The 1,105,969-nt window shown below is 36.4% G+C and overlaps 74 protein-coding genes and 11 long non-coding RNA genes across 177 annotated transcripts; 47 read left to right on the top strand and 38 right to left on the bottom strand.

Annotated features, from left to right (window-relative positions):
* The first annotated feature begins 13,853 nt into the window (after window positions 1–13,853).
* On the top strand, window positions 13,854–46,574 carry LOC117155500 (uncharacterized). Of its 4 annotated transcripts, XM_076623249.1 has the most exons (7): window positions 13,854–14,079; window positions 25,440–25,524; window positions 26,021–26,905; window positions 29,318–29,506; window positions 36,875–36,991; window positions 37,069–45,206; window positions 45,291–46,574. In XM_076623249.1, exons 2-7 carry the CDS (start codon window positions 25,458–25,460, stop codon window positions 45,579–45,581), a joined length of 9,687 nt encoding a protein of 3,228 aa, XP_076479364.1. In that variant the 5' UTR covers window positions 13,854–14,079; window positions 25,440–25,457; the 3' UTR covers window positions 45,582–46,574. The 4 variants fall into 4 exon arrangements, with proteins under 4 accessions (XP_076479364.1, XP_076479366.1, XP_076479365.1 ...); XM_076623251.1 differs by lacking the exon at window positions 29,318–29,506; XM_076623250.1 differs by lacking the exon at window positions 36,875–36,991.
* Window positions 26,974–29,313, top strand: LOC143303460 (uncharacterized; the record flags this gene model as incomplete). The annotated part of the gene is made up of 2 exons (XM_076623490.1): window positions 26,974–28,034; window positions 28,305–29,313. Coding segments are annotated over 2 exons (2,070 nt in total), but the record flags the coding sequence as incomplete, so codon positions are not given.
* On the top strand, window positions 29,512–36,177 carry LOC143303459 (uncharacterized; the record flags this gene model as incomplete). The annotated part of the gene is made up of 1 exon (XM_076623489.1): window positions 29,512–36,177. A coding segment is annotated over one exon (6,666 nt), but the record flags the coding sequence as incomplete, so codon positions are not given.
* On the top strand, window positions 36,253–36,856 carry LOC143303436 (uncharacterized). The gene has a single exon (XM_076623259.1). It carries the CDS (start codon window positions 36,253–36,255, stop codon window positions 36,823–36,825), a length of 573 nt encoding a protein of 190 aa, XP_076479374.1. The 3' UTR covers window positions 36,826–36,856.
* A 229-nt stretch (window positions 46,575–46,803) lies between the features above and the next one.
* On the top strand, window positions 46,804–50,832 carry Hrs (Hepatocyte growth factor regulated tyrosine kinase substrate). 2 transcript variants are annotated; one of them, XM_033331550.2, is made up of 11 exons: window positions 46,804–46,990; window positions 47,064–47,148; window positions 47,399–47,474; window positions 47,562–47,750; window positions 47,833–48,107; window positions 48,185–48,260; window positions 48,336–48,515; window positions 48,574–48,908; window positions 48,984–49,297; window positions 49,362–49,636; window positions 49,804–50,832. In XM_033331550.2, the coding sequence occupies exons 1-11, from the start codon at window positions 46,954–46,956 to the stop codon at window positions 50,377–50,379; spliced, it is 2,418 nt and encodes an 805-aa protein (XP_033187441.1). In that variant the 5' UTR covers window positions 46,804–46,953; the 3' UTR covers window positions 50,380–50,832. The 2 variants fall into 2 exon arrangements, with proteins under 2 accessions (XP_033187441.1, XP_033187439.1); XM_033331548.2 differs by having other exon boundaries at window positions 49,768–50,832.
* Window positions 50,833–50,984: 152 nt separating this feature from the next.
* ema (C-type lectin domain containing ema) lies at window positions 50,985–55,382 on the bottom strand. Of its 2 annotated transcripts, none has more exons than XM_033331546.2 (14): window positions 55,245–55,382; window positions 55,056–55,184; window positions 54,840–54,973; window positions 54,599–54,756; window positions 54,132–54,361; window positions 53,869–54,061; window positions 53,152–53,802; window positions 52,957–53,077; window positions 52,726–52,880; window positions 52,493–52,654; window positions 52,249–52,387; window positions 51,861–52,164; window positions 51,661–51,791; window positions 50,985–51,582 (listed from the first exon to the last, which is right to left on the bottom strand). In XM_033331546.2, exons 1-14 carry the CDS (start codon window positions 55,316–55,318, stop codon window positions 51,131–51,133), a joined length of 3,033 nt encoding a protein of 1,010 aa, XP_033187437.1. In that variant the 5' UTR covers window positions 55,319–55,382; the 3' UTR covers window positions 50,985–51,130. The 2 variants fall into 2 exon arrangements, with proteins under 2 accessions (XP_033187437.1, XP_033187438.1); XM_033331547.2 differs by having other exon boundaries at window positions 54,608–54,756.
* Window positions 55,383–55,616: 234 nt separating this feature from the next.
* Window positions 55,617–57,233, top strand: Mt2 (tRNA (cytosine(38)-C(5))-methyltransferase). The gene is made up of 3 exons (XM_076623258.1): window positions 55,617–55,750; window positions 55,929–56,065; window positions 56,224–57,233. The coding sequence occupies exons 2-3, from the start codon at window positions 56,011–56,013 to the stop codon at window positions 57,231–57,233; spliced, it is 1,065 nt and encodes a 354-aa protein (XP_076479373.1). The 5' UTR covers window positions 55,617–55,750; window positions 55,929–56,010.
* A 16-nt stretch (window positions 57,234–57,249) lies between these two features.
* maf-S (MAF bZIP transcription factor K) lies at window positions 57,250–58,705 on the bottom strand. Its single transcript, XM_033331553.2, has 2 exons — window positions 58,399–58,705; window positions 57,250–58,052 (listed from the first exon to the last, which is right to left on the bottom strand). The coding sequence occupies exons 1-2, from the start codon at window positions 58,423–58,425 to the stop codon at window positions 57,687–57,689; spliced, it is 393 nt and encodes a 130-aa protein (XP_033187444.1). The 5' UTR covers window positions 58,426–58,705; the 3' UTR covers window positions 57,250–57,686.
* A 202-nt stretch (window positions 58,706–58,907) lies between these two features.
* On the top strand, window positions 58,908–245,672 carry wake (ankyrin repeat and fibronectin type III domain containing protein wide awake). Of its 10 annotated transcripts, none has more exons than XM_076623087.1 (17): window positions 58,908–59,132; window positions 60,608–60,714; window positions 103,756–103,892; window positions 177,327–177,475; window positions 177,585–177,698; window positions 178,656–178,839; window positions 188,306–188,562; window positions 226,804–226,941; window positions 227,735–227,813; window positions 232,970–233,073; window positions 238,126–238,386; window positions 238,667–238,969; window positions 239,536–239,975; window positions 240,070–240,449; window positions 240,531–241,137; window positions 241,229–242,017; window positions 242,996–245,672. In XM_076623087.1, exons 2-17 carry the CDS (start codon window positions 60,676–60,678, stop codon window positions 243,329–243,331), a joined length of 4,317 nt encoding a protein of 1,438 aa, XP_076479202.1. In that variant the 5' UTR covers window positions 58,908–59,132; window positions 60,608–60,675; the 3' UTR covers window positions 243,332–245,672. The 10 variants fall into 10 exon arrangements, 9 of the variants coding, with proteins under 9 accessions (XP_076479202.1, XP_033186392.1, XP_033186395.1 ...); XM_033330501.2 differs by having other exon boundaries at window positions 177,582–177,698; XM_033330504.2 differs by lacking the exon at window positions 226,804–226,941 and having other exon boundaries at window positions 177,582–177,698.
* Window positions 189,793–193,084, bottom strand: LOC143303417 (uncharacterized). The gene is made up of 4 exons (XR_013059646.1): window positions 192,679–193,084; window positions 190,776–191,038; window positions 190,249–190,598; window positions 189,793–190,176 (listed from the first exon to the last, which is right to left on the bottom strand). It is a non-coding gene; the product is annotated as an uncharacterized LOC143303417 (long non-coding RNA).
* Window positions 245,673–255,638: 9,966 nt separating the features above from the next.
* On the top strand, window positions 255,639–270,702 carry LOC117155022 (uncharacterized). Its single transcript, XM_033330560.2, has 11 exons — window positions 255,639–255,969; window positions 260,823–261,430; window positions 262,254–262,380; window positions 262,466–262,651; window positions 263,627–263,805; window positions 264,209–264,294; window positions 264,372–264,591; window positions 265,055–265,357; window positions 265,734–265,916; window positions 266,067–268,821; window positions 269,401–270,702. The coding sequence occupies exons 1-11, from the start codon at window positions 255,656–255,658 to the stop codon at window positions 269,534–269,536; spliced, it is 5,097 nt and encodes a 1,698-aa protein (XP_033186451.2). The 5' UTR covers window positions 255,639–255,655; the 3' UTR covers window positions 269,537–270,702.
* A 3,953-nt stretch (window positions 270,703–274,655) lies between these two features.
* LOC117155540 (prominin-1-A) lies at window positions 274,656–346,034 on the top strand. 7 transcript variants are annotated; one of them, XM_033331608.2, is made up of 16 exons: window positions 274,656–275,076; window positions 328,900–329,167; window positions 329,722–330,074; window positions 331,070–331,191; window positions 331,277–331,300; window positions 332,411–332,703; window positions 332,934–333,083; window positions 333,166–333,381; window positions 333,529–334,084; window positions 334,507–334,665; window positions 334,756–334,877; window positions 336,089–336,139; window positions 337,577–337,741; window positions 338,546–338,635; window positions 340,363–340,482; window positions 341,063–346,034. In XM_033331608.2, the coding sequence occupies exons 1-16, from the start codon at window positions 274,671–274,673 to the stop codon at window positions 341,073–341,075; spliced, it is 3,108 nt and encodes a 1,035-aa protein (XP_033187499.2). In that variant the 5' UTR covers window positions 274,656–274,670; the 3' UTR covers window positions 341,076–346,034. The 7 variants fall into 7 exon arrangements, 6 of the variants coding, with proteins under 6 accessions (XP_033187499.2, XP_033187502.2, XP_076479660.1 ...); XR_013059824.1 differs by lacking the exons at window positions 338,546–338,635; window positions 341,063–346,034 and adding an exon at window positions 339,729–339,785 and having other exon boundaries at window positions 340,363–340,483; XM_033331611.2 differs by lacking the exon at window positions 331,277–331,300.
* Window positions 344,356–350,850, bottom strand: Ttc26 (tetratricopeptide repeat domain 26). 3 transcript variants are annotated; one of them, XM_076623549.1, is made up of 7 exons: window positions 350,738–350,850; window positions 348,793–349,319; window positions 348,250–348,499; window positions 347,886–348,095; window positions 347,518–347,824; window positions 346,789–347,029; window positions 344,356–346,694 (listed from the first exon to the last, which is right to left on the bottom strand). In XM_076623549.1, the coding sequence occupies exons 2-7, from the start codon at window positions 349,149–349,151 to the stop codon at window positions 346,583–346,585; spliced, it is 1,479 nt and encodes a 492-aa protein (XP_076479664.1). In that variant the 5' UTR covers window positions 349,152–349,319; window positions 350,738–350,850; the 3' UTR covers window positions 344,356–346,582. The 3 variants fall into 3 exon arrangements, with proteins under 3 accessions (XP_076479664.1, XP_076479665.1, XP_033186450.2); XM_076623550.1 differs by lacking the exon at window positions 350,738–350,850 and adding an exon at window positions 349,708–349,813; XM_033330559.2 differs by lacking the exon at window positions 350,738–350,850 and having other exon boundaries at window positions 348,793–349,425.
* Nubp2 (NUBP iron-sulfur cluster assembly factor 2) lies at window positions 349,948–352,071 on the top strand. The gene is made up of 5 exons (XM_033331621.2): window positions 349,948–350,197; window positions 350,259–350,347; window positions 350,498–350,719; window positions 351,039–351,192; window positions 351,266–352,071. The coding sequence occupies exons 1-5, from the start codon at window positions 350,087–350,089 to the stop codon at window positions 351,470–351,472; spliced, it is 783 nt and encodes a 260-aa protein (XP_033187512.1). The 5' UTR covers window positions 349,948–350,086; the 3' UTR covers window positions 351,473–352,071.
* Window positions 351,620–354,086, bottom strand: r-l (rudimentary-like). The gene is made up of 3 exons (XM_033331618.2): window positions 353,537–354,086; window positions 352,932–353,412; window positions 351,620–352,865 (listed from the first exon to the last, which is right to left on the bottom strand). Exons 1-3 carry the CDS (start codon window positions 353,675–353,677, stop codon window positions 352,084–352,086), a joined length of 1,404 nt encoding a protein of 467 aa, XP_033187509.1. The 5' UTR covers window positions 353,678–354,086; the 3' UTR covers window positions 351,620–352,083.
* A 564-nt stretch (window positions 354,087–354,650) lies between these two features.
* On the bottom strand, window positions 354,651–357,281 carry Srp68 (signal recognition particle 68). Its single transcript, XM_033331617.2, has 4 exons — window positions 357,147–357,281; window positions 356,828–357,057; window positions 356,165–356,502; window positions 354,651–356,103 (listed from the first exon to the last, which is right to left on the bottom strand). Exons 2-4 carry the CDS (start codon window positions 356,919–356,921, stop codon window positions 354,808–354,810), a joined length of 1,728 nt encoding a protein of 575 aa, XP_033187508.1. The 5' UTR covers window positions 356,922–357,057; window positions 357,147–357,281; the 3' UTR covers window positions 354,651–354,807.
* Window positions 357,282–357,355: 74 nt separating this feature from the next.
* Window positions 357,356–358,198, top strand: LOC143303471 (uncharacterized). The gene is made up of 2 exons (XR_013059825.1): window positions 357,356–357,669; window positions 357,840–358,198. It is a non-coding gene; the product is annotated as an uncharacterized LOC143303471 (long non-coding RNA).
* Window positions 358,199–368,641: 10,443 nt separating this feature from the next.
* LOC117155145 (extracellular serine/threonine protein CG31145) lies at window positions 368,642–461,669 on the bottom strand. Of its 4 annotated transcripts, none has more exons than XR_013059706.1 (8): window positions 459,384–461,669; window positions 397,211–397,335; window positions 391,079–391,154; window positions 380,006–380,098; window positions 379,533–379,837; window positions 376,209–376,482; window positions 372,414–373,008; window positions 371,792–372,278 (listed from the first exon to the last, which is right to left on the bottom strand). XR_013059706.1 is itself a non-coding variant. In XM_033330777.2 (7 exons), the coding sequence occupies exons 1-7, from the start codon at window positions 459,845–459,847 to the stop codon at window positions 369,645–369,647; spliced, it is 1,539 nt and encodes a 512-aa protein (XP_033186668.1). In that variant the 5' UTR covers window positions 459,848–461,667; the 3' UTR covers window positions 368,642–369,644. The 4 variants fall into 4 exon arrangements, 2 of the variants coding, with proteins under 2 accessions (XP_033186668.1, XP_033186670.1); XR_013059705.1 differs by having other exon boundaries at window positions 371,792–372,225; XM_033330777.2 differs by lacking the exons at window positions 371,792–372,278; window positions 372,414–373,008 and adding an exon at window positions 368,642–369,846 and having other exon boundaries at window positions 459,384–461,667.
* Window positions 461,670–461,673: 4 nt separating this feature from the next.
* On the bottom strand, window positions 461,674–559,423 carry LOC117155148 (coiled-coil domain-containing protein 137). 4 transcript variants are annotated; one of them, XR_013059707.1, is made up of 7 exons: window positions 556,862–559,423; window positions 555,200–555,418; window positions 554,486–555,131; window positions 554,205–554,415; window positions 532,925–533,078; window positions 502,024–502,208; window positions 461,674–461,811 (listed from the first exon to the last, which is right to left on the bottom strand). XR_013059707.1 is itself a non-coding variant. In XM_076623264.1 (4 exons), the coding sequence occupies exons 2-4, from the start codon at window positions 555,274–555,276 to the stop codon at window positions 554,206–554,208; spliced, it is 933 nt and encodes a 310-aa protein (XP_076479379.1). In that variant the 5' UTR covers window positions 555,277–555,418; window positions 556,862–559,423; the 3' UTR covers window positions 554,036–554,205. The 4 variants fall into 4 exon arrangements, 1 of the variants encoding a protein (XP_076479379.1); XR_013059708.1 differs by lacking the exon at window positions 461,674–461,811 and adding an exon at window positions 493,843–493,977; XR_013059709.1 differs by lacking the exon at window positions 502,024–502,208.
* On the top strand, window positions 552,402–554,068 carry BORCS5 (BLOC-1 related complex subunit 5). The gene is made up of 2 exons (XM_033330790.2): window positions 552,402–553,170; window positions 553,248–554,068. The coding sequence occupies exons 1-2, from the start codon at window positions 552,857–552,859 to the stop codon at window positions 553,741–553,743; spliced, it is 810 nt and encodes a 269-aa protein (XP_033186681.1). The 5' UTR covers window positions 552,402–552,856; the 3' UTR covers window positions 553,744–554,068.
* On the top strand, window positions 555,990–556,749 carry LOC117155150 (uncharacterized). Its single transcript, XM_033330791.2, has 2 exons — window positions 555,990–556,109; window positions 556,281–556,749. Exons 1-2 carry the CDS (start codon window positions 556,089–556,091, stop codon window positions 556,665–556,667), a joined length of 408 nt encoding a protein of 135 aa, XP_033186682.1. The 5' UTR covers window positions 555,990–556,088; the 3' UTR covers window positions 556,668–556,749.
* Window positions 559,424–562,732: 3,309 nt separating the features above from the next.
* Window positions 562,733–604,953, top strand: LOC117155147 (ATP-sensitive inward rectifier potassium channel 12). 6 transcript variants are annotated; one of them, XM_076623261.1, is made up of 11 exons: window positions 562,733–563,013; window positions 569,067–569,126; window positions 576,862–576,976; window positions 578,792–579,030; window positions 580,160–580,433; window positions 580,697–580,889; window positions 581,381–581,602; window positions 586,284–586,525; window positions 587,732–588,021; window positions 588,549–588,804; window positions 604,819–604,953. In XM_076623261.1, exons 1-10 carry the CDS (start codon window positions 562,733–562,735, stop codon window positions 588,802–588,804), a joined length of 2,172 nt encoding a protein of 723 aa, XP_076479376.1. In that variant the 3' UTR covers window positions 604,819–604,953. The 6 variants fall into 6 exon arrangements, with proteins under 6 accessions (XP_076479376.1, XP_076479375.1, XP_076479377.1 ...); XM_076623260.1 differs by lacking the exon at window positions 604,819–604,953 and having other exon boundaries at window positions 588,549–589,159; XM_033330785.2 differs by lacking the exons at window positions 562,733–563,013; window positions 604,819–604,953 and adding an exon at window positions 567,369–568,612 and having other exon boundaries at window positions 588,549–589,159.
* A 52-nt stretch (window positions 604,954–605,005) lies between these two features.
* On the top strand, window positions 605,006–629,479 carry LOC117155146 (uncharacterized). 4 transcript variants are annotated; one of them, XM_033330782.2, is made up of 5 exons: window positions 614,772–615,969; window positions 616,048–617,099; window positions 620,114–620,200; window positions 621,839–622,896; window positions 626,113–629,479. In XM_033330782.2, exons 2-5 carry the CDS (start codon window positions 616,954–616,956, stop codon window positions 627,303–627,305), a joined length of 2,484 nt encoding a protein of 827 aa, XP_033186673.2. In that variant the 5' UTR covers window positions 614,772–615,969; window positions 616,048–616,953; the 3' UTR covers window positions 627,306–629,479. The 4 variants fall into 4 exon arrangements, with proteins under 4 accessions (XP_033186671.2, XP_033186672.2, XP_033186673.2 ...); XM_033330780.2 differs by lacking the exons at window positions 614,772–615,969; window positions 616,048–617,099 and adding an exon at window positions 605,006–605,521; XM_033330781.2 differs by lacking the exons at window positions 614,772–615,969; window positions 616,048–617,099; window positions 620,114–620,200 and adding an exon at window positions 605,006–605,521.
* Window positions 629,480–629,917: 438 nt separating this feature from the next.
* LOC117155339 (uncharacterized) lies at window positions 629,918–633,098 on the top strand. 2 transcript variants are annotated; one of them, XM_033331219.2, is made up of 7 exons: window positions 629,918–630,061; window positions 630,610–630,844; window positions 631,608–631,737; window positions 631,819–632,030; window positions 632,090–632,236; window positions 632,673–632,846; window positions 632,924–633,098. In XM_033331219.2, exons 1-7 carry the CDS (start codon window positions 630,046–630,048, stop codon window positions 633,030–633,032), a joined length of 1,023 nt encoding a protein of 340 aa, XP_033187110.2. In that variant the 5' UTR covers window positions 629,918–630,045; the 3' UTR covers window positions 633,033–633,098. The 2 variants fall into 2 exon arrangements, with proteins under 2 accessions (XP_033187110.2, XP_033187109.2); XM_033331218.2 differs by having other exon boundaries at window positions 632,646–632,846.
* Window positions 633,099–636,406: 3,308 nt separating this feature from the next.
* LOC117155341 (uncharacterized) lies at window positions 636,407–636,839 on the top strand. The gene is made up of 2 exons (XM_076623527.1): window positions 636,407–636,511; window positions 636,577–636,839. Exons 1-2 carry the CDS (start codon window positions 636,455–636,457, stop codon window positions 636,772–636,774), a joined length of 255 nt encoding a protein of 84 aa, XP_076479642.1. The 5' UTR covers window positions 636,407–636,454; the 3' UTR covers window positions 636,775–636,839.
* Window positions 636,840–640,041: 3,202 nt separating this feature from the next.
* Window positions 640,042–654,313, top strand: Nasp (Nuclear autoantigenic sperm protein). 5 transcript variants are annotated; one of them, XM_076623116.1, is made up of 4 exons: window positions 640,042–640,269; window positions 645,085–645,272; window positions 652,194–652,913; window positions 653,145–654,313. In XM_076623116.1, exons 3-4 carry the CDS (start codon window positions 652,194–652,196, stop codon window positions 653,796–653,798), a joined length of 1,374 nt encoding a protein of 457 aa, XP_076479231.1. In that variant the 5' UTR covers window positions 640,042–640,269; window positions 645,085–645,272; the 3' UTR covers window positions 653,799–654,313. The 5 variants fall into 5 exon arrangements, with proteins under 5 accessions (XP_076479231.1, XP_033186565.2, XP_076479232.1 ...); XM_033330674.2 differs by lacking the exon at window positions 645,085–645,272; XM_076623117.1 differs by lacking the exons at window positions 640,042–640,269; window positions 645,085–645,272 and adding an exon at window positions 640,744–640,887.
* On the bottom strand, window positions 640,799–650,866 carry LOC117155101 (uncharacterized). 4 transcript variants are annotated; one of them, XM_033330675.2, is made up of 5 exons: window positions 650,558–650,866; window positions 648,465–648,689; window positions 643,945–644,052; window positions 643,412–643,549; window positions 640,799–642,685 (listed from the first exon to the last, which is right to left on the bottom strand). In XM_033330675.2, the coding sequence occupies exons 1-5, from the start codon at window positions 650,634–650,636 to the stop codon at window positions 642,426–642,428; spliced, it is 810 nt and encodes a 269-aa protein (XP_033186566.1). In that variant the 5' UTR covers window positions 650,637–650,866; the 3' UTR covers window positions 640,799–642,425. The 4 variants fall into 4 exon arrangements, with proteins under 4 accessions (XP_033186566.1, XP_033186570.1, XP_033186568.1 ...); XM_033330679.2 differs by lacking the exon at window positions 650,558–650,866 and adding an exon at window positions 649,133–649,657; XM_033330677.2 differs by lacking the exon at window positions 650,558–650,866 and adding an exon at window positions 648,973–649,082.
* rempA (intraflagellar transport protein rempA) lies at window positions 653,487–659,675 on the bottom strand. Its single transcript, XM_033330672.2, has 6 exons — window positions 659,142–659,675; window positions 658,816–659,063; window positions 658,134–658,452; window positions 657,842–658,058; window positions 654,798–657,765; window positions 653,487–654,721 (listed from the first exon to the last, which is right to left on the bottom strand). The coding sequence occupies exons 1-6, from the start codon at window positions 659,403–659,405 to the stop codon at window positions 654,409–654,411; spliced, it is 4,329 nt and encodes a 1,442-aa protein (XP_033186563.2). The 5' UTR covers window positions 659,406–659,675; the 3' UTR covers window positions 653,487–654,408.
* Window positions 659,676–659,823: 148 nt separating this feature from the next.
* Window positions 659,824–661,530, bottom strand: LOC117155087 (uncharacterized). Of its 4 annotated transcripts, none has more exons than XM_033330658.2 (5): window positions 661,143–661,530; window positions 660,593–661,076; window positions 660,301–660,513; window positions 660,051–660,239; window positions 659,824–659,967 (listed from the first exon to the last, which is right to left on the bottom strand). In XM_033330658.2, exons 2-5 carry the CDS (start codon window positions 661,064–661,066, stop codon window positions 659,908–659,910), a joined length of 936 nt encoding a protein of 311 aa, XP_033186549.1. In that variant the 5' UTR covers window positions 661,067–661,076; window positions 661,143–661,530; the 3' UTR covers window positions 659,824–659,907. The 4 variants fall into 4 exon arrangements, with proteins under 4 accessions (XP_033186549.1, XP_033186550.1, XP_076479227.1 ...); XM_033330659.2 differs by lacking the exon at window positions 661,143–661,530 and having other exon boundaries at window positions 660,593–660,826; window positions 660,881–661,066; XM_076623112.1 differs by lacking the exon at window positions 661,143–661,530 and having other exon boundaries at window positions 660,881–661,066.
* A 9-nt stretch (window positions 661,531–661,539) lies between these two features.
* LOC117155090 (uncharacterized) lies at window positions 661,540–662,143 on the bottom strand. The gene has a single exon (XM_033330662.2). The coding sequence runs from the start codon at window positions 661,874–661,876 to the stop codon at window positions 661,541–661,543; it is 336 nt and encodes a 111-aa protein (XP_033186553.1). The 5' UTR covers window positions 661,877–662,143; the 3' UTR covers window position 661,540.
* Window positions 662,144–662,340: 197 nt separating this feature from the next.
* Window positions 662,341–665,396, bottom strand: LOC117155085 (hexosaminidase D). Its single transcript, XM_033330654.2, has 10 exons — window positions 665,255–665,396; window positions 665,123–665,164; window positions 664,980–665,034; window positions 664,419–664,634; window positions 664,002–664,350; window positions 663,855–663,929; window positions 663,591–663,786; window positions 663,259–663,534; window positions 663,083–663,169; window positions 662,341–663,017 (listed from the first exon to the last, which is right to left on the bottom strand). Exons 1-10 carry the CDS (start codon window positions 665,287–665,289, stop codon window positions 662,843–662,845), a joined length of 1,506 nt encoding a protein of 501 aa, XP_033186545.2. The 5' UTR covers window positions 665,290–665,396; the 3' UTR covers window positions 662,341–662,842.
* A 235-nt stretch (window positions 665,397–665,631) lies between these two features.
* Window positions 665,632–670,920, bottom strand: not (ubiquitin carboxyl-terminal hydrolase nonstop). Of its 3 annotated transcripts, none has more exons than XM_033330651.2 (7): window positions 670,802–670,920; window positions 670,064–670,676; window positions 668,864–668,996; window positions 668,555–668,770; window positions 668,080–668,494; window positions 667,437–668,003; window positions 665,632–667,361 (listed from the first exon to the last, which is right to left on the bottom strand). In XM_033330651.2, the coding sequence occupies exons 2-7, from the start codon at window positions 670,181–670,183 to the stop codon at window positions 667,304–667,306; spliced, it is 1,509 nt and encodes a 502-aa protein (XP_033186542.1). In that variant the 5' UTR covers window positions 670,184–670,676; window positions 670,802–670,920; the 3' UTR covers window positions 665,632–667,303. The 3 variants fall into 3 exon arrangements, with proteins under 3 accessions (XP_033186542.1, XP_033186543.1, XP_033186544.1); XM_033330652.2 differs by having other exon boundaries at window positions 670,790–670,873; XM_033330653.2 differs by having other exon boundaries at window positions 670,806–670,848.
* A 1,882-nt stretch (window positions 670,921–672,802) lies between these two features.
* On the bottom strand, window positions 672,803–679,587 carry LOC117155086 (dopaminechrome tautomerase). Its single transcript, XM_033330656.2, has one exon. It carries the CDS (start codon window positions 679,218–679,220, stop codon window positions 677,931–677,933), a length of 1,290 nt encoding a protein of 429 aa, XP_033186547.2. The 5' UTR covers window positions 679,221–679,587; the 3' UTR covers window positions 672,803–677,930.
* A 226-nt stretch (window positions 679,588–679,813) lies between these two features.
* On the top strand, window positions 679,814–684,483 carry LOC117155091 (uncharacterized). The gene is made up of 4 exons (XR_004463864.2): window positions 679,814–682,539; window positions 682,683–682,943; window positions 683,134–683,537; window positions 684,170–684,483. It is a non-coding gene; the product is annotated as an uncharacterized LOC117155091 (long non-coding RNA).
* A 6,420-nt stretch (window positions 684,484–690,903) lies between these two features.
* Window positions 690,904–692,354, top strand: LOC117155088 (thioredoxin, mitochondrial). 3 transcript variants are annotated; one of them, XM_076623366.1, is made up of 4 exons: window positions 690,904–690,922; window positions 691,643–691,775; window positions 691,848–691,971; window positions 692,044–692,354. In XM_076623366.1, the coding sequence occupies exons 1-4, from the start codon at window positions 690,919–690,921 to the stop codon at window positions 692,155–692,157; spliced, it is 375 nt and encodes a 124-aa protein (XP_076479481.1). In that variant the 5' UTR covers window positions 690,904–690,918; the 3' UTR covers window positions 692,158–692,354. The 3 variants fall into 3 exon arrangements, with proteins under 3 accessions (XP_076479481.1, XP_033186551.1, XP_076479482.1); XM_033330660.2 differs by lacking the exon at window positions 690,904–690,922 and adding an exon at window positions 691,373–691,502 and having other exon boundaries at window positions 691,576–691,775; XM_076623367.1 differs by lacking the exon at window positions 690,904–690,922 and having other exon boundaries at window positions 691,456–691,775.
* On the bottom strand, window positions 692,238–696,668 carry LOC117155081 (uncharacterized). Its single transcript, XM_033330647.2, has 8 exons — window positions 695,673–696,668; window positions 695,321–695,601; window positions 695,045–695,237; window positions 694,864–694,978; window positions 694,604–694,771; window positions 693,137–693,386; window positions 692,877–693,054; window positions 692,238–692,791 (listed from the first exon to the last, which is right to left on the bottom strand). Exons 1-8 carry the CDS (start codon window positions 696,465–696,467, stop codon window positions 692,519–692,521), a joined length of 2,253 nt encoding a protein of 750 aa, XP_033186538.1. The 5' UTR covers window positions 696,468–696,668; the 3' UTR covers window positions 692,238–692,518.
* On the top strand, window positions 693,547–694,586 carry LOC117155089 (uncharacterized). The gene is made up of 2 exons (XM_033330661.2): window positions 693,547–694,031; window positions 694,154–694,586. Exons 1-2 carry the CDS (start codon window positions 693,964–693,966, stop codon window positions 694,470–694,472), a joined length of 387 nt encoding a protein of 128 aa, XP_033186552.1. The 5' UTR covers window positions 693,547–693,963; the 3' UTR covers window positions 694,473–694,586.
* Window positions 696,669–696,977: 309 nt separating the features above from the next.
* Window positions 696,978–700,608, top strand: LOC117155080 (thioredoxin domain-containing protein 11). Its single transcript, XM_033330645.2, has 10 exons — window positions 696,978–697,189; window positions 697,432–697,642; window positions 697,719–697,949; window positions 698,037–698,243; window positions 698,360–698,557; window positions 698,627–699,066; window positions 699,136–699,433; window positions 699,496–699,726; window positions 699,811–700,004; window positions 700,068–700,608. Exons 1-10 carry the CDS (start codon window positions 696,978–696,980, stop codon window positions 700,564–700,566), a joined length of 2,721 nt encoding a protein of 906 aa, XP_033186536.1. The 3' UTR covers window positions 700,567–700,608.
* Window positions 700,609–701,326: 718 nt separating this feature from the next.
* On the bottom strand, window positions 701,327–702,146 carry LOC117155092 (uncharacterized). Of its 2 annotated transcripts, none has more exons than XR_004463868.2 (3): window positions 702,011–702,146; window positions 701,564–701,716; window positions 701,327–701,465 (listed from the first exon to the last, which is right to left on the bottom strand). It is a non-coding gene; the product is annotated as an uncharacterized LOC117155092 (long non-coding RNA). The 2 variants fall into 2 exon arrangements; XR_004463867.2 differs by having other exon boundaries at window positions 701,333–701,465; window positions 701,570–701,716.
* A 584-nt stretch (window positions 702,147–702,730) lies between these two features.
* Window positions 702,731–714,766, top strand: LOC117155082 (uncharacterized). Of its 2 annotated transcripts, none has more exons than XM_033330650.2 (8): window positions 702,731–702,868; window positions 703,754–703,909; window positions 704,590–705,041; window positions 705,455–705,701; window positions 706,604–706,789; window positions 706,862–707,111; window positions 707,200–707,399; window positions 707,482–714,766. In XM_033330650.2, the coding sequence occupies exons 1-8, from the start codon at window positions 702,731–702,733 to the stop codon at window positions 707,614–707,616; spliced, it is 1,764 nt and encodes a 587-aa protein (XP_033186541.1). In that variant the 3' UTR covers window positions 707,617–714,766. The 2 variants fall into 2 exon arrangements, with proteins under 2 accessions (XP_033186541.1, XP_033186540.1); XM_033330649.2 differs by having other exon boundaries at window positions 704,587–705,041.
* Window positions 714,767–715,473: 707 nt separating this feature from the next.
* Window positions 715,474–719,729, top strand: SC35 (SR family splicing factor SC35). Of its 2 annotated transcripts, XR_004463884.2 has the most exons (5): window positions 715,474–715,781; window positions 715,996–716,139; window positions 716,732–716,929; window positions 717,062–717,151; window positions 718,728–719,729. XR_004463884.2 is itself a non-coding variant. In XM_033330775.2 (4 exons), exons 1-4 carry the CDS (start codon window positions 715,600–715,602, stop codon window positions 717,066–717,068), a joined length of 531 nt encoding a protein of 176 aa, XP_033186666.1. In that variant the 5' UTR covers window positions 715,474–715,599; the 3' UTR covers window positions 717,069–718,226. The 2 variants fall into 2 exon arrangements, 1 of the variants encoding a protein (XP_033186666.1); XM_033330775.2 differs by lacking the exon at window positions 718,728–719,729 and having other exon boundaries at window positions 717,062–718,226.
* frj (membrane bound O-acyltransferase domain containing farjavit) lies at window positions 719,710–722,521 on the bottom strand. The gene is made up of 6 exons (XM_033330773.2): window positions 722,159–722,521; window positions 721,336–721,607; window positions 721,107–721,258; window positions 720,825–721,033; window positions 720,433–720,754; window positions 719,710–720,360 (listed from the first exon to the last, which is right to left on the bottom strand). Exons 1-6 carry the CDS (start codon window positions 722,365–722,367, stop codon window positions 720,142–720,144), a joined length of 1,383 nt encoding a protein of 460 aa, XP_033186664.1. The 5' UTR covers window positions 722,368–722,521; the 3' UTR covers window positions 719,710–720,141.
* A 361-nt stretch (window positions 722,522–722,882) lies between these two features.
* Window positions 722,883–724,443, bottom strand: LOC117155569 (uncharacterized). Its single transcript, XM_033331679.2, has 5 exons — window positions 724,306–724,443; window positions 724,056–724,153; window positions 723,566–723,694; window positions 723,366–723,496; window positions 722,883–723,291 (listed from the first exon to the last, which is right to left on the bottom strand). Exons 1-5 carry the CDS (start codon window positions 724,313–724,315, stop codon window positions 723,075–723,077), a joined length of 585 nt encoding a protein of 194 aa, XP_033187570.1. The 5' UTR covers window positions 724,316–724,443; the 3' UTR covers window positions 722,883–723,074.
* A 110-nt stretch (window positions 724,444–724,553) lies between these two features.
* Arl4 (ADP ribosylation factor-like 4) lies at window positions 724,554–780,922 on the top strand. 4 transcript variants are annotated; one of them, XM_076623435.1, is made up of 7 exons: window positions 724,554–724,684; window positions 725,119–725,301; window positions 726,351–726,708; window positions 766,852–767,179; window positions 768,571–769,455; window positions 771,113–771,328; window positions 773,275–780,922. In XM_076623435.1, exons 5-7 carry the CDS (start codon window positions 769,245–769,247, stop codon window positions 773,469–773,471), a joined length of 624 nt encoding a protein of 207 aa, XP_076479550.1. In that variant the 5' UTR covers window positions 724,554–724,684; window positions 725,119–725,301; window positions 726,351–726,708; window positions 766,852–767,179; window positions 768,571–769,244; the 3' UTR covers window positions 773,472–780,922. The 4 variants fall into 4 exon arrangements, with proteins under 4 accessions (XP_076479550.1, XP_033187569.1, XP_076479552.1 ...); XM_033331678.2 differs by lacking the exon at window positions 766,852–767,179; XM_076623437.1 differs by lacking the exons at window positions 726,351–726,708; window positions 766,852–767,179.
* Window positions 780,923–795,121: 14,199 nt separating this feature from the next.
* On the bottom strand, window positions 795,122–800,437 carry LOC117155327 (cilia- and flagella-associated protein 100). The gene is made up of 7 exons (XM_033331182.2): window positions 800,333–800,437; window positions 799,697–799,904; window positions 798,937–799,194; window positions 798,092–798,455; window positions 797,428–797,657; window positions 796,809–797,132; window positions 795,122–795,823 (listed from the first exon to the last, which is right to left on the bottom strand). Exons 1-7 carry the CDS (start codon window positions 800,431–800,433, stop codon window positions 795,440–795,442), a joined length of 1,869 nt encoding a protein of 622 aa, XP_033187073.2. The 5' UTR covers window positions 800,434–800,437; the 3' UTR covers window positions 795,122–795,439.
* Window positions 797,603–803,232, top strand: LOC117155328 (uncharacterized). Its single transcript, XR_004463904.2, has 7 exons — window positions 797,603–797,969; window positions 798,054–798,825; window positions 798,921–799,911; window positions 800,321–800,552; window positions 800,912–801,061; window positions 801,212–801,575; window positions 801,664–803,232. It is a non-coding gene; the product is annotated as an uncharacterized LOC117155328 (long non-coding RNA).
* Window positions 803,233–805,318: 2,086 nt separating this feature from the next.
* LOC117155533 (uncharacterized) lies at window positions 805,319–806,106 on the top strand. Its single transcript, XM_033331597.2, has 2 exons — window positions 805,319–805,460; window positions 805,714–806,106. Exons 1-2 carry the CDS (start codon window positions 805,398–805,400, stop codon window positions 806,065–806,067), a joined length of 417 nt encoding a protein of 138 aa, XP_033187488.1. The 5' UTR covers window positions 805,319–805,397; the 3' UTR covers window positions 806,068–806,106.
* Window positions 806,107–806,559: 453 nt separating this feature from the next.
* On the top strand, window positions 806,560–811,516 carry LOC117155527 (kinesin-like protein KIF23). 2 transcript variants are annotated; one of them, XM_033331585.2, is made up of 16 exons: window positions 806,606–806,697; window positions 806,974–807,166; window positions 807,346–807,915; window positions 808,001–808,171; window positions 808,245–808,443; window positions 808,505–808,643; window positions 808,706–808,905; window positions 808,984–809,088; window positions 809,170–809,255; window positions 809,332–809,462; window positions 809,533–809,636; window positions 809,694–809,798; window positions 809,884–810,030; window positions 810,326–810,595; window positions 810,669–810,908; window positions 810,980–811,516. In XM_033331585.2, exons 2-16 carry the CDS (start codon window positions 807,156–807,158, stop codon window positions 811,163–811,165), a joined length of 2,664 nt encoding a protein of 887 aa, XP_033187476.2. In that variant the 5' UTR covers window positions 806,606–806,697; window positions 806,974–807,155; the 3' UTR covers window positions 811,166–811,516. The 2 variants fall into 2 exon arrangements, with proteins under 2 accessions (XP_076479548.1, XP_033187476.2); XM_076623433.1 differs by lacking the exon at window positions 806,974–807,166 and having other exon boundaries at window positions 806,560–806,697.
* PIP4K (phosphatidylinositol 5-phosphate 4-kinase) lies at window positions 811,504–818,433 on the bottom strand. 2 transcript variants are annotated; one of them, XM_033331589.2, is made up of 9 exons: window positions 818,072–818,433; window positions 817,142–817,239; window positions 816,587–816,697; window positions 815,567–815,755; window positions 814,926–815,064; window positions 814,535–814,834; window positions 814,285–814,460; window positions 814,066–814,208; window positions 811,504–814,001 (listed from the first exon to the last, which is right to left on the bottom strand). In XM_033331589.2, exons 1-9 carry the CDS (start codon window positions 818,207–818,209, stop codon window positions 813,814–813,816), a joined length of 1,482 nt encoding a protein of 493 aa, XP_033187480.1. In that variant the 5' UTR covers window positions 818,210–818,433; the 3' UTR covers window positions 811,504–813,813. The 2 variants fall into 2 exon arrangements, with proteins under 2 accessions (XP_033187480.1, XP_033187481.1); XM_033331590.2 differs by lacking the exon at window positions 815,567–815,755 and having other exon boundaries at window positions 818,072–818,429.
* Window positions 818,434–819,143: 710 nt separating this feature from the next.
* Window positions 819,144–822,571, top strand: LOC117155530 (carnosine N-methyltransferase). Of its 2 annotated transcripts, none has more exons than XM_033331592.2 (7): window positions 819,144–819,345; window positions 819,850–820,057; window positions 820,466–820,623; window positions 820,763–820,903; window positions 820,983–821,145; window positions 821,210–821,443; window positions 821,525–822,571. In XM_033331592.2, the coding sequence occupies exons 1-7, from the start codon at window positions 819,239–819,241 to the stop codon at window positions 821,693–821,695; spliced, it is 1,182 nt and encodes a 393-aa protein (XP_033187483.1). In that variant the 5' UTR covers window positions 819,144–819,238; the 3' UTR covers window positions 821,696–822,571. The 2 variants fall into 2 exon arrangements, with proteins under 2 accessions (XP_033187483.1, XP_033187482.1); XM_033331591.2 differs by having other exon boundaries at window positions 819,850–820,075.
* Window positions 822,572–822,627: 56 nt separating this feature from the next.
* Window positions 822,628–824,106, bottom strand: LOC117155531 (protein KTI12 homolog). Of its 2 annotated transcripts, XM_076623434.1 has the most exons (6): window positions 824,053–824,099; window positions 823,661–823,943; window positions 823,322–823,583; window positions 823,106–823,244; window positions 822,967–823,029; window positions 822,628–822,833 (listed from the first exon to the last, which is right to left on the bottom strand). In XM_076623434.1, the coding sequence occupies exons 2-6, from the start codon at window positions 823,818–823,820 to the stop codon at window positions 822,636–822,638; spliced, it is 822 nt and encodes a 273-aa protein (XP_076479549.1). In that variant the 5' UTR covers window positions 823,821–823,943; window positions 824,053–824,099; the 3' UTR covers window positions 822,628–822,635. The 2 variants fall into 2 exon arrangements, with proteins under 2 accessions (XP_076479549.1, XP_033187485.1); XM_033331594.2 differs by having other exon boundaries at window positions 823,661–824,106.
* Window positions 824,107–824,259: 153 nt separating this feature from the next.
* On the bottom strand, window positions 824,260–826,077 carry LOC117155534 (DET1- and DDB1-associated protein 1). The gene is made up of 4 exons (XM_033331598.2): window positions 825,920–826,077; window positions 825,408–825,546; window positions 825,250–825,311; window positions 824,260–825,167 (listed from the first exon to the last, which is right to left on the bottom strand). Exons 1-4 carry the CDS (start codon window positions 825,938–825,940, stop codon window positions 825,060–825,062), a joined length of 330 nt encoding a protein of 109 aa, XP_033187489.1. The 5' UTR covers window positions 825,941–826,077; the 3' UTR covers window positions 824,260–825,059.
* Window positions 826,078–826,243: 166 nt separating this feature from the next.
* Window positions 826,244–829,189, top strand: LOC117155528 (TBC1 domain family member 31). 2 transcript variants are annotated; one of them, XM_033331587.2, is made up of 4 exons: window positions 826,247–827,886; window positions 827,971–828,440; window positions 828,520–828,749; window positions 828,817–829,189. In XM_033331587.2, exons 1-4 carry the CDS (start codon window positions 826,501–826,503, stop codon window positions 829,098–829,100), a joined length of 2,370 nt encoding a protein of 789 aa, XP_033187478.1. In that variant the 5' UTR covers window positions 826,247–826,500; the 3' UTR covers window positions 829,101–829,189. The 2 variants fall into 2 exon arrangements, with proteins under 2 accessions (XP_033187477.1, XP_033187478.1); XM_033331586.2 differs by having other exon boundaries at window positions 826,244–828,440.
* A 24-nt stretch (window positions 829,190–829,213) lies between these two features.
* On the bottom strand, window positions 829,214–830,580 carry Aprt (adenine phosphoribosyltransferase). Its single transcript, XM_033331595.2, has 5 exons — window positions 830,427–830,580; window positions 830,253–830,353; window positions 829,873–830,104; window positions 829,697–829,775; window positions 829,214–829,611 (listed from the first exon to the last, which is right to left on the bottom strand). Exons 2-5 carry the CDS (start codon window positions 830,333–830,335, stop codon window positions 829,472–829,474), a joined length of 534 nt encoding a protein of 177 aa, XP_033187486.1. The 5' UTR covers window positions 830,336–830,353; window positions 830,427–830,580; the 3' UTR covers window positions 829,214–829,471.
* A 260-nt stretch (window positions 830,581–830,840) lies between these two features.
* On the bottom strand, window positions 830,841–843,675 carry Lrt (Leucine-rich tendon-specific protein). The gene is made up of 6 exons (XM_076622979.1): window positions 843,475–843,675; window positions 841,429–843,348; window positions 834,301–834,661; window positions 833,350–833,664; window positions 832,892–833,224; window positions 830,841–832,812 (listed from the first exon to the last, which is right to left on the bottom strand). The coding sequence occupies exons 3-6, from the start codon at window positions 834,658–834,660 to the stop codon at window positions 831,433–831,435; spliced, it is 2,388 nt and encodes a 795-aa protein (XP_076479094.1). The 5' UTR covers window position 834,661; window positions 841,429–843,348; window positions 843,475–843,675; the 3' UTR covers window positions 830,841–831,432.
* Window positions 835,034–840,672, top strand: LOC117154951 (IQ and AAA domain-containing protein 1-like). The gene is made up of 9 exons (XM_033330426.2): window positions 835,034–835,179; window positions 835,250–835,402; window positions 835,479–835,612; window positions 836,420–836,683; window positions 836,752–837,053; window positions 837,608–838,112; window positions 838,404–838,747; window positions 838,846–839,094; window positions 839,937–840,672. The coding sequence occupies exons 1-9, from the start codon at window positions 835,034–835,036 to the stop codon at window positions 840,384–840,386; spliced, it is 2,547 nt and encodes an 848-aa protein (XP_033186317.2). The 3' UTR covers window positions 840,387–840,672.
* A 109-nt stretch (window positions 843,676–843,784) lies between the features above and the next one.
* LOC117154947 (uncharacterized) lies at window positions 843,785–848,661 on the bottom strand. The gene is made up of 8 exons (XM_033330418.2): window positions 848,511–848,661; window positions 848,168–848,210; window positions 847,808–847,938; window positions 844,855–847,719; window positions 844,616–844,779; window positions 844,329–844,533; window positions 844,139–844,261; window positions 843,785–844,071 (listed from the first exon to the last, which is right to left on the bottom strand). Coding segments are annotated over exons 1-8 (3,648 nt in total). The 5' UTR covers window positions 848,513–848,661; the 3' UTR covers window positions 843,785–843,956.
* Window positions 848,662–848,751: 90 nt separating this feature from the next.
* On the top strand, window positions 848,752–851,290 carry Herp (Homocysteine-induced endoplasmic reticulum protein). Its single transcript, XM_033330442.2, has 4 exons — window positions 848,752–849,195; window positions 849,545–849,936; window positions 850,016–850,378; window positions 850,454–851,290. The coding sequence occupies exons 1-4, from the start codon at window positions 849,061–849,063 to the stop codon at window positions 850,734–850,736; spliced, it is 1,173 nt and encodes a 390-aa protein (XP_033186333.1). The 5' UTR covers window positions 848,752–849,060; the 3' UTR covers window positions 850,737–851,290.
* LOC143303406 (uncharacterized) lies at window positions 850,245–852,426 on the bottom strand. 2 transcript variants are annotated; one of them, XR_013059623.1, is made up of 3 exons: window positions 852,312–852,426; window positions 851,830–851,907; window positions 850,245–850,376 (listed from the first exon to the last, which is right to left on the bottom strand). It is a non-coding gene; the product is annotated as an uncharacterized LOC143303406 (long non-coding RNA). The 2 variants fall into 2 exon arrangements; XR_013059624.1 differs by having other exon boundaries at window positions 852,261–852,329.
* Window positions 852,427–852,548: 122 nt separating this feature from the next.
* Coq8 (ubiquinone biosynthesis protein COQ8, mitochondrial) lies at window positions 852,549–855,793 on the top strand. Of its 4 annotated transcripts, XM_033330431.2 has the most exons (11): window positions 852,549–852,661; window positions 852,733–852,966; window positions 853,124–853,660; window positions 853,751–853,970; window positions 854,044–854,253; window positions 854,363–854,478; window positions 854,546–854,708; window positions 854,768–854,970; window positions 855,057–855,209; window positions 855,299–855,399; window positions 855,546–855,793. In XM_033330431.2, the coding sequence occupies exons 2-11, from the start codon at window positions 852,775–852,777 to the stop codon at window positions 855,718–855,720; spliced, it is 2,070 nt and encodes a 689-aa protein (XP_033186322.1). In that variant the 5' UTR covers window positions 852,549–852,661; window positions 852,733–852,774; the 3' UTR covers window positions 855,721–855,793. The 4 variants fall into 4 exon arrangements, with proteins under 4 accessions (XP_033186322.1, XP_033186327.1, XP_033186326.1 ...); XM_033330436.2 differs by lacking the exon at window positions 852,549–852,661 and having other exon boundaries at window positions 852,818–852,955; XM_033330435.2 differs by lacking the exon at window positions 852,549–852,661 and having other exon boundaries at window positions 852,819–852,955; window positions 853,108–853,660.
* Window positions 855,794–855,925: 132 nt separating this feature from the next.
* LOC117154961 (gamma-glutamylcyclotransferase) lies at window positions 855,926–857,305 on the top strand. Its single transcript, XM_033330451.2, has 4 exons — window positions 855,926–856,176; window positions 856,323–856,621; window positions 856,691–856,795; window positions 857,060–857,305. Exons 1-4 carry the CDS (start codon window positions 856,072–856,074, stop codon window positions 857,079–857,081), a joined length of 531 nt encoding a protein of 176 aa, XP_033186342.1. The 5' UTR covers window positions 855,926–856,071; the 3' UTR covers window positions 857,082–857,305.
* LeuRS-m (Leucyl-tRNA synthetase, mitochondrial) lies at window positions 856,846–860,429 on the bottom strand. Its single transcript, XM_033330422.2, has 8 exons — window positions 860,240–860,429; window positions 859,938–860,145; window positions 859,456–859,849; window positions 858,476–859,359; window positions 858,037–858,393; window positions 857,723–857,963; window positions 857,405–857,642; window positions 856,846–857,217 (listed from the first exon to the last, which is right to left on the bottom strand). The coding sequence occupies exons 1-8, from the start codon at window positions 860,336–860,338 to the stop codon at window positions 857,002–857,004; spliced, it is 2,637 nt and encodes an 878-aa protein (XP_033186313.2). The 5' UTR covers window positions 860,339–860,429; the 3' UTR covers window positions 856,846–857,001.
* Window positions 860,430–860,574: 145 nt separating this feature from the next.
* On the top strand, window positions 860,575–861,960 carry RpL13 (ribosomal protein L13). Of its 2 annotated transcripts, none has more exons than XM_033330445.2 (4): window positions 860,575–860,655; window positions 861,082–861,231; window positions 861,316–861,565; window positions 861,635–861,960. In XM_033330445.2, exons 2-4 carry the CDS (start codon window positions 861,089–861,091, stop codon window positions 861,899–861,901), a joined length of 660 nt encoding a protein of 219 aa, XP_033186336.1. In that variant the 5' UTR covers window positions 860,575–860,655; window positions 861,082–861,088; the 3' UTR covers window positions 861,902–861,960. The 2 variants fall into 2 exon arrangements, with proteins under 2 accessions (XP_033186336.1, XP_076479100.1); XM_076622985.1 differs by having other exon boundaries at window positions 860,650–860,720.
* A 544-nt stretch (window positions 861,961–862,504) lies between these two features.
* Window positions 862,505–866,873, top strand: LOC117154950 (kinesin-like protein KIF23). Its single transcript, XM_033330423.2, has 15 exons — window positions 862,505–863,093; window positions 863,293–863,868; window positions 863,940–864,110; window positions 864,187–864,385; window positions 864,457–864,595; window positions 864,668–864,867; window positions 864,936–865,040; window positions 865,115–865,200; window positions 865,262–865,392; window positions 865,469–865,572; window positions 865,630–865,734; window positions 865,803–865,949; window positions 866,011–866,160; window positions 866,225–866,461; window positions 866,532–866,873. Exons 1-15 carry the CDS (start codon window positions 863,083–863,085, stop codon window positions 866,718–866,720), a joined length of 2,550 nt encoding a protein of 849 aa, XP_033186314.1. The 5' UTR covers window positions 862,505–863,082; the 3' UTR covers window positions 866,721–866,873.
* A 61-nt stretch (window positions 866,874–866,934) lies between these two features.
* Window positions 866,935–868,641, bottom strand: LOC117154960 (dual specificity protein phosphatase 3). 2 transcript variants are annotated; one of them, XM_033330449.2, is made up of 4 exons: window positions 868,355–868,641; window positions 867,856–868,034; window positions 867,566–867,789; window positions 866,935–867,485 (listed from the first exon to the last, which is right to left on the bottom strand). In XM_033330449.2, the coding sequence occupies exons 1-4, from the start codon at window positions 868,373–868,375 to the stop codon at window positions 867,289–867,291; spliced, it is 621 nt and encodes a 206-aa protein (XP_033186340.2). In that variant the 5' UTR covers window positions 868,376–868,641; the 3' UTR covers window positions 866,935–867,288. The 2 variants fall into 2 exon arrangements, with proteins under 2 accessions (XP_033186340.2, XP_033186341.2); XM_033330450.2 differs by lacking the exon at window positions 868,355–868,641 and adding an exon at window positions 868,241–868,322.
* Window positions 868,642–868,857: 216 nt separating this feature from the next.
* Window positions 868,858–875,841, top strand: shrb (charged multivesicular body protein shrub). 3 transcript variants are annotated; one of them, XM_076622984.1, is made up of 5 exons: window positions 868,858–868,996; window positions 869,069–869,322; window positions 869,833–870,010; window positions 870,087–870,337; window positions 870,417–871,812. In XM_076622984.1, exons 2-5 carry the CDS (start codon window positions 869,142–869,144, stop codon window positions 870,470–870,472), a joined length of 666 nt encoding a protein of 221 aa, XP_076479099.1. In that variant the 5' UTR covers window positions 868,858–868,996; window positions 869,069–869,141; the 3' UTR covers window positions 870,473–871,812. The 3 variants fall into 3 exon arrangements, with proteins under 3 accessions (XP_076479099.1, XP_033186335.2, XP_033186334.2); XM_033330444.2 differs by lacking the exon at window positions 868,858–868,996 and adding an exon at window positions 874,947–875,841 and having other exon boundaries at window positions 869,003–869,322; window positions 870,417–870,474; XM_033330443.2 differs by lacking the exon at window positions 868,858–868,996 and adding an exon at window positions 872,163–872,676 and having other exon boundaries at window positions 869,003–869,322; window positions 870,417–870,474.
* Window positions 871,390–875,231, bottom strand: LOC117154948 (pyruvate dehydrogenase phosphatase regulatory subunit, mitochondrial-like). The gene is made up of 12 exons (XM_033330420.2): window positions 874,933–875,231; window positions 874,496–874,727; window positions 874,162–874,425; window positions 873,918–874,080; window positions 873,562–873,843; window positions 873,205–873,507; window positions 872,967–873,106; window positions 872,708–872,913; window positions 872,495–872,636; window positions 872,134–872,403; window positions 871,825–871,997; window positions 871,390–871,752 (listed from the first exon to the last, which is right to left on the bottom strand). The coding sequence occupies exons 1-12, from the start codon at window positions 875,229–875,231 to the stop codon at window positions 871,509–871,511; spliced, it is 2,718 nt and encodes a 905-aa protein (XP_033186311.1). The 3' UTR covers window positions 871,390–871,508.
* Window positions 875,842–876,020: 179 nt separating the features above from the next.
* Window positions 876,021–877,294, top strand: LOC117154959 (uncharacterized). Its single transcript, XM_076622987.1, has 5 exons — window positions 876,021–876,035; window positions 876,113–876,586; window positions 876,664–876,801; window positions 876,869–876,940; window positions 877,014–877,294. Exons 3-5 carry the CDS (start codon window positions 876,760–876,762, stop codon window positions 877,212–877,214), a joined length of 315 nt encoding a protein of 104 aa, XP_076479102.1. The 5' UTR covers window positions 876,021–876,035; window positions 876,113–876,586; window positions 876,664–876,759; the 3' UTR covers window positions 877,215–877,294.
* Window positions 877,295–877,389: 95 nt separating this feature from the next.
* Window positions 877,390–879,521, bottom strand: LOC117154963 (uncharacterized). Of its 2 annotated transcripts, none has more exons than XM_033330453.2 (3): window positions 879,130–879,521; window positions 878,513–878,809; window positions 877,390–878,433 (listed from the first exon to the last, which is right to left on the bottom strand). In XM_033330453.2, exons 1-2 carry the CDS (start codon window positions 879,269–879,271, stop codon window positions 878,520–878,522), a joined length of 432 nt encoding a protein of 143 aa, XP_033186344.1. In that variant the 5' UTR covers window positions 879,272–879,521; the 3' UTR covers window positions 877,390–878,433; window positions 878,513–878,519. The 2 variants fall into 2 exon arrangements, with proteins under 2 accessions (XP_033186344.1, XP_033186345.1); XM_033330454.2 differs by having other exon boundaries at window positions 877,392–878,433; window positions 878,513–878,803; window positions 879,130–879,506.
* A 415-nt stretch (window positions 879,522–879,936) lies between these two features.
* Window positions 879,937–921,955, top strand: Liprin-alpha (PTPRF interacting protein alpha). 15 transcript variants are annotated; one of them, XM_076622975.1, is made up of 24 exons: window positions 882,821–882,956; window positions 894,080–894,460; window positions 894,534–894,687; window positions 907,054–907,155; window positions 907,251–907,415; window positions 907,711–907,785; window positions 907,890–907,985; window positions 908,771–908,968; window positions 909,937–910,224; window positions 910,294–910,437; window positions 911,072–911,231; window positions 911,319–911,680; window positions 911,766–912,008; window positions 912,076–912,258; window positions 912,329–912,421; window positions 912,501–912,661; window positions 913,006–913,053; window positions 914,601–914,853; window positions 914,941–915,086; window positions 915,167–915,397; window positions 915,508–915,771; window positions 915,858–916,014; window positions 916,093–916,209; window positions 916,314–921,955. In XM_076622975.1, the coding sequence occupies exons 5-24, from the start codon at window positions 907,305–907,307 to the stop codon at window positions 916,401–916,403; spliced, it is 3,420 nt and encodes a 1,139-aa protein (XP_076479090.1). In that variant the 5' UTR covers window positions 882,821–882,956; window positions 894,080–894,460; window positions 894,534–894,687; window positions 907,054–907,155; window positions 907,251–907,304; the 3' UTR covers window positions 916,404–921,955. The 15 variants fall into 15 exon arrangements, with proteins under 15 accessions (XP_076479083.1, XP_076479081.1, XP_076479087.1 ...); XM_076622973.1 differs by having other exon boundaries at window positions 894,080–894,463; XM_076622968.1 differs by lacking the exons at window positions 894,080–894,460; window positions 894,534–894,687 and adding an exon at window positions 879,937–881,483 and having other exon boundaries at window positions 882,661–882,956; window positions 912,507–912,661.
* LOC143303408 (uncharacterized) lies at window positions 885,588–887,398 on the bottom strand. Its single transcript, XR_013059628.1, has 3 exons — window positions 887,280–887,398; window positions 887,098–887,193; window positions 885,588–886,121 (listed from the first exon to the last, which is right to left on the bottom strand). It is a non-coding gene; the product is annotated as an uncharacterized LOC143303408 (long non-coding RNA).
* LOC143303409 (uncharacterized) lies at window positions 896,178–897,697 on the bottom strand. Its single transcript, XR_013059629.1, has 4 exons — window positions 897,173–897,697; window positions 896,927–897,019; window positions 896,510–896,754; window positions 896,178–896,300 (listed from the first exon to the last, which is right to left on the bottom strand). It is a non-coding gene; the product is annotated as an uncharacterized LOC143303409 (long non-coding RNA).
* A 182-nt stretch (window positions 921,956–922,137) lies between the features above and the next one.
* On the top strand, window positions 922,138–924,491 carry O-fut2 (O-fucosyltransferase 2). Of its 2 annotated transcripts, none has more exons than XM_076622983.1 (9): window positions 922,138–922,431; window positions 922,552–922,688; window positions 922,748–922,873; window positions 922,933–923,200; window positions 923,282–923,474; window positions 923,542–923,719; window positions 923,791–923,920; window positions 923,996–924,142; window positions 924,291–924,491. In XM_076622983.1, coding segments are annotated over exons 1-9 (1,329 nt in total). In that variant the 5' UTR covers window positions 922,138–922,282; the 3' UTR covers window positions 924,292–924,491. The 2 variants fall into 2 exon arrangements, with proteins under 2 accessions (XP_076479098.1, XP_033186332.1); XM_033330441.2 differs by having other exon boundaries at window positions 923,996–924,159.
* Window positions 924,290–925,313, bottom strand: Pldn (biogenesis of lysosomal organelles complex 1 subunit pallidin). The gene is made up of 5 exons (XM_033330452.2): window positions 925,104–925,313; window positions 924,842–924,952; window positions 924,692–924,779; window positions 924,503–924,589; window positions 924,290–924,420 (listed from the first exon to the last, which is right to left on the bottom strand). The coding sequence occupies exons 1-5, from the start codon at window positions 925,166–925,168 to the stop codon at window positions 924,304–924,306; spliced, it is 468 nt and encodes a 155-aa protein (XP_033186343.1). The 5' UTR covers window positions 925,169–925,313; the 3' UTR covers window positions 924,290–924,303.
* Window positions 925,314–925,424: 111 nt separating this feature from the next.
* On the top strand, window positions 925,425–930,016 carry tamo (PUB and ZnF_RBZ domain-containing protein tamozhennic). 3 transcript variants are annotated; one of them, XM_033330438.2, is made up of 5 exons: window positions 925,425–925,601; window positions 925,907–926,047; window positions 926,113–926,312; window positions 926,393–926,572; window positions 926,656–930,016. In XM_033330438.2, the coding sequence occupies exons 2-5, from the start codon at window positions 925,915–925,917 to the stop codon at window positions 927,997–927,999; spliced, it is 1,857 nt and encodes a 618-aa protein (XP_033186329.1). In that variant the 5' UTR covers window positions 925,425–925,601; window positions 925,907–925,914; the 3' UTR covers window positions 928,000–930,016. The 3 variants fall into 3 exon arrangements, with proteins under 3 accessions (XP_033186329.1, XP_033186331.1, XP_033186328.1); XM_033330440.2 differs by having other exon boundaries at window positions 925,426–925,670; XM_033330437.2 differs by lacking the exon at window positions 925,425–925,601 and adding an exon at window positions 925,664–925,803.
* A 360-nt stretch (window positions 930,017–930,376) lies between these two features.
* On the bottom strand, window positions 930,377–933,297 carry LOC117155265 (activating signal cointegrator 1). The gene is made up of 12 exons (XM_033331067.2): window positions 933,138–933,297; window positions 932,914–933,030; window positions 932,590–932,822; window positions 932,404–932,516; window positions 932,213–932,331; window positions 932,035–932,134; window positions 931,692–931,959; window positions 931,315–931,621; window positions 931,065–931,228; window positions 930,841–930,962; window positions 930,554–930,745; window positions 930,377–930,479 (listed from the first exon to the last, which is right to left on the bottom strand). The coding sequence occupies exons 3-12, from the start codon at window positions 932,655–932,657 to the stop codon at window positions 930,409–930,411; spliced, it is 1,524 nt and encodes a 507-aa protein (XP_033186958.1). The 5' UTR covers window positions 932,658–932,822; window positions 932,914–933,030; window positions 933,138–933,297; the 3' UTR covers window positions 930,377–930,408.
* A 25-nt stretch (window positions 933,298–933,322) lies between these two features.
* On the top strand, window positions 933,323–934,229 carry LOC143303407 (uncharacterized). The gene is made up of 3 exons (XR_013059627.1): window positions 933,323–933,449; window positions 933,537–933,691; window positions 933,820–934,229. It is a non-coding gene; the product is annotated as an uncharacterized LOC143303407 (long non-coding RNA).
* Window positions 934,230–936,449: 2,220 nt separating this feature from the next.
* On the top strand, window positions 936,450–954,323 carry LOC117154989 (uncharacterized). 2 transcript variants are annotated; one of them, XM_076622981.1, is made up of 8 exons: window positions 936,450–936,678; window positions 937,759–937,857; window positions 946,346–946,662; window positions 951,018–951,088; window positions 951,328–951,586; window positions 952,061–952,189; window positions 952,279–952,555; window positions 952,648–954,323. In XM_076622981.1, the coding sequence occupies exons 3-8, from the start codon at window positions 946,469–946,471 to the stop codon at window positions 953,626–953,628; spliced, it is 1,911 nt and encodes a 636-aa protein (XP_076479096.1). In that variant the 5' UTR covers window positions 936,450–936,678; window positions 937,759–937,857; window positions 946,346–946,468; the 3' UTR covers window positions 953,629–954,323. The 2 variants fall into 2 exon arrangements, with proteins under 2 accessions (XP_076479096.1, XP_033186397.2); XM_033330506.2 differs by lacking the exon at window positions 937,759–937,857.
* On the bottom strand, window positions 943,822–946,397 carry LOC117154992 (uncharacterized). 2 transcript variants are annotated; one of them, XR_013059626.1, is made up of 3 exons: window positions 946,270–946,397; window positions 945,652–946,200; window positions 943,822–945,241 (listed from the first exon to the last, which is right to left on the bottom strand). It is a non-coding gene; the product is annotated as an uncharacterized LOC117154992 (long non-coding RNA). The 2 variants fall into 2 exon arrangements; XR_013059625.1 differs by having other exon boundaries at window positions 945,652–945,928; window positions 945,991–946,348.
* Window positions 954,187–956,892, bottom strand: LOC117154990 (HEAT repeat-containing protein 3). Its single transcript, XM_033330507.2, has 6 exons — window positions 956,486–956,892; window positions 956,152–956,412; window positions 955,119–956,056; window positions 954,754–955,036; window positions 954,516–954,689; window positions 954,187–954,429 (listed from the first exon to the last, which is right to left on the bottom strand). Exons 1-6 carry the CDS (start codon window positions 956,627–956,629, stop codon window positions 954,319–954,321), a joined length of 1,911 nt encoding a protein of 636 aa, XP_033186398.1. The 5' UTR covers window positions 956,630–956,892; the 3' UTR covers window positions 954,187–954,318.
* Window positions 956,893–957,906: 1,014 nt separating this feature from the next.
* On the top strand, window positions 957,907–964,949 carry aub (aubergine). Its single transcript, XM_076622977.1, has 9 exons — window positions 957,907–959,697; window positions 961,000–961,054; window positions 961,245–961,367; window positions 961,442–961,650; window positions 961,745–961,927; window positions 962,024–962,194; window positions 962,283–962,562; window positions 962,639–962,994; window positions 963,073–964,949. Exons 1-9 carry the CDS (start codon window positions 958,372–958,374, stop codon window positions 964,126–964,128), a joined length of 3,759 nt encoding a protein of 1,252 aa, XP_076479092.1. The 5' UTR covers window positions 957,907–958,371; the 3' UTR covers window positions 964,129–964,949.
* Window positions 964,950–965,088: 139 nt separating this feature from the next.
* On the top strand, window positions 965,089–966,803 carry LOC117155295 (coiled-coil domain-containing protein 130 homolog). Its single transcript, XM_033331142.2, has 5 exons — window positions 965,089–965,367; window positions 965,457–965,772; window positions 965,860–966,120; window positions 966,210–966,342; window positions 966,429–966,803. The coding sequence occupies exons 2-5, from the start codon at window positions 965,461–965,463 to the stop codon at window positions 966,665–966,667; spliced, it is 945 nt and encodes a 314-aa protein (XP_033187033.1). The 5' UTR covers window positions 965,089–965,367; window positions 965,457–965,460; the 3' UTR covers window positions 966,668–966,803.
* Window positions 966,798–967,640, bottom strand: Lamtor4 (Late endosomal/lysosomal adaptor, MAPK and MTOR activator 4). 2 transcript variants are annotated; one of them, XM_033331143.2, is made up of 3 exons: window positions 967,583–967,640; window positions 967,245–967,324; window positions 966,798–967,151 (listed from the first exon to the last, which is right to left on the bottom strand). In XM_033331143.2, exons 2-3 carry the CDS (start codon window positions 967,314–967,316, stop codon window positions 966,912–966,914), a joined length of 312 nt encoding a protein of 103 aa, XP_033187034.1. In that variant the 5' UTR covers window positions 967,317–967,324; window positions 967,583–967,640; the 3' UTR covers window positions 966,798–966,911. The 2 variants fall into 2 exon arrangements, with proteins under 2 accessions (XP_033187034.1, XP_033187035.1); XM_033331144.2 differs by lacking the exon at window positions 967,583–967,640 and adding an exon at window positions 967,416–967,576.
* Window positions 967,641–969,447: 1,807 nt separating this feature from the next.
* On the top strand, window positions 969,448–1,105,233 carry L (zinc finger protein Lobe). Of its 2 annotated transcripts, XM_033330622.2 has the most exons (11): window positions 969,448–970,009; window positions 991,080–991,160; window positions 991,406–991,468; window positions 1,022,623–1,022,694; window positions 1,089,677–1,089,915; window positions 1,093,338–1,093,412; window positions 1,093,740–1,093,882; window positions 1,100,339–1,102,061; window positions 1,102,267–1,103,205; window positions 1,103,424–1,103,648; window positions 1,103,840–1,105,233. In XM_033330622.2, the coding sequence occupies exons 1-11, from the start codon at window positions 969,970–969,972 to the stop codon at window positions 1,104,215–1,104,217; spliced, it is 3,978 nt and encodes a 1,325-aa protein (XP_033186513.2). In that variant the 5' UTR covers window positions 969,448–969,969; the 3' UTR covers window positions 1,104,218–1,105,233. The 2 variants fall into 2 exon arrangements, with proteins under 2 accessions (XP_033186513.2, XP_076479363.1); XM_076623248.1 differs by lacking the exons at window positions 969,448–970,009; window positions 991,080–991,160; window positions 991,406–991,468; window positions 1,022,623–1,022,694 and adding an exon at window positions 1,082,116–1,083,243.
* Window positions 1,031,285–1,035,432, top strand: LOC117155073 (uncharacterized). Its single transcript, XR_013059703.1, has 3 exons — window positions 1,031,285–1,032,525; window positions 1,032,608–1,032,886; window positions 1,033,366–1,035,432. It is a non-coding gene; the product is annotated as an uncharacterized LOC117155073 (long non-coding RNA).
* Window positions 1,105,234–1,105,969: the final 736 nt, after the last annotated feature.

Raw genomic sequence — 1,105,969 nt, 5'->3', positions numbered from 1 at the left:
AAAAATTCAGTCGACCGTTGCAACGCTCGAGGAGCGATATTTCCGAGACAAGAATCCCGTAGTAACGTTACGCGGGCGAGGAAATCGGTACAAGGGAACGTGTAGTCGGATAATTTACACACTTCTGTACATTTCTTTATTGCCTTGCAGTATTACCCCTCTATACCGTTAACAGCACGTTTTTCCACGACAAATCGTGCAACCGTTCGTCATTGCTATTCTTTACGACACCTCTCACAAATAAGAACGTTAACACCGTTTATTTGATCGTAATTCTGTCACTGATTTATTCTACCGCGTTCTTTCAGCTATTTTCCGTAATCTGTATTATACATGTAACATCAGTTGTATCTTTTCAACGTTGAAAGTTATCTCTAGCTTGAACAAAATGCGTAAAAATTGTTATCGGTATGCTATCGGTATGTTAACACATTGTCTACTGTTGTTTACGGGATGCTGTGAAGCAAATTTTACCGCATTTCCCGCATATTTTGGAGAAATATGTCGGTGGTTACAAAATGTGAAACGTTGAGTCACACATCTCCCGTTGATAATATATCAAATATCTTCTTAAATCATTACAGATCCTTTTTGATTGATAAAATTAGAACGAGATTAAATATGAAAATTCGAGGATCGCAGCAGAGCTAATTTTTGCTAGATTCACGATAATAAGTCGTATTTTACGAGTATATTACGCGTTGCTTCACGGGTCGATTAGCGTGAATTCGTCGGAATCACTATAATTTCGTGTAATTTAACGTAGCAAGTGCAACATCCGTGGCTACGAACCTCGAGTTAAATTCCGGTGAAGTTTTAAGGGAACGATGTGTACGTTGTTGATAACAATATCAGTTTCTACACGACACAAGTCGAATTTACACACCTGTATCTTTTTATGCTTGACAAGCAGTCAGGATACGTCAGCTCTTTACCGTTAGTATTTTTCGGCGAGGCAAACCTTGGAAAAGATTTATCGGGCGAAGCTGAGAAAACGATCTTGTATACAAGAAACGATTACTAGGACATCGCATAGACCGCCTTGTCGAGAAGAATAATGAAACACGGAGGAATATGCGTGTAAATATTCGACGATTATACTTACATGTGTCCAAGATAACAATTTTGTGTATGAACAAGATTAAAGTAGCGGACAGCAATGATATACGAGCGGACCATTGATCGTTCTATCATTCGTAGTAACTAGAAGTTTCGATTATTAGAAATTAAATGGATAGATTTCGATCTACGTGTTCGACGTGTTAATTACAAGAAAAAGACGACTGGACGTTACCGAATGGAGATAAAGAATTGGAAGTTTCATGTAATAGAAATTAAACGGGTTACTACGTTAGATCTCGATCTACATATTCGATGTCTTAATTATTGCGTAGGAAAAATGACTGGATGTTGTTGAAAGCAGATAAGAATTAAAATTAGATTGATTAGGTAGAATGTTAGACATTAGATTACACATTCGGCGTGTTAATTATTATAAGGAAGAAACGACAGGGTAATAATTGGAGTTAAGGAAGAAGTACTTCTCGTGTGAATTCCATATTAGTCAAGTATCCAATTAAGCAGCAAAGATTAATCCCGATACCGTGACATTTTCTTCCCTGTAACTTTGATGCGAGTAATCAGGGGCTTCGATATTCCGCATGCTGATATTCAGTCAACGGGGTTCCTTCGGACGTCACTGTTCGGATGTTTAAGTATGCAGATTCGTGCTCGAACTCCTTAAATCGTTGCACCGCGTTTCGTCTGTCACCAAACTCCATAATCGTAAATTACTCGGCTACAAAATTACACGTCTAAATGTTAATTTACAGTTAAAGACATCACATTACTGTCTCTTTTATTCCATTTTTATCGTAAATCAAATTTTAGGATAATTCATTCATCTTTAAGTTTCTTAACTTCTTAATTTTATTGATTTCTTATTGTAAGATCTTGAAGTAGATGTTCAATTATTATGAAGTCAGGGGTAATTATTAAACACCGTATATGTACGTAATTAGGAATATAAAATTAAAACTGATTATGACCGGCTCCAGAGGAAAATTAATGACCTTGTTTTCGGATACACCTCCATGTTCGACACAGCGAACATTATTAATCGCTGCCTATAAGTTTGGGAGAATACCGTTAGTTTATTCAGGAAATCAAAATACGGAAAGTTATGATAAAAAGCTACTTCAACCCACTGCAACTCGCTTCCTGTCGCCTCTGCAGGCGTTTTCCTTCATAATTAATGCATGGCACAGAATTCTAACAACAATACATGAAAATCCAAAATATAAGTTAATATAAATACAAGTTGAAATATCGAGAAATTTCACAGGCAAGAAAATGTTTTAGACGAAGCATTTTCATAGAATTCCAGAAATATTAAGTTTTTTTTTTTTTTAGTCACTTTATGCGACTCGAAAAATATCGAAGGAAAAATCCAAAGAAAATATAACGGCATAAAATTCATTTATCGACAACGATACGGTGTTTGATACAGAATCTTTCGATAGAATGTTGCATAAAAGAAAAGAAAAGGGTGAACAAGTATCTACAGGCAAGCGTTTATTATTCGTAGCGAAACGAACGATCCTTTTGGACGATGACTCGACACGACCCAAAACCTGGTCTCGTGCCCGTTATATTAATCAGATGTATCAGCAACAGCCGATATTTATGTTATTGGTGTTTTTGAACAGGAACATTTCTCGACTGCGGTATACTACCGATGCTTCTTCGATGATTCTTTAACGACGCGCAGGAGCATAAGAGATAGGAAACGCAAAATTTTCCGTAGAATTTGAAATGTATGCAAAATGATCATATGACTTACGTCATATAGATTAATCTCAGCCTCATCCGTGAAATACCAAAGAGCTATGATCAATAATTTCGGTCACGGAATTTAGCTACTTTCTGGGTCAAGGATAACCTTCCACGCGAAACAATGTACGTATGTACAGTTTCACACCTAGGCTCGATGTAGTAACTTGTTTCTTACGAAAAAGAATTTTGTTTCCATTTAAAAGAACAATTTCTGTCTCCATTGATATCGCATCTAGACAATGCGTGGTAAGACTTTAAAATAATCTTGCTGCAATTTTTAATAAAAATTTAATTAGCATTCTGTATTTTATGCGACAGAACTCTCACGAATAGTGCTCATCGCGCGAGATATAGAATTTAAATTAAAATTAAGTAACCTAAACCGGTAGAGGATTAACGATATTTATAATCCTAGTTCGTTATTCCCTACACGATGTTATTCGTAATAAATTAGAACAGTCAAGGATGCACGTAATCGATTTCCAATACGATCTGAGATGACGTACTTGCAAGGTGCAAGTACTTACATCCGTTGGAATTTTATCGATGTTAATGATACACGCGTCAGGCAATGATTCGATCGACCTCCGTTCTCGGTGAAATTCAATAAAAATTATTAACAGATAATGAAACAATATTGGCATAAAAACAGGTGAAAATGTTAATACTACGAAACCACATATCCAACTGTGATATTTCAATACAGACGACATCTAAGAATATCCGACCACGCTTCTTCTGCCACGTTTGGTCTCCTTTGAAGCAGGAACGAGCTAGTGGAAATCGAAAGAATTCAAGGATATCTGAAATCACGAAGATTCTTGCAACGCTATTCAGACGGCTCGTTGACCCGATTAAAGATGTGGGATTAAATAGCCTGGGTAATAACGAAAAGGGAACCGCCGAGGAACAAGTACAATAGAATAACGAAGATAAAAGGAATAACGAGGCCACTGATAACAGTTCTTCGTGTCAGCTCATGGAAATTTACAATTTATTTAAAAGAAAACAATTTATCATCGCGAAATTGTCGTGCGTGAATATTAAACCCCGGACAGGACACGTTCCGATAAATATGTCATCCGTTTCTGCTATTAATTTGTCATTGTTTATCAGTGGTTCGAGAATTTTCTACAATTCTATATTTTAGCCTTTCAAACGGCTCGTTTCGAAGAAAAATATCCGATTAAATCTTTGATTCTAGCCTTAGGCTCGATCAAGTAACCGATCATCTAGATTACAAAGTTACACGCTACAAAATTACGTTTCGTGTTATTCGGTCGAACTCTGTATGTAACAGCCTACTGCGCTTAATAAAGTTGCCTTCGCGTCGCTAAAGAATGTTATCAAGTTTATTTATAGTTCCGAGCGAGGAATCGATTGGTAGAAATTTGAAAAGAGAAAAAAACAAACCTTCGATCGACGATGCGCGCGTATTCCAGCATAGAATATCGTCATAGCGATGACGAAAAGGAGGACGACGATCGGGTCTCGAGTTACCCGTTGATCAGGGAAGAACCGCGATCGCGCCTCTGATTCTGCCGCGTAAAAATGTTGAGAATGTTGAATGAATCTTTCAAGAAGGATGCCTCGGTGTGCGCGGAATAAATGAATAAAAGAACTGCGCGACCCGAAGAATCGACTGGTGACACTTTTACCTATAGTACTCTCAAACGCGTGTCCTTGTGTACGTTCATTTTTCTGCCGGTTTGTTCAGGGCCCGTTAGCAGACGCGGAGGATCTTCGTTTAGATTTTCCTCGCCGATAGCTCGCCGTTTGTCATAGGAGGATATAAATTATTAGTACGATCATCCGCGTAATTAATAGAATAATCGATAGATGATGGCAATGGACGCGGCGTGTTACTCATGAAGATGTAATTATCGATAGTTAATATGTAATTGTATGATCCGTGCAATTCTGTGTGAACTGCTTAGGCTACGAGATAAAAGTCGAAACACGTCTCTGCGGCAATTCTGTTTGCTGTATCGTAAAATATAATTTATTATAAAGTTTTGTTGGTTTCAGCGACTTTTCGGTTTACGAACGTTTACGGAGGAACCGTTAGCTTAGAAGGTAGACTCTTTCTCGGATGGACATCCGTCCGGTGTACAATGAAGCAAAAAGTTGGGAAAACAATTTACATAAGCCCTTGCCTTCTTCGGTGCGTGAAATGCGAATGATTGCATTCATGCGAAGCGGTCATTCGAGGTTCAAGTTCCTCTTAAACGCTCCTCGACCTAAATTCTTTTCTATCTGGACATCGACTTTTAACAATCTCAAAATTAACGTGGAAGTTTTCTACGGTTTCAACGAGTTTTCGTTCCTCTGCAACTTCTTTTTCGTGCCAACACAAAGGCTCGTCTAATTAAAAGTTACGACAATCATGTATTTCCAAGGAAATCTGTTTAGAATTTAGATCAGATGAGCGATGTGTGTACCCACGGGACTTTCAGGAAACCCATTAACGCGAAAGAATTGATTTCTTCCCACAAATCTCCTAACGATTAATTCTAACGACTGCCTTTTCATCGTGAAGAATAAGATCGCGAATAAGATCTTTGAGCCTACAATTTCCGCCATCGATCATTTATTATAGCGCTTGTTAATGTATTAGCTTTGCTCTTTCCATATGTCCTAAGATAAGTTCTTACGCCTCTACTATCAACCCTGTAATTCACAGTCTTTATGCGCATATATGTTTGCAAATATCTTTCATTCGTTATCTTACAGCTCTATTAGAGTTCTACGTTAATTCATCATGTTATCAATGAACTGTTACTTTACTTCCCTGGCATCATCAATAATTATTGTTTGGAAACGTTGGTCGATAGCTATCGATGGCCTCGACTTCAACGGCTGGCTGACCGTCCGTTTCCTCTTCCTCTAACCTGGTAATTATTCGCGTTTCTAACTCGTAGAATAGATTCGTGGTTGGGTAAAAGGTTTTTGTTCCCAACACTCGCCGCTTCCTTTTCAGACATTCAACCAGGATCCCGTGACCAATCCTCTTTTTTTCCTCTTGTCTCTTTTTCAACTCTACTCTTGCTTCTTTCCCAGATCTCGCGAACGTGTGTCCCATTACGCGGAGATAATCCATCGGAACGTTGACCCATAGCACTCAATGTATTCTTGCCACCCTGTAGACGAGTGCAGCGGACCCAAAAAGTATACCTGATCGGCAAATCGTGTCGCCTGGACGTTATAACGCCCGAATGCTCGCACCCTGCCATTTGCATATCATGTCCAGTCATTAAGGTAGCAAATTAGGGAGCCGAAAAAATTATTACCGATTTCTGTCTGATTCACGAGCGCATTCATCTACGTGTTGCTCGTTTTCGAGCCCTTAAAAGTTTCTCCTGATACTTTAAGTGTGTGTAAATCTCTTCGTCACGCTTAAAGTTCGAGTTGAGATATTACAATTTCCTGGTTGTTTCGCGCACCTCGAATCGTTGATAGAAATAGCTTATTAACATGTTCGTTACTTATAGGATCTTATAAACATCACAACATGCTATCACGATTTTCTCTCGTTGATTGATATTTTTTAACTATATTTTGATAAATAAATCTCAAATTAAACGTAGTTTTTCTATCACAGAGTTCTGAATATGTAGGTTTTCAAATTTCAACATACATTCACTGCTCGAATTTAAATTGAAATCACGTGCATACATATGGTAGAAATGTAGTACTTTCGTTTACTGATCGAAATTTCTCAACTGTATCCTAACAAATAATTTTTATATTATATCTTTACTTCTTTTATTGCAGGGTTTTAGATATGTGGATTTCAAAATTTCAAGAATTTTAATTCGCTGCTCATATCTAAATTGGTATCACGATATTGCGCATCGTAAAATATGTAGAATCCGAAACGTACACAGCGCGAGATGTTAAGGAGCTAAACAGATTATTTTACGCCTTAACGGTTTCGTGTTATACGTTCTCAGCTAACAGTCTCAACTACTGAAGTATAGTCTTATACATACGGTAAGTATATTTACTCGAATATATTTGCCTATTACGCTCACTTACTTTGGAACTTCGTAACGTTGTATCTCTTCCTTATTTCTTTCCATGTCACTTTCAATTTTGTTCCGCTTGTAAGCGACATTTATTTAGTTTTTTCAGAAGTAAGTGAAATTAAATTAATTGAGCGTATCATCCTCGATGGTTATTAATCTGTCGTACGATCCTCTTTGGAGCGTCTTTAAAAGACGTGTGCAAGTCATTATCTGTTCACGGCTGCTTCCCTTGGACGTTATTCGCCTTCGAGAAGTATATCGCATCGTGATTCCCCTTAATTCGAGGAAATTGATAAAGCTCGCTCTCTGCCTTAAACCTCGCATTAAACCGCCGCGTTTTCACCCTGCGATCTGGGCTAATAAATAATCGGCCCCCGTAATGAATTTGAACGAGCAACCTCCACTTAAACATACCTTTGACGCGGGCCCTGTGGTTTTTCGTCTTACCCAGAAAGGCTTTCGAACCTCATCCGGTTACATCGCGATTAAACGATATTTCCAAGCAGCACGATGCTTGATTCACAAGTGTTGCTGCACGAAAATTAACAAAACCAAGAAAAGCAAAAAGTTCTCTAGATCTTGGACTCTCACGATGATTAGATGAAGTGTAACTCTTCGAGTTTCAATCGTGTTGTTAGTATAGTATAAAATTCTATTTATCTGGCCTTATCAAAGGACACACAGTTTATACCGTTGGACTTCATAATAGAAGTTTACCAACTTTTTTCTTTATCTATTATCTTCGCATAATAGAAGCTAATGTTCAGATACAGTGACGGATAAAAAAGAGCTTAAAATTGATGTACTACTTTAGTCACTTTTGTGCAAATGTTCTTATCACACGCATCCTATGTATATTACGTGTACCGTTAGATTCGCGGTTTCTGTGGTACAAATCCATTTTGTAACATTATGATGTACCTTCTTATTTCAGTACACTTTCTTTCTTCCCCCACTGTAAATCGAATGATACCAGCAAAAATTCAGTTCATCCAACCGGAAAAATATTAAATGAGATTTCCAATCCATTCCATATCCGTTCGGATAAACGGAGTGTGCGTTGCGTTTTATCCCGACGTTTCGTAAATTTTCCAGTCCATTTTTCCAGGGTGAACTTTCCAGGGAAAAACAGACTTTTTCGCAAATATGTCAAAATCTGTCTCGAAGCAAACAACGCGAGTAAATTTGTCCATTTCTTCCAAGCTCGTTCATCCGCGAGCAACGAATCAAAATAAACGTAGCGATCCGCGTCGAATTAAATCGAATGACCGAAGAGATTCCTAAAGAAAAGAAGCGCGCTTATCCTCCGCGTTTGAATATATTTTTCCAACTAATACAGCGGAGGGCTTTCTCGTCGGAGACATTAATTGCGCCGATTGTACGCGCGTACGTGCGAAGGAACCTGAATTACGGGGTCTCTGAACGCGAAAACGTGTGCGTCGGAGGTGCGCGCTGGAATGGGAAGAGAAGAGAAAGAAAAGAAGCGCAAAGAGATGCAAAGAGGCGGTTGGTTATTTATAGGTTGCGCCCGGTTTCGAAGGCTTCCAAGCAAGGGTTCCCTCTCGTTTGCGCTCCCTATCCGGCCGGTGCCGGAGAAAAGACAAAAAGGAAACGCAAGGAGGATTCATGGGCGATCTTTATTATTCCTCGTCATTATTCGTCCGATGCTCGGGCACGGTAAGGTGGTAACAGGTGCAGCACCCTGTTCACTTTCTCGCCTGGCGCCTCTGCTGCCTCTCCGGTCTTCTGAATCGTGCCCGCCATCTTCTTCTTTTCCTTTTTGTAGCAGAAGGAACGTGGAGTCGAGCAAAAGTGAAAGAAAGCTTAACGAACAAATAAACGGGGCGGTATGGTATTTTTATCAGGGTTTAATACGGTGGAATAAAAATAGAAACGTTGTCGGCTAAGTGAATCGATAAGCAAGAAAATTGAACGAGTCGGATGCAACGGTTAGAATGGAAATTCCAACAAAGACTGGTCGGCTGTCTCTAAATAGAGATTACAAACCCCGTCTCGGTGAGTTCTATCCCTTTCTGATGGAAAAATCTGCAAGACAGGAGAATCGAGTTAGTCGTTCGTAGCGGAATAATTCATGGATCAGGCCTGGTACACGGGGCCCGGTCCAAGGAGCCGCACTTCCGCGCTTTATTCCGCTGCTCGTTAATTCACAGACTTTTCCGTGGAATGAATCGCCTCCTCCCTTACTGGAATCCAACGTAAAACGACAGCTATAATCGCTCGGACACAGTCGCGCAGATTTTTCCTTTCGAACATTTATGGTTACAGAGACCTGAAATACGGTCCATTGTACTTCCTTTCGCTGCGATCGTATATTTTCTGTATGCACGCTGATGCACCGACCCTCTGTGTCTGCCCATTGCAACCGTATTCTACTACCTAGTTTTCTACTCGTGTTTCCACGCCGCAGGCCATTCTGTTCTTCGCTCGTTCCTTTAACACGCTGATACAATTAACAGCTAACTCCTACGGAATCGTTTGCATTCGAATAGGCCAGCATCCTCAAAGAACTTCGTTCTCTATCGATCGACAAACGTTCGCTCCGTGAAATACGTGGCAAAATTAACGTGCCTCGCGATCTTTGAAAACATCCCGTTACCTAATTCCGTTATGAAAACCATTAAAAAAAGAAAGTTACTGCCTCGAAAATCCACGCGAGTCCTCTTCCAAACATTTCATATTTCTCGATATCTATCCATCGAATTAAATGACCAGGTAATAAAACTGAGAGCAGATTAAAGTTACGCGTACGTCTCTCGCACGCAATCCCATAATCGCATATTACCAGGAGACGTTTACAGCAGCCCTGTTGCTTCAAAATAACAACGACGCAAGGAACGAGGATCTTCAGTTAAGGGTTCCGTTTACCACAGTACATTTATTATGTTATACTGTTACCACCAAGCGGCAGAAACCTATGTTATACTGCGCGTTGGTCCCTCGAGGTTTCTCTAACCAGTAAGTTCAATGCTTCTATCGTTTCTCCACCGACAAGGCGTTGTTGTCCACGAACATCCTTGCACGGTGGAAGGAAAAAGAAGGAAACGGCGAATGCACGGCGAAATTCCCACGGGCCGCTTCGTTATTCCGGAATTCGCGTGGAACGAACACGCGAGAACAATCGCTGATAATTGCTGATAATCGACGGCCCCTGACCCAGCCGAGCAAACGCGACGGAATGCAAGCCTTTTCACCGAAAATTGCGATCGATACGTCCCTCTCTTTCTTCCTTTCTTTCTTCGTTCTATCTTCCCTTCCGGCTTCTCGTCGCCTAGCAATTTTATCTACGGATTCAGAGTTCGACGAACTGCTCGTTAAGAAGCGTTGACCCTTCTCCTGAAACCTATAATTTGGATAACAATCGGTGAGGTAATAAACCACGCGTTGCACTGGAAGACCGAGACGGAGATGTTTAGAGTATGTGTTTTGTTAAGCAATAATGGTTCAGTGAATTTCATATCGCGCGCGTTTGAGAAAGTCAAGCTTTTTATCGCGAAGATTGAATATTCGGGTGTTGAGCTGGTTTCTTCGTATTTCTTCGAAACCAGAGAGTTCGACTAGGGTCTAGTAGGCACTTCTATTTAATTAGTTTCTAAGGTAGTACGAAAAAATCTTAGATCGAACTAATTGACTTTGGAATTGGATCATTTCAATATTTCAATATTCTTGCGACTATTTTAATCGCGCCGAATGGTTTATTATGTTTGGTCTTCAGACTAATTATATCATTGGCTGGTTCCAGAATCTCGTGGATTTATTAAATATTTGGGAAAGATCTTCCCTTTTTGATCGGGTCGTATTAACGTATCACGCAATATCAAAATCAGGAAACCAACCGGCGAACTTATCAAATTTTTATTTCGTTGTCTTTGTACTTATGATTGTCTTCCACATGTTTAGGTATTTTTTTTATCTTGTCGTTGTGGAATTTTTCATTTTATCGAAGCATTCTTCTCCTCGACCCTGATTCTAGATATCATTCTTTCTTCATTAACTAATTTCACAAAGATCTAAACGTACTATTAAAATCCAAAACAGCTATGAAAACGATCTCTGTTGCGGGTGTCTCAATTTATTGCTAGTACAAACTACATAATGCGTGAAATATACTTTCTCCGACATCATATTTACCGATTAAATCTTCAAGAATAACTAATGCTCCTAGCAGCGTCGCACCGTCCTCCTAAGTTCATATTTCAGCTGAAAATGAATGTACATTGCAGCTCTCCGCAATTCCTTAAAATCCTCGAATAAATTTGCACGAACAGGTTATGACGAAACGCTAACATAATATTACCGAAGACTAACAAACGTGATTGCATCGGATCTGATCTGATTACGAAGAATTTCGGCGAAAAAGGCTTTTCACGTGATGTATCTTCGTCAAAAACAAGAAAATTATTTACGTCTCGTCGTATATAAGAATTTTTCATTGTTATCAGCCGACTATCTGACATTGACAAATTAAATATTGTTCTCGTCTCGACGATCTGCAGGTGATCACGGGCGCAAAACGACGATCTGTAGGACAATGTTCGGCAGGGACCGTCTTCTTCTTCTTATTTTTTTCTTTTATCCTCAGATCGTATGCCGATCGAGATATTAATAGCGGAACCTGTTGCCGGGCGGTCATGTGTAAAAGTAACGTGCATGTGCTATAACGTAGAAAGAAGAGGAACATCGCCGTCGTGCAAACCCAGCAAGGACGTACGAGCGTGATTTGCAACGATCAGACAGACTCTGCTCCTTGTCGTCATTAATTTATAACCAGATTCCGTTTCACGTCGCTTATCATTGTAAACACGGTTTACCTGCGAAAAGTGTGCTAATTCTAGAACCGTTAAGAATAAGAACACGGCAGTTGGGATCTTCCAAGATTACAGGTTTATGTCCTGTTTATGCAAAATCATTCCAAAATCTTTGAAAGTAAACAGAATAATCATAGTTATATTAAACGTTATGTTAAGTTTGTCATTGATTGAGAGTATTTATTTACTTTATTTACTCTTCGGTATACAATCTAATTACAAGCTGTCAGTTATATACCTTAGGTAACATATATGCTAGGTAACAATGCAATGTTGTATACCTTACGTGTGAAGTTTTTTAGATTTTTTAGGTTTTGATCAGGGGCTGAGAAAGTTACTCCGCCGATTCGTAAAATTTGTTCGCGTTCATAATTGAGCCGGTGATTATGAAAGTGGTCCGAGTTAAGAATGTAAAAACGATGAGTTTATCGTTCTTTCCGCGTCGCGTCTATTTACATTGTAATAATCCGAAATCATCTTGACAAATTAGTAAAAATTGAACCGTTGGATTAAGTTGGTTGTTGTGTCGTTAAATAGAATTTAGTTCGTGCGTCAAACGGAACGAGAAATATATGACATACGCCACTGTCATAATCACCTGCACAATTATGCGTTTAATACCATTAAATTGGCCAGAATTTGTGCAGCATGTTTCTTGATACAATAGGAATGCCAGCTTATTAATGATGCTGACGTATTTAGGCTAAAGTGATATAAAATTTCAATATGATGCCATTAAACTTTATGCGCTAACAATAAACCAAACGCGATACGTCTTATCATATTTATCATATTTCCACGTTTGGACCTGCAACTTGCTAGTTTCGGCGAAAATAGAATTAGTTCGCGGAAACGCATGCTGAAGATAATTTGTTTACTTTTGTAAGAATACTTGCCTGACAAGGATTGAGAATACTTTCGTGAAATGTTTTAATTGAAGTATCCTCAAGGAATCTCCACTCACTAGACGTAATATATAACATCGAGCAAAACCTGTTCTGTAGGATTGTACAAAGATCGATACAATAGAGACCATTGACTCTTTGCTGCTCCAGGATAAACCGACGCCTCATTATATTCGTATGATTTGCGATAGAAACTATTATCATCTGCTTATGTGTGTTTTTTCGAACGAATACTACAGGATTACAATTTCTTTATGATCTACAACTGTCAAAGGAAATCCATTCTCATTTGTTATTCCATTTTACAAATTCTACAAATTTATATAACTTTTGTACGAACTGCGGCTGCCGAAAAAATATTCACCTCGGTTCAACCACATCTTCATTCGTCATGCAATCTACAAATTTAAATTGATCTTGAAAGTATTAGTCGCTACTATAAACGTTTCTCTTGCATGGGCCAAATGGACAGAAGCAAAGAATTTCTCTAGACCTGATAGATACTGTGATAACAGTTGACTTTAAGGCGATCTTTTCAATACACGTATAGAAATATACACAGAAATTAGATACAAATATGTAGATAACAAGGAAGATAATCGTCTAATTATTTGAAGGAAATGTATGTAAATATACGAAAAACAACTGTCAAAAAAAATTCTTTTTCTATCAATCATACCTTCATTCGGATAACTGGCAGATAACGGTGATAAAGATTAACTTCAAAACAATTACTACAAAATTATTAAGTTGTCCAAAAGGAATTAGAAAAATATATACAAGGATTAGATGTAGAAACGAAGAAAGAGATGGCAAGGAGAACAATTTTCAAATTATTTCAAGCGATGTACAACCGCTCTGTGAACTACAGTTATGAAAGGGAAATTAGCCTCCTGTCAGTCAGATGATCATTTAAATTCCGACGATCGTTCATAGATCATGAAAACTCACAACGGAAAGCGATCTAACATAGAAACGAGTGAATTTGGTCGAAGGCGCGATCCGGTGCTCGATTCGGTATTTGCTTCGTGTAATGTGTAACAGCATTGAACGTGTAACGATCGGAACACGGTTTGTGCCCCCTTCCACCTGGACGAAGCCACGATTCCTTCTTGTGTACACTCGCAGCCACGCATACGTACGCACGTGCGGAGGGTACCGACTTACGTAGACGTTGAGCACACACGTGGAAGCCAATTGGAGAGCCAAGACTTGGCCAAGTCTTTATAAGTAGGAGCCATCCGCGTCCTCAGGACTTACTCCCTCTCGAGAACGTGCCACGATCGGCAACCGATTTCCAGAATAGTTCCTGAAAACACGCCGGGCTCGCGTCGCTTACGAGCATCTTGCGGTTCATGCAAGATCGTGGCTGTCTTTAACGTAACTTGAGGAAATCTCGACGTTTTGGAAATCGGAAGGCAATAGCGAGATGAGGAGGACCCGTACGAAGTAAAAGGGAAGTCATCGTTGATCCTACGCAAAAAGGTGAGTAAGTTGATCCTTTCTGGGCCCATCGGAACCTTGCAAACGCCCACGAAAATTTACCACTCGATTTTAGAAGATCATTATGTCGAGATATGTCGTGACGTGAGTGATCTATTTCGGACCTGCTGAAAGTGTTACGTTGACAGTGAGTTCTACGGTGTTTTCTGTTTCCCGGCGACAAGATAATTTCTCGGCAAACAGAAACGTTTTCGCCGAAACCTTGTTGTCTTCCTGTTTCTCGAGTGAACTTACGGATTTACGAGTGTAAACCTTACGACGTGATTGTGTTCAAAATACTAGTCGATACTCGACTCGTCGTTGGAAAACAGATTAACTGTCTCGATTTTTTGCCACGAATTTGAATCATAGATCTGTGAAGATTTCGTACGCGTCTTTCGAATTACGATACATTCAATAACCGACGTTAGTTTCTCGTCGTTTGCTCGTTTGCGCATTTAACTATTTTTTTTTTTTTTTTTTTTTTTGAAGTGTCGTAATAATTTTGTATCGATGACGTCAAAATTTATTAGTATCAATGCAGTGCACCATACGTTCTAACATCGAGTCCTTGCATATATCATTGTTAAACTTCGACGCGCTGTTTAATTAATACGCGGCTTTCAATTCGATGAAAGGAAGGTAGATGAAGACATCGACTTCTGAACGGACGTAGCAACGCATTAACACGTTGCTCGGTAACGTGATCTTGTAATTATATTTGAGCAATCTTTTTGGTTACCAAATGCTACTCCGTAATGACGTCATTTATATCGACCGTAATGCATTTTACGAATGGCTTCATGAATAAATTAGAGTAACAGTGTGAATAGTAAGCTTGTCTTTTTTGCTTCTTAGAAACTGTGAATCTATAAATGCTCTTTTATAAGAGAAATATATTTACATTTTTTGGAATTCGAAATAATTATCTCTCCGATGTTCATCGTCAATATTGATGATTTATTATTATTTTCCGACCGTGTTGATTCAGAAATTATTGTTCTTTCCGGATCTTGAACTCTCTGTAATACGTGGTTGGATTTCAAAATCAAAATACTCCTTGTACTACTATGTTTAATATCGTTTTCTACATACAGTCACTATATTGATGTAAGAGATTAGAGCAACTGCAGTACAGGTTTTAATAAATTAAAACCGATGCGAATACGATGTTGAATATGCACTTTACCGGCTGCTATTGTGTTCGCAGTTGTTTTCCACTACAGCGCAAATAAAATGATAAACCATACGGTATTTTATCAAGGGAAACATCGACAGTATAAGATAGCTCGATCTGAAATACGTTTGTAGCCTATATTTCTATCAACGATTTCACTATTCTCCGATGTCATTATTATCTAGATCGTTTCGATTTTCTGCGAAAATATCACGAGACTGTCCTTTCCATATTTTAACATCGAAACTTATGCAAAATCTTTCAGCTCCCAAACTTGTTCTCACGCACTTGTTAGACGATGATAATTAGTTTGCGAATATTTATGCACTTATGGGACATTCAAAAATGCAAAAATGCGTATAATGCGCAATAATATACAGAGATGCAAATTTTGCATCTATTACTATATGTAGATGAAACGAAGATCTACTTAGCTTCTTTTTAGAGTCTTTGTAAAAAATACGAATCCGCATAAATATCCGCAGGCTAATTATAATATTTTAGTTTCCTGCCTCTCTTATCAGATCTTTGCACTTGGTTTAATAAATAAAAGAATTCTTTAATGTTTTGAGAAATAGCACTGTGCGCTGGAAACGGAAAATTAAACAGGAAACTGCTATTTACGGAAACGGGAATTTAAACTAAAGAAATTTGTCGACGATAAAAGCGATATAAAATGAAAACAAAAACACGTTGATCGTTTAAAATGACTGAAAGATCGTCGAAGATTAGAATCACAGATTTCTTTCCTAATAATCGCACGCTGGTTCGAAATCGTCGAAAATCGGCATCGTGCGCTTTATACAATCGCTAGAGTCACGTAACTGTTTTACCGGGTTAGCTGACACGATTTACAAAGTTACAACGTGTCGAGTGAACGAACGTGTGCTGGCCGAAAATTCTCAGCTCGATTAACGATTCTCATCGCATCGGTTAGCCGAAAATCGCGAGCTGTTTTTGGATCGGCCATGCATTCCGCTTAACCAGTTGGGAACCGATTCGTCGATCTTGGCATTGAATCATTCGTACGGATACCACACTACGATGCAACTTGCAGCCTGTCCCCGACATTGCTTCGTCATGGTCCTCGCGTACCCGTAAATGGAGCGTTTTAGCAAGGCTGCCAAAAAATATTTTTGGACCTAGAGTAATCGGCTAAGAGCTATTGAATATAGATAAGAAGGAAGCGATTAATACGACGTGTGCTTCGTAAGATAATCATCGAGTGCATATTACGAAGGTTACGCGCGTTCTTGAATTTTCAGCTTGAGTTATCCCTTTCGCTATTAAGATTTCTATATATATATATATACGTAACGTGGCTACAAAACGCATTCACGTTCTTCTTTATCTTTTGAATGAAACATTTTTCTGCCAGATTTTACATTTCCTTTTCGCGTACGATACAAAGTCTGGGACAAAGTTAAGCGAACATATGGTGGAAGTACATAGACATCGGTGGAGTTTAATCGAAATAGTATCAACATTGTGTACTTAAAGATTTATTTATTGTATATCCTTACGATACATAGATTATTTTGGGAAATAATTCTAATTAATCTTTTTATCCTTATTTCAAACAAGCTGTATTTAACGAAACTTCATTGATACGTATTTCCTCTACCTGTCATTTATTTTCGTTTCTGACTGTATATTTTATATTCGTTGTCATAAGTCTATTCTGCTATTTACGGATGATAAATGGAGTAAAATTTGAGGTATTTGCACAGTTCAAAAAAGTTCCAAAAATTCAAAAGTCAGACGATCAAGAAAATTTAATCAAAGTATTCCGTCGTATTAATTGACAGTTCTCGATAATAGTGTTACGATCTCATAAATTCTTAAACTTCTTTTTCCAATCCCCTACACCATGGCATTACACCATAACAAGTTATACAAGTCGTAACGTAAACATTCGCGCGCGTATTCACCTTTGTGCAAAGAAAAATTGCTTCGAATATCAAAGATACTTGCAGCTCGAAGAGTTCCGCAGCGAGAGGGTTAAAAAGCGTCGGCGAATTTCGCTTTCGTGTACCTGTCGTCACTCGTGTTCCTTCAATTGATCATGATATTATATGGGGTACGTAACTCTGAACAGAATACAGAGTCGCAAGGTGCAATAAGTAAAATGCATTATGCACAAGATACGGATGCACGCGATGCTTTTTCACTCGCTTTAACGAGCCATTCTTCCCGGGTTCGCGATAAAAACTGGGTATCCGCGAAGGACATTCCACCGGACACGGTTCACGAGCCGGAGAGTGGAGTTTTTCTCGCGTCGACGAGTTTATTTCATTGTCAGGTGCAACGAGAGGCCGATTAAAAATGAATCGCGACGCCAAGAAAGCTGGAGCGCGTTATTTCGCTCGTTGCTTAATCGACGAATCGCTTAAGGCTTTCGCAGTTCCCTTTCTCGTCCAACTTGCTACATCCGTATAAATTTCAAGATAGAATGTCGTACGCGATGCGATAAAATGAGAAAAGTGATTAAAAAGCATGATTTCTCGTAACAAGGAATCTGTGGCGGCATACTTTCCATTATTAACGAGACTTAAACGATCGGAGATTTAATTGAATCACGACCTTGAAAGATTCCAGAATTCCGATTAAAAGCCGATTTTCCATCGACGAAAGAAAAATCCCGCGCACTGACTCACGCTATTATTCAATGATGTTCTCCTTGTAAAGAACGAATCTATTCAACGCTGCCACTGCTGTGGCACCGGCTGCAATTACGATTATACTAAACGATCTCCTCGAGAACGCCGCTGTTTTCAATGTCCTTTAATTAACCTGAATAGTAACCGACACCTGCCACGTTGTATAACTATTATTCAGAATAGAGGAATCGACATTAATAAATTCTCAGGAAAGTGGGAAACATCGATAGCGTGGAGAGAACACCGACAACGATATCAACAACAGATTCATGCTTCGAGGAAGGAAATTCAATTAGTTTTACATTGAACTACTTTATGCAACAAATCGTTTAAGGATAGCTGTTATTTATTAATAGTTCCAAACAAGGGCCATGTTTTATGATCGACGTTCTCTCTCTCTCTCTCTCTATCTCATTGATTCACTCGGCTGTAATTACGCTCTATTTACGTCGACGTTAATATCTCGACGGGATTTCTCATTTTCTCGGTGGACAGGCATCCGCGGAGCCTTGAACCTCGGTGAGGCCCGCATGCGATGCATGATAAATGTACGGTTAGCGTTGGAAGGTGGATTGCGGTCGCAAATAAGGGAGATAATGAAAAAATGAAGAGGACGGTGTAAGCGGCTCGTGTGGGAAGGCTTGCACGTGCAATTTACAAGTATCCCTTTAATTGCGAGCCGCCGTGGATACGATTACCTTCGGCAACAGACGCGTTTGCCGTGGCGAGTTTGAAAGGTGTTTTGTTTTTCGCGCGTCGCAAGTCACCGACGCTGAATACCGTTGATCGGCTTTCATTCGTTTCGACGAGTATAAGAAAGAAGAGTCTCTGCTTCCGTTTGATATCGTTATCGTTGATTAGAAAAGAATCTTCATCCATTCTTCCGCGTCTCTCGTGAAAACACCCATTTCATTGGAAAGTGAAGAAGCTGGTTGAGTACAAAGTGGTCGTTTCGGGTCAGACTCGTCGAGGCGATAAATCTCGTTGAATATAAGAAGCGTCTTTGCTTTCAATCGATTTTCTTTGAAACTCAATCGTCTTTCGTGGAAATAAATTGATCGAATAATAGAGAACTCGGTTAAGTAGAATGTTCTATCCGTTCTATGTCAGACTCATCAGGCTGATAATGGAAGAAAATGGAATCTCTGTTTTCAGTTGTTATCGTTACGATGGATAGAAAGGAAGCTCGATCGATCTTTCGTGTCTTTTGTGAAAATAGATTCGTTTAAAACAGGATAGTTCGGCTAAATAGAATATGATCGTCGCCGGTCAGACTTAGATCGATAAAGAAGAATCTCTACTTCCAATCGTTGTCGTTACGACAATTATAAAGGAATTTCGATCGACTTTCTATTTCGTTCGTAGAAGTAGGTTGGTTGAACTGTGAAAAGTTCGGTTAGGTGGAATGTGATCATTCCAGGCCAGATATATTAGACTGAGAAATTCGATGATACGACCGTCAGGTTCTCGAAACGAGTGCCATGATTTAATCACCACTCTGATTCTAACGCCATTGTGCATCGACGAGGATGTGAAAGAGAGGGAAATCGTGGAATTGGTGGGAGAAGAGACGACCTTGCGACTTTCCATGGCAAGGCTGCACTTATTGCAGCGAGGATACCATAATAACAGTCTAGGTTCACTGCACCGGCTCGCATCGGTGCTGCTTCTTCGTCAGGATCCGTTCTATCCTCTTAATAGCTTCTCTATTATTTATCCGCGTTCCTTCGGCCGTTTACAAACTGGTTCTATGAAATATACAGCGAGCGACAGCTTCTTCGCTTTCGTACACTTAGAATTCCACGCGCTTGTCGTTCTTTTTTCCTTTTTTATCTCCCGTACACGTGTTTTCTTTTCGATCTTTTATCGAACTTTCCTCTCTATCGAACGGCAAACTGGATGGTTGCGACAAACGGTGCAATTCCACGCCAAGAATTTCGCTTTCGAACTACGGCATTTATAGCTTCGAAGAAGAGATTGGTCGTCGGTTTCCGTTCAGATCAAGAACTGGTTCGATCAAACTGGTCATCCCAACGTCTTCAAGGACTTCGTTCTTACATCTTACGATCTTCTAGAACTTACGGATACCGATCCGTTTCAACGAATATCCAGTTTGATCCACGGTAAAATTCCACGAAACACCTTTGCTCTCTGCAATGATTACTATCAGCGATATACGTTTATTCGATTGGACATAAAGGACGACAGAGGACGGCTTTCTACATCTCGTCTCGGTCAATTAGTAATTTTCCCTCGATTTTTCTAATTCTCACGCGCGAATTATCCGTAAGGATAACGATACGACTAACGTCGATGTACACGTCGATTTCTTGAATTGCGAGCCGCGATTTATTAGACAATTGACTTTAATTCGAGGTCGTGCGTTTCGAGCACGTAATTACGTATCTGCATTTTCTGCCGCTATTAGCGTCCGTGATTTTTACCAGGAAATTGGCACGCCATGTTCACGTTGCAAATTTATTTTCTTCGTCGAAAGAAAGCAACGAGAAAGGGAAGAGAGTGGCAATCAATGAAATCGAAATTACACGAGAGATTGCGTCAAGTGTCGTCTTCGTTTCGACGATTTTCTTATTTATTCAAGTACCCTCGTGCTTACATTTTTTTAAACTCACTCGAGAAAGCATCGATTAGATCGTTACCTCGATGGTTGGAATTCGAAATGTTTTAGCTTCCGGGTGCCTTTGGCCCGTGAAACCGTTAAATCACAGGCCCGGCGAGAAGATGTACTATTAATGATACGTTTCGAGTTGTTTGCCTCTTCGCGAAAGGTACCTCTCAGGTTATTTCAAAGTGTCCATCAAATGAGCTACGCGAAATTCCTATGAATATTCAAAAATCGTTCTCGAAAGGCAGAACCCCGAATTAGCTTTCATAAGATGCACGTATGCAGTCTATAATTCGGCAACCTTGCAATTTTTGTAACTAAAATGTACTTTGAAAGCCAAGTTAATTGGTCCAGAGAATACTTGGAGATGCAGCTCGTCCTTGAAACGTTTCGAGTCTTCTTCGAGCTCTCTTATTCCACTTACAACCAACAACAGCAGGTGGCAGAGTGGCTGGAAACGTTTTATAAATAAGTCGTGCAACTTCTTAATGACCTGTCGTTATCTTACGCTTCTTTACGCAGTTGCGTAGTTTCGACTTAACTGTTTATTTATGCAGTTACACGTGTGTTTGCATATTGGCAACCCAAGTAGCTATTAGTTGCTGTCGATGCATTGTTAACGAGAAACCATTAATCCAGTTATAAATTACCGAATGACAACACGTCAAACGTTTTGCTTATTTAACAATTATTAGTTTGTTTTGCAAGGTTTCCCGAGTTTAGAAGTTGATAAGGCAAGTCAAATTGATTTGTAACAAAGTTCTATGATATATAATATGTGTGATAGATATATAGTGTACTACATCGACCGCTATGAAACTGGAGTCACATCATTTTTTAAACCGCGTATCTTTCTCGTCAGAAGTGTCTTTATTTTAGTTAATAATGCCTAGACTGTGAATATTCATGCAAATTTATCGTTTTACGAAGTCAAGCAAGGAATATGGATATTTTTATATATTCTTTTACCCTTTAATTTCCCGCAAGCACTTAAAGATTTGCAATCTACGGGTCCAAATAGGAAAAGATGTTACATAAACATAGATCGTTTAAGATGTGATAAAGGAGATATGACAAGAAAATGAAATACGAGGGAAACGGTAAAGAGCTTGCGATTAGGTTATCGCGATACAATATAGAAACGGATCAGCGATATTTATGTCGGTCTACAGCTAACTGCGGAAGTAGTAAACAAAGTGCGTATCTGCGTAAACAGTCGCGGCATTTCGCTAGATAGTCGAGCAACTTACCGATGGTACTGGCAGATATTAGCTTTAAGATCATTGACAACATCAAATAGTAACATCTACGTTACATCGCAAGAATCGCAAGTTCTTCGCCGTTCCCTTTGTATTTCGTGTTTTTCGCATAAATCTTTTCTGTAACATCTTAAACCACCTACGTTTGTACAACATTCTTCTCTCATTTGGATCCGTAAAATATATCAAAAAAGATTAGACCGTTAAAATCTAAGACATGCTGTATAAGTAGCGTAAACTTAACAATTGCAACGTACCATATTATAAATTGAAATAATTGCCTCGACGCAACGTACGCATCGATAGCAGCAAATGTGTTAGTTCGGTGGATTCTATGTTCCGCAACCATACGATTCTTCGTCGCCAAACCGCACCGACCGATCGGGAAACTTTCTTCGAAAGACGTAATTGCTTCGATCACGGGAACGTTCAAAAAGTTTCAGACGAATTCTTCTTCATCGATTCTGGAGCATTTGGTCTTCCGATGAAGTTGCTTGAAATGCGGCTCTCGAAACGTAATCCTTCTGTTTTTCGCGCGACTCTCGAGGGATTGGGAACATCGTCTATACGGGATGCGACCAATTCGTATTCAAAGCACGGATCTCGTGCAAACGGGGCCTGAACCCTCGCCGCACGAAATGTTTCATTCAACGAGGAAAGGTTCTTCGCCCAAATCGCACGGGCCATTTGCGGTAAATCGAATGGCAAGTGGATCACCGACGACACAAATCCGCGACCTACTCGTTTCACTTGGATATCTTAAAATATCGTATTCATAAAATCGTCGTCTCGGCTGCATCGAAATTTCCCCTTAAAATTCATCGTTTTATTATATAATACTATCTGTTTCGTTGATCGAAGTTGCCAGTCGTTGGAAGAGAGATCGTTTAATAAAATGGAGAATTGTTCGTTATCATAGAAATAGATAGATATTATCATAGAAAATCATAGAAAATATATAATCCTTGCATCGTGTAGGGATACTTATGCAAATTCGGCCTTTTTTATCAAGATGGCTAAAGAGAGATCTATTTCGGTTACTAAACTATACTTTATAACGAGTATTATACTTTGAATATCTTACACAATTTTCAATATTATGTGCATTCTATAGGTTTCTCCGTGTGCATGTAAATTTCACACAAATGCATAAACATCCCCGGCCTTTGATATCTTTGACAGTTGAAATACACGACAAATTCTCCAAATTTTATTTTACGCCAAGGTAATTGACCCAAATTTACGCTTCCGGGGCGTGTCGTTTAACTCGACAGAGTTAATTAATAGCGCGCGATTTATCATAGTGTGATAAACGGCTTCCATGTGACACAACATCTCACAAACCAGTTCCTATTTCGGTTCAACCGAGTGCGCTCCAATGTCACGATCACCAACACTGACATTGACGCTGTCGACGTTATGTCACCGCACTCTCTCCTCTTCTCCCATTCCACAGTGAACATGGAGAAGCCGCATTCTCAAGTTATGTCACTTGCAGTTCATGCAATCCTCTTCCCACTCTAACCAACGAGGAGAAAGGACAACAGAGCGGCGTGCCGTGCGTGGTCTGGTTAGATTTACCTTTTCGACGCATAGCTTTCTCCCCTTCTACGACTCTTACTTGCTCCAACACCTTCGTCCAAAACTTTCAGCCCGTCAGAATATATCGTTCCTCCTTTCGACGACTACGTACTCGGTAGTACGCGGCGCATCTCGACCAGCCGTAGGTCGCGTACGATGCAATTCGTTATTCTGTTATGCAGGATCGCTGCGAGTGGTATTTATGGCACTGGATCCAGTGCGCCTTGCTTCATCCGGCGAGTGTTGCACGTTGCGTATAGGTGCAGGTCCTACAGGGGCAGCAGAAACGAATAAATAGCCAGGATGATTAACGACGCGAAACTTTCAAGACCTAATCGCTGACGTTGAACCTCGAAGTGATTTATCTTGATTCGAATATCGATCCTTCCGTCTACAGATAACCGACCGAAGGATTGGAATATATACAGTGTCTGGCGAAAATATTCGCACACTTGCTATAGAGAAATACGGGTATCTTATGAAATTCGCAAGTGATCATTTTTTTATGATAAAGTCCTCAAATATCTTCGTAAGCCACTGTATATTCTCCACGGAGGGATTGCAAAGCGCATAGACCTCTGTCAGAATGCATTATTCCATAAATTTATCTAGTCGTAAGTTTAAAACGATGGGACTCGGTGTAAGTTGACAGTTTCTTCGGTTTATCGCGATGTAAAGGAGAGGAAGTCGGTTACCTACGGCTTAGTGGAAAGAAATCAACCTACAGCTTGATTCGCAATCTGCACCTACACGCGAGAATCGTATATATTTCACAGGCGGAGCTGCGTCGTCAGCGAACGTTGTCGATCGTCTGACAGGTTATCGATACGTTTAAAAATCATAGACAAAGTGCTTCGCTCCTTGTTGATTCTATCAAAGAAATTTTATTACGATAGACACGTTGTATGAATGGTTTTCGAGACGCACGTCAAATGCTGCCAGATTTTTCGTTTGTTAAAGCTTGATAGAGTAGAAAGAACAATGGCGGGCAAAAGGAAGTTCAAAATTCATAATTGCGTATAATAACTACATTACATTTAATCGTTCTTGACAGTTACTACAAGTGTTTTTTCTAAAATTATAGCGTCCTTTTTGTACCCTTTATCCTGCAAACTTCCTTCTGTCCTCGACTGTATACAAACACCTGCAGAAATCCATTATAAATATATTATGCGCGTTATACGAAAAGTAATGTTTTTCTCATTATCGCTTTATTTTACTTTTTACATTCGTATTATTGCATTTTCAATTATATTTATATCAAGTTTCCTATTTTATTATATTTATTATTATTATATATTTTCTACGTTTTTATAATATCTTACGATTTACACTTGGATTTCGAGTACTGTTACATGATAAACAATTCGAAAGACTGCTAGCTAACAGCAGTAATCAGTACAACGGCTGCATGGAAAGAATTGGTCGCGATGGGGAATTAAGGAATTTGCGATGCAGATCATAGTACGGCACAGCCAAGAAGACACAAGGTTCATTCACTTCTCGTCTTCCTTATTCTATTCACGATGCACGCTGATTTACGGTCTCGGTAAAAAAAAGCTATCGCGTCAAATCATTAAAGGCGCGTCGGAAATCAACGTTAACGTAACTGTACAAGCGAATTCACGATGGGTAGGGTATTGAAATTGTTGTTGTAGCACGTGGATTTTTGTCGAAGAGTGGAACGATGAAATAAATCGAGGTCGAAATGAGAATCGTTTGATCCTGAGCCATCGATGATGCTTGAATTATTCCAGCCAAGGTCAAGGGACAGTTAGAATCCTTTCGGTCGGGGAAGATTGGACGTGTGCCAAACAGTACGTAACTGTTCGACTGCTTATCTTTGCCGGTTTATGCGAAATTTTCAACCGAGGAAATCCACGCCTCTCGCCCTACAAAACGAAGTAGACTACGTCATGTTCGGCTATCCCGTTAAAACTATGGAGATTTAAACGCCACTGGATTTAAATTTATGAACGCCGTTGATTCTTCGCTAGGAAATCGATAAAATTAACATCGGTTTCTAACAATTTTATTGATATGAATTATTTTATTTTCAGACACGGTGAACCGAAAACATGTGGGCAAATCTACATACGTTAGGCGTTTTGATAGCGCTGATCTCGCCGACGTTAGCTGATATTGGTAAGATCCTTTTCATTGATTCGAAATTTGAACTTTAAACTAGTTTGTAGTATTCACGGTACGCAGTCGAAGTTGGCATGAATGGTTCGAAGGACCTTTTAGGAGATGCACGAACTATCTATTTTCTTGACAAGCCCATTTACAGCGCGGTTCACGGACGCGTGATACGCTTACCGATTCCATGGTGCATTGCCATCATTTTTATTTCTCCGTCATCTCAGTCAGCAACGTTGTTGTCCGCTGTGTCTTCAAACTGGTTTCGCGCGAGACGCGTGGCCTTGACTGCATCGAAGGAAACTTACTTAAAGAACTTTACTAATGTAAAATTCTTTATGTCTACGTATCGCGAATTCAGACTCGAATATTCCACATTCCAATGTTAATTTTTTTCACAAAAGAAACGTAAAAAGTATCAAACGATCGAGTAAAATTTTCTTTGAATTTACAAAACCTATTTTCTGCCTATTATTATTTATAATCATTTCTATTATTTTAGCAAAAGCTCTGCCCTCGATACATCTGCCCTTGCCACATCTACCGAATGGTTTCATGTGCATTGAAGTAGGATATCATGCCGATCCTAGCGACTGTAGAAGATTCTACCGATGTGTCGATTGGGGATTCGGAAAACCGCTGCAGATCTTTCAATTCGAGTGCGGTGTTGGAACAGTATTCTCGATGCGCAGGGGTAACATCTGTACTCTCCCCAACGACAGCGACCGCCCAGAGTGTGGTGGAAATATCATAAACAACAATAATTCGACTACGACATCTCCGACTACAACAGGAACATGGGCGACCAATGGAACTGTTACAAACGATATACTGCGAACAACTTCGCAGACTACTACCACAAGTTTATCAACGAGTAGTAACCAATTTTCTGCAACAAGTGGAAAACCAGAGAATGATCAAGGTCGAGGACGATGTGTTCAAGAAGGATATTTTGCTGATTTGAATAACTGTAGAAAATTTTATAGATGCGTTGAAGAAGGTTCTGGAAACTTTGTAAAGTATGAATTTGAATGTGGAGTTGGTACGGTCTGGGATCCAGATATACATGGATGTAATCATCCTTGGGCTGTATCACGAGAAGACTGCAAGGAAGGATCAGGGACAGCCGCTACTGGTAGTGGCGATAATGATGGACAATGGACAAGCGGAACAGGCAGCCCTGGACAACCTGGAGACGCTACTAGTCAAACAGGAAAACCAGATCAACCGGGAGAAACTACTGGACAACCTGTTTCTCCCGGTACTGCGGCAACACCTGGTACTCCTGGCACACCGGGGACACCTGGTACGCCGGGCACTCCGGGAACACCTGGCACCCCTGACACTTCTGGCAGTCTAGGATCTACTACAACTTCCAGCACTTCAGGTACACCTGGCGTCTCGGGAACTCCTGTTACACCTGGCACCTCTGGAACTCCTGGTATCTCTGGCACCCCTGGAACTCCTGTTACATCTGGCACTTCAGGAGCTCCTGGTAAACCTGGCATACCTGGGAGCGTAGGCACCCCTATCACTCCAGGAAGTTCTGGTGCCCCTGGCACATCTAGCACACCGGGCACATCTGGCACATCGGGCACATCTGGCACACCGGGCACATCTGGCACACCGGGTACATCTGGCACAGCGAGCACATCTGGCACACCCGGTAAACCTGGCACACCCGGCATATCCGGAAACCCAGGCACTTCTAGCGTTCCAGCAAGTCCTGGGGACCCACACACTCCTGGCTCACCCGGTACTCCCGGTACTCCTGCCACACCTGGCATTCCAGGAAGTCCTGGTGCCCCAGGTACTCCTGGCTCACCTGGCACACCTGGTACACCCGGCATACCTGGAAACTCAGGCACTCCAAGCATTCCAGGTAGTCCTGGTGCCCCAGACACTCCCGACTCAACCGGCACACCTGGTACTCCTGCCACACCTGGCATTCCAGGAAGTCCTGGTGCCCCAGGCACTCCCGGCTCACCCGGCATACCCGGCACATCTGGCACAGCGAGCACACCTGGCACATCCGGCAAACCTGGCACACCCGGCACACCTGGTACTCCTGGCACACCTGGTACACCCGGCATACCTGGAAACTCAGGCACTCCAAGCAGTCCAGGTAGTCCTGGTGCCCCAGACACTCCCGGCGCAACCGGCACACCTGGTACGCCTGCCACACCTGGCGTTCCAGGAAGTCCTGGTGCCCCAGGTACTCCTGGCTCACCCGGTACACCTGGTACTCCTGGCACACCTGGTACACCCGGCATACCTGGAAACTCAGGCACTCCAAGCAGTCCAGGTAGTCCTGGTGCCCCAGACACTCCCGGCGCAACCGGCACACCTGGTACTCCTGCCACACCTGGCGTACCAGGAAGTCCTGGTGCCCCAGGCACTCCCGGCTCACCCGGCACACCCGGCACACCTGGCACACCCGGCACACCTGGCACACCCGACACACCTGGCACACCCGGCACACCTGGCACACCCGGCACACCTGGCACACCCGGCATATCCGGAAACCCAGGCACTTCTAGCGTTCCAGCAAGTCCTGGTGCCCCAGACACTCCCGGCTCAACCGGCACACCTGATACTCCAGCCACACCTGGCATTTCAGGAAGTCCCGGTGCACCAGGCACTCCTGGCTCACCTGGCACATCTGGTACTTCTGGCACACCTGGTACACCCAGCATACCTGGAAACTCAGGCACTCCAAGCATTCCAGGTAGTCCTGCTGCCCCAGACACTCCCGGCGCAACCGGCACACCTGGTACTCCTGCCACACCTGGCGTTCCAGGAAGTCCTGGTGCCCCAGGCACTCCCGGCTCACCCGGCATACCCGGCACATCTGGCACAGCGAGCACACCTGGCACATCCGGCAAACCTGGCACACCCGGCACACCTGGTACTCCTGGCACACCTGGTACACCCGGCATACCTGGAAACTCAGGCACTCCAAGCAGTCCAGGTAGTCCTGGTGCCCCAGACACTCCCGGCGCAACCGGCACACCTGGTACGCCTGCCACACCTGGCGTTCCAGGAAGTCCTGGTGCCCCAGGTACTCCTGGCTCACCCGGTACACCTGGTACTCCTGGCACACCTGGTACACCCGGCATACCTGGAAACTCAGGCACCCCAAGCAGTCCAGGTAGTCCTGGTGCCCCAGACACTCCCGGCGCAACCGGCACAACTGGTACTCCTGCCACACCTGGCATTCCAGGAAGTCCTGGTGCCCCAGGCACTACCGGCTCACCCGGCACACCCGGCACACCTGGCACACCCGGAATATCCGGAAACCCAGGCACTTCTAGCGTTCCAGCAAGTCCTGGTGCCCCAGACACTCCCGGCTCAACCGGCACACCTGGTACTCCTGCCACACCTGGCATTTCAGGAAGTCCCGGTGCACCAGGCACTCCTGGCTCACCTGGCACATCTGGTACTTCTGGCACACCTGGTACACCCGGCATACCTGGAAACTCAGGCACTCCAAGCATTCCAGGTAGTCCTGCTGCCCCAGACACTCCCGGCGCAACAGGAACACCTGGTACTCCTGCCACACCTGGCGTTCCAGGAAGTCCTGGTGCCCCAGGCACTACCGGCTCACCCGGCACACCCGGCACTCCTGGCACACCCGGCATACCCGGCACACCCGGCACACCTGGCACACCCGGCACACCTGGCACACCCGGCATATCCGGAAACCCAGGCACTTCTAGCGTTCCAGCAAGTCCTGGTGCCCCAGACACTCCTGGCTCAACCGGCACACCTGATACTCCAGCCACACCTGGCATTTCAGGAAGTCCTGGTGCACCAGGCACTCCTGGCTCACCCGGCACATCTGGTACTTCTGGCACACCTGGTACACCCAGCATACCTGGAAACTCAGGCACTCCAAGCATTCCAGGTAGTCCTGGTGCCCCAGGCACTCCTGGCTTACCCGGCACACCTGATACTTCTGGTACATCTGGAACATCGGACATCACAGGTACTGCGGCCACTAACGGTACCCCAGGTACACCAGCATGGCTTGGCTCATCCAACACATCTGCATGGTCTGGCTCATCCGAACAACCTAGCACCTCAGGAACACCCGTATACCTTGGAAGTCCTACCAATCCCGAAATTACTAGTACAACAACCACACCTAGCATAACAGAAGCACCCAACACTCTCAGCACTCCAAGCACGCCAAGTAATTACGAAACTCCTCAAACACCAGCAACACCAAGTAGTGGAAATGGAACAAACACTACAACTGACACTCCTAGTGAATCTGACACTTCAGACACTCCTGGCGCATCTAGTGAACCCGACACTGCAGACACTCCTGGCTCTTCTAGTGAACCCGACACTGCAGACACTCCTGGCTCTTCTAGTGAACCCGACACTGCAGACACTCCTGGCTCTTCTACTGAACCCGACACTGCAGACACTCCTGGCTCTTCTACTGAACCCGACACTGCAGACACTCCTGGCTCTTCTAGTGAACCCGACACTGCAGACACTCCACGCACTTATAATGAAACAGATAATTCAGGTTCCTCCGGTACACCTAGTAAATCCGAGACTGCAAGTACTTCTAGTGAACACGTTTTTCCAGACACATCTGGTGTATCTGTAAATGAATCCGGTACTACAAGCACATCCAGTTCTCCCGAAACTTCTGTTACACAAACGACATCCGGTAGTGACGGCGAACCTCTTCGTCCGCCTGGTACACCCAGTAAACCTCCAACTCCCAGGACACCAAGTAATCCCGAAACTCCTGAAAGACCAGCGACACCCTATAGTGAAATTGGATCCCCTCCTACACCCAGTATACTCAGTAAACCCCCAACTCCCAGGACGCCACGTCATCTCAAAACTACTCGAAAACTGACGACACGCAGTAGTAAAACTATACCTCCTCCTACACTCACTATGGCCAGTAAAGCTCCAACTCCCAGGACACCAAGTCATCTCAAATCTCCCGAAACACTAGCGACACCGTGTAGGGAAACTACACCTCCTACCACGCCCAGTATGGCCAGTAAACCTCCAACTCCCAGGACGCCACTGCATCTCAAAACTACTGGAAAACCTACGACACGCAGTAGTAAAACTATACCACCTCCTACACCTGCTATGGCCATTAAACCTCCAACTCCCAGGACACCAAGTCATCTCAAATCTCCCGAAACACCAGCGACACTGAGTAGTGAAACTGCACCTTCTGCCACACCTGCTATGGCCAGTAAACCTCCAACTCCCAGGACGCCAAGTCATCTCAAGACTACTGAAAAACCGACGACACGCAGCAGTAAAACTATACCTCCTCCTACAACCACTATGGCCAGTAAAGCTCCAACTCCCAGGACGCCAAGACGTTTCAAAACTCCTGAAACACCAGCGACACGCAGTAATGAAACTATATCTCCTCCCACACCTGATATGGCCAGTAAACCTCCGACTCCCAGAAGTCCAGGTCATCTCGAAAATACTGGGTCAATGGTACCCACTAGGAAAACTACACCTCCTCCCACACCCAGTATGGCCAGTAAACCTCCAACGCCCAGGGCGCCAAGTCATTCCAAAACTCCTGAAACACCAGCGACACACAGTAATGAAACTGCACCTCCTCGAACACCCGATATGGAAAGTAAACCTCCAACTCCCAGGACGCCAAGTCATCTCACGGCTACTGAAAAGCAGACGACACGCAGTAGTAAAACTATACCTCCTCCTACACCCGCTGCGGCCAGTAAACCTCCAACTTCCAGGACACCAAGTCATTTCAAATCTCCCGAAACACCAGCGACACCGAGTAGTGAAACAGCACCTCCTCGAACACCTGATATGGAAAGTGAACCTCCAACTCCCAGGACGCCAAGTCATCTCACGGCTACTGAAAAGCCGACGACACGCAGTAGTAAAACTATACCTCCTCCTACACCCGCTACGGCCAGTAAACCTCCAACTCCCAGGACACCAAGTCATCTCAAATCTCCCGAAACACCAGCGACACCGAGTAGTGAAACAGCACCTCCTCGAACGCCTGATATGGAAAGTGAACCTCCAACTCCCAGGACGCCAAGTCATCTCACGGCTACTGAAAAGCCGACGACACGCAGTAGTAAAACTATACCTCCTCCTACACCCGCTACGGCCAGTAAACCTCCAACTCCCAGGACACCAAGTCATCTCAAATCTCCCGAAACACCAGCGACACCGAGTAGTGAAACAGCATCTCCTCGAACACCTGATATGGAAAGTAAACCTCCAACTCCCAGGACGCCAAGTAATCTCACGGCTACTGAAAAGCCGACGACACGCAGTAGTAAAACTATACCTCCTCCTACACCCGCTACGGCCAGTAAACCTCGAACACCCAGGACACCAAGTCATCTCGAATCTCCCGAAACACCAGCGACACCGAGTAGTGAAACAGCACTTCCTCGAACACCTGATATGGAAAGTAAACCTCCAACTCCCAGGACGCCAAGTCATCTCACGGCTACTGAAAAGCCGACGACACGCAGTAGTAAAACTATACCTCCTCCTACACCCGCTACGGCCAGTAAACCTCCAACTCCCAGGACACCAAGTCATTTCAAATCTCCCGAAACACCAGCGACACCGAGTAGTGAAACAGCATCTCCTCGAACACCTGATATGGAAAGTAAACCTCCAACTCCCAGGACGCCAAGTAATCTCACGGCTACTGAAAAGCCGACGACACGCAGTAGTAAAACTATACCTCCTCCTACACCCGCTACGGCCAGTAAACCTCGAACACCCAGGACACCAAGTCATCTCGAATCTCCCGAAACACCTGCGACACCGAGTAGTGCAACAGCACTTCCTCGAACACCTGATATGGAAAGTAAACCTCCAACTCCCAGGACGCCAAGTCATCTCACGGCTACTGAAAAGCCGACGACACGCAGTAGTAAAACTATACCTCCTCCTACACCCGCTACGGCCAGTAAACCTCCAACTCCCAGGACACCAAGTAATCTCGAATCTCCCGAAACACCAGCGACACCGAGTAGTGAAACAGCACTTCCTCGAACACGTGATATGGAAAGTAAACCTCCAACTCCCAGGACGCCAAGTCATCTCACGGCTACTGAAAAGCCGACGACACGCAGTAGTAAAACTATACCTCCTCCTACACCCGCTACGGCCAGTAAACCTCCAACTCCCAGGACACCAAGTCATTTCAAATCTCCCGAAACACCAGCGACACCGAGTAGTGAAACAGCATCTCCTCGAACACCTGATATGGAAAGTAAACATCCAACTCCCAGGACGCCAAGTAATCTCACGGCTACTGAAAAGCCGACGACACGCAGTAGTAAAACTATACCTCCTCCTACACCCGCTACGGCCAGTAAACCTCGAACACCCAGGACACCAAGTCATCTCGAATCTCCCGAAACACCAGCGACACCGAGTAGTGAAACAGCACTTCCTCGAACACCTGATATGGAAAGTAAACCTCCAACTCCCAGGACGCCAAGTCATCTCACGGCTACTGAAAAGCCGACGACACGCAGTAGTAAAACTATACCTCCTCCTACACCCGCTACGGCCAGTAAACCTCCAACTCCCAGGACACCAAGTAATCTCGAATCTCCCGAAACACCAGCGACACCGAGTAGTGAAACAGTACTTCCTCGAACACCTGATATGGAAAGTAAACCTCCAACTCCCAGGACGCCAAGTCATCTCACGGCTACTGAAAAGCCGACGACACGCAGTAGTAAAACTATACCTCCTCCTACACCCGCTACGTCCAGTAAACCTCGAACACCCAGGACACCAAGTCATCTCGAATCTCCCGAAACACCAGCGACACCGAGTAGTGAAACAGCACTTCCTCGAACACCTGATATGGAAAGTAAACCTCCAACTCCCAGGACGCCAAGTCATCTCACGGCTACTGAAAAGCCGACGACACGCAGTAGTAAAACTATACCTCCTCCTACACCCGCTACGGCCAGTAAACCTCCAACTCCCAGGACACCAAGTCATCTCGAATCTCCCGTAACACCAGCGACACCGAGTAGTGAAACAGCACCTCCTCGAACACCTGATATGGAAAGTAAACCTCCAACTCCCAGGACGCCGAGTCATCTCACGGCTACTGAAAAGCCGACGACACGCAGTAGTAAAACTATACCTCCTCCTACACCCGCTACGGCCAGTAAACCTCCAACTCCCAGGACACCAAGTCATTTCAAATCTCCCGAAACACCAGCGACACCGAGTAGTGAAACAGCACCTCCTCGAACACCTGATATGGAAAGTGAACCTCCAACTCCCAGGACGCCAAGTCATCTCACGGCTACTGAAAAGCCGACGACACGCAGTAGTAAAACTATACCTCCTCCTACACCCGCTACGGCCAGTAAACCTCCAACTCCCAGGACACCAAGTCATCTCAAATCTCCCGAAACACCAGCGACACCGAGTAGTGAAACAGCACCTCCTCGAACACCTAATATGGAAAGTGAACCTCCAACTCCCAGGACGCCAAGTCATCTCACGGCTACTGAAAAGCCGACGACACGCAGTAGTAAAACTATACCTCCTCCTACACCCGCTACGGCCAGTAAACCTCCAACTCCCAGGACACCAAGTCATCTCAAATCTCCCGAAACACCAGCGACACCGAGTAGTGAAACAGCACCTCCTCGAACACCTAATATGGAAAGTGAACCTCCAACTCCCAGGACGCCAAGTCATCTCACGGCTACTGAAAAGCCGACGACACGCAGTAGTAAAACTATACCTCCTCCTACACCCGCTACGGCCAGTAAACCTCCAACTCCCAGGACACCAAGTCATCTCAAATCTCCCGAAACACCAGCGACACCGAGTAGTGAAACAGCACCTCCTCGAACATCTGATATGGAATGTGAACCTCCAACTCCCAGGACGCCAAGTCATCTCACGGCTACTGAAAAGCCGACGACACGCAGTAGTAAAACTATACCTCCTCCTACACCCGCTACGGCCAGTAAACCTCCAACTCCCAGGACACCAAGTCATCTCAAATCTCCCGAAACACCAGCGACACCGAGTAGTGAAACAGCACCTCCTCGAACACCTGATATGGAAAGTGAACCTCCAACTCCCAGGACGCCAAGTCATCTCACGGCTACTGAAAAGCCGACGACACGCAGTAGTAAAACTATACCTCCTCCTACACCCGCTACGGCCAGTAAACCTCCAACTCCCAGGACACCAAGTCATCTCAAATCTCCCGAAACACCAGCGACACCGAGTAGTGAAACAGCACCTCCTCGAACACCTGATATGGAAAGTGAACCTCCAACTCCCAGGACGCCAAGTCATCTCACGGCTACTGAAAAGCCGACGACACGCAGTAGTAAAACTATACCTCCTCCTACACCCGCTACGGCCAGTAAACCTCCAACTCCCAGGACACCAAGTCATCTCAAATCTCCCGAAACACCAGCGACACCGAGTAGTGAAACAGCACCTCCTCGAACACCTGATATGGAAAGTAAACCTCCAACTCCCAGGACGCCAAGTCATCTCACGGCTACTGAAAAGCCGACGACACGCAGTAGTAAAACTATACCTCCTCCTACACCCGCTACGGCCAGTAAACCTCCAACTCCCAGGACACCAAGTCATCTCAAATCTCCCGAAACACCAGCGACACCGAGTAGTGATACTGCACCTCCTCGAACACCTGATATGGAAAGTAAACCTCCAACTCCCAGGACGCCAAGTCATCTCACGGCTACTGAAAAGCCGACGACACGCAGTAGTAAAACTATACCTCCTCCTACACCCGCTACGGCCAGTAAGCCTCCAACTCTCAGGAGGTCAAGTCGTCTCAAAACTCCTGGAACACCAGCGACACTGAGTTGTGAAACTGCATCTCCTTCCACATCGTGTATAGCCAGTAAACCTCCAACTCCCAGGACGCCAAGTCATCTCATAACTACTGAAAAACCGACGACACGCAGTAGTAAAACTATACCACCTCCTACAGCTGCTATGGCCAGTAAGCCTCCAACTCTCAGGAGGTCAAGTCGTCTCAAAACTCCTGGAACACCAGCGACACTGAGTTGTGAAACTGCACCTCCTTCCACATCGTGCATAGCCAGTAATCCTCCAACTCCCAGGACTCCAAGTCATCTCAAATCTACTGAAAAACCGACGACACGCAGTAGTAAAACTATACCTCCTGCTACTCCCACTGTGGCCAGTAAACCTTCAACTCCCAGGACGCCAATTCATCTCAAAACTACTGAAAAACTGACGACACGCAGTAGTAAAACTATACCACCTCCTACACCTGCTATGGCCAGTAAGCCTCCAACTCTCAGGAGGTCAAGTCGTCTCAAAACTCCTAGAACACCAGCGACACTGAGTTGTGAAACTGCAGCTCCTTCCACATCGGGTATAGCCAGTAAACCTCCAACTCCCAGGACGCCAAGTCTTCTCAAAGTTACTGAAAAACCGACGACACGCAGTAGTAAATCTATACCTCCTCCTACACCCGTTATGGCCAGTAAACCTCCAACTCCCAGAACGCCAAGTCATCTCAACACTACTGACACACCAACGACATCCAGTAGTGAATCGGTATCTCCTTCTACACCCGGTATGCGCAGTGAATCTCCAACTCCCTGAACTCCAAGAAATCAGAAATCTACTGAAACACCAACGACACCCAGTAGTGAAATTGGACCTACTTCTACTCCCGCTATGGCCAGTAAACCTCCAACTCTCTGGACGCCAAGTCATCTCAATATTCCTGAAACACCGTCGACACCCAGTAGTAAAACTGGACCTCCTCTTACACACAGTAGGCCCAGTAAACCTCTAACTCCGAGGATGCCAGGTTATCTGAACACTTCTCTAACACCAGCGACTCCCAGTAGTGAAACTGGATCACCTCCTACACCCAGAATGCCCAGTATTCCTCCAACTCCCTGGACACCAGATATTCCCGAAACTCCTGAAACATCAATGACACGCAACAGTGAAATTGTTCCTTTTCGGACACCTGGTATACCTAATGATCCCGCAACTCCCGGCGCATCTCCCACACCTAGTGAACCTGCTAGTCCCTACAAATACGATACTCTACTCACACTCGGTATTTCCGTAACTCCGAAAACACAAATGACAGCCAGTAGTGAATCTGAAACTCCCGGCACACCTGGTATTCCTAGTGAGCCTGATACTCCAGGCTCCTCTGGGAGTCCTTGTGGACCTGAAACGCCTGCTACACCTGGCTCTACTAACATGCCTGCTCCGCTTTGCATTCCGTGTTAATCAGCATCTCCCAGTAATCTTAGCACTGCTAGTTCATCTGAATCTTCAGGTACATCTGGAATAACTATTGAACCTTGTAATACTATCACTGGGAATCCTGGTACTTCTGGAACTCCTGGCACTCCCGCTGAAACAGTTACTCCTAACACTTGTGGCTCTACTTCCGGTATTCTAAACGTTATCTGGTTTCATTTGTATAAATATAAACGATGACAAGTTACTGATTATTTATATATTTCGCAGGAACTTCTGGTTCTACAAATACGCCAGGCATTTGTACACATGATGGGTTCTTTCCAGACCCTGGAGACTGTCGAAAATTCTATCGCTGTGTCGGCAGTGGTTCCACGTTTATCAAATACGAGTTCCAGTGCGGTAAAGGAACTGCTTGGGATTCTGCTATTCAGAGCTGTAATCACGATTATCTCGTTCCTGGTTGTAAAGGGGCGACGATATCGACTAGTTTGCCAGACACTACAGTACCAGATTCATCTTCTAATGAAGTCGCCAGTACAACTGATTCCAGCACACCAGATTATACTACGAAGAAGCCTAATAACGCCATAGTTTGTGATAAGGCAGGTTTCTATCCGAACCCAACGCGGTGTGACAAATTCTATCGTTGCGTTGACAATGGAAATGGCTTCAACGTGTATCATTTCGACTGCGGACCTGGAACCATATGGGATCCTAGCATCGACACGTGCAACCATCCCGAATCCGTGTATCCTCCAAGAAATTGCACGATGCCTCCGTCAGGTTCATCTACTAGTACAGAACAAACATCAAGTAGTGCAAGCACTGGATCTACTGCAACCATAACCGATTCGACTACTTCATCTACAGCACCGACAGAAACCAGCACAGCTGCATCTCAATCGATTACAGAATCTACTTCTGGAGATATTACGAAAACCACGACTAAAGTATCTGCTCAGCCAACAATAACCGATTCGTCTACTTCATCTACGGCACCGACAGAAACTGACACAGCTGCATCTCAGTCGAGTACAGAATCTACTTCTGGAGATATTACGGAAACCACGACCAAAGCATCTACTCAGCCAACAATAACAGATTCGACTACTTCATCTACAGCACCGACAGGAACTAGCACAGCTGCATCTCAATCGAGTACAGAATCTGCTTCTCAAGGTGCTACAGTGACTGCGACTGTAGCATCTACTCAGCCTACGTCTGTATCGAGTACGGAAACTACATCAGAGGCAACTACGAAGAAGCCTAATAACGCCGTAGTTTGTGATAAGGCAGGTTTCTATCCGGACCCAACGCGGTGTGACAAATTCTATCGTTGCGTTGACAATGGAAATGGCTTCAACGTGTATCATTTCGACTGCGGACCTGGAACCATATGGGATCCTCGCATCGACACGTGCAACCATCCCGAATCCGTGTATCCTCCAAGAAATTGCACGATGCCTCCGCCAGGTTCATCTATTAGTACAGAACAACCATCAGGTAGTGCAAGCACTGGATCTACTGCAACAATAACCGATTCGACTAATTCATCTACAGTGCCGACAGAAACTGGCACAGCTGCATCTCAATCGAGTACAGAATCTACTTCTGGAGATATTACGGAAACCACGACTAAAGCATCTACTCAGCCAACAATAACCGATTCGACTACTTCATCTACAGCGCCGACAGAAACTGGCACAGCCTCATCTCAATCGAGTACAGAATCTACTTCTGGAGATATTACGGAAACTACGACTAAAGCATCTACTCAGCCAACAATAACCGATTCGACTACTTCACCTACAGCGCCGACAGAAACTGGCACAGCTGCATCTCAATCGAGTACAGAATCTGCTTCTCAAGGTGCTACAGTGACTGCGACTGTAGCATCTACTCAGCCTACGTCTGTATCGAGTACGGAAACTACATCAGAGGCAACTACGAAGAAGCCTAATAACGCCGTAGTTTGTGATAAGGCAGGTTTCTATCCGGACCCAACGAGGTGTGACAAATTCTATCGTTGCGTTGACAATGGAAATGGCTTCAGCGTGTATCATTTCGACTGCGGACCTGGAACCATATGGGATCCTCGCATCGACACGTGCAACCATCCCGAATCCGTGTATCCTCCAAGAAATTGCACGATGCCTCCGCCAGGTTCATCTATTAGTACAGAACAACCATCAGGTAGTGCAAGCACTGGATCTACTGCAACAATAACCGATTCGACTAATTCATCTACAGTGCCGACAGAAACTGGCACAGCTGCATCTCAATCGAGTACAGAATCTACTTCTGGAGATATTACGGAAACCACGACTAAAGCATCTACTCAGCCAACAATAACCGATTCGACTACTTCACCTACAGCGCCGACAGAAACTGGCACAGCTGCATCTCAATCGAGTACAGAATCTGCTTCTCAAGGTGCTACAGTGACTGCGACTGTAGCATCTACTCAGCCTACGTCTGTATCGAGTACGGAAACTACATCAGAGGCAACTACGAAGAAGCCTAATAACGCCGTAGTTTGTGATAAGGCAGGTTTCTATCCGGACCCAACACGCTGTGACAAATTCTATCGTTGCGTTGACAATGGAAATGGCTTCAGCGTGTATCATTTCGACTGCGGACCTGGAACCATATGGGATCCTAGCATCGACACGTGCAACCATCCCGAATCCGTGTATCCTCCAAGAAATTGCACGATGCCTCCGTCAGGTTCATCTATTAGTACAGAACAACCATCAGGTAGTGCAAGCACTGGATCTACTGCAACAATAACCGATTCGACTAATTCATCTACAGTGCCGACAGAAACTGGCACAGCTGAATCTCAATCGAGTACAGAATCTACTTCTGGAGATATTACGGAAACCACGACTAAAGCATCTACTCAGCCAACAATAACCGCTTCGACTACTCCATCTATAGCGCCGACAGAAACTGGCACAGCCTCATCTCAATCGAGTACAGAATCTACTTCTGGAGATATTACGGAAACCACGACTAAAGCATCTACTCAGCCAACAATAACAGATTCGACTACTTCATCTACAGCACCGACAGGAACTAGCACAGCTGCATCTCAATCGAGTACAGAATCTGCTTCTCAAGGTGCTACAGTGACTGCGACTGTAGCATCTACTCAGCCTACGTCTGTATCGAGTACGGAAACTACATCAGAGGCAACTACGAAGAAGCCTAATAACGCCGTAGTTTGTGATAAGGCAGGTTTCTATCCGGACCCAACACGCTGTGACAAATTCTATCGTTGCGTTGACAATGGAAATGGCTTCAGCGTGTATCATTTCGACTGCGGACCTGGAACCATATGGGATCCTAGCATCGACACGTGCAACCATCCCGAATCCGTGTATCCTCCAAGAAATTGCACGATGCCTCCGTCAGGTTCATCTATTAGTACAGAACAACCATCAGGTAGTGCAAGCACTGGATCTACTGCAACAATAACCGATTCGACTAATTCATCTACAGTGCCGACAGAAACTGGCACAGCTGCATCTCAATCGAGTACAGAATCTACTTCTGGAGATATTACGGAAACCACGACTAAAGCATCTACTCAGCCAACAATAACCGATTCGACTACTTCATCTACAGCGCCGACAGAAACTGGCACAGCCTCATCTCAATCGAGTACAGAATCTACTTCTGGAGATATTACGGAAACTACGACTAAAGCATCTACTCAGCCAACAATAACCGATTCGACTACTTCACCTACAGCGCCGACAGAAACTGGCACAGCTGCATCTCAATCGAGTACAGAATCTGCTTCTCAAGGTGCTACAGTGACTGCGACTGTAGCATCTACTCAGCCTACGTCTGTATCGAGTACGGAAACTACATCAGAGGCAACTACGAAGAAGCCTAATAACGCCGTAGTTTGTGATAAGGCAGGTTTCTACCCGGACCCAACACGCTGTGACAAATTCTATCGTTGCGTTGACAATGGAAATGGCTTCAGCGTGTATTATTTCGACTGCGGACCTGGAACCATATGGGATCCTAGCATCGACACGTGCAACCATCCCGAATCCGTGTATCCTCCAAGAAATTGCACGACGCCTCCGTCAGGTTCATCTATTAGTACAGAACAACCATCAGGTAGTGCAAGCACTGGATCTACTGCAACAATAACCGATTCGACTAATTCATCTACAGTGCCGACAGAAACTGGCACAGCTGCATCTCAATCGAGTACAGAATCTACTTCTGGAGATATAACGGAAACCACGACTAAAACATCTACTCAGCCAACAATAACCGATTCGACTACTTCATCTACAGCGCCGACAGAAACTGGCACAGCCTCATCTCAATCGAGTACAGAATCTACTTCTGGAGATATTACGGAAACCACGACTAAAGCATCTACTCAGCCAACAATAACCGATTCGACTACTTCACCTACAGCGCCGACAGAAACTGGCACAGCTGCATCTCAATCGAGTACAGAATCTGCTTCTCAAGGTGCTACAGTGACTGCGACTGTAGCATCTACTCAGCCTACGTCTGTATCGAGTACGGAAACTACATCAGAGGCAACTACGAAGAAGCCTAATAACGCCGTAGTTTGTGATAAGGCAGGTTTCTATCCGGACCCAACACGCTGTGACAAATTCTATCGTTGCGTTGACAATGGAAATGGCTTCAGCGTGTATCATTTCGACTGCGGACCTGGAACCATATGGGATCCTAGCATCGACACGTGCAACCATCCCGAATCCGTGTATCCTCCAAGAAATTGCACGATGCCTCCGTCAGGTTCATCTATTAGTACAGAACAACCATCAGGTAGTGCAAGCACTGGATCTACTGCAACAATAACCGATTCGACTAATTCATCTACAGTGCCGACAGAAACTGGCACAGCTGCATCTCAATCGAGTACAGAATCTACTTCTGGAGATATAACGGAAACCACGACTAAAGCATCTACTCAGCCAACAATAACCGATTCGACTACTTCATCTACAGCGCCGACAGAAACTGGCACAGCCTCATCTCAATCGAGTACAGAATCTACTTCTGGAGATATTACGGAAACCACGACTAAAGCATCTACTCAGCCAACAATAACCGATTCGACTACTTCACCTACAGCGCCGACAGAAACTGGCACAGCTGCATCTCAATCGAGTACAGAATCTGCTTCTCAAGGTGCTACAGTGACTGCGACTGTAGCATCTACTCAGCCTACGTCTGTATCGAGTACGGAAACTACATCAGAGGCAACTACGAAGAAGCCTAATAACGCCGTAGTTTGTGATAAGGCAGGTTTCTATCCGGACCCAACACGCTGTGACAAATTCTATCGTTGCGTTGACAATGGAAATGGCTTCAGCGTGTATCATTTCGACTGCGGACCTGGAACCATATGGGATCCTAGCATCGACACGTGCAACCATCCCGAATCCGTGTATCCTCCAAGAAATTGCACGATGCCTCCGTCAGGTTCATCTATTAGTACAGAACAACCATCAGGTAGTGCAAGCACTGGATCTACTGCAACAATAACCGATTCGACTAATTCATCTACAGTGCCGACAGAAACTGGCACAGCTGCATCTCAATCGAGTACAGAATCTACTTCTGGAGATATTACGGAAACCACGACTAAAGCATCTACTCAGCCAACAATAACCGCTTCGACTACTCCATCTATAGCGCCGACAGAATCTGGCACAGCCTCATCTCAATCCAGTACAGAATCTACTTCTGGAGATATTACGGAAACCACGACTAAAGCATCTACTCAGCCAACAATAACCGATTCGACTACTTCATCTACAGCGCCGACAGAAACTGGCACAGCCTCATCTCAATCGAGTACAGAATCTACTTCTGGAGATATTACGGAAACTACGACTAAATCATCTACTCAGCCAACAATAACCGATTCGACTACTTCACCTACAGCGCCGACAGAAACTGGCACAGCTGCATCTCAATCGAGTACAGAATCTGCTTCTCAAGGTGCTACAGTGACTGCGACTGTAGCATCTACTCAGCCTACGTCTGTATCGAGTACGGAAACTACATCAGAGGCAACTACGAAGAAGCCTAATAATGCCGTAGTTTGTGATAAGGCAGGTTTCTATCCGGACCCAACACGCTGTGACAAATTCTATCGTTGCGTTGACAATGGAAATGGCTTCAGCGTGTATCATTTCGACTGCGGACCTGGAACCATATGGGATCCTAGCATCGACACGTGCAACCATCCCGAATCCGTGTATCCTCCAAGAAATTGCACGATGCCTCCGTCAGGTTCATCTATTAGTACAGAACAACCATCAGGTAGTGCAAGCACTGGATCTACTGCAACAATAACCGATTCGACTAATTCATCTACAGTGCCGACAGAAACTGGCACAGCTGCATCTCAATCGAGTACAGAATCTACTTCTGGAGATATTACGGAAACCACGACTAAAGCATCTACTCAGCCAACAATAACCGCTTCGACTACTCCATCTATAGCGCCGACAGAAACTGGCACAGCCTCATCTCAATCGAGTACAGAATCTACTTCTGGAGATATTACGGAAACCACGACTAAAGCATCTACTCAGCCAACAATAACCGATTCGACTACTTCATCTACAGCGCCGACAGAAACTGGCACAGCCTCATCTCAATCGAGTACAGAATCTACTTCTGGAGATATTACGGAAACCGCGACTAAAGCATCTACTCAGCCAACAATAACCGATTCGACTACTTCACCTACAGCGCCGACAGAAACTGGCACAGCTGCATCTCAATCGAGTACAGAATCTGCTTCTCAAGGTGCTACAGTGACTGCGACTGTAGCATCTACTCAGCCTACGTCTGTATCGAGTACGGAAACTACATCAGAGGCAACTACGAAGAAGCCTAATAACGCCGTAGTTTGTGATAAGGCAGGTTTCTATCCGGACCCAACACGCTGTGACAAATTCTATCGTTGCGTTGACAATGGAAATGGCTTCAGCGTGTATCATTTCGACTGCGGACCTGGAACCATATGGGATCCTAGCATCGACACGTGCAACCATCCCGAATCCGTGTATCCTCCAAGAAATTGCACGATGCCTCCGTCAGGTTCATCTATTAGTACAGAACAACCATCAGGTAGTGCAAGCACTGGATCTACTGCAACAATAACCGATTCGACTAATTCATCTACAGTGCCGACAGAAACTGGCACAGCTGCATCTCAATCGAGTACAGAATCTACTTCTGGAGATATAACGGAAACCACGACTAAAGCATCTACTCAGCCAACAATAACCGATTCGACTACTCCATCTATAGCGCCGACAGAAACTGGCACAGCCTCATCTCAATCGAGTACAGAATCTACTTCTGGGGCAACTACGAAAAAGCCTAATAACGTCACAGTTTGTGATAGGCCAGGTTACTATCCGGACCCAACACTGTGTGACAAATTCTATCGTTGCGATGACAATGGAAACGGCTTCAGCGTGTTTTATTTCAACTGCGGACCTGGAACCATATGGGATCCTAGCATCAACACGTGCAATTATGCCGATGCCGTGTATCCTCCAAGAAATTGCACTATGCCTCCGTCTGGTTCATCTATTAGTACAGAACAGCCATCAGGTAGTGCCAGCATTGGATCTACTGCAACAATAACCGATTCGACTACTTCATCTACAGCGCCGACAGGAACTGGCATAGCTGCATCTCAATCGACTACAGAATCTACTTCTGGGGCAACTACGAAAAAGCCTAATAACGTCACTGTTTGTGATAGGCCAGGTTACTATCCGGACCCAACATGGTGTGACAAATTTTATCAGTGCATTGACAATGGAAACGGCTTCGACGTGAAATATTATGATTGTGCATACGGAACCATATTTGATTCTAGCATCAATAGATGCAATGTTCCGGAGTCAGTGCATTCTCCAAGAAATTGCACGATGTCTACTGCTACGGAAGTACCATCGACGTTTGAAACGACTACAGGATCAACGAGTGGGGGAAGCACCGATAGTAGTACAGCATCCAGCTCAGGACAGATTACCGAAACAGCAACATCAACTACAGGATTCACCACGGGATCGACTACGGATGCTTCTATCCCAACGCCTTGTCCAATTGGAAATTTAACCGATGAACAAATAGTACTAGTCTGCCCAACTGGTTTCCGAAGACATCCGAAATATTGCAACCTATTTTATCAATGTACTATGGAAAACAATGTGGACATCAAAGTACTGGTACTGAGTTGCCCAGAGGGATTGATCTTCGACGATCAAAAGTTACAGTGTTTGCCTGAAGACAAAACCGACCAACATTGCAAGGGTACCAAAGCTTCTGCACGATTTTACAGAAGATTAGAGGAGAGTTCTGTGTCTCCTGTAAGTATTTGATTTTAAATTTTTACTTGTACCTTTTTTAAAGCATATCTGAGTATTTTCTTTTAAATATCTATTTGATTTCAGATCAAAGCATCGAGCGAGGTACTATGTCCAGGAGCGGGACACTATCCTTACAAACAAGGCTGCAGTAGCGTGTTCTATAATTGCAAACAGAATTCCACGGACAATCTTCAAGGTTATTTGTATAAATGTCCAGAGAACTTCTTGTACTGGTCAGTTTCGAGGAGATGCGAGCGTGCAACACAATTACCATTGTGCACGATATTTGGGCATAAAGATAAAGAGAATTGGGAGGAGAGATGGGAGATTCCAATAGAAGAGTCTAATCTGTCTGCCCGAAGTCTGTTTGTCTAAATTTTCATAAAAAGCTATTAGTGGTTCGAATGGACAGCGTAAACTCTCAGGACAATTTCTGCTCGTATTTTCTATTAGATCTATTTAAAGGTCGTAACTTTTACTTATTAGAATATGAGTAAATTACCCTTGCAACATGGCTGCGGAAGATCTCATAAAGAAACATTCAGATCTTCAACAGTCATCTTGCCGTAATTAATAACTCTATATCGATTCATGTGCAAAAAGTAATTCTTAACTATTTTTCGAGAATATAATAGGTATTTTCCTATGATTTTCCGTAGCGAGATCGTAAAATCATTGGAAAACCTTCGCGAGTGTTGGGGTTTTCGGTTGAGGGATTTATATGCAATATTCGACTGTATTCAGTAATTTATAATATTTATTTATAGAGTCGAACATTTTCTTGCGACTACGTGCCACGATTTATATAATTTTATGTTAATGTAACCATAATAAATCAAAATTGACGATAATAAAATTAATATCCATAGGTGAATATAATAATTAAAGATTAGAATTTTGAGTACGGCGAAATATAAAATATAGAATGTTTGGCGTTTAATAAATTTATCCGACGAATTTAATAGTGCTCAAACTTTTCACTGTGAAAGTATATTTACAACCTCAGGACCATGTTCTGAATACAGTACAAAAAACAATAAGCTTGGGAAGATAATTTTGTATATAATTACGTGTTAATTATTCTAATCACTGCTTCCTTTATATGAAACATCATTCATTGCGTTTAATTTCTTGTTTCAATTGCGATGAGATATCGAGTATCGTTAAGGTACCCTTTGTAAAAAAAAAAAAGGAGCATTGCGTTTAACACGTTTATTTAGACGTAAAATATCCCTAATGTAGTCATTGAATAAGTACAAGTATTGTGTGTGTTTGTGTTAGATTCTTCTGAAAATTGTTATTAATGAATAATAATGATGAATAATAAATAATGAATTTTCACATAAAATAAAGAAGTGCAAAATTCTACAGATCTCTCATATCTATCCCGTCATATTTCCTGGTTGTGAAAGAAGGTTAAAACTCAGTTAAAAATAACTTATAGCGATATTTGTTTTTCTAGAACACTGCTGAAAATAAATGATTTAAAAAATTAAGTCGATTGTCTAGCACCATTCGATTACACTGGCCGATTGTAATTTACTTTGTGTGTGCGTACGTATGACGTGACTGTGACTCATATAAGTCATATACTCATACTTTACTATATTACAGCCAGTCGAACAGCAGAGCCGTGGATGAGTAGGTGGTTGTTAAATTGAATTAATTGTTATCTATACAAAAGTATTCAGGAAGATCTAAGCGTCTAAGAAAAATTGCAAATAACAATCACTCTTAACAGAGCAAAATGTTTCGCAGTTCGCTTAATTTTGACAAATTATTAGGTACGTTTTTGTCGCTTATATCAGATGAACAAGATGTCCGACTGTCGAATTATATTTTGAATTTTTTTTATAGATAAAGCAACGAATCCTTATCAACTTGAACCTGACTGGGTAGCAGTACTTCAAATATGTGATTTAATACGTCAAGGGGATGTGCAGTAAGCGAATATTATTATTTAGTCCGAAGTTAACCTTACTATTTCTTAACCATGATGAACAATGACATTCTCAATTTACTGTGCATATGCAATTATTTTTCACATATTTTTCATATTTTGTAAAAGTGAATACTGTTTTAACTTTTTCTTATTTATTGTTTCATATTGTATCATAATGGCAGAAATATCATTGTGCCATTTAAGTATAGGTTAATAATGAAATCAAGTTTTAATTTTTTTATGTGTACAGACCTAAAGCAGTACTTGCAGCCATCAAAAAGAGAACAACAAATATAAATCCACATGTAGCTTTGTATGCTCTATTGGTGAGGAAAAATACGACTAACTGTCTGAGTAAATATTTTATTTTTGGAATTATCAGTTGCACTCTAAAAATATTATTCCTTGTATAGGTTTTAGAATCTTGTGTCAAAAATTGTGGTACGCTTATACATGATGAAATTGGTACTAAGCAATTCATGGAACAACTTAAAGAATTAGTAAAGACAACGACTTATGATAATGTTAAACTTAAAGCTTTAGAATTGATTCAAGCCTGGGCACATGCCTTTCGAAATTGTCCTAAATATAGAGCAGTGCAAGTATGTTTAATAAATGTGTTTTAATTATGCTTTATTTTAAATAATATAAAATGTTAATATTAATGGAACATGTGCATATCAGGATACACTTAATATTATGAAAGCTGAAGGATATAAATTTCCCACTTTAAAAGAAAGTGATGCTATGTTTATTGCTGACACTGCCCCAGCATGGGCAGATGGAGATGTGTGTCATCGTTGTCGCGTATCATTTAGTATGGTACAAAGAAAACATCACTGCAGAGCATGTGGTCAAGTATTTTGTAGTCAATGTTCGAGTAAAGTATCCACATTGCCTAAATTTGGAATTGAAAAGGAAGTTAGAGTATGCGAAGCATGCTATGAAAAAGTTAATAAGTATGTATTAAATTTATTTTTATGTTACACTTTTATTATTTTATCTATATTTTTAATTCATTCATTTATTTCCACAGACCATCCACTGCTCAAATTAAAGAGGGAGATTTACCTGCTGAATATCTCAACAGCTCTTTAGCTCAACAACAACAAGTATATAACTATATAAAAAAGTTAGAAATTAGAAAGTATACATATATCGTAACATACAATATCCCATATTAATAGGTACCTCCCAGGAAAACAGCAGCAGAACTACAAGAAGAAGAAGAACTTAATCTTGCCATAGCCTTAAGTCAGAGTGAAGCAGAACATCAAGAAAAAGAAAAAAAACGGGGAAGTCGCACAACAAAAGTAAACCCATCCAGCACACGCGTTGCGAGAGCATCTTCTCCACCACCATCACCTGTTAGTTTTAAATAGCACAAAACTTTAATAGAAAAGTACTATGATTTCAATTTTTCAGCAAGAAGAGACGGAGGTTGATCCTGAGCTTGCAAAGTACTTGAATCGTAAACGTTGGGAATTAAGACAAAGTGCATTAGAAGAACATAGTTCTAGAGCAGATGTTACCAGTCCTTCTGCTCCTAATATAAGTAGCCCAATGCCACAAAAAGTTATAATTGTTAAACAACAGAACGGAGAAGTTGATACTCAAATGGAAGAATTTGTTAATGCTTTACGATCTCAAGTTGAAATTTTTGTTAATAGAATGAAAAGCAATTCGTCAAGAGGCAGATCAATTGCTAATGATAGTTCTGTACAAACTTTGTTTTTAAATATTACTGCTATGCATTCAAGGTTTGTTTTAAAAGATATTTTTTATGTACATAATATGATATAAAATTCGATGATACAATAAACGAATTCTTTCAGATTATTGAGATATATTCAAGAACAAGACGATAGTAGAGTATACTACGAAGGTCTTCAAGATAAATTAACACAAATGAAAGATGCTAGAGCTGCCTTGGACGCTTTGCGGGAAGAACATAGAGAAAAATTACGAAGACAAGCGGAAGAAGCTGAGAGGCAAAGACAGATGTTGATGGCTCAAAAATTGGCGATTATGAGGAAGAAAAAACAAGAATATTTACAATACCAACGTCAACTTGCTTTACAAAAAATCCAGGAACAAGAAAGAGAAATGCAAATGAGACAAGAACAACAAAAGCAACAGTATATAATGGGTGAGTTTAAATAAATAACGCACAAAATCGTAAAATGATTTTTATTTTATTAAATATATTTTAGGTGGCTATCAAGCTGTCTCTGGTTTTATTGGACCATCTCAAGGTTCACCTGTGCGGCACGTCCAGTATGAAACACCAGGAACTAACTACAACCCTATGTCACCAACAAATCAAGGATTTATATATGGACAACCTACTATGAAACAATATCCTATGCAAAGTTACAATATGCCACCTCATGTAATGGGGCCAATAGCTAATCAAGACCAACAGCCAACCGATGCTGTTCAGGGGCATGAAGGAATGGGTCGAATTTCTGTTTCTGGCCCAGGAATGGTTAGTACAACTCCAAATTATATTTAAACGTATACACTTCTTTTTTCGGTACTTCTATTGAGTTCCTTAAATAGTTCAAAACATTTTGAATCATATATTTCATTTAATTATTTTCTACATTTCTTTTGAAGATGTCTCAAATTACAAATCCCATACCGCAACTTCAGCAGGCAGGTGGACATCAAATGGGACCGCCATCACAAGGTCCTCCACCAAGTCATATAACACAAACGCAGCCGACACCGGTACATTTGCCACCGCAACAGGGTGCTCCACAAATCACACAATCAGGACCACCAACTCAGATGAGTATACCTCAGGTACCTCAGAGTCATATGGGTCCTTCACCTGCACAAATAGGACCTGGAGCTCATGGCCCCCCTGGACAAGTTGTTGGTTTGCCACCACAAATGGGACCTCAGCAACCGTCTACGATGTCAGGTCCTCAAGGACCCTCGATGCAGTCTCATGTTTCAAATACACCTATTTCATCTCAAGGAACAGGAACTATCCAAGTACCTCCTGGAACTACGATTGGAACGATGTTAACATCGAATCCACCGATGCAAGGTCCTCAGGGAGCTAGTGTGCCGACAATGCAAGGTATGGCCCAGGCCCCGGTATCTCAAGGACAACAATTACAGTATCAGCCACCAAATTCTCTACCAGCTGCATCAAATGAATCCACACAAGTGAAAAAAGATGCGAAGCTGGAAACAGCAGAACTAATTTCCTTTGATTGAAAAAATTATGTGTGCATACAAGATAACTCATAATAAGAAGTGCATTTAAGGTAATCATTTTGCATACCAATTTTGATCTTAAATTGACATTGACTGTTTCAATTTGATGATAAAATTTTTTACGCTGTTTATTGAATTGGCAAAAATATAAATTTTTGAAACTATTATCGATAATTCTAAAAATACTGATTTAAACTTTGCAATTTATCAGTGAATAATGATATTTTACAGTATATTAGGAAAAAATGGTTATATCATTATTGGTATTTATTTTAAGTTATAGAAATTCTCAACAATATATACACAAATCAAATATATGTCTTTCTTTGCATAATTTTTAAATATATATCTGATAAAAGGTTATAATACTTAAATAGCAAAGGCATACATTTCATGTATATGTATCTAAATGTAATGTATGTACAAAATATTTATATGTTACATAGCATAAAAGTGAAGAAAACTAATTTCATCTATACCTGACCTTTTGCTGGATATATTGTATATGATCTTATTTTTTTACAAGTTTAATTTTAAAATATTTTTTTCCTTGTGAAAATCAAAAAGAAAGTATTACGAACCACGAGATTTAAAAAAATGTTACATATAGTAAAATCCTTTATTATATCAATCAAACATCTTTTATCTTCGTTCAATATTGCATTTACATTCTTATTTTTTCTCTTTTCTTTGCTAATTTCTGAAAAAATTTTCGTGTGACCTATATTTTTTTAGAAATTTGTTTTCGCAATCATATTGTCTCCACTTGACCCTTTCTACGTGGTTTCACTTCTTGCGGACAGGTGAACGATGTCTCTTCCGAATGTTTTCTGATCACAGTTGATGGCTCGCCATTAGCTGAACAAGTAGAAATTTGACTGTCTTTCTTTTCTTGACATATATGTGATATATTCAATCCATTAGAAGTTAAGGATGCTTTTCGAATTCGCATATCTTCTAAAGGAATTTCTTCGCTTCGTGGTCTTGGCATTTTCGGTGAATTATCCCGAGATCGTAATCCATTTTCGTGACTTTTTTCATTTGACACAGTTTCACCGCGTTTCGGAGTCGACGACGAAAGACCGGGGGTAGGTCTAGCAGCATTTTCTCTACGCATTTGTGCTGCGAATCCAGGAACTTTATTTACGGTGAACATTGGACGCGGCAGATGTTCTTTTGGTCTCTGAGCACGTCCTACTAATCCTGAAATTAAAATGTTATTTAGTTCTTATAATTCTTTTAAGTCTCATCAAACTAATTTAGTATTGCAATATATTTTACGTTCGTGTCGAAAACCACGTAGTGCATAATTTGGTGGTGTCGTGGCGTGAGGTATACTTGTAGGAATATCGAGTAGTCTTGCAATTTGATTCATTTTCTTCTGTCGTGCTTTTATTCTTCCTTTTGTTAGCCTTTAATTAAAAGCAAATTTACTGAATCACGTTCTGATAATAAATATTAATTACACCATACAAGTTTACCTTTGTTTCGCGGCCATACATCTTATATGATCATCGAAAATGAATTTTGTTGATAACAATGGAACACGATTGCCAGTACTACTGCTTAAAGGTTTATAGATTGTCAAGTGTAGACATCTAGAATCATCTTTGTCACCTGCAACTTCGATATCTTGCAGAAACCCTACCAATTTTGCCACTCCCCAACCTAGTTTACTAGTATCAGGTTCAACAAGAATTAATTGCACAATGTCGATAACTAGAAAACGACGGATTTTCTGACCATCTTTCCACACAACTGTACATGCGATTAAATCGCTATTATCTATATAAAAAAATAATCAGGATTTAGTATTTATAAATTTCTAAATATTTAATTTAGAATTTGCTAAAACAAAATGACTTTTACTTAAATCAAGAACATTGTCAACTTGAATACAGTTGATCGGATTTGTTAGTGGTAACTGTGTTTCTACTTCCATATTAAGGGTCAGTGATAGATCTCTTATTAAAAAGAATACTCGTATGGCGCGTCGTGCTCTTTCAACCTGTGCAAACATTATTTTTGTTTCTTATTAATAGGTTTCACAGTTTGCATTACATTAACAATATGTATTATCAAATAAAAGACTTTATCTCCAAAAAATATTTACATCTCCACATGGTAGTCTTTTAGTAAATTCGATACCCGTCATTGGAGTTCCCGTTGGCGGTAATAGAATATTACTGTCCATCATTAACCATTCAACATTCAAAGGTCGTTTCTGGATTTCGCTATATTCATCTTCAAACATATCTAAGAATATGTCTTCGCTCTGAAAATAGAATTAACTAATTTTTTTACAATCTGTAATATTTAAAATAGAAAGAGACAAATATAACACACCTTATAAAAATTCTTTAATAGCGATGTGCTCTGTTCTTTGGCTGCTTCAATTGCTGCCAAATGTGAATCTTTTAACATACTTTGACCTTCTGACATTACTAATTGTATTAACAATTTAATTGTCAATTCCAAAGTAACAAGTCTCACCTTAGCATCTGACAAAAATATTGTTCGTAAAAACGTAGATTATTATTTTGGAAATTAAAGAAGATATTCTGGAAAATGACTCACTTGTTTGACAACTTAATGTTATGATATGAATCAGTCTATCTATTAAAATTTCATTATATAAACCTGTAGTTGAATTTCGTGAATTGCATAAAATTGGATCCAAAGTTTTACGATCTATGCCCTTGAAAATGAATTTTATTAGAACAGTACTTTAGAATTTTATTAGATACAATAATTCGAAAATAGTTTTCTTACCTGATTATTAGCTAAAGCATAAAGTAAACACAACGCGAATAGAGCGGCATAATCGTTTTCTGTGCAAAATAAGGAATTTAAAATAGTTTCTAAGAATGGCTTATTTGATAATGATTCAGTTACATTTTTTTGAGTTTGAGGTGTTAAAGGAGTTTCTAATGCTAATCTTTGCTCCTTTTCTTCATCAGTAACATTTAAATGTTTGATTTCTTCCAAATCTTCAGCTGGAATATTTACGTCTAGTTGTTGTGGACTTATAAGTACTGATACACCTCCTGTTGAAGCAGTATCGAATGATGTACTAGCATGATTTGTTTCTGAAACATCTTCACTTCCATTTTTCACATTATCCTTTTCTTCTTTCAAATTACTTTCTTCTTCACAAAGTTCATCTGATACTGTCAAGGATTCACTTAAATTTTCTAAAGACTTCTCTAAACTTTCTCTCGGTGGTGAAAAAGCAATTGGCTTATCCAATGAAATATCACCATACATTTCAAGTACTTTACTTGCACCTGTTTGTATTGTTTTTAAATCTGATAGCAGCATTACTGCTGCTAGTGTATGTACAAGAGGACCATGAGAAACTATTAGAAATACTTGAGAAAGTAAAAATAAGGCTACAACAATGCTCACGTGTTTTCTTTCTTCCTATTAATCACAAATACAAATTACTACTATATCAAGTGATTATAGACTTATTAATTGGAAACATACCTGATTTTGGCACAGAAGATTTTTGTGTCTCATAAGTGAGTAAACATATAGTGGAACTAATAATTTATGAAGCAAGTGTTCTGATAAAACTTTATTTAAATCAGATATATTTAAACAAAGAATGTCATTTAAATAATGCAAATGATCTAAGTGTTCTGCTACTAAATCTGATAATCTGTTTTGACTTTGATGACTGAAACACACATATATTATGAAACATCCTCTGAATATGATAATTTAAATTATATTTGAAAATGACTTACTCAGCATCATTTCTAACACAAGTGTCAAGCTCTATAATGTGATTACCAATAAACCATACAAGATTGCTGAAATAGGGTGCAGCAGTGCGATCTCTTATAAATGCTAGCATGGAGGCATCTTCTACTCGATATACATTTAAAGTTAAAGTTCGCACTGCTATACGAACCATTCCTTCGGAGTGATTAAAAAATTTAATTGCCTCCGTATACAATGGAAAATCATTGGTGTGCTGATAAAAAAATCAAATTAAAACACATCCTCTTTTATGTGCTAAGTGCAGAATTTAAATAATGATGATGACAATGAAGATGAAATAATGACCACAGTAAAAAGCACATCATGAATAGATTAAATTATATGTATAATTAAATTAAAAAAAAATATATTAAAGGCAGCTACTATTAAAATTAATGAGCATGAGATTAGCAAAAGTGAAATAATAGACACAGAGGATTATCACGTGTACCTCGTTTACCTCATTATAAAAAAAGTGAATGGTATGTGCATTTAACTTCAAGCTTAAAGTCTTTAAAAAGCTGATGTAATATGCCATCACTTCCTCGTCGCTAAAGTCAAATTTGTGCACTATTATACTGTTTACATGATTATTACTAAGTAAATAATCTGGAAATAAATATTTGAATTGGAACTTTGCTAGAAAAGAGATCAATTAAAATTATAATATATAGTTTTGATAATAAACTTACATAAAGATGTCTCATTACGTATATTTTCAAATAATATATTTAAGGTCTGTAATAACTGAACACATACATAGCTTCCACATTTTTGTTTCATTATACGTAGGAAAAATGAAAGCATATTCTTTTCCAAAAAGAAACTAGTAAAGAATATAGATAGTTATTGTTTATTATACGTGAAAAGGAAAAAAGTTAAATAGCATTTACTTTACTAATGCTTACTCAAATACACTGCTATCATTTTGGTCACCCCATATTAAAATTTCAGCTATAGAACGAAGAGTTTCTACCAACAAACCCCTATTATTTTCTGACACAGTTTGATTTTTTGATAGTACATGATACAAGTACCTATATATAACAATGAATAAAATTTAGACAAAGTACAAATTTAAATATACATATACATACTTAAGATGCTCTAAAGAATGAGGATTTTTGGGCTTCCAAAGCCCTCCTCCAAACCAGCTCCGACTTCGAAACATTTTTTAGTAATACAACTGCATTCGGGTGGTGTCTTGCATTAAATTCATATTCCTTTTGTTTCTTTTTGTCACTTTTTTGTTTGATTAAAGTATTATCACCGACATTTGTTTATGTAATTAAAATTATAATCGTGTAAGGCTTATTTAAATATAAATTAAATCTTCATAAACGTTAAAAAGATTGTCGAAATAGCAATAAAATTTAACACATTGTTCAGGTTAGAGTTATTTTTCCATTATACATTTTAATTCTCTTCATCTAATTATCAACTATTATATTTCTATATAAAATGCATTTACATTATTGTACATCTTCCCAATTGCACAACAAACAAATTATCGAAATAATGTCAGTCACGTACGTTCAATTTTACACGACGCAAAACGAAGACTACCCTCCATTACTGAACAGTCAATGGAACTGTACGTTAGGTTAGTTAATGTCGTTTGTTATTATTATTTATAATTTTGTTAAATACTAAAAGAACGTGTTTGTTATATAAGGAAAAAAGTAGAATCTTTTTAACATTTCATTAAGTTTTGTATAAATTATATGAATATAAACGAACGAAGGTTATGATAAAGTAAGAAAATTTCAACATGATTTCAGAATAAAGTGTGTTGACAAAGAGAAAAATATATATTGATATTGAGTCATCTGTAAATATTATAAGCTTGTATGATTCATAATAATGAGAGTTTTGGAATTATATAGTGGTATTGGTGGAATGCATTATGCTCTTCAAGGTAACCTATTATACTGCTATTATACTGCTATTTGTTAGTTATATTGTTTAACAAAATTTAACCTCTACTTTCTATCAAGTTGTTTATTACAAAAACGATATTATGTCTTAAATAAAATATATTAAATAAAATATATCTACAAAAAATTTTATTTTCAGAAAGTGGTATTAACGGAGATGTTGTTGCAGCAGTTGATATAAATACTGTTGCAAACAGTATATACAGATATAATTTTCCAAATGTATTACTTATGAATTGTAATATTCAATCACTTTCTGCAAAACTGATAAATGACTTAAATATAGATACTATATTAATGAGTCCTCCATGTCAACCTTACACAAGAGTTGGACTTCAGAGAGATATATCGGATAATAGATCATCTTCGTTACTTCATGTTCTTTCATTGATTCCACAATTGAGAACATTAAAGCATATATTGCTTGAAAATGTAAAAGGATTTGAAAAGTCTGAAATGAGAAATGCAGTATTAAAATGTATGAATATGTCTGGATTCAATTATAAGGAACTAATTCTAAGTCCTTGTCAATTTGGTATTCCAAATACCAGATATAGATATTATTTATTGGCTAAAAGGAAGGATTCTGAATTTTGCTTTGACCACTGTATATTAAATTTTAATCTACCAGAAGCTGTTTTAAAGGCCTTACCAAGAAGTAAACATAATTTATTATTAGAAGGTGCTAAAACAGATAAGAAGTGCTACAAATTAGAAAATATTTTAGAAAATGTTGAAAAGTCACAGTATTTAATTCCTAGAAAGTTGTTACAAAAGAGAGCCTGGTTGTTTGATATAAGAACATCTCAAAGCGATGGTTCTTGTTGTTTTACAAAAGCTTATAGTCATTATGCAGAAGGAACAGGTTCTGTATATTCTCCATATACCGAAGAAACAATCCAACAGATATTTTTAGAAGCAAATAAGTATGGCAAGCAATCATTAGAAGCATCAGAAGTTTTACAAAAATTAATGTTAAGATATTTTACACCTAAAGAAGTGTCTAGATTAATGTGTTTTCCTGAAGAATTTAAATTTCCAGAACATATAACATGTAAACAAAGATACAGACTTTTGGGAAATTCAATTAATGTATATGTAGTTAGTAGATTAATATTTTTATTATATACTGAGAAAAAAATTACATGACATTCACAGAAATATATTTTATATATATTTTTAATAAAAAAAATGTTTTATATTCCAAAACGAAGTTACAAATTTCTAACAGAAAAAATACAAAGAAATAAGTATAATAGGTAAATGAAGTCTCTATAATAACATATTTAGTTTTTGACATAAATATAGATCGTTCATGACCATCTAAGTCCTAAGTGATTACAAATGTTAGCATTTACATAATTTTTGTACTTTAGTCATTTACAATCATTCATAGTAGTATAATCATTGTTAACCAAGTATCATTGCAATCATTGCTTTTGATTAATATGAAGCTCACATTTCTCTTAATTCTTAATACATACTTAGAAGTGCTAGTAATTCAGTTTTTTGCATTGTGTAATTTTGGTACAGAATCGTTCAATACCCAGTAATGTTATTGCTTTTATGCTCAATAGAAAACTCTAGTATGTTTAAAATATTTTATATAGTTTCTAGTTCAGGTGGAATGTGAATTTTCTTTTCTATTGCAAATTTTTTTAGTGCTTGATATTTAGAGTGCCAAGATTCTATTTCTTCTCTCATATGATTATTGTCCTCCTGCATAGCTTCCATATCACGATATTCCTGTGTCTTTTCTGACTCTAACTCATCTTTTTGTTCAATTCGTTTGATACGACAACTGGCTGCATATCCTCTGTTTTTTAATGTGCGTCTACGTTGTTTCATACGAACTATTTCTTCTCGTGATAATCCACGCAATTTCAGCTGCCTGTTTAAATCCCTAACTGATATTGTCACTAGTTCATCGTCACTAATGTCTAAACAAGGACCAGGTGATAGTGGATCCTATACAAAAATTGATCATAATTTTTCATCAATTTCATTTTATGATAAATAGATACATATTTACTATATGTTATGTAGAATTATATAACATGTAAATATGAAAACAAATATTTTCTTAGATATTTCATAACATCATAAATTATTTAGAAATTACATATTTCGTCTTGTTTTCTTATGAATAATCATGAAAAGGCATTTATTTACGTACTGAAAAATTAGCTGTAATTATCTTTTCGAGAGAATTATAACTGACAATCTGCTTTCTTCTATGTCATATTAATGGACTTTAAAAACATATGATGCACTGATTAAAGGAGATCGTGCATTATACAGAGGGGCAACGTACCATCTTTATAGATCGTTTTCCATCCATGGATTTATTTCTCAACTGATTCTTTCAAGTTTCTGCGTCGAGAAACCACCAAAGTTTTGATTTTACTCTAGCTTTCACGCTTTGAAGAAAAATTCGCTTAGTCATCGTAGAATCTGATGCTGGTCAGTTCACCATTCAATTGATGATAGGTATCTTTCTAAAAACATGAACTTTGTCCATGAAAGATCTTTTATAGATTTCTAACAAGTACATCAACATTTTATTGAAAAAGAATATAGATCTGTATATTCTCTATATCATAAAAAGTTTGAGAACGATATTTGATTTCGAAAGAATTAAATATTATGTTTACCTTTTAAACTCTATAGATGGCGTATCATGATACTAAATAGGATATGCTTTCACTTTAGTTGACTTAATTCTCAATAGAGGGCTACCAAATTATATATTTTCTCGATAGTTGTTGCATGAATAGAGTTTCCTACATATTAGAGAATTTAAACGCATTTTGTTGAAACGGATTTACGAGTGGTGAAGATCGCTGCTAAGGCCAAATCTTCATCGTTGAAACCTAACCCCAATCTAGTTTTTACGTTCTTTTAAGAACTTTGTTGCATTTAGTCATTGTGATGTTATATATCACAATGAGGAAGAAAATTTGTAATTTTCTATGTTCTTCTGGTTTTCTCGCCCAGTCCCAGATGAAAAAATGCTCGTCTTCATTAAGATGAGAAAGGGTATTCTCGGTAAGTCCGTTTCTTTTTCTGGTATTTTACAAGGTAACCTGATTTTTTTAATTGTTATTAACTAAACTGCAGATATTTATGCATAGATTTCACATAACGTGAAAAAGTATATAAAATATCCAAAGTATAGAGCTTTCAATAATATTTGATAGATAAACAATTTTCTACAGAGGTTGTACATTTTTTTAGTTTATATTCTTAAAAATATGAATTTGCATAAAAATACGTAGTCTAATTATCTTTTTATTAACAAAATTTTATCTATAAAATCATAATTCTTGCTTTAAGAATGGAACATAGCTTAAACTTTGTATAAAAAATGCATAGTTTTATTGGAATTTGTATCGATTATTGAAATTATTTCTATGTTGGTTTTTGTCTCGTTGAATTTTATTTTGTGTATAGTAGATGCTTGTAACTATTAAATTAAACATTAAATGTTCACGTAGTACTTCCGGTGTTTCAATACTGTAGGTGGCGTTCTAACAACGCGTTCTTCGAATGTATTCTCTTAATACGACATTAATTCCTTTTACTTTCTTCGGTATTTATGGTTACTCAATTAATACAGTGTTAATGGAAAGTGAAATATATGCAGTGTTCTTCTTAGACACATAAATGTGTCACGTAAGGAAGTAAAAATAGCGATTCAATTTCAAATATTATTGGCGCCATCCATGAATTCTTGCACGCTGGTTAGGATAACAAATAAAGTAAGTTTTCATTAAATAAACATAAACGAATATACAGCCCTCGTTACTGTATAATGAAAAATAAACGAAAGATCGGCAGTTTTGCAAATGTGAACGTAATAATGTGTATTTATAAAACGAATAGGGAGAATTGGAATGGAAAGGTCAGTTATCGAATGTGTATAAAGAGCAGAGTGATAGATTAATTTAGCTCGATGCAAATGTTTAATGCAATTAGTGCTTCATTCTATAGGAGTCTATTTTAAGCTATTGAATCAAGATCCTATGCAATTTATGCATGTATTTGTATGTTTGTATGTGTGAAATACATTATAAAACATACAAACACATGCATAAATTGCATATATATATATATATATATATATATATATATATATATATACACACACGTCTATCATGACTTTTTTTATCGAGTAGTATAGGTTAAAAATTTAATAAAATAAAATTACGAGTACTTAGATTAAGATTCGTTTGAGAATGATTTCCCACGTTTTCAGAGAGTTCTATATGTATTTATTAATTACTAAATAATTTTTTACTAAATAATTCATTAATTGGTGAATAATACTAAAATTACTACGGTACATTAATTACTAAATAATACAATAAAATAGAAAATTTAATAAATACAACGAACACGTGTGTAAAATAGAATATTCTCATGGAGCATACATTACATTTTTAATAAAAATTTTTTATTATTCAAGGAAGAGAGGGTGTCAGTGCTGCAGTAATGCTTACTAACTTGTTTTTCTGTTCCAGATCCGGAGAATGGCTATTATCTTTTAGCAGTAATTCAATAGCTGAGAAAATGACAGGACTGGAGGAAGATGATAGGACGAGGAGGGCGACGCTACGAAGGATGGGCCGTAAGAAAGAAAATATTTATCACGTGAAAATACAGATGAGCTGTCGCTAAAGAAATATATCTGTAGATTTATAGATTTTATGATAAGCGGAATTGCAAGGCTTATTATACCCCTTGATATCGTCATGTTCTACTTTAATTAATATAAATCGGAAAATTCTTAAATCAGTCACGTTCTTAAATTGATCGTTATTCGCGTTAGGTCAATATCTTTTACGTTCTCCATAAATGTAGACCAGTTTAGACTTTCTTATGATTCAACGACTTGTCGCATTGCGGCTGATTCAATGTCTAGGCATTTCGCTTCGTTCCCGAAATCATTTGCAACTGCAGCGATTGACTCGCGGCTCATAGATGCTTCGTTATCGCGAACAGGACAGAGGTATGTATAATTTTCTTGATAGGGTTTGGGAAAGATGCCAGCGTAATGGACAAAGAAATCCGTGTCTAGGGAGATTAATGAAAGATGGCATAAGATATAAACTAGGGAACATCAGATTGAGTAAAGAGGGAAGATATACTCTGGAAAGGAATTTTATTTTTACGAAGATTTATCATCCTATTGTTCAAAAGCATTTGTGATTATTATAATAGAAGGTAAGGTATAATATAAGGTAAACGAATAATTCGAAAAATTCTGGAATATTGCTTTCAGATATTGGGAATATTATCGGGAAATTTCGTGTTGCATTCGCGATAGAACAAGGAGTGATGTATTTGATGCGCCGATGAGTCAACAGTTTGACTAATACTAGTCTGGTGGGTGTACAGAAATCCTCTCGGATCTGCGGGCTTTGATCGTCATGCGTTTCTAAATTTAATTGGCACGGTACATCGATTTCTATTCAGTACTGTTGACATAACCGTAAGTCTCGCTGGTATAAATTGATAGATGTAGTTTCGACTTGGTATCAAACGTCTTTCATAACATTGCAGTTTGTTTAAACGGGAACGTTATTCTCAGAGCTTTAACTTGCAATTTGACTTACTGTTGTGCCATCGATTCATTATAGCCGTTAAAAATCCACATAGTTTGTAAAACAAGCTTTCTAATTTCCATATAGAGTTGTTTGGTCATCGGTACAATGAATAATTCTGTCCACACGAGATAATAAATAGATAACAGAAACGACTACTTCGATTACTATCTAAATTAATGCTATTAATCCGTGAGGTCATGGTGTAGCATTAAACAGCTTATTCGTCGCTGGTCGAAGTTCATTAGCATATACCAGATATTCCGCACAGTATCTTGATCTGCGTGGCACGCTGTCACCGTTAATCCTTTACAATCATATTCGATTTGTCTCTGTATCATGATATCCTTCCTCAGCTATCAGTTTCTCGCAGGCCTTATGATCTTTTGCTTTTCTATAAAATTTTCATAAATTCTATTTTCGATCCTGTAAAAACTACCATCAATTAGAATAGTGTAGATTATACACTTGTCGCAATAGAGTAAGATTCATCAGTATCCAAAACAACAGTAAAATTAAAATGGGATTGAAATGCCCTATCTGTTATTTTGCAACATCGAAGAAAACCGAAGTTTTATCATTTTATTTTTATCATCTCTGTTTTTCTTCGAATTTCAAATATTTTGTAATTATTCTATTAGGTCGCCCGAAAAGTTTCTTTCGTTTTATAAGGAAATAATGGATACACAACATTTTTCGTTTCATATTATTTTATTGAATTACGTATGATCCATTTTGTTCTATCAAGATAAAGATCACAACGTTCGACAGATTAGGTTTCATGTTTGTATAAAGATGCATCGTTGTAAAAGACGGGTCTGTAAAAGAAAGACACTTTTCGGACAACCTAATATAACGAATCAAATAAAGCATATACGATTATTACACGTGATTATGCAAACAGCTGATTTATTACTAACGTAACAATTAATTAAACAACAGTCGTGTCTCATTGAAACGCTAATGAAATTTCAATATATTTTACGTAACACATACAATATAAAGCTTTGTGTGTTAGATATTCAAATACTTCCGTGAGCCACTACGCCTTGAAAACTTAAAAAAGGATACTTACGTAAGATTTTACATTTTATCTAAGAGGAACAGGCTCTTGATCGTCCTTAAAGCATCTTTAGAGCAAACACGACATACGGAGTTTCTATACTAAATATTCGAATACTTTCATCGAGTCACAGTATCCTGAAAAATGGAAAAAAAAGCCAGAACATTTTAACTAACGGGGGAGCAGTAAGCCTGATCGGTTTGAGCGTTTTCAAAGCAAAGAGGATTCTCTAAAGTAGACGAAAGTTTTAGATGGCTCGTCGAGTTTACACGTTCCTTATCGTCTTGATCGTCGTCATCCTCGTCGTCGTCGTCGTCGTCGACACACCAGGCGTCGTGTCGTTTCGACGTCCTCGGACGTCCTCGGACTTGTTCGGGCGTCGCGCCGATGTTCCGTCGCGACGCTGCTGACAGTCGCTGGCCGAGCATCGCGACGCGCGCATCGTACAAGCGTGCTACAATTTTCATTCGTGACACGCGACCTGCCTTTTTTTCTTTCACAAAAGAAACAGAACGCGAGAACGTAACCGCCGTCTCGATCGTGATAACGCGTTTCCGCGCGGCCGTTTTCGTTTCCCTCGCCCGATCGTCGACGACCGGGAACTACGTGGGACGCAGGGAACACGCTTAGCCGCAACTCGAAACTGCAGAAAATGCACAACACCTGCTGTCTGTCACGCGGACAACACTGATGGTCTGTATCGTAAACGTGCGTGATAAGAAAAAATGATTCTCTCTCGAGAATCTCTCTCTCATCGTGAGAACAACGTACAAACGCTGCAACCCCTTAGATCGAGCTTGGATCGAGAGGGTGATTTCATTCGAAGCGTCTAAGGGGTGGAAATTGCGGGAATACGAGGTTGACGAAGGGAATACCGTGTTTCTTTATAAAAATAGTCGTTAAAGTGCTCGGGGATTTTCTATCTACGCAAACAGAATAATTTATAACCGCAAAGATGACGCTTGGGGGAAGATCCTTCTTCGTGCTCGTTTTATTCTTTTCTTTTTTCCCATAAAATTAATTGCCTCTTTTCACTCGTTTTTGGTAACGCAATTTAGAGACCCTCGTGGATAATAAACGGACTTACAAGCGCATGCACAGCTATCTCGAATGACCGGTTTAAATTAGCAGGGGTGAAATATTTCGCTTCGAAATTCGGATAATTCGAGCAGCAGCAAGCGTCCAGTGACGCAGACGTATAGCTTTCATCGATGTTTCCGAATTAGGTATTAAACAGCTCTGTGTTTGAAGATTCCGATTGATTCACTTTAACGAACAACGTACCTTCTGTTCTCTGTCCATGTTTATGTTTGCGTTTTGTTCTTGCCGATATTAAATTGAATGGAGCGCGTGAACGACAGAAAACAGCGTGATGCAGCTCGCAAAGAAAATTAATTGGCCTCGGCAGCATCTTTTGGGTTCTTGGAACTTTACAAATCGCCATCTCTTCTGAATCGCCTCGCGTTTTGTGCTTTTTTCTCACTCAAAGTGTCCGTTTTTCCAGTAGCGAGGGAAATCGTTCGTACGCGTCGCAGCAGCGCGCTTGTTTATCTCTGTCGAAATGTTTTTACGCGAACGTCCTTGGAAATATAGTAATTCCCTGTCAATCCGATGTTCATTGATGAGAACGTTGTAGGTTCCATCTTGCGCAAGTTTTCACGTGTTATTACGCCTCGGATTTCCTCGAAGCTTTTCTTGTCAACCTGCTCGTCGCGTCGATTCTCGCCGAGAAAGCAATATCGCACATTTACGTACAACGAAGGCAAGCTAGTGCACGATGTTTCTCGCAAGGATCGCCCACATATTGTAATTTTAATAGCTATTTCAGCGTTATGTCGTTTGCCTGATAATTCGAATGAAAACAATGCAACGTTGGAACGCCATCGAAGATAGTCTAACAATAAACACGAGTCGTCGACGTTTTGTTTCCCTGTTTGAACAGACCCGTACGTTTTCGTTTATTTGGATATATACCCAATCGATTAATTTGCAAAGCTAACGAATCATTATACCGCATTTAACTGTATTCAACAGCGACATTATCAATTATCTTTCTCTATTAAAAATTGGAACTTTTGGTTTGCCATTCCGTAAAATAAATCTGGATCATTTAAATCTGGGCCTCTCTCTTAAGACATTCCCCCCCCCCCCCCTCCCCCCTTTCTCGTTATGTTCGTTGATTCGTCTAATTGTACCTTGTTCTCGTAATTAGTTCTTTCAACATCGTTAGCGCTATTTTTCGAAATTCATCTTGTTACGGTTCCCTCGTTTTATCCTCTCGTTTTTTCTCTTCTGGTCGATGTGTTTTATTTATGTGCTGTATTTTATTACCGAGATAGTCGTAACAATTTGCAATGACGATTAAATGCGTTTTAGCGAAAGATTATTATAGACGATAAATTATATGTATGTCAAGTTGAAAGAATTTTCCTAAACTATACCACGTTCAATTTCAAACACATTTATTCCTTTATTATGATGCCAATTGTTCTTTTGACTAAATGCCTCTTGTTTCCTATTTATCTCCGGTTACAAGTTCGCTGATGTTTTATTTACGATTGTTCCTGAACTTTCACCAATATACATTCGTCGGAAGCAAAACATTTTTACGATGCCTCTCGTTGATTTCGTTCAAGTTGCGCGTTGACTCACGGTATTCTCTTCTTTTTTCCCCTGTTCCCTGGATCCGTTTCAATCGTCAGACCGTATACCCTCATCCCCGATAATTGCAGAAATCTCGTTAATTCTAAAAACGTCTCTCTCTTCACGGTTCTTTAGCAGCGACTGTATTAAGCTGCCGATCTCCGAGCTTTCTCTGTTTGTGATTGTTAATTAAATTTGGTTTCACGATAGCCTACTTTTAGAACTTTCTAATCGTTCAGTGCGTTGAAAGGGTATAAATCCTCATTTTTTAGTTGTTCATCTGCATGTTGAAAAGTTGCTTTCTGCTCATAAAATTTTGTTTAATTTATTCTTAATCAAATTTCATTCCTCAGTGACCTGCTTTTATAATTTTTTAATCATTTAGGGCCAGTTAAAAATTCACGAATCTTTTTCTTACGATTGTTAATCAATTTCTCTGGTTGTAGAATATTCTAATCGCGCAGTGTGTGTTAAAAGCGCGTGAATTTCAATCTTCCAGTTGCTTATTCTCACGTTAAAGAGCTTCCTTTCTTTGCAGCTGTTTTTCAGTTTCACGATTTTTCCATCTTCGGGATTTTCTAATCGTCTAGTTCTAACGCTGATGATTTTAAAACGACGAATTTCGACTTTTGGCTTGCTCGTTTCTATATTAGGAAGTTTCTTTTCTTTCTTTAACGATCCTTAATCAAACTTAACTTCATAATATCTCTGCCCTTACAATTTCCCAGTGCGTGGAAAATGGGAAATTTCAATCCTCCAGTTGCTCACCCTTTTAATTCTAACATTGAGAAATTTCTTATCTTCGATTGCTGGTTAAATTGTTTATCAAACTTAGCTTCATAATATCTCTGCCCTTACAATTTTCCAGTGCGTGGAAAGTGGGAAATTTCAATCCTCCAGTTGCTCATCCTTCCAATTCTAACACTGAGAAATTTCTTATCTTGGATTGTTGGCTAAATTTTTAATCAAACTTAGCTTCATAATATCTCTGCCCTTACAATTTCCCAGTGCGTAGAAAATGGGAAATTTCAATTCTCCAGTTGCTCACCCTTTTAATTCTAACATTGAGAAATTTCTTATCTTCGATTGCTGGTTAAATTGTTAATCAAACTTAGCTTCATAATATCTCTGCCCTTACAATTTCCCAGTGCGTGGAAAATGGGAAATTTCAATCCTCCAGTTGCTCACCCTTTTAATTCTAACATTGAGAAATTTCTTATCTTCGATTGCTGGTTAAATTGTTTATCAAACTTAGCTTCATAATATCTCTGCCCTTACAATTTCCCAGTGCGTGGAAAGTGGGAAATTTCAATCCTCCAGTTGCTCACCCTTTTAATTCTAACATTGAGAAATTTCTTATCTTGGATTGTTGGCTAAATTTTTAATCAAACTTAGCTTCATAATATCTCTGCCCTTACAATTTCCCAGTGCGTGGAAAGTGGGAAATTTCAATCCTCCAGTTGCTCATCCTTCCAATTCTAACACTGAGAAATTTCTTATCTTGGATTGTTGGCTAAATTTTTAATCAAACTTAGCTTCATAATATCTCTGCCCTTACAATTTCCCAGTGCGTGGAAAGTGGGAAATTTCAATCCTCCAGTTGCTCATCCTTCCAATTCTAACACTGAGAAATTTCTTATCTTCGATTGTTGGTTAAGTTGTTAATCAAATTTGCGGCGAAGGCGCGTTAAATTGTGAAATATATTGGCTTGTTCGATGAAAGAAATTTCGTTGCGTTATGTAAGTGTGATCTGTACAATACTTGAACTTGCTGCCGAGCCAAATGCGTCTTAACCGTGAAATTCGTTAGTGGGTGTCCTTTCCATCTGCGTTTCCAGTTTGGCCGCGCCTTCGCGATAATCCGCCAAACGTACCCACTTTATTGCTCTCGATATCGATAGAAATCGCACGCCAGACGGGCTAATGGAGTCCTTGAAATCGAACGTCCTTGTTTCGTCGTCAGTTTAGGTTGGCAAATATTCTCGGCCGGGTTTGTGGTGCGAAAAATTCGACGAATCGTAGATCTGGACTTGTTTACGAGAGCGACGATAACGTCCCGATAGAAAGAAATTTGCGATCGGTGTCGTTTCGTGACAGCGTCGCCTGCGCCAATCTGTGCTTGGCTTCGTGTTTTTTTAAAATAAAGTAACAAAAGAATTGGACAAAGGAATTAATGGATCCCTGCTTAGGTCTTTGGTCATGCTGTTAATGATTTTTCTGACATCTACATCACCTTTCAAAATAAAACGACCATTGCTTCGTTTTATAGCATTCGCCGGTATTTCGTTGAAAATAATGTACGAAACTATCGGTGAAAAGTATCAGCGCTGGAACCACGAATGTTTAACAAATGGATGAAATAAATTCGAGGCACGTTCTGTCGGATTAGAATCAGAAATTCGCGACAACCGTGGATTCGGGCTAGGACACCGATCGTTACCCGTAGACAAAGGTAAACGTTATCGGCCAATATGTAAAATAGCGCGCGTGGAGGTGAGAGACACCATTTAAGGGATGTTATCTTCGTGAATGATATTTCCTATGGGACAACAAATTTCTGCCTCTCCATAAAATCCTGATGTTATAGGTAACTTCGTATATTCTAATTATACAGATCTAATTGTTTTCTAGGTGATCAAGATTCGATAAAGGGAAAGCTAAACAAATCTGAACCTCATTTTTTTTTTACTAAATATAGTCTCTTTTAAAATATTTTGAAAATATATTTTCAAACGCGGATATCTCGCGGCCAGTGTGAACAAATGTTCAGTTCGAGTACAAATCTGTTTTATGTATCGTCAATGGTAATTTGCTCTTAACGTAAGTCGAAAAGGATCGAAGTATCTATCATCTCGTCTTTTCTAAAATATATTTAGAACACGCGAATACAAATATGTTCCCAGTAGTAGATAATTCTTATAGCAAGTCCAAAGGAATCTATCAATTGTTGCTCTTTCCTAAAAAAATATATATATAATTTTCAAAAAACATAGTGTAACTAAATACGTTAATTAACACGAATTATTTTGCGATTTACGCGAATAAACATTGCATCGACGAACGTGAACCTGTTTTATCTTTTCTCGGTAATTAATGAGAATTTATCGTCGTTGGAAATTATTCTTCCACACGTTTGTCCGTGTACGTATCACCTCGTTTCGGTCTTCGCTTAAAATCTCGCGATAAATTCCATTGGAAAAGCAGACCGAGGCAAAGAATCCTTCTTCGTGGTATCGGTAATCCTGGTTCAAGGCCGAGACGTTGCAACGATTGCCAGCAATTTATCGGTTGGCTGCGCTATTGTCTTTCCCCCCGTGGAGATCTTTCGATCCCTCTGGAGGATCGTTTCGACCGCGACCGCGCTCGAGAGCATTTTAATTTCGCTCGTTCGGAATTCTGAACAATTTCTCCGCTTCTTGACGACCGTATCTGGATAATCGCAGTGTCGGTGTGCCGATCGATAGTCGCTAGATGGCTGAAAATTCGAGGGAACGGGCGAGGCCTCGGCAATTTTATTCGAGTCGTCGTCGGAGAACGCGAAAGTCAGCGATTTCACGATCAAACCGACGGCGAGGGTTGAACGTTTCCGCGAGAGGAATAATGCAGAACGACGAGGTCGGGGTCGGTTAAAGATTTCGTTGTTGCGATTAATTGAAGTCTGGCACGATCCTGCCGTAAAGCTCCTTTGGCGCCACGATTTCTGTAGCGCAGCGAATAATACCGTGCGAATTACGCTTGCAGCGGGTTTATTGTGACGATGGATTGCAGAATTTAGTGAAATTTATCGTTCTGCGTGGCAAGTAAATCACAAGACAATGAACTCGAGATCGAAGGCTATTTTTTAATTTTTCCCAGGGTCAAGTGGTCAAGTGGTGGTGAATATATTTCGTTGATTAGTAGAATTTCAATGGGAAATTTAAATATTTTTTCTGTCTGCGAATTTTTCTGTCGACATTTTGCGCGTGTATCGGAAAAGTGTTACAGTTGGAAGCAATTCAGTTTTTTGTTAGAACATGAAAATCGTCGAAAGGGTTCGAGGAGTAGAAATGGAAAATTAGAAAAATAATATTTGATCCTTGTTTCGTAGAATCTGTCCTTTTGTTAAGGTTCATAAGCTTTTTATAAGCGTCCAAATATTTACAAGTACTGGTTTTTTTGAAAAATTTGTTACTTGAGTTGTGTTATTTATAAAATACATGCGAGATATGTGTATTTATTTATGTTTTAATAACATTCGCAAATTTGTTCAAAGACAAAAGATAATAAAAATTGGCCGTGGTGAGAAAAAGAATCTTCTCTGCGATTCCAGACATTTGATATAAGAAAATCAAAAAGATTCTGAATTCAGAACTTGGGAGAGAGACAAGTAGGTAATTAAAAAATTATATCCAAAATAGTGGAAAGTATATCCAAAATTTGGATACAATTTTTGAGATATTATAGAATCCAATTAAAAAAAAAAGTAATTTATAGTTCTTTATATCGGTAAGCATTTTGTTTATTAAATTTTGAGACATTAGACATAGAGATTTGCACATATATTTTTAGATCTGTTTTCTCCCAGAAAATACAGAAACAGAGAATTTGATTTTTTCAGATACAGCAGAATGCTCCCTTAAATATCTCTAGAGATTAATTTTTAATTTACAATAGGATACCACCCAAAATATTAAGAAAGATTAACTTTCAAAAATTTACAAAATATCTCCCCAAATATTTATAGACCTTAATTTTTAAAGATTTACGATAGAGAACATTGTCGAATATTTATAGAGGTTAAGTTTTAATTCACAGCAGAATGCTTCTCTGAATATTTATAGAGATTAATTTTCAATTTGTAGTAGAATTCTGCCCTATGTATTAACAGCGATTAATGTTCAAAAATTCACAATAGAACATCTCCTCAAATATTCGTAGATACCAATTTTTAAAAATTTACAATAAAGTTCTCCCTTAAATATTTATAAATATCTTTAATTTACAGTAGAATGCTTCCCTAACGTACTCACAGTAGGGTAGGGTACTCCCTTTTAAATATTTCTCAAAATTTACTTTAATTATCATCGTCCTTTTGTGATTTTTAATTATTTACAAGTACGGGAAGATATCTCGTTATCTCAGTGGCTACCTCTCGTTCTTTATTGTTTCCGTGTCACGGCCCATTGCTGTAAATTTTTCAATAGCCACCTGTCAGCGGAATATGAAACAGCCTGTCAAACAAAGAACGTCGTCACTACTGTTTGGCAATGTGCCAGAAGCTCGTTGGAAAGCTGCTTTCCTTATCTCTGGTTCTCTGTTGCCTTTGTAAAAACTGGCCGAGAGCATCGAGTAGAAATGCGTCTACTACATATCATCGTTGCCACCACGCAGGTAAACGATGATCGAGTTTCCACGAAGATTTCTCTTCCGACTCCAGAGGAAATGGAATCTTCCGCTTCTATGGCTTTCGTGGATGATAGTATGGAAATGAAAAATATGAAAAATTACACGAGAACGTAATATTTCTGTCCGCATGCGTGGAATTGTCGTAATGCAGTAATACCAGAGCTACTTATGATTAAAGCTTGTTCCAAAGGAGTTAAAACGAAAAAATATACGAATAGACTAAATTCATCTACTTTGAAGAAAAATTATTTAAACGTCTAAAAATGCAACGTTTTAAATCCATTAAATCGCCGTGGACAATTAAATAAATTAAAGCGAGTGCTACAATAAGCAGCTCTTCCCTCTCCAACTCGAAACTAAATCACTTTTTCAAATGCGCTATAAATTCGTAGTTAACTAATCCTCGTGATAATAAACTTTTGCACTTTTCAATACGAGATCTATATCTTTCTTTCTCTTCCGGAAAATACAATTTAAGCATTGCTTTCTTATTCGCCAAATTGTCATTTTCATTCGAACTATTCTGGTAGTTCTAGTGTTAATAAATGCAAAAGTTCTACGTTTTATGTTTCTCGCGCATTAACATAAATTTTTCTATAATTCATCGATTCGTCGATCTATTTCCATCAATATATCAAATTATTTTATTAGTATCTTATCGTGCAGGTTCCTGGAAATTCGACTATTACTCTGTGTATCAGTGATTCTTTTCAATTACGAGTTTCCAGTATTGGGATTCAGAGACAGTGGCATTAAATCGTTTTCCCATCTACAATACGATCAATTTTCGTCGAAAGGACCTCGGTTTAGATGTCGTGCAGTGCGTAGTACTTGGGAAACACAGTGATCTCTCTTGAATTCGGTTAGGGGAGAAAAGCAAAGCGGCTTGTCGGAACTTCCCCAAAGCCTGGCCAAATAGATTCCAAAGTGGCTTTGATCGGTGCTAAAACCTAAAAGGAGTATGGTTCTCATTGTTTTTCACTAGAAAAGATTATACTATTAATATGTTCACTGTTACACGAATTTGATATATTTTGTGCTGGGAGTCGCAATCTGTTCAAATACACCACACCATAATATCTTATTTTTGTGAATTATACGAAACTTTTTGAAATTTCTTTACCACTACCTGATGAGACACGACTGTCGTGATCGTAATAGTAAAATTTGAAATCAATCCGAAGATCTACGTATATATAGTAATTAGACTGACAAGACATTTATCGGAAATATACGGTGGAAAATTAGTATACAGCATGAGTAATAGCCTTGAACGTACAATTAATGCTAAACATTTTCTCACTGTGTATTGTGGTTTATCAACTAAAGCGAGGAGTTGTTTGCCCAAGTACTTTGATGGTCTTTAGGAAGTGTATGCTTCTTATAAATATCTTGTGGTTTCTAGATACATTTTGAAACACCTTTCAAATTTTACCAATGTAATGTCGATAGTCGTGTCTCGTTACGGTACTAATGAAATTTTGGAAATGCTTCGTATAATATGCACGTAGAAATTTTCTAGCGTTTCTTCACGAAATTCATCTTACCTTAATGTTGTAGAAAATTTAGAAAAACGCGGCTCACCGAAGTGATCGGGGGTTAAAAGGCTCATCGATTGATTTTTCCTTAAAACCTCTAATAAAAGCCATAGCGATTGCCTCTAATTTGACGATAAAACTAGAACTATTCCTCCCCTGAAAGCAATCGGAAGACTTTGTTCTGGCGGTCGAAGGACAAGTTACCTAAAGTGGAACATGCTAAATTCGATGATCGTTTGGCTCAATAACGAGGAATTCTTGGTAAAGTAGGTTAGTTTAGAAAGCGCGGCCCCACTTGGAAATAAAGTGGATACTGATCGAACGCGAAAATCGAGGATAGTGGACTATGCACATGTGAAATGGAACAACGTGGCATTGCACAATGATACTTTATGCGGCGAATGTCCGTCTTAGTGGCTGAATTAGAATATTCCCTGAAATCTTACGAATGAAAATCTCAGTAATTTCTATTCATGGAAATGCTATTCAACGATTAACTGCCGCCAGAAAGTTCGTAACTCAGTTTGATGTCGTTCTGCCATGAACATACGATCGTCGTCATAGTTGTCCAAGTGTAACAGCGATGAAATTGGTATATTAGCTTGGAAGTTTTGTCATTTAGAATTCATAAATTCCGCAGGTCGTAGTCAGGTGATTGAGATGTACCAATGTTTTAATCTTCGAAACATGATTCATAAGAAGTCGTATGGCACTGCTGGGTTTCTGCTGTCGGGAATTTAACCAGTTAGCTGTTGCTAACTTGTTTGAAAACTTTGAAAATTGCGTAGCTAAAATGCGTCGCGATTTAAGCGACAATTTATTAATAAATTTTGTAAGCGATGACGAATATACTCGTCAAACGCAGAGTATGTGTTACTGTTTTAAAATGGGATTAAGTTGTAACGAAACGACCGTTTTACTTTTTAATTTTATTACTGACAGGGCTCGTTATAACACAAAATATTGCCATTTATTCGTGACGAGTATATTCGTCAGAAACAACAATCTGGTTAATCGATAAATTGTTTCATAGCAATGTTGCTTGTTGTGCAATTTTCTATATCGTTTTACACGATCGTCGTTGTGCAAGATAACTGCGATGAAATTGGCATTTGTATTAAGATGAAAGTTTTGTCATTTGCAACTTTGTTTCGAGATTCCATGAATTTTATACATTATGGGTAATTGAGATGGTAACCTTCGCAACACGATTCGCAAAAGGTCGAACAGTATCGCTGGATTTCTGCTATTAAAAATTTAATCGATAAATTGTTCTATAGTAGTTTCGTGTTATGCAGTCTTGGATGTCGTCAAATGGAAAAATTTAATTTAATATCGTTTACACAATCGTCGTTAAAATTATGCAAGGCAACTGTGATGAAATTTCTATATTAAATCGATGGTTTTGTCATTTATAGCTTCATTTCGAGATACCATAAATTTCATAAATTATAGGCAATTAAGATGAATGTATGTTTTAATTGTCGAAACATAATTTCTATAGCCAATATCCATATAGGATAACTAATGATATATATTGGATGTATTATTTGCTATTTAAAATTTAATCGATGGATCGTTCTATGGTAATTCTCACTGTTGCCAAATTTTAGATAGCAAATAGAAAAATTTGTAATTTAAGACAGCTTTCAAAATCTCTTTTAAATAGGCAGCCAGTTAGTTTAAATCTTGATAATACTTTTTAACACGGAAACCATTCAAAATTGAGAATCAAGCGGTCGAAACGCTAGAAGAATATTTCCATAACAAAAATGAAAAATTTAGCGACGATTGCAAGTAGACCGCAGATTTTTATGCAGTTTCATGCTTCTATTAACTTAAAACTAAAGAAATCGAACCTACATAAAGATCTATTTCTTCTATTACATATTATACCAAATATTTTCAAATATTTTTTATATTTCTACACCTCTAAATTTTCCATAATAATAAAAATCCTGAACTATAAGTAACGAGAAAACATTATATTGAAGGCTAATTAACAGAAATTTTATTTCATACAATTTATTTCGTTCCTTCGAAAGAATAATGCCTTCCAACGAGCCAGTTATGTTGTCGATGAAAAAGAGCAAACTCCTCATTTGTTCTCTGTTCATCGGCAATCTTCGATGTTCCACACGTAAAAAGGAAGGTCGTCTTCCCCTGCCCCCGTCGTTACACGGTTCTCATTAAGGTGTTGTTTCTTCAGGCGCTTTCCGCTCTTTTCAACTTAACTAAAAACCTTGGCGAACCCTTCGAGGCGGCTCGTAGTGTCAAATGTTGCAATCGACAATTTTAACGAGGCCGGCGGAAAATTAGCCGGTTTTCGACGTGGCTGGAACTATATGAAGGCGGGTCGCGACGAAGTAAGGCGTTCGGATCAAAGGCGAGAGGCGGAGTATACCAGTTGGAAAGTCACGATGGCAATTTTTCACGGACGACGCGACGCGTCGCAAGCATCGCAGATCTGTTTGGACGTCCGATAGTTTGGGCTACAAAGCGGACAGGGGATCGGCTCGAAAGTTTGGGATTAATCCGCAGAGGAATATGTATCCGGTTTGCGACATTGGCTTCGATCCAACTTGCTGCGATAAAAACGAACGATTGTGCAACCTATCCTTCCGCTCCACCTTGTATCTCGCCTCGTGCTTTATATTCGTCTGATAAGAGACAACCAGGCCGTTGTCGTAAATAAAAGATGAAATCCTCCGGATACGAATGCGTGTTCCAACGTTATTTTTGCAAAAGGAATTGTTGCCGCTAGCGCGGTTTCCTCTCATCACCGCGGCCGCCTTTACGCGTTTACTTTTACTACTGAAAGTAAGTAGTAAAACCTGTGATTCAGGCTGAGGAATTTTTTGTCGTTCTTGGTAATATCAATCTGTGATACTTTGAAGCGAGACAAAGGTGTATACGAATGTACGTATACGTAGCTTTTATGAATGTATCATGTGTGTTATGTAAAACATTTTGATATTACCGATTCGATTATCCGGCGATTATATTTGTAGATTTTGCAACGAATCTGAGATTGTACGTGGTTGTTCATATAGCAAAGATGCAAGGATATATTTTACCGATGTTACAAACGTATTTAAAGGGTTAGGAGAATCGGTATGGTGTAAGTCGCTGCTATTTCCCATAAAACAGAGCGTTCTGTATTTATTGTTGTAAAGTATTCGTGATATTTTTTCGGATAATGAAATGATATTCTTAGCAGTCGAAACGCGTGATTGGAAGCAAACTCTCAAAACCTTCACTCTCGTCATTATGATTTTTAGATTGTCTATTATCCATTGCGTTAAGAAACCAAGATATTCAGTGGAAGCATCTTTGGTACTTGTTACAAGCTTAAGGTAGCTGTTCATGTTGTATACTAATTTGTTTATTCGATTTTATTCGCACGATTGCAGTAAGTATGTTGTAATCTACATATATACAATTAATTGGATTGGTTTGAAATTTGTCAAACATAATCGTGAAAATCATGTCTCAATAGAGAAATTTTCCATAACGTGTTCAAATAAATGTTTCGTAACTTGTATATACATTTCCGGATTTGAAATCTGTTCAACGTCGTAACAGCGTGTCCGAGTACAATGCCAATGAAATTTTAAAAAGCTTTCGCGTAACGCACACAGTATCGTCGTGGATTTATCTGTAGCCGAGGTTTCCTTTACAATCTACAATCTGTTCGTAGAGTCGTCTCGTGTGTGGCAGCGTTGCAGTCATTGATTAAAGAGCACCAGCTCTGTGTGACCAAGGACAGAGATCGATTTCACGAGTGTTTCACGATTCTCTCTTACTCTCTTCACCTTAGCACACGTTTCATGTGCACCTTCGATCCATAAAACTTTACGAGCCACCTAAAAATAGATAAAACGAGTTAACTGCGGGAAATGAAGCCGTCCGTGTCGCGTTTTGAATCGCCAGATACGATCACTCGTATAAGTTTAACGAGTCGCATTCGATATCGTCGCCACTAAAAACTTTTCCTCTCCTTCTGTCTTTCTCGTTATTTCCATACACGAGTTTCGCAACGACGATTTCCTACCGCGATTTCTAATAACGGCAGATGTTTCAAATCCGCGTCTCGTCGTATTTCACACGTCACTGCGACGCTTTTACAGCGCGGCACGCGTGTAATTTTGATTCATGGCATGTTAATGGAGAGGCGAAGAGGGTGAAAAGTGAAGTTTCTGAGATTGCTCGGCAGCTGCAGCCTGCTCGAACGTACACGGCCACGCTGAATTCGTTGAACGCACGCTTTGCTTAACAGTGCCGAAAGGGCAGATGCAAGCAAAGTGATCAGAAGAGTAACAAACACTATCTCGTTGCTCGAAACCGTTTGAACTTTCAAAAATTGTAATTTTCCAACGAGAGTTACTCGCTTCCAAAAATTTCCCTTGCAAATGATAATAACTTATTTCGCGAAACAATTTCGAAGCCGCGTTGCAGTAGCAGTTTTTCCAATTTATCGTAGCGTTACGGATGGTGGAATTTACCTTTGAATTAGTAAATTGCAAGCTCGCCTTTCATATCCAGATTGTAAATGTTCGTGTAAATTTATACCTTTATGAACGAAGGTTTCTTTCATCTGCCAAATAAAATGTTAAACAATTTTGATAAAAATAGAATTAAAAAAATGAAAATGTAAATAAAATAAATAAAAATGTAAATTTAAGTAAAATATTTAAAAAATAAAATATTAAAATCTTTGCACCTTAATGTTTTCCATAAATTCATAAATATCTGCACTTATATCTACTTATTTCGTCGATTCGAACTGTATGTAATGCAAGGTTATCAGCGCTATTGTCATTTTTCTAGCACAGATAGACCAGGTAGACGTCATCGTTATAGCAAACTCGATTGATTAATAATTAATTAGCGCGCATATCTCTTTCCTGGGTTACCTTCGATTAAAATTCTTATTAACGAACTCGTTGAAAGCGCTTAACAAGAGCATATTGCGATCTATTTCGGTCCTGCTTGGCACGCAACTTTAAGTCGAATTATGGATCTGTGTAACGTTCGTCGGCGAACTGCAAGGTAAAAATTTCTTCATTAAAGGCAAGATAAAACGTGACAAGATGCTAATTATAATATCGACCCCGCATGCACTAATTCAATTAAGGCGAATCGCAGAACAAAGCTTGGGATATCGCGTTTAATCTTGCTGATAGTTTCGTTCATAAATTTATTTGCGTATAAAACGTCTCGTTAAAAAGTTTAATTAAAGTTTGACAACGCGTCGCAAAAATATTTGTATAATCAGGAATTGTTTGGACTATCGTTCTTTGTGAAAACAACAGATGAGCTTCGATATAATTTTAATTAAACACGTTTGATATTGTTAATGTGTAGCATCTTCCTTCTACACCACAGTCTTTCGTTTTAATAAATATTTGTAGTTGTGTAGTTAAAGTTTCGTGTTAACAAGTACCAATTCACGTTTAATTAGCTCAAGTAAGAAATACCAATTTATGTTTAATTAGTTCGAGTAACAAGTGCCAGTTTGTGTTTGATTTTAGTGGAAGTAACTTCGATTTTGTTTGAAACTTCAAGTTATATCATATCCTTGTCGTCGAGTTAACAAAGTAGGATAAAAGTAACGGCAGATGAAGTTTTAGAATTATCCAAATTACAGGATAATTAACGTAACTGATCTCGGACAGAATATCGTGGAAATGTTTTTCATAAAAATAGCAATTTGTCGTAGCAGTTTCTCATAGAAATTTTTATAGATTTACAATTCGCATATCTTTCCTGGTTCAAATGATTTTTCTCTCGCGTTATCAATTTTTCCATATCCTTTATTATGTATGTGTATTTTATCATCTGTATAGCTAGAGTGTGAAAATTTATCAAGTATACTTGAGCGCGGCTAATTAGCCGTGGTCTAATTAGCGAGGCCAAGTGGAAAAAAATAATCGGTAGCATATTATTCTACGTGTGAAAATAAATGAACGTGGAATAAAATCTGTTCATAAAGCGTTTCGATTTCGTGAAAAGAAAATTCGAAAATTTCTCATACGCGTGTACAAAACCGATTATTAACTCAACGTGAACGAACTCAATTTTCTTGAAAATGCAGCCTCAAGTGGAAAAATTTCACTCTTCGTTTTCCACTTATTTTCGCACGTGAAATAATCACCTTCTGATTGCTTATTCCTGCCTAGTCGCTAACTAGCCAAATTCACATACAGTAGAGCCCTCCTTTATCCGAACTAATAGGCAGACAAAATTGTTCGGATAATAGAATTTTCGGATAATAGAACAATCGCTTTTCCCATGTGAAATTTCATTTCTTCAAATACAAATTAACATTAATTGATAGATCCTTTCAATATTTACGGACCCCATATCTTCTTGCCTGCTATTATTTTTTTATTTATAACTATTATTAATTATGTTATTGTTTCGATAGTTAGAACGCTAACAGTTTCGTATTAAATTCTAATCGTCGAAATTCACTTGATCGAATAAGAGAAAGAATACGCTGCATACGAACTGTAATAAAATATGTACATATTTTACAAACGTATCTTTTAAGGAGAAATATAATATTCGGATAACAGAGCATTTGGATGATACGACATTCGAATATTAGGGTGTTAGGATAATGATGGGTGTTTGCATAAACAAGTGTTGTACCGTATATCAAAGAAATTTCCAAAGTCAGCTTCCTGGAGAACTAAACCTCGAACGATATAATTTTATCCTATATTTCTTTCTTTTTTTTCACAAGGAATCACTTGCCACCCGCTTGACATATCATTCGGCCACACCCTGTGTAATATTTTTCGGTCATCTTACGAATTTCGTACTTCAAACGTCGCTAGCTCTGTTGTTAAATTTTGTCCTCCAACAACGATACTTCACATTCATTAATCAGTTAGTTGTTTTTGACGAGTATACTCGTCACGAAGAAATGACAATATTTTGTGTTATGACGAGTATACTCGTTTAAATGGCAATTTAGTAATTGCAGTAATAAAATAAAATAACAAAACAGCCATACCATTACAACTTAATTGTAACAGCCACGCGTACTCTGTGTTTGACGAGTATACTCGTCATCGTTTGCTTTTCGCGATACGTTGTAGACACACGCTTTTCAAAGAGATCGCAACAGCTAACTGGTTAATAATACAAAGTCCGAACTACCGACATTTCTTTCCCTCGACGGTTACTTTTTATTTCTGTGTATTGGAACTTGGTCGCGAATCTTCGATCTAGACGATGAAATTTCTCAGAAACAAGCCGATGTCCGCCGACCGTCTCGTATGGAATGTTACGGCGTATGTTGCCTCTTGCGGCCAGGAGCTCTGTCCTGCGAGGATTCCATTAATTTCGGTCGAGGTTACCGATGAGACTCGTCCTGAATAGTTTCCAGGAATCGCGACGTCCGAGGATGCGGTGCAATCTCCTGACAGAATTCGGCCTGCCACGCGAAATTCCCTGAATGATTTGCCACCGATTAATCAGACTCGCCGTGCAACGATTCGATTATTTAAGTAATTTGAGCCTCGCGTTGCTCCCTATCGCGTTCGCGTTTACGGATCGATCGATCAAAGCGACGACGTTAATTGAGGTGCACGACCATCGCGTTTAACGCGAATGAATGGGGAAAAGGGCTCGTCAGATAGAATTGTGAATACATTATATGGCATAGGAAGTTTTACGTACAGTTTCCTTTCAAATAAATAGCTTAAAGTGCTTTAAAGAATTAAAAAGCGAATTATTAAACATTTTTATTATATATTATTATTATTATTACTATTATTATTATTATTATTATTATTATTATTATATATGAAAGGGCGATAAATTTAATTTCGACAATGAGGATATATTTCGATTTCGAAAATATTTCAAGTCGCACGGTTTTTCTTTTTTAGAAATAGGAGAGTTCAGTGATAATAAATATTCAGTAATAACTAATATAAAAGTATATTTAAATAATAGAAAATACACTGGGTGATAATATTAATTTTGACTTTATTTGTACCTTTAAATTTTGGCTTTAACAATTTTATTTTTAAATGCTTTAATAGTTTCAATATCTACTTTGTTTACCATTGACAGCTTTCGTCATGCAAATATTAAATTTATAAAAAGGGCGTGTGAAGACCACGAAGAAAGAATACGATGACTAGTTGGCATAAAAATTGGTCAATTCGTCAGATATTTTTTAAGAGACTTACCTCTTCAGACTTGGCAGGTTTTCTTCATTTTCAATTACGTTATATAACAATTATTTCATTTAATCACGAAGCGACGAATTAAAATTCGAAAATCAAGAAAAATGGACTTAGCATGTTTTTCTCCTTCGATTTTCATATACAACGAAGAGCTTATGTCAGTCGATGATTTAACGATTCTTAGGAAATTTGTCGGAGAACGATCTCAGCTACCTGACAGTTAATTAATTCCTTCATTATTCCACAGATTGTGATAGCTCTTGTTTAAAATGGTTTTGTTTGAGACAAAAGACAAAGATTTAACGGGTGGTTGACTTTCTTAGACAATTATACTTCTTCGTTTCGTTCGACTCAATTATGGTTAAGCCGTGTTAGAGGTAACCGGATTTCAAACTTTATTAATTTTCACGCAAATTTGACTCTACGAAGCAAGAACGATCAGAGTCAGCTAATTCTCACGATCTGGCAGAATTTCCAGAGGCGAACAAAATTCGAAGTTCTCTGTCTTCTTACCTCCATTTGCTACGAATCCTCTCGTTGGGCCATTGGGAACTGGCTCGAGTTCGTAGAATATGGCAGATTCGCATTAGGCTATTGCATGTGAAACGTAGTTTTTTAAAAGTCAAACTCTAGTAATTTCCATATCGTTCGATACACTTTGCCGGGAAATAATTTGTTGATTTGTGAAAGTTATTAATTGTTAAATTAAAAAATTCTTACAATGTCACCGATCCTTCGTTTGTATCTTCTTATGGAATGATTAATTAGATATTAAAAGTTTGTCGCGATAGAAGAGAGGACATCTTCAACTTTCTCCAAATGGTAAATTTATATTTTCAGTCAATAGAAATTGAAACTGGTAGAGAATAGTGACGATGTCCCAAACACTGTTCTTTTTACTTTGTCATTTACTATTATTTATGTCATCTTCTTACAATAAATAAACTTATGGAAATCAGTCATTCGTTTGGCGAGAATCGAACGTTAGTGGCGCGCGCGTAGTGAAATTGAAAAATTAACAGACGCTACAAAAGTTAATCGGTTCGATTTCTGGATAATTCACGTAAGAAAATCCTTAGAATATTTTGACCATTCAAAATTTCCTGACACTGAATATACTCGATTTATAGAATATATTAAACTAAATTTCTATACCTAAAATCGGAAGTTATATTTTGTCAAGAAGGAAGTTCATTTTCCAGTCGATTCTTGCAACAACAACTTTGCAAGTTAAGAAGATTCTGCTGGAAATTTATCGGAAGGAGTTTGAGTGTCGCGAACGGCAGGAAATGTGCTGATACGAAAGGCCAGAACATCGCCGGTCGTCTCGAATCCCCGACTTTCCAGATTATCATAATACCACGTATGTATTTTTCACGATCAGCCTAATGTTTCTATCTAATTCTTTCAGAAGTGCGAAGCTCGCGCGTCAGATGTGTAACACCGTGACAAGTAAATCCTCGTAAATCAATCCTCTGTTTACACCAGTTCCTCGCTGTTAATCCTCGGCTCGAAAAGCCGGAAACGAAGCCACGGTAACGTCACTATGATGAATGTTGACCAAACTTCTCCAAATCTGCACCTTTATTTGGTTCACGGATTCCATCACGAAAAGGCAATTAAATCACTAGACAGGACTCGCGGTTTGCTCGAGAGAATCCTCTTTTCTAGGATCTTCCATTTCGAGAAAGTACCGCCATTCAAAGGAAACTTGGAGTTTGCACATTTTCAAATGTCTCAATTGCAGCTCGTCTGTAAGTTCAGTTTGTTTTAGCATCCACTTTCGTCGTTATACGAAGATCCTTTCTTTCTTTTTATTAGTTATTCGTTCATGATCTTAGAAACTTTTGTCAATGTCGGTAACAGGATTTCGTTACAGTCGACTTTTAAATGCTACACGTGGAACATCTCAATTGTAGTTCTTCCATAAGTTCAGTCTGTTTTAGAATATCATTTTTATCGTTATGCGGTGGTTCTGTTCCTTCGTTTGCGTTGGCAAGCTAATCGTTCATCTCCAACTTGAGAATTAATGCCAGCTTTTATGGTAGTTTCGTTACAATTAATTTTCAAATATTAGATTCGAAACATTTGAATTACAGTTCTTCTATATCGATGTACGAGTTTTGTTCAGAATATTTTACCTCCATTTTTATTTTATACCAAAATACTTCTCTTCCTTTTTTGTATTAGTAAGTTACTCGTTTACGACCTTCTAAAATCTATGCCACTTGTATCGTAGCCAGTTTTATCGTATTCTGTTTTTAAATATTAAACTGGAAAAGTCTCTATCGCTGTTGGTACACAAAGTCGAATTATTTTAGACTTTTATCGTGACAAGTAAATTCTTGATGTTCCATGCTAGCGAATCACTCGTTTACGATGTTGAAAATTTATCACAAATAGCTTTTAAATATTCTTCGTGAATTTTCCAGAGGAATACTCGTCACTTACATAGTTTTTTCATGAAAAAAAAAAAACGTAGCTTTGCTATATTAAAAAATCTTAATATCTGACGAATATCAGAAAACTGCAATCTCACGGTTCCCCCAGTCGCTTTCTTTAGAATCGTTATTCTTCATTAAGCGTCTTCCTCGTGTGCTTTATAGCTTTACGAGGTTCACTTCCACGAGTCGGCAGTTCGCAAATTTACATACACCATAGTTCACAAGTATCCAGCTGCTTTCTTTGATTTGCAGTCGCGACGAATAAATACTATTAAATGTGTCTCGATTAAATTGCAAATTTATTACTAAAATCGATATTTGTCAGTTACTTTCTAATCGATAAATTGAAATTGTAGAAATTAAATAATACAATATCAGTTAATAGCGTATAATAATTAATTGGACTATCAGTTTACCTGACGGGATTTAGATATCGCTGCTTGAATTAATCACGTTGCTCTTTCGATTATTTAGTCTAATTTAGAAGTTTTCTTATCTTCGCGTTAAATGTAGCTCCGATATAGAGGACTTTTCAAGCAGATAATAAAACAGCCTACGAGTGCCATTTTCGTTCTTCCATATTACCTTTATCCCATCGTCACAATTTTATCGGAGAGCAACAAAAAATAACAAAGTGCGGACGTTTATTCACAATAATGTAATAAAATAGTAAAGTCGATAATAATACGATCAAACGATAAAAAATTACGAGAAATCTGAACATGCGAAAATATTCAAAATACGAAAAATGACCGTTTTAATATTTAAACGAACGAAGCACACTTTTATTCAGATTTTCTTTTCGCATTGTGATCTGTAAATAATTCTTTTTAATTGTTTGCATAGAAATATAAATTTGCATAAAGACCCACGCGATGTACATTAATATGAAAAGATAAGAAATAAGAATTAGCTTTTCGAATATCTCCTACAATCAATGGAAAGCTCGTACCGTTTTTCCGACCAAACCGGGGGACGTGTTTTCTCCTTTATACGCATATTGTTCCTAATTAGCGTACGCAACATTCCTTTCGATAATTTTTCCCCATCTATGTAATAACTTCGTTATTAATCATCGGCGTGGAATTGCTTAATCTTCCGCGAGAAGGGGACGTTTCAATTCGTTTCTCCAGTCTTCCAGAGAAGACAAGTTCTTATCGTTGGAGTAGTTTCGTAACGAGCGGAATAAATGGTAGTCCGAGCGTGCAATATCGGGTGAATATGGCAGATGCGGTAGAACGTCCCAACCAAGTTGCACCAATTTTTGTCGTGTAACGACTGGCACGTGTGGTCTTTCGTTGTCTTGTTGGTGAACCACGTTTGAACTCGTGCCAGGCCAACGAGGAGCAAGTACTTTGGAAAACGCTTGTTTTACGCTCTACAGTTGGTTGTTAATTAATCAACGATATCAGGTTAGAACAATTAAATTGAGCGTAAGGAGCCATTGTTTAAACTCAGTTCCATTTGGCTGCAAAAGGACGGGACGAACTTTCTGTCCAACCAAATATAATATATCGAATCGTTGTTCTTAGATCGGATTTTTACAGCTCATTAACCTGCTACATCAAGTCCTTTATCATCCACAGCGTTGAAATATTAAAGTCATTCTCTTAAACGGGCAAATGTAACTGGAAATGTCGGTCGAGCACGCAATAAACTATTAAGTATGAAGCGGCTAGATGTATCGGACCGGATCGATAGGAAATACCTAGTCGTCGGGTGGAAAAGCGATTCAGGAAATGCTTATTATTCACCCTGCTTCGGGTCTCGTTTTTAGCTTCGTGTCAACGTCCCGACGTTTTATTTTCGCTCGACATATCGCCGGCAAAATTGCACGCCAAAGAAAACAGTCGGCAGACTCACGTGTATTTTTAACGAGACCGAATAACGAGGGACGTAGACAGTCTGTTTGAAAAGTAACGAGATTGCCGATAATTAATTTAAACACCGATCGGTTAGACTGTGAATTTTGATGCGTTTCTGGGAAAATGGTGCAACAGAGGATACACGTAATATGCAAAAATACGGTGGCGCGATAAAAAGAAGTTCATAAAATAAGGAGTATAAAAAGACAGCGTGATTTTACAAAATGAGTTTATGTTTAATAACAACGACGAATAAATATAATATAAATATGTGTAACACGGAATAAATGACCGTTATTAGTACGGTAAAAAATTGTTGGTACAAAAGTTAGCAAAATTCACAGCGTGTCAATATTTCATTTTCTCTTATCTGTATGTAAAATACTCAAAACAGTGAACTTATTAGAATATTTAGCAGATAAAAGAAATTCTTGCTCGGTTTGCATTTCTGTAGTACAATGGTTAGGAAAATATGAATTTGCATAAAAATATCCAGGCTGTATTAATTATATTTGTAGAAACATTGTTCGTTTTATTCCTCAAATATTGATGCAATCCTAGGAACGATTAGTTAGTAAAGAAGTAGAAATTCTACAAATTGTGAAAGTAGATAGGGTTGTTCGTGGTGAGGCACAGGAGCAGATGTGATTAGTTCTATTACGTTACACTGTTATTTCCTCTTAAAATAAATTAGTTACAACGTTGGCAAATGCTCAAATAAAAACCAGTAAATGAACAGAGTTGTGAAAATTTGCTTTTCGAATCGTTTCGAGTATTTTTATCATCTATATATTTATCTACATATATGCTTGCGATGTCTTTGCTACGATTTTTTTATTCGAGCGTTCGAGCCTCGAAAATGGACAATAATTACAGAAAACCGCAATCAGATAAACATGGCGAATGAGCGAGCATTGCTGTTCGCTTTTCGGCCAAATATTCACGTACACAATCGTGCCAGGATGAGCAAATGCATTACCATGCAACAGAAGCCAGCTGTACTAAGATATTATCAGCCTAATCGTTATCACTTGTATGGCATATACGTCCATGAAATATCAGCATTTGTACGTGCAAACAAATTGTACGTTCAAAAACGATAAGAAAATGTTAGTATCCGAATATGTGGAAAAATAAGTCTGAGAAGGATGATAAAAATTGCCACATACCGTTTGCATGATTTAAAAATTATAAAATAAAAAAGATATAAATAAAATTATAAAAATTAAAAAATATATATATATATGTGTCACTATTTTTCGAACAAGTTGTACAGTCAGATTTCAAAGATTTCAAAGCGTTGACGGAAAGTTAACTCGTGGTACGCACGAGTGCTCGATGAAGAGATACGCAAAGAGAATTCGCTGAAAAGAAATGTAAAGAGAATTCGTTTAAGAGGATTCATGCAAATTTCTTGAGCTTCTACGATGTGTAGAGACACATATAGAGAAGTATCGCGACAAGTGAAATTCGTGGAACGTTAAGCTAACTTGCCGCGTGTTGCGTGGGTGCATTGTTCTTTTCTAATTCAACGTGTTCATCGTCTCTCGGTTCCATCGAAATAATCGTTCTCCTTCGTAGACAATGACGAGCTTCAACGTCGTCATCGTTCTGCAAGTAGAAGTTATAAATTGTTTCGCTACCGACCGATCGTCGTCATTGCGGAAAATGTTTTACTGGCATTACCCGCGTCCTGACTTAGTGTCCTTTTATATCTTCATATTCTCTCATGAAGCTCGGCGAATATTTTCCTCGCCACGGTCACCGGCGAGGTTCATTTTGACACCGCACATCGCAAAATAGCGGCGATTTGGGACGAACGATTTAGTAGACTGGGAAAGTCTCGAGACTTGAGGTTGCAGCTTACAGCAGCTTACATCGCAAATCTCTGAAGCGCGTTAAAAAAAGAATCGAGAGAACAGGAGAAAAAATGGGATAGACGTAGGAAATTTTATATTATTCATATATTGGTCTACAGTTATGTTGGCATTATTAAAAGTATTAACCATATTGTTGACATATTGATCAATATTATTCGAAAAGTATGCAGGGACAAGAGGGCAGAAATAAAGAAACGAACAGAACAAGTGTGGAAAATTAATTGTATTATTAGAATATTGATTCATATTATTCGTAAAATTTTCACAAGCTTTTAGGAAGACTTTTGAGGATAAGCGTAGAAAATTGTATATTGTCAATATGTACGTTGACATAAATCACTGGTTCCCTTTGTGATATCGAAATTGTCAATAAATTTAATTAAAATTCGTAAAGGTTTCAATATTTTCAATAGGCGAGCGAGGAAAAAGAAAAAATAAACAAAGCATTTGTAGAAATTTTTATATTATCACTATATTGACTGTTGTAGGTCGCATGCATATGCAAGTATGTTTACGTGATGTCAGAATTATTAATAATATTAATTACACTTTCTGTTATCAGTGTCACATACATACGACGCTTTATAATTAATTTACAGAGTATAGTTTGGTTTTAATCTATCATAATTTTAATGTACCTTTCAATATACATATTTAATATATTATAATGCGAGCGTTTTAATATACATGAAATTTTCAACGCCGTCAATGCTGTACATGAACAATTTTATTTTTAATGAGACGAGTATGTTGATAATACAATGCATCATGTTGGAATGAGCGACAGTATTCCGATGCTGCGCCAATCAACATGTAAATTAGTAACTGATAATTATATTTCTCTACTTTTGGTGAAAAGATTAGATTACACGATGCTTTACTCATCAATAATATTGATAAATTTCTATAGAAAACAATTCAATTCCCAAAGCATAAAATTCTCTGTTTCATACAATACCCAACACACGTATCTTCTATGTAATAACATCCACACATTTTCCCTCTCTTATTTCACGTATTTTACTCGTATGGAACAAGTTATACAGACACACATCCTCTGAAAATATTTGATCATGTTGAAAATTCTAGATGATCACGCGTGACTCCGCGCATCCCTAACACTCGACACTTAGTTTGTGATGTTCCAAATGTTCTCCATTCAAATATTTCAAATGTTCCAAGTGGATAATATTACAAATGGAAAATATTCCAAATGGAAAGAATTCGAAAATTCCCTCTATGAGGATTATTAACATTTTGAAACTTTCAAAAATTTCATTTTTTCATCATTTTCATTTCTGAATGAACTCATTACATTTTTCTCTTTTAGTATTACAGGAGTGTTACTACTACAATAAATGTTCCTGCTAAAGATCCTAATTGCTCTTTAGTTCGCTGTAAACATATTCCAAATATCGCAAAATTTCCTGTCTCTACACGACGACCATTAACATATCTAAAACTTATGCCTTCACCAATCGTTCGATGAATAATTCTACACGAACTCGCTTCTTCTAGCCTGCTGTTATTATAATTGATCTTCCTGTTGTTTGTGACAACAAATCGCAATTGCTTTTTATTTCGTCGTAAGCGCCGAAACACGCGTTATTACGTTCCCGCGGCCCAAGTAGAAATTGTCCAGATCGTGTTTTCCCCGAAACGCTAAGCACCGAGAAACTAATACCTTTTTCCTCTGACTTCTTGACACAATGACAGAGAAACTGTTTCCGCAGGGAAGTTGCACGAGCTCGATACGTTTCCACGACTCCGTAACGAATGTGTTGTATCTGAAAGCACTCTGCACTTCAAAGTGGCTACGAAAATGCCGGAGTCAACAGATCTTCCTGTTCTCGTATTGAAACAGCAACGTTGAACGTCAGCTGGTTCCCCGCGACGAAAGTAAACTCCTTCTTTTCTCTGCCAGCGATCGAATTTACCTGTGAGATTGACTTTTTAACGATCTGTTTGTTCGGGTTTTCGTGAAAAAATAATGAGATTCTGTGATGGTAAGCTTCTTTTGAATTCAAGTCCCTTTTTTTATTTTTATTGCCATTCAATATCCACGATCTTTGATTACTTTTTTCAGCTCTCACATTTCGTAAAAGGGTTCAAGTTTAATACAGCGATAATCAATCAAATTTATTCCTGCGCAATAATCCACAAACTAATAATGTCTGTGAACTGGCAAGTTACAAATTACAGATTATGGACATCCACTGTACACGTTCTTCATTTAGGCCGAACAGGATAATCAGTGAACTTGCAATTTGTACAATTTATTTGTGGAACTTCCTTTATTCTATTATTACCAATGTGTCGGTGTTGTACAAAAGAATTTCTAGTAGACTTGTAAAATTCCGCTAATTATATTAGCTGAATTATAGAAAATATCCAGGTATGTACTTTCCTATTGTTGAATCTTGCAATTAGGTACACGTTCTCTTGGAGATTTCCAACATTCTGATGGTCACGAATACGAGTACGCGATACGCGAAACTATTCATCGCAATATTTAGAAGATGAAACAATCCATTTTTCTTTGCTTACGTTAACGAAAGTACGAGTTTGCATAAAGGTTAGCGATCTAGTCATAAAATTTCTTACGGCCTCTGTATCTTACGGAACTTTGTTGCATTTATCGTCTATACATCTTTCAACAGTGTCGCATAAATTCGTTTTAATCGCCACGTAGCATCAAAACTATAAAACCAGCAAAGATAAATTTATTGTATTTCATCGGAAATTTCATCGCTTATAAAAATAAGAACGAAGAAACATTGGTAACAAGAAAAGTTCGAAACTTTTCATCCAGTTGTAAGGGGAGGCTTCGCGGAGAAAAATCGAAAAGATAAGATTGCTCTTTCGAGAACGGTGGGAAATAATTTTTGTCGTGCTCGCCTCCCTCGACAAGCGACAATTAAATTGCACCCAGCTGATATAAACGTTTTTCGACCGAGAACTGGTGCAGCAAAGTGCATCCATTATTGAAAAGTGATGCCAGCTGAATGCAATGGTTGCATGAACATCGTAAAGTTTGCCGCGATCAAAGGATCGATAGACACCACGCCTATTCTCTCGGTACACAATAGGAAAGGTCATGGTTTATCTCGGCCACGCTAATTAGCGAACCGAACATTTGCTTATGTTACAGCCGATCGTTTCGAACGATAATTCACCAACTTTACGGCTAAGCCTAAAACTTTGCCAGAATTTCGTTCGGCACGAGATCTTTCCACGAAACAGTTTGCAACAGAAACTTTGCCCATTGGTTCAGCTCTTTTTCTAGGAAATTACCGCGATAGCTAAATTAGGTATTTCGTTGGTTCCGAGAACTGAGCCTCGGAATTCGCCATATATCGAGATACATATTCTATATTCTCCAGTTTAATCCATTTTAATTCCTCGAAATGTTACATCGGCTAGAAAGTGTATTTTCACACGCTCTTAGGTTCGTTAATTTTCGTCTGTGCCTTTCATTTTCGTAGCGTGAAATTTTCGTAATCGCACTTTTTCGACTGCAGATTATTCGTGCGTATTCATATCTTTGAAAAAGTAGGAAATTTCTGTAGAATATTCTGTTCTACCTGCCAGATATTGGAGAAAAAAAGCATTGTACGCCGGACATTTCGTATATTTTTTCTCATATCACGAGCAGTCTGTGCGATCTTGTACTTTCGAACTTCCTACAAATACGTAAAAATCAGCACTCTAGTCGTGCCATTAAATGATACGAAGTTTGTTATAGTCGAGTCTAATTAATCAGTAGGCAAATGCAATAATAAATGCAAATGGTGTGCAAATACTTTCCCCAGCCTTTCTATATGTCAAGCACGAGGATCCACGCTTTTCAGGATCGTGATCTTTTATAATTTATTATTATCCTTTTTCCTTGCCATCTTCAAACATCTACGTTTACTCAACTTTTGCAAACATACTTGGAATATCTTGCCCTTGATTTTCGTTGATCGTTATTGAGGAGAATCCTCTCCCACGCGAGACACACCGTGAAAAATTGCGCTTGTTAATACGCTTTCGAGCGAGGAGGAAAGTGCGAGCGTAAAACTTTAACACGAGAAGCGGAACTGCGTTGGAAACCTTTCACGGTGGTATTACTTCGAAAACGGTGGATTAATAAGAGCTTAAAAAGAAGTTCTCCTTGAGGGCTTGTGGTGAAACGACCAGCTCTCCCTCTCCCTCTCTCTCTCTCTCACGCTCTCTGCTCGCAAAGTGAAAGAGGGAATTTCAAAGGCTTTAGCAGTCAGAAATTAAGTAAGAAACGCGGTGTTATTTGTACACTGCGATGAAATATTAGTTCTCCGAATATTTCCACCTCTGTACACTCTATATTTAACAGGACGCTCATTCTGTCAACTCGATTTCAATTAATTTCTTGCCCTTCTTTGGCAATCCAGCGGCTTGTTTTCCTCGATGAATCAATCAATTTATCGTATCGAGGCTGGTGCACAAGCAAAATCCTGATGTATATAAATTCCCTAGGGGAGTTTGGGCTCATCGAGATGCAAAATTGGACCACGCACGCGAGTTAATTACAGTAACTCGACACAAGGCGTCGTTATCGTTTGGTATTTTACAGGGAAATGGATCTAATAGCGTATCCTCTCGCCGTTCGAAACTGATAATTTCCTTGGAAATTCACCGCGACTGTTTCAAAAGAGGGTACGTATTATCCAGCAGATGATCGTGTCTCGTAAACTGATTTTCAGGCGCGACTTAACTCGATTAATCCCACGGAGAAAAAATATTGCAGACAGACATGGCAAAAATACAGAGGAAATTTAATCATCCTCGGGCAAATTAAAGATAACGAGCTGATAAAGTTGTTGAGCAAGATATACGGAACATACCATTTGCTTGCATTTAATTCATTAAATATTGGGCGCCTTTATCGTAGAATTCTTGCTCGTTATTAATTCATTGCTCATTGCAGCGGTTTCTGAATTAAAGAACATATATTTCAAAATATTTCCTCCCTCTCTCTCTCTCTCTCTCTCTCTCTCTCTGTATAAATTTGTAATTATTAATATTTTAAAGCAGCGGAGCGTAATTGGAGCAAAAAAGTAGAAGCAAGTCGTTTAACGGATAAAGAGAAGATGGTTGTTAGGTGCTCAAGTTGCGATAAAACGAGACACGAAGCTGCATGAATAAAGATTTAAGGGATTAAAGTTGGAATGTTAGTTTAGGACGGATATTCGATGAAGTTGGAGAGTTATAGGTTGGTATATGTAGATGTTCATATAACCGGCGAGAATCAAAGTATATTGCGCGAGGTAAATGAACGAGGCTCGCGATTCCACAAATTCGTATGCAGTGGCCGATCTGTTTCCAGCGTCGAGAGACTTTTTCGCGTTTTAAAGAGCAAACAACGGATTGCAAATACTTTGAATCTACTGCCGGAAGCGTTTTTCCATTTTAATCTCGCGCGGCTATGTCGTGTTGTCTCGAGCTTTATTTTCGTCGGTATTTATCATTGCCATGGATTTTGCGAGAGAAAATAATTTCTGCCCCGAAAAAAGGAGGATCGTTCGATCCAATAAAATTAACGAAGGACAAAGACGGTTCATCGCTAATTTTAGAATTCTTGCGCACCAGTCGAGTTATGTGGACGCGATGCACGGTATTGGGTCACATTAATCACTGTTCTTCTATCGATCGGCAGCTCGATAAAATTCATCTTCGATGCTTCGATCGACTTTCCTCCCGACTGAACTGCAAAGAATTCCAGGACGAGGCTCGAAGCAAGAATTAACGGAGTATTAAAGCGACGTAAGCGAAAAGTCGAGAAGTTTGAGTTAATCCTGTTCATCAACCGTGGAAAGCGTTATCCGTTTAATCTCTTAAAGTTGTAATTTCACTTTCTGTCGGTATGTCGCCACAGCTTTGAAAAATATATTGAACTTTTTTACGACACTTGCAGGAAATTTGTTAAACGTCATATCTAGTCATATTAAAATACGATAATACGATAGAAAAATAGAAAAGATAACAAAAATTAATAACAGAAAGCAACTCAATAAACAGGAGTGATTCACAGTTTCATACGACGTTCAGTTTTACCCGTTTTGCATAAATCGAGTAGATATTTCTGGGACATGTTTGATCAGGTCTTTGCCAAAATCTTGTGTGCTCCTTTCATATTCTATAGTTTTAAGTACCCTGGTGTTTTCACAAATTTCTAATACACGACACTCGATCACGAGTTATAAATATTGTAGATTTCTGTTTGAGTAAAAGAAAAATCCAACTGAAAATGTTACAACAACTGTGTTAACGTCAGAATTACTCGAGTGGATAAAACGATCGGTTTATAAGTTTTCATAGAAATTTGACAAATTTGCTATACCACGTTTCTGTATATTTGAGTGATTTTTGTTCACACGTACAGATAAAATTTTGTTTCTTCCTTTGTATTGTATATATTTGTTTTCCTTCGCATTTCTTCTTCTGATTTCTTTCGATAGAAATGTCATACTTCACTCGTCAATGGCTTCAACGTTAGCGTTTCCAAGAATTTCACTTCCAGAAACTGTTCGATGATCTACTTGCACAGTAATTAATGTCATATAAATTACTATCATGATTCAGCTCGCTGCCATAAATCTCAATTGCGCCTTATTCCATCGCCACATAAGCTATAACATACACGTTATTACGTTCATCTGCAGCCGAAGTGCGGATTATCCGGGTCATGTTTCCTCGAAAGCTAAGCAATTTCGAGATGCGATAGCTTTTTACTTCGCCTTCTTGATGTAACCGATAGAAATAACGTTTCCTAAAACCAAAAAGAGACTGCACGATCTAGCGCACGTAACACGTGAAAAATGTAATTTCATTGCATTACGATACATTGCACATAACACGTCCAATATGTAATTTCATTGTATTGCGATACGTTGCACAACAACACATCCAAAATATAGTTTCACCGCATTACGATACATCGCACGTAACACACAATAAAATATAGTTTCGTAAATAGAGTGCAGACATCTATGAAAATTTATATCGTTATGAATACAATAATAATAATAATAATAAAAAAATGGAATCTAAAGAGAAATTGATTTTACGTACTAAATATAACAAGCAAACCTAATAAGATTTTTACTTCTATAGGAAGTTTAGAGTCGCGAGGACGCATAGGATGCACGCGATTTGCGAAACTATGTAACATATGCAGAGTAGAGTGCTTGTTATGATATCTAATAAACAAAACAAATCGCTATTTGATTACGCATATCGATAAAAATCCGCAGCCCTAATCATAACAAATATTACATTTTCTATGTTCCATATATACTTTCACGCGTTATGTGCATTCTGCGCATATTCGAACTTCCAAGTTTTGATGAAAAATTCATAAAAATCATATCCGTAAAAGAAAAAGAAGAAAAAGGGAAAACGCCAATTATCAATCTCATTCGCACATGGAACTCAATTTCGAGTAATTTAACGCACACTAAAGGCGAACGCGCGTTTCGGTAAAGCCACGTTTCCTTTGATTTCGTATTCGAAACTTCGCAGCAATTTGTAGCAGTTTGATCGAAGCTCGATAATAACTGGAACGAGCTCGTCTGATCGAGGTCAATCACTCCTCCTACCTTTTACGTTTCTTTTCACATGGATGGGAAGTTTCGTCTCTAGGAATAGTTGGAATTAGTTACAATTTACACGAAGGCTATCTGCTGGGACAGCTTGCACAAAGCGAGAGCTTCGTTACGCTGCAACTTGTACTATTCGTCGGATACTAATTAATAAAGGAGACAAGTCCAAGCTGTTCCGTTGTTGCGGACATCCGTGACTCTTCGTTTCCAACGTCATCGGCTTCCACTCTAACTAATATTTGATACTGTACATCTCTCTCATAATGTCGACGATTCCGTAAAATATTGCTCATTCCGTGCTTTATACTCGTCGTTGCACGATATTTCTTTCATCGTACACTGTAATATTTGCATATCCTTTGAACATTCTTCGTAATCTCTAATATTCGTAATTCGTCAAGGCTGTCGTTCGACCTAGAAGAATAAAAGAATATTGCGAAACTTCTCCAAGATCGATCTCCGTTTCTTTGAACTATGTAAATACCAATTACTCGAGTGTTCGGGCTTAAAGCGGTTCAGAGATATCCACGGTTCTACGGGCCTTCGAGTTTCTTTCAAGGATTCGCCTTATGAAGGGTAATCTCACCTTTCGTCGAACAGATCAGGGTTACGGGACTTTTTCAACAAAGAACACTAGTAAAAACTTGAATTCTATAACCGAGCTCTCGAACGACATTCGTCGTAATCGAAACTTTCCACCGCGATACGTGCAGCTGCGAACAAATTTCTCTCAACTTCTTTAATATGCCAGCGTTTCGAACAACGTTCCAGATTTTTCGCATAAACGTTGCACGCACAGGACGAAAACTTTCAGTGTGGGCGTCGTCTAATTTGATTAAGCTATTTAGATTTTCGCTAGCATTTTGGCTGATGTTTGGTCAAGTTTGACAGTTTCGATTACGGTTCTTTCAACAATGCGCGGATTTTTTTCACCCGTTTCTGTTCCAGCGCAGCGCACAGCGTAAATAAAATCGCCAGTTCTCCTGAAGGCAAACGAAACGATAATTAAATATACCGGACGAATCCGTGGCGATCTAAAGATCGACGATTCGAACGAGCGCTGATTTTACCAAGCGAAAGAAAGTTTTTTTTTTCCATCGAGAATTAGTTTTTGGAAAAAAGATTCGTTCGTTTACTCTGCTTGAATAAACCAGTTATATTTGTCGATGGAAAATATCCCGGACGTTGAGGGCAATACGCGCGTGTGTGTGTGTGTTTCGATACAGAAATTACTCCGCTTCCTTTCTTTTCCGGTTATTAAGTTTCATCTTCCTGGAAATTTGACGTTTTGGGTTAGATCTTTTTGTAATTTTCCAATATTTGCGAGCGATATGTATTGTCAAATGGAAGAAAAAAGAAAAAGGAAGTTTGGATCAGAACGATAGCGATTAAAATTCCTTACGAATAACAGAAATATGAACTGTAAAAGGAATATTGCGTGTTCCGATGCAAATATTATTTTACATCGTTTCGATATTCACGTTCCTGGAAATTCATCAGCAACGAATAAAGTTTCCTCTCGAAATGTTCGCGGAGGAGAATGGATAATGTTAAATAGAACAACGATGGTACAGAACGATGTTAATTAACATTTCTTTCTTTTTTGCCGATCTTATTGATCTCTGAAGCGTACCTTCTTCGTCTTCGTAATGTAGTACACGTTTAACCGTACGTGTTAGTTACGCCACGCTAACTTACTTCTCTCGGCTGTGTCGTTCAATTTACTGTTGCATCCCATACGATACTGTTGAACTAACACAGAACTTTGCTACACATTGTGCATCCTTTGTGAGTAGAAACTAATGGAAATCAAGTGGAGGAGAAGTCTCTCAAACGTTGCAATCAGGTACCTAAAATTTCACCAGGGATTTTTAACTGTTTAGCATTCTACGTCGTTTTTGGAAGCTTCTGTGTGCGGAATGTGAGAGTTGCGTGACTCAACACATCCGCAACCTGAGTCGTTTACGCGGCGAGTGATGAAATTTCACTCGTGAAATCTACCAAGCGAATTCCCATTTGTCCTGAAAAATCTGTAAAAAAAATGTTGCTTTTACAACGTGTAATAGAGGCTTGAGAAAGTATCGGAGAGACTTTGCAGATTTTTTGAAAGCGAAAGAATTGTGAAAATGACATGGAAAATAAACAGAGAATTAATCAACGACGACTTTTCCATTGCCGATTAATCCGTGAAAGTCAATTTTATCGTAATTATCTCTCAAATCGTAAAATTATTCTGTAACTTCGTCAGTGTGTATTAATCTTATTTTAGTCAGAAAGTCAATATTATCGTAATTCTGTGATTAAGTTGTTTCACGAATTTTCTAAAGTCTTGGGATAAAACAATTGTTATATTCGACGTGGCGTTTTCTGCCCATACCACTGGAAAATAACGAAGCATGTTGTCCCTTTAAGAAAACCAGGCACGTCAGCCTCGTCGTGTTTGCAAATAGGATTTTTCAGGAATAAAACAAACTGCCTGGCCGGCTGGTCAGTTGCGTGTCGTATAGTCGGATGCATAATGCACTGGATGGCGGGCAGAAGTAACGCGACTGCTAATTCCACTCTAAGAAAATGAATTTTTCATTGCTCTATCAGCCTTCGGACGATCAATGATCATCGTTGTTTACAATCGGCTTTTTCTTTCTCGTTTATTAATTAATTAGAAAATGGGGCCGATTATAGAACATGAGAAATCGAAGGTTGACGTTCCAGCCAAAAATAAATGGGGGAGATAAGAGGCAGAGAAGGAGGAAAGAAATGCATTCGAGAAACGATTCGTGGAAATTACATGTTGCGGAACATGCAAAATTGAAATGACCGACGATCGAATTAATTACAAACGAGAGATTGGAAGACAAAATGAGGGAAGTTTGGGAGTCAGGAAGCGAGTCCTTAGAGTTGCGTGTAGATAATAAACAGGGACAAATTGAAGATCGACGTTAAAGAATAAATGGGCAGAACGATGGAAAGGAAGAAAATATGAACGTACGAAATTGAGGGACGATTCGTGGAAATGTTGTGTTGTGCAACGTGCAAGATTGAAGATCGACGATCGAATCAAAGATAAATGAAAGAAAGAGAAAGAAAAGGAGGAAAGTTATGGAATCAGGAAGTAATTTCTTAGAGTTGCATGTGATAAAGTATGAAAAGTTGGAGATCGTCGCCAGAGAATAAGTGGACAGAACGATAGAAGGAAAGAAGATATGGGGGAGGATTTCGGATTTCAGGGGCGAACCATGGAAAATACGTGTCGTGGAACATGCAAAGTCGAAGATTGACGATCGAATCAAAGATAAACGAAAGAAAGGGGAGAAGAAAGGGAGAAAGTTGTGGAATCAGGAAGTTGTTATTCAGAGTTGCATGTAGATAATAAGGTATGAGAAATTGGAGACTGGTACTAAAGAGTAAATAGGCGGAACGATAGAAGGGAAGAAGATGATAGAGGATGCTTACGGAATTGGCGGATGATTCATGGAAAGTACGTGTCGTAGAACATGCAAATTTCAGGATTGACGATCGAAGCATAGATAAACGAAAGGAACGAAGAAAGCTGGAAGTAAACTCGGGGAGTAAGTTCTCAGATTTGCATGTGATAAACCATGAAGAATTAAAGGTTGACGCGCGCGTTATGGATGAATGAAAGAAAGAAAAAGACACAAACAGGGAGAACTTTTGCAATCGAAGGATAACTTTGGAGAATTTGATATTGTAAAATATTGAATACTAAAACTTGCATTTATTTTTATTGATATTTATTTATTTACTAGTATGAAAATTAAGAATAAATAGAAGACGTCAGAAGCAAGAGAAGGGAAAGTCAGTTGGAATGAAGGGATGATTAAGTAGAAATTAAATATCTGAAATGAAAAATAAGTGGCAAAATGGTGAGAATAAGTGTGAAAAGTTTGTAGAATCGTGGGATGATTCTGGGGAATTTTCAGCCGTCCTAGTTTAACCCATGAACCAGGCTTTTGGTGGTAAAAGATTTTACACGAGATCTGGATGGAAGCTTCCATACACACACACACACACACATAGAAACAGTGGATTGACACAAGACGAAAATGTACAGGGGAACGGTGAACGCATAGCTCGAATGAGATCTCGATAGGAAAGGCGAATGGCATCGTTGGGAAGAATATCCGGGTTCAAATCCCGAAGTAGATCTCCAAATGCCTCTATCTCTATCTTGCAGCCTCCAAACGAGAATAGTTCCATTAGCGTGAGAACCTAACACTTCGCCTTTACGCCGCTTTATTTTTATCGAAGATAAGAATGTAAGGAACGTTGAACCTCGCAACTAGTTTCTCAACCGAATCTTGAATTCAACGTAAGGACGAATTAAGAGGATTATAATCCGGTCTATATTTTAATCAAATTTAATCCAATTCTCAAAGTGATACGTAACAGTATCATCGAACGTTAACGTAGAAGATCGTTGAAAAACAAGTATCAAGCGATTTACATATCGTTTAATTGAAGTATAAAAAACATGTATAAGAACAAGCATGAAAAGAGGTTGAAAATATCGAAGCTAGATTATGGCAAACTATGAGCACGGTAGAAGATCTTATCACGCGATAAGGAGAAACATTTCGATTTACTTAGTCCTTTATTAAACCGTTGGCTGCTGCGACTTCTTTGTAAAGTGTGTACTTAAAACGTATCGCAGAAGGTAAACGATGACGAGTATACTCGTTAAACACAGAATATGTATGGCTGTTATAATATAGAATTAAGTTGTAACGAAACGACTGTTCTTTAATTTTATTACTGCAATTACTAACTTGTGACTTAAACAGCAAATTGTAACTACTTTTTACGCACGTCGAGTATATTGGTTAAAAAACAAAATATTGTCATCTCTTCGTGACGAGTATACTCGTCAGAAACAGCTAAGCTGGTTAAAATCAGCGAAGAAAAAAGAACTAGAAAAGAAAACGGAGGATAGAATATTAGCTAATAATAGGTAATCATTTCTCCTGGCATTTCACATAACAACGTTCGGGAATCAAGCAAGCAAACTCGATTAACGAAGGATTTCGCAACGTAAGAGAACGTCAATAGTTGGAATATTTCGCAGTGTATACAGGTGATAACAGCTCTTGTCGCGGTATTTCGGTTTCCCATCGTGGAGATCGTTTGGAATCGGCCACGCGATCTAAACGACCCTCGTCGATCGATAATCCGATCGATCCACTAACAAGCCCGCCGCGAACAAATCCTCGTGGCATATTGCTTTGGTGATCCATCTATTTCCTGGAATTAACGCAGTCGACCGTGCCCCTTTAATTCCATTACCATAGAAGCTGCAGATTCTTCGCTAGTTACATCGCCAGATTGTCACACCCACGTTAATACGTTCAACGAAATAACCTCCGATCTTGACTAGTGTACGTCGAATGGCCGTTACTTGCGAAAAAATCTACCAATCTCTTGTAGATTGATCCGACCGGTTTATTTCTCTTTTTCGAATCTGTTCCGAAGAAGCGTCTTCTTCCTTTTTGCTATAACTAGGACCAAAGACGGTGAAATCCAAATTCTAGAATTTATAGTTAAAAGAATAATTGTATAACGAAGGATAATTATTGTTCTAAGATTGAATTTAAGTGTTCATTATTCGCTACTTATCGCCTAATTATCTAGTCAGTAGTTTGTGATATTAGTTAAAAGAATGTTAGTAAAAGTATTTGTAAAAGGACGTTAAAGACGTACAAAGGAGATATGTTAGTGAAACGATATTTAAAGATTACGCTGGAACGTTTTTGTTTAAAATTTACATCCACCAACGGAATTATACTTAATTAGCTGAGAAAGAAGTTGTAAAAAACAATTTTTTACATACTAATGCTTTTTAATTGCACCGACTAAAATAAAAGCCTTGGTAAACAACATGCCCGCGAAATATCATACACATGACAGTTTTATTTATTTCTTTATGCGAGTAAGAATATTTACACTGTTAATATTTAACGTTAGAAGCGAGAACTAGCTTTGCTCGGCACTGGATGACTTTCTCCTCTAGCTGTAAGAGGCCGGAAGTGATTTCAGCCTGAATGGGGAAAGAGGAGGAAACGGTCAAGGGTGGAGGATATGCTAAAAGCGTCTCGGCGTTCATTTCGCGCGTCTCGTTTATATTCGAGCGGAATGGACGAAAATTGATCGGCGGCCGTGCAGCGTAAATCACACGTGCCACGGTTTTAATAATAAATCAGCATCATTTTTGCCAACGCTGCCGCGTCTCATCGACATTGTTTTACGCGTCGAATGTTTTATATTCGGTTCGTATTGTATAAAATGACAAGCGTTTCTCGCGAGGGGCCATTTGCACAGACCCGTCAGCGAAAATATATCGTGGTCGGTAAAGCCATAAATAACATTTCGGCAGTAAAAAGCCTCTTGGTAAACGTTGATGACCTAAAACCCTGATACCAAGCTGAGAATCCAACTTCCGTTATTTACGATTTCACAGGATAATGGCCGCTAGACTTTGCGCTTTTATGTGTTTTATGGATGAATTTTAAAAACGTTTAAGTACATAGGACGCGTATATTATGCAAATGAAACGGGGATCTCTGCGCGGACCCGGCTGTTTTACTCGTGTTCGTAAAAATGTGAATTTACGTAAATCCCCTTTCGATCCTAAAGTCCAGCGATCGTAATCTAAAATAACGTTTCACATCGGATAAAGTTGCGCTCGTAACGAATGCAAGTTTTTTGATTATTTTCTTCCAAATACTGTTGCGTCCATCGCCGTTCAATCTGACGAACAGTGGATTTTTTCAGGCGAGAAATCTATTCTTCTTATGGCAGACAAGCTGAACAGAGAGCATTGTCTTCGAGCCAAGGTTTACGCTAGGTTTACGAACCGTTATCGGTGTTCACGGTTGATAGAGGGATTAATCGACGTCTGCAAGGGGAGGATTTAAAGACCTGATCGAACTAGGATGCGGAGAAACCGGATCACTTTGCTGATCCGTCACGACAATTGTTCTGCTGGTAATGCGTTAAACTGGTGCATATAAAATGCCGTATATTTCGGTAAAACGCTTTAAACACGCGTATGGATCCTTTGGAATATCGTGTATACGTGTATAATTAACTCTCAATGATCATACCTAATATATTTACGTAGAATATTCAATTGAATTTTGTATTCCGTATATCACGCGACAGAGATTATTAGTGGTCGTCACCGCTAAATACAGAGTACAAATTTAATTAAACATCCTGACCTAAAGCGTTACGGTCATCTATGATATAACGATATCAGTGGAGGGTTAAAATAATTCTCGTATAATTCCGTGTACTCCTATCAATAATTTTTTAGTTTCAATCATTAGCTAAAAAATTCTTTGAATACTTCGTTTATAATCTTATTATTCTATGATCGTTACAAAAGATTGTCCCAGTGTTTGGAAGAGCGAAGAAACGATAAGAGTTTCGTGTTGTAATCCATAATTTTCCTATTTCAATTCGTTTTGACTGTTATTATCTTCGCTCCGTACGAAGCTTCTGTTAATTTTTGTTCGTGTTTGTTTATCGTCTTTACTTTTCCTATTTGCGTTCGAGATATCATCTCTCTTATTGTTTACAGTTAAGTCTCGCATGGAACGTCGTGGTTGTTCTTTCTCATGACTTGTCCTCCGATAGAAAATTATCGATCTTGCATTCCACGAACCGATTATCCTACGCACGCTCTTTCAATTATTCAATTCATACTCTCGATACATTTTTGAAAGTCTCTTTACGAGTCACAAATAATCCATGACTACAAAGCACGAAATTTTAACCGTTTTATTTCCATGTTTCTTCATGACGTACGACTGGCGCAGCTTCTAACGATCGAGCAACGGGCAAAATTTATGGTATGGTTTCCTCGTGTTAATTTGAAAGTTTAAAAAAGCGACGTTTCGTACGCGCCACCGTAATATTTCGCTAGACGGTGTATTCCTGCTAATTAAGAGAAACACGGCGATGAAATTTTGTACAACGACGAAACGCCAGAATACGTGTAATTCGTTTGAACGTTTCATTAAAATACAACAGGCACCCAGCCGGCGAGACATGTAATGCGGTTGACGTGAAAACGAATAAATGGAAATGAGTTTGATCCGGGCTTGGTCGGGAAACCGCGTAATTACTTTCTCACTTCAAAAAATATTTTCCCAACACTTCGAAAACGCTTCTTTTCACCGTGTGTTCAATTCAGATACGTTTCGTCATTTCTCTTAAAATTCGACCGCTTTGTGTCTTTTTCCGATTCACTTTGTTCCTTTTTCTTTTTTTCGCAACGCGATGCAATGGAAAAACATTGCAGTTCGAAAACTCTTTGTGAATTTCCGATATATTTTCCACGATAATTCTGGCTATATTTTATTAAAAGTTTCACCGAAATAATTAAAGAAACGCCCTGAGAATTGTTTCCCTGTTTAGGCATCAATGTTTCCAAACTGAGAACATTTCCTTCAGGTTTTGTTTGCGTAAAGATCGCGGGGCAACGACGGAACACGGTAGTTTCAAAGTTTAAACATTCCTTGTGAATGTATATTCTCTACGTTAATCCCTGGTGCGTTCTATTAAAAGTTTATCAGAAGTGATTCGAGGAAATTGTTGATAATTAAACCGTTCACAGATCAAATTGATTACGTAACTGCGCTTACTGAAATTTTTCGAATTTCGGTAGCGTGTCGCGAAAAATAAACAACGACGAGTATGCTCGTGAAACACAGCTGTTATAATATAGAATGATGTAACGAAATGACATTTCATTTTTTCATTTTTTTATCTTTATTACTAACAGGGCTCGTCGTGACACAAAATATTGCCATTTCTTCGTGACGAGTATACTCGTCAGAAACAGTTAACTAACTTGGAAGAAACCATTATTTAAAAGAACATTTTCGCGTTCACATCGAAGATTAGGTAATGTTTGCATAATGATCGCGAGCCATAGCGTGCTCTAAAGTGATTTCGATAAAACGGAGCGGCGCGTGATTAGCGGGTGAGCTGTGAACCATGGCGCGATCATGATTAGAAGACAAACGGAACGAGTTAATACGAAGGATCGTGGATTAAAGTAACGAGGAGGATCTATTTCATTTCCTCCTATTCGTTCGTTTACTTTGTAAAAGTGAAAAGAATATAAGCGAAGGAAATGGCGATCTTATTTCCTCTCAGACTTAGTATCATCTTGAAATAACGTAAACGTTAACTGTAGCTGCTATTACCACGATATCTTAATTTTAAAGAGGAGCGATTGCTACGATGGTTTAAATTCTTGGAATTGAACCCGTGGAATTGGCAGAATAACGATAGGCTCGACAAATCGACCTCTTTCTTTCTTTCGTTGCTAACTGTCTCGCGGATGGATAATTATTGATGACTATTTAAAAAAGGATTCTCTGATTTTGGGCAGGTGTTGGGAGGACTAGGACGCAGGATGTCGAGCGGCGACAAGGCTTCACCGGGCCTGACCATCGATCGCGCCGCTTTTCTGCTTTTGCGGGTGAAGAAAGCCTTCAAGAAGAAGAAGCAACAGCGAAAGGAGAAAAGGCGAGTGCTTTATTTTCATTTCGTCTATGGCTTTCTAATTGTTTCAGCAAAATATTATGATACGAGAACGGGAACGTGCGAACGAGACGACAGCGCGTGATTGGAGAATTAAATTTTTCAATAAGAGAAAGGAAAAAGCGAGGAAGCTCGCAGTATTCTTCTTGAAAATTTGAAAGAAATTTCGTTAGAACGAGATAATGGATTATAAGAGGAAAGTAAGGATAGCAAATTAATTTAGACGATTGCATAAAATTCGGGACTGTAAAAATTTTATGAAAACATTCGATAGAACGAACAAGAAGGGAGAAGTAAAAATGCAAATTATTCAACTTGATATTCATAATTGGAAATTCTCTTCCAGATACGAGATATTTTGATTAAAAAAAAAAAAGGAAAACTAGGAATCACGAGAGAAAAATTAAAAAGCCAAATTTAATTCAATCTACCGTACGAAAATTTCCCAGGTATTTCGCAAGGAACGAGAGATCGCGGGAAATAAAACGGCGCGTTTTTTAATTTAATCGACCACGTAAAGTTCTCTCTTGAATTTTCGGAGAAATTTCGATAAAAGGAAAGAGGAGCCATCGGGAGAAGAAACTGAAACAAAGCGCAACATCCAGTTTAATCGATCCTCCGCAACCCTCTAACGTCCGGTTCCGTTTTATTACACGTTCTTTCTGTAATAGTCCGTCTCTGGACGAAAATCAATTCGAGTTCGGCCAGTTTCCGGAAAAGCTGTTCTTGCCTCGAGAATTATTTATGAGACAATTCGCTTTGTCTTGTCGCAGTTGTACACCGGAGTTACCTGCTGGTACGGCCGTACCGAAGAAGTTACCATGAAAAGCTGAATCACATTGGCGGCGTGGCTAAATGGTGGTGGAGAATCGTGTGGGCGGTGAAATGGGGTGTCGTTTTCTTGAAAGTTGGATGATACCGCGGAGGGAAGTAGCGGACGAAGCGAAGGAAAGTTTTGCGGAAACCGGCGGCTAGTTAGCCGAGGAGATTTTGCCCTGTTGTTTTTTTATCTTTTTTTTTCGCGAAGAAATGCTGTCCGATGGAACGTAAAATAATACGCGGATTCACTAAGTTTGAAGAGTTTCGAACGAAACGGTAAAGAAACGAAACGAAACGAAATCTTCTCGGCATGTAGATATCCAGGGTTTTCTGCCTGATACATATTAAAAAACCTATTGGTTTATAATAAGAGATTGTAATAAATTTTATTTAGTATTTATTTTGTATCGGAAATTAGGTTTAAATATTTATTCGGCTTTTAAAATTTACTGTTTACCTAGTGTTTTGTTTAGTATTTATTTGATATTAATTATTAGGTTTAGCGTTACTATTATTCTTCTTAGAAGTTCCATATACCGCTCAGAAACTTTTTACGATACAATATTTCTTCTTTTATTTTACAATATTTACCGTACTAATTAGGTTTAGTGTTCTATTCGGTATATCACGTTATAAAGTATTTTACGAAATAACAAATCTATAATAAAACAGAAATAAAGTTAGAAAAGTATAGATCGAGCGATTGTGCAAAACTACATAGCAACGAAACGCGTTCGTTCGTTCGTTACGTGCAAAAGTCTGCTGTTGCTTTCATCGATGAGCGTAATAGCGAATCGTTATCCGGTAATAGATCAGAGTAGCGAAGTTCTCGAAAACGTCCCTTGGCGAGAGGTTTGCATAAGGGTGCAATATGTTCGTTTCAATTATCTCGTGCTTATCGACTGTCAAAGGGAACTACGTAGTCGTCAACTAATTCCCAACTACTCTCGATAGGAAATCTTAATGAGCTTGTAAACTCGCATGACTCCCTAATTCGCCGTAAGCCGTTCATCCTTGCGTTAGTATTTTTGCACCATGTTCCGTCAAGATTTATAAGGACGACGATTCATCCGTCAAAATCATCAGACGCTTTCCAAAATTCTGTTTTGCCTATTACTTTGGTTATCGATTATTTTTATTTCATACGGGTGACGATTCGTACGTTAAAAGTCTTCGCACGCTTTCTAAAATTACATTTACGCTGTTACTTCGACCGTGGATTATTTTTATTTCACAGTGGTCCATTTAAAATTCTTCAGACAATTTACAAAATTTACAAAATGTATTTTAACCATTGCTTTAAACGTTGATTATCCGTATCTTTGCTCCAGTACAAAATAGAATATTCTTCTGGCATTTTTCTCATACATATTATCCTGTTCGTGCGTGTGGCTTATACATACGTACATGTATGTATACATATGTGTTCTATGGTGCATTCTGTTTTGTATGTAGTGTATAGCTCATGAAATTCTGACGCCGCTTTAATTAAGTAAATTAGATACAGTTAGGTGTCAGGTGATCTGTGTAAATTTCAGTATCAGACGTATGCTAGAATTTTGCTCGATGAATAATCGTGTAGCGCTGCTTGTGCGGATGACAAGATAGAAGATATAGTATTTGCTGCGCGCGCTGTCGAATGCTCTCTACATTCTTGGCTTCTGTCTTACACCGTACCGGGTTATCTAATCCCATAGGGATAACTCGGTAGTACAGATTTGATTACACGCTGTTAAAGCCCGACGCGTTGCTCTGAAAATTAGCGATTGCTGTGTGCGTTCGTTACAAGACGCTTGATCACAGAGCGAGCGATACTTTAACAAGGAGCTGCTCGTTTTTGAAACGAGGTTCGGCCAAATTTTGGCTTCCATTATTCACGCCGCTAACTCGTCGAATTCTCGCCCCCTTCTATAAAATTACCAAACAGTAGAGGCTCTTCGAAAGCCTGACATTTTCTGTTTGTTCGTGATATTAATAATTCTTGGTCGCAGCATTCTGAATATTCATGAACCGGGTCTACAGACGTGCGCGCAAAGACTTGGCAAACATTTCGCGTCTCTGCTGTAATTCGAGGGCCATTCTGTCCAGGAACTTTACTTTAATTAAATGAATACGCACGATCGCGTAGCTTGCTCGCGTTTGAATACGAATAGGAAAAACCGCATAAATCGACCTAGTTTCTTGCTGTTTCCTTTATTTTCCGGTTCCCTGTGAAGATCGAAACGCAACGCGATTCCTACGCGAAGTTGCAGAATTTAGTTTATCATTCGTCGATGAAAATGGCTCTGATGGAAAGACAATTTGCTCATTTTGATAGCGAATATCACAGTAATATTCGTAGTTCAGGTATTTTTTAATCAATCGTATACCTGATATTTTGATATTCTTTTCGCGCGCCAAACAAATCAAATTGGCGAGAGAATTTCGTGTTTTTATGAAATATTGCGAAGTATTGAAACTCGTCGCAGAAGCAACGGTAAACTGTTTCCACGCTTCTCTTTCTATCCTCGAATTCACTTTACTTTTCAATGACGAATATCAGGGAAAAATTCATAGTCTTGATGTTCGAAGTAATTCGTACCTGTTGTTCTTACAATTTTTACAATTAACGTGTTACAGCATTATTTGCTAAATGGATAGCGAATCTTCTAAACCTTCGTGAAAAATTCGAGAAAACGGACTGATTCGGCATTGGGCGTAAAATATGACAGCGAAGAACGATTAGCGGATGTCTTTTTCTGTCGCATTTAATTTATTGATCACTTCGACGATGAATGTTAGGGTACAGTAACTAACGTGATCGTTACAATTAACAACAAACGTTGATTCTACACGTCGAACGAATGGCATAATCGGTTGGAAATTTTGCGAAAGTTTGCCCGATAATTGAAGTAACCTGAAGCGGCATGGTTAGTCTGCGGTTCTCAGTCAAACATGCAAATGTACGTTAGCTACGGAGAGTAGCAACGTCGGCTTTGTACCTTCGTGCTAATCTAAACTTCGAAATTTAATCAGCATCAGGTACCAACGAACCGTTTCAATCGGTTGCCAAGCTTTTGCTGTTAGATTCGCTCGAAAATTCCATGCTCTCCCACGTCGATTCGCGTTCGATGTAAGTGGCTGTCGTGAATTTTGATAACCACGGACATTTTAGATCGAGGCGCACCGATGTAATCGCACCGCGTGCTATGGCAGACGCGATTCTGAAATTGGCACATCGGATGGAAAATATGTTAAGCGAACTGATGATATAGATCGAATATTCGCATCTCCCAAGTCGAAAGTTGACGCTGTCGCTGTTCCCAAATGAAGATATAAATATGTATGTCGGGTATCGTAGTTAATCGACACAGGTTTCGTAGAATTAGTAGCAGCAATTTTGGCCAGGTTTTATAACAATCATTTTCCTTCTGTTAATTTTTATATATTTCTAATTGGAAGTTTGAGTTCTTCATTATCTCGCAGTGAAAGTTTAAGTCCTGTCCAAGTGCATGTTAAATCGACAGAGGTTTTGTAGAATTAGTAGCAGCAATTCTGGTTAGATTTGATAGGAGTCATTTACGTTCTGATAATATTTATGTCTTCCTAATTGAATGTTTTAGTTTTTGATTATCTTGCAGTAAAAGTTTAAATCCTGTCCGAGTGTATGTTAAATTGGCAGAGGTTTTGTAGAATTAGTAGCAGCAATTCTGGTTAGATTTGATAGGAGTCATTTACGTTCTGATAATATTTATGTCTTCCTAATTGAATGTTTTAGTTTTTGATTATCTTGCAGTAAAAGTTTAAATCCTGTCCGAGTGCATGTTAAATTGGCAGAGGTTTTGTAGAATTAGTAGCAGCAATTCTGGTTAGATTTGATAGGAGTCATTTTCATTCTGTTAATTCTCATATCCTTCTAATTGGAAGTTTTAGTTCTTGATTATCTTGCAGTAAAAGCTTAAATCCTGTCGTGTCCTTATAAGCTTAAATCTCGAGTTTCCATTAAAAATGTCCATTATCTTTCTAACCAAACTTGGAACTTTTATTCTTGTACCATAAATCTTTATTTATGCTGATAATGATGAAACTGGTATAAGTCTAAACTTTAAAGAAGTTGCATTTTTAATTCATTTTATATTACATCAATCTACATTACAACATTTAATATGCAAGAATTTTTGCGTGAAAAATATCTGACTTAGAAATCATTTTCACAGTCACTGGAACACATGGGCTCTCGTGTACCTTTATACTACAAGTATAAATCTTAATATAAAATCCAGTATAATTTTACACCAGAGGTATATATCAGAGTATCAAGTTGAAGAAGATTTGCTAGAATTAGAACGGTTACAGGATGCAGCCATGCAATAAATTGTTGGGAAATTCTATCGTAATTCGTACAGAGTTTCCACCACTTTCAAGAGAACCGTACAAAGGCTTCAAGGAAAAGATCTCGTGATATTTACCTAGAAACTTTCCTTGTCTGCAAGCTACTGCACTTCTTTTATTAGCTTTGCATCAACTAGGATGTACTCCGCTGAATACTGATGCAAACCAGAGAAAATTCTCAGAATTTCCATATATAAAAAATCGTTCTGGTTTTTCTCTTAATTTACATTTATCTTTAACTCTAACAAGTGACGGAATTTAACTAACTGTTCACGGTAATTGTAATGGAAAAAAGCAGTTGTAGCCATTTCGTTCGCAATGGAGGAACATTCGTCCACCTCTCTACTGGGAAAGAAAACATGGAAATTCCGTGACGCGCATATCCACGTCGCTACTTTATTCCCATCCTCTCTAAACGACGTCATGGCCCCGATTACTAATTAACCCGAATAGCGATCGTCTCCTCGCAGTTCCGCAAGCACTTTGTCAGATGAGGAAAAAAGAGAGTGTTAAGTAAATTATAGTCTGGTCGTCTTCGTTGGAATTTCGACGTGATTCTTCGTCTGTCGTTAATACATTTAATCGAAGGAAAGTCGGTACCAGGCTTGGAAGAACTAATTCGCGCTATCGCAGGATGAAACCGTACGATTTTTTGTACAGCTCTTATTTTTTAATCCATAGAGGAGTAATACTATTTAATATACCAGGATCGTCCAGAAAGTAATACTCGTTTAAAAGATCGTGCAACTTCGCTCGTGTGTCGAGATAAATTATGCCAAATTTTGCGTTTAGATAATTAATATCGTTGAAGCTTCATTCGTTTAAAATGACGGTGCGAATTGAAAATCTCGCCGATGACAAAGCGAGATCTTTCGTCCTTTTACGCTTTTCGTATGCCGAAAACGTTCGTCCAAAAGGGATTCATCGTCGAATTACGGGAATTTACGATAACAAGATTATGGCTGGCATCATTTGTAAGACGATGGATACGGGAATTGAATAATCTGGTCGAGAAACTCGTATTTGATCGTAATCTTTCTGGTCGCTCATTCCTCGTTCCGCAGGACCCGAACAAACGTGTCCGCGATTTCATTAGCAGCGATCGATTCGGATTGCTGGATTTTTTCTTCTTTGGAAAACTGAAAGAGTTCTTGGGTGGATAACACTTCGCGGGAAACGACGATTTAAAATTGAAACGATTTGTGAAACGATGGTCGTGCGAACTCGCGGCTCAAGTCTATGTGAAAGGTAGACAGAAACTCGTTTCGCGTTACGATAAGCGGTCAAATAGAGGCGCTGGTTTTATTGGAAAATATCTGGCTATATACATAGGAAGCTACAAACAAAGAAATCCCTTTAAAATGTATTTCTATTGTTGTTACGTCAAAACGAATATTACTTTCTGCACGACCCTCGTATAAAGGAAAACAAATTTTTAGTCCCCTTAACGAGAAACAAGTTAGTTTTACTGTTACGAGATCTTCTGTTTTCGCAATCTATTGAAAACATACAAATCTTTCTGATAATCTTATTTACTTTTATCAAGACACACGAATAATTACACGTACTTATTTATTTTCGACATATTGCTGCTTTAATCCCAACGTATTTAGAAACATACGGTAGTTATTAGTTTATCCGAAGTCGGATAAAATATTTCGGATAACCGATAAGTTCGGATAATAGAGGCCGGCTTGCTACCCCTATCGGTTGCTGCTACGAGTTTCGATAAAAGAAAGACGCTGGGATATCCGAGGCTGAACGAAAACTTGAACATAAATTGCATTAAATTACATGTCAGCTTAGAAAACAAACACACACTGATCTTTTTAAAATAGTGTCGTATATAACAGTGCCATTAATAATGGCAAATCGTTAACAAAACGTTCTTACATCGTCGTATTAATTATAAAATACATTAAACGTAAATCCTTAGAAATAGAGAGAATTCGTCACGTATTCGTACGAACCCTACAAATCTTACAAACATAAAAAAAGCCTTATCCAGTATAATTTATCTTTTTGATGACACAATTTTCATTCGTTAGACGAAACACACGAGCACGTACGATTCCTGCATACGCGTTCGTATAATTAAAAATCGTATCATTGTTGTAACTTCTAAACGTGTAACTCGGTTATTACCAGTTCAAATAATTGTCAGTAAAAATCATTTCGCATAAACGAAACTCTAGCGTGCAAATGGTCAGTAGAAATGACTGTCGTAGATATTCGTGGAAGACTTTTACTATAGCTGATGACATATCCTGCACACGTTTCAGCATATTTGAATTTTTCATAACAATAAGAACGTTCATAGTTTAGATATTCTGAATCCGATATCGGCAATCTGACCTCCATGTGAAAACCAATGTACGTACGCGTGGTTAACCATTAAAAATGATGGAAAAATGAAAACGTAAGGTATAAGTTCGCGTTATCTCGAAACCAGAAACGATATTATTATTACTTGCCGATACGATCATTCGCGAGGTGTGTAATTCCCAAGTCGATTTCTCGATCGGAAAGCCGATTACGAATTCCGCGAAGTGCCATCACGTAAATGGTTTGTCGTATTCGTAAAATTCGACGTTTCTCGATAATAGAACGTTATTCTATGATTCTCCGTGTTCTTTATAAATGGGAAGTTCAAGTTAACAAGAGGGCAGACCCTGAACTCTGAAGCAGAGCTGGCCATAATTCGAGTTGTTTTGAATAAATGCTCGACCGAGATATTCGTAGCTACTATCTGTTAAATTTTCTGATTTAACGTTCGAGGAGTAAGACGATCGCGAAAAATGGATATTACGACCGTTGGACGACGAAGAATATATTTTTCATCGTCGATACGATACAAAGTAAAATACATTTTTAGAATAAATTCCGATTCCAATAAGTGTCTCTTAGGCGGATAATTCTTTGCTCGAGTACATTCCTAACTGATTGCATATTTATTCGTTAGAGCCGAGCGAAATTCCGTCAAGGAGTAAGAACGAGGATTTTTACTCTGTTACGCGAATAAAAATTTGCCTAACGCGGCTCTGGAGGATATGAAATCAGGCGAAGAATAACGCGGGAAAGAATGGCTCTGCGCTGGTGCGTGAAAACCGCTGACTGTCGGTCGAAGATGCGCGATTCGAAATATTCAGAGCCATTCGTTTCCAATAATTCCGAACGATATTGTTCAAAATCTATGGCAGCGTGGTTTATGATAACCGGATACGCGATTTAATACCGTGAAAATTTCGGCTCAATCATCACGTTTTACACGATGTGTGTGTATGCTCGTTTCGTTTGACTCGTGGATCGCCTTTATCTGAAACTAGAGCGACCATGCGAGAGAATTTCTTGGGATAGTTTCATTGGAAGGGAGCGGCTCGTCGCGATTCATGAAATTGGAAATAAGCTCGGCTTTGCTGTGCACGACGAACCTGTTTCGCGTCTGTCACGGTTTACCCCTGGCAAATAAAAAACTATTCTCGAGTATCGATTCTACAGGTCTGTGTTCTCTCCGATGAATAGGATTGGAGAAAATAGACAGCAGTTTTGGGACGAATGTTAAGAGTCTTTTTCACTCGCACGAGGGTAGTTTTCGGTATTTACGGATTTTCACGGTCGTATCACGCCAGACTAATCCGAGTCCTGCTTATTTTTCCTTTTTTCTCGGAAGGGTAGACAAATATTGGTATTCCAATATTTATAGTACATATGAAAAAAGAAAGTACTTTCATGTAGTGTAAAAATGTCATTTTTATAAAAAGGATACATAAGCGAAGGGGAGAGGAAAAAAGGGAGGAGAAAAGATAGGAAAGCAGGATAGGCAGAGATAGGAATGAAGAAAGAAGAAAAAGAGAGTGGAAGAATTCGCATGATATATATATTCGCTATGAAAGTCTACTAATTTTTATAAAAAGTGAAAAAAGAAAGAAGAGAAAAGAGCGAAAATGAAGATTCAAGGTAGAAAGGAAAAGGAAGGGGGGAGAAAGGATAAGAAAAAGTAGAGGTGAATCGGGATGAGTAAAAGAAAGGAAAGGAATGGGAGAAAGAAATGAAGCAAAGGGGAGCGAAAAAAAGTGACGGAAAAGAAGGAAAGAGCAGGTGGGAGGGAAGGGAAAACATTAGTACTCACCTTTGTTCCTGTTAATTCCAGGGTTCGAGCAGAAATTACAAGAGAAGATGTTGCATCAAAGCTTGTAATGGTACATAATGTATATATTACCCGGACATTTACAAAATTTCTATCTAGTGAAACATTAAAAATTTAAACTAGTTCATTCGATTATGGTATAAAAATAATTAAATCTCAAAAAGAAAGGAAATAATTGAATCGACTACGAAGGGGCATTAGGTTGATGTATATATACGAGGTGCCCCAGAATTGATAGTAAACCGAGGAGCCGATGAATCTATATGGAAAGAGATTTTTTTGAAGAGAAAACTGACTTTGAAAATTAGATTGCTATGTAAATTTGGCTGATTATCGACTATGTGTGAGGTACGAGTAAATTATTCTGCGCGTGAAAACGAATAAAAAATTAACGAAGTAGTCTATGAAAAAAATCTTACTCTACATTTTTCACGTATTTTCAATCGTAGGATAATTTGCTATTAATTGTACGCTTCTATCTAAATTAGGCAAATTCCATCACACTTGACAAATTTTCGAATTTCTCGATCTTCTCGAAAACCAAGCGTCACGCGCAGAACAATTTTGTTTCTTTTCTCGCGTGGAATCACCATCTTGTCGGTACCGGGACACCCTGTATATCTTAATATCGAAGAAAATGGACTCTGATTATTCCGATCGTTAAATAAAGATCCCATATTTTGAAAGTATAATACGTTTGTTTTTCGTTTGATAAGGATAATGCAAGCCTGTCTCGGGAAATATCCGATTTCGATTATGCTTTCCATGAGAATGGGAAATCGATTTTTCAGATTTGCATCAGCTTGAAAGCGAACCGAAAATTTTGTTCGATGTCTGCTTCTCGCTTCTCTGACAGGTGTCACGAAAATTTTTTCATACCGAATACTTGCAATTTATTCGATCTTGTGTCAGGCTTTTCGTGTTTTAATCTAATACTTTTGATAGCTTCGTATACATATATACATACATGAACGTAGACACACGTCAGTTCGAATTTGTCCTGCCACTCGATCTTCGGTAAAGTTTTGCTCACATTCATGGAAAAGGCATAGTTTTATCGTGCTTCTTCGCTAAAAGTTTTCAATCTTTTTCATCCTTCCATTTCGCAAGATTAATCGACGATTGCGTAAGATTATACGTCCCGCGAGAATTAAATTGCTGTAATAAAAGAAAACGTACGCATAATGATCCAACGTTCGTTGCTAATTGTGTAAGTTACTTTATTCCCGAGTTAGACGAGAAATATTCGTTAGCATTTATCCTGTACGATTATTTAACTCCAACGAGCCGGACAAATTAAATCGAAAGTTGCCCGAAGCAAATAGAAATTGATGATATTTATGACGCGGATTTCTCTCCCATTGAATAAATGCGGAATACATTTTTGACCTATTTATTTTACTTTACCGGAATGAAACTTTAATTTACGAACGCGGCACGCCAATGCTAATTCATAAATATTGTTTGTACGCTCGCCGTAGGATTAGATTATTCCGTAGGTAACATCGTCGTTTATTTCGCCTGTTTGAATTTCCAAGATAACATCGAAATGAATTAAATTTACGGCTAATAATTGCAAATTGCTATAGAATCATTTTAATAGATCAATGAAGATTAATATAAAAACTGTTGATGAAAGTCAGTCACGTGAAAGATATTCGATGAAATGTTTAAAGTTAATTGGCAATTATTGTTCACCGTATTTTCCGAGCACTGACAGATTTTCGTTTATTTCGAGGCTAAAAAGAATAGAAAAGTTATCAAGCTGAAATTTAAAAAGCTATAAAGAATTTAATAGAAAATTCAACGCGATAGCAAATCGCTCATCGAAACTGCAACACAAAAGTCAACCCCGTGAAAGTGGTCACTGAATTTTCCATCGAGAGCACTAATCATTTTTGCGATTGAAAAATGGTAAAAAAAGGCGAAAAATAATTTCAAAAAGAAGGACAGATAATACATTATCTATGAATGAATCTACTAAACGTTCTAGGTTTCTCAATTTTTTGATCTTTTTAACGTACGTGTGTGGACACAACGTTACTTATGGAATGATTTGACATTTTCTTCTCGTCTCGGTGTCGCTCTTAGAAAAGGTCGATACCTTACGAAGGATCGATACAGGAGCAAATCGAGCACGTTGTCTCGTCGGAAAAGAAACACGAAAAGAGGAAAAAAGAACGACTGGTACAAAGACTCGGTTGAATTGGTTCGTGGCCTTTACCTTCCAGCAGAGCTTCCTCATTTTTCACAAGAAGGCGAAACTGCTGCGGATGCTGGAGATAATACAAAGACGTTTCGTATAATGGTTTTCGTCAAACGTTAGATGTTTGTCCCAGCGAACGTAAAGCGAAAATAAAACCCGCAAAGCATATCCGAACGTGATATTCGCGGCGCAGTTCATCCTGCTATTCTTTCGCAATTTTCTCGAAACCAAGACGCGTACACCAAAAGTGCAGTGTAACGAATTTTACAATTTTTTATTTCGTCCAGCATTCGTACATTTTCACCGTGTTCCCACCAAGAAAGAAACCTTATATTCTTGTTCGTGTTCCTGGGTTCTCTCAAGTTTCATCGAAAACGAAACAAAGTTAGAAATTCCACGCGCTGCGTATATTTTTTATTCCTTCTTCAAATCCACAGCACTGCGTAAAGAAATCGTATTCGTAATTCGACACGCAGTTAAAAGCGAAGCAAGCTCCAACTTCGGTTCTTATTCCTTCTTTGACATTCCTTCGTACTTCACGAAGAAACTTCATATATTTTTTAGTGGCGACGTTAAATTCTTTCCGTTGCGCGGATGCAGTCGATTCGCGGCAGCCGTGAGCTTTTTCCTCGCCGCGCGGAAGTCTCATTGCTGCCATAATATTTCGTGATGTGACAATGGCGCGACGTTCGCTGTACATTGTTAATGCCGCGTGATTATTTTTAACGCAGCGTATTTCTGAAAGACGCGTCCCCCTTAGAGGAAATGGCAAAAAATGAATTGCCGGCTGCTCGGTTCGCTCCGCTTTTTCTCGAGATTACCGGCGAAACGGTCTAACCCTAATCGTCGTTGTCGCAGGATCGTCAGTGTGGCAGGACAGCGGAAAAAAGTCTATTCGAAGCTCGTGATTACCCTCGTCCCCTCGCAGAAAAATCAAAATCTCAGTTTTTATTTTTGGGTTCGTTAAACTCGCAATTTCCCATGAATTCGTTCTCTTTCTCTCTTTCGTGTTTCTTTCCTTCTCTTTTTTCCCTCGTCGAAATTTCATCGGGTCATTGTGCGGGAAACGAAGTTGATGGAGCGTAGTTACTTCAGGCAAGAAAGATTCTTTCGGAGTTCCTATCTTCTCGGACAATGAGACTCCCGATAGAGATAAAGATTCTGATTGATGATCTCAGCCTGTGTCGTGTATCAGCGAGACCCGCGCCATTCTTTCAACTCTGCCAGCCGAGTTGAATTTATTTTCTCACAATTATTCTTAACCTTTGCACCGGCTTCTCGCTTTCTGTAAATTGCTTTCTTTTCTCTTTTTTTCTCTCACTGGTATCGTCGAGAACGTAACAGCAAGCGAGAGATCACGTCGCGTCTCGTGATGGATCTCGAATGATCTTTCAAGCTTGCAAGAATTTGTATCGTGTACATCGAGTAATGCTTTTCTCCAATGATTCGACAAATTTGAGTACCTGCAAACGTGAAAAAGAAACGATTGTTAAGCGATCCTTTATCGATGTTTCGCACTACGCTGTTGTAATTTTATTTGAGAATTCTGCGGCTATACCGAGTGTTTTTTTTTTAGAAATTTTATCTTAATTCTATTCTATGTTATGTATTATGCTCCATTTAAAATTCTATCGGATTCTGCATTTTATGTATTAGGATTCCAACGTCCCTTGTCTCCTCTTTCATTCTGCTCTTCACTCGTTTTATCCCCGGTAGTAGACGCTTGCGTAAAAACTAAACGGATTCTGACAGAGTGCTTGTTGTCGAAATATGGAAAAATAAAGCAGAAAAATTTGACGCAGAAATTCCATGAAATATTTAACGAGCGTAGATTGTCTAGAATTCTATAATTATGATTCGTCAATGCATTAACGAGTGACAAATTTCGATAATTTCATTTGACTGTCGGATATTCAAATGACAGAGGAGCAGAAAAGTTTATCCCCCCAAAATACCAAATATTCCGATCGTGTCATAAATTATGCAGCGAAAGCTCTAATAAAACAAAAATCGACGGTGGATGTCAAATTCCTCATATTTTCGTAGATTATATTCTCTCTCCTCGGAAAGCTCCGAATATATCGGTCAAACATCTTTTTTTAAGTCGATCAAAATAAGTGCTTTGGTGATATATCGTGGAAATATTTTTCACGGATCTTTAGATTGAAAAATCTTGAATGAAATTCTTCAATAAATTCCGGAAGACCGCGGTATCTCCCCTATATCTGGTATCTTGAAGATAATCTTAAAGCAGAGAAAGAGGAAGAGGGAGAAAGTAAGCCTATTACAGGCGATTCGAAATCGTTTCGTATCTTGAAGCTGCTTAAGCGTCTCTTGCCTCGTTGACTTTAGCTTCTGTCGTTCAACTCTGCCAAGAAATTTTCCAGATTCTATATGTTCTCCTTAATTCGTTACTCTGAGAGTAGAATACATCAACATAGTGATTCTTCGATAGTAGGCTCCGGACTTACAACGAATTACGATAGAGTATAAGAATTGTTCGAAAAATAGAAAATACTTTTTTCTTTTTAACTTTCACACTTTCACGATGTTGCATAGTTGAGATATCAGCACTTAAGGATACGTTAAAAAGTTCCTGTTCAAGTAATTCCTGATACAGAAGTTTCTGCTGTTTCAAATTTCTTCTCTTATACAAACAGAGAGAATTAAAGCCTGTGGTGTTCGTGGCTTTTATGTTAATTTTCGTACTTTTGTGGGAAGCTTATTTTATGAAAAATATTCACGTTGGGATATACAAATACCATTGTTATATTATTATAATTACCATTATTGTATTATTATATTATATATATTAGGTTATCCGAGGAGTTCCTTTCGTTTTATAAGGAAATAATAGACGCACAATATTTTTTTTTTTTTGGTTTCATATTATTAATATACAATTGTTACAAACTCAGTGCCGGGTTTAATTCATTTTTGCAAAAATATGACAATGTCACTGCATGCACCAAACCACAGATACATACAGCCATAGATATATCTGGTTCTTAGAACGTCGATCGTGGTTTTAATTCACGTGTGTGTATTCGCCATTCTGTAAACTTATTTCTTCATATCGAAAATGTTAACCTAGAAGTATAAAATTCACTCGATTTTAATTAAGATTTAATTAATTAAAATTGTGTTTGAGAAGAAAGTAATTTCCTCCAACGCATCTGCAGAAAATCTTTGATGAAAAACGCGTCTCCGATCGACATTACATTAAATTAAATTCTACTAGCAACTGAGATATTTATGCAGCACAGAGAATCTCGTCGCAGAAATATATAGATTTACGAGTGAAAGGTTCAACAATAATACGTTGCCCTTTGTTCCGATATTTCGTGAACATTTCAGTTCGCTTCTTGCGCCTGAGTTTCGGAGTTTGCCCTGAAGAAGCGCACGCTTGAAATGTCGTAAAACGTCGAAGCGAAGCGCAACGTATTACACATTACACGTACTATTACAACAATACAACGTGTTATTATTAAGAACACGATCGAAAGCCAGAGAACCGGAAATATTTCTCCTTCGCCTGACGAACGTAGAATAGAAAAACTTCTCGTGAATTAGTTATACAATTAGTCAACAAGAGGAATATTATGTTGGATCGAGGCTACGCCCAAGGTTCGAATAGAGTTGTTATATACCTTCGCGTATGAGTTGATGCAAGCAATTACGGAGCGGTGAAGTTACGTGGACGAATTTGCTGCGAACAGCTGGGGGGCGCGTTATGCAAACTAACCAACTATTTACCGAAGAAATAAACAATCAAGAAGACGACCGTTTCACAAAATTACGTGTATTTCGAACGATAACTTGGTTACTTCGTGTATTTTATTCGTCCGTCTATTTCGCCTCGATTATTGAATTTTATTACGTTTCCTTGTTCTTCCTTGCACGACTCATGATTGCGTTTCGATCGTTGAAAAGCAAATATACTTAACTAGTCGTTTCGTATTATACGACAGCCTAATTAACTTCGCGAGATAATTATTCCAGATCTCTTTTCTTTTTTTCTTTTTTTTTTTTTTTTTTTGGAAGGAGCAAGCATTGATTAAGTTCCGAGGATTGCGTTTATTCGTCCTGTATTTCGCTTCGTCGAGTGGTCGATCGCGACTTGGATTGCGCCTGTGGAACCTTATAAGCGAGTAACGAGGAAAAAATTCCTATCGATCGGATAAATTGACGTGGCGCGTTATAGTGGTAATGAAACGTTTTGCCTTCGGCTGATTGGGGCGAACAATTTCCCCGTTTCCAACATCGCGTTGCTCTTTCTTTTTCTTTCTTCCTTTACTTTCGTTCCACCCGGAGAAACCTTCTTCTATGGAAAATCCGAGTTATGCGATGTAGATTCTACGTGGACGAAAATCTATCGCAGCAACGTCACGTCCAATTGAAGATGAATAGGAAATAAAAGTAAAAGGATGATTCACGATTGCTCGTGAAAATATTGCAGGCAACCTTTGCGGATATTTCTTACGAATATTTTATGCGTGTTATATGAAACGTTTGGAGATTTCATTAAATCTGTAGCGAGATTCGACTTATATTAATAATTTTCGTCGGATGTACTGGACCATAGAATTGGTAAAAATAGAAAAAGACAATAATAAACACTAAAGAAAAATGGTTAACTCGTTTAATAAATAGTAATAAATAATTTTCGACGTATTAATCTGGAGAAAAGAGTATTGGAAAAATATTGAACTTTCATAAAAAATTGCCATTTTAGTTTTTTTAACAGCAATTTATAAAGTGTCCGAATATTTTTGAGGTACAAAAATTTCAATATTTCCTTTAACACTTAAACAACGGTTTGTTTTAAGTCAAAAGTTTTTTAACTCTCCGACATCTATGTATTATACTTCGCTATACTGCAAAATATCTTCGTTATTTTTTAAATATAGAACGTAAAAGTCAATGTTACGTTTGTGCCCGAATATTTTCCAGATCAACAACTGTATTGTGGTTATTTTTCTTATCGTATATGCGATATACTATCTTTCTACTCTACGTATGATCGCAATAAATTCCCTGTACTAACTTCTATGTACATTTTCAGATTGCTTTTAAATTTTCTCAATATAATGATGACAGTCGTGTTTCATTACAACTTTCATCTTTAACATGCAAATTTCCTACAATAAGCGTTCAAATACTTTCCCAAACCACCGTACGTATCAACTACAACAAAATGCCAATATTTGCCGTGTGTTTCATCGACAAGAATTTGAAATTCAACATCGAGTTGAACAAACATTTGGTGCGAACGATTTGCTATACTTGCCGAGTAACGAGACAATAGGAAGAAGAGCTCGGTCGATCGGTAATTTCCATGAATATTCATCGTTTCAATGGTATTTGTTTTCCCATGGATAATAAATTACACCATCAGCTTGGATTATTCGACCATGGACAAGGGATATTAAACGCGTCGGACGAATGAAATATAAACAACTCCTCTTTCCTTCGTTAAAGAGATTCATCCCCTTCTCGTTGCTTTCCAGCGGACGAGAAAGTTGGAAGCTTGCTAGGCGTGATGTCGCAATTAAAGTAATTAGTAATTAGCAGAATTACCGCTCAGACACGCTGGCACAATTGGTCAGGTTAACTAGAACGGTTCAGGTGTTTGAGAAGAAGGTGGAAACTACTTGTAGAAATTTCCGACTATTTTCTGTAACGTTTTCTTCTAAAGTTTCGTGATGAATGACGCCCGATCTGGAACAATATATCAGAGATTACAATGATACATCGTAGCAACAACTTACAACGCGTCTAACGAGTCTCGCAGAAGTTCGACAACGCGTTAATACGAATTCTCTGCAAACACTGTACTTACTCTGTTTGTCGTCTCTCTTTTTGTACGCGCACAACTTCCTTCGCGAATATCGACACAGCTGCTGTTTTAATGGGGAACGTGATCGTATTAAATCATCGTGGAAACGGACAATCGAGCACAGAATTTCGCGTTTATGCAAAATTCTGTCAGAAATAAACGAGTACAGGTTACGGGAAAATAATGAATTAACTACGCTTCTTCATTCGGATCCCATCGAAGAGACGTTTTGTGATTTACAGTCATTGAGAAACCAATCTATATTCCTAAATTTAATTCGTAGTAAAGTTGATCGAAGCAGTGATCAAAGAATGCGGCGAACGTAGGTGAAAGGGACATTCTATTGTATTTCGTTGTATACGTCGTTGATAAGATTTTTACATTATTAAGTGAAGCACATATTCGGTATTTCTGTATTTTCTCCTAAATCTAGGGTTCCAAACAAGATAATAAATGAAATTTTATTTCAGATAGAACTAATAAGATTCTTATTTTATACGTGAATATGTGAATTTCTATATTCTTAAGGTACTGTTGCAAGCGAGATTATGTCATATTTCTAAAAAATTACACTACCTTTGCGATCGTATTTCTGGTTAATCCTTCCTTCAATTTTTGACGAATAGGGAATGTATGTAAATATATATACAGCCCGTGATTCATCTATGTCTGAATATATCGAACCTCTCGATGGATCTCGTAATTGACCTTTCGCAACCCTCCGCTTGTCACATCCCTTAAAACCACGTCGCAAAAATACCATCACTTATTTTTATCACGTTAAATCCTCTTTAATTCATAAGGTAGGCGCGAAGTTGAGTGCAACTATCGTTAACCAGTAAAATGTGTCGCAAGAAGTAAACGATGACGAGTATACTCGTGAAAAACAGCAAACTGGTTAAGAACGAATCATTGTGACGTGGATAATCCTGCTGTTCATTCTTCTTATTTCGAACGAGCGATTCGAGCGTGTAAGAGTTGAACGCGAAACAGACGCAATAATTGAAAATCCTAGGAATCACTTTAGCCGCTAAAACATAACAATTGTTCATCTCCACTACGGAATCCTTTTGCAGCTCAATGGGCAATTAATTTCGTTGAATTAATTTAACACGCCACTTATCGTAAGATACATTTTACACCATCGAATTAACGACCTCTGGTTGGTTAATTTAGTCGAACAGGTGGAATCAGGCGTTTCGTGTGGGAGTATCGGTTAATGAACACCATCTGTTTCATGGAACTTTGCTTGGAGGCCATTTTCTACGATGCTGTGGTTGCCGCCGGTTGCATTTACGTATACGTGCCTTGGTGGCAAATGGTCGATGGTATGGCACATGTAGGCGCCTCGTGATACGCGTGTGTTCATCTACGTGTCTCGTTTAGTCACCCTCTCGACGTACGTAAATGTGGAAGATGTCGCGCTCGGTTGAATCTCCGGGGATGGACGACGTTCGACGTGTCGTTAAATCCATTTCCCAGTCTTTTCTCGCCGGCCAAGGACTCGCGTAATTTAGGTGCACGTCCTGTCGCTCGTTTGATCATATGAACTACGATGACACACGCGGCGATTATTGGCTGTTATTCGACGTACGTACAGGGTCCAGTCGAGTAACGCGTGAAAGAGGAGACGACGCGACTCCTTCTGGAAAAATAAGAAAATAATATAGAACAGAATTTTCTCATTTTCAGCTTGGTTCTCGAGAAAATCGAGTTTGAAAATTTATGCCTGTTGCAATTCCATTGGCGCTGCGATCACGCTCCATTATTATGATTACAATGGATGGTATTTTGAACGATTCTGAAAATGTCTATAGAAGGGATTTCTATTTAGTGAAAATATACAATTTTACGTATACAATGTGTCGATATTGTTTTAAGAGGAAAGCACAGCGCTTTTGTACATTTTCCATCAAACAGACGGAAACGTACAACTTTCTCGATGATAAGAGATAATATAATATATTCAGGCCCCATGGCACGCTGTTCGCATTTCAGCTACATTCGACTATCCGTTGGCGATCATCGCGACAATGGATGATCGAGAGGTGAATAGAGCGATAATTTTCTCCAGCCCCATAAATTTTCGAGGCCGGGATACGTAGCACAAAGGAACGGCCGTGTAGTTTCGATTGTGACAAACAATAAGAATATACGTAAAAAGTTTGCACGACGACGTGATCGATGGGCAAACGGAGCGATAAAGAAATTTTATCGTTTGACTTTCGTGCTACTTTGGAAGAAAGGCCACTAAGAATCGCCACAAATTCCTTTTCATAGCAATCTTTCTATAATAGCGCTACTTCATCAAACTGTTTTATCGCATGCTTCTTCGACGTGGCCGATAAATCACGGCTGCTTGCGTAACTTACGATTTCGAAATTTTCCTACCGCATAGAGAAGAAAGTCTGGACGCCGTAAATAGTGCCGTAGACGTCATAAAAAATATTCCAAAGATAAGACGAAAATAAGAATATCGATATGTAACCTTGCAGAAGCTTCTCGCTGAGTTTTAAGGGAAGAGAAATGATTTTATGCAGTGGAAGTAGACAAGGTTGTTCGTGGTCAGACGCGAGAGTAGATACGGTCCTCTCTGTTGACTTTTTCCACTATATTTCTCCTCGTTTAGGCACAAGTCTGTTATTAGAAAATTCATTAAGCGCTAACATTTCTCGTATCACTTTAATCTCCGTGTACTACTCCTCTGTGCTTGCACGATTTTTTAAACGATTATCGTAAAGCCGATCTTATAATCGCGTAATACAAACTATATGTTAATTTAAGTTACACACGTGGGCTTTCTCGCTTTTGTTCGCTCGACTAACGATACAAATAGAAATAGAAATATTCGTGGTAACGTTTCTCTAATTATTTCGAACAGCTGTTTCAATTGATATAAAAAAATCTTGTTAATTTTAAAAGACATCAAATATTTTTGCAAAAGTTAAGTCAACCGTCGTTGCTCCTAATTACGAACAAAATTTTCCATGTAAACGCAAGCGTAATCTTACAACGACACAAATAACTGATACACGATGCATTTACACGAACATTTCAAACAGTACGAATCTCCTAACTTTTCAAACAGATTATCTGAAAGAAGAGCGCTGCTAGCCTCAACGAAAGCTTCCAAGCTAATTTGCTTTGACGCTGAAAGCTCGTTCACGCGAGTGGACGACCCGTTTCCTCTTTTTCTCGGCGAGTAGATGATCCGTGAAACGTCTGAACGACACCGTTGCGACAATATGTCCGGATGTCGTCGATTTTTCAAAGAGATAACCAGCAAATCGAGCGCGATCTCCTCCGTCGATTTAAATGCATTTGTACACAGATACACGTGTATCGGCCGATATTCCGCGTCACTTGCCTCTTCGCTGCTTCTCCCCGACATTTCCTTGGCGCTGGAGAAATTACCATTTCCATGAGATCCCTATCGCTCTCGAATCGAATCACGCTTTCGGATAAGCGAACCTTCTTTAGAATGTTCCGATTAAATTCCTTTTTCTACGGTGTTGCTCTCGAGGAACGACAAAACGTAGAAACTGTGAAATTTCACATAGACTTGGCCGAACAGTAAGACGATCGCGATCGTTGATTAACACGTTCATTGCTGATCGGATTTCCATTGCCTACACAGCGTTAGAAAAGTATTGGAAAGACGCTTAACTGCAACGTTTGACAAGGAACGTAGGAATTTGATCGCGTTCCTTAAAAGAGGAAGTATTTTTATTGCAAGTTTAAGCTACGTTTTTGTGATTAACTTCGATCTGATCGAAATCAGAAATTGAGAATGGAACAAAAATTGCAAGGGAATTTTTATTGGCACGTGTACGTGATTTCTCATTCCGATTCTGTGTTGAACGTGTTAAAATATCACAGCTACCATACATTTCGTTCGTTGAAACGGTCGAGGCGTACGGATGAGCGAAATATGCAGATTGAAACGTAGAAATTCGAGAATCGTAAACAGGATTAAATATGGAATATAGAACGTCGTATTTACCGAGAAATGAAGAAACAGTTGGTAGACCTTTTGCCATTCGATGACATTTTAGCGCATATGTGACATTTTAGTTCGACAAAATTTATCTTTGCACGGAGAGCGTAGACATTTTTGAAGGTGATCGGTAAATGTACGTGAAACTGAAGTTTGAAATTACACTAAAACAAAGAGGTGTGCCTGAATTGCAAATTACCAGTGCACATAATTAGAACGTAATTTGATGAGATATACAGTGTACATAGTAGGTTTACAAACACGGATTATCAGTATTTACAATCAATTTCCATGACAGGTGTAACGAAGGGTCAGTTAACAATAAAGCTTCGTGTTGGATGTTTCATATTAAGTGCTGACAAATAATTTTCATATAAAATCTGAATACGTATTGAAATCGATATGTAAACTGCACACAAATTATTATGAATAAAACGAATCAATCGTTGCATCACTTTGTTGAAAAATAAATACGATAACTGCTATTAGCTTTAAATTTAATCAGCTTACTCTGTTCTTAATCTCAAAAGTAGCAGATGAATCACGTTCGTATCATAAACCTGGCATAATCTCGATTAATCTTTTACATAATTATATAATAATTAATTGGAATAGATTTGTATGATAGTGAAAATATGTGATATTTTTCTCGTACTCGTCTTTTCATTAACGCAATGTTGCATACAGAGGTTAAAGGAATATACGGTCACCTAATTTCCATTTAGAAAAGAATGATGATTCGTTCTATCGCGTCTCGAAGCTTCTTAACTGCATGGCTTCCCTTTTCGAATACGTTAGAGAGTGTCGGACGACACCAGGAAATGGAGAAAATGACAGTTCCATTTTCTCCGTCGACTGAATGGCAAAAGCTTGATGCTCTGTCCTGCAGCGTTTAATGGAGTATTATCGTACCCCATTAAATATAGTATTCATCTGATAGACATCACATTTTTAACTGACCACAGAATGCGCATTACATATTTTATTTATTTCTTAAATATATATATTCACATTAACCCAGATATTAAAGAGATATGATTCTCTATTTGAATTTTCAATCAAATGTACAATACGTATGTATTAATCAGATTATTGTAGCGCAAACACGTGCTGTTTATACATTCGTTATTCCAAATAGGAAAATCATGCTAAATGTGAATAATACAACTAAAATTCGCAAAGTAGATACATTATATTACGGTCACTATTTTGGGAGAATGATCTACATATTTAGATTAATTAAAATATTAATTCGGGGGGAAAAAGGACAAGGATAATAATAGTTATTAATAACAATGCTAATGGCTAAGAAATTATTAATTTCGCTGTGAACGTAAAATTATTACGAATCGTGTATTTAAAATAACTACAAAAGCTCTAAATTCGAGATCGCAGATCTAATGTCCAACATCATGGACATTTAAAATCGCAGACCATATTCGACATCCTGGACATTCAGACAATCAGGTCATCGATCTCATTCAAGATTATAGATCTATTATCCAACATCGTGCACATTCGACATCATCGATTTCGTTCAAGATTGTCGATCTATTCTCCAACATCGTGGAAGCTGAAGATCATCGACCTCGTTCAAATATTCTGATTTATTTTTTAACATCATGGAGGTACAAGATCGTGGTCCTCCTTCAACATTATTGATCTATTCTCCAATATCATGGACATCCAAGGTCATTGATCTCATTCCAGATCCTAGATCTATTTTTCAGCATCGTGGACATTCAGACAATGAGATCATTGACCTCATTCGAGATTATAGATATATTCTCCAACATCGTGGTCATTGAAGATCATTGACCTCGTTCAAATATCCTGATTTATTTTTCAACATCATGGAGATACAAGATCGTGGTCCTCCTTCAACATCATTGATCTATTCTCCAACATCATGGACATTCAAGGTCATTGATCTCATTCCAGATCCTAGATCTATTTCTCAGCATCGTGAACATTCAGACAATGAGATCATCGACCTCGTTCAAATATCCTGATTTATTTTTCAATATTATGGAGATACGAGATCGTGGTCCTCCTTCAACGACATTGATCTGTTCTCCAACATCATGGACATTCAAGGTCATTGATCTCATTCCAGATCTTAGATCTATTTCTCAGCATCGTGGACATTCAGACAATGAGATCATCGACCTCGTTCAAATATTCTGATTTATTTTTCAACATCATGGAGATACAAGATCATGGTCCTCCTTCAACATTATAGGTCTATTCTCCAATATCATGGACATTCAAGGTCATTGATCTCATTCCAGATCCTAGATCTATTTTTCAGCACCATAGGCACATATTTAGGATTTCATGGAAAGAGAATTTTATTTAAGACTTGTGGATTCGTTCACAGATCGTACACGAGTTGTTGTACCATTCTCAGATCACACACAAGTCACGGATTCGCCTGCAAACCAACTAAAGATAGCCGAATCATGCTTGGATCGTTCTGAGGTTAACGACTTGAAATCCTAGTTCCACCTTCGCGTGTTCCAAGTCCGTAGGTCCAATCTAAAACAGTCTACCAGGGTTTGACCATGATCTAAGTATGTCTTAACCTGTGTAAGGTCGAGTACCTCGACTTTGTGACGACCTACGGGCGGTTCTATGACCTTTAGACGAACTATGGCAGTGACACATAATCTGTAGAACTTTGGAGGGATCAGAGGGTGAAGTCGACGACCATGGAGTGGTCAAATGGAGAGCCTCGACCTGAAGGCGAGCCATGCATAAGTCTATGATATTACAGTCCACTGGCGAGTTCCTTATCCTCTTAGCTATTCGAGAGTAAGTCAATGATATGAAGGCCATTCAAGAGTGAAATTTATGATATTAAAGTTGGACATCAATGTCGGCACTTTATTGCCAGACTGCGCATTTTCATGCAGTTTTTTCCTGATAAATTGAAAGGTGGAAAAAATCAGTGTGCGCGTAATATACGAAAATATGAAAAAGATATTCAAAGTTGGATGTAATCGCCGCAATTTTTAGTCGACGAAACAAATTTCTATGCAGATTCTGCTCGTGAAAATATGAAATTGAATAAAAACCTGCAGTCTATTTGTTGCTGTTTTACATGAATTTTTTAATCACTGGGTAACGTTCACTGTGAGGTGAAATTTTTATATAGAGCCACGCTACGAGGCAGGAATTATCATAACGAACAGCATAATAATCTCTTTCTCTTTTAATATAAACGAATTAATGTTCGAAATTTTTTAGCATCTCGACCTTAAATTAATAAGCCAACGGGCGAATTAGCCTTTTATCACTGTGCATGCAGTGGTGAACTAAAGAAAGTGTAATATCGGTGTGTATGAATATTAGCATCATAATTTTCTGCTAGATATCCTTTTTATACCTTTTAGAATTTAAAATTCATTTATTTTGAAAGTCGTGTAGGTCCACTTTCCTCTGCTCTGCGATGTCGAGGTGAAAAAGTTCCAATAAGCTCTACTTAGTTTCTACGCTACGTCTCTACGTATTTAACTAGATGTAAATTCATTATACAAATAGCTTTCTTCAGGATCAGCTAGATCAATATCTTTTTCCAGACTCACGAATGGACGTAAACCATCTTCGAAATAAGCGAACCATATCTATTCGTCGCTCCTGTTGAATAAAATTACCATACTTCTCGTACTCTTCGCTTTTAAACTTTTATTCTTCTTTTATCTGTGACTATACGCGATACGTACGAGATTACGGAACATCAATAAGTTAAAGTTCCATCTTAGAGTTTAATGGGTCACGTTACGTAAATGTACTTCAAAGCGCAAGAAAGAGACAACGACGTTATGTTCATTGCGCAAGTTCGTCGTTATAATTCGCGAATTATAATGCCAGACATAAAACGTCTGCAATTACGAGTACAAACGGCTTGCTTCTCGCGTAATAACGAACAATTTAACGTTTACAACGTTACGAATTAACTGGATGTTTCGGCCGGAAGCTTTCAGGATTTTCAGCAACAAGGCTGAAGGTCCAGTTCTCGTGAACTTTATGAAGCGAGGAAATCCTCAGCTTCGATGTCGTACATATGACTTACGACTTTGGGAAAGCCGCAGGGTAATCTGTGGTGAGATTTGCTCGCTCTGCGTCTCACGATCGCCTTAAAAGCCTGAACGAGCCGAATGTAGGCCAGTTCTTTGATCGAAAGCACGAAGGGATAGAAGATTTCTTGCAAGCTCTTTCGTTTGAGTGGAAAATCTGGACGTAAAGGTGGGTCTATTCTTTGCTCATAAAAAACTGAGAACGATGGTAATCAGATTTAGAGCGACTTACACTCTGTCGTTGATAGAAAACTACACAAAAATCGAGAACTCGACATTGATTTCAAAATCTTGTTATTTCGCCTTTCTTTCATTCTCTGATTTGACAAATCTTTTGACACGAAGAATATTCGCGCATGACATTTGACACGAGTTTTAACGAGTTTCTCTCCGAGGAACGATCGCTATGTCGACGCTATATGAAATTCAGAACGATGAAATCAAATTAAGTTTGGTTTAAAAACGAAGGTGAAGTTTTTAACTCGACTACTTTCCTTTACGCAAACAGCGAAGGCGTCGCGTTTTTCCATGCGAATAACTTTTCCAACTTTTTGCAGCGTCGGTACTCCATCACAATATATTTTTCGCGTGAATTACGCCTGCTACCTCGTTACTCACGTTGCATAATGATGCCGCTTGTTTATGGCTGGCGGCCTTCAATTTGGCGCAATATCAATAAAACACTGTGATACGATTAAGAGGATTTACGTAACGTTGGCGTAATTGTCGCGGTTACATTTTCGATAGTCTTTCGACTTTTAGTTGCCAAAATGGCGAAAGCTAAACTGTTCTACGAACGACGGGACGCGCGATTAATAATCAAGCGAACAACGTCGACATTTGCCAACTGCAATGCCGGTTTAGCTTCTACGTAATTTCATTGTCATAAAATTCGCGTCCGTCGATGTCGGTCTAACACGCTGTTAAAATTAATTACTTTCGATGCTAAAACAGTTGCAGGCTACGATGTAACGACTGCATCCTTAAACTTGTATCGATTAAATTAAAATGGAAACAACAGGTTTTATCGAAGATCTGCTTGTCAAAAATGAGTTTATAAAATTTGCATGGAAATCTTCTCAAGCATAAATGGAAGATTATTTTTCTCGAAGCTGTTGATTCGGTTCGGCGTTGCTTCTCAATGAAACTTCTCTGCTTTCGACTTCTTCGAATTTTCCGCTGCTACTCGTACCGGATCGTATCACTGAAAAAGTTCGATACTTTCAGCGGAGCTTAATATTTTCAAAGCCGGTGGAAATTTTGCGTAGCAAAGTCACGTGCATGAAAATATACTCCTGTTCTTGGAGACTTGATTTAACAAGCTAAACGTTACTTTAGAGTCCTGCAGTATCACAAACGTTATAAATATCCTAACAATCCAAAATAGAAATTTCTTTTTAAAGTAAAATATGAGACAAGTCCAATTAATCTTCCATAGAGTGAAATTTAATAAATATAACTCGTAAAATGAGATTGAAATTTTCTATTCAAATATATTTCTATCTATAATTTGATAAAATACGCTTAACGTGATCGGTGAAAATTATGACGTTCACTGTCAGCTTCGTTTGCAAGGAGCCTTGAAAATAAAATTGTCGTGGTGGTTAAGGGTTAAACGTTAATTTCAACGTGATCGGTGGAAAACGTGTCATTCGCTATCCTCGCGTGTAGGGAATAATAGGGACGAAGCTACATTCGCTTCAGCAAAGCGAATAAAACCATAGTGCGTTCTGTCTAATACACTCGGTATAAAAATTCCTGCACTTTTATCAAAATTCCAATCGTAGCCACGAGAGGTTAAACTACAGGAAGAATTCTTTCATCTGGAAACATCGCATTCCAAAAGCTGCGTCTGATGGACAAATAACCACGCGTGTAATCTACTCGTATCCATAGGTGTTCACGGCTCTCGAATTTCTCGTGTAAATAAAATTCGCTGCAAGCTCTGTTCGAGAAGCAGGACGGATCGAAAATATTCGGTCGTCAATCAATTTGATAGGTGGACAAGTCTCGGGTGATTTGTCAAACGCGTTGGTTTGAACCGCGGTTAGAACCGGATTACATTCTAATCGTTCGATTCGCGGATTACACTAAAATTCCATTTATTTAAACTTGCCAGCGGATGAACATTTGTGTGATTAAAGCTCATATAACAGGACTCGATAGTTTTCCCAGCTGTCTATTGTTTTTCGTTCGTATAATCGGAGATTGCGTTCGGATACAGAGGCGAATAAAAGAAAATTGCAAATGGACACGCTGCGAATTTTAGTTTTGCGCTGGAATTTCACCGTATCGATTATATATTGCGTGGTATACAGTGGCTGCAAAAACACCATTGTATTTATCATGGTATTCGCGTATACTAATTAATTATACGTTTGTATGCACAACGAGGAATTTGTTATCATTTAGCGATACATTTTCGGTGAAAATGAAACGTAGAAACCAGGATGAAGGACGTTTCATTGGAAAATCAGGACATGTGCGATGTAGCCACCGTATATTAAATTTATTCGTAGCTTTTGTTAAACACAGAGTCAACTTTGTAAAATAACGCCGCTTCTAATTTTACACTTTTCATCTCGCCAACTTTCTTTTGTCCACCGTCGTCAACGAATTCGATCGACAAGAGTTGGGTTAATCGGCTATTAACTAAAATCTCGCTTCGATAAATAGCGCTTTAGCGTAATGAGAATCGTGGAAATCTGGGCCATTGCTCGCATCTTTTACTTTATTTCGTTTCATTCTTTTCCACCTATTTTCACCGTTGTAACTGTCCCGACCAAGTGTATCCGCGAGATTCGTGACCGTGTTATACACCCAACTTGCTGACGACCCAGTTTTCGCTTTTGTACACGCTTCGTCACCTTCCCCGCGTTAATAAAGTCTGGCAACCGGCGCGCAACTTACCGAGACTCTCCTTTGTCCGTAGACAGCTCGGAATCCGAGATGAGGATCGAAGGATCAATTAAGGGACGAGCTGACGCGGAACTTGCCTCAGGGTGACTCGAGGTTGAAGGTTCTCGCGATCTATCTCCAGAAGCCATTAATTGTTTGTACGAGCTTGTTGTACGCGCGATATTCCCCTCCATTCCTTTCTTTCTCTTCTTTTCTTTCTTTTTTTTTTTTCGCAAGGGGAAACGTAGGTTCCTGCGAAAGGATAATCACATCCTCACGTGTGGATACGGACGTCGACCATTATTCGTTGATCGATACCGTCGATAAATGATTTTAGGGCAAGGTTAGGCGATACGATCTTTCTTATCGTAACTGGGAGTTAGATTTTAGGTTGGAATTTTTTACGCAAGTTATTTGTATTATTTACTCAGTGGCACGTGTGAATGATTTAGTGGAAAATCGCCTACACACGAGAATTTTTTGTAGCCACTTGAGTTAGAATGGGTGAAATTCGAAGTCTTCAATAAATGGCATGTAACACGAATGATTTATTGTATGGTCGTTAGTGCTAAGTTTTTTACTATCATTTCGGTTACAGTCGATAAGATCTAAATTTGAATAATACGAAATGAGCGAAGGTCGTACGAGGCAAATATGACGAATCCATTTTAATTAGTCCATTCGATTTCGTTAATTTTCCAAATATGACAAATCCGTTGTATCCATTTTTATTAGTTTTCTGGTGCCACTCGCTGGTTAAGAGATAGTGATATTTCAATATGGAATTTGAAGAAGCGAATAACCTGATAGATTCGGAAATAGCTGGATCGCACGGTGAAAATAGGTGACAAATGCACAGTGCTTCGTACGAAACGAATAATTTGTCCGCGTAATTAATGTTACCAGTATTTTTTAATTTGATATAGAGTTGACGATATATTAAATCACATACATTCTTCCTCGGGAAATTGCGAATTTTCGTGTTTTTCATTTTCGATCCTGAAATAATAAATTTTCTTACTAACGATAAAGGGGGAGAAATTATCGTTCCGAGGTTTAACAACAAGGCTCGGTAATATTCGCAAAAATAAAAATTCTCCGTCGATAATATATTTCATTACAATTTTTTCAATGGTATTCAATACTACTCAATAATATTTTTCAAGCCGGGCCACAATCCGATATCCCTGTAGAATTTCCAGCTAATCTAGTTTAAACCGGGGAATCTAAAAGGAGAGTAGAAAAGCTACGCCAGCTGAAGCGAACCGAACAAAGTACATACGCAAGTCTCGTGGTTCTCGATGGATTTTTCTCAAATAGGATAAAATTGAGGGGGTCGTTGGATTTCTTCGCGTACCATCGACGACTTCGCATTTCGTTTTTCCTTTGCAATGCTCATTCGTTGTGTCACTTTACTCCCGCTCAAAGTTTCTTCTTCGCCGGTAGATAGGACAAATCTAATTTGACCGCGAGAAAGTGCAACATAAAATGCGAAAATATCAGCCGAGGATTTTCCAACGTAAACCCCTACGAAAACCAGCAAGCTTTTTTTACTTCGAACGAAGATCGCTGACGTCACGAAACGCTAGCAGACGTTTAAACAGATATTTGTAACACCGGCGCTTTGCATACGCGTCAAATGTACGTCTCAATCCATCGACGTTGCAGTCTCGTGCGACAGCGTTTCTTTCTAAGAAACACGACGATTCTCGCGCGGAGAATGGATCGAGGCTTTTTTCATTGGTAATTCTAGTTTGTCGTTAATTTTACTATAAACTCTAAGATTAATTATAGATTAGCAACATTTACGTTGGATTTCCTGGAAAATACTTCAGACGCTTCTAAACCAATGGATCTCGATATTTCTACCAACGTCGCGTTTCGACTGGCAGCGTTGTTTTCACAGACACACGGGCATTCTCGTGTCCAAAAGGAACACCGAATTCGAGCTTTAGTTTCATAATAGAAATATCCAAGTAAAATCGTTATTTTCACGGCTAATTCCAAGATTAATCGCACGTAGATTAGGAAGATTTACGCGAAGTTCTGCGAAATGGTTCAAATGCTTGCAAACAAATGGACCTCGAAATTTCTACTGACATCGAAGTTTTGTCTAACTCAGCGTTGCTTTCCGTGAAACTTGGCAACCCTCGTGTCGAAAATAGATTCGAGGTTCGCGTTTGATAATAAAAGCATCCAATTTTAGACTCGTTATTTTTACAGGAAATTTCAAGTCTAATTATAGATTAGAAACATTTGTGTCGAGTTCTGTAAAAAGATTCAAATGTTTCCAAACAAACGAATCGCGAAATTTCTACTGACGTTGCAGTTTCGTTCCGACAGCGTTGTTTGCCGACAAACTCGGCGATTCTCGTGCCGAGAATGGATCGAAGCTTTACTTCGACAAATAATTGTTATTTTCACGATAAATTTTTAAATCCGTCCTACTTTAACAACATTTATGTAAAATTCTGTAAAAAAGCTTCTTTTCTCAATAATTACTCTCGATAATCGCTTTTCACTTACCAGCCTTAATTTCATACTGAAAGTATCAAATTTTAGAATCAGTAAGTTCTAAAATTGATCATACCGAGGCGGGACGTTGGCGTAAATTTTTTCCAAAATCTTCGAACGCATCCAAACGAACGAATCTGCTTCTTTCTCGTGCGATAATTACCACAATGTTGCAAAAAAAAAAAAGAAAGAAAACTGTCACATAATTCAGGTTTCCTCAAATTACACCTAAATTAAACCTGATCTCCCCTAACTATCCAATATACCTGAAATTCCCTACATTCCGAGAAATGTATCGCAGCTTATACTTCTTCGGTCGCAATATTGTTTATCTCTAAAATCTGACGAGAGATCCGATTAGTTCAGTGATTCTCGCAGAGAAATCATAACCGTCCCGAATTACGATCTTCCTGAGGCGACTGCGAAAGCTTGCGTTGCTATAGCTTCGATCAACTCCGATCGAAGTTTGTGTCCGAGCCTGGAGCATTTTAGGGGCTCTAGTCGGCTTCGAAAGTATGATCCTTCGGGCGTAACTGTACGTCCTCCCACTCTCGTTGTCTTTTTCCTCTTTTCCCCTTTTTATCTGCTTGCCGCGCCTCGAGCGCCCGTGTAATGGCGAAATTGCGAGACACAAGCGGAAACGGTCCACCCTTTGCTAACACCTCGTTCGCGGAAAAGTTCGAATCGACGAGAAAAAACCGGTGCGTACGTGAGATCGGTTCAACACGTCCACACGAGTATCGTGATAGCTGCGTACCCGTGCGAAAAATGTCGCCATTCGTTTTAACGTTTCGTCTGTTGCCTTCGTACGAATATTTGACGAGATACGCGAAATGAGTTTCACGAGAATCGTCGTGGGAACGCTTCCATTCCATCTACATCGCCGTGTTGATCAGTTAGCTTTTTCGACGAGTATACTCGTCGGGAAGAAAAGACGATATTTTGAGTTATAACGAGTACACTCGTCATGCGTAAAAAGAGTAAAACACTTATTTCATTACAACTTAATTTTATATTGTAACAGTCAGGTATATTCTGTGCGTTGACGAGTATACTCGTCGTCGCTTACTTCTTGCCACGCTCTGTAGGTACGCAATTTTCAAAGAGGTCGTAACTATAATAGAGACAAGATAAAAATGGTTCGTCTACGGTGTGCTCGTTTTACGTGGAAACTCGTATACATGTCAAAAATACGTATTTATTTTCCCATTTTCTTATCATACGTGTTGAGGTTCTTAGATGTATAAACAGAGAGACGCGCGGATAAATCGTAAGGTAGAAAATATATTTTAATACAGAAGCGTAAGTACAAGTAGGAATATAATTTGAGCTGGTGCAGATCCGCACGCTAGCAGTGTTACCCTATAACTGAAAACCTCGAAGACAACGTCGCCTGTCCCAGTCTTTTGTCTATACGTTGTCGATGGCTTCAGTGCTTGAGAAAACTAAAAAGACCAGATGTAGGGTTTTCTTGGAAGTGGCGGCCACTTCAACAATACGCACTAATAAGATATATCCGCGTTGGAATTAAAATGTAACAGTTTATATTTCGGACGTATGCGAACTCGATGTCTGCTCGTTAAATATTAAAAATCATTTTTGTCGAAAGCAACTTTTCACTAGACACGCCCATTTCAGTTTTCACGCGGCAGGTTTAAATTGTGTTCGGTATCTGACTGATTTAAGATACTGATCGAAGAAACGATAGAAAAATTTCGCCTCAAGGTGAATCACTTCTATGGAAAATGATATTTTTCATTTTATTCCTAATGATATGTAACCTGGATACACGTCTTTTTATCGGACGAGTGTCGATCGTCCTCAGTTTGTTAGAATATCTGTACGTCTGTACGTATTATATCATTGTGAGTGCACTTTTATATTCAACTACAGTGAAAGCTCCATTTACTGGAACGAAATGCTAGTCATAGTGGCCGATCGACTGAACCTTTGCTGATTGAATTCACTTACCTGAACGCGAGTTCCTATTACGCAAACGAAAAATAATACGCGAAAAGAGTCGCTATTATACGAACTTTGATCATTATATAAATAGTTTGTCCTCCGGTAGCTATGCGGATAAATAAATTTCTACCATCGTCTGGATGTGTTGTGATAGTTAATAAAAGCGTGCCGTATTGTTAATTGGGCAAAGATTTCCAATAACTTCGAAAGAACGTTTCTACGTTTCTCGTGGCAGATGCTGTCCCTGTTTCGCTACGAGTTTTTCTTATGTAACAGATTGTGACGTAAGGAATAGGTCGTATTCTTTCTCAGAGCGTATAGAGAGATTGTCGAAGGTTTCTGATTCTTATGCGATCTACATTCTACGTCATATTGGTTTTGGTAATACGTGGATCCTAAGTAAGTGGATTGCGAATTTTCATTATCCTTATGGGAAATTTGATAACGTAAAAATGCGCAGGATACAAATAATTTACAAAATTGTACAAGGTATCCAGAGTACAACAATAGTCTGTGTAAAACAATTTTCTATCTGGCTTCCTTTATTCTCTTTATTGTATTCGTAGAAATCCGAATTTGGCCAAATTGTGATAACATTGATTTATATTTTATTTGCAAAATGAAATTGTCTTTTACGAGCGGTTTCCGTTAGAGGGAAAATTATGTTACTACACTGTGCTTTTATCTTGATGAGCACTTCGTTTAAAACGAGCAAATATTCGTTATTAGAAAGTTAAACTACCTACACTTGCTAACTGCAAGTATCTAATTTATAGACGAGACTACATATATGATCCACTTATTTGCATCTTATATGCTAACTTCGATATACCCTTTAAGTTGCGGACGTTACCGACAACTCGGCAGATTCCTAATTATATCGATATTTTACAAACTAACATTCACGCTTATTAACTGCTTCGATTAAATGTTTAAAATTCCATCGGAAATCTAGCTTGATAAATATTGTCTTTAAAATTAGGAAATATCCAATGATTTATAAAGACGAGTGAGTTGACAACGAGTACGTGTATGTAACAAACGTGGCTCGGATTGTATCATAAACTACATGGCGAAGTAAATAGCCTACAGCTGTTGTATCGGCGATGGTCTTTAAGGACCAAGTACAAAAGATCGATAGTTCGTGCTACAGTATCAGTTGCAAGCGAAGGAGAATCCTAAAAATATGATAAAAGGAAGAAAAGAATAAAATATGGAAGGGAGATAGGAGATGAAACGAATATGGATAACGAGATAAAGATTTCGACGCGCGGTGGAAAATAAGAAATTTTCCACGTAAACTCTGATTGTCCCAAATTCCGTCACAACGCGTCTCACACACGAGAATCATAAATTATAGTTCACGGTGGATAGAAATTTGATTGTTCCAAATTTGATGAAAACACGCGGCTAGTCGACACGCGACAATTGTACAAATCAGAAATACGTTTCTCATACGGAGTACAGGCCCTTGACACGCTTTGTCTCATCTATCCGATTCTCGGTTGTAACACAACGATTTTCTGCTACGTTCCTGGAAAAGTGTCGCGACGAATGTAGGCCAGTGCTAAAGAGACGTTAAAGCGTCGCGTGGTAGTTGTGCGATCTTCGAAGGCAAAAAAGATTCGTTGACCTCGCGGTGTCAGGAAAATCGTCGTGGAAATCAGGCCAAGAAAAGAGTCGTAGAAATTAGAGCGAAGAGCGGCGAAACAACCGACTGTGTCTGGTAAAAAGTAAATAAAATGTTGAAGGCAGATGGTGATAGTCGTGTGACATAATGAAAGGAGAACTTACTACGAGACATAAGAAGATTCTTGCCGCCTTCGGAAACTTTTACGTCACGTTGCGCAACCGAGATCCTCCTGACGCGGTACACACCACTTTTTTGCAGTAATAAAAATGAATAGCACCGGCGAGAGCGCGCTTTTCCTTCCCTTTCGCCTTCGAAACGAAAATGAATGACACCTACTGGTCACTTCTGCTGTGGAAGCCCACGCGAAGCGATAATTATTATTTGCGAGAGCAAGTTAACTTTTCGTAGGTTTCTCTGACCAATGAAACTGCTTTTCGTGCGAATGACGACGATCCAAGGGCTGCAATTCCGCATAGGAGAAGAGCGTTCCAAGGTAATCTGATCGTTAGCTGGCCTTTTATTTTTCGTTGGAGATATTCAGCTTGCTTTCGACGACGCGATATCGTTTCTTCTGTGTCTGCGATATGAACCGAACGTGTTTGTCAAATTTTTGTATTGTCGCCAGCTGGTGGCCAACCATTTTCAAAAATATGTGTAATAAAAATATTATATTAGGATTGTATTACGTAGGAGTAATACGTAGAACGATAATACGTTGTTGCATGATCGATAATTAATGTTCAAAGAACGATAGTTCTTATAAGGATAGTGTTTAAAATGCACATAATCAAAATTTCAAAATATGACAAAATTGTACATTCGTATCTATCAGTGATACATTTTTGTATTATCGTTAGCCACTTTTCAAAAGATGGCCCTCCATTTCGAGAAATATTGGGTAGCGTGTAAAGCGTGTGTAATAAAAGTCAGAAACTATTTTTCAGTCGCCTGTTGAAAGGATAATATGCGCGAATAACGAATAAAATTATTCCAAGCGTATAACAAGTGTTAAACAAACGAGCGATGAAAAATTGCTGCCTGGGAAGATATATCTACCGGCAATAAGAATAGGAAATTACAAACTACATTATTCTGCGCTCGATTTTCCTCTATAAATCACGAATATTCGGAGAAATTCCGCAAGTTCGAGCAATAACGCGCCTGACAAAATTATAATTCAGCATTTTAAACTTACAAATTCATCGGCATTCGAATTTTACTATTTCTCGCTTATCTCCTGTATTCGATACGATCGTGATTAATCGTAAACGTAAATTCGCAATGACTCTTGGCGTATGCTCTTGCTAGAATTTCCTGTTATTAGACGAATTTGTCATAGTTGTTTAGGATAGTTGGAAACACGAGTTCCGCGAAGCCGAGAGAATTGGTCAGTGGTTTGAATAGCTCCGCGGAAAATTTATCGTCGAGGATCAAACGAGTACAAGGTCGCGGACGAGAATTTACGACTATCTCGTTGAAGAAAATCGCTGAAAAATGATGACGTCGGTACACGACGCTTCGACGGTTCTGAATAAATAGCGACGAGACCAGAGATCTTTTCTATACGCTTGTTTCAAGAGCGACTTATGCCATTCCTATTTTGAAGTCACCAACGATATCATTCATTCTGTCCGCAACTAAAACATCGAGTTCTTTCGTTCATCTCTGTTTTTACTTGTCTTACTCCTTTTATTTTATTTTACGTCCTCCTGTTGTGCATCAGATTTCCAGTATTCGATTCGTTTCGTCGCTTGTACGCGATGAATCGAATTTAACGACGCCAGTAGACTATTTATTTCCTTCCTGAAGAAATAACATCCTTACCTTTGTACCCGAGTACTTTATTTTCCATCGTTCACGTCGATTTCTTTCTCGAATATCCCTGCCATGTTCTCCAACGTTCCTACCTTTGTGTTCGAATATTTCATTACGCCTCGTCCACGTTCGTTCCTCTCGCGATTTCGTAATCAGAATATCGACGTAATCCGGCGATTGTCGACAGGTTCGATGGACGAGTAAAAATCGTCGCACGTGCAACATGGACGTGGACACGCCAGATAAACTGAAAAAAAGAAAAGAAGAAAACGACCAGAGGATACGCCGAGCGTACGATTTCGCAGCTTTTATCTGTACAGTTTACGAGACTCGTTTAACTTCCGTTTTGCTGTTTGCTTCGTTCTGAAATAATATCGACTTCGAAATAACGCTTCCAAAAAGAAAAATAAAGGAAAAAGGAGACACAGTGTGGTTCGGCTAGGAAACAAAACCGCGTTTAAATCTGTCACACTGTTTCGTAATGGATCGGTCGAGACCTGAGAGAAGTGTCCGCTGCTTGTTCTCTTTAACCTTTTCTTCGTAATTTTTAACTGTCGTTAGGCAACGGGAACACGTATGCTCGTTTGTCCATAGACGTTGATTAATTACGCATTTCATAGTAAATTAACTAGTGACACATCCCTGGCAGGAAAATTGTAGAGAACACTGCAAGCGTGAAAATTGAAAAGTTTTGATTTTTTATTTGGGAATATTTTACGTACCAATGAGAATGTCATAGTATAGAATTTAAGTAGAATTTACATTTCTACGTACAGTTGTTAAAAATGCTAGGAAATGCTGTCACAACGATGCCTCTATAGAGAAGAGTGTAAGTTCCAGTAAACGTTAGTCAATTGTTTCTTGGCTTTTCTGTCTGTGCCATCTGTTTAAACGAGTTTCCTTGAGCTACAGCTAAGAGATGAAACATACAGATTTTTCTGCGGACACACTTTTCCGTTTCATGAATTTAGACTACATTAATGCATGAGTTTCCTTGTCCCCCTGAAAAACTCGTCTCTTGACACCTACGACGTTCTCTTCTCTTCAGTTTTGCATCAGAAGCGTTTTTGCATCATTTTGCTTACGTTGCGTGCTCGATCTCGTAGATCATTGGGATAAAGTAAAGAAATTTCTATCATCGCGCGGTGCATATCAGCTGAGAACAAAGTCTGACCAGTAACGTATGATTCTACTGGACAGCAGTTCTGCTCGTTTACAAACATTCGCACTTGCTCTGATGTTCTGCGTTTGTAGGATCGCTGTTGCGACGAATTCTCGAAATCACGCGTGTAGTCTGCTTGTGTATGGCGCAAAATGTTATTTTAAGGTCCTCTTTTCTCGTTCGGGCTTTTATCGTAAGTCAAGGAAGCTTTCACGCTGAAGTGTTGCTGGAGGACATTTCGTAGAGATTCTGCGGTATATTTTGCAAAGTAACCGGAAGTAACGTTTCTTTAGAAACGTTCTTTTGTCGTCAAAATGTAAAAAAAAATCGGCGAAAATACAATACTTTCCAATACCAAAATACTTTCAATCATTTAATGTTCATATCTCTTTCGGTCTAAAATAATAAATAAACGTTTCTGTACTTTTGTATGATAATGTATACTGCTTAATATTATTATTGGATATTATTAATATTACGTTAATATTACATATTATTGCGCATCATTATATTTATATTAATAGGCAAATTATATCCAACGAAGGCCTCCAAACAAAATTGATCCTCAAGCTTTTCGACGCTTGAGACAGTAATGCGTTCTATTTATCAAGCAATGTTAATCACAGTCCCTTTACTATACATAAATATAGATACATCAGCAGTAATTATATGGTGCAACGAATATTTCGTTTAAAGAAATCTCTTTCATTTTTCTTCTTTTTTTTCTAAGCATTTAGAACCTCGCACCGACGTACATGGAAATTATGTGATATTTAAACTAAAGCTTGTAAACTAAGTTAATAGTGTTGCTCTGGATTGTATGATGAATTACAGTCTTCCAAAAAGCTTAGAACACGTGAACAAACCGATACGATTGATGCAGCGATTATATAGACATATATAGTGAGATTTACAAGTTGAACCGCGTTCTCATGATCACATTTCGACCGAGCGATGATACCTATGCGAGAGAATGACGCAGCTAAGTTGTAATGGTTGGCTCTGCAACAATTTATAGTGACATTAAGTTCTCATGAAATCCCTTTGTGGCCACGCCATGACAGTAATTTATCACTGTTGCAACTTTGCAAGTAAAATATTCCATTGGCGAGACCTTGCTACTTTACGATGCCTTGTGAACTTGCGGATTTTCAGAAATCTTCCATCAGGTCCGCGCAAGGGACAGAGGATATTTCGTTTATGGCTGTTCCGGCAGGTAGTTTAGCCAAACTGCCGACGTCCTCGTTGCTTAGAATTCCGATGTGTGACGGCAGCCAGAAAAATGTTACGATTCTCTTGGGATCTCTCGTTGAAAGAAAATATTGCAACGTTTTCTTTATTTTAAGAATATAAAAATTTGATTTGATATCTACATCGCTAATTCCGATGAGTTTGCAGGGTGCTTAGGGAGCTGGGAAAAATAAAAATGTCCGTGTTAACGCTGAAATAAAAGAATAAGAATTGCATGAAAAAAGAAATGAGATTTATTAAACGGAAACTAAATATGCCAGAGCAACGATTCTTAATCGAATGACCCGGAGATCTTGCGAAGGCCACGATGACTTGGTAGTACGAGGTTCACGCATGTAAGTCATTAACGACTCTCAAACTTCGAGAGAGGAATTATTTAATACGAATAAATAAATATTCGAATAATAGCTTCCTCTCTCGAAGTTCGAAAGTTGTTAATGAGCAATCAATGAGTGCTTTAAATATAGATATTTGAGGCACATCACTGGATTGGCATTTTGAAATTTTAAAGTAAGTCTTGTGGGTCCGCAACGACAAAAATTGTTTGCCCTTCGATTGTCACGTCTGTCTCAGGAATCTCGGTTGTCACACTCGTGTCACGACTCTCGATTGTCACGCTTGTTACACGAATTCCGGTTGTCATGCTGGTTCAGTCAGACTTTGTTTCAATTTTCAAGTAGCTGCTGTTCAAAAAATAGCAGCGATGTTGAGTCGAAAAAATTTTGCGATACAGTTTGAATATCCTAGAATACGTTTTGAGAAAAAAAAAACAGTTGAATAAACAAAGTGACATCACTCTCCCGAAAAAATCTTTTCAACTGGGAGTTTCGGTAAAAAAAACGTTTTTACAAAAGAATGCCATATTTTTTTATGTTTTGACATTTCTCGCTAAAAATATAAAATGATGCTTCTAAAATGCGATGCTCCAAGGGAAAAAATAGTTTCTTAGCGCACATTTCAAAACAGCTATTTGTTTGATATATCGAAGACAAGCAGTTTTCTGAATAATAAAAATTACCTACAGTCGCGTGAAAAAATCAATTTCTTCGTACACGCAGCTAGGAAAATTTCGTATTTTTATTACGTACATAGATTTAGGTATACAAAAGTATACGATAATGATTTCAGTCAATTACTGTACAGTCGATGCACAATCGAGTCGCCCAGAGGATCTCAAATGTGGAAACACGGATGGAGCTTTCATTTCGACGATGCTTTTCTCACGACAGGGAAATATCATCGGCAGGGCGGAAGAGAAAGACGCTATATAAAATTCGCGTTTCCTCAAAGCGAGCTACTCCTTGCTTTCCCCTGTGCATCTTAGAAGAAAGGAAGCACAGCAAAAGAGGGAAGAAAGCAACGAGCTACGCCACACGGAAAATAAAAGTCTGACTATCCGTGGAAGGAGGAACTTGCCTCGGTTGCTTCAATACGCTCGTTTCCGACGGAGCAAACATACAGCTCTACGCGTCGCATTCGGCCTGGAAATACGCGCGCGCGCGCGGCTGCAAATGTTTCTACGTAAAAATGTGTACTTACATCCGCGAGCTTATCTGACTTGCAAGACTTTCCCTTCCGTGCTTCCGGCTGATCTGCATATCGCGCGAGAGATCTTCGTGCAAATACCCCTCACCCTCTCTGCCCCTCCGACCAGCTAATACGAATGTTGCATTTGTTATGTGATAGGGGCCACTTGCTCGTCCCTCGGATATCTGCAGAACCGTTTTGAACGTAAGAAGTTGCCAGGATCGCCGTTCGCGGAGAACTTGGAAATTCAGTGGATAGCAGGATCTATGTTATACGGAGTAATGGGGGGGGGGGGGGTGAGAAAAGCGCTGGGATAAGGGAATTTTTGCATAATACGACGACGCGTGTTTGATATTCAGTTATGCATGCACTACTTACACCTATTTGGAGGCGTGATTTTTATGCAAATCCAGGCTACAAAATTAGTGGACAATTATAGTGGCCACGAGAGTTGAAATTTTAGACCGCAGATTCGAATCTTCTTAGGGGTGGGAACTTCATTTTCCCGAGCCTTTGTAGATTCGAATCAAATGGGTGAGCGTGTGGTCTCTAGTATATTAAAAATAATTCTTCTCACATTTGAAGCAAGAATATGTTTGGTAGATAGTTTTATTTGGCATGACGTCTATTTTTCATAGCTGCTTTTCTTCTCGTGAAATAATTCGCACGAATTTAGACGGAAGGTTTGATACTGAAAGGACGAAGTAAAAATTGCGACAAGCTTTGAATTTGACCCTTTCCAAACGTTCGCAACTTTTCCAACGCTTGCGCTAAGTATACGATTATTAGAAATTTTCTATTTAGAATGATATCCCTTTCTACATTTTCTTCTCGCGAAATATCCGCGCGAATTTAAATGGAAAGTTTGATACTGAATTTGATACTTTTCGATCTTCGAATTTGATACTTTTCAAACATCGAACACTTGCGATAAGAATATGTTTGTTAGACGATTGTTTAATCAGAATGCTACCAATTTCTATTTCTTTTTCTTTTTTCTCGTGAAATAATTCCTGTAGATCGATCTGAAGTTTAGTGTCAGAGAAATCGAGATAATCGTAGAGTTTGATCCTTCTCAGTGATGGAATCGACGTAGACAGTAGGCAACGTATCTAGAAGACGAGTGAAATGCACACGATTAAGAGGGGTAAGTGGATGGCGAATTCTGGGAACGTTCCTCGTGTAACATCTTCGAGGGATAATCTGTGTTATCGATTCTATGGCTCTACCGCGAGCATCCTTGAAGAACGTGGAAAATCAGAAGGCAAACAGATCAACTTTCAAGAAAGAAGGGTGCAGATCAGTTTTCACTGTAAAGAAAAAAGAATGGTGATTTACGACCATTCTAGAAGTCGTTTAAAAACACTTAATCCATTTTTAACAGCGAGAAACTTTCACAATTTCTATAACAAAATATTATCTAACTTCTCGACAGAGTTTTTAACTCTCCTTATATTTCAACAAGGAGCACCGATTTCCACGATAAATTTTACATTTCACGTTATAATACATTTGAAATAAATCGAAGTCTACTAGACAGTCGAAAATTATAAAACAACCATCGAAATCAATTATTATTATTTTTTTTTTATCGAATTATTGAACTCGGTCGAGGATATTCATGCAAATTCACATTTGACGGAATAAAAAGTAACGAAGCTTTACCTTTTACTTCTATATATCGCAACGAGTACTTGACTTTCGATATCTGCTATATTTTTTGCCTAAATTTTTCTGCATTTACGTTTACCATCAACGTAATCTGTTTATAATAGTAGAAAAGAATCTATGTCTGCTGTATATATCGAACAATAACTAGTCGGAATGCTTCAAAAATAGACAAACTGAACGAAAAGAGAACCGTTTCGCTGTATACGGTATCGCGTAATAAAATCACGAAATCGGGAAAGTGAAAATCACTGCCCATTCACCGGTGAAATGGAAAATTATTAACTGTTAAACTAAACATTAAATTAAATTAATGTGTCAAATTAAAAACGTTGGAGACGCTCCGTTACGTGAAACGTTCGAGCAAGGCTGAATTTTTCATGCAAAGATAAACGAACACATTTATCTCGTCAATATGCTTTTTGGATTTGTTCCAAGGAGCGGTGACAAGCAGTGAAAAATATAATACAAATGTAACGAAGATTTGTTGGAAATCAGACTTCCTCGATTTATTATCTAGCGGTGTTAACGTTCCGTTTGTATTTCCAGGTAGCTTTCCATGCACAGCATGGTAGCGTGAAACTTTCCACAAACAAAATGGAACAGAATGGAAAATTTTAAGAAGCGTCGGTACAGCGTACTCGCTTTCCCCGTTAATTAAGACGCTTCCAGTTAATAGCCGGTTACTCTCCGCAGCGTGTTAGCAAAATGATAAAAGTACAAAAGCGGAACGATGAAAATTGTAAAATTTGCGAAACTTGGGACAACGAATATCGCCAAGTTAGGAAATCGAAACGATAAACGTCGTAAGATTGCAAAAGCGATAGAATAAAAATCGTGGAACCGCGGTACTAAACGATTTTTCGGCGAAATAGAGCAAAATGAGAAAGAACCGTGGTAAAGACAATAGCCAAGGGGAACGAACAGCAGAAAATTAGAAAACAAAAGAGTCTACCCAAAAGGAAGAAAAAGCGAAAAAAAAAAGAAAGAAGTGCGTCTCGTTAACGAGGATACGAAAAAGAGAAAAATAACGATTGGATCGGATACGGTAGAACAGACACGAGTAAAAAGAATGCGAAATTTTCTTTCTGTTTGTCTAATGGATTTTTCTCGTCGCGTTTCTTCGATGGTCAGGCTGATTGAAAACATGAAATGCGCTGGTCTGAAATTCCGGCATGAAAATTGCGCCGAGCGCGACCACGGAGATTTGCCCTGGTTCGCGTGCAATAAATTCGTTTTATAGACACACCGATTGCTTTCTTTCTCGCCATTCGTTCTTCCCTGTTTCAACCGCGGTGACGGTTTAGTTTACAACAAAGCGGTTTAAGGTTATTGAAAAAAGCGAGGTCGCTACGCTGTTCTTTGCTCTAGTGCAGCTTGAATTAATGGAATACATTTGGGTACATTTGAAAGTAAAACGGCTATTGAAACTGTCGCTTGTGCTTCTAATTCGCGTTTTTTAATCTTATAAAGCAAGGATTACACGGGATAAATGTTTATCTGACGTTAGACCAAAAGAAAGGGGAGAAAGATGTATTAAGACAGGAATAGTAAGCAGACCGTGGACGTTCATGCGCATTTATAGGGAATTTAAAAGTACAAAAATGCACGGGGTGCTTCGACGTGGTAACGTGGCTTTGAAGGCTTTGGAATTTCCAACTAGATCGTATCAAAGAGTTAGCCAGATTGCCTGCGATATTAGTTTATGTGTTTTTGGCTTGAGGTCGGGTAGTTAAAATACACTTTCTATGTCGAGCTTCCCACTTCGTGTCGATTTTCAAAAAAGAAAAAATGTATTTTCTTAGTCGCACCACTTTGTTGCGAGTTGATAAAAATTACAAACTACTCGTTGTCAATATTTGACGAGCGAAATCAATTTCTGTCCCTCGTCTATCTGCTTAGTTACGGTGGTAAAATTATGAAATTGCATGAAAATTCGCGAGTTGCTTAATAACAAGCGATAATCGAAATGGAACAGATAGAAGAAGACGCGATGGTGGACGTGTCTTTTTTTTTTTAAAGAGCCGCGTATTTTTACGAAGTTTCGCCTGAAATATTGACAGCATGACAGGGTTCTATGAAAGAAGACTCTGGCTACAAGCTAGAAAATCGATAGTCGCTATTTATACAGCCAGAAAGATTATTGATCGCGGCTGGAAGACAACCGATTCTACTCTTATCTAAAAGATCGTTCTGGCTGATCACACACGCACCACGACTACTTACAGCAAACAACGTGCTCGCGCATGTCAGCTTTACGCTTGATCTCATTCACTGTCTAGCCAGTGTTTCGCCACTCTTTTTTCATCGCGGCTCCTTCCGACCTTCACGTTGACATTTGTCTCGTGTATTTATTAATTCTAAAAATAAGAGACGGCAGTGGCATATTTCTGCAAAAAAAAAAAACCCCGATATGTGGTTCGTAAACGATCGCACATTCTATATATAAGAAAAAGAAACGAAAATTTGAAATTCTATCTAGAAATAACTGTAATATGGCATCTGTGTATGCCAATGTCAAAATTTTTTATCCAATGGACTATCTCCAAAAAATAAAAAGCACAAGCTTTCATTCTCTGCTTTTTTTGTTCATTGGAAAAGAAATTTGAAACAGCAGAAATTTCAGACTTTTTAACGTATCTTTAAGCGTTAATATCTCGAGTATGTAGAATTAGCTACATTAGTATTTCATGTACCGAGCCACGAGATGACGTTTCCTCAGCACTTAGGTTCGCGCAAAATGAATTTGAATTTTTAAGGCCCGAAAGCGTAACAATAGGAGCGGGAAATTGCAGTTGGAATTACAATTAGGTTTTAACGAATCGCAGCGACGTGAGTGTAAGTCCGAGCAACTTGAGGATTTCGTGTTTTCGAATTCTCAAATGAGATTTACGACGAGATTTACCGAGGCAAAGGAACTGACAAGTCGACAAAAGCCAAAGTCGATCAGTTTGCTTGTAAGAAGCTGGATTATCGGTTGCGGTCAATGGAAGAGTAAAAGTAAACGCGATTCTTACGCCTGTCTGACCAGTTTCGTGCCAAGACCACTTAGCGATGTTTCCATTTGTTTCTCATTCATTTCCATTGTTTGTATTCGATGCACGATAAGTAAGAATGTAGGAAGAAAAGGGCGAGGATGAAAAATGAAGAAAGAACTCGGCTAATTAGCAGCTACTTTTCAATGAAACGCACGAGGATAGGCTCGAAAATTGGCAAATTTACGATGGTTCTAAAATCTGCAAGTAGCAAAGTGCATGGCTGGCGCGACAGCATGAAAAATCGTGACCTAATTCGGCTGTTACGAGAAGATCGATGCATTAAGGGCGCATTTGACCAAGTGTCGGCCACCAGAATGCTGGAAACTCGACGAGGACGTGTCGTAACGTTTGGTAATCCGCTGTTTCATAAGCTCAAACGAGCATGAAAAGATCCAAACGCGTTGTCAGCCGGTGGAACACGACCATGATCGATAACAATGCGATTCCGCGGGCGAAAATTCCCGGTAGAATAGCCGATTTGCCATGAATCTCCTTTTTTCTTTTTTTTTTCTCTCTCTCTCTCTCTCTCCCAATTAGCATGTCTCGTAATGGGGAGCTCCTGAAGCGGAAAATAATGTCGCCTGAAAACTGTAAACGTAAAATACGGGTGAATTTCTGGCGTAGCGAAAAAAATACGCTGACGCGAAACACGTCGCGGGAGAACCGGCCTCTCATTTCGCCCGTAAATTTCCTGTTCGTCTCGAACGTCCCATTTATTCGAGTTTTAACATTTACATAACTTTGACATTTCCGCGATTATGCAAAGATCTTCTGATTTATTCCCGACCGAGTTGCAACTCGATTCTTTATATTTCGAATGGATTTATTAACGACCAAAAAGTGGAATTTGCACTGGATAATTCCAAAATGAATTCCAAAATGAAAAATGAAAACTGCATAGCGCAAGAGAAAAACACCTTCGATTTTGCTAAATATATTTGTGAAGATTATATTTTACTCGCGTTGTCTACTCTGGTAGCTTCAAATATCTGACAGATAATTTCTCGCAGAAAACACTGCAGCGTGAAAATAAAAGAACTTTCATTTTTTATTGGAAAACGTTCTATCGACACCAACGAGAATATCGTGGCATAAAACAAAAATGCAATTTCTTTCCTAAATAATTATCGATAACGCCAGGAGATAAAATATCATAAAAGTATAAATACCAATAAACATTAGTCAATTGTTTCTTCGCTTTTGTCTGTGGTATCTATCCAAACGAATGGAACATTGAGTTTTCTTTACGACTAAGCTACAGACTTTTCTACAAATCCACTTTCCTTTTCCACGAATTTTCAGAATTTTCACCGAATCGATACATATTTCCTTTTTCTCCTGAAAAACTTGTTTCTCGCCACATACAGTGTTTTCTGCTTACACGCCCTACGCTCTTATTATTTTATCGGTCGTTTTGAAATCGAACGATTTGGACAGGATCCAAGTGCATTTTCAGTGGCGTTCAAGTCGGACCTGTAGATACAGCTTTGTAAAATTATGCGCCAATAAATTCATTGCTATCGCAATTAGCGTCCACGTATCGACGATCATTATTATTATTAATTATTAATAATAACAAGGAATATTAGGAATAACGATTCGTTCAGGCAAGATGAATCTGTCATTGACGTTATCGTACCTACGAAAAAGCAATTTTTCTACGCCACCCTAATTCTATCATCGCCCGAGGGGAGGGGCTGTGTAAATCAAAACCGAGTCGACTAACCGCGCAATTCGGTCGAAACGAAAATTAAAAAATTCCAATTCCACCCACAAAACTATCCCGCGCGTACAGGGGAATTCAAACAGCAATAATAGGTAAATTGCAGGTGAATTGAAATAGGCAAATAGGAATTCAATATCGACGATGGTCGAGTTATATCCTGCGAATTATTCACCGGTAACCAGCCATCTCTGGCCAAGTATTGATGGTACGCGTAGCATTTTCCTCGTAAACCATTGGATCAGGTTTTGCAGAATTTCGGCGGTGCGTTTATTAGGGCGAACGCCAGCCAGCTCGCCGATCATTTCGATCAGTATTTATCGTTCGTATGCAAAGCTTTCGCAGCGTGTGCTCTACTTGGCGCGGACATCACGCCGTGAAATTTACGACGTTGTCGAGTATAATGGATGCCAGAAAGTTCGGTTCACGCGTGTACCGTGTGTATCATGGCAAACGGAACATTCTAATTTCAGAAACTTGGGCGTCCGCGACGTTGCAAACGCTAATCGTTAAAACCGCAGATTTCGCGCTAAATTGCTTTCCCGCTCGAGCTAATTCGTCTTTCAATTAGACGAAAATCAAACTACGAATGGCTGTTGTGCATGGCTTTGTCGTATACGTTTGCCGACATATACGCGCCTAACGTAAATGGATAAATCTGCTTGTTTTTAAGACGTTTTCTGAATCATTTGTTTTCCAAGTTATTCCTTTTTTAGCATCGAAAGTCATCGACTACGATGTATGTTATTAATTTTGAAAATGATGCGAGTCATTCAAGCATTTAGAAGACACATTTTCGAACAGGTTACTCGTAACATCGTACGATGGTGTAAATATGATATATTGAATATATTGAATGATGATATAAATTTCCACGTTGCAAGATCATATGTTTCACGAAATATTTTTCCCATTATGGGAAAAATAATTTTTCATACGCTCGAACGTGAAAGTTTAATTATCTGGAAACGAAATATTTATACCATTGTACGAACTATCAATCAACCTGACTTTTCTTCCTATTTTCTCATTGCTCGACAAATGGAAAATCGTTTCTACAAATTTTTGTTCGACTTCGCGTGTTCAATTTGATATTTAACTCGGAGAAACGTTTGGTAAATTTCGTTACTCTTTTGTTGCGCGTTGCGTTAGCACGTACAGTGAATCGGTAAGGTGTTTGTATATCTACCACGGAAAATTTGTATATTTATATAATACGCGTTGTATAAAGTATTTGGATATTTTGTTAGCTGCGAGACGCGATTATCGCGGTTATATTGGTAAAATGTCAGATTAACGCAATTTCAGGAGAACCTTTATAGCAAATGTGTATTTAATAAAAAGCCAGTCAATAAAAAGTCACGCGATTACTATGTTAAGTATAACAAAGTGCATCGGCTCTTAAAAATCAATTTATTCTCGGAGACAGGGTGAAAAAGTAAAGATGATTTTTCCCCTCGAAAATGTTGCAAATTCAAACGACTATAAAGAGTTTAAAAAACTTCCTCCCCGTTCCATTTACGAGTTCCAACACGGAACGCTCCTTTTTACAACGACCCCTAAAAAATTGACGTCCGATTTTCTGTCGCTGTTTTATCGCACCGTCGACGAGAAGTGTGCGATAAAAATAAATAAAAAGCAAACGTTGCATCGGATGTATCTCATTTTTACTACTCTCGTCATTTTCTCGCTCGTGTATACGTATTCTCGTACTTCATCATAACTTTATTCACGATCGACAAAGCTGTCTGAATGCTTAAAAGAATATACCGTGGATTTTTGTGCGTTTATGACAAATTTGGGGGCACGAAAATCCACAGAACGCGTATAACGTGTAAAATGAATATTATTATATGATATTTTATTATTATCTTGTATATTAATTGATCATTATATAACAGCATGTAAAATGTATCTAATATACAGATATAAAAATATACAGGATGAGATGGCAATCGTAGTGCAATTACATAAAGATTTCTCTCACCTGAAAATTCGTTTTCGAGAGAATCGACATTGACGATTCGACAGGTACACTTTAATTTCGTTAATTTCGGACTGAACGAAAATAAATGATGGACAGAGATTGATACATGCAAAAGTACATTTCGAGATAAATGACAAATGTAGAATACAATTTTTCTCTAATTCTGTTTATTTTCGAGAAAAATAAATTTGGAAATAATGTACTTACGCATCGGACCAGTTCCTAATTGAACACGTTTGAACCGTATTTTCTTGAAAACGACGTCTTACACGAACAAATTTTATTTCCCGTTTCTCACTTATTTTCAAACATATAAAAACCTGCTGTTAAATCGTTCGTTCGTATGTAATCGGCACTTGGCCAAGTCAAAGTACGAAACTTAAAGTTAAAGACTTCGCAAATTTCCCAACTCGATCTTCTCAGAAACGAAGTCACGTGAAAAAAGATCTCATTCCACATTCTCGACTTGTCTCTTCGCGTACAGTCACCTTCTGTCCGCTTGTACTGTGATTACCGCTCCACCCTGTATATGAGAACGACGAGAAGGCCAAAGTATAGGGAGAGGGAGGGAAGCGGAGACAGCCAAGGATTAATCTCGTAGATAAGTGTGGAAACGTCGAGGGGGAAACCGGTACTGAAGGACGAGAAAGGGAAATGTCCTTTGTAAAATAGAAATAGGTACATTAAAACGTTTATTAGACGATTGCTGTGGGATTGAGACTGGCGTACTGGGCGAGCGGAAATATAATGGAAGACGGGAGAAATGAGGCGCGCTGGTAAATTGATTAAGATCCATAGAAGGAAGGAAAGCGTAAAAGTATGAGGGATAATTTAAGTCAAATGTAAACGTGTGATGTCGTCAAGCTTATTATAGTATATATATATACGTATTACCATGTAGATTCAATTTCCTTAGTTTTTTCTTCTACAATATATACAGGTACTGTATCGTACAATTGTAGTGTACATTACAGTTGTATATTGTATTTTGTATTGCACATTACAGTTGTATATTGTATATTGTATTGTACATTACAATTATACATTGTATATTGTATTGCACATTACAGTTGTATATTGTACATTGTATTGCACATCACAGTTGTATATTGTACATTGTATTGCACATTACAGTTGTATATTGTACATTGTATTGTACATTACAGTTGTATATTGTATATTGTATATTGTATTGTGCATTACGATTGTACATTGTATATTGTATTGCACATTACAGTTATATATTGTATATTGTATTGTACATTACAGTTGTATATTGTACATTGTATTGCACATTACCATTGTACATTGTATTTTGTATTGCACATTACAGTTATTTATTGTATATTGTATTGCACATTACAGTTGTATATTGTACGTTGTATTGCACATTACAGTTGTATATTGTACATTGTATTGCACATCACAGTTGTATATTGTATATTGTATTGTACATTACAGTTGTATATTGTACATTGTATTGCACATTACAGTTGTATATTGTATATTGTATTGCACATTACAGTTGTATATTATACATTGCATTGTACATTAGAATTGTACATTGTATATTGTATTGTACAATATATATATTGTACAAGAAAAAAACTAAGCAAATCGAATATACATATATTTTAGAATAGAATATATATAGTAGAAGAAGAAAATTGAGGAAATTGAATCTACATAGTAATTTATTTCGCCTGGTTACAGTATCTACATATATTTTTATTTACACACAGGGTGAGTCTCCGAATATGACGACTTAACACAACTCGTAAGTTATTCGTTGTAGAAAAAAATGTTTCGAACAAAAGTTAGATGGTATCTAGGGGAACATATACAGTGCTCTAATCTGTTTTTATCACCTTACTTTTTTAGCAAGATATTAGGGTCAACTTCAGTTCTTAGGAAGTTAGGGGAAGTCTAATACTTTCTTTCAAATTCGGATAGATGTATATAATAGTGAAAGTGAGACACTCGTTGTAATTTTTAGTAGGCGAAACAAATTACCATGTAAATTCCATTTCCTCGCTTTTCTTCGTAGAAAATAAAGTCAACCGGATACCTTATAAACGATAGTATTTGAGAACCGGTGGAGAATATCGAGGATTTCCGCGAATACTGTGCTGCGAATTGCGTTCGCATAAATCGTGAATCGAAACGAAAGTTGCGCACGTCAACAGCGAACGGTGCCACAATATGCATAAAACGATCTTGGAAACTGAGATATCCATGGCCAGTTGCACAGTTTCCTCACGTTCCAGGCTGAGTTGAACGGACGTAAATCTAGTTTCCATGCACGCGAATCCTTTGGTCACGAAGAGATCCAGCAGAGAAGTTTCAATGGAAAAACGTTGCCACTCGATGTTCGGCCCACTCGATGAAAATCGATAAGTTCGATGCATCGCTGGTCCAATTGCGTTTCTACATTCTCGCTTCAAGAGTCGTTTATTCGCTGAAGCGAATTTTCGCCAAATAGTTTGTCTACAGCGTGGACGATGAGAGAGAAGACACGGTGTCCCAGATTTTTCTGATCCATTCGAAGCCCCAAAAGAAATTCCTCCTCAGGTGTATGGCTTGACACAATTGGTTTTTACGTAAAATTCTCGCGTTATAAATTTACCATTCCTCGAAATTCACGGGCTTAATTAAACGTTAATTATAGAAGACGTAAATTTGGAAATGAAATTTTTAAAAAATACAGTATATATGGAGAACGCGTTGCAATATCTAGTTGATAAAGTAGAGATTTGGTGTTGAGTTTGCGTTCTCTTAAATTCCTTCCGCGTCCAACTCTGTGGTAATTAAAGGAAGAACGTTGTTCGACCATAGATGAAGAGGTTTCGTTTCTGTTAACTTTTTATGGGTGTAATGAAACGAAATGAAAAGTTCAGAGTGAACAGTTTAATTACGAAAATAATTATTTTATTTCTGCTGTCGGATACAGAAACATATAGTATGTATACATACGTTATATACACGTGTTCATACGTATGTATATATACATTGTAAATACTTATTCTCTATGAAAAATTAGAAGCGTATGTACATAAATATTATATATTTACAGTTTTAATGTTACTTATAATTTTGATATATAGACTACATACATACATAGAAAATACGTATTAATAAACAGAGACGTATGATTACGTTCAAGGAGCGAAATTTATGGCATTGTATAACATACTTCTTCCCTGTGTTGTGCTGTTAAAAGATTAAAAAGACAATTTTTGGTAAATCGATATAAAATTATACGGCTTAAACCATCAACGTGTTAAACCACGATTGTTTATAAAATACGCTTATAATACTTTCACATTAAATCAAGTCACGAAATCTTTCTATCCAAGGATTTTACATCTTTCCCCAATTATTGCTTTTTTTTTATAGTTCTATTCGCACGTCCTATTTCGATTGCAACTTTTTCAAAAAAAAAAAAAAAAAAGAAAAAACTTCAAACGACCTACCACATAAAGATTTAACATTTTTTCTATCTGCATCCACGGAATACCCTGACCAAAAGTTCATTTTTATTTCCTCTCACAACTCGCGACGGATCGCAAACCATCGGATAGGGACGATCCCTCTCGAATCGAAATGAAATTTCGGAGCTTCGCACAGACACACGATATCGAAATTTCGTGTAACATTCGTCTTGCAGCATGTGGTGGAAGGATTTACGGGGGGAAACTACCAACGTGACTTTACGCGAAACGCATTCGTACAAAGGATAATAAAAACCGTAAGTTTGCAATTTCCACGAACTCGTAAACGCTACCGATGAAAGCTGCGAATGAATCGCCGGTGAAACGGCAAGACAGAAATTGCGGTTTAATAACTTGCTACTCTTAGAGTTTCAACTGGAATGGCTCGTTAAAAATTAGTAAAATTAGTAGGTTACGCTGCGGGCGATTTTTTACAGTGACGAAAGTAGAAGTTTAATGCCATGTCGGAGTTTCCTCGGGGCTTTTCAAAGTTTAAGATGGTCGAGTATGCTAGATATTTATCTACAAGCTTTCGTCTCTCTGCGCTATAACCGATCTGATAAACTAGACGAGACTGTCGCGTTCGATTTGCCTATTTCGAGCAAACGTAGTCGACCGTGGAATATTCAAATCTACTGGTAAACCATTCCTCGAATAGTCGATCTGAATAGAAATATTATTTGTACGTTGGTTCGTATTTTAGCGTCGATTTTACTCTTCTATTCGTATTTTATTCTCGTTTGAATCTGTGTTTCGATTTTGCACGTTTGCCGGTCTGCTGTCTCGTGTTGTCAGCTCTGCCAACAATCAGTGGAATTATAAAACAATTTCAGAGACGATCAGCACGCAAAGATTTATTTGCCCGACAACAAGACATACAGATACGCTTTCTCAGATAGAAATTTCTATATAATTATTATTACAATAAAATTCAGATAGAAAATACAGATAGGAAAATATTATATTATAGACGCTGGTGTCTTAAAGTGATTAGTTTAAAAAGTACAATATTTCGTAGAAAGAGGACAGCTAGACAGAAAGAAAGAGGCGGATAAGAGATAGAGATAAAAGGACGCGAATCGCTATCGTTGCGTAATAATATTCTTCTTATCTGTCGCGTGGCAAATATGTTAATTTAATCAAAATTTCATTTCATCGAAATTGATATTCTCCGCGAATCAATTTCTAGCTCTACGGATATCCGGAGGATACTATCGCTTTCAAACAATTCGTCGACGATAAACTGGCCGCGATAAGCCTCTCGAACGATCAGTATGATTTTTATCTATTTCGAATTTCCACGCGAAAATGCCATTGCGAACACGGATAACAAATTTTTTCACACGGAACCCACCAAATATCTATTTGGTAGGATAAAATTCCCGCTCCTCTTTCATCCATTCTACCTCGCTACGTTTCATCGTGGTATCGCGAACGCTGAAGAAGATTTATATTGGCGGCAAAACGCCACATCTTACGTACCTTTACGCGGCCAGTTTCTTTATAGATGGTTTAATAACGCTAGCAGCCGGTTTATCGGAAGAAATTGCACGAAGGAAACGTAGTAACCCCATTGTGCGTCGAGAACATCGTGTCGACATTAAACGTATCGCGAGAAAAGGGAAGAGAATGCCCAGCAATAAGCTCCACTGGAGAAGAAACGAATTTCCTTCGGCTGATGTTGGGAGCCTGAGGGTGAATTTCGTTGCCAGCCATTTGTGCAACATCTAAACAAGTGGTTCGATCTCGATGCCCATTGTTTCGTAGCGTGCAGACAGTGTTCTTACAAAGCGTGGGTTGTACAGCGAAATTCATGTTGGTCCGAAAGATTCATTTCGTTCCCACGCGACAAATTCCACGATCATCTCGTCCCTTTGTGCGTCGCCTGATCTATTTCCTGCATAATTTCCCTGTTACCGAGAGACACACTCGTAAAACGCTTCCTACGCGATTATTCAACAATTTCAACACTTTCGTTCGTATTGACGCATACGTGTCGTCATTCGAATTATTCAATTTGTTTCGTATCTGTCGGCCAGTCCGTTGACGCAATCGCGTTGCGTTTCTTTCTTTTTTTCTTTTTTCTTGTTTTCTCGGAAAATGGAAAGGGCAGCGAGTTGTACGCGGGAATAAATGTTAGGAATTAAAATGCAGATATTTCTGAAGAAGGGAAGAAAGTCAGAGAATCGTGGATGCAGCGATGTTCAGTAGCGCTTTTAAAAATCTTCTTGATTGTTCTATGAACCTAGTCGTCCTTGCGTCAGTCCCAGGATCCTTACAGGAATAGTTTCATAAAGGAGAAAAAGACGAGATTTTGAAAAATCAAGTTTTCGTTTAGAATATTACGTGCAAGCTGTCGTGAGAGAAATTCTCAAACTTTCTTTATTTTCAGACACCTTGTATCGATGTAGATCGACGTCTGATCAACTTGTAATTAAAATCTAGCGAATATTAATTAACTCTCGATGATCTTCGGGTTGCCATGGGTTTCACCAATTTTTCACACTTTTTCGGCGAAAGTTTTTTGAAAGCAAAACTTACTGCGTGTCTCTGGATTTATTTGTAAAATAGCATTTTACAAATTACCATCATTCTATTTTTTATCGAGAAATAGAAGACTGAATATAAAGTATAGTGAATTGAAAGAAACGTTTGGCAATTGTTAAAAAGAACGCTGCAGAAGAGGCGACGCGTATCGACCGCAGAACGTAACATAAGGAGATTCAATTGCGTCTTCGACGTCGCGACGCCGTTTTACGACCATATTTCAGACTCGCCAGGCTCGAATAGTTTGACAGAACTTCGCTTAACTCCGCATTGATGATCCCCGAAAGGAGTGAAAAGGATGGTAGAAAACTGTTTCAGGACATGGACTGAATCTGCACTCTAGAAATTCTGAGAATTACATTAGGCGTCCCTAACGAGGAAGTAACGAACAGAGTGAAATTTCAGAGCACTATAGCTGCATCTTCGAGGACTTTCTTCTTCAAGGATTCTCGCGATAGAAAAATTCAATTGGTGTAGTAGTTGGCCGTGAAGAGAAAAAAAGAGACGTCTGTCCTTTTATAATTCCATGCCGGAAATTCTATTTAATTCTTCTCGACATTCTCTACGGTCTTCTTTAATGACTTTTAAGTGGAATGTCGAGATTTAGTTCGAAGAAGTTTTTCTTAAGGTGATGAGAAATTTTGTTTCCCTCATTTTTCCTTGTTTTTTTTTTTTTTTTTTATTACAATATCCATGTTCTTTGGTAGTCATCGATTTTCATTAATGTCTCGGTGTTTACGGCATCCTTTAAAAGTCATTAAAGTGGAATGTCGACATTCAGCAGGAGGAAGCTTCTTCTTAAGGTGGTGAAAGATTTTCTTCCCTCTTTTCCGTAATTACGATATCGGTACCCTTCGATGATTTTCAAGCGCAATGATCAGGTTTCAATTGAATAATGCTTTTTCTCAGGGTGGTGGAATATTTTGTTTTCTTTCTTTTTGAATCGTAATATCGTTGTTCTTTAATGGTTATCGGTATTCATTAATGACGGTGTGTTGCGATATTCTTTGATGACTTTTAAAGTGCAATGAGAGATTCAGCTCGAACAAGTTTTCCCTCGATGTGCTGAGAAATTTTGTCTTCTTTATTTAATTACGATTTCGATGTTCTTCAATAATGTTCTTTCAAGCTGTCACGATTTAGTTCGCAGAAACTTTTCCTCAAGGTGGTCTCTTTCTTTAATTTAAATTTTACGCGGTACAGATTACATTATCATTCGGAATCTTGAAATAAATTACGATGCAAAAGAGAAGACGCGGTATCAAAGAAAGGAAGCTTAGAGAAAAACGATACGAGCGAAATTCTAGGAAAACGAAGCTAAAGACAATAACAGAAGTGTCGAAGAACAGTTGCGAGCCACACTTTTCAGGTTTCTGTCAGTTCATTTATTCAGACGTCTGGAGCATAAACTGTGGTGTTTATCCATAACGTTCAGTGCCTTTTACTCGGTTTCACACTTCAACCAAAGTAGTTGCAACAAAGTAGACGTCGTCGCCGTTTCCAGTAGACGGCGGCAACATAAACAGATAATCCTCTGTAATGAAAAGAACAGCCAAATAGTAAAGGAACATTGTGAAGGAATCTCAGTTATGGCAAGAAAGACATCGTAAGGATGATAATGTGGGAAATTGAGGAATTATTCTCAGAGAGAGAAACTTTTATTTTATCTCGAAAATAATTTTGCGTATTATGAATCGATTACAGAATGCAAAGTTAATAGTAAAAATTTGCTACTTTTACTTTGGTCTCGATATGTGTCAAGATGCGTGTAATTTTATGGGGAACTTAGTGAAGAAGATTAAGTCTACAAAATATTAAAAAATGGCAACTAATGGTAATGGTAAAAAATGGTAAAATAAAACTATGGGAAATAAAATAGTAGTAACACGGAGATGGCAGGAACTGCGAAACCTCGAGTGCATTCGATGCTTCACGCCGATGGTAAAACGGTCGTGAAACGATTTGAGTGCATGGGCCTTTATCTTCGAGAAATTACGTTCTCGGTGCAGCAATTTCTAAATTTAGTTTTAAATGTTTTTATCGGAATTTATCAAATTTTCGCAGGATTATAACGAAATAAAAGTAGTAAAAAATTGGCCAAGATAAATTGTAAAAATTGAATATTGAAAATAAAATAACATAATACCAATATCAAGAGAATTCAAATTTTCGCAGGATTATAACGAAATAAAAGTAGTAAAAAATTGGCCAAAATAAATTGTAAAAATTGAATATTGAAAATAAAATAACATAATACCAATACCAAGAGAATTTATAAATCAAAATATAAAAAAGACTTGGAAATTTCTCGAAGGCTCATGCATTCGAATATGTTTGAGATGCTGTCTCAGGCTCATCAATCTAAAGTGTCGAATGCACATACTCATTCGAAATTTCCCAGTTCTTGTCATCCTCTTTGCAACTAGAGTTTCATCCTTCAAATATTATAACAAGAACTTTACCTTGAATATTATGCATATATATATATATTTATATATTTGCATATCGTGTACACACTCTGTACATTTCCATATCAAATTCCCTATGAATGCATAAAAGTGTACAGTGTAGTTTCGACATTGAACTGTATCGGCCGTAAGAGTAAAACGAGCGTGTTTTTGCCAGAAGATAAAGAAATTCCATGACGAACGTGGCCTGGCCAAAATCCCGGAAAAACCAATCAGCTCGGAGAAACGATTCGGTTCATAACCAGCAAACGATTTCACCACTTCGCTATCTGAAGAATCGTGCAGGAAATATCGAGTCGTTTGATCCAAGTTACTCGCGCAACGTTTACGTCGAAATAGCTGGCGGATTTGTTTGTTCCTGGCCCTTAAATTTCGATTCGATCGTCGAAGTCGAACAAGGAAATTTTATTTTCACGGAACAGCGAGATAGTTGGCTGCGACGTGCAGTAAAGGTATTCGCAGATTTTATTTCGACGATCGTGACACGTACGTACGTACAGTAGGAGCAAACGTTCGCAGCTTGATCCGGTGGGTACTCGAACGAAGATATTTCACGTGAGTTATCGTTCCACCGTAAAATAAACTCGCGAGAGATCTTTCGTCAGGATCCAACGTTTTCGTTTATAGATCGTGACAGAAGAATCGTAATACGTACAGTTGGCTAGAAAAGTAGCTATTCCAGGTATTCAGCCAACTCGTATATTTTATGCAGCGTTGTACATGTATGTAGCGGCTCGTAAAAGTATTTCAGCAGCTGTAGAAACTTTTCATGAATATGTTGTGTGCGTTGCACGAAACGCGAATATTGCACGATACAAAGTTTGCGAAGATAATTAAAACAGTCGTGTTTGGTTAATGATGAAATTTCAAGAATACTTTACCTAACAAGGTATGATATTATTATTCGTGTAATATTTTATACGACACAAGTGGGATTATAACTGTCGGTGCTAATTGAAAGAAAGGTGAATTAGAATAAAAAGAACGTTAGACGAGTGCTAATGAAATTTCCGAAATATTTTATAGAACACGTACGATGAATTCAAAGTTTATACGCTGGTTTATGGTTTTATGGCGTTATCAAATATTTATCAAATATTTATAGGTACCCTTTATCGAAATGCTATGTGTTTCGCGGAAAACATTTTGAAATTTTATTGCCACCGTAATGAGACACGATTATCATGATTACCATACGCAGACATTCGCAGGGTACATGTTTTTATATTTATTTATTAATATTATAAATATTACAATTAAAGTATATTGACATTTATTTATTTTAATGAATATTATGTAATAAATAAACATAATAATATCTATTTTAATAAATACTTGTCATTCCGTTATATAGTGATGATTCTTAAATAAATATTTCTTATTTCGCTATACAGCGATGATGTAATAATCAGGAAACGGGAACGTTGCAAACGTTGCAAATTATATTTTAACACGTTCATTGGTACTGAAATCTCATTTTACCTCCCTGAGAGGAAAATTGAATTTCCTCTTCAAATATTATTGCGTCTACGTAGTTTCATTAAAAATCATTATTTGGAGTGAATCGCTGTCAAATACCGATGAACAGCAATATCAAATTAACAATACAGCGACGTTGCAATAATATTAAACGCAAGGAAAACTCGATAGTTACTTCACAAGTATTATCGTAAAACAGAACATGTTAACTGAGTATGAAATACTCAGCAAGGACACACTCAGGATATTTACGATATTTTACCGAACGATTATACGTTCTGCTATCTGAGAATAACAAAAGAATGTTACTTCGAACGAAGAAGATATTTCTCCCGATTATTTTTGACACATGAAACGAAGGAACCTGTCTAAAGGGAATTCGCAGCTTTTCCTATTATCTGATATTAACGCGAATTTCGCGGTCTAATTGCGTCGTTAGTAGTCGCGTTACTCGAGCAACTCGTGCGACATTTTAATGAGAAAAGGCAGCAAACAAACGCTCTGCTGGCTTTTGTGAACCCTCTTCCAGATACTCGTACCGTTGATTAAAAATGTTCACTTGCTGCAAGCCTTTTTCACGTGCTCCACGTTTCTCTAATTCCGTTCGAGTCCGTCGTATTAATCCGCCTATTAATCCACGTATTAATCCAGGAACGACCGAAAGATTAATCGACGAGTTTTATCGAGCATCCACGCTCACGTCGACGTGTTAATTACATTTAATTATGTACGTGGCGTTAGTTCGTATTTCAAACGAACTCGACCGTGAATGTTCTCGTTACGACGTGCAATTCTCTCGCCAGATACCGAAACGACTCTGATAAAACTATTCTCCGCATAGTGGATTTCTGTTGCAGAGAAATTTATAATTCGATTATTCCGCAGAGAAACTTGTAATTCCGTAATTAAACAATCGTCGGAATTTTTTTGCACCCGTTTGATATCGCGTGAGATCGTTCGATATCCCTAGAAATATCATTGCTGATACTGGCGTTATACCATTGAAACAATAGCTTTTTTGCTGTGAGTGTTAAAAAAGAAGCAATTGGAAATTGGATAGCGACTGTACTTCAATTTAACTGGAACTGTACGCGTCAGTTCGACCCCGAACGTAACGTTATGTGTTTGAACTTTGCAACACTCACACTCGTGGATTGATGCGGACGGTAAATTGTACTGAACAAGTCTGACCAAAAGGCAAGAAAAATGTAGACTTCGTATTGCATAGAGAATTCTTATATTACGGTTCTTCCTCAAATAGATCAAATAGCATTATCCCAGTCAGAGTGATAACAGAGATAAATGCGTAGACGTTTCAAAACGAGGTAAAAATTTTTGCCATTCATATCGGGGAATATTTAAAATAATATGAAAATAATATTAATATTATTAAAATAATGAAAGTGATAAATAAGTAATAAAACTAATAAGACTAATTAATAATATTAAAATAATGAAACTTATGTAGAAAATGTTTATATTATAATTCTTCCTCGAGTAGTTCTACCTTGGCCGAATAATAGTAGAAACAATTACGTAAAAATCACGCTGTTGAAATATAACTAAATGTGCACCGGTATATTTTTTTGAGATCTCTAATTAAAATTTAATAATTCTTTATCGTAAAAGTCGCTTAAGAGTGACTTGAAAGCGTTCGAATATAAATACCTCTTTAACTATCACTCAAATAAATCTTGTCCCAGATAATAACGCAGATAGTAAAAATTCCAAAACAGGACAAGATTTTTGAAATTCGTATTGCGTTAGAAAATTGTTATACATATTGTAATTCTTTCTCAAATAACCCTATCTCATTCCAAGTAATAATAGAGAAGAATTATATTGTATTTCCTTGAAAATAACCTTGGAGGGTATTCTGAACAATTTTAAGTAACCTGCTCAATAATAATTTAATAATTCCTTATACCAATAATTAAAATTTCTCTCGTTCTATTCTCTCGCAGCACGACCGAATCTAACAAATTTTAAGTTTCTCTGTAACTTGGTAATTCCTTATCCTGAAAGTCGCCTAACAGCAACGCCTCCCAATAAAAATATCCCTATAACAATGATTTAAATGACTGGACCTTGCGCTAAACGCAATAATAGAAATAATTACGCAAAAATTCCGTGAAAATTCCGTCGGAATTGCCTCGTGTTCCCTCAAAACACGACCAAACCTAACAAATTTCAAGTTTCTCTATAACTTGGTAATTGATTATCCTGAAAGTCGCTTAAAAGTGACGCCTGCAAATAGGAATATTCCTTTAACGGTGACTGAAAGCTTCTCAGGCAGCATTTTCCCGGAGAAAAACTTGCGGGATGTAACAGGATTAAATATCAGCGGATATCTCGTTAAAGGTGTAGCAGGGTTGCTCGACGACCACAACGATTAGACGACAGACAGCTTGCCGCAATTTCAGGGTCCTTTGGCCTTGGAACGGGACGTTCGACACGATGCGGTTCCTTCGTCCGAGGCAGAATCCTCTTACCGGAGGTACAATACCACTTTGCATCGGTCTTCGCCACCCATCGACGAGTTTCCAACGGAAGCGTGAAAGCGACGTGTCCCGAAGCGGAAAAAACGCGAGTTGAATCGAAACGCGTCGATGCAGAAGGCCGCTAGGCGAAATGAATACCGAAACGAGATACACGCTTGTGTGCCTCTCCCTCTTCTTGCTTTCTCTCCGCTTCTCGATCTCGCCTCTTTTCATTCCCTGACGTTTATTGTTTCGGTTTGAACGAATTTCCACGCGCTTGGAACATGGCACGGACGATTTGTGAAATTGCCGGGAAACGCGAAAAATGTTTTATCCGGCTACGAAAATTTGTCTGTCGCGTGTTCCGTGGCTTTTAGTCTTTCGGTGTTTTTAGAAAAATGTGATGATTATTGCGGGAGCAGGGGCAGATGAAATTAAAATCCACTCACTCAGGCAGATATTCGTACCGTTTTTAGTTATTCAGTTAGAAATGCTATTCTTGTCGTTGGAAGAGAAATGAAGTTATTTTTGTTTCGACATCTTTCAATTTAACATATCCAGCCATTGTTTTCTTCAAGTCTCTGTAATATATATTTATTTACAAACTAAGGAATATCGAGAACTTGGAATATCTCGATATAAATTGGAAACTGAAAACGTTCTAGGTAGAATGGTGTTAAATAGAAAGCAGGAAGAGAGATTTGGAAGCACACGACGTTCCACTCTTGAATTTCATATCTTGAAAATTGTTTCAATTATTATTAAAAAAAAAAAAAACTATTACTGAGACACAAATAAGATTTCTAAAAATATCCAAGAACGAATATCAACAAAATTGTAGATAGAAAAGATAGATGGAAAAATTGATCTAAGAGTAATTATGACTAGGTATAATGATAGGATGTTCCAGAAGGTTGATAACTATATCGTACAGCAAATATCGTTGACACGTGTTAGGATATGTAGGGTGAGGCAGGGCATTTAGCTGTATTTGTAAGAAGGGAAAGTCTGATGGCAATATAGAACAGAGTCACAAATTAGCAAACTCCAGACACCCTGACCTTCCTTAATCCTGGACACACACCAGCCAAGTACACACTGTCACTTTTGCCCCTCTTTAAACATTCTGAGATTTCGATAGACAAGATTCCCAGTTAATTAACTAATACCAAAAATCCATTTTCCAGATTCACAACATTCGTGGACTTCACCAGAGGCTCTCTGTGATGTCTTATCAAATTTTTCTACATATTTATCGTACATTTTTCCATGTATCTTTTATTTTATTTTCTCTTCGTTTCTGTTTCTTTTTCGAACAATTTCTGTATTTTAGATTGGACATTTTCACGACGATCAGATATTTGTAGCTCGTCGTGTTTCGATCGTGCGCTTTGTACCGATGCTTCTCGCGATTGTACGATAATTAATTAAGATTATTATACGTATGCTACCATAGTTTCACAGTTTTTTAGTGTACTGACGGATAGAAGTGCAGGGGATTTAAATTGGGTGAACAAGGCGACCACGTCACAGCTCCACCATGTCCAATCCATCTTCCGAAAAACGATGTGTTTAAATACAGTGGATTTCGATTATTCGCGACACGTCGGGATTAGCATTCTTTGACCCAATTACGTGAAATGTCTCTTACGTAAATGTAGTAGCTAAAATTACGCAGAACAAACAAACTATAGCTTATGCTAGCAGTTATGCATAGTTCATTTAAGTATCTCTAGATCAAATTAGAGACAAATGTCGAATACGTATATAGACATTCTTCATGGAAAACTATTCTCATTATTTGTCAGTAATCATCGGTATCGTCAAATGATATTGTATATAGAGCAAACAGACTGTAGCTTGAATAAGCAATGAAACGTCCATTTAAATATTTTTAGATCAAATTAGAGACAAATGTCTAGCATTTATTTAGATATTCTTCATGGAGAACTATTTTCATTATTTGTCAGTAATCATCGGTATCGTCAAATGATATTGTATATAGAGCAAACAGACTGTAGCTTGAAAAAGCAATGAAACGTCCATTTAAATATTTTTAGATCAAATTAGAGACAAATGTCTAACATTTATTTAGATATTCTTCATGGAGAACTATTCTCATTATTTGTCAGTAATCATCGGTATCGTCAAATGATATTGTATATAGAGCAAACAGACTGTAGCTTGAAAAAGTAATGAAACGTCCATTTAAATATTTTTAGATCAAATTAGAGACAAATGTCTAACATTTATTTAGATATTCTTCATGGAGAACTATTTTCATTATTTGTCAGTAATCATCGGTATCGCCAAATGATATTGTATATAGAGCAAACAGACTGTAGCTCGAATAAGCAATGAAACGTCCATTTAAATATTTTTAGATCAAATTAGAGACAAATGTCTAACATTTATTTAGATATTCTTCATGGAGAACTATTCTCATTATTTGTCAGTAATCATCGGTATCGTCAAATGATATTGTATATAGAGCAAACAGACTGTAGCTTGAAAAAGCAATGAAACGTCCATTTAAATATTTTTAGATCAAATTAGAGACAGATGTCTAATGTGTATTTAGACATTCTTCGTGCCACGCTATTCTCATTTTTTCTCAGCAACCGTCGATATCGTTCAACGATATTACAATTAAAAGAAAAAAGTTATAGCTTAAGTGAACAAGGAAGAGTTCATTTAAATATTTCTAGATCAAATTAGAGACAAATATCTAACATGTATACAGACATTTCTCATACGGAACGATTTTCATTCTTTGTCGATAGTCATCGATATCATTAAACGATATTGCACAAAGAAGACAAACTATAGCTTAAACGAGCATTGACGCGTTCTTTTAAATATTTTCAGATTAAATTAGAGCCAAATATCTAACATCTCTTAATTGTCTTAGAACCAACTAAACCAAAACGTACGACATGTCAGGAGAAAATAAGTGAACATTGAAGATTGAATTTATATAAAAATCACGCTTTTGTACCTTCGAACGAAAGCGGAGTGCGAAACACAAGCAATGCGACTACGAAAGAAGAAAAAAAATGATAAGACTCTGATTGGTTGTTTCTAACAGACTCAATACATAATCATACAGATAAACATGTATTTTATTTAAGACAAAAGTGACACGTTACGAGTAACATCAATGCGTGACAACGAGTGAACGAGCGAGGAAAAGCGAATCCTCTTATCCCTGTGGTGTCCTGCTTCCTATTTTCTCTGCAGCACTGCGGTCCTCTGTCCTAAATAAACGGCACGCTATCGCAATTAAGAGAAGAAAATTAGAGCTATTTGTTCGATTAGATTCTGCTTTTTGAACTTTGTCCCAAATAAACGACTGTCCGGGATTAACCGATGGCTCAAACCAGCGAAGTACACTGTACCTATTGTCTTACAAACTCGAAGCAGAAAACGTCTCACGAATTCCAAAAGAATAGATTTTCCAGCCATCTGAAGATTTCTTTTATTTCGTTTCGACGAGTGCTATATTTTACTTCCAAAGTTGATCCTCGGCATTTAAAGACACTCTGTATATCCTCTGCATATCGTTAAAACCGCCAAATTTTCTGAATATTCGAGTCGGGGATTTTTCCTCCTTTGCATATTCCACTTACTCTTCGTTAACAAAGGGAAATTTTCAATTTGGTATAACAAAGGGATTATATGGCGGCAACGAAGAGATAACAACGGGACGAGCTTGCCGAGCGTAAGCTCAGAGATAACAAGGCGATCAAACCGTGGAAAATGTCTTATCGACACAGTGGCTCGCGTCTTCGTGAACGTACCTTCAACACGGAAATGGGTCACATTCCGCATTCAATCAAAAGTTTCAATTATTAACACGGGCAACTCATTAACCTCGCCACCTGTGACGCCTTACCTTTAAACATTGCAGATATTTGCTTCGTTAGGGAGCTGCACTGCTAACGCTGCGAATATAATCCCGTTCACTTTTCTTCTTTTTAACACGAACTCGAATAGATCTACAACTGAAGTCGGTCGAAAATGTTCACGTGCTAGTCTATGTAACTTTTTGAGAGAAATTCAGAGAAATGAAATTACCGAGAAAAAGGAAATATGCATTTTGTCGCAGAATCCTGTGTCCACTCGCGTATCAGCGTGAAATCATCTCGAATTTTCCGAGACACGGAGCATTTAACTGGCGGCACTTTTCCAACAAAATTATATCAGAAATTACGATCTTTGATCTTCGATTATGACAATACTGAAGAAATTGTAGACTATAATCGAACATACGTAACGTTAGAAATCTACATTTTTGGTGATTCTATAAAGACAAGGGGAAAGATTTTACTCGAAAGATCAATTAAACGGATCTTTAACACAACCTTAAGTCCGTTCTTCTTCTACGATTTCATGAAGCTATGACAGATGCTCGTGAAATGGCATTTTATATTCTATCGTTCTAATATATAACAATAATAAACCGATGTAGCAATAAATAAGAAATTTTACTTTGTTAGATCGTGTACGTTTGCTATGGCGTGACAAGCCGAATGATGTAGAAATCTTTTCTTAGGAAAGTTATTTCTTCGTTTAATGTAGATTCGAGGGAAGCGCGTCTGTATTTCAGATTGAACTCCTGAAAGTCTGACAAAACGAAAGAAAAGAATATGCACCGAGCAAATAGTTGCTATGTCATTCTGCCATTTGTATTACAATCTACGTCCACTGCAGTGATTTATCCTCGGTATTGTGAATAATTTTTGCTGTCACGTGCTACACGCACGCCGCTCATTTCTCGTAATAATCCGACGATGTACGTAGCAAATTTAACATGAAAAATGTTACGGTAGCCGTAGTTCCTGTTACGATATTTCAGAGTTCAAGGATGTAGTATGTAGACTTTTGTGAGTGACTCTACCCGCCAGACGTAGCTGTGAAAAATGAACTATTCCTGAGGAAGACGTGAACCCTTGAGATCGTATCTTCCATGCCGAGGGTCGGCGCTTTAAATCGTCGTTGCTGGAGACACAAAAACAATGGCTATCTTGAAAAATGGTCGGAATAAACGCGAGCAAGGTGCTCGAGAAACTTGCTCGAAGAAAAAAAGAAGATGTAAAATTTTCCTTGGACAGATGGGAAACCCGTGGGTGAAACGTGTTTTTGGAAAAACCTGGAATTGTATCGACGGAAATACCGTTTCGCGGACGTGTTTTTCACGCGGATTGTTATAAAAGCTGAAAGGATCCCATGGAAACGTGACTGGCTTTCTTTTAAAAACGCGATACGCTTAAACGACTAAAAATCCCGCTCCGTTAGTTTCGCAAAAATTTATTTCACTGTCACGGCTATCAAGACAGCCGCTGATTCCGTACGAAAATACGAAACGCGAAACGGTTGATCTAGATTATCAAGAAAACGATCTTTCCTATTCACAGAGGACGACATCGTTTGAAAATATTTCACTTTAATATCTCGATTCCGCAATATACGTTGTACGCTTTCTGTACGTGGGACATTTCGACAATGCTCGATACCTTCGCTGCCACCTTCGCCACAACGACGCGACCAGCAGCACGAAGCTTCAAATAAACTACAGCAACGTCTCAACGAAATAGGATATTGGCTGGAAACGTGGACGATCGAAATCAATGCTACGGAATCCATACACTCTCAACGGTAAAAGGACGAACGTACCCTTCGGTAAAATTAAATAACGACGTACCACCGGAAACAGGAAACGCTGAAATATCTCGCAGCATACTTGCGAGAGAGATTTTCCAAGTTTTAATAACTGATAAGTAATAAAAATAATAAGTGACAATAACTAGATTTTGATGAAATTCATGGAATGAAATTTAACGTATTTTTTATCGGTGATCATCCATATTTTGAGGGGTGAAAGCAGCCCTCGAAGCGAGGGATAAAAAACGTATCTTTCTCAGTATGTCGAAGACACTTAGGAGAAGAGAGATGTATAGAAAGATGATTTGTTTTTAAGCGGCAAACTTGCTACGTAGGTCTGTTTCTTTATAAGTTACGATAGAAGATTGAATTTGTTTCTTTTTCTTCATTTTTTGTGTAAAATCTAATTTTTCTAATTTTATTTTTAAAATTTCCTATACCGTAAATCTCTTTTATTAAAACACATTGTATTTATAAATAATTATTTATTAAGCATTTAACCGCGGAATTTAGTTTCAGAAGTCTCTCATTGGGTTAGTGCGTAGATAAATACAAGCGACGACGAGTATACACGGTAAACGCTCCGAGATACAGCTTTCGTTCGACGTGTATACTCGTTAAACACAGTTGACTGTTTAATATATCGTAGAGAAGATATAGTGGAAACTATATATCTTTTTAACGAAAGAGCAGAACAATTAGACGAAAGATGTAGGGAACTTCGTGGCGGTTGATTGATTGGCAAAAAATCACAGATAGCTGGCAAACTAGAACAAACTGCTGATGTATAGAACTGTTCTCGAACCGATATGGACGTATGCTTGCCAATTATGGGGCGTTCTAGCCTCCGACTCCAATACAAAATCAATAGACAGATGGCAAAATAAAAAGTTGAGAGGCTTTTTGAACGAAGATTGGTACATCCCGTACAAACAAACAAATAAAGAAACCAGTATCAGCCACTGTAACAGAAAAGATTGCCAGACACAGCAGGTTGCATAAACAACGGTTACAGAATCACTGCAGCGATCTGGCCACGAAATTACTGTACGTTAGAGAAGAATACGAATGATCAGAGAGACATCACTTTTTACATCCACCGTACGGATTTAACGACATAAGCAAAATAACATCACAGTGATACACCGCTGGGTGAACTCACATTCGTGTCGATTTAAGTTATCACCGTCTGCGCTGATTATTATTATTGTGCGGTAGATTGCAGACACGCGGACTGCAATGAAAAAAGAAAAACAGTTGGATAAAATATCTCGAATTTTCAGGAATTTTCTCCAAACGGTTACCTTGATAGGGTTGTCTTCCTTTTTTCTAAGAAGAAATCTATAGTAACCTTGGCAGATTCCTATTTTACGAGGAAAGAGAGGAAACTTTTACATTTAATATTTTTATTGCCAGACTTCGTCGTAAGAAGATGTTTAATAATAAAAAAAAAGTTCTTTTAGCTTCGCAATGAAGTGAAGTTTCATAAAGCAGAGGATGGAAAATTGTACGACGCAAAGTGGATTTGTTTAATTTTCTTAATTTTTTTTTTAATTTCTGGTAATTGTTATCGATAAAGTAAAAACCAGTTAAGACATATATATAGACGTGTATATAATCGATTAAAAAAGCTCTGTGTTCGATATATTGGGTGTTACTCATATTCAAGAAATAAAGCTTCGTCAAGAAAAATCAGTCGCGTTCCAAGTAGAAAGATTATCAATTTCTATAAAGAAATTAACATGTTGAATATGATTTTTCTGCGAAGTCATATTTTCGAGAATATAACTGAAAACGTAGAATCTCGGTAGAAAATTGTTTTACCTACCAGCTATTAAAAAAATCACCGTACCTTGGACATTTTATATATCTTTTTATCATTTTATATATCACGTGCATTCTGTGCAATTTTGCACCTCCAAATTTTCCATAAATGCGTAAGAGAATAAATAAGTGCTCTATAAATGTCTATCGTATAGATATTAATACGATTATAATACAAATAAGAACAATAACGATAATAATAAAAACCAGAAAAGTATGGGGAAATTCCATAGGAACATGAGATCGTCAACGCGATTTAAAGTTACGTGCTTAGGAAGCTTGTAGCTGACAGGGAAACCTATCGAGTTGATGTCCTTTAAGTTTGGAAAACGTCTACGCGGATTCGTGTTTTCGACTCAAGACGCGGTTCACCAAGGCATTGGCCGCTGGTCTTTCGTCCAACAGTCGAAAACACCCCTTAAAGTGGAAATTCTGAGAGCTTTCAGGAGAAGTTTCGCGGCAACTCTAGAAAGTTGAATTTACTTTCCGTTAAACGATTCTGAAAATTAATCGAACGATGTTGAGAGCGGCTAGAAACTTGTATACGCGTTTGCTTTAAAAACGAGGTTTCTCCGCTGTAATCCCACGATAATCGTCGTTCTCGTCGTATAACTTTGATCTCGAAGTAAATTCTCCTGACAGCCCCCAAGTGTCTCGGGATACTCGTAAATTTTCTGTGGAAAACAATTCCCCCGCATTTTTTCTCTTTTCCCTCTGTACAGTAACTCGTGAAAATATCTGAAAACCTTTGGAAAATATTCGTGAATATATTACGTGTGTTACACAAAACTTGCTTTTTATGTGACCCATGACTTTTCGAGACTGGAATATTTGAAAATTTGTAGCAAAGGTGTCTGTGGAGTAAGAACAACGAGAAGAAATTTTCCGGGAGAAGCGATCTGTGGCACAACACATAAATGGATAGAAAAAAGACTTTTTGTTTCGTTTGCAATAGAAATTGATAATCGTCGGATTTTTATTTAACACTGTCTATATATTTCAATCTGGAAGTGATTAATAATTTTAATAATAAATTTAACGATAAAAGCAATGAAATATAGTACACGGAATTATATTATTCGTTTCTTCACGCAAATGCGATATAAATAATTATCTGTGGCTTAAAGAGAAAATTTATTTTCGCTCAAAAATTAATGAATTTTCTAAAGGAAGGACATGTACGCGTATGATGAATAGCACAACGTAATGTACTTTTATCCTCGTCTCATATAACACTGACGCGTTTCAACATATAACAAATTCCTCCATACATTTGTTACTTTTGAAACTTGTAGAACAATTTTCTGGCCGCGTAAATTAAGATCGTGAATTGTATTTTAATTAAAAAAAAAAAAAATAAAGAAAGCGTTGCACAAATTAAGAAACCAATGTATTTATAACATATATATATATTGAATTTGGTTGAAAAATATCACGCGTTTCAACATATAACAAGTTCCTCCATACATTTGTTACTTTTGAAACTTGTAGAACAATTTTCTGGCCGCGTAAATTAAGATCGTGAATTGTATTTTAATTAAAAAAAAGATAAAGAAAGCGTCGCGCAAATTAAGAAACCAATGTATATATAACATATATATGGTATATAGAATTTGGTTAAAAAATATCGCCTTCGTACGCAACTTACTACGGTATTATTATTTTATTTAATCAATCATACAACGTTCATTGTTGTGTAATCGTACCAATGTTTTCAAAAATTTCTTATATCACCCTTAGCAAGGTGAAAACAAAATTAGTGTAACCGCGACACCTGTTGTTGTCACGGTCGTCCTTATGTAATGCGCCACAACTGTTCGGGTTCGTCGTTATAACGCTCGTCTCGTTATTGTCGTCTCGATCGTCGAGCGATTCAGACGTAAACGCGTATAGTTTGTATATGACGATTGAAATCACGCGACGCATTTATCTTCCAAAGTACGACGGACGTAATATTCGAGTCTTTATTCAGTCAGAAGAATTAATATAAAATTGAATGGAAGAATCGATTGAAATATAGAGAAGGAAAGGATCATCTCACGTGTATTATGAAAAATTCGACACTGGAGGTAAGTCGTTAAATGGACATCTATTCGAATAAAAAGAATCGATAACATACAGCAGTAAAACTGGAAGAATAAGTTTAGCTATAGAGGGAGAAAAATCTATCCTACGTGTGCTATTTTAAGCATAAAGTTCGTGAATTTCTTTTACGATTTAGTTCTTATCTTGGATTTGTTTGATCTCCAATATATCGAAAAGGGTTATTTAAATATAAATAGAAAGTATAAGTAAAATATGTTTAGAGAAAGGAAAAATATATTTAGAAAGCATTGCAAACGATTTTTAGTTTATACTCTTAATTTTGCACTGCAAGTGAACCTAAATCTAATCTAAAATTAATTGTATAAACGCAAATCAAGCGATGGAAGGTAAACAGGAAATAGTTAGAAAAGAAGTTCGACTTAATGTTTGTGTAAAATAAATTGAAATAACGAAAGACAACGAATAAAGAATAAAATTTATAAATGGAACTTGGTAATCGCCTTATCAATATCGGTATTTAGTTCGTTGCTTTTACTCGATAGCTTTTCAATTTCCGTATCAGCTTTAGGTTTACATTTGATTTTAACGTATAATATCAATGTGAGATAAAAGGAAAAATGCTTAAGATCGTTCGCCACGATTTTTTAAATATTTTACCGATATCGACGCTTGCTCGCACACTGAACGAATCTCTAAATAAAAATGACATAAAAATTTAGATGCAATTTTAATATGAACCTAAAACAGCTACTTATTTTTATTTACTATAGCTTTTTAAATAACCCTGCTCGATTCATCGAAATTGAAAAAAGAAACGTATATATCGACCAAATTGAATACTAAATTATAAAACTATTGCCATTTTGTTCGTCTATACAGCAATTAAAAATCGCCCACAAAGTATTTCTGCTAATTTACAATTATCACAAAAACGATCCGGTATAAAAAATTAAATCCAAGCAAACCGCTCGCGATACTTTCACGTCGCCAAAGTCAGCGACGAAAATTAGTTTCATAGCGATTTCGCCCAATTTTCCGATGTCGAAGACCGACTGTAAATGGGCAAGGTGGAACGATCTCCTTTCCAGAATTGATTTCCCAACGTTTTCTAATGCTCTTCTTCGTCCGCTTAATAAATTTCTGTTCAATCGTTGAAACACAAGGGACCCCATTGTTAAGCTAGTTCGTTGCTTTTGTACGCATCGGCGTAATTATCGGGGCCAGGGGGGGGGGATGATAAAAGGAAGTCGTTGGTTTGCGGAGGAGACAAAGTGGTCGACCGGTAGATGAACTTCCTGCGAGCTAGGATCCGTAATCCTGATCTCGTGTCACCCGGCTTCCTTCGTTCGTTCCAAGGGTTACGTCAGGTCGTTGCCACTGAGCCTTTTTCTCGAATTACCGTAGTCCTAGCACGTAAAAAGTCTCTACGCTTCAGCTTGATTTTTCTCTTCTTCGCTATAGATCAGTTTTCCAAAAGCTTGGAAAGGCAAGTAGAGAGCTGGGAATCTCCGAAATAGGATGAAAATAATTATTAACTTGTTTACAGTGTGGGAAATTTAGAAAAAACGATTTAGAAAATTAGAATTTCTTTATATGTCGTACTCATGGTTTTGCTATGGTGGTTACACGCGTTGTTGGACACAATGGCGCTGGGAATACGTGGTCGGACAAAGAGAAAGTGGAATTTGAGAGCGTAGTTTGGTCGAAGTGAGTGAAAGATGTTGTAAAATGTATGTAGATGTGGAGGATAAGTGGCGGACAAAAGGAAGCATAAATTTTAGTGGTACAAAAGATATTATAATTTTAAGAATTACAATCGTTTTTACACTGCAGCAGTGAATAGATATGATACACATTGTACTGTAAAATAGGTGACTATCGGCAATGTGATGAGAAATTACTGAATAACAAAATATGAAGAAATATGAGAATAACAAAAGTTGTTGATATATGAACATACACGAAATCCATTATCTAACAACTTGAAACTTTCTTTCGTCTGCTATTGTATTGCGAGGTTAATGCATGGATTATTCCTTGAATTGTAGAGATTGAACTCTATTTCGTTATGTTCCATTGTACTCTTATCGTATAGTGTACGTAATTATAACTTTGTATCGCTGTCGAAACTGCCTCCTACGTCTCTTCACGCTTGCAGAAATTGTACGATAAAAATTCGTACATATTAAAACAATAACGAATAACAAACAACTAATAATTCAATTTGCAAAAATTATGATAAAAATAATTAAAAGAAAATAACTGGAGAGAAAAATAACTAAAGGACATTAAAGTTTCCAAGTGAGATGAACAAGTAATAGCAAACTACTAATAACTTAATTTCGGAATATGGTAAAAATAACGTTTGGAAGAAACGTCGACGTTAATAATAATAGCTAAATGATATTAAAATCTTCAAGTGGGATAAACACACGTAATAACTGGAAGGTTATAGTTTAATTTCCAACTATGATGGAAATAATATCCCGCAGAATCGTCGAACCTGATATATATTCCGACTGGCATAAGCAAGTAATAATTCGCTTTGCAAATATGGCAAAAATAATATTTCGCCCAAAACGTCGCAATTAATAACGACCAAATAATATTCCAAATTTCAAAATTACGATCTTATTGACATTATTAATGTTTCATCACTCCATTTCCATATTCAAATTCCACGAAACATGCTGGCAGAAAGTTTGCTTACCACACGTGTCACATAAAAAAATATCGCGAGATCGCGGAAACGCTACAACGATATCGTCTGTTTGTTTTCAGCATCCCCACGGTAGAATGCAAAACGGAAAGCAGAGGCGCGCGAGGTCCTGGAGGACGTCCAGCACCCCTCTTGCGTTCCAGAACTTTGCCAGCTATAGTCGCGCCTGGTTTGAGCATCCTTCAAGCACAGATCGATGCCCGTTACAACGGTATGTTAATTAAATAATTATCGATTGATTAAGCACGCTTTCTACTTGGCTTCCTATTGGCGCTATTTACCGCTTAAAGAATACAACGCTTTGCTAATGATTACAGCAGCGTCAGCGGGTTTATCGGTTCCGGAGAGTGGAAGTTCGACGAAACGTGGCAGTACCGTTTCCCATTGCACCAAGCTACTAACACCGAGGATATCGTTCACAGACGACACGATAGGTAAAATATCGAGGGTTTATTCAAAACGAGGTGATCGATCGTCTTACCGCTTGATATCCCTAATCCGTGGAATTGCATTCGTTGCAATAGTAAAAATCTTCTTTAGGAAAATTCGCTACTTGGAATACATTAGTACGTTATCGTGCACTTGCTTTTGTGCTCTTCGATTTCTTTTCATTTCTATTCCTGTACTCTAGTCCTCCTTACAAAGAGCTATCGTCAAATTTGTCATAAATCGATATTCCGATAATCGATCGTTCCATTAATCGGTATTATGGTAATCCAAATTCTACTATATACGATGCCTTGTACGTTGAACGCGGTACGTTTCCATGTAGATCTAACGGTGGCAAGTCGGCGGAAAAATAACGTAAATTCCCTATCGTTATCTCGTAATCATCTTCATATTCCCTCTTTTCCACCAGAATCCTTCCCCTCTTTCTTTATCTATTCGCAAATCTTCCGTAAATTGATCGTTCTGCTAATCGGCGTTCCGATGATGGAGATTCTACCACAGGCGTTTCGAGAGTTTTCTATCGTATAAATCTAATCGATGAGATCGAATTTGTTAATTTTAAATCCATAAAATTGAATAGCGTGCGTTATCTAATGATAACGAGTCAGCCTAAAATACGGTAAATTTCCTACCGGCGTCTTGCAACGCGAACTATGTTCATTCCTTCTCCCTTTCTAGAAACTCTGTTTCTCCTTATCCCCGAAATTTAGCATAAATCGTTGCACTAATTGGTGCTCCGATAATCGAAATCCCAGCGTAACAGTCTCAAGGGCCTTCCATCATAAAAGGGATCAATAGCCACTTGGCTGATACCATCGAGTCAACTAGAAATATCATAAATTCCATGCTGACATCTCGTAATCAGTTTTCTTATTCACACCTTTCCCTTTTTCTCTTTTTATAAAAATCCCTCTACACCCTTTCTCTTTATTTATTCGCAGAACGTCGCGTCTCGGACTCCGGACCAACGCGAGAATCCTCAAAGGAACACTCGACGAGAAGCGGCAGGCTGAGTACCTCCAGCATCGGCGGTTCTCAACCTTTGACCAGATTGGCGAGGCTCTTGAACCAGAGGCCAAGCTTCACTCCGAGCGATGAAATTCCACGAAGGCTCTCCTGGGAAAGGTATGTCACGAAATCGGCCATCGTCAAATTCTTAAAATACAGGACGTCGCTGCGGGGTCTCGAGAAAGGGAGGAGCAGGAGGAGGAGGAGGAGGAAGAAGAAGAAGAAACCAGAAAAAAAAAAGAAAAAAGAAATTGGTCCGAGACCATTGCCGCAGAACGGACAGCTTCGACTACTCCGGAAGTGTCCTTCGACGAACTTTTATCGGAACGAGACTTGTTTCGCAACAAATTACCCACGAGTTATTACTTTTCGCAACATCGAAGTTGATACGCAGACACTGAATCGCTTTTACCGGATGGTTCGTCGGCCAGCGGAGGATTCCTAGTTCCAAGGTCCTGAGTTTCCACCGAATCGGCACTGATAAATTCACCGGTTACGTTCAACTCCGCTTTTGCAATATCGAATGAATGATTCACGTTAATTAAGCGAGACAGTAGAGTTAGTAGTTGGTTTGGTGGAATTACAGCGGACGATAATATGGGAAACGATAGTGGCGTAATGATATTGTTGGTGCAGTATGGCGTTTCAGTCGTTTGAAATATCGTACGTTTAATCGAGATAATTTAAATATTATTCTGCGCTCTTTACGAATGACTGACCCACCGGTTCTGCAAGTTTCGAATCTTCGAATTGCAGTTATCGTGGCTCTTTTGTTCGAACGGTCTATACATTGAAAGGTGGACACGTGGAACAGTGGATATGGTCTCTGAAATTCTTCCAATGGCAAAGTTATATTTCCAATGTAGTTTTCAACGCAATATTTTCAACCTAACGTTTCTTTCGAAATGGAAGGCCTGCACGAAAATCAAACGAATATTCTAATTATACGCCATGTCTGACATGTCTTTTATATTATTTTCTTAACGACAAATACGCGTGATTTATAACAAGTTTCTTCTTCATCGATGCGACGAATAATTGAACCGTTCAGGAGCCGATCGACTGCACAAACTCGAGCGCTGTAGACGCTACATCTTAAATTTACCTTGGATAATTATGATTTACTATAAACGATTATAATCATATGAAATCTATGATTTATGTAATTTTCTCGCGGTAAATGGATTCACGGAAATAAATAATTCGTTGCTGACGATTGAACGATTATCGCGTGCTTATCAAATAAAACGAAATGTACAAAAAGTGGTACCGATCAGTTTGTCTCGCGAGATCGACGATAGAAAACTTCGTAGCTAATAGGAAGCTTCGTAAAACCAATATCACATGCGCGTAACATAACACCAGCGCAAAGAGCACTCATGGCTGAAAGCGTTAATTAAAATGAATAACGGCATCTCTCGTAGCGTGCAAGTAAATGAAGGAAAAAAAATGATCCGGCCAAGTCCCTATTCCGGCTAAACGAGCTCATCCGAAACTTAACTTGGGGCATCTCTCGCTTTTATTCTGTTGGAAATTGCCCGTATCTTTCGACAAATCATTGTTATCTCTCATCGAAGAGAAAACGGGCTAGTTCGAGCCTCTAAAGAAAAGCCATCCCCAAACGAGACAATAGCTTTTCCCCGAGAAACGACCCAGTAAAATTACATGGCCGACGTCGAGTCACCCTCGTGCTCCCTTAACAAAGTAGCGTTATCCCCGTGAAACGCATCGACGTGCCCTCCAACGATCGATAGACATTATTTTAAAATCCGTGGATACATAGAGTTCGTGAATAGCACGGCGATGAAAACAAGAACAGAGATCTATCGCGTGACAGGTGACGGAAAAACATGCAGGTTCATACAGAACGGAACGTACGAGGGAGAAAAAGGGACGTACAGTAGCTGATGGAAGTATTTCAACGCTTATGAAAATGTTTTGTGAACACGTTATACAGAACGTTGTGAAATTTCATTAATATTATAATGAGACAGAATTTAATTAACGTTATAACCACCGTCGTGATCGTATTGATTAAATTTGAAACGATTCGGAAAATGTATATAGAAATTACGAGGTATTTAGTGCAAATGCATTGTAATGTAAGTAAATTGAAGCATTTAAACAGTTATCATTCGATTTATAATTCTGTCTAAAAGCAGTTATAAGTCAATTATAATTCTATTATTCTAATATTGCTATTTAATTCCATTATTATCTAATCGAAGTATAACGATTGTTGTATTGATAAACTTCGATATTTCCAATGCTATTATTTCCAATGTTTAACTATAAGTTGTATTCCTGTTGTAAAATCAATTTTCTACTCGATGTATGATCGCGATAGGCGCAACTGTCTTCTAACTTTTATATGTCGAAATGCTTTCAAGTTAGTCTAACATATTCGTGGCAGCAGTGTCTCGTTAGAATGTTAATGACAGTTTAGAATTCTTTTTGTAACGCATACAATGCATTCATAAAAATTCTCCACGTTAAGTGTTTCAAATACTTGCACTCATAAATATCTTGTGACTTCTACGTACATTTCCGAATTGCTTTCAAATTTGGCCAATATAATCACGATGACAGAATTAGAATGTTAATGGAATTTGAAAATGTTTCGTATAACGCGTACGATATATTTACGAAGATTTTCCACGATAAATGGATCAAATTCGCTTTCAAATTTTGCCAACATAATCGCAATAGTCCTGCTTCGTTAAGAGCTAATGAAGTTTAAAAAAGGCTCCATGTAAAACACGTAAATATATTTAGACAAATTTGCCACGATAAGTGGTTGGAATATTTTCGCAAGACACTGTATGTAAGCTTTGCTCGCGCGGAACAATCCGCCAGGGTGTAGAAGTTTAATTTGCAAATGGATGCGACCCGGTTTTCCACGAACCTAGACGGCCAGCTCGGGGAAACAAAACATGCAACGCGATATTGCCGCGAATTCGAAAGCTTACGGACAAGAAGAATACTTAGCCGTGCATCGTCGGTTTTAAGCTGTCGACTAACCGCGATTCGGATAAATTTGATATTCCATCGATTGTTCCGCTGTGATCCAGCGGAATAAAGTTTTTCGCATATTGAACTTTTCTTTTTGTTTGATTTTTTGGGCTACAAGGAATTTGCAGTTTCCTTTTCCTTTTTTACGAAACTTTATTAGTATATTTTACAAGTATCGGATTAGAGTGTTTTATTATAGATAGATCGCTGGAAGTTCTATTAAAAAGTCGGAATAAAAATGATACGAAGGGAGCTTGGGGTTATTATAATAGAAGACAGAAATAAATTATAACAATCAATGTAATGATCAGGTATTAATAATAGCGAGCCTGTCAATACGAGATTGACAGTGATTAAAAATTGAATTTATTATTGTCTGAAGTTGAATTTTGATTATATCAGTTTACAACAAATATTGTTTTTACCACTTTGCCTGAAAAATATCAGGATTTTTTCATCTTTTTAAATTATCGCGCAAACATTATTTATCAAACGTTATTGCTCTTAAAGTTCTATTTAAACATATCTATAAATACCAATATTGTATTAGTTTCATACTAATATTCCATAAAAATAGTAAAATGTAAACTAATGTCTAGTATGGTAAACTATTATGATTAGTTTATTTACAGTAAATGGATTAAACAGATGTCGATTAAACAGTAAACGATGGTTATTTAACATGAACTAATCACAACAACGTGTTATAATTAAGTCAACTAGATAATTAATTAGCAACTCTCGTCACCACGGATTTAACTCTCAACAACGCTAACAACACTGTCTCGACAACGCAATCCGCACTCTCTGGCTTCTCAACTCATACGGCTGTTAATTCGTTTATGTCCCTTAGCAACCCCTTGTCTTTTGTCTTAGCCTCGTATCTTTTGTCTTAGCCTCGTATCTTTTGTCTTAGCCTCACCACGCACATACTCGGCAACCGCTTGTTTATAATTCGCACGACACGCCCCAAGCCCCTCGTCCACGACACTACAAGTGTATCGTCAATCATGTTCTTTCTTAAACAAACTGTGTAGATTAATTTTTGTTTGATCAAAGTTCACTCTACTCGCATGAGAATCCATACGATTTCCTTCTTCTTCTAAAACGCAGAATACACGAAGAATACGCGCTGATGAAGTCCCGCGAGGAAAAGTGTGCAGCATCTTGTGTGTTTTAGTTTAAAAAATTATTTCATTTCTCTTGAAACTAGCAAGGCTTTATTTCCTCGTTTCGACGTTAATTAAAAAATAATTGTACATCGAGGAGAAGTTATTAGTACGTTTCTCACCATTTATATCTTTACAGCATTTATTGTGAAAAGGTAATTTATCATCGAACAAAGAAAGATATAAAAGAACATAATAGCAGCTAATCAGGCCTTCCCTGCCGTGTCTGACCACGAACAACTTCTTCCACTTGCGTTTCGTTCCTCCCTTTCTACGATTTGTTACATCGTACTCTACCCCCCGACAGATAGACGCCGATAATTAACACCTTATCAGGCTATTATCGTGAAGTTTTTACGAACTTTTCTAAAATATCTTCTTGTCTCTACGTTCTTTATGTCTCCTATATATCTTCTATATATTCTTTGGTCTTTTATTTCTCGAAGGAGTAATATATTTAATCTTAAAGCCGCATCGACCTGCATAGAGGAAATATAGTCGAATCTAACTCGTCCGAGTAGGTGGTTTTTTATCACAGTTAACGTTATCTTCTCTTGTGTCTGACCTTTTCTTGGCCATCAAGTCTGAAACCTTATCCCCGAGCCAAGAGGCAAAGCAATTATCTAGTCTCTGCTGGCGTTGAAAATTATTTATAGTTGGCAAGTTTCCTCGGAACAACGAGATGCAACGAAATTCATGTTGTTCGATCAGATATCAAAGGAATAAATCACAACGGCGGAGTTGTAGCTCGTGCAACGATTCGCGCAATGTTCTCAATTAAATCATCGAACAATACCACTTGCAAATCGTACGCCAAATTCGCTCGAAGCATTTGTAATTTGGTTTCGTCTTGCAATTCGTTTCTCGAAGAGTTGGCGAGGAGGAGAACAACTGCTGTTAAATTTCTCGAAGCGAGATTCCTTCCATTGTTCTATTTGATCAGTTTTAAAAAAAGTTCTGTCATATCGTTTATCGAGTAAAACGATCTTCGTATTCTTATTAGCAAAGCGATTATTTTGAAATATCCTGATGGTTATTTCTTTTTTTCATCGTACGTTTTTTTTTGTACTTTACAAAATATAGTTCAAGCGAGGATGCATCGTTCACTATATCGAGATTGATATGTTTTCTTGCAAAACGATCGTCGGTTCTTTAACTCGGTGATTCGATTGGATATACTTTCTCTGCGACGATGTGATTCAAATCGACACGACGATTGTACGATACAACGAACGTTTTGTCGAGGAATATTTACGAATCTATTGGATAAGAATTAAAGAGACTGGAACATCCTTTTTCTCTTCTGCAACAAGAAGAATACGACGAACGTGGCTTTAGACGAAACTTCAATCACGTTATTTAATATTTTGAATAGAATAATATTCGGCGAGTTGACTTCGTTGAAAATCCAATTCATTAAGCCATCGAAAAAAGTAGGAATCAACTAGTCAAACCGAGAAAACGCGGTTTCTCTGCAGTCTGATTGGCTAACGAGCCACTTACACGTATGCGTGGCACGAAGGTCGGTAAATTGGCGTAAATCATAGCTGTGCCACAACTAACCGATGTTTTTCCTGCGTAGTGACGAGGATTCAGGCAAACTTCTGAACTCGAAATGCCACCGACTGTGGGTAATTTCAAGTCATCGCCGCGTAATTTGCGTGGGTAAATTGTAGACGTGTAGAGAGAGAGAAAAGAGAGAGAGAGAGAGACTTCGCTGGATTTCCAGCAACGAGCATCGAAAAAAGACCGGTGCACATGGCCTTCCAGTAGGAAAATAAAAGTGAAAGACAATTTCGAGATTTAATGGTTCAAGGATCTCTCTGCAATTTTCTCTAGTTTTTCCACGCTTCACGATGTTTTCCCCATCCGTGTAATCTGCTTTCCTTCTAAACTACAAGTGATTCAGAGGACAGAGAAATTGAACGCGAAAACGAGCGTCCTTTATTTTATAATTGAAGATACAAGGCAGAAAGCGGTGGTCTTGACAGCGGCAACAGAAAATTCAGTTGTCGCTTTCTCGAAAAAACCAGCTCGACGACGGTGTGAAGTAGGAAAAAAAAAAAGAAGGAAAAAGAAACAAAGAAAAAAGAGGAAATAAAGAAACGGAAGCGAAAAGGGGGCCAACGCGTCCGCCTCTGGCGGCTTTGTTTGTTTTATTTAAGTCGACAAGCTGAGAATATAACGAAGACAAAGTTTGGCGAGGATAAATTGGAAGCTTGTAATTTAGAGGTGCGACTTGGTCAAATATCGCACGTAGCGGATCTGCTTTTTTTCCTTGAAAGAACGAAGATTAAAAACGGAGGATATCGCAGTTTTCTTTCGCCAATCACAAACGTCTGAATTAATTAGTACCGGGTAACGACGTAGTCAAAGTAGCTACCTTCTTTTAATCACTCGGTTCTTGCTCGTAAAAGAGAGGAATATTAAAAAGTTTGCTCGCTTCTCTACTTTGTTTCTTTTTTTCTTTCTTTTTTTGTTACTACAGATGGAAGAGGGACGGTGTAATTTACGCTTCGAATGCTGAATTCAATTTTACTCGACACAATGATACTCGTTTTACGTCGTTATCGGACTTTGATGTAACGATGAAAGAATGACGAAATATTGTACATTTTACGTCCAGCCAAACAAAAGAATAAGCTTAAAATTACACGTTTCCTCAATCAAAGGTTCTCTTATTTAACAATGATTATTCCAACATATTGGCACATTATTTTGTTTAATCGTACGATGAATTTCCTCGAAACACGCGCGTTACCAGCAACGAACGTATGAAATTTCTAATCGACGATCACGTGAATTGCCGCGTTATTTTTGTCGGCGTACCTGTGCTTTGCAAAATGGATTCGTAGAAGGATCGGTGCTTCTGTGCATCGATGTCGGGGAAAATTCGTAGTTCCAAGAATACCTTTCAAAGGGGCAGAAAACAAAGAAGCTTTTTACAAGGGATAATCAAAAGCTTTTTACCTGTACAACTTTATGGCCGTTCCCCGTGCGCCTCGTATATTCTCTATTTTCGTAGCGAGCATAATATTTCAGCAGCGGTTGAGTGCTGCTCGCGAAAACGTGCAATTGCCACGATTCCCAAAGATCAGGCAGCTCGCGTTCGAGGCAGAATTCTCAGGAGGTGATGAAAAATGCGAACGAAACGTCGCGTCTGCCGGGAGAGGTAACTCGCCAGCGCAAGGAATTCAAATCAGTTTCCTTAGGTTATTAACGTTACTTATCTTTCCTCGTCCCCCCTCGTTTGCACGCTCAGAGACGAATAAAACGAGGGAAAAAGCCGGCGAATCGTCGAGACGAAGAAATAGAGGAAGCTCGTGTTTGCATATACCGAGATGAATAAACGTCCACGGAAAACTGTTTTCTTGCGGATCTTTCGTTGGCGGACAAGAAGAAATCTCGTACTATTATTGCGACGGACGTCGCACGATGCTTTGTGTAAAAGTTTTTTTAGTAAATTGCAGATTTTAATGATTTACGCACGTTGGAAATGCACCAGACTAGTCAAAATGGCAAGATCGCTGTTGCAATTATTGAAGATACACATAGAGATTCTTAGATTCTAGAGATTGGCGAAATTAACGTTGAGTTTTATTCGGACACTAATTTTTCGTTGTGATATATTAAGTTGTCGGAAAAGTTTCTTTCGTTTTAGAAGGAAATAATAGACGTACAACTTTCCAATAGAACAAAATGGATCGTACGTAATTCGATGAAATAGCATAAAAGGAACACGTTGCGCGTCTATTATTTCCTTATGAATTGAACAAATTTTTTATATTATATAAAATATAATAATATACAGGGTGGTTGGTAACTGGTGGTACAAGCGGAAAGGGAGTGATTCTTTTTTTTTTAATTTTTCGAGCGAAATTCAAGTCGATTTTCTCGAAAACAAAGCCTCAAACGAAACATTTTTATTCTATATTTTCGACTTCTTTTTTCGCGTAGAATCACCCTTTTTCACCAGTTACCAACCACCCTGTATATTATAATTGTTCCCTCTAAAAAGTAGGATCTTAATTTTGTATTTTAGTGAAAATAGTGACGCTGATCGTCTACTAACGATACCTATGCATATTCCCTGATGTTCCTTTGGGAAAAGTTTCTGTTGTAAAATTCAGGCACAGTAACAGTTTCTCAAAGTATATATGGCAACGTATCCATTAATCATCTCACTAATCATCATAATATGTACATTTAGGCACGCAATGAAATTCTAAACAGAGGCGTATTTAGGACAATTAGAAAGCTGTTAATGTAATACGAAAGAAAAAAAAATTAAAAAAAAGAAAAGAAAAATAATAGAAGATACGTAGAAATTTCTTTAACGACTAGAATACAAAGGAAACTGTTTCGCAGGTAATTGGAACAGCGTGAAACGATCATTTTCATTCGAAGATCGTCTTTTTTCTTTCGAAGTTTGCTAGTTTTCACGTAAGTGCATAATTTCGAGAGTAATTAGACGTATGTCGGATATGGCTGTACTAAAAGCGAGGTCGAATTAGGGGGGGGGGGTGCGAAGATAATGTCGTAGAAGTGATTTTATCAGCTTTAATGCATGCAACGTTGAAGCGGGGGCTGGTAAATGTCGAGAAGTTAACTCTGCCGGGAGTATAAAATAAAAAGGAAGAAAATAACAGGAAGGAGACTGTACGCTGATTGGGCGGAATTAATATTATCGACGTGGTGCAGTTCTGAATAAACACGATTAAAGTTCTCCCGTTGCGGTAGCAACGTGTCGTAATATGGACCTAATAGCGCGTGCCAAAGGTTAGAATACAATGGCACAGGGGTGGTTTTAAACGATCGAGCCATAGGGTGAAGATTAAGTGCACAAGTCCTCTCAGGAAACTTCGTAAATTTAATATATCGGTCCCCGGAATGGCGTGTAAACCGGTTTATCGATAATCTCGCGTAGTACAGGATTATTAATTCGATCGTCGATGACAAATTTTACGTAATCAACACACTCTTCGTGGTGCGCGTGAAATCGCAAGACAACTTTCTAGTCATGGACTATCGAGTCATAGACCGTGCAACATACGTACAGTGGCAAAGAAAAGAAAGTTCGTAAAATCAGACGTATAAAAGTATACTGTAATTTTACAAAATGGACTTATATTTAACAAAAACCATGGAGAAATATAAATGAGTATCATAGAATAGAATAGAATAGATGTTACGAGTATGATGGAAAATTGTTAGTACATATATATATAATTGTACATTATTCTCATAGCCAATTATAGTAAGCGATATTTCTTAATGCAATATTTAGCATATATTTCACATATAAGAAGTTTCTATCATCGTCGAAATCACTTTCGTGAGTCGTTATAATTACTCCATTAACTGTGTACCAAATTTAGCCGAAAATTCTATCTGATCAACAGACGAGACTGCAGCGCAACGAGCTCCTGCCTCCCAAGAAGCAGCTCGATCGACAGTGTGGCAGAATGGAGCATTGCCGGAGGGGTGGGAACTGTCAGTGCCAGCAATGCTGTCAACGCGGGAAGCAGCTATGGGCTTTTCGCTGATCAACCACCACCAAGAAGGAGTCCCAGCCCCCTGTTAGGTTCAAGAAGTGACAGACTCAGCCTCGTCTCACCGAACATCGGCAGGAGGGTGAAAGGTCACCGGGCAGTGTTAGGTGAGTGTCATACTTTTGCCACTGGTTCGGAGTTTCTTTCCCTTTTCTTTTCTTTTTTGTTTTTTCTTTTTTTTCTTTTTTGTTACTGAACCAAATCGAACATGAAATTGATCTATCACGTCTGGATATTGAAAGAGGTGGGATCGAAGTTCCATTTCTACCCTTTGAAGATTTATTCTAGGAGAATGGTGTTTCTTAGCGAGAATCTTTCCATAAATTTCATCGCGCCAAGCATGGAGTACATTGTCGATAAATATTACGAAATGTATTGATAAAAAGGATTTTGTTCTCTTTCTCTGTTTTCCTTCCAGAAAATAGCGAACGCTATTCTGTGGAGATCTTACGCTTTTAGGTTTCTTTCCTTTGATTGATAGCTGGATTATATTCTATCATACTTCACTTCCACGTAGGTACATGTTAATTGCCACTTATATGGAGGCGCGTGGGAAATTCGAAATTCCATTTTCAAGATTCATTACAGTAGAGTGGTATTTCTACGTGAGAATCTTCCCATAAATTTTCAAATGCGAAGCGTGGGACGTAGAAGGTGGAAGTAGACATAAGTAGTCCATAAATATTACCAAACGTATCGGTGAACAAGAATTGTGTTTCTCTTCCTACTTCTCCGTCTCTTTGTCCATACAAGAAAATTATGCAATCGGTGAAAGGTTATTCTTTAGATATTTTATAATTTTATCCTGCGCGCAGGGCTTTCGAAGAGACCCTTTTTCGTTTGATCGATAACTTGATTGCTTTTAATTACATTTCTACGTCCACGTACATGTTAATTGCCGTTTAAATCGCAGCGCTGAATGATCGAATCGTTGATCCGTTGCTACATGCACTTTGATATCCGACGTCAGCGTGAAACGTCAATTGGGAAGATAGAACGTCGTAGCTAACAACGTTAGTTGAAAAGTTCGAATGCCTTTCGCATTATAGTTCCAGAGAAGTTACGTAGTAAGTTATATTCTTCGTTGATTGTTCGAGAAGTTCGATTAACTTGCTCAATTATTTCAATTAGTCGAGCTTTGGTGACATCTAATTAGTAGACGGCGGCAAATATTTTAATGGAAATAGCAAACTATGAAATTGATCGTCCGATTACTTCTTACTATCATTGTTATTTAATGGAAGTTTAAGAACAATATTTCCATTGTTCCACGGTAATTAAAATCAACAATTGTAAATGAAAACACAAAAGAGAAATTAATTCCATATAGCGCAATTTTCTCTTTTTAATTAAATATATATTTTTGCCATAGCTTTGAATATTTTTAAATTATGTAAATTTACAAAGAGCGCAGCAAATGTTGTTACATTCGTATAAAATCTATGTAATCAACTATCCTTCGTCAGTATCACATCCTTATGCAGTGTCTTGGTTAATTATCCTATTCCTCTATTATATCTTTCATGAGAAATATTATTTACGTGTATTTTTATATTCTCAAACAATTTTTAGAATATTCCTTTAGATGTAGACGTTAGTGAAAAGTGAATGAACTTATATCTCGATCGATACTTTCTTCTAGCCACCGAATAACGCAAAAGTCAGGAAATCGTTTATTCGTAGAAGATCCGTACAAGCGTTGGAAATACGTTTGCGAGCAACTGCAAGATCACAAGGGCTTAAGAAACAATCGGCGATGCAATAATTGTACAGCTTGTGATATTTGTACTTACATGTTGGTCAAGCAGAGCGTGGTTATGACAGTTCAATTTTACTATAGTTTCACAGACGACTCCGTCCTCGAGGAGCAATTTCGCGATGAGTAGTTTCCCGCCGCTGGGAAATGCCGCTAGTTCGAAACGAAACTGCAGAAACGCCAGGCTATTATTTCGTTTCGTGAATTTCGCATCGACGCTCCACTTGTTCCTACTTCGCCTAATCGTCTCGAGTGCACTAATGAATGCATTTATTACGACGAACGTGAAAGTTAAATTTCGCCCGGCTCACTTTGGCTGCGACAAGTTTTCCAAAAAAAGCAATTAATCTTGTTTAAACGAACGAGAAGACCAGTTCGATGTCGTTCCTACAAAAGAAACCATTTACGTGAATCTGCATGGGCATTTCGAAAATTTCTTTTAAATCTTTGGAAACATAATTGAAAAATGTTCCACTGAATATTGTTTAATCAAGAAAATATTGTGGCTTGTCTTACTACAGGAGGAAAGATACGATGTATACTACTACATTGTAAATTACATACCTTAAAGATAGATTAAGACACATTACAGCAGTGATTCATCTTTTACGAGTTTTGGAGGTGAAAAGTCCGAAGGAAGGAAAAATTCGTAGGTTTCAAAAGAGTGGTGATCTAAAGGATTAACGTCTCAGGAGAATAAAAAGAATTCATAAAAACTACTTATCCAAAGATTAGGTGGATAATACTGGTAAATAGCCAAGTTACAAATTCGACCGGTCACTTATAAAATCTACAGCCACTATTTTATTTATTTTATCACCAAACATCTGAAAAAGAAAGAAAATATACAAGAAAATAGAAGGAAATTTATTAATAACGCAATTATCCAAAATAGCTCCGCTACTATACTACGACGGTATATACATATCTAAATAACTAAGTATCATAATCGACTCTTTCTACCACGATATCTATAATTCTACACATTGTACAACAATAATTTTTATACCACGTCGCTTATCAATATCCTTCTAATCGTCGCAACTTTCTCATCCATCGTAACCGGAGACCAACATTAGATACGCCCCTGAACCTCGTCTCGTCTCGACCAATCGTTAGGCCCGTTTAGTAGCAACTCGAGGATGTGTGAAGAAGAAACCGGTTATCCCCACCACTAGTGGCAAGAAGGGAGCAACGCTCCCACTAAGAAAGGTGCACGAGCCTCGTGAATTTCGTGACATCCGGGGGGCCTTTCACGTGTTCTCGACTATTGTGGCACGTAACACGAGATTCCGACGTTAGTGCGCGCCTCCGACTACCTGGCTAGCGTTTAACCTGCGAGGTTCTTTACTAAACGACTTGGAACCTGTGATCGCCTCCACTCGAGTCGCTTTTGTGAATTTTCTGCACGGCACGTGACACACGACTTCTAACAAGTGTAACGGTGTACGATTATCGTCGGGATTCTAACTGGACATCGGGCATGTAAACAATAAAGTGAAAGTGAAGGAAGCGTCTTCATGTTGGTGTTTAAACGTAGTATAGAAGTTGATGATGCGAATAATCTTCTAGAGAGTTGAATTGAGTGATACCGAATACTCGAGGATATATTGTGAATATTAAAGGTACATTTGAGAATTAATAGCTTCGTTTGGAAAAGGGAACATCGTCCAGCTCTTTGTTTTAGATCGTAATTAGAATTTGGGTGACTCCTTTTGAGACTGTTCGAGTTGAGTTCGAAGAAGAGGACTTTGTTTTAAACTTTCAGTAGAATTTGAGAAACATCTTTCCAGGCCGTTTGACTTAACTATTCAATTTGGAGGAGAAGATACCGATCGAGGTTCTTGTTAAATGTTTTAAACTTTCACTAAAATTTTAGAAGCTTCCTTCGAGACTGTTGATTGTTCGACTTTGCTTTCCGATTAATAGTAAGAAATTGCTTCTGAAACAACAATCTGTGATAGATTCAGTGTTCATTTCATTTATATAAGAGAATGTTTGGCGTTATGTTTCCGGTAGTTTATGATAAATGCAGACCACAGGAGTCTTCGCCGGACGATGTGGCATACCTGAATGGTCAGCCATCGTCTCGGCCAATCGTCTTTCACGCTTTGTTTACGTCCTCGTGCCTGGCCACGCGGTTGGCTACTCTGAGTCGCTTGTCTAAAGAGGCTCTCAGTCCACGATTGTTCGAGTGGTCGGTTGTTTCTCCGTGAAAATCCAAGAAATATTTTAACGACAGTGATTCATCGACTATATCGTGTCATCGATAATCAGGTCTTATAGGTTAGAGTTAAGTAATTACAATAAAGTTCACAAGTTCTTTGGTTGAACTTGGTCTAAATTTAAAGCGGCGTTACCCATGGTGCAGTGCGTGGTGTCGAAATCTCGAAAAATGCGAAGAAAATATCGCATTTCTTGGATAACTTCGAACTATCTGAAAACATGTTTTTATTAGAGAACTTACCGAGAATGGTGAAGAATAATGGGACAACAGTAGAGTTAGTAGGAAGCATCCGATTGAACGTCCATCCTCTGACCAGGACTTTCTGGTAATTCGAGCGACCTTTGGTAACGTGATCGCTTTTAGAAAACACGATAGTTCCTTACAACGACACGAGGAACCAGACTTCGCGGTCGTGTAACCTGCACGCTGTCGAGAGTTAGTAAGTCGACACTTTACACCTTACTTCAGTTTCGCGCACTTATCACCGGTTAAAACGCCGCCACCGCGTCTTTCATGTCCACGAGAGCAATTTTCGTTTTCATAAAGATTAGAATACTCTTTCGTAAAATCTGTATTCTTTCCGAAATCGTATATCTATATACACATACATCTCATTTAACCTAAAATGAAAAGTTCCAAGATTCTGGCGTTTCGTGATTCGATATATCGAGCGTATCATTTTAAGCACGACTTTCGATAAAGGACTATTAGTATTCGTCTCGTTTAACCTAGAATAAAAAGAAGATGTAGGATTCCGATGTTTTGTGATTGTGATATAGCAATTGAAAAATTTACTATAATTCGTGGTAAAGGATTTGAAATTCCTTTGAGACTTTGTCATCTCGTCTAACCTAAGAGTTTTGTGATGCGATATATCGAGTATAGAATTTGAATCACGACCTTCGGAACGGACTGTTGGGACTCCTTCAAATGGAAAGAAGATACAAGATTCTAACGCTTTGTGACTCAATATTTGAATAAAATATTATTATGATAATTTGTGATACGGGATATTAAATTCCTTTGGAACCTCCTCGTCTCATCTAACCTAAGATTTTTGTGATTTGAAATATTGAGTGAGAAATTTTTATTATAATTTGTGATAAATTTTAGATTCCTTTGGGATTAATAAAATCTATATTCTTTCTTAAATCCTATATATGTATACATGAGCTTAATTTCACCTAAAACAGAAAGAAGATGCAAGATTCTAACGTTCTGTGATTCAACGTATCGAGTGAATAATTTTCACTCCAACTTTTAATAAAGGATTCCAAATTGCTTCGGGACTCGTCTCGTTTCACTTAACCTAAAACAAGTAAGAGCTCCAAGATTCTAACCCTTTGTGATTCGATATACCCAGTGAAAGATGTTCGTTTCAGCATTCGATAAACGACTCCAAATTGCATTGGGATTGAATTGAATTGAAGTTAGATGATCAGAAGGTGCAAAGGATCGGAATAGCCATTAAGCTAATTACGTCAGCACGGTCTGATGGACTGGCGTGGGAAGTCAGTCGTGCTAATGTTGTCATAGCTTCTAGAGGACATATACGTATGAAGCTCTAAAAGGAACGCTGTAAAACTCTCTAGAACGTGTAATAAATAAGTGGTGGATATTAAGAAGAAGGCGTTGGCCGTGTGCGGAGGGTGATCATTTCTTTAAGTTTACATCCGTGAAATAAAGTGGCGTGCCAGGATGCGGTCGAAGAAAAAACAATATCGTTTCGCGAGATATCGAGAGCGTCCCCTGGACAGAGACGCGACGAAAATGAACAGAGCAAAGCTTTGAGGGACACACGGTGCAAAAGGTGGAGGACCTTGCCGCATCCCGCAGTGAGAAGAGCAAACCGGTTTCTGCATTTGGTGCAACGACGCGTCCGCCTCGTTTTACCCGGCGAGAGTTTTCGGCAAGAAATTTTCACGTAACCCGTGCTACCGTTACTTTTCTAATTCCCTCTCGTTGGAAACTGTCACGTCTGGCTTTCACTCTTCATGGAAACGTGTCGTAGCCGTGGCTGGATGAAAACTTAGGGTATGTTTCTCTCCATTTCTTTCTTTCCACCATTTCTTTTTTTCAAGGACAACACAGGTGCATCTCTATCTATCGTTTTTTAAAGGTTATGCTATTTCCAGCTTTCTTCGGTAGCTATGATTTCATGATTTTTATGAAATTAATGTTGGAAACACCGATTACTATTCCCCTTTTCTATTTTTATTGAAAGTGAATAGCTGATAATGTGTTTTGTTGTACGTATTTTAACTAGAGGAAGATTCTGTAGAAAATGAATGTGATGGATTAAAATACAATGGAGGTGTCTGCCATTGTTGGAAAAAGCGAATACGATACAAATATTATTATGATGAATTATTTTACTGAGTAATAATAACTTTATATAAGTTCATGTATATTCATATTTTTATAAATAAGATAATGGGATTTGAGCAGAAATTTACTTCAGCTAGTAGATGTTGTGTATTTATGAAAAATACATGAAAATTAGCATAACACAACAAAATATACAAAATAGAACATTATATATTTATATAAGGTTATTAATGAGAACAATAAAACCTTGTAATATTTGGTGCATAATAAAAACCTAGATTTAATTATGTTGATAAAAATACGAATTTGCATAGACATTCGCAATTTAATTAAACGAGGTGTACATATTATACTTTGCATATTTTATATATTTTTCCATGTAGTAAGCTTTTAAATTCCATAAATACATGAAAATTCACGGTTGACCTATCATCTACAATTCTAGATGTTCCATTTTCGTGACATTAGTTTAAAAAAACCAGTTTCTGGTTATAGAAGTCGAAGAAAGCGATCCACTGTACGAATCGAGTGAAAGTACGCGATGGATCGAATACAAATTGCTATTTCGACGTTATTAATCGAATATGAATTATGAATATTAATAAAGTCCCGCTAAAGTGCGGTCGATACGACAAACGTTTCTTCTTCGCTTGTTCCTCGCGCGAGAGATAGCGTAATCAGAGCATGCGAAATAAAAATATTTTACGTGGAACAGAAAGATGAAACTTTATTTTTGCACCAACGTCGCTCTGGGCAACGATTAGGGTTCAAATTGAGATTCAAAGGATGATATCCACGGAATCTTTTCACTTTCTCATTCTTCTTCTTTCGCCACCTTGTTCTAAATCATACTGACGTTAGTGTATCTTCCTCCGTGTGTTCTAGAGTATTTTCATTTTATTCCATTCTTCGATCACTAATCCACCAAAAACTGATAGTAGAACGCTGGTATTGGGGACAATGGGGTGATTCGAACGTCCATTGTATCGTATCGCATGGCATAACGCGGCAATTATTATACGTTCAATTAAAAAACGTAATCGTAAAGTGGCATCGTAGCAAACAGAGAATTTTATACGAAAGCTAGAATGTTATTTCGTTCTTCTGTTATTAATCCATCAAAAGCTAATTGTAAAACGTTCGTACTGGAAACAATGCGATCGTGGAAAGGTGTATTGTAACGTATTGCGCTATACACTGCAACGATTATTATACTTTTAATTGGAAAACTCAATCGTAAGCATCGTAGCAAACAGGGAATTTTATACGAAAGCAGCGACTTGTATTTTTATGAGGATGAAATTCCAACATCGTTTGCTTCAAACGTATCCTCTTTCAACACGTTAAATGAATTCTCCGAGAAACCTAAAAACGCGCAAAGATGAAAAGGCTTCAAAAGAATCTCTGCTGCTTCGATATCGAAAAATGCTTTGGAAGCTTATATTTATTTCTTGTTCACTGTGTCGACAGAATTAAAAAAGATCGATCGATGTAATACGAATCAAAGTGATTTTCTTTAGAGAATCGCGGATGTGGAAAAAACACGAAGGCGTAACAGCTTCTGTCCGTTAAAACGTCCAAGTGTTACTGTAAATGCGTTATCTCCCGTACCGGAAGCGGACATGCTGTACCGTACAGAATCTTATTTTCTGTGCACGCGATCATGTGTGGGAGTGTGGGAATGGGTTCTCGTTCGGCGAATACGCGAGAAACGAAAAGAGATCAGGGTCAGTCTGTTCGTTGAAGTATACGACGCGAAACGGCCAGCGGAAATCTACTCTTTTATTGACCGCTCGAACAATTTTTCATTTCTAAACGTTTGTCCCGAGTGCCTATTTCCTTAATTCTCTACGTACGCTATGCTGATTGAAAGGAAATTTGATGGAATTTGCGTACGAATAAAAATTCATAAATGTCTGTCTCCTTAACAATGTAAATGAGAAACAATAAAGTAAAATTAAAGATTCTTCCTGTTGAAACATAATTTTTGGTTCCGAAAGACTTCGCCGAAAACGAGCACTAGAGTTTACTGTGCATAAGGGGAATTTCATAAACGTCTGTAAGCTTCTTTTCGAAATACAACTTTTGGCTGTGAGAAGCTACGCTGCAAAGTATTGTCATATGAGAAAACGATCTCCTCCTTTTATTATTTCGCTAAGCGTGGAATTACGATTAGGAAAAGAAAATTGATAATAGAACTATGAGAGAACGATTGATTCATAGTTTCTCGTAGAAACTTCCTTGCTTCACATTACGTTTTTGGCGGATTTAAATGATCGTTTGCAGAGTACGAGGTTCTGCGCTGTTTCCTCATGCAGTGAATATTTGCATCCTCATGCACCTTCCATTTTAATTTCTCTGATATAAATCACGATAATAAGTAGCTTCAGTCTTCAGTTCGTCAAGTTCTGTTGTCGTAAGCAGATGCAATTTCTGATAAAGAAAAAACAAATATTAATTGTACGAGTATCGTGGCGTATAAACTACGACGAAGAACACAATTCGCAATATTCCCGTATTTCTCTAATTTCCTGCGTCTCGCACAGTTTTCCTTCTCGCGATATTCATCAAGAGTTTTGCCTCTGCCTGTTACAATTAACGAGATATACCTAGAAAGATAAATAAACAGCAGCGAACTTCTGTTGATGTGGGCCGATGCTATCTGTTCGCATGAAATTTTCAGTAGTACAATACGCCGCGTAACAAACTTCGATCCATTACTTAATTTGAAATTCCGGATAAAACGTGGTGCACGTTTCCCCTCGTTGAGGAACAAAAACAGATCCAAGCGTGAAGTGCACATCGTTTGCAAAAACACGATTGCTTTCTTGATAGTCACATGACACTGCGATAAAAACGTGCAGCAACTGACGCGTTATCTCGGCAATTGTGGCCTGGTGCCTGCGGAACAATCACGAGGCGATTTCTACGCAACGATTTTACGACTGCAACCGAGAGAATATTCCCGGAGAATACGGTTTGCTTTCCTCTTTATGTGTATACACAGTTTACAGTTTGGCATATATAGCGTGGCATCGTGAGTCGTGATATATTTCCACATCGATAGATTCACGCTGCAGTGATCCGTCATCTTTAACGATAGTTAACACGAAGCTATTTCTACCAAAATCAGTGAAAATGACTGGTCTTTGAAAAATACGTATTAATAGAATATTTTTATATTTATTGATTTATTACTTTCTTGCAGAAGGAATTGCTATGTAGTACGTTTTTGGTATTATTAATTCATCTGGGACCATGATCCCTGAACGAGGGTTGACACATTTATAAAATTGTAGAACCGGTCATTTTTACTGGTGTGGTATTGCTAGTATTAGCATCTAGCGATCGATCCGGAATTTTCCTGGTAACTGATAGCATCATATCGAGTGATACGCAGTAAAAATTTTAAAAACGTGTGGGAGGTTGTGCAAAACGAGAAAACTGGATAAACAGATTGCAGGATCCTCTTACACTTTGACAAGTACCAGTCATTTTGACTGGTATTGGTATAAGTAGCCTTGATACAAAATTATTTTCAGTTTGAATACGTAAAAAACAAAATAAAATTCATTTTATTATTCTTTTAGTTATCGTTGCGAAAGTCATTACATCACTGCGGAAAAAAATATAACACGAAATAGGAATTTTAAAATAAAATTGTAATATCAGCCAATTTGACTGGTGTGGTAGTTTTAGTGTTAAGTTTCCAGGCACACACATCGTAGAATCCTAGAATACCGTAGGAATTTCGTGGACGTGTTTTGTTTTGAAGATATCTTGCAACCCAATGTATCGTCTTACCGAGCTCCCTTTTTTTATCACCGAGATCTCTCTTTTAACGTTCATGCTGCGAGTCCTTTTTTTCCCTCACAATGCCCCACCGTTGGAAGTTGCCTCTTCTTGCGTGACACTTGCAGTTACCCGAATTTCTGTCTCACTGTGCCTCGATCTTCCTCTTTTTTGCCGCAGTTGTCTTTTTTTAGCTTTGCCTGGTTTTCTCCTCGCAATTGAAATTTCTGCTTTTTACGTCTCTGCATTAGCTTTTTAATTGATGCGATCTCCCTCGGAAAGGTCACGTTTTCTTCCAGGGTCAACACGTTCACTGTCACGCTGGTCGTTCTGTGTTACGAAATATTTAACAAGCACCGAAATAAGATAAATTTCGTGGACTAAGAAATTGCAAACAACGTGAACGATTTGGATGACATCGCGGGGAAGAAAATAAGCAAACGCGATAGAATATTCTGCGATAATTAAATGTTTCGCTGTACTATATTTCATTATATCGTGGCTGCCAGGGCAAAGTATATGAAATTCGCATGGCAGTTTACGTGCTACGAAACCTGCCTCCGCGTTGGAAAGACTAAGCAGACTGTTGGCTGAAATTGTTCTGGTTAGGTAGAAATTAATTATTAGCGGCGACACGGTAGAATATATCCTAGGAGGTTATTGTCAAAGGAAAGTCCCTGCGGTGATAAATTATTCCTCGCTAATAATACGAGCAGGACATTGTACGCGGAAGTGAAATCCCCAGAAACGTCCACGTCAGTCCGCTATTCACCAGCGACAATTTTGGAGAAAGTGACCAGTAACAGCCATTGACTGGCCACGGGCTGGAGTCTGTCCACGTCTGATAACGAGTCGTAGTTGATAGTTTTGAAATAGTTTTTGGACATTTTAATAATCGTAGAAGAATCGAGAAGATAGGAATTGAACTCGAGTGTCGTTTATCTTTTCGCGAGTCTTTCTTCTTTTTCTCCTTATCCGTTTAAGTACGAGTACATTTTCTTCGTTTCCAGCCAAATGGAAGAAGAATAGAAAGAAAGAAAAAGAACGGGCAAATGGGAAAAGTAAAGTACAGCGGTACTTAAAGGGTTCAATAAAATATATTTATTACGATATCGAGGTATACAAGTTGCAGTATGTTATTGCAAACTTTACTTCATTTTACCTGTAATTAATACTGAGAATAAAAATTTCAGTCGTTCAATGTTTATGGCGCTTTAAAGCGTCTCCCAAGAAATTTTGTGTCAGAAGAGTAAAATTGGGAACCTCGTACATTAGGAAACTAAGATTTTAAATTCCGTGCATCATCTGAATCTCTCCGGTTCGTAACCGTATCCGCGGTGGCCTAATTGCGGTACAACGATGGGATATCACGCGGGTAAATGGTTCGATATATTATTTATGGATCCTGAGGAAACCCAATTGCGTACTCTCTCCCCGTAATCTTTTATCTGCTGTACGATGCAAATTTTGCATCAAATTACCCGCGTACGTTGGTAGTTTGAAACTATCCGTTACGAGAACATTACTGTTCACCCTTCTTCCTGTCACAGACTTGAAGAAAAACAGTCCGGAAAAGGGCGGCACCTGTATTACAGGTATCGACATACCGGGTGCTCGAAAAATAAATATTTCACCCTATATTTTTTGCGCTACTATTTTATTTAATTTTAGTAGGATCTCTTTTTTAAATGTATTCAGTAACGTAAATTTCACCCTATATTTTTTGGCGCTACTATTTTATTTAATTTTAGTAGGATTTCTTTTTTAAATTTATTCAGTAATGTAAATTTCACCCTATATTTTTTGGCGCTACTATTTTATTTAATTTTAGTAGTATTTCTTTTTTAAATTTATTCAGTAACGTAAATATGTAACAGAATACAGGAAGTTTGAGGCTTCCTGGAAAATAATAAGGAATGATCTTTGAAGACTGATTTTTTCTATTTAATTAGAAATAGAATTAATACGACATATAATAAGATGTACTACAGTACAGAATACAGAGAGATTTAATTTAATTGAGAATATAGTAGAAAATAAATTGCATACTAACTTTGGTGCGTCATGAAGTGCGCAATAAAATATTCAGGATATTGGAGGTCCATTAAGAATTTGTAAAAACGATATTCATCATATTTGAATTACAAATTTTAAAAAGGAATTGCAAACTAATTTCTCCCATTAATATTACTAATTTCGCTTTACGACCGAGTTTCTATCTCATTCATAGCCCCATTAGATAATTTGTTACACCGAAAACCACCCTCTGACAGATTTTACCACGAATATTCGTATTTGAGGATAAATTCTGTTTTCATGTAATTCCATGTTTGCTGCCTCGTTTACAGAAATTCCGATTGGTCCTGGCTTTCCGCGAACGATCTAACTTCAACGACGGATAAAGGAAAGCTCGATATCGACACGCATGAATTTCAATATCTTTCGTACCAACAATTTTTTCTCATACTACTAACAATCACCTATACTATGATTTATATTATACTGAACCATTGCTATTATTAGATACAAATCTATTTCGTAAAATTATCCTATTTTTCCGTATTTCTTATTTTACAAACTTTCTTCTGTTCGCCATTGTACTATCGGAAAACTTGGAAATTCCCGATCGTTGCAGACTCGAAGTTTCGAAAAAAAAGAAAAAAGAAAAATAAAGAGAAAAACACTGGAATAGCTGACGTAGATAAGTAGCAGGTACACCATAGAGACCTTACGCGTTTATTCGTGATAGCCAAAACGAATGATCATCGTAGATCCTTCTATCCCTGACCGTACAGCTCCCAAAGGATGCTGGAAGTTTTTAACAACTTTCGACTGTTGTTATCTCTAAGATAAACTGAAGACCGGGTAAGTTCGTTGGAAGGTTGGAAATTTTTCCCAGATCACCCTGTAGATGGTGAACCGAAAAGCAGGTGGCCTTGAGGCTTCGCTCTTTTATTCGCTTTTCGACGATCATCCAATTTGTTTGTCAGCCTAGTAGCGTAGATTATCTACGAGTTCGCTAATTTCTGTTCGTCTTTTCATCAACTTCGCCACGGAGAAAATTCTACGACTTTTATAACCTGGAATCTTCGTTATCGGGATAAGTTGGATTCCGCTTAATCCCATAAATCTTTGTTGGATTAACGCCAGAGCTACCCGAGTCGTCAAACTGATGGATTTCGGGTTTTCTTTCTTTTTTTTTTTTTTTTGTAATTATTGCAAACATACGGATATTTTTGTCAAAATTAATATCGATTTTTATTTAATTAAATTACACGATGTATTTAGATAAATTAGTATAGATAAATTTATTTTGATTACTGTCATTTGGATTATATTAATTGACCGATAGTTTTAGCGTTAATTTTAAGCTAATCTCGAGTAGCTTTAGGATTGTTATAGTTGTACGATCTACTTTCATAGAATATCTTTAACGTTATAACGTAGATCGAGGACGATGGAATTATTTATTGAATTAATTCAAGAACATTCAATGAGGATTTTCTCCGTTATTTTTGCAAGTAGGTAGCTTTGGATATTTCCGCATATCTTTAATGGGACTGTAGTAGTTGAAATATTCATTAGTTCGTATAACATTTTCCAAGTCGAATAATTTTATATATTTTACGAGTAAAGCAACGTCGCTGGTAATACAATTATTTATTAAACTCGTTCCAGAATCTTCAATGAGAATTTTACGGCTGGAATATTCAATATTTCGTGTAACATTCTGGGAATTAAATATTTTCGGATATTTTACAATTAAAGTAAATCGACGTTGATGAAACTGTTCGTGGAATTAACTCTGCTGCTTCTAATGACAATTTTACCCAATATTTTTCCAGTTGCATAATTTTACACATCCCAAAGAGGAAACAAAATTTCATCGACAATTTGACGAGACACGTGTATTGTACGATTTTTCTTCCGCTCTTTTCGTATTTCCAATGAGGTGTACGGCCCTGAGCTTAACGAAATTCGAACTCACCTGCCCCGATGTCATGCCCAGATGCCCAACAGTACTATGCATCTGTTGCAAGCCTTCCTTTCAGTCGGTGTCCTTCCCTGCTGTCGTAAGGACCTATCTTCCGGTGCAGTACTCGCGTTACTCTTTTCACGACCAAGGTCCAGTCGATAGCCCCGAGAGATCTTCTTCTCAGTGATTTCAACGAGCGTGAACTTGGAAAAGTCATAGCTGCACGGTGAAATCGCAAGTAGAAAGTGAACGTTGAATTAACACCGAAGATCATGAGGAATTGAAATATCGGAGAAACTTGAAATACAGAAAGGACAAAGGATATATTGTAAATTGGTAGGTGAGTGAAAGTATTAGAAATTTCTCGCTTCTCGATTGATATCATAGACAAATTGCTTTGAATGTTATGTAATGTTGGAATATTACGTGGGACTGGAATTATATCAGTAATTAAATTATCAATTGGATTTGATTAAATAGAATTAAAGCTAATAAGATATTACATGGAATTTTAGATCGTCACTTGTACATTTAGAACATTTGAATTGTGTGAATAGTATTATATAGAGTGGTCCTAAATTACGTAGCTTTAGGGTACTTTTAGAGCGATATGCTTCTGTGTGTATAACACAGAATGAATCAAATTTCCGAATTAATAAAATGAATCAATGAAATGGCCAGCAATCACTATCGGTAGATAGTGAACTTTTATGCATTTGTGAGAAATTTACAAATACTTGGTATAATACTGGTAAAATACTTCAGCAGGTGAAACAATTTTCTACTTAACTTTCTACTTTCCTAATTGTGTCTTCAAACCTCTGAATTTGCATGAAAATTCGCCGTGTAATTTTCAGTAATAATAAAGGAAATAAAATTTGTTAAATCACGAGTCGTCAGTTTCGAATTCGTAAAATTGTCAAATTGCAAAAATGAAAAAAACGAAGTCTATAATCTATAAATAGAAAATTTACTAATATTACAAGACGGTATTGACGTAAAAAATTGATGCGTTAAATTCATGAAGCCCTTCGATGGTTGGAGAAGGAACGAACGTTAAACAAATAAAGTGTAAAAGAATGACGGGGATATTTGTGAGATATGGACATGGAATGTCATAAGAGGAGAACGACAGCGGAGAATTCTGTCCGTGAAGGACCTTATTGTGCCGAGTATAGCGTAGCATGATAATAACCACATAATGTGCGTGAATCAAGACTGCAGTCGCATGAAGATGCATTACGTGGCTCTTCGCTGCGTCATTGCGAAGGTGATATATTCTTCGAAATGTTCATTATCAATCGATAATTTACATTTTGATGGAGAAATAATTGTTCCATATTATTTCCAATAGAAAACCGCTAGCGAAGTGGCGAAATTTTTAACATGAAATTGGACAATGTGATCTGTTACGATTCTTTCATATTTTTCTAATGTCAGCCGAATGAATTTTTTAGAGACACGAGATTGCGTGGAAGGCCGCTAGCGAAGTGGCGAAATTTTTAACATAAAATTGGACAATGTGATCTGTTACGATTCTTTCATATTTTTCTAATGTCAGCCGAATGAATTTTTTAGAGACACGAGATTGCGTGGAAATAATATCTAAAATCACATTTACACGAGCCATTATGCATACGTATAAACGATTCTATCATATTTTTCTAAGCCGGAGAAATATTTTTAACAATAGCAAAATCGAAATCCTTTCAAATTTAGGTAAAAGGTGATGCATATTAATCGTCGTAGCTTTCAAGGGATAGAAATTTTTCGACAATAGAAAATAGAAAACCGTGGGGGACGATTCTGTCTGAACATCTAATACAAGATTTCAGCAAGAGACGATCGATAAAAATTCCATCATATGGTTCGAAACCGAAGAAACTTCTTAGCTTTTTAGAAAGATATCAGTGTAACGCGAGGAACGCATATACGAATTATTAATCTGGTATTTCGTGTTTAATCCACGTGCAATCGTTTCTGCGCTCGTATGTTTCGTTAATATTACAGCTAGCTATGTTAGACCATAAAAGACATACTAATATCGATATCGTAAATCTTGCCGCACCGTTAGCGAAATCTTGCAGCGCAGAAACGATTAGACAGAGCTTAAGCGCGAAAGCCTCGATTAACAATTCCAATAATCCGGGCGGCTTCAAAATCACAGTATTCTGAAAAGTGTCGCTTTTAGCCAGATTATCGTACAAAATATTACACAACACAGCAATTGTCCTGACTCGTTTTAACGATGAAATTTTCAAAGAGGAAGGAGAGAAGGTACGTAACAGATACTCGTGCAGGATCGCATGCGCTAAATTCGCTTGATGTACGACGTATTTTGTAATCGACAACTCGGAAACGAATAACCGCAGAAGCTTTATCGACCAGGCCACGTGTGGACACACCTACGTTTAATAACGAATGCAGATCGCTTCTCTGATGCTCGCTGTCATGTAGTTTCTATTGTAGAATCCTCTTGCATCATGGTACTCGTGTTATTATATTTGACAAGATACTTGGTAGACGTTTGCTTGTGTAATACTAACGAGATTGCTTAATAGACAAAGGAAATTTTGAGAGTTACGAATTAGCGGAGCAAACAAAAACGGAGCAATTTCATAGGTAAATCTTGTAAATTGTCACTCGTTTTGGTAATAAGGGAAAGGACATCTTACGAGTAAATGTGATAAACAGCAACTCGTTGGAGAAATTTTATGGAGAATTTTTAGAAAATACAACTTGTTGGTGACATAGCGAATGAAACTTTGTAGAAGTAAATTTTGCAAATTCTAACTGGTCGGTGATGAGGCAAAGAAAATCTTGCGAGGAAATTTAGCAAACGACAATTTGTTGGTAGTAAAAGAACGAAAATTTCAGGAATATCTTTGGGGAAGTACGACTTGTTGGTAATAATGGAAACGAAAGTAGCAAGGAATTTGATAAATTACAAGTTAGCTGACGATTCAATGAAAAATTGTACAATCGTAAAGAGGAGGTTTAGAATTTCTAACTTGTAACTTTTGTCAATTTACCAATGTTATTAGTTACACGATATCTTGACATATCTAGAGCGTTTCTCAAAACATTTCTCCGAAGATTCGGACAAAATGTGCAACCTAAATGCAAATCTTCCAAATCGAAGAATCGATAAATCGTCCATTGGTAGATCTAATCTTTACCTTATGGCAAAACAAAGTCGAAAATTCCGATATTGTAACGTAGAGTGATTGCAAAAAGTATTCCAACACCATTGGTATTTGTTAATGTACTAATTACGTTAACTGTTAGGTTATCAACGCGCACTAATTAATCAGGCCCAAGTATTATTGAAAAAATTAATTTATATTTTACGTTATACCACGGAATGAAAATGTAGAATCCGATAAAAAAACGAAGCTTCTCACTGGAAAATAAAGGCTATGTAATTAATATAAATAAATGCTATCGTTTTAATAAATTACAAATTACAAGCACTCGTACTCGATAAATGTTACAAATAATGTTACAAGCCGTTGTAAGGATCGGATATAATGAATCTTAAAATTACATATCGCGGCGCTAGTTTATTTTCACGATTGTGCATCGATTGTAAAGGCTGCTTTTGACAGATGAACCAACGTCAATTCAAACAGCAGATCTAATACACGTGTTTCGATAGACGAGCGTGATATGTGACGCATGAAATCGGTGCACACGGAAATATATACGCAGCATACAATCGTCTGATATGCGGTTCGTGGCCTGTAGTGTGTTAACTCACGACGGTTCGATCACGATTTTACGTAAATCTACATCGGCAATATGAATCTAGCGAATTTACGGAAGCGGCGAACGCGAAATCCATTCGAGAGAATAAATCCAATCCCGCCAAGGGAAATGAACAGTCTCTCATTTCCGATTTTTCTCTCACAGAAACTTGTAAAATGTGTTTTACACGCGCCACTGTTTTTATCTGGTCGAAGTTTTGATCCGCGGGGAAACGACCGACTCGTTCATGTTCGTCTCCTTTTTTCCAAGGAAAAAGAACGGGTGCAGCGTTCTTAATTTCGATCATCGATACGTTACGATATTCTTCCTTCATCAAAATATTCATCAAATTTCTCAATTACTACGAATGTGTATCCTTGCGATTACAGTTGCCTGGCGAAAGTATCCCAACGCGTATAGAAATTCCTTATGAATATGTTACGCGCGTTACGTAAAACATTTGGAAATTTAATGCTGCAAAGAGACACGGCTATTGAATTGATTATGTTAATGAAACGTATGTGCGAATATTACAATGAAATGTACCGTACGAACGAGATTTTTTGATGTTTTGCACAACGCACGAATTATCGCCGTACCGGTGCAGCAATTGAAGCAGAGGTCAAGAAAGACGGTTGTTTCAAACATTTTATTTAATGGAAAGGGTCATCGAGTAACAATTGGTTTTTATTTAAATGGAAGCCAGTGGTCGATAAGTGTGATAGAAATTCCTCGAAGAATTAAATCAAGGAATGTTAATTGTTAATCGTTCTCGTTACGAATAATCGTTATGAATGATTAAAATTTCGTTTGGCTACCGGCAGCCGCTATCGATGAGGGAAATTTAATTTTCTGATTAGCAGTAGCCGATATAAATGACCGGGAATTTGTTTGATAACCATTATCGACGTGAAAAATATTTTCTAGTTACATTCGGCTATTGTCGATTGTTAACGACATTATAGATAGAACGGAGTTAAATAAATTGAATAAATATACCGTTTCATATGATAAGAGTAGAGACATAATGCAGAGCTTCGATTCGATAAAAGAAAATTTTCAATCCTTCGAGTCGTGCCGCCATTGACGCCAAGCAGCGGTATAATAATTATATAGAGTCTTATGAAATGATTTTAATTTGATTTTAATAAAATGATTTTAAATTGAAGGAAAATGAAAAGAAAAAAAAATATATATGTACGAACTATGATAATTTCCTGCGCATTTCTATGTTTCAAAATCGTTGTTATATTTTGTGAAAATTATTTGTCTGGAAATGTTAATATTTGGTAAAATTAATTTAAATTAGTATTTAACGTAATATTAAGAATTAGGTTTTGTGATGATTATAAGCTATAACTTTTCAAGTTTCCTTTACAGAATCGAACCTTAATCATCTACGAGTATCTGCGAATAATTTCACGATCCACTGTATATTCCGTAAAAGTAATTAGAAAATCATAGATTTGCATAAAAAACTTGTTTCACGTGAAATTTTTATTGCCTGTATAATCTTTTTTCTGATGAATATTCTCGTTAAGCGTATCCTTTGATATTTCAGCGAGGCAAGTGCTGTACATGTAGCCTGCGTTATTTTGATAATTCTTTAATTTTCTTCTGTACCGGTAGCTCGTAAGAATATTTCAAAATTCAACCGCACGTTGCATATTTCACGCTGACAATATTAACGCTTCGAGGAGCTTGCCTCTAACTGCATCATGCACAACGCTGGCTATGCCAGTGTAAGTATAAATTGGAATATAAACTACCTTTTGTAGTGCAAAAAATGCATTATCCTCTTCTGTCGTTCATCTTTCTCTCCCTTGCGTATTCTTCGTCGATTTATTTTCACTTTTTCCTTTTATCTCGAGGGAATTCCGTCTTTCTTCCTCGTTTTTTTTCTTCTTTTTTCCTCTTATTTTCGCAGAATTTCTCGGCGACATCTCAGTTATCTCTCGACCGCGATATTATCTGTTTAGAATTCGTGAAATAAAGTCGATCTCGTTGGAAAGAAAATTGAGAAAATTTTGGCGCCAATATTAAGATTTGAAATTCTTTTTAACATGAAGATTCACAAATTTTCCAATTTTTCACTTTTTTTGGATTAAACGAAGTCCCTTAAAAAAGTCCTTGGAAAAATTTCAGCAAAATAAAATTCGTATAGTAGTTTCCATATTAGAGGTCCGCCGATGTAGGTGCGTGTCTCGTGACTCAAAGCTACTCACGTACTGTATCACGTTCCGCTATATTTTTCTTTGCTGTACGGTCCGTGTCTTTGATCTATTTCTCGTTGTAACTACTCTAATTGCAACGGTTTCTCTAAATTGGCAGAAACATACTACGAACACGTTTCATCTATAACATTATATGTATGTACAGTTTCCCCTCTGCAACAATATAGAAACATAGAACGTGTATTACGTGGTTTCACTTTTTAATTAACGATCATCTAGCCTTTCTAGTTGTCGGTGTACTTGCAGAGCTTGCATTAATGATGCATTAAAACTTCGCAAGTTCTAATTGCGCCTTATAATTAAAGATACTTTGAAAAATTGCGTTAAATCGATTAAGAAAAGATTGTTAATTAACTCGAAAAATTGCATTAAACGGACTTCAAAAGATCTACCGGGCTTCTACAACCGGCGATCAAAGTTACTTTGAAAAATTGCATTAAATCGATTTTAAAAAGTTGCATTAATCTTTCACAATTTATCATTGAAATTACTTTGAGAAATCGCATTGAATAGACTTTTAAAAATGTGCTAGATTTATAATTAATATTATACCACCCGCAATTAAAAAGTTCATTGGAAAAATTGCACGAAATCAACGTAAAAGAAAAGTTTGCTTTGAGGAAAATCACACAGTGACTATAAAAGGTATTGACATACGCCGTTATTTTCCAGTGAAGCGTTGTTTTATCACGTTCTTCGTCTCATTTCGATGATGATGAACTTCTGTAGTCGTACAAAACGCTGTGCCAATATTAAGTGTAACTGGTGTATAAAACCGACTTTCTAATTTTGTGAAAATGTGAAAGCAGAAACGAATTTTTAATATTCCACACTATTTCAAGTCAAGTACATAATCCAATTATAATATCTTTATTGCAATGCAATTACAACACCTTTGCTATCCAGTTATAACACTAACGCTATAATCCTATCGGTCGTATGAGAATTATAAATTACAATACTCTGAAGAAATTATAGAAAATCGAACTCGATCGATCTTGTATATCATTCATCGGTAGTTTAATTGAAGTTTCATGTCGTCTGAGTTCGTCGTATGTTAAAATGCGATCGTAATGATGAATGAAATCGGGTCCGGTGAATTTGTCATTAAAATATCAGAGAAAACAATTTCGGGATTTATCCGCGGTTTTATTGGTCGTCGTTGAGTGATTCTACGGTGTCGTTTGTCTCACATTCGTTTAACGAGTCCTCTTGAGACCTGTCAGTTGGCATACAGCAAGTTCGTTCTTCACCAGACAATTCCCGCTTCTATCGCTACGAATTTATTAAATCCAGTTCTATACGTCCGTCCTCCATCCCCTTATTTTCGTTCGAATACTGAAATACACGTGGAAAATAGTTTCCTAGGAAATTAGGCAGCCGGCTTACGCGTGCATTCAGGTCAACTAATTACAGCTTGTCTTACCCACGCTGTGGTTTGTCTTCTTAATGAGAAACTCGAGAGAACAGACCATTACGGCGATCGATTGGGTTTTGTTTTTCTCTTTAATTCGAATTTATTTGCCTCGAACATTTCTTGAAATATTCCCCAATGGGGTCGTGTATTTGCCTATACGCGTAAATATGGAAAATTAATTGTGCGTCAAATTATAATAGATTCGGATTTTCGAGTAATTCTTTGGCTGAAAGGTGGAAAAGTGCAATTGGATTTTCGTGTACAGAAATATTTTTCAAGCTTCCCGCATTTTAAGATACGTAGATATGGAAGTTAAGCTCCTATTAAATTAGATTTGGATCTGATTCTCTGTTCGAAAAGTGGAGAAAATGGAATTGCATTTTTGAGTATGAAAATACTTCTCAAGGTTCTTATGTTTGGAAATACAAAGATATTACAAAAAAAAAAAAAATGATTGTCCGTTAAATTGCATTTGGACTTTCACGGTATTTTTCATTCAAAAAAGAAGAAAAAAAAAGACGGAAGGTGGAATTGAATTTACAGGTATGAGATTATTTTTTAAAGTTCGCGTATTGAAACGTGGATAAGGTGTTGGATCGTAAATAGAAGTTTGCTTTTTCGATTATAATCAGCACGGAGATTCATTCACGGTTGTACATTCTCTTTCCTGTGAACAAAACCGTGCATTGTTCATACACCATTCGAAGGAGTGGAAATTAAATTCTCATTGAACAATGCACGCTTTTCCTTGACGAGTTTCACCGAACGAAACGACTAACTACTTTCCCTAATCCTGTGCTTTTCTTTCATAATAGTGTTCATGTCTTTTGTTGTAAGCTTGTTCGCTTTGCATTTAAATGGATTAATTCAGCAATAGGAATCCCTTGTAACTACAATTCCAATATAACTCCAGCGTCTTAGAAGCGGATTAGAAATAGCAATACAGATACTGCAATGAGAGATGTATCAGTGTCAATTATATCTTCATTACCTAATCTCCATCTTAATGATCTATATCTATAATTATTTAAATGCATATCAACCTTTGTCGTCAATTAAATTTTTAAAATCTGTTTGACTGAATGTCTGAGCCTGGAGAACGTTCTGTGAGCTAAGTTTTTCCATCGGCGAACATAATTCCTGATAACTAGATAACGAATTTCCCTGGAAATTCATATTTTTTCAGAGTATGATTAATAAAGTAGAAAATTGTTTTACCTACCAAGTATTATAGGGAGCATTATACTTTGGATATTTTCTACATTTTTTTCACATCATGTGCATTCTATGCAATTTTGCATTTTAAAATTTTCACGGATGCATAGAAAACCTCGGTCTACCGACAATCGCTCGTTTTTTCCAATTTCATTCTTTACATAAAAAGGGTAAAAATAAATTTATCATAATTCTATAACAAAATAATAAAAAAATAAAATTTTCTAAAATATGATAAAGGAATGCGTTTACGTGATCTGTAGAAATCTGTATCTGCATTCCACGTTATGTTTGCATAAATATAAAGCATAACTATTAGCATGCAAGAGTGGCATTTTAAAATGTCTGAGAAATGCAATCGGCTTATGCCACGCGCTCGCCGGAAACGTGCTTCTTTTGTACATATCTGCCTTTGTGGCTACCCTCGTATACCTGTTCGCGACCCAACACTCTGCATAAACTGCACCAGTCACGGTATCATGCTCTTCTGACTACCTGCTTTTCACGAGTTCACCGGAAAAGTTACCTGGATTCAAAAAGTTACGTACCCACTGAAAAAAAAAAAATATATACAAGGTGGTTGGTAACTGGTGGTACAAGCGGAAAGGGGGTGATTCTACGCGAAAAAAGAAGTCGAAAATATAGAATAACAATTTTTCGTTTGAGGCTCTGTTTTCGAGAAAATCGCCTTTGAATTTTCGCTCGGTACGCGTGCACTTTATCACGTCTCGTTATAACGGATCTCGCTGTAGATCGTTGTCTCGATGGAAAAATTAAAAAAAAAAAATTTTTTATTCTATATTTTCGACTTCTTTTTTCGCGTAGAATCACCCCTTTTCGCGTGTACCACCAGTTACCACCCTGTATATATATGGAAACAATTTGGAGGGGTTGATGCGATCATCTCACGAAGATGTATATTTTATTATCCTATCAAGATCAAATGGATTTTGCGATAACTCGCGTGTGTTAGTTTCTAGTTGGTTTTTGCATATGTTAAGAGTGGAATTTGAAGTTACTTATCGGAAATTAAATTTGTTGATACAAAACGTTAGAGATATCTCGCAGAATAAAACACAGGTGTTCGATCAGCTGGGAAAATCTGTCTTCAAATATTGACACGGGCAACATCGCAGGTTCTAGAAATTGAGATTTTTGTTGTAGATGACGCGTCGTTGTTATTTAACAATATGCGTAACACATAAAGACCCGCAGCTTGGCTATTACGCGCCCTTACGTTAATTATATTCACATTAAAATGCAGCCACGTATGACTGTACAACAAAATAATTCTTCGATAGATCCACGTGAAACTTCTACAATATCAACAATGAACATTGTACTTGGTATATTTGCGCTCTATACATTTCTGAATTATTATATTTTCCGTAAATGCGTAACGATCCCTTGGCTTGATATATTAAAAACATACATATTTTCGCAGTACTATAATTAGTATTATACTTTGAATATTCTATACGCAGGATGCAGCCGAATAACGTGCGCAAGCAGGCACAGCGATTCCTTATGAAAAAATAAGAAAGGAATATGGAATGACATTTTTTCATATATCGTTTCGTTTTTTTGAGAAAATCGAGTGTAAAAATTTATCGAGTATATCTGAACATGGCTAATTCCGAATTGGACAATAGTAAATAATTGATAAGACAGATACAATTATTCTGTAAAAATAAATCGAAGACGTAGAGTAAAATTATCCCGCAAAACGCTTTGCTTCTGAGAAAAATAAATTTGAAAATTTACCATAAGCGTATACTAGGCCAATTGTTATCTAAACAGGCCCAGACTCTATTTTCCTAAAAATGAAGCCTTAAACAGAAATTTTATTCGCCATCTTTTACTTATTTTCGCATAGAATAAATTACTGACTGATCCTACCCAGTCGGTAATTAGCCAAGTTCAATTATACCTTGCAAATTTTCAAGCTCGGTTTCCTCGACAACGGAGCGTCGTGCCGCATGAAAAAAATTTCATTATGTATCTTCTTATCTTTTCGTAAGGAAACACGTCGGTACCCGCTTATAAATATTATTCGACTGCACTCTATATTTTTGCACGTTTGTATTCGTTCTATGAATTAATGTCGCTTTATATTTCCACGAAAGTATAAAATTCCACAGCCTAATTATTACACGCTCTTATAATAAATACATCCACGTTGAAACGCAGCCATATGCGTATAATCACGTACAACAAACATTTTTATTTTTCCCAAAATTTATCGCAATAATAAAATTTTCATAACGAAAGAAATCGCTCGGATGTCCAAGCTTCATTGATAAAAAGGCAGACTGTAGAAGGGTACGGTCAAAACGAAGTGCTGGAACGATGGGGGCGTCCGGTATGGTGGGGGCTAGACGGCAGCTGTTTGCTCGACCGCCGAGGGTCGCGTTCCATGTGTACCCGCCAGTAATGCCACATCGTTGTCGCCGGCTCTGCAACGAGTATCGTGTGTTTATCCATGAAACTCGTGTCGAGAAACGTTCGTGAAAAATGTGACGTTTAGCCTCCGTGAAAGTGTGTTCGTTAGTGTGTGCCTTGGAATGAATCGGAGAAAACTACGACTGAGAAAAGGAAGAAAATAAAATGGAGAAAACATAACCACCCGGTAACGACAAGAAACATCGAACATGAAGAGGTTGGAGGAAGAAATTGTTGATCAGTGTTGTGAGAACTGGTTACGCGGTCGAGGCACGTTGGTCGACGACTTGTAAGGAGATTCCGAGTTGGCGGTGAAACGTGGTGAATTGAGAAACAGAATGAAAAGTGCGTGGAAGGTGACAGGTTAAGTTTCGAACAGGGGACGCTTGCCTCCAAACGGCACTGCTCGGTCGGTAACGCGCGAGAAATCGATTGTTTGCTTAAAGAGTAAACGTTCAAATAGCATATCGCAGTTTCTTTTATCTATAGTTAAAAAATTAATTGATAACGAGTTACCTTGTATTTATTTTTCAAGAGTTTGACGAATTGAATTTAGTATAAGGTTGTCAAGAAGATACAGGTTATGTAAATTTTTTTACGAACGATAATGGCGACGTAATTGCTAAGCAAACTTGATCGTCACTTAATTAGTCATTTCATAAATGTGGACTGCATAATGTTCATGTACAGGTCGTTAAAGTGAATTAACCTAGTTAGAGAGGTATAAGGTGTCGATCTACAATTGGGATCGTCACCGTGTCACAGAGTGTACACAAATATCACGTGTCGCGAGTGTAACATCCAAAATACAGGTAATCTATTACGCTGACAGGCGTATCTGGTATCGAGACAGTCATTTTTGCCACGACAAGTATTGGAATTTAATATTTATCGTCAGATCAATCGATACGTCAGTCAAATATTTTTTCCTCGTACATATTGTCGCTCGATCTACCTTTTCAATTGGAACGATTAATATATTATCAAATTTTTCTGTAAGAAAGAAAATTATTTTTATCGTATTCTTCGTACTTAACCTATTATTATTTGAAACGATTAAAGTAATATCTGAAGAGACTTTTCTAGAAGAAAGAAAATTATTTTTATAATATTTTATTAACTTGCAATTGCGAAATAAGGTTGAGAATGAGATTTTCGAATATATGCGAAGTGTGCAACCGCGTTATGGCAGAAAATGGCTGTCGTCAGACAAGAGTACATAGTTCCTTTTCCTTCTTGGGAAACACGATGAACGCTATCTCAACTCGAATGGTCGACTTGCTCTCGATGGTATTCGAGAACGGTAGTGAACGGACGCACGTGCGTCCTTGCGAGGTAAACTTCTATGCATGGAAGGTTGCATAACCATAAGTCGATTCGTTCATGGACATTTTCCCACCAGTTTTAGGTATTTTCTTTCGCTTTTCTTCACATTTCTCTTGATATCCCAAAGACATTGCCTTTTCTCTTTCGACTATCTCACATATAGAATTTTCGAAAAACGTATTAAACGTTGCTTCCTTGGAGAAAAACATTTTAACTTGATCAAGATTAATTCAACATACATATATGTATATGTATATATTTATTTTCCTTTAATTGAACACTTTAATTAAATAATAGCAACGAAGCTTAAATATTAAAGATATGATATTTTGTAAGACCAGAGAAAGATCATTATTTTTTAATATTTTTCCGAGGAAAATAATGCATACATACATAGTATGTGGTCATTGAGCGTTAAGTTTAACTGTTCGTAAGCATGTTATTTACTATAACGTTAAGCTTAACGCCCACTGGTCTGGTCGTTCGTGTTAGTAACGCGTTGTGCAGCAGCGTTAGTAAATGGTTAAGGTTAAGCGCGTACGTTATATTTCTTAGAATCAAAATTAAAAATGATTACGTATCTTTTCCTGGCTTTAATGCCCGTCCAGCAGCGGTTGAGTCACTGTTTATTTTATGTTATAATAATGAAGCGAAGGGCTGACTATAATATGACAGCAAAATCCACTTAAACAATAAATTCGTTATCAAAATCATGTACATATATTGTTTGATGGAATAATAACACTTAAATGTAACTTAGAAAGTAATAAACGTGAAACAACTACATGAGTCAGAATTGATCCAGCCTTCGCCGAGGGTTAATATTTTAGCTTCATCTCTATCGTATGATCTCACGGCAGTTTGCCTTCTTCTCGTTATTATGATTCACCAAACGACGAGTTAAAAATTATTATCATGAAAAATTATTATCATGAAAAATTAGAGGGACGTTACTTACAATAGCACGTCTCGACAATATTCATCGTAGGTGTGAGTCTTGTATCCTCGTAATCTTATATTTTTATGGACACAAAGAAACAGTAAAACAGATAGATTTGTAAATATTACGACTTATATAAATTGTTCAAGTTGCCAAAATCGTATTTGGTTGTTAATTTCGCATTGTAATGTAATAATTAGATTGCAGATATTTACGTGTATTTTTATTAACAGGAAGAAATGGAATATATCAAAGAATACTAATTGAAATACTAAAGAAATAAAATATTAAAAATTTCCAATTAGAACGCTAAGGTAATAGAGGCTACATAGAGATTTGTTTTTTTATTATAAATCTTCTAAATATTATAAATTATATATGTACGTTGTATAACGGATACCTGACTTGTAACATTTTGTACATTTTTAAGTATTACGCGTATTCACAGTCTAGTGGTATCTTGATGTTCATCGTGTTGCTATGTTTTTGTAACACGTCGTTCGAATTCATTAAGTATGCGTCTTGAGTCAGTTGGAAGAGCTTGACGAGCGGAAGGAGGCGTTCGTCTGGTGTCAAAGAACCGTAGTTTCACGCGGCAAAGGAAGTAGATTGCAGTTTATCGTAGACGGTGTTCCGATAAGGGAGAACGCCTCAAAAGGATCCATTGTTAACGTTTTCATCTGTCCAAGGCCGTTCTACGTTTTAATTGCCCTAATTCTCGCGTATCGTGCGCTTTATTAGAGAATTTTTTTTTATTTTACTTTATCTCAGCCCACTAGTCCGGTATTCTTTTTTTTAGCGATTTGTTCGTTTCTATAGATTCAATGAATTACGCGTTCTATTTGGGAATTTCATAATAACCGAGAAATGATCCGCTGAAAACAGGGTTCTACTTCACTTTATCGAAATCCGCGCCAAAATAATGGAATCTATCAGCGGTGCAAATATCCTACAACACACATCACTGAGTATATTTAATTTTGATAGAATATTGGATTTTTGAATAAACAACTTGAATTTATAAACACGATTCATTCACTCCACAAGAAACTACGTATTGTTCGTAGAAAATCATTAGTTTCTCGTTAACTTAACGTGTAAAATAAATATAATACCATACATAAATACAATATAAAATCAAATAGGTACACGTATACGATATATGAACAATATATGTAAATATTGAAAGGATTAGTTCAATTTTCAACATCGATAACAACTTTTGTCTTAATCTGTCCGCGGCGAGGATCCAAGAATTATCGTAAAAAATTGTTATTTCCTCACCTGACGTTTCCCTATTAGTACTTTCCTTAACGATTCATTAATTTCACGGTCGATGGCTTGCTGGTGGCACGCGGTTCGTTACGGAACAACGCTATATTAACAATGCCAGAGTACAGTAACTTCAGAGAAAATGGATTGTAATTTATCGACGAGATATAACGAGCACGACGCGATAAAAGAGGACAGATGCTTTAATTACTCTTTGTCAGGGTCAGGAGAGTTTCCAGGCTTCCTTTCCTTTGATATCGTATTTTTCGTCGAAATCGGTATTCGTATTCCTTTTGCGAGATTAACAAAGAGGACACGTGGTCGTTCGATTCCTAACCCGGCACATCGAACCAAACGTGGCTTATAAAAGGCCCCGTTAGCCGCAAATCGTTTTTTCAGGATTTCTGCTTCGGTGACAGCGCGTCGACGCTTGTGCAGAGATAAAACAGTGGCTTGGATGCCCGTTTATTACTCTGTCTTTTGTATCCTTTGCCCTCGTTGCCCTTTCTCCTGGTTTCCCGCGCCTGGATCCCCAGGAACAATGTTCGTTGCCTCTGATCGCTCTCGAATCGAGGTTCACACATTCGCATCCGATTTTCGCTTGCCACGATCTTGTACATTAACGAAGATTTTTCATACAGCACTTGTCTCTATACTATTGTACTTTGCATAAATTTTTATACTTCTATACTTCTGTATTTATACTTGTATAATTTGTAAAACAAAATTCTAATTAATAATAGCAAAATAAATAATAATAGTAATAATAAAACGATAAATCTTGTTATAAATTAGAATTAGAAATATAAAAAAATACATATTACGTTATATTACATTATTCGTAAGTATTAGGCATTCAAAGCTTATGATTTCTTGGAAGACACAATATTAGTTGAGATTAGACATTGTAAGTGCCATAAGACAAATTTTAAAAGCTATTAACTTAATTATATTATGTTAACATAAAACGTGAAACATTTTTTTGATTATCGGCAATCCTCGTCGGTTTTTATTAATTTCAGGTTGCTTATGAATAATCATTATCGATGACGGAAATTTCATTTTGGTCATCGAATGTTCATTTGGTATCGAGGGGAAGTGGGATCGAGCGGCGCGGAAAATCACGACTCGGCCATAAAATGATTTTTCTCCTGTCTTTTCTGTTATTCCCTTCAGCACGTTCCAAAGGGTGATTAATCCAGCTCCATCGAACAAGAAAACGCGAAGCAATTTTCCGTAATGTAATCCACTTTCGTTGCTTGGAGCTCTTAATGGTGGCGAAAAAGTTGCTTCGACAGGGAAGTAGTAAAAGTTCTAATTTCATTCGACTGCCGAGGAAAGTAATATCCTCGGATTGAAGCCCATCCGATGGAATCGGCGTCTCGATGCGGCAAAGCCACTTCTCTCTATCGAGAAGGAAAAGAAAAAAAAAAAGAGATCTCTTGTTAACATTGTTACCGCTACACGGGTTGCTCTGCTGCGTTTTCTAGTTAAATGAGACTCGAAATAGGCTTCTATAATATCGAGAGAATTCGAAAGGCAATATAAATGGCGAACGTGTATCTCGTTAGATGGTAGAGCCTCTTCGTCTTTTAACGTCGTTGGAAATCTGAGCGTGGAATTACGACGATACGATCTTTCGTAGTAACAATCGTGAGACAGTAATCACGAAGAAGAAAGGGGAAACGGAAGCGTTATTAGTGGCCATTAGCACAATAGACGTTAAAACGAGAGGAAGTTACTGATATGTATCCTCTTCATCTCTCTATTGTTTCTTCTACCCCTTCTACTATTCTATATCCAGATACATATTTTCTCGATGAAGAAATTGATGTACTCTCTCGCTTGTTAACCACGATAATTGCCACTCGGAAAAATTAGGTATTCGAAAGAAATATCGATAGTTTCTCTTTCTTCGACAGTCTCAAGCTCTGAAGCCGATAGTAATTGCCATTTGAAGGAATTGCCGGCAGATAATATTGCTTGCTTTTCTTTTTTAAATATTCGAAGCTCTGAAGTCGATAATCGCGGCTCGCAGAAATTAATCAAACATATTATCGCGTGTTTTGTTTTTTTTTTTTTTGCTTTTTTTAATGTTTCAAATTCTAGAGCCGATAATTTACCGTTTGAAGGATTCAATGAAAGATTATTTTGCTTGCTCTCGTCTTTATCATATTTGAAGTTCGAAAGTGGAGGATTTCGTCGTTTGAAGGAATCATTGAGAGATAATATTGCTTGTTGTAGAGTTTGTAATATCTTAAGTTGCAAAGTCGATAATTTCTGCCGTTTGATTTCTCCAGTTTCTTAGAGCGTCGACGGGATCTTGGACAAATCAATCCTCCCCTGACAATTTACTTACCTCTGGCTTTAATTATCCCATTATCATCTCGACGAACCGTAATTACCTCGTTAACTTCTAACGAACTCCAATCTGTATCGCAAGAGAGCGATTTTATTCCTCTCGATCGATCCGAGTACGTCGAAGCTGCTCGTGTTTCTGCAGTCCAGTTGGTTGCAAAACATACAGTCTCTTACATAAGCCTACGTACATTTTTCAATTCTGAAATAATTATAACAACGATGATTAGATTGTGTTGAGAAATCGTATCAAATTTTATGTTGGTTGAATTTATATTTAAATTTACTTATATATATACGAAATACATATTCAAATAAGTTACACAATTCATTAAAAAAGTAGACTTATTATTACATTAATATCTTTAGAACCCAAATATGGAATTTTATTAAATTTACATTGTATAGGAAAATGATATACGTAAAGAAGTATACACGAAAACATGTATAAAAAATACAAATTTATATTCCGCTGCACAGGTATCAAAAACGACCTACAATTTACGATTTTTCCGGCATCTACTATGTCCTTTTCTATAAATCAAATACGTAAAATTCAATAAGCGTACACAGACCTGTGTGTCCGACTGCACATTCTTTTACGCTGTGTGCTTATCAACATTTCAAAATTAACAATTCGACCATCTGCCAGCCTCCAATCGTCCGTCTGTCGAGTTTATCTAATCATCGACGTGCTTATAATATCATTTCCGTCAGTTCTGTTTAATTTGCACTTACCTCGGCTCGTTCCTACAACGATTTTCATATCCATCGATTTTTCTTTTTACGTATTATTTTATTGGTTTTAGCATCTACGTCTTTTTTCTCTCGTGACACCGTTTACTTTTCGATAAGGGTCGACCAGTCGATTTTCGCTGCGCATATATCTGCAAGGAATTTCTATTTGGCGTTCAAATCACAAGTTTCGTCGACAACAATGGTCATTCTATCGAACCCAGCCGATTGATCTCAAAGAGAATATTCGGATGAGATCGATGCTCAGATCGATCTCTATTCTTCATTGCAATGGTGAGATGCGTCTTCTTCGTGAAGCTTGCAAAACCACTTATTTCACTTTCATCTTCTAGCCTAATTGTATTCGTCGACAAACCATCCATTTGTCCGATTTCCAGGTTTCCTCGAAGTTTACGGGCAAAGTTCGCTAGCCAGTTGCTTCGTTCAGTACACAAATGCTTTTGTTCGTTTCCAGTCGCATATCGGTGAATGAAGCGCGTGTTTCATGCATTACTGTCATTACTACCTAATGACAAAGTCCGTAATCACTTAGTTGCCGACCCAATACAAGAGCCGCAATATGTAACTGCTCAAGATGCGGTCGCAGAAAGGTCTAGAAATTGCCCAGTCATGTTCGTAAGTTACTGGAGACGAGTAAAAGCAGGAAGCGTTAAAACTTATCCGAGATTGAGAATTTGCAGAGATTCGGTATCAGTATTAATTTTAATTCTAAGAGTATCGGAATAACAGCTTCACGAATTGTTTATAAATTGTCGATAATTTGAGTAAGATACTCAGAATGCCCGAAACTTTTGGAAGTTAGAAATTTTCTATATATATATACATTTAGTTTGTATATAAATATTCTATAATATTTATTTATTTATTCCATAATATATTTCATAATAATCGCAGCAATAGATGCAGGAACGCTTGTAGATTTAAATTGTTTATACATCGAGTGTGAATAGTAAAACTTCTCAAAATTAAAATATTTTACAGATTTTCCATGAAGATTGATTCTAGGGCTATGACGCATAATAATTGAAGCAACAGAATATTTGTGCCTTGTCAATAACTTGTGAGATACTCAGGCTGCCTAAAACTTCTGGAAGTTAGACATTTTCTACGGATTCGTTGTTTGTATTAATTCTAATAGCATCGAAGTTTAAAGCTTATCTACATATTTCTATAATATTTATTTATTTATTCCATAATATGTTTCATAATAATCGAAGCAATAGATGCAGGAACGCTTGTAGATTTAAATTGTTTATACATCGAGTGTGAATAGTAAAACTTCTCAAAATTAAAATATTTTACAGATTTTCCAGGAAGATTGATTCTAGGGCTATCAAAGTTTGACACGTTTATGCTATAGCTATGACGCATAATAATTGAAGCAATTATTGCAACAGATGCAAGAATATTTGTACATTGTCAATAATTTGTGAGATACTCGGGAAGCTTGAAACTTGTGAAAACTAGGAAATTCCGAGAGATTTGTTTTCTGTACTAAATCCATGGCTGACGAAGCTTAACCAGATATCTGTTTCCATGATGAAAGTTACAGTAACGAATGCAGGAATATTTGCGGATTATCAATAATTTCTAGACTAAGTACAGATCTCGAAACTTTCCCAATTGAAACAAATTTGTACAGATTCGTCATTGGCATTAATCCCAAAGCTATCTAACGTTAACAGAACATCTATCTCTATGGTAGAAGTTGAAAAGTAACTCGTCAGTCATTTGTTAGTTTCCCGTGACTAATCGCAAAAGTGTAATAGGAGGTTTAAAAGTATTCAGCGTCCTCGTACAGCCAGTTTAGAAATTCGTTTCCAACGCTTCTCTATATTTCGCAAAATTCTAATTCATATTCTAAAGCAGTTACAAACATCCACTCAAATTGTGTACAGAAGTTTGCGAACGACTTTAGAAAATACTTGTAGTCTGATTTAATCTTCTCCGATGCTTCAGTAAATCTGAAATCAATTATCAAAATCACTTTGCATATCCCTCGGTCAAGAATTCCAAACAATTTCAAGAAACACTCGTGCCATAAATTCGCTGCCTTCCGATGCTTCTCTAATCGAATCCTAAATCCAACCAATAAATATCGCGCGTATTCTCTCGCCAGGAAACAGTTCCAGAGGCAATCAATCTATTCGATAGAAACATTAAGATCGCGTTATATCGATTAGAAGTAAATCAGAAGATCGGTGACGTTGGACAATCAAATCTCCGTTTATCCACTTCCTCGATGCTTGCTCTAACCATTTCGATTTACTCTTTTGGCCACTCTCGATGCAATGCCCTCGATCTTGGCGATCCAATGGCCAGCTACGGACGCCGGCAATAAGTTTGATTGGGCTAACAAATTGTCACGCTCGTCTCGAGGAGGAAGAGTCGACGTTCAGTCCACTTCTTCGTAATGGGTAATTGTGGTTGGCGCACTGGAATCGACCGGGTGCGTGTCCTAAGTAAATAATAAAATCGTTTCGCTACGGGCATACGTCAGTCTGTCGTGTGACACGCATTCGTTCGGACTCGCTCGTGTTGGTCACAACGAGCGTCTGTCGATTTGAAATTCGTCCGCGATAGCGTTCAAACTTTTCTCATTTTCTTCCTCGTTCGTTCGGATAGAGTTATCAAAGTCAGAAGAATATTTCAGTCAGACTGACTATTATGTACATGTCATTTGTCGTGTGAACACGTGAAATTCGATTACAAGAAGCAAAAGTTGAACCATCTACATCTGCAAAGAGATTATGTAACTCGTTATTAACAGCGGCGTGATAAACTGTGAAATAAACGTATCGCGTACTTACGTTGCAAGCTCAACATCGCAGATCATGGTTATCTACGAGGACGTAATTTCTATTCGTCAAAATGAAAGTCCGCGAGGCTAACGTCGATATTCTCAGCTGCAACTGACGTAATTCTGTGGCGCGTGTATATTACTTTATTTCCACGAGTTAATTTGTTTCTTTCGTCAGTTGTTACACGATAGAAGATCAAACAACCCTACGAGAGGATCGTTCCAATTGTTTCATCGTTTTTCATTGTTTTAATAACACTGGTTCGTACTATACAAGTTTGATTATTTCGTGCATAGTTCAAGATCGTGCTTCAAGGTATTAAAATTCGGCTAACTCGGATAACTCTTATCTTATCATGTTCCTAGAAATTACGGTTGTTCGTTTGACGTGGAATATGAATTTTCCCGGTGTAGCCGCGTTTTGTGAGTAATCTAACCGTTTAGCAAGCCCAGGGACTTGTTCCAAATGGAACTAGAGAACGGTAGAATTGAGTAGGATTTCGATTTAAAATGCGGTCCACGTTATTGCTCTTACGATTGCATTAGTTTCTTCTACTCTTCTTATTTCTTTCTCCTTTTTTTTTTCTTTTTCTTTTCTTGTCTTCTCGGGAGACTATTGATTTTTACTTTTTATTTGTTCGCGCGAGTGACGACGATTCCACGTATCGATGTTTTTAATGTCGTCATAAAGAGAGCTATTAACCTTGATGAGAAACGAAGTATATTTATAGGCTGTAATCCAAATGGACGCTTATTTCTCGCCGCAACAAATATATTTCGCGATACCTGACATTTGTCGTAAATTTTTCTTTCGACACTTTCAGTCGTTCGTAGGAAATGTTCATCGTGTTTGCCCGACCAAAGAAAGAACAGTCTGTGTTTTATCTACCGGAATATCGTCAGCGTTTGAGGTTACCGTGAGAATGTGACATTTCAGCTTACTTAAACCAAAGAAGAAAGGAGTCTTTCCCTGCCAAAGAAAATCAAACGTAACATGAGTCTCTATCGAAGGATATATTTAGTCAAACATTGTGCATATTCAACGAAATTGTCAACGAGGATAGTCACGAGTTATGAAGAAACCGAATGTGATATCATACGTAATACACTGTGCGTGATCGCACAGATTAAGTTGGCTGAGATCGAGAAAAACCAAGTGAAACTTTCCGAACATTAAAAGAAATCAGCCGCAAACATCGAAGGATCCTCCAGATGAAATTTCGCAAATTATCCGCGTCCAGTCCCAAAATGGAATTGCTCTCGAGGCGATCGTCGAGCGACAGGATGTCGACCTTGAAGCGGTCGAGATCCTTTCGTGCATCGATAAAGCTCATGTCGAAGCTGCGAAACCACGCGAGTCTTCGTTTAAACTCTGGCTTCGATCTTTCCCCGGTACCACTGCGAGACACGAAGAAACGCCGAAACCAAACGTCCCTCGTAGAAGAGACCACGTGGCCAACCAAAAGCCCCGAAATTCCTCCAAACGATTCGTCGAAAGACTCGTCGAAAGACTCTGACAAGTCCCTCAACAGTCTCTCGACGTCTCCCAGCTTGGGACATTCGATTTCCTCGAGCGAGCTGGAGTCTCGTAAAATCACCAGGGACCTGAAGAGCAAGTTGTGCCTTACGGACAGAATAATGGGCAAGAGTCGCAAGGAGCAGGAGAAATCATCGAAGAGGAACAACGACGCCTCGTCCCCGAGAGTAACTCATATATTTCGTTGGAAGAGCAACGAGGAGACTTCGTCCGTGTCGAACGGAGAGAAAGAGAAGAGAAACCTTCTCTGTGGTAGCCAGTTGTCCTATGAGAATCCTACTTTCCGCCTGGACAGTTCCTTGGACTCGTCCTTTTCCAGTTTCGTGTTCGAACCTGAGCATTCTGATCACGTCGAAACGAAGGAAGAACGCCCCATCGAGAAGTCGTATCAGGATACTGGGTTAACGATAGTCGTAGATCCCGCCAGACCAACGGAAGATGAAACGAGGAAACCCGCCGAGGACAGAACCGTGTTCGACATGGAGGCGAATTTCGAGTGCAATAAGAACAATCGTCCCGTGTTCACTGTAACGAAAGCTAGGAGCTTGTCGGTGAACGACGTGATTTTACAAGACGAAGAGGCGGTGAGGAGTAGTTTGGCGTTGAACACGGTCGATGGGACGACGTTGTTCGACTGGCAAGCGGATGACCGCGGGATCGAGGCGACGGAAAAAGGGCGGAAGGATGGCGAGAAAGTTCGAAAGACTTCGGTTTGCTCATCCAAGTCCTGCAGGATCAGGACAGTGGATAATATCGCGAATTTTTGGACCAATGCTCGCGGTGGAAGCTTTCGTAGCAAGGTGACGGTGGGCAGGAAGAAGTCGATGAAAGACTCGAGGGATGCCGAGTCCATGGATAGGATTCTTGTCACGACCACTTCTGGATCAAGTATGGGCTATCAGCTTTTTTGAGAATTTGTCGAATTTCTTCCGCTAAATTGGCTCATATTTTAGAGAGCATTTAGAAGAGAATTCTTTTCTACCATACGAAGTTTTAATATAATATTTTACATTAACGATTATTATATATTACTGTAATTAATGTAGATAGTCAGATTAATATATGATACTTGATATCGTATACTCGAGACACGTGTCTCCTTCGAATTCTTTAAATAAACTGGATCAATCCTTTCGGTCTGATCATATGTTATGAGAAACAGGGAATAAATAGGAATATTTTAGCGGAGAGTTATAATCAATACGATATTACGATTAATATAGACAGACGGATTGCATAATTTCACATACACATTCAGTGAATAAACCTTCTTCGAATTCTTTAGGCAAATTGAATTATTTAGCTGAAGTGTCTGTTGATAAATCACAATGCCTACACAGGACACTCTACGATAGAATTATTGAGAGCAGGAATGGACTAAGCCACACTTTCTCTGAATTTCTGCCAATCTATGATTCGCATGAATTTATTCCAAAGAAGCGGAGGAATTCATTTTTCTAAATAAAACCAACTAACGTAGCAAAGTGAATCGTTGCACACCTATCTATTTTTAACAGCGAATTACTTTATTTTTTGAATATTGCTATTAGTCCACTTTTACTCTCAATATAAGATACGTTGCTGCAATATCGTATTTATTAGGTCGATAAATATATTACGAAACAAGAGTAATTTTATCGATTTTCCACGTATATAGCGAAGCCAAGGGGAAGAGATTCCCTTGCAGACTGCTTGTTGCAATTTATTTTTCTTTTCTAATTGCTTCATTTGACACTGCAGGCGGGAGAGAGGAGAAGAGAGCGAGGACGCGCGAATTCAAAGGAATTTTAATTAGACGAAAATTACGCAATACGTAATAAGAAAGAATGAAATATTCTAGTTTTCGCGAAGAACACTCTTCTCCTCTGTGTTTATCTTTGTACAAGAATGTTGAATTAACTATATGTATATACTGCGTTAACACGAATAGAAACGAAATTCTGCTCTCCGGATTATGCGACGGTTGGTCTGCACAATCGAGTTACAGTCGTCAGGATTTTGTTATCCATTGGGTTAGCAACTAAGTGATCGCGGATTTTGTCATTACATGGTAATGACACTTAGTTGTCAATCCAATAGTTACACGAATGAAAATCCTTTTCTGCGTCCGTCGTCGTCCAGCCGTGTGCTTATTTATTTATCTCTGCACGCGGAAAGACTTTCCTTGCAATTTTTTCCTCTGGCGGATTGTCTTTATCCAGTTGCTTTGATTTGTGTTCACGCAGAGCTGTACTCTTTGCAAGGGATGGAGTTCCTGGAAGGTTTCGGCAAGAAAAAACAACAGCCAAATCAACAATCGAACAATATTTCGTCGGTGCACATCAATCCCCTAACGGCACAGTCTCTCAACATACACCTGCATGGTATCTTTGATTTTTTTTCTTCTTTATTTGCCATTCATTTCTTTAAGAAGTTCCTATTTTTTAAACATTTACAGCGATGAAGAGAAGTACTAGCATAAGTTAACTTGGAAGATTCTATAGTAATTAAAGTCATATGTATTCCGTTTCTAATTAATTTCGTAATGTAATTTTGAAAGCTGAATTTTCAAAGACTGAGAGCTAATATTATGATTTCGCTTGTCTTCAGAAGCAATTGTACGTAGATCTTTTATTTTTGAAGAACTGAAATTGTAAGAATTTTCTATGTCAATTTTGATATTATTTTGACATTACACTTTTCGTCCTGTGTGTGTTTCTAAACAATTCCAGTGTCGATTTTACAAGAAAAATCTCACGTTTCGTTGAGAACAATTATTATTAATTTTTACTACACGTCTGTTTAATGTCTAATGAATTATGATGTACTTGAACTTCAACCTCCGAAGTGATATTTGATAAACAAATTAAATAAAGAATCGTACGTTTCATAGATTTATACGGAACTGTACATGTCCAAACTTTTGTTCATCACTGTACAATTTCTTTTTTTGGTCAATTTTTATTCATTTATTTCTTGGAGTTTTCATCTATAGTATTTTCTTCGTTATTTTAATACATTTGATGTTTCTTACTTCGAAATGAATTAATAAGATATAACGAGCGTTTACCGGTTCGTTAAGGAACAATAAAAATTTCCAACGTTCTTTCCACGAGGAAAATTACTGTTTCCCTATGAACGGTGGTTTCAATTTATTCCCCGTTTTGATTTTTCCAGCCCTCTTCGCAGCCGTGGAACATGGCCATCTCGACAAAGCCAGAACGATTTTGGAGTCGACAGACGTGGATGTGAACAGGTGAGTTTCCGAATATTTTTCCGGCTTTTGATAGAATTTCATTTCGCCTCGAGTTGGAACATTTTCACGGTTCGTTTGGAAACGTTTTAATAATACATGCTTCACGTGCAATGAAGAATATACATTTCGAATGAAATTCTCACGCACAAGCGGAAAAACAAAAATGTAACACTTCGCAAATGGGAAAAATGTTGGCGATATAACGCGCTGGTTCGATGACTGAGGCAAAGAACCGGCCAACGATGGCACTCCACGTGATTCTGATATAGGTTAATTGCAACTGTTAATTAATTTCGCCGGCAGCCCCAGAAAACAAGCCAATTAACATAGGATTGGACGATGGATCCTCTGAAACAAGCACCCGATTCCTATTCCCAAAGTTTATCGATTTTTTAAAGTCATTGTAGTTACCTGATAATTATTCTCTTTTGTAATTATTTATATCGTCTTAATCGTGGTTGATCATGTGGACAATTAATTAGAAACCTTTATAATCGTTATTTGACCTGTGAATTATCTATGAAAATTAGTACTGTTATGAGCATAATTGAAGAAAATGAGTTATATTACGACGAGTGTTCTAATTTAAACATTTTACATATTTTTGCATATTACGCCTGCGTTTCTCAATTTTTAAACTTTCCGTAAACGAATAGAAACTAGCGTTGTTAAAAGCTGATAAAGACGAATCAGTTTCAAGTAGGTCGGTTTTAGTCCTTGCAAATGTAGATACAGAGTGTAATCTATTTTTAACCGAAATGAAATAATATGTAAAAATATATATGAAAATATTTTTATGAATTTATTTTTGTAAACGTAACTAAAAAAAAATAGAATATAGGGAGAGATTTATTTCGTACTTCAAATATTTTGTTGATTTTCGTAGACCTACTATTATGCTCATTTTTAGATTTTCCATAAATGAAAAAGAAATTCGCCAATTAATTATATCTACTAGCAAAAGTGATGACTTTAATTTGCCTTCTCTAGTGGTACACGATAAATTTTGAAGTAACACGTCCTATTAGATTTTCAGTTAAAATTGAAGACTATTATTTCGATGTAACTATAGATATTTTATTTTTCACAAATCATATCGCCAGAAGAGTAACAAGGAAATTTTCATTGATTTTCACATGGCTGATCCGTTCGATTATTTGTGGAAATTATGGAACGAGAGAAATTCAGCGGAAAAATATTCAGGTCTGTTTCCCGAGACCTAACTTCTTTTCCTATCCTCGATAACAATTTACGATACAGGAAATGGATGGTCGATTCCATGTGGAAAAACGTATCCTGCCGGGAGCGAAAGATATCGTTCTCCTCGGATCGCAGTTAAGAATTTACGAGGAAAATTCGAGCTGCCCTATTTATGCTCTTTTTTTTCGAAAAACAAAAACCTCTCTTTAATTCTCGCTGCTGTAGCGTGGCGAAAGCTCGATTCGTTCAAGATAAAAAGCGCGCGTTCCTGGCCCAAATGTTACTTTCTCGTGATAGCAATTTTTCGATCAATTCGATCGAAACATCTTCTGTTGAAATTATTCTTTATATTATAAATTTATTATACTTACAAAGTATATTAATATTAGCTTCTCCTTTTAATTTATTTATTTAGAGCTTCGTCCATCTCTCAGGATTATTAGCGCCTTATATTATGCAATATGAATATAAATATATATATATATTTATATTTTTTAAATTAGTTAGAAGAGCTTTGTGTCTTTTTGAGAAACTGTAAGACACGTTTTAATACTTCCGTCCTGTTTAAGATCGGTTTATAGTTGTCTGGAATATTACGTTGTTCCTTTTCGTTTTGAAATTTCAAGCACCCAATTAATAAGCGTTTTACAGTGATTCTTTTTTTTATCGCAAATGTTATACCTTCCTTCTTTTGCGATTACGCAAAAGTGGGTGAGCTTGTTCGACCTATTCTCAGTCTTTTATGAATATCGATTGATGTTTGCTGTCCAACGAATTTGCAGGTCTATTTTTGGAAAATATCATCTCGGACTGAATGGACGTCTATCGTCGTGTTTTCGTTTTCCCATGTCGAGTTCCGCAGTGATTCGATTTTATTTTCGATGATCGCTTTCATGTCATTGTGATATATTAGTTGTGACGTCGAATTGAATGCAAAGTCGGATTTCATCTGTCGCAACCGTGTTCTCAGTTTTGCAGTTTTACTTGCGAAAGTGTGCAACGTGTTACGTAACTCGGAAGAAAGGTAGAGGGTGCAGAGAAGAGAGAGAAAAGGAGGAATAAAAAGAATAATGGAATAAAAGCGTAGATTTTTCTGAATTTATTAATAGTTATTTTTATTTATATTCCGTATTTGAGAATTTAAAAGAGAATTTAAAATTGATACGCTACGAATTTTAGTAACTTTCGTGCTAACAATTTCATATTATCATATTTGTGACGATCACCTACTCTATGATATACATGCGTGTTCGCTGTTTTCATTAAATTTTATATCCATTTCGTAAGATTATAGTGTCTGTTTATGCTTCCTATTTTATAAACTTTCTTTTGTTTGCCAAATTATATGTTTCACGAATCAAGCATTTAATATCATCAAGTAAGGTACACACCTTTACCGCACCTATCACATTTCATCCATAAAATTCACCTGTATTATACCAAACTGACTTCATCTATATTTCTTTGTAATTCTTTTTTTTTTATCCTCTCTCACAAACTACGTCAAGCAACAGTCTCTTATATTAAACCTACACGACGATGCTTTAACCAGACTGCGAATTTTTATGCATTTATAGGAAATTTGAAAGTGCAAAATTGCACTTTGCAAAATTGCGAGAATGCACGTAATACACAACAAATGTGTAAAATATCCAAAGCACAGTGTTTGTCCGTAATGCTCGGTAGGTAAAACAATTTCCTATCGAAATTCAACATTTTTACTTATATTCGCAAAGATACGAACGCGCATAAAAATCCGCGGTCTAACTATAACAAAGTATAATATATAACGAAGAAACTTGACTTTTTCCATCAAATTTTACTTTTTTACGTAAAATTCCCCTACTTGGCGAACCGCTAGACACGACGAAGACAATGTGAACATCTACGAGCAGTTGCTACCATAAACCACGATTCCTCGTAAAATTCTATTCGACTAAAATTCATTGGCACATCGATACACGGTTTGTTAGCCTATCGGTGGATCTTGATATAAGCAGAACGGGACAAAGTCGAGGCACGAGACAGTAAATTCCAATTTGCTTGGTGCCTTGTAGTACGTTAGCTCGCGTTAATTAGCGTTCGATGCAACGTCCGTTTGTCTAGGGCCCAGACAAACCCTTCGTACGCATTTCGACACGTTACACGGTCCCTACATTGTAATCGTATCGATCCGTAACATAAGGCTCGTTAGATATGTTGCAATCCCCGACGATAATTAGATTTAGTCGAGTAAATGGACACCATAGACGCAGATATTCCACAGCGAGCATGCTGTGCGCGCTAATAACTATTCATCCGATATGTAATCTACTTAAGTCGAAAGTTACTTGGATGCAACGTTCCGTTGTCATACGTAACGCGTGTTAATTGTTTTTCCGCCCTTTATTGCACAGCGTGTCGCAGAATTGGTATAATTGCAAATTGAAATTTCATCGTAGATTTTTATAGAATTTTATGGAAATTTAATATAGTGATACTCTGAAGTACCTGTTATTCAAAGAACAATCCGGAGAGAACAAACTGGAGTTTGAAACTTCTTCCTTGACACGTACTTTCGCAAGAAAAATAGTCCGAACGAAAAAGGATGAAACTTTGGTGATCCTTCGAACGAACAGATCACTGTTCACATTTTTACCAAATTTAGTATTTTAAATTCTAATCAGTCGACATCGATTATACTTGAGTCATCTAAGCTTCAACATCTTATCGATATTGAACTTCGCGTCATTAGTCTTTGATATATTATTTGATAAAAGATCGTATTTCATTTTCACGTAAAAAAATAGATAGAATTACTTTCCTGACGAGTGGTAAAATTAATGTATGTGCCATTGTTGGCTTCAAGCCTACAAAGTTTCATCCAAATTTCATTCAAATCAGAGCTTTCACGTAAGAACCGATAATACAAAAATATTTTCGAATGTTACATTTTTTAACACCGGTAAATTGCTTCAAGTACCATACTTAGAAATCGTTCATTACGAAATTTGGCAAATTGCAGAGAAAATTACTTAGCTCGATTCGAATATCCTTCTGATCTCATCTTACCAACCTGTTTATCGGTTAGCTGTTTGTCACGAGTATACTCGCTATGAGGAAATGGCAATATTTTGTGTCATGACGAGTACACTCGTCGTGCTTAAAAGATACTTACAATTCGCTGTTTAAATTGCAACTCGATAATTGCAGTAAATTGTAGTGACGAAGTTAAAAAAATAAAAGAATCGTTTCGTTACAACATAATTCTATATTACATAACAGTCATAGATACTCTATGTTTGACGAGTATACTCGTCATTGCTCGCTTTTTGCGACATATTTCAGCTACACAATTTTCAAAGAGGTCGCGACAGCTAACCGGTTATAAAGTAATGTGAAAGATGAATCGATCGCGAAAATGATCGAACGCAACGAGTGGAATACGAAATGACAAACACGCATCGAACTTTCGATGCGTAATCGAATGATCGCGATCCGCGAGTCGACGTTTGCATTGCAATCGGTGTACACGCGTCGTAATCGTCGCTGAATGTCCATTCGCTGCCACGATAATCCGTTTATCCACTTCTTCTCTCTTTGTCCCAGTTTACTAATGGCAGTTCGCGAAAGCACGTTTATCCCGGAACGAAATTGATGCCGATTACCTCACGGAAATAGGCGTAACCGTTTATTTTCTGTTCGAACGCGGGCACATGGTATCCGCTGGAATTTTCCATGGATTTTGCGATTTATTTAATCTATGCGTGCACACGACTACGATCACACGATGGAAATTCGTGTATTTTTCGTATTAGACTCTTTTTGCTACTTTCTTTTTTTCATTCAAAGGAAATCTCATCGATGAATCGTTAGATATGATAAATTATGTTAACGTGATTTCTGCAATGATCTGGCGTTAAATGGCAATTAATATATTCTCAGCAGTAACGTCGGTGTGAATTGAATTCTTTCAGCGTGAACAGCGACGGCCTGTCACCCCTGGATGTTGCGGTGCTCAGCAACAATAGGCCGCTTGCAAAAATGCTGGTCGCGTTCGGCGCACAGGAGGGTAACCAGTGTAAGTACACAGGAATTCAATTGGAAATTTCGTTTGTTACGTTTATCCAGTTCTCGATCGGCGCGAAAATTCCTTTAACACCCTTTAACTCTCAGTCTTCAACAGCGTTGTATTCTACGAAGTATGGTTTAACGATAACATTGCCATTGCTTAGTTTACTTTAATTTAATTTCAAATTGTATATTTTTTCTTCTTTTTTTTTTATTTGGATGAATTTTACGAGTAAATTTTTCTAGCGTGGTACTATGTCGTGTTTAATAAGTGTTTATCGTGTGTTTGATTCTAGTTGAATCTAGTGCTTAAATCTAAAGGGTAATGCCAAGGACGTGTCAAGAAATTGAGTAACTAGTGGGTTTTGATGGTTATTAACTCTTATGTTATATCTATTACTGAATTTGGATATTTCTTCTTTGAATGTGGGTGTCTTGAGGTCCCGATGTATTGTTTCGTTGGTAGCATATCAAGGTGCATCTATCAAGGATCTTAGAGTTTTCGATTGGAATCGTTGAAGAATTTCTATGTTGGAATTACTTGTTGTTCCCCATAGTTGGATTCCATGGGTCCAAACAGGTTTTAATATGGCTTCATATAGCATTATTTTACTTTACGTGCTTAAGTTGGAACGTCTGCCAACGAGCCAGTAGAATTTTTTTAATAATTTGTATATTTATCGTTATTTCCTTTGCTCGTCTAACTCTACGTAAATTCTTCTATCATCTGATCGATCGGTTTCTCAATTTTTGTTAATATAAGAATTTGCAAGAACGAAGATTTATTTATTTACGAAGTTTATTTTATTAAATTCTCGCGTCACTTGGCTACAAAAGTACATAATATTTACTACGTGTTAATATCGTTCAAGCTTTATTTCATTTGGTTATCATTAGACTATGAACATTTTTTACTTGAACGTTTTATCGTGAAATTGTATTACGTGAAACTGTTTCAGGTTCCAGCAAAGGAGAATCGAAAAAGGGAATCTGTAATTCAGTAATAAATTTTATAATGCAATAATATAATTATCTCTTCTTGTAACGAAAGTTTTGCTCGGTTATGAGAAAGAGAGAGAAAGTTTTTGATCTTTAAAGGCCATCACACGCTGAAGTTTTTCTCTTAGGTTTTCCATCTGATGTTTCTTATCAGTATCATCTAGTAATAGTGAAACACTTAATTCCACTTCTTAATTTTTAATCTAAAAAAGATGTAACGAGACGAACTCTCTGGCTCGTGATAGCCTTTAAGGGTTGGGAACTTCTCCTCTTATAGTTGATGATAGCTTCTCGCATGATAGCCTTTAAGGATTAAAAACTTCTGCTCTCATAACCGAGCGGTGCTCCTGTTATACGCGAGATAGGAATTATAAACTTCATAAGTAAAGGACTTAGAAATTTTCTTCGTCGATTCCTTCGTCCATGGGGGAAAGATCGGGGCAGAGGGTAAAAATGTGCAGAAAATGAGAAACTTCGCAAAGATTCTTCAAAAATTTACAGCGTTTGCGGAGTAGTTTGTTTTGTTCAATCAAATCGATGTTCTTTCGCGAAAAACCTCGATGCAGACGGTTTCGGTGTGGAAAAGCAGGTAAATTGAACACCTCTCGATAGGTGGCCTCTGTTTCGGAAAACAATTGCTTGCGAATTTCTCGTTTGTATGGTCAGAGTAAAAAAAAAGTACAGAGAAGTTTGATGAATGGCACGAAACCCCAAAATCTTTTTATTTTCCACCCTCGAGATAATTTGTCGGTAGCTTCAGTTGGTTCACGGCTACAGGGAACACGATCCGAAAAATATATAGTTCAATGTGAAAGTTTACTCGTGTACGTGGCGAACGACCAAATTCGAAAAGATTGCACGATGGATTCATAGTGACCTAAAAGTTGGAGAGGAATTAAAGGGAGAGAAAAAAAAACGTAGCGATTTTTAGTGATGAAAAAAAAAGAGAGGGGAAGGAATAGCCGAACAGGATAGAATTCCTATTAGTATTGCGCAGTCTGTAATAAAAATGCAGTCGAGCTTTATTGCGTTTCGACCGCGATGGAACAAAAAATATAACGAGAATTCGAGGCTTGTGAAAAGGAGCGAAGAAACTTTCCACCGAGCCTTTCTCCTCATCTGCCAATTTACAAGTGTAATCGCAAGCGTAGAATCTCGCTCCGCTGATAATTAAACTCTACAACCTTTCCTCTCTTCTTCCGCTTTTCGACGAAAATTAATGTGATATCGCCCTTACGATACCGCTTTTCCATTTTAATCTAATCTTCCAGGATAATCTCCGAAATACTCGTACAATCGATTACTATCTGATCGTCTATTGTATCGTGACAAAGATGTTACTTTCAATAATATGTTTGGTACTCAATTTTGTATGAATTGCGAAAACGATAGATAACGCTTCATTAGACCTGTCAAAAGGAAGAGACAAAAGGATAGAAATAAAAATTTCAATTAAAATTTGAAATATTGCAACAAGCGCGTTAGCTCTCGAAATATGTGTGCTTTCAAGTTCTCTATTAATTAAATTGAAACATATGTACAGAGAAGCGATACAATTATTTATTGTTAGTCATATGAAAAGGCAGAGGCGACGAGATGCAAGATAAAATTTCAATTAAAATTTGAAATATTACAACAGATATATTAGCTTCGGCAATATCTCCATGTTTCAAATATTTTATTAATTAAATTGAAACATGTGTTGAAAAAGATCGAAGAAGTACTCTTTATTAGTGGTATTGAAAAGAGGAGATAAAAGGATGATTAAAATAATTTCAATAACACGTTTGGTATTCAATTTTGTATGAATTGTGAAAATAATAGATACACTTCATTAGACCTGTTAAAAGGGAGGGACAAAAAGATACTAATTAAATTATGAAATATTGCAGCAAGCGCGTTAGCTCCAAAAATACGTCTGCTTTCAAATTTTCTATTAATTAAACTGAAACATAGGTTCAAAGAAATAATATAATTCATTAGAGGTAAGAAAAGCAAGAGGTGACGTGATACAAAATAAAATTTCAATTAAAGTGAACTCTAACAATGTCTTTGGTTTGAAATTTTCTGTTAATTAAATTGAAACATATGCTCAAAGAAATAATACCATTTATTAGTAGACACATTAAAAGAAAGAGGCGCCAAGATACAAGATAAAATTTCAATGAAAATTTAAAATATCGTAACAAATATATTGGCTTGAGCAACATTTCTGGCCTCGATATACATACACGTGTTAAAGTATGCGTACATCGAATTTTCTACCCGTGTTCGTTTACTCTTTGTTATTCCTTAATTTCTAGCGTAACTCACTCTCGCCAAAGTTAATATTCGTCGATTAAAGTTTCAATTGAAACGGTTAAGCGAATCTGATGTATTTATGCAAGACGAGTAATCTTCCTTACGAGAGCGAAATTACTTTTATAATGGAATTCCATCGCTTTACGCCACGTTTTACACGTTCTACAATGTAATACTCGTTTGTTTACTTCGGAGATTTTAATGATGTAACGCTGTTACCAACCTGATTTATGCTGGCATTAAAGTCTCTTGAATTAAAATCTCCACTTTTCTCGGACGATTCTGCTTTATTTAAAGTGAAAGCGTGATGTAATCTTCAACGAAAAAAAAATCAAGATTTTTTTTTATTATATAATGTGAAATGTCGTCTTGGTTTCTTCCCAACAGTTTTATTAATTTAGCTCCGATTCTTTAGACCAATTTCTTCTATCTTCTGCTCTTAAAAATCAAAAATTTGCCTTTGGTCTTTCTCGAACATTTATCAATCGAAATCTACGCTTTAGAAAACACTTTCGAATACACTTGACCTCTTGAAAGTTATAGATCTATCTTCGCTTTTTCTCAAAAGATTTGTATTACTCGAAATGTGTAAATAATACTTTGGAAAAACTTCTGCGAGTGCACTTAATCTCCTACAAAAATGATAAACTTGTCATGGTTTTTCCCCAAATTTCTAAACTTAAATTTAATTCGTTCGAAACATTTCTTTCAATTATTTCTTCGCATTTCGTCATTTAGAAACTAGAGACTCGTTTCTCCTGGTTCTTTCATCTTGATCTTCGTGTCGTTAGTTTAGATCAAATTTTTTAGAGAATTCTTTTTCAACAGAAATAGCCATACTGTAACAAGCTCAGTTTATGAATGAGGGGAAATAAAAATTATCTCGTCATCGATATCTTAATCTCTCGTTACTGTCAGAAACCACATGGAAAGTTGTAAAATGACACGATCAGAGATAAAGTCCCTTGGCAGAAAGTGAAAATCGATATCCGATGTGGACACAATTGTGGCTAAACTATCGCGACGTAACCGTCTGTCCCGGATGCAAACCACCGCAGATTTTACATTCATAAACACCGGGTACGAGTTGAATCGGCTCAATTAGCCGGATGATTTTTGCACTATTCTCCGCTCACAAACCACGTTGATTCGTGCAATTGACTCCATTACGCGTTTCCTCGATAGTCCACTCTTGAATTTCGTCTACCAACCTTTTTTATTTCTCCTTTTTTTTTCTCTTTCGTAATTTTTCCACCGGTCTACGGAGAGTTAAATTGTTTCCTAACAAAGTCCATTCGTGACGTTTGAAAAATTGGCCTTCTCTGCCAGAAATTTTTTATTTTTTTGTTATGGTTCTCGTTTTGTTTCGTAATTTGCGAAATTGTGAGTTCGTGAAATTCGAAGATGCAAATAAGGAATTTTTATATTCACTCTTTTTTTTTCTTTCTTTTTTTAAGAATATCAGTTGATGTAAGCATAGTGGGATGGATGATTATGTAAAGAAATCTTATAAAGTTTTAGTATCAAACGAGAGAATCTCTTGGTTCTGGTTTTATAAAATTGTCTTTCATAAATTATAAAAGCCTGTCTTGGTTCTCTTCTGAACTTCGATTTAATTCTCCAGAGACGTTTCTACAGTGACACTTAAACTCTCAAAAATTGAAAACTTATCTTTCATTTCTCCGCAATTTTCTTTGGTCTTTCTCGAACTTCCTTTGATATTGAACTTTCACAAGGAATCTTTTTGATTCTGTTTGCGCAGTCAAATCTCCAGAGTCCCTGGGCAGTCACTTGGCTTCGTTGCTGTTGGAGGCTGAACACAGAGTTCAAGAACTCGGCGGCAGTACTTCCGGCAGCGGTGGGACTACCCTCCTGGAACCACCAAGCAGTCATAGATCAAGTTTTTCGTCGCAGCACAACAATCTCACGGGATGCGGCGGTAGCGCGGAGGACAAGCAACTCGCTTTGTGGGAAAGAAGAGCTAGAGCGCTTAGAAAAATGTTGCTTGGATTCGATCAAGCGAGTAAGTCATACACAAGTATCATTTTGATTTTATATTTTTTAACGCGACTAAAAAAAAAAAAAAAAAAAAGAAAAGAAAAACAGAATTTAAGTAAAAATTTGCTTTACCTGCTAAATATTATAAGAATTACTCTACTTTAGATATTTTAGATACTTTTGTAAATTGTATGCATTCTGTAAGATTTGTACACAATTAAACTTTCCAAAAATGCATAAACAGTAACGGCTAATACGAGAGTAGAAAATTTTTAAATAAAATTGACAATACTAATCTATTTCAGGGCCACCAGACATGCCATTTTTGGTCGCAGTGGACGTCACAGGAACAAATTCTGTAACAGTGAGGTTTCAAGAACCAGATTCCCATGATTCTCCAATCTGCACGAAATTTAAAGTCCAATGGAGTATCAAAGAAGATTTCTCGGTGATCTGTGGCGAGAGAGAGGTGCTAGATATGAAACAAAGGGAATGCAGGATTGACGATCTGATTCAGGGACAGAAGTATTATTTTCGAGCAGCTGCTGGCAATTTGAAGGGCTACAGCAGGTTCAGGAACTCGACTCCCGCCCACGTAACACCTAGCAGTACGATCATTTTTTTTATTTTTTTTCTATAGAGTGCATTGCGAATGAAGAGCGTATGCAGAAGGCTATTTTTGTTAATTTCCTGACCTTTATGCCACTCGGCTGAAAAATAGTATCTCAGTATGAAATGAGATAATCTAATAGATTCAAAGATATAAATCTTAGTATAAGTTTCTTATAAGAAACGAATATGTTTAATTGTTGTGTTAGTTTAATCGATATTAGTCTGCATAAATAATGTTCAATATCGATATTTTTTAAATGTTCAAGAAAGAAAGAAAAATACATATTTGCTCTGCAAATGTTGAATTTTAAAACTGTCCTTCTATAAAAGGTTGGACATGTAACTTGTCACGTGTCTTCTACATATAAAACATCGAGTAACACAGCTGGAAAGTACAGAACGAAATCGATCTCGAATCTGATCCATATTTAGCTCGCGCCTAGATTTCGCTCGATTGCATTCGAATCCAGTTAAATTTAGAATTTGCATTGCACACGTACCGGTCGTTTGGTTTATCGGAGTTTTTAAAACTCGAAGTGAAGACACGTAACTATTGTTCCAGGCTGGAGAGACATCGATGGCAGAGTGCCAAGGTTTGCCGGCCGATTGGAGCAGCTGAATACTTTATTCACGGATATCAGGCGCCCAGAGTACACTCAAGAAACGCCGGCCGTGCAGAGGCGTAATCACAAGAAGAAGACAACGATAAAACAGCTCTTTTCGGCCACCAGCAAGTTTCAGAAGAATCTGAGACGCGGCGTTTTTCTCGCCTGTTTACTCTATCATGAAGATAAAATATTGGTAACGAACGAGGATTTCTTACCTGTGATCGAAGTCGACGAGACTTACCCTAGCTGTATTTATAACGACTTCCATTGGCTGATGAAAGTGGGCTGCACTTGGGACGATGTTAAAATTCTCCGTCAAAATATGGAGAAAAGTCACAGCAGTTCAACGAATCACTTCAGGATAAAGCTTTTACAGGCTGCTGCACAAATGCAGGTTTGTTTCCTATTATATAAAATTATTAAACATTTGTTAAAGATTAAAATGAATTACAGACTGATGAGTAATTTTTGGTCGTTGGTTCTTATAGGCAGCGCTGTGTATACAAGACATTGGTCAGTTGTACCATAAACCAATTAGAGACGTTCAAGGCACCCTGGTTTTCTCCACAGTGAATTACATAAAATCCCCGAAGTTGATCTCAGTGTTGAATAGCAGATGGTTGCCACTCAGCAAAGTCACGAAGAAAGTCATTATTCACGAAGATAGTAACGTAGCGGATATTTTAATAGCCAGTATACAGGAACAGATGACTTACCACCAAGTTAGCAGTATCAAGCTTTCAAAGGGGCTTTATCTTGGTTATCTGAAGATGCAGAGTAGCGTCGATCTTATACAAGTCGTGGTACCCGCAAAAGCACCTAATGTTTTGCCTCATTGTAAGATCCGTGATAACCCACACGTCTCTGCGTAAGTATTGAGTCGACGAAAATAGTACCTTCATACGTATCATTGCGGATTTATTAATCATTGTTATTTATATTTCCATAGCGAGGAGTGGGATTATCTGAAAAGGATAACTCGCATTCACGCATCAGACGCGTCAGTCAAAGACTGTGAAGAGAAAGAAAACGTAACAAACGAGGCCCAAGGTACAGAACAGCAGAAATTGTTCGTCGACTTGGTCGCTGCTACAGCAAGGCGATTGTTCAATTATATGGAAATCAGTCCTGAAGACTCTTTGCTCCATCGACTTTACGACGCCGAAGTTATCGATCTGACTCACGATGTGTCCTTTCTGATCGCTGTGCCTCCTGCAGAAACCGCCTGTTGCGTGCCTGGAACCAGAGAAATCCTTCTTCAACGTGGTGATCTTCTCTCGTTGCCCATCCAAGTATTCGAGATGGTTCACTTAAATACCTATCAGAAGGATGTGATCAACAGATATTCAAGACTAAGTTGCATTCTTGAACTCGACACGGCGCAAGCTCAGTACAACCACAGAGAAGCCTTCAGTTCTCTGGAGTTAAGCGTGGCGAAGGATAAGTTGGCCAGGCTGCAAGATCTGCAGACTCAAGTAAACACCGTGTGGAAAGGAGCCAGGTGGCTCATAGACGTGATCACGTTCGCTAGAGATCGCGGTTCTTCGCAGCAGAGCGTAAGTTGAACTGACCAATCCTGTGATCTGTGTAAAATTATTTAAAATCCAAGTATATCGCATTAGACAACTCTATAATTCATAACTACAGGGTTCGTCACAAACAGTTGGAATTTCAATGAAGCACCTGCTCAGCCTCGACCGAAACAGAAGCAACAGCAACAGCCTAAAGAGAAGTTTGCTCCAATTACCGCCACGCGATCCGAAGCTGGTGAAATCTAGTCCAGGTCGAGGCAGCTGGCCAGGACCTAACATGTCCAATTCTTCCTCAAATCTGCTCACAACGGAGTTCAGTAAAAGCGAACAACAATTGCCCAGTGGCCAGTATATTCGCAAGGGCAGCAACACTTCAAATGTGTCGGCCGGCTCAGAGCCTGCAAAGTCTACGGTACCCATGAGCAGCCCCAGCAATCTAAGCAACGCGACCAGCGCTGGCAGCAACAATCATCTGGTACCATTACAGAACACCAGGTTACCGCCTTCCAAATCCGAGGACACTTTGATCCTAACGAAATACAAACACAGTCCCAGAAATAGGTCAGCTACGATCACATCCGCATCGGCCAGCACCAGTCCTTTACTCAGCATAAAACCTATGATCTATGGTGGCTCGCTCCTAAGCGTGTCAACAGCCATGACAAACACGACGAGTCTGTTAAGTGTCAGCAACACCAATTCCGACAGTTTGCATTCGCTAAGTAGCGACGAGTATTCGACGCCTAACTCGAGTGTCTGCATAAAGAGTGGACATACGAAGAGCAAATCGACCAAGCCCACTGCTAGCGTCGCGGCCACGGCCACTGGTTCCTTGGAAAGTCAACTGGAGGAGGAGAAAGACGAAGCAACGTTAATGCCTGCTCCTCTGCCGGGCATTCTTCAGGTAATATTTGTCAAGTTCCAAGTATCAATTTTTCAAGTAGAAATTAGAATTTACATGTAGGAAGAGTCAATATGTAATGAAATAACAGGATTGGGATCCTGTGTAGTTAAATATTGTGACAGAAATCACCACGGAAGATTATTCTTTTCTGAAAAGAATCGTGTTCGTCTTATTGTTAGTTACAACATGATCGTTGCTTCATTCTCAAGATTCACGGGGGATTACAATTACGAACAACGATCGTAATAATCTTGGGAGCAGCTAGTACAATTTGTCACGGTTGTTTCCCATTAGCCAAGGAATTATTCCTTGCGCAAGCTTCCTTAAAGTAACACTTATTCCAATTCTAAACCGCAAAAGCTTATTATTACCTATTGGGAAACTACTCATTGAGTTTAAATAATATTTTTCCTTGTAGGGAACACAAGTCTAACCTGATTGTAGTTAAAAACAGCTCACTTGGTCTTCTAGTGCAGACCGATGTAGCAGACATATGAGTAAGCCGTCACACACCGCTAAGTTTCAGTGCTTGTCTCGCTCAGATGCGCTTTCCAGATTACGCTTTTCGTGTATTATCGATCTAGCAGAGCATGAAATTTCGTCCGAGCTTTCAACTTAACGTAACACGATTGTTTCCATGTTAATCTAGGTATAATTTTTCTAACGATAAATAAAAATCTTTGATCTGAATGCGTGCTGCATATCTCTTTATCTATGTCATTTTAAATCGTTACTACCATTAGGTAAGCAATCTTTTTCTTCTTTTTTTTTTCTCTCTTTCAAATGTTTTGAACACTAACGTTTACCTAATTTACTATTCGTCGTTAACAACAGCCAGATGCATCGAGCAACGTGCTGTCACTGCGCTGCCACCTAAATGTCATTGCATATGCTGATTTTACAGCAGACAATTTGTATCTGTACAGTCTATAAATTACCTAACGGCATCGTCTGACCATAGACCCGGTATTTTTGCAGGTTTACGCAGCCTATGAAACCGGCCTGGCTTCCGGAACCAGTCTCAAGTTACACGTTACTCCGAGGACCACGGCCAGAGAAGTTGTGAATCTAGTTGTGAAGCAGCTGAACATGGCGGTAGTGTTAAAGGGTCAAGAAGGGCCCATTTACACGGCTGACGAGTTGCCGAATTTTTGCTTGGTGGCTGTGATCGGTGCCAGAGAGCGTTGCTTGAGAGATGACTTCAAGTTGTTGCAGCTTCAGAATCCTTGGAAAAAGGGCAGGTTGTACGTGAGGCAGAAACAGGATGTCCTTGCAGCCCTTGAGCACAGCAGCAAGCACACCGCGTATTTATAGCATAAGTAACGAAAGGGAAGATGACAGAAACAGATTGTGATTAGATAGAAAGTACGTCGAGAAAGGGAAAAAGATAATTCCTGTCGCGGTTCACGATGTCTACCAATGTAAGAAACGCTGCGTCTCATTAATAATTGGCGATAGAAGCCAAAGATCATTTAGTATAATGCGTTCTGTGTCTCGTAGTAATTCGAGATTAAATAGACGTTATAGACATTTTTTTGTTTCTCCACTGTATTTTTCTTGTTCGTTTTAATACAGAATAAATGACGTAGATTCCCAGTCGCCTCACGAGACGCAGAATGCATTAAGATGTACATAAAATAAACGCTTGGCTACACGAGAAATTTTCAATTGTATCTCTCGAGGCTCTAACTAAATTACACGTAATTAAGTAGGGAAGTGAAAGGGAAGAACGACGATCGTCTGAAAGGATGAGAATTTAAAATTGCGTTTAGGCGAACCGGAGTACATTCCAAACGAGTTTTCGATCCGACTGCTGTAATTTTGCGCTGATGGACTAGATAGCGTTCCAAGGGAATGGATAATACTCAAGGTATATTATACTGTTATATTTTAGGTACCGATCTCAGTGTTTTACTCGATATACACGCGTCACCGGTTATAAACGAGTCACATGCTTAAGAAATCTCATTGTTGTCCCAATTGTATTCGACGTGTCCAAGCTACGCGCAAGATACATCTTTTCTTATTCTTATTCCCAACTTTCTTTATCTTCCAAAAGATTACCCAATTTCGATAAGAAATCTTGGACACGTAGAATGAACTGAGAGCACGAACTTTTCGAGATAGAAGAAGTTTTATATTTATATTTTTAAATCCACCTAATCACCCAAGGATTTATTTCAGCAAGTAGTTCTGCTTGACTGAGCCTTTGTCACCAGGTTCAGGAGAAATACGATCCTCGAAACGATTTCTTCTCTATGAATCGGTTTCTTCGATCTGTTAACATTGCATTGTTTTACTACGAAATGATTTCTATCCATTAATTTTTTCTTGTTTGCAAATAACGAGAACAATGAAAGCGCCCTGAACATTCAAAGAGAATCAGACACTCAAAGTTCTTGGAAGATTGCGATTAGAGCAGATTACTATTACGCATTAAAATATAGTAGAAGAAACGTGATCCAGATAAAAGAGGCTTATAGACTGTTGCGTAGAAATAAAAGAAAGAGTATTACTATGGCTATTAAGATTTTTATTCTCGTCAAGACCGCAGTTATTTTATTACATTATAATTGTGTTCGCTGTTCTTCGTGTTCTTCAAACTTATTTTCTGTTTTAGAGTATTTCCTGTTTGTAGAATTTTTATATCATCGAACGAACATTGTCGTTTGCTTCTTTATTGCTACTTCGTCGGAGAAGAAGAGCGTGTCGAGATCGATTTCGAGCTGTTGACGATCTTGTTAGAATTCCAGGCACTCGAGGACTTCCTAATAAGCGACCTAGACGACGCGTTGGTGATAAATATGGTGCAGAGTGGAAAATGTAAAAAATACACCCTAATCATACGATACCGCTGTCCGACACTTCGTGTAGTATACAATATTTTAAGATTCTAAGGCGATACGTCTTCTTAAATTTCTGTCAATGATTGAATTTTAAAACTGCGACTTGAGTATTCTACAAGAAATGTTATAAATCTCTCAATTTTCGTTATATGATAATTAGTGTAAGAAAAGTTGACATCGCTATTGGAAATCCGTCCTTTATCTTTCGTAAACGAAACTTGAAAATTCGATTCGCTTCGGGTTCAAACAATAAAACAGTGGTATCGTGCGTCGAGGGGCCACCTAAGTTTAAACGAAAATATACAATGCAGATATTTTTTTATCGAGAAAATAAAAGAATGGTAGCGAGTTGGAGGAAGGGATGAAAAAGAGATTTTTACTATATTTTACCAGAATGCGTACTCGTTCGACGAGGAACGCGAACGGTACGCATTTCCAACGGAAATACGGAAATCTGTCTGTGTGTCGATATCAACAGATGTGACTAACCAAGAGGAAGAGGTGCGTGATGAAGAATGGCAGTAGGCAAAGAATGGTGGGAAAAAGATCTTAACAAAACGCTAGAAAATTTATTAGCTCTACCTGAGTATTTATCGATGTTGAGTGTAAAATAATCATTAGCAGTTAAGTGTTACTGTGGGAGGAAAACGAATTTTAAGACTCGAGAAGCCCTGGTTTTCCTCTCAGACAGCAGTTCCAAAAAAATAAAACAAAGAAATAAAAAAAAAAACGCAAGATGAAAGAACTACTTGTAAATATTCAAAGAAATCTATGTATGTATAAAATATAAATGAAAATTATCGAAGAAATTGAAGTCGATTATTTTTCACCAAATCGGGCTTTTATTTTAGAGGAGCTATTTCAACTACAGTAACCTGGACAGCATCGATTTCAAATCCACAAAATGGAACACTAAGAGAAGTCGATGGAAATTATGGCCCAGCTCGAAATAATTTTGGGAATAGGTCGAGTAAATTGTATTTACGTTTCTGTTGCCCTTGGTAAAATTCATTCGATTACGTTAGAACTCGTATATTTTATTTCATTAGCCAGAGCGAGTCGTAACTCTCGAGGTGAGGCAAAATGAACCCGGACCCTCACGACCGACAGTCCCGCTGACCCACTTCCGTCTTGTTTCTCGTCTCATCTTGCTTTGCCACCTACTCCTTATTTATCCCCCACCTGGTGTAATTGTGCACTCTGGTCTTCCGGCTAGTTCCCAAGAGATCTGTGGTAATGAAAAACTGCCAGGGCATCGCCTCCGAGGAACGGTGCCCCCTCGTAGGTCAGGCAACTTATTCTCAACAGCCGGCATCGATATCCTGGCATTTTAATAACTGTCAGTGCCGTGACTACGATAAATTTGCATACAGATGTAACGAAGATAATTTAGAAAATTATCAACGAATATCGGGACTTGGATATTCAAACACTAAACTCACACATATTTTAACACGATCGCTGTACAAACACAAACTAGCATCTCCGTTATTGAACTGCTGTCAATTAAAACTTGCCAGAGTCAGATATTTTGATATCTGCGATCCGCTTGCAGATATAGCACTCTTGTATTGCAAGATCGATTGAAGAGAGACAGAAGTCTGAGAGATGAACGTCGCCACGATTAATCACAGTCGCAATCCAATTGCACGCTAGACAGCGACTACTAGGTGACTGAAATCACAGGGGAAGATTGTAAACGATCTGGCTGCGAATTAGATGAAACTTTCTACGCTTGAAGAACACCCAAAAATATTGTAGGCGCGTATTTGTTTCACTCAGACCTCCGTCCTAATCTTCGCTCAAACTTCCATCAAAATCTTTGTCCTAAGCTTGAGTCGTGGATTGGGCGAAGGTTTGGGTATAGGTTTTGGTACAAGTTTGGATCGTGACTTGAGTGGAGATTAGGATGGAGCTTTGGTTGGACAGAAATTCTTATCTACAATGTTCGGCTGCTCGCCAGGCCTACAAAGTTCCATCCGAATGGGAACCGGACCGTTCACGACCTGTCCTTCTCAGTACCGTATGCACGCTCTACCGGAGAAGTTCACTGTTGGAGTTCGCATAATCGCATCAACAATACAGCGTTATTTGCTCTGAGTTAATGCCTTTATTCACTATGTTCCTTGCGCCATCGCGATAGACAAACATCTTCAAAAGACTCGTCAAATATTCTGGGACAATTTTTTGAAACATTAAGATGAATCTCATTCTGGAATAATGGACACTTTAATCATCATAAGTATAGTAAATAACAATTTTTAAGAGTATCAAACTTTCAAGGTTTACTGAAAATTCAGCAAGCACAGTTCATTAATTTGATCGAATAACGATCGTCGAAGAAACGTGAGCTGGAAATATTGGAATAAAATAGCGAAGGAGTAGGATAAATGTTACAAGGGTGTAAAATTTGGAAGTTACGTCGCTGCAATGGCCGTAAATTTGCTTTTGTGGGTGCATATACAGTTAATAGTCATTGTCAGCAGGACAGAACCGCACGAGGAGATTGGTTGACCCGCAGTCCGGATTCGCCCTCGGCTGACCCCGTTGTTAACTGACCCACTGACGATATTGATAGCGGGATACCACGGTGCTCGGTTAGCATCGGTCTCTCGCGTTCGTTCTTCGCGTTACTCTATCCCTGAAACGGCGTTGAAAAAATGTCTGTTAATTTCCATCCGCCTGCAAAGCCAACTAAAGTCATTCCAAAAATTATACATTATAGTTCAACTAATTATACATTCTATATCTGTCTGCGTATAATACAATCGTTCGAAATTGTCAATTCACGAGTCAGATGCAACGTAGAAAAGCAACTTCAAGAATCGAAAATTCCTATATAATTTTCAACGTGGTTTGATAATTATATATTCGAATCGAAGCATAATTATAATTATCTGTATATTTGGATTATTTGAATATTTGATATCCTCAAATTGAAAATGAGATATGAACGAGCCGCGGAAATATTACACGCCTCGCTTGGAAAGCACAAACTTTTTCGGAATATCCGATAACACGTTTAAAACGCCAACTGGTACAGAACAATCCTCACCCTTCCACCGTGAAATTTGTTTTCGATGAAACCACGCGTCCAATACGGTAGGAAAGTTGGCAAATGCAGCCCAGTTTCCTAACAATCTCGCATCGCCTCTAATAACGACATCAGGATGCCGTAAACGCGATCCTCCTTGACGAAAATGCAGCGCTCGGCGCATCTGTGATCTCTGTGTTCGCACGTCTTTCGATCGATGGATTACGACACGCCGCATTGTGCTTAGAAGTGCTCCCGAGGCTGTCACGAGAATCAGATTGCCGTAATAATTTGATTGATATTCGCTCTCCTTCGCAGAAAACGCTCGAGAAGATGGAGATAGAGCAGCCAGTCGGTGGGTTGGCTCGGCTTCTTGCGCAGCGTGGAACACCGAAAGCCGAGAAAATCCAAATACGTGGCAGGAGTAAGACAATTTTCCAAGTTAGGAGATTTAGGAATTGTGGGAAATGAAATTTATGGAAAGTTAATCGGTTAACGACAACGATAACGTGCAAGCTTTGGCCTGGCAGAGATAGGAAATTTCTAACAATAAAAATCAGAACGTGTCGAGGAGGAAAAGGTTTATTAGTTTAGAAAGAGAGAAGAAAGAGTCTCCTTATTTGTAAAAAGAGTTCAGTCTTGATTAAATCACGACAGTTTAAAAATCGTGCAAACTGAAGATTCTTAAAACTTGGAATACCATAAAATTATAGATTTTAGAAGAAAGTAAATTAATTATGATTAGTTCATGAAGATTAACATTGCATTCTTTTGTTTATTAGAAAACAGTCCATCGGGACGCTTGTTTTAATTGCTTTAATGAATTTAATTTTCGTTTCAACGCGCTGTCCATCGCTTCAGTTGCTTGCCCGAGTAATTTTATCGAAGCGCGCGAAAGCTAAAATTGCGCCAGTTGTATCGATATCACTGAAATAATTGAACCTACGCATTATACACGACGATAGCTCTGCCTTTCTACGTTACTCGATCGAAGCTAACAGAAGCTAAAATGCGACAATTGGTAGAATCGCGAGAAGAGAGATTGGATCGACGCACCATATGCGTCAGTAGCAACGAATACGTTAAAGTCAAAAGATTAAGAAGGCGAGGGAGAAAATTTTGGGAAAAAACGGTGTCGTGGATGTTGGGATACGACGAGGTATAATACGACGGACGATGTTAATAAGAAACAGTAGGTCAACTTGTGTAGAACGAGGCTAGAAGCTCCTGGCAAATCCGGTGTCAATGAGATCGATTCACCCGGCATCGTCGCTCCAGTTATTGACAGGGAACTGGACCGTCTAGTTCTTTCTCGACGACGCTTCTTGCATCCACTGCAACAACGTGGACTACGAACAGAGGATGTGTAACAATTCGTTCTGGAAAGGATATCCAGTTGCCTGGATCTCGAAGCCGGGTTATACTTCGCCGAACACTTCAGATTTTTTGTTACCAGCTAAGGAGTGGTGCTTGGAACACTTACATTTTTAACGTGTTTTTTCTACTTCCGTAACTAACCGATGATTTAACTTCTTACGGCTAAAAGAATCTCCGACAGTTTGTACCAATATGTTGGATCGAAGTATATATTTCGATTCGAAGAACGTAATTTATTGTACATAAATCATAGCACATAGATTACGTAGTTATATACGTATTCTATACGTATTTTATCGAAGGCCATTTCAGCCTCTCGGAAGACAAATTCATTAACTTTACTCCGTCAATTTTTTCCTTTCATCGCACAGCTATATGATTAATATTCGATTCTCAAGGAAGAAGGAAATTTATTTCATTTTGTCTATAGTAATCACCTCGTCTTTTGGCTTAGGATGGCTTCCGGCCTCATGTCATAAATGCGTAATATTTCGTCTAATATTCTAAGAAAGAAATATATACAAACCAAACAGTCGTTTTTACAAGATAAGTATGTTTAACGTAGCTGTATATATATCGTCAAAAAGCAACGCTATGCATCAAAGGGTTAATAGGATCTCTCCAACTTGAGGGTTGAACTTAGAAATCATTGCTTGCAACGCTTCTAAGCAATTTTATTTTCCTGTACACCTACTCTATGCTCCTCATTCTCGTATTCTATGCTTCAAGTTCGATTATTCAATTCTCCAATATATTTGTATTTGATTGTGATTCAATAATCACAGCGGAACGTTTGTTCTTATGCTGTTGGAAATACAAAAACCAGCATCGCTAAAGGACAACTTGAGCGAGGCCAGCACAAAGAACCACTTCGAGTTCTTAAGGGGAAACAGATCTACTAAGAGTAGTATAACAGACTCTATAGTCGATGCAACTACGAATATAATTAAAGACAATTTTCCAAGAATGAGAAGGATGTGGATGAAAGGAAAAATATAGAGATTGGGTAGTGGGGTGGGCCCTAAGATTGGCAAAGGGCCTGATTTTACACGGATCTTTCAGGCTCCCGCGCACGTGTGCCAACTATATTGCGAAAGACTTATACGGGGCACAAGGTCCAGCCATTCGCCGGTCGAATTTTTACCGATCGAAGGTTAGGTTTCGCAGTTGGGTCTGCGTACCGATCTGTGGCCCCTGTAAGCCCTCTCTCTCCTTCACCAATGTCCCCGTATCACGTCAGTACAGTCAGTTCTGCTATCACACTACTTTTCCTTGAACAATCCTGCCTTCGTCTGTCCTGCTTTCTTTTTTTTTTTTTTTTCTTTTTTTAATTCCGTCGTCTCTTGAGTTCTCCTGTCTCTCGTAAGTCGTAGGATTCGCTTTTTTAATTATGGAAATTGACGACGTCCAGTACAATGCATAGACCTACATAACGTGGAATAACTGAGAAAAACTATAAAAATGAAACCTCTCTACGGACATAATTCTTAATCTCATATTCAAGATCCCGTATAAAGATTGCCTGTCCGTATATTCCCATCATAACTTTAATAGCATAATCTCCGTGGATAATGCTAATAATATGGTTCGCAGGCTTTTAACAACCGCGATCACCTCAATCTCTACAAAACCCAAGAAAATAAGACGTTGATTAACAGAGGCAGAGGAGAACCATCCGAACAAAGACGCGCTGTCTCAGCTCCACGAACAAAGAGGAATTTCGTGAACCTACACTGGCTCACGAAGATATCTGTATGCGTTATACAATATGTTACACGTATATTTTACGTGTTACATAACATTTTGAAATTCCGTTATCGCCGTATGTGTTACACGAGTAGTTCTGCAACTTCATTAACGCTATAATGAGACGCAACAGTCGTGATTATATCGGTCAAATTTGAAACCAATCTGAAATTGTATATGGAAGCTGCAAGACGTTTATTGCGAAGATATATTTACGATAGTAAAAAATTAATACGCGGCATGAATAGTCATTATCAGCTAAACTGATTATTTACCGTAAAGATATATTTAGTAAAACTTAATATACGCCAAGCATGTATAGCCATATGAAACATAATATGTGTCAAGCGTGATTCCATCTCTGTAATTACCTCAGTAGTCTTGTAATTTCCACACGTAAGACCTCAGTAAGTTTCGTGTCAAACTTTACCAACGCGGTACGTACAACTCGAGTCTCGTCAGAGAGCCAGTGAAATTTGAAAACGTTCCGTACAACTCACAAAATGCGTTCGTAGAAGGTGTAATGCAGACTTTCGTGAACCCACGTACGAGAAGACAAAAAGATAGAGCAAGAAGAATACAGAATAACGACAGCGTTCTGTAGAATGGAGCAAGAATCCTGCATTGTTCGAAGAGGCTGGAAGACGACGGAGAAGCTCTTATCAGAGCAATTCGTGCGGCGTGTGGTGTTATCAGGAACGACTGTACCTGAGGATCGTGAGTCAGAACAAGGCAAAAGCGGCTCAGAGTGGAGGCCACTTCTCCGGGTTGTCCCCTCCTGGCGGGGACACGTCGCGTTCTCGGAGGACAACGACGACGACGAAGGAGAGATCGCCAGTCAAGACCCCGGCGAAGAAGAAAAGAGAGACGAGTGCGGCCGTGGCGAGGCTTACCACGAGGCCGTCGCGAGCGATCAGTTCGGTGGACGTGCAGAACCGGCACGGACGTCGTCGCCGATTGTGAACCGGCAGTGAGCTACCATAGAGTACTACGGATAGAGAGCATTAGCCGGAGGATGCCTCTTCCCTTCACTGGATAACGTCACCCGATTCCTCGTGTACGTTTTCAATTCGACCTACACTGCCGGCCATAAATATTAGGACAGCCGCTTTATCGAAAAGTTCCAATAAATTTTACTCGGAACTCTTAACACTCTTCGGGTAAAATTACGCGAACGAAATGCCAGATTTATAATCACAGCGCGGCTTTTTACGCAAACTCCAATCTTTCAGAGTATGATTAAAAAAGTACAGACTCGGTAGAAAATTGTGTTACACATCAAATACCGCGTAGGAAGTTGTATACTTTTGATGTTTTACTCGACGTGCCCCATGTAGTTTTGTTTGTCTAGTTTCGAGTTTCCTGCGAATACGTGAAAATTTTGAGTAACCCGGTATATTCGGAGTAACTGGAAAACAAATACTATCAGATGTCCTAATACTTTTGGTCGGCACTGTGTGTATTTTCATAGCTTTTTATTACCGAGTCCTTGGCTATTGTGAGTTCTTTTTTTTGCTTGTTCATTGAGTTTCGTCCCGGTTGTTTTTTCTTCTTTTTTCTTTCTGGTTTGTTTTATTTGTTGGTGAACGTGTGGTCGAGGTGGAGGCTCAGATTGCGTTGAGGATGGTTTTTTTTTGCTAGACTTTAGAAGGTATCAAATTTGAACGGCGACAGGGGGGAATAGCGCCAGTCGGGATTGTAAGGCAGTGGGTTAAAAGACCGGATGTAACTGTTCGCGACTTCGTGCTGCAGAGATCGCTTTTAGTTTTATTTCTCTGTCTTTCGATGTTTAGTTCAGTCAGCAATGTTCTTACAGGGTTTGTGGATTTTTTAGAAGCATTAAGTGATACAGTGAATTAATTTTATTTTTCTACAAGCTGTTAAATGAACGCAGCATTTTTTTTATCGTATCGCTTTAAAATTCTTCTCTCAAGATGTTAAGGGTAGTCGACTGCCGCGAAAACAATTTTTGAAGATGTTTTTAGTCTTCCATTTAACACCTTCGCTACTCTAATGGAACGAAACATTTGCTATAAATCATATTCTGTTTCTTGTACTTTTTTACAAAATATTCAGTGATATAACACGGTATATCTTTATTATATTTTTATATTATTATACATATTTAATAATCTCGGTAATCTCTAATAAATAGATACGGTCCCGAGATTCTTTTACTATTTTCTACCAATCGTTCATTTATTTCGTAGCTGAAAATTAAACGAGAATAGATAAAGAAATAGCTACAACCATTTCAGACAATTCAACCGGGATTATATGGTTGTTTTTACACGTAAAATACATTCTTGTTGAAACACTATGCGTTCTCTGAGTCTTCTTTGCAATTTGCCACATATTACGAACATATTACTTATACAGGGTGTAACAGAACATGTACGACCCTTTGCGGCAGCTTATTGTGCACGCAAAAACAATGAAAAAGGTTCATATAAACGTATGTTGTACGTGTTTTTGTTTACGATATACGACGAACTTTCTGTTTTAATTTCCTTTGTCCAATTTCTTTTACAGAACATTCGGTTGCACTCTGAAGGGTTGCCAATGTCGTTTACCAAATTTATTAAGAAGCTTGTTCTATTCTGAACGCTAGTATTTCAACATTTTCGATACATGTTGCATATCCTTACACGATAAATTCATCGTATTTCATAAACCAAAACAGATAAAGAATACTGTTTTACATTGTTTTTTGGTGTATAGTCAGCTGCCGAAGTGGGTCCCATATATTCTGTCACACCTTGTATAACGAACACACATTACGAAAACGAAATGTTCCCATTTGTACGCTGGCGAACGTGTTAAAGGAGTCTCGTACGTCTTATTATTAATCGCGAACGACTATGAAAATTAGATTCTCTTGTTTAGTGTCCTCCGCTAATTTTTCCTGGAAAACGGCCCCTCGTTCGGGAAGACAAATTCACCGAGCGTGAAAAAATTCCTGAACGTTACTTTCGCGTTTTTTTTACTTCATTATTTTTTTCCTTATTCCACGAAACGGAGCAGTTTAGAAAATCGAGGAATATCGTCGCATTAAGAACGAATTCTTCTTGCTTCGCATCGTAAAATTCGCTTTAACGATCGCGCCAGGGAAGTTACCGGGGTCTCGCCTTTTTCCGGTAAGGTCATCGGTAGGAAAGCTCGCCTTATACTGCCATTAGTATAATTAACCCAGATTTTCCCGGATTTATGGTGAACGGCGTGCGGGTCAGAGCCGTGCTCACTGTATTGTAGTGCCTCGTCCACTTCGTTGTTTCTTCACTTCTTCGGTCGAAGAAGGAGCAGCATTTCTGTCGGTTGGCATAGCGAAAAATATAGCAAATTAGCCGGTGAAAAACGATGATGTAAAAAAAAGAAGAGCTGGGTTTTGTACTTACAGCCTGAGATTGATAGTCGATTTTCTTCATTTTCATGTATCGCGAATTAGAAGCTAAATATAGGAAACTAAGGAATGAAAGAGATGGAAATGAAGGAAAATTTTAAACCTAGGATCTAAGGTTGATAAACGATTTTCCTAAATTTATAATAACTATTGAATTAATATTAACGCAACTGTGAGTGGAAAAATAGATTCTGTTGTCTCTGTTCATTCTTTGAATCGGAGAAGAAATACGATTTTTCGTGGTTGGGGTCGAAATAGAAAATCAAAAAGTAATTGTGAGAAATTTAAATTCTGAGTTTACGATGATTTAGAAGACTCGTCAGTTTTAGGGCAGTAAATAGAAATCATTACGATTGAAATGTACGAATTAGGGAATCGAGGAACGAAAAAGAAGCGCAATATTAAATTTAGAGACTGCCATTGACGGATTTATTTTTGCCATTTCTCAAAACTACTAAACGTAAAATTAGACGCTAATAATATTCCTCCAACTACTGATAAAACCAGTCGAGCAATTAGAGAAAGATCGCGGGGTATCGGTTAGTAATAACGAGACATTGTACAATATTAATTCGCGTTCTTCTCGGGTAATTACCATGGAACGCGTCGACGTATTGATTGATTGCATTCGGTGGACGAAGGAGCAAACAGGGAAGTCGAGTGTGAATATTTAAGTATCATCCGAGTTGATAATTTCAATCAGCCTTCGACTGTGTTTAAAATAGGAAACGTTAATTATTATTTATGACCGTGGCGAATGAGTAATAACTTTGCATTCTCATCGAAGGTAGTAAATGATGGAAAGAAAAGTTATAAGGTCAAGATTAGAGTATTCGAAAATTAAGAGGTATAATATAAGAATAAATGTTGTACAATTTTGTATTTAAACTTGATTGTAATTATCTAGAAACTAGAAATTAATAGAAAATAAAATTAATTAGGAATGAAAATATCGAAACATTGAGAAAGTTAAGAATTAAAGTTATAAAATTGCATTTCAAGTTTTCCCTAAAATCAAGTATACGAAATTACAACATGAAAAAATCGAATGGTTAAGAATTGAAGCTATCAAATTTCCATTTCAAATTTCCCTAAAATTAATTCTATCGATGTAAGATCAGAACATCGGAAGAGTTTGCTGAGATGGAAAATTGAAAGGTTAGAGAATGAAAACTATAAACGTTGTTTGTTTCAAATTTTATTAAAATTAATTATATAAAATTTGTAATAAAACGATGAGTTTCGTTGGCTATTGCAACGATTGTAGGGTGTACTTTCGTTCAGGAGAGACATTCGCATTTAACACGAACGGGTATTCAGGAAGCCAGAATGTCGGAGGGCTGTACGAGTTGCAGGGGTGCGAATTATGCAGGCACCACGCTGCAGTTAAGCTCGGCTTCCGGTGGCGGGTCCGGAAGCGGCTCCTCCGGATCAGGAAGCTCTTGCACAACTACAAGAAGAGTACAGGTACGCGCCAAGGTGCTGTACGGCTCTGGCAAGGCGATCGCCAGCTTGCAAGCTCAAGAGAAAGCCGCCAGGCACTGATAAGGTTCGTATCGCTTAATTTTCAAAGCAACAATAATATAAATCAATTATTAGACGAATTTTTTACATGTAATCCATCCACTTTCCAAACAATTCTAACTCGTTCTGTCAACATTTCCATTATTATTTTATGATATTTAGTGCATTAAAATCATGAAAACGTCACATTCAACATGATTAGTTGCTATGTTCTGGAAATGGAATATTGACACATGTATATGCATATGACAGCTGTACAAGAAAGAAATATTTTCTTAATGGAAATTTGATTTTCATGAACAAAAATTAAATATATTATTTCTACCGTTTATTCGATGGGATAAAAAATATATTTTTTCTAATGAAGAATGCAGTAACGTGAAGATAGAGATTCCGGTGATGAATCTATTTTCTAAACATTTTTAACTCACGAAGAAAAATTCAGTATAAGAAATCAACTGTTTATATATCGAGATAAAGTATTATGTTTTCGATTAGGATGGAGGAAACGTAGAGGTAAAGATTCAGAAGATCAAGAGAATGATATTGTTTATCAAGACGATAGAAAATATCTTGAACGACGATAAGCAAAGATTTCAAACCATCCGCTGATCCTATCATCTTAGAAAGAACAGAGCAGAAACCTCGAGCGATGTTAAAAAGAATATTTGAGAAACAACAACAAAGTAACACAGACTCTCCACCCTTAATCTTACTTATCTTAACAAAACCCATCTTCCATTACCATCGATCAACCACCAACACCCGCTAACACCGCTCAACATCATTCATCAACTATTATCGATCTCGCCTTGGTTCCGACAAATCTTCATTAAAATTCCCTGTCAGCCAATCGAACGTACGAAAGAACCAATCATATCGCGAGGAAAGATTAAAGACCATGCATATAGTACAAGCCACGAATTACCATAGTATCGATCTCCTCTGCAAACGGCTGTCCTAACTGGAATCGGGCACGACGTCTCCTCGAGGCGTTAATCCGAGTCGGATTCGATGCTTCTCTCTTTTCGTTTCATTTCTACTCGGACAGCTATCGTTATGGTGTAAATACACGGAGGAGAGAGAGAGAGAGAAAGAGAGAGAGAGAAAGAGGATTCACGATCTGCTGGCAGTATATCGCGAAACATTCGATCGAAATCAAAGAGGTGAGGCCCGGAGGGCAGCCTGAGTAACAGTAAAAATCCAAGAAAAAGGTGCACGACCGGCCGATCTGGTAAAAAGAGTAAAAAGCCGGTCAATCGGCCTCCACGAGGCTTAGTACTTGGTGAACCGTCCTCGAGAAGGCCACGTATCACGAAGGACATCTCCTGCGCGCCTGTTCGATCCACGGGGAAGGGTTGAAGCGTGATCTAGGTCGAAGTGCACCCTCACAGGGATCCTTCTTCTTGACATGAATCCTACAGCTTTGTGAGTTTCTGGATTTTTATCTGGATATCTGAATCTTCCAGTCTCGTTAATCGATTGATCGTTCAGCAAATTCGCTAGTTCTAAGTCTTCTCAATATGAATTCTCTCACTCTGTCAATTTCTGCATCTCAGTCTGTCTCAATAATTTTAGATCATTCTATGGCTAGTTTTAAATCTTCTTTATATGTATCCTTCCACTTTGGGAGTTTCTAAATTTTTGTTCGGATATTTAAAATTTTCTATCTGATTAATTGACATTGTTTAGTGAATTCCTGATATTCGTCCTTCCACTTTCTGAGTTTCTGTACCTTTGTACCTCATTAATTCATCGTTGCGTAGTTAATTCCGTTTACGAACCACTGTTTTTTGGTTTGTAAAGAAGTATTGCTGTAGTGTATTTTCAGAGTATTTTTGTAGAGGAAACGTAATACTTTAAAATTAGGAATAATTTAAAACAAATATGTACGTTCGTTATTCAACTAATTGATGGTCTATTACAGCAACGTAATAAAGTAGTAAAAGGATTAAGTGGATTTTTAGAATCGTTGCTTCCCCAATTAGGATCTTATGATATTTTTATATTTTCATTCCCTTGCAACTAATTTGATATCCTAATTTTCATCATAGAAATATTTCGTTCACAATCTTTTGCTAAAATTCTGGTTCGTTTAGGTGTATTTCCCATTTAAACGTCTATGTTCCTTATCCTTGTTAATTCAACAAATTTTCTGTACATCCTTTCTACATCCAGTAAACAAGGAAAACATGTTATGATTTTATGTTCTTCAGCATCTTACAATCTGTGGTCCCGTTACATCTCTCCGCATTCCAAATAAAGATTTGTGTTACTTGGTCATAGTACCTGGAATTTCGCCTCGTCGTTATTCACCATTGAATTAATTCCCATCAATACTACGTACTACTTACTCAGTAGTTCTTATACTTTAGCGTCGATTACATCTTGTCGTATATTTCCGTCATTTCCAGTTCTAAGTTTTACGCCCCAGTTGCTCAATACTCTCCTCATCGTCTAACGTTGATTATCCTCCACTTTCTAATTTCCTTTTTATTCATAAACACAGACATATTTTATTTTCATCTCAACCGTTCGGGAATACTTTTTACATTTTCCTTCTATAAACGTAAATACTTCATTTTCGTCGCATTTACTATAATTTTTTATTGTAATTCGATTAAATAGATATTTCAGTTTCGTTTAAACTATGATTACATACTATCGGCTTTACGCATTGCAGTCATCGTATTAGCATTACAATCAACAAGTAGAAGACTATTATGATTTCTGTAATATCAAATATCAATCTTATTTAGCTCCAACTCCGATAAACTCTTCGTATTGCAAAATCAAATCGTCACTTTCGATTCCATCGATGCCATCGACTGTCAAGCGAAGTTACAAACTCGCCAAGGTATTCTACACACAGACAAATCTCTGCTCGTCCACGAAGAAAGTTCGTTTCTCGCTTGTTTACCATTCTGTATTCACTCGTATTCTCGCCGAGTAATTGACTAGAAAAATTCTGCTAACGGTTATTTGCATATTACGAATGCGTACGTACGCATCGGTGATCGATGATCCAGTTCGATTTCACCGTGACGAGAATGACGAGGCCGTTTAGAACAGAACGGGCAACCGGTATCGTCGATCGGGAGTCGATCGGTCTACCGCGATCAGTGCAATTAAATGCGGCTAACGCGATGGAATGCAAATGCGGTGGCTGCACGTGCTGCAACGAACGGCATTCAAACGCGTGCCAGAAACACAACCATTCACGTTCTGCTCTTTTGTGCGATTTATCCCGTGAGAAAGTTAATGTCACGGCCGAGAAAATGCGAAACTGAACATCACGTCGTCGTGGAACGTTTCGTGGCAATTGCAATGGAAGATCGTAGATAAAAGAGCGAAACATATTCATACGGAAGCTTCTTCATTTTCGCGTAAAAGTTTCCAATCTCGCCTAGTGAAATTCCTGAGATTTTATTCAGGGATTCACGTCGTGGCACATGAATTCGAAGATTACCGAAAGGATGAAAAAGATTTTCAACGGTTCGCGAAAGTACACTTTTACAAACTTTCCGTGTCCAAATTGTATGAAACATTTTGAAATCTCGAGAGACACGTATATTGTGGTTATATTGCTAAAATTTGCTAAATTTACACGAGATAATTATTGGAAGCATACACGGATCACAGACAATTGTTTACTGTGCTAATAAGTCAGAATATGTAGCCAGACCATCTTTGGCACTAATTGCATGATCAACCCTCGGTAGGCTAATCGTGAGATTGATACGACAGATACATGTAAAATCTAATTCTAAATATTTTGAAGTTCATTCGGTAATTAAATCAGTAAATGAGGATTTCCCGTGGACAACATTGTAAGCGGAAAAATGTTCAAACGTTGTTTTCTTTATCGTGTAATGTCCTACTGCTAATGTTAATGCTAATGCTGTCCTAATGCTAATGGGAACACTGTAGTACAGAATTTAAAAGCTGTCTCCGTTTGTAAATAATTGCTAATAGTGTTAAAATGTGATAATCGCCGATATGTCCAACATCGCTTATCCGGGTAAGACAATGTAAGTGTCATTAAGCGATAGATATGCTCGAACACATGCACGTTAAATATCACCGATTTTCTAATAATTTTTACTCGGGAACGTTCTAAAATATACTTTTGTGATAAAAGTAAAAAGAACATGTTGAAAAAATGTGTTTTTTATACGAGGTATAAATAGGTAAAAATAAATAGGTAAAAATAAATAAATAAATACGAGGTATAAATAAATAGGTAAATGGCACATTTAGTTTTCTCGGAATTTTCACTATATTTAGCAAAAAAAAGGATAGTAGATAGTTTGGGGTAGACTGAAGTAGGATTAGATGGGAAAATAGATTGAAATAGAAGATAGAAAATTTCGTGACGAATTTGCATTATCGTACGTATCATAATAATCGTATAATAATCAAGGAAAATGAAATTTTGAAAATAATTTTAAGTCGCAGAAACTTCTTCTCTATCTTTAAAAATTGGATATTTCGTACTTGCAATATTGTCTGCGACACGTCTTTAATTATACAATTTATATGTATATACTGTAAATATACCTATATATTATATTTTGTATCTTAGTACAATTAAAGACTTTTCATGTACTTTTCGCAAAAATTCGTTGCAGCATAGATTTGAAGTTACTGTATAAGGCTAAGATTATTCGTGTTGCATACTAACTTTCCACTAAGTATACGTTTGCGATAGATCTCTTGTAACCTGTATACACGTGTCCTCATTGCTTCGCAATTTTACTATCGAAGAACCAGGACATTTTGTTGCTAACGAGATTTCAAAAAGTTGTAATATCACGAAGCAAATGGTTCTTCGAATATCATTCAGGGGTCGAATTTCAATTGAATTTTACTTTCCAGCGTCCTCCTCGTCCTTCTTTCCTCCGGTTTGTCGAAGTCAGCGACGAACCATGAGACTCTGCGATCATCTTCCGCGAAAGTGTCTTCGACTCTTCGATCAACAAACGAATCCACGTTCGACGACCGATCCAATCGAGACGATGATAATTCCGAGGCGATAGAAACTTTATTTATTCCCGAGAATCTGAGTCAATACGAACCGATTCTGCTCTACGTGCGAGAATTATTTCAAGGAGTGGAACAATCTGCCGATTTGTACGATCAAGAAGTTCCGGCGAGTCTTGAGAGAAACGTAACTGATAGTACGAGCGACGAGGATCGATTTTCGAAGCTGGAAGAGCGAGTCCGAGAGTGGAATTCGCCGTCAGACAGAGAAGAGGACGAGGAAAAGTATCCGCAGAGAAATCCCGAGGGAGGAGTTTCATTGGGAACGACCGTGCAGGATAATAGAATGGATGACGTAATTTCGACAGAAAGAAATAACTATGACGCTGGCTACAAAGGGAAAACCGAGCCCGACGAGGAAGACTTGTTGGAGGCGGCTAATTTTGGGCTCGATGCCATGAAGGATCTGTATACTGTTAAGGAACCGAAGCTTTACTCGATGGGTGAGATTTTTCATAGTTCTTGAACAATCGCTTTTTCATTTAAAAAGGCATAATTCTTGCACGAGATTTTAAAAAGATTCAACAATAATTGGGAAGATTTTTCGAGGGTGCAAGAGAGATAGTTTATTCATGAAATTTATGGAAATTAGGGATGTTAGAGATAATTGGACGAATTGTTGGTATTAAATATTGTTAGAAAGAAAATTATTGATTTGAATATTAACTATTACTGAAAGTTTTAGTTATATTCATTTTTATTATATATATACAATATACAGTTAATATATATATATAAAATATTATTTACATAATATATATTGTTTTAGTTATATGCGTTTTATTATTATATATATATATATACAATATGCAGTTAATATATAATATTTTCAATATATAGTTGAACAAAATAATGGAAACAACTCTTATATGTCTTTATCATGTACATGTATGTATATCCCTTTATGTTATGTATAAGTATATGACGCATAAGAAGTGTCTCCATTATTTGTCCAACCTCTGTATAATAATTAAAACACAATTATTAATTTAAATAATAGAGGTCGTTGCAAAATGTTCCAAACTCTACTTTCACATTTACTCTTATGTTTCTCATACGATTCTCACAATTTCTTCATCTATGCCCATGAACCATCTATCTTGAAAAAATTTGCAGGAAAAGTGAAACACGCTGTATAAATGTCAGTTCCAATAAAATCGCCATATAAACACAAATCAAACCCACAAACTATACAAACAACGATCGACAACATCTAATTGCCTAATTACAAGGTACGAAATTGATCTTTAAATACAACTTGAACAGGTCTTTACCTGGACTCGGACAATCCTGCGAGGCACGTGGCAGTTTTTAACGAACAAACAGAAGAAGCAAGGTTCCTCGCCAAGTACGGATACGCGGTTCTTCAGGGCACCACGTTGTTCAGAAGAAAGTAAGAACACCGTCTTTTACATCTTGCCTTCCGCAACTTTGCACTCTTATTTAATCTCGAAATTTCGACGACTCGTTTGCTCAAGATTCCCAAATACTCCGGCAGACTCGCTTCTGTCTCGTCGCAGTCAAAGCAATCCACTTCAACGTGGCTGCCCAAACAGAGGAGTTCCCAACTGTCCGGCGGCCAGTTTGAGATACAGAACGTCTGATGGAAGCTGCAATAACCTGCATCATCTATGGTGGGGCTCCGCCATGTCCACTATGCAAAGGTAATTCACTAAATGAAAATCACGGGAGTAATAGTGGTAAAAAGAAGTAGGAACGTTATAAATTATATCCTTTCGTGTTTCATAGACGAGCAATCTTAAAATACAATGATACAAAATTGATTGGCTATTATACGTTACTGTATCAATCTATTTTACATCGTTGTATTTTAGGATTGTTCTTCTATAAGACATGAAATATACAGGGTGGTTGGTAACTGGTGGTACAAGCGGAAATTCTACGCGAAAAAAGAAGTCGAAAATATAGAATAAAAATTTTTCGTTTGAGGTTTTATTTTCGAGAAAATCGACTTTGAATTTTCGCTCGGTACGCGTGCGGTACGTTATAACGGATCTCACTGTAGATCAGTGTCTCGATGGAAAAATTAATAAAAAAAAATTTTTATTCTATATTTTCGACTTCTTTTTGTATAACGTACCACATCCCTACTTCTCTTTTTATATTATTATTTGGAATATATATATATAGTGTATGTAACTATTGGTAGTTTTATATCTATATCTAATACAAAATAATATAAAATTGTCAATTATATCACTCATCATATGTACAGATTATTATATATTTGTACAGATATATCATTGTACAGATTATATATTATTATACAAAATTGTTTGGTAATTTATGTTATATTCATTAGTAATTTATATTAATTTCTCTCTTCTTACTTGATGTTTGTCACTTTCCTGGACGTTTCGAAGATGCCATTGGCTTGTCACGAAATTTCATAAGTTTATCGACTATTTCTAAAAGAGTTGCATCTTTATCGCAATTAGCGATATTCTCTTCTGGCTGTAAACTAGTACAAAAATTAGGGAATGAAGAAAATTGGGTCTGCGAATATCGTGTTTCCTGCCTGTGGGATATAAATGCAGTGACTTTAATTGAACGAACAATCTAAGCTTCAGGATTAATTTGACTAGGGAAAGATAATGAATTTGATGGATGTTCGTCAGGTTCCTGCCTTCGGTTTACGATGATGGCATTCAGAGTATCAGGAAATCGGTGACAGGAAGACCACTTCCTAGCGCAAGACTAGTGACCACGGTGATTCACGAGGACAAAGATGTCCCCTTGGAAGCTGTCACTCACATGCTCATGCAGTGGGGACAGTTTGTCGATCATGATTTAACAGGTGGGAATTTTCAGCAATTTTTGACAATGATAGTTCCGTACGATTAATTATAATTACGTTTCCACAAGACTTCCTTAAAAAGTTCTACAATTTTACCTAATAAAATTCGTGCAAATCAAAGAATGATAAGGACTTGAAACTTGAGAGGAAACCAAATACATAAATTTAACGTTCCATTTTTCCAATGTGACTTTATTTAAAACGTTTTAGGAAATTAATTTGAGAATCTATTTAAATCAAAAAACGATAATCAGCGAACATTCAGAAGGAAACTAGAACTCTGTCGATTGAAACGTAATTATAGATTTCCATAAATTTAATATCTGATTTTCCTAGTCAGAATTACTAAACAATATTGGAACCATCAAGATAGAAATTTTCTCATCTCATGTGCTCCCTTTAGCCACCGGGCAAGGCAGAGGATTTAATGGCTCTATACCACAATGTTGTCTGAAATTCGGATCCGGTTTCCAACCACCGGAATTCATGGTACATAATTGCACTTATAACTCGATCCTCCACCGCTCATTAATTGATTTTTCTAAGAGTAAAATATATCTCCACAGCATCCAGAATGTTTGCCAATATCAGTAAGCAAACACGATAATTTCTTCGGTCCTTTGGATGTTAAATGTTTAGAGTTCGTTCGAAGCGGCTCAGCACCGAAAGAAGATTGTGAATTTGGCCCCAGAGAGCAATTATCACAGGTGACAAGTTATCTAGATGCTTCTGTGGTATACAGCAACAGCGCCTTTCAAACAGACTCCTTACGATTATTTCGGAATGGTGAGACTTTATTATAAATTTAATTTATCTAAAAATTCACTCAAGAACGATACTTTATATATATATCTTTTTTTCCTTTTATATTTTATATTATAAAATTTGGAAGAAGCCTAAGGCACCCAAAGCGAATTAAAATTTTAAAAGAGGACCAGTGTTGTGTATTTTTAATTATATTTAATTAATTGATTTAATAATTCGTTTCCTTAAATTCACAGGTACAATTTTTCTCGCCCTTTTTTCCTTTTTTTTTTTTTTAATCAAGCAACGAAAGTGAATTAAAACTTTGAAGAAGATCAGAATAAGTTTAATGTTACGCTTGTTCAATTAGTATTCGTAGAAAATAATTTCATCCCGTTCATTTTGAAAATTTTTATTTATATCAATTTTAAAAATACCCAATAAGAATAAGTTTCTTAACTTCGATTAATATGTAATATTTTTACATGTAATATTATGCTCACAGGTTTATTGCAATATGGGAGGATTCAGTCGCAGAGACCGGTGCTACCTAAACTCGATTCCGATCTCTGTAGACGCGGATCATTATCCACGAATTGCTTCAAAGCTGGCGATGGTCGTCTCGGCGAGCAACCTGCCCTCACGTCTCTTCACGTAGCGTTTTTGAGGCTTCACAATAGAATCGCGACGAAACTTGCCGCGTTGAATGCTCATTGGAGCGACGAGAAACTATTTCAAGAATCCCGGAGAATCGTCGCGTCCATTGTCCAGCACATCACCTACAGAGAATTCCTGCCTATTGTTCTTGGTAAATTGAACGTTCAAATGGAAATCGAATTACTCGAACGATTCTGGTTCTTCTGATATCTATAACACTACGACGATTGGCTAACTCCGCCAAGAATTAACATCGAAATATAGTTTTGTTATTTTCGAAGAAAATTTTCTAATGTTATTTATGCATCGTCAAATAATAAATCCATAAGAGAACTCTTCGCAATGATAGTTGTGACGAGGATTTTCTTCGTGATTAAAATGTCCTATTTATCGTTTGATAGTTTCAATGTTAATCGGCTATTATCGAATATAAGGAACCTGATCGGTTAGTTATTATCGGATATCAGAATTGAGCATAGTTGAAAAAGGATGTAGAGATAGAAGTAACGGTGATCGAAACATTCCAGGTCAAGACGTGATGAAAATATTCGACCTCGAACTCTTAAAGAAAGGCTATTACGAAGGTTACGACCCAACAGTGAAACCAACTGTCGCGAATGCGTTTTCTACGGCTGCCTATCGCTTTGGTCACTCCCTGGTTCAACAGAGCTTCGTCCGATTTAACAGCGATCATCAGCCAATTTTCAACAGTCAGTATTCTATCTTGGAAAATCTTCTATCAAGAAATACAATGTACAAGGAATTTCCTAATTAAAATATAAAAATTGCTGCATTAGAATGCTAGAAAATCACGATATAACATAAAGTACCAAAAGTTTCATAATTTCTTCAATTTACAGATGTTTCCATCCACAACGAGTTCATGAATCCAGCAAACCTGGAAACAGCCGGCTCAGTGGATCGTCTTCTTCTTGGTCTGATCAATCAAAACGCCCAAAGAAGAGACGAGCACATAAGCGAAGAGTTAACCAACCATCTGTTTCAAACTCCAAGATTTCCCTTTGGAATGGATCTAGCTTCGATCAACATCCAACGAGGCAGAGATCATGGAATTCCCCCATATGTACGATGGCGAGAGCCCTGTGCTCTATCGCCGATAAAAAACTTTGACGATTTAGAGAGAGTTATGCCACCATCCACGGCTAGAAAGTTCAAATTAGTCTACTCGTCTGTCGAAGATATTGATTTATTCACTGGAGGACTTGCAGAGAAATCAGTGAAGAGCGGTTTAGTTGGACCCACGTTTGCTTGTATAATTGGCCAGCAGTTTAATAATATACGTAGAGGAGACAGATTCTGGTATGAGAATTCAAAGCAGGAAGGCAGTTTCACACCTGGACAGCTCCAACAAATCAGGAGAGTCACTCTAGCTCAAGTTCTTTGCTCAACTATGGATAGTATAGAGACTATACAACCATTTGTGTTCTTGACACAGGATACTCTGAAGAATCAACGTAGGCCTTGCAACGATTCTATTATTGGACAATTGAATTTAGAATCATGGGCAGAGAGAGGTCCAAAATTTAGAAGAGAAGGTATCATTGATAAAATAAAGAAGTACGCTTCAGTCAGTACAACCACTTCAAAATCTACAGATTTATACTCTCATAACTTAAACCCTGCAAAAACAAGCGTTCAACAGCAGAACAGGATTGTCGTGAAGAAGCCTTTTGGTCCTGCAGATAATCTAACCATAGTTGTACAAAATAATGCAATTAATTCACCTGTCTTTGTGAATGATGCTATCTATGGGTCCAATATAAAAGTGAATCCCTCGTTGGTCCAGGAAGTACAACAGAGACCAGTTTCTGAAGGATCTATGCCTATTCCAACTTATCTTCCAGCAAAACCTGTGATAATAGCGCATCCTCTAGGAAATCCTGCTTACCCTTATGTTCCATATGCTTTCAATGATCCCAATAATCCTAATCCTTTGAGCCAAGGATATAGACCTAGCTACTCTAGCGATGTTGTGTTTGATAGTTTCCCTGGAACCAGTCCAAGACCAACTTTGTACACTTATTATACCAACTTCCAAAAATTGACTACTCAGAAACCTTCTCAAGATGTGGATGCTTATATTACAAATTATAAAACTCAGGACCATGGATCTAAACCAAGCTCGTGGACTAATTTACAATATCAGAGTCAACCATCGTCCAAACCAGTTTACAGTTCTACTCAGAGACCTCAAGATGTGGACGCATATATTACAAATTATAAACCTCAGGACCATGGATCTAAACCAAGCTCGTGGCCTAATTCACAGTATCAAAGTCAACCATCGTCCAAACCAGTTTACAGTTCTACTCAGAGACCTCAAGATGTGGACGCATATATTGCTAATTATAAGCCACATGATCATGGATCTGAATTGAATTCGTGGCCTAATTCACAGTATCAAAGTCAACCATCGTCCAAACCAGTTTACAGTTCTACTCAGAGACCTCAAGATGTGGACGCACATGTTGCTAATTATAAGCCACATGATCATGGACCTGAATTGAATTCGTGGCCTAATTCACAGTATCAGAGTCAACCATCGGCCAAGCCTGTTTATGATTCGCCGGAGCACAATAATCAAGGACATGGAATCAATATTTGGCAGAAATTGCAATATAAGCCTGTGGTTTTGGTCGGTCAAACAGATTCTGGTAATTTACAGAGCTATGCACAAACTTCGAACCACCCACAGAGTTATCTAAAAGATTCTGAAGATACGTACATCAAACCTGCAAATAGCCAACATGATTACGTAAAAGATTTCGAAAATAGGTATACCACGTGGTCTACCATCTCTTCTGATAAGAAGACTGAGGATACAGTAGTAAATGATCCGCACTATAGACCTTATCAAGAACCAAATAGGAAGCCAATACAGAGTAGTTATGGATCAAGTTATCAAATTGATTTCCCTGGCAGACCTACCGCAAGCTTAAACGACAAAGGAACCACCGTTCATCCTAACGCTTTCTATTTAAGTTCCTCTGCAAGACCAATTTCGAATAACGAATATAATAAAGAGTTCAGTAGCTGGCCTGCCAGTCAGAACGATTATGATATAGCGACTCACTCGACTCCTGTTTACAGACCAGCGCAGCATGTTAGCGATTATCAGACGAGTAAACCCGAGAACTCTTATCAGAATGTGCAACCTAAACCGTCGAAAATTCACAGCGTGACGATTATCACGGCGAGTCAAAGCGGAAACGAGGTCGACAGACTCGAGAATCGAGTTACCAGTGAAGTTCCAAGACCGTTGAATACCCAAATAGCCAACGACAGAGCGAAAAGGCCTGGGCAGTATTATTACGAGAAGAACGTGCTACATCGGTATCCGGATAAGATGGAGGATCAGCCAGCGTATAACGCTGAACAGAGACATAAATCAACGAGCGACGAGGTGTCGATCGATGATACTCTTATCGTGGCTTCCGTGAGGAATCAGCTTATCGATGGAAATGGCAACAATACAGACGTAAAGACAATGAGTCAGACGAGAAATGAATCGTCCGATAGCACAACAAGCGATGATGTGGATTACGGTCTCGGCGATGCTTTCTCAGAAGAGACTGAAATTCCGCCAAGCTACAGGTATACATTTTATTGTCTTTGCGTATGTTGTCTTCCTACTACGATAACGGCTATTTACAGTCGACAAAATGCTCGCAAAATTCTCTCTATTGTCACCGCTTCGTAAGATTCTTATCTTAATCGGTGTAGATAGAAGATAACGAACATTTATTGTAGGTGCTTGCGCGTGTGATTTTACAAGGTTTTCTCATTTCTCTGTTCCCTTTTTGATAGAGCAATGTAACACAGTTTCAATTTGTCGTACTTTGGAAACGTTTCGTTCTTGGATCATCAAATGGGTTTCGAAATTGCAGTTCGAGTTTCTTACCAATTTTTCAGATACTCCGGCATATGAACAAGGTCTCTTCTCGATGCATCGAGGTGATCGATAGAATAGTGCGAAGTAACGTAATTGAATCTCTGTAATCTTATCTTTATCTTTATAATACTTCGTTCAAAATTACAGTCCGGAATTTCTTGGAATTTTGAAGATTTTATGAAATACGAACGAAACTTCTCTTCAACGTAATTCAACGATTTATCGAAGCGTTGGTTCATAAAATTAGAAGAACACGATTTACATTTTTCTCGTGATTTCAGAACGAGTCATTGGCTGAACCCACATGAGGACACCAGCCTACCGTCAGCTCTGGAGATGCCAAAAATCCCATCAGACAAAACCAGCGCCGCCAAGGAACTACCAAAACCTATGAAGCTGAGAAATTACGCCGCGTAACAATAAGTCCTCTTCCTATCTTCATTTTTACATTCGCTGAACGGTCGTTCCACTTGGTTCGCCACTGCGTAATTCTCGCGAATTAGAGAACGTGTAATTAATTTAATTCTAGACGTAGATCGTTCGCAACGTTAGTATTTATTGTTCTTTTAGAATGATCTTCACTGCGTGAAATGATCGATGGCTTTTAATTTAGCTTGTAAGTGCCGGCATTCAATCCATTGAGGATCAACATTTCATTTATAATTTCGTATTTTAGTCAATTCCAACAAGAAAGTTGTAAAACTCTATTGAATCCGTATTGTGGATCCTCAAAAATATTCTATAAATTCGCAGAAAAACTTTCTTGCTACCATCTCCTCTTCCACTTAAAAACGTTGTATCTCATTCTAAATGTTACGATATCAATTCATCTCATCTCAATTTTATACAGTTTGATTTGATGATACAATTGGACTATTTTGCAGCACTATGATGAACTGGCTTCTTTTCTCTGAATTATAGAAGTTCATTTCGTGTCTATAATTTATGGCGGGCTTGTGTAATATTATTCTATAATATTTATTATTCTAACATATTTTTTGTATCTTGATGAAACGACGATAGTTTTATCTTTTAATTTAGATTACTACACTGTTTATCCTTAATGGGTTAATGATCATTAGACGTTGATAGTCGTGCGAGACGCGCGTTATTTATGTAGAGGAATAATACACACGACGAGGGAGTATTGCACAATGATTGCATGCGCTTAGAACGTTTCTCAAGGGTCGGATGGAATGTGTAGCCTAGTTTTATGCCAATTTTAAACCGTCTCAATGCGCCGCCTGGAACTACTCCGGACTATTTTCAGATGCAGTTCCCGTGTCACTGCGTTTCATATGCCGCCTCTCTACACCAGTAATTTTAATTACACCTTTAGCAACCTCCCTATGTTTCATCCTAACGAACCGTTCTTTAGAGTAACGAAGCATTCTCTTCGAATAGTATCGGTCGACACCGTCGTCGTTTCTCAATTAACACCGGTGTAGTATTATGAAATTATGGTACTTGATCAGCGTCGATTTAATAAGCGAATCGAATTAGCCTACATTCGTCTTCTTCTTTTCGATTGTAAAACACGCTTAAATTGTAGATGATGATTATTAAATTCGATCAAAACGTTATTTTTCTCCACGTTCAACTGTGACAGTCATTGGAAATTGAACATCGATCGATCAATGGTACGGCTAAACACAGTGGGTTTCAGATCTTTGGTTTTTCATATATTCGTTAAAATATGCAAACAATTTCGTTAAAACGCTTTTTTTCTTTAATTCGAACCGATAGCCGCTAGAGCGATGGATTTCACTTTTTCTCTCTCTCTTTTTTTTTTTTGGTTTTTATATTAGTCCAAAGTGGCGAGTGATTTTGACGAAAGTTCAGTTCGAATAGATCGCCGTTGGAACTACGAAATTCGTTAAAATAGTGGATTTTAAACCTTCTAGTTTCTATATGAATGGAAACACGAAAGTGCTTTTAACAATTGCCTACACGGTAGAATCTCGATTACGAGAACTAATAGTGACGCATACTGATGGAATAACAGCTTTCTTTAGATAATTGAATGACTTTGTTCTCGTACGATTTTAGATATTGAAAACGTTTCTAACAAGGAATCATCCGCAATTTTGACGTTGTTCGAAGTAAAATTAAATCGTTCGATTAAATCACGATTTGATAATCAAAATCCATTTTACATTTATTATCATCGTGTCTTAATTTCAATCATTCATGTATTACAGGAGCAGATTCACCAGTCATCTATTGCATATTTACGTACAAATCAGAAATTTAGTATTAAATTTAATTTAATCGAAGCTTTCTGCAGATCCGAAGGAATTTCATGGTTGTTCGTTAGAGATAGAAGTTTCAGGAAACTGGCGGCAAATAAAGCTCACTAGCTACGTTACTCCCGAAGAGTAGAGCCGGTGTTTCGCATCTCGAAGAAAATTCGGTCTTTAACATGCCATTAAATGAAACGTCGAAGGCTGCCTCAATGGCTATTCAACTTGTAAGCCCCGCTTGGAAAGTTCTTACTTTGAACAGTCTGGTACTCACTGCTATAAATTATAAACCTTCCTGGAAGATACATTCCATACTTTTACTGAATCTTAGCGGAGTGCAAAGTTGGAATTTCCTTCGTCGATGGGGAAACAAAAAATCAATATTTTCTGATTCCACAACGTGCACATAAAATATTGCAGATTCCTGAAGTAACCGTTAACAAAAGAGTCAATGGATTTATAATATTAATATCGACGATCAAGACGTTTTCTTCGAAAAGAATAGATTGGTACGTCGCATGGAAGAATTCCAATTTTTACAAAATTCGGAATTTTTCGTTCTGACTAGTATAAAATCAAATATTCTACCGATTAATTCTAAACTAAATATTCTCAGTATTCTAAACTTCAGTTTCCGTAATAAACAGGTATAGTAAATATTCTAAACTTTGATTCCCATAAAATTGAAAATTTTTAATTTCAATTCTCACAAAATTAAATATTGCGAATTGCAGTTCCCACAAAGTTAAACATTTTATATTCTAATTGTATAAAATTAAATATTCTAAATTCCAATTACCACAAAATTAAAGATTCTAAGATTGAATAAGACAAATCGTAGAGCTCGTAAAACAAAAGAATATATTCTCATCTCCATAAAAATTTCTTTCCTCTTCCAAGAATAAGTGGCGATTCTGGTCGTATATTGCGGAAAAACAGATGCTCGATCTAAGTGATCGCTAGGCGGTGGTTTTCAGGTCATCAGAGAGCAGAGGCAACAGTCGATCGAAATGCAGTTTTCGATGTCACGACCTGGATCCGCTGTTTCTGCGGTTTGCTACGTGTTAACCGGGCTCGATGATGAGAAGCGATAGAAACTCGGAGTTTGGCCAAACCAGTTCGTCCGAAGCGACTCGTTTCAATCGTTCGCGCTGTACTTTATTGCAACACCGTTACGATATGCAATAAAACGTCACTCTTTATACTCGGTAACAATAAAAAGGTCTGCATAAAAATTGAAATAACATTTCCAGCAATCGTTTCACGCGACAAATGGCTTGCTTAAAAGCAGTTGTTACCGGACTCGATTTGCCAATTCCGCGAGACTTTCTTCTTAATTACAGGGAATGACCTTTTCCACGACTTCTTTCCCTTTTCTTTATTTCTCTTTTTTGGTTGTTCGATTAAACTAGTCCACAAAAGTGGATCTCTTCGTGAAAGCTTGGCCAGACTGGTATGGATTGGCACCAATGAAAACAGCCAATTGCAGCTACACCCGTTTCCAACATTCTGCTTCTTCGACATCTCATGGAAAATCTTTTTTTTTTTCGATAAATGCAGAACGTGAAATTCCGGTTTAATATAGGTTACATACACTGGCAGATATAAATAAGTATTAGGTCACTTATCAGTATGTATTACGAATTGAATATTTTTCACTGCTTTCATTTTCTAGTTATTTTATTATAAATGTGTCATTCTATTCGCACTACGTGCGAAATACTAGATAAAATAAAATTTATTAGAAAAATACGTGTAAGGTATAAAAATGCAACGAGTATGTGTTCTAATATTTGTGATAAGCAGTGTATACCGATCATATTAAAGATTAGAATCTATGGAGCAAAGTGATTCTAAATATCAGCTAACGATATTCAATCCAAATATGAAATCTACAGATCATAAACGTGTCAACGATGCTTATCAGCGACTCGAAATTGAACGTCTTTAATTGCCATGATAACTTTTCGTAACACTTTGTGCCAACTGGTTTCTGCACGAAACAAATTCGCGGTGCTTATCTTTTAAGTGGATTATCGAACGATTATACAACAAGTTAAATTATTCGAAGGCAAATTGAATAGATTGATCACTTATCAAACACGGAAAAATATTCAGGAAATTCAGACTGAATTAGTCGACAAGAATTATAAAATTGTGTAATATTTATTTTACGTCACAGAATATGTATTTAAAATTACTGGAATGGAAAAAGATGGTTCATGAAGTGAAAGAAATTTTTTGAAATTAATTTCATATTAATTATGAATTTACTTTGCCGAATACAAGATGTTTCGGTGCAGTGTCAACACAAGATTCTTTTAAGTAAAGCTCTTCTGGAAAGTTGCATCAAGTCAATTAAATGACGTAAGAAACATCATGCATCTTTCGCCACGATTCTCACGTTAATTTGCCGTTGCTCCTCCTTTTGTCTTTGCAATTACCGCAGAAAAACAATCCTTCTATCATGCCCATGACACTACAATTAATTAAAACACAATCTTTCGCGCTTCAGGAACAAGGACGCGTGTTTCAAACTTGCGGGAAAAGTCACGCCCTCTGATTGGTCCATTCTCCAGACTATCGAGCCTCCACCAATCGCGTGAGACCGCGAAAATCAATCCTTATAACCGGTAAAAGAACCTCTATCACGTTACTCCAGAATTTAAAAATACTCAAATGGCATTCTTCAAATTACATTTAACATTATATCAATAAGAACAATGCCAAAGTAGGTTACAAATCTAAATTAATTCGCAGAACATCATACACTCCTTTTCAACAGTAAAATCTGAAAACAAGTATTCCTTACAAAATATTCTTTATACATAATTATTATGCAGAAAGCGATACAAAGTTACCGATGAAAAAAAGTATAAAGAAGATACAGAAAATTCGCGAGAATGAACAGTAAAAGTTGGGAACATAAAATATTTATTATCTATAATTATTATACAAAAAGCAATAGAAGGTAGGCGATAAAAATATATAAAGGAAATAAAAAAATGCGCGAGGATGCGTCAACAGTAAAAGCTAAGAACAAATGGATCAGGCATGTCAAAGGAACTTTTTATTACAGGAAAAAAAGACATCAAATATTCCTTACAAAACACTCATTATACATATTTATTACATAGAAATTACTACACAAGACTACAATTATTACAATACGAAATCATTGATAAAGAGAGTACATAAATATAAAAAAGGTAAAGAAAATACGCCACGGGTCGTTGAACGATAGGAACGAGCGGACACGAACTACGTACGAAGCTTTGCTTCGGCTCGAGTGTGGCGGAGGAGTGGGGATGGTTCGGTTCCGCGTGCCTGCGAGACGAGCCGAGGCATCAGTTCGTAGCGACGCGTCCCTGGCGCAAGTCGCTATCATGTTTTTCGTACTGTTCGGTGGTTTTCGGCCGAGTGCCGTGGTGCATTATGGATTCGCGGTTTTCGGTCTGCTCTCTGTTCTTCTGGTGTCGTGTCCAGTTAACTGCCAGGAGACACTGACCAATCGGATGCGGGTGATCAGCGAGGATCTGGACCGGCAGCTGAACGGGATCATGGCATCGCAGGGTATCAACTATACGAGAACGAACACGACCGGGCTGCTCTACAACGCCACCACGTATTTCAACCCCAAGGGCATGGGCCAGCTGTACAACGTGACCAACATGTTCATCGACTTCGTGCAAAGCAAGCAAGCCTATCCCGAGGGTGAGTGATAACATCGTTGGAGAATTTTGTTACAATGGTTTATATGGTTTTATAGGTTATAGGTTATAGGGCTAGGGACAGGTTTTACGCGGCTTTGGTTACGCCCTGTACCGCGCGCTCGAAAATGGCCGGCTGCTTGTTGGTAAACAGATCACTGTCAGAAAAAATATTACAATTGTGTAATTCCATGCTAGATGAAATTAAATTGGATTCATTCTCGAGATCTGTCGAGATTTTAAGGATAATTCGATATAGGTTTGGGTATATTATAACGTGGAAGGTTGTTAGTGGATTTTTGAGCTTAAGTACACCGTGGATAGGGTATAGAATACACTGCTGGGTAATATTGTAAGTTTATTTAGTTTTATGGAGATTTGTGTGATTTATAAATAAAGGTAGATATGAATTGTTTTGTGCAACTCGATTTACGTATTGCACCTTATTCTGAATATATTGCTGCATCTTTAAATTGCTATAACATAAAACTACTTGCAAATAACGGCAATTAATTATACGTACAAATAGTACAAAACGTACTTTATTTCGAAGCGTATATTTTCCGAATTTTTATGCGATGAGTTGTTGAACGAAAAAGAACGAATAGCTGCAGCAATAAATGTATAAAAATTCGTAGCCTAGCTATAATACACACAGGCATGTAATACAAAACTCAGTTTCAAAGTATAGTCCTAGCAATAAATCATTGAAAACGCTAAAAATTACATGGAACGTATAATCCTATCTTGCAGTGTAAACGCGTAATTTCTTTTGAAAACACAAGTGTACTCCGAAAAGACATTTTTCTTCTGGTTGAGTTTATGTTGTTATGAGAGATTCCGAGATTGCTTTTACAAGAGAGGAACATCCTGTGATCTTCTGTTATCAATAAGCTCATTCACTCCAGTTATATTTATCACCAAGGATTTTATAGACCCCTGTATTTACGTGTTTGACCGATGAGAAGCTATATTCTCCGAAAAGTGAAAGGAAAACACGGTCGTATTATTATTATTATTGTCTCTGTTACTCAAATATTATTGGATTTCTCGGAGCACATATTTTTGAGATTCTTGTTAATCGATTCATTCCATTACATTCATTACATTGTACGCATGCATTTCCATTATTTTCTCTGTTACTACAAGATTCTTGTATTCTTAACGTTCCCGACAATCGATTTATTCCATTGTACTCCGAAAAATCTTAAAAAATCCAATAAGTACGTTCTTTAACCGAACAATTTTACCTCAATTTTCATCGATTATTATAACTTTCCAGGAAGGAAATAACATGTTATATCTCGATGAGAAAAATAAGTCAAGAATACTTAAACAAACACAACGTATTATCTAACACAACGTTAGGCTTCGAGAAATTTCAAAATTCTGAAATCCCGAAATTCCAGAAACGATACAATGCGTTCGTCAACTCGACAGTTTTTCCTCAATTTTCATCGCGACGATATCAATCTCTACCTGTTTCGCCTTTCGATTGATCTCGAATTGGCCAGAAAAATTCCGTCCTTTTTTTTTTCACAACTCGTCGGCGTTTCCATCGGATCCGACATTTCAGGAATTCCCACGCGAAACACAGCGTCGATCGTTGGGGAAAAAAAGGCGATAACTTGCTGAACTATCCGGATCAACGACCCTTTCGTCGCGTTTAACGTAGTAGGAACAGAGGGCCCGCGCATCTATATCAATTCTAGCAGGAAGTTGATAGCGAGCGTTCGTCATCGTCCAACCGACCTGACATCGTGTCGTCTACCATACTCGTTTCACCTCTTTCCGCCTCTTCTTTGCCAGTAATGCATTACTTCACCTCTTCCTCCCTCCCTTCCTTCCTTCCTTCCTGCTATCGTTCTTCATCCAATTCTGAAGAGCATTGACAATCGAAGGAGCTTCGTCGGTGATCTATTTATTTGCCAGCGGTCTCAGTGGCTCTCAATCTCTTACTCCATTTGGCTAAAAGAAGCCAAGGAAACGTGTATCGATTAACACACGCTTCGTGGTTGCTGATGAGACAGCGTTTCCTTGTAGGAATTTTAAATCTCAGAACTTTCGGTTAGCGCGACCATTGCCACGAATTCTGTGTAATCTGATTAAGATATATTTTAATACACTATTATATATAGGTATATTAATTGATATGCGTTATACTTAAAATATATTGCTATATTAATGCACTATTATACTGTATACTACTATATAAGTATGTTAATATATTCTAAGTATAACGTGCAACGTATTGTATTATTTATTATATTGTTATATATTATTGTGTATATATCGTAATATTTAAGTACTATCAAGTATATTGTTTAGAATTATTTATTTTGCCTTTTTGTATGGTATATATTATTTATTATTGAGTATACTATCAAGTATATTAATATTGCGTTAGTATTAGTATTAATATGAAATCCACTGTAGCATTTAATTGTAGAATAATATACTGCACCTGCACACTTTATCTTTGACAATGTTTGTTCTATATTCGCTATGGATTTTTACGAATTTTTATGTTTTCATTAACGTGACTGAAGAATTTTGAATGTAAATGATGGGTTTCATGTACTAAATATTATTGTAAATACTCTATTACGTACAGATTGCCAATAAGAATAATACTATCTAAAATAATTCTCGTTACCCATTGGTCTTATCGAAGAACTTTTCAAGCGCGAGTGCAATGAAACGTCGAATATAGAGAAAATATTTGAAAAATCCATGTCGCAAAAGTTTCACAAGATATTGCATGCGCAATAAATGCTGCGATTGCTGAATGAGTCGATAGAACTACTTACATGTATATCTACAAACTACTTCAATATCGATAAGATTTGCGTGAACAGTAAACGATCGAACGATCAATGAAAGGGACAAAAATGGTAGTTGATTCGAAAGAAATTGTTGTCGTGGACTGCCAAGCGGAAAATCGGCTTCTTACAAGAATTCATGCGAAAACGATCCGAGCGTGGATCCGCTCTCGTAATTTCGAACCATTCGAGCAACGAATTGCGGCGTCGTATGTTCGCATACTTTGTACTCACGTAGGGAAACACGCGTCTCTTTTGGCAAATAGAAAGTCGAATTAATCGACAAATCAATTTTTTAATTAAATTAAATCGATTAATTGCTATCTGTACAATGATACGTTGTAGATAAGGTGGAATTACAGTTTATCTAATGTGATAGAGAATCGCGGGAAAATATTAACATAACCATATATATATGTAGTTTGAAATAATGAGACTACGTAAATACATTTATCTTCTTGTTTGTTCGTTCTATTCTAGAATTTTTCTATACAGTCGTTATCGTAATTAATCTTTTGTGTCGTGGATTTCTATGCGTTCGTATAGGAAACTTAACATACACAGAATGCGCACGATTTGCCAAAATGTACAAAATATCCGAAATATAGCACTCTGTATAATTTTTGATAGATAAAACGATCTTCTACCTAAGCCTCGTTTCTTCGATTATTCTTATAAAAATATGAATTTCGCATAAACATGCACAGTGTAATAATTATATTAGTCAAGAGTCATCGATATCCACCTTCTTTTTATATTTATAATATCCACAAAAGTATGAATTTCTCGACTATTTATAAATGTGAAAAATATGAATTTCGCATAAATATGCACACTGTACTAATTATATTAGTCAAAAGTCGATATCCACTTTCTTCTTATATTTACTGTATCCACAAAAGTATGAATTTCTCGAGTGTTTATAAATATGAAAGATGTGAATGTTCATTGGATTCATAAAAATATGGATTTTCCACACATATGCACACTGTACTAATTATATTAGTCAAAAGTCGATATCCACCTTCTTCTTATATTTACTGTATCCACAAAAGTATGAATTTCTCGAGTGTTTATAAATATGAAAGATGTGAATGTTCATTAGATTCATAAAAATATGAATTTGGCATAAATATGCACACTGTACTAATTATATTAGTCAAAAGTCGATATCCACCTTCTTCTTATATTTACTGTATCCACAAAAGTATGAATTTCTCGAGTGTTTATAAATATGAAAGATATGAATGTTCATTAGATTCATAAAAATATGAATTTCGCATAAATATGCACACTGTACTAATTATATTAGTCAAAAGTCGATATCCACCTTCTTCTTATATTTACTGTATCCACAAAAATATGAATTTCTCGAGTGTTTATAAATATGAAAGATATGAATGTTCATTGGATTCATAAAAATATGGATTTTCTATACATATGCACACTGTACTAACTATATTAGTCAAAAGTCGATATCCACCTTCTTCTTATATTTACTGTATCCACAAAAGTATGAATTTCTCGAGTGTTTATAAATATGAAAGATGTGAATGTTCATTAGATTCATAAAAATATGGATTTTCCACACATATGCACACTGTACTAATTATATTAGTCAAAAGTCGATATCCACTTTCTTCTTATATTTACTGTATCCACAAAAATATGAATTTCTCGAGTGTTTATAAATATGAAAGATGTGAATGTTCATTGGATTCATAAAAATATGGATTTTGTATAAATATGGCAGAGTCCGATAATTATATTAACGTAGAGTCGGCAGCGACAGATGGAACTGAGAAGTTTTATTAGGCTCTCGGAGTTGCTTCTATTACTTCCGTGGTACGAACAATTGCGTCTTATTAGCAGTTATTGTTTTATGAGGCGAGCAAGCGTCGTTTCGCTTCGTTTCTTTTTCCTTTGTGTCTTCTTCGCGTTATGTACGACTTCGCGTCTTGTGTTAGATCTGAACGCCTGCTAAAGTGTTACATACTGCGTTATAGATAACGATCGAATCTCGGAAGATGGTATGAATCGGTCGTTTATCACGCAGCGGTGTAGCAATGTTGCTTCCAGATTGTGCAAAATGATCATTAAGATCTGTATATCGATTGTTCGAGGTTGCGTTTCTTGATAACAGTTGGCGTGAATAAGAGAACGACGCTATCGATAAAGTGATCGACTTGAGAAAATTGCGACAACCTCGATCATTTGTGCGTCACATTATGTATATGGATGATAATAGAGTCTATCTGTGTTCTCTTTTCTTGTTTCAATAACGTGTAATATTCTGTACGTTCATCGATATGAACTCATATATGAAAACTAAGTTTTTAGTAAGAAAATTAATATGTAATAGAAAAATCCGTGTTGTTTCTGGCCGCTAAAATATGTAGATATTATTTTGCAATATCATTCTTTTTGTATATTTTCCCCTTCTTATGCAAAAGATGCCATTGTTTCATTTTTCCACTTGTGAGGCTTCTAATTGATATTGTATGTTTCAATTGATAGACATCAAGATATGTACATAATTATAGAGATTAGATCACAAGTCACAAAGAAAGACTTGGTAATATCTTTCTTTCTTATACATTTCCCTCCTTATGGAAATGATGCAGTTGTTTCACTTTTCCATTTGCGAGGCTTTTAATTGATGTTACAATTGTATGTTTTAATTGATAAATATCGAAACATATACATTATTATAAATATTAAATATTCTCGATGTTAGACATTCAGAAGGATTTGGTAATATTTCTCATACTTCTTCGTTCTTGTGGAAAAGTGCACTTGTTCCACTTTTTCGCTGACTGCGCCGCCTCTAATTGATATTATTTAAATCGTCTGAATGAAATTAGAAAGCCGTGGCATTACATCAAACAGAAATCGAGAAGTTTAAGGTTAGGCTCGAGTTATCTCAAGAGTAAAAATTCCAGGAGATTTATATCTACCTTATTAACTTGATTCCCCCCCCCCCCTCTCCCTCTGAACGCTTGAATTAATTATCTAAATTGTTTGGATGAAATAGAAAACTAACTTACACGATATTACATAAAGCAGAACCTAGAACGCTCAAAGTTAGAGTCGAACTATTTTAAGAGTAAAAATTTCAGCAAGTTTATTTGATCCATTTTTACATCGGAGAATTTAATAACAACTTTGACAAGACTACATTTTTTTCTCTTTCTCTTTTATCTTTATCTTCGGAATTTGAACATGATTATACTTTTTTTTATCAGAAATTAATACACAGTTCTGAAAGAATTTCCAGTGCCTGTAACTCTATCATCGGGACGCCGTAAAATCCATGAAAAAGTTGATCAAATTTAATACCTTTCTCGCGTCCCATTGACGCTCCGCTTTCTCGCTCGATTTTATTAGCGTTTTCCACGAAGAATCGTTACGTAGTGGCTATTGAATTCGAACGATCGTTCTGAATGGCGACAGTACACGCGTTATCGATCCAGCTTCTCGCACAAAAGCATCGTCAATCTGGTGTTTCCTGTACGGGCGAAGAGCTCACGTGGCATTCGAACGATGACGACGGTCTGACAGTGAATTTTCCGTCACGTTCGATATTCTCCAATCAAAAAAAGAAAAAAAAAAAAGACTAAATTTTGTAATATCAGAAAAACCTCGGTTCTCTTGCGTAATAATTTACCAACTAAATGGCCTGCAAATTATTTGTCTCTGTGATAAAACATTCTCGTACTCTAACGAATGCCGTACACCTATTTTTCTGTCGGACTTTCAACTCTGTTTTTAGTTCTCTATCGAACTTCGAGTTTCTGAAAAAACGCAGCGTCGCTTTTGAAAATAACATTCAATTGTTTATAGTATATTGTTGTAAATTCCATTACAGGATTCGGTTATTTTTACTCTCTGCTCCGAGGCGAATAGCGCCCATTGTAAATTTCCAGGGAACAAACTTTGGAAATCTGGAACAAAAATTGACAAATTATTATTATTATTATTATTCAGGGGTATATAACGCGCTTTAGTATACAATTCGGTTACAAGTCGTCTGCGCGTGACAATACTCTATTAATATTATACCTGTTGGAAGATTATGAGCACAAATGCGTTTCGAACGACATGATTTATTGACGTTGCTATAAACTACGATCTCTTCCGTGTAACGTAAAAAGACGATTTTAGCTTAAGAAGAGACGGTACTTCGGGGCACATGATCGTGCTATTTAGTATTTTTTACGTGCCATCAGAGTAGGTCAGGCGTAATCCAGCTACGCGATCAAACAGCTGTAAATTTAACTGATCTTTACACGCAATAAGAACAAAGTTAGACGACTTTTGAACGAGGAAGCCACTTACGAGCCACCCTGTACTTTTCTCAAAATTGGGCAAGCGTGTTAACGACAGGGAAGAAAGCGCGATTGCACGTAAAATGATTGAAGGAACACGGCGAGGTCAATTCGAAGATCGGCATCGTAGAAGAATCAGCTTTTCCGAAGGAAATTCCATGGAAACGCGGGAATATCTGGCTTGAGATTTGGCAAGGCAGTAAATTTCTATTTCTCGACGCATAGCGAAAGCGGATCGAAGCTCCGTCACGTCGGCAAATAAATCACGCCGACAACTTTTAATTCCGGTCCCGTTGCGAATTTTCAAACGAACCGGCCACACTTCTTTCATCTTTGCTTAATTGAAATCTGCTGCTGGACAAACGGCTGGAAAAACGCGAGGAATTTCATCAGATGGCTTATCGGAGATACATCGCAAGCGATCGAGATTCTAAATTAAAATTCGAACAAGGAGGAACTAATAAATAAAAAGGAAGATTGCAGTAATTAAAAGAGAAGATCGAAGCATCGCAATTTAATTCTTCTTTCGTTCTCTACACTTTGGATGCTTGCATCCCTTTTTTTTGCTCTTCACGCCGGCTTTAATTTATTCTTCGATTCTTTTCTCTTTTCTTAGTGTCCCTTCGTAGGTCTTTTCGTTGTTGCAATCCTCTTTTCTATTCTTCTTGATATCGGAACATCAGTTTTTGTTCGTCAAAATTCTATTTCTCGGTATACCACCGTCGTTCTCTTTGATATTTTTCCACTGCTCTCTCTGTCGCTGGCGTATTTTCCTTTTCTTAAATACGCTCTCAGATGTGCACTATCCGCTGCATTAAAATGAGTTTTCACGTTAAAACAAACATCCATATTTAAAAGAAAAATTCACTATTCATTAAGATATTATAATTACTACGGGTATAATTTTATACAAATTTATTCAAATGTCATGCAGATCTAATCTTTCGTCTAATTATAATTGAAACAGTGGAAACTGAATAAAAGTTCGTTTGATTTTCTAAATAATGTAATAAGATGTTTGTACGCTTTGTATCGCTGCTTCGAATCGACAGCGGCCTAGCTTAAAACATGCTAATTTTAGACGAAAGGCTTTCTAAAATTTATATTTTTCTTTAAATATTAAAAACAGGCCTTGTTAGTACAACTGTCCTTTGACGCACAACCGATGGATATAAACGTACCGTTTGACACGATAAAAATAGAAACATAATGTGGAACTCGCACTCAATGAAAGCAAATTGGTCATTTTTTTTTTTTTTTTTTTTTTTTTTTTAGATTTGTCACTGTCAATGCCAAGCAGCGATATATTTTTGCATATTGCAGATTTTTCTCTAGATCTTTCTACGCGATGACCGAAACGATTATGTTTGGACTAGACTATTTAATTTGGAGATTTTTAATGTCAATTTGTTGTTCATATTTCATGGAACAACAATAATTTCTGTTCAGTAATACAAAGTAACGTGACGTATTTTGAATTGATTATTCTGCTCACTTATAATCCATCGATACACCAGCTGACGATTAAATTTCCCATAAACGCGTGATCATCAGTGTGTAGTTAGAACATTACGATAATTCTCAGCGAACGATGATTCTCTCGCGAAACTAAAAATTCGATAATCTCAAAAGTATTATAATACCGTAATAATTATTCATAAATCACACTTTGTTTAATCTACACATCGTACGATAATCATTCGTTGTCGGACCTCGAATGACGTTTGAAACGAAATATGCATAAACTTAGTACGCATCCGACAGCCACGAAGAGACAATGCGATACGGTTGCACCGAAAAACAGAGTTTGCTTAGCAAACAAATTTCAACGGCAGACACTTGCCAGTCGCTCGTTTACTTATCGCGATAAGATTGGTGGAAAAGGTTTGGCGAGAATCGCGTGTGCTGCTAATCGTAGAAAGTAACTGATGATAATGGAAGAAAATAGCCGATAATACTACGTGCTTCAGCTTAAAAGTTTCCTATCGGTACAGTAGCTTTTTATCTTTCAAGACGATATTAAAATATTTAGTTCCCCGTTTATTTTATTCTTTTTTTCTAATTAGTTTCTAAAGTTGTTTTGTTGTGTTTCTTTTTAGTTAACGTGTCCTGTTTGTACAGCAGTTTTTTGATTTTCAAAACGACATCGAAATGATGTAAGGAAGGCGAAACAGTCCAACGAGAAGAGAATATTTTACATCGAATAAATAGGCACGAGGATGGAGTAAAGAAACGAAGAACATGAGATTTCTCGGATTCTCGATTTTCCTAAAATCGTAGATAGAACATTTCCACGAAGAAAGAGAAAATATCTGTGGCCACTGTATATCCAGATATTTCAAGTTTCTCGCGTTTCTTATTTTTTACACGGCTAAGAAATCGTAGCTAAATATTCTATATTGAACAAAGACGCGCAAAGATGAAGTAAAAAAATGAAAAACCGCGAGGGTTCTCGGATCTTGGACTTTTTTAAAATTGTAAATAGGACGTTTCGACTGAGAAAGGCGAAATAGTCTAATGAAAAGCAAATAGTCTAAACTGTCTGTTTCGTCGGACAAAAATCTGAATAATACATGCGTGTTAAGAGAAAGCTGGCAAGTTGATATGCTGATAGGGCGCTATATACATACGTACGCTACACACGTAGTTTCTGGAAGTTTGCTTATCTCTCTGTGCCTCTTGTGCAGCAGAACGCATTAATCTGGTTTACTCAGTGAATCACTCGGGAAGTTTCGTAAGAAAGTGAGTATCTTCAGCATCCAACGTGATCCATTTCTCTCGATACATGATCGTGGATCACACTGTCTTTCTTCTCGAATAAACCGAAGATCGTAATGAACTTTTGTCGTGGACACTTTTTTTAATTGTCGTTCGTATCGAAGGAAACATATTGTTGATCGTATGTAACGATATCGTACTATAGTGATACGTATTATAAATGGAGGACTATGAATCAGAAAGCTGATTTCGCAACACCGTTCCTTAAAAGTATGTAAGTTGCTATCTGAATAGATAGACGAAGTGCGACATTTCCTGAACGATAGTGAAGATATAGAGCAGAAAATTTAAAAAGTCACTCTCCTTTATCGTGATCGAGGTACTGAAAAGTTTCCAGAGAATTGTACTATCTGGATTAAAGATTCGAATAATATAAAAGGTAAAGATACCATTTGTTGTATGAAAGAGAAAATTAAAAGAAAATGTCAAATAGATAAAAGTACATTTATTTGAATAGAGGGAAAGCAACGGTGAAGAACTGTGGGTGATCAGAAAATATAGAGCGCTTAGAAACACATTAGTTACAAATAGATTGGCACGATAAAAATTCATGAGGATATGAAACAAAAAGACATAGCCATATCGAGGACATTGATAAATACAAGGATGCAATATCGTGCAATAACTTAATCTAAACTTCAGCCGATGATTTATTGTGGCGTAAGTTAAAGGCAATTGCACTTGATGATTTACCGTGGTATAATTGATTCAAGGTGATGCCACAAGATATTTTATTCGAGACTCTATGATTGCGTTCACGTTTAAAGATAGTTCGTAGACAAATCGCAGGAACTCGGAATGTAAATTGTAGAATCTCGGTCGTCTAATCCTTTCGCTGCGGAATATGTGTATTTTATTATTATTTCGTGCGGTTATGTAAAACCCGATCGATTTAAGCTGCGTCCCAGTTGAATATTTAATTAACACAGTGGAAAACAATAGCAACTCGTCGTTAGCACGTTGACCTCGTTTGCATCTACAATGATAACGTTATATCATGATCTACCTTAATATCTGTACAGGTAAATATATGGAGGACAGAGGAAGAGATAATAATTTTTTATTTCTCAGTTTACCAGACAGGTAATATTGGAAAATATTTACCAATGTCTGAGGAAAAGCAATGTACACATTACGCGACTACGTTTTTTTTTTTTTTTTACTATTGTACGTGAATTAAGTCTCTTATTGTGTTCAATTATATTCCATATGATGCGATCGTATCGTCAGATTGATATAACCTTGTTGTATTGTACCTGATCGAAACCTGGTCTTTTTTTAGCTTTAATCGACGTGAATGAATTTGTCAGTAGATTTAGGTTGAAAATAGAGGCAATCGTAATTGTATATAAACATTTAGAAACATTATAAGGGCGTTAAACAATGTCTCATCTTCATTTTGAAAGTGACATACAATTCAGAAACGCTAGCTTTCCATAAAATGCAGAGGAGCATTTTTCAATTTAATAGTTAGATTGCGAATATTTATGCAAGCTAATGTTTTTGTAAACGCTGTTCACAAAACGAAGCTAAACAGAATTTTGTTTCAGTATGTCTATTATTAAATTAATATTATTTCTGTTACTATTATATTAAACAACATTAAATTAATATTTAAGGGTATCTGACACAAAATTTCTGCTTACATTGACAGTCTAATTATTGTATTAATATTCCATTATAATTATAAATATCAGTATAATACGTTAATATTTAATACATATCTAAACTAAATTTCTGCTTTGCCTCTATTTAGAAATATTGATATTAGAATTCACAAATACATTAACATTTATAATACGCATGTAAACCAAATTTTCGTTTTACTTTCACTTACGAAATATCAACATATTTTACATATTTGTATCATTTTACATATGGTATCTTGCGTATCGGTTCATTGCATACACAACTATGAAATAACAGTTGAAATAATAAAAAAAATTGCAACACCATAAAGAGTTAAACATGGAATTTTCCACAAATCTCGTACAGTTAATAGTTGAAAATGACACGGCTACGCTTTTAATTAGACACAGGATATTTTACTGGCTGCACAGTCGTTAAGCAAAATTTAATCTCGTTCAGGCTGGCGACTCGGTAATTAGTGAATTTCAGGCAGACGTTAAAAGTTCACGGGACGAATTCAGCGTCGCTTGGGAAGATGAAAGGGAGTAACGAACGTTAATTCCGAATGACAAAGTGTTGGCGAAAAGAACGTGGAAAAAGTATGACGAATTTCATTCTTCGTACGGCAAATCGAATTTTTTTCGACGTTGCAACATTTCCGGCCGCGGAAACCGCTTATCAAAAGGATTTCTGGCGCGATCCAAGGCTCCTCTCTGCTTACAAACAACATCAATCAAAAGGCTGATGTCCCCGTGACATAAAATCGGCGGTTCAAGGCTATTTATGCGAACTACACACGTTAATTTTTTATACCTGTCAATTTAATATCCGACTTTGGAAATTTCCTCTTGTTCTTTCGCAAGAACAAACGTCTATAATTTCTATCATTTTTCTAACGTACATTTAAGGATATAAAGTTCAGATATTCGAATATTTCGTAGAGTTGCGGCGATAGGCGAAGAAATTTATATGTCGAACTCTTTCCATAGAATTGATACGAGTTTTGTAATAAAGAGAACCAAACCATAGAACCAAATTCCAGAACTGGCCCAACCAGGGAACGAAAACAAATAGAAATTCTGAGTGAATTTATTCGAAAGTTCTTTGCATATAAAGTGCAGGAAATCTAAAGCTTCGTCCGTACGTAGCTTTGTCTCTCTGTGTTTCGAATCTTCTGCATTCACAGAGCGAGTGATCTGGCGATAGCATCCAGTTCGCAGCAATTGCAGAACGATGGTTCTGAATTCTTTAACGCGGTCACTGCGCCGACTTCTGTAAGGACACATTTCTATTTGGTGGTAAACGAAAGTTCGTGGTGGCAAAAAAGGTCCATCGGGGACAAATAGACCTCATGATGGATTTTCCTATTAGGCGGTATGGGACAACAGTGTCCAATAGCAATTTTGATCGAATGGCCATAATGTCGTTTCCTATTTAGTGGTACGAGACTACCGTAACTCCGTACTCATTTCGACATATGTTTCATATTGCACTTTCATGTGGGGAAGATTTATGAAGTATATTGCAACATAATGAATCGTACGATGTTTATTTCAATCTGCGCTTATTTCAGTTCCATAATAAATAAGTAATTATACAATATAATAATACGAAACATATAATGTATAATAAAAACATAAAAATATAAAGTGGTCATCTTTGATAACGAGGAGTGTTGTTCTATTTTTAACGCCATAAATAAGCCCCCCCCCCGTACCATAAATCGTCACATTTTTGCCACTGCAGGACAAATGACCCGTAGGATTTTTCTTTATATTATGCCACTTTACCATGCAAACACGCGATTAACATTCCTTTCATTGAGAAATATTTGATTTAATTGAGATCTTTGCTGTTGATAAACGTTCGCAAACTGAGATTCCGTAGAATCATTTCGTAGCCATGAAAATTTTTCGTACAAACATTCTCGATGGATTTTTGTTTTATATGGAAACGCGATGGCTATCGTTGCTAGTTAATATGGGAACATATACACCGTTTTGACGATACGTAAATACTTCTTGCGATTCTTACGCAGCTCTGACCACGTTCCCCGCGTTAAAAATCACCCAGCCAGAACTTATATATTTATACTCGCACGAATGAAACAAAACTCGTTTGTTAGCCGAGAAAGAAACACGACCACGTAAAAAAAGCACGGATTTAACGAACGTTGAGAAAAATGGATATTTTTGCTCGCTCTGTTCCTCGGCTGAAGTTGAGAGAAAATTCTACAATGCAAGTCTTGGTTTTTGCTATTTTATTTCCGTTAAAAGACAAAGCGTAACACTTTTTTTTAGGACTTTGTAATATTTCTAGAAATTCTACGAAAATTAACGTTTTTATTATTTTATTGCATAATCGCGTTTTATTAATTTTGCGAGAATTCCGTTTAACACACCCAGTAATTTTTAATTAGTATCTTCCGGTTCGTTATAAATGATCCAAAAAATATATTGTTGGAAAAATTGCTGCTTATGAAATTCGAACAGATTTTAATCTACCCAGAAAACTCGAAAAGTATCAAATAATGAAAACAATTGAAGATTCAATCGAAAATTATAGATGACACAGTTGGAGAATTATAATTATTATTATAGTCATTACTGTGAGTGCCTTTTTTTTGTCGTGCTACAAATTCTACTTTTATTGCAACTGCGATAATTTCAAATCCTAAGATTTCGGAGATAAGCATAAGAGCAAACAAGATACCAATTATGGTCTTTAATATATCTTCCTTCTTAAGAAAAAAACAAAATATAATTCCTTTTTACAACTTCCTAATATTTCTAAGACTTCCATATAAAAATTAATATTTTTATAATTATTGCCAGCAATCAAAGAAAGGAAAGTATTGTCATTTTTTTATTTCGACGTGCTACAGATTCTTTCCACTGCAATTGCAACAACTGTAAATCGTAAATTTCAGAGATACGCGCAAGCTCAAAGATATTCTCTTGTCTCATTTCAAGTATCATCATACCGTTTTGCCAGCTTCTATTAAATATTCCTTGACAGATTTTTTAACATTCGTAGCTCTTCTCAACAACTCTAAATGTTCCAATTAAAAATTCGTCTTTTCAGAACGAGGCGCAATCAGAGAAAAAGACAAACGAAAAGTATGAAAAGAAATGGCCTGAATGTATGCGAAGAGTATTAAGAAAGGATTTTATTTTTCTTAATTTTCGAGTACACAATTTCGATCTTTTACGATCGTAATAACAGCAGATTGGAAATTTCACTGGCCAGCAGAACAAGAAACGTTCGACAGGATTTCATGGCAATTTGTCGTTGAAGGAAAGTTCGTTTGAGCGCTTTGCGCGGCGTCGAATTCAATTCCAGCGTCGTCTGGCTCATTAACGTCCCTCTTTGTCGCCACTGTCTCGCTTCGTTACTTTCGGTCCTTCCACTCCTGTTGCACTTTGCTACGGGATACGGCCGATGAAATTGTCATTGTCGTGTCACGAATCTCGTGAAAACGACGTCTAGCCCTTTACATCGATCTCTGTTTGAACGATATCATCCCATCGCCAAGTTTATAGCTTCCTATGGTTCCAATTATTTGCTAATAGTGGATGGTCGCTCGTTGGAGTTGTATTGCTAAAGAGAAGAAGAGAAGTATACAGCGATTTTAATTATAACGATTAAATCAATATCATAAATTACATCAATAATAAATTGAGTCGTAATTCATTTATATCTTGTTAAACGTAATAAAATCTATTTTATCTTATTCTTCTAACAAAAAATCCAGGCAGGCGTAGCTTTACATTCTTCGAGTAATTTTTATAACATTTTTCGAAATTCATACGCTGATGAAAGATGAACTTCAAGATGATATTTATATACCAATATTATAATTATTATACTTACATATATGTACAAATATTTGTATAATAATTTACAATTAATTTGTATAATAATTACATATTATAAAGCTAAGGGGATGGAATTAGAACCATTTTTTTTAACAACTATAAAAGGCATCCTTTTACATGAACACTTTTTACCCTATTTGCATGAACTTTTGTAAAACATCGGCTTCAAGCCTTCGTTACTAAGTTGTCGAGGTAATTGTACAAACTTTTCCGATTAGTTAACATTAGATAAATGTTAAAAAAGCTCTCGGGCTACAAAATTTGCACGCCATACCCTATATTCGATTCTTTTACACGGCACGCAACAGCGTATACATCCGAATTTTTCACCGAGATTTGTCTTTCAGCAGCGTACGTCGTCCATAAAAATACCTCGACCTTATCCTCCAGGTAATAACAGGACGAAGTAACGCGAAAGAAATCGGTTTACAACAGGTAGCGTAATACCTGTATTCGTTCCTTCAGTAAAAACACCATCGATCCGTTCTATTTTCGTTTACCGCATCCCCTATCGGTGTCACGTATCAAGTGCACTCGTGTGCACGCTATACAAAAATTAATGAACGTGACACTTGGCGTACGTGCCGGTGGAAAAATACAGCGAATTGTGCGTGTCTCGATAACCAACCCTACGTCGATATGTAGTTCGATAGCGTACACGTATCGAATTCAACGAAATAAAATATCGCTTATCATTGGATGATATATTACGTACAAAAGGAAAAATCTATCGTAACGGAACGACAGCTAATAATTCATTCGCAGTAGCTTTAAATGATTTGAATGAAAATTGAAATATTTTTTCGGAGAGATTCTAGGAATTCACTCGTCATATTTCAAATTAATTTAGTTGTTATCGAATAGATTCTAAGGTTAGATTCATCGAATCTGTTAATAACACGATACAGTGATAACAAAATCCTCGAGGATAGAGAACAGGAAATTTGCAAAATTTGGAATATTTCTTTTTATATGTAACCTTAATTTTGTAACTTCTTGGTGTTTATAGCGGCGGCTGCTAAGCAGAGAAAATTTATTGTATTACTTACCACTAGCAATTTGGTGTATAATTATTACTCGAAATAAGAATATATTAGAAAAGTGAGATTCTGCATTCTGCATATCACAGAATGACAATTTAATGTCCTATATATTTATAGTGCCTTGAAGCACAGCAGCTTTCAAATTCGAGAAATAAAATTTGAAATTCTATATATTGCAACGTTAGAACCTCAAATCCTACATGCAAGAAAAGTGCAATTTCCAATTCCACATATCAAAAACTTAAAATCTAAAATTATATAATATACAGCAAAAAAAAAAAGAAAAAATTGAAAAATAAATCTTTTCTCTATTTATATGGACGTCTGATTTCTGTAAAAGCGTCCCTTTCAGTATTCGTTGGATTGTAATTCCTTCAGGATCGGACATTTCATATATCACAGGCAAATACTAACATAGCCATCCAGTACATTTCGCCAAAAAATTCTGGTATCGACATATGAAACGTCTACCAGGAAATTTCTTTCACGGATGCTGGCGGAAATTTAGTCGAGGTGGAGAGACCGTTCCCATCTTCTCCGTCTGGAAACCAGTGCACAACATGTGTCTTGCAGGTGCATACAAGCAAACGAGACACTCTACACACATTGCAGCGTGTCTGTCATGCACTTGGCTCTTCTCTCCTCACTGCACTCGACTGCAGTTTGCGCGGTCCCTGTTTGAATATCCGAGGTTCAACGTGCCTCTTGATCGCCGATTAAGCGACATGAGGCGGAAAAGCTTCGTCTATACAGTCTGTAGTGTCTATAACACGTGCTGTGAAATTTTCTTCAAGCCAGAGCTCGAATTTCATCTCGAATTTTTTGACTCGAGCAACGATTTGGTAGTTTTCAAAGGGTAGTTTTCGTTTGAGCAATCGACATCAATTAAGAAACGTTGCTTCACGCAACATTTCAGTTTCAAGTCTCTTTCCCAGGTTCTTTCGTTCCTATCATTTATTTTATCATTTAGAAATTTTAGAATCTATAATTTGCAGATTCGCAAATTTTAGGATTTTTAAATCCTCAGACTCGCGAATTTTAGAATCTTTTAATTTTCAGATTTACGAAATTCAGGATCTTTCAATTTTCAGATTTTCGAAACTTGGGATTTTTTAATTTCCAAGTTTCTATATTTTGGAATTTGTTAACTTTCAGATTTGCAAATTTTCGAATTTTTTAATTGCCAGATTTCCAAATTTCCCAATCTTACGATTTTCATATGTTAAACCTACCTAAATTTTCGGACTTGCAAATCTTTTACCGTGCATTAATATTGAAACGCGCGTAAGAGGCAAAAATCTTTTTCTAGAATATCCGTAGCGTACGCCACGAAATTTTCTTTCAGTCAGAATCTCGTCGAATTTTATTCCCCAGTTCCTTGGCTTGGGAAAAAATTCCTAAGGGGTTGTTTCATTTCGTGGTTCGATGTTTTACTTTCTATGTGTGTAAGAGTCTAGGACTTGATTCCATCGCGCGTGCGTGGATTTTTGCGTAGTTTTCAAGAATACGGTTCCACTGAGTTCAGGCAAATAAGTGAAATTATACAATGGAACGACGATTCAACAGAGTTCTGATGCAATTATTTTTCCTCGACTTTTTTTATAGTAATTTCACGGAATAGTAGTTTTAAACTTACCTTAAAATTACGCAATCTAACTTGAACTCTTTTGGTCTTGTATTATTATCCAACATATTTTAAACATATATAACCACAAGAAAATAGTTATACACGTAATTTAACCAGAAGCCTCAACAATTTTTCTTTATCAAAACCGTTCAAGCAATGGCGTGTAACAATGACTGACAGTAGAAACAAAAGATTGCTTTGAAGGCTACGAAAACGAACGAACCAACGAATATACAATATGCAATGGCTGCACAAGATATTTGTACGTACATACTCTTATTTTCCAATGAAGCGATTTTCTTTTTTTGTCACATTCCACATTTCTTTTCTCGTTTGCATCATACGAGTTGTACAGTGGTCGTATAATGAATTCTAATATAAATTCATTCCGTTTTTATTATTTATTACTAATGTTATTTTTTATTAATTTTTTACTAGTTTTACTAGTTAGTTTTTGATTAATTTTTTATTAGATTTTATTCATTTATTACTAATACATATAGCAATACATATGGATAAAAAGAGGGCGAACGTACGTTGCAACTGGATATAAAAATTGTATAATTATATTACATGAAAGTACTACCGAATAATATATCAAACATAATACGCTCGAACTTAGTTAATTATTAATAAGCGCTGCAATAAATATAACGATGAACAAATGTTTGCTGTGGCCACTATAAATCTTCGTACCATCTCGATGCAACGTAATCGATATCGTGCGAGTCGTCGGGAAGAAAAATCGAGCGGCGTAAAAAAATAGCAGCCGATTAAATATGTAAGTTAGCAAAGTAAGCGACCGAATAAATGGATAAGTGTCCTAAGAAAAATACCGGCAATAAAGACAATAGTCTTAATAAAGAGAGTCGGAGAGTGCCTGATCGTTCCAGTTCTCCCCAGTGGCAAGCATCGTGTGCAGCTGTCGAGAAGAGAAAAAGGGGGAAAAAAGAAAGAGCAAAAGAGAAAAAGACTCGCACAGAGACTTTACATACTACTTATTTAATGAATGTGAGAATACGTGAGTCAGTGTCGGCGACTAACTAGGGTGTAGACGCACAATCACACGCACCACGCACATGGAGGCTGGCTGTGCGTGGCCGTGTGTAACAATATAACATACACACGAGGGCGGAAAAGATTCGAGCGAGAAACGATTCGAGGGAGAGAGAGAGAGAGAGAGAGAACGTCAGAGCTGCTCGAAAGGCTCGATGCGAGCCGACGAATGTTGTTTCCCTTCGTGTGACTCACGCGAGTACACGCGAGTGCACGCGTACGACCGCGTAAAATTCAATAATAAAGCGGGCAAACCTTGACCAGTGTGTTTGCCACGGGGTGACAATACGGGGGCGAGTTGTGCGTAGAATGCGGTGCAATTGTAACAGGATTAATTTCTTTTACGAGAGAGATATGAGTTTTGGATAAGGGAAGCGCAATTATAATTGACTAATAATAAACTAAATTATTAATTAGTAAGATTCATTTATTTTAGGAAAGTTGTATGGTTTATGGATAGGGGAGATTCTATAGCTTGTGGCTAAAGAAAGTCCAGTTGGAATAGGATTAAGTTATTTAAGGGAAATTTCAGAGAGTTTTTGGACGAGGCAAGTGCAATTGTAATAGGATTAATTTATCTAAGGAAAATTGTATGGTTCATGGATAGGCCAGGTTCTATAGCTTGTAGCTAAGCAAGGTGCAATTGTAATAAGATTAAATTATTTAAGGGAAATTTCAGAGAGTTTTTGGATAAGGGAGGTACAATTACAATGAGATTAATTTTACTCAGAGAAAAATACGAGCGTTTATTGGCACTGAAGAGTTGGATAGAAATCCGACAAGATTTTAATATGTGAAACGTTCAGAAGTTAAACTCATTAGCTTCGCTTTTTATGAAGCTTCAAATTTTATTACACAGACAGAGTATAATCAATATTCCATTAGATTGTAAACGCGAATAAATCAAATTCACACATATGAAAGACGAAATTCTCAGTTTTAGGGCGACATATAAAATGATGTAAAAAGACGCGAAGATACTCGTAGCTATTGATTCAAACAGAAATAGATAGAATCTGATTCACCTCAAAAAATAAACTTATTTTCTTCTCCAGCATATCAGAAAGCAGCATATATGCATGTATAGTAGCAACACCGTTCCAAATGGCCACTTTGCTGGTGAATCACCATATTTGCCCCTTACGTACATTCTTTGTAGTTCCTCAACCAGACTCATCCACTCAGTTCCCTATTGACTCATTTCTCATCTATGAATTCACATTCCAATTCCTTTCTCCAGGCGGACATTCGTGAAATCCACTCGGTTCTTCGCGCCTTATCTTTTCACATTTCTGTTTAATCCGACCTTCTCTCCGGTTTTTTCGCGATTTTTCGTGGCACAATAACGCGCGTTTCACTCCGCGCCGACGGCCATTGTTTTTATCGTGTCATTTCCGCCGCGCTCGCGCTTTTTTCCACCCCTTTCCATGTCTTCTTTCGCGTTTTTCTTTCCCGTCTACGTCCGTCTGCCTCGTTTTTTTTCCGCATGGAAAATAGAAATTTCGGTGAATGCGCCACCAGGGAGGGGGGCGGGGGTAACATCCGGTTTAGGGGATGCCGTCGACGTTGGCCCACGTTTTTACGTCCTACCATAAATACGACGCATCGCTCGAAACCACGCTAAGATAAAACACGAGAAATTGCAACTACGACGGAAAGTTTTATGGCGAAAAATAGAAATTTACGGTTACCTTCTTCCTACGAAATTGTTCTCCTTTGAAATTTTAATGCTTTGATACGCTATACCACATAGATGACGCGTTTTTTAAATTCACGCGTTATGCGAATTTGGACAGGTCCAGTTGCATTTTTTTTTTTTTTTATCGAATCAATTCTATTTTTAATTTTACGATCTCTCGGATGAGAAAGAGTACATTGATATTGTTTGAAGAAAACTTTGGAACGGAATTAATTTTATCTTAAATACTACCGTGCTGTTGAGCTTGTAAAACTTGTACGAGGGACATGAAATCGTAAGATGTAGGAAAACATAGTCGATTGAACATCTGTCAAGGAAAGCAATTAGGCTAGCACTTTTTAGAAAATTGCTTTTTGTAAAATTTCTTCTCCATAACTCATTCCTTCGTCAATTCGAGCAAGGTATCTACCAAACCCTTCTTTAAACTTATCTTCCTTTTCCTCCAACGTCCTCTTTATCTTTGGAACAAAGCTTCTCATCCGACATATCCATTATTTCTTTTCGAATATTTAATACTACAGAATCGAAAAGGAAAATATTCTTCTTCGATAATTATTTTCTGTCTTCGATTTTATATTAATTCAATTTATTCATCGTATTAATTCAATATATTCGAATTTATATTAATCCACTTGCTGTACAATACAATACAGTCTGAAGCTATTAATTATTTTGGAGTCCCTGAGCTAAGTCAAACTTGAAAGAGTTTAGCCTGGCTAAGTCAATGTTCGTCAAACCGATAGGGATATTAATAATTAACATCTACGTTTAGATATCCTCAGACTAATCTGTCGGAATCTGAGATCCACTTAGACGAATATTTAAAATCAGCCTCGTGTGTAACAATCGAAATAAGCACGATGCGATGGCCAGTCGAAAATTGCCTTGAAAACTTCGATAGTAAATGTACTTCCACAGTCTCGTTAGAGGATTCAGTCATTTTTCACGGATTCTGGAAAACTCTAAAAACAAGAATCCTCCAGAACACTTCAGAATAGGCGTGGAATATTCGAACGATTATACCTGTTGATTCAACAAACATCGTCTTTTTTTAGTAGCCAAGCTGAAGTTCGTATCATTGCAGTCTTTGCGTACTAACAAACGTATTTTATGTAATTCCGATGATCATTCAGTACGTCTTTCCGACGAGCACTTTTAAACAGCATTCATCGATTAGGCTCCACGTTTCTAGCGTCATTGTAGCAGATAAATCAACGTGATCAATGCAGTTGTCGTTTCATTTCAAAGTAAATTGTAAACTCGATAAGCAATGAAAATTGACGTGCGTCCTTCTTCTCTTTTAATAAATCGGAAAATTCACACTTGCTTTTTCCAAATGGATAATAAAGAAAGGAATTTGACGTACGTTCTGAGAATTAATAGAAGAGATTAGCAGCGTGAAAGAGCGGTTTCTGACGCGACTGTACCGATCGTTTAAACCCGTCCATCACCCTTCATGCTTTCCTTCGTTCTCGCAGCTAGTTCTGCACGGAGAAAAAGTCTGGAGGATGATCTCTTTGAAAGAAAGAAGGGCTGCCGATTATTTCAACGTGCGCGAATGTGGATCCGGCAAATGGAGAAAAGGGAGGCAAGCGTGAAAGCGTGCGCGTCGAGCTTTTCTCTCAGTGCAGGGTTCAAGTTTGTTTGAAGAACCTTGGATTTCTGGGTGGCGCGAGCTCCGCTTTTCATCCCCTTTTCGACAGTTAAAAAAAAAAAACAAAGAAAGAAAAAGAAGATGGAAGAAAAGAGGAAAGGAGTGAAAGAAAACGTCACGACATTCGACGTCCCTCTTTCAATTCGTTCATTGATTCGAAGTAAGAAAAGAAGAAGATGAACGAAGGTTTCGGTAGATGAAACACTATCCACTTGGATTTTCCGTTAGGATTACAATGGATCAAAGTGTTTGATGGCTTATCATAAGAAGACTTTCACGCGTAGATCGTGTGCGTTGTAGAAAACATTTAGAAACTTTATTTAACCTGTGCTGAGACGTTGATTATATTGGCGAAATTTGAAATGCATATACGACTTGCCAGATAATTACTGTAAATATGTACAGTGTACTACAAAATCGGTGGACTCTATTGTATTTAGTACAACTTTTGCAGATTAAGTAATTAGATCCAAGTGTATTATAAATTTGTGGTATATTATGATTACAAAAATTTGATTGATTATGAAACTAAACTGTAGAACTTGGTAAAAAAGAAACACTTCATTGGATGTACATATGCCAATGAGTTAATAATTTCTGTAGCCAGTGTATTTGTTAAGAAAGATAGTGTATAGCTGTGTTAAACATATAATAAGACGAAGCCACAGAATATTCAGTCTTCTTAATATAATAAATAGTCGAGTGCTTAAACACTTTGCGATTTCTGCTTATTAAATATATACTTGCACTAAATATCTTGCAGCTTCTATGTGCATCTTCAGGTTTGCTTCGTGAAATTTCAAAATGTTTCGTATAAGACACACGACATATTCATCAAATGTCTCTACAAATATTTCGACATGTTCGTAATCAACTGTATAATTCGTTTCTTCCTTGTGAAGTTTGTAGCTAACAGGGTGGCAGAAGTTAATAATTCCAGGGTTAAGTCTCACAGAGGCGAATTCGTTAGCGTGGAAAGGTGTTTTTGAAAAAGTTTAGCATCCCTCGCCGGCTCATCCTCTTTGCCCTTTCTTCTCGCGCGCAAACGGAGAATTCCATGGAGCGGAAGGCTCGAGGACATTCCCTTTTCAAAGCAGAAAAGCTTCGGATTACTTGAGCATGCACGGATCCAACCTGCTAAATCGGCAAGAAAAAGATTTATGCCGCTGCACGCCTACGTGTACTTCTTCACTTGTTGACTCGCGCTGTTTTATTCGATATCTAACGAAGATTTAATACCAGGCTTGGAATAACCTTCTCCGAGCGTATCTTTAAACTGAACGTGAGTTACTATAGCTGGAAGATTTATGGAATTTTAATTGCTCAGATTATTCATATGTTTTCGAATACTGAATATAAAAAGTGTAACTATGGCAGTGCTTGCTTATGGCAACGTGTTAAAGAACGTTAATAAATAAAAATCTGTCTCAAGCTCGGCGTGGCTTGGCTGAAAAGTAACTGACACGCTTAATTATTGTAGCGAGAAGATTTATGGAATTTTCATTATCCGGATTATTCATGTATTTTCGAATACTGAAGATGAAAAGTGTTAATGATGCTTCGTCTTAGAGAACGTTAACAATGATAAAGGAAAATCTGCTTCGAGGTTAATGTAGTTCGTCCTCGGCATAACTGATATGCTTGGTTTAAACAGAAACGCATCTGAAAATCAGACAGTCGTCAATTGTAGTAAAAATGCACATGTATTATTAAATGTTAGATTTACAAATGAATAAGCCAAGTTTTTCAATGGAACTCAACATTTATTTCAAGAGAAAATACAGTAAATTGTTCGATCGAGATTTTAGTTGCTTTGTCTATGCGAAGGGAGATTCTCGTGTAACAACAATAGAAGCAAGTGATTTTCCCGAATTTTCTTAGACTTATTACCAGCGTTATATGGGACTAGATCTGTCTGGGATGCAAATATAGTTTTAAAATACGAATGTAATATTTTTTAATCTAAAAAAAAAGGAAAGATTTATAAAAGTCACTTGATTTTGTTATGTTGTCACACTACAATCTTGCCCTAAAATTGCAGAAAGCAAGGAAAGGAAATCTCGACGAAACAAGTCGCGATATTTTTTAAAAATAAACTTTCAGTCTCGCTGGGAAGTTTGAATTATTCATTCGTACGCTTAATATAGCGCACAAAAATACAAGAAGCAGAGTACGGCCGGTAATGAACAACTCTGTTGTAACTTGATGTAATAACGAACGTGTTGAATATAAAATTAGAGTATAATTTGAGCACCTTTAAAAAGTATAACGGTACAGGTTAATAGTCTGAGAAAAATGTAAGGAACGAGATAAGAACGTTAATGGTCTTGCAAGAGTATCGTAAAACTGCCTAATTGAGATCCTGTATCTACGAACGGTTTCATCGAGTTCCTTCGCACTAAAATTACCCGTTGCAAGACATAAAATTGTGTTTCGCTATCCGAATGGAATCCTCAGGATTTTGTAGCTCGAATAACTACCTCCTACGCTTATCTCTATGCAAGGACACGCTGAACCTTCATCCCGCCAGAGACGAGGGGTACGTATTAATTTCCTGCCATTGTGCGCATGAAGAGCATGGAAAAGGATAGACGAGACGTGAATGCAAAACGTCGTGAATAAGTGAAAAGACGGATTCATCGGCAACGTCCGACGAATACTCGAAATAAACGTCGTTGGTTGTTCGAGTCCAAAACAGTTTGCTCCCTTGTTTATCAAGAGCACGTAAATTAATTAAATGTGCGTTACGTTACCTCGGCTGTGGAAAATTATATCTTTCTAACGTTAAGAAACGTATCTTCGTATTGCGACGAAATACGAAAACAGTCTTGACAGTCTAGAAAATACGAAAGATTTTTAAAGAAACGTTATAAAATTCTTTTTGCTTGCTAAGACGAGAGCTAAATGGAAACGTAGGAATTCGAAGATTCTAGGATTTAATCGAGAAATAAAATTTTAAATAATTATTGTTAACGCAGAAATGGGTTGATAATATCGCGGCTTAAGAAAGCTCCGAGTATGCTCGTTTCAAGGTTAATTCGTTATCAATCTCGGAATGGTATCGCGAAAATTATTCAACGTTAAAGTCGTCGAATTTGTCTCGAGAAAAGATTCTTTCGAATAACTGTCAGACTGAAACTTGGCAACTCGATGCGAAGAGAGACTAGAAAATGGAATTCGTTACGCTTCGTTTGGTCGATCTTGAGGAACTTTTTAACGACGTTCTTTTGCTATTCGCAGCCACTTAGTTTACTTTCGTAGATTGTCCGATAGCCACGTTATCAGGAGAAAGGTTTCGGTCGAAAGGAATTTCTATCGGTATCGGTCCAAAGTAATTAACGAAAGGATAAATGACAGACGAGCTGACGAAACGTTTCTTGCTAAAAGGAAAGATAAATAGATGGCAGAAAATCATAAGCAACGTGGAATATTATATGGAAGATGAATAACAAGAAAATTCGATTATGAAACGATTAATTCCGCTGAAAAAGAAGAGAAAAGCAAAAAAGAACATGAATAAATGGAAGAAGACTGTAATTAACATAGAATATTACATGAAAGACTAATAAGTAGGAAAGTCGGTTATAAAACAACTACTAATTCCTTTGCTTCTAAAAAACAAAGAAGAAACACGAAGAGATGAAAGATAAATGAGAGAAGGTTGTAAGTAACATCGAAAACAAAACAGTAAAAACAAAAGAGACACGTGAATAGATGGGAGAAGATGATAACGAGCAACAAATATATCGATGACCAATTACCAGGGAACTCGATTATGAAACAACTAATTCCTTTCGAAAGAAAAAGAGAACAAGAAAGAGACAAGGATAGATGAAAGCTGTTATAAATAGATAAACGGAAGATACATAAGAGGAAATCATAAGAAGCAACAAATATTACGTCCACGATGATTTACCGGAGAACTCGATTATGAAATATTAACGTGTTTCAGAAGAAGAAGAAACAGGGGTAGATAAATGAAGATCGTAAGTAACAATGAATACTATATCGGGGATCAGTAACCAGAAAAAATTGTTTATAAAACAATTAGTTCTCTTCCCTCCAAAAAATAAATATACATACATACATACATACGTAAATAAATACATGTTGAATTGAGATATCTTCCTTCTATTCCGAAGTCGGTATAAAAAAGACATCAACACTTTGCGACCAACCCAATAAATAAATACTACACCACCGAGATAGAATAACTCGCAAGCATTCCTTTCTCGACTAGCGGCAACCAGCGCCAATTCACGCAGCATGCCGCACAGTCATCGATTAATTCAGCTGTCGAGAAACTAGATCAGAGAACGATGTGTTAAACACTCGTTGAATTCAATCGTTCGTCTAATCGTTTGGTCGATTGCAGCTCGCAAAGAGCCGATTCGGCCGCAAGTTATAAACACCTCGCCAAAAGGAGTAAAAGAAACGAGACGCGGAGACACTGTATTCGCTGGCCAAGGCTCCTTGGATTATAATTGCTCGTGAACCTTATACGGGGCGTGTTGCGATCGGAATCCGGTTCGAAGAGAGCCGACGAAGAGCCTGGTTCTAGTTTTTTACGAGGATTTACGTGCGCCGCATTCTCATTCGAGATCAAGTTCTGCTGAAGCGGCGGATACCAGGTCGTTCTGTCGTAAAACCATGAGGAGGGTGGGCCACCCTTCTTCTCCTTCTTCGCGAGAACGACTACCCATAAATTTGTCCGGCATTGTTCTCGCCGTTTCGAGAAAACTTCGCTCCAGGAACTTCTCGCCGCAATTTATGATCTCTCCTTCACCGTCGATAAGCTTTTCCAGACATGCTCCAACGTCCAGACCAACGATCTTCTTCTTCTTCCTTTTCTTCTTCTTCTTCTTCCTCTTCTTCTTCTTCTTCTTCTTCTTCCTCTTCGTCTGTTTCTTCGTTTTTCCTTTCTGGCTCGCTTTTTTGCGCTTTTCGGTTTGGTGCAATTGGTACCAAAGTCGTGGAAGTTGTGTAACACGTTGGAAGTTGGATCCTTCTGTTACAGTTTTTGCTCCAGTTTTATCGTTGTGGTTTATTCGCTTCTGTGTTTGGACAAGATGGCTGTGATGATGGAGTAGTAAAACAAGACGCGCGTAAATATGGAAAAATATATAAAATATTCAGACTATAGCGCTTTCTGCGATACTTGTTAGGTAAAACAATTTTTTAAAATGATACGAATCCGCATAAAAGTGTTCTGTCTAATTATAATTCCCCACTTTGCTTCCATTGTCTATTGGTGATTAACTATGCCAGTTTTAAGCGTAACATTCTACAACTCGACTTTCAAAACTAAAATAAATTAACTGAACTAACATAGAACGTTGAATATTTATCGCTCGATCAATAATCTTAGATCTATTTTTCCCATAAGTCAAACAGAGAAGCGAATTCATTGACATAAAAAAAAACAAATTGGAGTTGGGATGAAAGAATTATCGTTTACCCAATTGAAGGACTAAAATCAAACTTTTCAACGCGAGATATCACATCTCTTATTCATAAAAGCAGAGGAACATGGAATTTTTCCGGAGATCGTGTTCGAATTATTTAAAAGTAGAGAAGAATGGCCGCCTAAAAGGGAGTCATTCCACTTGAATAGAAGAGGTTCATTATAATTAACGACTTTCATACACCGGTTACTGTACTGTGGCCTTGCCCGACATCAAGTAACCGTGTCAGCTATTTATAACGGGAAAGAATTATAATTATTGTTCCTCCTCAGTTATGAATCACAAGTGTGTTCTGTTCCTTGATGAATTTATTGTTCTACGAAGATTTGCCACCTAAGACAATTTTACAACGCAATCTTATCGCGACGCACTAATGAATTTATTGCGCCGCGCAGCTTCGTCATCTATGACAATTTTTACAATAAGGAAAGAAAACGAAGAAGAACTGGATGAAAGGAGGATGTTAAAAATAGGCGGTAAAAATTGGCGAAAAATAGAAAACTTCCTTTACTGCGTGATTCTATACACACACACACACACACTAGAGAGTAAAAAAGTGCAATTGTCATTTTTCCTGGAAACGTTGAGAAAGTTATAAAGAATGTAGTTTAAGATAAAAGCACGACCATACTTGTAAGCTCATTTAGTTGCAATTTTCCCCCATGTTCTCCGGTTAATTAACTAGAAACTCATATTGAGTATTATTTGTAGAGATCGTTGCACGCTGGTTCGATAATCCCGAAAATCATCGGAACACGGCAATTCTTTCGTGATACAATGATTATAATCTAAGCAATTAGAAATCAGTAATTACTTATTCTACGAGTAATAAATAAACGTTAGAGCAAACTATCTTGCTATCTAATGTTAACATAAAGGAACCACAAGTTAATGTTAGGATTTTGATATTATAGAGCGAAAGAATGGAAAATTTGAATTTCGTTGTACGGATTTTTCACGAATTTGGAATGTGTAAAGGATGCGTAAATGTTTGTTTCCACGGTCGTCAATCCCAATTCGACGAGAGAGCTAATTTTGCATACCGATCGAGAGCACGTTTGCTAATTAAATGCACAATTTATCAGGGCACATGATAACGCTTGGTTAAAACCCCACGATAGCAACAATCTCGTTTGACGTAGCAAGAAATTGCTTTGAACAGTGTAAACAGTGGTCGTACGATTTCTGGGAATACGATCAATGAACACGTACATGCACGTTAATGTATGGTAGAGCGCGATAGAAACGCGTTTGAACGGTATTTCTGAATTATCACTAACTTTGGAACCATTCAAACGCTCTGAATTGAAAATTATTGGAAAAGTCAATTTGAAAAATTCCTACAATTTTAATTGAAAAGAATTACTTACGCTTTTGCGATTATATTTACATGATAAATTAAGAATTGAAGATTTCTTCTAGACGATACTGTAAGTGCAAAAATTAAAAGATGTTGCGTTTTTATCGTATAATGTCGTACACGCTAATGGGAACACTGTAGTATAGAATTTAACCCCATAACCTAGGATTTACGTTCGAGAATTTTGGGCCGAAAACATAAACAAGCTATTATACAGGGTGGTTGGTAACTGTTGGTATAAGCGAAAAGGGGGTGATTCTACGCGAAAAAAGAAGTCGAAAATATCGAATAAAAATTTTTCGTTTGAAGCTTTGTTTTCGAGAAAATCGACTTTGAATTTTCGCTCGGTACACGTGCACTTTATCACGTCTCGTTATAACGAATCTCACTGTAGATAGTTGTCTCGATGGAAAAATTAAAAAAAAAATTCGACTTCTTTTTTCGCGTAGAATCACCCCCTTTCCGGCTTGTACCACCAGTTACCAACCACCCTGTATATTATATTATATATTATATTTGGGCTATGGGCTGTGCCCATAATATTTACGTTTGGTCCGATCATCTGCTGCGGGCTATGCCCGTAATATTTACGTTTGGTCCGATCATCTACTACGGGCTATGCCCGTATTTGTAGGTTAAGGAGTTAAGACCTGTTTCCATTTAGAAATAATTACTAACAGCGTTGAAAGCAGATGCCATGAAAACTACACAATGGCAAAGTACGTATTATCTTGCCTGAAGTTGAACTTACTTAGCTCGTAAATTAGAAAATCTGTGAAACAACAAGTATGTAAATAATTGCTAATTGTAAGTGACCGAGGAAGGTTTAACTATAATTGACTATTGACTAAACTTATATAGCATTGTTAGGGTCAATCGTTGGCGATTACTGCGTGATTAATATTTATGTTGGACGTGCAAATACGTTTCATTCGGTTGCCATGCATATTATGGTAGTTGCTGCGTGTATGCACGTGGCAGGAATTCTTTCGCACGCGCCTCGAATAAATTGCTTTCCTTGAATTTCGTGGAAACCCGGAAGAAACGGAAACGAATCGCACATCCGCCATGACGTAAGAGATTTAGTGCTAATCGTACTTGCAGAAAAGATATTTCTACCGAATCAGGTTATCGGATGACGTTGGACTCGTGTACATCTACAGCAAGTCGCAGTTATCTAATTAACTGTTTGGATAATCGAGAATGTATGGGATTAGTATGAAATAGGAAATGTATGTAAGTAAGCGAAATTAAAAATGTATGAAACAGTATGAAGAAGGAAATGTATACGAGATAGTATGGTGAAATAATAGGAGGTAAAAAATGTGCGAAAAATAAAACAATAAAAACTCTGAAACAGTAAAATCGTAGAACAAAACTGGAAAAATTGTAACTTACAGTTACGAGAAAGTAGGTTATGATAATTCTTCGTACGTTCTCACGCTACAAGATTATCGGTACATTTTATAAAACTTATCACCAAACTGCGGATTTTTAGACGGATTCATATCGTTGAAAATATAATTAAAAAGATGGGACCTCGATGGAAAATTGGTTTGCCTACCAACTATTATACAAAGCACCGTACTTTATACGTCGTATATATTTTTCCGTATTTATATGCGTTTTCGTTTACTATAATCGCGCAATTTCGCACTTGCAAATACTCTATAAATGCATCACGATCTAGTTATCACGCTGATAAAACATCTGATAAGATATCCTTACGCCTCAATAACTTCGGCAAATTCTTTCGATGATTGTCGAAAAAATGATCGCGACACGTAATTTATTTTTTCGTAAATGGTCCACCATAAATTTCCACGTTTCTTTTATAGTCTTCTTGTCACACGGTCTTAACTATTTTTCAACAAAAAGTTTTATCTTTGCCTTGTCTCTTCCAACAAACTTTTTGCAAATAATTCTACGGTCCACTACATAGAACAGTCGTTTTTTGCAAAAACACAAAACTCTCGTTCCATCAGGATAGCAAGCGAGTTGTACGAGATTCTGAAGTCGCAAAGTATCATCGTTGCTATACTGCAGCACGAATCGAGGAAAATCGCGATTTTATCTCGGCGCTCGCGGTTTTCGTTTCCAAGTGTTTGCGAACATTTATGCCTCGGTGGCAAGAACAACACCGTTTTAACTGCTGGTGCAGGTGCTGCGATCGGTGAAAAGCGTTGCAGCTGGCACGTTGCCCCCGAAGAACGACGATTGCCAACGTAAGATCGTAATTGCCATCTGAAAAGGTTACGCTCGTCGACACGTTTTCGGAAATCGATTCGCGGAAAACAAACGCGCTCGAAACTCGAAACTTTCGCAATATATCGCGCGATCGACGAATTTTTATCGAATTCACCAGGAGAGTTGCAGGCAATTAGCAACTTTTTTTTTAACGAATTCACCAGGAGAACTCCAGGCAATTAACAACTTTTTTCACGCTCGACTTTTCAACTGTACTTCGTACAGAAATTTCATTTTTACGGTTCATTCGTAATTTTTGTTTTTCAACGGAGGTCGGTTGCTTCGGCGTTTCCCTCTCTCTGTTTTTTTTTTTTTTTTTTTTATCAAAGGAGGTACGGAGCTTTCCTCGTTTGATAACCGACGATGAATTTTTCCCATTTCCTCTTCCTCTCTTCCGTCGTGAAACGCATCGGAAATCCCGACCCGCTGCGAACCCATAACGGTCAGGAATTCCAACTTAAATTTTCCGCAGTTTAATACCTCGCTTTTATTCGAACGATCCTGTCTCGGTGACCTTACGTGTCAAAAGTTTTTCAGCGATAGATATCATTCTAGTGCGCCAATTACCAAGCTGTGACTTCTTCTTCCTTTGAAATTCGCAGATTATTTTGCAATGAATTCGGCATAACGTCGTCTATCGAAGAAGATCGATCAGAGCGTGGGTCGTCGACTAGCTTGGAATTTTTCAAATCATTTTTTTTTTCGCTTTACGAAGAACTGCCGCTTGGTAAACCTTGTGAATATTTTTTACGCCAGTTACCACCGTTACACCTCTGCGGAACTCGTAGAGCATGACACGACGCGAATGAGTCCTTTTCCCATTTATTTTCAAAATTCTTTCTCATACGAAAACTATAATATAAAAATATAACGTAAAAACTGTCAGAATGCGAAAATCTGCCGCCGAAATGACAATCGAATGTCGCTCTTCTTATGCGCTACGAATTTAACGCGTGCATCAACAGGTGTGACCCACAGACAAATAATTTTCACGATGTACGATATTCTTTTACCATTTTTTACCATTTTTACTTTTACCATTTCACATTACTCGACTAACTTGCTAACGAGTAGCTTTAGTTTCTACAATTGTTGGCACGTTATTGTCGTAGCACGATGCTTGGCGCGAGCGTAGCTCCCGAAAAATCCAGACAACGCGACACAATTTCGCGAACACGCGACCGCGAAACTTTCGGGAAGCGAATGGCAGGCGACGAAATTGTGGATCGCCGTTCTCATGAACTTTTTCTTCGGCCACACGCACCAGATCATCGTTGACCACAGAGTAGACGGTTGGTCGCCTCGCCGATTTTCACGATCGTTATTAACGTTTCTACGCCGTCTTTTGACCATTGAATCACTCGTCGCGTGACGTTCTTCGCAAAGTTGACGATGTATGTCCGCCTGTTTTACATTTCTCGTTTTCGAGAGACGGTTAACAGGACGCGTTTCACAGGCGTTAAAAAACGAACAAACACCGGTAAACGCGTCTGATTGTTTCAAATTGACATTTGTGGATTGTCAGTGAATAAAAGAACTGCGCGTAATATTTGTTGACACAACTCACTTTATGGAAACGACTCGCATATCGATATGCGTCTAGGAAAGGAACAATTCCGATAGAAAAAATTGAAGAGTATTTGTTGTAGGAAAAATGTTGCAAATATGAAGAAGTTTTTCAGGAGGAAAAGGTGACTCGTGTATCGATGTAGAACAGATTAACGAGAAAGAAAAATGTATCTGTAGAAAAGTCCGTATGTGCCACCTATTAACTGTAAAGAAAACTCAATGGTTTTTATTCCTTTAAATAAATAGCGTAGATAAAAGCCAAGAAACAGTTGTCTAATGTTTATTGGCAATTATTTTTTTATGGTTGGATGCTTATGACACCTAGCATTATTAATAACTATTTAGAAAGGGAAATTGCACGTAAATTCTATATTGTAGTATTCTCATTAGCACGTGGAACATTTTCCAATAAAAAATCGAAATTCTTGAATTTCAACCTTTAGCCGGTTTTCTTCAAGCTCCCTTCGATCGTGCGTCTTTAATCGATTAGGTCGTAGAAAATGGAAATAATAAGCTGAACCATTACGTTTCTCAAAGTACTGTCGCTCAATATGTACAAGTTTCCCTGTATATTACAATTACATTCGATTAATTGATGATATTTGATCGAAAAAATGATTTTCTTCTCTTTAATACGTTTTTACATACAAACCGTTCTTCTTACTTTTCTTCCCTTCTTTTATATTTACATATTTTTTGGCACCTACTTCAATTTGAAGCTCGAAAGAGGCCACGCTAGAAACTTGCTCGAGAAAAGAAGCACTCTTCTTCAAATATTTGCACGAAGCATCGGGAATTTCTCTGACATGGTTGACGATCGTAGAAGGAGCAAAAGAGAATTCTGCCTGCTACTACCGTAAACCGCATCTCGGTCAAAGCTGAAAGTCCATCAACCTCGAGGCTGTCTCTGCAAGGGGCCTCTCGAATACGACGATATATTTTTTCTCTTTATTTTTTTTCCCCCCCTCTTTCCTTTTCTTGAGCGCGGGCCAACTCCCGAATGAGCCGAGAGAAGTCCGAATTAACACCCGGCTAGCAATTAAAGCGACCGACATTCCCCGATGCACGAGTCACGAAGAGGTAGCAGTTCTTCATGTAGTAGAAGAAACTCACGCTACCGACACAAACGACGAATAATGAGACCGACCGCACGAGAGTCGAAATTTAATATAACGACACGGTGCATTGACTCGAGGGATACTTGGAATATTTTAAGAAAAAGATATCACTGGATAATTAAGGTAGTAGGTTACTTATAAAGGTATTAATATTGCGGATGATATCATGGAAATTAAGTACGAATGGAGATTTTGTTCGTGAATACCTGGAATATTTGAAGAAAAATATATCTTGCGATAATTAAGACAGTAGGAGGCTACGTATGAATGACATTAAAATGCATAACGTAATTTGGGATGGAATGAAAATTGACGTGAATAGGGTTTTCTTCGTGAATATTTAAAAGATTTAAAGATCGACGTTGGTAGCTGGTGGTAATGAAATTTGTTAGACGATAGGGAAAATATTTATGGAATAAAAATGGATAATCGGAGTCATTGTATGGAAGTCGAAGCTTAATGCAGCGACGCTACGGTTCTTTGACACGAGGAATATTTGAAATATTTTAACAAAAGGGTACCTCGCGATAATCAAGACGTGAGGTTACTTGGAATGGTATTAATAGTGTAATCTGGGGATATAATGAAAATTGATGGGATTTTGTTGGAATAGTTGGAATATTTGAAGACAGAAATATGTGTGCTGATATTCAGAGTATTAGATTTTCTATAAAATATGCCGATAATATGAACGTTCGAAGGTTGGTGATAAGAAATGGTGTCAATGGAATTTTGTAGATGATAGGAAAAATATTTATTTGGAAAAGTGAAATAATGGGGCCGAGGATGCGATACCTCTAAGAATTTAATATAATGGTAGAGCGTTAATACGAAGAATATTTAGAATATTTCAAAAGAAAAAATATCGATTAAGCATTAAGGTGATTAATGTTCAAAATCGGTAGTAATGGCATTAGGTAGATAATGGAAAAGCTGTTTAAAAAAGAAACAATAAGATCGATTATGTTATTCAGATCGAAACTTGATAAAACGATGGTGCATCGACACGAAGAATATTTTCGAAAAATAATCATTTCTAGATGGATTTGTCCGGAATTTAGTATGAAGACGGTAAATTTCATGAATAGAATAGACGTAAAGTTAGAACAAGAAATATCCTCAACGTGAAAAATCGTCGGGTTAATACGATATTGCTGAGCATAAAAACCATGAAAGAAAGATAATCTTCTTAGAATTTTGCAGGCCATGAAAATCATGAAAGCAAAATAATCTTTTCGAAGTCACCGGTTTAATACAGTTTCGCAGAACATCAGAACCATGAACAAGAAACAATCTTGCTGGCATCGCGGGGCTAATAGAATTTTACAGGCCATCAAAATCATGGAAGGAAAACAATCTTTTCGAAATTACCGGGCTAATACAATTTTGCATATCATCAGAGCCATGAAGGAAAAATAATCTTTTCGAAATGGGTAAGGATAATAGAATTTTGCGGATCATTAAAACCATGAAAGAGAAATAATCTCTTTAGAATCGTAGGGTTGATACAATTTTACAGATCATTAAAAACATAAACGAGAAATAATATTCCTAGCATCGTAGGTTTAATAGAATTTTCCGAGTGACTAAAAACACGAGCGGAAGATAAGCTTCCTGACATCGTAGGGTCGACAGGACTTCGCAGATCATCAAATTCATGAAAAAAAAAGTTTCTTTACAATCGTAAGGTTAATACAATTTTGCAGATCATTAAAAACATAAACGAGAAATAATATTCCTAGCATCGTAGGTTTAATAGAATTTTCCGAGTGACTAAAAACACGAGCGGAAGATAAGCTTCCTGACATCATAGGATTGATAGGACTTTGCAGATCATCAAATTCACGAAAGAGAAATAATTTTTGTTATATTCGTAGGGTTAATAGAATTTGAAGGATCATTAAAAACACGAACAGCAAAATAATCTTCCTGGCATCGCGGAGTAAATACAACTTTGCGGAGCATTGAAAACACGAACGAAGAATAATCCTTTTGAAATAATAATATTTGTCACGAGGATGTTACCGCAGCGAGTATCGCAGTCACCGCGTTCCTATGCATACGCAACTCTGGTATAATGATGCCTGGAACGAGGCGCAACGTGACCGTAGCAGTTACCAGCTACGATTACAGCACGAAATTAACTTTCCACTCGGGACATTGGTCGTTAAAGTAATTAGGAACATGAGAAAGACAACCTACCACTAATCCACGAAACGCATACGAAATTCGTTCTTTCTTGTTCTGTTTTCCTATTCACGCGTCTATACGTCGCTGTTTACTTACTGTGCCTGTCCATAGCGAATCCTATCACGCGTCTTATTTCTGAAACGTTCGAAGGAACAATTTATGAGAGAAGAAGCTCTCGGGAAGTTTCTCTCGCAGAGATTAGATTTGCAGCAGTTTTATCTTCTTCAAATAACTTCTACGAATCGCTCGATCAGTATTGTGTATCTACGCGCGCAGCTTGGAATCGCAACGTTGCAGATGCTCGCGAGCTTCTTGCTCTTTTCTATCATTCTAAAGCCATTTAGTCTTCTCGTTATTGTATCTGGACCGTAAGAAAAATTCTTTTATCGCGGACCGGTAAAGGAAATATTAAAGCCATTTATTTTCTTCGTTATTAACCTTCCGCTGGCAATATGGTTTTTCACTAACGCGCTGCGCATAACGGTTCTCTCATTCCGTGACCCGATTTCTTATTGTTTTCGGCTGTAAAAAAGCTTGGAAAAAAATACACGCACGCTTATTACACTCCTTAATTTATTATACGAGCGATACTTTAGCCAGATGTTTAAGTTTTCCAGCAATACAAATAAAGGTTTTATTAATTAATCTCGAAAAATCTGAGAAAGAGTTCAGTGCCATTAGGTACAAATTCTTCGAATTTTCCAATAAATTATGCACCATTCATGAAACTGGTTTGCTAACGACCGTTCGAAATTATCAACGTAGCAGCCTTGCGTTCTTATCTCTCGCAAGTGGGCCTATCACGGAACGAACAAGTCAGCTCTGTGCAAGTAACGCTGGAACAGCGAACCAATTAGCTCGGTCTATTGTTTAACATGCAACTGTTTAATACGAAGAAAGGGGAAGGTTCGCTTCATTAAATTGTTGCGAGATGAAAACGGCTCTTCAAGATCAACGAAACTACAGACAATGCATTTGGCACGCTGACTGTCTCATTTCTGGAACGTCACCGAAACTTGCAACCGTGTTACAGGTTGCTGCGGAACTTTCTTTTCTCAACCTTTCCTCTCGTCCTTTCAGCAACTGTACTTTTGCGAAAGTATTTTACGTTTCAAGTTTTCTTAGGAAAGATGATCTTTACAAAAACATTTTCGCACAGACTTATAGGTCTCAAGACACGGTGTAACGTTTATTTCAGCCAGCGTTTGATATCTTTTGTCGTTTACGATGTATAAACACTCGCGTAAAAGGGCCGACTCGGATAAAAGGGTCGATTTATCCCTTGAAGCAAAGAACTGGCACGTACAAATTACGGCTACGCTCTTAGGTAGGTCTAACGAATATGTATTAGTATTGTTTCATCAATAATCGGTGTTCACCGGGATTCGCTTGTTAAAGAAGAGACTATTTCTTATCGCGTTTCGTATCTTTTTTTCTTTTATGGACTATCTGCTGCATGGTATTTTATCCATAGAACACACTGACAAAATTCATAAATATTAAAATGGACACTCTGTATATTTACGATAATTAGAAGCGTTCAAATCCTCGCGGACTTACGAGCGTAGGGAGCAACACCACCGCTTCTTTTTTTCTCTCATTTTCTCCTCTTTAGTCGCTCGCGTTATGGTTCCTTTTGTGCCTGGTTGAATGCAGCCGTGCACTGCCGCCTCCACGACAAAGGAACGGGCCACTCAGAACGTCATAAATATTGAAATCGAAAGGAGTCGAAGAGTTTGTTGGCCGCCCCGCGATCAACCCGCCTCCTCTTACGATCTACTCTCGTTTAGACCGCTGATATATAATCGGTTAATATTCATTACAGCATTACGCTGACGCGAAAATTTCGTCGTTCGTTGGCTTCATCGTCGAGCTCTTAGCCTGTGTATTTTGCAAGATCGATATGAAAAGCAAATTTCGAAACGTGTAGCCAAGTTTCGACATCGCAGATATTTCTTGCGAGTTTTTAATTCTGAATTACGATCGGCTTATGTTTGTTTTGCTTACTAATTATTCGCTAAGAATATTATAAAGCTAAAGGAGTATAGAAAGTAAGGAAATTGAGCCATTTAAAAGTTACATTAAACCGAATTCCGACATTGGAAAGTTGGGATTAGCGAGAATGTAATAAGTATTGCTTTTTATCATATATAACATATGAAATTTATATTTTATATTCATTTTCATCTATGTCACTTTTCCCGACGAACGAATTTATAGCAGCACGTCGTCTGTTTCTTGGAGAATCGAATATTTATTGGATATCTAGATAATACAATTGAGAAATTTACAAAAAGTGCACCTGACTAGCTTGAATTTCGAATTTCCGAAAACCTCAATTGCCAGCTTTATTGAATTATCAATTCATAGCGTTTCATAGAAATTTTCTACATTTTTAATGTTTCACTTTTCGGAAATTTTATTGACTTTTTTATAAAGTGCGTGGTTGAAGATTCAATCTTTCTTCGTATTATTACGTTTATTTTCCACGTTTTATGTCGATTCGGTCCATTGTATTAATAATAATCAATACAATTTGACGAACCAATGTTCATTTAATATATCAAGAATTCAAAGAAGAATTGGAGGCTCGGTAGAATTCCAACACAATTTACAATTTCTTTGTCTACAAACAGCACTGTATTATTTTCAGTTCAGCAATTGGGAACGAGCATAATCGAGCAGTTAGGAAGATTAATCGCGTAACGAGTTGACCCGCGCGTGAGTCGGCGGCGCAGTTGCAATTTTCCCCGCGTGTACGATCGATCCTTTCCACGAGCACAGAATTCCTCCCTCCGGCGACGCAGGATTTTCGAGGACGCTCTTGTTCTATACGCGTTCCATCTACCCTTCCATTGCCAGTGCTCGATTTTTATTTCCTACTCTCTTTTTGTCTCTCCTTCTCATACGGTTTCAGCTTTTTTTTTTAATACGCGACCCGTGCGCGTGCCCGGTGCTCGTGCACGAGCCGAGGTCGTTAATTTCTCGAGTGGTGCCGTTAGGATCCTGCAGAAGCCCGCTACTCGTAGTGTTGGACTGATACCGCGTTCATACCTATCGATAATACCTTACTGATCTCGTATTTATATCGTATCGTATGAAAAACGTGGATCAATTTACTATTTGAATAATTAGCATAGGGAAACCTTAATGCACATATCGTGTATTGTATAGAAAGTAATTTTAAATTTCGTTATCACCTTGAAACCTCATTAAAATCGTAGTGAAATGGAATTTTCATTATTATATCGGTAAAAATTGGAAGCGATAGATAGCATAGAACATTTTTATGTACATATTGTACGTGTTATGCAGAGTATTTTGAAATTTCACTAACGCTATGTATTATGCGAAACATTTTGAAATTTCATTGGCATTATAATGCCATGATTATATTGGCAAAGTTTGCAAGCAATTTGGAAATGTATAGAAAGATTGCAAGATGTAGTACGTTACAAACGTATAAAATAAATGAATAAAAGGTATTCGAACGCCTATAGAAATCATTTATGAATGTATCATGTGTTTTGTACGAGACATTTAGAAATTTCATTAGCATCATAGTGCAATACGGTCGTTGTGATAATATTGATAAAATTTGAAACCAATCCGAAGATGTATGTAGAAGTTATAGGATACATATTGCATGCATGTAAAAGGCACTTAATAAAAATCATAAAATAAATGAATGAAAAGTATTATGACACTCACAGAAATCTCTTATGAATATGTCATATATGAGTGTGATACGAAACATTTTGAAATTGCACTGTCATTACAACGAGACTCGACAATCATGATTAACATTGATAAATCTCAAATTAAATTTGACAATGTATACTCCGTAATCTCCAAAATCAATAATGTATTTAAAACAGTCAATTATCCATATATACGTTAGCAGTAAATATTTCATATCTTCTATATATATATATATTTTCATATTTGTTTCAAGCTTTATAAACAGCGTAATCATGATCGCTCGAGTGTATACCATTGCGATGATAGTGAATTTTGAAAATGTTTTACATAACACATACAACACATACACAAAAGTCTTCTATAACAATGTGTCCAAATACTTTCGTGAGTCACTGTAGCATATCAAATTGTTTGAGTATCATCAATTCAGTCCCATCACTAGGTACACGAGTCGCTGATTCATCCGTGCTCTCGCAGGTGATCTCATCGTCTTCTTTCATCGTCGAGTCCACTGAACCGGTGTTTGTTCGTCTCCCTCCATTTTTTCTCTCCCTGGTCTGTTCCCTTTCGTTTTGTCTAGGTGTTAGGGGAACCCCCAGCTTCCGGTAGAATAACGTTCTCGCAACTCTGGCTGCGGTTTTGTTCCACGAAGGAGAGATACTTTCTGTCCTGTGTTTTGCGGACTTCTCGGTTACTTTCATTCCGCGCGTAGGTTTTCTCATCTGGTCTCGATGTCGTAACCTATGGAAATTATCGTTCATCTGGATATAAGTCGCAGTCTTTTGCGACGTCCGATATCTGATAGTTTCCTCTGGTCGTTGCAGATCTCAGCCAATCCTTTTGGAAATTCTTTTTAAGTAATTTTTCATATTTAATGTGATCGATAGATAGAAGCGCGATTAATTTTGTAAGAGAGATGGAAACGAGAGATTTTCCACGTTTCAAGTATCAAGTCGCTTCACAAATTCTAACTTTCTTCTTAATTTTCGAACCAAACTTAATTTTTGTAGTGTTCAAGTTTTAGTAAGCAAGTTGCAACTTTTTCATGCAAGCTTCGAAGAGATCGAGAAAGTAAGAGAAAAATGGTAACTGGAACTTTAAATAAGCAATATGCAAAGTGAAATAAAGAATATATAAACGAAAAATTTTCAGGATTTCGAATATTAGGCTGTCTCATAAATTTTTACTTTGTTCTCTAACTTTTTTCTCTGACTTCGTTCTTATTTTTACCAAACCTTAGTATTTGTTAGTTACCCACTTTCGTAGTTACCAAGTTTTAACGAGCGAGTGCAATTTTCTAATGCGAACTTCAAAGAGATTGAGAAAGTAAGGGTAGAATAGAAACCTTGAATAAAGAACATACATGCACATATACGTGGACTTGTATGTTTCGTGAATTTCAATAAAAAGAAGAAGGAAGCAACTATGGCAACTGAATATATTAATTTAAAGTCATCGATGCAAGAAATCGTTCCAAATTTTCGTTTCAAAAAGAATTTAAAAAAAAAAAGGTTGACCAGATTCTAGGCCACGAAGATTTTGTAAATTAGAAACAGAAGCTTTGCATTTCTCAGGGAACGAAAATTTATTTTTCCATATATAACGTCACAACTTCATATTTTCTCATAAATATTATATCATAAACATGTTATTATGAATAAAACATGTCATTATTCTCTCTATTCTGCATCATGTTCAACTTTTTCCTTATAATTTTTAGTAATATATAACACTGCCCGTTATCACTCACTATGCCAGTACTAATTTGAATTAAAATTTCCTGAGTTTTACAATAATTATAGAAAATTGAGGTGTACAGCGAACTTTTCATTTTTACAGTCTAATAAACTGTAAAAGTTCGTAGTACCTCGATTTCTTGTAACTACTGTGAAGCACGAGAAATTTTTATTTAAATTAATACTGACATAGTCAGTGATAAAAAGTGCACATAGGAGCATACGAAAAAGAGTTAAATTCAAAATTTGATATTGTGAAATACAACTGCCCTAAATGAGCAATAATAGAAAACGAAAGAGAAAATGTTTTGCTGCAATTCCAGTTTTCTTCTTTTTTTTTTTTGTTGAGTTAAAAAACGATTCAGTTCTTTATTCTTTCATCCTTTCAAACATTATTTATTTCTAACTCACAAGACACAGTACGATATTCCTTCCAGATTATCTTTTTCCTTAAATACACGTCATTCCAATGAAACTTGTCGAGGTTGAAATCAGTCCCGTTACTTCTCGTCGTTACATCCTTGATCCACGTTTCTCTTACTAATCGCGTTAAATATTACGTCTGTCTCGATCTACGAAACTTCCATACAAAAAGAATTCCGAAAGGAAATCAAATATCTACATCGTTACTTGTATGACTCACTGTACCAGCTTCTCAGAAGTTGAAACGATTCAACGCCACTTTTGATCACTTTCGCGATTTCATCGAGCACCAACGTGATTAACGTTCGATTTTCAGGAAATAAGTGACTCGCTCTTTTATTCATCGACAAACAAACAGAGAAAAGAGAAGCACACGGTATCAGTAATAGTAAATTCGGAGACAAATTTTGAAAGATAGAAATTGTAAAGTGTGATCGCTTTTCTCCGTTTTCCAGTTTTGAATTTGACCAGTTGCTTCGTTGCCTCTGAATGATTTACCTACGTAACAGCATGAATGAAAAAGCACACGTAATCTGTTTGCCGGGCAAAACTTTCGAATATATGCTCGATGATTGGCGTTGCATGTTTATTTCTTGCATTATGTTGCATTCGTATCTCGTTACATTCATCGATAAATACGAGTCTATGGCGCATTGTGCAAGCAGCGGAGCCGCGTGGGAAGCGTTAATGACTTTCTAAGCGCTTACATATTCCTAGACGAAGGACAGTGGTGGACGGCCGCGATTACCGGAATGGCCTCGCGGTGATTTTACCTCGTTCCAACCGGAGAAAGCCGTATTCCACTATTAGGCCTCGTTCCGAGACTCTGACTTATAACCGCGTTACGTGTTAGGTACCGTAATATCGCCTGCCCTTCCTATCTGCATAACTGCCTCCCTAAATTATTCGCCTTTCCACGTGTAAGACCATTTTTCATTCCTTATTTGGACGTTAGAAGGAGAATGGTTAGGTGGAATTCGCGATGTACGCATTGCGGTCGCGTAAATTGCAAAATTTTTATCCTCGAGCTGTCGAATTCGCAAACACTTGAATTTTCAAGCTGTCAGATTTTTAAATCTCCAAACGTTTAAATCTTATCGTAGAATCGTGCGGTTTGCAAAGTTTCGGAATTTGAAATTTCCTGACTCCCTGACAAGTCGTCTGATTAAGAACTTTCGAACCTTCCGAATCTTAAAATATCCAAAATTCCAAGCTTTCGAATCTACGAAACCTCGAGGTTTCGCGTTTACAAGCTGCGAAATGTCGAGCTTTCAAAACCTACAATTTTTCAAGAACTGCGATTCTCCTTAAAACGCGTCATCTTCGGAATATCTGAGATTGCTTTTCCATCACCTCGCCGTTCAGAATCTGCATAAATCTAATATCAACTGCCATTTGAAGTTCTATAAATACGCAAAGTTATATTCGATCGAACGTTTGTGATTCTATAGATACACGCATTTACGTTGGAAGGTAGCGAGAAATCATGTCTCTGAAATACGCAGACACGTTGTATTTCGTTATCGCATAAGAGAATGGTAAAAGAATGCTTTTCCACATGGTCTGCTAGATGACAGATAACATTAGACAATTCTAAACTTGGATTTATCGTCTTACAGCGTTATGCAATACTTGTAGCACTTCACCTGGAGCTTTATTGGCTTCCTTGATACAAGTACACCCCTTTTTTTCCTATACGCATCACGCTTCCCTGATCGTGTAACAGAAAACCATTGCCTTTGTCTCGTTCTCCAATTCAATCTCTTTATATCCACGATTAAAAAAAGAAACGCTAAAAATAATTAATTACAAGGAAGAATAGACTCCTGAGTTTATAGCTTCCTTTCTTTACTTTTTTCCGTTGCTTTTCTTTTCATTTAAACTTGTCACAACTCACCGACTACTCGAACGTTCCTCCACGTCCTAGGATCACGTTTCCTTTTCGGACAATATACCGGAAGCTTGGACCAGACCTCTTCGTAACATGTCAGTCTCGCCTCAAACCTTGCCGTGTATTCAACAACCGAAACAACATGGAATTTCGAACATCGTCAGCTAACACATTTACTTTATCTACAAAATGATAGAAATTTATTGACAGAACATGAGAAACTAATTTGCTTTTTATCATTTCATTAAGAAGGCAATCGTTCGTCTTTTTTTAACTATTTTTTATTACCTTTTAAGTTTATTAAGTATATTTAAAAAATCATTAGAATTTCGCAATTTGATGCTCAAAATTTGCCAAAGAAGTTGGACCAGGCTAGCGTTATGAAACGAATTAATTTTTTCAAACCTGTTCGAGCGACCGAAAGAGCTTTCGTCGTCTAAAAATTTTTGCAAATATTTAATCCATCCTTTTTGGTAAATTTTAATCTAAGCTAAGTTGAGAAGAATTATACCTTTGAAAAAAAGTGTAAAAATGTTTCGTAAAAAAGTACTGCTGTCTCTCGTAGATTGAGAACCACTGTATTTCGATTTCTGCTACGAATTATTGCAACATCTTCACATTTCCACGATTGTTTAAAATACTCGAAACGAAAGTTCGGGAGAAAGATTGCAGTTCTAACAAAAAATGATGAATTGCAAATGTATCGATTGTTCCACTAATTATCTCCGATTTCTCATCTTCTCCATTTGTTCACGCCTTCCCTAAAAGCGTACATCTTAAAGCTTCCTTTCGATTTATTCGACATTCATCGATCGATAATGTCGCTTAATCGCGAGTCGCGAGAAGAATAATTTGCAAGAAATTAAGCGGCGATTTACTTTAATCGCAACGTCGATAAAGATTTCTCCTAACGACTCGAGCACCCGTTTGCACGTTGAATAGTCTTGTTTCACAAACGAAGGCGCGCCGCGGAAAAACAAAACGAAAAGGGGGCGAAAGCTGCGTGACAAGACTAGAAGCGGAAGTGTCTTGGGGTTTTTAGTCAGGGAGGAAAGCGCGAACCACTTTGTCCTCGAAAATAATGAGATGTGTGTCTAGCGGACCTTGGAAAAACGAAGCAAAGGGAAAAGAACGACGCGAACTCGAGTTACAAATCATGTGGATCCTCTTCAATGGACTTTTTTCTTCACTGCCGTCCCTCGTAATTTATCACAAAGGTATTTCGTTACCCTGGTATATCGAATTTCTTGTCTGTAAATGAAAAACGCTATCGTTAAATGAAAAAGTAATTGAAGCAGCAATTTTTATATCACCAGACTTGTTTTTTATTTAGTTTCTGGATTAAGTACACAGTGACTGAAAAAAGTGTTGGAACACTTGTAGAAACATTTTACAAATATACCAAGTGCGTTGTATGGTACATTTTGAAATTATACTGGGAGACTCGAGTAACATGATTATCTTGGTACAGTTTAAAACAAATCGGAAAGTTTATAAAATGTATGAAGGTATATAAAGGTTTCGCGGGAACTCAAATTCTGAGTTTAACATTTTTTTATATGCTCCTGCGTGTGCTCTTTATCACTGATGAAATTTTCTGATTTTCTATTGAAAATTACATTAATAAACGTAATATTCAGTGGAATCACGTTTAACATTCATTATATGTTCTAGATAATTATTCATGCTGTATTTTCATTTTTTATTACATATATTAGTAATATTTGTCTATTAAAAATTTCATAATTTTTATATACATTTTCAGATTCGTTTCATATTATACCAACATAATCATAACAAGTGTATTTCGTTATGATGCTGATGAAACTTGAAAATGTTTAGTATAAGAGACATGATATATTCATAAAGGTCTACATGCCATAATACTTTTTATTCCTTTATTTTACGTGTTTTTTTTTTTTATTTTATTTTCGCAACATAATCACGACAGTGCTAGTGAGATTCAAAATGTTTCTCACAGAACATAAAAGTTTCCTATGGTAAGTGTTCAAATACTTTCGATAGCCGGTGTATAATTCTTTGTAAGTTTGCGATGAGCTAATAAATCGATAACATCGCGTATCAACGAGCAACCAAGTGGAAATATTCGATGAAAATACATGCTGTACCAATATTTACCGTACTGAAAGTTAATGGATTTCTTCATTACAGTAATAGCGATCGCCTCCTTTGGGATTACAGGAAGGAAGGTTCGGATAATAACGTGAAAAGCGACTCGGTTGGGCGGATTTAAAACCGTTTCCCCTTGTTTTTCGTTGCTTCTTTAATACACTGTGAAACAGCCTTGACTCTTAATTGTACTGGAAACCTTCATACCTCAATCGTTTTCTTGGTACGGTAGAACTTCAGCTACCAAAACATAGATTAATACAACAGTGTGTTATCTTTTTCTATTTCATCGAAAATCTTTCTTTCAAAACTGTTCGTGCCATGATCTTAGAATAGAATTTCCAATGATATTTGAAAAAAAGGATGCGCGTGGACGACCAAACATACCATGCACTTTATTTTAAACTATCAATTTTTGTAAATTATTACGTTTCAGATATTAGGCTACTCGGATAAGCTCCACAGTATCAATGTTCGTAAAATATCAATTTCATCTAACACTGAAATATCAATTTAACAAAATTAAGTTGAAAATAAACGAATTCATTCGAAATCCAGGTTATTATCTATCAATGTTTATTATTTAAACAGCGCGCGTTAAGATTAGCTCGCAGAATTTTATGCAAATTATGTTTCAGAACGTAATTAAGAAAATAGAACCTAGATGGAAAATCGTTTTACATACAATTCCTCGCTCTAGTTATAATTAATTTAATCTACTTGCGTTGATTTTAAGATAAAAAGTAAATATTCAAGATAAGAAGTTTCGCTTTCGAAACTTTCGTCAAGATAAAGAAGATAAGTTGATTATTAAAATGCGAGGAATACTTTGATTAGATATTTGAATTAGATTTCTTAATTAGATTATCTTCGTCGTTTACGTGTTCAAGCGTTTCATCAGAAAGCTGATCTTCCGCTAACGTTGCTGGTTAGTCCTCGTGCATCGTTGTGAACCGGAAATCGACTGAGCACGGAGGTCGAGGTTTTCTCGTGTTACAAAGCCATGGTTACGGCATCGTGTAATGGTATTAAGTACACGAGAAATGACAAATAAAAATTATCAACCACAAACAATCGAACATTTTTCCGATTTCTCAAACAAAAATATCAAATTCAAACGTTAATATATTTCATCATTACCAGATTTGGAGTTGTCGAAATAAATATTTTTTTAGTAGTCTAATTGTAAAACGAATTCATCGTTTATTATAGAAATCTTAATCGTGTAATTTTAACCTTATTCGTCATTATCTTAATTTATAAATATCCTTCGTACACATAATTAGTATTTGATTGATATAAAATCGATAATCCATCGTTATTGAAGGAGAGCAAATTCTTGTTTATCGCAAGAATTTCATTTCGCTAATTTTAATCTTCCTCGTTGTTTTTCCAATATAAAAATATCCCTCGTGTATATAATTGGCAAATGATTAATATAAAAATCTATTGTAGTGAATAATAAAGAAGGTGGGTCAAAGAACTGCGGTTGGAAAATCCTTTGAATAATTAAGGAAGGGCATTACAGTCAGGTGAACGCTCGTTGCACCGGTGCAACAGACTCACTGTCGTCCAGGGTTTCGATCGATTTCCCAGTCATTGACCTCCACCGTGATTATGCTAATACCCTATCGTAGGTTCCTATCGTGATCTTTTATAACATCTACATTACCAACCATAAGCATGAAAACAAAAAACAATTTAATCTTTTTCCACAGCTTTTATCTTCTGGTTATTATTTTGCAATTTTTCAAATGTTTTTCTAGTTATTATTATAAATCAAGTGTTTCAAAAGTATCATAGCTCGGTGTAACTGAGCTGTCTATTAGAATTTTCTGTTTTTCCTCTGTTTTCCCTTTTTTCTTCGTGTTCCTCTTTATTTCGAAATAATCAACGAAGGAAACATTTGTACAAATTTACGGCAAATAGTATTTTTCTTTTATCTTCGTTTCTTCTTAATTCGCTGAGTTTAAGATGTGTCGATAAATTAAAAATTTTATGCGAAGTGGATTTCGTCGAAGCAAGCGTCTTGCGATGGAAACTGGACTTCCTTTAAATTCACTCTGCTTCCTTTCGCCAGTGAAGAGGATTTCAATGCGGTTTTACTTAACAGATTACACAGGAGCCTTCGAGAGACGTACTAATTTATCAAACAGCTCGGGTTTTTCGAAAGTTGGTGGATAGCGGACAGCAAAAGTATGAAAAGGATCCACAGGCGATACAAATGTCCACTATCTTGGAAGTTACGGCGATACCGGTAACACAGCCAAAACACGCGAAGGGAAAAGTAGCTAAAACGTGTCGTGAATAAACACCGCTTTCGTACAACTTTTCCTTTACGCAAGGAAGGATGAGAAATATTAAAGGAATCCATTCTTTATGTCTTAAGAGATGAATTTTGGTATTTCTATCTCGCGAATCGTGTAGAAAAGGAAGTATTTGTGGAGGAACGTAGAAAAATAGACTTCAGAAGTGGATGTGCAATGTTGCCCATAAACAAAGCTGAGTCAAGACACTTACTCGTTACATTTGTTTGAAAACTGGAAGGAATTTTATTTTATTTTATGTTTTAGATCATACAGGTACATTGTTACAAATACCAGACATGCATTTCAAAAGTGATACTATTCAAAGAATTTTTTTAGAAATATTGAGGAACTATTTGGTAATGCGCAAAAAATTATTTGCTGAATATATAATGTTAGGAAATAAAGGAATAAATCCTGGAAAACAAATATTAGTTTTGTAATTTTTCATTTAGATTTTTAAAAAACCTATCACAAGATGTATTTGTTTCAGTGAAATTTTCTTTACAAAAAATCTTGTATTTATCGATAGATATTAAACTCTGCTCGGGGCATAAATGTTCTAAATTTTATAATTTCACACATTTTTTAAATATTTATCGCCAGATACTTCACTCAATGAAATTCACTTTGTAAAAGATCCTTATCAAAATACCATGAACTCTATTTAGGAATTAACAAAGAAAAAAGAGAATACTAATTGCTGTAAGTTTCTTAATGTTTAAAAATGCGTTCATTTATGATGGTTTTACACGTCGCAAACTTTCAACGGAAACACACATCGTCGACTATTCCCCCAGGAACGATTGCAAGCACAAGCACTTCCCTGCGTTCCCCTGATACAAACTCGCATATAAAAGCGTTAACGACGCTCTTACTGCTCGCGCTATTATCACTCACTATCACTGACTAACTCTCTGTCCCACAATTCGTAGAATTGGTTCGCACTGACCTCCACTAAATTGCCCTGTTCACCACTGAATCTCTTTTCCGTCAGACGTTGAAACAATCTAACCGAGGTTTTTCAATTTTCGTAGATGAAAATCATCGTGAAAAATACGTATAAAAGATGTATGGATAATTTAACCAAAAGAATTATTCAACCAGGAAAAAGCGAACACGTAGTTACAGTGGTTGCAAGCTTTCATTCCAACATTTGTTCGCTAAATAGGATTAACAGAACCGTAAAAAATTAATCAAAAGTTTGTCGCAAAATATCTACGGCGGTGTGAACAATTTTTCGCAACTTCTCTTTACGTTACGACAGATAAAGAAATAAAAAGACATTTGCATACGTTCAGGGCTTTTTCATGTACGATTATGTTAATTATCATGTATGATATATCATCATAGAAAATACTATTCCTCGGTAACTTTGAGCTTCTCGACATCATTAACAGGATGTGAAAAAATTTTCAGAAATAATTCGATTGGTGGATATATTGGTAGATAGCTCACAATTGGTTCTATTTGGCCTTTGATGCAGGATAATTCTCTACCATACAGTGGAAGTAGAAAGCAGATCATTCTCATTGTTATTGTTGAGAAAATACAAAGTATAGTTAACATGAGGAAAAACGGAAAAAATACGAATATTAGTGTTCGCATTTTAATGACTTCTCATCGATAAAAAGGCAGAACACTGCAATCACTACTATGTATATTTTTCTAGCTATGGTAACACGAAGAGAAGTATACTTTTTTGCATCGCTGTAGGGATTTTAGGAAAAAATTTTGTTTAATCTTTTACGGCCCGGTTAATTTTATTTAGCGTTTAAATATTGGGATGGAAGCTCGCAACGAGTGTAACTGTGTTTATTTTTTTCCAGTTGAATAATTCTTTTGGATAAATTTCTCCGATTGGATGCACCGCAGTGGAAAATATTTCGTTGCGACCGATTAAGCTTCGAGTTCGACTCTGTAAATTAAAATCAACTAGCCGCAGAATGAAAAAATGGATGAACTGCTGCTCGAGCCACGAATTACATGGCTCGTTTCGATCTGACAAAATGCCCCACTTTTCAAGATATTTAAACATTACTCTCCTGTATCGATATTGTTACTATATCGCAGGGATAATATTTCTTCGAATAAAATACCAAATTTTTTATTCCCACAGTGCATCACACGTGCAAATAATACAGAGCTGTAGCTGTTTTTTTTATTTTTAATTTCATCGCAAATAAAATATATAAAATGTTAGATACGAGTATTATTAACGTTTTACTAGGCTGCCGAGTTTTATATAAATTCATATTTTTGCGAATACAGTGTCCATACGAGCGTATGAATAATACAGGAAATTCAATTTAACATAGTAACATATAAATATTATAAAATATAGATAATAATAGTATGATATAATATAATAATATCGTTTTAATTGACATGATACTTTAAGCATATCCGTCGTCGTTGTTAGGGACATGTTACACGGCGAATTATTGCCTTTCATATCTGAACTAGGAATCAAAAAGATAATTTTTCAACAAGACAATGCTCCTATTCATCTAGCTGCTACGATAAATATGTAGTTTCAAGATTTCGGAATAAAACCACTACCATGGCCAGCATTAAGTCCTAATCTGAGCCCAAACGAGAATCCGTGGGGAATTCTAGCAAAAAATGCTTCACGGATCGAGAGAAGCCAGCTACAGAAAATATCGTTGAATCTAAAAAAAGGATAAAATCCGTGTGGGCGGATATTCAACACGAAGCTTCACATAAGTTTGTGTATAGTATACCTGACAGATGTAATCAAAGATAAAGGAAAATCCAAGAATCTATTTTTCAGAGGAAATTTAATTTTTTCCACACTTTGAAAGAGGAACATTCTTGTTCCTTGTATCTTCGGTTTTGTTCTATAATATGAAATTGCATAAACCATTTCGTCAACTTTTGTTTCAATATTACGAAAAATCTAAAATATACAAATATAATGATATAAAAATCTAAGAATAGAGTTGACTTTATATTTATTCGCTATGTGTGTGTGTGTGTGTGTGTGTGTGTGCTGTACATAATATTTTACAATATTAATTTCGTTGGTGGGAAATAGAAAAAGTGAAACGAAGATTTATATTTGGTATGGAGATTCGAGGTAATCGGCTAGTAAAACGCCAGGAACAATTCGTATGCAAAAGGAACCCTTATCAATACGTCGGTACTAGTTTCTAAACGTAGTGCATCGCAAAGTTACTGGTGCAAGCTGCCGCTTGGCATATCGAGGAATCACGCGAATTCATGTGCACCGGTGGATTTATTGCGGTCGTAGTCTCCGCAAAAGCTGCATGAAACGGTTTAACCTGACCATGCCGTGCATTCGATTCTAACAGTACATGTCGTTCAAGGCGACATGTCGTAGTAACTGGACGATTGCATTCGTGGCAGATTATCTTTCTTATTTTTACGAATGCAACTGGAGAAATGAAAATAAAAATAGAAATTTATTTCACTCAGTGAACATATCATAATGACCGCTTTATTTGGAATATTTTATATGTTTTTATGTAATAATATGCATTCTCTTCATATGTGCAGCTTCAAGTTTCCTGTAATTACATAAACATTCGCCAAGATGCTTGTCAATTGTGTCGTGGAAAATTTTCTTCCTATTCCTCGTCTTTCTTCAAAATTTGAAAATATTTCAAACTCGCAGAAACACATTTCTAGAATATCCACTTGCGGAATCTTTTCACGAATTTACTGTATTTACTTATATGAAACATTTTTAAATTTCGCTAGCATCGTAACGAGATGCGACTATCGTGATTATATATCGATAGTATTTGAAACCAATCTGAAAATATACGGACAAATACACGAGATATGAAATGCTAAATCGAATAGATAAAAAATAGTAAAATAAAGCTACATTCCACAAAATTCACAAGTTTCCCCTTTCATTCGAAATTGATTTTTTAAAGACAAGCTTAGAGAAACAAAGAGACAGATTTTTTATTAACAAAAGCTAAGCTTCTAGGGATACATGGATTTCTTTCGAACGGTTATACTAATCGTTTGACGAATGCGTGTTGCGCAGGATAACCTTGACGGTCATGTGTGTCCTGTAGAATGTCTACCGCATGGCGCATCGGAAAATCAATGCAGCGGTCCACGGGTCTTAATCCATCGCCGACCGGTCATCGACGTTTGATCCATTTTTCCCAGGAGTAACTAGGAAATAAATTTCCCTCCCTCCGTTCTCATTACGTTCACCCTTCGACCTGGCAACCCTTCCTGACCTACGTCCTACATCCGACCGTGTCCTCGTTTTCTCCGTTGTTCTCGCCCTAAAAAGCGGTATCGGGGTTGCAGATGGAAAATATGCTCTTTAATGTCTGTTCTCCGCTGCTCCTCCTGCTCCTCTTCTCTTCCCTTTCACCGATTGTTCGCTCCTTCCGTGCTTCACCTTTTCTTTTTTTTTTTCTTCGTCAATGACGCGCTATTTTTAAACTAGCATAATGTGCAATGATCTTCGTGTAAAAAATAATTTTAGGTATATAACCGGGTGTCCTATTTAACTCTGCTATGCCTGATTACTCTGTTATTTGAGATGATAGAAAAAATATATTTGCGACAGAAATCGTACGGCATCGAAAGGGCATACCGTGCCTTTTTTTCTTTTTTTGATCTCGCTATGATCTTAAAATATCCTGTACAGGTGACATTTAAAAATTTTTTTATTACATATTCTTGTAGCTGACATTCAGCCTTTTTCGAAACAAATTCGTGTCTTCTACCTTATCCACTATCGACATATAAATTTTAAGATTCTCTGTTAAAGTCATCAGTCTTTGAAATTCTAAACTTTTAAATAATTAGAAATAACAACTTTAAAAATATTTTTAATCGTTAAGTAACAATAACTCTACTTGTTACTCTCTGTACTTCAATTTTCCTTCCCTAAAAGTATTTATACAGAATACCAAAAATAAAGCGGTCGTTACGATGGTTTAGTGGGTGGAACAAATTTCCAGCTGAGTTTCCATTTCTCCAACTGTATTTATAAAAATAAGAAATTGCAGAAATGAATACTCGGTCTAATGATCTTCTTTATAAAAAATTATTATATGTGATGTTTTGAAACAAATTAAAATAAGAGGTTTTAGAACAAAATCTGCTATTGCTAGATATTTAGCTCTACCAACGTGACAATGATCTTCCTTTGTTGCAGGAATGTTCACTGTTGTGGATGGTGTACCAACGTTCCAGTATTCTTTGGCCCAATGGAAAATAATCGCGACACATTACGGTGGACTGGCTGGCCTAACGTTCGTTGGACTTCTCCTGGCTGCGATTTTACCCTGCGTAGGCTTGTTCTTCTGTTGCTGCAGGTGTGCTGGTCATTGTGGCGCCAGAAGTCAACCCTTTGACAAGAAACACGATCATTGTAGGAAAGTGATGCTGAGCATGGTGCTCATTGCGGTCGCTACTATTATTCTGTAAGTACTTCCTTTTCTTACGATTTATTTTAATCAGACTATATATTCAGAAAAAGTTTCTACACGTAAAAATATTCAAGATATAATCTTCACGATACTTAATGGATGAAATAAACCTTAGTAAAAATATGGATTTCCACGAATATCCACGATTTAATTTCAATTACTCCCCATTTTCAAATAATATCGCATTACACGGTAACAAACATTAAATAAGTTAAATGGATTTTCGATAATGAGGATTACTCTCGAGTTTTCAGTTAATCATTGACCCAAATAAATAGTCGAACGATATTTCCTCTCATTAATCCCTCTCCAATTTACAAATTTAAAATAAACTGATATATATACTTATTTCCTTTTATATTTGGCCAATATGCATTTCAAAGGAATGTTCAAAGGAATATCCGTATCAATAAATAATGTATCGACAAAAAGATAAATACATCCAATCAAGAGTAATGGAAGCGAACCCAATCGAGAGAGCTTTCCAATTTGTTTATTCCCTCGATAAAAGACAACACGACGAAGCCACGGTTCGATGTAACTTTCAGGTTTGGCGTGGTTTGCGCCTTTGTAACAAACGAGTACATGCAGGATGGGACCAAGGAGTTTCCTAACAATGTGAAAATCAGCCTGAAAGACGTGAAGCTGTATCTGAGCAACACAAAGGAGGCGATCGATAATCTTCTCAAGACTAATTTCGACGAGCTGGAAATTAATCTGAACAACATCCTTCAGGCCAGCGGTAGAATCGTCACTGAACAACTCGCTGAATACTCCCACGCGGTCTCGTTGACTAATCTAAGCGACATTGTCGCTGGCCTGGAGTCCATTAAAGAGGACCTGAAGATCATGCAGACCATCACCCGCGATCTAAGGACCAACGCTAGTCAACTGGACATCGGTACGGATTCCTCTGATATCATAGATATTAGAGAAATCTCAATAGAGAATTCTATTGTTGATATTTAATTTTTTGTAGTATTCTAGGAAATTCGTGTTGGAAATTTCATTTATATGTTTTTGGTGCCAGAAATCTTCTCGATTTTTATTTAATGACCTTACCGTTCTAGGGAATTATTACTTGAGATATTGTTTATTTTCTTGATGTGAGAAGTTTCCTCGATTCTTATCTGAATAATGACTTTTCAGAAATTTTTATTCAAAAATTGTAATCTTGATACCGGACGTTTTTTTTTATCTTTATCTAATCGTTGGGATATCGATAATATCCCGAGTACTTCAATTACAATCGTACAATCCTATTTATAAATATTAAAATATCTGTTGACCTCGTTTAAAACATGATGATTGATCCAAATTGTATTTGTACAAGATAACGAATTTAAATTGGAATTGTAAGAATTGAAGATGAACGAAATAGCCAAGTTTATAATCATTTGCAACGTGCGTTTAAATAACAATATATAAAATATGATAGATTATAGTAGAAGAAATATAACACGTTATAAATATCATAGACACAACAGATATCTTACCAATTACAATATTAATACAAATATCGTAGAAAATTTAATAATACGAATATCAAAATTAACTAAATCAATCACAATCGCGATATACAGTAGACATAATTAAAGAAATTTATTACATTATATAATTGATGGAATTATTATTAGCATAGCGAACATGTGAATTCTTTACGGTTTAAACTTCCAAATTCTAAATATTTCAATACTTCCCGGGTAATTTATTCGGATCATATGAAATTCTATAGAATCTAAACTTCCAAATGAATCGACAATTCTCAAAGATTTTAATAATTTCCTATTAATATGGTCAGATCTGCCCTTGTTTCCCTATAAGCGTTTCAATACTTAACAAAGGTGTGAATATTTTAATAGAACGATATCTTAGCAAACTTTGTATTCGTTCCAGTTGTACGAGGTGTTAAAAACAATCTCCTTCACACGCTCGCGGCTTGCAAGACGCAAAATTGCAAACAGGTGCTGCATGATTACAAAGTGAATCAAATGTCGGTTCAAGTGGAGTTCGACAAGGTATTCTCCGCTTTTGTTGCATCTGTCCGTCAATCGTTATTGTTCGTCATGCATCTAATTTTCTTTTTCCTTTACATGCATACAGTACATGGACCGATACTTCCCGAAGGTATGATGATTATTATAAAATCCACTATTACTCGTTCGGTTTATTCACATTAAACCGCGATAGAAGTTGTGACATCATTTCTGCATCGATTCGATAGTAATACACTACTTTCTTTTGTCTTTTACTTTCTAATTTATTTATTTACCTATTTATTTATTTATCTTTTGTCTCGCTGATACTGTAACTTTATACAAGAAGGAAAATGAATCTTAATAAACCTGTCCGATTTGCTTGTGTTTCTGTACTAATCAAGTAGTAGACCAATGGAAATTAGACAATCATTTTTCTGTTTTCATATAATAATAATTTTAGTAAAAGTAAAACTGAGCGATGTTACTATACATTTAGCGGTCTAGCAGACGTAGTTTGTTTTCTTAATCTTATGGATGTCCAGCCATTGGTTTACGAATAGAATTATTGTGTAAACTTATCTGATTCCATGCTTACCACCAAATAGCTTCAGTCTGTAAGTCATAAGCTAAAGCATGATCAACTTTCGATTATGTGTAAACGTTCGATATGTGTATCGTTAATTGACAACCTCTGTTAAGTGTGTGACGTCTAGAATGATTTCGAATTATTGTCCTTACTTTAAACCTAGCCACGAGGAAAGGAGACTTACATTTTTTAGAAACAACTCATATTTAATTAAGCGTGTAACACACACGGAAAATGTCTAGAAGGAATGAAACGTTTCCTATTTTGCACTGAGTTTTCTCTTACTACGTTTTTCTGAATTGAAACCTGTCGAACACATCTTAAACGTACTTTGTTTCCAGCTGAGCACTTTATGCATTCCGTCAGTCTGCTACAAAGAGCTTTTAAGAGACTTGATACATTTCAATGCACTTTTCAGTTACACACTCTCTTTCTCTCTTTCTCTCTTTCTCTCTCTTTTTCTCTAACATACCGTTAACATTAACATACCTGGGGATTGGCCATTTAAATAGACACAAGCATGACACTCTCCATATCGATACTCTGACTGTTCTACAATGTTCTCATTTAATGTGTCATCTCAGGCGTAATCGTTCTTTTTCCGATAGATACGAACAATCTTATTTTTATTTTGATCATTTATATCGAACGATCGTACATGATTTTTTCCAGTTGCCAAACGTCACATCCGCTTTGAACAACATCACGATGCTGATGAAAGGCAACATCGTGTCGGAAGTGAGCCAGGGCAAAGAGTCGTTCTTGAAGATTCAGAAAGACATTCAACACGCTGTGAACCAGACCATTCCTGTCGTGAGCGCGAGCATTAGAAGAGTCAGCGTACATATGGATGCTTTGGCGAAGAATATGACAGTGCTCCTTGATAGGATAGGTGTTGAGATAAACGAGGACATGAAGGGTGTAGATCATGCATGGAAGCACGTGGATCAGTATATACCGTACAGGTGAGAAACAATGAAAAACATTTTATTTGTATTGTACATTTCGTCCGAATCGTTTCTGCCCTCCTCGAATATTTGCATATTTCTGTTCTATTTTGTTCGAGTATTTGAACATTTCTATTATATCTTATCCCAATATGTGAATATTTCTCTCTGAAAAATACTCAAATATTCGGTATAGATTATTTATTTCCCCCCCCCCTCTCTCTTTCTAACATGTGTATTTTTTCCAGATACTATCTTGGTCTTGGAATATCAGGAATTCTACTAACAGTTTTAATGTGTCTGACTTTCGGTCTCTTCTGTGGCATTTGCGGAAAGCGACCTGATGGATATGGGGACGATTGCTGTAACAAAGGATCTGGGGCACGATTTCTTATGATGTAAGCTTTTAAAAACGTTGCTAAAATTGTTGTATCATTTGGTGATTCGAGATATCGGTAACATTTTGCGGAATTTTTCCAGGGCTGTTTGGATAATTTTCCTCTTAACGAGCGTTCTAATGGTGATAACCGTAGCACACATGGTCATTGGTGTTCTTGTTCAAAGAGCTGTATGTGAACCTTTGAAGAATCCGCAGGATAATAGGATGTTCGCCCTAGTTGATGAAATTGTACAAATCAAAAAGAAACTGTATCCACAGAATCCTAATGCTGACGTGAATATGAGCTACATAATCACGTAAGTGTATAGTAAAAAATTATTAAAAAATTATGAAGATTATAAAAGATTATCTACGATCGAAGATGCTTATTAACCGCTATTTGCATTTCCCCGTCTCTCACATTATCAAAGATAAAAAACAGTTCCATTGTTTCTTCATGACAGACACTGCCATCGAAACGAAACATTGTACAATGTACTGAAGGTAGGCAACATCTTCAACATAGGCTCGTTACGCGAATACGCTGGCCGTTACGACATCAACAACACAATCCAACAATTACGACGCAAAATCAGTCTCTCACCTGGTGTGGTGATCCTCACGGATAGTGCAAAGTCGAAATTAAACGATCTTGCGCAAAGTGGTCTCAGTGACATCAAGTTCTATCAGTATGTGGAGATCCTCGCAGATAATATCACGAACATCAACCTGGAACATCTAGCGAAACAACTGTTGGATGTGTCAGCTGAATTGCCCAAGGGGCAAGAGGACATTCGTGTCAGTTTGGAGAAAAACGCAATGGATCTGGCATATTATCATGACCAGTTGGTGAAACCCATGGGAATGCTTAGCGAACAGTTGGTTACAAAGGCTGTGACACTCGAGGAGAAGATAAAGTTTAACCACAGTTCGATGGCAGAAGCTATTCATAATCTGGTTAACGAAGTGACGAAGGCGCAGCAGTTTTTAAATAAAGACGGGCCAGAATACGTGCAACAAGTAGGTTTTAAATATCTCTTCGTCAATTAAAATTACTAACAATATTTGGAAAGACATTAAAGTTGACGGATATCCGCGAAAAAATATGGAAGAATATCATTCAGCTTTAGAATAAGCTCATGGAAAGAGAAAGTATTGAAGCATTTTTCATTAAAAGATGGATAGACTTCTAAATTTATAATCACATATTGTCCATCATCAAATACTAAAGTTTTTTACTTTGTTAAAAGTAGACATCTTAAGAATCTTAAGCATTTTCAGAATAATCACAGTGATAGTGTAGGAAATGAAAGTACACAGTATAACTGAACAATTATTTATTTATATCTTTTAAGTTACAATCAAATGTAGGAAATATTTCAGAATATTTAGATAGTAATTTCAAAGTAACTGCGTCACAATTCGCTTTTTTTTTATTATAGCTGGCAACCAAATTTGGAAACGCTTTCCTTCGTCAAGTTGACGACTTCCTCGAGCTAGTTATCCATCACGCGCTGATGGACGTAGGAAGATGTGCTCCAGTCTCCAACGCGTATAATGCAACGCTAGTCGCAGGATGCAACCGGGTTCTAGATCCATTCGTAAGCAATTGATCAACTTTCTTCTGTATATAATCATTCTTATAAATTGCAAAAATTACAATGTATCATACTTCTACTCGTAATCCACAGAATGGTTTCTGGGTGAGTGTGGGCTGGTGTCTAATTCTCTTCATCCCAACCATAGTACTTTGCGTGAAACTGAGCGCGCTGTACCAAAAATCGGATCCCTATCCAGGACCTCTAGTCGAAGCGTAAGTTTCTCTCATTCTATATCGTTCAAACCCAATTGATAGATTCAACGCTATTAAATGTTTCCAAAATATAATTAGATATCCGGTGCATGACGATTTTAAATTCCCAAACTGTCCTTTGTTGTGAGATCGGGATTATTTCATATCATTCGTTAAATCGAAAAGGAACAGAAGAAATTGCAGTTCGTTCAAAAATTTAGTTTAGGGATAACCAATTGGCTTGATTATTCCGAAGAAATATTAGGAAAATTAGAAACAACAATACATCCACTTGAAAACAATCGCTTCTATGATTTTCTTCGCTAATTTCTGGCCAGCAGATTCTGAGCACCCTCTATGTAGAAAGTGTTGACAGCCTTCTGTCTCAGTCTGGTAGTTAATCGAGCTTCCATATTATCCTCAGCATGCACATATTCGCGCTTGCGATATCTTTCTTATCGATATTTTCTACTCGGCATGAATCATCCTACCACTTTGTTTAGCGAGTCTCAAAATTGCATCGCCAATTCTCAAATCGATGAACGCGTTATTCCTTGTAAGCTCACCGCCTTTATTCTCAATTCTATCTCGGTGTGCCGTGAGCTATCAACTAATCGTTTTCTGATTTTTGTCGCGTTTATCGTACATGTCTTCTTTTCGCAAGAACGTATCACGAAAGAGGAGAATAATAATGTTTGGCTCGAAAACTCTGTCCTTCGTGAAAATTATTCGATCGTCCGATATCTTCAATATATTTCTAAATTTATTGTTCTATATTTTTCTGACTAATTACCTACATAAAAAAGTCTAGATTTACCTTGCAAATTAACTAAATACATAAATAGTTTGAAGTTTATGGATTCTTAGGCCGATAATTTCAATTTATACGTCGAAGAGCTAAGAATCGCTGTGATGTACTTAAGTGAGTCCATCTGCATTTATTATTATAAAAAATTATATATATTTTGTCGAACAGTGAAAACGTATCGAGTAATTGTCAGACTAATGGGATAATATTTTCAAAATTTGAAATACATAACTAAGTACGAATTCTCAAAATCTTACATCACTATGATTTTCAGCCCGCGTACTTCCATGTTAATTTGTAAATTTATATAAGACGATCGAATTTTCTTCATTGTACCAATGCAGTAGTTCATATTAAATTAAAAGTAGCTGTCTAATGTGTGGAATGGTTGTTGGAATCTAACCGCTAACACGCTCCGTTCCAGTGAATATTTGTATGACGCGTACGCAGACAGGGATAACATACCCCTTACTCAGTAAGTATACAACAAGAACAGCCAAGTTGCTCGCATGTTGAATTATGTTGATCGTATAGCACGTGAATCCTTCATTAACGCTGTGAACACAATATATTTGTTCATTTCACGTTCCACTACTCTTCACGCCCCAACTTAAGATATTTCGCGATCAGAAAGACACAGTGTACCGGGGGAAATCGTGTAGTGATTTGATTGATTAGAACGATTTTACCCTTTGTCTGCATGATTAGTTCTAACACGACGAGCACTCTAGCTAACGTATTGTGGAATCAGAATTATTTCCTTGAAGAAACTAATTGTAGAGGGGAAAGGAAAATTTAGAACCTTTCTAAAAAACGGTTCTATATATATGTGATAAATATATATATTTCAAATGATCTTTCTACTCAATTACTATCCATTTAAAATTTTTTAAGGGTCATTATAATTATTAATTTAAACGTTGCTAATGTTAAAACGTTAGAACTGAAACTTGTAATACAATTTACTCAATTCGTTGTTCCCTCTTGTGGATCCTTTTTCCAGAAAGTTTCTCAATTGTTAAAACAACAAAATTCTGTGATCTATACGCAGTATGACACTAAATGCAGATCCCACAATATCGTTTCAATTACATAGGTATAAAATCTTTAAAATATATAGTTAATCATCTGCTACTTGAACTTTGATACCTTCTCGACTTTCTTGTATCACATGTATTATATTACGTAATATGTAAACTGAACATGTTTGTGCATTTATAGGAAAATTAACAGATGTAGAAATACACAGATTACTTATGACATGCAAAAATACATATATAGAATATCCAGAGTACGAATATATGAAATATTCAGAAAGATACAACATTCAAAGTGCATTAGATATTATAAATATACACATAAAACTTATCCAAAGGATATCAAAGGTATCCTCTGCTTGACTTCCATCTTTACAATTGCATTCACAAATGAAATTTGCATATAAGCATGTACATTATTAAGCATGTACAAACATTGAAGTATATACAATTTGCATATACATCTGCAGTCTACTAAACAAACATGTAAGTCAGTGATTCAACATTTTATCATCCCTAATATATTATGTGAATCAGTCAAGAAGGTGTTAAACATTTAATGTATCTTAATATACTAACGCTCTCGCGTTTTTCGGAGCTTTTAACTAGTCGTGTGGAAGATGGAATTTTTCTTTCTTACACACAAACACATACGCGCACACACACGCGCATACATACATACACACAGGAACACATGTACGAGTTTAGTGGCGTGGCAGCTAGCCCTTTGTCTCGTGTACCAAAGCTACTTAGGAGATTAATGATACACGTAACACGCAGAAACAGCTTAGCAAAATAGTACACTCTCTAACTCGCATGACGAGTGCCCCGGAGACCCGTGATTTATTCTACTGAAACGTTCATTTTCCTTGCAGTGTTCACGACAAGAAATACGTGTCGCACAGCAGAGACCCTTACGCAAAGTACGAAAGCTACGATGGTCCAGCAGGTGGATACAGCGAACGAGAGAGAGTCCCGGAAGCGCATCAGAGCACGTCCCACTATCATCATTATTCCAGATACTCTGACGTAGCGCCGAAGTAAGTGTTGGAACAAGTCACTTCGGATCTGTCGGTCGTAAACTTCTTGAAGCGAGAGCATTATTCCTCCTTCGTGAGATAAAGCACCTCGAAAGAAATTATATTGAGAGATAGCTTGGCTGAATCATAGCGTCGTTTTGGGAACACACTGAATGTGTGATTTATTTCTTTATCGTATGAGGATCACAGCAGGAAAGCGTGATAAGTATATTTTTGTTGGTTTTTTAATTTTATCCGTTAAGTTCAACGACGCGAGTCTTCTAAAAATAAGCGATGAATTAGCAGAATTTCATGGAAGCCAAACACACGTTTATTAAGTCAAAAAATATTTCTGTCCATTTTCTGATTTTACCTGGTAGGTTCAAGCATGTAAAGCTTTTTAAAAATAGCTGGTAAATTGGCCGAATTCGTTAGAGTTCTTTAGAGAGACGCTGTGTTCCAAAACGAAGTTCAGTCTACGGCTTTATCAGGGAATATTTCGAAGACAGGCGCTTGTTTGAAAGAATAGTGCTGCCGCTTTAAGGTTCTCTTTTTCTATTCATTTCGGATCGTCATCTTGCATTATTTGAATGAAGATGGAATGGAAAAGAAAATAAAAGTCTGTTAGTGTTGTCCATATCTAGCGAAGCGAAGAATGCGTTCTTGGGGGTTGTCAGAAACCTCTAGGGGTTGTTTCTCGCGAGTATAGCGAGCTACCACGCTCTTGAACGATTCTGGATTCAATAGGTGTCTTTTTGTTTGAGATCGACGATTTTCTCCTTTCATTTCTCCGGTTCACTAGTTCATCTCTGGTTTATTTTACAGTTCCACCCCCACGTGGCGAAGCCACGAACATACCGCCCCCTCCAAAACAGAACCTCACAATAAAGTCTTTAGCATATCCGTAGAAACGCAGTAAGTCTTGCAAAACATCCAATTTGGACCGAGCAAAAATCTTAAACACAGCTTTCTGTGACACGTTACGCAATTTTCTTCTTATTTTACTTACAAACTTATTGTTCTCTCGGTTCCTGTATCTCGGCGCCTGATCTCTCACCATCACCGATCTTTCATTTATCTCTCTTTCTTTCGTTTCCTTTTTCTCGTTTCCCTACATCGGTGAGCAGGGTTCCCACTCATCGCGCGAAATTCTTTTTCTCACCTTTTTTGTTTTCACCGATTCTTCCGAACCGCTCGATTTAACTCGAGGATGGGATCAAGCTCTCTGTATAGAAACTCGCACGATACTTGTTCAGGTCAGTGGCGATATTTCAAATTTCAACAGTCCCAATGTAGTTGTTTGTAAGTACTTGTCGAGCCACGTACGACTCGAATTGTATATTCCCTATTTCTCTCCCTACTTGTAAATCGAAACGGACAAAGAAAACATTTTACCGATGTCCCGTCTCTTGTACTTTGTATGATAACCTAATCATAGATAAAGTATCTCGTCTTTTCCCGCATCGTATTTCTCTACCACCAACCATCGAAGATGTATGAATTGCATGATCTACCTTGTACAGTATTTATCATTGATGAATCGAACATCTTGAAAGGGTCAAGTAGCTTCATATGAATGTAAAAGATTGTGTATTTAAAATCACTTAGAATCACTTGGAATTATCCAGTTTAGAAATTATTAGAAGTATCTACTTGATTCATTCAATAACTCTGGTAAATTAAAATAAATGAATAAAATAAATTTTATTCATCCATTTATGTTGCTATAAATTTTACTTTTATCGAATAAAATATATCGTTCACTCTTGTTGAGTATTTGTAAAGGGTTCGAGCGTATCTTGTTAGATTCAGCGCGATCCGATCCATATCATAAATAATGATACTGTTATCGAAATGAAAAAAAAAAAAAAGGAAAGAAGGACAGAAACCTATAAAAGTATCGTTGTGAGGTGCAGAATGTTGTTGACACCATGCAAGTTATTCTTGATCCCGTCCATACATCTCATGCAACCCCGTTGGTCACGCTTTTTTTCCCGGTTATTTCCAGGTGAGTGGGAACCTTGCGGGGGGGCAACTTCTCGCGTCTCTCGATACGCCTCTGCACGTAAGTCGCAAGACAGATTGTTATCAATTGTGTCTCCGTACTTCTCGTTTTCCTTAGTTCGTTCTTTTTGTTCAACTTGTTTGCGTCGCAAGCAAATAGCTTCGCTAGAGCTTTTGCAGGAATAAATAAAGAAAAAAAAAAAAAGAAATTGTGTCAGGTTGTTGGTGATCGTGATGATCGAATAAAGTGACTCGCGTGGTATCAGTGTTATACCTACACCGCCATTGCCACAATCAGTCCAATCGTGTTCGATAAAACATACGTATACAAGGATTTTTAAACGAGCATGCGTAAAAGTATTATTACGAATTCGAGTCACTTTTCTTTTCTTTATTTCACAGGAGAATCACGGTATATAAAATTTACTTTGATTTCGCTTCAGCAGCTTCGTCATTCGTTTGTTCGCTAAGGCATACGTACGCTATGGCAAAAGATAACTCTCTTCGAGAATATCTTTTATTTTTCCTTTTTTTTTTTTGTGCTCGTTATTCGACACGTTTGACGAAGAATATAGAGTAAGCTACATTATTCAAATTTCTCCTGCGTGGTTTTGCTGATCGAAGAGGTATTTTTTCAGAAATTGTGACTTCCCTAATGGTGGTCCTCCTGGATACCAACCAGCTGCTGCTGCCGCTCCTCCTCCGCTTAGCACGGAATACGAGCGACCGCCTCCCTATTATTATTATCCTGGGCCAGGGTGAGTTGTGCTGCAGTTTTTAGTACTTCAATATTCACAGACGTGCGTTTCAAATAATCCATACTAATTGGTACGCCATGAATGTTCATGCAGATTCATAATTTTCTGAACATGACTAAAGAAATCGAGTCTAGATAGAAATTTACAAACACGCACTTTACTTTGGATATATATGAAGGCCACAGGTAAAGAATATGATCAATCGCATTTCCTGTCTTCTATGAAAGCGCAATTTTAAAATTCAATATATGTTGTGAACCAATAAAAACTACCTTCCCTCTTGACTTTGGCATTATATGTATTTTTATCATCTTCCTAAACATTTAGAAAAATGAATCTATCATATTTTTCCTATGTGGTCTTCACATATTTTTACGTACTATGTGTATTGCGTGCATGTTTTCTATACGCGTTTGAGTACTTCGAATCGCTGTATATCGTATTAGTCACTCGCATAATGACAGAAAGCAAAATTTATGATATACTCGATATTAAATTTATATTAAATCGACATCAATGTAAGAATGCTAAACCTTCTACTAAGAAAGTGTATAAAAGATGCTTTCCTAATGATTTTCAGGGACACAAATTAGGAAACAAGTGCCGTGGCATGCACAAAAGTAGCGCTGAGTAGCGTGGCTACCCACAGTCTCACCCGCAGTTACAAAAGGACACTCAAAAAGAAAGAGAAATCCGGATGCAAGCGAGACTATGTCTAATTTGTAGCGTTCCTGTTTGAGCGTGCCACGGACCGTGCGAACGGCGAAATCAATTAAAGACCAAGTTTGATACACAGACTGAGGTAGGCTAAATGGATCCTTCGGCGAGCCGCAAGTAGTGTGATCAATGTGTGCGATTCGTTTCGTTTAGTATTATTTTTTAGACATCGTGCGTATCACGAGAAAAACGTTACATTATATCCAATACTACTCTTTTTTTCTTTTTGCCGTCTGCAGTTTCTCTCTTTTTTGTTTTGATAGCGCTTGGACGTTTTTTTCCTACCTTCTTTCTCGTTTTCTTTTTTTATTTCATTACTCGCTTTATCTTTGTATTATTATTATTTTTTTTTCTTTTTTTTTTATTACGAGACGAACTGTAATGAAGCGATGATTTTCATCGTATGTGCTGTGTTAATCGTTGGACAATCGATTTCTAACACGACTGATTATATATCGTTTACCACCGTTCTTTTTGTTTCTTTCTGCGATATTTCTTCCATCAAATGCCATCGTGACCAAGGTCTTTTCTACTATTATCATCGATCCGCCTTCGAGATTCGCGCGTGTTGTGTCACACGCCGAAATTAATCCTTAACTCTCGAAAGCGCATCGATTATTATACGTTTTATCGTTGCTTGAGAGGAATCCTGAAACTCTGCAAGGAAATTTTTCTGTGAAACCCTTAGTTCACCTCGGATGTTCAGTTCCTAATTATAAATACACAGGATTGAAATCATCGTCTGCATTAACCAGTATTAATATTAAAAAAAAAACGTTCATTATCGTGCCTCCCTTGTTGACCCACTGGCGTACGCTTCTCTTTCACTGAACAATCTCTCTTCGTTCAGAAATTAGCGAACGTGTATATAACATTCAGCCGCTTGTGTCTTATGAATTTTCACCGTCTTTTACGTGAACTGCCTACCAAGGAACAACAACTAAGTACACAGAATGACTATGATGACAAATGGCCCTGCGCCAACACGTGGATGAGCCGTCGTATAAAAAGGAACACGTGCGATCGATTCGAGCATGAGTCACTTATTTCTACGTTTATTATAATTAATCATATTATTATATAAAATTATGAAGATATCATAAGTTCGATTAACTAATTTCTCCAAAGCAAGCACAAGTTAGAGTATATTGCACGAGATATTACTGTACTCGACGACTTCCAAACTGTATTAGATCATTCGCAGCAAGGAGCGTACATGGAGATTCGTTCATGAAATTCTGTTCGACTCTGAACGACACACTGCCCACTTGAACGAGTCGCGTTCAACAAGAAAATTCACGTAGAACATCGAATCCTCGGGTTACATCGATCGCACACTTTCCTTGTAACGAAATATTCGCGAAGATTTCTCGCAATCTCGAGCACTTAACAACGCCATATTTAAATGCCAAACGACACTCTTTAAAACGTGGACCGTGGATGTCGAACGTATACGCTGCTGGTTCGAATTCTACGGCCCACGTGTCCTCGATCTTGCTGGATCGTTCGTAGATATAAGAAAATCCCGGAACCAACTTCCTCTTGGTCACACGCCGGAACCGCTCGTTCCACGATGACGGAAGTTAGTTTCATTGCAAGATCACCGCTGCAAAATACTCTATGTACATGGTTCTTAAGTAGACGTTTTTTCTTACTATTAACTTTACCGTGTAATTTACCGATCTAAGCTCCTAGACATTTCCACGTCGCATAGAGAGGTTGTACGCGTGTTCATTCATGTGTCTACGCGACGACGAAATGTCTTGACGAACATATGCAACATCCGTACAGTATTTCGATCGTGAAGGATGAACCTTTCTTCGTGGAAGTTGTCACTCCCATTTTAGAGAAGCTCGTTCTTCTACTCTGTAAGTTAGAGGCTGCTTAGGGGACGGTGAAACCTCCCGCCAAATGAAAGTCTTTTTGAAAGCTCTGTAGTACGATTAGAATAATTAACTCTTTGCAGTTCAGTAATCTCTAGACTACAGATATTTATATGAGATATCCGAAGATATCCGGAATTTGGAATTTAAAAATGTTCGGAATGCATGTTCATAGTCTGTAGAGATACACAGAATATCGAAAGGCTTCCATTGCGACTAAAATTTCTTCCTCAGAACTCGTCAACGCGAAAACTGAGAACTACACGTGACGCCAGCGCGGCGTCATCAGTGGTCAACGTGTCGACACTTGTCACGTGAAACGAGCCTCTCTGCTCGTTTCTCCAATCGTATTCGCAAACTCAAGAAATCTGCGGTAAATATCTACAGTCTAGTGGTTACGTTTCATCTAGGAATATAAGTAAAGCGACAAATGCGACAAACATCTAGTTTTTAAAAACCGTGAATCAATGTACAAGCTCAATCTGTAAACGACTGCAAAGGGCTAAGCGGAAGTTAAGCGTTTGAAATTTCGAATTTAGATACTTTAGGAATTGAAATACCCATTGGTACAAGCTCATAAGAATAGAATAGAAGAGTCTGAGGTGAATTTGTACCAATCGGTGTGCGGAGTCTCTTGTTCGTAGGTCGATGATTTCGACGATAAGTTTCTAAGTGTTTCTCACCACTTTAGAATCCAATGAATTACTGTACCGCAAATGGGAGGCATCAGGATGTTGCATTATCCGTAGAGAACCTGTTTCACATAGTCGTTGCTATTGCGTGCAGCGAGTTTTAACGTTAACATTATACGGTAGATTACGCCGCCCATGCGACGGTCTTTGGTTCGGCCGTTAGCAGATTGCCAAAAAGAAAAAAAAAGAAGAAAAAGAAATATGAAAAAAACGCAAAAAAAAAGAACAAAAGGATACTTTCCTCGTACGTTGTATGAAGGCGTGAGAAAGTGGGAGCACAAAATCTTAGAATCTTTTAAAGAAAATAAAAACAGCGTAGATAAGAGAAGAGAGAGTAAGTGAGGATCGCGTGAAAGGTAGATCCATACCTCTGTATGATTGTCGTATAAAAATAGGGAGAAAGAGGAACGAGAGAAGGAAGCTGGCGTGAGGAGAACACGATTTTTCCCGCTCTATCATTAACTGTATTAACATACACATTTAGCATAGTGGAAAGTAAGCTACGTTTTTAGCGTAATATCGACGGAAACACAGATATCATCGTTGTTGTATGTATGGGAAATTGAGGAACCGTGATGTCCTTTTCCTTCCTCCTTTTTTTTTTTCATTGTCTAAGAATGTTAAAGAAACACGTAATAATCGATTGCTGTGTGTGGACACGCAAGACTATTTTATCCGGTTGACTATATTAACCATGTCTCGTAACGAAAAATAAACAGAGTCGCATGAAAACGAGCCCGGAGAACGAGTGCCGTGTATAGAGATTCGTGTCAATCGGTCGCGAATCATTGAAAATGATAAATTACGATTGTCGCGTGCCGTCGAAAGGCACCGCGGAAACCAATTTTTCTGGTGCTATTTTTATATGGGATACGTAGCGACGATTTCATGTCGGGCACTCCTTCTCTACATTTTTCTGAACGTGTCGTATAAAATATGACATGGGGACTTTGAACCGTTGTGAAGAAGGAACACTCTTTTTACCGCCTTCTAGAAACCACCGGACATAAGTTGAGAGTTTTCTATCATTCTCGCGGTCAGTTTACCTTTCGATAATCTACGTTCTCAGTTTTGTTGGATCGTGTCTGTTATTACAAAATTTCAGCAATATCTTAGGAATATTTAGAAATGTCTGCCTCTTATTCATAGTAGTCGAATTTATACGGTACAATATTTTTGTAGAAATTTATTCCAGAACAATATTTTTTAGAAATTTATTCCAGGCTAATATTTTTTAGAAATTTACCCCTAACATTTGGTACAGTTCTAGTAATAATAAAAATAATGTGTATATTTTCGATAGTAAGTTCGTATGCATTGCATTAATAACATAATCCTGTTGAATCACACACTGCTGCAAAATTGCAAATAGTGAATGGAAATCTTTAAATTTAATTCAAAGATTTAACAAAAGTTGTCTCATTAATTTATAGATTTCTTACATGATTTTAAATGAATTTATGTCATTCAAATAGCAATATACGAGCTTTAAACTCATTAAACACTAGTGAATTATTGCCTTCTATACAACTAAAATTTATTACAATTAATATAGACTAAAATAATTAATTTTCTATACTTTGATTTGTTTCAACATATCAAAATATATTAAAAAATTAATTATTTTAGCTTACGATTTCGATTTCGAGCATATATCGTCTGCATCAAGCCTAAATATTTCGATAGAAGAATAAAGATCGATTTAATAAATACGTAGTTCTCTAAGTAGTATGAGAATTTAAATGACAGATACGGCTTACACTTGAAGACGTAGATTATCATCAGGTGATATACGCGTTTGAAATGATTTATTATATAATTAAAGATATTTATACTTTGAAAAGGTATCGTTCAAGAGTTTCCTTGCATTTTCTTATCTGCTCAATATCTTCGAAACGCCCATAACGTTGAGACATGGGTGTTCTTTTTCGTTTCTTTTGCTGAACTTCAGCAGCCATTCCATCGGAATTGTTTCATAGAAAACCACGTAAGGAATCAAAGATATTGTTGGATTCTCCGTGACTCTCTAAAAAACGTATTCCGTTCCGAAGAATGTCGAATCTTTGATCGGAGATGTGCAAGTATGCGTATGTGGTGTATGCCATCAACTATGGTGTTTTTACGATTCACCGATTGTGTTTGTTAAAATTAATTATTATTATTATTATTACTATTACAATGATTATTATTATTATTATTATTATATTATAAAATGAGTGTATCACAGTTTAAATATATCTATTTTATATTAAATCATCAACACCGTGGACTCATTGAAAAGATACTCTGCACAAATATTTCAGGTATATAAAATACTTTTATCATAATTAAAGACCACAGGGGAAAGGCTTGATAAGCACAATTTTGTTGTAAAAATTTTTCTTCTTGATTTTTATTTACAAGGATATAACATACTTAAAAAGAGAAAGAACGTATTCAGTACAAAGATGCAAATAGCCATCGAAGACGAAGCTATAAAGTTAAAAATGAATTTTTCTTCAGAACTGAGGTATGGATAGTCTTTTGGCAAATATTTTTCAAGAGAACCGCACAAACAAATTTACTAGAAAGGCAGTTTTGGTAATGTATAATTGATTGATATTGAATTCTAAGATTGCTCTTGTGTGAAAAACAAAAATATAATTTACTGTATCTTTTGCCTGTGGTCTTGAATTAGCATATACATAGTTTACACAGGCATATTACAAGATGCATTAACATTCCATAGCTGTTCAACGTGTTTCAGATAAGGCTTAACGTTTCAGGCTTAACGATAACGATCAGTCACTGTCCACTCGATTCCTATCATCAACAATTAATTCTGTTATCTTTACCCCATTTACGCATCACTCGAATGATCTGTTCCACTTGTGAGTTCGAGGTATTCTTCAAAACCTGTACGACCTCAGGTAAGAGCTCTCTAAAAATGACATTAAAAAGGAATTATGTATTTGCAAAATAACGAGATGCTTTTTTATGGAAAAAAAATGATTCTTCAAAGTAAGAGCGCTCACTTTGGTTGCCTTTCAGCTACAATATATTGAAAAGTGCCGCAACAAGCACCACGTTTCCCTTCCCAATTTTCTGGACTTGGATCCATTCGTTCCAACATGTCGAACGCTTTTGCCGCATACCAAAATTCACCGACTTTGTAACAATCATTCGCGATCAATTGAAGCAAATTAAACGACTCCGTCGTCGTGTCCATTTTTAGATACAAGTCCCAGGCTAACTGAGGTTTCTTGTTCATTATGTCTAAATCAGAATAAGAAAGAATAATATAGAAATAATCGACCCCTTGATTATTATATTCTATGATGTTCTCAAGTGAAAAATTTTGAAAGTTATAACGTAGTTTGTGCATACAGTGATTTTCATTGAGGAATTAAAGAAGGATTAAACAATTAAAGCAGACATTTTGTTATAAATGAGACATCAAGAGCAAAAGTGTAAATGACTAATCTTTCCTAAATATGAACTTCTCCTGTTAGTCTGACTTAAGAATTTGCACTAGTCATACAAAACGAAGCCAGTCGTTGCACTAAGTATTTTGTACTCGTGTCTAATTTAGGTAATGAATTACTTAATTTGCCAAATATCGAAGTTCACTTTTGCTATCAATACCTCAAGTACGATATAATTTGCCTTCACCAAAGTGGAATTATTATCTATGCCTTGAGTACGACTCGATATTACGTACAAGGCAAGATATTAAGATTAAACATTATTTCTCGATCACTCACAGCAGTGCGCCAATAGGCTGATATAAATGTAATCATTCTTGTATTTCTCATTTCTTATGTTTAAAAACGCCTCTTCCGCCTCTTTGAAATAACCCGCCGCGGCCTGTGCCTGAGCGTAATTGAAGTTGAAGTTGTCTTCGTTGGAGAAGTAAGTTTTTATCGAATTCAAATACACCAGGACTTCCTCGAACTGACGATAGAGGAAGAAACAGGAGGCCATGCATTGTCTGCCAGGTATGGTATCGCATTCTGACGCCGAAGAGCCCACTAATTGAAAGTATTGTTGCGCCGTCTTTACGTTATCGCGCTAAAAACAATTTTCATAATTAGCTCACATAGTTTGCATTTTAGTTGCCGCAGAAACTTACGGAATTCGTTTCCTGACCCATTACCGCGTTGACTATCCCTTTCAAGATGTACTCCTGTGGGACAGCTGGTTCAAGATCTTTGATTAATTCGAACGCTTCTTGCACGTTGTCTTGTCTCAAGTAATAAATTACCAGATTCAGTCTGGCTTCCGGTATAACGTCCACTAAATTCGGCAAAATTTGCAACGCACCTTCTCCGCCCTTAAATACCTAAGATAAATTAATTCTTTTACGTATGTATTAATTATAAATTTATTTTACTCGAATCCATAAAGATGTCCACGATTTGGAAAAATTCTGTGATGTTACGTACGATTGTATTGTGATGTATAAAATGGTTCGAATATTTTCTAACGTTACGTACGACTGTGTTGTGACGTATGAGATCGTGACTGAAGCTGAGAGAGTTGGACATCTTATCTATCAGCTGCTTCATCTCATTTTGCGCGGCGTTACCATTGTACAGGCGGAAATGATTGCAGGCTTTTAAGTTTATGGCGATCGCACTATCAGGATACTTTTGTAGATAAACCTGAAGAACTTCTTGCGCCACATCATAGTAATCCAATTTGTAGTAGCACAAGGCAACGTATACATTTAACGCGAAGTAATCTCTGTAAAAGGAACATGGTCGAGTAAAGCTTTCGAAGATAAATCGTGTAGAATTGTCTTCGGTTAGAAAGAATTATTCATATTATGGGAATAATAGGAAAAGGATGGAGGAAGTGGGTACCTGGAACTTCTTAACTCTCTGATCAAATGCATATCGGAACTTTTATCGCCTAGATTTTCGTTAATGCTACATATACTCGAATCGTCGCTATCAAAGTCCCTAAAGATAATTTTAATTTGAAATATCGATATTCCAATTACTTATCAAATAGAATAAAGACAGTTGGATAACAACCTGTTCTCCAGTAGGATCTTTTTATAAACATCGATAGCTTCTTGATAATGAGCCCGTAAGTAATGAATAGAAGCCAAACTAAGTTGATCTTCGATCATATCCTCCAACATATGATGGTATTCCATCAATTTAGCTTCATTTCCCATCTTGTGCGCTAAGTGAAACAACAATCTGTTCTTCAATTTACTGTGTGGAGCATCTTCGAGAATTTGTTGAGACTCAGGGTACATGCCAAGGTAGAAATAACAACATGCTAAGTTCGTCGACGTATCCGCCGGTGCTTGATCTTTCCTTTTTAAATTCTCGTAAATTTTTGATGCACGTTTGTAGTCTCCTAAGTGAAAAGCGCAGTAGCCCATCCATAATTCGGAATTTCCAGTAGTTTCTGAGGCATTGTTGAACTCCAAAAGTGTCAAAGCGCCGGTGTAATCGCGCTTCTCCAAAAATTCCTCTAATTTTGGTGTTCTTTTGTCTGATGCGGACTTTCTCACTCCTTCAGAAGCAGCTGGCTTCGCTCTTGATAGTATCTGTTACGAGTATTCAGTATGAAAAAAGTTAAAATACTTTCGTTGTAGGAAAATTTATAGAGTGAATAAAATATAAATAGTGTAAAGGGTTGAATGTGTATATGAAAGTGATTTTTAAAACACTGACGAATAATATATTTTAAAAAGAAAAAAGAAAATACGATGCACGATGTAATGTTTACCATTTTTAGTCACCGTTGCTAATAGATACGGAAATTTATTGATTACCATATGGTTGTAAAAGCGAATACAGACGCTTAGTTTAGATGTAAATCTCTTTTTTGCACAAAAAACTAATTTACTAGATAAAATGAAATTTTTATGTTACAAAAATTGTAATTGCGTAATTTAAAAATTTGAAACTAAAATTTTTAATTCTTTTACCTACAGGTGTCAGTTCAGTGGCGATAGAATTCCCGAACTTTTACTTAACAGTTAATGGTTCCTTTATTTTTAGAAATGTATTCATACAAAAACAGATAAATTTTGCAACTCAAAATGTTTGCATTATCGTCAAACTTAAATGCATGATTACTAAAAAATAAATATTTTATATCTATGAGATGTATAAACGAAATAGAAAAATTTTTGATCTTTAGTGTGTATGAATTTGAATGGACTGCATTTTAGACAAGAAAAATTGGTAGTTGAAAAAATTCTCGTTTGACTGGAACCACGTCAAATTGATAGAAAACAAAAATTGTCAGAACGCGACCGACTGTCGTGGAGGTTACATCGCCGGTGGTGTTTGCGTATTTCTTTTCGTAATGTTGGAAGGTGTCAAACATGTTTTATTAGTGCTTTCTGGTAAAGGTGGTGTTGGAAAATCAACAATCAGCACACAATTGGCACTTGCGCTCAAAGAGTCGGGTTTTCGAGTAAGTTTGAAAAATTTTTTGAATTGTAGGTTAGATTGCTTACATATCAAAAATTTTATAGGTTGGTTTGTTAGACGTTGATCTCTGCGGACCTAGTGTGCCTTATCTGTTGAATTTGGAAGGCAGAGATGTTCATCAATCATCCGATGGGTATTAAATATAATTACCATTTATTATTATAAAAATTGGAAAATTTTTTGTAAATTTTTTAAAAAGATTGTTACGTATTTTCTTCGTGTTTGAATATATTTTTCACAAAATATTATTATCTACTTATGTTATTGTTATTTTATTACATAGATGGATACCAGTATTTGCAGATAAAGAGCAAAAACTGGCTGTCATGTCGATAGGATTTTTATTAAAAAATCAAGATGAGAGTATTGTTTGGAGAGGTCCAAAAAAAACTGGAATGATTAAACAATTTTTGACTGATGTTGTTTGGCAAGATATTGATTATTTAATTATTGATACACCACCAGGAACTTCGGATGAACATATTACAGTGATGGAAAACTTAAGGTAAGATTTCTTACTTACTTAAGTATTAGTGAGATAGTTAAATACTTAAATGTTATGTGTCATATTAATTGTGAAAAGAATTTCAAAAATATTCCATAGATTTGTAATACTCCTGTCATGTGCTTTTGGACTCTCACATGTGACTATGATTAATCATCATGTGACATTCAAATGAAGTGTATTTCTTGTTAGATAAGCATTAGTCATGAGATTGATAAGCTTATACACACACTCTGTTTGAATGCATGTTAATGAGGATATAACATATAATGATGTATCAGAATGAGAATTAATTATATTCTGCTTTTTGTGCTTTCAGAAATGTGAAATGCGATGGTGCACTGATAGTAACCACCCCACAAGCAGTTGCAGTAGATGATGTTTTACGAGAAATAACATTTTGTAGGAAAACTGGAATCCATATATTTGGGATTATTGAAAATATGAGTGGCTTTGTCTGTCCATCATGTTCAGTTAGTATAAACTATTGTCATACATTATAAAAGCAAGTTTTTTATTTCAATTTACAAGGAATGCTAATTCTAGGAATGTACAAATATATTTTCCGCGGGTGGAGGAATAGCTCTTTCAAAAATGGTGAATGTTCCATTCTTAGCAAAAGTGCCTATAGATCCACAAGTTGGGAAATTAGCAGCAACTGGCCAAAGTGTTCTGGTAACATTACCTGATAGCCAGGTAGCGCAAGTATTCCGAAAACTAGTCGAAGAACTTACTCAGAGCAAGGAGGCATGAAAAATTTGATCTCGTATGCACGGCATTCCCAGTGAAATACAGTACTTGCTCGTGATGACAAAATTAAGTTTGGCCCTCTGCAAACTATCGCATTTTTTATTTCCTATTAAGACTAAATAAGGTAAATTGATTTGAAGACAAGAACACTTAAGTTTTGATGAAAAATATAATTTCATGACATTATAATAGATATACGAAAATGTAAAATATCTGCATTACATACAAATAATATATAGGATCGCAAGGGGTTCATTTAATTGCATTTTGTACAAAAGAGGTAAAGTGAACATGTATAAATATAACGATTTTTATATGGCAGCATTTATAGGAAATATAAAGAGTTTCTTGCACATTGCAAAGGATATACATATGTGTACATGTAATCCTGTATCATTGTTAATGGGAACAAGTAAATACACTTTAAAGCTTTTGTACAAAAATGTGAATAGATTAATGTACTATTATATAATGTATATACATCGAAATTTGTGCATCGCTCTATTTACTTATCTTTTTTTTAAAGTCGGTGTTACTCAATTATTTACGGTTTTTAACTGTTGTATACATATTCGAAAATAAAAAAATATATTTTTCCCCTAGTCTGATGTTTATTACGAAGTTATTCGTTTTATGTAAGCTGTCCAAAGTTCTTCCTTGTATTTTAATGTGGCAGCCAATTTATCTTCCGCTTCGGTAATACCTCTACCCACTACAGCTAAGTCAGCTCCAGAATTAACAACAGATTCTGGAGTGTTGTATTGCTGTCCCAAGTCATCGGAACTTTTCAATATTTTTACACCAGGTGTCAATTGAATAAGTCCCGGACTCGAGAAAATATCCGATTGACAAACAACTCCAACTACTATATCCGAATTTTGTGCAATATTTATAGCATTCTGCACGTATTCACCAATCGTCAGTGCTCCTTTGGAGGACATTTCTGCTAAGATAAATAGACCACGAGGTTCGCTTATGTTTTTTAAACTATTTTTGAAGCCATCTATGATACTTTGACCTGCAATCGCGTGCACCGTAACGACATCTGCCCATTGGGCAATCTTGTAAATCCCTTTTTCATACTGTAAACATACAGTATTGCCGATATCAGCAAATTTTCTATCCTCCATCAATAAAAAGTCATGCTTTTTAGCTAATTCTTTTAAACGCTTGATGAAATTATCACTAAAATCTTCTAATATATCTACATGAGTTTTTAACAACACTATATGTGGTCCTACTAAATCAGCCAACTCTATAACAGCATCTGCTTTAGTTAGATCTGCTGCTAAACATATAGTGGATTGCTTTGATTCCATTAGATTAAATAACTTAGAACCAATTGCATTTTTGCACCTACTGGCACGAATATGAAATGGCATCATCAATCGCGTGTCTGAAATTTTTTAAGGTGAAGTACTCAAATTATTTAATACTTAAAATATATTAAATATCTTTTTACCTGGAGAAATGATTGGTGCTTGGGATATTAATAAGTAATCAGTCACATCTTTAACAATTTTGGGAGAAATTTTATTAGCTTTCAAGAGGTATGTCATCAGTTTTGTGGTTGTATAGAGACTCCTCATCAAAATACCATGACTCTCTATATTTTTTTTACCATTTTGTTCTCTGTCAATTACCACAAAAGCTTCTGTTACTTTTAGACCTTCCCTTCTTAAGATATCTGCTGTCTCTAAAATACTGCTACCACTTGTAACTACATCCTCGATAATTACACAACTATCTCCTGGCTTAAAATTCCCTTCTATAATTTTCTTTGTACCATATGTCTTTGCTTCCTTTCTCTTAATTAACATGGGCACATTAGAATCTATAGAAATCAATGTTGCTAATGGTAAAGCTGCATAAGGAACACCACAAATTCGTGCTACGTTTGGACATTCTTCTACAAATAGCAATAACATTCTAGCCAAACGAGTCTGCAGATAGCAAATGTAAATATAACAAATATAAATTATTACATTTAGATGCATACAAATAATTGTAATTACTATAACAATAGTACTTACCATTATTAGATTAGATTATTAGATTAGAACTTACCATTATTTTTGGATGAGAGACTAATACTCTTAAATCAAAGTATATTGGTGTTTTTAGACCAACTTTGGTCACAAATTCTCCAAACTTAAACGCTCCTATATCAAAAAGATTTATAGCCAATTGTTCTAATTCAATATCCATGTTATTATGAGTTCTGTTATTAGTTATTCAACTAATCTTGGGGAAAAACAGGATAACACGAGATTATTTAGTAATTAAGGTTAATCATATAACTTAATGTTATAGAACTTTTTAGTTTGTATTTTATTTTTAATGTATTTCTAATTTCGCTTAATATAAAAATAAATTCAAAAGGCGTACAGAATAATTACGTTTAATATAAAATAGTAATCTCGTGATTCGTAATTATCACGTTCTCACTTTACTTCACGATATGCGTATCAACAAATGAACAAACAATATTTGGTACTGGTATTAAATAATTTTCTGGAAATCCAAACTTTAACGCGCGCGGATTTGATGTTAATCTTATTTTTTCAAAATAAATTATTTCAAATTAATTATTATTCAAAATAAAATATTTATAAAATATTGTCTCAAAAATAAGTAAAATGTAGGGATTTTTTGTCATTTATAGCGGTCGCGGAAACTTTGGGATTTTAAGAGAGGTAAAATGACTTAAGAGAAACCGTTTACGATGTAGTGAATTTTTAGATTAACTAATTGCCGGTATGAGTTGCTTTAATAGTAATCGATGCATCGTAAACCCTATCATGTTGGTCTAAATCTTCAAGTAAGTCGGTGAAGGTCCGGGGTGCGTACACCAAGTACTCACGTTCCTTTACTCCATCGACTCGCGAATTGTTTTGAAAGTATTGTTTATCTATGTTATGTGTTGACTTAAGTGGGAAAGGTTGACTTTGAAACGTGTAATCATTAAATCGCGATACGTCCCTCATTCTGTTAATTTTGTCTATTTTAATCGTGAAAGTATTTAATCAGTTTCTTAAACTAAAGGTCCCTTATTCTGTCATACAAAAAATTCTATCCTGTTCAATTAAATGAAAAATATTTTAAAAGAATATAAAATTGTTCAAATAATGAACAAATGATTAGAATAAAGGAATTAAACATTAATAAAAAATCAAGCACATATTAATAATATCTTTTTTATTTTCATTATTCAATATTGCTGTTGTTATAAGAGAAAACTCGGTTTTTGTCAAGCCGATTGAATACGGTAAAAATACATTATCGTACTATGTGCGATAATATCCAAAATTGAATGTTTCTTGAATGTTTCCCCTGTTTTATTTGTTACCCCAACCCCAAAGGCCTTTAACAAATCCTGTAAGACCAGCTTGACCTCCTTTTTTAGTTTGGTTACCAAGTTTCTCACTCAGATCAGGGAATTCAACCATATTGAAGGCTAAATCAAAGAACAGTGGTTTGCAGGAGATAGGTTGCATAGATGGTGGCAATTTGTAAACATTAGGTTGTTTTGTAAGAAGCGCACTATCTTCTCTGTACTCGTGTAAACGTTCATGCAGCGGTTTCTTTGTTTTTGTATATTTATTAACACCAGATTCCTCTTCTTGTCCATCTTCTAGAACGCTATGTGCATGTGCTGTATACTTGGCACCTTCTATAGAAATTTCTAGCTTTTCAAGAGCTTCTTTCAATGATTCTGGAAGTATTTTACCATATTCTAGCGCATCTTTTGCATGTTGTGTAGATCTTTGATACAGGGTCATGGCTTCTCTCCATCTGTGAAGATTTGCTAGTGATTGTGCCATGTAATAACATTTAAAAGCTCTGTATCCCTTTGTTTTAGCTTCTTGCTCGCGTACAAACTCTTCATCATCCTGTAGCTGTGATATTTCAACAAGATTGTGAAGTGCTGCCTCATATAACCGCACGATATCTTGTGGTTTTGTTTTAGCAGATTCTGCTGCTGCATTGATCAATGCTAAGTTTCTTTCTAGTGTACGAGACAGTCTGATGTATTGCAAATATGTAATTAAATGCTGTGGAGGAGATAGCTTGTCATTGTCCTTATTTTTTAGCTCATTTTTGAATAAGTCTCTTACAGCTGAAATAGCATCTTTGCAATCTATCAAGTGCGCTTCCAGTAAATCAATCTTAGCTTGATTCGTAGCTGCTTTCTCCAATGTCTGGTTTAGTCTAGAATCGGCGATTAGAAGACCAGCTGCTCTTGGTGGAACTACACCGCAGGACTGGCCCCGCCAGGTCACTTCTTCGGCGTTTATTTGTTTCTCTCGAGTTTGAGCTATCAATGAATCTAAACTAGCTAACAACTCGCCACTTAGTTGTCCTCTCATTTGCATTAAATCATCTATAGCAGTGGTATCTCCTATGTTATAGGCACAGTATCTAAGACTGGGAGCAAGCTCCTCGACGCGAGCGTTGTACATTACTTGCTCAGATTCTGGTAGTGCAGATGCCAACTTCCCATATACCACCTGAGCCTTTTTCAGATTCTCCATTGCTTTCTTCCATAGTTGCAATTCAAAGTGTAGGGACCCATGTATCCATGCTACATATGCTTGAGCTTCTAATTTTGTCCTTGCATCGCAATTGACACTCTGAAAAATATATTTACCATTGAGAAATCAATCTGTTTTAACATAGGAAAATTTAAGTTACCTCTATCAGTTCTTGCAACTGTAAAGAATATGTAGCAGCTTTCCTCAGTCTTGATATCAGGTGAAACTTCTTTCTTGGCTCTGTATTAGACTCTTGACGCAATTGCATAGCATAACTCCAAGCACGTTCAGCCATCATTAGGGGAACTTGTAAAAATTTATCATCTGTAACCATCATAGCTGTTATGTCTCTCCTCTTAAAGTGACGCTTGTCTCCTTGTGGGACTTTTAGAACTTTTCTAAGGCGTCTCAGCCTTCTTGAGCAATATCCACGGTATCGTTGATAGTCACCATGCCTCAACCCATGTTGTTGCTGTGCTTCTTTTATTATTTTTAGAACTATTCAATCATTAAGTAACAACATATAATTCACGGATGATATATAAATGTAGTAATTGCTACATCATGCTTCATTAACACAAATATGTCAAAAAGAAATCAATAATATAATAAACATAAATAAAGACAATCTGTATATGGAAAAAAGATAACTTTTACAGCTTTTTATTTGTAAATTTATGAAAGTTATTATTTTAATGTAATTCCTAACAATGACATATATTCGCAAGTAAAAAAGACAGGAAATGACAAATATAGGTTAGGAAATAACATATGGCGTTGACAGAACTACTTTTGTGAGTAAAAAGCTTTTTGGAAAGGATACTTTCCATCGAATACGTCTTCTGCTCCGTCGGTGTCGTGTCATCGTTTATTTGATTTTTCTTAAACGAATCACTACTTTTTTCTTCGACGACCATCGTATAACCACGTACCCAATTTTCACCAAGTTTTTCAACCGCAAATTCAACAATCACAAAATAACTATAGCTGTTGCTTGGTAGAAATGGTACAATTCACATCTGAACATTATTTTATCCGGCGGCGATTTCGAATCTATGGCAATATAATAATAATGAATATAAATTAACCAAATATGAAATTATATATATTTAATATTATGAAACTTTTATTTTTATTATTACTATTGTAATATCGTAGAATAGATTTGAATTAGAGATCGGTTGAAAATAGAAAAAACCGTGTACGTCGTCCTTCTGTGGTTCGTTTACATTTAAGAGCGCCTATGTGACTAAAGCCACCTAGTTCTTACAGAGATATGAGAAAAACAAGAAACAACGTTAGAGTAGAAGGACGGTTTCGTGTTTCAAGGGCGGATGACTGAGAGGTCAGAGTATGCGAGTCGAAAAGCGAGTGTGTTGCGAGAGTCAGAGCTAATTGAGTCGTTGAAGAGTAGAGTCGTTAGAGGTTTCGAGTTGTCGAAGAGTAGAGTCGTTAGAGGTTTCGAGTCGTCGAAGAGTAGAGTCGTGAGAATTGATAGAGTTGTTAGAGAGAGAGAGTGTGTGTGTTAGATTCGTTGTGACGAGAGTGATCAAATAACTGTAAAGTTATTTGATATAGATACGAGTATTGCATTTAGTTTCCGTTAAATAAATATCGTTCTCTGTCCAATTTATATCTGTATATTCAGTTTAATATTAATAAATTGTAAGTAATCGAAAAAAAATTTCTGTCCTTATTTTTCGATATTACACTATTGTTATTATTTTTGTAATAATTAAAATATATTAGTAACTGTAATTATTCTTCGCATTATCTTACACTATTAATATTTTATACCATTCTTGTTATATAACCGGCATTTCTGTTTGTAACAGGTAAAATATTGGAAAGTCAGTACATCCCAGAGCATCACAGAGAATAATTATAGGACGACTGCATTCTAAAAATTTCTTCAACCCGCAAACACTACTTCCAAGCGTGACATAGTTCTCAGTAAAACAAATGTAAATTTTATATTATATTCTTTATATCATATTGCATATCTGTATGTAACAACTTATCATATACACAATATATACGTTATTATACAATAATATACACATTTAAAGGAGTTATACATCCAATACAGCATAGCTTACAAATAACACATACTACTACACTATAAAAATAAACATAATGTAAATCACTGCGTATTTTCTGAATTTCATTGAATAATACAATACGTCAAAGAGAATTTTACTGTCTCGTCATTTACCCTCGACTATTATCGTATCCAATCTCCCTCTCTTTCTGTTATCATTTCTGCAGCCAATTCTCATAGAATACTGCCCTACCTGTTTGTATAGCTGCTCGCATCCTCAATCTTTGTCGCACACAGTCTCTGTCTCTTCCTAGCGCCCATTGAATAATCCATTCATGCTGTTTATTACCGTCGTCTTTGTTCAATGCTGTGTACGTACGTGTATATTATATCCCTGTCCTTGTTGCACACTCATGCCTTCGTCGTCCCACTTGCAGCTAGCGTCTGTCCTTGTCACACACTGATGCTATCCTTGTCTAAGGATGATCTACGTGCTGCCATCTAACAAGAGCGGTAGGAACCGCAACTTGGTATACCCGATAATAGATGATAGCACGTGGATTGTTCGTAGACAAGGAGAGCACTAGTGTGTGACAAGGACAGATGCTAGCTCTGAGTGGGACGAAGAAGGCATGAGTGCGCAACAAGGACAGGGATATACACGTATGTTCATAGGATTGGACAAAGACGGCGGTATTATATAGCAAGGAAGAATTATTCAATGGGCGCTAGAAAGAGACAGAGACTGTGTGCGACAAGGATAGACGATGCGAGCGGTCATACAAATAGGTAGGGCAGTGTTCTGTGAGAATTGGCTGCACGGATGACAGTAGAAAGAGAGGGGGATAGTGGGCAACAAGGATAGACAATGCAGAGGGCCATAGAAATAGATGGCGACAGCGATGTTCCAGGAGAATGGGCTGCATGAGCGTCAATAGAAAGAGACAGTGATTGTGTGTGACAAAGATAGACGATACGGGCGGCAACAGAAAGAGATAGGTAAAGTGTATAACAAGGACAAACGTCCGGAGTATAGTTTCTCTGTTTAATTAAGCTGATTTTTATAATTATCCTTGGTCATTTCTCGCTATTTCCGAATCTTTCGTATTGTTTAGAAAATTTATTTGTTTATTTATTCGATGGTTATTTCCATCGATGATGTGAACATGAACGAAACTTTTCTAGTCCCTCGTATATGTATTTGTGAAGATGGCGAGGAAGAAGGATTGGATGCGATAATAATCGAGGGTAAATGACTGTAAAATTCTCTTCGACGTATTGATTCATTCAATGAAATTCAGAAAATATGCAATAATTTACGTCATGTTTAATTTTATAGCTTAGTAGTTTGTGTTACTTATAACCTTTGCTATATTACACGTGTAACTCCTTTAAATGTGTACATTATTTAATAGTAACGTATATATTGTGTATATGACAAGTTATTACATACATATGAGCAATGTGATATAAAGAATGTAATATAAAATTTACAGTAGCATTACTGAGAACTATGTCACGCTACTAATACTACCAACATGTTCTTCATTATAAACCATTTAATTCTACCTTATGACCTTTCTTTTTATTTATCGTATAACTATTTTAAAAACATAGCTAGACGCAGCTGCATGATCACGCGATGTATATAAAAGTATTTTCTAAGGGATACTTGCACGAGAACGTGTCCATTCGAAGAAGAAACATCGTTTGCTTTCTGCGAGTGCTTGCTGATTATGTAAACGACGCGTTAGAATGCATTCCATCCAAATGTTCGACATTCCTGTGGAAACTGCACCTTTCAAATGTTGCGTGCGCTCCTGCGTACAATCCTTACGATCTTTCAGATCCTTTTTTAATATATCGTCCTTTTAAACGATCATCGTTGCCTGCAAGAAATTAGCATTTTCTTTCTGTGAAAAGGAAATGGAATGCGCGTGAAATTACGTAAAAATGTAATTTTAAAATAAAAAGCGAAAGTATTGTTAGATTATAACGAGTATCATAATCGTTGTTGAATTAGTTAAGTTTAAAATACCTGATTGTATTTTGTATCTAACATTTTTTCATTTTGATTTTCAATAGAACGAAATTAAATAGAAGTTTCAAAAATTAAACAATTTAACCCAAAATTACTATGGTTCCCATGGTGTAAGGGGCAAGAGGAACCAGAGCGCTGGGAAACATAAAGGAAAAGTTTTATCTTTGAGGGAACTTCGGAGAGGAATAAAGATTGACAGAAATTGTAATTTAGAGTTGGTGAGGAATTCTGGATTTTTTATCGTTCGTTTTATCGGTAAATTTAATTTTGTTAACGTTCGAGACTCTGGGAGCAAGTAAAACTTGACAGGGGCTATAATTTATAGTTAGAAGAAATATTTATTCGAGATATAATTGATAGATTTAGTTAAACTTTGTTGAGATTTCATTTAAGAGATTCAAACACTCTATGGTAAGGTTTAGTGAACTAATTGGAGAATATTTAAAAGGGGAGAAATTTTCTCATTTAATTTAATAAATTTGTTAATTCATAAAACATTACAGTTTTTAAAGGGGAACCTAAAAGATTGTAAAATAATTTTACAAAGATTTCTGATTTTTCCAATATCGTACATAATATAATATTTGTGTGGAAAAGATTTAAACGATACGCCATTTTGCAAAAAGGGGCAGATGGAAATAAAGTTCTTTTAAGCGTTTTACGAATTTGAATTTGATATTTTTCCTTTGACTTCTGATTCCAAAGTGGAACTGTATTACCCACTTTTATAACGTGTACATTAATGGTTAATGAGGGACTTGATATCTCGCTGCTCCTATTTCTTTCCATCTACGAAATAATATATCGTCCATCTAAAGTTTTGATCAGAAGTTACTTTCAGCTGCTGTTTGACATTTTATTCTGACACGACAATGACTTTTCAAGTTTCAGAAAAGACGAAGAAAAATTCGACATTTCAGCTGTATGTATATGTGTGTGTGTATTATTTTTAGAGTAACATCAACATTTTTCGATTTTTGGATAAAAAACATTTCTATACGTGAACAATGACAAATTTATTATTTTCACTGGTACTTTCTGGTATTTAATTAACATTCGAAAGAATGAATTTATTAAAACAACAACAGAACACCATATCACTATTTTGTACCTTTCCGAGGAAAATAATTTATGCACACTGCTTGTCACGAGTACTAGAACATCTACTAGTCGCACGAACTAGAATAAATTGTATTTTATTTAGCATTTTACATTGTAAACCGCGCATGATGCGTTTAAAATAATTAGAAAATAAAATCCGAAAAAACCGTACGATATATACCAAATATCATAGCGTATTGTAATGCTCGTAATCGACAGTGTACGCACTGAATATCGAAAGATTTATACTCGTGAAGATATTCTATACATCTTGGAATATTTATTCACAATGATAATGTCTTTTAAAATTATTCTGAAATTGAAGAAAAACTAATCATACGCCCGTATACGTCAATATACCTCAAGAGGTTCAGGTAAAAGAATTCGATAAAACCATGAAAATGTATGCTTTGTTACGATATTGGAACTTCAACGTTTTACTATATGATATTTCAATTTCCAGAACGTCAAGAGGAAAGAACGAAGAATTTAATTAAAAATATTATCCATGTAACATACCGTAGAATATTATCTATATCGAATATTCAATATCAAATATTTTGGAAAAATTGTTAACTGTACGGGATCGATGGACGAAACTCGATGGGATGGATCTAAAGGGTAGATTAGTAGTAGAGGTTCGTTCTACCGGAAGTTATTATTTGCAAGGCGTCGCGAGATCTCAATGATCCTCCCTGGAGATGAAAGTTTGCTGGATTTTCGAAAGACTAACGGGAGAGGTGTGTTCCGCCCGAGTATTCCTCAATTTTCGAAAAGTTTTCGGCGCGGCGCTCCGTGGAAATTCGCCAGCTTGCTGCCTGCAGCGAGGACAAACCTGAAACACCTCGAAATCGTGGCGAAATCATTCCAACGAATTGCTGGAACGTTAACATAAACGCCGTGTGTCTTTGAACGAAATCGCGCGAGTTTGTTTCCTCGTGACTCGACGTCTGATCAGCGCCTGACCTTATCTACTTAACTTTATACTAAGTAGCTACTTGCAATTGAACGAAAACTGGAATTGTAAGCTTAGTCGAAAGTGAAGACTTGTATGACCGTATTTCTTGCAAAAATAGAGCAAATACAGTACTTGTATTTATTTAGAGGATTTTCTTATAAATTTGATTAAGCTAAACAAAACATTTACGACTAGTAAAATGTTTGAATATGAAAGCAGACTATTCCTAATTGAAGTGAAACTGGAATAGGTGATGACAGCGAAGAATCGACTGATTGTACTTTTTATAAAAGTAAAGCAAATAGAATACTTGAATTTATCTAGAGGATTTTCTTATGAATTTAATGAAGCTAAATTTTGGATATTTGAATATTCAATAAGAGGGGAACAAATTATTTTTTAAACGAAATGCTAGATTATTCTGGAATAGGATTTTCTGATAGTAAACAAGATTTCTGTTTAGTTACTAGCGTGAGATATCAATATGGTAACGTCTTCATAAATGATTTGATGTATTTGAATATGTAAAGTTCGAATGTGGTAGATCAATCGATCACGGTAATCAGATTGAAGGGAAAGCTGTTTGGAATAGGAATTTGCGAAGAACAAAATGTTTCTAAAGCCGTAAGTATATTTTCTTTCTATCGAGTTGAGATTCTCAAGCTGAACTTTCAACATTCTTCTTTGGGAATTCCCCGTCTCGATTCAAGTTTAAAATATTATATTATTCCAGTTATTATTGTTAATATTATAGAATAATTTTATTAACATTATATATGATTTATTGCAGTATCATAGAATAATTTAATGTTCACGTTTCAAATGCTTCATTATGTTAGCTGTCATTATTGATGTTATAGAATGTTTTAATATTCAGACGTTATTAATAATATTTAATATTCTATTATTTATCATTTGGAACAACTATATCTCCTAAATGTTATTGGTTCCAAAAATATGAAATATTCTATTATTTAGTAATTATTTAATATTATTTGGTAAGTAGATAGAACAATATTCTACCGAAGTTTTACTCGTTTAATCATGTCTTCAATGATATGAACTTGTATAAAAGTTCGCAGTCCAATCATTATCATACTATTACAGTATTGTAGGATACTTTAATATTTCTTTAATATCTCATTTCAAAACTAGTTGAAAAATCGTGAAGTATCGTTCGATACAATTACATCTCTGTATCGTAGACATTGTTGACTCCAAGGGTATGAAATGAAATAGTAGTTAGTTATCCAGGGGCGACTTTTCTTCCCTCGGACAAATAAAAATCTATATCAGAGTGTAAAAAAGAGAGAAGGAAGAAAGCAGAAAGTTTGTTGGACTAACATTTCTCCCAGTGAGAAGAAAGTTGAGAACGTCGTCGAAGATCACAAAGGGACGAACATTAAGGGGTTGATTTATGGGGAGCAGCGAAAAACTCACGGTCCAATGCGCCCTGATAAACATTATCCACGTTTCTCTTCGATTCTTTTTTCTCTTTTTTCTTCGATTTCTTCTTCGTCTGCAACCTCTTGCTCTGAGGATTCAATTTGTAGTTTAACAAATTTCAAAATTTCCTGACTAATTTCGAGAGAGTGATGATACCAGGCTAACGTGGATATAATTGAACTTTCGAAAAATTGAGTTTATTATGCGGGGAATATTAAACGACGTGTCAAAATAACCGATTTATGATTGAAGAATGCTTATTAAAAAGAAAAAAAGAAAAAAAACACTGTAAGTGCAAAAACAAATTTTTCAGGAGGAAAAGAAAACTTATGCATTAATGTAGTGTAAATTTAGGAAAAAAATTAATAATACAGTGTTTTCTACAAGCATTGTTCAATTCTTCACAGAAATTTTATAGATTTATATTTATACACCTTGCTATCCTTCTATATATGTATTCAATATTTTCCTGTACCATTATCTATCCCGAATTTAACAATTTCTTCTTAATTATTAACGTATCTTAATTATTTATTAACATATCCTACACGTTGTAACCAATATCACTATGCAATTATTCTTCATGTATCTTCAATTTTAATCTCTTTTTACTCGAGTTTTCACACTATCGATCGTCGATGATTTATAGTCTTGAAAAAAAAAAAAAAAAATTCCAATTGGGAAAAATTGAAATGGAATGAAAATTAATTTGGAAATACAACAATATAATATGACGATATAATTGTGTAGTTTTAGAACAACAGAAAGCAAGATTTATTCATCGAATAAATATTATATTTGAATATTATATTTGAGTATTTCTGTCTTTATCAGAAGAACGATTAGAGAATCGTCGAGTTGAACGATATAGAGATATCTACATTCGTCTAGATGGGAAGTTCGAGCTGTCAGGAAACAGACGTTCTGGCCAGGACGTTTAACGTCATAGGCAAAGCCGAGATTGCGTAATTAACAGGATATATCCTTCCCAATCCAGCCCTATGTCGGTGGCAAGGGGTTCCACGTCTTGCAAAGGGGGATTGAGATCGTGTTACGGTCCTGTCGGTTACAGGAACCACTTGCTAAAGCCGCCTAAGACGACTACCAAGATTGATTGGAATCCCGAGTTCCACACGAGCTCCTTTGGCCACAGAATCGATTGTTTTTGAATTGTAATCCCTTTGATACCCTGCCAGTGCAGTTGCTGCAGATTTGATAAGGTGGCTTCCAAGTTAAACGAAAGAAACTGGTACAAACGACCAATTATCATACGTAACGTTTTATATATTAGTCGCCTGTAAGTGGAGTTTTCTTTGCTTACGACGACATGAAATTATGATACAAATTATGGTTTACTCTTATTGTTGTTGTAACGTGAGGAATAGTAATTGTAATGAATATAATGATATAATATGATACAATGATAATGATAAGATATGTGTGTTAATTAAGTACAGAAAATGGAATTTGAGAAATATTGTAGATATATGCTTACTTATGAATATACGAATATTAATGTTGAATATCGAAAAAATAAACGGATGACTTAATTTCACAAGCTCCTTTTTCGCGAGAACACAGCGAGTTCCAAGATGTGTTTACAACTCTAGTTGTAAGCAAATATTTTCATGCTAAAGATTGCATTAAATATTACGTATATCGACAACTGATCGTCGAAATATTCTTTCAGCATTTACAAAATGTCTTGTAACTTCCATGAACGTAAACGTTTTTAAATATATCGTTATGATTATCGTTATGATTATTATTACGATTATCGCGTTTCATTGCAATTAGAACGAAGTTTGAAGGAGTTTTGTATGACATAAATAAAATACGCATAAAAGCTTTCTATAAAAATATGTTCCAATACATTCGTCAGCTACTCTACGTAATTATAAAGTTAAAACGAACAGAGAATAGCGAATTTCTATATTAAATGCGCCATTAAATTTTGTTACCTAATTCTTTGAAGGTCCACAGGCTCCTCCAAATATTTTCGAACTCTCTGCAAATATTTTCAAACCCTACAACGGCGTCGTTTCCTCGTCTTACCATTGAACGAAGTAAAACTTCCGACACGATTATCTAATAATCCGTTCTCGTAAATGCATCTTGATTAAAAGCACGGACAGCGTAAGAAATGGAAAGTTTCGAATGGATGCAGTTCTACTCGCGCGGTTTTATTGATCTTCCGCGAAAATTCGCCGTTTACCTTTGCACGTGAAGGCGGAAACTTCGTTCGTGGAGGGCGAACTTTCGTAGGAATAAGGGTAGCAGCATTGTGAATAAAGTGCCAGCTTCCTAGAACTTACACGAGTCGACCTGTATCGCCACGTGGAACGATCTCGAGGAGAACACTCGCAGAAAAATAATATTTCCAGCGAAGATCATCGTCGTAAAGAAAGTTCCATCGGAGATATCTTCATGGATGGGTTGATTCACGCCATAGAAATCGACGGAAGTGACATTATCTTTTTATTGTACTTGGACTTTGGTCGATTATGATTTACAAGTTTTCTTCATTCTTGATGAAAAATCGATAGCATGACAATTGATAAAATGATTTTTGTATCTTTTGCTACTTGAAGATTGGTCTATCGTGATTCACAAGTCTTCTTCGTTGTTAACGGATAAATCGAAGGCGTAATTAAATTATTATACTTAAAAAATAAGAAGGTTAAACATTAATAAGACGATAAAGTAAATAATTTTTGAGAAAATGATAATTCGACGAGCAAACGCTGTTCTTCAAATTTTTAATTTCTGCAAAAAATGAAGAAAAATGAAGTAAATTCGATTCCTAGATCGCGGATATTTATGCAAATTCATATTTTTATGTAGATAGTTAAAAAAAAAAAGAAACCTAGTTAGAAAATTGTTTTTACTGGTGTATATTGTATGTATACGTCGAGGTAGCGGAATCATTTAACAAATTACACTTTGTAGCTCAATTTTTAATTATTTTCTTGAAGACTACATCTCTCTTGTTCTGTTTATTATTATTATTACTTACTTTCTTAATCTTTAGATTATTTTGCACAGATTACTTATCACTTTAGATTATTTCCACAATTTTTTAGATCGACCAAGTTATTAAGAATCTCTTGTACCAATTTCCTCAAACGTCGCTTCCCATTTTTCTGACAACTTCCACAAGTGTTTCGTTTCGTGTCATCACTTTTAATTGCTCTATTTAATATCGTGCCGCTCGTTCCACAAACTATTTTTGCGGCTTAGTTTAAATTAGTCACACTACCAAGTATCTTTTGTCCTTGAAAATCTCTCTGGAAATATTCGTGAACGTTTTACGTTCCTTCGTCGTCAATGAAGAAGAAATTGAAACCGATTGGTCGATGAGTTTTGTGAAAAGGGGGACTGAAAATTCGATGGAGAGTCGAGTCATGGTGTAGCACGAAAACAAAACGTTTCAGAGAACGTGGTTAATAATGGAGGCTGCCAGGCCGGATAGCCTGGAAACTCTTAAATTCTGGCTCACGACGTAATTAAAAGACCTCCTGAATCTTTCAGATTCGCTTAATGAAACTCCGGGAAAAATTGATTTTTACCCGGTTGCTTTGTTTTCCTTTCATTACCGGTGTCTCTTTCCCGAACGACGGAATATCGGTTAATGCACTTTAATCTGAAATCCAATAATTCGAATACTGCTAATACGTAGAAAATCGCCGAGTTAACGGAAAAATGATCAGGCGTTTCTTCCTTTTAATTTCAACGATCTTTCGTATCTATCGTAGTAAAAATTGTAATAGCGTAAGTACGCTGTTATTTAAAAATTTATATAGACACTTTGGATGGTTTGTAGTAGCAATATATGGACATTGATAGAATATATAATGTATGAATATATAAACTGATTACATAAATATATAAAAGATATAAATTGAGCAATCGATAGATGGATACACTACTTGTTAAATTTAAATTTTAATGATTCAATTAATTAAGGTATCTCGTTAAAGTTCCGTAAATATTAAGCTTCGTTAGGATTTTCCTACATATTGATGATTGAATTATAAAGTTGAGAGATTAATGACTATTATTTATAAATGTGGAACAAGTATCTTCTTTATCGTATCTGTACCTTAGAGACCCAGATAGTCTGGGAATGAAGAAACTTCACAGAATTTTATTATAAATTTTGTTGGAAAATTGTTCCGTAATTTGTTTAACTTTCACAAGTGGCAGTATTTCAACGGTTAAAATCAATTTTATTGCGTTATAATATAATAATAAAATAAGAATACATCATTTTACCAACAGATAATTCTTACTTATGATTCTGTTGTTAAATTGCTAATAAACATAAGCAAGTGTCCAGGTACTTTTAGTAGTATACTTAAAGGAAAGTACTTGAATTTATAATATCTTCCTGCCGAGAATTCTGTACTTCTTCTAAGCGTGATGAAGAGCGAGGAAGTCATAGTTTGATCGGTAACGTTGTTAAACCGGCAAGTTCAACATGATATTTAAGGTCCTGGACAGAAGTTTCGGAACTTTCCAGGACATTATAATATTAAATTGTGCATAATTAATATCGGAAAACTTTTTATATTTATCTTAGTTTGTTTAAGACGAAGTTTAATCTGCAGAGTTACCAAAAGTGGGTAGAAATGAAATTGTATCAAGCACATATTTTGTTAATAGACCGCGGATTTTTATGCATTTATGGAATATTTCATGATGCGGAAATTGTACAGAATGCAATATGTAATAAAAATATATAAAATACCTGAAGCACATTTAGGTTCCATTTTTTATCGATATTCACAAAAATATGAATTTCCATAAAAATTTCGAACGAAAGATTTTGTGTTTATAGCAATGAGAGAAAAATTGCAAGTTTAAAAATGGTCTAATGATACTCAGATAAAATTTTAATAATTACGTCAAATTCTTCGTCAAAATTCTTTCAATGAAAGTTATGTAGAAGATCCACAGTACGAATTACTACTTGAAATGAAGGAAGGAAGTAACGAGGAGGGGATTTCCATGGTTCTGAAGACTGATGCTAATGAAAATACATCGAGGGTTAGTTCAACAGAGCTTTTTTTCTTTTCCTCATAGCCCAAGAAAGAAAGAAAAAAAATAAACACTTACAAGTTACAGGTGCACTTTGGGAACATTCACAGTAGTACATGCGTACGAAAAGCACACTTTAAAAAAGGCTGCTTCCACGCACACGCATAGCGTTCGCCACGGATAAAACACACTCTCTCTTCACGCAATTTTCTGTTCGCAGGTGAAAACTGGATTCTCGTAAAAAAGTCCGACGCTAGATCGCCGAGCAGGAATTGCGTTGTGTCATCGCGAGGAACTGTGGCTCAGAAAATCGTTCGTCTCGTTCAGGTAAACGACAAACTCAGCGATAAATCGTCAACCCTTGGACCTCATCGTTGAGCGAATGATCCACGAATCCTAAGGAAACCAATTTCTCAGCCGACCGAAATAACACGTCCGTCGACTTGAACGATGAAAACGCAGATTTTGTAAAATATCCACGGCCTTGACAAAAGCGATATCGATTTCCTTCCTTAATCTTATATACACAGAAAGCAGAGCGTTTTTATTTTTTTGATCTTAACTCTCTTTCACGTGCGTCGCTTATAATACATACACTATGTACAACCTCTTTGTACAAGTTTCTCTCAAATAAAAATAGAAGGATAGAATAAAAGAAAGTAACATTATTCTGCATTAGAAGACAACAAGAGTAACAATTTCGTAAAAATCTACCAAATCAAATCGAAGCACAATATTTGATAATTAACGTTGATCGATAAACAACAAAGTATCTTGTCAAAGATAAGATTCGCTTGACAAGAAGCGTCTTCCAAAACCATAAAATATATCGTCTTCGATCTTGCTATCGTTCGATTGTTCACTAATCGTTTCTTTCCTTTTTCTTTGTTTTTACACATGTCCTCTTTACAATAATCTACACTCTATCAGCGTTAAAAATTTCTTAGCTAGTTCTTTTTTTCTTGTTCGTATCTGTTAATAAGAAGTTTCTTTTTCACTGGCACACGAAACGGCTAGGATCCAGTGTCTTCGGTTTTCTCGTGGACGACTTGACTCGAGTCTTCGCGATTCACACAGTCTCTTATCGCTTGGAGAATCACACGCACCCTCCTGTCCAGGGCTGCGAAATGGGGTTCCCATAGAACTGGCGCCACGGGATCCTTCGCCATGCTTCTTCGCAACGCCTCGCTCAAGGGGTCTGGCCCGTTGTGAAATCTGAGAAACAAAAAGAAAGGAATGTTTCAATTTCTGGCGATAAAAGGATTTAGTCCTCTCCTCTTATTCCTCGTTGATATGAACTCCTATGTTACAATGAAAACATTCAAGCACGTGTTACAGCCAGACTGTGGATGTTTAGGCAAATTTATATCTTTCTGCCGAAATAATTAAAAAATGAAATCTACATAGAGATTTGTTTCATCTATTCAATAAATATTACTTTCTCGTTTTTGAGTTTATTTAAATGATAACAGTTTAATGATAATCACGATGTTCGAATATTTTAGTGAGCTAATGTATATTAACGAACAATGAAGCATTATTATTAATCGCCAACTTCTGCTCTAATTTCTCTTCTATAATCGTTCACTACCTTTCTGTTGAATTTTCAGTTCCACGTTTATCATACTTTTATCATAATGAATTTTATCATTTTAATAAACCGCATTACTTATCGGATCGTTTCACATTAATAGAAATTTGTTATTTATATAAGATTTCATTATACTAAAACACAGATTCCATTAAGTATGATAATATAATTTCATAAATATGGTACTCTAGACTCTATTTGATAATTTAATTTTAATACGAAGTATGAAGAATAGAATTTAGAAGGAACGGTATTAGATCGTAACATGAAATATTCAACTTCGAACGAACCGTGTTTCACTAAATCCCAAAAAAGGATTCTAGAAAGTAAAAAATAATTCTAGAATGTTATACGTAAAAGAAATGGGCTTAAAATTATATATGAAGCAAAGAATTCTTTGTTTTATCTACAGAAAGATAACGAATTCTTTGGCCTAGAAGGAAAAAAAGAGAAAGAAGCATTTAGAAAATACATAAACGACCTAATAGAAATGGATTGCCAACGCAAGAGTTAAATAATACACGATAAATTGCAACGTTGCGGAGCAAAGACCCAGAGCAAATTTGAAAACCCTTACGGGACTACCTTAACGCTCTAGGTCTCAAACTGCTTAAAATAAAATCCCAAAGATAAATCTTTTCTCTCTGGACGGAGGTGGTAGAATATTTGAACAATTCGTTCATGGTCTGTCGCCGAAATTCTCTTTCAAAAGACCACGCCACTGTTCTCTCCCTTCCTCTCTCAAGAAAGACCCGGTTGATCCTCGGTTTTCAATATTCACGGGGAATCAAAGTAATTCGATCGTTTTTAATAAACATGCAAATCCACGGACGTAGAAGTCGTCGGAACTCGAAAGATTAAAAACGTGACCCCTTCCTCTCTCCTTCTTTCGTCTCGTCACTGTCTGGCACATTGATCAGCGTGCTCGAGCGTGAGGCGACAGAAATTTTTCAATAAAAATGCAAATGCCCGTAATTAGAAGTTGGTTCGGCGGTAAGACACGTATCTTACTATCTATCATCGAGAGAACTTCCCACCTTCGTTTTGCCGCGACACCTTCTCTCTTTTTCTTTCTTCCTATCTTTTCCTTCCTGTCCCATGTTGGAAAAATTATTTTTCCGGTTTGAAATTTTCCACATTGCTGGAACCATCCTGCGAGATTTCGAGACGCGGTCCGATAATAGAGGATCTGGCTCTTCCTTGCGGAACAGGCAATGAATAAAGTATCGACTAAGCAAACGGCTCGTAGATGGTACTTATGGCGTATGTACAGGGTGAACTATTTGATTTTCAGGCTTCTTGAGCAGGAATGTCTCGGATTAGATACATTTTTGCAATGTTTGATCGATGATCTTTCGTGGATCTTTCGAAATCTTTCGAGACTTGTTTTCTTCTAACTCTCATTCGTTCCTCGTGTCAATCTGAGTCGCTTTTCCGATAAAAGATCGTATTATTCGGCTACATTTATAGAACAATTTTCCTGAAACTTATTGGCTCTGACGTGCGAATGAAGCGTCATATTTCTAAAGGAGAGTCAGTGTGAATGTATGTGAAAGACAAAGAGTAAAATTAGTTATTGATCTTTTCATTTTATTGATGTGTTACCACTGTGTCGATTTGACACACAACAAATATACATTTTGATTTCTTTGAGGAATGAAATTACATTATTAATATTCTTACGCGTGTTCACGATTTTGTTGATACTGTTTTTTATTTTTAATTGTTCTTTAATTTCTTCTAAGTGGCCGCCATCGAAGAGAATGTGTTTCATTGCAAGATTTTGGTTACATAGGGTACATCCAGCTACAGATTCTTTTGAAAGTAGATAAGTCGAGTAGATAAGTAGATAAGAATCTGGTGTGGCTAATTATCGCACGTGTAATAACCACTTGGTCTCGTCTGTTCGGTAAACTGGTGTCCGGTTTGTATTTATATTTATACCCTTCTGCGTTTCCTCTACGTCTTGCTGCTGTGAGAGTTCGTAGTATAATCGAGCTTCTCTGAAATAGTCGAGAGTATTTTTATCTCTGTATCTATTTAATCTTCTGCACTACTAGAAATATCAAATGATTTGTCAATAGCATCTGATTGCAGCAGTTGCAGAACTGGTTCTGATTCCTTCGACAGATATTCATGGCTAGTTCTTCAATGTCTAAGTCTGTATCTTATCAAAGTTATTCTCTCTTACCTGTTTATGTAGAGAATGGAGATTTTTTGGTACAAGTTTTGTATCATATTGTGGAACTTGGGTCGGTTGGTCGAGTTCTATATCCCATTTTATTCTTCTCTTTTATTGTTGTGGATCGACCTAAAAACGTCTTAAAGTCTTTTTTTCTTCAGCCTTCTTATCGACTTCTCCGTGTCATTAAATTTTAATGTTAGATAGTAGAATTTTTTTCACACTTGGAGATTGAATTATCGACGATTTACAGAAAAGCGAAGAGAAGCACAAGTAAAGAAAATGTTGGGTGATTACATATGATCGATTGATATAATGGTTTTCCAACGGGACACCCCGTACATGTGGGTTTGTGTGTATACTTAAGGGCATATTCTGGAAGAAGCACGCGGATAAAAGTATTTTTCTGGCTGGCTACTTCTCGATGTCACAGGGGAACGTAGAAAAGCACGCTGCTCTTCGCCGAGAGAAGGATAAAGACTTGATCGAACAGCTTTTATACCATTTGAACGATTATGGTCTTCGAGGGTATTGATGATCCTGAACGACAGATCCTTTTAATATTTACCGAATCGAAACTCCAACAGAATCCCATCTTCTGAAACTTTAACATATACTTTTTAAACAATTTTTTAAAATACAATTACATTATAATTCACACTTTCACTGCTATTCAGTTATTGCAATAATTTTGCTTTGAAACAGCTATTGTATTGTTGGTTTTATTTACTACTACAACATTATGTAGTGATAACTATTCGGTATTGTTATTCACTGATTTGATTGATTGATTATTATTATTATATAATTGGATTGAATATTAAATAGTATTGGATTAGTCTAAAAATTGGAAACTTTTGATATTTGGTGAGATTAAGGAAAAGTAAAAAGATTCTGGAAAGAAAATTCGTAAAGCTATTCGATATATACATATACCGTAGTATATCTGCACATACTGTTTAATAAAAATATTTTTTAAATCAATAGAAATGAATAACCTTCAGTTTTTTTTAATTTCTCTATGAACTTTCAAGGTAACTTAATAATTATTAATGAAGCTAGGAGATAGCAATGCTATTTCTAATCAAAGAAACATAGAATGAAAAATAATGAACGTAACGATATATGTAAGAGCGTATCGCTTCTGGGGACGGAAAATTAGATTTCAATAGTAGTGAAAGTGTCAAACGATTAAATTTTATCTTTCTCAAACCATTTACAAGCGAAAGAAAAAATGGTGTACTTATACTAGTATAAAAGCTGTTTCGTTTTTTCTTCGCCTACATTGTTATTACAGCGCATAAAAAGGTAATAGAGAAATCCTATGCTCGATAATATGAGAAGAAATTACGAACACGATCCTCGACAAACTGCTATTCCAGCTAATCAAACATCATGTTACGTTATAAATGCAACGATTTCGTGAAATATATTTGATAAGAAGGATACAGTATAGCCCTATATGTGTTTCGTATTAACGCAGGTTGGAATAGTTGAATGGGAACTAAATGAAAACGAAATCATAATGAAAGAGAAGTAACCATGACTGACACGATGAAGTAGCTGCAATGAAGTACCCACAGGATGCAATTATCCTATGATATCAGGTTTAATGGACAACGTGTGGGCTTCTTCAATGCGTCTTGAACGACCAGCACAATTTCATTCAAGAAGATACTCTCTGTTAGCTATGTTCTACGATAATAAGCAACTAGATCAAACTAATACGAAATTAACGATACTCTGGGTTTGATTTGCTCGTATTATTACACGATTATTAAGAGAAAAATAGTTAACATAATTACTAGTCTACGTGAAGATGAAAAGTCACGAGACATACAAAATACTGTAGCCACGCGAAGAGTAAAAAGCAAAATACGATGATTCACTTTCACGAATAGAAACATTCTGTGTGTCTTGTTTCTAGTAGGTTTGTTAAGTTATTTTCAGAAGTGAAATATTCGAGACACGTGCGCTAGTAAATACGCCAAAACCCAAATCAAACCCAAAGAAACATCAAAGAATCTAATAGTTGAAATTATCTTGACATTCTCACTGTTTTCATAAAGAATTCAACAAACGGATTCCAAGCGGCAGCATACATACATAACAGCTCAAGATGAACAGCTGAGCGAAAACGAGAAGGATAACTGGAGGCCGTAAAGGTTTAAAGAAATCAGCGAATCCTGGGAACCGAGATCCAGATTACCGCGTGGAATTCAATCTGCGAAACGAGTTATCTCGATTTTTATCGAGACAGTGGCAGGTGTCGTGCTTGTAGAGAAACACGCGTGCCGGAGATTCTGGCGAAGAAGATATCGGCTACCGGTTTCGACCTAGCGGACACGTAACGACGGCCTAAGCAGCGTGTCGGACAGATCGATAATCGTTTGCTGTTATCGTGCATCGGTCATTTGGTGCACGTACATCTACACGTACGCTCGCGGACACACACAAAAATCCAGGTACACATTCGTGGAGATGTGTGCACGCGTGTGTAGCTACGCGTGTCGACGAAATCCGCTCTCGTTGAATTTATCGCGGCCGTAAAAAGCCTGGTCCCCGTGAATTCGCATCAAAGCGGAGATTCACGAGCGATGCTGGCGACGGCCAATTCTGGTAAAACGTTTCACTCCGAAATCCGCCTTATCCAGCCCCCCGGGGCCACGGCTCGTAAAGTTTCCCCTGCGTTTCCCTTTTTCGAAATCCGCCGAGAGGCCATCCAGAGAGGGGAAGGGAGCCCCGCTCTGAATTGTAAATTCGACCCAGATCGATCCTCTACGCTCTCGCGACACCAGCCCTCGATACGATCGTACCCACAGCGTCGAATTAGAGCCACGTCCAGATCCACGATCTTGCCTTCGTTCTATCTCCTGTTCCCTGTGGCATTGTGTCGATTGGAGAAATTAATAGGAGATCGGATAGACTGATTTATGGGTGGAGATGTGCAGGCGAAAATCGAAATATTTGATGGATTTGTTAGAAAGAGTAGAGGTTTCTGTCTATACAGTGGCTAAGGCCAGTATTTTTACCATCCTTGTGTTTATTATAGCGATTATACTATCAATAATTAGTACACGCTGGTAAAATCGAGATACATATTGTTATTATAAATTTTCTTCTTCGTCTTCTTTTACGTTTCAAGTAGCATCTATATTGTGGTCATTAGCGACGATGTTTGAGTTGTGTGAGTTAGATTTTGTTGAACATATTGATTTCCTTAAGCTAGCTTATTGTATTTCTTATATAGTCTCGTGATGTTAGAGCTTTGTCTGGTTTCGTGTTGTATTTTTGTCTTTGGTGCTTTGTTCTTCTACACTCATAATTAAGTGATTAATGGTTGGTCTTGACAAGGGGATAGTGTGGTGGAACTGTTTTTTTGATTAACTATTCGTTCGTTACTTTTGAGCATCCGGTACGCCAGGCCAGTACATTGCTTCTATTCGTATCGTTGAATGGAATTTTGTTGCTAGAAATGTTATACTACGTTGTAAACCTTTGCTCCTTCGGTTAAAGTTCAGATTTTCTCCCATCCTTCTTTTATTGCTGTTTTTGTTATTTTCATAATATATGCACACACACCCACACATATACACACATATATATATTATAAATAGGAGTATATAAAACTTCAAGTATTCTACTTATGAGGAGGAATGTCAAGCAAATCCTAGAAAACAATAGAGTTTCCCTACGTAAAGAACGTGTTCGCAATAAAACGAATTTGATACAATAATAGGAACTGGAGCGGAATTATCCGAATCCAAGTTACGGAAGAATTTCTATAATACTGAAAGAACTTACTTTAAAAGGGTGTTTAGAGTTGTTTGTCTGATCATGCAGCACTGTAAGATGGGGGCCAAGATAGAGATCTCATCATGGAAAGCTCTGCCAAAACCTCTACCGTGATCCAAGTGCAAGGGGAACGTGTTGTTGCCGAAAATCTTGAACGTCTCGTAATGGTGTCTGTCCATGTTTCCCATAAGGAAGTCTAAGACGGCCATGTCCATTAGATCCAGCAGCCTGCGACCCTCGTGATATGGTGGAATTTCTTTTACCAGGGAACAGTAATCGGAATCTGAAAGCATACAAAAATAAAATATTACTAAGTTTTAAGTTGTATTTATTTTACAGAATATTAAAATGGTACTATAGCGTGGGAGATTGGTATTAAACGAAGATTCAACTAAACTTAATGAAAATCAATTATAACTTAAGAGTATTTCAAACTATCGCTTTTCATCGTGAAATTTTAATGTTTGATGGATATATATATATATTATGTAACCAGGTTATACATGGGTTATGAGAGCTACGGAACTTTTACATTTTTAAAGCTTCAGACTATCAAATATTCAGCGATCCGCTCGATAATATACCCTTAACGATAGTAGTTTCTTTAAAGCTCTAGGTTTCAATTTATAGCTTAGTATTTAATTAATATATAATTAATTATTGATAGCAAGAACTACTTTGAAACAAATGCTGCAGTAAATATTGTATAAAATATACGTATAGAGTGACTCGGGAATCCATTTGAATACTTACAGAAAAATATAAATACTTACAATAAAACATTTCGAAATTATCACTGTAAGCATCACGCGTTTGTTACGATCATACTTCTCGAATTTCAGACCAATACGAACATGTATCCTCTATTTTTATGAGATTTCTATTTGTAAAGCAATTTGTTCAAAATGAAAAAATTAAAACAACTGGACTCGTCATATTCTTTCCATGTGCATTTCGAAGTCTGTAAAACGAAGTCTATGAAAAGTTATCGTTAGAAGCAGAGAACTCACCACCTTAAACCAGTTTTTGTTTTATCTCGGTACAACACCTGGTTCCCGAGATATCGCCGTGCGAAGCAAGTATAATTTTTAATAATTCGATATCCCTGTCTCTGTCGCACTCACACGCCGACCTACCGCAATCCAGATACCGGTGCAGCGAACAGTGAATGATGCTGATTTAGCGTTTTTTCACTGCTACTATTAAATCGTTACGTACACAATCCTTCGAAAAAAGTAGGTCACGGCGATTTCCACGAATTTTGACCGTCATGCATCTTATCGCTGAACTATCGACTCGCGATATCCCGGGAACCATTGAACGTATGTATCGACTTCAAACAAAGTGCATTATAAAAAGAGCGTGCTCTGCTATGTACCGAGTATACCCAGTGGAAAATTGGTTGGATATTCCGGATGGATTTTGCAACCGGTTAAGACGGAGGGATGTCATGATTTTGATCGAAAAACAATAAATGTAAAATTGTTTTAGAAAATAGACTATTTTAAATTGATAATGAAATTATAATTTATATTAAGACGTCTTGAGCTAGTCACGAAAAATTATCTATGTTTATTTGTGCACAACCGTGTATACATGTATATAAAATTATTCAGAAAATAACACTAAACTGACGTAGCTAATATTCAGGAAACGACACTAATAATTGGTGACTAGCATGTAACCTTAGAAAGGAACTGACGTTTAGATGAAAGAAGCGGTTACGCCAGTAGAAGTTCAGAAAAAGATGTAATAACAAACATGACGTAAAATCGTGGTCGTAGTAAAATGCACAAAACTCGTCGTAAATATGAAGAAAAACATTGCCGAACTATACCAGCGACAGTTATAGATTTTGAAATAACGTAGAACTACATCGCCGGCAACCAGCCAAAAACTTATAAATGACGTAGAACTACGTCAGTGGCAACCAGTTATAGATTTTGAAGTGACGTAGAACTACATCGCTAGCAACTACGGTGGCGAACAAAAGAATGTTTATAAAATAAGAAATATAAAGACAACATAATTTTGTGAATTAAAACGATGAATATATGTGATATATATATCATAGAATAAATGACTGTTATCAATATTGAAAAATATTTTGGTGAGTATGTGGAAAAGGATACACCTCACCGGTTTCGATAATCTTGAAATATATTGCCAAGGTCAACATACTTAAATTAAAAAAAACTTCAATACAATTTATGTTACGACTATACTTCACTCTGGAGTAGGTGGGCGCGTTTTTATATAGTCCAACCTAAACTTAACTCATTGACGAGAAATACGACTATTTTTAATATCGTATAAATAAAAAAGAAGAAATGAACGTGCTATAGATTAGGCCAAAGTGATATACTTTTTAATGAGTCTATTGCTATATGAAACGTTGCACTATGTCTTCGCCTGTCTATTCGTCACTTACATACAAATAATAATTAGAGTCAGCAGATATATACACATCGTTATTTGGCACCTATACCGTACAACTTAAAAAATGTAAACCTTAGAGGAGGGTTTTTTCTTTTCTTTTTTAAACAAATACACAAATTGCATGAATTAAAATAAATAAAACTATATTTTTTACAAAGAAATCTACGTGAGTCATCTCAATGACATTACAAGACCGACACTTGTAGCGTCACAAAACAACTGAAGATGAGTCAGTGTCGCTGTAAAACCAAGATCAGGTTGATAGCGACATAAGTAATAATTTTCCCTTCTAACGCAAAATTGAGGGAGTTATAAAGATACCGTTTCATATGATAAAAGCAGAAACATAATGTAGGCTTTCTTTTTGATAAAAGAAAATATGAAATTTGTCAAGTTGTTCCATTATCGTTGCCAAGCAGCGACATGTCCTCCACACGTAACCTAATGACAAAAGTATATTTGCTAACATATACAAATAATAATAAGTCAAGTAGTAATCAAATTTACAATACATTTGGAAAATGGCATTTGCAAAATGGAAACAAAAATTAATTCATGACGATCGGATACTAATCTGACGCAACCTACAACTCGTTGATTTATCATTTTTTATTTATATTAAAGATAATTAGCATCAGTGAGTTAAATTTAAGTTGAGCTATATATATATATATATAGGGATGATATAACCTTAATGACGTATTTCAAGCTCATTGAAATCAGCCAAGTGTGCTCTTTTCTACAAAATTACAGCAATCGTTGATACAGAAAATTATTAAAATGCACATCGCATCAGTTTTCATCTTTCTTTTGTTGCTACTTAAGGATGACGTAGAACATCTAACCGCTTGTGAATGTGTTAATAAACTAGATTCGAGGGAAGAAAAATCTCACCGTGCTCCCACTGCGCCTTCTTCCTCTTGTGATAACTCCTGCGCCATGGATGTCGCCAGGCCTTCCTCGCAACGAAAGATTTATCCGGCAAGAACGCGGCGAAGCTCCCTTCAAGGGTGTCCGGATTTCCGCAAATCGCGTGCGCCGTATCGCAGTAATAACTGCACTTGCCGTGGAAGCAGATATTACCGGCGGGGCTGACGAAGAACGTCTTCAGCAGCTCGCCGTCGGCGATCTGATAAATCTCTGTCGTTAGGTTCAACGTTCTACCGGTGACTGGCATCGCCCTTCGGAATCCCAGTAGTCTGCAACAGCGAATCGTTCGATGAGGGCAAACTTTTCCACGCTCGTTCCTCTTGGATCCAAGAAAATATACCGATAACGTTGATTAATCGGAGATCTTGTTTTTCATAGATCGTCTTTTTCCTTTCTTTTTTTCTAATAAAATTTCGATCGATAGAATACTTGGTTACCTGTCCAGATGAAACGCTGCGATCTCTGCTGTGTGTCTCTCGAAGTCCGTGAAGTAGAAGTGATTTGGTAAAGTTTGCTGTTCTCGTGGAAACCTGGTACATTAATGAGAGAAAAAAGAGATAATATTGAATTGTTAATGATTCAGAGGAGTTGGAATAAATAAAACTTTGGTATTCTCTTGCTACGAATTTAGGTGGTTTTTCATACGGATAGGACGCATTAAAAATTATAACGATGTAAATCGAGGTTGGGAAAAATTAGAATTTTCACAAATATCGTCGCTTTGGTGGCGTAGTTAATTAAGGTATAATTAGATTGCGGATGTTTATGCATTTATGGAAAATTTAAATATGCAAAAATAACCAGAACACATGTGACATTCAAGTAAAATGCGTAAAATATTCAAAGTAAAGTAATCTTTATAATTTTAACGGGCGAATCAAATTCCTATTTAGTTTCCACTCCTTTATATAGTTTATAAAATTACGAATTTGCATAAATTGACACGGTTCCATAATTTGAACAAATATGATGAAAAAGAGTAATCTGACTTATACCACTGTGATTTTCAATCAGCCACAAGCTTTTCTGAAAAATTATTGCAATGCTATTTACACTTCAATTTGTTTGAAACATTGGGATAATAAATAAACGGCAACAAAGAAATTTGATTAATACATTCAATTTCAATCGCAAATGAAAGAAACGTGCAAATTATTTGTAAATTTTCGTAGAATACAAGATTCAGGTGTATCTGAGTCAAATCAAGAAACGAACGTTGACCTAGAATAACGTAGAACGTATTATCCGATGGAAATGTTTTTCGCGATTTTCCACCTCGATCGTGGGACTCGTGGGAAATTCCTTGTTTTCTCGGAAATATTTTCCGGTTCAAGGGCATCGTCGAGACCCAATGAGAATGCACGAGCCTCTCTCCACGTGGAAAAAGAAAAAAAAGAAAAGAAAATACACGGAAGAGAAAGTAATTTCCACTTTCGCGACAATGTCAAAACACTCGCGAAGAAATCTTCCCATAATTGAACACGACAATCTTACTCTATCATCTTCATTTTTCATTTTCACTTTCTCGAGGGAATAACTCACGCTTTATTACCACGTTCTGAATTTCATTCAATCGAAATTTCGTAATTGATTCAAACCGAGATTCAGATAAGAGAGGAATTTTCATCTCGGTTCTACGATCGTTCTCGTTGCCTGAAAAATGTTTTGCTCGTTCAAGGCCGTAGCACGTACAGCTACGCGACAGTTTCGAGATGTCGGAATCCAGAAGCAAGCGATTTCTCGAGAAAACATAACCCTACAGAGAAAGAGAAGAAGAAACGGTTTTCTCTTCGTTTTCTCCCGCCCCTCTACCTCGTTTCCGGTTCTATCGTGAAAGTCGACGGCGATAAATAAAAAAAAAACCGTCTCCGGGGAATCCTTCTCGTACGTGTGCACCTTTCCTTACGAAATATGGCGCTAGAACAAGAAACCCAGAATTCCGTGGATCTACTGACGTTGAGCGAGTACGTGCTACGCAGGCTCTATAAGAATGTAAATAATGGGACAAAACTTTCAGAAAGAGAGTATTTGATTTTAAATGTTTATGAATTAATTCTAAACGATGGTATCAGTGGGTTACAGATAACCGTCATAGTACATATATAGGGTTTTTCCGAAACCATGATACGAGCGGTCGGATGGTGATTCTACGTGTAAAAATACATCGAAGAGAAGAGTAACAGCTTTTTCGTTCAAGGCTTCGTTTTCGAGAAAAATGAGTCTGCAAACTCGTCAGCTACCCGTATCACGTATTGACTGATAGTGTTGAATTACGAAATTTCTGTTTCTGCTCGTGTCAATATTACTAAACATGGGCAATGTCACAATTCGTTAATTGGTTTACATTACATTATATTACATGATAACAATACGGTGGTCATGAATAGTATTGGCATAATATCTATTATCGTATATATTATAATATTTATTATTCTTAAAGCAATTCTGGTTTAGTGTGCCATTTTTGGGAATTTTATTGAATTTTTTTCCATAGAAACCACGATATTTCTACTAGTAAACTTTTGCATATACATGTTTGATAATGTTTGAAGGACATTCATCTTTCTTCTTAAACGAAAATGATCGAACTATTTTAAGCGAAAAACTTACGCGGGTTATGTAAACGTCATTACGCGGAGTTCTTTCAAAAAGAAAATCTCTTACTAGTGACTGGCACGATTCTGATTATTCTACTTATCTGAAAGGGAAAAATAGAAATACGTCTATGGTGTGAACGTACATTTGACTCTCAGCAATTAACTATCTCTACTCTAATTAGGTTATGAAATAAAAAAATGTTTCTGTCCGCGTATTAACAGGATTATAAAAATATTCCTAATTTCTTGTATTTCGTGGTCGAGGATGAAAACACGAGTAATTTGAAATAAAACTATCTTTAATCTCGATACTTAGCAAACTTTTTGCATATTGCGATCCAATATCCAAACTTTTACCAACTTTGAATCAAAATTCCAGTGAGAATACTGAAATACTTTCGCTTCTCATTAACCCGATTCGAACTTCGTTTTATCAGTGCCTGGCGCAAATAATTCCTACTAACCATTCAGCAGACTCCTAATCAAAATGATTTTTTAGTTTCCCATTTTTTAATTACGAACCGAATAATCGTATTACCATCTCGTTTGATGTAATGGTATCCAGTAACTACGAAACTATGTAATTAGCAAAGGCTGTGAGGTTGATGATAACGGTAGAAAAATTTCGAACCAAAATTTTTCAATTAAATACAAGTACGTTATATTTCACGTCTCTGTGGATTGTTTATCGGCGAATAAGAGGTGAAAATCAAATGAAAATAGCAAACAAGTTTTCGCTTAATATCTAATAATAAAATGTGGATCTTTATGCAAATTTATATTTTCATGGTAAGATAAAATGAAGAAAAGAAGCCTAAATTGTGATTTATACTTAGAGGTAGTAAGTGTTATTTCGTTAGAAAATTGATCATCAACTTTTATTTCCTCTAGTAACTTTTTTTTAATACATTGAATCCAATTCCCCCCAAATTCCATGTCAAATAATTTCCCAGGAAATTACATACATTTTTATGCACTCGTGACGAATGTAAAGGTGTAAGCGAAACAAAGTACTATGCAGGTTCCCTTCATAAAGACACGCAATTGTATAAAAGTCTGTCGTCTACGTTATGAATTTTATCAAAATTGATAATTGCGCTCGAGGATGTTTCTCATAAGATAAAAAGAATCGTCAAATTTCTGCGGAATATCGACTACGGAAAGAACGAAACAAGGAGAAGAACGCTGGGCGGAACTTTTCCAAGCAGGCTGGGCTAATTAATACGACGGTCGTGCGGTAATTAGCCCGTAATTTGCATCCGATTAAAAGTTAACTGGCATCGCGAGGCTGCCAGCCAACCCTTGCTGTCTGACCTTCCGACTTCGCGGCATAATTCTGTTTACCAAAGGCTCCTTCCTTCTCCTTAGCGAAGCGAAATTTTCTACCGGCTGGCAGGAACGAGGTGCGCGGGAAAGATAACCAGTATTTCGTTGGAATAATTGCGCGGAATAAGACCGGGGTCGCGGCTATTTTATATTCAAATGAACCGGTTCGTACGCGATTTATTCCGGGGCAAATATTAATTGCATCGTCCACTGTTGAAGACCTACAGATTTATAGGTCAGATTAGAGGAATTGCTTTTCTTACAGGCCTCGAAAATCTGGGACATACGAGCTTCGGTTTTTCTTCTTGCCTCGTTTCATACCGCAAATTGATTAAAACCCTGCTACGATTCTCGAATATCTATGTGACGAGTACGCTCTCATTTTAACGAACAAAAAGAACAATATTCTAAGACGTTTGATAAAAGATTGGAACGAAGAGTCGTCGTGTAAAACTACATTTTTTAATTAACCTTTAATAAGACTTCTTTCATATTTTCTCCGGATTGAATGTATTTTTCAGTGTTAGAAGAAAATGAAAGTGACCGAAAGAATTTAGTTGAACTTCTGTGATGAGTCTACTTTTATGTCAATATTCTTGACAAGTAAATTTCTTGTTATATTATTTATTTATCGTAATGAAGTATTTTATATCGCGAAATAAGACGAAATAAAATGATTGTTAGAATTTTTAAATGGGGTATTACCATACGTACTTTTATATATTAATGGTTGTTCTTTTTTTTATTATCGTATTTAAAGAAGCATAAAAATGAATCATATTTGCTTGAATTATTTCTTCATTTTTTTCTGTTTTTTTAATACATAGTACAGAATTCGATTATTGAAATTTTTCGAGTTTGAGGTTTTGAACCTGTATATATTTTGCGTGTACTCCCCTACAATTTTTCGTGCACGAGCAACTTTATACGAGTCACGTATACGTATACACGAGTGCTCGAGATTTTTGTGAAGCTCGTAAAACCAGTTCCATTGAAATTTGCTATATCGTGAATGGTCAAACGCTAATTGCGGCTAGAACTAATGATGTAGGTCGATGGTAATTATTGCTGGTCGATTAGTCGACCGAGTGGTGGAAAGCGAATAAAAAACATCCGACCTACGACCAGCAACTTCTTTTCCTCGGTTGGTTAAACTAAACATGCAAAGCGTGAACAATGATTTAGTTCAATTATCGAAGTATAGAGAATGCTTTCTAGCTGACTCATGCTTTTCAAAGACATTTATTAATATCATTCGCGGTTCTTTTGACGAGATAAAGTTTAGAAAAGTTGGCCGAAGTGCAACGAGGAAGATTATCGAAATTTGTTAGTAAAATGCGAAAAAAGAGAGGTGTTTTTAATAATGGAGTACACGGGATTCAGACGCTAAAGTTTCGCGGCAAATTTAATAACGCGAACTTCGCTAGCCGCAGGAAGGTGGATAAGAAGGAAACTTGTGTTTCTCGCAAACCATATAACCAGCAATTTTATTTTTAATAATCGCTTTAGAAATTGTTGAGGAATAAACAGACATTTAAAGAATGTAAGATGTATGGAAATTGAAAAATAGAAAAGATATAAGATTTCTATGCATGTCCAAAATATTCCATTTTTAGAAACACATGTTTCAATAAATTCTAAAAAGAATGCCTTTATACATCGGTGTACATACGAACGTTAAAAGATTGAAATCATATGTGGAAGAGAAGCTTCTCTTGTACTTTGATGAGCTTTAATTCATTAAATGATGAAACTGGCGGTAATTTAAGCGCGTTATATTTTCTTCGCAAAAACATGGAAAGAAATAAGCTTCTTAGAAGCATGACGCAAAAAGACATTTCAACCTAACATACAATTACATATTTACAAGCAAACAGAATGGTTCAGAAAACCTGCTAAATACTCCAATATTTCTTCATCCCTACAAATCAGCGTTTCTTCCTCTCCAAAGATCAAATACAATTTTCCATTTACAAATATAAATATGTTAATTAGAAAAAAAATAAAAAATAGAAGAGAAATATAAGAAAGTGGCACAACTTAATACACCAGCCACCTCAATCTACGTCTATTTGTTCTTTATTGTTCGAAATCATCGTCTTTTCTGCAAAAATAAAATTCGCAAATATAAAAATGTTTATGGAAAAGAAAGAAAATATGAGAAAGCAGTATTACTTAATACATCAGTCACCTCAATCTTTAGGTATTCCTACTTGATCCCCTGAAATCACTGCCTTTTCTCCAAAAATGAAGTATAATTTTATGTACATCCATGAATATAAAAATATTTATTAAAAAAGGAAAAAAGAAATATAAAAAAATAGTACGACCTAATACACTAGCCACCTCAATATCCCTACCATAACCACGTCAATCTTCATCTATCCCTTATTTATCCCCCGAAATCGCCATCTTCTCTTCAAAAATAAAATCCACAGATATAAAAAAAAAGTATATATATATATATATATATATATATATATATATACGTAAAGGGAATATAGAAAAGTAGTACAACCTAATACACTAACCACTTGAATCTCCATCTACTTCTTCTCCATCTTCCGAAATCGCCGTCTCTCCTCCAAAAATGGAAATAAAAGTCGAATCTGGCAGCTCGAACGAAATCGAAAATCACCGTTCAGATTCAACGAGTAGTTGTTCATCTGCCCGAAAATCCAAAGCTCGCAATCAAAGAGCCTTGAAGCGGGCTTCGAATAAAAAGAAACCGAGCGAAGAAATAATTTCGCGAGAAGGAACGTCGTCGTGAAAAATTGTCCATTCAATGAATCTCTCTTCGTTCGAGAGTGGAAAAGGAAAAAAAAAAAGAAAAGGGAAGGAACACGAAGAGCGAAAGAGAAAGTCAGAACTGGTTCGTTTCGTGAGGAGAGAAAGAGGTGTCCTCTTTAAACGTATAACGAGAGCTTATTGCGGGATTGGTGGCGCTGCAGACGCTGGCAATTTTGTGGAATTCCAGCTTTCTTCCTCCTCCCACCCATTGACACCCAAACGATTCCAGCCCTTTTCGTAGCGTGTCAGAGGATGGTCCAAGTCCGGAAACTTTCCCTGAAACTTATTGCCGAACTTATTACCGGAGTTTAAGCCGGCCTTGGCCACTTATCGTGGAATCTTCGGCCGACCGGAAGTTTAAAGGGCCAAGTGTGTGCACGGAAATGGTTGGAGGAGGTCGAACCCCCGGGAAGAGACAAGAGGGATAAAAAGGAGTCGCAATAAGCGTCCCGACGAGCCTCACTTGTCTCGAATTTTCTCTCCACTTCGGGATATTACGTTTTCTCTTGCTTTATTCTTTCGCTCCTTTCCCCGGTTCTTCCGGTTCCGGAACACGGCGATGGGTATTTGCCGCGAGTAACGAGGGGCTGACGAAAATTATCGTGAAAAATCGCGCGAAATTAAAACGCAGTGGATACACAAAGAAAGAGAACCGATAATTGGAGAATTAACCCTTTACGATCGTATTTATTGGATGGAATTAACTTTCATTGAACGAATTCCAATTACATGATCTTGGATGCGATGTATTGAATTTATTAATTTTCTTCTTTGAAGTTTAGATACATTTAATATAATTGTATCTCTCTTTGTTTCCGTTTTATACTGAAAATTGTATCTTATACTCTTCTATCGTGTGACATGTTTCAGAGTTTTCAAGGCGTCTTTCAGTCTACAATTCTATTTCATTGTCACTCGTTTATTATTTGTTAGATGTGATTTATTGGATGGAATTAACTTTCATTGAACGAATTCTAATTATATGATCTTGGATGCTATGTACTGAGTTTATTAATTTTCTTCTTTGAAGTTTAGATATATTTAATATAATTGTATCTCCCTTTGGTTCCGTTTTATACTGAAAATTGTATCTTATACTCTTCTATCGTGTGACATGTTTCAGAGATTCAAGGCGTCTTTCAATCTGCAATTCTATTTCATTGTCACTCGTAGATAAGTATGATCTATATAGCTCTCACTTCTTTAGTTGTGTAATTATGTTGATAAAAATATAAATTTGTACCGTAATGATTAGTCACTCTGATAATTCCAATTCTTGAAGTTTACACATTTTTTTCGTTGGAAAATAAATGTAACGCAAACGAAAATTGGATGACGATATATCAATTTGGATGATGTTTCAAGAAAACATTTTATAAATATATCATACATAGAGCATGATAGAATATAAAATTGCTTATGTACGGAACATAAAAATGTCAAAAACGCTATGAATTTTTCGAACAGTTAAAAAAATTTCTTAAAAACCTCGATACTTCGGTCTTGTCTGTCGTTTCACTTGTAGCAGTCAGTTATCTCTGGCGAGCATAAATAGTAGTCGTAATTAAGCAGTAAGAAGAGCAAAATCAGGCTTCTCAGAGTTGCGAACGAGGGTGCAATGGGCTCGAAGATAGGGCGAGGAAAGTTTGGTATTTCGAGGTCGCAGCCAGAGCGAAATTACTTCTGCAGTTTGTTCGCGACGTAGCTTTTCGTCGCGATCCCACGAGGCTGGATTCGAAATACACCTCGATAAGAACGAGAAATTAACGCGAGAAACATCGGTCCTCCGCAACTTCCTGTCGACGCAATTGACCCGTATAAGTTAAGAACAGCTCGTATCCGGTCTGGCAACGTGCACAATTTATTCGAGAGGAAACTAAGCAGCAATATCTTTTACGATTGAGATCTACGACGATAATAGACAATTAAATCTATTCTCAGACAGGATAATTAACTCTGCCATTCAATTTCGTTCAGGATTTATGATTTATGACGATTACGGTGATTTACGATTAATAAGAGAGTGCCTTCTTTTTACTGCAAAAGGTGATTTAAAGAATCTCAATTAATTTTCATAATCTTCCTAATCTTATTGTTATCATCAATTTCGATATTTGTAAAATAATCATCGAAGAAAGAATTTTCTATGTTGGAACTAATTTTCTGTTATTTTGAGTAGAAAAAAATACTTGTGTATATCGTTCTCGAGTCCAAATGCAGAGAGCAATTTAATTTATAGATTTGTTAATTTATACCGACGTAAACAGGACGAATTTATTTTGCAATCAAATATTTCCGATCAAATATTTTCCGAAATCCCGCTGTACACAGATTTAGAGTCTTCTATAGTAAAGTGATCAATTCTGTTAAATAAATTCATTAACAAACTAGTAAACCCATAAATGTAATTACTTGGAGCATAGAAAAAGGACAAATTATTTACTTGTCGTTATATTCTAACTGCAAACAAAATACTGCTGACATAGAAATTTTGTTTTCGAAATATAAAAAAGAAAAGAATAAAATTTACAATTCGTTTCTTGGATTTATAACTCATTTTTCATAAGTATCATAACTTTAGTGAAACGAGAGGGAAAATGGGCGAGTAGGAGGTTGAAACTGCGTACAATAAAAAAGAAAAAAAAAAAACGAAAAGAATGAACGTGTCTAAAATGTTTTGCGACCCTCGATGCTCGTTTCCTCCAGTCTGCTTAAGCTGGGAAGTGTTCTTAGGTTGAAAGACAATGGGAGGATGTGACGTATCGCGTTTTCTGGAGGGAAAAAAGGGAGAGTGGGCAATGATAATTGAGTGGAAGAGAGGCAAGGACAGTTGGAGTGGCTCTCGCACGGCACGAGGCACTTGGCCCTCCACTTATGTAATTGTGCTCGTAATCCCATCCACGTAACTTTGTCAACCACGTGGCAAGAAAAACCGCAGGCCTCGTTCCTTTCTCTTACTCTTCTTCTGTTCGCATTTAGCTGACGAATCTTTCTCCTTTTCGAGAAGGAAAGCGTAGGAAGACCTGAGAATAATTTCGTAATAGCTGGCTGGCTAATAGCTTTTTCTTGTAAAATGCTTGAAGCAAATCAAATTTGTTATTTGAGCCACCGAGAAGAGAAACTGATCGATTTCATAATCCTTAAAACTTCCTCAGTAACAGTGGAAAGATACGATTAATTTAGCGCGGATATTTATGGAAATTTATATTTTTATAAATGGAACTAATGAAATGGAATTTAGGTTGAAATTTGTTTCGTGCATTAAACACTGAGTATTATAATGAATATTCTATTCTGGAAATTTTCTATAATTTTGCATATTATATGATTTCTATGGCATTTTTATATCTTTAAATTCCCTGTAAATGCTTAAAAATCCTCAGGTCAATGGATAGTATTTAATTTTACAAAAATCAACGTAGTAACTTCAACGGAGTTGTTCAGTTTGGCTGCTGTGTGTCTTAATTATGATAATTGTATGATATATATATTAGTACAGCATCCATAATATATTCATAAGATGTATCTTCAAGTTTAAATGCTTTCACGAGCTTGTGTATCTTCAAACTGACGCGACTGTAAAGCTGGCATGCTGTTCGTATGCAACAGGCTCAAGATTGAGGATACAACCAACTATGTTTATTGAGTTTGAGATTTATACATATACTTCCGTAGTAATTCAAAGTAAAAGGTGGAATATTATTGCTTGAAAAATATTGCAAATATATATAAAACTTCTATAGGCACATTGTAATATTCAAAGTAAAAGCTGGAATATCATTGCTTGAAAAATACTGCGACTATTTGTAAGAATTCCGTAATAATTACAATATTCAAAGTAAGAGCTCGAATATTATTGCTTGAAAAATGCTGCAAATGCAGCAATTACGTCCCCCTTCACGCAACAAATTGGATTACAAGTTTGATATATTTTCAGCATTGCAACAGCAAGACGTCCCTACTGCAACAACTTATAAGTTCTTAGGACTCAACTTCAGAGGATTAAACGGTGTATAACTCGTACTTGGAGCGCTCTCGCAAGTTTAGTGATCAAATAAATTGTTAATCCTCGGAACTAACATCCGATTCGGACGGAATTAAATGCTTTCGCTCGATTTTATCTCGTCGAAGACGCGTTTCGCGGATTCGATTCTCGTCGAAATAATCCTTAGTAAATCGTGTCCTAAGGAACTCTCTCTACCTCTCTCTCTCTCTCTCGCTTATCTTCATTCTCCAAGTTTCGAGCATTCATTCGTTAGACTAAGCAGCGCATCCCACCTATTCGTATATCAAACGTGACTCACATGCCTGCTGGAGATAAGCGGACAGCTTTCAAGAAACTCTCAGTTTTAGTCTTCGACCAATTACGTAAATATATGAAGAAAATTTGAGAAAAGTAAGAAAATGAAAAAATGAGAAAAACGAGGATAGTATTCGAAGTATACTTTGTTCTAAGTAACTTCATCGTCTTTTTTGTTAATATATGTTAAGAAAAATTGTAGATGGTAAAAGCAGTCTTTTTGCATGATCATGTCATTACATTTTACTTGATGAAAATAATTCAGTCGGATTTTATTTAAAAGAAGTTTTAATTTATTTACTCGGAGTATTCTAAATACTAAACCGGAAATTATTCTAAAATTTGTTAAATGTCTATGTCGATACTTTCCTCATGTATCAAATGTTAAAGCAAATGTTGCTTTGTGGAAGATCAGAAACGAAGATTGCATTATTCCTGGTTAACGTTCGATGTAAGATTGACCTCTTCTTGGAAAGATTTAAATCCATTCGACTTACCTCATAGGCTTGAAGAGAGCCTGCATGTTCGAATAATTTATTTGGAGTTTCAGTTGCGTGCCGCCCTCTTTTTGAACTGCGAACAAAAAGGGAAAATACAAAGTCAGAATGGAATCAAACTATTTACTCTCTAGTCTCGCGGAAAGATATCCGATTATTGGATCGAGGTACATGAATCTCCGACTCGATTTCCTCGAGCTGAACCGGAGCAATCGAGATTTTCGATTCAATTGGTCTTAGTGCGATTAAGTCGCGTTTAATTGCGCTCTCGTCGTATACCGATACGGGGAAATAATCAACAGACACCTCTACGCAGCGTTAATCGAAATTCTCCGTTCTAAACTAAAGTGAAGACTAAATCTCATTATAATTCCAATCATTTTGTTCCCTTACTAAGCATATGAAATTTTATTTCCTTTAGCTGTACAGGTATCTAAAACATCTACAAAAAATCTAATAGGTAATTTCCCCAGTTTAGATCATAGTTTTTTAATCTGATTTAAAAATATACTCAAGGTGTTTTATAGATTTGTACAAGCTGAAAACTAAATCCAAATTACGGACAAGAGAAACTGATACTAAAAGAAACCAAACTGGAAAAAAAATGAAAGATGCACAGTTTAAAAATACATCCAAAATGTTCTACAAATTAAACAAATTAAAATTAAATTTTATCCATCGAAAAGAAAACGTTAATAATTCAAAGTAGAAATTAACAAAATAAGATAAGGATCCAAAGCAGAAAAGGAGTGAAAAAAAAATATTTCTCTGTCAAAGATAGTATTAAAATGCCATGTGGAGCATGCAGATAGGGTAAATTTATTTTAATCCAAAGTTCCTGGATGATATAATTTCGCGAGTTTTTATGACAGAAGAGAAAACGATGCGTCCCGCAAAGCTCGAGCAAGTTGAACGGGAAAAATTTCTTGGCAGAGACGTACGGAATGTAATATCGATCGTGCGTCGTCCACTGTGTCAATTTCATAAATGATATATGCCTAATTTAGGTGCCAGCCGTCTGGGTTACCCGCGGTCAATTTATCATACAGGACAATTAATCGTCTGCCTGCCGTCGCGTAGCTGGAATTATTGACTCGAACTACTTAGATCCTGGCTGCTCGAAGCTTAAACCGCCACTTACTCGGTAAAAACTAATTTACTCCTATTTTTTTTTTCAATTAACTAAACCAGTCTATGATTCCGGCATTTTCTTCGAACATTCATTTTATTTATGATGAAGTGAAAGTGCTAAGAAAATGACTATTGCTATTCGTTTTATAAAAATAGTTTACTCTTAAGGTTATATAAATTATCAGATAGATGCTTCATCTTTGGAAATTTGTTAGAAGCTTCGAAAATTTTTCCTGTCGTTCAACTGAGATTTGTTCCATACTTAAGTTAAGAATGGTAGACTGGAAACTTAACTATCGTTAATTCTCACATTTCTTTTTATTTTACAAAAGAAACAAATTAACGTTCCCTCTTTTCTCTATCGAGTTATCAAATGCTTTATCAGTCATTACTTACGTCAGGTGTGTTAACCATGTTGCAATTTCTTCCCACTGGTATCCATATTAAATAATGAAATGGTTGAAAGGACAAGTAAAAAACGTGACGTGTATCTAGGTAATTAAAATTGGCATTGAAACTTGAAAAACGACGTTGCGCAACGAAAGAAACGAGAAACCTCTGTTGCATAGCTCATTACCATTGTTACGCGATTAAAAGTCACGACTTCGCGGAACATTTCGGTCACTGGTTTCTCGGAAGCGTTTCAATTTGTGTCAGATGTTGCTTTACACACCGGATACTCATCGATTTTCGAACTTGATTGTGTGAGCTGGTTTTACCTTGAACTCGAATAAAGTTCAAAGGTCGCGAAGAGGGAAAAAGAGGAAAGTTCGGAAAAGCTGGCGTAAGGAAAACTCTGGGTGTTTATCGACAGCTACTACCTCATCGATGAGTCAGATAAACGTTTGATAAGAAGTCTCTTAAATTGTTTTCCAATAAATGAACGAATTTCTGGATATTTTCTGATGACGTTAAAGATTTGATACATTTGAAACATCTTGATTGTTTAATTCACGAAAATTTGCTTCTTGATTGACGCTGTTTTTTCTCAAAAACAAACGATTCAATTAAAATGCTGAATTAAATGTCTTTAATGTTTAATTTAATGTCTTTAATGTCTAAAATGTTTTGCCAGGCAAAAAAACTTTGATTAATATCAAGAATTGTCAGGTTAAAAATTCAAGGAGTCCTGAACATTTCAATACGTTAACCAGTTAGCTGTCGCGATCTCTTTGAAAAGTGAGTGCCTAAAATGTATCGCATTCTTCACACTATATACAAATTTTTCATAATAATTATTTATATATTTTTATCAGTTCTTTTTACTTCTTCTTAATCTCCAACTATTCAAAACATCATAAAATTTACAAATATATTTTAGTTTTCACTAAAATTGCAATTTTACGCACGACGAGTATACTTGTTATAACACAGAATATTGTCATTTCTTCATGACGAATATACTCGTGAAAAACTGCTAACTGATTAATTTACCAAAATTTCATTCCTCAATTTGTGCTATCTTCTTGGAAAACCATCAGCAGCTATTGAAATTCTGACAGTCCTCGACTACTATCGAATAGAAGATCCGATAAATTCCGAATATTTCGATCTATTAATCTACTGAAATTCTCTAACAATGTTTGTATTTAATTACCATATTGTATTAAATTGACACCATCTGTTTTAGAAAAATAAACGATAGGAAATTAGAAACGATAAGTTTTTGAGGACCGTGACCTGATAATACCACAGCTCAGTTTTCATCGTATCGAGTGACGAAATTCACTCTGAAGTAATTTAATTATTGTCTAGGAAGTTGGATGGGGCTGCTTTGTTACCAAGATACCGGAGCACCGTCTTTGTCCTGTTCTCCCTTCTGATCGCCGATCTCATTTCCTTCACGCCAGCCCGATACCGCTTAATAATTGCATCTCCGTCGACCAGCCACTGGTTGCCGTTGATTTAACTTCCTCCTGCTACCTCTGCATCGTGATTTGTTCAACAAACTATCGCATCGACTGTATACTATCAAAATTACATCGACCCACTCGGCTTCGGTACGCGAAACTTCTCAGTTTGTTAGAAATCCTGCGACCCGGTTTCTCTACGAGATGTTTGAAAAGTCCACTTCGATCTTTGATTAAATTTTCTTTCACCCTTTCGCCACCACGCGTCACGCATATACGTGACGAGTTCCAAAAGCCGCTCGAACTATCTGCTTATCATTTTCTATCATTTTCAAGATGTTGAAAATTCGTAAAGAAAAGAGAATGAAGACGTTTTCTCTTTTACGATTGTTGATATATCTTATGGTTTCTATTGATTTTGAATTTTATTATTGAAAACTATTAAAGATGTTACGTTTTATGGTTTACGTTAATCCGTGATTTTATTGCTGGGAATTATTTGGGTCGCTATGGCTATATGCAAATTCAAAGGAAATTTTCTGCAAGAATACGAATATCAAAATATTCTACAGTCTATTTTATAGTTATTAATAATATGTCGGCGCTTGCGGTCAAATTATTCGCGAGAATTGTACAACTTGCGAATGAGTATTAAATAAATAATTAAAAATGCCAATCATTAACTGTATACGAAAATATACTAATAATTTTATTAATAATTGTTCATTTCCTATGCATCAATCGTCAAATGCAAATCAATGCTCGTCGATGTCGAATCCATTTAATGACGAAACAACAAGAAAAAGTAAAAAAAGAGAAGCACGACAAATTTCATGGATTCCGTTCCAGTTCGAAAAGGAACAAAAGGTAAATCAAAAGCCTCCAACAATTGCCATTCGATTCGCCACTGAAAGAATGTAAAACGAAGAAGAAAGAAATAGAAATGTAAGTGGTACACGTATGGTGAATAAAAATAATCGAGCAAGAGTGGACATAATGATCGAAGCGGAAATTGAGCGTGCGACATAGTGCCAGATCTAATTTTAAAACGTTACGCTCCGAAAGTCTGTGAGAGCTGATCTTCCTCCATTCCTCTCTCTCTCTCTCTCTCTCCTCTCCTGTCTGTCTATTCTGCTCTTTCCGTAGGATCGGACGATCGCGCGGCATTGTTAGTCAATGAACCGCGTAGTAGCAATTACTAAGCACAAAGCCACGGCCACAATAACACCGGTTAATTGTCTGGCTTCATGGGCCGGAGAGAAATTAATTCCAACAGAGAAGATTATTGCGCCACCGTTTCCAGATTAATTTTATGCCGGCTCGTCTAATTCCCTTCTCTCCCCGATCTCCACCCTTCCCTCCCTCCTCCCAGCTCGTTTCATTTGTTGCGTCGGCTTCGTTAGCTCCCTGGCTCGCGACGATGGAACGAACGGCGATGGGAACACGCGTTTCACTGTCTGTCACGGTTTCGTTGTCCACCGAATGGACGATTATCCCTTCATCGAATGCCTTCATTATCCTCTATCGAAAAATGGATATTACAAAGATAATTAGTCAATTCGATACCGTGCGAGATCTCTTTTCACGGTTCATTTTTGTCTAAATTACTTTTGTTTGACTTCTTGGATACTTAATTTACGAAAAATGGCACGTTCTTCGACGACGAAGGAAATTACTAGTCTACTACAGATGGTGGAAAATCATGAGTAACGAGGGATACAGAGATTAATTAGCCGAGATTTGTATCATATATATAAGGCAACCGATAGTTTCTTGTTAAGAAACAAACGCGATATGAATTTTCTGAGCAAATTAACCATTTACTTAAAGATCAATTAAAGGCAATTTCTGTTATAATATAGAATATTTGACTTCTTCCTTTCGAGAATCTAAAAATGGCAAAATATTTTGATCAAGCTAATGATTTACCTGAAGATTAATTAACAACAATTTCAAAAGATAATTCCTTTTTTCAAAGTAACAAGGGAATATTTATTGAAGATTAATTAAGAAGAATTCCTGTTTTATGGCAAAGGCAATTGGCTTTTTTCTGTCAAGAAATAAAAACGACAGAATTTTCTGATCAATGTAAGAGATTAATTGATAGGAATTTCTGCTATATTGTTGAACACACCTGATTTTTTTCCTCTTGAAAAATAAAAGCGACAGCACTTTCTCATCAACTTCATGATTTACTTAAAGGTTAATTAACAGATATTTCCGTCGTAACATAAAACACTTGACCTTTTCCCCTCGAACAATAAAAACGACAGAACTTTTTAATCGAGCTAATGATTTGCTTAAAGATTAATTAATACCAATCTCTGTTATATACATAAAGGTTGTGTTTTTCTGCAAAGTAACAAGGCATATTATATGAGAACTCAATTAATAGAAATTTCCATTATATATAAAACGATAGAATTTACCGATCAAGGTAATAATTTAGCCAAATCTTTTCCCTCTTTGTACATTTTTCCGCGGAACGTTGTATCGACTGAGAAAAGAATGGAGGAAGGAAGACGTCGATTTATTTCGAGCCACGTAAAATTTAATAAACGTCCACGTACGGGCTCCGCTGGCTTACCATCTATTATTTTGCCGTAGGAAAAATTCCGGGCACGATTTGCGTGCACTGTCGCTCGAAAATTTATATTACAGTATGTTCGATCGCGTAGCATTACTCGGATGTTCGGGAATTTCGATTATCATGCGCTGCATTGGCTTGGAACGAAGGTCTGACCAGTGGCGTCTGATTCTACTGAGCATCGCAATTCTGTTCGTTTACGAAGAATTTCATAAATCTACCCGGCTGGTAATAAACGTAAATTGGCAATAGATCTATTTGTCTTAGAAAATTAATTTACAATCTTCGATTTCATTCGTTTCAAATACATTACGATAGAATTGCATTTTACCTGAGACCATCGAAGAACGAACAATTCATAGAAGTTCGCCGATTCTCTCTACTGTTTATGATTTTTCCTTCGTATAATAACAAATTACGTTTAAACACGTAAATTCAATTAGCAGGACTTTATCGTCCCAAAAAATTAAAAAAATTACTGACAGGTTTAAAATGCATCATCGATATCTCGCAAATACGAATTTTGTTAAAAGAGGGGAACATTTGGAGAACAAAGACACTCACCAACGTGAACGATAGGCTTCGTCGCGATTTCGTGCAACAATTGGTCCACGTACTTCGAGTTCTGCGGATATAGTTCTGTCCTGGAAATTTGTAGATGAAATTTCTCCAGCGTCGAACTGTTCTTCCTAAAACAAACAAGAAACGCTACGTCAGTCTATGATCTAAGAATTACACGTACATCGAGCAAACCTTAAAAAAGAAGCAAAACAGAGTACTTGATAATATTCAATGATATAGTACCACCAGTCAGTAACATGGAACTACTAATATTCAAGAATTCGAAAGAAAATCAGTTACAAGATCTGTGCTATCTTGAGAAACATTTTCATCAGAGATTTATCAAACTAGAAGAGCTAACAGGAACGATTAATAACGAAATTATTATAGCAGGAAATTCGGTAGAATCGACTGAGAAGTGATACTAAATTTTTGGCCGATGGTGTAAGTTCAGAGATGCTGAATGTCTGGGTTACATGTGTGATGGTTCAAAAAACGCAATTCGTGGCCTTTTAAAATGCATGGGACATTGTCGACACGAGCCTGACCCCTCGTTTCACGCTGGATCTAAGGGCTCCCCGCCTGTCTGATAGGCTATCCCATAGCGAGGAAGGTGTTTCCCATGGCGGTACGTGAACACCGTTAAGGCGTGCTTCTTGGCTTATCTCCGGCTGGAAGGGTTTAGTCGCGTATGCGTGACACGTGTCCACGATAACGTACATTTCCCTGTTACTTCTTCAGTCCACTAAAATCTCATCTTTTTGCTCCCTTTGTCGCTGTCTGTCTTTTCTTTCTTGTATTAGCTTAGGTTTAGAATATCCGCGGTAAAATTGAAGAAAAATGTGTAACACGTACATTATCTCAAGAGAATTTTTGACAGCTGTAGAGGAACTTCGATTTCTGTTAAACTTATTATTTTCAGGGATATCTGCAGGTCGTTAAAGTATCCCATGTTTCGCAATTGAAGGCTTCGTAAAAGTCAGGATAAATGACAGTAAATTATTTCCAGCGAATGGCATTGGACATACGTGTTAAGATAAAAAATTTATTGGATGGCCTTCGTTGATATTCGAAGCTCGATACTATCATATCGAAAAATGGAACTTCGTGGTAAATAGATTTAATGTGATAGATAGAATTTATTCATTTACGGGAGATTTGATGGTGAATTATATAGAATGCTTACGGTATGTAAAAATGTATAAAACATAAAAATTAAAATGTTCGGTATAATATACGACGAACGAAACTAATCACTATCCAGGATAAATTTCTACAAAAATTTGCCACCCAGTATATTTTTCTTTTACCTTTTTCATTTAGTACCCAACTAAAATTAAAACTCATCATTCGATTCGATTATGTCTTGACCATCTCAGTAAACTACGAAACACGCTACAAACTTTCCAAACGACCCAATAATTTCAGTTCGACTATGCTTCAACCACATTTCCACTCGATTCTTTATCCTTTTGATAGATCCATAGATTGAATCTTTACGGCGGGCAATTTTTCACTCCTTATTCGTCTAGTTGACAGTTTATAGGTAAGTGTTGCTTTAAAGAATTTCTTTTGTCCTGTGGTTTGTAAAAGAGGGTCGAAACGGAAAAGAGAAAGCTTGTTTCACGATGGTTGATCTACTGTTTCAGCGGAAAGTCTTCATCCTTGTTCTCTTCCTTTTTCCGGAAAGGAAGTCGCAGAATGGCTGAGCCACTGCTTGCCGACTTGCATACTGATCGTTCGACGACGCGTCGCGCTCAATCTTTTGAATTATCTGGAGAATCAAAGGAATGGCTGAACTTGCTGTAGATGCTGTTCTCGACTTATTCTTACAGAGCTGTAGCGATTCGTACCTTTTTCCTTGTAACGTCTGTAGATTTTTTATTCACCATAAGTTCTTCGTTCGTTTCATTGGTCAAAAAATTGAAAAAATCAAGCTATAAAAATAACGAATTGCAAAAATTACTTATTTTTTCATGTATACTGACTCACGGGGCGACGATAGTGGCATAGGACAAAGTAGAATAAGATAGGACAAACTAGCTATAAGAAGTAGAGGAATAAGTGTCACAGTGTACACGAAAAATAGTATTGTGGTATTGTGTACAAATTATGCACGGTAGTAAGGCTGATAGCTGGTAGCCATTCGAATTTGAAAGGTAAAAATTAAATAAACTATACACTGATTTGTCAAATGATTGAAACACTTGTGCATATTATTTATGAATATATTATAAGTGTCATACATTTTGAAATTATATATTGTACATGCTGTGTATACATCATTCGTGTATATATTGAGCCAATATATTTTTTATTCTAATATATATAAATATATACATAATTTTGAAAATGTATAATACACATAGTATATTCATAAATAACGTTTACAAGTTTCATTACAAACAATTCATTAATTTTAAAGTTTGAGAAAATTCATAAACAGAAAAATAAACAGAATTTTATTACGATTTTATCGCAAACAGAAGAGTAGTAAGTATTAAGTAAATCATTTCGGACGAAGTTTTGTGAAAGATGCTGCAATATGCGTTTTAATAATGGCACATCCGATCTGTTTAGTTTAGTTCATTTTATTAACAGATAGGTAAAGTAAAATTTACAGACGATATAATAATTTTCGTTAATATCTTAGTCACGCCGAAGAATCAGGCCACGAAAGTTCCATCTCGTCGCAAGTCCGATGAAGTTAGCTGCGATATTGAAATCAGTCCGAATGAACACGATTTACGTCGAAAACACCTGACAGCCTAAACTTTCCCAACTCGGAAGTGGAAATCTCAATCAGTCTTTTTCCCGTGTTTGCGGAATGGTAAGGAAGAATTACCATAAAAACTCCAACAATCACAGCTAACCACAATCTTGACCAACTTCGTACAAATAGTCTTTAAAAACCCTGTGATTATCATCTTGGACTCTTCCATTCAAATGGTGTAATATTCTCATCTAAATGTCCCAACAATTATATTCGATATTAACCTTCCACTTGTAATATGGGTTGCCGAGTTCCAGGCGAAATTTTCATTGTTTAATCCCTCCGAAACGAAGATGTCGGAGGTATTTATTTTTATTGCAAAAGGGTTTAAGCATTTGTGCAAAGTACGGCTTATATAGTATAGTAAATTATGGACTACGACAAGTACGTCGGAATTTTTTCAGGTTCTTTTAAAGACCGAAAATAAGAAGAAATCAGAGCCAAGGAATGAAAGATCCAAGATGACGATCGGGTTAGTGAAAAACGATATTCCCCGAGAGTTAAGAAGATTTATGATGAAAAATATCAACTAAATTATTTATAACGTTAAAACGAATAATACGGATTTGTAATATTAAAATGTATAATGCGGACATATAATATAAAAACATGGTGAAAGATATAAAATAAAGCTTCCTTAATGCCGTTTCCATCTAGAAGCTCCAATTTTCTACGTAATTTATACCAAATTTCTTCCTCCTTGATCCGTTAGATAATCGATGATGAAACAAAATTCGGGGACGGATATCGACCACTAAAAGTTGAAACGTTGGGAAAAGCAACAATTCGTATGCAAACTTAATATTTAAACGCAGCCACGTTTCCGTTTGACATTAAATTCGATGGTTGCTGGTGCAATTACTATAAAACACTCGAAGGCCGAGTCGGTCGGGGCCAATGAGGGCGAAAAATATTTCCGGAATTCCATACATAACAACTATTCAGACGTTCGCCTCGTAAATTTTATAGGAATCCGGTGCGGCAATAACGAGCTTCAGGGACGCTCGTAAAAGTTGCTTTTTCCTGAAAACTTTATCAGCCATCACGGTCGGCCTCGGCGCGCGATCTATTAAAATTAATCAGCACACTAATTGTCACCTTAATCATCCTGCGTCTTCCCCTCTCTACCCATTTCCCCTGTGTGCCATTATTGCGACTGAGTTACGCAACGCGTCTCGTTTTTTCCCCTGTGGAACTTTCCCAACCAGACAATGCGGAATTCATTTATTCATAACAACGTATCTGGGTCTCCGAAACGACGAAAGATTATGTTACAGTGATGATGGTAAGTTGACCTGGTTTTTCGAGTCGATCAACAGAGAATAATTATTTTTCCAATCGCTTATTGTTCACTGTGATTTATAAGAGAATTAAGTATCTCGGTGTGTTGTGTATGTGTGTGTGTGATTGTGCAGTGATTCGTGAAAGTATTTGAATATTCGAGCTGCTCAACTAATTGACTTTGCCTTTTATTAATTTCACTGTATAAGTGGACGACTAATATTCGGTTTTCGAGAAATGAATAATTTAACTTCGTAAGATCATTCGTCCAATATGACCGATAAACAACGATCGATTTTAAGCTAAATTGAAAAACAATAATGTTCGTAGAATCGTCACTTTCCTGTATTTCACAATTTACGAAGTTGACATCATTTTTTACATTTTCTGGAATATTTCCAGACTTTATTAGTAACGAGATTCGTTATATCGCCGGATGGATGTTTGCGAATTCAGGGAAAATTTTTAATATACAGAAGACGCACGAAGAAAATGCACATAATGGACAAAAAATATGCCAAACACCAGTAAAAAAAATGTGAATTTCCATAATTACAAAGACTAGAATGGGAAACGTTCTTAAAGATAGGAAATTTGCATAAATATCCGCAATATAAGCGTAATAATCGTGTCTTATTACATCCTTATGAAAGTTTCGCATGACGCGATGAAAGTTCCCACAAGTTTCGGAATACTTTCGCGAGTCGCTGTAGTTATGTTTTCTCGATATTAATGCAAACCATGAAAAGGAGAGCGAGGCGAGGCTTTTGCAAGACAAAGTCGATTTAAGTGAGGTCAATGTATCTCAAGAACCTTCTTGGCGAATCGACTTTATAGAAGGAATCCTAACAAGGGCGTGGATATCACGACACCTTAATTAACCAACTTCAGAGATGTTTGAAGGTGCTTTGAATTAATTGCCTCAATCCTTCGTGTATACCATATCTATAGACGAGAGTCAGACTAAATCTCTTCTTTTCGAAATTGAGTCATTATACATTATATAATGTATATGTTCTGTCGCAAAAATAATCAAGAAAAACAGTTAGGTGCGTTCAATATCATGCAACAGAAATAAATTCTGTAATTCTTTTGCTTTTTTTTTGTAATTTGTTGATTATAACGCTGTATCTAATGATCTAGCCGCCATAAAAACTTCACATAATGATAACGAAGGATGTATTTCTATGTGACAAAAATTTCGTATCGATGTCGCCACTGGTTTCTTCAAGTCTTGAAAAGATCTTTTCTTTTTGCGATAAACTGTGTGTATATCATCTTACTTTACGTTTTTTCGTGTACTTTATCAGAATAAGAAAGGGAATAGGACTGTCTGTCTAGAAGGATCTAACCAATTCAAGGAACAGATTGTGTTAGAAAATTGCTTTTTAAAAGCTCGTTTGGTGAAGACAATTTTCATCCCTGGTGAAGTCGTTGTCCAAAGAAATTCCAGTTGAAGGTTGTGCTGTATTTAGGAGGCGACGAAGCTTTAAACTGCGCTGCAGTGTCTACTTTCGCACATAAGCTATATGAATACGTGGAGTACATTTCAGTGTAATTTATAAAATATTAAAAAAAAAGAAAGCATATTACCGAACAAAATATACATATTTCCTTATTTTTTCATCCCTTCCTTTATTTGTCCTCCATTCTCTCTTTTCCTCTATTTCTAATTTCCCTCTCTCTTGTTGCATCCCTTAATCCCCTCCCATCATCTCCTTTTCTATTTTCTCTTTCCATGACTTGCCTTCTCTTCAAGAAGAAAATAGTTTTAGATTTTTGATATACGTAGGTAAATGCAATGTATTATTTACAAGGCGTATTTTACATAATAAATGCGTAAATATCACTTTATGGTGGAAAGCTCTGCTAAAAAATAAGAAAAAAGAAATGTTTGGTTCAATCTGTCTCCCGGATGCAGATATCTAACCGACACTATCTTGATTACGCTATCTCGAAGGCGGAGGAGTACTTCCGATCAGTTTCAATTATCTTATTCCTTCTGTAAATATCAACCACGACAGCAATCATAAAATGTCTTAAAAGCAACTTTTCTTTACACCATTCTTTTACACCGTCGTTTATAAAGAAAATTAATTTCACGAATCTCCAAAGAAATACGAATCTCGTCTTGAGTGTCCAAATACAAGTAAATATCGTGTAATTTCTATAAGGAGAATTTCACACAATATAATCGTCACAATCGTGTCTCGTTATTGCGTCAATGAAATTTCAAAACATTTCATGCAACACGTACGGCATGAACATGCAAGATTTTTATGGCGTTCGAATACTTTCAACGACGGATGCATATTCTTTCGTTTCAGAAAAAAGCACGGACAGCCTTTCGACCGTAGAAGAAGAAGATTGATGAACAGATCGGTATATACTTTGGACGGTTGGTCACAGTGATCACGAAACGACCTCTGCCATGCTAATCTCCATTGTCCACTGCACCATTAATTCCAAGGACCGTCGTGTGCTGTTTTATAAATAACGTCAACCACGAACAACATATTAATGTGGTTATGATTCACTTCGATAATGTCATCTCTCGCTAACGTTCCAGAAAACGGAAGAAAAGTCTTCGTGTTATATCAGTGGCTAACGAAAGTATTCGAGCAGACCTCTAAAACAGAATAATTTCTTTAACGTTGGATCAAACGTGATCGCGAAGAAAATAGACCCACTTGAGCTTATAATGAAAATTAAAGAAATATATTTCGTGACTCCGATCAATCGCAACTTTTACAAAACTTTTTCGACGCATCATCCAGTAAACTAATCGATCTAACTTCTTAAAAAAACTCGAGTCTTTTGGCCCGATATTAAAAAAGTTATTCCGTTTTATAGGACGTTGAAATGCTTTCGTGAGTCACTGTACATATACGGTGACTAATTTCCTTCCATGGAAATTCGTCATCGTCGCTGCGATTCTCTTTTTGCTTCCGTGCATAATTCTTTTCACGATGAAACCGACGACGTAGTAAGATACGGAAGCAATTTGGCTTTGCATACGCTAATTAACGTAATCTTGCGAACTGCAGCTGGCGTGTGAGAACGATACATTAGACTTCTATGAGCACGTCATTTTATCGCGTGGTTTGTAGAAACCCTATGAACGTTCTTTCATGATCCTTGACAAGGGAAATGGTTATCGTTCTCCATGAAAGCGTTCTACAAGATGAAACACGAAGAAAGAAGAGAAATTAATTTTATAACGTTTTTAAGTATCTTAACTCTTCAGTCACTGCGGATTAGGTTACGATGCAGTATAGGAGACCCTGTTTATTTTTATATCTATTGATATTAAACAACAGCAAATGAATATAAAAGCATCTAGCATTGTTATTTTTTGAACAACTTGATTCGTACTAATATTCAATTTTGCAATTCCTATTTATACGTAACACTATACATTTTTCATTTCATCTAAAAAATTTAAATTATATTTTCTAGGGAATTCTCCAATTTTCTAAGAGTCCAGATTTGTTCATTTATATTCCTACCAATACGAAACAACAGCAAATAGATATAGAATCTTCTGGAATTTTTACTTTTCCAATAACTTGATATAAGTTGATATTAAATCTTGCAATTTTCGTTATATATAACACAATACATTTTCCATTTTATCTACAGAATTTAAATTCTTTCTAAATTCTAAACTTAGATAGTTCAGATTTGTTTATTTATATCTCGCTCATACAGAACAACAGCAAATGGATATAAAACCTTCTGGAATTTCTGTTCTTCGAATAACTTGATCTACATTGATATTAAATTTTGCACATTCCGTTTATACGCAGCACCATAAATTTTCTATCTTACGTTGCACAGGCTAATCCAACAATCCAACTTCTAGTAAACGATCTAAAGAAATACGTATCGTGTGCAAACATACTCATCGAGTAGAGAAAATGACTACGAGGGTAGAAAATGTGTCGAGACGTGTATCTGGATTTTTGCTCGTTTTCTTCTTTCGAAATCTGCGTTTACTCGACTACGTTGTTCCACATAATGCGTGTGCCTCCATTCCGCGTAGATGCGTTTAATATGCATGTTGCTGTACGTATACTCCCGAGGATTAAACTCTGTGCCAGGTCAAAGCATCGAATTACCTACGTAACTACACGGTGATCTCGTCACCGTGGCGTCAAAACTCAACATAATTCAACACTTGTGTTCGTCCTAACAACTTTCAGAGTTTTTACCAAGTTTAAGAGACAATCGTACGAGTTGGAGAAGAAATTTTAATCTGTACTCTTCTTTGCTAATTCCTACGAAAGTAGATGTAAATCACATTTCCAATTACTTTCTCGCGCAAGGATTGTCGTCGAACAGGATCAATCTTAATAGAAACAAAAAATTCTTCGATCTTTAACTTGTTTGTATTTCCTTATATTACTAAAAGTATGGTAGTTTAGTCGAGAAGTTTATAGATCTACGGTGATTTACACAAATATTTGAATATGTATCATGAACGTATTTCATAAATATATTATGCGTTGTTTAAGAAATTAAACAAAAATTCGTTAACAATTCATTATCATCTCTATTAGATCGTCCCTAAAGTTTCTTTCGTTCTATAAGAAAATAAATGCACAATATTTTCTGCTTTATCCATTTTGTTCTATTACCACAAAATTATTACTACATTTTGTAGTAATAGAACAAAATGGATAATATACAATTCAATGAAATAATATAAAACAAAAAATTTGCGAAAGAAACTTTTGAAAGGCGACCTAATACATCCGTAAGATTACTTGTCACGAAGAACTGGCATAAATAATCGTAGCTTTGCAACTAAACTTCCACAGATAAATAATTTAATTCGCGACAGTACTACATCTATTCTCCTAATCTATATTAATCGATCAGCACGTTCTGAGCTTTTACATTCGATTGTTATTATCTAGCAATAAGAAACCAGAAAACATTCAGACTCATAAATTATCAACAACGATCGAGTATGCGGTACAGCTTGTAATTACTAAACTCCGATGCTCCGTGAATATGCTGAGCTGATTCGTTATTTATAAGAATCACGTTAATTCGTTTGCGTTCCCCTTTATAGATTCAGACCGCGATGCCGCGAGATACGTCAAGCCGGCAGCTACGTGTATTTTAGTCGCGGGTAATTTCGTGGGAAACGCAGGACGGACGAGGGATCATCTTAACATTCTCCGGAGATAACCGCTTGCCTGGATTCTGTTTCCAATTATCCCCTAGGCGATCCTCGCGTCTAGACGAGGCTTTAATTCATAATACGATTGGACGGAGTCTCTCGCGACGGATTGGAATCATTCTGAAGGACGTTCATGGCGTCTTTGGTAATCGGATATCAGCACAAAGATGAACGCGGGGTCCGCATCGATTCGTTAGGGGGATTAATTTTAATATCCTTGAAACTACTGTCCTCTACGCGTGCAGGCAAAGCAGACCAATGCCGCTCGTTTATACGTAGTATGGAATTGTCTAATTTTGTCATTAATTTAATCATCGTGTATGACGAAATGTTTACTGTGTTTCTTACAATTCGTCTTTTCTTTCGATAAAGAAACTACGCTTGCTTTGGATAGATAGCTAAGAATTTTCTACCACTTTGAGATATGGCTAGATGGTTCTTACGAAGAGTTTTGAGAAAAAGAACTTTCATGGCAGACGTAACATAAAAATGACGTAGTATACGCGTTCGATAGTCATCGAAAGACTGTGGATTTGTACGTACTTATAGAAAATTTCGAGCTGCGAAAATGTACAGGATGTGGGAAATATGCAAAAAATAAATAAAACATCCAAAGTATGCAAGAATCAGTTTTTTGTCTAAATTAAAATCGCAAAAAAACATGAACGCGCGTAAATATCAGCGGATCTGCACTCGTGAGATATACTCACATTCACCGATGCTCATTTGCGCATGTAAATACAGCTTCAAAACGACAATAAATGTCACTGCATAAAATTCGCCACCGAAAAACGTATAAATCCTATAAATTTTTCAAGCGTACTGTGTATTTATAATTCCTCTAAAAAAACAAAAAAGAAGAATAAAAAAAATAAAAAAATAAAAAAACTACAAAGCAATCGTATCGAAAGTTTCGTGTTAATTATTTCCTGTTAACCCAGTAAACCAATTTCCAATGGAGCGGATATACACGCGGGAAAATGAAAATAGAAAAAAAAGGCTACGTGTGGCGCAGGCATTGGTCGGTGATGATTTTTGGCGAGGGGGTGTGAAAATCGATAGGGGAGAACCGACGGCCACTGCACATATTGGCCAACCGGCAATTGATGAGATCGTTAAAGTAGGCACACCGTGCATATCTAGTTGGGGTTTCATACAATTCGTGCAAGTGTACACGAGCCTCTGTACGTGTACCTGGTCGCGCGCTTCTGTGTGCACAGGTCAGAATGCACACAGTCTACCTCAATATGCAGTGATCACTAATGCAATTTCATGGCGCATGCACGTGCAGTAACGAAGGCTTAGGTCACGCTTTCATATACACTGACTGATTACGTCTTGCCTGTCTACGTGCAGCCGTGTAACTAGGCTGTCCGAGTGTCGTTTTATGAAAACGATTCCGCGCGGAATCGAACTAGTATCCAGCCTGTTCGTCGTATTAATTAACTTTCTTGTTTAGTTTCGTCGGACACTGCGGTCCGAGCTCTTCTCCGACTTCTATGAATTATTTTTAAGCAAGAACGTTAGCTGTCGCTAAGGTTATACCGGTCTATTTCAAAATTATATCGATCTATGAAATTATGCTAGGCGACAACATCGCACGTGACGCGTCGCGACGCGTAACGTTTAATTCGCAACTTTCTTCCCGATTGATTTTCAGCATCGAATTTCAGTGTTTGACGTTGAGAGTTCGAAGTTTATAAAGTACGATGTGAGCATATAAAGAGGTGAAAGTGAAAAGTACTTCTGATGATATAAATAAAATTTTCTTCTTTTTATACGTTTCAAGTATCTCACATGTTTTGTTTACCTAAATAAAACGCTATGCTATCCATCATAGTATTTTATTCTGCGCAATGATAATGTCAATTTAGGAATAAATGTAGAAATTCATGTTTCACATCTGATGAAAGAGTTATGAAAACAAACGTGCGAATCTGTAGTTCGCCACCGAATGAAGGAACTGAGATATTTATAGTATTCACAATAAAACATATTCTGTCTAAATCATAGAAACAGTTTTCCGTATCTCCGATTTATTTGTTCGGTCTAGTTAGTTAACATATCACATCTACTGTTCTTTTCTTTTTTTTTCATTTTTCAAAATACGTTAAAACATTTGAAATTCACCCTGTTCCTTACCTTTCAAGCAAAGTTACGTTACGCAGGACTGTTACGAAATAACTAAAATTATTTCACACTAAACGAAAACGACAAAACAAAAACAGTTAGGAACAACCTAATTATCATTTTATTCTCATGGGGGTGGAAAAAAAAAGGGAAGGAGTGTTGCATCGATACTTAACTGAAATATGCAAATGAAGCGGAGCAGTTTGGTTTCCCTGGTAATATCCGTAGGTTACTAGAAACGAAACGGACGTCTTTTTTCTTTGGACGGATGTTCTTGCGAACAGGACAGGCCGCGAAATTCACACAAGAGGAACGGGACAAGAGACAAAAATTGGGAAACTTCCCGGAAGCTTCGGTTTCTCTCCACTGGTCTGGAAAAAGTTCCTAACGACAGCCTGCACTTTTATCGGAGTAAATAATTATCGGTTGCCTGTTCAACTCGCTCGCTCCCTGTATATTTTTCTCTTAAAATGAAAAGAGAAATTCAGCAATCGAAGCCTGCCGGTGTAAAAACAATCAACGTTGAACGAAGTCGCTCGTTATCGACGATTGGATGATGGATGACGTCGAGATGTTCAGAATAGCAAAACAGTGATACGTTTTGTTTAGAAGAAATCCAACGGAAGCGTCTCTTGATCTTTGCTCTCTGTTTGCCGGCATCTTATCTCGAGAAATTTATAAAACTGGCAATTAACCTTAATCGAGTTAGCCTTGACTGATGAATCTTATCCGCGGACTGACGTTTCTCGACGTAAGGTATGAAAAAGAAGCGACGTCACGTGAAACCAAACTAGCACCGAGATGTACAATAAACATCATTGCCAAGATTCCTGAAGCTAAACAGAATTAATTGAATCTTGAATATTTGAAACGCCATATTAAAGCAAACTGTTGCTAATAAAATTGCATGGACGTCATACATTATCTTTGATTTAAATGACGTCGAGTGGAGTTTTAAAATTCATTCTCCGAACTAACTAATTTCGATCGTACAAGACTTCAAAATTTCTTTCTTTCTTTTATCCGATCCATTCCCAATTTCCTCTAGCGACAGATATTACTAAACAATGGAACAAACATCGTCAAACTTCATTCCCTAAAATAATTTAATATTCAAATTTCATACCGAAATTCCATTCTGAAACTAAACAAAACCAACTCCATATACTAAAACAAATCAAATTCAAATGACGATGAAAATTGATTATCATGTTACGTAATCAATCCTTAGACATAGTCAAGCTTCGTTCCTTCTGCAATTCCATTCCTCCATCATTCTATGTAATAAAACATTCAAGCTTACGTAAAACCAGTTGAAATTTAAACTGCCTTGTCTACAAGTTAATCAACTGCAACGATAAGAAAATTTCACAATTCATTATCGTTTCCTGTACGATAATAATTAATTCTCAACGTATTCTAAGATCTCTCATATAGGTCGAACTTCGCCCCCTAAAATAATCCATTTTGATAATAAAAAATCAGTGATACGCTTCGATATATAAGCATTCGAGCGAATATATAGGCGTCTGAAACTCGAACTCCAGTTCCTAAGCTAATCCATTTCACTGATAAAGAATCGATAATACACTTTCCGTTCTCCGCGCGCTAAAAGAATTTGTCTACAACGAAATAAAAAAAAAAGGAGGAGAACACGATCAAACTTATTGGCTATAAGTGAATTATCAAGTGAGCGAAGAGAGTCGATTGCTTCTCCTTTGAGACGTATGATCCTGGATCCAGGCAAACGAGCCCGGCCTGATTAGGTGGATTGTCTGATTAGTCTGTTTCCCAACGAAAGGAGAAGGGGTTAGCCGGAAGTCAAGGAACAATCGCGAGTCTTCCGGTGTGGCTGGCTGCCAGCGTGTACGCGAACAAGCCAAACTGCAAACCGAATCTTCCGCCGTTAGATTGAGTTCGGAAACACGCGCGCCAGTCGAACTAATCTCGCCCCATCCTTAGACAGGTTGCCACTTGCGAAGCATCCCCTTTCTCAGCCGTGTCTGTAACTCCATCAGGGACTAGGATTTAAGCTTCGTTCGCATGTACGAGCGATCGCTAGCCAGCAGATTCGAAATCCACAGGCTGGACGTACGCTGAATTTCTCCGAATCCCCGGTCTTGAGATGAATCTTCAATGAAGATGGATCCCATTTCCGCTTCTATGAACTGACAAGTGTTATCGAATGGACGACGCTTTTGGTTTCTTAGAGTTCACAGGTAACGTCGATGATTTTCAAGCAAGTTTCACGGTACTGGCAAGGTTTCAACGATGCTGATGGAGTAGTTGAAGATCGTTTGAGACGTGAAACGTTTGCGAGGAATAATTGGAGTTATTCGACGTTCCTTGGATCGAAAATTTCCAATCTCTTTCTCTGTTTTAGCTACCGTGTATTTCCTCGTGCTTCTTTTGTCGCTTTTGTTGGTTTTTAATTAGAAGATGTTAGGAATAATTCTCTTCATTTGGATCGATTTTTGACGACGCAAGTTTAAGCTGTTACTTTTCTAACTTTGGGGGGCCAGACATTGAACAACGAAGAGAAACCAAGAAAACTGTCGGCTCAGATCCATTGAAACTGAAGACGCTGAATGCAACCGAGAATGATAACCAATTCCAGTTTCGTGATTACAGATATTTCAAGTCGTGCAATTAGATAGTTACACTCTGAACCTGCCAGTCTCGTAATTGCTCGTATAATGAACCTGTATGCATCAAGAACCATACTGGCAATTACGATAATTACGACTTACGCGAAACTCTGATTTCGCAATGAAGTAAATTTTGCATGACACCGTACAAAGAGACTAACAAACAAAAAGGGAAGAACGTGATACGGACGCGAACAAAACGCGAATAATCTAATCTCAAACCGTACGCATCGCAGATGCAGGTGTTGCAAAGTGACGCAACCCAAACAAGTATCTCAGAAAGATCGAAGAGATTACAGAAAGATTAGGGAAAGCTGGCAAAAAGACGAGAACTCTAGGAAACGATAATCGAATATTGTTCTTGGAATCTTTCGATTCTTATTCCTTCTATCTTCGGAGAAATCTTTAGAGATATTAACTTTTGTCAGACACACACAGCATTGAATTATTTTTGCTTGTGACGCTTTTGAAGCGCGCGATACAACGAAGGCCGCAGGTATTCCGGTCTCTACCGGAATCTTAAAAAGAGAAATTGGAGAAACTATAAAGCACGGAGGGTAGCTAATGGGCAGCGGCACTTACCACTGAATTTTTTAGAGTGGCTTATCCACGTGCTGTTGAAGAACAAAGAAGGCGTGAAGCCAGCACGAGGAGGAGGAAGCCAGGGGAAAGGGAAGCGACGGGTTGAGAGAGAGCGGAGAGCCACGAAGGTGGCGTTCATTTGTTATTCATAGGGTCGCCATAGCGCTGGCACGTCGTCGAACAGGTTTCGAACACGTTCGCCAAGAGGACCACGAAGCCCGCAAACTCATCCGACAACTTCAATTACACAGATCTCTTCTGATCGCGAGCCGTCAGCTTTCGAATATATGTATTTCGGATATTCCATAATTGAAAAGTTTTCTCGAAAAAAAAAGAAGTTTCGTGAGAATGCAGAATGCGGAATTAAGTAAATTAAAAGAGCTTTTATGTCTCATACTGTGTGTGTTATATGGAGCGTTGATTTTTGACGAATCTGAGAAGACGAAAAATTTACGTATACTTCAACGTGGACTTTCGATTTGCGAACAATTTAAATATTAAAACGTTCATTTGTCTTAATCGATTGAAATTTTATTAATAGGTGGAACTGCGTGGTCATTTATTTCGATAGCGATGTAAGTTCATTTCCTGTAATCTGCATCCGGTTCAGTCGAATGATCGATAATGAGAAGCAAATGACAACGAACGTAATTCTAACCTTTGTACCCGACAATATTGCGCGTGCGGATGTGAACAAGTTGTTTAAATACGATCCAGTAATATACTCGTAAATTATTATTATTATTATTATTGCTATCAAGTTAAATTGTTATAGTTAAATATAATTATCATTACGTTTAATGTATTATTAAATTAATAATAGTCTTACATTCATATCGGATCGTATCAAAGTGCAAATCTAAGATTGCAGAAAGATTCGAAGAAATATCACATGTTGTCGTTATCTTATTTTCTTTTCTCCATGAATAACCTCGTATCAACAATCGGTATCTGATGACGATACACGTATATATGTTGCAGTCTGATATTATAATATTTATTTAATTTCACTCTATTTATTTTCAAATATCCTACAAGATATTTCCAAAGAGAAATAATAGATTAAAGCATAAAATATAAATTTAAATAACTAAAATTTAACCAATTGTACAGTCCACTAACTTTAAAAGTAGCGTAAGTTCATTCACAGTCCTGAAGAAGGATAATGGCTTAGTTAATTTTCCAAGTAGCTATTTGTGCAATGAACTCGTTTGTACTCAAACAAATAGAGACGTGGACAAACTAAGTAGACCGTATCAGGATTTTTCAATCGATGGAAACGCGAACACTTGGATATTTCAAAACAGAGAAAAATACGCTTTCACCACTTTCAAAATGAATGATCCATATAAAATATTCCGAAAGTTCATTAGATGGATAACGAGAGACCACTGTCATGATTATATTGGTCAAAGCTGAAACCAATTTGAGAATGTATATAGAAATTGCAAGATACTGTAAATCTATATTTAATTTATAAAAATCAATATTAAATTCTGGAGAAGACCCATAAATCTTTTCTTCCACGACGTTCTCTCTTCCTTCAAAACGAAGGAGACCATAGAGAGTAGCTTCCCTTCGCGAAAATGAAATGCTAACACAGTTTTAATAATAACACAGGCCCGTGTGGCAAGGATAACGGTCCTCGCGCAAAGAAGCTAGATTAACCAATTAAAAATTGAACTGCCAATTGAATTCAGCCTCTTTCGCGTTTATCGTGCGAAACACGCGGTATCGTGTATCACAGGCTAATTATCGATCAATTGGAACGAAACGACAATCGAAAGGTCGGTTAATTACTTTGTTTAAAGGTGCGTCGATCAACGGAATCGTGCAGTTACCGCGCGTTAAAACCCGACATTTATCACATCGAACGTGAAATTACGATAGATAAGAACAATAATTATCGATAACCGCGAATGTGTCGATAGGGTAGAAACTCCATTAATACGTCTCTGCCTGCACGTAATTACGCAATATCGAAAATCCAGCGAAACTATAACCGTATAATGCCTCGGAATTAACGTGATCTAACGAAATTACGGGTAATGTAATATTCGATTAATGAGTGACGTATATATACCACGAACTGTTTAAGATGAGAATGAAGAGAACGATGCACAATCTAAGCCACGGCTAACAAACGATGAATTAAATACCAAGCGAAATTAGTAGTTGGAACGAATCAATATTTACTAAATTAATACGAACGAAGAGAGGCAGGTTCATTAATTAGCGAGCAATTGCCCGGTGTGCTTCTCAAAAGCATATCGCTGGGCCAATAGAATGATTCGTCCGCCAAAACTACACTCGAATCACCACATACGAGTTACGATGATAGAAACTATGAATCCGCAGGTCGTGCATAATGAGAGAGGAACCTCTAAGAACAACTATCGTGATTATATCAGCGAAATTTGGAACAAATTCTAAAATGTATATGGCAGTCATCGTGAATGCATTTACGGTTTAATCGCAAAATTTTCGTTCGTTTAATTACTAAATTATATATAGAAAAAGTCATAGTGGAACATATTCAATTTTAATGATCCGAGGAATCGATAACTTTGAAGAATATTTCTTCTCGACGAAAATTGATGTCTAAGAATATTCGAAAAAGATATGTCTCTATCGTTAACAGATTGCGGATGTTGTCGTGTGAATACAATTAAAAAGAAATGGAATCCAACCAGGGATGCTTCATCCCCTAAATACTCTAAAAAGTATTATACTTTAGATATTTCATGTGTATCATATGCATTTTTGCATCCTTATATATCTCGTAAATGCATAAACATTCGCAGTCTCATCATTAGTAGAAAAGTGCTTGCAAAAAACACTACGAGTGAAACAAGTTTCTCAGGAGGAAAAGGAATCTTATGCGTGCATTTGGCTCACATTCACAAAAAGGGAAAGTGTATCCGTAGGAAAACCTGAGCGTGCCACTTGTTTGTTAGTTGTAAAGAAAACTCAACGTTCCATTCGTTGAGATAAATGGCACAGACAGAAGCCAAGAAACAATTAACTAACGTTTATTAGAATTTATATTCTTCTCTATGGAGGCGGCACTGTGACACCATCTTCTAACATTATTAAATAACTACTTCGCAAAGAGAATTACACTTGAACTTTAGTATTCTCATTGGCGTGCAGAATATTTTTCAATGAAAGATGAGAATTTTTCAATTTTGTCACTTTCGGTGCTATTTACAAGCACTCTTTAACGAATATGTTCCACGGGCCAACTTAAATCAATTTGTTAGAACCCCATCTAAATCTAATTAAACCCAACCTAAGCATCTCCAGTACATTTTGAACGTTAAGTAAATTAAATAGAAATTGAATGAATTAATTAGCGAATGACTTCTCCAATGCACTTGTGGAAAATACATCGCTAGACTACTAGAACGATTCCTTGACCAGAACTACTCTCGAAACACCACAGACGAAACATGACGATGTAAATTATAAATCAGTCGGCCGTACATTAAGCAGGGACCTTAAGAAGGCTGCATCGACCTCTTGAAATCGTTCTCCTACGTCTCGACGGCTTCTCAAAGGCGCCATGGCACCGTACATACGAAATGAGCTCCAACCCTTCAAAATGCGCGTGCACACGACCGGAAGTTAACCCTTCGAGAAATAAGCCATCGAGGTCGGGCCATTATCAATCTCTGATTTTCTTTTTTAGAACTTCTCCGTTTCCCAACGTTGGACGTCCATGGTACAATAAAAGATCAGTAGAAGGCGGAATTCAGAGAAAATTTTTGGATCGTAAAATTTCACGGTCGGTATTAGACTGCGAGATGTTTTCTACAGAGTTCAAGAATTTGGAAAAAAGGCACCTTGAAATTTGCCTATTTTACAACGCTGAAAATTCTTCGATATCAAAAAGTTGAGGTACTTCAGTAGAATTAATAATGAAACTAGCAGATAATTTAATATAGTAGTCACAGTTAGAAAATTGATTCGTAATTTCTTATGAATAATTCATCTTCCATTTTACATGTCTTTGATGTAAGTCATCAATTGTAATATACTTGTCTTTAAATCTTAAGCAAGTCTCAACCTCCACGAATAAATTAAAACAACCTGTCTGACCACTAAATTTCAGATATCCATAGGAATCAACGAAAGATAAAAATAAAATCTAAACATAGATTTCCTGTTCGAAATATTAAAAAGAATATTATGCAGAATATTATTTCGTACACATTTGCATGCTGCTTACACTCTGTACAATCGTGTACCCTTAAATTTTCCACAAATGCATAATTATCCGCATTCTGATCATAAAGAATATACTATACTTTAGACGCAACATATATATTTGCATATTATACACGTTGCAGTTATTCTTGCACACATTTCAATTCCCCATAAACGCGTAAATGCCCTTAGCATGCTAATCATCAACGCATGCCAGCGTTCCAGCAGATTCCACAACCTGTTAAACCAGGTCAAGGAATCGGATAAACGTACGTACAGTCGGAGCCTGTGTCTCTAACCATAAAACAAAACATCGACGTTTAACACCTGTCGAACATCTGCCGCTACGAGCGACAAATTTTAACGGTGACACGGGTCGTACAGATTTTATTAGAAGGCTGGCCGACCGTCTGTTGAATCGAGTTAAAGTTAGCATGGGAACGAGCGGAGATAAGCCATTGGGAAGGACGCGGCGCGTGGATGTCGGCATTCCCTGGCAAGATTTATCGTTCGAACAAAACGGAGACAAAGACGTCGTCGGGCGGAGGCCACGTATTTTACGGGACATCAGCAATTCTCCTGGGCAAATATGCCTGGTTGTTTGTTTTAGAGGCGGTTCGCCGCGATTCAACGAGCGCCCGCGCGACGTACACGCTTCGTCCTCGCTTCTCTTCGAGTCTTCGCGAACGAAGGCGTGATCCACGAATTCTAACGAGGCTGTGTGTGCAAATTTATGCGCCTCGAGTGCACCGTGCGTTCCAAAGTTCCGCTCGAACCTCGACATCCTCTCTCTCTCTCTCTCTCTCTCGTCATGGTCGTTAGACATCTAACAGAGAACCTTCGAAAAGCTCCACTCGGTTGCTATACGCACATTAGCTTGTTCGAATGTTTGGAACATGGGTTTTAAATAAAATGAATATAATTGTGGGAGAGAAGATTTGGACAATTTGCGGACGCAAGTATCTGAGCAGGTGAGATGTTTTACAGGTTTGCAGGTAAAGCGCGTGTGAGCTTCCGAAAAAGAGAAGAAATGCTTCACAAGGGCAACGAATTTGTATTTTGGTTTGCATGAGTTAATTAAAATGAGGGGATAATGTATGGAATATTTGAATACAAATTATGAATTTATTAATTCAATTCAGAATCTTCTATATATGCCTCAAATATACTATAAAATCTGAATAAACTAATCGATATAATCTGATTGTTATACATATTCATTAAATGTAGTATAAAATATGAATAAATTTATTAATTCAATTCAGATCTCGTTATATATGCCTCAAATATGCTATATAATCTGAATAAACTAATCAATATTTCTGATTAAAAAAATGCAAACTGATATAACTTTGATAATATGACTACTAACGAAAACATTAAAAAGTATATGGAGTAATAGTTAATATAACGGGGAAACGAGTATTTATCCACGTAATTAGCAAAATATCATTCAAATCTTCAGAAACACACTATTCAAAATGTACACAATTCCTATTATAAGTGTTAGGCATTTATCATTTTGATCGCCCTGATACATCTAGTGTTGATCTAAAATTGATATAAAAATACCATAAAACATACCCGATAAGGGAGGACTACAGGGATTGAACAAAATATGCAAACACCTCTTGTACATAAGAGGTGCTTCCACTATTCTTACCATTCCTTTGTATGTATAGAAAATAGATAATAAGACAGAATAATAAAACGTGTCAGGGGATTGGAGTATCAAATTGACGACACGACAGGAAGAAGATTTTTTAAAGAAATCAGATACAATTATAGAGGAGGAGGTTTGAAGAGTTTGAGGAGTTCGGATTGCAAGGAAAGGGAATGAGAATGTGACTCGAAGAACCTCACGGCGAGTTCTGGGATACCCTACAGATTCGTGAAGCAGTTTAGGAAATCCCGAAGGATTCGTGAACTAGTAGTTAGGAAGTCTCGCTAGATTCCTGAATCGATTTCAGAATTCCTCTGGGATATGTGAATCGTGTAAGAAGGGAAAAATCTGTGGACCAATTTAAGAAGTTTGTAACGACAGATATGTCGTAGCTTGAAACGTATTCTTAATAAGTAACCTTGCTTTCGCTTAATTATCCGGGTAATTAATTTTCTTCGATATTCTTTGATTTATATATGATTGATCTGTCCCCGATAAAATAAAGTAACGAGATCTTGCATCTATTAGAATTTTTATAGGCTACATTTAAAAAAAAATCGCGCTGATGACGACATTTCTGTTACTCCTTGAATCATTGTTCTATGTCCCTCCTTTAGAGAACCTTCGATTAATCGATTACATTCATTTAAATGCGTTCAATCGTACAAGAATTAGCTAAATTACTTTTTCATTCCAGAAATATTCTTTGCAGCTAAAAATAATAGAAAGCACATCTCGACAAGGTAACAAGATTATTTTCGATGGCCACACTAAAAACGTTGAAGGGAGGAAGTCGACAGTGAGAAGTTGTCTTTATTATTTAGGGGATTTGTATTCTTTGTAAGGCGACGTATGTCACGGAATCGAATTTGCACAAAAGGGAGAGACGTTCTCACCTCCTCGCATTGATATTCCCGTACCGATAATATTTCCCTCTGATGCAGTCCAGATCTGGTAAGTGCACAATATGCATTATGCATGCCCTACTGATATCGTCGTATACACTGGGACGATGGTCTACGATCGTCCTGCATCGACCATCTAAATCATTCATTCTGCCAGCTATTTTCACATCTTTTCGCAGTGACTACTGTGCTGTTAGAAAAATAAAAATAAAACGGCGCATGATTTAAATCGACATTTGATGACAGATATAGAAATATGACAATTTTTCAGCTTGTCCAAATTATAAATGAAAACTAGTGCTTAATTCTGGCGGAAAGAGCGACACAATTATCGTATTATTTCTATTTCCAGTGAACATATCAGTGTACTGTCAGTTTGAATATCAGATTTTAAATATAAATGAGCAGAAATATGCTTCGATTGTCAAAAATCTAAAGTGCAAAACACAAATAACGAAATTTTGTTCAATGTGGACTCAATGAAGATAGTCTTTCGTTCGATCTAGAAAATTTCTTGCTGATCGATATAGCTTTGTTTGGTCCCGTTAATATAAAGAATAAAAAGAAAACGTGAACCAATTCCTACTATTGTATACCAGTAGCTAAAGTACTGGTAAATTCACACGCTACTTTGGTCAACCCGATTTTACAACACTCCTGTCAACGACACTTGTCTCTGACATGCCAAACAATACCTAGCTTTTATCTACAAATCGAAATAACCAGTTGAACATGATAAAGAAGAACACGAAGTCACGTTTCCTAGCTTTTACAGAGAAACAGGTTTAACGATTCACTACGCTTTTAATCAACCTCGTATTACCAAAATTCCGTCTGTATATTTGATTTTGCAACTGAACACATGATTTCTCGTCCCATTCGAAATCTTCGAACTCCCATTCGAGTTCAAACATTTTTTATCTTATAAAATACAAGTATTTTTGACTTCCATAAAATTTGCTCGATTTACCAACTATTTTTCATAAACCTCCATTTTTCGACCTGACAGATAATTTACACTTTCATTTGATTACCTATACTTATTATTGTATTGTTATATCGTGTTACATTGTATCACTATATTTATTTTATTTACACTAAAATTCTCCCGTTCAATCGTAAAATGACATTAAAAGCCAGGAGATGAAAAAGATCTGCCAATCATATTTTTCTCCCGTAGCTTTTAATCGATGAAATCTTGTCTAAAAAGAACCTTCGAAACTCTTAAACAAGTCGACGAAGAACACTTGTTGCGAGAAAGCGAATGAACAACTGGAAAATAAAAGGAAGAGGCGGATTTATTTCTCCGAGGTTTGATCCTATCAAATTCGTCGGATAGTTAATCCACCAGAGAGGGATGAAATTCCGAAAAGGCGCTCAGCCTACAATTTCTTTCATCACGATGAACAGACGAAATACAAAAGTGGCATTTTCACTTTGCCATTGAATAGAGTTCCTTTGGCAAGCGCCTCCTCATGCATATGGATCAGCCATTCATCATATTTTGACGGAGAACGTTCCCACTCTCGCGCTTCTATCCGGTATTAACACGGAATAATTATGTCTGGTTCGTCTGCTGGAAATCAATCGATGAAGTGTCGATTTTATGCAACGGGTCGAGTAATAATCTCGCGCTGCTTTTTTATTCAAAGTTGCTCGATTGATCACGGCCGATCTCACCGTGTAACAGTGTTTGTTCTAAAGTTCCAGTCTAAAGTTTATGCTTACGGATCAGAATATTTTCGATTGGTTGAATACATTCTTCCCTCCTTTCTCTTTCTTTTTCCTTTTTTTTTTTTTTTTGCGAACACTTTTGTAACCAAATTTTGTCCTAAAAATGAGGTTTCTTCCGCAAGAATTTTCATAAAGATGCATATTTCTGAAAATTCCTATGTACGTGCTTCCGTAGCTTTTATCACGTAGAGAATGGAAATTTTTGGTTCTTTTCTAAGTCACGCCAGTTCTGAAAAGTGCGCATCGTCAGATAGAGTGTTCGCTCCAACGCCGTCATCTTGTTGAAAGAGAAATAAATAAATAAATAAATAAAATAAAATTTGTTCTTCACTTATCGATAGTAATGGAACGAGTGTCATCAAACAGATTTTCTATCGTGTTCGTTGTTTAAAAAAGGTGTGACTTTCACGCGTTTGAGATATCGTGCCTCCATAATCGTGTTCTTCGTCAACTGATAGAAAGGTCTCCTTTTTATCTGAGGATCACGTGATGATAAAATCACTCTCGTAAGATTGTTTTGTTGTTCCGTAGTTTTTATCTGCTGCAAGGAAATTATGCAGTGGTCTCTTATCTGATAAAGAACGAAATTGTTCGAACCTCTTATCTCGTTTCGCTGCTCTTGATGATTGTGATACACGTGCCGCGAGATTGTATTTTTAGAAAATTGCTGTGAAATTCTGCGAATGTACAACGCGTTCAATTAATTCTCAGCTTGTTCGTAATCTCAAGGAAAGATTAAAAATCTTCGAAGCGGAAATGTTAATCCTCGAGATCGAGATATCTACCGTGTTCTTTTATATGTTTCAAGTATCAATTACGATTTTAAAATATTTTACAAATCAATTATACGCTTGAAGTGAGATAATTATTGCACTATATTTCGCAATATTTAATTTATTTATCGTAACTTGGCGTGTAAAAGGATTATAAAAAACATCAGATAAATGTTATAAATTCCTTCTCTGTTATTTTCTGTCATAAAAATTGACAATTTCAAAGCGTGTTATTATATTCGAAAAAATCATACGTTCAACGATGGATAATTAAAATTCGGAAAGTTTTGTCAGTCGTAAAATTACGTATATTAAAAAGCGAGCAATAATGAATCGTGTATAAAATCCGTGAAACACGTTACCATGGTCTTATTATCAATTACACACGAAATTATCAGGGCAACACGTTACATAAATTTATTATGAATATGCATGCGATCCGACGTAACTTCTCTTGGCACATCATCACTGATCAATGCAAATTGGATACCACGAATTAAGCGCAAGATGACAGGATGGCGAGATTGCAACAACCGCAGGGCGATCCAATGTCGTATACGCCATAGGATACGGTCCCATTCCCAACACTTCCTCCCATTTTTCCCATTCTCCAAAATAATAAATTGAGAAAATCATATAGATTTATAGAATCAGAGATATCCCTTGAATCTAGTACGATTCCAAACACGTATGTGCCTTGTGAAATAATTTTTTATTTTAAATGATAATTTTATAATAGAAGCATCTTCTGATTACTGTCAAGCTTGCAAAAAATCTTTTCTAAAAGTAATTGCACGTGGTTTGTCTACGACGATAAATTTTTCGAGTTTGAATAACATTTTCAAGTAACAAATGATTTATTTCCATAGGTTTGTGTATCGCAAAGGGATGTTATAAATTATAGTAAATTGCAAAGTGAATTTTATAAAATGATAGTTACAAATTACACAAGCGTGTTTAAATAATTTTCTCTAATTTACCCTATTTTTTTCCATTTTTTTTCACTCTTCTCTATTTTCCAATTTTGCAGTTGAAACTAAAGCGAGACAACAATCGACGTTAATGTGAAAATTTCTGCAACGATGAAATTTTTCGCAGATGGCAACAATTTGATGACACTCCCTTCCGAGCGAAAATTTGATTTCAAACTCTGATCAAAATTTTAAATATACATTTCTTTTGTTCGCGCTTGCGTTTCAAGCGTTTATGATTGATGCAACTGCGACGTGATTAAATTCATTATCGAGGGAAATAAATTTTAAGAACGTTGAACGCGAAACTGTTTAACGAGTCGGTGATTTCCATCGAAATCGCGATTAATCGAGTCGTTCGACGGTTTGGAAACGTTAAGTATCTAGAGGCTTGGAGCTAGAAATTGATTTCTGCGTCGACGAACCGGAGACACGGAATTTAGCGAATAAGCTGCTCCACCGGAAAGAAAAAGGACGCAATTTCGACTGTTCTTCTGTGACGCTGCGAATCGATTACTCGAAGAACAAGGCGCACTTTTCTTCCAACGAAAGGGTGAAGTCTCGGCAAAAGGAACGCGTGGAATTTCAATTTCCAGGGCCCACCTATTGATAAATGCCCTCTCCATTAATTGTTTTGTTGAGTTTAACCCTTTAAACTTCACGCTACATTAGCGATTCATTTATTCTAGCCGTCAGGTTAGCGATTTGTATTATCCTTTAACCTTTAAACCTTTGTATGTATGCGTTTTCTACTAATTAGTATTAAAGTAGTATTCTAGATTTATTGTCAAAATAAAATAATTTTATTATTATTTAGATTTTTTTACAGATTATATTGTATAACAAGATTTTGAGAATTTGAACGTCGAGACATATTTAAATTTTTGAGCTATATGTATTATTCGTTTTTTAGCTTCATACATAATTAGGTTACGATTACTTTCTGCCATGACTTGAAAAAATATAATGAATTTATTTACTATATTGGCGAGAAGATCCATTAGTATAATACGCAAGGAGAAAGATAGTAAGCAAGTAAGCGAGTAATCAATTAATTACAACTTAATAGCTAAGATTATTTCTGGCTAGTACGTAATTAACAAAAAAGTGACTAAGGAAGCATTTGAATAGAATTTAAATACGCAGGATTACTAACTAATGAAATAATAACGAAAACAATGAATTTCTCCTAACGATAAACGAGCCGTTTAAAAGGCATATTAATCAATTTCGTAAATCGAAAAGCAGGAAAAGACGATGATATTCTAAGCACCATTTTTTGAAATTCACCTTAAATCGCGACAAATTATAGAAATAAATAATTTTAAAATGAACAAAAACCGACATAAATGAAGTACGTAAGAAGGACGATGAGTAATAGCAGCGAACAACTGGTTTACATCGTTTTAACTCTCAACCAGTTGAATATTTCTAGTATTTATCGCGAGATTTCCGCGAAGAAAAAAGAAGAGAATGAAATTTCAATCCAGAATCAATTTAATTTAGTAATGTAACCTTAAGATAAGAAGAAGCTGTGAATCTACTCTAGAAGCTTATAAGAAGATCACAATTTTCCAAGATTTCTGCATCGATTCAATAACGTACTCGATTCAATCTGTCGATGCATCCATTTTACTCGCCTCAAGGAAAAGCGAGGGATAAGGAAAGTGAAATTTCTTGATATTTTTTGTTGGCTGGCGAAGGAGCCAATCGCAATCGAATTTATCGAAAAATGAGTCGATTTGCTTGTGTAAAGTGATTACCATAAACGTTCCATGGTGGTTACGGAAAGCCTCGAGAGTTATAGAGAACGTGTCGTCCGTTGCTCCAACTTCCGCCAGCCACAATATTCACCGACCTCTGTAAACATCTGTCGGCTCTTTGTAACTCGGTTTAATCGGAAACTCGTTTAACTGGCGGCCAATTTTTTCTTCTTGAAATACCGTGGACGCTTCGAATATAATTATTCAACTTTGCTTGTCGACCAACGCTTCTCTTCCAAGCTGAAAATGCAAATATTAAGCTCTTCCAGGCTCGGAGTTATTGGCTGTTTCCAGTGAAATTTGTAACATTCAACGCATTCTATTTTCGCCAGGTGGTCCACCTTTCACGTTATTTCGTTGCATTTTTCGTGACTTATATCGTTGATTTAATAGAAAAATGACCGAGTTGAAAAGAGCAAAAAGAAATAAACCTCTTTAGCAGTTTCCTACAATTTGGCAACCATCTTCGAGTCGAAAATAGTTAACATAATCTTGTCAATTATCTGTGTTAATGCTACAACGATCGATTATCACGATATATTACAAGATCAATCTCGTTGTCATCGCTGTTACGTTAAATTCATTTTCATGAACAGAGAACAAGTTTTATGACGTTCTTCCTGCTAAGTAGTGTAAGTAATTTATTAGCACAAGCAATTAAGTAATTTAGCAGCTTTTTTACAACTTGGCTAAAATTTCGGGGTCGAGGGTGCTTAATATAGCCTTGTTAATTATCATTTACTTTGTTAATATTTAATTATCGTATACTTATATATGTTAATTATCAATTTCATTATCTAAACTATGACATTCCGCCTGTTAAATAATATAATTTTGTGAAATGCCAGATTGATGAAGGCAAATACTACTTGTTCATTGATTTTCAGTGGTCGTTCAGTTTTAGTTAAGCTAAGTAGTGCAATTTAATTGGATGATTATGATGCTCCTATTGTGGGAGATTAATAGACAAATACCATTTGTTCGTTGATTTGCAGTGGTCGTTCACTTTTAGTTAAGCTAAGTAGCGTAATTTCGTCGAACGATTATGATACTCCTATGCTAGTAAATTACTAGAAAAAAACTATTTGTTCATTGATTTTTGATGGCCGTCCACCCTTCATGCTACTTTATTACGTTCTTCGCGATTCACATTGTCAGTTTGCTATATAGGTGAGCGACACGATTAAGAAAAGTGAAATTCTCTTTTTCTCCGGTGAACCAGTTTGAAATAGAAAATCAGGAAATTAACTTCTTCTCGTATGCTATTCAAATGCTATCTGATACACGTAATTATCCGATATTTCCATTATATTTAATCGCTGTGCTAGAAATATCCAGTTCGCTGCCTGAACACAATAAAATCTACATTTTGAAAAGCCTCTGCACGAATAAAGACGCATCGAGGGCCAGCTGTCAACGAGTTTTATACGACTGTCGAATAGTTGATGTCGTCGGGTAACGCGTTAATTAGGAATTAATTGAGCCCCGGCCAATTATCGATCCAGCGTATTTCCGGTGTCGCGAATATTCTAATATTTATGCAATTATTCAATGTAACAACGCGGCACACTTGTCAAGTTCTCGATTTCCGCGACACTTTACACCGAAACGATTCAGTCCTCGATCGTGTTCCCTCGTTAATTGCCCAATTAATTAAGCGTTATTGACGCGTGCAAATGTACGTGCAAACACGACACACAACTCGTGCATAATCTTTGCTCTACTTAACGGCCAAGCGGTTTACACAGATTTACACGCGAGACCTTCGATAACGTTCTACGAAATATTTTCCACCGGTTGATTAATTCCTCGTTCGTTACTATAGAAAATTTATATGCTAAAATATTCCGGCGATATTTTATTAGCCAGCCGGTGTTCTTCAAACTATCCATCTATAACGATAACAAGTTTCTACGTTATCATGCTGCAAGCTTCTGTTTCTGGGAACAAAATCATTGTAAATGCGCGAATTATGGAAAATTGGGAAACTCCTATCGTTGATTTATAGCTTAAGTCGATTTTTAGAATATAGACATATGACTATGAATTCGACGTAACGATCGTAATAATTAATTGGATATAATGTCACACGATTTGAAAGTTACATAAGCTATCGTTTCGATATCTATTAAATTTTACTTTTATCTCTGTATTACTATGCTATTTTATTCCGCTCGGTATGTTACGTTATATTAGTGCAGGTTAATTTATTTACAAGTATATCGCGTGGCTTTGTGTACTTACGGAACATTTAAATTACCATGGATCTACCAGATTTATGATATTTATATTGTGCAAACATATCGTTAGAATATTTAGAGATCTGAATTTTTATTTTAAAATTGCAATAGAAGTGTACGTAAAAAATGAACAGGTAATTGTCTAATGATAATCTAATAGGCGAGGTGCATTTAGAAAAATCACTAGCTGTTAGATTTTTATTCAAGAAGGAATGCAACGATCAATTATAATTCTATTGTTGTAAGAGAATAATTCTTGAACTAAAATTCTGGTTACAAATATGTGCGAACGTAATACGTAGCTGTTGTCGGAATAATAAAAGCAAAATTAATTCGCTTATTTCAAGGATAGCTGATAAAACACTGAATCAACGTAACGGTTGAATTTCACGCATTTACAGCCGGGGAGTACAGTTTGAATTCGATTAATTAACGACGCGCGACATCGTACCGGTTACAGTATTTATTGATTTTCCGCAAAATTTGCAATTAACCGACTCCCTTCCCCGCTTTACAGAAATTAATTTAACCGCAAGATAAAATTACTCTTCGATTATTCGCTGTACATGTATGTAAGCCAACGACAGAACCTGCCAATTTGAACAAAACGAACCGATAACAGATTTGATTAATTAATATATCGTAATGACAGCGCGTCGTTAGTAATAAAATATATTTCGATAAAAAATGTATTTGTAATCAGAATTACTCGCAACACGTAATGCATAAATCGCATTTATTTCATTTTGAAATTCAAATGAAAAATTATGAAACACGTTGTTATTTATAATTTTCTACTATTTTTAAGTACTTTCGTTAAGAGTTTCGAAAATTTGTACTGCGTGTTGTTGTTGTCTGTTTAGCTAAGTTGCTAACGTAAATTCTCATTGTAGATTGCCATTGCAAATTGTCAATATAATTTGTCGATATAAATTGTGAATGTATAAATCATCATCATATAACATATTGTCAATATAAATTATCCATATAAATCGTGAATGTGTAGGTGGTTATTGTAAATTCTCAATAAAAATTGTCAGTGTAAATTGTCAATGTAAATTATGAATATGCAAATTGCTACTGTAAATTGTCGATATAAATTGCCAATATGTAAACTGTTATCGTAGATTCTCAATAAAAATTGTGAATATAAATTGTCAATATACCTAGGTTGTCATCGCACACTGTCAATATAAATTGTGAACGTAAATTGTCGATATACCATATGTTGTAAATGTAAATTGTCAATATATACTGTCAATGTGAATCGTCGATGTAAATTGTGAATACGTAAGTCGTCAATAGAAATTGTGAATCTGTGAATTGTCAGTAAAAATTGTCAATCAAAAATTGTGAATGTAAATTGCCAATATACCTATGTTATGTCAATGTAAACTGACAATATAAACTGTGAATGTAAATCGTCAATAATGTGAACAATGTAAATTGTCAACAATGTGATCAATGCAAAATGTCAATAATGTGGTCAATGTAAATTGCCAACGTATATTGTCAGTGTAAATTAACCGTATACGTTGACGATACAAGTTATCGATATATATAACATTCTATCGAAACTGGCCCATAGAAACCAAAAACATGCGGACGATTGTCCCTATTGTTAGTGAAACTAATAAACTTCACGAATTCGTAAATAAGTCAAACTGGCGTGAACCTTGTCACCTGCAGGAACGTAATTTGTCAGTCCAACAACCTAATTGAAATATTTATCCCGAAAACTGCGCACAACTAAGTAACTTTCCCTCGATATTCACCCCAAATGCTTTGAACCAAATAAATTTTTCCACTCGGACCTCCCGCCGATACTCTCGTTTCCATTTAATTTCCAACATACTTCGATCGATATTGTATTTCCGGAAATATTTCAAGCGTAATTAGAGAGCCTTGCGCTCACTTTCCTCTTTGAATCCGCGTTGTCCTAATTCTCGCGGTGTATATAGAGCGTCGTTGCGGGTTCCGTGGCTCTTTTGAAAAAGTTTTTGCGCTTCTTTCAAGAGGTCGTTTCGAGTCAATAGGCCATCCGACTTGAGGATTCGGCCAGGCCAGCACTGGAGGAACCGTGCAGAGGACAGAGACGGGGACGAGGAACGGAATGGTTCAAATATTTGACCAAAGGGTGACCACATCGAGAGAGCGTAGATGGCTATCTTTAAAATTCAGTGCTCCTGTCGGTGTAACGGGTGTGTTCAGAAGTTCCCGCCATTTTCTGCTGGCCTCTGTCCACGAGAATGGAATTTCGGAGGTAAAAGCTAGTCGAAGATGCTCGGTGAAACCGACAGATGTCGAGATAACTATTGGAAAAGTTTCAAGATGGAGAAACTTGTCGAAAAATTCAGCTGGGTACAGAACAATTCTCGTATCGATGTGAATCCTGACTATCGAGGGAGATTACGCTATACGCTCCAGTTCAAAGTGTATTTCATCCTATTTATTAGAGTGTACAGTGTTAGATACACGTAACGATTAATCGTAGGCAACCTGCAGCGTTTATGCCTGAAACTCGAAATTTCCCTCGTAAATTTCTTTGAAGCGAATCTTCATTGCTGCGAAGGAACGTTCGAAACGTTTCACTCGAAGTTTCTTCGTATAGCGTTTGTGAAGACTTGGATAGGTATTTCAAAATTTTGTTAGGATATTTTGATATTCTAAAATGGTACAAAAAGTGGCGGATATCAACGATATAGTTTGGCTGTGCAAGGAACGAAGAAATATGTTAAAACATTTGTTACGTTTGCCGAAGAACTCTGACAAATTTTATACTTCACCATTTCCAAGATGATAAAATCCAATAACATCCTCATGTAAACCTAAACAAAAACGTAGCATGGAATAAAATAAACTATATACTGTATGTTAAAGATAATAATAAAATAAAAATAATTACGCTATAAATAATAATAGTAATTTGACGTCGTATTCATCATCTCTTTTTTCTTTCTCTGCGTTTCTTTTTTTAATGAAAAGCATGTTCAATTTTCCCACGTTCTCCGATCGAGATCGTTAAAAATGATGTTTTACGCAATTATGCATGACCAGATGAGAAAACGATAGCCAAGAATGACTGAGGTAAATGAACGTGGGAAAGAAATAAACTATACTTCAATACGACTACTGTTACTTGGTAAAATGTAATATTCGTTCTGTCTGTTGAAACAATTAATATTATGAAAATTAACGAGGATCGGAGTATACGAAGTATTCTCCAGGAAATGATTATTCCGTCGTATAATAAATACGTGAAGCAACGCGAGACGCGCCTGATCCTTTGATAATATTATAATAATCGGTTCAAGTGTAACAAGCGATCCCATGTTAATAAGAATGATTAACATATCGTGAAAGATCCGTTCTCACAGAGTTCAGCACGAGTCAAGGGCTATTTATCAAATGCTGAAAGAAATGAAATCCCTGTTACGTTCTCTGCAACCGAATTGTATCGTCCAATTGTTGAAAGGTTTCTGAACTGCGAGGAAGACGTAGAAAAAGTTGTTGATCGAATGTTTCGTTTCAATTTTACGTCGAAGATTTTCCGCAAACATTAAAAATGTTCGTATTTATCGAAACGAGAATGAGATTAGAATATAAACATTCGACAACTGCGACGGTTTTAAAATACGTTTTTAAAATAGAAATCTAAAACAGCCGGAACACACGAGATATATTGAGATGAATGTTCATTGCGAAATAAATCGAGCGTCGTTGGAAAATATGTTGGAAAAATAGGACGACTCTTGAAGGTACAAACTGGTTAAAAAAGTGTTTAAGAAAGAGTGGTCCCGACGAAGAGAAGTTTGATCAAGACTAAGAAGTTTTGGCAGCAAGTAGCATAGTCGATGTGCTAACTTCACGGAGAACTTTGCTGTGTGCCTCTTACCCTTTCTTCAAGGCCGTCATGGTCGCTGTTTACTAGGGTTGCTATTGTCGAGGTGAACGAACTCGTAAGTTCGTGTAAACAAATCAATTCCGCAGTAAAAATTACCGGCTGACTATTTTCTCGTTCTTCCCTTCTTCTTCTTCGTGATTGATCAAAGTTTCTGTTCTTTTTTATTTCTCATTTCTAAAGTTGCAATAACATACGGGAATGACTAGCGATCATACTTATTTACATGGAATTGACATACATATAGTGACACATAAATAGGGAAAGTCCGTGCGTCAAATTCAATTTGGTTTGTAATCATTGCTCGAAATAAAAATTTGGAAGCTTCTCTATGTTTATAGTTGGAGCAGAAAAAGAAAATGTATTTTTAAATCTTATGCTATAGAAAAAAGATAGAAATGCTGTTACATTAGATCAAATTAAATCTGTCGGAATTAAGTAAAATAGTCAATCTTCTCTTGGAACAAAAATAAATAAACAAAAAAAAAAGTTAAATACAGTTAATATTCCTTATTCACTTTACCAAAAAATATCCGAATGTTTCTATTTCTACGCTCCAAGTACCCATCGATCATAAAGCCAGCACATAAATAACGAATGAGTATAAATAAGAAATGTACGTGTATTTATACAAGATTTTCACAAAACACTTGACTCTCGATCCACTTGATACGTTATAATGAAAATACAAATAAAACAAAAAAAAGAAAAAATCGGAGAAACGTCAGGGAGCTTTAGCAAACGAGACTACGCGCTCGTTAACAATGGAAAAGAGCATAAAGCGTGAACGAGAAACGTTATGGAATCGCGACGAGGCGTGAAAGATGCGTCGTGACGCGTTTAACACGAGTCGAGAGGCGAAGAACTCGGAAAGGAAATCCATTCATGAGTCTGATTCCAGCGCCACTGACATCGTAACTCTCTTGCTCATCCTTTTCCTGTTATTTCAACCCTAACTCGCTCCAATACCATCCGTCAATGGATCTTGTCCCTTTTTACTCTGTTTCGTCCTTACACAGAAGCCTTTGCCTATTGAGTCTTCCGCGACAGTGCAAGGAAGACACACGAGAAGAATTCGTTCAAAATTTCTTCAAATCGTCAAAGAACAACGACGCGCGTATACATCGAACAGACGACAATGATACAAAACCGATATTTGCTTCAAAACACGATATATTTATACTCTATACATATAACACTCAATTTAATTGGTCTAATTTGGTATTGTTCGATTAGTTAACGGTCAACCGTAGAGCGTGAAAGGAACATTTTTGCAAGTACTTGTTTCTCGTTGGCCTGGCACAAACTCAAACGTGATTCACCAAGACAACGTAAGAGAATCACGTGTCAAAAATTGGTGCAACTTGTATGTTCTGCCCCATCTACCGTATTCACTCGATCTTGCACGCTCAGGCTATCGCGTATTTCGCTCGTTACGAAACCTCGACAATAAGAACTTGTGTTCTTTGGAACACCGGGAGAACGAATTGGTTTCTTTTTCTCGCAAGACCGAGCAATTTCACGCCCAAGGAACAACCAAGTTATGACGAACGCGGCGAAAAGTCATTGGCGAAAGCGGCGGTACGTAGATTGAAAACGATATACGTAAAGGAGAAAACATCTTTCAGTTTGACCGTAAAAACAGAACGAAGGTCTCCGTTCAAACCAATTCTAATTGTAACTTGTTAGAAAAAAAAAAAGAAAATCAAGTTTGGTCCGATTTTAAAAAAGTTACTCTGTTTCAAAGGGCGCGTGTGCGTTCAGTCTTGCTCGTTGCCGTAAATGTTGAAGCGTGCGGTTGAAACACTACGGTGACCCGTAAAAATAGAATGGACGAACGAGATCGTAGCGAACGTAACAAGCAATTATAATTAATATGCCCCCGACAGGAAATCACCCCTGGCATTTTGCAGCCACCTTACGTGGTCGTTCGTGTGTGTGTTCGCGTTTGTTTGCTCGGCTATGGGACGTGTTCGAGGGGAAATCAATATGCGAGGCGATGTGTGTGCGCACGTGTTTGACAAACGCGCGATTTTCCTCAATTCTGCATCACGCGATTGTTCGTAATGATTTATTCGACCAAGAGCACCGAAGAGGACTAAGTTCTGGGTTAGGTTTCGTGTATGGAAGAATGTGAACGATTTGTTCATGTTGAAACCTTCAGCTGGATTACCGTATCGGCTCTCGAAATGCAAAACCAGACGAGAAATTGCAAAATCTGAACTTGCAATTTCTTTTCAAATTTTTCGGGTACATGCGGTTCGTGCACGTGTGTGTGTTTAAATTTTCTTTAATTCGAAAGATACGGTGAACATCTATTTTGGCGAATACATTATCCTATTTGGTAGAATCTTTTTCTGACTTTAATAATACTTTTGGAAAAGACGCTGCTAATGGACCGTGCCATTCATCTATCGACTGTCAAAATCATCATCTATCAAATAACAGCGAAGAACGGAGTAAGTAAAGATTTAGTATAATCCAGAATAACAAGATTTATCCGAAAATAGTAGTCGTGACGTTATTCGTTAAGAGCGCGTTGGAATCAAAAATACGGTGCTTGGATGAAATTTAATCGAATGAAAATCAACGTTGAACTTACTTCTGAGTAAATTTGTACTAAGAAAATTTGACACGTTACATGATACGACTGAGTCTAGGAATCTTTAAATCTTATTTTGAAATTTGTATTTACTGAAAGATAATTCGCCAAGAACGGATATTCGAATAATGGAATAAGTGGGCAGTTTAAAGAACGATTTTTGTGGTTAACGAGATAGCAAGGAAAGGGGGCGAAAGGGAACGTGACGAGACAAAAATCGCGGCGTTTTATCACTGGCGCCCTGTCACTACGATTTCCATTAGTTTTTTCCGCGCTGATTAACAGCAAGTGCATGGGAACGTGAAACTCGAGAAAGGGGTAATTAAAAGGCGACTGGGTAAATTATAACTTTCGATTACGAATGGATTTTCAATTTCGCGCCGGTGACTACCGGGTGAACGCGGAATTTCCAACTTGAAAATTAGTTTGCAGTCGCGTAGTTGCAAACGCTTTAGCAAATAGGTCAACGTAAATAAAGCCTTTAGGACAATTCATTACATATCGCAGAGTAACGCTGATAACGAAAATGTTTCATGTTTACCCGATGTTTCTCGCTTATACTTTGGCCTAACTTTTCCTCCTTTTCCTACGAATCATTAAATTTTCTGATTGTATATAGTATTCCCACGAAAAATACCGTGTTATCCTCATCTACGCACAAGTTGTACAAATCTTATCAACTGAATTTTTCTGATATTTTTAAATAAATCATATTTCAAATTTCTTTGACTTCTTAATTATCATTTCTATCTTTACTTTTTCGACAATGAACCTATTTATCGTTACATATAGCTGAAGCTAATGTACAATAGCTTTGGCTCAGGATAGTAGTATTTAAACTTATAAGGAGAAACTGTTCGAAATTATTCGTTGTATGATTGCAAAGAGAATAATGAAAAATTCTCAACGCTTCTTCCTCTTCTCCTATGCTCTATGTCCACATTTATCTCATTAGCGATCGTTTGGTTCGTGCTAATTAGATTTTCTTGAACACATATTGACTCCTTTCAGGTAGCTTATCGTATTTCTAATGAGGTCTTGCTATGTTAGCAGGTTTGTCTGGTTTTATGTGATATTTCTCTATTTGGGGTTCTATTCTTCTAAACAATTTAACGAAACTAAATTTTATAGAAGAAATATTTGTATGAGATTTAATGTCATCAAGTTTTATACGAACCACGCTACAACTAGATCTTGAAGATACATATCTCACAGAATCTGCGTGAATGAAGAATCTGAAGAGTTGAGATAGACATCACACGTGTAACTTGACTTAACGTTCTCGACTTCGTTAATACAGTTTCACAGACGTTAAAGGTCTTATCTTTTTACTTGCTTCTTATTTCGCCCGGTATTTTCAACATTAGCACATTGAAATTTTCTGAATGTGCCTTGTCACTCATCAAGCATCGCTTATCTACGCGTCCGTATCTCAGCATCGTTCCTATCCATTTACGGTAGTCAAATAAATTTCTACAAGGAAACGAATCATGAAAAGGAAAGGCACGTGCTTGTATAAATCAACATCAACGAGTAGGGAGATGCTTTTTATAATTAGTTTCATGACACGACGTTATCAAACTTTACATTTTCCCCTTGAAAATCAGATTGAAACGTATCAAAAGGATAGCTAGAAAGAAATTCCGAGACTTCCCGACTTTAATCTGCTACTTTGACAATTAATACAGCGTTAACGCTAGAATTACCAAAGGTCAAAGCAGCTTTGGTTAAAACGATCAATTTGTAATTTTTTATACAAATTTCAAAGATTTATTCGGAATTTTCCTGATAATTGACACCGTCATAATAACAAAATTTTGAAAACGCGTGGAAAGTTGTACAAAACGAGGAAACTGATGAATTCGGGTTTGGTAAACAGAATGTAAAACCATTTTACACATTGACAAGTACCAGTCATTTTGACTAGTATTAGTATAAATAGCCATGATACAAGATTATTTTGATTTTGAATAAATTAAAAAGAAAAAATAAAATTTTTATTTCTTTAGTTATCGCTGCAAAAGTCATTACATCATTGCGGACGAAAAATGTAACACGAAGTAGGAATATTAAAATAAAATTGTAAAACCAGTCGTTCTGACTGTGTGGTAGTTCTAGTTTTAAAACTTATTTTTCCTCATTATGTACTTACATATATATTTCTTCCAAGTTCTATATACTTTTTTGTATAACTTCCGTTTCAATTTCTTTTTTAATACAAATTCTACAGTTTAGTCATCGGTGGATCTAGTGTTAATAAAGATCGTTTACTATACAGAGAACCCGCGATAAAGAAAGAAAAGAATAAAAGAGAAAGAAAAAAGATTTTCGCGTGTTTACTCTTACACGATCGGCTCGTCCATTTTCCGTGGCCAAGTTCCCGCGGAAAGGTGAGGCGGAAAAATGGTGGAGATGGCTCTTTTTATAGGAGCCACCGTAAATCGATGAACAAAAACAAAATTTCAAGGGAATTCAGTACTTCAAAAGGAGGACTTTGCCGAAGCTACCGGAGTCAGAGCTGCGTAAAGAGAAAACAAGAAAAGTGGAAAGGAAATCTGGGCCGCTATCGAACTTTGTTTTTTAATACAGTCTTTGGCGATTGGTTTAATTAAAAGCGAGCTGAGGACAGCTTTCAAACGAGTTTATAAAATTGTATATGTCATTTTCAGGATAAAGTGGATTCGTATTTTTCAATCGGTAGACTTCCCAAGTTCGGTGAACAAATAAATATTCAGAGAATATATTTTCCAACGCGCGTGAAGTTCGTACGCTTTCCGAGCGTCGACATTTTTCAAATTGCCCCGACAAATTTCGTTCGAGCTCGCAAAATTGATTGTCGACCTCTCTAACTTGGTCATCAATCACCTCGATCAAGAAATAAATATTCACTGGAGGATAATAAAATTTTGTTAAACGTGCATTCCACGCTACTTTTATAAGCCTAAATATTCTGCAGCTTCGATCATCAAAGATCCCAATCTCATAATTCTTGTTACTACCATTATTTTATGGATTATTATATTGCAGATTTTTATGCATTTCTACGGGACATTTGAAAGCGGAAAATTGCGAAGAAAAATATACGAAATGTCCAAAATACAGCGCCTTTTACAATATTCGGTAGGTAGAAGAACTATCTTCCACAGAGGTTCTGTTTTTTTAAACTATATTTAAATTATACCGAGTGACTCGTGGACGATCGACTGCCAGGTGATTTTACGCGTAAAAATGAGTCGAAAAGAAAGAATACAATTTTTTCGTGACGTTTTGTTACGGAGAAAATCGGTTTTCAATGTATGACGAGTATATGTAAAGTTAGCTAATTTCGTATAAACTTAACAAAAGCAAATAATTGACGAGAGGTTAAACTACGCGTGAAGATAAATAAAAAATGTAGAATAAAATCTCTTCACAAGATGCTTTGTTTTCGAGAAAAGTAAATTTAAAAGTATATCATGTCCGTGAACTGGTAGTTCCGAACTGAACGTGTTCAAACTTTATTTTCTTGAAAATGAGCGCTTATAAGGAAAAATTTTATTTCGTGTTTGTGACTTATTTCCTTGTATAATAACCTTCTGCCGATACCTAAACGCATAGCTAGCCTGTATTTGACCAAGTTTAAGTGTACTTGGCAAGTGTTCAAACTCGATTTTCTTGAAAACAAGGCCTCGAACGAGAAAATTTTATTCTTCCTTCCCAAGCCATTTTTACACGTACAATCACCTCCCGGTCGATCGTGCACGAGCCACGGGACACTCCGTATATTTTAACTGACTGAAGCGGTTCGTAGATTTCTAATAAACGAAACAAGCGTATCAAAAACTTAAAAATTGTGAAACTTCAATGAGAAAGAACTCGGTTTCTATGTTATTACTACTATAAAATTATGCATTCTGATCAATCGAATAGGACTGGTAAATTTATAACGAAAAAGATAAGCCTGAAACCTGCGTCAAAGTAAATCTTGCCAGAAAATACCGTCAGCTTTATCTACAAGATACATTCTACTCCAAGATAGTCTTCAACCCCTAGACAGCATGATGTAACGTCAAGCATCGCTCAAGACGAACTTTACCAATACGAACTTTCTCAAAAAGGATGCGTCTTGCAGACGTAGCTAAACAAAGTCTAGACTACGTGGCGACAGCTTCGGGACAAGTTAAACTTCGTAAAAACAAAATTCAATGGTTACTTAAATCTAGATTCGTTCGTACGAACTGATATCCAGCTGTGCGCCTATAAATCGCAAGACAGTAGTTGCCAATTTTGAACGTAAACTCTAAGCTTGTCAAGTATATTATTGGAATTTGCAAATGGAATTTAAATAGAAATGTGTCTCATTCCTTAAATGTTGTGGCACGAATGATTTACTCGAGATATCGTGTACTATTACGTACTTTCGCGTTATTACGTATTTTTTCGTATTTAAACCTTCGATAAATTTGCATAAACGTTCGCAGTCTACTTACGTCAGATTCGTCTCAAAAATTACGAAATACATTTATTCCGATTTTTAAGTTTAATGTAGTGTATATGTTAAATGCTCATGAAATATTGATACTCAATATCTAGACTATATGGATGTTTATGCAAATTTATACGTGTATGAATTATGAATACAATTAAGAAGATAGAATCGCGGCAGAAATATCCTTCGCTCGCTGGATATCGTTAACAGCATCGTAGTTTGAAGACTCAAAAACGCACAGAATACACGTAATCAAATATGTTAATATATGTTTGAGAAATTTAAACCAAAAAATATTCAAATATTCAAATATCGTCGATCATAAACGCATATACACCCGCAGTCCATTATAACCGATATAAAACGACAATAAATCAGCTGATATCATTAACACGACAACATACAAGAGTATACATCTCTCATCTTTCACAAACTTTCGTACGCTGTATACAATGCGATACTCGCTTGAAACAAATCATTTAATCATCGACCGCATTTCTCATCACTATGCAAGATGAATAAACCTTTCTACAAAGATGAACATGCTATGATGGCTGTTCTGATAGCAGGCTAATCCCCATGAATGTATCACTGGTGACCAAATATCATTGAAAATGCCTTTCGAAGCGTGTAGCACGCAGAGAATCGTGCAATGGAAAACCCAGGCAATTTCAGAAGCCCGTCTAATTGCGGATGTGTTGGCAGACGCGTACGAATAACTAATCAGTACAAATGTCACCGGTTGTGTGCACTGGCTGCATGTACACACGTTCGCAGTTCCGCAAAGCGCGCCTTGTGTGTGCCATTGCAACGACGAATATGCCCAGCACGTGCAACTTAACGTCGCCTGTAACGAGGACACCATCGAATCTGTTCGACCGCTCACGGTTTACTGCTTCCCCTTGTCCCTGACCATGCTGTTTCCGTTCAAATACCGCCAGCTTATTACCCGTCCATCCCTACGCAACCAACTGGGTCACACAACTGAAATAATCAAATCTTCTCCAAGAATTTGCGTAAAATCTAATGAAAACGATCGACGATTTGTAGATAATTTTTTGATGACATTGTTGGAGATTCCGTTCGAGTTTTTATCGTAGTTTCGAATAGGCGAAAGTCGTTGGGATGATATTTTAGATCGGAGAAGAAATATAATTGACAAAGGATTCAATAAAAATTTGATGATTTTCAGGAGGTTCGAATTCCTAAGAATTTGATTGAAATTTAGCGTTTGATGTTTCCCCGGAAATATTTTAAGGGGATGTGCAACCCTAGTCTTAAAAAAAAAGAAAAAATAGTGTAAATTTAGCATTTTTTTTCGACTACAAATATTTTGTAAAGGATCAAGAATTTTATGGCGAACTTCAAACAACATCTAAGCTCTGTGTCCGTATTTTTTTTTATCAGATAAAATTACAAAATGACCAAATGTTACGACATTTTCTGACTCCATATCCAGCGGAACCTTGTTTTTGCTCGTAGCCAGCGGTACATGTGACTGGATTGTACAAAGTAAAAAGTCTGTGTGCAAACTTATACAAAAATAGATTATCTTTGATACAGCGTATGATTTTTCAATAATTTTGAAAAATAAGAAAATGGCAGCTTATTAAGGACGATAGTTTATTTCTTCGGTGGAAAAGTTCAATTTTAAAGATTTATAAAAATTCAACGGATTACGACATTACAAAAATTGCACATTGCATTGTAGATAACACTATGCAGAAAGTTTCAAGTTAATCGGATGAGGAGTTTCGGAGATCTAGCGGGTGCAAGGTCGAAAACTATAATTTCGAAAAAAACGCGCCAAAGTTTTAAGTAGATCTTTCTCGGAAATAAAAGATTAAAGAAATAGAAGACACTGGCATTCAGCATTATTTTTTAGAATTATAAAATATCCTTTCACAAGAAAGAATTTCGATTTTCTGAAGCCGACGTAATTGCACAGCCTCCTAAATTGGACAAATATATGTAAAACCAATTTGCTGGCTTTTAGAAGGTTCGAAGTTTCCGGGACTTCGATTACAATTCAAATTTTAAAGTTTAAAGTTTTTTGCGAAAAAGTACAATGAAATTTCGAAAGTAAAAAATACAATGAAATTTTTAGCAGACTTTAAATGTCCCAAAATCCGATTCAAGCTTATTGCGAGATATCTCGTACTATATAATATTCGCGATGTTCAGACTCAAGATTAATTCGCAATCAACAACTGGCGATGTTACATTGTAAAGAAACGATATTAACGAAGAGGTGCGTGGGAAATGGGAAGAAAAAAGCGGTACTCGAACGTTTATCAAAACGATGCATCGTGTGTATGGTCGGTGGAGCACGTCTCTCATTAAACGTATCTCGGCAACACAGTGTAATTAGAAGGGCGGTATATTTACGACGACCAGCCGGAAGACGCGGCTTAATTTGATCATGGAAAACAAATCCGCGCCTACCGTGAAATGCTATGCATCCGATGGAAATGTAATCTTGCGAGCTGTCCGCGTAATTAAAATACTTCTACCCAATGGGCCTCGAGTTTCGTGAACGAAACACTGCCGAGAAATGTTATTCGTTTGGATGTTTGATAAAGCTTTATCGTACACGATGTTTAAGCTTTATAGAAAATAAAGCCAAAACGGTATCAAGTATCGGAATTCTTCGTAGATATGATAACACACGGAACGTTTGTTCAAACCTTCTATGGATATTTTATGTGCCTGTGTTGTTTTGTACGACGCATTTGAAATTTAATTAGCGGTGTGACGAGGCCCCATAAAACTACCATGATCGTACTGGTTAAATCTGAAACGAATTTGAAAATATATAAAAAGGTACAAGTCGTGTATTGCAAATATATACATAGATATATTTCGCAGAGATTATCAGAGGACTTAAACAGTTAATAATTTGTAATATCAGTAACGCGATATATAACGAAGCTATAGTGGTTTATCGCTTGTTATATGTTCAATGATAGGATACTAATTTTTTACTGAATATATATTTACCATATTTATATTGGCTAAAAATCTAATCTGTTTTATTATATCGATAATGAGAGTGTCAAATGGTTTATATAATGCACATAACACACACGTAAAACGTGTCCTTCGATATCCGCGCAGTAAGAAATCATAGAAATTTGCTAGCAATATTTTTTTAGTCTTTTCTTCTTTTTTTCCTACGAAAATTGGACGTTAGACAGTCGAAGCACGGCGGACCTCCATTTATCGAGACGAAATTTTACCTAGTTAGCGCATGGTTGAGTAAATTCCTGGCGATTGAATCCACTTATCTGAACGCGAGCTTCTATTATTTGAACGAATAATAAGAAGAAGAAATATTCCAGCAACTGGATCTCACGTGAAAACACCAAGCATCCAATGAAATTCGCAAAAACTACCGCACTTGGAGTCGTATCTTGGCTAGATTCCATTTACAGGCAGTGGTTAAAAATTAACCAAATAAACAACTAAGAAGCGCGCGCATTTTTCCAACACCGCGGAACAGGTTTCTGCCGGTGAGACCAGAGAAACGATGACAAATCGGAAATTTATGTAACGAAGGCAACATCCGCCACGCGACATCCTGCCTGTCTGGTCTATTATATCTGTTTGATCGGCGAGACTTGCTCCTCTGTAGTCTTACGCAATCGATTGTTCGACAGACCAGCCATTAGCACATTTTTCTTGTGTTCGTTGTCAACCTCGTTCCGCTCGATATGAAAACAGATACTGTTGAACCGGAGATGGAAAAAATTTGGCTTTCGACTGGTTTGAAGAGTAACGCAAAGAGTACCGTGGAAAAATCTTGAACTTTTAAAGACACTCGATATTCTTTAAAATACTGTCTCTAGAAAATATAAATTGACTAGATCGGTTGGTTTATTATATTTCTAATTATATTTTTAATTACGTTTACCGATTCTATGTTACAAATTACTGGATGCTTTCCTATAAATTATTCGATCTTGCTATGAAAATTATCCGAATTTAATATGAATCGTGTATTTCTCATTTTAACGTCTATCATATAGAGACGTTAACCGGTGACAAAGTAATTGTATAAAAAATCACTATTCTCTATATTTTGAATTTTCTATGGGCGCACAAATGTCCACAGTGACCTAATCATTACGAAAAATTGTATACTCGTATTTGAAAGGGTTTTCTAAAAATATACTCGACAACCACTGCGTTATTAATGATCGCAGAATTAAAGAAAAAGTCAAATAGCTTTATCGGACTACAAGCGTCAATCAGTCCGTAGATATTTTTGTCCCGACTGCGTTTAATTTTCATGCTTATCCAGTCGAATTTCGTATTCGAATTTCCAGTATTCGTATTTTAAGCATGTTCTTGCCTATTCTTAATCCGTCTTATCTTCGTCGATATATTTAAAAAATAATCGCGGCGTATAATTTCTCGAGAGACTATTAAATACAATTTTAAACGACGATACTATTGGGTTCTTGGAAGAGCTGGTTCCATCTTCATTACGAACATTTATCAAGTAAAGAAACGTTCGAATACACGCGCGTAAACAAGCTGCTGTCGTTAAACGGACATTAAAGAGAATTAAGGAGAAACATGGAAATTCATCGATGAAACAATATATCTCTCATATATCTGAGAAAGAATCGTAGCTGAAACGTACACTTTCTGTCTCTATGCGCTGAATATATTTAGAATATTTTCCAATATTTTAATATATTTTAGAATATTTATATTCATGTCCTAACTTCTACAATATTGACAAGGAATTAAATTTTCATCGTATTATTATATATAAAAACTATTCGAATTTTAATCACCCTAAGAAGCATGATTTTCATCGTATTATTATATATAAAAACTATTCGAATTTTAATCACCCTAAGAAGCATGCAAAAGTTATTTGAATATTGATTACCCTAGAGAACAGTGAAAATCTATTTGAAGAAATACATTCGCAAAAAAGAAAAAAAGAGGAGAAAGATGAGAAATTTTTCACGAGAAGAACTGCTGAAATTATAGATGACGAACGGTCTAATTCTACTTGAATCTTTCTTAACTTTCGTCACGAATTGTTCGAACTGGATACATGTTAAAAAGTGCAGGTTTACCTTGCACCTAGACGTTAAGACGAAGGAACTTTTCCAAGTTCTCATATTCAGGAAGATCCATGGAACGCGTTTCGAATTTATTTAAATTTATTCATTCGAGGAAATTATTCGCGCAACTGTTCGCACCCGTGAAACTTCATTTTACGATAATATGCATGCGAATTTCGGAACAAAGGAACCTTTGACCGGCATTTACGCGTCGTTGAACGGACGAAACATTTCTTTGTGAACGATAGAGAGGAAAGAAAAAATATACGAAAAAATATATTCGAATGCGAGCGTATGTGCGTGAAGTTGGACGGTAAAAGGCAGGTAGAAAAAAAAGATAGAAAGAGAGAAAGAGAGTAACTGATGCATCAAGTTTTGAACGCGAAATGTTTTCGCAGCATCCAACGAGCTCGTAGCCGCAGAAACGCGATATTGCCTTTTAGCTGACGATAGGTCTTTCTGGAGAACCGGAAAAGTTTATCTCTGATACGCGGTTACTATATTTGTCTGCAAGTATTGCATTAACAAGCGATTGCGCCACTGTTTTTAACTTGCACGAAAAAACCAAGATTCTATCGAAGTAGAATATTCTTTCTACTTACGAAATTCGATGAACTTATTTTTCTTCGTTTATTATATTATGCGTGTTATGTAAAACACTTCGAAATGTCGTTGGTACTGTAACGAGACCTGATTATCAGGATTACATCGGCGAAGTTTGAAACCAATCTGAACATGCGTATAGAAATTTTATTGGAAATAAAGATATATTTAGGAAATTGAAAGAAAAAAGAGACCACCAGCCTATAATCCTTTTCCCAGAAAGCTTTCGATTCTCTTTTAAAACGAAGAGCATAGAGGAATAAATCTGGGATTATTAACTTCCGTTACACTGCTAACTAGAAGAGATCTCAAAAGAAGGAAATAATTTATAATATTAAAATATATTATTATTATACAAATATTATTATATTATATATTATATAAATAAATTATTATATATTTAAAATATTCCAACATTTGTAGAAATCTTTTATGAATATGTTATGTGTCTTCTATTAAACATTTTCGAATTTCATTACTACTATCCTGACGCTAGGTCGTAATTAGACTATGCTATATTATTATAGATTATATATTATACTAAAACGAGCATTATATACTGTAATTAAGATTGGTGAAACTTGAAACCAATCTGAAAATACGTATACAAAATTACAAGACGTTCCACAGAAATTACAAAGTGTTTAGACAGTTAATTAATCGCTATATCGATAGTTATCACATTTAAGTTAATTTGAAATGAATTTAAGGTGAAATTAAAATATATCGTGACAGGATAATCACCGAAAAATATCCCATCGCAAGCTCATGTGGTTGTCGTACGATACTACTGATTGAAGTATCCTAAAATTAGTTACTTAAATTAGTTATAGTAGAAACCAGCCGCAGAGAACGGAAAAGCAACGCAAGCATGAAATTGTCAAATAACAAAGAATAAATAAAAAGCTTGGACTTACGTCAGACGGAAGAATAAAGACGCTCGAGAGAAAGGTAACAAATTATTCAGCAAACTGTATTCCCAAACAGCCCCGCTCGACTATAAACGATTCTCAATCCAGCCATAACATTCCTATTTCCCGTGCAAATACGCTTTATTCCTCCCACATAAACAACGAGAACCACGAGCAGCCATTTCATAGTTGTTCCGTCTCGTATCTACAAGCGCGCGCGTGCACAATTTTCTCCCATGTTAATTTCAAATTTGGGTACTCGTCTAGAAAAAAAGAAAAGGAAAAGACAACGAAAGGGACGTAGAAATATTTCAAAGCATCTGCGAATTTTACTTTCTCCCTCGAGCGAGGAATTCGCGTGGAATTGCGTGCCATAAATTTGTCGAATGCCAAAATGGATGCCGCCGTGTCAGAAAACAATCGAATTCACAGGGAGCCGAGGGGAGAAGGAAAGAAAATGGTGTCACGGTTATTGGGTCGTTTCATAACGCGCGGCAGTACGTGGGCAAACTTATTCCTCACCGATAAGACCGCGTTCTCAACACAGACGACAGCTTTCGTTCATGCCAAAACAAAGGGAAACTGACAGACGCTCGGCCATCTAAGAGGAAGGTAAAGTGGATTCTTCGGAGCTTTTGTTCCAGTCCAAGTATCGTCAATAGTTGTTCCACGTGGCGGACTAGCCATCGATAATGCGGTAGCCTTCGCGATGTGGTCGAATAAAATTGGTTCAGAAACAATGCTGCGTCAACCACATTCTTATCTCGTAATTAAGAACGAGCCAAACCAGTACGATCACTGTAACTGCACTCTGTCCATAAATCATCTTAATGGCGGTAACATTTTTCAATAGAAAATTAAACTTGGTCTTTGGAAACGAGATTGAAACGTGCTGAATCAAAGATGTTAATTTGCATCATCAGTTGCGATACTGTGAGCTACTGGCTTAGTTCTGTACGTACACTGTGCCCTATTAATTTAAGTTTAGGTTAATTCTACTGTATCGTAGCGTATACGATACACGTTCAAAATGTATGGATAGTACTATTTGAGTTTGTAACTTGACTTGTTGCATTTTACGCTATTTTATATTATTTCGTTTATCGCTAATGGTCGTAAAAGATGCTTGACGCAGTCGTAAATAAGATACATAATAATACAGTTGCGTCAACATTTCGTTTGTAATTACTTTTTTTGATTTTATGACACAATAGTTGTATTCTCGAATTCTATTCGATGCATATTTTAATTACGGGGAGGAATTTTAAGAATGTCTTCGATATTTTCCTCGAAAATTTATTCCTTTTTCCATGTAGCGATCTTACGATCTTATGAAGAAATCGAAGTATTTTACATCACTGTGATAACCTATTTTTTCCCCAGATACAACTTCCAGTTTTACTAGCGAAAAGAATCTCCTCGTAGCAAGAACAGAAATAACAGTTCTTTGAACAACACTCGCCACCTTTAATCACGAAACAAATTCGATTTTATTTGGAAGGGAGCTGGGGAGAGGATCAAGGTCCCAAAGGTGGGAAACCAGACGCTGGATGGCTCGTGAAAAGAGCGTTGATCGTCGAGATGGGATAGCCGAACAAAAGTTTTTCGTGAGTGGAATCGATTGTAAAAACACTGGTCCCGGTTGCGCAAATGATCGCGCGAATAAAAGGGAGAAAGGGAGAAAGGGAAAAAAAGGAAAAGGGAGAAAGGAAAACGCGGTCAAGACCGATCGATCCTGCCAGATTAATTACAATGCAAATTGATTGCCGCTACTTTTTCGCCGGAAGCAAATTGATTTTCCGTTAATTAAATGTCGCCGTTCGACCCGATCCTAATTAGGATTCTCTCTTCGTCAGTCGTTACTACAAACCGAGATGTGTCCTTCCATCTCTCTTGCCCTCGAGCGATTCGATTCAAGAGCGTCTCTCTAGAAGAGAGATCTGCAAAGCTTTCAAACAGCTTTTCCTCTCCCGAGCCAGAAGAAGCCACGAGAAGCAGAAGAGCAAGACGGACGAGGAAACCGGAAAGAAGACGACGACCAAGTAAAAAGCAAAAAGAAAGAGGTAAGGAATCAGAAGAAGAGGAAGAAGGATAGAAATAAGAAAGAGGAACGTAACGGTGAATGGAAAGCAGAGAGAAATCCAGCTTTCCGCACGAAGGACGAGCCTCGTCGAATAATCGATGGACCTGGAGGATCGGTTCGACCGCACTGGTGGCTTTTTCCACCGTGGAACGAGTCGCAGGTCGGATGTAACGGAGAAACCGAAAGTGCAAGAAAGAGGAAATATATATATATATATATAGTTTTTAGTAGCGTGCCGGAGGAGGAGAGACAAGGATAAAGCTAGGCTGAGAGACGTTGCTGTTCCGCCCTGGAAAACAGAGGTGCATTTCTCCCGAGGAAAAGCCATTTTCTCGCCTCGCGCCGCTTGTTTACCTCGGCTCATTTATAATTTCCACTGCACGCTAGCTGCCTCTTGTTTACGACGTCTCGACGAATTCTCCAGCCGAGTCGACGATTCCACCCCGTTCACCGCGTCGGGATACAGCCAGTTCGATTCGAAACTTCCGTCGACCCCCAGTTGTTAACTTCGCTTTCCAGACTCTCGATTAGCCAGTTGAGAGACAGACTCGCTGTTACTTTGTACAAATGCAAGTGCAAGTGGAGCGTGCTGCGGCTCGGACGCGCCAGATAAATTTTGTTTTGACAGAGACACGCACGTGCGTTGGAATGCGTCGAATTGTGCAGAGCTTTTTGTTTTTTATTTACGCTTTACGAGATTTCAGAGAGATGAAGCTTTTAGGTCTCGTATATGCGTATATAGAGTGGAGCTGGGGCATTTTGATTCGACGCTTCTGCACCAGTTAACCGTATAGTTGCATACTATGTAATAGTTGAAACTTTCGAATGAATAGCATTAATAATGCACTGTAAAGTCGAACATAAATTATAATCGCGTTTTTATTTGATACTTAACTCGATCCTACGTTTAAGCCAAATGTAATCTCAACTTGATCGCAAAAAATTAACGAGAAGTCTCGTTTATCGATTAGCGAGAGAATTTCTCTGAATTTCAGCCAATTTCTTGAATTTCTTATCCGAAAGGAATTCGATCCCCTCCTTCCTTAAGAAATTCCTCTTTTTCCTTCAAATTTACCGCGCGACACTAATTGAGCTACTCAAAAGCCGAAGATTAAAAGAGACCCAAGACGCCCAACGCTGAACAATATGAAAACCCTGAAAAGAGATTTTCGAGGTTTAACGTCGAAGCAGAAAACCTTGCTTGACTCTTTCAAAAGCAAATCTTTATTGAACAGTTGGGAAAAGTTGTGTCATATATTTGCAAGTACTAAAATTGGCCTGACTGAAATTGATTTGATTTTATTAACTTTGCCATAAATATAAAAGTTCATGGTTAAGAAGCGACCCACTTACAGATACCTACAGGGTGTCTTCGAAAGCATGGTACAAACGGTTGGATGGTGATTCTATATGCAAAAATAAATTGAAAAAGAAGAATAACATTTTTTCGATTAATGCTTGGTTTCTGAGAAAACTAAATTTGGAAATCAGTCGGGTGTCCGTGCACTAAATGTAAGTTTCGAGGCATCCGAGGTTTCTAAACAATATAACTAAAGTACTCAAGTTCTAAAGAAAAAGAGAGTAATATCCTTCTTCGTGAAACCATTCCAAATACAGACACGTTCACACACACACACAAAATCATATCAACACACACAAAAAAGAAGTCGGCTATCTCGAAACTCACAATCAGAACGCGCGCACCCGACGGATCTTCAAACTTATTTTTCTCGAAAACGATACCTTAAACGAAAAAATGTTATTCTTCTTTTTCGACTTATTTTTACATATAGAATCGCTATGCGGCCGCTCGTACCATGATTTCTGAGACAGTCTGTACGCGAAACAAATCTCCACGTAGGGTTCATTTCTTCAATAGCGCTCATAAAAATGTAATTTACGTAAACCTGTCCACATTCTATCTATTATTTATATATCTTCTATCAGTTTCTTAATAACTCGTTAGAATACAACGTTGTATACGAAATACCGAACGTCAAAGGTTCAATATCGTGTCAAAGCAATCGATAGTCACTTCGGATCCCTTTATTCCTGGAAAGTTATCGGTGAAACAGAGTGGTGACAACCACCGCGTGAAAATCACGGAACAAGTAACATCCGTCCGGAAGTGGAAGACGCGTACCGTCGAAATGGATCCGTTCTAGTTTCGAGTGTCGCGATTTTACCGTGACAAAGCGGCGTTCTGTTCGTTAGCAATGGCAATTATTCGACGAGAAAGGAAGCGACCTAACGACAACGAGCGAAAACGCCTTCAAACAACAAAGCCTCCATCTACGGCTTGAAACCCTTCTACCTTTCCAAATTCAACGAGATTTGATGCTGTTTTCTACTAAGAGAATCGCTTGCCCCTCTACCTTTTGGTGTTCTACTTTCTCATGTAGATTTATCTGAATATTAACAACGTGACGGAGTAAGAGTTTTGGCAAAGTTTCGAATCTTCAGGAGAAAATTATCTTGTACTCTGTTTGGAATTACGATCTAACACATTCGTGCCCGGTAATTGTAGCGAAATCTGAAAGGATGAAACCGCAAGGTAATTGAGACAGGGACTAAAATTTTGAAATTTTAATTTCAAGCGCTATACGTTCCATTTCTTTGAAATACAATGGCTGACGGAAGAAAATTTGAAATTGATACGCCACGAATTTTAATAACTTCTGTACTTACATTTTTTTACCATGTTGGTGATATCTATTCTATAGTATATATTACGTTTATCCATCACTCCCACTATATACATATGTTCATAAAATAAAAAGAAAATAAAAGAAAATGAAAAGGATATTTTGAACAAATATATTCATTTCATACAAGTTATTTAGAGACAAACAGGATTGGTACTTACAATGCTTGCAAATTCAGTTTTCTCAACAACTAAGGGATGGGACATACATACAGGCTTCTCTACAAATACTATTTTGTTGCTCAGGAATTTTCACGATACTAGTTCGAAAAAATAGAAAGCTTTCCGAGATCTTACATTTGAGATCGTACGATAATCGAAAGAAATCAAATTTGGAAAATAGTCTTAAGTCACACAAGTCCTTTCTCTCTGCTAAAAAAAATGTCTCCAATTGTACTGCATAGACTTACTTCAGTTATGAGAATGCAATAATAACACGTCGATTTTATCAGAATATTCTGCAATTAAATCGCATCCTATTAAAAAGGAAACGAGCATTTGGATACTTCTCGTAAAAAGACGTAGAAGAAAGAGGGGGGAAAATATATCGTAAAGGTTGCAGAGAGCATCCGTGAGCATCCAGACTCGTGGCCTCGTGTTTTTCTCCTTTTGCTCGTTTTTCTTTGCATCACGCATGCAACCTGTACATTCTCCGCGGCAGCCAACATTGCAGGATATTTTTCACGTTGGCCAGATCCGACGATTTAAAAGGCAATCCTGGCGACTCGAGGTCGAAAGGCCGAGTTGACGAAAATTAATCGAACATAGCTCTCTGCGACTCACGGAATCCTGATTTCTAGTGGTTTGCCCCGTCGAGAATCGAAACAAACGTTCGAGAGATTGGAACACTTGTCGTTTGGGGACTCGCGGGAGACCCGGCTTTCCCAACCAGCTGGTTTTCGTCGGTGTACTCTGTAACTGACTGAGATATTAGGCCAACCACCGCTCCAACTCGTTCGTTTTTCGGCAGATTGATTTTTCGCGAACAATTTTCCACTCTGTTGTCTCTGGTATCGACAAGATTGTTGGATTTAAGATAGATACACATGGCTCGCGAAAGTACACGAACGCTTGGACATATGCACGTTATACGGAACATTTTGGAATTTCATCGACACTGTCGTGGGACTCGGTGTAAAGAGATACGAAGACTGGAATTCGGTGGACTATCTTTTTAATTAAATATTTTCCTTCTTTTTAATTCGACGAAGTAGAATGACCAGAATCGTAGTAGCCATGAGACTTTTAACCAGCTAGCTGTTGCTACCTCTCTGAAAAGTCTGTACCTAAAATGTGTCGCAATAAGCAAGCGATGACGAGTATACTCGTCACGATACAGTACGTGTGGTTGTTGTAATATAGAATCAAGTTGTAATAAGATGACTGTTTTATTTTCTAATCTTATAACTGCAATTTACTGTAAATTGTAACTACTTTTTACGTATGACGAGTATACTCGTCAAAAACAGCTAACTGGTTAAGAACCATGGCGATTTTGATGATTTCACTTCAAAAAGAGTTTGTCAGCGTTACTGACATGGAGGAATAAATGTGTCAAATTCCAATGAAAAATATCGTGTAGATTCTTAGCAAAAGATTCTAAAGGGAACCTAAAATAACACACTTGAATATTTTATAAATTAGAAAACCGAAACATCTGAAACTTGATATTTTGATGGATTTGATAATCCTATAATCTGCGAATAAAATTACGATAGTTAATGAAGTCTCCTTTAAAATATACCAAGAGCTTCAAATATATATGAATTTCTTCTATCTAGGAAGACATTTTAAACGAATATTTGCAAAAAGTTCTCGACGCGTTAAGGAAATATAAAGAGTACAGTTATTACAAAGATGCATAGAGTTTCATCGTATTCCATATATCATTTGTATTATTTACGCGACTAAGCAGGTTTCTCCACACTATGTTCAATATTTTCATCGATTTGAACGCCTATGATACATTTCCAGCGTCTATCACAAAATTTCTTTACTCCATTTCCTCTCGCTTTCTTACTTTCACATCTATCTGCGTCTTTACTGTCCGCGATTCTTCTGGGAAACGAACGATATAGGACAGAAAGTTACTTTCGAAAGCTCTACATTTCCGCGTGTTGCTGTCACTGGGTGTAAATAACGTACGAGGTTTTGTTCACTAGACACCATTTTCCTCGACCGATTCGAGATCCAGTTCGTTCGAACAACCGGTATTTCTAGTTCATCCGGAAATTCATTGGTATCGATTTAATCTCTGTTTCGATGATTACATAATTTCTCAATGATGTAATCTTTTAACGTTTTTTCAAAAATCACAAGCTGACGTTAAATTTGATAGATCCGTTCGATAAAACTACGCGGAGAGTATAACTTCGAGTTAATATAAATACGATGTGATTTAAAGTTTCTGAGAAACTAAGAATATAGTTAGAAAAAAGAAAAAATAGCTAATTCATAATTTTTTATTAAAATTTGATACACCCTTACGACGATGCATTTTTAAAAATTCGAACGACCTTTGGTAAAAGATACGAAGGAAGGCTTGCTTTTTAGATTACGTATTTTTCTTGGTTGTATAATTCACTGTTAATTTAAATAGAAGCTTTATGTGTACTAAAATCGCGTTGTATGGTTGGTCGTATAAGCTTCTGTTAATTTCACGCTGTTCTACCGTTAAAGATTCTATTCACAAGAGGTCGGAACTGTCTGTAACGAAGATATCACACGGTAATTGCACGCTATTCGCGTACCTCAGCTGGAGCCACATAAACACCTGTCGTGCACCAATGCGTAGGGAATCACCACGGGAATAGCAAACGCTCCATACCAAAGAGAAATTGTTCACGATCTTGCGACGAGGTGGTCGATTAGCTTCATCGATCGCGGCAATTCCCCTTTCGTTCAAATTTATGATACACCGCGGTATATATGCTGCTCGCCATAATGGTCGCCATAATTATTCAGGCATTTCTACTAATCTTAGGAAAAACTGTTTCGAACGTGAGAAAGCGACTAATTGTCAGTTCCCAGGTGGAAACAAATCGCGATAATGAAAATGCCAGAAGATTTCTCGTTTATCAGAAACTTCAAAGTCCTATGTAATTTTCTGCGATAACTTTTCAAAGAAATGAGCCTAAAGCGTATGTGAGTCGCGTGCATTCGTTCTACGCTGGTCGGACAATAGCAATGTACAGGGTGAACCACGAATCGTGATCGGTAGAGATGACTCTGTTATTAGCAGTCCGATGGAAAATGTTCGTATGAGGATAGCACGCTTTCCAGAGAGCTTCAACGTGATTATAGCAAATTTTTTGTCGACTCTTTCTTTTCTCATGACTTTTCAAGGTAACCTTGAATTTTTTGCAAATGAACCTATCATCTCTTTACACTTGTCTGTTAGACGATTTTAGTCGGCAAAAGATTGCTATAATCGCGTTAAGGCTCTCTAGAAACCACGTTGTACTTTATAAAAATATTCTCCATCCGACTGATAATAGACGGATTTGTCGCTTGTACTAAATTGACAGGTCAAAACAGCACATTTATTATAACCATGCGAACATCGTTCGAGCAAGAGGTCGACTCTGCGACAAATACGATCACTGCGTGCATTCACGTAGAAAATACAATCAGATACTACGTAGTATCAGTTTGTTTTACGCGTCAATTTCGAAAGTTCCAATGGTTCTGTTTCATACGTTAACTGGAAAAGTAATTATATTTCGGGCTGACCTTTCAAGACGTTAACCGAGCACAGACTGGAAGCTCGTTTAGACGAACCCATTGATCTAGCCGAGCAACGAGTAGCCACTTACTACGAAATAGTTCAGCACGCAGGAAATGTACCTACAGTTACCGTAAAATCAACTAGTACAGTTTAGTTACAGATTTGATTAACTGATACTGAGTGGTGCAGCAAGTTCTAACGTCCGCGCCACTCCGCGCACAGTAAGCTACCAGATGGCTCGTCACTCCGCTAAAATCGTTGCATGTGCGTCTGCACGAACCTCGACTTCCGTTCCAATCGCTTTATCGTCCAATTAGCGGAAAACCCAGAAAAATATCGGCCACCGTTACAACGAGCACCCTGTATATCCATTGCGTCCGCCACACGAGCAAGCATTCGTACACGCGAACGCCTACCAAACTACGGCATCGCGAATGTACACATTATTACCGGTGCATTTACATGTGTATAATAGCGTGCAGCGCGCGCATACATTCGCCCGATCGTCTGTGTGTACACGCGCGGGCAAACATGCATAATAGCGCATTATTGGGGCCGAGTTAACGCGTGTGTCGTATCGATTCATCGACAGGAACTTTCGAGCCGGGTCCAAACATCGGTGACTTCAGGAGCGTACGACGCAACAAAGGGTCTCTGCGAGTCTACAGGCCGAAGATGACAAAGGTGGCCGAGCCAAGGTGAGCCGGATGTTTGCTCGGAAATAATTCATCGTCCGTAACTCGGTCGAGTCCGCCAGGCCTGAATTCAGGTGACAGGAAGTAACCTCCGTGCGCACCGTCAGTCCGCTCTCTCTCTCTCTCTCTCTCTCTTATCAGCCGCTGATAATTTCAATGGGTTCCTCGACGGAGGCAATGAATTTGGCAAACGCTTGGGAATAATTTTTGTTAAGGGGATTAAAAAATATTCAGCAAAGTCTACGAGTTGGCTCTTAATTATTCGCGGATTTTCAGGCAGAATTTACGTTGATTTTCTGAACATATAGTTAAAGCTGGATTATCGAAACTGTAGAATCAACAACTGGAGGGGTAAAATGCGAGAATATTCGATTTTGGGAGGGATAGGGAGTGATTTATTGCTAATGGATCTTTTTATTTCTTTGTTTCACTCGCAGGGTGATAATTCACTTGCAGAGTTCCTTGGTTTAGGCGATAATGATTCATAAGGGGAATTATAGAGTATTCCGTTTCTGAACGTAGTTGGTAATGCATCCATGAATCTTATTCCTTTTTTCTCCTTTTTTTCTTTCGTTCAGTTATGGTGATTCGCTGGTAATTTTAACGCGTTAGTAGATTCTTCCATTACACTCGATGGAATCTACAGAACACTGATTTTTAAAACCGATTAACGAGTGAAACCTATGATACAGGTGATGTATAAAATAATATATAAAATCTATAATAAATCGCAAAATAATTCATAGATCTTTAGGTGAACCTTTGAATCAACCAAACGGAGAGTTGAGAAAGAATGTTCTCTCGATAAAAAGCATTTCGCCGCATTCATCACGCAGTACAATCGTAACTGCAGCGTTTTAGTAAGAATCGATTAAAAAGATCAAAGAACATTCGATTAGAGAATTTCAACAATTATTCGTTCGTTTGATAAAAAATTCCACGTACTCCATTCGCGATAAAGCCAGTTCGTCCTCGAACATATACGACGTGTGCAGAAAAAGATCACTTCTATTACACGATTTCACCCTCGCAACGCGATTCACCCTCTGCCCCTGAAACTGCTACGTACTCGTCGGAATCATCCTCGAACAGCATATGCAAAAATAGAGCAATCCTGTTACACGATTTTCACCCTCACGACGTATCTCAATGTAACCCTCTGCCCCCGAAATTAGCGCAAACTGGTCGAAACCTTCAAATATTAACAAACCCCCTGTACCTCCTGTGAAACTACATCAAGGGGAGAAGATGTTAGGATCTCATCCGGAATTCTCTACCCCTAAAATTGCCGCATAGTCGTCGAGATCATTTTCGAACAGCGTATGCAAAAGAAAAATAAGAAAGAACAACCCTACTACACGAGTTCTCCCTCGCCGCGTAACTCAACTAAAATTAGCCCTAAGATTAGCAAACATTCGTGGAAACTGTTGGAATATTAACCAACCACCCGTATCTCCTCTGACACCACATTAAGAGGGGAGCAGGTTAGAATATTATTCGGTATTCTCTGGCCCTAAAATTACCACGAATTATCTCGTAGAAATCATGGTGGAAGAGAAAAAGAGAACAATCCTGTGATGCGTGATTTCACTCTGTCAGACGTAACTCGACGTAACCCTCTGGCCCAGAAATTAGCAAACACTCGTCGAAACCTTGGAATATTAACCAAGCCCTGTATCTCTGTGTATTTGGAATTACACTAAGAGCAGAGGATGTTGGAAAATCATCGGGTATTCTAGGTACGCGCCTAAGCGAAACACCTGTCACGAAAGAGGGAAACTTGAGAAGCAGCTTCGTCTTCGAGGTAAGCACCGTAGGAAGACCACAACTCTCTTATTCGAGGCACACATTCGACGCCAGGACGAAGCTTCGAGAGAACGATTGCACGTCGAACGTTCAACCCGGGGTCTTGAATAAGTATTCAAGCAGCACGAAGTGTATCTGTCGCTTAGTGTATCGCCGTTGGTTCCCGTGTAAACGATCCGGTTCGTGTATATGCACAGTAATGCACACACGTAACCTATTCAGAAGCGAAGTAACCTCCGAACAGCAGACATTGTCGACGCTTCTGCGCCCGCGAAACAATGCTTTATTCCCTAGACACCCTAGGGTCACTAGAGCTGTCTATCGAGGCAAGGAAGCTTACAGCGTGCAACCAGGGAAACGTTCTCTGTTCCTTGTTTTCCTCGTCCAGAACTGTGATAATACGCGGCGGAGACTACGTACTCCCCGTACAAGTTTTTCCTCAGATCGATCCTAGACCAGCAAATGCAATGAAAAATGCAGTCTGACTCCGTGGCGACGCACCCTATTCCTGCTTTGTTCTCAGCTTTTTTTCTTTCTTTCTTTTTTTATTACTCCGGATCGGTGAATACTTGATACGAGTTTTCTTTCTTTTTGCCTCGAAATGAGAAAAAAAGGAGAAAATTTCGTACGATCGCTATTAAAGAGATTTCACTGGAGCGGTTCTTTGTTGTGGGAATCTTTTTCAAAAATAGTATTACATCGGTATTCATTGGTTTTTCGTTAATAATAATTATAGATAGATCGTATTAATAGAAGTTATGTTTCATTGATATACATTTGGTAGATTGTTATAAGAATTGCTAAGAAGAAAAGAAAATGTAAAGATACGTACGCCTGCAGCTACAAAGAAATGGGATAAATAAGATATTCCTCGATTAGATAGATTTTATGTGAGAATAGTAAATGCCTCGTGTGCTCTTTGTAGGAAACGCGAACGAATTTACTACGTAATTAAGAATATTTGCAGTCGAATTTCGAGGATCGAATTCTGATTTTCAATCCAAGAAGAAAATTTCTTTTCGCCAATCGTTAATAATAGAAACTATGCTTTCGAAGTTTAGAGTTTCCGAGCTGTGCATTGAACTCGTTGAATCCATGACTGTCGATAAAAAAGCTCTGAAATAGTTCCAAAGTCAGAGAGAGAAGTGAACAAAAAAAAAAAAGAAAGGGAATAATCGATACTTGCTAAATTAACGGGAAAGAAACGTCGATTGGCTACGCGTGCATTGTTCGTGGCAATTAGTCGCCCTTCTCGCTGGGACGAGTTAGGTCTCGATGAGAAAAGAAACATCGGGGGGGTAGAAGAAAGAAGAGAAAATCCACGTGCGGGTAAACGCTCGTGTTTCAATCGATAGGATTGGCCAGTCACTAACAGACTAAAACATAACCGTGTAAATTAATTTGGATTTAATTAACACTGCAGGAAATCGATATTTAAAATTAATTAGCAAATTGTCGACCCGATAAGAGAGGGTATCGAACTGGGATTTTATTATGTTTATACAGCGTACAATGAGTGGTAAAAATATTAAATAGCATAATGCATAAGCAATTGTAATTTTCAGGAAAAATTAACATTTTGGATATCCTAACCGTTAAATGTATAATATTGCCGTTTAGTGATACACATTGCCTACGAAAAATACGATATTTGCACACGTTCCTATTTTTCAATCTATTTATTACGTTCTACGTTTCATTTTTACGATAGCAATGTTTTAATCATGTGAAAGTGCTCTTACGATATGAAATTTAACTTAATTAACTTGATTAATATTAGCATATAAATGCTACGATACATACAACGGTGTGCAAATTTTGCATATCGACGATAATACGTTCGAACGTACGATCATATACCTAACGAGTAGTTAAGTAATAAAACACCGATACGATCGAACAGACGTACTATTCATCTACTAATAAACTGTGTTCTACTTTGTACCGTTCTGGGAAATTTTATGCATCAAAGAGTTCAAATGAATTACGAAACTGTCGTTTCGATAAGAAAAAAAAAAATATAGAAAAGCGAATTTGCAAGTCAAGTGCCACCGCGTGTATATGCACGTGTACGTCGATCCTTGTCGAATGGATTTGAGCGATGAAAATATTTAATAGAACACACCCGTCCGTACACAGAATCGTGAATCACGCGGATTCCTTCTATCACCGGTATAATTACGTTTGCCGTTGGACAACCTGCTTGCACGAGAGAGCACGTTCTGTATATGTGTAGAAGCACAATGCACAAGCATGTACCAAGTGCATTCTAACGCGATATACCAACGTGACTGATATTTGCTTGTCAGACAATAAAATCGCTTAAGCAGAATGGATTAGCGTTCGAAGAAGTCAACAGGAACGATTTAGGCTTAGATTAAGCAATCTTCATTCACCAAGGTCGACTACGATATTTCGCTTCGATCGAAGCCGTAAAATATGAGAAACATCGATTTGTGCTTCGTTTCGTGCAACGTGAGAGTCTCAAGGTCGACAATGAGACTTGCACGATTAAAGTAATTAATTTACGAAGTGTATAAATAGAAGAAATTTTATTTCCGCCCCCCCCGTTGTATTATGTATTTTTTATTTAAGATAAATGGATATCGTAATTAAAAAATGAAATTAACATTTATCGATCGTGCGAATGTGAAACAAATTAAATTATACTGTGCGCTTTATGTAATAAGTTATAACGTCTCGAAGGTTTCGTTAGAATTCTATTTTGTTAAAGTTTATGATAAAAATTAGCAACAAGTCTACAACTAATAAACGAGGGAGTATTTTCCATTTTGTGATATTAAGCAGGAAAGATTTAAAAAATAAAAGAGCAACTAATTTAATCGTCGATGTAATCAAAATTAATTAAAGCGACAAGAAGAAAAATTCGATTCCTTTAAATCGTGAACGATAAAGTTCAGTTAGTGGACTGCTATTTTTACAGATTTTTGAGAAATTTAAACGCGAGAAAATAATCCCAAACACATAAAATAATCAAATTACGTGTACCATTTACTATGAGATGCAATAGGTAAAACAAATCTCTCTGCTCTGTCTTTACCTTTTCAATCCTCTTTACAAAAGTACGAATTTTCAGAAACAATTCCAATGTTAATCTACTTTCCTCAGTTAAAACATAGGTCCGAAGTTGCGTAACCTCAATCCTCGTTCATCAATTCGGTTCTACGTATTATTTCGCCGGATAACGAGAACGAGACTGGAGGTCGAGGAGGGAACAACATGATCCAGATATCACCAGTCGCGCCTCTTATCAGTCTATTACGACAGTAATAACGTTCTTGATTTCACCGACATACAGATCGAAGCCAACACTACCAACCTACCGACGAACACATCCGCAAATCAGACTCACACGATGCAAACTAACAAACAATCTGTTCAAAAAAATCTCTCGTATGAACAATTTCTACGTTTCGAGGGTTCATGGGAAAAAGATGGAATAATGTCTATTTATTCTTTTACCATTGAAATGCGTTATACATTGCTTAGAATTGCAAATAAACATCGAACATGACGCGGAATAAAATGAAGAATAAAACGTTCTATTTTGATATAATATCTATGAGAAAATATGAAGATACGACACAGACACTGGAAAGTCAATTTTCGTTTTCTTCCCCTATTTTCCTCATCCCTATTTTCGGCCATCTTTCCATTGGAAACCTGGTTCGATGTTGGAACGACGATTTTGGTTATTTTAAGCGATTCCACTAATTGCTTTTCTCCCCGGTGCTTTCTATTCGATAGGGAGGAAACTTTTCCAACGAGGAAACTAAAAAAAGTAGAAAAAGAATGAAAGAGAGAAAAAAAGAGAAAAAGAAGACCATCGAGTTTCTGTTTGAAGTTCCGTGGAAAATCGGTTTAGGAGATTTCAACGAGGACCGAGCAGGTGCGAGATTTAAACTTGCTACTTTCGACGGTATTTCGGTTAATTAGGTGTCGCGTTGGAAATTCCGCTTTATCTTACGGACGTCGTATACACTTTTACAGGATGGAAAATTTTCACCAGTCGTCTCACCTCTGTTATTATCAACGTCGATAAGGATTTCATCGCTGGTGGAAATAACAAAACTCTCAAAGTCGTCTGGGAAAACGCCTGTCAACTAAAAATGTATCTGCAATTCAACGTTCGATAACGCTTCGTCATATTATGTTTGATACCCTCTTTTTCTTTTGATGATCTGCTTTCCATGCGATTGTTTGGAATTACGTTCATTAAGAATACGTCGATCTACTTTTTATGTTCGACGTTCCCTTCGATAATTTGTTTGCTCGTGATTGACACGAATTGATAAACCTTCGGTTTGTTTCGGTCGCGTTAAAATTACAGTGACCTAGTTTGTCAATAAGTCATTTGTTTTCAGATACTAAACGCTAATTACGTATTCGAGTAATGAAATAGTGCTTCACAAGAAATGGACTATTATAGCTATTATTAATTAACCTTGATGTTCTCTTCGCTACTATGTTACTTTCGTATCCCTCTGGATATCTTTTATTATTTTCTTTTATTATTTTATCCGAATGGAGCACAAATGGAGTACACAAAAAAATAGTAAAATGGCATTGAATGCTAAAATCAAATATTTCAAAACTATCTATATCTCGATAATATCTACTGAAACATTAGCATCCATTTCAGGTCATACAGACTCAAGGACGACAGGATTAAAAAATGTAATATTTCAATGAGAAAAGAAAGACTCACTTTGGACTGATTTTCTTCATTTCCCCAATCGTAGGATTGTACGTATGGTCTTCTCCACTGATCCTAGCTACTCCTTCGTAAACACTAACACCATAACCTTTCTCCACGAGGTCCACCAAATCCCGGAAATTATCATGCACCTCTGTCTTCTCGGTCCTCGACTCCCTACCTACGTTCTCACCATCCTTTCCACTATTCTGCGTCGTACCGGACATATCACCACTGGTCTGCTCTTTACTTGCATTCGTTCGTTGCAAATATCTCCTGCGAAAGTTATAAATCGTACCGGTATTCGGGTCGTCTCCGACCCGAACACGCCCATGGCTGGGTACTAAATGATGCCCACTGTATCCAAGATCCATCTGCAGATCCATCACCAATAGAATAGTGAACAATATCGCGAAGGCACTCAGGCCTAGCATCAGTTTGTCCCGGATGCGAATCATCCTGATTGTGAATTTCATCTTCCAGTCGTTCCAATCTGGAACTTTGCAGCCAGATCCGATGACTTTCTTCTTCTTCGCCGATCTTCCCTGACCTTTGCTCTCGTTATTTTTACCACGATCAGCTGTGATCACCGAAGCAGACTTCAGGGCCCCTTGGTTGTCATCTCTTGCGTCAGATTCTAAGTCACCGAGGTTCACGCGAATTGTCACGATGCCTGAGTCACCCAGAGCATCGTTCACCGAGGTAGACTCTATCCTGAGGTCAGAAATGACACGTGAGCCGTGCGTTGGCTCGCAGACAGGCGTCGAAGGGTGACGAGTCGCGTTCTCGTCCAGCCTGTTCGCGACTAGCCGCTGTTTACTTTGTTCTTCCGCAGGCTCGCCGTCTCGCAGCTCCTCCTCGTCCCCACCGCTGCCCGCGAAATTCGCAAGTTTGCATTTTACGAGCGACGTGAGCCGCGCGTGCACTTCGTCGCCTTGTATTCGTGACTTCCTTGCCGGAACGTGGTTATCGCCTGACCCGTGCGTGCTATCACGCCTCGACGAGAGCCTCGGCGACCTCTGAACCTGCCAGTCGTCCGGCGGTGGCGATCGTTTCGCTTTCCACGACGTCCACTCTACCTTGTCCCGCCACTCCAGCGACCTTGACTGCCCGCTACTCGACTTTCCGCGATTGCAAATGGGTCTGACGAATCTTCTATGAGCGATAGGCGAGCAGTCTACCGTCACGGTGTCTATGGAGACTTTGGAGATGGGGAATCCCACGTGGAACTTACGGTGAACCTGCTCTATAGCGTGGACGAGGCTCTCTTCGCTCCAGGATCTTCGTTGGCCTGATTGCAACGCCTCCAGAAGCTTCGTGGATTTTTCTAGACGTCTTCTAATGAGAACACGTTGCTCCAAAAGTCGGAGGTTGTTCTCCGTTCGAATCAGATCCTCCACGTCTTCTACCGAGACGCTTTTAGACGAATCTTCGTTCTCGACAAAGTATGTCGAGGAGATTTTAGTTGTTGATTCGTTCAACGAGTGATTGGTTCTTTCAGTCTGAGGCTCCTTGTGAACCAGCAGAAAGTCATCCTCTATGAGCTCAGCGCTTGGGCACACGACAGAAACGTGAATATTATTAGGTTGCTCAGGATCGATACCCGTGGAAGACTGTTTATTGGTAAAATCGGGCTCCAGAAGTCTCTGTTTGGACTTCTTTCTACGGACTGGTGCCACTGGTCTCTCTTCGTCCGTAGACTGAAACTTTTTTCGTAGAAGAGGACTCTTTTGAATATTCCTGACCAATCTCTCGCACCCTTCGGTAATATTATCCTTCGAGCTTCTTACCAATCTTCTGAGGAAAGAATCGCTCTTGTGTAGCTTGGAGCGTGCTTGTGCCTCCTCCTCAACGTCCTTGGAGCAAGGAGCGTCTAGACGTTCTTTCTCTTCGCTGGATTTCCTTTTTACCCTGAAGGTATCAGGATTTTCTTCGCATTTCCTCGACTTTTCTCTGAAAGTGAACTTGAACTTAGGCCTGTCGAAGTTGCGCGACGATTGCACGCGGTCGCTCAAGCTCTGCTTGATCTTACCGACGTTTCGTCGTGCCCTGAACCGCGAATCCTCATCCCTGATCGAAGAGGAATCGACTTCGACGACGCTGGAGGTTCGAGCTCCTCGCGACCTTGACCCGCTATCTTCGAATGTCTGGCGGCTTGAACGTGTCGTCTCCTCTGTGGAACCACTTTCGGGACATCTCCTCTCGTCCAGAGTTTCCCTCGGTCGCGAGACGCACCGGAAGCTTGGAATTTCGAGCGCGAATCGCGAGATTTGACCGAGGTTCCGCGAACGTCGACGTTTTGGCGAGAGTCTTCTTATCTAAGTCACTAATACACTGGTTGGCTGAGACTCGAGATGTTTGTTGAGTCTTTCACGGGTTCTGGAATGTTTCAGACGTCGGCCTGGATACTGTCAGCCTTTGGACTCCACTGCGCCGCGTTCTGGAAAATAAACAAGGCGGGGATGTTAGGTCGCTGACCAGATGCGAATCTCAGAGGGTGATGCATCGGTCAAAACAATCGCAGCATCGTTTTCTGGATTAGTTTCAATCTTACGTACGCTTCTTGCGTTCGTACGATTTTTTTAAATTATTGTTTTAAACTAAGTTATTGTCGTAATTGAGGTGTCGATTTATCGCGTCGTTTTTATTCGTTTGATTGGTACGAAGAAATTATTTATAGTAGTATCACGTCCTCTGTTTTCAGCAGTGTGTATTGAATTTGTTCGTATGAAACGTTGGCTTTTATTCAAATATTATATACCGACTCAAAGTAAATTTTGCCTAATCTGATATACTTATTTTCCTAATGGTAAACTTTTGTCTCGTTATTATAGATTTCTAAGAATTTTCTAAGAATATTGTCAGGAGTTGTTAGTACATTAAACGAAATCTGAATGGAATAATAATTGTTTTTAACCTGCTTCGGAATAAAGAATATTGTTTTTCCAATAAGATGAAGATGGAGAGCGTTTACACTCTATTAAATTACTTGGTTCCAAAGTACTGCTTCCTTTTATGCACGACTATAAATCTTGATATTTGCACTTTGTCATGCAAATTTAATGGATCCGACTGGTTTGAACAATATTCTCCGTTTGGTTTATAGTAACATATGAACAAATGTTCGATCAAACATGGTAATACGAAACCAACTAAAAGTAATTACATCTCAGGGCTAGGATAGTGTTATCCCGCTTATGAATGTTCCAATCTTCTAATAGAGAAATAATAACTGTCTTGTATATTCTCCTAACACACTGAATTATTTTGAGCTGCGATTTTTAAAATACGCGAATAACAATCGTGGATTTCGATAATCTATCAAACGTCCATTTTAATAGGTGCAACTATATACATTAAAATTGTCCTAATGTTTTTCCAACACTGCAATGAATTTTTTCCATGCAATCGCGAATGCCACTAATCAAATTTTGGTATAAGAAGATGTGCTTAAAATAGACAAGAAATCTGTTTACAGGGATCTATGTAACTCCAATTATCACGCCGACTACTGCAAACGCAATGAAACCCGTACATCCTACATAAAACTTGAAAGCTAACAAAGAACAAAAAAAAAAAAGAACAAAAAAGAAAGAAAAGAAAAAGTACGATCCTTCGTGCAATTGCTCAAAAGAAATCACTGCGAAACATCGGAGAACAACCTCGGCGATCATCAACCCCCGGCGACCATTCCGATCGTTTAAAAATAAATCACCGCTCTATGGTATAATAATAGCTTGGCAGTGCGCAATGCTTTTTATCGAATTTCCTGTGCAGGTGCATACACACGAGAAATTCACTGGGTCAAGGTAGGGCCTTTAAGGGGATGCTCCGAGGTGTAGGTGGCCGTAGCAGGCTGAAAGAGCAAAGATATCAACTGCGAAATAGAGTGACGGTAATGGCATGTTTCGTGTTGCGAGAGTGGCCATTACAGTTATCGCAAAAGTCGCGTCATAAAGCCGTTGTGGTGGGAGGCTAGCTTAAGGGGGAAAGAGAGAGAGACAGAGAGAGAGAGAGAGATATCGTAAAGGTTCGTTCCTTTCCTGTCTTTTATATCGCGGAAGCATCGTTGCGCCGAACCGCATAATTTAATATCGCGCATCGACCTGACTGCATTAAGTTCAATAACCGGAAAAGGAAGGCTGGCCCCCATCGAATATTCGTGTCGAGGGGTGGTTAACCCTAGGAACCACATTCGATGGATATTCCTTGGTTTCTAAATTGATCCTTCAGGCGATTACACAGGGTGTTCGATCAAGAAAGCTGTAATTGACGCGAAATTCGTTATTAAGCAATTAAGTTCGTATCTAAGTGCTCGCAGACAGGCAAGAAAGGGGAGAATTTAAGTCTCAAACGAGAGGAAGAAGTGCCGGTACCAAATTTGAGACGGCAAATTTAGAAATTCATGGGATCTAGGTAAAGTGCTAGTTGAAGAACTTTCGAAGAAGGAAAAAAGAAAGAAGAGGAAAGAAAAATTTCATCTATTACGAGTTCCATGATAAATTGATACTTTACACGATTAGAAGAGAAATTTGAGACAAGAAGTTCTAATTAATAGCAAGTTTGGTATTAAGCGTTTGCCTTCGTACCCTAAGAGAGATTAAAGTTTCTGGAAACTTGGAAATTTTGATGACTTGCCATGTACAACGGGGCATGAAAGAAAGTTTAAAATTCATACCTGTGTATAATAACTACGTTATATATTAATACTAACTTTGTTATACTAAACATCTTTTACCATATCGCTGAGTCACGTACGTTATATCTATTCATAATTTATCTTATCGATTATAATTCTTTTCTAAAATTATAGCGCCGCTCGTCCTTTAAATTTTCCTTTATTAAATCATCTTCTACCAACAAACGTAAACGCAACACAATGTAAAGTACCGATTAAAATGCCCGCGAGAAACAGAAAAATCTCATCCATTACAAATTCCACACAACGATGCTCCGAACTGTTCATTTCCCTAAAATATATTGGTCTAACGCTCACGCAAACGCATTATCGTGAATCGTCCACAGATAAAATGGAAAATTGGTGCTCGAACAGCAACTTAGCTACAGAACTATCACGTTTTCTTTGAAACTGCTCGTGTTAATGTCCGGAGAAAGGAGATTGCCGGCCAAAGATTTATCGTCTATCTGTGCTTCCTCGAAACGATTGGAAAACGGTGTCGTTTCTTTCGAATCTTCGATCTGAATAGCCTCTTGCATCCGTAAGAACGAAACGTAGGGAAAACGTCCTGCAGTAATTCTTTGCTCGGTCGATGCAGCTGGCGAATCAATGCGCCATTGAAATTCCGCGTGTCCTTGCGCGATAATAAAGATAGCCGAACCCATTGACGTTTCTATCGGGGTGAAAGAGCGCCTCCATAAAACCTGACCCCCTGTAACACGCCACGTGCCCTCGTTGCTTTTAGTTGTGCATGTACAATCGCAAATAAAACTGCTCGATATTCTGTTCTATCTACTTTGTACATCCTTGCGGAGGATTTTTAATACATAAAATTTTTCTTCTTTTTTTTTTCTTTTTTAGGGCGCACCTACGTCAATCCTTTATCTGTATAGGTCTATCAACCTCTCGATTAATCTTGGAAAATACTTTCGTTACGTTTCACAGCGATTTTCACAACGTTGATCGTATTGTACGATATGTTTCGGAAAATTAGCCGACAGAGATTGGAAGATCGAAATATACGTTTAACTTGGATTGAAGGAAACGCGAGATTATTTGGAAGGAAGTCAGCAAAGAGTTGTCTTCGACTGACGATACTTCGTCTAACGTCTGCTTTATAAAGTGACAGAGTGTGTTGTCGCATAGCGTTACTATTCTCTGTTAGACGAGACGTCTTTAACATCTCTGTTAGACGATGGAGCAGCATTTGTGCAAACAAACTGGCGCGCCGCAAATCATGTCATCTTATAAACAGACTTCACGAATCCGCGCCACTGTTTGTTACTTGCGAGCGACGCAAGAAGAAGAAGAAAATTAACGGCGTTAGAATGTGTTCGAATTTCGGAAACTGTTCCAACGACGCGAATAGTTGTAGCTTCTAATCGAATGTTTTCTAATTATGCCCTGGAATATCGGGTTTACCGCGGGACCGTGTATTCGGCTTAATAATCGAAATTTTTAATTAGAAGGAAGCACGCGAGCCTTTAACGCTATCGCAGGAAATCGGCGCCGACTGGCAATTAGCAGGTGTATTTATATTCGGGAAAGGCACACGTGCGACCATCTGAAATCGGAAGAATCTCATTCCTCGATAACACGCCATTGGAATTGCATTTTTCTTAATTCCGGTCATACGTTTCTCTGTTTTGCAAATAAAGAGACATATCGTTGCCTTTGAAGAGGCGCGCTAAAATGTTTGTAAAAAATATTTATAGAGTAAAATATATTTGTCCCTCGCGTAATTGAAACAACGTTACTCGCAAAATTATATAAAAGCTACCAGTACTGACAAGTCGCCCCGGATAACGGTAGAAGTACCGTAAATGAATTTCGTAAATTATAAGTTGATTATCTCGTTCGACGTAAAATTAAAATATTAAATAAATTTTAAAAACCTGTAACCCGTTCCTTGGCAATTTGCTAATTCGATTAGTTAATATTCCCTTCCCTATAATATAAGAATCGTAAATATAATAAATCGCCTGTATCTCGAAACGCTACAAATGTACAAAAGCTTGCAAGTTTTTATTTCGCGGTTATTAAGCGATAATTACAAACCGAACAAACTTGAACAAAGACTTGAACTTTATTATTTTTATGATTTCTTGTTATTTCGCCGTACTCTGTATATAATAAGCTCGCAGCTATGTATCTTAAGTGGCAGATACTCACTCGTATTTAAACAGACACAAAAAACGAACGTACTTTGATTAATTTCGCGATACTACACAGAGGAGAGTTTTCTATCAAGTCGGGATGCAGACAAATGAAAGAGAGGGAAAAGACGTAAGAATTTTCGCGCGGAACGAGGTAACTGCAGGTCGCTAAGCTTGAAAACGAATTCGCGGCCGTTTTGTTTGCTCGAAATAGAATCTGCTCGTGATTGTTGCCAGCAGTAACACTCGAAACATCCGCGTTTATTATTCGTCCGGCGTCTGATGGAAAATAAAAAGTACATCTCGAGATTCTCTGACATTATCCATGGGTCCTGCGAGGGAAAACTGCAATTCGCCCTGGGGGTGTGACAACTTCCTTCGAGGCACAGAGCCTCGTGAAAGTTTCGAGAATGGATGGAACAGCGTCTTTTTACTTAGAACTTTGCCTTGCTGTTGTTCCTTCCAAGTTCCTGGGACAATGACTCGATCGTCTGTCGAGACGTTCGTGGCCGAATATCGTTCGATTATAAAATTGAAGCTTGCTATTTTGAGCACCAACTTTCGGACTCGAACAATTTATGTAAATTTATGAATACCGTAAATAATTGTAAGCTGAAGCCAGTTTATTAGGATTTTCATGATATTGAAAGGAAAATTGAGAAAATCGTTCGTGTAATTTGATATTTTAACGTAAAGCAAAACTGAAGATACAAGCGAAGAGGAATTTCCTTCTTTCCAAAGTCTGGACAAAATTAAATTTCCTCTTAAAATTGTGTTTCTGACTGGGAAAGAATATAAACTCAATGTTAATTTTCTTATCTTCCCAATCAATGTTTAGTGGATTTTTGATTGCTTCTATTAATCCGTTAGGTATACTATCCTCTAATTTATTTAAAGTTTTGCCGAATGAGACGACGATTCGTTTATATATCGTTATTTGATATGTGTTACATCGTTAAATGTATGTTAGATCGTTGTCGATCAAGAGGATAAAATAAAGAATTGCAAGATTTCAGTGTTACACGATGCACTATGCTTCTATTTCCAACAATGTTATTTCCAGGTCACGTAAACATACTCTTCCCGCAAACGTGATAGAATAATATCGTAGCAAAGATTAGCCATCAGACGTGCTAAATTCGTTCCTCGTGGCGCTCACTTTCCTAATAAATTACCCTCGTATTAATAAAGATACGTATTTTTCGCTATGTTCATAGGGAAATTATCTATTTTCTCCATCGTACAATTATAATTTATACATAGAAAAACACAGCCCTACCTATCAAAGTATGTTAAATCTCTCGTAATCATAACCTCAAGAAAGAACGAATGAGATTTATACGAAGTGTAGAGTTTAGGCTATACGTCTTCGTCATTTTGAAAATCAGAGCAACCTGCTGAAGCAATAAACGTTACCAAGCGGCACGTTGATCCGAAAACGCGTGGAAATTCATATTCTGCAAACGATTGGATTACGTTAAACTCCTTCATCTTCTTGGTCTATATCTTCTTGAAAATTAGATCGGCTTGTTGAAAAAATAAACATATCTGCCAAGCGCGTTAGCGGTAGACACGACTCGATATTATACAGAACAACGGCGGCAATTTAAATCGTCAGCTCGTCATTTTTCATGCAGGACGATTAACTCAACTTTTGCTGGTCAAAGTCGTTTATCTGAACGCCAGCCTCTATTACGTATTCGTGATAATAGAATAACACGTAGCAGGGAAAATTGATGAACCTGTGTTACAATAAGGAACTCTAATTGTACAGGTGGTCCGTAGCTGGTGCTACAATCGAGTGCAAGATGAGAAGACAAGTTGAAAATGCTGAAGCTTCGTTTATGAGGAAATCCAGTTTGAAAATGTATCGAGTATGCTCGAATTTAGCCAAGTAGCGACCAGATGTGAGCAGGCGATTGTTATAAATACGAAAATGCGTGAAACATGTGAAATGAAATTTTTCATTTAAACAGTAAACTGTTCGTCCGTTGACAAACTCAGACAAACGAAGCTCTGCGTATGGTGTTCTATATAAAATTGCTATTTTTTAGTAAATTTTCTGATTTAAGCGGGCAATGAAAGAGACTAACAGTTATAGGCGTGAAAATTCGCACGCGTCCACGGAGAAATGAAAAATAAATGACGAAAAGCATGGCGAAGGGGATAGACGTTGGCGCGATAGGTCTCATGAAATATTGAAGGGTGAAAAAATTATGACGACAGCTTAGAGTCGGACGAGTGTTCCCTGGTGACCCTGGAAGCTTGACGAGGAAGAGGAATATGTAAAATGGGGGATGCAACGGGCCAACGAGAGCCACTAGGGTGGCAGCAATAGCAACAACGGAGTTCTATAGGTGCCCGAAACTACGCTCATGGATCATTTAAATATTGCACGGCGAATAACTAAATAAAGTAGAAGGTCGAGCGTATGCTCGGAATCTCGAATCAGTTTCCCTCTTCCTTTTGCTTTACGTAGGAATGACCGAAAAGTCCATCCCAGTTTTATCAAAATGCCTCACGTTTCGCTAGTCATAAACGTGCTTCGATCTTCGCTGTATGACCCCTCTGTTTATTGGGAATTACAAGAACCGAGAATTACAAGATGCTCCCCATTTTGCTCTTCTTTTAGTAGACGAGGGGTCAGAAAAAAAAAGAAAATGGAAAAAACTGAGCAATTGTGAATTTTAATCAAGTTCTCTATCTTGAAACTTTTTTCTTTCGTTCGTTCGTTGGTAAAAAGGAAACGGAGAAAAGTAAGGGAAACGTCAAGTTCCTACGCTGTGAATTTTAACACGATATGTCATCGTTTTTTTCTAACAAATTGCTGTATAGAACTGTAAGAAACGGGACGATGATCTGTAGATCGAAATCGTCTTGCGTTTAATTCTTTCGTTGGTAGGAGGAGCAAAGAAAGATTCGAATAATCGTGCATGGAATTACAAGAATTGGCACGATGATCTTTATATTGAAATCTCCTTTCGTTTAATCCTGCGGTTGGTAGAAGAAGTAAAGAGAAATTCGAATAATCGTGTGCAGAATTACAAGAAGAATCGAGACGATCATCTCTATATCGAAATCTGTGCAATTTTTCCGTTGGCGAAAGGGGCACAGAGAATTCGAGTAAACGTGGCAAAGTTGAAAGTTTTAATAAAATTTAGCTCGTTACATTTTATGGATTATTACGCAGAATTACAGCAATTGCTATGGCGATTCTTACGTAAACTTTTTCTTTCGTTCTTTCGTTGCTGAAAAGAGAAAAGCGACGAGGAAACTTCGTGTCCGGAGAAGCGAAGGAAACGTAGAATTTCAATAATTCCTGCATCGTGAATTTTAAGAAAATTTTGCTCTTTCCTTCGCTAGAAGATTAACAAGCTGCGATTAATAACCGTGTCCGAGAAAAATTAAAGGAATTGCGACGACGAAAATTTTCCTCGGTGCAATTGTTTTTTTCCTGGAGCAAGCGCAATGAAATTCAAATAATCCGTGCAGTACGGATTTTCAGCAAGATTTTCGTAATTTTTGACCAAATCCCCGTGTCAAAGCAAAAATTCAGGGAACGATAAAAGGACGAATGACGAGCAAACGAGTGCACTTTGTATACTATCAAAGTTGTTTCACCAGTTTCGCCGCTCATTAGCGACTAATCGTTTCTTTCATTTCACGCATTCATTGATCGCCCCTTTTGCTCAAACTTCCGTTCTCCGTGTCACACTCTGATTGAGACATCTAAACGAATGGAATGCAGTTAAAATGGAAATTACATTTTAGCCTGGTCGTAAAACGTGCTTCGTTTTGCCTGTAATTCATGCACGATAAAAATCCTTTGTTCCAGTCTCGATAAAAAGTAATTCGAATTTTAGCGTGGTTCGCGCTAAAGGCGGCGTGAAATTTTATGAGTCGGCAGCTAGACTCCTGAAAAATCTCGTACAAGGCAGATTAAAAAGCCGAGAATTTAAGCACGAAGATTTATTTCGCCGCGGTGTAATCGATCCTATTCTCTGATACCTACAATCGTCCACGAAAATTGTTTTATTGAAATAAAATGCAACGGAATATTAACATAAAGTTTGCGTGTTCTGTGTCAAGATTTAAGAATTCTTTTATCATTGCTTTGCGTGTTAAGAAATAAGTTTCGCTGTTACACGACGTCTCGTGTACGCTTTATTGAAATAAAAATTACCCTAACTAATTTCTATTCGAATAGAAATTATCCTTTTCGATGAAGTAAAGATTAAGCATATAATATTAAAATTCCAAATACATTTGTCTCGTAATATTAAAATCGTGTAATTCGTTTAACAAAAGTGGCTGCCTCAAACGTCTTTAGCAGGTAATAAAAAATTTATTTCTCCCTGGCAAAATGTACGGAACGCTCCTCCTCCTCAATTTTCCATTTGATTTTATACACAAACGAGAAAATACTTATGGAGAAGACTGTATCTGTAATTCAACTCGAACTGAATCAACAGCAAACGATACAATGGACCCAGAAAATCTAATCGAGATTTCGTTGACGAGCCGTGCCATACATTATTTTACTTAAAAAACAAAAAGAAAAAGAAAAAAGAAGGAACACTGACGAAAAATCCACTAACAAGAAGAAAGATTAAGCGTTCTCCACACGTTGTACACGTCCTGGTTACTCGATTCTATTCAAGGAATGGAAGATGCATTTCGTTGAAACCGCGGACGAGGTCGCTTTAAAAATACGTCGCATCAGGAACCTTTTTATAATACGGTTGTAAAAGGCAAAAATGAAATCGCGTTCCTTTTTCCGCCCCGCGGATTCTCACTTTTCCTTCACCTGCTTTTTCCATTTTCTTTTCGCTGCTTTCTCTTTATACACACAGGCCGCTTAAAAGCCTCAATTAATTGCAATCCGTTCTCGCGAAACGAGACCTTACACCACGCGCCGGAAGAATGGCACGTTAAAAAGCTCTATGGACGTTAAAACACCTCTCTCTCTCTCTCTCTTTCTCTCCTTTCGTTCTCCATTGCCCTACTACCCCCACTTTTAGCAACGGAATTATTAAAGGCGATTACGACAAAGAAAACGAGATCAAAGCGATCGTCTGCGATGTCAGAAATAATTAGAAAATTCCCTGGCAACCCGAGACCCAAACAGGCATTCGTATTTCCGATCGATCGTCGAAAACCTGCTGAGAGAAATACTCGAAAAGCTTGGCGAAATGATCGTCCAACCAGTTAGCTGTTGTCACTTTTTTGTGGAGCGTGTAAAATGTGTCGCAAAAAGTAAGCGATGACGAGTATACTCGTCATAACGCAGTGTTCCCATTTCTTCATGACGAGTACACTCGTCAAAAACAGGTAGCTGATTAATCGTACGACCGATAAACAGGTCGACGATGTTCGTGGAGATTCATGTTTTTGTGACGAAAGGAAATAAAATCGGAATAGAGAGGCGAGGAAAGAAAATATTCAAATGGCGATTATCCAATTAATCGCGCGTAGTAGTATTAGAAATTGTGATAACGGCGCAGCTATTTCTTTGAGGAATTAAGCTAAGGAAATTCATAAATTATACAACGTTATGATATATCTATAGTATGGAAGTACGAAAGTATAACATAGTATGAAAGTAGCACGACAGCTTATAATGAAACTACGAATACGATTAGCGAAATAAGACTTGAACAAAGATTCCACCCTTTTGAGAACCTTTTCACAGCTTCAATGTTCAATATGTGAATTCGGTCGATCGAAATATTAATCGCAGCTTGCAATGGATAACGAAAAGAATATACTGCATGATCATAGAATGGAAGAAATTCTAAGAAAAAAGAAAGAAATAAAAGTAATTAAGAAAAATACGCCTTCTTTGGATCTACGTATATGTAATTCATTTACATAAAAGAAAAGGAAAACAATCAGCGGAAATTAATTTTCCAAAGAATGAGAATGACACTGGAACATAGGAGAAGTGATACTTGGAATTTTTTCGCACTTCTGCAAGCAAACTATTCACCCCTGAACTATCCAACCCCTAAAACTGAGCCACGTTAAGCTCGCTAATTAATTGCCGGCCGTTCTCACGCGTGTGCCAGCCGAGTTTACATTGGCCCCACGGGCGCCTCATCTCTAATTATCAACTTAATTAATAACTCGATCTTTACGCTTATGAATGGGAATTTTCTTAGACGCCGCGGTACCATTCGACACTGACTGGAGAATCCATATTATCGCCACAAGCTTTAATTCTGGCCGAGCAACTTTGGCGCACCTAATTAACGACATAATTAACGATCCATCCAACGTCCCTTTTTCACTCGGACTACGCTCTACTAACATTTCTCAAAGAGAGACGTAATTAGAGATGCACAGAGACAAAACTCGCGCAAAGATGTCCCGTAAATGGGTTTAAACATTCCGCGGAAACAAAAAGAGAAAGTAAATCGAGCATAAAGATCTTTTCTATTATCGTTGCTTTTATTTCGACGAAACTTAGCATCTTAAGGAATAGAAGATTCGCTCACTATTTACTGTTCGTAGTAAATATAGTCATCGAGCGAGCGAAGGATCGGATAACTCGAGGATGACGAGGACAAGACTTTCTCGAAAATTATTTTTATTTTATGTTTTCTTATTTCTGTATCCGACTCGAATGCACACAACATCGTCGACTTTTTTATATTTGGAGCAATTATTACGTTAACATGCTTTGAAAATTATTCCACTGTTATGATAATTGAGTTTCGAATTTATATATTCGTGTGATCTATATTATGTTCTACGATAGTTTAAGTATCGTCTTGTTGGCATGACTAGGATTCGAAGATAGATTTATGTTGAAGTTCTATCTAGAGAAATTTATTGTTACACTTTGAATTGGAGCAACGTGAGTTGGAATTAAGAAAACGGCGCTAATTTTTATGTGAACAACTATCGATATAGGTATGCTGTAAGCATAAATTTACATAACATCAGAGGAACTGTGTGTTGCCAGATGCCAGAAAACGAACCTGTTTGTAATACGTAGCGCAATGTACGTGGTCCAGTGAACAACAAATTTATATTAATTTTATTACATCATTACATTAACTTCTATACTAAATATTGTATTTTGCAACTAAACCCTCTTCGAGATAAAAAAAAAAATACGAAAAATGAGATTTGAATATGTAAATTATATTCTATAATTTATTCGCTCCTACACTGACACGTATATTTTTATTATTATCATAAAAAATGAATCACGTTTCTATCATTTAGAAAAATCATGCATTGATTATCCCAGTTGTTCTCGCATCTATATTATATCTATAGTAAATATTATATAATCTAATAAATTCTATAACATATATAATATAATCTATAACAACATAATAATTTACTATATCCATATTATAATCTAAATTGGATGTTACATTCCAACAAATATAATTAAAAAATAGCTAGCTTCTTAATATCTGATTTCATTATGCATAATAATACAATTTTACCATCTTCGTGCATTCCACGCTCTTTGTAAATAAAGTGCCGAAGAATTAAAGATACACAAACGTAAAGAAGAATAAGAGAGAACAGAAGGATTAAACAATTATTTTAAGTAGCCTGACGGTCACCCAGTATATTCTACTTATCGTAATCAACGACTTTTTCCTGGTTCCAGGCAATTACCAACGACACAATCATTCTCGTATCAAATATCTTTGTCGGTCGCATCGCGGCAATTAACCTCCTTGTCGATTATAATTAAGCATCCATCTTGTTCCGCTCAAATTCCACACGTATACATACATATATGGTAATCAGTGTGTCTGGTCACAGAGAAGCACACTTTTGTTCAATTAATTAGCCGCGAACCACATATTAAAGGATCGACATGGTCGGCAAACGAAGCCAGATTGGCTGAATGTATCGCAGATGAATCGTGAATGGTGAATTAACGAGGGAATGTGTTCTCGCTGCCATTCCTCGGAATAGTAATATTTTTGTGTATCTTAGCGAGAGAGCAATTTTCAATTTGTAAAATTACTGAAACCCCGTCGTTGCGTCCCCCTGCCTCGACCAACATTTTTATCAAAAAAAAAAAAAAAGAAAAAATGTTAGGAACGTGATATTAAAAATACCAGTAGCAATAGGATTAAAAAAATATCAAGAGGTGAAAAGGTTGGAAAATATCAGGCCAACAGTATCGGGCTCCTCTTTCACTGATTAAATTAAAATTAAATCGTCTTAAATTAAGATCAAAGACAAGGGTTCAACGATGAAGAAATTTCAAGAATAAAAAAGTATTCGAGGTAAGATATTAGAAATTGATAAGAGGATTTTTATTGAATTACCTCGTAAGTTCTGCAAGCATTGTACAGGTTAATTGGTATCTAAGAGAGGTGCAAACTTCAAGGAGATTTCCAGTGCGGTGAAAGAATGGCAGCCAAAAGATCAAATGTAGAATATCTGCGAATTTCGCGAAGCAGAAGATAAAGCAGCAGCGACGACTAGAAGTTTTATGTGTGGTAAGATACATTTACCAACGACACGATCGTTCAAGATTCATTCGCGAGCTCTGTGTGCAAACATGTAAAGCGCCGATGGTTTTCGAAAGCTTTTTACATGGAGAATTTTCATCGAACTATACACCTCGGAGATTCTTCATGTTGTGAATGGAAAAATCCCTAAAATTTCCTAATAAGAAGGGAAAACACGACGTTGATGAATCCATAAAGCTTCTCTATAATCTCCTGACAAAATTTTAGTTACGAGGAGAAATTGAACGTTCTAAGATAGAAAATAATTAAATAAAGATAATTACCAAAAAAAAAAAGACGAAAAGACAGAACGAACAAAGAATCGATTGCTGTTGTCTCTAATCAAAATGGAACACTCATTGAATTTCACGTGAAATTTGCCGCACGACTGGCGAAAATGGAAATATCGCGCGATTTTTAGCGACCGTAACGAGACTATCAACGTAATTTCACTGGGTCGTAAAGCGTACAGCAACAACGTGAAAATTGTCTCGAGACGAATTCTCGCGTATCGTCGACGCGAAAGCGACGTATGCTGGATAAAACGTCGCATAAAAATGCAACATCTTTAAGGAAATTTCGATTCGCTTACCGAGGATCCGCGATTTCTTTGACTTCGTCTTGGAAACGTTCAACGTCGTCCAAACGAGCTACTTTTATATTTAATGGTCCAAATGCTTCAAGGATCAATGATTCCTGAACGCGATATTTTTTTCGATCAATTCACGATCTTCGATTCTATTTCTTAACGTTGCGGCTACGAAAGATAATTTCGAGCATTTAATACCTTCTCTACGTAATAATTTCTCAATATCGTGCGGCAATTATTTCTTCCACGTAAATTGTACAGTTTGATGAAATTTGAAGAATTTGAAGTATTTGTTATAGTTTCGGTAAACTATTGCTTGGTTCATGAATGGATTAAGGGAACTGGTAGATTATAAAGAGACACAGAAAATCATTTCTGGGTGTAAATTTGTTAAACTGTCAACGGTGCAGTTGGGGAATTTCTTTACATCGAAAATTAAATTTCGTTATAAAATGGATTAACTATGCGTAAACCTCTGTTTCATTCTTTCTCATAAAACTTTTTATATAGCGATCCCTAACAGATTAGGCGATTAAAAAATAATGGCCACGTGAGGGAAAAACGAAACCATCGTTCACTAACTTTTAAACAATTTTCTCTCCATCGTCAAATTGTACTTTTAAAGAAACCGTAAAAAATAGCCCATAAAATACTACACGAGAATGTATAAGGAAGTCGTATACTAGATCTATTCAGTGCTATTAATACGATATTCATTGTCAGTCAAAATTTAATTAAAAGTGATTTACAGCTTTAATTAAAAGCAACCCGTGTACTGTGTGTTCCCTGGAGCAACTTACACGCAAATTATAATATCATTGTACAATTTGTCACAGAGTAACGATTTTACCTAAAAAACGAGGAAACCAAGAGATACATACATGTTTGGTAAATAGAACAAGTGACACGACGAAAGAGCATTCATCGCAAAATTAAAGTTGGTGAAACCGAGCGTCGGGTGAAACTGTTTCAAAGTTACGTTTTGTTGCGTGCAATTGCAAATACAATTTTCTGTTCCAACAAATTTACACGGTGCTTATTCTCTCCCTCTCTCGCTATCTCTCTCTCTCTCTCGCTCTCCTGTTTCTCCGCGGTAAAATTTTTGATTAAACGTCATCCACATCCCCTTTTCGTGACAAAGGCCTTCCAAGAGAAAGACGTACGCGTTTCGGCCAAATGTTATCTAGCCAACATCTCCATTCGATTAAGCTTTCGTTGATTGGTGGTAATCTTATTCAGTCGCGAATTCAATTTGATTATCCGATTTCGCTAAATTAGCGACTCGGTGGAAAACCGAGCCGGCAGACTGAATCGTAGCTCGGACTTGCTACCGATTCAATTTCACCCACGTCTCTCGCGTAATATTCCCCGCGTACAGAAATATTTTGCAATTCGGTTACAAAGTTCGAGACTGCGCGATTTTAATTAAAACCACCGCGAAATAAACTCGCCGGGGAAAAAAATTACGCCGTCGAAAATATTGCGCTCGAGCACAGATTTCAGGGCAATTTCCGATTTCAATGGTGTCTATGATTTCGTGGATACAGGGCAGAAGTACATATGCGGAGATAATTGTACGCGACGATCATCGTTCTTTGGTAGACCGACGAGGAAACAGATGTTTGTTGGCCACATTTTCGAAGAAACGTAGCGCTAATCGAACTTCCTCTATGCCGTACGCCGATGAGTAATTTTCTACAACGCGAAACTGTTAGGGAAGTGATACATTTACACTGTACATGAGAGTGTGTGTGTAAGGGTCAGAGGGCGTCAAGGTCTTAGTGGAGACAAAAGACTGTTGCCAGATGTTAGAAGAATCTAGGATAGTCGGTTGGCGACAAGCGTGCGTGCAAGACGTTCTTCAGAGTGTAATATAGATGTATAACTGTTGTGTGGGAAATATAGTCAATTATTTGTATTCCCAAATCCTCGAATTTCCTTAACAGAAACATTACGTACGTATTTTACTTTCCTTTTTTCTGTCGCGAATTCCAGTCGACGTTCCACGTCCGAACAAGCATCGCTACGTACATTAGGAGAAGTATGTCTCATTCGCCATGGAATAAGAATATTACTAGAAGCGTACGTTCTTTAAATTTTCCTCGGAATTGACGATTAAAAGCCGGAAGAAAATATTCAGAAAGAGGATATGATAGGTTCGCCTTACAAGACTCTACAGCAAGTATTATTTTAAGTCGAGTTATATTTTATTAATCTGCTAATTTATGCTAAGTAAATACTTTACTACGAAATAGCTGACAGAAGTACATGCACTGATAGATTCGCAGATATAAGGCTTTTGCGAATAGATGGCGAATGCAGAATATTTCGCGAGAAATAAGAAGCGTATAGATTAAAATCGTTACTATTGAGATATGTATAATTTTATGTACTAAACTAGGATAGCTTCGTAGTAGTGATACTTGTATGTGAATATCAGTATGTGGAAGTATGTGTATGCGCGGCGTCTCGAAAACGAAGGAATGTAAACTGTTCGTTTAACAGTCTGTTAAAAGTGTAAGTGTGCATCGATGAATATCTTTGAAATCGTTTATCAAATAAATATATAACTATTCTAATATAAATCCTAAGCGTAAATTTAGTGTTCCTATACCATTATTTCGGCAATTAAGATCCAAAATTCTCAACAGTTACTGATGTTACTCGGATATTCGAAAGAGCAAACGTTCAAAGCCAAGTGCGAATATGATTTTCACGTGCAATTGGTTCGCAACGTATCGAAGTTTAAATTCCCTTCGTAAAACACGTCGGTCTTCCATTATTTAGCATTTTCGCCAGATAAGTTCACTTCTCGATATAATTCATCAGCTTTTTAAAAAATCGAATATCAACGACAATTAGACGGAAGAAGAAAAATGATCGGAAAGGAGAACACGAATTTTGTGAACGGTGTGCGTTAGAATTGATTCTTATGGGGGTGGACGAGGCATATTTTGGTTGTCGTGGGCAGCTTTTCACCGGACCGTTCTACCGATGTTATTTATATTTATTGGACATTTACGAGAGGCTCCTCCGCACGAACGTGGTCCGCCGCAGGCGGATTCGCTTCACGTCACAAACGTTCTCATTTTCAAACGGTGTACTTGTCAACCTGCTATTAGCGTGCCGAGTATTCTTGGCACCGGTCCTCCCGTTCCCATCCGAAAATAATTCCGAAGACGATGCGGAAAGCCACGCAACGCGCATTAAACACCGATCATCGTGTCCGATCTTGGCATTCGAACGCGATATGATCGAGTGTCCTCACGAATGTCTCTCTCGTTTTATAGACACACTATTTACATATAGATAGGTACAATTTTAAAAGTATTCGGATATTCTGCTGTATTTATTTTTATTTATTTACCTGTATTCTTAGACTTTGTTTAAAAAAAAAAACAATATTCATTTTATGGATTTAAAATTTGATCGATTCAGTTTAGAGAAGAAGACAGGTAGAAACGTTGCACGAGACATTTGTAGTAATTTCCTTGCTAAATCTTGTCCATTTAGCAATCAGCAATGATGATTATATCACGAAGCTACTGTATTCTTAAACTTCGTTAAAAAACAATATTCACTTTGCGGATTTAAAATTTAATCAATTTAATGTAAAGGAAAGGAGAAAACATTACACGAGACGTTTGTAATAATTTTCTTATTAAATCTTCTGAATTTACAAATTCAAAGGCGAATTATTATATCCAATACTACGTAACCAATGGGAACAAAGAAGTTAGTACGAAGAATATCAAATACTATAGCAATGATGACAACCTAACAAAAGTCTTGCTTATTTTCATCTTCTCCTTATTAAAATAAGAAATACATTAAAAATCAAATGTTAGAAAAACAAGTATGTTATTCCTACCTTTTTGGATTTCGTTTTACCATTGAAATAAATAATCCAGTCAGCATTTGGTTTACATACACAGTAATTTTTATCGGTGTTTATTCGCTTTAACGCTTCGATCAGACTCTTCTCGCTCCATCGAACAATCGAGCCATAAGTTTATCGAACGAGAAAAAAAAAAAAGAAAAGAAAGAGGACGAGAAACGTTCTGAACGATCGACATAGCAAAATCGATTTTTACTCTTAAAGAGCAGCAGTTTGATAAGTTTCCGATCGTATCGTGCAAATATTCGCAATTAGACCCGTTAATTTCAATGTTACATATCGTTTTCATCTGCCGCGTACGAGAACAGTTTCGGTAATACCACACTCTGTTTTGATGCAGGGAAAATTCCAGAAAATTCATATTTATGATCAAGATAACGAGGAGATTGCGGACGAAATGCAAATTGGACGGCGGTTGAAAACAATGAAACCGGGCGAACATTATTAATCGAGGAGTAAAACATTTCTAACGTGCGTGAAATTCGATCGGATCGACATCATTATACCGGACTACATTAATTAAACGTCCGTTAACGCACAATGTTTATGATTGTTAATGTGCCGCGCCATGTATCAAATTATGCCATGCGAACGGATGTTCTATCACAATTCAACGAGAAACGAAATGGAACCAGGAGGCTGATTGACGCAAACACCGAGGTCGACTCCATTAACCAACCCCTCTACAATTTACGCATTCTAATAAACTTTTCTATCCATGACTCGTTCCACGATCAAACCCGTAAATAATTTAACAATTAAAAATTTACTATTACGAGTTGTAATTTTGCAAAGAATTCGCAGTCTAAAAATGTATAATTTATAGAATGAATAATTTGGCTGTTAAGAGCCTCGGGTTAGAGGCTGGAAGTTTGACTCGCGTTAAGAAAAATGTCCAACTTATAGAATAAGTAATTTAACTATTAAGAGTCTTGGCTTACAAGTTGGAAGTCTATAACTCGCATTAATGCGTAATTTATGGAATAAGTAATTTAGTTATTAAAACTCTTGCGTTACAAGTTGGAAATCTAATTTTCGTTAGGAAAATTGCACGATTTACAGCGGCAGTGTGTTTATTTCAGCTTCTTAGCCTAGAAATTCGACTTGGTTGCAGAATATACACATTGCCATTAATTGCTGAATCTGTGTTACATGATTGCTTCTTTCGTTTCTATTCTAAAACTGTCTTAAGTCTGCTATAAGGCATTTCTGTTCCTCGAAACTAACTTTAACTATTTCATTGGCTACGGTTTACACTTCGCACTTTCCACAGGCTCCTTTGCTCAACTCGCCCCTCCGTCTCTTCTCTCCTTTACGTCTTTCCTATCTTCTCTAGCCATTCGACTGCTTCCGTCTCAGCTAGTATTTCTTCCACTTTCAGGTTTGTTCTATCAACTTCTTTGCGTACCTTCCAAGTGTTTCAAATGTCCCACCGCTGCTTTTATAAAATAAGCACGTTTTTTCCTCTTTACTCGCTGAAAAACTACACGCGTAGTTTGCCACCTTGCTCTTGCCAGTAGCTTCTACTCTGTCTCTTCAAGTATTTTGGTAAACTTTCTTCACTCTCGGGTATCTCCCATCGTATCCAGATCCTTATATTCTGCTCCACTGTTTCTGTCTTTGTACGCCTTCTTTCCCCTTTCTCAGAGTCTCCTCTGCTTCCACCCCCCTGTCCCATAATCGCTCTACTCCTTCTTGGCTCTTTAAAGTGTTTCAACATTTCCTTAAGTCTTTCGCCATCTCCTATCCCGGCTGCTCTTTCTTTTAGACGTTAATGTGCAATTTATGGAACAAGAAATTTAGCTATTAGGAATTTGCATTCAGAAAAACGCTGTCAATTCACAGAATAAATAATTTAGCTATTAGAAGTCCCAGGTTAGAATCTGATAGTCTAACTTCCATTAGGAGAAGTGTACGAAGATGTGAAAAAGTGTACAAGTTCCAGAACAAATAATTTAGCCATTAAGAAAGTAGAAGTTTGTATTTGTGGAATGAAAAATCTAGTTATTAATGGTTATTATCGAGGGTTAAAAGTTGTACGATTTGCATTAAGAAGAATGTGCTCTAAGAGATCTTATCAACGCGTCAAATCGCAGAATCAAGCTTTGTGTTGTATAATTAATTTCTTCAGCTACACATACATGTACACTCGTCTAACAATATTGATATACTGAAAAGAACAAGCCGTCGCCCATATAATTCACGAAAGAAATTATCCATATTCTCGAAACTACGGAATTGTAACTGTGCAAAATTTTTAGGAAGAGTTACGAATTGGTATTAGTGTTGATTAATACAGAAGTAGAAATAATTGAAAACCACAAAAATGTTTTAAATTGTCAAGTCTTAAATTCTTACAAAAAATTCACTGCGGCTCGACCATCTCATATGATGCGATATTTCTCGGTTAATAAACGCCAGATAAAATAATTCAGAGATCCGTTATGGCTGTATAAAATTTCTATAACCGATCGCAAATTTGCTCTAAAAAATCCATAAAATCTCTATAAAAGATTACCCATTTATCAAATTATCTAGAAGTAGAAATAATTGAAAACCACAAAAATGTTTTAAATTGTCAAGTCTTAAATTCTTACAAAAAATTCACTGCGGCTCGACCATCTCATATGATGCGATATTTCTCGGTTAATAAACGCCAGATAAAATAATTCAGAGATCCGTTATGGTTGTATAAAATTTCTATAACCGATCGCAAATTCGCTCTAAAAAATCTATAAGTATCTATAAAAGATTATCCATTTATCAAATTACCCGATTTACACCGATACGGTAAATGTTAGAGTCAACGCAATCCTAATGCATCTTTCTTCCGTAGCACGTTCGAACGAGACAGCTATGGAAATCGGCAGCGACCTATATAGATAAAAATCGACAGCGGTCGCAACCCTGATGAAAGTGGACTAAGCAGTTCTTATAAATATTTAACTGTGCAGATAAAACAAGATGCGTCTCTGTTTGCGCGTGTTGCAGCCAACGAAAGCGTCGATAAAGCTTTTATTACACACGATAGAGACAGGCAACGGCCGTTTACAGTTTCCGACAGCTGTAATTAACCTTCGACGAGACTCCCATCGGCGAGAACTTTCGAGGCACGATAAACACGCTCGTTAACTTGTCCAGGAATACGTGTCGTCTTTGAACATCTCGTTAACAAGAAACGTACAACTGGCGCGGCTGAAAACTGCTTCCTATTTTCTGGCGTTTCGGCGACGCTGATTAAACGCCACCGGATCAAAGAGAACTCTGGATCGTCTCCGCTGCGATCGATCGAATTGATCTAGGAATGCGGGTATACTTAGCAACAAGTATGGTAGTTCGCGTGAATCTTGCTTGAAACATGATATCGTTGGACTAAATGGCGTATCATATAACAAATTAGAGGACACCCTGAGGTTATTCTTGCGCGAATGTCCTTTTTAGTTGAAAATCTGATTCGTCGAGATAAAATTATGTGCAATAGAGGAACTGTTATACCGTGGTGGATTGTGTTTCAGTTCTTTAGAGGATTCTATGATTCTTCTTTTTCATAGTCTTTCTTGTATTTCGTTGCAAATTCTGCGCTCCTTCTATGTCATAATTATACGGTTAAAATGTAGAACAGAGTAGAACAAAGAGAATAGGTGTAAATGTTCGACTGTGGATGAAAGCAGTGTCCGTGAAAGAAGTCGATCGGCAAATCGACGCGTTTCAAGCTCCGATCACTCGCACTTTAAACGATAATACGCAAACCATGTCACGTAATACCAAGTTTCATAGTACTACGCAAAGTATAATATTACTGAATATTACGTTACATAACATAATACAAGAAGGTACTGTGCAGCGACAGCGTAATAATCCAAAATATACTGCTGCACGATCTAGCAACATAGCACACTGTACTTTATTTTAGAAAAAATTCCACTTACCGCATTCCTATCAACATTCTAAACACGCGAATGAGATTTCAATAGATGAAGCGATTAGGTGAAAGTAAATGTAGATTATCTTTTTATTAATCTTATAATTAGGATTTGGAGAAAACATAAAAAATGATCTATAGTCTCTACTGATTGAAAAATTCAAATTAAGGTCAATCGTATCCACTCGTATTCAATGTAATTGTATCTATCCCTTTCGATTGTACCTACACGTTATAAATTTAATGCGCACTAATGGCATATTAATGTCCAATCAATGACAACTTTCTTTGGTTTGATACATTTTTAATAAAAAAGTTCCGTAGGTAATAGAAAATTCTAAACTGATCATAAACTTATTATAAAATCCATATTCCCAACTAGATGTCTCTTAAAATCGCAATTCTTGAATTCTTAACTCTGAACTCTGAACTCCAAACTCTCAATTCTGAATATCCAACTTTAAACTGCAAACTCTGCATTCGAAACTTTGAAATCTGAATTCTGAATTTTAAACTGTAAACTGTAAACCCAGAACCCTGAACCCTGAACCCTAAATCCTAAATTGCGAGTTTCAAATTTGTTTAGTGGAAAATAATTACCAGAGCGCCAAACTTTCAAGCAAATATTAAGTACGAAGAAAGTGAAAAGAAAATCGATGGAAAAGAAGAAGACGGAAAGAAGAACTTACAACATAGATACACGAGTTGCCTTTTCTCTACGTTGCGCTTCCGATCTAATTTTAGCCCATGCGACTGCTATAATAAACGCTCTATCCACCGCCTCTAAATATATCGTTGGTGTTTTCGTTTCGCGGCCACCTTGCCCTGTAATCGTAACAAAACAACCGAGTAATGCATGCATTAATTATTCACTGGTCAATCGAGCTCGTGTATATGCGCCAGTTTCTCGGTTTAGTCGACTAGAGCAAAGTTGTTCAGGTAGCCGTGGAAAGTTTCGCCGAGTTTCCAGTCCAGTCGATTAAACTGTGTCAATAAATTGTCACATGCGACCTGAAACGGCGATACTTAATGTTCGGAAAACACGCGAGCAACGGCGACATACTTTTCAAGATACTAACACAGCAAAATGGACCAAGTTTCTAAAAACATGGTATATCGGGCAAGCTACTTGTCCTCAAGTCGTTTCAGATCGACAAAGTTGATCATAAGTGGATATCTAATGAAAAATTGACGAAAGAAAAAGCTTCGCGTGTTCGTCGTTGATTAAAATTTCGAATCGCTTTTTAGTTATATCCAAATAAAATCTGTTCTTAATTACGTCGATAATTCGAAGTCGATGTCACGGGTATTATAATACAATTTGTCTAATTTGATTTTAAAGAACACGGAATCTTAAGTGAAATTCCTTGGAAATTCTCGAATTTTAAAAATTCTAAATTTTTGCTCGATAAAATATGCTTATCGAGAGATTCCTCGACTGATTCTAATAATGTAAAATTTAGAATTAACAGATAATAAAAGAATAACTCTACATGTACCTAAATATTGCAAGATAAAACATCAGTCGACGAGTTCACGTAACTCGATTGATCCGAAGATCGCGTTCAACTGTTCGTCGATGACTACGTACAACGGTCGATTTTCTCGAGAATTTTCAAGATTAAATTTGCAGATTGAAGAGTGAATTTTACAGAAAAGGATTCTAAGAGATAACGAGAATTTCGGGTATCAATTAATGTAGAGCTCGAACATTTTCCACAGGGGAAATATTCTTCAAGGGAATAACGTATTTAAACAGTTGTCAGGACGTTCCCTGTGATTTTCCTCGTGTTCGATTCTTCTTTTTCTTCTTGTTCCTCGAACTCCCAAAATAAAAGGGAAAAGTTTAGCAAGAAATCGTGGACAACGGCGCGAATCGCGCACTGACGTCAGCCACGTTTCGCGGTCACTTGCATCTTAAACCGAGTGAATTTCACTGTCTAAAATTGTTCCGTGCCCTCGTGTATGATCGTTCTGACGCAAGTGACACAAGCAAGTGCCAAATCGCGCTCGAATGCCACGCGTGACCATTTTACCACTTCGAACGAACCCGCCAAATTTTCGATTCGTTGCGAACGAAACACCGCTACAAATTATGAAAGAAAGCTTTTCAAAATTTTCAGAAGCGAAATTTCTCTTTGGTAGGTGGTTCGTGTTACGTTTACACGATGCTTCCTTTGCCGCTCTTATCCTTTCTTCCAATGCGTCACATTTAACACTAAGCTTACCAGTAGCAAAATTTAATTTAAAACAGTACATTCACTGTCATTTCTTTCGTTCGTCCAACTTCATGTAAATTCTTAGACGAAGAAAAATGTGATATAAGAATTTGCACAAAGTTAGACGAAATAACAACGAATGCACAATTTTAAATTAAATTTTGCAAGCGATCGCTTAACCGGCTGCGATAAAACGATTAGTGTTAAAACGTTCTTCTTTATTCACCACTGTACATAATTTACGAAGCTCTTGTTTCCGATATTTATTAACAAAAACCTATTAAAATTTTCGTTCGATAGACGTTGCAAAACTTTCGCTCAACCGTATATTTGTTCAGTGATTTTATGGAACATAATTTCATTTCACAAAATTACGATACGTTCCCCTTCGTGCTCGTTTCTTTTTCAACTTTCTTTTACCGCCCGCCATATATCAAACATAATTTACGAGCCTTTTATGGCTAACATTTATTAACAAAGGTCTGGTAAAATTTCCTCTTAATACATGTGTTGTAAGATTACTCTATATTCTACATCTGTTTTATACATCATATATCCATTGCTTCGATCAAACGTAATTCCGTTTCACCGAACTACAATGTCTTTTTATACTCCTTACCCTTCAAACTTTCTTTTATTTCCCACCGTGTATTAAACGTAATTTACGAGCCATTCGTTCTTGGCATTTATTACCAAAAATCTGTTGAAACTCAACAGAAACACGTCGTAAATGAAAAAGCTGTACATCACAAAGAGAAGCGTTTCTAGAGTCACGTGGGAAGCTCGACGCGCAGAGAAAGAGAGAGAGAGAGAGAGAAAGAGAGAAAGAGAGTAATTAAACGGGGCATCAACTGTTGCTTCGCTTTTCAGCCAACTTTTCATCGCATCGGTTCAAAGTGCATCCCGACGAACCAGAGCATTTACCTTCTCTCTCTCTCTCACTCTCATGTTTCTCTCGATAGTTTCATACGTGTGAGCGTATACACGTAATCGAGTATTGCTGGTGGAATCACGATGATGTGGACGTCGTTTGTAAAGTGCACCTACAGTGGTGCTTCCTACAGATAATTGACGATAACGCAGATACATCGTTATTTTTAGAACAGGAGCGATTACAACAGTTCGTCCTTCACGACCTAACCCAAAGTTCTCCATTAGACGATATTGCTTTTTAACCGTATCGATTTGGCATAATTCAAGGCCGACCTACCGGGGGACTACGCCTTCCGCTCGATAATAACGATTTTTCTAGAGTTTCGAAGGAGTTGTGGCGTGGCATAGTTGCAACGAAATTTCGAACCCTCGCCGCGTCAACCTGTTTCTTTCGCGTTCGAAAATAACGCTGCGCTTTGTACCGCTTCGTACCTGGGGACGCGTGTCCTAGTGTCCCAACCTAGTCGAATTACTTGGCAGAAATTTCATAACGATCCTAATTTATCCGATTTTCTTGCAAATTTTATAATACAGTTTTAATCGAGAACGTTCGAACGCGTTACACGAATGTTTGAAACATTTTTACGTAAAGAATTTCAACAGAATTTTATCGCGATTGAAACACAGAATTTTATTACAATCTGAATGTAGAATGTCTGACAACGTTACACGAATTTCTTCAGATTTTTCTGCGAAAGCTGTTGTTCGCTAAAAAATACGTGGAACGCGAAAGATTCGCAGGCTCGCTTTAAGGCTGCCATAAATACGTTTTACGCAGTGACGTTCAACTTTGCTCGCTAGTTCAGTCACTTGCTACATTTTTCCATCTGCTCGATATTTCGTTTACGCTAGGTTTCCTTTCTTTTCGATAAATCATGCTGTTTCCATGACGGTGTACGCTATGGCAATGCATCGGAGACCTTTCGCCAAACAGCTGACGTAGCATTAATTCAGTAAGTCGCGAATGCAAATCAACCTTTCCCATGAATTATAAAACATAATCGATAATTTCAACCGACGATAAATGGTCCCACTGATACATTATACAGGTTGACGCGATTATAAATAATCAGTTAAAAAAAAAGAAATATATAACACGTATTGATGAAAGCGATACGATACGCGACAGAAACATTTGGATATTTTGATTCGCAGAAATTTCGCGAGAACACGATGCGTCGGTGGGTAAATTTCGTGATAAAGAGCGCGCTGTATGCAAAAGATAGTGGCACAAGCTACACTTGATTCGAGCTCGGCGGAAACTCACTGCGAAGCATGCCCTTGCACAATCGAATTAATGACAGGAAGCAATGATACAATTACTCTGCAGCCACTTATTAAACAGAGGCTTGGCTGCGTTCAGCTGTGATTGCCCGAGAACCAAGAGAATCCAGTGAAATCTCGCCGTCTCGTGTCGCCGTGAATTAGTTTAGCAAGATCAGCGTGCTCTGATTCCAGCAACTTTTTCTGCTGAAACTCGTTACGCGTAACTAACGGAGGATTAAAACGGTTGGCTTGTGAAAAACTAAGCAAATAAATAATTAAATATATAAATAAATAGGTAGATACCTGGTTGGAAGGAAAAGGAAAAGCGCAAGACTAATGAGAAAAACTCGACGAAATTTTACGTGAAACGAGAATATCGTAAGAAACTCTCAAGAATTATGCAAGGAATTTTTATTTCCTGTAGAAAGAAAACATTTAAGTGGTAATTACTGACAATTGCGGTGGAATCAGTCGTAATTGCGCCAGACAAGGTACAAGAGACTGTTATACAATAAATTTCTTCACGGAATGCAGTTAAAAAGGTTGATAAATTATCGTTGGATATAGAAAATGGATAAAAGGAATTGGAAACTCGCGTATAACGATGTTTGGCTTCGTATGTGAAATGTGTACATTACAATCATAATATGAAAGACAAAGTAGGATAAATCGATAGGTCCATGTCTATGCCATTCATACTACTAGACAATTAAACAAAAATATCTAATCTGTTGGAGATTGAAAGACAAGTTATGCTAGCAGTAGATTAAGCAATGACTACAAATGACTGTATTTCCGTCGCTGTCAACTGTTTTCAAGGATAGCAGATTCAGCTATCTCCGTCCCTGAATACAAGATTCGACAACACACTGTCCCAAGAGAAACGTATACCAATATTTAACCATATCCAGTCTGCGGCTATTTCTGTAGAATACCAAAAGATATGGTTTCTTAGAATAAAATTCTCCGATAATTTGAAATCCATGTAAAATCGAAGTTGCCATCGAAGCGTGCAATATTTTATAATTGACATAGCGAAATAGCGTAACAAGGCCGCGTATTGTATTCAAGTTTTTCCTCAAGATATTAACAAACCTTTTGCTCGCCGAAACAGAAAGCAGCGAGATTCAGCCATGAAAACTGATGCATCGCAGCACAGAATTAAATCCATCGAAGTTCAAAGTCGCCACCGAAGCGTGCGATATTTTACAACTAACATAGCGAAATAGCGTAACAATACGGCCAATTGTGTTAAGAGCTTTTCCTCCAGATACTAAGATACTTTTTCTTTTTGTTTGCCGAAACAAGAGCGAGATACAGCCATGAAGAATCGCGGCAGAATTAAATCTCATCGAAGTTCAAAGTCGCCATCGAAGCGTGCGATATTCTACGTTAACACAGCCAGACAGCAAGTAACGATGCCGCGTATTAAAGTCTTCTCCTAAGATATTAAAACGCTCCTTTCATTGTGCCGAGGCGAGAGTGAAATTCGTCCGTGGAAATTGGAGGATCGCGATGGAACCGAGTCCAATCGAATGAAAATTCAGAGTCGCGATCGAAGCGTGCAACGTTTCGAAAATTCTCCGGGATATTGAGAGAGACACGGCGAGATAGTGTCGCGATACAGCGTTACCACTGTCACCGGAAGAGGGAAACGAGAGAAACCTGGAGCAATCGAGGGGTGGTCCGAGTGACATTAAAGGGTGTCGCGAGTCCTAAATTGCAGGCCGGCTGGCTATGTTCGCCCTGTTCCAGCAAGATAGGGACTCGTTTTGCGTTCGCCGGCAACAGATACAAATTTTCTCCACTTAATTCCATCGGCCGTAGAAGTCTAATTGCGCCGGCGACAAGCTGGAAAAGAGTGTCGTTTAAACGTGGGCCCCCGTGGAAAAATCGACGCCCTCTGTAACTGCATCCGCCGTAAAATTCCCGTGAATCTTCGTTCTGTAACCGGAAAAACGCCGGAAGACGTCGTTGCCCGAAAAGATGAATCTACCGTCGAATAAATCTGGTCGTGCGAGTTATACGAAGAGGACGAGGATCGATGCTGCCTGGTGACAATTAATCCATTAAATCCGAGGATTATCGAACTGCTACGAGAAAGAAGTAATTAACGCTGCAGATAATCGAGGAGAGCGTTTTTGGATCTTTCGATTCGTTCGTACACATTTGCTCGATATGTTGGACGCGACGTTGAATATGCAGTTTTACGCTCGCTTCGATTATTTTAGCTTTTGCCGGTATTTACGCGGGCAGGTTGGTGAAACAGGCGGAGATATTTTTAGTTAATATCTGCAGTAGCAGTTAGAACGTTTTAACAGCTAGAAATTTGCTAAAAGGCAAGACGAAGGTACGGCGGCTGTTTAAATCATTCCCACTTTTAGTCCTGAAATACTGAAATCTGTAACAGCAAAAGTAGGTACTAATGCCTTTCCTTACTTGACTTTAACTTTTCTCGTTCCTTTCCACCTTCTTTTTTCCCTCTTCTCCGTGGTCTTTTCCTTTTTATTCTTCCCCTCTTATTTTTCCCCTCTTCCTCTTTCTCTTTCTTTCTTTCATTCGTTCTTTTCCCTTCCCAACTTTCCCATTTCTTTCTTCCGTTGTACCATTCCTCCTCGATTCCCTTACTATCCCCTCTGTTCCTTTCTATTTCTTTCTATTTCATTCCAATTCGTTCCTTGCATCGTGGTAAATTTTCCATAAACTTTGTATGCCCTGTATCGCACACCGATACAGCTTTTGTTCCACAAGGTTCATAATTGGTCGGAGCATTAGACGAATAATGAAAATTTACTTGTCGAGGTTTTCACGAGGTTTTTCGAGAGTAGCGTTCGTGTTTACGGGTTTCTTGTAGATCTACGATAACTTGATAACGATGTGCTTGCGTCGTCGACGAGAAGATAAAACTCATGCAAATTGCCTAACGCGCCGACGAAATTCGCTCGTGTAACGCGAATTTTACAGCCGCGTTCCGCAGCGTTCACGCTGAAATTCCGAGAAAAATGCACTACAATTCCCCGAACACGGATTTTCCAAGAATTCATTCAGCCAGACATTAAACATGCATCATGCAAATGCAATCCTCGCTCTTCGTATTTCCATCTTTATTTTCGTTTTATTTTTTCCCTTTTTTCTTTTTTATCAATTGCATCGCGATTAGATTCGTTTCCCTTCATTTTCGCGCGAATTATTTGCGAAATATCATTCGTACGAATAATCACCCCGTTGTTTTGGCAAAATAATTCTCCACTGTCTACGCGTGGTAGAATGATACCATCTATTGATTATATCGTCTTCTGGAAAAATGGAAAGGGCCTTTTCAAAGTACTACATCACGAAATTAAAATTAACATCTACTAATATATTGAAACATTTCAAGGTCTCCGTATCTTTCATCCTTTCAGCGAAATTATGCTATACGTAACAAGGCAGATCGCTAAGTGAAAGAAAAATTCCTAAAATTTGTTACAGCTTTGCGATAATCGTAACGAGTTGGCTCGCGGTAATTGCAACGAGTAGGCGTCGCTGATGCTATACCGGTGGCCGGCGATGTACAAACTGTAATACTATGAATCTTAGTGCCTCGAAGCGTAATGCCATGGAGCATCGTACAACGGGACAGAGCACAGAACAGCGAAGCACAGTGCCATAAACCATAAAACGCATAGAGCATTATGAATCACGAAGCCACAGTAAATATCGGAATTCGCAATTCCTATATCCACCGAATCAACGCTCGGCCATTCTAAATATCACCAGACGTAAATTACGAACACAGTGAAATAAATCAGCTTCTATTCGTTGGTGCAACGAGATTACCACTTTCTCAACCGCCCACGCCACCAAACGTAATCGCCCGGTAAGCCTGTGCCAAGCAACTGCACGGGTAGACGAGCTACGCTTTACGTAAGACGTTAATTACACCGCCTTCTAACTTCGCCCTTTAATTAAAACGCGTAACACAACCAGCAGAACTGGTCTTCGATTTTTCGAGCAACCGAACCTTTTCACTTCCTCGCCGGTTCTAGTTGGAGAAAGACGAAGAACCAGCTTTCGGATCGCTACAGGCTACGACGGTGTGTTCTGTCTCGTTTCCCTTCTGGAACAACCTGTCGGCGTGCGTGCCGCGCGATCTTTTAAAACCAACGTCCACGGGACGCGAGTATCGGTGAAGGTGCACGCGCGCGTGTATAACTCGGTTTTCCTTAATAAACCGCAGCGACGCGACGCCGCGCCGCGAGAAACGTGAGAACGTCGAGAGCGACGATTCAAGGAGAGAATTTATTATTCGACGCGTTGCATACTGCACCGGCGGTGAATTCTCCGGTGACTACAAGAAATTTACAAACGAAGCTTCAGCCAACCGCGTCTCGATGCAATGGAAAACCTGACTACGCCTCGGTTATCGTATTTTCCTTTCCGACTGTGTATGTATTATATATGGCAGAGATCAAGTTATTATTTTGCTTTTTCTTCTCCTTTCGGTAACCATTAAAGGAGGATTGAAAAGAGCCTCTGTTGTTCTTGTTTCTGGTGACTTTCCGCGATCGAGCGTAGCTCGTTCTTCATGGTCCTTTGGCCAAGCTTCACAATAGCAAAGTGTTTATTCCTCTATAGATATTTCTACGCAAGAAAGATTTAGCGCTACCGCAATGCGTACAGGCGATCTTTACGCTCCAAGCTCACGCACATTCGTTGTAAATATATCTACGACCAAACGACCAACCAGGATTGCTTTCCCACGCGTTTCGATTTTGTCGCAAACTTCCTATCGCTCCAACGAAACTACCGGTCGTCAAGATGTTAATACAAGGGTCTGTCAAAGTGTCATTTTTCCATCTAGAATCTCGCCAATTCTGCGAGAGATTCTCAGAAAAACGCCCATCGGGGCCAAAGTATTCATCTTCGACGTATCAAAGTCGACTGCACAACTGGCGATAGCAAAGAACGAACGATAGAAGAAGGAATGATGGAAGAGCGACATTTTTCACGGGCGAAACAAGGGGCAGAGTACGGAGATGATTTTCATTTATCCTTGATTCTCTGGACGGGGAGCGGGAAAAAAGCGTGCGAAGAGGATGAAGAAACAGGCACGAGCTGCTCGCTAATCCCTTAAGAGCGTAGCGAACGAAGGGCCGAAGAGCCCGGAGGTAGCGGAAAAAAGGCGCGATACAATCCCATCGGGAGCGGGTTTCATTGAAATGCCGAGGAGTTTGCAAGAAAAACAGCATCTGGGTTAAATTCCCGAGGATCTTTCGGCTCCAGTCAGCTTTTCCGGCACGGCTGATAGAATTCCCCTTGCGAGCCCGTGAAACAACAGAAGCGGAAGGCTGTGAGGAGCCGAGAGAGCCAACCACGTCGACGAGTTTCTTCTAGCTGTCGGCGACGTCGCAACGACGAACCAGCCTGACTTTCGGCGCCCGCGGGAAATAACGCCGTGGACCGAGCTGCAAATATGCGCATCGCAGCCGTGAGATTCCCGAAAGAAGAATTGGACGACTGCTGTTAGACCAGCGATAGGAATTTTTAGCGAAAGACGAGAAGGCAAGAATCACGAAGAAGTTTGATTCTTTGAATACTACAGTCGGTCGCAAAGATATTCGTACGCGGAATAACATTTTAAGAATTGGACTTGTGCTACTTTTGGGGCAAACTGGAGGGATCAGTTGGCGAAAATGACGCGTGATGGAAATTTGGTGAAAATTGAAATTGGTAGAAACGAAGATGGAAGTCGTAGAAAGATACAAAACCTTCTTATCTGGGTTTCTAATGAAAGTTTTGACAACACATTTTATATAATGTGTATAATATATTATACACTACAGAAATATAGCCAAAGAAAAATTACCAAAGTAAAAGGACAATACTGGCCAAGAGAAGAATACTGGCAAGATTCAGATATGGAAACGAGACCAAAGCAAGGGAATACTGGAAAGAAGAGGGAGAAAAAAGATGCAAACTATGTAGAAGGAAAGAAAAAGAACTGAGACATGTAATAGAAGAATGTGAAATAACGGGAGGACCAAAGGACATAGGAGAAACGCTAAATGAGACTGGAGAAGGTTTAACAGAACTGGAAGCAGTAATAGAGAAGAGAAGGGCAAACGACAGGAAGGATGCACAGCAAGGAGGCTAAAGACCAAAGTTACAATAGGTTTTAGTCATTAGTTAGACTATTAGTTAGACTATTAGTTAGTCATTATTAGTTAGTCATAGAGTGGAAAAGAGGGGAGGTAGACATATAAGAAGAGAAATAGACATAAGAGATGTAAGCCGACAGGCACGGACTAAGCAATAATAAATAAATAATATAATATATCAATACGATATAATTAATTTATTAATCATATATATAAAATTCCCAAATTTTACAACTTTTTCGAAAAATAACGAAGACAACTCCTAGACGAACAAGGAAGGTCAAGCTGCTGGAACTTTGATTCTTTGCTAGAGCTGAAACGTAACGGAAAAGCGTGTTTAAATGCCGGACAGGTTCATTCATTTTCCCGTAAAGGAAGACAAAGCGACGACAAATGACGTTACGAATTAATCGTAACGCCATTTGACGCGGCCAAAAGAAACATGACAGTTACAGTGTAGTTAATCGAATAAAAAGTTGCCCCTGTTCACGATCCAGTACCAATGGGAAAAAATTTCACGGGACGTCTCTCGTAACGGGCAGATACTGTCGAAGGAGAAGTCATTACACGGTACGTGACTGCGTAACAAATAGACCGAGGATACGCAAATCTCTCGGATCTGCATCCTTGAATTCTGAGAAAAGTCGAACTCTACGGATAGCTGACAGCCATAAAGCGTGACTCGATCAAAGACGAGACGGGAAAACGTAATGTCGAAGAGGCACGGAAGTCCGCTGCTAAATACCGGCAACGACTAATTAACCAGCTCGAAAGCCGTAACGCGCGTTCGCTTGACGCGCGAAAAATGAAATTTTCAGCGCTTCGAGCTTCCACGCCAACTATACTTTCACAGATTTCTATAGAAATATTGAGAAGAGGCTAAATGAAAAATGTTACAAAGGATATACGTTTGAATCGTCGTAGCCTGCACTGTGACGCAAGCCGAGAAATTTTATTAATTTCTGTGTCTACTCCCAGCGAACAACATTCTTATTATAAATAGCCTTTCAATTTCTTTATCGTTCCACTTTTATTCATTTCTATCTTCGCTGATTCGCAACGGCGTATCGAATATTCGTTATAGCTTCGTTATAAATATAACGCCTTCACTGTTTCTCACAGTTAAGATTATCATGGCGCAACCTGGGAAATTTGAATAATTTCTATCGCCACTGATAAGAAACGATACAAGTTTCGAGAGTTTCCTTCCTGCTGTATGTAGAATATTCCACGTAGTTTCTTATTTCTCTTACAAATTACAATTTTTTAGCGTATTTAATTACTTTACGGCAATAATCTATGATTCTTTGATATAAAATCGAACGCACATAGTATGCTATGATAGAATCAATATGCGATGTATTCACGTCATGTCTGAATGTTCGAGTATGTTTAGAAATTCAACTATGAGAAAAATACCATTAAATGTTGAAGTTATATGAAATAGAATATAACATAATTATCTTTTTTTTTGACATTGCAATATTATGAATTGACATATTGAAGTTCATATGAAACTCATATGGAATGTATCAGATGTTATGAACTACTTATTATCAATTCAATTATATCATAGAATAAACGAAATACCTGTCTCCTTTCATGCGTGACTTTTAAATAGTTCGTGTCGATCTGTATTCACAATCTCGAAACCTTGTAACATAATTTATGTAAAATACCGAAGTATAACATTCCATAAAATGAACTCTAACCAAGAATTTATGCTATGCCAATCGAACAACTTTTCATCTAGAAATAGCGAGATGTAAATTATATTTTTGATAATTATATTCTTGATTTGCAGATCAAGATTACGAAGAAAAGCATTTATATCCTGCATTAGGAGAGCAATTTTAAAATTCAATGTCTCCTCAATCGATTATTTAATAACGAGAATCTGCTTTTAGGATCTGTTTTGGTTTGCAAATGATATATTTTTACCACAAGTTTTTTAAATATTTAACAAACATCGATCAATCGTCAGTTCTATTGTTCCGCTGAATTTTGAAAAAGTAGACACGAGAAAAGAGGATAATACGAGATGTGAGTTGGAGAAAATTGAGTCTTACTGGATGGAAGTCAGAGTTACGGATATATAACTAATTCTGTTACTCCCATAAAAACCTGTAATTCAACATTCCTACACATTTTTCACCATTTGCATATGCCATTAAAAAATTACACAACGATGAAAAGAAAAAGGGGGAAGAAGGAAAGGAAATACGAGTTTGATAAAATTCAGTTTCAATGGAAGAAGTCGGAGTTATTTCCACGTATTATTTCTTCCTATCATTTTCGCAAAAACCTGTTTGTAACTCAACGTTCCAACGCAACGAATCGTCTTCCATCGTTTGTATGTCCTGTTAAAAAATTAGTACAACGATAAAAGAAAGGAAGAAACAAAATATCGGTTTAATAAACTCAACTAAACAGTTTGTAACTCAACGATCCTACGGAATGAATCATTTCTCACCATTTTCGTCCTATTGCCAAACGATATAGAACAACAGACAGGAAGAAAAAGAAAAGGAATGGAAGAAACGAAATGTGTGCCACATGAAAATGACTATGCGCAGCTGTCATAAACGCGTGCTACGTTGATCGAAACAAGGGATGCCATTGAGGCGTCGTCGACTGACAAAGCTCGAAGGTTGGATGCATTCTGTGTGCAGGCCTGAAAATTATGCGTTCTTATGCAGAGGCACGTGCATCGTGGATTATGCAAGACGAGTATATAGCCTCGTGCCGATCGCTGTTTAAAATGCCAGCCGCGAACGAGCCGGGTTACCTTCGCCGCTCTTGATCACGATCAAAATAAAGAGAAGCCGCGCGAAAGCCTGCCACAGACGACACTTCTGCGGTGTCATTAAATTTTCATAGAATAATTCCCAGATCTCTGTGACCAATCTACAACATCTTTTCCATTCACTTTTCGTTCTGCCTTTTATTTTTCATTATGAAGGTGTTCGCGGTTTTATCGTTGGCGATACTCGTGGCTCTCAGAAGCCAAGTTCGGTGTCAACTACGGTGTCTGACGAACCCTTTAACCAGTTACCTGTTTTTGACGAGTAAGCTCGTCAGGAAGAAATGACAATATTTTGTGTTGCGACGAGTGTACTCGTCGTCGCTTACTTCTGGCGACACATTTTACGTGCACACTTTTCGAAGAGGTCGCAACCGGTCAATTTCATTGCAAAAGTACAGAACGATATCTGCACGATGAGAATAGTACAGAGATATTTGTGTCTCTCAGAAGCTAAATTAATATCAAATCCGCTTTTTTTTAACGAAATTAAATTTCATTCCGAACTGTAAGAACTGTCGTCTTTATATACATTTCTATGCTATCGTTTTTAATATACAACTATCGTTCTTATTATTATATGGAAACTCAGACACACGTAATCCGCAGGTGGCATCTTCATTGACGCCACTATTCACGTGCTATCAATTCTAACTGTTATGTTAATCAGCCAAATGTCGGCTCAGACAAATCGCAAGGACATTGTATGTAAAATGAAAAAAAATACAGGATCACGATTAATGATCCATTTTGAAGAAAACAGTTATTTACTTTAATTTCAGTTCATTTATCATACAGCGACATTAATTGTACGGTAAACGTAAAAAATAGCGTATCATCATTACTTTGCTGGACGTTTTAATTTATAATGTAGATTACCACCAATCTTTAACACGATGATTACCACGCAATATTTTATATATATTCGCGTGGAAGGTGCGACAGATTGAAATGCGATATACATCATGGCGTTAAAGTTTCACAAAATATTGCCTTGTATTTGCGCACCTTTTTCCATCTAAATCATCGACACCGTTGAAAATCGTTTACGTTCACGAAGTTTATCTTTCTTAATTATTTTACAAAAGCTGACAGTCAACGTGTTAATATCCCTTCTGGAAACTCGTTAAACCTATCGATAACACAAAAAGATAAATGGGAAGAGATAAAAACTAACACGTTCTATGTCATAGGGGAATAAAGATTTAATAATTTTAGCAAAGCTTTCGACGCTTCTAATGGGAGTTTTATCCACGATAATCATGGTAAGGTGATTAGCGAGCCATGCATCGCATGTAAATTGCAAACACTCATAACCGAACGAATCTGCATAAATTACTTTAGTCGTGGTTTATCGTCAAACTAAAGCACTCTATCCACTTTACCCTAGCATCGTTTCACCGTGGTCGACTGTTCGTCTCGGAAACAGCTCTGGCTATTGTCTTTCCTTTCCAACAAACGAATAAACCGATAGATAACTCTTCGCCGTGGTGGTATTCAATTTCGACGGAGGAAGCGCGCTCGCTCGTTAGCCGATGGAGGGAAAGAAAAAGAAAAAAAAAAGCGACGAAGGAAACGAGCAACGTTTGGTCGAGGTGAAAACCGTAGAAACGTGCAAACACGCGGCCACGACGTGAGAGAACGGCCGAAGAAGCATCGACAAGTTAGACAGCAACGTGGAAAAAATATCCGAATGATGGAAAAGCTATAAGCCTTCGCTGGCGAAACTGCCAACCAAACGAAAACCGATGCTTGTTTGCGTCATTGAGTTCGCAGTCGATACTACGTTCCAACCAATCACGTGTATGGACGTTCTAGTCGCTTTAAAAAGAAGACTTTAAGCAGATTTTCGAATTAAGTATATTTTCGCTCGATTCTCACCCGTCGTTCCTTTTCCGTCAAACTTTTAAGCGTCGAACACGAGGTAAGACTAGGCAAGTGGATTCGGTGGTACGCGATCAGACCTCCAGTTAGACGAATGGATGGACGATGAATAGACGAATGAATATTATTTATACGCTGCGAGCAAAAGTAAATTCTCAATGATCGTTTTCTGTCGAAGCTCTCGCGTAAAAGGTGAAATAATAGAAAGTAGATTCAGCGGTACGTAATCAGACGTCTGGTTGAAATAATGCCTAGTAGATCAGGTAGTATGTGGTCAGACTTCTGGTTGAAATAATGGGAAAGTAAATCCTGTAGTTGTATGTAAGCAGAATTCCAGTTAGACGAATGAATAGACGGTTAATAAACAAATAAAAGCATACGTCAAATAATGGGGAAGTAGATTCAGTGGTATGTGATTGGACTTCTGGTTGAGAGGATAGGAAAGTAGATACAGTGCTATGTGGACAGATTCTGGGACAGATAAATAATCGATCGATACGTTGCAAAACTGTATACCAAATATTACTTGGTTCGTTGATTTAGCTGTAAACAAAATGAGAAATATATACGGCGACTCTCGTAAATATTTGAAAGTCACCCGGTATTGTCCACGCACGCGATTCTTTATCGAAGCAACGAACGTTATTTTTGTTGTATCAAGGATTGCAACTAGATTCATCCTGGAATGTAAATTATTCAAACGACGCCTGCCGACTTTTAAAACCGTTTGAATAATCATGAGCGGTAATGTATGTGCGTAAGACACATAATTGGCATAATTTACATTACTCAACTCGAGTAACGAAATAACGTTTGGTGAGGAATGTTTCAAGCTGAACAAAAGAAAGAATATAATTCAGTATAATTAATTTTCTCGTAAATAGATCCTTGGATTTTTAATAAAATCGTATATATATAACTATATACCTAAATTGATACCAGTTCGTTTTCTATAGAAGATCACTAGCATCCACAACTTTCTTGGCAAAAAGAAGATTTGGTAGACCATTTGGAAAATGAAAGAAAACTGATATATTTCCAAACACGAGTGACAAGAGAAGACCGTATTATATTTTTCGACGTGGCTCGATACTTTCGTTAAATTGAAAAAAATTCTTGTAATCAATATCGTTGAACAAAGAACGAACAAAAGAGAAAAAGTGTACCGATTGCTTTCTAACTAATTGATTTTCTGCTTCTAAAACGAAGATATGGCTGATAAACCACGCACCGGTTAAAACAGAATCGAATAGGACAGAGTCTATCGTAGATCTCAAAGATAAAAGCAACGTGAAAATACTTTGTGTATCTGCTACATCGTTGTCGGTGCTTTACAACAAATTTGTTGATTTCTACGTTCAATGGAGATTTCTACGTTCAATGGAGATTCCTCGAGAACATCCTCTAGCAAATTGATGGAAAATGTCCGGCTGATTGATGAATCAGGTCGCACACGCGTGTGGAGTTGTCGGAACGACACCCAACCAGAACTTGTTAAATGGCAAATGCTGATAAACTAACAAACTGTAGCCGGTTGATTAATGAATTTACAGCTACATTTGTGTATGTACCAATGTACAGTTATGGAAGAGATACGATGCTGTCATAGATTCGATCAGTCCGTGAAACATTTATTAATCACTGTTCCGTTTTAAGTGACTTCACTCTCTTTTTGTCGTTCGACTACGAGCTTGTATCTCCTTTTTTTCAGCCTCGAAAATATATCGGAAGCCGAAAAATTAGCTATAAAAACATCGTGAATCATCGTCCGGCTGATCACTCGTAATCGTTCGAAGCTACGAACATTAAACTGCTGGTGAACTTTCAGGAATTTGGTTCCAATTACGCAACGTAATTTATAAATAGACTAATAGAAATATATGAGAAATTTAAATGTCCAGGAACGTATGGGAATACGCGTAACATATCGAAATACCCAACATATCTGCGGAAAACTGCAGAATTGCGCGACAGAATGCACGTAATACGAAGAACAATTGCTTTTCTATTTTTATATTAACACTTGATCGGTGAAACGCGATTTTCTGCCTTTTCGATCGTATTATATCCCGGCATCTCTTCGATTAATTCTCTGTTCCTTCGTTTGTATTCGGAAAAATCTGAATTCGCATAAAGAGCCGCAGCCTACTAATAAACTCTGACGCAATGGTAATAACAAAGCACATAGTTTCTCTTCAAACGACTTTGTCGTAATTGTGGTTTATTTTATCGAAACGGCTAGAGGATTCGTTTCTCTGGACTAATTGGAAACCGTCGGTTTAAAACGTAGAAATTAATCGAGTCTACGATGAACGAAAGGTTTCATTCTTAAGTCGTTGCAACTTTCGATCAGAGACGAGCCGAGAAAGTCTATCGTTTCCCGTTATTGCGGTTTCCAGATGGAATTATATCTACGAATGTTGCCGATCTACGACAGAAATCGAAGAAAGTGGTTCGTCTGTCCGCAACCATTTGCTTTATGATCTCTTTCTCGAACAAAAAACGACCCTTGCAATATTCCACCGAAACTGAAAGCGTAAACAGGCTCGCGATGGTCTTCCAACATTTTTCACAAAAGTTTTCGACATCTTATAGGAAATGCGAATTAAATTAATGGCATTTGTGTGAATTAAAGAATGAATGATGAGAATGTGAATTAAAGGCAGAACCTGTTCTTGAGCCGAAAAATCGACGATACAATTCGCGAGATGGAAAGAAGAAATTGAACGTTTCATAAGCCGTGTTGCGACGCTAAGTATCGCGCGATTCGATTAAACGGCTGATTCAAGTGAATGAAGTTTCCATTTGGTCGCGTTTAAATTAGTTGGATTAAATTTGGTAGGCCAGGTTCGATAATTTTACGATTAATTTTATTTTCAGCCAGGTAATGTTTAATTCTCTGTTTGACCCGAACGTGGTTACGATTTTAACTCGACACGCGCCATCCCATCCGATTTGAAATGTGAAATTTCAATCCACGACAGATTCAATTCTCGATTCTAATATCTGATTCAAGTTTTGTATATTTAGTCGAATATCGAATTTGCATCCTATCTGCGATCCTACGATTTTGATTCAAATAGGAATTACAAGAAAAAATCTGTTGATTTTAACGTAGAATTAGAACGAGAGATCAGGCAATGTGAAAAAGATGTTTCGCGTTTTTAAACGATAGCAACACTAAATAAATATTTTTAACAGATTCACGTCCCTACGAAGGAAGTTTAACAAATTCTACGATAAACAGAAACCTGTTTCATCTGTTAAATATCGTAACTAATACTTTGTAACATATATTCTTGCATTTTTATTATACTTTCTCACTGCCAAATTTCTCACAAATATATAAACATCCTCAAATCATCGATAAGTATTTCTACATATTTTCCTCGAATTAGAAAAAGAAAACTGTTTAATGAGAAGCCAGTGCTAATAGCAACGTAGGAACGGTGGCTGAGTTAATTAAAACCTCGTAATTATCTGAATCTTGTGAAACGACCTTAAATTATGCGCGTCGAAGGTATCCACGCCGGACAGCATTCTCTTTAATCGTTTCGTTTTTCCACCGATGAAACTTTATTTTTCCGTGGCAAAAAGGTTACGGAACAAGCGCATGCGGTTAATCGAGAAATAAAATGGCGAAACAACTCGTAAAAGTTAAAATCGACTTACCCTTGGTGGCTCTTGGATTGCTCCAAGTCGACCGGTAGACCTCCATGATTACTTTCGTGGCGTTATTTCATGACGTTAATAACACGTTAATGCGGCTCTCACTTCAACACTCGGTTAATCTCCACACTCTGTTAGTAGGGAATCATCTCCACTCGGCAATTAGTCTTTTTTCCCTTCTTTTCCATCTGAAAAATTTCAACAGTCCCTATGAGGATGAGCAAGTTTTGGGCGTACGCGTATTCTCATCGGAATCGCCGATTAAAATATATTTCGCAGCGGTACTTTCGAACTTTGGATTGCGACTGTCGTCGTTAAGTTGTCATCCTTAAATTTGTGATTAAAATCCACTTGTCTTACCGACGCTGCGTATTGATATATTGCAAACACAAAGGAGAAAGATTTAAATCGAAAAGGACAATATTCTGTTCGAAATAATTGATCTCGCGCTGCTATTTTGCAATTTTTCGAATTAGCTACTCTCGCGTTAAATTTCTCCGCTTCTTTTTACTTCAGCCGGATATTTTAATTTAATACTTAAAATCTAACTTTGTAATTTTGATATTATAAATTTGCAAAATTTAATATTGTAATTTAATATTTGAAATTTAATTCAAGACCCAAGGAGATCTCGAAGCAAGATATTTCAATCAAAAATGAGAAATCGCTGCGAAATAATTGACCTCACACGGCTATTTTGCAAATTTTTTAATTACCACTCTCGCGCAAAATTTGTAATTCTCGGCTTCTTTTAACTTTACCGTGATATTTTTAAATTGTAATTTAATATTTGAAACTGAACATTTCCTAAAAATATTTAGAAAATCCCGAAAACGTCTCGAAGCAACATACTTAAACCGAAAATGAGAAATCATCGGTTTGCACCGCTATTTTGAAATTGTTAATTATCACTCTCACTTTAAATTCTCTAAATTGAAATTCCGACTAACTCGTGTTCGTCTCGTTCATACTGTTTTAAAATTGTATTCGCACGAACCAGTTAACTGCGTTTGACGAGTATACGCGTGAAAGAAAAACTTTGCTTCGTCGTATACTCGCTCGTACTTAGCTACGCGCTCCATGACCTAACCCCATGACAGATTTCCAAAACTAAATTCCGCGGTTAACCGGTTAAGCTCGACGAAATTTTCTGTTCAGCGAAAGATCCGCTCGACTTTCGACCAGCTACGAGCACCTTTGCGGAGCGTTCACAACGCAATTTACTCTGTTTACTGCCTCCACTAATTGCGCCATTTTCATCCGATAGGCATATTCACGACTGGACCAAACGAACTTAAAAGGATCGAGGTTCCGGGAGATCGATGAAATACGCAGAAACGAAACTGGTCGGCGGGATTAATCGAGCAATCGTCGCTGTGAAAAATAGGCCGTGCAACAGCGGCGAATTAAAATGGAAACGCGGCTGAAACTTGCACGATAACGCGAAATCGATCGATTTTTCCCAGTAGCCGGTGGAAAAAAATCGACGGAATAAATGAACAAAGGTGAAAAATCGGCAGTCTCGACCGCTTCGCGAGCGCTTTTTACGGATACAAAACGATTGCCATCGATCACTAAACGATTCGCTACGTCTTTCGAATAAAAACAGCGGTAAAAGACTGCTGTTTGCCATACTCGTTCGAAAGAAGAAGCGCAGATGAAAGTTCCGTGAACAAATGACTTTTACACGCTTTGGGATGTGAATTTTTTAAATGAAATATTAGCGAAGCATGGAAGTAAAATATTTGTCTATGACAGAGGGATCGAAACGACGACGAATGTAACGCAGCAACTTGTAACTAAATTTAAATCTCTGAAACGAAGATATTTAAATGTAAATTTATGCTAGATACAAGTATTCTACTAACAGCGATACGAATACTAATTTATCTATCGTAAATGATAGTCAACGAGTCACTTTTCTAAACGTTCTGTACGTGAGCGGTTAGTCACCCTCCAGACCTTTGCTTCTTCTCTTTCTACGTCGTTCCTTGCTACGAATTTATGTACAAAACAACGAGATACGAGATGTAATTGAAACCTCGTTGCTTAATCTGTATGTAATTATTTCAGTGAAGATGCTCTGGACGAAGGTCGAACGAATAATTTGACGGCAACAAAACCTACTTATTCGCATGCTCGTCGGTATATATATGTATTATACACACACACACACACACTCACATATATATATTGATTTTTGTGATAAATCTCCCAACTCGCAATCCAATCTAGAATAAATCTCTTCTAAAGAATTTTAGGATAATATTAGACGTAAATTTTCCATGCACTAGCATCACCGTAAAAGTTATACGAGTTGCGAATCGCAAATTACAAATACTAAGAAATTCCTCTGTATAACGGTAATAAATCTAGCCGCGAAAAAAGAAAGAAAAAGAACAAAGTTGCAGAAGGAAAGTTTACAAATTACAATTATTCGATATATTAGTTGTGAAATTGTAAAAACTTCGTGCGAAAGAAACAAGTCTATAACGTGTCGACTATCACGGTGGTTATCGGCGAGCCGTGATGACCATAAACTTGTAAATCATTCAGAATAACTAAAGTAAGACAAATTTCATGGATTAAAAACTTCCAACGATATGAATCATTTAGACGACATTGTCAGAAAATCGTGCGCAAATACAACGTGATGTTTCGGCGAAGATTAAATATCACGCGTAGTATGTTTCAATGTGTTGCAGCTACCAGGTCAAAATATAGAAAATTCGCGTGGCAGTGAACGCGATAGCCCGGAATTTATCGCTCGTCGATTCGCTGCTACTCTTAATTGGTAAATTATCGTGCAAGGGGGACCGATTTTTTTCCTAACTCGAAACCTAAATCTGGAATTTCGTTCAAACAGAGACAACGAGGTGAACTATTTTCAATTAGCGCTAGGTAAATCGAGGTTGTCGATAACAAAGTTAAACAGCACAGGGGAAAACGAGGATTCTCATAAGGAACAGAAATATGGCCGTAGATAAACAGGTGCAAAAGATAAGTAGCGAATGAAGAAACGAGCTTCTGCAACGTTTATTGCCACGATACATATCCAGAAACGCATTAACCGGCAACGTATTTTTCCGAATATTGCACGAAAGAAGATTATCCGTGTCCTTTGTCGCTAACCACCTAGAAATATTACAGTGGGAACACAAACGATTCGAGCTGCCGTGATAAAGAATGATTACGCTGTACGTATTAGCTCGTATATATTCTGGCCACTATTTCGACGATCCTCGTGGTTTACCTCGCTATTTACACGATCACAGCCTTTGGCGAACATTTTGTTCGTTTCTTTCGATTAATTTCACAGGAAATAATCTCGCTTTAGAAATGCATCGTTAGACAGAAACACGAGGAGACGATCTATAATTTACTGCTTTTCTTCGGTTCCTTTAGCGCCACTTTCATCCTCCTAATATCATGGAAATATATAAGACGATTCGTCTTACAGGACTGCATAATATTGCAGAAATTACGAAATCGACTCATAATTTACAGCGTGCGTTGAAAAATCGTACGATGTCTATCTTTTCTGGGAAAGTTATTTTCTTTTTTTTTCTTTTTTGCAAATAGCTTCATAGGAAGATTCAACTGATTAGATACGCTGATAGAAAGTACATCTACGAATTTAATACACAAAATTTTATGTTAATTATTAGTTAATTATTAACTAAACTTTTATTTCACGTTAATGGTTCGATGTATAAATTCACGCCATTGTTCGTAAACGTTTTGAAATTGTATTTTTCCAAATTAAAGGTAGTTTAGTCGTAACTGGAAATCCGATTTTCTCGAAATTCCATTCGATATTTTTCAATTCATTTGTTCGCACAGAACCATCAACCTCTCGATTACAGAATCATTGCAATGATACTCGACTATCGCTATTTTCGTCGATGAAACTTGAAACAAATATAGAAATGTATATAAAAGGCACAAGATATTTATTGCAAACGTATATATCGATTAAAAACATGATGTAATTGGAACAAAATGATATATGATATGCAGTTGTAAATCGTGCGCGAGAAGGTCCAGAAGACGTTGATCAAGAAAATAAATATGCCGTTCCAATTGATAACACGGAGTAGCTGATAAGTATGGATGTAAAGTGGTTTAAGCTACGGTATCAATTCTAAAAAGCGATCTTGAAAACGTTTACGTTATGCACAGATACTTACATAAGTACGGGTCTTTATGAGACACACGACAGATGGAACGTACACTGATCGACAACTACAATTAACAATTGTTGCATAAACTTTGAGTCCTGCGTCATCTCTGTTGAAGTGGATCCCACTTCCAGAAAAACTTCACACCTTTTCTAAAGTATAGTTTTCTTAGCCCTCGAAGCCATTGAGTATTGTTTAGCATTAAATCAATTTGAAGAGTCTCTCAGCCTCATAGTTTTTTTTTCTAGGAACATGCCTTGCATAGATGATACAACGAGGTACAGACAGGTCAGTTTTCGTAACTGTATAAATACCCATAGACCTATGGCTTTGAGACTGGCGTGCGGATCTGCACTAGCATACACATTGTACTTATACTTAAACTTGCTTAAATATATTTTCTATTATACATTCACCCACGCATTTCCTCTCTTTCTATTACGAGATAAAACCTTAATAGTTTCTCACCTCGGCAATTCGACTACTGAAATCAAAAGTAAAAAAATTCTACTGGCTCATTGGCAGACGCTCCAACTTAAACATGCAGAGTAAAATAATTCTATACAAAGCCATATTCCCATTAGTTGCCCAATTACTTGACACGACGGACCAGATCCGCAGACTAAAAAGACGATACCCTTTAGATTGGAGCATTAGATTCAACTAGAATCAAATATAAACTCTTATAATCCAAGTTACCATGCCAAAATAATTTACTTATAATTCTCAATGAGAATTGATTGTAAAAAGTCTACCAAAAAAAGGAAACCCAATTCGATAAATCTTGCCAGAGAAATATTATTTAAGAGTTATTCACAAAATTTCAAATAATTCAAATAAAGCACACGGAACGTGCATTGTTCCTCGCCTCACCGATCCCATTGATCTTGTCAAAAGAAAAAAACATCGAATTCACAAAACTCCGATGTGAGCCAACCGAAATAATTAGAACGAAACCCTATGAAACGTGTACTGATTGTCACCTCACCGATTCGATCCATCTTGGAGAGTCAGAAGTTACAGCTCATATTTCAGACAATCAAAATAGAAACACATTTGTCTATTCGATTAATCTTGCCGAGGGGAGAAAGACAAACGTAGCAAGTTCAGATGAACTTGCGTAACAAACTGTAATCGCTGTAGCCCTGAAACAAGGCGTTACCTCGATGAAAACGATATTTTATTTCCCTTTCGTTTGTCAAACAATTCGAATTTTGTCCACCTAATTTCCGCTGCCGCAATGGACCATCGTTCGTTCCCCTATTGTGTGATACAACAGAGCACACACACATACACGCTCTTACACACGCGTACGCGCACCAAGCTGAATGGAACGAGAGGAAGAGGAAGAGAAGAGGAGAGGAGAGGAACATGGGATATCAACGGTTTAACCGTGAAATAAAAACGACACCGTTAAAGGATGGAAAACGACGATGGTTTAATCGATGGAACGTAATGGAAACATAGTGGAAATAATTTAACATCGGTGCGACGCGATCGGCCAGATTATACGGCCCTGATCTCCCCTTTCACGCGAGCGAATATTAATCACCAGTGAAAACATTTGCCTGTAAATTTGCCGCGTTACTTGTGCCCTATTAATTTCTGATTAATCGGACAGCGACCGTTGCCATAGACGATGGCCTCTCATTCTACCGGCGCTCGTTGTCATCGTTGTTAGCCCCGATTTTATCGCACCTATAGTTACGCGAAAAACCATCCACCATGCTGTTCCGCAACCAGCCAAATTGCCTCCGGGTTTTCCTGCAGCCGTGCGTCGACCAAGGAAATTCTGGTCGTTCGTTCTCGAATTTACAGGAAGAATAAAACGGATCATTCAGGCGATTCTATATAATTCTATGGAATTAGTGGATCGAATGGATCAAATGACGAAGTTGCGCGGATCTTGAATAAATTACGCGAGACGTACAGCGTGCGACAATGTATGTGGTTGTATATTTATATACAGGGTGGTGCGGCAAAATAACACGCACAAACGGGCACGAGGTGACTCCTTGTGAGAAAAATTAGAAGAACACGTGGATCGAAGTTTGTTCGTTTAAGGTTTAATTTCCGAGAGATTCGAGTTTGAGGAATTATCGAGAGACGGAACGTATTGTTTCCACTGTTGCTTACGTTCTCCTATTTATTCCAATTTATCTCCTATTATTTCCAATAGGAGAACGTAATTGCTCCTTTATTTTTAAGGTTTCTCGTACTTCTCATAGCAGATGCAGAAAAAGCTACTTGAAAGAATGTCTCGATAAAACAAATTAGTTTCCTTGGAAAAGCTATCACGAGGCTGTTGCCAATGAATGGTAAAAAATCATGCAACGAAACGTCGATTCTATAAAAACGCATTAGCTATATACGTTGGTACAAAACTTTATTTCACGCATTTTGTTCGATGATCCGATATAATTCTTTATACCGACTTCGCGTCAGCGATTGTGAACAATCCACTTCCGCGACTCAAAGATGCAAATATTCCGCTGCACTTTCTTCGTCGAAAGTTTCGAGAGAACAGTTGTTCCATCGAGGCGAAACACGATCGAAGCGAAAAGAAAAATCGCCGAGGCGTTGCGTTGCGTTGCGTTGCACGTCGAGAACTCGAAACGCGAATTGTCTTGTTAAACGCGCGACTAGGGATAAAGAAAGCATAACGAACGAGTCATCAACTGCAAGTCGGGCAACGAGGAAGAAAGTTGCGGTTGCGAGTGAGAATCGCGCTAAAGTCCTTCTGGCGTGCTGCGAGCTACGATAAAGTAGCAGCTTGTTGAGGGAAATTATCTGATCGTGAGTCGTCGATAATTCAACTCGTTGTTACGTCTGACAATTATCGAGGATTATTTAAGAGCGTCCAGAGTAAAATATAGAAGCTATTCGAAGATGGTACGACGACCCTGATTACAGAAGACATCGAATGGAAGAATAGATTGATTCTTCGATTAATTGCCGATGAGTAATGGATAGTGTAAAGGAAATAAATTCTCTCGTGACTGGACACGCCCTCAGTGGTCAGACAACTTGTTTGACGATTAATCTAGAAGTTTTAGATTAGATTTCTAAGAACGTGACGATACCCGTGATATTTTAATAAAAGGTTTAAAAGTATGCTTATAAAGTATAAAATTAGCTTATAAGTAGAATAGATTGGGAAAGTTGAAAAATGTACAGAATACAAATAATATGCAAAAATATATAAAATATCCAGGTAATACGATGGTCATTAACATTTAACTAATGAAACAAAATCTTCAAGTTGCATTGCTTTAGACGTACCCATAGAAAAAAAAATGAATTTACGTAAACGTGCACATTTGTAAATTATAATTATAATATATTTATAACATAGAGGTATTTCCGAACTGTACAGGACCAATTAAGGATTAAAGATATAAATATGTAATATTAATTTCTTTTGTGAGATTTATCGATCTTTGTAAAGAAAAACGAATAAAAATCGAAGTATAATATCGTTACACATATTAATAATAACCGAGGAGAATATGGAAATTCAACGTACCTTTAATCACACGATGAAACACACTACAATCAGGGTATCGATTCGATGAAAAGCTTTTTTCGAAATTGCATCGCTTTTTGCTCCGTCATTATGTTAATTACCCTTGTGTTTACGTATCCTTTAATAATTAAACGCGTTGCGATCGTACGCGATTAAAACAGGATATAAATAATTTAATTGGGCTAATGGATGCTGGTTTCAGTCGTGTTGCGGAAAACGAATTGCAATAAATGTTAATGCACGATTAAATTTCTGTATCCTTTTTTTTCGGTTATGTGAAACAAATAAGAAGAAATTTGGTAATCGGCGAGACACGAGGAATTTGAAACAACACCCACGTCTCTGTCAACGACATGCTTAAGTCCTTCCAAGAATTTAATTCCAGCTGATCGTGATCAGCGACGACACAACCGCTTGCGGACGAAAAGAGAGATGTCTTTGACCAAATTATGCGATGAAAAGTTAATGGTACACTCAGCCAGTCACGAAAGACTTCGTACATCCTGCTATGACAAAGGATATTTTTACCAACGTAAGATTCCACCAAATATTCCAACAAAATTAACGTATTCTATATTTGCAAGGCAAGTTAGAAACTATTTCGAGGATAATGTAATATAGCCACAAAATATTAATATAATCTATGGCTTGAATTAATCATCATCGCCAATAAAATTAGTCTACAATAAAATTATAATATGTTAATGAAATTACTTTATATCAAGAAGGCCAATTAGAAGCTGTTTCAAAGAGAAGTATAACATTTTTACAAAATGTTAGTATAATCTACGATTTGAATGAATTAATATTTCCAACAAAATTAGTACATTCCTTATGAAGAAAGCCAATTAGAAACTATTTCGAGGGTAATAGAAGATTCCGAGAAAATATTACTATAATCTACGATTTGAATTAATTAACATTATCAACGAAATTAGTACATTTCATATGAAGAAGGGTAATTAGGAGCTATTACGAAGACAATATAAGATTCCCAGAACATATTAGTATAATCTATAGTTTGTATTAATTACCATCAGCTAGAAATTTCAGCAATAAGACCGTAGTGTTCCAATTATATAATTCGAAATTGCATAATTAAAATAATGAAACTGAAACGATTATTAGTTAATATATTTATTATATATTAATATTTTTGTAGGGCGTATTGCAATTAACGTAACTGGTATGTTAAATTGAATACTAAACTTCATTCACATTGTCCTAAAAGACCGCGCAAAGTGTAATTACTGTCATCTAAAATCTGTCCGATCATATCGATCCGATTTCTCTATAAACATACATATCTTTCATAAAAAGATTTAAATACGTAGTTTTACATTCTTCGAATAATTTTGATGTCCATTTCTTCGTTAAAAAGATCACCCTGATCCAATGATTTACGATTAACAATAAAATTACCAGACCCGGTCGAACGACCGGTTTCAAAATTTAATTTAAAATTGTACATTTATTGTTATTTCTTCTGTCCATCGAACTTTATGTAAGTTCGTATATTAACAAAAATTGAGAAACTGATTATTCAGATAATATAAGAATTTTACATGAACGTCCACAGTTTACTTGTAAATTATCGCTAGCGTTAATTGAGAGTGGAATTATGACAATAAATTTCTAACATTTCAGGTATTTCCAAACTATACAGAGCCAATTAAGTATTTAAAAGGAAAAAGGAGTAAAAATCGAAGTATAATATCACTGTACATATTAATAATATCCGAGTAGAACATGGAAATTCAACCAACCTTTAATCACACGATGAAACTCATTACAATCAGGGTATCGGTTCGATGAAAAGCTTTTTTCGAAATTGCATCGCTTTTTGCTCCGTCATTATGTTAATTACCCTTGTGTTTACGTATCCTTTAATAATTAAACGCGTTGCGATCGTACGCGATTAAAAGAGAATACAAATAACCTAATTGGGCTAATTCTTATATTAACAGAAATTGAGAAACTGACCAATCAGATAACATAAGAATTTACATAAAGTTAGATCAACAAAATAAATAACAATAAGTGTACAATTTTTAATTAAATTTTGAAACCGGTCGTCCGACCGGACCTGGTAATCTTAGTGTTAAAATATTCTTGGAAATGGAGCAAATAATATTCTCTTAGAACTTGCGGAAAGATCGCTCCTCTTTTTTCCTTTCACTGCAAATCTCTAATCACCCGTGGCACATAGGCTTTACCAAGAAAACGACGAAAGTAAACGCGATCAAGTCCAACAGGCGATCCAGCGCGTACAACTCTCCATTCCCAAGCTCGCCACGTTCGGTTAGGAATTAAATGGGCACCGGTTTTCCGGCCTGTGATCGCTGAAAAATGCTGGAATCCGATGGCCAGCATTCTTAGATCGCGCGAAATTCGTAATCGTCGTCGGCACCGATTCCACCGTCCTCCAGAGATTCCTTTCCTCAACGTTTTACTACCAACAAATTCAATTTCGTGTATCTCTGTGTCACGGATGCACAAAAACTATCGCGATTCCCGTAGAACGCGATGAAATCGTCTCGAGAGGGTTGCTAGCTACTTTTTTTATCGCTGCATTTACTCGTTCGATCGCGGAATCTTTCCTTTCGATGAGTTTCTAATTGCCGAAATTACAGCGTAATGTTTAAAACGTAAAAAAATAGTTGGTCTACCTTGGATTCTTACCTTTTTTCTTCTTTTTTCATAGAATTAATCTTTTTTAAATTAAACTTGCTTAAACCTACGATCCTAAAGTTTTCAATCTTTCTTCTACTTTGCGTGGAAAGTGGAAATACTCGAAACTGACTGGAGAAATTTATTACGCGGCGCAAAGGTTACGCTTGACACTATCGAAACCTTCTTTTGGCTCTGTTAGTGTCTCGTTTGTTAACACTAACCTTACCAACCTCGGTCAAATCGGCTTCAAAATTCGATTTAAAGTTGTACGTTCATTGTTACTTCTTTTGTTCGTCTAACTTCATGCAAATTCTTGTATCATCCGATTAATCAGTTTCTCAACTTTTGTTAATATAAGAATTTACATAAAGTTAGACGAACGAAGGGAATAAAACAATGAACGTACAATTTGAAATCAAATTTTGAAACTGGTCGTTTGATCGGGCCTGGTAGTGTTAATGTTAAAGTACAGAATTTCTTCAATTATTCTGAATTCATATTCACCGCGTTTTTCTCGCTACATTTACAAAACAATTGTCGTAGAATTGAATTACTTCCGCACGGTTACCGTGCAACATCTATTTATCGATTGTTTGCTTCGTCATTTAAACCAACTATTACGTCTTATATGAAAAAAAAACTGTCCTAACGTTCCACATGAACAGATGTGCAAATACAATGGAACGTTCTTTAATTATGTCAGACCTTGACTTGCATATGCGACGTTTGTGGATAGGAAAATTGTGTAACGAATTTTGTACAGGCTCGTTTCACTTTCGTGACCATATATGGACAGTTCGCAAGCAACTTGCATCCGTCTTAAACACGATCGTCGATTTACGAGCACCATCCACGTTCTAAACGATCGCCGTATTCAGCCACGTGTTTTACGGTTCTGCATCGCACGTGCTGAGACTTGTTTCGCCCGATGCGCCAGTTAAAAACGCTGGTGCATTTCAAATTTGTTATCTTCCGCGATCATGAAACATCGATAACGCGATTCTAACATCGTTTCGCTGCAAAGAAGCTTCCACTAATTTTTCCTCTCTTTGCTATCTATCCTTTCTCATATAATCTTATGTTACGCATTAAGATAATTAGAGAAGCGAGTTCAGATTTCAATGGAAATTTCAGAGAAATGTGTTTCGGATAATACGGAAAGATCGATCAGTGTTCGTAAATCGTACGATAAAATCATAGGAAACATTTTGATAATATTGTGCCTGTATTTAGGTCTAATTAACTATTTCATCCTTTTTATTTAAGTATTTATCGACTGAAAATTTGATCAACTGCTTTCCAATGCCCGACTATTCACACGTTTGTACTGTTCGCGTGAACATTTCGTGTCAGACAAAAAAGATGAAGTTATGGTAATGTTCAAAGCATCTCGGATAATACGAAACTTTGGTTAAACAGGACGCGGATGGCCGAAAGTCCATTTTAATTACTCTATTTGGGAAGTAGGCTAATGCAAGAAACGCTGGTACTTTCTTCTCGTTTTATAGTCATTTTTTAATTTCTTTCTAACGTAATGGGACATGATATTTCGCGAGACAATCGTAAAAGTAAATGGAATTGTCATTAGCCAAAGTGGCCCGTATCTGCGATACAAATTGATCTTCTAATACGTTCGCACGTTATCTAAACTTCGTGTATTGGCAAAAAATGTGTATCGTCGGTTGGATTAATACTTGGCGCCTGGCGATTAAATTCGATAATCTAAACGCCGACTCCCATTATATTTGTCTTCCGATAAGTTCAGATAAATGTTCGTTGATTTCTCGCGTGTCAACCTGGTAGGCGAGCATGCAGTTACGCGTAAAAATGTGAGATAATTAATTTTTACGATTACTCGAAATAATACCAACATCGAAAAATGTGGTTTAGTCATGGTGATACGACAATGGTACACATACGTGATGAAATATCAGTACAGAATCGAGAAACGTAGGTAACAGCAAACACCTGGTGAATTCCATACAGATAAAAGAAATTCCTGAGGGTCGTCCAAAGATGATAAAGTAAGAATCTAGCGACAAGCGAACGTTATATCGTTACATGGAAGCAACTGTATCGTAAGATGATTAACTGACATTCGATCGTCTCGTGGAGGAGACGGCGAATGACAAAGGATATTTCCTACGCTGTTCTCCATTGCTGAAAGAAGCTTTTTATTCGCGAACAAATTAAAAATACAGAGGCCGTGGAACGCGAACAAAACAACGTTCTAAAGCTATGACTGTGTAATAAAATAATTATTGAGCCCTGGAGCGTGGGAGAAATAGCGAGTTACGAGGAATCTCTCGCGGCTCCATTTTCCTCTTAAATCGAAATTGATCGTTGAAAGAAGGGCTGGTAAACATCGGGGCAAGAAAGGGTGGATAATTTGACTTTCATTAATCCGATAAAAGGGGCCGGGCCCAGTGTGACGACGGAATATCGATCACTTTCAAATTCTCCGCTGCTAATAATGGTTCGCGGGGTGTCGGAGGCGCGTGGCGTTTATTTACTCGGCATCGAGTGCTGGCCGATCGCTTTCAGAGTCGGAGCCGAGAGCCAAGAAAGTTTACTCGATGTCAACACGAGGACTCTTCCCTCCTAAGAAGGAGAAAAAAAAAGGAAGAAAAAAAAGAAGAAGAAGAAGAATTAAAAAGAGAAGCGGAGCAGAGAACACAGTAAATTCCGAAAAATTGACGAACCACTCTCTGTGATTTCGATGAAAGTCTCTTTGTTCGGAGTCTATCGGCTCCGTTCTGCGGGAATATGGAATCGATCGATGACTTCCTGAGGAAGAGAGATCTTTCCTTCAGACTTATAGCGAACGAGGATGAAGTGGAATAGAATTGGAATTCGTAGAGTAAACTGAACTAACACGAGAACTCGGTATACCATTTATTAATGTCATTGTCGCAGAGTTGAATCGGCTTTTTCATTAAATGGAAGTATTTTTGTTACGTGCTTGTAACAAGACGTGGAGAGCGAAATTGAACTAGTCGAATATTTCGAACGTGGATACGTACTTGTATTGTTTGTTATCTCGACTGTATTTATTGTCTCGATTATTTCAATTTATTGTCTTAATTCCGGTTCTATTAATCAATTAGTTGTTGCGAAAACTTTGAAAAGTGTTTGTGTAAAATGTGTCGCGAAAAGTAAGTCGCGACGACGAGTATAGTCGTCGAGAACAGCTGACTGGTTGAGGATGTTACTTACGACAACTTCAAGGAAAAGAGAAATTGTTTTAATTGAACAAAGTTAAAACCGGATATCGTAAATAAATCAATTTATCGAAACGTACAAGAATAAAAATGCACCAGTTGCGTCAGCTGCATTACTTGGATAATTTCATAGAATGTCATAGATACAACGTATGCGTCAATGGCAGCGAATTTATTAGTCTCAATGACAATAAAAAATGATTCATACGAAAACTGCGGTTAGTAGTTCAATTATACTCTTCGTTCTACTCGCAACGAAGCCTCGACTTTATGTAATAAACTGGCCGTAAATTCCTGCATCTTCGATATTTGCATATTTATTTCGAGAATCTTACAACCCAAAATAATTCGGCCTTGAGTTAAAAAAAAAAAAACATACCAAGCTAAGAGCATGAAAAATTACAAAGTTAAACGCTCAACTATTGTTTCCTAGAATCTATTATTAGCAACTAATTTAGCAAATAATTTTTGCGAGCCGTCAAATGGTCTTTCGTTCTTACCCCGCAAAACTTCTTGAACTTTTCTCAAGTACACTTTCGAAACATGCGAATGATCGGACGAATGATAACGAGAATATAGGATACGCGACAGAGAATAATTGAAAAATACGAAAATACACGGGAACATGTTCGAGTTACAATTTTCTAAATACAATACGAACAATTAAAATTTAAGTTAATAATAATGTATATAATAAATAATAAAAAGAATAATAAAATATAATTAAGGTTAACATATAAAATATAAAGTACAAAGTTGACAGTAAATATATAAATAGTAAAAATATCGAAATGATTATTTCCTAATTAAATTGAGTTAACAGCACGTTTGCTAATTATTTCTGTAAAAATTTCTCTAATTATCCAAAGAAACAATGCATGTTTCACGAGGCAGTTTTATCGACGGTTTGGATGGAAAAACCAAGGCGCGCCGCGATAATACTTATCCTTGTTAAACATTCACGCGATACGTGCCAAGAACGGCGCATCGTTTGTTGCAAAAGTGGAATCCAAGCCACTCGTGACGATCGCCGATTTCATGACTCAAACCGACTATTTTCATGAACGACTGGGCCGAATACGGCACGACTCGTCACTGCATAAAATAGTAAGATACATCGGAAGCTGCGACTGGCAAACAAGCTGTTTTATTATCGCGCTTGGATTTCAACGAGAATACCGTTTCGCTGTGCTGTGTTGCAACTAGCGGCGAGTATTAGACAAAAGCTATTTAACCGACCGTTCTTCGATTTACGACCGCTTACAAGCTTTTCGAGACGACGATATAAAGAAACACTTGGAACGAGGAAAAAACATACTGTGCAGATGTACAGACGAGGACAGCGAAAGAATTGAATGGAAATGAGAAAATTACATTATGGTTTCTGCTCGCTATCTTTCAATCTGCTGTGGCTTTCTGTAATTTTTTCATGTCGATGAATTAGATTGCTGAATCGAGCAAATTTGATGGAAAATAGAGAAGATTAACAGGGAATATAATTAGCGCGTGGCTATTCGAGAATTGAATAATTCATTGTAACGGAAATTATCAGTTTTATTTCTGTCTGACTCGTACCATGTCACAGTTGAAACCGGAAATTTGTCAATGAAGCTCGTCCAATGGTAAGATTTATTTTTAGAATTCCTCGTGATACAAAACTCGTTTGGCTAAAATTAGGGTTTCTCGAAGCCCGTATGGAATCGCGTAAAGGAATTATGGTGTCGTGAAAATTTCTACAACTGACAGAGACCGGTGAAATAAAGAAACATCCATCATCTGTCATTAATCAGTCAGTTGTTTTTGACGAGTATACTCGTCGTCGCTTTTCAAAGAGGTCGCAACAGCTAACTGGCTGAAGGATCACGAATCGACTTATGTATAAAACAGCAATTTTTTAAAAAGTCGTTAAAATGGATTTTTTCTCGGAATTAGAATAAAATTTCCAACGATCTCTTAAAATTGGCTTAAAACACGCTTACAATGATCAATATCGCACGTCCGCTACGAAATGACGTTTTCCATCATTGACGACTGTAAAATCAGAACAACATCGACTAACTCCGAAAAAGGTCGGATGATATCCCGTTATATCGAATATTCAGAAGCAAACAATCAATTACTGTCTAAACAATATGCAAATTTGTTACTGGAAATAGGTGATAAAATTATAAAACATTGATTGACAAAGATTAATTTAAACCGAAACTTCTCTGATTTATCACCGATTAATGTTTTACTTGTACATATTTATTTTCTGCAGCTCTTTATGCATGTAACCAGGGTTGCGTAAAATTCATTCGGGAAAAATTGGGTCGCGAATGGAGAAACTTTAAGAAGCGCTGGTCTAAGCTGAAACTCTTCAAATTTGTTCCAGATATACCGCTTGCCGCAAGCATTAAGACACTTGCCGATATTCGATACAAATTCGATGGCTTCTACTGCTTTTATTTTCCGGTGACTTCGTTACGAACCTGTTATGTCATACACACACACACACACACATGCTTTGTAACGAAGGATACTAACTAAATAAAGTAAAATTAATCTCCGAGTAATCGCCGTTAAATAATAAGATTTTCTAGGTTTTCAGTGGGCCGTGTAAAATTTGCATGAGGTCGCTTTGCGAATTCTACGTTCTGAGAATAAATCAATGTGTCCAAGCTCATTCAGAATCGTTAGGTAGATACTGATAAGAATCAGAAATTGCGGAAGTACCGTTGCTCAGGGTGTCATCGATCACTTGTCGCATGGAACATGGACACACCGTATTACAGCGGGGAAATTTTTTGATTGGTGCCGTGCGTACACTGTCGTACGCAGTGTCGTTTAATTAATTTCGTGTCTGGCCTTAAAATTTCATTGGCCCGGCGGATGGAAGTTGCGTGCCGCCAGCGAATCGTAAATTTCTTTGTCGTTCCATTCGCCCTCGTATATTTTTATGTGAATTTTAATAGAAAGTAATTAGGAGTAGAGTCGTAAAGTCCGGCGATCCTTCGAAATCTTTCTGATCCTTTTCTTTTTAAAAGACCTGCGGTACAACGATTTACTTTTCGCTGATTAGTCACCAGGGGAAATAACAGGCGTGCGTGTAAAACTTTATCGTTTTTCGGTTTCCAACAGGTAAATGGAGTGTTATATGTTAGACCATGTTGATTCTAATCGACACGATTTTTCGACTTCTCGGTTTCGTTACGCTAGTACGCGATTAATATGCAATTTTCGAGAAAAAGGTTGCCTCTGGTAGGCTGATTCATCGCGAGAAGATGATATAAATAATAGGAAATAATAATAAGAATTTTAAAAACGATATTTTCTAACGTCGTCATTTTTTCTACTCGTCAATTGAAGAAACTAATTCATACGGCTATAAAATATTATGTATATCATAATAATTATAAAATAATGATTCTGTTCGAATTGTATATCTTCCAGATTATTAATTAAACACTGTTATTAATATGTTAAAAAGTGGTTTCATTATTATCTTTATATAGCATTGATTATTACCTATATAATGTAATATAAATGTTTATGCAAATTCATATTTTCACAAATAGCAATAAAATGGAACCAAAGCAGATAACTGGCTTACCCACTAAATGTTATCAACGAGCATCGTACTTTCCACGTTTTATCCATTTTTTTTCGTATTATGTGCGTTATTCTGTGCAGTTTAGTATCTTTAAATATCCCATAAATGCGGAAAGATTCACAGCCTGATCGTTAGCTTCCAAGTTCCCGATTGAATCGTAGAAACTGTGACACGAATTACAATTTTCTTTGTTCGTAGATAAGGAAGATTATGGTTATTAAAAAATTATCGCGAGCGAAAGATACGGGACGAGTCGCGTCTCACCAAACGCTTTGACAGGGGAGAAACAGGAAAATTTGTGATCGTTTGGGCGGTGTCGTTCGACTTGAACGATATTCCTTTTCCTTCTGCCGCCGAGTAACCAGGTTACACAGCTTTTAGCGACAGTTTCGAGAGGCGAACGAGATTTTCCGATCCGACGACGAAGTGAAAGGTAATCGAGAAAAAGGTAACGAGTTTCTTGCCAGCCAAGCTGATAAAGCCAGACCGATAAAACACGGTCGATCGACGTTCACGCACAATTTTATTGCCATCGAGGCATCATCGTGTCGGAATTAAGTTTAAGCATCCTCAACGAGATAAGATAAAACAAGTCAACAAGCAGCACGGAAAAGACAGTGGCGAGCTAGGATCTGTCCAAACAGAATTGCAGAAACCAAAATCAACAGACTTGATCGAACAACTGCCGAACGAGGCAATTCGAAATGGTCTTTTGATGCATATACAGCGACAAACGAAAATATTGGCAATCAGATTTTCTTCTAAAACGATGTGTGATTATGTAGAAAATATGATCGTTTAACCAGTTAACTGTTGCAAAAGTTATAAAAGCGTGCACCTAACACGTATCGCAAAAAGTAAGCAACGACGAGTATACTCGTCGTAAAGAAAGGGCAACATTTTGTGTCATGACGAGTATACTCGTCGTAAAGAAAGGGCAATATTTTGTGTCATGACGAGTATACTCGTCGTAAAGAAAGAGCAACATTTTGTGTCATGACGAGTATACTCGTCATCGCTTACTTTCTATATCATATATTATCTATCGCATACTCGTGTTAACACAAAATATCGCCGTTTCTTCATGACGAGTATACTCGTCAAAAACAGCTAATTGGTTAAAAGGATATCGCTAATATACGCATAGATACGCGTGTCGCTTAATGTATTCAACGAGCAAATGCGTTATCATTTTTTCTTTTTAACAAATGATAAATTACGAGATTCGAGAGACATATACATTAATTGTTCTTACGATTATTTATTTAATTTCCTAATTGCCAATCGAATCAGCTGAAGAGTTTCTCGAAGCTTGAAAATATAGTTATTTGAGAGTTTAGTGCTTCAAAATGTACTTCCGAATGATGCTGGTAGCCGATCAAAATGGAACTCGGTGTTATTATACAATTATGTTGAATTATAGTCAACTATGACTACGTATATATCTCGATGAATCGTGACGATGTAAATTAAATATGCGACCTATTATTTAAAACGCGCAACAAATCTCTGTTTAAACTTTCTTCCCCAATTACGTTCCTGAAAAGATAAATTAGCACAAACATCTGCAATCATCGTAACGTGCGACACGTTTAAACTCAAGACACGGAAGTTGCATTTTGCCAAAACAGTTGCCAAAAAAATTAGAAATTTCACAAAGTTACCTAATCTTTTATAGAAACATCTGTCTTACGCCAATAATTCTATTCGTCGCTCGGCGTTTGCCTTTCATTCAGACAGTCTTTCGCATTTAATGAATCCTTCAAAGCAAACTACCCAACATCTGCTTAATTCGCCTGTGTATACAATTTCCTGCTCTATACAATTACACGTGGCGGACGCGGAATTGTATGAAATTCACCTGCTCCGTTTCGAGTTATCCAGTTCCTAAACAAACTCTTCTTTTTTTTCGCAAGAACATCGTTCGGCCGGAGCAGCTGGTTCCACGGTGCTCTTTAAAAGCAACAGCGAAAATGTCTGTCGGGAATGCGTTCCGCGCTCCAGACTTTGTGCTGCCCGAATCTACGAAGATTAAATTACGCGTCTCCGGTATTTGGAATATTTGCCTCGTTATCTACTGGCTCGCTCGCCGGCAGTTCCTAAGATTTACGAATCCACTCGCGACTTAATGCGACACAAGCTTTGAATCATCTTGTTAATACCGTGTCACTACTGCATTTCCAGCCGAATTTCTCGGAAGGCCCGGAGATTCTGATAGCAGCGTCTGCGTTTAATCTTCTAATCGCGAAAAAATATTACACGGAAAGTTTTATATCTTTGTAGGAGTTCGAATGTTGACGGTGAGACTGTTCCCGCGATTAGGAAACAACGCCGTTTCTGCGGCGACTTGATAATTTTTATCAAATTTAATCTTCAGATATCGGTGTTGGCTTGCCGAGGATCAATTTGCTCAACATTTTAACATCTTGGGATTAGAAATGCAATCACGATCAAACTCTGTGAAACGTTATCTCGAACAACAGCTGACAAACATGTGTTAACTACTTTCACTACTTTCCTTCTCCCTATTTTTGTACAATCCTTCCGTTTTATTTGAACCAGTTAACAGCGGCATTTAGTCTTCTCATGAGGTTCGAGCGACGACGAGTATACTCGTCAAACGCAGTTGACTGGTTAATCGAATCATAAAAATGAACGAACAAAATAATCTTGAAACTAGTATTTTATTTAACGACTATGATAACTAACGACTATGATATACTCGCTAACTGTCCAAAAGTTAGTTCGAAGTTTCGCAATGGAACGTCATGTGGCTAAGTGCCGGATCGTTAGAATCGTCGCATTTTCATCCAAAAGCTCGATGCAATAAGATTCAAAAATCCGTAGAACGATCATATGTAGTAACAATTATTTCAGATTATTATTTTATTTTCGATGATTTGGCCAGAAAAGACAGCAAGTGTTTGAAATAACAGGCTGATGCAATTGATCTTACGTAAAATAGGCGAAGTAAACTTCAGTGTCTATAGAAATCTGTGTGTGTTTCTGTCTATTACACGAATTTCCATCAACTTGCCACGCGTCTTGAATTCATTACACGCCGTTTCGCTTCATTCGTAATGTTTTTTAAACGCGATTCTTGTCTTTCTTTCGTTTCCCACGACCGTTCGTCTTAATATCAGCCGCATGAGCGGACAACTAAAGATACGATCGAACAGGGTGTTGTTATCCTCGGCGAATGGAGATACACGCGGCACTCGACGATATAATCGTGCGAGGAGAATACGTGGTAGACACAGCGGGCGTTATTTCCCTCCGAGTGGTAAAGCTAAATAAATTTATTTTGCCCGTGGTCGTCGTCGATGTTCCCTGAAAACCATTTCCTCGAGAGTTTCTCAACCCTTGACCCCGGCGGCAAATGAAGTTGCGCTTTCCGTTTCAACACCGAGATTGTTTCTCGCGTAGCGAATCGAGGATGGTTCATCGAGAATTCTCTTTCAACCCGTAACCGGTTCGATTAACCCTTTAACTGTGCAAAAAATATTTTTTATCCATTTTGTTTCGTATCCCCTTTAGACTCGACCGATTGATTCGCCGATTAATTTACGGGAGAAATAAGTCTGAAATTATTTATCGAGTAATAAATATTTGATATTTCCTCATCCCTCGGGCGACCGTGTCGGGTTTATCTCGGCGGGATGCGATATTTACCAAAAATCATTGCGTTAGGTCGTCCCAAAAGTTTCTTTCGTTCTATGAGGAAATAATAAACAGATGCACAACACTTTTTGTTTTATATTATTTTATCGAGTTATATTTTATTGCTACAAAATGGATCATACATAGTTCAATGAAATAATATTAAATGAAAAATGTCGCGTATATAAGATTAAAAAAACGAAAGAAACTTTTCAATCTAACAAAGAAACAATCTAATATTTATTTCAATTTCACGACCACGTCACGTTGCAACTGTGCGGGATAAATATTGTTTATTTGTATTTCGCTCCTGATATATTCGTATCTATGATTCGCTGAAAAATAATGTAAAAGGATATCGATTTCTATTTCTGTACGTCTTTCAAAAAAAACAGAAGAAGAAAACATTATTAAAATTGAAAATAATGGACTACGAAAGCGGACAACCTCCACGTACAAAAGTGCTACAAGAACGAGGAGTGGATCCAGCATCTGGATCCAGAATGATCCATTACAGGACTGCGCGTCGGTAGTGCGAGGGTTAAAAACGAGTTGCAAGACATTAATTTTACACGAAGCAAAATTACCTTCACAAACGCGGTTTCCTCTCGACATTCTTCGCTTCTCTTTCACCTTCGCTGTACTACGATACAATACAAAATTCAGTGAAATCTAATGGAGTTGATGTAAGAACATGGAAGAACAATCCAGACCGAGAAACGCCTATACATTTTTTCCTATACAGCGCATATCCACGAGAAGATTATCGTTTGTTAAATAATTTACTATTTAGTATTACGCGTCAGACTTATTTTCTATTTATCGTAACATTACGCTGTATTTATGTAATTCTCTATCCTAAGAATTGTTCAATCCATTAAATAATTACTAATAGCTAATTATTCTAAGCTTGCCTCTCTTTCTATGCTGAAGACTGTTCAATCGATGAAATAATTAAATTAAATTACAAGACAAATTAGCTGACATTTTAGCTGATAATTCCAAGGTTCAACCATTGGAAGGACGCATGATTGAAAAAAGAGCAGGAGGATCAAGGGCTGCTTTACGTGACAATGTAACGTCTATCTGGATAACTAGTTGCGTCTCCGTTCGGCGTGGATAAAGCCACGTTCCACCGATTAACTCTTATCTCGTCCACCTGGCAGCAATGTTAATAAAGCCGACTTCCGTATGTAATCCACGTAGAAAGCGATACGAACAGGAAGAAAAGAAGAAACGTAAAAAGGAGGCGACGAGAGGCGCGGATTCCTCGTGCAACTAGCCAGACATCTCATAAGCCTCTTTTTATCTGAATCTTATTAAACCGTTCATCGCCTAATAAATCGCGGCTCGTGTGCGCATGGAAAAAGTTTCGCCGGTTTTCCAGCCATTAAAAAGCAACGCGCAACAATTTAGGTGGGGGTGGAGCGAACGAAGAAACAAATTCTTAGATTATCGCGCATCCCTTCCTTTTCCCATCTCGCCGAGGGAAACGGGAAAGATATAAGTTTCATTACGGAACAGAATCGCTTGCCTTATCGCGTATGGTTTTGTATTTCCTTCTCTATTTTTCTTCTTCTCTTTTTTTTTTCTTTGGAAAAAAAATAAGACGAGTAAGAAAATTGTCGTATTCAACGCGGAGAATGCAAAAGAAATTTCGACGGAATTTTTCTACGTAGAATGGATATTAATCTCGCTTGTTTTCCCCGTGGCGGTGCGGTATTTTCGCGTCTGCACGCGCGACTCGAGAATTTTTTGAGCCCACGTCCGGAAGCTCTGTAAATTTCTTTCGACGTCGGGCGAAAACTTTTCGAATTGATTTAAACCGCCGTGGTCGTCCACGGAAGTTTAGCAACTTCTCGCAACTTCCTTTTTGTCCGCCACGCCGGCAAAAAAAAAAGTTTAGTAACGCTTGTTCCAGTCGCCTAAGAATTAGAGGGTAGACCTCTGGCAATTGAATTTTCAACTTTGTATAAAATAATCAATGTATATGCTTGTTGCGTATTAATCAGTTAACTGCGTTCGACGTGTATATACGTCGATCGAAAACTTTATTTCACCGAGGCTGGTGTATATACTTGTCGTGTGAAATACAAAATTACCATTTACTACAAGAACTCACAATTTCAGTAAAAACTAACATAAATGACATTTAGCGGTATGTTTCCTTTATACTTCCAGTAAACCTATTACGTATTTTATAAAAAATCGTTCGATTGTTTGATTATTCTCTTTGCTGCGTATGTCGGCTATTCCCTGAATTGTTTTGTTTTATACCAGTTTATGTAACTTTATACCAGCTATACCATCAAAAGCAAATCCACTTCGATCATGTGCAGTCTACTGAAAAAATGGAATCCGTAAGGAGTCACGTTACTGGTGCTCGACCTGCGAAGTGTCACTTTATGTGGTACCTTGCTTCGAGAAATACCACACTGAAATCAACTGAATTTTTAATAACGAATGGTTAATTTCTTATCGAATAAACTTTACTTTTAGTTCTTTCGTAAAATTTATAGTGGCAGCATTTGCAACGCGTTCGACGTGTATACTCGCCGTTGCTTCATTTCACCTGCGCGCTCCGTAAGGAATTTTTGAAATTAAATGCCGCAGTTATACTTGTTATACTAATACACTTGTTGCAATATGGTTAATGTTATATACGCGCTTGTTGTATACATTACGAGACATTTTTGTCATTTTTGATACAGTTAGATATATATATAACTATTGTTAAACTGTGAAGTTTTATGCAATTTGTTTGTAACTTGTTATATGTAATGTAACTTGTTTCGCCTGCTCAAAGTTATAACCAGCGCACCACTTTGCGCATTTTATACTTTTAATATAATCTTCGTGTATCAATGCATCCTCTGAATCTTTGCATCTTTAAATTCACCACAGTGGCATAAAGATCCGCAGTCTGATACTGACGAAGGAACGAGAAAATATTCAATTACGTACCTGTACTGATGTAACAGTACGATACTTAAAACTATACTACAAATAAACCACGTTTAACCAGTTGGTTGTTGCGACCTCTTCGAAAACTTTGAAACTTTGTGTAGCTAAAATATGTGGGAAAAATTAAACGATGACGAGTATACTCGTGAAACAGAGAGTACGTGTTACTGTTATAATACAGAATCAAGTTGCAACGAAACGACTGTTCCGTTGTCGAGTTCTATTACTGACAAGGTTCTCGTTCCTTCACGACGAGTATACTCGTCAAAAACAGGCGACTGGCTAAACCAACGAAATCAAAATGAACCGACTCGCAACAAACGACTAATACGAAGATCTGCAGATGGGAATACATTTTCCAAATGGATTACCACAGAGACGCGTTGCAAAGAGACGCGTTTCGCAATTAATTCGCGAATGGGAACACGTTTCCTCGATCAGATTTTTATCTCGGCGAAGGAGGAAGCCGAAGGAGGACAAAGCAGAGTGCACAGTGGGATTGTTAGCCGGTGAATTCATCGAAATACCGGGGTCACGCGTTGAGGAAGAAAAAAAGGAAAGCGAAAGAAAAAAAGGAAAGAAAGGGAAAGAAAGGAGGAGAAGAAACGATAGCGAAGAAGTTTCGGCGTGGAAAGAAACTCTGCCCTCAGCTACTCGCAATTTGACGAGAGAATTCCTGTTTCGCGCCAGAACTTCATTTATTCGGGCAAGTTTTCCAATATTGAGATGAACAGCCTTAATACATCTGCAACTGCCGAAATATGCGACCGGCGGTGGATAAACTTGGCGACGAAGATGGAAGGAAAACGGAAAGGGAGACTAAGCAGTGGCCGGCTCGTTGTGATAAGAAGAATAACAGAGCAACTTTGCTCGCTGGCGAAACTGTTCCCTCGATCATCCAACCGTTCCCACGGAGCCAGCCCTCTCTCTCTCTCCCTCCCTCTCTCTCTCAACGTTCAAATATTTCTACCTTTGTGAAATATTCCAGAGGAAATTCTTGGAATTTTCAAATTCTTCGTACAGATTGATCGAATTTTTGAACGTTGTGTTTTTCGCATTTTTCACGTTTTTCCGGAGGAAAAAATTTGCCGGTTTTTCCTTGGAAAAATTCCTGCCAGTCAAAAAAATATCTTTGTAAGCCGAAAAATCGCTGTTACATCGCTGGCATTTGTTTTTTGTTTCTTTTTTTTTTTTTTTAAATAATCGTACAAGTATTCGTACGTCGTAATTGCCGAGTTCGATTCCAGGATTTCTTCAAACCTCCATTTACATTGTGTCACGACGAAATCGTATTTTTTTTCAATAAACGACGTTTCAGTTGAAGGTTTAATTGCTTCATTATACGTAGGTATATTCATTATACCGCAATACGTTAATTATCGTTCCAGTGCTACACGAAATTGCTTGTTTCTTCCATTGTACAGCACAATTTCTATGGTACTTTAATTTTGCAATACCCTAAATATAAACAAAAAAAAAAAAAAAGAAAAAAAGAAAGAAAGAAACGTGACAAATGCGAATAACACTAAAAATTCGAAATAGCACGGGAAGATTAGAAAACGATGTTCATTTGTGACAGACGTCCTATCCATTTGCTTACGTCGACTCTTCATACGTAATAGCATGAATACATTCGCATGCATAATGTATTAAGCGTAGCATTAGGAAATCTATTACATTAGAAAATATAAGTCGTTACGTTACTAAGTAGCGTTGTTTGTTTGCCATCTAAATGATAAACTTTGAATCGAGACGTATCTTGTTGTTAGAACGCGGATCTCTGTGCATTTATGGGAATTACGGGAATTATGGGAAATTTAAAGGCGCAAGTATCCGCACAATACCCCAACTTCAGCGTCTATTGTAATATTTAACGAGGGAAAGAAAATCCCGCTTAGATTCCGTTCTATTCTTTTCGCTCGACTTCGTAAATTTATGAATTTGCATAGATGCTGGCAGTCTGCTCGTTGCCAATGACAGATAACTTTTTATTAAAAGTATCCGGTGATAAAAGTGTAATGACAGTGGACGAACAACTGATTGAAAAAAAGTTGTCAGCCGACTTTACGAGCGTGTTTGCACGTTTGCACGATTGCATCAGCGACACACGTATTTACGTCTCGATTACGTTTATGTAAGAGGAGCAATATGTCTCACTTTCGACCCCGTAAGACACGTATCCTCTTGATTGTACTTTATCTCGTCTACCCACGCCGTCGATATTGAGACGAATACGCTGAACACGTGCATCCACCGGCGAATATTCAATACCACGTAACGGATCTTCCTTTAATTTACCGAGATACGATCACCGAATTTTTATTCTCAAATTATCTAACGATTCGTCTTCTTTCCTTTTCATTAATTTACTTTTTCTCATTCGACGAAACAAACGTTTACTGGAGTCTGAAGATTTCTCACTAAACTAAGTATTGAATTTCAAGCACGTTTAACGTTATTCTTCTTCTCGAATGGTTAGACTAACGAAGAAACGATGAACAACGATGGAAATATTCGACGAAAACGTTTGACGAAAACGATAGTTGAAAAACAAGGCGCAAAAGGAGTTGGAGAATTTTTACATTTACCTTGATATTTGTACTTCGTTAATTTAAAAATAAAATGTGTCTTGCGTTATTCTTATCGGTAATTTTCCAACACACATAACTCATTTTCTTATCGAAACAAAATATTCGATTTTGCGCCGTAGAGCTGTATCGAAATTGTTAAGGTCGAACTTATCGTAAGAAATTTGCAAGTGTACTCGAAACGTTAATTCTCTCTGCTTCTTCTCTGGTTCTAATGTTCGGTAACGCGGCCAAAAATTTGTCAGAGAACGCGTTGATATATACAACGCTTGTACTAATTGCAAGTCGAAACGTAAGGTTGGCTCGACACTAGAATTACGATCTCGTAATATATTGTCCAAACAATCTGTCCAATAAAATGACTCTAATTAAAGCGATATAACGAAAACGAATAGCTGTATAAAGTTACGTATAAAATTACATTTTCATTTCAGAAGCTACATCGATCAAAATGATAAGCTGAAAAGTAGAAGAGAGTTTGTTTTAAAAACATAAAGATCTTTTCTAACGTCATCTTCTGGTCATCATTGAACTTACTTGAAATTGAGAATTTTCTTCGGTACATTTATTTCTATACTTAATTTCGCTATACAAGTACAACACCATTGATATTCTCAAGAATCGAAATAAAAAGTATCGATGAAAAGTATAGTTAATCGATATATGTTCCGAGAAGCTCGATCAATTTTATCGATCAACCGATTTTAACCAGTAGCTGCTTTCACGAGTATACTCGTCATCGTGTAAAGTGCATTTAAGGTGCAGATTTTTCAAAGTTTTCAAAGAGGTCGCAACAGCTAACTGATTGATAATTTATTTCTAACGCATACTATTAACAATTTCGAAAGCAAAAAGGTGTGTAAAATCCATCGTTTTGTCTTCTAACAATTCCAACTCTTCGCGATTACTTTTTAGTCGTTACAGGTGTTTGGCAAACCTGCAAGAATTTTGTTCAGCGACGAGCGATAAGAAAAAGAAAGGAAAGGACAGGAAATAGGAAAAAAACGATCGTAAGTGTAACAAGAGGTGACTGACAACGAAACGTCGAACGTCGGTAAAATTTTCGCGCGATCTGCAGAACGCGTTAACAGATTCTGGTAGAGGCAAGCGACGAGGGTAGGGACGATAAAAATTTTACTCGGAGCGTGTCGCTTCGATTATCGTCGGTCCAAAGAAATTTCCCGATATTGCGATAATAAAGACGATACGCGTGGCCGCGCTGGGGGTAGCGAGATTAAAGAAAATGCTAGAGGAAAATAGAGAAAAGAAGATACACGCTCACGGTGGCGTCAGCAGCCTGTAACGATGATAAAACTATGGAATCACAATAAAACTTCTTCGTATCTGCTCCTTGTAATTTACCAAACTCTGATAAATGCTTCGTCTGTAGTTACATTTTCCTTGATCTACTCTTCAAAACACCATCAATTTTGTTTCTCCAGTGAACTGTAATTTCAATCCCATGATAACTACGTTTCTCTCTTTCTAACATTCAAAACATGATTTATCTTGTTTCTATGAGTAGATCGTTTCTTTGACGCTTTAATAATCACAATTTTTCTCCTCGTGAGCTTCAAAGCATCGTCGATTTTGTTTATTTAAACGGATCGTATTTTTCAATCCCTTGGTAATTACATTTTTTTCTCCCAAGAACACTGGAAGCACAATTTATCTTGTTTCTTTAAGTGGATTGTCTCTTCGATCCCTTAATAATCACATTTTTCTCTATCTACGCCTCGAAACACGATCAATATTGTTTCTTTAAGTGAATTGTTTCTTCGACCCCCTGATATCCATATTTTCCCCTTTCTGCGCTTCAAAATAAGATCCATCCTGTTTTATTAAGTGGATTGTTCCTTCAACCCATTAAACAGTTAGCCGTTTTTGACGAGTATACTCGTCACGAGGTAATGACAATATTTTGTGTTATAAAAAGCCCTGACAGTAATAGAATACAAAACTAAAACAGTCGTTTCATTACAACTTAATTCTATACTGTAAGAGCCACGTATACTCTCTGCTTGACGAGTATACTCGTCATCGCTTACTTTTCGAACACGTCGCAACAGCAGCTGGTTAATAATCGCGATTTTCTTTTTCTAACATGCAAAGCTTCGACTAACAAAATAATTAACCTTGTTTCTGTAAATGGATCATTCCTTCAGCCCTTTAACAATCACATTTTTCTCTCACTAACATTCCAAGCGTAATTAATTTCGTCTTCTTGAGCGAAATTGTTTCTTAAGCTCTTAATAATTACATGCCTCTCCGAAGTTCGAAACATAATTAGCTTCGTATGTTTGAGTAAAACTATTGTACAATCATTAACGTATATAATTCACACAAATATCTGCGAACCTAGAAAAAGCTTCGATGATTTGTGAAGCTTCGTAGCAGGAGGATTAACGAATGACTGTCCTATCCCAAAATACCGCGTATGTATCGTTGCTTACTTCAACCATTAGAACAAACAGATCGATGATAAAAATACCTTACGATCTTGTACGCGTGTCTACATAGCACGAACGTGCTCGATGTTCAAATTGATCGTGCAATATACGAAAGCAGCCTCGGATCGTCAAGTGTTTCATCGAATGTTTAAATCGATTAACCAGTCAGCTGTTGCGACCTCTTGGAAAGGTGTGTGTCTGAACGTGTCGTCAAAAGTAAGCGATGACGAGTATACTCGTCGTAACAGAAAATATTGTTATTTCTTCGTGACGAGTATATTCGTCAAAAACTGCTAACCTGTTAGAAGGAAACAAAGGTAAAGTAAATAAGTTTCGAACGGAAAAGAGGGTACACGTGCGACAACATATGAAATACAATCTGCAAAATACATGTTTAAGCTTAATGGAAATACGGATGATCGATAGAATCGTTTCACGAAAAACGAAAAAAAAAGCGGAAAAGAAGAAAAAAGATGAAGAGCAACGTCAATTTCGCAAAGTGTGAAACATTCAAGGTGAGAGTTCGACAGGTGGGCTGGATAAGTGGTCGCTGCAAATCCAATTTATCGAACATCGAAGACACGTGTACGAAACGGTACGAAACGTGTGAAAAGAAGAACGTTGGACAAAATAAAGAGAGGAAGGATGATAAAAAGAAAGGTGGGAGGGAAATTGAGCGAAGTAGAACGAAAGACCTTGATTTGCTGGCTGTACTTGAAACTTGTTAATGGCTGGTAATTAACGTGGCGAATAATCGTCGACTGTTCGTGATGCGCCATTCGAACGACAAAGGGGTCTAATGAAACCAAGTTAAACTCTCTCTCGAGCGTCGATTATCTTTGATCGTTCTAACTTGACATCGAGCTTGAAGCAGCCATTAGAAAAATTGCCTCTATCTTCAATACGTTCGTTAAATATCATAAGTAGACTAGGCATTTTTATGTATTTACGTGAAATTAAAATTGATTTAATCTTCTGAAATTGAGATGGTAGACGATGAGATTGTAAGAAAAGGAAAAAATAAAGAATGAACTGATATTTTTTTCTTTTTTTTTAGTAAGAGATAATGTAAATTCTATGCGAGACACGATGAAAAGAGTTAAAAATTCGCGAGTAATTTATTTTAGCTTCTAACATTAGAACGACGAAGTTCAGTTTCTTTCCTCTTTTTTACAATTACTCAAAATTACGTACATATGAGTTTTTAGAAAAATTACTGTACTTATTTATACAGTACCTATTTCACGTTATCGTTATACTACTTTAATTATAGTCATCTAAGAGTATATTTAAATACACATTAAGGATTGATTATTCTAGTATAATAATACTAAGGTTATATGCGATAGGAAGATGGTAAAAGATTGACTGCAAGAGCGAATTAATGATTTAAAAAGATCAAAACGTAATATACGAACAAACATTAACAAACAAATTAATCCAATAAGTTTTCTATAGTCCATTCTCTGCCCAAATCAAACCTGAAGATACTAAACGTCGAAAATCCATAGAATTCGTGTGATAAAATTAATACAAATACGCTTGTTTCTATCGAACATCTTCGCCTATTGGCACTGGAAATTGTTTGCCACGTTAACTTTTCAATGGCGATCGAAATCAACTTGTCAAACAATCAGACGAACGTGTTAAGTCATATTAATCGTGACAAATCCATGGCAATTTGTTACAGAAACAACAAAGCCTCGAATCAAAAAGTTAATCGAACTAGAATCCGATTCGATGCTCCTCGCAGGTATCTCGATCATCGTGAAGCATCGAATCGTGGCAAAAAAGGAGATTCGACGAATTAGAAGCAAAATCACTCGGACAGAAAGAAAAAAAAAAAAAAGGAAAGAATGAAAACCATCGAGCGCGACAAATTGCAAAAACCAATCGATCGGTCAAATTCACGGTTGCCCGCTGCGTTGCTTTCACTTTTATCGCGCGAAACGTCGTTCTTCTCTCTTCGTAAAACTTCGTAAAATACCAACGACGACGACAACAACAACAAGTAAAAAGAAAAACCAGAGAGAATGTTCATTCACGTACCTGTTTGCAGAGCGGCAGTCACGTGGCCAGTCACGTAGATTATTCGATCACGGAAGACGTCGATCGTTCGAAGATCGGGACTTCTACCAGACGAGCTCGTTTTCAAGCGTTTCCTTTTATTCCGATTTTCACGAACGTTCACCGCATTTCCTTCCTGAAAAAGAAGACGAGAATGATCTTGAATATATGGAAAATCATTTTATGTGTGAGAATACTGTTTCTCGCGAAGTTTTTACGATTACTGAAATGTTAGAAAATATTAGAATGCTTAACCAGTTGGTTGTTGCGACCTTTTTGACGAGTGCGTACCTAAAATGTTTCGTAAAAGGTAAGCGACGACGAGTATACTCGTCAAACACAGAGTATTCGTGGCTGTTAAAACATAGAACTAAATTGGAACGAAATGACTATTTTATCTTTTTTTCGCGCATGACGAGTATACTCGTCGAAAACAGCTAACTGGTTGATATATTGTGTGCCATAGGATAGTAGAGATAATTAAATATATAATGTTAGTTTACATAACATGTGTTGACAACCATTTACACAACATGTCAACACACGTTACGTAAGACATTAATTGCATAGTAACAGTATTAGTATTTTCATTACTATACACGACGTTAGTTTATATGACGTTAATATACGCAGCAATTAAACAAACAATACGTACGATATATATGATAATATAACAATAACTATAAATATAATGATATACCAGCTATTCAACGTTATAGAATAATTACTATATCATAGAATAATAGAGCAAAATAAATAAACGGTAGATTTCCTCGGTGGCATTTACATTATTTTATATAACTTCGTTGGCAGAATAGAATTTTCTAAATTAACATCTGCATCATAGCCATTTTATAGAAAGAAGTTTCATAAAATTTTAATTGACCAGCAAGTGTTAGCAAGTGGTATTTTCAAACGCAGGTTCTTCCAGTCAGATCGAAAGCTGTTCGAAGGTTCGAAGCATGGCGAGGAAAACGTTTTTCCGATAACTCGTGCAAGATAATGGTTCAATGGCTAGCATTTAAACAACGCTCGACTAAATAACCCGAGCTAATGCGACCTTTAGAACTTTTCACTTTTCCACCAGATAGAATAGTCGCGTGCTAGAGCAGAGATGCGACTTTCACGAACTCTTACAATGGTGCGCGCCACCATCTGACGTTAATCGCGTCATTATGCAACTGACTATACGTGGCTACGAGCGAATGACGAAGCTGTTTCACGTTGCATTTCACTATATGGAAACCGGACACCCATCCAATCGCGCGATCTTTAGAAAAATTGATATTAAGTTTCTATATTAAGCTCTTACACCGGTGGAATGTGGCATTGGATTGCTGGGAATGTAATCAAGATTTTTGAAAGAGATAAATCATCTCAAATTACTCGCGTGATTATTTATGACAAATTCGAATTCCATACATCCTTTTTTAATCTTTAAATCAGATATCAACGCGTACGATCGTTAGATATAAATATGATTGTAGAAATGAACAGAGTATAAGCATATTTAATGAATTTCATGAGAATACAAATATTATCGAATACAAATTATTATTTAATGAACATTGTTATCTCGTTATAAAAATTACGCTCGTCTGTTCCTTGCTAAATGTCTCGATCGGAGATTTACATAAATAATTCAGCAGAATGCCAATGAGAATATTGACTTTTATAGGACTTTGTAATTGAAAAGAATTTATGAATTGTAAATTATTAGATTTCAGGGAAACCACTTTCTCTCTTTTAATAAGTTTCGTTTATATTACTATATAAATCACTTTTGCAATTAAACAACAACTTAGAAATTCAGCCAGCGGTTTCTTATGATCAACGAAACGATATTACTCTCGTACCAAGCCAATACTTGGATCCAACTACCCCAAACTTCACTCAACCATCGAATTTAAAAAAATACCATTTTTTAAAAAAGTAAAGTTGGAAAATTGTCCAATTCGACTAGCCCCCACAACTTCACGTCCGATATCCCACTTAAAAGAAGTATCATCGTTTCAAGCAAGTGTCTTACGATAAAATTTTCAGATTAGCTGAAACTTTGCATCCAACGTTCCAATTAAAAGAAATACCATCGTCTAAATAAAATATCGTGTAATAAAAAAAAAAAATATCGAGGGACGCAGGGGGTGGGAAGTTGCGAAAGTGTAGGGTGTAAAGAAGCATTCGGAGCACGGAGTTAAAAAAGTAGCGTAAATCAGCTCGTTTACAACGCGACCGGTCAAAAAGTTCTCGCCAGAGAGAGATTCGACGATTTACGAGGTTCGATTTACCGACGAGATACTTTTCCGAAACTCGAGACCTGTTCGTCTTGTTCCTCGTGGTCCAGGAGAAGGTTTCGCAGGACCTTCGTTAACGTGCGCATCGTAACGCATCGTTTCCGAAGATTCTAGTGGAACGCAAGCACGTTAGTTGTCTGTTGTCTCTATTTCTGAAACGTCCGAGCGCATCTCGGCAACGTCTTGTCTTATCATCACGCAAATGCTGTGAAAATTACCGTCATTACGCAACCAAGCGCTCCGTTACTTTACGACAATGTTAGCACGAGAACTATCGAATCAACGAATAAGGCTACTCTATAATTTCTTGCGGGAATTATGCAGCAAGGTATTTTCCTTGCCAAAAGGTTGAATTTGTCAAATACATTCGAATTACATAAGAGCGTACGACCGCCACGTGAAAATATATTTAAACGTTAGGCTGTAACATATGAAACGTATGAAAGTCTTAAGGATTCATAAATTTGCCGAATCTCGGTTTTAAAATGCTTGTGAAATATATTTCAAACATTGTAAAGTATTGTCTATGATATACGAAGATCAAAGGAGAAATACGTGACGAGTATATTTCTGATTTTAATGGTAACTTATGATTACAGAGGAGAATTTTAATGACATAACCGAGAGCGAAGAGAAACTGTTAGGTTGAAAGGGTGTGATCGTTAAGACAATATTTATACAATTTCATAGGAATATGGAACAATGCACGTTTAACTGGAACATTAAATTACAAAGATGATATTGGTGCAACGTGACAAATTTTCATGCCGCTTCCCGATGAAAATGAGAAGTTTCGCTGATCATAGTCTCCATATTTGTCTAAGTGTTACTTTTGCGTTCGTACACATAAAGATATTTATAGAGAAAAAGATTTAGGGATTTGATACGGCAAGAACGTGCAACGTTATTTTACGTATGTTACGCGAAACATTTTGAAATTTCATTAGCACTGTAATGAGACACGGACTATCGTGATTACATTGGTAAAGTTCGGAACAGAACGCACGCAACAATTATTAGCTTGTTTCGAAAGTTCGTAGCATTTTCAGGAACATAATTATTATTATTTTATTACAAACTTCTTCTGAAACAACCAAGTACCTCCGGCTGAATGTTAACGAGGAAAACTCTAAATTAGTTCTAGATTAAACAAGGCGCCGTTAAAAGCCTCGTATATCAACGAAGATCACACAAAAAAAAAAAAAAAAAAATGTTAGAATTCTACCTGTCTCGTTTATCATATACAGCATACGTACATATATCTATCACATCATACGCCAGTCTTCACAAGACCTTTTTAAATGGCAAAAACCAAATTACAACCCTGCAAAATCCACTTGAAATTATTCATCGCTGAGAAAGACAGAAAGCAAAGGAAACAGAGTAGCAACATCGACTGTTTAATAAAATGGCTATCTATCGTCTGTAAATTTTTCTCACGTTTCACAGCAAACTCTTCGACAAGCTAATATTTTTCCCAATCATAGTATACAGATACATCTACGTGTTACATAAAGACATTGTACATGACACTTGAGCTTTTCTTTAAATTCCATTACGAATTTCCCACATTAGTATCTAACGAAAATTCACTATACATACAGTCTTTTGCTTGCTGAAACAACTCTGTAGCTCCGATTACTTTGTTACAACTACAATGTGCATCTGTTACTCAATAAATCTATATAAAAATACATAATCCTAGGATTATGATTTCTTAAATCTTGCTATAAATTGTTCAAATTAGTATCTAACGAACATATAATGTAAGAATAATATGTAGTATTTTTCTTTCTCAAACCTGCGAGTCCAATTAATGTGTTAGAACTAAATGCACGCTATAATTGCCGGCAGCTCTTGCACCGAGAAACCGCGAGCAGCTTCTGGCCGATCTAATGTCCCTTTCATGGAAACACCTGTCTATTGCGCTGTTCCAGACATCCGATTGCAACGAACGGAAATATTCGTAAATGATGTACAAGATAAACGAGATAAAAGGCGCCCGGTATCAAGGTTGTTTCAAATTACGTTTGAAATTTGTTTTCCTTACAAATCGCCGCTTCTTGAACGCTCGTTACGAACATCGTTAGTGGACATTTCGCAGATTTATGTAATCCATCGTGTTATCGGACTAATAAGAGCCCGTGAAACTGTTACGTCACGAATAACTTCCAAAGCTAGCGCGCAGAAAACGATCGTGAATTAACACGAAACGATAAACAGGTAGAAGCAAACATCGATCTCGATCGAGACTAGAGGAAAAGTCATGAAACTACTGGCACAAACGGACACGCGACCGCCTATTATTTTCACTCAGATTATCGCTCAGATAAGCGTTATCACGAATATTACTTCTCGAACAATCGTAACAATGAACCAACGCAAAAAATGAAAACACTCCAGGTCGGTATTTATATTGTTCCACTTAACGATCATCGTTCATCGTAACAGAGCGCAATAACGCCAAGTGTTTACTTTTTTTCTTGTTTGTTTTACTTGAACGTTCTACGTTGACGTAAACCGCATAGACACTGAGAATGTTTACATGTTTGTGGACATTTTAATGCACGAATACGTATAAATTTTCAAAGATATGTAAAATATTCCTGGAGCTGTGCATACGTCGACTGTTGTACTTTGAATATTTTACGTACCTTTACAAATTACAGTAGCGACCGAACGTTTCGAATCTTTCAGAGAATAAAATTGTATTTCGCGACAGCAACGAATGAAAATATAATCTACGATATATAACCTGCAGCACATGACATACGTGGTGGTGAAAGACGCGTAATGTATACGGATATCAACTTTGAGCTTTATATTCATTGTGTGCGCTTCTATATTACTTTATCAATCTTCATTACCATTAATTACGACTAAACGACGATTATTAAATAATAACAAAATACCAATCTCTCCTCGGACTCCTTCTTAACTCGCGCTCGTAAAACCTCCAATTAGCAATAAATGCGCGCAATTTAATCGCGCCAATGCAACAACACGAGAAACAAGACTGACGCTTGATCATATTAGCAAGACAGATAGGAAAATCGAAAGAAACGAATATACCGAAAAAGAAAGCGAGTACGAACCGTGATTCGATGTAAATTCGGCTCGATTCGTAAACTTGGACGAAAGGTTGGATCCGGTTTTTCCAGGGATCACTGCAGCACGCGACTCGGTGGACGCGTCGATGCACCTGTTCACGATGTTTCGGCGCGGTAACGATTCGATGCCCGGAACTTTGATTCGCGCGAACTATAATCGGGTGAAAGCAACGCGGCGCGAGCAAGCACGTGGCAGCAGTGTTTTCGGGAGACCCGTAGCAAGATAATGTTCACGCGACGAGAGCTCGCTGCTCACTGACGCCGCGACGCCGAGCAGGGCGCCCTTTCTCCCCCCTCCCCCCAACCCGCAGCTCCAATCCCCCACCCCAGCAGCCAGCTCGCGTAGAATAACTCATCGCCAACGATGGCTTCGAATTGTTCGAATAAATCGGAATCTATTGGGAATATTTTTCACCCTTCTTCCTTTTTCTGTTGCACTTCTCGGTTTTATTAGTTGCAGGAGTGGGAGGAAGTCGCAGTGTATTTTTCGTTGTTAAACGCCGCGATTTATGGTAGAAAGAAATGGATGAAAGGCAGGCCTGGCTATTGATAATTTAGATTTAGAATTGGATTTATCGGAAATGGTCGATACTTTATAGTGAAAGTTATCAAATTATTGCGTCGATTGTTAGACTGCGGATTTTTATTCGTCCACAAGGGGGGAGGGAAAATTTGAAGGTTCGAAAATACATAGAATGCTGTTCATAGCAATAAGGTATTCAAATTATCATACCTATTATAATCCTCTATCCAGGTTTCAGATTTTTAGTTCTATTCCATTTCTTTCATTCTACTTAGAAGGTTGTGAATTTGCATAAATATTCGTAGTCTGGTTACTATTGGACATTGGAGAAATGTTTAACAGTTTCTATTTCTATCTTGAATGACAATTTGTGGATCAGGGTTTGAAATTTTACATATAAATAGAACATTCCGTACGATTTCCATTTCAGAAAATTTCTAATCCTCATCGACAAATTATCATTTAAGATAGAAATATATATATATACACAAGTTATATCGCTATCCTCTTTGATATGCATATTTTTCATGTCAGATATGAATACAAAAGCTCGTGGTTAATGAACGAGCGATGCAAAAATTAACAAAAGTGTACGTCACAAACGGTATAAATTCATTAAATTGCGAAAGAATATTTAATTCTCCAATTTCAAGGATGGTTCGTCTAAAATCCATGTTTTCGATCAAAGAAAATAATTACAACCCTCGCTGAACGTGCACGAGCGTGAAATGAATTTTTTTACATGTACGAGTAGTTCGGTGAGACAATATCGTTAATATATTTCTTTCTAATACCACTAGTACACATACACTGATATTGCTGCTAATATATAAGGAAGATAAATACAGAAATCCGTATTTGATTGATTCTCCTAACACAACGTTCGTCAATACGCATCTTCCTACACAGATAACGATTTCCTCGAAATGAATTTGTATTTCTCCTGGAAAACCCTTAGACGTTTGGCTGTGCGATGTAGACAACACCTTGACAAGCGTCTCGGAATATTTTCAGAATAATTTCTTGAAAGCCTACAACGAAACCATACAGACACTCCTCGCCACGAACAATTAAAACTCTGCGAGAAGAATCTGAAAGAGCGAAGGAAATCCTTGATTTCCTTGAAATCCTTGCAAGCTTCGCTGGCATATTCGTGCAAACAATATCAGCTGCATCCCCTAACTCGACAATTCTGCTCAACTCCCGAGTGAACCGAGACAATCTCCGTCGGTATATCCAGTCGCGAGTCGTTAATCAATTTAAGCTCGCAATCTCGATCGACGAAGAGGCACGGAGCTGATGATTCGGCCGCGTAATTAATACCGGAGCGGTTGTTCTAGTCGACCAGCACCACCGACGATGAGATGGAAGGAATAACTCGAGTCCGGATGACGATTCTGGCCGATCGAAACGCGACTCGAACGGCGAGAGCTGGTAGTAAATGCAAACGGCTTGACCCGAACGACGAAGATCGAATCGAGACAAGACACGTAGCCTGCTCGTCGTGTCTGCCTCTCTCTCGGGCAAACCTTCTTAAACGGAATGTCTACTCGAGCAGGGGCCGGTGCAAGAGTGCAAGAGCCGTACAAAGGAACGTGCAAGATCGAGCTCCCTGCACGGTTGCAAATTCAATTACCAGCTGGCCATTAAGTGCCATGCGATCGAGACGTCTTGCGCTCCTCGCGTTTCTTCTCTTCTTTCTCGATTCTTCGTGTGTTATTCCTTTGTTCTTCTGCTCGACGATTCATGATCGTTACGTGCGAGTTACACCGGGTTCGTGTCTTTTTCGACGGTTGAAATCGGACAAAGGACGACAGCCTTTCCGGGGGAAAGAACGCTTTTCGAAAGGGGTTTCCTACCAAAGTGATCCGACTGTGTTTCGTACTGTTGATATTCGCTCGAGTGATCAGTTCCTTGTCATTTTATCGCGGTACACGTTTCCAAGAATATCGTAAAAATTACTCGTACGAATTAAAAAAAAAAAAAAAATACTCGTACAAAAGCTACGACACATGTATTTATATAGGGAAATAGGGGGATGAAGAACTACTTGATTGTGGTGTAGATTTAAACGAAGCTAATAACTGGACTGTGGATTTCTATGCATTTTTGAAACGATAATTAATAATTATGATAATTGGAAGAAAGATTAAAACGTACGTAAATCTATAAAATGTTTGATGTAGATCGCTTATTACGATATACAGGTGATGAAACAAGTTTCCACTTAGATTCCATTTCTTTAATTACGTTCGTGAAAGTGTGAAATACAAACATCCGCAAACTACTAATAACGCATAATGCGCGCTTCTAAGAAACCGCGAATGAATTTATTATTCGATCTGACGCATGATTATTTTTTATTACAGGCGTCACCATTTTTCGATGAATGACTGAATTATGTTCCTCGAGAGAAGAATTTCATTACATCGGCTGTACCAACTCCATAAATTATGAGTCAGCATTTAGGCACCGTTTCAAGCAGTATAATAGAGACAGAAGGAAGAAAGGAGTAGAAGATGCACGAACGACAGATTCTTATGCTGATCTGCCAGGCAAACAGCCCTAAGCGGCCAAATTTTTGACCGGTTCGACGAAATTTTAATGTTTGCTCAAACTAGTCTGCATACCAAGCAGCGATCAAGATTCCCTACAGACGTTCGAACGCGCACTGCGCATAAACTTTGCGAATTTTACCGCGATCTAATCTTACCAACATTATTCCGCTCCAATAAAAGTATTTCACGTTGCTTGGGATTCCAATTAACGATAATCTCTTTGGGTAACTTACACCGGTTCCCGAAAGTATCTCGACAATTATTGCGTGTGCCATAGAAAACATTTTGGAATTTCATTAGCGCTGTAACGAGACACGACTGTGATAATTACATCGGTCAGCTTCGAAACTAATTTGGAAATGCTATACAGAACTTACGATATATTTATCGCAGACATATATTTAATAAAAAAATTAGTATACCACGTAGCAGAAATTAGTATGTATAATAAGCAGCATCGACAGCCACTTTAACTATATAGCAGATGTTAAAAATGGTCCCACTGAATACCGAAGCTTATCAACCCTTTGAATCCGAGGAATTTCGACGAAAGCAAAAATTTCCAAACAAATATTTATTAATTTGATATGATTCAGAAGCCGCCAATCAACGCGCAGCCGCAGTATCGGGACCAAGGTCGAGTTCCTCCCTACATTTCATACCTAAATGATTAAAATAAATAATTACCCAAGAAAACGGCGAATAAACAGTCGCTGGGTTCGATAAAAGTATATCGAACGTATATATGCGTCACTAAGATTCAAAGGGTTAATATTAATATTTCCAGATTTGTTGCAAACTGTACCGAAATAAACGTGATAATCGAGTCTCGTATCAGCGCTAATGAAATTTCGAAATATTGCGTATAACACACATGATACATTCGTTACAGACGTTCGCAAGTGTTGGAGTAGTTTCGTGGGTCTGTGCGTGTACCGGAGCGTTGTATGAAATTTTCCCAACAAAAATCCCAATACGAATTCTTGTTGTCTTTTGAGAACAAAATATAAAAATCACGGCGTATACCGAAAGAAAGGAAGAAGATAATGGGAACCGCAATTAAAAGAGAAAGTTACCAATGGATAAAAATTTTCCCAGCCAGGTTTCGTCACGTGAATAAACACGGTGTTTACGTTCGTTAAAATATTTTCTGGAACGATCCGTTATGAAAATTGACACACTGATAACGCTGGATAAGAATGAAAAAAAAGTTTAATCTCACTAAAGCGGCAAATGTATTAGGAAGGAGAACAAGAAAAGGACAAGAAGGAAAGTATCGTTCGATAGATCTTGGAGATAAAAATTGTAAGTAGAGGGAGGCATGCGTTCTTTCATTGGTATTCGCAAACAATCGTTCGATTATGATTATTTGCTATTATGACACGGGTAGCAATTACCACGGAATTCTACCGTGCGTGTAAATTTCCGCGAATCGATGATAAGCATTTAGATCGAGGAACGTTTCAAGAGAAATCGCTTAATTCTTCATACCTGACATCTTAAAACCGAGTCGACACGTAAATGTATGTCTGCTTTTATAATATTTGTATAATATCGATCCAGATATGTATAGGGTGTGAAAGTTAAAACCGACATTTTTGTATGTAAGCTGTTTTCATTGTCCTGGCGCTCACGAACATCCCCTGCAAGTTGTACCCACACGTTTTTCCATATGCTACATTGCACGAAAGTAAAAAATGACGAAATTGGAAAAAAGAAATTTTCATAGTCGTTCTATGTAAAAGAAAACGTGACAAGCTTTACGAGAGTATTTACATATGGAAATGGATTTTGTAAATTATTATTTCGTACACATATAGCATACACATTTAACAGGGAAATTATTTGATAGTATACAGGGTAGTTGGTAACTGGTGGTACAAACGGAAAGGGGGCGATTAATTTTTTTACAAATCTACAGTGAGATCCGTTATAACGAGACGTGATAAAGTGCACGCGTACCGAGCGAAAATTCACAGTCGATTTTCTCGAAAACAAAGCCTCGAACGAAAAATTTTTATTCTATATTTTCGACTTCTTTTTTCGCGTAGAATCACCCCCTTTCCGCTTGTACCACCAGTTACCAACCACCCTGTATAATAGAAGATATAATGAAAATTCGACCAACGATAAATACAATTGCCAGACAAAATATTTACGCATTGCTGTATTTGTTAATTAATTAATTACGTTCAAGAATACTAAATTTCGTGTCGTTTCGTAGTATTTTCATACGATTGCGCAAGACACTACAGAAACGAAATATAGAAGCTGATAAAAACCGCTTTATCGAAAAACGGGGATACGTGTAAATATTTTGTTGCAGCCACTGTATGTTGACCTGACACGAAAATTACTAAAACAGCAAATTCATAAAGAATCGATAAAAACGCTCGTGTTAATGAATCAGACTATGCAACATCGTCGTTCTTATATCCCCAAAGCATTTCATATTTACGCTCAAAATCGACCTAAATGTCAAAATTCTTCACCCATCGACCACCAAACAAATAAATTGATAAATAAAGATATTCCCGCCTTCAATTTTTAAATTTACTCGTTCCCACTATACAGAGATCCTCCAGAGACAACCAGGAAGAATTCCCAATGAACTTCTAGAAAGGATGGAGACCATTGTCCGTTCGCTGGAGAAAAAGGAAAACGAAGAGGAAGGAATCCTTCGAGCAAACGGAATAAAATCGTGATTCCGATCTGACTGTTCGATAGCGGTATCGCGTTTCGAGCTGTAATCTCTGGTGGATGAGACAGGTGGATACACATCGCGACTGTCTTTTTACGACAAAATGTCGTCGTCTCTCCATCCTTTTTCTTCTTTTTTTTTTTTTTTTTTTTTTGATGACGCTACCTCTTGAAGTTTCGCGCTAGACGCGCAGGGATACGAGCAATTTAAATTTAATGCCGCCTTTTATACCCCTCCCCTATGCCACGCGCAACCCTTCACACGCCCTCTCTTTCTTATTCCTCTCTCAACCCCATATTCGCTGATCGTCTCTCTCTTTCACGCTCTCTCATCCTCCAACGTCGATGCGTTCTCTCCTGACGATCTTTATCCGGAGATTGCGACTTCCAAGGGAGCAACCACGACCGCTCTTTAGGTTTTTAAAAGAAGAGACTTTGCCGGTAGCCGTCGTCGATCCACCTAGATATCGCTGTGTCAACTCTGTCCGACAAACACTCGCCTTGACCCGAAATTTTCATTTTTATTCCAACCTGCCTTCCCAACGCACGTGCACCGGCATCATGGGCAAACGATATGGCATCCTACGTGAGATTTCAACGCGGAAATCGCCTCTGAGAGACCTCGGGCGGATGCTGTGAAGCGTGACGATGCTCTCCGAGATTACGGTGTTTCGGTGATTTTAGGGTTTATTGGATTATTCGTCGTTTTGACGAGTTTCGGGGCGGATGTTGCTTCTAAGAGTCGAGAAGATCGCAAAGAACATCCGGAAAATTCGTGGTTGTGAATATTCAATGAACAATAAATCTAGTGGCTACGGAAAGCTACGTATTAATTAATTAACTTGGAGAATGTTAAATTTCGTGTCATTTCGACTGCAAAAAGTTGATGATAATTTCTCGGCTGGTTAACGTAATAGAACATAGAAGCTTCTAACCTAGCGATAATCATTGCTACTATCGACTGTGGAAACTATAATTTTTGTTTGACTTACGTTTATGTTGCTCGTAGTCTAGTTTCGTTCGACGATATTTCAGATAAGCTGTCGTCGACGACGATAATTCAAAGTTAGTTAAATAGTCCAAGGTGTTCAACATTTGAAGGAACGCGTGTCGACGAAATTGACCGGGACTAGAAGAAATGTTGCAGAACGTTTGTCACAGAGAAAGAATTCGGCCCGACGTGGCAAGTTCCGGAGGAAGAAAAATTCGTCGGGAAACGAGATTGTTTATTCAAACGTGTCCCAGTGCCGGAGAAGCCGGAACGAGGAACGAAACGCTCCTTTCTTGAAATTCGCGTTACCGTGCGCGCGATTAATAAATAACTGGCGAAAGAAGGTAACGCGTATCGTTGCCCATAGAAAAGAAAAACGATCGCGCGAGAAATGGCCGCGGGAACTGCCTCTATTCTCGCTGATTGCGAATAACTCTGTGAAACTGCCCACCGACACGTGAAACGCGTCCAAGAAGTCGCGTTTTATAAAAATAACATGCACGTGCCAACAAACAATAACGCGCTAATCAACTTAAGATAAAAGTTGACGTAAAAAACACAGAAGAAAGAGGAGGATAAACGATTAGACGATGAATTAACAGTTTATCATTCCTTACAAAAAGGTATAAGAGGTTCTTATACGTGGAAAATATTATCGAATTATACGCTGGCCGTTTCAAAGAATCGCAAGAGATTGCGCGCGTTTCATTGAAATTCAAAATCATTTCGTTAATAATTGAATTTCACGTTTCCCAGCGAAAAATTGTTGTGAAATATTTGAAAAACGAAAAAGGAAATATGATCAAACATCGGAGTGAACAGTAGGAGAAAAAAGAAGCGGAAAGAAGCAAAGGGAATAACGAAAATCATAGAACAAACTAAAAGCATGGAAATTACGTATCGCGATTACGAGTACACGCGTAATTTCAGTAATCAGCGCAAGCACCGTTTTCGTGCAAAAAATGTTACTAGAATCGTGGACGATGTAATAACGTGCAATTTACCTTCGTACGATGGCAAACACTGTTGTTACACGTACAGCGTTTAACCACTCAACGAGCCGTTTATTCCGATAAAATTTTTCTTCGTTGTACCATTAGCCTGCAGGAGAAGGTTGACGTTGCTTAAAAAGATATTATCTGTTTTCAATTTGATAAACCAACAGCTACTTGGTCAGTCACGAAAGAGAAAATTTTCATGCATAAGCATGTATAAGTATGTATGAGACATTTTGAAATTTTATTTTTATCGTACGTAGCTACGGCCATCAGGATTAATAATAATAAAGTTTAAAGCCAATTTGAAAATCTATACATCTAAAAGTCACAGCAAACATTGCAAACATACGCTTGGTAAGAAGTCAGTGTATGTGTGCAATATACGTATGTATATGTAGGATATGAGCTCTCAGGTGATTTGAAGTTGATCAACTCCACCTTTTATTTTTTTTTTTTGTTTTTAAAATTTTTCAAATACATCATTCGTTGTATAGGTACATAATTAATATTCAATTTGAAAGTTCATTTATAACGAGAAGATAACACGGTTAATAGCAAAGTACAAGGAGAGCTTGAACGATTGTTCGCCACTTTTTTCTGCTTCAATTTACAGAGTTACGTGGTGGCTGTGCCTTCTGAATGGCTTCTAAACGACTCGATTATCGCTAAAGATAGCCCGATTAAATATTAATATCGTTAATACGATGAATAATTAACTGTGCAAATATCTGGATGATCCGCGCGAAGTTTATAATCACGTTAAATATCCTATAACTTTCGTACACGTTTTCAGATTGATTCGAAATTGTACGAGTACAAACATCTACAAATGTTTCACACAGGACGCGTAATATGTTTGTAAGAAGATTCTGCAAGTGTTTGTGTGCATTTGTGAACACGGGAACAAAGATTAGATAGTTATAATCGGAGGAAAAATGGCAACGATACGAGACAGAAAAGAAAAGCTCGCGACAGTCGAGGAAAATAACAATTTTTCAGATTCTCCCCGTGCCCCCCCCCCTCCTCCTTGCTGTATGTATATATCGCGAGATTGTTCCGAAGCAGAACGAAATTCCGCGATGAATTATTCACGAGGAATATCCCGGCCACGAAAACACCGGTCAAGTATATTTTTTTCTCTTTCCTTTGCCAGAAACGTGAAATTAAAAAACCGGACCACGAGCTAGAACGCGTCAAGAAGTTCGAAATTTTCGAGAATTCAGGCTTGTACCGCGTCTGGCCGTAACTGTAGCAACACTCGAGAGGAATATTGGAATCTGAAACAGCTTGCACGAGACATCACCGCCTTATGCATGCATATTCCATTTGCTCTCGTGCCTCTTGGCGTAAGTTTGCGCGCAATACCCGCTGCTATGATATCGTAATAATGAGTCAACAGATTTCTTCTAAATTGTGCGTTTGGAACAGGTCGCGCGTTGTATCACGTTACGCTATAAAATTGATGTCTTTCTATCGTCTGTAGTAAAGTTACTTCAATACCTGTGATAGTATGCATTTTTCTATCGTCTGAACAAGCTGAAGCTTTTATATCGTCGTTCCACGTCATTGCTATTTCTTTTTTTTTTTTTTTTTTAATATGATGAAACACATTTGTTTTATTCTAGTATGGATAGTAAGTACATTTATGTAAGTTGAAATTATCTTTGATTTTTCTGTTTCGGGTGAATAGAACAAAGCGAGTCATTTGGCAGCCATTAACAATGACACATGGTGGGAAATATACAGGGTGGTTGGTAACTGGTGGTACAAGCGGAAAGGGGGTGATTCTACGCGAAAAAAGACGTCGAAAATATAGAATAAACATTTTTCGTTTGAGGCTTTGTTTTCGAGAAAATCGACTGTGAATTTTGGCTCGGTACGCGTGCACTTTATCACGTCTCGTTATAACGGATCTTACTGTAGATTTTTAAAAAAATAAAAAAAATAATTAAAAAGAATTTTTATTCTATATTTTCGACTTCCTTTTTCGCATAGAATCACCCCCTTTCCGCTTGTACCACCAGTTACCAACCACCCTGTATAACAATTTAATGGTAAAGATCGTTGCATCAGGGTTACCCTGTATTTTCTTCAAATATAATCAACATGCGTGGCAAATTGCAACACTCTTTATCGATCTAATAACTGTCTAACTTAAAAATAAAAATCGACTGAAAGCTTCTCGAAATAGATATGTGTAAATAAGATCTCTTAACACTAGAACTACCATACCAGTCAAATCGACTGGTTTTACAATTTTATTTTAAAATTCTTACTTCATGTTACATCTTTTTCCCGTAATGATGTAATGACTTTCGTAACGATAATTAAAAGAATAGTATAATGAATTTTATTTTGTTTTTTATGTGTTCATAGTTCAAAAGAACTTTGTATCAAGGCTACTTATACCAATACCAGTCAAAATGTAATAGGGTCCTGCAATCTGTTTATCGAACCCCAATTAACCAGTTTCCTCGTTTTCTACAACTTGCCACACGTTTTTCAAATTTTTACCGCGTATCGTTCAATATGATGATATCACTTATCAGGAAAATTCCGGACCGATCACTGGATCGCTAGATTGTCAACACTAGAAATACCACAGCAGTCAAAATGACTGGTTCTACAATTTTATAAATGTGTCAACCCTCGTTTAGGTCGATCATGGTCGCAGATGGACTAATAATACCAAAAATGTTCCTTCAGTAAGAAAATAATAAATTGAAAAATATAAAAATATTCTATTATTATGTATTTTTTAAAGACCATATTTATCTATATATTTAACTATTGGTAGTTCTTGTGTTAAAATTATAGAATCTTAAAAGACACCCAATAACGATTAATTCCATCTTAATCAAATAATATAGGAAGCATAAAAAATGATTCAGATGGAGAAAACTATTTGAGAAAGCCAAGTATCCTAGAACCTCGGAATATCAAACAGGAGGAAACGATCTTCCCAAATGAATATTTACAAATGTATTATTTTACAGTGTATTTGCAAATTACCGAATTTTTACGCTGCCAGGGGACAACAACGTGGAAAGTTTGGCTGCGGGGCCCGTATTTAAAGAATCATGGTCCGGCGTTTCGAATTCGTGCACACTCATTTTACGTCGATAAGAAACACGACCGACCATCCGTTTCCATGGTTGTGTCGTGGTCCGTGAAGATAATGCTCGGATACGTCAATAAGTTAGAAAGTGTTCGGTAACGAGTGCTCGTTAAAAATCACGGGAAGCGACGAAGAGGAAGCGCCGCGATGAAACGTGAAGCGTGTCGCGCGTTTCATAGAAATTTCTGTATATCTGTTGTAACTGCGTTTCCGATCGCTTTTCTACTCGATACATGGGAATCGTTATATCAACCGGACGCTTAGTTGATACGCTACTCGAATACAAAATCACTGGCTTCGTATTCTTTTTTTCTCTCTAAAAGCCGCGGCGCTTTCTAAATGACTTCCGATCGGCCGCTGTTAATATCGAAAATAGCGACGGCGAATCGCGACGAAAGTGGAAAGCGAATGCTCGAAGGTCGAAAATAAACGTATCAGCTGTCCATCATCATCCACTAAATTCCAACATTTTATCGGATCTATGACTACCTTTTTCCATGCTGTCTGTTTCTCCGTGAAACTGAACGTTTTAACGATACAATGAAACGAAGAATTCGGAATTCGGTTAGAAAATAATTCTAACCCCCCCCCCTCGATTCGAAACTGAAAAGAACCAGAAACCTTGTTCGTGCCACCTTCGTGTTTCTTCGTTTAATTAAAATTATTTTCACCTTGCTTCGTAACAGCCTGTAGCATATAACTTTACTGGAGATATAAAACGAGCAACTTCAAGTGTTTCGATGTATCTTGAAAAATGGAAGAATGCCAGGTAGGGCATTGTAACTAACAAGGGAGGATCGCGAAAGGTCCGGCTTCGGCTTGGATGAAGCTTCGCAGACTTGAAGAACAGCCAAAAATAGGTACGTACGTACTTTTCTCAGCGAAACCTCTACCTAGATCTCCTTCGCCCAAGTCCTCATCCAATGTTAAGGTTGTTGTGAAGATTTCAAAGGAGGTTCAGGTGAAAATTTACACGAAAATTTCAACGGAGATGAACTACGCATCTACTATTTTTCCCTATTCTACGAGTCTACGAAATGTTGAAAACAACAACGTGAGTTTGCGCTCGCCATCCATATACAGATGCGCTAGTTACAATAAATAGTAACTAGAAGATAGTTCTAGATACAATCGATAGATTTAATCGATAGGTTTAAGATGTTCTTTTGTTTTTATCCCTAGCCCATGTAAGAAAGAGCAATAAAGGTTTTTCGGCTCAGAACGGTGTGATAGATTTATAAAAAGAATAAAATAATAGCTATTGTGGTCCTATCTTTAAATACAGAAATAATAACAGCTTATGGGCCCAGGTTATTATTTTATTGAAAATATTATTAATAATAATATCGAGGAGCGCAGAAGATAACCTAGAAAACAAAAAAAAAACGTGCGTGATCGATGATTCAGTGTTGAATATCATAAGAGCGCTTTATCGAATATATAATAATTGCTTACGTGATAATACAGTTATCAAAAGAATATAAAAATGTCAGGCGGGGCGAGTTTAAGTATTGGAAAGCTAAATAAAGAAAATTACGATACATGGAAATTGCAAATGGAGGCAATACTCATTAAAGATGACTTGTGGGAATATGCGAATGGTTCAATAATTGAACCTGAAGCAGCGGATGAAACCTCTTTAAGGAATAAAAAGGATGGTAAAGCCAGAATCGATATTATTCTTACCATGAGCTATGTCATGTGAAGCATTGCAAACCTTCACATGAATTATGGAATAAATTAAAGGAGGTTTACGAATCCAAAGGACCTGCAAGAAAGTGCAATAAAGGTTTTTCGGCTCAGAACGGTGTGATAGATTTATCCAAAGATAAATACAAAAATAACAACACGAAATTTGATCCAAATCTGGACCAAAGAGATTTCTCACATCGCATAGAAAATGTACATACTTGTAACTTTTTGTACGAAGCAAATATCGATAACTGCGTTACTAATAATTCCATTATAAACTAAATCCTATGAACGAAGAAACGTTACGAAATAAACGGAAGAGAACATAAGAGAATGTAAATCGTGAATCTTCACGAATACGTAATAGTCGTACGGGGCATAACACCGAATGGCCGATAACTCTGCGATTCAGCGGCGAAGAAAATGTCGTTCGTTGACATATAAACGCGATTGCACAAGAATTCGCTTCAGCAACGCGAACTTCTGGTGTCAGGCTTAGGGAAAAATGAAGCCTAACGGTATGCACGGCGTCACGCCGAGAATCAATGTAAATTTAATGTTGATATCTTTGGCGAACTTACACGAGGCGAGGAAAGTCTGGATAAAATCCAAACCTGGTATATAAGGATCGTTGCACCCATAGTAGAATGTGAAAATTTCCATGTTGCGCAATACCGGCCAATATTACGGTTTAATAAAACCATGGAGCGAATCTTTCAATATATTTAAATTATCTCGTAGAGATTTTGTTGAAAAGGATAAGACAATTTTTTTTTTCTTTTTTTTTAGAAGATTTCTTTGATTTGGATAAGGATAAATTTTGCGGTTCGTGGAAATATTAATGGGGTATCTTTTTTTTATATATTTAACGAAAAGGAGATGAATACTCTTATCTATTTTTTGTGTAGAAAAAAAATAGATATGAAAAAAAAGGATTATTATCTATTCATAAGGCAGCTGCAACGTGTTTGGCTGTTATCAAAGATTTAGGCAACACTTGTCGGAAATACGAAAATGGAACCGATAAAATCGATGATCAACCGTGTCAGCGGCCCAGCGATTTATATATCGCTGCCCGAGCGATAATAAAACGTATGTTTGTGTTAACAGCTCTTACTAACTTCCAGAGAATAAAGTAAACGTTAAATAAAGTTTCGAAATATACAGCGAAAACAAAATCGTGTACTCGATGTACTGCAGCTTTTATTCTTTAAAATATCACTCTTTTGATTTATAAATACTATTTTGTTAAAATTAAAAATGGAAAGAAATTCGCTCAAAAATAAAAGAAAAAGAAAAACATATAATACTTACATTCTTCTATATATTCTATCCGTAAAAATTATGTCAGGAAATTATGTTATCGAGCAAAAACAATTTCCGTGTTTTCAACTTCGAGAACAATTTTAACAGATGGCGTCCTCGCCGTAAGAACAGCCACGACACGTGAAATCTAGCCGCATGAACAATCAATGATTGAAAGTAAATGACTTTTTGACAATAGGAGCGGAAAACTGATATCGGAGTGACTGTATTATAGCGACATTCGATACTGTTACTATTTAAGTAATATTTTACAACGTAATCAAGGCACGATCAAAGATTTATTATGCATCGAAAAAATTGTTTTTATCATTGTTAATTATTATGAACTTCCTTAATTGTGAGATGAACAAAAATGTACACTTCGAACGCGGCGTTAATTAAAACATCATACAAGAACGAGCAACGTCAAATGGCCTTAAATCTAACATGACGATTATTGATATAATTATTCCTGACATCAACTGTCTGTATCGTTAATGACAAAATAACCGTACGAAATTTTCATTGTGGAGACAGATTAATGTAGATTGTTAGAGAAGTGTGTATATATTTAATGTGATTTTTACGAAAGAATTAGAGGAAAATTTTAAAAGAACCAGATAGGATGGGATCGGAACAGAGCTCTCAAGGTGGTACGCACAACGCTAGCGCTAACAGGACAAGAAATATACCATTGAGACGTGGAAAAAGTGTACCAAATCGTGAAAGAGTACCAGAAGACACACCACCGAGATGTACCAGTCCTGGTGCAAGCATTTGTTCGGATTCTGATCTACCATATATATCTTACACTGTGAATAGACCTATTGGAGATTCACCAAAGATGACAAATAAACAGTCACAGCTATATAGAGGCAAAAGTTTTGGTGGGCAAGATATATCTAGACGTAAAAATAGTTTAAGTTCCAGTAGCTACAGGTAACATATTATCTTAAAAATTTATTTTTCAGTAATATATTTTATTTGAATAATAAATTTGTAATTTCTAATTACAGAAAAACTACCTCTGATAAAATCCATAACATAGTAGTAGTGAAACCAGCTATGCAAGATCCAACAGCTGACAAAGATCCTGATCTGGTTAAATTACAAAGTATTCCCATGTTCCTACCTATCATGCGTGGCACTCTCAATTTGCCCCCAGGTGTCAGAGATCCGGAGGTGCTGGAAAGACTCAATCCCATTGGTTTGTTTAACCTGTGTGCTAGGTATCAACATCATCTTAATACTAATGCTCAAATGATCGCAGCTGAACAATCTACTCTATGTATCAACATCGAGCCAGAAGTGACAAAGATACTTAATTTAGCAACAGAAAGGCAAAAAAAGTTTGCCAAGTTTGCTGAACAACTGAACAAAGTACACGAGCTTAGTAAACAACTAACCAAATGTCATTCTCTTCTGAATCAAACTCTGGAAAGCCTTGAAACTTTGAACAATCTTTTACCAGTAGAGGATAGATTAGAACCATTTGTATGGACTACTGGATAAAATCAATGTTAAAGAGTATATTGAATGGTAGCTTAAGAAAATTTATAAGTACACTGCACTGGTGCTAAAAGATGATCTGAATTGACTCAATGCAAGAACTGTTAGAAATTTGTTCTGTTTCTTTTGTTAATAACAATGAATCTTTATTACTAGTCCCTATGGAAGAATTTTTAGTACCTATAAATGTGTTGCACAGAAATCTTGACTATGAGAATATATATATATATACATATATACATCTATTTTCATGTTAACCCTAATAATTGTATAATTGTATAAAAAGAATGTGATGTTTAAGTTCAAAAATACATATATTATGAAAGAATTGTACATTTTATTAAAATAAAAATAAACAAATTCGCGATTACAACAAAATGATTCATAGCATCCTAGTCATACATCGATATAAAAAACTTATATATAAAAACACAACATTTCATAATTTTTAATTATTTACATACCCTAGTTGTTAACGTCAGCCGACCGTTGTGCTTTTAACATTCTGTATGCTGCTATGATATCACTTTGCTGTTTTTCTAACTGTCTCCTTTCTCCAACTGGTAGATTCTTGCGTTTTCCTGACTTATCTATGGCTCTTGTTTTCTTAGTCCCCATTTTTGTCTTCTCACTCTTTTTAAGTATTGAATGAAGAAGCAGTTTCTTTTTTCCAGGCTGTAACAAAAAATAAGCGAATATTATTAGCATTATATAACTAAAAAAGACATTGTATTAAAAACTTTACCTTAAAGGTACTTATATTGTCAGCATGTTTTGGCCTGACTTTTAATTGAGGTGGTTCATGAGCAACTTCTCCAAATTTAACTTGATCTTTGAAAGTATCAAATTCATCTACTTTTTCTTCCATTTGTTTTTGTTTCTTGGATTTCAATTTCTCTCTCCTCTTCTCTGACTTACTCATTTTAGGTTCATCAGTATCTTTCTTTTTCTTCTTTTTTTTAATATTTTTATGCTTTGACCTCAACATGTCAATTTTATCTAACTCAGTTTTCTCGCATTTCGAAAGCCCCTCTATCTCTCCTGTATTTGGATTTCGATTGACTTGAACACTGTATTTCCTCTCAAAGGCAGTTTCATTAATAAAGGCGTAAGTATCCCTGTTAACTCTGTGCAAAAATCTATCCTCACTTTCACCAGGTCTCTGTTGAAATACAGGAACAACTTTATCTGGTTTAGCCTTTGGATGTAAAGGCTTAGAGCACAACTTATTGCCAACAGATATGAGGGCATTTTTCTTCTTTTTCTTTTTCTTGACTTTGGTTATCTTCCCTGATTTCACTGCCTCTTTCAATTTCACTACTCTTTCTAAAGTTTTCGGTATAGCTTGTTCGTCTGCATTTTTTGGCGGTGCATTTATCTTTGTTTCTAACCTATAATAGGCAGTTCACTAACTTATGTAAATAATTCGAGAATAAAGCATATCTAACACACAACTCACTCTGCCAGTCGTTTTGCCTGTTGCTTAAGAGGATCTTTTACGCCTCTGTGCTTTTTTCCTGGAATTTTCCGACCCATTTTCCTACGATAAACAACGAGACACAGCTTTCACGTGGTCGCTACAGTAGCGTCGCGTCGTCTGCTTGAACGCGCGACTTTATGTTTGATTTAGAATGTTGATTACAAAAATATGTATTTAATTTTCAATTATAGAATGTAACTAAAAACAAAAGAAATTGTAGATAAAGATAAAATAACATTGTTGCAGTTATACTAAATGTGATCAATTTAAGTTTTGATTATTTTAATACTAACGAATCAACGAGAATATTTTAATATGTTAATCTAGTGAAAAATTGAACAACGAATTATTAAATTGAAGAAAGATTATTGGAGGATTATAGAAGGAAAGTTATTACATAATTATGATAGAAACAGCGATTATATTTCACGACGTGATGTATTAAATAATAACGGATGTTGTATATATGTATATACGAGTCGAAACACGGTTCGACCGTAATTATTATTCAGACGTTGCATCGTCGTATCGAATGAATATTACTACGATGATTCTCGAAAAGTGAATGCGAATAAGCTACTTTGAATATTAAGTCTATAAAATTATAGTTTAAAATAAAATGTATGATCCACCCCTATCATCTGGTTTGTCACAATTTAAATAATAATTTATATAATATTTATTAACAATATTTATTAACAATTTATATAATATTTTGTAACACAAACGAGGTACAGAATTCTTTATTTAGCCGATGCGTTTCGTTACCAAGTCGGTAATATCAAAAGTTATATTAAAATCGTAAGAGGGCTCTTAAACGTGCGACACGAAGAATTCATTAAGTTCAAGTCTATGTTATCTGTCGCCTATGGTTGCAGTGGCCATCGAGGTTAGGAGATAATGTCCAATGTTTTACTAAACATTTCGATCAACCATTTACAAATTTATTTAATAATTTATCGCATTAAAACATTTTATTGTATATCGTTAATGCTAACTACACAACTAACATCGATTCTATCATTAAATACTTATTACGTATTCCTTTTTTTACAACTAGTTATATCTACAAGGTAGAATCTTAACAGGAATGAACCTAGCTCGACCTTTTCGATCAATTGCCAGAAACCAAAAATGTAATTGTCAACAAATATATTCCATATCCAAAAAATATATCAATGGAACACCATCAGTGTTATCATCCGAAGAAAAAGAAAAGAACGAAGATAATAGTGTCTCGTCGATAGACGACTTGACAGAACCCACAAATTGTTGTATGTCCGGATGCGCAAATTGCGTATGGATTCAATACGCAGAAAAATTAAGCGCGGTACTCGAAGAAAGCGAAGTGGACGTGCAAAAATTAATCATCGACAAAGTACAAGATCCTAACATGAAAGCGTTTCTTTCCATGGAACTCAGATTTAAAAATACCACTAAAGACTAAGAATACTGTATAAAATATTGTATATATCTATGTACATATAAAATGATGAAATTTTAGACAATAAATCCTTATGTTAATTTAATCGGCTATTCATTAATCTCGTCTTGCAATTTTGAATCTCTTCCAATTACTATATAATCGAAATAGGCTACAACGAAGATAAATGTACATATATATACGTAAGTGTTACACACCTATGTATTATTCCTGGAAATTTTCGTTGTTTCAAAGTTACTTATGTGTTTCTTCTATCTATAGATTAACAATTTGTCACAATTGCAAACCACTTCGTTAATGTTTCGTAATAACTCGTGCTTTTTTCGCAAGAAGCTTTATTCCGACTACGAAACCGCGAATTCGAACTGCTTCAAATTCTAAAAGCTATCGCAGCGCCATCTGCAAATGTTTATTGCATTTCCCCAGATGGCGGCACGTGTACGAAAGCGGCTTGATGAATATTTATCTTTATAATTGCAACAAAAATAACGAACATCTCGAGTCGTGGATCTTTGCTCGAGGACTCGTGCCTTCTATTGCTATTTATCCAACTCGTTCCGTTTATGAGATTCCAGGACGTGTAACCAGTTCCCCATCAAAAAATAAAAGAGACTGATACAACCTTAGACTTATACAAGACTTATACAACCGTTCGAAATCGTAGATTAAAATGCGAGATATAATAACGCTTACGAATTTAACAGGTAGCAGGAAAGAAATAATAGAAGAAGCGATACAACGTCGATAATAAATTCTGTTTGGATTGTCTGTTAAAAAGGGAACAGAACACGGTTACACGGACGAATAACTTTGTATTTTCGTCTAAATTAAATTCCAATCGGCACCTAAGACGCTTCGACTGGGTACACGGTGTTGGCAATGTGGCAAGACTTTCACGTTCTTTAACGGGATTAATTAAAATAAGTGCAGATTTATCGGCAACGCAGTTCGCTACCGCTTGTACCGATAATTTAGTATTACGGGTATTTTTGCGCGCCGCTTACATTACGTACACGCTTATTTACATTGCATACATATGTATGTATAAAGCCACTTGTGCCGCTTACGCCAGTCAGGAGAATGTAGTGTGACACGTACTGACGTGTTGGCGAACAAGAAGGCGTATATAGCGCTTCTTTTTCTATTTTCGCCGCCAATCGCATGGAAATTAGCGAAGAACTTCGACAAACGCACCATTCGATTTCTCCTATAATTAACTTAGCCGGATTATCGCAATCTGAACATTTCCAATTTATTTCCAGAGATTTCTCTTTATCGTAGAAATGAACGAAACTGAGGAAACTGTTCATAGAGCGGAAACGATATGGGTCATTGCTAGCGTGAGCGAGTAATTATGTAAACGAGCGGGGAAAATAACTGGTGGCGAGAAACTAAATACAATCGAGCCTGTGAATGATTTCTTTGCGAAATATGCGTTATATTTCCATGATATTATTTAAAAATTTCCCGCCGGTACGCTTTCCTTCTAGAGCTGTTTACCAAGAAAACGTAGCGGATCAACAAAGCCCGTAGCTGTGAGAGCGCACGTGTTAACTAGAGGCGTATAGGAGCGCGCAAAGTTGCTTGTTGCAACAAGCAAAACGGTTTCACAGCCACCGATTTTCCCCGGTCATCAAACAAAGGCCAATCTCAGAGTTGCGCGTATAGAAGCCATTTTCCAGAATTCCCACTACCGACCCTCGCCGCCACTTCCCATTTCCTATTCATCCGTATTAAAAATGCCGTGCATAAAGCTATAAAAATATCCTCTTACAACAATCCAATTGTTCTTGCCAGCAATACCCACGCACCGACTACCAGGATCGCCTCTTATACGTAGAAACCTACAATCTGAAACTGTCGTGAACCTCGAAACTCGTATACATCGTGGACCTAAATTCCTGATTAAAGTCGAAGATATTCTGCTAGAATTAAGCCTTTGACGTGGCAAGCCTCTCCATCGCAATTTTTTTATTTCATTTGTATCGTCGTTGATGATGCTTCGTTGTGTATATTTTTAACGTTTGCGGCGTAAGAGAAGTTCAGAGGGGATTCTGTGAAACGAAATAAAACGAAGGATAACAAAATTACGCTCGAGGTTTCATGCATTAGGTGATCACATTTGACAAGTATATTAAGTACACTTTGTTAAGTATACTTATGTATTCTTTGCTGATTGTAGACCGATAAGAGGTGGACGATTGGCCGAAGGTTACTCTAAATATAAAAATGTAGAGTACAACTTTTTCTCTTGTGGCCTCGTCTTAAAGAAAACGGCGGTATACACCGTTTGAAAATTTCATTTTCTCGGAAACGAAGCCTCGGACGAAAAAATTGTACTACACGTTTCCGACTTATTTTTGGATATAGAACAACCTCCTTGTCAATTATACTCCGTCTATTTGGGAATTAGGTGGATTCGTATATACTCGGCAAATTTTCAACCTCGAGGGTGATATTTTCTCGATTTTCGTCGTACCTTGAGTGGCACAGTGTATCTATTGCACGACAAAATAGAATTCAATCTCACATCGTTGTACGTAACGACGAATACACCGACGAAACTTGGAAAAGCGAACCTACACGCAATACGAATAATATAAAAATTGCAATAAAAATCCAGGTCGAAAACGTTGGCTAGAGCGGCTTCATATAATCTTATCTGTAGCTCTGCCCACATGTCAAGTTCTTCTACTAGCAGTACATTCGCACACGGCTCTATTTCCATGCGGCACGCGTATCAGTGTGACGTATTTTCTCACATACACACGCATAAACACATCTAAATATATACATTCACAGTTTGATAGGCGCGCTCGCGCCTACCTTTCCACACGTTCACGTGACACATTGAACAATGCTCGTAAAGTAGCGTACACGTTCGGCCACACCGTCTTAAAACACATTCTACTTGGCTAGTGTGGGTGTGCAAACGCGCGCGCCCGCGCGCGCGCGTGTGCGTGGATTATTTTCGCTTATACCGCGGCGCACGCAATCTCAGAAGTGGTTCTCGCGTTGACAGGTTCCGAGCGAGTTTTCGCCGACCACGAGCCACCGATCGGTCAGTGCTTCGAACAGAGGATCCACGATTTCTAGATCCTCCTCGTACCTCGTCTAACTTTCGCGCTTCGAACGATTTTCCGGTTCGTTCGAAACATCGTGCGATCGGACGCGCCTCCACGCAAGGATCCACGACTTCTGGATGCTCTTGAAACCTTTTGGAACTCGGTGCCTCGACAGAGCAGGGATCGATGATTTCTAGATCCTCCTTCGACTTTGTGCAATTCGACGCTTTGGCAGGCAGATCGACGATTTTTCGATGCTTGGCGAATATCGTGGAACCCAGACAGGAGAATCGAAGAGGAGAGAACGTTCTTGGAACTTTGTGGAATTGATCGACGAGCTCGTGGATCCTGAATTCAGCGCCTCGACGATTTCTCGATCCTCTTTGAACTTGGATAGTAGGCTGGAAAATTTCTGGACTCGCGTCGGACATCGCGGAACTCAGCGCCTCGAAGATGGGATTTTCGATCTCTGGGTGCTTTTTCAACATCGTGGAATCTCACGTCTAAAAGAACGAATCGTCGATCTCTAGACCCTCTTTCGATTAGAACGTCGCTCGGATAGACGAATTATCGAGTTCTAAATTCTTTCCGAAGACTAGTGACGTGCAGCGCTTGGAAAAAGGGATCGTTGATTTCTAGATCTTCTTCCAACACTGTGGCGCTTCTAAAAAGAGATCACAGATGTCTAGATGATTCTTGAATATCATCGAGGTACTGTTTCTAAATTATTCTCGACGTGAAATTCAGCTGAACTAGAAGAATGATGGTCATTATCAAGAAGCAAGATCCGACTGTCCGATATTTTGACGAAAACTTCGACAATTCGCGGATTCACTTCGAACGTACGACCAGCGAATAGAAAATCCAGTGGTTGAAAAAATTGTTCGTTTCCATATCTCGTTGAAATATCGCGTAATCCAGTGGTCGAGGAGGATTTCTAGATCCACTTCGAACATCATAAAACCCGTGAGGAAGGCGAAACGATCGCGTTCGTCGATACGAAACCGCGTGACTCGCGAGGAAATTCTTATGCAACGCGTGCAGGACGTGGTGCACACTTTGCCGGTGCTTAGGCGAACGTTAGAGCAGAGAAGGAGAGGAGAACCCGTCGCGAAGAATTATGAATGATCCTCGGAACGAGGATGATCGCGAGCCGGCCCCGTGTACCCGGTTGCTGGAAATAGCGTGCAATCTGCGCACGGAAACGCCGACAACTGGACAAATACGCTTGTTGCTCGCTTCGTTTGCTCTAAACCAACGTGCTATCGTTGAGTCGTGACGAAGAGGTACCTCGGACCGGTTGTATAACTATTCAAAGTGAAACTTAATACATTGTAGGACAGTGAATTAGTAAAATTAGAGGCTTTTTCTCTTATCAAGCCGAGGATCGTTGTTCAAGTGCTTTTGTTTCGTTAGTTGCGAGCCAAAGTGCTATCTTCGTCGAAGAAACTTCGATTACGCACATTATCCTCGGAACTTGATACATTAGTCGGTGTACGCAAGTTAATTAAATTTCTCTTACTTTGTCGATCTGAGAATCGTCGTGTCGAGGAACGGTTCTTGTTCTCTGTGTTTCATCGTTCACTTGCGGCGAACAGCACATGTAAGTATCTACAGCAAAACTTAATCGCACAGAGCCGGCAACGGAAATTAATTTCCCTTTCTTATTCGTCAAAATATTGCCACGCAAATGTGAATAGCAACTTTATTATCATGGTGATCGTGGTCGACGGATGCGGAACAGTGATAAGGATGACGAAACGGGACGAGAATAAATGATAGCGTATGTATATACGGTCGCGGTTGTACGAGAAATCGTACGACGTTTTAACGTGGCCGTGAAACTCGGGACACTACTGTGAATCTAAAAAGTGTTCGTTTTGCATTGCAAATGAAAGAACGTTGCTTTAAAACGTAATTGTACAACGAACCTGTGCGACAGTACGATGGTGTTATCGATGGTTCTATTCTATACCCAACAAATATAATTGACGGTGTTGACCGGTTTGACGATAGGAAATTGTATATACACGTCGTACTCAGGAAATATGGTTATGAAATAGAAAAATGACTGGAAATGATTTCGCTGGGAAGAGGTGAGTGGCGTTCGTGGCGAATCGTAAATTCAATTGACGTACAACGCGATGGTGCTAGTCGTTGAGGAACGTGTTTCGGATTATCGTTCGATTTACAATCTATGAATCAGTCACGCTGGCGACAAAAATCATTCTAGAAACCTCATGATCACGGATAACAACCGTCTCGTATCTCGTCGTTCAATGGTGTTCAAAAATCTGTCACTCTAAATCTTCGCTGAGGTTCTCGTACGATGATGTGGCAGAGGATAAGCGAGAAACGTTTGCGAAAGAGACAAAATTAATTGGTAAAACGAGTTGCCCATTTCTGGATTCGTTTCGGACGTGGTCGGGTCCAGTGGTTCGACAGATTTCCAAATTCGAAAAAGAAGATTCTCGTCGCCGTTGATCAGTCAGCGCTTTGATAAAAGGATCGTCGATTTCTAAATTTCGGATAATTAAAAGAGCCGGAAATTTCTAGATTTGATTTTTCAATTTCTCTTCGCGCAGGGACCGATGGTTTCTAGATTCTCTTTGAATTTATACAGAGCGTTCCAACAGAGAAGTCAAAGATCCACGCAGCATCTCTGAACATCGCGGAGTCAGTGTTTAAACGGAAGAATCGGAAATTTCTATCATCCTCATTGAGCTTTGTGAGATTCGGCGCTTTAACAAAAGGATCGATGCTTTCTAGAGCCTCTTTGACTTTTTCCGGGATACGGCGTTTCAACAGAGCCGCCGAAGATCTCTGCGGCCTCTTTGAATATCGTGGAAACCAGTGCTTAGACAGAGGAACCGACGGTTTCTGGAGATTCTGTTCGAACGCGGCATGAAATTCTTCTTTGTATCGCGTCGGTGAATTTTGCGAAGAAACTCTGAATAGGAGAAGAAAAGAGACACGGGAGGGAAATCGAGATCGTTGAACGAAATGCTCATGACTGAAAAGGGTTCTCTGACGAAAGAAGGAACCAACGAGGAATCGGACGAGCATACGATCGCCACCGACAACAACACAGTGCCACTGGACGAGTTATTGGTGAACTCGACGGTTCCTACGACCGCGGTTGCAATAAAAGTGTGCGATGACTCGACGGACGAGGCCGGAAGAGGCAACAACGAGAAGCAGAAACGCGGCATTCTCAGCAACTTTCAGAGAAGGACATTCAGCAGGATCAGCTTCAAGGGGGAGACCGGCCCTTTACTGAGCAGGTCATTTTCTATATTTCTTTTTTATTTATCTCTTACTCCCTGATATACAGATATATTATACTATCATTATTGTTAATATTATTATATTATAGATTTTATTATTATATATGTTAAACGTGTATATATCGTAAGAATATTTAAATTATACGACTGAAGGATAATATTATGTATGAAATTAGTTGGTAACTTGGATCAGTTCCAAGGGAAATAGTAGTGCTCCACCGAGCAGGTGGACTTCTTAACTTCTTTCCATGTATATATTCTAGTTTATGAGATTTTTTAAATAATACAGAACGAAATTTATAGCTTGGACCGGTCCGAAGACAAAAATTGAACCTCTACTGGCCAGATGGATTTTTTAACTTTTGTATCGTTCATGCGTTTTAAAATGTTTCGATAATACGTATTTATTTATGGTTGGTGTATAATTTTGTAGGAAATTAATTCATAATTTGAATTAGCTTCGAAGAGGAGGTCCTCCCTCGAACAAACGAATTTTCTAACTTTTCTTCCTCGTACGTGTGTCTACGTTCCGCTTCGAGTGATATAGTTGAAAAATAACGTTGCATGAAATTGTTGCAAGAGTACGAAGAACGTTAAAAATATCTTTTCGTATATATGCGGAGATTTGTACATATCTATACATCCGGCACTGAACTTGGGCCTACATACTTAAACTATTCTCTACCAGCTATTTAAGCGAAATAGGAATAACGATATTTATCTTAATTACTTAATTTAACGAAAAATTGCAAAACTTACGACGATTGGTCAATGTTCGTTATACTTGTAACCACGTCTACCTATTCACGTTGACAGTAAAAATGTAAAATCGCAAGTGTCTCAAAGGAAGGTACACATACGTATTTCCTGGTCAAACTCGAAATATGGAAACGCAGGGGTTTCTAAGAAAACCGAGAATTCCCGTTTTTCTCCATTTTCTGTAAGTATACCTTTACTATTTTCACGAGAGATATAGGTGGATGAGAGCTTGGCGAGCAATATCGTAACTTTCAACGATGCAGTTAGCGAGGTCTCTTTACGATAATCTCGTCCTTCCTCTGTTGGAATCGCGAAATATTCGGAGAAACCAAACTGCTTGAGCGATTCGACGCAAAAGAAATTTTTGCAAGATATCAAAAAGATGGTGAAACAAAAGGGGAACTAAAAACTGATAAAAAGCTAGAACCACTAGAATAATAGAAACGATCGGTCCATAATTCTTCATAGACATTTTACAGATTTTAAGTGGACTTTTTTCACAGATTTAAATAGTAAACAAACTTATGTAACAATACAAAGTCTGAGACGGTCTAAATAGCTAATTCGTAATATTTCATAAAAATTCTACAGTGTATAACTGTAAACGAAGCTTGTTCCTTTCTTCGTGTTACAGATTTCGTTCGTACACTTCTCCATTTGATCCGAACGATACAAGTTTTACACGTTGGCCGTGCCTAGTTCTAGCGTCGAGTAAAACGTAGAAATCATTCAGAGGTCACTCAGAGAATGCACGCACTAACAAGAAATATTTTTCTATGTTTAATAAAATGTTTCAACAAATATGTTTTAATAAATATGTTTCGATGAAATTTTCCAAAAACGTATTTAGAAAATATTCGACCGCTGCGTCCTTTCATCAGCAATAGAAAAGAATATCAGTAGCCCTTAAATTTTAAGCCAAAACATATAATGCGAATTCTCAAACAGGTGGCGATAAGTTAGGTTGCAATTAATTGGTTGAACTGGTGTTTGCCTTCTTACTATGGATTTTATAGCCGGGCAATCTATTCTTCCTAATCTTATTTTAGAACGAATCCATTGAGCACTTGTGGTATTATTAATTAGCCTCTCTATGAGGTCAGCACCATAAATTTTACAACTTAGAAAACTTGTAAGAACATCTAATTTGAATAATTTTCTTGAATAATTTGATAGTTTGAAAACTATTGAAATTCTATTCAAATTCTATTGAATTGTATTCTTTACGATAATCTTCTCGTTGAATCCTCCAAGGCACGGATAACTTATTGCACATTAGAAACGTTCCGCTTTTAACGTCACGAAACTCGAACGTGGCAAAAACAAAAATAATTCACACGGCCATCGAAGGCAGCGGGGAATCCATCTGGAACCGATCTTCGGAGGATCCATCGGAGAATAGCGATAATTGCGTGTGGAAGACGCAACGCGATTTTCGGCGGCGCCGTCGAAAATACACGCGACGCGACGCGTAGTCGTTCGTCGTGAAAACTGGATCACAATACGTGGCTCGCGACCCCGCGAAAATAGCGTCGTTCCCGTTTCCCTGCCACGATCGGCAGAAATCCTGCTTTTCGGGACGAGAATAGAACCGTCTAATTGCGGAAGACGCCTCAAACAGATAATCCTGACGCCGGCGTCGTTGGCCGTGTACGCGCGCACCATAAAAACCACCACGTTTCGCTTGAGGTTAATCGAGATGTTTTTAAGCAACGTATCGGTACCATACGGTTTCTTACTCCGCCCTCGCGTCGTACGAATGGTTTTGTTCGATCTTTGAAGATTAATCGCACTGTATTGCATACAAAGAGCCAGTTTGTTTTTGTTGGTCAGAAATGTTGATTGTTCACTCCTTTATGATGGCAGAGGAATTATTAGACGAAAATGTTTGTGTGTTTATGAGAAATGTAAATCTTCAGAAATGGATAATTTATATAACGTGAAAAGTATAATACGCATTTAATGTAGTTGGCCTCGTGATAAAAAAAAAATTCCGTCTTCAATTGAATATAATTAGATCGAAGAGGCTACGAAATTTGACTGAAGAGATGCTATGTTCCATGCTACAACAGGAGATCTTTTTTTATACGTATATTATGGATTATTGTATCGGCCTTAACGGTAAAGTCGGTGCTAAATTTTGACAGTTGCTTTGAATTATCACAGGTCCGACGATATTTGCACATTTGGTGGCCTTGGTCCTGATCGAAGAATGGATTTCGGTATACAATAGGTTACGGTACGTAATAGCATTTATCGATTGTTAATTTAGGTCTATTTAGCGTTCTTGATTATAGTGGCAGATCTATCTACAAGAATTATTGCACGGAATTCGCATCCGTTTTAATTGATGTGTGAAAGTTTCCATATTTAAGTTCATAGCTTCTGTCCATATTTTACTGACTTTGAATTCCTTCTTTCTAACGGAACTACTATCTTAGAGAAACAGATGGGGTGTGGTAAATGTCTCGAGTTCAACTAGTTCTTACGTGAAACCTGAAAAATCTAATCCATTTACTCGGCTAATCCTTTAGTAGAACAATTTCTGTTCCTCCTGTTGCATTTCATTTATACCGATTTACGAAGCGGATCTGTTTAAGCAGGTCAGTTGTCGATAGTTGAAAACATGTCTCTTCTTATATTTTTATAAGGAGGATACAATCTACAAAATGAATTTCATCAAAACCGATTTATTAATTGTTACTTGTTTATCGATGCTTACATTAAACACAAAGCACAAAATCAATTTATTACTTATTACTCGTTATTTGTATTAACTAATGGTTAGTTAATATCTATACTTATCACTGTGCAACGCACAGGATCAATTTTGTCAAATCAATTTACCATTTACCAATCAATCACATACAAAATCAATTTACCAATTGTATTTATTATTTGTTACTCGTTATTTGTATTTAGTACTTGTTGCTTAGTATTTGTACTTATCACTGTACAAGATCAATTTTATCAAAGTCAATTTATTACTTATATTTGTCATTTATTATATTCATTATTTGTATTTAGTACGTGTTGCGTATTATTTGCATTTATTACTGTATGATGCATCACTTGTATTTACTACTTGTTACTTATTATACCTATTATTATTAAAAAGCTTTATATAGTGTACGGTATGTAGTTTAATAATTTTTAATCTATATAAATAATATTAGTCTAATAATATTTAGGCACACACTTTTCAAACAGGTGGCAACAGCTAACTGATTAAATCTACTGCTTGTCATCTACTACTTTAAGTTGCTACTCGTTGAAGTACTGAACTCGTGCATCAATTAAACTTGTCATAAATGCATAAATATTCCCAGCCCATTTCAATTAAACAGAACCCTTAAATCTGCACGGTCATGAAAACGTATCGGCATCGCCAATGGCGAAAAGCTTATCCGAAAGCTTGATGAAGAGACGTTTCGACAAATAGAAATGATGCACCGGTGCAACGACTTGTTTCGGTGCGGTGTCTCTTGTCATCGAGGCTCCATCTCTAGCGAATGGAACGAATCTTACGGATTCTCCGTACGTTGCCAAATTGGCTAGTGCGAAGACAAAAGGGAAATCGCCAAGAGCAAGGGTCGAAGTAGAATCGTTTCAGTGTCGGCTGAGCCTCGGTTCGTTAACGTACTCGATAATTGGACGAACACCCTCAGCAACTTTAGTCGACGATCGCCAGTGCCCCTTTCCCTCTTCTTCTTCTTCCGCGCTACCTTGGATTTTTTTCAATGATTTCACCCGGTGACGCGACGTTCTTATAAATAGTCCGGCAAAGTGCGTAAATCAGTGCCCCGTTGCCTCGTGAAAGTTACTCCAGAAATTTCTTTTCTTTTTCATTTTCCCACCAGAAAACGAGTTCCTCCCTTCTCGCGATAAAAGATGAGAACGAACAGTGGCGAATTTGTTTAAGAAACACCAGGATAAAATATAAGGGAAATCGGTGTGAAGTGAACGATTTGGAGATTTTATTGCGAGTGAAAGTGACATAGTGAAGTGAACATAGAAGCGAGTGTGCGCGGGAAGATCGAAAAGATCGGAGGATGTGATCCGAAGGGGTCACAGGGCAGAGAAAACGCGGCAAGATTGAGAAGCGGATGTGGTGCAAACGATTGATCTGGATTTTCCAATGGCTCTGGACAGGCTGCGATATTTGGCTCTGACGATGAGTTCTTTATTCGTTGTGCTTTAAGAGCATCCGCTGGTGCGGTTCTCGGCCCCCCGCTCGAAGGTGGCTTAAACTTAGACGCCGAAATTCCGCTGCAACTCGGGTCGAAATACGAGTTGGATTCTAAGCGTGCTCAACACTGAGTCGTTGTTCGAGAAACACAGATTTTTTCTGTGTCTTCTTTCTTTTCTTTCCTTTTTTTTTTTTTTTTTTTTTATTTATAACACATATCGCGAGTAGCTGGCACTAAATAAGATAGCAAAGTCCACGCGTGTGGCTAGATCTACAAGCATTTATTTTTACCGATCACCGACCTTTCGTTGTCACGTTGCAAAGCAAAGAAAGAGAGGAAAAAAGAGAGAAAGATGATATTTAATCCGATCGATCGATCAATGATGACCAGTTAAAATAATTATCTGCACGAATCGTGTGAGAGATAAAAATCCGGCGTGTCCTTTGAAGAGAGAAAAGCAGAAGAAGAGAAAGAATGGATGGATCGACGTTAAAAACACTTTCACCGAGTTCCTCGGGATCCGGAAAGATCCACTTGGGCGAGGGAATGGCGTTATCCGGCCTACGGAGAGCGTTGTCTCAAGTGTCGATGCTGGTCGTTAAGGCGACCACGTCAGGGGAAGCTGCTTGGAGGGAAGAATTGCAGAAGTATGTCGCTTCTATTGCACGTTTTATTACATAAGAGTGATCATATTCATTGAAAAAACTGGATACATTAAAAAAGTCTATTCTCTTATTATAATGATCTTATGATATCAAAGAATCTGTTGGGAAAAGTTCAAAAATACGGTCAATCATGAAAGTCTTCGTCTGCGTCGTATTATAGTGACGTTAAATCGATCGGAATAGAATTCCAAGTTTCACCGCAAGGTGCAAATTATTTTTTGCCAGAGAAACTAACTTCGGAGTTAGTTTCAAGCACAAAGCAAAATCTCCACGAAATATTGAAACCCACCAATCGAAATAATAAGATCGTTCGAATGCAATTCTTTTCCTTCAGATCCGTTTTGAAATATCTTTATGGAATAACCTACGTTTCGTTATAAAACACTTATTGCAACGAGAATACGATTTGTCCTAATGAAAACACGTATTTTTATAGTATGCACGAAGCACCTTCGAGATTGACTGTATTTCCAACAAAGAGTTACGACAACACCGTGTAAGTAGCATCGCACATTATCCGTCTTCATATTGATTCGTAGACTGTTTCATAAAAATGCGGAAGAGTAGCTGAACAGTAGCTATGTCGATGCAAATTGAACGCAAAAATTCTAATCTAGTCTTCCGTGGTGGCAAGCGTTGCTTTCCTGCATCTAAGCACAAACTGCACTTAGCATAAAAATACTAAATGGCTGCAATGCATAAAATATCGGATAACGCTGAAAACAGTATAGGTACAACGATCATCATCGTCTGGTGTAGCGTTTCGGACCAAGATGAAAGAGTCTGAATCAAGGACGACTTCCAATAGTCGAGTTAAGGCTCGTACCATCTCGTAAGTAACGTTCTTTAAACAACAATCTCTCTGAACGGTTTATATCATTAGGTTTATTGCGGCTAGTTATCATAATCACAGGCACTTTCTCGTCTGCTCTAAATCGTTCCGTTTTACGAACCGCGTGGGTCGGCCTTTCGAAACGTCGTTGCAAACTCTCTATTTCCTAATCGATCGTTTTACCAATCAATTACCTGTGAAATGTTCATATCCTCTTTTATAAACCCTTAATATTAACAGACTCATAGAAAATTGGACGCAAACATCCAACTACCTAACGAGATTCGTTTTCCAAGCTATGAAGTATATGATATAGGGTGTAACTGTTGATTGAATCGGGCAGAAAGGCGACTGTACGCGAATAAATACGTCGAGGATGTAGGATACAATTTTCTCAATCGAGGAGGATCCGTGTTTGATCAAGTTTACTCGAAATATTTGCCCGATTCTTCTGCATCTAGTTACTGTCCCTGACAATCGTCGTTCCTTCAGGTTGACATTTCTAATTTACCTCTGCGTTTAATAAACAATTTAACAGCAATTTCACTTATCTCATTTGACGATCGACAGCATAGGAATTAAACGGAATATTTATACACGACAGATTATTACCTTCTGACAAAAGAAATCTCATCAGGTGTAAAATTCAGTAAAATAAAGGATAGAGTGGAAAATACTTTCAAAAGTTTTTCAAATACTTTTTCACGCAGGGTCACTGCCAATTGCATCGCCAATTGCGAAACACCTCGGCTAGTAAAATTCTAGTAGATTTTTGGTGAAAAAGCTAAGGAAGAAAGTAAGCAGAGCACACAATTGCCTTCGAGTAATTATCTCGCGAATCTTCCACGAGCGTCAGAGTCAAAGGTTATGAAGTTTCAAGTTATCAAGCTTTCCCCAGGATTCGTTAAAGCGGACAGGTTCCTCTCGAAGGGAAAAAATTTCCGACTTTCCAGCTTCGTCAGTAACAGTAGCCCGAACAGGTGTGGAAGTCTTAATCTATTTTCATCTCGGGTCAATATGTCAGGGTTGAAACTGAACCGAAGCACACGAATTTAGAACGTCGTTTGCCAGACGAACGGACCAAGCCAAATCGAACCGCGGTCTAGGTCTCTTCGAGAAAACCAGTACCAAAAGTCAGAATCTATCGGGTTATACGCTTTCTCGTTCGTCTGCGGAAGTTGGAAGACCTAGCTAACCACTTAAACTAGTCGATAAACCATAATTCTCGATTCCGATCTCTCATCCATGAAGATATTTCTATTCTTCGAAAAAATCTTCAAAAGAGAAAAATGAACTGAGAAAAAGAAATATAGAGAATCCTCCGAAAATTCATTCTATGAAAATCTTCATCAGAAATTGACGAATAACGACAAGTTTGTTATGTTAAGCATTTTTTAATAGTCATATCGTTTTAAACCATTAACAAAGGAACAATTTCCATTAAAAAGTATAATTAAATAATGGTAAATTATTTTTCAACGATTACTTTTAAATATACATAAAACGAATACATGTATTAAATGGACGAAGAGGAATGAATCGGAAATGGTGAAAATAACCGGCTCGTCATTTTTCAATGCAATTCAGAAATTTTCAATTCGCTTCAGGAAGAATATTTCGCATAAAATTGCATCTTTTATTTTCGACTAAGTATCTGGGTAAAAGCTCCCTTTCTTTTCCTTCCGTTTTTCATCTTAATATTTCTTCGACACATTGAATTTCCATATTTGAATAATTGAATTTCTATTCACGTTTAATCACCAACAGTTCCAGCGTTAAGAAAGACGCTGAACTGTGATATTCCTAACATTAGAGACACCTCTATTAATGTACGATAACAAAGCAAACGAAGCTCTCTCATCATCTTCCTACATCCGAAAGACAAACATCCTGTCTACCACTCGGCGTCCACGTCCAAGTATCAACTCTGACGTCGGGCGGACGCGACGCGTCGGTTCGACGAAGAAAATCGCCTGACTCGTGGCGAAGTGTATCAGGGGCGAGGGAAAAGAGACAAGTTCAAAGAGATCATGTGGACATTGCCAACAACCTTAACGCTTTTCGTACGAGTTTCTAGATTTCAATAATCCGTGGCTACGCAACGCGTCTATGTAAACACTGTCCCTAAGCCTGTTCTGTCTGGCTGAACGAATTTTCCGAGTTCCGCACCATCGTCTGCTTATTTCTGGCTGATTCGATCAGAAATACACGCGCCTGTCGTCTGGCTACTGTCCCTGGAATTCACAACATCACCCCGGAAACTCTGGATAGCCGCGGACGCGGGATCTTCCCCATTCGCGTTACACGGTCGCGAAAGTTGCTTAATTACGTCGAGTAACTTAAAATTAGTTCGAATTACTTGGCCAGTTCGGATTTTCAAGTTCGAGGAACTCGCGGTTCTCCGTGACAGCTAGCTCGGATTTGGAAACGTCGCAAGATCCATTTTTGGTAAATATACCGAGGAATGGACAGAACGCGGAGAATTCGAGCAACATTCGTAGGAATTTTAAGTCGTTTTCGACGACCTGAATTGAAATTCGCGAATTTTCTGACGCTTCGAATGAGAATTTTTGGCGTTTTCGCTTTGAATTCAACTTTGCGAATTCTTGGACGCTTTGAATTTGACTTTGCGAAGTATTCGGCGCTTTGAATAACAAAGTTTTCGATCTTTAAGCGTCTCGACTCTACATTTTGCAGCTTCTGAGCGATTTGCGTACAACTTTGCGAATTTTCTCACGCTTCCAATCAAAATTTTTATTTCTCCGAGCGCTTTCGATCAAAAATGTTGCAATTTATAAATATTTTGAATCCATATTTATATATCGAACGCTTCAATTTCGAATGTTCAAATTTCCGAACGCATTAAATAACAAATTTTTCATTTCTGAACACTTTGAATTCAAACTTCTAGATTTCCCAGCGTTCTCAAGTTAGAATTGTTTAATTTTCAAACGTTCCCGGTTGAAGTTTCTTAAACTTTTAAACGTATCCGACTGTTGAAAATTTTAACGTTTAATATTAATATTTAAGAGTCTGTAAACGTTTCTAGCTCGAAGTTGTACATTTTTGACCGGCCTGAATACAGGCTTGAAACTTTCAAACCTGATCAGAATTAAGTTCTAAAAGCTACCGAGACTAGCATTGGAGATGTCTTGATTTGATCAGTATCGGTAGGGTTCCGCGTTAGTATTTATAACACCGAAATATCGCTCTAATTATAAAATCTAGTATCACCTCGATATTCTGAGATCTTCTATTTCTTTTCTACGGCATCATCGAACGTTATAGCGAACCGTGTTCCTCGTTCGTCACAGGGAGCATTCGTTTATACCGAGACGCTATCAGTTGCCAAATTGCGTACTCTACGCTGTATTTCAGCTAACGTCAGAATTTTAATGTATCTAGCTTAACTTCGATATCCACTTGAAACATCCACTTTGTCTCCGATCGTCCAATTCTCTGCCAAAACTTGCTATAAATCTTCTTCTTAGAATGACATCTCTCGATGATCGTTTCTTTATCGATCGCTCAAAATCAAATGAATCTTTATCATTCGGATTACAATCGATTTTAATATGTGTGAAACCTATCGATTTCTTCGCAATACGAATGTTATTGACGTTCGACGAACGAGATCTGCGAATAGAATAGGCCTGTACCGTGAGCAAAGATGACTTTTCGCGGAGATAGAATCGGAATCGGTGTATTTTTAGCAAAATGCTTGAAGTTAACTTTAGGAAGGATCAACCGATCAGTTTGCCTTGTTCAGACTGCTCTTGGTTCGTTTTAACGACGCACAGCTGAGAATTATTATTATATTATCGAGAGATATTATTATATTATGATATTTGCAAGTTACGTTGTAGCTTCAATCCGAGTGGCAAAAGAGTATGCGCGAATTTGCATTACAAATCTTTGCATGGAAAATAGTCTGCGTTTTTTAATACATTTCTTTTCGTAGAATTTGAATAGTTAAAAAGGGATAATCGACTTTCTGAAATATTTGGCTTGGGGAACATCCTGTTTAAATGTTCGATAATAGTCAATCAGCTTATTAGATCTCTACTTATCGTCATATTGCTTTTTCATATTCGAAATATTTTCAAAGTTTTGACGAAATCGCTCTGCATGTTCTGCGGACGGAAGAAAAGATTCTTATACAGGGTGGTTGGTAACTGGTGATTCTACGCGAAAAAAGAAGTCGAAAATATAGAATAAAAATTTGTTTTCTTTAATTTTTCATCGAGACAACGATCTACAGTGAGATCCGTTATAACGTACCGCACGCGTACCGAGCGAAAATTCATAGTCGATTTTCTCGAAAACAAAGCCTCGAACGAAAAATTTTTATTCTATATTTTCGACTTCTTTTTCGCGTAGAATCACCCCCTTTCCGCTTGTACCACCAGTTACCAACCGCCCTGTATATTCAAGATAGATTTCAGATTCCTTATGACTCGGGACATAAAGAATTAAGAAGATTTGTAACAAATGTAAGGGATCTGTCACGATATATCACAGCATAAGTCTTTACAGAAGTCATGTTACATATAAATTCTCCCATTATTTAATCACAATAATTAAAAGTCCGGCAATGAAACGATCAACAGTACGTGCTATGAATTTAGCGATTAAATAATAATACAACAATCAGATAGGAACTATAGCTGGCAGAAGAGTCTGATTGTAAAATGGAATTCAGTGTGAAAAAAAGAACAAAGAATATATAACAATACCTGTTGTTAAGATTGTAGTTCACTACGAACATTTCGATAAATATTTACCGTAACGTCGGTGACTCGGATGAAACAGGATCAAGCAAATATTTGGATATCAGATTTCGCAATACTTATTTTCACGTTGGCAAAAAAGCCTATGGAACCAGGACCACTTAGGGAGCAATCGAATTTACCGATGTTTGCGAGATGACAACAGCTGCTGTAAGATTATTGAATTCGGTAAAACGATATTCGATAAACGCTTCTTCAAGCGTTTCATTTTCTACGACGAAGTACCGATTCGAATACGAAACAGATATTCCACGGGAGGACACGCGAGTTTTCTAAACAACCATGAAAATATGAAAACTATGCGCCGCCGAAAATATTCGATATTCTTGGTGACTTTGCTGTCTTCTGTTCGAGGAGGCAATCTGAGAAACTGAATAACCAAATCGTATTTAGACTTTGAAAATTCAATCTCCGATGATTATCGTATGCAATTCTAGGTATTATCATCCTGCTGAAATTTATTATGTTTCGATCTCTTCAATTCTAACGTAGAACAAAATATCCAATGTTTAAAGAATAGAAGGAAAGATCGAGAATCTTTAAATGGAAATTGCGCGTGTTAGTGACTGTTCCTTTTGTATCGTCGAGTTTGAAGAAATTTGTTAACTAATAAGAAAGTACGATTATCGAAGGACGCGTAATTAACGAAGCTATTAAGATAAAAATTGGATTACCTCGATGCATAATTAGCCGAGTAATTCGTTGGCTGAAGATAAAAATAATATTCAGCGCAATAAACGATTTCGTTACGTTACGCGATTTGTAGAAAAATTGTGAACGAATAAATATCTTCGCTGTTTTACCATTAAACCTTAACACGTTGACTTTCGACTGGTATTCATCGACGGCCCATAGTATCAAATATTTGACAATGATTAAAATTCGATAAGTTTCCAGAACTTAGAAACGTTCAACGATGCCGATAACTGAGCTAACACGAACAGTAACACCTTAGAACACACAATATCAAATACTTTAGAAAAATTAAACGTTACGTTATTATATTTCAATCTGTCGTGACTCTCAGGGGAAAACCCACATACTAAATTAACTGCATAGCGGTCAACATGTTGATGTTACGCTAATAATATAGTGAAGACACGAATGAACTTCTACCTACGGTACAATACTAAATGTTTGAGATCGAAGGTCTGACGTCGAAGGTATGAAAATTGTCTTCTTCGAAACGCAAAGAGGAACTAAAAATTCAACAAGTGCGACGGGCTTAAGTGGAAGTGTAATTCTTCGAAGCTGTGATTCATAGTAATCACGTGCGAATTATTGGTTAGAAGACGATGCTTTTAAAAGTTGCTCGCAATTAGGGACGAAGGTAGTGATTCATGTAGAGACGGAAGACTATCAGGACTCGTTTGTCTGTCGATTTTCTGGCAGATTGCTCTAAATCGGGCCATCCCGGCGCGTAGGAAACGCGTTCAGCGGTAAATTATGTCCTTTGGCATTAGCCTCAGTGTATTTCGAAGCAGACCGTACGACCATTTTAAACGGCCTTTAGAGAAGCCGTGGGAGGTTTTTAGCTGGACGTCTCGTTTTCTGTCTCACGCGGAACACAACCCTCTAGGACGCGATTTCTTTCCATCAGGTGTGCGTAGAAACGATCCGACGTAGACGAAAAAAGAACGAAGGATGTCAGTGACCTTCTGCGAAAACCGGCGCCTGATATAGAACAGAGGTTCTCGGTCTCTGGCGAGAAATTTGAAGAACAGAAATAGCGCGCTGTTTTAATTTCTAATTGTCCAACTTGATCCAGGGTCAACTTTTCATTTGCAAGTTTTTTTTTTTTAGTTTGTCTCGTATCGTCGAACTGTGTCTTTTTCCGATATCGAGGTTGTAAAGGAGAATTCGATATTTCTTTCTTTCATTTTCACCTGACAATTTTATGAAATCTTGAGGAAATTTAATAGAAGTCTGTTCGTGTCTCTGATTTATATAACAAAGTTCTGGAAAACATCTACTTGTCAGGTATTCTAATAATTTTCCTTGTACTTTGATAAAATAGCGTGCAAATTATTTTGCAGTTTCCAACGTTATTGCGTCTATACCTTTAGGCGTCGTTTTAATATTGGGTCAGCGATATGTTACGTTCCAATAAAACAAAGTATATATCTGCAAATACAATAGAGATGGAGCACCTTGTTTTGACTATTACGAGTTTGTCCAACATTTTATATAATACTTTATATAATCGTCTAATATTTTACAAAGACCTGGTCCCTAATAAATTCGATTCTACTGAAACAAAGTACGTATCTGAAAATAAAGTACAGATAAAGTACCACGTTTCGATTATCTCGAGTTTTCGGATATTTTATATAATACTTTACGTAATCATCTAACGTTCTACAAGGACTTGGTTCCTGATAAGACGAATCCGAGGAACGAAGCAAACTACATGTCCGAAAATAAAATAAAGATAGTTTAATCCATCTTAATTATTTCGAGTTTTCTAATACGTTATATAACATTTTATATAATTATCTAGTAGTTTATAGAAGCATGTTCGTAAGATCGAAGTAGCGAAACAATTAACTAACGTCGCAATTCGACTTTTAAATATACGCAAAGCACTCAACGCTGCTTTCTGCTTTCAGATACCGGCAAACAAGATTCAGCTCGCGACGGATACGCAAAAGAGTGGTTTTCAAGCACGGCGATTGCAATGTCGTACAAGGAAATGTCGCCAAGAGACGGCGCCGTTACCTTCAGGTAATTTTAAAGTATTTCTAAAAGCGTACGACTGTAGCAGTTTCGTTTTAAGAACATATATACAACGTTCCAAGGCGATGTCACGAATTTCCGCCAGCGACACTTAACGATCACGCTACAAGTTTTACGCCTCCTTTTTACACGAAACCGTACGAACCTCATTTAGCGTAAAAACGCGAACTTGATTTATCTCCATCTATTTTCCGAGTACAATTACTTGCCAAATTGTCGTCCTTCTCTATAGTCGATGTTTTCATGTAATTTCTATATTCCGGTTCTCTAGAAACGTTTATTTCTCGAACGTGTTAAAATTAGCGCAATTGTTATACTTTCTCGATGTTCTTAACGGTCCATTTACTCTTAAGTCGATAATATCGTTTTATTGAAAGTTTATGTTAGATTGATGAATCGTTGTGGTCTCAAATAAGATTTTCTATTGTACACAGTTCCTTTAGAATATCGAGTTTAATCGACAAGAGTAATTTTCTTTTCTTATTCGATGCGCTTTCTCAACGATTAACCACGTACTTTGATTATTCTAAATTTATACAAATTTTCAGTTCCAGACTTTTTACTTTCATTTTTTTCATTTTTAAACGGAAGATTCTTTGGTTTGTCGGTTTCTGTTAGAACAACGTACGTATTGAAAAATCGTCTAGATGAAATTCTCGTTACACCAAGATGTTTCCAATAATTTCCATGTCACTTTTTCTAAATTGAAAGCTTCGTAAAAGAATCGTAGGAATTATTCACGATAGCCGATATCACCAGGTCACAATATCTTTGTTATAAATCAGCCTGACATTCGATATAAATAATTTGTAGCGCAAATTGCTTCCTTTTCGACCCAGATACGTCTATGGTCATTTTAAAGGAATTTTTCCACCACCATGCGATACATTCCTTGAGATGGATGGCAATTTTATGAAAACTACCTAACAACAGTTATGAAAACAGTATAACAATTTAATCGATACTTTCGATGTACGCTTCAAACGGAAGAAAACTAACATACTATACTTTAAACAAACATAAGATGATAGACAGTTCAATGACTGACATGGACTTGTTTAATTTAACTCTTCCAGAAATAATATTTTATACGTATTAATACTAGCACGTAATAATATTTTATACGTCAATTTAATATTCAATTTAGTATGCATGTCAAAGGAACTCATAACACGTACAAACGGGTACGAGGTGATTCCTTATAAAAAAATAAGAATAAAATGTGTAATAAAATGTTTTTATTTATGGTTGAGTTTACGAGAAAATCGAGTTTGAAAATTTATCGGGTATACTCGAACGTGGTTAATTTCGCACTAGACAGAGCTAAATAATCAACAGCAGGTCGTTCTACGTGTGAAAATAAGTGGAAAATGCGTAGTAAAATTTGTTCTCAAGACGCTTCGTTTGCGAAAAAATAAATTTTCATATTTATCTTATTTAACTACCAGATCGATTCTTAACTAAACATATTCGAACTCTATTTTCTTGAAAATGAAGTCTTAAAGGGAAAAATTTTATTTTTTATTTTTTACTTACTTTCGCCTCTACGATAACGTCTTATCGATCGCTTACTCATATCCAATCGGTAGTTAGCCATGTTCAAGTATATTCGATAAATTTGCAAGCTCGATTTTCTCCAAAACTAAACCTTAACAACTGAACAAACTTTATCGCATATTCTCTTCTTATTTTTTCATCAAGAAATCATCGCGTGCCTGTTTGTACGTGTTATTCGACCGCAGCCTATATAATCAGACGATTTCAAATTTTCATCGAAACTATATTTTTATGTAACCTTTTCAGGATATTTTCACGACGCTGGTGGACGCACAATGGCGTTGGACTCTGCTGGTGTTCTCCATGAACTTCCTACTGTCATGGCTCGGTTTCGCCCTGATATGGTGGCTGATAGCGTACAGCCACGGCGACCTCGACCTGAAAAATCAGAACAATCCAAACATAACGTTCACCCCGTGCATCAGGGAGATTCGTGGATTCACCAGCTCCTTCCTATTTTCCATCGAGACGCAGCACACGATCGGGTGACTACCAATTATCTTCTATTATTACCAAGCGTAATTTATATCGGATCAGTGACTCGAACGAATTAACAACGCGGCCGATTTCGAAGAACTATACCCTTCCTCCCCTGATTAATTAGTTAAGTTAATTGGTCGTGCGATAACGTTGGGGCTCGATGCGATCGTCGGTAATTTTCTTAGAAATCTAGCGAACGATAGGAAACTTATTTAATATTCGTAACTCTCATTCGAGGTACAACAGCGGAGTTACCTTGCAAACATTGCGATTGGCAAGATTGGAGAACTCTGACCTAGAGTAACCCAGCAAACTGGTGAAATTAATCTGAGATTAATTGCCTCGGTACCTAATCTTAGGTCGCGTACAGATTGTAGTACCACTTTACGTCATCTAGAGATTGTAGATCACAGATACAGATAATCAGGAGAACTTGAGCCGCAGTTTGCAATCGACTAAACGATAAGATAAACGAATTTTTCTACGGGTTAAGTGCAACTTGTCAATTCACTCGGATCACTCGGAAAATTCGAATTCGTTCATTAGACACCTAAAAGTGGTGATTTTCTTTTTGTAGCTACCCGAGACAGTCGCCTGAAAATCCTGGGACCAGCCGTACCTCCGACCTGAAGTCGTAGGTCGTAGTAATCCAGAGATTTGGATAGCACCAAATGAATCCTTGAAACCACACAGTTTTCAAAATCTCAAGATTCTCAAAATCTCGCACTTTGCAAATTCCCGCGATCGCGTGGTCTTACGAACTGCACAAATTCAGGAAATTTACGAAATTTTTCGAGTTCTTACGGTCCCGAAATGTTAAGATTCCCCGAGGGAAGCTTTAAATTCTTCTCGTAAGATGATTGGAAAATAAAAATTTCAAAAATCTCGAAACCTCAAACCTACGGTTCCCTACGATCCCAAAATCTTCGTCAGTCTAAAATGATCCCACGATCTCTAGATAACCTTGAAGTTCTACCACGATCCCCGATTGCCCCATGGCCGTTCTAGAAATTCTATGCTACTGGGCTCCCTAAGCTTCGGTTTAATTAATTTGGCTCCACCGGATCTTCTACGGTTTCGTTTTTCACTTTCTCCCTCGAGATGAAGCCATTCTAACAGCGACAAATATCGTAGGTACGGGTCGAAACATCCAACAGACGAGTGTCCAGAGGCAGTGTTCGTGATATGTATCCAGTCAATGACAGGTGTGATCCTGCAGGCCTTCATGGTCGGCATAGTTTTCGCGAAACTGTCCCGGCCAAAGAAGAGAACGCAGACGTTGCTGTTTTCAAGGAACGCTGTGATCTGTCAGAGGGATGGACAACCCTGTTTGATGTTCCGTGTCGGTGACATGAGGAAGAGTCACATCATCGAGGCTCACGTCAGAGCCCAGATGATCAAAAGGAAGGTGAGTTTCTATTTCCTTCGGGTTGAACGTGCAAAACGAGCACGTTACGTAACGTCTGTTTGTCCGTCTTTTTTTTTTTTAACCGAAGAATCCCAAAGAGAAACTTTGTTTTTGTCATTCACGCGCTTAAATTCTCCTCTATAAAGTTGTCTCGATTCGATCGAAGGAACTTCGTCCAGCGCCAATTTCTACGAAATTCTACTTTATTGCTTTCATCCAGGATCAATAGTATAATGATCTGATGGCGTCAACTATACTTTCAGGTTACCAGAGAAGGAGAACTGCTGCCGTTCTTCCAAACAGAATTGAAAGTGGGCGGCGACGGCGAGGAGGACAAGATATTCTTTATTTGGCCAACGACGATCGTTCACAAGATCGACGAAAAGTCGCCTCTTTATCATATATCAGCCAGCGATATGCTCAGGGAACGATTCGAGATTATCGTCATGTTGGAAGGTGAAAGTCGAAAATACAAAGCAAAAGGTTTTCGTTCGATCGCGTGAAACAAACCACTTTCGGATTAAATACGAGTAAATTATCGCCGATAGATTATCTCACGTGCGAGGATTAGTTCAAAATCTAAAACAAATGACATCTTCGTTCGAACTTTTTCGAAAAATCGAATTTGAAAATTCGTCGAGACAATCTTTCGTTTTTATTAAGTAATTATTATTATTTGATAAACTTTTACGCACTAATTTTCAATCGATCGAGGTCTATTTTCTCGACAAAGAGAAGCTTCGTATGACTTATGTTTCCGCGTCGAATCAGTCTGTATGATGAGTAATTGAACCATCAGTTGCATAACACACTGGATGAATCAGGAAGATAAATTTCTATAATTTCGCATTGATTACAGCTGTCGTTGGACCAAATTTCAGGAAACCTTATGTAGTTAATGAGTCAAAAAGACAAGCAAAATTTCTAAAATCCCTCGTCAATTGCAGGTGTCATCGAATCAACTGGCATGACGACTCAAGCCAGGAGCTCGTACCTGCCGTCTGAAATTTTATGGGGACACAGATTTGAACACATAATCACGTTCAAAAAGGAGACTGGGGAATACGAAGTGAACTATTCCTTGTTCAACAATACGTACGAGGTTGACACACCGTTATGCTCAGCGGCTGATTTGGACAAACTTAGGACGATGCAGCGATCGAAAGGAGGTACGAGCAAAGAAAAACTTCTAACAAGCATGAATTCCCAACTTCGTTAAAATTCTTCAAAGAATCGTCGTGATAATATCGGACTGCGGATTTTTATGCATTCACCGGGAAACGCGTTAATTCGTCGTTTGAATCCCAAATCTCTTAGACGTACTAAGTGCTTCGTTTAGAAATTTATTTCGGTTTGAAAATCGCATTTGCTTTGTCTTTATTCGTCTTTAATTTCGTAATGTTTCTAGTTTAAGAGACCAGACTGACAGGTCGAAAATGCAAAAATCCATTGAACTCGCATAATACGCGAGGATACGCGTGAAATATGCAAAGCGCAGTATACGTTATCATATTTAACAGGTGGAACAAGTTTACAAGTTACAAGTTACAAATAATTCATAAAAATACAAATTTGCATAAATATCCGCAGTCATCTGATAGTAATCGATGGAGAACTCTATTTTATCGACCACTGTACGCTGTCGGTGAAATGTGATTGACCTCGATTAACATGAATCAAGCTTATTGAATCTGTACTGTCACAAGCGATACTGTCCGCGACATGAGACGCATTCCGCGACGCAAACTATCTTTTAGCCGCCGTATACGTTGTAGCTTTTGCCTCGAGTCGAAAATCTGGCACTCCACTTTCCGACCACTGCCAATATGTCCGAACCTTGGACCAAGAAAAGAATCAAACTGTAATTGCACTGAACGTGTGCTCGAGCCTATTAATTACCGATTAATTCCATAATTAAAACCATTGTTAAATAGTAAATCGTTCGGATGGAACATATTTTTTTAAAAGGGAAATTACTAAATTGTTAACGCCAAAATTATCAAGGGAGTTAGGACCATCGATTCTTAAAAGATTTTCATAGAAATTTTGTAAATTTAGAACGATGCAATTTTGGAAATTTAAATGATTTTTTCTTCACAAAATACATACAATAGCGGCTAAGAAATTTAGATCATTTTCTAACTCGTCTTCTCACTTGTAGTTGGATAGAACGCTTCTGTTAATTTTATTATTAATTTGAAACGAATGTAGTCATTTCCTTCGTATCAATACATTTCTAAGCTAGCTTTTCTTCGAATTCTTAGCTTCTACACTTAGTAATTTCAAGCTTACAGTATATAAGGATGAATTCCGTGACTGTTCCATATTGCATCATATTTAGAAAAAAATGGTAATATTGGAGAAGAAACTTTCTGGCAAAAGACCCATGAAACAGTTTCAGAAACCATTAAACAGACCTACGAAAACACCCATAAACCTACAGTTTTGGTTCTAGTCTTTTAATATTAACTACGTTTGCATTGGTAATTATAATGCCGCGTAACTTGACATAACTTATTAGAATCTATTACTATTCTAATTACAATGACTTTATTCTCTTTGATATCTACAAAATTCATACAAATTTCATAGAACAATTTAACCGTTTGACCAGAAGATACACTGTCGAATTTTATTTGATAGCAAAACGAAAATTGATACAATGTGTTTCGTGCATTCGTTCGACACGGCAAATCTGAACGAAAAATAGAAAGAAAAAGAAATGTCGAAGGCGAAAGCCTTCGCCGTTTGCCGAGTGTTCGAGCGTCAACCAAAAAAGAACTACATAAGAACTTGCTACCTATAAACGGGACTATATAACCTGTGGTTTGTTTGACAATCTTATCTTAACTCTCTCATTTATATAGTTTCGTTTGATATGCCTATCTTACAGATATTCAAATTATCTCACTACCGGTTTAGTAAATATATCTGTCACCTGCTGCTGCTGCTTAGTCTCTACGTATCAGCACATCAATCTCACGAACGTCGCTCAATAAAATGAAAGCGAGCATCAACACATTTTGTCCGTTTATGACATTCCGGATTCCTAGCGAACTTCGCTGATTCATCGATCTTGATTTTCCACGTACATAGGAATTTTGTTGCAATTGAAAACCAACTCTCGCGTCATTTGACTGTACCAATACTACCTCTTCATCTTCCAAGCATCCTCATCCTCTGCATTGATATTGTAGTTTAGCGGAAACCAACCAGACTTGTGTCTTCTTTCAGGTCTCTACGGTTGGCTCTGACTTCACGCAACTCTCATTAAAAACAACGTCGCGATTCACGTGAATTTTACGCTTTGCATCCCACGGTCGATAGTTTGTCGACTTCTCCCCGTAGCTAACAAATACCATTTTCTTGCTTTTCGCATTGAATTTCATTGAGTTTCTACTTTCGGCACGTCTTGTCCATCCGAACACGCGCGTGTGTTTAATCTCCGGCTCGCGACCGGTGATCAATTTTTCGTACGCCATCATGCCCTGTGTACTTGTTTCCAAAGGGTTCTGTTTAGAACATACGCTGCTGTCTTGACAGCTTTGGCCTGCAACGTACTTGACACAGCCTTGGTAATCAACATCGATCTAGCGCTCTCCACCAAGGTACCTATTTCACGCTCCGCCTGTCTATTTTACTGCAGAACACATGGTGCTGATGTTTCGTGAATGATTCCCCATTTTCCAGAAAATCGTGAAACTCGCCTCGCGTATATTCCGTCCCATTAGCTTTTTATAAGGCTTTTATTTTATCACGAGTTTGCCTAAACGCAATAGTATTCTTGAAATGTTTCAAAAGCTTCTGCTACGTGACGTGTAAAACAAACAGTCCAAAGACTGGTACTGTCGTCTTTCAACAGGACAAAATATCTTGAACCCACATTCACGAAATTCTCTCTCGTTTACTTGGAATATGCATCTTTCGTTTTTGCTCGCTCATCTTTAACGTACAGGCTTCAAAAAGAAAAAAAAAATCATTTCAACGCTTGGTTGGTCTCTTCGGTTTCTTTCATCGTTTTGACATCAACGCGACCCAGCCTTTCATTCTTATCGTCTTAGCAAGTTCTCGCGAGGCACGTTACGTCCTATCGGTCTCTCCTTATCGAAAAACACACGTCGGAACAGCGGAGCGTAGCGTGTTTCCTGCGCGGATAGAGCGTCTTCGATATTTCGAACTTCACGGCGATCGCTGTGAACGTGAAACGAAAAATCCTCGTCCGTTAACGCTCTCACTGAAACAAATTCCTCTTCAACTACGCAGGCAAGAGTACTTCTTTCAGCGGTTGATCTATCAGTTTATCGTTCGTTAAAGCTCCAGCATCTGTCTTACCTACACTTTAGCGACTTTGAGTAATATATCACCAGCTATCTGGGGAAAACATGCCATCTTCGGTGGCTCAGGTTCACGGAAACGTTCGTGACTATAAGTCATACGCATAGTCTCATCGAAGTCCGCCAATAACACAGAATCATCAGCGTCCGTTGTTTCCGAGAAAAATGCACTGACGTCGCACACGTGTGCCGTTTAGGACGCGTTATCCGTTTTTCTATTTTTGTACTCTCCGCCAAGGATTCGCTTTTTGCACTTGTCGTACCGATGGCACGTCTCGTGACTGTAATTGCAACTACTTTTTCTCTTTTAAGTGGTTCGACCCTCCTCGAGTTCTCCACTTCTTTCTCTTATTTCCGGGTTTCACTCGGTGATTTCCAACACGCGGTGCAAGCGACGAAATGGCCTCTTCTTCAACTTCCGACAATCGTCCGCGCGAATGAATTCCGCAATTAATTTCCCTGTGCTCTTCTCTTCTCCCCTGCTAAACTCCCACGCTATAGAGAAGTTTGAGGAATTTCGAGGACAAACAATGCTCAGCAATGATTTCACATCATCGCGACGTTGGAAAGCTGCTGATTCGCGTCGTACGGTTTCTCGCGGATCGTTTCAAATTTTTCTATCTGCGTCGCAAACGAGCTTCTCGTCATTGTTTCGCGTGTTCGCTCGTGTCGCCATAACAACGCGTGTACTTTCTTGGAAATCCACCTCTCGCGTCGTACAGTTTATCAAATTTACATGTAACGACTTAACTGATTTACTCTGAACGTTTCTGAAGGATCACTGGCGCCTCTTCCATTCTCTCCCTTTTTCTTTCTTCTTTGAAATTTACCGTTTTATTGAATTCTCGTCAACACACTCCGTCAACTCACGCGATTCAACAACGACACGTCATATCTCCGTAGAGCGAACTTCTTGCCGTCTAGTTTGGTTCAACGTTTCCTCGTCTGTCGTGACAGTCAAGGAGAACGTTCGTTCGATACTACCGATACAAAAGCGAAGAAATTGGAAAAAAGACAAAGTTGGCGCACTACGCTCGAGCAAATACGATAACGCGGTAGCGCGCTGGCTCCACGAACTCTTCGCTTTTATTCGAAGGGAAAACGGTTTTTGAATAAGACAAAGATCGATGCACGTTGTAATTGTATTTCGTAAATTCGCTCGGTACGGTGAATCAGAACAATGGCCAACGAACAACTAACTAGAAATAATAGAAAACTTTGAACGCGAAAGCTGATCATTTCAACCAAAAAAAAAAAAGAAAAGAAAAAGAAAATTACAGAAAAACTTGCTATCCACAAACGGGACTATATAGCCTGTGATATACTCGAAATTCTTATCTTAAAAAAGTATTTACCACAAACTTGCGAGTGTTTTTCTCGCGGAGGTGGTCGTTAAATAAACTGGCTTCAGCGAGACTCGACTGACTCAACTCGATGAACCAACCATTCCTGCTACGCCGTATGTAAAATGGAATTTTTTTCCTGAAATTAATTTTGAATTTCTATGCACCATTAGGTATTTCAGAACGTGCGAGCAACAGCGGATTCGCTCATTATCGCGATGCGTCGAGCAGTTCTTTGACCACCGGATCCGGTTCCAGCCTAGCGTCGTCAACAGGCGGATTGCACATGAACGTGCCGATGACGCTCACTCCGATTCCAGTTATGATCACCGGCCCTGACGGTTCTCTTAGACGCGAGAGCATGCAAAGCGCGCAAACTGACTTAAAGCAGTCCATATTTTACACGCACAACGAGGTACTAAACATGTAGCTACTATTTTTCTTTTTATTAGATCGTTGTACACGAACGTCGTCTCTTTAATCCTGCTGCGGTTCTCCACTTCAAGTACACGTTTAAGATCTTCGAGATAAAAGTGATTCTTACGTGTGAAATCCGTTTCTCTGATTTCATTTTCCAACTATACTTGCAGAATCAAGGAAACGCAGTAATAGAATATATCGTTACGTTTTTTAGTCGAAAAGGCCAGTACATTCTATCGAAGTTATTTATTTACGACAAGCTATAGGTAATAGTGGCTTTTGTAAACTTTTAGCACTTTTCTGTTTTAAAATCGTGTGTAGAATCTGGCCCTTTTTTTTTTTTTTTTGATGGACTGTAACACATTTTCAGACCACAGTGAAATCTGGTTTTCCGTGTAATATAATTTTCTATTGACGCGTTAAATTAAATTAATAAATTAAATTAAATCCTTAGATTGTCTACGGATATGGAATATAAGCGTTCAATGTTGATACGTCTATCGTATTCGTAAGAGACTATTATCGGCCAATTGTTATAATTTTGGATAAGAATAAAACTATCGTAGCGTTTTTTTGTATTTCCAAGTATCTCTCGTTAAAGCGTGCCTTAATATCTGTGTTATACGTAACTATTTTTATTTCTAAAATGTCACTTGAACAGGGACATTAGGATTCTAATATATTCTCAAGGTTACATTCGAGAAAATCTTGCTCAATATTTTTAAGAAATAGTAGAGTTCTGAAAAAACAAGTGAGGACAAAAGCGAACCGAAGGCTGCAGCAGGATTAAATAAATCTTCAACTGTACATAGTTTCTTCAAAATATTGCTACGAGGGTCAGATTTCATCTAAATCCAAGGAAGATACAAGTAGCTTAATTTCTCGACATGTACATACGTACAGTCTATGGTACTTGAAAATGATTTAACAATAAAATTATTAGACAAATTTTATTGTATAGATGTACTGCTGATTTTCATACAAATTCACGTTCCTTGGAATATAATTAAGGAAGCTGAATATTGGTAGAAAATTACTTTATCTATCGAGTATCATAGAAATCACTGTACTTTGAACATTTTATATATTTCCTCGTATCGATTTCACGCTTTCACGTTTCCTATAAATACATAAAAATCTGCAGTCTGCTAATAGTTATGATATACTAATAGAAATGCAAATATTTTCATACTGTGTCTAGTTCCTGGACGGTGATCCGCACGTTTTAAATCATTATTCCCACGAGGAATTAAGAAACCAAGAGGATTATGATCGTGTATTGGAAGATATAAACGCGACCTTAAGGAAAAATCGGGCACCGAGTAAGGAAGACAGAAGAATACACAGAGAACCGTCCAAGTGTACCTTAGACTCTAGGAAGAGCGAGTCGAGAGACACGATAAAGAGATCCAGTTCTAGAACGACGATGGATCAAGTTCCAGTTATCAGCTCCCTATCGAAATCACCATCGCGACAGCATTTAGATCCCAGGTATTCAAATCTGTCTCTTCTTTCGATGTTTCTTCAGAGGCAACAGCGTTACGAGTTACAACTTTTGCGTCAACGTTTCATAAGCTGCGACACTGAGGCAAAATGTGACAGCGGATTTTTATGCAAATTCATATTTTACAAAATATAATTAGGAGGATAGAACCGAAACGTAGTCTTCGTCTTAGATAGAAAATAGTCTCGCCTACCAGCTATACGTAGAAATCTCCACGCTTTAGATATTTTTATATATTTTCTCATAAAACGTTGCATCCTGTGCGATTTTTCTATTTAAAAATTTCAAGATTTTTCACTTTAAAATTTTCTTAGAAATGCATAAAAATCCGCGGTCTGCTCGCAACGCGATCGTCTCGAGAGAAACCAAAAGCGTGACACAACGATAAATCATGGACAATTCTTAGAAATCTTAGAATCTGGCCTTCCATTTCCTTCTATTCGAATGTTCAATGAAAATCCGAAGACCGCGTTTAATTATAGAAACGATGCTAATCTGTGTTTCATTCATTCAGACATACCAAGTTCGCGGAATCCTCGGAAGCGTATCGCGAACCTTCGCCTCATCCTCTCACCTCCTCGAGGTCCAGCCTGGGAGAGAATCACAAGGGCCCGCAGAAAAAGACCAGCTTCATCTTAGGCGACGTCGAACACCACGTGATAGATATGGAGCCTATGAAGGAGTTTCCCTCTCGGAACGCGTTGGAGGGCGATTCATCCAAAACGAATCATCTCCCTAGGCACGCTGTTTTCTATCAGGAACAGGTGTAGGTGAGCAAACGTGGACCATCGTTAACCACTTAACGCACGTATTTAACGTGATATGTGTATTTGAAGATTGGATTTCACTGAATTAATTGTTTTTGACATCGATCTTTGTGGATTGAAAAACTACAGTATTTTATAAATAAAGATATCCATATTGGTTCTAGTTTGAGCGATTATTATATGCATTCAAGCTATAGTATCTTATATATTTAATTTATACGATAATTTATATGAATTATGAAAGGTGTCCATATATGTCATAAAGAAACATGTTGTGTATATAATTGCATTTTCGCTTGTTTTCCACTATACTGTAATAAATTTCCATTAATAAATAAAGGAATGATCTGTGCGTTAAGGGGTTAAGGAGTTAAGTAGAAGACTTATGAGAAGACTTATTTTAGTCTAGAGAATTTCTTTTCTAGAAGAACCGCAAGAGGTTTGATATCAGCTTCCTCGTATATATTGACAAAGAATTTTCTTCAAACGAATATAGCTGAATTGTACAGACTCTCGTACGTTTCGCTTATTTGAATCGAAAAAACCAAAAACTTCCAAATATTATAAATATAATTAGGATATGAACTAGATTGCGAAAGAAATATTTAAAAAAGAAGAATTTAAAAAAAAAGCGGTGACATTCTGAAATTACAGAGTCAGATTTTGGCGACTTCTTTCGTGTCTCGCGGGACGAAAGATAAGAAATAATCGTTCGACGATGGTTGCTGGAATTAGAAATATCGTTTCGAATTGCTGTTTGCCGTCTTTCTTGAATCTGCACGACAGAATTAATTTTACGAATTCGAAAAAATGCTTTTGCAGGTGTAATTTCAAGAACCTACGTCTTCGTAAAACAGACGAAGAGAGATGGTTTTCTTGAAAATTCGAAATTAGAGTACCCCCTTGAACGACCTGAAACGAGATTGCATTAAATCATCAACGACCCCCCTCGTTCGTTAACCATTCCACGCACACACGTAGCATTTACGTCAGCAGGCCCAGGGGGAAGCAAAAAGAGCAGAAAATCTCGGACATCTTCTAATTGACTGGATTTCCGTTCCGCTATCGATGAACCACGGGACCAAAACGAGCTAGAAGCTTTAGATTTCTAGAGGCTAAATTGCCTCGGAGGAGGATCAATTACTCGCCGGGCGATTTGCAACGATCGTGCCCTCTTAAAACAACTTGCCTTCGCCGTACAACTGGGCCTCTAAATTGTTCTAACTGGGACACAAAGACGTCATGCCGCGTAGTTTTCATACATACGCGCCGTTTAAGTTCCACTAACTGGCCAGCATCCTGCACGATTCCAACGATCGAAGTAGTACGAACTCCGCCTTTCGCTTTCTCTTTTTCGCTTCTTTACGCTTATCGTTTCTCTTGTTCCATCGCCTTCGCTCTCCATTTTAACCGGTCGTACTCATCGGCGCGAATTAAGCTATCGATGGATCGGATCACGAGGACACGAACGACTCGCGGACAAGCGACGACAGACCTGAGTTGATTTTCATCGAACAGTAAAAACGTTGATACGTAAGAGATTGGGAAATTCGAGCGACGAGTTAACTCGTCTTCCTCGATTCGGTTAGAACGAACGCGAAATTCAGACGTGAAGCTGTAGAAGACTTCTTATTCTTCTTCTTCGGTATCGCCTGCCGATATCTGCTGTTTAAAAGAATATTCGGAGGTTTACGTTACGATGTCACGCAAAAGGGAAGAAGTCGCGAGGCTGCTCCTGGACTTGTTTTGGAATGCGAAGCATCCGATTCATTCGGACGCACGGTGCTGTTCTCTCGATGAGAATCGCGGGATTAAATTGAATGAAAGGGACAATTTCTTTTACCTTATCGCCATTAAGATCGTTCTACCGTGTCACTTAACTGACGATTTCCGGGCTCGTTTAACCTTATCTCTCTGGTACACGTTCGCATCAACGAGTCGCGCACTGATCGTAATTCGCCAGAAACTTTGTTCCCGTAGCAACATGCGTTATAGTAATAAGATTATAATAAGAATCGAATTACCAAATTTTTCAACTGTGGGCAATGATCGTAGTAGCCAGAAGTGCCGAGACTCGGTGTATGAAATAATACGAAAAGTGACGTACACGTGAAATTTGATGATGATTCCAATTTTGCTTTCATTGAGTTTGGAAATTTAAAAGACAGGAAAAGTGAGTTGTCGTGTTTCGCATTTGTGATATTTAATTGCGCGATATGATCGATATTTTGTTAAAAGGAAAGATGCAATTTAGAAGATCATTGTGAAAATTAGAAATTATTCTTTCGCTTTTTTTTTCTGCAGAAAAAGAACGAATTTGTACGAGCCCTTTGATCATTCGGAAGGATATCGTACGAAGTAAGTCAGTGGAATATAACCGCGATGATTACTGAATGATTTTTTAAAGGCCAGACACTGTCTGACCTTTTTACGCAGACTGTCGTTCCTATTGGTCGCTGTGAAATTTAATCGACATTTACTGATCGTATCTCTGAATCAGCTGACATCGGCTTCGTTATCCGTCTCGCATAAAACGAATCTGTAGAAAAACTGTAGAAAAACTAATTCCAAACTTTCGCGTCCTGTACACGCGTAACACGTCTATCGAAATAATAAAATACGAAACTCTGTGGTACAAGTGTGGAACAAAAATTCAACCAAAACAAATCACAACTATAGTTAAGTTTCATTTGTTCGATAAGGATCATCAAACCTAAATTACGTATATAAACTATTTCGGTATTTCGAATCTAATACAGCTTTCACTTAACAATTACTCAAATTCTGCGTCTCCAAATTTGTATGGTTTCCCTGGGCATCCTTAATTAAAAACACCCAAATTACCATTTTAAAATCTCTCGTTTCCTTGGCTTCAGCACCATTTTTCTTTAATTGAAAATCAATAAGAGTAGGATATCTAATAAGTCTTCTCAAGAATTAAGTCGCGAAGAAACGACTGTTTTATTTGTTAATTTTATTACTGCAATTTGATGCAATTATTAAATTACAATTTAGACAATAAATTGCGCACTGGAAACTCGTCGAAAACAGCTAACTGGTTAAAATTCAACGCGATGACTCCGAATTAATCGACTAATAAAATACAAAGCATTGGCAACAGCCAAGTTGTCGCGTGCAAGAAGCTGTTCAGCTACATTTCCACGACGCTTGGAACGAAGGTAATTCGTAGCGAGGTGTACGAGGAGGCATTTCCACGTTATGATGCAACACGCGATGGCCTGAAGGGCAGTTGGATGAGCAGAGGATTAAGTGGATCCAGAGAGCCACGTAGGTTAGACGACACGACACGACAGGATGAGTTTAGTGGCGGGAAGTGCCCTCGTTATCACGCCAGTCAATTGTTTAATCTCGGCCTAACCTCTTCCCTCCTCGCCCCTACTTCTTATGCCAAGTTTCCACACATACGAGCCATGACACCACGCGAAACACGCTAAACCAGCTATCAAGTTCCTCGAGCACGTAGCTTCGTGCAAGTACATCGCCGTGTGTCCTTGTTCTCCAGACACATTTCACCTGCCTCGCAAGCTCGCGATGCATCCAAGCTGTGCACTCTTCTGTGTCTCGAGGCAACTGAGATCGAAAGTGGACGAGTCACGTTGCTCGAATAAAACGACTACTTATCTTCGTATACTTTATGCTGAAAATACGTAGCTTTTCACACGGTCGCTCTTCGCGCATTCTTCTACCGTGAAATGTTCGTTTTTGTTTCGTTGAAGCAGAGTAGGAAATTCGGGAAACGACAGTTACGAAACACCCTTGCACACAAATCTAGAAATCGAAGATCACGAACGAGTCACGCTGTTCAGATGAAATTTTTATATGTTTCGCTTCGAATATATCTCCTGATATTCTATTTTCTAGTTTCGATAGCTTTTCCTATGAAATTTTAATTTCCTATAGGTAGTAGGATATGAAATTCCGCAAATGGAAAACTTTCCAATCGTATGCCTTCTTTGTGTCTTGAATAAGTGAGAGATCGAAAGTGGATGAGTCACGTTGCCCACGCAAAATAATAATTCGCCTTTGTATCTTCCGCTTTGAATATATTTTATATCGCAGATCTGTCTCATAGTCACCCTACTCTGAAATTTCAATTTAGTCTGATTTCTTTTAACCAGCTTGACCTAAGCAGGTACCTAAAATGTGTCGCATTGTTCGCACTATATACGCTTCTTTCGTAATAATTATTTACATCTTTCTATTTGTTCGTTTTATTTCGTCCTGGCGCGCAAATATTCAAAACAGCTTAAAGTTTACGAATGTATTTTAGTTTTCACCAAGATTGCAATTCGAACAGCAAATCGTACATACTTTTTACGCATGACGAGCATACTCGTCAAAGGCAGCAAATTGAAGTAATTATTTACGTATTGAAACACTGTCCAGGTAGAACAGAGGTCTGTAATCTCACACGAATGCAAAGATGTTTCCAACAATTTCCACGTCGCTATCTTCGAGTTCAAACTCACGTAAAAAAAAGAAACGCGCGAGTATTCCTGATTATACGTGACAATAACTAACACAAGTTTGATACTTTCATAACATTTCATAACATCCTTAACATTCAATATACGTGCATGATCCCTGCAAAATTTATTCTTCTTTAACATGAATGATAATCGACCACAGCGATATTCCACTTTACGTATCCACGACCTAGTAATTAGTTGCTTGAAGATAATACGACTTTAAACCACATGACACATGGAAGATCGTGATCGGTGTTAATTGAAGGAAGAGCTAGCTCGATTGCAATTGGAGGTGTGAATAGAAACATGCAAATCGGTGTTCGCAACCTAGTGCAAACGCATAATCGGTATATCAGACCGAGGACAGTCCCAGAGAAGGATGTCGCAATTCGCGTTGCAAGGTAATACGCTTCGTCGTTTCTCTATTCTCGTGCTTCGTGCTGTCATTCTAGACGCTGCTCATTGTCGCCCAGACAATGCCTGTTTTGAATAAGAAACTGAGAGATTCGCGATAACGCGATTGCAGAACGTGACAGTAGCAATTACACCTGGTAAACCTCGGTTATTGTGGTCATTGACGCCACGGCTACTTTCTAGATCATGGAAGAAGTTTAATTGAAAGATCTTATTGGGAATTTTTAGCGCTGTAAAATTACGTGTAGAATTGTTCGTGTCTGCGATAATTTTCTGTTAATAATATTTATCATTGTATTTATTTATTTATGCGACAAGTTGCAGATCGTATACTCCTCTTTCGTAATTTACAAAATTTCATTTGTTTTACGATTATTAAAATTGTATTGCCGTTAAAATTGTCGAAGAAGCTCTATCGATACTGATCGTTTCTAACTCGTGATAAAATTCTATCAATAATATTGAATTCAATCGTGCAGGAGGGATCTGCTTGCAGATTTTATTTCAGAAGAACAGAGGAGTACGCGATTGGCTGAACGGAAAAGTAATTGACGGATTCACGGTATTTATCGTAAAGGAAATTCTTCAACCCAACCGAAGAGTACATTTTTCGAATTTAATTTTAAACGAGAAAAGAACTAAATAAGGATTAGTGAAAATAAAATTTACAATTTGAATCATACGATTCGTAGTTCAAAAATTGAAGAATCCATCGCGAATTCCATCGTAAATTTTCGCGAACAAAAGGTCAAAGAACCAAAGCGGAGGAGTATCACGAGACGTTTTAGTATCCCGACGCAACAATAAAAGGCAAGGATGAGTGTCACAAGGTGAGAAATGGTAACCTCGACGAGCCACGACGAAGACACGGGTACTTTCTAGCGGTAAAATCATTGTCAATGTTCGAGGGCGAGAAAAAGAATGATTACTTGAAAAAGAGTTTTATTACGCGCTCGTTTGCCTCATTTTCACAACAATCGTGACTAAGATAGCCGTACTCGAAGGTCGTCACACTTTTGAAACCGATTCAGCTCGTGCATTTCGATAGCAACGCGCGTACTGCACGCTTTTTCTCGTGCAATTTACGAGAAAAGTTACGAATCTTCCATGAAAACATACATACGTACGAATGAATGACGCTACAGTTATAATTAATTACCGGCCCTCACGTGGATTTCATTCAATAGTGAATCAGCTGTCCAGGAAATTCGTTAAGTCGTGAATCATGCACGGAGGCGAGTATGCAAATGATTCAAATTTCTCAAATTTCTGGAAATTACTTCAAACGTATTCTGTGTATATCCCGACTTGATTTATTCCTTCCTCTCTTAATTAATGGAATTCCGACTCTTTGATTTTCAATTTTACGAATTATCTCAAACATCTTCGATACGATTTATCTGACAAATACTGAAAATTCTGAATATTCTTAAATACGGAGGACGATATTCCTCGTTCATTCACTATGCAATATCATATCCCTGCATCTCTACGCATTCGATTAAAAATTTCAACGAGTATACGTTCGATTTAATGCAAAGAACCTGAAACGATCGATTGCACAAAAATGCGCTGTTTCAAGTATACAAATCTTCCATGAAAAGTTATAAAGAGTCGTTCAAGTCTATAAACAACGTTGCGAATCCGTGAAACTTGGATGAGAAAATTACGCAAACTGGTAACTTCCACTTGTACGATAATTCTAACGTTGATGAAAGTTTCAAATATCAATGACCTTGGTTGCATCGAATCGAGTATCTGTTATGGTAGAATATGAAAATCGATGGCCCATAGAAGGAAGATTTGGACGGATCAGGCCAGATGATGATCGTTGCTTGTCAGAGTACTGACGGCACTCATCGAAACGTCACGGTCGTGCCCTCCGGCCTCGTTGACGTAATTGGTTATTATCACGGCGAAGTGTGTCCCCCATTAGTGGATACCAGTGTACACACTGGCCCATGTTAGTGCACATTAGCGTGTACGGTGTGCACACAAGCCGATGCACCGTGTACGCACGTGCTCTGCTCGCGAAACGATCTCGCGATCAACGAAAAATTATCTAACGAGCAGCGTTATGCGAATGAAATAATAGATTGGAAGCATTGTTGAAAACCAGCCTACACGATCGAATTTTAGTGGGCCAATCATCATTGCAAATTGTTGATTTACTGAACGATATTGTCTCGTTGCTTTATTTAACCCATTGAGAATCAACGTTCCGTTGACACATCTCGTCCGAAATCTTCTCTTCGACAGCTCTGCCTCGTTGAATTATGTTTTCGTACATCGCCGCTATAAATATGGTAATTTCAAAAATTCCTATTTTTTTTCTTTCTACCTGCTTAGTAGATTCTACGATTTCCTGAACTTGAGAGAAGGTTAATTTCGAGGAAATATTTATTTAGAAGCTTCTGGCGGATTATCGGCTTCGTCCTTAATTGCTTGAATTTGGATAGGTTGGTTGATTTAAACGAGACCTAAGAAAACAATTTCAAGCGAAGGAGAAGACAATTTCAAGACTAACAGTTGTGACGACTTTCTATACCTTGAGCAACAGAGTAATTGAGAACTACTCGATTAGTATAGCCGAAAAACCCAATGCCAAAATCAACATTCATGGTTCGCGTGTTTAAATCTCATCAAATATGCGTAGCATCTCCAACATACTGCTTCTATGAATTCTCATAAATTCTTCAAGGCTTATGAATCAAGTCTGACTAACGAATCGATAACTCTGCTTCAGCCATTGGTGACGTTGATCGAGCGCAGACTTTGTGGAATTTAGACTAACTTAGTGCCATTTTCGTTGGAAACTTCCGATCGAATTTCAGTGGGACAATAACAATTGTAAATTGACGATTCGATCAACGATATTGTGAGAATCTCTTTCGAGTAATCGTTGTTGCTTTATTTCAGAAATTACGGTACTTTATCTCCGAGTGATTCAATGACATTAAACTTACGAATAAGCATAAAGTGATATATACGCGAGTAATAAAAGCGGTAGGTTTCTGAAAAAAGACACGAAATAGGAAATTTGAATAATTTTTCGTTAATAGATAGGAGAAAGATTTAGATCGATGGACGAGAGAAATTAGTGATGCAAATGTTATTCCTACTAATATTTAATAAACCAATATTTCAGCCCTTTTGCACGATTCAACTATAATATTATTAGCGATTGAGAAACTTTGGAAGTCGTTGAAACTTACCAATACCGATAAATTCCTCTACATGGCAATAACGCGATTATTTTGCTAGTAAGAGAAAGAAAATTTTCTAAACAAATTTACAAATTACAAGCTACATAATTATGCCATTCCACGTAGAGTTATACAATTATACGGTAGAATTCTGTAACCTAGAACATGTTATTTACCACACACACACGATTCACTAACATTACAGTAAATTACCGTGCAATTGCCGTAAATTAACGTGGAAATTAAACAAAAATTACTTCATTTGCCAAACGATAGACTATAAACCTTCCAATATTCGCAATACGAAATAACCCTAATTTATGAAAGAAAAAATCGCGACAAGCAGAAAGGAAGATAAAGGCTCGCTACACAAGAAGACGAGACAACGCCATAGGTCGTCAGGCAAGACGACGTTGCGAATGTGTACGTGACTCAATGCTGATCGACGATCCTCGATCTCGTTGAGAAGTAGGAGGAAAAGGCTAGGTAAGAGAGAAAATGGAAGGGATAAAGGCGGACGAGGAAGGTGCGTTGACGTCACTGGGCAAGCTCGCTGCTCGGTACGCTCGTTGGCAACGCGATTGCAGTTTCACCAGGTTTCAACGTCGACCTCGCCGCACTCCGGTCTTTTCGATCGTCGAGCAGAAAAATCTCGACGATCTGTGCGCGAAAAATCGCCGCGAAACCGTTCGAGTATCGCGAAACGGCGCGTCGTTGCAGTGGCGGGAAATTCGTAATTCAAAAAGTGACGCAGTCGATCGAACGACATCTGTGAAGCGGCGAAGATCACGTGGCCAACCGTGTCGATGACTCGAACTTGAATTTCAACGCTGTGAGTGGAAATTTCGCGCGTGTTTTCTCCCTTTTCGATTTAAATTCCGTGAAATAATCGATAAAGCCCGGCGACAAATCCGCAATTCGAGCAAGCGGGATAAGACGAGAATCGGATGGATTTTTGTGGCTGCTGTTGGTATCACTGGTTCGTTTGAAAGGTAAACGTCGATGACGTGAGGGAATGCGTTAATTGATCGGCACGACGATCGTTTCGTTCACGTGATCTACCGCGGAAAGACAACGAAACGGCCGGTCAGATGATCGATGATTAATGGCCGGCAGTACGCGAATTTTCCGACATCCGATCGCGTGTCAGCCTCCTTCCTACTCGACACGAAATCAAACCTGCTGTCGTGCACGATGCAGGTGGTCACGAAAGCTTCGATCGTCTAGAACATGATGAGTTTTTTTCCAAGAAATCTTTTCCATTGTGCAATTTCTACGTAGTATCGTAATTATTTCGAATCTTGATCTTGTTCCTCAAGTCAGCCGTTTTCCGTTCATCTTAACAATGATGTTTATCCTTCGAAGCCGAATAGACAGAGCGCGTTGTATTAGCTTCGAAGCTGCTACTCGACAGCTGTTCCTACGAGTTTGTCGATTTTGAATGTTTCACAAGTCTGATTCGTTTGTATGAAGAAATTTGCCACACCGCGTTACTGTGACGGGAGATAACAGAGATTTTCTCAAGGTTGTTCAATTTTGGTACACGTCGACGCAAAAAGTAGAACAGCCTCCTTTTTATTTTATTCGAGATATCATCGATAAACATCACCGGCTTCTTTATTCTCCGTAGTTCGAATGACAATGAACGTAACTGTATATAACACAGGTGAATGAGTGGTCTCTTGAATAGGATACATGTTGCTCCGTTGACATTTGTATTCAACTTCAATGGGAATCAACGTGTAACAAAAGTGTCAATAAAATCGGTCGATAAAAAAGTCGTTTGGACTTCTCCTATGAGAAAAAAGTACGACGGCCAAGGCGCTTTTATCGTTTTCTCTTTCGAAACGCGCGAATTAAATATCAGCTGAGTGACTAAATAATTTGAATTTTAAAATCTTTAGATTCGCTTTATTTCATTCGAATACTCCTTAAATACTTCAGAATTGAAAAATTCCAAACTTGACATCCATTTAATTAACAATTCGTTGTACTAACGGTTTTCAAGTTTTCGAACAGAAAATTCCACGCTTTTTATTAATTGCTTTTACGATACACGTGGAATCAGATATATCACATATGGTATACATGGTATATGATACTTATGATATAGATATATTTAGCATACACGTATAGTGCAATCAATTATGCTAACAGATACGGTATATTCGTACGAATATTTCTCAAGATGTCAATTTCTTCTTCTTCGCTTCTTTGTCAACTATATGGAAACCAAGCTGGATCTTTTACCTTTTACTTCAGCTCAAAATATATTTCTTGTTCCTTTGAATTCAAGAATGCAATTTCAAGACTACCAATTTGTTCCAAACAAGAAACTACTAATTATTAACCAAAAATTTAATCAAGTTGAAAGCGTAAGCTGTATGCAAAGATATAGATACAAATTTTCTGTATCGCACGAAACATTGGTGTAAACTTAACGTTTACAATTTTGCTTCTACCTTACGATACTTCTGTTTTACGATAACGCTAGAAGCTATTTTTAGGTTGTAACGTAACAAGGGATTTTGTACGTGCAAGTAAAAAAATTAAATCCGTACGCGAAGAGAGGAAATTCAGAGTCTGACAATAGAACGCAGAAGATGATCCACAAATTTATAGAAAATTCATAGAAAATTCATACGCTAAATTCAGACTCTCGTGCTCAATAATATAATTCATTATTCTTGTCCGCTAAAGAAATAATTTGCCATTATTTCGCGCTATCTACCGCTTACACGCATCGTTCACCGTTAAAACTCGTAAATTCTGCTGGAAGCACACGTTTGCCACGACGGAAATTTGAACGTCTGCTAAACAGCAAATTTCTGCAATGACAAGCCCAGTGTGTAACACGATTACCCAATTATTCGGTAAGACGGATACGGATCATCTGTTGGCGCAGATCTGCCGATCGTGCGAATTCAACCGCAAGAATCGCATCGTAACGACCGACCAAACCTAATCATCGCGGTTCGAATGCTTACGTGCGCAAGTTTCTGCACTCTCCCTACCGGAAACGTCCCTCTTCTGCTCCCGTGGCGACGATCACGCACACGATTAAACCCCACCGCAATTATTTAACCCTCGCCACCAACAGATTCGTGATATTTGTCGATAAATACCCTTTATTTTTTTTTTTTTTTTTTTTGTTTTGCTTTTCGTCGTCAAACTGGAAGGATCGACGCGATCATTAAAAAACAGGTAAAACGACAGATTCTTCGATGGGATGGTTCAGTTGTTCGTTAATAAACGACTCGAGACTGGTTTGAATGACTTTTAAGTTGCACGTTTCACGAACGAGCCGTTTCACGAAGGATATTGTTAACGTTGCAGAAGCTGGAAGAAGTTGATCGTTACAAGAGATTCAAATTCAATGATGGCAATTCAATAATCGAAGGCTAACGTACATCTGCTGGAACTTGAGTCGAGTGGCCGGAGGATTTTCAATGACAGCTTTACCATTTTTTAAAGGGTCAATTCGATCGCTTGGTAGAAGCAATCTCTTTTCAAAATTTACCTTGGAATTTTTGATTATCAGATTGTTAGCAGGTATAATGAAACTGTCAAATATAGAAAAATTAGTATTTGTCAATTTTATCGTCCCGATATACAGTTCGTGTTCATCTGCTCGAAAAGTATGTGTGTTACTTGTATAAGTTTGTTACGGCCACAAGATGCCGCAAAGAACAACTTTAAAATATTATATTTATAACATTGTCGCTCCTCTTTATTTTAGAATAGACGTCACTCCGGAACAGCCCAATTGATCATTCAATCTTTTCTTTCGAAAAACTACAAGTGTCATCGAAAAAGCCTCGTTAACGAGATAGCCTGTTACGTATTTCGGGAAGGAATTTTAACAAGATTGCCTCTTAGAATTCTTCCCATCGACCCATCTTTTTCCACTTCTATCAAATCAACTATTCCGTTGACGTTTCATATAAAAAATTGTGGAAAGAAAATTGCGAAACTGGCACGTACGATCTTTGTCATACTGTATTATATTCAAGGAATCTTTTTAATCTTTTCAATCTTTTCAATCGGTCAATTTCGGTTTCTTATTCGAAGTAGAAACGATATTCCTCTCAAACTTAGCGTTCAAATATTTGGCAGAGATTCGTGACTCTTGCAATCCTGTTAAATGTAACGCAGAATATACCCTCGATTGTCAGAAACAGTAAGAAATTTTCAAACAACCAGATATTCTCGAGAAAAGAAATTTGTGATTTTCGGTATTGTTATCGCGTGTTCCGTGAAGAATAGGATTTTTTGAAGTGACACGGCTGGAAGGTGAGGCGAAAAATGTGAACGCAGCGAGTTTTTGCGTTTCGCATCCGGCGAAATTCAATTCGCGAATAATCAACGCGTTTCGTACACGTGCCACGCGTGTTCACGCGTATGTGCCACCGTGTCAGCATTATCCCCGCCATAAGAGGAAAACGCCATGGCATCCGTTGGCACAATCTCGTGCAACGGCCGGGAATCTGAAACAGTTGCGAGTGCGACGCGCTTACGTGCGCTGCTCCAGCTGCAAAACGCGGGGAAACGTTCGCTCTTTCAATGAGAACAGTCTTAATCTTAGTGAGAATCTTTATATATATATATACTTTGTATCTCTTCCTATATTTTTATTATCCCGAAAGAGAATTCGCGAGATTAATCGTCACTCTCGACGAGAGTCGACTATGTTGGTTTTATCTGGAAATTCGCTTATGTTCACTTTGAACTTTTTTCTTTTTCTGTTACTACTTTAGAAGATACTTTTGAGTCGAAGAATTAAAAATCGAGATCGATCATCGATTTGGTAAAGTTTCGCGTACATTCTACTCATTCTTGTTCCTTGCAAAGATGTGTTTCTATCGTCGATGAATATATCGTAAATATAACGTATCCCGAAGGAATGAAATATTACAGAGTATTTGAAAACTCAGAGAGAAGATTGTCGAAAGTATATACAAAGTACGGTCGTTTCTTGCCCCTTTTTCATTAAATAAATTCTGCGATATCTGTATCAAAGTTTCGAGTAAACTTCGTATTTTTTAAAAGTATTTTTTAAAAGGCAACGAGGAATTCGACTATCGAACGCATCGATTCAGAGAAACCATCGAACGAATGGAAGAAAACGACGGGCGAGTGGTAAACAAGGAAATTACGTCCGTAATTAATCGCGTCTCCGTTCGCGTAAACTGGTTTCGTGTTTTTAGAAAAACACAATCTGACGGCCCGTCTTTTCTTTTTCTTCGTCTCAAATATAACGGTCCGAACTTTCGCTGTTCTCGCGTGGTGTAACGATTCCATTTTCGCTCCAACGTTTTATCATCAGCTCGTAAAAAGTATTCACCGTCTTTTCTTACTTTTACGGTTTAAGCCATTTACGAGCTGACAAGCGCGCGATAATAACGCATTGGCCAGGGAAATTCAGTGAATCACGAACCAGCGAGAATATAATTTATGTCATCGTGCCAGATAAGCGGTATTTATGCAGTATTTACAATTTTTCACCGTTTGTTTGCCGCGACATTTTTCGTCTCTGCCGAGATATCCGCCGTACGTACTTTGTCACAGCGCGTTGATAATATTATTTTCTGCGCGATAAAGCTACGATCGTTCGGTTCGATAAGACAAAAAAAGAAAAACATATAATCGCGACGGCTTAAAAAACGCGTCGACGAGGAGGAAGCAGTTCCCAACGAAACGATTCTTCGTTAATCGCCCGCGAAAATTCAGTTCCGTGCTGTTACGTGTTTCTCTTTATTATGATTCAGAGATTACGACGCAGATTAATCGGCAAAATCTGCAAAATAATAATTATGTAATGGCTCATCGATGGTCTAATCTGGCCAACCTCGTCCTTCCCACCACTCTTTCATACTCGTTTTCCGTCATTATCTCGTTTTCTCTCTCTCTCTCTCTCTCTCTCCCTGGTCTAAAACAATCGCAGGAATCGCGGGAATCTCGACTTCTTGTCGCTTTCCTGCACACATTCTTCGCACAGTTTTCCACATTCCTCGACGATGAAGAAGAAAATGGAAAACTTGACCTTGTTAATACACATGGTGGAAGATATTTTTATATTGTGAAATCAGAGGATTTTTCTTATAAATGTACCCGTAATTATATCGCAGGAGAACTATAACCAATTAAGTCACCAAGTTGTCGACCTTATAACGAAGCTTTTTATAGGACAAGTTAATTTTCACTCGAAAATAAGTGAAGATATTTTCATCGTGTTTGAGTCTGATTTAGAGGTTTTGCCACGAGTGGTTTTCATTCTGAATTTCTTCGATCGCTGGAAACGCGAAGCGGATTTTTTGACGAATTTGACTTTCACTTTGTCGAGACAGAAATACGACTATACGTACTTGCCCATTTTGAATGTATATCTTTATTTATGGTCTTGTCTAGTATAAACGTAAATACGTGGTGCATAGTTACGTGGAATCAAAGCGACACGAAGAAAACGAGTAAGTACATGTAATCACGTTTCTTGCTCGATAAAATTAAACGTCAAATTAATTAACATCGTGAAAGATACTTGCACGTATTTTTAGGAATTTTCGAAACGATTCTGCTCTTTTTTTGGCTCTAGTATTAAGTATAGATTAGAGTTTGATAGATTCAACTAATTTAATGAATCGCCTGATTCGAGTATTATTCATAAAAAAAAAAAAGATAATACCTGCGCTTATTTTTATCAGGAAGTGGCTGGCAGCGTTCAATCAAAATTCCGAAAAAAAACATACCATCGATAATTCCCTAAAATTCTATCGAAACCGGAAACAAGGAACACGTCATCGACACATTGTCTCGATCTCCGGAACCTTCTCGTCAGCGTGATGTAAATTCATCGGCATCCTCTGCACCTCCTTCCCTCCTATCCTTCCTTTAATCGAACAATCGAGATACCCCAGACGAAAAGAAAAAAAGAAAAAGAAATGTCGCAAAACTTGTTGTCTGAGGCCCGATGCAAACGACGGAGTTCTGTCGCGCTTTTCAACGGCCTCCTCCAGTCAATTCTATGGGAAAATACCGACGACGTTTTTCACGCGATAAAATTGACAACACGCTCGCGCAAACGAGTATAATTTATATATTAAGTCCTTTCATAAGTATCATCGTGTTGATTATTAGTGCACTGTTTATGAAAATTCATATTTTTATTAACATGACGAAAAAAATGAAATCCGAAAGAGAGATTTATTTCACTCGCCAAATATTATAAATTTCTAACTCTGTTGGTCATTGATTCTAAATTTCAACCGAGTTACATTTTACTTTAGAAATTCAAAACGCAAAGTACGAGACGACATTACTTGTGGGACGATCTGGACATTTCTGCACAGTAATTTATTAACTAACGATATTAACGTACTGATCGTACGTTATAGATCTCTCTTTTACAATTTTACAATTTTACGTCAAACAATATAACTGGTAAATTTATAGAACCTGAAGTATAGTACTAGTAATAATTTGTCACTACTGACCAATTTCATCAATGATATTAGTTCAAGATTATGCAAGACAGCTCTGATGATACATAAGAATATTGTCGTTTATAGTTGTAACGTAAATTCCTTTTGTTTCCCTATTTGATTACATAAACGGAAAAAGATATAGAGGATCCGGTCGAATAACACGTAAAAGCAGACACGACGTGATTCCATATAAAGTTTCAGTATACTCGATCAGTTTTCAAACTCGATTTTCTCGTAAACCAAGCCGAGAATAAAAAGCTTTCATTCTATATATTTTTCTTATTTTTCTACAAGTAATCGTGTCCTGCACGCTGTCACAAGTTATTCCGCCGGATTCTGTGTGTTAAAAATTATTTTGTCACAACGCTCGTGTACATTGCTCCCCATTTTAATAACGTAACGCACAAAATCGATTACGCACCGTAGGGACGAGGTATGGTGGGATTCCGCGAACGGAAGGGCGGTGTGAATGCCGGTGGAAAGTGAGAGGAAACGAAGAAACGATGGCAGAAAACGGAACTTTGCTCTTCAACGGCCGTCAGTCATCGTCGCGTGGACACCTCCAGCGACTTCATTCATCCTGGACACGGGACGAGAAAACCCGTCGCCGTTCCTGATTCCAATTTAACTTCGTACAAGGAACTTAAGAAGGGAGGGAGCGATAAAAGACAAAGTGACGAGAAGGAAAGCGGAGAAGCGAGTGTCGACGAGGCGGATCGGTGAGATAAAAAAGAATTAAAAAGGGAAAAGACAGAAAGAGAGAAAGAAAGGAGAGAGGGAGGGAGAAAAGGTGAAGTAGAAAGGGGGAGAAAGAGTGAGTAGGAAGATGAGTTTGACATTCTCAATGGGGGTTTATTCGTAACACGTGAAGCGCGGAAATGAGTGGCATAGAGGAGCCACAGAAGCTGTTTCGCCTCCCGGGTACCATCGAGGAGGAGGAGGAGGAAAAGGATAACGAGGTTCGAAGCCACCAGCAACTCCCAGACAACCCGAACACAGCCGACTCACCCTTACTAGGACAAAGGAACACGGGAACCTTGTCCAGTCTGCCTAGGTACGTCACCCTGGTCAGGGTCAGCACCCAGAGCAGTAGCATCGGTGGTGGTGTCGGTCGGCAAGATTCTACCAGGTAAGTTCTTTGCACGTACATTTATATACAGGGTGGTTGGTAACTGGTGGTACAAGCGGAAAGGGGATGATTCTACGCGAAAAAAGAAGTCGAAAATATAGAATAAAAAATTTTTTTTTAATTTTTTCATCGAGACAACGATCTACAGTGAGATCCGTTGTAACGAGACGTGATAAAGTGCACGCGTACCGAGCGAAAATTCAAAGTCGATTTTCTCGGAAACAAAGCATCAAACGAAAAATTTTTATTCTATATTTTCGACTTCTTTTTTCGCGTAGAATCACCTCCTTTCCGCTTGTACCATCAGTTACCAACCACCCTGTATATATTTCTTTCACTGGTATATTTTTATATATTTGTATATAATTTATATATCCGATTAGCTGTTGCGATGTGTTTGTAAAGTGCGTACCTAAAATATGTCGTTATGTGCACTACATACAATTTCTTTCATAATAATTATTTATATTTTTTATTCGTTCGTTTTATTTCGTCTCGTCTTCCAAGTATTCAAATCATCTTCAAATTTACGAATATGTTTTAGCTTTCGCTAAAACTGCAATTTAAACAGCAAATTCTAACTGCTTTTTAAGCATAACGAGTATACCCGTGACGAGTATATTCGTCAAAAACAGCTAACTGGATATAACAGAATATTTTTTGTATATTTAAATATGATTTGTATATAGTAATATATTCTTTATGTATTATTTCTTTCTTTTAATCGCGTTGTTGTTATCAAACGTTGTTCGGATTTATCAAGTTACCTGATATCAAATAACCTGTAGCGAAATTTGGCTTCATTCTATAGTATATCTGGTAGAAAACGGATACTTACACGTACCAATTACTACAGTACGTAGATTAGTGTACATACATGGCTCAAATTGGTTCGAATGAATGTAATTTAGTAATTTGTAACTTACCGTTGAAAGAAACAAACTTTGAACGTGAAATTGTCATAAGGAAACGTACTAAATCTTCTTCACATAAGATCATAATTATCGACTCTTTAGAATTCATAGAAAGGATAATATCTTTCAACGAAACTGTTATTTCGTTCTATTTTTACCAACAGACAATCTTCCTTTTTAAAAATCGTCGCTGTAGAAATTTTCCAATAACTGATAACTGCGAGTCATTAAAATCAAGGACAACTTTAAAGATACTTGTAGCCGTTACTTGCAACGATCCTAGGGATATTCAGATCTCTGCCCAAAAGCTATTTCATTCTCGTGTAAAACCGGAAACGTCTGTTTTACATACAAAAGAGCGAACGTATCGGTGACCGTAAAAAAGCATAGTATAATCACGCGACAATTACCGAACAAAACATCGGTGGTTGGCGAATCACGTGGCCGGTTCCCAAGGCAGCCTATCTCTGCTGGATCATCCTCGAGCAAAAGCCGGTTGCGTTTTGTTTGAGGAAACCATTCTCGACGTTTTCTGGCGCCAGATGCTGTGTACAGGATATTAAATAATCGGATAAAAATGCTGGGAAAATATCGATCACCCTGTACCGACAACATCTTAACGCGTAATTTTCCCAGAAATTCTTCATCCAATGACAAATTACGTTACGTACGCTACATCTTGTAATTATCGCAACCACATCGATTATGATCAAAAGCAACGTTCGTCGTTTGCACAGGATATCGTTAATGCGTTAAGAGCAGCAAAGGAAGCACGTTCGATTTTTATAGCGTAATTCGTCGGCAAAATCTTCGATAAAATCTTCGCATGTCCTGTCGCTGACGCTTTATCATCTGCTTTCAAGTAACTTCACCGATTTTATCTTATCGATTCTAACTTATTCGTTCTAATGTTCGAAGGAAAAATCGTTCGTCCAGCCTTCCGAGATATCGTAATCGAGAAACTCCGCCAAAGAAAGAAGCTGTATGTCCGTGCTATGCGATATACGGCGGCTGAGTAACTACGCGATTTACGCGTTTCATCTTACGGACGTTTTTCCAGAAAGCTGCTCGGTTAAGAACGATCTTGTACGCGGAGCGTTGCACCCAATGATCGAGCAGAATCGACAAAAACGAGGATAGAGAAACTCGATAAGATTGCCGCGAGCTGGATGCTGCTAATAGTCTATAATCTTCCGTAATCGTTCATCGAACGAGTTTTTCCCTTAATCCGCCACCGTAACAGTCGCAGTTAACAAGAACGTTGGATCGTCGTTAGTGTCATCATAATTATTACGCCGGGATATTTGCCGTGTGCCTATCATCGAGTTTGATAGAATTTATCGAGGCAGAAGTCTATTAACGTAAACGGGATGCAATATATTTTGCGTAGCATCGCGAGGCTAACTAACGACGTCCGTATCCACTGCGTCTATACCGCACCACTGTTTACCCTTCTGGCTCTAATTCACCTATCGCGAAGCCTATCGTCCTACCCATTTATCAAGAACTTGAAAACATATTACACGTGCGACAATTGTAAAATTCAAGAACACGCGGCTGACCTTCGCTGCTAATTTACTTACGTTCGCCTCATTACGTTCTAACGCGGAATGCTTTTGAGAAATATGTCTTGGAAATTGTCAAGTTACGAGACGCGAACGTAAGAAGAATGACGACAAAGTATGGCTATATTAAGCATATCGACGACTAAATGCGTTTTACTAGAGATTTTTATATTAACTTTTAGCCGCAATTATATCGTAGTAATAGTAGTTTGTGGAACAGATCGATGGAATTTTCATTGTTTAACGCGTCGATTGCTACCGCTGCCGTTTCGTGACTCACGTTCTCTCGACTAAATTTTTCAGAACGACTAACGTACTATAAATTTCAGAGACTAAAAAATTGTCGACGATGTGAGCGCTTTAGATAACATCGTCGGAGAAATGCAACGTAATATTTTGCGAAAATTAAACGTTATAGCGTAGCGTATGTAAATATATGTCGGGACGAGATGCATGAAATTCGACGTGTTAAGTAGTCGGGCAAAGATAATAGACAAAATATCGGCAGAATATCCGTTCTATCTTGATAATTAAATTTGCAACACTTTCGGAAATTCTTCGCTAAACGTACACGATAGCAACCAACGAAGGTATTTAAAAACTTTCACGTGGAACGTCGACGAAAGATATCTTCAAAATTAGAAATTACGAAATGTGAACGTAGAAAACGATAATTATCGTAATTACATGGGTAAAATTACACGTGCGACGTTAACGAAAAATATCTCCAAAATAAATGAATTGGAAAACGTGAACGTAGAAAACCGACAAGCCGTAAATAACTTAATAAATCGAGAATGGATCGTGCTTTATAAAATTCTATATTACTTGGTAGATGAAAAGGTATTCGTTTCGTGAAGAATTTCTACGGTTCAATGGAATTTTAATCCTCCTATTCTCTCGCAATTCTTTCTTTAGAACAGAAATTCTGTGCCAAGATCGCTTTAATCGAACGGCGTTCCTTTCTTTAATTAGAATAGTGGTAAGGTGTACTTGTCGGTATTAAAACTCGATACCTGCTCGTTGACTGGCTCGAGAGATTGCCTGCTCGGCGATTAATTTCAAGAAGAGATGGCAAATGTTAAACGAGCGTGGCGATTCACCTTGTGAAATCTCGAAAGGTCGCCGTAGTGACGAATTAATCGGTGATCGCGGAACGAGAGTTAATCGCGGAAACTCTTAACGATTTCTCAAGCCGTATCGGATTTCCCGTTTCCTGGACGAAAGACAATCCAGACTGTGTGGGTGCTCGTGATTTTCTCGAAAATACTTCCGTCTCATCGTGCGCAACGAATTACAAATTTCAGGTTTTTTTCATGAGGCGACGAATAACAACGCACAACGTGTAGATTTCCAGATTTTTTTGATTCGAGATAACGTTACGGTATTTTGTGTTTAATCGAATGAAAATACTATCGTATTCGAGATTTTTAACGCGCCACTTGTTACGCGTAACAAAAATAAATTTCATGCCATCGACGAGTAAAAGAGAATTTAATTTCTTTCTTGTTCGAAACTATACGTAACAATTGAAACGTATGACAACGATGATTATTACTATATCGAAGATTTCTAGGATTACTATTTTATTCGAACGTGATACAGTTAAGCTTCTTGCAAGTATTTACCAAGTGTGAAAAGACGAGTATTATCTAAGATGCTAGAAAACATGTATTAAACTGATAGAAACTAGTAATCCAATTATTACTGCTCAACTAATCCGTATTTATTCGCATGGATTATACGCGCAACAGATATCTTGCGATCGATACGATGTGCGATAGAGATACATCATTAATCTGTCCAAAGTATTTTAGATAAGAAAAAATTTATAACTTAACAGCATTGTACATCTGAGAAAATCCATTAAGAAATCTCTATCTTTAGACCTATTTATCTAACCTGTTGTCTGGTTCAATTAGAATCTCTATTATTATACAGTCCGATGGCAGTGAGGATATTTTCTTCTTCTAAATAAAAACGAATTTCTAGCTAAAATGATTTTAGAATATCGCGCATCGTAGAAAGTTTATCCTATTTTCTCGTTCAATTAGAATCTCCGTTTAAAAAATCATTCCTAGCGACAGGACGAATTACGAGGAATTGTCAAGAGATTACTCGAATTTCCAAGCCCAGTCTCTGCACGCGTTTCGTTTCTAAAAATCAGCAATTCCAATCACAGATGTTTTATAGATAATTATAGACTTTTTAATACATTTTTAAGATATACAGTATCATTCAGCAATCTGGAATTATTAATTAATTCTATATTATACTATATTAATTCTTATTAATCTTATAATTACCTACCTATATTTCAACAGTTTTATTATCGACCCGAAATTAATCTAACAGACATGCACGACAATTTCCAAGAAGAAGAGTTTCCTCGAAAAGTTGACTTCCTTCAGATGCGCAACTTTTATAAAGCACGCTATAGTACTTTCAAATTTATAATCAGAAATTCCTTGTTACATCCTTGTGATATCTACTTTAACTTTTTCCGTACAAGATTTAGTTGTGCTTCAGCGATATGTACATACTTCTAGCGTTAACCAGCCTCGTTAACACAATCAATGTCTGCTGGAAAAATAATTCGGTCTCATGTTAAAACCGGCGCGCCGTTTCCGAAGCGAGGAAATCCTGCTGCTACGATAATCGTCGTGTGAAAATTCGGAAAAAAATTCCACACTCGAGGTAGCCGCGATCGAAAATGAAAATCTTCGCGAGGCCGAAGCTCGCAACTCGTCCGATCTCGTTAGTTTAATTAAAAGCTCGTTATCGAAGCCGTGGACAGTGCGGTTGGACAGCTCGCAATAAGAGCTCGACCCGCAGTGTGCGTACACCCGATGATATTAACGCGCTGGTTTTAATCCGCGTCGGGAAACGCCTCGAAAATTGTGTACCGGAAGCTGGCCAGCTTCGTCATGTCGAGTCCGGCAAGATCGAGCGTTTCTGTCGGAAGAAGAACGAGATTCGTCGCGTCTCGCTCGAGCTAACGTCGCGAGAAACGAAACAGTTGGTTGGTTTTGTTCGAAGGAGGTAGAATACGTATTATTCTTTTCGTCGAGTGGCTTCATTCTGTATTTTACATGGTGTCTGGCGAAAATATTTCGAGATTTGTCGTAGGAAAATTTCACGAATGTATTGCATTATGGGTGTTACATGAAACGAATTTTTAAAGGCTTATTGCTATACCGTAGCGAGACAGGTTTGTCACGATCCGACTGCGAATTTTTACGGACTTATTGGAAATTTGCGGATGGAAAATCGCGGAGAATGCGCATGGTATTGTATTATATTTATCTATTTCAACTTGATGATCTAGAAATTGGACTCAGTTTCGCATAGTTTGTGAACATAAGATAAAACACGATCTACGGATAATCACGATATCATAAAAATATCAATGCATATGATATACAAATATATATATATATATATATGTATGTACAATATGCAAAATAAAGTACTTTGTAGTAGACGAAAGAAATTAACACGTAGCTGCCATTTCTTCGTAAAAATCCGCAGTCCAGTTGTGATTATATTTGAAAAATTTGAAACGAAACCGAGTTTTCGATAGAGATTCCTCTTTATTTAGCTTCTTAACTTCGAAATTTAAAAGAGGTGATGTCGTTGCAGGACGATAAAATTTGAAAATGTTTCAAGTAAAACACATAACACGTTCGTAAAAGGTTTTTATAGGTGCTTTCAGATACTTTCGTGAAATACTGCATGTCTCTGTAGAGTACGTGTTATTCTTTCAATAAAACGACTTGGTCGAATACCTGATACATATCTCGAAAGAAAAATATCAAATCGAAATAACTTGAAATCGTGTCCTTTTGCGGAATTCCTACATCCGTTGCTTTTATTGCTTCTGTTTTCTTTCCTATTTCTAATTGCATTTGTCGATTAATGCTCGATACTGTATTGTAAAATAACTCGATTAATTGAACCTAATGGATGTGTCGAAAGAAAAACGTGAAATTGAAAAAAGAAAAAAAATAATGGATACCGATGCCGATATCTACAAGACTGATTCGTTTTCTTTTTTCTCATTCTGAAATTGTATCTGTCGATTGATAGTCGCCACTGTCGTGTATTACGTTGTAAGTAATTAGTCAACTATGATGGAACCAACTATCGAGTAGAACGAGATTTTCCGTTTGATTCGCGAAACCTGTTCGGAGACTCGATTTGCATGCAATTAGTCGTCACCAGGATGTTCTGGCAGCTTAATGAATATTTTTCAGCGTTCATTTAAATTCATGAAACGAAGTTCTGTATCTGATACCCTGTGAATATGTCGCGACTAATTTGGATAAACGACATACGGTGACACAAGGTGAATTGCCGATTCTGTCACCTTAAATTATTTGTAAACGAATTGCATTTATTATCTCCTTTGAATCACTCAATTAATCAAAGGGTTTCACGTTGCACTTACAAAACAACCCTCGTATCTACGTAGAAATATAAATTAACAAAAAGAAAAAAAAAACTAACTGTTGGTGTTATTTTTTTATCCAACAAGTCGTGTACACGTAATTCGAAATGAGTCAGAACCTCTTCTGACTCATTCCATATAGAAAATTAAATTCCGTTGTTTGCAGAAAAAAGGAATATTTGAAATATTTTGTGTACTCGTGGGATTAATATTTTTTGGAGGAGTTCGATCGAATATTTCGCTGGCAAAGTTGGACAAACACACGTGAGGACATGCTTTCGAGCTGTCGTACTCCGGAATTAGTACCGTTCTCAATTGACGCCTACAAACGATACGACCTCTTCTGCTATGGGATAGCACCATTATAATGCGCACCGAATAAATTACTAACAGCTAATGGCGATTCAACGTTGCCGGTGTTGATCGAGTCCTTCCGGTTCGTATTTCTTACAACGACTACTGCCAAATTGTTTTCATGGAAGCTTGGATTCGTACAAAAATCGCAGGAGAATCGAGGAAAAAATCGGAACATTGATCTGCAGAAATATTTTTACCAATAATACCGTAAATAAAAAATGAAAGATACGATTAGATGTTAGATAAAAACTGTACTCGAATCACGTTTAAGATTAATCTTTTTGCCATTTTATATCTTTCGGAATATTTGTACGGAGACAGACGAAGCTGATAAATCAGCTAAAGAGAAAGAGATAACTCGATCTGATTTGAAAATAAATCTGAATCGTGATTGATATCTTGGCAAACATACGGGGACGAAACTTTGGACGAGCTGGATGCTCTCTAAATTATGTTAATTAGTTCCATTATTTTTATATCATACGCCAGAAATTCAGACCTATAATTTTCTCGGTTCTCACGATATTTCCCTTATCAGTGCCAATAAAACGTCATTGATATTGGATTTTAATTAACCCAGATACCATCCGAATTTATTTCCCATGTAATACTTGCGCATGTATGTATATTATTTTCCTATTTTAAATTTCAATTCGATGTGTTAATGAAATTCTCTTTGTTCCTATTTATCGTTCATTTATTGTTTCTGCACTGCACAAATAGAAGAACAAATCTCAAAGGTCAAACCGATCAACTCCACTTCTTGTGAATATCTCAATTGTATTATTCGAAGATATTTGTAATTAGTGTGCAATATCTCAAAACACATGCGACTTATTTTCCCAATTTTATTTAACACCAATAGATAGCATAAATAATCAGCAAATTCGAAAGTAAATTTTCAAAAATAATTTCTCCCTGCGTTTCAATTCATTCTAAATTCCTGGACGATAGTTGATATTAGTTAAAAAGATAAGCGTGTCAAAGTGTCCATCAAAGCGTTAACAGCGAAGAAATCAGCTGCAATGTGATTAAATATCTAACCACGTTATTGATGAAATATTTAACCAAACCTAAGTACGCTATATACGTTAAATACTATATAGATAATTATTATTAAAACGATGATCGATGAGGCTAAAGATAAAAGTACCTATATTATATATAATCATATTTTGACCTCAATAAAAAGCAACATTAATTTTATCAGAAGTGTGCTCATTAGCAATATAAAAAATCGATTGAGAAATGGAAGAATCAATCGTTAACCTTAAAATTAATAACAGTGAAAACAAAGCCAATATCTTCCTAATATCAATGAACAGTGAAAGAGTATGAAACATGGAAAGCCTTTTAAAAATAGCTTGTCGATTGGAGTCGAAAAATCGTTAATCTTCAAATTAATAACAAAAATTAATAGAAAGAAAACCAATATCGTCCCAATATTAATCAACGGTGAAAGAGTATGAAACTCGGAAAGCCTGTTAAAAATAGCTTATCGACTAGAGTGGAAAAAACAATGATCAATGTGCAAATGAATAAGGAATTAATAAAAAATATTAATCAACAGCGAAGAGGCGTCAAACTCATAAATTCGAAGTATCAAGCTCGTAAAAAGAAATGTCCAGCGAGTTGCAGTCTTTCCGTAACAAACGTCCACGCAATCTCCGTATGGGACAACCTCCTCGTACGTCGACAAACACCGACTTGTTCCAACGCGGATTGATAAATCTGAGTTATGGATTTTCGACTCGGGATATCGGCTCGATAAATCTGATCTGAGATGTTCGATAATTCGCGGAAAAGTTTGCTTTCGCAAGTAACGCGTACGCTTTCGGTTCACAAGCGCGAGCTCGGGCGTTTGCGTGCAATCAGCGATTTCGCGATGGTTCGCCAAGAACGACGCGACGCCGATAAGGAGATGGCTGCTCGGTGATAAGACATGCTCCCGGACTTTTCGAGTCAGTCAAACGAAGTCAGTGGAACAAATCTTGATTTGCTGGCGTTGTAGTCAAACGCTTCGCGATGTCGGTCTCGTCGAAAATGTTATCGGTGAACCGAGTGCACCACGCTATAAACGAGAAACAGATAGTGCCAATTGAAGAAGACATCCAGTGTATCACATGAACGTCGTTTTCAGTCGCCGATGAGATTCGCGCTTTCGTCGTGCCAATAACAATCGAAGAAAGTAGATTTTAGGTGCCTTTTGCGAATCGTGAACGATGCTCGAACGTGCATAAAAGGCGGTGGATCAATTTTCGATCAAAAGTCTGAAATTCGAGGGCTGTGATTTGGCATCGAGCGCTGGTCGCGACGTGTATTTGTAGGAAAAGTTCTTTGCTCCATTTGCTCCGTAAGTTTGCAAAGGTATCGGGAAGGTGGAATCGTTCGTAGGCCAATGTTGATTCGAAGCTTAAACAGATTTTTAATTACAAGAGAAATTCTCCATCTGTTTGCTGGATAAATCTACGAGAACGGTAAAAACAGTGCGCTTACTCCAGTGTTGGATCGGAATTGAAGTAAATATGAAAAGAAGTGTAAAATACAGAGACAGTGTTGCTTAAGAATTCGTAGAATTTTTAGAAGTAATCGTGATTGAAGAAAGAGAAGTTTGAGAGGGAAGGCGCCGTTGCAAAGAATCGCGATATCGTTGATAAAGAAAAAAGAAAAAAAAGGCAGGAAACAAGGGAAACATTCCGCGTGACGTAATCAGGCCATTTTCTCGCAAATGAAAAGAGCAAACGTTATTGTTAGTAGCTGATAAGTGGAGACCACTGGCCAGGTGTTGGCTCGTATAAGACGTCCTACATCATTGCTCGTACATCAGTAGATTCTCCATCATCAAACTCGACACCTATTCACCCAACCATTCGTTTCTTCCGCGTACATCGCGTGTCTTCCGTTCGAACGATAACAGGCCATAAAACGAAACGAAATCTTAGTAAAGAACAACGTGATTATCCAAGAGAAAATACAATTTCACTTTGTTGAAGAAATCTTCAACTCGATTAAGACAGACAGATCCTGTCGGGTTTAAAAGTGGATTAGAAAGATTTAATGGAATTACCATTGGATAATCAGAGAGAAATTGATGGATGACGTGCGCTTGGTTTTTGGGAATCAATTCTAAGAGCAACGATTGAAGAGCAGATGCGATTGCCAGTGAGTTTTCTCAGCTGTGTTCATAATTGTCAAATAGTGTACGAGAAAGGAAGTCGATAAAAGATAAACTCTTTTTAGTCTGATCGTGGTTAACGAAACGAGTAACTGCGAGATCTAAGACGATAAGTGAAAGACTTACGTGGAACGAGAACCAATCGGGACAAGAAGTAATTGCCTTCCCTTTGATTAATTTCAACGCTTTGCGTTTGCAGCGATCATCGAAGGTTCATTCTGCGACGTGAGAGGATTTTTCGCGATCGCTGAACTATTTGACAAGATAGTAACTTGTTAGAATTATCGCTGCAATCACTGGGAATTCATTCCTACTATCGTTTCCGATAGTAGCTATCGTGTTCGTCAAAATCAAAGGGAATTTTACAATCGTTGAATTTGTTGAAACTTAGCTTGATAAAGAAACGGAAGATTATTGAAATTATTGCTGCGAGCATAGAAATTGATACTGATTTAAAGATCGTCAAATTTTCCAAGGGCCGTGCAAGGTAACAGGAAAATCGAGATTTTCAAAATTAACTTTCAAGTTCGAAATTGACATTTGAAGCATCTGGAAATTATATTAAACCGAGCGTACACGTAGAAATTTCTGCGCGTATCGATAAATTGTACGTGTGTGTTATCTACAATCGCGCAAGAAACCTTAAGATCGTGACACAGAGAAATGTTTGTACGATGTGAAAAAATCCTTCCGCCACTGATCCTTCTTCGTTCGCGATAAGAAATGAGAAATTGCAGCTACGTCGAAGCGTGTCGTTTAATATCACGTGCGCGTACAATCGTATGTCACAAATCTGATTATCCGAGTGTCTAGAACCTCTTCGTCAAACTAATAAATCTTTCGAATAAAACGGGAACAACGTCGTACGCTATTGTCCTCGAATGGAAAATATTGTTCGAGGTAGAGTATTGTCCGAATACGCGAGCTAACGCGTGTGTATCAAAGGAAAAAAAGGAGAAGAAGAAGCAAAAATGAACGGAGACGTTCCAAAAGATCCAATTCCGAGCGTGAAATCATCCTCGCCGGACAGAGACGAGAAACAAAATCTGTTGCCATCGTCGGAACAAACAACACCTGTTATAGTAAAAATGTCCAAGACTCCATCGCTTAAAAGCAGGTAAAATGACACACTCTAATCTGAATTTATTCGATATGAAGAGTTATCGAGCTGCGTAGTTGGCTTCCCAGTTAATAACTAGAATCGTGGGATTAGCTATTCATTAACGACCGGTGAATTAATAACGCATCGACGAACGCAGTCTTTCTCGTCCACTTCTGTCTCTGCGTTGTTATTTACGACTGACAAGTTAATTCGATAAGCGATTATATTCCAACCGGTCACCCCAACCGTCCCAATTATCCGAATAACGAGGACACAATTACGAAAACACCTAATAAATACTTGTGTGCAGACGTTGCTCGCTGAATTTTTCGCGAACGAGATGCTACTGTGTAGTAAGCTAAAAAGTAGTAGTGGCGTAGGTCAGTCCGCTATCGTCTTTCATAGGAATAACGTCGTTTGTTTATCGTCATGAAAGATTCGTCGCATTCTTTCAAATCAAACGGAAACGTACGCAGACGGAGAATGAGGATACAAATTGATTTATTGTGAAAATAATGCAGCGATGCTATTTCGGAGTTGGAATTCAAATTCAAAGCCCAAATTCTCGAAATCTTGAATTACACCAGCGCGATTTTCGGACTGCCAAAACTGTGCGAAACTGTGCAAAAGTCTCGGGCCATCCGTTGTTTTTGTAAGCCAGTTAACTGCATTTGACGAGTACGCTCGTCTTCGCTTGTATTTGTTCACGCACTCAACGACTTAAGCTCACGAGAGATTTCTAAAACTAAATTCCGCAGTTAGCTGGTGAATTAATGTGCAAATACTTGATCCTGTTCCGTAACTATTGACAACAGCATAATAATAATTAGCATTTGGTAAGCAATGATATTAATAAATCGGCAAGCTGCGAGTCGATTAGATTACAAATTTCTGTAGATTCGTGTAATCTTAGTCGGATAACTCGTAATGTTGTTCCTTTTATTTCTAAAATTTCATCGATGATATAAATTCGCGACTTTCGAAACTTCACTGATTCTATCAATATAAGATTTCCAAAATTCAATCGGTTGTGCAGTAGACAGAACGACGATTTTAAAGCTGCGTTGCTTTCTCGGATGTACGATCAATTTGAAAATTATTAATAATTTGCTGAGAAAATATTTATCGATTCTAAATAATTAATATTTTACGAAACGGTATGCTACCATACGCGCAGGTGTTAATTCAACGCGTACTTATTTGCTAATCGTTGAATATTTCGGAAGAAAACTGGCAAATAACCTTGAAATTTATCGTCGAGCTTCAATTTGGACGATCAAACTGTTTCGATGATTTTACTTCGTACCTTCTCTGCAGCATAAAATTATAGAAATTTCTTTGTTGTAAACTATTCCTTATCGTCTCTTCCCGATAACGATAGAACTTAGATCAATCGACGATATCTAGACGAATTATTCGAGGTCGTGCAATATCGTATTTACAATGATCTAACCTTGTCAAGTACCCAAAGCTTGGATAAGATTCGATTACTCTTATCCTGTTAAGCAAAGAAGACGAGTTAACTCGTCATACGAATTGCTAATTCTTTTGTCATAATAATTTCTTTATTTATAAATTTTCTATATTTTTACGCGTCGTCTGATTTCTATTCAAAATAAATCACTGCTACATACATCGTACATTTGAAGACTCTAGAGCAGAAACGTGATAAATTATTCTTCAGGAAAAGGGGATTTTAAAGTCCAATATACTTTTGACTATATTTATGGCTATTATAATTAAATAGCAATAATTATTCCGTGATTCTATGAAATATTTCTCGGATAAATCATTCTAAATTTAAGATATTCTCTTTTAGTCATCAAGCGGTATAAAAGTCAGAGAATCAATAAACATTGACTCGTTAATCTTCATTTACATTTGCAAGAATTAAAGCCGACCTAATTAAATTTGATTTATCTTCGTTAGTTTTTAATTCTCTAATTAATCGAAAATCTCCTCATTGACAGGCTATCCAATCAACAGATTAATTTCCAATTTTTATTCCATTCCCCTAACATCTTTTCTTTCGCTGAATCTCACAATTTTATGAAACTTAAACAAATGTATAACAATGACATGTATAACGTTGTAATAAACTATTATCGTTTGATCCTTAACACGTCGATTCTGAATGTTTCATGAATTTCTTTCTCTTCCATCACACTATCGCCTGTATCTCCTTTGCTCATTTTTCCTCTCGCTTTTGCTGTTCTTTCGCGCCTTCTCTAAGCACCGAACAGTTTATCTTAATGATATCAATAATTTCATCGCTATCAGAAGATTAATCGATTAAATTATCGACCTTACAATTATTGTTAGTAAATGCCATCGATCTGCGAGATGAATCAACACAACGGTGAACAAACGCGGACCGCAGAGTTCACCGCGTGTGTCGGCGATTGATTTACGCGTGGCAATAAATAAATTGGTAGATAACAGTTGCTCGGTTATCGTACGGAGTCAAAATGGCGACTTCCTTTTGGCCATATGAAAGGGTGGCGAGCGCGAAGGTCTCAGACAGATCATCGAACTGGTCGCGTCGATATATTCTACCGTTGGTTCTGTGCAGCTGTGGCCGCTTTTCGCACGATTTTCGCGAGTTTTCACAGCGACGAATGATGAAATCGCTCCTGTCGACTTTGCATCTCGAATCGTGTAAGCATCGCAGTTCGTTCGAGTTATCGCTGACTGATTAAGAAATTCCTTAAACACGCTTCTTCGACGCGCTTTAAATAGACAGAAGCACCAGAGACAAATGGCAAGCGTGTCATTTATCGACGGCGTTAAAGTAATTGGTCGAGTTGTCTAGGGATTGTCAAAATTATCTTTTTTTTTTCTTTTTCTTTCTCTTTCACTTTTTCGGTGAAGATTCAGTTGATTTGTGAACTGTTGCCACTAATGAGAACGGCTGCCTGTCTGTTTCGCGATATGATAATTTCAGAGTGAAGTTTTAAAACGGTGTAAATGATTTATGATAAATGTGTCGAGTTTGTGATCAAAATTGTCGTGTGTTTCATCTGTTGAAGAGAAATAGTTGGTGAACTTTTGCAACGATTGACAGTTTGTCATGGAAAGGTTCAGGAAGGATCACGTAAAATGCGAAGAAATCCATCGTGAGTATTCTTCTTGAAACGTTAAATTTGAGAAAGTATTCAGTACTGGAACGCGATCAAACATGTGTCATCCATCGATCATCGAACAACTTCCGTCAAAATCTGCGATAACACGAAACACGAACAGATTCATCGTGGGTATTTCTCGCGGAACGACAGTGAAATACAAATTAGGACGATTAACAGAAATATTCGCGCAACTAAAGAATAAAACATCGTACGGTGGAAAGAAATTTTCACACAGACAGAAGATAAAATCTCGGGTATTCGGAACGAAAAAAAAGGAAAATGAAAACTCGTGCGAAAATTCTCGATCAAATAAAATCGTTACACGAATAAAAAATAAAATCTCGAGCATTGCGGGCAAAATTGTCGCGTTAACAATATGGGAAATACCATACGCTGGAGACAAACTTGACGATAAAATTTTCCATCGTTCGCCATCTCCGCTACAGACGATCATCCGCTTAGCATAATAAAAATGCATGTCTAAATCCCGCCAGATGTATACATCGCGCAAAATACGTCGCAAAAATCACAATTTGCAAATCGTCTATCGCGCGCGAATCTCTGCTAGAATTTTCATAAAGATTCGTGTCGAATAAGGAAAGCGATGGGTGCGTAACGATCGATTGACACCAGAAGAACAATATGATCAGCTGAAATTTGCTATTCAAATCCGGCAAGATCTCCGCGGAGAATATATTACGACGCGTGTACAAATGTCGACGAGGCCTTGATGAGAATTTCGTAGAGCATCTCGCTCGAAGAAATAATTTATTCCCTCGCGGTTATTTTGCTAGAAAAAAAAAAAAAAAAATAGTACGCTACACGTGTTACCACGTGTCGAGATAATCGAAACCGAGATTCAGTTCTGCGCGAATGATTTACGATCTCTATCGTCGAGTAGCTTTCGCGGAAAGCAACGTCATTGTTAAATAATCGATGCGCAGACGTAATCGTTATTTTGCTGAATCTCGAAGCCGATAATCGTTAAAGGAATGATACGACGTAGCATAAAAATCGATTGATGCCTGTCTGATTGCTTAAGATTAATTAAAAAGCTATCAAGTTTCAGGAATATACCTGACTTCTATCTTTAAGTGGGTCAATACGTAGCGACGTATAGGATCAAATTTCTCAATCAAAAACGTGTTCGTCCTTATAAAGAGTACAATCACCTTGTCAAACGGCCTCGTCACGAACTTTTATCGTGTCAAATGCCTATCGTAAGAATAATCCACTGAAATCAATGACCATTACAAGGAATCTGTTCCAAGTTCCGATACCAGTTGCGCTGAAAATCGCCTCTGTTCCTCTCGTGCTCGCGACAGGAATCTATATAATTTTAGGACATAAGACCAACTTTGAAATTTTCGACGTATTTTCAAAATTTATCTTTCCCTGATCCAGCATGGCCGAGCGATCCAATAAAATGAAAATTCGAAAGAAATCGGAAATAGAATTTTTGTTAAATTTACAAAATTTATCTCTTTTTCGTTCGACGAAAGTCGAACTAATTCGCTAAAAATTAAAAGAATTCTACGCGCGATAAGAACCTATAAAAGACAAATCTGCGAGCAAATGAAAGCGAAGTTCCTTCCTCCAAGTACCAACCGTCAGAATTGTAATTTTCAGGAGCCGGTACAGAGCATGGCCAACGCGGAAGCTACGTCGTCGCGCCGTGTTAAAAAACGGCGAGTGCAACGTCCTTCAGTCGCGAATCTCCAGGCGTTCCCTGCGCTTCCTCCGGGACATATTCACGACCCTGGTCGACACTCAATGGCGATGGATGTTGCTGTGCTTCAGCCTGAGCTTCGTGCTCTCCTGGCTAGGTTTCGCGGTCATCTGGTGGCTCATCGCGTTCAGCCACGGTGACTTTGAAAAGGACCACCTGCCCCCGTATCAAATAGACAACAACTGGACACCCTGCATCAACAATATCTTCTCGTTCACGAGCTGTTTCCTGTTCAGTATCGAGACGCAGCACACGATCGGTTACGGAAGTCGTGTCACGACCGAGGAATGTCCTGAGGCGATCTTCGTTATGTGCATCCAGAGCATCGTCGGTGTGATGATCCAGGCGTTCATGGTGGGCATAGTGTTCGCAAAGATGAGCAGGCCCAAGCAGAGAACTCAAACGTTGCTATTCTCGCGGAACGCTGTTATCTGTCAGAGGGACGGCGAGCTCTGTTTGATGTTCCGAGTCGGCGATATGAGGAAAAGTCACATAATAGGAGCTGCCATTAGGGCCCAATTGATAAGGACCAGGACCACCAAGGAGGGCGAAGTGCTGTCACAGAACCAACAGGAGCTGGCCGTAGGCACCGATGGTCAGAATGGTAACCTGTTCTTCATCTGGCCCACTACGATCGTTCATAAAATCAACGCGGAGTCGCCGTTTTACAACATGTCCGCCGAGGACATGCTGACGGAGAGGTTCGAGATTGTGGCGATCCTCGAGGGAACGATAGAATCGACAGGACAAACCACTCAGGCCAGATCCAGTTATTTGCCACAAGAGATCCTCTGGGGATACAGGTTCGAGCCCATGGTCACGTACTCGAAAGAGAGACAGGGCTACGAAGTGGATTACTCCTTGTTCAACAATACCACGCAGGTCGGAACGCCTCTGTGTTCTAGTAGAGAGCTGGCGGAGTTTTACAAGATACAAGAAGAACTTCGTCATGGGAACGGTAAGTGGTTGCAGGTTTCTAGAGAATGGATACACTTGGCATTGAATAGAACGTAGTTTCTGTGTGTTACCTGTGTTATCTGTTTAGCCTTTTTTTTTTTTAGTTCTCTTCTCTTTCGAAATGAGTTTGACGTGAAAAGAAAGGATCGAATATTTGTATCTAGATTCAGCGGTGAGCTAGTTAGATTTTTGGCTAACTAGATCTTCCCTTCATCTCGTATCACACGGTGTCGTAAGAGTAATGAGACTGAATCTCTGTTGGCATACATTGTACATTTAAAAGTACGATTACCAATGTTGTCTAACAAGGAAACGAAGCATTATATAGCGTACTAAATAGTTTCGAACTGGAACATTCTACAATTCACAAACCTACACGGAATTCGCGAATTAAATGAAAAAGTCGGACACGAGAATATAATGAAAGTAACTCATGGAACTACTAAAAACAAGAAATAGCGAATAACGTTATTTTTCATCTTGCGTTCTTTCCGCTTTGCGGCTTCTTCTTGTGGCGAATATCAGAAGTAGCCGGGTATCTTCGAACGATGAATTATCTTTCTATCTTAAGCCGTTCTTTAAAAATCATTTTGCAAGAAATAAACGAAAGAAAGACTTATCTTCCACATCGATACATCTTGTTTCTTATTAGTCTCGCTACTCTCCCACCGCACACACCTCTCACGTCTAATACTATCTAAAATAAATTAGAATTGCATACTTGGAATTCAACGTAAAACCACGCAATTTGCCCTCGTCCTTTTGCGACACGCGTCAACGACACCAGGCTCGTCCTGTCACACAGCCTATTCAATTTTTATTTACTAGAGCGGAATGTCCGGTGTAATTAAAAGTTTCCGCGATGCGTCGGCCAATATAACGAGTTGCAAAATAACCACTAACGACGCAACAAGGTCGGTCTGCGTTAATTGGCATGCACGCGCAAATCAAACTAATCGATATCAAACCACCTGCTTGCCTCATGCTTGCCTCCATTGTTTGTTCTGCCAGACTCGCGTGCTTTGAGCTTCGAAATGCTTTGAGCTTCTGTATGTACGTATACACGTGTTGACGACTCTGTGAACGGGTCTCGTTCGATGTCTCTCTGACTCTGTTGGTGCTGGTGTATACCGTAGATGGAGGCCTGCGGAAAATTCCTAGCGAGCCGAAATCCGCGCCGGTGATATTGACCAGCAACCAAGCGGACGCCCCGGAGTTCCTTGCCTCTCAAGGACACTCTTCTCACGGATCACCGAAACATCACGTTGACATTCCATGGATCGACGAGAGCTCGGGTGTTTAACACGTCGACTGCGGAGCCGAAGTCGCGTGGCCGCTCAGTGCGACGGACATTTTCTTCTTCTTAACCCTCGAGCCGCGGGCGATTTTCACTTTTTTCTTCTTTCTTTTCGTACAGAAAATCGCGGACGAAATTGATACGTAGACTGCGGATATTCCTGCAGATTTTTAATAATTTTCCGAATACGACTGAAAGAGTAGAACTTGGGGATTTGTTTCGTTTCGTTGAATGTTTGTAACAGGTATCATAATGTTGGATATTTTATATATTTTGGCATACCACGTTCGTTCTGTGAACTTTTGCACCCTTAAACTTCTCGTGAGTGCGTGAAATTCCGCCGTCTATTTATACCTTGTACAGGTCTATCATAAGGAGATTCTCAATACAATGGAAAAAACGACGCCGTAATAACGTGGCCAAAAATTTCGCCGAAATTAATACTAGAACTACGCGGGTCCACGATGTACCTAAATATTTTACGTACGAATCAGTCCAATTCAAACGATATTCCTTCAAAGAATTGATCTATATAATTATATTTGTAAATTTCTGTACCTAGATAAAAATCAATATTAATCGTGGCAAAAATACCAGTATGTCTTCAGAAAGTTTGATAAACATCAGTTTGATGGTTTCAGTAGTTCTAGTGTTAACACGATGACTGCCATGCGAATCTCATATATTTTTATTGCTTATCTTTAAGACGTTAAAATAAGTAAAACGCGATTTTCGCGTCGCCCGCGGCTGCAGGGTTAAAACGCTTTCACGAGAGTTGACGTCTCTCGATAATTGGCCAAATGAGAACTCAACTCGTGGCCAGTTAGCGAAGCACCAGACGCTGTAATTTAAGGCAAACCAAAGATTCCACAAAAAGCTACGACTCGTCTCAAAGTGCGTATCGAGCAGTTTTTTCTACGGATTTTCCGCGGCTGATGAGTTTCAGATGTTCGATAAGAGGTCCTGGTTTGTCCGTCTCACGCTTGTGTCTGTTTCTGGTATTGTCTTAATCGCGTGACGTCCTGTCGAACATTGTTGCGCGATACGATCCGATCGAGAGGTTGTTGGTAAAGGGCTATCATACGCATTGAGAGTCAAACGTGAGATTACCATTGATTTGTAATCCTGTATACTTCGTCTCCTCTCAACCAATTTTCAATTTATGCGCGTAGAAGATCCGAAATAAATTTCTTGCCTTTCAGCGTACACACACTTTTGACTCTCAGTGCATGTACAAAACTATCGCTGAGCCACACATTTACTAAATCATCTTTAACCCTTTGCAATTCTACGTCAAGTTGAGTTTCACCTTCTATTTCGTTCTTTTTTTTTATTAAAAATATATTAAAACAGATGTGGTTATTGCTTATGAAAATACGAGAACACAGCCAAAACTACGAACACCTTTGAAAGTCATTTATTAAGTGTAGATCGATTAGGCTAAAGTGTCGAGTGTCTGGACAGCAAAGGGTTTAACAAAGCGTTCGTAAGCAAATTGAATCGCTGAAACAGTAAGCGAAATTCCTCCAATTCCTGCTTTTCTCATCATCGTCATTTTCGAAAGATATTTCAGACATTTGACTCGACAAAAATTTCATTTAACCATTTCATACGTAACTGAGACGTTACACGAACGCCTGGGCATCTGTTTTACAAAGTTAAAAGAGCGAAAAGCTTCAACTCCACATACAAATCACCTACCTATGGAGGGCGAAACAAATACGTTTGTAAACGAAGGGTTAAACGAAGTGGTATTTGTTGGTTGTCGTAAGATAATTTGTAAAATAATTCAAAGCCAAACACATTCACATCGAAGTACGCGTCATATCGATTATCCATCAAAATTTATACAAACATTTCTACTCGCTAAGTTCGAAAGATCAAAGCTGAAATTCCTCTAAGTAGAAGACTATTTTGCAGGTATGATAGTAGACGAGGATTTCCTAATGGAGTCCTGTCAGGACAGCCAGTACCACTACGGTCATCGTCCACACCTAAATCATCCTCATCATCATCCAAACCACAATTTAACCTACGTGGACAGCGGCAGAAGCGAAACCAGCGCCGACGAGGCGACCATCTGTCGAAATTCTTGCAGAGACTCGACGTATCACGGACCACCGGTTCCAAATCGAGACCATAACCACTACAAGATTCTCGATTTAGACGCTGATGGGATCCAAGTGATGGGTGACGTCGATCTACAACACTTGCCGGAAGCGGTGAACAGGGAGATCCTGAAGAACAGCCGCGAGATCATCTTCGAAGAGCCAGAAACATCGAGAGAAGGGAGTCCGTTGTTACTAAAATCGACTAATCGGAAGAACACGAGACACGGTGTTCCGGACGAGGAGAAGAGATCTTTGAACAGTTCCAAGAGGAGTCTCTATCATAGAAATATTCTTCGAGGCTTGGAAGAAGATAAAAGATCCCTGGATGGGTCCAGAAGAAATTTGAATGGGTCCAGAAAGTATTTGTTAATCCCCTTGGATAACAAGAACGCGGTGGAGACCGGATACAGGGAGAATTTCATCGTTAATAGAAAACACACGGGCAGCAGAGAGTATTTAAACGCGACGAGGAAGGCCATCTACGTAAAAGGATGCAGGGAGCCCCAAGAAGTGGACGCCAGAGGAAGATTGAACTCCAACGACGACAGGTTGATGATAGAAATAGAAAAACCTTCGAAATCGTGTCAGCCACAGGAGATATTAGCTAAAGACAAGAACACTTCGCTGTCGGATCCTGATCTATCGCCGAACGACTACGTTCCTGCTATAAAGTCACCAGTTCCATCGACTTTGTTACCAATCTCTCCAGTATCCGATCTGTCGCCGGAATCTGGCTTCTACGATGGAATGCAGTGGAATTGCAGCCCGGAGTACGTTAGAAAGGATCTAAAAATTCCCAACGAACCTGTGATCGCAAGAAATAGAAGGAGTTACGAGAATGCGCAGCTTCAGGATGTAAACGAGGTTTTATCGAGACCTAACAGTGATAATAGCTCGTTGGATAGCGAGGAGTCCAAGAATTTAGTTAGTGAGAATGGTTCTCGTAAATTTGGCGAGAAGAATATTGTCGCGAAGCAGACGGTCCCTTACACGAGCGTCTGAGCAAAGTGTGCCTTACTCTTAGTGAAACATATCGCTTCCAAGTGCCAGTGCAATTGTGTTGTACAGAATATTGCGTTTTACGTATTTCCAAAGCGGCATCAGAGTCGTGATTGGTCTTATTCAACCCTCGAGCATCAATGATATTGGACACAGCTGCGGCTGGACGCGAGAATCTGAACATTTATTCTTCGGTTCCATCGATCAGTTTATTTCCTTCTTTCGGGCGAAATCCCCTTGTCCGCACTCTCCTTTTGTTTACGATCGAACCAATGTTATTAGTAAAATTCTATAAGTAACGGTAACGAGCTTGCTTATAGAACAAGTGAAATTTTGCAATTGAATTTTACAGATTACAAGTCGTCCGACTATTTCGTTCGACGTGAAGCTGAACGCACGTAATTGTAAGAATCTAAGAATTAATATTGTTAATTGGTAAATTATCGTGCAAGAGAACTCTTTATAAAAGGTAGATATACGAAATAAATTTTGACAAATTTCTGAGGAATTCAACAAATTCGTGGAATAAGAAGTTTCAATTAGTTTCGCGTAGTTCATTGTGTTCTGAGGGTTGAGAAAGTAACCAATGTGTTTCCGTATAGACATTCTTCGTGTATGGCAGTGATTATACAGAAAAGTGATAAACGACAGAGCCACAACAAACAAGCGACGACTAAGGGATAGAAAATAAATCAAAATTATTCTCATTTATTTTCTATCGTTCAGCCGTCACGTATTTCATCGCTGTGCTTCTTATCGCTCACCGCTTAGCGTTTGTCACTCTTCTGTATAGTCACGGCTTAAAACGCGTAACTTTTCCAACTATATATTATAAGTATCTGTGAATTTATATTCTATAAATTAAGTAGAAGATATGCGGACAATTATTTTTGCTATTTTACGATGTTTGTAAATTACACTAAACCGCAGGTCGGTTAGAAGCTTCCATGTGTAATAATTAAAAGAGCCAGTGAAATTGCTCGTTGAATTTAGTAAAATTAATCTTCTAGAAACGAAACGTGGATATAATCGTTTTTGTTCGAACGACGAGGCTTTCGAGAACTTGGCTGAAAACGCTTCACGAGGTAGTTTCGAAAACGAAGCATACGACGCTCTAACCATTAATTACATAATTAACCGTCATTTTAATTAAAACTTGAGAACTGAAATATCGAAGATCTTGGAGATTTCATTAATGAAAATTATCAAGCAATTCAGAATTTAAGATTAAGTTATCTAAAGTCAGCATATTCGATAGATTTAGGTATAATGATCGACTAGATGTAACAAAAGTACCTAGCAAACTATCGAAAGGTATATTTTTACAATTTAGCACGCACGAACGCTAAGGTATTAAATTAACGATATTCTGACTGAAGTCATCGATACGTCAGTTACGTCCATGCCTGGCAAAGCATCAGTGTTCGAACGAAACTTCGTAGATTTAGCGATGCCATTTAATTCCTGTTAATTCTCCCGTAAATTCACCCATTAAAGACCAATTTGCCGGATATAGGCAAATGAAGAAGAAAAATCGAAAATCTTTGGAATTTCATTTCGTAACCACGACATTAAAAAATGGAATTCAATGATTTACTTCGATCAAAAACAAACAACAAAACATATATATATATATATACATATTTCAAACGAGTAGTCTTTAGTGGGTTAATTTGACAGTTTATGGCGAAAGGAACCGTGTTGGTTAAACAATTCCACGTACTATACTTCTAATTATAGTAGCAAAAAGGTAGCCACCATAGGGAAGATAAAGTGCCTTGTTTTAACTTTCTATTTCCACGAGAGTGAGGGTAGCGAACGTTCTCACCGCCAAAACAAATTAGCCTCGTTTAATATTTATTGCTTGCAGGGTATCCTAAGCACTAGATCGACGTTTGTATATAGAAACGTTCCCAGTTAAAAAGACACTATCGATCGCTAGGATAGGTTTGCACGAAATCGACAGCCGCTTCGAGAGCTTCTCAACTATGTGATTCGATCGGCACAGCGAACCAGATCGAATTATTCTGATATTATTTAGACGGAGTGTGCAGAGGAACCTGAAAATGGTAGAGCTCCGAGTGTTCCTCCGGGACATGGATACCTGCCATCGTGACTTCTAGCGTAAATTGTGAAACTCTTATTTGTAATAAAGACCAGTCGAAATCTACGAGAAATTCAATTTTTTCCTTTCTCTCAATTTCGTCGTTAAAATCCTTCCTCGTTTCGCTTTAGCTTTTTCCGAAAAAATTTATAACGCGAGCATTTGCCCTCCGTTCGACGTGTATACTCGTCATTGCTTAAGTTTAACTATGCGCCCCGGTAAACGATTGTTGAAACTAAAGTTCACAGGTTAAGAGATCCTTCGTGTATCACGTTGTACGTACCAATTCACTTGGAAACGCGTCTGATAAGCGAAAGGACGTGAGAATGATAGTATCGCGTGACCATCGAAATTAATATATCGAGAAACAAGCAATCATCGGCGAATAACCTACGTACGCGATTTTATCGCGCGAAGATTCTCATATCGCGTACTTTCGTCGGCGGGAACGCGTTTTCGATGCTCCACTTTGAACATTATGCCAACAGCGCAACGCAGTCCACCTCCGTAGTCTGGCAAATCGTCGTCACTCAATTTAAATACGGCCAATTATTACGAAATGCTGACTTGGCGAACGAAACTAACTGCATAAACGGCCAGAGACGAGAACAACATTAGCAGTGTGAAAGTATCGACATTATGCCGAGCACGAAGGGTAAGTGATCGAAGAGAAGCCGCTTCAAAGACCATTACTATCGTCGTTTACGCTCTTACAGTATTTTCGCTTGAATTTCGGAAATTTTTCACTGTCGAGAACTGAATTGAATTTACCGTGTGGTAATTTTTTTTTGGCAAGGCCGGTTCGAAGTTAAAATTAAATCGGAAATAATAATAATAATCGACGAACTGAGACAGCGAAGAGCAAATTGGTTTCGTTGTGTATCATTATTTGATACTATTTTCATCGCATGTGTTATGTTCTTTTAATTCTTAACCTTAGGAAACTTGATTCCAAATCATAAATTCTACGTTTCTTAGAATAATTAGAATTAGTAAGATGTTAAAAAGAATTTTTAAGAAAGAAATTTTCACCTCGTCCTTTCTCGTTTCGCGATATTTGAACATAGAAACTTGATAAAGATATCTGTCTATGAACGAAGCCTTGTTCCTCTTACTAAAAATTTAAGAAACAAGTTCCACGAATCTACGAATATTCTACATGTTTGTATCAAACGTTCTACATATTTCTGTCAAAAACAACAGATCCCTTTGGAGAGGACGTGTCGCTCCTTTACCCGGACAATCACAGCGATAAGTTCGCCAAGTTTACAGAGACACCCTGTGAAACGCCGATAATCAAAGGCGTAGTAAATCAATTACGAAAATGGCCAGCGGATGTAATGTTCGCATTTCTGGCAGCCTGTCTAATCATAGGAAGCCTGGTTTTCTTGATCTTCCTCACGGTGGCTATTTGTGCGCCCACCGTTGTCGGTAACAGGTGTCTAGCTGTTTCTTTATTATACTCTTGATGGAAAGGATACAGTGAGATCATGAATCAAAGCATTAAATAGGTCTAATAATCGGTCTATCGAATTTCTGATTGCCTTATTATTCGAATTGTTCGAAAGCCAAACTCTTATTCGAACTTTTTGAAAGCCAAACTGATCAGCGCTACTTTTCGCAAATTTCTAATTTCACTACTCGGATACCAAAAAATATGAAAGTTACCAAAGAATGAACGTCGCGTGTCCATAGGTTTGTGTATCGCAAAGAGATGGTAATGCACAATGCTTAACAAATATTCGTAGGAAAGTTTAAGAAAATCTCGCTGTATCAACCATCTTGTCATCGTCTACACGCTATAGTAATCACTAAACTACGGATGTTTACGTAAATTCATGTTTACAATGACTCATAATTTTTATTTATAAATTATTATTTTTATAACTGAATTACCAAAAGGTGGAACTTGAATAGAGATTCGTTCCAGATTCTACCAAATATTATTATGTCGATACTTTATTTCGAGTATTTTTGCGTAATTTCATACATTATGCGCATTCTGTACGATTTTGCTCTTTTAAATTTCCCACTCAGCGATTACCATGTTAATAAAAATCAGTCCGCAGTTACAAAAGAATTTTTCCAGTCTCGCTATATTTTTTCCACCAGGAGCGCTATATCGATCGCTTCAACGATTTCCGTACACGAGGCAGAAATTTTGATATCAACGTTGTTCCATAAATCATTCGATATTTTAGAATAGGAGGAATCTCGAACCTACAAGTCGGAGCATCCAATGCGTACTTCTTCAAACTGGATAATCAGAACTGGTCGACGACGGATTATTGTTACATAGAAACTGCGGCCAGAAGACATCCAGACTTTAACGTAAAACCTTCGAGAGAAATCTTTGAAATTTTAGCGTTTGTCCAAATTCCAGAACGCCGGTGACGCGAATTTTTATCGTAGGTGTACCTGATAAATTTAATAAAGGAGGAGCCTAATAAGGGAAGATTGAATCAGCCGAGTATTAATGGAACAAGACTGGAATCTAAATTGAACGATTCAAATAACTATCATTCCTGGATATCGAGTCGAGAGGATAGGCTTAGGGAACAATTGGTACTTGCAAATGGAAATATAAGGAACGTCAATGTGTCGATCGATAAATTCTTCAAAGGGTGAGATCGACTATAAACTTCTACATTATTCGAGACGGTTTAAACGATTTTGTTTGCAGCTCGAAACTGTGGAAAATTGCGAAAGAATTGGACGACCAAGTCCTGGAAATCGCAGCCAAAGCACAGTTGCTTTGGAGCGTTCCTGGTGTCGTCCTCAAACCGAATATGTTTTGCAATCTAGACTCGATGAAAAGTTATCTTTGCAAGTAAGCAAAACATTTTTATCTGCGTAAAATTTCTTTACGTTGTTCTAAATAATTAGACGGGTGTTCATACGTCTATAAAATCTAAAATTAATTTAGATTTGCACAAAACACAATGCATTTAATGTGCAAAAATTTGTAAAATATTCAAAGTACACTACAAGCTATAATTATTATGTATTAGGACACTTGTCAATATTTAATATAAATTACATATTTTTCGGTAATTTTATTTTCTAGCTAGCTTAGTATAAATCTGTTATTTCGTTTATATTTATATAAATTGTAAAATTTGGTACAGTTAGCTGGTAATGTACGAATATCTACGTAAGTTGCATTTTTTTTAATTAGATTCTGCTTCTTCTCAAAAATATGAATCTGCATAAACATCGGTACTCTAATAATAATTCAGGTCGATTATGTTTTGTTCTTCGAACAGCAATAAAGACGAGTGTTTACCAGACAAGCTGGCAACTATTGAGCCAGAAAACGATATTCAGCTAACAGGAGTACCATGTCAAGCTTTCATGGGCTTCATCGTCCAAGAAATATCAAAGAACAACCATAATGGAAAATACACATTGAAGGAAGCGGTAGAAAAATATTGTCCAAGGTAAAATTGAGTCGATAAAAGTCGGACATAAAAATCTTGGTACATCCGCACGCGAAAATAATTATATTTCCTTGTAGATTGTATTACTGTCCAGAAATTCGGATCCTAAACTCGAGCCCAAAGTGTCCAACGAATGCTTTAAACTGCCCTATCGTTTACTCGAGTATACTAACGCATATCACGTGACGACTGATATATTTTATTACAAACTGTACAAGCTGTAGCTTATAAAATATAATTTTAGAGAAATGATGTATTCGCTCTTTCGTTCGATTTGTCTCCTTTCCTCGTGAATGTCGATCCTATGCTTCATTTGAAGGTTCTATGTTCGTACAGTCGAAGGACGCCCAGCCACATCCAAATTTCTCCGACTAAATGGCAAAATTTACCATTCGAGTACTGTATGATCGAAAAGCAAATATATACGCGTTAAGGGTCTGAAACATACATATCAGTAAAATTGTGCCTAACGTGTAAGACAGAGCGGTCGATAATGGGAAATAGGAGAAAAATAACCAAATAGCGACAATGGACTCGCTGATACCGCAAACCAAGTCAGCCAGATAGAGAACTATCGATGGGAGACTCCAACGTGGATTTTTCTATAATATTTACAATTATTAGAGATATACACTACCAGGCAAAAATTTGAGATTTAAAGATTTCTTTGTAGCACTAATTTTAAATTGATAATAAAATTAAGTGATTCAAGGTAGATACAAATAATTCGAAATTTTTAACCAATAGTGTGCATAATTTGTAGTGTGTATATATATATACTATATATCTTATAGTAATAGCGTGCAACAAAAATCCATAGTTTTAGAACAATTTTTATGTCCTTCTTATCCCACTACGGTACAATTTCTCTCAACAAAAGCAAACCATCAACTCTTTTGACAAAGTTCAGCAATGAAATTATTCTAAATAACATATTCTATTGTTGTAGATCTATATAAATAACAGAATTAATGAAATGTTCTCACCGAGATCAAAGAATAAGCAAGCATGCAAATGGCGAAGAAAGAAACAATCGTATAAGGCATAGAGTAGCCTAGGGTCAAAGTGATCACAGCTTTATGAGCATAACCTGGAGCAATCTCTCCATTTTCCAAGATACTATACTCTGTCCGACCATAACGGACGCTATGATAATTCAGAAGTAACATACAGGTAGACAACAACAAAGCTTGAAAAATTCTTAGTATTTCATTTTCAGAAGTTTCGGTAGAATCAAGTTTCCCTTCCTTTATGTTTATCTCATTCGTAGAAGGACAAGTAGTTTTAAATTTTCGCGGGGGAAATCCATGATCGGTTGCCTAAAAGAAAAACAGATTCCATCAGATTAACCATCAGTAACCAATTATTTGGATTATTCGCTTTTAGATTTAATTCTGATTTTTCATTCGCTTTTGCTTCCATTCTTCAAAACTAATAGGTCAAGATTTTATGTGAGCCATACAGCACTGCAATAAGCAGAATAATTTGAATGTTTAAAAGCATACAGCTTTCTCCATTAAAACATAACTTTATCCATAGTCCCCACAAGTCAAAGATTTTTTTATCCTACCACTTTCCCCTTGAACCTTCTATGTTCATAGACCAAGAGAATAAATATTGTATTTAACACCTACACCCCCACTTTCACTGAAATTTTAGGTCAGTTATTGAAAAAGAAATTTAAGCACCCATAGGTAAAATAGACGTTATGTTAATTTATAAGATATTTTTGTTATACCATGGTAAAATATTAAAGTATCAGTAAAGTGTTATTACATTTATCCTTATATCTATTTTATTATTATTATGTGAAGTTAAGTTGGAATAGAAGAACAGTAAGAGATGGGAAATGAAACTTTTGTAACCCGTCAGGGAATCAAGGAGGTAACTTAACCATTCAAATGAAACCTTCTTTCTCACAGAAAATTTCATCTAACCAGAAACAATGAAATAATTTCTAAGGACTTACTTCGTCGTGTATCGATTGAATTTTACCAGAATACACATTCATCGTGAGAATTTTCCTTTCTTTTTTTTCTTCCTCTTTTCAATGAGAATCGAAAATTACAGACCTAGGCTCCTTGAAGTGAAACGCATTATGTAACGTTATTCAAATTGTTCAGAGAGGGAAGATTATTGAATCAAAATTATAAGATGATAAGCCGTGTATAACCTTCGGGGGAAATTTCGGTGAATTATTTTTCACTTGCAGAAAATTGCTCGAGCGTTTCGGCTATGAGAATAAGAAAAGAACTTAGAGAATGGCACGTCGTTGCAAACGTTCTGTGCTTTCCAATCTGAAAGCGCTGATTGGAAACAAAAATACGGTGAGTACATGAACACACGTGCGCGTGTGTGGATAACGTCGTTAACGTTGCATTCATCGTTATGCAAACCGGTTAATTGATTGGCAATACATCGTTGAATCGTGAAACTTGGTTGGAATAATTACGAATTATCGAAATTAGGATAGATCAATTCTCTGAGTTAATAATTGGCACGGTTCCAGAAAAGAGTAATCAAAATTCGAATTGCTTTTTCTCGTTTCCGGGTCAAGCTTGGAATCATTTTCGTAGAGTTTGACGAGAATAATCATGAGATTTCGATGTAGACGAAAAATTAACGAACGTAGTGGATATTTAGTTAGTAGCTTTGGTAATGTTCGTGACATTACGATGAGAAACAGGTAGATAATTTATGTAACAATTTTCTAGCGACTTGGACAACTAGCGTGCACCCTGTGCGACCATTACATCATGGGAAATTCTATCTACGTGATCATACTCGGCCTCATTGGGACCGTTAGTCGATCGTAATACTCCTTAATTATTTCCGCATAATAAAACACAAGAGTTCACGAATCTCTTTCGTCTGAACGAAGATAGTGGTTCGTGAACTTTTAAATTCGATTCACCAAATGTTTAATCTAAATTTATTTGAAATATCTTGAAGTACAGTATTGTGCAACTTGATATTATTTTAGATTTGTTATTGATTCCCAAAAAGTGTTATCTTTTTCAGGAATTATTGGTAATTTACTAGAAAAGAATCTTTTTTTAAAGAATTATATTAGCGATGCTGTTAGGTAATTTTGCAATAAACTCATTTCCTACTATCTTCCATTCTATCTTTAGTATTTCAAATAATTTATTTATACGCCTCTCACTTTCTATATTCTTAAGATACACTTTAAATCATTTTACACGTATTTTACAATATATAATGTACAATTGAGTATCGAAATATTCTTAAAGAATATACATATAAGCTAAGGAAACGATAAAAGAAGATTCGTTTCTATGCAATACTACGTTAAAATATTTCCTAAAATCATGATAAATTACCATCATGAAATTAAGCCTTTTGCACAATACTGTATACGGAAGAAAATCTTACAAATACACTGCCTAATTAATGACCTAGGTGATTACAGCGTTTGATATCATCCGCATAATAAATTGCAAATTGCCAGTCAGATCACCCTCGCAAACCAGAAACAATGAAACCGGTAATTTATTCAATTCCCCTAACAGTCTTAGAATAGAATTTAATAACAATTAATCGTTCTATTATTAGTACCTTTGGATGTGGAAAGAGATCTAAAGCTAATGACGTCGATTCTGGGAATAGAGCACTACACCTTAATCATGCTGGGAGCAATTACAGTGAGTGATTCGAAGAAATTTCCCTTAAATTCGACATATTAAAGCGAAACCATATTTTTTTCTAGGAATATCCAATGTTACATACACCCTGGCTCTTAATGCAATTGTGCGTGATCATCGTGGAGGTCACTGTATTCTGTGTGAAAGTATTTTTGGATGGACTTCACATAAAACGCGACGAAATTTTATTATCCGTCCTGACCGTACATAATTGGCTTCAAGTGTTTTGTTTGTTCCATAGACAAGCTCGGCAGTCTCGTTAAATCTTTAATTCTAAAAAAAATTTGATAGCAGAAAATGTTTATGCAATTTGAATTATTAAAATTATTGTAAAACCTTGTACACAATGTTTTGATATAATAAAGGATAATCGTACGACGTATATACTTGAAATTGCAGACTACTTACTGTATTGTACCAATTTCGCGTTTGTTGTTAATATATATATATATATAATTTAAAAAAACACGTGGATTGCAGTTTGCTCATAACCTAATGGTTCTATCATGTACGAATAAGTTGATAAAATCCTGTTATAATGTCATTAAAATTAGAAAAAAATGTTACATACGCACGCACAGAGAATAGGAAAGAAAATGGAAAGAATCGGCATGTAAAAAATTTGTCAAAGGTACGAAAAGATATTAAAAATTTAAACTAGCGTGTAATTAAGTATATCTTGCGTTTCTTATTACTATTAATATTGTATTATACAATGTTAGGTAGAAGCACTGTACATGGCACTGATGTGTTTCGCAATATATTGTTTAAGTTGTATCACTTTAGAAGCCGGAGGCCGTTACCCTCACGGGACTCCAGTGACAAAATCGGCCGCATTTAATGCTCTTTTTCGGCGAAATTACAGTAACAAAGTTTAAATATTACCGTAAAACTTATCACTTTATTAAAAATCTTCATCCTTGTTTTATATCTTCGAGGAAAACATTCTTGAATATAAAAGATATGAAATTTATATTTTTAATTTAAAATTTTAGAACAATTTTTAAAATTTTTTATTTTAATATTTGAAATTTAAAAATTCGAAAATTTGAAAATTTTACATTTGAAATCTAACTCGTCTAAAGAAATTAAAACTTTATTCTCAGATTTGAAGATTATAATACTGGTAACAAATATAATCTCTGGACTGATAACTACTCTAATGATGACGTTTGCTGATAGATATGATATTCCTTACTTATATTTACCATGGTTGGTGGATACCATGAAAGGAATGACTTTATGTGAAGGACCAGCGCTTCTAAACTTAGCCAATGAACTTCTATCTAACATTACTCTTCCTACTGCAATATTTATACTTACGACTTTCTTTTTATACGGTACAAAAATCACACACGTCCGTATATTATAAAATAACATTACACAAACATTGATTATTCTAATTGCTTAAATTTTATATTAAATTTTAATATAAATGCATTTCAGTTGAGGAACTTTGCATTTGGAATGATGTATTCATAAGGTTTCAACATTGCTGGAAAAATTATCACAACGAAAAACATTCTGCCATGGAAAAAGCTAAAGAAAAATTATTTGCTATGCGTAATAAAAAATTCATATACCAAAATAATGTTAAGAACGAATTAAACATTGGTGTTGAAAGATTGAAATCTGATAAAAAACCTATCGAATTTTGCAATAACATCAATGATCAAGTTTCTGCTGAAACGCGTTTAAGACCGATTAAAAGTACGATTGAAGATAATAATAACTCTATTCGGAATCAACTATTGGATATAACTGGATAATTCATTTTTAAATAATTCTTTCAAATCCAATTCATAGGCAATATAATTAATTTTAATTCGTATATACATTGATTTACATTTTATAACTATAATTTTTCTCTGCTTCGTTACTTTGATATTTTATAAATTATCTTCATTACATATTTCACAACAATTTTGTAAAAATTTTTCTGATAATAAAATCAATCATTACTTACCACTGAGGATGACTCCACAGCCATTGAATTCGAAGAATGCACAGTTTCAGCACACTTTCTTGCACCTGAATCGGAAAAAATTTTTGAATGTCGATCGATTAAACAAATCAATATCTTATATCACTTTAATTGTTTAGTAGTTATTCCGATTTATAAGTAGCATTTGTTAATTTTAATTTGCATATATGTAATTTTAATATGCATTAATTTAAATTTTATAATCATAATTGTTCAATCTTTCTTACTACTCCAATATAGTATATATCATTTCTATTAAATATCTCACAGTAATTCTGAGAAAATTTATCGAATAATAATATCAGGCTCTTACTTACCAATAACAATTACCTTCAAAAACATTGAATTCGAAGAATGTACAATTTCACCACAGTTTTTTGCACCTGAAAAACGAAACCGAAATCTTATGTGACGATACACATTGTTAGATTATCCAAGATGGCGATCGAGAATCGCAAGCAATTTGAATAGTTGAATATCGATCTATTGAAAATCAATATTATGTAGTACGTAACTACCGAACTATAAATCAGTATTCTATAGTAAATTATCACGAATTGCATGTCTCTTAATAATTATTTGATAAATATACTGAGCAACATTTTATGTATTTATAGAAAATTTAGACATGTAAATGCAAAGATAGAAAATATTTGAATTATAGATCTAAAGGTATAAAGTATTTGAAATACATGACTATATATAATATTCATATTATATTCACTAAATTGTGAATTTACATAAATGTATTGTATGTGTGTATTTGAATATGATAAGAGATCATACTAATTAAGATTAAAATCAGATATTTGATTAAAAATATATTCAACAATGTTAAAAGATTGTAGCAAGCAACAGACGGTGTCTTGGCTTCTGTATAAGATATTTCTCAGTATCTACATATTTTTATGCCAATTATTATGTAGCTTGAAATATCATTGCGTAATTATCGTTTTGTGTGCACTTACCAATTTGTATTCAACAAATTCAATAAGTTTCTTTGAAAATTTATGGAACGGCATAGCATACCACTCAACAAAACTGCACAAAAAGATGGAAGCTGCGTGTTAATTTGAAAAACTTTCATTGCGCAGTCTAGGAATATCGATACATCCGGATCAATTGCAATCTTTTCTATATACACTACTAATATAATTTTTCTTAGATTTTTAGAATACAAAATCATGCATTCTTTATTTTCAACATTAAATACTCCACAGTAAATTTTGTTCTTTTCATAAAAAAATATGAAAATTAATTGTTAACTTTCTAATTGTGTCACATCTTATTCGATATATCGAATTAGATTTATCTCAATAGTTGTTTAGAATATATTAAAAATAAGAAATGTTATATTAAATAATATAATAATATAATAAATAAATAATTATAGTAATAATATAGTTGAAGTATGTTTGGTGAAATCAAAATATTACGTTATCTAAATCAATCGTTCCCGCCTAAAAGACTAAATGGCGGTAAAATAAGTACACATGCGTAGTCGAAAGTTCAGTTCACATTGGTGCAGGATAAATCGTTGTGCTCACGATGTGCTTGACGCTCATACAAGTTGTGCGCGTGCCGGTAATAAACCGTTGTTTGGTATAACGGTCATTCCGTTAAATCTTTGCGTCTCTGTACATAAATTTACTTGTAACTGTTTAAGTAAAGTTCGTGATACTCAGAACGTTGCGTGCAACCCACAAGGAACATAGTGAAAGCGTGTCCATCGTTAAAAAACCGTCAAACGTCCAGTAATTCGAACGGAATCAAGGTATGTATATTTTCTTTGTGTTCTACGTGCATTGACCATATTTTTCTTTTTTCCTATAAATTGATAAACGTTCGTATGAATAACCACGTTAAAAAACGAGATATTTCGTATACTCGAGAAAATAAGATGCTGTTAAACAGATTTATCGAAGGAAATAGTAACGTAACGCATAGTTTATTTTTATACGTACATTCTTAGTACAATGAGCTCACAGTTGTACTACTTTTGTTGTTTACCGCGGCACAAAATTATAATATGTTTAATCTATGTACAGACATATATGTACGTATAGGTTGTAATGCGACCATGTCCCGCGTTACATATACCTGTAATGTCTGGTCACGTGTTTTCGTATTCAAATAGCTCATATATACGAAAACTGACATTCTATCTACTTGTATTCGTCTCATCGTGAGTCATGTTCATGCGAACATCGTTTTTGCGAAACATAACCTGCCAGTCCACGATGTAAAAGCGTAATTCTTTAAGTTGTGCAATATTGTAGAGGTTATAAATGATAAAACTTAAAGAACAAGGATATCCTTTATTTATACATAGCTTATTCTTTTATTGCATGTATGATACATTAATTCCAATGTAACAAATAACAAGGATCAGGTAAAAAATATTACAATCAAGAAAATATTATCAGAAAAATGCGTTTCGTTTAAATAAACACTCGGAGAATAGTTTTGCAAGCGTATATATTCGTCTTTTTTTCCTTTTTAAATCATTTTATCATTGAACTAGCAAAACTTAGTCTCCGGGTATGTAGGAGATGCTTTCATTTAAAGCATCCTTATTTTGTTTCTTAAATCTTAATGGACGAATTGCAATTCACAATCCTCTGTATATGATACATTTTGTTGGCATAATTCCTCTTTTGTTTGCTATAACAAGTCGTAGCAAAAGCTAAATTCTTGCAAACACGCATATCGTTGCTTGTATTGGCTCGAACAAGTTTACTGCTATGCTATGCATATTACAAACATGCTTATCTTTCTAATTATAAGGCGATCGAATTATGCTATAGGCATCTATATTACATTACAATCTGTATTGAAATATTTAAGCAAAGATCAACAAATATTGTCTCAGCTTCTACAACGCACAAAAATATTCTTACTTCAAATCAACTCTCACATAAATTTAATCATATTAATTGTAACTGTACAAAAAGAAGACCATATTAGAAGTATATTAAAAATATGTCTAAAAAGACAGACTAGAAACAGTAAGGTTTTCCTTTACTCGTACAGTAATTGACTAATCCGACTGCAAATCAAAACTGAGGTAAACGTGTACTCTGTTCTACTTATCAATGAATAATACTTCTTCAGTTCAGACACCGTACTCTCCTCCCACACATATTATCTCATTACTCATGTACCTGCAAATATTTTACTTTATAGTAAAGATCTATATGAAAAGGGGATCTTTGAATTATCTCGATAGGGCAATAAATTTGTGCAAAACTTTAAAGATTTGGAAACTCAAAGATACAAGAGGTATTACTTTAAAGCTTGTACATCCCTCTTGAACATATAGTTCTTCACTCATCCATGTATATTTTCTTTGTCAAAGACTAGAGATTGTTAGATAAATTGTACAAAATGTTGCATTTAGAAGGTTTGCCAAAAATTAGGCTCCTTCTATACCTTGCCATGCTTTAGACCGGTCCAAGTTAGTCCCATAAATTTGACAAACACTATGCAACACGCATTACCTGTTGATAAAACAAACTGCCTTCGAGGTGGTCATTTTCGACTCTGATATCGTTTCTGAAAAAATACTCTCAAAATTGCCTCAATGTCGTGTACCCTGTTTCCATTACTCCCAAATGTCAAACTTCCACCTATATGCTAAAGCCTTCTTACTTTACAGACTGCGAATAACAACTTGACACAAATTGATTGCTCCACACAATGAAAATTCCATAGCTCACAAAATAGTTCATGGTATTGAGCTGCCCATCAAGCTGACTCACTTTCTAGTCAGAATAAATCAGAAACTACACAATCAACTCCTGTGACCCACTTCCCATCATGGATGAATGCAATCACCTTTGGTTTGGAACACGCTTAAAGAGGCGACGACATCGAAACGCTATATTGTAACTTTTGGAAACGACCTTAGACCTCGAAGGCTTCCCACTGCTACGCTATCATAGCAGCAATAGGGCTGAAACGCATTATTTTGCTGAGCAAGATCCATGCAACCGAGGCAAGGGCGCAAAGTGTAACGCCACCCCATCCAAAGTCCATGCTCCAGGAGCTGGTGAATCGTCTGGCCTTGAGAACATTACGGGGAACCGGTCCACCAATTACACCATCCTCAGGGCCGTCGGGTAATCTAGTTCCCCGATCCTGAGCTCTCTTGAAGTGAATTATCGTCAGGGTGAACAACGCGAACGTGGCTAAAACAATTGTTTCATATTAAAAGGAAACTTCTTAATTTAAAGCAGATGATTATCATTAACATGAAATATTTGAATAATTTTAGGAAATTTTGAATAAGTTAAAAATAAGACAGATATTTATCTTTATATGGACAATGAAATTCTGTAGCAAGCAGTTTTGCATTTTTTTAAAAAGAAATTCTGCTTACAAAAGACTTAATTGAAGCAAAGGAGTACAAAGAAAAATAGATTCTGGAGTGTTTGGAAACGTCTTATCGGAGGTGAGAGGTATTTGCCTTTTATCGTACTCGACGGCGACCACTAATACCAAGAGGGAAGCTCCTTCGTTGAATAAGAAAATATCTTAATTATTCATGAAAAGTTATTGAACTTCCGATAAAAATGAGTTGATTGCGTGACACAATCGAATACATGGTTCAACGAGGAAATGTAAATTGAATTGCTTGTGATTATCGGTTTGTAATTTCATTCTTCACACCTATTACTTTCCAAAAGCAATTTTTCGTATTTACCATCGACGAATAAAGAGCTTGAGAACTTTTTAACAATGTATTCCTCTCTTAAAACGGCTTATTTTGCGGTCGACTTACTAAGTATGCAGAAATCCTTTTGCGGTTACCAGGTTTCCCGCAACCACGATGCTCCACATCGATCAAATTTATTCGGCTAATGGCGATTAACACTTTAATGTCGCTTTAAAAGCTTTCTCGGCAACAAACTCACCTGCTAAAAGATACATCACACCGGTAACGAGGACGGCCGATATTTGATGTCTGCAGAGTCCAAAAAATCCAATGAGAACTGCTGTACCCAAGATAATCAGACAGACTAGAGAACAGGAGATACTCAAGTTCTGCATCCCTATGAATGAACATGAATTTTTATCGTTTAGAAAAATATTAAAATTATTCTATGAATCGTGTTAAATATAAAATCCATAGAATCTTCGATGCACTTTGCTAGTATCATCAAAAATATTCGTCAGTTATTAGAATTTTTGAGGAGTAAATAATTCAAAAGGAAGAAATTCTCTCTCTTCTGGATGAAATCGATTGAAAAATTGCAACATCTCGACGACAAGTAATCTCGACCCAAATGTCGCAGCTATTCTTTCTTCTCTGCAAAACATTGGAAGCTACACTGTATCGATTTAATTTTCAGTCGCCGTAAATAGAAATCAATTTAACGAGGGTGATCACGTCACAATAATCGTGGAGGTAAAGGAGAGAGAATAAAAGTGAAACAACTATACTCACGATTCTGCCAGGCGGCGCGGATCTCCTCGTGTACTTCGTCAGGCGTCAAGTAGTTAATGCACCTCCCTTGCGGAAAACCTACCTGACCCAGTAGTCGTATTTCCTCCTCTGAAACACGAGAAGTGAAAAAAAGAAATGACGTCATTTTCACGCTGTTCCTTGCGCGACGTGAAACGAAATTGTGAACGGGGTGGATTCCGCTGGTTTCCACTTCTATCCTTACTCTACTCGACTCGATTTTTAATTAAACGATCTTTAAAAGCTTTCCTTCGTGTGGTGAAATTTTGATGAAAAAGCTTGGAAACATTAAATCCCGTATTTAGTCTAAAGAGTATCAAATTGGAGAAAATGTCACTGAATTTTTGTAGCTCTACGTTTATTATACATTTTTGTGTATGCGAAAACTTAATTATTTAATTTGAAAGAACCTTTATTAATTTTTTATGTATGCCCTAAGGTTTAATTGGAAACTCGCTGATTTCACGAGTCGACGGTAACAAAATAACTTGTAATAAACTGGAATCGATCAGTTGGAAAAAGAAAATGAAAATACAGAGTTGGTGTTGTAATTAGGTGCACGCACTGGCCTTAATTCAAATAGAAACAATAAAATGTTGTATTCCCGTGTGGAGAGAGCCGGTTTACACAGATTTACGTGTGATCAGTTAACTCGATACTGGAAATGAGTAGTCGAATTAAGTCTCGGGGTCAGGAGCGCCGAATAGTTGGAGCGTGAGATTCGATATCAGATGCCGAATACTATCGGCTCGTTGGAGAGGATGAACCTGAACGTGGATTTCCGTGAAATGTCAGGAAGACGGGGGGTATAGAAGGTCGTGGAAACTTGGAGAATTGAGCAATAATAAATCCTGAAGCAGAAATAGATCGATCCAAGTTCAGCGGGTCTAGGTTGGCTGTCCTCGTGCCTCCTCTTTCATTTGATAAACTAGCAAAAGAGTTCCGACATAAATTTGATAACGAAGATTTGACATGTGATAAGATAGATAACAGATGAAATATCATTAATGAATTTCCATTCATTCTGCATTCTTTTAACAAAAACATTTCAAGGATGTACTATTGGATTTCAAAGATTACTATATTTACCAAACAATTTCTAGAAGTATAAAATAATTTCAGGATGTGCAGGTCGAGAATATTAGACTGATTTTCATAAAGACCCAGTACATAAAGCAGAACCAGTGCGTCGCCTGATTTAAACAGCAGCGTTCCGTGCTTGGCGTGACCAGAAACCATCAGAGGAAGTTCTCCAGGAGAAAGAAAAAGAAATCTGAAGGAACAAATTACATAGGCACACATTTCCGAAGGTCAAGTTCATTTAATAATAAAAAGCCATCTCATTAATCGTAAAAGACTTACTATTTTTTTTTTATGAAATTAATATTTTTCAAAATAATCTTTTCTTTTCTCCTTTTAATGTTTCCACTTTCTCACATACAAAAGCTTGTAGCGCAAAGAACCGACGATCCATGAATTCAAATACTTCATACCGCAAAGCTGCTTCAACTTGGAGTAGACGATCGAAATAGTAATCGCAGCCTTTCCAATTTTCCCTTGTCCCCGATGTGGCGAGAAAATTAAATGTTCAAATCATACGATCGACAATGAAGGTCTATCCACGCGGGCAAAAAGAAACACGGCCGTCAGAAGCGGAGAAACGTTGAAATTTCAATTGTGATGTTGAACTTTCTTCTCAATTAAACCTTTTCGACGGCGACAAAAACCTGACGAGTCGATGAAACATTGAGAAACAAGGAGAACAGATTTCGTTATGCTGCGTTGCAATTTTCGGTATTGTGATGAATCGTCGTGGGAAGAAAAAAGTGTATGGAATTTTTTGTTTAATGAGATTGCTCGCTAAAACACAAAATAATTGCATCGCTCGTTATGGAGTGCAAACGTAGAAATTAATAATAAAATTATTGACTTCACGAGCTGTACCGATAAGCGAAAGACCAATAATCTCTTTTGTTATCGAAGACAAGCAACTATGCATGTCAGAAAATGGTAGAACGATTTTTCATAAATTGAGCCAAGTGCATAGGTGGTTCTTTTTATAAGCTTTTTTCTGGCAACGTTATACACTTTCTCCTGATAAGATTATATCGTAAAGATAGGCAGACGGATCTTATCGTATTTTACGATAACTGTCTCGCGATTATAGCTATACTTTCCGAGCTAAATGAAAGCAAAACAAGTCGATACTAGCGGCTATCGATTTGAATGTTTATCGTGAGTAATTGTGCTTCGTGATAATGTATCTCGCATTTTGCAAATATTCCATGTATAATATTTTCTGCCCTTCGTAGAATATTTCCTTGATTATCTCTTTTATGGAATAGAATTTTGTTTAATCAAAGGGCACAGAAATCCGGTTTAATTTGAGTTATAACCCGTGCTGGAGCTTCCATGATATCTTGTTTAGTTCGTTGTCTGCGTCACCACACCCTTTCGTACTTTGCCACAATTGACTTTTTCCAGAACAGTTCGTCCATCCTCCCCTAGAAAACGACCCAATTTCTGTCTCTGGATCTAATATTTTCCTTTGGATTTTATCAAACTACTACTGTACTTTCCTGCTTTTTGTAGAATTCGAGAGAATAAGGGCATATATACTACAGGTGGTCAGAAAAAATACTGACAGCTTGAAAAAATCTAACCATCGTATATTCGCTCCTGGCTTGGTATCTTATTTTTGTAATATCGACGTTTCTGTGCTACAGTTTTTTTAGTACTGTAACTCTCTTTTTGTATTCTTGCATTGTTTTTCTTTTTTTCTCGCTGGCTTTCCTTTTTAACATGCTCGTGCTACTTTCTATTTACTGCTATAATTTACTTTTCAATGAAATTCCTTTTCGATGTCTTTGTATTGTCTTTCCACTGTTGAAATTTCTTCCTTGAAGAGTTCAGTCGTTAAAGTTTGTCCAGTCTCTTCTTTCTGATAAAAGACTTTTTATAAAGTGGTAGTTGATAGCAAGAAATACGTTTGAATACTTTTGCAGCCGCATAAAGTTAATCTTCCTTGAAAAAGTTTCACAAAAGTTTTCGTAAACTGTAAATCTGATTGCCGACGAATGTTAGCAAATAATTTTTAGTAACATACATGAGAATATGCAATAATATATTTCTTATTTATTTTGTATTTTTACCTTATATACGCATGATGCTTACCAATCGTTGTAGATACTATACTTTAATTAGGAAATATTTAATGAATTAATTTCTGTTTGTTAGGATTTCTGGAATTTCTGTTTGTCGGACACATGCTGCAGTGAGAAATGTAAATCTCAGTTAGGACTGCATGATGTATATACGTATTAGTGTTACGTTAATCTCCATCGAAAAAGAATGTTGCACATATAGCCCTTGGATGTTAATATTAATCAGTGTCATTACTGAAATTCTTTAATCTGAAATCTCGTTATATCATGGAAGCTACTGTAGCATACAGTATCACCATTGTAATGGTTCCTCTGATAAAAGAACAAGAAATACGTTCACTCTAACACATATACATTTTTATCTAAATTACAGTAAATCGAATCACTTTGCATTGGAAAGATAGCTATTTTCAGAACTAGAACTTTTTCAGGTATTTTCAAAATTATCTATGCTTGTTATTTTACATTTGCGGTATCCACTATTCTATTCTCTTATTATGGGACGAATTAAAAGTGAGCAAGAGGCATCCGTCACATTTCTTAATTATTTTATTAGCACATCGATCTATCATTTTTCGTTTCTTTTGGATGAAAGGTTTAGCATAGTGAAAGTGATTGGCATAAACTTTAGCGAAGGAACGTTCAAGATGTTCATGGTCACAGTATTCCTAGTCAGACAACACGCTGTTTCAGATCATAATCGACTGGTCGATACCTTGGTCAGAGTCAAGGTGGCATCCACCTATAGAACGTCGTTCATACAGAACCGTATCATCGGAGATATGTCGGGACGATTACACATGTATGTGAAAAGGTGTGTGCACATCATTGTATCATTGAAAATTCACGGTCTACCTCAGAACGTTCGAAACAAAGCTGTTTTAAGGAACTATGTATTTAAATTTTGATCTACGGAAACTTAGAGATATTTTTAAAAACATAGTAATATAATTGTTTTATCGGTGACGAATTTTTCGAACGAGATTCGTGAATGAAAAAACTTATTCAGAAGCTAGGAGTAAATTAAAAAATCCAATAATAAGCGTAGTCTAAAATATCCGTGGAATTTTTTTATGATGTCAAACTATTTTCTGCGTTGTAAGAAAATACCTGTTAATCAGGAATGAACTCACTACTTTACTTTGAATTTTATTTATTAAGTCACTGTGTCATGAAAGTCGATCTAATACAATTATTTTCTTTAATGATGTATGTCTGTTCGTTAAACGTTTCAAAATTCTCACTAGACTGTGATGATAAAATAAAAATTGAGTTTTCTCTCAGGAAAAATCTATAGTCGAGGAATAATCAAAATCCAACAAATCAGCCGGTACTCACCAGTGAGGGAGACGCACATGATCCAAATACCGCCGTACATTGGCACGAGGAAGCTAGCTCGTCTGCTAGGATGATGATTTCTGTGACCGGGAGTTTGCTCTAGCATCGCCACCTGTCCATCCAAGTACCATTTAAGTGTAACATTCGCATGGGTCAAAGCCTCCTTGTCCCAGCCAACTTCCTCCCAGTGATCCGACATTATGGCACCACACAATAATCCGGTCGCTGGAACAGATATGAAACACGTCTCTCTATATTCAACGTTGTATATCGACGTTCCTCTGCACAAGAATGCCCTCGTTACTTTAAATCTCCTCGATTCTATGATCAACCTCTCGGCAATGTGCATATTGATAGAAGGAAAACTAACGAACTTTAACAGTAGCTATCATTTCCAATGTTTTCGCGAATTCTCAAAATCCTCTTAGAAGGTTCCAACGCCTGTAAAACCTTTGTGATCTCGAAGATACTCGCGAGTAATATGTTATAAATTCTTTCAGACACTAACTTTGTAATGGAACATCTGAGTGAAGATTTGTTATACGGGTTGATATCTCAAGCATGCGACTATGTACTGAATGATATTACTTCAACTATAAAGAATAAACTTGATTGGTGATGATTGTTTCGTAACAGAAGCACAGTCAGTGTATAAGATAGCCAATTACCACAGTATGATAGTTTCTGCGTGTCATTTGACCTTCCGAAGAAGCTAACTGCAATGCTGGTAAAACGCCGGAATAATTTTCCTATTGGATGCGGCTTAGGTTGTAGCTATAATAGATACGTATTCTGACGAATATATCAAAGCAGTGAAATATATTTATAGATTCGTACGAGTGTATGCATTTTGGTCTTTAAACGTCTCATCTGTCGGAACAGCAATTTGTCAGAAGATGCATCCACTGTAATCGTAGTCCATCAAGCGGTAATAACTACAATATTGTTGCAACAGTTTCTGTCATAAAAAGTGAATCTCCTCTACTTAAGGAGATACAAGAAGATTCTACGACGTTCGTCGGGATTGACGGCAGTAAGTTTCGCGTTTAACGAGGAGCCTTGAGAAGAGCGTCGTTTTCGCGCCATGGCTAAACTGCATGCTATAGGATATTTCATTGCATAAGAAAACTGACGTGAGCAAGAGCCCTCGAGCATACTAGAGCATAGGAGCACTTCTCTGGAGTGACCATTCCTCACCGCTGAAAAAAAAATGCACGATACAATGAATTCAACCGGTGGTTGTTGACTCTTCTATTAAGGAAGCTTTTAGGCGAACAAGAAGGAACATTAACAAAGTATACGAACGCGCGAGAGATGATTAAATAGGCCTGGATGAAGTGTTTATGGAAGCAAGTCACATGGTACGACGATGATCTAGTACGATGTACGATATGCGTGAAACAGTCTGCATATTCATATATATACATATTTTTGTTAGATTACACTGTTTGGTGCGTCTTAATGTTACGATTATACGGAAACATGCGACGAAAATTGCTAAGAATAGATGTTATCTGCGTAAACTACAAATGTGATCAAACACGATGACGCTGCAAAGTACGACGTTTCGCTTCGGATCGGGAACGATAGAGCATCATTATCCACGTGCTTTTCCACTTAACATCCGCCCTCTTAATATACACTTCAAATATCGAATTAATCGATGCACCATTGAAAACGTACACCGGTATCAATTAACGCGATGGAACGAGGATGAATCTACATATTCATTGAAACTCCTCTATCAGTCACAGTATATTTTTACACGTCTTCGTTTACCACACAGACTAAGGACACGACAAAAACATGTTCTCGATTATCGTAGCGTTTAAATCGTGCCTCGTAATGGCCCACAGACACGCTTCTCCGGATCAGCTGATGGTTAACAAATAGGTCTGCACAACACGTTCTACATCGTGCAACGTGCATCTAGGAAACCAACCGCGGATGCGAGCCAACTTATTAGATTATTTATTACGTAAGATTGATTTTGTCAATTGAGCCGGTTTAGGGAATCCATTCGGACGGCCCAAACAAAAACACGTCGAGCGAAGGAAAGGGGAGTCGAGCGCGAAGAATCGTATCTCAATTACCTGCGAAAGTGAGAGCCAACGTTGCGACGAGGAAAATAAGACGTGGAGCTGGGGCCCTGGGTACACGGGTAGGCTCCATCCATGCAGGTGGTGCCCAGGGCGACCGCTGGCAGCCCACTGAAAGCCGCACAACCGTACCGACAGTTGCCAGTTACGCACTGACCAATCGACACCCCCGGAGCTCGTGGTGTTTTCGGTGACTCTCCACCGCTATGAGAGAGCAAACGATCAGCACGCCCTCTCCGTTCTGCGTCGAAGCGCACGAAAATCGACCGACGTACCACCCAACCAACCACCCCACCCGGATGCTGCGGACAACCCACTCTGGTGATTCTCTCCCTTGTTCCTCTCCCTTCTTCTCTTGTTTCCTTCCATTATTCTATTCTTCTTCTTCTTCTTCTTCTTCCCCTTTGCTCGTTCTTTGATTCGATGCACTCTTTTCTGAATTATTGTTCTCCTTCTAGGTGGTACTATTCTTGGCAAAGTTTGTTAAAGACGATGGTGGTTCACCGCATTGTCGTTTTTTACTACTGTTTCTTTGAACTGTGAAGAACTCTTTCTTTCAAGTGTGAAACAGCCTTTCTAAGATAACTCTTTCGAGGAAGCATGCCTTCATAGTAAGATTGTAGTTGTTAAAGGTTTAACGATGCGCTTGATATCGGATGTCTCCTTGGGAGTTTTAATGTCAAATTAAGCTTCTTGCGAAGCTGGATATAATTGGGATACCTAACTTTCTTCTAGAATTATGTGATGTAGAAACTTCAGTAATATCTATTACTAAGCACGGATCATACAAACTTTGAACTAGGAACAAAAATTGCATGACCGCAGGTTGTGGAGCTAGTAGGTCGCAAGAAGTCATTAGCATCGACGTTGCATCATTTCGCGGGATTCTGTTATAAAGGTGGATCTTTGCTCGTTAGCAGGTTGTTTGCAAGAGAATTAGGAAACTGCGATTGTCGCTTAACGAGCTGCTTACCTACCATTGTTCTAACGTTAGTAGTACAGTATTCGATATTTAAATGCCTTACTCTTATCTGAAACATGTTCGAGTTGTTCACGCGCCACTCATCTACAACTTGCTTGCTGCCAAGTCGAATTCGTGCGACGTTCTACGAGATTCACTTATTTATTTAGTCAATGTTAATATTAACTAAGAATATATTGCTGTGGCGATAGATATCATTTGCGTAGAAAACGCGACACGTATCGCGCGTAGGTGGAATATTCTGAACACGTTTTAATTGCATTACTGATATCGGACCATTCTCGTGGGCGGATAATCGAAGAATATTCTTTTATCAAAGTCTTGATCATCGATGTGGATCGAATGTTGGAGAAATCACATTTTATAAGAACGCATTTTTCTGTATTAAGCTTCTTTAAACAGAGAGTAAATTTTATGCAAATTCATATTTTTAAAAGATCCAAACGCAAATTTGCATTTAATCCTCTAAATATTTAATCTGGAAGTTTTATTTTTTGTATATTTAAATTTTTCATAAATGCATAAAAATCGTAATCCACTTTGAAAACAGCAACGGAAAAAGATCAACAAAAAAATTTAATTTATCAGATATAATCATATTACGCGATAACCATAACTAAATAAGTAACAATGCATCTGACGTTATAGATGGCCGACGTTGCCGAAAATGCAGCCTTCACTGACCCAGCGACCGCGATCTCCCATGGCAAACGGCATCTCTTAGTCCGGGACTACACCATGGCTGTAACCGCATTGGCACAAGCATGTCAACTGCTCGTCGAAAAACACGGAGACACCGCGGACGAACTTGGCGAGCCTTATTTGCTTTACGGTCGGGCTCTTCTTGGTTTAGCGAGAGAGGAAGCTGGAGTGTTGGGTGGCGGAGTGCCGGGCACAGAAGAAACTGAAGAAGACGATGAAGAGGACGAGGAAGAGGCTGAAGACGAGAAATTGAGCAACGTTGACGAGAAGGAAGAAGAGGAGACTGAAGAACACACAGACAATGGAGCAGTCAACGAGACAAAAGAGAAAACCGCCACCGAAAACAAAACTGAAGAATCGGAAGTTGAGCAGGAACTCAAGAAACCGGAAGTTGAGAAAAAAGAAGAGAAGGTAGAAACGAGCAGTGAAAAGAACGAAACAGAAAAATCGGACTCTGATAGGACTGAAGATAGTAAAACGGCGAAACAAACGGTCGAAAAGCCAAAAGAAGATGAGAAATCTGCGGCTGACTCCAGTAAAGATACAAGTAACGCTAATGGACCTTCTTGTTCAACTGAACAGAATGGGGTTGCCAAGGAAAATGGAGAAAATGATGGTGAGGACATAGAAAAGGAAGACGAAGAGGATGAAGTTAACAATCTACAGGTATGAAGATTGTTTAATTTAATTTTCTTCTTTCATTGTTCGTATATAATTATATTAAATTATTGCATTGCAACACATCTTGTAAAGAAACTTACCTTCCTTTGTTGTTTATTATTGCTCATTACGTAATTTCAAAAGAAATTTAAGCAATCGTGTTAGATCCTCGTTTAGAAATGTCTTCTATCTCATAAAACCTCTAATGAACAACGAATATTTGCCCTTAAATTGAAGGTTGCCTGGGAAGTGTTAGAACTAGCGAAACTGGTGCTATTAAAGCGTGGTCAATCCGGTTGGAAGTTACTGGCCGATGCTTATCGACTCTTAGGAGAAGTGGCCATGGAAGGAGGGAACTTTCAGGGTGCTTTGAACGATCTACATCGATGTCTGGAACTTCTGCAACAGATTGAGCCGCGAGAGCCAAGGGCGATAGCCGAAATCCATTATCAGCTTGCATTAGCTCACTCCTTGGGCAACGAATTTGACGCCAGTATTGAAGAATTTAACAAAGCTACGGAATTGCTGGATTCGCGTATCAAAGATTTGGAAGAAATGAAAGAACCTCCCAAAACGGACGATTCCTTCTATACGGTAGAAGGGGAGATTCAAGAACTGAAAGAGTTGCTCCCAGAAATCCAAGAGAAAATCTCAGATATGAAAGACTTTAAGCAGGAAGCTTGCAAACTCGTCATAGAAGGTATCAAAAACAAAGTAGCTGGTGGCTGTTCAAATGGTGCCGGGCCAAGTGGTAGCAACGACTCTGCACCTAAAGTTCAAAAACCTGCTAGTGATATATCTCATTTGGTGCGTAAGAAACGGAAAGCCGAAGAGTCAGAGACAGAGATTACATCGCCATACAAAAAGCCGACGCCGGAAAAAACTGTTTGAATGAGTTTGGTGCATCTGAAATGTTCTTGGTACCTTGTTACTTCGTTTAGCGGGGTGAAAATTTGAGGGAAAAATTTTTATTGAAAATGGAATTTTTAGCGCTGGACCAAAATAAGATAAAAATTGGCCATCCCACTGGAAAGACTTTGTATACCAGAAAAGATGTTTTAATAGGAATGGATAGAATATACTAATTTGATTCTATCTCTTTTGTTCGATGATTATAGTTCATATATTGTTTGAAAATTTATGTATCTTATTTCTTTCTTTTTCTCGCTATTTCTGTAACTCATATATTTATTCTATACCTAATCAGGAATTTGCATCAAATAAGTTTTTACCTCTTATTTTCTAGGACATATTAAAACATTAAAACATAAGGCTGTTTATGTATAAGTCAAACTAATAAACGTTAAATGCTGATTTTTCTAAATGTGTTATAGCTATGGAACGATTATACATCACATTTTAAATAAAACCTAGACTATATTTTTCCAATTATAATATAATACAAATATTTTATAATAATCAACTGTTTCATGTGTTTAACATCTATGATCACACTTTTGGACGGATTCCGTTATCTCCATTGCATGTTTATTATATTTAACTATTCTCCTAGCAGTTCCTCGATATCATCCTCTTTATCAGAACTTTCTTGTCGTTGTATTTTCATCTTATAACCAAGCGCTTCCAATACACCCATATTGTAATAATAAGTGAGATTAATTCCAGGTACTAAACGTTTCAATTCCTCTATACTAGCGCGTGCTTTATCAGTATCACCAATGTTGATATAATGCTGAGTAATCGTTGCAAATAAGTCACCACGGCGAACTGATTGTTCCAAATTTGTTCCTTGAGACTCAAGTAACTGACGCACCTGTTGCATTGCTGAACTAGTTTCTCCTCTATCAAACAACCTGTAACAATAATTAATAATATTTCATTGATATGCTCCTTAAATTTTTCTACTAAGTATGTATAAAGTAAATATACTTTTTAATATCGAGGTAACGCTTAACCGTTGCTATTCTATTATTCACCAAATCCACTGCTCTTTTGTGAATATCATGGTCTCTTGGAGTAGATACTTTTGCTAAGCATCTACTTGCTTGATTCAGAGCATCAAGAGCTTTTTCATAATTTTGGAATTCATCAACTTCTACTTGCGCACAAGCAACATAGAAATTGGCCAATAGATCCATTGCTTTCCCCTTGGAGTAAAAGTTAATTATATTCTTCAATACTTCGGGTTGATTTTGCCAATCTAATGATTGCAAATAATTCCCAGCCATGATATAGATCTCTCTTTGTCTGGAAACTTGAGCAAAGAAACAAATTTTTTCTGTATCACCAGATTTTAGCAAAGCTTTCATAGCTCTCAGTTTATTACCAGCTTGAGTGAACTTTTTGGTTGCTAAATGATAGTTCCCTTGCTCAAAAGCTATTTCACCTATCCTTTCTAATAGAGAGATTCGTATTTTTTCATGATCTACGTCGTCAACTTTATCTAATGTCATCTTCTCTGCTAAATCTTCACTCAGTAAAATATTATGTTTTTGTATCAATTCCAAAGCTTCTAAGTATTTTCTTCCAGTTGCAAGTAGATCTACTGCTTTTTCAATCTGATCATTTTGAACAAAATAATCAGCGCATTTTTCTATCAAAGCAGGATCAGAATCCGCATTGACATCCATAATAATCAATTGCAAAGCACTATATTGTTTCGTCTTAAAAGCAATGTCCAGCGCCTTGTGCAATAAACCAGCTTTGTGATATAACAAAACTGCTTTATCCAACTGATCGTTTTCTTCATAGTACTTGGCAACATCTATCTGCGATTGCCTTGGAGCTAATACAGCCAAGGGCCATAGTTCTTCAAACATATCGTGTTCTTTGCACAGTCGAATTGCATTTGTGTAGGCTTTAGCAATGGTATAGAAATGAATAGCTTGAGCCACATTATTTTTTGATTCATAGTGCGCAGCTAAATGATACGCGGAGGCAGCATGATTAGTTCGCGATACCAATTCACTAACTTCGTCTTCTCTACCAAAATAACAGAGTAATCTGGTCATTGCTAAAGTATTTTTAGCTTGTTCATACAATTTCAATGCTCCTTCCATGTCTCCGGTTGATTCTATATACTGTGCATGCCAATTCTTTATTTCTGGGTCCTCAGAATTATTAAGATATGTTAATAGTTCCCTGGGTCTCACAAGCAACATCCTTGGTACTTCAAATCGGTGGCATTCTGCTTTAGTGTACATCTCTATAGCTTCCACTATTTTACCTTCTTGCTCGAGAGCCTTTGCATAGTTGTAATAACTAGTTTTTTCGCAAATTTTATTCTCATTCTTTGCTAACTCTATAGCTTCTTTAAATTTATTACGCGCTTCGAAAAGCTTGCCTAATAGATCCAATCTTTTCGCCTCGCGAAAAAGTCGTTCAGCATCATTATATAATCCTAATTCCACCGCTAATGTACCTACTTTGGCTTCCAAGTTTAAACTATCATCTTGCATAGCTTCTCTAAGAGCCCTGGCTGCTCTGGCTTGTTTCATGTGACCCAAGCACAAAAGCGCCATGTTCAATTGCTTTGTTTTCACGCACATTCTTGCTAAACTTTTCCAAATACCTTCATTTTTAATGGATTTAATCGACTTGAAAGCCTCCTCCATATTAGCAACGCTGATATGAAAACTGAAATCTAATACAGCTTTCTTTGTAACAGAATCACATAAACCTAGTTCCTCAAAATCTCTCATGAGCATTTTCGTTACTTTACTGGTCTTCTCTGCTGTTTTCTCAGAATTTAAAATAATAATATGTGGAGAATGAACACCTAGAACTCTACAATTTTCATCTTTAATAGGTTTAATATCCTGAACGACAATTCCATGATCCGATGTAGCAAACATTGATACCAAAACCACAGTAGCCTTTGAAACGTCGTAATCGTCTTCATTGTCTTGTTTGGAGGAGTACTTGGAGTCGCGTGTCTCTAATTTTTGAGCTCGACATACTAATAATCTAGGATCTTCTGCGTCCCAACAATGAGCAGTAACCAGTCTTCCTCTACATTTTACAGATAAAGCACTATCGTCTTCATCTATATTGTTAGACTCGGCAAAGTCGAACTCATGTATCTGATCACTTTCTATATCCCAGACGTACAAAATAGAACTGGGCATCAAGTTAGTCATTGCAACAGTGATAGACACGCAACGGCAATCAGCGTTGCACCGTGCCTCGATGATCTCAGCAAAATCACTGATTGCTTCATAAGTTGCCATTGCTCTGGTATGCAGCTTCGCTTCTCGTTTACTTAAATCCCAAATTTTTAAGATACCATTTAAAGATGCGACTGTTAAATATTGTCCAGTGAGATCCATAGTAATTGGTTCGCCCTCTTCTGATAACGTGGGTAACGTTTGAATGACATTACCCTCCATTGACCGTAACTGTATGACTGCAGGAGTTAAAACGATCAAAGTGTGATCATAAATCAATAATTTCTCAGTGTCACAGCTGAAATTGGCGATTGCGGTAGTATACAAAGATGAATCATCGTGAATTTTATAGACCACAACCAGTCTACCAGAAGAAACAGCGATGTATTCTTTATTAACAGCAACAAGTTGCACTTGAATATCAGTTTTCAAAGTGTAATTCTGCTCATTGAATTCTATTAATATTTGACAGGGACTGAGTTGACTAGCACAAACACCATCGTTATATGTAGCGCACATTGGTTGTTGATATAATATAAAAACGTTAGTAATACAATTTACGGCAAGAAGTGGACTCCTTAAGAAAAAAGCGCCCCATGTAAGCTGTTTTACTGTCCCATGTATGCTACAAGATTCTGGGACATTGGGCCAACCATTTTCATCGCAGTCCGTTTCAATTTTACGTCTCCATAAATAAATCGTTCCCAAGTTTGTTCCAGCAGCCAAAGTACCTGTACAATATTGAAGTTAACAATTGAATAATGTATTCCTATATAAGTTACATTGTAAGAAAAATGTTTATGTTACCGTTATTTTTACAAAAAGCTATGCTTGTGCAGATTTCCTGTGGTGTAGCCATGTTCCCCGTAGATGAATCTGGCGGAGATAATATGTAACTATCACTAGTGTGAAGATCCCAACAGCGAACACCCAATTCTCCTGTAAGAATCGCTAAAGTATTTGCTCCAGCCCAACACATTGCTGGACCAGTTCTCAATATGTCGTATCTACTGCTAAGTCTCACCTCAACAAAGAACAGTTTCATGAAATTTACGTATTAGATTATAGCAAAATAATAAATGAAATCAAGTGTAGTTACTTTTGTTAATTCAGTCAGTCGGCCAGTAATAGGATCTGTCTGAAAATGTGCTATATTTAAACCTTCTGTCATAACAACTAGAGAATCTCTAGTTGGATGGTGCAATAGGAACTGTAATGCAGCACCATTCGTGTTCAAGATTTCTGTGCACTGTCCTTGGTTATCAACAAAGTATATCAAACCGCTAGTGGTTCCAATATAAAAGGCATGGTTTTCTCTTTGCGTTACAACTGTTGTGGGTGCAGCTGTCCTGGGACGCCAAGAGCTGAACATATCTAATGCTCTTTCATCTCCCGCAACTGCAGCTTTTGCTAGACCACTGAAAGCAGTGTAAGTTCTATAATTAATTTTGTCAATATATATTATACAGGGTGGTTGGTAACTGGTGGTACAAGCGGAAAGAGGGTGATTCTACGCGAAAAAAGAAGTAGAAAATATAGAGTACAAATTTTTTTTTATTTTTTTTTTAATTTTTCTATCGAAACAACGATCTACAGTGAGATCCATTATAACGTACCGCATGCGTACCGAGCGAAAATTCAAAGTCGATTTTCTCGAAAACAAAGCCTCAAACGAAAAATTTTTATTCTATATTTTCGACTTCTTTTTTTCGCGTAGAATCACCCCCTTTCCGCTTGTACCACCAGTTACCAACCACCCTGTATATTAGTTTTATATTCACCTTATATCTATCATTGATTTTGGTGGAATAGTTTTGAATACTATTTGTGTAAAAGAATCCTTCAGTTCATGGTGAAACATCATTAACAATTGACCTCTTGAGTCAATTTTCCAACCAACTATGGATCCAGCTGAATCTGCTGACACCAATCTTCCCCCATGTTGACTCCATTGCAGAATTATAATAGGATCATGATGTGGTGTGACTACCAAATTAAATTCTGTGCTACCAGTATCACCTGGCCATATCTAAATGATAATTTATAGTAATATATTTTCACTCCTATCATCCTGGAGCATTTTTATTAAATTTAAATGATTACTAACCCGCAATTCTCCGCTTTCCCATCCTGCTGCAAGCCATCGCTTTTCTGGATGCCATCCAAGGCCAGTCACTTGAGCTACTGAATGTCTAGGTGATTCTACATCCTGAGTAGGTTCTCCCTGATCGTCATAAATTGTCACGAAACCACCCTTATCCTGAGAATACGCTGCGACAGCCAGTAGTGGATAATTTGTATGCCAAATTGCGTGAGTACTGATAGAAGCTGTTTCCGGATTTTGTACGCGCGTATCGAAGTAGAGCGACATTATTTTATTCTTACTATCAGTATTGATGTCACAAGTAATACCTAAACTGACATAGCTGTTTCTAAATTCATTAATAAAAACTACTTTTTCAAAAAGATGGATTTTTGCAACTACGTATTCATTAATTCTTCCTAAAGCTTAATTTTGTAAAAAATATTTTAATCATGTTACTGAGAACTTTGGTATACATAAATGTTAAATAATAGTTTGATATCTATTAAAAATGTTGATTAACATGAAGTTTACTGTCACCTGTCACATTTGACAACTCAGAACTAGTTTACAAAGTGTTGCCATAGCAATATGAAAGCCTAACGCCATCTCTTGTATTATCAATTTAAGCACTTACTACCATCTATTAGGAATTAATAGAAATGCTTAAATACCGGGAACATTTAAAAAAATACACATCGTTTCTTGTACCCTTTATTAAGAACAAACATATATATAATTTACAATTATATAATTATATTCTACTATAAACTATTACGAAATCACTACGCTATAAGGTCGACTCAAATTTCTTCATATTAAGTACTTGATCTTCAAGAATAGCTATTCTCTAAAATTTGTAATAACCATTATTATTATCTTATTGCGTATATTTTTAGATTACTTTTAAATAAAATTTACGGCGCTCAGTACCATAAGATACTCCTGAATTTTAGATTCTGACATTGCTTCTGTTTCTGCCAAAAGCGTTTTATATCGCTCCTCTAATATAGAAACTATATTATCCACTTCATTTTGCTTCTTTATACTCAGAGATGTGTACAATTCATTTTTTTGTTTTTGCAGTTGTAAATGCAAGGCTTTTATTTCCATATCTTTGTTCTATGATATAATACATGAAGTAGAACTAATTCCTAGTAATATAATATCTTAATTAATTTACCTTGATGATATGCGACAGTTTCTTTTCATAATCGTACTCGAGTCTCTCCTTCGATTTTTCTAGTTTTACAACAGCCTTTTTCAAAGTAGAAACTTCAGACATTAAATTTTGATTTTGTTTCTGAGTTTCATGATCCATTTCGATTCTCATTTTATTTAATTCTCCTTTCATCATTGTACATTGTTCAACTATCATTTTCTGTGATTTATCTTCCTGAGAGGAATACAGTACTAGTCAATAATATATTTAAGTATAAACGTATTGAAATATTCTATGATTTACAAAGAAATACATCTCTAAACTTCATTTCTAATTTCATTTCTAAATTTTGTATTTTATTAGTCAGTAATTCAATTTCTTCCTTCCTTCCTGCATCCTTTTTTGATGATTCTATATCTCTTTTTTCAAGTAAATCCTGTTTTAGTTGTAATTCTTTATTCTTCTCTTTTGTAAATGAATCAAATCGTTCACATATCATCTTTATTTTATCTAACCATTGTTGTTCCACTGCTTTACTTTGCTCATCCTTCAAAATATATCTTACAGTTCTCATTTTACAAATAAAGGTTCTACTTCTTACCTTACCATGGCTGATTTGTTCCAACTTTTTAGCTATTACAGCTACAGTATGGTCCAGAGCCTCGTTTCTCAATCGAGACTCGTCCAACTGTTGTTTTAAATCAGTAAGTTGTTTCACTACTATGAAATGATATTCTTGAACAGCCTCTTTGCAGCTTTCATCCATAGAATTTTTCAATTGTTCCATCTCTTTCAGCCTTTAACAATTTACAAACATTTAAGACTTATTGCTTCATCAAAATTGCATTTAATGACATACTAACTTAGCTTTTAAAGTAGTGACATCAGTAGTTAATTGACTAATACTTGAAGATAAGTAATCATTCACGTTTCTGTTGCGATTTTCTGGGTATTTTAACAATTGATTCCTTAGATATTCATTTTGAGCCTGTAATTCTGCAATAATGATTCTCAGTGTATCAATACGCCGCTCATAGGTTTTTAATCGACTTTTTGTTTTACTGTACTTTGATCATGATTCATAGCATGCAAACATTGATTCACTCTCGTGACGTCCATCATACGGTGTTTTAATGACGCTTTACTTCGCTGGTGTTGAGTACATTTTGCATGTGGCTTTAAATAAGTATGGTGAGATCTCATGGTATAGTCTGATAAGTTACTTACAGATGAGCTAATACAGACCTGTATTACATGTTAATTATTCTTTAATTACAATAAATTTCATAAATCGTAATATAGGTACCATATGATACGACTTAGGTAATGGTAGAAGAAATCCATTAGGTGGAGGTCTACTGAAAACTCCTCCAACATGTCCTGTCTTTAATTGCCTGAATAATTCCGTGAGATATTCGTTTCTTAAACGACGTTGCGAAGTAACAGCATTTAATTTATTAAGCCAAACTTTGCATAATTTCGCACTTTCAGCAGATGTTAATGCTAAAACAAAAGGTCTAACACGTGCTAGGGTTTCTTTGAAACATTCGTCCAATTTCATAGCTTCTTCCTCATTATACTCTCTAATTTTTGGCATGTTCTTTTATATCTGCCACTATTTCGCGTGCTTGGCCAAAGGTAATATTTCATAAAAATTAGAGCAAGACATTTTTTGACAAGTCTTTGCCTTTTAACTGAACGCCGCTTTTGTTTTTTAACTGGATTACGGATACAGATCCGCAGTGGCCATGGATCGTAGAAAAAGGTGAAAAATGAACGCAAAATATTTTTTTCTTTTTCATAATTGAGATTATTTTAAAAGTAATTTGAGTCGTACAAAACAAAATCACATGTTACGTGATTATTACGTATACACACATAAGTATTTATTCATATCCATTATTAGTTATTATTATTTTTAATTATAATTTATCTGAGTTCAATCTATCACTGTATTTAATAAATAGTGTATTAGAGTGATAAGTATGTTCCAAACTATCAGACTAGTTTAAAAGTTTAGTAATAAAAAAGAATGTATGAGATATATTAGGTATTGCATACAACTTTTTTATAGCTGATCAATATAAGTTTTGAAAAGTTTTCAAAGAGATATCTCTAAATCGAGTACAAAAAATATTTGCACATACTATGGATATAATAAGAAACGCAGATAGTTAGAAGCATATGTGATAAGCACAATAGCCAAGAAATATGGTTATTGAGCTTAATTACATTACAATAATCCTTTCATAGCCAAGTATCACAGAACAGCTCACAAAATGACAAAGCTCAGTGACAATCATTGTCACAAGTTCATTCGTCCTTAAGCCAAGTATTAAAATAATCATTCCTTTTCTTATAAAATTATATCCTGTGCATATCGCACGGAGTATCACTCTTTAATATCTACTTTTACTTCGCTACACCTACTTACAAGATAAAATTTTACAATTTACTAAATAGTTTCGTACTTTTCATCAGCCTATCGTTCCGTATTCGTCTCCTGTATTGAAGTTGGTCATTGAGATCTAAAGCAGAAATCTGCAAATACTTATTTAAAATACTAAACTCGACTATTTATCTTGATTTGATTCTCCGTGGTTTGTTTTAATTCTATAATCTTCCCTTTAATGGGCTGAATATTTGTACCTATCCATTCATCGATCATTGATGGAAAGAAAATGCTTTCCATCTGAAATCTTAAATATCCTTCTAAGGAAGATAATTCTAATAGTAGTCTGTAAAAAATATTTTCGATTTTATATCATTTTTGTTCAAATTGCTCTAAAATAAATAAACTTACTCTGTAAAAGCGGGCACTAGATTTTCTAACTGCATAGGGTTTGTGTAATTATTTGCGACTTGCCACGGATTCATCCATGTGGATATTCTGCAAATTTAATATACGACACTAGGTACTGTGGAATATGAGAAATGAAACATTATAATAGCATTTCTCACAACTCAACTTATACTTACTGCTCACTGGAAATAATATTATGAAATTTAGTTCGAAAATTTAAAAACCATTCTATTCCTACTGCAACTTGCCATCCAGGGAAAAGCAAATTGTTAGGTATTGGAGCAGGTCTTGGTTGTGGTGTTATATGCAAAGGATGATCTATATATCCTAAATTCTTAGCCACTTGATTGTGAATTTGTTCAGAATAACCATGGAGCCAGACTTTCAAGCATAATGCTAATGATGGTATTGCAGTAGGCAATAGTTCACATAATGTTGCATAATGATCATACCTACAATCGAAAATCGATAAAATTCATTTAATCGTAAATTTGAAAAAAGAAATTACCTTGACCACCCAGTGAATACCGTTCCTCGAAATTCATGAACTTTATTCACATGTATACCTAATTCTTCTAACCACTTTTCATGATTGCTTATATGGTGTCTTATAATTGGTACATGTTGGGAAGATCCAGTAGCACCTTTAAATGCAGTAGCCGCCCAAATATGGGGAAAAACTGCAGTATACTTATCCCACAGTTCTAATAAATATTACTTATGTAGTCTTACAATAACAAAATATGGTAAAATTAAATAATAGAAGCCTTACCATGAGGTAGAGCAAAATTATCTCTGGGATTATAGTGCCAGATCATAGGTTCCACATACTTCCCGATGTAATGATCTGAAATTTATAGGAAATGCTTTTATGAAATAATATGTGGCACGAAATAATATGAATAAATTATCGAGATACCGTTCAAAACCTGTAAATCTATCGTTCTTAACATATCATCCCATATGATAATCTTTAAGTAGGGATATGTTTCTTGTACATATTGTGCAATAGCCAAAATATGTTCCAGGTACAGAGATGGTTTTCCATATTTGCTAGATGCAGCACGTTTTATACAAACTGAGCAAAGACCTAAATGCCAAACTTCATCTGCACCTATGTGCAAATACTGTATGTCTGGATGAAAACTAACTATTTGACGAATCAAAGTCTTTACCAAAGACAATGTTCTTGGATTAGATGGACAAATTGAGCTTGGAAAGTGTTCCACTTCTCTCAAGGACCTCCATTCATCATGTTTCAAAACAAACTGCAATCATTTTAATATTAATTTCTAAATATTTATAAATTTTACAATTTCAGTCTAATTTTAGATACCTCCATATGACCAAATGTTTGTACTAATGGAACAACTGCTAAACCACAGTCTCCTGCAATTTGTAGGATATGTCTGGCCTCCTGAAACGTATATCCACTGATTAAACTGCTTAATCCATTGCTTCCTATATGAGAAAGCTCTCGATTGTATGGAAATGTATCTTCCCATTCCAATAAAAGTCCAGTGGCACCCCATGTCCTTAATAATGGAAACAACTGCAATATTAATTACGAATTTTTAATAATTAGACTGTTACTGATTGTTTTACTAAAAATCAAAATATCCAAACGTTATGCCGATAAGATATTATATACAGTGATAACTACGTATATATATATAACGGTATGCATATATGAAAACTGTGCCGTGTTACGCATACGAACTCATTTAGAATGTAGATGTTTATCATATATGAAAAAAGCATCGATCATATGGAAAAACCAAATGCCAATAACATTCGAAAAGCTGTGGAAAAAAGTGGAACACCATTATAAAGGAACACCTTTATCAAAGAAGAAATAGAGTGTAAACAATACGATTTGTTTATTCGGGTAACAGACCTTTTCGAAATAACAGACTCGCGGTGGAGCACCCTTGAGATCTAAGTGAACTAGCCTACAAAAGAAAGAATAAAATTCTATGATGCAACACTTACTTAATTGAAAGTTTTTTGAATATTTATGCGAACCGATCGGCCGTTTACCTGTGAGAGCCGAACGTCAAGGCGTCCATCTTTCCTCCATTACTACAACGTTAATTGAAGAGAATATGGTATTAAATTCTAATTAACATTTTGACTTAAACAGATTTTAAGAAATATTTTTTTATTCTTTACCATCCATCCAATGCTCTTATTGTTTCGATATACATTACGTATTTCTTTAATCTACTATGCGCGGGTCAGGATTTCAATTTGAACTTTGATTATCTCGAACGATATAGATAACAAATTTATCCGAAAATCTTGTTTAGTAGTCTAATACGTAATTATAATTCAACGAAAAATATATAGCAGAAAATAGATTTTATTATAGTCATATTATATATAGATTGCTTCGAAATCATAATAAGATTGTATCATGTGTGATAAACTTATCTGTTATCTCTGTGTTTAGTATTTGATACAATTGATAGCAATGTTTAACTTTTAATTGAAACACGCAGCAGTGTATACAAATTAGAAAAAGTTGGAATGAATAAAAAAGAAATAAGTTTTCGACGAAATATATCTTTATTTCTGTATACATTTAATTCAGCCTTATACAAAATGTTAGAACTGCACGCGCAATATGAACTTCCAAACGTATAGTACTATTGGTCATGATACATCATGAGAGTTGACGCCCAAGTGCAGTTATTACGACGCATACAATGATGTAATTTTACGACATTTTTCTTCATACATTCCCCTCGTAGTTTATTAAATAAAGTTAAGCATTTTGTTGTTTTCGTACTTAATTACACATTGAAACCTCTTTTGCGGACTTAACAATTCAACAGAATATCGTATATTCTTGTTACATACATACATATAGGTAAATTGTTCTTGAGTAAAACATTGTTATTAGATCGACACAATACAATATGCATATGTCTACGATCTTGTCCCACGGATGCTGTTCGGACATTGTCATCAATAGTTATTCTAGTTCACGTGTGTTTGTGGAAATATTATCAAACATTTCATTAATGAACACAATAATAGAAATCCATCACAAAATAGGGAACTACTACAACTATAAGCACGCAATTATGAACTACAAGTGCAATGAACACTTGGCACTTTTTGCAGGGTCTGTCATACAGGAAATTAACATAATATTATTGAAAGCTCTATGCACGATTCTTTTTAACAGTTTCTTTCTTTCGCTCGAAATTCATTAAGTTCTAAATTAGTCTATCTTTTGTTCTTAAGAAAAAGAAAAACGGCCAACCAGAAAGAAATTTGTCAAATAGTGATTTTTGTTTTATTTTACACAGTCGTGCGAAATAATTCGCTTGTATATGGATAATATTATCCCTCTTTCTTGCTATATGTTATTTCATTTGTACAAAATTGAATCACCAAGGGATGACTTACACGAGGAATCATGTGAATAAAATGGTGGCTTCTTAATTTAATCTTTACTAAAGATCAAACTTATTAATTAGAATACTCTCGAATCGTGTGACTCATCCTTGGTGTTTCATGTATACAAGTGTCAGGACAGGAATATAATAACAGTCAGCGATATACAAAAATGCGATCGGTCGTTTAAAAAAATTGAGCTAATCTTAAAATTACACTTATGTTACTTTAGGACACGAATAGAGAAATCGGTCACCATGTGCGCTAGCCTAGATTTCGTCAAACACAACTAAGACAACGGTAGAAAGAGAAAATAGAACATAATAGAACGAACACAATTCTTTTACATTTTTCGCATTTCGAAAATAGATAATTAAAGATTAACATAACAAATATCTATTCTAACACAGCGACATCCCGCCGATCTTGACTATTTCTTTAACAGTGATTAGTTTCTAGTTTATTCTTGATTTTTCAATCATGCGACCAAAACATAATAATATAATCATTCGTCAAAATTCTCTTCTCTAATTTCATTGAAAGTATCTCCATTCATAACCACTTCCTAACGGCATCACTTCAAACGAAAGTTCGAAATTCCATTTTTGAGGCCTTTGTTTCACTATTCTTATTTCCTGTCGCATAGATTATGCACACTCGACCGACAAGCGAGTTCGCGTGAGTCGGACACATGAAGCAGTTTCCAGAAGGGAATAAGCTGCTCATAAAGTTCCCTTTTTTAAAATGCTAAAGAAAACTTAAATCTATTTCTCATAATTCATCGTGATAAATAAATTAATTATATAATCTAAAGTTTTACACCTTGGTGTTTCGACCATACTCCAAAATTTGTTTATGATAAAAAAGAAGATACCTGAAAAGGAAAGCTTTTTTCACTGGATCCTTGGTAATGATACTGATGGCACTGTAACCAATGCCATGAACTCACCCTTCGCTAGTCAAGACGTCTTTTAACCTTGCTCTTGTGATCAAATGATCATCACATTTAAACCATTGATCTCTCTGCTGCCGTATGAAGGCAGTGTAATGTCCAGTCTCCAAAGATCCTTCATGATTTATTACCGCGAATAGAGAATATCTATTGTCGCTGAACGCCATATCTTCCCCATTCTTTGGCAGTCCATCTATCATTGCACTGTTATTGTTGCCGTTCCGTCTATGCGACATGAATGGAGTCATATCTAATTGTTCTGGAAACGAGATGAACGTACAGATCTTCTTGTCCTGTATACTAGAGTGCTCGAATCTTTTTAAATGAAAGCTGGCCACGATAGGGAGTTGCTTCATAGTCAATTGCTTGGTACTCTCTTGATACGTCTGACAATTGCTACACTTTATTTTTGCGCTAGATCCCAAGTGTTCGGCCCGCGTGAACCTTTCCAAACAATCTAATAACGAGGTAGGAGGACCAGAACTATCGGAACCTGATGCGCTAGCCGCTGGACCCAAATCCAAAGATATGTCCCAGAATGGATCTATCGTAGTAGACACTCCACTAAAAAATTATTATATCAATACAGATTCTTACACAATGCAAGACATTAAAATCGCACTATGCATTTCAATCGTACTTGCACGCCTGACAAACCACATCACTCTGAAGTCCACCAGTAAAGATTTGATCAATGATACAGTTACAGTGATGTGGATTATCTTTTACTAAGATGGGTGCTGCTTCACAATGCCTATGTAGAACATCGAGCGTGGCTATAAAGAATTCATGGGCATCCTGCTGTTCATAACCTGCTAAATGTCTAGCATGTGTCCAGATCAAATGGAGAAGTTTATGAAGTGTCAGCGGTGCTTTGCTACCCGAGTAAAATTCCTGAAAAAGATGGGATACTTCACAGACCAGGCAACGTGTTGGCTGTGGACAGTGATGCCGGTCAGCAAGAAAGTAATCTCTCAACAGTGGTGTGTGTATGAGAGCTTGTACTATGCAGTTCATGAAACATGTACTTCCAAGATTTATAAGTCCTCTTAAACCTACAAACGTACAGTATTAATTAATATACATTACATTTGATGTATATTTGCACATCTTACCTATGGTAGAATTTTCGACCACGCGCCTTCTGCGTGGATGTTTTCTCAATAATTCTGCCTCTATCTGTGTTGGTTCCCATGATCTATAAAATTCTCCAAAGCTCAATGACTTTGCAGATTCACTCCACTGTGCTTTAGCAACTGCTAATAGCTCCCTATCATATACATAATCCCCACATTGGAAGCACAAGATATTTCCATAACAAAGATCAACAGCTGCAACATAAAGTAAAATATATAATAAAAATATTTGTTGAACAGATTACCCTATTCTATATACAATTACCTATACAATCTATGTATAATTACCTAAAAAATGCTTTTTCGTCTTTGCATGTTCTTGTATATGACCTTTTACATAGCAGCCAAAGAATATACAATGAAGACAAGAATGTAGGCGATCCTTATATGTCTTACATGTGTGACATAAACAACTAACAGCCTAAAAATATAGAAATCATTTATTTACTGTATCAGACAAGAAAGATGAAAAATATATTACTCAAGCTTCTTATACAGATTAGATAAAAGTATTGTTCCAGGAAAGAAATATCAGATACGATGCTAAAGTTTATTTAATAAAACATCATTATGATTACATCGGGCTACAAGCCGATGCAAATATTCATTGACCCTACGGTACCAGTACAATCATAAATCTATGTACCGTTACTTTACGTGAGTAGCAAATGTGCTAGAGCTTTATACCGACAGAGTAATTCTATACGGCGGCCATTTTTAAATCCATCTTTACAGAAACCGTCCATGAGAGTAATATAATACAAATACTACATTTTCTATCTTCGTTTACACAAACTTATACAAACAATTTCATTTAGTTTTTCTAATACACTATTTTTCCAAAAATTGCTTTAAATTGACAGTCATTTTCCAAACAAACTATTTCGCTTTGGAGTACAAAACTATCTTATAAAAAATGATAATAAAAGACTAAAGGGAAGAGAGAGAAAGGAAAGAAGAAAGGAATTTTAAAATAATTATTATTATATACTTGATAAGTTGATTAACAAGGAACAAATAAAAAATGATATACTCAAAATGGAAGACGAAGAATAATTTTCAAACAAAAGTTATAATAAAAGATCAAATTAGTGAACAGACATTCCATATCCGCAAATGTTTGAAAATAGAAACATTGTTTTCGAAGTTCAATAAAAACAATATGCACCGATTTGCACATTGGGTTGTCACTCTGTTTAGTATTTGCATAGTCCATGACTTAAGATCGCGAGTGGCATTGCAAGCGACAAAGAAAGAGAATGCTGTCGCTCTTCGCAACATCGTAAAGGTCCCACTAATTTCTCATTTTCCACATCATTTTTTGATCACGTATCAAATAAACAAACTATAGATGTACGCTGCATGATGGAAAATAAGAAACAGATGAGAAACATAGAAAGCATAGGTGAAAACGAAAGACAGAAAGAGAGTAAGGAAAACAAAGACAGAACCTTGACCACGAATCACGTAAGAAAAAGATAGTCGCACCTTTCTTACGCGTGCCTCGGTCGACGTGCTGGTCACAAAATAGGAGTGTATCACTTTGTATGGCTGGATACCCTTGGCTGCTTTGAAATTATTCAAGTGTATGCAGCCATGGTCGCTCATCTCAGGCTGGCGTGAGCGACGCTGCAGTGTCTCCTTTTCTTCACCCTGGTGATAAGCGTACAGAAACTCGCTAGTTCGCCGGCCTTTTCCAAGCTAACCACCACCGCGACAGCGACCACGACGATGAACTAAAGAAGTCTAACCACTGACGCGGCGCAGCAGACAGCAGCAGGCCGTCGAGGACGGGCAGAACTACGTGGAGCTGTCGATTGACGGCGGCAGCAGCAGCGGCGACGACGATGACGACGAAGACGACGGAGCCTACTCTGTGCGGGGCGTAGCACGCTGGCCTTGGCAGGAGCGCGCGTGTCGTTGACATGGAAAACCGCGTGAGCCTTGGAAAAAAAGAGCGCAAGGGTTGCTCGTGTAGCAGTATCGTAGCCAGTCGATCGCTGTCACACTACGACACCGATCTGTCCCCTGATCTTGCTAGAGGCAGACGGCCCAGGAGAAGAGCAGAGTCAGAGATCGAGATACAAACGCGTGCCACCGACTGAAATCGAAATAAACACGATAATTTTTTATAATACCGAAAAACAGGCGAATCACTGATATTGAAACGTTGAGACTTTTTTTTTTATAGAAAAGTAACACTTAGAATCTTACGAGTCTCCGTACCCACGTTTTTGACACCCGGGTGCTCACAGACACCAGCCGGTCACTGCAGGCGCCGCCGGTACAAGCCAGCCCCTCTTTACCCCCACCGCCAGTCATAGAACGTTGTCAGGGACGAGCTTCTTCTGGGTGCCACGGGTTCTTTAATTTTTCTGTCATTTTCTACTGTTTAATAAGGAAATTACGAGGAAATGGAATGTGTTACAAATATTTGTTAAAGGTTAAATCGGAAATTTATGGGGATGTCGAATGAGATTTCGTGATGAGGTTGACTGATTTATAACGCGGTATGTAATTGGTGGATTGCGCGTGATTTCGATTCTCGAAATCAAGAACGGTCGGATATCGGAATAACAGACTTCTGCCAAGAAACGGTCATGTAGATTTACGTAGTAATTTGTGATTGGCTATTGGCATCTCCTTTTTCAAATTGATTCATTCGTAAGTTTAAACGATTGTTTTTGTTACGTGTTTCACAAAGCAGAGATTGATGTGCAGAGATTTGGTAATAAATGAAGTAAATATAGACTAAATGTAAGTAAACGAATATCGTGTAAATATATTATGTATTTTTTATTGTAGATAATAATATATATAAACATTTAGATGACATTTAGATAAGAGTTGTCTAGAATTCTATTCTTCAGTACTTTTGATGGTAGGGGCTTGCCAGACCTTAAAGTTTATAAAAGGTACGATTTTATTTATAAGTAGGATATTTATACAAATTCATATTTTCATCAAGATAAATAAAAAAGTGGAGTCTAGAAAAAATTGTAAAATCACCTTTTCCTGCTATGTTTTTCTTAAACTTTGATTATATTTCTTAAATTTAATTTAATTTGAATATTTATATGAGAATCAGGATTTGTAGGAAATCCTTTTGTGTTCTTGTAATTCTTTTTGGAGGGATTGCAAGAAACTGTATACGTCCCTGAAGTCCCTGCTTTCCTAACCCCTCTTACCCTAAAGTAACAGCTGCGCATGGTATACATACATTACATACATACATCCCTTTGGAATCGCATTCCCGGTAGCTCGCAAAAGCAAGACCGCTAACTGATAATTCCTTCGTTGCGTGACCCATCCAGATTTAATGCTATTCTACAGCTTCATTGTCTATCAACGATGGTGTATCAATCAGATTAGATTCCGATTAGATTCTAATCTCCTAACCTCAACAAGGATCAATGATTCTGTACACTCTTGTGATTACTTCTTTAAAGGATATAATTTCATTTCAATATATATGTATATAAAGATTTTGCATCATGATTTTTTGCAAAATTTCTCACTAAACATGTCACTAGAGTAACATGTTAGAATTTTTAGAAGAAGATTTGTATAATAAATAAATCAGTTTAGTACTAGGTATTTATTTATTCTATTTTTTTCTATATTTATCTATGCCTATGTGTATGTTTTCGTGAACTATTGAAGATTTCATTAATCCGACTTTACAAATTGTATCTGCTATTATCGACTGTGCCGAGTCAGATAAAACAGAGTACTCAGAGTCATCTATTAAGATACTTAGAAAACATCTAGCGCTCGTTCGACGGAACAGAACTGAAGTTTGAAATTGTTCTATATTTTTAAGTACATATGTACTATATATATATATTTATATTTATTTATCTAAACCAATGTGTAATCAATCAGGTATATATCAAATATAACTTCCGTTTCAAGCTAAGAGTAACATAAAAGCGATACAATACCTTATGATGTAGCATCATCTATATGTCCAAAATTTCGTTTACGTCATAATTTCATTTGAAATTTTATTGCTGATATCTGGCATCAGACATGTTTCCTAGAGTTTTCTATTTCCTGAGACACTGACATGAATGGAACTTTATTATAATTAACAGCTAAAAATAGAGCTTAGAAATACTATTATAAGAAGAGGCAGCAAAAATATGATGAGGTATTTATTCAGAAATTATTTATGAGTCAATTATATAACGCATAATGGAGAGTGGCTGAAAATAACGACAACTGTTAACATCTATCTCTTTATTAATAAGGCATAATTTACATAAGCACTATACAATAGCAGTACTACATTCTTCTAAAACACACAGTAATAAAATTATTATCGATATGAATGGCAGTGCATTTTCTATTTGAATCTGTACCGCTATTCTACGTAATGTATAGGGTGTTTCATCAAAAATGATCAATTCCACGTGAAAGATGAAATTCCTCCACACGAAACTCTCATGCGATTTTGAAAAAATCCATGACCCGGATAGAGACAATCATTGTTTCCATTGGTAAAAATAGCATTTTCTGCTATAAACGCTACCGTATACACATTCCACAAATTTTCAAAATCCATGCGAAACAATTTCGTTCTTCTGTGTTTTCACGCGGAAAAATTATTCGTATTATTTATTAAAGAACTATCACTGCTATAGAAAATATATTAATCTTCTTAGTATACGGAGATTTACTAATATGTAGAACGACGTCGAAATAATGTAATTAACGTACTTTCGTTCCATTCCGTTTCGTTTCTCGAAAATCACTTAGCCGGGCATTATCATCAACGTAATTGTCATCATGCTACTGATTATCTAATGTGAACTTTTCCTTTGTAGGTTTAAGAGAATGGACTAAACAGGAAACGATTCTACAATCACACGTAAAGCGTTCCAGCCTGAAAGTCAGCTGTAATCGGGCTCAACTGAGCGAGACCCTCGACGAAACAAAACGAAACTTCAATTCAGCTTCTCTCGTAATAGAAAGCATACTTATAAATCTACAATCTACTATACGATAGAACCTTGCTGTGTACTGTCGACACCCGTTTCCGCAGTTAAAAAGCGGCGCAAAGGCCGCTCTTGATTAAAATTCCGGAAGACTGGTCGATCATCGAAACCTTACGGTCTTTCATAACAGATCTTTTATAATATTTTCTAATATCGTTCAATACTGGTTACCGACTACTTGTCTAAGAACAACACCATGATAAGTGTATAGCCCTATCGGATATGTTTTATAAGCGTGACTTTTTAAACAAACGAAGACAACGTTTGTTTGAATTCTTCGATCACTTGTTAAATATTTCTTGAGTTCTTAATGTGTAATATTCGTTCATCATTCAGAATTGTTTGATTCAATTTAATGGTTCAACTGCTGTAGCTGGCGAGGAGGGAATGTATGATCGACATTTAAATATGGGTAGTCGGTATGACGCGGTACCTAATGCTTTTAATTTTAGCCAAATTTTTCGTCGACCAGTCTTTCTGAACATCTCGGTTAGCACTTAATCGTCCGACGAGCGAATGGAAACCATCTTCAACAACTTTGAACATCGAACTCTGTCTACGAGTCGAAAGACACTTAATATTCTTTTCATAGTGCGATGACATCATTTGTTGTAAACGCAATTGAATGTCGTGACATCTTTTCAAAGCCACTCATTCGGTATTTTTACGTTCCTTTCATGATTCATTCTATAGATTTTCTACTGGTATTATCTCCAATCTCTATTTTACATACATTTCAAAAATATTATAAACATAAACGCAAAACATAAGAATTAATAATGATATCTCATTAAAATTTTCCATGTAACTTTAAATACATGAATTTGTTTTTCCATGTTTTAGAAAGACAAAAGTCATCATCAACAACTTGAGAATTGCTGGAACTTTTGTTCCTTGTAGTCTTCGTGATCTCCATCTTGGACTGATTTAGGCTGATTGAAAAATAGATGCGATCCGCGGAAAGGAGCTAAGAACAGGTGCTCCCGATGATTCGAGCAGATTAAAGCGATTAATCTCAGGTGCAACGAGTATTCTCAGCGCAGTTTTGTAATCTTCTGAGCCTCTCCCTGGGCGTTCGTTGACTCGTGGTTCAGGGCTAGATCCCGACTCCGTTCGTCGCATGTAATAATGTGCGTGCGGTTCACTTTGCCGCAAAACTGGGACGCTGCGTGCTGAAAGAAGAAACAATTGTGGGAAGAGAGGTTGAAAGTGAGATTACCGCGATGCTCCTTTGATGAACGTCTTCGAGTTTCTTTTTTTCGAAAGACCATGTTGCACTTTAAATCGATGATACTCACCGATAGATTGGATATTCTCTTTTTCTCTTTTTCATTAATAAATGCACGTGAAAACGTAGATCTCAAACGCGTGATATACCGTATGAACGATTCATTTCACGCTGGCTCTGTATCTGTTTAATAGTCGGCCTCTAGCTCTAGCTACTGAGCAGAAGTTCGAGGCCATCGTTTGATAGATATTGTCATTTTGCAAAAATTCAGCCTTATAATATTAAAATATATACAAATTCAATCTTTGTAAAAATTCTTCTTGAAACATTTTATAGAATGCACAAAAGCTTAACAATATTGAATATAGACAGACATTTTCTATAGTGTCGTTTATTTTATTGTGTGTTTAAAATGTGATAATGAAGGAGATGGTCCGAGACTTGTGATCAGTAGTATATGTACACGATTCGACGGGCTATTCTATTTATTCATTAACTTATAGTACACAGGTTCACGCGCTAAAGATACTCGTGCAAATGAGGAATCAATCTGAATTTTCAATAACATACTGGAATCTATAATAATTGTAAGCAATATATGCCGTGAAATGTTGGAAAGTTGCATTCACCAGCGATTACAGACAAATGAGTCATAACGTCACATTTTCCAACGGAACGTAGTATACAGTTTCAATTCATCGTCGCAAATAAGGCCATATGTATTAAAGCTACTCGTACATGTTACATGTGTAATGTACACACTAATTATACATACATACATACATTTATATATAGTATACGTATTCACAGTTCGATTCATAAGGCGATGAGACTAAAGTACTATAATAAATTCATTGATCTTCAGCTTTCTCCCATTTGCGTGATCGACTAATGAAAAAAAAAAAGAAGAAAATGATCAAAAAAATAGACATCTCTATTACATAAGGTCATACGAGGATTCATCGTACATAATTTTGTCGCAACTAAAACGATTATGTCACGGATATAAATAACAGATATACAATTAGTAGCAGTTATCGTCGTGTTACTAACACAAGGTAATATGGTAACGGGCTGATAATCAATGGTTGTTTCCCTTGAAATGAATCCTCTGTGTTCATATATGTCTAAATAGGATTAATACTTTTGTATTCGCAAGCTGATTGAAGTAATTAGAGGATCGACAAATATTTGACTAAATATTTAACTTTCTGTATGGTCGAATGCCCTTTTTAACGATTGTACGCATTGACGATGCTCTAATTAAATCAAGCAGTATGGACTGTCGAGATGTTTAGCCTGAAAATCAAAATATGCTTCACAATTGTTTCAGCAACAATTTAGTTAAAAAAAATAGAAACTATAAATGTAATACACGTCGTATTAGATCACAATTCGCTTTGAGACTTACAATCAAAACCCAAGGCGTGGAATGTTGTCGGTATCGCGTTACAGAGGATCGATTTCTCGAACTAGAAAAGATCATTCATTATCGCTGCCCTACTGTTCGTTCCCGAGTTGTCATTTCTATCTCGCTGAGCTATGATCCCATTAAACTCATGCTCGTTGATATTTCGTTCTTTTTCAAGGGACGAGTCCTCGACGGCCGGAACTTTCATCGATAATGGCTTTCATCATGGTCTTGACAAATGCCTCATCTTCCTTTCAACACTGTACACGACACCCTACAAGCGCAACGTGGCTAACTTCTTCCAATTTCCCTTTGAAGTCATGCAATCGGACTGGAAGCGTCTTAATTTCACTGGCAGATTTAATAGTCTCCATTGATGATGTTAATTCGAGGTCAATTATGTGTGAATGCGATGGTGTGGCGGCGAAAGTTTCGCCCCATATAAAAATGTAATTCTTTTTGTTCGGCTATTGCGGCCCGAGTTAACGATCAGCAATTCAATTAAACGGCCCGATTAACTACTGAATTAATGAAGATAGAAAACGAATAATGATGAAATCATTAATATATCACGTTTGTATGTAGTGAAAGTTCTGCTACTTTGAAGTTAGAGTTTTTCATTTAATGTCTTCCTCTTCTTGCAGGAGAAACATGAGTGAGTTATCCTCGTTTTGAAAAATTTAGGAAAATATTTTCTCTCTTCCTCTTTTTTTATCATTGAGTGGACTGATATAACATATTGTATAAAAAAGTAAGAATATTAAGTCGTTGCCGACGTTGGAAAAAAAAATAGATTTGTTACTCTTCTTCGCAACAGAGGCCACAATGCAAAAACGCTTGTTGGTAACTGAATTGGAGGAGATCAATTTTGCTCGATGAAAATGTCAAAAATAGCAATTGTAATCAAAAGTGACATTGACTTTCTCTATGGTCTTGAAAAGTATTTGCACATAGCCTTATTTTCCAATGAGATGTTTTTTTATCCAATTTCGCATTTGATTTTTATAGTATCATATTATATATAAATAAATAAATATTTTAGTAATCATATAAACATGCTACTAAATGATGTATAATTTAATGTATTTGTATCTTAACTGATTAAAATGTACACTCTATACCAAATGGCATGTCAATACTTTCGATAGCCACTACAAAACGTTTTACAAGATTTTTATGCAAACAGGCAGTTTGATCTTATGATCCAATTATTCGTTGGTTAGAAGGATTCTTAAGCTTCGTTTTGACAACACCAATTTACAAGTCCCATCGCGAATAATACATAATTGTGAATTAAAACTTTTGTTTCATGCAAAATTAATTGATCATTTAAGGCCATTTCCTTCACCATAGGTATTGTACCCATAAAAATTTAACGATCTTCTGGAATAATAATTTTTCCAGATATATTTAAAGAGAGAGATACTTCAAATACAAGTATCTATGGAATTAAAATATGAAGGTAATAAGAAAAACAAGGAAAATGAGCAAGTACTTATGGCAATCGCGAATGGTCAAGTAATCTTAGATCTCTGTCCTTTTTATCATGACTCCAAACCACCTACGATCATTACTCTAAATGTTCAAGGTCACCAAAAACACTGGACGGGGTATCTGTGCATTACTTAACTGAAAGGATAAAACGAATGTCTTTGGCATACCCGACTGTGTTCGAAGAAAAAAGAACGAGGGAACAAGTAAGGGAGAAAGATGTTACTACACTACGACGAAAGCAAGCAGAATGGTTGATACGGTAGCAACTGCGAGACTAATCCTGTTTGCAACTGAAGTGGGTATCTCCGGCTGCTCCGGTGCGGTTCCGTCCTCCAAATACTGATAACTCTTGACTGCAGTTTTCGCTCTGACTACTCGATAGTTCGGCACGCTGGTGTTTACTCGGTTGGTCAGTATATTTTGCAAGGAATTGGTGACACAGTAAAAGTTACCATTCTCATCGAACGCAAATGTATCCGGCCACTGCATCCTTTCATGATCTCTAGAGATCACCCTTTGGCCAGTAGTGAACGACTGTTTAGTGTCCCACATAGCTACAGCATCGTCAGCCAGCAGTCCAAAGTACAACGCTCCCTTGGCTGACATCATCATTCCATCGGTTTGAGAAATTTTCTTTCCCAATTCCTTAACGTGTTCATCTACGTTGCTTAGGTTGCTCTTCAACACCGATGTTGGTATAGAGTACAAATGGAAGGAAGACAGTGGTGAATAGTATACTTGTCTGTCTTCAACACTTGCCGGAGACAGAGCAATCCCATCGACAGATATAGGCATATTAATGAGGTTCTTAGAGACCATGAATCTTACTGCTTCGGGTTTAGCTTTCATGGAATCATGCCTGACCTTCCACGAAGTATTGTTACTGAGGGAGTAGACGATTATGCCTGGATCTTCGCGATCACTGTCTGTGATATACGCCATGCCACCATCCTCGTGATCCAAGACAATGTCATTTAGGTGGGCTGTACCGTGACGGGCGACTTGTGGAGGGAACTCGTAGATTCGTAAGATCTCACCGTTGTTCTCGAGATCCAGGATCACCAGCCTTGGTGGGCAGGTGATCTTCACTTCTACAGAGAGAGGTGACATCTTCCCAGAATCAAGTACCCACATACGTCCTTTTGGATCGATCTCCATACTTTGGACCAACTGGAAGGCGTTGCAGTCTCCAACTTCCTGCATGTCCCAGTTAGGGAAAGCTTCCAGCTTAGGGGCGGTATTGCCGTTCACCACGGTTGCAGAAGTGACTCCCAGCGTCACTGGTACCCCGCTTTTCCACCTTGGTACCGTCAGATACATTTTACCCTTCCAAAATTTGATACCAGCTATGAAATTGTTAGCTGGAATGTAATCACCGTGTTCAGTCGCATAGTTTTGTTTCTCTTCTGACGGCCATATCACGTCGATCGTGTTCCATTGGAAGACCACTTGGAACGGTTCATGACACGTGGTCATGGTAACAAGGAGCAGCAAGAATGCTGAGCTCTTCATTTTTTTTACACTTTATTCGCCCACTTTACGTTCTACAATCTATCACAGTATGCTGTCACTTTTTTTTTTAGTCCAATCACGTGGCAGAAAGAGACAAAGACCAGTGGACGAACCAGTTGAAAACTGATACCCGGAACAAGAGTGTTCGTGGTCCGGCAAGTGTCGCCAGAGATCCGGAAGAGCGTCTATTCTCGTCGACGGAACGGTGTGAAGAATATTCCGTGCGTACCAACTGTGTTGGCTGGCCTGCTTTTGTCAACTAACTGATTCAACACTGTTCACCGACCATTGCTACCTATTCTACTAAGCGTTCTGAACTATGGCCCATCACGCGGAGACGATCGCGGTTTGACTGACGAAGACGCGGAGCGTCGCTTAGAGAGGCGTCGTCTCCCCACCCGACGTCGTTGTATTTACACACTAAGATCATCTGTGCACGTGTACACACTACACGTGTGATCGTACGTGGATAGGGATGCATGTGGATATTGTATGTGCAACAGGAACACCCAGCAAGGTATCCCCACCATAATTTCCACGCAAAACGTAGCTCGGCTACTTAACCGTGCCGAGGATGCATTGTTAACATTCCTGGTTTGAATCAGTATTCGTCATTGCGAACGTCGTTCGTATTGTACCTTAAGTTAATTTTTTTTATTGATCGAAACAATTAATTGCGTCGCACGTTTACAATGATTCACCAAAATGCTGGTGACAATATTAATTTTTTGCTCGGTATCTATCTGGTTACGAGTCATAAAATCAATTTCATGCACATCATTTCTGATATAGCACAAAATTATGCTTCATATTTGCAGAATCATTATTCTAATTGACCTTTGAAGCTGTATTATCTTTAAAATAGTTGAATCCAATCTACATTTGTTTACGTTATTTATCTTCATCTTGACACTGAAAACAGATCACGTGCTTTTTATACTACACTCGGCGTCAATATCCAGTAAAAAATATTATAAACCATTCTACTTTGAATATATCGAAAAAAATATTTCACAATTAAATTAGGGAAAGAAAGAGAACCATTAGTCTGTTCTTAGAATCTTGTTGAAAATATTATTTCGTCTAATCTATTATTTTCTTCTTTATTTATTCATTCGCAATTTATTGGCCGGTGATTTTCAATCAATGTCCAGCTGGTAATTAAGTTAATACTCTTCTTAGTATCCTACGATAGTTACTGCGTACGTTCATTGTTACGCTAAACGAAAGACGGTTGAGAATAAAATGGTACTCGGCTCAGAGTTGTAAGGCCGGATCCGCTTGAAAAGGAAACGCTGAAAAGGGTGAGCTTAGAAAAGGTTGTTATGCTCTGCTTTATCTTGCCCAGGATGATCCCAAAAAATCGATTCAACGGTTATTTCTTCGAATCGCACCCTTGTACAACTGCGTTGCTCGGAATCCCGTTCGACTTGTTTTTTTTTTTTCTTGGTAAAGGTAGGTCATTTTATCAAAGGGGAACGTGATAAAAAAAAGAAGAGTTGGATATAATTTACAATTCATCGTAAGCAAATGAAGAACAATAATAAAAGAAATTTATACTCCTGTTACAGTGTACTTTACCATCAGTGTTATCTATCTCAAACCAGACGTCAACCGGAAATATTGGTCATAGTGTTAGCATTTCATCGATAGTGTTGCCCAAGTAACCGCATGCAGATCAATTTCCTTGGTGCATGATCCATTGATCTCGATCAAATGGATAATGAATGCATCGGATAACGGTTACGATCAATAACTATCCTACGGTCTAAGACACTTTATCGTCAAATCTTCCAGAGCTCCGAAAATTCCTCCGCAGTTCCTTAGGAAACAGAATCCATCAAGTTAATTATTTCAAATTGATCGAGTTTAATCTACTTCCTAATATTCCACATAAATCCAAAATTTTCTATTCAATGATGTATTCAATGGAAAACATAACGTATTGGACATTTATATATGGTCAGATACTAATTACATTTTCTCTAATACGCCTGAGCAAGAACCATGATTAGAGCTAAAAGAAAATATTCAATCACTGGTGGCTTGATGAAATTGTTAAAAATAGTTGCCATCGGTTACTGGTGTTTGATGGACGGTTTTACGAGTCCATGAATGGGTGATGCGTATCGTATTTTTGAAGGTAAAACGGCACGTGAAAGGAGTAGAATAATAGTTTGGCAATCGTTCAAGTATTTATAAGAATTCATCAAGAACATAGAATTTGTGAACACGTGTACGGCTCGCGACAAGAATCGTCTATCACGAAGCCAATATCTTTCCAACTTATGTTTTATGTTACAAGTATGACGAAGCGGAGAATGATCGGGGAAAGAGGAACGATCGGTTAAACGTTACATCGAGCTAAAATTGTGAATTAAAATTGCGAAGAAATTAGATTCCTGTAATTTCGGGGAAGGAAGACTCTAATCCGTAAGAGAGCAAATACATATTAGAGGAATTTTGAAGGTCACCTGTAACAATGATCCATAGAGAAGAGTTTTATTAAGCGCTAGAACGATGACGAGCGAGGCATAACTGTCGACGAATGATCATGTAATGTGTATAACGTAATGTTATAACAGTAATAAAGTGCGTGTGCACTGGTAGTATATCTGTAATAGGTGTTGGCCATTTCAACATCATGGCCATCCAGATACTTCCAGACGTCCGTAGGATTATTCTTATTCATTGTTTTCATCCGTTATAGAGACTTGAGATGCTTGCCATGTTTCTGCAATTATATAATATACTATATAATTCGTTCCTTATAATTCATTAACGCGAGTCATCACAGGAATGCTATTGATCAGACGTCAGCTTGTTACCGAGGAAAGTTTCACAATCGCAGAATTAAATTATTCTAAGACACTGTTTGACATAAAACGCTTCTAAATATTTTGAATATTCCAAATCTTCCGTATAGCATATCTGATTCGCGTAAACATCGTTGGAATAGGTCATCTTGGATTATTACTGCGAAATATATCATCATCTTGTTTGCATTACATTTCAACATATTTTGATATCATTCACTGTACAGTTTATTTTCTAGGCAACTATCCAAGGTAAACGAAATAATCTTTCACGAGCCACCAGCGAACTAGATATTATTGGCGAGCTCGTTATTTCAACGACGTCGACATGCCCGGTGATCAGTAATTTTTTTCGTTTCATCGTCCATTGATTCCAGGTCGAAACGAGGCTGATAGTACATAACCGCTTTGACGAATATTGCAGAAGACTATTTTTACTTTGATCCTTGAACATTTCTTCGAAGTACTAGCTTAAAAATCAAAGACCAAGAACAATTTCCAAAGTATGTATTATTTACTTGTTACGTTCGCTTTCTGTTTTACGTTTCGAATTTGCATAGCTCGACTTGCTTATTAGTGCCTTAGCGATAACATTATTCTCACTCCACTAAGTATTCTAATGTACAAATATTTGCGAATATTACAGGTATAACCGAACGCGGTCTTACGCGATACTCATTTCAAATTGCAATATTGAAAAGTTAATCAAATGAAGAAATAATGATTGGGAAGAATGAAATGTGTCTCAGGTAACCGGACGTTACATTGGCATGCAGACAACTAGACTAAGAAGAGGGTCAGAATTACAGATTTATGCTAATTGGTAACTTATTAATATTGCTGATATCATTTACTCGCAGTTGACCAGCGGGTACTGCGCCATTTTCAGCGCTTAGAAGCACTTAACGTACGTGTAAGAATGTTACTTTAATTAACGCTCATCCCTTCCCAAGTATTACGTATAATCGAGTTCCTATTTATTAGTTAGCCATTATAATGGCACGTTCGCTGTTTACTTATCAGTTAACGGTTTCTTCGATGAATAGAATTGTCGTTATGAATATTTAATACAGTGAGAAATTCATATCTTTTTTCAGATCGAAATTTTTCCGTTTTCCTGCTTGTGTCAATGATTAGCACATTGCGAAACGATAATTCCTCTTCAAGACATCCGAGGAATCTAAATAACAAGTGAAGACGCGCTAAGAATCGTCGTGTTATTTTCCTTCCGACGTGTTTCACAACGTCTGTCTTCATCTTAGAGTAAATATTGCATCTCTGTAACCTTCGAAAGATGCAAACCACAAAACTTTCGTAGGTCCTTCTCTCGACATCTGTGGCCGTAGTACTTAGATCTTAATCGATGCGTCCGTGAATTTAACGCATGAACCTTTCACCAAAACGTCACGATCTCGTGACCCTTTTGCATCCGTGGTATCCACAGTTACATCAGTTTTCTTTCTTCGTGTACCGGCTCGTGCGAACGTTATAACTCGTTGAGGTACGTAAAATCGATGTTATCATATATCGACTGGTACCAGTCATTACAGAAATATATAAAGTGAATCACTATGAGTCACTTTGTGATGCAACTTTTTCCAATGTTTTTATCGTCTCTCTGGAAGTTGTAAATTAACGTCTCGAGAATATCGATGAGCGTATAGTTAACTTGATGATTTTTATGTAGTGGATACGTGACGAACGTATAGTATTTTACACTGGTATAAGAACAAGTAATAAGAACTTTCTGGAAAATTACCAGATATGATATGTTAATACGTATATCTCGATCGTTGAACAACACCGCAAATTGACTACGCTAATTATCTAGAACCGTGAAGAGATATGCTTAATAGTAAATGTCCGTAGGCTTGAAAATAATATAATCAACGTCCTTGTCGTTCTTTTATGCCGACGCAGTTTTACATCCTCTGTGAAACGTTGGTCGCGTTCGCGGTTGAAAATTCTGTGTCACGGCCCACTTTATACCTTCATTTTTATTATCATTAACTGGCCACACTCGCTTTGTTTTTCCATTGAATCGTAGTGACACGGTGCATCCCACAATTCGTTAATTCCTCTTACTCATTGCTCGTTTCATATCCTCTTTACTCATCTCGTTGCTAATTCCAGGCACGAAATATTCACGGTCACAATCAACTGCAGCCTTCGTCGGGACGAGCTTTCACTTCAAGTTGCATCAATGAAACGATAAGTTTTTTCTGCGAGGATCATAAGAAGGAAATAATAATCACAAGAAGGGAACGTAACAAAAATTCGAACTTGATCTGGTGCATCGACAAACGGTCTTATGCAACGCGCTAGAAATAAAGTTACATGAAAGGTTCGACGCTGTAAATCGTAAACAGCGCAGGTGGCTAATGTAGCGCCATGCATACGAACAGAAGATAAATTGCTCGAGCACAATAAAGATAAATTTTGCTATACGTGATATCGACAAGAAATTATTCGAATCTGTCCATTAGTAACTTGCTGTTAGAATCGACAACCTATCATTTATTTGGACATTTCTTTTCCACCGACGCTTCCACCTTTCGTTCATCGCAAATCGACCGATTCTTTTCCAACTCAACTTGTGACTCTCCCACTGTGTCAAAACTAAAAGTTCGATGAGCTCGAAACGGGACAATTCACCCTCGCTGAGCATCAGATTGCAGTCGTAAATCGTAGGGAAATCTCCCTGTTAAAATCCGCCGACAGAATACCCTTTCCAGTCTATGAAATTTTTATTTCACAATCCTCTTACGCTCTTTCCATAACAATCGTTTTTAACTTGAAATGGAGAACGTACATGATGAAACCATCATAGTCCTATCTTGTCAAGGATCGCTTTAATACTTCTCAGATCAATATCGGTTCCTCAGTCAACCTTCCTGTGCTAACTTTCCGCTGGACGAAGGCGCTACTGCGCCTTATTCCATATTAGAAACACAGGAATCAGATTCCAAGGACGCTGAATAATATTCCACAAACTGTCCAGGTATTGGACCTGATTCTGCCACAGTTAGTATGCAAGCCCATAAACGGGAGAAATGAGAAGTGGCGCTGGAAATAAGTCAGTTCTGATTTAACGATCATAAATGTGCGAACTAGTATATCGGCAAAGGCCGCGCCCTGCGCATCCGTTTCCTAGTGGCCTACTAAAACCAACGTTCTCCTTCTCTCTCTCTTTCTCTCTCTCGTTCTCTTCATGTCTGTACGTCGTGGATGAAAATAACACCATCAAAGCAGGAAGGCAAGCTAGCTGGTTTACGGATTAGAAACGTGAAGAGGGAGGTGGGTCGAAGGAATGATAGCGCTCCTATCAATAAGTCAGGCCAAGGGAAAGGAATATATTCGATTGGAATCGATTGAACTTTGAATGATCAGCTTTTTATCTTTACCTAATGGATATTGTGCGAGCTGTAGGCATCGCGTGTCTATCAGTAGAAGTGATAATCCAAGAATTATACACGTCACGATCGTTTCCAACTCACCAATTTTAATGAAAGAATTGACTTCAATTTATAATCAGTATATATTGTAATTTTTCTTCTTTATGAAACTCAATATTAAATTTTTCACGTTAAAAGATTGAAAACGACGAAGTTAATGTACCTCATAATCGTGCTATACATATAATTATCTAATCGAGTTAAAAGTTCCCTCTTTGACACAAACTTTGCTTTCAGGCTTACACCGGATTACCTTTGATTTTAAGCAGTCAAAACCGTGAAATCGTTGGTCAGTGATTTTCACTAGGGCAACGATTCGTACTGAACTGAAAGTAATACGCTGGAATTGTGCTTCCGGAGTTTTCAAGCTGCTGAGCTTTTCAAATGTCTTCCAAGTATCGACCGGAGGCTGGCAGACCTGTTCGAGTTCGCGTCGATTTTATTCTGTATCATAGGTGGGTAATTTCATTAGTTTAAAAAAGATGAAAGGACAAGGTAAGGTCCGTCGCAAACATTATAGAATTTACAGCGATGAAAATATGTCGACGTGTAGCGATTGCTCGATCACGCGAGGCATATCATCAATGAAAGCTACATTTCTTATATCCTTATAAAGGTCTTATAATTTATAATTACAACCTATGGCTATAATATCTTAAGATAATAAAAATATGAACATTATAGACTTTATTAGAAGAATACTTGGACTTTTCGACTAAATTGATATATATTCCCACTGTTAAAGTTTTGATTCTACGGCCAGAAGAAGAGCGCTGAACATATCTCCCACATTCCCAGTGGATGCTAATTTAGGTCGTGGTGTCACACATCCCGAAAAGTGAAGCGAAGGTTTCGCAGTAATGCTGTTAGCGCGAGCGTTACGAAAAATTAGCACAATGACGATGCAGGCAACATGTGATAAAGAGTTTCATGGCATTCGATTCGCAATTGTTATTCCCATGGATCATGAAGGGTACGTCTAAACGAGATTAGAAAAGAAGAAAGCAAAACTAGGACGTTGGATGCCTTCGGGTAGCATCGTTTTCACTTGCAATTCAACTCATTTTGCACTCAATTAGCGATCACGAGTATTAACTCTCTGTATGGAAGTTCTTCACAGATGGTTATGTTCTAAATCATCTTTAATTTACTGTGAACAGATCAGGAGATCTCTCGGGTTTTTTTTCTCAGTGTCTTATAAAACTTAAAGTTATATGTAGCTTTGTACAGTATTATTATTTTATCCTTGAAGGAAGTTGATTATCGAAACGTTTGTTTCTCCGTCATGTAACAAAAATACTAGTCGAGAATTACCAACCAGTTAGCTGGTGATAATACGATAAACGAGCACGTCTGCAAACATTGGACGTGTTAACTCCCCGATTGGATCATTACCGCTTCGAAGCCCAAAGCGGGAGAAATGTTTCGACGCTTCCAGAGATTTTTACGCTCCATCGGGGAACGCAGACCGTTTAATTAAATTGAGCGACGTTTCGTGGGAGACTACGTAATCCACGGGAAATATTCAATGAACTCCAATGTCGGGACAGCTCGGTGGCCCTGATTAACAGCAAACGAATAAAGAAATCTTAGTAGTTAATTTCATTTCTTCAGAATCGAACGGTGTTCCAATTTAGAATTCATCCCAGGAGAACGTATTTTGATAAACGAAATTGTCAACGAAATGGAATAAAATCTTAGTGACTGTAATAGAATATTTATCATTTGGACATTGTATTAACTTAAAGTTGACAGAAGGTTCAACGAAGTTGAAATCAACGTACCTATTAATCAAGATAACTTAATGAAAGAGTAGGAAATTGAAATACTTGGTACGTAAGGGAGTCTACATAGTACCCAAAACACATTTTCTGGGGAGTAGTGGGTCACCTATTCTAGTCAGCATGCTGTCGGTCAGATGAAATCGTAAATCGACGGTTACCATAACGACCAACGGTTCTCCCTTTATTTTCCTACCCCAATGTCATAGTATTCTGACTAGATCCCCTGGCCCCTCTATTCTCTGCGATTACAAACTCAGCTCCTCCATTCAAAACCCCCGGCGTTCTATTTCTTTTTTCAGAGTTTTCTATCCTGCCTACTGCTCCTGGCAATTCAGCAATAGATTTAATTTCAATCGAGTGACGAGGAAAACGTACCAACGTCGAATGAACTGGTAATAATATTTCAATCCATATTCGTAACTGATTTCATCCCCAAAAACCCATTTTCAACCCTCGATTACCGGAACAAGATGAAAGGTATGGTAGTTTATTTGAAATAATGAACTTTCAAGGGAATCATTGACGGCTGTAATAAGCGCAGTAATTTCTTTCCTATTTATTTCACAAGCATTGTTTTTAAACTTTCCATATATATATATTCCATAAAGAAATAATTGCTGAATGTATTAAAAGCCTCAGGTATTTAACTTAAGATAATACTATTATTATACGTCCATATTATCCTATTTTATATTTATTATATTTTTTTATTATACAGAGAATTACTCACAAAATTATGGCACTCTTCCAGGAATATCACCCGAAAGTCGCCGACACAAAATTACGCATGAATATCGAGAATTTTAGATATCAAACAAAATAGAAACAAGAACGCAGAAAAATCCTCTCATAGCCTTGCTTTGCGTGAGTGCATTTTAAAGGAGGTCGCTCTACCATGATATAGTGTATTTTCGCTGCAGCAGTCGTTGCGGCGTCGTTGCTGTATAAGGGAACAGCTTGGTGCTTTTACGCAATAAGTAGACACACGAACGTGTTGTTTCTTGGCGAGATAATACGTGTGTTGTTGGTTGCAAGAAAAAATTTCTACGATTAAAAACATCAACATGGTCACGTAGAAAAATGGTCCGGTGACCAAGGTAGCCAAGACCTTGAAGACTAAAGCTGACTAGTTTGCTTCAAAGAAACCATCTGTCTTGAATGTAATGGTTCACGTCATATCTCAACGATGCTCTATCTTGCGCAACATCCTTCATTTTAAACCTACAAAGTTACATCGAGTAAATTCTAACATCTTCTCCTCCTCCTTATTTCATTTTCATCGCTGACTTATTTGGAAATCGTATCAACAGGTTTTGGTAAGGATCCAGAATTTATTAACCGTATGAAAAATCCAGTGATTTCATGCGAGAAACTTTCATTTTTATTATCATACGCATCGTTGCGCTATAAAGATGTGGCTGATGAAACATCGTGTTTATTGAAATTAATAACGAGGCAATTGAAAGTGTGTCGCGACTTTGTTTCGACGTGAAAGGAGGGAACGATTGTCTGCTTCTTGTCGTGTCGTGCTGATCCATGAATAGAGGCTTTCCCATGGAGAAAATCTATTATTTTCATAAGTACGCCCTCTCAGAACGCGCGAAGAAACGGATTACGTAATGTATTTTCATTTTACGTAACGACCATTACAAAACTGTAAGCAATGAGTCATCTTCCAGTCAAAGTCAGAGATCAGTCTGATCTAGTTTCTCCTGTCGGGTATGTATCGCAAAGGAGCAAAGTACGATCTCTTGTAAATCTAAACAGTAGTAATTTTCATCAGTACTTAAGTAAAATGTCTTATAATTTAATTTACAGGTTTATGTCCTTGTTTTGTCTTTTCTATTGTTTCAAACGGCCCTTTCTATGAATCCTTATTGTTGAAATCCTTTCTTTGGTATCTCTGTACTCCTTTATCATTCTTGCAACTCCTTTTCAAGTATTCTTACTATTTCTTTATTACTGGAATTCCTGTTTTTATATCTTGCATTTTTGTATTGCTGAAACTCCTTTTCCTTGATCGTTAATATTTTATTTCTTATTCGCATTACTTATTATGATATTCCACTGGTATTTCATTATTATTCCATACTGCTTTTTTTGTTACTACAATTTCTCATTTCCTGCAACGGTTCTCTTGTTACTAAAAAATCCTCCTAGCAATTTCTCCCATCGAAGTCTTCTACGATTCTTTCCTCTTTGGCTCATTATGCAAATTTTAAGCTTCAATTTCGTCGTGGTGGAATACATATATATCAAGAAGGCATCGCCAAACACTGTACTCGGAAAGAGTTGCGAATCAGAACAGAGCTTCCAGAAATGTCCACAGTCCTCAAATGATCGTCATTTATAAATATTGAGAAAGCAACTCCTATTGATCACAACAAAGAAGCTCCATTTCTTTACATGGTACGCTATTTTCTTATTCTTAATAGAATAGCAAATGTTCAGACAATTTTAATGATCTTCAGTACAGAGTAATTCAAAGTGTACAATAAGGAACCGAAATCTCAATTAGAACTGTATAAAGTGTAATTTAGCCTTGATTCAATCGCTATTCAAAAACATTGAAGAATATGTTGCGAATCGACCCTGAGTGTCATGATATCAATCGGTGCCGCCACATAATGCTTTAATTTAGGACCATGCTATACAGTAGAAGCTTTTGCACCTAGCATTCGTGCTCATTACATCACTCTAGGCGTGAAAATCAATAATTAAGTCAATGCTTCTTTCATCAGGTGAAAACACAGGATATCTCCTAATTTATTCGTATTGTATCATTAGTCGGGAATACAATAGTAATGAATAGAAAACATTTAATGTTATTGGACAAGGTGAACGATCATCAATATTGCAAACTAATTACTTTGACAATCGTCATGTGTGAAAATAAGCTGGAAAAATGGATTCCTCTGATATTCGTAGAAGAATCGTAGCATTCGGAAAAGGAAACTTCGGAGGATATATTATTATTCAAATTCTACTCATAATATAAACTTCTAGGAAGTCTTCAGTGAAGGCTGTACTGATAGTCATCAGCAGTATTTTTTCCATAGATGTATTAAAATGAATTTTTAAATTCGTAAACGTAAAATCTAAAAAATTGTAAATAATCAGTAAAGAAGTCATGGCTGTCGACTCTGTCGATAATAGACAATACAGTAGAGTAAACTCTTCCAATTGAATAATTTTAGTCCACTTCATAGAAGGAATTTAGTCATTAGATGTTTCAGTGTCATAACGTATGCTTAAAGGATTAGGACATGACCGAGGTCCAAACGTTCGAGGCCGCAAAACGAGAGTAGGTCATTGGCAAAATGACTCGCCAGTTCAAGATACCAAGATCAACGAATTAAATGGTCAGCGGTTAAATAAAGGATCTAATAGCATGGACAATTTCTTTAGGAAAGTATTAATGAATAAAATAAAATAAAATAATATATTGACGATGGCAAAATTTATAACAAATTGATTCATTATTTATCTCGTGGCTATATCTTCTACACATTCAAAGGTGAAGAAACAATATTAGACGAAATGAGAACTCTCTCAATAAATGATTTCTAAGATAGGGTTCCCAAAGCTTTATCCTCGATCAAAGTCATGGCTACAACACAAGTATTTTACATCGCTTTTCCACATGGGTAGGTATTTATAAAATAAATTGATCTTAATCCTTGAAAAGTTGTGATGTGAAAATTATAATTTGATTACTCCATCAAATTCAATTATAAATAATCAGATAGAATTTAAACAATTTATACAGTGTTTTAACTGTATGAAAACGCTTGTTAGAACAATCTTACACTGTTTTGAAAAATGCATGTAATAAAAAGATCATCGGTATTTGTTTAAATAGGATTCTCTATTCTTTTTATACACCAATCAATTCGTTTTTTCTATTTTTTATTTTCTTTAGTGATTCTTTATAAGGATAAACACATATAAATATTATTTTCAATCGTTTAATTATGTTTATATTTAAAAGTTATATAATTTGTATCATTATTAAATATACACAGTTCTATGAAATAACAAACATGTACAGCGTAAATCTGTATTTATTGTTTACCGAATGAAAAGTTCTCAGCTGATTCGACGAAAATGAAATCTATACAAACGACACCACGTGGAGAATTTATTTTTACGTTGTTGGTTATTTTATACCTAACCTCATTCAATCCCAATCAACAGTACGGTACAATCTTCCGAACAAGAGTTTAGGTTAGAACTGATCAAATCGTTATTACGTTTTAGAATTTATTCGTAGTTACTACACATCTGCTACACGTCGTAGGTTATTCTATATCAACGAAACATTAAAATGTTCCGAACTGGATTGAGAACTGTACGTATTGCTCTAGGAACAAGAGCCTTTGCAAATGCACCGGCTCAAGAACAATCGATTTCAACTGCTTTCAAAGTTCAAGATCCAAAAGATTTCAACGATCGCGTTAAAAACTCCAAAGTGCCTGTGATCGTTGATTTTTTCGCAACGTATGTAAAAATTGGACTGTCATAATGATTTTAATGATAAATTTATCATAATGAATTTAATTTGATTTATAGATGGTGCAATCCATGTCGTATGCTCACTCCTCGTATAGAATCGGTAATCGCAGAGAAACAAGGAAAAGTTTTACTGGCAAAGGTTGATATCGACGAGAATAGCGATCTTGCCTTAGATTACGAGGTTATTTCTTATTTTTGTAAATTTGTTACCTATCTTGAAATAATGAAAATAATAGAAATTTTATATATGTAGGTTGGCTCTGTTCCAGTCTTGATCGCAATGAAGGATGGAAAAGTTTTAGACAGAATTGTTGGTCTCCAGGATGTAGATAAACTTAAACAATTTGTAGATAAGTATTCAGAATAATGTAATCTAGTTTAACTGTAATTTTGTTGGAGTAACCTTATGGTTACTAAAGTACTTGTATAATATTGTATGGTAATAAGTGTATAATACAGTATAACTTTTTATTTATATATATCTCCAGAATAAACCAATTGTAAGCTTCTCATATATATATGTGAAATAAATTGTTTTTAATATAATAAACAGATAAAATTTAATTGTTTAATTATTTACAAAAATTTGATATATCTATTTCGTGAATAAAGAAACAAATAGTTGGGATAATGTATAAAAAAAAATGTAAAATAAATTTCAAAATGTAAAATAAATTTCACTAAAAGTATGAACTAGTTGATAGGTTTTAAGTATAACTTCAGATTATTTAGGTTTCGGTAGGTAAAGCTTGTAGAAGTTTTCTTGCCCTTTGATAAGCAACAGATTCTACCTCGTCTTTATTTCGTTCATTTTCTACTTTCCTTACAACATCCAAGCCTTTCCTTAAAAGTAGTTCTCGAGCCATTCCTTTACATCCTTCAAAATATTCTAAAACTATTGGAAAAATGTCATCTGGAATATAAGCTTCATCTAGCAAATTGTCAATTAACCAAATTTGTCTTATCTTTTCAAACTTCCATTCACTTCGTGCATATTTCCACTATAAATGAAGTTATTATAGGTAGAATTAAAAATTGTTTCATTTTGAATATTACCATTTTAAAAAATGACATCATAAAAGAAACCTTTGAAACATAATTAAGTCCTTTCGTCATTGCTTCAATTCTACTGGCCATCCTTTTTTTATCCTTTCTTTGCTCAACTTTTTGTTTTTTTAATTGTCTTCTAGAAGGCTGTCTTGGAGTTTTCGAGTTATTTTTATAAATTTCTTCTGTATCATTTAAACCATTTGTTGTATCTATACTATTGACAAAGCAATTTTCATATATATAATTTAATATAAAAAATAATTAAAATCTAAATATGAATATATAGTAATTTTTACTTTGCTTTCTTGTTTGGTGATGATTCTTCATCGCTCTTCGTGTCTTCTACATCCTGATTCTCTTTTATCTCAGTATAGACATTCTCCTCTTTGTCATCTTTAATTATATTTTCATCAATGTTATCATTAATGTTGTTTCTTCTTTTTTTAGTTTGTCTTTTACGTTTCATGTTCCGCTTATTCACGTTTTCCACTTGATTAGTATCACATGCAGAGGTATCAACATTGTTATCTATTTTATCTGTAATTTCTGTAAATGATAAATTCAAAATCTATAAACTCGCGTTATACAGAATCTTGAATAAAATTCATGTCACAATTATGTATATAGGAACATGAATAAAATTTATTAAATATCCACCTCCCGATTTATAGTTTTTTTTCATTCGTTTTCCCGATTTTGAACTTATAACCTTAAATTTTGACGTATTTTCCAATCCCATCGTATAAATCACTTCAGTGTTCTATGCATGAATATAATTCTGAATCTATAAAGTTGCAACATTTAAAGTACTGATAATATTTTTGTAGCTGATACTAAATAAAAATTAAGCAACAAATATACGAAAATAACTGTTTCTACAGTTAGTTATCGTTGAACATGTGTATGGACTATGGACACGTCTGTTCATAGCATTAAACAATATTGAACGATAAAAGGACATCGAAAGTACAAATGTCTATAAATATCTAAGTGATATTTATTATTTACAAAATAAAACGTAAAGAAAGAGAAATAACACCAAATATAATATATATATATAATATTTGGTAAAATTAATACGTGAATTTCCAAATTAGACGTTGAGCAATTCTTATTTGTAAGAATGATGCATTTAAAATTAATAAAAAATGTTTTACATCTTAAAAGTAGCAAATCATTCTTAGAGAACAGGTATATTTGAATACATGATACTCTCTTTTCTTGTATTAAATCTTTAAATTATTCGTATTAAAAAAGAGGTTAGGTTCTTTAAGTATTTTGAAACTATGATAAAAAGTGACATATTGTTTTAGGCAATCTTTTCTTCAAATGTGTTCCACCTTACAATATAGTATCAATTCAAAGAAAACAGATGAAGATGACGATGATTATGACAAGCCTTATAAATACTCAACATCTAAAGCAGCAACATATCCTGCTAGACATACAATTGAAGGTAGAAGTCGACCAAATTATGAAGGTCTAATTATAGGCTTAAGCCTAGCTGCCTTTTCCATATACTTTGGTATCTTGAGGGAAGAAAATGATATTGATGAAGCTATGATCAAAAATATTGACCCAGCAATTGTTGAACAAATATATGGAAAACAAAAGGAAAAGTATAAAGCATGAAATTGAATAATCTAATGGAATCTAATTTAGTTAACAATGTTTATTTTAGAATTAAGTAAGATATATACACATGTAAGTTCTTTGTTCAATAAAGCTATAAATAGGAATCTATAATGGATAGAGTAATTCACCCCATATTATATTGTTTATTATCTTATTCCATTCTATGGGTGGATGACGATTAATTGTGTCTGGTATACATTTGTCCCATGTATAATGCCATGATGCTACTACCATTGTCATTATTAATATTATTGGACCTTCTGTTCTATTTGAATATACTTTAATATTAACAATACCTAGAACATACAAATCGTGTAATTTGTAAGTAATCCAATAAATTGACAGCATTTGCAATTAGTTGACAATTGATTAAAAGTATTTCACTTACTGCATGTGCTATAAGAATGAAATAACCACTTAAAAAATGTATATACAGGCATAACTTGAAGATAAAACTTCATTCTTGTCAACAAACCTCCAAAGCTGATTAGTGCTAATCTGAGCTGTAAAATGAACTTATGAATTTTTCAACCATAATCATAATCACAGTTTAATTATTTATAAGGTACCATGGTAAAAACTACATAATAAACCCAAGTTGTTGGCATGAGGAACAGTAGAATAGTAAACAATAGAGTTCCTACAAACAGTTGATCAGGTTGATATTGGCAAGAATCAATTCTTTCTCTCAATGGATTCTTCTTTTTACCCAAAAATAGTCGAAACAAAGCAGTAATACCCTTTAATTGAATATTGAAAAGCCTGATAAAAAATTGAATTATTATTCAGTTTGCATTTTTGCAGTTTCTATAACTTATATATTTAATAACTTATATATTTAGTACCTTGCAGCATATACATAGATACAATAAGCATGAAAACTGACAAGTGCTAGAAGATCAGCTGCTATTGCTATTTGAAATGTAATACCAAGCTTCCCAAATAATACCAATACTTCGAATGTAAAATCCATTACAGGTTTCATAAATATTAAGAATGTCCACCACATATGTATGTGGTATAGAAAAAATTTCCCAAGCATATTGTTTAAGGCATGATTTAATTTTAAACCAGCGGGTACACCCATTAGCCAGTTAATTAAATCCTTCAAAAATGTGACAGCCTTCTGTAAAATACTCATACGTTAAAATATTACCATTAATTTAATATTATTTTCAATGTATATTTTAAAATTACCTCTGCATTATCCAAAAGTATCTGAGATGGAGATATGTACTCAAAGTAATGCAATAATAACTGTAATATTGAAATTCCCAATAACATATCTATTATTAATGCAAAAACATAATTACCAGTTTTCAAATTAAATTTTTTGTTCTTTATTACAGTGATTAACATCCATTTGACATTCTCCAACCATCCATTAACATGCAAACCAAGAAAAGAATATTTTAAAACTGGTAATAACTTGTTGGTTATTTTAGCAAGAAAAAGGACTGGATAAAAGTATAAGAACATATGATACACAAGTAGTGTTTCTTTTACATAAGTACATTTTCCTTTCTTCTGTATTTCTCTCTCAATTTGCTTGTTTTGTATGATTTTCATTAACTCATAAAAGTGGTCTCCAGATACTGCTTTTTGAGCAAATAATTCTGTTTCTCTAAATGCTGATTGATCATATACTATAATGGCTGTATGACAGTGTAGAGTAGAAATTTTTTTATTGTTCACAATAATACCTTTCAGACTGTAGTCATAAATATCACACTTAGAGTAAAATGTAGAATTCAAGCATATATTAATCCAGTCTAAATATTTTTTATCTACATATCCTCTTTTGTGTTCGCTGCCAGAATAATATCCAATTATACTGGCACATTTCATTGTTTCTAAATTATCTACCTTACATACACCAATGACATAAAATTTTTTTACTCCTGTATTATCATCATACACTATTTTACCAAACATGTATCCAGGTTTTTCCTTGTAAAGCCTGTTTGGTAAAAAAATTAATAAACTTTTCATTGTAATTTTTCCTGTAATTTTTCATTAGTATAAAATACAATCACATAATGAAAACATTGTATTTATATATTGCTCCTTATCTGGACATAAATTCTCGTAAAAAGCATTAAACATCATAGAACACTTCTAATTTTTCAAAGCTCTATTTTCACTTTTCAAATATATTTATTTATAATATATACATATATTTAATATCAGTTAATCTTCCATAATACTTATTGCTTTCGATAGATACGAGAGAATATCGCAAACAACCCCTTCAATTTTAGTTGAAACAAACTATATGAATATTAAATCTTGTTCGTGCATTGATATGTTGACAAGCGCTCAGCTGTTTCCGGTTTGCAAAAATACAGATGGCTCGATCGAAATCCGTGAAACCCCGGCTAATTAGTTTTAATTAAATAAACAATGGTTGGACTGACAGTACTGGAGTAAACAACGAGTGTGTGATGAGGCTTTAACGCACGATATTCTCCTCCCTTTAATTTCCTTTTGGTTTAACGGATAATGTTGAAAGAAGAAGTTGAAACAAGCACGCCGAGAAATGGTGATAACTCGCACACGACTATACCAGATTCAAAAAGTAACGACGTGGCCAAAGAGTCGCATCAGAAGGTCGTGATAAAAGAGAGACTAACCAGCAAGATGTTCTCATACGCTAGAAAAATTATTCATTTTTTCCTTGCAATTATCTTGACCTTAGCTGCACTCCATAGTTCGTAAGTTTTAGGTTATAACGATTTTCTAGTTAAAAATTCATTAACTTTAGTGTGATACTGTTATCTCACTTTAAACATGGTTTTATATTTTGGTACTGTGCAATAGATACTTCGTAACTTGAAAGTATGGTATCAATACTGTACGAATACAGTAGCAACAAGTCATGCTTGTTTTTATCTGATAGTATTATATGTGTTATTATTGTATATGTTGTATTATATGGCGATTATTTTCATTGCAGTGCTCCGAAGGTATCAAAGCCTCCATTAGCTAAACCATTTTTTAATCAAAGTTCAATTGTCTTAGATTTTTATAAAGGACATTTAAGCGCTATGATAGAGAGGGTGACAGAAGCAGATTTTAGTTTTGTTATGTATTATGCTCCATGGGATGCAGAAAGCCAAGCTGTGCGTCAAGAATTTGAAATAGTTGCTCAATATTATCATTCACAGGTATCAAATATGTGTATATAATTAATTATTTTATAATCATAAAATAATAAGACTAAGATATTTTTGTGATCCCCAGATATTTTTTGCTGCTATTAATTGCTGGCATCCAAACTCAGAATGTAGAGCTCAGTATAACAAAGTACAAATCTACCCAGTACTGATGCTTTATCCTTCAAGGGATTCTGGTATAGAATACAGAGGTATACGTACATGGTCATATATGATAAAATTTCTTAATACAATTATGAATCCAATTGTTAGGATAACACATAAAGAACAATTAACAGATTTACGTGTGAATTATAATGTAAGTATAAATAAATAATTTACATGTTGGATCTTAGTGTACATAGTTATTTATAAAACAGTGAGTTATTTGTTACTGTAATTGCAGGCTGTGGTAGTAGGTTATTTTAATTTTACTCGGTTAGATAAAACTCCTGGCTACAAAGAATTTTATAAAGCTGCTATAAGAACATTGGAAGAGGACCCTAATAGAGAATTGGCTTTTGCTGTTGTGACTAGTGCTTTATCTAGTGAAACGGAATATAATATCTACAAATTTCCATCTGCAAATTTATTTATGTGGAGCAAGTCTCTAGTAAGTACATGAAAAAAGTTTTTATATTTGGGCAGTGGTAAATACATTGGATACATAAAGTAGAAACATTTGCATATATAACACGATTAAATGAGTTTGAGAATTCAAATGTATAGAGGTATCCAGAAGACTCTGAATGGACTTCCGAAAACATATTAAATTGGATTAGCAGTTCTATTCATCAACCAGTTCTATGGTTGCAACCTCCTGGAGTAAAAGCATTAACATTAGCACCATATTTAAAGAAAGGGCCTGTACTTTTTCTTTTCACACCTCGTAATCCTTTGCATCCTGAAAATTACAATTTCAATCTAGTATGTAGCATTGTAAACCTAATCGCGGTATTCAAAGGATATCTAATAAGAATTACATTAATCTTTTAGATCAGAGAAATTGGACTCCAGTACTATAATTGTGCAGATAATGTCTTACCTAAGGAGATAATTCAGCGTCTCAGTTTCAAGCGTCGCAATGCTATTGCGAGGCATTCGGAGCGAAATACATTTTGTGCAAAACTTTTGAAGGAAACCAAAAATCAAACAAACGATTTCACTACCAGCATCTCGATTCAAAAATGGATTAACGATAGTTGCTGTGTCAATGTTGTAATGAACAAATGTTCTTTATGTAAAAAGAACATATTAAATAATGCAAAAAGAGAAATGCCTGTCTGTAAACTTCATACTAATAAATTTTATCCCGTCTGTAAAGGTGCAGATATTTTCAAAGTTCCAGCTGTACATAATCCACAGCAGACATATGAAATCTGTTGTAACGAAGATCCTACTACAATAAAATACGAAGACAACCTTAAATCCAGGAGGTATGAAAGGAATTGTTTCTGTACTTCCTTTATTAGTTAATATTTTTATTTTGTTATTAAAAAATACAGAACATCGGCGTCTTCTGCAAATGAAGAGGATGTACGATCTGCAGACGTAGTAAAACAAGCATATTTAAAATCTGAATGTAAAAGATGGATAACAGGAAACAGATATCATCAACCTGTATTTCCACGAGATAATCTTGAACATCCGAATATAAATTTAACAAAGTCAGTGTGTAAAATTAACAAAACCTTGACATTAATAGCGATCGATAGTTTACATTATTTTTACTTCGCGGAAGGCCTGGGCATAGACCTTTTAAGTAGGAAGGATAAGACCGCTGTTGTGATATTAGATGTTGCTGTAAGTATTTGAATGTATTTTTATATTTTCACATATATTTAATTCGTAATTTTCTTTTTTAGCATGAGAGTCAATATGTCATGCAGGAGGATTTTAGTCGATATACACTTATACAATTTATAAATAATTATACCCAAGGCTTTTTACAACGCACATTACGTTCTAATAATTCAAGACGTTTTGTGCAAAAATTTAAGACTAAAGTTAGTTGCAAAACAAAGGACGTAAAAAGTGTGTGCGTACCAGAATTGACAACTGAAACTTTCTTAGATACTATTTTAGATCCAACAAAGGTAAATTGGGAAGAGTAATGAACATATTATAATGTTATAAGATAATGCCATAAAGAAAATATTAAATTTAATGATCTTTTTTAGGATGTGGTCGTAATGTACCACTCTCCTTATTGTGCATTTTGTAGCGCAATATTTTATGTGTACTTAACAGTAGCTCATTATTTACGCGAAATGGATCATCTTTTATTTGTAAAAGTAGATGGTGATAATAATGATTTACCATGGGAATATAATATGAATCGATTCCCATCTATTCTTTTTTTCCCTGCCGAAAGGTAATTATAATGGATCATTCGTGATTGTATTCTATAACAGTTCTCTAGTCTTCTTCGTTACAGAAAAGAGGATAGCACGGTGTATCCGTTTTCTCTGTCAGTTACAATACCGAATCTTGTGAATTTTATCTTAGCGAATTTGGATGGGGATTCGCATGTTGAAGCGCTTGTAAATATTTGTCAGTCTGGAGCCGGTATAGTTCCAGATGTGTGCATCGCTCGAACTCGTTGGCTGTGTCTAGATATTATTCAACAACTGCTTCGAGATTATCGAAAATTAATAAGACATATTACTCTATTAGGGAGATTAAGTGCTAGAAATAAAAGAAAAGTCATTTTACTGAAGTTGGCACACATTAAAGATATACACTTAATATTAGGTTCTACTATCGATCTCAAAGAAGATCAACACAAAGTAAAGCTTATCAGACAAAAATATAGGAGATATTATAAAAATATTAGGTCACTTGAGTTAGATAGCAAAGTAAATAGTACTCAAGTGGAAGAGTTACATCAGGAACAAAATGTTCTTGAAAGGAGAATGATTAAAAGTGAATTGTGATATCGATTTACAGATAGATATATTGCAATGAATGTTATTTTACTTAAGTCCTTTTATGAATTTGTACTAAATGTACAGTATATACCTCACAAATCATTTTATGTTATGAATGTAAAATATGTCCAACTGAATTATATATGTCGCGCGCAAATGAGTATCACAACTTATTTAAATATCTTTGCATTGTTTTTATGGATTTGTTTTAGAAAAATATTTCTTTATTACTTTGAAACAAAACATTCCCTACTGAATGTTGCAAAAAATTGTGTATACAATTTTTTTCATACACTTGTAAAAAATGTATATTCATAATTTGTTATTTAAACTTTTGTAACAATTTTGCAAGGAAAGATATTTGTAACTGTCGTCCAAATGAAGATAGTAAGACATTGATAAGACTATTTTTTCCAGTACATTATAATTCTATACAGGGAGTGTACGTACATTAGAATTAGTCACCTTTGATTAATATTCATGACGTTTAATGTTAGAACAGAGAAATAAAACATACTACTGCGGATGTGCAATAGTAAGAAAATGACATATGCAGTAAACTATAACTTTCAAAATTTGTGTTTAAAAATGTAATATGTTTAGGCAAAATTAAGTAAGCTCTAGCTCTCTAATGTGGGATATCAATTTAATTCTTCATCTGGTATTGTGTGATTTGTGCATACATTTCTTAAAAATGTGTGTAACTTGTACATTTGTGTAAATATTGTTATACATTATAAGAATAAATACTATATGTTGGTATATATAATGATATTACGATAAATTAATATATTATTTATTTATAAATAGATAAAACAGAGTAGGCAAATTAATTATAATTACATAATTATTGCAACGAGTGATTAAAATATTAATTCATATCGTCTTGCAAATATCGTGATCGTCTGAAAAGGTAAACAAATTTTTGTATATTTTAATCGTACAAAATTTAACAATAACACGATGAATTTATACGAAAATTAAAAATTGATGTTTATCGTACCACAACCTTATATGTATGAAGATCGGATTAAAAATGTGATAAAATAGCGTGGGCCGAAAGTGGTCGATGGGTCGCGTAATCTTGCGTTAGTCATTCTCCCCGTTTGCCTGATTTATTTATGGGTTGGGCTACTTATTCGATGTAATGAAATTCCTAGTAAAATGACGCGTGATAAGAAACTCGTTTCTTCTATCGATTTAATTGCTGATCTCTGATCAGTATATGGCATTGAGTTAAAGAATCGTTATTTTGATCATTATCACGATCTTACGAGAATAAAATAATCTTAATAATCTTATTGTATTTAAGCATTTATACAATTCTATTAGTAATAACGTATACATTTTGTATAAGATATAAATTTTCCAATCCTTCATGTGTAGGTACATAGGATAGATCGACATTTAATTTAATAAATGTATTTAAATCATTTCGCTGAATACGTACCATAGATACGCATCTGTCTTGATTTTCCATATCCTAAATTCATAATTCACGATATGAAAGTACAGTTATGTTTTACAAGGTGCATAGACACGCGAAAGAAGTACCTGTTACGCGAATAAGATAAACGTCGTAACCTAAAAATTAGAACATGCATTTCTTTCTCAGTTGCCAAGACGAAAAGGCTTGAAAAATTTACAAAGGAGTGACAAGACTATCGAATCGTATAATTCAAATAACAAACTTTTGAACTCGAATTATACATTCGGAAGTATTAACTATGTTTCTTACTATTCGTAAGATCGATTAATTACTTAATAAACGATACATAAAAAAGATGACACGGTGGAGAAAGACAGAAGAAGCCTGGAGATGGCGTAGTATTTGATCGGTCGAGTCCGATGATTCCAGTGAAACTCAGTAACTTCAAAGATGGAAGTAATCGTCAGCGCCTCCCAGTGAGCAGGATCATAAAAAGGAAGTCGGAGAAACATTCTGTTTCTTCGTGGTCTCCTCTCTATGTGGTAGCATAACTGTATGACCGTGTGTACTGTGCCGCTGACAATGAGCCGCGGCGGTGACTGTGATAAGTGATCGTGTACCCTTCCTCGTCGCTAAACGCGTAGTGGCAGTGGAGAAAGATAGTACGTCGGCCAAGGAAAGAGTCTACCTCTTGATGACTCGCGCTTTACGCAAGGCGCAACGTAGCCGGAGCTCACAATTATGTTCGATGTACCGCCCAAGTTCTACGAGCTGTGTCGCCTTTGTTTATCGTCGGACGGTGTCAAATTGTCCATATTCGAAGAGGAAGGCGCCCAGCGGAACTTCGCCGATAAGATACTGACGTGCCTCTCGATTACGGTGAGTTTCGTCAAGAGTTTTCACCGGGTCCTCGTGCCGAGACGAAGATAAATCAGACGCGACCATCTGTGGTTCTCGCACTCGTCATCGTGTCTCCCTCTCTCTTACGCGCGCTCCTATCGCTCTTACCTCGTCTCGATCACGCCTGCTCTCTCTCCACCGTCGTCTTCTATCTCTATTCACCTTACTATCTCAAGGGTGCGTGTGTGTGTGCGCGTGCCACGGGAGAAAGTTTGGCAAGAGATGTGTCCGCGAGATAAGCCGACTCACGGGGGATTTAAAATGGCAGTGATAAGCTCTGTGCTCCTCGCTTCTGCGGAACTCACGGAGAGGGGAGCAGCTCCTTATTTAGACGGCCTGTTATCAGGTTTCACACGCGGATTCCACGAGTCGCTGTCACATTTCACTCTATCCTATATTTCTCCTTTATCTTCGTTATTCGTGATTCGCACTCGTATATATGAACATTCTCTTCTTCTGGAGAAAAGCTCTGCTTCCGTTCAACCTACTTAGAAAAAAATCGCCCGTTTTTATATTTATATTCCTCTTTGACATTTATCTTAAATTTTTGCCTGAAATTAGGACACATTCTGCGATTCTGTATTTTCGATTCTGTATTTTACGCACTTGTATTAAACAAAATTACTTCCATTGTTTTTATATTGAAAGTTGTGTTTATATGATTAAGATTAAGGAGATTTGATTTAAGATGTAGTAATTATTAGCATTGCATTCCATACTGGCTTTAATGTGTAACTGTTACTTGATCTTCTATAGGGAATATTATAGGAATGAATTAGAGTTATTCTAATAAGATTATTATCACAGGTACTGAGTATGTATTGGTTGATCAGAAAAGCAATGATGTAATTGCATTTTATTCAGGTAAAAGATGGAGATTCTTTGCCACCAATCATTTGTCACCGGTGCGTGTACAAGTTGGATGTACTGCACAACTTCCGTGAAGTGTCACACAAATCTGATGTCATACTCAAACAGTACCTGGATTATGCCAAGCAGTTATCATCACACGATGATCAGGTAGTCAACAAATATTTTTTTTAAATGCCATGGATAGAGGAATATTGGAACATAGGGACATGGGTCATTAAATGATATGAATCATATTATTTTCTGGTTAAAAGAGTAAGACTTAATTTAACACAGTAGCATCAGTGAGCAGTCATTCCATTCTAAGTAATGATGCAACTGGAAATGTGCAATATGTGATTGTAGATAAGGATGTGCCTTAGCACATGTATGTTCCATATATTGTAAACACACATTTAACACATACAACCTGCTGTTTATTTGCTTCTCTGCCCTGATATATCAGTAATTATGTAAGACACTTCAAGGTTTCCTTTAATGCAGTCTACTTTAACCTTATCAATTTGATAATAATTGCAGAACAGAAAAATATATGTGCGTAACTAATTATTTTCTTATAAATGTATTGTAATTAAGTATAATTAAGTACAAAGTGCAAATGTTAAAATAGTATTTCTAATTTGTTCTGATAGATGAGAATTTATGCAGAAATCAATAAAATATTTGCTTATTAGAATTTTAATAAAAGTGATGCATTGGATGAAATGAATGTGATAATTTAAGATTAAATTGTTATTTTTCTGTTCTCTTTTGTATGTAGTTTTAAGTATTTCATATGTTTTAGTTAAATAAACCTGTAGTGTAAATAGTAATTTGTTTTTTTTCAGAAGAAATCTTTCTCCACTGCCAAAGTAGCAGGCTTAAGTCCTCTACAGTCATTTCTCCAATTGAACAAAACATTGTTCAATGAGGAGCCTAACTCTCCGGCCAGCATTAATCAAAACGTTATACCTCAGACTCAAACACATCATTTGGAGTTGTGCACCAATGACATGCCTGAGCATGATAACATTAAGTGTGAACCAGAAGATGATACGTGTTCAAATAGTTCTGATCCAGACAGATTAGAAATAGAAGATCGAGATGAGCAGGATACTGAGGGGGAAGAAAATGGTTATGATATGACCATTAACAAAAGAATGAAAGTAGAAACAAATTATGAAGAATCAAAAACGAGTACCCCTAATCGCAGTCCAGTAAATAGAATGGATACACCAGAAAGTAATTGTTCAGATACAAATATTGATCAAGAAACAACAAAGTTGTGGCAAGCATTAGCAAAGTGAGTACAGAATTTAAAATTTGGTAGTAGGGTAGTTTATGTCATACAATATTGATAAGACCATAAAGCTAAATTGTAGTGTATAAATGTAGTTTCCTTTTATATGTTCTTGTTTATTTAATAAAACTATATGTATACAGTCTCAAAGTTCAAACATAGATTTTTATTGACAGATTATATTATCTTTTGTTAAGACTATCCAAATATAATCCTGTGTGCTTAATACATATTTACCTTAGGATTATCAATGTAACTACTGTTTGTAACAGGTTGTTCCTCTAGAGATAAGAGTTCCTTTAAAGATAAAACTTAATTAATTACAGATTTCATATTGCACCTGAAATCTTATTATTACATTATTAGACGTTTTTAGAATTGAAAGAATGTATTCTTTGTTTTTACTTCTCATATAGCAACAGGAGTTTAGAGATTACTAGGACGAATGGTGACAAACTAAATAATGGATTTACTGGTGAAGCAACTAATTTACTGCGTTCCTTGATCAACAACAGACAAATCGGTATTACTGCCGTTGATTCGGACAGAATATCTCCGCAAATTAGGTTTTACAGAGACACCCAAGGGACAACGATCGAACGTACTGTACCCGACTGTTCTGTACTCGGCAATCGTACTAATGTTTCGTGTATAGAAAATAAGGTTTGTACACTTTAAGATATGATATTTTAACTCAGTAATATAAATCTTTGTTACTGTATTTGAATCGTGGGTATTTTAAAGTGTCATTGGGAATTTTTCTCAATTTACCTTTAGGATTTTCCAAATATACGTATTTACGAACTATATATTGCGATCGGGAATTAATAAAGTATACGAAGTTATTATAGAAGCAGTAAAAGATTACTGTTTTTCCGAAATTATACCTTAAAAAAAAGAAAATTATACCTTAAGAAAATCCAGAGATTTATGGAAACACGGAAAATCTTTATTTTCTTTTATATTCATACTTTTTTGACCCTGATCTTCGTGCAAATAAAGGTTCTTCCATGTGAAGTCCTTGCAGTTTGTTCAATGCAAATATTAGAAAAGAACTGCAGGTATAGAAAAGAGGACAGGTCAGGTGACCCTTGGGTGTCAAGGGGGATCCTTTTAGGATTATTCAGGTCCCATCTGCTCGCAGGTAAGAAACGTGGTAGGCCTTGTAGATAATAGATAACTGAGAAGCCCTTTGTGATAGGCCATAAGCGCTAAGTCCACCATGTCAACTCACTGTTAACAGATGTTCAGATAAGTTGGGTTTCTATAGATTCTTAAACGCGTTTTGTTCCGCATGAGAAATTCTTCAATTTATTCTATAATAAGAAACAGGATTGTAATACTATTTTCCGTTCTATTGCCTTTTTATCTTGATAACGGGTACCTGCAAGAAATTACTTTTACCCTCGGAAGGTTACGTATATTCAGGAAATTTCGAGTTATAAATTTTCTCTGCGTTTCGATTTATCACGATTATGAACTAATGTTGCAATAATTACCGAATGGTTTTAAATGTAACAATAATAAATATCCAATGGTTTTCCAAAATATCCGTTAATCTATAGGGTACATCCGTGGACAGTAATCCGTCGAGCCCTGCCAGTATCGGTCGGAAGGAGACCAAGTGTCGTAGAAAACAAAGTTATCCTAGTAAAGCTCCAATGAGTCCAGACGTCGTTAATTATCAACACGAATCTAATGAAGAGCAAGCACAAGACTTTACAGCGTGGTCAAATAAAATGAAGGGAAAGGTACGACCGGAATGATGACGAAATATATTATGGTAGAACGAAATGTTACATTCGTTTTTCTTTTTTCTTTAGGTGGAGGACCAAAAACAACAATTCGATCAACACAGTGGTAATATGGCGAAAAAGGTAGATATGTCTTGTACAAATTGCGGCACCATGACCACAACCATTTGGAGAAGGAATATGAAGGGGGAAATGGTTTGTAACGCTTGTGGACTCTATTATAAACTGCATGGAGTAAATCGTCCAGTTACCATGAGAAGGGACACGATACATACACGCAGACGCAGACCCAAAGGCGAGAAACCGACAAGGCATAGAAGTAGGCATTAGATACACTTGATAATTTAATAGGTTTTGTCAATATGTTCTTTTTTTTATATATATATTTTCCTTTTTTTTTTATTCAGAAAAAGGTGACTCAATTTTGGCACCACAATCAGAGCAAATGGATGCAGAAAGTGCGGACATGTTGGCAGCTCTTCGGCGACAAATTCAACCCCATTTAATGATGGCTGCATTAACGCCACCACGTATACCTGGTGCCCATCCACCAGCCCCTACCGCTCAACTTAATTATTCTCTTCCCTTACCTAGTTATATGATGCATGTAAGTATCATAAAACAATTCGATGATCGTTAATTTATAGGCTAATAGGTTTAAACTTTTTAATATCTATATATCATAATAGCATGTAAAGGCAGAAGGGCGAGAACAATGTCATTTATCCACGGAGGTAGAAGAAACTGAAGCAGGAGATGAAGAGAATGTCTCGGACGTACCATTGAATTTGGTTGCGACGTCGTTATCCGAAGAAGCACACTGAAAACACTTCGACCAGCTTCAGAACGACTTCGCTATAGGTATATATATACATACATATATATACATATATATATATACATATATATACATACATGTATATATATATACATATATATATATACATATATATACATACATGTATATGCATACATATATATATGTATATTATATTATATATATACATACATATATATATAACAAAGAATCTCTAGACAGAATAGTCTGTCCGGTGATACACAGGGTGTAAAAGACGAGATTGTTCTCCTTCTCCTTTCTGTCACTGATTCTCGTCCATGATTCTCTTTTTTGGACTCTCCTTTTCTCTCTTTTCCTCTTTTCCACGGTCTCGAGAAATTTGAAGTGGTAGAATATTGGGATGTGTATTTATCCCTTGAGCTACCAAGCCCGTGGTGCAGAGCGCACGAAGGAACGATGATATTAAATACGCAGTATTAATTACGTGGTTATTCAAAATATGTACATATATATACACGATATATACGAATACGAAGAATATTTTTATACAAAATTTTCTACGCTTGCAGCTATAGAGAGCGACGGGCGATCGTTGTACATACACGCGCAAATTGTTCTTTCGGTGTCGCACGTATTTTACGCGTTAAAAAGGAATGGTGGTCGTTGTCTGTTTTCTTAGTGACGTAAGAAATTCAGTCACCAGTGAAAGTTTTTAGAACGGTGCTAGATTACTGTTCGAGAAGGCTTAGAAATAAAGAAGAAGAAGCAAAAAAATGAAGATTTGTCACTAAAAGATTAGTGAACAAAATTTAACCGTTTTGTTCCACGGGCTTTTAGCTGTCAGTGATGTTACAATCATAATTGTCTCGTTGTTTTGCGTAATATTCAAGTTAAAAAACGAACGTCCCTCAACTGAACTCAACTAGTAAACAAAATCTATTTTTAATTGGATTTAATAACGAGCGAAGTCTTATTAATCCAAACTGAAGAAATGGAAGGAAATCAATGGAACAGAAAAACGGTTGCAATGTGGCAAATATTTACTAAAGAAACAAATATTCGATACATATTTTATAACTTGAGCTTTGCCACATTACAGTTTTGCCAGTATCATTTTTAAAGATTATATTCTAGTGGCCTTTCAACGATTCATCTCTTTTCTCTTCCCCTTTTTAGCTCTTATTGCAGTAAATGCAGATAATTTAATTACAGATACGATCTTAATTTAGATGATGTAGATACTTTTTTACATGAGCACGAGACTGCCGGTGTAAACACATTTAAATACTCTTTCTACCATTTACGTATTTTTCCCCCTCCCTTCTTCTCTACGTATTGAAAAAGCTTGTCGACTGTTCATGCAGTCGCCGATGATTTGTACTTAATAGACAAGGCAGCACACCACCATATAAGCTAAGACTCCGAAAGCAATAAAAACGCGATGGTACGTAGAATAGATTGTCGTCATACAATACTCGTTTGCGTGCTCTCTCGACGGCATACATAAATTTCAGGAACTAATACTTAGATAACATTCATTTATATGCCAGACGTTAAAAATAACAAATTTTATTGCTCCACAATTGCTGTAGGTATGTTTCACATATTCCACAGTCTCCCTTTAAATTTCTTCCTTAACTCTGTTTAATTTTATTTTCATATTGTAAAAAAGCCAAGAAAACAATGAATATTTTGATGTAGATAAACAAAATTGTTCGTTTTTCTAAGGGTTATCACTGATCTATATTTTCCAGAATGTACAGATCACACATTAATAAACAGGTATTAAGCAACCCTAAATACCACTTAATACGATGGCCAGTGCATCTACTCATGTATCGTTATATCTAACATTGTATACCTAAACAACTTTGCCAAAAATAGATTTAGTCTATGTAACATAGAGTATAGTTAAGGGCATATGATAAAAATTAACGTTTTATCTTTCTCTTTTACAACCTCATACACAGCATTTACATATTTCTCCTTTATTTTTCTCCCTCTTCTTATAGCTCTTCTTATCAGTGATACCTCTTGGCATACACTGCTTTACAGAGCTTTTAAATTCACTTACAGTGATTAGTGGAGCAACTTAGTTTTAGTCGTTATCAAAGGAGCCTTATGGATACACTCGTATAAATATATATATACAGACACAAATGATACAGGCATATTACACATACACTCATACAAGTATTACATACATAGATACAGTGTTCTATGTTATTATACGAGTATGAATGATACCACAAATCAATGCTATTGCTTTCCTTTTTTAAACTTTTAAATCTTTAAGCTTTTAACTTGTAAGATTATGAAAATAAATAATACATTCGTATTTTATTTCGTATTTTTTAGAATTTTCAATCAAATCTCCGAACGATTACGGTTTAATGCATAACAAAAGCTAATTTATATACTCTATATTTTTAATGTATATAATATTGTTTTATACATATTTTTTAAATATGAGTGGCATTGAAGATGTGGTATCTTTACATTGATAACACGAGTATTGGAGGAAGAGGCATAAACTATGATGAGGTTTCACAATAGTTGCGATCCAAATAACAGATTGCTAAACTTTTCTCTTGTACGTCGAAATGATCCTTCCATTTAGTACGTATTCGATACACTTCCTGTTTTATAAGCAGGTTGAGAGGTAACATATCTTTTAAATAAGTCTTAACAAGTGTATATTCTACGTATTTTATTTACTTTTATTGTAAAACGAATTTGTAAATATTCTTCAAAATTTCAGTGTCTTTTTTACAGACATCAGTTGTATGAACTGTAAATTTCGTATAGGTAAAACACTTTTCTATTTTTAAGCGGTATATACTACTTATTTAAAAGATACGTGATACACATTTAGGCTTAAACATCTTACTAAGGGACGAAAGTAATCAGTTACTAAAGTACGTAGGGCCTTGACTTCTCTTGGTCAAGCTATAGATCGCCAGTTTTTTTTAAATTCTGTTGATAGAACATTTTAGAATACCATTTTTTTAAGTGTACCATACGCGAAGAGAATGAACTTATTTATGAAATAACATTGATAGAAAGAAGTGAAAGCAATGGACAGTTATTTTGCTAGGCATTTTTTTTCTCTCAGTTATAAATATTTGGCTCGACGTAGCTTGTTAAATAACAAAAAAAGCATAACTATTATTATCCTTATATTTTTTTTAATTACTATTATTATTATTATTATTATTATTATTATTATTATTATTATTATTATTATTATTACCATTGTAGATGCGTAAGTAGAATTAGATTTGAGCTCTCTACTAATTCTGAAACTAGAGGATATTTTTTATAATTATTAGAATCGAGAAATCGAGTATTGCTATTATATATATATATATATATATATATAAATACATTAATATTATTGATATATCGATTTCATTAAACGTTAAGGACATTACGATCCTTTTTAAATAAGGTTTAGTTGCAAGACCGCCACTCGTCACGACTCGTTTCTTTTCTTTTTTTTTTTTTTTTTTTTTTTTTTTAACAATAATGAACGAAATAAAAAAATAGCTGAGGCTTCTTATAGAATTTTTTTTTATGTATCAGTATTCTACGCGTTTGACTTTAGCTGTTAAGAGTTTTAACCAACACTACTTAAAGGAATCCCCGATGGCGAGATTTGTCTTACTTAATTATTAAATTATTTAGTTATTTTCCCTCTTGAGTCCTTCCCGTGTCCTTCTACTCCTATTTTCCCCCCATCCTTTTCCTTCGTCCTTGTTTTGTACGTCTATTTTTACATAAGTGACCCTCCCCTGAATAATTATTTAAACTATAATTTATTGTATTCACCGTTTTTTGCACCGACGTTTAACGTAAGACATTTTCTTTTTTTTTTTTTTTTTTTTTTTTTGGCAACGACTGGCTTAATTTATTGTTTCTACATTGTACTTTATACGAGTTTCGCTCTCTCTTTTTTCTTCTTCCTTCCTTTCTTTCTTTCTCTTTTCTTTCCTTTGCATTCTTTCTTTTATCTTTTGTAAAATGAGAAACAGAACAATTACACGCGTTAGCTAGTAATGATCAGGCACTGCGCGTGTGGTCATTCCCACCTTTTCTGCGAGACACACTCGGTTTTATGCGGTACGAGATGCGGACGGTCAATGCTTTAGGTGCCTTCACCTGGAGATTTCGTTGAATACAGATGCTCACGTGCACGTTACTAACGCGTTAAAAACGCCACTTATTGTAATGATTTCTACTCTCGATCCATCCGCTTCTCTCCTCACCCTCACGAAACATGTGTGCCTCTACGAACTATTGATATTTCTTCAAATTCGAGTCGCTTATTAACGGGTACGAGAAAAAAGAAAAAAAAAAAAACGAAAAAAGGAAGAAAGGAAGAGAAAAATAGTCAATGACCGTCTGATTATATACGGTATGCGTATGTAATTAATTACCGAAATGGTGAGCTGGAGTGAGATCAAAGCGATGGATCGAGAGTAGGCGAGATCACTGCGAGGTGCTTCGTCACCACGTGCACATCTTTGTTGTTAATCTTCGATGATCATAGGAAGCGGTTCTTTTAGAAAGAAAATCGCGGCTACGGAGCATCTCGTGTCCACGATGAACAAATGTATACGAAAGTCTCGAGGATAAGAAACAAAAATGATATGAGACAAAGAAATGCATAATTGTACATGACAAATAGAGAGAGAGAGAGAGAGTGTGAGAGAGAGAGAGAGAGAGAAGGGGTTTTCGCGGAAAGATGGAAAATGTAAAATAAATAAGGGGTGAATCGTCGATACTTCTCTGCGGCTTGCGTTGAAAAATAATTAATTATTAACTCGCAGCACTGTTCCGTCCGTCTGCGCGACCGTGAATCTTTTGATTTCACCGAGATTTCCTTGGTCGAAGTCCTAAGTCACACATAAATACACGTATTACACACACACGCGCGCGCGCGCGCGCGCGTACACACACGTGTGTGTATATATATATATATATACACACACGTTACACGCGTAGAGGCGCGCATTAAACATACACAATTTACATTAATGCATAAGAGAAACTTACGTACACACGATAAGTATATAAACGGTGAAGAGAAGAAGCGATAATAGAGGCGTAAATCGTAAAACATTGTGAAAAAGGTTTAAAAAAAAAAAAAAAAAAAAAAGAATAAAAATACACACTGTAAGAAACTGGAAGCGCTAAGACCCCTTCCCCAGTTCTTACACCGAGTATTAAATCTGTACTAATCGACTGAGTATTATTTTTATATCGAGCGTAATAATATTAATAAACGGATATAAATTAAAACGTGAGACAGAGAATGATGGGTTAAACCGTACGTGAAGCCGAGAGAGAACTATTGTAAAGGCAGCGGATGAGAGATGCGTTCTCTTTTTCTTCTTTCCTTTTCCGAATTTCGATTTAGCGTTGAAAGTGTATGACATGTGGACACGACAAGCGAAATTAAGAAGGCGAAGGAAAAGGGGAAAAGGAGAAGGCATGCGACTGATGATTGTGAATGTCCTGATTACAATATTTTGTATACAACCACAATGCGAACTGAGCGGAGAAAGAAACAATTACGAACGAGAGAAATGACAAAGAAATGGAGGGAGAGAGATAATTAATTAACGACGGAAGATTGTAAAGCAAGATCTGATGAACCAGCGTCTTTTTTTTTTCGTAAGAGCGTTGCGGAGCTTTGATCGGCCAGAAACTAACTTATAACAAAAGGAGAAAAGGAAAACTCGATATGTAATATCGTATTGTACGTTTATTACATATGCGACGTAGCAATAGATAAATGACGATAAAAAGAAATATGAAAAGAGAAAATGAATTACTTTTGTATTCACGGTTATCTATGATAATAAGTTAGTTCGGGCTAAGGCCAGCAGCTGTTGAGATTATTCATGGTTGTGTGTATCATTATAAGTATTTTGAATTGTTGAATAGTAATTAGTGTAAGCGGTGGCTTGAACGGGGCGACGTCCCACGCCCACGGAATGCACGAAGAGACGTCGCGTCGTCCAAGTTCGGTCTCAAGTATTTCAACATTTGTCAGATATACATTTTTTCCCTCCGTCATCCAAGATATTTGAAAGTTTCGCCCCGTACAGATCGATTTTACTGACATTACTTCGCCTGTGTTTTATATAATATACATATACATATATGTTATATATATATATATTTTTTAATAATCTTAATTGTAACAAGTCGTGTATCCCACGTATGGAATCGTTGGACCCTTTTTTTAATTTATAATTATCGCGAAGCACATCTATTACACATGACAAGTGATAACATAATAATCTTCGATTAACTTACGGGTCTAATTTTTCAACCCTCATCTCTTTCATTATACGCTCTCTATGTAATGTCTCTGTCTGATTTCAAAATCATCTCATTTCCATTTCTCTTGCAATCAGAATCTCTTCTTCGAATCTCCTTTTTTTCTTTCTCTCTTTTTTCCTCGTTTGTATTTTGTAATAATAAGATACCTGTTAAACATTTCTAAGCTATTTATTGAATCGAATATCGCTATGTGGTTTGTTAGAAATTCTTTCGACGACCTTTATCCTGCACGTATTACTTCCTTTTATTTCGAGACCACGCTTCGCGTACATACTCGTGGCTCTGCCAATGGTTCACGAATCTTCAGAGGAAAAGGAAGATAGAAAAGTAAAAAAAGAATAGAGCGAGAATTGCGATCACTCGACGTCTCTTATTTTTGCGCCTACCGCCTAGCTAAGTCAAAGAAGTATTGTGAGTACTGTGTTTGTTGTTAACACGTTTGCCCTTCGGTTCTTTATTTCAAATTCTCTTTTCACTCGATCTTTTTTAAAATACGTTAAAAATTAACGTTTCGTTTTCTGCCTACATTTCCTTAATCAAACGAAAGATCGTCTCGTAACATGCAAACATGTCGATGCAACAGACACAGGAGATCGGCGGGTAAAGGACCAAAATGTACAACAATTGCGTTTGCCCTTTCTTACGGTTGGTATGATTCGTTTTCGTAAACGTGCAAAATGGAGATCGAAGCTGTAATTGTATCGGTGGATTTTTAAACCATGTTGACAGATTATTTTGTGGGGCATCTTATTGCAAGGGCATTGTTGTGATACCACAGATGCAGCTTCATTGAAACTTAAATAAAAATAATGCGTTAACGATTTGTTGCGATCAATGTTTACCACCATTGACCGCGTGTGTCTGATATTGTACGTGGAATTTAATTTTTTTATATAAAAACCTGTTTAGAAATGAAACATAAAAGACGAGTCGATATTTCCTTCACCGAAGTTATCTATGTCATTCTACGTTAGTTCCCATGATATTTTCTTATGTAGAGCAACGTTGTTCCATTAAAACCTTTGTGTACTTTCTTTTGCTTTCGATAAAACAAGAGCAAATTCAAACGTTTTCATTTATTTTTCGATAAAAATTGCTGCCCGTTTAAATTTGAAATTGGCCGGAAGTGAGCAACGTAAGTCATTTCACTCCTATGTAGTATTAAAAAGAATATGAAAATACACTTTAAATTTTCATAAATTATATGCAGGAATAAAAGAAAATTATTGGAATACTTAATTTATATGAAATATTGGAGCATATTTAATAAAAGAAATAGTTCTTATAGATAATTTTCACTTCCATCAAAAACAATTGTTTGTGCTTTTTTTTAAATTTTTACTGCAACTCATTTCAATAAAGAAATCATAATCTTTTTGCCAAAATATCCTTGTTTTATCAGTAAATTAATAAAATCAATTTATTTTACGAATGAAAGAAAAATATGTGCATTTCGTACAAAAAAGAATTTGACGCGCGTAGTGCGATATTTTATTTACGTCATTTCCGACCATATTGCGCGTAGAATTCATTCTTCCGTTGCTCGCCATCTTGCGTTGAACGTACATGCACCTGTGGTTCTTGTTCTAAAACTGATTTCGTCGACTGTAGTATTGTTTTTATTCAATTCGAAGTCCTCAACGAATTGAAAAACATGAGTTACGGTAGGCCACCACCTCGAATTGATGGGATGGTGTCCTTAAAAGTGGACAATCTCACGTACAGAACGACGCCGGAAGATCTGAGACGCGTGTTCGAAAGATGTGGCGAGGTTGGCGACATTTACATACCCAGGGACCGTTTTACTCGAGAAAGTCGCGGATTTGCGTTCGTTAGGTATGTAAAGATCTATTTTTCTTAGTGTTTATCGATTTTTGTGCACATTCTGTTGATTACGATTTATTAGTGTGACGTCATTGTAGTATTCAGATAACGAAGCTTATATATAGCAACAAATATTATGGCCAAACAATTTGTATTTTCTAATAACATATATATATATTATATATGTCTAAAATAACATTTTTATTATTGTGAGTCATTGTTTTAGATTCTATGATAAGCGTGATGCGGAAGATGCATTAGATGCTATGGATGGAAGACTGTTAGATGGCAGGGAACTTAGAGTTCAAATGGCCCGATATGGACGACCAACTTCACCACACCGAAGTCGTGGTAGCCGACGACGAGGAAGGTAATTGTTATTAAAACATTTTTATTATATAGAAAATCTGTATACCTTTATGTTGGGATATTTATACCATAGTCCAACACTTATATGTATACTCACTGTGTGATTTGAATTTAGTTTACATATTGTTAAAATTTTTTTTCTCATTGTGAAGATCATCAATAACAGATACTGTGGCTTGCGAAAGTATTTGAATGTTTACTATAAAAAGTTGCTATATCCATATTATATATATTGCATAAAACATTTTGAAACTGTTTATTACAAACATATACTTTGTACAAATTGTCAAAGTATTCGTGAAAAATGTCTATATGTGCTTGAATGTTTTTGTACCCCATTGTATTATATACTAATATATTATATAATAATAATATATAGTATATAACAATATAATTATATATAAAAATGTCAATAATTTTATTCCTGAAAGTACAGCCAATGCAAAATATGTGAACAGTTTGTATCTTTTTTTATATAAAATTGAAACTTTTAAAGAATAATTGAAGAAATTAATTGAGCGACATAAAGATTAGGTAAAATACTTAACACGTAATACTATGTAGCTTTGTATCAATAGCCTGTTTGTTTATAGATCACGTAGTAGAAGCAGAGATCGAAGACGCTCGCGTTCTAGATCTCGCAGTAGATCAAGGAGCCGAGATAGAGATCGCAGGCGTTCATATAGTCGAAGTCGCAGCCGCTCGCGTTCCGACAGTAAGAGCTCGCGTGGAAAGTCCCGTTCTCGCAGCAAGTCTCCAGATAGGCAAAAGGACAGTCGCTCCAAATCAAGGTAAGTTTTATGATAATAGATGAAACTTAATTTATTCTTATCACTATACATTCGCTCCACAAACATCAGTTATAATGTTAAACGCATCATTGATAATATATATTCATATAATATGATCTTTTTTCCATGCAGGGACTGAAGTAATTGAACCATATACGAGTACAACTGTGAACTGATGCACATGCTGCGAGTGCAGAATAAACGTTTCTTGAGAACAAAAAGGTATTCTATTACCCTCTATATCTAGAGCAACACTGTCGCACGTTCACATTTCTTCTGTCACTTACATATTAATTATGACAACGCACTACTTGGGTTATCAAAAGAAAAGAAAAATGAACCCAATACTAATTTTAATGTAATGTATTTAGATTGTGAGTTTAATAGACTCGCGACGACTTTCATTTGCAAGTTTTTATAATAATTCCTACTCTGTTAAGTGATATATTGTCTCAATGCTTATTTCTGATCAGAAGAAAGTTAATGTGTTTTTCTGGTTTCGCGTGTATGGACATTGTTGTAGCGAAACAGCTTGTTTTGATCAGTAAATTAACATTCATTATTATCCTATTAAGAGCTTCGAAATAACGTGCTGTAGCACCTACATGAATGATCTTTTATTCTGTTCTGGAACAATGGCAGGAATTTCACATCTTGACGATGTTGCGGATAATATTCAAGTTTACACTCTATAAATAATTAAATAAAAGAAATTGTTATTAGTTCGATCACAAAATGTTCTCATCTTATGTTAAAATGTAGTGTGCACAATTCTCAGTACGTCTCGATATAAGTGAGTTATAAATGATTACAGTTTATTCTTTTTCTTTCGTTTCTTGAGTCATTATGAATATTTTAATCTCTATATAGTATACATAAGTAATAAGAAGAAACCAACTGTTTCGATAAAATTGTGAAGTTGTTTCCCAATATTAAAAATTATTTGAACCAAGCAAGATGGATTAAATATTCCTGGAAATACATGAGGGTGTTAATATGGTAATTAGCAGGTAATGTAAACTGTATGTGGTCGATTTGAGTCCAATTTTTGTACAAAGTTTAAGCTAATTTCCTAAGTCGTAATAACTTGGAATAATTTTTCATTGTTTGTGAATATAATTTGATCGACAAATTATGATTACGACTCGATTAGACAGAAAAAGTAAAGAAATAAACAAGAAAAATTAAAAGTCGTAATCTATATAGATTATAGACATAAGTTCTGCGTTTCTGTAACAATATACAGGTTTATTTATGTAAGATTGCCATTTATAATAAAGTGTAATAAAATGCAGAAGACGGAACTATTCACATAGTTTTAGACAGTGTTTAAAAACTACATATATAGATGTAGGTAATGCTGTCAGAAAAATAAGTTACTCGAAAATTTTATATCATTTATATTCGTCTACGAAAAAATTTCGATATCGTAATTATGGATTTTCTTGTATCGAGTACAATGAGACTAAAACAAAATGTCCCAATTAAGATCATAAGCTTAAGAAATTAACAGTGGTACAATCTTTCATATTTACTTATTACTTACATACTGCTGTTCACTTCTGAATGTTATTAACTTCCTCGAATCTTGTATAAAACAACGCTGTCATTAATCTTAGATAGATCAAATTCTAGAATTTAAGATAATTTAACATTTAATCATTGGTCTTATCTTTAATATTATAATTAATCGATCGTCAAACATCTTTCAACAAAAGAAAAAAAAGATAAAATTCCTCACACACGGATGTAACACGTTTATTCCTTATAACTAAGTTGTAATTTTATGGTGCCACAGGCGGTGGAAAGGAGTGGCGTGGCGAGTGTAGCTGATGATGGGGTAGCTGAGAGTAAGCAGTAAGCCGAGTAGCAGGGCTGTAAGCAGTTTGCAGTAGCGAGCGGTTGGTGGTCTGGTGAAAGCAGGTTCGCGCTAGTCGATCAGGGCGAGAAAAAGAGAGAAAGTGTGTGAGCGAAAGCTGTTTCTCTCTCTGTGGGGGGTCGGCGTGCAGAAATCGCAGAGGGTACGGTCTCGAGAGTGCAGAGAAATATGCAGAGAGCACGACGAAAAGCCACACGCGGTTGCTGGTCTCGACCATCGTCCGGTTTGCAGGTAGCACGTGAGCATCACCAGACCTCGCAAGCAGCAACTCGACATTTCAACTATTATATCTACCAATTGCTTTGCGCGTTTCTTGAAACAAATCATTTCTCCAGCAATGGTCCGTTCGAAGTCAACTATGTACTATCTTATTTCCAGCTGTGTAGGTCTGATTCGTAAGTTGAACGAGTTTAAATGTCGATTTTCTAAGTACGAATATCCTTTTCACAAATTTCTTAACGTCGGCGTATCAAGATGTATTTCATTTCGCTTCAATGGTTCATTTTATACAATTTTCAAATTAGTTTCTTCCAAGGTACTAATCTACGCCCAATTTTAAAAACAGATATTTCAATTTTGACTTTCACTTTTTTTTAAATAGTTAATGAAATTGAAAACGTATCTATCGTTAATATCGTTTTCGATATAACCTATAACGATTCCAATTTTTATATGATCATCGCTTGAAACACTTGCCGCCACATTACAAATAATTGGGAAAGTTTCGAGGGTGGGCAGTGGGATCCTTTTGTTTTTCCTGTGTTCTTTTTTCAGGTGTCACCGAACGTCGATAGAGTAGTAAGTATTTTAGAGGTAAGGTAATGTTGCAGTAAATAAAAGATTTTTTAAGGGGAAGAATATAAATCTTTGTAGAGATGTGAAGGGTTTGATCAATAAAGAATTCTTGTCGAAGAAATAGAACTTTTTATTCCTCACTTGTATCAATGGAAAATTTAAAACCTAATTATCCAAAGATAATTTTTCGTTCTTTTTTCTAAATAGTGTAAATCTAAATTCTTCGTTATCCTACAAGTCGAATAATTTAACAATAGTAACAAAAAATATATTACATTTTTTTGATAAGCATTTCAATTGTAATCATACATGATCATTCTTAATTATGATCATCAATAAATTTTTCTATCATTTACATTAAAGTGAAAAGATGTAATATTCTAAAAAATATTTTAATATTACACTATGCTAATGATCTTTGAATGGCTTGATGCGTATAGTTATACGAAGCGTATTATAATACACGTGTCATTTAGATATTTCTATATCAACTCGAGCATGACACGAAAATTTATATATAATGCAAAAGATTTATAGACTATTTATCTTTATCCTTATCTCCTGTAGGCTTGAAAATATATAATTTGCAGTAAAGAGCTGCAATGTATAACGTAAGTGCTATGATATGACCAGAGAAATATACAAGTTTGTAGTAAGCTAGAGTTTCTTTGAAATCTAATACTAAGAATGATATTCCCAAATACGCCATGCAAGTTGTTTTCTCATACCATCCTAGCAAATACCACAATTTTCTGGCCTAAAAAACGAAAGTTACATAAATTAAAATTTCAATTAATAGTTATGAATAGATATCAAAAATAGAACTTACGATACTGTTTTCAGCGGCTTGCTGATAAAATTTGTAGAATATGTCCTCTGATAACAGAAAAAGAGGAATCTGACAGAAGCAAACAGCATAGCCAGCTGACCAACCATGCCAAACAGCAGAAAGTAATAGGGTTAAGAGAGCTCGCATATTTTTCATTGGCAGTCGTTTATAGATGTAGACACCAAACCAATATTGAACACAATTGTTCCATGTTTTCATAGCTGTTCTTGTCGAATTGCATTTTTCTAATTTCCAAACATTCATATTATATACAGTTTCAAAATCCAATTCTTCGTTCTCCAGTTTCTCAGGTGTTTTAGCTCTGTAACGTTTAGTTGCTATATTTTTGTTCCAAATAATGAATATTATTACAGAGAAAAGGATGCTCTTACAATGTTTCTGTTGTTTTATAATCTTTGGGACCTAGTCCTTGTATAGGTTTACATCTAGTAGGATATGCTCCTAGTCCAGCCATTTGACATCCACATTCTGCTAAACCCATTCCAATGTACATTCTTACTCGAAAAAGGACGAATGTAGGATACATATAAAAGTGTCTATAAAGGAAAGATCTTTCTGCATATTCTTCTGTTAAAATATACTGAAATACAAAGTGAAACTTAATCATTTATAATTCTGCCTATATTTGTTGGTAAAATGAAAACTGATATTACTCTGACGGGATAGCAGTAATTCATTATGAAGAATAGGACAACAAAGAATGTAGTTTGTTTCAGTTTGTATAGCGTGACAGGCCATGGATCTACTACTTTAGAGAATGGCTTATATAGATGGTCCCAATATGTTCTATACCGATAGTATGGTCCTGTAGAGAGAAATATTACATTTAATATAACATCAAAATTAGATTAATTATAGTTACTTAAAGTATCATAGAATTACCAGTCAAAAGTCCCATATAGCCAAAACCATAATGAAAAACATCTAAAAATCCAACATTTTTTATTGCTTCATTATCTACTCCTTCTGGATCATCAGCTGGAGGATTAATAGCTGCATTTAGTTCAAACGCTAGTCCAGATAATTTTAGTGTTAAGATCATCAGTATGAGATTTGTATGAGTTGATGGTACTGGTAAACCAATATAATCCCCTAATCGAGATATAACAAGTAGAAAGAAGAATGAAAAGATAAAGCTGACAATATGAGATTTCCTGCAAATAACAACAAATTGAGAAATGACATTAACTAGTTTTATAAAAGAATGGAATATGAACAGAAAATTTATAAGGAGCGTTTATTATTAAAAAAATTTTGTTTGTTTTATGTTACATAATATTAAGTAGAAAGTGATAATAAATTTTTGCATCTCACATAAAATAAAATGATAAACACTAGTTCAAAGAACGGGGATTTTCATTATATTAATATTTCCATTCGGCAATCAAGTTACAATTGGTGGTAATTTGATACTTAACAAGTGCTAATTATGTCTTTTAAGAATAGTGCATTATTGAGATATATATCTAAAAATGACACAGTTAATTTGATCTGTACATTTGTAATTTTAGATAAGATTGAAATATAAGAAAATCATATCGTACAAAGTAAGTAGATACGATGACATTATCAAAAATAATTTTAAAAATATTTCACTTAAAATTGAGTTAATAATTTTGACACATTATGACACACAATTGATAAGCTAAAACGCTCCTTGCTTAAATCGACAAATAAATATAATTAACGAATTAATATATCATACTTTGGTGAGATGTTGGTTATAATAATAGCGTTAATCAGAGAAAAAACCAAAGGGAAAAGTATATAACTTCCTGAGACAACTCCTGTTAATAGGATGCCAATTAACGTGCCGGTCCATTTCTTCACCTCTGGATCTTCTATTTTTCGATAATAAAACCCGACGAATACACAAAACAACAACAGTGTGACGTAAACTACATCCGTCCACATCGTATCAGCTCAGTTGTAGAAACTTTACTGTGTCTTCTTTCTATCCTATCTCATTTCCTCCGTCCCACCGACTACAGTTAAATTGTACGTAATCAAATCGGTGAACTTTGTACGTTAATAAATCGGATATTATTACTATACAATTACTAAAAAATTTTGGTAATTTACATTTATTCACAAGCTTCTTTTTTTATTTAAATTTCGGTAATTTGTAATTTAAATGATAGAAACATTCGACCGTATATTTTTGCTTCTCTTGCAGACAAATTACAGACAAATGCAATATGTATATCATTGATTTTTTGCTGAGTCAATAATTTAGCAGAGCGAAGTTATATTTACTAAAGTAATTTAAATAATAATTATATATAATTTAAAAACTAAATATTAGGAACATCTTTCTTTGCAGATTGCAAGTAAACATAATATTTTATTGATTATTTTGTTGAATTGTCAACTTAGTAAAATAAGATTATATGTCAGGTGGGAGATATTGAATAATAATGCAGGTATAGTTTAGTTATTGTAATAATTATATTTATGTATAATTAAACAAGGATATTTCCATCAAACGCATTCTGTAAATGCGCAAATTGATTCATTCAATTAGTATCAATATGAAAGTAGATTTTTTAACTGTTCATCATTGTTAATGTAATAATAGCTGTGACATCAAATATTTTTTAATTGACTCGAGTTAAAACGTTCTAGGATTTTTTGCCAAGAGCCTTTTGCCTAAGTTCCGTTTTCCTCTGAAGAGCGAGTTCTTTTTGTTTCTTTTCAGCTTCTCGTTTTTTAGCCGCTTCTTCCCGTTGTTGTTTAACTATAGCTAATCGTGCTAGATCCGCGCGTGCTTCTTCCGTTTTACCTGCTGCGTGTAATTTCTGATAGTTTGCATATGCTCTCTGCCTTTCTAGTTGTTCCCTAAAAAAGAAGAGAAAAATGAGTTTTCCAATCTTTACATGTTACGAACTTCTGTATGTTTCATTGATTTTTACCGTTCTCTACGAGATAAATCTGGTTTCGCTGTGTCTAAAGATTGATTTAATTGAGATAATTTTTTTGCTTTCTTTTGTACCCTATTTGGATTTTCAACTTGAATTAAATTTTCTACACCCTTTGTCTTTCCCTGCAAATTAAAAGAAGAAAGGAAAATTATCATTTATCGATTATTATAAATCTCTATCGATTAATTTACCTCAGTTTCCGATTCTGATTCTGAGTCGCTGTTGGTATCTGTCCCCGAGGAACTATTATTTTTTACTGAATCACCGTGTGCTTTGGGTTCATCTTCCTCATCACTTGAACTATCCTTTCCTTTGTTCTTCTAAAAAAAACAATATCATTATAACTTTTAAATATGAAGGGTTTCGTTTACATTAATGAATTTTTATTTACCAGCCCCCTAAGTAAAATTTATGTTACATTTTTCGAAAGAACAAATGCAAGTGGAAAGAACAGATGAAACAAATCATCTAAGGATCTATCCATCGCTTTTGAGTCTTAAGAATTTTCTGAAGGTTTGTGCCCGGTTCTCTCAAACGGTTGCACATGGAGCATCGTGCTCCATGAAAAATCTCAGTAATGGTGCGCACAATTACGCTCAACCGTCAAAGGATAATTCGACCTTACGTACTTAATAATAATATCTAAGCCGTCGTGCTGTTGGTTAACTTAAAAATACTGACTCTCCACTGGAGCTTTTTTTCCTCCTGGCGTCGTTGCTCCTCCAGTTCCTCGGGGTTAGTGAAGTGACGACTCCGGCCTTTGTAACTGACATATTTACCTAGAGGAAAGCCGTTTTTTTAGATCCAAATTCGTTCGTCGAGGTCATAACATACGAAATTGCGTTTTTCTCGCCAAGAAATGTGGTGGGGAAGAAATGATGATAACTGTGTGTGTCGAGTGTGAAATAAATAATAATTTGTCCGTGCTTACCGCGTGGCATTTTTTCGAACCAATTGATCACGTCAATTTAATGATTATTGTACGGAAATTTGAAGGAAAATACCTCTTCTCCGCTGTGAGAGAGAGGAATTACGTTTAATGTCAGATTAATACTGCACTGCTGCTTATTTGGTCGTCAACCACGAGCTCTAGCGGCATGAACCATTGCATAGAATATTTGCCTGCATGGTTGGTAACGTTCGTAGGTTTATTGAAACAATTCAAGGGCAGAAATAAAAAATTTTTATTTCACAATTTGCGTATGTTACAAATATGCTAATAAGTTGATCTTTATATCGTAGCAACACGTAAACTCGATTAAATATTTAATGACTTGGTTAGAATTGAATGCTCGTCTCTACGTACGAATGTAAGTTTCACAGTTATTTATTCGTTTACTATAAATATTAATGTTTATATTTCAATGTTATTCCGATTACAATTTTCAATTTAAAATATGTAAATTTGATTATATAATCTTTGCGAAACAATAATTAACGTGTTGGAAACTTGAGCTCTGTCGTGTTTTCCGCTCTTGAACAACATACTTCATGCTTTAATGACTGATATATGTATGTAACATGTTAACGTATCAATTGCCAGATAACTTGAGCAAACTAAATTTATTTTCTCAAAAATCATATAAAATTATTCAGTTTATCTCATTTTTTATATTCCAGCTAATTTCATTTTTTTGTAACAGTTATAGATAGTAAAGTTATCGCGAGAGACACGTTTTTCAAACTAATCCCATTTCGCGGTATAAAATAACATGTGTTCATAGGATATTTATGAATTTTTTAGTTTGTCTACAAACACGAAATCGTGAAGTAATTGGATGCATCTGACACGGTTGTATTGGGTGCCAATTGGCTACTAATCGGTCAGTATTGAGTAGCAAGTGCAAGTCATTCCGTGCATGAAATTTCTCGTCAAAACACCTAACGCAGAATTTATCATGCATCTGTCTGCAATTCCAACTTACAGGTAGCGAAATTTTTTATTTTCAATTTAACCGTTTCTATTACTATGGAAATTCAATTCCTTATTAAAAAATGTTATAGTTATAATTACAGTTAATTATTTAGTATCAGATCGTTATTAAAGTTTGAACCGAAACGTTTGTTAGATTTTTACCATTGAATTTAAATTGTAAAATTCTGATTATTATTATTTTGTATTATGAGATATGCATTTCTTTTTTGCATGTTTTTTTTTTAATTGGAAAACAAAATATGATTATTGAGTAAAAAATGTTGAGAATATTAGGGCTCAAGTCTCACTACTTCGACAAGAATAGTCTTGTAGAAGCGTAAGAAATTATTTAACGACTGGTACTGGTGATTCACACTGTTCTTTTTTCTCTCGTTTATCATGTTATGCGTAAGTGGCGGTTGCTTGTTCGTGCTTGGTCACTATTGGCCACGTTCTTTTAGTCTTCAATTTATATTATTTAAGAACAATTGACTTGGTCGACCAGTTGCTTTTTAGGGGGACCAATCTGAGTTCCGACCGTCCATAATATTAAAAGAGTCATATATATAATACTTTATGTAACTTGCAATAAATTTCTGTCCCAGTATAAATTGTTCATTCTATTCATAGTTATTCATAGAATGCTATTTCAGTCCTAGAATATAATATTGATATCGCATAATTTTAGAGATTCGAATTGTTACAAATATCAATTATTTTGTATTAAATTTTCCTTATCATTTTTAAAAGATTGTTATTTTGTTGATTAGAAAATTTATGGGTTGTTGGATAGCATTATAAGATAAAAGCCATTTTTTAAATAAATATTAATCAATGAAGCAACAATCTTTCATGAAATAACAATGAAAATCTTATTAAAATTCCTTTTGCGATGTTTATAAAGTTTCCAATAATATTTCAAGATTAAATCAACTTTTTAAATAAATATTAATTGCTTTGTTTTGATCCAAATAGCGTTCGAACGAAAGCGCTTTTATTGACGATTCAATATGGTGGGCTTTTGTATCCTACTGCCACCTAACGGCGCTTTCCCAAAGTAGATTACGATTCGAAAAGGAAGCAGCCAGTCTGTTTCGGGTATTTGGACTGGTTGGATGTATACGGATCGTGTTCTTAAATGTTAGCCGGTGACTGACTGTTTTGATGTGCTCTAATGTCATTCACTTGAACAAGTCGTGAAATCGAACTCTATTTGTTCGCGAGTGCTCGCTGTTCTGTAATCGTGGAATACATCATTCGAACTTCTGTCGCTTTCGAAACCGATAATTCGATTGCTCTTTCGAGATTCGCGAGAAGTGTGTCAAAGTCGATGTAACGTGTTTCTGTGCGTCCATAGTCAACCGTAGCTGTAAGTGTCTCCGGGCTTCGGATACGGTTCCCATATTCCAATAAAAAATGGTAAGTCACCGAAAGTATCATTTCATAATATTGACGTTACAAATTATGTAATCGCGAGGAAAGTAACTTGATAGAGGAAATCATTGTGATTGTCGTTCTGATTATATTTTCGTCAGTGCTGTCAAAATATTTGGGTGTCGATAAAATCTCGATTAACCGCTTGCCCTGTGGTATGGAATCAGTAAAGCATTTTTGAGATATTTAAGGCTTCAAAAATCTACAGAATGCATATAACATGCAAAAATATATGTTTAAAATATTCAAAGTAGATCAATTATTATGACGTTTAGTAGATAAGACAAATGTTTATTCAGATTCCAATTTTTTAATTAAAGAATCAAAGAAATATAATATCGCATTCATTATGTTATTCGTTATGTGTAATGAAGTTAAATATAATAGATTCAATTTTAATTCTGACTTTAATTCAATATTACAAGATTATCGAACGGATTATCGAATATACCAATTACGTAAATACAATATTTCAATGTTTCGTCTTAGACGATATACGAATGGACCAATCACACGATATATTGTTTAAAAAGGACCAATTACAACGACAGCAGATTCTACTTGACATATGTAGGTATTAAAGTAATATTTCAGTTCAACAAGGACCAATCACGAGATATATTGTTTGAGAAGAACCAATCACATCGTTCGAAGGATATTTTACTGGTATTAAAAAATACAATTTTGATTTTAACTTCACTTCAAAATTAAAAGATTATAAATAAGTTAACTAGTTAGTTATAGTTTATACTTTACCTCCAGTTTACGAATCATTGATATAAATTGCGTGTAACATATATGTAAATGTTTCGCATTAGATCGAAGAAGTAAATAGCTAACGTTGACGTATATGGTTAGGGAAAAATTGATATGGCAAGAGGTTAATTCGATCGAATCGTCGCAGAGCTCGTATCGCGTGTGAATGAATCTTGGACGGAGCTGTGCATCGATGATGACAGCTTCGTAGAGCAGTCAAGGTTATTTCATTTCTCTCACTGTGCCTCATGAATGGATACCTGTTCTCTTTGCCCTTTAATCACCGTAAAAAATCCTAGAAATACCATCAGATGGTATACTCGATGGAAAATCTCACGTATACACACTTTTATACTAATCTAAACGTTATTTTATGGGCATCTCTATAAATCAAGCAGCCTCGCAGATGGAATATTCCATAATTGAGAACTTGAAATGAATATAAGTAACGAACGAAGACTGATTTTTTAAATTGAAGAGGGTATAAACTATACGACGGATTGAGACTCAAGTGTCAGAACAATTTATCTTATTTAATCTTATATCTTTCCATTTACAAAATTGTACTTTAGGTGAATTATTGCTTTTACCAATATTATATTTAAGATTAAATGTTCCATTGTGACTACAGAAAGTATCGCACGTAACCTTATTTAAGCACTTTTTTTTTTTATCACCTCCTTTCCTTGTATCGCTTTCATAGTATTAAATTTTTGTAGTTATATGCAAGTACTACTAAATGATATGAAACTTGATATACCAAGGTATACATATAATATATAACAAGGTATATTATAACAATACAACGATGTAAAAGTACCCTTTGCAGCCACTGTATTTCTCAATTTTATCGAACAATTTTATCTTTTAAACCTATAATACATACGTCATATACTCAAATACTATGTTTTTCTACGCAAGTATTCTACGCAAGATCACGTGGAAAATACAAATTCTTAAAAACGAATAACTCTGTACAACGACAGTTCAGTTTGTAAGCAGTAAGAGCATCCCCTGGCGTATTTACGGCAGAGATGCACTTACGTGGACACTTTTAACATTCGGTTGGAGTCATTGCCACGCTTTATAAATATTCAACCGTTCTATAAACGCGTCGGCTAAGCGTCGTATCACGTGCACCGCTTCTCGTCGCGTTTTCTTACCACCGACACATATGATGCATTCTCGTCGTCGATACGGCGTTTCCTCTCGCGCCGGTGCGTGTCTCGCCACTGCTACGATGTTTTGATCGTTGCGTTGCATCTGCATACGCGTCGCGCTAATTGCTTCACGTTCCTGCCTGCCCTTAATTGTTCTCATAAATGTAACGAGCGCATCGTCTCCGTGTTACGGTGACGAATGGTCAGTTTCACGATACACTGAATATCTTATGAGCACCGGTATCGCACATTGGTCTTATTTTATTGCTTATGAAATTATACAGGGTGGTTGGTAACTGGTGGCACAAGCGGAAAAAGAAGTCGAAAATATAGAATAAAAAATTTTTTTTTTAAATTTTCCCATCGAGACAACGATCCACAGTGAGATCCGTTATAACGAGACGTGATACAGTGCGCGCGTACCGAGCGAAAATTCAAAGTCGATTTTCTCGAAAACAAAGCCTCGAACGAAAAATTTGTATTCTATATTTTCGACTTCTTTTTTCGCGTAGAATCACCATTCTTTCCGCTTCTACCACCAGTTACCAACCACCCTGTATATACTATGCTCGAGAATGTTTAACATTACATCGATTGTTTTTTTGCATTTTAAATTAGAATATTAAAATATCGCTGCGTAGATTAGAATGTCCTTAACATTCGCTGCCTTGTTAATTTTTTATGTTTCAGGTCAGAGTTTCTTTAGCAGTTTAGGAAATTCGTATACGAACACGATTATTTGTGCAGCGTTAAATGCACGAGTTTCCAAAATGTACAGTTTATTTATCGTGAAATCATAGAACGGTAATTTCAGTAGTTTATCTTGCAGGCATTTGATTTGGCGAAAGGCTTGCCACCAGATCATCGTAGAAATGCGATCAATTTTGCAGCAGGGGTTCACCATTGTAATGGAAGATCATACGTCTGTGGGAAAATTGGTATCATCCGTAAGCAATTCTCCTTTTCTTCTTCTTGAAACGTGCTGGCTCTCGAATCCTCACAATTTCTTACGCGTGTTCGCTTCTTGAAAATTCCAGGTTCCCAATTCTTCGTTTTCCAGCGATCGCTTTCATGAAATTCCTCAAGGTTTATTTCACAAGAAGAGATTCAAGTCTCTAATGACAAAGCGGTTAATGGAAAGACACGATTGTGTTAAGAATTTCATCGTGACGAAACACGCAGCGATCTCGTCGAAAATAAATATATTATATACTCGTCGGTTGGGCATTATCGGCTAAGGCAAGACACGGGCACGAGGGCTCGTGCAAGTCTTTTCATTCAGAAGTAATGGATTTCCAATAATTCACGCTCACAACTAAAACCACCAGTCAAAGAGTATCGCATACATGCACGAGCACAGGGTTAAGAGTCGGGTAGCTCGGACATTTTTTCTTTTTTCTACCTTGACGATATTGAAGGCCCGTGGATTGACAGATGACGCGTTAAACGTTAACTTTGATCCCTTTATCGTCCAAGAGCTTTTGCTTTATTCCTCGTATCCTTAATTTATGCTCAGTTTATGCTCAATTCTCTGTCGTATCTTTAATACCTCAGAATTAGAATTTTCCATTCAACTTTGAAGCGTAAGAGAAAGAAAAAGTTATTCGCGTTATCGGCTAAGTAGCTTCTTAACGTCAGTTTGGTTGCTCTTACGGAACAGACTTGTAGAAGATTTTATACTTATTTAGAATTCCCTCCACTGTTTGTATTTTATTGTAAAAATTGTATTTATAGTGTTGTATGTTTAGTAATTGTAACATAGTGTTGAAGTTATTCTCTTCACAACTTCCTCCTCTGTTATGTACTATATCATACTACATCGATTATTCTCGTAATGTTAGCGTAATGTTAAATTTATATAGAGTCGTATGTAACGTTATATTCGCAATAAGCGTTGGAAATGATATTCATGGTGTTAGATCCGTTCTACCTACGATTGGAATTTTTCCAAAACGGAGATAAGTACAGGAAACAATGTGTAAAATCTGCATTTATCTGGAGAATACGTTTGTCAATTTATGCAAGAATTTACGAATACTTACAACAATATCTGAAAGTAGAGATTTTTCTTTACATTCGGTTCCCTTAAATTACAAACTTTGCCACTTGGCCATTAATCTCTGCGAAGCTTCTCCGACCTGTTAATCATAATAACCGTTCTATACCAAAAATTCATCCCATACCAAAGAATCATTTTTCTTTGTTTCTTTGTTTGAATTAATCTTTCTCTGTCGAATTCGTACGAAACAACCATCTCTCCCCATCTCGAATTCGCAGTCCAAAGATCGTGCTACTTCCCCGCTAAACTTTCCGAAGCTCCTTCGATTTTCATTCATCGTAACCGTTTAATGCAAAAAATTCGTTCCTCCTCTTCCTGATTTTATCCTTCTTGCTTCCAACGTACGTCGAACACTCGTTCCTCTCTGCCGATTCTGTACCAGAGAATCGTTCTTCGTCTAGATCTTCCGCGAAACATCCGTTACTTGTCAAACGTATGAAAAACCCTGTAACGAAAAAACGGTGGAAGAAGAAACGAGCGAGTGGCAAAAACACGGAGGAACGTAACGGACTCGGAAGATCGCGCGTGAAATCACTTTCGTTGTGAAAATCGGTGCGCTCGCGCATCGATGGCGCGATTATAATCGGCACGTGCAGCTAGTAACGGCATTCCTGGTTGCCGTTCCCTCGCGAAAGCGGCTTGTTTCGACGCTCTGTCCCGAGAACTAGGCGAATCCGACTCGTGTTCAACACGAGTCGCTCGATTTCATCTGGAAAATAGACGACGACCGAATGCAGAAGGCGGTGTTTTCACAGCTGCGACGATGCGTTCTGTGTTTCGCCGCTTTATCGTCGTTTGTTTCTGTTGAACAATCTCGGCACGTGACGAGGAACTCGCATACGCCACCGGTATTTCATTTCCGTCTCTACTTTCGAGAAATATTCCGCGTATCGTTGATGTTAATGAAAATAAAGTGTTACGTTTTGTTGATCAGTTTCACCTTGTAATTATACAAAATGAAATAATTATGTAGTAAAGTGGCAATGAGATGATTATAAATGACTGGAATTACCGCCTTCTGCATGAAACTAGCATAAGACTAAAACTATGTTTACGCTTTTGCTCGTTACTGTACATTTTCTATTCCACTTTCGTGAAAATACTCGGAAAATCGTGGGTATTCATGGTGTTTGGATAATCAACGAATTTATCGTAGATCGTTCGGAGATCGAATTCGAAGTTGAGATTCAGATCTTCCACGTAACAGAAGGATACGAGTTTCGTTTACAGGCAAATGATATAGCGAAGGTTGTAAGAAATGTGAAATTAATCACCATGGTTCTACGCTTGTCGAGTTTCTTCGGGATTTGGTTGCTTGGTTCCTTCCTAGCTTCGTAACGCAGCTAATTATTTTCTTTAGTATAGTATTTTCATTTTTGTTAAATTTCTAATTTTATTCGTAGGATCTTGAACGAAATTGCTGCAGATTGTCCCCTTAAAATGGAGAAATGTTTTCTTTTTTTTTTACGTACAAAAGATTCGATTTTCCATTTGGAAAAATCGATTTTTACCTGATCACTGGCTGACTCTGAGTTATCCATTTTCTGCAACAGAAGCCGAACGGATAATTTCCAACATTCGTCACGCTCGGAAGTGCAGGCAGCGATCGCAGGGATTGGTTTTTCGTTTATGAGCGAGAGAGACGTTGAATGTAAATCGACGATAAATCGTGCGGAGGGTGACCATCGCGGAATACGATGCCGATGTGTTAGATTAGATTAGCTGCGATAAGACTGTGGGTTATTTATTTCGAAGCAGCCTTTCTCGAAACTCTCCACGAGCAAAACGACATACATATTCAAACAAGTGCTCAGCGCTTCTCACTCGACTGCTTCTTTGTCGAGTTAATTTAATTACACCGTGTATCGATGTATTGCGTTACCGATCACGTTACCGATTGTGATAGCAATCCTGCGATTCTATTTAAAATTCGACGCGTAGATTATTGCGAAAACTAGTTCTCAACTGCTTTGCATCTACGGCTCTTCAGGACGATGTATTTCGCATTTTCTTGGCTGAGACACGAGCCTGGTACGCTTTATTCGAGGCAGCTGAACTTCCATATTTTAAAATTCAACTTTGAACTTCGTTTGGAGAACACGTCGTTCCATTTTTTGATCGCTGTACGTTATACATTGATCGGTCAGCTGTTGTAAAAGCGCGTAGGTAAAACGCGTGGCGGAAAGTAAGCGACGACGAGTATACTCGTCAAACACAGAGCGCGCCTGACTGTTATAATAACAGAATCGAGTCGTAACGAAACGACTGTTTTGATCTTTAACTTTACGCAATTCCTTTGTGACGAGTATACTCGTCAGAAACAGCTGACTGGTTAAAGACCAATAACGTCTCGTCGATAAAACGCGAATTTGTACAACGCTAAACGTAAGTTTAGTATTCTTAAAATAAAATCCTATTTATTCTTCTTTCGATAGCAAGCAGTTGTACATATCGAAGAATTAAACACGTGAATGTACATTTAGAGGCCAAATTTCAACTTTCTCAACAGTGGAGAGATAAATAACGAAGTAAGCGTTGTATATTTTCCGAGTCGTCTTCGTTAGCGAGTGATTGTTTAATTATTATCTGAGAACCCCGCATGGGTTAAGGTCAGGGCAAGTGTGAAGAAAGTGAAGAAAGCGAGTTGTCTTTGACGCGAGGGTGAGAACCACGAGGGTGCTCAAAGGTTTATTTAGCTCTCTGCTACGAGTGTTAGTTTTTTGTTGTTTGAGATAAATCCAGGGATACTCTCCCTCTTCCGAAATCTTCTCTTTTTCTCTTCTTAGATATACCATTCCTATTTTAGAATTTTCTTCCTGACTCTGACATTCTTACTTTGGGAATTTCTACTGTGAAATTTTATTTCTACGGTATTTTGCTCCTGGAACGTATATACACGAATAAAACGTTTAGTAATATTCTGCTTTCGTAGGATTTTTAAAACACGAGCGAAGACGAATAGAATGAGAGATCAGGAAGGAGGAACGTTCTTCTGCCTGATAAAACAGATTTGTGAAATCATGGCACGTACTTTTTCTCTTTTTCGTTGGTCCACTAGATTTTTGCCCGAGTATCATCCGGAGCGAGCAATTGAGCATAATCGAGTGACCAATTAAAACCAGGATTCTTTTTGTAAGGGAATTTAAAGCGACGCGACTACGTCGTCCAGTTAAACAAATAGGGCAATCAAAGGGACACCCTTTAGATTGCAGGGAAACGATGCGGATGAGTCGAATAATTCAATAAAAGAGGGTCCCTGTCTGTGGATGTCGTGGACCGAAGGTCATCCAGAAAATCAGACAGTCAAATCGTAGAGTTTACTTTCTGAAGTATCATTAGCTTCGAACGAAAGCTGATCTTGACATTAATTTGTAGATAGATAAGGCAATTAAGAAAATTCTCGCGGAATTTATGTAATAAATTGCAAGTTGGTGATCGCTTCAAATTGCAACAATCTATGTCGAAAATTGTATACAGGGTGGTTGGTAACTGGTGGTACAAGCGGAAAGGGGGTGATTCTACGCGAAAAAAGAAGTCGAAAATATAGAATAAAAATTTTTCGTTCGAGGCTTTGTTTTCGAGAAAATCGACTTTGAATTTTCGCTCGGTACGCGTGCACTTTATCACGTCTCGTTATAACGGATCGTTGTCTCGATGGAAAAATTAAAAAAAAAAATTTTTTTTAAATTTTTATTCTATATTTTCGACTTCTTTTTCCACTTGTACCACCAGTTACCAACCCTGTATATACCTTGTAAAATTTTCATCAAGGAATACTACGAGCTAATATTCCTGCAAGTCTCAGAATATCGCGAAACATTGTTCGAGAAATATCGGAAGGTAACATTTTTCCAAGCCTTAGATATTGCAAAGTATCCAGCAAAGTCACTAGATAAAACAACGAACTAGAGAGTTTTCGTTTAACCAGTTGGCTGTCTTTAACGAGTATACTCATCACGAAGAAACGGCAATAGTCCGTGTTACGACGAGTATACTCGTCGTCGCTTGCTTTTTACAAATTCTAGGCACGCAGTTGTCAAAGTTTTTAAACAGGTCCCAACAGCTAACTGGTTAAGAGTTTTATGAATTCTTATGAAAGAGAAGATGCAGGAAGGAAACGTTTGGCCTATTTCAATTCTTTTCATTATTTACTCAAAGATTATTGGTAGAAACTTGCCAAGCACGTTCTCCTCGTCGTCATAGATCTTTCGCTATAGATAGCAATTTTATAAAACGGTCTAACGAATAAAGCCTTAAGAAACGAGATAAACGGCGGTATTTTCACGGAACTCGAAGAACATAATAAGCTTCGCTTCCACAAAGAATATTATCAGAAATCGTTTTGTGGATAGTTCTGCAACGATCGAACCCCTTTCTGGTCGCGGCACAGCGAACGAGCAGCGGAAAGGGAGAGGCGGATTATTCGCTGGCTCGGCGTCTCTGCTTGCATGGTCGACAGAACCCAGTGCGGAGTTGCGATTCTCGATTACGAACTCTCGTTGACCGGGTAAAGAGTTTCCAGACTGCTTTTCCTCTGTAAACACGACCGCCATCCGGCCATCGATCCGCTGCAAGTTTCATGATTCCCGCGTTTCTTGATCACCACCGCGCTCGTTCGATTCTTGGAATTTCAAATTGCTAATCGTAAATCCGAATGTCTGTAAATACGTCTAACTTGTGTATGAGATATTCCTCGGAATCGATGATATCTGTCCGAGTATTTATGGTTTTCGAAGCGTGCCGAAGGTATACTTTCGCATATACAGAAATGAACAGAAGCGTAGAACAAAGAACAAAGCACGACGAAAGAGAGTGCGTCATCTAGGAATCGAAGAGGCTCTCGCGTGTGCAGGACGATCGATCTTTGCAAACGTATTTGCAATTGCGGACTACCCGAGCGTGTTGGCGCGATACCAGCGATTTTTCTACTTTCCACGGTTGTTCGTACTTTGAATCTCAGCGAAGAAGTTTCAGCTGTGCCCCGAAGAAGCGAATTGTAACGTTGACGAAACACGTTGGCGCAAAAGTGCAACGAGTGACACGATTGAATGAAACCAAGTTGCTTCCGCGTCGATAAGACGAATTTAACACGACTTCTGTTGATTTATACGTCGATCCAGATTGGTTAAACACGTACGAAGGTCTCTTGTCGCGTTCCGGAACAAGTGATAAATTTGTTTGATCAGTTTATCAGCCCCGAGGAAGATTTTCAGACGGTGGAAGGCGGTGGAGAACGTGGCTCGAGGCACGTCTTACTTACACGATGCTCTATTTACGGAGAACGTCTCGACGTTATGTTAATCAGAAAAATAATTTATGCGAAGACAAACACGTGCGACTTTGCATGAGAAAATTTCTTATCTTCAGGATCCTCGTCGAATAACCAAGTATATACATATATGTAGAAAATCATGGGTGAAACTTCATTTTCGAGCGCACCGATTTTTCTGACCTTTATCCGCTTAGCTATTTTCGACGAGTATACTCGTCACGAAGGAATGGCGATATTCTGTGTTACGACGAGTATACTCGCCATGCGTAAGAACTAGTTACAATTTGCTGTTTAAGTTGGAATTTTAGCGAGAACTAAAATATATTCGTAAATTTTAAGATGTTTCGAATATTTGAATACCACAGTAATTGAATAATCGAATACTAATTTTATCGTACGGAGATCATTATTTCGAAACTTGTACATGGAAACGAAGTTTCACCAAAATCATTCGAGTCAAGGAAGATGGACCACAGAGGAAGGTCAGTTGGAGCGTGTACAGATACTTGCAGCGTTTATTCCAATTTTCACGGCGCGAATGTATAGGAAATCAATATTTTCAGGCGACGAGCTGCGTTACGACAGCACCGATGCAGCCAGCAATAAACGCAATCTGATCAGATAATTGCTCGAGCTTATTCAATGGGCGTTTCAGCCTATTTGAGGCTGATTCTTTCGTCAATAAAGATCGTCAGCCGGAAGACGTTATCCACGGTCGTTCCTTCTTCGTTGGCCATGTGAATGCTCATCGGAAAAAAGAAGACGCTCGTGAGACGAGGCAGCTCGAGGAACGAGCTTAACTTCACGCCTCTAATCGAGAACAAGGTCGACGATGACAGAGTGTTGCGAAAGGAAGAGCGTTAAAAAGATGGTACGATAGTGTCAGGATGTGGAAGGATTCGGATACCATTTGTTTAGACTGTTCGGTCTCCTAGAAACGACCACGTCCTCGTCGATGTGCCGTTGTAAGGACTGGTTGGAACGCATGCGCCCCTTTGCCAGTCGATAACACCACCGATACGACATAGCAGCACCGAGGCAACCAGCCGCGTTGCCAGCTGCAACATTGACACAGCGATCCACTTTGCTAATCTCGGTGTCATCCTGTTAACTCTTGGCCAACGACCACTTCGATATGCTTAGAAACAGCTGTGGCCTCTCTCTCTCTCTCTCTCTCTCTTTCTCTGGATTTATGAGCTACTTAGGAATCTTTGACTGGTAGCGGTGGTGGCTCAAGATTTGTTCTTTTGTTTTTGTCTTTTTAACTATTTGATAGTTAGAGGAGTTTTAAGACAGGGATGTGTTTTGAAACCTTTAGGAATAACTTAGGAATCTTTGTTTGGTAACTTCCTACTGCAATTTTCATTTAACCAGTTTGACTGTTAACTGTTTGATAGTTAGGCGAGTTTTAGGCAGAGGCTCATTTTGGAATGTCTGTTGGGATAACTCAGGAATCTTTGCTTGAGAGCAGTGGTTCGAGATTTTTCTTGCTACAACTTTCTCTTAACTGTTTGATAGTTAGGGGAGTTTTAAACAGAGGCGTATTTTCGAATTTTTACTTTGTAGGGACAACAGAGGTTTCCACATCTTTCTTCAGCTATTTGATACTTTAGTTAATGTGACCTTCGGTAGAGATGCATTTTGGTGTCTTCTTGTCTCGGTTGAAGTTGTTTTAACCGTATATTCGATGTTAGACAGATCTTTAAATAGCGCTGCTATTTTCGAATCTTTGGTTGATAAAGTGAGAATTGGTGACTGAGGGTTGGTCTTGGGGGGATGATGGAGGATCGATGACTAAGGGTTCAGCTTCGTTTCGCTATTTGGCCCTTGAGATAATTTTAAGCAGCCGTAGTATTTTGGAATCTTTAGGAGCTAAGGGTGGCTGAGCATTCGTTTTACCACAGTTTCTTTCAATAGTTTGATGTTTAAGGAAATCTTAAGTAAGATTGGTATCTTGGGATCTTCGTTTACTAGTTTACTTTTTTAGCTATTTATATTTATTTCTTCTGTTGTTTTTGTTTTTGTTCTAACGTATCTTGTCAATCTAAAGCTCGATCGACAAAGAATCAGAATATCAAACTCCTTTTTCCACAGTAAAGGAATGTTTCTCTTTAGACATTTTTCTCTAACACGTGCATTCGATAAATTATCCATGCAAAGGATTCTAATTCGGGTGAAGCTTATTCGGTTGAAACGTAGTGCCGTGCACATTTCAGGGACACTGTCAGGCGCCAGTGGTGCAATTTCCCCGTGAGTCGATCAGAATTGCTCGAATTAGACCGGCGGTGTCGTCGAACTTTGAACACACTGAATCACAGGAAACGCTGCCGTTTTTAACTTTACCAATCCGGCTCAAAGCGTTTTTCAGAGTTCCACGGTTGCTTTATATTTCAAAATTTTCACTAGGTCGTTGATCCATTTTTCTAACAGAAGTAAATTATATTAGTGCGATGAAAGTGGTATAAATATAAACAGTTGTCGCATATTATTATCCCTTATTTTTATAGCATCGTAGTTTTAGAATCCATCGAACAATAAGAATATCCTCAGCTCGCCAATGAAGTAAAAATAAAATTGTAGATCTCTGCTGTCAAATTCTTGTCAAAGGAAAATATCGGAATTAATGAAAAATTGCACAGAATGCACAAAATATTGGAAAATGCTGGTCTGCTTCTCCGATTATGTTTTCAAAGAAACAAATTTGCACAAAAAATTCGCGGACTAATAATCAATCTCAGTCTCGCATTAATATTAATATTAATAAAGAGAATACAACAGGAAAAAATTACTGAACAAATTCGAATGTTCTAATGCTTCGGTAAGGCGGTGCGAATGCTTCGAGCGCGAGAATTGCGAGGAAAACAAATTAACACATCGTACGTAGTATACCTTCGTTCGACAAGTTGGATTAACCAGTTAGCTGTTGCGAGCTCTTTGAAAAGTGTGTACCTAAAATACATCGCAACAACTAAGTGATGACGAGTATACTCGTCAAACACAGACTAAGTGAGAAATGACTGTTCTATCTTTTAACTTTATTACTGCAATTTACTGCAATTGCTAAATTGCCATTCAAACAGCAAATTGTAACTACTTTTCACGCATGACGTAAGATAGAGTATTGTCATTTCTTCGTGACGAGTATACTCGTCAAAAACAACTAACTGGTTAAGTAGGTCGAGCAAGATCGATTTCTGATCGGAAACAAGCGTTCCTAGCGGATGAAGGATCGAGGATCACGACGAGAGTTTTGGATGGTCTCGTCAAACAGGCACCTGTTTCGTTTCTGACATATCCGAAACGAGGTGGAAATCGGGCTAACGGTCCTTTCGGAGAAAGGACATCTCGTTTCTCTCGTTCGTTACCTAGATTAAGCTCAACAAAGTAAACGCCGATACACGGCGTGTGATCGAGCCACGTGCGCCTAAAATTTACTGCCGGGAGGACCCTTTCTCTTCTTCTAGATTTATTAAACGCCTTCGACGAGACCTCGTCGGGCGTCGTCTTCATCCTCTCGACCATTCCCTTTCACAAATCGCTGTGCTATTAGTAGTCTGCGGATATTTATGTAATTTCACAATGTTACGAGATTAATCGAAGAGTCATTGTAAAAAACGCTGTAATCGCCAAAAAATTGAAAAATCATAATTATCTTATTGGGAAATGTTTTACGTGGCAATGAGAATGCTATAGTACAGAATTTAAGTGTAATTTCCCTTTCTAAACAGTTATTAACCAGTTAGCTGTCTTTGACGAGTATACTCGTCACGAGAAAGTGGCAATATTTTGTGTTACGACGAACCCTGTCAATAGTGAAATTAAAAAATAAAACAGTCGTTTCGTTGCAACTTAACTCTATGTTATAACAGCCATACATACCCTGTCTTTGACGAGTATACTCGTCACGAGAAAGTGGCAATATTTTGTGTTACGACGAACCCTGTCAATAGTGAAATTAAAAAATAAAACAGTCGTTTCGTTGCAACTTAACTCTATGTTATAACAGCCATACATACCCTGTCTTTGACGAGTATACTCGTCACTAGAAAGTGGCAATATTTTGTGTTACGACGAACCCTGTCAATAGTGAAATTAAAAAATAAAACAGCCGTTTCGTTGCAATTTAACTCTATGTTATAACAGCCATACATACCCTGTGTTTGACGAGTATACTCGTCACGAGAAAGTGGCAATATTTTGTGTTACGACGAACCCTGTCAATAGTGAAATTAAAAAATAAAACAGTCGTTTCGTTGCAACTTAACTCTGTTATAACAGCCATACATACCCTGTGTTTGACGAATATACTCGTCATCGTTTGCTTTTTGCGACGCGTTTTACGTACACGCTTTTCAGAGAGCAGCAGCTAACTGGTTAATAACGTTGGAAAATTGTGTTACAACGTCGTCTCTGTAGAGAAAAATATAGGTGCGAATAAACGTTAGATAATCGTTTCTTGGCTTTTGTCTGTGCCATCTGTCTAAACGAATGAAACATCGAGTTTTCTTTACAACTAAGAGGCGGCACACGCAGACTTTTCTATGGATACACTTTCCTTTTTCACAATTTGGACTTCGTTAATGCGTAAGGTTCCTTTTCCCTTCTGAAAAACTTGTTTCTTACTGGCTCTTACAGCGCTTTTCACAAACACTCTTCGGTTCAAGGATTTCCACTAAATGTTATCATGACAACTTTGGTTACTTTTCTACATTTTCGAATGTTGCATGCATTTCGCGTGTTCCGTTCATTTGAACGATTATTTGTGAAATAATTTTCCAAATAAGATACTAATCAGTGAAAATCGAATATCTATACGTTCTCATGTCTTCGTTGATGAAACGACGGCGACAAAAAGAGAAAGAGGCTATTGCAGATAAAAAAGATGGGAAGTAGAAGAAACGCAAAGAAGTTCAGTATCAAGAAGAAATTATTCGGATATAAGAAATTTTCTAACGCGACAGCTTTCATAATTTACACGTCGCTATTCATCGAACTTTCATTTCCAGGACGGATTAGTCCAAAAATATCTAAAGAGAAATTGTACTATTCCTCAGCGAAGGAACGTGATACTTTTCACCAAGAACCGTGGCATCTCTCACCAAGAATCGCAACAATTATTCTCGATTAGCACGAGTGGAACGTAGAAGATTAAAAAAAGTATAATCACATTGGATCTCGCGATAAAGACTTATACGAAGCAACAGATTGCGAGACAACGGTGTCCTTTGCATATGCGTTGATTGCCTGCGTTGACAATTCATCTGCTGGCAAGCTTAATTCGTTATTAGCATTTCTTGCCGGTGAATTGAGCTCGTTAAGCTCTTCTATACGCTAAAGGTAACCTCTAACGACTAACAATGGGTCCCCTTTTTACCTCTTATTTAGAGCTCCATGTTTTTCCATTACACCATATTAACATTCAAGTAGGAACTGGATAGATTATAGTTAGGCTTTGTCCCGTTTATGCGGGACATTGATAAGGAAACGCGGGTAAAGGAAGACTGAGATCATTGGTGTACTGTTTTAACGTGATATCGGGTGTTAGACATAATAGAGATAACATTTAAGAATCATTAAAACTGAGAGAGTTGTATGGAGGTTTTTATTAATACAAAGTTTCATTGATTTTTTGCAAATTTTTTTCCATAAAATCACATTAAATTGCTGGCACATTTTATATTAAAACAAAAGCAATTAAAATTAAGGGTCACTTATTTTAGAATGCGCCATAAATTCATAGACAATTGACGAACATGAAATTTGAATGTAAAATCTATGCCTTTCACTCGTATCAATTATTCTATTAATTTTCGCCGATTGCTAGACACTTTTTTTATAATAGCAAGTTGTTGCATTCTCCGTTTAGGAATCATTGAGAAAATCCTGCAAATTTATACATTTTCTTCATCTTTTTAGGAAACTATCGTACTTTGATTTCCTGTTTAATCTCATTAAGGATCGATAAAGTTGAGAATCCTAGAAATAAAATTTTCAGTTAATATTGTATCGAGGTTTTTATTAGTTTTCTCTAACTTCTGATTTTTTTTATAAAGACAAATTATCGTATTATTGTTAATAATCTTTAAGACGAAAAATCCTTCGAATCTCATTAATTTTCTCTATTATCTGCATAGTTTTTCTACATCAAACATCCATGGTATTTTCATTCCTCTTTAAAGTTTCATTAACCAGTTTGCTGTTGCGACCTCTTTGAACAAAGGAGAGAAAAATTACTTTGTTCAATTATGTACAGTTTTTTTTTATAACAATTATTCATATCTTTTTATTTGTTCTGAAACAAACATCTGAAAACATCTGAAAATTTACAAACATATTTCAGTTTTCACTAGATCGCAATTTAAACGGCAAATTGTGACTACCTTTTAAGCACGACGAGTATACTCGTCGTAACACGAAATATCGCCATTTCTTCATGACTAGCATACTCGTCAGAAACAGCTAACTGGTTAAAGATCGATAAAACTGAGAAACCTGCAAATAAAACGTTGATTCGCAGTCGTATCGAGAATTCTTGTCAAATTTCTCTCATTTCCGAGTACCTGTTCGATAAGAACAAATTACAGTATCTTGGTTTCTTCCTGTATAACGTTAGGTAACAAGTGGAGAATAGATCCGGAACAGAGCTCGTAGAAAACACATAGGATGAATGACCGTGTGTCACGTGTGAATTTTTCAGCAAGTGTAACCACGTATACGCATCAATAAACTGATACAGGGGAAGAAGTGAAAGCGAGGTAACGCGTTGGAAACGGGACTCCTTTATTATATAAACCCGGCGTCGAACGATAAATCGCGATTGTTGATTCGAACAGCAGGGATTCACAGTCACGATGGATTTTGAAACTGAGATGTATGTATTCGATATCTTCGTTCTTCGATCGATTCAACTTGCTCGAAAAATATTTCCATCGGCTTTCACGACTTCGTTCGACACTCGTTCGCAGACGGCTGAACGTGAAACTTTTCGAGCTAATTCGCGAGTTTTACGATCGATAATAAATTCTTCGTTATGTCTTCTTTCTCTTTTTTGGCAAAGAAATTGCCAATGGACTTCTGGGTGAAACTTTGAGGTTCGAGAAAACGTGTACCATTCGGCTAATAAAGAAAGAGCAAGCCTCTATACAGTACAGGCTAATGAAGTTGTAAACCGAGGTGTAAAAAGAGGAGTAAAATTTGTCTCGATTTCTTTCGGTTACATTAATTCGAATAGAAATTTCCGGCTAATAAGAATTTTATGGATGTTTCTACTCGTTGTTGTTCTATCATAAATAAACATAAAGTTCTATTCGAAAGTAAAATTGTAAAATTCAATCCTTGAGGAAAAAGAAAAAAAGAAAAGAGAAAAGAAAGAACACTTAATGTGAATATCACAAATCCTCCCACGTAATGTTCGCCACGAGGAAAAACATATAATCTCAGCTGTCAGTTGGAGCAATAAAACGAGCAAAAGTTAACAATTATCCCAGCAGGAAATAGTAAAGTATCTTGGCGTATATTTAGACAGGCTATGGAAAATGTATACTGTCGAAAAGAGAGAACATTTGGACGAAAAATACCAAGAGATCTTTGGTATCTGATCGGCCCAAAATACCAATTGTCAAACATAAACAAATTATGAATATACAAGACAATACGAAAGCCAATTTGGCCACACGCCAGCCAACCATGCTCCACAGCCTCTGGCTCTAACGTAAAAATTATAGGAAGATGGCGAGACAAAAAGCTAAGAGCCATTACGAATGTAGATTGTATATTCCGAACCGCTAAATCAACAAGAAAACCGGCATTCCGACAGTAAGGGAAGTAATCATCCAATTTAGCAAAGGGTACCAATCGCGACTACACACTCGTCCCGACAGTCTTGCAGCGAATCTTCTGAACACATCCGAGCAACGCAAGCTAATGACAAAATAAATGACAACGTGGTACACCAGCGTGTGTGTGTACCACCACTTATTCACTTTCATCGAGGCATATATAAACTGCCATAAATAAAAAAATAAATCTCATAAATAAAAATTCGAACGAGGATCTTAGGCTCGATCGGAGCCTTTGATATTTGGAGAGCCTGGAGAAATTTGTAATAAAGCGAATAATTTTTGCACGAAATTGATCGACGATGATCAATTAGCTTTTCAGTTATCGTGTGCGTCACGTTTAAACACGTTAAATCACGTTAACACAGCTTGGAGAAACACACGTTTAGAAGCAACGTACGTGCTCCCGTCATCGATTCTTAAACCGTGACGCATCTGACAAAACAGGCGGCAGTATTCCTTGGAATTCGGCTTTCTAAGTCTGGAAGTATATTTCTGAAATGTTTTACCTTCGATTCACGTGGAAGATATTTCCTCGATTTTTCTTCTTAACTGGTTACGCGAGAAACTACCCTTAAGAAAAGGAAAGAGGAGAGCGCGTAAGGACGATTACAGCGGATTTAACAATTTTCTGGAACGTTTGGAATTTCCTGGACTAAAACCAGGCAACAATATCGAACACGATCCCATTGATAAGCCGATCACTCAATTGATAAGGAAGAGCAACCGACCCGCTTTCCTCAGACGTGTTCGTGTTAGAAGCGATACGTCTTCGGCTCGTGGCCCATTTACCCAGTTCATTATGCTCATGGATGCGTGAAAAGCTGAGCCGAGCGATTTCACGTAATTTTCTCGCGTTGGACAGCATCCGCGTCGAAGAATAAAACCTCCATAACTTCAACAGTTGCATACGACGAGCTGCATGCCCAACAGCGTTATTAATAATAATGGACGTCGTTAGGAAACTGCACGGGACTGGTGAATTCTTAAATTAAAGCCCCGCTGTAGTTCAGAGTATGCGCGATGGTTGGTTATTCCCCGGAGAACGAGATTCCTGGGTACGTTTGATAAATCGTGCAAAATTAAACAGTTAGATAAATTGTTTGGTCTTTCTCTGTTTTCAAGATCTTAATAGGTTTTGTTATCTGCGTGTACAGTGATCCGCCACAGTATTTGAATACTACAGGTGGAAAAGTTTTACGAGCTTATTAAAGCTGGTTGGCTAGTATTACAGTTATTAGTCTTGCGTGCTATAGAAAATATTTTGAGATTCGATTAGCAGTGTAAACGAGACTGTCATAGTTATAGCGATGGAATTTCCAAACGAATTTTAAACATCTGCAAATATGTGTTATAGAAGTAACAAGATGCTTAGGGCAAGTGTGTATTTATTAAAAGATTGATAAGCCACATCGATAATCTCGGCGAAGAATGCAAAGTCACAGACCACTAGCCGTGAGATTAAACGTGCAAGCTAATTTTCGTTATAATTCCCATCATGGTTTGGACAAATTCGCGCAGAATTCGAAATGAGAAGTCCACCTCCCGCTAAAGGATAATTGAAAACTAACAAAAACCAGTGGAAATCAGATCACTTCTTCGACAAAGAAGTTCCAAGAGAATCAAACATTATCTCCTTAATGAACGTCTTCTCTATTAACCGAACTGAAATTTTTTCTATCAACCGCTCTTTCACCGAATTCGATATTTTCTTATTATTTCGTACAAATTTCGAATAAATAATTATTTACCAATCTTGAAAACGAATCTTGAGGATCCAACGTAATTTAGATATTGCAGCTGTGTCTTCTCGTTGCTGCAAATCCTTCGGCCGCTATGAATATCGTTCAGGCAAGGTATTTATAGTTTTCTACAGTAATCTGGATAGCTAGAAACTTAGAAGTGTGAAAAAAGAGTTCTTCGACGAGTTTAATTGACGAAGATCGGTGATCCTTGAAGTAACGATCATCTGGTCTCCGCGATCTTCAAGGCTGTACCTTCTTTTTCTCCGTGTATTTGTACGCAAGAGTAAGTTTACGGGCCGACAGGTCTGTTACATCAGTGTAACGGTATGTTATCGAGCATCATCCCGGTTCACTGCGTCATGAGTTCTCCGGGTGAACAACTTGTACTGCTACAGAACTCCACTCTGATCCTCCACTTTTTTCCCCTTCTGGTATTAATTTCAACCGAGTCGATCGTTTTTATTCGCCGAAGATGATGGAACAGCGACACGATAGGTGGCGGGCTTCCAATTGCTGAAATCGTAGTTTTGTTGTACAGTCGTGCTGCGACTGTTCACGGTTGAATCGCGAAGGAATAAATTCTGGTTGGATAGGCGATATTTTCGAAATCTAAGCATGAAATATTTCTTCGTCGATTTAAATTTACATTTTCATACTAGTATACTTTGATCTTGGCTCAAGTTCGAACATCTTTTAGACTTATCATCGACTCGATGTTAGCCTTAAATTCGAGTTTCGCTTTAAACTTAACTTCACACTTACTCTCTATTTGATCCTAGACTTCTTTTGACCAAACCTCTGGTCTAAATTAACTTAGTTTAACTTCAATGAACTTGACGAGTTGAATCGAACGTGTTGAACTTTGTCCTGGACTTATACTTTTCATTTAGTTTTACATTTATTCTTACTCGTTTTTCACTTGATTTTGACGACTCGTCGTTTCGGTTGATTATGAACTTCTTTAACTTAAATTTTAACTTATCATCGACTTAACTTTAAACTTGCCGTTAATTTAATCTGAGATTCAGTGTCCAATTCAACTTCGCAGTCTTTTTTCATTCATCGCCAGTCTTAGATGTACTTTTGAAAGAACTTCAAACTCGAACCTGCGTTTATCTTCGTGCAAATCCTAAGCGTGTGTTCGAAAATTCTGCTATCTAGTTTCTTATTATCTAGTTTTAATCGTCGAATGTTAAAGATGCGTGTTATTCTTTTAAGGTGATATTTAATTCACGGATTCGATTAATTGGAGTTTAATTAACGTTCCTTAAATAGTAACCACTACTACGTTGGCTTTTCTTCAGATTTCAGAGGTCATTAAAACGGCACATGCCACGGAATCGAAACGAAAAGTCCTCGAGACGGTTCCGTCTGCTCATCGGGCGTGAAGTGAAAGCCTCCTTCGGTATTTTTTCCTTCCTGTTTTTGTTTTTTTTTCTTTTTGCCACCGCTGAAACATGGCGCGGCGTTGTGTGCATCGTGATTGCAGCACAGCTGCATTGTATAGGTGCATTGAATAATCTCCGGCTGAAATGTTCGCAAATTTCACACCACCGCCAGCATCTCCAAACATTTTCATACTTTTCACAAGCTCGCGCGTCCTCTTTTGTTCCGTTTTGCTTGTCAAGCTTGTTGACGGACTATCTTAAAAAACGTTATAATGCGGTCCATTCGTAATTTATTTTGGATAATCTGACGCTTCTCTTCGTTATTTCTCACTAGAAATTAAAATGAAATGTTAGGTGTCCCAAAGAATTACCACGTCTATGGCTTTTTTCTTTAGGAATGCCTTCGTTTATCTTAGACAGTCTGATGCTCCTGTTAATCATAATATAATGGCTAGAAATCATTGAATGTCTCGAGTGTTCCGAACGATTGTGATGTCTTTGATTTATTTTAAACAATCTGACGGTTCTCTTAGTTATTACGTCTCGAAATTATTGAAACTCGAAGCATTCCGAGACGTCTATAGCTTCGGTCACTTTTTGATTTATTTTCATCTGACGTTTCTCTGACTTATTATTAACTAGAAATTATTGAAATTTCGAATGTTATGAGCGATCACGACATTTATGGCTGTAGTAATTCTTTGATTCATTTTAAACCATCCGACGTTTCTCTGAGTTATTACGACTAAAAATTATCGAATGTTTCAACTGTTCTGAGCGATGAGCACGTTTATGATTGCAGCAATTTTTCCATGTATTTTAAACCATCCAACACTTCTCTTAATTTTCCAAGCGTTCCCAACGACCGTGAGATTCGTCTGTTCGCTTTCAGCGAATGTTTGGTCCATCGATTAAAAGAATTGTTTTAAAATCATCGTCTGAGGAAAATATAGCGAGGGTAACGGGAATGAGCTCAGTTTACCGGAAAAATCATAATTACGAATGCGTAAGACGCACGCGGGAAGCGTAATTATTACGGACTGTGCGTACAGATTGCAGCCAGAGACATAAAGTGCAATAGCCTGAGTTCGCTCGTTGCCCGTTATTCGTCCAACGAAAACTCGGAACACTTATTATCTATCCTGACTACCTTCGTGGAAATAATTTAACATATTCTCGTATAACGTATGCAATTCGCTGCTGTGAATCGCTGGAATTTTTCCTTTTGTTTTCTCCTTTAAAAAACGTTGCGTGCAACACTATTCGTCACGTGCAAATTGCACGGAAGTTAGTTCAATCTTTCGCATTTTTGCGATGAAACTGTTGTTAGAGAAATCAGCCAAGCCTTTTTCGTTGATATTCTTGTGTTCGTTCCTTCGAACTTTTCCACAAACTTTTTAGAATTTTCTATCGGGACTCCTTCGTAGCATTTTGTATCAGGCTCATGCATACGAAACGTCCTTTTTTAAAATAAAATTTCGACTGCACGTATCTTGTAAACTGTCGCGTGTCTAGTCGAAGTAATTTCCATATGATACAATGCGATCTTCCTGCTAATTAGCTAATTAGTTTGATCGTTTGAAATTTGTAAGAATTGCAGGTTCTGCGATCGAAACATTTTTTAGAACCAAGTTGTCACAAGTTCTTCGTTCGCAGTCTTCTTTCAAATAACTCGTGCGTTAATGCAATCGTTTTCTAGATGAAGTAGAAAATTTCTTCTTCTTCGATATAGTCGACAATTTCCAATTGAAGAAAATTTGACGGACGATATTGGGCCGCAAAATTCAAACATCGAGGACAGAATTACGCTTCACGTGCGCCGATTTAATACATTTTCGTTTCTAACTATCTTCAAAAGAGTTAGAAAGCTTTAGATGAGATGTTTGTCGTATTTAGCCAGCGGCTAGATGACGAAGTGGGTCGTGAACGTGGGCCGGTAATCGTCGAACGTTCTTTCCCGCAAGAACGTTATTACAAACTTGTTACAGATTACGCCACGTTTCAGCAAAGATGCCGGGCATTTTTCGCGCGTGTATTTACTCCCCCTTTTTTTTTCTTTTATCGCGAATAGAATCAGGACACCGACAGGTCTGTCCCTTCTGTCGAAATCGTTCAAACGATGAAAACTCACGGTTGTTTTCTCTTTACCGCGCTCGGTTGGTCAGATCATTTTTGTCTTTTGTATGTCAAGAGAAAGAGAGAGAGAGAGAGAGAAAATATTGCTCGACGATGAAAGCTACGTCTTTGGTTTTATCTCGAAAGAATAGACTTCGATGTATACAGAATTATGCGAATTTACGTATTTTGTTCAATGTTCAATGGCACAATATTAAGATAAGACTTATCTTATCTTAATATTATAAGATTATAAATATTAATAAGCCTGCATACCTTTTTCATTCGTAAGTCTAAGCTTGTAAATATCGTATCTAGAACTTTTCTTTGCAATTTGCTGTTACTGCTCCATTTCTCAAGGATAAATAAAATTATAGGAAAAAATCATTTACTTCGAGAAGCTTCATACGAATAACGTATCGTATGTGGACGATGAACTTGAGAAATTATTAAGGATTGAAGTTAAGTGTAGCTAGCGATAGTTGATCGGATCCTACTATCGAGTACTAATAATCTGGATTAGTATCACGTACATAGCGATGCATACGTTTGTATCAGTGAATATTATCGAAATTAATCCTCTTTGAACCTAGAAACGCGTGACCATAGCATGACTCTTTGTGAACAGCGATATACATCGATAAATTACATTAATTACGAAGGTATTAAGTATTATCCATATGGTCTGTACTAAAACAGATCCTAGATAAGGCTATTTATTCTATGAAGGACGCGTCAACTTCAACGAATCTGATATCATATCAAAAATCTAATCAAAAACATGAATTAGTCGTACGTTCTGTAGATCAAAAGTTCCACGAAGTGATTTATTTTACGAAGGAAATGTAAATTTCAACGAATCCGATATCACATCGCGTCCTGAACCTTATCAAAAACACGAAGTAGTAATATTAATACGTGTCCCTAAATTTAACCGTCATCGAAGTCTGTCTTTTCTAAATACAAAAAGCTTTTAGTTTAACGAATCTGCTTATGGCGAAATCTACTTAGCGGTATAAACCAATAAACTACAGTAATTAGAAATCCGTTAATTCCATGTGTTATCCGCTTAAAACGGTGCTACAAATTCGGCTAATTAGCATGCAATTGACTTATTAAACCGTAGCTTGAGAATCATAGAAGAGGAACTGTTAATCTGATTTGCCAAGACACAGCACACTACGAATGACGTTACACGAGGAATTTAAATTCAATCGCGGTGAAACTGAACGGCGGATCTACTTTCATGGTACGAAAGTGAACACACAATCTTTCCCATGGATAAACGCCGCTAATTCAGTCATTCGTTTAATTAACACCCAGTTTCTCACGTATGGCAGAGGTTTCACCACATACTTGCGTGCCACACACGAACGTTTCCGTGGAGCAGTCCACGTACGATCAGTACCGTTCACGATAATATTGTCAATGCAGATTCGAAGACTTTTTGGCGGTTTGATCTTCTAGAGACTGCACGTGATCGATATTCTTAAATATACACCGTGTATTGTATAGTAGAAAACTTTTAACACTTTCTTTTCACAAATCAGAAGAAGAAACGCACACGTGAAATAAGCTGTGATCGCGAGGACAGAGCAGATTCAAACAATCCAGACTCATCTTATCGTATTCTCATCTTATCAGAAAACGGAACTACTTAGATGCTGCACCAAATTCGAAGACGCAAGACGCAGCTTTAAAGATAACCAACGTTACACGATCGCTTTTAACTAATGGAACATGTAATGAGATGTAAAAAATTGAGGTGTAAAAATGCTCTAAGCTTCTGTTATTTCCTTATGAAACGACAGAAACTTTTGGGACAACCTAGTATATGTACATTTTCAGATTCACCTTTAGTACCACATTTTTTAATGCAATTTACGATACATACACTTTGCAATACAATTTTATGAATGTAATCACGACAGTCGCCACTCATGGCATTTCTAACGAAATTTCAAAACCTTTCGCATAACGTACATGATACATTCGTAAAAGGTACCTGCAAAATATTTCAATTCTTTTGTCAGCAATCGTATAGTTTTGTCGTTTTTGACAACATTTAGTGATCACGCCACGTCAGCCTCTTTGGATCTACACGGCTGTTCACGATTCACTCCCTCACCCATTTTCTATTATTAAATGCTATTAGCCTTGACACCATATGGAATTGTTCCCCGATCCCCGCGAATGTTGCCAAATCGCCGGTTTAATTTCGTTCTGACCGACAATTTTCAGCCGATCGTTGGGCTATTAATATTCGTGCTCGATTCCCAGAGATGGATCGGCCATTTTCCTTGGTTTCATGGGTTTCACAGAGGTTTATGCTTTCCATAAATTAACAGGAAGTAGAGGTACATAAATATTCCGTGGCACAGTTTGAAAAACTGTGTCTGGCCCAAATGGGATCGACTCTGAAATTCCGCTTCTTCTTTTGCGATCGTTGCGCAGCTTTCGGTTCCAGACGTTTTCCTTCGTATCTTATCGCGCGGTTTGAATAAACAAATCAATTTTCTACGTGACTCGGCATATTTCTGTTGCCAGGGAATTTTTTATTTCAATCGTATCGGTTCCGGTTCTTTCGTTCTGCGATAAATACATTTTTTTATGCGTTAGCAGCGTCCGACCACGAAGGAAAGCGATATCTGTTAAATAAATAATCTCTGGAAAGTTTATGTGAGACTTTACAAGTTACTAGGCAATAAGGATATTACATATTGGCTCTATTTAGTAGATTATTACATATATATTTGTTGGAATGTTGGGTTGGGCTGCATACCGCAGTTCCATCGTTATAAAATATATAACAAAGCAATAAAATATTTAATATTGAATTGTGGAATCACGATAATTCTTATTTCTTTCTTCCATTCTCAAATGTCTCTCCAAAATTTTCTACGAAGCACGTAGAATTCTTTTCCTTTCTTTCCTGTCATTCTCTTCAGTTTCTTGAGCGATTATCAACTCGAACTTCATCCTCATTTGTATCTTATGCGTATTGTCAATGATATTTGCCAATAATTCCTAATCAAATCGTACTTCTAAAGATACTACAACGATACACATTTTTGCTACGTTCAATCAAATTTCCACCTCACATACCACGTCTCTCGTTCTTTGAATCTTGAATCATACCTAAACCATGGCCGATACTCTCGCAGAAACATTCAATTCTCAATCTCTTATCACCCGTATGTTTAATAACTACTCCTGTTGCATGGAAACAAGACTTACGATATTAAAAGCTATTGGAAGGTACAAAGGGTCTTGTCTTGTCTTTTTCTCATAATTACCGTCGTTTTCCACAGTTAGCTGCATCAACATTGTTTCCTTCGTGTCTTTGAGGATCGCAGATGCGCAAGCCGGTATTTTTCAAGTACGTTGCACCGCGTGATTTATCTGGAAATCGCAAGGTTTGACCGTGTAGCACCATTATTAGCATCTCGATAAGGGGACGAGCAACGATGTCGGCGGATCGTTAAGCGAGGGTTATCAGCAGAGATCGTGAGTTACGAGGCCCACTTGCTCGATAGACTGATTCCCCTTCGCATATAGTCCCGCGTTCTAGATACTACACCGACGCCTAATGCAGGGGAATAACTTTTAACTAGTCGATGTAACCAGCTTCCTACTGTTACAGGAGCGTCCACGATATAGCGCGCCTATAAATTGAAGTATCACGTAGTGCCATCAATTCGTGCAATGACACCCAGGGCTACACGTAGCGTTACACATTTTTTTAATGGAAACTAGACTAGAGTCAAGGTACAGTTAGTGGAAGAAATATGCCGTTCGACCGGCGAAAGTCATTTGGATCGAACTATGGTTGCAGGGAATGCGTTTCCTGGCGGACCAACGTTATTACGTATACGTCAGGATAATTAAATGCACAGAGTAACGCGTAAAAGCGGGTGCCACGGGATTTTTCGTGGAAAAATAAGAAAAAGCTGTAGGATACAATTTTCTTGTTCACCGCTTAGTTTTCGAGAAAATCGGGCTTGAAAATTTGGTCGGGTATGCTCAAACATGTCCGATTCTGAACTGTACAGAACTAGATAATCTGCAAGAGGTCGTGTGAAAATAAATCGGAAATGTGGAGGAAAATTTTTTCGTAAGACGCTTTGCTGCCGAGGAAAATAAATTTGAAAATACGATAAGCATAGTGTTGTCGATTTTCTGACTTTAATGCCATTTCGTTGCTAAAAATATGTAGTTTAGTACAACATTGTATAGTTAAGAAGAGCTGCTTTCAGATAAAAAGTGTCGACCACTTGAACGACAATTTTGTTCTACTTGATCATGTACGTTAGGCATTTCATTTTCGCTTGATTAAGCAATTTAAAGGTCGTAAAATGGGTCAAGAGCTAAAGTACATGCGTTTCGGGGGTTGAAAGAAGCAATCTGCGCCAGTTTCGGGACACAAGGACTTGGAGATTCGTTTATAACAGCGTAGTTATCTTGGAACTGTATCTTTCTGTCTCTTCCAAAAGTACGCGTGTAACGTCGATTTTTCACTCTTTCGAGAACCGTGATTATATGTTTTTGTATCGCGTTTGTAGCAGCGTAAGGATACCAAGAAAGGAGTTGCAGCAATAAAGAGGCAGCAACGTAGGGATATAAAAGAGAAATTTTGAGTGATAAAAAAAAGCAATGCGAGAAGAAAAAGAGGAATTACAATAATAAAACGAACGAAACAACACGGAAGCATCGAGGAAGGGAATCCATGGCTGCGAAAAACGGAGTGCAATGCCATTAAAAATGCAGCTGCAGTAATAAAAAAGGCAAATGAGAAGAATAAAAAAGCTATAGGAAAAGAAAAGTCCAGTAATAAAAAAATCGCACGAAGTGCCAGAAGACTCAGCTGCGGTAAAAACAACAAATAGCGTTACCAAGAGGATAAAAGAACACGTACCTGTGCGCGGAAAGGATTTCTAAATATTTAGGACGCCTTCTATGGATATGTAGGATAATTGTATATTAGAAATCTGAGAATCGCAGGTTCTGCTTGGGTGGAGTTGAACTCCAAAGTTCTCCATGTGAGGATACGAAGCCCCGTACATAAACTGTAGACGATCGACTATAGACCCGGTAGAGTCTATTATTAGTTTCGATTGCCTACATGTGCTACATCCAGCTCATAGTTGTTGCAACAGGAAGAATTTATTCGTTCAGCCCTTCTCTCACTTGATTTATCGCCTATATAAATCTGTTAAACGCGAAGAGCACAGGAAGAGGACACGATGAGTGTATTTCTTTTTATCTTTGATTTTAATGTAAAAGGGTATCTTAACATGAAACAGCTGATAGTGAGAAAAACCTAGGTCTAGCCAAAGTTATCATTATTGTATTGTATCTTTCCTTTTTTGTATTTTTATCGTCTCTTGTCTTTCGGCTTCGAGGAGCTTCCGGTCTTACGCATGACTCTTCACAAGTTTTCTACAACTGGTTTCCTTACATTTACTTAGTCCAGTCTTACTCTTTACTTATCACCGTTTCAGCTATATATAATTATATATTTAATTACTTTGACAATTAATTTTATCAGTTCTGACCTGTTCGCAGTCTTCTAACAATAATACTTTAGTCTGACTCATTGCAATTTATATATAGTATGTCCTATATAGATATATACATATATACATTAAACAATACGATACTATACAATATACAGGGTGGTTGGTAACTGGTGGTACAAACGGAAAGGGGGTGATTCTATGCGAAAAAAGAAATCGAAAATATAGAAAAAAAAATTTTTTTTTTTAATTTTTCCATCGAGACAACGATCTACAGTGAGATCCGTTATAACGTACCGCACGCGTACCGAGCGAAAGTTCAAAGTCGATTTTCTTGAAAACAAAGCCCCAAACGAAAAATTTTTATTTTCGCGTAGAATCACCCCCTTTTTGTACCACCAGTTACCAACCACCCTGTATAAATATACTAAACATGAAGGTGTCTCGGTATATTTGTGGTTAATATTCTTAACATTTTTATGTTTTCCAATAGTTCAATGTTACGACCAGCAATATCATAATAAATAAAATACACGTTTAGCTTCAAAGTCAAGTGAGAGAGCAGTTTTGATAACGACATAGTCAATTTGGAAACTATTGTCTCATAAAGGACAGAGAATGTGACTTAAGATATCCTTTCCTCCAATCTTCGCGTTCCATTTTCTCTCGTTATGTAGGTCACAAAAAGTTGGAAATAAACACGTTTAACATGTAACTGTAGCCCGAGGCCCATGAAACAACGAAAGCTCCCTTCGTTGCCAAGAATTTTCCAAGCGTGTAGATCAAGTCGGGCAACCATTTCAGAATACTTAATTTATCCGACATATCGCTGTTAATGACAAGTTAATGAAAAAGGTCATAAACTTAAGCTACGATTTCCATTTTAGACGTACCAATTAACAATATCGTTAGGTGAAATTCCTATGTTATGGAGTTCTTCTTGTACGTCTGCGTACATCGGTATCCAAGGCGTTCCACGCGAATCACTGAAACGATCGAGCAGCAAATCTTAATTACCTCGCCTTTGCTGCAAATTACAGACCGATTCTCGGGCTCACGTAACGTCACGGCACGCGAACGATTCGAGCGGCATTTCGTGCCGCCGAAATAAGAACCTCCGGCCGCGTTTTCGTTCGTCTCTAGCGCGATAATGCCACGATTCGTATCCGTGACACCTTCTAAGAAAATTATTCCTGTCGACCTAACTCGCGAGGTTCCTACGATTTTTACAGCTTTTTCCTTCTAATCTTTAACGAACGTATTATGCGTGTTACGTGAATCTTTTTGAAACTTCATTAACGCTGTTACGGGACTCGGCTATTGTCATCATATTGGTCAAGTTTATATACGACCGAATAACACGTAAAAGCGTGCACGGTGCGACTCCTTATGAGAAGATGAGAAAATGACGTAGAACAAAATTGTTTCATTTTCTTGCTTAGCTTCCGAGAAAATCGAGCTCGAAAGTTTATCAAGTATACTTGAACATGGATAGTTATCGATTGGATACGAGTAAACGATCGATAGGATGTTATCGTAGAAGAGAAAGTAGGCAACAAATATGGAGTAAAATTTGTTCGTCTAGGGCTTCATTTTCAAGGAAACAGAGTAGGAAGAAAAGAGACGAGACGTTGAAAAAATTCTCGAAGAGAAGAAAAAAGAAAATTCTATCGTTTTCACGATCTCTATCGCACCTGATTTACGGCATCGTACAAATCACACAATTAGTTGTCACGACGTATGATGTCGTTCCGTATGATGGAAAAAGGAAAATTGCAAGTATAATTGTCACTTCGCGCTATCACGTGCAATCATTTTATCCGCAGAGTGATCGCCTTAAAACTCGCGGTACGTTTAGTCGGATCGGTGATCGGCGTTTCGCGTAACGCCGATCGAATTTATTTACCATAAACTTCACCATAAATAGAATCTCGACATTTCCATTTACCGTTTGCCACGTCCATAAATGCCGAAAGATTTGGAATGCACGATCCTGTTATCGATCCTGTTCACTCGGCTATCGCGATTGAATAACGCTCTCCATTTTCCTTAATGGTTTCCCCATTCTGCTGGAATTATTACTCGTTTCCTAACGATGTACATCGTTCGTGGAATTTGAGGATTATTCAAGATGTTAATTTTTCGAAAAACTTCCTCTCTTTCTCTTTTTTCTTTTTTTTTTCGTGAATCATAATTTTAAAAACGTACGAATTTGACTATACTCGAAATATCTAAAATCTTTGCGAAGATTCGTCGATCTTTCTTATATCCGAAAATTATGGTAATCTTATCTCCTGAGATTATCTCTGCTGTAATTCTTTGGAACGAGGTAATTTCACAGAAAAACAATGACTTCGCGATCCCTTGATTTATGTCGTGTATTCGTGGAATTTGAGTAATACCCAAGGTACTAATTTCGCGAAGGATCATCGATCTGAAATTTATATCTTCCTCGATCTATGATCGAAGTATCATAACTTGAATATATCAAAATTCGACGAATCGACGTACCACAGATTTTCCTGACATTCGGAGAGTAGCTAAAGCGCCTTAACTTTGCTGAAACTTACACGTCTTCTTCGTATCCCAGAAAAGCGATAAAAAGATCAAACTTTCTCCCACTACCTGTAAAAGAAAATTATCTATAACATAAAATTTACATTCTACTCGAATTTCTCTAGGGGTCATAATTTGAAAAGCGTAAAAATTCCACGAGCTTTCGTGACATTCGTGCAACATTTGAAACGATAATTTTTCGTCGCTCTCCCTCGTATAGCAGAAGCACGATAAACAATCGTATCCTCTAAAATTCATATCTGCTCCAATTTCCCCGCGTGTTATAATTTTAAAACGCATAAAAATTCGATGAGGTGATACGTGGTTGTTTTCCCCTGCAATTTATATATCTGGCCCAATTTTCTGTCGCGCGATAATTTCACAGAGACGTAAAAATACAACTCGACCGAGTGATAGTCTCTCGGCGAGATATTTACCGGCGCGAAATTGAACCAGATTAAACATGAAATCGACGATTGTTTCTATAGTTGAACACGCGTCGTTTTTCGTTTTCACGTGACACGACGGTTACGACGATGAATGTTATTTAACGATTATGCAAGATCGTGCAGGCTATGGGAACGCGTGATGTTTTCTATAAATATTCAGGAGGTGTACGTGTTACGGACGATAATTTATGTGACCTCGAATGCACTGGCGGGCCAAGAAGACAGGTATACAGGTTAGCATGCACGTGCAAAAGTAGGTAAATCAAATTTAAACCGGGAGAGACGAGGGGAAATATATACAGAGCGCCAGAGAAATCTGGTGTTCTGGGTCATCGTTCAGCTTCTATCTGCGACGCTCGTTTTAGTTTCGATCCCTTAACCCTGTACTTGAAACCGATAACCTTTATAATCGAACGTAATTTGCATATTCCTGTAAATTCATATTTCTGTGCACGCAAACAAATCGAATCTGCATAGAAATTTATTTCGTCTGCCACATAGACATTGTGTAAGGTGTATTTTGTACTCGAATAGTTGTACTTGAAATCAGCATTCCTTAAGTATGTAGTTAGATATAAATTTATGATCGTAATTAGTCAGTTAGCTGTTGCCTACTTAAAATGTGTCGCAAAAGGTAAACGGCGACGAGTATACTCGTCAAAGACGGAGCACGTGTAGCTGTTGTAATATAGAATTAAGTTGTAACGAGATGACTGTTTTATTTTTTAATTCTGTTACTGCAGTTTGCTGCAATTAGTAAATTGCGATTCGAACAACAAATTGTAATTACTTTCTACGCGTGACGAGTATACTCGTCGTAACACAAAGCAGTGCCATTTCTTCATGACGAGTATACTCGTTAGAAACAGCTAACTGGTTGAACAAATTGAAATTATAGAAATTTATTTCATCCGCTATATAGACATGTATATTATGACATGTATTTTTTTTACTTGAAAGCAACGTCGCTAGCAATTAGATATAAATTGCGCGTTTGCGTAAATTTGTATCTTTATGGTCGTAATTAAACAAATTAAATTTAAATAGAAATTTATTTCTTCCAATATGATGTATACTTTGCTCTGGATTTTCTATATATTTCTATATACAGGGTGGTTTAAAATACGAATGTATTCATTTCTGGACAAACAGGAGATAGTCTTAATATTAACAAAACTTATTTCGCATTTTAAACTTTCACGATGATCAGATGACGTATCTGTGATTCTCCGGGGGTTTCAAACGTGTCATTAGCACGTCGTATTCGTTCATTTCGAAAGATTTTCTACGATACAACTATCAACTTGCAATATACTGTACAATACACCTGAACAATTATAATTAAAACGCTTTAGCAACTAATAGAAGCGACCTCATTTGGTAAACATCAATTTTGTTAATATCAATTTGGTAAAAAAATACCCACGTGTTTCTGACAATCATTGTCGAAGCAAAGAAATCAGAAGCCCCTAAATCTAATAATAATAATTAAACAAAGAATCGACAAGATTTCAATTTTTCAAAAGTATGAAGAAAAAAAATCAAGGGAAACACCAGTAATTATAAACGAACCTCCGCTGTTTTTAGAAAAAGAAAAGAAAAAGAGGAAAGAATCACAACGTTCTCGTTTTCTGAAACATCTCTCTCTCTCTCTCTCTATGCGTTTCCCTTCAAACGCCGAGATAAAAATACACGATTGCAAAATAACGCGCGTGTCGAGTCGTATCTCTCTTCAGGAATCGAAAGAATCGCGTCGATCTATCGCGCTTTCAGGCCGTGTTTTCCTGCGTGCTCGAGATTCAAACTATGAAACCCTAGAGTAGAGGAAGGAAAGGTGCAAACAAAAAAAAAAAAGGAAGGAACAAAAGATGGAAAAAGGAAATAGGCGAGAGGAGGAAGGAGAGAAAAAGGAAGAGAAAGTAGGGGGCGACTGGAAATTAGTGGCGGTTCGCCAAGGGTGTGTTTGTGCTCTTTCAACCCCTCTTTTGAATCGTCGCTGTTTACACGTGTAAACGTTTCGCTGAAAGAGAAAAAGAGAGCACGGCGTCTCGTTAATGTTACATTGAACCCCGTGTACAGCTTTTCCCGGAGCGTTGCCTTGTAATTATATTGAACGTTCGTTAACGACGTTGCTCATAATTGAGGATCAAAGTTTCGGCCGAGCTACGTCTGTCTGTACACGATGAATACAAATTGGAAGGCTCGACACCGGAATTTTCGGCAAACCCCGACGATCGTTTTTGGAATCGTGGAACTCGCGGAAATTTATGCTCGCGAACCGCGTGAATTATTCATGGCTCGATCATGCGTTTAATGCACACCACGATATATTATTCGGGAATTTATGCCGCTTGCGGTGTTAGGAAATAGAAATTAAATACCATTAAGTAGCATTAAATTTAATTACGCCAGGACGTAGAAATTAAATACCACTTTGCATCGCGATCTGCTTAATTGGGAGAACAGATTTCGCTGATTGTGCGGTTTTAGCGATTTTCACTATGCGATTTGAGTTTCTTCTTTTGTGAAATAAGGAAACATTTAACAAATTTAATGGGTTTGCCGTTTGATCCGTGTAACGATCGATGTCGAAGACAAACAGTCAAAATTGGGAAATTCATTAATTCGCGTTGTAATTATCTAGAGATACGATCACATGGTTTCAGAACTAGGGAAAGTACATTTTTCAGAAAATATTCGCACGAAAGAGAATGTATAATATAGAAAATAACTAGAATATGTAGCGATGGAAATTTTCTCTTTTTAATTACGATCATCGATCTATGTTCCAACATTCCAGGATTTTCGACTAAATTTAACGGAACTACAATCCTGTGATAAAATTGAGCCCTTTTTATAGAAAAAGCATTTTCAGGATATAAAAATGGAAACGTTTAATGCTTCGAGTTTCATTGTCGAACCTATAAAACTTAAAACCGTAGTAGTTTCGATAAATTAATAATCGTGTTCCTAAAAATCGTACAGCAAGTTGTAGAGAGTTATTCCATCGGGATTACAACCGGCACTTCTATCGTAAATCCCGTTCCATGAATTTTTACAGGAATTTTTAATCTCGTATTTTCGTTATTCTCATTGTACATCTTTTTGCCGTTCCTCCCCCTGTTCCAATATTTCGCCCCCTCACTAATACCACAAAATATATTCCACTCTTTCGTCCCTTAATTTTGTCAAGATTTTTTAAATATATTTTTATCATGAAACTCTGATCGCTGTCGCGCGTTATACACGAAAAATTGGAATCGCTTTCTCAGTTTTTCTATTGAACGTTCTCCTAGCGTTTGATTGGAAATTGACGCAGCAGATATCAATGATAATTTTCGTTGCCTCCAATATATAAATATTCGACAAAAGAATTTTCTAACTCCTAACGAAATTCTTACCGCCATTTCTTTAGATTTTTATATTCCTCGAGACACATAGCGATTTTTGGTACTTTTGTGTACTCGTCGTATTCCTTGTTATTTTAACCGTACGCGATAAACCTTCTGAAACGTACGAGCCGAACAGCGAGAGAAAGTTAATCGCCACTATGGTGTCGATAAATGAATGTTTTATTCGATGGAAAGCTGGAAAGCTAAACAGGGGAAATACAGATGAAAAAAAGAAAAAAAAACGCGAGCAAAAGTATTGGCAGCAATATCTGTAAACTGCATCTGGTGCATGTGCATCTGCATTGGCTTGCATCCCGGCCCACTTTTATCTCCTTTTTTCTGGACCAGTCGGCCGCACCTGCCAGCAGGAACATTTTTGAACACACGTTCTCTACGTCCTTTCATATTTTTTCCTTTTCGAAAACAGAGTGTTCCTCTCCATCGACGCGAAACTCGTTAGCACTCGTCGCCTTCCTTTTACGCCTCTATTATTCTTTCCTTTTTCACCCGTCTCTTTTCTTTTTTTTTTTATTTTTTGAACTTGCTCTTTTGCTACCGAATCCTCTTTCGTATAACACGACGCTATTAGACGCTGCACGCAATAAAAACTTTTTACCGATTCATCTTTGCACGATGAAAACACGTGCTAAGAAATTTGGTATTTTTGTAAAGTGTACGTTTTAAGATATATTAAACTCGCGAAGGACTAACGTCTCGTATATTCCCCTTTTCATTTTTCCTTTTTTTCGACCAATTTACGAGTTAGTGAATTTTATTTCTAAACATCTTGGCTGTGAAAAAGAAATCCTGGCATTCGCCTGGTATCTTTCCTCCTTGTTGTTTCTTCCATTTACATTCTACGATTTGATGAAATTTAAAGAAATTCTAATATTTGTGTGTACTCTTTACCGCATAATTCAGGGTATCTTCCATCACGATTTGCCACTTACACGTACGCTGGAAAGTCGAACGCTTTACATTTGTTTCTCCCCTCCTTCTATTTGCTCATTTATGTTCTAAAACTATCAGACTCGGTTTTAGAAGGAAACATATACATTTGTGCCTTAATTAACTTTTATTTATATTTAATTTTACCTAATGCTCTTATATCTAGCTTTATCAGCCTGTATTACTACACTTACTGCTACGCCTATTTGCTGTACTATTCGAGTGTTTAGGAGGAGACGCGTGTAATGAGATCTTGAATCTCCGAGTTCGTTTTATTTGTTCCTGCGAAATGACCGTAACTTAGCTTCATTGCCTCTTGCATATGCATTCTAATTATATGGTAGAATAATTTTCGTGCTTCATTTTCAATTCTCCTTATCAGCGATTCCTCCGCTGCTTCTTTTTCCTCAGGTCCTTAACTGTCTCGTACAAAGGAAATTCTAACAATAATACGCGTTTTACGTTCTCCTCTTTGTGCCTGTCGCGCAATCTGCATAATTTCTCCAAATTTTCCTACTTATAACACAATTACGATGGGCGTAAGTATCGACTTTCAAAGTATAAGATATTTTTGCAAATAATTTCTTTTCTCTCTCGACGGGACGAATATGCAAACGGTAGACGATGGTTGTTGCGTAATTCGGTAGAAACACCAGTTGTTAGCCAAGTGTGCTAACGCGAAACGATAGTTCAGGTTGAAAACGAAGCAAAGACGATCGAAGTTACAAGCAAACAGACAAAACGAGTATCAAGTGTTTGCCTTGCGGTTTACTGGCTTAGTTATCTGTGACTCGTGTTCTTTAAGGCCTCACCTCTTACCGAGAAGCCTTAAATTCACTTCAGCACGTTCGGATTACGAGTTTCGTCTAGCCTGGACTTGACCACGCGCAGAATTTTACAGCCGCTGGTGAGAGTATCGACTGATACGAGCGTCGTTTACGTCTTTCGTGCCACTTGAAAAGGGAAACAAGAAGCAGAAAAGAACAACTCGAAGCTTTGATTCGCCAGAGATCGAAAAAAAAAAAAGAAAAATATTGAAATAACTATTTATAGGTCTGCAATCGAGATCAATTTAAGCAGCGAATTTTTATTCTGCCGACTTTGTTCTATCAATAGGTAACGTGAAAATCATTTCTTGTATCGTTTTAAAAATACACAATAAATAATCAAACGAAAATCGTCCTATACTTGAAAAAAAAAGAAAATAGAAGAAATTGGAATATCTCAAAGAAACAATTCATAGGGGAAGCCTTTCTAAAAATGAAAAATCTCCGAGTTATACGGCGCTGTTTAAAATGAAATTAGCACATATTCGGTAGCAACTATTTATGTCACAGGAAATCATTTCATTCAATCGCGCACACGATACTCTTCTCAACGATTTACGAGGATCATCCTCGCATAAACTCGCGCTTTTTATCGGAACGATCTCTCGGCTGTTATTATAGGAAGCGTGTACTCAGCTGCAAAATTACACGTCTCGGAGTCGCGTACAATTAAATAGGTAAATAACCGAGGAAGGAGATGGTGATTGCGGCGGACTCGTTAAAAAGGGGCGAGAACAAAAGTGACCAGTCGCGTGATTAGAGAAAATGGCGAATCTGGGAAACAATAATAATCGCTAGGATGAACGAAAGGGGAGGAGAAATGGAGGAAAAGGAAAGAGAAGTGGAAAATGATTCATAGAACGTTCTCGATGATCGCGCCTATTATAAGGCGGGATCAGCTATCGACAAATATTTTTATTCGCCTGCAGTCGACGGTTCTATTGTTCGCGCGTATATGCACGGAAATCGAACGATCGAATCGTGGTGAACACGGAAGTCGAGCCGTGGATTCGATCGTGACGGAAATAAGAATAAAGGATTCACCTAACTTGACGAAAAAAGCCATACTAGGCACCGGAAGACCGGAACAATAGACAGGAAGAGACTGACAGAACGAGCAGCGATTCACGTATAGCTTATTATTTCTCCGTTTTCAACGATCGAATATAATTGCGATTTGTCGAGCACGTTTCAACCTATCTAATAGAAAAATTAATTCTTTGAAGATTATTAAATATCTATGGGAGTATTGTTAATTATACGTAGAGGATGTCCTAGGTTTTCCTCTTGTTTGAATCTTGCATTTTTATTTAATTCTACAACATTGCGAATAAAACCGAAGAGAAAATACGTAAATGTAATGTGATAAATATTTTATGGGCAAGTTGTAACAGAAATAGTACGGTTTTATAGAACAGCAATAAATTATTCTACGATAATAAAATGTCTACGATATAATTCTCTCATCTAGACACCATTGAGAAATTTGAATTGCATCAAGGAGAAAACTCAGACGGGTAATGTAAAAGGACTCATCTTGCGAAACCAACGAATATGTAGCAAGAAAAGAATCGATAAAACGAGTGACAAAATTAAGCGTTGATCTAAGGAAGACTCTGATATTATTAATTTTGTTACATATACCATCGATGAGATTTTTATTACAACATTTAATACGTAGATTGCTCACAGTTCAAGATCTTCTTTCAATAATTTCTAATAATTACCTTCCTAATTGTATCTTAACAATTCTTGCCAGTGATTCTTTCAATAATTTTCCGACAATTTTCCAAGCTTATCTCCTCTCTATAACCAATGGAGAGTAATCCTAACATTTATAATAGCATTATTATATTATACGTATGTCGCAGCGAGTTTCATATTAAATTTCCAACGAGCGTGAAGAACTTGATACACAGGGTGTTCCGATAAATCGTGAACGACGCTGTTTCGACGTTGTATCGAGTCGATCCAGAGCGGAGCGCAGCGTCGACGAAACGGTGCCGAGAATAATGGTAATCGTAAATTACGGTAATAGAAACAATCAAAAGGGAGGATCACGGCACGAGCCTGTTCTCCATGTTCGCCCACCATGGAATCACGGAGGCTAGCGATGATGTTCTCGTTTTATCTGCTGCTTAAACAGCCGAGCAGCACAGGCTATTTTTAAGCGGAATAAAGCGTGCAATAACCGGCGTCCGACGAGAATTAAAACTCTAAGTTGCCTCGCCGTCTCGTTTCCCCTGTTTCTGCTTCGGCCAAAAAGAATTTAACGAGGTTACAGTCGCCTGGCTCGATAAAGGGACGAGTTCTCCCGCACGAGACTATGAGCAGCGTGGTGTGTTGCAATTTTTGGCGGGAAATTGCGCCTCACAGCGAAGCTACTAGGTTGTTGGAAAAAGTTAAGGAAGATTTAATTGTTAAATGAAACGTTTCGTCTTTTTTCGGTAATAAATTCCTTCAACTGAAAGGAAAAACGTGAAAAGCTAATAGTCTTTACTGAGCTAAATTGTGAAAAGTATTTGAGAAAAAAACCAAGAGAAATGCTTTTTTCCACGATTAACGTGCATTTTCAAACTTCACATTCGTTCTTCGTTTCCTTTCATAATGGAAATAATTGTTGATTTATGTTATGCAAAATTTTATCTTCTACTGTTTAAAAAAAAGGAATGCTATTAAAACGACGGATAATAGGTACTGTTATGTGCACTGAGGCATCAAACCACGAAAATTTGTGGAAGAAATTTAACGCGTGGCTAATGCATCTTCGCATCTGCTAGCAAACATTGCATGGCAAAAAGGACTTTGTACGGCGCTAGAGTTCTTCTCCGAGAAAATTATTTTGCCCATAGGAAATGAAGGCTTTTCGGAATTGCGTAAGCAAGCATCGTTAAAGACTTACACCTCTATCATAAAACCCTTCAATGAAATATACATACACGTATTTTTCAAACCTAATATTTCCAAATTTTGTATCATCCTAAATTTATACTTCTACTATTTAAAAAGAAAGAAACACTCTTCGCTTATAATCTGTATAATTTAGAATTATACGATTATTTTGTAACACATATATGTATTTCCAAACGTAATATTTTCAAATATATTTCTGCAGGTATTGCCATCCATTTCTCAATTAGCAACACCGTTTTCTATATTAAGAGCGGTAACTTGAAATAACTGGATCCCCACATTCTTTTTCTTTTTATTACGCGTTTAACCTTCGTATCAACTACAGGACCATTAGCGACGATATTAGGACTCAGACCAATTAGATTTTAGTGTACACATTTCTTTCTTTGAGGAAGCTTAATGCGTTCGATATGTAGTTTCGCGATGTTAGGGCTGTATCAGGTTCTATTCCGTGTCTCTGTGTTCGTCTATTTCTCTATATCTACATTCGCAGAGTATGTGGACGTTAATTGCTGGTTACGGCATATATTACAGTAAGGCTGCTATGCTCTTTTAATTAGCCAGGTAATTATTCGTGGGTTATTTTGGTGCGCGCAGTCCTTAGGCGAGACATTACGTTCCTTTCCTTTCTGCTCATATTATTACACACGGTTATTACATCAACACGTATTATTAACATCTATTGATACAAGCACATATCGAATTTTCCCGCGGATTTTTCTGCTTCTGATCGAAGCGCCGATTTTCTTCCATTCTTATTTTACGGTCCTCTTTAAGCGGTTAATTCGATCTTCGGACACGGAAACGGAAGAAGCCGATCGTTAGGTTTAACCAGTTAGCTGTTTCTGACGAGTATACTCGTCATGAAGAAATGGCAATAAAATGAAAGAATAAAACAGTCGTTTCATTACGACTTAATTCTATATTGCAACAGCCGCGCATACTATACGTTTGACGAGTATACTCGTCACGAAGAAATGACAATATTCTGTCTTACGCCGAGTATACTCGTCGCTTCATTCGAATTGCAGTTTACTAATTGCAGTAAATTGCGATAATAAAATGAAAAAATAGAAAACAGTCGTCTCGTTTCAACTTAATTCTGTATTGCAATATACTATGTATTTGACGAGTATACTCGTCGTCGCTTACTTTTCGCCACACATTCTAAATACACGCTTTTCTTTGAGGCAGCAACAGCTAACCAGTTAAGGGCTAAGCTAAATAAAGTTTAGAACGGTTAGCCGACACTTTGCAAGCATCGAGAAGGCGCGTCTTCGGGTTTTAGAGCGTCGCGCCGCCATGGCGAAATTTCTGCTGTGTGTCACAAGGCGCGCAATATGCACATTACACGTTTAATGGCTTGGCCCCAGAATTCTCCGTAGCCTGCAACCGTAACCGTAGTGTTATCCATAAAGTTTGCCGCCTGGTGGAAGGAGATTAATCACGCCTCGTGGAACTGGAATATTCAGCCGGCGGATTTGCATGTCGAGTGGTTAGATTTGTATTCCTTATTGCCAAGGTTAGTCGCGTTCTCGCCATCCTTTTTTCTTTTTTCTTCTTTCTTTTTCTTTTGCCAACAGCGTACTGCCAGTGAACGGCGCCCTTCTTAAATCGCGCTATTAATTGACTCTTATCTGGCGTAGTTAGTCCGTGCTATACTCCGCAATTATGCCAATCATTTAACAATTTGATCGATCGTTGCGAGGAATAGCGCGAATCGTGTCTCGATCCTTCTTCGTCTCTCGCTCGTTAACCCTCGTTCCATGCTTACGGCAATTTGACACGGTGCGATTAGCGTGGAAAAGAAAAATTAGCGCGCAAAGCCGACGACCACGAGGCAGAAATCACGATAAGCAACGTTGAAACGCGGTCGACCCCATGTTATCGAGATTGTCCTTTTAATTGATTGTGAAATTTATTTCTATTAATTGCGATATTTCGAACACGATTCTGTATTTGATCGTTCGTGAAGCTTCGTGGATTTATCTTCTGCCTTCGAGAAACTTATATTCGCGAACCTAATCAGGCTTGTTGCAAATCGAGAGATCGAGAAGAATGGGTTTGTCACGCTCTGCTCGTGTCTTCTTCCGGGAATTTCATTCTCTTTATTACATCGATGTTTCCGCAGCAAAAGACAGATTAGGTTGGAAAATCGAAGGCTTGCAGAATTTGCATAGATCCCATCGTCTTTTAATTGCACGTATGTGTATATATTTATTTATTTGAGAAATTGGACTACATGAATTACGAACATAAATGTCTTCTGCTCGTGTTAAATTTGTTTAATTGTATCGATTCGACGTCACTTTGATATCAGTTCCACGTAAATTCTCATATCATCTGATTAATCAATTTCTCGACTTTTGTTAATAGAATAATTTGCGTAAAATTAGACGGACAAAAGAAGCCTCAATGACTGTACAATTTTAAATGAAATTTGAAAACCGGTCATTCGACCGAGCCTGATAAGATTAGTGTTAAGTTTCCCTATGGAGATAAGCTGGAGCGTGCAGAGATCGAGCTGCTTGTAAAGCGACGCGCTTAAGCGCGTGACGAATAAATCGAGACAAAGCGGGCTGGCATCTCGATTTATAGTGGTTTTCACAGCGGACCCGAAGAAAACGAACGAAATCTCGATACGTGCGGAGGTTCTCGAGCTTCCCAAATTATCGAGGTTCCACCGTACAAACAGGAGTACCGTCTAATCGACGATGATTCCGCTGTTAAAATTCCTGTATCTCCGTAGTCGAGCAAAATACCCGGGGCATACTCGAGATCTATCGAGACAGGGCAATGAAAAAAGGCAAGAAAAAGGAAAAAAAAGAAAAAACGGGCAAAAAGACGAGATGTGAAAAGCGCGGCCGATGTAGCCAGCAGGCATCGCTAACACGTTTCTCCTTTCATTTTCAGCCGGTGCGGTAGTGATCGTGGCCTCGAAGCGAGTCCTTTTACGGCGGGGACGAGCATCGAAAGCGGAGGAGAGCCTCCCTCTCTCTGTCTTTCTCTTTCTCTCCCCGATCGTCCACGTTGGCCCAGAGACGCGAGTCAAACCAGCATCATCCACGCGAAGGATATAAGGGACGAAGAAGGCAGGAACGAGAAGAACCGGGTTGGTTCAAGAGAGATAAAACGAAAGGCTGGAAACTAGACGGCCAGATTACCGAGCTAGCATGGAATAAAGGCGGTGCAGCGACGCGGTGGATCGTGCACAAGGGAGAAAGGGAGAGAGAGAAATTCGGGGGAAGAAAAAGCAGTTGCCGGACAAGGGAACACTGGTGGTCCTCCTGAGTGTCAGTTTGATCCAGCATGAAGTAGAAGAAGAGAATTTTCAAGAGGAAGAACGCGGTCGTTGAGACGAAGGACGGAGGATTATTGATCCGAGATATCGAAGGAAGAGAAAGTGGTGGATAGAATAGAGCGGCAGAGGTGCGAGAGGAGACCGATCGGATATCGAGGATTGATTTTGAAGGAAAAAGACGGAGAAATCTAAATGATAGATAAAAGAAAAGGGAAGAAGGCGAAGAAGGAGGGTTAGAGGGGAGGAAACGGTGGTCGAGTTAGGAGGAAGCCGGTGAAGGAGAGGAATGGGTGCCGGCATGGGCAGGAGCGGCACGAGCGGCGGCTTCCTCGAGGCACTTCCCACGGGAACGCCGCTCCACGTGGCCATGCTCGGTCTCGACAGTGCTGGGAAAACCACCGCGTTGTATCGACTCAAGTTCGACCAGTACCTAAACACCGTGCCCACCATTGGCTTCAATTGCGAGAGAATCCGTGGTGGCATCGGAAAAGCGAAAGGTAAAATCGAATCATTCTTAACGTTTCTTAGTATACTATACTTGCGACAACGATCAACGTTGAGGCACGAGTGTTTACCGCGATTTTAGCTTTTCAGCGCTGCATACACCAATTCGCGGGTTATCTTTTTGGTTAATTTCCGGCTGTAGAAATTGGTTGGAAATTTTTTAATGAAAATCCACTGCGTACTTCTTATCGTACTAATCTTGAAGATAGAGTAGGCGAATTTTTATTGGCTGGAATTGTCACATCGCGCGAGCCATTCGAAAGTCGTGTCGATCGTAGGCCATAAATTGAGAAACGCGGAAAAGCGATCACGTTACTAGCGATGATATTCTTTAAAATTTTCTAGAGTTACTTTCGACATCTTCTTGTAGCAAACCGAAACAAGTCACGCGGTAAACACCGATTTGCAATCGGCGATGATTTTTCCCAATGCAGCGTCTACAGCTGGAACGCGCAACTATCGTAACTGAACACGTAACCATTACGTGGTCAGGATAACGCTGAACGCGGACATTTATTACAGTTACCGTGTGCGTGGCAACGTAATAAGTCAATGTCGATGTCGATGTTTCTTCGTACGACTAGGTCTCGTTGTCCCAGAAACCTGGTAGCAACGATCGCGCCGAGAGATGGAAATCGCGTTAAAGAACCTCTTCCTCTTTTGTCCCTTTGCACTTCGTATGGCGGCGTGTCTGCTTTAGAGAAAGTACAGTTCACAGTGAAAAGAAATCACGATCGTTTCCTAAGCATTAGAGAAGCGTCCTACGAGTTCCATTTCTTTGAATTAAAACAGGATGTGAAAGCAACTAAAATGCGCGTACCGTGGGCTATACTCGAGATAATAACGTCAGGATAAAAAATATTACCTTCCACGTTCTGCCAATTATTTTACATAGCATTTTCATAGCGTTTTCCATGGCCAAAGAAAGGTTAAACGCTGTGCAGGGAAAATTTTCACATTCCCCTTGGTAGGCTTTTTAATATCTTTAGAAAGCAAATCGTGAAAAGATCAATCATTTCCGTGATAGAAACACGAAAAATTTCTGGAATAAATGGTTCTTTTGTATTAATTAGTGTAGATTTTGCAAATGACAACTTATTGATAAATTGGAATCTAATACCAAAGTTCCACAAGCTGATTCTATAGATTTTTAAATTTTATCGTTATTAGATCCTTTATATTAGATTATAAAAATAAAATGTAGAGTATTAGATTTATGTAAAATTCAAAGGTGCAAAAATTTGCAGAATTACCTTCGAAATTATTGTTCGAGACATACGTAAAACATCCAAAGCAAGCCAAATTTCTACTTAGCTTCCACCTTTTTAAATTACCTGCACAAAGCCAATAATTCGCGTAACCATCCGCGGTCTAATTATTATTAAATCCGATACTTGTTCCATTCCGATATAAAATTGTAAACGAAAAATGTATAAGCTACCAGTTGTAATTTATCGATTCGTTAATATTATTTATTTTCATAAATTTATTATGCCAAAGCCCGAATCCAACAATGTAGTCGCATCTTTCCACCCTAAACGATAGTTTCACCAGTTTCATCCCCTTTAGAGCTTTTGTTCAAGGAAAAAGAAAATGCTATAGAAAAAGAAGAAGGCAAGTAAAACGGGTTGCTATGGTGGTTTGTCGCAGGTGTGAATTTTCTCGTATGGGACGTGGGAGGGCAAGAGAAATTGCGACCATTATGGAAGTCTTATACCCGGTGCACAGACGGTATTATCTTCGTGGTTGACTCTTGCGACGCGGAACGACTCGAGGAGGCAAAAATGGAGCTGACCAGAACAGCCAGGAGCCCGGATAACGCTGGTGTTCCCATTCTGATCCTGGCCAACAAGCAGGATCTGCCAGGTAACACGGTACTCGTGCATGTATGCATGTGCTAAGTTGGCGTTTCGCCTCGATTATAAGAGGAACCGTGGCCTCTTTTGTAAATTAAACTGCTCACGGTGACGCAGAGTATTAAAAACGCCTTCTCCTGCTTATCCTATCTATCGTCTTTTACAAGGATATACTGGAAAGCGTTTCCGTGCCTCGTTCGTTTATTTCAGTATATGTCTAACGATAACAGGAGATATAATTGGAATGGAAAACGAAAGAAATTTAATTGAAACTCGGACTAAGCGTTTAATTATTTCCGAGACTTTGCTTAATTGCTTGAGAGAACGTAGTATTAAACGTCTGTTCGTGTCTATTCTGTAAGCTGTCTTTTAGAAGCAAGTGTTAGTGAAAATGCCAAGGTTTCTGTCTCCCTCGTTTATTTCAATGTTTGTTTAGTAATAACGTAGAGATAAGAGGAAAAGAAAGCGAAGGAAGACGATCTTACGCTTGATGTTATGCGTTTAATTATTCGCGTGGGACTTTGCTCGATCGCTTAAAATGATATATGTAGTATTTAGATGTGTTCTCTTGTTCGTCTAAGATATATTCCTTTGTAAGGAGATATTAGAAAACGCAGACGTTTTTTATATCTTCTTCGTGTAATAATAATTAAAAAGAATGAGCACCATTTTCTATTCCCAACGCTTGCTCAGTATTATTAATACACTGTTATAGAAAAGTAGATTTTTCTTCTATTTTAAATTAAAAGTTTCGTTATCCGCGAGACTTCATTTGAACGTTAGCTGTAGCAAATGGTTTCCGTGTTCAGAAACAAGATCAAATTGCTTTCGAAGACTTTAAGAGTATGAACAAGTGGCTGAGAAGACAGCCGCGTATCGGTTTAAGCTTATGGCTTCGCTACGAGGACTATAAATGCACTTGACCGCAATCTATATTGGAGCATGATTAGATTATAGATTGTATATCTATGAGGCAGCAGCACTTGATTTCACAAACACATTGCTTTTAATGGTCTTGAAAAAAAATTTGATAGAAGACAGTTGCGTCATTCGTAAGATTATCGTTTTCGACTTCTATATATTATGCTTTTATGCCTTTTATTATGTAACCGAATGTAGATCATTGAATAACACTTGCCATTCGTGAAGTTCAACGTCTACAGACCATTGATTCGGCAAGGATAATCGTTTAGAAACAAAGAGTATGTAATCTGTCCTTTTAGATTAACCAGACACATATAGTCTTTTATCGAACTTGATTCAATTTCTAGAATCCTAAAAATATTCCTCTATGACTTTACTAATTCAGTCAGAGACCCAAATATAGTCAAAAGACTCGAACTATATCCTTTTTCAACTACAATCCTAAATTACAAGATCCAATGATCCTGAACTACTTACCAAAGAAGAAAATCGTCATCGTAACAAGAACTCGAATTCCACCACAAGACCCGAGTTATCTTCGTCCTTTTAAATTCCAAATAAGAAATATTCCTCATGATCCTGAATTATTGAGAAAAGAAAATGTTCCTGAAATCCAAAATCCATCGCAAGACCTAAACTACCTTCATCGTCGACTAAAACTCTAGATGAAAAAATTCTGCGATACCGAAGATATATTTCATCACGAGAATTCCATCGCAAGATCACAACTGCGTCTCTTCATTTTTGATAAAAAAAAAGTCTAAATTAAGATTTTACGCGATCCTAAACTACCACAAAGAAAGATGATCGTGGAACGCTACAGAGATGCAAGTTCCATCGCACAAGACTTAAACAACCTTCATCCTCGATTCATCATTAACACATACCATCAACGAAAAAGTATTTATTTTTCACGATCCTGAGCAACCGGAGAAGGAAATCCTCTTTTGAACCAAACACCTCATCCTGTTACCGCTCTTTGCTCACAATACACCCAATAACTGACCAAACCGTTCCGCCTGATGTCCACAGGTGCCAAAGAGGTGGGCGAGTTGGAAAAGCACTTGGGCGTCCTGGAACTAGCCGGAATGCCAGGCAGTGCGTGCATCAGAGTGCAGCCAGCCTGCGCGATCACCGGCGAAGGCCTCCACGAGGGGTTGGACACGTTATATCAGCTGATATTGAAGCGACGTAAGCTCGCGAAACTGAACAGGAAGCGGGCCAGGTAGGCCAGGGCCTCGGAGGACTGCACGTGCGTCTTCTGATTTTGTAAGTCGCGGACAGTCTCTCCTTTGGATACAGCCACGCCTTCCACGGTGTCTTCTTCCTCGTCCTCTTCGTCATGCTGCAATGACGACGTCCACGAGGTGCTCGAGTGAATGCACGTGTACACAAACCTGCCGTTCACGCGGACAATTGTTCTCGTCGTAGAACACCCTCGATTTTTTGTTCCCGACGATTGTTTCTCGGACCAGTGTTGCTCTCGAGAAGCTGGCCAACCGGATGTGTATTCTTAATGGTGCAAGCTGAACGGTGGATTCGTGCAACAGAGATCGAAACAGATCTCGTGGTATCGTACACAGGGTCGTGGTTCTACGTTCTTCGATGGAGATGCTTAATTTTTCTGATACAAGAAAAGTGGACGGCCTCTTACGAAGGAAGAGGTCAGAGCTATACTTGGACGTATTCCTTTGTCGATTGATTCGTTTTGATTTAGTTTAACAATGCGTATTTAACGAACGAGGGATATACGAGACGATGAAAACTGCCACTAAAGCTGCGTGGCTGACGCAACATACTCTAGAGAAGAACACGAAGAGAGGACAGCGGTCCTTGTAAGAAGCTAAACGATTATGACAGACGATGACGTCGGTCTGAATATTTTTCCGATCGGATGCTCTGACTGGGGTTGTTTTACTCGCCGATCACCGGCTATTTTTGCCGATCCTAAATGGTGCACAGACGTGTTCTCGCTTTTTCAAGAGAAGATCGGGAGGACGTAGGAAATTTTCGAGGCAATGGTGAATCACTCGCCGGTATTTTAGGTGAATCGTGAATGTCCGTGATGACAACGAAACAAGTGCTTCTCCGCCGTAACACAGAAGCTCTATTTTGCCAAATTTTGCATCGTTCCTTGGGAAACTTTTCAACGATCCCTGCCGATTGCCTCCGCTTGTTATCGATAACGAGCTCGGCAGCCGCTTAAAGCCGTACATTTCGCTGATAAAAATGGAATTGAGAAGGCAGGAATATTTCGCTCGGAAGAAGAGGTCAGGACTTTCGCTATAACGAGGCTTCATCGACGACTTCGTTGCTGATAAAGATGACGTCGAATCGTATTAATAATGCTGACGTGGGCCCGGTTCAAGAAGGCCAAGATAAAACCTGTATATTAATAACTATGACTGTAAGCTCGCGAAATGATCGGGATTAATTAAAAGAAATCGATCGCGACGGAGGAAGCGAACATCTGGCTACGATTTTCGATCAGAATGGATATAGCACCGGAGATTTGTTACTTGGTCAATGGATACGCTAGATGAGTTGCCATTGCAACGAGTAGAAGAAAATTTTGCTAGATGATCTTTCGCTACGTGGAAGATCCTCGAGCTCTTGAGTTATCCTTTGTCGTGAATTCGTCGTGTTAGTCGAGTCGTAGTACGCGTTTGTAGAGCTCCAGGTGAATCGTCGACCTCAGGTATTCAGACGATGATCGTGCCTCTCCAATTTTTTGCACCTTTATACCATGTGACGAGAGAAAAAGAGATAAAACGATCAGACGTAATAGAATATCGTTGCTTCTTCCCGACGAGTGGAATTTTTGTAAAACGATGTGATAACAACCATCCTCAACCCTTTATCTTTCATCTTTATTGTTCAATTAGCCTGTATCGTACGTATGTACACGTGAATCAAATATTGTATTCGTTGTATCGTGCTCTGTAGGGGAATAGGAAAGCAAACCGATCGTTTTGAGCTTAATTGAAATCGATACATATCGCGCCCCCTCCTCCTAACTCTAATAAATGATTCAGCGTGTATTTTCCTTTTATTCAAATCGGAATTGAGAGATTTTCTGGAAAAAAGAGAGTCCATTAGCATTAACATGGCGAGTCGAATAAATCGCGTTGCAAGCTTTCCATTTCCTCCTTATTTAATATTAACTGTGTTTCAACTTTCTTCCTTCTCTCATGTTTTTATAAAACGAACAAAAATTTCAAAAGCAGACCTACATTTTTCAGAAAGCTGCTCGATTATTCCTGAATACGATCCGTTGGATCATGACCGATTACACGTTACGTATTCCGCGAGTTTATACGTTGAACGTTTACAGCGAGAACTATGAAAGTTTGAGAGTTAGCTTTTACGAATGGTTCATTAGGAAATTGATCGATTTCCGTATGAACATTTTGAGCGATGGTTACAGCTCAAAACGGTGGGTGCTCGTGTTTCTTGCCACTGTACTTTATTCTTAACGGTCCCTTTGACATGTAGACTTCCGGTATATGCAGTTCTTATCGACCACCGCCAATGCGAGACGATATTTTCTATGGCGTTGATGATATTCCGTGGGAAACATATCATCATGAAATTTTCCTTTTGTTCAACAATTCGGACATTATGAACATTCGCGAATATTATAGATCAATTGTTACAGTTTCTTTCGTGTCTATGATACGGTTGCAACACGTTTAATATCAAACGTTGGATATCTTTCAACGGTGATTCCTATTTATGGAAAATATCGTACGAAACTATATTGTATCGGTTCGTCGAGGAAGAACTGCCTGCTCCAATTAGAAGTATATATACGTTTGCCGCTAACAAGTTACATATTCGGTTTTCGCGTCTCGGAGAGCGCAAAGTTCTGATTTCGTTTGGTGTTCTCGTGGCCGTCCCTTCTACGTTTCCTTGCGATTTTTCCAAACTCCGCATGAAACTTCCATTTTTCATCTATCTTACCTGGGAAACAGTTCTTCCGTAAAGTTTCATCTTCCCGCCAAAGAAGTCTATATACCGTTTTAACTCGTGGGGAGACTCGTTACGCGAAACTGCAACAGCGATACTTTGCATTTACCTTCAACGAGAAGCGCTTGCTTCTTCTGGAATCGCGGCACTACCGAACAATTACGATCATATTTAACGAGCTCCAGCAAGTTTACCAGGAGACAATATTTTCGTGGAGAACATGCAAAACAGTTCCGAATCGAAGCAAGAAGTTGAAGCAGGCACTTGTGGTGTATTTACTGGCGAACTAGCGCTGGAAGGAGGATCGAAAAAGAAAAAAAAAAAAACGAAAAAGAAGAAAGAACGCAGCCTCCACTAGCAAAATGTAGCGCTTTGTTTCCGGACCGACGAGGCTAGGAATGGGAATCGAGCACACGAAAGTCGGACGACGTAATTTGACTGGTTATTTATTGCGGTGCACGGATCGATATTAAGGTGGGAGACAGAGGGCAACACGAGACCGGAAATCGTGGTTTGCGGCGAACGATATACAAGGGCGTTATCCGGAACAACGACCCGCTGTGACGGAAGTAGCCGTGAAATCGGAAGCGAACCACAAGATGGGAAAAAGTAAAAAGGAAGGACATCAGGAAACGAATACATCCTTCCTACATAAATTGGATATCAAAGTGGAGGAACTGATTCGCGATAAGCGATTTCTTAGAAAAGCTACGGTTTTCTTTCTAAGTAGATTCTCGTTCGAGTAATAGGACACTGGTGGGAAATTCGAAACACGAACGATTACCGAGAAATTGTTAACATTTTGGAGAATCACTATTTCATTCGAAATCGTCTTCAATTATAAAGTAACTTCGGGGTAATTCTATTTGAAGTAAAAATGAAAGGTGTCGATTTGATATACGGCATTGTCTCAGTTGATTTATTAATTTTGTTATTTATTATTTTTTTAGAACAGAGAATAAAATGGATTATCTCAATTGCTCGATTAATTTTGTTTTAGAAACGACCTAGACAAAGTAATGTTACTTTTAAACCAAATAATTTCTTACTTTAGTTAAGTCGTTGTTTTCCCGTAACACTCGCGATTAATCCGATTGCAATTTTCATTGAACGTTTCAAATTGTTATCTCGCACGAATCTAAAATTCTGATTGACGAATCGTTTCCTGTTGCGAATTAGAATATACATCTTTCATATATGTTTCTTTAATCATTATTCACAATCAAAGAAGCCTATTTTACTCTAAAATCAATTTGTTAGTTTGAAGAAGTTGATCATTGTATATATATACGTTTCGTTAAGAGCTCTTCTCGAGTCTTCGCCTGTTTCAAATACTACTAGAACGTAAATTGATGAAAAAGAAAATTTTCAGTTCTCAAATCAGCCGTGCACAGAAACACACGGAGACATTTTCTTCGTTCCGAGGAAAAATCGAGAGACAGAGACTCGAGGGAAGCAGGTTGTCACCTCGAAGCAGTTGACAATCGATAAAGGTGCAATGAGTCACAGCCAGACACGGCGCCACGCGATTTATTGTTGCAGAAAACGCGAAAAAGTCATACTGGTCACGCGATTTTTTAATATTTACGAAAATTGTCGCGATAAAGAATGATGCGAATGTGTGCTGTATCTTGCCATCGATGCTCGCCGGCAAGAAGAAGATGGCAACGGAGTCCGTGTCACTGAAGAAGTCACGTAAGAATAAGAAAAACGCGTTTGAAGAGAACGGGAGGACGCATCATGGATGCATGAGACTGGAAAACCACGTCCTTGAGGAAATAGGAAAAACGATGTCGATCGATGACGCGTGTTATCAGATATCCACAAGGTGATATTTCACGTAAAATGGACGAAACTTGTTCCTGATTCCATTTTCTTGTAGATTCTTTTCCTTAGAAAACTCGACGAGTTTCCTAATCGTCGGTTGGATACGTCGAACATATCAATATAAAATTATACGAACGTTCGTGTTACCTTTGTTGTGCATCAGCGTCGTAAGGGAGATAAGGAAGCATAAATCTTCGTTGTTGAGAGCCTTCAAAGGATCTTGCAGTTAGAAAATATTTCACGGCAACGACGATTTTTTTAATGGATTGTAACAGTCAAGGACTTTGATGGAACCGTTTCGCGTGGAAAGGAAGACGAACTGCACGGAATGGAACCAGTTTCTTCACACTTTGTTGCTCGGTACGTCTAACGACCCCTTTAGATACGCTTCCTACAACTCACGTGTGCTGGAATGCGTTGAAAATGCATCGATGGATGTCGAACCACCTTGCATCTTCTTGGGGTTCTTTCTCTTCCGCTATTTTGCGACCACTCATCTTCGACTTCTCTGACATTTCTCCCATAAGCCTTGTTCAATCTTGCGCATATACAACGGCCAACTTTTCGCAGATTCGACTAATTTCTCGCAAAACGTACGGATAAAAGAGCTTGCGCACTCTTATCGCGCCGTGATCTTTGTCCCATTGCCAGCGCTTTAATTTCGTTCAATTTCATACAAGTTTTATCATTTAGCCGCCGGTGATTCTAGCGTTAATGAAGCGACGTCAAGCGTCTTCGTTCGATCGGGTCGCTAGTTTTCGTTAATCAGAGCGGGCGTACGAGCACGAAAGGATATACGAAATCAACCAAATAACAGGCTCGCATTGTCGACGAGCAACTCGTGCAGTCTGGGCCAGCCTTTACGCCACTTCCGCTCTGTCTCCGTAAGTCATCGAGTTTACGAGAAACCTCCGCGTGCTCTGCCAACACGTTTCCCCCAATCCAATTCCTGCAGTCCGGAAATTTCGCGAAAAACTAAGAAACGAGAATACTTGGAAGATCCTGGTCGCTCCAAGTTCCTTATAACAGTCAGGACTTTCCTCTTCGCTCGCGTGGCACTCGCGGTGTCGCCTTAACCCAGTTTACAGCGAACTTCCGGTGGCACCGATCGCCGCGACCGACAACTTAATTACCACGGTCTCTAATTAGCGTGTCCTCCTGGTCCTCGACGACTTAGAAGGGCGTCGCGACGAGAGCACACGTTCCGCTTTTCTCTCTCTCTCTCTCTCTCTGTGTATGTGTGTGTGTGTATGTGTGTGTGTAGAAAGGCGAGACGAACGGAAATAGAAGAAGGAAGAAAGAGGAAGCGGAAAGGACATAAAGGAAATGGAAAATCGTAGAAGACGAGTGTAACGAGTGTCGATGCTAGTCGAGTGGAGAATCATTTCGAGGAACCAAGAGAGTGTGGACGGTAACGAGTACGTATAGCGTACGCCAAAAAAAAAAAAAAATGAATACGAAACGAAACGTTTAATTACTTGTAAGAACATTGTACATAGGCAACCGCAGGCTGTAAGTTTTCGTAGGATTTCCTTACAGCGTGGAAACTTTTGCGTTGCATCGGAAAGTTCAAGTACAATCGCTGCTCGGCCTCGGCGGGTTTGCTGGTTATTTTACAGGGTTGATCTGTAATTTATGATAAATAAAAGCGACGATTCTGTTGATAATAATAGTTTATTCCGATGTTGTTTCGTTGGGGGATGGCGATTATCGCGAAGTGAAGCGGTTTCAGGGGTAGGAATTAAAAGTAGCGAATTATCGACGTACGCGGAGGTTGTTTGAATTCTTTGAGTTTTTGCACATGATCGATGCTCCGAGCAATGCTCGAAGAAAGAATGGAAATAAGATTAGAGAAATTGAGCAACGATCTTATATGTAATATAAGTATAACATGAAAGTTTTGTTGAAACGGTTACGGTTTAATACTAGAAACACCAAATGTGTCTTTGTTATACCTTAAAAACAATATTGGAGAATAATCTCTTATTATTTGAAATAAAATGTAATATACGTATATGTTTCTTAAATGCAAAATTTACAAGTAATTATATTCGTTAAAGTGAAAGTAACAATTTGCGAAACGGAATGATCCGATTGATGGTTTTAGCGTTAGTTAGGTATCTTGAACAATTGGGAATCTATAAGAGTAGTTATATTTCATTTTGTTAAATGTATAATCGATGGGCATGGTAATTAGTTAGAGTACACTTAGCCAGCGCGGTGCTTAAACGACTGATCGACATATCGGTAACAATTGAATCGATAATAATTTACGCTTGATTTTCCGACCAACGACCACGCAGTTCCACGCTTAGAGAGGAAATCGACCAATGTCTGTCGAGTATGATTGTTGTTTTTTATATCGACTGTCGTTCAACAAATTCTATTGTATACTAATACTTGCCCCTTGTTGTGTTTTATTACCATTCGATATTTTATTATCGTGCTTCGAACGATAGATCGCAGTATTTATGTATAATTAAACACGTAACGGCTAACCGTAGCGAACGATCGAGTTCAACTGAAAGAGAGAAAGGGAATTCTGCAAATGGTAAACCGTGCGCAGAATTGTAGCAACAAGCGTGTGAAAAGAGAAGAGAAGAAAAAAAAGTTAATGTAAAAAGGAAGCAAAAGAGGGGAGCAGATCGTGTTTTTACTGTAACGAGAACGATTATTATATCGTCATTCGTCCTCGCGCCGCTTCAATATTCGTATATTTATATAGTAGACTCGCCACTCTTCTCTCGTGTGCGTGCAGTAGATGCACCAGGTGAATGTGATTGTACTCTGGGACACGCAGCTCGTCCCGTCAGACTGAATGGATCTTTTCCGACTGTGAGCGAGGATTTTTCCAAATAAATCAGCTAATTCCGTTATGTTTTAATCGTGCGTCGTTCATTTATTCAGCCCCTCGATGTTCAAGAGGTTCAAGAAAACCTGGTAATCGCTTTAGTTATTTAGTTATTGGGATAACTTCGCTCGTGATTCAATTAATTTCAGTTTTTGCCAATTAATTCATTTATCAGAATTATCGTAGAGTTTGAACATTCTTTGGAACTGTTACAGTTGTTTTATTCGTAATGCCGATTCAGAATAATTTACACATTAGAAAATTGTCCAGGTGGGATAAAGGATGTCTTCGATCTTCTCTGGAATACTAAATTTATGCCTCCGGAAACTTTCGTGACGTCTTTCCCAAATTTACATTCATACGAGGAAACCAATATTCTTATTATTCATGGCATCGATGTAACGAGATTATCGAAATTTTGATCATAAATCGCACGTTGAATGCAGGTAATTTATAGCAAGTTCTATCGACAGCGGGGGAAAAAATCCGACATAATCGAGTTAAACTTTTGATCAAATCGAACGAGTGCTGCTTCAAATTAAAACTGCAAAGAAACCGCGTTCGACACACACCGCCGTAATAACTCGAGGTAAGCGACGCGCATAACTTCCCACGTATTTTAACCATAGCACGCTAACAGAAAATTCGGAAAAATTGCCGCTCAGATACCAAATATCGGTGTACAACTTGTCAAGTCGTAATCCTCGAAGATTCGTCGTTCGAAAATCCCAAGGAAGCTTCGTTTTCGCCCAACCAACGACGAAAGAACCCAACGTTCGATTATCTATCTAGTTTTCGCGCAAGTGTTCTTGAAGCGAGGCAAGTTCGATCCCCCGGCGTCCGCGGCGCAAAAATAGAAATTCGAAAGAGGAAGCTGCGACATTAGCCTCGGCCAATTGCTCGCGACCAAAGAGAGAAAAGTTTCCATTCGTCTACGTGGTATTTTCGCCGTAGCGAGGGAGTAACTCTCCTCGAACCTTGAAATTACTTTCATCCGGTCAATAACGATCGGCTGTGTGCGTCGTACGGAGCGTGTTTCGTCGAATGTTTCCTCCTACAGGCCTTTCTTCGTACTTCGTGGTCGTCGTGGCTACTTATTCATGCGGATCAGCCCTCAGCACGAGGCGACAAGGGGGGAAACAGGCTGGCGAAGGGAAAAAAAAACCAGGGAAAGGAGAGTGTACCGTGGTTATTGTTCTCTTTGGATAGGATACACGGCACGTGGCGCGCGGATGCGGCCATTTACGCCGCGCACGCACGATGAACACGGCCGCGGCATCAAAGGGACCCCACCGTTTTCAGGATCCTGCACGAAGGATTTGCGGAGCTGCATGGAACTGCCCGTCACTGGCTGATAATACACGAGACGAAGACGGATGGAGAGTACGCGTCTTGAAATAATTTTGTGCCCTTTTTAATCATACCGAGCATGTTCATTCGTTTATGGGAAATTTGATATTAGAACGATCGGTGAGATTGAAATGACCAGTTCGTATAATTTTTCATAAGGGTTTCTTGTGGACTGCGGTCCTTTTCATTTGGCTGGGGATGTTTATTATATTTCTAGGAGAATGATTAGAGCAATCAAAATAATCGATTCATAATTTTTCACAAAAGGATTTTATGCACCGTGGTTCTTTCAGCTTGCCTGAGTTTTTCTAATTAAATTCCGGATGCTTATCCATTTGTGGGAAATTTAATATCAGAATGATTAGAGCGGTTAAAACAACCAATTCATCATTTTTCGTACGGATTCTTTTAATCAGGCTGAGAATATTTATTCATTTCTGGGAAATTTAATATCGGGAGATTATTAAACCAAAATTCACACATTCTAAGAAAATATTGATACTTAGCGTACGCTTATTACGACAACTTTAAACTTGGATAATTCATAAAAGTATAGAAAAATACACAATTTCGAACATATAAGGATTAAAAGTGGATTCGAAAAAATAGTCATTTAAATACTAGTTTGCGTCGATGAAACACTGTTCGACCTTTACGCTTGGTAAATGATGGTCCTTGCAGAAATTCATTTGGCGCAAACACGATGGTATCATCGTGATAGGCAGTTAATTGGAAAAATGTGGCAGAACGCGCGCGTTCAGTTGGACATTGACGGCGTTGTGCTCGTACTGGCTCATCGTAGAAAGCTTGTACGGCGCGACGTAATTACCGGAAGGCTGGTCGGACAACGGCGTCGCGATGCTCCCGATGCTTGAACATTGTGTCGTAGCAATGTAATGTGGAACGCGGAAAGCTACATGCATTGACAAAAAGTGTACCGAGACGTCTGTACACTGCGAGCTGTGATGAAGAATGGCATAAACGAGGTTGCTGCTGGAAACGCCGTCATTACGCTCGACGTTGAGAAATTTCCATCGTTAAGAAGTGCTTTTATTTCCGGCTGCAATTTGACTATTTCTCTCCTTCTTGCCTTTGAATCTATTAACGAAACAAATGTGAACCGTCAAAACTGTAGTTTCATAGCAGAATTGAATCTAATCATTTTTTTAACCCTGAAGTATCATGGTGGAACGTTTCGTTCTTCGTCAATTTTCTACCAAGTGTTTAAGATATTGTGGCTCTGTCGTCTTGTAAGGAAATCGATAAGGAAATTCGTCAATCCTTGGAATATTATAACAGAACACCAAAAAACTACATTCATTTTTGTTTTAATTACGATTGCTTTTTACTGTTCATGCTTTCTAATAATTGTGTGTGATTGAAAGAACCAGGCTATTCGATGATAAGTCTGAACTCGTTACGCTGAAAATTGTATATTTTTTAAACATTTATACGTAACGATCCATTAAGCGTTAACAGGATCAGAGCGAACGAAATATAAATAAAATACCTAAAGCATCTCGTGAAACAGTTCCCTCTACTGTGTATCGAAAGTTGGCGAATTAATCGTCCTTACAGAGATCCAGTGGTAATGCGTTTAACACAATGACCGCATTGTTACATTTTGTCTGTCAGAAGCAGAGTATAAGAAAAAAGAGAAATTTCTGAAATAACGAGAATTCATGGGTCCAGTTTTATTACGTGGAAACGTCGATAACATGCTGTCAGGATGGAAAGCGTTTATGTTTAGAAGCTGTAAAACATTGGCTCGTTAGAGGAAGTGTACGAACGAGCACGGAAACAATGATAGAAAGTTCGTGTCGTTACAATGGGAACAATGTGCATTCGAACGACAGAACGCGTTTATTGTACCACGGAAATATTAGATAGCATCTCAGGAATATCTCTACTCGGAATACACCGGCGATTGAACTCCTTTCACGTTTCGTTAGCCGTAAATTCCAGATTAAATCTCTGATCCCGCATTGTTCTCCTTTGAAAAATTACTAATGCAATTTGGCAACTCTCCTTTTCGCTCGTCAGTCGTTCGATTCGTACGAGAAATTCGAGTTTCACGCGGATCTGCTTGAAATCTGCATACACTAGTTCCTCTATTAGCATCCAACAGAACAAGTGGTAAGCATAATTGCCGGAAGAGAACGATCAAAGCAGTCTCTTTGCATTGGAAATAGGGAAGAGTGCGTCGAGCTTGCGAATAAGTAGAGGCTAAGTAATTTAGCACGTGTCGTCTAAGTGTTAGAGAAAGTCTTATTCGTTAGATCCTTCTGTTTTAATTCTCTGCAAGAAGATTTACACGACTACGATATCGTTTTACTTTTAACTCGTTAACCGATAAAAGCGAGTTAACTCGTCGGGTGAATCGTCGATTTCTCGAACGTAATATCATCTTTTTACGTATCATTCCATCTCGGTTAAAAATCAGTTATATCGTATTTGCATTTGACCCAGTTAAAGTTGATAGATGCACAGCGCTACTTTTTACTTGGTGATTATACAAGTTTTTGATTAAGGGGTAACCTGGTTAATAGAAAAATTTTGCTACACGGAAAGTTCATTCTCAGTGGAATTATACAACCTTTGCTCTTTATGTAAATTTTGCAGCACTCTCTTAACGCGGTTAAGTAGATCGAGACGTCTCGCGTCATACAAGCGCGTTTAAAATTCGTACGATCTAACAACTCTTATTTTTCATGCATATATCGCTTTTTTGATCGTGTTAAAATATCTTTACCGACAAGGACTAGTTACGCACCGAACGATTCAATCGCTTAAAAGAACGACTTGTTATTATATTAAATGAAACAAATACTCGAAGTCTGTTCTGTTATTTTGTATATTTCTTTTAGTAATAAAAACAATTGTAAAATGAAATTCTTGGGTCGTATTAAAATACCTTTAGTTGCGCTGGAAAATTCAATTCCTGAGAAAATTACTCCTCGTGATATTAATGAAAAAGAAAAAAAGAAAAATACTCGAAAGCCACTGCAGTATTTCGCTTTAATCTTTTAACTAGAGACAGTTTTCAAATTGAATCTTTGTCAGCATCAACGAGAAATTGCACTGTCGGCAACTTACACGGCCAACTATACCGCCTAAGTCTGAAATCTGGCATTTTTAATCGTTTCTCGAGGTCGACCATGTTTCTTCCCCTCGCCCTTTTCAACTTGAACGCGACAGAAATGCGCGCCACCGCGAGAAACAGACAAATTGCTTTTTCTAGAAAACTTTTTTTCACCGAGTGTTCTCCAGACGCGAGTGCTTTTCTCGGATCATCGTCGGACACGAGTGTACGATATACCGGTTCGAGCTGTGGGCGGCTCAGCATATATGTGTTTCGTATATTTAGATGCACATGTGCGTACGTTCACGGGGAAAAACCAGAAAGAATGGGAACTGTATCCGTTGCGACGAGAAAATATCGGCGCGCCGTCAGCTTCTTATCGTTAAGCTGAAATTGAAAATCGTGTCTCTGCTAGAAGATATCGTTTCATATTCATGGAAAAGTTTGAAAATAATTAGCTTCTTCTACATTCTACTTCGATAAATTATTCGTTAACCAGACACAGTAAACTTCTTTATGCCCGCTGAGGCCAGTCTCAAATTCTTCTTTGTGTTCTTTGAAAAACTGCTCTTAAAAAGGCAATTTTTACTATTATCGACTAAAACAATGTCTTCTACAGGCGTAGAAAAAGATTCGATTCTGGAAAGGTTAAACAAATTGAACGAATGAATAGAAATTTCAGAGGAAGGCTATGAACGCTTCTAGATTTCAGAAAAAGACATTGTAAGAAATTATAGCGAACTATATAAAATTAGAGGAAATTATAACCAATTATGGTAAATTGATTATAGTAAACAATTCTAATAGATTATAATCGACTGTAGCGATTTATATCAGGTGTAGTTATTCTCTAGTCTTTTTTTAAATAATAAAAAAAATGCCCCATTCTCCGACATCCTTGCTGACAGCCTCTCATCTTAATTACTAAAAAAATCTCTTGTGAAACGGGAGAATGGGGATGGAGGGTCCCTTTTATCGTAGCACACAGATGTAAAAGAGGAACGAGAGTGTAGGTAGAGGAGAATACTGTCGTTTTCATGCATACGTCCAGAATCAAAAGTGCTGAAAATCAGTGTGGGCGCCGATTCGTGGGCGTGCCACGTTATAGTTCGCTCCATGTATAGAAACGACGATAGAAAAGGGCGGCGTATTCCTCGATGGAACAAGATTGTACGTACGTACGTACGTATAAGGCCACGTACTGTTTTCTCAAATTAATCTTTCGTTCGACATCTTCGAACGCGCCGACTGGCATGGCGCCGCATCAAAGCAGTTTCCCTTCCTGGAAGCAACCCAAATAAAGGAATCACGTTTCTCGTAATTTGTCGCAATAGCTCCGCGACGATAACGCTCCGAAATAAAACGATTTGCGGGAAGTTGTAAAGCTCACTAGCTCGTAAATCATGAAGCTTCGAATGGCAGAGATTACGTTCCTTCTGGGCAGCGTAATCATCACATTAGAAAAGACTTTATTGATATTTCGCGCGAAATTAGCACGATTTTCGAATAGCCAAGTTGTCATGTAATTGTTTTATTAAGAACGACTCTTTATGATCATTCCTCGAAAGTTTATTTCGGTTACCACACTCTCTGCTCCGGAAGCCTGCAAATTTTAATAGCATAGTGTGTTCTCATCGCGGTCGTGGCTCATTTGCGGTAACCGACACAGTGGATCTGACCTTAAATAAGAAAATGAGAAAAACAAGTTCTAATGGAAAGTACGAACAATACTCGATAATCCGATAATTAAAAGGATGTTACGAACGAAACTCGATATTTGGAAATTCAAACATTCTAGACTTAAACGCTCTAAGCTCCAGATTTAACTCACACTCGAAACGTTCAACGAATTGAATATTTAAAAAAAAAACGAATTATCAAATAACTGTTGCACGTTTGAACGTAAAATCGAAGCAAAATATCCCCTCGAAGATAAATTCTCCCCTAACATAATCTAGCTCGTATACTTTGGTAGATTTTAAAGATATCTGTCATTATATTCTAGAAGAGGGTGACGGCCATCAAGAGTATACTGGAATTATTCATTAGAAAGGCTAAAGACACAAAAACAGTTGAAGTTCGACGCTGTAAAAATTTTCCTTCATGTCCCCGTCGAGGACGTCGTTCTAAGTAAGAAGACGCTAACAGGCCCCGTTTGCCGTCCACTTTAATGAAGCTAATTAACCCGAATGTGTAACCATGGGGGGACAAGATGGCATTAGTTTCGCTGCTTGAGTCGACGACCCAAAATTGGGCAGATTAACAGCATCCAATTTAACTTTGTTCGGTCGAAAACAGACGATCGCTGGTTCGCGGAAGAAATTAATGGCTATCGTCCGTTCGGTTCAAGCGAGATTTTCAAGCAGTTTCTTTGGATCGATGAAAATCTTCAAAGGTGAAGACATTTTTAGAGACGAAAGCTAATTACTGATATAAGGTGAAGGATATAATTTAATAGTAACAGATCGATTATTACGAATTGATAGCGTAATCAGAATTGTTTCAAATGAAAGTTAATCAACATTGACGTCCATTATAATATAAAACGAACCTTTTTAAAACAGAAGAACCGAGGTTTTTTTTTCTTAAATAGCATTGTACATTTCTCATTTCACATTCTTAATGTGGAAGAAAGATAACGATTTAGAAATAAAATAGCGTATATTAATTTTTCAGCCTCTTTTTTTAGAACCATCATTTGGAAAATCGGATTTCCAGGGATCGTTTTCACTCCCTTAGAATGGATTTGGGGGGGTAAAAAAATTGCATAATACATATCTACATATCCCCTACATATCCCCAACGTTTCATAAATTTTTGAATTTTCGGGCTGGCAATCTTCCCTCGTCAGTTATTTATGGAGAGAAGATACCCTTTATAGTTCCTTATCCCCGTAGATTCTTTAATTTGTTGAACCACTTTTTTTTTTAAACGAACTCAAATATCCTGGCAACCGATTACGTGCCTTACTCTGTACAATTTACTGTGCGGGGTTATTGTTCAATTCTCTGGGGGAAAATAAGTCAGTTAAAGAAGAAAATAGGAGAAGACAACGATAGAAACTACGAAAGAACAGCTGCTGTAGACGGTCGTTAATTATTCTTGCCATTAACAACAAGGCTAACGCGCTTGTCCAAGCTTCCCTCGTGAGAAAGTTCGCAATCATTTGCACGCCTTCTAGTTGACCACCATGTGTACAAATTGAGTCCCATGCAGAAACAGCGTTGAACATTTTCATTAGAAACATTCTGAAGCCTCTTATGAGAAAGCCTCTTCTTGAAATTTAATAATTCCACTTTGCAAAGTCGTTTATCGTGCTTTTAAAACTCAATAACACCACTTTGATCCTTTATCGAATTCTAAAGAATTGAAATTCCCCAAGTCTTTATCTCTCTGTTTCTCCAACCCTGTAACTTTTAATTTCATTAATTCTTGATTTCTCCAACTTCCAATTTTTAATTTTTTAATTAATGCTAACGCTCTAGTTTTTAATTTTTTTTTCATAGTTAATTTCTGCATTCTTTAACTCAACAATTTTTAATTTTCTCTAAATCTCCAACTCCCTGACATTTAATTCTTTTAATTACTTTTAATGTTTTTTTTTTTTAATTCTCTCAATTCTTAATTTCTCTAATTCTCTAATCTTTAATTCGTTTAGCTCTCCAACCCTTAATCTCCCAGATTCTCCAATTTCTAATTTCATCATTCTTAATTCCCCTAATTGCGCAATTTCATTGAGAAACAAGCTCTCTGTGATTTCTGCTGAACTATTTTTGCTGCCATCTCGCTCTAAACGATATTCAGCCGAATACTGTAAACAGTTGTAGCTCGTGGCAGAAGCGAACATATATTCAAACGCATGGATGAGTAGCACTGGAGACAAAGGCCTCTTTTATCCCAGAGTTCACGGACGGCTGAATAGCGAATAAAGTAGTTCAGCAGGACTATGGAGGTCCATTGTTAAAATTGTCCGGCTGCTGCTGGATTAACAGATTCCTCCTTCTTCTCTTCTTTTTATTCCCATCAAGAAAGTCAGAGGGGATGTGTGTGAATCATTCGCGAGCACGTGGCTGAGATTTCTAAAAATGTACACGCGAATAACCATTTCTTTAATTAAAAGTAAACAACTAAGTGACGCGGCGATTGTTAAATTGATGGGGGAAAAAATTGTCATTTTTTAGCTCTGCTGCATTTACATTAAATGGAAACTGAATGTAAGCTCTCGTTGAGTCCTCAAATATGCGAAAATGTGCCACTTTGGACAAAAGACTCCTCTGTTAAGAGAACCTCCAACGTTGATTTAATGTTTCTTCTTCATATGGTACGATGATTCTACATTTAGTTTAACTCGTGAAAATATCTCGTTATATGTATCACGCTGTTTTATAAACTTTAAATTCAACTTCAACTTTGGTAGATTCAGCGCGCCGGTAGAATCCGTGGCATCAACAGGAGATGAGATAACTTGCATTTTATCTTCTAGCTTGCAGCTTAGTTTTGAAATGTAGTAGAACTTTAATTATCCGAAATAATTATGAAATACATATGTATGAAAGATATATTGATAAAAAATGTAGCAATTTCTTTCAGTTTCTGTCCTTGTGTTTTTTAATAAACCATTCTCTGATCTCCAATTAATCGATCGTTGATCGATATTTTAATAATCAAGATTCTACTCATGTATATAAGAGCTTTCATGTACGACATTGTTTCAATACTTATTCTTAAACAAACACGACGCATGACCGTCGTACTTTTCATCTTCTTTCGCAAGAAATATCAGCAAGATCAACTATCTATTCTCCTACACGTCGACACAGCTTCAAGGGAAAAGTCAGCTGTTTTTTTTCCTAATATAAAAAGAAAACCTTGCGCAGATAGCAGTATAGAAAAACCTTCGAAACCATAGAGACGTCTTATTGCGCAGAACTCGATAGATTCGTACCTAGACGAGGCAATATAGGAAATAAATTTTACTATTACTCCTGAAGAAAATCTCCCAGACGTACGATGAAAAGTACGTATGCCGTACATAAAACCTACGCGACCATAAACCGTAAGTAGAAATGGAATTGCAGCCAGTTAGAACTGTACGCGTCTGAAATTCAATTCTAACCACGATCCATCTTTATTGGATTCATAACAAGGTGTAGCGTCGGCCGATATCCAAGTCGTTGCTATATCCAAACGAGGAAGAAGACGAAGACGAGTGGAAAGAAAAGAAGCTGCAAAGACTCGCCGGTGTAATCCAAAGCGGATCGCGCGCGTTCGAACGCGAGGATGAGTGGCGCGCGAGACAAAAGGCCCTCTCTGCTCTGAGGAGAGTTCACGGACAGCTGAATGGTGAATAATATAGCGCAGGAGGACCAAGAGGAACCAACGGTACAGGGCAAAATACTCTATGTGCCGTATGTTTCTCTCTGTCTTCTCAGTTTGCACAGCCGCATCGGCTGTGTTAAAAAAGCGGCAGAAGTTACGGGGTGGCGTGCAAGGGTTGAAAACAGACGGACGATAAACAGGAACGAGGAGGAAGAGGAAGAGGAGAGAGGGGCTGACTTGGTTGAAGAGCCCCCTAGCCAGTCTGCTATCGAGCAATTCTCGTTGCTATGGGGATAATCTCGAAAGGCCTCCTCGAAGTACGCAAAATCCGGCCTTTCCCTCGGCGATTTCCACTGAAACGCCGGCCATTCTTCCAAAACCTCGTACACAGCTGATGCATTTACCATGATAGAAAAAAATAATCCGTTTTCTTTCGAGTTAGTCTTAATCTTCTTCCACTTTCCTGTGAGATTTTCTCTGTGTAATTGTCCAGACTTCTCTTAGTCTCTGGAAATTCCGTGCGCTTAAGGTCTAATTTTTGGAATATTTAATAGGTCTATCTAACTAGGTCTGCCACTTTTTTATTTACGAAACGAATTGCGTAATAAGAATTGTACGGATGAGGTTCGCCTGTGTAATGAATCGCGAAATGGCAAAATAGAATTAAAGAGGTCGAACAAATCGAAATTTACTTTTTAAGAATTGAATATTAGTCACGTAGGAGAGTCACGTGAGAAAATGACAGAAAATGCGGTTGATTAATCCGTCTTCCGAGAGTATACGGTGTTATTCCGCTATATTATGCTGAATAGGCTATCTCTAGTACGATTTTTGTCTTCGTTATTTTTAGAGAGGACGCTCTATGCAAATTTCTCCCTTTCGAGCACGACGAACTGTTGTTACCGCGAGCACGCACAAGTGTCACCACTTGGTAGGAATTGAAAGAGAGATGGCGAGGATCATTTGCAACGATACCTAACTAGCCACCAACCCTCGCCACCTTTACCCTACAAGTGGAATCGATGGCAGACACGTGGCACTCGACTTGCTACAGTCGCCCTCACCTTCCCAGTTCCCTTTGTAGCTCTTTCGCGTCGAGATGACAGTCTGCAGACAACATGTCAGGGCCAAAATTCTCATTTACCCGAGACGTTCCAACAGCGACTTCGTCGGACCCTTATGTATGTATCGATTGCGTGTCGTTGCGAATCTTCCCCACCGAACACCATAATAGCCTGCTATAAAACATCATCTCGTATCTTATTGCATATGGCTGTATACGTATGGTATAGAAATTATGTATGTGAGAGACCTCGTGTAGCCTAAAAGATACAAGTCATAAGAACAAAGAGAGGAACGATCTTACCGAAGAAGGATCTTCTTTGTTCTTGTCAGAATTAAATATAATTTATTTGTCGAAATTGTTCTCCTTAGGAGAGGAAATTGTAAAAGAAATATACAGGATGCCTGGATAATTATAATGTAACAGGCAAGGGAATGATCGTACCTGGAAAATTAGGTATCTAAAATGTGGTACGTAATTTCTTTGCGTGCACCCATTTATCACACGATAATTAAAACGCTCTACGATAGAAATAATTCTTATACAATCGTCAAATGCAAAATTCCTTCGCATCTGCGCGAAAGTAGGCCACATGCACTGGATGAATCAACAGGACAGGTAAATATTAATTCGCAAATTGATAACAAACATCAACTTGCTTACTCCACGCAAACCACCACGCGTTTTCATCTATTTTCATCGATGCCCAACGAAGACGAAACACAGTACGATCTTTTATCTTTGTTGCTTGGTTTTCCTTTCTATCTTTTATCATGCCATTGGAGAAATTACTTCCTTTACGTGCAGACCCCCTCCCACTTTTTCCATTTCCGCCGATTTCTTTCGTTGCCGGCTAAACACGTGTGCGCTTTTTCTATCCCTTTCCCATCCGGATCCTCTTGTTCTTAGCCCGGAGTCCTTTGGGAAACGGGGATGCAAAGGAGAAACCTACGAGAACATTCTTCAAGCAACCACTCCGCGAAAGTAATCCGAAACCCGCTACTTTTTCATTGCATAAGAATTTCAGAATCGCTTCTCCTTCCCTGAGTTCAGCTCCTCTTCAATTACACCGTTACTCCGACTCTCTTTTAATTTTATTCCATCTTCCCTGCTTCGCGGTGATTCAATGAACTGAACGACTGTTTGGTGCAATTAGAGCGAGCAACGATTTCACTGTGCTTTGAATTTTATGAAACGAATGGAGGATCGAGTTTCGAGGGGATTATTGAAGTCGCGATGGTCCGAACCTGGCTTTTCTTAATTGTTTGCAGCGGTTTCAAAGCCTCCGAAATATAATCTGAAATTATAGTTATACGAGGATTGGGTGGCTATAGAACTTGGCAATCATATCGCAGTGAAATTAGGAAATATAAAAATAAAGGTTCGAGCATGGATTTTCTTGATCGTTCAAAGTAGTTTCAAAAACTACTTTCGGATTATGATCTTTGAAATTGTGATATTTATATGAGGAATATAAGCGGCCGTGGAACTTGGGCATTACATATGTTTCATTCGATTTCTGACAATTTTCTTCGAAACTTTTCTAATATTTTTCTTTAATATTCCAAATATTTAGATAAGAATTATTTTAACACGCAGGCTGTTCTAGCAATCGTGCAAGCAAAGAAAAGAGCTGATTCTACGTACAAATATAAGTTAAAAATTGAAAACTAAATTTGTTCGTTCAGAACATTGCCTTCCAGGAAACCAAGTTCAAAAACGTATCTTCGTTTTCGAGGAAATTGAATTTGCACATATCGAGTTACCCAGCAAGTTTTCAAACTCGCTCTTCTCGTAAACGAGATCCGGAAGTAAAAGATTTCCCACACTTTCAATTTACTTAATACATGCCCTTCGTTAATTGCAAACGTATGAAAATAAAAATACATTCTAATTGAAGATTACACGAAACGAATATGACAATACCGATTTTTCTTGATTTACTTTTACGTCACTTAATCACCGAAAAGGAATGTTTTAAGATGGAACAATCGAAGTTGGGAGTAATCTGATAAATTGGAAGATAAAAATCATTCAAAAACAGCTGACAAATCCACACTGCTGCTTTGTATAAGACGAAAAATATTAATTTAATTTACCGCGCTCGATTAATATAAATCTGCGTAATTAATATTTTTTCAATGATCAAAAGAGCGACAGAGACGCGCATTTAATCGCAGAATTAAACGAAAAGATATACCTTGTACCTATAATTGATTAACATGTCGAATCTTTAAATTGCTCTTCTAAGAGGACAAAAAATACCACCTATCATTTTTCATCTGTGATCTTCAATCTTCTCAATCTTATCAACAAAGACATCAAATTCTATCAATAGAATGTACAAATGATTAATTTAGGTACGCAAAGAAGCAATTAAAATCTCGCTCATGTCGCTCGCACAACCTCCAAAACAGCGGCACGTAAGAAGAATGATTTGCAATGTTAATGCACGCGGGAGAAGCTCAAGTACGAAAAATCCCTGGCAAGTTTATCCTCTCGTAGGGTTCTCGTGAGAATCGCGTAAAATTTTCATCTTCGAGCCAACGGATCGTTCGTGTACTATGGAAGCGCGCAGCTGTTCCCATAAAAATTGAAAACGCCATGACTCGAGCGCGTGGCTTTCGGCCGTAAAGCGGCGAACGCACGCGCCAACTCCTGCGTTAAAGATAAAAAAGAAAAAACAAGATAGAGAAGAGATTATTGCACAGACAGAATTAATCTTCGCGTAACGTTTGATCGGTGTTTCGCGCCGCGTAAATCGTGCAAGTGTTTCGATTAAAGGAAAGAGGAAGCGAAAGGAAGGAAGAAGGAAGGAACACGCGGAAGCCATCTGTTCATCTGCTGCGTTGCCCGATTAATTCAATTACTTAATCGGACGACGAAGATTTTCGATTCGGAAAGCCTCGTGAATTATTCACCAGCTCGTCCGCGAAGGTAATATCGAAATCATGGAACACTATGAATAATTGGAGAGTGGCGGTGAACTCTCTGGCTAAAACAATAATTTGTTTCAGTTATTCGCTATGCTGTAGCTTCTTTCCATTGCTGTTTTAACCTGGTGAACCAGGATTAAGAAACAACTATCCTTCCTTTCAAGCGTTATACGTAGCCGCGTAATGGTTACCCTATTTGCATATTGCGCGGATACAGACGCGCTATCGCGTATAATAATTTCTTTGCAGCTATCATGTTCGGTTAGTACGAAATTTATTCCATGATCGTTTGCCACGTTTTACTCCGCGATTTCATTACAGAGTTTTAAAGTATCACGGCTTTGATAATGACAAACGATTATGTTTTTACTTTGGAACAGTTCTACGAATTGAAATGGCAAAAATGATCGACCGAGCGGAAGCAAGTTTGAAACTTCAATATGTAAAAGCGAACAGAGATGGTTCCTGTGAACTTCGCTACAATCTTGACCAAAAAGTAAAGAAGAATTCTTCTTTTACTCGCACTAGAGTGGAATCTGAGATTGTACAAAAAATATAAAAACTCGATCAAATATCAAGTAACAAGATTTAATCTTCTCCCTGATGAATTGCTTTCATAATATTTAATCTATAAAGTTACTTTTACGTGATAAAAATCAGCGTCACGCGTTTCCTGTATCGTTCTGTATACATATCGTTCTGTATTTTAGCAGCAAGCTGTAAGTTTAAACGCGATAGTACAAGAAACGTTCGCATATTTCTTAATATTCTATAATACGTTAATTTGTAAAGTTGTTCGATCAGTCGACATTCTCAGCGATATTAAAATCTTGTAGAGTCTCTTTCGATTCTTCTTGACTCTTCGAATCTCGTTGACTGTTATCATCTTCTTCCCTGTCATTCTCGGATCCCGCACTTTTGATCGATTCCGAACATTTATCCTGGAACGTCAGGTCAAAGTCGTCCGGAAATTGATCGCGATAGGCGGTGAAGTCCTCCTGTTTGCAATAGTTGGTGAAAAAGATCAAATATTGCATCTCCTGCTCGGTTGGCTTCGGCGGGGGTGGTATCGATTTCAACCTTTGAGTTTTTGGTGTCGATCGCCGCATTGCAGGCCGCCTTTTTATCGGAGGCGGCTCTATAGCGCGTTGCAGAGACGCCAGCAATCGCTGCATAAGCTCAAACTATAACAGACAAATTCACATTTGACATTTTAAACGCGCGAAACCATCAAAGCATATTTCAATTACCTCTACCATAAGCGGGCCGCGGATATTTACGTAGATTTTTAGAGATATAACTAAAGAAGTGCAAAGACAATGTAAGAGATGTAATCTGGAAGTCGTCCACAGCCGAAAGGCACGGACTAAAATAAATAAATAAAGATAATAAAATAAACTAAAGAAGCGAAATTTAAGCAACGATTCGTTTCACCTATTTAGTACTAATCACCAGTTTTATACTTTAAATAATTTGTACAATTTTATATACAGGGTGGTTGGTTACTGGTGGTACAAGCGTGAAAAAAGAAGTCGAAAATATAGAATAAAATTTTTTTTTTAATTTTTCCATCGAGACAACGATCTACAGTGAGATCCGTTATAACGTACCGCACGCGTACCGAGCGAAAATTCAAAGTGGATTTTCTCGAAAACAAAGCCTCAAACGAAAAATGTTTATTGTATATTTTCGACTTCTTTTTTCGCGTAGAATCGCCCCCTTTCCGCTTGTACCACCAGTTACCAACCACCCTGTATACGTTTTGTACGCTTAAATTTCCTATAAGCGAATAATCGCACTTTTAAGTTTGCCACAGATACATGTTCGCACGTTCAGACTTCCAACGAGTGTATTTCTGCCCTTTTAAATTTTCCATGAACGCGTGTTCGCAACTTTAGGTTTCTCATAAATGCATCCTTGCGCCCTTAAATATCACATAAGCGCATCTTTGCCCTTTTAAATTTCCCATAAATGCATTTTTGTAACTTTGAGTTTCTCGCAAATATGTCTTTCCACTATTAAATTTCCCCTTAAGCGTGCCTTTGTCTTTTGAAACTTTCCACGAGTTCTTTTGTGCATTATCTCCATAAATGCATAAACATCCGCAGTTTATGCCATGATGCATTCAGAGAGCGGGGAATGGAGAATTATAATTCTGAGTTATCTGACCTTTTTGGCAGCTTCCTCTGTCTCCTTCATAGCCCTCAGCTCCTGCTTGAAGCCTTCCTTCTCGCAAGCTTGGACCACTTCCGGTGGTAGAGTATCCAGCTTCAAATTCAACTCCTCGTGCGTCTTCTCGATCCATTTCATCATGGAGAAACTGTCCAGGTTCGCATCGTTCGGCGCCACGCAGCTTTCATACGTGTCCTCGACGAATACTTGAAGACGGAGCACTTCCTCGGAACAAACGGAATCGCGGAACAGCGTTTCTAGAAGCTCGTTCGCGTAACTTTCCAATTCCGCGGCTCTAGCTTCGAGTTTGCGAATGGTATCCTGAATTTATCATCGTAAGTATGTGTGCCATGATTCTTAAAATTGATTCACTTGTAATTATTTTATTTTCTTTATTTCTGGTATTTTGTATTTTGTATTTATAATTCTCAACCCATTAAAAGCCAACGTTTCATTGACGCGATTCTTTTCAATTAACTTGCGTTATATTTTCGTACGATGTGGCTATATGAAGGAGAACTCTAAAGATTCTAAAGAAGAAGAAATGTTTGTAAGTTTACAACAGTATGATAAACTATCGATTGACCTTTAACGAGTTGATTAATCGAATTCTTACTCGTAGCTCGTTGATTGTGTTGGTTATTTCCGTAACTTCTGCCTGGATCTGTTCTTCAGCGGACTGAATCGTCACCATCAATTCAGACATCGGCTTTGCCAGAGACTCCAAGTGAATCAACGCGTTCAGATTTTGCGTTTCTATCGCTCTGAACACGTAGATCAGTTCAAATGGGTCTTCGAAGTATATATTTGTCGGACCTGCCTTGTTAACGTCTTGCTCGAACAAGTCTAAAAATACGAAGCAATAATTTTCAGCATTTCGATGCGAAGAATACAAATATTCTAACGATTTGTCCGCTAAATATTATATTGTTTGTTAAATATTACTACTAAATCCTTCTCACTACAAAATTGCAATTAACGATTGGGATATTTTACACATCTTTGCATATTCTGTCGCATTTTTCCATATTGTCGTTTAGGATTGTCTACAATTGTACAAACGTCCGCGATCTAGTCAAAGCTGAGAAACGTTCTTGAAGATTATTCCAAGACTCCTTTCGCAACGATGAACGAAAAATAAGTCTCGAAGAGGAAAAGGTAAGTTTAAAGGTATGAAATAATTAATAAAACCTCCATGCAAGACATTAACGAAATATCTTCTAACATAGAATCTTCTCCAAGGTAAAGAAAACATGCAAATGTAGAACAACACGAATTACCTATGAGAACGTCAAGCGAAGCAACTTCGTCGACCATTCTGTATCGACCGAATAAATCATCAGCTCTGTGAAGGATGCTCTCTCCAGAATCAGTGCGATGAATCCAGTCGTGTTCCGCCCGCCAAGCGAGCGGAGACACCTGATAGAGGAATCTTTGACACATCTTCACTGTCCTCCAGCTCTCCTCCCAATGATACACGTCCAGTCTGACCTTACCGTACTCTGCGGAAAGCTTGTTCCTCGTGTCTGTGATCTGCCTAGTCTTCTTTATCTCGTTTTCAGCCAACTGTAGAATCTTCATGCTCTCCTCGTGATCCTTCGAAAGGAACTCCTCGAAACCGCTCACGTATCGACGATATCGTCGCTGGTAGGATAGATGAAGCATATAGTATTGATGAGGAATAGATACTAGAGATTTGGATGAAAAAATAATTATTAGAAATTTAAACGAAGAATGAGATGTTGGGAGGAATTTGCCATTTTTCCTATTTAATCTTTCAATGTTGATTGAATTGAGGAAACGAGATTATAATATATAAAATATATATCTGTCTATAATTTAGCGCTATGTTTAGAGACTTTATATTCTAGCTAAGGAAATAAGTAAGAATAAAGAGGGAAACAATTGTTTTATTGTCAGGAAATAAGTCATCATTCTTTAAATTGCTGGAAAAAATAAATTAACAATGCATATCCTATTTGTAATATTCTGGACATTCTAATACAAAAATTTGGTACGTATCAATATGAGATTTATCGTAGAAACATTATTTTGGTACCTATTATCTTTTTTTCTTGTTATATATTAATAACAAATTTATGGTTTTAGATTTACAAAGACAGACCTTGATCTCATCGAGTCGTTTCTGCTCCTCGACGAACTGTTGGTCTATACGAATACAATCATCCATTTCTTGTCCAGCTAGCAACCGAACCTTTAAAATCTCACGAGTGTCTTCCACATAGTTGCGCACAGAAAATTTTTCCCTGACCAGCCCTCCACCCAATTCCGAGAAATACTGAGGATCTACGTCGGTCATGGCTATAGCCTCTTCCAAATCTTTGTGTTTCTTCGCCTCTAGAGCCTCGATGTCCACGTCCACCTTGCAACATAATCGTACAACTCGTATCAAGTAAGGAAATTTCTCTGAAATCGAATAATCAAAGTTCAATCAGTAATTAAACGTTCACAGGCTTAAAAATCTTCATAATAAATTGATTAAATTTACTTGCGATTTTAAATTTTCTAATTTTAAACTTATTATTAATTTTATAAATTTCTATAATTTAGAGTATTTTTCTTCCTAACCATAGTAAACATTTAGATTGAATTCTACAACAAATAATAGAAATATTTATACCCTCGCAAATATTGAGTACGAACGATTAATACCTTTTAATATATTCTGCAATGTACATTGATAGGAATGTATGGTGTAATAATTGAGTCTCTGATTGGTATATCGTTTATCGCAAAATAGCAAATATTCGCAATACAAGTGGACATTTTTTTAAACAAATTGCCGAATTCAATAATTGTAAGAGTGTAATTCCCTGTATAGTCCGCACGTATTAAGATCACACATCAAAATTGTAATTCCTTACACGAAGTCTCCGTAGAAGATCGTGCGAGTCTTTGGCTTTGAAGACATCCATTCTTCGTTCTTTATCTGTGGTACGTTTTTTCGCCTTCCAATATTGAAAATAAGAGAACATGAGCGAACAAGGAGGATAGACGAATGGAGATTGCTCCTCCAGGACATTTCTAGCTTCTCCCAAGTGTTCATGGCCCTTGGTAAAATAGTTCTGTGATCTAAAAAGTACAGATTTCAATGATCCTAATTTAAAAGATCACTCTGCATAATAACTATACCGCGAACACGCATAGAATGCACATAATAAGCAAAATATCTAAAATAATGTACTCGCTACGTCATACAGTAGATAAAATAAATTTTTAATCACGTTCCATTTTTTCAATTATGTGTGTATAAAGCATAAAATTGCACAAACGTTACCAATACATTTATTTGTTAATAAATTAATTCAAAAGTATATAGTAATACACGTTAAAAGTATAATATTGCATATAAGAAAGGGTTGAACTGTACCCCCTATACTTTCACATACAATATTCGATGCATTATTAAATCTTCTGTACAAGACACCCTGTATGAAGATTTAAAAATTCTCCAAATATAAAGCTGTAAAGTGTTTATCATTTCACAGGGGCGCTCTTACCTGAAGAAGCCTTTCTGAGACTTCCTGGTGGACGCTGATTTCCTTCGGGTCTTCTGGCTGATCTGGCGCCGTCTAGAAGATGTCGACGTTGGATCGGTCATGTCTCCCGTAATTCAGCTCAGCGTGCTTTATTCAAACTGTCAGCTTTTCACCTGGCCGGCCGTTCACCTGCGTCGCTGTAGAAAAAACTCCGCTTTTCATCTGATCGCAACGGTCAAAGGCAAGCGCCAACAGAGATGGCTCGCGTTTGCATAAAACTTTCCTCTTCTCAAATGTCTCAAGAAGAATTGAAACACTGAAGAATCTACCAAAGAACAAGATTATCGAGGAGCTTTTTTAATTAGTGGAATTAAATCATTCGCCTCTTCCTAGTGCAATTTTCCTGTTTTTTATTTTCACTGTTTCGTCGATCTACGTTTTATTTTTGTCTGTTTCTTAAGAAATTTCTATTGCGAATTTTGTTCTATTCATTTGAGAGGAAAGAGAACTCGGTGTTGCAATTTTATCGTTGATTTAATTAATATGAAAGAATATGGGATTGGTGAAAGAAACATTGTATTGATTATTTCGCTTGAACAGGTGCAGGAATAACATAGAACATAAATGAATCGACAATGACAATTTCACGGATGTATCGAAAATGCAAGTTGAAATGCAAAATAATCTTCTATTATCGAACTACGCTAAAGCTGAAGATTCTCGAGATACACTTGAGAGCAAACTTAATTGGTAAGGAATTATAATTGATTTGATCGTGAATTATTAATCGATAATTGATAAGGATACTTCAGTCATTACACGCAATTTAAAAACTCAAATTAAATAATGCAAATATTGTATAATATATTTAATATATTAATACTTTTGTCAATTTTTCAGATACTCATGAGTTTCGAAATTTCTGCTAAAATTCCTCTGAGAGCATCGACGAAGGAAGTGTACATTTAAAAAAGACAAGTTTATCACGAGGAATAAAGGAACGCATTCTATTCGTCAAAGTGTCTTTTCATGGACTGCTTAAATCTTCTCATATCTAAAACCTTCAAAGTATCACATACCAGACATGGGAATTGATCACTATAACACTGTGTATAATAATTCTTCCAAAAAAGCAACTATATAAAAGAATATAATCCTATATAACAATTTCCGTCTTCTAAGACAATGTTTATATCCTTCTATGTATAGAATTCTTGCCAAGGCAACAAGTTCCCAACAAGAGATATAACGTTAAGGCATCAAAGTAAATATGTAATCTGATTTTGCTCTGTACAGTCTGTTATAATGGTATAAACGTAACAGCATGTTCTATAGAAATGAATAAATTGCAGATTCCTATCTCTGTCTGAGAGGCAGTGTTGAAATGGAACAAGGAATCGGATGCATCCTCCAGCGATCCAGTGAAAAGTTGATCCCTTAAAGATCCGGGCACGCCCGGGAGCAACGAGCTCCGATTCAAAGCTTAAAAAAGCTACTTACTTTCTAAAACAAAAGCCCGAATCTCCCGTCTTTTCCAGCGATAAAACTGCTATCCATGAAAAAAATGAGAAAAAAATGAGAAAGAGTTCGATAACCTGACAGCAACCTCCTCTTTAGCAAATGTCACCAAGCTGTCAGCAAGACGACGTTTCGTGGATAAGCGGTTGCCAAGTGGAATTGTTTGGCATGCGCGTTGTATTTCGAAAAGTATCATTGTCGTAAGAGATGTAAGATAGTTGGTTAAAACTTTGACTAAATCTTTTTCTTATGAACTAACCATTTGGCTTCGAATAACGAGTATGACTCGTCATATTAATATGCTACATATCATATATAAACATAATGACAATAATTGATATTTATACAGATTCATATCTTTACATGTATAATTTAAAAAGTGTATTGTAAATATTTTATATATCTTTGCGTATTATGCACGATTTGTGTATTTTTTAAACTTAACATTTCCCACAAATGTGTACAAATCGAAAAACACTTTATAATATACTGTACATACAAAGCAAATGACGATGAGCTAATTATACTTCATACGTCGATTAAGTCACGTAAAACATGTCAATTAAATCGAAGGATTAATTCACTACAGCCCGTGCCACAGTCAGTGACAAAATTTGTATTTATTTTCTTTTTTCTTCTTCTTTGCGTATGTTTATACTTCAAAACATGTGACGACTCTAATTGGCGTTTCTAATGTTTGAAACGATGCAAAATATATCAGGCGATAATCTCTCATGATGTTATAAGACAAGGGATTAGTTAAAAAGATTTAAAGGACGATAGAGATTGTTCTTAATGCATTTAGGGTTGTGTATGTCTGATATACATAAGTGTACATATGCTAGCTATAAAAAGTATTTATTGTAAGATTGTATTTATTGTAGCATTTACAGGCTAATTAATTAGATCTAAGTATATCAATTTTCATATCACGTCATATCATTCAGTGATACTTCCATATTACTGTAACAATTTAATACTATTTGATACTATAAACATGAAATTGAGAATCTGATTAAAAACAATAGTTCTATTGGGAACTAAGGGTATGCGCAAGTACCTTTTATAATCACTGTATTTCGTGTCTGTAGGATTAATTTTAAATTGATATGTATATAAGATTCCTTTATATCTGCATATAAGGTTATACGTTTATAAGATATATTATGCAAATCGTGCATTGTGCATGCCTAATTGTACGACCATTCTAAAAATGATTAATTATAGAAGTGTAATTGTAAGTACATTCCATTATACAGATATAGATAAGTTAAATGTATAGATAAGATAGCATACTATAACAGAACGTAAGCTAATGATAAAATGTTTTGAGTTAAGTAATTAGTAAGATAAGAGCTTGGAATATTAAATATAAATATGATGTAAACCGAAAAGCGAAAATTAAAAACAATACTAAAAAAAATATAAGCGTAATTTCTCAGAATTATTGCCTAAATTTTATTTATAAAAATTATTATCTAATTTATAGATTCATATTAGGCAAGCCTAATTTAATTCATATACATATGTACGGTCAGTAGGTTTGTTAAGAATTTGAACTTTGTATACGCGTTTTGAAGTTCAAATGCTATATAAAAAGACAATTGCGGATTCACTTAAATGGAGTAAACAAAACAGTGAAACGGAGAAGTAATTAAAATGGCGAAACAGCAGAAATTAATGCTTCCAATTAGGCTTTTTTTTGGAAAAGATAGAACGAACTGGAACTAATCGCTATTGCTGTCCTTGTCGTACACTGTCGCCCTCTTTCTCTAACACCTGCACAGTGCGCATATATCTGTCCTTGTCACACAGTGGCGCCCTCTCTGTCTAACACAGGGTACATCTCTATCCTGCTCGCACAATATCATCCTCTTTGTCCAATATATGTCGAATGCATATATTGTCTTTCCTTGTCATACCGTGTTGCTCTCTGTGTCTATCGCAGGGTACGTCTCTATCCTGATCGCACACTACCGCCCTCTTCGTCCAACACAAGATATGTATTTATCCTTGTCACACAGTAGTGCGGTCCTTGTCTAGTATCTCTTGCGATACCTCCTTGCACGTTCTATATTCCTGTTACTTTTTCGTGTTTTTAACCAGATTCGATAGATGGCAGCACTTGGGTAGTCGTAGACAAGGAACGCATTACTATGCAACAAGGACAGACTGTTTCCGTATGAAAAACAAGGAACGCATTAGTGTGCGACAAGGACAGATAGGTATACAAATATTGTATTTTCACATGTATCAGTTATTTTTAGCTAGAATTGTATAAATCATTGATCTATCAGAACATTATAAAACGCGCAACGTCATTTAATTAAGTTATCCTAATACGAATAGTCGAATTTCAGAATTTATATAATTTGTGTAACTTGTACATTAATTAAAAGCTTTGAAGAAACGTTTAATTAAAGTTAATCAACTGTTTATTCATTCAATTTAATAATCATTCGCATAGCCAGCGACATTAGAAATCCCAATCCTATAACGAGAAAGAAGAACGTAAAAGACGATAAGAACAAGTTGAGAGACTTTAAAACGAAGTTCTGAAACGGGAAAGTGGAAAAATCAGCCAGCTCACAATTAAATCACTTGTTTATTCGAGATATTCTTGGAAATTACGTCATATTCTCGGAATCGCGAAAAATCTATGAAAAAGACGTCCTATTCCAGAATTCGCAAAAATTCTTAGAAGTAACGTCACCATTCTGAGAAGTTTTAAATGTTAACATTTTTGTTAACATGTAAAAATTTTTATTCTATATTTTCGACTTCTTTTTTCGCGTAGAATCACCCCCTTTCTGCCTGTATCACCAGTTACCAACCACGCTGTATATACGCAACGAGCGTAATCATCTTGTCTACAGTTGTTGTCGAAATAAAGAGTACATTATAACCTGTTACCTCAGCGTTATAATTAATTCAACTACTTCTATTATCTTAAACGAAATACGGGACCGATCAGTTTCGTGGCGACAATTGTAAAATCGTAACAGGAATTTATGAACGGTCGACAAAACACTATTAATTATATCCGAAACTGTTTCAGGTAAAAGTTGAAAGTCGGCATGTTTTCATATTAGAATATAATATATAATCATGAAATAATATAAAATACAATAATTAAATACTTGATATTCTATGACTTGGAGCGAAAAATATATTACTATATCTACATATACTATTACGTTCCTTGTCTATTATGACAGAACCTCTTTGATCGTAAATTGACCGTTATGAAGCAGGCTCATGCTTATAAGTACCGCATGGTAGAAGTGAAAAGGAAATTATTGATCAAGCTGATTATGCTTGATACTATACTAAATCTATTCAGAATTAGTCCTCTTACAGATACAAAATACAACTCTATCAATTTCTCTCTCTTCTCTGATGCAATTTTCCACCTCAATTTGAACTGTTCTCACTCTGACGCAACGCATAACTGCCATGCGCAAACGACTATTGCAGAGGCCTCTAGCCGAATACGAGCAGATTGCACTGACATCTATGAGAATTGACAAAGACAGAACTACAGTGTATCGAATATCACGTTTTAATTATGCATTTAACTTTAAAGAAAATTTCATTTTTTGTTAATTCAAATATTTTGAAATACCAAAATGTAAGTTAAAAGTGAATGAAATTGCAATGAAATTTCAAATATCGTAATATAGTTTTTATATTTTTATTTGTTTATATTTATAATAGCCTAACTTCTTAACCTATTTTAGAATTACCATCCCTTACAATAAAATAAGTTATTAAATTATATCGAGAACAAAAAGGAGAAGTTGTTGAATCGAGGTTATTAATGTTTTAATACAATTTCAAGCTGTCTTCTTCTTCCTAATATATGAATGCTAACTATATTTCAGGTTAGATGTTATTGTAAAAAAGTGGAATATGATATGGAAATTCCTAGAAACCCATTGAAAGAGGTCTATAGTGCAAATCACCAAACTATTAATGGTGCTATATACGATAATAAACCTTTTAAATATAAGTGCATAGCTGGTAAAATATATGTATGGTGCTTATGTGGTAAAAGTAGTACACAACCATTCTGCGATGGCACGCATAGGAATCAATTTCTTCAAATCAAGCAGAAGCCTATACGTTTTACAGTTGAAGAAACCAAAGATTATTGGCTGTGTAATTGCAAACAAACATCAAATCGGCCATTCTGTGATGGTACACATCTAAGAGAAGATATTCAAGCAAAGAAATAGTATACATGTACATAACAATAAATCAGTTTTTATTGAAAATGCCTTTTGCTTGATATAATTTTAGTTATAAAAGATATAATACCCCACTTCATTAAATTTTGGGATAAGTTCCACTCTTTCTTTCGTAAGATCCTAATACAATCAACAGAACGATCAATTATCAGAAAATCAATCGACAAAAAATTTGGAAAACAAAAATAGAAATCTGTTGCGACCTCTCAACTAGTTGGCGATCAGTTAAATTGTAAATGTTCGATTGGAGTCACGTACCTTGCATGACATTAACGTTTAAGGTGGAGGGTTGATTAAAGAGTTCTAGTAAGATTGTGATTCTGAATGTTTATTTTGAAAAGTTCTTTTTTAAAGTGTCTTGTGTGATATGTAATATGATCTAAATGTGTCTCTCTTGAAGCGTCTGATGCTTATATTCTAGGTGTCAGTCTAGGGGTGTGTTTTCATCAATGTCTTTTTGAGAGGTGGGGAACTATATCTGTCCAATCATGTAACTGTTGAAATGTTGTGAGCGTCTCGCAAGTGGTGCGCTTATATTTATTTCAACATATGAACCACGATCATACAAACAAGTCTCAACATTTACTACGGAAGACCGTCCGGGGATTGTGACTAGACGTAAGAAATCAACATAAAAAACAACAACTTCTCTATTTTTGTCTAACATTCATAGCATGTCACGCATGCGCAGAATGAAAAACGTGTTCCCTTCTTTCGCCTGTTCCCTGATTTTTCACAACTCCATTCTCAGATAGCTTGCCCTAAACTTCGGTATATGAGTGTCGGGACCTGTTTATACGATAGTGCTACGGACAATTCATAAAAGGTTTACATCTAACAGAGAGTATCCTCTCTGCTCTTAATATAATTTTCAACGTTTCTTTCGTTAAATAGAAACTCGCCATAAGTGATCTAGAGGCTTACTTCAGTTCATAGATGTTCGAATTTTTAACTTATTAAATGTAACGACTTTTATAACAAATAGAAAATAATAGAGATAATCTATCTATATAAGGTTCTTAAACAATTGTATGAGATAATTTTTATTAGTCTTGTACTTGATAATTGGTTCTACCATGAAATCTGTGTAAGTTTATATTTTATTTTATTTTTATGATAATAACGATATTTATTTTACAACTTTCCATATTATTATATCATATTATTATATTTTTCCATATTATTATATTTTTTTATAAATTAAACTACTTATTTAGAATAAATAATAGTAACGTCTAATCAGTAATTCTTATTCACTTCCATTAGGAATTCAAAACCACTTGTTGCAATACGAAAGCACGGAAACCGACCGAAATGTGATAACGACGCAATTAAGGAACCTGTTAAAGTCTTCTGTCGCATAAGGCCAATGGTTCATCCCAATGATGAATCTTGTATAAAAATTATTTCTGACACAAGCTTCGTTATTACACCTTCAGAATCAGTGACAAATGGTCGTAATGTAAATAAAGCTATTCAAACGTCTTTTAGTCACATTTTTGGTCCAAACTCTTCTCAAGGAGAAGTATTTGATATAGTAGCATTGCCACTTATTCGAAATCTTATTAATGGTAAAAATAGTTTACTCTTCACATATGGAGTAACTGGAAGTGGCAAAACTTATACTATGTCTGGTAATCTGCATGATGCAGGCATCATGCCTCGTAGTTTAGATGTTATTTTTAATAGCATAGCAAACTATCAAACAAAAAAATTTGTCTTTAAACCTGATAAACTAAATGGCTTTGATATACAAAGTGAAGTTGATGCGCTATTGGATAGGCAGAATGAACTTCAAAAACTTGTTGCTTCTTACAATGGAAAAGCTTTTAGACAGTAAGGTTTTTTTTTAAATTTTTTGAGATTAAGTATTTTCTACCATGTTTATGTAAAATTTTAATGTTTTATATATTATTCAAAGATTTAAAGGAGATGGTAACAACGATAACAATGAAAATGTCTTAAATTTAAGTAATGAATCAGAAATATTAGATGTTGATGAAGATAATGCATACTCAGTTTTTGTAACGTACATAGAAGTCTATAATAATAGTGTATATGATTTATTGGAAGAAAATGATGGAAAAACTAAGTGAGTATACATTTTAAAAATGTAGTCGATATTTTATGGAATTTACTAAAAAAAAAATTCTGAAACAATTTAGAACTTTGCAAAATAAAATTATTCGTGAAGATGGAAATAGAAATATGTATGTTCATGGATGTACAGAAGTAGAAGTAAAGAGTTCGGAAGAAGCATTTGAAATATTCCAACGTGGGCAATGTAAAAGACATATTGCACATACTAATCTTAATACAGAATCAAGCAGATCTCACAGTGTTTTTACTATAAGACTTGTCCAGGTAAAGTAATCTAATTATACTGTATAACTGTATTATACCTACAATGTTAATATCTTACCAGGCACCATTAGATAAGGAAGGTGAACAAATTGTTCAAAATAAACGAGTGATTTGTGTTAGCCAATTGTCTTTAGTAGATTTGGCAGGAAGTGAGCGTACAAACCGTTCAAAAAACACTGGACAAAGACTTAGAGAAGCAGGTAATTTATCAAAATATATCATTGCTCTTTTATGTTTATGTGACTTATATTTGTTAAAATAGGAAATATAAATAATTCGTTAATGACACTACGCACTTGCTTGGAAATACTACGTGAAAATCAAACTCAAGGTACAAATAAAATAGTCCCTTATAGAGATTCTAAAATAACACAGTTGTTTAAGAATTACTTTGATGGCGAGGGAAATGTTAGAATGATCACTTGTGTGAATCCTAGTACTAACGATTATGATGAAACTATTGTAAGTATTTATGTTTTGGAGGCAAGTAATGTTTGGAATATAAATTCGATATAATAAAATTTTTCTTTTTCTATATAGCAAGTCTTAAAGTTTGCTGAAGTTAGTCAAGAAGTACAAATTACAAATTCCACAACTTCAAAATTAGATTTAGGATACATACCTGGTAGAAGACAAGCTAATAAAGTAAGGAAAAAATACATATATATATTAATATATTAAAATAATTTTTGTACATATTTAGTTATTGACATTACTTTTTGATAGATATTTAAAGAAGCAAGAAACAGATTAGAAAATGCTGGTAATCCAGCTGCTGCTGATTTGGAAGTTGATTTGGGTTTAGTATACAGGTAAATTATTAAATTAATGACTAAATCAAACACTATTAATAATAAAAATTTTGTTATGTGATACATTTTTTTCCAGTCTTGGAGGGTCATTCCCAGAAATGGAAATAACAAGTCCACATAATGACGAAATAATTACTACACTTATACGTTTCTTAGAATTGCGTATTCAGAAGCGGAATATTTTACAAGAAGACCTGAAACAGAAACGTAATTTTTTAACGTATTGATTGAAAAACATATTTTCCGAAAATTTATATCAAATTTGTTCATTTTTTAGAAACGAATTTTAGAAACATGATAGTAAAAGTCGAACGGGAAAATGTATCTTTAAAAATTGAAAACTCTACATTGAAAGCATCAAATGATCAACGGCAAAAGAAGGTAAGTCTTTATAGCAATAATTATAACAGTTAAATCTTCAGCATACAATTTTTTCAGATCTCTGCTTTGGAAGCTCATATTTGTAAAACAGAAGCTCAAATTGATACTCTACTATCCAGATTAAATAATGCAAACGATATAATCAGGCATATGAAACAAGATGTAACTCTTTATTTTATATTAATCTATCTACATTTCTTTTTGTCAAATAAAAAATTCTTCTAACAATCAAACAAAACCTTTGCAGTTACAGAACAAGAGTATGTTACTGAATCAACGTGCAATAGATAAGCAGAGGGTAAAAGAAAAATATAATAGTAAAATTCAAGCAGAAACTGATAAAATGAGTAAAGAACTGGAAAGCAAACTTCGTCGGCAACGTGAACTTCTTCAGGTATATTGTATTAATTGTACATACTTTATACAGGGTGGTTGGTAACTGGTGGTACAAGCGGAAAGGGGGTGATTCTACGCGAAAAAAGAAGTCGAAAATATAGAATAAAAATTTTTCGTTTGAGGCTTTGTTTTCGAGAAAATCGTACGTTATAACGGATCTCACTGTAGATCCTTGTCTCGATGAAAAAATTAAAAAAAAAAAAAAATTTTTTTATTCTATATTTTCGACTTCTTTTTTTGCGTAGAATCACCCTGTATAATTACTAATTTATCTAAATCTCTCATTTCTTTAGAATCAAATGAAAGAAAAGGAAGATAAGCTGAAATTAGTGAAACAAATATTAATAAGCGATGATGAGATGACTAAAAATGATAGACCAGAATCCAAGGAAACAATTCAAGTACAGAACGATGTTGAAATGCCGATAACATCGAAAATTACTACAACTGTTCCAAACACTGTCTCGGAATCTATACTTATTACAACTACACCAAAAACTACTACAAAAACTGTTTCTACGATTAAATTTGAAGATTGCAATGATACCCGACCAAGTAGAAACGTAAATATAATAATTGTTATGATTTTAAGTTATATATTAAAAATAAAATTATATTACCTTTAATCATTTGTAGGATAGAATTCCAGTAGTGAATCCGCGCTATAGACGGTCACAAAGTGCAGATAGATGGCTTGATCATCGACCTCCTGGATTAGTTCCGGTTGGTACTATCCTTCAACCAGTAATTCGAAATAAACGAATAAGCGTCAAGCAACTGACAGATCCGAAAGATATAACAAATAAAGCATCCAGATACTGTCTTGTTGCTCAAGAACAAGACACAGATGGTGAACTTGAAACTAAATTATACAAAGTTTGTATTATTAATGTTTTCAAAATATAGATATATTTAGATAGAATAATGATACAATTCTTGGATGATAGGGAGACATATTACCAACTAGTGGAGGAGGTGCACAAGTAGTATTTAATGATATGGAGCATTTAAAACAAGTTTCACCTATTGCAAGAAGGAAACGAAGCGGTTATTTGAGCCCAGGAGAGAATTCCACTTCTCAAAAAGATTACTGTGGTTCAGAACAAAATAACTCAAAGAAACTCCGTATATAGTTTATTAAGGAAGTTCTTGACGTGTTATTGGTTTAATCTTGAAACATGATAGACCCCATAACAAAAAAGTTAAATATATACAAAGCATATATAAAAACCAAAGACGCGAAGAAATTAAATTTTCTTCAATTTTAGATGCAATAACTAAAGTACAAATTAATTTTAAGTATATAATTACCTAGTATATTTTTGTTTCATTTGATGATAAAATATGTATCATTCGTTAGTAATTTACTTTATACATAAAAAATAATTGTTTTTAGTTTAAACTATGTAATCATATTATTACAACCAATATCTTTTATTATCTAGAGCGTATTATAAAATAAAATTCAACATTCTCTTTCCTAATATTTTTTTATTTATAATTCCTTATTGTGTTAAATGTCCATTTATTTCCCGTGGCTTATACAATACAGACTCTGTGAATAATACAAATGTTAGGATAACAGAAGCCTGGATATATACTGCCAACAGTAAAATAGTGAATATATACATCGTTTCTACATGGTGCGAATTGCGAAAATCTAAATTGAAAAATGAACAAAATCTTTCTTGCAATTTAATTAAGCAAACTGTTTATAAATCTATATGTTTCAAAGTCTATAATAGACTAAAGTTGTTGCATATAAACTTTAAATTCTTTCGAGATTTGTAAGTCAATGAATATATAATAATAGAAAAAAAGAAATATACGTTTGAAAGATTTGTTACTATGTAACAGTAAATCGTAGTTGACAAAACAATTTATATTTTCTCTTACAGAATCTATAACATTACAGAAATTGAGCGTCTTTTTATAACTGTAATAACTGTTTTTTTATAATACACCTTTGTTGGCAATATGCATTTTCATTTACTTTTGTGGTTTTTCCAATGTACTGGCAATGTATAAAATCATATAAAGTATCAAGACTAGATGAATACCTTAATTAGTAAAGTAATTAGTCGTTATATTATGATCAGTTTTAACAAATTATAAAAAATTGATTATTACAATAGATTATTTAAAGGTAGAGTATCATGCAACGATACATTCTCCTTTTTGTTTTTGCATGATGTAATGATATAAGGTCTTAAAATATAATTAATAACAAGCAATTTTTTAATATAAAGTTTATCGAATAAAAAAATGAAGCTGCATTAAATTATCTTGCATTAAAATTATTAAGCGAGATCTTGTGCTACTAATTACGCCGAAGCTTGACGCATTATGAATCGAATGCTACAAAGGAACATATCACTTCATATGCTGTTCAAAACTGAACACATTTTCAACAAATTGATTCTAAATAATTTTTACATAAAAGAGGAAATAAAACAAACATACTTTGATTAAATAGTTTTCTTTATAAATATTATAAATTAGCATTCCATTCGCAATGCGCCAAAAAAACATATTTCATACTTCTTTACTTAATTTCTCTAATGGAATCATCGGCTAAGTTTGAGCACTTTACAAATTAAAGGAGACATATATCGCGCATAATACGTACAGTTCTTCTTGTTCCCTGTAAATGTAACTTCACAAACTAAACGAATCGATGGTCTTAACACCAATTCGCGGTAACTGAAATGATCAAAGAGGTGACATTTACAGACTTTAACATTTACTAATAATTTTTTTAAAGTTTCAAGCTCTTACACTATAGTACCTTCTGCGCATATAATATATTACTTCTCTCCTCTTTTTTTAGACCTACCAAAAACGAAAGTTCTCGCTGTAAAAGCCATTACGTTATACCTCGAATATTTAAACATTCCAGACAACACCACAGACACTAGATCAGAAGCATTATAATTCGTCTTGACGAAATTGAGAGACTCTTTACGATAAATGTAGGCTTCCTTCGTGAAACACTTAATCGTGTCCCTATAATTCTGATTATCATATGTAACATCAACATTAATTTTAATATTTTCCAATAAACTAATATTACATATCATTTACTGTCAAATGACGGTAATTAACGCAGCTTTTATAGCACATTATGTGTACCAAAAACAATATACAATACACACTTCTGTTAGCATTATTTATATATCAATAATTCATACAACGAAATAATAGACATTAAACAAGTATGCGTAAAGACTATTTCTTTGAGTATAATATTGAGTATCACCTCACAAAATAAAAATAATCTACAATAAACTTTTCTAACAGAATTTTTATGTGTTCCTGATTGTACACATAATGTACGAAAAACTAATGTAAGTCTCACGTTTTGAAAATATACATAAAATGAAAGAAAAATAAAGAACACAAGAAAACTACAGTATTTGACAATTGTCTTTATAGAAAAATTGTAATTAAATACTGAGAAAATATGTCACTGGTTATAAAAACTACTAAAATATTCCCTGGAAAAAATTTGTTGATAGATCTTCTAAGAGTTTGTAATCCACGAAATTGCGTTATGCTTCTAACTCCATTGTAAATGTTATAAGGAATACTGAAATATGTAATCAACGGTACTGACCAAATAACAGTACATACCAAATAAAGATCTTTATGGTCAAACATCAAAGTGCGAGGAACGAATGTTCGACGCACTTAACATAAACGCAGTAAAAAACGATAGTGTCATCACGACTTTCGAACAAGCGGTCCAAATTTACAAGCTTAACAACAACGAACAACGAGCTTATTCTATAGCTTTGCTCATGAACTCTATAAATCGCTTGCCGTATTGTTCCGGATCACAGGTGGATATACCATCGACATTAGCACCATACTTCACTGTTTTAGCTGCCTTTGCTGCCTGCTTACGCACACCATAATGAGTTAGCACATCTATTATGGCTAAAAAATAAATTTCCTTTGTAGGTGCACCTGAAATAAAACAAAATTTGGATGTTAATTTAAATATTTATGTGTTAATTGTAAGCAATATTACCTTCTTTACTAGGAATCGCATAAATATCTAATTCAGGAATTATGGCATCTTCATATTGTAAACTCGTGTCGCGCAACAACGTGGCATGTGGTGATTCAGGAGGCGTTGCCATACCTGCAACACCGCTCCAACTCCATAGACGGCTAATAAAAATGTTACGTTACAAATTTCGAAAGTAAAATTCTATGAAACATTTCACTACATCGTAAAAATGCATACTCTCCCATTGGGCCTCGTGAATCAAGCCCACTTCCAGATTCACTATCATCCTCTTCTTCATGATTATCTTCTTCCTCCTCTCTTTCTGCACGTTCTCTGTTTTCTTGTTCAGCCCGCGCACAATCGTGCAGTCCAAGTAATAGAGAATAATCCATCAAATGCAATTTTGTTAAAAACTATAATAATCAATTTGTCAATAAATATAAAATATACAATTACATAAATACAATAAATAAGAAATGAAACTCACGTCGACATCAGCGGTTAACGTCTCTATAAGTTTAGCTTTTGCCTCTTCGCCGATATAAATTTTCGTTCCCTCTTTAACAAAATCATTATCTTTATAAGTAGGCAAATCTTTTTCCTTTTCTTTGTCAGATGCTTCACGATCTACTGTCGAGCCTTTTAGATCGAATTTTTTATGAGTAGTTAAATGATTTGAAAATACATTTCTTATGGCAACGACATAATGTTCAACTCCATCTACTGTCAAACGATACATGCCAAGATATTGGGGTAACAAAGTTTTTCCGTGCCTTTCTACAATATACTAATATATACAGAAGGAAAATTGTTAGTTTTATTTAAAAAAAAGCAAATATATATAATAGTTTACATGTATAAATAACAATTCTACATACTGGATGATAGTGTTTTAGAAACGAATACATTCTTTCTACCTCTTCCTTTGTGAGGGTTTTGATAATAAACAGTTTATCATAAGACTGGTAAAATTTTGCACCACTTTTTCCAGATGAGTCCTCTAATATTGGTTGTGATCTGGAAATGATAAAAACAATATTAATATTAGTTTAGCACAATGGTATAATAAATTATTTATTTCCAGCAATAAAAACGTTTTTCTTTTTCTGAATTTCTGAAACACTATTAGTATACCTCTACCACATATATTAGCATGCATTTAAAAAAAAACAATGGTTATTAAGCATAATAACTAACCAATAATGATACTGTTATTCACATACTATACTATTACAACTAAAATGATCAATATATACATAAATATAATATATCCAATAAATACATAAACTAAACTAAATGAAGATAAATTCATGCTTTAACACTAACTCTAATTCTTCTAATGCTCTACAAACATTTAATTATGAATATATAGTCTAAGTACGGTAATATAATACTAGAAAAGAATTGTGTACAATCAACTGTGTTCCTTTGAGCTGATTTCTTATATTTAATGAAAGTCTCATAAAAACGTGTTAGCCACAAGCAACACGCACAAAGTGAAAAATCAAGTCTGGCTAACCTCAGACGCTTTGGTTTAAAACTGTAGGAACGTAGTGGTTTATTTAGGACTGGAATTTGCGAAAGAACAGGAGAAGGAGAAAAAGTTATTGAAGGAGCAGTAGCACAATGCTGAACCAATTTATGAGTCTTCCCATTCCTAGCCAAATTCCAATGCCTCTCTGATAGGGAAGGATTAAATGCCCGACATCTAGTATCAAAATTCTTGTATTACAATTTACTATCAACAATCCTTATGTATTACATTTAAATGAAAAGTAATACTTTCTGTTTGTAAAGAAATGAAGGAAATTTATTGTTTCCATGTATAGTTATACACATTTATGTAACTGCAATATAGTACACTAAATTTTATATACTGAAATATGTTAGTAACAATAACATTATGTTGCCTGTTAATGCATTCTCTTTCTTTTTCGTTATAGTTGAATTTATGCTGAAATTAAAAATATTTCTTTTCCTTATTTCTTTAAATTTATATTTGATATAATATGATAGATGTATCTCAAAATGATATAATTATTTCTACAAAATGTAATATTGTAACAAAATATGTTTCTTATGATATTTCAATACAAAATTAATTTCAAATATCATGATAAAACTTTTAATTGCAATGATTTGCGTATGAGTCATTGGGTGGATTATCTTCCTTCAAGGTTGTATCAAGTAAAGCCCCTAAATCTGCAATACTCTATAAATAAGTGAATGTGCTGTATAGGAAAATAAGTAAAGAAATATTTACCAAGTTATAATAATACATACAGATACTTTATATGTGTATTACAGTTATAATAACATATGCAGAAAGCAGTCACAGAATAAAACATATCTTTGACATGCAGTGCAATAAACTAAGATTAAAATTAAAAAAAAAAATTATGCTTTACTTCTTATTCATATAGTACATCTTAAACAAGTACTGCATATTATAATTACTTTAATAATATTTTTCAATTATTTTCTGAAATGAACTTAATGTATTTGAGAAATATGATTTACAAAATAAATCATTTTTTACCTTGTCATTGATTCCTTATAGTCCAAATCATCTATACCAAATCTTTCCCGTAAATTTCTGAATACCAACGGACAGTATTCTTTAAACTTAAAGTGCGAGGGCATATTTTCCCTAAAACAAAAAGTTGAATATATGAGTAACTTTCTGCTTGGAAGGTAAATTTTTAACATATATAACATACAGATTTCATATATATAGGTTCCATATATATCTACTAGTAATACAAACATTTTTTAAGTTAAGGAGTAAAGCTATGAATATCTTTATCATTAACTATAATTTCAGATCAGGAGGACCTTCATTCATTCTATTATTAAAAGCAGTGACCAACCTAGCAATTCAGTATTTAGCGATATATTTAGAATAGGCCACCTCAGAGAGTTACTTGCTTTACATTTACATTAATAAATTCTTCCTAATATCAAACAGAGCATTACCCTTATGACTCAACTCACTATTAACTACGTTTAAGTTCAAAATTTTTCCTTTAACGTTTGTCATTTCCTTTAATATTGAATTAACACATATTTTGGCATATAATGTAATACAACTTACTTGTTAAAAAGATGGTTATCCACCTTTAACTTGCTATAAGCTCTGAAATCGTCTGGCAGGAGCACTACTGGTATATTAACATGACTAAGCTCATTTATCTGTAATACGTGTATGTTACATGTAACATTTATGTAAACATAATTTCCTAAGTAAGTTGTTATTATGAACACTACTGCAAAAGTTACTATAAAAGATTATATACAAAAAATACAAATTACATCAAGACATGTATTTATATATTTATTGAACAAATTTATCACATAATTTTTACATATTGGGATTATATATTTGTGTACATAGATGTCATCATCCACAAATGTGAATATGGAAATAATTGTATATATTGTATAATTGTATATATGGAAACAATTATAATTGCACATTTATACTACTATTTATTGAACTCAAAAGAACAACTACATATTAAAATGGAAACAAACTGATTCAATTATATAATTAAGTAATTTTTTAAGCTTCAGCTTTTTCAAATGTATAATACTTCTTAATAAACTAAATTTTTATTTCATATACAAATAAACATGCGGTAACTATAGGAAACATAACATGATTTTAAATTTAGATAAAATTACAATGTTGTATCAAAAAATTTACTATAGTGATATAAATCCTTCATTACTCCTGATTACTAATAAAAAGATTTCATAAAATCTTATAATCGCAAATATAAAACCCGACAACACTTTGCAAATATATAGTACAATAGAAAAATAGCGCAGCACGCGTTTCAAATACATATTTTCTTAACTTCCAAGAATATTATAGGAGAAAATTACATTAATGTAAAACGTGACGTAGAATAACGCAGCGTTTTTCATAAATTTCCGATTCTATCCAGCTTGAAGAGAGTGAAAGAAGAAAATGGCATTTCGATGACGTACGACGCTGTCACGCAGTTATGTTAATACTCACCGTATGATTGACACCCCACATAAAAACACTAAGAAGAGGTTCGTTTGCACGGAACAGCTTAACCTTTTGATGTTTAACTCGAAAATGTTTCTTTTTGAGCTTGCTAAGCCCACTGGACATTTGTGGTGCACTAGACATGTTTCTCGTGCTGGTGCTTCCTATTGAATATTTCTAATAAACACCCCCGTTTATACACTCAACGAAGAGTTTAAAACAAACTCCTTACACTGCTGTCATTGCGAAATGCCTGATACGGCAACACTAAACGCGGAAAAAAGTCGCAAGCTCGATACAATATTCGCGGAGAGGTTCCAAGTGTACCCTACCGCGGTTGATTAGCGACTGAGCTCCTTTTAAAAATGGCGTGGACGACAGAGTGCTACCTGCAACTTGCAACAGCTATAGAAACTCTGCGGATATGCAAGTTGTGCCTTGGCACAGTTTCCAATTGTGGTAAACGAGAAATTTTATGGATTTCCTGCGTTACAATAATGCCAAATTATTAGAACAAGTATTAATCAAATTTTATTTGACTCTTAACAAAATTTGAATTTCTGAAGTAGCTTTAATTATCGTGTAGATTACAGATCATTGTATCATAAGGAATTAAACGATGATTGTTACTCTTACTGTTTTTTTCACTTTTTTAAGTAATATATTTCTTGCTAATTGTAATGAATCATATAGAAAAATTATACCATATAACCTATTGTAGTGTAAAATTAAGAAATGACGTCGACAAAATCTTATTTTGTCTTTTTCTGTTTAAACATAAAATATTTTCTCTTATTAAGAGACAAATGTGAGTTTTTATATAAATTATATTAGGTTATACTAGAGCTTATACATACATATACATATTTTAATTATTACAAGTATTTTGTATTTTTTTGTATTTGTGATTAAAATTACAATTGATATCACAAGTAACCAAACAATGTTATTCCTTTACGTATAAAATATATTTTTAACATATTAAAAGAAATGAAATGATATTTATCTCAACGCGTATTTGTTAATAAATTCAAATCTGCTGACGATTCAGCCTTAAAGAATAATTTATCGTAGTAATAAGAACGCGTCATAACGCGTGCACCAAGAAAGCCGCCACTGAACGTCGTGCTAAAAAACTCATTAAAATACTAAGCTCCACGTTCGAATATAAAAATGGAAACAATGTCGAATCCTTATCCAAAAAAAATGCACGACACTTACGAGGATGAAGAAGAGAGGAAACACTTTCAACGTATCGTCTCAGCTTTTAAATATTACAAGTAAGTATATCATGAAAAATCGTTTTGTTTGATTGACTCTAATCCTCGAATCGATGTTTCGTTCTTATCTTTATTGCTCTTATTCTTTTGCTTTTTTCATCGAACATAGTACTCCGGATAACTTTATAAGATATCGTCCAAAATTTTTCGATTATCGTCAAAACTTCTTAATATCACTGCTTAACCTTCAACGATATGGCATTGAGTTATATTTTATTTACAGTTTTCATAGTTATCCTACAATTATAGGAATAATTTTTTACATTACATTGCTGTAATATAGTTTTTAAAAGTAAAGGTATCATAATTTGAGTATTTAGCAAGAAAAATGTATAGGTTTTCAATTATGATATGGCTATGTTTTTCAATTGCTGTCCTACTTAAATTAGTTCAATATTCATGATTGTATAACTATAAATTCATAATTGTGTAAAGCATGAAGCTTAAACTTACGAATGTAATAATATTATAAATATTACTTATATCAAAATTTTCTTTTTACAGAAATCATTCACTATTAAGGGTTAAGAAAACAGAATCATATTTGCTATCACTTCCAGCTCATCATCAGAGGCTTTTGTCAAAATATAGAGAACATCTGCAAGAAGTTAAAAGATGTATTGAAAATAATGATGAGATAATTAAGCTTATCATAAAGGATGTAGCACATATTTTTGAAAATGTGAGCCCAGCTACTGCACAGACTGACAGTGTAAGAAAAGTTCACCTGGTGTGTGGCATGTATATTCTGTTGTATAATATGATATGTTTTTAAAATTGTGACTAATTAATTCTATTAACCTTATTAAACATAAACACAATTGTGTTCATGCTGTCACATGATATTTTATTTTATTTTATTTTATTCAAAATAAAAATCTTAAAACTATACCAATATAGCTTCTCATTAACTGTTGAAGTTAATTTAACCATTAACACTCTTGAAGAAAACTCTCTATGTCTTATATATAAAGTTTTGTTACTATAACACTAATTGCCTAGGAAGAAATATTTTACCTATTTCTCTCATTCAAGCTTGGATTTTTTTATCATTTTAACAAGCTTCTTTTTTTATAAAAGTATATTCTATTGTACAAAATATAGGTAGGTCTAATTGCAGACATTAAATCCTCGTCCAGTAATGGCTGATCAAGAAAAGGTTCAAGCAACCATTAAACAACTGGTTCGTGATTGGAGCGTGGAAGGTACCGAAGAACGAATGGCGTGTTATCAGCCTATTATAGATGAAATTATGAATCAATTTCCTGCAGATTATTGGTATGACCCCTTCAAAATTTCTGAACACATTACATAAATAAAATGTTCCATCAAAATATATTCAGACATCTAGAATCTAGCTACAGTGGTGTAGTAGAACATAGTTCAGAAAAGTATGAAATGATAGGTAAATTTCCAGTACACCATCAGACGTGCAAATTCTAGTACCTGGAGCAGGTTTGGGAAGACTAGCATATGAAATTGCGAGACGTGGATATACTTGCCAAGGAAATGAATTTTCCCTTTTTATGCTCTTTGCTTCTCATTTTGTATTAAATAAGTAGGTAAAAGTTAAATATTTTTAGCAAACAGTATTCCTTTTAAGATGACTTTTACTATTCATATTTAATACTTTATAGATGTAGAGGAGTAAATTCATATCAAGTACATCCATGGGTACATCAATATATGAATAATTTAAAACCAGAACATCAAACTCAAGCTGTGTTCTTCCCAGATGTAAATCCTAGTGATCTTCCAGAAAATGCGCAATTCTCCATGGCAGCTGGGGACTTCCTGGAGGTAAATATCAGGACATATTAAAAAATAAATAAATATCTTAAAAATTTCTATTTTTGTACTTCAGGTTTATACAGAAGACAATCACTGGGATTGTGTAGCCACGTGTTTTTTTATAGATTGCGCAAATAATGTTGTACAATTTATTGAAACTATTTATAAAATTTTAAAGCCAGGAGGTATATGGATAAATCTTGGTCCACTATTGTATCATTTTAGTGATATGCCAATGGAAGATTCTATAGAACCAAGTTACGATGTAGTTCGCGATGTGATTCACGGATTTGGATTCCAATTAGAGGTAATTAACTTCATAAAAGGACATTGACTGTTATATAATACTAAAAACTTAATCGAATTTTACAACTTAGAATATTTTTAGAAGGAAGAAACGCGCGTAAAAACGCGATATGCACAAAACGTTAACAGTATGTTGCAATGTGAATATAATAGTGTATATTTTGTTTGTCGGAAACCTAAAAGACACATAGATAATAGTGTGAATTATAGAAATGGCACTGAAAGTAATGGTATGCAAGAACAAGAAAACTAGCTATTGACGACTTCCTGTGTTTCACTTGTAAGAAAAATTGATGTAATTGTAAATGCATTATATAATAGGTTCATTACTACAAAAGCAAAGCTGTTATACTTTATGAAACAAGTCAATATTAGGTAATTTAAGTCTAGAAAAAGTAACAAAAATCTTTAAATATTGTTAAAAGTTGAACTAATATTTTTTTATCGAGAATTTCATTTCACTATAAGTAACTGCCAAACATGACAGCTCTATTGTTAGCAAATTGGATAATAAAATTATGCAGTTATTGTTTTAAATATCGACAAAAGTTGATACAAGATCAAAGAGACTCTTCTTTAGTACTAATAACAGTTTTGCAATTTTTCTTTTGAGTTCAATATTTGTGATTTAGCATATCATTAATGTTTATTGTTTGAGATATTTACTAAATAGCGTCATAATATGAAATAAAAGAAACTCGATTTGGTTGCATGTACGTACTATGCAATATTTTTTCCAACCGGTTTGAAGGCAAATTTCATTTTATTTGTCAAATTTCTCTTACAAACCAATGTTGCCTTGTCTAATTCTGTCAGTTATATTAATATCTTAAAGAGAGTGCAATTCCACAATTCTGTTATTTCTTATTGTAGTATTCATTATTTTATCAATTTTTTCAAAGATATATAATATTCAAGTCGCACAAATGTCAATATCTGTTTCAAAATTGTTTATAATGTACTTGATATTATGTTATTACAAACCAAACAGTCAGTAATATTGTGCAACCAAAGTTTATCTTAAAATGCAAAATACATGCAGGCCAAAATTACTATAAAATAAAATAGGCCTAATGATGTATTCTCTAATGTAATTTTTTATTAAAAAAGTACATTTCTGAAAATTTAATTAACAGATTTTTATTGCCTCATAAAAAATGATTAATGATTAAATATATCAATACCTTGTCTATTTACAAACTTTTATTAAGATATTGTACAAATAATAATGCAATTTGGTTAATTTCAATTTGTTGCATTTTACTATAAGTTAAAAATTGTCTTCGTAGCCTCATAAGCTGTGCTGCAGTACATGGATTCTGTACTGTTAAATTATATCCTGGTATCTTAAATTCACTTTCAATACCCAGTTGCTTAGCTGATAATATTGCCTTTGCCAAAATAGAAAATACATATTTATAATTTGTCATAATAATGTTGTTTATGATGTTTAACATCTCTTATAATATTTAATACAAATTTTATTATACTTGGCTAATAAGTAACAATTTTTAAGCAACTTACATTAGCTACTTCTTGAGTTACAGTATCCAATTCATATAAATAGTTAGTAGATGACAATGGTGGCTGAAATATGATATAATCAAATTAAAAATTATATTAATCAATTTAAATTTTAAGTCATATATATGACAATACTAACACATTGTGTACTTAAATTTGGTTTTGGTGCTTTTACTTCATACAACGATTTATAAATTTCATCAAATTTTAAATCATCTTCTGCTGATACAGCAAATAATGGTGTATCCCAACGGTTTTTATTGTCTGGTGTTTCATATCTATGAATTATATTATAAATCTCTGACTTTATTTCATTAAAAAAGTGTCACATTTAATCCATGATACTTTTGATTACCTCATTACAAGTGCATCGAAAATTTCTCTGTTATATTGTTCATATGTTGGTCTTTTCTCATTCCACAACCAAGCATGCTCAACTGGTATATCACAAAATATTGTACACTGAGGAGTTTTGTATAGTTTTGTCATACAATATATCTCATAACGATATCCTTTGATATAATTACTACCGTCAATAATTAATATATCATTTGTATTTAACATTCGCTGAGCTGCTGACTTTATGTCACTTCTCACACTTTTTTCGTTTTTAGAATCTACAGCAAATAGTAAAATCAAAATAAATCTGAATGTTCTTCGTTAATAATAAAACTAAAATAAAGTAGTATCTAACCAGCATAAAATTTATTTCGATCGAAACCTCTTTTAGTAACAACATCAATTTCACTTATAACTTCTACATTTTTTCCTTTGTTCATAAAATATTCCTTTAATTCGAAAGTTCGTGTTGTTTTACTACTACACGGTATACCAGTAATAATGATAAGTGGCATAGTAAAATATTCTTTTAGTATTAACAAATCAACATAAACACTTTAACCTATCACAAATCATAGGCGTAACCATCGTTAAATGCAGATTCACGATGCATTTATACAACGTGTTTTTTATACATTCTTTAAAAAATAAAGAAGAAAAAAGCTGAATTATTACACAAATTTAAAATAAAATAATATAAGAACATATAATAAAAATAAAAAGACAATAATCAAGATATAGTATTACGAGGTATTGTATTATTTGCAGACTTGATCGTATATTTACTTTACAACCGTGTTTAATTTCAGAGAGGAAATTTATTCTGTCACCAGAGATACCAATCTAAGAATTATACATTAGATTTAAAAAGATTTTAAATTTAAAATAAAATCAAATAAAACTAATGACAGAAATTTTGTAAATAAAATGACATTGAAAAGTAAAACTTGCCTGTTTCTAAAAAAATTATTTTTTAATTGTACTTTATACAGTATAAAAATATAAAATCTACATAAAATACTGCTTATTTTTCGAAAACGAAAATTTATTGCCATACTTTCCTAATCGTATACTTATTACCAAGGTTTTTATTTAGTTAAACTCTTGTCTACATCTTGACATAATATTACAAGAAAAAAATTTAACAAAATAACCTGACATTTATAAAATAAAACATCACATATATTTTTCTTAAATTAGATATATATTGAGAACTTATACTACTAAATATGCAATACATATTTAAAATGAGCATTTGTAGCATAAATTTATAAAATTATTTCGAGATAAATGGTCCATTACGACCTCAATTAAAAAAATTTTAGTAATTTCCTGAATTGTAATGTACATATGTTGCATTAATTACAGTTTTACGTTTTACCAGTAATAATGAACATATTTATTTATACATATTGTGCAATGTAGAACATTATTTAATGTGCTAATACAAATTTTCCAATCGAATTTCAAGAATACAAAGTAGTACGAAATGATCACATAAAATTATGACTTCACATATCTAAAGAAATATTACTTGAAAACGTTTTTTCCTATATTTTTGATATTTCACATAATATTTAATCCAAATTATATATTTAGAAACTAATAGAGCAACGTTTTGAAATAATTTTTCTGAACTATAGATATGTTTGTTACATTCGAGAATCACATATTTTAACAGACAATGAAAATTAGTTTAGCAGGTAATGGAAATGTAGTTTAGTAAACAATGAAAATTATAACTGAGGTGTATTTTAAATGGTATGATTTAAATCAAGACGTGGCCTTTTGCTATGGACTGTAGCAGCATCATCTTCTGAATCACCATTAGCAGATAAAATATCACGTTTTCTATCAGCATGCTGAAAAATATAATTAATATATATATAATTAATATAAATATAATTGTAAAAAATACTTTTACAAAAATATATAATTTTTTACATTTTTATCCCAATGTTGATGAAGGTACCTTAACAATATGGTTGTTTTCTCTGTGACTATAACTGTATATATAAATGAAAATAATAATTATGTTTATAATCATTCATTTTTTAATATTCATCATAGAAATACATAAATATATACTGAAATTATCTTACTTTGTTCTGAAGGATGGTCCTTTGTAGGAAGATAAACTGAAGGTTTTTTTACACAAGTTCTGTTTCCACTATCTGTATGAAAATTAGCAAAATTATTTTCATTGTGCGAAGGCAAACCCTTTAAGAATTCAGCGACAGACTAGAAATAAAAATAAGTTTGATTAAAATTGAATTAGAAAAAATTATTAATTTAATTTTTTAATATAAATTAACCTAAAATTATTGTCTCTCTTAAATAACATAAAATTCATTAAAAGAAATATTTTCAAATTATTGTTGTATTTATTATATGTATCATTATACGAGAAATTAAACATTTTTAAATAATTTTATTCAATTACTAATAAAAGAATTACATCGAGGATATATAAAAAAATAATTATTTTGACAACTGAAATGTGGGAGATGATTATTTGCTTTCATAACATCTCAACGCAAGTTGTGTATAACCTAAAAATCAGATCACAACGAGAAACAACTTCTATAAAATAAAAATAAAAAATATATCTTACCATTTTGCAGTTATCTGACATATCACGTTATAAATCACCCGAAGTATTAATAATCTCTTTAGCGAGAAATTAATCTTTAAAATTCTTTAATTGATATAGAATCAACTGCCATCATTTCAATAAACAGCCACAGAACCCAAACTGTCTAGATCTTATTTCACTCACTATTCACTTAATGACGTAAGAAATAACAAAAATATTTCATAAATTCGAAGCGGCAAAATAGAAAATTAAAGAACTATATAATATGCTATAAAGACATATTTTAGAATTGAGCAATATTTCATTTCGCAATTATAATTATTATTTAGTTAGTAGTTAATCTACAATATACACGTGACAATAGAAAATAATCCAATGCAAGAAGCATAATTTTTAAATAATTTAATATGATTATATGATTATATAGTTTTATCACCAATTTTCTTTTTTTTTCTTAATTCTTTCTGTCAAGTAAAAGTTTCAAACAAGCAAAACCGGTATGATGTAAATAATGTCATGTTTGACATTTCTCAACGTAAACATAACCTAAAGATCATTGATACTGAAATGAAACTATCTATTGTTTAAAAATTAATATAATGTATAAGAAAAAATGGCAGAATTTAAGAAAACTCGATAATAATAGTTATGAACTTGAACCAGAAGCAATTAAAAGGATACAATGTCTATCAAAAGTTAATTTTTTGCATATAGCATTTGATTGGACTGAAGAACATTTTATTGCAAGTGATACAGCAGGATATTTATATTACATCGATCTAATGAATAATTGTCCTTCCTATCAAAAATTAGGAAACGTCGGACGAGCAACATTCGTGGCATTTAATCCCATAAATAAACTTGAAATATTAGTTGGTCTTGCTACAGCTGACATAAAAATATTGAGAATAAATGCAGATGTTTCTCAATTTCGCTTGTTAATTGCTCATAAGGTACCCCCAGTATATGTTTCTTTTTACAAAAATTATTGTTTGACTTCTTCACATAAAGAAGTTATAATATGGTGTCTAAACTCCTGTAATAAAGCTCAACAGTTAAGAGCTTGTCCAAAAAATTTTATAATAAAAAAGACAAGTTTTTCAAACTTAGGACACATTGTTGTACTCTATTACAATGATACTTTCCAAGTATGGAATTTTAATCAATTAGAAAACAATGTAAAAATCGATGCAAAGATATTTGGAATACGAAATATTAAAGACTTTGTCTTTACACAAAATGGAAGAGCAATGATTATAGTTAGCACTCAAAATAAAATTATCATTTTGAATACGTGTAACTGGAATTTAATGAAAACTTTAAATTTGCCAGACAATTTTATTGGAGTGAAATATTTATCACTTGTACCATCTTTGGATAGTGGAACAATTAGTATAATGGCATGTATTTTATCAAGCTCTAATCTTTACTTCTTTGATCTGAATCAGTCTTGTGTCATTGATATTCTACAAGTTATCAAACCAATAAAAAAAATTGCAGTTTCTTCCACTGGCAGGTATATAGCATATATAGAAAAGGAGGGTCATCTGAAATTAATAATTAGTGAGAAATTATTTTCAAAAAAATGTGAATCTTTGCAAAAGTTAATAGAACCATGTAGACCACTTGCACATGGAATATATGATCACTTACAATGTGTTAGACAAAGCATTAAACACGAATTACGTTTAGAAAGATTAATACTTATTTTAAAAGAATATGGAGAATATCCTGGAAAATATCGAGTATTAATATGGTCGACTATTCTAAATTTGCCAGCTAATAAATGTTCATATAATGCCTTGGCTAATAAAGCTGCTAGTATAAATTTCACTTCAGACATTTTAAAAAACTATCCATTAGCAAGTAGAAGTAAACATATATTATTAATGACTACTGTTCATTGCTTAATACAATGGTGTCCTTTATTAGCACAATGTTCATTTTTACCAAATTTAGTTTTTCCATTTCTTATTATATTTCAGGTAATAAAATATGTAATATATATTCATAATATACTGAAACAGATGACACATCAAGAGAAATTAACTGCTTTATTTTTATTACAGAAAGATCTACTACTTGGCTTTGAACTCATTTTAACTATATTATTGAATTATTGTCAAAAGTGGTTTGAATATCATCCTTTACCACCATTAAATGTGTTAGGTATAATAGAAAATATTCTTCTACAAGCAGATCCATCCTTGTTAAATGTTTTTTGTGAACGAGGAATAACATCTAGTGAATATGCATGGCCTCTTTTAAAGACTGGTATGAGTGAAGTCTTATCTGGTCCTGAGTGGTTAATTTTATGGGATAATCTAATATCCTGTAAAAAACCTTCACTTCTATTGATGAGTATTGTTGCATACAGTATATGTTCCCGCGAAATTATTATTTCTTCATTACAAGCGCAAGAAAGTATTAAAAGATATTTTACTAAACAAGGTCATATTGGCGCACATGAATTACTAAAAGTTGCTCAACAGCTTGATAATAATTTACCATTAAGAATACATCCTAGCCATTACCTTAGGTAAAGCAATTTTCTTTTGATTGTAACAATATTTTTGTATTGTTATATTAAGCACTATATTACATATTATGTTTTCTAGGGATGAAGTAATTACATTACCTTCCAAAGGGCCATATCCACCATTTATGTTACATGATTTTCCCAAATTTTTAACAGATGAAATCTCTGTTCTCGAATTAGAAAAGTTAAAGAAAAAACAAAGAATTATGCGTCAATGCAATCAAAAAATTATAGAAATTGCAGAAATAAATAGACTGGAACATGAAGCAAAAGCTTTTATGGATCAAATCAATCAAACAAGATTAAAGGGTACTGTATATTCTTGAAACATTACAGCAATATATAAATTGTGGGAATTTAAATTTGTTTCTTTTAGAGGCACACAAATCTTTCAAACAACAATTGTTTGATGCGAATTGGGAAATAAGAACAGAACAAAGACCAACAGAAACATATAAAGCTAGTTGTGAATGTATTTGTGATCATGGTACCTTGCATTTAAATTTAGATACTACAAGTGATAAAGATATTGTATGTTCGAAAAATGGCAAAACAAAACGTTATTTTCAGTTACAAGAAGATGTGAACAAATTAGAATATGAAGTACAAAGTTTTTTGAGTTCTTTAAGATCTCAAAAATCAAGAGTAGTTAATAGTTAACATGTTTTATATATTACAAGATTATAATAAAAGAATTAATATTTCTTTTGTATCATGTTTGCGGAAATAAAGATTTTAATGTAAAAAGATGTTATACAGTATTTAAAACTCTGTTGAGATTTACTAATTTATATTTACTAAAATTTTTATACAATATTTATAATTTGTAAGTATTATGACATATCTTCATAAAGTGAATTACAAAATAACAAAACATTTCTATATATAGACTTATTTTACAAAAATATTGTTTTGTTGTTATAAAAATGCTCTTTTATTTAAATGCTTGGTTTGAGAATGTTAATATTGCACTTTATATTGTCTAAACCCTTTAAATAAAAAATTGTGCATTTTATGTTACTTCAGAAAGATTAATCATATTGAACAAATGAGTGAACAGGTACACCAAGCTTTTCTCTTCCCTTTAATCCAGTTAATTCAATTATTGTTAAACATTCAATCACTTCAGCACCAGTTGATTTTATTAAACTTATTGCAGCTAGCATAGAACCTATGGACACATTATTGTTAAAACCCACTTTTCTACTTGTAAAATACTAAGGATATTTATTTTTTTGTTATTATATATTAATTACCTCCTGTTGCTAGTAAATCATCTACGATAAGTACTCTTGTACCTTTTTTTATATGTTTTGTTTGTATTTCAAAAGTATCCTGTACAAATGAAACCCAGAAATAATATTGAAAGTAACATTAAAGTAAAATATACCTATAATTACAATACTCTACAAATTTTGTTTTATATATGAACCTGTCCATATTCAAGAGTAAAAGTATGTTGCACAACATTTCCTGGGAGTTTTCCTTTTTTCCTAACTGGTAAAAAAGGTTTTCCCAATTCCATGCATATGATTGGACCAAAAAGAAAACCTCTTGAATCTAAACCTACAACCAAATCAACTTCCAAAAATAAAATGTGTTCCACTATTAAATCTTTCATTGCTCTCAATGCTACAATGTTGCGAAATACTCCAAATATATCTCTGAAAATATATAATAAAGCTCAAAGTACAATAACATTACTTTATGAACACAAGCAATTTTTCACATGATAATATTTGACATTAACTATATAACCCTAATAAATAAAAAAATATAATATTAATTAAATAATGTAATTTTATTATTTACCGATATATAATGCCAGGCTTTGGAAAATTGGGATAAATATCGATTGCATCTCGTAACAATTGAATTTTTTCGTCTTTATTCATATTGAGTAGATAACGACACTGAAAACAATAAACGATTTTCATTGTATTATAATGAAATAACATGTAACTAAACAAGTAATTATATACATACCGTAACAAGAAATTATGGGAATTGAAATTATAAAAAGAAAAATTTATATACACGTATTTTAATTTAAGAGATCATGTGATTTCTATGGTTACACGTGCACTATTGCGTTAAAAATTTACATAAACGTCATCTTGCGTTACAAGATACAAACTATGATTTACTTTTTAATTCAAAGTTATCATATTGAGATTACATAATTTTTGATAAATAATTTGTTTTGAATTTTTAACTTCTATCGTTAATAATTGAAAAAATTTCAATTGCAAATATAAGTAAAAATATGGGCTCGTGTAAAATTAAAATTTATTTCATACAAAATTCACTCAACTTTTTACGGAATTGATAATAATAGTTATGTAATATTTTACAATGAAGTCACACATCATTTTTGCACATTTTAATTTTACGAAACTATTTACAGAATGTAATATATTTTAAAATTAATAATATATTACAACGAAAAGCATTCAGTGACAATGCTGTACAATACAAAAATGTTATAAATTTATTCCTTGAAACTTACAAAAGATATTTACATTTCCATATATGTATGCAAGCATCGAGTGATAAAAACATTGGAAAACTGTAAGAAACTAACTGTGTTATTATATATCATATTTCCTTATTTAAGATGTTAATTTCATACAATTTCTTTTTGATCATATATTATTAGCTAGTATAAATTATTATGGCAGTGTAGAAACTGGGTGTTTTAAATACTCTTAGACTATACTATAATCATCCGTTCATACCACTTTTCTGAACTATTTAATTGTATTTTTATTTATCCTTAAAATTCTTACAATTTATTATTTATTAATCTCTTTAAAATTATCGATTTTATGACTAGTAGCTCATAGAAACAATCTTATACAATAAGATCAAATACAACATTCTTCATTTCAACCAAAAAAATTCGATTTCAACATTTTTAAATAGTCAACAACAAATAAGCTGTAATTATTTATAAAATGAGAAACGGAATTGTATACTCGGTGGAAATGAATTAAACTTTTGTTGTAGCTAGTAATTTAATGTAATGTGCTTTATGAGTTATTTCAAATTCCTGTGCTGGCAGGAAACATTGTGTCTGTATCCTAGGATGTCTTACCCTTCTCAGAACGCTTCTACCAATTACTGCAATTGTGATTAAAAGAACGCAACTAGCTCCGATTATCGCTAGAACAATTAGCTCTGTATTTTGTTTGAACCCTTGCACTTCGACGCAGCGTAATCTATCTCGGTTATCTACAAAGTTTGCAATAACATCTTCTTCATTGACATCATCAAGACTTGCACAAACTTTATAGTGACCAGGCAACAATACCCCTAATGTTACAAACGTTAAACTGCAATTCAGTTTTTGTTTATGCACCGCAGATTCAGCGTCAAAAACGATAACAGAGAGTTCGCATTCAGGCAGATTCGACTTTTTTGAGATTGATAAACTAACATCGACGTGCAAGAAGCCTTGGTCAGATACGTTTACATGTACTGCAGTTATTCTAGTATCTAATGATGAAGAAAACTCTGATACGGTAGTTTCTTGATCTTGCTGTAACTCTCGTTTAGATTCTTCTAATGTAATCACATCACTGCAACCCAAACCTAAAGAAACATCATCATAACTATTTGGTACTAGAAGTACTACACAATAGCGATATTTATGGCCTGGTTGTAAATGTAATGAGGCAGGTATGGCAACCGGGAGTGAACAGGGATCTCTCATCATACGAGAATCGCAATGAAGAGAACTAGAATCTGTTTGAACCTCACTGTCACCTATGGTTTCATAGACAATTAAATTATCACATGTATACTGTTCTGCACATGGTTCTACATGCCATAAGAGATTGATACCAGTTGATTTATCATAGTGAAATTCTTTCAATGTTAATTGAGCACCAGCTAAAGGCAGTCTGGTCATGATTGGTGGTGTCGGCTCTCCACAAAGGAGACTACCGGGAGAGACTTGTGTCAGTATACCATTTTCCAAAGCGGGTGGAGTTGCGCAGACCGCCGAAGATTTATCTTCCTCGTTCAAGCTAGAGTTGCTTAACCAGTTGGCGAATTCTAGAAGCGTACAGTCACAATTCAAAGGATTATCGGCCAAAGAAAGTTTCGTGAGTCGTAATTTGGACGTTGGTACATCGCTGGCCACCATTGTGATATCATTATCATCGAGACGTAGATCTTGAAGACTTTTTAGCGGTACGACTAAGTCAGCAGTCAGAGATCGCAGAAAATTATGAGTCAAATCCAGTGTTGTTAGTCTTTCCAAGTGTGCCAAAGAAGCACTGGATACCGCAACGATTCGATTATTTGCTAAATCCAGTCTGGTAAGAGTCGACAAATATTTAAACGAATGATCTTCCAGTACATCAATCTATATAAAATGCAAAAATGAAACATTCCCTCAAGATATATACTTTCTAGTGTATTTAATATTCACGGACATGAATTACCTGATTATGGCTTAAACTCAGATAAGTTAAATTCCTTAAACCCCCAAGGGCTCCTTGCTGTACATTTATTAGTTCGTTTTCGGACACGGTAAGAAAATGTAATCGTGGCATTTGAGGAAGAAGATTTGGACCCATTGGACCCAATAATAGATTGTTAGACAGATCAAGTTCCTCCAAACTTTTAAGCCCTCTGAGTGCCGAGAGAGCAGATACGCTTAAACGATTACCACGCATCCTCAATGAGCGTAGCAAAGGTACTGCAGCGAAAGCTTGAGGCGATAATTGTGACAATAAATTGTCGCATAGATCTAAATATGTCAGGTTTGACAATCCCTGAAATATTTATGTATATTTCTATCAACTCTATTGATCAGTTCAGAATTCACATTTAGCATTTTTTTTATAATTATTTAAAATACATATTTAAAATATATATCATTTTAAAGAATTTTAATTACCTTAAAAGACTCAGCTTCTAGCATCTTTAGTTTATTCTGAGATAGATCCAATCTTTCTAAGCCGACCAAATGCGACAAAGCCGTAGTAGGTACAGAATCTAATAAATTGTTCGGAAGTCCAAGGGCTTGAAGAGGTGTTACAAGACCAATAAAAGCGTTTTCATGGACGCGTCTCAATTCTCCGGTAGAAACAACGAGTCCGTGCAAAGCAACATCTTCCAGAAAGCGCGCTGGTAGCAAAGAGATTCCTGTCACTGTTACATCCAATAAGGAGATCGTTCCTGGACGACTGAATCTCAAATGTTTGCTGATAATCTGCGCAAAAAAGTATTCCAATTAAATAATTAAATATTTAATTTAATTGAACGTATAATATAATCCTACTATGGTTCGTAACATGGATACAAATTATATTGAATGAGTTAATCTCGTGACAAATTTAATTAGTCATTCTGTATTGCATAACAAGAGTCATTTGATTCGTGAAGGTATTGTAAGACAGGATATTCGTCGAGGTAACTAGTAGTAACGGGACATTCAACGCAAAGCAACGAACTTGTACGAGACAGAAGAGAGGCTACACAATGGTTTCTTGGACAATACACACGGCTTGTATTTCATTGGCAGTATATACACCCACGCTTGCTTGGCGGGTTGTTAAAAAACAGCTGACCTCGATAATATAGAAAAATAATAAATCTGTGATGGATTTGATTCACGCCGCAACAGATGTTCTTAGATATAAAGAAGATTTTTATATTATAACTGCGAGGCATATAAAACTATAAATTTTAACAAAAAGAACTGCACTTCCATACTTACGCGTGATTACATACTTTTGCGTGATTTAGTTAAACATACATGCAATTATTACTAAATAAATAACTCATCGACTCATATTATACACATATATGCATATAAAATAAAGTATTTCGCGCGTATAAAAATTACCTGCAGTGTTGTTCTATCACCGGTGCATCTCAACGTGTGTGGTAAGTCGCAAGAACACTCAACGCCCGCTTTTGTAATATTTGGACACTCCCAAACCATGTCAGAAGAAGGCGAAGAGGATGCGTGGGACGGGTCTTGAATATTTTCTTCATCCTGGCTTTTTACCGCATTTGACGAATTAACCATCGCCTTCTCGACTTTATTTAAACTAGATATGGTTGTGACCACTGGTGCCGAGGTGGTCGTAGAGATCGCGTTGGTGGTCGTTTCATCTTCCAAGAAACCATCTATCGTTGCGTCCATGCAAGACGCTATCGTTGTTAACAATAAGATTAGGGAACATCGAGACGTCCACAGCATTCTGAAATATAATTATTTCTAAAAATTCATGTAACCGTAGAACAATATCCCTCTGACCACGGTAAACGCACTTAATATATTTACATGATATTATATAGGAAAGAAATGAGCACGAATAATGGCGCAACGAGTGTCGACTGAATTTCGTCCTATAACTTTCCGTCTTGTCATTCCAGTACAATCATCCGTTTCAATTAACCCAACTCTTTATCTTTCGATCGCCTCAAAATTTACAGTCTAACTTCCAACATGAATAATCTAATCTAACAAACCAATCTAATAAATAATCTAATAAATAATGAATAATCTAACAAACCAATAATCTAATAATAAATTCATGTAACAAAATTATTAGTAAAACTATCTGAAATCAATGTCCCATGCTTATTACACTGAATTATGGCTCGTCGCACGAAACGACTTAGACAAGTTGATAGAGTTGGATCGAAGACTGCAACAGCAAACAAGTACAAAAAATAGACATCATGTATTGAATCTACTGCTTCCAATGTATCTCAGGTATTGGTCTAATTGTCAGATGTAATTTTACTATTTGCAAAACGCAGAGGTTGATGGAGTACGTTTCCAGATATCGCAATTTGGTCAAGAGACTGATAGTTTGTCATGATCAAATGGTTCAGACACAGAAACGAGACCTGATAAAACGGGTTCTGGATTGTACGGTCGGCCGAATGCTAGAATACAAGCGAGAGATCGTTAACTTGGACTATAACGATTATCAGTTTAGTAATTTCATTTTATATCGTTTATATGTAACAGAAGATATGTATATGTATATATTAACACTAACCGTTCAGATGGCCTGATGACTTTATGAACCAATTTAAGTATACGCCGGACGATGTGGAAATTCTTGTGTCCGCGTCGGGTAAAGACATCGTGGAACAACGTAGAGAACGTATTCAGAAACTGATGGAAGACGCTTACAAAAGTTATAAAATTACTCCATCTTATTACGATACTTTTTAATGAAATAAGTATACTGTGGATTTTTATTCATTTATGAGGCATTTAAAGAACTCTTCCCGCCACATTTCCCGTCTTTTATACGAGTGATTTAAGATATACAGGGTGATTGGTAACTGGTGGTACAAGCGGAAAGGGGGTGATTCTACGCGAAAAAAGAAGTAGAAAATATAGAATACAAATTATTCGTTTGAGGCTTTGTTTTCGAGAAAATCGACTTTGGATTTTCGCACGGTACGCGTGGGGTACGTTATAACGGATCTCACTGTAGATCGTTGTCTCGATGGAAAAATTAAAAAAAAAAAATTTTTATTCTACATTTTCGACTTCTTTTTTCGCGTAGAATCACCCCCTTTCCGCTTGTACCACCAGTTACCAACCACCCTGTATATGTCAGAAATATATGTCTTTGTCAACCCTTGAACATTTAAAAAGTATTACTAACATTAATTATGCAGATTAATAAAGAAGATGAACTAACATATCATCTACTTTCAAAAGGTTTATATCTTGAATCACATCATTCTCTTCTTCAACTATTTCACATTAAAATTTCGTTTTAACCACCAAGTGATATAAAAGCCAGAGAATCAATAAAAATTTGGTCTTTATATATAATTTCTAATGTAAACTTCTTGTTATAATACTTCGAGGGTAAATCTTCTCTACCCAAATACCGTTTCTTCAGTTGCATTCATAAAATTATGAATTTCCATATAATTTCATAGGCTAGAAAAAGCACGCAACTTTTACATTACTTTATTTCAAATAGCACCCGAAGAACTTGAGAACGAAGTACTTCCTGAGGAGTATGAAGTGGAGACGATCGAATATCAGGAAGACGCGCCAAAATTGCGGAGGAGAAGAGTTAAAGAAAAAACCTCAGCACCGTCGCCTATCCAAGAATCACCAGAAAGAATAGCGGCTCGAAAAGCTCAAGAAGCTCGAGAAGCTGCTGAACGAACCATGCTAGCAGCGATATTGCTCATTCAATCTCACGAAAGAGCAAGAATGGCTCGTTGTGTTGGAATAGACGGTGAAGATTCTATGAATAAATCATTGTTTACGGTTAATAATTTCAATAAAAGTGTTATAATATCGTAGCGCAACGAATGTACGATTATGGTAGGAAAGTACAGGCGGGAACGATCGTGTCGAAAAAATTGCACAAAAGTACGTACGAGAATGCTGCGAAAACCATACAGCGAGCCTGGAGAATATACGCAGCGAGGAAGAGGATGAGAAATCGGATCGCGCGTACGGAAGAATTGTTAGGTATGACGATACCTAGCTGGAAGTCACAAGAAGTTTTTGAGAAAGATAAACAAAATTTTCAGAAGAAATTGACGTTAATGCCGGTGTTTGCTGATAGAATCACGAAAGAGACAGAGAAGGAGCGAGCAAGAGTAACCTTCTGTTAAATTAATATTTTAACTTCTTCACCCAGCGAATGTTGGATCATTGGATCACGAGCGACAAATATTTTATTTTATTGCGATAAAGTGAAGGATCTTCTGAAAAGCTTTTTATTTATACTACAGTTAAATTTGTTTAATCTTACTGCGGTTCTTAAATTTTTGTGTCTTAATATTGTTCGATATACAGAAAGACTTTCAAGAGTCGTAGAAAATCATTTGTAAAAAGTTAAAGTATGAAATTACACATATCAATCACGGTTCTTTCATATTTTCTTTAAACTTAGGACATTTCCTAACAATAAAGAATGACACAGAGGACATATCAGAATTAAAAAATGAAATCAACCATGTTTGATAGAATAACACTATGCCATAAAAATACGTAACTTAGAAACTAATAATAAAAAATATTTATACGAGTTAGAACTGATCCAGCTTTCGTCCGGGGATTAATGATAAAGAGATTGTAACACTAATACTCAAAATTCACCAATAACAATCCCCGATACTTTCAATTTTGATATTTGCTTCAATATTACAAGTTATGGAAAATCAGAGGTCCTGGTTTGGTGGAGGATATAACTGACGAGATTCGAGAATGGTTCATACTATGGTACGATGAACTAGGACATTTCTACGTGTACCCAGCTGCAAATTTAGGTGGCAGCGTGCTAATCGCAACCGGACAAACTTTAACACCTCAGGAATATCTGGTGGAAAAAATGTCGAAAGGAGCGAAAGAAACACCGGCTACAAAGGCTAAACCTAAGAAACACCAGCCCTTGATACCACAAACGAAGACATTCTCTCTTCTTCACGAAGCCAATCAATACTTTATTAATAACTGGAGCTTTCGATATCGTTCGGATGATCATCGAGAGAAGATATACCACGATTTGATCAAGGACGAACTTTGTTACGAACTTCAATTGGAAATGAGGAAAATAGTCGATGAGTTGATGAGACTGGAGTTGCAAAAATTAAATGCAGCACTGAAAAAAGACTATGCGGCTGATAAACGGAAACTTGATATACCTACTGACAAAAGTAAGTTACTTCAATTAAATTTAATATAATATCAAATAAGAAATTAATATTGGGAAATGAGCTAGGGTACTAATGAAGGTAGAACTACTCATTAACATAGACATTATCGCGCATTAAACTAACCCTTTTATAGTCTTGACAGTAGGCATGTAGACTCTATAGCTTTAGTAATCCTGAACTGAGGATAAGCAACAACTTGGAAAAGACATCCAATTCTGCCGCTAAAAACCAACATACTTAAAATTAATTCTTCTTCTACACCATCGAATTCTCATTGTAATCAATAAATAGAAAGAAGAGCTAGAAAAAACAAAAAACAAAAGACCCCGGTGAATGATGAAACAGTGGAAGATAATTTCAAAGAGTTGGTCAGAGCTAACATCATTAGAGATTATACCAGAACATCCCTCAAGGATTGGATAGGTGATCTTTCCTATCAAAATTATGAAGCAGCTCGTGAACTACAAGATTATAAACATCGAATGGGTGAAATTAGACAAGTAGTCATGGAATATTGCGTGCTTCCCCTCAGTTCGAAAGAGATTCATCAAGTCGCGCCTTTAATCCGAGCTGTTTGTATCTATGGTCTCGCTCAACATGGGAAGAACTTTCTGGTGAACGCAATCTGTTCCGAGGTTTCCATCATTTTTAGCTCAATAGTCTAAAACGTTTCAAGATCGATGTTAGTAAATCAACATTTTAGAATTAATAAGCTAATGAATTTAAAATAAAGGTTGGAGCATTGCTATTCGATATGTCGCCCACGGTATTGGTAGACAAGTACACGGGACGAAAGAACGAACGCAAATTAATCAATATGATCTCGAGTATAGCTCGAGCGTACGCCCCTTCTGTGATTTTCATCGAGAACGGTGAAAGACCTTGGTTGAAACAAGTACCTCAGGAAGACAAATATCTGAACCCAAAACGATTTGCTATATACTACCCTAAATTGGTGAAAAGTATCAAGCGTGGCGATCAGGTAAGCAATTTAATAGAAAATTATCTCGATAGAGTGTAGGTGTTTTTCAAATGTCATAATACATTTCCCGTATTTTACCCGTCGTTACCTGGGAGAAAAAAGAAAGAAAAAAAGAAAAAGAATACTTTGGTTTCGCAACCAAACGAGCTTACACACAGTGCCTCACCTAAACTGGCAAGGAATGTTAAAGTTGGTGATCTGGTAGCGCCCACTTTATGAAATTCTTGATATTCCTGTTTCGACTCTTTCTCCGATATGAATGAACCACCTCAATATGCCGGCCAGGTGGTTCCCCTCTTTCTCTTTCCCAAACGTCTCGATCGTTCGAACCTGGTCATCAATGAAACACCTCCTACCGAACGATCGGAACGTAGGTGGTACCGAGTTAACGTAGGATTTAGAGTGTCGGTGGTTCCGGATAGATACTGTTACTCATTGGCGTAGAATATTCCACCACACAAAACTGATATACGCTATAATTATGTTGGCAATTAGAACGAAAGAAAAAAGACAAAATTGCGTGGGATTATTGTTTCACGTAGCACAAGTCTGATTACTAAACTGCGGATTTTTATACATTTATAGAACATTTCAAAATGCGCAAATGCATAGAATACACAAATATATAAAAATATATCAAATATCCAAAGTTACTACTAGATTGAATACAATACTAGATTGAAATATCTAACAAATGAGACAATTTTCTGTCCTATTCTTTTAATTGTGTTATAGAGATATGCATTTGCATAAGAATCCGCAGTTTACTAATTGCTTTCGAAAGACTACTGAATGAATTTTTGCCGGCCGTTCGATACATCGGAACGCAATATACTTTTCAGATCCTATTTCTCACGACCTCCTCAGAGCCATATAAAGCAACAAGACCCTTCATCAAGATCCACGACAAGTTCATAACGATTCCTCTCACGGACTACAACACGTTGTATATGTTTTATAAAGATCTGTTGATGAAGTATCACGGAGTTGATCGCAACATCGATGTCTCCTCAATGGCTAAGATGTCCGTGGGCATTCCGTTGGAATTTATAAGAGACGCGGTGAAAAATGTCCTAAATCTTCATCGAAGGATCACGTTGAAGATCAAACCATTAACCGTGTCGGAGATTATGGAGGAAGTGTTGAAGTATCAGCCTCCTCAAGCGAAAATGTTGTCTGAATTAACGAAATTTGAAAATCGTACGCCGCTTGGTAAGAAGAGGGCCAGGTTGTTGGCTACGGAGAAAGCAGCACGCGAGCGTATTAAAAAATTACAGAAAGCTCGTAGATGAAACAACTGTTAAAAGAGAACGAGCATAAATTATGATATTAAACAGAAAAGATCATGATAATAATTTTCTATTCTGCAAAGAACCCTTCACTCAGAGAGGAAAGGAATGGAAATGATAGAAACCTGCCAGGTAAAACGTGGGATGTAGGCGCATTAAGAGACAAGGCTGTTGTAGCACTTTTAACGAGTATTCTTTTTTTACGATGAAAATACTGCATTGGTTGGTAGCTGTTGCACAATCGAGAAAAGTTAAAGTTTAAGATAAATTAGAAGGAGAATGATCCGAGATGGACATACTGGATGTAAGTATCCCTGTACATATAATGTTCCAAGACAGTGACCTTTCCGGGAGAAACGTCGAAGAAGCATGATCATCGATTGAGCGATTCCTTCTTTCTTTCGTATCACGATTCGCCAACGTTCGTGTCCGGACGTGAAACTGGTTTTCGTCTTCGTGGGATGCTAAAAACGATCATCGAAAAACAGGAGACAGATATAGCGACGAATATCGTAAAAGACTTTATAAATTCGCTTATATTATAGCTTCCGTTCATGAACTTTTAAAGGATATACATATACATATATCACTAAGGATATCCTAATTTAAAATTGAACCTTCACACGAGTTTTATAGAGAACTTTTAGGATACAGCTTGGTCAAGTCAAAAATAAAATGAACGTACCATGAATTGAATGAATTTAATAGTCGCTGGATGTATTATGTATATTCAATCAACTTTACTGGAATACTCTCCACAGATGTAGAGTATTAAATAAAATTAAAAAACTAATTAAAGCTTTAATTAGAGATACACATTAATTATTGAAACGTTTTTTTTTCTTAATCTCCAACATCAATTCATTTGTACTAATTCATAATTTAATTTAATTCATCAATGGATAAATGAAAATCCTAGAAATAATACACTAAGGATTAATAAAAGCGTAAAAAAGACGTAATTGTTTGCCGCAGGACAGGGATGCTAGGGATTAGAAGCACCTCCGAAATTCATTGTCAGAGGTTTCTACATATATACACGTACCTATGGCAATATGTGTCCCTTTGATCCGGGTTTTGCGGCCCCTGCGGCTTCTCTTCGCGCGCGGCACACGCACACGCGGCTGGTACGTCGTAGCACTCACGCAGGCGCACTCACGCATCCAACCCACGTTGCCTGTTGCACGCAGGCAACACACGTAACGCCGAGAGTAAGCACAGGCGGACCAATCGCACGCTCGCCAAACTGAGAGAGCTGTCACTCGGGCATAGGCGCGGACCCGCTTCAACTTCGAAACTGTCTCTGCTCTGGACCACGCTGTCTGCCACTTTTTTATTCAAAATAGACGAAAGGAACGGCAACACCCACGCCAGTGACGTGTTCGCGAGTGCATCTTCTGATGCTGGTTCGAAGTTTCGCGTTTAGCCCTTTTGCAATTATACCAACGAACTACTTACGCCGTATCGTCTCTTACGGAGAGATCTCGAATTAAACGATCAATCGTATTGTCGTAAACGAAAAAGAAGAACGATCATACAACGACGTCGTGCTAGCACACACTGTGCACGAAACATGCGGTGGGCACTCGTGCCGAGAAAACGTCGCCTCCGCCGTGTCCACACGGTGGGGACTCCGCCGGTGCGTCCGTTTCTCTGTGTCTCTCGGTTTCCACATAGCATAGCCATGTATGGAACACGGGACGACGTTCTCTCTCCCGGCCCTTACGCCCACTTGCACCGCTGCCGCTGTTGCTCCCGTACCTATCCGCCTCGTTCTCATAGTCCAGGACAGGTATCGTCGAATCGTCACTGTTACAGGTTGCCCGCTTCTTTGACGTTGCCCGTCAACCTTGTCTTTCTCGTCCACTGCCCAGGGTACTCGGACTAGGGGCCTGGTACCGAGATCATTCACAGAGCAAAATCGAAGACAGCGTGTCGCGGCATTTTCGAATCCGGCGCGCATACTCGAAGAACACGCGGCAAGCGAAATCTTCTATGATTTTACAATTTATGATTTATTCTCTGGGTTGATTTAATAGGATACAGACTCAAGAAGAAGTAGGAATACAGAAAGAAAAATCTGCAAATAGATATCATCTAAGGCGTAATCTTAGGAATGAGGACTGTATTTTGACGAAAAAATATAATATTAATGATTAGATTTATGAATATGATATTCCGGCTTACCAAATCTAGAATCTTCTTTATTCAATGTTCTATAGTATTGGATTTATTGTACATCTTTAAAGTAGTTTGTTTGTCATTCTTAGCTGTTTAGCATAACCACTAGCAATTTCACAAGCGATGTTCACGTGCGACCATGCTTCGTCTGTTTATACAAGGCGTTCTGGAAGACGGAGAGAGGATAAGGAGGGAACGAGACTCCGAAGGTCTGCGGGATCTTCATGAAATGCTTTTTGATACTGGAAATCGGTCTGTCGCTGTTACGAAATCACGTAAAACCGGGCCTTTACGCCCACGCATGTAGGACTAGCGTAGTTGCGGTGAAAGAAAGTTCGATTTCTTTAACGAGCCATATGTTTATAATGTATCAACCGGAAAGTAGAATTGGGTACTATATACGGACAACGTTAACATCTTTTTTAATGTTAATAAACGCGTTTTAGTGTAATATAAGATTGCTTGACGATAATCCTGTAAAGATAATATTTATGTGATACGTACTTGAGATGAAAAATGATATTTTTTACGAAGATAAGTACTAAATAGTCCGTATAATGTTATTCATGTTCCATTAAGGTTTTTTTCTCTTTGCTCCGCTAATTTCTTCGCCTCTGTTAAGCGAGATTCTTGAATTCCAATTTTCCATTGCATATTATTTGCGATTACATTTTAATGTTGCAAGATTTTTTTAAATAAAATTAACGGAAATTTCCGGTATAAATACTATAAAAGTATAATGGTAGTAGACTAGAAAATGGTCATTTTTGTTCAATCAAAGAATCTAAAAATAAAAGATAATTAAAAAGCTAAACTGAAATAAAATGTCACAGGTGTTCGAAAGATTCTTGCGTAATTTTAATAAAAATTATAATGTTAGAAGAAAAAATAATATTATTACAATAATTACCAACAATGGTTACTTCTGAAGAGTAAAGCGGAAAGTAATACAATTCTACGAAATCCAGCTATTCACACGATACTACTGAAAGGACCGCAAATACTTGTACAAAAAACTGCATCGACTGAACCGGCTACATCGGAGAACTAGTTGATCGACCTTTACTTGTAACTTTACGTTTCTGTACTTTTACGTCCAGATACAGGAAAAAAGAATAGTTCTGAATCATTCTTAAAAAACATTCTTAAATAAAAGCATATTTAACTTGGAATAATATACTGGAATAATTTCATCATGCAATTTAGTTACCTACGCAATATTTTAGTAAAAGAAATATTAAACATTTTATTATGCATTCTCGTAGTCACATGTAAAATTATTACAATACAATAAAATTAATTCTTGATTATTTAGTAATAATGTCTATTGGTTGATTATTGCATCTTAATTAGTATATTCTTCATGGAGAATATGCTAATATAATTTTTAAGTTATACAGTAGACTCATCCATTAAATATATATAGTCTTTCACATCGTTTATATATCTCCGCAGAAATTTATAATCCCTTTTTACATTCATTATCAACTTTTTAATATCTTTCTCTCTGTAAAACAGTTAAGTTATAGTAAAACCATCTCTTACATCGTCTATTAGATACTTTTAGAACTGACCTCACGGAACCTATAAGACAATGGACGGAGATATTTTGAGATTCAATCTTATCGAACGGTTTGATATCTATCGTAATTTCCAGTACAATGCTCCCCGTTTTAGTTTGTGATACGAAAGATATGCTAAAATAAAAGAAAAATGTATATACTGCATCAGACATAAAAATAATACAGTTTGAATCATTTTTACCTATCGTGAGTTATTTCCATCAAATTTAGATCGTTCAAGCGCTTCAAATCGAACATAAAATCCATTGCTAACTTTACTTCCTCCGAAATGTAATCTAACATCGGTAAAATATCCTTACGATTTTTATATAAGTCCAATAATTTTGTTATGTCTAACTTTTCTAAAATTATTCTATGAACTATACTTATTAATGCATCCGCATCATCTAATAAACAAAGATATTTTTAAACAAATTGCATTAAATATAAATTAATACTCTTTTCATTAATTCGCTTTTTGGGACTCACCTGCTAATCGAGAAATTAATTTAATCTCTTTAATAAATTCATTATTTATTACATCACAAGGATCCCGTATAAATATTACTACTAACAGTGAACACGATATGAAACCAACAACAAACATACTTTTTTCGATATTTTCGTGGTATACTTCCCAAATAATCTCGTTACTAAAAAGGGCATTTCAAGAATTATATGATGCAATATCGATGAAATATTAGAAAATATTAAATTCATTGAAATACCTTTTCGCACAATCTTTCAACTCGTTCATTAACGCAGAAAAAGGATCCAATTCAATTGCAACATCTTCTTTGCAAGAAGTATGAGGTTCCAAACTTAGTTGCAATTTATCGTTTGAATAAGATTCATTATTTACTTCCATTCTGTGTGTATCAATTAACTTATCATTATCAGCTTTTGGAGTACTTTCATGAATAGCTCTTATATTTGATAAAGAACATTCTATGCTTTGATTTTCTAAATTGGAATTGTTCAAACGTAAATCTTGATCATTTTCTTCGTTAACGGGCGTCGAAGATAATTTTTCACTATCATTTACTGTTGAAGACGATAAGTGTAAAATTTGAGACTCTGTACTATTATCTCTCACATCCGGCAATTCCAGCTTCTGGATTTCACCTGTTTGCACTTGATCCTCTTGTTCAAGCTTTGAATTCTCTGGTGCATCATTTAGAGATGTACGTTTTATCAGAAATGTGCAAGATTTCCGCACATTTTCTTCTAATACAATTCCTTGACAATCCTCAAGATTTAAAGTACCTTTACTATTCCCATTTTTTGAAAGGCAATTTGCTTCTATCTTAACTTCCTTATTGTAACTAACATTCATATCTGTATCTGTCAAATCATCCAAACAATTAAATGATGGTAATGATGGAATTGATTCTAATACTTCCACATTTTCATTAAAAAACATATCGCTTTTATCCGTTAAGCATTCCCTATTATAATCTCTATTTTGTAAACATTCTGTATTATTCGAAACGCTACATACATTATTTTCCTTGTTATTTATATCAAGAACATCATTGTTAATTTCTGAAATGTTATTTTCTTTGTTGCTGATTGTAAAAGTGTGATTACTATTTGATGGTTGAATTGTATATGTTCTTCTTGGATGTGATGTAATTATTTGTGTGCATTTAACTGGTGAGTGTTTATCTTTATCTAACTCAGAATTTACAGCGGAAGCATCATTTGATACAGAGTTAAATGTAGCACAAGCTATCTTTGTGTTATTTTCTCTCAAAGCTGAAGCAAGAGTATCTTGTTGCACTGACTCATGCAAGGGCATGCTAGGTGTAATATTTGCAGAACTCTGAACTTTAATTGGAGTATACTTTTCCAGAACATTATTTTCTACACTTTTTGGAAAATTGTTTTCCTTATCTATATAGCTTTCTTTATTCAAGGTTGTATCTGAGTTTAATAAACAAGGAATTGCTATAGTAGCAGTAATATCTTTTAAGACATTATCTGTACAGGTTGAAAAATCTGGAAGGTTTCTATTTTGAACACTATCAGGTAATGCTGATTGTCTATCTTTAGTAAAATCTGTGTCAAAATCTTCAGGTTGAGATTCTGCTGTTGTTACACCTTCATTATCATTTTCATTTGATTCAGAATATACAATTATCTTTCCTTCCATATTATCCCTTTTATTAAGTGATGGTAATACATTTGTAAATGTCACAGAATTATCATGAAAAATAATAGTTTTGTTTGATAGTAAATGACTTCTACTATTGTCAAACGTAGAAGCAGAAGAATTTGATTGGGTGGTAGGTACATTTTGTGTAGCTATCTGTAAATTATTCTGGTATATTCTAGGTAAAGTTGTTATAGCTGTGGTAAATTCCATTGACTCGTTATTACAAATTCTAGTTTTACTATCATTTGTTTGTGTTTCATAAACATTTGAGTTAATTCTTAGTTTTTTAATGCTACTTTCTGGACTACCAAGATTAGTTGCATGTTGTCTATGATTTCTTTTTCCAGAATGTATATTAACTGGGACTACATTAGTCATTTCTAAAGATGTATTTAATAATTCAGTTCTTTCATCCTGTCTTGTAATATTATATTTACATTGCAATGGTTCTTGTATCATTGGTAATCTGTCAGGAGATTTATAAACGGTTGTTTCTACAACTTTAGTAATATCCATTGATACATCACGAAAAGTAATTGTTCTATTCTCTTTATCATTTGAAACACAATAATTTATACTATTACTACTTGGTTCTAAATTACATATAGAAGGTGGTACTACTGTAGTCATTTCCATTGAAACATTATGAAATCTTTTAGTTTTATCATCTTCACTACACATAGCTGCCTTTGGATTACTAATATTATCATTAAGTTTAATGACAGATGGTAAGGCTCCAGTTAATTCCATTGGCATATCTTGATTTATTAAATTCTCTGTTACATTGGGTTTGTTAAATTGCGGAAAGTTTTGTGCACTTGATGGTAAAACAAGTGTTGTTAATTCCATTGATACATCTTTAATCTCTTCAGTATCCTTACTATAATGTGTACCAAAATACATGTTACTGGGAACAACTTCAGTCAAATCCATATATATATTCTGGACAGATGTAGATGTAGATGTATTTAATTCATTATGATGAAAATTATTTACATTTGATTCTGATAAGTCTGACACTTTTTCAGTTAAGTTTCTATCGGGATCTTCATACACGATAATACTCTTTGATATGTGGTTATCATTTTTCAACTGTAAATCAGTCAAAAAAGTAGACTCAGTTTCTTGAACAACTGCATCATGAAGTGTAACTAATGGTTCAGTCAGTAACATTTCATTTTGACAATTTACATCTTCAATTGTATTTGCAATGTGTGAACTATATTCTTCAACATCAACATTTTCATTTGTTGCTTTATTACAACCAAATTGCACATTATTTTCATGAATATTATCAAAAATATTTTCTTTATATACACTTTCAGTCTCAGATTCTTTTTGATTAGAAGAACATGGTACTTTGAGATTACTTAAATCATGCTCTTCATATGTATTATCCCATACAGTTCCTTGCTCCAAGGAATTGCAAAATTCTCTGTACAATGAATTTTATACCATGAATTAACAAATCAACTACATTATTGAAATTCATTAAAAAAAATTATAAGCAGCAAGTAACTCACTTGACATGTTTTTTTTCTGCAAAACTAACACGTCTTTTAATCTTTGCCGTTACAGTAGGACTACTTTCATTGGATGAGCTATTAAAGTTTAAGTTCTGCAGAGGATGGCGTGGTTTGGGAGGCTTAAGTATCTAAGTATGTTACAAAAATAACAGTGGTATTTAACAAAGTTTCAAGATAACAGGATAAACTTATAATCAAACTTCAAAATATTAATTAATTAGTGTGTCAAATTCAAACAACCTTAGTACATAACTTATGGCATAATATACACAAAGCCGCAATAACAGTATACTACAGAATCAACATTAATATTATTTACTTGTCCTACAAATATTTTTTGAATATCAGTATACTTACAGAAGATCGCCTTGAACTGTTTGTAGTAGATTTGGAGGGAACCCTGCAACATAAAAGAATATATTAAAGAATATCTTCAAAAAGATCTTTATTGATAAATTATAACTCATGCATCAGTATTTTATAAAATAATTCAGAATGCAATAATTAAATGAAGTACCGATTTTGAATACTGACGAACAAATAATTGAAAAATTGCAAGGTTAAATAGTATGAAGCCTAATTTATGTCAATGCTACTTTATAACGTTTAATATTCATAGTACACCAATCTTTTTATAAAAGATAAACAGTAAAGTACATCGATAGGGAAAACATTTAATAACAAATGAAATAATGCTCACATTTCATTATATTAAAATTTTGTTTAATTCAAATTCAAACCCAAAAATTTCGAAGGCTTCCACTCTCTAGTAACGGTAACGATTACCAACTCTATTAATGTCAAACTGCACTTACTACTGCGATGCAGTTTTCATGAACTGTTGGTAAGTTTCGCAGATTACGATATCGCTATAAAGCATTGAAATGAACTTGAGGATCGGCTCTTATCAAAGCATAAATAAATTGTAATCTACGATTACGACCTACGACCAATGATAAGTCGCCAAATACGTGATTCCATTTAGTGACGCTTACAAAAATATATTTACGATTAAATATCCGTTTGAGTTACAAAGTCATAATACATTAACTATGAATCTATTTTAGTCAATATCCAAATAAATAGTACGAGGTATTTTATGATTCAACAAGGGAGATAACGCAGTGTATAAAAATCTCTCAAACGCAAACATTAATCTGCCTCGGTAGCACTGTTAATTAATTTTGCTGAGTGATTGACAGTAAGAACAGCTGATCAAACGGGATATAAAAAGCCAGGATTTATTAACAATGGAAGGAGTCGCTGTCAAAGTAATAATAAAAGCACCGAATCAGCAGATAAAAGATCAAATCGTAAATTGTGATATTGGGTGGACCGTTCGCCAATTAAAAGAACATTTGTCCGATGTTTATCCTAGTAAACCAGTGAGTTTTATTTCGTCTATATTATGAATCTCACGTCATGTGAAATTTTGTGAAAGTTGTATCCTTAGTGAAAGCAATGTATCATTAGCATCACTACACGACATACAAAAAAAACAAAAAAATATTGCGAACGCTTCCCTTTAAGTATTCTTAGAAAGCTATAGTGCGTTATCTATTAGAGATAATACGTTGATATTTTTATGAGTTTAATGATGATAATTTAATTATCAACAATAAGATGATTATATCTTATTACTTGTCTGTAATAATTAATTTTTTATTCGAAATCAAGAACTAGTAAAAATATTGTGTAAGAAATAACATGATAATGAATTGAACATATTTGTAGGAACGAGCAAGTCAGAAACTTATATATTCAGGACAATTATTAAATGATTCCACATGTTTAAAAGATGTGTTAAGACACTGTAATGGGCAAGAAGATCAAACCTATATAGTTCACTTAGTCTGTGCTTCACAAAAAACATCAACAAATAAAATAACTGAACAAGTTGTGGAAAATACAAAGACAATTTCTATTGCAAGAAGTACAGTGGAAAATACGAGATTAAATAATACAAATAATATACAGAATCAAAGTCAACATATTACTAATGTTGCTACGCAACATACTCCGGCACAATTGTATTCTACACTACAATATTTTGATCCACGAAATAGTCAACAAATGGCTTGGATGCAACAAGCATATACCCATTATTTTACACAATATATGCAACTGTAAATGGCATTCTTATAACTTATTTTAATGTTTGGAAATTATATATAATTTATAGTGAAAAGGAATATTTTATTATAGGATGGCAGCACAAGGAATACAATTACAGACTAGCATTCCATATGTTCAGCAAATGAATGTCAATACAAATGATAATGTTCAAAATCCATATACAAATAACACAAATAATAATAATAATAATAATAATAATAGTAATAATAATAATAATAATAATGTAGGTGATGAGCAACAACAACCTGCTGCTCAAGAAGCTGATGTTAATGGAGGAAATAATGGTGCTGGAGAAGACGGTGCATTTAACAGAGATTGGCTAGATGTTTTTTATATGCTGTCCAGAATAATTCTTTTTTTCACTTTAGTATATTTTTACTCATCTCCTCTAAGATTTCTTATTGTTACGTTTCTTGGCTTTGCAATGTATCTGTAAGTTAATATATACAAATATTATGTTTACATCTTTTATATGCAAATATATACAATGAAGTGAATATTTCACAGATATCAAGGTGGTTTTTTCCGGGTACAACCTATTCTATTACCTGAAAATAATAATGGTAGAGGAGATCGGGTGGATAACAATAACCAAATATTACAAAATGAAGCAATAGGTCCACAACCTGCACAGCAACAAAATGGTCAAGTGCCAGCTGTACAAGCAGAAGCAAGAACAAATGCAAATGAAGAACACGAAGAGGAAAGACCTGGTGCACTTGCTTTTACCTGGACATTTTTCAGTACATTTTTTGCTTCACTTTTTCCAGATCAACCAAATGTTATTTAATTTTAACAAATGTCAGTTTCTTACACTTAACTTTGTTGTAAAATTAATTTTCTTTGTTTTACATATGTTTTTAAAACAAGACATTAAATCTGATGAGGTGGTCTCTCTTTACATATATACTTAATAAATATTGATATCAAGAGAAGCGTTATTAAGAATCCTAAAAAGGACATTTTTGAGAAAAAGAATTTCAAAAAGATTTTACAAATTTTCCAAGTATAAAAATCTTGTATACAATGATAAGTATATATAGATATACATATTAAATGTACACATAAACTGAATAGCATTTTTTATAAATACTGTTATTCATATACTTCTAATAATTTTATGCATGTATTACTTTAATTTCATTGAGACTACCTCAGGGTCTATAAACAAAATAAATTTATTGAAAAAGTAAATCATCCCAAATTGTTTAGAATTTGTTGTATAATAAATTTTCTGTTTTTCTAGTTCTATAAAGGTACAACGAGAAAAGTATATACTGTGTATATAAATAAAATTATTGTAGAGCTTATAAGGTGTTGATAAATATAAATACCAAAAATAAATTATGAGTTTTTATTCATAAAAAGTTATTAAAACAACAATCCTGTTATCAATTGATTTTCTGTGATTTTTATTGTGAACGAATTTAAAAAGTTCGCTTTCTAATTTACTAGATACATGTTTAAACCTTGTTTTATAAGATATATACATATACTACAATCCGCATGCATAATTTAGGTTTTGATTAGGTTTCCAAAAATTCAAAATATAGTAAAAGCATTTTATGCATTTTGCAGCAAGACTTAATACAAAGCTTAACACTCCTTATTAATTCTGATAAATCCTCATATAAATCTCTCTTATAAATTACATGGAGGGGAAGTATGAAATTTTTCATAAAATATGTATGAATGTAGTGAAATTGGTAGATTGGGAAGAATAGCAAGGAAGTAGTTAGTATGAAAATGAGAAAATTAAACGTTTTTAGAATGATTTTACTATATTTTGAATTTTTAAAAACCTAATCGAAACGCAAGTTACTCTTGCAGGTTGTAGAAAACTATTTCTGAGTTACAAGCTGTTTTTGTCAGTGAGACATTACCTTTACAGCATACATTCAATATGTTTCCCCTTCGCCGGCTTACACACGATAATTTTATACATTAAACATTTCGTAACTCTGAAAATAATGGGTTTTTAACTCATGTTTGTTAAGACTTTTGTGTTTGTTTTTTGTTTGTCCCCAACTCTTTTTGTATATTCTACATACATATGTATATTATTTATATATGTATAATTCGTAAACAAACCATTAAATAAAGATATCCTCAATAAATTATAGAATTTATGTAATTTATTTATTTATAGTTAATAAACTTTTATTAATAAATCAAAAATATGAAAAGGAAATTCTTATAACTTTCATAACCTAATTAATTATGTAGTTAGTTAATATCTTAAATAAATAACAATATAAATAAAATATAAAATAAAAATATAAAATAGAATAAATAAGGCAAATAATATACATACTCTAAGAATTCTAAGAAAAAGATTGCATTGTATTAATTTTTTTTTACGTACTATGCACTGTGTATCAATTGTGCGAAGAGTAAAAATTCCTTTGCATACATGTTTCTAAAATATTAACAATTAAATTATTTACATTAAACAAAAGGTTGGGTATTTAATTTAAGAGACTATTTTTATTTAAAAGTTATATCTAATTAATATAAAAAAAATATCTATAGTAATAAAAGTCCCGGCACATTGTATTATAACCCTATTCATACATTTCAAGGTCTGCGTATATTTTAAACACATGTACTATAGGCGGTATATTAATATTCAAGTACGTAATTTTTTGAAGTCGCAACACTCCTTATAAGTAAATTACATAGAATAAAATAATACATTGTTATTAAAAAACAAAAGTAATATGTGTGTGTATGTGTGTATATATAATAGAAAAATAACATTATGACTTAAATTTATATCTCAATAGGCAGTATTTAACAATCAATTTCTACATCAATCACATTAAAAAATGTCTCAACATCGGATGTCTGATGTCATTGGTATACTTAGAGGAGCTAAGGTAGTAGCCGAAGCTGTGATTAAGCATCAAGAAGAGACAGTTAAACACATAGTAAAGACTTCAAGTTTGAAGACTACTGCAGAGAAATGCCTGACAGATAATTTAAAAACATTGAATAATATAAAACTAAGTAAGGTTCCTGTAAGTTTCAAAAATAAATATAGATTATTAATACCTTTTTCTAATATGGCAAACGTTCTTGTAATATAACAATAATTATCTTATATGGTGACTACTAATATAAATTAATTTTACAAATAAATATTATAATTTCCTGTACAGTATAACATGTATACAGGTTCAAATAACAAAAGAATTTAAAGAAGTGACAGAACGAATAAATGTTGTTGAAAAGGGTATAATAGAATTTTTGAAATTAAAAACTAAAGAAGTGGCAGGAATGCCAGCTGATCCAGATAAACCTATAAAATCTACCAAAACTAAATTACATGTTTATAATCCTGCTAAAGATCCAAAAGAAATAATAATAGAGATGGATATCCCAAACATAAAACCTGATAACGAAAATGATATACAAAGTAAACAGGATAAACCATTAAAAAAGTACTCAACTGTAAAAGAAAAAATTGAAACAATTTCCAAACTAGAACATGAAATACCTAAGATTGAACTTTCTGAGAAAGATAAAGCAATTTTGAAGAAATTGGAATTAGAGCATGAAAAAAACATAAAGAGTCAGAACATGAAACAAGATGTATCAAATACACTAAAAACTGATTTTGAGATATTAGAAAACAAGGCAACAGAAAATATGAAAGTAGCTTTAGAAACCTCTCAAGTTAAACCAAAACCATCTGTTAGACCAAAGCAAACTGTGAGTCTTTTTACATTTTTATATAAATTGTGATAAATGATATGATGCATTTTATTTAAATACATTAATAAATAAATTTTTCTTTCAAAGCTTTCACCTAGTGCAAAAGCACAAAAAGTTCCATCTACCAGATTACAAAGAATGATAAGCTTTGGAACATTAGGAGTGGGTCTTGGTGTTGGTACAGTTGCAGAATATACACGCAGAACACTTGGACTAAAAAAACAAAGTCTTGGAGACACATTTGATAGCCTGTTTCTTACTAAAGCAAATGCAGAAAGAATAGTTTCTACATTATGTAAAGTGAGAGGTAAATATCCTTAATACATTTACTGGATTTTTTGTCAACTAATAGTTACGTGCCTTACATATGTTTATAATAGGTGCAGCTTTAAAAATTGGACAAATTTTAAGTATACAAGATGAAACCATTATAAATCCTGAACTACAAAAAGTATTTGAACGAGTTAGACAAAGTGCTGACTTCATGCCAAAGTGGCAAGTTGAGAAGGTATTAGCCACTGAACTTGGACATGACTGGAAAAATAAATTAGCAACCTTTGAAGATAGACCATTTGCTGCAGCTTCCATTGGTAGTTACCACTTATTTTTATTCTTTTAAATTAGCTTTTTCTTGGAAGGCCAAAGTAATACAAAAACATTTTAAAAAAAAAATTCTTCATATCAGAAAAAATATTATAGGCCAGGTACATCATGGTACCTTGTTAAATGGACAAGATGTTGCAATTAAAATTCAATATCCTGGTGTAGCTATGGGTATTCAAAGTGATGTTGAGAATTTAGTAGGCATAATGAAGGTATAAAAATACTTTGATTTTTGTTTTATTTAAGATTATGTAAAAATATATCTAGAAATTTTTACAGGTTTGGAACATTTTCCCAAAAGGTATGTTCATAGATAATTTAGTGGAAGTTGCAAAACGTGAACTTGCATGGGAAGTGGATTATGTAAGAGAAGCAGAATGTACAAGAAGATATAAACAACTTATAGAACCTTATTTAGATTATTATGTTCCAGCTGTAGTAGGTAAATTAAATTGAAAAATTAGCAATTTAAATGTAAAATTGACTTAATTTTATACTTAGATGAACTATCAACGAGTCAAATTTTTACAACTGAAATGGTAGAAGGAATTCCAGTAGATAAATGTACAAGTATGAATATGGAAACAAGAGAACATATCTGCAAATTAATAATGAGTTTGTGCCTTAAAGAATTGTTTGTTTTTCGATACATGCAAACTGATCCAAATTGGTCCAATTTCTTTTATAACCCCAATACAAGACAAGTTTGTATATAAGATATTATTATTATTATCAATAAGTGTACTCTATCTTTGATATTATTAATTATAGTTCCTAATATAATTTTCAGTTAATATTGTTAGATTTTGGTGCATGTCGAGGATATGAGAAATCATTTATGGATAAATACATTGAAATAATCTATGCTGCAAGTGAAGGCGATCGTAATAAAATTTTAAATTTATCTAGAGAAATGGGATTCCTTACAGGATACGAATCTAAAGTACGATATGTATATTTTTTAATAGTTTTAGCTTTAAAAAAGGTTATTATATTAATATTTATACATTTATTGCATTGTATTAATCCCAGCTTATGGAAGAAGCTCACGTAGATGCAGTAATGGTCTTGGGTCAAGTATTTGATAAAAATTCTAAATATTATGACTTTGGTGGACAAGATGTAACTAAACGGTGAGAGCAATATGATATCATTTAAATTAAATCATTAATAAATAAATAAAATATATAACATATATAATAAAATATATAAATAAATAAATATATAACTTTATTATATAAATATATAAATATATATAAAATAAATATATTGATTACAGGATTCAATCATTAGTCCCAACAATATTGGATCATAGGCTTTGTCCTCCACCTGAAGAAATATATAGTCTACATAGAAAATTATCAGGAGTTTTCTTATTGTGTGCCAAGCTTCAAGTTAAAATAAATTGTCGCGATATGTTTCGCGAGGTTTATGCAAATTATGAATTTGAATAATAATGCTATATAAATTAATGCTTTATACCTTAAACATGTATAGTTAAATCAATATAAACATTTTTACAATCAATACCTTCTATTATTTAGACCTTTAATTTACTCATATACTTAAAGCATTAAATTTGTGTATCTTCTAATTTTAAGTTGTGTTCTGATAACAGTTTATTTATTGTAACATGTTTTTGTTTAAATAAAATCTGGGTAATTATATAAGGTACAATTATATCTCTATCAAAAAATATCATAAATACATATTTGATACTGATAACGAATGATACCTTAACCTATTCATCTCTTTGTTCCCATTAATAAGTTATCTTCAACAAATTTCATAAATTAACTGGCGAAATGTCTAATAAATTCTTATATTTTGCATACGGAAGTAATATGTTAACAAAAAGAATACATATTAACAATCCAACTGCAGTACGAAAAGATATCGGATTTTTAAAGGTAAATATACATGGTTAAATGAAATTTTCTACGCGTTTAGTAAATCCATTTCTATTTTGAATAATTGAAAACAGCAAGATATGTGTTATGCTTTATAAAATTTCATTATTTGCTTTATTATTTATCTAAATACTGAATTATATCAGAATTTCAGATTAGATTTTATAACACACTCAAAGAGATGGGGTGGATGTTCAGCAACAATTGTTCCTACAGAAAATTATATTGTATGGGGAGCAATTTGGGAATTAGATGAATGTAATATGTGTACATTAGATAATCAAGAAGGTGTAGCAGATAAATTATATTTCCCTTTAATGGTTGACATAGAAACACTTACTGGTAAAATATTTAAATGCAGAGTGTATCAGCAATGTAACAATCCTGATAAAAATGTAAAATTGTGTTTGCTACCAAAACACAGGAGACCTTCACCGTTGTATTTGTATGTTATACTTAATTCTGTTCAATTTGTTTAAGGTTTATTATATAATTATTAATTATTCTCTTACAGAGAAACAATATTAAAAGGTGCACATGAAAGTCAATTGCCACTTGATTATATTAAACTCTTACAAAAAATACCGCATAATGAATATGCAGGAGAATATGATATTGGGTAAGAATAATTATTCATTTTATTATTTTTATTATTCATTAACTCATTGCAACATTAAACAAAATTTTTATTTATGCAGTTAGTTTCATTATGTACAGGCTCTTTACATTTAAATAATTTGGTTTTCATACAAATAGTATATTTGATAAAAAATTATGTATATATCTATAATCCTTTTTCTGCTTCTATTTTTCTTACCTGATGTATTACATTTGAACATTCTCTACCCATCTTTTTGTTGAAATTAATATTTTTGGATCACAGCCTTCCCTTGAAAGAAGTCTAGATTTAACGATCTTATGCTTCTTTAAATGTTTCTGGACAGCTGGCTCATTCTCTATTAAATCAAGAGCTGCCTCAAGTGATAATTTATCTGTTTCATACTTGGGTATCCTAATCTTTGTGCAAAGTGCATTATTTATCTAATAGTATACAGAATGATGTAGCATTAATAATGTGTTTATATAAAATTATACATAGTATTAAATAAAGTACTTTGATTTCTAAGAATCACACTGTTATTATTTATATAGTTATATAATAAATAATATAATGTAAATTTATATCATGATAGTGAAGTAATAAATACTTTAAATACTTTGTACTTACTATGATCTCCACTGACATTTTATAATTCATATCTATTTCTGGCCATTTTTGTTCCATAACATCCCTATCTAAGTCCACTTCATTCTTATCTATTAGATGATGTTTTACCTCAGAAAATGCGGACCACAATTCCGAAGCGAAATGTGGTGCAAATGGTGCAAGCATTATAATTTGGACTGCTAATGCACGTTCATATTCACGACTTTTTTTCATGCATTCCACACACACTTTGCGTATACTTAATATTAAAAGAAAAAGACGATTACTGTATCTAAAATTATTAGAATTGTTGATGTACCGCAAGATTGTAATATATACCTATTTGTAAGTCCTTGCATTCTTGATATTGCAATACTAAGTTGTTGAGATCCGATTATATTATAAGTTACAGACTTTAAAAAATAATTTCGACTATCAAACATGTATTCATCATGTTCTGCAAATTTAGAATCAGTAGGTTCCGCCTGAAGCTCTTCTGAAGTTACGCTATTGCGATAATCGTTAAAAGCTTTTACAGTCTTCCATAAACGATTTTGCCAATTTAATATTCCCGGAATGGCTGAATATTATTAATATATACATTATTTGATATATATAATAGTTAGTTAAAATTTTTATTACAAAGAGCTTACTGTTATGGTCACAACGCTTATCTGAAGTTGGTGCTTGATCAGCTAATATAAATAATCTAGTTGTATCAATTCCATATTTATCTAAGAATTCAAGAGGATCAATGCCATTATGTTTTGATTTAGACATTTTGTCCCATGAGACAATGACTGGTTCTTTGGTATTCTTTTCTACATATTTTCCTACGTGTTCTTCCACTTCATCCGCTTTTAAATATTTCTCTGTCTTTTTTAGTTGATATGTTTTATTAAGTACCATACCCTGCACAAGCAATTGTTTAAATGGTTCTGGAGTAGGTAAAAGTCCTTCTGAATGTAGAAAATGACTTATAAATCTGGCATAATATAAGTGTAGTACAGCTGAAATTATAATATTATTAATTTGAGATCTTTAAATATATATATTTTATATCTACAAAGAATTTAAATATTAGATACTTACCATGTTCTTTTCCACCTATATACAGATCAATAGGAAACATTTCTTTTGCTTTATCAACAGCAAACATCTCTTTCATATTTTGTGGGTCAATGTATCTCAGATAATACCATGAACTATCTACAAATGTGTCCATTGTATCTGATTCTCTAACTGCTTGAGCTCCACATTTAGGACAAGAAGTATTTAACCAATCCTTAGTTTCACATAATATAGACTTTTTATTTGAAGATGAAAATGTTATATTTGGTAAAATTACAGGAAGGTCATTGCGTGGTACTGGTTGGATACCACAATTTGAACAATAAATAATTGGAATTGGTGTACCCCAATACCTCTGTCTAGATATTAACCAATCTTGCAATCTTGAACCAACAAGGTATCCACCAATTTTCCACTTTCTTGCTTTAGATAATATTTCTGATCTTTTGTTTTCTTGTTCTTCATAACTTCTTATCGAATGCTGTACAAATTCAATCCCAACTATTTCAGAAAACTGATAATCATCTATTGATACAGACGGTATACCAAGATAAGTATCTCTATGAGTTGGAAATGCAACTTTATCTGTTACAAATACTGGCAATTCATTTCCATTGAATGGGTTTAATACTTTAACATCTATGATTTGAATTCCTTCTGCCACATCTCTACAATACTCTGGTCTATTTAATAAGCTTTTTGGAGATATTGCAATAAACTTTGCATATTCAATAAATTCTGGATACTTAGTCCAAATATTTACTGTTTTGGGATAATTTGGGATAGTTCCCATCAACTGTAATTCAAAGCTAGTACCACTGCAGTCACCTATCCAATTTTGTTGGATTTTTTTGACATCTTTCCATTCTGTCAATGTTGGATCATCTAAACCTTGAGACAATGATCTGATATGATACAAAATAAATTAGTTAAATACTATTTGTAATTCTTATTATATATTTCAATGTTCTTTAGAGATTGTTAAATTCTAATATACCTACTTAGCAAATGATGTAGTCCTAACAAACCACTGATTTAGCAACCTTTTTTCTACTTTTGTACCTGATCTCCAAGAGCAATTATTTGCATCAACTTGTTCCTCTGCTAATACAGTTTCATCAACAGGATCCCAATTAACAAATGATTCTTTTCTATAAACCAAATCTTTGTCAAAAAGTTTTAAAAATAATTCCTGCGTCCACTTATAATATTCATGATCACATGTAGCAAATTCTCTATTCCAATCAAAAGAATAATTCAATGATTTTAATTGATTTCTCATCTTTTTAATGTTATCGTATGTCCACACAGCAGGATCAACTTGTCTTTCAATTGCAGCATTCTCAGCAGGTAATCCAAATGCATCCCAACCCATTGGATGAAGGACATTATATCCTGAAATAAAAGAAAAAATTGTGTCAATAAAAAATTATATAAATGAACCAAACAATATATATAATTACACTTAAATTAAAGAATTTACCTTTCATTCTATAAAAACGAGCAACTGTATCACTTATTGTATAAACCCTTACATGACCCATATGAAGTGTTCCAGAAGGATATGGGAACATTGATAATACATAAAACTTTCTCCTTGTACTATCTGCATCATCATATTGATGTAAGTTAATTTTATCTTTCCAATATTTTTCTATATCCTTTTTTATTACATCTGTAACTTCTGCATTCTAAAAATATGATCAATGCTTTATGCATTATAGTAACAATACCAATTTATAACACTACAGACATGTATATTTTTTTACTAAATAGAGAACATACCGAAAATTGGTTTATGCCGGTCGAAGCGTATCGGTAAATGACATTTTTTAAGAATATATTACTTTTATAATATGATGCAAATGATTCTCTAATCTTCATTTTTAATTAAATTATTTAAATACTTATTTAAATTAAACATGAAACATTCAACTTGTGCTTAGTATACACGATCTTATAGTAAGTTGCCATATTTATTAACTACTTTAAAGTAACTTCATTTTACATTTAAATTATTTTAATAAAATTATATGTAAAGCGAAGCGATATTTGTAAACAAATAATATTTTTAAAATATGATTTTATCATAAAATAATGTAATTTCAATCTTCATTTAGTAAATTTTGTTTTGCTGGGAGCTAAAACTTCCGCTTGGTGGTGCTGATTCTTTTTCCGGTCTATGCCTTGTAAACAAGTTCGTGAGTATTCTTTTAAGTTCGAAATCCAATTAAAATCTCAACATCTTGAAATAATATTTCTCAAAGTAATAAAAAATTGTTGTTATTTATGTTTTTCACTGTAATTAAATAATATGATTGTAATTTTATAATATAACAAGTAAAGAAATATTTTGACATTAATCAGGTTATCTTTGTCTCATATGTTTTAATTTCAATTAATGATATACCTTTTCTAATAGTAGGATGTGTCCATAATAATTATATGAGTATTATAAAGTAATATTAAAGTTACAAAAATTTTATTTGTGAAGGAAATTTAATGTTTTGTTTATACTTAGTAATAATACTGTTTCCAACCTATTATATTAATCTTAAGTTTATAAAGTGTATTTTTACAAATCTTTTAAGAAACAAATTGTATATAATTTAGTATTTTTGTTTCAGTTCAACCATGGGTAAGAGAAATAATATGATCCCTAATGGACATTTCCATAAAGATTGGCAAAGATTTGTTAAAACTTGGTTTAACCAACCAGCCAGAAAATTTCGTCGTAAACAAAATCGTATAAAGAAAGCTCGTGCTGTTGCACCAAGGTAAATAGCATACGTTTATTTCATTTTTATTTCTGTTGTCCATTTATGTAAATTAACTTCAATAGTATTTTATTTTAATTTAAGACCTGTGAAGCTTCTGAGGCCTATTGTTCATTGCCCAACATTCCGTTATCACATAAAAGCTAGGGCAGGCAAAGGTTTTACCTTAAAAGAACTGAGGGCTAGTGGTTTAAATAAAAAATATGCTAGGACTATTGGAATTGCTGTAGATCCTAGAAGGCGTAATAAATCAGTCGAGTCTTTACAAAGGAATACTCAAAGACTGAAAGAATATAGATCCAAATTGATTCTTTTCCCACTGACTGTAGCCAATGTAAGTAGAATATAGTAAATTTAAAACTATTAAAGAAAGACTACATTCTAATGTTATTTATGAAAATAGCCTAAGGGTGATGATTCCACTAAAAAAGAAGTGAGCCTTGCCACTCAAGCTAAAGGAGAAATCATGCCAGTGAGACACCAAACGCATGCTAAAGCTAAGGCCCGTGTCATTTCTGAGGAAGAAAGAAAGTTCTCTGCATACGTAACTCTCCGTAAAGCTAGGGCTGATGCCAGACTAGTAGGAATTCGCGCAAAACGTGTAAAAGATGCAGCTGAAAATCCAGATGAAGTAACTAAAGTTGCTAAAGACAAGAAGGCTAAGAAATAATGTGGAACTTCATGTCTTTGTATAAATATAACAAATAAATTATCTAATGAGAAATAAAATTTTCTATTTGTTTTTATTTTATACTATTTATTGAATATATATATATATATATTATACAATGAAGACATTTTATTTGCCATTAGTATTTGTATAAAAATATAATGCATTTATTATATGTATATGACAATATCAGAGAGGAAATTTTTCTCTGTGACTTCTGACTAGTGACATTTGAGTGTTACTAGTCTAGCATGAATTTCATTGGCAGACGTGTGACGCGAAGCCACTTCCGGGGTGCGGGGATCATAGTCATATGAAACTTGACTTAGCGATGTATGTCAAAAAGAGAAAGTAAACCAATTAACCTATTGCATTTAGTTTCAGGACAACAAAAGTCCTGACTTTTTTCTCTAAGAGGGAGAGACGCAGTAATAGAAAGTACTATTCCAACTTCTAACATTCAGTATCATGACTATAAAGCAACGATTTTATGTCATGTGTAAACGTACCCATTACACTAATTTACTTTTACTAGAGAAGAAATTTCCTTACTGCTCTTACTCAATGAAAATAAGATTGCGCTTGGGCAATTACAACCAATCATCGATCTGACCCTAAAGTACCACTTGCCCGTGTTCTCCGCTCCCCGGAAATGATTTTACATCTCCCGGTGGAAGTATAATCTCCCCAATGAGATGAGACAGAAAACAGAAGTATTATTCGAGTTTTATTAGTCGGCAACTAATAGTTGATGTTGTAGCAATGAAATTTTTTTTATGTTTACTGTCTTGTCTTGTGGAACAGACCATAAAAGTTTATGTTCAGTCTTTATATATATATGTCGGTCCTATTTACATGGTACTCTAATTAATGGTACTCTCTATTTAATCGCGAAATAAAAATCTTTTCATAGTTCTTTTTCCTGTTTTTATACTTTAATGAGTTAAGTTGTACTTAAAGTAGCACTATCATTTATAGTTTTTTTTTTGGTATAAATATTGGTAGCACTTCAATACTTTAGTTCATTTCGTAACTAGATTTGAATTTTAAACACCGAATCAGGACAACGGTTTTCGGTTCATGGCATTTATCAAATATTATCTTTCGTATATATTTTTCACATTATATTGTCATAAGTTTTAAAATAACTAAATATCAAGCAAAATTTATAGTTACGAAAGATGAAATCTGCGTAAGTTTTATTATTTCTTAATCAGTTTATAACTGAAGTCAAATAAAATTTAGCTATTTTCAATATTTTATAACTATTACTTTCTATAATCTTTTAATGTAAAATTTAATTATTTGTTATTAATTAATTGTTTGGTACTATTAAAGTTATTTTGTAATGTAGAATAATTGAAGCTATTCGTGGTATGTTAATATTTTAGACGTGCGAAACCACCAGGTTCAGCTCGTAAGCCAGCAAACCGTCCAAGAGGTAATAATATGGTATCCAAGGATCCTGTTCAAGTTTATTGTCGTTTAAAACCAATGCAACATCCAGCTGATGTTTCTTGTATGAAGCTTATATCTGATACAACTGTAGTTATTACACCACCAGAATCAGCAATGAATTTTCGTAACTCTAGCAACAAGGAAATTCAAACAACATTTAGTCGTGTATTTTCACCAGATGCAACGCAAAAAGAGATTTTTAATATAGTTGCTCTCCCATTAGTTGAAAATGTTATTCGAGGTAGAAATAGTCTTTTATTCACCTATGGAGTAACAGGAAGTGGTAAAACATATACTATGACTGGTGAAACACAGGATGCAGGCATAATGCCTCGTTGTCTTGATGTTCTGTTTAACAGTATTGCTAATTATCAGACCAAAAAATTTATTTTTAAACCAGATAAATTAAACGGTTTTGATATACAAGGTGAAGCTGATGCAATGCTTGATAGACAAAATGAACTTCATGCTGGACTTATGTTACAGAGAAATGGAAAATCAGGCAAAGTGTAAGTACAAGAATATGTGATATGCTTTATGTAATGTAAATGGCTTTATTAATAATTGATGGTTTTCACAGGAGAAAAGTAGAGAGTGATAGTGAGAGTAATCCAATGATTGTTCGTGACATAAATGAATCACAAACAGTACAAGTGGATCAAGACAATGTCTATGCTGTATTTGTTACATATGTTGAAATTTATAATAACAGTGTATATGATTTATTAGAGGATGAGGATATTAGAAACAAGTATAGTATCATTACTTACACAATTCAAATATTCTTAATTTCAAATAATATTTTAATACTGAGAAATAACTTTTAGGGTATTACAGAGTAAAATAGTTAGAGAAGATGGTAATAAGAATATGTATGTGCATGCTGTAACAGAAATTGAAGTAAAAAGTTCAGAAGAAGCATTTGAGGTATTTCAGCGTGGACAGAGAAGACGAAGAGTTGCACACACTGCGCTTAATGCAGAATCAAGTAGATCACATAGTGTCTTCACTATTCGTCTTGTACAAGTAATATTTCTAATTACTTTGCGTCTCATCTAACTAAAATTCACAAACAATATAGTATTTTCTTCTCCTAGGCACCCTTAGATGGTGAAGGTGAACAAATTATACAAGATAAACGGGTGGTATGCATCACTCAGCTATCCCTAGTAGATTTAGCTGGTAGCGAAAGAACTAATAGGACTAAAAACACAGGTCAACGATTAAGAGAAGCAGGTTATTATACTTTTGATGTGAATCTTGTAATTATATTATAATATATTTTCATATCCATTCATTTTGATTTAGGAAATATTAATAATTCTTTGATGACGCTACGATCATGTTTGGAAATTTTAAGAGAAAATCAACTTCAGGGTACAAATAAAATAGTACCCTACAGAGATTCGAAACTCACCCATTTATTTAAAAATTATTTTGATGGAGAAGGACAAGTTAGAATGATTGTTTGTGTTAATCCAAGAACAGATGATTATGATGAAACAATTGTAAGAAATCAATAATATAAAACGTAAATATATGAAAGAAAATTAATTAATTTATTCATGTTTTACAGCAAGTAATGAAATTTGCCGAAATGACTCAAGAAGTCCAAGTAGCTAAACCAACAATTACGAAAATAGATCTTGGTTTTACACCTGGAAGAAGACAGGCAAATAAGGTGAGATGAGTAATAAAAGAATAACAATGAAAATAATTTGAAAATACGTGCATAATAAAAACTATTTTTAATAGTTATTTAAGGAGGCATGTAGTAAGTTGCAAAAAGAAGGCCATCCTGAAGCTGAAGATTTAGAAGTTGATGTGGGTTTAGTGTATAGGTAAGTATTATATGTTTTCTTTATTCTTTCTTCAAACTTATATAATTTTATTTTAATTCAGTTTAGGTGGGCCATTTCCTGAATTGGAAATTACTTCTCCACGCAATGATCAAATAATTAATAATTTAATGCATTTTTTAGAACAGCGTATTAACAAACGGAATTTACTACGTACTGATTTACAGCAAAAACGTAAGAATATAACTTAATTTTTAATCAAACTTAAATTATGTGTAATATCTTCATGACTGTTACATGATTATTACAGAAAACGATCTTAGGAAGAAGATAATGGCAATGGAACAAGAATACATGAATTTAAAGATTGAAAATGCGTCTCTGAAAGCCGCTAATTCACAACAAAAAAAGAAGGTAATAGCATTTTACTGATTACGGAAGTACATATAAAATAATTTGCTTTTGCTGTAGGTTTCTGCATTAGAGGGTCATTTATGTAAGACTGAAGAACAAATTGATAGCTTGCTTCGAAAATTGAACAATGCAAATGATACAATCCGCAGCTTACAGCAAGAGGTAGTTAACGAATGCATTTCTTTTTTTATTTAAATGACAACATATATTTTACTACAATTATTTTATAGTTAAAAGATAGAAACATGGCACTAAATCAACGTTTAATAGATAAGCAAAGAGTGAAACAAAAGTACAACACTAAAATGCAGTTAGAAACTGATAAAATGAATAAAGAATTGGAAATAAAGTTACGTCAACAACGTGAACACTTACAGGTAATGAAGTAAATATAATATATGTATAACTTCATTGTTTAATTTTTTTCTCTCTTTTTAGAATCAAATGAAAGAAAAAGAGGATAAATTAAGATTAGTAAAACAAATTTTAGTTGATGACAACGTACCTAGTGTTTCTAAAGATTGTGTTGTACCTACTATTAGCTGTGCAGAAGCAACTCCAAAAACAACAGAGGGTCGATCACGAAGGGTCAGTTTATCTTACATTACGTAATTTACTTTCGAAAATATAGTTTAATGATATGTGCTCATAGGATAAAGCGGGTGTTGCAAATCCAAGGTACAGGCGTTCACAAAGCGCGGATAAGTGGATTGATCACAGACCCGGAGCGCTTGTTCCTGTTGGAACTGTTCTTCAACCTTTAATGCGTAGAAGACGTAGTGTTACGCGACTTACAGATCCAAAGGAAATTACAGACGGTGCATCCAGGTATTGTCTTATCGCGCAAGAACATGATACTGATGGTGAACTTGAGACAAAGTTATTCAAGGTAATTACACTTAAAAGGAATCGAAAAGAGTTATGTAGTTATATATTCAAATGTATTATTATTATGTTAGGGAGATATAATACCCACTAGTGGAGGAGGCGCACAAGTTGTATTTAATGATATGGAATGCTTAAAACAACTATCTCCAAAAGCAAGGAAACGTAGTGGTCCACAGGATACAGAAAATGAAATAGGCTCTTCGAGACATTCGTCTACACTTGCAGAGTCTCATTCCAAACGTCCACGTGTAGTAAATTAACAGTTTTATTAATATAATACTAGTATAGTAATAATAGTTTTTATACGATATATAATATAATAATACGATACACATATAAATAACTAAAAACTTCTACTAAAAATAGTAATGGTAAAGAAAAATACTAATAATAGTTAAAAACAATGATATGAAGTCAAGATGTTAATATTTTCCTTTATCGTTACTATTTTTAGTAAAAGTTTTTACAACCAAAGTTTTTACAATATCAGTATTATAATTTATTAAATAATACAGTTCGCCAACAATGAATTGTGAGAAGCGATAATATTGTATACAGAATACTTTATATCGTGAGGCGTAATATGAGTTATATGACTGCTATCTCATAACATGTATATATTCGTAATATTTGATTTTGAGATAATTAATAGTGAATTTTGCGCCTAATGTTGACTAATAATGTATCAATCTAATCTAATCATACATTTTGATCATGTTTACTCAGTTTTTATATACAATTATTTATATACAATATACATATATCTATCAAATTCACTGCAGTATATATTGTTAGTGAACCTTGTAGCTTTATCAAAGCTGTATTCACTTAAGATCGTTGTCTTCGTAATTGATTATCTAACTGCGCTAATTGGTGAAGAAAACCACTATTTGGTTGAATGAAACGATTTTTGCGGACTATTCGAATTGCATCTGTGGCTAGCATTCCTTTTTTAATCATTAAATATGCTAATACGCACGTTGCGCTACGTGAGATTCCTAACACACAATGAACAAAAGCTTTACCTAATAGAAAGAAAGTTAAATTTTAAACGATCTATTGTAATTTTTCTATTTTTTTCATTATTAAATTATTATTTCATTACCTCCAGTCGAAACAGCTTCATCGATAAAATCTGCAATAATGTAAAAGTACTTGCTAATGTCTGTTGTGCACAAATCAATAAGTGGCAAGCCAAGATACTTTATTGTTGTATCAGAATAATAATTCTTATCGGTGTTTACAAATCCAAATCTTTTTCCTTCAGCAGCATTAAGCAAATGTGTTATACCCAATATTTTAAGGTATTTCTTATTTTTTGCTGTGATACTATAAAGTATTGAACATAAATTAATTTTTGATAAACATAAAGACATAAAACATTGAAATACTCACGCATCACCAATATATATTCCTGGATATACTTCATCACAATCGATATCCTGTTGAACACGGTAATATTCAACATCATCTCGATTAGGATCAAATCCTGGTAGCATTTTATTCTCAGTCTGTGTTCTATACAAAGCTTCTGCTAAGTGACTTTGGGTGGTTTCCCCACCAGTTAAACGTTTCTGAAAATTCATGAGATAAAAGTTTTTACTATGAAAAGTAACTTTACAATATTATATAATTTTTAATAATCTGATTTGAAAGATGATAAATTTTCAACATTAATTGAATGTCATTTGAAATGATCAGATGATATTTATTTTTTCATGTATTTCTCATTATAAAAAGACGTTTAGAATTAAAAAGAATTTGAAAAAATATCAATTACATGTTCCTATGAAATGACAGGCGACTCAAATGCGAAGAAACAATTTCGAAGCATCTGTAAGTTTCAAAATATACGTAAATGATAGCAATACTATTCTTTATAATGTATACTTACATTTCTCAGACTGCTGTCCATTTGAAAAGATTATTTATAGATTAATAATTTATAGGTTATACTAGATATGACAAATAAGAAAGACAGCAAAATATTACAAAATATTTTGTATTTTACTAATCAAGTATGTCACGATTAGGTATGACTAATTCTAAGCTTTTACATATATACATAAACAAATATAGTTGCACACAATGTTAAAATCGCGATAATTATAGCTAGTTATTTCTCTTTTGGAACTCTGTTATACCGCGATAATTATACTGACAAGGTGTCATGTAAATACATCCATTAATTCGATTAATTTTTGTATATAACGAATAATTTTGTATATTTTTTAAAATAGTAGAATATTTGAAATCCTATATTTGTGCCAAGAATTTGATGTATAATTTTTTAAAATGATATTTAAAATTTCAACTCAAATTAAATCTTCATCGTCTCGATATTTGAATATATACTTGAATAATACTTGAATAATATATATATAATATATGTAACAATATTTACTCAGTTCTTTTATATTTATTATTATAAGTGTAAAAAGTAAATTCTAGAAATAAAATATTGGGATATTCCTGAGTTTTGATAAATTGAACGAAATCAAATTTCATAGTAACTAGATGAGCGATGAGTCATGACGTATGTATATCAATGCCTAAAGAAAATATGGCGATGGTATTTGGTTAGTGTCCTGTTCTGTTGATTTTACAGAAGGTGTTTGGTGTGTTTATCGTGCTCAAGATTGTAATTATAATTTAAATTCGGAGTAGAACTTATTAAGACAATGAGTTTCTTTAGTAAAGTATTCGGTGGTAAAAAGGAACCGGTGTCTATGTCGACAGCCGAGGCGATACAAAAATTGCGCGAGACGGAGGATATGTTGATAAAAAAGCAGGATTTCCTCGAAAGTAAAATAGAGCTTGAAATTCAAACTGCTAAGAAGAATGGAACGAAAAACAAACGAGGTATTTACGAATGATATTCTTTATTTGGTAACCACTTGCAAACAGCTTTCAATGATTAAGGTCGTTTGTCATTGTGACGTTTCTCTGCTGTGTGTTGACTGTGTGTTAACTTATATTGTAACTATTAATCAGTGCTTTAAAAATGCTACTTTACCTATAAGTTTGTTAAACTAAGAATATAGCTTTTTAAGTAATAAGCGACGTTAACACTGTACAAGACATCCACATAATATGAGTAACTAATAATTAGACTGTGAATGTTTATGCATTTATGAGAAATTGTGAGATGTAAAAGTGTACAGAATGCAAGTAATGTACAAAAATATATAAAGTATATATTAAAAATTATTCAGTATTCATTATAATATTTACTATAAGAAACAAATTTATGTTTGTGTATTTCGTTAATTACATCTGTAAAAATGTTTATAAATTAGTATCAACATCCACATTCATGTACTAGCTATTAACTCTAGGATGAATATGTTAACAAGGAAACATAATTTACAGCTGCAATCCAAGCCCTTAAAAGAAAGAAACGTTATGAAAAACAGTTACAACAAATTGATGGTACACTTACCACGATTGAAAGTCAAAGGGAAGCACTAGAATGTGCAAATACCAATACTGCTGTACTTACTACAATGAAAAATGCAGCAGATGCATTAAAATCTGTCCATCAACATATGTAAGAAATTCAGTTTTGTGATATCATTAGTTAGATGATTCACGCAGATTATTTAAATGTTATTTTCTTTGTTTAGGGATGTTGATCAAGTACATGATATGATGGATGACATAGCTGAACAGCAAGATGTAGCAAGAGAGATTTCTGATGCAATTTCCAATCCTGTAGCATTTGGAAATGATGTAGATGATGAAGAACTAGAAAAAGAATTGGAAGAGCTTGAACAAGAACAACTTGATAAAGAATTGCTTGGTATTGAATCTACTGATGAACTACCAAGTGTTCCAGCTACTGCTATTCCAATTGCCCCAACTAGGACTCGCACAAGTAATAATTTTAATATTTTTTTGCTTTATTATTAGAAAATAATTTATTTTTAAACTAAAAATATTGTTAATATTTATAGAAGCCAAACCAGAAGAGGATGAAGATTTAAAAGAGTTAGAAGCATGGGCATCATAAAGGTGGTATCAATATATTTGTAAAAATGAATTTTTGTAAGAAACTGATAGCTAAAATGAAGTATGTATTATTGAAAGAGATAACAGTGTACATGAATGCGTTTTTCAGATTCAATATCATATAACTATTCTAATGTTAATACTGTGGTATTTTTATACACTGTTAAAATGATTAACATAATGATGAAGTTCATAGTAGTCATTTTCCTTATTACAGTATAAAGATTTTTTTTATCAATATACAAAGAAGAATCATAAGTAATAGCAAGTATCTTAAATACTTGCATTTGTGCTAGCCAATATACTCTACTGTTACAGTAAAAAATAAATTATATTGGACAAGAGTATGATATACATACATAGCTATAAATGCTGGTAAATTATATACATATAATTTTTACTAACAGTGAGAAATACCTATGAGAACATTTATTGTATAAACTTTTTCTTCAAAAGATTAAATTGTAAGATATTACAATTGCTTCATAAAATTTTGTTGTTATTTTCATGTATATATGTATAACATATTTTGAGAAGTAGCGCAGTTCAAATTGTTAAATGGCCTTTTAAACTTTGTATAATTGTATCTGCTATAAATAAATTCATTTAAATGTATATTAATTTAGTACAACTATAAATACAGCAGATACAGTGTTGTATACATATTTTTACACTACAAATCATAGTAATTTTTGCACTATTATTAATATTTTATTAATTAATAATTATTGAATTATAAATATCCAAATTGTATCGAATTAATATGCCAATAGTATATATAAAATATTTATATTTTCACAAAATATGAATATATATAGGACAATTTAAAAAAATGGCTTAAATAATGATAGATATTTAATTAAAATGCAATATACATTACATAGTTTAAATGTTTTCACAATCATGAATATGCTTAAACTCCTAGGGAAAATAGTCTTTAAAAAATCAAGATTTATTTCATAATTTACAATTATAATGACTAAAGTCTCAATCACATAATAGGAGGAAATAAAATATTATCACTGAAGAACGTCGCTTTAATATGATACAATAGGCGTAGGAATATATTTTTTGTTCAATTTACTACTCAGCGCCGGTATGGGTAGTGGACGAATGTGTGGTTTAATAGAAAATCTAGTACCAGCGATATCAATTTCGTAACGAGCTTTAAGATCCATTATAAAGTCTGTTGTAACAGTATTTGCATTAATTTGTATATGTCCTGATTTTGGATAACTGATAAAACCAAGACATATATGTTTCTCTGTAGCGAAACCGTATCTATAAAGTTATTATTATTAATAATTTGATATAGTAAAATATATTTTATCTTTAATCGTATGAAGTATTTACCCGGCTGATGTAACAGTTCCTACAAATTCATTATTTCGATAAATAGGCTCGCCACCCCATGGCCATACATCCTTATTAATATCTAATTCATTAACAATAAATAATACTAATCGTTTTGATACGCCTTGTTCTTTTTGACGTTGCAAAGCAAATTTGCCAATAAAATATTCTTTCTGTTGCAACAAATTATCATAATTAATCAACATGTTTAAACTGTTGTGCCTCTGTATGATAGAAGTCCTCAGAAATTCAGATTTAACATTAATAGTCTTGGAACAAAAAAAATTCTATTACCATATACCTACTTACATCTAATCTTACATTGTATCCACTTCCAGCTTCATATGGCGTAACAAATGGTGTCAATTCTTCGGCCCAAAATGGAATAAATCTTTCTATTCTCATGAAACGTTGTGTGAGTACACCTACATCTCGTACTCCATAATCTTTACCTACTTCCATTAATCTGGAGTATACGTGAAGTGCGTATTCTGATGGTATATATAAGCAATAACCAGATTCACCAGTATGTGTAAATGACATTACCATTACATCAGAAGCATAGGCTACATTTACATTCTATTAAGAATATAAAATTAATATATATGAACGTTATAAATCTATCTATCGCCGCTGAAATATTTACCAGAAATCGATATAAGCTGATTACCTTATATGTAAAAGGAGAGAGATTAATGTCAGAATTGGAAAGTTCTGAAAGTAGTCCTGTTGCTTTAGGTCCTACTAAATTAATAACAGTATATTTTGACGTTACATCATTAAGACCCACCGAATGATCAGCTGGTAAATGTCTGCGCAATAAACAGATAACGTTTATACGATTACAGTAAACATTATTTTTAATTTCTATTACTTTTGTTACCTAGACATCCATTGGTAGATGCGTGTTTGTTGTGACGTAGGTGAAACCATAAAATAACTATTTTCAGCTTGTCTTACTAAGATACAATCATTTTCATACCCTCCTCTTTCATTTTGCATTCCTGTATGCACTATACTACCAATTGGTATATTTACATCATTAGAACATAATTGCTGAAGATAGTTGACAACTTCCCAACGACTAGACTGCAAATATGTAAATGATTATATGCAAAATATTTTATATTTTAAATACTTACTTTAATTTCGATTTTCGAAAATGAACTCATATCTATTATTCCCACTCCTTCTTTGCATGCTAGAAATTCCTCTGTCATGAAATCAAAAAACTTTGGTTTATAAAAACTGCCTGGTGGCATAACTGGTTTTTTTTGCCCTTCTATTAATAAAAATTACTTACTTTTTACTTGTTGTTAATGTGATTGTGTCATTAAATATAACAAGATGTAAATAAGAATGAAGTAATTAATTGCTTACTTTTATAAGTTGAATCAAAGTAAAGTGGACGTTCATAAGCCATTTTGACTCCAAAAATTGCACCTCTTTCTTCAAGTACAGAATACAGAGGTGAACAACGTAGGTTTCGAGCATATTTATACTCACACTGATGAGGATACAAAATTGCATAATTTCTCCCAACAATTTCCTTTGTTCTTTGTTGTAAATATCTTTTACTGCTATGTAAATCTAGAAATCTTTGTACATTAAAAGGAAGTATTTCTTGTGTAGATTCACCATTTATTAGGCATTCAGCAACTTCTTTGCCTATTCCTCCTGCCCCTAAAGAAATATGACTTTAATAATATCAAAGATTTAACATCTGTTATTCTTTACCTTGTAATGAACTTCCATTCATGCCAACAGCAACAAAATAATTCTTTACTTCTGGACTTTCTCCTAGTATCCATTTACCATCTGGTGTAAAGTTATCTGGACAATTATATACATTTGGTTGTATACCTTTTAAGAGTGGTAATCTGTGTACTACTTTATCCCATAAAGGTTTCCAGTATGAAGTATTAACTGTAAGATGGTTTTTCCAATCTTTTATTGGAACAACACCATTCTCGAATGCAGGCTTTGATTCTGGTTCAAACCATCCAATTAATAAACCTCCTGCAAATTTATCCATTCAGTTATTTATTCCATGGCTTATTAAACCTCATGTAATGCGCTAATATGTTAAAGACTTTGCCACTCCCTCATATATGAGTATGAATCGAAATCACGTATGCATGGTAAAGCCGTGTTTGTATTAAGTGGAAACGGAGGAATAATTGCATAAAAATGTTCTGCAGGATATGCTGGAATTCTAACTGGTGGATTACATTTTAATCCTAATTCTCGTGCCCACTATAATTTGAAAACTTGTATAAGAAAAATTTGTATAAGAAATAACATGAAAATTATTTCACATCCCTAAAGTGATATTACCATTCCTGCACAATTAACAAAATATTCACAAGAAACTATTCCACGGTCAGTTTTTACACTTTTTATAGCTCGATTTTCAGTGTGAACTTCTTGTATATAACAATTTTCAATGTATTTTGCTCCTCCAATCATTGCCAATTTAGCTAGAACATCACAAATTGCGCTACAATTAGCTACTGCATCTTCAGGAACCCAAAGTGCACCTTCAAGGTCTTCAGTATGCAAATATGGATATAATCGTTTTAATTGATCTTTTCCTAAAATCTAATGCATTTATAGCTTATTAAAAGTTTCTTTCATATTTCAATTTCAAAATCTGGCTGAGAAATCTTACTTCACAATTTAAACCTGTGGGTATATTATAAGCCATTCTTCTCTTCAAAGCTATCATTCTGTCTTTGGTTTGAGCTAAGTATATACTGCCACATTGCTTTAAACCTATGTCATATCCCATTTCTTGTAATTGTTGATACAACTTAATGCTGTAGGATATTAGATTCCTATGTGATATTGGTTTGAAAAGACCAAGTGTGCCGGAACCAAAATAGGATGTTCCGCTTCCAATCCTATGACATAACATTTTTTAATTATTGTACATTATAAATATTGATAACTTTAATAGTTTCTTAAATCAATAGCCTTTATAATTTTAGTGATACAAATATGTAATGTAAACAAAAAAGTTTATAGTGTTATTTTAAAAATTAAAAATTTGTTATTCACTGTTCTAGCATTCATTAATTGTTTCATTTGATGTAAATGTACATATACCTGTTTTGTTCCAGAACAAGTACATCATTCCACCCATTATTGACAAGATGATAAGCAACAGAATTAGCCACTGTTCCTGCACCCGCAATGACAATTTGCGATTGCGAGGGTAACGTTGTATGGGGTTGAAATTGAAAATTTTGGTCAAATTTCCTACGACTTTTACTTCTGTCTCTTTGATTAAGTTTAAATATTCCATTTTTGAAGGTTATATCAATTGAATAATTTTTGCAACCTTTTGAGACTACTTTCTGTAATAATGTAACATAAATACATTTTGAACTCGCGTGTTGCAGCATTAAATTACGTGGAAGGTAATAACTGCGTCACTTGTTCACATAACATGCAAAAAACAGAATTCCAAAATGTCTCCACTGCTAGAACGTTGGTTCTATTATTAAAGTTAGGAATATTGGGTCATAATGGTGTTCTTTCAAAAATATAAATTATCCTTTCAAAAGAAAATAAGTGGCGCTGTACATTCGTATAATAGCTTGATATGTTAAGATTTTCACTTATTAAAATTATAATATTTTGGTAGATAAAATTATTTTTCATACAGATCATTTTTTAGTTATTTTAACGTGAAATAATTACATAAGATTGATTTACTTATAATTTTTTGATTTAAAATGTTATTGTATTATTTAAGTTTTTAATAAATTTCCCGCCTAAATGTACTTGATCGATAAATCGAAATGTTTCAATCTCGACTACTCTCGATAGATATATTGATATTTTCGAACCTCTTCGATACAGTTCGATAAAATTCAAAATGGGAGCGACGTTAGATCTTCGGTTTTTATCAACATGAATTCCTCCATAAATTTAAGCGTTTCTAATTGTTATTCGTGTGCTTTTGATAACTATTTTTGTTAGGAACAGCTATTAATACAAAATTGCTCATAATGTGGTTCATATTATTCGCAGTTTTTACCTTTAAACTAATGTGTATTTTTATCTTTGTTATCTATTGCGTTGTCACTTTTCTTCTGGTTATGGTAAGAATTTTTTTATTTGCTCTGATTGACAGTATTTTATGCTAACTAATAATGTTATTTGTAACAAAGTATAATGCTCAAACTGAGGAACTGAGAAGATGTGTAAGTTTATTAATGCAATTTTCTCTTACATCTTCTTCAAAATATTCTATTGTTGTAACATAAATTGTGTCTTTTAGATCGTACCCCAAGATACAAACTTGGATGTGAAATTTCCGACTGGAGTTAGTTAAAGGAAGCTTTTCTTAATGAAAAGTTAATACTAGACTGCGGATGTTTATGCAATTTCATATCTTTATGTATGTAACTAAAACAGTGGAACCTGAATAGAAATTTCTTCTATTCATTATAAATATTATATTGAGCGCATTGCCTTGAATTACATACCCATACGTATATATATTTTCTATATTATGTGCATTCCGAACACATATTGACTTTTTCGAATTTTCTATAAACGCATAAACATCCATACATATTATCTACTATCATACTACATTATATCGTATTTCTTCATCATATTTTTAAATTTTTCATTACTCGTAACTTCAACTTCTAAAAATGCTGACGATTGCTTATTTTATTAGAGTCGCGAGAGCGTAGATGATAAATTGGAAGTGTTAACGGAAAAGCTTACAGAAAAAGAACGCGTGGTGAGAAAATAATTCGTCATTTTGCTTTAATTCAATTTTTTATGAAAGAAATATTATTAGTTTTGTAACACTCATAGTTACAGAAATCGCAATGTGAAATAAAAAATGCAGAAAAGGCGTTAACTGATCTGGAAAATAAAACATCGTCCTGCCGAGATCGATATCGCTCGTTGATGATCGAATTAAAAAAGGACATTCGAGAAACTGAGGATGAGGTTCGAGTAACATATAATTAAAAAGAATGACGATTTAGTTTTATATAATTATAATTACATTTGATAGGTGAGAACGCTGCAAAATCAAATATCGAATTTATCGATTCGACGAGAAGCTCTTAGGAGCGAGGCATTAAAGGTAGTGTTTCTATCTTGTTAAAATTAGTAACATATAAAAATAATAAAAGTCATAATTTTTAATGCAATTGTAGCAACAAGAAGATTATCAGAAAATGCTGAGTGGGTTTTCCAAGGAATTGGAAAGTAAAAAAACATTATTCTGTATGTTATTGCGAAATATTCTATTTTGTTTAAAAATAGATTTTCATTATTTTAATTGGCGCTTTCAATCTATAGCTTCTGGTATCGAGAAATCAAGACACCATCGTGTGAGTTGTTTCAGTTTACCATGAAAAATTTCATCGACTTTTCTGTATATATAATAATTATTTTTAATCAAAGAACAAAAATTAGAGTGAGTAATTAAAGAGTGCCACTAAATGTTGCTTTGTCGAAAATCGTCGTAGTATCGAATGATTAAGAAAAGAGCTTTTTTTTTCAATCGGATCATAATTTTTATTTAATAATCACAATATATACATTCGAGTAAATGATCAGTATGGAAGTTCCTTTGCGTTCAATCGCATGGTACAAATTAACATTGAGAAATTAAAATTTAATTCGAGTGACAAATGGATTTCGATTACGCGTATGAATTATACTTTTCGGATTGAGACAAAAAATGCAAAATAGATTACATCTATTTTATCAATTAACGTATTGATTGCCGATGATTGTAGATATTTTCGATGAAGTAGATAATTTTTAAAGATAACCAGGACACTGTACTAAAGTTTAAACATTAAATAATATAGAACGTATTATATGATAAGAAAGTAAAGCAAGAATCAAGAATCATAAAAGTAATTTTTACAAGCAGTACGATATATCGAAGTCAGAAGAATACGTAATTCTTAAAACGGACCTCTTTACTTCATTTTATTTGGAGATAGAAAAAATATTTTATATACTCAATTTATTGAAATGAGAATAAAAATAAGGAGGTCACATAGCTTTTTTAAAGTATTCCTTTCTACCTCAAAATTGTTCCATTTTAAGTGCCTTATTCTTCATAACCATGGAATTACATGTTCATACAAACTCTCCAAAACGAATAGTGTTGAGAGATGTTTTAAGGCATTTGTTTCTTTCCCGATGCATTGTGATAATTTTTCAGTAACTGAATTTTCTTTATGAGAGTACAGTTCCTTGAGAAATGTGTAGTGAACAGAGAAGGAAGTATTTTTCGATTTGAATGAACGCTATAAAATATTCGTTGAGCTTGTTAAGTGCACATGAAAGGAACTTTCCTGCTACTCTGTTCGTTTCTTAAATTCTTTCTACCTTGTTCTCTTATTCCAGACATTTCATTATTATATCCCAGAGAATAGACAGATATTTTTAATATCAAACGAAATCACCAGCCGGCATACTTCTTGAGAATTGGGCAAGAAGTTTGAGATCTTTGGACACATCTTTTTGCTTGTCATCTATTGATCGTAAAAGAATATATCCAAATTGAACAATTTGCCAGCACAAATTCGCCAGTGTAAAAATTTTTCCATTCTTATCCTGCAAATTATTACGGTAGTTTATATGACATTACTGAAAAAAAACAACCAAAGATATGGTTTTAGAAAATGAAGATTACCGTCTGTTTATAATTCTGTATGAGATGATGGAAATTTTTTCAGGACTGCATGATAGAGATTGTAAAAGGCGTAGAAACTGATACTTAAGATGACGACGAGTGCCGAGCCGAATATCCAAGATAAAAAGTAGCCATCTATAATATCCGAGGTCTCCTTTCTCTTCCTTGCGCTGATCTCACCCAGGGTGGTACCCCGCCGCTCTTCCATCAATCTCTTCATGTTCGCCAATTTCGCTCGTAGTTCGTCTACTGATTCAGCGATGTCCTCGATCGAATCACATTCTGGTAAATCTAAAACTTGGACGAATAAAGTATAAATCGGGAAATATGGACGTCCAAACGCAATAATCAAATAATTTACTCCAAAACACTGTCACAGAAATTTTTCGTTTTGAAGGTATTTTAAAAGGAAATTATTCATTATCAATGATTAAAAGGATATTAATTTTATTTATGGTAATTCACAAAACAATAGAATGGAGAAAATGGAAACATTTAAGGTAAAATGTCTTTTTTCTTTTGAGAGAAAAGTGCAGAGATTTTTGGAACATTTTGTTAGATGATTTAAATTGTACCTTTTTTGAAAGATATTTTTAATCGAAGCTACGGCTACTTACCCGTAGTTCCTGGCGTGCAAGTGTGCGTTACTGTTTTCATGATACTCGCCTCTATCTTTCTTGACTGTATAACTTGGTCCAAAATACGACTCAGAGGTCGGTATTGATCATCCAGCATCCCACGCTGTAGCACAGTCTCCATCTTTCGGAAAGTTAAGCCCTCTAGATTTTTTCCCTCTCTTTTGACTTGATCAAAATTATCGCGTTCAGTAACGATAAATCTTCTCTTCGAACTTTGAAAATAAACATTCCTATCGATTAAAGATTTGAGTTTTGGGAGTTAATTAGTTCAAGTGTTAAAGAAGAATGAAGCTTTCTTTGAATATTTATTGCGTTACATAAAATGCTTTAACTTAATATTTACAATTTCTCAAAATAATTCATATTCTTTATTGTTTTAAATATTAATTAAGATATATATATATTAGTTTTGAAATAAATGAAATGTGATTGATTTAATACATTGTCGACCGTGCGGATTGGGCTCGACTATGTACAATATGTACATACGTATATAGATTTATATATACATATATATTTTTCTATTATCATTCTAAAATTTAAGTAGCTTACACAATATGTCTGAAAGTAAAAATATATTATATAATTTAACATTTGTCTGAAGTATGATGACATTCAAAATAGAGAATTTAACAACACAAAATTGACAAATATATCCTTTGAATTCTGTGGTGCGCCATTACTTTTTATAGGCACTGTATATTATATTTATACTAAGAGAGAGAATTAGAGTTGACAATGAATATGATTACAGACATAAGAAGAAATTTAATTACAGGTTAATACAAATTACAGATATCATTTGAAAATCGCTTAATTTAAAAGGTCATTTGGATGTCCCGCGTTTCTCATGTGGCGGTATTCCGTAACTGTGGTGCCACAAGCAATCTGCAATTTCATCGCAGTTTGTAAACGCGGCGGAGGAAAGTCGTACGACATTCGGGCGGAGTCGGGCGCACTTTCGAGGACGAAGGCTGACGTCACGGCGCAAAATGGCTGCTGGTATCGGAAATGGAGTAGCGTAGAGGCTGGGCGGTAGGAACGAACTGTAGGTGTGTCAGTACTCGGCTTCTCCGCGATAATGCCATCGAAATGCCGATTGTTGCACGCTGACTCGTGCCTCGCGCACTACTCTTACGTACGATCGGGATCGTTCCGCGAGTCTCGGATGGTGATAATAAATGGTGAAATAGTCGGCGAGTCAAATTAAGCGGTGCAACCCGAACTTCACGATATATGTACATATATCTCTTTATCCCGTAAAACGAAATTTCTTCTGTTCTTAATCTATCAGTGATCTATATACATAAATATATACATTTGAATATAATAATAATAGGCTGAAACTGTGTCTGAATGAGATCGAAGTGGAAAGTAAACCTTGGTCTGTCCAGTGATCGTTCTCGTGCTCTTCACGGATATTTTGCGGGTGTCAGACTGATTTGCCCGGCTCCAGGAAAGAGTCGAGCGTGCATCGTGGGTGTCAGCTATTTGTCGACTCTGTTCTATCGAAAACTAGTTCACGTATCTTGGAAATGAGTGAAATGGAAAAGAAAGACGCGTGCACGTAGAACATATAAAGGATAAGTATGCTCAACGTACGGTTCCACAGTGGGATCTAATTTACGATCTGTCAAAACCGAATCAACTCAACCAACACGTCGTACACGTATTTATATCGTATTTATGGTGAAACTAAATCGAGCGTCTGCACCGAATCATCCTTCCTATCACGATACGAGCCGATCGATTTTTCTCAAGGGAAAAATATTCTACTCGCCTACGACTTTTATCTCGACTGTGTGTGTATATTTTCGCACATCGATTGATCCCCTTCCGTAAACAATATTCAGTTGATAACAATGTATCATCCGACGGTGGAAACGGGACACGAGTTTGAATGACGGTGAACAGGCTCGTGGCTAGAGTGATGTTGAACTTGGGACTGAATAAATTATTCGAGCGATGATTTCGCCGGTAGCTTTTAGTTAAAGAAACAAACAAAAAAAAAAAAAAAATAGTGGAGAGACACGGATTTCTATCGAGTGAGACAGAAGAATAGGAAGAAAGAAAAACATCAGATTGCTTGAAAATTTTTAGTGGTTAAACGGTACGCCATTGAAGAAGAAATATAATACACATAAGAAATATTCTCGACGCGTGGATGTCGTTAGAATCGACGAAACGTTGTAACACACAGAAAGAAAGAAGTAGATAGGAGTTTGACCTGATAAGACGAGGAAAATCAAAGAGAAAGAAAGAGAAAGCGCTGTCAAGCGAAGAAAATCGCGTTGGGAAAATGACTAACTGAAAAGCTCGAAACGAACTAAAAGGTACACATGTACATATAGATATAGATATACAGTGGCTCATGGGCATATTCGAATACTTCTGGATACTTTTTATGAATATATTATATGTATTATACTTCTGCATTTTGAGATTTTATTAACACTGTTACAAGATTCGACTATCGTGGTTTTATTGATAAAGTTTGAAACGAATTTGAAAATGTACTATATATACATAGAAGTTACAAGACACGTACTGCAAGTACATGTTTCACACAGATCATGGATATGTTTAAACAGTTACTGCGTCTATCTTTAACATTATATATACTTAAGATAGCTAATCATGCTATGTACTAAGTTTCCATTAAGTATCTGTGGTAACTTCTATGTACATTTTCAGATTGGTTCCAACTTTGATCAATATAACCTTTTGCGGACTACCGCCGCATATATGAGTAAACTATCAATTTGGCCGAGGAACTCATATATGTGCTTGGCGAAAATAACTGATAGAGCTGAAAGACTCATATATCTGTCATTTTATTTATTCTGTGGAGAATCTGTGCATGTACATATGTCTAAAATTTGACATCTTGGAGTGCTATGAATGAAAATCGCGTCTATGCAGAAATGTGCGCTGGCAATCTTAAATGACTATCGCGGCAGCAGCTCGGCCCTATGGCACGGTTGACTTCGAACCGTCCCGTCCGCAAAGGGATAGTCACGATTAGACGGCAGATGTTTATGCATTTATAGAAAATTTAAAGATGTAAAAGTGTATAGAATGAATGTAACATGAAAAAATATATAAAATATGAAAAGTAAAGAGCAAGTTATGATATTTAGTATGTGAAATACATCTCTATGCAGGTTTTATTTTTTTTGTCATTTTGATAAAAATATGATTTTACATAAACATCTGTAGTTTAATCATGGCAGTCTTTTATTACAATGCTAACTAAATTTCAATCTGTTTTATATAACACATACAATATATACTTAAAAGTTTTCTATATAATAGCTGTTCAAATACTTCCGTGAACCACTGTATATATGTATACATATATAAGTGCTTATATATATACATATATCTATATGTGTACATAGATATCGGAAGCGGAAGGCGGCTTTCGTTGCCATTGGCGCGCACGCGAGTGTCCATATTATATCCGGCGCGCGTGTTTCGTCTGTTTCTCATTTGCGTGTATATTTGAAGTGGAGTTTCAGTGCCGGAGGGTGAGAGAGAGTAGTAGGATACGCAAAATGTGGAATATGATGTGCGACGTGATGCCGACTATCGCGGAGGACAGCATTAGCCAGAGAAGTTCGCAATATTCCGGTGAGGATGCGAACTTCGAGCAACTAATGGTCTCGATGCTCGATGAGAGGGACAAGCTGGTGGAGTCGTTGCGCGAAAACCAGGAACGGTTGCAGGAAACGGAAGCGCGTTTGCAGGAGGTCGAGAAGGAACGGGACTCATTGAATCGTCAACTGAACGCCAATATCCCTCAGGTATGTTGTGACGTTCGTTTATATAGTTTTCTTATCTATAAAGGAGAAGGTCATATCGAAGATCATATAGAATCTCAAGTTGTTTTTAACCCCTAATTTCTGCCTAATTCAGACGTGGAAAATTTGAATGAAAAAGTATACTTTTCAAAGTTTCAATTTTATGATGTACTTACAGTTTGGTATTTTTCATTCCTTTATTCTTATTGGTTGTATTGTACACGATAAAATAAATTGTTTTCTGGTTAATAAATTAACAAGATTTAATAAAAAAAATGATTATAGAAGTTACAAATATAATACTCATCCTCAGAATCAGAGTATTCGTTGCAAGGTCTATAATTCACGCTTTTGACACTGGATTTGTTTCCATTTGGACTACTATACTAGAATTAGAACCTAATTCTATATTATCTTCCTATATATGTATATATGTATGTATTTAAATGGTTCCATAATAATCAGTAAAATAAGGTTACAAATATCTATTTGTATTTATAAATAATTAAAAAAACTTGTATAATAAAATTCTTCTTATAACAATATTCATGTGCTTTTTAGCTACTTTAAACAAATGGACTACTCATAGTATTGATGTCCAGAATAGAAAATCTCTAAATCTAACAAAAATATCTGGAAGCACTTTAGAAGAATAAACACGTCTGAAATTCGTCACTTGCTTGTATCTCTCATTTGTTTACGTCTATTCTCTATAATTTGACTACATAATGTTACACAATGCTTGGCAGTTGTATTATTACTTTTATTATATGCTTCCCATATACCAGCAGAATTTTATATTGACACCATTCTTCTCTAATGTAAACGTCCATAATTTTCTACATTTTAATTATCTTCGACAGAAACTAAGCGATTGGAAAATGATTAGTCGTAGTTGGTGCGTTTGATCTACGAATTGTTAAATACGAATGACGACTTATTTATTCCGTAGCATACACAGGGTGCGCCAGAATAAACGATCAACGCGTGCCAATGTGTTCTGTGAGTGGAATAAGAAAAATTATACTCGCTATATTGATACGAGAAATACTCCATTGTATATGATCCTAAAAGAAGGTATCGAAGATCTAATAAATGTGAAAGATTCGTTTCCTCTATGCTTTTGTTAACGTATAGAGACTATTTCTCTCAATTTCTTAGAGTTTGAATCGACGATGACAATCTGTTGGTCTTATACTTATCTTTGAGAATATCCTATATTTAGCTATTATTACTTTATTGTCAGAGGTGTTTCTTAGATAGATTTATTTTTTATTAGCTAGATTGATATCTGTTTGTGCAAGATTTAAAAAAATGAAACAGGTTTCCTCGATCAATGTTTCAGTGAAAAATTCAATATAACTGAATATTTCATTTGAGACGTATTCTCAGTTTCTTCTCAATCCCGAGAAAGATAACAATTTTTGCTATTTGCAATGATGTACGTTGACGTTATCGCTTTTATTGTAACCTGTATCACGTAGTTGTTCAAATTTCTTCGTTCTAACTGAACGTGTACACAAACTTTTATTGCCTATTTCTATTTCTTCTCGTCCTATTGCTCAACCTAGATAAAGAAGAATTTAATGATGCTATAAAAGAAGACAAATAGTAATTATACGTAGCTGAATATGTTAATAACAGGTTCACATATAATTCTATATTTCAATTATATTATCGAACAAAAATTACGACTCGAATCGTAATATATTAATAAAACTATTTACTTTTAGCGAATAACGTTGAAGAAGAGGTGACCGCGATGTTAGAACGGGTTATTCGATTTAAGCCGATTCGACGGAGCTGGATCAGCACGCGTTAACCTGCTCGATTAACGGGAAAGCACAGATCAATATTTGCCTGAAGATAAAGCTGTCAAACGGTTCCCTTTTATCGTGAAAGTTGGTTAGAAAAATTATCCGCTCGACTAACTAGTATTCAACTCACTCATTATATATATTTCTTTCGTTAAAGTAATTGTAAATTTTCTTCTGACAGAATTACTAATATATTATGTGTGTCACATAGAACATTTTGAAATTTCATTAACTCTGTAATGAGACACAAGTGATTATATCATGATTATACTGTTGAAAAATAAGTAAAATTTTGAATATTTATTGCAAGCATATGTTTAGTAACAAAAACTAGTATACACAGCATGAATAGTCGTCTTATAAATTATAATGAGTATTACAAATTCTCACTGTATATTGAGGCTTATTACGATACTGGATATGAATAAGATTATTTAAATATTTTTATGACCTCTACGAAATATATACTTGCATTAAATACATTGTACCTTCCGTACATTTCAAACCTCACCAATATATTCATTGTTTGTACAACGTGCATAATATATTCATCAAAAGTTTGTATAGCTATTCAAATACTTTATAAGCCAATATATGTATATTTACTATCGCGGAGTACATACGAGAGAGTACCACTGGCTTTTTTAATTGCACGATATGTGGCCGACTATGGATCTTTAATTGCCGATGCGTTTACGTAATGATTACGGTAGAAACGTTTCAACCGACACGTTATCTTCGTAGTGTTCCACTTTTCAAGAGAGAGAGAGAGAGAGAGAGAGAGAGAGAGAGAGAGAGAGGAGACAAGAGAATACAACGTTATACCGGCCACGGCTCGACCAAACAATGCTTTGTTTTATTATTGCCACCATGAGAGTACGAGTTTGTGTAGGAATGTTTAAATTGTCCGTCAGATGACAAATCTTGAACCTTTGACAAGAGCTGAGGAAATTCTGACCGAGTTGAATTTCATTGTTCGGAATATAATTAAGAGTTCACTTTAGTTTTGATGTATCACTCTTCTGTAGGATATTTGTTATGAATAACGACAATTCTTTGTTATCTTTTTATGAAAGTGTTCAGAGAATAAATCATGTATCAGATATCAAAGAAATATTATATATTTAGTATAGTGTAACATTGTGTTATGGTTAGTTTATTATTTTATCTATTATATTAGTCTATTCGATTATGTCACGATACCGTGAATCGTGCAAATTGCTCATTCTTTGTATCTCATATCATCGGTTCTCCTTCCCACAGGAGAATGACTCCCAGTTATCACACGTAATTGCACGTAACATTCTTCGTTATCCGTGAAGCCTCTAGGCTATATATGCTTGTATATCGTCTGGAAGAAATAACGTTAAATTAAGTTAAATTAAGTCGATTGCAGTAGAATTAAATCGTTAATGTGCTATAATTTTATTTACGTAAAGTAATACGAAGTAGTTATCATTTAATAATCCTATATTACATATTCAAACTTTACCATTTAGATATTAAAAGAGAAAGACATAAATTAAAGAGAAATAGAAAGATCTTTGAAAGAAGATTTTGTAAAGCATGAAATAATCTAGAAAGGAAATTGTGTATTGAAAAATGTTCTTGACATTAGAAAAAAATGCATCGGTGGACGTCTGAAAGCAAAAAAATAGGCAATTATGTGTAAAAAGAGGAAAAATGAGATAGTCGTTTAAGTAAAAGGCCAACGCGCGGGAATTTCACGCTTCTTGGAAACCTATTAAGGACGCAACGCTATGTTACGTATTTACTGATTGCAATACTTATTTCCTTGACCGGTGTACGTATTACAGAAACTATCTATTCAATTCTGCACAGCTGGGAAGGCCGGAGGAGATAGAAGTTAGAATAATTAATATTCTTATTGTTAGAATACAACTCTAAGAATAAGAAACCAACTCTTCTATAAGTTATATTGTAATAGTAATGTAATTGTGTTATTTATCAACGAACCAGATCGTTTAATTGCAAGGATAAAAGAGAATATAATAGTTTTGTAGTCGTAATTTATTTTTGTCTCTTCTCTACGCAATTTTCTCTCTCATGATACGTTGCTTTTTGTAGGTATAATGAAGAGATTGCCGATGAGTATTTGCATTGTAAAATTCATCAAGAAGGATGATTTTTGTGTGGTCTGAAGCGAAACGTGATGCGCACAGTCTGGAGGAGCAATATTATCTACTTTGTGGTCCAATTCCTAGCTATATATGCACATAACGGTAAACCGCCGGAAATGCACATAGATCTCGATGCAAACTCGTAGGTGGTGTATATATGTGCTCGTAACGCGGCGTCTTATTCACCTATTTCTCCCGTGAAATCTCTCCTATATCCGTGGAATGAATTTACGGATAAAAATATTGCCATGCTGGCTTTTCTCTAAACGGACAGTAAAGAAACTGAAAATACGTGAAATAACTCGTTATAGTATACAGTGTAATAGCTATCTTGCTTTAAAAAACACTTTTTACTATAACATATTTACCAAAACTATAATTTTATGTATGTGGGATAGACGAAGAGATTGTTTCCCAAGGCACAGGTTTCAGAAAAAAAATTTCCTGGCAATTATTTATTAAGCTTTCGCTGCGGCTGAAACGTGACAGCTTTCTGCAGAGTTTGGCAAGTTCCAATGAAAATTTATAAGCTGTACTGGCTTCGATAGCGTCTTATCTTGCCAGGAGCAGCTTCGAAAATACACACCGGCTTTATCGTTCAATTTAACCTTTGCTCGTTGCATGACATTTGCATTTCATAATGTATTCTGTTATTTATAAATTATAAATGTGAACGAGGAGAACGGTACCATTTAGATGCCTGCGACAGAAAACGCAGACGATGTATAAAAATTCCTTATCACCGATAATTTCTCTGTTATATCTCGATAAATGCTCATTGAGGCGATGGCATTGCATTCAGATCTCCACATATGTAACGCCTGTATTGTATATGTAACTCCTGATATTGTCATACATTAATCTGTGATTTATTAAGTTACTGCATGTTCTCCCACGAGATAATACGGAAATTTTGTTGGTCTTAAGTCAACAACGATGTCGTATGATATTGTTCAGCTATCGGTTTTTCGGAATTATCTCCTGAAGTGTTATTCATATAACTTCGCATAAAGACTGACTCACAATTGGGTACTGACATATCTTCACATCGTGGAGTACCCAAATATCGAAAAATTGTATTTTAGATAAACTTTATCTTGATTTACATTTGATTCTTCGATTGAATTTTAGGTTCCAGGAAACCTAAGCAATTTTAAATGGAAACTCCAGTAAATTAAGACACTTTGCAGGGTTCTCTGTTATTGTTCGAGGGCAATCAACAGTTTTTAGGAAGAATGAGTATTTGGTCGCGAAGTGCGCGCTTTTCTAATCCTTTTTATCTTTCTCTTTCCTTACTGTGACTTGAAAGTCATTGTAAGGTACGAAGACCTTAAGAGAGAAGGCAGTGTACGTAAGGGAAAGAAACACAATGTGGAGCATCGATATATTCGTGGAATAAGGGAGAGAAACCGACGACCATATCGATCCAACCGTCGCCCGATTGGCTTTTATGTACGCGCCGGCATGTTATACGGGGTGTCTCTAGTAAACACCAGAATTGGAAATGATATAATTTCACACTGATAAAAAGGGGACAATAGTAACAATTTATTCTTCAGTAAATTCAATATGATTCTTAGGTTTCTTCTTGCAAAATGCAATTTTGTTGCATATTTATTAATGAAATACCATTACACTTCTGGTCCACAACTTGCTGTCAGACTTATTATATTGGATTGTTACAAGTATCAAATGATCGCATCGTTTATTTGTTAGTATTTTTATGAATATAAATGAAGATTACAGTAGAAGAAACGTATACACATTATGTTTTCTTTCGCGACCTTCACATTTTAAGCTTCTTCTTCTTATTTATATAGTCTGATATAATTAATGTTATAAATTAAATGCTCTAATTGTCTACGATATGAAGATAACGAGAGAATTGAAGGACTCACTAATTTTCCACGAGAGAAAAATTTAATTTTGGAACGAAGTAAAACAGGGAAAATGTCGCAGTAACGTTTCCGGGCAGGAAAAGGAGAGTGCAGGGATCCTCGACGAATTTATGGTGATCGTATTATATATATTTGCATGCGGCACTTCGGCGTTGTCAAGCCCTCTGAAAATCCCTTCGCATTTTTTCACTGCAGGATTTCGTTTCCTGCGCGACCTAATGGCACGTATTCCCGAGACAAAGGGTAAAAATGAAACGAGAACGGATAATAAATGGCAGCTGGAGAGAGAAACGAACCGGCGACCCAGTTTCGTTATAGTTTCATTAACTATTCTCATTTACAAGTAAATTCGTGAGAGAGGAAGAGAAAAAAGAGAGACGCTAGAGGGAGGGGAGGCGGCTGGAAAGAAGTGACTTCGATTATGAACGATATTAAACTAGCATTTGCGGCCGTGTACTAAAGACTAATAGGGTTACTGATGATCATAATGAAATCTCGTAACTAACCGGTCATAGTTCAGTGAAGCCTCTCAGGGCTTGTAATTAATTGCGATTAGCAATGAAACAGCGAAACGGCGCCGATAAATTAACAGTGCCGCTGGTGCAAAATTGGTGGCCATGGGTTAATTTCAATCATTGCGATTTACCGACACGATGCCTGATACACTGACCTAGAATAATAAGATCAAACATGATCATTGATACGATTGAAAACCGGTGTGATACATTTAATATTAAAATTTTGCTATCTTGCCGCTATCTGAATTAGACTGTTAGATCTATCGATTCGTTTTTATTTTAGTCTCCGCAGATTTCTCTGTTAGTATCACGTATTAGATATTTTTCTCATGTTAGATATGTTCTTTCTCTGAAAATTCGTCATGTTTCTATTCTTATTGCATCCTAATAGGTTAAAGTGTAATGTATTTTTATCAGCCTGGTCTCTCAACGTCTGCTATCCTACTGTATCTATTTTAGTATTTAATTTCTTTTTTAGATGAACTTCTATAAATAAGGATAAAGGACGAAGGAAAATACATGGAAAAATATGAGGAAGAAAATCGGCTAGGAGATTGATAGGCAGATGAATTATTTGGTTCAGGAGGAAATCTGAAATATAATTTGAAGGTGGGTCGAAGCTTCATTTAATTTTTGGACAGGGCGTACGTAAAAGCACAGAACTCTCTTCTTTTGAAGGGAAATCGTTCCTCGTGCGTGCTGCAGCTGCGGCCGCTGACTCGTCTCGTCATTAATTTCGTGTTACTGCCTCGGCATGCTTGTATCGAGTGCACGTTCGAATGGATTATCGATTCTTTCATCGTGCACAGCAAATGGCATCGAAACATACATACCTACAAGCACAGTAGCAAACAAAGTCTCAAAATATCCTGAAAACGTACATTTTTAATGAAATTTTCTTTCAACAATTTCGTTAGTTGGTAAATTGATATTACTTTCTATCATTACAATTATCTTCTATACTGGTTACTCATATTCATAATTAAAAATTGTATTTTAGGTAGACCATACTGTGTTTCAATAATATTTAATTCACGAATTTATGCAACAATATGCAAGCGAAGAAAAATGAAAACAATTATTCATCAAGGAATAACATAATATTTTTGTTAATACTGGAATTACCATGTGAGTCAACGCTATTTGTAAGTGCTTGACAGTATCTGAGCGCCCGTCACTTCAATTCAGATCACACTACACGGACGGTTTTAATACCAATTTCAGTTAATTCAGGCTCTTAATGTGAATCAGAGCGATTGAATTAAATTGAACTTTTAATATTACGTCCCCTCCTCTTCCTCGAGTAGTGAGGTAATATTGTTGTCTTTTTTCTGTCCAAACAACTAACTTCAAAGGAAGATTCTTTTATAAAACGTATGTACTTTGGTATAAGTGAAATTACCATTTAATTATCATTACGAGATAAAAAGCAACGATGAGATGTAAATTCTACATGGTTTCTCTCATTGTACAATATTTCCAAGAAGCAATCGGTTCTTTGTATCGATTAAATCGCTTAAATGGGGACGATCAGAGTAATGATTTAAAACCTGTATCAGCCATCGATTTTCCCTTCTTCTTTTTCATCCAGGGATCGAAAGGTGTTGAGTGTCAGGTTGTTAAGTGGTAGCTAACAACTCGAATTCTTCGGCTTCGTTGCTTCCAGTTGATTAGCAAGAGAAAATCGAACGCCTCCACCTGCATCGTCGCGAAACATCTGTTTGCTAATTGATTCGTATGTATTTCAGACCTCCCTGAACTATCTTCCAACCTAAATTTCTTCACAGAAATAAGAATATTATTTTCCTTTTTAATCTCTTAAAAGCTTGTTACAAGCTTGTCGAAACTTTTGTTACAATTTGGAAATTTTTATGGCGGTGGGCGTAGAATCATGATGTATGTGTAGCATATATCTTAATAGAAAGCAGAATTGTCAGGAATAATTGACTTTTTATATTTTGTAATTTCTCAGTAATTGAAAATTCCAATAATTAATAATTTCCCTCTTCATTTGGTCTAAACCTTAAAGTTCATTAAAAAATTCAAATTTTCATTGATTTTCTTCATACCTGTGAAAATTAGCTTGAGAAAATAAGAATTTGCATGTTCAATTTTCTAAGAAGTATAATACTATGCTGAATCCTTCTCGTATTATTCCATAATTGACATCTATAATAAGTAATAAGTCCTTCCTTATGTTCTTCTTCTTCCACCTTAAAAAATTAAATTTCATTTTTAGTCTCCACTTTGAAAGATCAATTTTTAACAAAAAGTGGTTTCAGATTATTATTTTAGAAACAACTTCTCGTACAGTGTATATATTTTGTTAGGAAGCACATCGTGTATTTATCGACGATGTATCGCGTTCCACGCATATGGAGATTGGGTGTGGATCTCTGATGTAATGTGTGCTGGATTACAGGCTGTCTCAGAGCAATTGGAGTACGAAGGGCAGTCACTCGAGCGGCTCGTATTACGTGATTTCTGTTTTTGTCCTTCCGCGATTTTTTTACCGACTCTTTCCCCTAAGTTTTTAAACTGGACATCCGAAGGTCTTCTTTATTATGGTTAAATCTGTTTCTTACATCGTTAGGTTTGATCCATGGGGATCAGTTAATCACGATGACCGATCAAACTGTGAAAACCTTTCTATATTCGATTTTGAAAGGCAAACATGATTTTACTTGTACTTGTCCTATCAAACATAAGAAAATCGATAGTCTTGCAATTGAAATATTTGGGATGGATGTATAGAAAATAATTTAAAAAATAAATAAAAAAAAAAATGAAAATTGAGGATGTGGAAATGAAAAAAGTGTCTAATATTTATACATAGATAGATTGCAGACATTTATGAATGTGCAAAAATGTGCAGAATGCACATGAGTACATATCCAGAATATAGCATTATGGTATTTCGAGGATGAAACAAATCTCTATTTGGGATCTATTTCTTTAGTTGTATTCACAAATTACATTAATTACTGGTGTTTATGAATTGCTTAATTAATCGAGTCAAGCATGGCCAGAAAGGTACTATTCTTGCACTAAATAATATCAAATAATTCTTTAAACAAGAAAATTACAGAATCATGAAGAAAATGAAAACGTAATTATCGAGATAGTTTGAACTGTCAAGTTAATTAATTCAGAGTGAAATAGTAATTAGTATCGTTCCCTTGTACAGACTACTTAAACCATCTTTGACTAAAGTCCAACAAGTGGAAAGATGCAACCAATACCTGCTAAAGGAACAATTATGAACAAAAGGTTAATCGAATCTTCACCCTAAATAATCTTGAACGGGATTGAATTAGCATCGGCACGTTTCTCCATAAATCACCGCCAGTTTCGCCGGAATATTCTGGCATTCTTTCGAACAATCCTAGCGGAACGTTGTCCGGAAGAAAGGGTTCGCTGCCAAGCATGCTTGGAGCGATCTCGAAGCTGTGGCAACGCGACACAAAGACCGTTTCATTTGTAATACTGCGGAAAGTTTCGTCCTGTCTAGCGCAGAAAGGGCTAGAGAGAAGCTAGGGTGGGAAACTTTTGAGAGTGGAACCTCTTCTCTCTCTGTCTTCCCCTCTTCTCTTTTTTCTCGCTCCTCTTTTTCCATTTTCTTCTTGTTTCTCCCCCCTCCCCCTCCCTCTGTACTTACTACCATACTTATACAAATGCACATACACACATGCATACAGATACACGTATATACTTGACGATCGAGCAATGAAAAAACTGACCTGCTCGCAGTTTCGGCACGTAATGCCGGCCAGGGGTTGCAAAAAGCTGCAGGCGCGTGCAGCGGAAGTGCGGGAGGGAAAGGGGTGCAAAAGGGAGCAAAGGGTGAGAAAGAGAGGGAAGAGAGTGGAAGCGAGGCGAAAAAGGCGATTAGGTCGCCTCAACCCTCCGTCGAGAAAAAATTCAGATCGCGGTGAAATAGTTTTAGGATCTCTCGAAATTCTCACCCCTTTTCCGAGTTGCTGTTTTTTTTCTTCAACTCGTTTGTTTGGTTTTCTAGTGGAACGTGCTCAAACTATTATGATTTTGTTAGATTTTATTACTGGATACTATCGCAGGTGCGAAGTATGCATACTGTAGACTATGACTTGATTGGATCAGATGTTATTTAAATGAACTATTTACTGAAAGATGTGATTCAAGGTATGATTACACGGTATGATGAGTACACGGTAATAATTTCAGTGATGCTCATGTTATATAAAATTAGAGTTATGGATACTTGTAAGTTGGTAGACTTTTTTATTCTCAATTCTTGTAATCTTTATTGGAGTTAACTATAATTAGGTACTCTGATTTTTCTTCTATATATTACAAATGAATATCTGGAAAAATATAATAGAATGCAAATGAAAAGATACTAATCCAGTTAAGCCAGAATGCGTTAATTTTATATTTATCTATATTATCAATCTTTGTACTATCAACTTTATATTGAAGTCACATTTGGTTACGTTTACTTAAATATATTAATAGCTAATAAGTACAAGAACAGTATTACAAAATACTAACAATACTACAAAGTGATGTATCAACTAAAACTATCAAAATATTAACTTCCAGTACACATCTACCCTTTCCAAATACTATTCATCATCAAGTTGAACCAAAAGTTAGCATCCCTATCATGCACCATGTAAAAATGAGCTCTCTTGGAGGTAGTGGAAAGCCTGGAAAGAGCCCCCGGGAAGTTTATCGATCCCCAGCCGAATAGGGCTGATTATTCGGTTTCAGAAGACTGGTAGGAATCGGCGTATACGAGGATCCGGTTGAAAATCGGCGAAAGGACGAAGAACGTAGCGACGATATCGGGGTAGGCGCGGTATGGAGAGAGGAGGCACGGAAGAGAGTTTGGGGTAAAAATTTCTAGAACGAGGCGAACGGGTGCAATGCACCGGTGTACGCGATATACGCTCGACGATCAATAGCCACCCCACCTTACTCAGCCGGCGGCGCATGAATGAACCTCGCCTTTTACACACTACTCGGTAGTAGTAGCTCTCTCTACTCGCGCGCGCCGCCAACGAGCTGCAACGCCGCTGCCTTCGGCCGTGTGCAGCGGTTTTCAATGCTCCTCTCTTCGCTTTGGCCGGATTTAGATGAAATTTAATCGACGTGGTAATTAACACCAATCGAATGTTAGCTGGAAATTTGATGAATTTAACAACTTTTATTTTTGTCCTTGTAGGTGTTAAAGTTGGATGCTCCATTTGGAAATGATACCTCTATCGAAGATATTCAAGATGTGTATAAGTGAAACAGAATATAAAATCCTGTGTTTGACTCGGATGAATAAATCGAGAAGAAAGCCTTTGCCAAAGGATTTCTCTTCGTAGCTGCAGGTGTTAAAATTACATATTCTATTTTGAAATAATGATATTGTTGAAGATATTGAAGATGTATGTAGATGGAATTTTGTGTTAGATATGGGTGAAATTTAATGGCAGATCAATATAAAATTACGTAGCTGTTGAATTTGGAAGCGAACAAAAGTGATCCTTCTTGGGGATTGCAGGTATTGGAATTAGATATTGGTAAAAATGTAGGTGAAGTATTATAACTAATTATAAGCAATCTAGAGCTTGATCTAAATGAAATTTTCATAATTTCTTTTATACGTACATTATTTCTCGTTGTGTATTATTATGCTGCTGCCGAATGACCTGTTTATAAGTACTAATTGTCTCCATGTGTTGTTTTAATAGAACATAACATGGTGGTGGTTGTAGAAAAGCACTATATTACGAGTTTCCGTAATGGGTAAAAGTATCTGTTTCTTCAACCAAATTGCACGAACCACTCTTAATTTATATAAACTTAATTGATTATTCAATAATTTGGTTTAAAATGAACAAAGAAAGAAAAGAATGGAAATCGGTCCCGATACAAAGTCGGATGAATTCGTTCGAACACTCATTCGAGCTTTTTATACGCAGCTCGAACAAAACATGGCCCAATTTTTCAGATCCCCGATAATCGGTGCCATATAGCTGACCTATCTTTTTTTATTTGCTTCGTCACGTGACCGATCAGATCCTTCCATTTATTCTTCCAACATTTCACTCTGCACTGGCAAAAAAAATTTAAATATATGTAGAAATAATGAAAAAGCCTAGGTATGCTAATTCTGCAATATTAAAAAACATTATTTAAAATATTCTTTTATTTGTATAATTTTTAGATTGACCGTAATTAGTATGGAATTGACGCATTCCACAAAGATACAGGTTGAGAACCATCTGTTTAGAGTGCACTTGCAAGACACACAGCGCCGTACATAGTTGGAACGTTAGCCTCATATCCACCCACTACGTTATTACCGACAACTCCCAGTTATACGCTTAATGTGCGAGCTGAATTCATCGCGCGCGATTGTGCGAACTCGAAGATCATCCTTCTCGAGGAACTTTTAAAAGTTGCAATTGGTACATGCAACCCTGCATCTCTCATCTCTTTCTTTTAGATAAACTACTGATTTCTTCATCGATGAAGAACTTTGAAGCTCAACCCTTTATGATATAAATTATTATATTATAAAATAAACATTTAATGCAATACATGCAATGTATTTTAAAATTAGAACATTGGAACTTGTGGATTTGGTAATGCACTTACATAGAACTTAAATATTCTTGGTGAAACTTGGAGGTTTCTTTTGGGATTGAATCTCAGGAGATTGATTGTTATAAGGAACGAACTCTAAAAATATAGAGATTCTCAGATCGAATGATATTTTAGTATAAATTTTCATATTTTATTTTATTTCCTTACACTAGCTTGCGCTCGTTAGCCATTTTCCACGTAAACCGATAGAACTGATATTCTGTGTCACTGAGTCAGAGAAGTTTGAGCTATATTGATTTCCCTTCACATTCCTCGAATCTGTCCGCGTATTGGCATTGACGATTCGCCTGGTATCATTTTCTCGCAATTTCATCTCTTCAGGGACAAGAATCTTAAAGTTAAGAAAGAAAAGATTGACATTTCTTATTAGTCAATATTTCTCTGTGTTATTAAAAACTGAAGATATTCATAGTCCAATTAATGGAGGTTGATCTTTTATGGGGAAACAATCTTAAGATTTCCAAAATAATATTTTTACAAATGAATCTGCACTTCTTAGAAAATTAATGAAAATCACAAAATCTTTGATCTATTACCTACTTCATTTTCATTGTGTATATTTCTTTGAAAATTCTAGTTTCTCTCAGAAGATAGCTAATGGTACAAATTTCTTTGGATAAGCAAGCGATATGTTATCTGGAAGTTGGATGAAGGAGCTTGGTATTTGCACAGTAGCTAAGCCAAACGGTAAACATCTGGTACATATTATGCTCCTCTGGTAACTGTTCGTCGTAAGTTGCCGAGCAAATAGAACTGCAGCCTTTAAGGGCAACACTGATATACTCCTGAAGCAGCGTCGAAAAACCACAGATGAGAAGAGGAGGTTTCGATTAGTCACCGTCGTGACTTGTCAGTGTGACTAATTACAAATTATTTCATACAGAACATAGCTGCTAAAAACACAATCGATTCTTTTGATAATGCGTTAGGGAGATAGAGAGTTACAAAGTTAATTACGATTGATGGCCATCATCGATGAAAATGTCGGCGATTAAATTGCATTGCTGAGCTGGGAGTCCATTGTGGATAGTAGTCACTAACACGTTTATTCTGCGAGAAAATTAAAGTTTTGATTAAGCTTGAGACTGGGTCAAATAATTATGATAAAATAGGATAGCAATTATTCTTTTAAACATCTAATTAATTTTTCTAATTTCTTAATTTCCTAATTTCTGAATTTCTCATTAAATTTATCATATTTACCTTGTTTTTTAAATTCCAAGTCAATTTTGTTTATAATATCTTCGTAATATGTTTTCCAATTTTTTTTTTGACTCACCTAATTCTTCAATTTTTAGATTCCTACAATGAAAATTTAACTTCTGTTTACCATCCTCTGTAGCAATTAATAATCTCGCACACAAGATGCTTTCTGTAACAAGAAAGGGGTAACATCAATGATATCTATAAAAAGTGCAACAGTCGAATAGAATAGATGCACTAGCTTTGTACCGTTTGAAACCACGATTTCGAAAGATTATGTGGTCTTATCTGCCACGTTTTATGTTTTACATCCGTTCGCGTTCACGTTTAATTAGCAAGAAACACGAGACCGATACTTATAACCTGCCATTGTAATGTCCGTCAGATAGGATGCGTGGGTGAGCACTTTCCTTTTCGTAGGTGCCATTAAACAAGCCGCGCCGCTGTCGCCCATCATTTCGATCGTATACCTGGTCGAACATGATTTTCCACCACACCTCATCCCGCATATCTGACGATTAAACGATCAACTATTTCAAAAAAGCTGTTACACGTGCAAGAGTTCTATGGTACTGTGGAACTAATTAATTGTCATATTTTATCTTATGGAGCTATGGAATATTAACTATAGAATATTTAACTTATAAAATATTATGAGCTTGTGAAAATTGAATTAAAATGTTATGGCTGTTATAAACTTTAATGAAGCACTTTTAAGATTGAATTCTGAATTTCTATGGTAGTAAGGATATGGGATACATACATTTTTTGGAACGAATTATAGTGGTAGTTTGGAAAAGGATATGTTTGAGGTGGTTTCCTCGGGGTTTCTAGTTTCTCAGTTTATATTAATTTTCCTAGCTTCCTAGGTTTCTCGCACTATATTAACTTCCTTGGGTTTCTAGTTTTGCGTTAACTTTTCGAGTTTCCAAGTTTCGCTGTTTCCTTGTTTTTCTACTCTTTCAATTTCTTACTTTCTAACTTTTATGTAACTCATATCTAATTTTTATAATAATGAAATATTAAAGTGTAGAATGCTCTAGCCAAAATCCGTGTAAGTAATTTCAATTTACCACTGTCGACAGAAGTAGACTCGAACGGGAAGAGGAGTCGTCGGTTGTAAAGAATGATCGATCTAACGAAGGGTATAGATCGTAATACCGCCTCACGTGAACGTACTTTAAATTTGCGTATGAATGAAGCCATTCGCGTGCAGTGATGATTCAGATGGGGCCAACGTGTTCCACCCCTTCTCGTCACGCCCTCTTCACATTTCTTTCTCCTTCTTTGTAACGCTTTTATCTGACTATTTGTTTTTGTCCGTCTAGCAGAACGGGCTGCCTTCTTCTTCAGCTTTTTACCTTTCTTCATTTCACATGAAGTTCTCAGTAGTTCTGGCAGAAAATGCTGAATCCAATTTGGATACGTATACTCTTCGCGCTCGTTGTCCTTGCATCTCGTTATTAGAATATCGTTACAGAGTATAACTTAATTATTATTTTATTAATTCCTTATTACAATCATTTTTTAGATAATTGTATCGAGTCGAAGATATCTATCTGTAAGAAGATTTAAAGGAAGTTAAAAGTTGATCGAATATTTAACGAAAATGCAGAAAATTGTAATTGTTGCGAGACACCTTTGGCTGTTCCTTTAACGTTATCGGGGCAGTATTGTGCACGTATAATTGACGGCGTGCAAGCGTTAAGAATGCAAATTGCACGATACCAAAAGGCCATTCAATCGCAAACATGCGTATAACTATGCAGCCGGCTTGTATTTACATACTTATGCAACTCTATCTTCGCGTGTATCTACTTGCTTTTTCAGATTTCGGGTTCTGGAAGTTCGAGATCCTGATAATCTCAATATGGCTAGTTCGTGCTTCGTTTAATTGGAGCTTACGCTGTACTTGAACGGCCACTGAAGAGAAATTATGCTTTAAAATAAAAACAGAGATGCATATAATCTGATAAATACTAACTGATGAAAGATTTGGTTAATTGATGAATCTTGATTTATGGTAATTAATTCGGTATTTTAATGCAGTAGTTTTAGTTCATTAACATTGACATAGGTGATTTTAAGTCTTTAAGAGTATTGTACGAAGATATTTCTTCTTCTTTCTCACAATTAAACAATAAAGTTGTGGTCATTGCTGCAATCAACGCATAACATTATTATGCGTTAGCCAACATTATTAAACTATGTACATGTCCATACTTAAACGTGTATAGCTGTATTATAGCTTTCTCTGTTTACTTTTATTCTTAGAGATATTGATGTTTCAATCAAGAGTCTGTTTAGAATTACGTTAATATTTTATGTTTCACTAATCTTCCTGTTTCTCTCTATTGTTTTTAAATCAGTAGATTCTACTTTAATAACCATTAGAGAAGCTTAAGACTTAAATTTCTGTGAAAAAGATTTTGGTGTTCTTTGGACTTGTAATAGTTCGAGATCTTTTTCTTATTGGCCTTTTCTTCTATTCACTTATTTATTACTTATCTGTTCATCATATCAAGTAACCATGATATAGAACATGTAATAAATTACATTTACGCTGAATCACTGTTTCTTGGTTTTAGACATTGAAGAAGCGAATACAAATCGATGACGAACATAAGCAATGCAATGCATATTCTTATCTATGAAGTAAAATTGTTTGTTAAAAAGGAGCAGTTGGATTATTACGTAAAAATAATTGAAAATAAATTGGAGGAACATCGTGAGACTACTAGTAGTGAAACAATAATTCTTTATCCCGAGACACGAGATTATTATCAAGTCACAGAATAAAGTGACGGTAGCTCATTATTACGCATGCATTGCGCATTACATACTTCCAGCTCATACTATTAAAATAGTAATGCGGCGTTATAGGTAGAGAGATTCTCCTCGGCTGTGCTAAATATCTCGCTCTCGAGAGAATAATGTTTCCTCACGGATGATTCTTTTCCCTACTTTGTCGTGTTTCAGTATCATACCGTTGTCGACTATTCCAATTATACTTAATTAGCTATTTAGAGAAAAACCTGTATGGGGATGAGAAAATGATGCCCTTTGGATCATATCTAATTCTTCCATTTCGAAGAACAGTATTTATTCAGAAATGAAAAATATTCTTTATTAAAAACGCTCACAATTAATTAGTAATCGTGTTGGATTAATAAATTTGTGATTAGAATTGTAACGATCATGTCAGGATATAAGAAAATGTTTATAGTCATAAAAATCTAATGAATTTGAACTCTAAATAAAATTGAATAATCTAACTAGACAAAATTTGTCAGAAAGGAGGATATTAAAATTACTTTTATTTTTTGTACCATCATTTTCATATTAATATACGGAATTTTTTTTTATTCTTTGTTTTAGTTGAGTGTCCTATATTTTTGTGTCACAAGGTATCTCCACTACCGAGACGTCAGATTTCGCTTCTTTTGTCTTCAGTTTTCAAGCTAGTCGGAGATACTGCATCTTTGTGGATTATTTTCCAACTATCCGGGTTTTCTTTCTCTGCAAGTTCCCATTAACGAGTACATAATACCGATCGAGATGCATTTTATTCACATCGATCGCATCTCTGCGATCCACTGATCCGTATTTCCTTCTTTCCCTTTCTTCAGAGAGAGCTTAATCCCCCGTACGTCGATGTTACAAAAATTTTACCTGCCCAATAAAGCTTCAGGCACGATTTCACGTTCGTCAAGCTTTCATGAGTCGATAACATCCCCGACGTTGTCTTGGATCCCACTATTTATAGGTTCCCATTGCAACTCGAGCAATAATCAAGTTTGGCTTTCGTCTGTATCTGGCACGTTCAGCTTGTCCCCGTTCTTTAGTTCACGACGTCGGTTTTCCTTGCTTAGAACTCGATAGTTGTGTTCAGTATAGTTAATGAAAATCAGAAGAGCTCGTCTCTTCAGTGATAAAAAATTGTCAGTGAGTCTATTGGAATTTTTATTAAATATTTTATTAGAAAACTTTTGTTCTTGGCTTAGAATAAGGATATATGGTATCAATTTTTTATTCATGTTAAAAAATTTGAATGTTCTTTGATAACGAAGACAAAGTTTCTTTGTATGAATACGCTTTACAGTGCAACATTCCCCGACTAAAAATAATCGACAAGTTGTTGGTGGAGAGTTGGTGGTTTTTTGAATTAAAAGGCTCCTCGGCTTGATGGGAACATGGTGTCGTGAGATTTACGAGTGCAATCTGTACCCTCTGTTCGAGAATTTCTCGTGAATCTTTCACCATAAATACGATATAAAATATGAACATTGAGCGCATAAAAGGCCTGAAAAGTATCTCATTAGCATTTGATCTTGAAGAAATGAGTCAAATTTTAATTTTGGATCAAGAAGAGGACCGACTTCTGACATTATCTGGACGTCGTCTACTTTTTAAACGTGACATTTCCTCTCGTGATTTTTTAATTAATTCACATTCAGATCACGAAGAAGGGAGTATATTCTCCTATATCTTATCTATTCACCAAATTTCTTAAATGCCTAAATTCGTATATCGATCCGCATAATTGTTTCTTTGCCGAGTTTATAAAATTTCCTAGAATTTACAAATATATTTCAATGTTTCAGAATTATTTGAACGGCAGAATTGCAGAAATTTCTGTCATCGTTTTTGAATCGACCTATATCGCCTAACAGTCTCGAACTGATAATAATAATCAAGCGGGACGAGAGTCTGCGCGATTCCTAGCGACGAACTCGCGATTTCCCAGCAGGCCTGTCATTTCTCGAACAACCGTTAGGAGAATGTTGGAAAATGGAACGTGCAGTGGATATAAATAAACCGATGATCGCATATCTAAATATCCGAAGAAATGAACGAACAAATTCGGGTAATCATAGTTTAGGCGAAAGTAGATCATTTAGCCGAATAAATGCTTAATTATTACTTGCTACGGATGGGTCTAATTATTTTCCATGGTTGAATGGCAAGAAATTAAGCGGAACCGTCCCGTTACATTTCTTCGTGAATCTTTAGAAAACATAGTTAACTGGATAATCAGAGTAATTGTTAGCCAGTAAGAGTTTCTGCGTCAACCAGACGTCGTACTAAAATTGTTGAAAATTCTGGCTACACCGATTTTGTGCTTCTTTCATTCTGACAAGCTGTAATTGCAAATTATAGTTGGCTATTCATTTTCTTATGCTTACTAAACATTTTTATCGTGTGTAACTAATAATTAGAAAACCATTAATTTAGGAATGTGGTATTTACTTTTCAGTCTTGCAGAATTCCATAATGTAAGGCCAAATATTATAAATACCAATCAGTTTCAATGTGTTTTCATTTAAAATCGCTGTGTTAGTTAATTATTAATGACACATAATAGTATCGTAAATTCATAATTTTGATGATCAATAAAATATTAGATACAGAGAGTGATGTTTCTAGGTATAATGATAGGGAACAATTTCAAAGAAAGAACATGCACGCAGTTTTATAGAAATAAATCGTACACTCGAATGCTGTTGCGCATTAATTTAATTCACTTCTGTAATTTGCAGAGGCGGAACTTGTGCTATTTACAATTGACAGTAGAAAGTGTCTTACAGCGGGTTTCAAGTGTTATTTCTTCACCAAGGGAAATGTTCCATTGTCGCCCGTAGGTTTCTCAAGCGACCTGTTAACAGGTGCAAGAACATTCAGAACTTTTGAATTTTTGGGAGATAGAGAAATTAATTAATAGAAATTAAACTCCTAGGAAAAGATTATAACGTCTATGAGTCTCATACATTTAGAACTAATATTCTTCTTCGTTTCGGTATTCAGAGAAATTAACCACTGAAGTTTCTACTGCAATCGTGCCTGACGTGTTCTATGACTACTGAAAAAACAGATTCTTGTATCTTGGATGTACAATTTTCAGTAATTCAAACATTAAAATATTATGCTGAATTTATACATCATACAAGAATCCCTAAGTTTAGCAAATTATATTTAAAATAAAATTCAATTGAAAATTATATTCAAGACCTGAGTGCAATTATAACGGGTTTCTTATATTTGTTATATCTTAGTACTTAAACGAGCGAGATCTCTGAAACAACATTGAGTTCCAGAATTAAAATCAAATCTATATTCTCTTTATCGCAGGTTCAACGAATTGTTTCCGGAGAAAGATTCAGCCAGTTGAACACGATCTCACGCAAATTGCCTCGTGAAAGATGCAAAAGACGAAAAAAAGGGATGAGGAAAAAAGGATGAATCGTGGCGAACAGAGTTTCGCCGGTCGGTGTATCTATCGATTCCATGGTTGCGTCACGATGTCGCCGGGAACACACTATCGGAACAGCGATAATTTCCAAGCGATATCGATCGCGTAACGCGATGCGTACGTAAGATGAGATTTAAATTCGCGTGCGGACATACAGTTTAGGCACAACGGACTCCAAGGGTTATGCAGCTGCAGTTTGTTAGAAGTGCATGAACCTCTCCGGAGCACTGATTCAGATATTACAATTTACATGTTTACCAAGAGAATAGATAAGAAACGCGATTTCTCTTTTATTATATGAAATATATATGTTGGACAGCAATTGAAACTAGATAATTTTTAAGTAATTCTTGATAGTAAGACACCCCTTGTATCAGTATGAGAGTGTAGAATGTTGAGATAGTTCAAAGTGGGTCTATAAATTGAGAGGCGATGATAGATACTCGGAGTGGAAGATTCCTTAATTCCAAGTTTTGTTTAAATTCGTTAAACCATTTAAATTGAAGTTCGCATTCATATAAGCCAAGTTACGGTCAACTTGAAGAGCCTATGGGTTCGAACAGTGTCTGATGATAATACCTAAAATGATGTTGATGTTTGCTGGAATGTCTGTTGTAATGAAAGAAGTTGCGAATGAGTCGTTAAAAATTTTAAGAAACAATATTAAACAGAAACGGTTAATCTGAAAATCTGATGTATCTGAGGCGCGAAGAAATGTATACTTCCATATGCCAATCTTAATTATCATTTAAATTAAAAATTGTTCCGCTATAAATACCGGAGAAATTGTGAGAAACATAGATAACGATACCATATCGTTAATTATTCTTCCGGATGAGACTTGTATTTGAATGTATGAAAAGCTATACGCGTCTCTAGCGCGAAAAACGAAGAAAAATTCGTTTTAATTGCTGGCACAAGTAATGCATTGAAAATTCCTTTCTCTCAGCTACTTGTTGCGCGATGAAATTGTAGAAAAAAGTTGCGACTTCTTTTTCTTTCTGTCTATGGAACGGAGCTGTTAATGAATCGATACGGCCTTGCTGGCAAATGTATCGATCAATTACGTTTAAATACAGGTATCGGGTGTCTAGAAAGGTCAGAAGTTTCGCTGCTTGTTATGTCAATTCGATGTAATTGATGAGTATCCATTAAATTAAAGATTCAGTATTTGTTCTCGTACAATATTTGCTCACGTTGTTTAAATGTGTGGAACATGTTAATTTATGGATTTTGGTTGTTGATTTTAACTTGATATAATATAATTTAATTTAAAAGAAATATTGATTCGCTGAAATTGTTATTGAATAATTTAAATAAGCGTCGTTGGAATGGGAAGATACCGAGCATCGTATGTTTAGGATAAATGGACAGAGAGCGTCATTAATTTAGCTTAAATCGAACAATACTAAGCATTAACCTGTCTTTTATCGTTGCTATTTATTCATGAGAATATACCTGTAATTAGATCATCCTTCCTCAATCCTTGAGTATTAGTTTCTCATTACCATTCGTAATGATTAATTGTCTGGGTCTTAAATGTCTCTACCGGTAAACACCAACAGATCATTAATTTACTTTCATATTTGATATCACCGTATCAAACTTCTAAAATGTATCTGCAGGCAAAAGGATGAGGACTTATAGATATAGAAGTCTTAAGTAATTACCGTAATTATACAAAAGCTTCTAAATCTATTATAATTCAATATTTGATTTCAGAACTATAGCAAATATTGTGTGTGTATAATGCATAGTATTTTCGCTTAATTGCAGACAAGCGTGATTTCAAGATCCCAGAGGAATAATTCAGGTTCTGAACTTCAGTATGCAAATTAGGTCCCTTCTTCTCTGTGTAGCCGCTTTTCACTCTGTCGTATTTCCCGGTGATTTCGTTCGGCACACATTCGATGTGTTAATAGGATTCCCTAGTCGGCTGTAATTAATCAGCCATCGTCTGGCTAATGAGTTCTTTACGAATCCATCGATATCTCTTCATTCAAAGACAATATCTAACCACTTGAACGGCCAGCCTTGTCCATTCTGCTCCGTTTTAACATGAAACTATTGCTCGTTACCGAACAGCTTTTATGTAATCTGTGTTAGTAGCTCAATTTTTACTCTCATGGATACGATATCCGAGTTACAGGCGTGTTTTAAATATCTTCCTTCTTTTATATCTTTATATCTTCATATCTTCTCTCCTTTGTATCATATAGATTACTTGGATATCTATTTTTTTCTTTATCTCTTTCTTCTTTTTTTGTTCTTTAGTTGAACTATTTAGAGAATTGAAATTATGTTAGATAAGGAGATACCTTATTTTGGATTCTAAAATTCCAAATTTTCATCATTCCGATAAACTTGAAAGAAGTTACTTACTGCAGGCTTTTTGAACATTCAAGAGAAGATATATAAATTCTTCAGGGTATTCCTTTTTCGGAAGACATGAAGAGGTTTTAAAATTAGAGATATCTGAAATTTCACATTGTCAAGCGAGAAAGAAATTTAGAAAAATTAGCTTCGTTTTGTTAAATTATCTCCTTTTTGTCACAATTTATGTGATAAATTTATAATATACTATGTTAAATATGATACAAGAAGTGCACCACAGGGTACTTTATACTCAGTTTTAGAATTTTCTCTTTCTTTTTGAGATTGTTGTTCTGATACCAAAAATAATGGTTGTAAGTGTCAAGTTTTCCCAAGTTTCGCACAATGAGGGACAGGAGCGAGGGCAAGCAGGAGCGACATAAATTTAGATGAGGCTGTTTGCTCCTTTAAAGTGCAAAGCAGCTGTCGATGTTGTTTCAACGGGGAAGGCCATATCGATCGAGGTAGCATTTATAAATAAAGATTTAACATTGTGCTGGAGTGTCGAGCGGAAGTAACACGTTCGAAGGCGTGAATAAAACGCGCTTGAATGAAAAAGGTGAAAGTGCGGTTTCCCTATCAAGCATCCCGCTGAGACTGACTCCTGACCACTTTGATCATCATTTTTGAAAAACTTGAAACAATCTAGGATCTTCTTACATTACACTACACTTCTCTTCAATTCATATTGTCTTGTTACAAGTAATCAGATGTTCATTTCTCCTTATTTTCGTCTTATTGAATTATTAAAAATAATCATGAAAATTTCTTTTTATCATATTGTATGACGTTACGGTTAAAACTGATTTTGATCGGTGAAGGGTATTTAATGCACTTCTATTATTATATGTATATAGAAGTATCTGGCATACTATATCGTGTAAAAATGATAAAAAAACAGTGGACTACGATTCAAGGATACAGTGTCCATTATTCTTTTTTAATCTCTATACAAATCGCCGTGGTAAAAAGATATTAGGGGAATGCAGTATCATTTCTAAAGTAGTATTATTCGAAATGAACTCCGGCGAATACTAAACCAATTTATTTACAATTATAATTCTATACATATGTTCTCTACGATGGATTTACATTTACTTACCTATATGTTTTAATTTTAATGTTTTATGTTGTTGATGTTTAATGTTTTAATGATGTTTTAATTTTATTCTTATTAACTATTATAATTTATTATTTAGCATCGTTTCACCAGTGTCCGCAGCTTGTTATATAAATGAAATGCATTTTTTAATTACAGGATTTCTCTCAATTGACGAAGGAGCTCGCAGCAGCGCGCGAAAGTATCCTAGAAAGAGAAGAAGAGATATCGGAACTAAAAGCAGAAAGGAATAATACTCGTGTACGTAGAACAGACCACTAATGCATCTTATAGATTGAAGCCGGTACTTGTCTCTACGACATTGCTCACCAAGACGATTCTATTGCCTTCCGCAGCTTCTGCTCGAGCATCTGGAATGCCTGGTTTCCCGACATGAACGATCGCTTAGGATGACTGTAGTGAAGAGGCAAGCCGCCGCGCAATCTGGAGTATCGTCCGAAGTTGAAGTGCTCAAAGCTCTAAAAAGTCTGTTCGAGCACCACAAGGCTTTAGACGAGAAAGTAAGAACTTTCTGATCCATTGTTTGACGACATTGACACATTGGCAACCTTGAGGGGAGATACGGAGAATCACGATTCCCGTTCAGCCCTGAAACTGATGCTCGTTGCATTTTTTGTGAACTAGATACAAGAATGATGAATTGTAAAATTTCTATAAAATTACCAAATGCAGCGATTCACCAGTGGAAGAGAATATAATATCAATATAATGTAGTTGGAAATGCATTAATGAAAAATATAATAATTATAATACCGATTATAAGAAATCGATATTTTAATAGTAACTAATTTTCAGGTGCGTGAACGATTACGAGTTGCATTAGAAAGGAATACAAGCCTGGAAGAAGAGCTAGCTATTACCAAAGAAGAGGTATCGTTTCAGCTAATTTTGTATATTCTTTAATACTTAATTACTAAAGTGTTTAATAATCGTGTAACAAATATAATATTTGTAATTTGAATAAAAATTCGCAGCTCCAGCAATATAAATTAAGTGGACATGCGCCTAAAAATATAGAAGATAGACCCAAGGAGAACGGACAGGCGGAAGACGGGCAGCAGCAGAACAAGGTAGCTGAGAAATATCTTTACGTTGTTGCACACCCATGCATAATGCACTCCACAAATATTTCACATAACACTGCTCCTTCATACTTCACAGTCATATTTATCATGAATACATGAAAAAGGTGTTCAACATGTTTAAGCGTCGTGAATTGTATTTATGCGATCTTTTCACTTTGCATGTTCATGGTTTTGATATAATTCAGTATTTCACCTAGCCACACCGTTTTATATAGAGTGATAAAGTTCGTTTTCTGCGTCATCGGATCCTCTTGTTCTCTTTCTCTCTATCTGTGATACGCTTCTAATCTCGGCGTTAGATATTGATTGATTTCGAAGTTATTGGTCACAGATTTCAGCCCTTGGCTCGTGTTTAACGATTAAAGAGTATATTCTGTGTCATCTTAGAAGCATTTGATCATTAGTGATTTTCATATGTCACAATGAGAATTACAATAGTTACTGTCAATCATATTATTCCACGTTTCATTCAATTTCCCTTTTCTATCAGGATTTCCAATTCGTTTCAAATCATGGCACTCTATGCGTCGATCAGAGGAAATCATGTAATGTCATCCTTGAACAGAGTTCAAATCTGTACCGATAAAGTGACCATCTGTTTGTCATTCATCTCGATCGTTGCATCCATAATAAGAATGCATTCGCAATAGCGTGCACGGTAGTGGTTTAGTCGCATAGCTGCATAGATACGTAGTTGTTGGGAATTGCGCGGCGATGCAGGACAGGCAATGCGAGCGAGGCATTCTGAATGTAGTGTTATGATCGGGCAGAATGAGACTGAGCAGGCAGGAGGCCAGCAGGAACAACAACAACAACCGCAACAACAACAACTGCAGCAGTCAGTACAAAAACTAGGTACGGAGAAGTCAACAGAGATCGAAAGTAGACTGAGCAATGGCAGTCTCGATCCTGTGGACCAGGATTCTGCGGCGCGCGTAATAGATTTGCAAGCTACTCTTGACAAGCAGGTATGAAAAAGTATCACGACGAACTACTTAGCGTATGTATGATTCTCTCATTGATTTAGGAACAGTCAGGTAGATGGATCGTGGAACATCTCGCGCGATAAAACGCATCCCTGACTGCTGATATTTTTGAGATGCAGAACGAATATACTCTTCTTCGTTCTCCCCTTTTTTTCTTCTGCATGCACCTCAAGCGATTTGCAAATTTACACAAGTTCAGAAAAACATTTTTTATTGCTATTCTTGAATTAAAAACATAGAGACTTAGAGTGTCCCCGTTAAACTGCATGGTGTTGAAACACAATAACAAATTGTTATCTTTGATAATATCATTAAGCGCTTTCATTTATACACGACACTAAGAGATCTTCTAGATCAACTTTAAACTATGTTCATTAAATGTTATAGAGTATGATAGTCGTGAAGCAATTACTGAAATATTGTATTTTGTTTTCATATTGTAATGAGATTTTTTAAGAAATATTAACAGAAAAAATTAGATCGATTTTATAACACTATGTTGCATAACTTGAATTTACCTTCCATTAAATGTGCCATATTATCATTGGCGCCTATGGCATGTTGTAGAATGAATATATATATTAATAATGTGTGTTTCATATTCGCATGATCTAATGAATAAGAATGAATTTTTTCCCAAGCAAACTTTATAAATGGCTTAATCATTAATGTGACGTATATATATACTGACACAAAACATCCCATGCAATATAAAAACACATTTACAACTTCAATTATAGTATATATTTCAATTAGATCTAGTATAGTATCTCAGAGATAAGAGCAGAACAAGAGAGATAATGCCTTGTTAAAACATATTTGTGTAGATGTACATATTTACATAGTGCATATGAGAAACACAATTTTTAATACTCTTTCTGTACACATACAAGTAGCATACTAGATACACATTGATTTTTATTAACATTGTATTATAACAATTATTCTAGAGCTCAGAGTTGAGCACATGGCAGCGGCGGGTAGCCGAATTAAGTGGCCGAGTAGCAGAGTTGGAAGAAACTTTGTCCAAGACTCAGAAAGACCTTCTGAAAACCCAAGAAACGAATGTCAAACTACAGAGAGATTTACGTGAAAATGTTGCCCAAAAAGAGGACCAAGAAGAGAGGATAGCGACTCTTGAAAAACGTTATCTTAATGCTCAACGAGAGTCCACTAGTTTACATGATCTCAATGAAAAGCTGGAGCAAGAGCTGCAGCATAAGAAAGCTCAATTAAAGGTAATCGTTCTTCTATATTAAATTTACAGTTTATGTCAATTTAATGACCTTTATGTAATTCATGTTTAGCTCCAAGAAGAAAAAATCGCGGCGATACAGGAGAAACTAGAACTCGCAGAACAAAAATTAGCCCAATACGCTAAGTTACCAGAAATGGAAGAGCAATTAAAGCAGAGGATGGAGGCTCTGACGCAGGTGAGGAGGCCCAACCAGGTACGCAGAGGAATTAAGTCGTCGTATCATCAATTTCTTCTTTTCTTATTCCTCTGCACTTCTATCGATACTCCCTGCCTCCAAATGTACCTATGTCGAGAATGCTTGCCCCTTTAATGTCTTTTCTTGAAAACAGTCTTCATTCTACTTCAGTTTACATATTAAATTTTTTGCAATGTTTTCCCTGTTACATTCTTCATCATTGGCCATGGCTACTCACAAACCACACAAACAATAAACACACTTCAGATTTTTTTAATTTTCTTCTAAGATTATGAAGTTAATGAATATAATATGATAATCAAGTCACTTACAAAGGTGAAGGTTGATATAAAATAATTTACTTACTTTCTACTCACTAAATATACCGAACATAGCAATCAGTGTGATTATTTTTAGAGCTTGTTAATAACTTGTAGTTTAGTGCTATTATCACATTTCTGTAGACATGTTTGTATTAGGCACGTATTTATTCTTCAATTCAATTCATTAGCTTTACATGTTAGCTCTACTGGAAGATTATATTTAGAATAAAGAACAATCTAATATATATAGATATATTTTCATGAATTCACCTCTAATTAAATTTAATACCTGCAGGCATTGATTTTAATTATGTGAAATATTTAATAAGCAGGCTCAAGAAAGACACGGCAGCGCAGAGGATAGAATACAGAGGTTGGAAACGCAACTTGAAGAAAAGAATGCAGAAGTGATGCGTGTCAATCAACGACTTAAGATGAATGAGGAGCATAATACGCGGCTTAGTACAACTGTTGATAAACTTTTATCAGGTAATTTATATGTATATTGTGTAAAGTAATTACATTACTGATAACAAATACATGCTTATGCTTATTAGCTTTGATTTATTTCTGCAGAATCTAACGAAAGATTGCAAGTACATTTAAAAGAAAGGATGCACGCATTAGAAGAGAAAAACGCACTCACGCAAGAACTGGAAAAGACTAGGAAGATTGCGGAAGATCTTCAAAATGAGAAGGCCGAAATAGTCAAGGAATTAGGGAAAGCTCGCCTTGAAATCGATAACGTGAAAAGGCAGATGCTTCAGCAAGAAATTGCGTTCAATATTCAACAAACAGATGCTCTAACTCGAAGTTTGTCCCCTAATGCAGTGGATCCAGGTTCCTTTTCTAGGAGTGCAAGTCATAGTAGTTTTGATACTCATTCTTTACCAAGAAGAACGGGTAAACGACCTGCAATCGAAGATGATCCAGCAAAGGTAGCACATAGAAGATTAGATTTTAATATATGAAAAATTAAATATATAATAGAAAACTCTGAATAACACGCTCTCAATTTTTTAGAATTATGTAGCGCGCACTTTAGCAGAGCAAGAATGGGAAAAGTTACAGCAGGCTCATGTCCTTGCAAATGTACAACAAGCATTTGATGTTTCTAGTGATGCAGAAGGTGACGGAGATAACGAAAGTTTATTCAGTTGTGCAGCTGATGTAATTAGTCCTACAGGACATACGGATGCTCAAACACTAGCATTAATGTTACAAGAACAATTAGATGCAATTAATAATGAAATTAGATTAATCCAGGTAATCAAACGTTATTTATTATACCATATTTTATATATCAATATGTCAAAGTGCACTTTTGATGAAGGAAGAAAAGCAAAGTACCGAAGCGCGTGCCGAGGAGTTGGAGTCCAGGGTTGGTAGTCTTGAACATATGAATTTGTTAGCCAGAGGACGAAGTCTCGAACGGGCATCTCCACCATTAAGTGGACGATCCACTCCAAAATCACATCATAGTCCAAACAGAGATTATTTACATAAATATCATACGGTAAGTACCGTTTACTTTATAATCCTTAATCATTTTAAAATATATTTTCAATATTTTTATCATTTTGAAGGCACCAGCATCAATGTCTCCAGCGCATCTCCATCAATATGCTGCCTCTTTAGCTAGTCCAGGTCAACTTTCGGAATCCCTTCCTGCGAGCCAGGTAAATAACTGTGATGACAATTCGACATGTGTAAGGCAGTAGCATTGACATATGTATAATTTTTTATATCATATCATAGTTGCAGTTATCAGGCGAAGAATTGCATTCAGTGAGTGAAAGGGACAGCACTGGTGGTGCAGGAAGTGGTGGTAGCGATGCAGCTTCACCATTGACTGCTCGATCGATCAGGCTAGAACGAGTAGCACAGGCACTTGCTCACAGTCAAGAGGAACTCAGAAGGTATGTGTTTAATTTTCAATTTATCGATATCAACAAACATCGAATTTCTTCGTGGATCCAATGCTTGAACTACACGAGCACTATCTGAGAAAGCGATGATAATGTATTATAAATAAAATTTTTGCAACCACATCTCTGATAATGAGGACTCTAAGTTTTTTGTTGGGAAACAAGATGTCTTTTATGTGTATTGAATATCATAAATATGCTATTTCATTCAATTGATTAATGCTTAAATAATAATACATAAATTATCAAAGTCCTTGCATACATAGAGGTGGATTGCCAAAAATTCAGTAATTATTTTGTAAGTAGTTAGCATTGTGCGTTGTTTATGCTGCCAGACGCACTGGACAAGCCGGATTTCCCAGCAGTGGTTTTCCTGCTCACAGGTTAATTAAAGATTGTAGTACTGCATGTAATCCGCAACATATGCCGCTGTGCACGACATATTTGAGTGGCCCATGTGGGCATGAAATGAACAACTTAGAAGTCGACCTAAGTGACATCGATGGTAACAGATCCTTTTTATACCTTTTTTTGGAAAAAGGGATTTACTAAGATGATCTTAGGTTTTTACAAAAAAATTGTTGTAGGGACTGATAATTATAGATACTTTTGTATTGCAAAATTCATTATGGATATTTCTATTTTTTAACTATAATTTCTTATTACAAGAAACGTATGATCAATGAATAGTATGCAAGATGTCACATATTTATGCCTACAGCCCCAATTTTCGAGCACAGTGGTACGGACGAACCGACTGATAGATCTGATAGAAATGAGTCCCTGGAAGAAACTGATATTAGCTTCTTCCATCCATCATACATTCAAGCCTGCCCAGTTCACGACAGACATCGCTGTCTCAAACAAACGAGGGAATTTAGGCAGCCAAGAGAATTGCATCGAGTTAACGTCGCGTCTGAATCTCCTGCGCGAATAAGGTTGTTTTCTAAGAAATAGGTGCAAAGATATAGATGGATCCAATAGATGCAATTAACTAATTAATTAATTAATTAACTTTCATTATCTCAATAAAAGATTATAATTGTTTCAATAGAATTCATAGATAAGGCGGTTTTTCTATATCTTTGTCTTTAAACGGTACTTATTATGACAATCCCATCTCATAAGCAGTGATCAGCTATATTTTCAGGTTTCTATGCCTTCCCTGTAATACTGAGTAGGTATTACAACTGTTTTTTCACTATTTTGCCAAACATAATTTATCATTTTGGACGTTCTTGGAAAGAAATATTTTTTATTCTTTCATATGATACTATATTGTTTTTATATGTATAAGATATTGGATTGTGATATAATGATATTTTTTCACGAATTTCCAAAACTGATATTGATATTGCTTCGTTTCTTCTTTAGTTTACTAGTTATTTGTTTGTAGTACAATTATCAGTTGTAGATATCTTGAATAGTACAAAATTAAAACTTGAATGCTTTAATCTGACTCAATTAGGAATATCATTTACATTGAAAATACGCAATTTGGAATAAAAAATCATATCACATATATTATTCGAAGCTAAATAGTATTTGTGCTTATGCTCATGTACTATCATGTATAAGCACAATCATATATCACTGCTAAAAGTCTTTTAAGTAATGCAATTCACTTGGCTCGGTAAGTTCCCTGATCATATCTTATCTCACGTAATTTAAAACATTGATCTCTTTATGCTTTAAATATTGAAGAGTACAGATGGTTTAGAGAATCCTGTTATTAATTTGGTTGTTTGATTGTCTAGTGTGATGATGTATCTTGAAAAAGATCTGAAAATAATTTGAATAAATTCAGATCACAAAAATGATATAGAAGGTACATACAGCATAGAAAAAAAGATATAAGTCTGATAGTTTGTGGGCTAGAATGCATTATTTAGAGTAGAAATAGAAACTAGATTAGCGCTCCATGCAGCAGGCATGGGCAACATAACAACGGCGCACTCAATTCTGGGACTCCCCCTTCCCCATTGTCCTCACGTCATAGCAGCCAGGACAGTTTGCATAAGAACAACTTGTCTGGTGTTGGATTGCCAATTGGACAATTGTCTAGTTCGCATTTGCACATGCAATCTACCATGAGTCCAGCAACCGCAGCAGCAGTAGCTGCAGCTCAAAAGAAGAAAGGCATTAAGAGCAGTCTTGGTAGATTTTTCAGCAAGAAAGAAAAGGTAATGCAGATTTTAATTATGTAAGATAATAACCAAATAACTAAATAAGAAAAATGAGAAAAATCAGAGAGAGAACTTTGGTTACAGATCAAGGGGAAAGATACACCAATGCCTGGAGATATACCAGGTATGGGAGGAGCAAATACACCTGCAGATCCTGATTATGGAGATAATGTTTCTGTTGCTGGCACTATGGGCAGTAAAAGCGATTTTGATCGTAGAAAAAAGAAAAGGTACATATATGTAACTAAAAATATATTCATAATTTAAATAATTAATGAATATAATTGTTATAGCACTAATTTTCTTTCAGTCCAAGTATGTTTGGAAGTATGTTAGATTCCTCACGACACGAACTTCTGGCGGAGGCAATGAAAGCTGGAACACCTTTTGCTCTATGGAATGGACCAACTGTAGTAGCTTGGCTTGAGCTTTGGGTGGGCATGCCAACGTGGTATGTTGCAGCTTGCCGGGCAAATGTCAAAAGTGGTGCCATAATGAGTGCTCTTAGTGATACCGAAATTCAACGTGAAATTGGTATAAGGTACGAAATTAAGTTATTTAACACATTCTGCACATTTTGGATGACAAGCATGATGGAGTTCCATACAATATAAAATCACTAACATTTAATGTAATAATTTTTATTCTTAGTAATCCTCTACATCGATTGAAACTACGGTTAGCTATTCAAGAAATGGTGTCACTTACAAGTCCATCAGCACCAAAAACTTCTCGCACAACCTTAGCATTTGGAGATATGAACCACGAATGGATTGGTAATGTTTGGCTTCCAAGTCTTGGTTTGCCACAGTATCGGTCCACTTTCATGGAGTGCCTTGTTGATGCTAGAATGTTGGATCACCTTACCAAAAAGGACCTTCGTGGTCAACTTAGAATGGTTGATAGTTTTCACAGGTGATAAATCATTAAAAACAAAAATTCATGTTTAATAGTGATTTTTAGATCCCTTGATCTGATCCGAATTGTATTTATTTTTACAGAACAAGCTTGCAATATGGCATTTCGTGTTTAAAGCGATTAAATTATGATAGGCAACAATTAGAAGAAAGGAGACGAATGGCGGAAGGTGCGAACGTCGATGTTCTTGTATGGAGTAATGATCGTGTTATAAGATGGGTGCAATCTATCGGCCTGAAAGTAACTTCATTTTACTGCTTTCCATTTTATAAATCATTCATACTGTAATGATGATAAAACACAATTTCGTATTTTTAGGAATACGGTAACAACCTCTTAGAATCTGGGGTACATGGAGCTCTTATAGCCCTCGATGAAAGTTTCGACGCGAATAGTTTTGCTCTAGCTTTGCAAATTCCAACGCAAAACACACAAGTAGGTTTTAGTTTAATGTATTGCTATATAGTTATCAGAGATTAAAAATTATATATAATCTTTACTATCTTTACTATTTTTACCATTTTTCTGTACTTCAACAGGCTCGGCAGTTGTTAGAGATGGAGTTCGCAAATTTATTAACAGTAGGAACAGAAAGGCGACTCGATGAAGCGAATAGTATGAAATCCTGATCCAACTCGTCTAGCAGGCTGCCTCATCTTCAACCACATCACGTCTAGTCCAAAACCCCAGCTATTACTACTCTCTGTATGCAAGTGTGTTGTAAAAGTTGTAAGAGCTTTAAGTATCATTCTAAGGGTATCTTCATACTGTTAAGAGCTGTAACACGCGGTGATATGAAAACACGATCGGACATAATCTGTTAAAAGAAAATGGTGATTTATTGTATGTTCAAGGAGAAAATTTAAAACGTTTTATCAATTTTTATGTCGCGTATGTTTCATAAACCGTTTGTTACGGATTTCGGATAAAAAATAATAATTCTGAATCAATTACTCTCATATAGATACTGAAATGTAGTGAGCGGTCAGGGAATCGTGAAATATATTTTTCCTCGAAAGCCCAAAGAATCAGTTATAGGTAATTACGACAATAATTCTGTCTAATTTCACCTCGATTTCTTAAGAATAGCAAGACTTGTAGCTTTCGGAATAATGAATATCATGGTAGTTCGTAAACATTTTCAGGACGTAATTGCATATTTCTTATACTATATTATGTACTTATACTATGTAACAAATAGTTATAAAACAACTGTCTATTTTGATAATACCACATACCGCACAAAATAAAAATCCCCAAAATTATATTAGTGCCATTGCTCTCGAGGAAACTATTTATGTACAAGGAAAAGACTGCATTCTATATTTCTGCATCTATAAGACAGTGACCTAATAAGCCATATATATATAAAACAATATATACATATATATATATTATATATATATGTATATATATATATACACACACACACATATTACTTCATACAGAAGGAGCGCTGGAATACTTGTCCTCCTCTGTTATTTCGATGAATTTTAAATGTTTGTAGATCACATATAAACACGTAATATATTAAAGAATTACACCGAAGCAACTATCGTAATTAGAAAATTATCAGACAACCGGTTGCATGGACGTGTTTAAAGGAACTGCTTTTTATTTATCGTGAACTAAGGAACGGACATTTTATACCAAAATAATCGCGCAATGTATAAGTACATGTACGCAAAGTTAGTAGGTGTTATAAAATTAAGGAACTTTGTAACTTTAATTGATAATGAACTCTATCGATCAGTCACGTATATCGTTATACTATCTTTATTTTGTTTAATCATAAGGAAATCATGTCTCATTCGGCTCTCTAGCATTTTTTATTCATTCAAAGAAAAGAATTTCATGTCGATAGTTCATTTGCAAGTATTTCTTAACATCTTGTTTCAAAGTTCCAGGAATGACTATTAGTAGACTCGATCGATAGTGAGAAAGAATTCACGAAGATGAAGAGCGTTATAAATATAATAAAAAGTCACGAGGTAAAAGAAAGAAAAAATGAAATAAAGAAGAAATGGCCATAACAAGAACAGCAAAAAAATACACTAACAATGGCCATAAATATTATTTAACAGTAATGACGATGTTGCTGAAGACAATGATTGCGATGATAATTATAATTACTCATTACAAAATGTTATCAGGCTGAAGGTGTGGCGAAAGACTGAGATTACGACAGTGACTGTAATGATAAAACTGGTCATGATAGAGACGATCACAATAATGATGATAAGTTATAATGGGATGTTGTTAATGTTGTTGATACTTGAGGAATCGTTGTTGATGTTTGTTTCCCTGTGAACTACCCCCTGCGAGCTGTTCATTCGTTGTAACTTCATTGCTCTGCACGACCTTCCGAATGGGCGCATACGTACCAAATAGTTTCTACCAAAGAAATTACAATGCAGTACGATGATTGCACAGTCGTACACGTGTGTACAAGAATGTAACGTTGACACTTGACATATATGTACGCAGTAGGAAGATCAAAATATGTCTTACATGTAAAGATCATAATGTACAGTCTCATTCTTCAGCGTGTAGAAATCTTTTTCTTTTCTAAGTACCACCGATCAGTTGAAATATTTCTAGATAATCAGAAAGACTCGCTAAGCCAAAGCAACGTTACGCTACCTCAATACTGAGACAAGGTGGTACGCTCCTGTTTCTTTATATAAATGTTTTAATAACTGGTCCTATGATTTTTAATCGTCGGCTAATTCCTTTCGGGGGATGTTAAGTCCGAATTTCTTGTTGATATTGTGTTGAAAGATAACTCGTCGTAGTAAAAACGTTTGCATATGCAAATTATATTATTTAGTTATTAAAGAAAACTGATTATCGGAATATAGAAAAAAACAACGATTAATAATTCGGAACTGCACACGTGTTTAGTTATTTTAGTTACACTGAACAATCTCCAAAATACTAGTAGAAAAGTTTATTTGAGGTAAAACATTTCTACAATAGTATTACAATGTATACCCTTTTTTAATCCTAATGTAATGCTACACGATTGTACAGAACTAATTTGTACAAATGAATAGATATACAAAACTGAGTCACTTTGTGAAACAGAATGGCCGTCTCTCCCTTTCGGAAGTGTCTGCAGTATGTGTAAATGACTGAACTTATTTTTAATGTACGCTAGTTAATAGTGTCAATGGACATTCCAAGGAAAAGAAATAAAAGCAAACCTTCCAAAAAGCAGCCACATTCATAATCGCATATATGTAAATCATGACTCGATATGTAGCAGCTTTGCCGCCTTCTATGTATTTAACTATAAATATATACATAGATACGAAAAAATTTCGCCTGAATCCAGCCTCCGACTGCTCGGTATCGAATAGAGCTTGAATAAGCAAAACTAATAGCATCTACTATATACGTAATGTTTTTACCAAAAAATAATGAACAACTGCTTAAACTTAGGATTTGTTTTGCTTTCGAATTTCTTCTATTCGGTACAAATTTATGCCCATAAAAGGATATGTATTATACCCTTTTAGAGTGTACATGCTGATGAAGAAGCAAAACAATGAATATTAAATATTGTCTTCAGCAATGCTGAGCAAACTGTTTTGTTTAAATGTAACAGCTTTATGTGTTGTATAACAAATTATCAATACCTAAAGAAAGACACTTATAATATTTAAGTTTCTTTATTATCAGTTTACACATATCATAAGATTGTAAAAAGTATAGAGGAAATGAAATTACATTAAACGAAATATTGTTCTTCTGTATAATTCATTTTTGGTTCTTAGACGAAATATACATGCTAATACATGGTAAAAACATGCACGTAAAACATATGTAATATTGTGATGTAACAGTCTGTATTATGTGTTATTTCACAATGTATCTTTTCTTTCGTACACTCTTTTTGTATGCTCAATTCGGCCGAACTGCCGGAAGAACAAGTTTAACGTTATTCTGGATTTTTGTATGACATATGTTTGTGTGTGTTAATGCTAGTTATTGTACATATGTTAGCGCGTGCGTACGTGTGTGAGTGTGTATGTGTATATATCTTTCCCTGTGTATATACGAATTATTTATTAACATCCCTGTAATTTTTTTAACATTTTATTGCAAAGCCCAATGCAGGTAAATATACTACAATCCTAATAATAACAAATGTTAAATCGCTATTAAATATCCAATTACTTTACTTCTGAATGAATATTATAGTAAATTTTGTTGGAATATATCTATATGATGGAATTTTTAGATTAGATTGCTGCAGTAATTTGGAAAGAATAATATTGGGTTGGCAATTAAGTGATTGCCGATTTTGTCAATACCACCTAATGACAAAATCCGCAATCACTTAGTTGCCAACCCAGTAGTAAATATGCAACAAATATTTCAAATAAATTTATTCAGGAGCAAAGGAAATCGATCAAAGTAAAAAATTGTGTGTGCAACAAGTGCATGGGTTGGGCCCATTTTAAATGAAAAGAAAATATTTGGTTTATGTAACATTTTTGTCAGAAGCATCAACTACAAGATAAATCAAAACCCAAGAGATTTGTAGATCATTTAAAAATGTTTGTCTTGTATGCGATGATTCTGTACAAGTGCATAAATCATCAATATGTAATTATACTGATTTTTATTTATATCTGACTATTTTACCTGGATTCTCAGGTAATTGTGCCAGCATAAAAATTTTCAATTGTGCTAGTAAGCAGGTAATCGTCAGAAATATTTCTAAATGTGAAGTAGTATAAAACTATACATACATATATTTGTGTGTGTTTTATATATATGTATGTATAGTATGGTACACAGTGCACAAAGAAATAAATTTTTTAATTATTATCAGAAGATGGTCGCTAAAATGATTAGTTAAACTTTATATTGTTCTTATAAATCAGTTTTTTATGAAATTTGTACTTATTCGTTTATCATGGAATTTTTATTTACTTAAGTTATATATTCTATATTCAGAATAATTTTATACTTGAAAAGTATAAAGGAATATTGTTTCTAGCATTTGCAAATCACTTTACATGATTATTTATTTCTTTAAGATATTTTTAATTTTTTTGAAAAATAAATAGAAAACAAATATTAGACATTATGTTATTTCATTATTGCAAATAATGAAACTTAAAATGTTTGCTAGAAATTTAAATATCATTTCAAATATAAATATACATATATATACATAAACGCACATGTATATACGTGTGTATATATACATATATGTATAAAACTGTGGCAAATATGGAAATGAAGTGTGCGTGTGAAAAAAGTGATGGACTATTCAAATAATACCATATATCTGAATGAGTGCACTGTGCGATTAATGCATAAACCATTTGCCCCTTTTTTCTTTTTAAAAGTTTTAAATATCATGTACTACTTCACGTTTCTTATATCGAATGTAAAATAGTGTGTTTCCTGTTAACATAAAGCAACTTTTTAGCTGTGATGTTAACAATAGAGAATTCATATGGAGGTGCAAAACAAGAGGGGAATTAGTATAATAGAAATGAATTTCGTGTTATATTTATTATAATGACAATTCAGTATTATGATATGTACCAATGTTTGCAGACTAAGAATTCTACTACCAGTTAATGTCATTGCTAACAGAATGTGACAAGAAACTATAAAACAGCACACATTTAAAAAGAATCACAACGAGGCACAAATTTTGACAGGGACAGTGGATAACTTTCTGTGCCCACAGTACACTTGGAGTCTTAAGCAACCAAGAATTGGATCTGAGATTTCATAATACAAGTATACGCGCGTGTGAAAAGTACTAAAAAAAAATCATGGAAAATGGGGACGATAACAGAGCATAGTTATCGCATAAATAATTATAATGATAATATTATTATTGCTACCATTACTGCTGCTAGTGCTACTACTATAATTATTACTATTACTACAACTACCATTACTGCTACCACTATCATAACTATTACTACAACTACAGCTACTACCATTACCAATATAAATTGTCCTTGTAATTTTTATATGCTAAGTGTATACTTTAATAGGATAAATGAAAAAGTATGGGAAATGAGTCACAGTAAATGTAACATAACAGCCCTACTTGTATAAGGGGGCAGAAACTATGTTAACTGAACTATGAATTATAAATATTGTATAAGACGATAAATAATAATTATTATTATCATTATTATAATTATTATCAATTGAATTAGCAAATTGTAATCTACCCATCAACAACCATTTTGGAATAAGGGAGATTTAAGTCTGTAATTCGTGTATAACAAAAATCAAGCTGTACAATGTTGTTGTTATTGCTGTTGTTTTTTTACTATCCTTAATCTCATTCTTTAGAAAGCAAATGTTTTTTTGAAAAAGGATAAAAATTGAATACAAATTTATTTATTATATATTTTATTAAAACTCATTATACAATACAAAATATTTCTTATATTACTCCGGAAATGTTCGAAGTGTTCTTGACCTATCGTAACACGTAAAATATAACCTTAAAATGTAAAATATGTTGTTATTTTTAAGAGTATTGTGTTTTATATTACTTTTGATTAATTTTACACAAAATATCGTTACAAATGAATTTTGTGATATACCAGATGAACATGGAGAAACTAACAATAAATGCAGCGTTCAATCACGTTACTCGCAAAATCGGTCTGAGCTTACTTCTTTATTGTATATATATATATATATATATATATATATATATATATATATATATATATATATATCGCCTTAAAATTAATATTGTTTACATAGATAATGATTTTTCAGTTATATACTCTACGATGTTAATCCTCCGGAAGGATTTAACTTAAGAAGGGACGTTTTTATTCGTGTTGCAGTTTTTATAAAAAATTTAATCAAGCAAGAAAAAGATTATAAATGGCAATTAGTTTTGCCACCATGGGGTAATTTTATAATGTACAAGTAGTTTTTGCATCATTTTATTTTTATTCTATTTTTACAGGTGATTTGTATCATTGGCGTAGTAAACACATAGGATATCAAACACAATTGCCTTGGAGTCTGTTTTTTGACATTTCAAGTTTACAAAAATATATACCAGTTATTGAAATATGTCAGTTTTTACAAGGTATAAAATTTCATTTATTTATTATGAACAATATAATCAATAGAGATTTGCATTTTCAGAATATCCTTCGGAAAATAATGAAACACATCTTGATGTTGTATATATTTTACAAAACGACGAAGAAATGTTCAGGACAGGTAAATTTGAAGATAAAAATGAAATAATAGAATGTGATGATAAATCATTACAATTTCATAAAGTAGAATCAGAAAAATATATTGGATATTTTTGGGGATATCATAATATAACTTCTAAAGTTGTTAAGTGTATTAAATTTCATGGTATGACATCTGATCTTAAACAAAATCTGAAACCTAATGTTTATAGGTAAGAAAATATAAAATTTGTTTAACAATACTCAAATGTCACGTACAATATCTTTTACAACTAATTTAATTATTATGATAGGTCTATAATGTTTGATCACATGGAGATTGCATTACATGACTTTTATGGTACAAAAGAATATTGGAAAGCTAGACGTAGTATGCGATATAATTCTGAACTATATAATATTGCTAATGAATATAGAAAAACTTTCCTTAATTCAACAAATGAGCATGATAAGACTGAACGACCAGATGACTGGACTAAAGAAAAAGTATCTAATTTCACTTAAGTTAATAAAAAGATTTAAATTATAAAATACAACCTTTTTCTAATTATAGGGTATAAGGAATGCAGTTGGAGGACCTTATTTATCAGTCCATTTAAGAAGACGCGATTTTTTAATTGGTCGCCCTTCAACAGTGCCAACAATACAGTCTGCTGCTTCTCAGTTAAAAAATAAATTAGATGAACTCCAATTAAAATCTTTGTTTGTTGCAACAGATGCAACACAAGAAGGTAAATCATACTGAAACTTCCTTAAGAGATTGATACACGGGCATATCTATTAATCATATCAATTTGTTTAGAATTCAGTGAACTCAAACAGTACCTATCTAATTATACAGTTCTTAGATTTATTTCATCAGATTACGTATTAAGTAAATTTAAAGACGGCGGAGTTGCAATTATTGACCAAATAATTAGTTCCCACGCTAGGTAAGAATTAACAATAATATATCTCATGTTTTATATTATGAATAGGAATAATGTATTATTTGCATCCTTTTGTAGATATTTTATAGGAACATATGAATCGACATACACATTTAGAATACAAGAAGATAGGGAAATCATTGGTTTTCCTACGAGAACAACATTTAATTATTTATGTAAAGGTACTGAGAAATGTGACTCTAATGGACAATGGGAAATTGTTTGGTAATGTATAAAAATATGTATGTATAAGTTATATTACACAATAAAATCAATGACTAAGTTTAGACACACATTTTAGCATGATGTGTGTATAAGTACAATCTGTTCTTATATGTTTATGTGTCTTTGCTGATATTAATTATCTCTCTAGATAATGGTTTTTCTTAACTTATCGCTGGTTTACCAATTAATTCTTGTTCCCGACGAAGTTCTTGCTCTCGTTGTTGCTCTCTATTTAAGGCCTCCTTCTGTATTATCTGCTGCAACCTTGACGCTCGTTTCTACACAAATATAATGTGTACATTACATAAATAATAGTAAATTAGAAATATATATGTATAGTACATAAATATTATAACTCACTTTTAATCTGAATGTCCTCTCATGAATGGAAACCATTTCTTTTTTCATTGATATTAATTTACCTTGACTAACTTTAATCATCTGAAACTATAATACATATTTCTCTTATATATTTTATGTTTTAGGCCATTCTTTCATATCAAAAATTTCTGTAAAATGAAATTTATATTTCAATATCAATATACTTGCCGTTTCATTTAGCTTAACATCATCAAAAACATCTTGAAGTTTTTTGTTCTCAGTTTGCATCTGATCGAGCAAAGTCTCTTGCTTATTTCTAAACAAAAATAGCAAGAAACATAAAATCAGGAAATATTTATATTTCTTACTTCTACTTACTTTACTTCATCAAGTTTTTTCTCAGTTTGTTCCCACTGTTCTTGATATTGATTTAAAAATCCTTCTGCTAATTTCTTCACAGCTACTTTGAAGTCGAATTCAACTTCTTTACTATAAAATTTTGGGAAGATGTGATGTATATTATCGATACTCATAGTTGTGTACAATTATAAATAAATGAATTTTATATGTAATTGTAAAGTGTGACTATGTTTACAAACAATTGTAAAATAAATAAATAATGTGAAACGCAGAAAGTTACCTATCGCGTTTCTCAATTTGTAATTGAAGTTCTCTTGCTTCTGCCTCTTCCATATCTGTCATCATTTTTTGTGTTTTTTATTGTTATTATAATTATCCACTAAATTATAGTATAAAAAAATTTGGATGTAAATTTAATGTAAACAATAACATTAACTATGACTTTGTCATCTGTGAGATCAACTATAGCTGTCCGAAATGAACATGAATCGTGGTGATAACTATGTGATAACTCTATACGCAGCTTTTGTATCGACGACTATCTTTCTAGCATATGTTTGTTTCATGCTCTTGATGTAACTTGAACATAACCAAGAAAAAAGTTGTAAAGAAAAATATTTATTGTTTATGAAGTGGAATAATATGTTTTTGATATATAATGAAAAGCTCGATGAACGTTTCTACATGAGATGGAGCATTTTCCAAATAGAGAATATATTATGGTAGCTCCTGGAGTAAACACTGTAGCGGTGCTTCTAAATATAGGATTTATTTTTAGGTTGGAGCTAGCCATAGTTTGAATCAAGAATTTGATCTAAAACTGCATTTCTAGACGGTTTTGTAATAGGTGTGAAAGATGTTTATTTCTGAATGACATCTTTAAGCTCGTTTCTGTTTTTCACTGATATTTTATTTGTGTTTCATTTTGAATAATATTACTATTTAACTATTCAAATTTTTAAGTATCCTACATTAAACATGTAAATACTGTTTTTTTTTCTAAATGTTTTGTTTCTGTGAAATAACTTGGACAAATTTAGACATATAGAAAATACAAGTGACCAGAAATGTATATTGTTGCAGTGATAAAAATGGCAAATGACTTAATAATAAGAGGCAAGGATAGATTGCAAGAAATTAGCATGAAATTAGAGCAAAGCCATTTGGTTTATCTACAAACAGACGATAGTCCTTTAAAATTACAACAGCGTCATAAACTTGAAGGTAAATATATAATAAATATGTAACAATATTGAATGCTTAATATTTAACAATTTTCTGTATTTTAGGTTTTATTAAAGAGAATCTTTGCCTTGTTCCAAATGAAAATAAATATGTATTTCAAGAAACCGCAGATATATTACACAGATCAGCAGCCACATTGCAAGATTTTAGTGGATATAGAGCTGCAACTGCCTGGAGTGCTATTTCTTTATATGCTGCCAATCTTTTGGCTCAGCCTTGGAGAAGAGAATATAGAACATTAAAGGTTAATATTTTTGTAATCTTTTACATTGCTTTTTTCAAGCTATAAAAATATTCAATTAATTAAACTTTTCTTTATATTAGACTTATAGTGGATATTATAAGCATGAAGTAGAAGCAAATTTAATAGGAGCAGAATTAATGTTTGAACAAATGGGATACAAACATACAGGGTTAGGAGTGCTTACTTTGGAGGGTCCTATTGACCCTGATAAAGTATCTTGTGTAAGCAGAGATGCAATAGTTGCTTTTGTTGAATGTCAGGTAAGAATATTTATTATGATACTTTTATAGTACTTTTTCTATAAAGATACACTTAAATAAAAGAGATACAATTTCAAACGTAGATCTTGAAGCAAATATGGGAGAATGTTTCACAGAATTATAGTATCTCGTGGTTAGAAGTATTAGAATTTCGGGAAAATCACGTTGGTACACCAGAACAAGCAATCAGAGCATTGAACTATCGTTTTCTTGAGAAAATGCATCAAACTCGAACAAAAGCGGAGAATTATAGAGATTATCATTATCCGCAAACTACATGTGTGGATGCGGTATCACCATCAATTCCTTATCACATTATGCCTCCCAGTTACAATACATCAATGCCTGCTTGTCATTCAGAATACAGGTATATCGAAGATACAAATTCAATACCTGGAACTTACAAATATTTTCAACCAGTAGATCACAGTTTTGGAAATCGATGTAGTGCCTATGGATGTTTACCACATGGTAATAAATATATGAGTGGAGTCAATCCGTATTATACTACAATGCCAGGATATACAAGAGTACCAACGGGTAGACTAATTGAGGTTGATATGCCGGTTTCAGTTGCAAATTATGATAAATTACATAATCGAAAGATATCTCATAGAATATCAGATTTGGAGGAAGTAGATTTTTATAGAAGACAATCTAGTGATGGAAACCATTACGATTACGGAAAAATCGATAGAAAATCTGCAAAATCGGTCGGTGAAAGGAACAATTATGACTCTTGGGACTTTGTGTATAGGAATTTAGAAAGTTTAGGCTATTCTAAAGATCTTGGTAATCGAGAAGATATTTTACACAAACGGGAATGCGAGTCCCGATTGAGTAAACAAAAATCTTTTAAACAAAATGATAACGATGAGAAACATAGTATACATCGCTCTGAAAAAAGGAGGAGTGGAAGAACCGATGTGAATGACATCGAATCGTCTATGACAAATGGCCGACATCATCATCACGATACATTACCCTTCAAAAAGAAGTCTTCTTCCTTCGATTTAATGGACTCGAATAGATATCACGATGCATCTTCAGAAAGTCAATCATCTCCTCATAGTAATGAAAAAAGACATGGTAGTCAGACGCTTCCAATTCAACGTTCACATCGATCGGCGGATCAAATTGTAAAAATCGCGGATACGTTGAAGAACTTAGAGCTTTCTCACTCGGAAAAAGGAAATGAAACAGAAGATAAAGCTGTGAATTGGAATTGTGCTACTTGCACCTATCTTAATTGTTCATCAAAGGAAATTTGTGAGATGTGTGGAAAGTCTAGGCACAAAGGAAACGAGGATAAACCATTAGCAAGTGGTGGAAAAGAATGCCCACGATGTACATTAGTAAACGAGAAAAATGTCTCGGTCTGTGATGCTTGTGGTATCAGTTTAAAAGATTCACCTACTTATATTTAGATATTTAACTGTTCGAAACAAATATCATATTCCATTGTTTTCCATGTGTCTGAAATTTAAAAAAAGGAAGTGGTAAGTATACATTTCCTGGATGCTCGATATTGTTCTAAGAAGAATATTTGAAATGTTTGAAAAAGATGTTAGTACTTATAATGCTGAAAATAGCTGATATAAGTAGTAACAATTTTTCTTGATTGCTTTATTTAGAGAACAAATTTTAAAGGGTATTATTATATTAATCGAATTTAGAATTTCATAAAGCGCGTATAACATGGGAGGGGAGAAATATGAAATTATTTATTTAAACTTGTTTGAATAGATTTGTGATATGGGTACATTAGTATTACGATAGTACATACTCTGGTGGCCTATCATTAATTTGTGTGTGGATATTATTTTCTGTTAATTTAAATTAAACAAAATTTGCTTTTCTGGACTTTCCTTTATTTGCTGTATAAAATTATTTCTTTTGTTCGTTTTATTTTAATATATGACTTTATTTTATAAAATTTTATCACTTTTATTAAAAATCTATTTATGTATACATTTGACTTGATTTTTGATATTAAAAATTAATCTAGTAAAAAATTATTATCAATTTGTGTAGTAAAAACTATTTATTCTATAGCGTATACGTATATATTATATCCATAGAGAAAACTCGTATTTTAACAAAAAAATTATCTGTTGAATATATTGGATTGTTATTTAAAAAAGAAATATTAACGTGTATTGTACAATACATATGTACACACACAGATATATACGACATCAAATTATATTTTATATATAATGCATTGTTTTTCTTTATTAATTTTTATTTAAATTAATATCACAAAATTAAGAATATTATTAAACCTAATTGTAAAAGTTATTTTTTGATTGTGAAGCAATTAGAGATATTGCATGTTGTTGTATTATCTGAATTGAGAAAAGGAAAAATATTAATAACATCTTCCATTTTATAATGGTAATGTTATTTATTGTTTATATCACCTTTTGTTTTAACTGGACAATATTGTTGTCAAATTATAATATTTGTGTACCTTTAGAAAACAAATGCAAATTAAATGATAATTGATAGATCGCACAGTATACAGATTAATAAACATGTAATTTGAATCTATATATCTTGTTGATACGTTTTGATTACTTCAATTTAAAAATCGTATTGTGCAATTGTTAATTTTATACTGAAATTTATTTTTCGTAGTTTGATATTTATTTATACATTCCCAATGCTGCAATGCTATTCATAAAATATGTAATATTAAATATACATTTTTTTTTAAATTTTATTTGTACCTTATTTGAAACAATACAAATTTAGTTTAAGCCATACATATTATAGTCTTTACATATCAATCTATTTATGATAATTTGAGTGCTCTTTCATTGCATATAATATGTTGTTATAGCTTTATTTAACTTTGGATTAGTTTGTAAGTACAAAGTTTTGTTTTCGATACCTTTAATTTGTTGAAATTGTTACAAAAGATAAATTACATATTCTAGAGTCTTCTTAGCATAGTAATTATTGCAAGATGATATTATAGATGTTTTAAAACTTTTAATCATTTAATTTGTAATTTTCTTATTTTTAATTATAAACGCTTTGCCAGGATTTATAAAAGAGAAATTCCTTGCTATTATCTTCAAAATATTTTTACTATGAATTCCAAAATTTATAACAGAACAATAAACTTTATAACGTCATGTTTCGATAAAAAATGTTCTCTTTGTACTTCAAATATATAAACTGTTTAAATGTAAAAATAACTTTACTGAAATCTACTTTTAACGTTTACTAAAGTCTGATATTTTAACGGAAATAAGAGAAAACGGCTAATATTTTTTCATTGAATGCACGTAAAAGGAATAAGTGAATAATAAATAAACAGTTAATGTAAAAAGGATATATGTATGTCTTGTAATAGTTATTGTAATATATTGCAAGCTATGTGTACATTGTAATATATTATATTATGTACAGATAATAAATAATATTTAATATAGATTATGCAAAATATGTACTTTATTTTTTAGTACTAAAATATTAAAGTTATGTAATATTCATATTATATACATATAAACTTAATATTAAAACAAATATGAATATTGCACTGCTTGTTTTTAACAATAATAGATATAGAATGAAGCAAAGGCTAGTAGAAATGTAGAAGAAAATTCAGGTAACTTTCGATGAGAAGAGAGGAGAAATAAGAAAAAGAGAAATAAAAATGATAAATAAAATAAAAAAGGTTCTGAAGGTACAGAAGAAGAGAAAGAAGAAATAACGTAATAATAAAGAGATTGAGGTTGGATGCGAAGTGCAAAAGTAGTGAACCAGAGGAATTCTTTAAAAAAAAGCTACATCTGGAACAATAACAGATATACTACTTTGTATATTTAACGTATATTTTTTGTACATTTATCTAGCATCTTTAAAGCAGCATGATGAATTTTCTGGTCTAATTTATCTATAAATTATAATAAGGATCATAAGAATTATTTTTAATAAAAAGTGCACCACTAAAAATGAAGAAATACTTACAAATTTTATGCTTTCCTTGTATCGGAAATTTAATTGGCAATGCAACAAAATTTTCGCATATAAAAACATAAGGACTATCACTTTCTCCATCTGGGTAAGATTTCCTATATTCCTCTTGTGGTAAAACATCAGTAACTGTTACACATCCTAATAGACAACCAGTTGAATAAACTTCAGGAAACATTATTTTTTCTGTAAAACATCAATGCAATTTGTGATAATCTGTAAACTACAATATAATTAAGGTGAAATTTTACTTTTTATTCATAAATCTAATTTATACTAACCATTTTTTAAAACACGGTAATATTGTTCTACAGTTGAAATTTCCTCCTTAGTTGGTATTTTAGATGCTGCAGCAATCCATAATCTTCCTCTATGTGATGAGTACCATGTACGACCTTCATGACTATAATAGTAATAAAGCGTTAGGTATTCTTATAAAATTATATAATTTTCTTATATAAATATTCATATTGGAATTAATCTGTTTAAAATATTATAAACTTACACTTTTATTCCAGCCACTAATAAAGATGCATAAGGTTGGTGCATGCTCAAACATAAGCCAGGATCAGACATTTCTAAATACTCTTTGTCTTGAATAATATTTCGTGTGTTAGAAGAAATGTTCACTTTTGATGTTCGCAATTCCAATTCATGTGATTCCACATACTGTACAATTAGAATTCAACATTATGTTTCTTTTATATAATAACGATATGAATATATTTAATTATTTGTTAAAACAATATTTTTACCTTGGGGGGAGTAAATTCTATATTTGGGCAACTATTACTATTTTCTATTTCACTGAATGATTCAGATATATCTTGCAAATGTTCTTCATTGAATTCTTCAAAATCCTCAGTTTGTTTCTCTTCAATTATCTCTCTTCCTGTGAAATCAATAGTTGCATAGATTTTTCTCTTTAAATGAGACATATGCTTCCTTTCATGCATTTCTTCTTCCAACTTCTGTAACTTTTCTCGTTGCTTTTCTGTTAACCATGTATTGTTTGATTGATAATAGTCACATTCATCATCAATTACTTTCGTGTATTGTATTCTGTAAATTAGTACAGCTATATCCTTATTCTTGCATGAAAAAATTATACAAGATTACATGTAATGCATACCCATCACGATCATATTCGAGAAGTCTATCTCTTTGTTTTATTGATTCTTCCAGATTTTTGTTAGCTTTTTGGTTCATCAATTTATTGTATAACTGATCAGCTTGTTTAGTATTACTAGAAAGAATAGTTAGCTCTTTCTCAGAACATACAAGTTCTTCGCAGAAAAAGCAAGGACCAGCTCCTTCTTGAGCACAGACTATTCTACCACAATTGAGGCAGTTACTAATCAATGCATGTCTCTTTGCTTCGCAATTACACTTGTATCTACCTAATAAAATATTTTTATGTCAATTTCTATATTATAGTCCCTTAATAGTTAATAATTTCTTAATGAATAAAATACCTTTTAATAAAATTTCTCTCTCATTGCCATCTTGAGAATATATACTGACAAATTTAGTTTTCTTTCTTTCCACTTTATCTACTTTTATAGTTTCTTGCACCTAAATAAATAACATGTAGTATTACTGTAGCATTATAAATCTGAAATAAAAATTTCAAACAATATTGTTGACATATACCTGTTTATTTTCTTTGGTCTCTTTTCCTTTCACTTTTCCTTTCTTTTTTTCATTTTGCTTTTTCTTTCCATTATTCATATCATTTTCTTTCTTATATTTGGCTTGATCTTTGCTTGAAGCTGAAATAATGTTCCGAAATGATAAAGGCATTCAATAATTCAATAATTTACATGAATGATAAGAATATAAACCTTGTCGTTTTTTGAAGTCTGAAATAAATTGTCTGTGCTTTCCATTAGTATAATCTAAAAAAGATTGCAAGTAATCATCCAAATCCCTTTCGTTTTCTATTTTCATTAGGAATCTGAAAAAATATGTCAATATTATCATTATTCACATCAAGTGAATATCACTATATTTTGTTATAATTTTCTTACTCGGCCATCTCCTTTGGTACTGGAAAATCTAAAATTTTTGATAAATTTTCGTTTATCCAGTTCTCCATCTTTGCGAAATTGTTAAAATAATATTCTCGAAATATTAGAATAAAATTATTCGTGTACAAATGTGTGTAAGGTTAACGTTCAAAATTAAATGTTAAAGTTAGTCTTAGTGGACACAGAATGATTGCTTTTTTTATTGCTATTTAATAGTTTTCAATGCGCAGAATCTGAAAATGGAAGTCTTAATTTTAGGAATCAAGCAATTCAAAAATTATACGTATGTAAACTTAAGCATTTTGAGCATATTTAACAGGTTACTTTGACACTATATTGTTTCCATCACCTGACTGGCTCGCATAAATGAGTATTCAAATGTTTCTCATTTGAAGATTTGTAAATTTGTTTCTATTTTCTGAGTGTGGATACCGTTGCTGGCTGTAATTAAAGTATTAACCCATAATGTAGATGAATTTTGGCGAAAATTAACATTAACGTAGGGCGGCCGGAATTTTATAACTACCCCCACCTAATTTAGTACTCACCTACAAATTCCATGCTGTGATTTACTGTTTTATTGACATATCCCTGGAAAAACATTTGACTTATCCCGCTTAACTGGTCGTCACCCACGTGCATTTGTTACAGCCAGTGACTGCACTAATTGTATAAATACGCTAAAACTGCTCAACTTATACATATACATAACTCTGTCTGTCTCATAAAATGAGACCTTTTCTTCTCCTTCATCATAATACTTTTTGACTCAATAGATGGACGGTTTCCCCTAGCGAGCGTTTCTTGAAAATGCAATGGAATACAGAATTCTCTCAAGAACTATTTGGCTTAACTAACTAGTAGGTTGAAATTATTTTGATGATTTTTTTAGCATTAAGCAATAATTGAAATATTATAAATTTTTCCAAATTTTTTAATGTTTTTAGCAAATATGTTAATGATTTCTTATTTTATGAGGCTCGGTACTAAACTACAGTGACATCTACAGGTAGATTTTATACATAATTTCGAATTAAAAATTTTAAATTATGTCAAAGGCAATTATTTTAGAAAAATTCATCATTTTGAGTTTTAATATAAGGTAAGTAAAAAAAGACGGATTCAAAATAAATAAACATAAACTATACATAGTATAACAATCAGGAAAATAAATATTTATTACTTTAATTTGAAATTAGAATTGTTACACGAAAGTTGCATCTTTTCTAGATATTCATGCCATGGAGGTTAAAAAATTTACGTAGGTTAACGTAAGACCTTCGGAACATTTAACAAACGGATCTTCCTGCAGTTAAATTTGCATAGCCAGTCGTTCATGCGTCGACACAGTCACATATTCATGCATACACGAGTTGAGTGTCAATTTCTACCGGTGTTACATAACAATTACTGCACCACGACCGATATCATCGTGTTTCATGCATCCATTAAAATTTATCCAAGTGTTAGTACTTATTAAGGCACGTTATTTAGTATAATTATTCAATTACCATATAGAAAAATAAGCTTTTTTTGTAAAGAAAGTGTCCGTTATTAAAGAAGAAAGCCTTAAAATTTCGTTGATCGATTACTATTATCGAATTCTTTCTTTCTTCAAAAGTTTAAAGCTCGCAATAAATAATTCTGTTTGTAATTAGCCATTAATATGTTATATTTTTTCTTTTGCAACATTTTCTTTTGTTTTTTCAGTTACTATGATATCCTTCGATGTGTAAGCAACAATAGAAATTGCAGTTTAGTGCAGCTGCATGTACTTGAGTCAAGACAATGTAAATAGGTCGCATCGCGAATTGTTCTATTAAGATGGATCACGACACATTGTAATTCGATTTCAACTAGGATGCATCAAAAACATTCGCTATATGTGTCAACGAGATAGAAAATATACCACGACGCCTTTTAACAATCTACCAAATTATTAATTTAAAAAAAGAAGGAAACATAAATTTACATGTAAATTTATAACAATGTTTCTCTCTATAAAATACGAAACAGTTGACAAATAAATAACGTATATTACGATTATCAATTGGTTATTCGAGTCACGTTATTAGGTCGATTGGCCTGTTAGATGATAAAAGGTTCCTGTACAATGAACTTTCTATATCATTCCGCATCGGGATCATTTGATAATTACTTTCAATCGACGGTTTCATTTGGTCGGTTGCTGTTGAAAGGCGTCTTCATTATTCGTACGTACAATGCACGAATTATACTATAATAGAGTCCGAATGGTTTCAACAGATTCACGGTTGCACCTTGCGTCTATTATATGTCTTACTATATTAAAAAGTACGATCATAATCTTTAATATTTGCTTTATTATCAAATTAAGAATAAGATTATATTCGAACAATTCTAATATAAAAATTACTTTATAGATACTCCCGCTTTTTAATGGACGATTCTAGTACAACAAAAATCAATTTATCTCATTTTTCGCGACATGCTATTATTTATCTGCAATCGGGTCATCGTAAATATTGCGTCAAAAGCAAACTACTTTTTGATAAAGTGTATCTTATCACATTGATTCGATATCATCCGTGGAGAATTCAATCCAGGTAGAGTACAAGAGATAAAGCTAGTGTTTCCTCTATCCTTTAAATTATGATAGGACAAAGAACGTTGTTTGAGATGTATATCTTTATTACTCCTTTGCCCAGAGTGAATCTGCTATTAAAGGTAATGGTGAAAGAACATTATTATTTTCTTGTTGAGCGTTGTAATAAGTCCTTGCCGGCAAAAAAAGATGGAAGGTTTTGAAATATTTTATGCTGTTGTTACTGGCTGCAAACAGCTTCTCTCTTTCAAGGTACATTTTCTTATTTGCTTTTTATTATTAGCGATGCAATCTTTTTATTACGTAGAATCAGAGATGTTACGTTATCGTCATTGATGAAAATACATACGCTGGTCGTCCAGCGAAACACGATATCATATTTATTTGCGTTAGTATACTTTCCTTTTTTCCTATTCGTCGACGCGATAACCGATGACTGAGAAAGATTAGCTCGATCCTTGGCTTTTGTGCTATCAATGTTAACATTGCAATTGTGAACGAAACCTCTGCTATAATAAACTAGATTCTCAGTTGAAATTTCATTTAAAAGTAGTTTACATATTTTCTAAATAATGCAGTCGCTTGATTAAAGGAAATGCATATAAAGAAACACAGACGTGGATTTTAAAAAGTTCTTGTTATATTACTATAATTGCATATCTAGTTTTGTTAAAATAACTCATTAAGTAATTTGAAATTAATCAGTGCCTGATATAAGGAAATCTTATTGCATTAGTAAAGCAATTTCTTCAAAAAAGATAGGAACTTTAGAGCGAGCTTTACCTACGTACCGCATTTTTTCTCCTATGACTTTCTATGCACGTTCCATTAACGCCTACGTAAACAGTAAGCCTGTAATAGTAATACATGCATTCAATTAGCATTAGTCAGCATGCGTATTTATTATTACAATGATTTATGATATGAAACAATGTATCTCTTAAATAATAGCAGAAATTGAAGGAAAAATTTCAGTTTTATAAAATCTGCATTATTCAATTAAGTTTCTTTTTATTATTAAAGGACTACATGAAATGCCATACATCACACATATATAGTGTTTAGACTAGTCCGAAATATAATATTAAAATTAGTAAAATTGTATTTGCAAAAAGCAAATGCAAACTAATACATTTACTGTTTTTGCATTGTTTACGTTTAAATTAGGCGCGAATGTGCTGACCAATCACTCGTGTAGAATGCAGAATACGCGGAAAGGCGCGAAGTTTGCCGCGCGGTTCGAAAGTGCGCGAAGTTTGTCGAACAATTCCGACCGCGTTGCAGTTCGCCACAGTCGCCCGGCGAACTCCAACGTGATATGACGATTTTGTGTTGCTTGTGAATTGTGTTCCACGCTGTGGTGCTATTTGTGTGTACTCTCATCTTAGTTGCCCAAATCAGTGTCTAAAACAGTGTGTATTAATTCCATATAGAACCTGGACCAGCTGAGTCGAAACTAAGTACACCTGTTTCACTTCGACACCTCGTCACCTAAACCTACTTACGTAAGTCCTTCAACTATGATCATGTTTTAAGTATCATATAATAATTGTTACATCTTTTGAGATATTGTTATTCAAAGGAATTTTTTATTGTCTGTAAAAATTCAAGAAACAAGTATCGATGATCGAACCGTTACTTGCGCGCTGCGTTACAATCGATAGTTCAATCGAATTGTTTTTAATCGCAGTAGAGACTCGTGTTCAGTGTGACAGTTCGTACTTACTCATTCATTCTTTCTTAAATGTTATCGAATATAAGTAAGTCGAAGTTAAAGCAAAATTAATATTAATATACATGTATATAGCGATAGTGTAAAGACAAGAAGAAATTCAACGAATCAATGAAGCGCAGCTAGCGTAAAGGTTTGATTGTTGCGTTGATGTATCACGACATATGTATTTCTCCAAGTGGATACGTTTCGCGATAAAAACGCTTATCATGGCGTCGCTCTTTAATCTCGGTATGTAAATCTTCACGCTTCGAATCTGTAAACGATATCGAATATCATAAAGATAATAGAAAAAACTTTTGAACAATCATGACGAAATTATAAAGTACGCAATAAGATATATGTATTTCAGCAATGATTTTGTTTTATCTTTGCATAACTAGAGTACCTATTTTTGTAAAAACTAATATTTTCATAAACTTAATTAAATAAATGAAATTTTAATAGAAATGCTGAATATTATAACATTATAATAGCTATCATACCTGTAATAAATAAATATAGTACTGAATATTACAATGAATACTGTATCTGCTTTGGATATTATATGCATTTTTGCAATTTTAAATTTCTTATAAATGCATAAAAATCCCTAGTCTACTTATAATGGGTTAATAAATAATAAATAAAATAATAATAGTAACAATCAACGAATTTTTATTAGGCACGAATATTACAAGGTTGATGTTTGAAGGTTTTAAGTAGACAAAGATATACGACGTCTTAACCGCTTCTTTTCTTTTTTTTTTTTCGTTATGCATGCATAATGCGTGACCACTATAGCATAACGTGTAACTTATGCACGATTATTTCGAGTTACGATTCACTGACCTACATGACGTATGTAATTTAGCTGGCCAGATTTCGGGTTCCGTTGATCTTACGACCTTTTTCGTTCGAGCGATCGATTTCTGACATTATGTTCGATTGGCTCGCGCGCAAACACCGCTCGGTAAGCGTTATTTTTATCTTGATGATTATTGCTGTATTTTTTGCGATTACCACTGTCAACCGGAAATGCATATAACATAAACGCTTAAAACTCGATTGTGGTAACCACTAAACATTTTTTTACTTCCTTTGTAGCGTTTGTTTTTTAATTTAATCTTTGGTTGGTATTACGAGTTGAAAATTTAAATTAATTCTTTTATTTGATGTTTATATATTCGTAAATGTGCGTTTTAGTTCTAGCTTTTATTTTATTTCGAAATTTACCCATCAATGTAATATTATTAATTTAGGATTTAAAAAATATGTGTATAAAAATATAAAATTCTTGTTTAGATAACCCGTATAGTGTTCTAAATTGTTCTAATTGTTATTTGTACAGGATCTGTGCAGCAATCATATAAATTTTGGAAAATATTGAAAGCTAACCTTAAAAAAATCGCACAATATAGCATGACAGAAGATTATTCAATGAATGACTGGAAAAATAAAGTACTACGTAATACAATATAAAGCTAGACGCTATTAATTGTAGCCACTTTTTTTTATCGCACAAAAACGACGACTTTCAAAAAATTATCTTTCATACACAATCGCACATATCTTTCGGAAAGTCTACAACATTATTTTTATTTTTACAAATAGATATAGCGAGAATCACACAAAATAGAAAAAAGATTTACAATGGAGATCTAAGTATATAACAAAAAGTACTTAATTATTTACAGTAATTATATAAATTATAATAGTTCATTATAAAAAATTAATACAAGTCTCGTAATATTATATTATATATTATATATAGTAATATTATATATTTCAATTTTTCTTAATCTTTGTATTTGCGAGGACTATTTTTGTTATGCGTTATAAATATCATACAAATCAGTGCAAGTCAATTGACTATTTGGCGCTAAAGACAAAGAATTTGCAAATTGTGAGCAATTTTTACACCTGAACGGTGTACCTTTATTACTTGAAAATGATTCTGCGTTAAATATCGCGATTCATTGTACAACAACTTATTCCTCGAAAGTCCATCCAGATATAGTTTTTCTTTCCTTTTTCACCAGTTTTATAGTACTTGTTCGTGTTTGTCAGTAATTATGGAAGTATCGATTGGTACTTCCGTGCATTACTTGGAAGGTGGGATTGTAAAATCTATGGGCTATGCTATCCTTAAACGTGTTCCTTGCAGTATTTCGTGGTAACCGGTGCCATGAGCTTGAGTCACGGATGCCAGAGATTCTCAACTATCAACGATTACTTTCTTTTTCCTCCTATGAAATGTTTGATACTATGAAACCATTCTATTCTCTATTATCAATTCCGTATATTCAATTTTCTAAAATTATCATGTAACATATTGAGATGCTAATATTATCTTCATTTTTAGGCAAAGAACAGAATGGTTGTGTGGAAGAGATTAAGAAATTCGAATGTTCCTAAAGAAAAATAATATGGAGAGAACTCAGTTTATTTCAAGAACATTAGAAGTTTGATTCCTTGGAAAATGAGGATCTTGTTCGCGTGTAAAAATAGAAACCTAATAGATCTGTTCGAAGGAGGTCGTGAACAAGGTTTAGAATGTCCAAACAATCTTCTAAAAAACGTATTTTATCGATTCCAGTAGCAGCTTACATTCGTAAATGGGCAAGGCCACGTGACTCGATTTTAGAGTCAGTGAAAATGCGAAAGAGCATTCAAGGTTTCGAACAGAAACAGAAGCTTAATTTCGTAAGACATGGAGATATAAGTTTTTTCTTTTAAAAATGTCCAAGGTCCTTTCTTCGTATTTATGTAGCTTCTCTGTGTTGATTTAGATATCTTGTTAAAAGATATGACATAGATTTCTATCCTTTTTCAGTGAAAGGTTTTTCGATCAGATTCTACAGAATTATTTTCGCAATATTGATATTGTAACTATATCCAAGTATTTTTAAATGTTAAATGATAAAAAATGCTTGAGTCAAGTTAATGTGTTGTATGCATGTATATATAAGCGTATCGAAATGTTATCATAAAATGTTAAGATTCTTCTGTAATAATTTTACGCTATGAGGAGAGCTACAGACAGGACAAATCCACCATTAACCGAGCTTTCTATTTAGTATAGGTTAGAAGAATTTCGAATTTTAGAATATCTAAACAATTTTACCTTATGAGCCCTTTTTCTAAAAAGCTGCTCAATTATTTTTTTACTTTCAACTCTCATTTTACTTTCTTATTCAGAGCTCTGTTATCTCTGTATTTCTCGATTATATAGTCATTTTATATATCATATAAAGATAATAAAAATAGATTAATACATTTACTGTGAACACCTATATAAAGATTATTTCGGGTCTCGAAGAAATAATCTCAGATCTTAAAACCTATAGCTGTGAGCTATAATTTGTAATAGAAAGTAACGACGAAAGATATAAAAAAGAAAAACGGTGGGGCGATCTGATGAATTTTCTTTAGAGAGTGCAAGTTTCCTCTGATGGTTAGATTTTCGTGATAGCGAGCTGTGGAAATCGTAGTATTGTACGTTTCGCGATTCGTTTGTGGCGATTTAAAATGGAGATGCTTTTTCTAGATCTACTAATGGCCGTATCTGACAGTTTAATTCGCGATCATTTCAAGAGTTCCCCCGTTTTAAGCGGAAGGGCAACTTGGACAAAGTCAAGTTAATTTGTGACTAATTTACATCGAATCTTAACACTAACTCATCTTACGCTCTCACATTCTTGACATTGCTCTCTACGTTCAATCTCATTTTTGGATCTACATTCGCAGTTATTTCTTGTCATATTGAAAATCTAATCAAAACTTAATTCGAACGACGAGCTTTACTTCCATTACTTGTAAGTTCGCTCATTTCGGTAGTTCTATATTGTTTTTATATGTATACAGACTTCTTAAGGATGTAAGATATAAAATTATTTTTGATGGAATTTGAAACGTATCAAATTCTTTGATTCTTCTAGATCAAGTTATTCAATAGATATTTTACCCTAGTTTTGTTAGTGGATATTTTTGTATTTCTTTATATCTGATTAGCTTTTAAATTATTAAAACTAATATAGAAATATATTTTCTCGGGAAAGAGATATATTTCTATATTTTTCTTGTATCTCCAATTATTTCTTAGATTGTTTAGTTTAATTTAATTTAAGAAAAGCAATGCCTTTTTATGAAGTTTATTTTATGGAATTATCTATTTCAGTGTAATTCACGTGGATCTGAATGGGATTTATTATGAAAGCAGAACGCATTCGGTAGAAATACCTTCTGCGCACCTCAGAAATTTACATGGAATCAGTGTACGATCAGACATTGACAAAACGCTGTTCCAGTTACGTGACACGCAAAGCTGAAATTCTGATCGATAAATCTCGACCGTAGTTAGCCCACTATATTTATACTAGTCATTAAGTTTCATGAGTAATATAACGTGCAGTTTCTTATATCGGTATTACTAGTGATATTCATCATGATTGAATTTAAAAGAAAAAGATTGTTTCATCCCTCGGAGCAATTTAAAATTTTAAAAAGCACAGTTCTCTTTAGGTGTACCATTTATTAAATGGACCGATCGTCCGGGATTCCAAAAATACTTGGCTGAATTTTATAGTGTCTGTGCTGCTCGGAGAAAGTCAGAGTACCGTCTCCTCTTCTGTGATACCACAAAATCCTCCAAAACCGATCTCTTTTCCTTTTGTTTTTACGTTTCATTCCTTAACGCGTTCGCTATTGACGTACATGATAGTTGGATTTTTCTCTTTTTAACAAAATTTATCAGACAATTAAATAACGCATTGGGGTTATTGGGGCTGCACGTTAGAATAGTCATCGTCAGACTGTGAATATTCATGAAAATTTATATTTTTCGAGTATGATTGAAGAAAGGAAGTCCTGTATGTATACTTTATACATCTTTATTTTTAGATTTTCCATGATTGCATAAGTCTTCGCGGTTTAGTTATTATTACTTTTGGTGAAAAAGTCATATACAATAATAAAGAGTCATATATTTTAGTAAATACAGTAAATGAGTTAACGAGATAAATTAAGAATGATTCTATAATTATTTTCCATCTCTGTGTACGATTCTGAAATTATTGTCCACTTTTGAATCAGTGGAATATTTTGATCTGAAAATGTTACAGTCTGAAGAATTCATGAAGTTACGTTGATTCTTCAGAATTTTCTTATTTCTTATATTTAAGATTCTTGGTTGGGTTTTAGTCATTTTTCTGTTGATAGATACTGTATGCTGTAAGCAGTAAAGAGAATGGAGTTGCTAATTCGTCTACAAGGAGATGTTCCGCGAGTTTCTTACTAGGAAGTGCATGATATTTTTGTACTGGTGGCATTTAAGTCGCAGATAATGCGTGAAGGTGCAAATGAACTGACTGTGTAAGATCGTCCATGGTTTCTTTTGTGTATTATGTAAGCCTGAAGAGTTTAAAGTGCTCAATGTATCTTTAGAATTAAAAATATTGGGGTTTGTAAGTCTCAGACTTGAAAATTTAGGGCTGAGAATCTTGGAAATTACATAGTTTGTATAATTTAGAATCTAGAGATTTGGAAACTCAAGGTTTAGTTTTATTAGAAGAATACAAAATAATGAAACCTTTATAGGTTTGAAATTGAGAGATTTGGAGTTAAGAAAAATTCAAACTATTTAAAGATATTTTCTGCGCTCTTGTCACTTTGTTGTTTGTTTATATTTTAGGAATAGCTAGCTAGACTTGACAAGGTAAATAAGCTTTTTTAAAGCTAAAAATAGATTGATGATTTAAGCGATATCAATACTGTTTCTTCAAGTGATAATGAAGGCAAGTAATTAACTATACATATACAACGTTCAAATGTTGTCGCGACTGCTTCTGTATGTGATACTTGTGAATGTCGACATGACAGCATCCACATGTGATACGCATATTACGATAAACAAGAAATCGATAAATAATGAAACATGTCACGTATGACAAAATATATCCCTGATATTTTGTAATTGATATTCGTTTTTAGATACATTGTAACTTAAAATTAAAAATACTATACTTACAGCTTTGCTATACTTTTAAATCCAGCATTTACAAGCTCGAAACTTCAAAATCTTAAATCTATAGGTCGTACATTTCTAAATTATAAATATAATAAATTCAAATTCTGAAACAATATATATCAGAGAAGGGACATTTACACCGGCGTACTATTTATCAGCTGTTAGTAAGGCTGTTTAAAAAATGAAAACATTTTCTGTGTTTCATCGTAGTCATTCTCTCGTGTGAAACAGCTTGTTCAATTAGCAAACTGCACCGGCCTTCGGTGCAATTAGTATTATATGTGCGAAAAAAAATATTCTATGAAAACAGAGAAACCGTTATTGTGTCACAATTTAAAAAGAGTTCAACATTTGACTGGAGAATCTTTATTAATCTTACACTTGTGCCGTTAATTTGTATTTAAATTAAAACAACAGGTTGCAATAAATTCAGATTACTTGAAAGTGAATGCCATAATTCTTCGTTGGAGATTGTTTGACCACGTTTCTGACGCAAGTCCATCAACAAGCTCTAGATCAGAAATGAACAGCGACTGCAATGAGCTAATTGAACTAATTGCGTTCGTTAGTCGTTGTTCGTGAGTATTCACGTGATATTTACCCCGTATCTTCTTCTGAAATCGTTCCTTACCGATATTACTCGAGAAGGATGCGCGATTTGTGGTGCACGTCTGCCTCTGCTTGGGGAACCGTATGAACCGAATGATTATTCATGATGGAAAAGTTTTTATTTCATGCCGAGAAGGTAACCAGACTGCAAATGAAATATGATTGTATCTCTTTATACAATATGTCTATCATGCTTTAATTCATTTATTTATGTTTCTTTTTTTCCTCTAGTTCTGTTAAAGAAATTTTATTTAATTAAATTCATTTATTTATTTAGAGGATATCTCGATTTGCTGAAGAAGTAAAATTTTAGGTCGTACGGAGAGACGAATGACAATCTTCCGATATTTGTGGAAAAAAGTTGGAACATTTTAGGACTGGAGGAAATTTAGATTATTTTGCTATAGTATGTATTATTATTAGACCACGGATGTTTATGCATTTTGATATTGCTATGAATGTAACTAAACAAATGGAACCTATATAGAAGTTTGTTCTATCCATCAAGTATTACAGTGAACGCTTTACTTTGCATATTTTATGTACTTTTCTATACTACGCACTTGCATTTTGTATAAATATTTTTACATTTTTAAATGTCTGCACGAAGTGCACAAACATCCGTAGTCTACCTGTTTGATTAGTAATAAAGTAGAAAAACAGTACAGTAGAAAAAAGTCAATTTAAATGACAGTCACAGAAACGAAAGAAGACTTAAGGCTTCGCAACTCGTTAGTTGCCTTTGAGTGATGTTTCCAATGTTGTTTCAACATCTGTTTCCTACCTTTCTTTTCGAAAGTTCTTTTATTTCTCACGCCATTAAATTCACAGAATAGAAAAGCTAGGAATATCGTTTCGTCGACATAAGCGAAGAACAAACGATCCCAGCCAGGGTAGTAAGTCACGTAATTCGAGTACAGAGTAAAGAAAGAACACGCGAATAATGAAATTATGCTCGCCTGTGGTAATTAAGATGCATCATCAGGCAGGGCGGATTACGTAAACTTTAGTACATTCTCTATTTTCGTAATGTAGGATTAGACGGTTGGTTAACTGGGTTAACGTAACAGATGCTATATATTATCCAAATTAATAAGAATGTACGATCGCTTGAATAGAGAAATTTTCACACAGCGAAACGCTTATTTATTCTGCCACATAAATAGTATTAGGCCAAGTAATACGTTCATTTGCGTTTTTCTTTTGTTTTTAACGCGTATAACGCTACGTTGATCATCGGTGGCTCGTGTTTTGCTATATTTTCAGAATGCATAAGTATAAATATAATGAATCTTTTCTTAGGTAAACGCATCCCACAATAGCTTAACACACTTTTAACATTTAAAAAAATTCCTATTTTCCATTGAAGCTAATTTCATATTCTAATTCCTTTGGTGGTATACTTTGATAAATCGAAACAGACGTTAATTCTTTTTAGCATTACAAGTCTTGTTTTTCCTTCCGTTAACCGAATAAACGACAGATGTGTGGATATCCCAGTTCAATAGTAATTAACCCAGGACTTGGTTCTGTAACCATTACTACTCAATAATGGTCAATTGGTTCGATTTAAATCGACAATTGGCATGCCCGAGCAGCTCGGTCTCTAAATCGTTTCCCTCTTATCCATCTTCGTTGACAGATGTCTTAGTCCGCTCAGGTTTCTCTTTTTCAGTTCAGCATCGAATTCCATCGAACTCACATTTTACTTGGTAGCATTCTGGAATTTGTCATTTTCAGTAGATAATACAGTGATAACAGAGCAATGGTGTCAAGATAGAAGATGTTTATATAAGAAGATAAATAAAAATATAAATTTCCTCCTAAGGTATTTTTTTAAATTAAGGCGGTGAGGAAGCGAAGATTTCTTTAATACAAAGAATGATAATCTTTATGCAATAATTTTTCCAGATGAACTATAGAAGAAGGAAGATATTTTTACTAGAACCTTATAAAATGAATAATAGGAAGAGGAGGTTCGGTCGTTTCTTTCAAATAATCAAGAATAGTCGCGAAGAAAACATCGCTCTTCAAAGAATTATGGATACTTTTATTCTGAAGTATAATGAGAATTCAATTGTTGATAAGTCGATCTGTAATGGAAGTTCGCGTAAAATAAGTTCAACTTACTGTGGCCGTTTATACATATTCCCGGAATCAGGTCTGCGTAATATGTTAAAAATAAATCTGGACTTTATTCACGATGCGCGATGTTTTCGGTGCTGTTACTACATTAAATTGCTCCCGCTGTTTGACAGTTACTCTCTCCATAATTATAACTGTATCATTTAATATACTAATGCAGTTACAACCTATTCTGGCAGAGATCGCTTGATAAGATCATTGACTTTCCAAGGAGGATATTACCGACTCTTGGTCAACTTTTTATCATCTCGATTGGTTTTATCTGAAAAACACAAACATTCTGATAATTAAGAGCCGTTCTGGAACGTTTATCTGTTTTCCTACCATCTTAATTCCCTTTAATCTCCATTCGTAATTCATCGAAAATTTTTGAAGCAACTAAAATGCTCACTATTGTCCTTTCTATTTTTTTTTAAATTTATTCGTATCAATTCTTTTTTATTTCGCTTCACATTCCACTGACAAAGATTTTGAAGCGATTGAAATTGGCCACTATTATCCTTTTCATTTCCCTAGTCAATGTTTCTTTACTTCCTGCGAATTGTTCCCCAAAAATGTTCATTGTACCAAGGAAATAGAATCATAATTTTGTACAGTACGTACAGTATCTCATTTTCAGTGTTGGAGAAGTGCACACGGCGTTCAAATAAAAATAACCAGGTTTGTCTTATATTTTTAGGCGGACGAAGTCGCGAACAAGAGGATGACGAGAAATCGGTGAATCCCGTTGCGACGTCGCGACAATTTCACGCTATCAATCGAGACAAAACCCGAAAGCCTGCAAAGGGAAACGCGGTGAATCATGTCGCAATCGAGACGTCCTAGCATTTCCATCCACGATTATCCGGAACATTTGAATCCGTTCAGCGATGACATCACCAATGCGCAGCCTTACTTTTATCACGATGCGAAGACCAAGGACTCAAAACATAAGTTCTGGACGTTTGGTAGAAGCAGGAAGAAAAGGTCGAATAGCTTCTCCATCAAAGGCACATGGTACTATTACGTTTTACTTCTACTATAGCATGCTTAAAAAATTGTTCGCTTGAAACGCTAGAAATATCTGGCTATTCTTTTCTTCGTATTTCTTTATTATATCTTGAAAAGAATAGCCGAAGAATAATCTGCTATTATTTGAAACAAACAACGGTGTATCATTGTTGTGCTTGATCCTTCATTTTTGAAATTCATGGAAGCTCAAAATGATCCAGCTGGTCTTTCTGGTAAGTTACTTTCGTTTCTAAGAATAGATTAACAAAATTTATTGTTAATAAAATATAAAAGATCTGCATTTATATGGAAGACATAGAATAGAATGAACTTTTGGAAAAGTGATGCAAAGGTAGAACTAACACTGGTGACTCTTCCCTAATAATAAGATTCTATTTCTAGACATTACATATAATAATATCATTTTATATATGGCGAGATATCTGTTTAATTCGAAAGTTGCATCATATGTTACAGATTTTTAATGAAATGGACTCGCCAAGAAAGAAAATTCCAATAGAATTTCAACGATCCTGCGTTATTTATTAGAACTCTACTTTTGAAATAGTGCGTGGAGTTCAAATATAAATTGGGAAAGGTTCGGCCAGAAGTTTATTGAACTTGAACTTAGCATCGCAAACGAAATGCACGCGTGAATCGTATGCGATTAGATATCTGCATTTGGCTGTCATCCAAAGAACATAAATAAGAAAGAATCTAACGTAGTAGACTAGACAATCGACGTCAGGTTGTTTTCCGTCCAAAAGGTCTTCACAATTTCTATTTGAGGCTACAATCGACGCACATTTCCTGCGTAATTTCATGCTCGCAAATTGTTCATTAAGTTTTTCCTCTTTCACGACAGCTTTCCTTTGCTTGAAAAACATTCTCTAGTCTTTATGAGTTTTTATAATTTCTCTTCATAGTTCGTGGAAACTGAAATGTCAAGTTTAATTAGCAAAGCAATTTTATCTAAATTATCACAAAGGAAGTATGACTAATTATAAAATAATTTTATAATTTAGAGATTTATATAGCTAGTTTAAATGAAATGAAATTTTCCAAGGGAAGACATCTTGGGTAGATGTAATTGATATTATTTTATTATCAGTGTTATAAATACACATCAATGACTTGTTACTTTTATCAGATGCAGGATAATCTAACCGAAGCTTAAAATAATAGTACGTTGAACTTCGAAGTGCAAATTTATTTTAAAGCTTGATAGAAAGGAATAGAAAGTTCAGTTTTTCTTACGCGTTTTATGTATAATGTAGTTTACGACATCGCGTGGAAAATTCAGTAGCCTATCGAGGCCATCGATCTGCTGCAATTTTTCTTAAATTAAGCCAATATTACCCAGCGTTATTATCTTAATTTCACTTTTATGAAATCCACTACAGCATTAGATATCGATCTAGTGTGCTTTATTAATCTGTATTCTCGATCTAATCTAATTTTATGACCCAGACTACAGCCTAAGGAAAGATTAGTACGCTTTTTAAAATTAATTTGAAATATATTTAGATATAAATTTCTTTTTCAGGAGGAGATCGAGTTATTCCTATAAATATCACATGTGAGAAAATTCATTCGGAAATTTTTCTTACTGAAAATTCAAAATCAGAAAACTTATGTCACTAAAAGATCAAAATTGTCATTTTTTTAAATCCTGACTAGAATTTTGTATTATCAGAAGACCAAAATGGAGCTTAGTTCATCATCGAAGAATTAAAATTAACACACATCATTTTTGATCACAACTTCTGTTTCATTCAAAAGCAAACAACCGACATAATTTTCTAAATAAAGTTAGGACGTTGTTAAACGCACATATTGGATATTACATATCGATATTTGGTCAATTTATCTCGATGAAAAGGTCGAGAAAAGATGCGTCACAAAACCTATAAATCATCCGAAGGATAATCTGCTGGTGACCCACAGAAACTTAAATAGTGGCATGGATCAGCTTTTGTACGTAAGCTATTAATCATTTAGCGGACAGGCGTCAGCAATTATGCTCAAGTAATGAAACGCTGTCAGTTATAATATCGATTTTTCTACTTTCTTCCAATGGCATATTAGTTTTTCCTTCGATACAATCAATGCTTTTTTTTATAGGCTTATTCGCTTGGAATTTGCATGGAATATTTTGAATGAAAACCCGGCTTTAATTTGCGAAGCGGTGCCTCCTCCTATTTTCATTAGAAAGAAAGAGTTCCGGCCTGATTGCTGATTAAAATCAGCTGAAATTTTAAATATCAGCGTTGTTGATCACTAACATTGGGATCTTCAAAGTTTCAATACCTTTTGCTTTAATAGATACACTCATTTCCTTCTCTTTTTCATTCACGAGAAAAGCTGCTTTATATTAATGTCCTCAATTCTTGTGGTTTCATGCTGGAGTCAAATACAAGGAATATTTGAAGTTGCAGAAAAATGGTTTATACTTTTATATACATTTATACACAGTCTCGTATAAATCTATATCGATTAAGTTCTTATTCGTTCGAATTGAACGTTATTATTTAATAAACAGAAATTCTTGGCATTCTCTAGATATAGGAACTGAAAGAAAATCTTATCCGTCGACTTTCGTAATCTGTCATACCAAAGTTGCTGAAGCGTTTCTTTGACCATGAATCAGTCTTTGAGTTTATCTTAGCGAAGAAACAAAGCATAGAGAACGAATATCTTTATATACCTACATAACAATTTCTTTCTGCTATATCATATTCAAATTATAACTGAAGGAGAACCTGAAACAAAATATTCGATTTGATGTTCGTCTTAAATAATAATAATATATTTAATAATGATATATTTAAGATTTAAAATACGTGACTGAATTCAAATTTTCAAAACATTTACTTACAATACTATGATTTTCAGTTCATAGTTGCAATACCTGAGTGTTGAAATCGCTAAATGATATGACTTTGCTGTTATAGACACAGGAAGTACAAGAAGAAAAGATCAAGAAACGTCACTTAAATTTGTTGTTCGTCATCGTCGTAGTGAATGTACACATCTTTTAACACTTGCGACACTGATATTCTCAGCGTTGAATAAAATAAGAAAATGATATTCTTGACGTCAGCTCATTATACGTATGACAACGCTTTAACTCAATAGTTTACTATTCGTCGTGGACTCGAGACGTTGATTGACAAGTTGATGATGCTAGTCTATTTTATGCCTTACTTCATAACTATCCTTGTACTAGTTTGATTGCGATTATTGTACAAATATATTTATTGCGAAATTGGTTCACGGATGTCAGAACGAGGATTTGTAATTAGAGATCGTAGAAATTGTGATTCATAATATATAATAATGATAGTTATTAGAGAAGAAATCTATCTTCTGAGGAAATAGATACAAAAGCAAATCAGGATGTTGTAAGATTAATTTAAATATTAAGATAGTTTGTCGACACTTTTTTTTTCATTGAAAATCTTGTTATCAACGTTGTTTGTTAAGTATGAGAATATTAGCAGAGATTAGAAACTGTCCAACCTCCCGGTAGCTATCGTTTGTAATTAATATGTAATCGACATTATATGGAGGTAAATGGAGGAAAAATTGCTATAACTATAACTTAAAGTAAAAAAAAAAATTATAACAGATTTCTAAGCCCATTGAATGAATCTCAATGAATTAAAAAAGGTAGTCAGAAAGTTTATTTAAGTAATTGTTATAGCACTTTAAAGTTTATTTTATCTTTTTATAAAACACATTTTTTCTTTAAACCCGCCAAAATGTTTAATTTCACACTATTTTCTGCCCTTTTTTAGTTCATCGAGAAGAAAAATATATAATTTAATCCTTTTTTGGTCTTTTGTTTCGGTCAAGAATTACGAAGTGGATCTTCCCCGCCGATTGAAAACTGCAGCCCATGAAATAGGCTTAGAAATCTGTTATAATTTTTTTTTACTTTAAAAAAATCTTTTTGTACTCGTTAAATATACAGAGTGGTTGGTAACTGGTGGTACAACCTCAAACGCAAAATTTTTATTCTATATTTTCGACTTCTTTTTTCGCGTAGAATCGCCCCCTTTCCGCTTGTACCACCAGTTACCAACCACCCTGTATGTAAAACCATACCTCAAAATTCAATAACCATTTCTTTCTTTCCCTTCTAAAAAAATCACAAAAAGACGCTGTTTTAGAAGATTCTAATTCAGGACACCCCCTTAAGAGCATAGTAACGTGAAAAGCCTCATTTCGTTATACAGCATAGAAATGTGACATAGATCTCTTAATACGTTTGAATATAAAGTACGATACGCTCCGCGAGTACTAATAGTTGTAAATCTGTTTATTTCATTACATTAGTCTGCATTGTTTGCTTTCAGGAACGGGCTATTTGGTAAGCGGAAAGACGACAAGTTGGAAGCTCAGGAAAAGAGGTCCACGATTACCACAGGTTGCTATCAAAACTCATATCATTAAAGAAGAAAATGCAAAATAAAATTAACAAATTATAAATTAAAATGCTGTAATAAAAGTGTTAAAGTATAACAAGTTTGTAAAAAACGACTTCATGAATGGTACTATAGTGTCTTAGGAGGTTTATACAAGATTATCATTGTAATTTCAATGAAATATTATTTCTATTTTTGCCTAAAATATACTTTCCTAATTTTAATACTCGATTTTTAACAGTTTCATCCACTTATAAAAGAGAACCATGTATCAAACCGATACCTGTACCGCAGCGTGTACCGACAAAAGATCAGCAGGAATTCGATGAAGCTCTTGGTACTTTAGCCAGAAGAAGAAAATACACTTTAGATAATTCCTCATCGAGATACAGCTCGAGCTTGACTGTTAACGGTGATCCTGCGAGACTCTATGACGGGAGTCCGCAGGAAACCACCACATCCATTATGGGTGATCTCACACCGAAACCACCAGCTCGAAGGTGAACATGTTTTACGTTGTCATATACTATTTTTAATATCCTTCTAAATTCCATTGTCTTTTGTAGAAGCTTTCTTTGAGCTAAATTTTATATTTATTATATGTATACATTGTTTAAAATAAATTAGAATATCGCTACTATGACTCTCGCTTCTGTTGCGCCAACTAAATGAACAGAAACGAGGAAGTCCTACCGGCTTCAAAGATAAAAACTGTTCCGCTTTCTGGTAGCCATTGTTTGTAATTAATAACTGGTCGAAGTTGAATGAAGTTAAAATGTTGTATATCTATCGGGAATATACTATAACTGATAGATCTTTGGTAAAATTTAATCAATCTTTATTGGGTGGAAGAAGTAATTATTGTCTCACTTTTTAAATTCCTAATTCGGAATAATTTCAGGATATGTGATTGATATTGATAGAAATTGACTACATGACATTAGCATACATATTAATCAAATTTTTGGACGTAGGTTTGGTCAGACAAGTCCAAAGCCGACAGACAAACTACCAGCGTTAAATTTCGAGAATGAAAGTCCAAGGGAAAACGGAAGTGTGACTCTCCGCGAAAAAGTGCAGGAAAGAACACCTGTTCCCCCTTTGTAAGAGTATAAATCTAATACTATATTACATTATAATTATTGAACCGATGAAAATGATTTATTACATTAAATGTATTTAATTTTGTTAGGCGAAGATTCGGTAACAGGTCGTCACAAAGGACGAACGCGAATACTTTGGATCCAGAGGAGGAAGCGAGTCGATCGGGCGATGTAACGATTTGCGACGAGAATGAGAATGTACCCGGGGATTACATGTTTAAAAGATATTCTCAGGATGCGGTTAGAAAGTCGAATCTTTCGATAAACAGCTGCGTTTCTGTTGGAAGTACGATGAGCACGCACGGTCGTAAAAAGCGAAGAGCGCCGCAACCACCACGGCGACCAGAGAATATGGAAACAAACGAAGTAAGCCAGTAAATCTTCCAGGCCAGGAATCTTTAGAGAAGAATTAATTAGAACATTATTAAAATCCTTATCTTTCGTTGCATGTTTTGTAGAAGGTTCCTGAAGAGGTTAACATAGAACTACAGATAGTGGAACCAATGGACATAGCGAGGGCTACTGAGAACATAGATGATCTGACAAAAAAGAGTAAGGATTTAGACGAGAAACTTAGCGAAGTGAAAGAAAAATCGGAAGTGTCGATTCCGAAAGGCGCACAACCATCCGAAGAAGCTGCAACAAAAGATAGTTCGACAAAAGTTGTGGAAATTAATACAGAGATACTAAATAAAGAGAACACTTGCACCGAGAAAGAACCAAAAGATGTTGTAGAAATAGAGATAGCAGAACGAAAAAGCTCGACTTCAGAGGATCAAAAGATTCTTCAGAAAGAAGACTTTAAGAAACCTGTTAAGAAGGATGGAGAAGAAATTCAAGTTGAGTATCGCAGAGCTTCTCAGGAAAATATAGAAATAATTAAAGACATTGACCAAGTGAATTCATTGTCAGAGTTAGATAATGTCTGTCTGCGAAGGAAAAGTTCTTCTAGTTCGTTGTCCAGAAGCAGCAGTTTCTCTGTGAAAGATGAGATAGAGAAAATCGAAAAGCAAATAAAGGCATTAGAAACGAAAAATGCTTCTAAGGACTCGTCGAATGAGAGGAATAATTTGCAGGAAAATGTGAGACACTCGATTCAGGAGAACCGTAGGCATTTCTTCCAAAATATGGTGGATAACGAGAACGACAAAGATGCAATTAAAATAGAGTTTAAGGAATTGCCAAGGGAACAGAAAGACATTCACGTGGTGAGACTAAACGACTCGCCTGTTCCTACAATAGCGCCTAGAGAGCCAATAAAAGTTATTGAGCTTCACATTTCTGAGCCCATAAGACAAAAACCGGAGATTCTTGAAGATGTGAATCCGATTCCAAAACCCAGAAGGCACAGTGCTTTGACTCGGAACGATTCTCAACCTACCATAATTTCAAATGAAACTAGAAGGAACCTCGAATCGACCAGAGGGAAGTCTTTTTAAAGTTTGTATTTTGAACAGTAAATTCTTGTAGGGAATTGTGCAATCTTTTCAGTCTCTAAATTGAACAGAAGAATATGTATCTCTGTTGATTTTAGTCGATATGTATCTTCAAAGACTGTATAAACACTGTGTACACATGTGCCTTTATTTAACGCTTTAAAATATTTTCTGATAGTTTGAAGTATCTTTAGGTATGTCTTAGGTGTAATTGTCACATGAAATCTGGTTTCTAGACAGCTATAGGACAGGATTAGTTTTGCAATGTTTCTTGAGCGGAGTATGTTATTCTTCGAGATACTTCAAAAGGTTACACATATTTGGAACCTTATTACTACAGAGAAGAAGCCTTGATAAATTATGTGATCATAGCTATTTCTTGTTTATTTAACAGTTTTGTTATTTATTGATGTGGAATAAAGTCTGAAAACTATACTAGGTCTGTGCTATTCCTTCTCTACGAGAAACGCATGTTGATAATTTTATTTAAAAGAACTCAGAACTTTTTGCCTCTATTTGTATGATTGATTTTTCTCGAGGACGATGAAATTTAATCACTGGTTGATTCGAGATAGAGAAAGCTTTTATTGTTACAAATTGTAAATATTAATTTAGTACATTAATGTACTAGTATATATAATTTACAAAACAATATTAATGTATAAAAAAAAAGAAAAGAAAACAAAAAGGTTTCTAAAGATCTCGAATTCTTTTTTCTTTGTACCTTATGAACCTCATGATATTTGTATTCACTGTAGACACTATTGCAACATTGTCTCCTAAATTTTTCCTTTGTTGTCTCATCTATAAATAAAATATAATAGTAACCACGAATTCAGGATGTGTGAATTCTATAGTTTTAAATATTCAAGTTGAAAGCAGAATCGTACCTTGTTCTTAAAAAGTGGTGCCAGGACGTGTAATTTTTCTACTAATTTAATTTCACTTGCTAACTGATCGCTATCGTCTTCTGCATATATATCCATTATTGTATCTAAGGATTCTGCCATGATCCAAACTGACAACTCCGTCTTACAAATGTCTAATAAAAACATAGACACGTGCTGAAAAAATATTAATGTAAGAGATCATTTATTGTTTAGCCCAATAGAAATCTATTAATCTTACCTTAATTAACTCGTGAGCTTCGGGAGTATCATTGTTCATTAAAATCAAAGCTAAAGTACCTAATGTTCGTATCAAATTCACGCGGACGTTCGTATTTGGACATTGACGCTCTCCGTTTATCATTGGTTGAACGTCAGCCAGTGTTAACCGATTAAAAATTTTTGCTTCTTCTTTTGATAGCCTTTGAATAGCTGCTCTCATAGCTGATGTAGCAGACTCCAATAGTTCAATATCATTTGGGTTTGTATCTTTGAAGACAACTGTTCCAATGTCCATCCACATTCTAATCTTAAAAAGAGCACAAATTAAATAATTTTATTCCAACAATTTGACTATTGTTTGTTATTAAATTTTGGGTACTGTACCTATATATATTTTCCATACCACCAAGTACATCGACTTCTAAACTTGACATCAAGTTATTTAAACATAAATAAGCTGTACATTTTAGTTTATGAACTTGTTTTAAGATGTCCTTTCCTTCATTATTTTGTTGTAATATTTCTATTGTATCTTCATCCACAAATCTAGTTTTATCCCATACTTTACTTACTATGTTACAAGTATTAAATACTTCCACTACTTCTAGTGGGAGAGAGAAGATTTTGTATAATTTATTATCCATACAAACATCATCTATACCTCCAGTCTCACAATCTGAATCTTCCAAATCAGATTCATTCTCATTTTCTTGGTCTTCTGAACATAAGTTGGCTAAAATCTCTAGTGCTTGTTGCTGTGCACCAAAAATCCTTCGGTTTTCTTGTACCTTCTTCTTTGCACTGCTTGAAAAAGCATTTTTTTCATGAGGTAAAATTGAAGTCAAATTGGATAATAACTGTTTACAATCAATAGAAAGTGTATTAGAAAGTACATTTATCACTTCGCATACTACAATTATAGAATTATTTTCCGTATAACTAGTCAGATTAATCAATAAACCGCTTAGGGCAGTTTTAAAACATACTACTTCAGAAATAGTAGTATCCTTTATTTCTGCATTTAACAGCTGAATAAGCATATTTTCACAGCTCTGAAGCTTTCTAGCAGCAATAGGATTATTTTCTGATAAAGATAATAAACATTGCATTGTAACTGTTGCAATTTCTATGCCATAGGAAGTGATATCAAAAAATTTTGTCAGAATAGAAACAATATCATCTTTGTTACAACATTTTATAGCAAATTCACTATGTTCACATAGCGTCCACAGTAATGTGACTGCTTGGATAAAAGCTTCTCTTTCATCAGTTGTCTTGCCTTTCCCATTATGATCAACCTTTGGTTGCCAATTTGTATAATACTACAAATTATTTAAAAAACATTAGTCCATATTATAGAATAGGATAGAATAGAATAGAATAGAATAGAAAGAAATAAACATTCTTTTAAACTTACTTGCGTCAACAAAGTACACAGTGGAGTCATAATATCATCTTTCAATAAACTTCTATGTGCTTCTGTTTTTCCATTATCTGCTATATACCTCAAAGCACTTGCACTACAAGCTCTTACAAGTACATTCTCATCGACAAGTAGTGGGCCAACTAATTTAGCAATTTCACTCTTTGCAATCTGCACAGCAAGTGCTGAATTGCATGACATCAATTCAATTGCTTGCAATCCGGATAATTTTTCCTCCACATTAACAGACTTTATCTGTAACATTAATAAATTCGCAGTTAATTTTATATATTAAAAAATAGAGCAGTAATATCTTATGTAAGATAACCTCTTCGTATACTCTCTGTAGAGCACGTTCCCGATCTTCATTCGTAACATTTTCAATCTCTTCACTCTCAAAATCCTTGACAGACACAAGTCCTGTAGGATTCTGCTTATGGGGTTTACTTCTTTGTCTCTTTTGTTTTCCCATTTTTTACTAATATATTCTTATTAATATACAAATGATACAAACTTAAAGGTTAAGTTTGTTAAAAATGAACGTATTTTAGTTCTTTTTTTATCTCTCCTTTCATTTGATAATTTCACCAAAAACGGAAGAAAATTTTAATTATTTTGTTTCTTATGGTTGGTTATGTTATCAAAATGTCTCATTGGTATAGTGAATTTCATGAACGAATAGAATATGTATACTTTTTTAAACACGTATGTATGTCGATGTTTTTAAAGTAAAGTAGCAAGAAATTACCCATAATTCTTTTGGCTTCTATGTGAGGCATGCGCATTGAGCAGTTACATTCACGTATCAACATATGCAAATAAGAACAAATTTCTTAAAAGGTTATATTATCATAAAATAAATGTCTATATAGTATCTTTAATAAAAAATACATACTAGAATTGTTTTTCCGTAACCACCGTCTTTAAATTTCTATAGCATTCAATTCTTATAGTAATGTAGAAAAATAAGAGAATATCCAAAAAATGTTTTACTTGTTACAGTACTGTACAGATTTAGGATTTCAATTTTTGTCTTAGCACGCATGCGTTATTTACAATTTGGTTTCGTTAGGTCAAGTTCGTATGTTTTGTGTTTTCCAACATCGAGTCTGCAGTTTTCGATTTAATTGCGTGTTAATTAAATTATCCGGTAGCCGATTTTTTTTTCTAAATTCGTCGTATACCGTAAGATATTTTTTTATAATTAATTCAACACTTTACTAATATTTTTTGCTGAAATTACCGACTTCCTAAACGTTAGTTTATAAAGACTTAATAGTTGCAATACCGACGTTATGCAAACATTTTCAACTTTCTGAATACAATTTAGCGTATTTATTTAAATAAATTTAGAGAAATCATATGACAAATATATTTTACAAGATTACAATTATACGATCATAATTATTATGATATTTAGTTACAAGATTTAATTAGTAGATTTAATTACAAGATTCAGTTAGTAGATTTAATTACAAGGTTTATATATTGATTTATATATTGATACAATATTAAAATTAGACAATTTCTCATTAGTTCGTTTAATTGTTTATTGCCAATTTGCTATTATTTTATAATTGCAATGTATCATTTGTTTTGAATTAGAAGGTATTTTTTATGTATAAATTTACGCGACCACGTTGCCGCCAATATGGTGATGTTGCTTTGTTGCGGCTTTTGTTTGTAACATTTTTTACTTATCTTTATTGCAAAATACTATATGTGTACGTAAATTCTATATTGATTATATTCTGTGAAATTGATATATCGCTCCTTTTTTTTATTATTATCTTGGTCAAGTATCAGAAGTTTTGGTTTCGGTTCTTATTTAACCTTGAAGTACTATCGGCTGTATAAACTTAAACATGTATATTTGAATTATTTTTCTAAGTTCGTGTTTTGAACTTTTGGGACGACAATATCGTTTTCATAAATTAGAAATGAAACATGTATTCAGAGAAAAGTTGTAGGTTTTTAATAAAAATATTTGTCTCTTATTAATATTAATAATTGAAAAATTAATTTGCTTTTATTTATATTGCATATGTGATATATGTAAAATAAGCGTCTTTTTTATTCATCACAGCATTAATAAAAGATAGACTTTTTTATTACAATGATACAGACTTATTCTTTTTTTTTTTCTAAATAAATTTCTATTTTCTTGTTATAAAGGAGAAAATTAAAAAAAATGTTTAAAGGTTAAATTCAATCATGGGTGATAAGAGTGATAAGGGTGATAAGGGCGATAAGGGCGATAAGGGCGATAAGGGCGATAAGGGCGATAAGGGCAATAAGGGCGATAAGGGTGATGTACAAGAAACAGATCAAGATGAAGGAAGCAAAGATGTTGAAACATTTGTGCCGGAATATAAATTATTTCCAACTGGGGAATGTCCATTTGCAGCTCATGTAGTACTAAACATACCATTCCCAGAAACCCCCAAACCCCCCCAACCCATATATTATGTTAAATCTACGTCTGACAAACTACCAGCCGACGTTGATATTCGAACTCTATCTCCTCTGAAAATGTACTTTGATGAAGATCCCAACTATAGACCTCCATGTAGTTCTCGACCTGAATCTGAATATGAATTTGAGTTACGACATGGATCTCCTGATAGGGATGAGTCTATGAAATCCACTGAGCCAGGACCTGAATCTCAATCTCAATCTCAATCTCAACATCAACCTCAATTTCAACATCAACCTCAACATCCATATCCACCTCAATATCTATCTCAATATCCACCTCTATATCCACCTCAACAACAACCTCAACAACAACCTCAACATCCATATCCACCAAAACAACAACCTCAACATCCATATCCACCAAAACAACAACCTCAACATCCATATCCACCTCAACAACAACCTCAACATCCATATCCACCAAAACAACAACCTCAACATCCATATTCACCTCAACAACAACCTCAACATCCATATCCACCAAAACAACAACCTCAACATCCATATTCACCTCAACAACAACCTCAACATCCATATCCACCAAAACAACAACCTCAACATCCATATTCACCTCAACAACAACCTCAACATCCATATCCACCAAAACAACAACCTCAACATCCATATCCACCAAAACAACAACCTCAACATCCATATCCACCAAAACAACAACCTCAACATCCATATTCACCTCAACAACAGCCTCAACATCCATATCCACCAAAACAACCTCAACATCCATATTCACCAAAACAACAACCTCAACATCCATATTCACCAAAACAACAACCTCAACATCCATATCCACCAAAACAACAACCTCAACATCCATATCCACCAAAACAACAACCTCAACATCCATATCCACCAAAACAACAACCTCAACATCAACCTCAACATCAATCTCAACGTCAACCTCAACCTTCATATCCACCTTCATATCCACCTGCATCTCCAAGTAATGTTCAGCCTGGTACGCCCTCTAATCCTCCGGAGTACATTAGGTTTCCACCAGGGCCACCTATGGAAAGAACAGATTCAGTACCACAAGATCCATCAGTGGTAATTTATGAAATATGAGACTATAAATTTGTTAATCTCAGCATGCTGGGTAAGAGATTACCCATTGTTCCCCTATGCTTTTGGCACATGTTTCATGTCATCCTACTTTGTTTTTGGTAGAAATTACATATTTTTGAAATATTTATAAAATTTTTTGATACTCTCTAGCTTGATGTGAATTAGTTTTGGGTATGGAATTAACTACATTACTTGTTTATGTCGAGATATGTTTATATAATTCACATATTAAATTTTAAATGTAAGGAGATAAGACAGGAACTCAACCTTACAATTGGTTTTTAGTTCCTTGAGAACATATACTTCAATAAATGATATAGTTTCCTTCTTGGTTTCCACAACAACTTTTTATGAAGAAATATTAATTTTTGTGAGTTATTTCTAAGTAGTAAGTATTGTTGATTGGGCATTTATATAATCCATAACAATACCGTTTTCTAGTTCCCTACTTTACTGATCTTTAAAATCAAGTCAAGCGTACGTGTTGAAAGAAAGATGATGCTAATACTTTTAAAGAAAATTCTCAGTGACTTTTAGAATTGTTATTAGACTCAAGATGCTATCCTATAAACAAGAGACAAAGATGCTTCAAGAAGTGTTGATGGTACATGCGGAAGATTCACTCCCATACATATATCTAATGTGAACAGAAAAGCAGTCTTTGTGATTACAAAATAATTACTATTATATTTTCTAAATGTATTGTATTATTTTTATTAGTATATGTTATTGGTGTATATAATATTAGTATATATAGCATATAGTAAGTATAGTAAATTAAGGAGAAACTCACTTCCATTAGAAATGGTTACGATATTCACATTCAGCATGTCAAAACGAGTAGAATGACGTATAATATGTGCAGTAAAGTTCAATTGCATGCTGAAAGTGATATATTGTTAATTTATAATTTGTTTCTCAAGAACTTTTAAAAAATATGTGCATTTTTAAAGAATATATATAGGAAGTATGTGTATATACTGTATACATGTAGTACATGTATACTTCTTAAAAGTACATACAAATGAAATTTGAATTTCATTCGTTTTTTGTGTAGAGCAAGATTTATCCAAAGATAAAAGGTATAGAGAAGATTAGTAGTGTGTATTATTGTTTAGTAAACGTTTTTTGTCATGATGCTATTTTTATATTGCATTCTTTTTTAGACAAATTATCCCAACAATATGACATTTGTTGTATTTTTTGTGTCTCATTTTATTTTTACATTATAATAAAGATCTAAACTGTTATTTTGTTATCAAAGATGTTTTTATCTTATTTTAGGGTATTCCAGAAAGGCCCAAAAAGTTTCAAGAATATTCTCCTGCAAAAATGGAAGGTGCAATTAATAAATTTTCCATGCTGTTTATACATTACTTTCAAATATATTAGAGACGATTTGAAATGTTTACAACCAGAGGTGCATTATCAGACTGCAAATTTTTCAAACCGTCTTTGTATTATTTGATAGTACAGAAAAATATATAGAAAATTTTTTTTTATGAATTTACATACATGATATATTATAGCACCTCCAAGCACTAGTGGAGAAGGTACAGGAGGAAGTCAATTAGGAAGAGGAGCTACGCGAGGCAGACGTGTATTAACCTCAGAATTAGTCACAAGACCAGAACATTTAGTTAGCAAAAAAGGTTAATACATTTAGTACTTTCATATTTATGTGAAAAACATAAAATACATATTATATAAGCATTAAAATTTTCAGGCATATCTGGAACTGAAATAATGATGCAGACGAATTATTTTAAGTTGGTGACAACAACTGATTGGGATTTATACCAATACAAAGTTGAATTTTTTCCAAACGATGAACGAACTGCTATCCGTAAAGGATTGGTCAAATCTCATAAGGATACTTTAGGACCATATGTTTTCGATGGAAATCTTCTATATAGCATTAAACGTATAGAACAAGTAAGATATTTTTCAGTGAATTAAATTATACGTTGTATGCTACATCTTTGATGAGATATGAACAAATGTGTATAACATAAATTTAATTCTAAAGCTGGAGATTTGGTCTAAGCGAGTATCGGATGGAGCCGATATTAAAATTGTTTTGCGCTATGTTGGAGATATGCAGAAGGGCGACTACGGTTATCTTCAATTCTTTAATATAATTATGCGAAGATGCCTAGAACTATTGAAACTCCAGATTGTGGGGCGCGATTACTACGACGCAAATGACAAAGTAAGTAAAGAAATAATTGTTATAATTATTTGATATTTATGTTACATATTTATATTATTACCCACGAATTGTTTAACACAATTATAATTCAAATAGATAGACGTACAGGGTCAAAGAATGGAACTTTGGCCCGGCTATCTTACGTCTATAAGACAACACGAAAACGATATTCTTATGTGTGCTGAGATTACACATAAAGTTATGCGTCAACAAACTGTACTAGATATATTAAACGACTGTTTCCGTAGAAACAATGATAATTATAAGGTAAGAATATTGATTACTAACATATCCTTAATTTAATTATATATTTTTGTTTTATTATATATTTATATCAAACGGTTCATATCTTTAGAAAGAATTTGAAAGCCTAGTTCTTGGTTTAGTCGTACTTACTGATTACAATAACCACACATATCGTATATCGGATATAGATTATAAGGTAGGTCCTGATTCAACATTTCTGCTGAAAAATGGTGATCCGATAACGTATAGAGATTATTACAAAAGTAAATATCGAATTACGATTCGTGAAAAGCGTCAACCACTGCTTGTAACAAGAGCAAGACCAAGAGATCGTCGCTCTGGCAAATGTGAACTAATATATCTTGTTCCTGAATTATGCCGTGCAACAGGTGTTTTTTCCACTTCATTCTGTATTTGTATAATTCATTTTATGTTTTTATCTTACGATAAGTCATTTCTATGCAGGTTTAACCGATAAGATGAGAGAAAATTTCAGTTTAATGCGTTCATTGGCAGATTTTACACGCGTAAGTCCAGATGCACGTATGACCAAATTAATGGAATTCAATAAGAGACTCCTCTCGGAACCGGCAATCAAAACTGAGCTAGATCAATGGAATTTGAAACTTTCTAACCGGTTGCTTGATATACCGGCGCGTGTTTTGGATGCAGAATTAATTTATCTAGGTAATAATTGCTCAGTTACAGCGGGCAGAGGAGGAGATTGGACAAGACAATTACATAGACAATCGTTATTCAATCCAAAGAAATTAAGACTTTGGGCGGTTATCTACGCGCATAAAATAAAGGACGACGTTCAAGTAAGATATCAAAATTTTCTAGAATTATACTTCTTCGTCGCTATTAATTCGTTGCCACAATGTATTTTTATTTTACAGAATTTTGTTCATTTGATTAAAACTGCTGCTTCGGGAATGGGTTCCAGTATAAGTCAACCAAAGTATTACGAAATAACTGATGAACGCTCTAGTGCTTACCCCGACTTTTTGGAAAATATTCTGGGCAGAGTTAAACCAGAGTTAGTCCTCTGTGTTGTACCGAATAATAGAAGCGACCGCTATAGCGCTATTAAGAAAAAGTGTATTGTAGATCGACATACTCCCTCGCAAGTATTCCTTGAAAAGAATCTTACAAACAAGAATGTAAGAACAATAGCTACGAAAGTAGCTATTCAAATGAATTGCAAATTGGGTGGTTCTCCTTGGTCTATTGAGCTGCCAGATATTGATTTGATGGTGGTCGGTTTTGACGTGTGTCACGATACTAGTAACAAAACTCGTGATTATGGTGCGATGGTGGCTTCGTTAGATAAAGGTTTGACACGGTATTATAGCGTGACAAGTGCTCATAATGTAGGCCAAGAACTTTCAAATAAGTTCGCGACAAATCTCGATAGCGCATTGAAGGCTTATAGAAGAACGAATTGTAAATTCCCATCGTTTATTGTGTTTTATCGTGATGGCGTTGGCGAGGGCCAAGTGCCGTACGTAATGGGTCATGAAATAGCACAAATACGAGACAAATTAAAAGCTATACACGCTGAATCGGGTCTATCCGTGAAATTTGCCTTCCTGATAGTGACGAAACGAATTAATACTCGAATCTTTAACGAGAAGAAAAATCCACCCCCGGGTACAGTCATTGATGATGTTGTAACTAATCCGCTAAGATATGACTTTTTCATTGTATCTCAAAACGTGCGACAAGGTACAGTGACACCGTGTGCATATCATGTGGTTGCAGACACCACAGGTTGGTTGCCTGATCAAATGCAAAGATTGACATATAAGTTATGTCATATGTATTATAATTGGTCTGGTACCGTAAGGGTACCTGCACCTTGTCAATATGCTCACAAACTTGCCTTCTTGGTGGCTCAGTTCTTACGTCAGGATCCTAGTCATCACATGGAAGAAATATTGTACTATTTGTAAATTTTTACCAGTATACAGTATTATACCATTCTCTTAATGTACAAACTAAGATACATGAATTACACTATAAGACTTATCGTATACGTAAAGTAACAGTAGAATTATGTTTTTAAAAACTTTCCTATTGTGACAGATTAGTTATTATTTGGTTTTTCGAACGTATCTGAAGGTCCTCAAATGATAATAGTTTATGAAACATTAATATAATATTGTTAAATAATATTTTATCATTATTGCTTATTAAATCTAATTAGTATTAGGTTCACATTGATTTGATTATGAAATGAAAAGATCTGAGAACCTGTTTTGTGTTATATTACGCAGGACACTGAAACATAAAATACAAAAAATAATTACGTTTATAATTTTATTTACTTACGTTGCTTAGGTTATATTTTAAATCTACAGATACAAATAAAAGTTAAATTAGGAATAAAATAACATTGCATATTTCATACATCATCTATGATTAAGATTTGCTAAGAAGTTATATTTTTTTTTTTATATAAATGGAATTATATATTTTTTAAGGATGTATTATCATTTGTCATATAATGTCATATAAGTATTATAATAGTCTTCATGGTATAATTACGTGTCCATGAATTGGATGAGTGAGTAGAAGTTTGAGATAGAATAAGGTCTGTTTCAGTCAGAGCTTTGAACTATATTTTTGTCTTGATTCAGTGTAATTAAGAAAACTTATAATACCAATTAACACGGTGCTTTGTATTGTGAAGGCTACAATATACATAATGGTATTATGTAAAGCTATTTTTATACAAAAAATAAAGAAGGTGCATTTTCTGTTTCTATATTAATTCTGTTACTATTGCAGTAGTGTTCTTATATCTGATCATTTCTTGAAAAAAATATTTTTATAGAAAATTTTTAGCATCTTTTCTATTTTACAGATATGTAATATGTTTAGTTTCTTCAAATTTCGCGGTGACCAATTAATAATAAAATAGAATTTCGATTAGTTAGCATGGCGGTACTGCGATACGAAAATATCACTGTAAAAATAACTAGACTAGAATGTGTCTAAATGTGTTATTAAGTTGCCTAACCTGTTTTATCGTAAATTGTTCTCAGGTTCACTGTAACGTAAGAGGTACTGTGAGGTACTTTTATGTCAGAGTTTTTCTTCAGGCAAAAGTGTTATATAAATAAACAAAAGTTATATAAATAATTCGTTTTATTTTTGTCCTGAAAACACATTAGAAATCAAGATATTCGGTAATACTGTCATTTTAAATATAATGTAAAAACAACACCTCAAAATACTTTGTAAAATAGTACATTTAATATAAGTTTTTATTCTGTAGAACAATGGGAGAACGTAAGGGAACAAATTTATACTATCCACCTGATTACGATCCCCGTGTTGGTGGTCTTAACAAATTTCTTGGTACTCACGCACTACGTGAAAGAGCACGTAAATTACACATGGGCATTCTTATTGTCAGATTTGAAATGCCATATAATATATGGTGTGATGGTTGTGGCAATCATGTAGGAATGGGTGTTCGTTACAATGCAGAGAAAAAAAAAATTGGAATGTATTACAGTACACCATTGTATCAATTTCGCATGAAATGTCATCTCTGTGACAATCATTTTGAAATAAAGACTGATCCAGCAGTGAGTATCATTGTCTTTGTGTCATCTTTGCTAGATTGTTTATCACATTTGGTTACTTGGATTTAAAAAAAATATCTTTTTGCACAGAATTTAGATTATGTAATTGTGAGTGGTGCAAAACGCCAAGAAAATCGCTGGGATCCTAAAGAAAATGAACAGGTGGTACCAGAAACAAAAGAAGTATCTTGCAGACTATATGATGATGCTATGTACAAGTTGGAACATGGTATAGAAGATAAGAAAATAGCAAAATCAAAAGATTCTTCCTTGGAAAATGCAATAGCATTAAATAATGCTACATGGAAGGATGATTACTCTTCAAATTGTGCATTACGCTCCGCATTTAGAGTATGTTTATGTATATAATTATTTATATAGCCAGTCTTATATTATAAATATTTTGAGAATTGATTGCTGATAAGTATTTTATATTGTAGACACGAAAAAACGAGTTACAGAAGAAACAAAGTTTGGATCAAGTGTTGCTTAAAAAAAGTGGATTGAATATTGACTTAGTTAATGAACACGAAGATGATATAAGGTTAGCCAAATTACTGATGCATAAAAGAGGTAATGATTTAGAGTATATATAAAAAATATGTTTTTGTAGCATGTTTTTGTAACATAGTATTTAGTATTTGTTTTCTTTGTTTCAGATACAAAAAAGAATGGGCACAACCCCTTGAAACGATTGATTACTATTGTAAGGTCTAGAGATAAACTAAAACATTCGTCACATTCTGTATTAAGCAATAACACTAAAAATCAAACAGATCAAACACATAAACTTCCTAAGCTTACTCAACAAGAACCTTCGAGTTCGAAAACAACTACTAATACGTTAAGTATATCGTTAGTCACTTATGATAGTTCTGATACAGATAATGATTCATAACACAGATATTTGTAATAAAAATACGTATATATGTAACAAATATAATTTATAATGTTATTTAGTATATACAATATTTATAGTATTTATAAAAATATTTATAAAAATGGAATAAAAATGAGACATTAACAAGTAACACAAAGACAAATTTATTATCATCATATTTTTATTAACATTAGTAATATTGAAAAAATTTGCATATTCCGGTTTCATTCGTTTTATTTTTGCATGAATGGATGACATTCATTTATACATCAATAAGAGGTTGTTCTACAGCTGCAGTTGTTGAGGATGTCAATTTTTTTTTCACTACATGGATCTTTTTGTTTGAGAGACAAATAATATAACAATGATCTGGATATGTTATTGATATTTTATCAAAAGTCTCGTTATTAGGAAATGCTTTGGGATCAATTTTATTGGTTAGCGTGATTAATCCTATAACAATGTTTGCAAATCTCTCATCATTTTCCAATTCACCTCCAGACTAAAATAAAGTATACAATGTTCAGATTTTATAGATAATTAATTGACAATTGTGTAGCAATTTCTATATAATTAATGAGCAAGAGAATATTACCGTTAATACAGCTCCATCCTCTGTCAAAATTAGATGCCCAATTTGATCTGGTATACGTTCCAGTGAAAGCATATTTTTTCCTGAATTCAAATATTAACTTAATCTTTAATATTAAATTTACAGATGGAACTGTTTTATTCGTTCTTTTTCTATAAACATTCAATTTCTAACCTATTTATATTATTATGTCTTAACGGTCTCAAAGTATTAACTGTACCATGAAATCATTTATATTTAACAAGTTACCAAAAAAAAAAACAAAAAATGAAATATATCGATCAAAATTTTTAGGCAATTTTACAAAACTATGAAGTCAATGAGCTGTCAAAGATATCAACCTGTGTATTTTTTATTTGCTATATCTCTGCTGATTCTTCTCTGTCGGTAATGCAGAATTTCTTCCGTTCAACACAATTTTAACATGTTGGAAAATAAATTAAGATAAATATATATATTACCTGGAAAACTTCAACAAACAAATTGGAAACAAAAAAAAAAAAAAAATAGAAGAACATCTCAGATAGCTACATCTTAATGTATTTCTTCAATTTTTCGAAATTGCATAGGTATAAAGCAATTGTAGTATGACACAAATATTGAGCATTTTATAATATTTTTTCCATACTATTTCGGTTTATTATCAAATCTGTTCCATAAAATTTCTTTACATTTACACAGTATTGCTTTGTTAATTTTCTGGAAGTACTAAGTGTGTTATGCGTATGTATGTATTAGTTTCATTTTGTTTATACTGCATTATAATATTTGACTATTTTTATGTTGTTAATTTCCTAGAAGTGTGATACTTCTAAAAATTCACTTATCTATAATTTAATTAATTCGAAACAGGAGTTATTTATTAGGATTTATACGTTATAAATATATTATTTAATAAGAACAATGTTATAATTCAAAATAGGGGCCTAACTATTTTTCTAATATAGTAAATGTAATATTTTACTAGAGAACCATTTAAATCTAAAGACTATTAACTATAAAAGAAACACAATACTTTCATAGTTAAATAGTTGAATAATTAATAATTTTCCATTTCTAAAAAATTTACTTCTACTAACCTATATTTTACCAATTGGTTAGAAAGTACGAAAATGTGTAATATGCGTTATAGATAATATTGAAAAGAATAGTTGAAATTCAATTTCATTAAAGAATCTCTATTTCTACATTTATATTTTTACATAAAAAATCACGATCTGCTCATATAGTTTCACGATTACGATTTTTACGATATTATTATTATTTTTATTAATGTATTTTATAACGAACGTGCATACAGTCAAAGACAAAAGTATTTGTACAGTTTGAATGTAGAATTAAAAAATATATATTCTATCCCATTAAATATATTTGAATACGTATCTCTTTATTATATTTAAGTACTTATAGTAACAAATGTACACAGGAAAATGTTAATTAAATTATTCGATTATTGAAACGAAAGTATTTGTACAGTACTTATACTTACAAAAGCTTATGAGCTTTTTGATAAATAATTGCCTGCGATCTATTGGGCATGGATAATACTAGATTTTTAGCGAATTCCGCGCTTCTATATCATGCAAGCCTTTAAGATTGATATTACACATATATGTGTAATAGTATCTACGAATTAACTTTTGTTTATATCCATTTACTGCTGCAAGTGTTAATGTACAATACATAATTACACATATCTAAATATATTTAATAATGTAGAAAATATTCCTCTTTTTACTTTTATATTCCAGTTGTACGAATACTTTTGTTTTTCATTGTATGTAATTTTCTAACATACAGTCGTGGACGAAAATAAGTGGACAGGTAGTGGATGTAGATATCAATGATGTTTAATCGAACCACTCCTAGTGTTATGTACTTCTATTTTAATTGTTATATCCTAATAGCATACAGATTACTTATCAAATAATTTAAATTAATATTTACATTTTTATACGAACAAGCTATACTTAATAAAATTTCGTTGATATCTATAGCATATAGCATATTTCAGAGCGTTAAACAACGGCGAATATAGGGCTGTGAAAGTGATGAACGCGTTAATAATATCGCGTTGTGTTTTCTATATAAATTTATTTCAGCTGCATTAAAGGTAGAATTGCGCAGGCCACTATCAGTAAGATACAGTGCGCATGTGCAGTGAGGATCTCAGTGGTTCTCTGCACCAGCGACTTTGCGGTATCAAGTACAGTGTCATTCGTTGCGCGTCTTCCGAGCGCGTTTGTTCTGTGTTTGTGTTGTGTTCCGTTGAAATCTTCTTTAATACCATCACGCGAGGCCACGTGGTTTCCGGTACTCGAATTCTTCCAAAAAATAATCAGATATCCTCAGTGATAAATCATTCTAACTTATTATTTCGTGTCCCTTATGGAAGATATAGGAAATTATCGTAAATAAATTGGTCGATCATTTGTTCGACTCGATCTTCTTTCGATTCTCGAAGATGTTACTATCCGTCGCCATGGTTACTGTGCGCGGGTAATCGTTCATTCGAATTCACGCGAGATTGTCGTTCGTTATTCGAAATTGTCGTTCGTATCACGGTTTCTGTCTACGATCACGGATTCAAATAAAACTGTCAACGACTGGACATAGTGTGGCTGATTTGGGTTAGGTTTGTGCACGGATGGATCGAGTTCTGAGAAGTGTTCCGAAATGTGACTGAATCGTTACTACTGATCTGCTAGTCGAGAGGTGTCACGCTGCTATGTCCAGGAGGAAGCAGGCAAAGCCTCGATCTCTAAAACGTGAGTGCTTTACTTTCATATGTAATTACTAGATTGATTTTTATGGACTTTTATATTATTATGTACACAAAATGGAAAGATGCGGAATGTAAGTAGAATTACTAACTAAATATCATCTACTAAATATCATAATAAATACTCTGAATATTTGATATATGTGTTTTTCCATATTATATGTATTATGTGCATCTTTGCACTTTTAAATTTCCTATAAATACATAGAAATTCGCAGTCTTATAATTACATAGTTTATTGACTTTTCTCAATTTTGATTATTTGACTCAGTCATGTGTCTAATAGCTTCATTTTATCACTGAAAAGAGAAATCACTTGATGGATCTCAAGCTAACATACTTTTTATTATTTTATTAAGAAAGCGCCAAATTAAAAAATGTTTCTTTCGCAATAATAAATAGGAATATAATATTCTTTTATTTTAATTCAGTTGACGTTAGGAAATTTATCAGTAAATTAGGTTAGGGTTAGCTTTCGATAAATTTACCTAACCACGTTTGAATAAACGAAAGTACTACCATTGTTTAAATAATTATTTGTCGTCCCTGAAAGTACCTAAAACTTAACCTAACCATCTTTATAAACTTCGAACATCAAGTGTATTAAATTAGAAAGACGTTCAATTTAACGAGTTTTTCTTGTTTCGTAAAAAAGGGGGAACAAATATTAAATATTGGGATGAGTCATTAAATCATATAATTATTTTATCATCTTTTCCGTTCTTGTTACTTATCAGATACATATATAGGAATTTCATGAGTCAGCTTTTGGAAACTTCGCGTTAAATATAACGTGTAAGCATTGAAACGACACGACTCGTCCCGAGGATGTTTCTTTTTCTTTTTTTCTTCTCTTTTGCTTTCGGCAATGTTTACGAATCCGTGGCATACTATTGCGACACGTGATTACTCCAAGTGTTTATCGAGGCCTTGAGCTTACATGGATAACAAAAAATTGGAAAATCGTGCAGAGGAGCGGTTTTCTCGGGAAAATATTGCTTTTCGTATGAAAGCGTGCGTGCTAATCGTTGGAATGAATTATGGAGGGAAATTTGACTCGAGGTCGTAAGGGCTAATGTAGAAGATCTGAAATTGAATATGGAATTCGAAGCCTGAAATTTGTAATTAGAATTTGAAGAATCGATACGAGAAGAATATAGTTTCAGTTGTCAATGATCTGAGTGAATTAACAGAAATGAAATCAAAATTAGACGAAATTAAATCATTTCTTAAAACATACTACGAATTCATAGTACTATTCGTAATAGAAGTTTTTTTTATTTTTGATTACGGAACCTATACCTTTCTTTCTTTTCCATTAAATATAGTTTAAATATTCGAGCCGCTTCCTTATTACTGCAAATTGTAATTTTTATATTGCTCAGAATTTTTTAACTGGAAACTATGGTTATAGATTAATTGCATCAGTTTAAGTCTTAGATTTATATCAAATTACACAAGTGTACGAGATTTGGAACTGAATATAGATCTGAGTTCGAAGTTGAATTTAAAAGTTGTATAAGTACAACTTTCTATATTTCTGATTTCGTTTTGCAGGTAGTCTGATTCTTTTGAGTATCCTACGTAAACAAGCATCAGGGCACAACGTTAAAAATATTTTAGCAGAGTTCATTCGAAGAGTATATTTGAATTTTTATAATATAAGAATATGGGAGACGTATCTAGGAATATCTAGGATTCCAAGAAGATATACAGATGTGCAAGAAATTATATAGTGATCGTAAATCAAGCTAGGAAATTTTATAAGAATTCTAAATTAAAAAATATATAATCAATTTAGAAAGAAAGTAATAGATACGCATCGTCGGTCCATATCTACTCTACCATACTAATGAGGACAAAATAAGATAATCAGGTTATCTCCGCTTCATTCTATATACCTATAACAACGTTATAACTTCATCCATAACACCTGTTCTTCGCAATGTTCGTTCACCATACCACAAGTCCCGCTGCATCAGAGGCCACTGCATTGGAAGAAGGAAAACCTTTGAACCCACAAAAGGAACGAAGAAAATCCATAAACCTAGAAAAGGAAGAACGAAGACTGATAAGCGTTTACAAGTAAAACAGAAGAGTCACACTGAAAAATTCCCAAAAGTCTCCGACACCCGTTATCCCCTCCGGAACCTCTATCGTCAATTCCCTTAAATTTAAACTGCACTCGGCGAGCGATCAGCCGAGCGCACAGGTGTTCGTCCGTAAGCAGAACCATAAGACAAGAAAGAGGAGAAGACGAAAAAGACAGAAGGATCTGCCTGTTGGATGAATGAAGGAGAAGGTGGCAAGGTTTTCTTCCGAATGGAGGAAGATCGTACGAACAGCTTGCTCTCACCCAGAATGATCAGGGCGTATGTGTTCCCGGGTAATCGGGATAACGACAGGAACAGAGTGACCGGTCAGCCGTTTCGACTGACAGAGAGGCAACTATGGATAACAGGCTAAGAGAGAGAGAGAGAAAACCAAGGGAAAACGAACGTAACAGGATGGAATGGAGAGGGGTTGGATATGGCGAATGATGAAAGGAGAGGTTTGGAACGTTGTCAGTGAGGGAAATAGCGATGGAGACACGCGAAGTGAGCTATCTAGAGTAGAGAAAGAGAGATAGAAGAGGAGAAAGGGAGATGGGAGAGGGAGACAGAGTCAGTAGTCAGCCAGGATGGAATTAGGTGGAAACCCGCGGGACTGCTGCCTCTCCCTGTGGAATTCCCGGCCTCTGTAATCACCAGTTCTCCTATCCTATCCAATTCTGGTCGCACTGCTTCCACCCTCTCTCTCGGCCTCCCTATTTCCTCCATATTTCTATCTCAGTTACTCCCTTTGGCGCATCGTCCTTTCCACATTTTATTTTCCTCGTCTTTCTATCTCCGTCTGGCTCTCGTTTTATCTGTTTCACTCTATTTCTGGGCTTTACTCATGCTCGTTTTCCTTGCCCTCTACGTGGGTTGATTTTCTTTGAACGAGTTAGCCTGGTGTGTAGAAAGTTTCCAAGGTGTTCGGTTTCTTCGATGTCGTGGCATTTCTAGAGCATGGCTAGGTGATATCGCGCGGTACTGTTCGGTGATTAGCGCTGAGAGACGTAGGATTTTGGAGATGCAGTTCATTTCCATGCGAAGGTTCCGTATTCAGTGGGTTTAGGTTTGTTTTCTAGATTCGTGAAAAAGTGGAATACGTAATGAATTCGTTGTAGATTGTTCTTCAGTTAGCGGAACGATTGAAATCTTTCTTTGTGTGCTATAATGTAATCGAAAGGATCGGAAATAGTATAATTTTGCCTTAATGCTATAACCTTTGTTCTTTTGTGAAATATTGTTATATTCGGTTCTCTGTAATTCAAGCACGATTGCAAAACAATTATTTCTGATGTTATTTGTCTGGAATAGTATTTTGGAATATATGAAGTAGTTAGTAGTTGAAAATTCTGAAACGATTGTGTTTGGTGCAGCTTATGATAATTAATTAAGCCACGATCGCAGGCAAAGTAGTTTATCGTAGTCTGTTTTCACTTTCTCGTGCTTGTAAGTAGAAACAGGCGGACCGAGACAGCCACTTGGAGAACAGTACCGCTATTCAAAGTCGTCTTGTACATTTAAATATCATTAACTGAAGTTTGCAAGTTACAAGTTGTCAATTTTCTAACAAATGCACACAGATCTCGCACAGATGCATCTTTACGAGTAAATTTTGCAAATTTCACAAATTTCATAATTTGTCCGATTATTTTGTTTAACGACAGCTTTTTGAATAAATGCGAGGAAGTAAAGGAATAAGGAGAAGGCTTTAGAATAATACGAGTGTATTGTATAAATTTCAGATGAATTTTAGATAAACTGAAACATCGATTCGGAGTAAAAATACCATTCAGTAGTATAGGTCAAGGTACAGCTGAAATAAGTAGTGCAAGCCAACGGTATAGTCTCGTGGTACTTATAATTTCTTTATAATCATACTAGTCGAATTTTCTACACTCTTTTACATTTTCTTACACCGTATCTCTGCGGTACAAACACACGCATTACCATCGTTTTTCTTTCAAGTATTCTTGTATTATACGCGTCTCGTATTCCCTCAACTACTTTTCCAACTTGTTCAACTTTCCACGCGAAACACTCTCGTGAAACTTTGTTCAGCATCAGTGATACGGCGAAATTATCAAGAGTCATTAGCCTTAAAATTAACTGGCAATGTATAGCAGGAATGTCGACGATAGGTTTGAAATGTATTCCACATATCTCTATCTCAAATATACGAGAAATGAAAATTTTCGATGGCGCGAAATTTATTCTCAAATCTCTATACTAACAAGATATCGAAAAAAATTTCCCTATCAAATAAAACCTCTGTTGCAGAAATCCCTATCTCAAATATACCGAAAATAAAAATTTTCCCCTGAACATGAAACCTATCCGAAAAATCTCAATCTCAAAAATATGTCAGATACAAAAATTTCCCTATCGAACATAAAACCTGTCCAAAAATTCTGAATCTCAGGAATATCTATTTCAAAAATCTCAATCCCAAAAATCTATCAAATACAAATATTTCCTTATCGAATGAAACCTTCGTTTCACAAATATCTGACTCAAATATATTGAAAATAAAAATTTCCTCGTTGAGCATAAAATCATCAATAAAACATATAAAAATTTCCTTATCGAATGAAAGCTCTATTTCAAAAATCTCAATTTCAAATAGACAGACGATAAACATTTCCCTATCCAATGCAACGCTCATCCCGACCATCTCAGTCTCAAAAGATGTATCGAAGATAAAAATTTCCTTATCGAATAAGATCTACGTAAAAATCCCTATACAAAAAAAGTCTCTATGTAAGAAGTCTCTATTTAACCTAGCTATATATACATATCTTAATCTATATTCTTAAAACTGGTAAAAATTCGAAATGTTTGATTAAGTAATATCGAGAAGAGCTGAGAGCATGGAAGGGGAGGGAGGGGAAGGGAGGGGGGGGATAGAAATCGCCGGTTTCCGGCAAAAGCAATTCGATGTCGTCCTATCGGATTAGCCAGGGGTACCACCACCACTGCGATCGTGGTGGAACATTACGAACACGCGGTTAGCCACGAAATAGCAAGCCTGGCCGATAGCATTGCGAGCATCGGTGATATAGGGTGTTGCTAATTAATGCACGATAATGAACCTGGGCGCAACCGAAGCTGTATTAATGGATTCCAATGCCCATCATAACATGGGCGATCCGTAGGTGCATTGGAACCATATGTAATTGCGTTAATGGAGGCCCATCTGTTTACGCTGTCGGCTTTTGGGCTACTTATGCTCGTCACTTGTCCAGCAAATAATCATCTAACGATGAATAGTTGACCCATCTGTGCTTGTCGTCCCTTCGAAATTCACGAAATTTCGTACGATTTAATCAACAGTTGATTTTATCAACTGTTTCGTGAAAGTTTTCAATCGTATCCTGGCTGTAACCGAGTTGTCGACGATCCTTGAATCGTCGATTATCTTGATGTTAAAGTCGTCATAGTTAACCGAACGTCTCATTCATTTGTAATTTCTCCTTGGTCGATCTAGATCATCGAATTTTATTGAATTCACATTGAGGTTAAGAAAACGTACTTTAGCAATTTGCTCAATATTTTTTTTTTTCGTTGCTATTCTTCTTTTCTACGTAAATTCTATAAGTTCGTGAGATGCGAAGAAATCGAGCAGTCATTACGATAAAGTATTACGATTTAGGAAACTCGAACTACCATGAGAAAATATTCTAACCGTTTCTCAACTGTGCTTCAAAATTTTATTCATTAATTTATTGTTATCATCTGTATTGTTTGTTTATTTTCAGTCAGACTGCTCCTTATCGTAGTAAATTATATCGTCGCTTATAAAAATGTAAGAAACGATGTATTTTAATAATTTACGAAAAAATTTCTGTTATACAATTCAAGAAACATTCTACGACAGGGTTAATTGTTGCGATATTATATTTTTGTTCCGGGAATTTTGCGAAAATTTGAGCTACGAGAAATAGAATTCAAACAATATAATTAAAAGTCTTTGGAATAAAAGTTATTGGAGAAAATTTGTTGATGCAGAAAAAGGATAAGAAATATGAGATTTATCGAGTATAATTAAATTTTTTAATTACAGTTTTTCAGCCAGAGCAAAGGGAATTGTTAATTTAACTTCGTTAAACGACAAGCATCGAAAGAAATATTTAATACGAATTTCATGTAATTTGATACATCGAATGCCCGCAATTGATTATCGCGCGTATTAACGTTGAGTAGAAATTCTTCACGATGCAACCATCGTGAAATTTACAATCACGATTCTCCATTAATATTCGCCATTACATAGGAATATTCGCGAGCCTGTGATCGTATAATCGTAAACATTATGATCGGGAATCAGAACGCAACGACCCGAATCACAGCGCATTATGCTTCAGGGTCGTGATTGTAATTTGCGTCTCGCGTCTAAATGCGTAATAATAATCTCTTAATTAACGCACGCAATATTACAATTATTAACGCGTTTCACTTTGGTTTCGTCAATCTTTCGAATTTTCATGAAACATATTCGAAAACGTATCTTTTAAGCTTTCCAGTCATCGAATAAGTACGTAATCTCATAAACAAGATTTAAGATATCTCGATAATTTCGGTGATTTCGTTCTCTTCTCAAGGCATATTTCATTGAAAATTTCAAATAAAAATTCTGATAAACAAACTTTTCTATCTTTCCACACAAAGAGTAAATACTCCTGTTTAACAAACATTTAATAGGAAAATTCGAATAAAAATTCTAATGGTTAAGTTATCACTTTAAATGACGATTTTCGATGTAGAGGAACTAGATTATCTTGGCATGTATCGAGCCATCGAAATAAAAATCATCGTTCCACCCTCGAAGAGTGTTGATTCTCATTAATGTAATAATTCAAATAAATCTAAAGGAATAAACCGGTCTCTGAAAATTGAAGATCGGTGTTAGGTTTAATTAATTTCCTAGTTTAAACCTTTCATGATTCCCGAAATTTTTCCATCTCCATCTCAATGTCGTTTTAACTAAAAAAAAAAAATGTCTTTAGATACTAAAAGAATCTTTCGCATAAAATTGGAATGCAGCATGTACGTGCATATCAATAACAATCTTTAATCACGTCTTGACCAGTTTTAAAAGACACGTCTATCTACTACGGTACTCTTTATGGTCAGTTTAACTGCTTCAATCGTATATTTATTAATGTCAGTGATTTCTGCAGATTTTTTAACTTTTTTTGTTCAAACGTTAATTTTAGGCGGAATGTATTTACTGTATTAGTATTATTTAGCATTTTTTTTTCTATGTACTCTAAAGAGTTTCTAGTCGTTAATCTAAATGAATAAATAAACGAAGGGATAAGTAAATAAATGAATAAATAAGTGAATAAATTTTTCCTTATCTCTGTCATTGTCGCGGCATTCCTTGTCGAGAGAGAAAAGTACGATTCTGTGGAAAATGATTCGAAGAACTTAGCAAGATTAATCTCTTAATTAAACATCTCTCATACTAAAGGTCTGAGGGACCAAGTGTATGTTGCACACTCGAGTCCACTATCGATGGACAATTAAATAGCATTATAATCATCACATAGATAGTCATTTAATTACCATATCCATCGTGCAGAATAGTGGTTACGTTTACCATGTCACGGAAACGTATACTTTATATACAATAATTCACCGAAAAGCCGATAACTTAATCCTATTTAGAAGTTGCATTATAATCACTATAACCACGGGGCCGGAATTAGGGCTGTCACTGCAAAAACTAATAGCGGATTAAGTTTTAGACCAGCCACGATTAAAGGGATTAAAAGGGTAAGCTGGAAATTTACATTCTACCATTGCGTCCAGCCTCTCTATTCCATTAAATATCTCTTAAGGGTAGTTATTCTATTCCGTGGTGTCAAAAAAAAAAAAAAAAAAAAAAGAAAGAAAAGAAAGAGAAAAAAGGAAACTCTACTGTCGGAGTTTTTATTTGGAATTTTTCATTACGTGACACAGAATTTTCCACGACGTGTCCCTTCGCTCAGCTCATCTTATTCCGGGCTGCCAGAATCTGTATTTGGAATTTCCTATTAAATATCTTTTAAGATTAGCAACATATTCCACTCTGTACGATCACTAGATTAATTATTTAATTAATTAATTAAAATGAAATAGAGAGAGATTATTAAATGGATATATCTATCAAGATTTTTCTATGCAATTTTCTATTAAACGAGGGCAGTTACTCTATCTTGCAGGGCACAAGAAAATCGAGTATCGCGACTTTTACTTTTTCGTTACACGCGCACGATAAACTTTCAAATTTAATTTTTCGGAAACAGAGCTTTAAATGAACAAGTATTATTCCATATTTTCTTTCTTCTACATTTAGATATACACAAGAAATTGGTAGCACAAACTATCCCTGGTTTAATATGATCGATTATTCGCGCGTCTCTTTTCCAAATATCATTGAAGCAACGAAACTCTGAGACCACAGATCAGCAGCTTTAACTTTAAAAGGAAAATTCTCGACGAAATGGAAGCCGAATGAATAAAAACAGAAATGTGTCGTAGGAGAAGAAAACCGATGACAATGTTCGCATAAGGTAGATTCTTCTATGTTAATTAGATTTCGCTGTGCCAATATTCCTGAACGCGAGTGTACACACGTTGTTAGACGAGACGATCGAATGATGGCACGGCCGATGCCTTTGGGTGACCTTTCCATCGCGAGGACGAAATCAGCGGCAAAGTTAAAGGAGGAACGCAACTTGTGCACGGAACGTGTGCAGAAACGAGCTTAGACCGCGTGTATATGCCGCGTGTGTAATTCCTCGAGCACGCGACGCACAATTCGCCGCAAAAGGGAGGGCCACAAGTCAGTCGTCGGACGTGAACGCCTTGCGTGGCCTTGCCTCAAAGGAATACCGCGTGTCCCGGGCATGTCTTCCACGATGTCACTTCTCCTTCTGCCGACCGATGCTTCCGCATGCCGGTCGCCGCTTTTATAACACTCTTTGCCGCGTCTCTCAAACGCCCGCCCACTTTATACTCTTCTTCCTTCTGATACTTTTATATCTTCCTTTGCGCTAGCTGCAATTGCGTGCACGGGTGGAGAAAGGTGCGCCGGGTTTGTTGGAAACAAGTTGTTGCTAGTTTGCGAACTGTCGCAATATTTTCTCTTGCGTTCTATACATTTCAAGAGGATCATGACCATCGTGCAGTTTTGAAAAATGCTATTCCACGAGTACTGGTTTTAGTTGGACGCTGATTAACTGTTTTACGTACGCTTTGATGAGTTGGCGTTCGATTAAGCGGTAGATGTATTTGTTTCGATTTAAACCGAATTTTAGTACATCGTGCCTTCTTTACAAAAATATCACAGTTGTTTTTATTATTGATATTGTAATTAGTAAGGTGGAGATTGTTCCATGATCTGACAGAAGTTTTTGTTTTTAAATAAAAGGCTGAGTTTTATAGTTAAGTAGAATATACTCGTAGGTCAACGTTGGTCTTGTAATACTTCAAGAATAATTGTAATAATAGTTCATTAGTCATCCGAAGTGATTCTTCTCGGAAGGATTTCATGACACAGGTTTAGCGACGAGGAACCTTAACGTTAAAATCATTGTGCAATATCTCGAGTCGTATCCCGTATAACTTTCCAGAACAATTACAATTCCCAGTCGATCAATGATTCTTAATCTACGATCAGATGAAGAAGAAGAGGGGAAATGTATACAACTTAATTTCCCCATAACAGGAAACCTCGACGTTAATGTTATTCCGGAATATCTCAAGTGTCCTACATCGTTGCTCATAGCAATTATAATTTCATGCCGATCAATTTCCTATATTTCTGCGTATAGTGTGCGTTCTTTGTGTCTTTAACGGAATCGCGCAAAAAGTGCAAAAAGTGTGCTTTTTAATCTAGAAGAAAAAGAGAAGAAACACCGTAACAACCTGCAATAGCAAGAACACTTAATACCAAGACCACAGTAGCCACGATTGCTCTATATAACTTTCCAAACTAATTATAGTTATAATTCTAAATCGATCAGTTCTATATGCTTTAGCATATCGTGTGTTACGCGTGTGCGATTATTCTACGGTACCTTGCTTGTTCCATCTAACAACCAAACCAATTATAATTATAATTATTCCGAGTCGATCAATAATCGGAAAGGCTATCCGCCACAAGGACAAAGACAAAACAAAGCAGGCGAAGAGGAAGAACGACAAGAAGGATAAGTGTTTTAGCATGGCTGACTGTAGGCAACGGTGGGGCCAAAGTTATCCCGCAATATCCCGGCTGCTCCAGGTAGCGTGTCGGAGCCAGAGGGTGTTCGTCGGTGGATGCGCTGCTCCCGAGGGAGTCTGAGCCCGCGTCAGAGCTGGCCGGGGTTAGGTTCCCTCGGGAATTAGCTCGACTTCCCTTGTACCAGCCACCCAGTCAGCCATCTACGGCACAGCACGCCAGAGCAAGAGCAGAGCAAAGCAGATCAGAGCAGACCAGACCACAGCAGAGCAGAGCAGAGCAGAGCAGAGCAGAGCAGAGCAGAGCAGAGCAGAGCAGAGCAGAGCAGAGCAGAGCAGAGCAGAGCAGAGCAGAGCAGATCAGAGCAGAGCAGAGCAGAGCAGAGCAGAGCAGAGCCTTTCCCAATGGCTGCTCTCTCGGCTGTCTGGCTGGCTGTCACGAGTCCAAGACGTACGGCGGGCTGCAACCGGGGAGCAGAGATAGCAGTCGCTCCGGATAACCCGCAGGACGGTCTCTCCTTTATTCACGGCATATCGATTAATGACTGGGAAACCCTGCTGGCTTCGTAACCGTCCCCGCCTGCAGCCACCGGGACCGACGTCTCGACGCGACCCCGTGATCCCCACGAGATATCGTTAGCCAGATTATCGTAACCAGCAGAGGGTAATCGTCAGACCTTGCACCTTCTTCCTTACTGTTCTTCGTCCAAACTTTACTCTGCAAGATGTATTTTATAATACGTTTTATAATACGTCTTAGATTTTATTTGCTATTTTGATCGATGGGAAAAGGAGGAAGATGGGTTGGAAGGGGAATGGCGGTTAGGGTTCCCCGGATTTTCATTATGACCCTTATGTTTGAATTAATCTGTACACTGCGCTACTTAAGTTGGATTTCGATAAGGAGAAGATGAAGCAGGAAGATGTTAGAGACAGTCGTGTAATATCATCCGGGATTTTCACATTTTTTGGTAATTTTATGCTGCGCTATTTTTCCTGTGTTATGCTATAGTACGCTTGGATTTCTTTTTATTATCAGTAAAGAAAAGGGGAGAAAGTTGAGAATGTTAAAAGAAGAGAACGTTAGAGGATAGTTGCGTAAGGCGATCTAGTTCTTTGGACTATGCTTGCTACGTATTTCAATATTTGTATTATAAATCTCGAATATTTGATAGTTTCCCTTGTTGTGGATTTTTATTCTCACACTGTAGATAATAGATAAAGCATGAGACAGAGGAGGACGTTAGAGAAAAGTTACGAGGATTTGTTTAGCGAAGGGTTCCTTATCGAGGAGCAGGTTTTAAACATTATAAGGAAACGAAAGTTTCTAGAGAAGGAAAATTAAATACAGCGCGATGACTATTTATTATAAATAGAGATTTTATTTTTATTTATTGTAAATAGAGGATTTGTTTAGCGAAGGGTTCGTTATCGAGGAGCAGGCTTTAAACATTATAAGGAAACGAAAGTTTCTAGAGAAGGAAAATTAAATACAGCTCGTTGACTATTTATTATAAATAGAGATTTATTCTTTCTTTATTAATTAGAAACTTGAACCACAAATTTGAATTTAGGTGTTCGAATTAGATACTTGAATTTTAAATTAGAAATTTGAAGGCAAAAAAATTGAAATCAAGGACTCACGCATAGCAAACACGTATTCCTACTTCATCTGGCCCTGACTGAAATTTCAGATGTTATCTTCTCAGATTTCTATTCATTCGTCTAGAGGTTTCGAGACATGGAAATTTTGACGCTTGCCTGGTTTTATAACCTCGATCTATTGGGCAATACTATAACATCGTAATACGTAACATAGCAAGGGTGGAACGAAAGGGGTGAGGTACAGTTTGGAGGGTTACAGTCGAAACGTATCGATGGAGAACGCGTGGTTTTGGGAGGTTTAAATTGCTCTGGACGTTGATGGATTTGTCTATAGCGAATATGTTATTTAATTGCTCGAAACCAAAACGTGTAACGCAGTAATCCTTCGTAATTTGCAAAAAAAAAAAAAAAAAAAGAATAAAAAAGAAAAAATAATTCTGCCCGTTATATTGATATTTTATACGTAGACTGCGATACATCTGTACATTTTATGGGAAATTTAAAGGCATGGAAATATAAAGGATGTATTCCATAAAATAGTATTTTATGCAAAATGGAAAATTTTATATGAAAATAACGCAAAATAATATCGAAAGTAAAGTTATTGTTTCAATATTTAATAGACGAAACGGACTTCTATGTGGGTTAAGCTTCTTTAGTTATGTTTCTAAAAAAAAAAAAATAAACTTCTATGGACATCCGTAGTTTGCTTATTGTGTTGCATAATATAAGCAAGAAAAGAGAAAAGAAGAAAATACGAAGATAGCGAAGTAGATAATAATAAAGATAGAGAAGAAGATAAGTAGAAAAACTTAAGAATAACCGGATCCTCGTAACTCAAGATTTTACATTCGAAGCACAGGAAAGAAACATCCTTGCATATTACATGTATATCGCGTCCTAAAATATCTCTGCTCAAGATTCTTGTTACAGGAGGGTTTAGTCTCAATATGCAGTTATCATCCTCGTGCATATAGATCGGCTTATAATAATACGTTTCTTTGATATTAACTCGAACACAATTTCCCATACTCTGGCTACATCGTGTTGTATTCAGCGAATACAAAAATTCCTTCAACTTTTGGATGTTTCTTATCATTTTTACGTCGAGAGAACTTCCATTTCGTTCAGCTATCCTTATAACTATTTTAAATCCCTTTTTCTCTTACATAAAATTAGAACTCTCTATCGTATGAAAAAATAAAAACGTAATTTTCGCATATTCATCAAAAGCACTAGCGTGTTTCCCTTAACCAGTGAGCTGTTTCTGACGAGTATACTCGTCGCGAAAAAGCGGCAATATTTTGTGTTACAACGGCTATACTCGTCATCTCTTACTTTTTCTCGACACATTTTACGTGTACGCTTTTCAAACAGGTTAATTGTGAAATTCAATTACTCGAGTGTTCCTCGCTATCTTCACGTCTAAATAACTACGTATTTTACGTCTACATCTTTCCACACGCTGTATGTCAAAATATCTACAAAATATTATCTACAAACTTTGAGAACAACCACGATAAATCTTTGCGTCGCTGTGCACGTAATTTCTTCTTCTTACGTGTCTTCTTACGTGCCCATTATGTTATGTATCAAGCGAAACACGCATACCGGCATGCGCACGTGGATGATAGTGCAATCTCCTTTACCTTTACGATTATCGTCCAGGTAACAATGATTCGACTGTTTTACCTCGCAGCCCAATTGTTTACCATATTTACGACAGATCGAATTTGTAACAGAGATGCATACTAAAGGGAAGAGAAAAGTGTTTTGATATTCCATGGGTGTGCCAAGGACGAAGATGGTAACCATATAGGCAGAGGGAAATTGCAGCTTCCGGTTAAGCCTTGGGTTAGGCAAGCTTAATTCGTTGGGCTGTTCGGAGGATAGATATTGGGTTCGTGGGTGGGTTTGGGTTTGGTAATTGGGAATTTGTGGCAATTGGTTGATGAGATATACATACACTGCCGGACGTAAGTGTTAGAACGATATTTAGTACAAATTCGATGCTTTTCATTGTTTTTATCTTCTCTGTGTTCTCATTGTAAATCTATTATTTACATTCGTATTATACGGGTTTTATAATGTGTAATTTGTTACAGTCCTTCAGATTACGGTTACACGTATTATAATTATTCCATTTTACGCTAGAAATACACTAGCAGTTGTTGTTGTCAATTTCCTTTGTCAACGAGTCAGTTTCCTGTCTCTCTATCTCATTCATGTTCTTCATCTTAAAGAAACGAACGAGCTTCCCAGATGCTAAACTAATCAACTCCACTTTTTGCGCTTCTCAATTTCATTCCTTTATAACTAATAAACGGTTCGTTTTTCACAATAAATAGAACTGAATTACCTGCACAAGGCTACTTATTATTAAGAAATTATTAACAAATAATTCTAAATCTCAGAGAGTAAATTTTCATGAATAATATTTGTACATCATCGCTTCTCTACTTTTATAATAACAGATTAATTTTAATTTAATAATAATAGAATCTCGACTATTATACATAATTTCGTTCATTTGTTTTACATTCTACGTACGAATTTCTCAATTTCGTTATCTGAGTACATAATTGTAACGACCAATTTCTCAACAAACAAATAAATTACTTCGATAAAGTTACTTATCGCGAACAAATGACACAAATAATCCTAAAAGATGAATTTCAACCAACAACATCCTTACTCTCATTACTCCTCTGCTCTCCTGCTTTCTATCTAATAAAATTTCCACTATTAAATTTCCACACATCTAGTTTCGTTCATTCGCCTTCCTCGTATACGTATCTCCTTTTCAAATTTGATTCGTCGTAAATATAGTAAACAATTGCGAGGTAAAACAGCTTGGTCCGGGCAATAATCGTAAAGGTAAAGGGGATTGGCTTTGAACCACGTGTGCGTTACGGATATGAGCACGTAAGAAGATAGGTAAGAAGACACGTAGCATCGGTATCCGGTTTGGGAGGCAGACCGTTTCCGGAGGACAAAGACGTTCTCCGATCTAAGCTCTGGAAAATACAGCTCGCGCAATCTCAACCCCTCTTTACCTTCGAGATTGTTGGCCCTGTCTAACGTTAAACGGATGTATTATTATGACCCACGTAGATGTCTCGTACGAGGGTAACTGCATATTGCGGCTTAACCTGCGAGTACGTTGCTGTTTTCGATAACGCGGATGTGCGGATACATTCGTGACCGAAGTCAGCGTGAAACTTGCAGCTAACTGGTTTATCAGCGCTATATTTTACTTGCTTCGTCGATCTTTCCAGTTTTATTAGGTTGGTGCGCATGAAAGGAGTGGCTTTACGACCGTTTCGAATTTTCTTATTTGATTTTCGTAGCTAGTTACGACGATTGCAGTCTACCGGGTTGCATACGAAAGGGGTAGTTTCATGAATATTTCGAATTTTTTCACCTGAAACGTATTTTACTTGATCTTCCAATTTTTTGGATTCTGTTAGCTTCACGCGTATGAAATGGGTGGTTTTACGAGGGTTTTGAATTTTCTTATTTGATTTTCGCAGCTAGTTACGACGATTGCAGTCTACCGGGTTGCATACGAAAGGGGTAGTTTCATGAATATTTCGAATTTTTTCACCTGAAACTTATTTTACTTGATCTTCCAATTTTTTGGATTCTATTAGGTTGCCGAGTATGAAATGGCTGGTTTTACGATGGGTTTTACGATAAAAACAAGTAAGTTCCCATTTAAAAGAATAATACAACTGCGAAGCGTACCTGCATTTTTGCCCTTGCGCGAAAATATTATCGCGAATACTTCGAACTGTTCATCTTCTTCCTCTTTCGCTTTTTCCTCGCATTATTCATCGTTTACGAGGAAAACGCTCGCTAGTAATAGCGCGAACGCTCTGTGTGCTGTTTCTTCAACCGAAGGGGTTAAACAATTGCAGGAAGAACGAACCGCGAGATTCCTACGAATAACTGATGCAAGCCTTTAAGCGCAGTAACAGAGGATGAGAGGTAGAAGTTTGTAGGAGCAATTAGGGAGACAAGGTTGAGAGAGCCGATGGAAAAGTCGTTGCTAGTAGGAGTCCTCGATGATGGATGAAGCATTAACTCTCGTGGTATCCTAGGTGGCATGAAACGCGAGAGCTGCTCGACAGAAGCAGCTTGACAGCTGACAGGGCGGAGGGTGCAAAGGTTCAATCCAAGGGTGCTCGACATAGTGTGCTGCCTTGGCTTGATGTCTTGTAGAATATTTAAGACCTAGTATCTTCCATCCCTTGCTGCTCTTCGTTGTTTCACGTCTCCAAGCTAATGCTCCATCCATAGAGGAAGATGTTCTCCTTCTCCCGTGGCTCTTTCCAATAAAGTCGATGGACGTACAAGCTTTCTTTCCTCGACGTACAAGCTTCGCCGAAAGCCGTAAGACTCTCGCTGGAACTCTCTTCATCAAAGTTTCGCGATTATCGCGTGTTAAAAAGAAGGTAGAGCTTCTTCTTACCCCGGTGCTGTTCTTCGTCGTGTTTCAAGAGACTAGGTTTTGATTGATAGTGGCTAGAATATGCCACGGTCGGTGTAAATTCGCGGTTACAGCGACGATCAGAGGGACTCTGAGACCCAAAATGAGATGAGAATCAAGAATAATGAAATCGCGTTGCAGACTTCGCGTTCGAGAAATTTGGTAACTCGTCAAGCATACGCGCGCTTGATTAATTCTCGATTAAATAGGAATGGAAAGTTGGCAGCAGGTTATTCTACGCGCGAGAATGAGCCGAAAACGTAGGATACAATTTTTTCGTTCGAAGCCTCTTTTTCAAGAAAGTCGAATTTGAACGCGTTTAATGCAGAATATTTTCCTTCTTTTCTTTTACCTCAGTGAACTTTATAATTTGTCCTGTTAGGAGATTCGGCAAATATATTTAGCGGTTCATCGTAAATATTACGCGTACGTGCTTTCTCGTTACAGATCGTCTGCACATACAACAGTCTTAAGTGTAGTAGATTTGCGATCAAGAGTGTTGTTTTATTATCGTGGTTCGTTAGGCTGCCTTCTGTGCAGTCTTTTAGGTAGGTTGTTTGTGCAGAGTCTCTCGGCTAGGTTGTTACGACCATTGTCTAATCTATTCTTTTCTCCCTTTTTTAAAATTTATTTATTAATTAACGTCGCATAAGCTGTTGAGGCTATCAGCGACACGAATTACGAATTAGCGAGACAATGGTTTCCGATTGTCATATGGAGTTCCATTCAGTGGATTTACAATTTTGTTTATCCAGTTAGCTGTTGCGATCTCATTAAAAAGTGTATTCCTAAAATATGTCGCGTAAGGTAAGCGACGACGAGTATACTCGTCAAGTACAGAGTATATGTGGCTGTTATAACATAGAAATAAGTTGTAATGAAAAGACTGTTCTATGTTTTTTAAATATATTTTAATTGATATTGATATAAAATATATTTTAAAAATATCGCCATTTCTTCGTGACGAGTATACTCGTCGGAGACATCTAACTGGTTATACATTGTTTGTGGCCTTCGCGCAACTTAATTGACCGAGGGTGCCATTAGTTTTTTGGTTCACTCTTTCATATGTAGTATTACCTTCTAATGGTAAATAGTTCAACACTATAGACTAGCTACACAAGCGTATAATTTCCTCAGCCACTGAACTGATCTTCAGATCTTTACTGGGTTCGTCATGTCACACATACCGCGTTGCGTTTACTATGATCCTGGACATGATAGATCGTAAAGCTCCTAATTTAGCGATGTGGCTCTCAGCAGCCGTGTTCCGCGGATCGATATCGTACGTCCAAATTAGTTTGACGATTGTTCCGTAGACGAGAAGTTGGTTATCTGTACTTAATTTTCCACGTTTGCTCTGATAAGCCAATACATATTCTTCCTTCCGATTTCTAATCTGGTCGATCTTGCCGCGTACGTGTTGTTTCCACGTTAGTCGAGAGTCTAAGTGGATTTCTAAGTAGGTAACTGTTGTTGTTTGAGACATTTGTAGTATTATTGAGAGCTATCGTAGCCTACAACGCCACTCCTTAGAGTGGATGTAATGTGTTTGCCTTTATCCGCGTTTACTTTGGTTTTCCATTGGTTTAATCTTTGTCTAAGCTAATGGACAATTATCATCGCAGAGCGAGCACTCGATCTTCTCAAGAACGGGATTTCAAACGAGAAAGTTGTACTCTTCGTTTTCGACTTATTTCCGTACACACAATAATCCGAGAATTGATCAAATACGCTTATATCAGACAAGTATTAGAATTCGATTTTCTCGAGAAAGAAACCGTCAACGTAATTTCGTTATTGCTGAATTTCGTCTTGTTCTTCCTGACGTCGCTCGACGTACCGCGAATTCAGGCGCACAATGTATTTTAAGACGAAACATAGAATCACCATCGTTCATTCAGTAACGCGCAGGAGGCCAGGCTAAAGGATCGTCGTCGAATTTCATCGTTGCGTAATAGGGTAGATGAGCAAGTTGGCTCGCAACGGCTCGTTGCCTGTATATCATCAAACACGAAACGACGAGCCGTGTTTTCAACATGAAATATACCCACGCACCGTACTGACGTGGGCTGCCGTATAGTAGAGCCATCCGTTTGTCACGTGGGACCACAAAATTAAACTTAAAAAATTACACCCCTGTCCACGTGGCCAACAGGTCGTTTGTTATTTTGCATCCGCCCTCTACCTCTTTCACATTGGTCTCATTCAAACTCTCTCTCCGCGCCCCCAAACCAGCTTTTCACAGGATGAACTTGCCACTCCGACCGATTGCCACTGTTTTCCAAGGTGTCGAATGCGGATTTGTTTTATTCTCGCTTTTCTATTTTTCCTCTCTTTTTGCTTATTTTTCTTCTTTTTTCTGCATGTTCGAGCGGAAAAAGTAGACTGATTTCAGCGTTTAACGAGAACGTTCGTTACAACCGGTACGTCGATCAATGCGTTTGCATTTGGGTATTTGGGATTGCGATCATCGTTTACAGATTCCGAAAGATTAAACGATACCAGGCGGGAAAATTGAATTGCTGTTTCAGCAATTTTGTTTGTTTGAAAATCGAACCTGTTGACAATTGTTAGTCGGATCAGTTCTAAACATAAATTAGAAATTGAAAAAGGCAATGCTGTGCGAATATGCACACGAGTATTCGTGGTCGTGATTGTTTGCAAATTATGGTCCACGTGCTGATTGATCGTATGAACTAGGAATTAGATGGTACTTTGAACATTATTTTCGAAAATACATTATGGATTAATCTCGTTAGTGTAAACGAATTCGTAATGTATTGAGAAGAGCCGGATTTATTTTCTGATTAATCAGTTAGCTGTTTCCCACGGATATACTCGTCACGAAGCAACGGCAATATTTTGTCTTACGACGAGTATACTCGTCACGTGTAAAAATAGCTTCAATTTGCTGCTACAAAAATTACAAAATAGAACAGTCGTTTCATTACAACTTAATTCTATGTTATAACAGCCACACATACTCCGTGCTTGACGAGTATACTCGTCGTCTTTTACCTTACGCGACACATTTTAGGAACACAGTTTTCGAACAGCTAACTGGTTAATTGTCTCGAAGACATATTTTTAAGGGGACGAAGAACATCATGAATTAATTTCGCTGTCTATCAGTAGAATTTCGTTCGCTATGTTTTAGCGAGAGAAGAAACTACAATTGTTCGTTCGCGAATAAGGAAAGTTCATTGTTATATTAATTTAATACCGTTGCGAATAATTTTGATTAAAATGATAATCCATTTTAATCAGTTCTATGTGACGAATTTGTTATCAAACATTTTACTCGCACCTCGCAAATTCACCCGGTATTTCACGATGAAACGTAGTTCGTTAAAGTTAAACTTATTCGCGTCGTTACATTCGGCGCACAAATCTTGTTCATCCGCTGCTGGACGGTCTGCAAAAAGCGTATTATTAATCGTTTCTCGCCGTGTTACTTGGAATTCATATTCATACACACAACACATATATATGTACAGGGTGTCCGGCTAGAACTAGAATTATAATTATTTATACTAGAAGCGTAATGATTTAAAACACAAGTATATTTGTATATTTTTTTGTGAAAAAAAAAAATGATGGGAAGCATCGTTTAATGCATGCACAGAGGTATTGGACGCAGTTTTGCCTTACAAGATATTTTTATATTCGTATTAGGAATCGTTTTAGAAGTATCGTTATAATTCGGACGATTCGAGTTAATTTGCGAAATTTGGTTGCTGTCGCTTAGTCACGATATTTCTCATCAAATTGCAGTATAATCTAATTTTGTAAAAAAATTAAATTTTACTTTGAGCTATAAATGGAATTCTTGTGTTCTCTGTTTACAATTCAAGGAATATAAATTGTAGAATAATAGAGAGAATGAATTATACAATAAATACAAATTACAGAATAGGTGTTAGATATAAATTGTAGAATATAATTAAACAATTAACGAATTATGCTCCGCCCTTTAAATATTATGACGAGTGTTTTGCTTCGAATATTTCATATATATCTTTGCATGCCATGTATTTTGCATTCTAGGAATTTCTGCATTATTTACATGCTTCATAAATGCATAAACATTGGCAACTTATTTACAATTACGAAGCGTGGACTTATCAACTTATTTTTACCTAAAAATAAGTCTAACTGAACCAATTATCATGATTAAATAATGCAATAAATCGCATCAGTTGCCGCGATTAACAAATAAATGTTTCAATGAATAAACCAATAAATAATAATAAATAAGCAAACATATAATAATAAATCAATTTAATTACATGGGTAAACCCACCGATAATTAAGCCAATTACCGTTAATAAATGAAATAAATAAATCGATTTTCATTGTTAAACACCATCAAATAAAAAAATCCCAAACTCACGTAATATCGACTTTCGCTATCTTTATTTTAGCGTCAAGTTGCTTGAGGCACCCTGTATATGTATCTTATGGTATGCAATGTTCACATGCTCGAAAGGGAGAAGAATTACAATTTCGTAGCTCGTTGCTGCTCTTTTCTTCCCCTCGTCTTCTTTTTCCCTTCTTTTTTTTTACCCCTTTCCTTTTTTCCTTCGCAAATACAGATTTTATTCTTCGTGGCTGATATGCAAATGAAACGGAATTAATGGTTGCTTGTCTCTCCGCAGGAGACGAAGAGTGGGACGACGGGAACGAGCAAAATGTCCTGGAGGTAACCGAGCAGGATAATGAGACAACGGGAATTAAACGTGAGTGTTACTAAATACTTTCTCGTCGTTAGCCAACGTTTACGTTAAATCTAGACAGTTAACTGGATTTTCGTTATATTCCACTTTTGTTTGTAACTCTTTTTTAAGTAGAAATACTCGTGGATTATTTATTAATTATATATGATTACTATTATTATTATACTATACTATACTATTATGATTATTATTAATTATAAATTATTATTATTATTATATGGTTTATGATTTGACAATTTCTTTTACAGAGGATGACGAGGAGGAAGAGGAAGAAGAGGAGCTGCAGAGAGCGTTCAGTCAACATTCGGAGGGTAAGTCGAGGACTTCTATCAATAGATTCTGTAGATTTTTAATTTTTCCATTGCTCGCACTTTTCTATAGATCTCAGATTTTCTTCGCCGTTTGTTCGATTTTTGGCCAATTGCTTAATGGCCACTCGACGATAAACCACGGTATACATCACACACGTTTCAAAAAGATTAGACAAAATTCCTATAGATCTCAAATTTTCTTTGCTATTCGTTAGATCTTTGATAATTGCTTGATCTCAAATCAAATTGTTCAATGATCAAATCAGGGCGTAAACCATATATTTTACCAGCAAATTAGACGAAGAAGCCAAAAGAAGAAGAACTTATACAGACCAGAAGATGTATTATACTGCAAAGCCAGAAAACTTAAGAAATTCATCATTTTAGCGTGGTTCGGTGGCGGATTAGCTTTAATTTCGGGTATACAGCGACGCGTTAACCCAGTGAGAAGGAAGAATCGGTTTCCGCGAGCATCTTCTTCTCTGGAGCATCGAATATACTCGGTACAATGAAGCACTGCCGGCAGACGACTATCGTTATGCAGATGTAACAATGGGCCAGGAATTGAGGGAGGCGCGGTCGGTGCATTCTGCCGCATTCTGGTGCATTACTTTTATCAGTCCTCGCGGGACATTGCCTCGCGACGCAACAATGCGTTCAGACACGTCGTCATTGTTCGTAGTCGCCGTTCAAGAAACGTACCACCCACCTTAGACCCTATGAATATGGGATTCCTTTGTCCCCTCTGGATCCTTTCGCGTGTCGCGTGTGCCTCGTCGACGCACGCCTTTTTCCTTTCCCAACCAGATCGTTTCATTCGCTCGTTTTCATCTCGATCGTTCGAAATTTATCCGCGACGCACGCGTAACAAAAGGAGGATAAATGGCGAGAGAGCGGCGAAATTGGATCGTTTTAACCGGTTACCTGTTTTTGACGAGTATACTCGTCGTCGCGAAGATATGGCGATACTTTATATTGCGAAAAAGGTAGCTACAATTTTAGATTGAAATTTAGTAATTGCTGAAAATTGCAAAATGAAACAGTCATTTCTTTACAAGTTAATTCTATGTTATAACAGCCACGTATACTCGGTGCTTGACGAGTATACTCGTCATCGCTTACATTGCGCGACATACTTAATTTTGAAAGAGGTCGCAACAGGTAACTGGTTAATAGAATCTTCATTTATTTATGTTTATTTCTACTTAGATTTCTACGATCGCAAGAAGAAAAATTGAGCGTACAGATCTGCTCCACTTAGCGTGTTTATACATTTTGTTAATTTCCTACAAATGTATAAACAACCGTAGGCTAATTACAAAATATCGCGTTGATAAATGGCCCGAAAAATTTGAGCAAGGGGATTGTTTAACCCTGTTACATTCGTTGAATCGTTTTACGCTCGGTCGTGTTTTTTTATTATTAAATTTCTTAAGTTTAAGTTTGTTTAAATTTCTTAAATAAAGTAATTTGTATATATTGCATAATAGTAGTATACAAGTATTACAATATGTAACAACATTTGAGTATATTACATAATAATTAAATTGTGAATTTTTATTTCTTTAGGACGCGCGTATAAAATCTAAAATTTATATAAAATATTTAAGATAGGCTGTTTATTACAAGGAAACAAATGTTTCTACTCAGATCCTATATTTCTTTAGCTGTGTTCATAAAAGTGTAAAAATACATAAAAATCCCGAGTCTAGTAATGAACAATCTATTCATCATATTTAGAAATTAATGCAGACAATTATAGCGAAAATAATTAATATGTTCATAATTATAGAAATTATCGAAATTACATTATACGTAGTAATGTCATTAAAATCATTAAGTGATCCCACAAGGGGAGTTTCTATTTACTTCACGCATATGGTATATAGCATATGGGGTGTAGAAGAAGTGTTAGCTAGGGCAATTCCTTTCAGAATTGTAATAGGGGCTCAGGTGGCGAAAGTGATCCAACCGTGCTTATTATGTCGATATGTCCTCTCCACGGTATAGCTAGGAAACAATAGTATCTTAAGCGATATAGACCTGGATTGTTTTTTCGATACGTCATTCTGTCTTTTTCTTTTTGCTACACAGTCAGTAACACTGTACTGCTATCGTAAGCACTGAAAAAAAAGCTATGCGAAAGCCATTATGCTTGACAATGAATGGGATATTAACCGAAAAATTGTCCATTTGTAACGCCAAAACGTCGAAGCTACGCGATAAATTTCGATTACGCGAATTATATCGAGTCGCACCGCACCGAAATGAACGCGTGAATTTTCTGCAGTAAATTGGGATATTTCAAAGCGCAGTATTTTTTTGTTGTCTAAACCCGTAACGAGATTCAAAGTGGATAAGTTTGCCAGAAAAATTCTGAAATCCTCCGATCTTCAAAATTGTATAGTCAATTTTGGCGACTTTGACAAACTGATTCGAGTCTTTCACAAAGCTGAGCTAAAACTACCTAAATTCTTTGATTACAAGCAAACGCGTGCCAATTGTGGATATTTCAAAGCACAGTTTCTTCTTTAGAAACTTTGGACAAGATTCTTCTAACTTCTAAGATTCAGCAATTTTCAAAATTGCATAGCCAACAACTTTGACAACTTTGACAAACTGATCCGGGTCTTGTGAAACCTAAGTTAGAAGTTCTCCACTCAACAAATTCTCCACATCAATTAGCGAGTACCGTGAAGTTCCAGCAACGTTCACGAATCAACGCGAGTTCCCTTCAAACTGAACCAAGAATTGCAAGATCCTCCGATCTTCGGGGCTGATAATCTAAAAATCCGCAGACTGATACTGCGAAAGCTCGGAGGCTGAAAGTTGCAGCGCAACCGCAGCAAACCTCAGGCTCGGTCGTAGCCTAAAAATTCCGGGATCCTGAAATCGATACTCCATTAGCTAACGCTAAGCCAAATAAACCATGATCCTGCAGCCACCCGAGTCCTTGTTACACTGCTATCTTCCAACAACGAGCAACGACCAGTTTAATAGAAGCAGCTGGAAAACTCGTGTCGCTAACGTTGCGTCATTTTGTTCCTCTGTAATGAGCGGCGATGGCTTCTATATAGAAAGACAGAGACAAAGACACAGAGAAAGAGACAGAAACGTAGAAACCGTGTATTAAAGAAACAGAGGTGCCTCGATGTTTTCACTCTCGAGTAGCAACGACAGCCGCGCTATACCGTTCTGTAGGAACGAAAGAGCGAATAAGAGGGAAACTATAGACAGAGAGAAAGAGGGGCAAAGAGTCGGAAAGGGGAGAGAAAGAGAGAGAGAGAGAACCACCGAGGCATCTCCCTTGGGAGTCGGTGGCCTCCTCGGGGATACAACCTCGTTTCGAGCTCCTCCAAGCCGGTTTTACCTTGGAGTATAAAGCGGACGCAAGTACACTTGGCGAAAGGTAAGCTGAAATAATAATCGGCTGGTACAGGGAGGAACGGATAAAAGTCGGATCTCGCTTCTCCTCGGGGAGGAAGAGCAAGATCTGTCTCGGCTACGCGGAAAAGGAACGAATCTTTCGTTGCGAACGGTTGTTGCTTCTCCGCTGCTGCTGTTACTATTGCCAGCGTGGCTTGGCTTCGTTTGGCTCGCGTAAGAACAGGCAACGAAATTTTATGGGGTCTCGAGGATTGTCAGCGGAATCGTTAGGCGAGATTATACGAGGCTCCTTCATCTTCCTGTATAGACGCCAAGGACGATGGTATTGTTTAACGAGTTGTGTATTAAACTGTTAGTATACGTTGCGTACGTGGTTGCTGGGTGAAAGAATGACGCGGAAACGTGCCTCGTGTCCTCCGTTCGATTTTGAAATCGAATTTGCTAGCGGATTATGACTCGTGATGAGACAAAAGATGAATCAGGCTTGTGAAGCAAGTTTTTAGTCAAGTCATTGGAAAAATTGTTCTCAGAGCTTACGCCTATTGCTGATTTGATAGAAGTTAGATTTTCGAGATTGACAGTCGCAATCGATATTTATCGGTTCGCTTAAATGTGTATACGTTCATTTTACATGCATTACGACCGTTCAGCTTCTTACATTCGTAAGTTTAGGGCAAACCCTAAGCATCGCACAGTTGCTTCAGATTATGCGAAATATGGGCTTGCAATCGAACAGCCCTTGCTTGTCAAACGTGAAATCATGAAATCTCAACGACACGAATATCACCACGATCTTTCTACTCAAGCTTAAAGTTAAATCTGAACGAGACTAAATTTTATATGGTTAATATCGTGCATTTCCAGTAAATGAGATAAAATAAAAGTAAGTGTTATTCTGGAAATATTTGCAATTCAATTTTGAGAAACTAAGTTCAAATTCACTTCATGAAGTTCGCGCGTCTGGCACGTTATTGAGTGTGGACTTCTTCGATTATTGAGATCTCAGAAACTAACCAGTTAGACGTTTCCGACGAGTATACTCGTCACGAAGAAATGACAATACTTTGTGTTTATTCAAATTGGAGGAATTTGTATTGTTTCGTTTGGAAGTTAAAGATGAAAAGAGAGAGAATCACGTGCTCATCGGTGGAGCTTAGGAGCAATGAATGAAACTTGCCTTTTAGTGGAAAATTGGAGGGAAAAAGAACCAGTCGTTCTCCTATGGATTTGTTTAATTTAGAGAAACTTTATTATTTCGTTCAAAGATCGAGGGTGATAGAGGTATTCTATATTTTGAGAGTAGAATTTAGTAGAATTTGAGAGAAGTATTTAGAATTTGAGAGTAACGAGTGATGGATTAAATTTGTCTTATAGTGAAAAATTCAGCAAAATTGTACAAGTCTCCATGAATTTATCTAATTTAGAAAAATTCTGTTATTTCGACTAAAAGTCACTTGCAGTGGAGGTCGTACCGAAGCTTCAACTCGTACTAAACGATAAATAAAAAACGACGAATTGTTAACTGAAAGCGAAGGGAAATGATACAAACGAGATCAGTGACAGATATGAAGAAACATTGTTCCTTGTCATTAAACTACCAATTACAAACTCCTATTAATGCTCGAATTAAAAATTCGCAATATCCGAGAATATTCTAACAAAGAATTACAAACGCACAAGATTAAACGTTTAAACAAAAAGAATTCTCAGGACGAAAAATTTATTTCTCCTATGCCGATGATCAATAGAGCGTAAAGATAAAATGACGAATCTTTCCGTAGGATACATCGGGATGCGCATCGTCCGTGTATTACGATTATCCTGGGAATATTGACTCGATTTCATCCTGAAGATCGTTGGTAGTCGAGGTGAGGTAGGTTAACGCCTTGCACCAACGACCAGCAAAAGAATTCCGAGGGTGGTTTCTGTTAGTTTCTTTCTTCCTTTCTCTTTCCTTTCCTTTTTTTTTTGCTATCCATGGAAGGGTGGTTTCTGTTGCGACTGAAACCCGCTGGGTCTCGATTATTCGAACAACACGTTCACATCCGACCTTCTTTATCGATCCTCCTTTATTTCGAATCTTTTTTCGCCAGGCCAGATGCAGCCAATTACGAATTAACCAGGCGCGTACGTTATTGCTTAACAAAGGGGCACGCGTCGCGTAGGCGTTGGAGTTTTTTTTTTTTTTTGAGAATTTGATTTATGGAAAGGGAATCGTCGCTCTTGGAAACGCTTCACGAATCGTTGGAAGCGAAGGGCTGCTGTCTGTCGATCTTAAGTTACTCGTTTGACTTGTTAACGAACGTGCTTGGTCACTTGTGGACGTGTTTAAATTAAAAGAATTATCGATTTTTTTATATGCAATCTGTGTATCAGCAATCTATTGTACAATGAGAATAGGCAGGGATTGTGGTGACTTAAATTGACGTGAATGCGAGTACACCCAGTGATGTATCACTGTATGGTGGTAGATGTAAAAAGTGACGTCTCTTTAACGCATGGCGTCCGGTAATTTTATGGTCGTTGGACTGATTCTTCAGTCGTTGTTGATATAACCCGCCGTGTCTGGCGATTTCTTTTTTCATCGTTTATTTGTCTCGTTTGGGATATAAAACAATCTGCGTTCGAAGTGGAATTATCAATTATATCAATGCGATTATCAGTTATATTGCGTTGTATTAACAAGCTCATGGAGACATATTTAAAGAGGATCGCAAAAGGATTGCAGTGGTTGCAAAAAGCACGTACTCATTTTCCAATGAAGCGGTTTTTAACGAGCTTCTATATTTCGCTTTCACAGTATAAAATTTTCCTAGCCGTGTCGAAATACAACTAAATGATACGAAATTTAATATGCTCGGACCTGATCAATTAGCATGTGGATGTGAAAGCTTGAAACTTCATATTCATTTTTTTTTCTTTCAGCAATTCCTTATTTTTATCTTGATTTTTTGTATTTCTTTAAAGCATCGTTGCACTTTTCCTAAAACTAAATTAAATACGTTTCTATAATAATAAATTATGAGAGTACGGGCAAGTTCGTAAATAAGCGATAAATTAATTGATACGTCGGCGTTATTAAATTCGAAGGAGAAACTAGAAGAGTAAACGTTGCTGGAAAAATGTATTCCTGTTAATAATATTCTTCACGTTCCTGATGAAAATTTTCCTTAATTAATGTACGTAATACCGGTTTCCATTTCGCTGGATGTTCTTGAAGAAACTGGGACTTCATCCAGGGAACGAATGTATCCGTATTTATCAGTATTATTTAACAGACAGGAGAGACACGGCTTCCCGAACAGCTTTCGCATAATCTTCCTACCGCCCTCTCATTTTTCGTCGCCCACCATCAGGTTGGAGGACCTGCCAACCTCTCCCATTGGGAGAACCGAGATCCCCCATTTTCTTAATGTCAGAGATTTCAATTCGTCACGAACACCGACCCGACGACGTTTTTGTTGGACGATTTTTAAGAGATCGCTCTTAGCTCACGCTATTAACTGTTAAAACTGTGACATCTTCGCGCACCCATTCTTCTCGAATTTCATTTTATCGAATTTTTCAATATCAAATCATCTTCTTCAATTTAATAGCGATCTACTTTGCTTCATTTTTTAACCAATAAATCTGCCGATAACCCGCCAAAAAGCCTACAATACACCAACGTGATAATACAGATCAACGTGATCGAAGAATACAAAGAAAATAACGTACCCTCGATACGTAGCTTGTCCCGTATGGGAATGCAAATTGTTTGGATAAAAAAAGGAGCCAAAGCGATGGATAAATAAATTTATCCGTCTAAACGCGCCAATAAGCTTCGAGACGAAAATCAACAAAACGGAAACTTAAAAGACGGGAAGCTTGCCAGAACGAGACGGTAAACGAGCGAGAGAGAACAGAGAAACGGAGTTCTCCATCTTCCCCTGGGAAGTTGGCAAGTCATGTACCGCAAAAAACTCTCTTCATGGAAATCCAAATTTCAACAAAAAGGAGCCAAACCAACATAGTGCTTGTAACTTCCACGCTTCTAATCGATAACTAAATTCACCACTTCAAACACGCTATCGAGTCTCGAAGCCAAAAACGAAAAGAGCAAGTTTGCTAAAAGGGGACGGTAAACGATCGAGAGAAAAAAGGAAGAGCCAAAGGGGAAGAGAGTTCCGCGTTTCCTCACAGAGAGTTGAAAAGTCGCATACGGTAAAACGAAGATCCAAATTTGAACAAAAGGAAGCCAGGCCAGAACATCGTGCTTGCAGCTTGAACTCTTTGCGAAGTAAATATATAAATAAGTGAATTTGTCAGTGTAAATACGATACAGCAACGCGTCTGAAGAGCAAAAACAACGGAAGCAACGGTTGAAGAAGGAAGTTTGCTAAAACGAGACGGTAAACGATCGGGGGAAGAAGAGGAGAGTCAAAAGGAAAGAGAGTTTTTCATTTCGTCGTACGAAGTTGGAAAGCTCCGCACTGTAAAATGATCTTTTCGTGAAAATCCAAATTTCAACGGAAAGAAGCCAATGCTAGCGTGGTGCTTCTGACTTCGAGTTCTGCGATCGACAGATACACGCGTAAATAGATAAATTCGCCAATCCAAATATAACGTGTCTTAAAGCTGAAACCAACGAAAGCAAAAGCTTGAGGAGGAAGCTGGCTAAAATGAGACGGTAAACGATCAAGCGGGAGAAAAAGGAGAGCCAAATAGAGCGAGAGTTCTTCATTTCGTCGTACGAAGTTGGAAAGGCTCGCGTCGTGAAACGAGATCTTCGTAGAAATCCAAATTTCAACGAAGAGAAGCCGAACCAACGTCGTGCTTGCAGCTTCGACTCTTCCAATCAAAACATTTATAGAGAAAGTTAAACTTAGTGTTGCATCCAAAAACATCATGCTGAACTATCACGAGTAGAACATCATCGTGCATTGTATGGTTATTTTAGCTGCTTCAACCGTGTGATATTACACGCCAATACATCCACCGAACTCTTTCTGCAACCATCTCTCTTGCTTTGAACACACCAACGTCCTCTTATATCGCCTTAGATCTTGCCTGTCGCATTGTCTTTATTCTTATTTTACCAGTTAGTAATTCTTGGTATTTAAATTCTATTTAAGTACTTAGTCACTTCTTGTTAATCACGTACTAGCCGCAACTGGTCGTAGCTACCATGTTCCCAGCGATTCTAATTGTTAATCAACCACTCGATTACTCGCGTCTATCTTTCTTCTAAAAGAGGAATTATAACGAGAGTTATATAGTAAGAAATACGTATAATATAACGATTATAGTAAAAGGATTATAACGAGTTTGCCCGTCGAGTGTAACAAACAAAATTACGTACAACCGTGGTCGTTGAGTAACCCTCGATGGTGTGAATGGGGCTCCGGATAAATAAATTAAAGGAAAAAAAGAAACAAATAAATAGACGAATTTATCGAGCCAAATACACCGGTGAGTCTCAAAACCGAAAGCAACAAAAGCAAAACTTACGGAAGAAAGTTTGCCGAAACGAGACGGTAAACGACCAAGAGAAAGGAAGAAGGGAGAAGAAGAGTTCTCCGTTTTCCCGCGGGACGTTGGAAAGTCCTGTAGCTGGTATAGCCGCACGACGTGAGAGATCCAAGAGGTGCAGGAGGAGCAGGACACGGAGGTAAAGAGGGCGCTCAGGGATGAGGAAGAAGGTGGATGGAAGGGGTGGTGGGTGGAGAGACGGGAGAGCACACGCGAGGGGAGTTGGGCGAGAGGGTATATTATGGGGAATGCCAGGGGAATCCCTGGAGACCACCGGGGCAGCCCAGTGCGCATGCGTCGAGCTGATTAGTTCTCCCTCTTCCCCCTCCATTCGCCACCCACTCCCGCCAACCCTCTGCGTCCCTCCCGTTCACCCCTTCGCCACTCTTTCGCGTTCCCGGAGTGCTGGCAGCGCCAGAGGAGAGCACGGAGTCCCATGGGATCTGGCCCCGCTGCCTCTTCGCACTTTCCACCCTTCTACCACCACCCCCTTTTCGACCATCCCTTCGCCAGCTGCTTCATCCTTCTTCAACCTCTACTTCAACGTTACTCCTCGTTTCTCTTCATCTCGTTTACGTTTTTCCCCTGTCTCTCTCTCTTTTTCTCTCTCTTCCGTTATATCGTATTCTTCTTTTCTTTTCGTTGTATCATTCCTGTTTTTGTTTTTCGCTTTTGTACTCCATTTGTGCGAGCTCGGGTGGAAGTTTTTGGTGGAACGTTAGCGTGGGCGCGGAGTTTCGCTGGAGGAGCTTTCAATGTCGCGTTGTGAATTTTTGAGATCTTTAGGAAGCTTAGCTTATGGAGATGGGAGGACGCGTGTTTTCGCTGGTAATTTGTAACGTATCGCTTGGAAACTTTTGCTAATAGTATTATACATACATCCGATATACCGGGACCTTGGTAATTCATTCTGTAACTTGGAAATTCAGCCGTACCTCGTTCAACGCTTCTTTTAATAATCCGTCATGTATATATTTATGATATATTTTCAATACCTAAGGGAAACGAGAGAAATGTTTCATTTCTAGAAAAAAAATTATCTATCAATTTCTGGCTCCTTTCCGAGAAACAGTACTTGTTATCGATGGTAATTTCGAGTTACCACTTTTGTGTAAAACTATGTAACAACTCGTCGCATAATTCCAAAATTCAGCCGTACATCGCTCCACTTCTTTAAACATTTCATTCAATAATTGCCAATATACGCGTAAAATGGTACCCGAAAAATGTCAACCGATAGAGTTGAAACTATCCTAGTTAATGGCAGTTGCAAATTGTCTATGAGCTCGTCGATCGTTTACGAGAAAGAGCCAGGAATCGTTTCGAGTCGCGAATCGCGCTTGTTCTCGAATGGCTCTTGATCAAGAGCAAGGAAAACGGCTTTAGGTACAATGGCACTTTCTCGGTGCGACTGTACTCGCCGATATAAGGTTGTCCCAGGTGACGAGCTGCCTCGGGCCATGGCACAGCGCTACGTATCCCTTGGGACCGACTCTAGGTTTCTCCTTTTCTCTCCCTTTCTATCGTTCCTCTTCCTTATCCCCCCTCCCGTCTCTTCAACTCTCCCTTTCTTACTCTTGCATCGTAAGAGAGAAGAGGAGAGCTTGGTGAACATGCACGGATAGACGCACACGCGGAGAAGAGACCGGAAGATACATGCGCGTTTTACACGCGCGATACGGATGCACCTGTGCCAGCCGATGGGCTGAAAACGCTTGCAATCGCTCGCTGGCCCGGTGAATTTTTTAAGTTACCACGTAGATTGGCTGAAATTAAACGTTATCGATGGCAGTCCAAGCGGAAGACGTTGAACCTTGAATCGAATTCCTTGAATCTCCGTTGGTCGAATGATCGAATGGTCATTCGTCTTGCGAATCGTATATATTTCTATATGATTGTATTATGCGAGAGGAGTATTTTTGTAACGATATAGCAGTTCTTTAACGTTCTAAACAGACGTTATAAGTCTTACAGATTGTAGATGTTACGGTGTAGGAGCTGATATCTTCAATGAGAAAATTTTTGTTGCGGATAACAATGATTATTATATGTTACGGATTCTGAATGATTAGGATTTTCTTGATTACCGGTAATCATCGTCGGTGACGGGAATTTTATTTTGTTCACGAACTACCATTATCGACGAAGGAAATTTAATTTTGGTTACCAGTAACCGATATAAATGATCAATGAAATGTTTTCTTTTCTAGTTATCAGTAAACTTTCATCGATTGCACGAATTTTATTTTGCTTACCGATAACCGTTATCGTCGAGGAAAATTTTTCCTGGCTATATCCGGCTATTGTCAATCGTTATTAACGTTATTTATGATTAGTGCATATTCATTGGCAATGTGAATAAAATTAATGAGATAAAATTTATATATTTTGTTAAGCGAAAAGAAAATCGGTATGAAAATATATAAAACAAAGAATAGAATAGAAGATATCGTAATAGAATAATAATACAATTATTAATAAAAATATTATAACACAATATAGTTTCATCCTGTTCTTTGTTTCAAATATTCTCATATCGCTTTTTAGCTTAATAAATGAGTTTTATAATTAAATTTTTCTATATCGCCTAAATGAATACTAATTATCAATAACAGTCGACGATACTCGAATGCAACGAGGAAAAAATTTTCTAATGGTTATCGATAACCAAAATAAAATTCGGGACATCGATAATGGTTACTGGTGAACAAGAACAACCCCGGTCATTTGTATCGGTTACTGTTAATCAAAATTAAATTTCCGTCATCGATAATGGTAACTGGTAGCTGAAAAAAATGTTGATCATTCGTAATGATTACTCGTAATTAGAATAAAGACTTATAATCATTTCAGTTTTTGCTAGATTTCTTTCAAATTTGTCGATAACTTGCCTGCGTTGAAATAAAAATTAGTTTTCACACGGTAACATTTTTCCCAAAAAAGGTAACTGCTATATTGGCCCCCTGGTTTCAAAGTAAGATATCGATTATTGGATAGATGTTATTCCTTAATCTGAACCTGAATGGGAAGATTTCTAATAAATTTGATAGAACATTGAAAAAGGAAATGTGCAATCGTCTACAATAGATGTTAGGATTCAAGAAAGAAAACTGTTATCTCTAGCTAGTATTAAGTACTCAATATTTTAAAAATGCTGTACGGAAGAAAATCAAATTTTACACGATTTTGTTTATTGTCTATTGTTCTATAGTGAATCTCTTACGAATCTGATTTTGACTTTCTCGTCCTATCGCAGCCTGCGCTGCTATGTACAAACGCGTACGTAAAAAGGCTGGGCAAAGAATAGAATCACAGTGAGCGCATAGAGAAACGTGGCGAACGCTTTTGTGAATTAATTTCACAGGCTTGAAATCATAGTTGTGACGTTACATAAACACGACACTGTATATGTGATCTCATGATACATTCCAAATTACACAGCGGGACATTATACAAACCTAAATTCGTGCACGTGCATGATCATATCTGTCCAGAGCTGGAATAATGATCATAAATTTTCGCTTGCAGCAACACCTAGCTGTTCAACAATGGTGAACGATATTACGTATAGGAGTGTGACGTTGTTTCACATATGTGTGCTAGTTTGAACTCTTATTAAATCATGGATATTAATTAGAGTCATAGATGATTTTATTACAGACAGCATAAAATCAATTTTCTAATGATCTTCGTCTACATATTGATTTCTTTATAATATACAAATTCCTAATAATTTTTTTCTCCAGTTAAAGTCTAGCATTCCCCCTCTCTTTGCATACTTTCAATCGAAAAAGTACTCATTCTTCGGAAACTTATGCTGTTTCTTCTCTTATAAATTTTTGCTTTAATCCGTTTCTTTTTGTTTGTAATTTCCCAAAATCAGTAGGATTGTGAAATCAGAATGTTGTCTGAGCAACAATCGGTATTTCTACTCGCTCGAGACACTTCTGGGCAAAAATCTTTTTTCTGTATTATTATACAGAATATTACGTAATATTGTACAGGGAAATTAAATCCTTCGAATTAGTTTTATCGTCTGTGTGCATCAACGTTTGTTATGCAGTGACGAGTATGTTGACGAAGAAGAGTTTCTCTCTTTATAGTAAGACTAAATCCTTCCATAGTAAAATAACAATTTTCAGCAACAATAACAAGTTGATTTTCTTCAAATCTATAGTTTGCCCATAATTTCCGTTTCTCACCACAATTTACCTCTCTTTGAACGTCCTTTATTGATAACGCTTAACTTCGCGATGATCAGTGTCAAACCGTTCGTTATCAAACTGTTCATTATCAAATTGTTTCTCGATCAACAGAGGTAGCAACGAAACGAAATTCGAAACGAACGGCCGTGCATAAATACAAGTGCAGCCGCGTATTTTACGCGGCTACGAGAAACATTCTGGTGCCAGTTGTAAATCAACTCTCGCGTTATTCGACCAGCTTTCCGCGTGCCAGCGTGTAAAAATTCCTGGCGCAAAAATTGCATGGTTTTTTAATCTCCGCATCCCGGCGTAATTATTTTCTTCATCGTCAGGCGCGTATTTCGCTTTCGTAATTACACCCTTACCAGCGCCAACGAACGTTGATATTCCCTTTTTACGGGTTCCCTGTCACGTTACGTTCTCCAACTTGCAACATTTTTTCTTTTTCCTTCGCATCTCAAACCAATTTCTATTCAGGACGTTTGTTATTTTCCAACTTAATACGATAGGTAGCACTCTGAACATTATTTTTGTTTTATCCGAATATCGTTTTTAGAGGGAGACTACGTCAATGTTGGATCGAACGAAAGTTAAACAGTTTGTTGAAATATACGCGTGAAGCGAATCTCGAAAGCTTTCCAATAATTATTCTACAAAATATTTGCAAATCTGTTACGTATTTTATACGACATTTTTGGAAATTCATATAAATGTTGCAGGATATTTTTTCTTCCATACAAATTCGTTAAAATATTAGTAATCGTTTTCAGCATATAGTTAATACAAAAAGTAGCTCATTAAAGATAATGAAGCTTATTAATAGAACGAATAATTCATTGATACAATAAACAGTTTAATGAATAGGCTTCATGGAAAGAGTTGAAATATTTTTCTATTTTTATATTTGCGAGAAATCTTCAGTATGCATAGTTTTTCAAAGTTTACCAATATAGTCATGAAAGACATGCCTCATTTTTCCTATGTCAGAATCGTGGATGTTTTAGATACCAATATATTCTAATTAGTCCGAAGCTAGGCTTATAACCAATTAATGGAATCAACGTTATAAGAAACGATTTATACATTGACCTATGGCCATTAAAAAATTAAACAACCCTATAAAAACCTTTGTCACAAGGTTCATAACTTTGCGATTCAATTAGATGTAGTTCTTTTTCTGTGATAATCGCAGATGCACTTATAACAGTTACTTAATATAACGTATATTTCCTTTAAAAAGGTGTTAGAATATTCTTTTATTCTCCCGCAGTAAATATCTTGCAATTCCTATACACATTTTCCGATTCGTTAAAAATTTTATCAATATAATCGTCGATAATCGCTGCTTATTACGTATTTTACGACGTATTCGTCGACTTCTACGAGCATTATATTTTATCGATATAATCGTGACAATCGTTTCAAATTTATTCATAAAAAATGTCAAGTATCATATTATATGGATATAATCATGACAGAGTCGTTTCTCATTATGTGTCACGTATTCATAGAAAATGTCCATATGTGTTATCGATATAATCGTGACAGTTGTTTCTCATTAAGCGTCACATATCCGCAAAAATGTTCTATATGTGTTCAAACGCTCTCACGACCTCTGACACCTGGAATTGTGTTAAAGTATAACATCTGCGAATGAAAAAACGTTAAAAGCAAACGCAAAAGTAGAATACTTTCAGTGGGGCAGCGGCACGATCAAAGTTAAATTGACTGTTTGATCTCTGATTTCTAATGCACTTTGTCACCCCCGTCGCCACCCTTTCCTCCTTCCCCCCTTTCCCCCGCTTTTCCCATTTGCGTTTCGATGCGTGTGCCGCGACACACCGTGTGTGAAACAGCTAGCCCGCTATAGTGGTAAAGTATGATACGGTCTCGAGCGACCAGACATTCCCATTCTATCATTATAAACTCGCTCTCCCGGCACCGGTGCTCCCTGTTCATATCTAATGCGATTGTACTCACGGTGGTAAACTCGTGGTAGCCGCAATTGCAATTGCAATTCGATGGAGCACGTCGGCGGTTCCGAAGGTATCGTTTCTATCAGATTGATGCGTGCTGATTAAAGGAATCGGTTGTTTTACTGATGGGTTTCCTGCCGTCTGCTAGCGTAAAAGTATGAACCGGTTAGCTGTTCCTGACGAGTATACTCGTCGAGAAGAAATGGCAACATTTCGCGTTATAACGAGGATTCGGAAGACGGATATTTCGCTGCAACTTAATTCTATATCACGACAGCCACGCGTACTCCGTGCTCGACGAGTCGAAGGACAAAGACAACGCGAATACGAGGATACGGAACTTTCGTACTTTTAAATGTACTATTGGTACACGAAATCCGCTGTCTATTCGTTACTTGTGGATTCGAGTTGACACGTACGTATTCTTCACGAAAAATTAGTCGTAAAATTAGTTACAAGTAAGAAGATACTCGAGTTTGTTAGGGTAGAAATATTTCAGCTCGGAATTAATCCTTCTAATGCAAGTAAGGAAATCGTAATGATAATTTCAAATATGAAATCGTAATTCAAATCACAATTTTCTTCGAAATGAAAGAAGAATCCGATTGTAGCAGATAAGCGATTCAAGAGTCGGAAAAGCTGGGATTGCCAGGATGAAAATTTTGACAAGATTCAAGGAGAAACGGGGCACTCGAATTTCGTTGCGATAATAATGTTCCAACTCGCGATTAATTCTTCTAATCCAGATAAATAAATCAAACGGAAGACAAACCCAATTATAGGAGATAAGCAGTGTTTAAGAGTAGAAAGGAGACAGCCGATTCGGTGAAAAGTTACAGAGGGAAGGGAGATGGACTACCACCTGTTATTCGCGGGCGTAAACGAATGAGAAAGCCTGGAGGAAGTTTCCCAGGCTCGCTAATAACTTCAAGGCACTGGTGCCCGTTGTCGAGCCGCTTTAGTTTCCGCGGTAAAACTTGGTAACTCGAGGAGATAAAGGTTAGAACGAGTCAGTGTCCCGAGGCCATACTAACGATCCTCCTTCTAGATCGTGTTCGTATCTCATCGTTTCATCTTTTGCTCCAACATCTCGTCTTCCAGCTAGTCAGCGAGTTTTGTCAGCCGTTTCTTGATGGAAATTGTCTCTTTGCCCTTGATTTAGGTTAGGTTAGAAAGTTAGGTTAAAATTTGATGATTTAACCGAGCTACGGTGCCCGATTCAACTACGCGCTTAAGGTCCCCGGGACAAAAGTGACCCCTGCGGCTAAAATTCTCTTCTTTAATATTGACTTTGTAAGCAAGGGATCAAGGAAATGTAACGATATACTGTTATGTCTTTTATAATGGCTACTTTCCTCTCGTAAATAAATAAATAGATAGATAGAACAGAAGAAATAAATAGAATGTCTTTTATTAAAAAAAAAAAAAAAAAGAACGGTACATTCATTTATCTATGGCAAGTCGTATTACCAGTGTTGTATATTAAATTTCAAAGCATAGATATTCCAGTGATTTGGAGGTTTTTTTCTTTTCTTTCTTTTTTTTCAATTTAAAATCGAAAATTTCGAAGTGGCAATAGAATTTACGATGAATTTCGTGTATCAATTATCACCGATGGTGTGCATTAAATTTCAGAAATCCTGTAGTAGCACAGGCTAATTAACACACGCACGCTATATATCGGATTTCAAAGCGTCGCGTCTCCCCTGATCGGCGAATTTAAACTTCATTCGAGAGGGTTGACGCGTGGGTATTTGATAGGACGAACATGTGGGAGTATCGAAGCCCACGCGAAATTCTAAGTCTTCAATTAATAATACCAGCATTCGTGTCGTCGCATGGCAAATTGCATATACGTGCACTTTTAACGAAACATCAATTTGCTCTGTTGTAGGAACTAATTTTCACGAACGTAAAATGTATCGATCAGGGAGAAATTCATTTCTCTAATGAAACATAATCCCGGAGTCAAGGGTTAAACAAGGGTTTTTTTTTTAAATTTTAAATAATCGTGGAATTTATTTTAGGGTGGTAAAGAAGACATTCTTGATGGTTTGATTTTGGTTTGATTTTAATTTATCGTAGGTGTTGTTATATTGGATCGTTTATTTTCAAAGCGTAAGCGAAATATCGAAATGTTTGCGTTTCCATCGATTGGAAAAATCCTGATAAGGTTTATAATTAGTTTGTCCACGTTTCTGTGTGTTCAAGTAGATGCAAATTCATTATACAAATGGTTTTCTTTTTTCAGAATCAATTAGATCAGTGTTGTTTTTTCAGGATTACGAATGAACTGACATTTTCAAAATTATTGAGTTACACGGTTCGTTGAATTTTAATTACTTAAAATCTCTGTTTTGTGTTTTGGTCCGTTCTTGTTTATAGGTATCTGTACGATATTTGAAAATAAATCGAATGAAACTAAATGAATTGAAATTATTATGTTTTTATGTTAAACCACGGTGAGCATGCCTGTCTCGTTAACAAGCTCTAACAACAATGAGAGATTATCCATTTAATCTTAGGTTTGCAATTCTGTACGATATAATTATTATAATACTATAATATAAAACTATAATGCTGTTATCCAGTTGATAAATAATTTTCAAAGGATTTAATTAAATTATAATAGTGATGATTATTTAATAAATGTAATAATAATTTACAAGTACATTACCGAATTGTGTTTAAACAACTTGTTTACATTGATACATGCAATATTATGTTAAATACAGAGATTAGGATTATATTCGCTATCATTTGTTTTTGATTATGTTGGCTCCTCGACTGTTTGGACAGGTTACAGATTGCAGGATACGGGTACACACCACTTTCAAAATTGATGATTATGCAATTACATTTACCAACGAAATTTCAATTGACTGCGATAAACCAGTATTTTAAGATTTAGATTATAAATTATTCACAAATACAAATTCCACGTTAAAGTATATGTAGATCTCTCGCTTTCCCAATTTTTTCAAAAAATGGAGTCTTACAGTCTTTTCGAAATAAACGGTCCGAATTGCAGGAGTAATTTTCATACGAAATTCCACAGAATAAGAATTCCTTTGCGACAACTATTAAGTTAAAAATTGATTTTAATAAATTTGAAGTAACGTATATATCAGGGCGCAAGGCGAGAAAATCTATTGCGGCGTCGATGATTTCCCTCTGCTTATGAAACTAATTTTCATAAATTAAAAGAATCTCTAAAGAACACGATGAACTTAGAATAAGATACTCTTCACCAAGAGTATCTTTCCAGTCAAAGATTAATTTTCACGAATTTTAAATAATATTCGAAATTTGATACATTAGATAAATCCAGAGATGTATCACGACGAAGAAAATGTAGCGTGGATAATGTTAATCTTCCGCGCTGTAGAAGTAGTTTCCGTAAATTTCAATGTAACGACCCCCGTGAAATTTTCATAAATTTAGACAGAAAAATAAGAAACTCCTTTCAGGATAAATAACTTCAGACGTGAAAGATTAATTTTCGCGAATTTAGAATAATACCCGAGAAATTCGTGAAGAGCGAGAAACTGTACGGTGGTGTCGATGATGTTCCGGAATACGGTATTAAGCTGCTATCGAAATGTGACGAAGCTAGAACGGAGTATCTGGGGACTTGAAGGCCGGTAGCACGAGCCAACTTAACTTTCGCGTGAACATATACGTATCAGGTGCTTTGCTAACTTTATGCTAATCTTTCTCTCCTTCGGCTGCTACGCGTTTCAAGCGAGTAGTACATTACGTAGGATCCTCTTCGTATCTTTCCATCGTATTTCATTCTCCTTATGTTGCGATAATTAAGAAGACCAAAGAGAAATTGCTACACGATTTTCTTCCTCTGTCTGCTACTTTCTTTTTTCGGAGATGTAACACGCATTCCTAGACGAGATATTCTTGTTGTTTCTACTTTCATTTTTTTAAATCTTCTTCAAGAACTGCTACTCTGTAATCTTCGCATATGCTCGTTAGTCGAAACAAATAACAAAACGTAATCGATTCTACTTACCAATTATTCGCTAAATGGCAATGCCAGGCTTCTTCAATCACTTTGAAAAACGTGTAGCTAAAATGTGTAAGGTAATAGCAAAAGGTAAGCGATGACGAGTATACTCGTCGAACACAGAGTGTGCGTAGCTGTTATAATATAGAATTGAATAGAAGTAGAATGTTATAATATAGAATTAAGTAGTAACGAAAGGACCGTTTTAGTTTTTAATTTTATCACCGACAGAGCTCGTCGTAACACCAAACATCGTCACTTCTTCGTGACGAGTATACTCGTCAAAACGGGATTGTGTGAAAGTTGAGATAGGCCTGCTTTAAAGAGCTCTATTTTTCATTTTTTCCGTAGCTAGCACAATGAGTGAGAAAGCAGTGTTGTCATTGGTTGCATAACGCGTAATTATATTAAATTTTTAATCCTGGGCGGCACAAAGGTCTTTGAAATTTTGATAGATTGCGACCATAGTTCGGGGATGAAGCATTATGGAGAAGCTAAGCGTTCTACTGGAATATAAAGTTGCGAAGAAACTCCGGTTTATATCTGACTGACCTTCGTATCACGGCATATCGTATTAGAATTTGATCTAATACGAAAAATCTCACGTTCGATACGTTACAGCCGATGAAACAGCCAAACAGAGATTAAAACAGAAATGAAAATCCGCACCAAAAAACCAACTACATCGGCCGAACATAGGTTGGTTTTCAAATGATCGCTCAGTCAATTGCACAAATTTCACCAGGGCTCGATTTTGTTTGCTCGAAACAAACAGGAAACGGCCGTGGCGTTATTGAATCGACGGTGCAATTCGATTTCGCGAAAAATCACCCTCGCACGGCGCACCCCACGCCGATAGATAGAATGGAGAGAGGCGAGGGGTCGCGCAGCACCCTCTGGAGCACCCTTTCGTTGGATGAGCGGCACGTCGGAAGGCACTGCTCGGTGTAATAATTTCGAGAGCTACCTCGCGCTAATTCCTCGACTAATCGGCTACGTCGAGCCAACCGAGGGAGAACTTACGGTCTCGCGACGTTATGTTTACGATACGCAGGTGTGTACGCCGCTTTATGGTTCGTATCTTCTCGTGAACTATGAGCTCGATCGATATACGCGATACATTCGACCGTCAGAAATTTCGCCAGGATCGATCTTGCTATGTTTTTGAAATATTCTGGCGAACGAGCATTCGTTGGTTATTTTGGGAAATTTCAAGGAGGTGAATGGTAGATCTCGTTTCTTCTAACGTGGCACATTTTTTTTCTAGTTATCCTCGTTAAAATCGTATCACGAGAGTATCACAAGATCTTCTAACATTCCCTGTCGGTCTTCAAAAACTCACCTGATATTCTTACCACTCTTCCTTGTCGAATCTAGCGACGATTCATTTATCAAGAGACACGTCATTCGTCTCGAGAAGTGCGCAACGATCTTGAAAAACTTACTTGATGCACTTAAAACTACACTCTTCTGTTTCAAACGACCAACGATTTATTCACTTCTGGCGCGCAATGAGGAACTACGGTAGTCCGTTTCTTAAAGTCTACGATGTATAATGTAAATGGTAATTTTTTAGTTTGTATGACGAGTGTACTTGTCAGACGCAGTTATCTGGTTAAAAAATTGTATTCGGAGAATGTGACGTTAAATTCTGCGAAAACCTGTATCGCCCCGTCGCCGGTTGAACCCCACGTTCTGCTGCCTAATATACTCAACGCTTTTCCCTCCCAAACGATCCGCGGGATCATTCGTTTTTGGCGCGTAAAAAAGAAAGAGAGAGAGAGAGAGAGAGAGAGAGAGAGCTGCTTGGTTTCGAAAAGTCGTCGCGGGCAAACGGTTCGGGTCTACGGAGACGTCCCAGCAGGGACATCCGGCCAAATTAATTCCTACGGAAGCCACCGGTATCTATATCTGTGTAACACACACACACAGTATCCACTAGCACACGTATACACTCGCGCGTCTTCCTCTTGATATACAGACACGCCACTACAATCTCGTCCGGTTGCACACAGACGAGAAAAACAGGCGATCCTTGTGCGGTGGCGAAGTACAAGGAACAGCCATCTTTCTCAGAAAGAAATTAAACTTTTCCCCAAGGTATACTTTCTCCTCTTCTCTCCTTCGTTGCTCCCTTGGCCTGCACTCCTTTCTCTCTATCGCGAGCTGTTAAGGTCACGAAGGTCGAAGGAAACACACTAGGCACGCAGGACGTCCTCGTAGGATGCCGAAGGGTGGCTCTGGCCAGCCTATTGCTATTGTTTGCCCTGTTCCCTGGGGAACTGGCCTGGCCCTTAACAGTGACATGTACAGTTCACACTGTACACCGGGTGTCTTCGTGATATTGTAGGATTTCTATCAATGACGGGCACAATCTGGCTAACGGTTTCAAAGGATTGCTGGGTAATAAATTGGATCGATGAATTTCTTATCGTCCCATGGTCTTTTGATGGTTTGAAAGATTACACGGCGAACTCGGCTTTGACACGATATTCATTCATTTTGGGAGTGTCACGAGCATAGTATGCATTGTTTCTTTTTCTTGTTATTTTACATTGTACGATTTTTTACAGTATACGATTACATGTATCCTATAGATTTACGAATGTTTAAATGGTATTTACGTGCTTAATTTGCTATTCCCTAATTAGCTGTTAGTTAGTTAGCGTTTTGTACACTTCCACAGGCAAAAGATCTTAGTAGGTGTTAAGGATCTATTTCTTTCAGGAAACTTACAGTTTTGATGCAATAGCAAGGTAGATATTCGAAGGTGCCGTGGATGTTGCAGTATTCACGGGGTCGCGGGTTCTGTTCTTCGCTAAACTGCGACTGTGTAACATCGTAGCGAACTATACTGGGCCTGGTTATTTGTATTATTACGTTGTGCTTTTGCCACAAGTTATTCCATTCGTCTGTTATCGTTGCTCTTGTAAGATGTTTGTCTTTTACGTCTTCGTTAGGATAATCGAACATGCATGTACTTACCCAATTGACAAATACAGGAATTTGCCCCAAAATTATTTATTGAACACATTAGTCAGAACACATTAGAACAAATTGAAATTACTGATTTAATTTCCAACGTAATGTACATAATAACGTAAAATAGTGATTCATTTCTGACAAAAAACTCCGAAGTAACAATATACGTACAGTTATTACATACATATGGAGATATGTATATATTCTTTTACAAAAAAAAAAAAAAAAAGTTGCATGTATGTAGAACATGTATACAAAATACATGTACAGTACATAGTGATTATTTACGGTGAATGTGACGAAAGTTTATTTTTTAAAGTAATAATCATTCCGCTTCGAGGAATTAGTTGTGATAGCGACGATGCAACGCTGATTCAGATAATCGAGGCTCGGTTAATCGATGCTCTACTGCGCTAGTTGGTTGTTGGAGTGTGGTGTTGCTTTCTTTCAAGAATTTCCGACTTCTTATGTGAAATAGGTTGGCTGCAGGTGGTCTTTCGGCGTAACGAGAACTGGTGGACTCTTTTAGTAATATTTTATGCACCAGGTTATTGGGTGTTGCGAATATGGTCGCCGCGTAGGAGAGCTGTTTTCTTCGGAATTCCAGCCGCCTTAGGTTTCCTACGGCAAGAATGCCGTACACTCGACACGTTCGCTATGTTTCTGTTATTATTCTGGCTGCTGCCTTATGCATAGCGTTTAGAATGTTAGGTGTGCTTGGATACTGAATTATATGCGACGCAACACATCGTCTATTTTGGACTATATTAAGGTTTCACAGGTAAGAGTTAGCATCTCTCGATTAGCTGCCCAGTTTCCGTTGGCTATGATTTTCATCATTTTTAGCCTGCGTGTACCATTATCCTTCAGTCGTATCATATTCATTAACCATCGTCTTACGCAAGCCAGTTCAAACTGCACATTAAACATTAATCCGAGTATTTTTTCATATGTATGCGTATATATCTATGTGATATGATATTTATATATTTATATGATATGTACATGTATATATGCAAAATGCATTGCAATTTTCATACTATATATATATGGTATGTATATATATATAGTACAGGACGTGTTGTAATTTTCATACTATACATACACATATATACATATTTTTTTGAATAGAAAATTACAACACGTTGTCCATATAATCAAAGGTACAAATACTTAAAGGCTGAACAGCTACTTGAACAGAGGGGAAGGGTGGGAGCCAGCGATTATCAGCGCAGCGAAGTATGGGCTCGTTGGAGAGATGGAATAGACGTTAGGATGGAGCCGATGGGAATTTTGACGAATTTGGAAATTTAGAGCACGCGTGAGAAGAGCGCGGGGAACCAAAGAGGGAAGGTAGTCAGTACAGAGGAGATAGTTAGTCGTTAGTAAGAACAAGAGAAAGCTTTGGCCTGGTTAAGAAAACTGGAGAGCAAAAAGGAAGGAAAGGAATTAGAGTCACGAGTTATATAAGGAATAGGTAATTACAGTCAGGTGAATATGTGGCTAATAACCAGGTTAATAGTAAATAGTCAGATAAGAGCTAGGCAATAAGAGTTAGACGAGTATAATTGGATAGGTAGGCAATAGCTAGGTTGATAACTAAGTTATGATAAATAGTCTGATAAGAGGAAATGTAAATATATGTGTAACGTATAAGATGTGAATTTACTTATGAGAAGGATGCATTGTTTAGAGCGTAAGACAAATAAGAACAACGATTGTGAATCTTTTCATGGCCACGAGGCTGAAAAAAATGTATTATTATTATTATCGTTACAACAATATATTTTCCAATACATCTATTTCAGATTGTTCGTTCAATTGGAATAATTTCAAATTTATCGTAAATTTACGATATGAAGAGATACGTAATAACGTAATTTATTTAAAAAGTAGCATTGTAGCTTAGAAAGCGTAAATGTGAAATGTCCAGTCCAAATCGTCCCGCTACTTATCATTTCAGGGTTATATAAACTTTATCTATTGGAAGGGAACTTTAGTTAGTGTCTCGCTAAGATGTCTGATTCTACTGACGCATATGGCGCGTCCCTTCAGTTGTTTCAACAATTTCGCTGACCCGACTCGGGCGATCTTATCCCCATCTAATGATCGTTAGCGATCTTCGTAGCAATTGTTAGTTGGTGTACTCATTCATTCCTGGCAAATTCGCAGAAATTACGGAGCTGGAAAGCAAGTTGCAAAAATAAAAAATTCAATGATAACGATGATCCAGTGAATCTACTTGTCTAATTCAATCCAAATGTACTCTTATTATGCGAATAAAAAATTACAGATAATAAGGAAAATCAAAGAATGTCTTCTATTATGAACTTCATTTACGCTGTTTATATTGAAACTGTGTGGTAGATTCAGGCGAATGGTGATCCCAGCCTGGTTTTCAAAATGAAAGCAACGTTAATCATTTATAGAAAAATCGATTGTGATAAATTAGAAATTGGACATAGTATAATTAATAAAATATCTCGTTTGGAATAATCGTAGGGTCACGACGAGGATTAATAAAACCAGCTAACCAGACTTAAGTAATTCGAATTTAATGTCCGTCACGAGACGTCCCGGCAATTAAACTCTCTGACAAGGCTCGAATGGAAAGCACGAAACTGTCTGGCGATATCATAAACCGTACCTCGAATCGTGAACTCTAATCGTGAGTTCTAATTTATTATATCTGTTTAATTATATCACCTAGATAGCGATCGAGAGTTCGTACAGCTGTTTCAGCAGTTCCTATCATCCGTATTAAGCCAAAAACGCGATTGAGTCTTCAATATGATCGATCGTCGCGTTACTCCACGTGAATGATCATAATCATTATACGGCAACTATTATTATCTTCAATATTTACTATTAACATAGTAATCACCATGGCCATTGTCATTGGAATTATCATCAATTAGCTTCAGTACTATTATCATCAGAATCACCATTGCTATTATCATCCAGTAGCAGTGTAATTACCATCGTCGTCGTCATTACCATCATCGTTATTTTCAATATTCGTTGTTAACATCATAATCACCAACTTCCATATTATCGTTATTGCAATAATTATTAGAGTATTAACAGTCGTATTACCATCAAGTTAGAGTATTACCATCGTCGTCATTATCATGATCTTCACTGTCATCGTTATATTATTCGCTGTTAACATCGTTGTCACAGTTACCTCCATCACTTCAGAAAACAAATCTTTCGTCCTTCCACATAGAAATTTAGAAATTCTCCGCGCATATTCCCGAAACGATACAGTTTAATCGCCAAAGAAATTCCATGAAATCCAGTCTGACTTTCCACGCTGGAGTCCTGAAAGAAATTCCAGGAAAAAATCCGATAGAACTGTCAACTCTTTAACCTTTACAGAAAAATGAAAGCTCGTAAAAATCCAGTCGAACCTTCAACCTTCTAATCTTCAAAGAAATTCCATAAAATTTCATACAATGCAATCTGTAATATTCAATCTACCTTTATCTTTAATCTTCACAGAAGTTCCATAAAATTGCAAAAAGTCCGATCCGACTTCCAATCCCTTGACCTTCAAAGGAATCGATCTTAGCCTCGATATTAAAGAGAAAAATAATTTTCAGAAAAAAGAAAAATCTCCGATGAAATCTAATCTGATCTTCATTATCAAGTCCTGTCAACACTTAAAACGATCGACCGAAGCGGCAAAAGAAAGAAAACCGAGGGTGAGCTCGCTCGCTCGCGCGCGCGCTCTGGTAAAATCCAATTTAGGTCGAATGAGAACCAGCAGTATGAGAGTCACTGGGACGTTCCCGCGGGACCACTGGGAGCAGTGGGAAGCCTCTGTACCCGTGCTGGGGCTATTGCCGGCTACGCGAACGGAGGGGGACTCCCCAAGGAGGTAATTACCCTCCCTACGTTCGCCCAGCCACCCACAAGCCATCGCAACTTCAACTCCTGCCGGAGTTACATGCTAATACAAAACCAAAACCGGTTCCCAACAGCTTCGAGCGCCGCCGAAATTTATACGTGTTGGCGCAAAGACAATCGTAACTGTGTCGATCGTGCGTACCTTAGTCCTTTTCAGTCCTCCTTTGACGGCTTAAAGAAACTTATTTTTCGACCTTGTTGACAGGGCTTCGTGTTCGACGAATTTCTCTTTTTTTTTCTGCAAATTATTTGGAAGTTATTTGAAGAAAATTTGCTAATATTTGTAATTTGAAAAAACAAGCGGTAGGGAAGAGGCGGAAGGTTTAATGGAGAAATCAGTAGGATTCAAAGACAGTTGTTGCCACCGTCAACGTGGCATACTGATAAGGGTCTTTTCATCACAGCGTAGAATTATCCAAAAATTTACCGTCCACCGACGATGTTTAGTACAAATTGAACATTTTCTATTGCTTGTGCTCTTTAGCTATTTTATTACGAATCTTTTATTTCGGTCGAGTCGTGCGTTCTTTGTCCGGTCAACTGCGTTTGACGAGTATATACATCGAGCAAAAAGTTCATTTCGGTGCGTTTGACGTGTATACTCGTCGTCGCTTGTATTTATTCACGCGCTCCGTGACCTAACCCCATGAGAGATTTCTAAAACTAAATAGCGCAGTTAACCGGTTATAATGTAAAATATCGAACGAGGAGAGGTTCGATAGAGTTCTTCGATAACTTTGACAGAATAAGTGTCTTAATACTTATGATCATTAGTGTACATGACGCTATATAACTATATCGTACGATATATTTATTGTATGAAAGAAAGCAAAAGAATAGCAAGAAATATGGCTCGAAAAATCGAAAAGTTTTCCAGTGGAACCGCGAGCGCGTATCCTGCGTTATAACGTAATGAGAAATCTAAAATTCCACCAAGTGAAATGTTTTTTTTTTTTTTTTGTTTTGTTTTTATGTTCTCTGTTCTCTCTGGTCGTTCACGTAGTATATTTCGGTGGCAACGACAAACTGATTACCAACAGTGTCCCAAGCGCGGCCTTGGAACTCCCAAAAGTCATACTCGTAAAAAAAGACTATTGTACACCGCGGACTTCCGGGTTATTTATACGAGTTATCTCTTCTCTGAAACCACGAACTGCGTTTGCTGCAACGTTTCGCGCCGCCCATGACTTATGAGCGATGATAATTCCACAAGCTTGAATGCACACCTTCTCCTTGCTACTTTTGCCCCTGCGATTCTCCTTTCTTCCCTTATCAATGAATTATTCCCACTTTCGAATAAACAATTAACTTTCGAAGCAACTTTTCTACGTTGAAACGCAGTCGCCAGCGTCCTCGTGGATATCTCTTTTCTTTTTCCTCGTCCCTCCGAGGATAAAGTTGATATTCGCGAATTGCCGATGCTTTTGCAATCGAAAGAAGTAGTTTAGGACGATGATTGGATCTGTAGATGTTTTCAAGTTTCTGGAGCTTCAGTTTTTAGTTGTGCAACTTTCATTTATTAGCTTTTTGGCTGAAGAGTTTATCGATATTCGCGAATTGCGAGCGCTTTTGAATTTTGCAAGAGCTTAGGATGATGATCGGTCTGTTGTTGGGCATATGCCCCAGTCTGTGACGCGGATGTTGGATTCTTCAAGTTTCTGCAGCTTTCGGTTCCTATCTCTCTGTGATTCTTCTTTGTTAGCGTAGTACGAGAGTCATATATTATGGAGTGGATTTTTACGCAAATTATAATTAGCAATATTGAGAAATAGAGGAAATACTTAGGCCTTATTTTAATATTATTTTAAGTTGTTTTAATTCGTTTAATTTCTCCTTTCAATATTTCCTTCAGTTTCGATAATCCCTTTTCTTAAAAAGAAAACACTCCAGTCAATTAATTACCGATCTACAAATCCTTCCAACCCTCGACTTGACATTTCAACTCCGTCCTCTCTGATGCAATTATCATCTCAACTTCGAACAACTCTTCACTCATCCACAAAGAGTACAAAAATTCCAGGAGACAAATTCCGCGATTCGTCCACCTTTGCTGTAATGAAATTTAATTAATTTCTATTAATTATTTTAATGTAATTAAATTTAATTAATTCCTGCAATAGGGTTCCTCGACAGCTTGCATAAAGAAATTCTTTGATTTCCAATTTCTTTTCGCATCTCTTCTTGCCTCGTCGATTGCTGCAACGAAAGAATATTTTGACGACAAATATCAGACTGAACATTCATATATACTGGATACATAATCATAACATTAGATACATAGCCCGAAATCACAGCGCAGAAACGATTGAAACTTAGACTCGACCAATTTGGCTACTCGCATCCAGGTGATCCAAGCTTTTCTACAGCTCCCTTCTTTTATTATAGTCCCGAAAATCTAGTGGCGTAATTCCAGCCAATACAGAGGCTAATGGAGGTGCACATTGAAATTTCATGGGATTTCGGGCGATCGAGCGGAACGAACTTAGATACACGACGGTGGCACGGTAAGCGTGCTTTCGACCCTTTCTGCTACACGGATGGATATAATACGAGAAAGGGTGGAAAAGAGCCGCGACGGTCCCATGGGAGCCATACCCCGGTGATATTGGCTCCCATAGCCCATTCCTGCGCATAGGAGACCGAACCACCTTGGGCCAGCTGGTCGAGGAAAACTGGCCAAAATTCAAATTTCCCACCGGAGTATGCGCAACTTTAAGCGTAACTTGTACGAAACAACCACCGATATCCCCACGCCCTTCTTTTCTTCTCTGCATTCGCGATCGGATACTTCTATTTTTATTCTTTTTTTTCCTTTTTCTTTTCTCTGTGTTACACCGTGTATCGATCATAGTTAGAGCAAAAGGACAGGGATAAAGGATGGTTTGAAAGATTTTTATCCAGTTGAGATTATATGGATAGGCGAGAGGACTTTGTAAATATGCGTATTGTACAAGAATCCCGAGAAGCGGGGATGAACAATGGTCGAAGATCTTTGAGGCAAATTTTATTGTACCGTTGATATTGGTTTGCTTTTAATTCGACGTCGGTACTCTTCAAAGAATCTAATTTATCAAGTATGAAAAGGCGTACACGTAGTAGAAATTGCGAGTTTGCAATTTACGTACTTTTTAGGTAAATTGGACTATGACATTTACAGCAATTCTTTTAAACGTTTCGACATTTGGAATTGGTGAATCAGTTTATGAATTAGCTTTGTAATTTGTATGGACATGTGGAATGTGTGAATTACCTACTTTATGAACTAACTATATTTTTTATGGACATTTGGAATTTGTGAATTACCTACTTTATGAACTAACTGTATAATTTTTATGGACATTTGGAATTTGTGAATTACCTAGTTTATGAACTAACTGTATAATTTTTATGGACATTTGGAATTTGTGAATTACCTAGTTTATGAACTAACTGTATAATTTTTATGGACATTTGGAATTTATAGATTATCTAGTTTATGGACTAACTGTATAATTTTTATGGACCTCTGGAATTTGTGAATTAGTCTATCAATTATCTTCTTAATCTTCATGGACACTTGAAGTTTGTGGACTAGTTAGGTGAATTAGCTTTACAATTTTTGTGGGCATTTGGTGTTTGTGAATTAGTCTATCAATTATCCTCTTAATCTTTATGAACACTTGGAGTTTGTGGACTAGTTAGGTGAATTAGTTTTACAATTTTTGTGGGCCTCTGGAATTTGTGAATTAGTTTGTCAACTATCTTCTTAATCTTCATGGACACTTAAAGTTTGTGGACTAGTTAGGTGAATTACCTTTACAATTTTTGTGGGCCTCTGGAATTTGTGAATTAGTTTGTCAATTATCTTCATAATCTTCTTGGGCACTTGAAGTTTGTGGACTAGTTAGGTGAATTACCTTTACAATTTTTGTGGGCCTCTAGAATTTGTGAATTAGTTTGTCAACTATCTTTGTAATCTTCTTGGGCACTTGAAGTTTGTGGACTAGTTAGGTGAATTAGCTTTACAATTTTTGTGGGCATTTGGTGTTTGTGAATTAGTCTATCAATTATCCTCTTAATCTTTATGAACACTTGGAGTTTGTGGACTAGTTAGGTGAATTAGCTTTACAATTTTTGTGGGTATTTGGTGTTTGTGAATTAGTCTATCAATTATCCTCTTAATCTTCATGGACACTTGAAGTTTGTGGATTAATTAGGTGAATTACCTTTACAATTTTTGTAGGCCTCTGGAATTTGTGAATTAGTTTGTCAACTATCTTCATAATCTTCTTGGGCACTTGAAGTTTGTGGACTAGTTAGGTGAATTAGCTTTACAATTTTTGTGGATATTTGGTGTTTGTGAATTAGTCTATTAATTATCTTCTTAATCTTCATGGACACATGAAGTTTGTGGACTAGTTAGGTCAATTACCTTTACAATTTTTGTGGACATTTGATGTTTGTGAATTAGTCTATCAATTACCTTCTTAATCTTTATGAACACTTGGAGTTTGTGGACTAGTTAGGTGAATTACCTTTATAATTTTTGTGGGCCTCTGGAATTTGTGAATTAGTTTGTCAACTATCTTCTTAATCTTCATGGACACTTAAAGTTTGTGGACTAGTTAGGTGAATTACCTTTACAATTTTTGTGGGCCTCTGGAATTTGTGAATTAGTTTGTCAATTATCTTCATAATCTTCTTGGGCACTTGAAGTTTGTGGACTAGTTAGGTGAATTACCTTTACAATTTTTGTGGGCCTCTGGAATTTGTGAATTAGTTTGTCAACTATCTTTGTAATCTTCTTGGGCACTTGAAGTTTGTGGACTAGTTAGGTGAATTAGCTTTACAATTTTTGTGAATATTTGGTGTTTGTGAATTTGTCTATCAATTATCCTCTTAATCTTCTTGGGCACTTGAAGATTGTGGATTAATTAGGTGAATTACCTTTACAATTTTTGTGAGTATTTAGTGTTTATGAATTAGTTTATGAATTACCTGTACAATATTTCAATGTTTTATTGTGCAAGCTTCCGATTCTGGTGAACCAAATTCATCGAAAAATATCGATGTCGAATTGAAAGTAACAATTGTCTACGAATCTCACGCGTTTGGGAAATTGAATTATTTGAAAAATATAGAGTGGAAACTAAAAATCGTTAAAAAGAAAACATTCTGTTTCAGAGTACGCACAAGAAGGAAGGCCATCGTCAGTTCAAGGACTAGATCTGGAGAATCAGAACAGTCTCGACAGCGGTGAGTCTTAAAGTTTCACGTATAATTGTTCTCACTCTTATCAAACGTATCTGATTTTTTACTTAAAATTTTGACACGATCGGCGGTCGATGAAAGATAGATCGAAAGAGAGGGTAATGCAGAGATTCTTAAACAGTCTCGTGACCCATAAAAATCTCAGAGAACTCGAGGAGATTCTAACAAGCAGAAAGCTACAGCGATAAAGAGGGTAGCCTCCCTTTTCTGTTTCTCGCTTTCGTTTTTCTCGGGTCGAGGGGGTGAATTTTTTAGACGGACATCGGCTCGTAGAATCCCCCTGCATTCTTCCGCCCTACGATTTCAGACGAAAATTAGGGTTAAACTGGTGACACGATGAAACGATGTGAACCGTTTTAAATTTCATGGAAGTCGTATCTCTCTTTGTTTATCGTCACGATGTAGATTTCAAATATTAAATAACGTAGGTAAAAGAAAAAGAAGATAAGAAATTGTATGTTTGGCATTCAATAGAATTTTTGTACAACTAATAAGTATTTTATTAAGTGGAATATAGGGATTGAGAATTTGAAGGAAATTAGGATCTAAAGTTAGTCCCGAATTAATTATGCAATTTTGAATCTTTTACCTGACAACTCTGTGATTTTTGTCCTTTTTTTTTTAGTATTATTTATAGAATATTCAAATCTTTTTACTCGCAATTGTAGGAATTTTAACGTATCAACGTTCAACATCGTCGTACGAGATTCGCTATTATACTTACAATTCCTAAAATTATCCCAAAACCGAGGTATTCCAAATTTAAAATCTCCCAACTCGAACAGACTCGAAACTTTCAATTTCAGATTCCGCGGTTCGTTCGTATTCGTTCTTTCGCAGTTTTATAATCCACGTCGCAGTTTCTCGATCTAGAAAAAGTCAAGTTGAACGAATCTGTAATCTGTTATCGTTGAACGTATTGCCGACACCCTACGCATTCTAATTCACAAGTTTTGTAGTTTCCTACTATCCGACTTTCACCAGCTCCAACCTTGAACTTTCGCTTTTATTCCGCCGCGTTTCGATGTTGCTCCTTGCGCGTAATATCAATCGGATGCTGTAAACGTTGGATGCGATCTTCTGATAGCAGGTGTAAGGGTTTTTATCAGACTCGAGGGACTAACTGCAAAATTTCCTGCAGATTCGGTTTATACTGGCACGAGTTTCCACGAATTCGACGTGCATACGCTTACGTAATTCGATTACATGCAGAGTAACAGAGGACCCAGTTCGGTTTGACTCGGTTTTACTCGACCAATCTCCCAAGTCCATTACCAGCTTGCAGGAATATTGTCACAGACACAATTAACTATTTCGTCTGATTGATTTGGAACAGTGATTTATAAACGCCGGAATACGTGACGTTGTAATAGCAATTCAAGTTGTTTAATTGTTACCAGCGAACAAATTAAATCTGATTTAACGTTGCCTGCGGATAATAATTATAGGCGATAGTATTTACGATTTTTTTATCTCTGTGAGTAACACGTAGTTGGTAGGTTTTATCTTCTATTTATGATGGGACTTGTATTCATATTTAAGTATTTAATACTTTGTGTGTGAATCAGGTTGTTAGTAGATAGCTTGGTAGATCGATTTTTCTTTAGAAAGTTACTTTGGCTACGAAAGGGTGTCGAGTGGTGAAAAATCACGAACGCGAATGAAAGTTTCTTATGAGAGAATAAAATACCTATTTGATAAATACCTTTTTAAACAAACTCGTTAAATCATCTACGGCCAGGAAAAGAAAGAGGACGAAGAGAGAAAAATTGTTTGTCAGGTTCCAACTTATCCAATCGTCAAATAAAACATTAACGTAGAGGAACGAGTACCTCCGTAATGAGGATTAAAACACCCTGTACACCATTCAAACGAGCATATCAAATAATTCCCCTGGAGAAGAAATAAACGGAACATTTTTCAACACACTTATATTTAACAAATTCGCTCTGACGATTGCAACGAATGGTCTAAAGCGCTTTTTATAGCACCAAATTATTCTGTTCAAAAATTCTCAAAACAAGTAGCACTAGAAACACGCTAATCTTAAATTAATCCCGCGCAAACTGTAATAAAGAAACGAAGCTCTCAATGAAAGATTTAAAACGCGCGCGGATGAATTTGTCAGAAACAATTGTCCTCAAAGAATTTGGAAAATTTTTACGAAAACCAAGATAAAGGGACGAAAATCGCGGGCAAAGGATTCGCGTAAAAAGAAAGATTGGAAGAAGGTAAAACAAATTTTTGGACGCGTTTCTACGACGCATGGAGGAAAGTTTGATGCAGAGGGTGGCAGAATCCGCAGCTTTTCGGCGAGGACACGCGAAACGAGAGGCTGTGTGCCACTAAAGGGACACATTTATGTCTTCCCAGGAGTGCGTTAGCTAGCCGGGGATAGCCGCCGCCGGCCAAAGGCAAAACCATCCCCTTGCCTCCTCTTCGAGCCTTATTCACGGGCCAGCACTCTCTGTCTCTCCTCTATCCCGCAGCAACTTCCTCTTCAAACCAACGAAACTAAAGCTGGAATCTCTGTGTGTTGCTCTGGACGGTAATCGAATCACCGTGGTCGCATCACGATTCCGCGGAAACTCGTTCGTCGACGTCGAACCCGCAATTTCGATTACGCCCTCGAGAAGTGCCGTCGTGTTTGCTCGCCCGGCAAACAACTGCACCGTTTTCCGCCGCCATCGCCGCCGCTTCTTCCATTAAAAACGCGTCCAATTTTGTCCAGAATTGCTCCGCGTTCGATCTATCATCACCGTCCACGTTTCCATTTTACGGGGCTCCGTTTCTATTTTCCTCTCTCTCTCTCTCTCTGTCTCTGTCTCTATCTTTCTTTTTGGAGGAGGAAAAGGAGGTGGAGGATGATACAGGATTTGGAGTTTCAAGGTTGGAAGATCGATAAGACGGTTCGAGGACACAGTGGTTTGATTTACCTTGTTTCTCTTGCCTTTAGTAACTTCAGTTCTAGGGGTTAGTTTCTATCGATCATTCTTTATGTAAAACACATATTGATATTGACGTTACTAACGTTTCGAAGTTTAATTCGAAATTGTTCGTCGTTGTTTGGTTTTTGTTCGTCCGACTCTATGTAAATTCTTATATCATCGAAAATGAAGAAATTGATTAATCGGATTGTATAAAGTTAAAGGAACGAAAGAAATAACGACGAATGTAGAATTTTCAATTAAATTTTGAAACAGGTTGTTTGACCGGGACTCGCAAGGTTAGTGTTAATAGACAGAAAAATACGACGATCTTGAAGAAACTGTTAAAATGACCTTCGCCTTAAAATCATCGTTTTTATCGTTAAATGTACACCTTAAAATCATGTACGTCCTATTTGGTCGCTTCTCTTACTGGTGTTTATGAATTAGTCTATCAATTACCTTCTTAATCTTTATGACCACTTGGAGTTTGTGGATTAATTAGGTGAATTAGCTTTACAATTTTTGTGGGCCTCTGGAATTTGTGAATTAGTCTATCAATTATCTTCTTAATCTTCATGGATACTTGAAGTTTGTGAACTAGTTAGGTGAATTAGCTTTACAATTTTTGTGGGCCTCTGGAATTTGTGAATTAGTCTATCAATTATCTTCTTAATCTTCATGGACACTTGAAGTTTGTGGACTAGTTAGGTGAATTCCCTTTACAATTTTTGTGGATTTGGTGTTTATGAATTAGTCTATCAATTATCCTCTTAATCTTTATGACCACTTGGAGTTTGTGGATTAATTAGGTGAATTAGCTTTACAATTTTTGTGGATATTTGGTGTTTGTGAATTAGTCTATCAATTACACTCTTAATCTTCATGGACACTTGGAGTTTGTGTATTAATTAGGTGAATTAGCTTTACATTTTTCGTGGGTCTCTGGAATTTGTGAATTAGTCTATCAATTATCTTCTTAATCTTCTTGGGCACTTGAAGTTTGTGGGTTAATTAGGTGAATTACCTTTACAATTTTTGTGAGTATTTGGTGTTTATGAATTAGTTTCTGAATTACCTGTACAATATTTCAATGATCTTGAAGAAACTGTTAAAATGACATTCGCCTTTTTTATCGTTAAATGTACACCTTAAAATCATGTACGTCCTATTTGGTCGTTTTTCTTACTTTCAACAGTAACAGAAATAATTTAGGTGCTCGAGTTAAAATTAACACTCTGTATAGGAGAAAAATGATTCCTCTTTCAGCGTTTTAATGGAAGTAGAAAATACTTGAGGGCCGGGACGTTGCGTGGAATTGTTCAGAATTGCTTCACGTTTCGTTGGCCTGCCTCTCACGTTTAACAAGATAGCCATTTAGATTCCGAGGGTGGTTTCTTCAGACTCGTGCTTTCCTATGAGAAATTGATTCTCTGTCTACACAGATGCAAAATATAGATTACGAACAAGATACAAAACGAAACTTAGGAAAATTGACATTCGCAGATTGCGAGTAAACACGGAGAATGGTCCGAGCTTCGCAGAACGGTTTGGCGTGGTTTGAGCTTCGTGAAATGATTCGGAGAATATGGTTGGAGCTCGACGCGATGATCTAAGAAGAGAATACTTCGATCTGGTATCTCGAACTTGGACAAATCGAGATTTTCAAGAATTTTGAAATAATGGTTGGCTTCGACACGTTGGTTGGTCTTCTTGTTTGAGCGGACAGTTATTTTCTCAACGGATGGTACAAAAATAGAAAGTTTTTTTTTTTATTTATTTATTTACATTTTACAATTTGTCGAGTAGGACATTTGATAAAAACCCGCAGTGGGATACCATCTTCGAATAAAATAGAAAGTGAAAGATTTCACTACGATTTTTACGTTTGATAGGAAACGTACTTCGATTTACCTTCTCAGGCTTCGATAATTCTGAATTTTCTAATTTTCCGCTGGAAACAAAAATTAATTCTACATCCAAGTGACCATCTTCAAACTCGTAAGCAACTCCTAATCCCATAGATATGTCGTATCTTGCCGAACGTCCGGCCAGTCAGTCACCCAATCCAACCCTCCACCTCCTCTTAATTTTTTTCTTTCTCTTTCCTTTTATACCCCAGAGACCCATTGCAAGTTTAAGCTGGTCGCATTACGAACGTTCGACTCGGTTTCTCTCGGTTCAGCGTATCGCTCCAAGCTGCTCCCTTCTTTCCACTCTTAATTTAACCCTCCTGTTGGTAGTAACCCACCCCCTTCCACTCTTGTCCTGGAAACCGCCCCTTGGAATTCATTTCGGATGTTTATCCGCGCCCCGGATGGACAGTCGATCCTCACGATCGTCGGATTAACTTACTCCGACTGCAATTCCAGCATTTTGGGGATGTCTAAGGCGAAGGGGTTGGATCGACAACAAAAAGGGTTAGTCGCTCGTGATTAATCGACCTCCGTGTGTCGCTCGGTTTACACTTCGCTACGGGGTTTTAACGCGAACGTGCCTCGTTCGTAACATTTCTATCCTCCTTTCTTCCTTTTACCAGCTTCATTGCCTCGTTACGTTTCGTATTACTTTCATAGCGCTGCAACGTGGATTTCTATGCGTTTACGGGAAATTAGAAAGCGCGGAGTTTGCCACGGTATGTGTAGTCTCGAACGATGAAAAAGGAAAATGCAGGAAGTATCAATCATTGCGAGAAAGTGCAGTAGGAAATTAATATGAGAAGATTGAAACGATAGTGATGATTATAAAAAATTGATGGACCATTAATATGGAAAAATGTATACAGAATTGAATTATTCTCAGAAATTGAAAAAAAAAGATTGCTATTAAAAATTCATGAGAGATTCATATGGCAAGACGCAGACAATATTAATTATTATCAGAGATGGATACAATGTTAATTATTATCAAAACCTGATAAAACATTGATACGAGAAAATTGATAAAATATTCGAAATACAGGGTGGTTGGTAACTGGTGGTACAAGCGTAGAGGGGGTGATTCTACGCGAAAAAACAAGTCGAAAATATAGAATACAAATTTTTCGTTCGAGGCTTTGTTTTCGAGAAAATCGACTTTGAATTTTCGTTCGGTACGCCTGCACTTTATCACGTCTCGTTATAACGGACCCCACTGTAGATTTTTAGAAAAATTAAAAAGAAAATTAAAAAAATAACGTCAATCGAGGCAACGATCTATAGTGAGATCCGTTATAACGAGACGTGATAAAGTGCAGGCGTACCGAGCGAAAATTCAAAGTCGATTTTCTCGAAAACAAAGCCTCGAACGAAAAATTTGTATTCTATATTTTCGACTTGTTTTTTCGCGTAGAATTACCCCCTCTCCGCTTGTACCACCAGTTACCAACCACCCTGTATAATGTTTTCCAGGTTCCATTTTTTTAATCATATTCTCAGAAATGATACTGACAACTAAAATTCTGTGGCATACCGGAAAATAATATATACAGTGGCTCGCGATAATACTCCGAATACTCGCGGGAACTTCTTATGTATATATTATACAAAACATTTTGAAATTTGATTATCATCGTAACGAGACACGACTACATGGCGATTAGGTTGATAAAATTTGAAACAGAGACGAGAACGTGTACAGTGGTTGCATTCTTTAGCTATCAAATTAATAACAAAATCAGTCAAATTAAAAAATTCGTCCCTTCAGGGACGAAGTTCGAGTTTGGTCTCTGTAGATGTGTCGCATAGGGTTTTGTCCGTCTAGTCTTGACCATGTCTGTAGATTAACTAAGCTACAACAGCCTCGATAGACACGTTGAAAATTTAAAGCTGGTCTGTCTTTGGACACCAAGAAGCCTTCAACTTGCTTATTCATTATTACTTTGTAACGCGTCTTCTGCGTCGTAAACCGCTCAAGCAACTAAATAACCAAATAAATAATAATCTATCGTTAATACGATCATGCATTCTACCTGATAAATCCTGATAAAAACGAATAAAAAGATCCTAACGAAGATCTACATTTTCCTATTTTCCATGTTGCTCGACACACGACGAAAAGGGAAAATTATATTTCGAAGACCGTTGAAATGCCTAGGAAAAAGTTCCATTAAGAACCAAAGCCAGCAAAATATTGAGAGAAGAGTCGAGAATAGTTGGAAAGGAGAAATTTCTGCGAAACGTAAAATTCTTACGGGGAACCGGCGCTTCCTTGTCTTCGAAGCTTTCATCCAAAATCTAATTGACGTGGAGTGTGAGCTCGCGTCAATCGTCGATCTCCCCAAAACTGGGAAATAAAAATGGAAAACTGGTGTTCTCATCGGCCACCTAAATACCAAAATTCGCCGCAATTCGTCTGGAATTCGGTAGAAGATCGTAGCGGATATAAAAAGTATGGAAACGGAAGCGTCAGAGAATTGGTAGAGAAATAATCGGTGAGACAGAGTTGCTGGGCGGAAATTGTTTTGTCGAGGATGAAATTTGGTGTTCCGGATCGCGGTTAAAGTCGACGGTAATTAGCCAGGACGGACGTGGACATGGACGAGCACTTTAAATGTCCGCCAGCCCATCGTCCTTCCCGCTGTTTAATTCGTTTATTATTCGATAAAGTTCTGACAGCCGGTTGGACCGGTGTCACCAAGCTTACCTGCCTGATCAACATCTCATGCCGGCGAAAGCTTGACGAAGCTCCACTTCCTCTATCGCGTTCTCTTTATTTAACCCCTCTTCGCTCCTTGATTGTCGGCTTGACGCACGTTTCAGCCAATTCTCATATGTTAAATAAATACCCTTCTTCTCCTTTTTATTATCCTCGTTAAGCTGTTTAATTGATATCACGCGAAATGGTAATTTACCAAGTGTCCACTTCGAGGTATTTTAATGAGAATAATTGGCATAGAGTTACGAGGCCCAGTGAAATTATTAGTTGGTCATTTTTCGTAGAAACGGCGATGGTCATTTTTTTGTAAAAATAACAGAACGTGACACCGAGTGGAAAATTGTTCAGTCTCCTCTTTGAGATATTTTATTAGAAATGATTAGTATGGAGTTACGTGAATGAGCGAGGCCGTTGGTTGGACATTTTTTTCTAGAAATTATGTGTGCAGTGGAAATGTTGATCTTTTCGTTTGGTTGTATCTTTATCTTAGTTGTCGGTGGTTAAACGTAAATCTAGAGAGAAAATGAAGTTTTTTAATCGAGGCGGTACGAGGTGGAAACGTATAAAGTTTCTGGCATTCCAATAAGACGTTAGAATTTAGCTTGTAAGGTATAATTGTAAGGCTGGATCTAATGAAATATTGCCGAGAGTGGTAAAGTCACGTGTTACTTTGGAAGGAAATTAGGAGTAGGTGTTTTTGTACGGAGTACGACTAATTGAAAGTGAACAAATTACGTGGTTATATTTATTGATTAGTTTCTGGGGTGTATTATATTACAGCTATGTATATCGCAGTAATATGTTTCAATTTATCTCTGTAATTTGTATCTGTATAAAGTCTTTTATTATTTAGATCGGTTTTATTTTCCACGGTCGTTGGATATTGTTTATAATTACACTGAAACTTCTAAATTCTCGATATGCATTTGTAATTCCCTCTTTTAGAACAGTCTTAGCAGCTCTCTGATTTACCGGCCAGCGGTAACCGTGTGATCGGACTTGTAGTTTATTCATTTTCCATAGCGCTGTACTCCACTAATCGTCATTTCGCCTGCGTAAATATTCAAATTCAAGAATTAAGAAGAAAATAGATTCTACTTTTTAGAATTCCCATCGTCAAATGAAGAGACAGCTTTGATACAAACGGAATTGGCTAACAATACATTGAATTTTAAAATTGCTCCTCTAAGACAAGCTTCTTCTAAGGTAAGACATATAACTTACTATGTTCTTCACGCATAACCTTCAATTTTAAACAAACTCCTTTTAAAAAAAGATTGTTCTCGCAAGAAATTAGTTACCGATATATTGAATTTAAAAATCGCTGCTCTATAAACGATAGAACATATGATTTACCATGTCGTTGACCTGTGGCCTTCGATTTTAAACAAATTCTTAAAAAAAGACAATCTAATTTAAAGAAAACAGTGCCACCGTCCTATAACCTATATCGTAATCAATAATTAATGGCCGTCCACTTCCTATACGAATGCAGATATACAGAAACACAAAAACAGAGGCGTTAAGATTTCCTGGGAAAAATAAATATGTAATAACCCCATATTCGGTGCGACGTTAAACACAAATTTGAAAAAGGAACAGATATACCGAATTAAAGAATTGCTTCTCTGTGGATGATGCAAGAGATATCAGCATATAACGAAGCATACGAGAGAAGAGCATAACCTAGCTTACGATATCTTTGACCTACTAATCTCCAGTCTTTCTATTCTTCTTTTTTTTTTTTTTTGAAGGAAATCTCTGAAAGAGAAAACGAAGGAAAAGAAATTCCATAAAATATGAACCACAAGCGCCATGCACCCATTACGTATCCAACACGCCAGTCCTCTAATCTTCATCGAGCAAATTGACAGCCTCCGTTGCACTCGTTTCCTTTCGCTTGGAGGAGCTCCTTGTTTCACAGCTTCCGGTCCCTGGTGCTAATAAAATAATAAATACACGGCGCGCCGCTTGGGTCGATGGTGTTTCACACCTGCTAGCTAGATCGATGCCTTCTTCCTCTTTTATTATTTTTTCGCCTTGTTTTCCTTCTTCTTTTTTTACTCAACTAACCCCCCATCAGGGCCGTAGCGCCGACTTTACACCCCCTTACAATGCCTCGGCGTACATTACATACAAGCCGGTTATTTCTCCGGGGAGTTTTCTCGCGTGAATACCGCGAAACCACGCACAGCAAGGTAACACGCGCGCACACACCAACGTTTTAGCGTTAGACCACGCGGAAATTTCTCTGGTAAGTTCTACCTCTTTTTCCCACCTGCTAAAATTATCGGCTAAACGGAATCGCGATTTTACGGTATTTTTTCGTTTTGCAGGTTAGTTTCTACGGAACTATGCGATTACGTGGTGTTTTATGGGCGGCCAGACTTTTTCTTCCCTTTTTGGCAGCAATCTTCGTGTAACCGAGAGGCAAATTGATTTACATGCCTGTTACTTCTGTCCTACGCTATCTCAAGTTCTCGCTAGAGAGATGAATATATTTAACGATCGTTGTTAACGTTAAATGTCAGAGGAACGAAATTTGTCTAATTGATCGGGCAAATTTGGAAATTGGAAATTTATTTGGAAACGTTCTCTGGATCCATACGAATATTGTACGTTGCGTCGTATTTTTCTTATATTAAAAATATTCGTTCAACCTTCCTATACTGGCAGAAATTAATCGGGAATTTAATTTACCAAGCTTCGTTTATCGCAACATTTAACGCGATTCAACGATCTTTCGTTATTGAAACTCTCTACTAATTTAGTCAGGCAATAATTTAGTAATGCAGTGGAATTACAGTTTCTTTATTTTATTCAGAGTTTGTAAATTCCTTTTGAAATTTTGAATATGCACTTTTATATCGTTTTAAATCGTTTCCTGAATTTTTTCATTCAACGTTCAAATGATTAGGCGTCTTCAAGTTATCCCTCGAATTTCTAGATTGAACTCTTGAACTGGTTCTACATTTTCTTATGAAATGAAAGTATGGTCTGTCGCAGAGTATTTTTCATACGTAATAACATACGTTCATTGAGAAAACTTTAATAATCGTAAAAAGATTCACGATACCACGTTCATGATTTTCAGACTTATTCGGTGAAGCACACGATCTTTCTATGACTACGATGTAGGCTGGATGAAGCGATAACCAGGGTCGTCGAAGACGACGCGATAACGCGAAATCGGCGACGAGGTCTGGACCAGCGAAAAGTTTCCGGCGCCATAAGGATCGCACGCCTCGGGCCGGTCAGGGTGAAACTTTTCGCCTAAATTCCCCCGGGTGCCATGAGAAAGCATCAGTCCCACCATCGTCGGGGAGAGTACAACGCCCCTGAAGTGCAAAACGTCCTGCTACCAGTCACCATCTCCGCGTCAAATAAAACAACCGACAAACAATCGTCAAATAATAGCATCCAGAGAAATAATACAATAACAGAATAATGGAATAGTAATAACGCAGAAAAAGTAGTACATCGATAGAATAATAGATGGATACTAACATTGAGAAGTAAAACGATAGAAGTAGAATGCAATATTTAATAATAGCGCATAAAAATTTCCTTCTTTCTATTGTTAATCCATTTAGAACTAGGAATTCGTATATTTTATTTGCAATTTTTCTTTTTTTTTTTTTTAATATTCTTTGCTTTGCTAGAATTCGAGGGCTTTTCTTTTCTAATTTTTCCGATCTCTTCCTTTCTACTCGTAATGTCTTCTAGTAATAATTTGTTGGAAATATAACGAAAGCAACGAAGGTATATTATTATAAAATTCGATACAGGTAATAGTTGGGATGGGTGATTTTTGGTGTTTGATAAGAGTTTGGTGTTTGTTTGTATGGGCAGAAAGTTTGTACATGCAGATAGATATACGTAGGCAGAAACTTTATATAGGAAATATTTTCTTTTTTATATTTATTTATATATATTATTATTATTTATATATATTTATATATATTTTGTATTTAATAAGATTGAGCAGAAAGGTCCTTTCTGCTGGTCTTTAAATATTAATAGGATGGTGATAGCACAGAAAAATAATATACCACAGAAATTCGTTCTCTTTATTTTTCACTCATTTAAAATCCATATATTTTAGTTGGAGTTTTGCATTTTTAAGATATTCTTCGCTTTGGTAGAAATATAGAGGGAGAAAAGGAAGTGTTTTATTTAAGAATTTGATACATATGTATAGTAATGGTTGATTTTTTATGGTCGATAGGACTCGAAAACGTAAAACTGGTTTAGTGAGAAACTTATATAGCCAACTATAAAAGGAATATTTTCTTTTTCTTATCCGATAGAATTTAGGAAATTGATCTCGCGAGAAGTTTGTGTCTTATTTATTTAAATAGGAAAATTGATCAAAGATGGATGTTTATCCGAATTAATCTCTTTTTTTATATCTGATTGATAGATTACAGAAATCTAAAGGTATGCAATAATTGATAGGCAAAATTTGAAACTTAGTAATCCGCTTCTCTATTATATTTTTTACTATTTTTCAACGATTGATATCCAGAATTTGAAATTCAACAATTGCTATTTTGTTTACCCATCACATTTTCAACTTGACATTTTGTCAACAAATGTCAACTTAATTGACATTTAAAATTTGCAAGCAATTTTCTTGTATTTTTCAGATCTTGTATTTTTCAAATTTTCAGAAAATCGCTTTCACACGACACCCTCTAAACAATCTTCTGCTTCTGATTTAATTATTATTCGGACTCTGAATATTGGCGAACTAGTCGTGCAACTTTGTATCTACTCATCGGCTTGAGAAACCAGATGAATTCCAAAAAGGTGCAATGGAAGTTACTTGGAGGCAGGAGCCAGTCACGATCCATTAATGTTTTTCATTGGTAGTATGTAGCGGTTTATTCGTAATCTTGTAGCATATATACCATACAGTCGACGATGCGTTAAAGGGAGCCAGGATTCTGCTGCCTCAGTAATTTTAATGCGAATCGATGTTGAAATCCTGTGTCTTATTGCGATCATTCCACCCGTTGCGTCGTGTCGAATCGATACGCTGTTTAATCCTGTATTTGATCGTTTGATTTCACTTCCATCTCTTTTCTCCCCTTCAACACAACACAGGCTTGCAACATTTTTCTTACCACGTTCCTATATTATTTATTACCATTATAAATTTCCCACTACACGAATTTTCCTATAATTTATATTCGATATTTGAATATGGATAGAAGATATTATAGAAATTGTTCATAAGAATAGAACGTTCTTGTTGAAGTTAAAGAAGTTTGTTTTATAAAGTTTGTAGAATATATTACCCTTTGGTAGGAAAAAATATTGCATCGTTTAGAATCGCATACCTAGCAGCTTTTTATCTTGCTGTCCAAAGTTCGCAAGATTTAATAATATTTTATAGATAACATACTCTACGTAATATTTTACAAATAATATTTTTTAGCTTCTGGATTTTCATTCTTTTAGAACACGAATTTTTTGTCCCTTTTTTCTTTTAATTTTGCATCTTCTAACAAGTCTGCCGAAAATTTTATTCTACTTCCAGTATTGGAATTTTGTATTCTTTTGTCCCATCATCTTAACAATTTTTCAGTCAGTTTACGATAATAATAATAATAATAATAGAAGGTTGAAGTATTTAAAATTGAAGTACCGAGGTATTTATTCAAGGTATAATTTTGCAACAGAGAGTGAAAGGGATCCGAGTGCTTCAGAGTGCCAATTTCGACGAAAGGTATAAAAGACGATCGTTTGAGTCGATTGACTCACAATAGCCAGCTTTTCGCGTGGTATCTCGATTTGGAAAGCGGCCCAAACGTTTAATGAACATCGTTTCGAACTCGCGTGTTGTTCACGGCGTCGCATCGAGCCGATTGACCCATTTATATTCGATTACTCAGCCGACTTTCTTCTTCTCGTGGCTGAAAATACAGCCGGTGCACTTTGTTGCATCGTTAGAGCAACGTGGTCAACCCTTTCGCTATTACCAACTGTACTTCGTGTGACGAAAGCTATGGCAAAAATACCTTTCCACTTACTATCTTTTAATTTCTTTCGAGAAATTGCGAAAATATATATATTAACAGCGGAAACGAAGAAAATTGGATTCTACTTAATTTCACCATTGAATTTCGTTTCTTCTACCTTTTGCTTCCGGCGAGTTAATCGGCGCTTTCAGGAATATACAGGGTGTGGTCGAAAAACGCGTAAAGGCGGACACGACGTGATTCCTGGGGGGAGAAAAATTTGGAAATGTTTCTAAAGCAGTTTGTGGATAAAATTCTAATCGGAGAAAAATACAGCCTGAAATTTTCCTTAAGTTTCCATACGAACATTTGCAACGATCGCACGAAAACGCAATGATATTTTATCACCAACTACTTGGCCTACTTCCCCATAAGGTGACTCGATCGATTACCAAGGAAAATGACGTTACGAAGCTATGAGGAAAATCGAGCGAGCCAGAAGCTGTCAAAGCTTGAAAAGGGCTAAACGAAATAAAATCAGGAAACACCAAGTTCCGCGACGTCTTACTTTACACGTCGAGGACGAGACAGATCTTCGAAAATCAACGTTTTTCCATCAAACACGGATAAGTTTGGAAAACAATGATTTCAGCCACGTATCCGTAAGGTTCGCGATAATTCCAATTACATAAAAAAAAATTGCATTAAAAAAAACCATTGCATACGAACGTGACACAAAAATGATACAGATGTTGACCAATCTTTTAACACACACACACACACATATACATAGGGTAGACTTAAAATATTATTTTACGATTTTAAAATACTAAGAACGTTATTTCGCAGCTAGAAAATATTATTTTCCAGCTACGAAACATTTCAGATTAACGCTAATCTCACCAAGCCTGGTCTCAAAATTTAATTCGAAATTGCACGCTCGTTGTTATTTCTTTCACTGGTCTAACTTTCTGAAAGTTCTTTTATTAACAAAAATTGAGAAATTTATCGATCAGATAAGACAGGAATTTACATAAAATCAGATGATTAGCGTTAAATAGTAAAATTCTTGCACCATAGCTATCACGAAGAAAGAATAATTCGTAGAAAGAGATTAAATCAAAAAGAAAAAAGAAAAAAAATGGGATCTAGTGTAGAGAAGGCTTAGAAGCGACGAGTGTGTACAATGTATTTTAGCGGTGTGTTTATTAAACGACATAGGGATCTGTCTTTCGGGAATGGAGCACGCGTTATTTGCACGGCCGCGATTGCGACAAGGTAGCACGGTATAACAGGTAACGGCTCGCTTACGAATGCAAATGGGCTAAATTAATCCTAGCCGGAGCTGAGTGCTAGGTAATCATCATTAGCCGGGATTATTGTTTTCCCGGAGCTGCGCGTTTCCAGTCTCGGAAATTCTGCTCGTCCTGCCCGATCGTAATACACGGTCGAAGGAGAGGAAACCCTCGATGAAACCATTATCGGAAGTTATAGCCTTCGATCTTTGATACTTCGCGGGATACTTCTCGTAATTGCACCATGTTTCTATATGGTGAACACTTTTCGAACGAACGAGGCAGGTTAGAACGTTCGAAAGAGTTAATTAAGATATTAGAATAAGAGCAAATAATGAGATTAATGAATAGCAAGGAGCTATTGAGACGTGTGATGGAAGAGTTCGAAAACGAAGGAAAATTGTTCGGTTGAAGGAATTAAAGGCGATCAACGATACACTCGAACAATTGACTGTTGATGAATAGTTGGCAGACAAATATTTCGAGGAGCGAAGGAAGCCCGGCTGCGAGCTTGGCAGGAAAAGAAACGAACAAGAGAACAGAAACCGGAAATTAGACTTTCATTTTGTGAGCGAAAGTAATATTCACTTTCGTTTTTCCTTGCTGAACAAATTTTTTTTCATCTTAGAAAAATTCTATGCTGGAATAGATTCTACGATCTCTGTTTCATAGAATTTTAGACGAGATGGAATTTTACACGCCACGCATGTTAAACACATCACCTTGCGCATTGGTATATCGCTTAAATATGCTTGGACAAAATCGTATAAACCTTGCCCCAGTTTTTCGACTTGGAGTTAGCGCAAACGCTCGTTCAAAGCTTCGTGTCTTGAAATTCTATATTTTTCTCAAACGTTCGATTGATATAGTAGATTTGTTCGATCGTATAATCTTCGACCTGCAATCTCGTCGATTGTTCGCGTCACGAAGGGTAGCGTAACAACGTTCGGTTTCCACCTATCTCCATTTACGTCTCACGATTCTATATTTTTCTTAAGTTAATTTAAATAAACACGTAATTAATTGCTTCGAATTTTCGGTGATCGCAGGGTGCGAGCAAACTCTATTTTCTTGAAAATGAAGAACCTTCTGGCGCGTAGACTAACGTTCTTCTTACTGTTTGCTCGAGTCTAGCCATGGATATCAAACAAATTTCCAAAATTAGTTTTCTCGTCAACTCAGCCTCGGACGACAAAATTTGATTCTATATTTTCTTCCTATCTGTTTTGCAAGAAATCACCTCGCGCGATTAAAAGATTTTATCACACAGTGTGTATACTCTTGCGTGGCCATGCACAGGAATGTGACCGTGTTTACGGAAACACCGTACCTGCTTCGGGTAATCATCCGATATCACGTTCTTGTTTTTCAACGTGTGCTGTCGTGGCTTTTCTGACATCGCGTGTTCTTGCTAATTCTGTCGCGTTTACACTTTCCAGTTTTCCAATTACACCGTCTTTTCTCTCGATACTCGCGCGTCTACTGGTTTCATACCTACAAATTCCTACGATGAGAACTCGCTCGATCGAATATGTCAAAGAGTACGTTGTACACGAACGCTAATAAAATATGCCTGGGGAATATTGCAATACTTCGAATAACACAAAGTTTATTAGGATATTCGAACGACAAGGAGTTCTACTATAGTACTTTACTCCGCGTTTCCCTGCAACGAACGATCGAACCGCTGACCACCCTCGGTTCACTCTAGCTGAAAGCGTTCTAATTTCGTTCGTTATCAACGACGTCGATCGTGGATCGATGCAAGCAATCGGGATCAAGCGAAGGCGAAGCCAGCATATCACGAAACTCGTGGCGCACACAGTCTTCGCCAATGTATATAGCGTTCCCGTAAGCGGCGTCCTTCTCTCTGAAGGAGCCGAGGTGTAGGTCGGCAGATTTTATCGCACAAGAGATTCCTGTACGCGGTACGTCCGTCCGCGTCCGTCTCTCCGCGAGTCCGTTTTGTATTTCACTTGCCGCGACATGCGTCGCGTACAACGCCGGCTCGCCAGCCTTCAATGACGCCATCATACGCTAAAATTAAGAATTCTGCCGCGAGTTCAACTTCAGCGGATCCAGCTCGCACGGACAGGGGAGTCCGGAATTTCGATCGAGATAGATCGAGAGTAACGTCGCTATGACTATGGCGGATTTTGTAATGTCGCAGGGTCGCCAGGTTGCCGGTCGCTGAGAAATTCTGTCGTTATAGATACGGGAAGAAGCTTCTATCTGTTACGTTACCCTTAACCAGTCAGCTGCTGCGGTCTGTTTGAAAACAGTGTACCTAAAATCGTGGCAAACTGTAAGCGATGACGAGTATACTCGTCAAGCACAGAGCGTGTGCGGCTGTTGTTATAATATAGAATTTAGTTGTACCGGAATGCCTGTTCTATCTTTTCCTACGCATGACGAGTATACTCGTCGTAACATGAAACGTTGCCATTTCCTCATGACGAGTATACTCGTAACACGAAACGTTGCCATTTCCTCATGACGAGTATACTCGTCGAACCACGAAACGTTGCCATTTCCTCATGACGAGTATACTCGTCGTAACACGAAACGTTGCCGTTTCCTTACAAGTATACTCGTCGTAACACGAAACGTTGCCATTTCCTGGTGACGAGTATACTCGTCGTAACTCGAAATGTCGCCATTTCCTCATGACGAGTATACTCGTCGTAACACGAAACGTTGCCATTTCCTCACAAGTATACTCGTCGTAACACGAAACATTGCCATTTCCTCGTGACGAGTATACTCGTCGTAACTCGAAACGTTGCCATTTCCTACGCATGACGAGTATACTCGCCGTAACACGAAATGTTGCCATTTCCTCATGACGAGTATACTCGTCAAAAACAGCTGACTGGTTAAACCATACGAATGTAACGTAGGATGTAAGTGATACGAATAAAGAGACAGGGACGCGTTACACGACAGGGAAAGGTAAAAATAGTAGAAAACGGCTAAACCGGTGGATGAAAGATTGCACGTAATCGTGCGGAAGTGAGTTGGCCAAGGGAAAGAGGAGGACACTGTCCCACACTATGCAATTCTCTTGGCGGAGAGAAAGGATTGCCGTTGAGGCGAGATTTGCGGTTTCCTTCACGATAATAGTAAAGGGGTATACGTATACACCTAACGTTCAACCGTACAATGCTCGAGAGGTTATATTGCACCTATACGAATGGCCCCTTAAACGCTTTGCAATACGCACCGGGCATTAACTTCGTGGAATTTTAATTTGAAATAGTCACCGGGAATATACATTCCCTTGGCGATCTTGGGAACAATTTTAAACGTCGTTTCTACGCGTAGAATAAAATGTTAAATATTATATATATATTTCATTGTCATATAATTAAATTAAAAAATGTACAACTCGTGTTACATTAATACTATGTTATAATGAGAAACCATCTCGATGCGCGCACATCGTCGAGAAAAGTATTATCCGCGTAGAGCATGGTGAAACCTTCTGCTGTCATGCAACGATCGAGTTCTCACTCGTTTTAAAAAGCCCTGGCTTCAACTTGTCTGTGGCTCGAGTCGAAAAGAGAAAAAAGCAATTCGAAACGAGCGTCGACAGACAACAGCGGGAAAGGAACGGCCGAGGACACCCATTCGATTTTAAGGGGAGCAAGCATACTAGACACGATGGGAGAAGCCCAAGTAGAAGGAATGCCACGTGGGCTACTGTGGGAGCTGCCCCGAAGCGTAACGTCGGGTATAAATAAAGCCGTGTCCAATTAGTATTTGGCCACCGGTTCGGCACCAGATAAAATCTTCGTGTTCGACGATCACGAGAACGGGATCACCTTCTACGACGTGGTCATCACCGACCAGGAATCCACCTCGACGATGGATCTATTACCAACGCTGACTCTTCGCATTCTCATCTGGACTCTGGTATCCCTGTGGACGTTTTGCTCTGAATGACCCGATAGAATTTTTACTTGGAGGGCATTCGTACGCAATGTAAATGAGAATGTCGGGAAATGAATTTTCTTTTCTTTGTGTTTTTCTTTCCTTTCAATTTATTTATTTGAATTCGTATCTAAATATCTAAATACTAAGAAATTATTAAATACCAAAACGTTCGACGCCAAAGAGTCAAACGAGATCCTCGTCTAAAATTCGTATTAAGAATCGGTGGCACGCGAATCCTCGAGCTCGTCCTGCGGATTTACAACGGTGGACGAGCATCTCCCCCGAGGGAGCGAATCTCGTCGTGGCGCGCGCCGTTTAATTGTCCGGGTCTTAAGCAATTGCGGTTTCAGGCCAGTTGAGACAAGGATCGAGGCAATTTGCCCTTTCGCCGTCGTGTTCCACGAGCACCGCACGACGTACAGAGATGAAGAGAAAGATGAAAAGAAAACGTCTCGCGTGCAATGGCGGCTCCGATGCACACGCGTGTCATGCGTGCATCGCGATAATCGACTTTGTACGCCCACGTGTTGACCGCAGAGAAACGCTTACGCTTAATTGAATTCGCGTTACAGGCTCGGGAGATCTTTCGTCTATGGGGTTTCGTATTGTTCGTTCTACGAATCGATGAAGTTAATTGGACGTTCCAAATAAATTAACAAAAATAGGCACGACGATGGATATATTAATTCGTGAATGTAGCGATGAAGAAAACGCAGTAGCGATGGATAGGGTGAATTTTCAGGGAGAGAATTTTTCAGACAGGGTTTCTCCACGAACGAACGTTGCAAAATGCACGTAAAGCCGAAAGGCAGGATTTTGCGAATGCAAAATGGGTTTTATACGGAAGAGATTTGCTAAAGTAGATTACAGAAATTGGAACATGATAACTTGATAGGTAATTTTTAGGAATGTAGGACTTTTTTGAGCAACTTGCGCGATGAAAGACGACTAGATACGTACACGGGGACGTTGAAAGGGGAATTTTTGAATGGAGAGGATTTTTCAAGAAACTTTTGCGACTGGAAAAATTTGTATATTTGTAGCTGCTGGAAGGGATGATTTTTAGGTGAGTTGGATTTTTCTAGCTGGAAGAAATTTGTTGATGTTGAAAGAGGTGAGTTCTAGGTGAATGGAACTTTTTCAGGAACTTTTGCAGAACATTTAGTAAACGAGTTTAACGATCGAGTGAACATTTTCGAGTGAAGTTTAGAAGAAAGGTCTTATGGTAACAAATGAAAAATTATTCTAAAATTCGCGTGAAATTCCAAAGAAATATTTATAATTAAAGAAATAGATACTATTTAATCTAATATTTTATTATTATTATTATTAATCTAATTTTCCTTATTAATTTAATTTCTACAATTATCAATTTAATATTTAATTAACATTTGATCTAATATCTACAATTTAATAAACACGATTCGTTTATCATCCATTGGAGAATTTTACGTGAACTGGGATGAACTAGGAAGCAAGAGAAGGAGACAAAAAGAAAATCGTAAAGGAGAATTTAACAGACAAACAATGTCGTGACGCAACAAAAGTTTAAAAAAGAGGCAATTGTTCACCGTTAGTCCGTAAAAACGGTCGTGAAGTACTTTAATCGTGGTAAAAAATAACGCACGAGAGGGGTTGAAAAAGTTAGCGCGGATATTGCCGTATCGTCGTATAATTATCCGCTCGTAAACTGCTAACGAACACCTTGTACCAGTAAAAAGAGGATGTTCGCGTTATTAAAAGTTTGCATACGTGTGGTTTGCCGCTCTCTTTCTCTTTCCCCCCCTACCATCCTCATTCACCCAATTTTGCTTCGCTTTTCGCCAGTTTCTCTTTCCTGTATTTGTTCGTTCACCTTTTAGCGTTTCATTTTTCATCCCCCGTATACCGAAAGCATCCATTCGATTCCATTTCGTCAATTTCATCGTACGGAAATTAAATCATACTCCTGGAAAGAAATTCTACTTTTATAAATTTATATAATTTTACTTTTATAAAATTTCGTGCAACGCCTCGCAACTTTTATTCTTCAATTTTGTCCACGTCTTATTTCGCATTTAATGTTTCAATCCTACCATCTGCAACGATAGATGGACACAATTTTATTTTTATCTTGTTACTTTGAATTTTTTAGAACGCTTCTCGGCTCTTATTTTTCCGCTCTTCCAGATATTATTTCCTAATTGATATTTCGCTGTTAATATTTATAACGTTATTTAACTTGCAATATGTTACGTTTTAATATCATAATTTTACGACATCCGCTAATAGACGATATTTTCAATCGCACCACGTAGAACGTGAATAATTGGAGGAAATTTATTTTTGCTAGCTCTCGTGTGATTTCTATTCTCGGCATTTTTCCAACCGAAATAACTTACTTCTTCGAACCTCATGAATTGAAAATGTTCTTTAAACGATGCGTTCACTGGAAACTTAATTATTCCACTGTATGGTATAATTCTATAAATCTACACGTGGTATTTCACAATTGTTGTTCTTAAATCTCTACAGCAATAATATTACAACTCGTCGACTCTCGTGAGCTGAAAGTATCGTCGAAATTTTCTTCGTCAGTTGCATTACATTGAATAAACAGCGAATTATCTGATTGAAAGCAGGTAATTTGATTGCCAGAACGTTTATTCTCACGTTTTCATCGAACTCTCTAATTTTCCGGGAATACGACTTATTTTGATAACTGAAAAAGAGAGAGATGAAGGGGGGAGGGGGAGAGAGATAAAAAGAGGTCTCTATTATTCCTTCTTTACGTCGACAACCACCAACCCGTTTCATTTTTCCCATATTTCCTTCTTCCGTTTTATTTCCCCCTCGTCGTTTTTCCCTTTTTCTCTTTCCTTTTCTTCTTCTTCTCTCGCTCTCGTCGACACTATCGAGGTCTCGAGGCCATCGCGACTCTCTGGACTTCGATGTCGTGGATCGTAATCGAAGGAGAAGATGATGGATAAGGGCTCCGAGTCGAAATAAGGACGATAAGATCGGAGAAAGGACACACCGCCAATACGCGTTCGTGCGGCTCCATCCACACGAAATGTACGAATGATAAATCCATCTATAAATATAGAGGAAAATATTGCTGACGAAAAGACAGGTTTTTCTATGAAACCATACGTTTGTAATTGGAAATAATGGCAAGCTCTCGTGGTCAGTAATTTGAATAGATAAAATGTCTAATTATAAACGCACATAATATAACATAAATAAATGTAATATAAATAAATTACAAATAGACTATAGTCTAGCGTGAAAGGAACGAGCAATTTTTTACATTAATCCAGTGAAAATGAAAATTCCTGTACAATGATCTTCAACTGTGAATGGAGCTTTAATCGAAGCACCACAGTTGCAATTCGAGACAAGTTACACAATGTTGTAGACAGGTTTTTCTATGAAACCATACGTTTGTAATTGGAAATAATGGCAAGCTCTCGTGGTCAGTAATTTGAATAGATAAAATGTCTAATTATAAACGCACATAATACAACATAAATAAATGTAATATAAATAAATTACAAATAGACTATAGTCTAGCGTGAAAGGAACGAGCAATTTTTTACATTAATCCAGTGAAAATGAAAATTCCTGTACAATGATCTTCAACTGTGAATGGAGCTTTAATCGAAGCACCACAGTTGCAATTCGAGACAAGTTACACAATGTTGTAGAGCTGTCAGGAAGAGGAAAAAAAAAGAATTATCCTGCAATGCAAATCGATCAATTAGGTGGCCGTATAATGCCACTTTTTTCTCCTTATTTCCCTTCGTTCTTGAAATCTCTTTCGAAGACCTTGTACAAGTTACATCGAGTCGCTTAACGACAATGTACCATTCGAGGATCGCATTTGCATTTACAACATAATTGAGGACATAAATTTTAATATATAATAGACTTGTTGGCATAGCGAGGCTTTAGATTCGAGTATCGAGATCGATGCGGTGACACCCAAGTTTCCATGCAACGTTCCTCTCATCCTCTTCGATGTATCATACTTCACACTAATTGAGATATCTCGAATATATTTTCAACGTCGATCGATCGCTATCTTATATTCTCTGTCCACTTGTATTATCATTTTATCATCCGTATATGGCTTTTCATTTGTATTAACCGCAATGCTGAACATAATTCTCAACTTCTATCTTTCCCCGGTATACAAATCGATCCGTTGAATTTTCCTTTTTTTTTTTTTTTGCATCCTTGGACGAAGCACTTGAAATTTTCAGGCTGAAAATAACAAAAGCAGCGAAACGTAAGATCTGTTAGCACGATAAGATAAATAATAATAAAAGAGAAGTTTTACGGCCAGGATAAGAAGGAAGGATATAATCAATAGAGAAATTTTAATTACATTAAATATTCCATAAATCCTGCTAGCTTAGTGAATCACTGTTAGCTAAAGATACCATGAAAGGATTAACAATTTCAATGTGCTTTTATTACCTTCGTCGTCGTCGTCGTTGTTGCACATTGTTTTTTTTACAATGTTATGTAATATAATATTTAACATAAATTTGATTATTTTTCCTATCTGTGACAAAACATAGTCTACGACCTTACGTTTATATAACATTGTTCACTTATTGTTAATCATAGAATATGCTGACGCCGTTTGGCGGGATAGAAATGGAACGTGCTATGTATTTTGCTGGATCGAGATTAGACGATTGATCGAGGCCAGTTCCAGTTCGTAGGAGCATTCTTCGCGGTTCGGCCACCTTTATGGGGTTGTTCGCAGTTCACGGCGTTGCGAGGGTGGATCGTGGTATAAAGCATAGCTGGAAACGAGACCTCTGGGTACCATGGCGCCCACCCATGGGGTCCATGCTGGAAAAACTCGCCTGTTAACTGCTCCGACCGAGAGGCGAACCAGCGAGCCGCGTATTATCCGCGGCGGATAGAAGTTCTTCTGTTTTTTTCCTCTTTCTCTCTTCCTCTGTCTTTCTCCACGATTCTTTAGGAGACACGGCCACCTGGGTGTTTTCACGTTCGTCCTACGCTTCCCGTTGCCATGAAACGATTGCCTAGATGTCGTGGCACGGCTTTATCTGCCTTCGATCGCGCGGAAATTGAAAATCGAACAACTCCTATTTATTAGCGTTTTTCATCGTTTCTTTCTCTGTTTATTCAGTTTCCTTTCCTCTTCCTTTTTGTTCCGATTGTTTGGAAAATCAGAATTTCGTTCGTTTGCAGAATTTTCTACACTTTTCGGCTATTTTATCTTCTATTAGCCAAGAATAGTTTATTTATCGTAGGAGTGCGAATTAAAATTTGGGAAATTTCAATTTCCCGTTTAAAGCGTTCATAAGTATTTACAAGAATTTTCTGATTTTCATTCTTCTTCCAAACATCTTTTTTAATCTAATTCATTTCTTCCAATTTAAACGTTTTAACCTTTTAATTGTTCCTTGACGTGCACGCTATTTCCCGAACTCAATTTCTACAGGTCGTTTGGGGTCTCATTTTCAAGAAAATAGAGTTCGGACGCGTCCAGTGAAGAATTGATACAAAATCGTATCCGATCAATTTTCAAACTTCATTTTCTCCGTAAACGAAGCGTCCTACGAAATCTTCTATTCTACCTCTTTCCGCGTACCTTCACCGCAACAGCAACCTCTTCTGGATTATTCGTCTCTGTCCAGTCCGCACCTAGTTAAGTCCAAGTCCGCTTTTAAACTTGTCCCTTCTCGAAAACGGAGCGTCAAATGAGAAAAGAATCATCCCACACCTTCGACTTGTCTCTTCACGTAGAACCACCCCCGCCTTATCTGTACCATCGATACCAAGACACCCTGTATAAATTACAACATAACGTACAACACTTCCATCGGTCCTTGTACACTTAATGAAAATATACAGAGACAAATGCAAACATTTCTAACGATAAAATATACGTTAAATAATACAATGATAAATTCTACATTGCTCCAATGTAGTTGTGACAAAACAAAGTTTCTTTCTTTTCGAAACACTGCTCGCTAGCCATAATCTTATATTTTGATGTTTCTATCCTGTTTTAAGACCTTTTAGCTTAAACGCTGAGAACGTTACGCCGGTAGTACGGCCGGTACGATAAAAGAACGGAATTATTCTGAAGAATATTTCAAAAAGATTGGACGATCGGTCGAGTTAAACCGATCGAACAGTTTGAAATTACGAGACTCGGCAAATATTTGATTAGGACAGGTAGGAGGCGTGTCTGGAGGCTGCGAGCTTCGTAGAGAGAAGCCGCCGACGAAAGGCCAGGGGACCAACAATCGGAAAACAGCATTGTTGGTGGTCGGCGCTGGTTGGTAGCAAGAGCCAGAGACGCGAAAGTGCCGTTCGAGGATTCCTATTTCCCACGATCCCATCGCTGCCATACGAGCCCCGCAATACTCCGTCTTTCTCTGCACTGCGGTAATCATAATTACACCTGCGGGTGCCTTCTTATCGCTCCACGCCCGATCCTCTGCACCTTACGGTATACGCGGATAAGAGAAAGACAAAGAGAGAGAGAGAGAGAGAGAGAGAGGAACAGTCTTGTACGCGCTTCCTTTCCAGTTCGTCTTATTCTTCTTCATCGACGTCGTCTTCCCAAGTTCGACGTTGAGACACGTTCTCCTTCGAGAAGAGAAGAGATTGCCTTTGAAAAGGCCAGGTTTTTCAGATCGCAATTGCAAGAGCGAAAGTTCGTTTTCAAAAAGCTTGCTCCTCCGGCCAGCGAATGGCTTCCAGCGTAGATCGGAGAAAAATTGTTTCGAGAAAGGTTGATGTACTTTTAGAAATATGAGATTGCAATGTTGCAGCGTTTTGGGTAACAGATGCGAGGATACGATATAATGTGCAGAGATAGGATATAGGTTTTGCATACAGGTTGGAAGAAGGATTCGTTTTAGAAGATTTTTTCCTTTGATCTGTGAGCAAAATGCAAAAATTGTAAATGCGCATTGCGAGAGGATCGATGTTTAAAATATGGATACTGAAAAACGTTCTCTTTGGTGAATTGGACGTGGATTCTGGCGAGGTAAATGATTTCAGATGCGAATCAGAGGAAAATTATTTCGAAAAGAGGGGACTTCGAGGTTGTAGATTAGAAGAACAAACGGTTGCAATCTTGCGATATTTTGAGTAATACGTGGGTACAAATTTGAGGGAAGGATTTCATTTTAGGAAGGAGAGCTTCTTAGACTGCCTTCGCACTATCGATATACAGGGTGGTTGGTAACTGGTGGTACAAACGGAAAGGGGGGTAATTCTACGCGAAAAAAGAAGTCGAAAGTATAGAATAAAAATTTTTCGTTTGAGGCTTTGTTTTCGAGAAAATCGACTTTGAATTTTCGCTCGGTACGCGTGCACTTTATCACGTCTCGTTATAACGGATCTCACTGTAGATCGTTGTATCGATTGACGTTATTTTCTTAATTTTTTTTTTAATTTTTCTAAAAATCTACAGTGGGGTCCGTTATAACGAGACGTGATAAAGTGCAGGCGTACCGAACGAAAATTCAAAGTCGATTTTCTCGAAAACAAAGCCTCGAACGAAAAATTTGTATTCTACATTTTCGACTTGTTTTTTCACGTAGAATCACCCCCTTTCCGCTTGTACCACCAGTTACCAACCACCCTGTATATTGTCAATATTTCCAGGTTCTCAATTAAAAGGATCAATACGTATCGTCGATACAGTATTGTCAATATTTATTGTCATATTTATCTTCGTTGAGAACCTCGAAATATTAAGAATATTATCGGTTGTCCAGTTCTAGATAAAACTACAGCAACTTAAAATGTGCATTGGCAGAGAAGATTGCACCTTTGAAAAATGGTTATCCGTCCACATTTTCCAGCAAGAGAAGACGTGCATTGGAGAAAAGAAGATCGCTTTTGGAAAAAGGTAGTTTCCTAGATTACGGTGGAAAGAGTGAAAATTTGTGTTGCGTAGATTTCTCCGGCTTATCCGATATTAGGAAAAAAAGATTTCGTTCTTCGTTAAACACTCAATTACGTTAAATACATTTCGTTAAAAAAACTGGAGTACCAATTGCAACGAAACTGCGATAAGAATTGCAACAAAAAGTGATCGAAGTGGGACGATTTCGAGGAAGGTAACCTGCATAATATGTTGAAGTCATACTTGCTAATAAAAGTATGCTGACAGAGTATACTTAACATCACAAGGCGATTTACCTTGACCTAATGCGATTCTGAACGACGTGTCTACTCGTCATATTCTCCTTTTCTCTGGGTACACCTGTCGTGAATAGAATTGCGCAATCGTGGTTAAAGAAATTACTCGTTGCCTCGTCTAGAATCCTTTCATTGTACCTCGAAAGCCTTCAGGAGGCTGTTATCTCATTTAAATGAGACAGAAAGGAAAAATGAAACAACGACGTCGGAGGTTTTTTAATTCTTTAATAAGTGTACTGCGGTAAACTTCGTATGCAAACTGTTGTTAATCAACTTCGATTTATGGTATGTTTAATGAACACATAGAATAATCAGATTGTACCGATTTATTCAGATTTTACGATATATCTGCGGCATATAAAGTAGAATCTGATTGAATTAGAAAATTTATTCATATTTTGCAGTATATTCGATGAACATGTATAATAACTAGATTCATTTATTGAGGTTTTTGATCAATAGAAATATCAATCGAGTTTCGATATGTCGAGAAGGACCATTTAAAGAAGAAAAATATTGTTGAAAAAGAGCGTGGCGGACAATTGTGAGTTCCTTCTAACCGTGAACTACCTTAATGAGATGCCCATCAAGAATAAACCGCATTATATTTCGTCATTTTTATTTAGATTTGAATCGAATGTTGTACGAGAACGAAAAATAGTGAAATTATAAAAAAATAGCTCTTAGTGTAACAATTCTCGAAGAACCTGAAACTATGTAGTGCAAGACGAAAAAGAAGTTCAACAGCTTTCACGTGCACTTCTTGCTGCGTTCCGCTTCGTGCCTGAAAATCTTTTCAAGATTGCCATAGCCGACCTAAATGTTAATTCAAGTTAATAAAAAATGACAATATTAAAATGTATCAAGAAATGCACTTGCTATGCCAAACGATTTATACAACGATACTTCGAATCGCTTCAATATGAATAGCGTTCCCTATCGTACCTGCTCCAACTATCAATCTACAGATTAATAAAACATATCTGTCAAGATATAACGAAAGATACGCTTACCATAGAGAGAGATTTAATGAAATGATAGTTCCAGTCGCTTCTGCGTAAATAACGTTTCTTACAACGACCACTGTCGTCTGAATCGGTCGGAGAACGTGCTGGCGGATAACGAAACCTTTGCCTGAATGGTCCATGTTGAGCACGTAACACGTAAAATTTCACGATACGAAGACAGGTGTCGTATAAAAATCTTTCCGTTGGAATCACACGGCGCATCATTGTACGAAATGAAAATCGGATCCGCGGCGAACGTGTTAAACTCTGTACGATCCCGAGGCAACTACACCTCGACCAATTATAATCCGAAGTAACCGAAATAGAATGCAAACCATCGCGCTGCATTGAAACAGCGAATGAATTCTCTACTCTTCATTCTGGTCGCTTAATTATAATATTTCGAGAAGAGAGAGAGAGAGGAGTGGGGAGGGTGAAACTATAATACGGAGATCTTGGTATCGCCGTCCAGGCATGCTGCGGTATACACGCGTGTTATATCGAGGAAAGGCGGTGGTTCCCGGGGGAGAGATGGAGCACGAAGCACAGGAAGCCGGTTCAATTGGTGTCCAGGGTGCATTTGCGTCTAATTCAATGCATTATACCTCCCCGTACACCCACCAACGCCACTGGCTAACCACCCACCCCCCCCCTCTCTCTCTCTCTCTTTCTGTCTCAAACACACGTACACACTCACACACGCTATCTCTTTGGTAAACGTTTCCTCGAGCTTCCGTTACGTGCGAGATCAAATATTTTCTGATTCCACTCGGGCAGGATTTCCTAGTGACGCTGATGGCCACTGTCATGGCTTACCGGTTGCTCCCACAAAGCCCAATTCCACCAGACCATGATTGGTTCACGTATGAATGACTTAGATTTCAGAGTAACGTTACATCGTCCTCTTTAAATCATTTCGTTCGTGGAATCGAAGGAACTGATTAGAAGGTAACTTCGATTTGACGGTGACTCGAGTAAAACGGCAATGGAAGTTAATCGAGAAGATTGAAATTAATTAATTGAAGTGGAATCACTCCTCGAAATTATAGATATACATAGGGTGTTCGGCTACAGGTGTAAAGATATATTTAAGGGATGTTCCTCGAGGATGAAATAAGATGGAAATGAAGAACAACAAAATTGTGAACGGACTCTTGATCTAATAGATTTTTTATTTTTCTACGTCCGAAATATATTCGAAATACCGTGGAAAAAATTCGATAAGAATTCAGTGAATCTACAAAATGGAACGTTTATCATGCGTTATCAATGAAGGAGAAATAGTAAAATAAATGTACGATTTCGGGATAAAAGAGAGACGAATCTCTTTCGTGAGAGAGTAGATCCATCTCCTCTGGTATTCGTTTCGGGGGCGGATGGACCTTGGTGTCTTGCAGGGGCGGTTTATTGTGGCCCACCCTTTGTACACGTTTCTATAACCCGTGACAAGATGATTGGGGTATCTGGTTTCGTTTCTCGCAGGTGAATATGTGCACCGTGCTTCGAACTTTGAAAAAACATCGGCCATATAACGTCGATTTCTTTTTTGCGGCAATTATCGCGTCCGACTGTGGAGCAAGAGATCGTGTTCGCTGTCTGAACGACAATCGGGTGAAATAGCCCGAACACCTTTGTCGGTAATTCGCTGCTCCCTTAAATCGAATCTTGGAATCGTAGAAAAACCCCATAAATAATATTATACTTGTTAAGGATTGGGTACAAACATGTCGTGTAGAACAACGCATCTTTATACAAACATGAAACCTAATCTGTGAATTGTTGTGGACTTTATCTTAATAGAGCAAGATGGATCGTGCATAATTCAATAAAATAATATGAAACAAAAAATGTTATGCGTCTCTGTTATTTGGCTGTGAAAGGAAAGAAAGTTTTGGAACAACCTAATAGTATAATTATGATAGATATTGTATCTTTATCTCTATAATAATTTTTAATTAAGTGATTTAAATACCCATTTCTCACCAATAATTTTAAAAGTGTCTTACTCCCATTGACACTTTGAAACATAAAAAGAAGGTATACTCCCATGTATCAAATAATACATACATAACAAACTCTCAAAAAAATAAGATTAATATGAAGAGAATAATGCTCAAACAATGTAATAACAAATCTAAGTAAAAGTTAAATGAGCTGATTTAATATAAATACCTTCCTTCCTCTAATTATTGTAAAACTTATTTTACTTTTACAACCCTTAAAAATGAATTTCTTTCCTTGAACATCAAAGAGTACGCACAGTAATCCTGCAGGGAAGTAATACTTGATCTAACTACAGATTAGGTAAAATAGTTTATAGGATACCTTTCTTCGTCCAACAATTATGAAATCTATGACTTTTCCCCAACTTTTTCAAACCTTCCACTCTCATACATATATACAAAATAATATACACATAGCAATGGCCAAGAGAAGCAAAGTAAAAATAACAGTTTCTTCTCTAGTGATTGCGAGATCTATTACTCCTCTGCAACCTTTTCAAACTTTCCATCCTCACGCATAAATAAAACAATATACGCACAACGATTCGAGGAACAGCGGATATACACGCCAAAGAGAATAATCAAATAATTGCACGTTTTTAATACAAAATACACAATAGGTTTATTGGAAGCATAAAGGAAACATATCGCTAAATGTCCTTTATACTGCTTCTTACTAAAATTCTAGGCTCCTATAGAAAATGGTAATTTTTTATTTCACACGACGAGTATACACGTCCATGGCGGCGAAATGAACTTTTGAACTGACGTGTATACACGTCAGGCGCGGTTAACCGGTCAACGGTGCCCGACGAGCGAAGTAACGAATGAAAGAAGAAAATGCAGAAGGAAATGCAGCGACCGCGCTTTCCCACAACCGGAACCTCTTTGACGAATCAAACGATCAGTGAAATGAATCGAAGGAAGGACTCGTAGGAGGAACACGCGCCCTTAGAACCCGCCATACTTTGTTTTATACCCCGTTGGCCGCGATGGTATCCGATTACGGCACCACCTAATACCATGAAAAAAAAAGGGGGTCCACACGGTGCCCCATATATCGTTCCCTCTCTTTCTCCCTGGTCCAAGAGGGCAGGATATCCATTCTATATTATATTAAATCGTGGGTCTCGTTTGTTTTCTTTTTCTTTTCTCTGGTCCTGTTGGTTCCAACGTTCGACGAAAAAGGGGTGCGCAGGGGATGGGGCACGAAGAAAGGGCGGTGCTGATTTTGTTGGTTTCAAGGCCCCATTGTCGTTCGTTAGACCACCGAGGACATCCGATACCAGGGACCCCCTTCGAGTTGCTGCAATACCAACGGACGGAACGAGCACGCGAAATGAAGCGAAACCGACCGATCGGAGGCCATCTACCCTTCCTGGAAACTTTAGAACATCCGCCGGAATCATCGATTCCGTCCGATCTTTTCTTTCCTTTTCGGCTACGTTCGCCAACACAGGGTACATGGGTTACGGTCAATTAGATTAATCGCTAGCACCTTCCGCATTTTTATTAACAACCGGTCGACGATGTAAGAGGATTTTGGGGTTAAGGATGAGTCTTCGGCGTTGAGTATTATTTCTGTTCCTTTTGATTGTACGGTGGTAAATAAGAAACAATAATAATGGAAAGAGCGGATGAAGCGAGTTGAGAGATTGAGCGTTTGGGAAGCTAAGGTTCTGAATTATATTGCGGCTAAGGATGGATCTTAAGAAATAGTCGAGGATAGGGAAACTTTTGGTAGGAAGTTTATGGACAATATACAGGGTGGTAACTGATATAGAATAAAATAGAATAAAATAGAAAAAAATAATATAGAATAAAAATTTGTTTTTTAATTTTTTTAAATTTTTCCATTGAAACAACGATCTACAGTGTCTCAAACGGAAAATTTTTATTCCACGTTTTCGACTTCCTTTTTCGCGTAGAATCGCCCCCTTTCCGCTTGTACCACCAGTTACCAACCACCCTGTATATGTATCGATGTGGAAGTGGAAATTTTGGAGTTTCGATTAAGTTTGGATGAGGGTGTTATAGGGTTGTAATAATAAGTATATCGCTAGTTCTCCGCCATTTCTGGAAAAATATTTTACATTATTGTTAGTAAAATGGGGTGTCTTGAAGTTTGACTAAAATTCGTTACGAGAGTTAACCTTGGCCCGAGGATAAGAGCGAATAAGATACGCGTCTGAAGTCGAAATTAACGCAAGACGAAGCACGACGGGGGTTGATTCTCCGCGTTTCTCTCCTGGGACATCCTGTAATTCATCGCAAGAGGTTTCTTCGTCCTCGACCCCTTGCCAGCCTCGTGGCGAAATACAGAGAGTCGAAGCGAGTAAGGTCGGGATGCCGAATTACTTGTAAATGTTTAAACTTCTTCGGGCCGGCCCTCGAAAACCAGCACCATCTTCATCCTTGAAAATTTCATCTTAACCCCGCGATACTTTTACGTTAATACTCCTCGATACTTTTTACATTCTCTTCCTTCACTTATATTTCTTCGGAATTTCCCTCTCTCAGTCCACGTATCGTTTCGTATCGAGTTCCTTTAGGTTTGTGGAACAACTTGGAAAATAATGAATCGTGCGAGCGAAATTTATCAAACGACAAATACAGGGTGGTCCAACGAGAATTATCACTTAAATATCTCCCTTGTTCTTGGAGATGTTGATAAAAATTGTTCAGTGTGCAGAGGAGATTATAGCATGGCAGTGATCATTTCTTTATAGTTGGAGGAATTTTCAGAGATTTTCAAATCATCTTCACTTTTTTAAACGAAATCATACTTTTTTTTTTTGTGCAACAGGACATTCTCTGTAAAAAAAACAAGTACTAACCTGTGTATATCGAAGAATTATTAATTTTGTAGATATTTCAATGTTCGTTTTGTAAAACTTATGAACCAGTATGAAAGACGAGAAAAGACACAAGGCACGTTTGTACTTCTTGCCCTTGTCCTTCGTAGGATTTTTACAAAACACAAGCTGAAACATCTATTATACTAAGCTGATAACTTCTCCACGCGCATGGGACAAGGATCCTACGAATCTCACCTTTAAAACGAATAAACTGACGATCTCACGTTTGAAATTTACAACAATGCCAATTTATAGACCACACGATATCAATCCGCTCTAATTCCCCATAAACACCCACATATCCATAAAACGGGATTGTTCTTAATCCAGGGACTGTACTTTCTCGAAATTCGTTCGTTTTAGGAGATAATTGGCGTGGCTCTGTACCTAGAAACATTTTACGAGCCTCCTTCCTAAAACGAACGAACGAACAATCGTCCCATTTTTTAAATTTCCAACAATGCCAACTTAGAGAACACATAACAATAATTTAATCTAATACTAAGATTTCTTCACAAGCATCTAAATACTCGTCAAATCGAGCTGTCCTCGCTCTACGGACAATATATTTTCTCGAAAATCATACACCGTTAACAGCGAAAAGTCCGAAAGAAAGCAGAAGCGTCAACAATTTTTTATTCTCGATGACCATTGAAGAGAATAAGGTATATATACATATATATATATATTTCTCTGAAAGGAGGTCGTGTCAGGAGATATTCAGACGATCCATTGGGAAACGGATGAAACGTGGAGGAAGTAGGAATGGCGTGCAGAAGGGTGCAGAGACGTAGCCCGGTTCCCAAGGGCCCGCGTCGAGTAAGATTGGCTCCGGTGTTGACTCCTCCTGGGACCGAGACTCAATTAAACTTTAAGATGATATGCGCCATCCTGGCCCTCGTCGTTCCACGTCCTCGCCGTTCTCCGAGTCTTCCGTGATTCCTCTTCTCTCGCATCGATAACCGACATTCCTGCCCCTTCCTTCCAACAGGCAGGAAAATTAATTTTATTCCTTCGCGGCACTCGCCAGTTCCCTTTCGCTAGTTCGATCTTCGTTTCGATTTCAAGATCAAAATTAACCCTTCACCGAATTAACCTTCCACGGTCCTTCGCCAACGTGGTCGGCATTATCGGTCTCTCATTGCCCCATTTCTTATCGTTTCGGGCTTGTTAAAAATTCCGAGGAAATTTCGCGTAGCTCGTTGCGATATCTAACTCGCTATAGCGGAGATACTTCAGCCAAATGTTTAAACGTCTTCGCTGGGAGAGAAGTGAACATTTGACGGGAATTTACCGAGAAATGGGAATTTCGTTAGAAGGTGCGACAAATATTTAAAGGAAATTATCGTAGGGGTTTTTTAATTCGTGTGATCTTTTGAAAAGATATAGAGAAAGATCTGCCGGTTTTTGGAAAAGTAGAATTATCTTCGGCGCTTCTATTCTACGCGGTCTGTCTATTTCCGTTTTGGAGAAATTGAACAATCAAAGTTTCGCGTGTAACTCAGCCACCTATGTTACAGTATATTATACGTATCTGTAACTCTTAATGGCGTAGATAATACAATATTTACGACAATTTACAGATAGTCGTATAAACGGTGTCGCAGATGTCAATCGACCAACTTTGCCAATACGTTTGAGAGTTAGGTGGTTTTAAGCAAAGTTTTGTTACATACACCGTGGACCGATTCGTCTTCGTTTTCGAGATACGAAGGCGAAAGTAGTATAAATTACACGTAATCAGACTCGTTCGAACTATTCAACTTTTAGCGATAATCGTTTATTGCAAACTATTTTTTCACACTGATTTACACGAATTGTTCCAGATGATCGCACCTTGTCTGAACGTATAATTCAATTTCATTATCGGCATCAATCTTTCTGTTTACAGCTGGAAAAGGAAAACAAATTTGTCAATTGGATAAAATTTCCCAAACACGTTGGCGTTCGTCGCTTGAGATCTAGAACACCCTGTAGATAGGTATTTTTGCATTTATCACAGATACATAGTCCCTCTGGTTGCTTGATCGTTTTATTCGCCGAATAAATAAATTTTTCATAAATCTCTTAGTCTCTCGCCGTTTGCTTTCGTTTAATAAATAGATTTATTGTTTACAGCTTTTCACTCTCGAATATTGGAATTTTTTCAGTTCTGATATTTTACGAAAATTTAGGCTCCTATTAAAAAGTACAGGATATTTGACAAATATTTAATACGTAAAAAGTATGGAGCAAAACTGAAGACGATAAGGAACAAGTAGCAGAGAGAAGCGCATTGAACAAGGAATCTCGATAGAATATGGAAAATATCGAAGAAAAAGTAAGACCAAGTACAAAGAACAAGTAGAAGAAAACACATTAAGCAGAGAATCTGAATAGAATAAATACATAATAATACAGGAATAAGAAATTGACCGTAATTGCTGGTCACGCTAATTTCAGGCTAATTTCGGCTTGATTTCTTTCACGAAACTCAGCTGATTACCATCGGTCTTTAATCTGCTAGGCTAAAATAAAAAGCGAACAACGAGCAATTTTACGGACGCGACAACGTTCGACGCGTAAAAAGATTTGTACGAACGGTAAGAAATAGGAGGTTTATCGAGGTAAACAGCCAAGCCAGAATTATTCCCACACTCCGTTGGACGACCTCAGCGTGCGCAACTTTTCTTATATCTTTTGTCTTGTCACCCCGTTCTCCTTCCGTACGATTCGCTCTGCTCCCACGGAAAACGTGACTTTAAGCTCCCCGAGATTTAACACTTGGACGCCTCGATTCACCTTCACCGCCGCGCTTCCTGTCGTCCTCATCGTCGTTTCCTTAAATTCATTTTATTTCAATTTTTAACTTTCGCTTCACTTCGAAAGAGTTCTTTTCTTTCTTTTTCTCTTTTTTTTTTTTTTTTCAATGGGTTAATTTCGTTAAATCCATTTGACACGTTTTTACGGAAAGATTCCAGCAATTCAACGTTTAATGTTTGCAACATCGGGATGAATTATCGTTGACAATGTCGTTAATACCAATAATAATGATTTGAATTTAAAGAAGTAACTCGAGCGGTTTTGCGGCATCATTCGTTGTCTTATTCATATTCATGAAACCTCGGCTTTATTTCCGTGCAGAAGGGCTATGGGGATCGCGTGGGTGTTGGGAAACACCAAGCAGGCGACACTGTTCCCCGTGTCACGCGACAGGAGGTCCCTGATTCCTCAGCCTTTTCGACTTTATCAGAAAGAACCTGTGTCACGTGTATGCACAGCGTTCCACGCCACGGGTCAGATTTTATTAGCGGTGGAAAAAAGCACTTTTCTACCAAGTAGAAAGCTGTATGCTTGCGATTTAATCCAACGCACGGATCCATTGCAAGATCTTCTTTTCTATCGAATTTCGGAAATTTTGGGAACATCGATATTTATTTGTTTTTTACGAAATTTACAGGGGGCAAAGAAAATTTTAATTATGGGTGAACGAAACTGTAAAAAGAAGAGTTTACGGAAGATCGGACATTTCATAGTTCGATGTCGTGGATCAATTTTCATTTAATTTATAACTTGTAGTATATTGTAATTAACTTATTGCCTTTCGTTGAAAGACGTTTGAAGTGGAATTCAGCTTGCTCAGATGCATTTTGATTTTTCAGTACCTTGTACCTTTTTTTCCTTTTTAGGTGTTAAGATGGCTTAATATCACAAATAAAAATTGATGTTAAATTATCTCCTAAACTAATGGTTTTGCGGTATAAACAGGTTAATAATCTTTTGTAAATGTTATAAAACTAACTAATATTATAAAAAATATTTGGTTACTATTAAGAAGCTGAATATCACCTTAATATCAGCTATTAAAAAATGGAAATCTGCTTATTATTACGAAAGAAATGAACAAACGTGATTTTTATCGACAGATCTTGATAAGTCACGTATTTATAATTTCGTTGGTTTCTCGTTATGGAGAGTTGAAGGAAAGGAGCGCGTGAGAATGGAAAAATAATAAAAATGATAAAGAGCAAGTAGCGAAGACAGGCACGTTAAACAAGGAATCTCAGCAGAAATGGTGAAATATGGAGAGTATCGAACAAAGAATAACACTGACAAAGAACAAGCAGCAAAGGACACGTTAAATAAGGAATGTAGGGATGGTAGAATATGGAAAATGTCGAACAAAAGAAATAAAATTGACAAAGAACAAGTAGTAAAGAAAGACACATTAAGGGAAAGGTTTTCATTATGAAGTAAATGAACAAGTATGATTTTCTATAAAGTATGACTCTACAAGTATGATTTAATATATCGATAGGTTTAATAAACCACGTACGTACAAGTTGGCTGCTTTCTCGTTATGGAGAGTTGAAGGAAAGGGGCACACGAGGAGTCGATGCACCTCTGGTTTAACCTCATGCCAGACCCCCCTCCAGGATTAACGTAGAATCCCCGCTGATCCTTGGTACCATGCTAACTGCCCTGTCATTGTCACGAGCCACACTGCGGGGACATTCGTTCAAGAACGACGGATTCGCTTGCTCCGTGTTAGTCACACTCGATTACTCCAACTGGAGCTTCACTTTCCATATCATGACCCCATTTTCCAGCCATTTACAATATTATACACTACCTTTTCGAATCCATTAACCGGATCATTTGTCACCTAGAAACTTCTTCAGGCATCGAATGAGAAATTAAGAGAGATACAGTAATTTTAGGTTTTTATCCTCAATAATACGAGTTCAACAATTACCTGATATCCTATTATGTGACTATCGGGTACATTATCGTTACATTTAATTACTCAATGACACGTGATTAAAAAAATTATTTTCTTCTTTTCACTATATTTCCAAATAGAGACCATTGTTTGTCTAATTTCGTTAATTCATATATTTGTTTAATTAACTAATTTAATATATATATATATAGGATTTATATTAATTAATTATTTGATACGATACTATAATATACACGTTGCTGTTGTAACATAAAATTTCCATCAGCACCTGTAACTTAAAATCTAACGTCGAAGTTACACGAAGGTTAAGAGCTTATCTGTAATCCCGAAGCAGCTTCCACGGCTAGGAATTCGAGATCTCGAATGGAACGGAGCGAGAGCACGTTGCACACCCGGAGAAGCATCTCGTGGAACGAGTCAAAGGTGGCACGAGCGAGTTGCACGGGTGTTCACGTTCCTACCGGAGCATATTTGTCCCTTTGGTGTGCACGTGACATCTTAATCTCTTCTCAGTCTTTCTCTCTCTCTCCCTCTCTCTCTCTCTCTCTTTCTCCTCTGTATCCGTTCATCTACTTCCATCCCTTTTGACTGTTCTTTTTCTTATTTATCGCCCGTTTCCCCTTTATCTCTTTTCATCTACGTCTCTCTCACTTTTCTTCCACCTTTGTTCACCCTTATTGATGATTATCTCGTTGCTTTCTTTTCGTGCTGTGTATACACGCTCTTGCTTCTTCCTTTCGTGCTGTGGCTACACGCTCTTGCTTCTTCTTTTTCCAAATGCCGAGCTGGATGGATTCTTCGGTTCAGTTCACCGGGAGGTGCCAGATCGGGAAAGATAGAACGCCGATTCACCGGTTTTTAGTCGTTCGATTTAGTAATTTCAGTGAAGAAGGAAGAAAGAGTGGATAGAGATTTTTCGGCATCTTCTTCCATACTTTGTTTACGTTTGCTTGCTGTCGTTGGTTCTGTCCATTCTATTGATCTGTTCCTTTCTTTTTTCTTGTGGAGCAATCCTGGAAGTTTAAGTCGCCTAATTTAATCCCGAAAACTCGGGAAATTTCGGAATTCGAAGGTTTAGGAATTTGGCTCGATCGTAGTTTGAGAGTTCTAGTATTCGAAAGTTCGGAAACGAGGAGAGGTAAACTTTGGAAACTTCAAGATCGGAAGGTCTGAAAATTTGAGAATTTAATTTTCGAAAACCGGCGACAATTTGATAATTTAAACTTCGCAATTTTTAGAATTCAAAACCTTTGGAAGACTTAGTCTTTGAAAGAATTCAAGTTTCGTGACTTTTTAAAATCTGGAAATTTGAGAATTCTGTGAATAAACGACGAAAATTCCCTTTTTCTTAGATCCAAACTGATATTTCGTTATGCGTCGTATCCGCTATCACTGTTCCCTTCGTCGAATGACAAATCTTTCCAATCATAATCACAATTCTCATAACCGAACATAATTCCGCCCATATAATGCTAATTTCTTTTTTCGCCTATTATCTCCTTAGATGCACCACCGATCCTCCTCTTTTTCTTCGCGTCTCTTTTTATATTCCTCGGTTGCTGCCACCTTTGTTCGCTCGTTTCGCGCGTGTACCCCGGTATACACGAACCAAGGGTACAGAGGCCCTTAATCTTGGCACCGTTGCCCAGCGAGATTGTAATCTGAGATTCAAGTTCCCTATGGTGGGCACCCACGAGACACTGTTTTCGTGCCACCTAACGAGATCCATGCCCCTGCTGCTTTTTCAGCTTCTTCTCGTTCGACGCGTAAATATAATTAACACATGCCCTTTGCAAGCAACGAGGCAATTCTCTGTTTGGTTCTTTCGATCCCACGGAAATTCCAAATTGTGTCGTGTAGGGCCTCAGGTTAATTCTTAATGCGCGGAGCGTTTAATCTTTTGGAAACAATTGAAGAAGAGTGTTCGTGTTTTTAAGTGGCAAGATTGAGAAACTTGGATCTCTTATTGGAAAATCTTCTACGTACCAATGTGAGTACTGTAGTAGGATAGAATTTATAATTATGTATTATACTATATATATGTCGGAGATGAAAGGAAAACCGGAGCCTTCCCTTTGCAATTTTGAGGAAGCCTTCTAATACTTTAGCCTAGATTTTATCATAAGTGTAATTAAGCAATTGTCATTTGTAATTGTTTGATATTTGTGAAAGCGAAAGTGGGTTCGAGGTGACAACTGGTCGCCGAACGTAGCCACGGTCACGGGATAAACGTTTTGCCTGACGAAGGTGTGGATCGGTTGTATTGTTCTTCCTAGAAATCACATAGAATTGTACTTTAGAGATGTCGATATAATGGGACACACGTTGTATTAGGAATCAATCTCCAGACAGAAACTGTCTAGTAACGGCGTTTGGATCTTTCTCGATGTTTCCAAAGAGTATACAACAAACTTTTGACAGAAATTACCTAGCAACAACGATTGGAACCTTCTCGATATCTCCAGCGAGCATATAACAAACAAATGCAGTCGTATAGCGAAAAAGATTTTCATCAGATATTCATTCGTGTGATCGCCTTGGAAAGTGATACATCGAGCAATTTACCGAGTGTCACAGCAATCGTATTTTTGTGTTTAAAATTATTCTACGCATAGTAAAGAGTTATCCCGTTGACCGTGGATTCGTTTGAACCCCGGAACATTGTTAATAGCGTTAATTAAATTCATTATTCGTAAAATCTATCAATCGTTAATCTCATTATTCGTTAAATTCATTATTCGTAAGACATATTATTCTCTTATTGTTCGTTAAACTTATTATTCTTTAATCTAATTATTAGTTAAACTTATCGTTTGTTAATCTTATCATTTATTAAACTCATTATTCATAATATTTTGTAAAATCTTGTTTATTCGCGTAAATATATTCTCTGTTTCGTAAAACAATGGCTAATTCAAACGAAGAATCATTACGCGCCTTAAATCCTAATGATAACCCGACATATATATATGTATTATATAATTCTATAGAATTTAAGTGCAATTTCCTTATTTAGATTCCACTTTAATATCAATTTGCTAAATGTTGATTTATATATTATACTATTAATATCTATACTTTGTATCATTACGATACTGTAATATTAATTTGATTAAGAATGCGAAAAATACAAACGACAGCAAACATTCATCGTTTCTTGGCTTGATTGACTATGCTGTGTATCTAACAGAATGGAACATCGAGATTTCTTTACGACTAAACCGCATACAGGCTGTTCTACAGGTACACTTTATCTTTTCACGAATTTGGACTACGTTAATGCGTAAGTTGCTGAGAAGCTTGTTTCTTGGCACTTGCAGCGCTTTCTGCAACCACTCTTCAGCCGTGTTTTAAAGCGATAAATTTCACAAAACGGATTTGGCTATTTTACAACAGAATATTTCGTGATGCGATACTCGATACTGCGAGACCTGGTAAAGGGAATTATGTAATACGTGGAATTCGTGTACACCCTATATACTTATACAGCCAGAAGCAACAAGTAGTATCGGACCACTCCACCCACGACATTTAATTCGATAAAGTCGTCTTGTTAACCTTCCACCTCTCCGCATCTCTGACTACGCTATTTGCAGTAATTGCAAGTCGATATTTCTCACAGTGTTTCTACGATTCGAGTGTGATTTTTAGATAGCTTTTATATATTCTAATTTATTTATTTATTATTTATATATCATAATTTTCATTTCATTTTAATTTCTGAGATGTAAAATGGAAATGTTGCAATGCTTGATGGTCTACTTTGAATCCTATCGAGTGTTTCCTTTACGTCTCGATGCCACTTTTGCTCTCCTTGGTTTGCAACACTGTTGCGGTTAGTTTTCCTCCGGATAAACTGACGTCCATGAAATAACCCGAAAGCCAACGATCATTATTCTTTTACACTTTCTTGACTTGGGTGAAAGTATTATTACAAGCTCCCACCGATGTCCACTGAACAAATCAACGTATTTCATTTTTTCAGGTCTTTTCATTTAGACACAGGTAAATAGAGTAAATCGAATTTTTAAAAAACATCATGTGTATCTAACAGACTATCGCGAGTAACCCGCCCAACTTTCATGGTCCGTCTTTATTTCCTTTGCACTTTCCTTGTTAGCCTTTTTATCTCAGTAATTACCAAACAGGGAAGAGAAAGAAGAAACCTTTCTGGTTTCAAAATCCACACGCAATATTTCATCCATTGCAATTATTTCGCAAAGGTTTTGCAAGAACGCGACTACTCGCTATCATTTGACATAGTAACTCGTGTTTCTGACCCCTTCCACCTCAAAACCAACATATTTTACCTATTGCAGTAATGTGCCGATAAAGGAACACGATGACTCACGCACTCGACCAGTTGACTGCGTTCCACGTGTATACACGTCAATCCAAAACTCTATTTAGGGTTTTTCAAACTAAATTCCGCAGCTAACATTGTCATTCGACAACGTAGTTCATATTTCAATCCCTTTCTACCTCAAACACCATGTATTTTACCCGCCGCAATTATCTTGCATATGAGGATACACTTTCACGTAAATTTAATCACACCCTTTAGCTCGAGCAAAATGGTAAAAGAAATACTTTAAAAACACAGCAGGCTCGTAGTCTGTTTAGGGTTTCGTGATTAAGTCGCGTGCCCTTTCGTCACGCCTCGCCTCGGAATCATCCAACTATGTCGTAATCCTTGATCACCTGTCTCTGGTCGTCTCGGTACGCGAACAGTTTCCAGTGAGAAAACAAATCAAGAAGCCTCAGGTAACAGCTACCTGACGAAAGCGGATCTGCCTCATGCGTACGCTCAAACACCTGCTCCCTCGATTTAACTCCGCTAGACCAGAACCCAGTAATCGGTTTCCTACAGAACTTTTTCGTCCTCTTGAGCATTTAGAACCATCGGAACACCTACGAGGATCATTCTGCGAGTTCGGTAGCTATAAACCTGTTTCTTCGATATAATTTGTTCGTTTTTCACACTGTGAGATGGGTCAACGATGATTGCGTGGTTTCGGTGCCCGCCTTTTTTTAAATAGACTTTTTAATAGAAAAGTAAAAAAGCTTAATAGATGCTGACAGGATAGATGAATCTAATATTATCCAATATTGTTTCTCTTATTCGAGAGATGGTGCTGTCTCGAAGAGTTTGATATTTGTTGTTTGATATTTTATTGCGTTAGAATTCTTTGGTGAAATTGTCTTTCCCACCACTCTTTATTATCAAATTATTAATTAAATTTAGGCAACGTCTTTTGAACATTACATTATATTCTCCTCCTTACTTCTAACTCCTAACCTAACAAACTATACAAGTTGTTACTCTAAACGTAACATGTTAAGCTTCTCTAAATTCACAAACCATATTCTCCCTAAAAAACATGAATTAATTGCACCAGTTTTATTAATTAAACCCAAGCAACATCTTTTGAACATTATATTATATTCTCTTCCTTACTCGTAATTCTTAACCTAACAAACTATACAAGTTGTTACTCTAAACGTAACATGTTAAGCTTCTCTAAATTCACAAACCATATTCTCCCTGAAAAACATGAACTAATTGCGCCAGTTTTATTAATTAAACCTAAGCAACATCTTTTGAACATTATATTATATTCTCATCCTTACTCGTAGTTCCTAACCTAACAAACTATACAAGTTCTTACTCTAAACGTAACATGTTAAGCTTCCCTAATTTCACAAACCATATTCTCCCTAAAAACATGAATTAATTGCACCAATTTTATTAATTAAACCTAAGCAACATCTTTTGAACATTATATTATATTCTCTTCCTTACTTGTAACTCCTAACCTAACAAACTATACAAGTTGTTACTCTAAACGTAACATCTTAAGCTTCTCTAAATTCACAAATCATATTCTCTCTAAAAAACATGAATTAATTGCACCAATTTTATTAATTAAACCCAAGCAACATCTTTTGAACATTATATTATATTCTCTTCCTTACTCGTAGTTCCTAACCTAACAAACTATACAAGTTGTTACTCTAAACGTAACATGTTAAGCTTCTCTAAATTCACAAACCATATTCTCCCTAAAAACATGAATTAATTGCACCAATTTTATTAATTAAACCTAAGCAACATCTTTTGAACATTATATTATATTCTCTTCCTTACTCGTAATTGTTAACCTAATAAACTATACGACTTTTTATAACCTGAACACAAGGTATAAGGTTTTTAACCTGACAATATTACATCAAGGTCAATCCACATGAAAGAGAAGTTTCACAAAGAGAAAGATATAGCCGGTCCAAGTTCGACCACCTATCGAACGATACAAAGATGAAAGTTTCACTTGGAAAGTGATTCGCGCCAGTGATTTCCTCCGGCGAGCGAATCCACCCTTAATACAGACGCGAGACCGAGCTCATTTATTTTTTACGCGTTCTCCCCTGCGATGAGCAGCACCCCGCGCCAAGTTTTTTGCCGGTCGAATTCGAAAGAACGCGTCCCGACCACGAAGAGGTCAGCCAGGTGAACGTTAATTCGTCGGAGGCCAAGATATCAAAGAGGACCGCCAGTATCCTCCGGAGGATTCAACGAAACCGCCATTAAGGGCCACCGAACCGTTCACTTTCATTCCTTCTGCATCAACCTCGACGTTACGGGAATAACAAACCTTCCTTTTCACTCTGTGAGTACAACTTTTCAATTATACATACCGCGAGTTAGCCCGTAACTGGCTTATCAACCCTTCCAGAACATTCTGATTATGTACTTGTAATAATTTGAGATCACCAGGTACAGATATATAAAATTCGATCATCGTCACTAACGTACTTGCGTTATTTTATGCACTGGCGATATACTTTATTCACCAGTAGCACGTAATTATTTGCAAATGGAAATTGTAAAATTCCAAATTCCGCAGTATTCCCATTGGCACGTAAAACGTTATACGATAAAAAAGCATGTTTTCAAATATTCCACTAACAACATTGTCTGCCTTCTGATAATCTAAAATTCTACAATATGAAGGGCTGTAAAAAGATGTTCAATTTTGTGAATGGACCGTTCTCGCATAAAGCAGATCTTTGTTTGCCTGAATCGGTTGAGATAAACAGCGATAGCTTACAAATTGAGCAAAAACTACTTGTCATCTGCATAATAACAGTTCGCGATTCAAATAAATCAGTTTAATCAGCAAGATTACCCACAACTAGGTGAACCTCTACTTAATTATTTTGTCCTTTCAAATAGAAACCTGCGCGAATATAGCAAAGAATCCTGAAATCCTTGGCAAGTAATACGCTTGCAACGGTTCATCTATAAAGCCATAAAAGATGACAAAATCCTTGAAAACTGACATCCTTTCGAAACGCGTTCGCCAATAATGAACGAATAATCGTAGAGTCATTGAAAGGCGGTATTCCCAAAGGGGCTTGTATACTTATCAGCATAATTGGAAAGCGTATTTTATCCACATAATTACTCAGCTACTCTTCCTGGCATTCCGATGAGTAATGACATTTTGACTACTAACGACACCCCAGGACCTCGAAGAGATAGTCGAAGAAAATTTCCTAATGGATGGTGAAATTTGAAAAGCTATTAAGATAATTGCTTTCGATAATCCGTGTTTCCTACGAGCCAGATCGGTGTCGACTATTATCGTAAGATCACTTCGTATGGTCGAGAGGACACGAAATTGGAAAGTATTAACACGTCGTCGATGCGATCAGCGGAAACAACGGTTCGAAAGTGACCGGCAGCTTTCAAATGACTCGGATCTAACGGGGCAATTCACGGCGATCTCCGGGGTATCGAATGACTTTGTTAGCGAACAAATTAGTTTTCCGGCCGTTTCGTCGCCTTGAAATTTCGCTGGCGATCCCCAGAGGATGGTAGACCACCCTCCGAGGATGCCACGGGAAATAACGGATTTCTTAAGATACGATATTCCACGACTCATCCAGTGACTAGTTGGCAACGCTTTACATTTTGTTACGTTTGCTGTATTTACGAATTTCCTTAAGGGGTCCTAAAAAGGATAAGATGAGACAGAACTAAGAATGAAATAAAAAATAGATTATCTTCTGCATCAGAAATTATTCGAATTTTCTACTATATCTTTAAGTGCCAACATCTCGACTTTATAAATACTGACACGCTATTTCTTCCACCAAGCTATAGAATTATAGTTTATATTTCTATTAATCTCTATCAATGTTTGTATATTTATTTGTATGTTATTTTATTTATCTTTATTGTTACTAATTAATACAAATAAGTTTCACTGGAAAGCTGATAAGTATTCAGCTCTGGAAAGGTTGACAAATAAATACGTATAATACGATTGAAGAAAACAGTGATATACTATGCATTAATATTATCTGTTTATTTCCCTATCGTTTAAAGGGTTTAATACGTAAGAAAAATATTTCCACCGGCATAAATTTAGACTTGAATAGCTCTTAGCTAAGATTGGGTAGTTTCCGGTTAATCCCAGGGTAAGTCCACAGAGGTCAGGAAGTAACCTTTCTGACCGGAACCGACTACCCTCCTAGATGTTGGACCCTCCACGCGGTTTGTCTTAACCGCTGTCTTTCGACTGCAATAGTTAAAGCATCTTTGTCTTCAACCACGAAGGATCATTAGTCTAAATAGTACACGACTTCTATACGACTATATAGTATAGTATTTTTATAATATTTCCATCATATTTTTATTCCCCACAAATACATAGAAATCCGCACTTGAATAATAATTATAATTTAGGTATATTATATACAAAGTGTCCCGCGCAACCAGGACAAGCTAAACGTAAATAGAAAAATGCGTTGTCTTCGCTCGTATTTCGTACGATAAATTTTACAGCATCAAAGTTGAAATATCTTTTAAATCGATCATTTGCCGATCCAAGTATCTTAATATCTTTCTTTGCACAGAATTAAAAAATTCATCGAATGGTATATAAAAAGATGAATAGTTCCATTTAAAAGAACAGAGGTGACTTTAAAATCTTCTGCATGTTCCATTTGCTCGGGAACACTATAGATATAGATACGTGGATAGATAAAAATGTTTTAAAAAGGACTTTTACTACTTTCTGCGCGACCTCGACGAATCGCAATTTTTGAAAAAAATTCTTTCCGCGCGTCTACCAGGAAAATGAATTTTCCCAAAAGAATTCCAACCTTTCGGTGCAATTTAAAAAAAATTATCCTGTTTCAAGCGATGTACGAACATTTTCAACACCCACTGTACAATACGAAAATAAAATAAGCGCATCGAATAGCGCTTAATTCGTACTGTACGTTATCCGGTGTGTATCAGTATCGCGTATGAATATCGTCGAAGCTATAAATTATGACAAAATCATGAACGAAATCTACTCGGTTTAACGATACAACGCGGACACCTCCCAAGTCGATTGGAATCGTTTAAATCGATTTGTCCTGCGACGCCCACCTATTGGTAAATATGGTAAAAATGACAACGAACGAACGAACGAACGAAATTTAATTTTTATTGAAACGTAGAGCAGAGATACATTGGAAGTAGGTTGAATCGGTTGAATTCATTAGTTTTGCGATGGTACGTTTCTATGGGGTTATTATGAGAACGATTACGTTGGTACGGTTAGAGAAGTTGAAACGGAAGTATCCTAAGAGAGTAACAGCTACCGGTTGGAGCTGTTTCTCGCGGTTGTTAAGACAGTTTCGAGGAGTTTATGTTCCTTGACCGGAAGCTCGTTCTTGTCATGGCAAAGGCTGCTCGCTACTTGTTACTGCAATTTACATTTCGCTCCCTAGAACGCGCATCAACTTTTCAAGTAAACTAAAATTCCACGAAACTTGGTCATTTTTACGTTTAATTAGGCATAACACGTGTTTTATTCAAAAGTTACTGCCTCAAGTACGAGCTCACTTTGTCATACAGGGTGTAGTTTACCGAGTAATCTGTAACAGCGGCGATACGAGCTGATTGTTTGTGAAAAAATAAGGGGGAAATGTGGAACAACGTTTTTTCATATGACGCTTCGTCTTCGAGAAAATTGAGTTGGAAAATTTATCAAGTATAGTCGTACGTGGCTAATTTCGGGCTGGACAGGAAGAGATAAGCGACAGGACGTTACTCTGTGTGTGAAAATAAATCGAAAATGTAGAACAACATTGTTCCGCAAGACGCTTCGTTTATGGGAAAAATAAATTTGGAAATTTATCAGACTCCTATGCTAGGCCAATCCTTAACTGAACACGTTTACATTTTATTCTCTTAAAAATGACGCTGTTACAACACAAATTTATCAGCCTTAAATTTTTTACGAAATTATCGGAATTAACTCTCCTGGTATAGTACAGCACAGTACTTTTACACACACGTTTCGTTGTTTTTCCTTCTATTTTTTCCATTCCAGCCAAACCAAAAATTTTATTTCCAACAAAGGGAGATTACAGATATTTGTGAATTTATTTATACTATAATAACTTTTCTTTTTTCGTATCTCATGAGAGATAAGAAGATCTACGAAAAGCTCTTCAGTGATTCTAATATTATACAGTTTCTATTAAAGCCAAAAGATTCCAGACAATTTTATAAAGAATCAGAGAATAGGAACGTTATCTAATCAAAAGCTAATTGTCAAACCAAATGGTCTTTCTGAATCGACTTTCTGAATTATCCTTTCAAGTTTAATTATCTCGTCCCTCGACAAATAGATAGAACAAATAAGGTGCTGATTCTAATCGACTCGATACCTCGACTTTGCTCAATGAACGTGTTTGTGAATGAAATATTTTACAACTTGTACACGCTCAAAGTACAGATTCTCAGACTGCGGGACGACTAGCTTCTAGCAAATATTTTCTGTTCCCGTTTCTTTATCGTCGTCAAGTTACTCTGAAACTGGCAAAGATAACTCGGTTGGTTAAATAATTGCTTTCGTGGAAACTGGAGAAAGGTCCTTCGTTCGTTTACTAATGAATGTCGAATCGTGATTCATAATCGAAATAGATGATGAAATAGATTTCTTCATCGATGGAAACGAACTTCGTCCGATAGAGAGATTAATTAAAGAACAGTTAACTTTATCGACGAGAAGATTAAATCCGTCAACAAGCGTTTTGCCTTTTTTCATTTAATTAGTTTAGAAATTAATTTATATAGTTGTATCATACAATTTACGTAATTGATAAAATTACTTTATAAATGAAAAACATTTAGACATATAGACAGCTCTTTTTTCCATCATGCTGTTAATTATTAAGTACGAAATGTATCTCATGATAAGAAGCATTCTATTCTTCTGTTCGTTAACAAAATGCGAAAATGTTTTCGGAAATTCGGACTTGACGTTATATTGGCAGTTCGCAATCAGAATTCTATTTGTCTTGCGATACAGTCCAATTCTCAACTATACAGTGCAAGTACAAAGCGAATCACTCTTATCCTTGCATATGGTGTTGAAAAGATACGAAGTATATTTAACACGAAGAAAGTCGGAAGAGGTAGGAATATTAATAGTCGTTCTACACAGTAATTGCTCGCAATAATAATTTCTTCGAACAAAAGCCAACAGTCGAAAAAATCTACAGTTCCTCGTACATGTACTAGGTATATTTCTTTACCTATTGCAGCACAAAGAAAAGTTGTAAAAACTTTCTCGCACCACCGTATGTATACAATCCTCTTTAAACTTCTCCAATTTTTTTTCTTTTTCACAATAAAAACATTTTATCTGCTGCGTAGCAGCGCGAACGTGTTAATGAGCAAAAAAAAAAAAAAGAAAACAAAGACCGCGGTGATGAAACTTACAAAAATTCCTTTTGTACCACCCTTATTAATTATCTAATTAAAATCGATGCTATCGACAAGTGGAAGATCTTCGAATGACTCGGCTGACTTGAAAACTTGGAAAGCGTGAATACAGAGCGACGATCGGCAATTAACACGACGCCGCTTTCACGAGGAATCTTTTAAATGAAAAAATTGAAGCGAATGATTCTACGGAAGCGAAGGACGAGGGGAAAAACGTTCGCGTGATGGATGGAGTGACAATGGCGTTCTAGTATAGTTGATTTGCGGTCGAGAGATCACACGGAAGCGGTAGGAATTCACTTGGATATTCCACGGGAGCCTGTGAGAACGCGGACGGCGTTCCTCCATGAATTTATTAGATTGAGACGATCTCACGCAAGCATCCCGGCGCTTTACAATCCACGGAACCAATTTCTACCTGGCCAATCGGAGACGCTTTCACGGTTCTATCCTGCTCGGTGAAATTCGGACGATACTATTCGCATATAAACTCATTACGCTCCATTCTGTTCTTGTACGAATCGGTCTCCGGTCAAATACGTACAGTGATTAACTGCGGAAAAATACAATAGGCGTTGTAAATATTCTTCCGAGCTCCACTTCCACTTTATTTCCTTCCTTTCTTTCTTTCATTCGCTCATTTCGAATTGGATTTATCTGCGGGCTATTTACGACACGCTACAGTTGCACGCAACTGAACAGCTACTTGTAATAAGCTCGTGCCCTTTACGAAAATTCTATGAACTCAGTGACAGGTAAGCTTCGTTTTTAATATGAAATAGAATGACGCTATAAAAGATGAATCGTTTAGTTGCGGTAAAATACAGCGTAAGATTGAAAGAATGATTTTGGACGATCTTCGCGACGTTGAAAGCAGTTACAAGTATGTGTAAATATTTAGATTAGTTGCTTTGCGATAGATCAGACAGGAAATATCCGCAACAATTCTACATTTGTTAATTGTTCTACTATGTTAAGTATTATACGCATTATTTTGTGTCGTTGTTATCGTTGCGTTAATATGGGTGGCGGAAGTTCATTGACTGTCGAAGAAATTGGAAAAAATTGACGTTTCGAAAGGAGAAGGCTATTCAAACCGAGAAATTGGAAAAAGAATTAATAGAAGATCTAAGGTAATTAATAATTTCTGTAATGACTCTGTAAATTATGGACAAAGTTATAAAGGGAGAACGAAACGAATTTGGATTATTCAAGACTATTCAAGCGAACAGCACTGTACGTACAAGCTTTTCATTGTATCAGTAGACATATTTATGTATTCATAACACGTGTCAGTTGTTGCGAATGCCGTTACTTCTCTGCGACTACATTACTTGGAAAAGATTTCTGTCTTTTAGAAACTGTAAGACACGTTTTATTCATTCGTTTTTACTTAGTACCGTTTTCAGGTTGTTTTCGAATATTACGTTCTTGCTTTTCCTTTTGAAATGTTGGTCACTCAATTACTAAGTCTTTGACTGTAAATCTACTCAGTCGAAACATCTTCCTCGATCTCCGTTTTTCACTGACCAGTTAGCGACCTCTTTGAAAAGTGCGTACCAAAAACGTGTCGCAAAAAGTAAGCGATGACGAGTATACTCGTCAAACGCAGAGTGACTGTTATAATATAGAATTAAGTTGCAACCAAATGACTGTTCTATCTTTTAATTTTATTACTGACAGAGCTCGTCATAGCACAAAATATCGCCATTCCCTCGTGACGAGTATACTCGTCAAACGCAGAGTGACTGTTATAATATAGAATTAAGTTGCAACCAAATGACTGTTCTATCTTTTAATTTTATTACCGACAGAGCTCGTCATAGCACAAAATATCGCCATTCCCTCGTGACGAGTATACTCGTCAAACGCAGAGTGACTGTTATAATATAGAATTAAGTTGCAACCAAATGACTGTTCTATCTTTTACTTTTATTACCGACAGAGCTCGTCATAGCACAAAATATCGCCATTCCCTCGTGACGAGTATACTCGTCAAAAACGGGTAACCGGTTGATAACTTGTACATTATACTTGTCACAAAGCGTACTCGACAAGCTCAATAGCGCAGATAGTATGTAGGATCTTGGTATACAAATTTTTCTTGTTAAGTGAAACACTATCGCTCAACCGTTGTCCAAAGTCGAGTTCTTACTTTTTCACCCCCGTCTCTTCTACATTCCGGAAGAGCACGTAGTTCAGCAGGACTGCAGCTCGAAAGCATGAATGAAATCGCGCGTGCCGCTTCCACGGGTTGCGTGACGCCGGTGGCCGTGTGGTGGGAGTAAAGCGGAACGTGTGGATGCGGCCTAAGTGTGGGTGGTTTGCCAGGCAGCGATCCGACGCGATTCACCTCCGGGGCGGACGGAAGCATCGCGTGCGCGTGTGAACCAGCCAAAAGGGGAAACGCGTGCATCGCTGGTTCAGCGTAGGCGGAGTCGATCCAAACGAAAACGTTGAAACCCGCACATGCGCCTTATTAAGGAGCCACCCACAACGTGCGTTCACGACCAGATCCTGTCACGTTGCCAATCCTAAAAGATTTTCGTTCGTTTGTGTCTTATATTTTTTTTTTTTGCTCTTATTTGCATTTGAAGATATGTCGATTTTGAGATTCGTAGGAAATTTTCCCAAAACGATCGATAAATATCGTCGGTATTTCAAGGCTCTCAACGTATAATGTTACGATTTGTCGATAAATATTGACGATATGTACATCGCATTCGATGTTCATTGACATTACAGTCAGCTTGGAGAGTTAGCGTTCGTTCGATGGTGAAGAAGAAAGCTCGTGTAGACATCGTTTTAGCGGTGTAAAGTGAAGATAATAAGGAAAGAAAAGGGCTAGGCAGTGACTTTTAATCAGTCAGCTGTTTTTGACGAATATACTCGTCATGAAGAAATTGCAATATATTGCGTTATGACGAGTATACTCGTCGTCGTTTACTTTTTGCGGCACGCTTCTCAAAGAGGTCGCAGCAGCTAACTGGTTAGGAAGAGATTCATCTTCGCATATGAATTCCTTCAATTAGATTCGAATATTTAGTACTACGAAAGATTCGAAAGTAGAACACTTGGGTTATCGTCAATATTATATATTGGCAATATGTACCTTTTTAAGAAAATATAATTTTTATATAATTTTTGATAAAAAGTGCTTAAAATTACTGGTCGAAAAGTCGACCCAATACGGAGGTTTAATCGCAAATACGAAATTTTTGGATCGTGTACATTTTAAAATTTAATTGATACGATATTGCCTGTCGTGTAGTTTTGACGTTTTCGGATGTTTTAGAGTACTCTAATCATATTATCTACCTGAGTTTTGGATTATATGGATAATTGTGTTTGTCGAACCATTTCGATTGTCATAGTCACAGGTCCGCAGACTATGGAAATCCCGTAGATTATTCGGCAGGCAGTTTCACATAGTTTCAGCGAAGTTACGCAATGTAGCTGGATCTAGTAGCGTGACTTTAAACTACTTGTTCACCATCAAAGTTTCGAAACTTTTGACATCAGAATAGACTGCAACCTTGCGTTACAGTCTTTGTGTCACGTGTGTAACATACGTGTAACGCGTGTGTTACATCCTTTGTGTCACGCGTGTAACAGTTAACTGCTACACCTTCAAGTTCACTTGTTGCTTCGAATCTTCCTTCAAAAATGATGTAGTGTAAGTAAATACTCACGAAAGTTAAATAAGTTTCATTTAATTAAATATTGAAATATCTTTGTTTAACTTTAAAACAGTAGCACTCTTCTTTCGGTGTAAACGATTTATCATTTTATCGTTGTATCGATCTCCAAGATTTAATACACAACAATTAGAAAATTCCGATGAAAAGCTATGTAATCAATTAGAATTTCGTTTCTCATAATTAAACAACATTCTAGTTACAACACGGTCCAGCGAATACTAAACTACAATTCGTCTCGTCCTTGATATACAAATTAATCTTACATTGCTCAGCTACGGTGTTTCAAATTTGTCTAACGAAGAGGTTCAAACATCCCGTGTACCAGGTGGAATTAAAAAAATATACCTGTCCAGGCCAATAAGTTTTTCCAGAAACGAATGCATACTTCAATTTACCACAGTTTCAGAGTAAAGAAACGCTTCGATAATAACAGAAAACATGGAAATTTTCCTTACACTCCGCAACTGTGATGCTCCAAATTTTCCCATCGAAATATTCCATTGTAGAATAATAATTGCAATAATAATAAATGAACATCAAATAATAATTCAAAATATTCACTTCCAAGTATCGGAAGATACGTAAAACCATCAGTTGCCCAAAGGGAACTTAAATTTATCATAAAATAGCGAAGTCAGTGGCGCTTGGAGTTGCAATGATTTCACGATAGTGTTACTATATATTACAGCGTCGAAAGGATCCAGGAACGATCGGACGTGCGTGCCTAAGGCGATCTTTAATGGCAGAACATCTTTTTGCCCAAACTGTTTCGCATCGCTGCCAGTCGTACTGTTTCCGTTTCGATGTCGAATAGAGTAGCCGCCTGCACGATTCGGTCCAGTTGCGCGATCGATAAAAGCATCCGGCAAAAACTCTGCACAATGAAAACTTGATAGCTCGTGGAAACATTCGAGGCAATTAGAACCTGCATTGCTTCGAAAAATCATCGCCATTCTTTATTTAGTACGAGATTTCTCAAGTCAAGAGGAAGAAATCGCAATTTCTTCGTTTTTCTTCAAGTTGTCTTGAATCGCTTCTTTCCAGCAGACATACTATTCTATGGTCGCTCTTAATTATCTGGATTTATCGCGACCATGTTTACCGCAAATTAAACGGGTTAATAGAAATAACGTATTCATTGTTAGCTGTTAAAATTCATTTATTAAATTGAATTCATTTATTATGAATTATTGAAATAATAAATACGTTGTTTCTGTTAATTAGTTCTTTTCAGCAGATACATATACTATAGCGATTCTTGACTTGACCAGTTAGCTCTTTGAAAAGTGTGCACCTAAAACGTGCCGCGAAAAGTAAGCGACGACGAGTATACTCGTCCAACACAGCCTACGCGTGGCTGTTACGATATAGAACGAAGTTGCAATGAAACGACTGTTTTATTCTTTGATTTTATTACTACAGACCATTGCTATTGCTAAACCTCACGTTTCAGTAAAATGTTCCAAAAGGGACACGAACCAGGTATTTTTCTATGTGTATTCCGTTTCTCTCCGCGCACTTTTTCCACCATATTAGCAATTTTCTCGTTACACTTTCTACGAAACTAGAGGGCTGCTTCGCAAGCCAATTGCACGCGAAGTGTTCTTCTTCGTTGCTGTTTGCAACGTGCGTTGTCCTCCTTACGCCTTTTCAGGCGGTCGTGATTTTGCGCGACTTCAACTCCTTCCGAATGATAGAAACCACGCTTCCTTCACTGATATTAACTTTCGAGCAGATTTCTCCGATCGTTACGCGTCCACCATGCTCCATCAGTTGCCGAACAGCTTCGATGTTCGCTGGCGTTACGCTTGTCTCGAACGTATCAGAAAACAGAAAACGCTTGTCCTCTCGATAATGTTTCATCCCCAAACTATAGCCGCGATCCACGCCAAATTTCCAAGACTTTTGTGCCGCCCAAACTCAGAGCAAAGGTTAGAACACAAGTTCAGAAACTTGATATAATTGCGCGTTATGCAACTGATTACGATGCTGCTTTTTCCCTCATTGTGTTAGCTACCGAAGAAACGGTAAACAGAGTGCACGTGGAGTGGAAGATCTTCAAGACACGCCTACCTGAACTCCCACGCAGTCACATCTGGATAAGTGACACTGTGCAAACGCAATGTACCACACGCGAACCGGCTAATATTTGATCGAATTTCCTGCTAAATATTTGAAAAAAAAAAAAAAAAGGAAACTATTCACATTGAACAAAAGTGCCCCAATTTACACGAGCCAACCCAATGTTATTAGTTGGTCAATTATCAGGCAAGAGAACTATAGTGCACATTGAAAGAAGTCGATATAAACGAGAAAATTGAGAGGTAAGCAGTCTCACGAGGGAGCATTGACAGCAACATACATGCATTTACGTGCGAATGACGTCGTTGGAAACGAAGACCACCTAATGTCACGATCGCAACGAGATAAATAATCGCGATGGGTGGGCGCCTCGCGCCTTTCCGTGCACGGGCTACGGGTTACAAGCACACCTTATGGGTCCCCGTAGGGAGTCGATCTCCTCTGTTGCTCCCATAAGGTGGTACAGAGCTCCAGCCGTGTGTGAGAATCCATTCCAGTCGATTTCACAGGGGTTGTAGGGGGCCTCTTCTCTCTCCACTTCGAATTTCGCTTTCTTTTCTTCGCCCTCTTTTTCCCCGGTGGGCTCTTCTACTTCTTTCTCTCTCTTCTTCTTCTCCTTTCTTTCTTTCTTTCTTTTTTTTTCCTCTTCTGTTTCCAATACCAACGCGTTTTTTAAAGTCTCCGTGCGCATGCAGGATGTTTCTGAATTTATATACTGAAGTACAATAGTAAGAAGAGTGACGAATTTACATGGAAAGAATACGGTAGACAATTATAAACTGAAAGCTGTTTGTATGATTTCGTCCTACAATATGGAACAAACCCGGGGACGAACAAAAATTCTCTTCTTTCAAAGTCTAGGAAAAATCAAAGTTTTTATTGTGTTGATATTTCCATCCAATGCTCGATGGATTTTCCTTTCTTCTTCATTGCTTCTGTTAATCCGTTAGGCACGCTATCCACTAACTTATTTAGAGTTTCGTTTTCAGTATCTGTCCAGGCGAATTTTATTCTTTTCCTAAGTCGACAAATATCTTGTACATGTAACTTCTCCCGATCGTGAACTTTTCCTGCTGGAATTTCTCTCTGGTTCTCGGATCCAGAAGGATCAGGTTCAGATCAGGTCTCGATGCTAATAATAATTCTATTCCGAAATCTTGAAACCACTTTTTCGTAGTGGCGGCTGTACGAATAGGAGCATCGTCTTGTCGAGAAATTCTGTTCTCGTCTTCCATTTCAGTCATGAAAAGCAATAATTCGCTACGCAATATCCGCTGATATTTTGTAGCGTTCAATTTACCTTTTGCAAAAACAATTTCGCTTAACATATCCAGGCGTGATTAGCGATTTCTTGGAAATATCGAACGCATAATACAGAAAATGTGCTTGCGTCTATAGTAATACACAACAGTGTAAGGCACTAGGCACGTGATAACATACAGAGAATAAAATAAAAGTATCTCTCGCTCGAGATTCGTGTTTACCGATGTAGAAATAATCTTGTTGTGAATATCTTCTGTCTCTTTTCCTCAAACACAAGATACAAATCTACGTTCAAATATAGAAAGAATTTTACGTTGATTTATTGTGTGTAATTGCACCACCCTGTGTATAGTTAAACACGAATCGGTTGGAAAGGCCCGATCAGGATCCCCGATAGGAGGCCCATTGGTCATCCTTGAAAATAGATTTCACAAGAATTATTCGTCGTGCTGCTTGTTCAATTAGACGGCGAAGTTATCAGCTCGTTAACTGTCGCTGGATATCGCTTCGAGGAAGTAAAATGTGTTTACTTTCGTTTAACATTCGGTTAATTTTTAATCAATTGGAATGTACAAGACGTTTCGTAACACAGTTAAACGTTTTTCATAACGTCAAGAAATTTCCCTACAATTTATAGATACTAAATATTTTCTAATTTCCTTGGGCGCTTTCAGATCGGATTCTATCTTTCATTAGTGCCAAATCGTATAACGATTCTCAATTTTCCGAACTTTAAACTAAGTAAACGTTCTTCTTAAAAATCTTGGAAATATTTCTCGAAAGCAGTTTCGTATTTTTAAATCTGAACCTCCTGTGTCAAGATGATATTTTATTCTCTATCTTGCGGTATTCGTTACTGCAAAACATAATTTACAATTTACAAGTTATAATTACTTAAATCCACGGTAGATTATCGCAGATAACGTGAGTCGAATTTACCTCGGATAATAAACTAATAGGAAAACTCTACTAGCGTTCATAAATCGTATAACGAAATCATAGAAAACATTTTGATAATTTGTAATTCTCTACGTGTATTTAGGTTTAATTAATTATTTCATCTTTATTTAATTATTAATTATTTAATATTTTAATAATTTACGCTTTCGTGCTGTCGGTGCTCAAATTTCGAACAGAGTGAAATTATGCTAAAGTTCAAAGTACGGATAAATCAACGGAGAAATCACTTTGACAGTAAAATTATGCAAAAATATGTGTAGATGCATAGCTGCGCAGAAACTTAACGCTAGATCTGGCAAACAACACGGACGTCCTCTCTAAATGGACACAAAGAGATTACTGTTAATTATATAGCACGAAATTACGCTGGCTCCGAATTTTTTCAAAATATAAGTTCCCTTGAAATTTCGCCTTCCTGCTGTACGAGAAGAAACGAATAAGAGAATGGAAAATATGCCGCAAAGGGTTAATTAGCATACGAAGAAATACAACAAGATAAAAGAAATACAACAAAAAATGGAAAAGAGCAAGTATACGATGCAAGCTACGATGATTAGTCAGTGCTCTAGCGAAACTGAGGTCGAGGGTCTTTATAAAAAGAGTATATTATAATTAAATTATAAAAGAGCTTTGACGATGTGCTAGAAAACGGTGATACATAGAAGTTAAAGAAAGTTAAGTGAGGAACTCGATGCAGTTAACGCGACCATATAAAATTCTACATAGAAATGTTGCACCTCCTAGAGATCTTCTGATAGCGGATGATCGAAAGTTAAATTTAATCATAATTGGTTTATAACGATGATCTATTTTGTACTTAATGGTTGTCCAGTTTTGTAAGATAGGTAGCACAGAAATAGATGCTGTATTCCTTCAAGTAGGCTACTATGTTTGACTAATCGACAGTACCAGATTTCTGATACATATTCCATATGAAAGTACACCATATAATGCGTCTAAATTCCCAGTAAATCTTCAGCAAGTTTTGTATCCTCAAATCTCCTCTTCGCTACTATCGCTCTAAGCTTGTGCCACTTCAAAATCCTCTCAATTAAAATTTCAAACATATACGCCCAAGGCTCCCGAGCAACCAATGATTCCTCTACCACCGAAGCCATTAACACACACTATACTTCCATTATGAATCTGCTTATTAAAACCGGCACTTCTCAGGCAAATCGCCAGTTCGTCCGTAAAAGACGCGAAAGAACCTCGCAACTTGCTTACTGTGTGATGGATAGAACAGATGAGACAGAAGTTTAGGAGTATGGAATATCGAAGAATATGAATGATGTAACAGAATGTCAATATTCGCAACATACATACGAACCAGGATATAAATAAGGATGCAGATATGCGTATCACGACTAGCTTCGATTGGCTCGTCAAACAATCTGCAAACCTACGAATAAAAATTCCAGCCAACCACCCCATCGACAAACCCATCAACGACCCCTCCACCGACTCAAACAGGAAATTCCTAATAACAAAGTCAGGAAACTGCCTCAAAAGAGGACCGATAAGTGTACTAATCGACGTAAAAGGTAGATAAAAGGTTGAATATGAAAGCCAGAAGTTTGGAGTATGCTTGGAAATGCTGGATCCTGGCAGCATAAAAATTGCAAAGTATCAATGATGTAACAGAGAATATCGATATTGGCAGCATATATACGGACCAGGATATAAATAAGGATGCAGATATACGTATCACGACTGGCTTCGATTCGTTCATCAAAGAATCTGCAAACCTCGGTATAAAAATTCGATTCTCGGAAGCCAACCACCCCATCGGCAGACCCATCAACGACCCCTCCACTGACCCGAGCCGCAAATACTTAATGACCAAGTTAGCGATTGTCCTCGCAAGAGGTCTCAGGTATATTAGCCTGTGCAGAAAATGAATGAAAGGTTAAATAGGTGCGATAGATAGCCGGAAGGTGGGTGTACTCGTTAGTGTGCGATCCCGCCTACCGTCCAATGCGGTGGCTGGTTTCCCTGGGGACTCCCTAGCCTCTCACAGCCGGCTTTTGTCGTCGTCGTTGTCCCTTCTCTCCTTCCACGTACAGCCAGCACTCTTTCGCCTTCAGGAGGAGGACGTTGGTGCGTCGCTTTTGCATCGTGCGCGATAATAGTCACCACCGTGGGTTCACCGGTTAGTACGCGTTTATACACTCAACCGTGTTCCTCGAGCGGCTGGTCGCGCGAGACCAAGAGCCGATAGTCAGTCAGTCTTTCCGATCGAACAGTCGTGATCGGATCGATTTCTTCCTTCCAGTCAAGGATCGTCTTTCGCGTTGCGACCGCGATACTTCACGCCTGACAGCTTATTCGCTAGCGTGTCCCGTTCTGCTGCCGTGGATTTTCCACTTACGTTCGAGTTTGCAGGATTTTTCGCAATTTACCAACGACGTTGGAAAATTTCCGAAAGTAAGCTAACGATCCATCGATATTTTTAGCATCGACTTTCGCGGGCATCGTCGTCGACTTTGATCCGTTCATAGATTATAATTAGCAATCGTGATTCGATATTGAACAGTCAGAGATGGAGGACAACTAGAGAATTGGCTGGAAGCGTGTTCGAATAACGTTGACGGAGTGAAGGAGAGTTGGTGGACTTGTACGGACAGAAGAACCGATCAATGTTGTTAATATCGACAGTCTCCTTGATTGCTATTTGGCTTTGCTTTGGTTTTATATTGCTGTCAGACTGAATAAACCAGAAAGAGGGAAAATCGTACAAGTTGTTGAAAATCGTTGATCGACTCTGGAACAGTTGAGAAGAGAAGCGCAAGAGGAAGTGCAGTGAAAATTTAGTGCGACCGAAGACTTAATCAATGTTTTTCAATCTTCGCAAGTTTCCTATTGACTCGTGCATTGGTTATAATCAATTCTCGTTGATTTATTAACCAGTTATCGAGAGAACTGAAAAGAAGAGCACGATTGATTATTTTTGGAGCATTGGTAATAGAGATAAAGAAGTGCGATAAAGAGTAAGCTAATAGGAATCGAGAAAATGGATTGACAAATTGGTCGAGGGTGCTAAGATGATGGCGAATGAACTCGAGTACACGAGGGATGACTGAACGGGAAGAACACCAGGATGTTGTTTAAGGGAAACAGTTCGAGATTAGAGCTATTGATAGGAAAAATTCAAGCCCACAAAGAACCTTCTCGAGATGAACAAGCCAAATCGAAAGGTAGGACTCTTCGCGTTATATTTTATTAAATTATGGCACGAAAGTTTCATATCGTTTCTCAAATAAAGATAAAAATATGAAACAATGGCGTTCGTCGACAGGCAGTTTTGAGTCAATTGAAGAAAAATCTAAATATTAACAATAAACGAGAAATATTCTTTACGAGCCACTTTTTCTGCGTTTCGTACAAGCGCGCTTCAATCAGTTCCCCTTCGTTTCACGCGTCTTCTCAATTTCAATCTGATCCGGTAATTGATCGTTAACTTCTACGTTATTAAGAGCATCTCACGATGACAACGCATCATCGACTGTCTGATAGAATTTTCTGAAAGCCTCGCTGTTGGAGAAGGCATACGTAATATCAATTTGACGCTGTTCAATTTAGACCTTAGAGAATGGGCATCATAGATCACAATTAGGAAAGTTGACATTTGCCATTATATATTAGTTGCCACATGTCACTCTTCTAATAAATCTCTAGATTACATCAAGATTTAGTATCGAAATTACAACAACTCTCCTTCCGTGGATTTTCTTATTTGCATTGAATTTTAGGGAACCAGTTACTTTTATTGTACTATGCGATTTTTAATATATAACAAGAGGGTGGTTTATTCTGAGAATTTTCGCAATTTTGGTGGCAAATTGTAATGATTAGAGTAATTAGACTATCGGAATTCTAAGCTTTTAGGCTAATCACATACCATAATCGGATACATTAAATTTTCAATTGGGAGGTGAAATAATAGATTATCAAACTCTGAAATTGTAGAAGAGTTCGGTAGTATGAGGTATAAATATCTCAGCGTTCTAGCAGGATCTAAATAAATCATAGCAATTTATTTAACGAGATTTTACTTAAAGATAGAATCAACGAATTGTAAATATCTCGATATTCTAAGATCATTCACGAACAATAATCGATCTTCAAATTTTTAATTAGTATTGCATACTACGTATCGGCAACATTCCATTACTCCTGAATTTTGAAAAATTCCAATATCCAGACGCAATAATTGATCATCAGATTTCTAAATGAACTTCGAACGATCGGCTGTCAAAGTGCAAATATTCTGTAGCAGCCAGTCGCAGTAAACGATTATCGAATTTCTAATTAATTATGTGTATGTATTTCCAATCAATGAACTATTGAAATCTCAATATATTGAAAGGATTCAATGTTTCGACACGATCATTCGTAAGATCGATGAGAATATAATATTCGAAAAAACCATAATTGGAATAATCGATCAGTGAACTAGTTTCTAAATAGGTGTTGAATTAATTTACTACCAAAATCGAAATTAATGAATCGATACCGAAATTTTGAATCTCAAATAATCTATCTATTAAAATTTCTTCGTTAGAAATCAAATTAATCTCCACCTATGAAATTAAAGCACCCTAAAAAAAAAATTCCAATTATCAATCACCCTAATAAAATACTCGATGCTCGAATCGGCGACGTCTCACTAACAGCAATTCGTAAATAACTCAATCTCCGCAATAACGAATCGTCAAAATTTCATGTCGAATAATAGATTCAAATTACCAAAACCCTAATGAACCGGTTATTGGAATCTATCTGCGATCGACGATCAAACGTACAACGAACGTCGATGAAAAAATCCGCGCAAACCACTGGCACTGGCCTGACGAGAGGAGGGCTGTCAGAGGTTCGCGTGCTAACATAAGTCACAATTAACAAAGGCGTTAAGTCGGCCCCCTATTAATAAGCGTGGTCGAAGCATCCTATAAATAGCGACGGGCACGAGGTGACAACATTATACGCGGCCACATGCGACCACAAGGGAGGCTGTATGGGCTCGCACTAACACTTGGACAAGATAAAAACACAATGCAATACGGCTGGCATCGGCAGGTCGCAGAAAAGAGCTGCCAGTGTTAAGTGCGACTATTTTCGCGTCGATGACACATCGCCGCTGATTGGACGGAATCGAGATTCTAAATAAAACCCCCTTTGAATCCTCCAACAAGCCTTCGCGTCCTTGCTTCTACTCGTTTTCACGTTATCGTCCCCCATTTTCCACCGGAATTCGTAAACTCTCGCATCTTCTTCTCGATCACTCATCGATCCGCGATCTTCTTTAGAGCGTTCATCGCCAGCTTTGAGAAACGCTGTTCTCACATTTTTTCAACATTGCTCTTTCCATTGAATTCGAACATTGAATTTGTTGAATTTCGTGGTCAGTTTCATCGCAGCTTAAACTTGGGGAGAAAAGTTACTTCAGACAATTGGAGTTCTTAGTTTATCGTTCAGACAATTTCAACCCTTCGGCTTGAAAAATCCTTTCAACCCTTCAGTGCGAGCTCGTGAATGAAAGAGCATACGGTAGAACCGACTGGGGGACAAACAGTTCGTATGATGGTTATCCTTGTTATGTAGGTCAGTTTTCGTTCATGATAGAAGTTGTCGTTTAAACGAGTAAATTTAGACGACAAGAGTTCCATTGGTCGGATACTTGCTAAGATTTCGTTGCAATAAATGCAGTTCTAATCTCTAATACAGCAATCTTTGTGTTAAATACATTTCCCAGATGTATGTCCTATACGAACGTTAGACTCTTCTCTAGAGGATAATGATGACCAAAGTAAATTTGGAATTTTCATTCGTTTTAGATTAACGTTACCTGCACTCTTCTCGTAGAAATCAGAAAATCTACTGTTACGAAATTTTCACTTTATAAGCCCCCGATTTCGTTTCGCGCTCTTTTAGCAATTAGGGATGTTCGAAAGGAAGCAATGTTCTTCGAATATTTTCCAAGTTTCTCGGCTCGCTTCTCTGTGAATTTTAACAGTTTTTTAGTGAATTTTGAACTATTGATTAATGAATCATTTTAATAGTAGACGTTAGTAGGATCTTCAACTCAATAAAAATATAATTTTCAGAATTTATGAAATACGTAAAACGCACCAACTGCAACAAGGGTAAAGATCGTGAACGTTTCTTTGCAAAATAACCTGCGTCTGCAACAACTTTTAGAGACGTTGAAAAGGTAATACGCATTAGAATTCACCCTTTTGAAAGATGGGTCTTTGAAAGATTTCGAAGAACGATCGGAGCTTTCCATGAATGGGCTGACGAAAGGCTTGATCCTGATTTGTTGGCAATCGAAGCCAAATTGTTGACGACGACGGGGTCAGCTGGGTGCTTTCGTACGCTCGATCGGCAGCTCGGTTTATATTTATTGCGTGCTCACCCGATCTGCTGCGTCTCTTTTTCTGCAAGAAGAGGCGCGCGTGAGTCATGCTGGATGCCGCCAATTGGGCGAGTGCCTCGATCCCATACCCACGTTGCACAATTGCAGGGACACCTGATTTTTCACGAGATGCACGATTGCAATCGATCGGTCTTACTGAGAAATCATCGATATTACTGTGAAACTCCAAAGAAAAACCCTACTGCAATAAGTATTTACATTGCGAATTGCCACGAATAGGCAGACGAGAATGAGATAATTTTAGCAGAAATATTCGGAAAATTATGAATATAGCAGAGTAACAAAGATTAAATTTAAACAATTAAGCGTAGATTAACTAGAGTATAATTAAGAGTATGTTTAAATATATATGTAACAATCTAGTATATATTAAGGCCAAATGAGAATGTGAATGAGAAATCTATGTACATCAATCTCATCTCGTAGCCGCAAAGCAAAATAATATATACATATATAGTAGAGTAACATAAAAATTTGTAGATACAAAAATCTGGAAACATAGATACGGAATGTCAAGAATAAAAAAGATTTAATAACATCAACATTTAATTGAGAAGTTTGGCAAAACAGAAAATGAGAGCTTAAAGTACTCAAGAACTACACAATCCAGCAAATCTGCGATTCAACAATCAAAAACGCAAACTTCGATCACTGCAACCGCCTCTCCTCGTTGTCAGCCTAACTTTCAAGTCCCTCAACGCCCTTTGCGCTTCCTTCTAATTCCTCCAAGAATCTTCTAGACTCTAGATCATCCATGTAAAAATCTTGCTGATCGTCGTTTAAGCAATCATCCAACATCGCGTAAGTTTCTACGCGATCGCAGAAGGCTAGAAAGGGGGAAAAACGTGAAGGCCGCGTGGGTGGAGGATGCGACCCATTTAAACGAATCCACGTCCGTGATCCGATCTCGTTGGGTGTCTCTCATCGCGTTCGTGTTTCAAAGCGAGCAAGAGACGGCGGGATTCCGCAAAATCTCTTAAATCCAGTGGTGGGTGTCGGATCCAGCGTGTGGACTGGGCAAATGAGGAAACGGCCAACTAGCCGAGTCATTTCCACCGTTTACCAGGGCCACTTTGCTCTATCCGACCCGGTGGGAGTCTTCTTCATTCCTGGCAATTATTAATTATTCGATTCGCCTCGTCCGGATGTCTCCTTTGTCACCGGTTTTCTCTTTCTACGACGCGTTTCTTTTTTTTTTTTTTTCTTTACTTCTTTACACTCTATTTTATCGAGAATTCTACTACCTTTGAGAATTCTACCAACTATCAATATTTATGGTCAATATTTCGAAGTTCTGAAACGTTCTCGATGATATTAACAATGTGTGATTTAATGATAACAATGTGTTGACGATTATATATCTTCTTTCTACGTTAGTTTTTTAGTAATTTTTAATTATGTTGAGAAATATTGACGATAAATATTGAACGGCCTGAACTCACCTTCGGAGTCTAATTTTGCCAATGATAATTGGAAAACAGATGTATGGGTAACCAAACGTATTAATTACGTTATTTAAAGCTACGAATTTGTTATATGCTTCCAAATATACAATGGTGTCACATCTAACTCCGCCGCTCTTAATTACTCTCTTAATCGTCATGATAGAAAAAAATTCAATATCAAAGGATATATAAGGGATATATAAGGGATGTCAAGGGATATATATATGTATATGTTAGAAGCGCTATATATATAATTTCCCAATATCCATATCATATAAATCTCTATAATTTAGAATTCCTTGGAATTTTCACCTATTCTGGATTAATTAAACTATACTAATTACTATAATTATACAAATTATATCAATTAAATTATCTTATTTATATTCTCGAAATATTTTCCGAAAGAATCGAACAGATAAGGGTCTGAAATAAAGCCATAATACATAGGCACCGACAAATTGTCTCGAGAAAACGATCTCCGTCCTCGCGAAGCAACTTGAACAAGCACTTGAACAAGTACCTGCATGAGTCGTATGAACATTGGATAACAGGGTGATAGAGGGATAAAGAAGAGAGGAGGCAAAGCCCGAGTAGAGAATTCCCGCGAGGAATGTGCTTTTCTTCTATCAAAAGGACAAGAGGACCAGTCTTCTCGCGGAGGATGAACGACGAAGCTTCTTGACGACGTTCACGGGTTAATGGTACCAGTTTCACCGCATACTCGTTACGAAAACGATATAAAGAGACACGTAACGGGCGAGCTAAGGTCAGCCAGACCTCTTGTAATATTCCTACGCGTGTTCGAGTTCGTAAGGTCATTTATGGGACAGGTCCGTCTTACGACATTTATAAACCTGTTCCCCGAAAAGGATCGCTTTATACGAATATTTGCCACTGTTGTTCCGTGTGCATGAAAGATCGACGCTGTTCTTCGATCGACACTTTGTTGACTGCAAACCGAGAAGTTCTTTGGTCGTTTGGTCTCGGTATCTTGGCTCTTAGATTTTGGTTCCTTGGTTTCTTAGGCTTGGGCTTCTCCCTTTCTTCATCTTCGTTCCTCGGTTTCCTGACTTTTGGCATTTACAACGTCAAATGTTTGACGTCACTGCTGCGAATTCGATTGCTAATTTAAATAAAATCAATCCTTTTGGGGACAGAACGTTTTATCGATTATTAATAATATAAACACAGTTGTTTGATGGCATTTCTGTAAAAAAAAAAGAGTATAATGTACCAATGTCAGAAGATCAGTTTTATCAAAAGCAGATCTATTTATCGTTTAATTAGTAACTTAATGTTACTCGTTAATTGATGATAAATGTGTAAATGTAGAAAGTTTCATCCTTCAACTATGACTTGTCTAGAAAAATGTAAAATTATCCATGATATATAATTATATTCATAAGAAGGATATATTTATCTATAGGAATTTTACCATGCTATTTCAACAACAAAATGAGAAATAAAACAAACGCTAAAATTCTTTTCCCACTTTCTATGCTGATTTAATATTATACTATTCCCTCCTCTTCTTTACTATATTGATACAAATGGCTATCCCCGTCCGTCCACCATAAAACGAGCAAGCATTTATATCTCTTACACGTCACAATTTCTTCTCATTTCCCATATCCACCAAATAATATAATATAAAATACGTCATATTTGTTATACTCTTGTGAAATTATTTCCATCGATTGAACTTGAACGATTTTTGGAAGGAAATTTTGCTTTGAATTGCAGAGGCCTTGGGCACCGGAAGTTCGTCATGGCAGAGCGAGGATGGCGGTGCAAACTCGCGACGTGGCGGAGAGACGCCGTCTTCTTGTGCGACGCCGACATCGGCGAGCTTCCCGTCGGAGCCCGAGGTCGACGCCGACGTTGGTGTCAACGCCGACGGAACCAACGCTACCGCACCTTATCCTTGTCAATTCTGTGACCGCACATTTCCTCGACTTAGCTACCTGAAGAAGCACGAACAGGTACCTTGAATTTTTCTTTTCATTTTCCAAGTTTCCAAGACTTCTTCGATCATGAGTAGGTATATTTGAGCATCTTAGAAACCGGGTCGATCGATGGATTTTACATTCCTTATAAAATTATCGATTTCATATTATCCAGGTACCTAAGGAAACACGAATATCAATATCCATGATTATTCGTTCTTTCTTTTTCTTTTCTTTTCACTGTAAAATTTTTCATAATGTTTTCGATTATGAATAGCTATTGTCGAGTATTATTACTTGTTCCTCGACTGGCGTCGAGCCAACGATCGCGTCAGTATAATTATTATTATTATTATTATTTGTTAAAACTTGTTACTACTTTGTTAAAACAGTTATTATTTGTTAGAACTTGAGGCATTTGCCGGCTTAACTATTCCAAGAGATTTTAAGTATGAAGATTTAAATATACCTACTCCTAATGTAGCCCTAGCTAATCCCTTTTCGTGTTGTATTACGTTTCATTGTAGTTGTTTTATTGTTGGTTTCATCACGTTCAGATCTGATGTATCAGTTACAGTGGCTGATCACTCTCATATTATTTCTGAAAGGTAAACTTCAGCGTCGGCAATTTATCAGGATTTAACGTAATTGAAATTAAATGATTAACGAATAAAGGACTAACAAATCTCAGATATCCTACCTATAAGTGGGCGTGAGGTACAAGCGTAATATGACGCGGGAATACAATTAAATACAGAGTTGGTTATTGCATAATTTAAAAAATGGAAAGAAATTCGTGGCTTGAGTTCCCTATAAAATTTATAATGTCTGGAACTTGCCATAATTGCAATAAGACTCTAAACTCACTCGGATTTTCTACTTAAACAATGCAGGGGCTTCTATCCCACCCATCGAATATTATTTCACAAATTCTAAATTATCGTCTTAATTGTCCCAACAACGTTGCTCTGATTCAATTTAACGATCCGTTGTTTTCTGTGTCGAACCCATGTTGCCGCCAACGATCGCACGAATCTCATTTACAAACAGGCAGTATAACTATGTACCTATACAAGCCAATTTGCATACCCGCCAACTCGATCTTTTTCGATTGTTTTTCCCCCTCGTTTTGAAACCATTTAAGGTCTTTGTCAGGCATTCCTTCCTTTTTGCGCGTTCACCTTCCGTGCGTATTATATTCGCCCGTTTCTTGTTTCTCTATGAAGCTTCTCAAAGGGTATGTCACTCGTAAGAAACAGATAATCGATTAAAAATGAATGAAAAACAAATAAAATAAATTCGAACGTTCATTCTTAAAAGAAACATCTATCTCGAAAAGATTAACTGCTGAGTCGAGAGCATCTTGGAAACCGGAAGTAACTGAACGTTCGGCCGCGGACGTTCCAAGCGTGTAAGACGCGTGGCCTGTTCGGATTTTTCTGTTTTGCATGGCGGTGGTATTAGGAGTAGCGCGACTCTTCCGCGTCTGAGTCGACGTCAGCGGGTCATCGTCGGGTCAAAATCTGTTCCATGGCCCATAACAGGTTGTACCGGTCAGGTTCGCTCCGTTCAGGTGGTTCTCCATGCTTCGGCTTCTCCTCTACGCTTTTCAAGCCTCGATAAAAGCCGCTTCCACATACGCGAGCTGAATCGCGCTTCGCTTCCAGCGCAGATACGAGCCGGATAGCGGAGATAAATTTCGTTCAGCGGCTATGAAATCTTCCTCCGTTGCCTCCGGCATTCTTCCTCTTTGTCTCTCGTTTCTACGAGACCACGGAAGTCGTACGATTGGTCGGATTAGAACATTTTTTATAATCGCGCGGCATACCACTGGGAATGTTGAAATTTTCGCAATTTTTATTCCTTTCTTTGTTAACGTACGAGTGGATTGATATACAGTACGTAGTAAGGTTGAAGGATCGCTAAATTTCGAGCGAAAAATTGTCGACGCTTGAACAACCGCAGTTTCGTGAAAAAGAAATCGTACACACAGTCTCGTTTCAAAGAGCGAAGCCTCTGCTTCAACATACTTTGCGACGCTTGTTTTCCGTCTCTCGATGACCCCTTCTTTCGCGAAACCGAGCGAAATACTGAAGTTGCTCTCTTCCTTCTCAAATTTTTGCTAATCCGAACGAGTTCTACGGAGTGCAACGAATTTTTGGTTTCTTCTGTAACTGAACCAAGCCAAAGAAGCCAAGAAACAAGCGAATTAGTTGGACCATGTTGTACCTTTTTAATATTGTATTTAGAACAGGTGATCGGAATATGTTAAATGGAGTTTAAAAAAGTCGTATTTGGATCAGTTCTGTCGATGTAGTAGGACTATGTCCAATTTGTGTGGCCTATTCTTAACCGAGTAACTTGATCTTTTCTGTAAGGCCGGATTCGCGTCATTTATACTTTTACAGAATTTGCGTAGCTCAGTGGATCGTGAATTTTTCCATTCTTGTAGATCTTCTTGTAGATCTTGTAGATATTCTTGTAGATCTCCGCAGAACATAGATTCGCGATTTATTGCACATTCAATGGAACCAGCTTCGCTGTTGAGTCAGTTTCCTCGTTACCTTCGACAGAAACACAAGATGATGATGGCATTGAGAAATACAAAACTTCTTTTTCCGCGCGTTTCAGTATCACGTCCATTTCAGTAACGTAGCAGATTATTTTGTTACTGAATTTCGTAAAGCTAACACGGCCGACACGGTTTGGGGTCAGAACGTTGTAATTTGCCGCGTGTGACAATTTTTACATCTTCTACATTTTTCACATTCTTTGCTATGACTTGAGAACATTTAAATCCTAGCATACAAACGTCTATTAATCTCGTCGTATTTCAAAATTAGTTTTATCGGAAAGAAGTCACGTTTCCCTTTTTTGGGCAGCTGTTAAAATCCACGTTAGGCGTTCCGTATTAGGCGCAGTTACTCTGAAACAGCATGCCGACATTAATACAATGTTACGGATTCCCGAGAACCGAGATCTATCTCATTACTTTTTACGCACACCTCGTAATACGAACTTTCAAATTTTATCCAAATCCCTCATATTTCCTTGCTCGCATCCAAGAACCTCGTGAACGTCACGATACAGAGGTCTTCAAGAAGAAGGCGATCGCTTCGCCCTTCCGTCCGGAATTGTCTCTTCAAAGGAGCCGACGGCTCGAAAGTCGTACGTGCCGAGGTTATTTCGTTGGACGAAGACCGACTCGAGAAACAAAAAGGACAAAAAGATAGGGAAAAAAGAAAAGGAGAGCATAAAAAGAACTGTACAAAGAGAATGACCCGGCCCGTTCGCGATCATATCGGTCACACCGATCTACCTGGGTGACAACCACCGCGGGGAATTCCTCGACGAGCAACTTTCTTGCCCGTCAATTCTTTTGCTCTTCGAACCGCCAGCAAAGAATCTCTGATGAGTCGTGTTATTATTTTCTATCATATTGCCAATTTAATTTACAGCGTCACTTTGATCAACTTCATCGAGGATTGATATTAGCTCTTCACGGTTCGATGTCCAGTGTAATTTCTATTCTGGTAAGCTCAATGTCCAGTGTAACTGCTATTCCGGTAAGTCCAATGTCCACTCTGCCTGGACAATGATTTTATTTTAGTAGGTTCGGTGTTGCTGGACAAAGATCTTTTTTCACATAAGTCCAGTGCCCGTTTAAACGTGGTTTAAGCTACGTCGTGTTTGATCTGATTTTAAATGAGAAAAATACGTTAGCAATGTCCGATTAGAAAAGTCTCGTATAAAATAAGTTAGTAGAAGTTCGATTGAAAAGGGGGGGAAATTTGAAAGATGTTTCGTCATTGTCTCACGTGTAATATTAAAACTTTCGATTCCCTCTTTTGATGTCGCAGAGCCACGGAGATCAAATGCCATACAAATGCAACTGGTGTGCCAGATTGTTCAAACATAAACGCAGTAGAGATCGACACGTGAAACTTCATACAGGAGACCGAAGATATCGATGCACGCACTGCGACGCTGCTTTCTCCAGAAGGTAAGTGCGCATAGAAGTCTCTGCGGCATTTAACTTGCACGGTAAGTAGACTGCGGATTTTTATGCGTTATGGGAAATTCGAAAGTGTAAAAATGCACAGAACGCGTATGATAATATACAAGATACCCAAAGTATACTGTACGTTATAATATTTAATGATCGAAATAAGTTCTCGATTAGATTCCATTCCTTTCGCTATAGGGCCGAAAATATGAATTTGCATAAACATCCGCTGTCTAACAACGATTATCTCTCAAGGATAATTTCCGATCTCCGAGCAATTGATTCGTCCTTAAAAGGCTTCATCGTTCCTCATTCTAATTATTCGCGAACTGGTTCATGTTTCAATTTGCTAGATTCAGAAACGGTTTATCGTTTAGACTTGCGTATATTTTTAGATCTTGTTACGGTTATTTATTTTCGTTAATATCAGAAGAAACCTTTTAGCTTGATGTATTAAATATACACGTTGAAAATTGCCAAAAGCTGATTGCTTATTTTCATTCGGTAACACGAAATAGTCTGTTGCAAGAATAAGTGGCATAATCACGGCTGGCTTTTCTTCTTTGTCAAGATGCTAGAAACTGTCGAATCAACGAATGACCCTAACAGTCCATGGGCAATGTATAACAAACAAATATAAAGAAAAGAAAACCGAAAAGTACTTTCCATTGAAACAGCGGTGGACCCCTCGAATTTCAAGAATTATAATAAGCCATTGATAAACATCGTGTGAAGAGATAATGAAGTATAGCCGATAGAAATGAAGCTATGTTTTTTTCAAAACCAGAAGTCTTTGCGCATTAAAAATAATAAGTTTACTCCTTTTAGGTATAAGCATTTTATTAGGTCCCTGAAACGAGAGACTCTTATTTTCCCCAACAAACTATAAACTATAAACCATTAATGGAATAACTCTATCTTCCTATTTTTCTCGGAGTACACTTCTTCTTTAGAATAATCTATACCATTCATTCGTTTTACAGCCTTTTCGTACCTCTTTTGTATTTCTGTCGCACTTCTTTCGTACCTTACTTTCTGTACCTTACTTCTTATACCTCGTACGATCGTATACCGTTAATCCTCGAACTAAATCTACTCGATTATGATTATCTCAAATTATGAAGAGTTGGTAGGTTTTTTACGCAGTATGGTTGAAACTCGTAAGAAAATTTCACGCGACTCCTAATTCCAAGGGTTGATAAAATCCCTAAAGATAAATCGACGTACGTAACGCTAAACAACGATACGTATCCTCGTTAATCTAATCCAAAAGAGACAGAAAACCGGAAAGGCAAGTGGAAACGAAAGTCGTGCGAAGGCCGATATTCCGGGGGACCGATCCATCGTTTGACAAATGAATAATGATCAAGCGACGACCGCGGCCCCGGCTGGCATTAGTCAAGCTTACTCTCTTACGTGACTCTTTCTGTTCCACCCCCTTTTCTCTCCCCTGCCCTCCTCCCTCGTTCGTTTCGTGCCGCCCCAAACGGCCTCTTTTCCTCTATCTTTATTTCTCCCTTTTCTCTTGCGTTCACTCGCGAGGTTATTGAAATGCTAAGCTGGTATAACCCGACTGGAGACCCGCAAGGGTGGCGAGCACACGCACCTTTTCGTCCTTTAAGTGTCGTCCACATGCTCTCTCCCTCTCTCTCTCTCTCTCTCTCTATTTCTCTTCCTCTTTCTCTTTCGAATACATGGCCGTGATCATATACATATACATAGAACGAACGAATGGTGAATACAAGAAGAGAAGGGCCCCCCATTCCTCTGTGCGTCTCCACCAGGTGAGTGGACAGGTAGGCGCATAGGTGTTACGGGACAACAGGTAGAACATTAGTCAAGTGCCTGGTTGCTGCTCGTCCACCGACGCGCTTCGTACACTTATGTCGCGGTCACGACTTCTGTCAAATAGGCTTTTTCCTAGGAGTTAATGCTGCTACTTTCTCCCCCGGATAGTTTCCAGTCAATTATTATTATCGTTTATCTATTAAGATGTAATCAAGTGCCTCGATGCTGTCCATTCGTCGATGCACTTCGTGCAGTTATGCCGCGGTCATGGATCGATCGCTTAGATAAGCTTCTTCTTCGGAGTTAATCCTGTTACGTTCTTTCTGACTCATTCGCGAGCTAGTTATTGTTATTGTTATTGTTTATTTATTTATTTAGGAATCACAGAATGGGACTTGATTTTTTTACAAAATCAAAAATTACAATATTTTACAAAAATAATTTACAAAATATCGGATTGAACAGGAAGTTGAAAAGTCCAAGTTGAAAAACGTGTTTTCTCTTTTACGTATGCTATTTTCGATCTGTGTACCATTGTTGCCATTTCAATGACTTTTCGCCATTTTTGCGATAACTTTACTAACTTTCGCTATACATAAGCGAAATGTCACAAGCTACGAAATTAACGCTAACGTAACGATTGTCTAAATATTTGAACCGCTTCAGGGAATTTTCTGTAGATTTAGTTTAAAAGAAGATATAGAGTCGCGAAGGAAGTTTTCCAAATCTTGGAAAACTGGTGATAACATAGGTATATTGAAAACGAGAAGTATATAGCAGATGTGTGGACGTACGAGGACGTTTGACCTTTCCTTTTTTTATTGGCCGTTTATTGCCGAAATTTAATTACAATGGTACATCTTGAATTTTATTATTGTCTATGCTCTAGCAACTAATAATAATAATTTCACTTAACTTAAATCTGTCTATATATAATCTGTTAACGTCAAAAAGTATCTTCAGTTTGGACGAAATACGAAAGAAGAAAGTCTCACGAGTATGTACAATTTCTCATTTCAATCTTATGTTAAGAAGATATTTACGATATTACAGATTCTTTCTGTTTGTTAAAACTAGAACAAGTTTAAAATACAGTTACGAATTACAATCAATGCAATTTTGAAGTACAAGATTGCCGATTCAGGCGTCTTAGAACATTTATCGGATTACTTATTGATTTATTAAATGAAAATATTAATATAATAAGAAAATCAACATCGAGTTTGTATTTTTTCATAGCCAGAAAAACAGAATTTTAAGAGGAAATTTAATCTTTTCCAAACTCCAATTCTTTCCATTCGAAAGGAGAAATATTTTGTTCGTTGTAAATTCAGTTTTATTTTAATATTATGACAAACCTAAACATAGAGTTGTGATCATAATTATTCACAGCACCTGCATATATCATACGAAAAAGTTTTAAATAGTAATATAATAAAAAAATCAACATCGAGTTTGTATTTTTTCATAGCCAGAAAAACACAACTTTAAGAGGAAATTTAATCTTTTCCAAACTCCAATTCTTTCCATTCGAAAGGAGAAATATTTTCTTCGTTGTATATTCAGTTTTATTTTAATATTATGACAAACCTAAACATAGAGTTGTGATCATAATTATTCACAGCACCTGCATATATCATACGAAAGAGTTTTAAATATTAATATAATAAGAAAATCAACATCGAGTTTGTATTTTTTCATAGCCAGAAAAGCACAACTTTAAGAGGAAATTTAATCTTTTCCAAACTCCAATTCTTTCCATTCGAAGGGAGAAATATTTTGTTCGTTGTATATTCAGTTTTATTTTAATATTATGACAAACCTAAACATAGAGTTGTGATCATGATTATTCACAGCACCTGCATATATCGTACGAAAAAGTTGTAAAATTTGTTACAAATAATATCATCAGCATTGTAAGTCGTAATGCTGAAAAGAAGAAGATTAAAGTGAAAGCAACGACGAGAAGCCTCTTTATTTTGAAATCAATTCTCATTTTGAAATTAATTCGAAACCATGGCATTACAATGAAAGCACTTACGATTACATGGTTTGATGAGGCACAAACCAAGAATATAATTCAACGCAATTCGATATAATTTAACGTAATTCGATATATTAACAAAATCTGATTTACAAGTACAGAAGTTACAATTTCCAGAAAAAAGAGGGATGTTTCGTGTTTTAAATTCACAGTGTTCGGATACCGATATTTTACAAGGGGTATTATAGCGTTTTTCTTTAATCTGTCGAGGGATGAAAATAAAAAGTCGTAACAAAGACTTAGCCTGTCAGCCATTATTACAATCGCATTGCTGGATCTTTACGCCACATCTCTATTCGTTCTCCGGCTCGACGGTCGGCTTGGGTGACCCAACAAAAGGGTGAAAACCCCTGTGGTTCTTACATAGATGCCGCAGCCACGAGAGATCTGAATACGGCCATCGAGATCGATCAATATACACGCCCGGCCTGCTCTTATCGCTAGATCATCTGTCGTAAGTGGAAAATAAAATCAATCTTCTCTCTTCTAATTTGACGAAAATTATTCTGACGTCTGATATTCAGGTACTCTAAATATATTAGTATATGTCAACTGATTCGATGTCTTTTTAAAGAAAATACAAATTTTATGCGTGTATCGCGGAATATTAAATTTACCATTAAAACTTTCAATAAAAAATCTCACTGTTATCGACCATTAACAACAGAGTTCTGATCATACGATTTGATCAGTTTTAGTATCAATGCAATGTTTTCAAATTCTGATCATGTGAAATAGTTGACTGCGTATTAGTAAAAATCCTGTTCTTCGTTGAATTTATTCCAGATTTATAATACTAGATTTATATTACATTTATAATACCTTCATATTGAATTATCTTTCCTTGGATATTATTTTGCAACGTTTCGATTTTTCTATATAACTTTTCAATCTGAGCCACATAATTCTTCCAACACGAGTAACTGAGTAGAGTTAGATTCTTTTTTCAAATGAAGACACCTCTTCATCGCCACTTTCGCTTACTATTTCCATTTTTATAGAAGTAGTATAGTTATCGTCTTTATCGTAATGATCTCATCTCAATCATTATATCAGATAATGGATTATTTTCAATATCACATCTTCGTTTTTTAATGTCTGCTTTAATTGTCACTTTTCCAACATCGTGTACTCTTCTTAATTCTATTCCACTTAAGCTACTTTCGAGTTTTTTAATCGCGTCGTATTTCGTTTTGACAGTTATTAATTACTATTAATTTCGTACTAAATTCTTATAGTCAAAATTCACTCGATCGAATAACAGAAAGAATACATCGCGCTAGTAAAATATATGCATATATTTGAAACGTAAAAAGACATCGATGATTTACCATTATATATTACAATTTACAATTACAATAAACGTTAATAATACAATTAGAATAAATGTTGGTACAAAGGAAAGTCTACAATATTAAGAGTAAACAGTAATTAATATATTTATGATGATACCTGTGTAGTAATAATAATAATAATCTTTTGCTCCAAAGTACCTTACTTTCGGTATTCACGAATAGTTGCACGTTCCACGAAGAGCAACGCGATGAATATGTTCTTCTCAGTTCTCCAGACAGTCAACTCTAAACTAGAATATCAGATCGATTCATGAAAGAGACTTCTAAAGCGTTTCTAACTCATCTATCTCCATACTAATATTCATACACACCTTTTTCATAATTCTTCTGAAACATCGCTATATAGCTGCATGAATATGCACATCATTTCTAAATGCACGTCGTTATCGTGGCTTAAGCCATCCTGCATAATAAACATTTCGAAGAAACCCGAAGTCTCGGAACGTCTAGCTGAGAACGTAGGAAAATAATCATCCTCGTCAATATCGATCTGCGTTCTCGGTTTTTTACCGAAATTTCGCCAAAGCAAAGTCGCACGAGAGGCGATACACGCGATAATAGGACGACCAGAGCGTAACCAGTCGATAATCCTGGCACACACATGAATTATTCAAACGCAAAGTGCAAGAGCGAATTTGCCGTCTGTCTTCGTTTCTGAACGAACCGAGACACTGACCGGTTGGACCGAACCGGTGACCTCACCTTATAACGGATTTAGTTTTCCACCGACTCGATGAATTATTCATTTGTCCAGCGACACATGCACAGGGGGGAAATCGTTGACCTATCCGTCCGCGTCTCTTTATTTTTGTCAACGTGTCATAGACGAGAAGCGATATACTGCGGAAATTCGCGATACGAGCATTTTGATGTCAGCCATGATCGTTCCGTCGTTATTCGTCGTGGTTTATGGCTGGAGAGTAACGTTTTTTATCTTCAGCTTTTCTCAATATTATTAGAAGCTGTCGAAGCTGTATGTTTCTGGTTTAAACGAAGAAAAAATTGTTAGGGGTAAAACGTAGATTATCGTAGATTTTTATCATACATTTCTGTGGCAGAAATACAGAAAGGTCTTTTTCTTTGAATGTATTCGTTATAGATCTTTCGATGTCGTTGTGGTGGTTCGAATATGGGGCAATCTCGTCGTGGATAAGATCATAAGTTTCCATAATCTTTGCCTTAAATTCTTAGATTATTAAATTTCCGAAATTCTCGATACCTAGTATAATAGTCATCTTTTTAGAAAAGTATATGTTCAATTTCCAGCGATCATCTGAAGATCCACATGAAGACTCACGACACCCAGAAGCCGTATCAGTGCACAGCATGCTCCAGAGGCTACAACACAGCAGCCGCTCTAACATCTCACATGCAGTCTCACAAGAAACAATCCCAAGGAACTGCCAGGCTTCAAGACATTGATTATGGCAGAAGAAGCGTGTCTTCTCATAGTACATCATCTCCACCAGTACCAAGCTCCCCATCGCCATCTTTAAACCTTTTGTTGAATCCAAAGGCTGGCTTAAAAAGTTCCCAAGGAAGTGCTTCGACGACTCCAATTTTGAGTTCACCGTTGAAATTAGCCTGCATGTACTGTACCAGAGATTCCTTTAGTTGCATGCAACAGCTGCAAATGCACGTGCATACTATGCATCAGGCTATCCTTAGTGGAGAAACTGTTGCAGTATCCCCATCAACAAATAGAACCAACGAACAGATGAGTTATCAACGTGAGAAAACCCTGGATAGACCAGAAGGATCATCCAAAGAACAGGAAAGAAAGTATCAGGATGATTCAGAGAGATCTATAGAGAAAGATCACTATGAAAATACATTTACATGCAATCAGTGTACTATGAAGTTCTCTACGTTAGACTCTTTGAGAGATCATCTGATCTCAATTCATAGAACCGATGGTTTTAGTTCTACTTTAATGATGTGCCCTCTCTGCGGCATTCCTTGTGCTTCTGCAGCAGCCTACGCGGAGCACTATGTCCTCCAACATTGTGAGAATCGAAGAGTAGATCCATTGGAGGTTAAAAGTTATATAGATTCCAAGATGAATGGAAGCAACGAAACTAAGAGTTCCAGGAATCAGAAATATAGAGAGCAAACTTCTTCTGAGCCAGCTGATTTGACCAACAAGCATTCCACCAGTACAGTCAGCAATTATACAGCTGGTACGCTATTTTGTGGACAATGTAGAGCTGCATTGAAAGACTTCGAGTCATTCAGAGAACACCTAGCTAGACATCTTCAGGCTGATCATAGAAATGACGTTATTAGACATCCTTGTCCAAAGTGTGAAGCCACTTTTCAAGATAGGGAGAACATGTTGGTACACTTGACAAAGCATTATTTGAGTCAGATTAGTAAAGAATATGCTTGCGGTGCTTGCAAGAAGCTGTATCCCCATCCGGACCTCCTCCAAAGACATTTACTTGACAGCCATGCTCATCATCTCTATAGATGCGCCCTGTGCAGAGACACTTTCGATTCTAGAGTGGCAATACAGGTCCATTTCGCTGTAAAACACAGTCAAGAATGCAGTATTTATAGGTGCAATGCTTGCACAGTGTCTAATAACGAAAATTCGCCAGGAAATGCGCCAGGGGAGGGTAAAAGCTTCTTCAGAAGCGAATCCGAAATGGCAAGCCATGTGAGAAATGTTCATGCACCTCCTACAGTTTCTAACAACAATCCTGTCGTTACAAGCCCGGCCTCCACTCCGGGAATAACTGGAAATTCAGGACCAAGATGCGTTTTCTGTGGAACTTACTGCAGTTCTGAGCTGGAACTACAACTCCACTTGGCTAGCCACTCTGCTAATTTATACAGGTGCCCAATTTGTAGAGAGGGATTTGCTGTGGAGTTTTTACTAGACAGGCATATTGCTCAAGTGCATCATTCTAGTGATCATCAAGGTGCTATAAGGAATAATTCTCGGGAGAATGGAAGGATTGATAGACTACCCAGATTACAGGAAGAAGTACGTAATGTTTAAATAAAGAGTAAGGATAAGAATGCTTCTTGATCTAGATTAGAGCATTGAATATTATTATTACCGAATATCAATTCAATATCTTCTAAGAAAACAGCAAGTATATATCTAATTAATAAAGTCAATTCTTCAGATTCTAATCTAGTTAATCTTCTCATCCTCTCAAACTTTAACCTATGTTTTCCAATTACAGGGCAAATCTCAAAAGAGAGGCCGCTCTCCAGCCTCCAGTAACAACAATTCTCTGAACCAGCGCGATAACAATAATAAACGTCCACATTACTCAAATCCATCTGCTCAGCAGTGCGATCTCTGTGAAAGGGGAGAGTTTTCCAACGAGGCCGAACTGCAAGCCCACAAGAAACTTGCTCACACTCCATCCAAGCTTCCAAACAAGTCCATATCGAATCTCAGCATGTCTTGCGCATATTGCGGGGAAGTATGTCGTTCTAGAACTGACCTGGAGTCCCACACAAGGATTCAACATGCATCGAATGAACCTGGTGGTCGGCACAAGTGTAACATATGCGACGAAGTCTGTCCATCAGGGGCAACTCTTGCAGAACATAAATTGCAGAAACACTGCAAGATTCAATTAAGCGACACATGCATCGTTTGTCGAGGAAATCTAGCTTCGGAGTCACAGTTTCTGGAACATGTGCAAAGACATAGCCTAGAGAACGTGGATCCTCAGCAAAGATTAGATGGTTCTCTTCCCCATCTCCCTGCAGCTTGTGTAGTTTGTAGACAGACATTGATCAGTGATTTGGAGTGTCGTCTTCACGCCAGACACCACTTAAGAGCTTCTACTGGTTCTCACAGTGTAACATCCAGCCCCAGCCCCAACCAAAAGAACCAGAATCCTAGCTGTTGCCTTTGTTTAAGAGATTATTTAGCTGATGACTTTGTCAATTTGCCTCCAAGTCATATAAGCGGCGGAGGACAGTCTTTAAGGGTCTGCAAGTCATGCTACATTCGTCACTCTCAGGGTTTACCTATCTTGAATTCACCTTATGAGCCTGCTAGATCTAAATGTGACGGTACTTGGACATCCAATAACAAAGATGGACAATGGGATGGATCAAGGGATACATGGGAGTCAGAGAACAGATTTAAGGAAGACAGAAACGAGGTAAGTGATAACAAAAGATTGTCAGGGTTGCGGGGTGAAGTTTAGGACTTCTAAAGAGGTGGAAAAACATCGTTTAGTAGAATACAAGAAACCTGGATCTATGCCGGACACGTATACGTGTATAGAGTGTCAGGTAACAGAGATAATAATAAATAGACCATAATAATAAAATTTTGCGTTAAGAATTTAATAACGGAAACATTTGTTTCTTTTCTCAGATGTCGTTGCCAACAGAAGCAAAAATTCAACAGCATATAAAGAAGGAACAGCTGGAGATGTCGGGAAAGACTTCCATAGAGGCGTTACGATGTCATCTGTGTCTTTTTGAAGCTAGCAGTCCCTTACAATTGCAAAGCCATTTGATAGAGCACACTTTTGCAGGATGTGCCGCTCTCAGCTGTTACATTTGTCAGTCTCTCTTCACAGCTCCTATCGGCCTCCAGGTATGATAAGAAGCATCATTCTTCATCTGATTACTATCATTATTTTAAAAATATTTAGTTTAACACAAAAACTCTTATTTCATTTCTTCTGAAACGTTGCTCTTATTTCTTAGTTTCCTGCAATTTTAATTTATTAATGTGAAATTATACTTATAGAAAGAGTCCAAATAACCTTAATCTTTCATTTTTAGAGCCATATGCTTCAAGAGCATGGCCTGGGTGCTCGTCCCTACGATTGTTCTCAGTGCACGCTCAAGTTCTTCTTCAGAGCAGAATTGGACCATCACATGCTAACATTTCATCGACCTGGGGATGCGTGTTCACCGGATGACAAGGCAGAAAATACTGGAGAAACGAAAGCAAGAGACGCTGAGGAAAGAAACTGCGGTGAAGAAATAACCGTAAAGGAAGAAATAGTTTCAGAAATAGTTGCAGACGAAGAAGAAGAAATCAACGTGGACGAACAAGTGGAAGAGAGCGATCAAAAGGCGAACAAGGAAACAGAAATTGAGACGAAATTGAAAACTGAACTTGTGGAGGAATCTGTTCCAGAAAAGATGAAATCGTGATCGTTATTCGTTAATCGAGGAAGTAAAACGTTTAAATAATTATCTTGAGATTAGTCCAGTACGAGAGTAAACAACGACGAGATTACCAACGTACTCTTGGACTAAATCAGATTTTGTATTAATTTTACTTTTAATAGGCAGAGTGATAAGATGTTGATTTATCCGTTTGGGTAATTTATTATTTCTTTTATTATACAGTTAAATTTTATTAATTTAGAGTTACTAGTTAGTAGTTGGTAGTTAATAAAATTTCATTCCGATGCTGTATGAAAAATTACTGCGAGGAATATTACATTTGGGATTATGTTTAATTAACATATTTTTGCAAGAATGTTCTATATTTACATAGTTCACGTGAATTTTTATTGTATCAATAATTGATCTTCAGGATAATTATAGATTATGGAAGATTGTTATTACTCCAAGATTATTTTATGCGTTAAAACAAGATTGTAAGCCTAATTTTATTTTATGGTACAGCATACTTTGCAATTCAATTTATTATTATATATTATGTTAAATAATTTATATAATAGCTTTAAAAAATCTGGAATGTGGATAATATTTTACATTATATTTTGTTATTTTAGACTTTAGATATTCGTGAACTTTACGTTGTCAATATGTAATTTTATTTTGTGTTAAATTTTTACTATAAGTCGCAGCGTTGAATTTCATCGTCTAACAAGTGTTGGAGTTGATATTGCATAATATGATACTCCTTACGTAGGAAGTGTATATTCTACAATCAACTTGGACGAACTTTGTAACATAAAGGCAACGTTATTTCTTATTAAAGGAATGAAAAAGATAAAAAGAGCGTCTATTTGCAGATGCAACTTGTAAATACGTTGAATAATATTAGAATGTATTGTTAGTCAGCGTTTTATTGACTTTGGTCAATACCATAAGCGACGATTATTGTTTAAAGTAAGCAGAACGCAATAAATTGTCCACTAGGCTTAGTTAGTCGATAAGATAGTTCTTTACAAAATAAATTATTGTTCTAAATCAACAGCTCTTACCGCTTTTCCTTTCCCATTTTAGTTAACGATACCTAAACTAATTATTAAACGATAAAATAGTGTTATACTATTACTTATATTGTTATTATATAATTATTAACTATCCTTTTTCAGACATATGACAGGTAAAACTTAACAGCTTTCCTTAAAGATAAGAAGAAGATGACCTTATCTTTTATAATGTAAGTAATTTCTAGTTCCTTTAAAATTTGTTAATTAATTCAGCTGCGTTTTCCTCTCCGGATAAGAAAAGAAGAAAATTTATAAGTATTCCCAACTTTAATTAATGCATATGTTAATAAAATTGATGACATAATACAGATTATTTGCATTTCTAAAAGTGTCATCGATTATATACAACTAATTGGACTGCAACACAATTAACAGCACTATAAAGACTGTTTATGGGATACTTGTTTGTTAATTACTGGACTTTAACATTTGGATAGTAACCATTTAGGAAAATTAGAAAAGCTAGTAATCGCGAAAATATTGTAGAATCGCAATACTCTTGTTACTGGTGTATTATAACATGATCTTCATAAACGTTCAATAAAAGTTAATCAAGTGATTAATTAATTAACAGCCCGCCCAGTATTTCTAAAATTACCGATACCAATCCTTTAATAAGGAATATCCCACGAGGGACTATAACGCAACCTATTATACCTGTTTAAGATTAAATTAGTTGTAAGTTTGAATAATTCATCTGTCCTAGTCCCACACT

This window comes from Bombus vancouverensis, chromosome 12 (assembly GCF_051014615.1).
Source record: "Bombus vancouverensis nearcticus chromosome 12, iyBomVanc1_principal, whole genome shotgun sequence".
In the NCBI taxonomy this organism is placed as follows: domain Eukaryota; kingdom Metazoa; phylum Arthropoda; class Insecta; order Hymenoptera; family Apidae; genus Bombus; species Bombus vancouverensis.
Note: the sequence above shows the minus strand (reverse complement) of the source record. Positions and strands in the feature narration are given on the sequence as shown.

Coding starts and splice junctions, on each gene's coding strand:
- L (XM_033330622.2), top strand. CDS start 969,970: ATGTCCAGGAGGAAGCAGGCAAAGCCTCGATCTCTAAAAC. Junction 991,161..991,405: donor TGAGACAACGGGAATTAAAC/GTGAGTGTTACT, acceptor TTTCTTTTACAG/AGGATGACGAGGAGGAAGAG. Junction 1,103,206..1,103,423: donor TTAAGGAAGACAGAAACGAG/GTAAGTGATAAC, acceptor TTCTTTTCTCAG/ATGTCGTTGCCAACAGAAGC.
- LOC117155082 (XM_033330649.2), top strand. CDS start 702,731: ATGTTCGATGTACCGCCCAAGTTCTACGAGCTGTGTCGCCTTTGTTTA. Junction 705,042..705,454: donor TTGTGGCAAGCATTAGCAAA/GTGAGTACAGAA, acceptor CTTCTCATATAG/CAACAGGAGTTTAGAGATTA. Junction 707,112..707,199: donor GAAACCGACAAGGCATAGAA/GTAGGCATTAGA, acceptor TTTTTTATTCAG/AAAAAGGTGACTCAATTTTG.
- SC35 (XM_033330775.2), top strand. CDS start 715,600: ATGAGTTACGGTAGGCCACCACCTCGAATTGATGGGATGGTGTCCTTA. Junction 715,782..715,995: donor CGCGGATTTGCGTTCGTTAG/GTATGTAAAGAT, acceptor TCATTGTTTTAG/ATTCTATGATAAGCGTGATG. Junction 716,140..716,731: donor GGTAGCCGACGACGAGGAAG/GTAATTGTTATT, acceptor GTTTGTTTATAG/ATCACGTAGTAGAAGCAGAG.
- LOC117154947 (XM_033330418.2), bottom strand. Junction 847,939..848,167: donor ACAGTTCAAGGCGATCTTCT/GTAAGTATACTG, acceptor TAACATACTTAG/ATACTTAAGCCTCCCAAACC. Junction 844,072..844,138: donor TGTCTTATAGGTTCCGTGAG/GTCAGTTCTAAA, acceptor ACTGTTTTACAG/AGAGAAAGATATTAAAAAGT.
- Hrs (XM_033331548.2), top strand. CDS start 46,954: ATGTTTCGCAGTTCGCTTAATTTTGACAAATTATTAG. Junction 47,475..47,561: donor TAGCTTTGTATGCTCTATTG/GTGAGGAAAAAT, acceptor TTCCTTGTATAG/GTTTTAGAATCTTGTGTCAA. Junction 48,108..48,184: donor TGCTATGAAAAAGTTAATAA/GTATGTATTAAA, acceptor TTATTTCCACAG/ACCATCCACTGCTCAAATTA.
- LOC117155569 (XM_033331679.2), bottom strand. Junction 723,695..724,055: donor AAAAAAAGCTCCAGTGGAGA/GTCAGTATTTTT, acceptor TGTTTTTTTTAG/AAGAACAAAGGAAAGGATAG. Junction 723,497..723,565: donor AATCAGAATCGGAAACTGAG/GTAAATTAATCG, acceptor TTTAATTTGCAG/GGAAAGACAAAGGGTGTAGA.
- r-l (XM_033331618.2), bottom strand. CDS start 353,677: ATGGATATTGAATTAGAACAATTGGCTATAAATCTTTTTGATATAGGA. Junction 353,413..353,536: donor TCTCTCATCCAAAAATAATG/GTAAGTTCTAAT, acceptor TGCTATCTGCAG/ACTCGTTTGGCTAGAATGTT. Junction 352,866..352,931: donor AGCACCAATCATTTCTCCAG/GTAAAAAGATAT, acceptor AAAAAATTTCAG/ACACGCGATTGATGATGCCA.
- LOC117155088 (XM_033330660.2), top strand. CDS start 691,603: ATGTTCCGAACTGGATTGAGAACTGTACGTATTGCTCTAGGAACAAGA. Junction 691,776..691,847: donor ATCGTTGATTTTTTCGCAAC/GTATGTAAAAAT, acceptor TTTGATTTATAG/ATGGTGCAATCCATGTCGTA. Junction 691,972..692,043: donor ATCTTGCCTTAGATTACGAG/GTTATTTCTTAT, acceptor TTATATATGTAG/GTTGGCTCTGTTCCAGTCTT.
- Liprin-alpha (XM_076622966.1), top strand. CDS start 882,708: ATGTGGAATATGATGTGCGACGTGATGCCGACTATCGCGGAGGACAGC. Junction 910,438..911,071: donor AGGTGAGGAGGCCCAACCAG/GTACGCAGAGGA, acceptor ATATTTAATAAG/CAGGCTCAAGAAAGACACGG. Junction 911,681..911,765: donor TCGAAGATGATCCAGCAAAG/GTAGCACATAGA, acceptor TCAATTTTTTAG/AATTATGTAGCGCGCACTTT.
- BORCS5 (XM_033330790.2), top strand. CDS start 552,857: ATGGGATCGGAACAGAGCTCTCAAGGTGGTACGCACAACGCTAGCGCT. Junction 553,171..553,247: donor TTAAGTTCCAGTAGCTACAG/GTAACATATTAT, acceptor TTCTAATTACAG/AAAAACTACCTCTGATAAAA.
- LOC117155087 (XM_033330658.2), bottom strand. CDS start 661,066: ATGGAACAATTGAAAAATTCTATGGATGAAAGCTGCAAAGAGGCTGTT. Junction 660,514..660,592: donor TAGAAATGAAGTTTAGAGAT/GTATTTCTTTGT, acceptor TATTCCTCTCAG/GAAGATAAATCACAGAAAAT. Junction 660,240..660,300: donor AACTGTCGCATATCATCAAG/GTAAATTAATTA, acceptor ATTATATCATAG/AACAAAGATATGGAAATAAA.
- LOC117155150 (XM_033330791.2), top strand. CDS start 556,089: ATGGTTGCAGTGGCCATCGAG. Junction 556,110..556,280: donor TGGTTGCAGTGGCCATCGAG/GTTAGGAGATAA, acceptor TTTTACAACTAG/TTATATCTACAAGGTAGAAT.
- rempA (XM_033330672.2), bottom strand. CDS start 659,405: ATGTCGCTCTACTTCGATACGCGCGTACAAAATCCGGAAACAGCTTCT. Junction 659,064..659,141: donor GGGAAAGCGGAGAATTGCGG/GTTAGTAATCAT, acceptor ATTATCATTTAG/ATATGGCCAGGTGATACTGG. Junction 654,722..654,797: donor CGTTACCTCGATATTAAAAA/GTATATTTACTT, acceptor TTATTGTTACAG/GTTGTTTGATAGAGGAGAAA.
- ema (XM_033331546.2), bottom strand. CDS start 55,318: ATGTTTCGAAGTCGGAGCTGGTTTGGAGGAGGGCTTTGGAAGCCCAAA. Junction 54,974..55,055: donor AATGATAGCAGTGTATTTGA/GTAAGCATTAGT, acceptor ATTCTTTACTAG/TTTCTTTTTGGAAAAGAATA. Junction 52,388..52,492: donor AAAGACTACCATGTGGAGAT/GTAAATATTTTT, acceptor ATGTTTGCACAG/GTTGAAAGAGCACGACGCGC.
- LOC117154960 (XM_033330449.2), bottom strand. CDS start 868,375: ATGGACAGCAGTCTGAGAAAT. Junction 867,790..867,855: donor GGAATATATATTGGTGATGC/GTGAGTATTTCA, acceptor AATACTTTATAG/TATCACAGCAAAAAATAAGA. Junction 867,486..867,565: donor TGAAGCTGTTTCGACTGGAG/GTAATGAAATAA, acceptor TCTTTCTATTAG/GTAAAGCTTTTGTTCATTGT.
- LOC117155527 (XM_033331585.2), top strand. Junction 808,644..808,705: donor ACAAAGACTTAGAGAAGCAG/GTAATTTATCAA, acceptor TTGTTAAAATAG/GAAATATAAATAATTCGTTA. Junction 809,089..809,169: donor GTAGAAGACAAGCTAATAAA/GTAAGGAAAAAA, acceptor ACTTTTTGATAG/ATATTTAAAGAAGCAAGAAA.
- LOC117154963 (XM_033330453.2), bottom strand. CDS start 879,271: ATGGAGACTGTGCTACAGCGTGGGATGCTGGATGATCAATACCGACCT. Junction 878,810..879,129: donor TTGCACGCCAGGAACTACGG/GTAAGTAGCCGT, acceptor TATTCGTCCAAG/TTTTAGATTTACCAGAATGT.
- PIP4K (XM_033331589.2), bottom strand. CDS start 818,209: ATGTCTAGTGCACCACAAATGTCCAGTGGGCTTAGCAAGCTCAAAAAG. Junction 814,835..814,925: donor TTCTAAAACACTATCATCCA/GTATGTAGAATT, acceptor TGTATATATTAG/TATATTGTAGAAAGGCACGG. Junction 814,209..814,284: donor TCACGAGGCCCAATGGGAGA/GTATGCATTTTT, acceptor CATTTTTATTAG/CCGTCTATGGAGTTGGAGCG.
- Coq8 (XM_033330431.2), top strand. CDS start 852,775: ATGTCTCAACATCGGATGTCTGATGTCATTGGTATACTTAGAGGAGCT. Junction 853,971..854,043: donor TACATTATGTAAAGTGAGAG/GTAAATATCCTT, acceptor TGTTTATAATAG/GTGCAGCTTTAAAAATTGGA. Junction 854,479..854,545: donor ATTTAGTAGGCATAATGAAG/GTATAAAAATAC, acceptor AAATTTTTACAG/GTTTGGAACATTTTCCCAAA.
- LOC117154990 (XM_033330507.2), bottom strand. CDS start 956,629: ATGGGAAAACAAAAGAGACAAAGAAGTAAACCCCATAAGCAGAATCCT. Junction 956,057..956,151: donor TGTGTACTTTGTTGACGCAA/GTAAGTTTAAAA, acceptor AATAATTTGTAG/TATTATACAAATTGGCAACC. Junction 954,690..954,753: donor AAGCTCACGAGTTAATTAAG/GTAAGATTAATA, acceptor ATATTTTTTCAG/CACGTGTCTATGTTTTTATT.
- LOC143303436 (XM_076623259.1), top strand. CDS start 36,253: ATGGCCAGTAAACCTCCAACTCTCTGGACGCCAAGTCATCTCAATATT.
- tamo (XM_033330438.2), top strand. CDS start 925,915: ATGGCAAATGACTTAATAATAAGAGGCAAGGATAGATTGCAAGAAATT. Junction 926,313..926,392: donor GAGAATATAGAACATTAAAG/GTTAATATTTTT, acceptor TCTTTATATTAG/ACTTATAGTGGATATTATAA. Junction 926,573..926,655: donor TTGCTTTTGTTGAATGTCAG/GTAAGAATATTT, acceptor TTTCAAACGTAG/ATCTTGAAGCAAATATGGGA.
- LOC117154948 (XM_033330420.2), bottom strand. CDS start 875,231: ATGCTGCAACACGCGAGTTCAAAATGTATTTATGTTACATTATTACAG. Junction 873,844..873,917: donor ATATATGAGGGAGTGGCAAA/GTCTTTAACATA, acceptor ATAAATTTGCAG/GAGGTTTATTAATTGGATGG. Junction 873,107..873,204: donor CTTTGATTCAACTTATAAAA/GTAAGCAATTAA, acceptor TTTTATTAATAG/AAGGGCAAAAAAAACCAGTT.
- wake (XM_033330498.2), top strand. CDS start 224,254: ATGAAATTTCGCAAATTATCCGCGTCCAGTCCCAAAATGGAATTGCTC. Junction 225,467..226,803: donor CACGACCACTTCTGGATCAA/GTATGGGCTATC, acceptor GTGTTCACGCAG/AGCTGTACTCTTTGCAAGGG. Junction 227,814..232,969: donor ACAGACGTGGATGTGAACAG/GTGAGTTTCCGA, acceptor GAATTCTTTCAG/CGTGAACAGCGACGGCCTGT.
- maf-S (XM_033331553.2), bottom strand. CDS start 58,425: ATGGATGGAAAACGATCTATAAAGATG. Junction 58,053..58,398: donor GAAAACGATCTATAAAGATG/GTACGTTGCCCC, acceptor ATTTTTGTATAG/GATCCACTATCACCTGGTCC.
- Lamtor4 (XM_033331143.2), bottom strand. CDS start 967,316: ATGCTTTCACTGGAACGTATACCAGATCAAATTGGGCATCTAATTTTG. Junction 967,152..967,244: donor AGGATGGAGCTGTATTAACG/GTAATATTCTCT, acceptor ACTTTATTTTAG/TCTGGAGGTGAATTGGAAAA.
- Arl4 (XM_076623437.1), top strand. CDS start 769,245: ATGGGTGCCGGCATGGGCAGGAGCGGCACGAGCGGCGGCTTCCTCGAG. Junction 769,456..771,112: donor TGGCATCGGAAAAGCGAAAG/GTAAAATCGAAT, acceptor GGTTTGTCGCAG/GTGTGAATTTTCTCGTATGG. Junction 771,329..773,274: donor CAACAAGCAGGATCTGCCAG/GTAACACGGTAC, acceptor TGATGTCCACAG/GTGCCAAAGAGGTGGGCGAG.
- LOC117155022 (XM_033330560.2), top strand. CDS start 255,656: ATGAGTTTCGTTGGCTATTGCAACGATTGTAGGGTGTACTTTCGTTCA. Junction 262,652..263,626: donor GCCATGTCCACTATGCAAAG/GTAATTCACTAA, acceptor GATGTTCGTCAG/GTTCCTGCCTTCGGTTTACG. Junction 263,806..264,208: donor TGTCGATCATGATTTAACAG/GTGGGAATTTTC, acceptor TGCTCCCTTTAG/CCACCGGGCAAGGCAGAGGA.
- aub (XM_076622977.1), top strand. CDS start 958,372: ATGGGTGATAAGAGTGATAAGGGTGATAAGGGCGATAAGGGCGATAAG. Junction 959,698..960,999: donor TACCACAAGATCCATCAGTG/GTAATTTATGAA, acceptor ATCTTATTTTAG/GGTATTCCAGAAAGGCCCAA. Junction 962,995..963,072: donor AAATAAAGGACGACGTTCAA/GTAAGATATCAA, acceptor TTTATTTTACAG/AATTTTGTTCATTTGATTAA.
- LOC117155530 (XM_033331591.2), top strand. CDS start 819,239: ATGGAAACAATGTCGAATCCTTATCCAAAAAAAATGCACGACACTTAC. Junction 821,146..821,209: donor CAGCTGGGGACTTCCTGGAG/GTAAATATCAGG, acceptor TTTGTACTTCAG/GTTTATACAGAAGACAATCA. Junction 821,444..821,524: donor GATTTGGATTCCAATTAGAG/GTAATTAACTTC, acceptor GAATATTTTTAG/AAGGAAGAAACGCGCGTAAA.
- LOC117155533 (XM_033331597.2), top strand. CDS start 805,398: ATGCATTTAACTTTAAAGAAAATTTCATTTTTTGTTAATTCAAATATT. Junction 805,461..805,713: donor ATATTTTGAAATACCAAAAT/GTAAGTTAAAAG, acceptor ACTATATTTCAG/GTTAGATGTTATTGTAAAAA.
- Ttc26 (XM_076623549.1), bottom strand. CDS start 349,151: ATGGGCTACTGCGCTTTTCACTTAGGAGACTACAAACGTGCATCAAAA. Junction 348,096..348,249: donor TCATACGTCACAACACAGTC/GTACGTAACGTT, acceptor AATTTATCTTAG/GTATTTAAGGGCGGAGAAGG. Junction 347,825..347,885: donor TGGGTCAGGAAACGAATTCC/GTAAGTTTCTGC, acceptor AATTGTTTTTAG/CGCGATAACGTAAAGACGGC.
- LOC117155295 (XM_033331142.2), top strand. CDS start 965,461: ATGGGAGAACGTAAGGGAACAAATTTATACTATCCACCTGATTACGAT. Junction 965,773..965,859: donor AAATAAAGACTGATCCAGCA/GTGAGTATCATT, acceptor CTTTTTGCACAG/AATTTAGATTATGTAATTGT. Junction 966,121..966,209: donor CATTACGCTCCGCATTTAGA/GTATGTTTATGT, acceptor TTTATATTGTAG/ACACGAAAAAACGAGTTACA.
- LOC117155265 (XM_033331067.2), bottom strand. CDS start 932,657: ATGGAGAACTGGATAAACGAAAATTTATCAAAAATTTTAGATTTTCCA. Junction 932,332..932,403: donor AGACTTCAAAAAACGACAAG/GTTTATATTCTT, acceptor ACATTATTTCAG/CTTCAAGCAAAGATCAAGCC. Junction 931,960..932,034: donor GAGAGAAATTTTATTAAAAG/GTATTTTATTCA, acceptor ATATTTTATTAG/GTAGATACAAGTGTAATTGC.
- LOC117155085 (XM_033330654.2), bottom strand. CDS start 665,289: ATGTATATCGAAACAATAAGAGCATTGGATGGATG. Junction 664,635..664,979: donor GAGTCTGTTATTTCGAAAAG/GTCTGTTACCCG, acceptor TTAATATTGCAG/TTGTTTCCATTATTAAGGAC. Junction 663,535..663,590: donor GTATTCACTGGGTGGTCAAG/GTAATTTCTTTT, acceptor TTTCGATTGTAG/GTATGATCATTATGCAACAT.
- Herp (XM_033330442.2), top strand. CDS start 849,061: ATGGAAGGAGTCGCTGTCAAAGTAATAATAAAAGCACCGAATCAGCAG. Junction 849,196..849,544: donor ATGTTTATCCTAGTAAACCA/GTGAGTTTTATT, acceptor ACATATTTGTAG/GAACGAGCAAGTCAGAAACT. Junction 850,379..850,453: donor CTTGGCTTTGCAATGTATCT/GTAAGTTAATAT, acceptor AATATTTCACAG/ATATCAAGGTGGTTTTTTCC.
- LOC117155540 (XM_033331608.2), top strand. CDS start 274,671: ATGGTTCGGTTCCGCGTGCCTGCGAGACGAGCCGAGGCATCAGTTCGT. Junction 332,704..332,933: donor GATCAGTATATACCGTACAG/GTGAGAAACAAT, acceptor TATTTTTTCCAG/ATACTATCTTGGTCTTGGAA. Junction 334,878..336,088: donor CCAGGACCTCTAGTCGAAGC/GTAAGTTTCTCT, acceptor GCTCCGTTCCAG/TGAATATTTGTATGACGCGT.
- LOC117154951 (XM_033330426.2), top strand. CDS start 835,034: ATGTCCCATGCTTATTACACTGAATTATGGCTCGTCGCACGAAACGAC. Junction 838,113..838,403: donor TGATATACCTACTGACAAAA/GTAAGTTACTTC, acceptor ATCAATAAATAG/AAAGAAGAGCTAGAAAAAAC. Junction 838,748..838,845: donor TGAACGCAATCTGTTCCGAG/GTTTCCATCATT, acceptor TTTAAAATAAAG/GTTGGAGCATTGCTATTCGA.
- LOC117155101 (XM_033330675.2), bottom strand. CDS start 650,636: ATGGAGCCTACCCGTGTACCCAGGGCCCCAGCTCCACGTCTTATTTTC. Junction 648,690..650,557: donor GTTGGCTCTCACTTTCGCAG/GTAATTGAGATA, acceptor TATCTGTTCCAG/CGACCGGATTATTGTGTGGT. Junction 644,053..648,464: donor CATGTGCGTCTCCCTCACTG/GTGAGTACCGGC, acceptor CTCGTGTTTCAG/AGGAGGAAATACGACTACTG.
- Srp68 (XM_033331617.2), bottom strand. CDS start 356,921: ATGGTCGTCGAAGAAAAAAGTAGTGATTCGTTTAAGAAAAATCAAATA. Junction 356,503..356,827: donor GAAGACGTATTCGATGGAAA/GTATCCTTTCCA, acceptor ATGATTGAATAG/TTCTAAAAATAATAAAAGAA. Junction 356,104..356,164: donor AGTTGCAAGAACTGATAGAG/GTAACTTAAATT, acceptor TATATTTTTCAG/AGTGTCAATTGCGATGCAAG.
- Nasp (XM_033330673.2), top strand. Junction 652,914..653,144: donor ATGAAGTTAACAATCTACAG/GTATGAAGATTG, acceptor CTTAAATTGAAG/GTTGCCTGGGAAGTGTTAGA.
- not (XM_033330651.2), bottom strand. CDS start 670,183: ATGAGCGACCATGGCTGCATACACTTGAATAATTTCAAAGCAGCCAAG. Junction 668,771..668,863: donor GACGAAAAAGCATTTTTTAG/GTAATTATACAT, acceptor TTTATGTTGCAG/CTGTTGATCTTTGTTATGGA. Junction 668,495..668,554: donor GGTCGAAAATTCTACCATAG/GTAAGATGTGCA, acceptor GTACGTTTGTAG/GTTTAAGAGGACTTATAAAT.
- LOC117155327 (XM_033331182.2), bottom strand. CDS start 800,433: ATGACCGATCCAACGTCGACATCTTCTAGACGGCGCCAGATCAGCCAG. Junction 799,905..800,332: donor TCTCAGAAAGGCTTCTTCAG/GTAAGAGCGCCC, acceptor TGTACTTTTTAG/ATCACAGAACTATTTTACCA. Junction 797,658..798,091: donor TTCGCTTGACGTTCTCATAG/GTAATTCGTGTT, acceptor TCGTATTTTTAG/ACTTGTTCGAGCAAGACGTT.
- LOC117155090 (XM_033330662.2), bottom strand. CDS start 661,876: ATGCCAAAAATTAGAGAGTATAATGAGGAAGAAGCTATGAAATTGGAC.
- LOC117155086 (XM_033330656.2), bottom strand. CDS start 679,220: ATGAAGAGCTCAGCATTCTTGCTGCTCCTTGTTACCATGACCACGTGT.
- LOC117154950 (XM_033330423.2), top strand. Junction 863,869..863,939: donor AATGGAAAATCAGGCAAAGT/GTAAGTACAAGA, acceptor TGGTTTTCACAG/GAGAAAAGTAGAGAGTGATA. Junction 865,393..865,468: donor TACTGATTTACAGCAAAAAC/GTAAGAATATAA, acceptor TGATTATTACAG/AAAACGATCTTAGGAAGAAG.
- LOC117155080 (XM_033330645.2), top strand. CDS start 696,978: ATGTTGAAAGAAGAAGTTGAAACAAGCACGCCGAGAAATGGTGATAAC. Junction 697,950..698,036: donor ATTTACGTGTGAATTATAAT/GTAAGTATAAAT, acceptor CTGTAATTGCAG/GCTGTGGTAGTAGGTTATTT. Junction 698,558..698,626: donor AAAATTACAATTTCAATCTA/GTATGTAGCATT, acceptor TTAATCTTTTAG/ATCAGAGAAATTGGACTCCA.
- LOC117155081 (XM_033330647.2), bottom strand. CDS start 696,467: ATGAAAAGTTTATTAATTTTTTTACCAAACAGGCTTTACAAGGAAAAA. Junction 693,387..694,603: donor AATAAACAATATAATATGGG/GTGAATTACTCT, acceptor TATCATTTACAG/AAATTACAGATAAAATAGAT. Junction 692,792..692,876: donor GACTTAATTATGTTTCAAAG/GTTTCTTTTATG, acceptor CTTCATTTATAG/TGGAAATATGCACGAAGTGA.
- O-fut2 (XM_033330441.2), top strand. CDS start 922,283: ATGTTGTTATTTTTAAGAGTATTGTGTTTTATATTACTTTTGATTAAT. Junction 923,201..923,281: donor CTGAAACCTAATGTTTATAG/GTAAGAAAATAT, acceptor TTATTATGATAG/GTCTATAATGTTTGATCACA. Junction 923,720..923,790: donor AACAGATGCAACACAAGAAG/GTAAATCATACT, acceptor CAATTTGTTTAG/AATTCAGTGAACTCAAACAG.
- LOC117155528 (XM_033331586.2), top strand. CDS start 826,501: ATGTATAAGAAAAAATGGCAGAATTTAAGAAAACTCGATAATAATAGT. Junction 828,441..828,519: donor CATCCTAGCCATTACCTTAG/GTAAAGCAATTT, acceptor TATGTTTTCTAG/GGATGAAGTAATTACATTAC. Junction 828,750..828,816: donor CAATCAAACAAGATTAAAGG/GTACTGTATATT, acceptor TGTTTCTTTTAG/AGGCACACAAATCTTTCAAA.
- Pldn (XM_033330452.2), bottom strand. CDS start 925,168: ATGATGACAGATATGGAAGAGGCAGAAGCAAGAGAACTTCAATTACAA. Junction 924,953..925,103: donor CAAATTGAGAAACGCGATAG/GTAACTTTCTGC, acceptor AAAATTTTATAG/TAAAGAAGTTGAATTCGACT. Junction 924,590..924,691: donor ATGTTAAGCTAAATGAAACG/GCAAGTATATTG, acceptor TATGTATTATAG/TTTCAGATGATTAAAGTTAG.
- LOC117155148 (XM_076623264.1), bottom strand. CDS start 555,276: ATGGGTCGGAAAATTCCAGGAAAAAAGCACAGAGGCGTAAAAGATCCT. Junction 555,132..555,199: donor CAGGCAAAACGACTGGCAGA/GTGAGTTGTGTG, acceptor TGCCTATTATAG/GTTAGAAACAAAGATAAATG. Junction 554,416..554,485: donor ACAATATAAGTACCTTTAAG/GTAAAGTTTTTA, acceptor TTTTTGTTACAG/CCTGGAAAAAAGAAACTGCT.
- LOC117155145 (XM_033330777.2), bottom strand. CDS start 459,847: ATGAAATTCACAATCAGGATGATTCGCATCCGGGACAAACTGATGCTA. Junction 379,838..380,005: donor GCAGCGTTTCATCTGGACAG/GTAACCAAGTAT, acceptor TCGCTGTTGCAG/ACTACTGGGATTCCGAAGGG. Junction 376,483..379,532: donor GAAGGCGCAGTGGGAGCACG/GTGAGATTTTTC, acceptor GTATGCTTTCAG/ATTCCGATTACTGTTCCCTG.
- LOC117155147 (XM_076623261.1), top strand. CDS start 562,733: ATGCTCATGACTGAAAAGGGTTCTCTGACGAAAGAAGGAACCAACGAG. Junction 563,014..569,066: donor ACCGGCCCTTTACTGAGCAG/GTCATTTTCTAT, acceptor GTATTTTTATAG/TATGCACGAAGCACCTTCGA. Junction 588,022..588,548: donor CGACAGCATTTAGATCCCAG/GTATTCAAATCT, acceptor TCATTCATTCAG/ACATACCAAGTTCGCGGAAT.
- Nubp2 (XM_033331621.2), top strand. CDS start 350,087: ATGTTGGAAGGTGTCAAACATGTTTTATTAGTGCTTTCTGGTAAAGGT. Junction 350,198..350,258: donor TCAAAGAGTCGGGTTTTCGA/GTAAGTTTGAAA, acceptor AAAATTTTATAG/GTTGGTTTGTTAGACGTTGA. Junction 350,720..351,038: donor ACAGTGATGGAAAACTTAAG/GTAAGATTTCTT, acceptor TTGTGCTTTCAG/AAATGTGAAATGCGATGGTG.
- LOC117154959 (XM_076622987.1), top strand. CDS start 876,760: ATGATCGAATTAAAAAAGGACATTCGAGAAACTGAGGATGAG. Junction 876,802..876,868: donor TTCGAGAAACTGAGGATGAG/GTTCGAGTAACA, acceptor TACATTTGATAG/GTGAGAACGCTGCAAAATCA. Junction 876,941..877,013: donor TTAGGAGCGAGGCATTAAAG/GTAGTGTTTCTA, acceptor ATGCAATTGTAG/CAACAAGAAGATTATCAGAA.
- LOC117154961 (XM_033330451.2), top strand. CDS start 856,072: ATGTCTAATAAATTCTTATATTTTGCATACGGAAGTAATATGTTAACA. Junction 856,622..856,690: donor AGACCTTCACCGTTGTATTT/GTATGTTATACT, acceptor ATTCTCTTACAG/AGAAACAATATTAAAAGGTG. Junction 856,796..857,059: donor GCAGGAGAATATGATATTGG/GTAAGAATAATT, acceptor TTTGGATCACAG/CCTTCCCTTGAAAGAAGTCT.
- shrb (XM_033330444.2), top strand. CDS start 869,142: ATGAGTTTCTTTAGTAAAGTATTCGGTGGTAAAAAGGAACCGGTGTCT. Junction 870,011..870,086: donor AAATCTGTCCATCAACATAT/GTAAGAAATTCA, acceptor TTCTTTGTTTAG/GGATGTTGATCAAGTACATG. Junction 870,338..870,416: donor CCCAACTAGGACTCGCACAA/GTAATAATTTTA, acceptor TAATATTTATAG/AAGCCAAACCAGAAGAGGAT.
- LOC117155534 (XM_033331598.2), bottom strand. CDS start 825,940: ATGTCAGATAACTGCAAAATG. Junction 825,547..825,919: donor TGTCAGATAACTGCAAAATG/GTAAGATATATT, acceptor TTTTATTTCTAG/TCTGTCGCTGAATTCTTAAA. Junction 825,312..825,407: donor GGACCATCCTTCAGAACAAA/GTAAGATAATTT, acceptor TTATATATACAG/TTATAGTCACAGAGAAAACA.
- frj (XM_033330773.2), bottom strand. CDS start 722,367: ATGTGGACGGATGTAGTTTACGTCACACTGTTGTTGTTTTGTGTATTC. Junction 721,259..721,335: donor CTATATGGGACTTTTGACTG/GTAATTCTATGA, acceptor TTCTCTCTACAG/GACCATACTATCGGTATAGA. Junction 720,361..720,432: donor AAGCCGCTGAAAACAGTATC/GTAAGTTCTATT, acceptor TTCGTTTTTTAG/GCCAGAAAATTGTGGTATTT.
- LOC117154989 (XM_033330506.2), top strand. CDS start 946,469: ATGTCGCAATCGAGACGTCCTAGCATTTCCATCCACGATTATCCGGAA. Junction 946,663..951,017: donor TTCTCCATCAAAGGCACATG/GTACTATTACGT, acceptor GTTTGCTTTCAG/GAACGGGCTATTTGGTAAGC. Junction 952,190..952,278: donor AGAACACCTGTTCCCCCTTT/GTAAGAGTATAA, acceptor TAATTTTGTTAG/GCGAAGATTCGGTAACAGGT.
- LOC117155341 (XM_076623527.1), top strand. CDS start 636,455: ATGACGTCGATTCTGGGAATAGAGCACTACACCTTAATCATGCTGGGA. Junction 636,512..636,576: donor TCATGCTGGGAGCAATTACA/GTGAGTGATTCG, acceptor ATTTTTTTCTAG/GAATATCCAATGTTACATAC.
- LOC117155146 (XM_033330780.2), top strand. CDS start 605,271: ATGAGTGGCATAGAGGAGCCACAGAAGCTGTTTCGCCTCCCGGGTACC. Junction 605,522..620,113: donor GGTCGGCAAGATTCTACCAG/GTAAGTTCTTTG, acceptor CATCTGTTGAAG/AGAAATAGTTGGTGAACTTT. Junction 620,201..621,838: donor AAAATGCGAAGAAATCCATC/GTGAGTATTCTT, acceptor TGTAATTTTCAG/GAGCCGGTACAGAGCATGGC.
- LOC117155531 (XM_033331594.2), bottom strand. CDS start 823,820: ATGCCACTTATCATTATTACTGGTATACCGTGTAGTAGTAAAACAACA. Junction 823,584..823,660: donor TCGAAATAAATTTTATGCTG/GTTAGATACTAC, acceptor TATTTGCTGTAG/ATTCTAAAAACGAAAAAAGT. Junction 822,834..822,966: donor TAACTCAAGAAGTAGCTAAT/GTAAGTTGCTTA, acceptor ATTTTGGCAAAG/GCAATATTATCAGCTAAGCA.
- Mt2 (XM_076623258.1), top strand. CDS start 56,011: ATGAGAGTTTTGGAATTATATAGTGGTATTGGTGGAATGCATTATGCT. Junction 56,066..56,223: donor AATGCATTATGCTCTTCAAG/GTAACCTATTAT, acceptor TTTTATTTTCAG/AAAGTGGTATTAACGGAGAT.
- LeuRS-m (XM_033330422.2), bottom strand. CDS start 860,338: ATGAAGATTAGAGAATCATTTGCATCATATTATAAAAGTAATATATTC. Junction 859,850..859,937: donor TCGTTTTTATAGAATGAAAG/GTAAATTCTTTA, acceptor CTTTTATTTCAG/GATATAATGTCCTTCATCCA. Junction 857,218..857,404: donor AAATGTCAGTGGAGATCATA/GTAAGTACAAAG, acceptor GTATACTATTAG/ATAAATAATGCACTTTGCAC.
- LOC117155500 (XM_076623249.1), top strand. CDS start 25,458: ATGTGGGCAAATCTACATACGTTAGGCGTTTTGATAGCGCTGATCTCG. Junction 29,507..36,874: donor TGGAACATCGGACATCACAG/GTACTGCGGCCA, acceptor CTGAATCTTCAG/GTACATCTGGAATAACTATT. Junction 45,207..45,290: donor AGGAGAGTTCTGTGTCTCCT/GTAAGTATTTGA, acceptor ATTTGATTTCAG/ATCAAAGCATCGAGCGAGGT.
- Aprt (XM_033331595.2), bottom strand. CDS start 830,335: ATGAATAAAGACGAAAAAATTCAATTGTTACGAGATGCAATCGATATT. Junction 830,105..830,252: donor AAGCCTGGCATTATATATCG/GTAAATAATAAA, acceptor ATATATTTTCAG/AGATATATTTGGAGTATTTC. Junction 829,612..829,696: donor TGATTTACTAGCAACAGGAG/GTAATTAATATA, acceptor ATGTGTCCATAG/GTTCTATGCTAGCTGCAATA.
- RpL13 (XM_033330445.2), top strand. CDS start 861,089: ATGGGTAAGAGAAATAATATGATCCCTAATGGACATTTCCATAAAGAT. Junction 861,232..861,315: donor GCTCGTGCTGTTGCACCAAG/GTAAATAGCATA, acceptor TTTTAATTTAAG/ACCTGTGAAGCTTCTGAGGC. Junction 861,566..861,634: donor TCCCACTGACTGTAGCCAAT/GTAAGTAGAATA, acceptor TTATGAAAATAG/CCTAAGGGTGATGATTCCAC.
- Lrt (XM_076622979.1), bottom strand. CDS start 834,660: ATGCTGTGGACGTCTCGATGTTCCCTAATCTTATTGTTAACAACGATA. Junction 833,225..833,349: donor TAGAAGCTGAGTCTTTTAAG/GTAATTAAAATT, acceptor TAAATATTTCAG/GGATTGTCAAACCTGACATA. Junction 832,813..832,891: donor TGAGTTTAAGCCATAATCAG/GTAATTCATGTC, acceptor CATTTTATATAG/ATTGATGTACTGGAAGATCA.
- LOC117155339 (XM_033331218.2), top strand. Junction 632,031..632,089: donor ATCGATAAATTCTTCAAAGG/GTGAGATCGACT, acceptor TTTTGTTTGCAG/CTCGAAACTGTGGAAAATTG. Junction 632,237..632,645: donor ATGAAAAGTTATCTTTGCAA/GTAAGCAAAACA, acceptor ATAATAATTCAG/GTCGATTATGTTTTGTTCTT.
- LOC117155089 (XM_033330661.2), top strand. CDS start 693,964: ATGATGCATTTAAAATTAATAAAAAATGTTTTACATCTTAAAAGTAGC. Junction 694,032..694,153: donor AAATCATTCTTAGAGAACAG/GTATATTTGAAT, acceptor ATATTGTTTTAG/GCAATCTTTTCTTCAAATGT.